The 1,153,433-nt window shown below is 44.8% G+C and overlaps 6 protein-coding genes and 3 long non-coding RNA genes across 17 annotated transcripts; 7 read left to right on the top strand and 2 right to left on the bottom strand.

Moving 5' to 3' along the window:
* Nucleotides 1-125,433: 125,433 nt before the first annotated feature.
* Nucleotides 125,434-159,991, bottom strand: LCA5 (lebercilin LCA5). 3 transcript variants are annotated; one of them, XM_077289838.1, is made up of 8 exons: nucleotides 159,870-159,991; nucleotides 151,522-151,877; nucleotides 146,666-147,201; nucleotides 145,199-145,336; nucleotides 143,367-143,463; nucleotides 143,115-143,242; nucleotides 138,112-138,295; nucleotides 125,434-127,098 (listed from the first exon to the last, which is right to left on the bottom strand). In XM_077289838.1, the coding sequence occupies exons 2-8, from the start codon at nucleotides 151,856-151,858 to the stop codon at nucleotides 126,323-126,325; spliced, it is 2,196 nt and encodes a 731-aa protein (XP_077145953.1). In that variant the 5' UTR covers nucleotides 151,859-151,877; nucleotides 159,870-159,991; the 3' UTR covers nucleotides 125,434-126,322. The 3 variants fall into 3 exon arrangements, with proteins under 3 accessions (XP_077145953.1, XP_077145952.1, XP_077145954.1); XM_077289837.1 differs by having other exon boundaries at nucleotides 159,561-159,919; XM_077289839.1 differs by lacking the exon at nucleotides 159,870-159,991 and adding an exon at nucleotides 159,731-159,843.
* A 69,849-nt stretch (nucleotides 159,992-229,840) lies between these two features.
* LOC143809924 (uncharacterized) lies at nucleotides 229,841-230,899 on the top strand. Its single transcript, XR_013222535.1, has 3 exons — nucleotides 229,841-230,083; nucleotides 230,457-230,549; nucleotides 230,784-230,899. It is a non-coding gene; the product is annotated as an uncharacterized LOC143809924 (long non-coding RNA).
* Nucleotides 230,900-283,506: 52,607 nt separating this feature from the next.
* On the top strand, nucleotides 283,507-335,507 carry SH3BGRL2 (SH3 domain binding glutamate rich protein like 2). Of its 3 annotated transcripts, XM_077289836.1 has the most exons (5): nucleotides 283,629-283,887; nucleotides 284,976-285,082; nucleotides 308,638-308,823; nucleotides 333,453-333,533; nucleotides 335,277-335,507. In XM_077289836.1, exons 2-4 carry the CDS (start codon nucleotides 285,068-285,070, stop codon nucleotides 333,513-333,515), a joined length of 264 nt encoding a protein of 87 aa, XP_077145951.1. In that variant the 5' UTR covers nucleotides 283,629-283,887; nucleotides 284,976-285,067; the 3' UTR covers nucleotides 333,516-333,533; nucleotides 335,277-335,507. The 3 variants fall into 3 exon arrangements, with proteins under 3 accessions (XP_077145949.1, XP_077145951.1, XP_077145950.1); XM_077289834.1 differs by lacking the exons at nucleotides 283,629-283,887; nucleotides 284,976-285,082 and adding an exon at nucleotides 283,507-283,609; XM_077289835.1 differs by lacking the exon at nucleotides 284,976-285,082 and having other exon boundaries at nucleotides 283,642-283,887.
* A 49,072-nt stretch (nucleotides 335,508-384,579) lies between these two features.
* LOC143803958 (uncharacterized) lies at nucleotides 384,580-387,630 on the top strand. The gene is made up of 3 exons (XM_077281708.1): nucleotides 384,580-384,651; nucleotides 386,312-386,469; nucleotides 386,556-387,630. Exons 1-3 carry the CDS (start codon nucleotides 384,580-384,582, stop codon nucleotides 387,628-387,630), a joined length of 1,305 nt encoding a protein of 434 aa, XP_077137823.1.
* A 3,503-nt stretch (nucleotides 387,631-391,133) lies between these two features.
* Nucleotides 391,134-978,420, top strand: LOC143803957 (dynein axonemal heavy chain 5-like). The gene is made up of 106 exons (XM_077281707.1): nucleotides 391,134-391,341; nucleotides 401,814-401,968; nucleotides 404,798-405,043; nucleotides 405,873-406,024; nucleotides 421,978-422,151; nucleotides 427,308-427,512; nucleotides 434,120-434,334; nucleotides 435,405-435,607; nucleotides 436,853-436,977; nucleotides 445,044-445,170; nucleotides 446,358-446,461; nucleotides 452,350-452,506; nucleotides 454,455-454,590; nucleotides 455,911-456,048; nucleotides 477,535-477,655; nucleotides 484,793-484,885; nucleotides 485,222-485,433; nucleotides 485,756-485,840; nucleotides 517,206-517,417; nucleotides 518,876-518,993; nucleotides 521,302-521,427; nucleotides 521,784-521,934; nucleotides 523,043-523,205; nucleotides 524,366-524,586; nucleotides 536,224-536,402; nucleotides 555,298-555,411; nucleotides 555,499-555,674; nucleotides 575,517-575,607; nucleotides 604,735-604,800; nucleotides 606,642-606,754; nucleotides 609,492-609,591; nucleotides 610,828-610,941; nucleotides 614,524-614,655; nucleotides 637,110-637,219; nucleotides 644,739-644,835; nucleotides 647,057-647,314; nucleotides 647,461-647,553; nucleotides 649,879-650,078; nucleotides 651,376-651,583; nucleotides 653,417-653,536; nucleotides 653,708-653,842; nucleotides 657,001-657,225; nucleotides 684,007-684,115; nucleotides 685,143-685,270; nucleotides 686,136-686,204; nucleotides 687,260-687,358; nucleotides 689,816-689,953; nucleotides 713,468-713,685; nucleotides 714,170-714,339; nucleotides 725,245-725,393; nucleotides 735,806-735,998; nucleotides 737,520-737,743; nucleotides 738,585-738,671; nucleotides 738,909-739,016; nucleotides 739,563-739,649; nucleotides 740,063-740,127; nucleotides 742,481-742,687; nucleotides 746,115-746,265; nucleotides 753,307-753,421; nucleotides 753,519-753,617; nucleotides 758,548-758,648; nucleotides 777,260-777,409; nucleotides 781,667-781,741; nucleotides 782,206-782,376; nucleotides 796,576-796,728; nucleotides 802,558-802,659; nucleotides 802,753-802,919; nucleotides 813,407-813,593; nucleotides 840,373-840,480; nucleotides 843,680-843,819; nucleotides 844,992-845,123; nucleotides 845,311-845,497; nucleotides 846,891-847,036; nucleotides 848,920-849,086; nucleotides 869,026-869,115; nucleotides 869,633-869,778; nucleotides 874,587-874,670; nucleotides 874,835-874,994; nucleotides 875,157-875,253; nucleotides 875,871-875,998; nucleotides 886,949-887,208; nucleotides 892,341-892,433; nucleotides 895,773-895,885; nucleotides 896,018-896,143; nucleotides 896,769-896,877; nucleotides 896,995-897,177; nucleotides 907,107-907,262; nucleotides 907,373-907,582; nucleotides 907,668-907,813; nucleotides 908,363-908,548; nucleotides 917,194-917,305; nucleotides 917,394-917,561; nucleotides 919,451-919,567; nucleotides 919,979-920,103; nucleotides 930,477-930,687; nucleotides 931,986-932,171; nucleotides 934,848-935,039; nucleotides 942,005-942,100; nucleotides 943,902-944,013; nucleotides 944,488-944,618; nucleotides 944,704-944,812; nucleotides 959,437-959,591; nucleotides 959,720-959,836; nucleotides 973,707-973,922; nucleotides 975,488-975,649; nucleotides 977,466-978,420. The coding sequence occupies exons 1-106, from the start codon at nucleotides 391,206-391,208 to the stop codon at nucleotides 977,787-977,789; spliced, it is 15,528 nt and encodes a 5,175-aa protein (XP_077137822.1). The 5' UTR covers nucleotides 391,134-391,205; the 3' UTR covers nucleotides 977,790-978,420.
* Nucleotides 978,421-990,488: 12,068 nt separating this feature from the next.
* On the top strand, nucleotides 990,489-994,285 carry LOC143807857 (uncharacterized). The gene is made up of 3 exons (XR_013221822.1): nucleotides 990,489-991,121; nucleotides 991,903-992,079; nucleotides 992,829-994,285. It is a non-coding gene; the product is annotated as an uncharacterized LOC143807857 (long non-coding RNA).
* A 1,982-nt stretch (nucleotides 994,286-996,267) lies between these two features.
* Nucleotides 996,268-1,018,680, top strand: LOC143807856 (uncharacterized). The gene is made up of 3 exons (XR_013221821.1): nucleotides 996,268-996,391; nucleotides 1,013,951-1,014,051; nucleotides 1,018,574-1,018,680. It is a non-coding gene; the product is annotated as an uncharacterized LOC143807856 (long non-coding RNA).
* Nucleotides 1,002,157-1,044,711, bottom strand: ELOVL4 (ELOVL fatty acid elongase 4). Its single transcript, XM_077289833.1, has 6 exons — nucleotides 1,044,573-1,044,711; nucleotides 1,030,861-1,031,048; nucleotides 1,030,583-1,030,663; nucleotides 1,018,471-1,018,642; nucleotides 1,013,917-1,014,044; nucleotides 1,002,157-1,002,973 (listed from the first exon to the last, which is right to left on the bottom strand). Exons 1-6 carry the CDS (start codon nucleotides 1,044,643-1,044,645, stop codon nucleotides 1,002,596-1,002,598), a joined length of 1,020 nt encoding a protein of 339 aa, XP_077145948.1. The 5' UTR covers nucleotides 1,044,646-1,044,711; the 3' UTR covers nucleotides 1,002,157-1,002,595.
* On the top strand, nucleotides 1,044,673-1,134,311 carry TTK (TTK protein kinase). Of its 5 annotated transcripts, none has more exons than XM_077289827.1 (23): nucleotides 1,044,673-1,044,814; nucleotides 1,072,432-1,072,589; nucleotides 1,076,801-1,077,023; nucleotides 1,078,340-1,078,446; nucleotides 1,092,818-1,092,961; nucleotides 1,093,049-1,093,163; nucleotides 1,093,266-1,093,332; nucleotides 1,093,416-1,093,501; nucleotides 1,094,298-1,094,388; nucleotides 1,095,588-1,095,711; nucleotides 1,096,254-1,096,444; nucleotides 1,102,110-1,102,243; nucleotides 1,103,983-1,104,103; nucleotides 1,105,052-1,105,144; nucleotides 1,105,497-1,105,654; nucleotides 1,105,730-1,105,881; nucleotides 1,106,612-1,106,736; nucleotides 1,107,532-1,107,612; nucleotides 1,109,242-1,109,418; nucleotides 1,119,990-1,120,080; nucleotides 1,122,627-1,122,724; nucleotides 1,125,193-1,125,322; nucleotides 1,133,827-1,134,311. In XM_077289827.1, exons 1-22 carry the CDS (start codon nucleotides 1,044,717-1,044,719, stop codon nucleotides 1,125,280-1,125,282), a joined length of 2,724 nt encoding a protein of 907 aa, XP_077145942.1. In that variant the 5' UTR covers nucleotides 1,044,673-1,044,716; the 3' UTR covers nucleotides 1,125,283-1,125,322; nucleotides 1,133,827-1,134,311. The 5 variants fall into 5 exon arrangements, with proteins under 5 accessions (XP_077145942.1, XP_077145945.1, XP_077145943.1 ...); XM_077289828.1 differs by lacking the exon at nucleotides 1,044,673-1,044,814 and adding an exon at nucleotides 1,070,029-1,070,187; XM_077289829.1 differs by lacking the exon at nucleotides 1,044,673-1,044,814 and adding an exon at nucleotides 1,070,074-1,070,187 and having other exon boundaries at nucleotides 1,072,437-1,072,589.
* Nucleotides 1,134,312-1,153,433: the final 19,122 nt, after the last annotated feature.

Genomic DNA, 1,153,433 nt, shown 5'->3' with positions numbered 1-1,153,433 from the left:
CCGTCTCTGTCTGTTCATTGCCCCATGCTACCAGAATCCTCGAATTCCTACAATAGTATTACAATATTACAGAGTCTGCCTGTGGGGAGGGGGGCTGCCTTATACTACAGAGTCTTCCTGGGGAAGGGGGGTGCTGCCTTATACTACAGAGTCTGCCTGGGGAAGGGGGGTGCTGCCTTATACTACAGAATCTGCCTGTGGGCAGTGGGTGCTGCCTTATACTACAGAGTCTGCCTGCAGAAGGGGGGTGCTGCCTTATACTACAAAGTCTGCCTGGGGAAGGGGGGGGTGCTGCCTTACACTACAGAGTCTGCCTGTGGGAATGGGGTGCTGCCTTATACTAAAGAGTCTGCCTGGGGATGGGAGGGTGCTGCCTAATACTACAGAGTCTGCCTGTGGGGAGGGGGACTGCCTCATACTACAGAGTTTGCCTGTGGGGAGGGGGGGCTACCTCGTACTACAGAGTCTGCCTGGGGAAGGGGGGTGCTGCCTCATACTACGGAGTCTGCCTGGGGAAGGGGGGGTGCTGCCTTATACTTCAGAGTCTGCCTGGGGAAGGGGGGGTGCTGCCTTATACTTCAGAGTCTGCCTGGGGAAGGGGGGGTGCTGCCTCATACTACGGAGTCTGCCTGGGGAAGGGGGGGTGCTGCCTCATACTACGGAGTCTGCCTGGGGAAGAGGGGGTGCTGCCTTATACTTCAGAGTCTGCCTGGGGAAGTGGGGGGGGTGCTGCCTTATAGTACAGAGTCTGCCTGTGGGGAGGGGGGCTGCCTTATACTACAGAGTCTACCTGGGGAGGGGTTGCTGCCTTATTAGGGCACTTGCACCCTGCATTACTAATATTATAGAGAGTTGCTTTAGAATTTAGAAGACACACAGTACCACACGGTAGGGCCAGTAATAGGGACACATACGGTAGCAGAGGCTCAGTATTGGGGTATCAGGGGCAGTAATAGGGACACATACGGCAGCAGTGGCTCAGTATTTGGGGTACCGGTAGGATGAGGAGTTTGTGCAGGTTGGGAATAGATGGTGATGGCTGGAAGTGAAATGTGTCTTTGTTGTAATCTCTGCAGGCGAGTCCTGGCTTGAGAAGTCGTCATGTCGGTCTTGGCCAGATGGAAAAGACGTGAAAAGTGACGACTCAATCAGAAAGAACGTCAGCGGTAAGACATTATCTGTAACAGTGCTGTGATCTCTTACATGTTCTGTAGGGCTGGTATCTACCACTAACCATAATATCCATGTTGGTCATTATATAGAGATTATTTTCAGTAACAGCGCGGTCATCTGCTGAGGTTTTCCTCCACTATTAGGGTGCGTCACCCAGTTGTAATCAAGGTTACCTGGTTAAGTGCCCACTCAGAAGCTTCACCCCTCCCCCCCCGAACCAAAACCCTAGCTACGCCTCTGTCTGTCACCTTGGGCTACCAAAGGAGATCCTCACTGATCAGTGGACTCCTTTCATGTCCAAGGTGGCAAAGTAACTGCAAGCTTCTCAAAATTAAACAGTTGCGTCAGTGTATCACCCTCAGACTGACGGACTAGTCGAGTGGTTCAACAAAACCCTCAAATCCATGTTTGAAGATGGTAGTTTCCAAGGATGGAAGGGATTGGTACATGTTCTTGCCCTACTTGAGGGGCATGACACAGTGGTGCTGTTACCCATGGCAACCGGTCTTGGATATGGACTGTTTTGACGCTCCGGCCGTTGTTTTCCATTTGTAAGTTTTGGACATTAAAGACACTTTGCTTGGAACTTTCCTGTGGTCCCTGCCTATCTGTCGCACTGCACCAACCCCACTGCACTACAATAGTCACAGCATGACCTCTGTGTTAACACAGACTAAGGGTACTGTCACACAGTGCCATTTTGATCGCTACGACGGCACGATCCGTGATGTCGCAGCGTCGTATGATTATCGCTCCAGCGTCGTAGACTGCGGTCACACGTTGCAATCACGGCGCTGGAGCGATGCCGAAGTCCCCGGGTAACCAGGGTAAACATCGGGTTACTAAGCGCAGGGCCGCGCTTAGTAACCCGATGTTTACCCTGGTTACCAGCGTAAACGTAATAAAACAAACAGTACATACTCACATTCCGGTGTCTGTCCCCCGGCGTCTCAGCTTCTCTGCACTGTGTAAGCACAGCGGCCGGAAAGCAGAGCGGTGACGTCAGACGTCACCACTGTGCTCGCTTTCTGGCTGGCCGGTGCTCACAGTGCAGAGAAGCTGAGACGCCGGAGGACAGACACCGGAATGTGAGTATGTACTGTTTGTTTTTTTTACGTTTACGCTGGTAACCAGGGTAAACATCGGGTTACTAAGCGCGGCCCTGCGCTTAGTTACCCGATGTTTACCCTGGTTACAAGCGAACACATCGCTGGATCGCTGTCACACACAACGATCCAGCGATGTCAGCGGGTGATCAAGCGACGAAAGAAAGTTCCAAACGATCTGCTACGACGTACGATTCTCAGCAGGGTCCCTGATCGCTGCTGCGTGTCAGACACTGCGATATCGTAACGATATCGCTAGAACGTCACGAATCGTACCGTCGTAGCGATCAAAATTGCACTGTGTGACAGTACCCTAAGGCTATGTTCACACTCTGCATTTAAAACTGCTAAAAGAATTGTCATGCTGCAGATTTCCAATTTATTCAGGAAAAAAACAGTGTGTGCATTAAATATCTAAAAATATCTGAAATATCTGAAATCTTATAGCTTTTGCTCATACTATAAAAAGCAGCTTTCAATTTGCATATAAAACATTGCAAAAATACAACTTGTGAATGTAGCCTAATAGCTCTTTCACACATCAGTGTCTCCAGTACGTGTGACAGTTTTCATACATACCGAAGAAACTTACACATGTAGACACATTCAAGTGAATCCGTCTGTCATCAGTGTGACACATACCGGCGCCTGGGAATCAGCGGTACTGTTCGCACCAGGAGCTGAAGACATTTCTCATTATTGTCCCCTCTCTGCCAGCGATCAGCATGAGCAGGGGCAATGGTGAAAGTTTTATTCAAGTGTAAAATTAATAATAAAATAAAAAATTATATTCACCTTAACGTTTAACCAGCTGACACATTTGTCCCTTGTAAACAATAAAAAAATAAAAACAACAATATCCTTCACCTGTCCGAATTTGACAGTTTCCCTTTGGTCACAGGTGTCGGCTGATGGGACTACTACTCCCATCAGCCTCTTCATGCGGCTACTAGTAACAACGAGACGAGGTGCGGTTGATGGAAGCATTCATCAGCCAAAGCTGATATTTTTTTTAAATGGAGTGAGTTCCCCTATATTTTGTTAGTCAGGCAAAACTGACAGCTGCGGGCTGCAAACTTCAGCTGTCAGCTTTAGCCAGGCTGATTATCAAGAATAGAATAAATAAATAAATAAATAATTGAAAAAAAAACTCAGCCAGGCTAATGTTTAATAATAATAAAAAAAATTAAAAATCATTATATACTCACCTTTCCCGCTCCTCGCGACGCTCCGGTGACCGCTCCATGCAAGCGGCAGGTTCCGCTGGCAAGGATGGTCTGCGAGAAGGACCTGCCATGACGTCATGGTCATGTGACCGCGACGTCATCACAGGTCCTGCGCGCTTGCGCGAGAAGGACCTGCCGTAACGTCACGGTCATGTGACCGCGACACGGTCATGTGACTGCGACGTCATCACAGGTCCTGCGCGCCTGCACGAGAAGGAGGCGACAGGACTACAAGGGGCCCGGGAAGGTGAGTATATGTTTATTTTTTATTTTTTAACCTGTGACATACGTGGCTGGGCAATATACTACGTAGCTGGGCAATATAATACGTGACTGGCCAATATACTACGTGGCTCTGTGCTGTATAATACGTCGCTCTGCAATATACTACGTGGCTCTGTGCTGTATACTACGTAACTGGGCAATATACTACGTAACTGGGCAATATACTACGTGGCTCTGTGCTGTATACTACGTCGCTGTGCAATATACTACGTGGTTGGGCAATATACTACGTGGCTGGGCAATATACTACGTAGCTGGGCAATATACTACATGACTGGCCAATATGCTACGTGGCTGGGCAATATACTACGTGGCTCTGTGCTGTATACTAGGTCACTGGGCAATATACTACGTTACTGGGCAATATACTACGTCACTGGGCAATATACTACGTGGCTGGGCAATATACTACGTGGCTGGGCAATATACTACGTGGGCTGGGCAATATACTACGTGGGCTGGGCAATATACTACGTGGGCTGGGCAATATACTACGTGGACATGCATATTCTAGAATCTAGAATACCCGATACGTTAGAATTGGGCCACCATCTAGTGTGTGTGTGTGTGTATATATATATATATATATATATATACAGTATTTTTTTTTTCATTTTAAAAATAACAAAAAGGAAAATGTGCTGATACAAAAATGTGGGCACCCTTGGAGATTTGTGTGCTCAGATAACGTTGACCAAGGTTTCAGATCTTAATTAGCCTGTTAGGGTTATAGCTTGTTCATCATTGTTCGTAAAGGCCACGTGCTGCAAATTTTCCAGCTTTCTAAAAACCCAGCATCCTCTAGCCTTGTACCAAAAACACACTAGCCATGGGTTCTTCAAAGCAGTTGCCTTGCGCTCTGAAAATGGTGCAGGCCCACAAAGCAAAGGCTATAAGAAGATAGCAATGCGTTTTTCAAATTGCCATTTCCTCAGTTCGAAATGTAATTCAGAAATGGTAATTAACAGGAACTATGGAGGTCAAGTTAAGGTCTGAAAGAACAAATTAAGTTTGTAGGATTGCTAGAGAGGCAAATCAGAAACCCCACTTGACTCCAAAAGACCGTCCAAAAGATTCAGCAGATTCTGGAGTTTTGGTACCTTATTCTACTGTTTAGAGACACTTGCACAAATAAGGCCTTCATGGAAGAGTCACCAGAAGAGAACCTCTCCTGCGTCCTCACCATAAAATTCAGCGTTAGAAGTATGCAAAAGAACATGTAAACAAGACTGATGCATTTTGGAAACAAGTCCTGTGGACCGATGAGGTTAAAATAGAACTCTTTGACGACAGTGATCAAAGGTATGTGTGGAGAAAAAAGGGCACAGAATTTCAGGAAAAGAACATCTTGCCAACCACTAAGCATGGGTGTGGATCAATCATGATTTGAGGTTATGTTGCAGCCAATTGAACAAGGAACATTTCATGGGTAGAGGGAAGAATGTATTCAATTAAATTTCAACAAATTATTGATGCAAATATCTTCTGTAAAAAAAAACTGACGTTGAAAAAAAGATGGCTTCTACAAATGGATAGTGATCCTAAACACATCAAAATCCATAATAGACTACCTCAAAAGGTGCAGGCTGAAGGTTTCACAGTCCTCTGATCTGAACATCATTGAAAATCTGTGGCTAGATCTCAAAATAGCAGTGCATGCAAGAAGACCCAGGAATCTCACAGATCTGGAAGAATGGATGAAAATCACTCATAGAAGAAGTCAAAGACTATTGGCTACAAAAAGTGTATACAAGCTTTGATACTTTCCAAAGAGGGTTCTACTAGATATTACAAATGCAGGGTGCCCAGTCTTTTGCATCATCCCATTTTCCATTTTGTAATTTGTAAAATAAAAAAAATGATTTTTTTTCTTCTTAAAATACAAAGGAATTGTGTAATCTTTAACTTTAGGCCTTTTAGAGATTATTTCATAATATACAGTTGTGGCCAAAAGTATTGACACCCCTGCAATTCTGTCAGATAATACTCAGTTTCTTCCTGAAAATGATTGCAATCACAAATTCTTTGGTATCATTATCTTCATTTAATTTGTCTTAAATGAAAAAACACAAAATAGAATGAAGCAAAAAGCAAAACATTGATCATTTCACACAAAACTCCAAAAATGGGCCAGACAAAAGTATTGGCACCCTCAGCTTAATACTTGGTTGCACAACCTTTAACCAAAATAACTGCGACTAACCGCTTCTGGTAACCATCAATGAGTTTCTTACAATGCTCTGCTGGAATTTTGGACCATTCTTCTTTGGCAAACTGCTCCAGGTCCCTGATATTTGAAGGGTGCCTTCTCCAAACTGCCATTTTTAGATCTCTCCACAGGTGTTCTATGGGATTCAGGTCTGGACTCATTGCTGGCCACCTTAGAAGTCTCCAGTGCTTTCTCTCAAACCATTTTCTAGTGCTTTTTGAAGTGTGTTTTGGGTCATTGTCCTGCTGGAAGACCCATGACCTCCGAGGGAGACCCAGCTTTCTCACACTGGGCCCTACATTATGCTGCAAAATTTGTTGGTAGTCTTCAGACTTCATAATGCCATGCACACGGTCAAGCAGTCCAGTGCCAGAGGCAGCAAAGCAACCCCAAAACATAAGGGAACCTCCGCCATGTTTGAATGCCTCTTTTTTTTTCTCCTGTAAACTCTATGTTGATGCCTTTGCCCAAAAAGCTCTACTTTTGTCTCATCTGACCAGAGAACATTCTTCCAAAACAGTTTAGGCTTCTTCAGGTAAGTTTTGGCAAACTCCAGCCTGGCTTTTTTATGTTTTGGGGTAAGAAGTGGGGTCTTCCTGGGTCTCCTACATACAGTCCCTTTTCATTCAGACGCCGACGGATAGTACGGGTTGACACTGTTGTACCCTCGGACTGCAGGGCAGCTTGAACTTGTTTGGATGTTAGTCGAGGTTCTTTATCCAACATCCGCAGAATCTTGCGTTGAAATCTCTTGTCAATTTTTCTTTTCCATCCACATCTAGGGAGGTTAGCCACGGTGCCATGGGCTTTAAACTTCTTGATGACACTGCGCACGGTAGACACAGGAACATTCAAGTCTTTGGAGATGGACTTGTAGCCTTGAGATTGCTCATGCTTCCTCACAATTTGGTTTCTCAAGTCCTCAGACAGTTCTTTGGTCTTCTTTCTTTTCTCCATGCTCAATGTGGTACACACAGGACAGAGGTTGAGTCAACCTTAATCCATGTCAACTGGCTGCAACATGGTATCCATCCACAGACAGCTGTTTCGGGGTATTTGCCCCTCATCAGTGTGGAGTAGGAAACTGGCTATTAGGAGCAGTGCCTAGTGAAAAGGCTATGAACATAAGGATGAATGACCTCGGGGAGATCAAAACATCCAACACCGCGGAGACACCATCACGTGTTTCTCAACGCAGTGATCCAGAACACTGCCCCCATCCCTTATGGGAAATATGCAAATGCATGTAGAAAAGCCACGGAGACACCATCACGTGTTTCTCAACGCAAGCAATGAATAGCCAGGTCTTTCACCGGGAAGGAACAACCACGGGAAGGGCAGCATCCAAAAAAGGAAAACCACCTATGCCAAAACATGGTATCCATCCACAGACAGCTGTTTTGGGGTATTGGCCCCTCATCAGTGTGGAGTAGGAAACTGGGTAAGGCTACGTTCACATTTGCATTGTGCGCCGCATGCGTCCTTTTTGGCCGAAAGTTGGACGCAGCAAAAATGCAACTTGCTGCGTCCTCTGCGGCCAGACGCGGGCGCCGCAGCGACGCATGCGGCGCAAAACGCAAGTGCGACGCATGTCCATGCGCCCCCATGTTAAATATAGGGGCGCATGACGCATGCGGCGCCGCTGCAGCGCCCGCCGCTAATGTGAACATAGCCTATTAGGAGTAGTGCCTAGTGAAAAGGCTATGAACATAAGGATGAATGACCTCGGGGAGATCAAAACATCCAACACCGCGGAGACACCATCACGTGTTTCTCAACGCAGTAATCCAGAACACTGCCCTCATCCCTTATGGGAAATATGCAAATGCATGTAGAAAAGCCACGGAGACACCATCACGTGTTTCTCAACACAAGCAATGAATAGCCAGGTCTTTCACCGGGAAGGAACAACCACGGGAAGGGCAGCATCCACGGTGTCCATAAGGGATGGGGGCAGTGTTCTGGATCACTGCGTTCAGAAACACGTGATGGTGTCTCCGCGGTGTTGGATGTTTTGATCTCCCCGAGGTCATTCATCCTTATGTTCATAGCCTTTTTACTAGGCACTGCTCCTAATAGCCAGTTTCCTACTCCACACTGATGAGGGGCAAATACCCCGAAACAGCTGTCTGTGGATGGATACCATGTTTTGGCATAGGTGGTTTTCCTTTATTGGATGCTGCCCTTCCCGTGGTTGTTCCTTCCCGGTGAAAGACCTGGCTATTCATTGCTTGCGTTGAGAAACACGTGATGGTGTCTCCGTGGCTTTTCTACATGAACTGGCTGCAAGTGTGATTTAGTTATTGTCAACACCTGTTAGGTGCCACAGGTAAGTTACAGGTGCTGTTAATTACACAAATTAGAGAAGCATCACATGATTTTTCGAACAGTGCCGAAACTTTTGTCCACCCCCTTTTTTATGTTTGGTGTGGAATTATATCCAATTTGACTTTAGGACAATTCTTTTTGTGTTTTTTCATTTAAGACAAATTAAATGAAGATAATAATAACAAAGAATTTGTGTTTGCAATCATTTTCAGGAAGGAACTGAGTATTATCTGACAGAATTGCAGGGGTGTCAATACTTTTGGCCACAACTGTACACACACACACACACACACACACTAGTTTGCAAAACTATTCACCTCCTTGGCTTTTTACCTATTTTGTTACATTACAATCTGTGTTTAAATATTTTTGTAATCCAACTTGTATGTGATACATCAGCACAAGGCCTCAGAGGCTGAAACACTATTAAGCAAGGCATCACTAACCAAAGAACACCATGAAGACTATGGAGATCTCCAAACAAGTCAGGGACAAAGGTGTTGAGAAGTAAAAATCAGCAGGGGCGGGAATATCGCCAGTGCAGCCTGTACAGCAGCAACTGGGCTCGAAGATGGAGGGTGACCCTTGCAGGACGGCAAATACTAAGGGCAATCTGGCCTGTTTCTAGGAGCCCGAGGCTCCTGGGGCCTTTGGCAAGATTTCCCTCATCATGCATGGCGGGAAGGGAGCGATTCCTGCTGCTCCACTGCCTACAGGGGAAAATGGCAGCAGAGCTGCAGGAATCTGTTCTTTGCTTCCTGAACAACGCTTTCTCCATGACACAGGCATGCCTTGATTACATCAGCAATAGCGCGAGCCTGTGTCAGAGAAACTTGACGATGACGACAATGCTGCGGGGGGGAATGGACAGAGAAGTGTGTGTGTATTGTTTGTTTTTTCAACCAATACACTAGGGAGAGGACACTGAGGGGTGAGGGAGAGGACACTGAGGAAAGGTGCGGGAGAACAATGATGGGGGCTGCGGAGAGGACACTGAGGTTTGGTGGGGGAGAACAATGATGTGGGTGGGTGAGAGAACACTGAGATGTGGGGAGGGAGAACAATGATGAGGGTGGGGGAGAGGACAATGAGGCGGGTGGGGAATTGGGATGGGATTAAGGGGGACTTATAATGAACTTATGAACAGGGGGAGGAGGATATTAGATATGGATGTAAAATGAATTGGGTAGTGGACAGGGTGCTAAGCCCCTGATAGTGTCCTCCCCATCTTACAATTCATTATGACACTACCAGGGACTTAACATTTATTGGGGAGTGGGAGAGGAGGGGGTAAGGTGCATAGGACACTTTGTAATGAATTGAAAGGTGGGAGTAGACGCTGTCAGGGACTTGTACTGAATTTGGAGGTGGCGGAGGATGTTCAGTACCTGATAATGTCTTCTCCCACCTCCAAGTTCATTATGATGCTATCAAGTACTTATAATGAATGGGAGGTCACAGGACAAGGACTAAGGCTACGTGCACACTTTCAGGATTTGCAGGATAAAATTCTGCTGCATATGCTAATATGTTGGCAGGAAGAAAGTTGCGTAAAATACATTTTTTGCCATACTTTTTTACATATTTTTGTTACGTATTTTTCCCCACTCGTTAGTATGGGTGAAATATTATGGAAGAATTGACATTATGTAGATTTTAATCTGCTGCAAATATGCAAGGAAAAAATAAGCAAGGTTTGCATGAGACTTCAAAGATCGCATTCTCTTCGTACAGTAAAACCTTGCATGTTTTCTGTGTGCACATAGCCTTACAGTTAATTGGGGAGAATCAAAGACACTGAATAGTTTATATTTATTTGGTGGGGAGATTATAGTTAATGAGGGGCACAGTGCTGCTTATAACTTTATATTTTGACTGGTGCATGGCTAATTGTCACGGAGTTACTGCGACAGAGCAGTACCAGAAGACCGCGGCGTCTGATGGCTCCTGCTCCACCACTGAGAAGAAGCACTTCTCCAGTATATTAAATGTATTTGTTTTCTTTCAGCAGGACAGGGGTTAATCGGCCATGTGGTAATTCCTGCATTCAGCTGTGCTCGGTTAGCCACTTCTCTCTCCTATAAAAGCTAGGCCTTCTGGCTAGTTCGTTGTCTGAGATAGCATTTGCCAGATAGACCTGAAGAGTGAAGAGCTGGTGTCTGGAGAGCCGGAGGAGTTTATTGTGCAATTGTTGCTTGGTTTGTATGCTTGGAAATTCCTCATCCTTACCTGCTTTATTTTCTTCCCCCATCCTTCACACCCTGGTGAATACCTCTGTTATTTGTGAGAGTATGTTTGTGTGAGTGGAATTTTCTTTTACCCTTGTCTTTGTTTCCCTGTCTGTCGGGTTGGTGTACTGTGGTACACGGTAGTGCCTCTCTTCCCCGGGTGGGGGAATGGGACAGACGCAGGGCTGCAGTTAGGAGACAGGGCAAGGGCGGAGGCCCCGGCATCCTCGCCATTAAGGTATCCCGGGGAACAGGGTGAGTTAGGGCTCCCCCTACAGATTGGGCCCAGAAAAGATTCCCATGCTCTCAGTTTACTCGCCAGTCCAATCGTGACATTATCTCAGACCGAAAGCCTTTTCTGATCCATGATGGTTCCTATCACAGGGCAGTTGCAGCTGCTTAGCTTAGAGGTGGCGGATTTACGCACGGTGGTTTCACAACACTGTTACATCTGGTGTGGGGATCTCACCCTCCAGGCAAACCATTGTGGAGCCCAAGGTCGCGCTGCCAGACAGGTTCTCTGGTGAGCGGGACAAGTTTGTTGTGTTCCTTGAGGGTATGTGCACACGTCAGGATTTCTTGCAGAAATTTCCTGAAGAAAACCGGAAATTTTCTGCAAGAAATCCGCATTTTTTTTTTTGCGTTTTTTTCCCGTTTTTTTCGTGGTTTTTTTAGCATTTTGCAAGCGTAATTAGCTTGCAGACTGCTAAAGTTTTTCAAGCGATCTGTAGCATCGCTTGGAAAACTGACTGATAGGTTGGTCACACTTGTCAAACATAGTGTTTGACAAGTGTGACCAACTTTTTACTATAGATGCTGCTTATGCAGCATCTACAGTAAAAGAATGTTTAAAAATAATAAAAAAAATTAAAAAAATGGTTATACTCACCCTCTGCAGACAGCCGATATCCTCAGCGGCGTCCGTTCCTATAGATGGTGTGGTTCAGGACCTTCGATGACGTCGCGGTCACGTGAGCGGTCACATGACCGGTCTCGCGACCAATCACAAGACAGTGACGTCATCGCAGGTCCTGAACCACACCATCTATAGGAACCGAAGCGGCAGCATGCAGCGGTGAGAGGTGGGAACACTCCGGGGGCCATCGAAGGTGAGTATATGACTATTTTTTTATTTTAATTCTTTTTTTTTGACCAATTATATGGTGCCCAATCCGTGGAGGAGAGTCTCCTCTCCTCCACCCTGGGTACCAACCGCATATAATCTGCTTACTTCCCGCATGGTGGGCACAGCCCCGTGCGGGAAGTAAGCAGATCAATGCACTCCTAGGTGTGCGGAATCCCCGCAATTCCGCAAATTTAATGAACTTGTTGCTTTTTTTCCCGCGATGCAATTTTTTCGCGGAAAAAAATGCAGCATGTGCACAAAATATGCGGAATACACTGAAAATAATGGGAGGTATATGTAAGCGTTTTTTCGCTTTTTTATCACGTTTTTATAGTGAAAAAACGCGAAAAAAACGCGAAAAATACTGAACGTGTGCACATGGCCTGAGGCCTGTAAACTTTATTTCCGGCTGCGTCCGGTATCCTCTGGTACAGAGGAGCAACGAGTGGGGATTGTTATCTCGCTCCTGCAGGGGGACCCAAAGCATGGGCATTTTCTCTCCCATCTGACTCAGTCACTCCAGACAATTCAGGGCTTCTTTCAGGCTTTGGGATTGGTGTATGATGACCCTGATCGTGCCTCCTTGGCTGAGTCATCTCTGCGATAGCTTCAGCAAGGAGACCGTCTGGCGGAGGAATACTGCACTGAGTTCCCGTGGTGGGTCACTGAACTAGGTGGAATGACCCAGCCCTCCGTAGTCAGTTCTGTGAGGGTCTCTCTGTGAGAGTAAGGCATGCATGGGCTCTCAATGAGACTCCTGACTCCTTTGAGGCGGCCATGTCTCTGGCAATTCGGGTTGATCGCCGTCTTCGCCAGAGACACAGGAAGACACCTCTTGGGGCAGGAGGTCCAAGGTTGTGCGTGACCAGTATTGATTCCACTGTGGAACCCATGCAAGTGGGTGTGGTGTCCCAACCTAGCAAACTTCCATTAATCCGGCGTAAGGGGGAGTCTGTTTCTGTTGTGGCAAGAAGGGTCATTTTGTGAGCACATGTCCTACCCGTCACTTGGTTAAACAACCGCTGGAAAACTAGAGGGCCCGGGTTGCGTGGAGGTTGGCAACTCGAGTGTACTCATAACCTCTGTGGGAAAGACTCTTTTTTTCCTTCCAGCTATTGTAAACGTGGGTGAAAATAAGGTGGACGTTTCCGCCTTCTTGGGCAGTGGGGCGGGGTTTCATTTGGTTGACGCTAGGTTCGTCCGGGATCAAGGCCTTGTCTCACATACCTTGTCCAGACCGATACCCATTATAGCTATTGATTCCGGCCCTCTAAAACAGGGGCACTTCACGCAGGTGGTCTGTGACTTACATCTACAGGTGGGGGCCATACACTCTGAGGTGTTAAACTGATATGTGCTTGAGGGCCTGCTCTCACCTGTGGTGCTGGGACTTCCTTGGCTCGCTTTGCACAATCCGGTAATTGATTGGCAGACACAGGAAGTGGTAAAGTGGAGTGCATACTGTCAAGGACACTGTTTGGGTACCCGGTTGGCCAGGGTGGATACCCAGTCAGTGCCCCATTACATGTCAGACTTTGAGGATGTGTTTTCTAAGCAGGGGAGCCAAGAGCTTCCCCCTCATTGTCCTTATGATTGTGCCATCAATCTGGTTCCTGGTGCCAAGCTGCCCAAGAGCAGACTCTATAACATCTCAGGTCCAGAAAGGCAGGCCATGAAGGACTATATTACGGAAAGTCTGGCTAAGGGTCATATCCGACCATCCTCTCTTCCACTTGCTGCAGGGTTCTTTTTCGTCAAGAAGAAGGATGGCGGGTTACGTCCTTGCCTGGATTTCCGGGAACTTAATGCGATCACTGTCCGTGATCCGTATCCGCTACCTCTTATCCCTGACCTTTTTAATCAAATTGTTGGGGCAAAATGGTTCTCTAAGATGGACCTCAGGGGGGCGTACAACCTCATCTTCATTAAGGAGGAGGATGAGTGGAAGACTGCGTTCAATACGCCAGAAGGACACTACGAGAATCTGGTGATGCCTTTTGGGTTGACAAACGCCCCCGCTGTCTTCCAGCACTTTATTAATGACATCTTTAGGCACCTAGTAGGCAAGTTTGTTGTTATAATAATAATAATAATAATAATTTTATTTATATAGCGCCAACATATTCCGCAGCGCTTTACAAATTATAGAGGGGACTTGTACAGAGAATAGACATTACAGCATAACAGAAATCACAGTTCAAAATAGTTACCAAGAGGAGTGAGGGCCCTGCTCGCAAGCTTACAAACTATGAGGAAAAGGGGAGACACGAGAGGTGGATGGTAACAATTGCTTTAGTTATTCGGACCAGCCATAGTGTAAGGCTCTGGTGTTCATGTAAAGCTGCATGAACCAGTTCACTGCCTAAGTATGTAGCAGTACAGACACAGAGGCTATTAACTGCATGAAGTGTATGAGAACATGATGCGAGGAACCGGATTATGTTTTTTTTTTTTTTTTTAATTTATTTATTTTTTTTATTAGGCCACACAGGGATAGTTAGGTTAATGCGTTGAGGCGGTAGGCCAGTCTGAACAAATGCGTTTTTAGGGCACGCTTAAAACTGTGGGGATTGGGGATTAATCATATTAACCTAGGTAGTGCATTCCAAAGAGTCGGCGCAGCACGTGTAAAGTCTTGGAGACGGGAGCGGGAGGTTCTGATTATTGAGGATGCTAACCTAAGGTCATTTGCGGAGCGGAGGGCACGGGTAGGTTGGTAGACTGAGACCAGAGAGGAAATGTAGGGTGGTGCTGAGCCATGGAGTGCTTTGTGGATGAAGGTAGTAGTTTTGTACTGGATTCTGGAGTGGGTGGGTAGCCAGTGTAATGACTGGCACAAGGTAGAGGCAGGCATCGGTGTAACGGTTGGTGAGGAATATGATCCTGGCTGCAGCATTCAGTACAGATTGGAGAGGGGAGAGTTTGGTAAGAGGGAGGCCAATTAGTAGAGAGTTACAATAGTCCAGACGAGAATGAATAAGTGAAACAGTAAGAGTTTTTGCAGAGTCGAAAGTAAGAAAAGGGCGAATTCTAGAAATGTTTTTGAGATGCAGATAAGAAGAGCGAGCCAGTGATCGGATGTGGGGGGTGTATGAAAGCTCAGAATCAAGTACGACCCCAAGGCAGCGGGCATGTTGCTTTGGAGTAATGGTGGAACCGCACACGGAGATGGCAATGTCAGGCAAAGATAGGCTAATAGAGGGAGAAAACAAGAGGAGTTCAGTTTTTGACAGGTTCAGTTTCAGATAGAGGGAGGAGATGATGTTAGAAACATCGGTAAGACAATCGCTGGTGTTTTCTAAAAAGGTTGGCGTGATAACAGGAAAAGTGTATAATTGGGTGTCGTCAGCATAGAGATGGTACTGGAAACCAAATCTACTGATTGTTTGTCCAATAGGGGCAGTATACAAAGAGAAGAGGAGGGGGCCTAGGACTGATCCTTGAGGAACCCCAACAGTAAGGGGAAAGTGAGAGGAGGAGGAACCAGCAAAAGATACAGTGAAGGAGCGGTCAGAGAGATAGGAGGAGAACCAGGAGAGAACGGTGTCCTTGAGGCCGATGGAGCGGAGCATAGTGAGGAGGAGCTGATGATCCACAGTGTCGAATGCTGCGGAGAGATCCAAGAGAATTAGCATGGAGTAGTGACCATTAGATTTAGCTGTTAGTAGGTCATTAGAGACTTTAGTGAGGGCAGTTTCAGTAGAGTGTAAAGAGCGGAAACCAGATAGAAGAGGGTCGAGAAGAGAGTTATCTGCCTGGATGACATTCTTGTTTATTTACCTGAACTTGAGTCACATCAGCGACATGTCAGACAAGTCCTATACATATTATGTGACAATAAATTGTATGTCAAACCCGAGAAGTGCATGTTCTCGGTTGAGGAGATCCCTTTCCTTGGATATGTATTATCTGCCACCGGTTTTCGCATGGATCCAGCAAAAGTCCGGGCGGTATTGGAGTCGGATCGTCCTGAGGATTTGAAGGCCTTACAAAGGTTTTTGGGTTTGCCAATTACTACCGTAAATTCATAAAAAAACTTTTCGGTAGTAGCCAAACCACTCACTGATATGACTAAAAAGGGTACGGACTTCTCCAAGTGGTCCAGTCCTGCCAGGAAGGCATTTGACACATTGAAAAGGTGTTTTGCTTCTGCACCAATTCTTATTCAGCCTGATGTCACTCAGCCTTTCATTGTGGAGGTGAATGCATCCGAGGTGGGAGTGAGGGCTGTATTGTCGCAGGGTGCGTCTCCTGGTAAATGGCAACCATGCGCATACTTTTCTAAAAAACTTTCGTCAGCTGAGAGAAACTATGATATTGGTAATAGGGAACTCTTAGCTATCAAATGGGCATTTGAGGACTGGCATCATTTTTTGGAGTGAGCGGTTCACCCAGTGATGGTGATCACCGACCATAAGAATCTGGTTTACTTGGAGTCGGCAAAACGTCTTACACCTCGTCAGGCGAGATGGGCATTATTCTTTACCAGGTTTAACTTCTTTGTTACTTTTCAGCCAGGGAGCAAAAAATGTTACGGCAGGTGCTTTGTCCCGTTGCTTTCCTGGGGGAGGCGATAAGTGCAAACCGATACCTATTTTACAAAAAGGGGTAGTGATGACATCTATATACTCCAATCTTGAAAGAGAGGTTGCTGACGCTCAGGGGGATGCCCCTGCTACCTGTCCACTTGGTAAACTGTTTGTACTGGTCAATCTCCATCTTTGAATCCTCAGTGAACATCATATGTGCTGGCTGGACATCTGGGGAATAAGGCCACCGCAGATCTACTTACTTGGCGTTTTTGGTGGCCAGGTGCTGATAAGGATGTTGAGTATGTGGCCTCCTGCAATGTCTGTGCGCATTCTAAGACCTCACATACTCTCCTACAATTGGAGATTCCCAGCAGACCTTGGACTCATTTGTCGATCGATTTTATTACAGATCTACCTGTAGGGAACACTGTAATCCTGGTGGTGGACAGGCTCCGTAAAATGTCTCTTTTTATTGCTTTGCCTAACGCCAAACCAAAACTCTGGAGCAAATCTTCGTCAGGGAAATAATAAGACTGCATGGATTCCTACGGATATTGTTTCGGATCGGGGGCGCAGTTTATCTCCAAATTCTGGAGGGCATTTTGCTCCCGTCTGGAGATCCATTTGTCTTTTTCTTCGGCTTTTCACCCACAGCCTATCGGGCAGACTGAACGGGTTAATTAGAATTTAGAGACATATCTTAGATGTTTTGTGTCTGAGAATCAGGAGGACTGGGTGACCTACTTACCATTGGCTGAATTTGCAGTTAATAATCGCTGTCAGGAATCAACTGGTAAGTCCCCTTTTTTCGGGGCATATGGGTTCCATCCGCAGTTTAGTTCGTTCAATGGTGATCGCCTTTCTGGTTTACCAGAGGAGGAACGGTTCTCTTCTTCTATTCTACAATATGGCAGAAGGTGATTAATAATTTGCAAAAGATGGGTTCCAAATATAAGAGTGTGGCTGATTGGAGACGTTTGGTGGGTCCGGACCTGTGTATTGGTGACTTGGTGTGGCTGTCTTCCAGGAACATTAAGCTAAAGGTTCCATCTTGGAAATTTGGTCCTTATAAGATCTTAGCTGTCGTCAATCCGGTAGCATTCCGCCTTGCTCTGCCACCTACTTTTAAAATCCATAAAGTTTTTCACCGTTCACTTCTAAAGAAGTACGTGGCATCTGCAGGACCTTCAACTCTGCCATCTTCTCCTGTCGTTGTCGATGGTAACCTGGAGTTCCAGATAGCAAAGTTCTTAGACTCTCGTCTTGTTCATAGGTCACTTCAATACATGGTACATTGGAAGGGGTACGGTCCTGAGGAGAGGATGTGGGTTCCAGCTTCCGACGTACATGCGACCAGACTGGTTCGGGCCTTTCATGTGGCCCACCCAGATAAACCAGGCCCTGAGGTTTCGGAGGTCCCTCATAGAAGGGGGGAACTGTCATGGAGTTACCGCAATAGAGCAGTACCAGAAGACCGCAGCGTCTGATGGCTCCTGCTCCACCGCTATGAAGCACTTCTCCAGTATATTAAATGTGTTTGTTTTCTTTCAGCAGGACAGGGGTTAATCGGCCATATGGTAATTCCTGCATTCAGCTGTGCTCAGTTAGCCACTCCTCTCTCCTATAAAAGCTAGGCCTTCTGGCTAGTTCGTTGTCTGAGATAGTATTTGCTAGATAGACCCGAAGAGTGAAGAGCTGGTGTCTGGAGAGCTGGAGGAGTTTATTGTGCGATTGTTGCTTGGTTTGTACGCTTGGAAATTCCTCATCCTTACCTGCTTTATTTTCTTCCCCCCATCCTTCACACCCTGGTGAATACCTCTGCTATTTGTGAGAGTATATTTGTGTGAGTGGAATTTTTCTTTTACCCTTGTCTTTGTTTCCCTGTCTGTCGGGTTGGTGTACTGTGGTACACGGTAGTGCCTCTCTTCCCCGGGTGGGGGAATGGGACAGACGCAGGGCTGCAGTTAGGAGACAGGGCAAGGGCGGAGGCCCCAGCATCCTCGCCATCTGAGGTATCCCTGGGAACAGGGTGAGTTAGGGCACCCCCTAGAGCTAGGGCCAGGAAAGGTGCCCCTGGTCCCAGTTTACTCGCCAGTCCAATCGTGACACTAATAGTATATTAATGGTGGAGTACATATCTGTAGTCAGGGGTGCAGTGCGAGGGAGACGCATGTACTGTACAGTTGAAGCCAGAAGTCTACATACACTACATAAAAAACACATATGCAGCCTTTTCTCAATATCTGACATGAAATTAGAATAAACCTTTCCCGTTTTAGGTCAATTAGGATTCCTGCCACTCTGCCAGGAAGAAGCCATTACTACAAAAGAAACATAAAAAGCCAGATTCATGTTTGCAAATGTACACAGGAACAAAGACCTTAATTTTTTGAGACATATTCTGTGATCTGATGAAACTAGAAATTTAACTTTTTGGGCATAATGACCATCATTACGTTTGGAGGAAAAAGGGAGAACCTTGGAAGCCTAAGAACACCATCCTAACTGTGAAACACGGGGGTGGCAGCATCTTGTTGTGGGGTTGTTTTGCTGCAGGAGGGAATAGTGCACTTCACAAAATAGATGGTATTATGGGAAAAGAAGACTATGTGGCAATACTGAAGCAACATCTCAAGACATCAGCCAGAAAGTTAAAACTTGGGCGGAAGTTGGTCTTCCTACTAGCACCCCGTTTTGAAAGTATCACAGCTTGTAAATACTCTGTAGCCAGCCAGGAGACTTTCAAATCTGGTATGAGGGATTTTCATCTTTTCTTCCTTGGAAAATTCTTCCAGTTCTGTGAGATTTATGGATCATCTTGCAAGGTCTAGCCTCAGATTTTTCAATGATGTTCAGATAAAGGGACTGTGAGGGTCATGATAAACCCTTCAGCTTGCGCCTTTTGAGGTAGCCTATTATGGATTTTGATGTGTGTTTAGGATCATTATCCATTTGTAGAAGCCATCCTCTTTTGAACTTTAGCTTTTTTAAAGATGGTGTTATGTTTGCATTAAGAATTTGTTGAAATTTCATTGAATACATTCTTCCCATTACACGTGAAACGTTCCCCATGCCATTGTTGTCCAATTTGTCCTGAGTGAAAAAAACTGTTTGGGCACACGTCCGGGCTCGAAAGGGAAGTAGTGACGTTCTGGAATGCAGACTTTTGTGGAATGGTCTGCTGGCATCATGCTCCGTTTGCAGAGCCCCTGATGTGCCTAAACAAACAAACAAAAAAACCACAAGTGACATCATTTTGGAAACTAGACCCCCAAGGAACTTATCTGGATGTGCCCCCTTTGGAACTAATCTGTTTCCTGTAAAGTAAATTACTAGTGCATGGTGGTGTGGTATAATTTGAAGCAATCCTTCATTCACAGGCCAGGTTTCTCGGGGCAGGTGTCGCATTGATAAGTGGTGTCCTTGCATATTCCCCTTTTGTAACACACTCGGCACCTTTTTCCGGCTTACCTTTTCTTCCAGTTGGCGGGACCACCCCCGGAAAATGCTGACCTGGTACAATACAAACACCTTCAGTTCCGGAAGTACTGGGGCCCGCTCCTTCCGGGGTGCCAAATATCATGGCCTTAACCACTACCTCCTGGAAAAGAAGGTACGACGTATCGGTGTGGCATGCATATCGTGACAGCAGGAAAGCGTTGAGCATTGCTATTTTTACAATGTGCATGGCCAGCTTTTTGTACCACACCCTGGCCTTTCTCAAAGCACTGTACGGTTGGAGGAGTTGATCGGAGAGATCAACGCCCCCATGTTTTTGCTGTACCCCGGTACACAGGTCGGTTTGCTGACCTCTGTAGAGGTACCCCATACAGTGCTGTGGGCGCTGTCATCACCGTGTATAGTGGTCAAGAGAAGGACAACCCTCTTGTCGTTGTACTTGACCACCAGCAGGTGGTCACTACATTGGGCTTTGCTCTCACCTTTTCTGAGCATCTGCCCAAGTAGCGTCTTCGGGAGGCCTCTCTGATTTTTGCGGACAGTACCGCAGGCTGCGGTACCTTGCGCAGAGAGGGATTTGTAGAGTGGGATGCTGGTGTGAAAGTTATGAGTGTAGAGGTGATAACCTTTATCCAGCAGTGGGTGCACCAAATCCCACACAATTATCCCACTCACTCCCAGAACAGGAGGACACTCATGGGGTTCAATCCTGGTGCCCTTCCCTTCATATACTCTAAAGCTGTAGGTGTACCCTGATGTACTCTCACACAGCTTATGGAGTTTGATTCTGTACCTGGCCCTCTTGCTGGGCAGGTACTCACGGAATCCGAGCCGTCCCTTAAAATGAATTAAGGAGTCATCCACGAAGATGTCCCTTTGAGACACGTACACTTCAGCAAACTTTTTGTTGAAGTGTTCGATGACCAGCTGAACTTTGAACAGATGGTCAAAGTTGGGGTCATCTCGTGCGGGACACTGTGCATTATCGGAATAATGCACGAATTTATGGATGGCCTCAAAACGCGTCCGGGCCATGACCATTCGTAACACTGGAATGTTATATAAAATATCAACACTCCAATATTGCCAAAGTTCTGGCTTCTTCAGGATCCCCATGTGGAGGACCAGGCCCCAAAACTGCATCATTTCAACTGCGTCTACAGGAGACCAGTTAGAATATGATGAACCGGGGTTTTGTTCCAAAAATTGACGAGCATACAAATTAGTCCTGGAACGCCTAGGCCGTGGGGTACTCGGTACCGGGTCCGGTATTTAAAGGGGATGTCACGGTGGCTGCGTCCCAGTCCGTGGCCCTGGGCGCCCAATCAAAGGAAAAGTCTTTTAGGTTTTTTTTTTGTGTAAATCAGGTTTATTAAATGAAATCGCATATAATGATACATTTCAAGTTAGAATAATAACAAACAGATACAACTTAAAGTAACATTTGGCATTTCTTAGTCAGGAGAGAATACAATAAAATTTTCCATATAAGCCTATGTAGTGGCTCCTTTGTCTCCTTTAGTATAAAGAAACTATTCTGATAACTTTTCAAAGAGAATCAGAGATCAGTAAGTAGGTTCTAGAGCATGAACTCAAGAACGCTCTACCCGTTAACCATGAAATAAACTATTACTATTGGCGATAGGATTCACGTTAATTAAGATTCCAATTCTCCGAGACCCGCACTATTAACTAGATTTAAATGTAATGCTGGAGTAGGGTATCCAAATTGTTTCCTTATTCATAACCATAATGTAATTTTAACCAATTTTGTAGTTAGTAGAAGAGAAATAGAAAGTGAAGTTGAACAGAAAGAGAAGAAGAAATAGGATGGGGAGGGAGAGTATGGTTTCCGTTATCTCGTCCAACTCAGCCGTTAGTTAGTATTAATGCACATTTGTTCCACCGCCTAAAAGATATATGCATGAAGGTATCAATAATATATTCCAAAAATTAGCTAAGCCAAGTATTTAGCTCTATGGTCTCTCTAAACACTATCCAAGGAGTCCATATGTTTAGTACTTTATCCAAAGTTCCCGTGTCCTGACCAACCAATTGTTCCATTCTAAAGAGATGGTTTAGTTCTGCTACAAGTTCAGATCTTGAAGGGGAATTTGATTGCTTCCAGTAACGGGGTATTAGATTGCGTGCAGCTGTCAAAAAGTGTCTAAGAAGGCCTCTCTTAAATTTGGCTATGGCGAGATCACAAATAGACAGCAGAGCCACCTGCATTGTAGGTCGAACCTTATGAAGAGATAATTTGTTGTGGAGATCAAAAACATCCTCCCAAAAACCTCTAATGGGTGGACAAGACCACCAAATACAGTGGTGTTCAAAAGTCCTGCATAGGCATAGGATAAATTGATTTTTCAAGTTTTAAAAGTTTTCTGTTGAATATCTTCGATGCTAATATGACATATTATATATGGTTTTGTTCAGAATACAATTTTACATTCTCTCCCTGTAATATTTTTAGCTTTTGAAGCAGTTTTGCCTGAAATTATTACAACAATATGGGAATTGAAAGCACAACTAAATATTGTACAGCTTCAGATCCAAAATTAGCCAATCACAGATGAGGTTCTTGTGACCAATCATAACCTGGATATGGCAGCCAATCACATTGCATTACATTGCATCACATCTGCTGCTTTGTTTGTTTGTTTTATCTGTTGGTCTATCTAGTGAATCATAATGTAGAGTTTTATGATGGGAGCCTTCAGATTTTTGTCAGCAGAGGATCGTGTGCGAGTTGTGGTGCTACATGAAGAGGGTTATACTGGCCCCCAGATCGCAAGGAAGGTCGGCTGTAATCAGAGTACAGTCGTAAGAATTTTGCAGAAACATAAGCAGCTTGGAATTACCCAGGACAGGCCCAGATTTGGTCGGCCCAGAAAGTTAACTAAAAGGGAGGATAGAGTACTGATAAAAACATCCCTTGCCAATCGAAAGCTCACCTCTCCTCAGCTTCTGCGAGAATGGCAAGAAAAGTGCAATATTGAGGTAGCAACATCAACTGTTAGGAAGAGATGTTTGGAAGCAGGATTGAGAGGGTGCAAGGCCCGAAAGAAGCCATTGATGACAGCCATACAAAGACAAAGGCAAAAACTGTGGGCATTGAAATATTTAAAATGGAGGAAGGAGGAGTGGGAAAAAGTGCTATTTAGTGATGAAAGCACTTTTTGCATTTTAGGAAATGATGGCAAGTCTTATGTGAGAAGGTTCCCACATGAAGAGTACAAGCCAGAGTGTTTGAGCTGTGTGAGTGAGGTGATTGAGGCTCTGATACAGGCCTGGAACCACATCATCACTCGTGAACATCTGCAGAAGCTTGTTCACTCAAAGCCACAGAGATGCAAGCTGGTGCTCAAGAGCAAAGGCTGGCCAATAAAGTATTAGAAGCTAAAGATGCACTCAAAAGGCCCTTTTCAGGACTCTGAAATAAAAAATAATAAATCTTAAAAAGTAAAATTTAAGTCTGTGTGAACGTGCATTGGAAGTTAATGAACTTAGAAACCTGTTCACCATTCTACACACTGTACTGGTGTAGGTATGGTTATGCTGTAAAAAAAATTATCAAAAATGCGCATACCATAACAATTTATACACTTGGGACATTCAAAAATGAGTATGGCATACAATGAAGGATTACAAAAACATATATGTTCCATATGTTCCACCAGTTTCACTGCAGAGATGCAGAAGTATGAAACATATAGTTTTCTTCATGCCTATGCAGGACTTTTGAACACCACTGTATATGTATACGATCCCTTCTCCTTCCAACATCTCCAACACGTATCTGGGGTAGTGGGGAACATAATATGAATGCTGTCTGGGCATCTGTACCAACGAGTCAACAGTCTATAACTTCTCTCTTGGTAATCTGCACATAATGAGGATCTGAATGTGTGGAGGAGACTCTTATTCCTGTCTTCTAGCGTTAATGGTTTATTCAGGTCATTTTCCCATTTCAAAAAGAAAACTGGAGGATCAAATGTAGACATCTGATGCCCCTGAAACATTTTATATAAAAGTGATACTGTGTGTGATGGAGGGTCCCCATCCAAGGAAACCGACTCGAAAGAAGTAAGTGGTCTAAATAGATCAACCTGTCTGGATATTTTGAGAACATAGCCTCTAATTTGTTCATAAAAAAGCCATACCCCATGGGGAGTTTCTGCCCCTCCAAAGAGGGATTGTAAGGGTTTTATAGAAGATTGAGTAATGTAATCATAGACTATCGGGTGGCTATCTTTGTGTTTTTGTAGAAATGTAATGTAACTTTATCTAGGCCCGCAGGGAAGTCTGGGTTGTCAAAAATCGGGGTCAAGGGGCCTGGTGTGGATGAAATATTGAGCTTTAGATTATTGCGTTTAACAAAAAGGATCAGATTTCTCGTGAGAAAGGGGAGGCTCCCTCCCTGAACTTTAGTACTTCCATCCTGCCAAATGCTTGCTTTAGGATTGTTCGTTGAGATCTTTGACTCTAAGTCCACCCATTTTTTTTATGTTTATGATGATATAGATCTAAAAGGCAGGTTCCGAGGGAGGCGTAATTGTAAAGCAGAAAATTAGGGAGGCTCAATCCTCCCCCTTGTTTAGGTCTGCTTAATAGTTGGTACGACAAGCGAGGACGCCTGCCTGATCATATATATCTTGTGATTGCTGTCTTGAGTCTGGAGAAAAAGGAGGCGGGCAGGACCATAGGGATGGTCTGAAAAAAATAAAGAAGACGTGGTAATAAATCCATTTTTATCGTATTGATCCTCCCAAGCCAGGATAAATGCAATCTATTCCATTTCTCCAAATCAAGTTCTGCTCTACGGAGGGCCATTTTATGGTTAGTTTCATATAGTTGTGACGTCTTGGCAGTTAGATCTATACCCAAATATCTGAGGGAATCAGAACGCCATTTAAACGGGAAGGAGTGTAACTGAGAAACTAGTGCGGGTGGTAAAGAAATATTTAGTATTTCAGATTTATACCAATTTATTTTAAAATTGCTCAGTTGACCAAAGCAATGCAGTTCCCATAAAATATTGGGTATAGTGGTTATAGGGGAGGTAATAAACATGAGCACATCATCAGCAAAAAGTGCCAACTTGTGTTCTTCTGAGAAGATCTTCACCCCTTTTATAAGAAATATTATTACGAATTGCATTGGCCAAATGTTCCATAGTTAGTACATACAACAAGGGTGACAAAGGGCACCCCTGCCTTGTGCCATTTCGTATGTGCAGGGAATCTGATAAGGAGCCATTAATTTTGATCTGTGCAGAGGGGGACTCATAAAGAGCCATGATACTCCTCAGCATTTTCTTTTTTAATCCAATACCCTCTAATGTTTGGTACATAAAATCCCAACCCACCCTATCGAATGCCTTTTCGGCATCGATTGAAAATATACACATGGGATCTCCTGTCCTGTTTGCTTTGTCTATCAAGGAAATAGATCTTATAGTGTTGTCCCTTGCCTCTCTTCCTGGGACGAATCCTACCTGATCTTGATTAATCAGATGAGGCAAGAGACAACTTAATCTTTTAGCAATCATTTTGGCATAAATTTTAACGTCTATATTGATAAGTGAAATAGGATGATAACTGCTACACAGCGAGGGATCCTTTTCGGGTTTCGGGATGACTGTTACATGAGCAGCTAAAGCCTGTGAGGGAAAGGACCCCCCCAGAAGCAACAAAATTACACGCGGCTAGGAATGGAGGGCCCAGCAGATCCGAAAACTGTTTGTAAAATCCCACTGAATAACCGTCAGGGCCAGGACTTTTGCCAACTTCAGATCCCCAATTACTGAGGTGACCTCCTCCAATGAAAAGTCTTCCTCAAGGTTCGCTAGGCACTCCTCCGAAACCGCGGGCAACCTGTTTGATTGTATATAAGATTTGATTTTATCATGAAACAAGTGTGCCGGAAGATCTTTAAAGTGACACTTTATATTATACAGGGAGTTATAATAATCATAAAAACTGGATAATATATCCCGTGTCCTGTGTGCTACCTTACCCTTAGCGCTTTTTATGAACGGGATAAATGTTTGTGGGCCTCGTGGATGTAGAGCTCTTGCCAAAAATTTGCCACTTTTGTTACCTAAGTGATAGGAACGGCTTTTGGTTCTCTCTCTGAAACAGCGGGATTTCTGATCTAGTATTGTAAGTAATTTTTGTCTGGCCGTGGATAAATTTGACAGGGTAAGCAGGGAGAGGTCTTGTTTATGCTGTGTCTCGAGTTTAGAGATCTGGGAGGAGAGATCAGCTATTTCTGCTATGCGGATCTTCTTGAGACGGGTGCCCTGCGAGATAAGAATGCCCCTCAGGACACTCTTCAGAGCCTCCCATTTTATTGAAGGAGATGTGGGGTCCGCAGCATGGTCCACCACAAAGCCCTCGATAGATCGTTTTACCTCTGAGGCGCATATCGGATCCCGCAGTAAGTTCTCATTTAGTCACCAAGAAAATTTAGATTTTGCTGAGGGGTCCAACTGCATCGAAAAATAGATGGGTGCATGATCGGACCACAACACCGACCCCACCTCCGACCCCACCCCCAAATCCAGCAAGGAATGGGATACAAAAAAATAGTCAATTCTACTATAAATGGAGTGTACCTGTGAGTAGAAGCTATAGTCTCTCGCATCTGGATGGAGAGCCCTCCACACATCAACCAGTCGCAGATCACTCATCTGCTTTCTCACTTTTTTAATGGCAGACGAGGAATAAGAGGACTTACCCATTGACACGTGAATTAGGGGATTCATTGGAAGGTTAAAGTCACCTCCAAGGATAATTGGCAAGTCGCTTGCAAATTTCTCCAGGAGCTTTTTGCACGAATAACCACATTTCTGCTGATCCTGGTTAGGGAAATAAACATTCGCCAAGATGAGTTCACGAGATCTCCAAGCCAACTTCAAGAAAATAAATTCCCCTCTGTATTAATCATCGAGTCAAGGACTTCTGGAAGAAAGGACTTATGAAAACCTATAGATACTCCCTTAGACTTGGAATGAGAGTTTGTACTATGATACCATTTCGGGTAGTAAAAGGATGAACAGTCAGGGGTCACACCAGTCTTAAAGTGAGTCTCCTGAAGTAACAAAATTGAGACACGTTGCTTATGGTTGGAGTACAGGATCTGCTTTCTTTTTTCTGGTATGTTTAACCCTTTAGCATTAAATGAACAAAATTTAACTCCATCCATAGTCAAAGTGCTGTTTGAGGAAATGGTTATATGAGAACGGAAACCGGATCCCTTGAATACTCATGTGTAATTCCAGGGTGGGGAATAGGTTAGGGGATTGAGAATGGAACAACAAAGAAGAAGAGGAAGAAAAGGAAGCAAACAGATTGAAAAGAAGGAAGGAAAATTCAGTGTATGGTGAATGTACACCTAAAGGAAGAAGTCTTGACGTGTTGGTGCGTCGAGAGTCCACCAGGCACATCAATTTGAGTGAGGAAAAGCCGAGGGTGAGATCCAACCTCCACCCACCGCCCCCACGACCCAGGCAAAACAATAACTAGTAGAAAACAATAATTTAGGTCTATCAAAATTAACCAACATCTAACCCCTCTTGAGTTAAATTTAAACTCTAACTACACAATGCAAACTGTTGAAGGGAAAATTAGACCTTCTATTCCTTAACAAATAGTAAATTGAAGTGTCCACTTAGTTGAGATCTGACCGCATTACTGAGCGCGGGCAAACCGAACGCATACCGGACCAGGAGTCTGGACGACTTGTCGAAACATGTGTGCGCCGGACAGCAAACTTTGAAAACAGAAGGGAGAGTATGAGAGTCCCCTTAGGTTTGGCAGGAAGCAGAACCGTTTTTCTTATGTTGTTTGGCATGTGGAGCTTTCAGCCATCTCGGTGGAATGTCTGGGAGCTGGGGGGATCTCGGCCAATCAGGGAGATCAGTCAATGGTAATTCAAAAGTTCCCAGAAAAGTGGACAGTTCACCCAAGTTACGAAAAATTGCTGATTTCCCTCCCTTGAAAGCTATCAGCTGGAATGGAAATCCCCATTTATAAAGAATGTCTTTTTCTTTAAGGAGAGATAAGAGTGGTCGCAGGGCTCTTCTTAGGGCACTGTCACACTCTGCAACTTTCCAACGATCACGACCAGCGATACGACCTGGCCATGATCGTTGGAAAGTCGTTGTGTGGTCGCTGGGGAGCTGTCACACAGACCGCTCTCCAGCGACCAACGATGCCGAAGGCCCCGGGTAACCAGGGTAAACATCGGGTTACTAAGCGCAGGGCCGCGCTTAGTAACCCGATGTTTACCCTGGTTACCATCGTAAAAGTAAAAAAAAACAAACAGTACATACTCACCTGATGTCCGTCAGGTCCCTGGCTGTCTGCTTCCTGCTCTGACTGAGTGCCGCCGTAAAGTGAAAGCAGATCACAGCGGTGACGTCACCGCTGTGCTCTGCTCTTACATTCTGGCCGGCAGTCAGTCAGAGCGGGAAGCAAACAGCCAGGGACCTGAGGGACATCAGAAGGTGAGTATGTTTTTTTTTTTTTACTTTTACGATGGTAACCAGGGTAAACATCGGGTTACTAAGCGCGGCCCTGCGCTTAGTAACCCGATGTTTACCCTGGTTACAAGCGAACGCATCGCTGGATCGGTGTCACACACACCGATCCAACGATGACAGCGGGAGATCCAGCGACGAAAGAAAGTTCCAAACGATCTGCTACGACGTACGATTCTCAGCAGGGTCCCTGATCGCTGCTGCGTGTCAGACACAGCGATATCGTATGGATATCGCTGGAACGTCACGGATCGTACCGTCGTAGCGACAAAAGTGCCACTGTGTGACAGTACCCTTAGCTGTAGAGTCCGTCTAGACAAATCTGAGAGTATTAAGATCTGAGCTCCACAAAAGGTGATGGTGCCTTTCTGTCTATTAGCTAACATAATGGTTTCTTTGACTTTATAATAATGTATTCTGCAGATGACCTCTCTAGGTCTTGAATCTGATTGCGGTTTAGGTCCAAGGGATCTGTGAATCCGGTCAATTTCTATGGAGCCTGCTTCCTTATCATTTAAGATCTCAAGGAACAGTTTTTGTACTGTAATATCTAGCTCAGATGGGCTTACGGACTCAGGAAGACCACGTATTCTAATGTTGTTACGTCTGTTACGGTTCTCTAAGTCCTACAATCCCGTTGCCATGTCCTCCAGTCTCATAGTATGGTTTGTTATAACCTCTCTGTGGGTTTGTAGTTCTTGCAAGATAAGTTCCTGAGATTTCTCAACATCTTCCACTCTAGAGGTGAATTCTGACTTTAGAACCTGAAGTTCCTTCTTGTAAGAGTTTTCAATTCTGCAAGCAAATGTCTCCAAATCATTTTTAGTGGGAAGAGTTCTGATAAATTTACTAAGATCGTGGATAGTCAAGCCGTCTAGGAATTCAGAATTATCATCCCCCTCATATATTGCTCTATCAGACGAGCTATGGGAAGCTAAAGAGTCTTGTGAAGAGGAATATTCCCCAGGATTCTTGGAAGAAGACTGGGATCTAGTATTTCTTTGTTGTTTTTTTGTGGTTAGAAAGCGATCCATGTCTTCTGAGTGAGCTTTAGGATCTAGAAACTGTCCAACACGCTTTTTGGGTTTGCCCATAAATATAAGTGGGTTTTAATAAATTATATATGGCCACGGGGGCGGCACGTGGGGCAGGGACAGCTACATCACGCAGCTTAATCCCCCTTCGGCAAACGCCTCTCCCCTAGTTAGACTTCCACCCCATGTGTAGAGATGGCCTGTAGTCCTGCAAATGCCGAGCAGATTCTGTGCTGCAATATCATCTCAGGAGGTGAGATATTGCCTATGACTCTTCCGCTCGGCAAGATGGCGGCGTTTGGCACCAAAAGAGGGACCTGAGAGAAGGAGAGCACGTCAGGAGTCTCTGCAGCCCCGCCGAAGACGGACCCAGCTTTTCTGCTTCTGACAGGTAAGACAGGCGGTTAAAGGGTGAGGAGCCGCTGGAGGGGAGCGGGGCAGCACTGCAGGTGATCGGAGCTGCAGGCCGCCTGTCTCACAGCACACCAGGATCAAGATGGCCGCTGCAACAACCACAGGTGACTTCCCTTCCGCTCCACCGTCACTCCCTCACTCACCGAGTCCTTCCTGTGGTGTGCCGTAGTCTCCGACACTCTCTCGTGCGCCGGCAGTCCTGTCGTCGCTCTGTCCTCACAATCAGGACAGTGATCCTCCCCCAGTCTCCAGTCGGTGAGCGGTAATGGCGTCCTTCTCCAAGAGCGCCCCAGCAAAAGCCGATACCGGGCCCCATCAGATGTGGCTTCCCAGTGATGGGAAGTGATGGGGTTAGTATAATCCGGGGTCTGTAGGAGATTATGGATAATTGTGGGGGTTAAATCCAAGGAAGTCTGAGGAGCTCTCCTCAGACACGTCTGCTCAGCTCCGAGTCCAGGCCACGCCCCCCTTTTAGGGGTTTTATGAATAAAGTCCGTGACTGCAGGATGTGTGTACGGAGTTGGCTCAAAGGGGGCTGAGGGAAAAAAAAGCGAGCACAAGTGTTGATCGGTGAACTGCATCACCAATCAATGCTCGGCAGCTGCTAAACGTGCACACGGAGGTGGCGCAAAGAGGGATGGAGGGGGTAAAAGAGGGGGAAGGGGGGATGAAGACAGATCAGGTAGGGATCAGGGATACCACTTACTGTTGTAGTCTTTCTTCTGTCTTCTTTCTTCTTCTGTCTTCAGCAGGGATTGTGGTGTTACAGGCTGCTGTGGCACCACAATACCCAGCACAGGAGTCAGACAGGTCACAGGCAGGTGACAGAGAGGTCACAGAGCGGTTATACCGCTGCTGTGACCTGTCATTGGTGGGATCGAATGATCACATCGATCCCACCAATCACTGCTGGCCCTGGTGACCATGGCAACTGCCTAGGATTGCTCCAATTCTAGGCAGGTCACAGCCAGGTCACCAGCTGGGCACACAGCGGTCACAACTTGACTGCCGCTGTGCCCTGTGATTGGCGCGATCGTCGATTACATCGATGGCGCCAAACAGCTCCTGCAGGCCCTGCTGGGCCGGTCCTAGGCTCTGGCCTAGGATCGGTGCAATTACAGCAAAAAACCAGGCCGGTACTGGCAGGGCTCAACGTGGTAATACCACTGCTGTGCCTTGCGATTGGTGCGATCGCGCCAATCCGGGGGGTCTTTGCCGGTGCCTGGGAGTACATCGGTACTCGATCCTAGCCTGGGACCTCATTGGCTGAAACAACGAGAAAGGCTGTGATTGGCTGTTCAGAATTGAACAGCCAATCACAGCGATCGGGAGGGATGGGGGGGCACAGACTCCAGGATGCCGAGGCCATCTTCCCTGAGGTAAGATGGTGTCAGAATTTTAATGCGATCACCGCGACTTATGTCGCATTAAATGCCATGACGTACTATCCTGTCCCTGGGAATTGAGTCCCAGGTCACCTCGACGGGATAGTACGTCAGATGGCAGAAAGGGGTTAAATGGAAGAAGTTTGAGACCACCAGAAGTCTTCCTAGACCTGGCCGCCCAGCCAAACTGATCAATCATGGGAGAAGAGTCTTGGTGAGAGAGGTAAAGAAAAACCCCAAGATCACAGTGGTTGAGTTCCAGAGATGCAGTAAGGAGATAGTTTACTTTGTACTTTATCACTGCAGCCCTCCACCAGTCGGGCCTTTATGGCAGAGTTGCCTGACAGAAGCCTCTCCTCAGTGCAATACATATGAAAGCCCGTATAGAGTTTGCTAAAAAATACAAGAAGGACTCCCAGACTATGAGAAATAAGATTCTCTGATCTGATGAGACGAAGATAGACCTTTTTGATGGTAATTCTAAGCGGTATGTGTGGAGAAAACCAAGCACTGCTTGTCACCTGCCCAATACAATCCCAACAGTGAAACATGGTGGTGGCAGCATTATGCTACTGTATGTGGTGTTTTTCAGCTGCAGGGACAGGACGACTGGTTGTCATTGAAGGAAACATGAATGCTGCCAAGCACAGAGATATCCTAGATGAAAACCTCTTCCAGAGTGATCTGGACCTCAGACTTGTCCGAAGATTACCTTCCAACAAGAAAATGACCCTAAGCACACAGCTAAAATAACAAAGGAGTGGCTTCAGAACAACTCTATGACCATTCTTGACTGGCCCAGCCAGAGCCCTGACCTAAACCCAATTGAGCATCTCTTGAGAGATCTGAAAATGGCTGTCCACCAACGTTCACCATCGAACCTGACGGAACTGGAGAGGCTCTGCAAGGAAGAATGGCAGAGGATCCCCAACTCCAGGTGTGAAAAACTTGCTGCATCTTTCCCAAGAAAACTCATGGCTGTACTAGCTCAAAAGGGTGCTTCTACTGAATACTGAGCAAAGGGTCTACTCTGAATACTTATGACCATGTGATAGTTCAGTTTTTCTTTTTTAATAAATTAGCAAAAATGTCTACAGCCAGCACGGTGGCTTAGTGGCTAGCACTGCAGCCTTGCAGCGCTGGGGTCCTGGGTTCAATTCCCACCAAGGACAACATCTGCAAGGAGTTTGTATGTTCTCCCCGTGTTTGTGTGGGTGTTCTCCGGTTTCTTCCCACATTCCAATGACATACTGATAGAGAATTTAGATTGTGAGTCCCATCGGGGACAGCAATGATAACGAGTGTAAAGCGCTGCGGAATATGTTAGCGCTATATGAAAATAAAGATTATTATTATTCATTTGTTTTTTTTCAGTCAAGATGGGGTGCAGAGTGTACATTAATGAGAAAAAAAATGAACTTTTATTTTACCAAATGGCTGCAATGAAGCAAAGAGTGAAAAATTTAAAGGGGTATGAATACTTTCCGTACCCATTGTATATATAGAATTGTAATTGCTCCTATCTTCTGCACCCCTTCTCACAGTTTTCCCCACACATGCGTTTGCTTCCGATTTCCTCTGTCCTGAATGTGTGTTTTTATTAAATAAATTTAGTATTTTTGGAATACAACTTTGGACTCCAAAACTGATTTACAGTGTAGTCTTACCACACCAGTGGGGGGATTTACCTGTGCCTATTGGGGGTATGCAATTGGGGAAGCCAATGTTTTTATTGTTTATTTGTGTCTATTAATTATGGTCAGGGTATATAGTTTTATTTATATTTTTATTTTTTTGTGGATTTCAGCGCACGGTATATGATTTTTAGGATTAATCTTATCAAAAATCTCTTTGAATCCATTGACATAGCTACTATTAGCCTCCTAATTAGAGATGAGTGAACCTGAACTTAAAAGTTTGGTGTTCGTATCTGACAGTTATGATCGGAAGTATGCTAATTTCTGGAACAGGCCAAAATTTACTGTCAAGCCTTTCAAGAACCCATGTCTTGTTATTCTAGTGTTCCAGTTCTGCACCATCCTTATGTTGATAGGCTGGAGAAATTGGCATTTTCAATAATCAGCAGCGCAAACAAGTCAAAAAATCCTTTCTAGTTTTCTTCCCGATGTAGACAGACCGTTCTTCCTTGAAGTGGATACCTCTGCTATTGGCGTAGGAGCAGTTATCTTGAAAAATTCCATTAGAGCAAGAAATCATCCCTGTGGTGTAACACTTGAGTAGTGGCGAGATGACTGGACTGAAGACCAGAAATAGCAGTATGCCAGACACACTTGGCGCAAGCCATCATGCTTAAGCACACTCTTGTGGGCTGAGAATACTCTTCTCCAGCTCCCAATAAAGGGAGGGGTGACTTATGCCCTTTCCAGGTGCCAATAGCAGGGTGGTTGCTGGTTGGGCACACTGGCCACAGGTGGGTCAAATATACCGATAAACTACACCAGTAAGGTACAGACTAACCTAGCAAACCAAACTTGGAAGGTCAGGGAGCAAATACAGGGATGTAGGAACCAAAGAAACACCCATCAAGAACTACCAACTGAACTGCAGCTGAATATTCACAGATGAGCAAGAGGATTTGATGGGTTTAAATATTCCTCTCATGGATCACCTGAAATTGCTGAGGTGACGCCCAATCTCCACACTCTGCCCAGGGAGACAAAAGAAGGGGCAAGGAGGGTGGAGAGAAAGGAAGCTCCCACCCACATAATTGAATCAGGAGAAATAGCATCCCATGTCTCCTGGCAGCAGCTGACGCTGGGGAAACCATCATCCTGTGACCCTGAATAGCGTCAGCGCTGTGAGCGATGGCATCCTGCCTCCCAAACACACCACGCCCTGAGGCCGATTCCCTGAAACAGAGAACAAGGGCAAGGCGGGCCCCACCCCTCAAAGGCAACACCCCACCTCTTCCCAGCTGCCTGACATGTGGATTCTTCTCCAAGAGCCAAATTATTCCATTAGTGATCGTGAACTTTAGCCATAAAATTGGGCTTTGAGGAATGGTGACATATTCTTGAAGGAGCTAAGCTTCTGGTGACTACTTACATTCACCATAAAAACTTGAAATATCTTAAGTCTGCTCAGAGGCTGAATTCTCGTGATTTGATTTCATCATCGCCTATCGTCCAGCTAAGAAAACTGCAGGGCTGACATCCTATCCAGGTCCTTTTATTCGTCTGATGTTGCTAATGATCCACTCTCACATGTAATTGAAAATAAATGTATCGTTGCTGCCAACACTCCTTCCTTCAAATCACCACCTAAGGGACTTTCTCTTGTTTCAAAAGCATTCTGCTGGAAGGTCTTATCCTGGGCATATTAATCCCTTGTCTCCAGTCACCTAGGAGTTAAATATACCACTGAACTTCTCTCCTGTTTTTGTTTCCCATTTCTGGACCAAATGGAAACAAAATGTCAAGGAGTCCTCAGTGTGTGCAGTTCAAACCCTCTTGTTAAGCACCTCTCGGTCCTCTTCAACCTCTTCCTATTCCACAACAGCCTTTGGCTAAGATCTCTATGGACTTTGTTACCAATCTTTCTGAAGTGCAGGGGTTCACTATGTTTTGTTTTGTGCCCCTACCACATCTTCCATCTGCTCCACAGTTGACTCAAGTGTTTTTTAAAGAATTTTTTCGGTTCCATGGTCTTGCAGCTCATATACTCTCTGACTATGGTGTACAATTTGAGTGATTCTTTAATATAAGGAAACAAACTTGCGGTTTGTAACACTAGTACTAAAAATGAACTAAGGTAGATTTATCTTTATACACAATAGATTTATATCTATATACATTATCGATTTATCTTTATACCTAAAAATAAATTTCTGTTATCTGTTTATGCACAGCCAAAAGACTGGAATTTAGCTAAATTGGGTGCTTTGGAAGGTTTTAGACCAGATTTCAGTTCTCTCTTAGGCCAGGTTCACATTGCGTTAAAGCAGCCCGTTCAACGCATAGCGTTGATGGGCTGCGTTAATGCTATAGCATACACGCCATCGCACTATGCTATACCGCTAGCGCAGATGATTCATCTGTGCTAGCGGTGACGGAGCCTCAGACGCTGCAGCCTGCGTCCGAGGCTCCGTCACTGAATGACGGCACATCGCTAGCGCATGCCAATTATGGCATGCGTTGGAGATGCGCCCGATAATGGGGGGTTAATGGTAGCGTTAATGGACTGCGTTACACCCCGTTATACCGCGGTGTAACGCTGTCCGTCTAACGGACTACATTAACGCAATGTGAACCCAGCCTTATCATTCTCAATGCCCATCTGCCAAAAGCTCTAAGCAGCAAACTCAAGCCAATCCTGACCAGCCAACAGTGAGTTGCTGAAACTCTCCAGTGAACTGATCCATGACTAGAGTCTCAGTAGAACAGTTAAGCAGCAGAGACTCTCTTGCAGTTCCAAGGCCATTTCCAGACAGACCTCTATCGTGCCAGCCATCAGCGAGTTGCTGGAACTCTCCAGGAGACTGAGGAAGTTTCAGCAAGACAGATGACCAGCAGACCAAAGCCTCTAGTCAAGCTAAGAATGCAAGTGCTTCTCACTAAATTAGAATGTCATCAAAAATTTATTTCAGTTGTTCAATACAAAAGTGAAACTCATATTTTATAGAGTCATTAGAAACAGAGTGATCTATTTCAAGCGTTTATTTCTATTAATGTTGGTGATTATGCTTTCAGCCAATGAAACCCAAAAGTCATTATCGCAGTAAATTAGAATACTTTATAACACAAGCTTGAAATAGTATTTTAAAATCCAAAATGTTGGCCTACTGAAATGTATGTTCTGTAAATGCACTCAATACTTTGTTGGGGCTCCTTTTGCATCAATGCGATGTGACATGGAGGCGATTAGCCTGTGGCACTGCTGAGGTGTCATGAAAGCCCAGGTTGCTTTGATAGCAGCCTTCAGCTTGTCTGCATTGTTGGGTCTGGTGTCTCTCATCTTCCTCTTGACAATACCCCATAGATTCTCTATAAGGTTAAGGTCAGGCGAGCTTGCGGGCCAATCAAGCGCACTGATACTATTGTTTTTAAACCAGGTATTGGTACTTTTGGCAGTGTGGACAGGTGTCAAGTCCTGCTGGAGAATGACATTTTCATCTCCAAAAAGCTTGTCGGCAGAGGGAAGCATGAAGTGCTCTAAAATTTCCTGGTAGAAAGCCATTGCGCTGGCTTTGGTCTTGATAAAACACAGTGGATTTACACCAGCAGATGGCTCCCCAAGCCATCACTGATTGTGGAAACTTCACAGTAGACCTCAAGCAACTTGGATTGTGTGGCTTTCCACTCTTCCTCCAGACTCTGGGACCTTGATTTCCAAATGAAATGCAAAATTTACTTTAATCTAAAAACACCACCTTGGACCACTGAGCAACAGTACAGTTCTTTTTCTCCTTGGTGCAGATAAAACGCTTCTGGCATTGTCTATTGGTCATGAATGGCTTGACATGAGGAATGCGACACTTGTAGCCCATGTCATAGATACGTCTGTGTGTGGTGGCTCTTGAAGCAATGACTCCAGCATCAGTCCACTCCTTGTGAATCTCTCCTAAATTTTTGAATGGCCTTTTCTTAACAATCATGTCAAGGCTGGAGTTATCACGGTTGCTTGTGCACCTTTTTTAATACACTTTTTCCTTCCACTCAACTTTCCATTAATATGCTTGGATTCAGCACTCTGTGAACAGCCAGCTTGTTTAGCAATTACCTTTTGCGGCTTACCCTCCTTGTGGAGTGTTTCAATGACTGCCTTCTGGACATCTGTCAAGTCAGCAGTCTTCCCCATGATTGTGGAGCCTACTGAAACAGACTAAGGGACCTTTTAAACGCTTAGGAAGCCTTTGCAGGTATTTTTTTGTTAATTATTCTAATTTACTGAGATAATGACTTTTGGGTTTTCATTAGCTGTAAGCCAAAATCATTAACATTAACTGAAATAGACAAGACACCTCAAATAGATCACTCTGTTTGTAATGACTCTATATGAGTTTCACTTTTTGTATTGAAGAACTGAAATAAATTCACTTTTTGATGATATTCTAATTTAGTGAGACGCACCTCACTTTGCTTGAAGTTTTGAACAACACCGACAGCAAATAAACAAAATAAACTTGTGTGAAGTCACTAATTTTGCTACTGCTACTGTATATTTAAACTATGAATTATTTTTTCTTTTTTTAGAAAACTGATTTTGCTGACATTTTAATTAGCTATAAAACTGTTTTTAAAATAGAGCAACTTCATATAACTTACCCATATTTTGCGGTTTATAAGACGCACCGGTTTATAAGACGCACTGGATTATAAGACGCACCTCAAATTTTGAGGAAAAAAATAGGAAAAAAACCCTTCTTTTAATAAAGTGGTGGTGCTTCTTACAGTCCAGGCGTTTTATTGCTTACCGGGGTGGTGGCTGCGGTGAAGCGGGTCCAAGGGTCCCTCCTGGTGTTCGGTGGTGCAGGCCGCAGTGGAGCAGGGTCCCAGGGTTGCTGCTGGAGGCAAGAGTGGCACTACAAGTGTCCGGTGGTGCGGGGGCTCCGCCAACATTTTATGAAAGCCCAGAGCCCCTGTGCTGTTTATTATGAGGTGGACTCCGGGAAAATGGCTGCCTGGGCAAAGCATGCGCAGATGGAGATATTGGTGCAGAGATCTCCATCTGCGCCTGCGCCACATCCAAGGCCATTTTCCTGGAGACATCAAGTAGAGACAGGCGCAGATGGAGATCTCGGCTTTCCTCCATCTGCGCCTGTGCTGAGTTAGAAGCCGGAAGCCAGACCCTGGCTGAAGAATGGAGGCCACCATATGCCGCCGCAGGACTACCGTTCGCCACCGTACCACCACTGCAGGACCACCATACCACCACCGCAACACCCCCAGCTCTGGGCCTGCAGCATGACCCCTCAGTAAGAACAGTGTTCGGTTTATAAGACTCACCACCATTTTCCCCATTATTTTGAGGATCATACAAGTGCGTCTTATAATCCAAAAAATACGGTAGCTTCAGCAAGCCAATGCCCTACTTACAAAGGTCATTTACTTTTAAAATGTAATATAATATCTATAGCTCAGAGCTACTGCATTAACCAGGATAAAACCACAAATGGCTAAAAAACAACTCTATAAAAATATTATGCAAGCAGACTTTCAGTATTAGTTTTATTGATGAAGCACTCTCATTAACTTTTCCCCCCTAAACCAACTACTCTGCATTTTTACCCTGTCCACACGGGTCCAGGAAGGAATGTAGAGTGAGGGAGGTTGACCCATGCAACCGCTGACGTGGCACTACATTCACCTACAACTCTGACAGGCTGAGAAGCCCCTTTCGCTAGTACCAGTGAAACAGAGCGTTGCCAGCCCGACAGGTCTGCCACCAGTTCTTCGTTAAATATAAACGGGATAATATTGGGCCAGAATCCATCCCAGGTAGCCTGGAAAGTTAAAGCCGAGAACATGGACGTGTAGATTCATGGATCGAGATAAAAGAACAGCCCAAAATTAAATTATATATTTAATCGCCTTAAGGATACATTAAACACTATATGCACAATGGTTATTCATATACAATGGTCAGAAATGCAAATACAAATAGTGGTAGTACAAAAGTATGCAGAACATAAGAGTCAGTTACCAGTCAAATGAAAGGCCTATCTTGTGAGGGAGGGGCTGCCACATGGGAGGCTTGTTGTCCCCTCTGTTCCTTCATTTCTCTCCAGCACGATATGTCTTTGCGACCGCCCCAGAGAAAAGCAATAGGCTATGCTTTACATGAACATTTAACACCTTGGGGGTTCCTCCCCTCTTGCTCCCTGGGCTGGATCTAAATCCCCTCCCCTTGCATCTAGCAGCTTGAAAACCTAAGATGAGTCACAACTAGTGATGAGCGAATATATCATAACTCCTTAACCCCTTCACCCCCGGAGCTTTTTCCGTTTTTCCGTTTTCGATTTTCGCTCCCCTCCTTCCCAGAGCCATAACTTTTTTATTTTTCCGTCAATTTGGCCATGTGAGGGCTTATTTTTTGCGGGACGAGTTGTACTTTTGAACGACATCATTGGTTTTAGCATGTCGTGTACTAGAAAACGGGAAAAAAATTCCAAGTGCAGTGAAAGTGCAATCCCACACTTGTTTTTTGCTTGCCTATTTTGCTAGGTTCACTAAATGCTAAAACTGACCTGCCATTATGATTCTCCAGGTCACTACGAGTTCATAGACACCTAACATGACTAGGTTATTTTTCACCTAAGTGGTGAAAAAAAATTCCAAACTTTGCAAAAAACAAAACAAAACAAAATTGCGCCATTTTCCGATACTCGTAGCGTCTCCAGTTTTCGTGATCTGGGGTCAGGTGAGGGCTTATTTTTTGCGTGCCGAGCTGGCGTTTTTAATGATAGCATTTTGGTGCAGATACGTTCTTTTGATCCCCCGTTATTGCATTTTAATGCAATGTCATGGCGACCAAAAAAACGTAAATCTGGCGTTTCGAATTTTTTTCTCATTACGCCATTTAGCGATCAGGTTAATGCTTTTTTTTTATTGATAGAGCGGGCGATTCTGAACGCGGCGATACCAAATATGTGTAGGTTGGGGTTTTTTTTTATTGATTTATTTTGATTGGGGCGAAAGGGGGGTGATTTAAACTTTTATATTTTTTTTATTTTTTTCACATTTTTAAAAACTTTTTTTTTTTACTTTTGCCATGCTTCTATAGCCTCCATGGGAGGCTAGAAGCAGGCACAGACCGATCGGCTCTGCTATGCAGCAGTGATCATAAGATCGCTGCTACACAGCAGATTTGCAGGTGTGCTGTGAGCGCCGACCACAGGGGGGCGCTCACAGCCACCGGCAATCAGTAACCATAGAGGTCTCAAGGACCATGTGACGGGGCTCGGCGATGCGCTCATATCCGGCCGCACGGCCGGATGCGGTAGTTAAATGCCGCTGTCTGCGTTTGACAGCGGCATTTAACTAGTTAATAGGCGCGCGCAGATCGCGATTCTGCTCGCGCCTATTGCGGGCACATGTCAGCTGTTCAAAACAGCTGACATGTCCCGGCTTTGATGTGCGCTCACCGCCGGAGCGCACATCAAAGCGGGGATCCCGACATGTGACGTACTATACCGTCGCATGTCGGGAAGGGGTTAAGGGACAGTTCTAGAGAGGCGGTTTTGATGCCCCTGCTACGAGTTGAGACCATACATGGCTTTGCTACCTGGCTCCTACAAGCTGTTCTACGTATTTCCCTGAAACCTGAAAGACATTTGCCCCTTTTCTGGGGATCTCGAAAATATACATGATGTACTGTATGGCTAGAAGGTATAGTATCCCCATAACTCCTTATGGTCATATATTTCTAGAATGTTCTAGAAGCTTTGTTTTGTCATTTTGATTCAGCATGACTCTATATTGCAAGCAAGCCTTTGTCCTGAGCTTAGCTGCTAAAGGTGTGAGATCTGTCACTCATAGCCTTTTGAGGCTTGACCACCTGCTTTAAGAAAAGAGGAAACACAGGCACACTGCCTGGAGACCAGTGCAGCATACACAGGACCAGCACAACAGGAAGGACAGCAGGGGATGGGGACATTGCTGCAGTTCTGGGCAGTGAGTATGTTGGGGTCCCTGCCAGGAGGGTGTGGGAGGCCCACGCAGAGATGCCAGCATTAGAATTACAGTATCATAGTAACATAGTTATTAAGGTTGAAGGAAGACTTTAAGTCCATCTAGTTCAACCCATAGCCTAACCTAACATGCCCTAACATGTTGATCCAGAGGAAGGCAAAAAAAAACCATGTGGCAAATAGTATGCTCCACTTTGGGGGAAAAAATTCCTTCCCGACTCCACATACGGCAATCAGACTAGTTCCCTGGATCAACGCCCTATCAAGGAATCTAGTATATATACCCTGTAACATTATACTTTTCCAGAAAGGTATCCAGTCCCCTCTTAAATTTAAGTAATGAATCACTCATTACAACATCATATGGCAGAGAGTTCCATAGTCTCACTGCTCTTACAGTAAAGAACCCGCACCTGTTATTATGCTTAAACCTTCTTTCCTCCAGACGTAGAGGATGCCCCCTTGTCCCTGTCTCAGGTCTATGATTAAAAAGATCATCAGAAAGGTCTTTGTACTGTCCCCTCATACATTTATACATTAAAATAAGATCACCCTTTAGTCTTTGTTTTTCCAAACTAAATAGCCCCAAGTGTAATAACCTATCCTGGTATTGCAGACCCCCCAGTCCTCTAATAACCTTGTTCGTTCTTCTCTGCACCCACTCTAGTTCAGCTATGTCTTTCTTATACATCGGAGACCAGAACTGTGCACAGTATTCTAAGTGTGGTCGAACTAGTGACTTGTATAGAGGTAAAATAATGTTCTCCTCATGAGCATCTATGCCTCTTTTAATGCATCCCATTATTTTATTTGCCTTTTGTAGCAGCTACCTGACACTGGCCACTAAATGTGAGTTTGTCATCCACCCATACTCCCAGGTCTTTTTCATTGACGGTTTTGCCCAGAGTTTTAGAATTAAGCACATAGTTATACATCTTATTACTTCTACCCAAGTGCATGACCTTACATTTATCCCCATTAAAGCTCATTTGCCATTTATCAGCCCAAGCTTCTAGTTTACATAAATCATCCTGTAATATAAAATTGTCCTCCTCTGTATTGATTACCCTGCAGAGTTTAGTGTCATCTGCAAATATTGAAATTCTACTCTGAATGCCCCCTACAAGGTCATTAATAAATATGTTAAAAAGAAGAGGGCCCAATACTGACCCCTGTGATACCCCACTGCTAACCGCGACCCAGCCCGAGTGTGCTCCATGAATAACCACCCTTTGTTTCCTATCCCTGAGCCAGCTCTTAACCCACTTACACATATTTTCCCCTATCCCCATTATTCTGATTTTATGTATCAACCTTTTGTGTGGCACCGTATCAAAAGCTTTTGAAAAGTCCATATACACTACGTCCACTGGGTTCCCTTGGTCCAGTCCGGAACTTACCTCTTCATAGAAGCTGATCAGATTAGTCTGACATGAACGGTCCCTAGTTAACCCGTGCTGATACTGGGTCATGAGGTTATTCCTCTTCAGATACTCCAGCATAGCATCCCTTAGAATGCCCTCCAGGATTTTACCCACAGTAGAGGTTAAGCTTACTGGCCTATAATTACCGAGTTCAGTTTTTGTCCCCTTTTTGAATATTGGCACCACATTTGCTATACGCCAGTCCTGTGGTACAGACCCTGTTATTATGGAGTCTTTAAAGATTAAAAATAATGGTCTATCAATGACTGTACTTAGTTCCTGCAGTACTCGAGGGTGTACCCCATCCGGGCCCAGAGATTTGTCAATTTTAGTGATTTTTAGACGCCGCCGTACTTCCTGCTGGGTTAAGCAGGTGACATTTAATGGGGAATTTTTATCACTAGTCATATTGAAGTGACCGAGGGCAAGTTCGCCCATGTATATCCATGATCTGGCTCAGCAAAACTTCCACACCCAGATTCCATTTTATCAAACATATCTTTACTGTTAAACATTTTCTTAACACAGCGGAACACAATTGTAGACAATACAAAAATATGCCTATTCATAGAATTAACGTGTAATAACGAACTATCCCTCACTGTCCCTATCCACACGTTACCAGTCTCTTTACTCCAGGAGGTTATCTTCCCACGTCGCAGGCCTGTCTGTCACTGCAGGGATTAAACAAAGCTCCGTCTCTCAGGTCCAGACTGTAGTCCTTGGGGTACGGCAGGTAGGGGTGGAATATTCGGCCTCTCAACAGAGGACCCGCTTACAGTTCGTGGGTTCAGGATCTGTGGAGATGTCACCGCTGAGTGAATATTCGGCCTCTCAACAGAGGACCCGTTTACAGTTCGTGGGTTCAGGATCTGGAAGTCAGCTTTCAAGGGAGAGGGATCATCCAGACAATCTGTTATATCGCATTCACAGGAGGGCACCAGCATATACAGACTTCTCTCTGCACAGAGAAATTTCCCGGGCTCTCCTTCTCTCTCTCCTTCCTGGTCACATGACACAACAGGGGGGAGCTTAGCCAATACAGTTTGTTTCTCTGTAACATTCGGCATAGGTATAACTTCTGGCCACACGGGGGCAGTGTCTGTCACAGATTCTTCTATGTCAATGATAACAGAACAGTCAGAGCCGGCCAGCTCATTACACGCCCCCCCACTTGAAGGTTGGCAGTCCCTATCAACGACTGACTCCAGGGCGGCGATGGCTGTGGAGGTTGCAGGACCCGGCTGTGAAGAGGGCCACACATATTGGTCTCTGTAGGACTGTCCCGGGGGCACTCCTGCGTTGGTCCTAGCTGTCCGCCTAACGGGTGCTAATCTCTCTCCCCGATCAGTCACTCCACTCTCCGCCTCAGTCGGTAAGTCAGTCGAGGAGGTAAGGGGTTCAGACGCGTCAGTCAGGCGAGCCGGGGTAGGTATGTCTTCTACCTCTACATCCCCGGTGTCGGTGTCTCCCACAGTATTAGTGATATCCATCTCTCTAGGTATCACAGGAGGGGAGTCAGGCTGAGAACGGCAGGGGCGCAACATGTTACGGTGCAGGGTGCGGAGGCTGCCGCTGTCTTCGCCTTGTACTTGATAGACGGGGCCATCAGGGTACGGGTGTCCAATTATTCGATAGACTTCGGTCTCCCACTTGGGCCGGAGTTTTCCTTGCGGTTTCTTTATACGAACTAGGACTAGTTGACCCACACTCAGTAGGTCTTCTTGTACTGGAAGTGGATCAGTGTGGACCTGGTCCTGGATCTGCTGTTCCACCAGCCGGTAGACAGTTTCCATCCTTTGACGGTGTGCTTGTAGCCAGGAAGGATAGGTACCACAGGTGTCTTCATCAGAGTTAGACAGGTGTAGCTCATGGATGCCTTTGCCTGGGCGGCCAAACAGGAGGGTGTAAGGCGTGTATCCGGTGACAGAATGGACTTGATTGTTATAGGCCCACAGCAGTTCTGGGAGGAATCGAGGCCAGTCGGGCTTTTTGTCTTCTGCTAAGGTTCGGATCAGTTGTAAGAGTGTCCGGTTGAAACGTTCACAGGCGCCATTCCCTTGTGGATGATACGGGGTGGTCCTGGACTTCTTGATTCCATACATCTGCTGAAGTTCTTCAATGACTCGCCCTTCGAAACACGCCCCCTGATCAGAGTGGAGCCGTTCCAGACACCCGTAGACCCGAACGAAGTGCTGACAGATGGCTTGTGCAGCTGATTCGGCAGTCTGGTCTTTGGTAGCAACAGCGACGGCGAATTTCGTGAAGTGGTCCACCATCACCAGACAGTACTGGTAGCCACTATTCGCCGTTCCGATCAACAGATAGTCCACCATCAACAACTCGAGGGGCCTGGATGTGCTAATGGTCTGGACAGGTGCACGCTGCTCAGTAGACTTGTGGAGTTCACATGTACGACAGCTTAGGCAGACGTTTTCAACCAGCTTACGGAGTCCTGAGCAAAAAATGAATTGCTGGGTCCACCGGAGGGTCTTGTCTATGCCGAAGTGGCCGTTCCTTCTGTGGGCTTCAGCCACCATCTCATGGGCTAGCTGCACCGGGACGACAATCTGCAAACATTCTTCCAGCATATGGGATAAAAGGACCCTGCGATACAAGACTCCATCCTTCACGATCAGCCGATCCCATTGGGCAAGTAGGGCAGAGGCCCTGGTTGATAGTCGGGCTCTTACTTCGGAGGGTGGTTTCTCTTGTGTCTTCACGTACTGTTTCAGTAAGACATGTTCAGGGTCTCGATCTTGAAGCTTGGCCCATTCTTGTTGGGACAGGGGGGACCCCACTACGGCTTCGATTCCACCTTCAGCATACTGGCGGCTATCTTCTATTTGTTTAGCTAGCCGGGCAAAGTCGGGCAGTTCATCTCCCTCCAACTCTTCATCCCGGTCCCCTACCGGCGGGGATGAGGTCACTCTGGAAAGGCTGTCAGCATTCTGATTCTCCTTCCCCGCTCTGTATTTAATTTTGTATTGGAATCTAGAGAGCCTTGCCATCCAGCGCTGTTCCATTGCCCCTAGTTTGGCATTTTCTAGGTGAGCAAGAGGATTGTTGTCTGTCACGACCAGCACCTCTGCCCCTGTCAGGTAGCCAGCAAACTTCTCTGTCATAGCCCAGGTCAGGGCCAGGAGTTCCAGGCGGAAAGAGCTGTAGTTGACGGGGTTCTTTTCGGTGTCACGGAGGGATCTACTGGCATAGGCTATTACGCGTTCCTTGTTATCTTGGACTTGGGAGAGGACCGCCCCGAGACCTTGAAGGCTGGCGTCGGTGTATAACTGGAACGGCAAGGTGTAGTCTGCAAATGCCAGAATAGGGGGTGATGTCAGAGCAGCTTGAAGTGCCCGGAAGGATCTTTCTTGGCCGGGCCCCCAGCTGATGCGTCGTCCTCTGGGACTGTTCGCGGTCCCTCGGAGGGTCTCATGCAGTGGTTCCGCAAGCCGGGCAAAGTCCTTGACAAATCGGCGGTAATAGCCCGCTAGCCCCAGGAAAGCCTGGACCTCTTTGATGGTAGTTGGTTGTGGCCACTCTCGGACAGCTGCTATCTTCTCTGGAGAGGGTTGGACACCTTCGGCCGAGATCCGGTGCCCCAGGTAATCGATCTCCTGCTGGAATAGACGGCACTTGCTGGGCTTCAACTTCAGGCCGTGTTTCTTCAAGCGCTGGAACACTTTGCCAAGCTTGTTAAGATGATCCTCGAAGGTGGCGGAGTATACCACGATGTCATCAAGGTATATCAGCGTGAATTCGAAGTTGAAATCTCCCAGACAGCGTTCCATCAGTCTCTGAAAGGTCCCTGGTGCGTTACTCAAGCCGAATGGCATCCGGTCAAACTCGTACAGGCCCATGGGAAAGATGAAGGCGGTCTTTTCTCTGTCCTTCTCACTCATGGGGACCTGCCAATATCCACTGGCCAAGTCTAGAGACGAAAAATATTTGGCCTTTTTCAGGGCGGTCAGAGACTCTTCGATCCGGGGGAGTGGATAGGAGTCCCGGATCGTGCAAGCGTTCAGCCGACGGTAGTCTACGCAAAATCTCAGGGATCCATCTTTCTTTTTGACTATCACCACGGGTGCAGCCCATGGGCTCTGGCTCTCCCGCACCACTCCGGCGTGTAGCATAGATTCTAAGAGGCTTTTCACCTCCTGGTATTGTTGAGGTGGTATTTGTCGGTACCTCTCGCGAATAGGGGCAGTGTCGCCCGTGGGAATCTCGTGTTGGATACTGGTGGTGTACCCGAAGTCAGTGTCATGCTTTGCAAAGGAGTCTTGGTGTTCTCGCAGTAGTTTCTCCATTTGAGACACTTCCTGTTTGGTGTACTGGGAAGGGTCCAGTTGCACTTTTTCCAGTAGTTTTCGCCCAATGTCTTCATCATTTGCTTGAGCATTCATGGCTGAGACAGTTACCGTCCGGCCATCTTCTGTAGACGGGGTGAATTGTAAGGGTCCCATGGGGTTCACTTCCGTGGGTAGAGCATATACTCTGGCAAGTTGCGTGCCAGCCTCGAGAGCTACACCTACGTCTGCGGTGTTGTTTAGCCTGACAGGGACTCTTCCGTTCCTCACGACGGCTAGGGTGCGGGCGACTAGTGGGTTTAGCTTACCCCCACTTGGAGCCCTTGGTTCGATTAACACTTCAACTCCTTCAAGTTGTCGGTTGGTGTTAAGAGGCAGGGAAATGACTGTCTCTTTTTCAGCGGGCAAAGTAATCCGAGTACAGCGGGGCACTTTAATGGCTGCTAGGGGTAGTTGTTCCTTTGCCATCTGTTGAAGTCCAACGGTCCGGATTATGCGCTGGAACGCCAGACGAGTCGGTTTATGTTTGGTAACTTTCTGCCAGTACTTGGGCCCTTTTCTTTTCAACAGCATAAGATCCAGGTCTTTCAAGATATTCATTCCAATTATTACTGGAGTCTCGGAGCCGAAGCCTTCCTTGACAATGACGATTCCTCGTTTCCCTAGGTCTTGTCCGCAGGCCTTCGTATCCATCCAGGCGACTCCGGTTACTGGAATGGGTAGGTTATTAGCCGCAATTATCTTAATGGTGGTATCTGGATCACAAGCAGTTCTTGGTTTGAGGTACTTTTCATAAAACTGTTCAGAGATCGTGGTCACTTGCGACCCAGTGTCCATCAATCCTTGTACTGCAACTCCCTCCAGAATAACTTCAAGTGTAGGACTACTCGAGGCAAGAGTACTCCGTTGCTGGCTCTGTTTTTCTACACCCCATTCTCTGTCCCCCCCTGCTGCTCGAGCCTCAGTTGCAGGGGTGTCTAGTTTAACGGCGGCCATCGTGGTGAGACCTGGCGTGGCGGCTCTGCTCGTGGATGTAGCCGATATTCTGTTCGTCGTGGTAACTGATGGTTTGTTTGTTGAGGACAACGATTCGCCCTATGACGGGGGTCACCACATGACCAACACGGTCCCGCGGGACGGCTAGGTTGCATCCGCTGGTCTCTCTGCCGTTCTAGTGTTAACTGTGACACCTGTTGCTGTAAATCTGCTACCATCTGTTTCAGCTCCTCGGTGTCACTGTTGGGCTGGTTACTGTTTAATATGGATCTGCACGCAGCGCATTGAGTCCCCACATCCATGACGGGTCCCCTAGAACGTTCTATGGCTTCCTGCTTGACTTCAGCGAAGGTGAGAGTCGGCGTCATCCGAATCAAGTCCTGTAGCGTACGGTTAAGATACTGGTCTCTCAGCCCTATAACGAATTGGACTCTCAGTACCAGGTCACGAGGAGCTATAGTAGCCAGTTGTTCCCCTCTTGCACAGACTTGTTCAAGGAGTACCTGAAGGGCATTTGCATACTGGGGAATGTCTTCCCATTCAAGCTGTGTCCGTCTAAAGAACAGGTATCGCAGTGTTCCCTGGTACGTAGTAGGTCCATAGGTCTTTTCCAGCACCCGCACCAAATCCTCTAACACACGCTGCCCCCTGACCGTCTCCAGTCTGACTGTCGTCCATGCCTCCCCCTCTAGCGTCAGTACCGCCATTTCTGCCAAGGTCTTAGGGTCAATATTATACATTTCTCCCAGTATCCGCACTTGTTCCGCCCACTCTGGTACGGGGTAGTTTCGCCCGCCAAATTTCCTGACCTGGTTTACAATGGACACCGGCGGCGGTTTCTGACTGTATACTGGGCCTGGGTGGGAATCTTGCTGGGCACAGATCCTGCCGACTACGCCAGATGAAGTGACCGAGGGCAAGTTCGCCCATGTATATCCATGATCTGGCTCAGCAAAACTTCCACACCCAGATTCCATTTTATCAAACATATCTTTACTGTTAAACATTTTCTTAACACAGCGGAACACAATTGTAGACAATACAAAAATATGCCTATTCATAGAATTAACGTGTAATAACGAACTATCCCTCACTGTCCCTATCCACACGTTACCAGTCTCTTTACTCCAGGAGGTTATCTTCCCACGTCGCAGGCCTGTCTGTCACTGCAGGGATTAAACAAAGCTCCGTCTCTCAGGTCCAGACTGTAGTCCTTGGGGTACGGCAGGTAGGGGTGGAATATTCGGCCTCTCAACAGAGGACCCGCTTACAGTTCGTGGGTTCAGGATCTGTGGAGATGTCACCGCTGAGTGAATATTCGGCCTCTCAACAGAGGACCCATTTACAGTTCGTGGGTTCAGGATCTGGAAGTCAGCTTTCAAGGGAGAGGGATCATCCAGACAATCTGTTATATAGCACTCACAGGAGGACTCCAGCATATACAGACTTCTCTCTGCACAGAGAAATTTCCCGGGCTCTCCTTCTCTCTCTCCTTCCTGGTCACATGACACAACAGGGGGGAGCTTAGCCAATACAGTTTGTTTCTCTGTAATCACATTCGGCATAGGTATAACTTCTGGCCACACGGGGGCAGTGTCTGTCACAGATTCTTCTATGTCAATGATAACAGAACAGTCAGAGCCGGCCAGCTCATTACAATATTGTCTGCCATGGAATTTTCTTGTGTAAATACTGATGAAAAAAAGTCATTTAGCATATTGGCTTTTTCCTCATCCTCATCCACCATTTCCCCCATACTATTTGTAAGGGGGCCAACACTATAATTTTTTAGTTTCTTACTATTTACGTAGTTAAAGAATATTTTGGGATTATTTTTACTCTCTCTGGCAATGAGTCTCTCTGTCTCAATCTTTGCTGCCTTCATTTGCTTTTTACAGAATTTATTTAATTTTCTATATTTATTTAATGCCTCATCACTACCTACTTCCTTTAATTCTCTAAATGCTTTCTTTTCGTCCCTTATTGCGCCCCTTACAGCTCTATTTAGCCATATTGGTTTCCTCCTATTTCTAGTATGTTTATTCCCATACGGTATATACTGTGCACAGGTCCTATCCAGGATGCTAATAAACGTCTCCCATTTTCTTTGTGTATTTTTATGTCTCAGGATATCGTCCCAGTTAATTGCACCAAGATCCTCTCTCATCCGTTGGAAATTTGCCCTCCTGAAGTTTAGTGTCCTTGTAACCCCTCTATTACACATCTTATTAAATGATACATGAAAACTTATTATTTTGTGATCACTATTCCCCAAGTGACCCCCAACCCTGTTGGTTAATATTAGGTCTAGCAGTGCCCCCCTCCTTGTTGGGTCCTGAACCAGTTGTGAAAGGTAATTGCCTCTCATAGTTGTCAAAAACCGATTACCTTTGCTGGAACTGCAGGTTTCTGTTCCCCAATCTATTTCAGGGTAGTTGAAGTCCCCCATAATAATGACTTCTCCTTGAGTCGCAGCTTCATCTATTTGCTTTACGAGGATATTCTCCATTGCTTCCATTATTTTTGGAGATTTATAACAAACCCCTATCAGTAATTTATTTTTTCCCCCTCCGCTTATCTCCACCCACAGGGACTCTACATTTTCATTAGATTCACCTATATTATCACGCAGGATGGGTTTTAAGGATGATTTTACATATAGACACACTCCTCCCCCTCGCCTATCCATTCAGTCATTTCTGAACAGACTGTAACCCTGCAAGTTAACAGCCCAGTCATGGCTCTCATCCAGAGAGCCTGTAGCCAACTGAGAAGTAGGCCCAGTTCTGCAGGAACCCAAACCCCTCCTTCCTACACCAATTCTTGAGCCACTTATTAACCTCCCTAATCTTCCGTTGCCTCTCTGGCGTGGCACGTGGTACAAGCACTATTTCGGAAAATACCACCTTGGAGGTCCTTGCTTTCAGCTTGCAGCCTAATTCCCTGAAATCATCTTTAAGGACCTTCCACCTACCTCTAACTTTGTCATTTGTGCCAATGTGCACCATGACCGCTGGGTCCTCACCAGCCCCTCCCAGTAATCTGTCGACCCGATCAGCGATGTGTCGGACTCGAGTGCCAGGTAGGCAGCACACCGTTCGACGATCCCTGTCTTTGTGACAGATTGCCCTATCTGTTCCCCTAATAATTGAGTCCCCCACTACCAGCACCTGTCTGGCCTGCCCTGCTCTCCTATTTCCCTCCTTCCTGTAGCAGTCACTCCTCCGGCTTTCAGAGGACATGCCTGGCTGCAGCAGTGCTACCCCTGTACTGGCACCCCCCTCATCCGCCAACTTAGCAAACTTATTGGGGTGTGCCAGATCAGGACTAGCCTCCCTGGCACTCTTCCCACTACCTTGCTTCCTAACTATCACCCAGCTAACTGCCTCACTGTCCTCCATCCTACCATCCCCCACCTCATCTATCCCATTGAGCGTCTGCTCAAAGAGCAGAAGACTCCTTTCCATGTTGTCAATGGATCTCAGTGTTGCTAGCTGCACATTTAGATTCAGAATCTGGGTATCGATGATGTTGCTGCTTGCAACAACTTTTCCAGGTTTATGTCAGCCTGGAGCACAGTTGACTTTTTGCAATAAAGTTTAAAAAGACCTTGGAGCAGTAAGTTGTTCCCAACACAGATGTATATTACACTGCATGTTTTCTCGTGGGAAATTCATCACTGCTCATATTACATTTATAGAACTCAAACAGTGGGAGGTATGAAGTATACATCATATAGGAGAGACTGAGATTGCATATACAGGACATAAGATACACTGAGACTGCTGGACATACATAACACAGATACGTATTTCAATTCAGGTTTACTCAAAGTGGGAAATTCATCATGTCTCACATAATGTTTACAAAACTCAAGCATTGTGAGGTCTGCAATATACATCACATATGAGACACTTATACTGCTGTATATACATCACATAGAAGACACTGAGACTGCTATATACATGACATAGGATACACTGAGACTGCTGTGAATATACATCACAGAGGAGACACAGACTGCTCTGTACATCACATAGGATACACTGGGACTGGAATACATGTACACTACCGTTCAAAAGTTTAGGGTCACTTAGAAATGTCCTTATTTTTTAAAGAAAACCACAGTTGTTTCCAATGAAGCTAACATTAAATGATTCAGAAATACACTCTATACATTGTTAATGTGGTAAATGACTATTCTAGCTGCAGACGTCTGGTTTGTAATGCAATATCTTCACAGGTGTGTAGAGGCCCATTTCCAACAACTCCAGTGCTCTTATAGTACTTTTTGTTTGCTAACTGTGTAAGAAGGCTAATGGATGGTTAGAATAAACTTGAAAACCCTTGTGCAAGTATGTTAGCACAGCTGAAAACAGTTTGGCTGATTAGAGAACCTATAAACCTCACCTTCCTTTGATCTAGTTGAGAATCTGGAGCATTACATTTGTTGGTTCCATTAAACTCTCAAAATGGACAGAAAAAAAGAACGTTCATGTGAAACTCGACAGTCTATTCTTGAATAGTACACGTAAAACGCTAGTGTCAATTTCTACAGTGAAGAGGCGACTCCGGGATGCTGGCCTTCAGGCAGAGTGGCAAAGAAAAAGCCATATCTGAGACTGATTAATAAAGGAAACTAGGGTTGACCGAAACGGATCGTTCATTTTCATAAGTCGCCGACTTTTGGCAAAGTCGGCGTCTCATGAAACCGACCCGATCCCTGTGTGGGGTCTGCCATGCGGTACGCGACTTTCGCGCCAAAGTCGCATTTCAATGACGCTAAAAGCGCCATTTCTCAGCCAATGAAGGTGGACGCAGAGTGTGGGCAGCGTGATGACATAGATCTCAGTCCCCACCATCTTAGAGAAGGGCATTGCAGTGATTGGCTTGCTTTCTGCCGCGTCACAGGGGCTATAAAGGGGCGTTCCCGCCGACCGCCATCTTACTGCTGCTGATCTGAGCGTAGGGAGAGGTGCCGCTTCGTCAGAAGCAGGGATAGTGATAGGCAGGGTACATAAAGCCACAAACCGCTTGTGCTGTAGCCATTTCCACTGTCCAACACCACCTTTTGTTTGCAGGGACAGTGGAAGCTACATTTTTTTCCCTCAGCGCTGTAGCTCATTGGGCTGCCCTAGAAGGCTCCCTGATAGCTGCGTTGCTTTGTGTGTACGCCGCTGTGCAAACCAACTGCTTTTTTCAAAGCACAAATCCTGTTGTTCCTTCCTTTCTGCACAGCTATCTTGTTTGTTTGTCCACACTTTTGTGTGCAGCAGTCCTTTTTATAGCTGCCTGCCATACTTTCCTGAGATGACTGCAGGGAGATAAAGATTGGCATGTCTGCCTCTGTGCCAGTCCTGTGTGTGGCATCTGTCTCTCATTGTGTGCCACCGAAAACCACTGTGTAATACTGGGCCTTTTTTTTTTTTTTTTTCTAAATTCTCCCTTTTAACAAAAAAAAAATTAGTGTGAGATAAAGATTGGCAAATCTGCCTCTGTGCCAGTCCTGTGTGTGGCATCTGTCTCTCATTGTGTGCCACCGAAAACCACTGTGTAATACTTGGCCATTTATTTTTTTGGGTAAATTCTCCCTGTAAAAAAAAAAATAATTAGTGGGAGATAAAGATTGGCAAGTCTGCCTCTGTGCCATTGCTGTGTGTAATGCAGAAAAAGGGTTAATGCCAATTTTATTCAAGAAAAAACAAAGTAATAGTTTGCCACATTGATAGAACAAAACCCGACGTTTCGAGCCTCCCGGGCCTTATTCATGGGGTTACTGGAGAAACAAACAAAAAATATATATAAACAATTGTTTGACATACATTAGGTAAGGATACATAACTACAAAATAAATAAATAAAAAAAAAATAAATCACCAAAAGGAAAAACAAGCAAGACTAATATATACAAAACAACTCGAAGGATGACAATGGTCATACAATAAGGAGCGGCGAAACAATTCTGTCATAAAGTGCAATGATAATGAAAATAGACTATACAAAGTTTTACCTCTAGTCCAATGATATACATGCATAAAGGTGGCAGTAGTGGAGGAGAAACAAACGATCCCTGTTTTAAAGGGCATAACCTGTCACAGTGACAAGATTACAGTGTTAATACATAAATCTCATGAGAGTACAGAATCAAGATCCTAGCAATAAAGGATGGGTACCAGACACGTGTATTGTTAATTAAATATTATGTATGGCCGAACTGTACGATACGGATTTTCTGAAATAAGTTACATACTTTTTGGGACAGCAGCCCTTACTGGCCTCATTATAAGGTATTGTACTTTACATGCAAAAGGAGGGTTCCTTTGTTCTACATTAGTGTGGGCACCCCCAATGGGACACATCTGTATAACACTCAATATCTTCTATGGTGTAATCCGTATGTTGCCTGTACACGTAGAGGCATCACATTATGTATATCATTTTTCACTATGCCCGGATTAACACCTTATTACCAGTTCGGCCATACATAATATTTAATTAACAATACACGTGTCTGGTACCCATCCTTTATTGCTAGGATCTTGACTTGACTTTGTTTTTTCTTGAATAAAATTGGCATTAACCCTTTTTCTGCATTACACCAGTATCGAGTGTGCGGTAATTTTCTCTATGATAGACTTGACCTTATGGTCAGTTTACCAGCACCTCACTGTCCTATGACCTGAGTGCACACCATTTTCCCTATACTATCCCATTGCTGTGTGTGGCATCTGTCTCTCATTGTGTGCCACCGAAAACCACTGTGTAATACTGGGCCATTTTTTTTTGGGGGGTGAATTCTCCCTGTAAAAAAAAAATTATTAGTGGGAGATAAAGATTGGCAAGTCTGCCTCTGTGCCAGTCCTGTGTGTGGCATCTGTCTCTCATTGTGTGCCACCGAAAACCACTGTGTAATACTTGGCCATTTATTTTTTGGGGGTAAATTCTCCCTGTAAAAAAAAAAATTATTAGTGGGAGATAAAGATTGGCAAGTCTGCCTCTGTGCCAGTCCTGTGTGTGGCATCTGTCTCTCATTGTGTGCCACCGAAAACCACTGTGTAATACTGGGCCTTTTTTTTTTTTTTTCTAAATTCTCCCTTTTAAAAAGAAAAAAATTAGTGTGAGATAAAGATTGGCAAATCTGCCTCTGTGCCGGTCCTGTGTGTGGCATCTGTCTCTCATTGTGTGCCACCGAAAACCACTGTGTAATACTTGGCCATTTATTTTTTTGGGTAAATTCTCCCTGTAAAAAAAAAAATAATTAGTGGGAGATAAAGATTGGCAAGTCTGCCTCTGTGCCATTGCTGTGTGTGGCATCTGTCTCTCATTGTGTGCCACCGAAAACCACTGTGTAATACTGGGCCATTTTTTTTTGGGGGGGGGTAAATTCTCCCTGTAAAAAAAAAAATAATTAGTGGGAGATAAAGATTGGCAAGTCTGCCTCTGTGCCATTGCTGTGTGTGGCATCTGTCTCTCATTGTGTGCCACCGAAAACCACTGTGTAATACTGGGCCATTTTTTTGGGGGGGTGAATTCTCCCTGTAAAAAAAAAATTATTAGTGGGAGATAAAGATTGGCAAGTCTGCCTCTGTGCCAGTCCTGTGTGTGGCATCTGTCTCTCATTGTGTGCCACCGAAAACCACTGTGTAATACTTGGCCATTTATTTTTTGGGGGTAAATTCTCCCTGTAAAAAAAAAAATATTAGTGGGAGATAAAGATTGGCAAGTCTGCCTCTGTGCCAGTCCTGTGTGTGGCATCTGTCTCTCATTGTGTGCCACCGAAAACCACTTTGTAACACTTGGCCATTTATTTTTTGGGGGTAAATACTCCCTGTTAAAAAAAAAAATATTAGTGGGAGATAAAGATTGGCAAGTCTGCCTCTGTGCCAGTCCTGTGTGTGGCATCTGTCTCTCATTGTGTGCCACCGAAAACCACTGTGTAATACTGGGCCATTTTTTTTGGGGGGGTAAATTCTCCCTGTAAAAAAAAATAATTAGTGGGAGATAAAGATTGGCAAGTCTGCCTCTGTGCCATTGCTGTGTGTGGCATCTGTCTCTCATTGTGTGCCACCAAAAACCACTGTGTAATACTGGGCCATTTTTTTTGGGGGGGGTAAATTCTCCCTGTAAAAAAAAAATAATTAGTGGGAGATAAAGATTGGCAAGTCTGCCTCTGTGCCATTGCTGTGTGTGGCATCTGTCTCTCATTGTGTGCCACCGAAAACCACTGTGTAATACTTGGCCATTTATTTTTTTGGGGTAAATTCTCCCTGTAAAAAAAAAAAAATAGTGTGAGATAAAGATTGGCAAGTCTGCCTCTGTGCCATTGCTGTGTGTGGCATCTGTCTCTCATTGTGTGCCACCAAAAACCACTGTGTAATACTTGGCCATTTATTTTTTGGGGGTAAATTCTCCCTGTAAAAAAAAATAATTAGTGGGAGATAAAGATTGGCAAGTCTGCCTCTGTGCCAGTCCTGTGTGTAGCATCTGTCTCTCATTGTGTGCCACCGAAAACCACTGTGTAATACTGGGCCATTTTTTTTGGGGGGGGGGTAAATTCTCCCTGAAAAAAAAAAAATTAGTGGGAGATAAAGATTGGCAAGTCTGCCTCTGTGCCATTGCTGTGTGTGGCATCTGTCTCTCATTGTGTGCCACCGAAAACCACTGTGTAATACTTGGCCATTTATTTTTTTGGGGTAAATTCTCCCTGTAAAAAAAAAAAAATTAGTGGGAGATAAAGATTGGCAAGTCTGCCTCTGTGCCAGTCCTGTGTGTGGCATCTGTCTCTCATTGTGTGCCACCGAAAACCACTGTGTAACACTGGGCCATTTATTTTTGGGGGGTAAATTCTCCCTGTAAAAAAAAAAATAATTAGTGGGAGATAAAGATTGGCAAGTCTGCCTCTGTGCCATTGCTGTGTGTGGCATCTGTCTCTCATTGTGTGCCACCGAAAACCACTGTGTAATACTGGGCCATTTTTTTTTTGGGGGGTGAATTCTCCCTGTAAAAAAAACAAAAAATATTAGTGGGAGATAAAGATTGGCAAGTCTGCCTCTGTGCCAGTCCTGTGTGTGGCATCTGTCTCTCATTGTGTGCCACCGAAAACCACTGTGTAATACTTGGCCATTTATTTTTTGGGGGTAAATTCTCCCTGTAAAAAAAAAAATTATTAGTGGGAGATAAAGATTGGCAAGTCTGCCTCTGTGCCAGTCCTGTGTGTGGCATCTGTCTCTCATTGTGTGCCACCGAAAACCACTGTGTAATACTGGGCCATTTTTTTTTTTGGGGGGGGGTAAATTCTCCCTGTAAAAAAAAAAAATAATTAGTGGGAGATAAAGATTGGCAAGTCTGCCTCTGTGCCATTGCTGTGTGTGGCATCTGTCTCTCATTGTGTGCCACCGAAAACCTAGTGTGTAATATTGTTTGTTGTTGTTTTTTTTTTAATTCTCCCATAAAAAAAAAAATAGTGGGAGATTAAGATTGGCATTTCTGCTTGAGTGCTGGTCCTGTGTGTGCCATCTGTCTCAAATTATTGGGACACAGAAAACCTAGTGTGTAACATTGGGCCTGATTTTCCTTTCAGTGTCAGGCACCTATAAAGGTATATATAAATCCAACAGAAGTTTGAGTTCACATTATAAGTTGTTTTACATTAACAAATACCGTTACTTTGGTTACGTTTTGCAAACAATGAGGAAGTCTAGTGGAAGAGGTCGTGGCCGTGGGCGGTCATTGTCAGCTGGTAATGATGGTAGTGGTGGTGGAGCATCAGGTGGTCGTGGTAAAAGCAGTACAGCACCTAAGTCTCGAGTTGTTGAGCCAGGTTCGTTGTCTGGCTACACAAGGCCTCGAATGCTCTCTTTTCTGGGAGTAGGAAAAACACTTTTGAAGCCGGAGCAGGAGGAACAAGTATTGGCTTTCATTGCTGACTCTGCCTCTAACTCTTTCGCCTCCTCCTCGGAAAGTGCCAAATGTCAGAGCAGTGCATCGTCAGTGGATGCTCCCGGACAGGAACAAGTCGCTTCCTTGTGTCCTTCACCCAGAACAACAGTGAAGGATGCGTCAGTCGACAGAACAGGTTACTCCATGGAGCTCTATACACATACCGTTCCTGGGTTAGACAGTGAAACAGTTAACAGGCCATGCCCATTCAAAGTTGAATCGGACATGGAGTGCACAGATGCACAGCTGTTGTGAATTTGGATTCTGGGCTCCCCCGGTGGCTACTGGTGGAATTGAACTGGTGTCTTCATCTTCTCTGTTCACCTGTTCCCATCAAGATGTGGGAGTCGCTATATAACCTTGCTGCTCTGTTAGTTGCTTGCCGGTCAACAATGTTATCAGAAGCCTCTCTGTGCTTGTTCCTGCTCCTAGACAACTACTAGATAAGTTGGACTCTTGTCCATGTTTGTTTTTGCATTTTTGTTCCAGTTCACAGCTGTAGTTTCGTTACTGTGTCTGGAAAGCTCTTGTGAACAGGAATTGCCACTCTGGTGTTATGAGTTAATGCCAGAGTTTTAAAGTAATTTCTGGATGGTGTTTTGATAGGGTTTTCAGCTGACCATGAAAGTGTCCTTTCTGTCTTCTGCTATGTAGTAAGTGGACCTCAAATTTGCTAAACCTATTTTCATACTACGTTTGTTATTTCGTCTTAATTCACCGCCAATACATGTGGGGGGCCTCTGTCTCCTTTCGGGGTATTTCTCTAGAGGTGAGCTAGGACTTATATTTTCCTCTGCTAGCATTATTTAGTCCTCTGGCTGGTGCTGGGCATCTAGAATCAACGTAGGCATGCTACCCGGCCACTGCTAGTTGTGCGTTAGGTTTAGTTCATGGTCAGCTCAGTTCCCATCTTCCAAGAGCTAGTTCCTATATAGGCTGATGCTATGTTCTCTTGCCATTGAGATCATGACAGTTTGACCGGCCCACTAAAGGGTTAAAATCCTTGGCTGAGAAAGGAGAGAAATAAGTAGTCTGCTGAAATTTTTTTTTTTTTTTTTTTTCTCTGAATGGCTCTGTGTCCACCTGTTTGTAATGGATCTTCAGAGTGTAACTGCAGGTTTGAATAATCTCGCCACGAAGGTACAAAATTTGCAAGATTTTGTTTGTCATGCACCTGTATCTGAGCCGAGAATTCCTTTGCCGGAATTTTTCTCGGGGAATAGATCTGGGTTTCAGAATTTTCGAAATAATTGCAAATTATTTTTGTCCCTGAAATCTCGCTCTGCCGGAGACCCTGCACAGCAGGTCAGGATTGTGATTTCCTTGCTCCGGGGCGACCCTCAAGACTGGGCTTTTTCATTGACACCAGGGGATCCTGCGTTGCTCAATGTGGATGCGTTTTTTCTGGCCTTGGGGTTGCTTTATGACGAACCTCATTTGGAGCTTCAGGCAGAAAAAACTTTGATGTCCCTATCTCAGGGGCAAGATGAAGCGGAAATTTACTGCCAAAGATTCCGTAAATGGTCTGTGCTTACTCAGTGGAATGAGTGCGCCCTGGCGGCGACTTTCAGAGAGGGTCTCTCTGATGCCATTAAGGATGTTATGGTGGGGTTCCCTGTGCCTGCGGGTCTGAATGAGTCCATGACAATGGCTATTCAGATCGATAGGCGTTTGCGGGAGCGCAAACCAGTGCACCATCTGGCGGTGTCCACTGAGAAGTCGCCAGAGAGTATGCAGTGTGATAGAATTCTGTCCCGAAGCGAGCGGCAGAATTTTAGACGGAAAAATGGGTTGTGTTTCTATTGTGGTGATTCTACTCATGTTATATCAGCATGCTCTAAGCGCACTAAAAAGCTTGGTAAATCTGTTTCCATTTGCACCTTACCGTCTAAGTTTATTCTATCTGTGACCCTGATTTGCTCTTTGTCATCTATTACCACGGACGCCTATGTCGACTCTGGCGCCGCTTTGAGTCTTATGGATTGGTCCTTTGCCAAACGCTGTGGGTATGATTTAGAGCCTTTGGAGACTCCTATTCCTCTGAAGGGGATTGACTCCACCCCATTGGCTAATAATAAACCACAATACTGGACACAAGCAACTATGCGTATTAATCCGGATCACCAGGAGATTATTCGCTTTCTGGTGCTGTATAATCTACATGATGATTTGGTGCTAGGATTGCCTTGGCTGCAATCTCACAACCCAGTCCTCGACTGGAGAGCTATGTCTGTGTTGAGCTGGGGATGTAAGGGGGTTCATGGGGATGTACCTGTGGTTTCCATTTCATCATCTATTCCCTCTGAAATTCCTGAGTTCCTGTCTGACTATCGTGACGTCTTTGAAGAATCCAAGCTTGGTTCGTTACCTCCGCACCGAGAGTGCGATTGTGCCATAGATTTAATCCCGGGTAGTAAATACCCAAAGGGTCGTTTATTTAATCTGTCTGTGCCTGAACATGCTGCTATGCGAGAATATATAAAGGAGTCCTTGGAAAAGGGACATATTCGTCCATCGTCATCTCCCTTAGGAGCCGTTTTTTTCTTTGTGTTAAAAAAAAGACGGCTCTTTGAGACCATGTATTGATTATCGGCTTTTGAATAAAATCACTGTTAAATATCAATACCCATTGCCGTTGCTGACTGATTTGTTTGCTCGCATAAAGGGGGCCAAGTGGTTCTCTAAGATTGACCTTCGTGGGGCGTATAATTTGGTGCGAATCAGGCAGGGGGATGAGTGGAAAACCGCATTTAATACGCCCGAGGGCCACTTTGAGTATTTAGTGATGCCTTTTGGTCTTTCAAATGCTCCGTCAGTTTTCCAGTCCTTTATGCATGATATTTTTCGCGATTATTTGGATAAATTTATGATTGTGTATCTGGATGATATTCTGATTTTTTCGGATGACTGGGACTCTCATGTCCAGCAAGTCAGGAGGGTTTTTCAGGTTTTGCGGTCTAATTCTTTGTGTGTGAAGGGTTCTAAGTGTGTTTTTGGGGTACAGAGGATTTCCTTTTTGGGATATATTTTTTCCCCCTCTTCCATTGAAATGGATCCTGTCAAGGTTCAAGCTATTTGTGATTGGACGCAGCCCTCTTCTCTTAAGAGTCTTCAGAAATTTTTGGGCTTTGCTAACTTTTATCGTCGATTTATTGCTGGTTTTTCGGATATTGCTAAGCCATTGACCGATTTGACTAAGAAGGGTGCTGATGTTGCTGATTGGTCCCCTGATGCTGTGGAGGCCTTTCGGGAGCTTAAGCGCCGTTTTTCCTCTGCCCCTGTGTTGCGTCAGCCTGATGTTGCTCTACCTTTTCAGGTTGAGGTCGACGCTTCTGAGATCGGAGCTGGGGCAGTGTTGTCGCAGAAAAGTTCTGACTGCTCCGTGATGAGGCCTTGTGCCTTCTTTTCCCGTAAATTTTCGCCCGCTGAGCGGAATTATGATGTTGGGAATCGGGAGCTTTTGGCCATGAAGTGGGCTTTTGAGGAGTGGCGCCATTGGCTTGAGGGGGCCAGACATCAGGTGGTGGTATTGACTGACCACAAAAATTTGATTTATCTTGAGACCGCCAGGCGCCTGAATCCTAGACAGGCGCGCTGGTCATTATTTTTCTCTCGGTTTAATTTTGTGGTGTCATACCTACCGGGTTCTAAGAATGTTAGGGCGGATGCCCTTTCTAGGAGTTTTGAGCCTGACTCGCCTGGTAACTCTGAGCCCACAGGTATCCTTAAGGATGGAGTGGTATTGTCAGCCGTTTCTCCAGACCTGCGGCGGGCCTTGCAGGAGTTTCAGGCGGATAGACCTGATCGTTGCCCACCTGATAAACTGTTTGTTCCTGATGATTGGACCAGTAGAGTCTCTCTGAGGTTCATTCTTCTGCGTTGGCAGGTCATCCTGGCATTTTTGGTACCAGGGATTTGGTGGCAAGGTCCTTCTGGTGGCCTTCCCTGTCACGAGATGTGCGAGGCTTTGTGCAGTCTTGTGACGTTTGTGCTCGGGCCAAGCCTTGTTGTTCTCGGGCTAGTGGATTATTGTTGCCCTTGCCTATTCCTAAGAGGCCTTGGACGCACATCTCGATGGATTTTATTTCAGATCTGCCTGTTTCTCAGAAGATGTCTGTCATCTGGGTGGTGTGTGACCGTTTCTCTAAGATGGTCCATTTGGTTCCTCTGCCCAAGTTGCCTTCTTCTTCCGAGTTGGTTCCTCTGTTTTTTCAAAATGTTGTTCGTTTGCATGGTATTCCTGAGAATATCGTTTCTGACAGAGGGACCCAATTCGTGTCTAGATTTTGGCGGGCATTCTGTGCTAGGATGGGCATAGATTTATCTTTTTCGTCCGCTTTCCATCCTCAGACGAATGGCCAGACCGAGCGGATTAATCAGACCCTGGAGACATATCTGAGGTGTTTTGTGTCTGCTGACCAGGATGATTGGGTTGCTTTTTTGCCATTGGCGGAGTTCGCTCTCAATAATCGGGCCAGCTCTGCCACTTTGGTGTCCCCGTTTTTCTGTAATTCGGGGTTTCATCCTCGATTTTCCTCTGGTCAGGTGGAATCTTCGGATTGTCCTGGAGTGGATGCTGTGGTGGAGAGATTGCATCAGATCTGGGGGCAGGTGGTGGACAATTTGAGGTTGTCCCAGGAGAAGACTCAGCTTTTTGCCAACCGCCACCGTCGTGTTGGTCCTCGGCTTTGTGTTGGGGATTTGGTGTGGTTGTCTTCTCGTTTTGTCCCTATGAGGGTCTCTTCTCCTAAGTTTAAGCCTCGGTTCATCGGCCCGTATAAGATATTGGAGATTCTTAACCCTGTTTCCTTCCGTTTGGACCTCCCTGCATCCTTTTCTATTCATAACGTTTTTCATCGGTCATTATTGCGCAGGTATGAGGTACCGGTTGTGCCTTCCGTTGAGCCTCCTGCTCCGGTGTTGGTTGAGGGTGAGTTGGAGTACGTTGTGGAGAAAATCTTAGACTCTCGTGTTTCCAGACGGAGACTCCAGTATCTGGTCAAGTGGAAGGGATACGGCCAGGAGGATAATTCTTGGGTGAATGCATCTGATGTTCATGCCTCTGATCTGGTTCGTGCCTTTCATAGGGCCCATCCTGATCGCCCTGGTGGTTCTGGTGAGGGTTCGGTGCCCCCTCCTTGAGGGGGGGGTACTGTTGTGAATTTGGATTCTGGGCTCCCCCGGTGGCTACTGGTGGAATTGAACTGGTGTCTTCATCTTCTCTGTTCACCTGTTCCCATCAAGATGTGGGAGTCGCTATATAACCTTGCTGCTCTGTTAGTTGCTTGCCGGTCAACAATGTTATCAGAAGCCTCTCTGTGCTTGTTCCTGCTCCTAGACAACTACTAGATAAGTTGGACTCTTGTCCATGTTTGTTTTTGCATTTTTGTTCCAGTTCACAGCTGTAGTTTCGTTACTGTGTCTGGAAAGCTCTTGTGAACAGGAATTGCCACTCTGGTGTTATGAGTTAATGCCAGAGTTTTAAAGTAATTTCTGGATGGTGTTTTGATAGGGTTTTCAGCTGACCATGAAAGTGTCCTTTCTGTCTTCTGCTATGTAGTAAGTGGACCTCAAATTTGCTAAACCTATTTTCATACTACGTTTGTTATTTCGTCTTAATTCACCGCCAATACATGTGGGGGGCCTCTGTCTCCTTTCGGGGTATTTCTCTAGAGGTGAGGTAGGACTTATATTTTCCTCTGCTAGCATTATTTAGTCCTCCGGCTGGTGCTGGGCATCTAGAATCAACGTAGGCATGCTACCCGGCCACTGCTAGTTGTGCGTTAGGTTTAGTTCATGGTCAGCTCAGTTCCCATCTTCCAAGAGCTAGTTCCTATATAGGCTGATGCTATGTTCTCTTGCCATTGAGATCATGACACACAGCCACAGCCAGATTACTATGCTGTTCCTTTGACTCAGACCAGAACATTGCCCTCGCAGTGTACTGAGGCAGAATCAAACCCAGCGGAGACTATGGTGCCCCGTCACGAATGCAATACCACCGGCTTACACGGTGACACAGACGAAGTTGCACACGACATAGAAGAGGAGGTCATAGATGACCCAGTTGTTGACCCCGATTGGCAGCCATTGGGGGAACAGGGTGCAGGCGGCAGTAGTTCTGAAGCGGAGGAGGAGGAGCCGCAGCAGGCATTAACATCACAACAGGTTCCATCTGCCGGGCCCGTATCTGGCCAAAAACGCATGGCAAAACCAAAACCAGTTGGAGGACAGCGTGGCCATCCGGTTAAAGAAGCTCAGTCTGCAATGCCTGAAAAGGTATCCGATAGTAGAAAGAGTGCAGTCTGGCATTTTTTTAACCCCTTAATGACAGCCAATACGTCTTTTAACTGACCTGAGATATATGAGAATAGCCTCCCCATACAGGTGACAATCTAGCAGCTGTCGGCTGTACACTATAGCTGACAACTTGCTGCATCAGCCACGATCAGTGTTTGCACCTTGCATATCTGTTTAACCCCTTAGATGCTGCTGTCAATAGTGACTACATCATTATAAATGGTTAACAGAGTGTGGGGGCTTCCTCTTTATCCCAATTGGTGCCCTCAGATCATGATCGTGTGGTCCTGATGTTTGCGATGGCTATTCATGACCAATTTGCGGCCTTAGAGTCTAACGGCTGTAGTAATCTGTTCAGAAGTTAGAGGCTTTAAGGTGGTAAAAATACACATTTTCATTCCCGTCATGCCACCTTGCATTAATTCCTGTAAAGCACCTGAAGAGTTAATAAACTACCTGACAGCAGTTTTCAATACGTCAGGGGGTGCGGTTTTTAAATTGGTATCACGTTTGGGGGTTTCCCAATATATAGGACCCCTAAAGTCACTTCAAACATGGATAAGTTCCTAAAAAAATAAATTTTGTAAATTTCCTTGAAAAAATGAAAAATTGCTGCTACATTTTAAATCCTCCTAAAATGCTAACAAACTAAAATAACATTTTATAAATGGTGCTGATGTAAAGCCGACATGTGGGAAATGTTATTTATTAATGTTTTGCTGGTGTATGACTTTCTGGATTAAAGGGATAATCATTCAAAGTTTGAAAATTGCTAATTTTTTTACATTTTTCTCAAATTCCTGATATTTTTTATAAATAAACACAAAAGATATTGACTTAAATTTACCATTATCATAAAGTATAACGTGTCACGAAAAAACAATATCAAAATCACTGGGATTTGTTGAAGCGTTCCAGAGTTATTACCACATAAAGTGACACTGGTCAGATTTCAAAAATTTGGCTCCGTCACTAAGGGGTTAAACAACATCCAAATGATCAGCGCAAAGTCATCTGTCAAAAATGTTCAACTACCTTAAGCAGAGGTCAGAATCTTAAAAGTCTAAATACAAGTTGCATGCATAGACACTTATCCACCATGCATTTGCAAGCCTGGACTAACTACCAAACGTCCCTAAAGGTTGCAGCACCCTCGGCCAATGAAGCTAGTCAGCAACGCTACATCCCTTCCCTCACTGTAAACCCACCATTTCCTGCACCACCTGCAATATCTGTGCAGCTTTCGTCGCCAGGCCAAAGCAGTCAGGGAATCACCAGGTTTGCAGTAGGAAACACTGCATGTAGGGCACCGGCAAGAATACCATCTCCAACCCTCTCTCAGTCACTCATGTCCAACGGCACCACCGCTAGTTCCACGATCTCCAGCTCTCCAGTCCAGCTCACCCTACATGAGACTCTTGTTAGGAAAAGGAAGTACTCATACTCGCATCCGCGTACACAGGGTTTGAACGCCCACATTGCTAGACTAATCTCATTAGAGATGATGCCCTACCGGTTAGTTGAAAGCGAAGCTTTTAAAGCGCTGATGGACTACGCTGTACCACGCTACGAGCTACCCAGTCGACACTTCTTTTCTAGAAAAGCCATCCCAGCCCTCCAACAGCATGTTAAAGACCGCATCGTCCATGCACTCAGGCAGTCTGTGACTACAAAGGTGCACCTGACTACAGATGCATGGACCAGTAGGCATGGCCAGGGACATTACGTGTCCATCACGGCACACTGGGTGAATGTGGTGGATGCAGGGTCCACAGGGGACAGCAATATTGGGACAGTTCTGCCCAGCCCACGGTCAAGGAAAGAGTTGGCTGTAGGCGTTCGCCCCCCCTCCTCCTCTTCCTCCTCCTCCTGCAGAAGCGAGAGCTCGTCCACAGACCGCAGTCGCACATCCACTCCATCCGCAGCTGCCACTGTTGCACACCAGGTGTGCCATTATGGGACAGCTAGTGGCAAGCGTCAGCAGGCTGTATTGGCAATGAAGTGTTTGGGCGACAACAGACACACCGCGGAAGTTCTGTCCGAGTTCTTGCAGAAAGAAACTCAGTCATGGCTGGGCACTGTACATCTTGAGGCAGGCAAGGTAGTGAGTGATAACGGAAGGAATTTCATGGCTGCCATAGCCCTTTCCCAACTGAAACACATTCCTTGCCTGGCTCACACCTAAAACCTGGTGGTGCAGTGCTTCCTGAAAAGTTATCCGGGGTTACCCGACCTGCTCCTCAAAGTGCGCAGACTTTGCTCGCGTATCCGCCGTTCGCCCGTACACTCCAGCCGTATTCAGAACTATCAGCGTTCTTTGAACCTCCCTCAGCATCGCCTAATCATCGACGTTGCAACAAGGTGGAACTCCACACTGCACATGCTTCAGAGAGTGTGCGAACAGAGGCGTGCTGTTATGTATTTGTGGGAGGATACACAGGCAGGCAGTTGGATGGCAGACATGGAGTTGTCAGGTGTGCAGTGGTCGAAGCTACAAGACCTGTGTCAAGTCCTTCAGTGTTTTGAGGAATGCACATGGCTGGTTAGTGCAGACAACGCCATAATAAGCATGAGCATCCCCCTAATGCGTCTGCTGATGCAAAGTTTGACGCACATAAAGGAGCAGGCGTCTGCAGCCGAGAAAGAGGAAAGTCTTGATGACAGTCAGCCATTGTCTGGTCAGGGCCGTGTAGAGGACGCGGTAGCAGGCGAAGAGGAGGAGGAGGACGAGGAGGATGATGGGGATGAGTACTTTTTTAATGAGGAAGCTCTCCTGGGCCAACAGAAATTAGTGGCGTTGCAAGGCCGGGTTCTGTTTTTTTAAGGGAGACAAGTGACGTAGATTTGCCTGTAACTGCCCCTCAAACCAGCACAACCGCAGATTTGACAACTGGAACTTTGGCCCACATGGCGGATTATGCCTTACGTATCCTCAAAAGGGACCCACGCATTATTAAAATGATGAGCGATGACGATTACTGGTTGGCCTGCATCCTTGACCCTCGCTATAAAGGCAAATTGCAAGATATAATGCCACATGAGAACCTAGAACAAATATTAGCAACCAAACAAGCAACTCTTGTAGACCGTTTGATTCAGGCATTCCCAGCACACAGCGCCAGTGATGGTTCTCACACGAGCTGCAGGGGGCTACAGGGCAGAGGTGTTAGAGGTGCACAAATCAGAAGTGGCGTTGGACAGAGGGGTTTTCTGACCAGGTTGTGGAGTGATTTCGCAATGACCGCAGACAGGACAGGTACTGCAGCATCTATTCAAAGTGACAGGAGACAACATTTGTCCAGTATGGTTACTAACTATTTTTCATCCCTTATCGATGTTCTCCCTCAACCGTCATTCCCATTTGATTACTGGGCATCCAAATTAGACACCTGGCCTGAATTGGCAGAATATGCATTGCAGGAGCTTGCTTGCCCAGCAGCTAGTGTGCTATCAGAAAGAGTATTCAGTGCTGCTGGTTCAATATTAACTGAAAAAAGGACTCGTCTGGCTACCCAAAATGCGGATGATCTCACCTTCATTAAAATGAACCACTCCTGGATTTCAAATTATTTTGCCCCACCTTTCCCCGCTGACACCTAGCTTTCCTATAAAAAGGTCTTGCTTGTGGACTGGTCTTACTGAGTGTTCCAATCTCTTAATTTGCAGCAGCTGTTTGTCCAGCATACGACATGTTTACACCTCCCTCAATGGGAAAATTCCCCCCACGGGGCCGTGGTCTCGCCACTTGGCGCAAGCACCCGTTACAGTGCTGTTTGTCTGAAGAGGTGGGTGTGCCCGCTTTTGGTCGACGGCACTGCCACTGGGTCCCTCATAGTACAATGAAGTGTCTCTGGCGGTGGTGGTGCGCACCCAACGTCAGACACACCGTTGTAACATGAGGGGCCCTGGGACGGTACCGCCGGCCACAAGAGAGTTCTCCCCCCCCCAGCTCAAACTGTGCTCTACCACGTGCAAAATTATCTCGCACAGCTCCACCAATGTTTAGTCTATGCGATGACATCATTCAATGCCTGGCACTGACAATACCAATTTGTTGACATCTATGATGCTAGTTAAAGTAGTCTGGGTCAGTGTCCTATATTGACACCAGTAAATACTTACTGCCAAATTACTTTGTCAGAAACTCAGCAGATGAGCCCACCCCTGTACCTAAGTATGCCACACTTTTTTGTTGTTGTTTTGCGAGACATTAACATCTATTTATTTTTTGTGAGTGAGTACTAACTGTGTCAGACACTCCTTGCAATCCTCCTCCGCTGACCACAATGCTGCCTGTGTATCCATGTAACCGATTTAAAACTGCCATGAGCCTATCTTTTGTTATTTTAGGCCTTCGTTAGCCTTTCTGCGGTCCCTCCTTGCAATACTCCTCCACTGACCACAATGCTGCCTGTGTATCCATGTAACCGATTTAAAACTGCCATGAGCCTATCTTTTGTTATTTTAGGCCTTTGTTAGCCTGTCTGCGGTCCCTCCTTGCAATACTCCTCCACTGACCACAATGCTGCCTGTGTATCCATGTAACCAATTTAAAACTGCCATGAGCCTATCTTTTGTTATTTTAGGCCTTTGTTAGCCTGTTTGCGGTCCCTCCTTGCAATACTCCTCCACTGACCACAATGCTGCCTGTGTATCCATGTAACCGATTTAAAACTGCCATGAGCCTATCTTTTGTTATTTTAGGCCTTCGTTAGCCTGTCTGCGGTCCCTCCTTGCAATACTCCTCTACTGACCACAATGCTGCCTGTGTATCCATGTAACTGATTTAAAACTGCCATGAGCCTATCTTTTGTTATTTTAGGCCTTTGTTAGCCTGTCTGCGGTCCCTCCTTGCAATACTCCTCCACTGACCACAATGCTGCCTGTGTATCCATGTAACCGATTTAAAACTGCCATGAGCCTATCTTTTGTTATTTTAGGCCTTCGTTAGCCTGTCTGCGGTCCCTCCTTGCAATACTCCTCCACTGACCACAATGCTGCCTGTGTATCCATGTAACCGATTTAAAACTGCCATGAGCCTATCTTTTGTAATTTTAGGCCTTCGTTAGCCTGTCTGCGGTTCCTCCTTGCAATACTTCTCCACTGACCACAATGCTGCCTGTGTATCCATGTAACCGATTTAAAACTGCCATGAGCCTATCTTTTGTTATTTTAGGCCTTCATTAGCCTGTCTGCGGTCCCTCCTTGCAATACTCCTCCACTGACCACAATGCTGCCTGTGTATCCATGTAACCGATTTAAAACTGCCATGAGCCTATCTTTTGTTATTTTAGGCCTTTGTTAGCCTGTCTGCGGGCCTTCGTTAGCCTGTCTGCGGTCCCTCCTTGCAATACTCCTCCACTGACCACAATGCTGCCTGTGTATCCATGTAACCGATTTAAAACTGCCATGAGCCTATCTTTTGTTATTTTAGGCCTTCATTAGCCTGTCTGCGGTCCCTCCTTGCAATACTCTTCCACTGACCACAATGCTGCCTGTGTATCCATGTAACCGATTTAAAACTGCCTTGAGCCTATTTTTTGTTATTTTAGGCCTTCGTTAGCCTGTCTGCGGTCCCTCCTTGCAATACTCCTCCACTGACCACAATGCTGCCTGTGTATCCATGTAACCGATTTAAAACTGCCATGAGCCTATCTTTTGTTATTTTAGGCCTTCGTTAGCCTGTCTGCGGTCCCTCCTTGCAATACTCCTCCACTGACCACAATGCTGCCTGTGTATCCATGTAACCGATTTAAAACTGCCATGAGCCTATCTTTTGTTATTTTAGGCCTTCGTTAGCCTGTCTGCGGTCTCTCCTTGCAATACTCCTCCACTGACCACAATGCTGCCTGTGTATCCATGTAACGATTTAAAACTGCCATGAGCCTATCTTTTGTTATTTTAGGCCTTCGTTAGCCTGTCTGCGGTCCCTCCTTGCAATACTCCTCCACTGACCACAATGCTGCCTGTGTATCCATGTAACCGATTTAAAACTGCCATGAGCCTATCTTTTGTTATTTTAGGCCTCCGTTAGCCTGTCTGCGGTCCCTCCTTGCAATACTCCTCCACTGACCACAATGCTGCCTGTGTATCCATGTAACCGATTTAAAACTGCCATGAGCCTATCTTTTGTTATTTTAGGCCTTCGTTAGCCTGTCTGCGGTCCCTCCTTGCAATACTCCTCCACTGACCACAATGCTGCCTGTGTATCCATGTAACCGATTTAAAACTGCCATGAGCCTATCTTTTGTTATTTTAGGCCTTCATTAGCCTGTCTGCGGTCCCTCCTTGCAATACTCCTCTACTGACCACAATGCTGCCTGTGTATCCATGTAACCGATTTAAAACTGCCTTGAGCCTATTTTTTGTTATTTTAGGCCTTCGTTAGCCTCTCTGCGGTCCCTCCTTGCAATACTCCTCCACTGACCACAATGCTGCCTGTGTATCCATGTAACCGATTTAAAACTGCCATGAGCCTATCTTTTGTTATTTTAGGCCTTCGTTAGCCTGTCTGCGGTCCCTCCTTCCAATACTCCTCCACTGACCACAATGCTTCCTGTGTATCCATGTAACGATTTAAAACTGCCATGAGCCTATCTTTTGTTATTTTAGGCCTTCGTTAGCCTGTCTGCGGTCCCTCCTTGCAATACTCCTCCACTGACCACAATGCTGCCTGTGTATCCATGTAACCGATTTAAAACTGCCATGAGCCTATCTTTTGTTATTTTAGGCCTTCATTAGCCTGTCTGCGGTCCCTCCTTGCAATACTCTTCCACTGACCACAATGCTGCCTGTGTATCCATGTAACCAATTTAAAACTGCCTTGAGCCTATTTTTTGTTATTTTAGGCCTTCGTTAGCCTGTCTGCGGTCCCTCCTTGCAATACTCCTCCACTGACCACAATGCTGCCTGTGTATCCATGTAACCGATTTAAAACTGCCATGAGCCTATCTTTTGTTATTTTAGGCCTTCGTTAGCCTGTCTGCGGTCCCTCCTTGCAATACTCCTCCACTGACCACAATGCTGCCTGTGTATCCATGTAACCGATTTAAAACTGCCATGAGCCTATCTTTTGTTATTTTAGGCCTTCGTTAGCCTGTCTGCGGTCCCTCCTTGCAATACTCCTCCACTGACCACAATGCTGCCTGTGTATCCATGTAACGATTTAAAACTGCCATGAGCCTATCTTTTGTTATTTTAGGCCTTCGTTAGCCTGTCTGCGGTCCCTCCTTGCAATACTCCTCCACTGACCACAATGCTGCCTGTGTATCCATGTAACCGATTTAAAACTGCCATGAGCCTATCTTTTGTTATTTTAGGCTTTCGTTAGCCTGTCTGCGGTCCCTCCTTGCAATACTCCTCCACTGACCACAATGCTGCCTGTGTATCCATGTAACCGATTTAAAACTGCCATGAGCCTATCTTTTGTTATTTTAGGCCTTCGTTAGCCTGTCTGCGGTCCCTCCTTGCAATACTCCTCCACTGACCACAATGCTGCCTGTGTATCCATGTAACCGATTTAAAACTGCCATGAGCCTATCTTTTGTTATTTTAGGCCTTCGTTAGCCTGTCTGCGGTCCCTCCTTGCAATACTCCTCCACTGACCACAATGCTGCCTGTGTATCCATGTAACCGATTTAAAACTGCCATGAGCCTATCTTTTGTAATTTTAGGCCTTCGTTAGCCTGTCTGCGGTTCCTCCTTGCAATACTTCTCCACTGACCACAATGCTGCCTGTGTATCCATGTAACCGATTTAAAACTGCCATGAGCCTATCTTTTGTTATTTTAGGCCTTCGTTAGCCTGTCTGCGGTCCCTCCTTGCAATACTCCTCCACTGACCACAATGCTGCCTGTGTATCCATGTAACGATTTAAAACTGCCATGAGCCTATCTTTTGTTATTTTAGGCCTTCGTTAGCCTGTCTGCGGTCCCTCCTTGCAATACTCCTCCACTGACCACAATGCTGCCTGTGTATCCATGTAACCGATTTAAAACTGCCATGAGCCTATCTTTTGTTATTTTAGGCCTTCGTTAGCCTGTCTGCGGTCCCTCCTTGCAATACTCCTCCACTGACCACAATGCTGCCTGTGTATCCATGTAACCGATTTAAAACTGCCTTGAGCCTATTTTTTGTTATTTTAGGCCTTCGTTAGCCTGTCTGCGGTCCCTCCTTGCAATACTCCTCCACTGACCACAATGCTGCCTGTGTATCCATGTAACCGATTTAAAACTGCCATGAGCCTATCTTTTGTTATTTTAGGCCTTCGTTAGCCTGTCTGCGGTCCCTCCTTGCAATACTCCTCCACTGACCACAATGCTGCCTGTGTATCCATGTAACCGATTTAAAACTGCCATGAGCCTATCTTTTGTTATTTTAGGCCTTCATTAGCCTGTCTGCGGTCCCTCCTTGCAATACTCTTCCACTGACCACAATGCTGCCTGTGTATCCATGTAACCGATTTAAAACTGCCTTGAGCCTATTTTTTGTTATTTTAGGCCTTCGTTAGCCTGTCTGCGGTCCCTCCTTGCAATACTCCTCCACTGACCACAATGCTGCCTGTGTATCCATGTAACCGATTTAAAACTGCCATGAGCCTATCTTTTGTTATTTTAGGCCTTCGTTAGCCTGTCTGCGGTCCCTCCTTGCAATACTCCTCCACTGACCACAATGCTGCCTGTGTATCCATGTAACCGATTTAAAACTGCCATGAGCCTATCTTTTGTTATTTTAGGCCTTCGTTAGCCTGTCTGCGGTCTCTCCTTGCAATACTCCTCCACTGACCACAATGCTGCCTGTGTATCCATGTAACGATTTAAAACTGCCATGAGCCTATCTTTTGTTATTTTAGGCCTTCGTTAGCCTGTCTGCGGTCCCTCCTTCCAATACTCCTCCACTGACCACAATGCTTCCTGTGTATCCATGTAACGATTTAAAACTGCCATGAGCCTATCTTTTGTTATTTTAGGCCTTCGTTAGCCTGTCTGCGGTCCCTCCTTCCAATACTCCTCCACTGACCACAATGCTTCCTGTGTATCCATGTAACGATTTAAAACTGCCATGAGCCTATCTTTTGTTATTTTAGGCCTTCGTTAGCCTGTCTGCGGTCCCTCCTTGCAATACTCCTCCACTGACCACAATGCTGCCTGTGTATCCATGTAACCGATTTAAAACTGCCATGAGCCTATCTTTTGTTATTTTAGGCCTTCATTAGCCTGTCTGCGGTCCCTCCTTGCAATACTCTTCCACTGACCACAATGCTGCCTGTGTATCCATGTAACCGATTTAAAACTGCCTTGAGCCTATTTTTTGTTATTTTAGGCCTTCGTTAGCCTGTCTGCGGTCCCTCCTTGCAATACTCCTCCACTGACCACAATGCTGCCTGTGTATCCATGTAACCGATTTAAAACTGCCATGAGCCTATCTTTTGTTATTTTAGGCCTTCGTTAGCCTGTCTGCGGTCCCTCCTTGCAATACTCCTCCACTGACCACAATGCTGCCTGTGTATCCATGTAACCGATTTAAAACTGCCATGAGCCTATCTTTTGTTATTTTAGGCCTTCGTTAGCCTGTCTGCGGTCCCTCCTTGCAATACTCCTCCACTGACCACAATGCTGCCTGTGTATCCATGTAACGATTTAAAACTGCCATGAGCCTATCTTTTGTTATTTTAGGCCTTCGTTAGCCTGTCTGCGGTCCCTCCTTGCAATACTCCTCCACTGACCACAATGCTGCCTGTGTATCCATGTAACCGATTTAAAACTGCCATGAGCCTATCTTTTGTTATTTTAGGCTTTCGTTAGCCTGTCTGCGGTCCCTCCTTGCAATACTCCTCCACTGACCACAATGCTGCCTGTGTATCCATGTAACCGATTTAAAACTGCCATGAGCCTATCTTTTGTTATTTTAGGCCTTCGTTAGCCTGTCTGCGGTCCCTCCTTGCAATACTCCTCCACTGACCACAATGCTGCCTGTGTATCCATGTAACCGATTTAAAACTGCCATGAGCCTATCTTTTGTTATTTTAGGCCTTCGTTAGCCTGTCTGCGGTCCCTCCTTGCAATACTCCTCCACTGACCACAATGCTGCCTGTGTATCCATGTAACCGATTTAAAACTGCCATGAGCCTATCTTTTGTAATTTTAGGCCTTCGTTAGCCTGTCTGCGGTTCCTCCTTGCAATACTTCTCCACTGACCACAATGCTGCCTGTGTATCCATGTAACCGATTTAAAACTGCCATGAGCCTATCTTTTGTTATTTTAGGCCTTCGTTAGCCTGTCTGCGGTCCCTCCTTGCAATACTCCTCCACTGACCACAATGCTGCCTGTGTATCCATGTAACGATTTAAAACTGCCATGAGCCTATCTTTTGTTATTTTAGGCCTTCGTTAGCCTGTCTGCGGTCCCTCCTTGCAATACTCCTCCACTGACCACAATGCTGCCTGTGTATCCATGTAACCGATTTAAAACTGCCATGAGCCTATCTTTTGTTATTTTAGGCCTTCGTTAGCCTGTCTGCGGTCCCTCCTTGCAATACTCCTCCACTGACCACAATGCTGCCTGTGTATCCATGTAACCGATTTAAAACTGCCTTGAGCCTATTTTTTGTTATTTTAGGCCTTCGTTAGCCTGTCTGCGGTCCCTCCTTGCAATACTCCTCCACTGACCACAATGCTGCCTGTGTATCCATGTAACCGATTTAAAACTGCCATGAGCCTATCTTTTGTTATTTTAGGCCTTCGTTAGCCTGTCTGCGGTCCCTCCTTGCAATACTCCTCCACTGACCACAATGCTGCCTGTGTATCCATGTAACCGATTTAAAACTGCCATGAGCCTATCTTTTGTTATTTTAGGCCTTCATTAGCCTGTCTGCGGTCCCTCCTTGCAATACTCTTCCACTGACCACAATGCTGCCTGTGTATCCATGTAACCGATTTAAAACTGCCTTGAGCCTATTTTTTGTTATTTTAGGCCTTCGTTAGCCTGTCTGCGGTCCCTCCTTGCAATACTCCTCCACTGACCACAATGCTGCCTGTGTATCCATGTAACCGATTTAAAACTGCCATGAGCCTATCTTTTGTTATTTTAGGCCTTCGTTAGCCTGTCTGCGGTCCCTCCTTGCAATACTCCTCCACTGACCACAATGCTGCCTGTGTATCCATGTAACCGATTTAAAACTGCCATGAGCCTATCTTTTGTTATTTTAGGCCTTCGTTAGCCTGTCTGCGGTCTCTCCTTGCAATACTCCTCCACTGACCACAATGCTGCCTGTGTATCCATGTAACGATTTAAAACTGCCATGAGCCTATCTTTTGTTATTTTAGGCCTTCGTTAGCCTGTCTGCGGTCCCTCCTTGCAATACTCCTCCACTCACCACAATGCTGCCTGTGTATCCATGTAACCGATTTAAAACTGCCATGAGCCTATCTTTTGTTATTTTAGGCCTTCGTTAGCCTGTCTGCGGTCCCTCCTTGCAATACTCCTCCACTGACCACAATGCTGCCTGTGTATCCATGTAACCGATTTAAAACTGCCATGAGCCTATCTTTTGTTATTTTAGGCCTTCGTTAGCCTGTCTGCGGTCCCTCCTTGCAATACTCCTCCACTGACCACAATGCTGCCTGTGTATCCATGTAACCGATTTAAAACTGCCATGAGCCTATCTTTTGTTATTTTAGGTCTTCATTAGCCTGTCTGCGGTCCCTCCTTGCAATACTCCTCTACTGACCACAATGCTGCCTGTGTATCCATGTAACCGATTTAAAACTGCCTTGAGCCTATTTTTTGTTATTTTAGGCCTTCGTTAGCCTCTCTGCGGTCCCTCCTTGCAATACTCCTCCACTGACCACAATGCTGCCTGTGTATCCATGTAACCGATTTAAAACTGCCATGAGCCTATCTTTTGTTATTTTAGGCCTTCGTTAGCCTGTCTGCGGTCCCTCCTTCCAATACTCCTCCACTGACCACAATGCTTCCTGTGTATCCATGTAACGATTTAAAACTGCCATGAGCCTATCTTTTGTTATTTTAGGCCTTCGTTAGCCTGTCTGCGGTCCCTCCTTGCAATACTCCTCCACTGACCACAATGCTGCCTGTGTATCCATGTAACCGATTTAAAACTGCCATGAGCCTATCTTTTGTTATTTTAGGCCTTCATTAGCCTGTCTGCGGTCCCTCCTTGCAATACTCTTCCACTGACCACAATGCTGCCTGTGTATCCATGTAACCGATTTAAAACTGCCATGAGCCTATCTTTTGTTATTTTAGGCCTTCGTTAGCCTGTCTGCGGTCCCTCCTTGCAATACTCCTCCACTGACCACAATGCTGCCTGTGTATCCATGTAACCGATTTAAAACTGCCATGAGCCTATCTTTTGTTATTTTAGGCCTTCATTAGCCTGTCTGCGGTCCCTCCTTGCAATACTCCTCCACTGACCACAATGCTGCCTGTGTATCCATGTAACCGATTTAAAACTGCCTTGAGCCTATTTTTTGTTATTTTAGGCCTTCGTTAGCCTGTCTGCGGTCCCTCCTTGCAATACTCCTCCACTGACCACAATGCTGCCTGTGTATCCATGTGTTGTGGATTCTGTTTTTGGGCTCCCTCTGGTGGTTCCAACTGGTACTGGGTGACTTTGGTGGGTTGCGGTCTCTGGTTTCCACCTGTCCATCAGAGGCTGGGTGTTTCCTATTTAACCTGGCTTTCCTGTCATTCCCTTGCCGGCTATCAATGTATCAGTGTGTCTCTGTTACCTTTGCTACCTGCTCCTAGGCCTTCAAGACAAGCTAAGTCTGGATTTCCCTGTTTCATGTTTGCTTTCATGTTTTCAGTCCAGCTTGCAGATATGTAATTCTCTGCTGCTGGTTGCTCTAGTGGGCTGAAATTACCACTCATGTACCATGAGTTGGCACATGAGTTCAAGTAATTTCAGGATGGTATTTTGAAGGGTTTTAAGCTGACCGCGCAGTTCACCTTTTGTATCCTCTGCTATCTAGCTTAAGCGGGCCTCATTTTGCTGAATCTGTTTTCATAACTACGTTTGTGCCTTCCTCTCATTTCACCATCATTATATGTGGGGGGCTGCTATTTCTGTGGGAATATTTCTCTGGAGGCAAGATAGGTCTGTGATTCTTCTGATAGGGGTAGCTAGATCTCCGGCTGGCGCGAGACGTCTAGAGTCCCCCCAGGAACGTTCCCCGGCTGCTGTTAGTTGAGTGTTGAGGTTCAGGATCGCGGTCAGCTCAGGTTCCATCACCCTAGAGCTCGTCCTGTTTTTGCCCGTGTTATGTGTTTAATTCCCTGCCATTGGGAACATGACAGTATAGCCGGCCCACAAAGTGTTAATTGTTTGGGCTGAAGCAGGAGAAAAAGAAGTGTTGAAGGGATATTTTTTTTTTTTTCCCTCAGAGTTTTGCTGCCTAGCCCTTAATTGCTGTCTAGCTGCTTCTTACCTCCTCTTAACCCTTGAATGGCTCTGACCTTAGCTGTTTAACATGGATGTCCAGAGTTTGGCTTCCAGCCTGAATAATCTTGCTGCAAAAGTTCAAAACATACAGGATTTTGTTGTTCACACTCCTATGTCTGAACCTAGAATTCCTATTCCAGAGTTTTTTTCTGGAGATAGATCTACCTTTCTGAATTTCAGGAACAATTGCAAATTGTTTCTTTCTTTGAAATCTCGCTCCTCTGGAGACCCTGTTCAGCAGGTCAAGATTGTAATATCTTTCCTGCGGGGCGACCCTCAGAATTGGGCATTTGCATTGGCACCAGGGGATCCTGCATTGCTCAGTGTGGATGCGTTTTTTCTGGCACTGGGATTGCTCTATGAGGAACCTAACCTGGAGATTCAGGCTGAAAAGGCTTTATTAGCCCTCTCTCAGGGGCATGATGAAGCGGAAGTATATTGTCAAAAATTTCGGAAATGGTCGGTGCTTACTCAGTGGAATGAGTGCGCCCTGGCTGCAAACTTCAGAGATGGTCTTTCTGAGGCCATTAAGGATATTATGGTGGGGTTCCCTGCGCCTACAGGTCTGAATGAGTCTATGGCTATGGCCATTCAGATTGATCGGCGTTTACGGGAGCGCAAACCTGTGCACCAGTTGGCGGTGTCTTCTGAACAGGCACCTGAGACTATGCAATGTGATAGAATTCAGTCCAGAAGTGAACGGCAAAATTATAGGCGGAAAAATGGATTGTGTTTTTATTGTGGTGATTCAGCTCATGTTATATCAGCATGCTCTAAACGCACAAACAAGGTTGATAAATCTTTTGCCATTAGTACTCTGCAGTCAAAGTTCATTTTGTCTGTAACTCTGATTTGTTCACTGTCATCCATTTCCGTCGATGCCTATGTGGATTCGGGCGCTGCCCTGAGTCTTATGGATTGGTCATTTGCCAAACGCTGCGGTTTTAGTCTGGAGCCTCTGGAAGTTCCTATTCCTTTGAAGGGAATTGACTCTACACCATTGGCTATGAATAAACCGCAGTACTGGACACAAGTGACCATGCGCATGACTCCCGTTCATCAGGAGGTGATTCGCTTCCTTGTACTGTATAATTTACATGATGTACTAGTGCTTGGTCTGCCATGGTTACAAACTCATAATCCAGTCCTGGATTGGAAAACAATGTCTGTGTTAAGCTGGGGATGTCAGGGGGTTCATGATGATGCACCTCTGATTTCAATCGCTTCATCTACTCCTTCTGAGGTCCCTGCGTTTTTGTCTGACTATCGGGATGTTTTTGAGGAGCCTAAGCTCAATTCGCTCCCTCCTCATAGGGATTGTGACTGTGCTATAGAATTAATTCCTGGCAGTAAGTTCCCTAAGGGTCGTTTATTTAATCTGTCAGTGCCAGAGCATACTGCTATGCGGAATTATATTAAGGAGTCCTTGGAAAAGGGACATATTCGTCCATCTTCGTCCCCTCTGGGAGCAGGTTTTTTTTTCGTGGCAAAAAAAGATGGTTCCCTGAGGCCTTGTATAGATTATCGCCTTCTGAATAAGATTACAGTCAAATATCAGTATCCATTGCCATTATTGACTGATTTGTTTGCTCGCATTAAGGGGGCTAGGTGGTTCACTAAGATAGATCTTCGCGGTGCGTATAATCTTGTGCGGATAAAGCAGGGTGATGAGTGGAAAACCGCATTTAATACGCCTGAGGGCCATTTTGAGTATTTGGTAATGCCTTTTGGACTTTCTAATGCTCCTTCAGTCTTTCAGTCCTTTATGCACAATATTTTCCGTGAATATCTGGATAAGTTTATGATTGTGTATTTGGATGATATTTTGGTGTTTTCTGATGACTGGGAGTCTCATGTTCTACAGGTCAGGAAGGTGTTTCAAGTCCTGCGGGCCAATTCTCTGTTTGTGAAGGGCTCAAAATGTCTCTTCGGAGTCCAGAAGATTTCTTTTTTGGGGTACATTTTTTCTCCTTCTACTATTGAGATGGATCCCGTCAAGGTTCAGGCGATTTGTGACTGGACACAACCTACATCTGTTAAGAGTCTTCAGAAGTTCTTGGGTTTTGCTAATTTTTATCGTCGGTTCATTACTAATTTTTCCAGTGTTGTTAAACCTTTGACTGATTTGACTAAAAAGGGTGCTGATGTTGCTAATTGGTCTCCTACGGCTGTGGAGGCCTTTCAGGAACTTAAGCGCCGGTTTTCTTCTGCTCCTGTGTTATGTCAACCAGATGTTTCACTTCCTTTTCAGGTTGAGGTTGATGCTTCCGAGATTGGAGCGGGGGCGGTTTTGTCACAGAGAAGTTCCGATGGCTCGGTGATGAAGCCATGTGCGTTCTTTTCTAGAAAATTCTCGCCCGCCGAGCGCAATTATGATGTGGGTAATCGGGAGCTTTTGGCCATGAAGTGGGCATTTGAGGAGTGGCGTCATTGGCTTGAGGGTGCTAGACATCGTGTGGTGGTCTTGACTGATCACAAAAATCTGATTTACCTTGAGTCTGCCAGGCGTCTGAATCCTAGACAGGCTCGTTGGTCGTTGTTTTTTTCTCGTTTCAATTTTGTGGTTTCATACCTGCCAGGTTCAAAGAATGTGAAGGCAGATGCTCTTTCCAGGAGTTTTGTGCCTGACTCTCCTGGAGACTCTGGGCCTACTGGTATCCTTAGGGATGGGGTAATATTGTCCGCCGTCTCCCCAGACTTGCGACGTGCATTGCAGGAGTTTCAGGCGGATAAACCTGATCGTTGTCCACCAGAAAGACTGTTTGTTCCGGATGATTGGACCAGTAGAGTCATCTCCGAGGTCCATTCTTCTGTGTTGGCTGGTCATCCTGGAATATTTGGTACTAGAGACTTGGTGGCCAGGTCTTTTTGGTGGCCTTCCTTGTCAAGGGATGTGCGCACCTTTGTGCAGTCTTGTGAAGTGTGTGCTCGGGCTAAGCCTTGCTGTTCTCGGGCCAGTGGGTTGTTGTTATCCTTGCCTATCCCGAAGAGGCCTTGGACGCACATTTCCATGGATTTTATTTCAGATCTCCCTGTCTCACAGAAAATGTCCGTTATCTGGGTTGTGTGTGACCGCTTTTCTAAGATGGTTCATTTGGTACCCTTGCCTAAGTTGCCTTCCTCCTCTGAGTTGGTCCCTTTATTTTTTCAGAACGTGGTTCGTTTGCATGGGATTCCGGAGAATATCGTTTCTGACAGGGGATCCCAGTTTGTGTCTAGATTTTGGCGGACGTTTTGTGCTAAGATGGGCATTGATTTGTCTTTCTCGTCTGCATTCCATCCTCAGACGAATGGCCAGACGGAGCGAACTAATCAGACCTTGGAAACTTATTTAAGGTGTTTTGTTTCTGCTGATCAAGATGACTGGGTTGCCTTTTTGCCACTGGCCGAATTTGCCCTTAACAATCGGGCTAGTTCTGCTACTTTGGTTTCTCCTTTCTTTTGTAATTCGGGGTTTCATCCTCGTTTTTCCTCTGGTCAGGTGGAGCCTTCGGATTGTCCTGGAGTGGACGTGGTGGTGGACAGGCTACATCAGATTTGGAATCAGGTGGTGGACAATTTGAAGTTGTTTCAGGAGAAGACTCAGCAGTTTGCTAATCGCCGTCGCCGCGTGGGTCCCCGACTTCTTGTTGGGGACTTGGTGTGGTTGTCTTCTCGTTTTGTCCCTATGAAGGTCTCTTCTCCTAAGTTCAAGCCTCGGTTCATCGGTCCTTATAAGATCTTGGAGATTCTTAAACCCTGTATCTTTTCGTTTGGATCTCCCAGCATCGTTTGCTATTCATAATGTGTTCCATCGGTCGTTATTGCGGAGGTATGAGGTGCCCGTTGTTCCTTCGGTTGAGCCTCCTGCTCCGGTGCTGGTGGAGGGAGAATTGGAGTATGTTGTTGAGAAGATCTTGGATTCTCGTGTTTCCAGACGTAAACTCCAGTATTTGGTTAAGTGGAAGGGTTATGGTCAGGAGGATAATTCCTGGGTGGTCACCTCTGATGTTCATGCGACTGATTTGGTCCGTGCCTTCCATAGAGCTCATCCTGATCGCCCTGGGGGTTCTCGTGAGGGTTCGGTGACCCCTCCTCAAGGGGGGGGTACTGTTGTGGATTCTGTTTTTGGGCTCCCTCTGGTGGTTACAACTGGTACTGGGTGACTTTGGTGGGTTGCGGTCTCTGGTTTCCACCTGTCCATCAGAGGCTGGGTGTTTCCTATTTAACCTGGCTTTCCTGTCATTCCCTTGCCGGCTATCAATGTATCAGTGTGTCTCTGTTACCTTTGCTACCTGCTCCTAGGCCTTCAAGACAAGCTAAGTCTGGATTTCCCTGTTTCATGTTTGCTTTCATGTTTTTAGTCCAGCTTGCAGATATGTAATTCTCTGCTGCTGGTTGCTCTAGTGGGCTGAAATTACCACTCATGTACCATGAGTTGGCACATGAGTTCAAGTAATTTCAGGATGGTATTTTGAAGGGTTTTAAGCTGACCGCGCAGTTCACCTTTTGTATCCTCTGCTATCTAGCTTAAGCGGGCCTCATTTTGCTGAATCTGTTTTCATAACTACGTTTGTGCCTTCCTCTCATTTCACCGTCATTATATGTGGGGGGCTGCTATTTCTGTGGGAATATTTCTCTGGAGGCAAGATAGGTCTGTGATTCTTCTGATAGGGGTAGCTAGATCTCCGGCTGGCGCGAGACGTCTAGAGTCCCCCCAGGAACGTTCCCCGGCTGCTGTTAGTTGAGTGTTGAGGTTCAGGATCGCGGTCACCTCAGGTTCCATCACCCTAGAGCTCGTCCTGTTTTTGCCCGTGTTATGTGTTTAATTCCCTGCCATTGGGAACATGACATCCATGTAACCGATTTAAAACTGCCATGAGCCTATCTTTTGTTATTTTAGGCCTTCGTTAGCCTGTTTGCGGTCCCTCCTTGCAATACTTCTCCACTGACCACAATGCTGCCTGTGTATCCATGTAACCGATTTAAAACTGCCATGAGCCTATCTTTTGTTATTTTAGGCCTTCATTAGCCTGTCTGCGGGCCTTCGTTAGCCTGTCTGCGGTCCCTCCTTGCAATACTTCTCCACTGACCACATTGCTGCCTGTGTATCCATGTAACCGATTTAAAACTGCCATGAGCCTATCTTTTGTTATTTTAGGCCTTCATTAGCCTGTCTGCGGGCCTTCGTTAGCCTGTCTGCGGTCCCTCCTTGCAATACTCCTCCACTGACCACAATGCTGCCTGTGTATCCATGTAACTGATTTAAAACTGCCATGAGCCTATCTTTTGTTATTTTAGGCCTTCGTTAGCCTGTCTGCGGGCCTTCATTAGACTGTCTGCGGTCCCTCCTTGCAATCGTCCTCCGCTGACCACACCAATGCTGCCCGTGTACCCCTTGAACCTATTTAAAAGATCATAGAGCCTATTTATATATTTTATTTAATATTAATAAAGCCATGATGGACTACGCTGTACCACGCTACAAGCTAACCAGTCGACACTTCTTTTGCGAGAAAAGCCATCCCAAACCCTCCACCAGCATGTAAAAGACCGCATTGTCCATGCACTCTGGCAATCTGTGAGTACAAAGGTGCACCTGACAACAGACGCATGGACCTGTAGGCATGGCCACGGAAGGTTACGTGTCCATTACGGCGCAATGGGTTAATGTGGTGGATGCATGGTCCACAGGGGACAGCCTACTAAGTCTGTCTGCAGTTCCTAATTCAAATTGTCCTCCACTGTCTAAATCTGAGCTTCAACCTTCTGGCTCTCCTTAAGTGCTTTTTTTAAAAAAATTGGTGATTGGGGCCTAATAACTCTGTCTGCCGCTCCCTGGTGTTGACCTCAACTGAATAAATCTGAGCTTCAACCTTCTGGCTCTCATTTTTTTTTTTCTTTTAAATTGGTGGTTGGGGCCTAATACCTCTGTTTGCCGCTCCCTGGTGTTCTCCTCAACTGAATAAATCTGAGCTTTTACCTTCTGGCTCTCATTAAGTGCTTTTTTTTAAAAAAATTGGTGTTTGTGGCCTAATACCTCTGTTTGCCGCTCACTGTTGTTTGTCCTCAACTGTATAAAGCTGAGCTTCAACCTTCTGGCTTTCGGCCTATAGTATTACATAATAAACTGCATTTGGCCTTCAACTTTGGTTAGGGCCTACTAACGGTGTCTGCCGCTCCCTGGTGTTTGTCCTCAACTGTATAAAGCTGAGCTTCAACCTTCTGGCTCTCCTTAAGTGCTTTTTTTTAAAAAATTGGTGGTTGGGGCCTAATAACTCAGTCTGCCGCTCGCTGGTGTTCTCCTCAACTGAATAAATCTGAGCTTCAACCTTCTGGCTCTCATTTTTTTTTTTTTTTAAATTGGTGGTTGAGGCCTAATACCTCTGTTTGCCGCTCCCTGGTGTTCTCCTCAACTGAATAAATCTGAGCTTCAACCTTCTGGCTCTCATTTTTTTTTTTTTATAAAATTGGTGGTTAGGGCCTACTAACGGTGTCTGCCCCTCCCTGGTGTTTGTCCTCAACTGTATAAAGCTGAGCTTCAGCCTTCTGGCTTTCGGCCTATAGTATCAGATATTAAACTGCATTTGGCCTTCAACTTTGGTTACGGCCTACTAACGGTGTCTGCCGCTCCCAGGTGTTTGTCCTCAACTGTATAAAGCTGAGCTTCAACCTTCTGGCTCTCATTAAGTGCTGTTTTTTAAAAAATTGGTGGTTAGGGCCTACTAACGGTGTCTGCCCCTCCCTGGTGTTTGTCCTCAACTGTATAAAGCTGAGCTTCAACCTTCTGGCTTTCGGCCTATAGTATCAGATATTAAACTGCATTTGGCCTTCAACTTTGGTTACGGCCTACTAACGGTGTCTGCCGCTCCCAGGTGTTTGTCCTCAACTGTATAAAGCTGAGCTTCAACCTTCTGGCTTTCGGCCTATAGTATCAGATATTAAACTGCATTTGGCCTACTAGTGTGGTTGGGCCCTTAAAACAGTGTCTGCTGCTCCTGGGTTTGCTACTCCACTGAACAAAGCAATGCCGCCTGTTTAGTCCTGTTACCAATTTTGAACTGCATTTAGCCTACTTTATTCTTTGGCCCTATATCTGTGTTTCCTCCTCATCCTGCCCATTGACCAGCCACTGCTAGATGAGTCTGCTGGTACATTGACCTAGACCACTACATTCCCCTTGCACTCTACACAGCCAGAATCTGACCCTGCTGAAAGTAAGGTTCCCCATCCCGCATGTTATACCACCTTACACAGGGACAAAGAGGAAGGTGCAGATGAAAGTGCAGGTTCCTTCATCAGGTGGGGGGGGCATACTCGTTGGCGACGTCACTGGCACAGGGCCCCTCAGAGTACGCAAAAGTGTCGCTGCCGGTGGGAGGCGCCCCCGCCGTTCAAACACACCGCTGTACTTTGAGGGGCCCTGTGCCAGTGCCAATGCCAACGAGTGGGCCCCCCCTGCTTGCTTAGGATCACAGCACTTGCAAACTTGACATACTTACCTCTCACTGCTCCACCGCCGTGACGTAGTCCACGTTTCCTGTGCCCACTAAAACCTTGAACCAGCCCTACCCCCCACAACTTTTGCCAAATGACCCCCAATTTCCAATGCCCAACTATTATTATAAAGTTAATTAAGATTGACAAGCTTCAGAAACAAGAATGGATGTTTTTGGCATTAAAATGGGCACTGTAGGTGTTTTCCTGGCCTCCACTCACTGCCGACTATGCTTCCCCATTGACTTGCATTGGGTTTCGTGTTTCGGTCGACCCCCGACTTTTAGCGATAATCGGCCGACTGCACTCGACTCGACTCTGGACAAAGTCGGGTTTCGCAAAACCCGACTCGATCTTAAAAAAATGAAAGTCACTCAACCCTAAAGGAAACGATTAATATGGACAAAAGAACACAGACATTGGACAAAGGAAGATTGGAAAAAAGTTATGGTCTGACGAATCCAAGTTTGAGGTGTTTGGCTCACACAGAACATTTGTGAGACGCAGAACAACTGAAAAGATGCTGGAAGAGTGCCTGACGCCATCTGTCAAGCATGGTGGAGGTAATGTGATGGTCTGGGGTTGCTTTGGTGCTGGTAAAGTGGGAGATTTGTACAAGGTAAAAGGGATATTGAATAAGGAAGCTATCAGTCCATGTCAAACCCTGTGGACAGCGCTTTCTTGGAGCCAATTTCATCCTACAACAGGACAATGACCCAAAGCACACCTCCAAATTATGCAAGAACTATTTAGGGAAGAAGCAGGCAGCTGGTATTCATCTGTAATGGAGTGGCCAGCGCAGTCACTAGATCTCAACCCCATTGAGCTGTTGAGGGAGCAGCTTGACCATATGGTACCCAAAAAGTGTCCATCAAGCCAAACCAACTTGTGGGAGGGGCTTCTGAAAGCATGGGGTAAAATTTCTCCAGATTACCTCAGCAAATTAACTGCTAGAATGCCAAAGGTCTGCAATGCTGTAATTGCTGTAAAGGGAGCATTCTTTGACGAAAGCAAAGTTTGAAGGAGAAAATTATTATTTCAAATAAAAATCTTTTTTTTAAACCTTATCAATGTCTGGACTAGATTTTCAATTCATTTGGCAACTTATTTGATTAATCAAAGTATGAATTTTCATTAGTTAGTGATGAGCGAATATACTCGTTACTTGAGATTTCTCGAGCATGCTCGGGGGTCCTCCGAGTATATTTTAGTGCTCGGAGATTTCGTTTTTTTGCCGCAGCTAAATGATTTACATCTGTTAGCCAGCATAAGTACATGTGGGGATTCCCTAGCAACCAGGCAACCCCCACATGTACTTATGCTGGCTAACAGATGTAAATCATTCAGCTGCGGCAAGAAAACCTAAATCTCCGAGCACTAAAAAATACTCTGAGGACCCCCAAGCATGCTCGAGAAATCTCGAGTAACGAGTATATTCGCTCATCACTAGGGTTGAGCGAAACGGGTCGTTCATTTTCAAAAGTCGCCGACTTTTGGCTAAGTCGGCGTCTCATGAAACCCGATCCGACCCCTGTGCTTGTCGGCCATGCGGTACGCGACTTTCGCGCCAAAGTCGCGTTTCAATGACGCGAAAAGCGCCATTTCTCAGCCAATGAAGGTGAACGCAGAGTGTGGGCAGCGTGATGACATAGGTCCTGGTCCCCACCATCTTAGAGAAGGGCATTGCAGTGATTGGCTTGCTGTCTGCGGCGTCACAGGGGCTATAAAGGGGCGTTCCCGCCGACCGCCATGTTACTGCTGCTGCTCTGAGCTTAGGGAGAGGTTGCTGCCGCTTCGTCAGAAGCAGGGAGAGCGTTAGGCAGGGTCCACTAACCACCAAACCGCTTGTGCTGTAGCGATTTCCACTGTCCAACACCACCTTCGGTGTGCAGGGACAGTGAAAGCAATTTTTTTTTTTTTTCCCTCAGCGCTGTAGCTCATTGGGCTGCCCTAGAAGGCTCCCTGATAGCTGTATTGCTGTGTGTACGCCACTGTGGAAACCAACTGCTTTTTTCAAAGCACATATCCTCTTGTTCCTTCCTTTCTGCACAGCTATCTTTTTTGTTTGTCCACACTTTTTATTTAATTTGTGCATCAGTCCACTCCTATTGCTGTCTGCCATACCTGGCTGAGATTACTGCAGGGAGATAGTAATTGTAGGACAGTCCCTGTTTTTTTTGTTTTTTTTTTGTGGGAGATTAAGATTGGCATTTCTGCTACAGTGCCATCCCTGTGTGTGCCATCTCTCACTGAGTGGGCCATAGAAAGCCTATTTATTTTTGTCCTTGATTTGTGTTCTAAAATCTACCTCAACACAAAAACACTACATCAATCAGTGGGAGAAAAATATTGGCCTCAGTCAGGGCTTGTGTGCCACTCCTGTGCGTGCCATCTCTCATTCAGTGGGCCATAGAAAGCCTTTTTTTTTGTTTTTTTTTAATATTATTTGGTTTCTAAAGTCTCCCTGAAAATAAAAAAAAAAAAACTTAAAAAAACAGTGGGAGAGTAATATTGCCCTTTCAGCTTGTGCGCCAGTCTTGACTCCTGGGTGTGCCACCTCTCTCTCTCTAATTGTGGGCCATAGAAAGCCTATTTATTTTTTTCCTTGATTTGGGTTTTAAAATCTACCTTAATAAAAAAACACTACATCAATCAGTGGGAGAAAAATATTGGCCTCAGTCAGGGCTTGTGTGCCACTCCTGTGCGTGTCATCTCTCATTCAGTGGGCCATAGAAAGCCTTTTTTTTATTTTATTTAATTATTTGGTTTCTAAAGTCTCCCTGAAAAAATAAAACATAAAAAAAAAACAGTGGGAGATTAATATTGCCCTTTCAGCTTGTGCGCCAGTCTTGACTCCTGGGTGTGCCACCTCTCTCTCTCTAATTGTGGGCCATAGAAAGCCTATTTATTTTTTTCCTTGATTTGGGTTTTAAAATCTACCTTAATAAAAAAACACTACATCAATCAGTGGGAGAAAAATATTGGCCTCAGTCAGGGCTTGTGTGCCACTCCTGTGCGTGTCATCTCTCATTCAGTGGGCCATAGAAAGCCTTTTTTTTATTTTATTTAATTATTTGGTTTCTAAAGTCTCCCTGAAAAAATAAAACATAAAAAAAAAACAGTGGGAGATTAATATTGCCCTTTCAGCTTGTGCGCCAGTCTTGACTCCTGGGTGTGCCACCTCTCTCTCTCTAATTGTGGGCCATAGAAAGCCTATTTATTTTTTTCCTTGATTTGGGTTTTAAAATCTACCTTAATAAAAAAACACTACATCAGTCAGTGGGAGAAAAATATTGGCCTCAGTCAGGGCTTGTGTGCCACTCCTGTGCGTGTCATCTCTCATTCAGTGGGCCATAGAAAGCCTTTTTTTTTTGTTTTTTTTAAATCTTATTTGGTTTCTAAAGTCTCCCTGAAAAAAAAAAAAAAAAAACATAAAAAAACAGTGGGAGAGTAATATTGCCCTTTCAGCTTGTGCGCCAGTCTTGACTCCTGGGTGTGCCACCTCTCTCTCTGTAATTGTGGGCCATAGAAAGCCTATTTATTTTTTTCCTTCATTTGTGTTTTAAAATCTACCTCAACACAAAAACACTACATCAATCAGTGGGAGAAAAATATTGGCCTCAGTCAGGGCTTGTGTGCCACTCCTGTGCGTGTCATCTCTCATTCAGTGGGCCTTAGAAGGCTTTTTTTTTTTGTTTTTTTTTAATATTATTTGGTTTCTAAAGTCTCCCTGAAAATAAAAAAAAAAAAACTTAAAAAAACAGTGGGAGAGTAATATTGCCCTTTCAGCTTGTGCGCCAGTCTTGACTCCTGGGTGTGCCACCTCTCTCTCTCTAATTGTGGGCCATAGAAAGCCTATTTATTTTTTTCCTTGATTTGGGTTTTAAAATCTACCTTAATAAAAAAACACTACATCAATCAGTGGGAGAAAAATATTGGCCTCAGTCAGGGCTTGTGTGCCACTCCTGTGCGTGTCATCTCTCATTCAGTGGGCCATAGAAAGCCTTTTTTTTATTTTATTTAATTATTTGGTTTCTAAAGTCTCCCTGAAAAAATAAAACATAAAAAAAAAACAGTGGGAGATTAATATTGCCCTTTCAGCTTGTGCGCCAGTCTTGACTCCTGGGTGTGCCACCTCTCTCTCTCTAATTGTGGGCCATAGAAAGCCTATTTATTTTTTTCCTTGATTTGGGTTTTAAAATCTACCTTAATAAAAAAACACTACATCAATCAGTGGGAGAAAAATATTGGCCTCAGTCAGGGCTTGTGTGCCACTCCTGTGCGTGTCATCTCTCATTCAGTGGGCCATAGAAAGCCTTTTTTTTGTTTTTTTTTAATATTATTTGGTTTCTAAAGTCTCCCTGAAAAAAAAAAAAAAAAACATAAAAAAACAGTGGGAGAGTAATATTGCCCTTTCAGCTTGTGCGCCAGTCTTGACTCCTGGGTGTGCCACCTCTCTCTCTGTAATTGTGGGCCATAGAAAGCCTAATTTTTTTTTTCCTTCATTTGGGTTTTAAAATCTACCTCAACACAAAAACACTACATCAATCAGTGGGAGAAAAATATTGGCCTCAGTCAGGGCTTGTGTGCCACTCCTGTGCGTGCCATCTCTCATTCAGTGGGCCATAGAAAGCCTTTTTTTTTTTTTTTTTTTTTTTTTAAATATTATTTGGTTTCTAAAGTCTCCCTGAAAAAAAAATAAAATAAATTAGGTGGGAGATTAATATTGACATTAGTGCTTGAGTGACAGTCCTGCTTGTGTGTCATCTCTGTGATTTGGTGCCACAGAAAACAGAGTGTGTAACATTGTGCCTGATTTTCCTTGTGGTCTCACCAACCTGTTAAGGGATATTGAAATCATACTGAAGTTATAGCTCACCGTGTAAGTTGTTTGACAGCAACAAATAAAGTTACTTTGGTTAAGATTTTAAAACAATGAGGAAGTCTGGTGCAAGAGGTCGTCGTGGGCGTTCATTGTCAGCTGGTAATGATGGTAGTGGTAGTGGAGCATCAGGTGGTCGTGGGGATAAAAATATTCCACCTAAGTCTGGAGCTGTGGAGCCAGTTTCGTCGTCAGGCTACACAAGGCCTCGAACGCTCTCTTTTCTGGGAGTAGGAAAACCGCTTTTAAAGGCGGAGCAGCAACAGCAAGTTTTGGCTTACATTGCAGACTCAGCCTCTAGCTCTTTTGCCTCCTCTTCAGAAACTGGTAAATGTAAAAGCAGCGCGTCGCTTGTGGATGTTCACGGTCAGGGACAAGTCGCTTCCTTGTCCTCCTCAGCAAAAACTACAACAAGAGAGAAGGATGCAGCAGGCGACACAACGGGTCACTCCATGGAGCTCTTTACACATACCGTCCCTGGCTTAGAAAGTGAAACATTTAACAGGCCATGCCCATTACAAGTACATTCTGACATGGAGTGCACTGATGCACAGCCACAGCCAGAGTACTATGCTGCTCCTTTGACTCAGACCACCACATTGCCCTCTCAGGGTACAGATCCACAATCAGACCCTGATGAGACTATGTTGCCCCGCCACGAACGCTATACCACCGACCGACACAGTGACACAGACGAAGTTGCACACGAGCTCGAAGAGGAGGTAATAGATGACCCAGTTATTGACCCCGATTGGCAGCCATTGGGGGAACAGGGTGCAGGCGGCAGTAGTTCAGAAGCGGAGGTGGAGGAGGGGCCGCAGCAGGCATCAACATCGCAACAGGTTCCATCAGCCGGGCCCGTATCTGGCCCAAAACGCGTGTCAAAGCCAAAACCTGTTGGAGGACAGCGTGGCCATCCGGTTAAAGCTCAGTCTGCAATCCCTGAAAAGGGATCCGATGCTAGGAAGAGTGCAGTCTGGCATTTTTTTAAACAACATCCAACTGATCAGCGCAAAGTCATCTGTCAAAAATGTTCAACTAGCTTAAGCAGAGGTCAGAATCTGAAAAGTCTAAATACTAGTTGCATGCATAGACACTTAACCACCATGCATTTTCAAGCCTGGACTAACTACCAAATGTCCCTTAAGGTTGTATCACCCTCGGCCAATGAAGCTAGTCAGCAACGCAACATCCCTTCCGTCACTGTAAGGCCACCATTTTCCGCACCACCGGCAGATTCTGTGCAGGTTTCTTTGCCAGCCAAAAGCAGTCAGGGTCAGGGAATCACCAGTTTTGTAGGAGGAAATATTGCATCTAGGGCACCGGCGGAAACAATACCGTCTCCAACCGTCTCTCAGTCTGCCATGTACACCGGCACACCCGAAAGTTCCACGATCTCCAGCTCTCCAGTCCAGCTCACCCTACATGAGACTCTGGTTAGAAAAAGGAAGTACTTATCCTCGCATCCGCGTACACAGGGTTTTAACGCCCACATAGCTAGACTAATCTCGTTAGAGATGATGCCCTACCGGTTAGTTGAAAGCGAAGCTTTCAAAGCCCTGATGGAGTACGCTGAACCACGATACGAGCTACCCAGTCGACACTTTTTTTCAAGAAAAGCCATCCCAGCCCTGCACCAGCATGTTAAACAGCGCATCGTCCATGCACTCAGGCAATCTGTGAGTACAAAGGTGCACCTGACTACAGATGCATGGACCAGTAGGCATGGCCAGGGACGTTATGTGTCCATCACGGCACACTGGGTGAATGTGGTGGATGCAGGGTCCACAGGCGACATCAATTTAGGGACAGTTGTGCCTAGCCCACGGTCTAGGAAACAGTTGGCTGTAGGCGTTCGCACCCCCTCCTCCTCGTCCTCCTGCAGAAGCTACAGCTCTTCCACAGAACGCAGTCGGCCAACCACTCCATCGGCAGATGACACTGTTGCACACCAGTTGTCCCATTATGGGCCAGCTACTGGCAAGCGTCAGCAGGCTGTATTGGCTATGAAGTGTTTGGGCGACAACAGACACACCGCGGAAGTTCTGTCCGAGTTCTTGCAACAAGAAACGCAATCGTGGCTGGGCACAGTAGATCTTGAGGCAGGCAAGGTAGTGAGTGATAACGGAAGGAATTTCATGGCTGCCATCTCCCTTTCCCAACTGAAACACATTCCTTGCCTGGCACACACCTTAAACCTGGTGGTGCAGTGCTTATTGAAAACTTATCCTGGGTTCTCCGACCTGCTCCTCAAAGTGCGTGCACTTTGCTCACATATCCGACGTTCGCCTGTACACGCCAGCCGTATGCAGACCTATCAGCGGTCTTTGAACCTTCCCCAGCATCACCTAATCATAGACGTTGCAACAAGGTGGAACTCAACACTGCACATGCTTCAGAGACTGTGCGAACAGAGGCGTGCTGTTATTTATTTGTGGGAGGATACACGGGCAGGCAGTAGGATGGCAGACATGGAGTTGTCAGGTGTGCAGTGGTCTAAGATACAAGACATGTGTCAAGTCCTTCAGTGTTTTGAGGAATGCACACGGCTGGTTAGTGCAGACAACGCCGTAATAAGCATGAGCATCCCCCTAATGCGTCTGCTGATGCAAAGTTTGACGCACATAAAGGAGCAGGCGTCTGCACCAGAGGAAGAGGAAAGCCTTGATGACAGTCAGCCATTGTCTGGTCAGGGCAGTGTACAGGACGAGGTAGCGGGCGAAGAGGAGGTGGAGGACGAGGAGGATGATGGGGATGAGTATATTTTTAATGCGGAACCTTTCCCGGGGGCACTGGAAATTGGTTGCGTGTCACGGCCGGGTTCTGGTTTTTTGAGGGACACAAGTGACGTAGATTTGCCTGCAACTGCCCCTCAACCAATCACAACCGGAGATTTGACAACTGGAACTTTGGCCCACATGGCGGATTATGCCTTACGTATCCTAAAAAGGGACGAAAATGATGAACGATGACGATTACTGGTTGGCCTGCCTCCTTGATCCACGCTATAAAGGCAAATTGCAAAATATTATGCCACATGAGAACTTGGAACTAATATTAGCAACCAAACAATCAACTCTTGTTGACCGTTTGCTTCAGGCATTCCCAGCACACAGCGCACGTGATCGTTCTCACACGAGCTCCAGGGGGCAGCAGACTAGGAGTGTTAGGGGTGCACACATCAGAAGTGGCGTTGGACAGAGGGGTTTTCTGACCAGGTTGTGGAGTGATTTTGCTATGACCGCAGACAGGACAGGTACTGCTGCATCAATTGAAAGTGACAGGAGACAACATTTGTCCAGTATGGTTACTAACTATTTTTCATCCCTTATCGATGTTCTCCCTCAACCGTCATTCCCATTTGATTACTGGGCCTCCAAATTAGACACCTGGCCAGAATTGGCAGAATATGCATTGCAGGAGCTTGCTTGCCCGGCAGCAAGTGTCCTATCAGAAAGAGTATTCAGTGCTGCAGGTTCAATATTAACCGAAAAAAGGACTCGTCTGGCTACCCAAAATGTTGACGATCTAACATTCATTAAAATGAACCACAACTGGATTTCGAAATCTTTTGCCCCACCTTGCCCGGCCGACACCTAGCTTTCCTATGAAAAGCTCTTGCCTGTGAATTACTTTTCTAATGTCTAATTTGCTGCAGCTGATTGTACAGCATACGACATGTTTACACCTCCCTAAATGGCCAAACTCCCCACACGGGGCCGTGGTATCGCGACTTGGCGCAAGCACCCGTGAGACTGCTGTTTGTCTGAAGAGGTGGGTGTGCTCGCTTTTGGTTGACGGCATTGCTACTGGGTCCCTCATAGTACAATGTAGTGTCTCTGGCGGTGGTGGTGCGCACCCAACGTCAGACACACCGTTGTAACATGAGGGGCCCTGGGGCGGTCCCGCCGGCCTCAAGAGAGTTCCCCCCTCCCCCAGCTCAAAATGTGCTGTACCACGTGCAAAATTATGTCGCACAGCTCCACCAATCTTTAGTCTATTCGCTGACATCATTCAATGTCTGGCACTGACAATACAAATTTGTAGACATCTATGATGCAACTTAAAGTAGTCTGTGTCTGTGTCCTATATTGGCACCATTAAATAGTTACCGCCAAATTACTATGTCAGAAACTCAGCAGATGAGCCCACCCCTGTACCTAAGTATGCCACCTTTTTTTTTGTTTTGGTTGTTTTGCGAGACATTAACATCTATTTATATTTTGGGAGTACTGGGACAGACACTCCTTGCAATACTCCTCCACTGACCACCAAGCTGCCTGTGTATCCATGTAACCGATGTAAAACTGCCATGAGCCTATTGTTTGTTATTTTAGGCCTTTGATAGCCTGTCTGCGGTCCCTACTTTCAATACTCCACCACTGACCACCAAGCTGCCTGCCGTGTATCCATGTAACCGCTGTAAAACTGCCATGAGCCTATTGTTTGTTATTTTAGGCCTTCGAAGCCTGTCTGCGGTCCCTCCTTCCACTAGGCCTCCACTGACCTGACCACTGCTGCCCGTGTACCCCTGGAACCAATTTTAAAGTGCCTACAGCCAGCCCATTTTATTGTGTTAGGCCTTCGAAGCCTGTCTGCGGTCCCTCCTTCCACTAGGCCTCCACTGATCTGACCACTGCTGCCCGTGTACCCCTGGAACCAATTATAAAGTGCCTACAGCCAGCCTATTTTATTATGTTAGGCCTTCGAAGCCTGTCTGCGGTCCCTCCATCCACTAGGCCTCCACTGACCTGACCACTGCTGCCCGTGTACCCCTGGAACCAATTTTAAAGTGCCTACAGCCAGCCCATTTTATTGTGTTAGGCCTTCGAAGCCTGTCTGCGGTCCCTCCTTCCACTAGGCCTCCACTGATCTGACCACTGCTGCCCGTGTACCCCTGGAACCAATTATAAAGTGCCTACAGCCAGCCTATTTTATTATGTTAGGCCTTCGAAGCCTGTCTGCGGTCCCTCCTTCCACTAGGCCTACACTGACCAGACCACTGCTGCCCGTGTACCCCTGGAACCAATTTTAAAGTGCCTACAGCCAGCCCATTTTATTGTGTTAGGCCTTCGAAGCCTGTCTGCGGTCCCTCCTTCCACTAGGCCTCCACTGATCTGACCACTGCTGCCCGTGTACCCCTGGAACCAATTATAAAGTGCCTACAGCCAGCCTATTTTATTATGTTAGGCCTTCGAAGCCTGTCTGCGGTCCCTCCTTCCACTAGGCCTCCACTGACCTGACCACTGCTGCCCGTGTACCCCTGGAACCAATTTTAAAGTGCCTACAGCCAGCCCATTTTATTATGTTAGGCCTTGGAAGCCTGTCTGCGGTCCCTCCTTCCACTAGGCCTCCACTGACCTGACCACTGCTGCCCGTGTACCCCTGGAACCAATTTTAAAGTGCCTACAGCCAGCCCATTTTATTGTGTTAGGCCTTCGAAGCCTGTCTGCGGTCCCTCCTTCCACTAGGCCTACACTGACCAGACCACTGCTGCCCGTGTACCCCTGGAACCAATTTTAAAGTGCCTACAGCCAGCACATTTTATTATGTTAGGCCTTCGAAGCCTGTCTGCGGTCCCTCCTTCCACTAGGCCTACACTGACAAAGGTACACCTGACAACAGACACATGGACCTGTAGGCATGGCCACGGAAGGTTACGTGTCCTTTGTGGCTCAATGGGTTAATGTATTGGATGCATGGTCCACACAGGGGACAGCCTGCTAAGTCTGTCTGCAGTCCCTAATTCAAGTTGTCCTCAACTGAATAAAGCTGAGCTTCTACCTTCCGGCTCTGATTAACTGCTGTTTTTAAACACATTGGTGGTTCCGGCCTACTAACGGTGTCTGCCCCTGCCTGGTGTTGTCCTCAACTGAATACAGCTGAGCTTCAACCTTCTGCCTCTCATTAACTGCTGTTTTTTTTTGTTTGTTTTTTAAATGGTGTTTAGGGCCTACTAACGGTGTCTGCCCCTCCCTGGTGTTGCCCTCAACTGAATAAAGCTGAGCTTCAACCTTCTGGCTCTCATTAAGTGTTTTTTAAAAAACAAAATAGTGTTTAGGGCCTACTAACGGTGTCTGCCCCTCCCTGGTGTTGCCCTCAACTGAATAAAGCTGGGCTTCAACCTTCTGGCTCTCATTAAGTGTTTTTTAAAAAACAAAATGGTGTTTAGGGCCTACTAACGGTTTCTGCCCCTCCCTGGTGTTGGCCTCAACTGAATAAAGCTGAGCTTCAACCTTCTGCCTCTCAGTAAGTGTTTTTTAAAAAACAAAATGGTGTTTAGGGCCTACTAACGGCTTCTGCCCCTCCCTGGTGTTGTCCTCAACTGAATAAAGCCGAGCTTCAACCTTCTGGCTCTCATTAAGTGTTTTTTAAAAAACAAAATGGTGTTTAGGGCCTACTAACGGTGTCTGCCCCTCCCTGGTGTTGCCCTCAACTGAATAAAGCTGGGCTTCAACCTTCTGGCTCTCATTAAGTGTTTTTTAAAAAACAAAATGGTGTTTAGGGCCTACTAACGGTTTCTGCCCCTCCCTGGTGTTGGCCTCAACTGAATAAAGCTGAGCTTCAACCTTCTGCCTCTCAGTAAGTGTTTTTTAAAAAACAAAATGGTGGTTAGGGCCTACTAACGCTGTCTGCCCCTCCCTGGTGTTGCCCTCAACTGAATAAAGCTGTGCTTCAACCTTCTGGCTTTCAGCCTATAGTATCAGATATTAAACTGCATTTGGCCTTCAACTTTGGTTACGGCCTACTAACGGTGTCTGCCCCTCCCTGGTGTTGCCCTCAACTGAATAAAGCTGAGCTTCAACCTTCTGGCTCTCATTAAGTGTTTTTTAAAAAACAAAATGGTGTTTAGGGCCTACTAACGGTGTCTGCCCCTCCCTGGTGTTGCCCTCAACTGAATAAAGCTGGGCTTCAACCTTCTGGCTCTCATTAAGTGTTTTTTAAAAAACAAAATGGTGTTTAGGGCCTACTAACGGTGTCTGCCCCTCCCTGGTGTTGCCCTCAACTGAATAAAGCTGGGCTTCAAACTTCTGGCTCTCATTAAGTGTTTTTTAAAAAACAAAATGGTGTTTAGCGCCTACTAACGGCTTCTGCCCCTCCCTGGTGTTGTCCTCAACTGAATAAAGCTGAGCTTCAACCTTCTGGCTCTCATTAAGTGTTTTTTAAAAAACAAAATGGTGGTTAGGGCCTACTAACGGTGTCTGCCCCTCCCTGGTGTTGCCCTCAACTGAATAAAGCTGTGCTTCAACCTTCTGGCTCTCATTAAGTGTTTTTTAAAAAACAAAATGGTGTTTAGGGCCTACTAACGGCTTCTGCCCCTCCCTGGTGTTGCCCTCAACTGAATAAAGCTGTGCTTCAACCTTCTGGCTTTCAGCCTATAGTATCAGATATTAAACTGCATTTGGCCTTCAACTTTGGTTACGGCCTACTAACGGTGTCTGCCCCTCCCTGGTGTTGCCCTCAACTGAATAAAGCTGAGCTTCAACCTTCTGGCTCTCATTAAGTGTTTTTTAAAAAACAAAATGGTGTTTAGGGCCTACTAACGGCTTCTGCCCCTCCCTGGTGTTGTCCTCAACTGAATAAAGCTGAGCTTCAACCTTCTGGCTCTCATTAAGTGTTTTTTAAAAAACAAAATGGTGGTTAGGGCCTACTAACGGCTTCTGCCCCTCCCTGGTGTTGTCCTCAACTGAATAAAACTGAGCTTCAACCTTCTGGCTCTCATTAAGTGTTTTTTAAAAAACAAAATGGTGGTTAGGGCCTACTAACGGTGTCTGCCCCTCCCTGGTGTTGCCCTCAACTGAATAAAGCTGTGCTTCAACCTTCTGGCTTTCAGCCTATAGTATCAGATATTAAACTGCATTTGGCCTTCAACTTTGGTTACGGCCTACTAACGGTGTCTGCCCCTCCCTGGTGTTGCCCTCAACTGAATAAAGCTGAGCTTCAACCTTCTGGCTCTCATTAAGTGTTTTTTAAAAAACAAAATGGTGTTTAGGGCCTACTAACGGTGTCTGCCCCTCCCTGGTGTTGCCCTCAACTGAATAAAGCTGGGCTTCAACCTTCTGGCTCTCATTAAGTGTTTTTTAAAAAACAAAATGGTGTTTAGGGCCTACTAACGGCTTCTGCCCCTCCCTGGTGTTGTCCTCAACTGAATAAAGCTGAGCTTCAACCTTCTGGCTCTCATTAAGTGTTTTTTAAAAAACAAAATGGTGGTTAGGGCCTACTAACGGTGTCTGCCCCTCCCTGGTGTTGTCCTCAACTGAATAAAGCTGAGCTTCAACCTTCTGGCTCTCATTAAGTGTTTTTTAAAAAACAAAATGGTGGTTAGGGCCTACTAACGGTGTCTGCCCCTCCCTGGTGTTGCCCTCAACTGAATAAAGCTGTGCTTCAACCTTCTGGCTTTCAGCCTATAGTATCAGATATTAAACTGCATTTGGCCTTCAACTTTGGTTACGGCCTACTAACGGTGTCTGCCCCTCCCTGGTGTTGCCCTCAACTGAATAAAGCTGAGCTTCAACCTTCTGGCTCTCATTAAGTGTTTTTTAAAAAACAAAATGGTGTTTAGGGCCTACTAACGGTGTCTGCCCCTCCCTGGTGTTGCCCTCAACTGAATAAAGCTGGGCTTCAACCTTCTGGCACTCATTAAGTGTTTTTTAAAAAACAAAATGGTGTTTAGGGCCTACTAACGGCTTCTGCCCCTCCCTGGTGTTGTCCTCAACTGAATAAAGCTGAGCTTCAACCTTCTGGCTCTCATTAAGTGTTTTTTAAAAAACAAAATGGTGGTTAGGGCCTACTAACGGTGTCTGCCCCTCCCTGGTGTTGCCCTCAACTGAATAAAGCTGTGCTTCAACCTTCTGGCTTTCAGCCTATAGTATCAGATATTAAACTGCATTTGGCCTTCAACTTTGGTTACGGCCTACTAACGGTGTCTGCCCCTCCCTGGTGTTGCCCTCAACTGAATAAAGCTGAGCTTCAACCTTCTGGCTCTCATTAAGTGTTTTTTAAAAAACAAAATGGTGTTTAGGGCCTACTAACGGTGTCTGCCCCTCCCTGGTGTTGCCCTCAACTGAATAAAGCTGGGCTTCAACCTTCTGGCTCTCATTAAGTGTTTTTTAAAAAACAAAATGGTGTTTAGGGCCTACTAACGGTGTCTGCCCCTCCCTGGTGTTGCCCTCAACTGAATAAAGCTGGGCTTCAACCTTCTGGCTCTCATTAAGTGTTTTTTAAAAAACAAAATGGTGGTTAGGGCCTACTAACGGCTTCTGCCCCTCCCTGGTGTTGTCCTCAACTGAATAAAGCTGAGCTTCAACCTTCTGGCTCTCATTAAGTGTTTTTTAAAAAACAAAATGGTGTTTAGGGCCTACTAACGGCTTCTGCTCCTCCCTGGTGTTGCCCTCAACTGAATAAAGCTGTGCTTCAACCTTCTGGCTTTCAGCCTATAGTATCAGATATTAAACTGCATTTGGCCTTCAACTTTGGTTACGGCCTACTAACGGTGTCTGCCCCTCCCTGGTGTTGCCCTCAACTGAATAAAGCTGAGCTTCAACCTTCTGGCTCTCATTAAGTGTTTTTTAAAAAACAAAATGGTGTTTAGGGCCTACTAACGGCTTCTGCCCCTCCCTGGTGTTGTCCTCAACTGAATAAAGCTGAGCTTCAACCTTCTGGCTCTCATTAAGTGTTTTTTAAAAAACAAAATGGTGGTTAGGGCCTACTAACGGCTTCTGCCCCTCCCTGGTGTTGTCCTCAACTGAATAAAGCTGAGCTTCAACCTTCTGGCTCTCATTAAGTGTTTTTTAAAAAACAAAATGGTGGTTAGGGCCTACTAACGGTGTCTGCCCCTCCCTGGTGTTGCCCTCAACTGAATAAAGCTGTGCTTCAACCTTCTGGCTCTCATTAAGTGTTTTTTAAAAAACAAAATGGTGTTTAGGGCCTACTAACGGCTTCTGCCCCTCCCTGGTGTTGTCCTCAACTGAATAAAGCTGAGCTTCAACCTTCTGGATCTCATTAAGTGTTTTTTAAAAAACAAAATGGTGGTTAGGGCCTACTAACGGTGTCTGCCCCTCCCTGGTGTTGCCCTCAACTGAATAAAGCTGTGCTTCAACCTTCTGGCTTTCAGCCTATAGTATCAGATATTAAACTGCATTTGGCCTTCAACTTTGGTTACGGCCTACTAACGGTGTCTGCCCCTCCCTGGTGTTGCCCTCAACTGAATAAAGCTGAGCTTCAACCTTCTGGCTCTCATTAAGTGTTTTTTAAAAAACAAAATGGTGTTTAGGGCCTACTAACGGTGTCTGCCCCTCCCTGGTGTTGCCCTCAACTGAATAAAGCTGGGCTTCAACCTTCTGGCTCTCATTAAGTGTTTTTTAAAAAACAAAATGGTGTTTAGGGCCTACTAACGGCTTCTGCCCCTCCCTGGTGTTGTCCTCAACTGAATAAAGCTGAGCTTCAACCTTCTGGCTCTCATTAAGTGTTTTTTAAAAAACAAAATGGTGGTTAGGGCCTACTAACGGTGTCTGCCCCTCCCTGGTGTTGCCCTCAACTGAATAAAGCTGAGCTTCAACCTTCTGGCTCTCATTAAGTGTTTTTTAAAAAACAAAATGGTGTTTAGGGCCTACTAACGGTGTCTGCCCCTCCCTGGTGTTGCCCTCAACTGAATAAAGCTGGGCTTCAACCTTCTGGCTCTCATTAAGTGTTTTTTAAAAAACAAAATGGTGTTTAGGGCCTACTAACGGCTTCTGCCCCTCCCTGGTGTTGTCCTCAACTGAATAAAGCTGAGCTTCAACCTTCTGGCTCTCATTAAGTGTTTTTTAAAAAACAAAATGGTGGTTAGGGCCTACTAACGGTGTCTGCCCCTCCCTGGTGTTGCCCTCAACTGAATAAAGCTGTGCTTCAATCTTCTGGCTCTCATTAAGTGTTTTTTAAAAAACAAAATGGTGTTTAGGGCCTACTAACGGCTTCTGCCCCTCCCTGGTGTTGCCCTCAACTGAATAAAGCTGTGCTTCAACCTTCTGGCTTTCAGCCTATAGTATCAGATATTAAACTGCATTTGGCCTTCAACTTTGGTTACGGCCTACTAACGGTGTCTGCCCCTCCCTGGTGTTGCCCTCAACTGAATAAAGCTGGGCTTCAACCTTCTGGCTCTCATTAAGTGTTTTTTAAAAAACAAAATGGTGTTTAGGGCCTACTAACGGCTTCTGCCCCTCCCTGGTGTTGCCCTCAACTGAATAAAGCTGTGCTTCAACCTTCTGGCTTTCAGCCTATAGTATCAGATATTAAACTGCATTTGGCCTTCAACTTTGGTTACGGCCTACTAACGGTGTCTGCCCCTCCCTGGTGTTGCCCTCAACTGAATAAAGCTGGGCTTCAACCTTCTGCCTCTCAGTAAGTGTTTTTTAAAAAACAAAATGGTGTTTAGGGCCTACTAACGGTGTCTGCCCCTCCCTGGTGTTGCCCTCAACTGAATAAAGCTGTGCTTCAACCTTCTGGCTTTCAGCCTATAGTATCAGATATTAAACTGCATTTGGCCTTCAACTTTGGTTACGGCCTACTAACGGTGTCTGCCCCTCCCTGGTGTTGCCCTCAACTGAATAAAGCTGAGCTTCAACCTTCTGGCTCTCATTAAGTGTTTTTTAAAAAACAAAATGGTGTTTAGGGCCTACTAACGGTGTCTGCCCCTCCCTGGTGTTGCCCTCAACTGAATAAAGCTGGGCTTCAACCTTCTGGCTCTCATTAAGTGTTTTTTAAAAAACAAAATGGTGTTTAGGGCCTACTTCCAACGGCTTCTGCCCCTCCCTGGTGTTGTCCTCAACTGAATAAAGCTGAGCTTCAACCTTCTGGCTCTCATTAAGTGTTTTTTAAAAAACAAAATGGTGGTTAGGGCCTACTAACGGTTTCTGCCCCTCCCTGGTGTTGTCCTCAACTGAACAAAGCTGAGCTTCCACATTCTGGCTTTCGGCCTATACTATCAGATATTAAACTGCATTTGGCCTACTAGTGTGGTTAGGCCCTTGAAACAGTGTCTGCTGCTCTTGGGTTTGCTACTCCACTGAACAAAGCAATGCCGCCTGTTTAGTCCTGTTACCAATTTTGATCTGCATTTAGCCTACTTTATTCTTTGGCCCTATATCTGTTTCCTCCTCATCCTGCCCATTGCCCAGCCACTGCTAGATGAGTCTGCTGGTACATTGACCTAGACCACTACATTCCCCTTGTACTCTACACAGCCAGAATCTGACCCTGCTGAAAGTAAGGTTCCCCTTCCCGCATATTATACCACCTTACACAGGGACAAAGAGGAAGGTGCAGATGAAAGTGCAGGTTCCTTCATCAGGTGGGGGGGGCATACTCGTTGGCGACGTCACTGGCACAGGGCCACTCAGAGTACGCAAAAGTGTCGCTGCTGGTGGGAGGCGCCCCCGCCATGCAAACACACCGCCGTACTTTGAGGGGCCCTGTGCCAGTGCCAATGCGAACGAGTGGGCCCCCCCTGCTTGCTCAGGATCACAGCACTTGCAACGTTGAAATACTTACCTCTCCCTGCTCCACCGCCATGACGTAGTCCACGTTTCCTGGGCCCACTAAAACCTTGAACCAGCCCTACCCCCCACAACTTTTGAAAAATGACCCCCAATTTCCAGTGCCCAACTATTATTATAAAGTTAATTAAGATTGACAAGCTTCAGAAAACAAGAATGGATGTTTTTGGCAGTAAAATGGGCACTGTAGGTGTTTTCCTGGCCTCCACTCACTGCCGGCTATGCTTCCCCATTGACTTGCATTGGGTTTCGTGTTTCGGTCAATCCCCGACTTTTAGCGATAATCGGCCGACTTCACTCGACTCGACTCTGGACTAAATCGGGTTTCACAAAACCAGACTCGATCTTAAAAAAATGAAAGTCGCTCAACCCTACTCATCACTAGTTTTCATGGAAAAGACAAAATTGTCTGGGTGATCCTAACCTTTTGAACGGTAGTGTATATACACATCACATAGGAGAAACTGAGACTGCTGTGTATTTATCACGTAGGAGACATTGTGGCTGGTGCATATACATCACATAGGAAAAACTGAGTCTTGTGCATATTGTGACAAAACACTCCGGGATTGCCTTTGCTGGGGTCAAAGGTCACGTGGTTTGTGCATTGAATCTGAGGCGTACAGCTGGTTACGAAGTATGCTGACCTCTGGTCAGGTTTATTTAAGGTGAAAGCAACATAAAGAAAACAAAGCATAAAAGAAAATCCTTGCCTGTCCGGCACTTACTAGACAAATACGTTCCTATCTAACAACTGGGGGGCTACTCCCACCCAGCAAACATAACACAGGTCATGAGCACAGCTCCTTACTCACATTTGTCCCACACAGACAAGCATTCTGTGTGCCCCAGGCTGACGCCTGATTCCTCCAGCTGGTCATCTTTTGAACCTGCACTAATTAACCCATGAGTATGCTGAAGACACAGAGCAGCCTAACACACATAGGACAGGTATCTAGGCGAGATATACCTGCCCCCAACTACCAGACCGACCTGACTCTTACATATCCCCCCCTCCTGCTCAGACCACTCCGGTCGAGCAAGGACACTCCCGAAACAGTGCACTCGGGATAGGGCATCGGCGTTTCCCATCTGCGCCCCTGGGCGATGCTCTACTGTGAAAGAGTAGGCCTGCAGGGCAAGGAACCAGCGAGTTACCCTACTATTACGGTCCTTGTGGAGGTGCATCCACTTGAGAGGGGCATGGTCTGTGACCAGCTTAAACTTCCTACCTGCCAGGTAATACTTGAGGGAGTCGAGAGCCCATTTGATGGCTAGGCACTCTTTTTCAACCACGGCATACCTCCGCTCATGTACATTTAATTTCCGGCTGAGGTAGAGGACCGGGTGTTCCACTCCGTCCTTCACCTGGGAAAGGACAGCTCCTATACCGGTATCAGAGGCATCAGTTTGCACCACAAACTCGCTGCTGAAATCGGGAGTCACTAGTACGGGCTGAGAGCACAAAGCCCGTTTCAGGCTGTGGAAGGCCTCTTCGGCCGCTGAAGTCCACTTTACCATGACGGAATCCTTCCCTTTGGTAAGATCCGTCAAGGGGGTGGCAATGGCTGCAAAGTTGGGTATGAACCGGCGATAATAGCCGGCAATCCCCAGGAACGCTTGAACTTGTTTTTTGTTCACTGGTTGCGGCCAGCGCTGAATTGCCTGTATTTTGTCGAACTGGGGTTTAACCACTCCTCTGCCAATCACGTAACCCAAGTATCGGGCTTCTTCAAGGCCGATGTGACATTTCTTGGGATTCGCCGTTAAGCCTGCGTCTCTCAGGTCATCAATCACCGCTTGTACTTTCTGGAGATGAGTCCCCCAGTCCATGCTGTAAATTACAATGTCATCGAGGTAGGCAGAAGCGTACTGCCTGTGGGGCCTCAAGACTCGATCCATCAGTCTCTGGAACGTTGCTGGGGCTCCGTGAAGTCCAAATGGCTTGTAGATATACTGGAACAGCCCTTCCGGTGTAGCAAATGCCGTCTTCTCTCTGGCCGCTTCGGCCAGAGGGATCTGCCAGTACCCCTTTGTTAGATCCAGGGTCGTTATATATCTGGCTTTACCCAGCCGATCGATCAACTCATCGACCCGGGGCATAGGGTAGGCATCAAATTTAGAAACCGCATTCAGTTTCCTAAAATCATTGCAAAACCGTATAGAGCCATCCGGCTTAGGTATCAACACGATTGGACTGGACCAGGCGCTGTGCGATTCTTCAATGACTCCTAAGTCCAACATTGCCTTCACCTCCCGGGAGACGGCTTCACGGCGTGCTTCCGGAATCCGGTATGGCTTCACATGAACTGTGACACCAGGCTCTGTGACAATCTCATGTTTCACTAGCCTAGTCTGGCCAGGTTTTTCCGAGAAAAACTGTTGGTTCTGCAACAAAAACTGCTTAACCTCAGATTTTTGTTGTTCAGAGAGAGTCACGGCAATCTGCACCTCCGGTATGGTAGGTGAACAAACCGGACGGGGCAGATCCGCTGTTAGGGCAGCGCGGTCTTTCCAGGGTTTTATCAGATTTACATGATAAATCTGTTCTGGTTTTCTCTTACCAGGCTGGTGCACTTTATAGTTCACCTCTCCAACTCGTTCCATGACCTCAAAGGGGCCCTGCCATTTTGCCAGAAATTTACTATCCACCGTAGGGATTAGGATCAACACCCTATCCCCGGGTGCAAACGTACGGACCTTGGCGCCTCTATCATAACTTTGCCTCTGGGCTCCCTGGGCCTGTAACATATGTTCCCTCACAAGGGGCATGACAGCAGCAATACGGTCCTGCATTTGCGTTACATGATCTATCACCGTTTTAAAGGGAGTGACTTGACCTTCCCAGGTTTCTTTTGCGACGTCCAACAGTCCACGGGGACGACGGGCATATAATAGCTCGAAAGGCGAGAATCCTGTGGAAGACTGGGGAACTTCCCTAATGGCAAACAGCAAATAGGGTAACAAGTAATCCCAGTTCTTCCCATCTTTGTCTATCGCCTTCCGGAGCATTTGTTTTAAGGTTTTATTGAACCGCTCCACCAGACCGTCTGTTTGAGGGTGATAGACAGACGTACGCACCTGGTCTATTTGTAAGAGCCTGCAGAGCTCCTTCATCACCCTTGACATAAAGGGAGTCCCCTGGTCGGTGAGTATCTGTTTTGGAATTCCCACCCGACTAAACACTTGTACCAACTCTTTGGCGATCGTTTTGGTAGCAGTGTTACGCAAAGGGATGGCTTCGGGGTAACGAGTGGCATAGTCCATGATGACGAGGATATGTTGATGCCCACGTGCGGACCGGGGAAGGGGCCCAACCAAATCCATCCCAATTCTCTCAAATGGGACCCCAATAATAGGGAGGGGTACCAAAGGGCTACAGAACCGAGGTTTAGGCGCAGAGATTTGGCACTCTGGACAGGACTCACAATAGTTACGCACATCATTGTGTATTCCAGGCCACACAAAACAATGCAATATCCTTTCTGTGGTTTTTTGTACCCCCAGATGCCCCCCCATTATATGTCCGTGGGCCAGGTCCAGTACCTTCCGCCGATAAGGTTTGGGTACCACTAACTGTTGCACAGTGTCTTCCCCCTTTTTCTCTACCTGGTAGAGTAAATCATTCTCAAGAACCATGTACGGGTACGCTAGCCTAGTGACAGGTTCTACGGGTACCCCATCTATCATTTTTACATTTTTCCTAGCCTGAGTCAGGGTAGGATCTTTCATTTGTTCGCTGTGGAAGTCATCCAACTGGACTCCCAAATCGGGTAGGCAGGGTGCTGGATGGCTGTCTGCCTCCGCCTCTCGCTGGGTTTCCTCAGTTTCCTCAGTTTCCCCCGCCATAACTGAGAAGGGGAAATGAAGGTTAGATTCAATAACCTCCACAGCAACATCTTCTTGTGGGGTCTCGTCTAGGAACTCAGGACCTCCAGATGGCATGGGGGAAGGTTCACAGCTACCGTGAAGGAGCAACTGATTCTCCCATAACTGCCAGAAATGGGGAAAATCCCTACCCAGGATTATATCGTGTAACAACGCGGGAATGAGTCCCACTTTGTGTTGCACAGACCCATATGGAGTGGAAATACATATGACCGCTGTAGGATACGAGCAGGTGTCACCATGCACACGTTACAGAAAACTTGTCAGACGGGCCAGACGGGAGTGCCACCAGATTGGCATTCACTAGAGTCACCACACTTCCAGAGTCTAGCAATGCCACAACATTTTTCCCATCAACAGATAATTCACACAGATGTTTCGCTGCATCATTTTGACCCGCATTCACACTCACTAGCCGTGTAACCAAAGACATGCGTTTTTTAGAGTCTGTAACATCGCATTGCATGGGTTCAGCGGTAACAGGACAGTTCGCAGAAACATGGCCCTTCTCATGGCAGCGGAAACACCTAACAGGCCCCCTATTGAGACCATAGTCCGACACTCTCGGTCTCGGAGCGCGAGCAGTCCCGGGTACCTCCCCCACAGTTTTAGGTAATTTTCCTTCACCCGCAGTCCCTGGAACAGTCTTACCGGTTCCACGAGGAGGAGGCACAGACCGGGTGGTGGAGGTATCGTCAGGAAGTCCTTCCGCCACGGAATAACGCTCCACCAATTCCACAAGTTGATCCGCTGTCGCGGGATTTCCTTGGCTCACCCACTTTTTCAGCGCCGGTGGTAATACTCTCAGGTACTTGTCCAGAACGATCCGCTGGATTATCTCTGGAGTTGTCAGTACCTCGGGTTGCAGCCATTTCTTTATCAAGTAGATCAGGTCAAACATCTGTGATCGCGGCGGTTTATCAGGCTGATAGGTCCACTGATGTACCCTCTGTGCACGGACAGCCGTCGTCACACCCAGCCGGGCCAGGACCTCAGCTTTCAGCCTCTCAAAGTCCTGAGCGACTTCCGGGTCCAAGTCATGGTAAGCTTTTTGGGCCTCACCGGAGAGAAACGGAGCAATTAGATCGGCCCATCGTTCCTTCGGCCACTTCTCTCTCAACGCTGTCCGCTCAAACGTTGTCAGGTACGCCTCGACGTCATCTTCTGCGGTCAGCTTTTGCCAGTACCGACTCACATGGATTCTCCTGGACTCTGCTTCCGGGTTAGCCTCAGGCATGCTCACCAAGCGCTGCGCCACCTGTTGGAGAAGCTGGCGGTCTGCAGTCGTCACGTCCACCAACTCCTTCAGCTGTGCGGCCATCAAGCGGTTAGCTTCCTGCTGTGCGGCAGTGGCCTGCTGCTGTATGGCAGTGGACTGCACTAGTGCTTTCACCACGTCTTCCATACTGTCGCCTGTGCCACGGAGTGCCCGCGTTCTCCACCACAATGTGACAAAACACTCCGGGATCGCCTTTGCTGGGGTCAAAGGTCACGTGGTTTGTGCATTGAATCTGAGGCGTACAGCTGGTTACGAAGTATGCTGACCTCTGGTCAGGTTTATTTAAGGTGAAAGCAACATAAAGAAAACAAAGCATAAAAGAAAATCCTTGCCTGTCCGGCACTTACTAGACAAATACGTTCCTATCTAACAACTGGGGGGCTACTCCCACCCAGCAAACATAACACAGGTCATGAGCACAGCTCCTTACTCACATTTGTCCCACACAGACAAGCATTCTGTGTGCCCCAGGCTGACGCCTGATTCCTCCAGCTGGTCATCTTTTGAACTTGCACTAATTAACCCATGAGTATGCTGAAGACACAGAGCAGCCTAACACACATAGGACAGGTATCTAGGCGAGATATACCTGCCCCCAACTACCAGACCGACCTGACTCTTACAATATACAATAAATAGGAGACAACAAGTTTTGTGCATGCATTACATAGGAAACACTGAGACTGGTGTATGTACATCAGATATGATACACTTGTGCATATTCATTACAAGGATACACTGGGGCTCGTGCACATACATCACATGAGAGACACTGGGGTTGGTGCATATACATGAAAAAAGGAGACACTGATGTGTCATAGGAGACATTGCAACTGCTGTCTTCATCAGAGGGATGGGAGCGCCCACAAATAACATACTGAAGCTGACACTGGCCAGTGTTAGGACATAATCCTTCATTGCATGCGCCACAGCATTCAGTAGTGAATGGTGCGTGATCGCATTGTAAGGAGCGTAAGGTCGCTGCAGGACAAATAATGGATAGGAGATAAGTATCACAGAGCTGCATCTCCTCTGTGATATAAACCTGGAGTAATGCTCTAGTACACGTAGTACTAAGAGGGGTTAATCGGCCATGTTAGGGAAAGCTCTAATTGTGTGTTAGTGTGAGTTAGGGCGGGTAGGCTGCTCACCATATCTCCTCCCCCGGGTGTGGTTCACATTGTAAAATGGGACCTGTTTATCTGACACATGGTTTTGTGTAAGGGAGGTGTGTGAACCACCTGGATTGTGTGAAGTTTTCCTGTTATGTGGTTTATGAGGACTGAAATAAACCAGCCAGACTTTTAAGGAGAAACGCTTCCTGTGATACCTCATCTCGTTCCCAGGTGAAACGCTTTGTTACAGGAGGAATTAAAGGGCCGGTGGCCAGCAAAACAGGGCAGCCAGCCTGAGCACTGCAGTCCCTGGAGGTCGGAGGAAAGGATATTCAGCCCAAGGGCTGAAGGTTCCGTACCTCTCCTATAGTAAAATGGAGAGAAGGAAATACAATTTAAAAAAAATGTTTTAAAAGCTGAAAGTTTTGACCTACAGTTGTGGCCAAAAGTATTGACACCCCTGCAATTCTGTCAGATAATACTCAGTTTCTTCCTGAAAATGATTGCAATCACAAATTCTTTGGTATTATTATCTTCATTTAATTTGTCTTAAATGAAAAAACACAAAAGAGAATGAAGCAAAAAGCAAAACATTGATCATTTCACACAAAACTCCAAAAATGGGCCAGACAAAAGTATTGGCACGCTCAGCCTAATACTTGGTTGCACAACCTTTAGCCAAAATAACTGCGATCGACCGCTTCCGGTAACCATCAATGAGTTTCTTACAATGCTCTGCTGGAATTTTAGACCATTCTTCTTTGGCAAACTGCTCCAGGTCCCTGATATTTGAAGGGTGCCTTCTCCAAACTGCCATTTTTAGATCTCTCCACAGGTGTTCTATAGGATTCAGGTCTGGACTCATTGCTGGCCACCTTAGAAGTCTCCAGTGCTTTCTCTCAAACCATTTTCTAGTGCTTTTTGAAGTGTGTTTTGGGTCATTGTCCTGCTGGAAGACCCATGACCTCTGAGGGAGACCCAGCTTTCTCACACTGGGCCCTACATTATGCTGCAAAATTTGTTGGTAGCCTTCAGACTTCATAATGCCATGCACACGGTCAAGCAGTCCAGTGCCAGAGGCAGCAAAGCAACCCCAAAACATCAGGGAACCTCCGCCATGTTTGACTGTAGGGACCGTGTTCTTTTCTTTGAATGCCTCTTTTTTTCTCCTGTAAACTCTATGTTGATGCCTTTGCCCAAAAAGCTCTATTTTTGTCTCATCTGACCAGAGAACATTCTTCCAAAACGTTTTAGGCTTTTCAGGTAAGTTTTGGCAAACTCCAGCCTGGCTTTTTTATGTCTTGGGGTAAGAAGTGGGGTTTTCCTGGGTCTCCTACCATACAGTCCCTTTTCATTCAGACGCCGACGGATAGTACGGGTTGACACTGTTGTACCCTCGGACTGCAGGGCAGCTTGAACTTGTTTGGATGTTAGTCGAGGTTCTTTATCCAACATCCGCACAATCTTGCGTTGAAAACTCTTGTCAATTTTTCTTTTCTGTCCACATCTAGGGAGGTTAGCCACAGTGCCATGGGCTTTAAACTTCTTGATGACACTGTGCACGGTAGACACAGGAACATTTAGGTCTTTGGAGATGGACTTGTAGCCTTGAGATTGCTCATGCTTCCTCACAATTTGGTTTCTCAAGTCCTCAGACAGTTCTTTGGTCTTCTTTCTTTTCTCCATGCTCAATGTGGTAAAGACAAGGACACAGGACAGAGGTTGAGTCAACTTTAATCCATGTCAACTGGCTGCAAGGGTGATTTAGTTATTGCCAACACCTGTTAGGTGCCACAGGTAAGTTACAGGTGCTGTTAATTACACAAATTAGAGAAGCATCACATGATTTTTCAAACAGTTCCAATACTTTTGTCCACCCCCTTTTTTATGTTTGGTGTGGAATTATATCCAGTTTGGCTTTAGGACAATTCTTTTTGTGTTTAAGATAATAATAATAAAGATTTTGTGTTTGCAATCATTTTCAGGAAAAAACTGAGTATTATCTGACAGAATTGCAGGGGTGTCAATACTTTTGGCCACAACTGTATAAAGTTAGTAGTGATTGAGAAATTGAGGAATACTAATCCATGTGAAAGCCACTATGGCGAAACTGGTTTTGTGCATATAAAATACGGGGATTACTATTTTTACCAGGTCCCACACAGTGGCCTTTTTTTAAATGGTTGTTACAAGCTAGACTCCAGGATTTTGCTGAGCAACCTGTGAAGTGAGACAAGTGCAGAAGGCAAAAGAGAGGCTTGTGACTCTGAATTCACAAAAAGCAACCTTCTGATCCCAGTCGGTTTCCATAGGTTCAAGTATTGTGGAGACAGACTTTTTCCATGTAACATCTAATTACATTGTTATAGAAACAAAAAAGGAACAGCACAGTATAATACTTATCTTCGGGTGCAAGGCCCCCAGACAATCTGTCCAATGATTATCCAAACTTCATAGAATTCCAAGAAAGAGGCAGCATTCCATTGTTTCAGTGGGAAAATGTTCCGGATTTTAATCAACCCACATGTCTGGGCGACGTTTCGGCTACAGATGAGCCTTTCTCATGCCATGAGAAAGACTTGAGAAAGGCTCCTTTGTAGCCGAAACGTCGCCCAGACATGTGGGTTGATTAAAATCCTGCACATTTTCCCACTGAAACAATGGAGTGCTGCCTCTTTCTTGAAATTCTAATTACATTGTTAGCGACAGAGAAAAACACACTCTTTGCTGGAATTAGGACTAAAGCGCTATCACTTCAAGAGCGACATGGGCGAAGTGCAGGCCATTTCCATCACTTTGGCTGTTTCTGTCTAGCCCACTTACTGGGACATGCAAAGGGCTGGAAGCAATGGTGTACCACATCAATGCGGCCTCATCAGAGCCTGGTGTCCTAAGGCTGCAGATGCCGGTGAATAGAATCAGTCGACGGCTCCCTATTCGACTAATGTGAGGGTCATCATACTGTGTATAGAGGGCAGGGTCCATAATACTGCGTGGGGGCCATAATACTGTATATAGTGAGCTATGAGGGATATCATACTATGTATATGGGTTGGTGGGGTCCGTCATACTATGTGGGGGCCATAATACTGCATATAGGGAGCTATGAGGGACATACTTTGTGGTGAACTGCTGGACATCATACTGCGTCGTGAGCTGTGGGGAACATCAATCTATGGGGGTGTAATTGGGGGCATCATACTTTGTGGTTGTAATTGTTGATCAAGGTACAAGGGCTGAATAACAGGAGCAGTATTGGTATAAATTTGTTATGAAACTAATATTAGTTATTTTATGAAAAGCTGTACATTTTATTGTTTTGATTAACTGCTACTGATAAAAAACACAAGTAACAATAATCCAAAGCAGTAGGAGCGAGTCAGACTTAAATCTGCTCAATATTAAATTATAAAAATATAAAATAAATGACGTTATTTAATGTGCAATATCTTCAATGTAATGACTTCTATAAAAGAGGCAAAGAAAAAGTGTTTTATATCTTATGGAAGAAACTTGGTTAATCTATTCAATTTAGAATATTAAAATTATTAAAAAATTGCAAGTCAGAATTAAATGTAACATTCATTCTACCAATAAACAGTGAATTAATAATAATACTTCCAATTACAATAAAGGCCAAACAAAATGAACTGTTCATGTGGCAAAAGAACGCTCAGGAATATTGACTAAAGGTTTGCTTAGCCATGCTATTTCTCAAACCTAGCGACCAGCGGCCTATAGTCACGTTCAAATACTGATGTGCCTTTCTTTCTTGTACAAACTGCTGGATAGTAGGGTGCTTTGAAAGGATTCCCTTTAACAATGACCATAGCACTTGGTGCTATAATGTAGAAGTGTGTAGTAAAAGAGAAACCGCTAAAAAGACTGAAAGACTGCTGGGTGAGCTTTTCCTTTTATTGAAAGGAGCATTTGAAATACAATAACTGTACATATTCCTTATAATAGTTATTTCGGTACGTTACTTCTAAAAGCAAATAATTAGAAACTGTAAATGCAGAAGTTACCATGTATCAAGGCTGACTTTGTTGGCTGCAGTCACCAATTATGGAACATTTTCATTGCAGTTAGGAAGTGAAACAATGGAAATTAATTTTGATTGGTTGTGATGGACACCAATGTCATGTTTTCTCTAAAACTGTATTTCAGTATTGATCTATGACTATGAGACTTTAAATTGGCATTTAAAAATATACCCCGCCAAAATCCAGGAACTCCAGTTACCATTAGGGGTAGAGGAACAAGTTTAGAGACAGTTATTGTTCAACCTCCATGCAAGGAAGTATTCCTATATCACCACAGTGTCAGTCATTTCCTTTGTGCCTTATGGGATCTTTAGCCCTGTGCATAGGAAACATGTGTACTGCATATTCTATTGTGAGCCCTGCGACAGGGAATCGTAAGTATGCAGTGAACACTACTTCCACAGTGAACCAACCTGTGTAGGCCCATCCATGGCAGTAATATAACTGAAGGACTGTGAGAATTAAGATAGTAACCCGGTATATAACCAGCAGTCAGCCATCACTTTATTTAAGCCATTAACTGGGAAGATTGCATCTTATACGTCATGGTGACCATCTCTCTTGCTACCTAAAATTTCAAGCTTTTATGAAAGACTGTGATACCATCGCTATGGACTATGTATTTTGAAGTGAATACAGTAAAGATCCCTTTTGATTACGTTAACACCCTTGTCAGCATTCATCCTTGAACCTGCGCAGACGCACTAAGAGGCTGTAAGGGCTCAGTGTGAGGGACACAGGGCTAGCACGCCACATCGCCGCCGGTGACATTCCTAATTTCTTTATTAGTGGCCGGCCCTGGCACCTATAACATCTAGTTCCCCCCTGGGCACGGCAGAGCTGTGCTGTTCTGCTTCCCAACTGATGACATTGGGCCATGCCATCACTGGGAGCAGCTGACAGGCAGAGGTGTCAGTTGTCACACCCCCACTGTATCCCAACAACAGGCAATTAATAGGTAAACTCAAATTTTAATTTCCTTAGATCTATTAACTCTTTAAGGACCAAAAGAGTATTGGCCCTAAGGGGAACCAATCACTAGGTTGTTTCCACTGTCAGGATTGGCTCAGTATTTTCTCAGGATTTGACCCAGGTAAAATCTGCACCAAGTCTGCATCAGATGTCACTGGCAGGTCTTCTGCGTTTTTAATGCGTTTTTTTGTAAACTAAATAAAGATATATTATTTAACAACAAAAAAAAGATTTGTGATGTAATTTCTGGTCCAATTTCCTCTTTAACATTTGTCCAACCCACACTCCATTACATAGACAGATAGAGATGGGATAGATAGATCTATCTGTCTATCTCATTCCATCTATCTATAGTTAGATATGAGATTTATAGAAGGAATAAGATAGATACATACTATATATATATAGATAGATATATCTATGTTCATAGATAGATCTTTCTATCTATAGATCGAGATATATATATATATATAGTGTCTATCTATAGATAGAAAAAAATCTGTGTTAGGCTGGGGTCACACTTCACGAGAAACTCGCACCTCAATACCCAGCACTGCGGCCGGCACTCGGACCGGAGCATTCAGCTGCATAGTAGAAATACATGCAGCCACACACTCTGTTCCCGAGTGCCGGCGACAGTGCCGGGTATTGAGGTGCAAGACTCGTGCAAGTTTCTCGCACGTGTGACCACGGCCTTAAACACAATATCTGTTTAATTTTTTAAAAAAAATTGCGTCGGTTCCTGCACAATTTCAAGTCCACAGTGGGAAAGCCGGTGACTGGGGGCCGGTGTTTATAGCCTGGGAAGCGGGTAATACCCATGGCTCTTCCCAGGCTATGAATATCAGCCCGCAGCTGTATACTTAGCTGTTACTGGCTATTAAAATAGGGGGACACCCCCCAAAAAAATGACGTGGGGTCCCCCTATAATTAGCCAGAAAGGCTACGCAGACAGCTGCTGGCTGATATTCATAGCCTAGAGAGGGGCCATAAATATTGCCCCCCCGGCTACAAATACTAGCCCCCAGCCGCCCCAGAAATGGCGCATCTGTAAGATGTGCCAATTCTGGCACTTAGCCTCTGTCTTCCCACTGCCCTGTAGCTGTGGCATATGGGGTAATAAGGGGTTAATGTCACATTTGATTGTAAGGTGACATTAAGCCTGCTTACTAATGGAGAGGTGTCAATAAGACACCTATCCATTACTAATCCTATAGTTGGTAAAGGGTTAATAAAACACACACACACACATGCAGAATAAAGTATTTTAATGAAATAAAACACCAAACAGTTTTGCCATCTTTATTACACTGGTAATCCAAGCGAAGCCATCGATCTTCTGAAAAAAAAAAAATAAAAATAAAAAAAATAAACCAACAGTATACTCCCTGGTCTGATGCAGTTCTTAATAACAAGTGTCCCACGACGAGTCCAGTTCTGCTAGATCTGGATGCCTGACATCCAGACATAGCAGAGCTTGTAGATGACCACCGGAGATAACTCTCTGGTGATCACCTACCCTCTATCTCTCACGGTCAGCTGACCATGAGAACTAGCCTAGGGTGACCGGAGATAACCCCCGGTCACGTGCACGGCAGTTCTTGCGGTAAGTTATGTTTTCACGAGAATTGCAGTGGACGCGGACTTCTGGCTGTGTGACGGGTAAGACCTTATTTAACCCCTTAACAACCGCCGATACGCCTTTTAACGGTGGCAGTTAATGGTACTTAAACCACAGCGCCGTTCATTAACGGCTCTGTGGTAAAAGGTGTATAGCGCCCCCCAGAGTCGGATTTTCTCTGGGGTCTTGGTTGCCGGGGATAGCCGAGACCCCAGAGAACATGATTCGGGTCGGTTTTTACCGACCCCCGGGTTGCAATCGCCGGTAATTAACAGTTTACCGGCGGATGCAAAAAAAAAAACCAACGTGATTTCCCATTTAATTTCTCTGTCCTCCGATGTGATCGCACATCAGAGGACAGAGAAATGGGGTCCCCGATCATCCCTTGGTGCTCCTCGTGGCTCCGCCATCTTCTTCCTGAAAAAAATGGCGGGCATCTTTGGGGGTCTCGGCTGTCAGGGGTAGCCGAGACCCTCCAAAGAACATGATCGGGGTTGGTTTTTACCGACCCCTGTTTTGCGATAGCCAGTAATTAACCGTTTACCGGCGACCACAATAAACAAAAAAAAAAAAGCGATGTCTGTCATTCTCGGTCCTCTGATGTGATTCCACATCAGAGGACAGAGAAATAGGGGAATCGGGGACCCTGTTATACTTACCGGTGACCCTGGGTCCTCCTGCATCCCTTCCCGGCTGCTTCCTTCCTTCTTCCTCCGCATGCGCAGTGCGCCCGCCGTGTTTTGCCGTTACGTTTGGGATTAGGGGTGTATTGGGATAAGGGTTGGGATTAGGGTTAGGTTTGAGGTTAGGGTTGAGATTATGATTAGGGGTGTGTTGGGCTTAGGGTTTTGATTAGGGTTATCGTTAGGGTTGGGATTAGGGTTAGGGGTGTTTTGGGGTTAGGGTTGTGATTAGGGTTATGCTTAGGGTTGTGATTAGGATTATGGATCGCTTGGGATTAGGGTTAGGGGTGTGTTGGGGTTAGGGTTGGAGTTAGAATTGGGGGGTTTCCACTGTTTAGATACATCAGGGGGTCTCCAAACGCGACAGCCAATTTCGCGCTCAAAAAGTCAAATGGTGCTCCCTCCCTTCTGAGCTCTGCTGTGCGCCCAAACAGTGGTTTACCCCCACATATGGGGCGTCAGCGTACTCAGGACTAATTGGAAAACTTTTGGGGTCCAGTTTCTCCTGTTACCCTTGCGAAAAAAAAAAATTGGGGGCTAAAAAATCATTTTTGGGGAAAATAAATGATTTTTTATTTCACAGCTCTGCGTCAAACTTCTGTGAAGCACTTGGGCGTTCAAAATGCTCACCACATATCTAGATAAGTTCCTTGGGGGGGTCTAGATTCCAAAATAGGGTCACTTGTGGGGGGTTTCTACTGTTTAGGTACATCAGGGGCTCTGAAAATTCAACATGACACCCACAGACCATTCCATCAAAGTCTGCATTTTAAAACGTCACTACTTCCCTTCCGAGCCCTGATGTGTGCCGAAACAGTGGTCCCCCCCACATATGGGGTATCAGCGTATTCAGGACAAATTGGACAACAAATTTTGGGGTCCAATTTCTCCTGTTACCCTTGGGAAAATAAAAAATTGGGGGCTAAAAAAATCATTTTGGGGGAATTTTTTATTTTTTATTTTCACGACTGCATTATAAACTTCTGTGAAGCACTTGGGCATTCAACAAAGTGCTCATCACACATCTAGATAAGTTCCTTGTGGGTCTACTTTCCTAAATGGGGTCACTTGTGGGGGGTTTATACTGTTTAGGTACATAAGGGGCTCTGCAAATGCAACATAACGCCCGCAGACCATTCTATCAAAGTCTGCATTTCAAAACGGCACTCCTTCCCTTCCGAGCTCTGCCATGCGACCAAACAGTGGTCCCCCCCCACATATGGGGTATCAGCGTACTCAGCATAAATTGCACAATAAATTTTGGGGTCCAATTTCTCCTGTTACCCTTGTGAAAGTAAACATTTTGGGGTGAAAAGATCATTTTTGTGGAAACTAGGAATTAGTCCTACCGGTAATGGTATTTCCAGGAGTCCATCATGACAGCACCACCAGGAGGTTGCCCTTCATATCCTTGATAGGGACAGGAACACAGAAGAGGTTAAATAGCCCCTCCTCACCTCCACCCTTCAGAGATTTTACAAAGTACCACACCAGGATGGATACAACGCAATTTTATTGAACTTTCTCTCTATACATGTTTATATCACACATCAGACAGGAGTTCAAGGGAGGGTAAATAATGGGTGCTGTTACGATGGACTCCTGGAAATACCATTACCGGTAGGACTAATTCCTAGTTTCCAGGTCGTCCCTCCTGACAGCCGCACCAGAAGAAATACCAAATAACTCCTATTTAGGGCGGGATTACAGCTTGGGGCACCTTCCTCCCAAAGACAGTCTGTTGATTTGACAGAATGTCCAGCTTGTAGTGTCTGCAAAAGGTATTTGAGCTAGACCAAGTTGCTGCCCAGCAAATTTGGTCCATGGATGCACCCGCACTCTCTGCCCATGAAGAAGAAATTGCTCTCAGTGAATGGGCTTTTAGGTGTTCTGGAGGAGATTCACCGGCTGAAACATACGCAGCACAAATGGTAGATTTAATCCATCTGGCTAGAGTAGCCTTTGAGGCTTTTTTGCCTCTATTCTTCCCAGACATCTGGATAAAGAGGTTTGAGTCAATTCTCCAGCCGTCTGTAAGTTTAAGATATTGCAATACTGTTCTTTTAACATCCAGGGAATGAAGAGAACGTTCTTTATCATTGTTATAGTTCTGCAGAACGTAGGCAAAATAATTTCCTGGTTTCTGTGAAAGTCTGTCACAACCTTTGGAAGAAATGAAGGATCCAAATTTAGAACGATGCAATCTTCTTGTATTTTTAAGTATGGCTCTGTTATGGACAGGGCCTGGATCTCGCCTATTTGCCTTGCTGACGTTATTGCGACTAGGAAGACAGTCTTGAATGTTACAGACTTTAGGTCTGCCTGATCTAGTGGCTCGTATGGAGCTTTCCATAATTCATTTAGTACCAAGCTGAGGTTCCATGGGGGTACTGAACTACGTATTGTTGGCCTGATACGTTGTGTAGCTTTGATGTACCTCACTATCCATGGGTGATCCGCTAGCGGATAATCATAAAAGGCACTTAAAGCTGAGATTTGTACTTTTAGCGTACTAGGCCTCAAGCCCATATCAAAGCCTGCTTGGAGGAAATTTAAGATCTGAGGAATATCTGGTTCTTGGGAAACAGATATTGGAGGATTGCTCTGTGCACAAAATTTCTTCCAAATTTTTAGGTATATAGCTGAGGTCACTGGCTTCCTGCTTTTTTGCATGGTTGAGATGACCGAATCCGATAGTCCTTTTGATCTTAGGATCTCTTTTTCAAGATCCATGCTGAGAGTTGTAGCATGTTTAGATTTTGATGGACCAGCGGTCCTTGCGTTAGAAGATCCCACTTTAGTGGTAGTAGAACTGGTTCTTCCACTGCCATCCACCTCAGCAGAGGAAACCAGCTCCTCTTGGGCCAATATGGCACTATTAGGATTACCACTGCCAGACTTTCTTGAATCTTCCTCAAAACTCTGGGAATTAAAGCAAGTGGAGGGAACCCATACGCAAGTTCCATGTCCCAGTGTTGAGCCAAGGCATCTATGCCAGTTGGATTCTCTCTTGGATTTAATGAAAATAATTCTTTTGTCTTTGTATTTTGCTTTGAGGCGAATAAATCTATTTGTGGAGTGCCCCATTGTTGAGTTAGCTGAACAAAGACTTCTCCGTTTAGAGACCACTCTGAAGGTTGCACTTTTTCTCTGCTGAGAAAGTCCGCTATCTGGTTTTCTGAACCTTTTAGATGTATCGCCGTGATGGACTTCACGGTGCCTTCCGCCCAAGAGAATATTGATTCCGCTAGTCCCTGGAGGTGACGGTGCCTCGGACCTCCCTGATGAAGAAGAAAGGATACCGTGGTTGAGTTGTCTGAGAAGATTCTGATGTGATGCCCTTGCATCTCGTTTTGGCACATTTTTAGTGCTTCCCAAACCGCTCTGAGTTCCCTGTAATTGGAGGAACTGTTGCGTACCGATGATGGCCATGTTCCTTGAAGGTAACATCCTTTTATGTGGGCTCCCCAGCCTCTTGAGCTTGCATCGGTGGTTATGTTTATGCATGGAGATACTCTCCAAGGTTTCCCTCTTTTGAGGCTTTTTATGTCGATCCACCATGAGAGGGACTGTTTTACCTCGCTGGGTAACCACATTTTGTTGTCTAATGAACTTTTCTTTCCATTCCATACCGAAAGAACTTCTCGTTGAAGAGTTCTGGAGTGAAACTGGCTCCATTGTACGCTGGGGATACATGAGGTCATCAGTCCTAGAACCCTCATGGCTTTCCTGATGGAAATGTATTTGCGTTTTCTTAATGTTTGAAGTTCTTTTTTGATTGACCGTTGTTTTTGGTCTGGTAGGAAGGAGTATTCCAGTTCGGAATCTAGTGGCACTCCCAGAAATATTTTCTGTGTTTCTGGTTTGAAACTCGACTTTTTTGAATTTATTATCCACCCTAGACACTTCAGGAGTGATATGGTAATTTTTAAGGATTCTTCCATCTGTTGAGATGAATCTGCTATCAGCAACAGATCGTCCAGGTACGGAGCGATGAGAACTTCCTTTTCTCTTAGATGAGCTATGACCTCTGTCATGAGCTTTGTGAATATCCTTGGGGCAGAGGCGAGACGGAATGGTAGACACTGAAACTGGAAATGAAGTATCTTCTTGCGGCTCCTTATTGCAAACCTGAGGAATCTCTGATGTGAGGGATGGATGGGCACATGATAGTATGCATGTTTGAGATCTAGCGTGCACATTACAGAGTTCTTTTTTTATTAACGGTATGATCGATCTGAGAGATTGCATCTTGAAGCGTTTGTACGCCACCCATTTGTTTAATGGTCTTAAGTTTATTATTGTACGGTATTCTCCGCTTGTTTTTTTAAAATGGAGAATAGACTGGAGTAATGACCTTGAAACCGCTGGTGATGGGGTACCGGAATTATGACTTGCAGCTCTAAGAGTTCTTGTATGTTTGTTAGCAGCCTTTGATGTACTGCTGACGACTCTGTGCATGTCAAACAGTACCTTTTGGGGGGTAGATGAGTAAACGTTATTTTGTAACCCTGTGCAACTGTCTGTAGAATCCACTGATTCTGAGTAATATTTTGCCATCCCTCTAGGAAGTATTGTAGTCTTCCTCCTATATTGTTAGCGTCATTGTTTGCTGGGTCCTGATGACTGGTATCGAAAGGAACCTCTTCCTCTGCCCCCTTTAGGGTAGCTCCATCTGCCGGACTTCCCTTTCCCTCTGTAGTCCTGCCTTGGGTGGGAGCGAGTTTTCCGAAAGAATTGCATCTTCTTTGGCTTCTCTTCTTCTCACCTATTGTGTCCCCCCATTTCCTTGTAGATTGTAAGCTTGCGAGCAGGAACCTCACTCTAATGTCACTGTTTAAATTGTCTTAACTCGTACTGAATTTATTGTTTGTACATGTCCCCGCTTAATTGTAAAGTGCTGCGGAATATGTTGGCGCTATATAAATAAAAATTATTATTATTATTATTCTCTTCGGGAAAGCCTTTTTTCTTGTCGGATGCTTTCTCGAGCAGCTCATCTAGGACTGGACCGAAAACATGACATCCTGAGAATGGAATCGAACACAGTGTTTTTTGATTATCTCCCGTCCAAGATCTCAGCCACAAGGCCCGTCTTGCCGCATTTGACAGTGCGTTATTTCTGGCAGCAAATCGCATTGACTCAGCTGAAGAATCCGCCATGAAATCAATCGCCATTTTCAGTACTGAAAGATTTCAGGATTTCTTCCCTGGGAGTCGTGTCTTTAATATGACCTTCCAGCTCGTCTACCCAGAGACTCATGGATCTTGCTACAGAGGTGGCCGCTATGTTTGTTTTCATAATGGCGGCTGATGACTCCCATGCTTTTTTAAGATCTTCTGACCTTTTATCCATTGGGTCTTTTAACCCCGACGAGTCTTCAAAAGGAATAGCTGTTTTCCTTGAGACTTTAGCTACCGGAATATCAATTTTTGGAACAGATTCCCAGACTTTAGTTTCTTCCGGATCAAAGGGAAGACGGTACTTGAAGTCCCTCGGGACTACTAGCTCTTTTCCCACATCTTCCCATTCTTCCAGTATCATCGCCGTTATATGGTTGTTGACTGGAAATACTCTATTACTGCGGGTTCTCGGGCCCCCGAACATTTCGTCCTGAACCGATAGTGGTTCAGTCGAGTCCTCTATCTTCATAGTGCTCCTAACTGCTTTTAGTAGCACATCCGTGTTTTTGGACGAGAACAGGTATCTTTTGCGTTCCTTCGGAAACACAACCGAGGAATTGCCACCTTCATCAGAGTCTGGATCGGAATATCCTGAAACCTCTCCTTCTTCAGAACTTAAGTCCATATCCCATCTGGGCCTCTTAGGGTGAGGAGACTGGGGTGCCACCAATGTTGATACTGTAGCCTGGACTTCGTCTCTAATAATGGTTTTAATGTTAGTTAATAACGAAGCTTGTTCGTCTTTTAGTAGCTTGGCGATGCACCCTTCGCATAACTTCTTGTTATAACCATCTGGGAGCTTGGTGGCGCATAACGGACATCTGATAGCTCTTAGCAGCAGACCGTTTGGGAATGTCCTTGTCCTAAAAAATGTAAAGGAAATCCCTGTAGCTACGGATCTAAAGTCCTGCTAGGTACTTCCCCACCACGACTACTACATGGTCTGTGGGCAGCTCTAAGGATTGGACGTCTGGACGACTAGCACCTTCCATCTTACTAAGTCAAGTGTGCTGTCAGTTGTCCGTCATTAAATAGTCAGTCTTACCTGACTTTAAGACATCTGATTCGTCCTCCTTCCGAGCTCAGCTGCTGGCATCTACGGTGATTGCAGGTCCCCAGCTGCACTGCGCATGCGTTATCTTGAACGCATGCCGACCAGCTTGGGACCTTGATCCTGGTGCCATCATGTTTCGGCCTCTTGTTTTCGCCGTGGTTACCCGGCGCACCCGGAAACCACCGGCGTCGCCAACCCCGGGAATCTGTCATCCCAGAGCGCCGGACCGGAAGTTCAGGGAACGGCGCCAGCTGCACATGGAGCCCGAGGGAAAGCGCCGGACACCGCAGCAGCCGCTGCCTCAGAGCCCTTTTGCGAAGGGATGAGGCAGCTAACGGGAGCACACAGCTCTACCTTGTCGTGGAGGGACCTTCTTCAGTATCCTGCGACTTGAGGAGTCCTTCCATGAGACTCCCGCGGCCAGAGCCCCCTCCAGGAGGAAAGGACCGCCCTCTCGGGAGCGCCGGCTCTACCGAAACCTGACTCCGGCATCAGGTAAATCTGACTTCTGGAGAACTCTCTCCTGCGTCTGTCCCTGATAGGGACAGGAAAAACACTGAAGGGCGGAGGTGGGGAGGGGCTATTTAACCTCTTCTGTGTTCCTGTCTCTATCAAGGATATGAAGGGCAACCTCCTGGTGGTGCTGTCAGGAGGGACGACCTGGAAAAGATGATTTTTTATTTTCATGGCTCTACATTATAAACTTCTGTGAAGCAGCTGGGGGTTCATAGTGTTAACCACACATCTAGATAAGCTCTTTGGAGGGTCTAGTTTCCAAAATGGGGTCACTTGTGGGGGGTTTCTACTGTTTAGGTACATCAGGAGCTCTGCAAATACAATATGACACTCGCAGACCATTCCATCTAAGTCTGCATTTTAAAACGTCACTACTCCCCTTCCGAGCCCCGATGTGTGCCCAAACAGTGGTGCCCCCCCCCACATATTGGGTATCAGTGTACTCAGGACAAACTGGACAACAAATTTTGGAGTCCAATTTCTCTTGTTACCCTTGAGAAAATAAATTGTGAGCTAAAAAAAAAATCATTTTTGAGGAAAAAAAAGATTTTTTATTTTCACGGCTCTGCATTCTGAAGTTCTGTGAAGCACTTGGGGGTTCAAAGTGCTCACCACACATCTAGATAAGTTCCTTAAGAGGTCTAGTTTCCAAAATAGGGTCACTTGTGGGGGGTTTCCACTGTTTAGGCACATCAGGGGCTCTCCAAACGCGACATGGTGTCCGATCTCAATTCCAGCCAATTCTGCATTGAAAAAGTCTCTTCCAAGCCCTGCCGTGCGCCCAAACAGTGGTTTACCCCCACATGTGGGGTATCCGCGTATTCAGGAGAAATTGCACAACAAATTTTGTGGTTTATTTTCTCTTTTTACACTTGTGAAAATAAAAACAATTGGTTCTGAATTAAAATGTTTGCAAAAAAAAGTTAAATATTCATTTTTTCCTTCCACATTTTTTCAGTTCCTGTGAAGCACGTAAAGGGTTAATAAACTTCTTGAATGTGGTTTTGAGCACCTTGAGGTGGTGTAGTTTTTAGAATGGTGTCAAATTTGGGTATTTTCTGTCATGTACACCATGACTTTAAATGTGAGATGGTCTCTAAAAAAATGGTTTTGTAAATTTTGTTGTAAAAATGAGAAATCGCTGGTCAACTTTTAACCCTTATAACTTCCTAACAAAAAAAAATTTTGTTGCCAAAATTGTGCTGATGTAAAGTAGACACGTGGAAAATGTTATTTATTAACTATTTTGTGTGACATATCTCTCCGATTTAAGGGCATAAAAATTCAAAGTTTGAAAATTGCTAAATTTTTAAAATTTTCGGCATATTTGTTTTTTTCATAAATAATCGCAAGTAATATCGAAGAAATGTTACCACTAACATGAAGTACAATATGTCACGAAAAAACAATCTCAGAATCAGCGGGATCCGTTAAAGCGTTCCAGAGTTATAACCTCAAAGTGACAGTGGTCAGAATGGTAAAAATTGGCTCGGTCATTAAGTACCAAATTGGCTCTGTCACTAAGGGGTTAAATTAGTAGACATGCGTAGTAAGCTGCATTTACGAAGTTACTACGCATGTGACAAATCATTAGATGCGGTTTTACCGCATCTAATGATAGTCTATGGGAAATTTACGGTGCGGTGATGGAGCGTCGCCGCATTGTAGACAAACATGCTGCGTTCTGGAAAGACGCGCCGCATGTCCGTTTACGCGGGTCTGCTGCCTGCATCTTTTAACGCATAGTGCACTATTCTGTAACATCTGGACGCTGTGTGTTTGACGCTGCAGCTGTACGCAACATCAAACACGCAGCGTTTCCTGACGGTGGAAACACACCCTAATTGCATTGAAGAGCAAAGTGCTGCAGTGATCACCGGATGATGATGGGTTGACAGAGACCCCAGAGTTCTGCCATTATTCCATACAGGAAAGAGTGGCCTTATGGACTGTCACCGATACACTGACATGCAAACTTTTTTTCAGAGCTCTAAGTATTCCAAAGAATTATGTAAATATTTGAAGATTCACAGTGTAATGTCCCCTAGTGAGACAAAAATCTATAACATTATACGGATATAGACAGCCACAAGGGTATTTTTAACACATGTATTTTGGGCTTAAAATTATTTTTTGCAATTGGGTTTCATTAAAAAAAAATGTTGCAGTTTGCCTTCTATATCCGCAATGTTGGATTGTCCATTGACTGACAGCAGAATGAGTTATCAAAGAATCAGTCAGAGAGTTGTCTATTCTGCCATTTTCCGAGCTCATCTCTGCCGATTTGTAACCACAGACCGCATCATAATGGAGCTGTACTTTGTGGTCAAATCACCTGAGAGGAGCTCAGAAAAAAGCCAAGTGTTATAAACTGACCGGTCTGAACAAACTGGCTGACTGATTCTCAGTTAGCGCATTCAGCAGCCAGCACTATACAAGGAAACAAAGAGCCCGTAAAAGCCAAACAGTGAAAAATGGTTAATGAAACCCAATGGCAAAAATGATTTTAAGCCCAAAATATACAAATTTAGATTGAAATAAAATTGTCCCTAATGGTGTATAGCCTTTATGCCCCCTAAAAAGACAATAATAAAACTAGAACTAAAAGTGTGACTACTAAATAGCATAAAAGGACACGTAAGCAGGCAACTGCCGAGAGCAAATGAGATGCAGATGGTAGATTCAGTATGAGAAGAAACTTACCACTCCACTCGGTCAGTAGTTAAAGGGGAGGCCAGAACACAGTCATAATAATCCAGAAATATAATACAATAGTGCTGGACAAAGGTCAAGGCCCCCAATACATATTCACTAGGTACAAAATTACAGAGGCTCAAACTTATTCAAACAATATTATCTTTTTACATCTGCTTGTAATATCAGAGGCTGCACAGTTTAGGCCGGCAGTGCAGCCATGCCACAAGGCCCGAACTTGCAGGCTGTCTCTCCCCGCCGGCAAACATGAAGCCAGGAGGCAGAGGAGTGGTGCATTCTGGGAGAAGGATTAGGAGACAACCCCTTTAAAGTAAATATTATGGAGCCAGAATAAGCCACATTCATCCATGGTATCATTTATTAACCTCTTCAGTTAACTATTGTACATTTTTCAGCATTCCTTTTACATTCAGTTTGAACAAAATGTCAGCATTGATCATATAATTTAAGTTTACAATATACATACGGATTATAACTTTTACAGAATTTTACGCCCCAGGTTAAACTAATTATTTATTTATAAATGTAGCACAATGAAATAGTGATAGGTTGTCCGGTTGTCAGTTCAGTGCTGGCTTTTCAGCTACAGTTCAGTGTAGCAAACCAGGATGCCTCTGCCAAATGGGGTAGGTGGTCATTACTGTGTGTGTGTGTGTGTGTGTGTGTGTGTGTGTGTGTGTGTGTGTGTGTGTGTGTGTGTATATATATGTGTGTGTGTGTGTGTGTGTGTGGTGTTTAATTAAACTAAGATGATTCACATAACCTATTAATATTGTACAGAAAACAGGGATCTGAACCATATTTAACACATTCCAGTCAAACTATGGATATGAATCTTCAGAATTAAAAATAATAATTTAAGAAAATTATTTAAGAAAAACAGCAACAAATAAAAAATACACATTTTTAAAAAAGTGAGTGTCAGGATGATTTTACTAGTGAAAACCAGTGAAACCTGTGGTATGGCATCATTTCTACTACAGGTCCAGGTACAACAATACAAATAAAGCGCAGCATGTAGTAATACACCCAGAGCAATGACATGCCCCCAAAGCGCTTCCAGGCTTGACTTCTCAGCGCTGGCACACTGGTCCACTACAGAACAGGTATCATTTTTATTGCTGTACCAGGACTACAGGAAACAGCCAAAACACTAGTGTCAGGAATTCGTCCCGAAAGATTTCCTTTAAACAACCCTTACATCTGGAAAAGGCATGTTTACATCATTTCTATAGCGCTAATTCTTCGATTTCATCTTCCACAGAGTTAACAGCATTGACCGCCGTCCGTCCTGGTGTGTTCTGCATGCGACCTCTACTGGAACTTGACATTTTCCCATTCCCAGATGAGAAATGATCACCTTTCCCTTTGATTTTGCTGTTTTGTTCCCAAGGTAAAGTGTTGCTGGAGTCCTGATGTGAGATTCTGCTGCTGTTTGAACTGGGTCCATCTTGGTGGCCAAATTTGTGAACGGAAGGCAACGTAGCATTAGAAGTGTTTCCAAAAAGCTGCTCCATTAAATTAGTTTTCTTGTCTTTTTGTATGTCCAGCTTTGAAGTGCTTATAATCGGCTCCTCCAAGACTTCCTTCCTTTGATTATTAACAGTTGATCTTCCCCTTCCAAAAGATGGAGTGTAACTACCGAATGTGAACTCCCCATTGGTATCTCCTGTGGTTGTATGACTCTGGACATCTCGTTTTGATTCTCGTCCTCCCTGGACTGGAAGGCCATTGAACAGGTTGTCCGTCGCCTCCGAGAATTTGTATGTTGTAGGCTTTGAATCCGTCATGTCGGTCTTTATTGAATTATTTGTAAGAGGTGTTGGAGCAGGTCTAGAGTTGTCAGAATAAAACGGGTCATGGTTTTCACTGTCAATTTCAAACATTTTTGCCAATAACAGCTCCTTCTTAAGCCTTTCTTCTTCATTTTTGATTCCTTCTTTTATAATTTTATCTTTATTTAAGAAATCTTTCTTCTTTCTTTCAAATTCTTCATTTTCAAATTCTGCAAGGGGGTAAAAAAGAAAGATACATTTGGATATACCACACATAGAAAGTCTGTTAGATTAGCCATTCAGAGAGATGTCTTAACAAAATGTCTAATTAGCAATAAGAATTTTTATTGGGAGAAATTGCAGTGAAAGCGAATGCAAACATGCCGTGGTTTGTCAAAAATGGGATGTATAAAACTGATCTATGTGGATGTGTTATACGTTTTCTGGTGTACTTGCAATAATTTATATATATATATATATATATATATATATATATATATATATATATATATATATATATATATATATATATATATATATATATATATAGTAAAAGGGATGGAGCTCAACTTAAAGATGCACTCCTTCCATCAAAATTTTTATCCTCTTGATATATTGCAGTCATCATATTCTGCAGCTCCGTGTGATTACAATTGCTCATTTTGCCCTTCTACCCACTTAGTTAATCTCTTTTCCATTAGGTCGATGACATCACGTGATTAAAAACTGACTAGCTGAATCCTTCTAAGCTCTATGTAGAAACAGGAGGTACATTTTTGCAAAATCATTGGCAGGAGGGGGTGGGGGGAGTTGAAGAGGTGGATGACTAATGCAGGGAAAAGAGATTTCCTGTTGCTACATAGAGCTTAGAGTGATTCAGCTAGTCATTTATTAATCATGGGATGTCATAGACCCAATGACATGGAGTAGAATTTACGGTGTAGAAAGGCAAAAAGAGCAACTGTAAGTACAGAGTGCTATATTATATGATGATTGTAACATATCAAGAGGATAACAATTTTGATGGCAGTGCTTTAATTTCCAATATGTGTCTTCTCCAAAGGTACTGAACAGGTGGCTAAATTTAAAAGGGAACCTATCAGGGAATTCATGCTGTCCAAACATTCAGGTATATTACTTTGGTATAGTTTGAAGAACCAGATGGGGGCAACAGCTGGAGCAGGGTCTAGTCCAGCTCTGCTCTGCTCTCTGGTCGGCTCGTCACAGAGTTACTACAGGTGATTGACAGGTCTCTTTCTAGCGTGTACATTAACAGGTCTCTATCGTGTAAATTGACAGGTCTCTCCCAATTTACACGTGATGGAGACACCTATCAATCACCTCTAGCAATGCTGGTAAGAGGGGGATGGGGGTGCACTGGACTAGTCTCATGTCTCCCTAATTTTTCTGGATCAACAATGTATATTCAAGGGTCCACCGTTGGATTCATAGGCACTACCGGTTTATTGACGTGCGGAATATAAGCCACTTGTTTTTGTCATTGGAAGTATATAACTAACAACTCTGCTGGCATCACGACATGGCCTCTCATCTCTCACACTATCTTACCCACTGCTCCAGGCCATGATGTGGTTTCTGCTTCATGCCAGCTGCATATTCTGTGTCTCTGCTCTCTGCATGCTTCATGGCTGTGTGCATAGGGGGCGGTGCCTGACCTCTCTGGTTCTTATAGAAATCAGGTGCATCTGTCTAATCTGTTCCTGACCAATTGCCAGGAGGCCTCCAGTATTTAGTGCAGCTCCACCCTGTGGACTGGGCCTGTGCAATGTGTTAGCTCAGTTTGTGTTTAGCTTCTGAGTTTGCCAGGCCTTGCTCTGTGTTACTCCCTCTCTGGAGGCTTTACTCTGTATTCTTGCCTTGGTCTTGTTGTCCGCCCTTCAGGAGGCAGAATATCCTAGTCTCTGTGTCTTTGTCCTTGTTTCTTGTCTTGTTCCATTTCCTTGTCTGAACTTAGTTTTATCTCGGTCTCCTTGTCTGTGGCTTCCTTCCCTGCTGTGTCTTTCCTCGTATTCTCAGTCTGCTTACACACCGCACTCTTGCAGCTCTGCCTGCTCTGTACCTTTGTGGCTTTACCTCTGCTCTGCACTCCTGCGGTTCTGCTCCTTTCTACTCTGCTTATCTTCTGCTGCTGCAGTAATCTCTTGCTGCAGCTCCTCTCCGCATTCCTTGCGGTTCTGCTCTGCTTTGCTGCTGCAAGAAACCTCTTGCTGCAGCTCCTCTCCACATTCCTTGCGGCTCTGCTCTGCTTAGCTTCTGCAGCTGCAGTAATCTCTTGCTGCAGCTCCTCTCCACATTCCTTGTGGCTCTGCTCTGCTTAGCTTCTGCAGTAATCTCTTGCTGCAGCTCCTCTCCATATTCCTTGTGGTTCTGCTCTGCTTAGCTTTTATTGCTGTGCTATCTCTTGCTGCTCTACCGCTCCTATCCGCAGCCTTGCGGTTCTCTTCCAGTCTGAACAGGTCCCAACCTGTTCCTTCATATCTCATTCCTTTCTGCTTGTTTCCTTTCCTGCATCTCCTGTGTGAACAGGTCCCTACCTGTTCCTCCATACTTCATATCCGTTCCTGCACGCACCTCCTGTGTGAACAGGTCCCTACCTGTTCCTCCATACTACATATCCGTACCTGCACCTCCATTGTAAACAGGTCCCTACCTGTTCCTTCATACACCACATCAACCAGCCCTGTGTTCCTGCCGTCCCTGCCAGTCCGGTGTTCCTGCCAGCCCTGTGTTCTCTGCCGAGCCTGCCAGCCCTGTGTTCTCTGCCGTGTCTCTGCCAGCCCTGTGTTCTCTGCCAGCCCTGTGTCTCAGCCGTGCCAGCCTACTCGTCTGAGTTTCAGCCGTGCTCTTCTGCCAGTCCTGCCTGATGCCAGCACCTGTCCTAGTGTTCCTGTTCTCCAAGTGGGATCAGCAGCCACAGCCAGACATCACCCTGGAGTAGCACCTGGCAGCTGCCTGCTGCACAAGCCTGACCTCACCATCAGAGGCTCCAGTGAAAACCCAGGCAGCTGTCATAGTCACGCCCCTTCCAGGGTAGTCTGGTTTGTGGCGCAGTGGGGCCACAAACCCCGAGCTCACGCCCACCAGTCAGGGCGTGAGCGGGACAATAACACTGCTTGCTGTATGTCATCTACTGCCTTTTCATCCTGCAACAATTTTAATGGTATGTAACACTGCTTGCTGAATCTTTGCTATAATTCATCTGTTGCAATGTATTCAATACTCACTGCTCTATATCCATGGTTGGGTCACTGTAGATATCTGGTAAAAGGGGTTATAGCATAGAGATGGAGCCAGGCCTAGTGTCTTTGATCATTTATCCACCTCCTGGTGCGTTGAGCAGCTACTAATTTATCCCAAACCAGCTCCCACAATCCCTCTCACCTGACCCTCTAGTGAGCCCTATAAATTTAGAAACGTTGTAAGGGGTGCACACGTGTGCATGCATCCCTTCAGCAAAGTATCCCTGTAGCTAAGTATCCAGAAGAAGCAGTCAGGGCAGGAGACAGGTAACCCATACTTTGTAGTCCATTTTAGCCATGAGCTTTATTGCTTTCCTCCTGTGTGCCCATACCATCCACATTCAGCGCCCCAACCCACCCATCAGTAGCATGGGGGGCGGGGGGTGGAGAGGGTGCAGTGGCCCCAGTGCTCAGAGGGGGCCCATCCAGAGCTACACTACTGTAATGCACGCCGATACAGTTACATTCAGCGGGAGAGCAGGGAGAATCGATCTCCCTGCTCTGCTGAAATTGGGCCCCTGAGCAGGCGGGGAAGGGGGGGGGGAGCCCGGTGCCAGCAGTGGGCCTCCCAGCGCGTCATCGCAAGGTCAGCTGTTTCAGCATTTAGCCGATACAGCTGACCGCATTGATGAGGGAAGAAGAGCTGCGCTACGCTCCTCCCATCATCCCCCTGCCAGCATCTGACATCACCGACGTCGACACTGACAGGGGGTAGCGATGACGCCAGTACTTGGCGCACACTGTCAGATGAGCGGGAGCTCAGAGCACCGCGGGAACAAGGAGGAAGAGCAGCGAGTATTTACTTATTTATTTTATGGGGTGCTGCCTTATACTACAGGGTCTGCCTATGGGGGTGCTACCTTATACTACAGGGTCTGCCTATGGGGGTGCTGCCTTATACTACAGAGTCTGCCTATGGAGGTGCTGCTTATACTACAGAGTCTGCCTATGGGGTGCTGCCTTATACTACAGAGTCTGCCTATGGGGTGCTGTCTTATACTACAGGGTCTGCCTATTGGGTGCTGCCTTATACTACAGGGACTGCCAATGGGGGTGCTGCGTTATACTACAGAGTCAGCCTATGGGTGCTGCCTTGCGCTATAGCGTCTGCCTATGGGGATGCATTATACAATATAGAGTAAGCCTATGCGGAGTGTATTATACTATATTTAGGACGATCTGGTGCATTATACTATATGGAGGCTATCTAGGGGGCATCATACAGTGTGGGGATTACAGTGAAGGGGCCATCATACAGTGTTGGAGCCATCAAACAGTTTGGAGGCTACTAAGGGGCCTTTATACTGTGTGTGTGGTACTATACAGTGAGGGGGCATTATACGGTGTATAAGAGAACATCATGCTGTGTATAGGGGAGCTGTACAGGGGGGAGACTCGGGACATTATTAAATGTAAAGTGGGCACTTATTGTATAGGGGACCTCAGGTTACTGTGACTGTCAAAGGGGCACACAGTGCATTATTACTTTCTAGAGGGCAAAATGTGGGCAGTTTTCTAGGGCACTTGCACCTGGTATTACTATATTATATATTATATTAGAATTTAGAAGGCACAGAGAACCACACAGCAGGTGCAGTAATAGGGTCACATAGGGCAGCAGCCGCTCAGTACTGGGGTATCAGCAGGATGAGGAGTTTGTGCAGGTTGGGAATAGATGGTGATGGCTGGAATATGAGAAGTGAAATGTGTCTTTGTTGTACTCTCTGCAGCTGAGTCGTGGCTGGAAGAAGTTGTCATGTAGGTCTGTGCCAGATGGAAAAGAGAACGACTCCATCAGAAAGAACATCAGAGGTAAGTCATTATCTGTAACTGTGCTGTGATCTCTTATATGTTCTGTAGGACTGGTATCTACCACTGACCATATGGCGTAATATCCATGTTGGTCTTTATATAGAGATTATCTTCAGTAATAGCGTGGTCATCTGCTGAGGTTCTCCTCCACTATTAGGGCGTTTCACCGAGTTGTAATCAAGGTTACCTGGTTAGGGGCCCACTCAGAAGCTTCGCCCCCCCGAACCACAACCCTAGCTACGCCTATGTCCCTCATACACATCAGAGCCTCTATACTTCCCTCTCCCATATAAAGCTCCCATGCACTTCTCAACTCCATGAAAAACCTCAGCCCATCTTGCCCAAACACATCGCACAAAAAACACTTCTCACAATTCCAAGAACTACTTGCTCTCTTTCAACTGCTACTGATCTCAGGGGATATCTCCTCCAACCCTCGTCCACCATCCCCCAAACTCAACCCCTCCCCCACCTCACATCGAAACCTTACTAACCTGATTAACATTAGTTGTACACCTTCATCTCCCTCTTTTAAATTGTGCACTCTGGAATCCACAGTCTATATGCAGTAAGCTTCCTTTCCTGCACACCTACTTTCTGAACAACTCTTTTAATCTATTGGCCCTCACTGAAACCTGGATTCAGGATTCTGCCACTGTCTCCCCTGCTGCCATTTCCCATGGTGGCTGTCAATTCTCCCATTCCCTGAAACCCACCCACCTCTGGTCCCCACAATGCACTTTCCAGGTCATCCCGCCAATTCCATCTCTCTCATTCCCTTCTTTTGAGGTCCCCATCAGGCTCTTCCATCCTCTCTCCCTCAGAGTAGCGGTCATACACCTTCCCCCAGGCACACCCATCCACTTCCTTGACCATTTCTCTGCCTGGCTGCCACACCTCAGAACTATCAACCCTTATTTTGACAGACTTCAATATCCCCATCAACAGTCCCACTTCCACATCTCCATCCCCAGCTTCTATCACTAACCACTTCTCTAGGCCTCTCACAGCTCTCAACCTCGAGAAACACAAAGACGGTAACACCCTTGACCTGGTTTTTGTCCGGCTCTGTTCAATCTCCTACCTAGATAACTTACCACTTCCCCTCTCTGACCACAACTTTCTCTCCTTCACACTCACAAATCCTCGCTCACCTCAGCACACTCTTACCTACCGCACTTGCAGAAAGTCGATAACACTCATTCACTTACGGACTCCCTACACCCACCACTGTCCCCAATCTCCTCTTTTTCATGTCCTGATTTGGCTGTACATCACTACAATGACACTCTCAGAAGCACCCTGAACCAAGTAGCGCCCCTCACCCAGAACCTCCAAACACAGAGTAAAACAGCCCTGGCTCACATTGCAAACCCGATTTCTCCAGCGATGCTCTAGGTGTGCTAAAACGTCTATGGAGGAAAAACTCAAACACCAGAAGACTTCATCCACTACAAATTTATGTTAAGGACCTATAACTCGGTCCTTCACCTCGCTAAACAGACCTACTACACCACCCTGATCTCCTCACTATCTAACAACCCTAAAATACTTTTTGACAACTTTCACTCCCTCCTCAGTCTGAATGCACAGACCCCTATCACAGACATTTGTGCTGATGACCTGGCCTCCCAGTTTATAGGGAAAATAGAGAATATCAGTCAGGAAATCCGCTCCCAGCCATCAAGTGCTGTGACTCCCATTCCTCCCTGCATCTCCCCTGGCTCACTCTCCACATTTGATCCCATCACAGAAGAAGAAGTTTCCAGGCTTCTCTCTCCTTTTCGTCCGACTACATTCACTACCGACCCCAATCCCTCACATCTCCTCCAGTCTCTCTCTGCAGTTGTCACTACTCGCCTAACTACAATCTTCAATCTCTCCCTTTCTCTGGCATTTTCCCTCCTCCTTCAAACACTCTATCATTACTCCATTATTAAACAAAAACCCTCTCTCAACCAATCCTCAAATACCTACAGATCAGTCTCCAATCTCCCCTTCATCTCTAAACTCTTGCAGCGCCTGGTCTACTCCCGCCTTACCTGTTACCTCTCCACTCACTCTCTCCTAGATCCATAACAGTCCGGCTTCCGCCCCCTACATTTGACAGAAACTGCATTCAAAGTGACCAATGACCTGACAGCAAAATTTATCGATGAACACTTTCTTCTCATTCTTCTCGACCTCTCTGCAGCTTTCAACACTGTTGACCACCCTCTCCTACTCTTTATGCTTCAGTCAATAGGCATAAAGGACACTGCCCTCTCCTGGTTCTCTTCCTATCTTTCTGACCGCTCCTTCAGTGTATCGTTCGCTGGCTCCACTTCGTCTCCTCTTCCTCTAATTGTTAGGATCCCTCTGGGCTCAGTCCTTGGCCCCCTTCTCTTCTCGCTACACGGCCCCAATTGGACAGACCATCAGCAGATTTGGCTTTCAGTACCATCTTTATGCGGATGACACAACTATACACTTCATCCCGACCTTACCCCTACTGTACTATAGAACGCCAGTGACTGGCTGTCCGCAATCTCCAACATCATGTCTGCTCTCTATCTGAAACTCATCCTTTCCAAACCTGAACTTCTTCTGCTTGCGCTGTCTACTAACCTCCCTAAATCTGACATCTTCCACTCCATGGGTGGCACCATAATAACCCTTAAGCAGCAGGCGCACTGTCTGGGAGTTATGCTTGACACCAATCTTTCCTTCTCCTCCAATATACAATCTCTTGCCCACGCTTGCCGCTTACACCTAAAGAACACCTCTAGAATCCGCCCTTGTCTCACCATGGAAACAACAAAAACCCTCACTTTGTCGCCCTAATCCACTTACGCCTGTACTACTGTAACGCTCTATTAATTGACCTCCCCCTCACTAGACTTTCCTCTCTCCAGTCCATACTTAATGCAGCAGCCAGGGTCGTCCATCTAGCTAATCGGTACTCGGACACGTCCGCTTTTCGCCAGTCATTGCACTGGCTGCCCATTCATTATAGGATCCAATTCAAACTGCTTGTTCTCACCCACAAAGCTCTCCACAGTGCGGCATCCCCCTACATCTTCTCCCTCATTTCTGTTTATTGGCCTACCCGCTCGTTATGCTCTGCAAATGACTTTTGACTAAACTCTCCACTAATCCAGAGGTGTCAAACTGCATTCCTCGAGGGCCGCCAACACGTCATGTTTTCAGGATTTCCTTAGCATTCCACAAGGTGCTGGAATCATTCTGTGCAGGTGATTAAATTATCACCTGTGCAATACAAGGAAATCCTGAAAACATGACCTGTTGGCGGCCCTCGAGGAATGCAGTTTGACACCTCTGCACTAATCCGTACCTCTCACTCCCGGATCCAAGACTTCTCCCGCATTGCGCCAATCCTCTGGAATGCTCTACCCCCAAAAATTAGGACTACAGTTAGGTCCATATATATTTGGACAGAGACAACATTTTTCTAATTTTGGTTATAGTCATTACCACAATGAATTTTAAACAAAACAATTCAGATGCAGTTGAAGTTCAGACTTTGAGCTTTCATTTGAGGGTATCCACATTAAAATTGGATGAAGGGTTTAGAAGTTTCAGCTTCTTAACATGTGCCACCCTGATTTTAAAGGGACCAAAAGTAATTGGACAGATTCAATAATTTTAAATAAAATGTTCATTTTTAATACTTGGTTGAAAACCCTTTGTTGGCAATGACTGCCTGAAGTCTTGAACTCATGGACATCACCAAACGCTGTGTTTCCTCCTTTTTGATGCTCTGCCAGGCCTTCACTGCGGTGGTTTTCAGTTGCTGTTTGTTTGTGGGCCTTTCTGTCTGAAGTTTAGTCTTTAACAAGTGAAATGCATGCTCAATTGGGTTGAGATCAGGTGACTGACTTGGCCATTCAGGAATATTCCACTTCTTTGCTTTAATAAACTCCTGGGTTTCTTTGGCTTTATGTTTTGGGTCATTGTCCATCTGTAGTATGAAACGACGACCAATCAGTTTGGCTGCATTTGGCTGGCTCTGAGCACACAGTATGGCTCTGAATACCTCAGAATTCATTCGGCTGCTTTTGTCCTGTGTCACATCATCAATAAACACTAGTGACCCAGTGCCACTGGCAGCCATGCATGCCCAAGCCATCACACTGCCTCCGCTGTGTTTTACAGATGATGTGATATGCTTTGGATCATGAGCTGTACCACGCCTTCGCCATACTTTTCTCTTTCCATCATTCTGGTAGAGGTTGATCTTGGTTTCATCTGTCCAAAAAATGTTCTTCCAGAACTGTGCTGGCTTTTTTAGATGTTTTTTAGCAAATTCCAGTCTAGCCTTTTTATTCTTGATGCTTATGAGTGGCTTGCACCGTGCAGTGAACCCTCTGTATTTACTTTCATGCAGTCTTCTCTTTATGGTAGATTTGGATATTGATACGCCTACCTCCTGGAGAGTGTTGTTCACTTGGTTGGCTGTTGTGAAGGGGTTTCTCTTCACCATGGAGATTATTCTGCGATCATCCACCACTGTTGTCTTCCGTGGGCGCCCAGGTCTTTTTGCATTGATGAGTTCACCAGTGCTTTCTTTCTTTCTCAGGATGTACCAAACTGTATATTTTGCCACTCCTAATATTGTAGCAATTTCTCGGATGGGTTTTTTCTGTTTTCGCAGCTTAAGGATGGCTTGTTTCACCTGCATGGAGAGCTCCTTTGACCGCATGTTTACTTCACAGCAAAACCTTCCAAATGCAAGCACCACACTTCAAATCAACTCCAGACCTTTTATCTGCTTAATTGAGAATGACATAACGAAGGGATTACCCACACCTGTCCATGAAATAGCCTTGGAGTCAATTGTCCAATTACTTTTGGTCCCTTTAAAAACAGGGTGGCACATGTTAAGGAGCTGAAACTCCTAAACCCTTCATCCAATTTTAATGTGGATACCCTCAAATGAAAGCTGAAAGTCTGAACTTCAACTGCATCTGAATTGTTTGTTTAAAATTCATTGTGGTAATGTCTATAACCAAAATAAGAAAAATGTTGTCTCTGTCCAAATATATATGGACCTAACTGTATCTACAACTTGCACAGTTGTAGGCGCTCATTCCAAACACATTTGTTCAGAGCGGCCTATCACGTTCCCTAATCAAAGTCATTGTGTGTGGTGTGTGTGGCCCATTCACTATCTGAGAATAACCCTCCATTAAACTCCACCGCGCCCAACAGCACCACAAATACTAGCTGGTCAGACAGCTCATGCAGCCTTTATCTAACCCCCACTCCCTCAAGATGGCTGGACCATCATTGTAAATACGCACCTGTACTTTGTGTCTCCCTCCCACCTCATTGTAGATTGTAAGCTCTCACAAGCAGGGTCGTCTTATTTTGCTTGAATTATTGTATTATCTTTAATGTTGCTACTCATGACTGTTGTGTATGGACTGTTAAACTGTAAAGCGCTGCGGAACGTGTTGGAACTATATAAAAAAAGATTATTATTATATCTTCGCTGATCTGCCAAAACGTTTCAGGGAATATCGTACCTGGCTGCAATTGTTCAGCCAAATTGCATTTAATGCTGCATGTGGTTTTGGAAGCATGAGTCACCTACCAGGTTCCCTTCGCTAATTATCATATTGTACAATATTATGAGACAGTGTTTAACTGGTTTATCATCCAGACAAATTGCCATGTATGTATTGTAGCTACAGTGAGCAAAGAGGATTACACCATGGATTCTACTTTTTCTCAAAACAAAAATTTTGCAATTTGAATTTTTATTCAACAAATTCACACTTTTATCTAACACTACATATCGTGGCTTCTACTGTCTGATCATGGCAAACATTTTGGAGGTACGCAAAATTATATTAGGCAAATATTACTGATCCTGATGGAATTTTGACGATCATCTGTAGCAGCGATTTACAGATTTAAATGGCTGTTTTAGTATCATAGGTCAGTCTAGGCTGAAACTAATTATAACTCAAGGAGTTCGCAGTCCTCATAACAATTCATAAAATTCTGACTGAGTTAGCATCCATTAATTTCAATATCATCATAGATAATCGTGCAATACCGTCGACTCAAAAATGTGGCATATTTTCACACTGTACAGAAAGTATTCAGAATTCCATACTTCAGAATGGATAAAGGTGTCACTTTATATTTCAAGAGGATTCTTACCTTCACGCATTTTTCTTGCCTTGTCCTCCAAGATTCTTTGCTCCTTATTTCTATTCATCTTCTCTTCTTGATCTTGTTTTCGTTCTGCCTGCTCTCGTTCTCGCTTAAGTCTTTCTGCGTCTTGTTTCTCTCTTTTAATCTTTTCTGCCTCCTCTTTGAGCTGCTTTGCTAAATTTTCTTCCCTCTTTGGGAAAACAAAATAGATACTTAAGTCAGAGAAGTAAAATTTAACAAAACTGTATTTGGGAACATTTCTCATGCCAAAAGTAGTATCCCAGTTAAACATTGTATCGTAACTTGAATGGTAGATCCACGTTTACTCAGACTTTCTGTAGTTTGAGTTTTTGACAATTGCTCCTCAGCAGCTGTCAACTTTTTTATGGGAATTTTTCTTTTTTTCTTTTTCAGGGCTGCAAAGTAAATAGTATTCAGAGATTAAATAGGGAGTAAATTACCTACATTTTCTCCCTGCTGTGTTCAACAAAGAGGGAACTAATTTTGAAAATATTTGCAATATTTGCAGGGGGTAAAAATGTGTCTGAAAAGTAACAGGAAGGAAGAGGAAAAAAAAAAAATACCATGCATTGTGGATCAGGAGGGGTTCACCACATCACAAAAACTATGGCTACCGCCTAGGCCTCATGGTGGCACACAAGCAGCAAAATAAAGAGAAGCCAATCTTTGGGTAGTAGATGGGTGCGTTATATTTCATGCAGCAAAACTTACTGAAGGTATAGCGAAGTGTTAAAGAATTTAATGCCATATCTACAGTCATGGCCAAATGTTTTGACACGAACACAAATTTTTGCTTTTCATGATTTTGCCACTTCAGTGTTTAGATCATTTAGGCTATGTGCCCACATTGCAGAATGTTTGCAAAATTTTCCTGATCAAAACCAAACTCCTTTCGCAGGAAATCCGCTCGCGTTTCTTTCGCGTTTCTTTTCCGGAGCATCCCAATACAATTATATAGCGGTAAAACCGCTGAAATTCTGCAAAATTAATGAACATGCTGCGTTTTTTTTCCGCGATGCGTTTTTTTTTTTGCGGATAGCAATACAGCATGGGCAGTACAATGCGGAATTCCATTAAAAAATAATGGGATGCGTTTAGTAAGCGTTTTCACGGCGAAAAAACACAGAAAAAAACGCAACGTATGCACATAGCCTTAGCCAGAGGTTTCTATAGTTCCTGAAGTACAAGCATAAACATTTAATAACCTTTTATAGACAAACATCAAGTTTATGCAAACACTCAATATTTCCCTTAATGTTTGCTTTTCAAGGCTTCTGCATTGCTTAATATTGGCTTCTGGGCTAAATCCCATTCTTACCTAATCAGCAGGGGTGTATGTAGAAATCATTGGGCCCCATAGCAGATGTCCTAATGTTAACCCCCCAAAAAAACCCACTATATAAAATTCAGTGGGGTCACAGAAGAGCATATCTCACAACTTTGCATCCCTTACAAAAGTAATTTTGCTTCTATTGAAGCAACTTAGTGTTCACACACATTAACCCCTATAAAGTATGATGCCAACAAAAGTGCCCCTCCAAACACAGTATGATACCCCAACAGAGACTTCCTCTACACGCACAGTATGATGACCCGATGACCCTACTGTACCACCCTACCCCAGCAAAATAATAAAGTAATAAACCCCCGCAGTGATCCCAACACTGGGTGGAGCTCTGCGATGACAGGGAAGGAGGTCAATAGGCCCCTGGCTGTCATAGCAACCCATTAGCGCCCATAATCACATCATGGGAGCGCGGATGGGCACATAGAATGATGCGTCCCCATGCTGAAGCGCTTTTAATGCAACTTTAATGGAATTTAAATAAGCATATACCCTACAGCAAGTAAATAGTAATAGTACATGTAAATAACATAGGGTGCTTAGTTAACGCTAGTTTGATTAAAAAAAAGAAACATAAAATCCATCCCACCACGACAAGGTGTTTCTGTGTGTGAAATGGCCACAGTGAACATGCTCTTACACTTTGCATGTATACAAACTTAAAGTCCTGCTGATTTCCATGGTTTTGCTGTAATCTCTTGTACTTTGTAAGAACAGGGGCGCGACCGTCCTTTCTGAGCAAAGCATTGCTTACATAATAATAATAATAATAATAATCTTTATTTTTATATAGCGCTAACATATTCCGCAGCGCTTTACAGTTTGCACACATTATCATCGCTGTCCCCCTTGGGGCTCACAATCTAAATTCCCTATCAGTATGTCTTTGGAATGTGGGAGGAAACCGGAGTACCCGGAGGAAACCCACGCAAACACGGAGAGAACATACAAACTCTTTGCAGATGTTGTCCTTAGTGGGGCTTGAACCCAGGACTCCAGCGCTGCAAGGCTGCTGTGCTATCCACTGCGCCACTGTGCTGCACTGTGCTGCCTTACATCTGTACAGCTTCCCGTGGGTGGGTGCCCTTATTCACATTGAGGTCGTTTGACACATGGTAAGGTTTTAATACTCGAGATAGGTTATGACCATACCAATGGGTACACCTTGACTTGGTGGGATGGCTTTTATGAGCAAAATAGCGTTAACCCAAGTACCTTATGTTATTTACATGCACTATTACCATTTACTGATTTAGGGTACCGTATTTTTCGCTTTGTAAGACGCTCTGGATTATAAGACGCACCCAAAATTTTGAGGAGAAAAATAGGAAAAAAACTTTTTATAATAAATTGGTGGGGCTTCTTATAATCCATGCATCTTATTGCTTACCAGGGGTCGTTGCTGCGGTGGATCAGGGTCCCAGGATCCATGCTGGAGGCAGGAGTGGAGCATTGCTGCAGGCTGGGATGAGGGGGTCTGCAGGGGGGCTCCTGTGCTGCTGGCTGGGATGAGGGGGTCTGCAGGGGGGCTCCTGTGCTGCAGGCTGGGATGAGGGGGTCTGCAGGGGGGCTCCTGTGCTCAAGGGGAGCTCCTGTGCTGCTGGGGGGCTCCTGTGCTGCTGGCTGGGATGAGGGGATCTGCAGGGCGGCTTCGGTGCTGCAGGGAGGCTCCGGTGCTGCAGGGGTGTCTCCGGTGCTGCGGGGGGCTCTGCCAACATTTTGTGAAAGGCCAGAGCCCCCGGTAGTTCGTCCATGCTTTCCTGTGCGGTGGACTTCGGGAAAATGGCCGCCGGGAGGCGGTGCATGCGCAGATGGAGATCTTGGGACCAAGATCTCGAGAGATGAGATCTCAGCACTGAAATCTCATCTCCCGAGATTCCGGCAGCCATTTTCCCGGAGTCCGTCACACAGGAAAGCATGGACGAACTGCCGGGGGGCTCTGGCCTTTCACAAAATGTCGCCAGAGCCCCCTGCAGCACCGGAGCCTCCAGCATCACCCTGGGCAGCAGCGGACAACCACGGCAGCAGTGGCGGAAAACCGCGGCGGCGGACACCCCCTTACCCCGTCTGTAACGGTAAGCGGTATATCCGCTTTGTAAGACACCCCCCATTTACCCCCCAAATTTGGGGGAAATAAAGTGCGTCTTACAAAGCGAAAAATACGGTATATGCTCATTTAGTTTTTTTGTAGTTTTCTTGGGTTGTGTCTTAAAATGGCCACAGTGTGAATGTGCTCTTACACTTTGCAGATCTCCCAGTTCATAGTCTTTGGCTTTGCTGTAATCTCTCGTATTTTACACAAACAGGGGAGTGACTTCCCCCTTTTCTGAGCTAAGCATTTAATTTGTACAGCTTCCCATTGATGAGTGTTTCAGTTGGAACCCTGTCCTGCTCTGCCCTTAGTCACATTGAGGTTGCTTGACACAAAATAAGGTTTTAATACTAGAGACAGGTTAGAACAGCCCCGATAGGTACACCTTGATGTGGTGGTATGGTTTTTATGATCAAAATTGTGTTAATTAGGTACCCTATGTTATTTACATGCACTATTACTATTTACTTGCTGTAGAGTGTATACTCATTTTTTTTTTTTTTTTCATTTGGTTACCTCAGTAAGATGGCCTTAGTGTGAAAGTGCTTTACACTTTTCACGTATACCAGTTAATAGTCCGACTTGTTTCCTTGGTTTCGCTGTAAAAATTTGACAGTGACACTTAGCAGGTTAACAGTTGGGGGCGGAGTTCCACTCCACCCACGGCTGTTAGAGGCAAGACCTGACTGTAACACACAGTCATTACCAGCCGGATATGGGGTGAGCTTACCAGGCTCCATACACCCACTACTGACTATATACAGCTCTGACAAAAATTAAGAGACTTGTTTAGTTTGTCTGATTTTTCTCTACATAGGTATATTTTTGAGTAAAATGTAAATTGTTCATTTATTCAATAAACTTCTGACAATATGTCTCCGAATTTCCAAGCAATAAATTTTGTATTTTTTTTTCTGAAAAGGAGAAAATGGTCAAAATTTAAAAAAACAAACAGTGCTTTCAGACCTCAAATAATGCAAAGAAAAGAAGTTCATAATCATTTAGAAACAACAATACTAATGTTTTAACTCAGGAAGAGTTCAGAAATCAATATTTTGTGGAATAACCATGATTTTTAATCACAGCTTTCATGCGTCTTGGCATGCTTTCCACCAGTCTTTCACACTGCTTCTGGCTCAAAAAATTAAGCAGTTCTTTGTTTGATGGCTTGTGACTATCCATCATCCTCTTGATTACATTCCAGAGGTTTTCAATGGGGTTCAAGTCTGGAGATTGGACTGCCCATGGGAGGGTTTTCATGTGGTGGTCTCTTAATTTTTGCCAGAGCTGTATACGGCGGATGTTGGTAAGAGGTTGAAGAAACATTGCTCAAGACATGTGTCTTGACTGTCAGGCTGAGAAGCAGCATTTCTTCAGACTGCAGTCAGTCCTAGTACGTGAGTAGGATGGGTTGCAGCCTGAAATAGGTGATGGTGGCAATCATGGGTTTCTTCTCGGAGAACCCGTTTAAAGTTCCAAGGTAGAAAAAAAAACAAAAATAAAATAAAGGTTGTATCATAAACAAGATTTAAGAAAGTTTGAATTTATTACCAGAACTTCCTGCTCACTTTCCAGTTTATCTTCACTTAGAAATGGAGGTGGGGACGGTGGAGGAGGGAAATCCAGCCATGAGGCATAGTCATTGGTCTGAACACCTACGTTAACATTATGGCTCGTTCCTATGAAGAAAACAATAGATTCTTTTTAGTTACAAATATCTTATACACAGTGTATTACACTCAGCTACACTCAGCTACTTAAAAGCAGAGTTTCCATATGCTTTTCATGAAAGAAATCTGTTACCTTTCTTCCTAGGTGTAATCTCAGTGTCCTTTTTAGGTGATGGTTTGGACAAGCGCAAAGCATAGATATTTTTTGCATCAAGTTCTCTTTCCTTGTCCTATATGGAGAAAAAAAACCTTGTTAATCATCAATTAAGCAGGTAAAAGGTCTGGAGTTAATACCAATTGTGGCATTTGCATTTGGAAGCTGTTGCTGTGCACCCACAAAATGTGGTCAAAGCAGCTGTGAATGCAAGTGAAACAAACCATCATTAAGCTGAAAATAAAAGAAGAAATACATCAGAGAGATAGCAAAAATGTTAGTAGTGGCCAAATCAACAGTTTTGTACACTCTGGAGAAAAAAAAAAAGAGCACTGGTGAGCTTGGGAACTCAAACAGGCCTGGACGTCCACAGAAGACAATGGTGGAAGACTGTAGAATCCTTTCCATTTGTGAAGAAAAACCCCTTCACCACATCCACCCAATTGAAGAACACTCTCCAGGAGGTAGGCGTTTCAGTATCTAAATCTACCATAAAGAGAAGACTTCACGAGAGCAAATACAGTGGGTTCACCACAAGGTGCAAACCATTAATCAGCCTTAAAAATAGAAAGTACAGATTAGATTTTGCCAAAAAACACCTAAAGAAGCCAGCTCAGTTCTGGAAACGCATTCTTTGGACAGATGAAACGAAGATCAACCGGTACCAGAATGATGGGAAGAAGAGAGAATGGAGAAGCCTAGGAACGGTTCATGACCCAGAGCACACCGCATCCTCTGTAATACATGGTAGAGGCAGTGGGATGGCATGGGCATGCATGGCTTCCAATCTCACTAAGTCACTATTGTTTATTAACAATGTGACTGAAGACAGAAGCAGCCAGACGAATTCTGAAAAGTACAGGGCTATACTTACCTGGAATTCTACCCACTCATACCTCACTTGCACAGCCAGCTATATTCCTTGATCATATCTACATTGCCTATATACTTGATCTTGGTTTTATATTGTGTATATATTACCCTGCTGTGAATTGCGCTCTTCTCCTTTTGTTTGTGCGTGTCCCTACAACTTTTTATACTTAGATTATTCAATTTTATAATATTTTATAATATAATCGCTTACTGTCATACTGACTTTTTATCGATTTCTTTGCGCTTGATTATATCTAATTTACAGATTAATCCTTTGGGAATCAGAATTCAAACATATTTGCATATCTTGAAATACAAATTACCAGCTACAAATTGATACAAAGATCACCAATATATTGACTCTGATATTACATTTGAAAATAGGAGAACCTGAGTCTTCATATATTAAAAAAATATATAGCATTTATTGATACAAAAAACATGAGAGAAGTACTCAATACAATAAGTAAACAAATCAATTCCTATAAATATTACATATGTATGGATAAAAAGTGTGATCCTCAAAAGGACTAAAGATTGAGCAACCGCAGGTCCAACCAACGTTAGTGTAATGGATGCGGGCCTTAACTCTTTAGCAGAACAGGGCAGATGCCTTAGTTACAGTGCACCAGATTCATGGTAGACAGACTTCAAACCTAGGGGCAGCACGGTAGCTCAGTGGTTAGCACTGTTGCTTTGTAGCGCTGGGGTCCTGGGTTCAAATCCCACCAAGGACAACATCTGCAAGAAGTTTGCATGGGTTTCCTCCGGGCACTCTGGTTTCCTGCCACATTCCAAAGACATGCTGATAGGGAATTTAGATTGTGAGCCCCAATGGGGACAATGATGATAATGTGTGCAAACTGTAAAGTGCTGCGGAATAGAAATAAAGTGATTATTATTATTTAGATTACAGACAGTAACAAAAGGACACATACCCTTAATTTCTGAGTCAATCGTTGAAGCTCCTCTTCTAACCCTTTGTTGTCCTCCTGAACATCATGGACTTTCTTTTTCTCAGCTATTAGCTGCCTCTGGAAACTGCTCTGTGTCAGTTCAATGTTCTTCTCCAGCTCCTGGAACACAGGAATCCATTAATATCAGAACTATTGCTGGCGTTTCAGAAAGAACGGGAACAGTTTAACATTTCTCAACCAGCTCTTCTATAGGTATGCAGGGATTAGCACACATCCTCAAGACTGAAGAGACACACTTAATGTCTGAATGGGACAGATAAGCGGGATTCATTTTCATAACGTATCAATTGCATAGCCGATACAAACAGAGGCAGGGAGACCCCCAATAATTATTCCGTCTGGCACTTTTTATCACTTGCTTCTGTTTGCATCAGTTATGCAACATGGTAGCAAAGGATGAAAGGCTGGTCGTTACTGTACATTACATAGGAGTACTACCTTACTATTTGTTTCCTGTATTTCAATGACAGGTCCGTCAGTGACCGGCCTCCTATTTTAAATATCTCGCCGGTGCCAGGTCACCAATAAAATGAGGCTTTCACAAATCATCAAGGTGGATTCGGACTTACACGCGCCATTCTATTGGGAATATAATGTATGCAACAGTACAATATTTAAAATAGGAGGCAGATCAGTAACCTGTCATTCAAAAACAGGAGGGCGTCAGAGGGGCCAGGGCACCAAGATAAGACCCTGCCCACAGTCCCACCCTGATGCACGACTATAAAACCTCAAACAAGGGTTACACAAGAACCACAAAACAGATTTCATCACCACAGGGATCGTTTTCCTCAGTATCACAGCGCCAATATGGCCATATATGTATTTAACAAGTTCCTGCTGACAGATTCTCTTTAAGCTACACGTGTGCAGTCACTATGTTACTGCAGAGGTGTAAATCCTCACATCGCGCGCACAGTACAATGTGAGGATTCTCCGATGCAAGGAGCGGGCGGTCATGTGACTGCAAGTACGCGATTCCAACTAGACCATACCCAGCCTCGAACCATACACTTGCATCTAGCGAGGCCGTGCGATGCTAGTCGGCACGTGACCACATGTAGTCAAATTTACGTACTTGTGGTTCACCACGCTGAGACGAATCACAAGCCTGCAGTCTCATAGAATGACTGCAGACTTGTAGTTTTAGACCGGACAACACCTTTAAGCAACGGTAAAATAGATTAATGACAATATATTTTTAAGAGTAGGGCTACATAATGGGTAGGCATCCCATCATTTGATGACTAGGCTCTACTAGTGCAAAAGTCTCCTTAGGAAAAGCTGTCTCTGTGCCCCACCTCCCCCACACACACATCAACCAGCAGTCGACTCAATGTGCCGCAGACCTCTCCCTATCTGTAAAACCCACCCAGCATGGTTCACGTGTGTCAGTTGTACATGACGATGGGTGGCTATGAACAATACCTTAACTCTTCTTTCTCGATCATCCAACCTGCTTTCAAGGAGATCCACTTTCTTCGTTAGCTCCTCACGTTCAGCTAGGTGTTTATTGTCAGAGAGCAGCTTTAACTTTTTTAATGAAACATTTGCCCTATACAGCTCCTCTTCTGTTTCCTTCAGTCTCTTTTCTATATTCCTCTCCCTTTCCTGAGATTTGCGCAATCGTTCTCTTAGTATCCGGATCTCATTATTATGCCGGGATATAAGCTGGGAGACCTCATTTTCTGTATCCTCAAACTTATTTAAGGCCTTTTCCTGTCTGAACTGCAGCCTCTTTAGGGCCTTGTTTTCTTTCTGGCACTCTTCTAGTTTCATCTGAAGCTCCGTTACTTCATTTCTTAGTTCATTTATTTTCAAAAGCCGAGCTGAAAGAACTCTCTTGGTGACCACATCTATGTCCCTTGGTAGAGACTCTTTGTTTAGGCTCTGGGAACGAAATCCCCATCGTGGTGTCTTTTTACTTGATGAAAATTTGCTATTTACTTTTTTTAAACCTGAAACTACAAAAATACCATAGTAATTTCATATACTTAATCTCTATATGAATGCACTGAGCCTAATTGGAGAGTATAGAGGCAGCAGGTGACGTACAGAGGCGCCAAAAGGATAAACACTGTATTGACAGAGCATAATTTACAGTCCAATTACCCTGTGGATGACATTTACCGTAGAAATCAACAGTTATCTGCAGAGATTAACATAGCTAGTGATATTTTAGCACAAGACTAGACAGTGGCTATAGAGAGGGCACCTGCCATTTCATCTAAATACAGAGGAAATACATGGTCTTTCTTCCCTAATACCTGTCAAATATATCCAGGAACAGCCCCAATTCTAATGCTCTGTAACTTGCCTTCCACTCTTTGAGTGGGTGATTCTTCTTCATCCAGCACTAAAGGTGTTGGAGCTTTTCATTCACTTCCCAGTATGCATTGTATCTGTCGAAACTCAAAGCCTTCCTCTCTGTTATGACTACATGCAGTCAAACAGGAGAGGAAGGAGAGAGACATTGGCTCCAATTCATCAAAACCAGTGCTTTTCTTACAGGTCTTGATTCAGGGGGCGCTGGTAAAGTCAGACGCCCATGATTCAGGAACATCTGACAAGTGGCGCGTGCCACTGTGCATAATGCCTGCATTCTTTCTCCAGTCCATTGGGGTTAGATTTTCAGCTTAGGGAGCGTCACATCTCATCATGAACTAAATGAGCTTTAGTGTCATACCCCACCGAGACCCTCTGCCCACCCATGTTGGCAGAGCTGGAAAAAACTAGCATGAAATTACCACATTTTCACACAGCTCTGGGTTGCACCAACACTTTGTGACTTTTTTGGAGCAATTTAAGGCAGAAATCTGGTAAAATTGCTTCCATGTATTAGGGCCTTGGTGATTGCCACTTTGGTATGATTTCTCTGGCAGAAAATTTTATATCAGGTAAGAAAAATTTATTGAAAAAGCAGTGACCAACTTTATCATACAGGGTGGGACATTTATATGGATACACCTAAATAAAATGAGAATGGTTGGTGATATCAACTTCCTGTTTGTGGCACATAAGTATATGGGAGGGGGAAAACTTTTCAAGATGGATGGTGACCATGGAGGCCATTTTGGATCCAACTTTATTTTTTCCAATGGGAAGAGGGTCATGTGACACATCAAACTTATAGAGAATTTCACAAGAAAAACAATGGTGTGCTTGGTTTTAATGTAATTTTAGTCTTTCATGAGTTATTTACAAGTTTATGACCACTTATAAAATGTGTTCAAAGTGCTGCCCATTGTGTTGGATTGTCAATGCAACCCTCTTCTCCAACTCTTGACACACATATACTAATGTGCCACAAACAGGAAGTTGATAGCACCAACCATTCACATTTTATTTAGGTGTATCCATATTCAGTGCTTTGCGAAAGTATTTGGCTCCCTGGAACTTTTCAACCTTTTCCCACATATCATGCTTCAAAACATAAAGATACCAAATGTAAATTTTTGGTGAAGAATCAACAACAAGTGGAACACAATTGTGCAGTTGAACCAAATTTATTGGTTATTTTACATTTTTGTGGATATTCAAAAACTGTAAAGTGGGGCGTGCAATATTATTCATCCCCTTTAACTTAATACTTTGTTGCGCCACCTTTTGCTGTGATTACAGCTGCAAGTCACTTGGGGTATGTCTCTATCAGTGTTGTACATCGAGAGACTGAAGTTCTTGCCCATTCTTCCTTGGCAAACAGCTCGAGCTCAGTGAGGTTTGATGGAGATCGTTTGTGAACAGCAGTTTTCAGCTCTTTCCACAGATTCTCGATTGGATTGAGGTCTGGACTTTGACTTGGCCATTCTTACACCTTGAAACGTTTATTTGTGAACCATTCCATTGTAGATTTTGCTTTATGTTTGGGATTATTGTCTTGTTGGAAGACAAATCTCCGTCCCAGTCTCAGGTCTTTTGCAGACTCCAACAGGTTTTCTTCAAGAATGGTCCTGCATTTGTCTTCCCATCAATTTTAACCATCTTCCCTGTCCCTGCTAAAGAAAAGCAGGCCCAAACCATGATGCTGCCACCACCAAGTTTGACAGTGAGGATGGTGTGTTCAGGGTGATGAGCTGTGTTGCCTTTACGCCAAACATATCGTTTGGCATTGTTGCCAAAAAGTTTGATTTTGGTTTCATCTGACCAGAGCACCTTCTTCCACATGTTTGGTGTGTCTCCAGGTGGCTTGTTGCAAACTTTAAATAACACATTTCATGGATCTTTGAGAAATCGCTTTCTTCTTGCCACTCTTCCATAAAGGCCAGATTTGTGCACTGTACGACTGATTGTTGTCCTATGGACAGACTGTCCCACCTCAGCTGTAGATCTCTGCAGTTCATCCAGAGTGATCATGGGCCTCTTGACTGCATCTCTGATCAGTCTTCTCCTTGTCTGAGCTGAACGTTTAGAGGGACGGCCGGGTCTTGGTAGATTTGCAGTGGTATGATACTCCTTCCATTTCAATATGATCGCTTGCACAGTACTCCTTGGGATGTTTAAAGTTTTGGAAATCATTTTGTATCCAAATCCGGCTTTAAACTTCTCCACAACAGTATCACGGACCTGCCTGTTGTGTTCCTTGGTCTTCATGATGCTCTCTGTGCTTCAAACAGAACCCTGAGACTATCACAGAGCAGGTGCATTTATACGGAGACTTGATTACACACAGGTGGATTATATTTATCATCATTAGGCATTTGGAACAACATTGGGTCATTCAGAGATCCACAATGAACTTCTGGAGTGAGTTTGCTGCACTGAAAGTAAAGGGGCCGAATAATATTGCACACCCCACTTTTCAGATTTTGAATTTCCACAAAAATGTAAAATAACCAATACATTTCGTTCAACTTCACAATTGTGTTCCACTTGTTGTTGATTCTTCACCAAAAATTTACATTTGGTATCTTTATGTTTGAAGCATGATATGTGGGAAAAGGTTGAAAAGTTCCAGGGAGCCGAATACTTTCGCAAGGCACTGTAAATGGCCCACCCTGTATTTCTCTTACATTACTATTAGAATTTAGAGAAAAACAGATACATGAAACATTTTGTTTCATCTGTTGCAGATAAAGTTGATGTTTGAATGTTTAGGCTAATGTTGCGGATTGTATGTGTTTTTGCCGCGTTTTTTCGCCGCGAAAATGCATACACAACACAGCCCACTGAATTCAATGGGATTCCACAATGCTGTTCTAATGCTGCGTATTTTTCCGCGGCGGAATCGCATCGTGGAAAAATACGCAGCATGCTCATTCTTTGTGCGGAATTGCGGCGATTCCGCACACATAGGAATACAATGATCCGCTTACTTCCCGCATGGGGCTACGGTTCTATCTTTGGAACCTGCACTATGTTAGGGACTGCAGCTCTCTGGACAATGGGTCACCACTGTGAGTGATGCCACTGTGAAGGTAAAACCACTATAAAATACACTACAATAGCCAGTGCCTCATTTATTCACAAGATCTGTGAGGGTCCCAAAAGGTGAGACTATCACCAATCACGAATTAAGGTTCATCCTAGCAAAAGGTTATTACCCTGGAGCAAAGTGCAACCTAGTGGCCTTTGCTAGTTTAGGTATGGTCAGACCAATACAGCGGCGTCCCGTACCATGTGGCCGCCCCCACCCGGCGTCTCACTTTCACAGATGTCTGCATCCTTGAGACACACATATACCAGTGAAATCAGTGATGGAATAAAGGGCAGTCAGCTCGCTCCTCCATCACTGAGCCTGTGCTTCCGAGAGCGCAGCAGACACGATAACCAGCTGTGCTCAGGTACAGAGCGCTGACCGAAGGAACAGGGTTAGGAGAGTAGTTTTATTTATTGATAGCACATTGTGGGAAACTGTGGGGACACAATACTTTGCAGGGGAGATGTGTGGCGGCAGCATAATGTGTGAGGGGATATCATTATGTTGTGAGCTGTTGATCAAGTGAAAAGGGCTGAATAACAGTAGTACAATTTATACATTTTATAAAAAGCAGTAAATTATTGGTTTTGATTAGCTGCCATGGATATGATACATGTTATAATAAGCCCTATAGCTCTAACAGAGTCAGCACACTTAGTTCTGCTAAATATTAAGTGATACAAATGAATATAAAACAATAATGAGCAAAATTAGTTCAACACTCCACAACAGTGATGGTATCTACTGTGGCCCCTTGGGAAAATTAATGGCTGACCCCTGTCCTAGAGGATGGTAAAACCCCTTTAGCTAAAAAGGAGGTCAAAGCATTTGCCGAAAAGAGAAAAAACAAAAAAACAACAACACTTACCTCTGTTATGTAATGGTGTGACAGATCTGACTTTATAGCCAGGCTTTTTGGCACGAGGTGACAAGGTCTTGGAGCTCGGTGTTGGTGATCGGTCAGACCCATATGTTGTGTTCTCATAGTCATCAGAGTAATAGGAATCACTACTTTTATCATCCTGGCTTCTATCCCGGTTGCCCTTTGTCCTCCCTCGGTCTGTTCTAGCCATGTCCTGGCCATCCTTCATGCTTTTCTTTGCAGTGTAAGTTTGTGAGCTTGTAGAACCCTGGCGGGATGAAGGACTCCTTCCTCTGCGTCCATCAGTCTCATGGTCCTGGGAGTGTGGGCTCCTGCTATTCATGTCAAGGAGTTATGCATTTCTGTCAGTAATAGATAAAAATGGACATTCATTAAAAGGTAGGTAGGTATATACCGTGCCTAAAGAACCTAGGCGAAAATTCATCAAAACTGGAGTTTTGTTCTTCAGTCTTGATCCGGAGTCCACTGGATTAAGATGCGCCAAATTCCTTAATAGGTTTACACTTCTTAATGAATTTGGCGCATCTTTCAGTGGCCAATGTGCCAGCATCAGAAAATGTACTGCAGTTGTGGAATGGAATATATTTCTACCATAATTTAGAATACCATGTAGTAAATTATAGTGAATGTGTAGGGCCTCGCTAGACTACAAAAATGATAAAACTGACACAAAAAATGGGCAACAAAGTGGGCACAGAAGGGCGTTATTAAAGGGTTAATTGACTTTGGGCCACTGATCTCATACTGCAGACACATAGGTCAGAGGGCCCCACATCAAATTCAGGTCACTCCAGCCTGGCCCAAATACAGTGGGGCAAAAAAGTATTTAGTCAGTCAGCAATAGTGCTAGTTCCACCACTTAAAAAGATGAGAGGCGTCTGTAATTTACATCATAGGTAGACCTCAACTATGGGTGACAAACTGAGAAAAAAAAATCCAGAAAATCACATTGTCTGTTTTTTTATCATTTTATTTGCATATTCTGGTGGAAAATAAGTATTTGGTCAGAAACAAACAATCAAGATTTCTGGCTCTCACAGACCTGTAACTTCTTTTTTAAGAGTCTCCTCTTTCCTCCACTCATTACCTGTAGTAATGGCACCTGTTTAAACTTGTTATCAGTATAAAAAGACACCTGTGCACACCCTCAAACAGTCTGACTCCAAACTCCACTATGGTGAAGACCAAAGAGCTGTCAAAGGACACCAGAAACAAAATTGTAGCCCTGCACCAGGCTGGGAAGACTGAATCTGCAATAGCCAACCAGCTTGGAGTGAAGAAATCAACAGTGGGAGCAATAATTAGAAAATGGAAGACATTCAAGACCACTGATAATCTCCCTCGATCTGGGGCTCCACGCAAAATCCCACCCCGTGGGGTCAGAATGATCACAAGAACGGTGAGCAAAAATCCAAGAACCACTCGGGGGGACCTAGTGAATGAACTGCAGAGAGCTGGGACCAATGTAACAAGGCCTACCAAAAGTAACACACTACGCCACCATGGACTCAGATCCTGCAGTGCCAGACGTGTCCCACTGCTTAAGCCAGTACATGTCCGGGCCCGTCTGAAGTTTGCTAGAGAGCATTTGGATGATCCAGAGGAGTTTTGGGAGAATGTCCTATGGTCTGATGAAACCAAACTGGAATGGTTTGGTAGAAACTCAACTTGTCGTGTTTGGAGGAAAAAGAATACTGAGTTGCATCCATCAAACACCATACCTACTGTAAAGCATGGTGGTGGAAACATCATGCTTTGGGGCTGTTTCTCTGCAAAGGGGCCAGGACGACTGATCCGGGTACATGAAAGAATGAATGGGGCCATGTATCGTGAGATTTTGAGTGCAAACCTCCTTCCATCAGCAAGGGCATTGAAGATGAAACGTGGCTGGGTCTTTCAACATGACAATGATCCAAAGCACACCGCCATGGCAACGAAGGAGTGGCTTCATAAGAAGCATGTCAAGGTCCTGGAGTGGCCTAGCCAGTCTCCAGATCTCAACCCTATAGAAAACCTTTGGAGGGAGTTGAAAGTCCGTGTTGCCAAGCGAAAAGCCAAAAACATCACTGCTCTAGAGGAGATCTGCATGGAGGAATGGGCCAACATACCAACAACAGTGTGTGGCAACCTTGTGAAGACTTACAGAAAACGTTTGACCTCTGTCATTGCCAACAAAGGATGTATTACAAAGTATTGAGATGAAATTTTGTTTCTGACCAAATACTTATTTTCCACCAGAATATGCAAATAAAATGATAAAAAAACAGACAATGTGATTTTCTGTATTTTTTTTTCTCAGTTTGTCTCCCATAGTTGAGGTCTACCTATGATGTAAATTACAGACGCCTCTCATCTTTTTAAGTGGTGGAACTTGCACTATTGCTGACTGACTAAATACTTTTTTGCCCCACTGTATGTTATGGGCATGAGAACTGGCATCAAAGTGGGCAAATAGCAAATTTTCACACATTGGAATAAGTAACTGGGGTTTTTAAGGGGTTAAATGAATTTGGACCACTGATCTCACACCACCATTATATACATAGTGAAGACCTGCATCAAGTTCCCGTTACTCCAGCCTGAACTACATAGGCTCTGGGCAGCAGAGCTGGAATAAAAATGGGCAAATAGCTAGTCTTTACAGATATAAATAAGTAACTGATGTTTTTTAAAGTTTTAAATGACCTTGGGCCACTGGTCTTGTAACAGCAGCACAAAACAGGAAGCTCTACATCAAAACCAGTTTTCTTTCAGGCTCTCCGGAGTGGTTACTGATCAAAGTTGGCAATCTGAAACTTTGTACTGATTTGAATAAGTTGCTTATTCCTTCTAAGGGTTAAAGAGGTTGTCCCATATTAAGCTAAAGGTCTGCTGTATCTCTATGATGGCCGACTTGTGAATCCTTAAATCGCACACACTGCTCACTGTGAGGATTCTCCAGTGCCAGCGCCACGAGCAGCGGGCGTGTGACCACAAGAATGCCATTTGCATACTTTCGGCCACATTCTGACTAGACGTGTCTGGCCTCGCTGAATTCACTTGCATTGAGCAAAGCTGCACCCATTTGGTCGGCATGTGACAGCATGTGTGCAAATCACATACCATATTTTTCAGACCAAAAGATGAACTTTTCCCCCAAACAATTTTTGGGGAAAATGGGGGGTGCGTCTTATGATCGGAATATACTTACAAGTACTATGGCGGCGGTCCCGGTCCGATGCTGCAGGGTGATGCAGCCTCCCTTCCCAGGCTGGTGTGGCTGTGATGCTCTGTTCAGCGGCGGGGCTCCGCTGGCATTTCGTGAAAGCCGGAGGCCCCCGAAGATCCAGTGGAAGAGATCTTGTTGCCCAGATCTGAATCTGAGCATGCGCCGCCCCCGGGGCCATTTTCCCGGAGGCCACCTCATTGCAGCACTGGATCTGCGCGGGCCTTCGGGCTTTCATGAAATGCCGGCGGAGTCCTGCCGTCTCACAGAGCACCGCCGTCACCCCACAGAGGAGGAGGACCACCGCCGCACCAGCCTGGGATAGGATTTTCCGGAGGCCACCGCACCAGCCTGGACCACCCCGAACAACCCCTGTGACCTCTACTCCACCTGTGCCGATCCCCCCTGGTAAGCTGAATTTGGACTGTAAGACGGACCCCCATTTGACACATTATTTATTTTTCCCTCTTTTCCTTCTGAAAAGTTGTGGTGTGTCTTATAGTCCGAAAAATACGGTACTTACGGTCACAAGCCCGCCTCTCATGGCGCTGGAGAAACCCCACAGTGCTGAAAGAAAACGGATTTTGATGTGAATCTTCCCGTTTTGTGCTGGTGATATAAAACCAGTGGCCTAATGTCATTTAACCCCTTAAAAACAACAGTTACTTATTTAAATCTGTGAAAACTAGCTATTTGCCTGCTTTTATGCCCAGGACCTGCTTGGACCAGGCTGGAGTGACCAGAATTTCATAAGGGGCTCCCTGATCTGTGTGTCTGCAGTGTGAGGTCAGAGACCCAAAGTCATTTAACCTTTTCAATAACGTCCTTCCATGCCCACTTTGGTGTCCATTTTTGCGCCAGTTTTATTTTTGTAGCTGGTTTAAGCGTATTCACATCAGGACTCCTGGCTGCATTGTATTTTATTACTGTGATTTTTTACTTTTGTTGTTAAACCTGCAAAAAACTGGGAAAAAAAAATTGCCAAATAAGAAACCAACTTCAACATCATCTGTAATCCCCATAAACTTCTTTAATTTGAAACAAGCCTGAAAAGTATATATCTAAGTGTATTTAATTATACTAAATGTTCAGAGACAGGCACAGGCTGACCTGTTACATGTACATACAGTTAGGCCCAGAAATATATGGAGAGTGACAGAATCTTTATGATTTCAGCTCTGTATGCCACTATTTTGGATTTAAAATGAAACAACAGATACAATTGGAGTGTAGATTTTCAGGTTTAATTTAAGGAGTGAAACATTTAGGAATTGCAATCATTCTACAAAGCCTCATTTCAGGGTCCCAAAAATAATTGGATAAATTAAGTTTATCATAAATAAAATGCTAAATTTTTAATACTATGTAGAGAATTCTTTGCAGGCAATGACTGACTGAAGTCTGGAAGCCATTGACGTCACCAAACGCTGGGATTACTCTTTTGTGATGCTTTGTCAGGCCTTCATGCAGAGGACTTCAGTTGTTGCTTGCTTGTGGGTCTTTCTGCCTTAAGTTTTGTCTTAAAGGGACACTGTCACCTGAATTTGGAGGGAACAATCTTTAGCCATAGGGGCGGGGTTTTCGGGTGTTTGATTCACCCTTTCCTTACCCGCTGGCTGCAATATTGGCTTGAAGTTCATTCTCTGTCCTCCGTAGTACACGCCTGCACAAGGCAATCTTGCCTTGTGCACGCGCAGTATGCTTTGCCCAACTGCGGGCAAAGCCGAAAAGCATTAGTGCGCATGCGCTGGCGCACTATGTCCCAGAAGTATTTCGCTGTGTTCTGGGACATAGTGCGCCGGCGCATGCGCACTAATGCTTTTCGGCTTTGCCCGCAGTTGGGCAAAGCATACTGCGTGTGCACAAGGCAAGATTGCCTTGTGCAGGCGTGTACTACGGAGGACAGAGAATGAACTTCAAGCCAATATTGCAGCCAGCATGCAGCCAGCGGGTAAGGAAAGGGTGAATCAAACACCCGAAAACCCCGCCCATATGACCGCAAACCTATCCCGCCAAATTCAGGTGACAGGTTCCCTTTAAGGTAGATTTAGATACTGAAGCACCCACTTCCTTGAGAATGTTCTTCACATGGGAGAGAAGGGGATTTTCTTCACCATGGAAAAAAATTCTGCAATCATCCACCACTGTTGTCCTCTGTGGACATCCATGCCTTTTTGAGTTCTCTATCTCACCAGTGCACATTTTTTTTGCAGAAAGAACCAAATTGTTGATTTGGTCACTCCTAACAATTCTGCTCCCTCTCTCTCCAATGAGCTTTTTCCAGCTTTATTATGGTCTGTTTCTCTTCAACTGAGATAGTCTTTGACAGCATGTTGTGAGTTCACAGAAACAGCTTCCAAATGCAAAAGCCAAACCTGAAATCCGCTCCAGACCTTTTACCTGCTTAATTGATGAAGAATTAATGAGGAAACAGCCCATGCAGCCCATTAAAGAGCTTTTGAGATAATTTTCCAATTACTTCTGGTCCCTTAAAAAAAGAAGTAGCTACATATTAACGGGCTGTAATTCTTAAAGGGAACCTGTCACCAGGTTTGGCCGATAAGAGTTACGGCCACTGCCTTTCCCGGCTTATCTACAGCATTCTATAATGCTGTATATAAGCCCCAATCTGACCTGCAAGTGAAGAAAAATAGGTTTTATTATACTCACCTGCAGGCGCCGGGAAAGGTCAGCGAGACCCAGCGCCTGCGCACTGCAGTACTTTGCTCTGCCATCAAAAGGGCAAATAAGTATGCTGGTGCAGGAGCATGTTGCTGGGGAGCCATGAAACAAGCAGGAGTACCCGGTCTGGGACGTGTGAAATACAGGCTTTCCACATTCATCAATCTACCAAAGGATATCTCATGAACTATACCTTCCAGATTTAACAAATCACACCTCCAGGGAAGAAAAAGCCCTGTCTAGGAGAGAATACCTGCTGAGTGCAACTGTCGTGAAAAAGGCCGAGTTGGCCGAAATGCGTTGACATTCAAAGGTTGCTCTTATTTTTTACCTTTAATAAAAGAAATCTTATTTGCATTCAAGAGGAGTGTGCAATTGACATTTATTCTACATGGTCTACGAGGGATTTAACGAATCCTCTCAATTGGCACTTCCACTAGTGAAACTCGGAGTGCACGCCAATATCTATTTTTCATGTTTTTAAAACAAGTCAGTGAGTCCGGGATTAAAAGCAAATATTGCCATCCGTGTTATGAATAGGAGAAGCATTACAATGCGTTTATTTCTCACAAGAAAAATCACTGATGGTAAAAGCAGATACACTGACCAAACACTGATGAAAATCGGTCAGTTTTCTTTGCATACCAGAAAGATCACTGACTTCTTAATGAGACATCACATTCACACTTCTGTATTGTAGTCAGTTTGTTACATCACTTTTTGGAAGCGAAACATGCAGGTGTGATCAAGGCCTCAAAGGGGTTCGCCGAGGTGTTGATACTGATGACCCCAATGTAAGGCCTCGGTCAGTATTTCACCTTATTATTTGGATTCCAAAACCAGGAGAGGAACAATCAGAGGGAAAGTATAATAGAAACACGTCCCACTTCTGTACAGTATTTGTCACCCTCTCCTGGTTTTAGCTTACAGACACCGAAAGTGTGAATGTGGCCTTATGGTAGTGCCAGACTGTGGCCAAAATGTCACCCACTGAGGTCGCTTGTCGTTCTCTCTAGCCCTAACCTAAGAATAGGTCATCAATAGTGATGAGCGAATACATTCGTTACTCAAGATTTCCTGAGCACGCTCGGGTGTCCTCCAAGTATTTTTAGTGTTCAGAGATTTAGTTTTCCTCACCTCAGCTGAATGATTTACATCTCTTAGCCAGCTTGATTACATGTGGGGATTCCCTAGCAACCAGGAATCCCCCACATGTACATATGCTGGCTAACAGATTTAAATCATTCAGCTGAGGTGAGGTAAACTAAATCTCCGAGCACTAAAAAATACTCGGAGGACCCCCCGATAGTGCTCGGGAACTCTTGAGTAACGAGTATATTCACTCATCACTAGTCATCAATATCAAATCATGAGGCGCTCCCACTGATCAGCAGCTTTAAGGGCCAAGGTATCATCACTGCTGAGCAGGCACAGCGCTGCACCTATTGTAGCCCCTGTGCCTGGTGCTAAATGGGACTTATCTAGAGAAAGTCAATACCAGGGTCAGCCACAACTAAAGGCGAGACCCCCACCAATCACCTGAGAGTGAGACCCCCACCAATCACCTGAGAGTGAGACCCCTATCAATCACCTGAGAGTGAGACCCCACCAATCACCTGAGAGCAATACCCCCACCAATCACCTGAGAGCAAGACCCCCATCAATCACCTGAGACCCCCACCAATCACCTGAGAGCAAGACCCCCACCAATCACCTGAGAGCGAGACCCCCATCAATCACCTGAGACCCCCACCAATCACCTGAGAGCGAGACCCCCATCAATCACCTGAGACCCCCACCAATCACCTGAGAGCAAGACCCCCACCAATCACCTGAGAGCGAGACCCCCATCAATCACCTGAGACCCCCACCAATCACCTGAGACCCCCACCAATCACCTGAGACCCCCACCAATCACCGATCTGATATTGATGGCTTATCCTGAGGCTAGGTCAGTGATCGCACAGGATAACTATCCGCACCGTACCTACACAGCAGACAACGCCACCTTCTTCACAGTGTATTGTAGCCCACTATTACCACCACATGTATGTAATCAGGACACCATATGTCATAATCAGAGACCCCCACATCCCCGACAAAGCAGCACGGCCGGGCGGGCCGCAGGCAGTCGTACCCCGCTGGTCGGTGAGCCGCGGTCGTCCTCAGTCCCCGGGCCTGTGAGCCGTGCAGGTCGCTGAGCGGATCCGTGTAGCTCCGGTCTGCCGGCCGCTTTCTATTTACACGCAGCTCCACGGTAACCGCTCTGTACCGCACCAACCACAGCGCCGGGTTCTATCTACTCACAGGAGCCGCGCCAGGCAACCAGGCAGTGCTGCAAGCGCCCCGCTCATTAGAGGATGTGAGTCCCCGTGTGATTGGTCCGTGACCTGCTGCTCTCCCCGGTGCTGCTCTCCCCGGTGCTGCTCTCCCCGGTGCTGCTCACCAGGCAGCGGCCGTAGTCGCCGGTGTGCAGTCACTCGTGGCACAATCACACTGCCAATGTCTTCCTGTCCCACAGGCTCCCAGAGCGGTTCTGTGGCACAAGGCACGCGGCTTCCCTCCCACCATGGCGCCCTCCTAACAGAGCGGGGCATGGGCATTGTGTGTCTGTCCTGGGCACCTTGTGGTAGTGCTGTGCGCTGGCAGCAGGGTCGCCATTGCCAACCTCACTGCTTATTAGTTCTCTAATAAGCCCGGGCACAATATTTCTCTGACACATTAGGAAACCATAAGGACTCGGTGTGACTCTCTGTGTCTGCGGCCCTGATCCTATATGAGGCCATTATTTGTATTCTCTGTAAGGCCGGGGTCACACGTGCGAGTGCAATGCGAGAAACACGCGAGTCTCTCGCCTCAACACGGAGCGTTCAGCTGCATAGAAACACATACAGCCTCGTACTCCGGTTCCGAGTGCCGGCGGCAGTGCCGGGTAGTGAGGTGCGAGTTCCTCGCATTGCACTCGCAAGTGTGACCCCGGCCCAGGGGTGGATTAAGGGTAGCCAGGGCCCTGGGCTGTTCAGACACTGTGGGCCCCCCGGTCATGTGACGGGGTCATGTGACGGGGGTCATCATATACCTGAACCAGATTATTCCAGAAAAATAGTTGCTGTGTGAAACTATAACCTGTCAAACATCCATTGATCTAGTCAATTTACCCTTCAGTTCATTATATAGTATACAGTGTATAGTGTCAGTGTATAGGTAACACTGACTCACCAGTGACGTCTCTAGGTGAAGTCCTTCATCTTTCATCCAGCACAGACCGCCATCACTTCATCCAGCCAGGACTCGTCTCTGCAGGTATAACACAGTTATCTCGAGCTCCGCTTGCAGAACACATTACTTAATTTTCCCCAACTTCTACATTACACCACATGAAGAAAAAGAGGCGACATAGTGTCACTCTACACAGTAACAGGACTGCCCCCCCATTTAAAAAACTGTCCTCAAAAAATAAAATAAATACATCACTGCAGTAATAATATCCCTTAATTAGCCCTTATGGTAATAATAATATCCCCCATCCTGGCCCCGTGTATCTCATTCCTGGCTCCAGCCATATGTTCTCCCATCCTGCCCTCATGAGTATCCATCCTGCCCCATATGATCTCCCCATCCTGCCCCATCATATCCATCCTGCCCCATGATCCTGCATGATCTGTCTCCAATCCTGCCCCATGTCTTTCATTCTGCCCCGTGTCTCCAATCATGCCCCGTATCTACATTCTGCCCATGTCTTCAGCATCACTGCCCCAAGTGTCCAGCATCTCTGCCCCCAGTGTCCAGCATCTCTGCCCCCAGTGTCCAGCATCTCTGCCCCCAGTGTCCAGCATCTCTGCCCCCAATGTGTCCAGCATTTCTGCCCCAATGTGTTCAGCATCTCTGCCCCCAATTTTGTCCAGCATCTCTGCCCCCAGTGTGTCCAGCATCTCTGCCCCCAATGTGTCCAGCATCTCTGCCCCCAATGTGTCCAGCATCCTGCCCCCACTGTGTCCAGCATATTGCCCCTTTGTGTCCAGCAATCTGCCCCAGTGTCTCCAGCATCCTGCCCCCAGTGTCTCCAGCATATTGCCCCCAGTGTGTCCAGCATTCTGCCCTAGTGTGACCAGCAATCTGCCCCAGTGTCTCCAGCATCCTGCCCCCAGTGTGTCCAGCATTCTGCCCCAGTGTAACCAGCAATCTGCCCCAGTGTGTCCAGCATCCTGCCCCCAGTGTCTCCAGCATATTGCCCCCAGTGTGTCCAGCATCCTGCCCCCAGTGTGTCCAGCATCCTGCCCCCAGTGTGTCCAGCATCTTGCCCCCTGTGTCTCCAGCATATTGCCCCCAGTGTGTCCAGCATTCTGTCCCAGTGTGACCAGCAATCTGCCCCAGTGTGTCCAGCATCCTGCCCCCAGTGTCTCCAGCATATTGCCCCCAGTGTGTCCAGCATCCTGCCCCCAGTGTGTCCAGCATCCTGCCCCCAGTGTGTCCAGCATCTTGCCCCCTGTGTCTCCAGCATATTGCCCCCAGTGTGTCCAGCATTCTGCCCCAGTGTAACCAGCAATCTGCCCCAGTGTGTCCAGCATCCTGCCCCCAGTGTCTCCAGCATATTGCCCCCAGTGTGTCCAGCATCCGTCCCCCAGTGTGTCCAGCATCCTGCCCCCAGTGTGTCCAGCATCCTGCCCCCAGTGTGTCCAGCATCTTGCCCCCTGTGTCTCCAGCATATTGCCCCCAGTGTGTCCAGCATTCTGTCCCAGTGTGACCAGCAATCTGCCCCAGTGTGTCCAGCATCCTGCCCCCAGTGTCTCCAGCATATTGCCCCCAGTGTGTCCAGCATCCTGCCCCCAGTGTGTCCAGCATCCTGCCCCCAGTGTGTCCAGCATCTTGCCCCCTGTGTCTCCAGCATATTGCCCCCAGTGTGACCAGCATTTTGTCCCAGTGTGACCAGCAATCTGCCGCAGTGTCTCCAGCATCCTGCCCCCAGCTTGTCCAGCATCTCTGCCCCCAGTGTGTCCAGCATTTCTGCCACGGGATCGCCGCTCTAAAAAAAAACAACAAAAAACATGAGTTCTTACTTACCAAGCCGTGCCCCTGCGGCGGCCGGCGGGCGAAGCTTCCTCCCTCCACTCAGGTGAAGCGTGCACTCGCCGGCAGCTGACAATGATGTCAGATGCCAGCGATGTGCGCCCTGCGGCACACATCAGCTGCCAGCCTCCGATTGGCTGGCGGCTGTTAACTATTGATGTGCGGGCCCGCACCCGCACGTCAATAGCCTTACTGCCGCAGCGCCTGTAGGGGGGGCCCGGTGAGCAGATGAGACGGGGCCCGATGCCGGCCCCCTCTGCCCACTGGGCCCATACGCCAGTCAGGGCAGTAATGTCCTGATGGCGGCGGGCAATCTGAGCGGTAGCCCAGGGCCCCCCACACCACTGGGCCCTGGGCTACCGCCCAGATTGACCCTATTATAATGCGCCTCTGCCCCGGCCTAAGTGTAAAAGGTGATAAATCCAGTCATAAATCCGCACACGTGTCTCCAGTGTCACAACATCCCGCAAGGTAAAATACACTTCTCACCAATAATGGGTGGCGGTATTTCCGTACAGACACCAGGGCGTGTGCCGTCATGGCACTTCAGATGTCACTTGAATGCTACCCCTTCACTAGAGCATGTAGCCCTACGGACGTCAGCACTACTAAGGGGTTATCCGGGGCTTCGGCTGTTTGTTGATATAGGCTAAGTCCTTACTGACAGGTAGTTACTAACCACCTGCCTGCTGCGCCCTGCGGCTAGAGACACTGGCGAGTAGCATCCCATGACTCATGCGAGAGAATCGGACATTATCTGCAAATGACCCTCGGCTCATGCTCTCGGGAGTCACTTCACTGTGATCCGAATCTCTAGTATGCGAGAATCAGATCTCGGAGAACTTTGTTTTTCCATCTTCTCCATTGTCTTTGTGAGTAGGCATATATCGGACTGCATTCGGAAGACATCCTAATCCAGTCCGATGTTTTCCATGCACCCAAAGACTTGTATGTGAAATAATGGAAAATTCAGCGTGTCCATCTTCAGTAAAAAATAAAATTCTTTATTGGTAATCCATAAAATAAATAATTTGCACATTCTTTTAACCCCATGCACATTTGTTGCAATTTTTATGGCTTACCAATAAAGAATTTCATTTTTTACTGAAGACAGACACGCTGGATTTTCCATTACCGTATGTCACAGTCTATCTACTGCAGCACTGCAGGTTTCCTTGCTGGGAGTCTTCTACCTGGTAAGCTGACTTCTTTCTTTTTGCTTGCATAGACTTTCATGGTTGCGCACCATCCAATATACACTGACAATCACAGCACGCAGCAACGTTTTTTCTCACGCCGGCCCTGCTCTGGTCCTGGTCGGCACTGCTCCATAGTATAACATTGGTGTGAGTTCCAGGGCTGTTGATAGGGTCCTAAAAGATCAGGAGCCCAAGCCCTAAAGTAAGTGTTTCCCCATACAACCTCTCCACCACTTAAAATAGGATGTATACATATACAGTTGTGTTAAAAAGTTTACATACCCCGGCAGAATTTTTGCTTTCTTGGTGTAGTGCAGCGGGGTTGGTGCAGTGTGACAGATCAGGCAGTGACCCAGGAAAGTTCATAGTCTCTTTTAACCCCTTTACCCCCAAGGGTGGTTTGCACGTTAATGACCGGGCCAATTTTTACAATTCTGACCACTGTCCCTTTATGAGGTTATAACTCTGGAACGCTTCAACAGATCCCGGTGATTCTGACAATGTTTTCTCGAAACATATTGTACTTCATGATAGTGGTAAAATTTCTTTGATATTACCTGCATTTATTTGTGAAAAAAAAACAGAAATTTGGCGAAAACTTTGAAAATTTTGCAATTTTCCAACTTTGGATTTTTATGCCCTTAAATCACAGAGATATGTCACACAAAATACTTAATAAGTAACATTTCCCACATGTCTACTTTACATCAGCACAATTTTGGAAACAACATTTTTTTTTGCTAGGGAGTTATAAGGGTTAAAATTTGACCAGCAATTTCTCATTTTTACAACACCATTTTTTTTACGGACCACATCACATTTGAAGTCATTTTGAGGGGTCTATATGATAGAAAATAACCAAGTGTGACACCATTCTAGACACTGCACCCCTCAAGGTGCTCAAAACCACATTCAAGAAGTTTATTAACCCTTCTGGTGCTTCACAGGAATTTTTGGAATGTTTAAAAAAAATGAACATTTAATTTTTTTCACAAAAAATTTACTTCAGCTCCAATTTGTTTTATTTTACAAAGGGTAACAGGAGAAAATGGACCCCAAAAGTTGTTGTACAATTTGTCCTAGCACCCCGATACCCCATATGTGGGAGTAAACCACTGTTTGAGCGCATGGCAGAGCTTGGAAGGGAAGGAGCGCCATTTGTCTTTTCAATGCAAAATTGGTTGGAATTGAGATGGGACGCCATGTTGCTTTTGGAGAGCCCCTGATGTGCCTAAACATTGAAACCCACCACAAGTGACACCATTTTGGAAAGTAGACCCCCTAAGGAACTTATCTAGATGTGTGGTGAGCACTTTGACCCATTAAGTGATTCACAGAAGTTTATAACGCAGAGCCGTAAAAATAAAAAATCATATTTTTTCACAAAAATGATCTTTTCGCCCCCGATTTGTTATTTTCCTAAGGGTAAGAGAAGAAATTGGACCCCAAAAGTTGTTGTACAATTTGTCCTGAGTACGCTGATACCCCATATGTGGGGGTAAACCACTGTTTGGGCACATGGGAGAGCTCGGAAGGGAAGGAGCACCGTTTGACTTTTCAATGCAAAATTGACTGGAATTGAGATGGGACGCCATGTTGCGTTTAGAGAGCCACTGATGTGCCTAAACATTGAAACCCCTCACAAGTGACACCATTTTGGAAAGTAGACCCCCTAAGGAACTCATCTAGATGTGTTGTGAGAGCTTTGAACCTCCAAGTGTTTCACTACAGTTTATAAGGCTACTTTCACACTAGTTGCTATGCGTCGTTTGGTTGGAAAAACGCATCCTGCAAAAGTGCTTGCAGGATGCGTTTTTTCACCATTGATTTGCATTAGCGTCGCATTGCGACGCTTTGCCACACGTCACAACCGTCGTGCGACGGTTGCGCCATGTTGTGGCGGACCATCGGCTGCAAAAAACGTTACATGTAACGTTTTTTGCTGCCGACGGACCGCCATTTCCGACCGCGCATGTGCGGCCGGAGCTCCGCCCCCACCTCCCCGCACCTCACAATGGGGCGGCGGATGCGCCGGAAAAATGCATCCGCTGCCCCCGTTGTGCGGCGCATTCACTGCTAGCGTTGGTACGTCGGCCCGACGCACTGCGACGGGCCGAGTACGACGCTAGTGTGAAAGTAGCCTAACGCAGAGCCGTGGAAATAAAAATTCTTTTTTTTCCCCACAAAAATTATGTTTTAGCCCCCAGTTTTGTATTTTTCCAAGGGTAACAGTTAAAATTGGACCCCAAAAGTTGTTGTCCAATTTGTCCTGAGTACGCTGATACCCCATATGTGGGGGGGAGCCACCGTTTGGGCGCATGGGAGAGCTCGGAAGGGAGAGAGCGCCATTTGGAATGCAGACTTATATGGAATGGTCTGCAGGCGTCACATTGCGTTTGCAGAGCCCCTAATGTACCAAAACAGTAGAACCCCCCCACAAGTGACCCCATATTGGAAACTAGACCCCCCAAGGAACTTATCTAGATGTGTTGTGAGAACTTTGAACCCCCAAGTGTTTCACTACAGTTTATAACGCAGAGCCATGAAAATAAAAAATCCTTTTTTTTCCACAAAAATTATTTTTTAGCCCCAAGTTTTGTATTTTCCCAAAGGTAACAGGAGAAATTGGACCCCAAAAGTTATTGTCCAATGTGTCCTGAGTACGCTGATACCCCATATGTTGGGGTAAACCCCTGTTTAGGCGCACGGGAGAGCTCGGAAGGGAAGGAGCACTGTTTTACTTTTTCAACACAGAATTGGCTGGAATTGAGATCGGATGCCATGTTGCGTTTGGAGAGCCACTGATGTGCCTAAACATTGAAACCCCCCACAAGTGACACCATTTTGGAAAGTAGACCCCCTAAAGAACTTATCTAGATGTGTGGTGAGCACTTTGACCCAACAAGTGCTTCACAGAAGTTTATAATGCAGAGCGATAAAAATACAAAATCATATTTTTTCACAAAAATGATCTTTTCGCCCCCAATTTTTTATTTTCCCAAGGGTAAGAGAAGAAATTAGACCACAAAAGTTGTTGTGCAATTTGTCCTGAGTACAACGATACCCCATATGTGGGGGTAAACCACTGTTTGGGCGCATAGCAGAGCTCGGAAGGGAAGGAGCACCATTTGACTTTTCAATGCAAAATTGACTGGAATTGAGATGGGACACCATGTCGCGTTTGGAGAGCCCCTGATGTGCCTAAACATTAAAACCCCCCACAAGTGACACCATTTTGGAAAGTAGATCCCCTAAGGAATTTATCTTGATGTGTTTTGAGAGCTTTGAACCCCCAAGTGTTTCACTACAGTTTATAACGCAGAGCCGTGAAAATAAAAAAATCCTTTTTTTCCCACAAAAATGATTTTTAGCCCCCCAAATTTTTATTTTCCCAGAGATAACAAGAGAACTTGGACCCCAAAAGTTGTTGTCCAATTTGTCCCGAGTACGCTGATGCCCCATATGTTGGGGTAAACCCCTGTTTAGGCGCACGGGAGAGCTCGGAAGGGAAGGAGCACTGTTTTACTTTTTCAACACAGAATTGGCTGGAATTGAGATCGGACGCCATGTCGCGTTTGGAGAGCCCCTGATGTGCCTAAACAGTGGAAACCCCCCAATTATAACTGAAACCCTAATCCAAACACACCCCTAACCCTAATCCCAACAATAACCCTAACCACACCCCTAACCCTGCCACACCCCTAACCCTAATCCCAACCCTATTCCCGACTGTAAATGTAATCCAATCCCAAACTTTAGCCCCAACCCTAACTGTAGCCTTAACCCTAGCCCCAACCCTAACCCTAACCCTAATGGGAAAATGGAAATAAATACATTTTTACAATTTTTTAATTCTTCCCTAACTAAGGGGGTGATGAAGGGGGTTTGATTTACTTTTATAGCAGGTTCTTTAGCGGATTTTTATGATTGGCAGCCGTCACACACTAAAAGACGCTTTTTATTGCAAAAAATATTTTTTGCGTTACCACATTTTGAGAGCTATAATTTTTCCATATTTTGGTCCACAGAGTCATGTGAGGTCTTGTTTTTTGCGGGACGAGTTGACGTTTTTATTGGTAACATTTTCGGGCACATGACATTTTTTGATGGCTTTTTATTCCGATTTTTGTGAGGGAGAATGACCAAAAACCAGATATTCATGAATTTCTTTTTTTTTGGGGGGGGGGGGTTGTGTTTTATATATATTATATACCGTATTTTCCGGCGTATAAGACGACTTTTTAACCCCTGAAAATCTTCTTAAAAGTCGGGGGTCGTCTTATACGCCGGGTATCGTCTTGTACGCCGGGTGTATATGGTGGGTGGGGGAGTGGTCCTGATGATGACGAGGGGGCGTCTCACAGGAAAGTGCGTGGAGTATCCCCCATTACCTCATCGTAGCGCTGCAGCGTGGGGTCTCTGTGCTGGGAGCGGCGGCTGCTGCTCCTCTTTTTGCCGCGTGGGTGCTGTGGGGCGGCGGCTCCTCTTCTGCAGTGTGGGGCCTCTGTGCTGTGGGGCGGCGGCGGCGTATTTTCATGCAGTCAGTCAGGGCTCCTCCGGCATCTCCTTAAAGCCCGGAGGCCCCGCTGGCAGCTCCATTGCTATGATGCGGTGGCCTCCGGGAAAATGGCCGCTGCTCAGATTCAGATCTCGTCTCCCGAGATCTCGGGACGAGATCTGAATCTGAGCATGCGCCGCCCCCAGCGGCCATTTTCCCGGAGGCCACCGCATCGCAGCAATAGAGCTACCTCCGGGAAAATGGCTGCTGCTCAGATTCAGATCTCGTCTCCTGAGATCTCGGGACGAGATCTGAATCTGAGCATGCGCCGCCCCTAGCGGCCATTTTCCCGGAGGCCTCCGCATCGTAGCAATGGAGCTGCCGGCGGGGCCTCCGGGCTTTAAGAAGATGCCGGAGGAGCCCCGACTGACCGCATGAAAATACGCCGCCGCCGCCGCCCCACAGCACAGAGGCCCCACACTGCAGAAGAGGAGCCGCCGCCCCACAGCACCCACGCGGCACAAAGAGGAGCCGCTGCTCCCAGCAGAGACCCCACGCTTCAGCGCTACGATGAGGTAATGGGGGATAGTCCACTCACACTTTCCTGTGAGACGCCCCCTCGTCGTCATCGGGACCACTCCCACCCAAAAGGCACATTAGTCACCGGCCCTATATGACGACATACGGCGTATAAGAAGACCCCCGACTTTTAAGAAGATTTTATATTTTAACTGGAAAAGTTGGGGGGTCGTCTTATACGCCCAGTCGTCTTATACGCCGGAAAATACGGTACCATTCCGTGTTTGGTAAAATGGATAAAGCAGTTTTATTCTTTGGGTCAGTACGATTACAGCGATACCTCATTTATATCTTTTTTTTTATGTTTTGGCGCTTTTATACGATAAAAACTATTCTATAGAAAAAATAATTATTTTTGCATCACTTTATTCTGAGGACTATAACTTTATTATTTTTTCGCTGATGATGCTGTATGGTGGCTCGTTTTTTGCAGGACAAGATGACGTTTTCAGCGGTACCATGGATATTTATATCCATGTTTTTTATCGCGTGTTATTCCACTTTTTGTTTGGCGGTATGATAATAAAGCGTTGTTTTTTGCCTCTTTTTTTTATTTTTACGGTGTTCACTGAAGGGGTTAACTAGTGGGACAGTTTTATAGGTCGGGCCGTTACGGACGCGGCAATACTAAATATGTGTACTTTTATTGTTTTTTTTTTATTTAGATAAAGAAATGTATTTATGGGAACAATATACGGTATATATTTTTTTTTAGGAATTTTTTTTAATTTTTTTTTTACACATGTGAATATTTTTTTTTTTTACACTATAACATTGCCCCAGGGGGGCATCATGTTATAGTGTAAGATCGCTGATCTGACACTCTGCTGTGCACTGTGTCAGATCAGCGATCTGACGTTCACTCCTGCAGGCTTACCAGCACTTGCTCTGAGCAGGCGCTGGTAAGCCACCTTCCTGCAGGACCCGGATGCAGCCCCGTGGCCATTTTGGATCTGGGTCCTGCAGGAAGGAGGAGGTAGGAGACCCTCGGAGCAGCGCGATCACATCGCGTTGCTCCGGGGGTCTCAGGGAAGCATGCAGGGAGCCCCCTCCCTGTGCGATGCTTCCCTATACCGCCGGAACACTGCAATCATGTTTGATCGCAGTGTGCGGGGGGTTAATGTGCACATAGTGCCGGATGTCAGCTGTGATAGTCAGCTGACACCCGGCCGTGATCGGCCGCGCTTTCCCCCGTGAGCGCAGCCGATCGCTATGATGTACTATCCCGTCTGTGGGCATACGGGCCCATCCCACCTCGACGGGATAGTACGTCCAATGTCAGAAAGGGGTTAATAGTTGTTTGCGACCGCATATGGGATAGTAGCATACTCAGGAGAAATTGTGTAACAAATTGTACAGTTCATTTACTCCTATTACCCCTTCTGAAAATTTCCAAAGCAACATTTTAGTTGGAAAATGGTAATTTTCCATTTACTCATCCCAATGGTATACAATTCTGTCTATCGCCTGAGGTTTAAAAATGCTCACTACACTCCGAGAATGAATTTCTTGAGAAATGTAGTTTCCAAAAAGGGGTCACTTATTGGTAGTTCTGCTGTTTTGTGGGAAAAATGTATAGTTTTATTTTCACGGCTCAACGTTATAAAATTCTGTTAAGCATCTGTGGATTCAATGTGCTTACCACACTTCTAAATAAATTCCATGAAGAGTGTAGTTTCCAAAATGGGGTCACCTGTGGAGGGTTTCCACTGTTTAGGCACCTCAGGGGCTCTGCAAACGCAACATGGGTCCGCTATCCATATCAGCCAATTTTGCACTCCAAAAGTCAAATGGCACCCCTTCCCTTCCGAGCCTTGCCATGCGCCTAACCAGTACTTTTCCACCACATACAGTCATGCTCGAAAATGTTGGCACCCTTGAAATTGTTCCAGAAAATGAAGCATTTCTCCCAGAAAATGATTGCAACTACACAAGTTTTGTTATACACATGTTTATTTACATTGTTGGAACAACACAGAAAAACAGAGGAAAAAAGGCAAATTGGACATAATTTCACAGAAGACCTCCAAAATGACCAGGACTAAATTGTTGGCACCTTTCTAAAATTGTGGGTAAAGAACTTTGTCACAAGCATGTGATGCTTGTTCAGGCCTACCTGTGGCGAGTAACAGGTGTGGGCAATATGAAATATCACACCTCAAAAGGAGAAAAGTTTACTTAATCTTTACACTATGTGTGCCACACTAAGCATGGAGAACAGAAAGAGGAGAGAGAACTGTCTGAGGACTTGAGAACCAAGATTGTTTAAAAATATAAACATTCTCAAGGTTACAAGTTTATCTTCAGAGATCTTGAGGTTCCTTTGTCCACGATGTGCAACATAATCAAGAAGTTTACAACCCAAGGCACTGTAGCTAATCTCCCTATACGTGGACAGGAGGGAAAAATTAATGAAAGGTTGCAACGCAGGTTAGTCCGAATGGTGTATTAGCAGCCCCAGTCAAGTTCCAAAGAAACTGAAGATTTCTTGCAGGCTCAGGGTGCATCAGTGTTAGCGGAACTATATGTCGACATTTGAATAAAATGTAACGCTATGGCATAAGAACCAGGAGGACCCCACTGTTTACACAGAGATGTAAAAAAGCTACACTGCAGTTTGCCATGAGGTACATGAGTAGACAGATGAGTGTTACGGGTTAAGCGCGGCAGAGAAGAACCAGAAGACTGCACCATCTGATTTCTCCTACTCCTGCACTGACTAGAAGCACTTCACCTTTGTATTAAATGGTGAAGGTTTCTTATAGCAGTGCAGTGGTTAATCTGCTCAGTTGTGAGCTCCTGGAAGCTTACCTGCCTCATGACTCTCAGCTGTTATCTGTTGGCCACTCCCCTCTCCTATATAAACTAGACTCTGGCAATGAAGCTATCTTCATTGCTGCATGGTTCAGGAGTTGGAGAAGTGTTGTTTGAGAAGGTGTTTGGTGTATTTATCTAAGGCTACGTTCACATTTGCGGTGTGCGCCGCAGCGTCGCCGCCGCAACGCACAGCGCAAATGTGAACACATGCACAACGCAGCTTTTTGCGCCGCATGCGTCCTTTTTTTCATTGATTTTGGACGCAGCAAAAATGCAACTTGCTGCGTCCTCCGCGACCCGACGCGGGCGCCGCAGGGACGCATGCGGCGCAAAAAGCAAGTGCACCGCATGTCCATGCGCCCCCATGTTAAATATAGGGGCGCATGATGCATGCGGCGCCGCTGCGGCGCCCGCCGCTGCGGCGGGCGCCGCTAATGTGAACGTAGCCTAAGACTGTTTCTCTTTGGCTGTGTGCAAATCCTCTCCTTCTCCTACTTTGGTTTTTCCCATCCTTCACTCCCCAGTGTATGCTTCTGTTGTTTTTGTGTGTATTTTTGTATAATTGGTATTTTCCTTTATCCCTGTTCATACTTGTTAGTTTGGTAGGTGTATAGCCATATACTACTACTCCCCTCTTACCTGGGTAAGAGAGGTAACAGACTGAGGGTGGATTCAGGAACTCAGCAAGGTACATGGCCCTGGCATCTTCATCATTAGATGCAATTTTGGGAACATGGATATATAGGGCGCCCCTTGTGTTAGAGGCAGTTAAGAAACCCTTGGCCCCAGGATACCTGACAATAGAGTACTGACATTGAGACTAAAATAGAGCTTTTTGGTAAAACACATAATTCTACTGTTAACAGAAAACAGAATGAGGACTACAAAGTAAAGAACTCAGTACCTACTGTCAAATATGGTGGAAGTTCAAAGAGGTTTTGGGATTGTTTTGCTGCCTCTGGCACCATGTGCTTTGACTATGTGCAAGGTATCTTGAAAGCTGAAGATTACCAAGGATTTTGGGTCGCAATATAGTGCCCAGTGTCAAAACGCTTGGTTTGTAACCTAAGTCATGGGTCTTCCAGCAGGAGAATGATCCCAAACATACTTCAAGACGCACCCAGAAATGGATGGAAGTAAAGTGCTGGACAGTTCTGAAGTGGTCAGCAATGAGTCCAGATCTAAATCCCATTGAAAACCTGTTGAGAAATCTTAAAGTTGCTGTTGGAATGTTGGAAGAAGGCACCATACAAATATGAGAGACCTGGAGCAGTTTGCAAAATAAGAGTGGTGCAAAATTCCACTTGAGAGATGTAAGAAGCTTGTTGATGGTTATAAGATGCAATTGATTGCAGTAATTTATTCCAAAGAGTGTGCAACCAAATATTAAGTTTAGGGTATCAACAATTTTGTTCGGACCTTTTTTTTTTTGTGAAATTATGTCCGATCTGCATTTTTTTGTTTTTTTTCTTTGTGTTGTTCCAATACACACAAAGGAAATAAACATGTATAAAAAGACTCCCGAGATCTCAATCTGCACATTTGCTGCCTCAGGTGGACATTTTCCTGAAGCCCACCGCAAGGAAATCAATGGACAGGAGGACTCTACTCAGTGCCGACGTCTTAGAAGAGCCCGCAGCACCGGGACACCCCGTCCTCTCAGCCCGAGGCCCGCAGTATCGCCCCACTCCTGCTGCTGTAGGCCTCTCGTATTAGTGACCCAGCCTGCTGTAACTCCTCCCCCATGGTAAGCTACCTTTTGATAAGACGCACCCTCATTCTCCATTGAAATTTTTTTGGGAAAAAAGTGTGCCTTATAATCCAAAAAATATGGTACTTTATTTTCGGGAACAATTTCAAGAGTGCCAACACTTTCGGCCATGACTGTATGGGGTATCGGTGTAATCAGGAGAAATCGCACAGCAAATTGTGTGGCCCATTTTCTCCTGTTACCCTTGTGAAAATGAATATTTGGGACAAAACCAACATTTTTGTTTCATTTTCACGGCATAACGTTATAAAACTCTGCTAAGCACCCGTGGGTTGAAGGTGCTCACCAAACCTCTAGATAAATTCTTTGAGGGTTGTAGTTTCCAAAGTAGCGTCACATGTGGGGGGTTTCCACTGTTTAGGCACGTCAGTGGCTGTGCAAATGCTATATGGCGTCTGCTATCTATTTCAGCCAATTTTGCACTCCAAATATCAAATGGTGCTCCTTTCCTTCCGAGTGTTGCCCTGTGCCCAAACAGTAGTTTTTCACCACATATGGTATATCACTGTGCTCAGAAGAAATGGCACAACTAATTTTAGGGTCCAATTTTTTCTGCTGCAGTTGTGAAAATAAAAAAAATTGCAAAGCAACATTTTTGTGGGAAAAAAAGTAAAATTTTAATTTTTTCCATCCAAATTGCTTTAATTCCTGTGAAACATCTGAAGGGTTAATAAACTTATTAAATTTTGTTTCAAGTACTTTGAGGAGTGCAGTTTTTAAAATGGTGTCACTTTGGGGCATTTTCTTTCCCATAAGCCCTTAAAGCCACTTCAAATGTGATGTGGTCCCTGAAAACATTGATTTTGTTAATTTTTTTGGTAAAAACGAGAAATTGCTTTTAACCTTTCTAACTTCCTAACAAAAACAATTAAATTAAAAGACTGAAAATTGCGAAATTTTCAAAATTTGCACCAAAATTCACACATTTTCACAAATAATCGCAAAAAATCATCTACTTAAATTTACCACTAAGGCCAGTCTCACATATTTCTGGTACCGGGAGAAACGGTCCCGGAGCTATCCGTGTTCATGTGTCCGTGTGTGCACGTAGGCCATCCGTGTGTCATCCGTGTGCTATCCGTGTGTCCGTGTTTATCGTCCATGTGCTGTCCGTGTATTGAAACAATTTGTTTCAATTTTAACCCTATGACTTTTAAAAAAAGCACACGGACAGCACACGGACGGCATCTGTGTGCAGTACGTGTTTACACGCACTTATTGACTTTAATGGGTCCGTGTGATCTGTGCGCTCCCACGAACACTGACATGTCTCCGTGTTTTGCATACGGACACACGGTCCGTGAAAACATGATGACATGTGCAGAGACACATTCATTTTAATGTGTCTACGTGTGTCAGTGTCTCCGGTACGTGAGGAAACTGTCACCACACAGACCGGAGCCACTGACGTGTGAAACCGGCCTAACATAAAGTACAATGTGTCACGAAAAAACAATCTCATTGTCACTAGGATCCGTTTGAAAAGTTCCAGAGTTATTATCACATACATTGACACTGGTCAGAATTGGCCTGCTCAGGAAGGTGAAAAGAGGTTGGGGGGAGGGGTTAATGCATGGATTCTGTAGCAGAATACAAATCTTTGGCCGATACTCACGCATCAATACCTGGCACTGCTGCCGGCACTCGGGACCGGAGGGTGTGGCTGCATAGAAATACATGCAGCTGAACGCTCAGGTCCCGAGTGCCAGAGGCAGTGCCAGGTAGTGATAGTTGAGACTCACACGAGTTTATCGCATTGCACTCGCAAGTGGCCTTTATCTGAGTCTGTGTGTTTGTCTGTTTGTAAGATTTTACGCTTTATATACTTTAAAGTGTTTAACTATTTCTATAGAATAAGATTGGTTGTTAGCCTATAAGTGATAGTGAAAAATCTAAAATGACTAATTACTTTTTTCTTTTCCTGTAAAATTTGAAAAATTTCAATAAAAAAATTACAATTTAAAAAAAGAATACAAATCTTTATAGATTTTTTTTCCTCCTAAGCCATTTAAATTGTTAGTCTCACATTGTTAAAGGGAACCTGTCACAAGAAAAAACACTATAAGCCTGCAGATATGGGGTTAATCGTGAGGTTAATACATATATTAACCTGCCCAGGACCCGTATTTACCTGAACACTGTGGGGAGAAAGTGAACTTTATTCCCCCAGGCAGCTTTCCAGTTTCAGTCCTGGAGGCGGCGCTGCTGCTGGTTCAGTCACCGCTCTGAGTATAGAAAGCGGTGGCTGTAACTGCACCTCTGGCACTGATTGACACTGGCTCGGCATTAGAGCCTGCTGTCAGTCAGGACCGGGAGTACGGTTACCCAAGCTGGCTCCGTCTCCGTGACGTGACCAGAATGATGCCATGGGAAGAAGGTTCATTTTCTTCCCGCAGCGTTTGGCTATGTGCGGGCGCCAGGCAGGTTAATAATGCTATTAACCTACAGATTAACCCCATATCTGAAAGTTAATAGCATTTTTTTGGTGATTGGTTCCCTTTAGGCTATGTGCCCACGTTCCGGATTTTTAGCTTTTTTTTTAGCGTTTTTGCGGTGGTTTTCCGCTGCGGAAATGCTAAAAAAAAGCTTACATTATTGTAATGCATTCCGCAATTTTTGTGCCCATGCTGCGTTTTTTTCCGCAGCGGAAAAGCATTGTGGAAAAAAACGCAGCGTGTTCATTAATTTTGAGGAAAATTGTAATTGGACAATTGTAAAAAAAAAAAAAAAAAAAAAAATCGCAAAAAATCCGTGCAAAAAATATGCGCAAAAAAACGCGATAAAAATACTAAAAAACGCAAGCGGATTTCCTGCGATGGGAGTCCAGATTTTGTCAGGAAAATTCTGCATACTTTCTGCACGTGGGCACATAGCCTTAGGGCTTGTTCACACTTTGCAGATTTTGCTGCGGATTTTTCCGCAGCGGATTTGGAAAAACCGCAGTGCAAAACCGCTGCGGTTTTCACTGCGGATTTTCCTGCGGTTTCTTCTGCGGATTCCTCTGCGGATTTTCAACAGCACTTTCCTATTGGTGCTAGTTGAAAACCGCTGCGGAATCCGCAGAAAGAAGTGACATGCTCCTTTTTTTCCGCAGCAATTCCGCACGGTTTTTAAAGGGATTTTCCGCAATGTGGGCACAGCGGTTTTTGTTTTCCATAGGGTAACATTGTACTGTACCCTGCATGGAAAACTGCTGCGGATCCGCAGCGTCAAATCCGCTGTGGATCCGCAGCAAAAAACGCAAAGTGTGAACATAGCCTTAAAGGGAATGTGACAGCTGATACATAAAACATAATTTGATAGGGACTAGGGACAGAGTCACATGGGAGATTGGTTGGTCCCTCAGGTCCCCGACAAGTCTCTCTCTGTGTGCATGAATATGAAGAGACCTATCAGTCAAGGTCGGTGGGCACCGAAAATCCACCGGGCATCCGCTTTTCTGACTACTCTCTTGTGCGGCTTGGTGCCAGGCAGCTATTAAATTATGCCGCAGTTTTCAGAGCTAAGCATACCGGGATGACGTCATGAAGCCACAGTCTGACTCATTCGGCCTGTGGATTGGGCAGCATGTATGATCCGACAGGTTCCCATGTGGGAATATCAATTTAAATGGCTTCTTCTCTTATTCACTTTCATGAAGGGTTTAAACTCTTTGTTTCATTAAACAAATAAATCATTATAAGAAATATTGCAGGATAAACCATTACCAGTACACTAAATTTATACATAGAACTATATGACAGCATCTGAGACACTTTAGACATTTCTATATGTTGTTATTACTCTGCACTTTGTTTTTTTAGTATTAACAAAGAATTTTTTCCCTTGCAAACTGTCACAACCTCTAATGCAGCACTTTTCAGTCTGCAGGGCAGGCATCACTGATGAGGTTACCCTAGCCTAGTTGTTCGTGGGGCACCTCTGGGGAGGCTGAAATCCTTCTCTCATTCAATAGGATTAGGTCTTCGGTTCTTTATTATATTATATACTAGATACATTTATAAATGTAGCCAGCAGGTGGCAGCATCACACACGGAAAGAGGTCACTGATGCTTCCTTCTGCTCACATAGCCTGCAGCCTGTTGCAATGAGATGACTGTAGTCAGAATTTGCAGTTCGCATTTGGACCACAAACGTCACAGTACCAGTACAGGGTATGTGCACACGTTGCGGATTTTGCTGCGGCTCCGCAGCGGTTTTGACGCTGCGGATTCGCAGCTGTTTTCCATGAGTTTACAGTGCCATGTAAACCTATGGAAAACAAAATCCGCAGTGCACATGCTGAGGAAAAAAACGCGCGGAAATGTTGCGTTGTTTATTCCGCAGCATGTTCATTCTTTGTGTGGATTCCGCAGCGGTTTACACCAGCTCCATAATAGGAATCCGCAGGAATAAATCCGCAGGTGGAATCCGCACAAAAACCACATAAAATCTGCGGTAAATCCGCAGGTTAAACGCAGTGCTTTTTACCTGCGGATTTCGAAAAAACAGGTGTGGAAAAATCCGCAGGGGTTCCATCTACGTGTGCACATACCCTAAGGGTTTGTAAAAACCTCATTCACATATAGCAGAAAACAAACATACGAAAATAACTGTCAGGTGTAGTAGTATGTCCATTTTTGTGGATTTCACCCTATCCAATGCTTTGTAATGGAGTGTGGCAAACAGGGTCAAGCTCCAGGTTTTCGTGGGCCCCAGGCGAAAGAGTCTCAGAGGGTCCCTTTAACACACACCACAATTTATGATGCATAGATACAGCGGAGATATATATCTTGGTACCGTGTTAGCCAGTAGATAGAAAAATATTTTGAATTGAGAGTCCTCAGTGGTTGATACCTTTTAATGGCTAACTGAAAAGATGGTAACAAATTGCAAGCTTTCGAGACTACACAGGTCTCTTCATCAGGCAAAAACTAAAAGAAATTCTGAAGAATCACATATTTATGCACAAAACATCACAGAAAAAAAAAGGAAAAACCATGGATAAGACAGGATTTATGTCTTTTTACATCAACTAAGGAACTTGCCCCTCAGACTATGAGGGGTCATCACAACAGAACGAGACCCTAATCACAGGACAATAAAACAATCCTTATCTAAGAATTGGCCCAATATTTATGGACATAACTGTTTATCACTCATGGTAATTCTGCTTCATGCCACCTGTCTTATCCATGTTTTTTCTTTTTTCTTCTTTTTTTTTTTCTGTGATGTTTTGTGCATAAATATGTGATTCTTCAGAATTTCTTTTAGTTTTTGCCTGATGAAGAGACCTGTGTAGTCTCGAAAGCTTGCAATTTGTTACCATCTTTTCAGTTAGCTATTAAAATATATCAACCACTGAGGACTCTCAATTCTAAATATTTTTTAGATCCAGCGGAGAAATATAGGTCTAGTACAAAGCAAAGATTTCACTTCTTACATTACATGAGTGATATACAGTTAGGTCCATATATATTTGGACAGAGATGACATTTTTCTAATTTTGGTTATAGACATTACCACAATGAATTTGAAGCAAAACAATTCAGATGCAGTTGAAGTTCAGACTTTCAGCTTTCATTTGAGGGTATCCACATTAAAATTGGATGAAGGGTTTAGGAGTTCCAGCTCCTTAACATGTGCCACCCTGTTTTTAAAGGGACCAAAAGTAATTGGACAATTGACTCCAAGGCTATTTCATGGACAGGTGTGGGCAATCCCTTCATTATGTCATTCTGAATTAAGCAGATAAAAGGCCTGGAGTTGATTTGAGGTGTGGTGCTTGCATTTGGAAGGTTTTGCTGTGAAGTAAACATGCCGTCAAAGGAGCTCTCCATGCAGGTGAAACAAGCCATCCTTAAGCTGCGAAAACAGAAAAAAAAAACATCCGAGAAATTGCTACTATATTAGGAGTGGCAAAATCAACAGTTTGGTGCATCCTGAGAAAGAAAGAAAGCACTGGTGAACTCATCAATGCAAAAAGACCTGGGCGTCCACGGAAGACAACAGTGGTGAATGATGGCAGAATAATCTCCATGGTGAAGAGAAACTTCTTCACAACAGCCAATCAAGTGAACAGCACTCTCCAGGAGGTAGGCATATCAATATCCAAATCTACCATAAAGAGAAGACTGCATGAAAGTAAATACAGAGGGTTCACTGCACGGTGCAAGCCAATCATAAGCATCAAGAATAAAAAGGCTAGACTGGACTTTGCTAAAAAAAACATCTAAGAAAGCCAGCACAGTTCTGGAAGAACATTCTTTGGACAGATGAAAGCAAGATCAACCTCTACCAGAATGATGGAAAGAGAAAAGTATGGCGAAGGCGTGGTACAGCTCATGATCCAAAGCATACCACATCATCTGTAAAACATGGTGGAGGCAGTGTGATGGCTTGGGCATGCATGGCTGCCAGTGGCACTGGGTCACTAGTGTTTATTGATGATGTGACACAGGACTGAAGCAGCCGAATGAATTCTGAGGTATTCAGAGCCACACTGTGTGCTCAGATCCAGCCAAATGCAGCCAAACTGATTGGTCGTCGTTTCGTCCTACAGATAGACAATGACCCAAAACATGAAGCCAAAGCAACCCAGGAGTTAATTAAATCAAAGAAGTGGAATATTCTTGAATGGCCAAGTCAGTCACCTGATCTCAACCCAATTGATCATGCATTTCACTTGTTAAAGACTAAACTTCAGACAGTAAGGCCCACAAACAAACAGCAACTGAAAACCACCGCAGTGAAGGCCTGGCAGAGCATCAAAAAGGAGGAAACACAGCGTTTGGTGATGTCCATGAGTTCAAGACTTCAGGCTGTCATTGCCAACAAAGGGTTTTCAACCAAGTACTAGAAATGAACATTTTATTTAAAATTATTTAATCTTTCCAATTACTTTTGGTCCCTTTAAAAACAGGGAGGCACATGTTAAGGAGTTGAAACTCCTAAAATCTTCATCCAATTTTAATGTGGATACCCTCAAATAAAAGCTGAAAGTCTGAACTTCAACTGCATCGGAATTGTTTTGTTTAAAATTCATTGTGGTAATGTCTATAACCAAAATTAGAAAACTGTTGTCTGTGTCCAAATATATATGGACCTAACTGTATATATCGTAAAGTCTGCATTAGCTCAGAAACCGGACAGTATAGTCCTCCATACAGTATGATGGTCACCAAATAGCGCTCCATACAGAATAATGAGCCCCATATATTGCTCCATACAGAATAATGAGCCCCATATATTGCTCCATACAGAATAATGAGCCCCATATATTGCTCCATGCAGAATAATGAGCCCCATATATTGCGCCATACAGTATTATGGGCAGCACATAGTGCTCCATACAGAATAACGAGCCCCATGTATTGCTCCATATAGTATTATGGGCAGTACATAGTCCTCCATACAGAATAATGAGCCCCATGTATTGCTCCATACAGTATTATGGGCAGCACATAGTACTCCATACAGAATAATGAGCCACATGTATTGCTCCATACAGAATAATGAGCCCCATGTGTTGCTCCATACAGTATTATGGGCACCACATAGCGCTCCATGCATAATAATGAACTTGTAAGGATTTGGACTGTACATCGCTTCTTGTCTGCTGTTGCCCTCAGTTCAGTTACTTTTGCCCTTACCTAAGATGGAGTCACTGGCCTCACGGGGGCCATCTTGTTTCCTGTCAGACTTTCCCTGTTCCTGTCTGTGGTATATATAAGGGAGCTCTGTATATTACTCATTGCTTGAGTATCTTGTTCCTGGACTTGTGATCAAGCTGGAAGAACTGCTATCTTGCTGGTTTCTTCGTTACCTTGGGATACCCCACCTGTCTCCGGATCTACGTCTCTTCATCGTAAGACTTGTTTCCCTGGATCTGCTCTGCACTCGTCTCTGCTGCTGGACTGTTCCCTGCTAGGAGGCCTGGCCTGGTCTCCAGGTCTCTGGACCTGACATACCTGGACTTCCACGGTCTGTAGACGTGCTTACTGCTTATCCAGCTCTGTCTGCTACTAACCTGCTGTGTCATAGCTTTTTACCTGCATACCATCATAAATATTATTGAACTCTTAACCTGTTGTCTCTCGGCCTCTTTTCTGACCCATGATACTGATCTCCACTGCACTTAGCACTAAGTTTATAACAGAACTCCATGTATTGCTTCATACAGAATAATGAACAACAAAGAATCGGACCCATAAGGCTATGTGCACATGTTGTGGATTTTGTTGCAGAGCCGCAGCGTTTTTTCCATGCGAATTTGCACCAAATCCTCAAAGAGTGCTCAGGCAATGTTAATCAATGAGAATCGAGAATTGGTGTGCACATGCTATGGAAAATTCCGCACTGATTCACAGCATTTTATTTTCCGCAGCATGTCAATTCTTTTTGTGGATCTGCAGCGTTTCTGCACCCATTGACTTACAATGAGTCACTCAAATCCGCAGCTAAACCGCAGGTGTAAAAAGGTCTGCGGATTAGCTGCGGATTTACGCACCAAAATGCTGTGGAAAGGAAGGAGGAAGAGCATGTGGGCAGATACTGTGTGTGGGCGGAGACTATGTGTGGGCGGAGAAAATGTGCGGGTCTGTCTGTGTCTGTCTGCGGGTGTCTGTGTGTGTGTGCAGGTGTCTGTGTGTAGCCATGTATCATCTGATGGGACTACTAATCCCATCTGGCTATGTCTGGTGTCACATAGAACAGTGAGAGCATGAGCCGATGATGGGACAGTAGTATTCCCATCATCCGGCGACTGTGTTCAATTGTAAAACAAAAAAAACACATTCATACTCACCAAACACCTAATTTACCGATGCCCTCGGTTTCCTGCAATAAAAATAAAATAATAAACCAACATAAATACCTGTACGCCGTAGTCCATTTAATAACGAATGTCCCAAGACGAGCTCACGTGTAGAACAGTCACATCGGGAGATGAAACCGCGCTACACGGCTCCAGTGATACAGTGACAGGAGGTATCCTTCCGCAGTGTATCACTGCACTGCCGTCAGAGGTCACCGGAGTTCGTGCTGTCACTTGCGGCACAGCTGCGTGAGAAAATTCTCACACAGCGGTAGTGCCGTAAGTAAGAGCACGAACTCTGGTGAACTCTCAGTGTATCACCGGAGGCCGTGTAGAGCAGTCACATCGGATGTGACTGTTCTACACGTGAAATCGTCGTGGGACACTCGGTAAATGGATTACAGTGGACAGGGAGTATTTGTATTGGTTTATTATTTTATTTTTGTTGCTGGAGATCGAGGGATTAGGCGATGCAATGTATGTATGGTTTATGCTTCTCCATTACTAAGCCGTGGGCTTGATGTCATCGGACAATACAAAGGTGACATCAACCGCACAAATAGTACCCCGCTTGCCAACGCTACAGGGGAAGTGGAAAGAGTGAGGCTAAGTGCCAGAATTGGCACATCTATAAGATGCGCCATTTCTGGGGCAGCTGAGAGCTGATGCTTTTAGCCTGGGGGGTGCCAATGTACATAGCCCCTTCCTAGGCTATTAATATGAGCCCGCAGCTGTCTGCCTAGCCTTTGCTGGTTTCATTTTATAGGGGGGCCCCATGTCAATTTTTTTCTGGGGTTCCCCTGTAAACTAGCAATTAAAGGCTAAGCAAACATATGTGAGCTGATATTAATAGCCTGGGAACCTTTATGGCTATTGGCTCCTTCCCAGAATATTAACATCAGCCCTCAGCCATCGGCTTTCCCTCTGCTGGTTATGGAAATTACGTGGGAGTCCACATAATTTTTTTAAAAATTTTTTAAAAAATAAACAGATATTGCGTTTCACTCAAATTTCATATGTGTGTGTGTGTGTCTTTTATTTAACTCTTTATGTACCATTTTATTAATGAGGGTGTCTGTCTGACACATACATGTGTGTGTATATATATATATATATATATATATATATATATATATATATATATATATTCACTTAGATGTGTTTTGTGTGTGTAAACATTATATTTGAACATGGTATGTAATGATATTATGGTATTCAATGGAGAATGTAAAAGAAGAGGTTGGACAAGGAAATTACATCACAATTCTTTTTTTTGTGTTAAATAATATATCTTTATTTAGCTTGCAAATCTGCAGACAAATCCGCAGAGAAAACTGTATGAAAATCCATATCAAATCCGCATCAAAACCATGTGGATTTTCAACTGTTTTTTCTGCCAAGAGAGGCAGAATCTGCACAGATTTTTACAAAGGCAAATCCACAACGTGCGCACATACCCTAACAATATCAGGCCGGGAGAAGAGATCCATAAAAACATAATTTTCTTAATGATCAATAAAGATAAAAAAGGTGTCAAAACCACAAGACAATCATACTCAAAATACTCTGTAGGGGGAACCCCGATACTACGCAGCAATAAGATAATAGGTAAGAAAATTCTACACTGCAGCCTTGTAAACAGGATAAGTGTCCTGAATAGAAAGTGATTAGTGCAATAAATTAAGTCAAAAGAGAAATCAAATCATAACAGTAAAACAGTATCATTTAGCGTCTAGTATAGAAAAATAAAGTGGCCATAAGAATAAGGTATAAGTGGAAAAAAGGTATTGGGAGTGAATAGAGTGGAGAGGTGACAGTGGCAACCTCTAACAATTCTGCACCTATAGATGCAATATAAGGAGGCCAAGGTAAGCCCCAGAGAAGGCATAGATGTAAAGCCAAATGAATACAGAATAAGACCACAATACCTTAAGCAAATAGGACAGCAGAGTAGCTGTAGGTGAATAGTAAAGGTGTTCCCCCTCACCTCGAAGCGTGTTTCGCCCTGAGCTTCTTCCGGGGGTGTCCATACAGAATAATGAGCCCCATATATTGCTCCATACAGTATAATGAGCCTCAAATATTGCTCCATACAGAAAAATGGACCCCATATATTGCTCCATACAGAATAATGTGCCCCATATATTGCTCCATACAGAATAATGAGCCCCATATATTGCTCCATACAGAATAATGAGCCAGATATATATTGCTCCATACAGAATAATGTGCCACATATATTGCTCCATACAGAATAATGAGCCCCATATATTGCTCCATACAGAATAATGAGCCAGATATATATTGCTCCATACAGTATAATGAGCAAATTGTAATATGTGAGTGGGCACCACTAGGATAAGTAATAGAGATAACCTAATGCATACCGGAAAGAGTAAGCCAAAACAAGATAAAAAGGGGTATGCAAAAATAGACATCACCTTTAAATATTTATTGAATATACCAAAAAGACATACATATAAACCATAAACAAATTTAAAAACACTTAGGCTATGTGCACACGGTGCGGAATGGTGTGCGAATTTTTCCGCACTGTTTTTGGTAAATCCGCAGGTAAACCGCACTGCGGATTTCCTGCGGAATTACCGCGGATTTACCCCTTTTTCTGCAGTTTTTGTGCAGATTCCACCTGCGGTTTTACACCTGCGGATTTCTACTGTGGAGCAGTTATAAACCGCTGCGGAATCCGCACAAAGAATTGACGTGTGGCGAAAAAAACAACGCTGCGTTTCCGTGCGTTTTTTTTTTTTCCCACAGCATGTGCACTGCGGACTTTGCTTTCCATACATTTATATGGTACTGTACAACACATGGAAAACTGCCAATCTGCAGCGTCAAATCCGCTGCGGATCCGTAGCAAAATCCGCAACGTGTGCACATAGCCTTAAAAAAGCCGAAGGCTGACTCAAACTGGACCGAGTGATAAGGTCCACCCCAAATGACTACACAGTAATGAATAGGGTAAAGCAATCAAAATGTGTGGTTGTTACATAAGGTTCTAGCAGATATATCACTAATGTATATTAAATAATAGATATTAAATTACAAAACATATCACAACCACATGAATGGTGTGCTCTCAGCTCAATAAAGAATCGCCAAAGGAGAGGAACCATAAGAATGAAAAGGTAATGGAATATGACAAGGTAAGCCCATACAATAAAGAAATCCTATATAATCAAGACTTATAGATGTATGCCTCCTGGCAGACTGTGATAATCTGCTAAATGGACGGCAAAACCATTACCTAAACAAAAGTCCAATCCTCACTCAATGAGGCCTCTTTCACACGTCAGTGTGTCCGGTATGTGTGGTGACTGTTTTCACACGTACCGGAGACACTGACACACGTACACCCATTCAAATGAATGGGTCTGTGCACATGTCAGTGTGTTTCCACTGACCGTGTGTCCGTTTGCTCTACACGTAGACATGTCCATTTTTTACCGTCAGCATGGGCTGCAAAAAGTCCTGCACACGTACACATAGAGAACACACATGGATGTCATCTGTGTGACACGCATCAGCGCTGGGGAAGAAGCACTACAGTAAGCGCTGTTCCCCGACGCCGGGTGCTGAAGACGACTCATCATTCTCCCCTGCTCTGACGGCGAGCAGCGTGAGCAGAGTAGAATGATGAGAGTTATATTCAAGCCAGAACAATGACAGCTGTTGAGGGCTTTTGGGACCATTACTCCCATCAACCTACACCTTGCTGCCGCTAATAACAGTGACAGCAGGAGCGGATGATTTTGGCCTGCGACATAACTAAATAAATGAATGAAAAACCCAGCCTGGGTTCCCCCACATTTTTGATAACAAGCCAAGCAAAACTCACAGCTGGGGGCTGCAACCCTCAGCTGTCAGCTTCAGAAAGCTAGTTATCAAGAATAGAGGGATTCACACACTGTTTTTTTTTAATTATTTAAATAAATAATTAAAAAATTGGCACCTGTAGCGTCTCCATTTTTTGTGATCTCGGGTTGGGTGAGGGCTTATTTTTTGTGTGCTGAGCTGACGCTTTTAATGCTACACCATTTTGGTGTAGATACAATCTTTTGATTGCCCGTTATAGCATTTTAATGCAATGTTGCGGACACCAAACGTAATTCTGGCATTTTGACATTTTTTTTCGCAATGCCGTTTATCGATCAGATTAATTCTTTTTATAGCTTGATAGGGCGATTCTGAACGCGGTGATACCAAATATGTGTGGGGTTTTTTTTTTTATTTTTTTTATTTTGAATGAGGCGAATGGGGGTGATTTTAACTTTTTTTATATTTTCAAAAACATTTTTTTTATACTTTTAGCATGCTTCAATAGTCTCCATGCGAGAGTAGAAGCTGCAGTACTTTGATAGCCTTTGCTACACACAGGCGATGATCAGATTGCCTGTGTGTAGCAGAAATGCTCACTTTCTATGAGATGAGCGCCGACCACCGGGTGGCACTCATCGCAATCTGCCTATGACATACATGGAGATCTGCTGGAGACCTCTGGTTGTCATGCCGACCCATCGATGACCCGCAATCATGTGACGGGTCACCGATGGGCGGGATTAGTGAAGCGCTTCCAGTGCGATCACATTAAATGCCGCTGTCAGAGATTGATAGAGGCATTTAACAGCCGTGGGTGGATAGTGATTCCACCGGTGGCTGTTGCGGGCACTTCAGCTGTTTAAAACAGCTGACATGTACCGGAAAAAATGTGGTCTCAGCGCCAGAACCCACATCAAAGGGAGGGACACGACATGCGCCGTACATGTACGGCGCATGTCGTGAAAGGGTTAAGCACCTGCCGTTTCAAGGTGCCCACCACACATCTAGATAAGTTCCTTGAGGGGTGCAGTTTCCAAAATAAGGTCACTTGAGTGGAGTTTCCATTGTTTAGGCACATTGAGGGCTCTGCAAACGCTAAATAGTAATACCAATTAGACACACAATACAATATATTAAATAAACCCTGTGTCCATCAGGAGATATATCCACCATAACGGTCCCGTACAACAAAATGTATATAACCTATAATTAATTGCACAAATCAGACCTCAAAATACAAGAATTACAAAATTTTATTGAGAATAATACAAAATAAAACAGCAGTGATGGAAATGGTACCAATATAGAGGCACCCCAGGCCAGAGGCAAACTTGTTACAGCAATAAAACCCACCGCCACATTATCTAATCGTCCTATGGATCAAAAGTCCCTCTCGCCACATGGCGTAGTTGTATTGTTCTTCCATAAACACATCATGACAAATGCAGCATAGTGGAAAATACCAATAAATATATAACACTCACATTACCTCTGGTCTGATGGTGCCACGAACCCCTACGCGCGTTTCGGCCGTGTTTGCCTTCTTCCGGGGGAGCTACATAGTGTCCACTATCTATTCCAGCCAATTTTGAGCTCATAAAAAAGTTTAAGGCCGGCGTCACACTAGCGAGTTTTACGGACGTATGAGAGGCGCAGAAAATACGTATTGCGTACGGTACAATGATTCTCTATGGCCCAGCTCCTATCTGCCGTATTTTACATATCTGTATTATACGGTCTTGTACGGCTGTAGAAAATCGCAGCATGCTGCGTTTGTCAGCGTATTGCGCAAAAAATACGCCAATGAAAGTCTATGGGGGCGAGAAAAATACGGATTACACACGGACCAGCAGTGTGACTTGCGAGAAATACGCCAGACATCTCCAGGTGCCAGGAAATGTGCCAAGCCCTCAATCAGGAAGCTCAGACATGCTAATTAGCTCAAAAAGCCACACAGACATCCCGGAAGTCTGGCGCTCGCCTCCACGGAGTTGCAAGCAGCATGGCAAGCATCATCAATGTTGATATGCTCCTCATCCTGGTCCAAGAAAGGCCTGAAATCTGGGACCAGCGGGATCCAAATTATTCCAACCGGGCCAGGAAAGAGGCAGCTTGGAGGGCCATCTGTGGGATCCTATTCCCAGATTATGCCCAACGGCCACGTGCGGAGCAGACACAACTTTGTAAGTACACTCATGTTGCGACATTAATTAACCTTGAAAAATGCTTTACCTACATGATTTCTGGCAGATTTTTTTTTTGCTTAGTGTGGTTTATTTTTGGGAATTTTTGTTAAAAAACAAAGATCATGAACAAGAGAAAGGGTTTACGTACAAAGATAATATAGATGTTGCGTTGGGTCCTATTTTTGTTAACGCCAGACTGGTACAGAGGGGAGTAAACCCTGTCCTTGTGTTGTTTAATTTTATTGTATAATGTATTTGTTGTTGTAAGCAATTTAAACTTTAGGGAAATCATTTAAGAAGGCATTTTATTAACATCGTTAAAATATGATCAATCAATGCCAACTGTTTTAAGCAATGTGCAGAATGAGCTTTTAAAATATTTGTTACCTTGTCATTGCAGTGGATGATGTTATGACACGATGGCGCAGCATCAGGGACCAATATCAGCGGGAAAGTGGCTCAGCAGCAACAACCAAAAAAAGAAAGTACATATACTACAATCGACTTTCATTTTTGGATCCCAGTATGGATCTAAGGCCTCTTTCACACGTCAGTGTCTCCGGTACATGTAATGACAGTTTTCTCACTTACCGGAGACACTGACACACGTAGACCCATTCAAATGAATGGGTCTATGCACATGTCTCCGTGTTTTCACGGACCGTGTGTCCATGTTGAAAACACGGAGACATGTCCGGTTTTCTCCGGCAGCACGTACAGAAATACGTCCTGCACACGTGCACACGGAGAACAGTGTGCACTCTCCTCCGTGTGCATGTACCGCCCGCAGGAGAGACAGCGCTACAGTAAGCGCTGTCCCCCCCCGCTGTGGTGCTGAAGGCGGCATTCATCTCTTCTCCCCGCAGGAGAGAAGAGATGAAAGATCAAGTTTTTTTTTCTTTTTTGTTAAAAATTAAGTTGCTGGGACCTCCCGCCTCCCATCCCCAGTGCTCCACCCGGCCCCTTGCAGAAGAAATACCCAGCTCCCGCGATGTCTCCTCTCTCCTCTCAGTGCTGGCAGCCTGTCCTGTGTGAGCGGTCATGTGGGACCGCTCATTACAGTGAGGAATATGCGCATATGTCTCACTGTAATGAGCGGTCCCACATGACCGCTCACACAGGACAAGGGGCCAGCGCTGAGAGGAGAGTGGATACATCGCGGGAGCTGGGTGAGTATTTCTTCTGCAAGGGGCCAGGCGGCGCACTGGGGATGGGAGGCGGGAGGTCCCAGCAACTTTATTTTTAACAAAAAAGAAAAAAAAACTTGATCTTTCATCTCTTCTCTCCTGCGGGGGAGAAGAGATGAATGCCGCCTTCAGCACCACAGCGGGGGGGGGGGACAGCGCTTACTGTAGCGCTGTCTCTCCTGCACGGTCCGTGTGGTCCTCAGGTGGCACACGGGCGGCACACGGATGCTGCACGTGTGCCACACTGATGTGCCACCTGAGCACACGGACACGGATAACTCCGGTACCGATTTTTCCGGTACCGGACTTATCTGGACGTGTGGGACAGGCCTAAGACAGTAAGTAAAAACCTGACAACACAAATGTTATTCTTATTATTACTATTATTATTCTATTTTATTGTTATAGCGCCATTTATTCCATGGTGCTTTACATGTAAGGAGGGGTATACAGAATCAAAAAAAGGTAAATAATCTTAACCAATACAAGTCAGAACTGGTAAAGGAGGATAGAGTACCCTGCCCGCAAAGCTTCAGAATCTACAAGGGATGGGTGAGAATACAGTAGGCAAGGGTAGAGCTGGTCATGCAGTGGTTTGGTCGATTATTGGTAAATGCAGGTTATATGCTTGTCGGAAGAGGTGGGTCTTCTGGCTCTTTTTGAAGCTTTCAATGGTAGGCGAGAGTGTGATGTGTTGTGGTAGAGGGTTCCAGAGTAGGGGTGATACACAAGATAAATCTTGTGTACAATTGTGTGATGAGAAGATAACAGGGTAGTAGAGAAGGAGATCTTGTGAGGATCATAGGTTGCGTGTAGGTAATTACCGGGAGACGAGGTCACAGATGTCTAATAAACTTATGTTAGAAAATGACTTAACTATTTTTTTTTATTTTCATACCAGAACACAGTCAAACCTCACTGAGAGGGAGACCGGATCGGACTCGGAGGTTGTCATAGATCCGGTTGCTGTTGATGAAGAGGTGGTTGATGAAGAGGTGGCAGGCCCATCTTTGGCCTCTTCTAGCTCCATCCCTCCTGGACCATCAGCTTCTGCATCACAAGAGACAGGAACAAGTTTCCAAGATGCAGCACCAACAACATCAACAGCACCTGATCCTGTAAGCCAGGAAGAAGAGCATGGACACAGCAGCAGCCCTACTGTACCACTGGTGTCCTCCCCACAGGCATCTGGGCCTTTACGCAGAGGCCGCAGAATGAAAGAGCTGCAAGCCACTAGGAGGGAAGTGGACGCTGGGGTCCTCAATTATTTGGCCAGGGCAGCCACGGATGATGGTGAGGAGGCCTTTGCTCGCAGCCTGGCCCAGTACCTTCGTCCTATTCCCCGTGAGGTGAGGCTACATGTGAGAGGGTGTATTCAAATCCTGATTGATTTAAGCACCGCCCCAAATGACCCCTATGAGGTTTTTTAATTTATTAAGAGAAGGCAGCTTTCACCACATAACCTCTTGCGCCTTCCTCGAAATCAACAGGTGCATGGTCAATCAGGATTTGAAGCACCTCCTCCATGTGTGCCTACACCTCAACCCCTCCCAACCCAAAATCAACCAAGGGCAGCACCGTACCATATGGCAGCCTACAACCAACCTTCCCAATATGGCCACTTTTCCAGACCCAGTGCTGTAGGCTGGTCCCAACCTGGCTTTGAACGACATGGCCATTTTGGGGGTGTGTATGAGTCCAGCCAATATGTTCATCAGCATGAGGGACAGTATGATCAAGGCCTGTTTTTTGATCCGCCACACACAGCATCCACACAGGCTGAAGGACAATTGTCCCAACAAAGGCCACCTGAGCAGGACCCTGAGCTGCCGCCATCACCTCCACCAACTTACAGAAATCTGTAACCAAAAGTTATTTTTGTTTATATTTGTTACGTAACCATGTTTTGGTTACCTTTGTGCTGTAATTGCAGTTTGTTCTGTTGTGTTTAAAAAAAAAACAAAAAAACATATGAAACAAATATGGTTGAAAGTTTACAACAAAAGGCTTTTGCTCTAAGTAAAAAATGTTGTCAAAAGCCAATTGACGTTTGTGGGACAATCATTCTTACATCACACACATATGCTCTGTTCATAAGCATCTGGTAATTAAGTAAATACAACAGAGTACAGTTTCTGTATGAAACCAAATTTATATGGTGCTAATATTTTTTGAAAATAAGGAAATCACAACTGAGAAACGGCATAATCTTGCCAGGGAGTAGCACCCTGAGGAGAAACAAAATAATTTGTGAAAATATCTCTCACTTTGATTCCAGAAAGGGGACGGCGCGGAGGACCACCATGTTTTGTAGGGCTACTCACATTGGGCAACATTTCTTCACCAACAACAGATGACGGACAATCATGAAGTCTTGTAAAACTGTGCAAAACAACACACGCTTTTATAACTTCATTAATAATAGCCTCACTCAGCTGAATGGCAGACTGGAGGAGACGCCATTTGGCACACAGAATCCCAAAGGCGCACTCCACCAGTCTACGCGCCCTTGAAAGCCTCAAATTAAAAACACGCTGCCGTTGATCCAGGTTTCGCCTGGGATAAGGCCTCATGACATTCCTTGTCAATTGGAAGGCCTCATTTCCCACAAGAACATATGGCACCAGTTGAGCATTGGAGCCTGGGAGTTGTGGTGGTGGGAGGTCTAACTGGTTTTCACGTAGCCGCCGACCCATAATGGATGAATTGAAGACCCTAGAGTCTCCTGTTCGCCCATAGGCCCCAATGTCTACAATTATAAACCTGTAGTTACTGTCAACTACAGCTAACAGAACTACAGAGAAAAACTGCTTATAATTAAAGAATTGGGACCCAGAGTTCGGCGGCTTACGAACCCTGATATGTTTCCCATCCAGGGCTCCAATGCAGTGTGGGAAGTTACAAGCGTCCTTGAAACCACGGGCTATTTTTAGCCAATCAGCCATTTTTGGCTCAGGCATGACCAGTTCATGTAATTTCTCCCATATTTCAATACATGTTGAGCGCACAATGCCAGAAATCGTGGAGCGACCAATGAGAAACTCCAGGTGTAGTCAAGCATAAGACAAGCCAGTTGACAGGAAGCCGAAAGGACCAAAAAAACATATTAGTTAAGTAACAATAGTGTTGAGAAAACATGATAAAGCGCAAGTATGTTGTTTACGAAAAAACACTGGAATATCAATGAAATGTATCGATATTTACCTAGTGTACATACGTAGAACATAAAAAATATATCTTTATCTTGTGGTTTGCTCCTAAGTAACACATATATTTTAAAATAGCTGATAGCAAACAACCCTGAAAAAAAAACATCATCAACATACAGTATGTGAGGATGTTGAATACATACCGTAAGGTAAGGAGAAGACGCTCCTCTGCGGATATGCTTTTTCGCATCCTGGTGTCCTGATACGTGAGTCCTGGACGTACTGTCTCCAACAAGATATCAAATGTTGGTATTGTCATTCGACAGTATATGTAAAACTTATCAGGATGTGCCCGCAGAGAGGTACAGAGCCTCTGAAAATGGCCTTTAGTGAGGCGTTGGGTCAAAAGAGGATGCACCCACATTCTTCTTCTCCTCCTTCGCAGATCTACAATCACAGGGTATGGCTGCCCAAACCGAAGCGACAAGACCCAGTTAAACAAAACCCGCTGAGTTGGGGTGAAGTGCAGTAGGTCAGACATGGTGCAAACGTTACCACAACACATCAACAGATGCACAACTACAAAAAGGCCATATGGGAGGGTGCCACCTGTTGTAGAGGCCTTAAATAGGGTTGCTGATGGTGATTTTAATTAATTTCAGCCTCCAAAACCGTTAAATGTCCATTTTGTCAGCTTGCTGTCATGTCGGACGCTGTTCAGACCAGGTCGTCCAACAGACAGCGGTAATTCCGCTTTTGACCACTATTTGCTCATTGGCGTCTGCTAGATTTTATCTAGCTGTACCGGGGTTAATTTACCTAATCCTTGGATTGGAAGCTGGGCCACGCCCACTGCCTTTAAATAGTTCTCCTGATCTTTGGGCGTCGCCGATTATATCTTCTGTCTTGTGCGTTGTTATCTCGGTCTGGTGAGGAGAGCTGGTGGTTGGAGATTCGTTGCTGGTGGTGTATTTTCCTTTGTCTTATTTACTCCTTCCTATATTTGTATTTATTTTGCCCTGCACATTTATAGTGTATTCCTGAGTGACTGCGGCGTGGTGTATATTTTCCTTTATCCTTGTCTGTGCTAACTGTGGGTATTGGGGAATAATGTCTTCACTGGGTGGTGGGCGGAGGTTTCAGCCTAGGGCTGAGCTCAGGAGACAGGGTGAGGTTCGAGGCCTGGACATGCACACCTTCAGTGTAAACTCCAGGTAGAGGGTCAGTCAGGATTTCCCTAGTCTGAGGGAAACTGCAGGGGCCCGGATTATTAGCTCTCGCTCACCTAGTCTCTCCCTGACATTATAATCGGCCCAACAACACAAAAGAAAAAAAAAAAAAGGGGTTTCTTTTTTTGTGTGTGTTTTGTCATGGATCCCATGACTTCCATAACCCGCCAGTTGGAGGCGCTGTCCCTACAGGTCACGGAGTTAAGGGGGGCAGTACAGCAACAGGGACTAGCAGTGTCTAATATGCAAGCTGGATCGACAGGAAGAGTTGCTGAGCCTAAATTTCCTTTGCCTGAAAAATTTGCTGGGGAACGCAGTAAATTTGTTTCTTTTCGTGAAGCTTGCAAACTATATTTCCTTATGTGCCCGATATCTTCAGGTAATGAGGATCAGCATGTGGGCCTGGTATTGTCATTGTTGAGTGGGGATCCCCAAGCATGGGCGTTTTCTTTGCCACCTGATTCTGCTGCATTTGACTCTGTGGAGAGTTTTTTTTCATCTTGGGAAAATCTACGATGAACCTGACAAAATGGCTCTAGCAGAATCTAAGATACGCTCTATTCGCCAGGGGGAGCGAGTTGCAGAGGATTACTGTTCTGAATTTCGTCGCTGGGCGATCGATACACAATGGAATGATGCAGCATTGCGGAGTCAGTTTATACATGGGATTTCTGGAAGGGTTAAAAAAGCCCTTCTGATGTACAAGACTCCTGCTTCTCTAGATTCCGCCATGAGTCTGGTTGTCCGCATTGATCGCCGTTCGCGTCAGGGGGAGCATGAGACACCGCCTATGGGAGAAGGTTTAGGTTCACGTGAGGTTGCTGCAGGTGAGCCCACGGAGCCTATGCAAATCGCAGGGGTGTCACATGTGAAGCGTCCAGTCCCTGAGCTCAGGAAGCAGGGAGCCTGTTTTTACTGTGGTAAAACGGGTCATTTTATTAACATCTGTCCTCTGCTGCCTAAGAAAAACGCAACGGCGGAAAACTTCTAAGCTCAGAGGGTGTGGAGGAGACCAGTCTGAGCTTATGTATATCCTCCATGGTGGTTTCTCAGTGCATGCTCCCTGCTAAGGTTTTTATCGCTGGCAGTGAGCTGCCAATTACTGTTTTTGTGGATAGTGGTTCAGCCACAAATCTCATTGATGAGGAGTTTGCGCGCACAGCATGTTTTAGGATTGAAAAATTGTCTCATCCTATCCGCGTGGTCACCATCAATGCTGCTCCTCTCTCTCAGGGGGAGATTACTGAATTTGTGGCTGAGGTGAAACTCCACATTGGAGTTCTACATTCCGAGCGGGTTACATGTAAGGTGCTCAGGAATCTTCCTGCTCAGGTGGTTTTGGGTTTTCCTTGGTTGTCTATGCACAACCCGGTAATTGACTGGAAAACTCAGGACATAATTCGGTGGAGCGAGTTCTGCCAGGAGAATTGCCTGGCCACATGTGTGGCTGCGGTGACTTCAAGCGTTCCGGAGTCACTTCAGGATTTTGTGGATGTGTTCTCTGAGAAGGGTTGTTCAGAGCTGCCGCCACATCGTACTTATGACTGTTCTATCAGGTTTAAACCAGGGGCCAAATTGCCTAAAGCAAGGATGCTTAACATCTCCGGGCCGGAGAGACAAGTGTTAAAAGATTACATTGCTGAAAGCTTGAGCAAAGGGCACATCAGGCCGTCATCCTCTCCGGTGGCAGCAGGGTTCTTCTTTGTGAAGAAGAAAGATGGCGGATTACGCCCGTGTTTGGATTTCAGGGAGTTGAACCAGATTACGGTTCGTGATCCATACCCTATGCCTCTGATTCCAGATTTGTTCAACCAGGTGGCAGGTGCAAAGTGGTTTACCAAGCTTGACCTCAGGGGGGCGTACAACCTCATAAGAGTCCGTCAAGGTGATGAGTGGAAGACGGCTTTTAATACCCCTGAGGGTCATTTTGAAAATTTGGTGATGCCGTTTGGGTTGACTAACGCACCTGCAGTGTTCCAACATTTCATCAATGATGTGTTCTCGCATGTTTTGGGGAAATTCGTTATCGTGTACCTAGATGACATTCTCATATATTCTTGCGACCGTGATACGCATTTAGATCATGTCAGGCAGGTGTTACAGCTTCTCAGAGAGAATAAGCTTTATGCTAAACTTGAAAAATGTGTATTTTCTGTTCAAGAGTTGCCTTTCTTGGGTTATATTGTGTCTGCTTCTGGTTTTAAAATGGACGCTGCTAAGGTGCAGGCGGTGCTGCATTGGGAACGTCCTGATAACCTGAAAGCACTTCAGCGGTTCCTTGGGTTTTCTAACTACTATAGGAAATTTATCAAGGATTTTTCCATCATTGCTAAACCGCTAACTGACATGACTAAAAAGGGTACCAATTTCTCCGTTTGGCCTGAGGCTGCTGTGCACGCATTTGAATTTCGTAAGAACAGTTTTGTTTTAGCCCCCATTCTTGTGCAGCCAGATGTATCTAAACCCTTTGTTGTGGAAGTCGATGCGTCTGAGGTTGGTGTGGGGGCGGTACTATCTCAAGGCTCATCTTTGAGTGGTTTACGTCCGTGCGCCTATTTCTCCAAGAAACTGTCGTCCGCCGAACGTAACTACGATATCGGCAACAGGGAGTTGTTGGCAATAAAGTGGGCCTTTGAGGAATGGCGACACTTCTTGGAGGGGTCGGTACATCAGGTAACTGTTATTACCGATCATAAGAATCTGCTGTATTTGGAGTCTGCCAAGCGTCTGTCCCCCAGGCAGGCTCGCTGGGCATTGTTTTTCACGCGGTTCAATTTTCTGGTCACTTACAGACCGGGGTCTAAAAACACTAAGGCTAGTTTCACACTAGCGTTAACTGCAATACGTCGCAAATGCGTCATTTTGCCGAAAATACGCATCCAGCAAAAGTTCTTGCTGGATACGTTTTTTCGTCATAGACTAACATTAGCGACGCATTTGCGACGCATTGCAAAACGTCGCGTCCGTTTTGCGACGCTTGGGAGTGTGGTAGCGGACCGTCGGGAGAAAAAAACGTTACATGTAATGTTTTTTGCTCCCGACGGTCCGCTTTTTCCGACCGCGCATGCGCGGCCGGAACTCCGCCCCCACCTCCCCGCACTTCCCCGCACATCACAATGGGGCAGCGGATGCGTGGGAAAAATGCATCCGCTGCCCCCGTTGTGCGGCGGAGACCACGCTAGCGTCGGGAACGGCGGCCCGACGCACAGCGACGGGTTGTTCCCGACGCTAGTGTGAAAGTAGCCTAAGGCGGATGCTCTGTTCAGGTGTTTTCCGGGGGGAGAACCTCGGGAAGATCCAGTACCCATCCTCCAAAAGGGTGTTGTGGTTTCGGCTCTCACTACCGAGGTTGAGGCTGAGATTGCCGAGGCTCAGGAGGAGGTACTGTTGTGAACTATATTTCTTGGCTCCCTCTTGTGGTCACTAGCGGTATTACACTTGGATCATCTTTCTCCAGGTTGGTACCCACCTGGTTCGTTAGGCCTTGGGTGTTCCTATTTAGACTTCCTGGAAACTCAGTCTAGTGCCTGGAATTGATCTCTCTAAAGAACCTATGAAGATAGGCCACAAGAATGTTTTGTTAACAAATGCAAATTTTTATTTCAAACCAAAAAACAAAAGTATCATATTCATATATACAGAATTATACGGTTAAAAAATGCCTCCAATCTAACAAAAGTCCGGTGCATAATCCCTAGGAAAACTGAATCACACTATGGTGCAATTCCATGCTTCAAGTATGCCACCTAGTGGCTATTTGTTTATATACAACGGCATAACAAGTTAAAGTGCACGGTGCTTGTATTGTTATATATCTATACCCGCAGCTGATTTTCTGTGATGTACTGATAGATGTACTTGGCCACTAATGTATCTCCAGTACTAGAAGGGCCAGATATAAACATCAATGTTAGTTACGGTATTCAATGCTGCCTCCTTGCCTCTAGAGTGTAAGTATGATATCAGGAAGTGCTGCAGCAGAGAAAGCCTACATGCGAAGATAACAATGCTTTTGTAGCAAGCAGAACAAAGTCTTGCATAGAATTGCACACCAATAGTACTGGGATTAATAGTATAATTACCAGAATGGGAGACGCCGGACCTGTGTACCCCAACACAGGGGTACACAGGTCCGGCGTCTCCCATTCTGGTAATTATACTATTAATCCCAGTACTATTGGTGTGCAATTCTATGCAAGACTTTGTTCTGCTTGCTACAAAAGCATTGTTATCTTCGCATGTAGGCTTTCTCTGCTGCAGCACTTCCTGATATTATACTTACACTCTAGAGGCAAGGAGGCAGCATTGAATACCGTAACTAACATTGATGTTTATATCTGGCCCTTCTAGTACTGGAGATACATTAGTGGCCAAGTACATCTATCAGTACATCACAGAAAATCAGCTGCGGGTATAGATATATAACAATACAAGCACCGTGCACTTTAACTTGTTATGCCGTTGTATATAAACAAATAGCCACTAGGTGGCATACTTGAAGCATGGAATTGCACCATAGTGTGATTCAGTTTTCCTAGGGATTATGCACCGGACTTTTGTTAGATTGGAGGCATTTTTTAACCGTATAATTCTGTATATATGAATATGATACTTTTGTTTTTTGGTTTGAAATAAAAATTTGCATTTGTTAACAAAACATTCTTGTGGCCTATCTTCATAGGTTCTTTAGAGAGGCCTTTGTGTTGTCTAGTATCAATGAATGTGTTATCCCAAATATTTATGGACTAATTATGTATACTGCCTGGAATTGATGTAGTCAGTCTATGTCTGTTTGCTCCTGACTCCTGGTCTCCTGTTCTTTGCATGATAAGCTAAGTCCTGCTTTCTTATTTTTTGTTTATTCGCTTTGCTTCTATTTTGTTCCAGCTTGTTCATAATGTGATTCCTGATTTTTGCTGGAAGTTCTAGGGGGCTGATATTCTCCCCCCACACCGTTAGTCGGTGCAGGGGTTCTTGGATATTCAGCGTGGATATTTTTGTAGGGTTTATGCTGACCGTATAAGTCTCCTTCCTATTTTCTGCTATTAATTAGTGGGCCTCTCTTTGCTAAATCTAGTTCATTCTTACGTTTGTCTTTTCTTCTTACCTCACAGTTATTATTTGTTGGGGGCTTGTATTATAACTTTGGGGTCCTTGCTCTTGAGGCAAGTGAGGTCTAATTTTCTCTGAAAGGGTTAGTTAGTTCTCCGGCTGGTGCGAGACGTCTAGAATCAACGTAGGTACGTTCCCCGGCTACTTCTAGTTGTTGTGCCAGGATTAGATATACGGTCAGCCAAGTTACCACCTCCCTATGAGCTGGTTTTTGTGTTTGCGGACTTAGCTGGAACTTCTGAAATCCTCTACCACTAGGATCATAACAGTATTCCAGGCCAAAAGTGAATATTTATTGCATTCCAGAAGCGGGATTAAAAGAAAAGAAGTTCTGAGTTTTTTTTTTCTTCTTCCCCTTTTTCCTCTGAGTGGCTTGAAGCTCTGCTGCAGACATGAATGTTCAGACTCTGATTACTAGTGTGGATCAGCTTGCTGCACGAGTGCAGGGCATTCAGGATTTTGTTATTAGTAGTCCTATGTCAGAGCCTAAGATACCTATTCCTGAGCTTTTCTCTGGTGATCAATTTAAATTTGGGAATTTTAGGAATAATTGTAAATTGTTTCTATCTTTGAGACCGCGTTCGTCTGGAGACTCAGCTCAGCAAGTTAAAATTGTTATCTCTTTCTTGCGTGGCGACCCTCAGGATTGGGCTTTTTCATTGGCGCCAGGAGATCCGGCATTGGCAAATATTGATGCGTTTTTTCTGGCGCTCGGATTGCTTTATGAGGAGCCTAATCTTGAAATTCAGGCAGAAAAAGCGTTGTTGGCTATCTCTCAGGGCCAAGATGAGGCTGAAGTGTATTGCCAAAAATTTCGGAAATGGTCCGTGCTTACTCAATGGAATGAGTGTGCTCTGGCCGCAAATTTCAGAAATGGCCTTTCTGAAGCCATTAAGAATGTGATGGTGGGTTTTCCCATTCCTACAAGTCTGAGTGATTCTATGGCTCTGGCCATTCAGATAGATCGGCGTTTGCGGGAGCGTAAATCTGCTAATCCTCTGGCAGTGTTGTCTGAACGGACACCTGACTCAATGCTATGTGATAGAATTCAGACTAGAACTGAACGACAAAATCATAGACGTCAGAATGGGTTGTGTTTTTACTGTGGTGATTCTACACGTTATCTCAGCATGCTCTAAACGCCTAACAAAGATGGTTAGTCCTGTCGCCATTGGTAATTTGCATCCTAAGTTTATTTTGTCTGTAACTCTAATTTGCTCATTGTCTTACTACCCTGTTATGGCATTTGTGGATTCAGGTGCTGCCCTGAATCTTATGGACTTGTCGTTTGCCAAGCGCTGTGGTTTTGTCCTGGAGCCTTTGAAAAATCCTATTCCTCTTAGAGGAATTGATGCTACGCCATTGGCGGAGAATAAACCGCAGTATTGGACACAAGTGACCATGTGTATGACTCCTGAACATCAGGAGGTGATTCGTTTTCTTGTTCTGCATAAAATGCATGATTTGGTCGTTTTAGGTCTGCCATGGTTACAGACCCATAATCCAGTTTTGGATTGGAAGGCAATGTCTGTGTCAAGTTGGGGTTGTCAGGGAATTCATTGCGATTCCCCGTCGGTGTCTATTGCTTCTTCTACTCCTTCTGAAGTTCCGGAGTATTTGTTGGACTATCAGGATGTATTCAGTGAGTCCAGGTCCAGTGCCCTTCCTCCTCATAGGGACTGTGACTGCGCTATAGATTTGATTCCTGGTAGTAAATTTCCTAAGGGACGATTATTTAATTTATCTGTACCTGAGCATGCCGCAATGCGTTCTTATATAAAGGAGTCTTTGGAGAAGGGACATATTCGTCCATCCTCTTCCCCTCTTGGTGCGGGATTCTTTTTTGTAGCCAAGAAAGACGGGTCTTTGAGACCTTGTATAGACTATCGGCTTCTGAATAAAATCACGGTCAAATTTCAGTATCCTTTGCCACTATTGTCGGACTTGTTTGCTCGGATTAAGGGTGCCAAGTGGTTCACCAAGATAGATCTTCGTGGTGCGTACAACCTTGTGCGCATTAAGCAGGGAGATGAATGGAAAACTGCGTTTAATACGCCCGAAGGTCATTTTGAGTACTTGGTGATGCCTTTTGGGCTTTCTAATGCTCCTTCAGTGTTTCAGTCTTTTATGCATGACATCTTCCGGAAGTATCTAGATAAATTTATGATTGTTTATCTGGATGATATTCTGTTTTTTTCTGACGATTGGGATTCTCATGTAAAGCAGGTCAGGATGGTGTTTCAGGTTTTGCGTGATAATGCTTTGTTTGTGAAGGGCTCAAAGTGTCTCTTTGGAGTGCAGAAGGTTTCCTTTCTGGGTTTCATTTTCTCCCCTTCTACAGTAGAGATGGACCCAGTCAAGGTCCGAGCTATTCATGATTGGACTCAACCCACGTCTGTTAAGAGTCTTCAGAAGTTCTTGGGTTTTGCTAATTTCTACCGTCGTTTTATTGCTAATTTCTCTAGCGTTGTTAAACCTTTGACGGATATGACCAAGAAAGGTTCTGATGTGGCTAATTGGGCTCCGGCAGCCGTGGAGGCTTTCCGGGAGCTGAAGCGCCGGTTTACTTCGGCGCCTGTTTTGTGCCAGCCTGATGTCTCACTTCCCTTTCAGGTTGAAGTGGACGCTTCTGAGATCGGTGCAGGGGCTGTTTTGTCGCAGAAAGGCTCTGGTTGCTCTGTGATGAGACCTTGTGCTTTTTTTTTCTAGGAAATTTTCGCCTGCGGAGCGGAACTATGATGTTGGTAATCGGGAGTTGTTGGCCATGAAGTGGGCATTTGAGGAGTGGCGTCATTGGCTCGAGGGAGCTAAGCATCGTGTGGTGGTCTTGACGGATCACAAAAATTTGATGTATCTCGAGTCTGCTAAGCGCCTGAATCCTAGACAGGCTCGTTGGTTGTTGTTTTTCTCCCGTTTTGACTTTGTGGTCTCGTACCTGCCTGGTTTGAAGAATGTGAAGGCTGATGCTCTTTCTAGGAGTTTTGTGCCTGACTCTCCGGGAGTCTCAGAGCCAGCTGGTATTTTTAAAGAGGGAGTAATCTTGTCGGCCATTTCTCCTGATTTGCGTCGTGTGTTGCAGAGATTTCAGGCTGGTAGACCTGACCCTTGCCCACCTGATAGACTGTTCCTGATAAATGGACCAGCAGAGTTATCTCCAAGGTTCATTCCTCAGTGTTGGCGGGGCATCCTGGGATTTTTGGTACCAGAGATTTGGTGGCTAGGTCCTTTTGGTGGCCTTCCTTGTCGCGGGATGTGCGTTCTTTTGTGCAGTCCTGTGGGATTTGTGCTCGGGCTAAGCCTTGCTGTTCTCGTGCCAGCGGGTTGCTTTTGCCCTTGCCCGTCCCGAAGAGGCCCTGGACACACATTTCCATGGATTTCATTTCAGATCTTCCGGTGTCTCAAGGTATGTCTGTCATCTGGGTGGTGTGTGATCGCTTTTCCAAGATGGTCCATTTGGTGCCCTTGCCTAAGTTGCCTTCCTCTTCTGATCTGGTTCCTGTGTTCTTTCAGAATGTGGTTCGCTTGCATGGCATTCCTGAGAATATCGTGTCTGACAGAGGATCCCAGTTTGTGTCCAGATTCTGGCGATCTTTTTGTGCTAAGATGGGCATTGATTTGTCGTTTTCATCTGCCTTTCATCCTCAGACTAATGGCCAAACGGAGCGAACCAATCAGACGCTGGAGGCTTATTTGAGATGTTTTGTTTCTGCGGATCAGGATGATTGGGTGACCTTATTGCCATTGGCTGAGTTTGCCCTCAATAATCGGGCTAGTTCCGCTACTTTGGTTTCGCCATTTTTCTGCAACTCTGGTTTTCATCCTCATTTTTCCTCGGGTCATGTTGAATCTTCTGACTGTCCTGGGGTGGATTCCGTGGTGGATAGGTTGCAGCGGATTTGGAATCATGTGGTGGACAACTTGAAGTTGTCACAGGAGAAGGCTCAGCGTTTTGCCAACCGCCGCCGCGGTGTGGGTCCCCGACTTCGTGTTGGGGATTTGGTTTGGTTATCTTCTCGGTATGTCCCTCTGAAGGTTTCCTCTCCTAAGTTTAAGCCTCGCTTTATTGGTCCTTATAAAATTTTGGAAGTCCTTAATCCGGTGTCTTTTCGTTTGGATCTTCCGGTGTCATTTGCCATTCACAATGTGTTCCATAGGTCTTTGTTACGGCGGTACGTTGTGCCTGTGGTTCCTGCTGTTGACCCTCCGGCTCCGGTCTTGGTTGAGGGCGAGTTGGAGTACGTGGTGGAGAAGATCTTGGATTCTCGTCTCTCTAGACGGAGGCTTCAGTATCTGGTCAAATGGAAGGGCTATGGTCAGGAGGATAATTCCTGGGTGGTCGCCTCTGATGTTCATGCGGCCGATTTGGTGCTTGCCTTTCACGCTGCTCATCCTGATCACCCTGGTGGTCTTGGTGAGGGTTCGGTGACCCCTCCTTAAAGGGGGGGTACTGTTGTGAACTATATTTCTTGGCTCCCTCTTGTGGTCACTAGCGGTATTACACTTGGATCATCTTTCTCCAGGTTGGTTCCCACCTGGTTCGTTAGGCCTTGGGTGTTCCTATTTAGACTTCCTGGAAACTCAGTCTAGTGCCTGGAATTGATGTAGTCAGTCTATGTCTGTTTGCTCCTGACTCCTGGTCTCCTGTTCTTTGCATGATAAGCTAAGTCCTGCTTTCTTATTTTTTGTTTATTCGCTTTGCTTCTATTTTGTTCCAGCTTGTTCATAATGTGATTCCTGATTTTTGCTGGAAGCTCTAGGGGGCTGATATTCTCCCCCCACACCGTTAGTCGGTGCAGGGGTTCTTGGATATTCAGCGTGGATATTTTTGTAGGGTTTTTGCTGACCGTATAAGTCTCCTTCCTATTTTCTGCTATTAATTAGTGGGCCTCTCTTTGCTAAATCTAGTTCATTCTTACATTTGTCTTTTCTTCTTACCTCACCGTTATTATTTGTTGGGGGCTTGTATTATAACTTTGGGGTCCTTTCTCTTGAGGCAAGTGAGGTCTTATTTTCTCTGAAAGGGTTAGTTAGTTCTCCGGCTGGTGCGAGACGTCTAGAATCAACGTAGGTACGTTCCCCGGCTACTTCTAGTTGTTGTGCCAGGATTAGATATACGGTCAGCCAAGTTACCACCTCCCTATGAGCTGGTTTTTGTGTTTGCGGACTTAGCTGGAACTTCTGAGATCCTCTACCACTAGGATCATAACAGGTACCATCTGAGCTTCCAGTCAACAAATCTTTTGTACCGCTTCATCTCCGCCTAAAGGTTTCGGCGGAGCATCATGATGCTGTCCTGGCTGGTCACCCAGGGGTTAGAGGTACCTTGGAGTTGGTGTCACGTCGGTTTTGGTGGCCCAAGATCCGACAGGACGTGGTCTCATACGTGTCAGCTTGTACCACGTGCGCTAGGGCTAAGACGCCTCGCTCCCGTCCTGTTGGCACACTACTTCCTCTTGAGGTACCTAGTAAGCCATGGACGGAAATCTCCATGGATTTCATCACTGATTTGCCCTCATCAGCTGGAAACACGGTCATCTTGGTGATTGTTGATCGGTTTTCTAAAATGTCGCACTTTGTGTCTTTGCCTGCGTTGCCTAACGCTAAGACTCTGGCCCAAGTATTTGTGCAGGAGGTGGTCAGACTTCATGGGGTTCCGTCTGACATCGTGTCTGATAGGGGGTCTCAGTTTGTGGCAAAATTTTGGAGAGCGTTTTGCTCACGGCTGGGAATCAAGTTATCTCATTCTTCGTCGTTTCATCCTCAGTCAAATGGTCAGACTGAGCGTATGAACCAAAATTTGGAACAGTACTTATGCTGCTTTGTCTCTGATAACCAGGAGGAGTGGTCTACCTTTCTTCCTTTGGCTGAGTTTACCATCAATAATCACCGCCAGGAGTCGTCTGGGGAGTCTCCGTTTTTTTGTGTTTACGGGCTACATCCTCAATTTTGTACCTTGAGTCAGAGGGGTTCTTCCGGTGTTCCGGAGGAGGACCAGTTAGGAACACAATTGTCATCAGTCTGGAGGAGAGTTAAACAGCGCCTGTTGAGTGTGGGTGCTAGGTACAAACGTGTGGCTGACAGTAGGCGTGTGCCAGGTCCGGACCTGAGTGTGGATGACTGGGTGTGGTTATCCACAAAAAACATAAGACTCAAAATACCATCCCTTAAATTGGGTCCACGGTTTATTGGTCCATTTAGGGTCTCCGTCGTCATTAACCCAGTAGCGTACCGATTGGAGCTCCCTACGGTGTATAAGATACACAACGTGTTCCACAGGTCTCTTCTAAAGAAGGTGGTGGGTTCTGTGGACGCGGCGCCTATGCCACCTCCAGCCTTGGTGGATGGTAATTTGGAGTTTGAAGTCTCCAAGGTGGTTGACTTTCGTGTAGTGCGTCGCATTTTACAGTGCTTGGTACATTGGCGTGGTTATGGGCCTGAGGAGAGGTCCTGGGTACCAGCCTCGGACGTTCATGCTGACCGGCTGGTCAGGTTGTTTCACTGCCGTCATCCGGACAAGCCGGGTCCTATTAGCCGTGAGGGCCCTGGGGTCCCTCGTAGAAGGCGGGGTACTGTCATGTCGGACGCTGTTCATACCAGGTCGTCCGACAGACAGCGGTAATTCCGCTTTTGACCACTATTTGCTCATTGGCGTCTGCTAGATTTTATCTAGCTGTTCCGGGGTTAATTTACCTAATCCTTGGATTGGATGCTGGGCCATGCCCACTGCCTTTAAATAGTTCTCCTGATCTTTGGGCGTCGCCGATTATAGCTTCTGTCTTGTGCGTTGTTATCTCGGTCTGGTGAGGAGAGCTGGTGGTTGGAGATTCGTTGCTGGTGGTGTATTTTCCTTTGTCTTATTTACTCCTTCCTATATTTGTATTTATTTTGCCCTGCACATTTATAGTGTATTCCTGAGTGACTGCGGCGTGGTGTATATTTTCCTTTATCCTTGTCTGTGCTAACTGTGGGTATTGGGGAATAACATCTTCACTGGGTGGTGGGCGGAGGTTTCAGCCTAGGGCTGAGCTCAGGAGACAGGGTGAGGTTCGAGGCCTGGACATGCACACCTTCAGTGTAAACTCCAGGTAGAGGGTCAGTCAGGATTTCCCTAGTCTGAGGGAAACTGCAGGGGCCCGGGTTATTAGCTCTCGCTCACCTAGTCTCTCCCTGACACTTGCGTGGAAAAAACGCATTACGGTTGTCATACGGATTACATAAGCAACATTACATGCGCAAAATACGCGACCACACCTTGCCAACGGATTGCATACGGATCACCATTTCTGGATTTTTGATGCGTATTACGGCCGTAAAATACAGACCTTATTTCCCAACGCTGAGTGTGACGCCGGTCTAAGGGTGCTCATTCACTTCCAAGTGCGCCCAAAGAGTATCGTCGTACTCAGGAGACATTGCACAACAAACTGTATGGTCCATTTTCTCTTGTTGTCCATTTGAAAATGCTAAATTTAGGGCCAAATCAGTATTTGGGTGGGAAAAAGTTCAATTGTCACTTTTTCCTTCCACATTGCTTTAATTCCTGTGAAGCACGTAAAGGGTTACTAAACTCCTTGAATCTGGTTTTGAGCACTTTGATGGGTGTTGTTTATAAGATGGGTTGACATTTAGGTATTTTCTGTGACATTGGCCCCTCAAAATCACTTCAAATATGATGTGGTCCCTAATAAAACGTTTCTATACATTTTGTTGGAAAAATTAGAAATTATTGACCGATTTTTAACCCTTCTCAAAGACCCCCGATCCCCTTACATTTAAAGACACGGCTGTATTGTACTGCCCAATAATCAGGAAGCCTGCAGAAACTTTTTAATCACTTTTGGATACAATGTTGCAGATGACAAGTTTGCCACTAAATAAAAAACAAACAAACAAACAAAAAAACATCAAAACAAACAAAAGTGAGCACTTTGTAGCAAATACTGTCTATGGGGCAGACACTTCGCTAACAGTGATATTATGGGGGGATTGATCGCTAATGGGGGAGCGAGCTGACACCAGACATCCAGCAGAGCTGAACATGACAAGACAGGGTGACACATTGTCTCACAAGTCACAACACACGATACTAAACTTCTGGCCAGGTTATTTCTTTGCAAAACAATGCGGACCCCCAAACAAATGACAAATTCCACTCTACTACAAGAAGCCAGCACATTATCCAGAGAACCCACCTTATTCTCCTGTATCCCAGCCTTCCCCTGTGTGATCTGTGAAGTCGCCTATGTGATCACATCACGCTGCTGACTCTGAAGCTAATGAGAAGGGAACACCAAAAGCACATGAGTGCAATAATGCTGAGCAGAGCCCAGGACAAACCAGAACATCCACAATGTGATCCCTCAATGCTCAAGTTCAGCCTCTCCGCTGCTGACTAACAAGGAAGTGCATGGAGACATCTCTGCAGGCTTCAGGCCCATCTCCAGGATTCCAACTTCAAAGAGTTATATTAAAGGGACCTTGATGTTTATTTTTCTGTAGGATGACAGGAGACAGGGGCTTAACTATAAAAAGTGTAGGGTTTGCAATCGCACCCGGGACCTGGAGACTAGAGGGCCCAAAAGGTCACTTCGCCATATGAAAAGATCATTACTATTAAAGATCTGTGGTAGTTGGGGGTCCTGTGGAAGATTTTGCATTGGGGTCCACAAGCTTCAAGTTTCACCACTGACAGGTGATGTTGTGATTTACAGGCGGGTCGTGTGTTGTGATCAAACAAATTGCAAGAAAATTAGACATTAACTGAAAATGCATCAATTCACAGGTTGTATAAGTGGACGAAGCAGCGCAGACCTAAAGGTGGTCACAGTGGCCCAACAACTAGCCCTCTGACCCCCGTAGATGCAGACTTTCTTGCATTTTCATATGTTTCCAGTGGGGGTCATGTCAGGTGTTCTGGGGGCGATTTATTTTCCATAGGATTAATGCATCAGCAGTTGGAATCCAACTTCTGCGCCGCAATATCTGCTGTCAGGGAGCATCCAAACACCACCACAAACAACTCATGAGCCGACTTTCATCTGGGCCAGTTTCATATGAGCGTTACACTTACAAATGCACATTTAGGCTATGTGCCCACGTTGCGGATTCGTGTGTGGATTTTTCTGCACCGTTTTTGAAAAATCCGCAAGTAAAACGCCCTGCGTTTTACCTGCAGATTTCCCACGTGTTTTGTGCGGATTTCACCTGCGGTTTTACACCTGCAGATTCCTATAAAGTAACAGGTGTAAAACGCTGCAGAATCCACACAAAGAATTGACATGCTGTGGAAAATACAACGCAATTCCGCACGGTATTTTCCGCAGCATGTGAACGGCGGATTTTGTTGTCCATAGGTTTACATGGTACTGTACAACTCATTGAAAACTGCTGCAAATCCACAACGTGTGCACAGACCCTTTGGCCAGACTTCAGGTCCAATGACCGGACCCGGACAACTCCACAGATCCCGCAGTTGGGTCACGATTTGCATCTATCTATATAATTGTCTAAGGGGCACTTCCGTCTCTCTGTCCCGGAAATCCTGCGTCGCTGATTGGTCGCGGCTGACAGGGCCCTGACCAATTAGCGACGTGGGATTTCCAGGAAGGGGTGTGGTATCCACCATCTCTGCCGGTGTACAGGAGAGAGGAGCGGGACAGTGTACCGACCAGGAGGGAACGTGGAGGCGTCTGGACAGTGTGTGTACTGTCCCGGGTGAGCGAGGGAGGCGGGGAGGAAGCCGTGGACCCGGAGTGGGCAAAGAGTGGAGGGTAGAGGGGGCTGCGAGAATGCCGGCCTGTGACGACGTACTGTGTGCGGGCACCCAGAGTCCTGCATGTGCGGACAGCCGGGGCGCGCGAGCCGGGGCACCGGGGAGAAGGAGCAGGGTCCCCCGGACAGTGCGTTACCCGGCCCGGGTGAGCGAGGGAGGCGGTGAGGAAGCTGGGGACCAGGAGAGGGCAAAGAGTGGAGGGCATTGGTGCGGGATTTGAGACATGCTTCGCTGATTGGTTGCTCCCGGCCGGCCGCGACCAATCAGTGATATTTGTGCGAGATTTAAACACCACTCACAGCGCAACATACATACATACATGCATATATACATACATATTCTAGAGTACCCGATGCGTTAGAATCGGGCCACCATCTAGTCTGTAATAAGGGGGCACAGACGAGTCCAAAATATGCACAAATGAAACTGGTCTCAGCTGTTGGCCAAAGAGTTGTTTAGTTAACATCGATTCTTACTGACCCCCATACAGTCAGCGCATGTTGTCAATGGAGAGAGACAATAAGCCAATGTTGGACTCCTCTGTCCTTCTCCAGCCCCATTGTCTTTTCCAGACTCCTCTATCTTTCCCTCTGTCCTCCTCCGCCCTCCAGACCCCTCTGTCCTCCTCCGCCCTCCTCTGTTCCCTTCTTCCTCCCTCCAGACCCCTCTGTTCCCTTCCTCCTCCCTCCAGACCCCTCTGTTCCCTTCCTCCTCCCTCCAGACTCCTCTGTCCTTTTCTGCAATGCACTCCTCTGTTCTCCTCCTCCCTCCAAACTCATTTGTCCCCTTCCTTGACCTCCAGACCTTTGTTCTTTCTCCCTCAATTCCGTTGTCATTTTCCTTCTCCCTCCAGACTCCTGTTCCCCCCACTCCTCTGTCCTTCTCCAGCCCCATTGTCCCTTCCAGACTCCTCTATCTTTCCCTCTGTCCTCCGCCCTCCAGACTACTCTGTCCTCCTCCGCCCTCCAGACTCCTCAGTCCTCCTCCGCCCTCCAGACCCCTCTGTCCTCCTCCGCCCTCCTCTGTTCCCTTCCTCCTCCCTCCAGACCCCTCTGCCCTCCTCTGTTCCCTCCCTCCAGACCCCTCTGTTCCCTTCCTCCTCCTTCCAGCCCCCTCTATTCCCTTCCTCCTCCCTCCAGACTCCTCTGTCATTTTCTGCAATACACTTCTCTGTTCTTCTCCTCCTCCCTCCAGACTCATTTGTCCCCTTCCTTGACCTCCAGACCTTTGTTCTCTTTCTCCCTCCATTCCGCTGTCATTTTCCTTCTCCCTCCAGACTCCTGTTCCCCCCACTCCTCTGTCCTTCTCCTCTTCAACCCTCCAGACTCGTCTGTCTTTATCCTCTCCCTCCCTCCAGACTTCTCTGTCCTTCTCCTCTTCCTCCCTCCAGACTCCTCTAGACCCCATAGAACATCTCAGTAACAAGACATCTGTGAGATCATTGAGGGTGATCGGATTGTCCCGGGGTCAGTGGGTCATGGTAGGGGGGTCTCAGAGCTCTTTATTACTTCAATACAGATTGCTATATCTCCAGATCCTCCTTCAGTTGGGTCCTACAAGACTTTGGGGGACCCGGCCTGACTGGGACTCGCACTCATAGCCCATCGAGTTCAGTGGTAAAGCTTCAGTCGGAACTCTGAACACTGCAGGGTTCCTCCGGATTTCACACGTCTCCAGTAAAATACGAACGTCACAGACTGCGGCTCCATGTCGGCCGTAATCAATGATGGCGTGGACACTTCTGTAATTTTAGGTTTATACTGAGAGGCCCCAAATTCTCTGTCATCGCTAATGACCCTGGAGAACAACTCCATGTTGTCAGATTTAGGAGATAAACACATGAAAGCCTCTTCTTTACATTTCTGGCTAATGCTTCATGTGAGCTGAGCGATAGTTATACAAGATGTTACTAAGTATCAGTAATTGTCTGTAATGATGTTCATTAGATGATCTGCACTGATTATTGCCGCCATATGCATCTGATGTAATAATGAGGGAGACCTGCAAGCTGACGCGTCATCCTCCACCGTGAAGGTCCAGAGAACATGAGTTCACCGGAAGTCAATGGAAATGGCCCACGTGACCAGAGCATCAGCTTCATCAGGCTTAGTCTATGGCGAGACCTTGGGGTCTACGGGAAGTTCAGAGATGGCGTCCACCACATGCGACCAGAGGCAAAAGGTCAGCACGGGGAAGCAAGCTCTGCTCTGTGCAGCCATGGCTGCCTATTTACCCAAGAGAGGCCAAAGCAGTCAACTTTTGGTCTCCATTAGACAAGTAAGCATAATGGTGAAAGGTATGGCATCATGGTCATTTTGGAAAAAGCATTGGAAAAAAATGTTACCCCAAACAGTATGGTGGAGGAGGAAGAGAGGGAGGACAGAAGAGCCTGGAGGAGGAGGGAGAGAGGGAGGACAAAAGAGCCTGGAGGAAGAGGGAGGGAGGAAAGAGGAGTCTAGAAGAGGAGGAAGAGAGGGAGGACTGGAAGTGGAGGAAGAGGAAGGACAGAGGAGTCTGGGAGAGGAGGAAGAGAGGGAGGACAGAAGAGCCTGGAGGAGGAGGGAGAGGGAGGGATGAAAGAAGAGTTTGGAAGAGGAGGAAGAGAAAGGACAGAGGAGTCTGGAAGAGGAGAAAGAGGAAGGACAGAAGAGTCTGGAAGAGGAGGGAGAGGGAGGGAGGACAGAAGAGCCTGGAGGAAGAGGGAGGGAGGAAAGAGGAGTCTAGAAGAGGAGGAAGAGCAAGGACAGAGGAGTCTGGAAGAGGAGGAAGAGGAAGGACAGAAGAGCCTGGAGGAGGAGGGAGGAAAGAAGAGTCTGGCAGAGGAGGAAGAGGAAGGACAGAGGAGTCTGGAAGAGGAGGGAGAGGGAGAACAGAAGAGCCTGGAGGAGGGAGAGAGAGGGAGGGCAGAAGAGTCTGGAAGAGGAGGGAGAGGAAGGACAGAAGAGCCTGGAAGAGGGGGGAGAGGGAGGAAAGAAGATTCTGGAAGAGGAGTCTGGAGGAAGAGGGAGAGAGGACAGAGGAGTCTGGAAGAGGAGGAAAAGGAAGGACAGGAGTCTGGAGGAAGAAGGAGGGAGGACAGAAGAGTCTGGAAGAGGAAGGACAGAGGAGTCTGGAGGAAGAGTAAGAGGGTGGGAGGACAGAGGAGTCTAGAAGAGGAGAAAGAGTGGGAGGACAGAAGAGTCTGGAGGATGAGGAGGGGGGTCAGAAGAGTCTGGAGGATGAGGAAGGGAGGACAGAGGAGTCTGGAGGATGAGGAAGGGAGGACAGGAGAGTCTGGAAGATGAGGGAGGACAGAAGAGTCTAGAGGAGGAGGGAGGACAGATAAATCTGGAGGAGAAGGAAGATGGAGGGAGGACAGAGAAGTCTGGATGATGTGGGAGAGGGAGGGAGGAGAGAAGAGTCTGGAAGAGGGAGGGCAGAGGAGTCTTGAGGTGGAGGACAGAGGAGTCTGGAGGAGGAGGAGGGAGGTCTAACTGGTCTATGTTATTTGTAGATAACCAGAAGACCCTAAGAAGAAAGTCCAAAGATCCTTCCAAATAGATTGGACGTTTTGGACCTGTTGTTGCATCCGGCTTTGGCGTCGGGATCCTCTGATGGGCCACTTTGACCCTGGTAGGAACTAATGGACCAGAATCTGTAGAATATTTACAATACTCAGTGGTGATTAGGAGGAAACGTCCTTCTGCGAGGAGGATCTCATACCCAGGATTCCTCAGTTGCCCCCAGGCTTGGGGCTATCAATGTCCGAGAGGTCGTGTAGATAGGCGCTGGAATGTTCCCTGGACAGTGTAACAGAAGCAAACACAGGACTTATCAGAAAAGGCTGATGACATTTTGGGGAGGCCACCGATGAACCGCGGGTAAACAACTGTGGCTAAATCCCCGAGAGCTGCGGCCGCTCAGAATACATGCTGACAACATCCATCAGATCACATCCATTATATGCCAAATGCTCAAATTCAAGAGCAAAAAAAATTATCCGGTTCATCTGAATATTATTTATAGCGGCAACTGCACGGAGCAGGAATCAGCACTACTACCTCCATCATTTGTCCTGAACTATGGCTATTCAGGTCAATCATCAGCTGTATACAACATGAATGACCCGAGGCCCCATACATAGGAGCCAAAATGGCCGATATCACCCTAAACGATCCCGAGAACGATCGTCTCAGCCAATCAGCATCTGGAAAGTAGTTTATAAAGTTTCGGACCCACAATAAGTCCACGGACGATTCTCCCAAGAAAGAATGTTCCAGAATGTTATGACTCTGCCCCAAAAAAATAATGCAGATTTGACCAAAAGGGACTATTACTTGTAGGGAGGAAAGGAGCCAAATGTCTGCCAGGCATTTCCAGTGATGCTCGGCTTTCTCCTGCCCCCAACATTATACTCGCGATGTTCTGCGTTTCCACATACGGTAATTCCGCTTCGGTTTTTAGAGTTTTGTCTTTACGGCAACTCAGTGTGTATAAAAATCACCGTTAGCACGATTCCTCCGGTCACTACGATCGCGTCAATGCCAAACTTGTGCAGGAGAATATATATATATCAAAAAAAGAAAAAAAGCAAGCAGCACAGCTTGTAGAAGAACGCATAAATCTGTGTGTCAGTATGTCAGGAATCTGGCACTCACGGGAGGTGCTGGCGTGTGAACCAACAGTGAAAACATCCGAAAGGTAAGAGCAAAACACGCAACACTCACCGGTCCTGTGATGCAAAGCTTGTCTTTATTAAAGCTCATGTAGACATAAATCTTCACGGCACGGGGGAGTGCGGTGGAGTGAGGAGTGAACAGATGAGTCACGAGTCGTGCCGTGAAGATTTATGAATATATATACAGTATATATCAGGGGTTCAAAAATTCAGAACTTTGTGAAAACATAAAAAAATAATAATGATTATTTTCTCAGCCTCATCATTTATTTTCCCATCGCTGGAGCCGTGTCTGGGCTTGTTTCTTGTATGACCCGATGTACTAACGCAGAGGTGTCAAACTGCATTCCTCGAGGGCCGCCAACAGGTCATGTTTTCAGGATTTCCTTGTATTGCACAGGTGATAATTTAATCACCTGCACAGAATGATTCCAGCACCTTGTGGAATGCTAAGGAAATCCTGAAAACATGACCTGTTGGCGGCCCTCGAGGAATGCAGTTTGACACCTCTGTACTAACGTATTATTTTTGGTGCATTACTTTTTTACCACTTTTTATCTTTACAGCATTTACCGTACGAGCTCAATAATTTCACATTCTGATGGATCGGACTTTTATGGAAAATATTCAATCTGTTTTTTTTAATCAAATTATTTTTAAATAGGGAGAACGAGCAAATCAAACTTTTATGTTCTTAAATAGTTTTAAAACCTTTTTTTTTTTCTTTTATAGTCATTGATACTGCAATCGTTCGTCCGCTCACCCCGTATCCTCCAGTCGTGGAAAATCTCCTGCCATAGGAGGACAATGATGGCCATGATGGAGAGGGGGGCGATGGCGGCCAGAATGGTCGCGTGATACAATTACTCCACTTAAATTCCACTGTGATCACAACTACTTCCAGTGGCTGCGGATAATGGCAGGTGCTGGCTGCATAACACAGCCGACACCCCGGTCTATGAAGCAGTGTCAGAATACTCTATACACGCACACCAGACACTTACCTGAAAGGGGAATATCAGGAAGGGGTTAATCATAGATACATTGAACACATTGTTGACACTAGCAATCATATAAACATTGTTATGGACATGTGACCGCTGCAAGCAATCATTGGCTGCAGCGGTGACACGCCAGCTACCAGTGCGGCCACTAATTGGCTGCAGATGTCACATGCCATCCACACACAGTCGAATAACATTATTGTGATCTGAGCTGCAGTACCGAGAACGGCCACTACAAAGTGCGCGAAGCCGAAGCAGCACAGCGCCATACACCATGTAGTGGCCGTTCTCGGTGCTGCACCTCAGATCATTCACTTCAACAGCTGTGCTGCAGAACCGAGAACGGCCACTATATGGTGCATGGAGCTATGCCGTTCTGGCTCTGTACATTGAGTTTTGGTCGGCTGTAAACCAATCATCTGCTGATTAGTGGTGTCGGACCCCCACAAATCTCGATGACCTATTTTAATGTGTCATCAAAAAAAGAAACTATTGTTTAAATCAGATTTTAAGGTCACATGAATTTTTTAAGGTCACAATCTGTATTAAAAATATAAGAAAAGAAATCTTGCAATTTTCACACTGGCCACCAGGGTTGCAAATTGCCACAACGGCCGGATCTTTTGTATTGACCTGTGTGAAAATTTCAGAATCACCATTATACTTTCTTTTTTTCAAGAATCTGGCAGGTTTGGAAAAACAGAAAAAAACAAAAAAAACATGTAACACAAAAACCTGATGTAAAGATTAGGTCATTTTCGGATGTTACCTTTAAGGGAACTCCATCAACATTTTAGTGACTGACAACCAATCAATCAGAGATGGGGGTCACCAATCAGGACCCCCACTATGAACCAGGACAGAGCTGCTTAGAAAGAGAAGCTTCCGCTCTGGATTGTTATATGGTCAACCTTGGAAAATGACACTACCGTTCTTCTACGGCAGGAATATGGCTGATGGCTCTCTCAGTAGATCGCTGAGAGCCTCAGGGGCTGGGCCAGTGGTGATTGGCCAGAGAGTGGGCGGGACCTCGCTCAGAGCTTGTGCTGGGTCCTAGAGGGCTGATCAGCGATGAGATTTCACAGTTATTGTTTCTGTAGAAGTAACATTCATCAAAGAGGATATAAAGGGCCCCTGCCCACCCACAATCGGGATGGGGGGCTGCAATGTAAGATAGGATCTTAGGGGAGGTTCCCAGGTCCTGGAAGAGAAATATGCCATTACCATATGGTGGCATTATGTGGGCTGTATTATCTTGCCAGTATATGGTGGTATTATATATATGTATATATGGGCATTATATTGTAGCATTATATAGAAATACTTTAGTGATGAGAATTCCTAATCCATGGATTTATTATAAATACTTGTCCGTGTCGCTCCACTGATTTCTTTTAACTTCGAAAGTTCTTGTTTTTTCAGCAACTTCCGCCTCAAAATTCTTTAGGTATTACGTACATAAAATCCAAGGCGGAGGTGCGCTGCTGACCGACATCCAGACAATCGCCGGGGGCTCCCACTTAGCAGGGGCTAAGAACACAGAAGAGTACGATGACCGCTCAACTGTGGTATTATCTGGGCTTTTTAAGGTCGTATTAGGCAACTGCATATTTTTGAGGAATTATATGGCAACCTTAACTTGGCAGAGGACCACCAGTGTGCAGATCCGCCCACTAGTGCGCCTGTCTGCCCACCAGTGCGCCTGTCCGCCCATCAGTGTGCCTGTCCGCCCACCAGTGCGCCGTTCCGCCCACCAGTGCGCCTGTCCGCCCACCAGTGCGCCCGTCCGCCCACCAGTGCGCCCGTCCGCCCACCAGTGCGCCTGTCCGCCCACCAGTGTGCCCGTCCACCCACCAGTACACTTGTGAGCCCATTTTGCATGGGATTAAAATCACAGATTTAGCACAACATAGACCCGGAGAACGACTGTTTAGGCAGGAATGGACTTGTGGTTCCCCGCCCGATCCTGCAGGAGCAGCTTCCTAAACTCCATTATTACAGTGGGTATATTGGTTTATTTGTTGCATATTATTTAGAGACTCTAAAGGCGGTATTAAATGGGCTGTATAATCATGGCACTATATGGTGGTAGACTGTGTACTTACTGTACCTTTGCACTATATTTTGAAGGTCATTTTCTGCACTATGAGGCAGTATAACAATAATAAGCTGCCCAAAGTTATGACAAAAATATCTAATGGTAAAAGGGGATTGGAACTCGCTTCTCTAGGACGACTTTTTCTATAAAACCGTCTCTGGAGGCTTCAGTATTATTGTATTTGAAAAGCTGATCTTGCAAAGAAAACCCATTCACAGAATGAAATTGTGCGCCACGGCTCCTGTGGGGAATAACGGCACCATAGTGCGCCAAGGCTCCAGTAGGAAATAATGGCACCATATAGTGTGCCATGGCTCCTGTGAGGAAGAATGGCACCATAGTGCGCCACGGCTCCTGTAGGAAACAATGGCACCATGGTGCGCCACGGCTCCTAAGGGGAATAATGGCACCATAGGGTGCCACGGCTCCTGTAGGAAATAATGGCACCATAGTGCGCCATGGCTCCTGTAGGAAATAATGGCACCATAGAGCGCCACGGCTCCTAAGGGGAATAATGGCACCATAGTGCGCCACGGCTCCTGTAGGAAATAATGGCACCATAGTTCGCCACGGCTCCTAAGGGGAATAATGGTACCATAGTGCACCACAGCTCCTGTTGGAAATAATGGCACGATAGAGTGCCACGGCTCCTGTGGGGAATAATGGCACCATAGTGCGCCACAGCTCCTGAAAGGAATGATGGCACCATAGTGCGCCATGGCTCAGGTGGGGAATAATAGCACCATAGTGCGCCACGGCTCCTGAGGGGAATAATGGCACCATAAAACGCCATGGCGTCTAAGGGGAATAATGGCACCATAGAGCGCCACAGCTTCTGAGGGGAATAATGGCACCATAGGTCGCCATGGCTCCTGTAGGGAATAACAGCACCATAGTGCGCCACGGCTCCTGAAAGGAATGATGGCACCATAGTGCGCCACGGCTCCTGTGGGGAATGATGGAACCATATTGCGCCACGGCTCCTGTGTGGAATAATAGCACCATAGTGCGCCACAGCTCCTGAGGGGAATAATGGCACCATAGGACGCCACAGCTTCTGAGGGGAATAATGGCACCATAGGGCGCCATGGCTCCTGTAGGGAATAACAGCACCATAGTGCGCCACGGCTCCTGAAAGGAATGATGGCACCATAGTGCGCCATGGCTCCTGTGGGGAATGATGGAACCATAGTGCGCCACGGCTCCTGTGGGGAATGATGGCACCATAGTGCGCCACGGCTCCTGTGTGGAATAATAGCACCATAGTGCGCCATGGCTCCTGAGGGGAATAATGGCACCATAGGACGCCATGGCGTCTGAGGGGAATAATGGCACCATAGTGCGCCACAGCTTCTGAGGGGAATAATGGCACCATAGGGCGCCATGGCTCCTGTAGGGAATAACAGCACCATAGTGCGCCACGGCTCCTGAAAGGAATGATGGCACCATAGTGCGCCATGGCTCCTGTGGGGAATGATGGAACCATATTGCGCCACGGCTCCTGTGGGGAATGATGGCACCATAGTGCGCCACGGCTCCTGTGGGGAATGATGGCACCATAGTGCGCCACGGTTCATTTATCAGAAGTGGAGCTCAAAATAATCCCAGATTAGTACTTAGTAGCGGTAGACGGGTGCAGCCTCCATTCAATAGGATGGGGACCAGTCCTCAGAGGAAAGCTCTAACCTGTTTGTGAGATGTTTATCTGGAGGGGCAGAAACCCATCATGCACATGGCAGATATCACCACTTAGTATACACAGTGGAGCAGCAATGGAGCTGAGGGAGGGTGGCAGGGGTCGCTGCCTCTGGCACCAAATTGTAAATGGGTGCAAAATGTCACCTCCTGTTTGTACTTGGAGCAGCGAATGACCACCCTCCGTCCAACAAACAAGATTAATAAAGCAAATCAGGGGAAGCTGTGACATCGAAGTCATTGCATAGGCAGTGTCACGGATCTCTACTCCGTGGTGTCACTAATTCGTCACGTGCCTGCTCTCAGCACGTGACTTGGGTTGTGCCTGCAAGGGTTAATCTATCTCCCCTCTCTCAGTCCAGCATTCAACCTCTGTCCTATGCTGTAGTGGGAGCATAAATCACACACCGACCCAGGCCACACACCCGCTCTTACACGCTGCCACCACTCAACGAATACACAGGCGATGAGTCCCGGAAATATTAATGCTAATAATGTCTACCACTCATAAGGCTCACACACCTTAGGCTATGGATTCTTTAGAACATTCAAGGTTCAACTTGTTAAAGTTTTATACTTTAATACAAAAAAGGTTCAGTGCTAACAGTAAGAAAAAGTTATAAAAATATGATAATAAAAAGACATACAACTTAAGCAAAACAGTATAAGATAACAGGAGAAAACTTACAGAAATCATCTAACTTGGTAGTCTGCTTTCTGCCCCCTGAGGATAGGATGAATGTAGATTGGATCACACCAGCTCGGCCGCCCCATTATGTGAACACGATTCTCTGTATACAGGTATAATTTATAGCTTTGGTCTGGAAGTCAGGTTTCTAGACCAGCCACTAAAATACTACATCCTAGATATCTCTGAATGAAATATTCCAGTTGCAATTTTTAATTCATTGAATAGTGGAATGTGTTCAGAAAAATAAAACATAATTATTAATGTAAATCAAAATTAATATCCCATGGAGGTCTGGATTTGGAATGATGCTCAAAATCAAAGTGGAAAATCAAATTGCAGGCTGATCCAACATCAGTGGAAATGCCTCATGACAAAGAAAAGATGCTCAGTAGTGTGTGGCCTCCACGTGCCTGTATGACCTTCCCTACTGTACGATGCCTGGGCATGCTCCTGATGAGGTGGGGGATGGTCTCCTGAGGGATCTCCTCCCAGACCTGGACTAAAGCATCCACCAACTCCTGGACAGTCTGTGGTGCAACGTGATGTTGGTGGATGGTGCAAAACATGATGTCCCAGATGTGTTCTATCGGATTCAGGTCTGGGGAACGGGCGGGCCAGTCCATAGCTTCAATGCCTTCATCTTGCAGGAACTGCTGACACTCTCCAGCCACATGAGGTCTGGCATTGTCCTGCATTAGGAGGAACCCAGGGCCAACCACACCAGCATATGGTCTCACAAGGGGTCTGAGGATCTCATCTCGGTACCTAATGGCAGTCAGGCTATCTCTGGCGAGCACATGAAGGGCTGTGTGGCCCTCCAAAGAAATGCCACCCCACACCATTACTGACCCACTGCCAAAACGGTCATGATGGAGGATGTTGCAAGCAGCGGATCGCTCTCCACGGCGTCTCCAGACTCTGTCACATGTGCTCAGTGTGAACCTGCTTTCATCTGTGAAGAGCACAGAGCGCCATTGGTGAATTTGCCAATCCTGGTGTTCTGTGGCAAATGCCAAGCGTCCTGCACGGTGTTAGGCTGTGATCACAACCCCCATCTGTGGATGTCAGCACTCAGACCATCCTCATGGAGTCAGTTTCTAACCGTTTGTGCAGACACATGCACATTTGTGGCCTGCTGGAGGTCATTTTGCAGGGCTCTGGCAATGCTCCTCCTGTTCCTCCTTGCACAAAGGCGGAGATAGCGGTCCTGCTGCTGGGTTGTTGCCCTCCTATGGCTCCTTCCACATCTCCTGTGTACTGGCCTATCTCCTGGTAGCGCCTATAGCCTCTGGACACTGTACTGACAGACACAGCAAACCTTCTTGCCACAGCTCGCATTGATGTGCCATCCTGGATGAGCTGCACTACATGAGCCACTTGTGTGGGTTGTAGAGTCCGTCTCATGCTACCACGAGTGTGAAAGCACAACCAACATTCAAGCACATAGTTGTGAATTATGTGAATGGTGAACCGAGATCTTGCGCCTGTGCAGTAGCCTCATTCAAATGACGTCGCAATGCGCTGGCACGGTGCTGTTTAATACTCTGTTCACAGTAGGGCAGAGCAGAGAGCGCCTACCTCTTGAAACTCATCAAGAGAATGCCAAGAGTGTGCAAAGCAGTCATCGAAGCAAAAGGTGGCTACTTTGAAGAACCTAGAATATAAGACATAATCTCAGTTGTTTCACACTTTTTTGTTAAGTATATAATTCCACATGTAGTCCGGTTCACTATGTAATTTCGCCGGAATTTTCTGGAGAGTTTCAAATATGTACATTTTTGGAAAGGCTATGGTATAAGCAATAAGAAAAACAATGTTTCCATTTGCCCCGAGTCCTAAGTGGCCGCCATCTTGGATTTTACAAAATGGCTGATTTACATCGATTTTCGTTAATATCTCAGCTTGTAAGTAACGTAAAACTTAAATTTTGACAGCTAAACATACATTTTGAGTACTAAGAAATGCAGTGGTATCCAAATAAATACTCTATATACGACTACAAATTGTATCGGTTTATATTTGAACAAATTTTCGAACTCGAAAAGCAGAGAGTTAATGTTTTTAACTTTTGAACAACCAGAGTGTCTTTACATATCGCCACCATCACTGTCATCATCAGTTTCATATTTGGTCTGAGTGTCCTCGTCATTCATACACTCGCTGTCACACTGACAAAGATCGGTACAGGATAAGTTATTTTTCGGCACGAACACCTTGAAGAAGAACAGTCATGTTTGCATTGACAACTAATCATCTCGATTATTGCTTTTGGAGCTGGAAGAACATCTGTCATGGTTGGTTTCAACTGTCCATCCAACCCTTTGTGATAGCCATTCTTCTCGGGATCCAGCTGAGAATCCTGCAAAGCAATGTTAGCTTGTCCCCACACTCTGGCTTGGATATGGACTCTGAGGACATGTTGTTTTAGAGCTCCGAGTGTAGGAGGTAACCTGTCACTTTCTGCCATATGCTTGCAAAATAGATGCCATCGCAGTTCGGGAATATTCTTAATAAAAATGCCTTTTGGAGAGTAAGCAAAACATACGAAGGTAGCAAGAGTTGACAACATAGTTTCGCTCACTTCTTTTTCAGTCGAAAGCATCTGCAGAGAACTGATTACATCTGGTGTTGCGTTCATGTAAGCTTGCAGCCAGATTGCTTTGCCAATTCGAGAGAGCCTTCCAGTTGTGTCAGCACCAGTGAATGCATGGAAGGCTGTCAAAGCCTTTGCTCTGTCTGCCCCTATGACTCGCCTTATTGGCTCTATCTCGATCATCCCAGAGACCATTGAAATCGATGTATTCTTCAGCATGAGGTCATAGTTAGCTATGACCAACACCAGTACATCGGTATCAGGGGAGAAGAAAACCATCCTTGCATCCGGTGGGTTTCGTTGTGTTGCCAAGACAGCTTGGTAGATCAACAGTGTGTCTGCTTCTTCGTGATTGTTGTCGTCGAAAACTAAGTTTTTGTTGCTCCTGGTACACCCTGAAGAACAAGTGATGACCAGTTTTTGTGATGAACTGTTGAACTCTAGAGTCTTTGCAGCAAGATAGTTGGTCAGGTCAGCCTTTGTCTTGTCATGTGAAAGGAACCTGTTCATTGGAATATGATTAATGTTTGTTTCATCTCTGACCTGGTACTGAATTGGTGCCTTTCCTTTTCTTCTTTTATCCCTGGTTCCTTTCCCATCAGGGGTATCCTCTGCAAAGTCTGTGTTATCAACTGCAAAGAACACAAAGGTACCCTTCTTCAAGAATGGTGGCACGTAAAGACCTTTTAACTCTCGGGTGTTTTCTACAACAGCATTAGCCAAAGCAGTTTCCATTCGTAGGGTACGGCCATAGGGAACACAAAACCCATGTGAACTAAGAAGATTCATTAATTTCTTATCGCGAGTGGTGTGATGAACAGTCAGAGCTAGCCCCAGGACCTGTGGGTTTTCTCGTGCGTTGGGTTGTCTGAATACTGATGATTCGGTTTTTGGCTTGTAGTTGACCTGGCGTTTTGATTTGAATTCATACATGATGTTCTGACTCATAGTGAGTGCTGCTCGGTCAACAATTTTGGTCCTTCTTTGAGTTTCAAGGCTGTTAATCGGCCCTGTTATGATCCAACGGATAGCGGAATATAATTCTGCTGGAACGTCATGTATGTGACCTCGTGAATGGTGATGAAGAGTCAGATGTTAATGAACCTGATTCGTCCATTTCAGCACGTCCTCTTTTTAATCCTCGTTTCTTGGTAATGTGGCTACCAGTAGCTAATGCATGTGCATAACGGTCCCGGGCTCGTTGTATTTGGTCGTTGTTAATTGCATTTGTGTAACAACTTCGATGGTAGACTGCCTGATGTGTAGCGATTGTGTCTTTCCTGTTGCTAATCCGTCGATGGATATCAACATAGTTGCCATCTTGTAAACTTGCCCTCTCTGCTACTATGTCCAAAACGCGCTGGTAAGACTGTATCCGAGGATTTTGCACCAACTTCTCATTGCCATTGGAAGACTGACAGAGCATACATAGCTTCCAGTTGATAGGTGCCTCACCTTCACAAGTGACTTCAGTAGCTTGTGGTTTGTCTGTCATGTTCAACTCCTGTAATAAAAGAAAAAAAAAACATGTGATTCCTGTCATTATGTATTATTATGTCAATACTAATTAATTATAAAAAAACTGCTGTAGTAAATATCTAAAACACATCTGCAACTAGTAATATTGCATTTCTTAGCCCTAAAATGTATGTTTAGCTGTCAAATTTTATTTTTATGTTATTTATAAGCTGAGATATTAACGAAAATTGGTTTTACGTCAGCCATTTTGTAAAATCCAATATGGCGGTCACGTGGGACTCGGGGCAAATGGAAACATTGTTTTTCGTATTGCTTATACTATAACCTTTCCAAAAATGTATAGTTTTCAGACTCTCCAAAAAATTCCGGCGAAGGCCTAAATCAATACATAGTGAACCGGGCTAATGTGTTAATTCATAGTTTTGATGCCTTCAGTGTGAATGTACAATTTTCATAGTCATGAAAGTACAGAAAAATCTTTAAATGAGAAGGTGTGTCCAAACTTTTGGTCTGTACTGTATATATATATATATACACACGTCAGTGACACACACACACATATATATATATATATATATATATATATAAAACATACACACATAAATATACACACACGTCAGTGACACACACACACATATATGTATTTATATTGCACAGAAAGATAGATAAAAGAAGGGCCAGTAATTCATTTGTCGGCTTCTGTAAAATCAGTGCAGGAGCCGACAGGATAGAAGACATGGTTTACATACAATAAAAAGATGCAGAATAGGTAGAAATATAGATGTCAGTGATCAATACAATTAGTAGTGTGTGTGTGGAAATTAGGGGACATGTATGTAATTAATAAAAGATTATTTTTGGGGGAAAAACTGGTGTTGGCTCCAGTGCAATTTTTAAAACCAGAGAGGGAAAGCCATCTACTGGGGGCCGACATATCTAGCCTGGGAAGGGGTTAATACCCATGGATCTTCCCAGGCTATGAATATCAGCCTGCAGCTGTATATTTAGCCTTTACTAGATATTAAAATAGGGCGACACCCCCAAAAAATGATGTGGGGTCCCCCTATAATTAATAACCAGAAAATCAGCTGCGGGCTGATATTCATAGCCTAGAAAGGGGCCATGGATATTGCCCCCCAGCTACAAACATCAGCAGTCAGCCACCCCAGAAATGGCGCATCTGTAAGATGCGCCAATTCCGGCACTTAGCCTCTCTCTTCCCACTTGCCCTGTAGTGGTGGCAAGTTGGGTAATGGGGGGTTAATGTCACCTTTGGATTGTAAGGTGACATCAAGCCTGGCTTAGTAATGGGGAGGTGTCAATAAGACACCTATCCATTACTAATCCTATAGTTGGTAAAGGGTTAAAAAAAACACAGAGCCAGAAAAAAGTATTTTAATGAAATAAATCACTAAACACAGTTTGCCATCTTTATTAAAGAGCTAATATATGTGATGCCCTCGATCTCCTGTAATAAAAAACAAAAAAAAACAAACCAACAATATATCATACCTGTCCGTCGATGTGCCCCATGCAGTAATCCATATCTGGGGGATATACAGTTTGCAAACCAGGACAATGCTAAGATGCTACTGCCCCAGCTGCAAACTGTTGGGGAATGAGGAGATGCTGCCGCGCAGCATCAGTGACTAACGGTGACGTCACTGATGCTGCCTTCCCTACCAGCCTGACCCGCGCTGAATGGTGTAGTGTAGGAAAATGTCTGTTTATTTTCCCATGCTGCTCTTCTGGCGATCGGCACAAGCAAGGGAGACCAATTTGTTCATCGGATTGGCACGATTACAGCGATAAGAGATTTTTATTTTTTTATGCTTTGCTATTTTTACACACCAAAAACACTATTTTACAAAAATGAATTTGTTTTTGCATCAACATATTCTGAGAGCTGTAACTTTTTATTATTTTACCGAATTAGCCTTATTATGTTTTTTTTTTTTTTTGCGAGATGGTTTGGCGTTTTCATTTATACTATTTTTTTTTTTTTTTTACATTTTACTTTTTGATCAGTTTTCTTTCACTTTTTTGTGAGTCACTGATGAAAAAGCTATGGCTGACTATCTTCTAGATAAACTTCAGGTAGACGCACTATGGGAGATTTTTCTCAACAATCGCCCTGACACTGCGCATCTACCATCCGATGGCGTCCTCAGCTTCACTCACCGGCTGGTGATGGGGCTAGTAAAGGACTGCCTGACCAAATACCACCGAGGTCAACTCCCCTCAGAATATCTGAGCAATTTACCTCAGAACATCAGGACATCACTACAGCATTATTTAATGTCAGCATTTGTAGGGGCCATAATACTGATTGGGTGGCTGTGGGGGACATAGTACTGTGTGCGAGGCAATGGGAGCCTGCTAATACCCCCATATTGACTTGTCAGCTGTAAATGCCCCTGTAAAGAGTGGGGTCTTCATACTGAGTGGTGTGCTGTTGGGGACCTTATTCTGTGTGGGGGTCCTCATTCTGTGTTAGGGTCCAAATTATGTGTGAGGAGCTGTGGGGGCCTTTATACTAAGTGACGACATGTGGGGGCCATTATATTGTGTGAGAGTCTTTTTGGGACATTATACTGAGTATAGGGGACTGTGGGCGCCATCATACTGAGTGGGGGCATCATACTGACACCGTATATGTGGGGTGATACTGTAGGGAGCAGGATTCACTGGGGAACCATACTCAGTGTGTTTGAGTGGGGGCGCGCTTGACGGCATCATACTTAAAAATGGCCATAAAAAGTATATTGCTGGTGAGAACACTAAGGGGCTTCGATGGATGGATGGATGGATGGATAGAAATACATGGACCACATTTCACCACTACTTTAGTCTAATATTATGTGCACTATTCATTATATCTGTATATATTCCCTCCTGACAAATATCTCACTTCCCATTATACATCATGGTGATCTGCTTTATAAACCCCTCAACGGTCATATTTCTTTTTTTCTACAGGTGGAGACTGTCAGACCCTATTACAGTGGCGTAGGAAGGGGGGTGCGGGGGGGGCGGGCCGCCCCGGGCGGCACAATGCCGGGGGCGGCTCCGACCTAGAGAGAAGGAGGAGGAAGATAAAAAAAAAAATAGAGACGCGGGCCCTTTAAATCTTCGGGCAGCGCCGACGCCGCCGCCACGACCAGGGCCGCCATACCAGCGCTGGCATTGCCCCCCCCCCTTCTAATACTCACCTCTCCTGGTTCCTGCAGCAGCTGCAGCGTCTTCAGCGCCCTCTGACTCTGCGACGTCTCAGGGCAGAGGGTGCGATGACGTCATCACTGCGCGCTCACCTCTCTGTCCTGAGCGTTGCAGAGCCGGAGAGACGCTGAGTGCACCGGACCTGCGCTGGGAACGGGAGAGGTGAGGATTTTACTTTTTTTTTTTTTTTTTCTTTATGTCTGACTCAGACAGACTGGGGGCAATATGCTGGAGACAGACTGGGGGCAGATTGCTGGAGACAGACTGGGGGCAGATTGCTGGAGACAGACTGGGGCAATATGCTGGAGACAGACTGGGGGCAATATGCTGGAGACAGACTGGGGGCAATATGCTGGAGACAGACTGGGGGCAATATGCTGGAGACAGACTGGGGGCAGATTGCTGGAGACAGACTGGGGCAATATGCTGGAGACAGACTGGGGGCAATATGCTGGAGACAGACTGGGGGCAATATGCTGGAGACAGACTGGGGGCAGATTGCTGGAGACAGACTGGGGGCAGATTGCTGGAGACAGACTGGGGGCAGATTGCTGGAGACAGACTGGGGGCAGATTGCTGGAGACAGACTGGGGGCAGATTGCTGGAGACAGACTGGGGGCAGATTGCTGGAGACAGACTGGGGGCAGATTGCTGGAGACAGACTGGGGGCAGATTGCTGGAGACAGACTGGGGGCAATATGCTGGAGACAGACTGGGGGCAGATTGCTGGAGACAGACTGGGGGCAGATTGCTGGAGACAGACTGGGGGCAGATTGCTGGAGACAGACTGGGGGCAGATTGCTGGAGACAGACTGGGGGCAGATTGCTGGAGACAGACTGGGGGCAGATTGCTGGAGACAGACTGGGGGCAGATTGCTGGAGACAGACTGGGGGCAGATTGCTGGAGACAGACTGGGGGCAGATTGCTGGAGACAGACTGGGGGCAGATTGCTGGACACACTGGGGGCAATGCTGGACACACTGGGGGCAATGCTGGACACACTGGGGGCAATGCTGGACACACTGGGGCAGATTGCTGGACACACTGGGGCAGATTGCTGGACACAGTGGGGGCAATGCTGGACACTGGGGCAGATTGCTGGACACTGGGGCAGATTGCTGGACACAGTGGGGGCAATGCTGGACACTGGGGCAGATTGCTGGACACACTGGGGGCAATGCTGGACACTGGGGGCAATGCTGGACACTGGGGCAGATTGCTGGACACACTGGGGGCAATGCTGGACACTGGGGCAGATTGCTGGACACACTGGGGGCAATGCTGGACACTGGGGGCAATGCTGGACACTGGGGCAGATTGCTGGACACACTGGGGGCAATGCTGGACACTGGGGCAGATTGCTGGACACACTGTGGGCAATGCTGGACACACTGGGGGCAATGCTGGACACTGGGGCAGATTTCTGGACACACTGGGGCAATGCTGGACACTGGGGCAGATTGCTGGACACACTGTGGGCAATGCTGGACACACTGGGGGCAATGCTGGACACTGGGGCAGATTGCTGGACACACTGGGGCAATGCTGGACACTGCGCCTGTGCAGCCGCCCTGCTTGTGAATCCCAGCCCCGAACTCTGCATAATGCATAACACACTGCGGGGCTGGGATTACCAAGGTGGGTGGCCGCACAGGCGCAGTCTGCAAGCCTGGCTGTGACGTCAGACGGCCAGAGCTCTCTGCGCCTGCACCAAACAGCGATACACAGCGCAGGCGCCGGATATCATGGGTAAACAGTGCTGAGGGGGCGGTGCCCGGCGTTGAGTGACAGCAATGGGGGGGGCGCCAAACTCGGAAACAGCCCCGGGCGGCAAAAGCTCTAGCTACGCCAGTGCCCTATTAGACACCAGGGGTCCTTTATCTGTCCCCTTGGCCCGCTTGTACTTTGCAGAAGCGGTTCTTGCTGTAGAATACTTGCACAGCTATGGTATGGTCCACAGAGACCTGAAGCCAGAGAAGTAAGTATCCCCTGTAGTATGATAAAGGAAGTTATAATTTATTATCAAATAGTCTACAAGATTAAAACCATCTTTTCTTTCACAGCCTCCTGATAACATCTGCTGGACACACTAAAGTTACTGATTTTGGCCTTTCAAAACTTGGTGTCATGATACCAAAAACCAACATCTACAAGCAATTAGCAGAGGAGATCAGCCGAGAGTTCCAGGACCATGAGGTGGGCATTACTTACAGAAACGCAGCTTGTTCTTTACTAATCTCATCACACTGTTTCTTCTCTGCATTCTTCATTTCTAGAGATCTTTGCCGCTGATATTTTATCTTCTGCCATTGTGTTTTTATGGTGAGAACTTGTCATAATAATGGAATGATCAATCTCATCTCTTTCTTCTGTTGGTTTCCAGGTCTACGGCACCCCACATTTTATAGCCACAGAGGTCATCCTGAAAAAAGGCTACGGAAGACCTGTTGACTGGTGGGCAATGGGGATCATACGACATCAATTCCTTGTGGGATCTGTACCATTTTATGGGAAAACCCTAACTGAGATTAAAAACAATATTGTTGGTGGTAAGTGGAATAATCCAATCGGAACAATCCAATCATTGCTTTGGTTGGTTACATTTGGTTACCTATTTCATTAGCTTTATCTTACAGTCCAATAAAGATGTTTCACTTTCTGTAATTTTCTATATAACAGGACACCTACGTTGGGATTGTAAACCCGTACCTCCCTTTGATGCTCGGTGCCTCATCACTGGACTGCTGAGAAAAAATCCTGAACAAAGACTTGGGACAGGTAACAATTTGCTTATTACACATAGGACATATCTCTCATGTCTATGAGAATCAGCACTTCTCTATCAGCTCATCCATTTCTAATTCTTCATGACTTTCAGTAAATTTCCTTCATGTTTGCTCGAAAACGTCATTAGTTCAGATTAAGTTAAACAGTTCAGATATGGAACAGTAACTGACAATATCCGCAACACTTTTGTTTTGTATTTTCCAGCAGGAACATCTGAAATCAAGAGTCATCCATTCCTGATTGGATTAGACTTTGACAACCTTCTAAGTCAAAAGCCGGAATATGTTCCTCAGGTTGCGTCAAATGTGGACACAAGCTTCTCTATCAGTAAGTAGAAGAAGACGTCATCTAGACTAAGCAGCTGTTTGTCTTGTCTACTATAGTTTGAAACAATCAATTCCCATTAATATTATGGATAAATGGTGACTGTGTTATATTGACAACCTGTAATAATACTTCATTACCTATGTCTTGTAGATCACTCTGATATAAACAAACATCTGGACTAAGAGGATGAGGAGGACAATGAGAGCTTTAACTACCAAAATTTTACATCTTCTTCTGAATGGCTTTCTAAAGTATGAGAACAACAAATACAAATAATGTAAAAAAATACATCTAAAAGTAAGAAAAAAAAACAAGTATTTCATATCTTCTTGTTGTCCGCATTTAGCTCTGTACCACCGCTACTAGGAGGATGAATAATAAGGATCCCAAGTCACCTGCAGAATTTACCCAAGCATCCTGCACAAATATCTTAGAAATGTGAGTAGACTATAGGGTCATTACTTGAAGCTCCAGGCTGATATATGTGCACAACTCCAAATATAGGACATAAAAACCATAATATCAATTACAGCATCCATTGCCCCATGATTAGCAGTCATTAGGCTTCAGAAATTGCTGATGGTAACATCCTATAACTGCAGCCAGTTATGCACTTTAGTGCTGCCCACACTGTAGGAGATGTAGTAATACATGCCAGTCATTCTTTGTAGTTGTTTTTCACTCTGCTCTATAAAAGGTAGATTTAAGCGGGAAACCTTCCCCACTATAACTCTCATATGTCCTAATAGGCCTTATAGTTGGTGTTAAACTACTGAGGCAACCCCTTTTATACTGCATTTACTTGTGATTTACACATTTTTCTTCCTCCAAATAGGCAGAAAGAATCTGTTCCTGCATCTATTAGAGATGATGCTATTACCAGTTTGCCATGCTCGTCCCCATCGTCAGGTATGTACATGTCTACAGCACTACAAATACAGCATTAACATATTTCCACATAAATTTTCTGTAATTGGTCTCTTATGCTGTCTATGTTTCATGGATCCCAGTTATGTTGCCCATAGACTCATACATTTTGCTAATTTCGTACAGTTTTCCCAGATTATCAGATCATTCATCTGGAGCAGATGTTATCTGTCAGTGATGGGATTGTCGCATGTTTGATGGCTGACAATGATAGCCGACTTCTGTATGATAACATTCCTTTGCTGTTTGTGCACAATAGTATCATGTAATAAGGCGTCTCTTTACTTACGTTATAGATACAAAGCAGATACTATAAGAATACATTGTTAATGACTTTTTTTTACATTCTGATCAGATATTCCAGTTCATGAGGACAGAAAATCTTCGATACCTTTGAGTCGAGCAAAACAAAACTCAGAAAATAAAGAAAAGGAGGAAAAGACACTAGGTAAGTTTGAGAATCAGTTCAATGTTGTGTGATGTCAATCAATGAGAAAAATTCATGTGGAGTCGAGAAGATATTATCTGTCAGTGATGGGATTGTCCGATGTATGATGGCTGACAGTGACCCCTGACCTCTGTATAGTAAGGTTCCTTTGCCATTCGGAAGCAGTGACCGCACAGTAGTATCATGTAATATGGAGTCCCGTCACTTACATTATATTTACTTCTCTTCTTACAGGTTCCCGCTTCCGCCGGATCTTATCATCCTGCCAGCGTCGGTTATTCAGGGCTGCTCACGCACTTGTATGTTGTTACTATTGCCCCAGCACCATCTAAAAGACTGGAAACGTCCACATCTAGTGCCCTGAAGTCCAGCAGATCCACCATCACTGCTGGACCTGTATAGAAGGATCTTCACCATCTACCTGTGGCCTTCTTCGGTTATATAGGCAGCTTCCGAGTCTTTCAGCCGCTGCACTATCTCATCATCTTCCTTCGCCGTCATCCTTTTGATATAAGAAATTGTGGAGGACAAGCACCCCCTTAAATAGGCTTTTAGGGTATCCCAAAACAGACCAAGATTTTGGGGTTCCGGGTGAGTTGAAATAAAACAATTCAGCTGGTCAACCGTCCTATCACTAGAGTCTATTAGTTTTAACCAGAAAGGATTCAACTTCCAGGACATATTTTATATGATTGGCCATATTTAAGTTTAAGGATAACTGGACTGTGGTCCGAAATCCCCCTATTGCCATGTTCAACACTATCCACCCACAGTGCCAAATTACTAGAACCAAATATATAGTCTATGCAAGATAAAGATCGCCTGGTGGACGAGTGGCAGGTATATTCTTTAGTCTCAGGGTGACGCACTCTCCATAAGTCCAGCCATCCACTACCACCCATAAACAGAGCCAATTGGGAGGGGGGCTGGGACAGGTGCTCCCCTGTTGTCGTGTCATCCAGTCTCAATCTGTCCCGGGAACCATCCATGACTAGGTTAAAATCTCCCATACAAATAACACTGGCGTCAGGATAATTTAAGGAGAAACCCAATGCCATGCGAAGGACCGAAGTGTTAGCTGGGGGGGGGGGTTATAGACACATAGTATCACATATTTAAGTGAGTTAATAAATGCATGCACAAAGACAAAGCGACCCTCAGGATCCCATCATGCTTCCCTGGCCTCCCATCTAACATCCCTGTGTATTAACAGAGAGACCCCTCTCGAGTAGCTGGTGTGAAATGCGTGGAGAGACCACTGCACCCACGGTTTTTGTGTATATCGGGCTGTATCTCTAGTCAGATGTGTCTCCACTAGTGCTACAACATGCGGGCGATACCGTTTCATTTGCGAAAATACTTTGATTTTCTTCCGGGGGGTTTTAATACCCCGTATATTCCAGGTCATACATATAATCTCAGACCCCATGCTTATACTTAAAAGAAAGGAAGATGTGGATTGTTACTCGGGCTAGGTTCAGAGACATCACACAAGGCACAAAGATATTATTGGCGGCGACCATACACATCAAACAATCAAAACTGATATAAAAAAACAATCAAAACAAAACTTGAACAGTAGAGGAGTACAATCCTATACTCCTGCGATCAGATAGAAAAGGGGATACCCTCACTGACTCCAGCGTCCGGTATTGTTGATAAGCTCAGCACCCATGTGAAGAGCTCCGTTTATGTTGCCATTAGGCAAAAAGAACAAATTAGGAGTCTTTCACATTAGACACCCTGTAGGACCGTAACCATTCGGCTACCTCCGCCGAGTCTGTAAAGAATAAGGAGGAACCGTCATGGACTATACGCAGTCGAGCTGGATAAAGCATGGAGTAGATAATATTTTTATCTCTAAGTTGTTTCTTGATTTCCATAAACCGCGCCCGCTGTTTCTGAAGCTCCATGGAGAAGTCCGGGAAAATCGATATAGTAGCATTGTTGAATTTGATAGGGCCCTTCTGCCGCGCCAAGCGAAGAATAGCATCCCTATCCCTGCAGTTGAGGAGGCGTGCCAGAAGAGGTTGAGGTGGAGTTCCAGGGGGGAGAGGCCTCGTTGGGACCCTATGGGCCCTTTCCACGGAGAATGTTGAGTAGAATCCATCCCCCAAGAGGTTTTAAGCCAGTCTTCCAGGAATTGTTCAGGCTGCTGACCCTCTGAGCGTTCTGGCAGGCCAATAATTCGAATGTTATTGCGGCGTAATCTATTCTCCAGGTCATCTGCCTTTTGTTTCCAGGCGTTTATAGAACCAGCAGCTTTTGCCAGTGTAGTCTCCATAGGGGTGATGGTATCTTCTATATGGGACACTCTTGTTTCAACCGTCGAAATACGCCCTCTCATGGCCTGCATATCATGCCGCAGACGACAAACCTCAGTGTGCACATCCTCTATCTTTTCAGTAAGGGATGATCTAGTGAGGGATATAGCCTGCATTAATTGCTCAGATGCTTGTTTAAGGCTAGGTTCCCATTGCGTTAATGGGATAGCGCTAACGGACAGCGTTGCACGGCGAAATTAACGCCGTGCACCGCGTCCGTTAGCGCTCCCATTGCCGGCAATGTTAGAGCGCATTGCTAGCGCGTGTCATTTTCGGCACGCGCTAGCGATGTGCCGGTCTTTTGTAGCACGCCTCGGACGCTGCTCCGCGGCGCGCCAGAGGTCCGTTCCCCGCTCTCGCAGATCGGGGATCTGCGAGAGCGGGGACGTTAACGCGACCCCTGAACGCGGCCCTGAAAAAGACATTGCGTTAGCGCAATCCGCTAGCGCTCGAGCTAAACGGATTGCACTAACGCAATCTGAACCTAGCCTAAGGGTCAGTTCTTCTTGCTCTCCCTCCTCATTACTATCGGAGAGGCGATTTTTACGTTGGGACTGCGCAGAATTATTTCTGAGAGCGCGTACGTTATCAGGGGGATCTTCCCTGGCGTATTTCTTTAATCTGTCAACAGCCCCTGCTCCTTTGGAGTGATGCATGGTGGACAGCAAAAGGGGTTATACAAGTCAGCGAGCACAACAGGATATAGGGCTGTATCCCAGAAAAAGGAGACCACTGGACAGGTAGCCGGCGTATTGAGGGTTATAAAAAAAGTATCAGCTGTAATATTCCCTCAGGTGCTATATATCAGAGCGGGCCCACAGCCTTCACAGGGGGAACAGCAAGGAGGGGGGTTAATCCCTCTAGAGTTATGGCACCGGCAGGAGAAGTGTCTGTCTGCCAGGGGGGGGCGCAGGGCCCAATCTTCCAGGGCACACACCACACCACCACTGTATTATCACAGGCTATCCGCTCACCTCCTGGGCAGCACCGCTAGAGTAGTGAGGGGCGCCTCTTCCCTTACTGTTAGGGCGTGCGCTGTAATAATGGCTACTGTCCCCCGTAGGCACCGTCGTCCGCCCCGGATCTCCCAGCTCCCGTATATCAGTGGTCCACAGTGCTCACCGCTGAAGTCTGCAGCTCCACCAAGTCCAGTGGAGGGGAAGCCCGGTATCAAAGGGGGCCGAAGCTGCATCCTGTCATGCCAGAGCGCGCGCACCCAAAATGGCCGCCGCTGCACAGATACCCTCCGTCCGCCCAAGCCACACAGATTCCTGCGTCCCGGGTCCTCACGGCAGCCGTTCAGGAAGGTCACCCGACTCCTGGGGTCCCAAGGCACCAATGTCAGCCGGTACCGCTGGTGTATAAGGGGTCTTAATGGCAGGATAAAGTCAGGATGGCCGGAGCTCTCACGAGGCACGTCTTTCCTCCACAGCTACATAGCCACGCCCCCCATCATTATTATTATTATTTATTTCTATAGCAGCATTGATTCCATGGTGATGTACATGAGAAGGGGTTACATACAAATTACAGATATCACTTACAGTAAGCAAACTAATAATGACAGACTGGTACAGAGGGGTGACTACCCTGCCCTTGCGGGCTTAAATTCTACAGGATGGTGGGGATGGAGACAATAGGTTGAGGGTTGTAGGAGCTCCGGTGTTGGTGAGGCGGTAGAGAGGGTGGGATGAGGAGGTAGTGTGGGAGTGGGAGCGCTGAATGTGCAGTTGGAAAGGTACGAGGAGATCCAGGATAGGGCGAGGTCTTTGATGCCAAAGGAGGAGAGGATCTGTAGTAGGAGGCAGTGTTCAACTGTGTCAAAAGCAGAGGACAGGTCTAGAAGGAGAAGTACAGAGTATTGTCCGTTAGCTTTGGCTGTAAGTAGGTCATTAGTGATTTTGGTCAGGGCTGTCTCAGTTGAGTGATGGGGCGGAAACCAGATTGTAGATTGACAAAGAGCAAGTTAGAAGAGAGGTGGGAGGAAAGTTCAGTTCAGCGTGGATGTGCTGCTCCAGGAGTTTGGAAGCGAATGGGAGCAGAGATATTGGATGATAGCTGGACATAGCTGTAGGGTCAAGGGTTGGCTTTTTAAGGATAGGCGTGATTGTGGCATGTTTGAAAGCAGAAGGGAAGGTGCCAGAAGTTAGTGATAGGTTGAAAAGGTGGGTTAGGGATGGGATAAGTGTGGTGGTGAGGTTGGGGAGGAGGTGGGATGGGATGGGGTCAAGCGCACAGGTGGTGAGGTGCGATTTGGAGAGGAGACAATTAAGCCTTCCTTCAGTGATCTTGGAGAGGGAGGTTATGGGGTTTGGGCATTGGTCTGGTATACAAAGGGGTTGTGGTGGTTGAACAATGAAGACTTGCCTTGTTTGGTCTATCTTATTTTTAGTGTGTGGCAAAGTCCTCAGCAGAAATGAGGGAGGTTGGAGGGGGCAGTGGGGGGCGGAGGAGGGATTTAAAGGTTTTGAATAACTGTTTGGGGTTGTAAGATAGGGAGGATACGAGGGTTGTGAAGTCGCCTGTTTAGCAGAGGTGAGAGCAGATTTAAAAGCGAGTGTTGCCTGTTTGAATGCAGTGAAGTCATCTTGCGAATGTGTTGGACAAGTTTTGCCTCTGTCACCAGGTGCCGCGGTATTCATACTGCTCGCCAGACTTGGCTTTTACTGATCACCTGGTATCTGACCCCAGCTTTCTTCCTGACTATGATTTTGTCTATTGATTCCTGGATTTGTTAATCCCTTAACCTTCTATCTTATTATTAATAAAAATAAATAAATAAAAGCCGTTACTGTTGCTCTGATTCCTTTTCATCTTGAATTCACAACTAATTGTAAGTCACTAATTGCTCTTCTTGTCACTAAATGCATTTGCCATTAGCCTGAATGCAGCAGTCAGGCTCATATTTCTGTCCAGCAGCTACACCGATGCTGCCACCCAGTACCAGTCATGTCACTCTCCCACAAAGCTCTCCACAGTGCTGCATTGTCCTACAACTCCTCCCATTTGTCACTCTACCATATTTACACTCCAATGAGCTAAGACTAGCTTTGATGCTAATCAAATATTCTATTAACTGCAACCTGTTAATTGATCCCTGCTGTGAACTGTCCATCTGCTCCTTCCTCCGTCTCTGTCTCTCTCACCTGGCTTCATTTCATGAACACTTGAATGGTGAAAGTTAAATGGAGCAGGTCAGCTACAACATCATTTGAAGTGACATCTTTAAAGTGTAACATCAGAAATATACTAGAAATAGTCCAGAAATCGGCCAGACGGTAAGACTAATCACTGTCTTCTAATTTTACTTACCTTGCTCTTTAACCATGCTCACATTTGCCCTCACCATTTTTGCTCCACTAATCTTCACCCTCCTTCGCTATCCCCAAACCCCTGCACCCTCGAACCAAATAACAATCTCTCCCTCTCTCTTACCCCCCCACCTAGCTTCATCTTCAGACCTGCTCCTTAACCTCAGACCTCTCCTACTAAAATATAATATAAGCCGATCACAATCCTTCCCCCACCTGCTTTCCCTCTCTCTGCTGGCAACATATCCCCCAATCCTGCCCCCCCCGCCTCATACATCCCACTAATCCTCACCCCTATCCTTCTCACACTAAGAGAAACTACTGCAATCCCTCACACTTAAAATCTGTGCCACTGACCCCCACCCCCCTGCTTCCTCTCTCTGGGGCACTTTGGAATGCCCGCTCTGTCTGCAACAAGTTCCACGATCTCTTTACTTCCCTCAACCTTTCCTTCCTGGCCCTGACTGAGACCTGGCTGACGCCCGATGACACGGCCTCTCCTGCTACCAAGAGTTACGGTGGCCTCCACTTTACCCACAATCCTCGCTCTGGCAACAGACATGGCGGAGGAGTGGGTTTCCTAATTTCCAAAAACTGCTCCTTCAACCCTATCCAACCCCCACCCTCCCTTATCCTCCCTTCTTTCGAGGTTCACTCTGTCCGTATCTACTCTCCCTCTAATCTCTAAATGGCTGTCATATACTGACCACTGGGCTCAGCCACTGCCTTCATTGACCAATTCTCCACTTTCTCTCTGCTGACGTCCCCACCATCATCATGGGTGACTTTAATATCCCTGCTGACACCCGCCAGCAAGCAGCCTCCAAATTCCTGTCCCCTACTTCATCCTTTGGACTCACTCAGTGGTCCTCCACAGCCACCCACACAGAGGGACATACACTAGACCTCATCTTCACCCACCTCTGTTCCCTATCTAATCTCACAACTTCTCCCTTACCCCTATCTGACCACCATCTAACTCACCTTCTCATCCCTGTCCTCATCACCTGCCCCCCATGTCCAGACACTAGCACATCCTTGCAGAAATCTCGCACACCTAGACATTGACAGACTCTCTTCTACCTCTGTCCTCCATATCTTCACTCCACGACATGGACAGTGCCACCGCTTTCTATAACTCCACCCTCATATCAGCCATAGACTCAGTCGCCCCTCTCATGCATGGCAAAGTGTGACGAATCCATAAGCAACCCTGGCACATCAATCTCTCCAAAAAACTTCGACAAGCATCCAGGGTCGTGGAGCGGTGTTGGAAGAAAACACACCTGCCAGACGGCTTCACTGCTTTCAAACGAACTACACTTGCCTTCAAATTAGCCCTCATCTCTGCTAAGCAGAACTATTTCACAAAACTTGTATCCTTATTATCCTACAACCCAAAACAACTGTTCAGCACATTCAACTCTCTCTTCCGCCAACCACTGCTACCTCCAACTCCCCTCATCTCTTCCGAGGACTTTAGCACCTACTTCAAAAACAAGATCGACCAAGCAAGGCAAACCTTTACTGTTCCACCACCCCAAGCACTCCATATACCAGACCTCTGCCTTACCCTAATAATCTCCCTCTCCAACATCACTGAAGGAGAGCTTACTCACCTCCCTTCCAAATCACACCTCACCACCTGTGCACTTGACCCCATCCCTTCCCACCTGCTCCCCAACCTCACTAACATGCTCATTCCAGCCCTGACCCATCTCTTCTACCTATCGCTATCTTCTGATACCTTCCCCTCTGCCTTCAAACATTCCACCATCACACCCATCCAAAACAAACCTTGACCCAACTGCTATGCCCAGCTATCACCCCATATCACTGCTCCCGTTTGCTTCAAAACTCCTTGAGCAACATGTCCATGCCCAACTTTCCTCCCACCTCTCATCTAACTCTCTCCTTGACAACCTCCAATCTGGCTTTCGCCCCCACCACTCCACCAACACTGCCCTGACCAAAATTACTAATGACTTACAGCCAAAGCTAACAGACAGTTCCCCATCCTCCTCCATTTTGACCTGTCCTCTGCCTTCGACAGAGTCAACCACTGCCTACTGCTACAGATTCTTTCTTCCCTTGGCATCAAAGACCTTGCCCTGTCCAGGTTTGCCTCATACCTTTCCGACCACACATGTAGCGTTTCCCACTCCCACACTACCTCCTCATCCCGCCCTCTCTCTTTTGGTGTCCCTCAAGGCTCTGTCCTGGGGACCCTACTTTTTCTATCTATACCCTTGGCTAGGACAACTCAAAGTCCTATGGCTTCTAGTACCAACTGTATGCAGACGACGCGCAGATCTATCTCTCCTGCCCAGATATCATCTCCCTGATGTCCAGAATCCTGGAGTGTCTATCAGCCATCCTCCTTCTTCACCTCTCGCTTCCTAAAACTCAATGTAGACAAAACCGAACTCATCATCTTTCCTCCATCTCACGTATCTCCCCTACCCGATCTACAGTATGTTATGGTAAATGGCATCACGCTCTCTCCCGCACCTGTAATCCGCTGCCTCGGAGTAACTCTCGACTCTGCCCTGTCCTTCAAACTGCATGTCCAAACTCTTGCCACCTCCTGAATCCGTCCCTTCCTCAGCCCTCAATCTACTAAAACTCTTGTGCATACCGTCATCATCTCCTGCTTTGACTACTGCAACACCCTCCTCTGTGGCCTCCCCGCTATCTCTCTTGCACCACTCCAGTCTGTCCTCAACTCTGCTGCCCACCTAATCCACCTCTCTCCTCGCTACTCCCCTGCTTCTCCCCTCTGCAAATCCCTCCACTGGCTCCCAATTCCCCACCAAATCCTGTTTAAACTGCTAACATTGATCTACACAGCCATCCACAACCTGTCCCCTCCCTATATCTCTGAACTAATCTCCCAATATCTTCCCTCACGCAATCTTCGATCCACCCAAGATATCCTTCTCTCCTCCACACTTATTCGTTCCTCACACAACCGCCTCCAAGATTCCTCCCGAATATACCCCATCTGGAATTCCACGACTAAACATGTCCGACTATACATCACCCTCGGATCCTTCAGACGGAACCTGAAAACCCATCTCTTCAGAAAAGCCTACAACCTGCAATAACCATTCTGCTGCCTCACCACCACCCGAGCTGCCACCTCAACACTGCCAGAGCTGCAGCCTCACCACCACCAGAGCTGCAGCCTCACCACCACCAGAGCTGTCACCTCACCACCACCGGAGCTGCCGCCTCACCACCACCAGAGCTGCCGCCTCACCACCACCAGAGCTGCAGCCTCACCACCACCCGAGCTGCTGCCTCACCACCACCCGAGCTGCTACCTCACCACCACCAGAGCTGCAGCTTCACCACCACCAGAGCTGCAGCCTCACCACCACCGGAGCTGCCGCCTCACCACCACCAGAGCTACCGCCTCACCACCACCAGAGCTGCAGCCTCACCACCTGAGCTGCTGCCTCACCACCACCCGAGCTGCTGCCTCACCACCACCAGAGCTGCAGCCTCACCACCACCAGAGCTGTCACCTCACCACCACAGGAGCTGCTGAACCCCCGACCTTCTGTCTCTTCCTCATTATCCTGTAGAATGTAAGCCCGCAAGGACAGGGTCCTCGCCCCTCTGTACCAGTCTGTCATTGTAAATTCGCTTACTGTAAATCTATATATATAATTGTCTAAGGGGTACTTCCGTCTTTCTGTCTGCAACTTCCGTAACGGAAATCCCGCATCGCTGATTGGTCTTGACAGCTGCCTGTGATGGCTGCCGCGACCAATCAGCGACGGGCACAGTCCGATTAGTCCCTCCCTACTCCCCTGCAGTCAGTGCCCTCCCCTCCGGTCACCGCTAACACAGGGTTAATGCCAGCGGTAACGGACCGCGTTATGCCGCGGGTAACGCACTCCATTACCGCTGCTATTAACCCTGTGTGTCCCCAACTTTTCACTATTGATGCTGCCTATGCAGCATCAATAGTAAAAAAATCTAATGTTAAAAATAATTTAAAAAAACCAAAAAACCTGCTATTCTCACCCTCCGTAGTCCGCCGAGCCACACGCGGCTGCCGCCATCTTCCGTTCCCAGAGATGCATTGCGAAATTACCCAGAAGACTTAAGGTACCTTCACACTAAACGACGCTGCAGCGATATCGACAACGATGCCGATCGCTGCAGCGTCGCTGTTTGGTCGCTGGAGAGCTGTCACACAGACAGCTCTCCAGCGACCAACGATGGTCCCCGGGTAACCAGGGTAAACATCGGGTTACTAAGCGCAGGGCCGCGCTTAGTAACCCGATGTTTACCCTGGTTACCATTGTAAATGTAAAAAAAACAAACAGTACATACTCACCTTCTGCTGTCTGTCACACGTCCCTCGCCGTCTGCTTCCCGCACTGACTGTGAGTGCCGGCCGTAAAGTGAAAGCACAGCACAGCGGTGACGTCACCGCTGTGCTGTGCCTTACGGCCGGCCGGCGCTCACAGTCAGTGTGGGAACCAGACGGCGAGGGACGTGTGACAGACAGCAGAAGGTGAGTATGTACTGTTTGGTTTTTTTACACTTACAATGGTAACCAGGGTAAACATCGGGTTACTAAGCGCGGCCCTGCGCTTAGTAACCCGATATTTACCCTGGTTACCACTGTAAAACATCGCTGGCATCGTTGCTTTGGCTGTCAAACACGACGATACACGCCGATCTGACGACCAAATAAAGTTCTGAACTTTCAGCAACGACCAGCGATATCACAGCAGGATCTCGATCGCTGCTGCGTGTCAAACACAACGATATCGCTATCCAGGACGCTGCAACGTCACAGATCGCTATCGTTATCGCTGCAAAGTCGTTTAGTGTGAAGGTACCTTTAGGGTAAGAGTGATTCCATCCTTCCCAATAGATGACATCTCCTTTGTTACACAATGGGAGGATGCGTGCACTCTTTGCTCCACCACCCTTATGCAGTTACTTATTAACTTTAATACCAGCAGTATTTCTGAATTAGATAAAACAATTGATTCTATACAGGCTGAAGTCAAAATTGGTTGTACCCCTGATAAATTGTCTCAATTTGAAAGTGATCTGGACAAGTCAATAGATTCATTGGCTAAGAAAATTCAGGATTCTCAGATATCTAAATTTAGTAGGGATACCAAAGATTATTCGACAAAAAGGGTTTACCTGTGGAAAACAAAGGTGAACCAACAATTGGATAGAGCGACATCGAATACTTCCCTATCATGATTAAGTGGACGATCGGATTTATCCTCTACATCAGTATCCACAACTGGTGGCGGTGAGAATAGACTACGAAATCATGCCTATCACCCATATAGGAGGAACAACATGACTCTTGACTCCTCTAAGAGAAATAATAAGGTGATTAACCTCAGTAAACATGTACTTTCTGATATCGATATACGATTGTTGGAGAGGGGTCTCTCTTTTTCTCCAGTGTCCAATTTTGATCTATTTTCTACTATTACAGATCTTCATCTTTTTGCTCGGTCGTTGCTGTTCAGGAGATATTATTACCATAACGAACTATATTTATTATTCCCAACAGAGGAAGAACAGAATGCACTAAGAATTCTGGAAGAACTGGCGGTGGAACATGAACATGAAGGAGGTAAGATTCCTCCATCTATTCGCCCTTGCTCCAGCAGGTTTCCCCCTTTATCATCGTGTACCAATATAGATATGTTTGTCCGGGTGGTGACGGAGGACCTCAGTAATATTCAAAAATCATCTGGTGGGGACAATTTATCTAGGGCTGAAAGAAACAGACTACTATTCCTTAAAAATCTTCTGGATGTGGTCATAAAGCCGGCAGATAAGGGTGGTAACGTCGTCCTGTGGCCTGTGGATATGTATGAGAGGGAGGCATTTAGGCAATTAGACAATAACATCTGCTATAAAAAACTTACATATAACCCCCTCTCAGCCTTTACTGTCATGATTCTCAATGGCGAGAGAACATAGCCCAGCATATATGAGAACTAGCTCTTGGAAGATGGAAACTATACTGACCATGAACTAAACCTGCCGCACAACTAGAAGTGGCCGGGTAGCATGCCTACGTTTTTTATCCCTAGATGCCCAGCGCCAGCCGGAGAACTACCTAATCCTAGCAGAGGAAAAGACAGTCCTGGCTCACCTCTAGAGAAATTTTCCCAAAAGGCAGACAGAGGCCCCCACATATATTGGCGGTGATTTTAGATGAAATGACAAACGTAGTATGAAAATAGGTTTAGCAAAATCGAGGTCCGCTTACTAGATAGCATGAAGACAGAAAGGGCACTTTCATGGTCAGCAGAAAACCCTATCAAAAACACCATCCAGAAATTACTTTAAGACTCTAGCATTAACTCATAATACCAGAGTGGCAATTTCCGCTCACAAGAGCTTTCCAGACACAGTAACGAAACAGCAGCTGTGAACAGGAACAAAACGCAAAAACACACAAGGACAAAAGTCCAACTTAGCTAGGAGTTGTCTAGTAGCAGGAACATGCACAGAAGGCTTCTGATTACATTGTTGACCGGCATGAAACTGACAGAGGAGCAAGGTTATATAGCGACTCCCACATCCTGATAGGAGCAGGTGAACAGAGGGGATGATGCACACAAGTACAATTCCACAAGTGGCCACCGGGGGAGCCCAGAATCCAATTTCACAACAGTACCCCCCCCTCAAGGAGGGGGCACCGAACCCTCACCAGAACCACCAGGGCGATCAGGATGAGCCCTATGAAAGGCACGGACAAGATCGGAGGCATGAACATCAGAGGCAGTGACCCAAGAATTATCCTCCTGACCGTATCCCTTCCATTTGACCAGATACTGGAGTTTCCGTCTGGAAACACGAGAGTCTAAGATCTTTTCCACAACGTACTCCAACTCACCCTCAACCAACACCGGAGCAGGAGGCTCAACGGAAGGCACAGCCGGTACCTCATACCTGCGCAACAATGACCGATGAAAAACATTATGAATCGAAAAGGATGCAGGGAGGTCCAAACGGAAGGACACAGGGTTAAGAATCTCCAATATCTTGTACGGGCCGATGAACCGAGGCTTAAACTTAGGAGAAGAAACCCTCATAGGGACAAAACGAGAAGACAACCACACCAAGTCCCCAACACAAAGCCGAGGACCAACACGACGACGGCGGTTGGCAAAAAGCTGAGTCTTCTCCTGGGACAACTTCAAATTGTCCACCACCTGCCCCCAAATCTGATGCAACCTCTCCACCACAGCATCCACTCCAGGACAATCCGAAGATTCCACTTGACCGGAGGAAAATCGAGGATGAAACCCCGAATTACAGAAAAACGGGGACACCAAGGTGGCAGAGCTGGCCCGATTATTGAGGGCGAACTCCGCCAAAGGCAAAAAAGCAACCCAATCATCCTGATCCGCAGACACAAAACACCTCAAATATGTCTCCAAGGTCTGATTAGTCCGCTCGGTCTGGCCATTAGTCTGAGGATGGAAAGCAGACGAAAAAGACAAATCTATGCCCATCCTAGCACAGAATGCCCGCCAAAATCTAGACACGAATTGGGTCCCTCTGTCAGAAACGATATTCTCCGGAATACCATGCAAACGAACAACATTTTGAAAAAACAGAGGAACCAACTCGGAAGAAGAAGGCAACTTAGGCAAGGGAACCAGATGGACCATCTTAGAGAAACGGTCACACACCACCCAGATGACAGACATCTTCTGAGAAACAGGCAGATCCGAAATAAAATCCATCGAGATGTGCGTCCAAGGCCTCTTCGGGATAGGCAAGGGTAACAACAATCCACTAGCCCGAGAACAACAAGGCTTGGCCCGAGCACAAACGTCACAAGACTGCACAAAGCCTCGCACATCTCGTGACAGGGAAGGCCACCAGAAGGACCTTGCCACCAAATCCCTGGTACCAAAGATTCCAGGATGACCTGCCAACGCAGAAGAATGAACCTCAGAGATGACTCTACTGGTCCAATCATCAGGAACAAACAGTCTACCAGGTGGGCAACGATCAGGTCTATCCGCCTGAAACTCCTGCAAGGCCCGCCGCAGGTCTGGAGAAACGGCAGACAATATCACTCCATCTTTAAGGATACCTGTGGGCTCAGAATTACCAGGGGAGTCAGGCTCAAAACTCCTAGAAAGGGCATCCGCCTTAACATTCTTAGAACCCGGTAGGTAAGACACCACAAAATTAAACCGAGAGAAAAACAACGACCAGCGCGCCTGTCTAGGATTCAGGCGCCTGGCAGACTCAAGGTAAATTAAATTTTTGTGGTCAGTCAATACCACCACCTGATGTCTGGCCCCCTCAAGCCAGTGACGCCACTCCTCAAAAGCCCACTTCATGGCCAAAAGCTCCCGATTCCCAATATCATAATTCCGCTCGGCGGGCGAAAATTTACGGGAAAAAAAGGCACAAGGTCTCATCACGGAGCAGTCGGAACTTCTCTGCGACAACACCGCCCCAGCTCCGATTTCAGAAGCGTCGACCTCAACCTGAAAAGGAAGAGCAACATCAGGCTGACGCAACACTGGGGCGGAAGAAAAGCGGCGCTTGAGCTCCCGAAAGGCCTCCACAGCATCAGGGGACCAATCAGCAACATCAGCACCCTTCTTAGTCAAATCAGTCAATGGTTTTACAACATCAGAAAAACCAGCAATAAATCGACGATAAAAGTTAGCAAAGCCCAAAAATTTCTGAAGACTCTTAAGAGAAGAGGGTTGCGTCCAATCACCAATAGCCTGAACCTTGACAGGATCCATCTCGATGGAAGAGGGGGAAAAAATGTATCCCAAAAAGGAAATCTTTTGAACCCCAAAAACACACTTAGAACCCTTCACACACAAGGAATTAGACCGCAAAACCTGAAAAACCCTCCTGACCTGCTGGACATGAGAGTCCCAGTCATCCGAAAAAATCATTATATCATCCAGATACACAATCATAAATTTATCCAAATAATCGCGGAAAATGTCATGCATAAAGGACTGGAAGACTGAAGGGGCATTTGAAAGACCAAAAGGCATCACCAAATACTCAAAATGGCCCTCGGGCGTATTAAATGCGGTTTTCCACTCATCCCCCTGCTTGATTCGCACCAAATTATACGCCCCACGGAGATCAATCTTAGAGAACCACTTGGCCCCCTTTATACGAGCAAACAAATCAGTAAGCAGTGGTAACGGATATTGATATTTAACCGTGATTTTATTCAAAAGTCGATAATCAATACACGGCCTCAAAGAGCCGTCTTTCTTAGACACAAAGAAAAAACCGGCTCCTAAGGGAGATGACGAAGGACGAATATGTCCCTTTTCTAAGGACTCCTTTATATATTCTCGCATAGCCGCGTGTTCAGGCACAGACAGATTAAATAAACGACCCTTAGGGTATTTACTACCCGGGATCAAGTCTATGGCACAATCGCACTCCCGGTGCGGAGGTAGTGAACCAACCTTGGGTTCTTCAAAAACGTCACGAAAGTCAGACAAGAATTCAGGAATCTCAGAGGGAATAGATGATGAAATGGAAACCAAAGGTACGTCCCCATGAGTTCCTTTACATCCCCAGCTTAACACAGACATAGCTCTCCAGTCGAGGACTGGGTTATGAGATTGCAGCCATGGCAATCCCAGCACCAACACATCATGCAGATTATACAGCACCAGAAAGCGAATAACCTCCTGGTGATCCGGATTAACACGCATAGTCACTTGTGTCCAGTATTGTGGTTTATTACTAGCCAATGGGGTGGAGTCAATCCCTTTCAGAGGTATCGGAGCCTCCAATGGCTCCAAATCATACCCACAGCGTTTGGCAAAGGACCAATCCATAAGACTCAAAGCAGCGCCAGAGTCGACATAGGCGTCCGCGGTAATAGATGACAAAGAACAAATCAGGGTCACAGATAGAATAAACTTAGACTGTAAAGTGCTAATTGAAACAGACTTGTCAGGCTTCTTAGTACGCTTAAAGCATGCTGATATAACATGAGTTGAATCACCACAATAGAAGCACAACCCATTTTTTCGTCTAAAATTCTGCCGCTCGCTTCTGGACAGAATTCTATCACATTGCATATTTTCTGGCGTTTTCTCAGTAGACACCGCCAAATGGTGCACAGGTTTGCGCTCCCGCAGACGCCTATCGATCTGAATATCCATCGTCATGGACTCATTCAGACTCGCAGGCACAGGGAACCCCACCATAACATCCTTAATGGCATCAGAGAGACCTTCTCTGAAAATCGCCGCCAGGGCGCACTCATTCCACTGAGTAAGCACAGACCATTTGCGGAATTTTTGGCAGTATATTTCAGCTTCATCTTGCCCCTGAGACAAGGACATCAAGGCCTTTTCCGCCTGAAGCTCTAAATGAGGTTCCTCATAAAGCAACCCCAAGGCCAGAAAAAACGCATCCACATTGAGCAACGCAGGATCCCCTGGTGCCAATGCAAAAGCCCAGTCCTGAGGGTCGCCCCGGAGCAAGGAAATTACAATCCTGACCTGCTGTGCAGGGTCTCCGGCAGAGCGAGACTTCAGGGACAAAAACAATTTGCAATTATTTTTAAAATTTTGAAAGTGAGATCTATTCCCCGAGAAGAATTCAGGCAAAGGAATTCTAGGCTCAGACATAGGTGCATGAACAACAAAATCTTGCAAATTTTGTACCTTTGTGGCGAGATTATTCAAACCTGTAGCTAAACTCTGAATATCCATTTTAAACAGGTGAACACAGAGCCATTCAAGAATTAGAAGGAGAGAAAGAGAGGAAGGCTGCAGCATAGGCAAACTAGCAAGTGATTCAATTAAGAGCACACTCAGAACTAGAGGAAAAAAAAAAAAAAAAAATGTAGCAGACTTCTTTTTTCTCTCCTTTCTCAGCCAGTAATTTAACCCTTTTTCTGGCCGGTCAAACTGTCATGATTCTCAATGGCGAGAGAACATAGCCCAGCATATATGAGAACTAGCTCTTGGAAGATGGAAACTATACTGACCATGAACTAAACCTGCTGCACAACTAGAAGTGGCCGGGTAGCATGCCTACGTTTTTTATCCCTAGATGCCCAGCGCCAGCCGGAGAACTACCTAATCCTAGCAGAGGAAAAGACAGTCCTGGCTCACCTCTAGAGAAATTTTCCCAAAAGGCAGACAGAGGCCCCCACATATATTGGCGGTGATTTTAGATGAAATGACAAACGTAGTATGAAAATAGGTTTAGCAAAATCGAGGTCCGCTTACTAGATAGCATGAAGACAGAAAGGGCACTTTCATGGTCAGCAGAAAACCCTATCAAAAACACCATCCAGAAATTACTTTAAGACTCTAGCATTAACTCATAATACCAGAGTGGCAATTTCCGCTCACAAGAGCTTTCCAGACACAGTAACGAAACAGCAGCTGTGAACAGGAACAAAACGCAAAAACACACAAGGACAAAAGTCCAACTTAGCTAGGAGTTGTCTAGTAGCAGGAACATGCACAGAAGGCTTCTGATTACATTGTTGACCGGCATGAAACTGACAGAGGAGCAAGGTTATATAGCGACTCCCACATCCTGATAGGAGCAGGTGAACAGAGGGGATGATGCACACAAGTACAATTCCACAAGTGGCCACCGGGGGAGCCCAGAATCCAATTTCACAACACTTTACTGCACAATTAGACACCATTGTGCAGCGGGCCTTACGGGACGACGTTATCACCAAAGATCTGGCATCAGCCCTAATGGTTAAAGAACCAACTATACCAACATTATATTTACTCCCAAAAATACATAAGGGCCTCCAATCTCCACCCGGCAGACCTATAATTTCTGGTAGGGGCAACCTGCTGGAGCATGTCAATAGGTGGATAGATTTCCACCTCCAGCCTCTTGTGACTAGTCTTCCGTCCTTTCTTAAGGACACTGGGGATTTTCTGCGCAGGGTCGATGGATTGTGCTTAGAGGGTGATTCTCTATTAGTTTCAGCGGTTGTTGAGTCTCTGTATACTAATATTAGACACATAGATGGCATTCGTGCTGTTAAATTTTTCTTGGAAACCTCGTCACTTTCCAATGGCATGAGATCACTTCTGCTGGAACTTCTAGAGTTCACCCTCACTCACAATTTTTTTGTTTTTAAGGGGTCCTTCTACCTGCAGCTCCAGGGGACTGCCATGGGAGCGGCCTTTGCGCCCTCCTATGCCGGTCTCTTCCTGGGGCTGTGGGAGAGGGACCTCTTTCTGTCAGATGAACAGGGATCAATCGACCGTGTCCTTTTATGGACACGGTATATTGATGACATCTTTTTCATCTGGCAGGGCACATCCGTCGACCTTGGGCAGTTCATATCTCTCCTGAACGGTAACGACCGCAATATCCATTTGACATTTATATTTAGTGTTGAATCTATTGATTTTTTGGACGTGACGATAAAAAGGACTCTAAGGGTATTTTAAATACGGATATTTTTCGGAAAAAGACATCCTCCAATACCCTTCTACATGCTACTTCAGGTCATCCGAGGCACATGATAAGGTCTATCCCGGTAGGCCAATTTCTTCGTCTTAGACAAATTTGTTCCACCAATGTGGATTTTGAAAAGAGAGCTGAGGAGTTACGGGTTCGATTTAGGGAGAGAGGTTATAGTGGTAGATCTATTAAAAAAGCATATTTAAGGGCCAAACATACTCCACATGAAAATCTTATATATGGGGCCCCTGTTCGCCCTACTGGAAACAATAGGGACGTATCAAGATTTATCACTACCTTTAGCTCTGAGTCCGCCCAGATACGCCAGGTGTTGGAGAGAGCATGGCCCATATTGTTAGTGGATCCTACTATGAGGAAATTCCTTCCCGCCCGCCCCCCTATGACATTTAGACGTGCCAGAAATCTTCGGGATCATTTGGTCCGTAGTCACTACGTGAACCAATGTCCCCCAACTTTTCTGGACAGATTTACACCAAGATCTGGTTGTAGTCCGTGTGGCCATTGTGTCGCCTATCCAAATGTGGAAAGATGTAGCTCCTTTTCTAATTCTAAGGGCACAAAGACATATTCCATTAGACAATTCATTACGTGTACTACACGTTATGTAATCTACTACGCCACGTGTCCCTGTGACCGTATTTATGTAGGCCTGACAACGCGTCAACTAAAGGTCAGGATCAGGGAGCATGTGTTAGGTATACAGGCGGCCTCTGGCCACACGGACGGATCTATGCTCAAAACCCTGCCTAGACACTTTAGGGATTTTCATGGATGTGATGCATCTCTCCTCAGGGTTAGGGGTATAGATTCATTAAAGATTAATATTAGGGGTCGCCAACTTTCTAAAAGGCTTGGGATGCTTGAGACGCAATGGATATGGCGTCTCCAGACTGTTCAGCCAGATGGCTTAAATGAGAATATTTCCTTTGTCCCATTTTTGTAGTCCGCTGGTTGCTCCCTTCTTTCAGTCCCTGTACACACCCCGCGCATGTACTTTATTTTATGTGGTTTTAATGGGTTTTATTTCTTTTAGTATTAGTTACTATGGCACATGAGGATGGGTGACTGCTTCTATGAATATTTTGAGGACATGAACTATATTGGCTGACATCAGGACTCTTGAGGATAACGCTACTATCAACATCTGGCCATCTTGGCCGAAGTATTTTATCTTGGATTCCTCGTTGTATGGACTATAGATATCTCTTTTTGAATCATATATACTATGTTCTGTTACTCTACTAATCTGCTACCTGATAGACGATATGAGTATTCGGTTATACTGGCCATATGTTAATATCAGTCTGGTATGTGACGTGTAATCCTTGATGGATTATGGATATGATACCCTGCCTTTATTGATTTATTAACATTTGGTGATAGTTAGTAGTGTCATGGTATATATTTGTATGACGTGGCCGATAATATAATAATTTTGTATTTTATACACCTTTTTCCATTTATTGAGGAGTGACGCTGTTCTCATGGTTTGCCTTGTTTGTATTTTCTTTTTGTACTTTTTTATTATTTTCATTAATCTCCACTCTGTGGCTGTTGTATATAATTATGGACACATTTTGATCTGCTCCAGGCATATTTATTCATATGGCATATATCTTTTTCTCTTTATTTTCATTTTTTGTATTTCTATTGTGATGTTTTTGCCAGTTACGTGGAGCGATTATATGTGCCCTGTTAACATGCTCGCATTATGTTGATATACAAGTGCTGTTCTTGAATATCTATTTTCTAATATGTTAAGTTCCTCTTTTTTATGGGTTGTAAGGCATTATATATTTTTGTCTAATTATATACCAACTGCTTTGTGATAGCAATTTGACCTTAATATGTTGCCTATGCGGCTGAGTATATATGGGTGAATTTATCCACAACAAGATGGCCGCAATGTTCTGCGCATGCCCGACTTCAGTAGTATGGCTGCGCTGTACTACTTAGTTATGCACTTCAATAAAATGGCCGCGCGGTTCCTACTGCGCATATTCAGCCAGCGCTTGTTGTTTTTTACGTCCTCGGTGCCTCATTTCCGGCAAGCTGTGTCGCGGTGTCGGTGCATCTGTAGCACATGGGGCCCGTGTGTTTTCGGGTGTCACACGACCATGTGATCCAGGTGCCGGTGATTGGGTGATGCGCAGGGGGGGACGTAATTGATTCCAGCCTCATCTAATTGTGAGTATGTATATAATGGCCCCAGGAGTACATCCACATACCCTTTGAGAAAGGCATTTTGCCGAAACGCGCGTCGGGGTGGACAGGGGTGGTGTGCCTGCACATCCTACACTTCTATCCTTTACGGGTGACCGGTATGTATACCAAATTGGTGACTGTTCTTACTGTTTACATATGTTTTTGAGGTGAATATATTTATTGAGGTGAGGTAGAGTCAATAAGGCAAAAAAAGGCAAAAAAAATAACGTTTCGGCCACACTGTGGCCTTGGTCACAAATGATGCCTTAGTGGTTTGTTCGTATAGCGTCTTATTATAATAGGATGGTATACTCAAAATTAGAGGTGGCCCAGATTTCTCCCAGATAGTGGAGGAAAAGGCCCTCACTTTTAATGGTGACTGTCCAGGACAGTATGTCTATAATTCTGAGACATCTGTTGTACGTTGGACTGGCTTAATCTTTATATATATCATATGATACCGCGGGACCCAGACGTGAATAGTGGAAGCAAAGATTTCCACACCGGATTAATTATTCAGTACGGGGTAGGCGTGCTAAGATTGGTGGCACAGTGTGCGCGCAATCCGGGGTCGAGGAGTCCATATGGCTGGTCCGATGGGAAGCGCCGACACAAGCTGTGTCCTGGCGGTGGGAGCGGCCGCTTGTGTCGGCGCTTCCCATCGGACCAGCCATACGGACTCCTCGACCCCGGATTGCGCGCACACTGTGCCACCAATCTTAGCACGCCTACCCCGTACTGAATACTTAATCCGGTGTGGAAATCTTTGCTTCCACTATTCACGTCCGGGTCCCGCGGTATCATATGATATATATAAAGATTAAGCCAGTCCAACGTACAACAGATGTCTCAGAATTATAGACATACTGTCCTGGACAGTCACCATTAAAAGTGAGGGCCTTTTCCTCCACTATCTGGGAGAAATCTGGGCCACCTCTAATTTTGAGTATACCATCCTATTATAATAAGACGCTATACGAACAAACCACTAAGGCATCATTTGTGACCAAGGCCACAGTGTGGACGAAACGTTATTTTTTTTGCCTTTTTTTGCCTTATTGACTCTACCTCACCTCAATAAATGTATTCACCTCAGCAAAATTGACTTGAACCAAGATGAGTGCAGTGATTTAATTTTCTTGTATTACGTGTGGGTCTTCGGATTCCGTTCATTTGCACCATCAACCCCATCTACAGTCGAGTGCTAGCTCTTGGTTTATTCTACTACATATGTTTTTGAGCATGGTCTCATTGACATAGATATTTGAACTAGTCTCCTGTTTGCAGATCTGACTATTATTTATTGTGCAGGGTCATTCTGTGTATTTGATATGTGATATAAGGCAACTTTCCCCTGTCCTATTTTTGTACGTGCTGTGGGTGACACGGTGATTGTTCCTTTCTGTTTTCTATTTACCTGATATTATCCTTAATAAAGTTTTTTCTATGTTTTGCATATATTCGGACTCTTGACTGTGGTTCTTTTTGTTTGGTGTATATAGTATGTGGGCAGTGTTATATAGTACGTGGGCTGTGTTATATACTGTTTGGGCTGTGTTATATACTGCGTGGCCACTGTTATATATTGCGTGGCCTGTATTAACGCATCGGGTATTCTAGAATATGTACAGTATGTATGTATATAGCAGCCACATAGTATATAGCACAGGCCACGTACTATTTGTCTGCTATATACTACATGGCTCCTATATACTACGTGGCCTGTGCTATATACTATGTGGCTGCTATATACATACATACATATTCTAGAATACCCGATGCGTTAGAATCGGGCCACCATCTAGTAATGTCTATAATTCTGTATGTAACTCCTTTCTCATGTACAGCACCATGGAATTAATGGTGCTATATAAATAAATAATAATAATAATACTAGCATCCGCAATAATCAGGTTCTCCCATGACTTTTTCTGTGCTGCATCAGCTGTCAGGAGGGCACTACTTCAGACAATCAGGTTCATTGCCACTGTCCATGGATTTAAGTGTGCACTAAATACAGATAATTTTTGGAAGGACCATTACAGGGAACCTGTCATCAGTTTTTGAGCCTATGAACAAATGCCACCACCTTTAACTGCTCCTGTGCAGCACTCCAAAAACGTGTCTGTCAGCTCCTGACTCCCCCTGTATGCCCCCCAAATACCCTACTGTGAACAGAGCATTAAACAGCACCGCGGAAGCGCATTGCGACGTCATTTGAATGAGGCTACTGCACAGGCGCGAGATCTCGGTTCGCCATTCACATAGATTACAACTATGCGCTTGCGCGGTGCTGTTTAATGCTCTGTTCACAGTAGGACAGAGCAGAGGGTGCCTGTGTGGTAATGTGAGGCTACTGCGCAGGCTTGAGCTCTAGGCTTGCTATGTGGATGACGCATCACATCAATCAAAGCAGGAGGACACGATTAGGAGCAGAGAGGAGGGACGTATGCCGCAGCAAAGACGCCCATCAGACCGGACCGCTCTTATTTACATACAGTGCGGGAGCATATCAAATGGTATTTGGGCGGCATAAAGGGGGAGTCAGGAGCTGACAGACACGTTTGTGGCGTGCAGCACAGGAGCAGTTAAAGGTGGTGGCATTTGTTCATAGGCTCAAAAACTGATGACAAGTTTCCTTTCAAGAGAAAAACACAAAACTAAAAAGTAACAAAAGAAAAAAAAAATTCCAATCTAGAAAACTTTATTTTTTTTAACATTTTTTGACCAACGATCCACTGTGTAGGGGATACGAAATCCTCGCCTTGCCCCCGGTAGCCACCCCGCTGCGCCTCGGAGGTGGAGGGAAAAGCTATTTAAGAGCCGTCTGCACAGCACACAAAGTAACGCGATAAATAACGGAAGACGACGCAATTCAATCTGTCTGCATTGCTGGACTGACGTTCTGATCCGGGGAAGGCTGCTTTAATTATACTGCGGCCGGACGATCAGACGTTCCGGATTATCGGATGCCAGATTACATCACTGGCCTCACAGGGTAAAGTGAATCCAGCTGACAAAGAGGCTGCAGATCGTTTATGAGATTCCCCATCTTGACACAAGAAATAACTCTCCTTTCGGAGGAGGCTTTGCAGATCACGTCCTGTAAAACGTCTCGTCAATTTACCAGATAATGAATACACGTCTGACGGCTGCACCAGAAGAGGCGGCTTTGTCCCTACGATGCGCCGTCTACGCACCGCGCTCCCCTATAATCATGTCTGGGCGCTACGGACAATTAAGTGTCATTTCCAGTTACACCTGAACATCGTTGTGTTTCTAGAGAACAGATGTCGCCTGTTCTGTGCCCACAGTGGTCTGAACAGTGACGGAGGCTCAGGGAGATGGAGACGGCACCATCATCACCCAACAGCCTGAGGCACATGACGTCCGACAGAAGAAAAAGCCTCTGCCCATACTGAGCACGACTTCATGATCATTAGAGTACTCATTATCAGCGCCATCAGAGGGCCCCCATCATCAGTGCCGTAAGATAAGAATGCCTCATTATCAGTGCCAGAGGGCCCCATCATCAGTGCTGTAAGATAAGAATGCCTCATTATCAGTGCCATCAGAGGGTCCCATCATCAGTGCCGTAAGATAAGAATTCCTCATTATCAGTGCCATCAGAGGGCCCCCATCATCAGTGCCGTAAGATAAGAATGCCTCATTATCAGCGCCAACAGAGGGCCCCCATCATCAGTGCCGTAAGATAAGAATGCCTCCTTATCAGTGCCATCAGAGGGCCCCCATCATCAGTGCCGTAAGATAAGAATGCCTCATTATCAGCGCCATCAGAGGACACCCATCATCAGTGCCGTAAGATAAGAATGCCTCATTATCAGCGCCATCAGAGGACCCCCATCATCAGTGCCGTAAGATAAGAATGCCTCCTTATCAGTGCCATCAGAGGGCCCCCATCATCAGTGCTGTAAGATAAGAATGCCTCATTATCAGCGCCATCAGAGAGCCCCATCATCAGTGCCGTAAGATAAGAATGCCTCATTATCAGTGCCATCAGAGGGCCCCCATCATCAGTGCCGTAAGACAAGAATGCCTCATTATCAGTGCCATCAGAGGGCCCCCATCATCAGTGCCGTAAGATAAGAATGCCTCATTATCAGCGCCATCAGAGGACCCCCATCATCAGTGCCGTAAGATAAGAATGCCTCATTATCAGCGCCATCAGAGGACCCCATCATCAGTGCCGTAAGATAAGAATGCCTCATAATCAGTGCCATCAGAGGGCCCCATCATCAGTGCCGTAAGATAAGAATGGCTCATTATCAGTGCCTTCAGAGGTCCCCATCATCAGTGCCATAAGATAAGAATGCCTCATTATCAGCGCCATCAGAGGACCCCATCATCAGTGCCGTAAGATAAGAATGCCTCATTATCAGCGCCATCAGAGGACCCCATCATCAGTGCCGTAAGATTAGAATGCCTCATTATCAGCGCCATCAGAGGGCCTCATCATCAGTGCTGTAAGATAAGAATGCCTCATTCTCAGCGCCATCAGAGGGCCCCCATCACCAGTGCCGTAAGATAAGAATGCCTCATTATCAGCGCCATCAGAGGGCCCCCATCATCAGTGCCGTAAGATAAGAATGCCTCATTATCGGCGCCATCAGAGGGCCCCCATCATCAGTGCTGTAACATAAGAATGCCTCATTATCAGCGCCATCAGAGGGCCCCCATCATCAGTGCTGTAAGATAAGAATGCCTCATTATCAGTGCCATCAGAGGACCCCCATCATCAGTGCCGTAAGATAAGAATGCCTCATTATCAGCGCTATCAGAGGGCCCCCATCATCAGTGCCATAAGATAAGAATGCCTCATTATCAGTGCCATCAGAGGACCCCCATCATCAGTGCTGTAAGATAAGAATGCCTCATTATCAGTGCCATCAGAGGACCCCCATCATCAGTGCCGAAAGATAAGAATGCCTCATTATCAGTGCCATCAGAGGACCCCCAACATCAGTGCCATAAGATAAGAATGCCTCATTATCAGCGCTATCAGAGGGCCTCATCATCAGTGCCGTAAGATAAGAATGCCTAATTATCAGCGCCATCAGAGGACCCCATCATCAGTGCCATAAGATAAGAATGCCTCATTATCAGCGCCATCAGAAAGCCCCCATCATCAGTGCTGTAAGATAAGAATACCTCATTATCAGCGCCATCAGAGGGCCCCATCATCAGTGCCGTAAGATAAGAATGCCTCATTATCAGCGCCATCAGAGGACCCCCATCATCAGTGCCGTAAGATAAGAATGCCTCATAATCAGTGCCATCAGAGGGCCCCATCATCAGTGCCGTAAGATAAGAATGGCTCATTATCAGTGCCTTCAGAGGTCCCCATCATCAGTGCCATAAGATAAGAATGCCTCATTATCAGCGCCATCAGAAAGCCCCCATCATCAGTGCTGTAAGATAAGAATACCTCATTATCAGCGCCATCAGAGGGCCCCATCATCAGTGCCGTAAGATAAGAATGCCTCATTATCAGCGCCATCAGAGGACCCCCATCATCAGTGCCGTAAGATAAGAATGCCTCATAATCAGTGCCATCAGAGGGCCCCATCATCAGTGCCGTAAGATAAGAATGGCTCATTATCAGTGCCTTCAGAGGTCCCCATCATCAGTGCCATAAGATAAGAATGCCTCATTATCAGCGCCATCAGAGGACCCCATCATCAGTGCCGTAAGATTAGAATGCCTCATTATCAGCGCCATCAGAGGGCCTCATCATCAGTGCTGTAAGATAAGAATGCCTCATTCTCAGCGCCATCAGAGGGCCCCCATCACCAGTGCCGTAAGATAAGAATGCCTCATTATCAGCGCCATCAGAGGGCCCCCATCATCAGTGCCGTAAGATAAGAATGCCTCATTATCGGCGCCATCAGAGGGCCCCCATCATCAGTGCTGTAACATAAGAATGCCTCATTATCAGCGCCATCAGAGGGCCCCCATCATCAGTGCTGTAAGATAAGAATGCCTCATTATCAGTGCCATCAGAGGACCCCCATCATCAGTGCCGTAAGATAAGAATGCCTCATTATCAGCGCTATCAGAGGGCCCCCATCATCAGTGCCATAAGATAAGAATGCCTCATTATCAGTGCCATCAGAGGACCCCCATCATCAGTGCTGTAAGATAAGAATGCCTCATTATCAGTGCCATCAGAGGACCCCCATCATCAGTGCCGTAAGATAAGAATGCCTCATTATCAGTGCCATCAGAGGACCCCCAACATCAGTGCCATAAGATAAGAATGCCTCATTATCAGCGCTATCAGAGGGCCTCATCATCAGTGCCGTAAGATAAGAATGCCTCATTATCAGCGCCATCAGAGGACCCCATCATCAGTGCCATAAGATAAGAATGCCTCATTATCAGCGCCATCAGAAAGCCCCCATCATCAGTGCTGTAAGATAAGAATACCTCATTATCAGCGCCATCAGAGGGCCCCATCATCAGTGCCATAAGATAAGAATGCCTCATTATCAGCGCCATCAGAGGGCCCCATCATCAGTGCCATAAGATAAGAATGCCTCATTATCAGCGCCATCAGAGGGCCCCATCATCAGTGCCATAAGATAAGAATGCCTCATTATCAGTGCCATCAGAGGACCCCATCATCAGTGCTGTAAGATAAGAATGCCTCATTATCAGTGCCATCATAGGGCCCCCATCATCAGTGCTGTAAGATAAGAATGCCTCATTATCAGCGCCATCAGAGGACCCCCATCATCAGTGCCACAAGATAAGAATGCCTCATTATCAGCGCCATCAGAGGACCCCATCATCAGTGCCATAAGATAAGAATGCCTCATTATCAGCGCCATCAGAGGACCCCATCATCAGTACCATAAGATAAGAATGCCTCATTATCAGCGCCATCAGAGGACACCCATCATCAGTGCCGTAAGATAAGAATGCCTCATTATCAGCGCCATCAGAGGACCCCATCATCAGTGCCATAAGATAAGAATGCCTCATTATCAGTGCCATCAGAGGCCCCCATCATCAGTGCCGTAAGATAAGAATGCCTCATTATCAGCGCCATCAGAGGGCCCCATCATCAGTGCCATAAGCTAAGAATGCCTCATTATCAGCGCCAGAGGGCCCCATCATCAGTGCCATAAGATAAGAATGCCTCATTATCAGCGCCATCAGAGGGCCCCATCATCAGTGTCATAAGATAAGAATGCCTCATTATCAGCACCATCAGAGGGCCTCATCATCAGTGTCGTAAGATAAGAAGGCCTCATTATCAGTGCCATCAGAGGCCCCCATCATCAGTGCCATAAGATAAGAATGCCTCATTATCAGCGCCATCAGAGGGCCCCCATCATCAGTGCCATAAGATAAGAATGCCTCATTATCAGCGCCACCAGAGGCCCCATCATCAGTGCCATAAGATAAGAATGCCTCATTATCAGCGCCACCAGAGGCCCCATCATCAGTGCCATAAGATAAGAATGCCTCATTATCAGCACCATCAGAGGGCCCCCATCATCAGTGCCGTAAGATAAGAATGCCTCATTATCAGTGCCATCAGAGGGCCCCCATCATCAGTGCCGTAAGATAAGAATGCCTCATTATCAGTGCCATCAGAGGGCCCCATCATCAGTGCCGTAAGATAAGAATGCCTCATTATCAGCGCCAGAGGGCCCCATCATCAGTGCTGTAAGATAAGAATGCCTCGATCTCAGCGCCATCAGAGGGCCCCATCATCAGTGCCGTAAGATAAGAATGCCTCATTATCAGTGCCATCAGAGGGCCCCCATCATCAGTGCCGCAAGATAAGAATGCCTCATTATCAGCGCCATCAGAGGGCCCCATCATCAGTGCCATAAGATAAGAATGCCTCATTATCAGTGCCATCAGAGGGCCCCCATCATCAGTGCCGTAAGATAAGAATGCCTCATTATCAGTGCCATCAGAGGGCCCCCATCATCAGTGCCGTAAGATAAGAATGCCTCATTATCAGTGCCATCAGAGGGCCCCCATCATCAGTGCCGTAAGATAAGAATGCCTCATTATCAGTGCCATCAGAGGGCCCCCATCATCAGTGCCGTAAGATAAGAATGCCTCATTATCAGTGCCATCAGAGGGCCCCCATCATCAGTGCCGTAAGATAAGAATGCCTCATTATCAGTGCCATCAGAGGGCCCCCATCATCAGTGCCGTAAGATAAGAATGCCTCATTATCAGCGCCATCAAAGGGCCCCATCATCAGTGCCGTAAGATAAGAATGCCTCATTATCAGTGCCATCAGAGGGCCCCCATCATCAGTGCCGTAAGATAAGAATGCCTCATTATCAGCGCCATCAGAGGGCCCCATCATCAGTGCCGTAAGATAAGAATGCCTCATTATCAGCGCCATCAGAGGGCCCCATCATCGGTGCTGTAAGATAAGAATGCCTCATTATCAGCGCTATCAGAGGGCCCCCATCATCAGTGCCATAAGATAAGGATGCCTCATTATCAGTGCCATCAGAGGACCCCCATCATCAGTGCTGTAAGATAAGAATGCCTCATTATCAGTGCCATCAGAGGACCCCCATCATCAGTGCCGTAAGATAAGAATGCCTCATTATCAGTGCCATCAGAGGGCCCCCATCATCAGTGCCGTAAGATAAGAATGCCTCATTATCAGTGCCATCAGAGGGCCCCCATCATCAGTGCCGTAAGATAAGAATGCCTCATTATCAGTGCCATCAGAGGGCCCCCATCATCAGTGCCGTAAGATAAGAATGCCTCATTATCAGTGCCATCAGAGGGCCCCCATCATCAGTGCCATAAGATAAGAATGCCTCATTATCAGTGCCATCAGAGGGCCCCCATCATCAGTGCCGTAAGATAAGAATGCCTCATTATCAGTGCCATCAGAGGGCCCCCATCATCAGTGCCGTAAGATAAGAATGCCTCATTATCAGCGCCATCAAAGGGCCCCATCATCAGTGCCATAAGATAAGAATGCCTCATTATCAGTGCCATTAGAGGGCCCCCATCATCAGTGCCGTAAGATAAGAATGCCTCATTATCAGCGCCATCAGAGGGCCCCATCATCAGTGCCGTAAGATAAGAATGCCTCATTATCAGCACCATCAGAGGGCCCCATCATCAGTGCCGTAAGATAAGAATGCCTCATTATCAGTGCCATCAGAGGGCCCCCATCATCAGTGCCGTAAGATAAGAATGCCTCATTATCAGCGCCATCAGAGGCCCCCATCATCAGTGCCATAAGATAAGAATGCCTTATTATCAGTGCCATCAGAGGGCCCCCATCATCAGTGCCGTAAGATAAGAATGCCTCATTATCAGCGCCATCAGAGGGCCCCATCATCAGTGCTGTAAGATAAGAATGCCTCATTATCAGTGCCATCAGAGGGCCCCCATCATCAGTGCCGTAAGATAAGAATGCCTCATTATCAGCGCCATCAAAGGGCCCCATCATCAGTGCCATAAGATAAGAATGCCTCATTATCAGTGCCATCAGAGGGCCCCCATCATCAGTGTCGTAAGATAAGAATGCCTCATTATCAGTGCCATCATAGGGCCCCCATCATTAGTGCCATAAGATAAGAATGCCTCATTATCAGTGCCATCAGAGGGCCCCCATCATCAGTGCCATAAGATAAGAATGCCTCATTATTAGTGCCATCAGAGGACCCCCATCATCAGTGCCGTAAGATAAGAATGCCTCATTATCAGCGCCATCAGAGGGCCCCATCATCAGTGCCGTAAGATAAGAATGCCTCATTATCAGCGCCATCAGAGGACCCCCATCATCAGTGCCGTAAGATAAGAATGCCTCATTATTAGTGCCATCAGAGGACCCCCATCATCAGTGCTGTAAGATAAGAATGCCTCATTATCAGCGCCATCAGAGGACCCCCATCATCAGTGCTGTAAAATAAGAATGCCTCATTATCAGCGCCATCAGAGGGCCCCATCATCAGTGCCGTAAGATTAGAATGCCTCATTATCAGTGCCTTCAGAGGTCCCCATCATCAGTGCCATAAGATAAGAATGCCTCATTATCAGTGCCATCAGAGGACCCCCATCATCAGTGCCATAAGATAAGAATGCCTCATTATCAGTGCCATCAGAGGACCCCCATCATCAGTGCCATAAGATAAGAATGCCTCATTATCAGTGCCATCAGAGGACCCCATCATCAGTGCCATCAGAGGACCCCCATCATCAGTGCCATCAGAGGACCCCCATCATCAGTGCCGTAAGATAAGAATGCCTCATTATCAGCGCCATCAGAGGGCCCCCATCATCAGTGCCATAAGATAAGAATGCCTCATTATCAGTGCCATCAGAGGGCCCCCATCATCAGTGCCATAAGATAAGAATGCCTCATTATCAGTGCCATCAGAGAACCCCATAATCAGTGCTGTAAGATAAGAATGCCTCATTATCAGTGCCATCATAGGGCCCCCATCATCAGTGCCATAATATAAGAATGCCTCATTATCAGCGCCATCAGAGGACCCCATCATCAGTGCCGTAAGATAAGAATGCCTCATTATTAGTGCCATCATAGGGCCCCCATCATCAGTGCCATAAGATAAGAATGCCTCATTATCAGTGCCATCAGAGGACCCCATCATCAGTGCCATCAGAGGACCCCCATCATCAGTGCCATCAGAGGGCCCCATCATCAGTGCCATAAGATAAGAATGCCTCATTCTCAGCGCCATCAGAGGACCCCATCATCAGTGCCGTAAGATAAGAATGCCTCATTATCAGTGCCATCAGAGGGCCCCATCATCAGTGCCGTAAGATAAGAATGCCTCATTATCAGCGCCATCAGAGGACCCCCATCATCAGTGCCGTAAGATAAGAATGCCTCATTATCAGTGCCATCAGAGGACCCCCATCATCAGTGCCGTAAGATAAGAATGCCTCATTATCAGCGCCATCAGAGGGCCCCCATCATCAGTGCCGTAAGATAAGAATGCCCCATTATCAGTGCCATCAGAGGACCCCCATCATCAGTGCCGTAAGATAAGAATGCCTCATTATCAGCGCCATCAGAGGGCCCCCATCATCAGTGCCGTAAGATAAGAATGCCTCATTATCAGCGCCATCAGAGGACCCCCATCATCAGTGCCATAAGATAAGAATGCCTCATTATCAGTGCCATCAGAGGACCCCCATCATCAGTGCCGTAAGATAAGAATGCCTCATTATCAGTGCCATCAGAGTACCCCCATCATCAGTGCCGTAAGATAAGAATGCCTCATTATCAGCGCCATCAGAGGGCCCCCATCAACAGTGCCGTAAGATAAGAATGCCTCATTATCAGTGCCATCAGAGGACCCCCATCATCAGTGCCGTAAGATAAGAATGCCTCATTATCAGCGCCATCAGAGGGCCCCCATCATCAGTGCTGTAAGATAAGAATGCCTCATTATCAGTGCCATCAGAGGACCCCATCATCAGTGCCGTAAGATAAGAATGCCTCATTATCAGCGCCATCAGAGGGCCCCCATCATCAGTGCCGTAAGATAAGAATGCCTCATTATCAGTGCCATCATAGGGCCCCCATCATCAGTGCCGTAAGATAAGAATGTCCCATTATCAGTGCCATCAGAGGGCCCCATCATCAGTGCTGTAAGATAAGAATGCCTCATTATCAGCGCCATCAGAGGGCCCCCATCATCAGTGCCATAAGATAAGAATGCCTCATTATCAGCGCCATCAGAGGCCCCCATCATCAGTGCCGTAAGATAAGAATGCCTCATTATCAGTGCCATCAGAGGGCCCCATCATCAGTGCCGTAAGATAAGAATGCCTCATTATCAGCGCCATCAGAGGACCCCCATCATCAGTGCCGTAAGATAAGTGTAGCGCCCCCACTGCCGCAGGGCCGAGGGGTACCCGGTACCGGGCCTCTGAGTCTCTGCTCTGGGGTTGTCACGGTGGCTAGACCCGGTCCGTGACCCTGCTGAGGGGCGTACAATGAAGGTGGAGGTATGGTGACGATGTTATGATGTGGCCGCAGTAAATAACGAGGACACCAGGTTGCAGTCTCTTTACCTCTTTACTGAAGGTCTCTGGGTCCTCAGTCCGGAATACGGTTCACCAGGCTGCGCAAGTCCGGCCGGTCCGATGGCACCTCCAGAGTTCTCCTTGCAGGTGGAAATCTGTGCCTTCCTGCTAGCGCTATGTGTTGTGGTCCTCCCCTGCTGTGCTTACGGGATAGTCCCCACAACTGTTGTGTCTGTTTCTCGTGTTCCCTCACAACAACTCGATTAGATGATCTTCTGCTAATCCTCCGTCCCTCCCGGTGTTATGGTTGGGACGCACCCGTATGACGGGTAGGCTCGGAGCTCTTCCGGGACCCTAGAGTCGCCCCTCTCCACAGGTTGCCCCCCAAGTCTGCATAGGTGATTTAGGTGAGACAGCCCGCCTGTGACTGACTGTCCTGCCGTTGGTTTGAAGTATTGCTTGAAGCTAGATATATGAATACTTCCTCGGCGTTCCGGCCGCCGGTTGTGCGCCTCAGGATGTTGCCTCGGTCTTACAGCACGACTCCTACTGGTATTCTCCTTCTTGCTTTGATCTCGTTTCTCACTCAGCACAATATATCTCGCTTCTGATCCTTTCTTAGGGCACCGCCGCTATGCTGAGCAGGCACGGTCCCGTGACGTTCTTTCTTGTTGCCAGGCCTCTGTCAGGGTCCCAAACCTGACAGGGACCCTACCGAATCTTCCCCACAACACCCCCTGCCACAAGGTGTTGCCTGGTTCCAACCCAGTCAGCTTTCTGAACTAACTTCCTGCCTGACCCCCAGTTTACCCACACGGTGAGGAGTGGCCTAATAAATAGCACCCTTAGCTCCCCCTGGAGGCCCGACTGTGAAATGTATTGATGTATGTGATACCTGGTCAGATGAACTCCTTCAGTGCCATCAGACGTACCATAGCCCCCCTTAGCGGCGGAGCCACAGTACTGCAACGACCAGGACTCTGGGGCGCTGCACTCCCCCCCGGTTAAATCCAGTACTCCGGGACTGGGAAGAAAACAACAATACATGTCAGCAAAAAGACATACAATTTTTGTGAGTGCAATAACAATAAGCATATTTGAACAGAGCTTCCCTTTATGGGAGGTGAGGACACTTAAACATTACAAACATGGTTAAATACTTTCAAATAACTTTTCTTACCCAACCGGGTATTCTACTAAGTGCAAAAATTTTTAAACATTAATTCAACATTGCCTTTAAGGATGTACACTCTGAATCCACTAAAGACCTTCTTATAACACATTATAAGGCTTAAGCAACTGTGCTACATTCCCCTACTTTATGTCTGCAGGACCGCCTGTCCTAACGGCTCCAGACCTACTGCCTCTCCTTTCTATTACAGGACCGCTCCTTTCAGCCCGAGCCTTCTGTCCTTCCACTACTATACACAGTATAGAACATCTTTTTCCTTCAGTTGGAGCTTACTGAGCCATTCCTATATGGCTCCTAAGAGGACTCACCACTAACCCCTACGGGTTCACTTCCTGTCCTCATCCTTCTATTAACATTATTGAACATTTCTTACAATTAACTAATTGGTTACAGTTAACTTTCACATATCAACATTATTACTTCTTCTTTCAAAGCATCATCATTCCTTAAGTGCTATCGATGAACATCCCCTTTAAGAGGGGACCAAGTCTCTATGAGGTGGTACAACTTTTCAAGCTGCAAGTCCGTATGCAGCAAGGACTCCAGTACAAGTTCCAATAACCGTATCTTCGCAAAGAGTCCGTCTTTTAGATAAAACCAGTAGAGAGCACCTTTAAGAAGGTGCAACTATGTACAAGGAGTTTGTATCATGCATTGTTCATGATTCAGCAGTTTCTTAGTAACGGAACAAAAGGTAGAAAACAAACCACAAAGCAGAAACAGTAGGGATCCCGGGTCAACAAAGGGATCCCTTTAAGAGTTAACCCTGGACGGGTTTTAGCAGCAATGTAGCAAAAACAAACAGTTTGAAGAACTATTTACAATTGCAAAGTGTTCAGATATTTACTTAAACCAATCAGGGGGCAGCACCGGCGGAGGCAACCCCTTAGGATATTGCCCGCCGCCTGGCACTGCGTAAGGTGGAGTACTGTCCCATCTGGGGGTTTGTGTACCCACTGTCTTCGATGCTGGAGCAGCAGAAGCACCACCCACCTGAGGAGGCGCCTCCTTGGCCACGATGGTGGTTGAAGAGACGATGCTGCACGTTGTGGTCTTGACCATAGTGCACGTTGGAGTGATCTCGGTGGTCCTGGCAATGACCATGGGCTGACCACAAGGGGGCACCTTTGCTACAGGGTTTAGCTTCACTGGCACCTTAACCGGGGGGGTCACAGGGTTCTGCCTCTTGCGGACATTCAGGGCAAACCACCCTTTTTCCCCAAAGTGCCTGGTGTACGAGACTTCATCCCCCGGGTAGAGATCCCGGTCTGGGTGGCCCTCTCTGAGATGCGACTCAACATCCCTTCGGTTTACAAACACCTCCGCATACAGGCCCGGCTCTTTGATGAAGCCCCAGCCTCCACGGAGCGTGAAGGTGGTGATGATGCCCTTCCTGCGCGGGGCCTGGTGAGCGGTGGGGTCCTTGCGGGCTCGGTCCTTGACCGCCAGGTCTTTCTGATGGTAGGCCTCCAGCCCGGCCTGGTACACCTTTTTATTCTCCTTCCACTGCTGTTCCAGCTGGGTCTGGTATTCCTCCCAGCTCAGGGCCTGCACCATCTCCCCTTCCTGTGTTTTCACCCCGGGGAACCCCATAAGGTTGGATCCGGGGTTCACCCAGCGGCATACCGTGCGCTCCGCACGGGTCTCACACAACAGGGTGGTTGGCGCGATCGGGGCCTTCAGGCGGTGTTCCATGCCCGTTGCCTCCTCCCATGGTAACAGGCGTTGGAGTCTATGGGTCCCAGGGAGAGGGGGTGCCGCGACGGGGCCTATTAACAAGTCCTCTGCTGGCGGGACAGGGTCGACGGACTCACCAGCCGATGCAGGTTCCTCCTCCTCCGCAGGTTCCGCTGGCGGTGTCGGCGAGAATCCCAGCAACAACTCCGGTAGTGGTACAGGATCCGATGTCAGAGGACCTTCTTCCGGCGCCACCTGGTGCGGAGCCTGGGCCTCCGCGTTTAGCTGAAGGAGCTGGTGGATCAGGTCTCCCATCTCAGCCTGCAACAGATCAGCGCTGTCCGCGGAGAATTGGCTGCAGTACTCGTCCGGGTAGTTGGGGGAGACTTCTGCTTCTACCCCACATTCGGGTTCTGAGCTGCTGGCCATGGCGTCCTCCACGTGAGTCGCTTCCTGGTTCTTTTCCCGCTCTCTCCTTCGTGGGCGGTTTCGTTTTCTCTGTCTCCGCCCCCCATTGAGGATTAGGAGGCGGATTTCTGTTGCTGACGGACACGTCCTCACGGTGCAGAAATATTTAGACTGGGCGGCCATTGTCGTTCGCGCTCTCCAGCTTGTCCACACCTACCCCATGCCCCTCTTCTTCTCCTGCGCTCTCCTCAGCGCTGCAATGGCGGCGGATTTTGGCGGCAAGTGGCACAGCACAGTCTTTGCAATAAAGTACAGTCCAAGCACAATAAATCACAGTTCCAAGGCACACATGACCCGATTCCTCAGGCTTAAGTAGATCCTGTTCGTGACACCAAGTTGTAGCGCCCCCACTGCCGCAGGGCCGAGGGGTACCCAGTACCGGGCCTCTGAGTCTCTGCTCTGGGGTTGTCATGGTGGCTAGACCCGGTCCGTGACCCTGCTGAGGGGCGTACAATGAAGGTGGAGGTATGGTGACGATGTTATGATGTGGCCGCAGTAAATAACGAGGACACCAGGTTGCAGTCTCTTTACCTCTTTACTGAAGGTCTCTGGGTCCTCAGTCCGGAATACGGTTCACCAGGCTGCGCAAGTCCGGCCGGTCCGATGGCACCTCCAGAGTTCTCCTTGCAGGTGGAAATCTGTGCCTTCCTGCTAGCGCTATGTGTTGTGGTCCTCCCCTGCTGTGCTTACGGGATAGTCCCCACAACTGTTGTGTCTGTTTCTCGTGTTCCCTCACAACAACTCGATTAGATGATCTTCTGCTAATCCTCCGTCCCTCCCGGTGTTATGGTTGGGACGCACTCGTATGACGGGTAGGCTCGGAGCTCTTCCGGGACCCTAGAGTCGCCCCTCTCCACAGGTTGCCCCGCAAGTCTGCATAGGTGATTTAGGTGAGACAGCCCGCCTGTGACTGACTGTCCTGCCGTTGGTTTGAAGTATTGCTTGGAGCTAGATATATGAATACTTCCTCGGCGTTCCGGCCGCCGGTTGTGCGCCTCAGTAGGATGTTGCCTCGGTCTTACAGCACGACTCCTACTGGTATTCTCCTTCTTGCTTTGATCTCGTTTCTCACTCAGCACAATATATCTCGCTTCTGATCCTTTCTTAGGGCACCGCCGCTATGCTGAGCAGGCACGGTCCCGTGACGTTCTTTCTTGTTGCCAGGCCTCTGTCAGGGTCCCAAACCTGACAGGGACCCTACCGAATCTTCCCCACAACACCCCCTGCCACAAGGTGTTGCCTGGTTCCAACCCAGTCAGCTTTCTGAACTAACTTCCTGCCTGACCCCCAGTTTACCCACACGGTGAGGAGTGGCCTAATAAATAGCACCCTTAGTTCCCCCTGGAGGCCCGACTGAGAAATGTATTGGTGTATGTGATACCTGGTAAGATGAACTCCTTCAGTGCCATCAGACGTACCATAGCCCCCCTTAGCGGCGGAGCCACAGTACTGCAACGACCAGGACTCTGGGGCGCTGCATAAGAATGCCTCATTATCAGTGCCATTAGAGGACCCCCATCATCAGTGCCGTAAGATAAGAATGCCTCATTATCAGCGCCATCAGAGGGACCCCATCATCAGTGTCGTAAGATAAGAATGCCTCATTATCAGTGCCATCAGAGGACCCACATCATCAGTGCCGTAAGATAAGAATGCCTCATTATCAGCGCCATCAGAGGGCCCCCATCATCAGTGCCGTAAGATAAGAATGCCTCATTATCAGCGCCATCAGAGGACCCCCATCATCAGTGCCATAAGATAAGAATGCCTCATTATCAGTGCCATCAGAGGACCCCATCATCAGTGCCGTAAGATAAGAATGCCTCATTATCAGTGCCATCAGAGGGCCCCATCATCAGTGCCATAAGATAAGAATGCCTCATTCTCAGCGCCATCAGAGGGCCCCCATCATCAGTGCCGTAAGATAAGAATGCCTCATTATCAGTGCCATCAGAGGGCCCCCATCATCAGTGCCATAAGATAAGAATGCCTCATTATCAGTGCCATCAGAGGACCCCATCATCAGTGCCATCAGAGGACCCCCATCATCAGTGCCATCAGAGGACCCCCATCATCAGTGCCGTAAGATAAGAATGCCTCATTATCAGTGCCATCAGAGGGCCCCCATCATCAGTGCCGTAAGATAAGAATGCCTCATTATCAGTGCCATCATAGGGCCCCCATCATCAGTGCCATAAGATAAGAATGCCTCATTATCAGCGCCATCAGAGGGCCCCATCATCAGTGCCGTAAGATAAGAATGCCTCATTATCAGTGCCATCAGAGGACCCCCATCATCAGTGCCATAAGATAAGAATGCCTCATTCTCAGCGCCATCAGAGGACCTCATCATCAGTGCCGTAAGATAAGAATGCCTCATTATCAGTGCCATCAGAGGGCCCCATCATCAGTGCCGTAAGATAAGAATGCCTCATTATCAGTGCCATCAGAGGGCCCCATCATCAGTGCCGTAAGATAAGAATGCCTCATTATCAGCGCCATCAGAGGGCCCCCATCATCAGTGCCGTAAGATAAGAATGCCTCATTATCAGTGCCATCAGAGGGCCCCATCATCAGTGCCGTAAGATAAGAATGCCTCATTATCAGCGCCATGAGAGGACCCCATCATCAGTGCCATAAGATAAGAATGCCTCATTATCAGCGCCATGAGAGGACCCCCATCATCAGTGCCGTAAGATAAGAATGCCTCATTATCAGCGCCATCAGAGGGCCCTATCATCAGTGCCATAAGATAAGAATGCCTCATTATCAGCGCCATGAGAGGACTCCCATCATCAGTGCTGTAAGATAAGAATGCCTCATTATCAGCGCCATCAGAGGACCCCCATCATCAGTGCCGTAAGATAAGAATGCCTCATTATCAGCGCCATCAGAGGGCCCCATCATCAGTGCCGTAAGATAAGAATGCCTCATTATCAGTGCCTTCAAAAGTCCCCATCATCAGTGCCATAAGATAAGAATGCCTCATTATCAGTGCCATCAGAGGACCCCCATCATCAGTGCCGTAAGATAAGAATGCCTCATTATCAGTGCCATCAGAGGGCCCCCATCATCAGTGCTGTAAGATAAGAATGCCTCATTATCAGCGCCATCAGAGGGCCCCCATCAACAGTGCTGTAAGATAAGAATGCCTCATTATCAGCGCCATCAGAGGGCCCCATCATCAGTGCTGTAAGATAAGAATGCCTCATTATCAGTGCCATCAGAGGACCCCCATCATCAGTGCCGTAAGATAAGAATGCCTCATTATCAGTGCCATCAGAGGCCCCATCATCAGTGCCATAAGATAAGAATGCCTCATTATCAGTGCCATCAGAGGGCCCCATCATCAGTGCCATAATATAAGAATGCCTCATTATCAGCGCCATCAGAGGGCCCCATCATCAGTGCCGTAAGATAAGAATGCCTCATTATCAGTGCCAATAGAGGGCCCCATCATCAGTGCCATAAGATAAGAATGCCTCATTATCAGCGCCATCAGAGGACCCCATCATCAGTGCCGTAAGATAAGAATGCCTCATTATCAGTGCCATCATAGGACCCCCATCATCAGTGCTGTAAGATAAGAATGCCTCATTATCAGTGCCATCAGAGGACCCCCATCATCAGTGCCGTAAGATAAGAATGCCTCATTGTCAGTGCCATCAGAGGGCCCCATCATCAGTGCTGTAAGATAAGAATGCCTCATTATCAGTGCCATCAGAGGGCCCCATCATCAGTGCCATAAGATAAGAATGCCTCATTATCAGCGCCATGAGAGGGCCCCATCATCAGTGCCGTAAGATAAGAATGCCTAATTATCAGCGCCATCAGAGGGCCCCATCATCAGTGCCATAAGATAAGAATGCCTCATTATCAGCGCCATCAGAGGGCCCCATCATCAGTGCCGTAAGATAAGAATGCCTCATTATCAGCGCCATCATAGGGCCCCCATCATCAGTGCCATAAGATAAGAATGCCTCATTATCAGCGCCATGAGAGGACCCCATCATCAGTGCCGTAAGATAAGAATGCCTAATTATCAGCGCCATCAGAGAGCCCCATCATCAGTGCCATAAGATAAGAATGCCTCATTATCAGCGCCATCAGAGGGCCCCCATCATCAGTGCTGTAAGATAAGAATGCCTCATTATCAGTGCCATCAGAGGGCCCCATCATCAGTGCCGTAAGATAAGAATGCCTCATTATCAGCGCCATCAGAGGGCCCCCATCATCATTGCCGTAAGATAAGAATGCCTCATTATCAGCGCCATCAGAGGGCCCCATCATCAGTGCCATAAGATAAGAATGCCTCATTCTCAGCGCCATCAGAGGACCCCATCATCAGTGCCGTAAGATAAGAATGCCTCATTATCAGTGCCATCAGAGGACCCCCATCATCAGTGCCATAAGATAAGAATGCCTCATTCTCAGCGCCATCAGAGGACCCCATCATCAGTGCCGTAAGATAAGAATGCCTCATTATCAGTGCCATCAGAGGGCCCCATCATCAGTGCCGTAAGATAAGAATGCCTCATTATCAGTGCCATCAGAGGGCCCCATCATCAGTGCCGTAAGATAAGAATGCCTCATTATCAGTGCCATCAGAGGGCCCCATCATCTGTGCCGTAAGATAAGAATGCCTCATTATCAGCGCCATCAGAGGACCCCATCATCAGTGCCATAAGATAAGAATGCCTCATTTTCAGCGCCATGAGAGGGCCCCATCATCAGTGCCATAAGATAAGAATGCCTCATTATCAGTGCCATCAGAGGACCCCATCATCAGTGCTGTAAGATAAGAATGCCTCATTATCAGTGCCATCAGAGGACCCCCATCATCAGTGCCATAAGATAAGAATGCCTCATTATCAGCGCCATCAGAGGACCCCCATCATCAGTGCCGTTAGATAAGAATGCCTCATTATCAGAGCCATCAGAGGACCCCATCATCAGTGCCGTAAGGTAAGAATGCCTCATTATCAGCGCCATCAGAGGACCCCATCATCAGTGCCATAAGATAACAATGCCTCATTATCAATGCCATCAGAGGGCCCCATCATCAGTGCCGTAAGATAAGATTGCCTCATTATCAGTTCCATCAGAGGGCCCCATCATCTGTGCCGTAAGATAAGAATGCCTCATTATCAGTGCCATCAGAGGGCCCCATCATCAGTGCCGTAAGATAAGAATGCCTCATTATCAGCGCCATCAGAGGGCCCCATCATCAGTGCCGTAAGATAAGAATGCCTCATTATCAGTGCCATCAGAGGGCCCCATCATCAGTGCCGTAAGATAAGAATGCCTCATTATCAGCGCCATCAGAGGACCCCCATCATCAGTGCTGTAAGATAAGTATGCCTCATTATCAGTGCCATCAGAGGGCCCCATCATCAGTGCTGTAAGATAAGAATGCCTCATTATCAGTGCCATCAGAGGGCCCCATCATCTGTGCCGTAAGATAAGAATGCCTCATTATCAGCGCCATCAGAGGACCCCATCATCAGTGCCATAAGATAAGAATGCCTCATTATCAGCGCCATGAGAGGGCCCCATCATCAGTGCCATAAGATAAGAATGCCTCATTATCAGTGCCATCAGAGGACCCCATCATCAGTGCTGTAAGATAAGAATGCCTCATTATCAGTGCCATCAGAGGACCCCCATCATCAGTGCCATAAGATAAGAATGCCTCATTATCAGCGCCATCAGAGGACCCCCATCATCAGTGCCGTAAGATAAGAATGCCTCATTATCAGCGCCATCAGAGGACCCCATCATCAGTGCCATAAGATAAGAATGCCTCATTATCAGCGCCATGAGAGGGCCCCATCATCAGTGCCATTATCAGTGCCATCAGAGGACCACATCATCAGTGCTGTAAGATAAGAATGCCTCATTATCAGTGCCATCAGAGGACCCCCATCATCAGTGCCATAAGATAAGAATGCCTCATTATCAGTGCCATCAGAGGGCCCCATCATCAGTGCCATAAGATAAGAATGCCTCATTATCAGCGCCATGAGAGGGCCCCATCATCAGTGCCGTAAGATAAGAATGCCTAATTATCAGCGCCCTCAGAGGGCCCCATCATCAGTGCCATAAGATAAGAATGCCTCATTATCAGCGCCATCAGAGGGCCCCATCATCAGTGCCGTAAGATAAGAATGCCTCATTATCAGCGCCATCAGAGGGCCCCCATCATCAGTGCCATAAGATAAGAATGCCTCATTATCAGCGCCATGAGAGGGCCCCATCATCAGAGCCATAAGATAAGAATGCCTCATTATCAGCGCCATCAGAGGGCCCCCATCATCAGTGCTGTAAGATAAGAATGCCTCATTATCAGTGCCATCAGAGGGCCCCATCATCAGTGCCATAAGATAAGAATGCCTCATTATCAGCGCCATGAGAGGGCCCCATCATCAGTGCCGTAAGATAAGAATGCCTCATTATCAGCGCCATCAGAGGGCCCCATCATCAGTGCCATAAGATAAGAATGCCTCATTATCAGCGCCATCAGAGGGCCCCATCATCAGTGCCGTAAGATAAGAATGCCTCATTATCAGCGCCATGAGAGGGCCCCATCATCAGTGCCGTAAGATAAGAATGCCTCATTATCAGTGCCATCAGAGGGCCCCATCATCAGTGTCGTAAGATAAGAATGCCTCATTATCAGCGCCATCATAGGACCCCATGATCAGTGCCATAAGATAAGAATGCCTCATTATCAGTGCCATCAGAGGGCCCCATCATCAGTGCCGTAAGATAAGAATGCCTGATTATCAGTGCCATCAGAGGGCCCCATCATCAGTGCCGTAAGATAAGAATGCCTCATTATCAGTGCCATCAGAGGGCCCCATCATCAGTGCCGTAAGATAAGAATGCCTCATTATCAGTGCCATCAGAGGGCCCCATCATCAGTGCCGTAAGATAAGAATGCCTCATTATCAGTGCCATCAGAGGGCCCCATCATCAGTGCCGTAAGATAAGAATGCCTCATTATCAGCGCCATCAGAGGACCCCCATCATCAGTGCTGTAAGATAAGTATGCCTCATTATCAGTGCCATCAGAGGGCCCCATCATCAGTGCCGTAAGATAAGAATGCCTCATTATCAGTGCCATCAGAGGGCCCCATCATCTGTGCCGTAAGATAAGAATGCCACATTATCAGCGCCATCAGAGGACCCCATCATCAGTGCCATAAGATAAGAATGCCTCATTATCAGCGCCATGAGAGGGCCCCATCATCAGTGCCATAAGATAAGAATGCCTCATTATCAGTGCCATCAGAGGACCCCATCATCAGTGCTGTAAGATAAGAATGCCTCATTATCAGTGCCATCAGAGGACCCCCATCATCAGTGCCATAAGATAAGAATGCCTCATTATCAGCGCCATCAGAGGACCCCCATCATCAGTGCCGTAAGATAAGAATGCCTCATAATCAGCGCCATCAGAGGACCCCATCATCAGTGCCATAAGATAAGAATGCCTCATTATCAGCGCCATGAGAGGGCCCCATCATCAGTGCCATTATCAGTGCCATCAGAGGACCACATCATCAGTGCTGTAAGATAAGAATGCCTCATTATCAGTGCCATCAGAGGACCCCCATCATCAGTGCCATAAGATAAGAATGCCTCATTATCAGTGCCATCAGAGGGCCCCATCATCAGTGCCATAAGATAAGAATGCCTCATTATCAGCGCCATGAGAGGGCCCCATCATCAGTGCCGTAAGATAAGAATGCCTAATTATCAGCGCCATCAGAGGGCCCCATCATCATTGCCATAAGATAAGAATGCCTCATTATCAGCGCCATCAGAGGGCCCCATCATCAGTGCCGTAAGATAAGAATGCCTCATTATCAGCGCCATCAGAGGGCCCCCATCATCAGTGCCATAAGATAAGAATGCCTCATTATCAGCGCCATGAGAGGGCCCCATCATCAGTGCCATAAGATAAGAATGCCTCATTATCAGCGCCATCAGAGGGCACCCATCATCAGTGCTGTAAGATAAGAATGCCTCATTATCAGTGCCATCAGAGGGCCCCATCATCAGTGCCATAAGATAAGAATGCCTCATTATCAGCGCCATCAGAGGGCCCCATCATCAGTGCCATAAGATAAGAATGCCTCATTATCAGCGCCATCAGAGGGCCCCATCATCAGTGCCGTAAGATAAGAATGCCTCATTATCAGCGCCATGAGAGGGCCCCATCATCAGTGCCGTAAGATAAGAATGCCTCATTATCAGTGCCATCAGAGGGCCCCATCATCAGTGCCGTAAGATAAGAATGCCTCATTATCAGCGCCATCAGAGGACCCCATCATCAGTGCCATAAGATAAGAATGCCTCATTATCAGTGCCATCAGAGGGCCCCATCATCAGTGCCGTAAGATAAGAATGCCTGATTATCAGTGCCATCAGAGGGCCCCATCATCAGTGCCGTAAGATAAGAATGCCTCATTATCAGTGCCATCAGAGGCCCCTATCATCAGTGCCGTAAGGTAAGAATGCCTCATTATCAGTGCCATCAGAGGGCCCCATCATCAGTGCCGTAAGATAAGAATGCCTCATTATCAGTGCCATCAGAGGGCCCCATCATCAGTGCCGTAAGATAAGAATGCCTCATTATCAGTGCCATCAGAGGGCCCCATCATCAGTGCCGTAAGATAAGAATGCCTCATTATCAGCGCCATCAGAGGACCCCCATCATCAGTGCTGTAAGATAAGAATGCCTCATTATCAGTGCCATCAGAGGGCCCCATCATCAGTGCCGTAAGATAAGAATGCCTCATTATCAGTGCCATCAGAGGGCCCCATCATCTGTGCCGTAAGATAAGAATGCCTCATTATCAGCGCCATCAGAGGACCCCATCAGTGCCATAAGATAAGAATGCCTCATTATCAGCGCCATCAGAGGACCCCATCATCAGTGCCATAAGATAACAATGCCTCATTATCAGTGCCATCAGAGGGCCCCATCATCAGTGCCATAAGATAAGAATGCCTCATTATCAGTGCCATCAGAGGGCCCCATCATCTGTGCCGTAAGATAAGAATGCCTCATTATCAGTGCCATCAGAGGGCCCCATCATCAGTGCCGTAAGATAAGAATGCCTCATTATCAGTGCCATCAGAGGGCCCCATCATCAGTGCCGTAAGATAAGAATGCCTCATTATCAGTGCCATCAGAGGGCCCCATCATCAGTGCCGTAAGATAAGAATGCCTCATTATCAGCGCCATCAGAGGACCCCCATCATCAGTGCTGTAAGATAAGAATGCCTCATTATCAGTGCCATCAGAGGGCCCCATCATCAGTGCCGTAAGATAAGAATGCCTCATTATCAGTGCCATCAGAGGGCCCCATCATCTGTGCCGTAAGATAAGAATGCCTCATTATCAGCGCCATCAGAGGACCCCATCATCAGTGCCATAAGATAAGAATGCCTCATTATCAGCGCCATGAGAGGGCCCCATCATCAGTGCCATAAGATAAGAATGCCTCATTATCAGTGCCATCAGAGGACCCCATCATCAGTGCTGTAAGATAAGAATGCCTCATTATCAGTGCCATCAGAGGACCCCCATCATCAGTGCCATAAGATAAGAATGCCTCATTATCAGCGCCATCAGAGGACCCCCATCATCAGTGCCGTAAGATAAGAATGCCTCATTATCAGCGCCATCAGAGCACCCCATCATCAGTGCCATAAGATAAGAATGCCTCATTATCAGCGCCATGAGAGGGCCCCATCATCAGTGCCATTATCAGTGCCATCAGAGGACCCCATCATCAGTGCTGTAAGATAAGAATGCCTCATTATCAGTGCCATCAGAGGACCCCCATCATCAGTGCCATAAGATAAGAATGCCTCATTATCAGTGCCATCAGAGGGCCCCATCATCAGTGCCATAAGATAAGAATGCCTCATTATCAGCGCCATGAGAGGGCCCCATCATCAGTGCCGTAAGATAAGAATGCCTAATTATCAGCGCCATCAGAGGGCCCCATCATCAGTGCCATAAGATAAGAATGCCTCATTATCAGCGCCATCAGAGGGCCCCATCATCAGTGCCGTAAGATAAGAATGCCTCATTATCAGCGCCATCAGAGGGCCCCCATCATCAGTGCCATAAGATAAGAATGCCTCATTATCAGCGCCATGAGAGGGCCCCATCATCAGTGCCATAAGATAAGAATGCCTCATTATCAGCGCCATCAGAGGGCCCCCATTATCAGTGCTGTAAGATAAGAATGCCTCATTATCAGTGCCATCAGAGGGCCCCCATTATCAGTGCTGTAAGATAAGAATGCCTCATTATCAGTGCCATCAGAGGGCCCCATCATCAGTGCCATAAGATAAGAATGCCTCATTATCAGCGCCATGAGAGGGCCACATCATCAGTGCCGTAAGATAAGAATGCCTCATTATCAGCGCCATCAGAGGGCCCCATCATCAGTGCCATAAGATAAGAATGCCTCATTATCAGCGCCATCAGAGGGCCCCATCATCAGTGCCGTAAGATAAGAATGCCTCATTATCAGCGCCATGAGAGGGCCCCATCATCAGTGCCGTAAGATAAGAATGCCTCATTATCAGTGCCATCAGAGGGCCCCATCATCAGTGCCGTAAGATAAGAATGCCTCATTATCAGCGCCATCAGAGGACCCCATCATCAGTGCCATAAGATAAGAATGCCTCATTATCAGTGCCATCAGAGGGCCCCATCATCAGTGCCGTAAGATAAGAATGCCTGATTATCAGTGCCATCAGAGGGCCCCATCATCAGTGCCGTAAGATAAGAATGCCTCATTATCAGCGCCATCAGAGGGCCCCATCATCAGTGCCGTAAGATAAGAATGCCTCATTATCAGTGCCATCAGAGGCCCCCATCATCAGTGCCGTAAGATAAGAATGCCTCATTATCAGCGCCATCAGAGGGCCCCATCATCAGTGCTGTAAGATAAGAATGCCTCATTATCAGTGCCATCAGAGGCCCCCATCATCAGTGCCGTAAGATAAGAATGCCTCATTATCAGTGCCATCAGAGGGCCCCATCATCAGTGCCGTAAGATAAGAATGCCTCATTATCAGTGCCATCAGAGGGCCCCATCATCAGTGCCGTAAGATAAGAATGCCTCATTATCAGTGCCATCAGAGGGCCCCATCATCAGTGCCGTAAGATAAGAATGCCTCATTATCAGCGCCATCAGAGGACCCCCATCATCAGTGCTGTAAGATAAGAATGCCTCATTATCAGTGCCATCAGAGGGCCCCATCATCAGTGCCGTAAGATAAGAATGCCTCATTATCAGTGCCATCAGAGGGCCCCATCATCTGTGCCGTAAGATAAGAATGCCTCATTATCAGCGCCATCAGAGGACCCCATCATCAGTGCCATAAGATAAGAATGCCTCATTATCAGCGCCATGAGAGGGCCCCATCATCAGTGCCATAAGATAAGAATGCCTCATTATCAGTGCCATCAGAGGACCCCATCATCAGTGCTGTAAGATAAGAATGCCTCATTATCAGTGCCATCAGAGGACCCCCATCATCAGTGCCATAAGATAAGAATGCCTCATTATCAGCGCCATCAGAGGACCCCCATCATCAGAGCCGTAAGATAAGAATGCCTCATTATCAGCGCCATCAGAGGACCCCATCATCAGTGCCATAAGATAAGAATGCCTCATTATCAGCGCCATGAGAGGGCCCCATCATCAGTGCCATAAGATAAGAATGCCTCATTATCAGTGCCATCAGAGGACCCCATCATCAGTGCTGTAAGATAAGAATGCCTCATTATCAGTGCCATCAGAGGACCCCCATCATCAGTGCCATAAGATAAGAATGCCTCATTATCAGCGCCATCAGAGGACCCCATCATCAGTGCCGTAAGATAAGAATGCCTCATTATCCGCGCCATCAGAGGACCCCCATCATCAGTGCTGTAAGATAAGAATGCCTCATTATCAGTGCCATCAGAGGACGCCCATCATCAGTGCTGTAAGATAAGAATGCCTCATTATCAGCGCCATCAGAGGACCCCATCATCAGTGCCGTAAGATAAGAATGCCTCATTATCAGCGCCATCAGAGGACCCCATCATCAGTGCCATAAGATAAGAATGCCTCATTATCAGCGCCATGAGAGGGCCCCATCATCAGTGCCATAAGATAAGAATGCCTCATTATCAGTGCCATCAGAGGACCCCCATCATCAGTGCCGTAAGATAAGAATGCCTCATTATCAGCGCCATCAGAGGACCCCATCATCAGTGCCATAAGATAAGAATGCCTCATTATCAGTGCCATCAGAGGGCCCCATCATCAGTGCTGTAAGATAAGAATGCCTCATTATCAGTGCCCTCAGAGGACCCCCATCATCAGTGCCATAAGATAAGAATGCCTCATTATCAGCGCCATGAGAGGGCCCCATCATCAGTGCCATAAGATAAGAATGCCTCATTATCAGTGCCATCAGAGGGCCCCATCATCAGTGCTGTAAGATAAGAATGCCTCATTATCAGTGCCCTCAGAGGACCCCCATCATCAGTGCCATAAGATAAGAATGCCTCATTATCAGTGCCATCAGAGGACCCCCATCATCAGTGCCATAAGATAAGAATGCCTCATTATCAGAGCCATCAGAGGACCCCCATCATCAGTGCTGTAAGATAAGAATGCCTCATTATCAGCGCCATCAGAGGACCCCATCATCAGTGCCGTAAGATAAGAATGCCTCATTATCAGCGCCATCAGAGGACCCCATCATCAGTGCCATAAGATAACAATGCCTCATTATCAGTGCCATCATAGGGCCCCATCATCAGTGCCATAAGATAAGAATGCCTCATTATCAGTGCCATCAGAGGACCCCCATCATCAGTGCCATAAGATAAGAATGCCTCATTATCAGTGCCATCAGAGGACCCCCATCATCAGTGCCATAAGATAAGAATGCCTCATTATCAGTGCCATCAGAGGACCCCCATCATCAGTGCTGTAAGATAAGAATGCCTCATTATCAGCGCCATCAGAGGACCCCATCATCAGTGCCATAAGATAAGAATGCCTCATTATCAGTGCCATCAGAGGGCCCCATCATCAGTGCCATAAGATAAGAATGCCTCATTATCAGTGCCATCATAGGGCCCCATCATCAGTGCCATAAGATAAGAATGCCTCATTATCAGTGCCATCAGAGGACCCCCATCATCAGTGCCGTAAGATAAGAATGCCTCATTATCAGCGCCATCATAGGGCCCCATCATCAGTGCCATAAGATAACAATGCCTCATTATCAGTGCCATCAGAGGACCCCATCATCAGTGCCATAAGATAACAATGCCTCATTATCAGTGCCATCATAGGGCCCCATCATCAGTGCCGTAAGATAAGAATGCCTCATTATCAGCGCCATCAGAGGACCCCCATCATCAGTGCCGTAAGATAAGAATGCCTCATTATCAGCGCCATCAGAGGGCCCCATCATCAGTGCCGTAAGATAAGAATGCCTCATTATCAGTGCCATCAGAGGGCCCCATCATCAGTGCCGTAAGATAAGAATGCCTCATTATCAGCGCCATCAGAGGGCCCCATCATCAGTGCCGTAAGATAAGAATGCCTCATTATCAGCGCCATCAGAGGGCCCCCATCATCAGTGCCGTAAGATAAGAATGCCTCATTATCAGTGCAATCAGAGGACCCCATCATCAGTGCCGTAAGATAAGAATGCCTCATTATCAGTGCCATCATAGGGCCCCATCATCAGTGCCATAAGATAACAATGCCTCATTATCAGTGCCATCAGAGGACCCCATCATCAGTGCCATAAGATAACAATGCCTCATTATCAGTGCCATCAGAGGACCCCATCATCAGTGCCGTAAGATAAGAATGCCTCATTATCAGCGCCATCAGAGGGCCCCCATCATCAGTGCCGTAAGATAAGAATGCCTCATTATCAGCGCCATCAGAGGACCCCCATCATCAGTGCTGTAAGATAAGAATGCCTCATTATCAGTGCCATCAGAGGGCCCCATCATCAGTGCCATAAGATAACAATGCCTCATTATCAGCGCCATCAGAGGACCCCATCATCAGTGCCATAAGATAAGAATGCCTCATTATCAGCGCCATCAGAGGGCCCCCATCATCAGTGCCGTAAGATAAGAATGCCTCATTATCAGTGCAATCAGAGGACCCCATCATCAGTGCCGTAAGATAAGAATGCCTCATTATCAGTGCCATCATAGGGCCCCATCATCAGTGCCATAAGATAACAATGCCTCATTATCAGTGCCATCAGAGGACCCCATCATCAGTGCCATAAGATAACAATGCCTCATTATCAGTGCCATCATAGGGCCCCATCATCAGTGCCGTAAGATAAGAATGCCTCATTATCAGTGCCATCAGAGGACCCCCATCATCAGTGCCGTAAGATAAGAATGCCTCATTATCAGCGCCATCATAGGGCCCCATCATCAGTGCCATAAGATAACAATGCCTCATTATCAGTGCCATCATAGGGCCCCATCATCAGTGCCGTAAGATAAGAATGCCTCATTATCAGCGCCATCAGAGGACCCCCATCATCAGTGCCGTAAGATAAGAATGCGTCATTATCAGCGCCATCAGAGGGCCCCATCATCAGTGCCGTAAGATAAGAATGCCTCATTATCAGCGCCATCAGAGGGCCCCCATCATCAGTGCCGTAAGATAAGAATGCCTCATTATCAGTGCCATCAGAGGACCCCATCATCAGTGCCGTAAGATAAGAATGCCTCATTATCAGCGCCATCAGAGGTCCCCATCATCAGTGCCGTAAGATAAGAATGCCTCATTATCAGTGCCATCATAGGGCCCCATCATCAGTGCCATAAGATAAGAATGCCTCATTATCAGTGCCATCAGAGGACCCCATCATCAGTGCCGTAAGATAAGAATGCCTCATTATCAGTGCCATCAGAGGGCCCCATCATCAGTGCCATAAGATAACAATGCCTCATTATCAGCGCCATCAGAGGACCCCATCATCAGTGCCGTAAGATAAGAATGCCTCATTATCAGTGCCATCAGAGGGCCCCATCATCAGTGCCATAAGATAACAATGCCTCATTATCAGCGCCATCAGAGGACCCCATCATCAGTGCCATAAGATAACAATGCCTCATTATCAGTGCCATCAGAGGGCCCCCATCATCAGTGCTGTAAGATAAGAATGCCTCATTATCAGTGCCATCAGAGGGCCCCATCATCAGTGCTGTAAGATAAGAATGCCTCATTATCAGTGCCATCAGAGGACCCCCATCATCAGTGCCGTAAGATAAGAATGCCTCATTATCAGTGCCATCAGAGGGCCCCATCATCAGTGCCGTAAGATAAGAATGCCTCATTATCAGTGCCATCAGAGGACCCCCATCATCAGTGCCGTAAGATAAGAATGCCTCATTATCAGCGCCATCATAGGGCCCCATCATCAGTGCCATAAGATAACAATGCCTCATTATCAGTGCCATCATAGGGCCCCATCATCAGTGCCGTAAGATAAGAATGCCTCATTATCAGTGCCATCAGAGGGCCCCATCATCAGTGCCGTAAGATAAGAATGCCTCATTATCAGTGCCATCAGAGGGCCCCATCATCAGTGCTGTAAGATAAGAATGCCTCATTATCAGTGCCATCAGAGGGCCCCATCATCAGTGCTGTAAGATAAGAATGCCTCATTATCAGTGCCATCAGAGGGCCCCATCATCAGTGCCATAAGATAACAATGCCTCATTATCAGTGCCATCAGAGGGCCCCATCATCAGTGCCGTAAGATAAGAATGCCTCATTATCAGTGCCATCAGAGGGCCCCATCATCAGTGCTGTAAGATAACAATCCCTCATTATCAGTGCCATCAGAGGGCCCCATCATCAGTGCCATAAGATAAGAATGCCTCATTATCAGTGCCATCAGAGGACCCCATCATCAGTGCCGTAAGATAAGAATGCCTCATTATCAGTGCCATCAGAGGGCCCCATCATCAGTGCCATAAGATAAGAATGCCTCATTATCAGTGCCATCAGAGGGCCCCATCATCAGTGCCATAAGATAACAATGCCTCATTATCAGTGCCATCAGAGGACCCCCATCATCAGTGCTGTAAGATAACAATGCCTCATTATCAGTGCCATCAGAGGGCCCCATCATCAGTGCCGTAAGATAAGAATGCCTCATTATCAGCGCCATCATAGGGCCCCATCATCAGTGCCATAAGATAACAATGCCTCATTATCAGTGCCATCAGAGGGCCCCATCATCAGTGCCGTAAGATAAGAATGCCTCATTATCAGTGCCATCAGAGGGCCCCATCATCAGTGCCATAAGATAAGAATGCCTCATTATCAGCGCCATCAGAGGGCCCGATCATCAGTGCCGTAAGATAAGAATGCCTCATTATCAGTGCCATCAGAGGGCCCCATCATCAGTGCTGTAAGATAAGAATGCTTCATTATCAGTGCCATCAGAGGACCCCATCATCAGTGCCGTAAGATAAGAATGCCTCATTATCAGTGCCATCAGAGGGCCCCATCATCAGTGCCGTAAGATAAGAAGGCCTCATTATCAGTGCCATCAGAGGACCCCCATCATCAGTGCCATAAGATAAGAATGCCTCATTATCAGTGCCATCAGAGGGCCCCATCATCAGTGCCATAAGATAAGAATGCCTCATTATCAGCGCCATCAGAGGGCCCCATCATCAGTGCTGTAAGATAAGAATGCCTCATTATCAGCGCCATCAGAGGGCCCCATCATCAGTGCTGTAAGATAAGAATGCCTCATTATCAGTGCCATCAGAGGGCCCCATCATCAGTGCCGTAAGATAAGAATGCCTCATTATCAGTGCCATCAGAGGGCCCCATCATCAGTGCCGTAAGATAAGAATGCCTCATTATCAGTGCCATCAGAGGGCCCCATCACCTCCTAACAAAATTTTTTACCACTGCCATGAAGTACATGTAATATGTCATGAAAAACCAGTCTTAGAAACATTTGGATATGTTGAAGCGTTCCAGAGTGATTATCACATGAAGGGGTTAAAAGACTGACTAAATCCACGTTAAAAACCTCCGTGTGCTCTTGCCCTACCGGTGTGCAGCCGCTGATGTAGTCTTCTAGGTCACCACTACTAATCCTGGTCACCACAATCCCAGGTAATGCAGTAGGCGTCCAGCAGGTGGCGCTACATACTCATATACCATGCGGTTTTAAATGATATTACACGAGCCGTACATATCCGTTTTTTATTACTGGCGCTCGGCTGTGCCACCATGTTCGGGGCTGTGCCTTTGCACTGTTGAGGTAATGTTCGGTAAAGCCAGCAATGTGCAGCTACGTGCGCCCATATTTCTAGCCCAGCGCCCATATTTCTAGCCCTTTGGCCGGCCCCTCCTCCCCGGCCTGGGCGGTGCAGTGGGAGGTAGCAGAGAGTGTCGGCCGGGGCGTTAGGGACACGCACCCCGGTGTCCTCCTCATCGTGTGCCAGTGACTGTAGTCTGCAGGTATCCTAGGAGGACACCCGTCAGCTGGAGAAGATGGTGACCCGAGTGTACACGGCATCCTCCTCCTGCTCCACCACGGTGAGTGCGGCTCTGGAGTTCCCCCGGCACTTAATGCTGCTTCGTTAGTTTTTCTACGAAGTCTGTGATGTTTGAGTGACCAATGAATTAATATACACCGTGGGATATGTGTGCATCGTCTATGTGGGGGATGGGTCCAGCGTGGCCCCCTCACCATACACCTGATGACATAGATGGGGGCTGACTCCAGCACAGTGCTTGGCTCTGCCACTCTCCTTTCTGCCTAGTACAGCTTTACCGACGTGTTATATACACTGGGGTCATGTATGGAAGTAAGGTCTCCATTTGTTGCCCCCTCTGTGGACCCTCCGGCCCAGGGTGGTATATTGTATGGAAGTCAAGGGGCAGCTGAATTTAGTGGGTCTGATAGTGCCACTCCTCTACCTATACAGCCTGTATATAGCAGGCTAGACCTGTCCCACAGGCTCTCTTCCTGCCGCTTGAGAATGTTTTTGACATTTTTGTTTATGGAGCCATAATTGTCAGGAAAGCACCAGTTTCTCCGTCTGTGGAAAATATCACAATTGTGCCACGTTCAGTATTTGTTCAGTATTTTACCTCAGTATTTGTAAGTAAAAAGTCAGGAGTGGGTGAAAAATACAGAAGTGGTGACATGTTTTCCTCAGACTGTATCACTCCTGGCTTTGGCTTATAAATACTGAGGTAAAAAACTGACACACATACTGAGGTAAAAAACTGACACACATACTGAGGTAAAAAACTGACACACATACTGAGGTAAAAAACTGACACACATAACTGAGGTAAAAAACTAACACAAAGGCTGCCGTCACACTAGCAGTATTTGGTCAGTATTTTAACCAGGAGTGGGTGATAAATACAGAATTGGTGCATGTTTCTATTATACTTTTCCTCTAATTTTTCCACTCCTGGTTTTGGCTTACAAATACTGATGTAAAATACTGAGCACATACTGCTAGTGTGATGGCAGCCAAATACTGAGGTAAAAAACTGGCACAAATACTGAGGTTAAAAAAACTGTGTGCATGTGACCACAGACAGCAGTGATTTTTCTCATATTCAACGGAGCGGTCTGAGTATTTTGATTTTTTTATTTTTTTTATTAGAGCTTGGTCCTTTTTACCATTAGGATTCGGTCAGTCTTACATTAATTAATAGAAGCTGAAGAAACCTCTATCATTTTATCAGTCTATGAATAATGGACAGCTCACAGGTGAGTAGTCTTTTTTTTTTTTTTTCTTCCCCCACAGTCCCATCTGCATTGGCAGAGTCGGATTAAGGGCTCATTTCCACTTGTGAGGAAAACGGACGAGTGCAATCCGATAAAAAATCGGATTGCACTCGGACCAATGTTATTCAATAGGTGTCTTTTCATTTGCGATTTTTTTCTCAGCCGAAATCGGGCTGAGAAAAAAATCGCAGCATGCTGCGTATTGCTGCAATTCTCGGACAAGACTTGCCAACGTAAGTCAATGGGTGCGAGAAAAAAATCGCACAGCACTCGCACCATGCGAGTTCTGTGCGATTTTTACACATCGGTGTCCTTTGAAAAGCCAGCAATTCAGCGCGGTGTACAGTAAAATCACACTGACAGGTTAGATTAGAATAGATATATACACATAGAAAAAAAAAATATATATAGATGGATATATCAGTGAGACATATATATAGCAGCGCTAGATAGCAGAAAAGCCGGTAATTCAATTGCCGGCTTTTGCTATCTCCTTCCCAAACCCGACAGGATATGAGACATGGTTTACATACAGTAAACCATTTCATATCCCTTATTTTATTACATATTCCTGACTACTAATGTAAGAAGTGTCTTTGTGTAAAATTTGGTGGCTCTAGCTATTAAAATAAAGGGATAAATCGCAGAAAAAATTGGCGTGGGCTCCCGTGCAATTTTCTCCGCCAGAGTGGTAAAGCCAGTGACCGAGGGCAGATATTAATAGCCTAGAGAGGGACCTTGGTTATAGGACCCCCCCCCCCGGCTAAAAACATTTGCCCCCAGCCACCCAAGAAAAGGCACATCTGTAAGATGCGCCTATTCTGGCATTTGGCCACTCTCTTCCCACTCCCGTGTAGCGGTGGGATATGGGGTAATAAAGGGTTAATGCCATCTTGCTATTGTAAGGTGACATTAAGCCTGGTTAATAATGGAGAGGTGTCAATAAGACACCTATCCATTATTAATCCAATACTAGTAAATGGTTAATAAAACACACACATTAGGAATAAAGTATTTTAATGAAATGAAGACACATGGCGTTGTAATAGTTTATTATACTCTTAATCCAATTGAAGACCCTTGTCACCTGAAACGAAGTTAAAATAAAAAAACAACAATATCCCATACCTTCCGTCATTCAGTCTTGTCCCACGCTGTAAATCCATCTGAAGGGGTTAAATAATTGTACAGCCAGGAGCTCTGCTAATGCAGCTGTGCTACTGCCTGTAAAATCTGGGGAATGAATGGAAAGCAGGGGAACGTAGTTACCTAGACTTGTGGTGCTGCGCCCCCTGCTGGTATAAACTCGAGCATGGGAATTTTTCTGAATATTTTCTCACGCTCTTCAATTGGATTGAGAGTATAATAAACTATTACAACACCATGTGTCTTCATTTCATTAAAATACTTTATTCCTAATGTGTGTGTGTGTTTTATTAACCATTTACTAGTATTGGATTAATAATGGATAGGTGTCTTATTGACACCTCTCCATTATTAACCAGGCTTAATGTCCCCTTACAATAGCAAGGTGGCATTAACCCTTTATTACCCCATATCCCACCGCTACACGGGAGTGGGAAGAGAGTGGCCAAGTGCCAGAATAGGCACATCTTACAGATGTGCCTTTTCTGGGGTGGCTGGGGGCAGATGTTTTTAGCTGGGGGGGGGGGGCAATAACCATGGACCCTCTCTAGGCTATTAATATCTGCCCTCAGTCACTGGCTTTACCACTCTGGCGGAGAAAATTGCGCAGGAGCCCACGCCAATTTTTTCCATGATTTAAACCCTTTATTTTAATAGCTAGAGCCACCAAATTTTACACAAAGACACTTCTTAGTAGTCAGGAATATGTAATAAAATAAGGGATATGAAATGGTTTACTGTATGTAAACCATGTCTCATATCCTGTCGGGTTTGTGAAAGAGATGGCAAAAGCCGGCAATTGAATTACCGGCATTTCTGCTATCTAGCGCTGCAAAAAAAAAAAAAAATATATATATATATATATATATATATATATATATATATATATATATATAATATCCTATTCTATGTGTATATATCTATTCTACTCTAATCTGTCAGTGTGATTTCACTGTACACAGCACTGATTTGCCGGATTTTCAAAGGACACCGGTGCGTAAAAATCGGACAGCAATACGGATGTTGCGATAAAAAATGGCATGACACTCGCATGATTTACCTCCGTTTTTTCGGTCCATAAATCGGACCGTTATTTTTCTCGCAAGTGGAAATGAGCCCTAATAGCGGACATGTCTCTTTGGTTTTGTGCAGACCACTTGGTCCACCAAAATACACGGTCATGTGAAAAGCCCCATAGATTATCATAGGTCCAAGTTCTATATGTGATAAACACGGATAGAACGTGTACATGAAAGACTGACCACTGAATGAGCCCTTAGGTCTAAAAAATTAGTTACCGTAGCTCTTTTTCTTCTTCTGTTTTGTCATCCACATGGTATTAGTAAAAATAAGATGCTGTATGGATCACCTTATGGGTCTCTTAATTTGTGCACCCATAGACTTCAATAGGCGTCTCATCTGAAATATGGAAGAGAACAGTGCACGTTGCTTTTTTTTTTTTTTTTTTTGGTCCAAGTAAAACAAAAAAAGAAATAGAAAAAATGGTCACCTGTACAGCCCAATTAAATAACTTGGGTCCGGGTGTTGTCTGTGCAATGTCAGTTTTTCCACAGACACCATTTTGACTGAAAATACGGTGGTGTGTACGTAACTTCGGGGCTTATCAATGTGATCATTTTCTATTTATTTTTTTCCTATACAAAATCGATTTTGTGCATTGTTCTATAGACTATGTCCATGTACAGTTTGTTGTGATCAGACCCTGTAACAGTCAAAGGCACAATTCAGACAAGTGATTTTTCCCGCATTGAAAACCTCACAACATGTGCCTACTGTCAAGAGTTAAGGTACCGTCACATTAAGCGACGCTGCAGCGATAGCGACAGCGATGCCGATCGCTGCAGCGTCGCTGTTTGATCGCTGGGGAGCTGTCACACAGACCGCTCTCCAGCGACCAACGATGCCGAGGTCCCCGGGTAACCAGGGTAAGCATCGGGTTGCTAAGCGCAGGGCCGCGCTTAGTAACCCGATGTTTACCCTGGTTACCAGCGTAAAAGTTAAAAAAACAAACAGCACATACTCACCAGCGCGTCCCCCAGCCTCTGCTTCCTGACACTGACTGAGCTCCGGCCCTAACAGCACAGCGGTGACGTCACCGCTCTGCTTTCACTTTCAGTTTAGGGCCGGCGCTCAGTCAGTGTCAGGAAGCAGAGGCTGGGGGACGCGCTGGTGAGTATGTGCTGTTTGTTTTTTTAACTTTTACGCTGGTAACCAGGGTAAACATCGGGTTACTAAGCGCGGCCCTGCGCTTAGTAACCCGATGTTTACCCTGGTTACCAGTGTAAAATATCGCTGGTATCCTTGCTTTTGCTGTCAAACACGGCGATACACGGCGACCTAGCGACCAAATAAAGTGCAGACCTTCTAGCAGCGACCAGCAATTTCACAGCGGGATCCAGATCGCTGCTGCGTGTCAAATACAGCGATATCGCTATCCAGGTCGCTGCAACGTCACGGATCGCTGGCGATATCGCCTAGTGTGACGGTACCTTTAGATAGTTATGCTAAAAAGGACACAAAGCTTGCTCCACATCGACTGCTGTCACAACCACTACTAATGTGACTGGTCCATACCTATACAGTGTTTTGAATGAGTCCTTATCCTATTTGACCCCCTCCCCCCTACGTCTGTGATTACACGCACGGGACGTTATCCGGCTTGTAGTGAATCACCTATGTCAAGCACTCCTTGTTTTCCGCAGTAGTGCTTTATGAGTATATTGTGTTTTCTGTGTACAGAACCTAGGTGCAAATATTTGCTGCAATGTTCTCACATCACTAATCACAACTGCTGGGACAGATTGGAACATGTTGACCAAAATTAGCAATTTACTACATAGAAAAGCATGTCTGCTCTGACTTGAGAAGCCAAGAAAAGTTGCCATACACTATAAGAAATGGCAGAAAGTTAATGACACTCTGTCAGACCTTACAGTAACGTCAGATCAGCAGTTTTATGGGATGTTGTGAGGGGTTGCGTATCCTTATAACGTGCTTTATTTACTAGATATATAGTTTTGACTCCTTTTTGTCACAGATTTTCCATAATAAGCCATAGGTCTCATTCAGACATCAGTTCTTCTCATATACGAGACAAACGGACCGATTTTGTTCAGTGTGTTGTCCAAGTGTCATCAGTTTTTCTCATACATGAAGAAAAAGAAAGTTTCTCCAACTATTCCTCTTTGACAGTCTGTAAAAATCAGTCTGATTTTTTTCACGGACACCTAGACTTGCATTGTTGATTTTGATCTGACCCTTGGATCAAAATCTACCATTTTGCCACTGACTTTTCAGTCAGCGAAAATTCAGATATGTGACTGGCCCCTTAGAATATCACAGATACAGGTTTTTTTTGTTGTTTTTTTTTCTTTGTAAAATATGGACGGCACTTGTATGCAAAAAACTGAGATCTGAATGAGGCTTTATAGCAAACTCCACATTGTATAAGGGCTCTCGCAGATGACCATAGTTTTGGTCCAAGTGTGATATGTCAAAAGATCGGATCACACTTGGACCAATGTTATTCAATGAGGCCATGCACATGACTGATTTTTTTTTTTTTTTCATTTGGCCAAGTAGTCAGGAAAAAAAATTGCAGCATGCACGTGTAACACCCCAGGTAACCGGTTGTTACAGTGATGTCGCCTTCCTTTCGGGGAGGGCGATATCATGCTTGGAGGCAAGGAGGATTCTCTTTACCAGGTAAGCACCTACACATAGCACATTCTGAATCCAGGCCAGAAGGGGGAGCTCAGGACCCAGATTCAGGGGAGCTTCCCTCAGATAGATATATCCTGGTCTGAAGGAGGAGTCAGGGAGTTAGTAGGTGAGAGACAGTGGAGAGTAGGAAGTCTGGAGCAGAGTGCAGACTACGGAGCAGTGCAACCAGGACTGAGCTGCAGCTCCAGGGAAGGACGTGAACCCGAGGGGTTCACAATGTGAACAGCGCCTATCTTAATACGATCTCATCCCTACAGGAAATGGGATGGCTGATTAACTGGGAAAAATCCAGATTATCTCCAACAACCCGTCAAACATTCCTGGGTCTTATCCTAGACTCTGAATGTCAGAGATGCTTCCTTCCAGAATCCAAACAGTCAATAATAAAAAAAGAAAGTACAATCGGTGATTAATAACCCTGTAATCTCCCTTAGAGAAGGTATGTCCCTTTTAGGTTCCTTTACATTATGCATTCCGGCGGTTCCATGGGCTCAATTCCACACTAGGCGGTTACAGTACACAATTTTACGGGAGGAAGGGGAATTACAAGGCCATTTAGGTAGTCGTTTATACCTCCCATTAAATGTAATAGCGTCCCTCTACTGGTGGTTAGAGCCGGATCATCTGGTCGGTGGAGTCCCTTGGGTGATTAAACCTTCAAAAATAATTTTTACTGACGCCAGTCCTACTGGCTGGGGGGCACATCTGGAGGACCAGATAGTTCAAGGCCAATGGTCTATTAGTGAGTCGAACGATTCATCTAATGAAAGGGAACTTAAAGCAGTTTATCATGCCATATGTAAATTCCTTCCGCAGTTACACGGAACTCACACAAGAATACTTTCAGACAACATGACATCTGTTGCATATATAAACCATCAAGGAGGAACGAGATCAGGAGCTCTCATGTCTATAACAGACGATATCCTATCTATGGCCGAGATACATCTTCTGTCTTTGTCAGCACTGCATGTCAGAGAAGTGGACAATTCAAAGGCAGATTTCCTCAGCCATCACACTCTCCATCAAGGAGAGTGGGTACTCAGTCGGCGTATCTTCATGATGATAGCCAAGAAGTGGGGCACTCCCGACATAGACCTTTTTGCAACAAGAAACATCAGACAAGTCAAAAAGTTTGCTTCATTGTTCCAGTCCGACAACCCCGATATCCTAGATGCTCTCCAAGTTCCATGGACATTCCGGCAAGCTTACGCCTTTCCTCCATTAATACTCCTTTCGACTGTAATCAGGAAGATAAGAGAAGACAAAGCAAACCTAATCCTAATAGCGCCATTTTGGCCCAAGAGACCATGGTTTTCCTACCTCAGAGCCATGTCTGTCTCAGATCCATGGGTCCTTCCAGAGACTCAGGACCTTCTCTCTCAGGGTCCCTTCAACCACCCTCATGTGAAGGGCCTACGGTTGACAGCCTGGTGTTTGAAAGGCAACTATTAAACCTAAGAGGTTTTTCAGAGAGATTGATTTATACCCTTATACTCAGTAGAAAGAGGTCTACAACAACCATATATGTAATATATGTGTTGCCAAGCGAAAAGCCAAAAACATCACTGCTCTAGAGGAGATCTGCATGGAGGAATGGGCCAACATACCAACAACAGTGTGTGGCAACCTTGTGAAGACTTACAGAAAACGTTTGACCTCTGTCATTGCCAACAAAGGATATATTACAAAGTATTGAGATGAAATTTTGTTTCTGACCAAATACTTATTTTCCACCATAATATGCAAATAAAATGATAAAAAAACCAGAAAATGTGATTTTCTGGATTTTTATTTCTCAGTTTGTCTCCCATAGTTGAGGTCTACCTATGATGTAAATTACAGACGCCTCTCATCTTTTTAAGTGGTGGAACTTGCACTATTGCTGAATGACTAAATACTTTTTTGCCCCACTGTATAATCGGAGGGGGGCGGGAGAAGGCAGTGGTTCATTGTCCAGAAGCCTCCTCCATTGCGGTTGGATAGTAAGGGCTTCATCGGCCAGGACTGCAGCTCTATCCACGGTGCACGGCGTGCGCTCCCAGACCCATTCCCGTACCTCTGCGGTGCTCTTGGCAAGAAATTGTTCGATAAGGAACGCCTTATCTTCCACAGTAAAGGCGTTTTCTGCTTCCAGCCATCTCTGACATGCCTGGGACATCTTGTGTGCATACATCCGAAACGATCCCCCCGTAGTGCATGGGAGGTCTCAGAACTTGGCCCTATATAAGTCTCAGGTGATAGCATGGTAATCCAGGATAGTCTGCTTTACAATGTTATAATCCCGATTCCGCTGTGAGTCAATGGTTCGGTAAGCCTCCGCCAGGCTATAGTTCAGGAGTCCCACTAACAAACGCATCCAGCCTGAGTGGGGCACCTCCATCACAGCACACTGCTGCTCAAAGTCCTTGAAGAACCCCTCCACATCTCCGGAAGCCTCATCAAATGGCTTAAACTCTGTCCGGGTGATCCGTACAGGCTCCCAGATCGTTGAGTTTACATTCCACATTGTGTTACTCCCTCTTTCAAGCTCCATTGCTTGTCTCTGCTGTGCCTGGCGGGCAGCCTCCTCTTTGTACTCCTGAGAGACGCCTGGGCCCAAAACCGCCATCTCTTCTTTGTACCACACCACCCACTGGCTTTTTGGGGTGGGGGTCCTCCTCTCCAGTGCTCGTCCTTCAGACATATGGGAGGAGGTGGCCGGGCTGGCACTCACCAGTAGGTCAATTAAGGCCTCTTTAGTCAGTCCCTGGTAGTTCAGGCCCAGGTCTCTGGCTCTCTCCTGTAAACTGGATACAATCCAATTTCTGTACTCACTCTGTGGGTGGTTCTCCCTTAGGTTACGCTCTGTTGATCCCTCTGCTTGCCACCAGTTGTCACGGGGTCCTTCTCCGGTACCACACAATCAACAGCCAGCGAAGAGTGAACAATCCCAAGACCTTTTATTTAGGCAAAAATACGAAAGGTCCATATACGATCCACCACACAAAGGATAAAATAGTCCAGAACACGAATGCAGTTCAGTAACAGGATAAAAGTCCAACAATCCAGCAGACAGAAGATAGCATAGTCCATATACTCTTCTTTCTCTCTGAGATCCTGTGAACACATCATCATTCCACACAATACTGATCTGTGTCTCACCTCCCTGATATTTACAAGTCTCCCTCCTCATTCACAGGTCAGGAGGGGGAGGTCTCAGGGGCTCATTGTTTCAACAAGCTAGGTCAACATGTCATTAGCATACAATACAGTCCTGTGGGGGCTGATATCTAATGGCAGCAACAGCCATTCATCAATTAGCAAATAACTCCTTCTACAAGAGAACACCATGAAAATAAGTAAAATAGAAATATACACAAAAATGATACCCACATAGCATATCACACCATCACAGATGCCATGTCGCGTTTGGAGAGCCCATGATGTGCCTATACAGTCGAAACTTTCAACCCGTGACATCGTTTTGGAAACTAGACCCCTTAGGGAATTTATCTAGATGTGTATTGAGCACCTTGAACCCACAGGTACTTCACAGAAGTGTATAACGTAAAGCTGTGAAAATAAAAAAACAATTTCATTTTTGCCAGATAAATCTTTTTATGGCTCCAAATTTTGCATTTTCATAAGGGTAACAGGAGAAATTGCTCCATACAATTAGTTGTGCAATTTCTCTTGAGTGTGCAGATACCCAATATGTGGAGGAAAACAACAGTTTGGTTGCACGGCAGGGTTTGAAAGGGAAGAAACGCCATATTATAGTGCAGATCTTGCTGCACTTGTTTGAGGGTGCCATGTTACATTGGCAGAGACCCTGAGGTGCCAACACAGCAGAACCCCCCCCATAAGTGACCCCATTTTACAAACTAAACCTCTCAATGAATTAATCTAGTGGTGCGGTGATTATATTAACACCACAGGTGTGTCACAGACTTTTATACCGTTGGGCAGAGAAGATAAAAAAAATTTACATTTTTACCACCTAGAATGTGTGTTAGCCCCAAGTTTCACATTTTTATACTGGGAAATGGGTAAAAATAGCACCAAAATATGTCCCACAACTTCTACTGAACGTGGCAATACCCCATATGTGACTATAGCACTACTTAGCCATACGGAGAGACTCGGAAGGGATGGAGCGCTATTTGCCTCCTGGAATGAAGATTTCCTAGAATAGTTTGCAGATTCCATGTAAAGAGCCCCTAAGTGATAGAAAAGCAGAATCCCTCCTAAAGTGACCCCATTTTGGAAATTATAAGGGTATGTGCACACGGTGAGTGGATGATGCTTACATCGAAGTCTACGCAAGATAAATTTCCCCCGTCCAATGTATTGGACGTTGTGATTCCGCATGGTTCAATGAACACATGCGGAATCACCTGTGTTCAAAAGCCGGCAGCGCTTTGGTCGCAGCAGACATGTGCTTCGTCCAAAGCGCTGCCAATTACTGACCGTGTGCACCTCACCCTTTGGGAATTTATCTACAGATGTAGTGACGATTTTGACTCCATGAGTGTTTTCCAGAAACAAGCAGCAGTGGATGTTGCTGATTAAAAATTGCAAACTGCTGTTAGTGACCAGTACATTATGCCCAGCTCATGTTTCTGGAGACACACCTGTAAATAAGGCGGGCTCTCATCACTACAGAAATACCAAACATGTGGGTACTAAATGTAGTTTAGGCTCACTGAGGCTCAGAAGGAAGGGGGGCATTTGGATTTGGGAGCAGAGAATTTACTGAATTTCTTTTGGGAGGGCGAGGAGCCAATTTAGTTTTTCCAGAGCCTTTGTGCTACCAGTAACGTGGAAACCCCATATATTTCCGTTAACAGATGACAGACCTGAGTGAGGACTTGCTTTTTTGTGGATTGAGTTGAAGCTTTTATTGGAAACATTTTATATAACTTTTGGGATCACATTTATCCGGCGCTCTACGCTGAGCACTTGCATCGGGGTTTCCATCTAAATCTCCGAATGATGTGACAGATGAAAATCTGTTTGATCCATTCATAATGAGACAGCAGACTTATTCTGGACTCCCAACATGTAGAAATCCAAAAAAGTCATTAAACCGCACCCTATACCCATATGGCTTCCATAGGCCTTTTAGTAGCGCACGTCAGTGCCAGGGGGTCAACCCAGCTGCATAGTCCAATCCATATCAAAAAAGAAGACAGCGCCACATCGATCAGTGAAAAATAACTTACAGATTTAATCTGCCATCTGCGGCGACGTTTCGGTATAACAACCTTTATCAAGCACAGTCTGACACATGTTCCAACCACCATTATATACTTCAAGCATCACCCCCCATTCCATAATCCACCAATGGGAGTGAAGCACCATGATAGAAAATCCACATAAATACATATAAAAACATTTAGACATACAAAAAATATAATACCAATACACAGACAAGAATACTATATCATCTAACAAAGGTATACTAGCCCTGATCGCTAAAAAGCTAAAGAACCAGCCCTCTACAATGCAATCAAAATTCCCCATATAGCATTATAAACAAACCGCAATCCTCCAATAGATCTACAGCATCCCATGTAACCAGGAAACAAGCCCACCCTCCGAATGATGTCATAACGACCGTGGAAGAGGTTAGGAAGAATCTCACACCATTGGTTTCAGCTACGGACTTTGGTTCAATTAACTCTAAGATCGAAGAGAACCTTTTGAAATATCGGACCGGCTTGGAAGACACTAAGAGGTCCAAGTGGTTCAGAAATCTTGAAGATTACAGCAATGGCAGAGTATATGGCTGGCAATTTAGGAACTCCTTGCCTAACAAAATGAAGTTGGGCGCTGGGCAGTCCAAGAATCACCCTAAGAGGTGGAGAAGACCCCAGAAACAATCAGCCCAACAGAACGCATTTGGCTTTACAGGTGGGGAATCGTATTCCACTGATGATGGTGGTACCACGAGTATTGGTCCTACTGGTTTTTTAGCCAGAGAGGTGGGACCTGCATCCCAAGAAGGCGCAGTGGCCACAGGGGCGGCAGGAGACACAGGAAAAGGGAGCCAAGGCTTGACAACGAGATCCAAGGGGAGAATGAAATGAGTGCTCCGACATCTTTGGTGGTAAATATATCTTCACTTTCTCTCTCAGACATCCAGATTAAGCTTTTGTCCAAGGGGTTATCATTTTGCCCTACCAGTCGGACTGACTGGTTTGCTTTGGATAATGATCTGTTCTCTTTTTTTAGACGGTTAAAACTGACATTGTTTTTTTCGGGTAAAGAGGGTTCTGTGCCCTCGATTCCACGGGAGGGCTTTTCACTCAGCAAATAAGGTCTCTACAACAAGAGTGATTTTGTTCCTCCTAAACATGACCCGGTTGTTGAGACGTTTTCCAAATTCGTTAAGGCTGATATAGCCAAATTGAGGAAAAGTGATTTAAAATTTGGTAAATCCAATTTAACATTTGCTGAGCGGAAAGAGATTAGAACACTGAGGAAGAACAAATCCATCACCATCAAGCCAGCCGACAAGGGCGGGACTTTGGTGGTGATGGACACTTCACAATATGTCCGTGAGATAAGGTCACAACTTTCTGATGGTAATGTTTATGAGAGGCTGCGTGTGAACCCCATTCAGGAATTCAAATCTGAGTTGGAGACAATTATTGATGAAGCCATGGGTATTATTGATGTTAAATTGGCAGAGTTTCTGAAGGTGGAGCATCCGGTAGTCCCTATACTGTATACGTTACCTAAGATCCATAAGGATCTGCGGAGACCTCCTGGCCCGACCGATTGTGTCGGGCAGGGGGTCTCTGGGTAATAAAGTGGCCATTTTTCTTGATCGGCTGCTGAGAGATTATGCTGTGTCTGCTCCCTCATAAGTAAGGGACACAAGTGATTTCATCAAGTCCCTGGAAGGTATACATGTGGTTGATTCCACGTGGTTGGTTTCTTTTGATGTGTCCTCCTTATATACTTCCATCGAGCATGCCAGAGGTTTGTATGCCGTCGGTGTGGCACTCGCCGGCTCCGACATGGCCCCGAGCTGTACGCGCTTCATCCTGGCGCTGCTGGAGTTCATCCTGGGGAGGAATTTTTTTCTCTTCGGTGATGACTACTTCCTGCAGCGCCGCGGGACGGCCATGGGGTCCAATGTGGCCCCCACTTATGCTAATATCTATATGGCCATCCTGGAGGATGAATACGTTTACAGTTCACGGTTTTGGTGCCATGTCAGGGGTTGGCGACGCTACATCGACGACATTTTCCTGGTATGGGATGGTGATGGGAATTAACTCGAATCCTTTCTTTCCCATCTGAACAGTGTCCATCCTGGCCTTGGTTTTACCATGGAGTGTTCTCAGGACAGGATCCAATTCCTAGATACTTGTGTTTACAAGACTGGGGGGTGTTTACACACTGATTTGTACGTTAAAGAGACGGATAGGAACAATCTTCTTTACTTCTCCAGTGAGCATCCGCGTAAGATGGTTGAGTCTTTGCCCTGGAGTCAGCTGTTGAGAGTGAGGAGGATTGTGTCTTGTGAAACCTCTGTTGATGGGAGATTGGAGGAAATGTGCCGTAAATTTTTATCAAGGGGCTACCCTAGGGCTGACCTTGAGAAATATAAGCTACAGGCTTTGGTTACCAGACGTGAGGACCTTTTGGTTCCAAAGGATAAGGTTGAGACTAACAAAAGGATCCCTTTTGTGAGCACATATAATAACATGAGTTTGAGGGTCTCGGGCATTATACGGAAACACTGGTCCCTGCTGAATAAGGGTCACTCCAGTGTTGTTGAATTTCAAACACCTCCACTATTCTCATATAGGAGGAATAAAAACCTGAAGGATGAACTAGTTTTTTCTGACATTGGCAGCTCAAAGAGAGATTTACAAACAACACTGAGTCGACCTAGTCTTGGCAATTTTCCGTGTTTGGGTTGTGCTTGCTGCAGTAACATGCTCAAGGGGGCCTTCTTTTGCCACCCCTATACCGGTAAAAGATATGACATCAGGAGACGGTATACGTGTAGGAGCAGTTTTGTTGTGTATATCCTGACCTGCCCTTGTGGTATCTTCTATGTGGGGGAGACCACAATGGAGGTCAGAGCGAGAATTAGCAAGCACAAAAGCACGATCAGGACTAAATTATTGGACTTACCTGTACCAAGACACTTTCATGATAAGGACATTCGGTCAACCAATTGAGGTATAGGGTGATTGATGATGTACCAGTGATGCGACGTGGTGGTGATCGCATTACCCTTCTGAAAAGGAAAGAATTAAAATGGATTTTTGAGCTAGATACCCTATACCCTAGGGGGATGAATTTGGAGTACCAGCAAAGTTGTTGTCTCTAGTGGTCTTTTTATATTTCTTGCAGTATTCTTCTGGTATATTGATTTTAACCATTTTTTTTATATATTTTTCACAATTATATAAGTTTCCTTTTTTATGTTGTATTTATATGCTGTATTTATATCAATATTGGTTAGACCAGCCCTTTTTTGGTTTATTGTAATGCATATGACTAATTATTCCCCCGTTGTTTAGTAACCAAGATGTGGAATATGGATTAGTGGGTTCCAGTTTGGTTATTTTATGATTCTTCTCTTTTCCAGGGGAGCAGTTGTACTTTTTGGTGTAGCCACGTATGATGTACCTTTTTAGTTCATTATGCTTGGTTTATACTGAAGGGGTTAATTAGCATATATAGAGAGATTCATGTAGCTTTGGGAGGTTGTGTTTTATATGATATGGATGCCCTGAGTCACCGTTATGATATTTGGGTTGGTTATTTCTGGGGTATCTGTGTAGATATGCTATGTCACAGTTTAGATATAATGCCTAGGTGATTCGTGCTGTACAATATGCAGGTGTCTTCCCCAATTTTCTCATGAGTCTCAGTTTTTTAATAGACTTGTATGCAGGATTACCATGTATTTTGGAGGAGCTATAGTGGATCCACAATCGCTAGCGCATGGAAGCCGTGTGGGACACATGTACTGATGTCCTGATATATCTGATCAAGCGAGCGCTGTTTGATGGTGAGTCTGCGCAGTGGCGTTATATATATGGATCCCTCTGGACGCTGTTTTTTCTATGCACGGGGAGATCAAGTTGGACCTGCGCAGTAACCTATTTTACTCCTGTGGCCATGTGACAGACAACCGAGAACCTGATTGGACGACGGTCACTATGGCAATATGCTGGGGGTTGAACTATATCCTGGATACTCTGTGTCATGCGCAGTGGAGATCTATGAACAGGACTTGCGCAGTAATCTCCTCCACCTCCGTGTTCACCTGATTCAGGATCGACTTCAGATTGGACTACGGTCGTTATGACATCATTCGGAGGGTGGGCTTGTTTCCTGGTTACATGGGATGCTGTAGATCTATTGGAGGATTGCGGTTTGTTTATAATGCTATATGGGGAATTTTGATTGCATTGTAGAGGGCTGGTTCTTTAGCTTTTTAGCGATCAGGGCTAGTATACCTTTGTTAGATGATATAGTATTATTGTCTGTGTATTGGTATTATATTTTTTGTATGTCTAAATGTTTTTATATGTATTTATGTGGATTTTCTATCATGGTGCTTCACTCCCATTGGTGGACTATGGAATGGGGGGTGGTGCTTGAAGTATATAATGGTGGTTGGAACATGTGTCAGACTGTGCTTGATAAAGGTTGTTATACCGAAACGTCGCTGCAGATGGCAGATTAAATCTGTAAGTTATTTTTCACTGATCGATGTGGCGCTGTCTTCTTTTTTGATATGGATTATTCTGGACTCCGTCTGGCTTCTGTTCAGCGGTGTCCTTTTCAGAAGTGCACAAAACTGGCCAATTGCACTGTAGAGTATCCGATCAGAATCTGACAGGCGCTCACAAGCCACTTTTCCTGCAGGGCCCAGATGGACCTTGCGGCCGGGGATCTCCATGTAGACCATGAAGACAATGCGATTGCATTGTCCTGATGGAAGCGCACAGGGAACTGATTCCCTGCGTGATGCTCCTCTATGCCGCTGTCACTACTGACAGCGACATCAGAGGGGTTGTATATCCGTGATCGTGCAAGCACCGATTGTGCGCATTTCTGCAGAATGTCAACTGTAACAGAGCTGACACCCGCACCCAATTGCCCGCGCAATTGTGCCACCGTACATATACTGCTGTTTGTGGGAACGCAGCTTACACAGAGCAATAGGTGTATGCCACATGTCGGGAAGGGGTTAATGTCCCTCCCTCTGCTCACCTTTCTAGCCTCTTCGCTACTCGCGACTATGCGTCTGTTCCTCGCCACATCTACTGATCCCCCAGCACTTGCGTTGAAATCTGCGGTTCTCTTCGCTGTGCCAGATTTTCAGATGTCAGTGTGCTCACATCGTGAAGTTTTGACGCCTGTATAGCGCCATGACACTGAGAAGTCCAGCACAGGTTTAGAGACCCAAAGATTCAATCATGATCAGAAGATGATGTGACCTACTAAGGGATCAAAGAGGTGAGTTTAACAATTTTTTTTCTACTTTTTGATGGCTCGTTATGGTTCAGAAAAATAACGGCTAGTGGCCACTATTTTGCTTATTCGGCACGGAAACAAATTGCAAAGGATCTACATTTGGCAAATGTAATTCAGCTTACTTGAATTTATTTACTTATCTCTAATCCTAACTATAAAATTAAATAAAAAGTGAACAAAAAGTTGGTGAATGGTATTTAACCAAAACCAAAAGAACTCAGGAGTGCAATTTTGTTTTTTGTTTTTTCATTCCATCGTCCATAAAATATAATAAAAAGTGAACAAAAAATTGCATATTAACCAAATTTGGACCAATGATTAGATCCTGTCAGGTGGAAAAAAAAAAAGCCCTCACACAAGGTCAGTTGACTGAAAAATGTTAAACTTGTGGCTCTCAGAATATGGTGATACAAAAACAATAATTTTTTTTTAAGCTGTGTAGTTATTGTATAGATTAATAACCATTAATTTGATGTGCTAACTTCTAGAAAACTAATACTTTATGTAGCATATGAACAGCGTAAAAAAAAAAAGCAAAAATAGTTTTTTGGTTTTTTTTCTATTTCTCCCCATACAGAGTTAAGATAGAAAAATAAGTTATGGTATATGTACCCCAACATAGTGCCATAGGCAAAATCATCTAATCCCCAAAAAACAAGCCCTCGTACAACTACGGTATGCTGACAAGAACATAAAAAAATTATGAATCCTGGAATACAACAATGAAAATAGATGTTTAGAGCCAAATTAGGCCTGTTTATTAAGTTATTGTGGTTTAGGCTATGTGTACACGTTGCAGAATTTTCTGCACAAAATCTGCATCTCCTGGCAGAAAACGCAGGTGCAGATTTGATGCGTTTTTCTTGCGGATTTGCTGCGGATTTCATGTGTTTTTTACCCCTGCGGATTTCTATAATGGAATGGTTGCAGAACCGCTGCAGATCCGCACAAATGAAGTGACATGCTCCTTCTTTCAATCCGCTGAGTTTTCTGTGCGGAATTTTCCGCACCATTAGCACAGCATTTTTTTTATTCCTATTTTTTTACATTGTACTGTAAGGCTATGTGCACACGCTGCGGATTTTGCTGCGGATCCGCAGCGTTTCCGCAGCTGCGGGTCCGCAGCAGTTTCCCATGCGTTTTCAGTACAATGTAAACCTATGGGAAACTCAATCTGCAGTGCACATGCTGCGGAAAACAACTGCGCAGAAACTCAGCGGTTTACATTCCACGGCATGTCAATTCTTTGTGCGGAATCCGCAGCGGTTTTACACCTGCTCCATAATAGAAAACCGCAGGTGTAAAACCGCAGTGGAATCCGCACAAAAACCGCGATAAAGCCGCAGGAAAAACGCAGTGTTTTTGCCCTGCGGATTTATCAAATCCGCTGCGGAAAAATCCGCAGAGGATTATTCTACGTGTGCACATACCCTAAATCACTTTGTGGATCTGCAGCATTTCTGCGCGGAAAAAACTCTGCGGATCCGCAGTAAATCTGCAACGTGTGTTACTAATGTTTTTCTGTTTTTTTTTTTTGTTTTTTTTTAAATCCTGTCCTGTTGTCAATCCTGTATGTGTTTGATTCATGACAGAGTGAAAAAGGCAATGAAGTCAGATTGTAAGTACCATAAATGCCGGATGCATTTGTTTTGTAATGTATTTTATCAGGTTTTAACCTGTATTCAACAAGTGTGTACATGAGATCTGGGAATAATAGTGCTTTCTGTGTAATGTTTTGCAAATGACAGTGTTGTAATGTATTTGTTTTGAGTAGCTGTGCCCTGTGTAGGAGTTTATGATGAATTGCTTATCATTCATGACCAAGTCTTAAGGAAGTAACCAGAGACGGCTGAGTTTACATTTGTTCAGGACCTTGCTGAATTTTGCTTAGGCTGGGTTCACAGTGCGTTCAGTGACTCCGTTAAACGGACTACGTTAAACATAACGCGGTGTAACGTAGTCCGTTAACGCCGCCATTGAATGCAATGTCGGACGAATCGCTAGCGCACTCCCACAATGGGCGTGCGCTAGGGATGTGCCGTCATTGAGTGACGGACCCGAGACGCGGGCTGCAGCGTTTCCGGGTCCGTCACTGCTAGCGCAGATGGAGCTAGCAGATGCTCTATCTGCGCTAGCGCAATGGAACGTCGGCACTTGCCTTAACAGCAGCCCGTTAGTGTATGTGCTGAACGGGCTGCTATTAACGCAATGTGAACCTAGCCTTACCATTCAGCATTTTTTTTAATAGTTTTGTATTAGTTGTGTTTTCATTACTAAGGGTACCGTCACACAGTCACACTTTGATCGCTACGACCGTACGATCCGTGACGTTCCAGCGATATCCATACGATATCGCTGTGTCTGACACGCAGCAGCGATCAGGGATCCTGCTGAGAATCGTACGTCGTAGCAGATCGTATGGAACTTTCTTTCGTCGCTGGATCTCCCGCTGACATCGCTGGATCGTTGTGTGTGACAGCGATCCAGCGATGTGTTCGCTTGTAACCAGGGTAAACATCGGGTAACTAAGCGCAGGGCCGCGCTTAGTAACCCGATGTTTACCCTGGTTACCAGCGTAAAAGTAAAAAAAAACAAACAGTACATACTCACATTCCGGTGTCTGTCCTCCGGCGTCTCAGCTTCTCTGCACTGTGAGCGCCTGCCAGCCGGAAAGCGAGCACAGCGGTGACGTCTGACGTCACCGCTGTGCTTTCCGGCTCTGCTGCGTACACAGTGGAGAGAAGCAGAACGCCGGGGACAGACATCGGAATGTGAGTATGTACTGTTTGTTTTTTTTACGTTTACGCTGGTAACCAGGGTAAACATCGGGTTACTAAGCGCGGCCCTGCGCTTAGTAACCCGATGTTTACCCTGGTTACCCGGGGACTTCGGCATCGCTCCAGCGCCGTGATTGCACCGTGTGACCGCAGTCTACGACGCTGGAGCGATAATCATACGATCGCTGCGACGTCACGGATCGTGCCGTCGTAGCGATCAAAATGGTACTGTGTGACTGTACCCTAATGTATCCCATGTCACATTGTCACTGATCACTGTCAGCTGTTGCCATTGTTTTAACCCCTTAACTCCCAAGGGTGGTTTGCATGTTAATGACTGGGCCAATTTTTACAACTCTGACCACAGTCCCTTTATGAGGTTACAACTCTGGAACTCTTGCATGGATCTTGGTGATTCTGACATTGTTTTCTCGTGACATATTGTACTTCATGTTAGTGGTAAAATTTCCTCTACATTACTTGGGTTTATTTGTGAAAAACGGAAATTTGGCGAAAATGTCGCAATTTTCCAACTTTGAATTTTCATGCCCTTAAATCACAGAGATATGTCACACAAAATACTTAATAAGTAACATTTCCCCCATGTCTACTTTACATCAGCACAATTATAGAACCAAAATTTTTTTTTGTTAGGAAGTTATAAGGGTTAAAATTGACTAGCAATTTCTCATTTTTACAAAACCATTATTTTTTTTTATTTTTATTTTTTTTAAGGACCACATCACATTTTAAGTCACTTTGAGGGGTCTTTATGATAGAAAATACCCCAAAGTGACACCATTCTAAAACCTGAACCCCCTCATTTAACGTTTTTTCACAAAAAATTTACTTCAGATCCAATTTGTTTTATTTTGCCAAGGGTAACAGGAGAAATTGGACCCCAAAAGTTGTTGTACAATTTGTCCTGAGTACGCAGATACCCCATATGTGGGGGTAAACCACTGTTTCGGTGAATGGCAGACCTTGGAAGGGAAGGAGCGCCGTTTGGAATTCAGACTTAGATGGATTGCCTGCAGGCGTTACGTTGCGTTTGCAGAGCCCCTGATGTGCCTAAATAGTAGAACCCCCCCACAAGTGACCCCATATTGGAAACTAGACACCCCAAGGAACTTATCTAGATGTGCTGTGAGAATTTTGAACAACAAAGCTTTTCACTAAAGTTTATAACGCAGAGCCATGGAAATAAAAAAAATCATTTTGTTTTCCACAAAAATGATTTTTTAGCCCCCAAGTTTTTATTTTCCCAAGGGTAACAGGAGAAATTGGACCTCAGACCGCATCGGGACCGGACCGCATCGGGACCGTCCCTGTGTGAGTATAATCTAACTTGTTTTTCTTATCTTTCAGGTTACATCGGAGGCTTATCTTCAGCATTACAGTACTTTCTGCTTCCTAAAGTGAACATGTGACTTCTCTTGGCTCCGCTGTGTTTCACTTGCAAGTCTGTCCCTACATACAGTCATTGTTATACACATGTTTATTTACTTTGTTTGTATTGGAACAACACAAAAATACAGAGAAAAATAAAAAAATTTGACATAATTTCACACACAACTCCAAAAATGGGCTGACCAAAATTGTTTGCACCTTTACAAAAATGCAGGTAAACAACTTTGTTTCAAGCGGCCTGTTATGCTTGTTCAAACTCACCTGTGGCAAGTAACAGTTGTGGGCAATATGAAAATTGCACCTGAGACCAGATTAAAGGAGAGAAGTTGACTCAATCTTTGCATTGTGTGTCTGTATGTACCACACTAAGCATGGAGAACAGAACGAGGAGAAGAGAACTGTCTGATGACTTGAGAACCAAAATTGTTGAAAGATATCCTCAATCTCAAGTCCAGAAATCTAGATGTTCCTTTGTCCACAGTACGCAACTTAGGCTTCTTTCACACTTTAGTTGGTACGGGGCTGTCGCAAACCGTCGGCCCGTCGGACGTTGTGCTAAATTTAGCACAACGTGGGCAGCGGATGCAGTTTTACAACGCATCTACTGCCCAGTGTGATGAGCGGGGAGGAGGGGGCGGAGTTCCGGCCGTGCGTGCGCGGTCGGAAATGGCGGACCCGTCGCACAAAAAAAGTTACATTGAACGTTTTTTGTGACGACGGACCGCAAAAACACGATTCATCCGTTGCACGAGGAATGCGACGTGTCCTTCCGTTGCAATCCGTCGTTAGAGTCAATGGCAAAAAAACGGATCCTGTGGGCACATTTGCAGGATCCGTTTTTTTGCCATAACAACGGATTGCGATGGAGGGAAGAAGACCGAAGTGTGAAAGTAGCTTTAATCAAGAAGTTTACAACCCATCACACTTTAGCTAATCTCCCTGGACATGGACAGCAGAGAAAAATTGATGAAAGGTTGCAACGCAGGATAGTCTGGGTGGTGTATAGGCAGCCCCAATCAAGTTCCAAAGAAATTCAAGCTACCCTGTAGGCTCTGGGTGCATCAGTGTCAGCATGAACTCTCCATTGATGTTTGAATGAAGTGAAACCCAATGGCAGGAGATCCCGGAGGAGCTCGCTGCTGACACAGGGACATAAAAAAAATCTAGATTTCAGGTTGTCAAAATGTATTTGAGTATGCAAAAATCTTTCTGAGAAAGTGTCTTGTAGACAGATGAGACCAAAATAGAGCTTTTTGGCAAAGCACATCATTCTACTGTTTACCAAAACTGGAATGAGGGCTTTGAACACCGTACCTTCAATCAAATAAGGTGGAGGTTCAAAGATGTTTTGGGGTGGTTTTGCTGCCTCTGGCAATGGGTGCTTCGACTGTATTCAAGGCATCATGAATAGTGATGAGCGAGTGTACTCGTTTTTCCCGAGCACGCTCGGGTGATCTCCGAGTATTTGTTAGTGTTCGGAGACTTAGTTTTCATCACCGCAGCTGAATGATTTACAGCTACTAGACAACTTGCTTACATATGGGGATTCCCTAGCAACCAGGCAACCCCCACATGTACTCAGCCTGGCTGATAGCTGTAAATCATTCAGCTGAGGTGACAAAAACTAAATCTCCGAGCAGTTACAAATACTCGGTGATCACCCGAGCGTGCTCAGGAAAACCCGAGCAACGAGTACACTCGCTCATCACTAATCATGAAATTTGAAAATTACCGAAGGATTTTGGGTCGCAATAGGTGATGAGTGAATGTGTTCAGATAAGGTGCTATCCGAGCATGCTCGGGGGGCAAACGGAGTGTTTTCAGCGTGCTCAAAAAATATGTTTGAGGTTCTGCTGCTGCATGTCTCGCGGCTGTTTGACAGCCACAACACTTGCAGAGATTGCCCATTTGTTAGGCCAGCAATGAGTCAGATCTAAATCCCATTGTGGAGAGTTCTTACAATTGCTATTGAGACAAGGCACCCTTCAAATAAGAGAGACCTGGAGCAGCTTGCAAAAGAAAAGTGGTCCAAAATTACATGGAAGCAATTGACTGCAGTTATTTATTCCAAAGAGTGTGCAACCAAATATTAAGTCAAAGGTGCCAACAATTTTGTCTGGCCCGTTTTGTTTTTTTTTTGTAAAATTATGTCCACTTTGCCGTTTTTTTTTTTGTGTGTGTGTTCCAATACACACAGAGCAAATCAACATCTATAACATGTGCTCGAATAGTACCGTATTTTTCGGACTATAAGACGCACCGTACCATAAGACGCACCCCAAATTTGGGGTGAAAATTGCAGAAAAAAAAGTTGTTTTTTTTTTATAAGATGGGGGTCCGTCTTATTGTCCGAATGTAAGATATCTTACCTGAGGGCAGGCGGTGGCAGAGCAGGGTCACAGGAGGCATGGTGTCAGCAGAGGTGTGGTGATGCTGAGGCGCGGTGGGTGGTACGGCATGCACCTGAGCAGGGTCCCTTCCTGCTTAGTTGGGCGACGTCATGGCCTGGTGTCCATGGGGGGGGTTGCGGCAGTGCTGTAGCGGCGGCAGATGTGCGGTCACTTCCTCAGGTGAGGTGACGCCACGGCCCGGTATCCAAGGTGAGCAGCAGAGCTGTGTTAACCACCAGTTTCTCAGTGGTGGCGGCCATCTTCCTGAGGCCGGGCATGCGCAGTTTGAGTACTCTGCTTCCCAGGGCTTCAGGAAAATGGCCGTGGGAAGCCGCGCGTGAGCAGATGGAGATCGCGGCGGCCATTTTCCTGAATCCGAGATCTCCATCTGCGAACTCCGCTTCATGAAAATGGCCACCGCGATCTCAATCTGCGCATGCGCGACCTTCCGCGGCCATTTTCCTGAAGCCCCAGGAAGCAGAAAACTCAATCTGGGCACGCGCGGCCTCAGGAAGATGACCGCCGCCACCGAGAAAGCCGTGACTCACCCAGCTCTGCTGCTCTCCTTGGATACCGTGCCGCGGCGTCACCTCACCTGTGGAAGGGACCCTGCTCACGCCATACCGCTCACCGCGCTCATCATCCCCGCAACTCTGCCACCGCCACAATGCCGGTAAGCCTGCATTCCAACTATAAGACACCCCCCCCCATTTTCCTCACAATTTTTTTTGGGGAAAAACTGTCTTATAGTCGGAAAAATACGGTATGTTCGAGTCCCCGTGGCTGCATGATTCACATGCGGAGATTTCGGCTCTCTAAGAGGCAGGCAACACATGCGGGGATTGCCTAACAGCTTCATTGAGCACACCCGAGATACTCAGATGACACCAGAACATGCTCAGATAACGCGTTATCCGAGCATGTTCACTCATCACTGGTGCCAACACTTTGGCCATGACTGTGCATATGACAGGTCACTTCCTACATAGACTTAGAGAGCGACTTCTCAGGCAAGCAAAGCTAGGCTAGGAAAAGTTGGTGGGAACTCGATCCCAATAACTGTTTCTCTTCGTTATATTGTTTACTGGCAATCTGTTCATATTATTTTTTGTGAAACACATATTTGTAATGATCTAGCTTGTTTCAGATACGTGCTGGCCATGTGTCTTGCAGCATGAATAACCCAACCGGATCCTTTCAAGGGCAATGTCTCCCTAACCTAGACCCTGATTCTCAAGAAATGAACTAGAGCATCTCTTTAGTGCTCAGGATGTATTACTTTCTCAAAAATGTTAAAGTCTGTTATAAATCACACTTTAATTTCCTTCTACTGTATGTTGTAATTTTTATTTAGAGGTACAAAGGGAACTGAAAAGTAAAAAGCTTTCCTTTATTGCCCTATTCGATCTGGGAGACATTACTCTTTTTTACATTGTTTTAATAAGTTATACAATTGTTACAGTAAATCACTCTTTAGAAACGTCTTCAATTTTTCCTAACCTATATATTATCAAGATTGAGCATAAATAGATTGGAATCTAGCTAATATATTTCTCTATTGTTCTTGCAGATAAAGAAGCAGCAGCAGGAGCTAATGCAGTACTTGGAATCCCATAATATCACTTGTGAAATAGTGGATATCACCATGTCAGAGGAACAGAAGCAGTGGATGTACAAAAATATTCCTAAGGATAAGTGGCCTGAGCATGGCAACCCCCTACCTCCACAGATATTTAATGATGAAACTTATTGTGGGGTAAGTGTTCTCTATTTTTAGTCCTATAGGTGCTGTTTAAATGAAAAAAAAAACCTTTAATAACACTGTTCTACATATTTTCAAAAGTTGTCAGGTTCAGTTATGAAATAAGCCATTTCTTAAAGATTTTGACCTCCTGAATTTAAATTCATAGTTTTCCTTTTACTGTTAGATATAATTAATAGCAACAAAATTCTTAGAAGAGAGTTCTTAGTATGGCAGTAAGGCCCTATGCCTAGTGGTAAAAGGGCCAGAGTAGTAAAGGACGTTCCCATTTATGCTAGACGTACAAAGAGAGAGATTTTGTCCAAAATCAGTGATATCAAAATGTAACAAATACATAATAAACTAAGCATAAAACATCAAAACAGTAATACTAATAGAGAGTAGTGGACACAGGTGTCACTGTCTATAGAAAAGTCATTCATGAATTGGTAAGGCTAATCGATAGCAGCAAATACCATAAAGGGCCAGTGCTTATAAAGTTAATACCTCATACATATGTTTACAGATAATCAATATTACATGTTAATCTATATTTTGATAACCCAGTCATTTAACCCCTTCACCCCGAAGCCATTTTTTCCAATTCTGACCACTGTCACTTTGAGGTTATAACTCTGGAACACTTCAACGGATCCCGATGATTCTGAGACTGTTTTCTCGTGACATATTGTACTTTGTTACTGGTAACATTTCTTCGTTTCTTGTGAAAAAAACAAAAAAAAAAAACGGAAATTTGGTGAAAAATTCGAAATTTTCAAGTTTTTAGTTTTTATGCCCTTAAATCAGAGAAATGTGTCACACAAAATAGTAGTTAATAAATAACATTTCCCACATGTCTACTTTATATCAGACCAATTTTGGAAACATAATTATTTTGTTAGGAAGTTATAAGGGTTAAAAGGTGACCAGCGACTTCTAATTTTTCCAACAAAATTTGCAAAACCATTTTTTTTAGGGACCACCTCACACTTGAAGTGACTTTGAGGGGCTTATATGACAAAAAATGGCCCAAAGTGACACCATTCTAAAAACTGTACCCCTCAAGGTACTCAAAACCACATTCAAGAAGTTTATTAACCCTTCAGGTGCCTCACAGTCAGGCACTGGAGTAGCAATGCTGGCGTTTGAAACGCTACTATTGATCAATGTGACAGGTAGGGGGAGTTGCTTGATATTAATGTGAAAACACCAAAAGCCGCATAATTTTTGTGTAACTCCATGTGCAAAAATTTTGGGGTTTTACACCAGTTTTATGGCATAAAAACTTTGATGAATTGGGGCTCCTCATTGGAACAAAATTATTTTGAACGTGGCGAAAGGGGGGTGATTTGAACATACATACACAGCCCATACTGTTTTCTTATCCAATGATTAAGAAAACTCACGGCAATATTTGCTTCTATCATAGTCTGTTTATTTACATAAAGAAACCTTGAATACAAATATTGGATATGTTTTCTGCACAATGTGTACTGGAAAGATAAGAAGCCTTGCTGAGATCTTGAAAAATTTATTTCCACTCTCATGTCCTTGATGTCTGTGTACTTTCTTTTTTTTTTTTTCTACAACATCCTATTTGCTTCAATTACAGTTACCGTATATACTCGAGTATAAGCTGAGATTTTCAGCCCAAATTTTTGGGCTGAAAGTGCCCCCTCGGCTTACACTCGAGTCATGATCGGTGGTGGGGTCGGCGGGTGAGCACTGTCATATACTCACCTGCTTCCGGGGCTCCTGTCGCCCCTCCTGCACGTCCCACGGTCTCCGGGTGCCGCAGCTCTTCCCCTGAGCGGTCACGTGGGACCGCTCATTAGAGAAATGAATAGGCTGCTCCACCTCCCATAGGGGCGGAGCCGCATAATTCATTTCTCTAATGAAGCGGTGCCGGTGACCGCTGATAGAGAAAGAGGCTGCGGCACCGAAGACAGGCAGGGGAAGGAGCGGGACGCCGGGAGCAGGTAAGTATGTCATATTCACCTGTCCTCATTCCACACGCCGGGCGTCGCGCCATCTTCCCGGCGTCTCTCTGCACTGACTGTTAAGGCAGAGGGCGCGATGACGCATATAGTGTGCGCGCCGCCCTCTGCCTGATCAGTCAGTGCAGAGAGATGCCGGGAAGATGGCGCCGAGGAGCTGCAAGCAAGAGAGGTGAGTATGTGTTTTGTTTTTTTTTATTGCAGCAGCAGCAGCACAGATTTATGTGGAGCATCTATGGGGCAATGGTGCAGAGCACTATATGGCAGAGCTATGGGGCAACGGTGCAGAGCACTATATGGCACAGCTATGGGGCAACGGTGCAGAGCACTATATGGCACAGCTATGGGGCAATTATGGTGCAGAGCACTATATGGCACAGCTATGGGGCAATTATGGTGCAGAGCACTATATGGCACAGCTATGGGGCAATTATGGTGCAGAGCACTATATGGCACAGCTATGGGGCAACGGTGCAGAGCACTATATGGCACAGCTATGGGGCAACGGTGCAGAGCACTATATGGCACAGCTATGGGGCAACGGTGCAGAGCACTATATGGCACAGCTATGGGGCAACGGTGCAGAGCACTATATGGCACAGCTATGGGGCAACGGTGCAGAGCACTATATGGCACAGCTATGGGGCAACGGTGCAGAGCCCTATATGGCACAGCTATGGGGCAACGGTGCAGAGCACTATATGGCAGAGCTATGGGGCAACGGTGCAGAGCACTATATGGCACAGCTATGGGGCAACGGTGCAGAGCATTATATATATGGCACAGCTATCTATGGGGCAACGGTGCAGAGCATTGTATATATGGCACAGCTTTATGTGGAGCATCTATGGGGCCATAATGAACGGTGCAGAGCATTATATATGGCACAGCTTTATGTGGAGCATCTATGGGGCCATAATGAATGGTATGGAGTATCTATTTCTAATTTTGAAATTCACCGGTAGCTGCTGCATTTTCCACCCTAGGCTTATACTCGAGTCAATAAGTTTTCCCAGTTTTTTGTGGCAAAATTAGGGGGGTCGGCTTATACTCGGGTCGGCTTATACTCGAGTATATACGGTAAATTACAGTTTTTAACCTCTTAACGACCAGAGGTAATTTTGGCTTTGCATTTTCATTTTTTGCTTTTTTTTTTTTTTTATTTTATTTTGGTCAATATGGCCATGTGAGGGCTTGCTTTTTGCGGGACGAGTTGTACCTTCGAACGACACCATTGGTTTTACCATGTCGTGTACTAGAAAATGGGAAAAAAATTCCGAGTGCGGTGAAATTGCAAAAAAAAGTGCAATCCCACACTTGTTTTTCTGGCTTTTTTTTTAGTATGTACACCAAATGCTAAAGCTGACCAGCCATTATGATTCTCCTGGTCATTACGAGTTCATCGACACCAAACATGTATAGGTTCTTTTTTATCTAAGTGGTAAAAAAAATTCCAAACTTTGTTTAAAAAGCAAAACAAAAAACCTGCCATATTCCGATACCCATAGCATCTTCATTTTTCGTGTTCTCGGGTCAGGTGAGGGCTTATTTTTTGTGTGCCAAGCTGACCTTTTTAATGATACAATTTTGGTGCAGAAAAGATCTTTTGATTGCCCGTTATTGCATTTTAATGCAATGTCGCAAGCAAAAAATGTAATAATGGTGTTTTGACTTTTTTCTCGCTACGCCATTAAGCGATCAGGTTAATCTTTTTTTTTTTTTTTTTTTTTTTAATTATTATTATTATTATTATTATTGACAGATCGGGAGATTCAGAACCCAGTGATACCAAATGTGTAGGTCTTTTTTTATTTTATTTTCATTCATTCATGGGCAAAAGTTTTGAGAATGACACCAAAATTATATTTTCACATGATCTGCTGCCCTCTGGTTTTTGTTAGTGTTTGTCTGATGTTTATATCACATGCAGAAATATAATTGCAATCATATTATGAGTACCAATAGGTTATATTGACAGTTAGAATGAGTTAATGCAGCAAGTCAATATTTGCAGTGTTGACCCTTCTTCTTCAAGACCTCTGCAATTCTCCCTGGCATTCGCTCAATCAACTTCTGGACCAAATCCTGACTGATAGCAGTCCATTCTTGCATAATCAATGCTTGCATTTTGCCTGAATTTGTTGGTTTTTGTTTGTCCACCCGTCTCTTGATTGACCACAAGTTCTCAATGGGATTAAGATCTGGGGAGTTTCCAGGCCATGGACCCAAAATCTCTATGTTTTGTTCCATGAGCCATTTAGTTATCACCTTTGCTTTGTGGCAAGGTGCTCCATCATGCTGGAAAAGGCATTGTTGGGCGCCAAACTGCTCTTGGACAGTTGGAAGAAGTTGCTCTTGGAGGACATTCTGGTACCATTCTTTATTCATGGCTGTGTTTTTAGGCAAGACTGTGAGTGAGCCGATTCCCTTGGCTGAGAAGCAACCCCACACATGAATGGTTTCAGGATGCTTTACAGTTGGCATGAGACAAGACTGGTGGTAGCGCTCACCTCTTCTCCAAATAAGCTGTTTTCCAGATGTCCCAAACAATCGAAAAGGGGATTCATCAGAGAAAATGACTTTGCCCCAGTCCTCAGCAGTCCACTCCCTGTACCTTTTGCAGAATATCAGTCGGTCCCTGATGTTTTTTCTGAAGAGAAGTGGCTTCTTTGCTGCCCTCCTTGAAACCAGGCCTTGCTCAAAGAGTCTCCGCCTCACAGTGCGTGCAGAAGCACTCACACCAGCCTGCTGCCATTCCTGAGCAAGCTCGCCACTGCTGGGAGTCCGATCCCGTAGCTGAAACAGTTTTAAGATACGGTCCTGGCGCTTGCTGGTCTTTCTTGGGTGCCCTGGAGCCTTTTTGACAACAATGGAAGCTCTCTCCTTGAAGTCCTTGATGATGCGATAGATTGTTGACTGATGTGCAATCTTTGTAACTGCGATACTCTTCCCTGTTAGGCCATTTTTGTGCAGTGCAATGATGGCTGCACGTGTTTCTTTAGAGATAACCATGGTTAACTGAAGAGAAACAATGATACCAAGCACCAGCCTCTTTTTAAAGTGTCCAGTGATGTCATTCTTACTTAATCATGACTGATTGATCGCCAGCCCTGTCCTCATCAACACCCACACCTGTGTTAATGGATCAATCACTAAAACGATGTTAGCTGCTCCTTTTTAAGGAAGGACTGCAATGATGTTGAAATGTGTTTTGGGGGTTATAGTTCATTTTCTGGGCAAATATTGACTTTGCAAGTACAGTAATTGCTGTTAAGCTGATCACTCTAACATTCAGGAGTATATGCAAATTGCCATTAGAAAAAATGAAGCAGTAGACTTTGGAAAAATTAATATTTGTCTCATTCTCAAAATTTTTGGCCATGACTGTACATACATACAGTTATATGAAAAAGTTTGGGCACCCCTATTAATCTTAAGCTTAATGTTTTTATAAAAATTGGTTTTTTTGCAACAGCTATTTCAGTTTCATATATCTAATAACTGTTGGACACCGTAATGTTTCTGCCTTGAAATGAGGTTTATTGTACTAACAGAAAATGTGCAATTTTCATATAACTGTATATAATTATAGTACAGACCAAAAGTTTGGACACACCTTCTCATTTTAAGATTTTTTCTGTATTTTCATGACTATGAAAATTGTACATTCACACTGAACGCATCAAAACTATGAATTAGCACATGTGGAATTATATACTTAATTTTAGTAGTTTCACACTTTTTTGTTATGTCTTATATTCTACGTTCTTCAAAGTTGCTTTGATGACTGCTTTGCACACTCTTGGCATTCTCTTGATGAGCTTCAAGAGGTAGTCACCGGGAATGGTCTTCCAACAATCTTGAAGGAGTTCCCATAGATGCATAGCACTTGTTGGCCTTTTTGCCTTCACCCTGCGGTCCAGATCACCTCAAACCATCTCGATTGGGTTCAGGTCTGGTGACTGTGGAGGCCAGGTCATCTAGCGTAGCACCCCATCACTCTCCTTCTTGGTCAAATAGCCCTTATACAGCCTGGCGGTGTGTTTGGGGTCATTGTCCCGTTGAAAAATAAATGAAGGTCCAACTAAACACAAACCGGATGGAATAGCATGACGCTGCAAGATGCTGTGGTAGCCATGCTGGTTCAGTATGCCTTCAATTTTGAATAAATCCTCAACAGTGTCACCAGCAAAGCACCCCCACACCATCACACCTCCTCGCTTCACGGTGGGAACCAGGCATGTAGAGTCCATCTGTTCACCTTTTCTGCTTCACACAAAGACACGGTGGTTGGAACCAAAGATCTCAAATTTGGACTCATCCGACCAAAGCACAGATTTCCACTGGTCTATTGCCCTTTCCTTGTGTTCTTTAGCCCAAACAAGTCTCTTCTGCTTGTTGCCTGTCCTTAGCAGTGGTTTCCTAGCAGCTATTTTACCACGAAGGCCTGCTGCACAAAGTCTCCTCTTAACAGTTGTTGTAGTCATGTGTCTGCTGCTAGAACTCTGTGGCATTGACCTGGTCTCTAATCTGAGCTACTGTTAACCTGCGATTTCTGAGGCTGGTGACTCGGATAAACTTATCCTCAGAAGCAGAGGTGACTCCTGGTCTTCCTTTCCTGGGGGCGGTCCTCATGTGAGCCAGTTTCTTTGTAGCACTTGATGGTTTTGCCACTGCACTTGGGGACACTTTCAAAGTTTTCCCAATTTTTCGGACTGACTGACCTTCATTTCTTAAAGTAATGATGGCCACTCGTTTTTCTTGCCTTAGCTGCTTTTTTCTTGCCATAATACAAATTCTAACAGTAGGACTATCAGCTGTGTATCCACCAGACTTCTGCACAACACAACTAATGGTCCCAACCCCATTTATAAGGCAAGAAATCCCACTTATTAAACCTGACAGGGCACACCTGTGAAGTGAAAACCATTCCTGGTGACTACCTCTTGAAGCTCATCAATTGAATGCCAAGAGTGTGCAAAGCAGTCATCAAAGCAAAAGGTGGCTACTTTGAAGAACCTAGAATATAAGACATAATTTCAGTTGTTTCACACTTTTTTTTAAGTATATAATTCCACATGTATTAATTCATAGTTTTGATGCCTTCAGTGTGAATGTACAATTTTCATAGTCATGAAAATACAGAAAAATCTTTAAATGAGAACGTGTGTCCAAACTTTTGGTCTGTGTACGTGTACACACACACACATACACACACACACATACACACACACACACACACACACACACACACACACACACACACACACACACACACACACACACACACACACACACCAGATCGCCTATATGTAGCTGAATTACTCACTTGCTATGCGCGCCGAACACTGGGCGGCGCTCACAGCAAGTTGGCATTGACAACCATAGAGGTCTCCTGGAGCCGTGGTCACCGGTGTGCTTATTTCCGGCGTGATTGCTGGAAATGCATGTTAAATGCCGCTGTCAGCATTTGACAGCGGCATTTAACGGGTTAATAGCCGCGTTTGACTCGCGATTCAACCCGCGGCTGTTCAGGGCACGTGTTGGCTGTTCAAAACAGCTGACATGACTCAGGAAAGATGTGGGCTCACCACCAGAGCCCACATCAAAGGGAGGGAGTCCGACATCGGCGTACAATTAAGCCCGATGTCGGAAAGGGGTTAAACTTCAAAATGTGTGACTTTGGATATTATAGCGTAATAAATAATTTCTAGGTACATACAAAATGGGGTTCATGTAAACTCTGTGTGAAGATAATTTCACCAGAATTCTAAGCAAGTTTTTAGCAACCACCCAGCCCCAACACTTATCATACCTTTTGTGAGGAAGAGCCAGCACCAATTCTAATACTTTTTACATGTAAAATGTACCTCGAAGTACAATAATACAAAACAATGTGACATAATTCAGGCAAGCGGAGTGAGGGTCTTGCTCAGAAGCATACAATCGTATGAGTGAGACACAGAGGAAAAAGTGCTTGCATTGTATGGTCCAGCTATCATAATACGGGTATTCATGTAAAGCTGCATGAACTGGTCACCAGTCAGTATCTTCTGTACATGGGGAAAATTATAAAAGAAGGAGATAGATTCTGGGGAAAAAAAATCTAAATAGCGCTAAAAAGCTAGATTATTGAGGTGTGATGAAAAGCCTGCTTAAAAAGATGTTTTTTCATGGCACACTTAAGGGGAACCTGTCAGCAGGATTGTGCACAGTAACCTACAGACAGTTAGAGGTCAGAACATGCTGAACCATGGCAATACATATATATCAACATGTACTTCTATGTCAGATACATTAGTGATAGTAGTGATATACCGTATATGTGCACACAATGGAATGGCAGACCATTTGGAATAGATACAGTAATACCACTAGCGAAAAACCCAAATATAAGTCAAGGAGGGGTCACTAAGGAATGTAGAAAAGTTTGAAATAAAACTCCTTTATTTAAGACATTGGTGAAGTGGTGGCACAATGAGCAGAAGTGCCTGCACATACAAAAAGCAAAAAACCATAAGGTATATACAATAAATACATAAAAAGTATTGCACCAAGCTAAAGACAGATAAGGATAAGCAGTGAAGACAAGTATAGTAGTGGACAAGCCTTGCCAGAGATTGGGGCCAATAGCAAAGTTTTAAAGTACATAGAGTATATCCAAAGAAGATGGTCCAGAGTCTTACAGTTAGGGCATGTGCACACGCTGCAGATTCCATTGCGGAATTTTCCGCAGCGGATTTGCTTAAATCCGCAGTGCAAAAAGTACTGCGGATTTATCGCGTTTTTTTGTGCGGTTTCCACTGCGGTTTTAGACACCTGTGGTTTTTTAATATGGAGCAGGTGCCAAACCGCTGCGGATTCCGCACAAAGAATTGACATGCTGCGGAAAATAAACCGCAGCGTTTCCGCGCGTTTTTTTCCGCAGCATGTGCATAGCGGTTTTTGTTTTCCATAGGTTAACATTGTACTGTACACCGCATGGAAAACTGCTGCGGATCCACAGCGTCAAAAATGCTGCGGATCCGCAGCAAAAACCGCAACGTGTGCACATGCCCTTAAGGTATATCTTTGGTGTGAGAGTGCAATGTGCTAAGATGCTAAGAGACAATAAAAAACTGGAAGGAAAGTAAAAGTGCAGTAGGGTCTTATCTGGGTATTAACCCCTTAACGACCGCCGATACGCCTTTTAATGGCGGCAGTTATGGGTACTTAAACCACAGCGCCGTTAATTAACGGCGCTGTGGAAAAAGTGAATAGCGCCCCCCAGAGTCGGATTTTCTCTGGGGTCTCGGTTGCCGAGGGTAGCCGAGACCCCAGAGAACATGATTCGGGGGGTTTTTACCGACCCCCGAGTTGCGATCGCCGGTAATTAACCGTTTACCGGCAGTCGCAACAAAAAAAAAAAAAAAAGCGATTTGCCATTTAATTTCTCTGTCCTCCGATGTGATCGCACATCGGAGGACAGAGAAAGTGTCCTCGATGGCCCCCCAATACTCACCTATCTCCCCCGGTGCTCCTCGTGGCTCCCGATGGGCGCCGCCATCTTTTTTCCGGGAAAAAATGGCGGGCGCATGCGCAGTGCGCCCGCAAGATCTTTGGGGTCTCGGCTGCCGGGGGTAGCCGAGACCCCAAAGAACATGATCGGGGTCGGTTTTTACCGACCCCTGTTTTGCGATCGCCAGTAATTAACTGTTTACCGGCGACCGCAAAAAAAAAAAAAAAAGCGATCTGTAATTCTCTGTCCTCTGATGTGATCGCAGATCAGAGGACAGAGAAATAGGGGATTCGGGGACCCTATCATACTCACCCGGTGTCCCCGGGTCCTCCTGCGTCTCCTCTTGCCGGCCGGCTTCTTCCTCTGCAAAGAAAATGGCGTGCGCATGCGCAGTGCGCCCGCCATCTGCTGCCATCTGCCGGCCGGCAGGAGAGACGAGTTGGGGCTAAAGTTAGGGTTAGGGCTAGGGTTAGGGTTAGGGCTAGGGTTGGGGCTAAATTTAGGGTTAGGGTTGGGGTTAGGCTACTTTCACACTAGCGTTTTTTGGCTTCCGTCGCAATGCGTCGTTGGAGAAAAAACGCATCCTGCAAAAGGGCTTGCAGGATGCGTTCTTTTTCTCCATTGACTTGCATTAGCGACACATTGCGACGGATTGCCACACGTCGCATCCGTTGTGCGACGGATGCGTCGTGCTTTGGCGGACTGTCGGCACAAAAAAAGCTACATGTAACTTTTTTTGTGAGACGTGTCCGCTATTTCCGACCGCGCATGCGCGGCCGGAACTCCGCCTCCTCGCACCTCACAATGGGGCAGCGGATGCGTTGAAAAAACAGCATCCTCTGCACCCGTTGTGCGGCGCTTACAACGCTAGCGTCGGTACGTCGGCCCGACACACTGCGATGGGCCGAGTACGACGCTAGTGTGAAAGTAGCCTTAGGCTTCTTTCACACTTGCGTCGGTACGGGGCGGTCGCAATGCGTCAGCCCGACGTACCGACGCACGTTGTGAAAATTGTGCACAACGTGGGCAGTGGATGCAGTTTTTCAACGCATCCGCTGCCCAGTCTATGTCTTGGGGAGGAGGGGGCAGAGTTACGGCCACGCATGTGTGGAAATGGCGGACGCGAAGTACAAAAAAAAGGTTACATTGAACTTTTTTTGTGACGACGGTCCGCCAAAACACAACGGATCCAGTGCACGATGGACGCGACGTGTGGCCATCCGTCGGTAATACAAGTCTATGGGCAAAAAAGGCATCCTGTGGGCACATTTGCAGGATCCGTTTTTTTGTCCAAAACTACGGATTGTGACGGATGCCACACGACGCAAGTGTGAAAGTAGCCTTAGGGTTAGGGTTGGGGCTAAAGTTAGGGCTAGGGTTAGGGTTAAATTTAGGGTTAGGATTGGGGCTAAAGTTAGGGCTAGGGTTGGGGCTAAAATTAGGGTTAGGGTTGGGGCTAAAGTTAGGGTTTGGATTGGAGAGTTGGGATTAGGGTTACGGTTGGGATTAGGGTTACGTTTGGGATTAGGGTTAGGGTTGGGATTAGGGTTAGGGGTGTATTGGGATTAGGGTTAGGTTTGAGATTAGGGTTGAGATTAGGGTTAGGGGTGTGTTGGATTTAGGGTTTTGATTAGGGTTATGGTTAGAGTTGAGATTAGGGCTGTTTTGGGGTTAGGGTTGTGATTATCGTTAGGGTTGTGATTAGGATTATGGATCGGGTTGAGATTAGGGTTAGGGGTGTGTTGGAGTTAGGGTTGGAGTTAGAATTAGGGGTTTTCCACTGTTTAGGTACATCAGGGGGTCTCCAAACACGACAGACAATTTTGCGCTAAAAAAGTCAAATGGTGCTCCCTCCCTTCTGAGCTCTGCCGTGCGCCCAAACAGTGGTTTACCCCCACATATGGGGCATCAGCGTACTCGGGATAAATTGGACAACTTTTGGGGTCCAATTTCTCCTGTTACCCTTGTGAAAATAAAAACTTGGGGGCTAAAAATCTTTTTTGTGGGAAAAAAAATATTATTTTATTTTCACTACTCTGCATTATAAACTTCTGTGAAGCACTTGAGCATTCAAAGTTCTCACCACATATCTAGATAAGTTCCTTAGGGGGTCTAGTTTCCAAAATTTGGTCACTTGTGGGGGGTTTCTACTGTTTAGGTACATCAGGGGCTCTGCAAACGCAACATAACACCCACAGACAATTCTATCAAAGTCTGAATTCCAAAATGGCGCTCCTTCTCTTCCGAGCTCTGCCGTGTGCCCAAACAGTGGTTTACCCCCACATATGGGGTACCAGCATACTCAGGACAAATTGGAGAACAAATATTGGTGTCCAATTTCTCTTGTTACCCTTGTGAAAATAAAAACTTGGGGGCTAAAAAATCTTTTGTTAAAAAAAAAAATATTTTTTATTTTCACGACTCTGCATTATAAACTTCTGTGATGCACTTGGGCATTCAAAGTTCTCACTACACATCTAGATAAATTCCATGGGGGGTCTAGTTTACAAAATGGGGTCACTTTTGGGGGGTTTCTACTGTTTAGGCACATCAGGGGCTCTCCAAACGTGACATGGCATCCGATCTCAATTCCAGTCAATTTTGCATTGAAAAGTCAAATGGCGCTCCTTTGCTTCCGAGCTCAGCCATGCGCCCAAACAGTGGTTTACCCCCACATATGGGGTGTCGGCGTACTCAGGACAAATTGTACAACAACTTCTGGGGTCCATTTTCTCCTGTTACCCTTGGTAAAATAAAAATTTGGAGGCAAAAAGATCATTTTTGTAGAAAAAATGCGATTTTTCTCCAGTCACCTTCCACGACAGCAGTATCGGAGGATGTCTCCCCGCCCTAATAGGGGACAGGAACAGGAAGAGGTTAAATACCCTCCCCTTCCTGCACCCACCAGTGTTTTTTCCTGTCCCCTATGGGGCAAGAAGAGGTTTTCCGATAGTGCTGCCGTGGCCGGCGAACGGGAGTGCTGGTTACCTGTCAGCCGGGCAGTCGCGGTCGGGAGCTCCGCTCTCCTCCTCTCCCAGACTGCTCCCATCTCCGTGGTTTCCGCGCGACTTGGGACCTCCGCCCGCTCTCCCTGCGCCACTTTCGAGTGGTAAAGCAGAGCGGTGTAGTGCTCCGGGGTCCTCCTGCAGCTCCCCGGCTTCCTCCTCTCCCACACGCTGCTGCGGGCTGGCGCGCGCGCACCGGAAGTGCCGCGCTCCGGGACTTCCGGTTTTTTCGAACGGAGAATTGGCGCGCACCGGCCGGCATTCTGCGCCTAGGAACAGCAGCGGCGACTGGGGCGGGTGTCTGGGACCCCCCCCCCCAGGGACACTTGGAGAGGAGGAGCACCAAACTCGCGCTGGAATCTCGGTAAGACTATTTATTCTTGACTGGGGAGCCCTCCTAGTGAGACATCTGTCTATGACTGTATCTCTGACGGTATGGACGGCGACAAACCCTCTCACTCTGCCACTGCAGAGCCCAGCGCGCACCCCTCTACTGTAAGTGGTGGGATGATGTCCCTTGCTGTCCATGTTTCCTTTAAAAGTTTAAGCAGCTCAGTCTACCTTCTCTCTCGTTCCAGGGAGACAAGGTCACTGGTACTAGGAAGCCCAGCCGCAAATGTGGTGCTTGTTCAGCCAAGCTCCCCTCAGCGTACACAAAGAAGCTCTGCCAACCATGCACAGACGAGGTGCTGCGTAGCGAACAGCCTTCTTTAATGGATAGCATTAGAACCCTCATCAGGGAGGAGGTTCAGTCCTCTATGGCAACCTTCTCTCGAGCCCCGACTCCGCAGCCTCCCCCTCCTAAAAAGAGGAGATTGGGCCGGGTAGCCTCAGACTCTGACTCAGGCGAGATACATACCTCGGGTTCAGAATATAGCTGGGAAAAAGAGGGTTCTACTTCCACTTCTGCTCCCAAATCCGATAGCAGAAAATACCTCTTCTCCTCTGAGGATTTGGAAGAATTAATCTCCATGGTGAGAGGCACCATGGGGGTAGAGGAGGAGACAGAGGACCACTCCGTGCAGGATGAGATGTTTGGGGGTCTGAAACCTAAGGCGGTAAAAGGATTCCCCATACATGAAAACATCGAGAACCTTATTCTCCAGGAGTGGAGCCTGCCAGAGAAGGGACTGAACACCCCATCTGAGTTTAAAAACCGCTTTCCCCTGGAGGGAGATTGCTCTTTATTTGATATGCCCAAAGTGGATGTTCAGGTGTCAAGGGTAACCAAGAAGACGGCCCTACCCTTCGAAGATGCCTCCCAACTGAAAGATCCTATGGATCGTAAAACAGAGAGCTTACTGAGGAAATCTTGGGACACCTCAACCAACTTATTGAAATCCAACGTGGCCTCAACATGTGTGGCCAGATCGTTGTTTCTTTGGCTTCGTACCTTAGAGAACCACCTCGTACAAGGTACATCCAGGGAGGACATCCTTTATTCTCTCCCCTTGCTCCAAAAAGCAACCGGATTCCTTGCGGACGCTTCCGGGGAATCAGTCCGAGTGGCCGCTAGATCCGCTGTCCTTACAAACTCAGCTAGGAGGGCCCTGTGGCTTAAGTCTTGGGGAGGAGACATTACCTCAAAGTCTAAACTTTGTGGTATTCCTTTCCAGGGCCATCATGTCTTTGGACCAGCCTTGGATGACATCCTGGACAAGGCGTCAGACAAAAAGAAGGCCCTTCCAGAACAAAGGATCCCGAGGAAGCGTTTTTTTCGTCCCCCTCGTGAACAACCAACCCAACAGAACTATAGGGGAAAAGGCAAAACGGGGCGATGGAGCTACCCCAAAGGGGGGAAAACCAGAAACATCATGGTTCCCCAGCCCCAGCAGTCCTCTGAAAAACAATGACTGCTCCCAGGTCGGGGGTCGACTCTCGGATTTTCTCTCCAGGTGGCAGGAGATCACCAGGGATCAGTGGGTCCTGCGTACCATACGGGACGGCCTAAAATTGGAATTCGAGAGTCCTCCCCCTTACCATCTAACGGTCACTTCCCCACAATCTCCAAAACTTCAGGAGGCTCTGAGGGCGGATATTCTAAACCTGCTCCGGGAAAAAGTAATTTCCCATGTACCTCATCGGGAAAGAGGAGAAGGCCATTACTCCCATCTCTTTCTGGTGAAGAAACCCTCAGGGAAACACCGTATCATTGTAAACCTGAAACCCCTAAATCAGGTGATAAGATATCGAAGATTCAAGATGGAATCTATCAGATCAGCAATCCCGTTGATTGGACGGAACTGGGTAATGGCCACGTTGGACCTGAGGGACGCATATTACCATGTGCCAATACATCCAGACCACAGGAGGTTCCTCAGGTTTGCCATTTCCCAGAACAATCGGATCAGCCATTACCAGTTCAATGTCCTTCCGTTCGGAGTATCATCTGCCCCACGGGTCTTCACCAAGATCATGCTGGAAGTGATAATCTTTATCCGACAACAGGGGGTCTGCGTCATTCCATACTTGGACGACTTCCTCCTCATAGCACCGTCAGCTTCTCGCCTCAATCAGGACGTGACAAAGGTTCTCAACATCTTAACGTCTCTCGGGTGGATTCCGAATCTGGAAAAATCAGATCTCCAACCATCTCCACAGAAGAAATTTCTAGGAATTCTTCTGGACTCAGAGAAGAGAATGTCCTTCTTACCCAGGGACCGTCGGATCGATCTTATCCACAAGATCTCCAGATTCAGAGTCCAGAAATTCCCAACTCTAAGGGACTCTGTCAATCCTGGGTTCTCTAACATCATGTATCCAGGCAGTTCCCTGGGCACAGGCCCATACAAGGACTCTACAATCTCATATCCTGTCCTATTCAAGAGGACACCAGATGGCTCTATCCAGGAAGATCCCTCTTCCCACTCATGTAAGATCCTCCCTTTCATGGTGGCGGAACCCCCGAAACCTACAGCGGGGAGTCAGCTGGGATCAGACCCCTCTCCGAGTCCTTACAACAGACGCAAGTCAGAGAGGTTGGGGTGCCGTGATCGAGAAATCCCACTTTCAGGGGTTGTGGTCCCCAGATATAAGACGCAGCTCCTCAAATCTGAGAGAATTAAGTGGAGGAGGCGCTAAAAGCCTCATCGGCCCTCATCCAGGGTCACCATGTACGGGTGATGTCCGACAATATGACCACTGTCGCCTACCTCCGACACCAAGGGGGCACGAGATACTCAAGCCTGAAGTTAACTGCTGGAAGGATTTTTTCCTGGGCAGAGAAACACCTCCTGTCCATCTCTGCAGTACATATAAAGGGACTGGACAACTCCCAGGCAGATTACCTCAGCAGGAGGGATTTTCATCCGGGGGAATGGTCCCTAAACCAGGAGGGGTTCATGTCCTTGGTCCAGAAGTGGGGAACCCCCGAGGTGGACCTGTTCGCCAGCAGACAGAATACAAAGACAGACAATTTTTTTCTCCCTAAACACCTCAAACGAGACTCGGGGACTGGACGCATTCTCCCATCCTTGGGAATTTACCCTAGCATATGCCTTCCCGCCGATTCCGCTACTATCCAGAACATTGCAGAAAATCCGGATAGATCAAGTCTCAACCATCCTGATAGCCCCATGGTGGCCAGGAAGAAGCTGGTTCAACGCGTTAATAGACATGTGCCTGGAAGGTCCAATCCTACTTCCCCAGAGACGCGACCTGCTTCAACAGGGCCCTCTATTTCATCCAGACCTACACAAGCTGAAGTTAGCAGCCTGGTTTCTGAGGCCGAGATCCTGAAAGCCAGGGGGCTTTCTCAAGACGTGATTGAAACCCTACAAAAAAGTAGGAAACCGATAACCAATGCCATCTATGGGAAAATATGGAAGAAATTTTCTTCATGGTGTTCTCCGAACAAACCAGATCCATTTAACCCGAAGATTGCTCAGATCCTTCAATTTCTTCAGAATGGCTTGGATTTGGGACTCTCACCAAGTACCCTAAAAGTCCAAGTGTCGGCACTCGGATCTTTCTTTGACCAAGATCTGGCAAATCACCGATGGATCAAACGGTTTATAGCTTTGGCAACAAGAGTCCGTCCAAGACGTCTCATCCACACCCCTCCGTGGGACCTAAATCTGGTCCTAAAGAGTCTAACCGGTGACCCGTTTGAACCCCTTTCAGCCTCCAACTTGAAAATCTTGACCCTAAAAACGGTCTTTTTGGTGGCTATCACTACCGCCAGGCGCATAGGGGAGATACAGGCTTTATCAATCCGAGAGCCATTCCTGACCGTAACTATGGACAGCATAATCCTGAGATTAGACCCTTCCTTTATGCCTAAAGTGGTCTCTGAATTCCATAGAAATCAGGAAATTATCTTACCCTCTTTCTGTCCGAATCCATCTAACCCAAAAGAGGAAGTCTTTCATACCCTGGACGTCCGCAGAGTAGTCCTATTCTACCTTCAACAAACAGAAAGTTGGAGGGTAGATCAGAATCTATTCGTCCAGTGGTCAGGACGAAATAAAGGCAAGAAGGCAGCCAAAAGTACAATAGCAAATTGGATTAAACAGGCCATTAGCCTTGCCTACTCATCCCAGAACCTGACTCCTCCAGCTTCTCTAAAAGCACACTCCACCCGTGCAGTCTCAACTTCCTGGGCAGAGAGGGGTAGCGCATCTTCTGAGCAGATTTGCAGAGCCGCCACCTGGTCGTCAGTTCATACTTTCACCAGGCACTACAGGCTCAACTTCAACAGGGACCTATCGTTTGGCAGACGAGTTCTCCAGGCTGTTGTCCCTCCCTAAAGAAATTAGCGGTTGGTATTGCTCCGATACTGCTGTCGTGGAAGGTGACTGGAGAAAATAGAATTAGAACTTACCGGTAATTCTCTTTCTAGGAACCTTCCACGACAGCACTAATTTCCCTCCCTATCTGATTTATGTATTAAATATTTCCTGCACTTAAGTTGTAACTAAACATGCTACTGTGTTCAGAAAAAAACACTGGTGGGTGCAGGAAGGGGAGGGTATTTAACCTCTTCCTGTTCCTGTCCCCTATTAGGGCGGTGAGACATCCTCCGATACTGCTGTCGTGGAAGGTTCCTAGAAAGAGAATTACCGGTAAGTTCTAATTCTATTTTTTTTTTTTTTTTTCACGGCTCTACGTTATAAACTTCTGTGAAGCACCTGGGGGTTTAAAGTGCTCACCACACATCTAGATAAGTTCCTTACGGGGTCTAGTTTCCAAAATGGTGTCATTTGTGGGGGGTTTCCACTGTTTAGGCACATCAGGGGCTCTCCAAACGTGACATGGCGTCCGATCTCAATTCCAGCCAATTCTACATTGAAAAAGTAAAACGACACTCCTTCTCTTCCAAGCTCTGCGGTGCGCCCAAACAGTGGTTTACCCCCACATATGGGGTATCGACGTACTCAGGAGAAATTGCACAACATTTTTGTGGTCTAATTTCTCCTGTTACCCTTGTGAAAATAAGAATTTGTGGGCGAAAAAATCATTTTTGTGAAAACAAATGCGATTTTTTATTTTCACGGCTCTACGTTATAAACTTCTGTGATGCACTTGGGGGTTCAAAGTGCTCACCACACATCTAGATAAGTTCCTTAAGGGGTCTAGTTTCCAAAATGGTGTCACTTGTGGGGGGTTTCCACTGTTTAGGCACATTAGGGGCTCTCCAAACGCGACATGGCGTCCGATCTCAATTCCAGCCAATTCTGCATTGAAACAGTCAAACGGCGCTCCTTCACTTCCAAGCTCTGCGGTGCGCCCAAACAGTGGTTTACCCCCACATATGGGGTATCGGCGTATTCAGGAGAAATTGCACAACAAAAGTTGTGGTTAAATTTCTGTTTTTACACTTGTGAAATTAAAAAAAATGGTTCTGAAGTAAAATGTTTGCAAAAAAAAGTTAAATGTTCATTTTTTTCTTCCACATTGTTTCAGTTCCTGTGAAGTACGTAAAGGGTTAATAAACTTCTTGAATGTGGTTTTGAGCAACTTGAGGGGTGCAGTTTTTAGAATGGTGTCACACTTGGTTATTTTCTATCATATAGACCCCTCAAAATGACTTCAAAGGTGATGTGGTCCCTAAAAAAAACATGGTGTTGTAAAAATGAGAAATTGCTGGTCAACTTTTAACCCTTATAACTCCCTAACAAAAAAAAATTTTGTTTCCAAAATTGTGCTGATGTAAAGTGGACATGTGGAAAATGTTATTTATTAACTATTTTTCGTGACATATCTCTCTGATTTAAGGGCATAAAAATACAAAGTTTGAAAATTGCAAAATTTTAAAAATTTTCGCCATATTTCCGTTTTTTTTTCATAAATAATCGCAAGTAATATCGAAGAAATGTTACCACTAACTTGAAGTACAATATGTCACGAAAAAACAATCTCAGAATCAGTGGGATCCGATAAAGCGTTCCAGAGTTATAACCTCATAAAGTGACAGTGGTCAGAATTGTAAAGATTGGCTCGGTCATTAAGTACCAAATTGGCTCTGTCACTAAGGGGTTAAGGGATACCTCTAATCAGATTTTACTCACCAGATAGAGCCCAAACACAGGCTCATAGAAATATTAGCTGCTGTAGATCCACCGGTCTCCTCGTGACCAGCCAGGTTAAAAAAAAAAAAAAAAAAAAAAATGGGATAAAAAGGTGGATTAACTCCACTCTGCTTGAAAGGTAACCTGTCCCCCCCAAAATGGAAGGTGAGCTAAGCCCACCGGCATCAGGGGCTTATCTACAGCATTCTGGAATGCTGTAGATAAGCCCCTGATGTATCCTGAAAGATGAGAAAAAGAGGTTATATTATACTCACCCAGGGGCGGTTCTGCTGCGGTCTGGTCTGATGGGTGTCACGGTCCGGTCCGGGGCCTCCCATCTTCTTGTGATCACGTCCTCATCTTGTTTTCATTTTGCGGCTCCGGCGTAGGCGTACTTTGTCTGCCCTGTTTAGGGCAGAGCAAAGTACTGCAGTGCGCAGGCTCCGGGAAAGGTCAGAGAGGCCCAGCACCTGCGCACTGCTGTACTTTGCTCTGCCCTCAACATGGCAGACAGTACGCCGGAGCCGCAGCGTGAATACAAGAAGAGGACGTCATCCTATGAAGATGGGAGGCCCCAGACCGGACCGTGACACCCATCGGACCGGACCGCAGCGGGACCGCCCCTGGGTGAGTATAATCTAACCTCTTTTTCTCATCTTTAGGGCTACATCGGGGGCTTATCTACAGCATTACAGAATGCTGTAGATAAGCCCCTGATGCTGGTGGGCTTAGCTCAACTTCCATTTTGGGGGTGACAGGTTCCCTTTAATTAAAAACTGAAAATAAAGATTAAACAACAACCACAAGATGGATTTCATCAACTAAGGTACCATTATAATCAGTACAAAGGTGCTGACCTGACAGTGTCTGTAGGTTACTGTGCACAATCTTGCTGACAGGTTCCCTTTAAAGCTGGGAATGAATTGGATTGTGCTGGGTAGTGCAATAATAGGAAGGGAAGGATCTGGAAGAATGTCTTGGAGGAGAAGTGGAAGGTTCAGATTCTGGAGGATGTTAGTCTTGGATGATTTACACAACTGAAAGCACTGGTAGGCTGGTAAGCAGAGATGAGGTAAGACATATAGGGAACGGCACAGCTGTGGAGAACTTTGAGTTTGATAAGTTACTTATATTCTGTATCAGAGGAGCACACAGATCATATTGAAGAAAACGTGTTTGAGGCATGTGCCAGGGTTCCTGTCTTCTGTGAGAATTCTGAGTGTATGGAAGGAGTCTCAACATGAGACACTTTAAAGGGGTTTTCCACCAACAAAAGTTAATTTGAATCAATAGATCTTAGAATAGTAATTTCCACAATTGGATGTTTAACCCCTTAATCAACCCAGCTTTTTTCTGTTTTCTTTTTTCGCTCCCCTTCTTCCCAGAGCCATAACTTTTTTTTATTTTTCTGTCAGTATGGCCATGTGAGGGCTTATTTTTTGCCGGACGAGTTGTACTTTTGAACGACATCATTGGTTTTAGCATGTCGTGTAGTAGAAAATGGGGAAAAAAATTCCAAGTGCGGTGAAATTGCAAAAAAAAAAAAGTGCAATCCCACACTTGTTTTTTGTTTGGCTTTTTTGCTAGGTTCACTAAATGCTACGATTAATCCCCAATCCCCACAGTTTTAAGCGTGCCCTAAAAACGCATTTGTTCAGACTGGCCTACCGCCTCAACGCATTAACCTAACTATCCCTGTGTGGCCTAATAAAAAAAAAAGAAAAAAAAATCATAATCGGGTTCCTCGCATCATGTTCTCATACACTTTATGCAGTTAATAGCACTCTGTGTCTGTACTGCTACATACTTAGGCTGTTAACTGGTTCATGCAGCTTTACATGAACACCCGAGCCTTACACTATGGCTGGTCCAAATAACTTAAGCAATTGTTACCATCCACCTCTCGTGTCTCCCCTTTTACTCATAGTTTGTAAGCTTGCGAGCAGGGCCCTCATTCCTCCTGGTATCTGTTTTGAACTGTGATTTCTGTTATGCTGTAATGTCTATTGTCTGTACAAGTCCCCTCTATAAGTTGTAAAGCGCTGCGGAATATGTTGGCGCTATATAAATAAAATTATTATTATTAAATGCTAAAACTGACCTGCCATTATGATTCTCCAGGTCTTCTTAGACACCAAACATGTTTTGGGGTTCTTTTTTTTTTAATCTAAGTGATAAAAAAAATTCAAAACTTTGCTATAAAAAAAATTAAAATTGCGCAATATTCAGTTACTCGTAGCATCTCCATTTTTCGTGATCTGGGGTCGGGTGAGGGCTTATTTTTTGCGTGCCGAGCTGACCTTTTTAATAATACCATTTTAGTGCAGGTACGTTCTTTTGATTGCCCGTTATTGCATTTTAATGCAATGTCATGGCGACCAAAAAAACGTAATTCTGGTGTTTTTTATTTTTTCTCGCTACGCTGTTTAGCGATCAGGTTAATCCTTTTTTTTTTTATTGATTGGGCGATACTGAACGCGGCGATACCAAATATGTGTATGTTTGATTTTTTTGTTTTATTTTGAATAAGGCAAAAGGGGGGTTATTTGAACTTTCTTTTTTTTTTTATATTTTTTAAAACATTATTTTTTTTTACTTTTGCCATGCTTCAATAGCCTCCATGGGAGGCTAGAACCTGGCATAGCCTGAGCGGCTTTGCTACATAGGAGCGATGCTCAGATCGCTCCTATGTAGCTGAATTACAGCATTGCTATGTGCGCTGACCACAGGGTGGCGCTCACAGCAATCTTCAGGAGACCTCTGGTTGTCATGCCGACGTATCGCTGATCCCCGATCACGTGACGAATGGCCGGAAGCACTAGGTAAATGCTACTGTCAGTTTGACAGCAGCATTTAACTAGTTAATAGCGGTGGGTGGATCGCAATTCCACCCACCGCTATTGCGGACACATGTCAGCTGTACAAAACAGCTGACATGTCCCAGCTTTGATGCGGGCTCACCGCCGGAGCCCGCATCAAAACGGGGGTTCTGTCCTTGGACTTACTATTCTGTCCGAGGACAGAAAGGAGGTAAATAAAATGTCCCTGTGCAGAGATAATCTTATAAATGTGCCCTTGTTGTGTACTGTGTCTCACCGTACAGGGACATGGTTTGATCATATCACACAGCTCTTGGGTATCTCGTCCCACAAAAAAAACAAGCCCTCACACGGCCATATTGACTGAGAAATAAAAAAGTTATGGCTCTGGGAAGAAGGGGAGCAAAAGCGAAAACAAAAAAATGGAAAATCCCAAGGTCGTGAAGGGGTTAAATGGGTTGTCCCATCTATCTTCAGGAACGCACCTCTCCCCAGCCTCTTAAAATAAATAAAACTATAAAAATCTCTGAAAGTAGCCGCAAACCAAAAATTATTTTTATTTTTTTCTTACAACTTCTGTATTTTTTTTCACCACCTAAATAATAAGAAAAAATAATCTGCACGTTTGGTGTAGCTATAATACTATTGACCAAGGGAATCCTGTTTCCAGGTAATTTTTACTATATACACTATGGTTCCAAAGTTTAGGGTCACCCAGACAATCTTGTGTTTTCCATGAAAACTATTATTATTCAAATAAGTTGCCAAATGAATTGAAAATCTAGTCCAGACATTGACAAGGTTCAAAAAAAGATTTTTATGTGAAATAATTTTCTCCTTCAGACTTTTGCTTTCGTCAAAGAATGCTCCCTTTGCAGCAATTACAGCATTGCAGACCTTTGGCATTCTAGCAGTTAATTTGCTGAGGTAATCTGGAGAAATTTCACCCCATACTTCCAGAAGCCCCTCCCACAAGTTTTTTTGGCTTGATGGGCACTTTGTGCGTACCATACGGTCAAGCTGCTCCCACAACATCTCAATGGGATTGAGATCTGGTGACTGCGCTGGCCACTTCATTACAGATAGAATACCAGCTGCCTGCTTCTTCCCTAAATACTTCTTGCATAATTTGGAGGTATGCTTTGGATCATTGTCCTGTTGTAGGATGAAATTGGCTCCAATTAAGCGCTGTCCACAGGGTATGGCATGGCGTTGCAAAGTGGAATGATAGCCTTCCTTATTCAATATCCCTTTTACCTGGTATAAATCTCCCACTTTACCAGCACCAAAGCAACCCCAGACTATCACATTACCTCCACCATGCTTGACAGATGGCGTCAGGCACTCTTCCAGCATCTTTCAGCTGTTCTGCGTCTCACAAACGTCCTGTGTGAGCCAAACACCTCAAACTTGGATTGTTCTGTCCATAACACTTTTTTCCGATCTTCCCCTGTCCAATGTCTGTGTTCCTTTGCCCATATTAATCTTTTTTTCCTTTTATTAGCCAGTCTCAGATATGGCTTTTTCTTTGCCACTCTGCCCTGAAGGCCAGCATCCCGGAGTCGCCTCTTCACTGTAGACGTTGACACTGGCGTTGTGCGTGTACTATTTAATGAAGCTGCCAGTTGAGGACCTGTGAGGAGTCGATTTCTCAAACTACAGACTCTAATATACTTGTCTTGTTGTTCAGTTGTGCAGCAGGGCCTCCCACTTCTCTTTCTATTCTGGTTAGAGCCTGTTTGTGCTCTCCTCTGAAGGGAGTAGTACACACCGATGTAGGAAATCTTCAGTTTCTTGGCAATTTCTCGCATGGAATAGCCTTCATTTCTAAGAACAAGAATATACTGTCGCGTTTCACATGAACGTTCTTTTTTTTTTTTTTTTGGGCCATTTTGAGCGTTTAATGGAACCAACAAATGTAATGCTCCAGATTCTCAACTAGCTCAAAGGAAGGTCAGGTTTATAGGTTGTCTAATCAGCCAAACTGTTTTCAGCTGTGCGAACATACTTGCACAAGGGTTTTCAAGGGTATTCTAACCATCCATTAGCCTTCTTACACAGTTAGCAAACGCAAAGTACAATAAGAACACTGGAGTGATGGTTGTTGGAAATGGGCCTCTATACACCTATGAAGATATTGCATTACAAACCAGACGTTTGCAGCTAGAACAGTCATTTACCACATTAACAATGTTTAGACTGTATTTCTGAATCATTTAATGTTAGTTTCTTTGGAAAAAAAACTGTGCTTTTCTTTCAAGAATAGTGAAATTTCTAAGTGACCCTAAACTTTTGAACGATAGTGTAATAAAATGGCTCCTGGAAGAAGGGGAGGGGAAACTCAAAACCTAACAATGAAAAACTGACTGCGGTCATAAAGGGCTATTATCAATGGTAATGGAGAGCTTTTCAACAAGAGTGACCAGAAAGTAACTGTAGGTCATTTACTAATCAGTGTGTTGGGCTTTGTTACACAATATAAATTCTGTATTGTTCACATTAAGCTTCTGTTTTCACAATGTCAGGGGAATTTCCTGATATTAACTATGTGGATGCCATGGATTTTTTTTTTTGTAATTTAATTGTCATCCATAGTGAAGGCAGGATAAACAAGGCACATACACTAAAGTTCTGCTGTTCCAGAAATTTATTATTATGCTTCCTTTTATGGGCATAACATGATCATCTGATGCTCCCTTTTCTACATTGTTATAAACTATTATGGTATCACATTCTCTGTCAGCACTGACCTCAAGTGTTTTTAGCAATTTATACAGTGTTGGCTAATTTGTTAACCTTTTCTCATTTTTTTTCAGGATTATAATGCTTTTTTTGAAGCAAAGGAAAGTAATACAGTGTCGTCGTTCCTACGGATATAGTCAAACTAAATGGCAAAGGTAGTTTTTTCTTTTATTTCTTGTGTAAACAGTGTTTTTAAGCTGTTACTGTCTACTAACTGCTTAAAGCTGATTTTGGGTTAGGCTACATTCACGCATGCATGTTAGTGTTTCCAGCCTATAGAAATGGACTGATTTTTCCCTCCAGGTGTCATTTTCGGTCTAAAATGGTTTAGACAGAATGGATAGTCAGGACATAGCAAGGGATCAGTAAACCAGGATGGGCAAAATACGGTACCAAAGGGACAAGCTGAGACGGAGTCAAAATGCCAAGCCAGGAGGTCAGAACCAGGGAGTCAAGCCGATCTACAGACAAACAAAGAGACACTGGGAAAGGGCAGGCAGGGGAAGATAACAGGCACAGGACAAGTCAGGGTTCACAGCAGGACAAATCAAGAGCTTCCAGAGTCAGGTTCACACGCAAAAGACAGAGCTATAGCTGACACCACCCTCAGGATACCTGGGAGCTAAATGGCAAACCCGAGCCCAGAATGAGGCAGAGCAAGTTAACCCTAGACATGATCCACCCAGAGAAAGAGCAGACAGGACTAAACTCCGGAATGGATCATGACACCGGCTCTCTGTAATCAGAGTAACGGCACTCTGTGCCCCGAGGGAGTACCCACCACTGTGTGATTCCTTAGATATTTTCAAGCAAAGGCACTTTATAAGCACAGAGAAATTTATTTTTGAAGTAATATTCAGATTAGTTTGTCTCTGCACCATGGGTGGTCTGCAGCACCATCACTCAGTCATTCTGGTTGCTCAACTACTCCACTGCTTGATTGATCCAGGGAAGGGTTTGGGGCCATCACATCAATGTTTCAATATACGAAATATAGTGAACTGTTTTAAAGTTATGCCATTTTTATTTTTGAAGCATCATAAATCAGTCACTCCCTATAGATAACTTATTTCTCAAATTATAGAAGCATTTATGGGAACATGTGAATCTCTGGGAATCCAAAATTTGGAGGAGTAACCACTTAACACTGGGTTTAAACACAAAACATAATGCTGATCAGCATAATATATTCAGACGTTTTTTCAGGGCATTACATGAGCAATCAAGCCTTTTGCAGTTCTAGCCTGCAAGCGGGACCAAAATAAAAAGTAAAAAAAACAAGGCAGTCTATAAGGGCACATTTTGACGGTCAGAAGAAATAGCAGCACACCTCCTATCTACTGTATATGTTCATTTAGCACATGTATTGTATTCAAGAATGGATTAAATGATTTGTTTATGTACTTTAATGATGAAGAAAGAACCTGTCTTTTGAAAATTAACTAAAGCGACAACTGTTAATTGTGAGCCCACAGATATTAAAGAAGGGGGTCCAATGCCATAGCAGAGTGACAATTTTAACAGAACCTGTTGCCTCCAAAAAGCTTTTTAACTGCAGCTATAGGGATAATCTATTGATAAATTGCTTTTAAATCATGCCTGGCTGGATTATTGGAAGAGCGGTTACAGGGAGAAAATGAAATTCTATTCTTTCTGTAGCAGCTCACTTCCATTCATTGGGGTAGTGCCGAAAGCAGTTGCAGTCACTTATCACTATACAGTGAGTGCGCTGTACTTACACACTATACACATACGCTGCAGAGCTGGCTGTTGATCATTGTGCCAGGGAGTAATAAGATATATACATATATACACTATTTTGTTTCATTGCATATATGAACAAAGTGGCTTATCTCAATGTAAGGATTTGTATTTATTCTATTTTTTTTCTTCCACAGAATGAAGAAATGTAAAAAGCATTTGATGCGTTTAACAAAAAATAAACAATTCCTGTACAGCTCGATACCATATTGTCACATATTGTACAATCTGGACCCGTCTTTTTTTTACAAGTGACTGTGGAATAAAATGAGTTAGTAAACTACACATTCCTTATAGATTCCTTTGTACAGTACATCATGATGTGCAGAAGAGTGCATGTTATTAAACCTACGGTTTCTTATCAGTTATATGCATACTGTTTCTTTTCTCTTCAAACCTGCAACTCTTTACCAAAATCTCCTTTTACTTAAGGTACCTTCACACGAAGCGACGCTGCAGCGATAGCGACAACGATGTCGATCGCTGCAGCGTCGCTGTTTGGTCGCTGGAGAGCTGTCACACAGACCGCTCTCCAGCGATCAACTATGCCGAGGTCCCCTGGTAACCAGGGTAAACATCGGGTAACTAAGCGCAGGGCCGCGCTTAGTAACCCGATGTTTACCCTGGTTACCAGCGTAAAATCTAAAAAAAACAAACAGCACATACTTACATTCACGTCCCCCTGCGTCCACTTCCTGACTGACTGAGCGCCGTACAGTGAGAGCAGAGCGGTGACGTCACCGCTGTGCTGCTTTCACTTTCACTTTGCGGCGCTGAGTCAGAGGAGGAAGCAGACTGCAGGGGACGCAATGTGAGTATGTGCTGTTTGTTTTTTTTACATTTTACGCTAGTAACCAGGGTAAACATCGGGTAACTAAGCGCGGCCCTGCGCTTAGTAACCCGATGTTTACCCTGGTTACCAGTGTAAAATATCGCTGGTATCGTTGCTTTTGCTTTCAAACACAACGATACACAGCGATCGGACGACCAAATAAAGTTCTGGACTTTATTCAGCGACCAGCGACATCACAGCAGGATCCTGATCGCTGCTGCGTGTCAAACGAAACGATATCGCTAGCGAGGACGCTGCAACGTCACGGATTGCTAGCGATATCGTTATAATGTCGTTTCGTGTGAAGGTACCTTTAAAGTGGTCATCTGGAACTTTGCTTTTTTTATTGCTATGGTGCTAAGATCTTACAGGCAGATAGTTGCTAACTCCCTGCCTATTCTGCCCAGCTCAGAGCAGTCACAGATCACTCCTGAGTACCTAAATGTGACCATATAGTAACAAGGCCCTCCCAATTTTCAGCAAAACAGGGAGTATAGCAGCCAAAGTAAATAGAAGTAATTAATTGAAACATAAACAAGATACAATTTCATTAAAAAGTGGATGTCATACAGAAAGCTGGAAATACATAGGGAGTCCCAGGGGATCAGACAAAATCAGAAAAGGCAAAAAAAGCAGGTGTATAGATAGTAAATAAATAGGTCTTGTATATTTAGTGAGGATAGACTAGAAAAAAACAGCTTGATAACAAAATTCTAGGGAACCTTCAAAATGTTATGAAATACTAATTACTGAAGAGGATCCAGAAACGCTGGTTAAAAATGTAAATAATTCCTATAGTTTATTGCACTAGATCCATATATTAATATGGCCAAATATACCAGTATATGGATCTAGTGCAATAAACTTTAGGAATTATTTACATTTTTAACCTTCCTTTCTGGATCATTAATTGTTGTTTTTTTGCAACCTTTCCCTTTAATTTTGCTGTCAAGCTTTTTTTTTGTAGACCATCTTCATTGAATATATAAGAGCTATTTACGATCTTTACACCTGCATTGTTTTACTTTTCTGATTTTGTCAGAACAGCTGGGGCTATCATTGCACCTGGGATTCCCTTTGTGTTTGCAGCCTTCTGTATGACATCTTTTTAATGAAATCTTGTCGTCTTTACATGTTTCAATAAAGATTTCTATTTTACTTTGATTGCTTTACTTGTTGTTCCGTAGATTTGTGTTTCACAGATCTCTCCAGCTGTTGATTCTGCTGCTTCATCTGACCTCACATCAGCAGAGCAGCTCTTCCTCTTCTGATCTGCTCTGTCAACAGGGCGTCACTGCCGAAGTCATGCTGATTGATAGATGGCTCCCTGCAGATTGTCAGTAGGGAGTGGGCTCTCAGTCAGTATATGATGGCAGAGAAGCCCCATCAACAGAGCAGAGCTCAAAAGAAGCTGCTCTATTGAAATGACATCACCAAAAGCCCTGGAATTGCTGGCAGAGATTGGCGCCAGACATTTACCTGCCTGTAAGTTCTTAGCCGCATTACAAAAAAATCTGCAAATTCCTGGGTAACCCTTTTTAATATAGATGAAGCCACTTAAGCATTAAAGGGAACCTGTCACCCCCAAAATCGAAGGTGAGCTAAGCACACTGGCATCAGGGGCTTATCTACAGCATTTTGGAATGCTGTAGATAAGCCCCCGATGTATCCTGAAAGATAAGAAAAACAGGTTAGATTATACTCACCCAGGGGCGGTCCCGCTGCGGTCCGGTCCGGTCCGATAGGCGTCGCGGTCCAGTCCGGGGCCTCCCATCTTCTTATGATCACGTCCTCTTGTCTTCACGCTGCGGCTCCGGCGCAGGCGTACTTTGTCTGCCCTGTTGAAGGCAGAGCAAAGTACTGCAGTGCACAGGCATCGGGAAAGGTCAGAGAGGCCAGGTGCCTGCGCACTGCAGTACTTTGCTCTGCCCTCAACAGGACAAAGTACACCTGCGCCGGAGCCGCAGCGTGAAGACAAGAAGAGGACATCATCGTAAGAAGATGGGAGACCCCGGACCACGACTCCCATCGGATCGGACACCCCCTGGGTGAGTATAATCTAACCTCTTTTTCTCATCTTTCAGGATACATCGGGGGCTTATCTACAGCATTACAGAATGCTGTAGATAAGCCACTAATGCCGGTGGGATTAGCTCACCTTCGATTTTGGGGTTGACAGGTTCCCTTTAAACGGGCATACAAAGTAGATTAGTGGTTTCAATACAGTTGCATATGCAGGGGGACCCAATAGTGACCACATTTCATTGTAAACATTAATTTGTGGTGCTGTTTGTTCCATTTTCACTTTAGGAATAACAACTTTAATATTATTGAAAAAATATACACAAATATGAATGTTACTATATATATTGTAGTATTTGAAACCTAACACCCTGAAGGTAAAACTAATTGTTACTATTAAAGGTGATGTTGAGGTTCCCTTTAAATAGTCCTCATTTTGATATTTGAATCCTTTAATAACCATCGGTACGATGAAAGGCTAAAATGCTGCGGGTCTCAGCTGTATACTATAGCTGACACTTAGATGCTGGCAGTGTAGGCACTGATCGTGGCTGTTTAATCCCTTATATGTCGCTGTCAATAGCAATAGAGGCATCTAAATAGTTAAAAAAGGGGAGGGGGCTCCCACTTTAACCCCATCGTCATTTACGAACTTGAGGCCAGATAATGGTCTTTTGCTACAGTGGCCTGTTTAAACGCCACTATAAACCAGGGTCTAACAGGCAAAATGTCAGTATGAAATTGACGGGTCTTGTGCGCTGTAATATAGAGGTATAGCAGTGTAGAGGGTCAATGATCAGACCATTGAAAGTACAAGTCCCACAAAAGGACTAAATAAAACAAAATGAAACATAAACATTTACTTATAATTGGTAGTTCCACACTTGCACTAACCTGTCACATTATTTATCCTGTATATGAATACTGCAACAAAAAACACCAAAAATTTAGCTTTTTCATCATACTGACACACACAAAAATGGAATAAAAATGATCAAAAAGTCATTGGTTAAAAAATGGGTATAACTAAAATGTCAACTTGTTTCGCAAAAAACAATTCCTTATACCTTTTATTTCTGCGCCCTGCACTCCCTCAGAAATACATACCTCATTCTCCCTTTGTGGGCACTGCATTCGGTGATCTTCTGCATAGGCATCGGCGACGACTGCTCCAGCGTGCTGACTGATATGATGCTCTCCCTACTTCCTCTCTGCATAGTCATTGCTGTGTACACATGGTTCCTAGCGATGACTGTGCAAGGAGGAAGTGGTGAGAGCATATTATCCAGGCGCACACCGGAGGTCTCAGTGACTCGCCGCCTGCACAGAAGATCCCTGAGTGCAGCGCCCACAGACTGGAGGGTGAGGTATGTATTTCTGAGGGAGTTCCGTAACTGACGCTGATGGGAGGAGGTAAGTATTACAATGAAGACAGGAGGCAGGGATTTCTTCCAGGCACCATACGCCCCAGAGCCTGGAAGAAATCATTAACATAAAGAGAGAAAATAAGCTTTCTCAGCAGCTAGACCATTTATTTGAGGCATACAGGTAGGACTAGTGTAACATTTCTATTACCTGTATCACCCATATTAATAGTTCATATACGTCCCAGGGGGTGACAGATTACCTTTAAAAATAAAACTCTCTTATCACTTATTCTGTACAGTGAACAGTGTAGAAAATAAATAAAACAGTTCCTGGATTGCAGAGTTTTGTTCATTTTGTCCAAATTAAATAACATTTTTTTTACCCCAAAATGGTAACGGTAAAAACTTAAAATCATCCTTGAAAAAGCAATCCTTCCCACAGTTCTGTGGTACAAAAAAATGAAAAGTTATAGCTCTGATAAGAATACAGTGACAAAAAAACAAAGGGTATTTTTTATGAACAAAATCTTTAGTGGTTGAAAATCACACAAGTTAAAAAATAGAAATCTGATACTGGTGTAATCATAACTAGATGAAGAAAACTGTTTTATTACTTCTACTAAACAATGCAAGGCGTTTAAAAAAACAAAACAAACAAAAACCTGTGCTCTACTCTGAGCACCTAAAGAATATGTAATAGGCACTAAACTGGCATATTTGCAATTTTCAGTGTGCAACATCCACTACATGCTGCTTTTTTTCCTGCTAAAAACAGTTACTGCATTTGCAGTTGAATTTACTGAGAGTGGAATTATCAAAATGGGGTCACTTGGGTTTTTTTTTACGGTTTTTGCACCTTAGGGGCTCTGGTAGAATACATTTTGATCGCTATTTGCCAAGTCTGAGCTCCAAAAAGTCAGACTGCATTCCCTCCTTCTAAGCCCTGCTGTGTGGCCAAACAGTAGCTTCCGATGATGTATAGGGCATCAACGAGTTCAGTAGATATTTTGTAACAAATTATGTGGTCTAGTTTTACCTATTAGCCCTTGTGAAAGTAATAAAATTGCAGCTAATATAACATTTTAGTACCAATATTTTTGTAATTTTTTTATGTTTTATTTACAAGGCTCAATATTATAAAATTCTGTAAGGCACCTGTGGTTTCAAAATACTCTGTTCAGCCCTGGATGATTTCCTTCAGCGGTGTAGTTTCCAAAGTGGGATCACTTCTTGGGGATTTTCTACTGGTTTGGTACTGCAGAAGCTCTACAAGTGCCACATTTCTATCCCAATCTATTCTAACCAAAATTTCACTCCAAAAGTCAAACAGCACTCCTTCCCTGCCAAGCCCCGAAATGTGACCAAATGATAATATTCAAACACCATTAGTCATACCACTGTGATCGGGAGAAATGGCATTACAAATTTTGTGATCATTTTTCTCTTACTACCCCTTGGGAGAATTAAAAAATTAGGTACTAAGGTAAGATTTTGAAAGATTTTTTTTTTATCAGTTTCACGGCCCAAAATTAAAAATGCTGACCTTACTCATAGATGAATTCTTGCAGGGTATAGCTATAAAAATTACTAATGGGTGGTTTCATCTTTTTTGCTGCCACCTCTGGAGCGCTGAAAATACACCATGGCATCTGTAATCTAGTCCAACCCAAATTTACGCCCCAAAAATCAAATGGCACTCCTTCTCTTCCGAGGCCTGATGTGTGCCCAAATTGACATTTTTGACCACACATGGGATATTGCTCTGTGGGAGAAATGGCTAAACAACTTGTGGGGTCCATTTTCTCTCATTAACCTGTGTGAAAATGAAAAGTTTGGAGCTTACACAGTGTGTTAGTAGAATAACTTTAATTTTTTATTTCCTTATACTTTACGTTAATTCCTGTGAACCAACTAAAGGTTAAATTTTTTTACAATTTTTTTTATAAGATAGGAGGTGCAGTTTTTAAAGTGGTATCACTTTTGATACTGAAATGGTCCATGTAAAAATAAGATTTGTAAATTTTCTTTAAAAATTTAAAATTGATGCTAAATGTTAACCCTTCTGACAAAATAAAATGATGTTTAAAGCATTATGCTGACGTAAAGTATTTATATGGAAAGTGTCGTTTATGAGCAGTTTCAGAACTTAAAGTACATTTTTCTAACGTTTTGTCAAATCAATCTAAATTTGCTATTCACAAATTATAATGCGTTATGAAAAACAAATCTCAAAATCACTGGGATGTGTTGAAGCATTTCAGAATCCTTTATTATGCTTTACTTATTTAGCACCATTATATTCCACAGCACTTTACAGAGAGAAAACCCATGCATACAAACTCCTTACAGATGTTGTCCTTGGTGAGATTTGGACACATCACAATGGTGCTAAGCTCTGGGCCACCTTGCTGTCCATATCCTATAAAGAGACACATCTCAGATTTAAATAACGGGGCTTGGTCATTAAGGTCAAAATTGGCTCCAACACTTGGCAGCCCCTTTTCGATAACTGAGTACATTGCATGCCAAGTGCCTGACAGTATGACATGTTTCCTGAACCACATGACCCTGGGGGCATCATACTGGACATTTGACTATTTAAAGGAAATCCGTAAGATCAACCCCCCCAAACCACATACGGTATATTGGCGTTCAGGTTTTTGAAATGTAAATCCATTGACACCTTTTATATCTTGTATCTGTTGAAGAATTTTATGAGTAATTAGTGTTTTAAATTAAGTGCTGTGGGTGTGAATGAGCACCTAATAAGTCTCTATCTCCTCAGGTTGTTTTACCACCCAGACACCTCAGATTGATCGCTCACTGTCTTATTTCCTTGCCTGGTACTTGAGGTTACACAGACCGTGAGCTATCAATCACGCGAAACCGGTCCAATGCTTGGCGGTAAAACAAGCTGGAGAGGCAGTGGATCCTTGAGCCCTCTGTCAGGCCCAGATCACTTCACACCTCATTTGCATATTAATGAAAACACTAATTACTTTGTAATTCAGCAACAGATAGAAAATATAAAGTTGTAAATGGATACACCTGCATTTACAAGACCTGCATCTCTCCCATACATGTGATTTGGGTGGGGGTTGATTTACTGACGGATTCCCTTTAACTTCACTATCTTAAAATGTATTATTATATGGAAAGAACTATGAAAAAAATTTTCTTGATTTCAAGTGACTATATTTCTAATATGAAAAGCAATTTCTCTTTTACAAAAAAGTAAGATTTTATTTTTATGGTATCTATTTTTATGTAATTTACTTTTTGTTTCAATCTTTTTTCTGTTTCACTTTTCATTCAGTGTCAGGTACTGTATGATCCTATTTAGATGTGGAAGGCAAATGGATGAATGTAATTTATTTTTAAAAAGTTACTTTCATTTATTAATCCATGAAAATGGTTAATAGTATTATACTATAGAAGAATGTAGAAAGAGACCTAAATGACACTATTTCTTGCATAACTGAGTACGTTTATCTGGTATTTTCACTGTTATTGTGCGGTTTAGTTTCTTAATAAAAACGATTAGTGACGTGATGCTGACCATGATTTTTTTTCACTTACATTCAACCAAATGTGGGTTTTTAAACACCTATACAGTTGTGCTCAAAGGTTTACATACCTAGGCAGAATTTTTGTTTTCTTGGCCTTTTTTCAGAGAATATGAATGATAACACCAAAACATTTTCTCAACTCATGGTTAGGGGTTAGGTGAAGCCATTTATTGTCAAACTACTGTGTTTTCTCTTTTTTAAATCATAATGACCCTGATCAAAAGTTACCATACCCCATTTCTTAATACTTTGTATTGCCCCCTCTAGCATCAATGACAGCTTGAAGTCTTTTGTGGTAGTTGTGGATGAGGTTCTATATTTTCTCAGATGGTAAAGCTGCCTACTCTTCTTGGCAAAAAGCCTCCAGTTCCTGTAAATTCTTAGGCTTTCTAGCATGAACTGCGGGCTTGAGATCTCCCCAGAGTGGCTCAATGATAGAGGTCAGGAGAATGAGATGGCCTCTCCAGAACCTTCACTTCTGCTATAGCCAATCACAAGTAGATTTGGCCTTGTGTTTTGGATCGTTGTCATGTTGGAATGTCCAAGTATGTCCCATGTGCAGCTTCCAGGCTGAGTGCAAGTTTCCCTCCAGTTTTTGCTGATAATGTGCTGCATTCATCTTTCCTTCAACTTTGACCAAGTTTCCTGTGCCTTTGTAGGTCACACATCCACAAAATATCAGCGATCCACCTCCGTGATTTACAGTAGGAATGGTGTTCCTTTCGTCATAGGCCTTGTTTTCCATCTCTTAAAATGTTACGTTTATGGTTGTGGCCAAAAAGTTCAATTTTGGTCTCCACTCCAGATTACCTTGTACCAGAAGTTTTGAGGCTTGTCTATGTGGTGTTTTGCGCATTGTAGGCGAGATACTTTGTGGCATTTGTGCAGTAATGTCTCTTCTAGAGACTCGACCATACAGCCCATTTTCCTTCAAGTGTCTCCTTATTGTGCATCTTGAAACAGCCACACGGCTAGTTTTCAGAGAGTCCTGTATTTCAGCTGTTATTTGTGAGTTTTTCTTTGCATACCGAACAATTTTCCTGGCAGTTTTGGACGGCATTTTTGTTGGTCTACCTGACTCTGGTTTTGTTTTTACAGAGCCCCTGATTTTCCATTTGTTAATCACAGCTTGGGTGCTGCTGACTGGCTTTATCAATTCCTTGGATATCTTTTTGTATCCCTTTCCTGTTTTATAGTTCAACTACCTTTTTCCATAGATCCGTTGACAATTCTTTTGCTTTCCCCATGACTCACAATCCAGAAATGTCAGTGATTGGGTGAAAGATGCAATAGTCTGTCTGGATCCCAGAAACTCACTCAGCTTTTATGCACACACTGTTGACAAGCAAACAGGTCACAGGTGAGGATGTTACCTTTAGTAGCCATTCAAACCCATTTGTGTCAACTTCTGTGCATGCTATCAGGCCAAAAACTCCAGAGTATGTGAACTTTTGATCAGGGTCATTTGCATGTTTTGGGTTGTCATTCTGATTTAAAAAGAGAAAACACAGTAGTTTGACAATAAATGGCTTCACCCAACCAGCAACCATAAGTGGAGGGAAAAACGTTTTGGTGTTATCATTCATATTCTCTGAAAAAAGGCCAAGACAGCAAAAATTTTGTTGGAGTAGATAAACTTTTGAGCACGACTGTACACAGAGCACATTTATACAACGTCACAGTGGATTTGTTTTATTTAATGTATTAAATACCTGGGGGGAAGAACAAAAGAAAGTAGGTAAATATAAGGTGACCTGCTAATGGAAGATTGAAGAATGTAAATATATCTGAAGGCAGATATAAGAGGAGACCATTACACTAGTGTGAATGAAATACTAAATTAAATCTGAAATTATTTTGTACATTTGACATTTGGTTTTATTGGACATCATCTGGCTGGAAGTCCATAAAAAGGTTTAGTCGCGCCTAGCTCACGGTCTTGCCGCTATCCACCATCTGACATGTATTTTCACAGGTAAACTTACTTATTTTCCCATAAATAGTAATCAATCTTTTTTTTTTTCTTTACAGTGTAATATCAGCCTGTTATCATATTAACCCTGCATTTAAAGGAAGTAGTAATTCCGTAGTTCTTTATTTGCAGTTTATTATATGATTAACATGGTATGTTTTTTCAAACTGTAAAAAAGAAAGGGAAATTTGCCACCTTAAGGAAGCAATTGCATAAAAATTCAGTTTTTTTTTTTTTAATGGTTCTCCCATCTATGAAACTGCACATCATCCATTGTCAAAGATATCTGCAAAGCGCTGTAAGATCCACAAAGAACTTCATGCAATGCAAAGTTCGTATCGCTTTATACAAGGCGTTTAAGTAAAGGGTTTTTTTTTCTCTTCCAGAAGCTAAAACCTCATTTAGTAATGACACCGCCTAGGAATAAAGACAATCAGCGCACGGCCTAAACATGAGGACAAAGGCTGTTGTGCTTTTCAGTGTTGAACACTGTAATGCAGAAAAGCCTAGAACTATGGAAACAAATTCACACAAGAGAAATCAATAAATAAGGAATAAATAAAATCCATCCCTGTTATGGCATTATTACAAAAGAACATGGCTTAAAAATTAAGAAATGCAGTGTTGTTGCATCAGTACACTATAGTGTATCTTTGGGATACTTGTAATCTAATATATAAAGCTGAGTGTGAATGTATGTCCGTCCAGGATTGGCATCTGCACCGTCGCAGCTACAGCCACAAAATTTTGCACAGTCACACGTCTGGACCCTGAGAGCATCATAGGCTATGTTGTGAGGCGAAATTTTAACCCCGCGCGTTCCAATTCACCAAACAATTTTGCCCCTATCTACATAATGGGGAAAAAGTGAAAGGAAAAGTGTTGGAGGCAAATTGACAGCTGCCAGATGTGAACAAAGGGGACTTAAAGAGTGAGAGCGATGGCGCCAAAGAGTATATACCGTACAGTTGCTAAGGTGGGGCCCTGACATGGGATACTCACCACACGCGGATATGAATACACACACACTACCATATGCTTGAACACATATACCACCTTCAGCACACATTTCACCACACATACACCAACCTCGCCACACAAAAGTCGCCGCTCAAAACTCGCCATGCGCAAAATTCGCCACATGCAAAACTAGGCTCATGCAAAACTCGCCACACGTGCAAAACTCACCTCATGGAAGACTCGCCACACGCAAAACTTGCACGCGGAAAAATTGCCACATGCACAATAGTTGCAACACATGCAAAAGTTGCCTCACACAAAACTTGCACATACTCAAAACGCACCACACATAAAACTCGCCACGCGCAAAACTTGCTGCACACAACTTGCTCCACTAACCTGTCACATGCAACTCGACACACAAAGTTGCTACACGCATGTCGCCACACAAAACTCGTCTCACAAAAGTCGCTACATGCATGTAGCCACATGCAACTCAACACACACAACTTGACACATGAAACTCGCCCTAAAACACACACAAGTCTGGTATCCTTCAAGAATAAAAATCTGATTAATAAGCAGACAAACTACAAGAGCAACAAATGTACCATATAGGAAATACGGCAGCTGTTAGTCACATGACCTGTCTATTATGTGTATGTGAGCGCTAATATATACTGCCAGGGGGGAGGGCTTCCTGTTGGCTGGGGCTATATCAGGCTGCCAATTTAGCTTACAAATACTGAGGTAAAAATACTGACCAAATAACGTGTGAACGTGGTCTAATACAGGAGGAGATGACATACAGATATATACTATATACAGGGGAGATGAGACAGATATATACTATATACAGGAGAGATGACACACAGGTATATACTATATACAGGAGGAGATGACACAGGTATATACTATATACAGGAGGAGATGACATACAGGTATATACTATATTCAGGAGGAGATGACACACACATATATACTATATACAGGGGAGATGACACAGGTACATACTATATAGACTGGAGATGACACACAGGTATATACTATATACAGGGAGATGACACATATATACTATATACAGGGGAGATGAGACAGGTATATACTATATACAGGAGGAAATGACATACAGGTTTATACTATATACAGGAGGAGATGACACATATATACTATATACAGGAGAAGATGACACCCTGGTATATACTATATACAGGGGAGATGACACACAGGTACATACTATATACAGGGGAGATGACACAGGTATATACTATATACAGGAGGAGATGACACTGGTATATATTATATGCAGGGGAGATGACATACAGGTACATACTATATACAGGAGATGACACAGGTATATACTATATACAGGAGGAGATGACACACTGGTATATACTATATGCAGGGGAGATGACATACAGGTACATACTATATACAGGGGAGATGACACACAGGTATATACTATACAGGAGGAGATGACACAGGTATATACTATAAACAGGAGGAGATGACATACAGGTACACACTATATACAGGAGATGACATACAGGTACATACTATATACAGGGGAGATGACACACAGGTATATACTATATACAGGGGAGATGACACAGGTATATACTATATACAGGGGAGATGACACAGGTATATACTATAAACAGGAGGAGATGACATACAGGTACATACTATATACAGGGGAGATGACACACAGGTATATACTATATACAGGAGGAGATGACACAGGTATATATTATATACAGGAGAAGATGACCAGTATATACTATATACAGGGGAGATGACACACGTATATACTATATACAGGAGGAGATGACACAGGTACATACTATATACAGGAGGAGATGAATTACAGGTACATACTACATACAGGAGGAGATGAGACACGTATATACTATAAACAGGAGCAGATGACACACAGGTATATAATATATACAGGAGCAGATGACACACAGGTATATACTATATACAGGAGATGACTTACATGTATATACTATATACAGGAGGAGATAACACGCGTATATACTATATTCAGGAAGAGATGACATACAGGTATATACTATATAAAAGGAGATGACACAGGTATATAGAGGAGGAGATGACATACAGCAGGTATATACTATATACAGGGAAGATGACATACAGGTATCTATATATATATATATATATAATTGTCTAAGGGTTTTTCTGTCTGTGTCCTGGAAATCCCGCGTCTGATTGGTCGAGGCCGCCTGGGCCTCGACCAATCAGCGACGGGCACAGCATGGCGATGATGATGTCATAATGGAAATCCCGCGTCTCTGATTGGTCGAGGCCACCAGGCCTCGACCAATCAGCGACGGGCACAGTCTGCCGCGAATTCTGGAATCATTGTCCATATACTACGGGGACATGCATATTCTAGAATACCCGATGCGTTACAATCGGGCCACAATCTAGTATACTATATACAGGAGATGACATACACGTATATGCTATATACAGGAGGAGATGACACAGGTATATACAATATACAGGAGGAGATGACATACACCAGGTATATGCTATTTACAGGGGAGATGACATACAGGTATATACTATATACAGGAGATGGCATACAGGTGTATACTATATATAAGGGAGATGACAAACATGTATATACTGGTGAAGGTGTGAGGTGAAAATGAAAATGTGTGAGTGCAAAATGAGTGAGGGAAAATAGTGGAGTGATCGGAAAATGACAGATGTGAGGTCAAAATGACAAGTGTTAGTTGGGGAATGAGGAGTGAGGGGGAAAATAAGAGGGGTGAGGGGGAAAATGAGAGGCGTGATGGGAAAACAAGAGAAGTGAGGTGCTCTAACTAACCACAGATATTTACTATGCCCAGGCAACGCTGGGCTCTTCAGCTAGTAGTAAATAAAATAATCACACACAAATATTCTAGGAGTAAACCCTGTTGTAACATAACAGTAGTACAGTGGCTACAGAAAGTATTCAGACTCCTTTAAATTTTTCACTCTTTCCTTGCAGCCATTTGGAAAAATCAAAAAAGTTATTTATTTTCACATTAATTTACACTCTGCACCCCATCTTGATTGCAAAAAATTCTACATTTCTGCTTTTTCAAACTTATTAAAAAAGAAAAACTGAAATATCACGTCATAAGTATTCAGACCCTTTGCTCAGTATTGAGTAGAAGCACCCTTTTGAGCTAGTACAGCCATGGGAATGATGCAACAAGTTTTTCATACCTGGATTTGCAGATCCTCTGCCATTCTTCCTTGAGATCCTCTCCAGTTCCGTCAGCTTGGATGGTGAATGTTGGTGAACAGCCATTTTCAGGTCTTTCCAATGATCAATTGGGTTTAGGTCAGAGCTCTGGCTGCGCCAGTCAAGAATGGTCACAGAGTTGTTCTGAAGCTACTCCTTTATTATTTTAGCTGTGTGCTTATGGTCATTGTCTTGTTTTCAGGTGAACCTTCGGCCAAGTCTGAGGTCCAGAGCATTCTGGAAGAGGTTTTCATCCAGGATATCTCTGTACGTGGCCGCATTCATGTTTCCTTCAATGACAACCAGTCGTCCTGTCCCTGTGTCATGCGGGTACTGGGTAGACTACAGCTGATTACCCGGGCCCCTGCGATATCCCCCAGACTGGGGAAAGCCCTGTCTGTCCCTCTCCCAGAATTTACACTGATGGTGTGCTTGTCTGGGCCGCCAGGCCTGACCCTGACTCCTGTTTCAGTCCAATGCTGAAACCTCAACCCACCACCCAGTGATTAGACCACACACCAACCCCTACAGAAAGTACAGACAGGGAAAACTAAAACGCACAACGCCGCAGACACACAGGAAAATACTATAATGTGCACAGGGCAAAACAAATACAAACATAGGAAAGAGAAATAGTACAAAGGATAATACACCACCAGATACGATATTTCTTCTCCTAGACCACCACTCCAAACCGAGATCACCAGGCACAAGACACAAGCTATAATTGGCAACACCCAAAGTCCAGAATGACTATTTAAAGGCCACGGGCGTGACCCAGCCTCCAACCCGATTATCAGCTAGATTAACCCCGGACAACCTGGATAAGGTCTAGCCGGCGCCACTGAGCGTATAGTGGACGAATGTGGAATTACTGCTGTCTGTCGTACGCCCTAGTGTGAAAAGCGTCCGACATGACAATACCCCGCCTTCTACGAGGGACCCCAGGGCCCTCACGACTTATAGGACACGGCTTGTCCGGATGGCGGCGGTGAAACATACTGACCAGCCCGTCCGAATGTATGTCCGAAGCTGGTACCCAAGACCTCCTCCGGCCCATAACCACGCCAGTGTACCAGGTACTGTAATGTGCGGCGCACTATACGAGAGTCAACCACCTTGGAGACTTCAAACTCCAAATTGCCATCCACCAAGACTGGAGGTGGCATCGGCGCCGCGTCCACGGAACCCACCACCTTCTTTAAAAGAGATCTGTGAAACACGTGTATCTTATATACCGTAGGAAGCTCCAATCGGTAGGCTACCGGGTTAATGATGGCGGCGACCCTAAATGGACCAATAAACCTTGGACCCAATTTCAGGGATGGTACTTTGAGTTTTATGTTTTTTGTGGAAAACCACACCCAATCACCCACCCTCAGGTCTGGACCTGGCACACGTCTACTGTCAGCCACACATTTGTACCTTGCACCCACGCTCAGCAAGCGCGGTTTCACTCTCCTCCAAACGGATGACAGTTGTGCTCCTAGCTGGTCCTCCTCCGGAACGCCAGCAGAACCACCCTGACGCAGAGTACAAAATTGAGGATGGTGCCCGTAAACACAAAAGAACGGGGACTCCCCAGACGATTCCTGGCGGTGATTATTAATGGCAAACTCAGCCAAAGGAAGGAACGTCGACCACTCCTGGTTGTCAGAAACAAAGTAGCGTAAGTACTGCTCCAAATTCTGGTTCATACGCTCGGTCTGACCATTTGACTGAGGATGAAACGCCGAAGAATACGACAACTTGATCCCCAACCGTGAGCAAAATGCTTTCCAAAACTTTGCCACAAACTGAGTACCCCTATCAGATACTATGTCAGACGGGACCCCGTGAAGTCTGACCACCGCCTGCACAAAAACCTGAGCCAGAGTCTTCGCGTTAGGCAACGAAGGCAAGGACACAAAGTGCGACATCTTTGAGAACCGATCAACAACCACCAAGATGACCGTGTTCCCAGCTGAGGAGGGTAGGTAATAAAATCCATGGAGATCTCCGTCCATGGCCTACTGGGTACCCCTAGAGGATGTAATGAGCCAGCAGGACGGGAGCGAGGCGTCTTAGCCCTAGCAGACGTGGTACATGCTGATACGTACAAGACCACGTCCTGTCAGATTTTGGGCCACCAAAACCGACGCGACACCAACTCCAAGGTACCCCTAACCCCTGGATGGCCAGCCAGAACAGCATCATGATGCTCACCCAACACCTTTAGGCGAAGATGGAGCGGTACAAATGATTTGTTAATGGGAAGCTCTGGTGGTACTTCCTCCTGAGCCTCGGCAATCTCAGCCACAACCTCTGTCGTGAGAGCCGAGACCACTACACCCTTTTGGAGGATGGGTACCGGATCTTCCCGAGGTTCTCCCCCCGGAAAACACCTGGATAAAGCATCTGCCTTAGTGTTCTTAGACCCCGGTCGGTGTGTAACAAAAAAGTTGAATCACGTGGAAAACAATGCCCAGCGAGCCTGCCTGGGGGACAGACGTTTGGCTGACTCTAAATAAAGCAGATTTTTATGGTCGGTGATAACTGTAACCTGGACCAACCCCTCCAAGAAGTGTCGCCATTCCTCAAAAGCCAACTTGATAGCCAACAACTCCCTGTTGCCGATATCGTAGTTACGTTCGGCGGGTGACAGCTTCTTGGAAAAGTAGGCGCATGGACGCAACTCGCCCAAGGATGAGCCTTGTGACAGCACCGCCCCCACTCCCACCTCAGACGCATCGACTTCCAAGGTAAATGGTTTTGACACGTCCGGTTGCACCAGAATGGGGGCCGAAGCAAAACTGTTCTTCAGAAATTCGAATGTGTGCACAGCAGCCTCAGGCCAGGCGAAGAAATTGGTACCCTTTTTCGTCATGTCAGTAAGCGGTTTAGCAATGGTAGAAAAATCTTTGATAAATTTTCTATAATAATTAGAGAATCCAAGGAACCGCTGGAGTGCTTTTAGGTTATCAGGCCGTTCCCAATGCAGCACCGCTTGCACCTTAGCGGCGTCCATTTTAAACCCTGAAGCAGACACAATATAACCCAAGAAAGGCAACTCCTGAACCGAAAATACACATTTTTCCAGTTTAGCATAGAGCTTATTTTCTCTGAGTAGCTGTAACACCTGCCAAATGAGTATCACGGTCGCATGAATAAATGAGAATGTCATCTAGGTACACAATAACGAATTTCCCCAGTACATGCGAGAATACATCATTTATGAAATGTTGAAAAATAGCAGGCATGTTTGTCAACCCAAATGGCATCACCAAATTTTCAAAATGACCCTCAGGAGTATTAAAAGCCGTCTTCCACTCATCACCTTGACGGACTCTTATGAGGTTGTACGCCCCCCTGAGGTCAAGCTTGGAAAACCACTTAGCACCAGCCACCTGGTTGAACAAATCAGGTATCAGTGGCATAGGGTATGGATCACGAACCGTAATCTGGTTTAACTCCCTGAAATCCAGACACGGGCGTAGTCCGCCATCTTCCTTCTTAACAAAGAAGAACACCGCTGCCACCGGCGATGACGAAGGCCTGATATGCCCTTTGCTCAAACTCTCAGCAATGTAGTCTTTTAAAGCTTGTCTCTCAGGACCAGAGATGTTAAACATACTAGTTTTTGGCAATTTGGCCCCTGGTTTAAGCCTAATAGACAGTCATAGGGTCGATGTGGCAATTCTGAGCAACCCTTCTCAGAGAACACATCTGCGAAATCCAGCAGTGACTCAGGAATGCTCGGAGTCACAGCGGACACACATGTGGCCAGACAATTCTCCTGGCAGAATCCGCTCCACTGAATTATGTCCTGAGTTTTCCAGTCAAGCACCGGGTTGTGCATACATAACCATGGAAAACCCAGAACCATTTGTGCAGGAAGATTACTGAGCACCCTACATGTAACTTGCTCAGAATGTAGGACCCCAATGTGGAGTTTAACCTCAGCCACAAACTCAGTAATCTCCCCCTGTGGGAGTGGAGTAGCATTGATGGTGACCACCTGGATAGGATGAGGCAGTTTTTCGACTGTGAACCCGGCCGTGAGCGCAAATTCCTCATCAATGAGATTAGTGGCCGACCCACTATCCACAAAAACAGTGATTGGCAACTCTCTGCCTGCGACCATAACTCTGGCAGGAAGCATACATTGAGAGACCACCATGGAGGATATGCATAAGCTCAGATTGGCCTCCTCCATACCCTCTGAGCTTAGTAGTTTTCCGCCATTGCGCTTTTCTTAGAAAACAGAGGACAAGCATTAACATAATGCCCTTTTTACCACAGCAAAAACAGGCTCCCTGCTTCCTGAGCAAGGGGGCTCGATGATGTGACACCCCTGTGATTTGCATAGGCTCCGTGGGCTCACCTGCAGCAACCTCACGTGCACCTATGCCCTCCCCCATAAGCGGCGTCTCTTGCACCCCCTGACGCAAACGGCGATCAATGCGGACAACAAGACTCATGGCAGACTCTAGAGAAGCAGGAGTCTCATACATCAGGAGGGCTTGTTTAACCCTTCTCGAAACCCCATGTACAAACTGACTCCGCAGCGCCGGGTCATTCCATTGTGTGTCCACCGCCCAGCGGCTAAATTCAGAACAGTAATCCTCCGCCATTCGCTCCCCCTGGCAGAGAGCGCGTATTTTAGATTCAGCTAGAGCCAATCTGTCAGGATCATCATATATGAGCCCAAGAGCAGAAAAAAAAAACTCCACTGAGTTAAATGCAGCTGAATCAGATGGTAATGAAAATGCCCATGCTTGGGGGTCTCCGTTCAGTAATGACAATACCAGGCCCACACGCTGAGCCTCATTACCTGAGGAAAACGGGCACATATGAAAATATAATTTGCAAGTTTCACGAAAAACAACAAATTTACTGCGTTCCCCAGCAGTGCCACTGCGTGAACTGCCCCCTTCAACTCAGTGACCTGTAAAGACAGCGCCTCCAACTGGCGGGTAATGGAAGTCATGGGATCCATGGCATCCAAAATTTATTTAGGCCGATTATAATGTAATGCGGGTACTGGGTAGACTACAGCTGATTACCCGGGCCCCTGCGATATCCCTCAGACTAGGGAAAACCCTGTCTGTCCCTCTCCCAGAGTTTACACTGATGGTGTACTTGTCTGGGCCGCCAGGCATGACCCTGACTCCTGTTTCAGTCCTATGCTGAAACCTCTACCCGCCACCCAGTGATTAGACCACACACCAACCCCTTCAGAAAGTACAGACAGGGAAAACTAAAATGCACCACGCCGCAGACACATAGGAAAATCTATAATGTGCACAGGGCAAAACAAATACAAATATAGGAAGGAGAAATATGACAAAGGATAATACACCACCAGATATGATATTTCTTCTCCTAGACCACCACTCCAAACCGAGATCACCAGGCACAAGACACAAGCTATAATTGGCGACGCCCAAAGTCCAGAATGACTATTTAAAGGCCACGGGCGTGACCCAGCCTCCAACCCGATTACCAGCTAGATTAACCCCGGACAACCTGGATAAAGTCTAGCCGGCGCCACTGAGCGTATAGTGGATGAATGCGGAATTAGCGCTGTCTGTCGGATGCCCTAGTGTGAATAGCGTTCGACATGACACCCTGTGGGTGAAAAACACCATGGCATGATGCTGCCACCACCATGTTTCATTGTTGGGATTGCATTGAGCAGGTGATGAGCAATTCCTGGTTTTCTCCACACATACCGCTTAGAATTATCACCAAAAAGGTTTATCTTCATCTCATCAGACCAGAGAATCTTATTTCTCATAGTCTGGGAGTCCTTCATCTGTTTCTTAGCAAACTCTATGCTGGCTTTCATATGTCTTGCACCGAGGAGAGGCTTCTGTCGGGCCACTCTGCCATAACGGCCCGACGGGTGGAGAGCTGCAGTGCAGTCCCTACTGCATCGCTGGAGCTCAGCCACAGTGATCTTGGGGTTTTTCTTTACCTCTCTCACCAAGGCTCTTTTCCCACGATTGCTCAGTTTGTCTGGGCGGCCACGTCTAGGAAGACTTCTGGTGGTCCCAAACTTCTTCCATTTAAGGATTATGGAGGCCACTGTGCTCTTAGGAACCTTGAGCACTGCAGACATTCTGTTGTAACCATGGCCAGATCTGTGCCTTGCCACAATTCTGTCTCTGAGCTCCTAGGCCAGTTCCTTTGACCTCATGATTCTCATTTGGTCTGACATTCACTGTGAGTTGTGAGGTCTTATATAGACAGATGTGTGCCTTTCCAAATCAAGTCCTATCAGTTTAATTAAACACAGCTGGCCTCCAATGAAGGAGTAGAACCATCTCAAGGAGAATCGCAAGGAAATGGACATCATGTGACTTAAACATGAGTGTCTGAGCAAAGGGTCTGAATACTTATGACCATGTGATATTTCAGTTTTTCTTTTCTTATTAAATTTGCCCAAATTTCTGTGTTTTTTTTTAGTCAAAATGGGGTGCAGAGTGTACATTAATGTGAAAAAAATGAACTTTTTTGACTCTGCCAAATGGCTGCAATAAAAGAGAGGGAAAAATTTAAAGGAGTCTGAATACTTTCCATACCCACTGTATAAGGGTGTACATTTTGCTGCTGAATGGCTGCAGAATATGAAGCCAATCTGCATAAGTTTTCATATTTATAGCATACTAGATGGAGGCCCGATGCTATTGCATCGGGAGGGCGGTAATGTCACGATGGTGTCAGGCTTTGCAGCGTTGAGAATCTCTCCCCCCCTTGTACTCACCCACCATACCACTCTCTTTCTCCATGTGCTGACTTCTGTCTGTGCTCTCTTCTTTGACCTGTCTCCTTCCTGTGCTGTGATCTCCCCTTATGTGCTGTCCTGTTTGAGCTGTCTCCCCCCTGTGCTCGGTCTCTCTCACCCCTGTGCGCTTTCTCCCTCACCCATCCAATACATTACAGCAGGAGATCGCAGAGGATACATTTTGTGAGGTTAAATATTGTTGAAAAACAGTCAGTGAAATATTTGACCTGACAAAAGAAATCCTCTGTGATCCCCTGCTGTAATGTCAGTATTATCTTTTGCTTCCTCCCCTGCCCAGGAGATGTGGTATGCTCCGTACACGGTCAGACACAGACAATTTTTAAAATGAACTTTCGTTCGTGGGAAAACCCCTTTAATGTGACCAGCTTCCTCTGCCTTTAAACAAGTCGCGCATCTGCCGCCGGGATCAGCCGATTGATTAACTGCGCCTGTGCAGAATTCGCACAGGCTCGGTAAATCATACCGCCGCCATCTTTGTGCAGACAGATAGCGGCAGTCACATTAAAACAGCACATGCTCTCCTGTACAAAGATGGTGGCGGTCAGTGAATCATTCGGCTGATCCCGGCTGCGGCGTGTTCCGCTGGTGGTACTGAGCAAGATGCTGTGCACGGCGTATACAGTGTGTGTGTGGTGCAACTGTATCCGGCTGGTGGTATCGCGCAAGAGGCTGATACCACCAGCAGTTTCCGTATTGAGACACCCATCACTTGGGTGTCCTAATATGGCGGTCGGTGAAATTCCACTGCTTGGATTTCTGGGATCCGGACCCATCTGGACAGAACAGGATGAAAAGACATTACAAGGTATATAGATATATTAAGATATGTATATAATGACAACCACATGTCATCAATAGTGTGATTTTCTACTCTGGTCAACCATATTTCAAAGAAGAGACGCTGATAACTGGGGGACCAGCAGCACTCCAAAAAGCCATATACTTCAATGTCGTTGTTCTGGTGATCTCCCATATATTTGATATTTTTGACATTCCCAGAGTGCCTGTTTTCACTCTTAAATACTTTCAAGAGTTATTAAATCTCTACTGAGATATTTAATTTGTCTAGACCACCTAGACTACTGTACCTTTGGGGAGGGAAATCATCTACCTTCCTTTGAGCTGCACACATGTGGAGATAGTGAGTGCAACAAGCTGGAGCACCATGGGATGAAGAGCATTCCCACTCGTTCACAATGACATTCCTACTGCTACCTGAATTCGGACACATTGGAGCTGGTGGAGTTTTTGCTGCACCTTCTCTGGACATTGCCTCCAACATTTATTTTCACGATCAAAGCTGCCCGTGCTTGTATATGTATGTAATTATATATGAATAGTCAGTTTAGTTTCGCTGCCATTGAAGGGAATCTGGCAATAGGTTGAATCCTCCTAAGCCATCTATATCAGCACGTAGATCATAGGAAGCTGAATAAAATGATATCTGCGATCTAATGTTTTATTCCAAAGAAATCAATGTTTTTCTTATATGTAAATGATGACTTCCAGGCTCTGGGGAGGATTCTGCCTAGTAGATAACTCCATCTCCAGAGTGTATTCAAATAGAAGGAGGAATTACTGGTGTGAGACAAGTAACTAACACAGAACAGGAGAAAAGAAATTTGTCTTCTTGCACACACATATTTTTCTGAGCTCCTGAGTGCTGCTGTATTGTAACAATATTGCAACTCTGTCTGCCTGTGAGATTGAAGTTGAGCAGAACCTGCAAATGTGTCAGTTATATGCTGCTTTCACACTAGCGTCGGTACGGGGCCGTCGCGCTGCATCGGCCCGACGTACCGACGCATACTGTGAAAAAAATGCCCGACGTGGGCAGCGAAAGCAGTCTTAAGACGCTTCCGCTGCTCCATTGCAAGGTCCGGGGAGGAGGGGGCGGAGTTCCGGCCACGCATGCGCGGTCGAAAATGGCGGACTAGACGCACAAAAGAGTTACATGTAACTTTTTTTGTGCCGGCGGTACGCCAAAACACGACGCAACCGTCGCACGACGGTTGCGACGTGTGGCACTGCGTCGCTAATAAAAGTCTATGGAGAAAAAACGCATCCTGCGAGCAACTTTGCAGGATGCGTTTTTTCTCCACAACGACGCATTGCGACATGCAGTGCACGACGCTAGTGTGAAAGTAGCTATAACCACACACAGCTCCGCAGCGAGATCAGGAGAGCATGGAGCGGCCATTACACATCACACTGGTAACTCCCCCTTCATGTAAAATTAGTTCTGGAGGCAGAGTTATCATCCAGGCAGTGTCCTCACCATAGTTTGGAAGAGGTCATTTACATAAAGTGGTAAAAGATAAATTTCTCAACAGCAAAGCATCTGAAATGAGACATACAGGTAGGACCTATTTCAGCAGTCTATAACCTGTAGATAGGTCAAATGTGGGGACATATTCACGTTAAAGGTGTTGTCTGGGACTTTTAGATTGATGGCCTATCTTTAGGATTTGGCACCTGGCACCCCTGCCGATCAGCTGTTCCCAATGCTGGCGGTGTGCAGATGTGCTGAGTTGAGTATATCCCCTTTAATGTATTAGATGCATCTGTTAACTAGTGTCCTACGCTGGCAGAAACATACTTCAGTCAGTGACTGGAGTACATTGTTGGAGTAGATTGCACTACTAAATTGGCGTAACGTGTCATGAATTTGATTGACAGGAGTAGCCTTGCCAATGTCCTGCACCAGATATGCCCATATTTGTGTAACTGGCTGGAATTGCAAGTAAACATCAAATGTCACAATATTTTTGTGTGACTTGATGAATTGCCATATAGTGTTGTTTTTTTTAAGTAATATCAAATTACGTGTTAATTGTCTGAACCGACTCCTGACTCCTGTGTTTATGTATGTTGCAGCCTTAGACCTGATTAAGGGCTATGAACCTCATTTGAGTACCATAAATTAGATAATACAGGTCCTTCTCAAAAAATTAGCATATAGTGTTAAATTTCATTATTTACCATAATGTAATGATTACAATTAAACTTTCATATACTATAGATTCATTATCCACCAACTGAAATTTGTCAGGTCTTTTATTGTTTTAATACTGATGATTTTGGCATACAACTCCTGATAACCCAAAAAACCTGTCTCAATAAATTAGCATATCAAGAAAAGGTTCTCTAAATGACCTATTACCCTAATCTTCTGAATCAACTAATTAACTCTAAACACATGCAAAAGATACCTGAGGCTTTTAAAAACTCCCTGCCTGGTTCATTACTCAAAACCCCCATCACGGGTAAGACTAGCGACCTGACAGATGTCAAGAAGGCCATCATTGACACCCTCAAGCAAGAGGGTAAGACCCAGAAAGAAATTTCTCAACAAATAGGCTGTTCCCAGAGTGCTGTATCAAGGCACCTCAATGGTAAGTCTGTTGGAAGGAAACAATGTGGCAGAAAACGCTGTACAACGAGAAGAGGTGACCGGAACCTGAGGAAGCAGTGGACTGAGTCTGGTGTGGAAACATCCAGAGCCACCGTGCACAGGCGTGTGCAGGAAATGGGCTACAGGTGCCGCATTCCCCAGGTAAAGCCACTTTTGAACCATAAACAGCGGCAGAAGCGCCTGACCTGGGCTACAGAGAAGCAGCACTGGACTGTTGCTAAGTGGTCCCAAGTACTTTTTTCTGATGAAAGCAAATTTTGCATGTCATTCGGAAATCAAGGTGCCAGAGTCTGGAGGAAGACTGGGGAGAAGGAAATGCCAAAATGCCTGAAGTCCAGTGTCAAGTACCCACAGTCAGTGATGGTGTGGGGTGCCATGTCAGCTGCTGGTGTTGGTCCACTGTGTTTCATCAAGGGCAGGGTCAATGCAGCTAGCTATCAGGAGATTTTGGAGCACTTCATGCTTCCATCGGCTGAAATGCTTTATGGAGATGAAGATTTCATTTTTCAGCACGACCTGGCACCTGCTCACAGTGCCAAAACCACTGGTAAATGGTTTACTGACCATGGTATTACTGTGCTCAATTGGCCTGCCAACTCTCCTGACCTGAACCCCATAGAGAATCTGTGGGATATTGTGAAGAGAAAGTTGAGAGACGCAAGACCCAACACTCTGGATGAGCTTAAGGCCGCTATTGAAGCATCCTGGGCCTCCATAACATCTCAGCAGTGTCACAGGCTGATTGCCTCCATGCCACGCCGCATTGAAGCAGTCATTTCTGCCAAAGGATTCCCGACCAAGTATTGAGTGCATAACTGAACATTATTATTTGATGGTTTTTTTGTTTGGTATTAAAAAACACTTTTATTTGATTGGTCGGGTGAAATATGCTAATTTATTGAGACAGGTTTTTTGGGTTATCAGGAGTTGTATGCCAAAATCATCAGTATTAAAACAATAAAAGACCTGACAAATTTCAGTTGGTGGATAATGAATCTATAGTATATGAAAGGTTAATTGTAATCATTACATTATGGTAAATAATTAAATTTAACACTATATGCTAATTTTTTGAGAAGGACCTGTACATCTGAACTGAGGCCCTGATTCAACAAAAATTTCTCAGCAAAATTCTGATGTAAAAGTTTTGAAGAGGAGCAAACTTTAAGCGCGAAACGGAGCTGCATCTAAATTTTGCATCTTCACGCCAGTTTCTCCCACCTCTGCCAAAATGGGGAGCTGGAGCAACTAGTCAAATTTATGATGAGTGGTGGCATTTGTGATGCCACATATCTTACTCTAGCTGGAGTAGGATTTGTGGTGAAGTCGATAAGGGGGTATACAGGAGTAAGCCATTGCAGGAATTGGGAGCCTCTGACTCTAGCACAGCCCCTCATCAAGATCGACGTGAAAAGTATTTTTTACAATTACGAGCCATTCCAATTCACCGACTAAGGTACCATGGTTGCATCCTGAGTGATTGCACTATGTTCATGATTTGTTGTGTCCAGCAGAGAATCAAAACAGGTGAATGAGATTCCAAGACTCCCTCTTTTCCTCTGCGAATGTAGTTGTTACTGTATATACTGTCCTATATGGCACTGTGCCTGTTTTTACCTTTTCTAGGACCTCCCTGACCCCAATACAATACTTTATTTTGTATATTCAAGAGAGACAGCTCTGTTTAAAACTGTGACATGTATCATGCCCCATGTAAAATTGGATCCTTGGTAAGTTTATTATGACGCGCCCGCTAGGGCTGTGGGGTACTTGGGCCGGGTACGACGGTTCTTAACCCCTTCACCCCCAAGGGTGGTTTGCACGTTAATGACCGGGCCAATTTTTACAATTCTGACCACTGTCCCTTTATGAGGTTATAACTCTGGAACGCTTCAACGGATCTTGGCGATTCTGACATTGTTTTCTTGTGACATATTGTACTTCATGATAGTGGTAAAATTTCTTCGATATAACTTGCGTTTATTTGTGAAAAAAACGGAAATTTGGCGAAAATTTTGAAAATTTTGCAATTTTCCAACTTTGAATTTTTATGCCCTTAAATCACAGACATATGTCACGCAAAATACTTAATAAGTAACATTTTCCACATGTCTACTTTACATCAGCACAATTTTGGAACCAAAATTTTTTTTTGTTAGGGAGTTATAAGGGTTAAAAGTTGACCAGAAATTTCTCATTTTTACAACACCATTTTTTTTTAGGGACCACATCTCATTTGAAGTCATTTTGAGGGGTCTGTATGATAGAAAATACCCAAGTGTGACACCATTCTAAAAACTGCACCCCTCAAGGTGCTCAAAACCACACTCAAGAAGTTTATTAACCCTTCAGGTGTTTCACAGGAATTTTTGGAATGTTTAAATAAAAATGAACATTTAATTTTTTTTCACACAAAATTTATTTCAGCTCCAATTTGTTTTATTTTACCAAGGGTAACAGGAGAAAATAGACTGCAAAAGTTGTTGTACAATTTGTCCTGAGTACGCTGATACCCCATATGTGGGTGTAAACCATTGTTTGGGCGCATGGCAGAGCTTGGAAGGGAAGGAGCGCCATTTGACTTTTCAATGCAAAATTGACTGGAATTGAGATGGGACGCCATGTTGCGTTTGGAGAGCCCCTGATGTGCCTAAACATTGAAACCCCCTACAAGTGACACCATTTTGGAAAGTAGACCCCCTAAGGAACTTATCTAGATGTGTGGTGAGCACTTTGACCCACCAAGTGCTTCACAGAAGTTTATAATGCAGAGCCGTAAAAATAAAAAATCATATTTTTTCACAAAAATGATCTTTTCGCCCCCAATTTTTTATTTTCCCAATGGTAAGAGAAGAAATTGGTCCCCAAAAAATGTTGTGCAATTTGTCCTGAGTACGCAGATACCCCATATGTTGGGGTAAACCACTGTTTGGGCGCATGGCAGAGCTTGGAAGGGAAGGAGCGCCATTTGACTTTTCAATGCAAAATTGACTGGAATTGAGATGGGACGCCATGTTGCGTTTGGAGAGCCCCTGATGTGCCTAAACATTGAAACCTCCTACAAGTGACACCATTTTGGAAAGTAGACCCCCTAAGGAACTTATCTAGATGTGTGGTGAGCACTTTGACCCACCAAGTGCTTCACAGAAGTTTATAATGCAGAGCCGTAAAAATAAAAAATCATATTTTTTCACAAAAATGATCTTTTCGCCCCCAATTTTTTATTTTCCCAAGGGTAAGAGAAGAAATTGGTCCCCAAAAAACGTTGTGCAATTTGTCCTGAGTACGCAGATACCCCATATGTTGGGGTAAACCACTGTTTGGGCGCATGGCAGAGCTTGGAAGGGAAGGAGCGCCATTTGACTTTTCAATGCAAAATTGACTGGAATTGAGATGGGACGCCATGTTGCGTTTGGAGAGCCCCTGATGTGCCTAAACATTGAAACCCCCCACAAATGACACCATTTTGGAAATTAGACCCCCTAAGGAACTTATCTAGATGTGTTTTGAGAGCTTTGCACCCCCAAGTGTTTCACTACAGATTATAACGCAGAGCCGTGAAAATAAAAATTCTTTTTTTTTTTCACAAAAATGATTTTTTAGCCCCCAGCTTTTGTATTTTTACAAGAGTAACAGAATAAACTGGACCCCAAAAGTTGTTGTCCAATTTGTCCTGAGTACGCTGATACCCCATATATGGAGGGTAACCACTGTTTGGGCGCATGACAGAGCTCGGAAGGGAAGGAGCGCCATTTGGAATGCAGACTTAAATGGATTGGTCTGCAGGCGTCACGTTGCATTTGCAGAGCCCCTGATGTACCCAAACAGTACAAACCCCCCACAAGTGACCCCATATTGGAAACTAGACCTCCCAAGGAACTTATCTAGATGTGTTGTGAGAACTTTGAACCCCCAAGTGTTTCACTACAGTTTGTAACGCAAAGCCGTGAAAATAAAAATTCTTTTTTTTTTTCACAAAAATGATTTTTTAGCCCCCAGCTTTGTATTTTTACAAGGGTAACAGAATAAATTGGACCCTACAAGTTGTTGTCCAATTTGTCCTGAGTACGCTGATACCCCCTATGTGGGGGGTAACCACTGTTTGGGCACATGACAGAGCTCGGAAGGGAAGGAGCGTCATTTGGAATGCAGACTTAAATGGATTGGTCTGCAGGCGTCACGTTGCATTTGCAGAGCCCCTGATGTACCCAAACAGTACAAACCCCCCACAAGTGACCCCATATTGGAAACTAGACCTCCCAAGGAACTTATCTAGATGTGTTGTGAGAACTTTGAACCCCCAAGTGTTTCACTACAGTTTACAACGCAGAGCCGTGAAAATAAAACATATTTTTTTCCCACAAAAATGATTTTTAGCCCCCCAAATTTTTATTTTCCCAAGGATAACAAGAGAACTTGGACCCCAGAAGTTGTTGTTCAATTTGTCCCGAGTACGCTGATAACCCATATGTTGGGATAAACCCCTTTTTGGACGCACGGGAGAGCTCGGAAGGGAAGGAGCACTGTTTTACTTTTTCAACGCAGAATTGGCTGGAATTGAGATCGGACGCCATGTCGCGTTTGGAGAGCCCCTGATGTGCCTGAACAGTGGAAACTCCCCAATTCTACCTGAAACCCTAACCCAAACACACCCCTAACCCTAATCCCAACGGTAACCCTAACCCTACCCCTAACCTCACCTCTAACCGTTTAATGAACATTTTCTGACAGTCATAAGTGCCACGTATTTAAGTGCCACGTATTTAAGTGCCACATATTTAAGTGCCACGTATTTAAGTGCCACGTGTTTCAGTGCCACGTGTTTCAGTGCCACGTGTTTCAGTGCCACGATATTTCAGTGCCACGTATTTCAGTGCCACGTACTATAAATACTATAACTATGTGGTTATACGTGGCACTGAAATATCGTGGCACGTAAATACGTGGCACTTAAGTACGTGGCACTTAAGTACGTGGCACGTAAATACGTGGCACGTAAATACGTGGCACGTAAATACGTGGCACGTAAATACGTGGCACTTAAGTACGTGGCACTTAAGTACGTGGCACTTAAGTACGTGGCACTTAAGTACGTGGCACTTAAGTACGTGGCACTTAAGTACGTGGCACTTAAGTACGTGGCACTTAAGTACGTGGCACTTAAGTACGTGGCACTTAAGTACGTGGCACTTAAGTACGTGGCACTTATATACGTGGCACTTATATACGTGGCACTTATATACGTGGCCACTGAAATATCGTGGCACTTATATACGTATATAAACGTATATTTTAGTGCCACGTATTTCAGGTTAGGGGTAGGGTTAGGGGTAGGGTTTTTTTTTTTTGTTTGTTTTCTTGTGTTTTTCTATAAAAACGCATGCGTCTAAAAACGCATGCGTTTTACCACGTTTACATGCGTTTTTTCACACATGCGTTTTTTTAAAAAACGCATGCAGATAAAAACGCAAGTGTGAAACCAGCCTAAAAGACGCTTTTTATAGCGAAAAAGTTTTTGCGTCTCCACATTTTGAGACCTATAATTTTTCCACATTTTGGTCCACAGAGTCATGTGAGGTCTTGTTTTTTGTGGGACGAGTTGACGTTTTTATTGGTAACATTTTCGGACACGTGACCATTTTTGATCACTTTTTATTCCGATTTTTGTGAGGCAGAATGACCAAAAACCAGCTATTCATGAATTTCTTTTGGGAGAGGCGTTTATACCGTTCCGCGTTTGGTAAAATTGATAAAGCAGTTTTATTCGTCGGGTCAGTACGATTACAGCGATATCTCATTTATATAATTTTTTTATGTTTTGGCGCTTTTATACGATAAAAACTATTTTATAGAAAAAATAATTATTTTGGTATCGCTTTATTCTCAGGACTATAACTTTTTTATTTTTTTGCTGATGATGCTGTATGGCGGCTCGTTTTTTGCGGGACAAGATGACGTTTTCAGCGGTACCATGGTTATTTATATCCGTCTTTTTGATCGCGTGTTATTCCACTTTTTGTTCGGCGGTATGGTAATAAAGCGTTGTTTTTTGCCTCGTTTTTTTTTTTTTTTTCTTACGGTGTTTACTGAAGGGGTTAACTAGTGGGGCAGTTTTATAGGTTGGGTCGTTACGGACGCGGCGATACTAAATATGTGTACTTTTATTGTTTTTTTTATTTTATTTAGATAAAGAAATGTATTTATGGGAATAATATTTTATTTTTTTTTTCATTATTTTGGAATATTTTTTTTTTTTTTTTTTACACATTTGGAAAAAAATTTTTTTAACTTTTTTACTTTGCCCCAGGGGGGGACAATACAGATCGGTGATCTGCCAGTTTGCATAGCACTCTGACAGATCACCGATCTGAGGAAAGTGCAGGCTGCTTCACAGTGCCTGCTCTGAGCAGGCTTCTGTGAAGCCACCTCCCTCCCTGCAGGACCCGGATCCGCGGCCATCTTGGATCCGGGTCTGGAGCAGGCAGGGAGGGAGGTAAGACCCTCGCAGCAACGCGATCACATCACGTTGCTGCGGGGGGCTCAGGGAAGCCCGCAGGGAGCCCCCTCCCTGCGCGATGCTTCCCTGCACCGCCGGCACATCGCGATCATGTTTGATCGCGGTGTGCCGGGGGTTAATGTGCCGGGGGCGGTCCGTGACCGCTCCTGGCACATAGTGCCGGATGTCAGCTGTGATAATCAGCTGACACCCGGCCGCGATCGGCGGCGCTCCCCCCGTGAGCGCCGCTGATCGCGTATGACGTACTATCCCGTCGGCGGTCATACGGGCCCACCCCACCTCGACGGGATAGTACGTCAGATGTCAGGAAGGGGTTAAATGGGTGGTCACGGCAGCAGTGGCCCTGAGCGTCCAATAAAAGTAAAATTAGATTAAAGGTGAACAAAGTTTATGGGGAGATTGTTCGTGAAGCCACCCGTTGTTTTCGGCAATGATAATATGGCTAACGCTGCAGTTCAGATCCATTGGGGCAGTTGGTGATGCAGCAGAGTTGGTACAGCTCTCCACGCGTAGAGCTAGGCCCCAGGGCAGATATAGAGTTAAAGTCAATGTTGGTGAATGTTGTCAAGCAGGGCAGGTGATGCAGTAATAATTCAGAGGATACAGCAGGGTGCAGTTTCCACACTTTACTCACAGTTCTTATATGCTATCCCTAGCCGGGTGCTGTGTCCTCCAGGTCTATGGTCCAGTCAGCTCTCGGGTACTTTGGGGTACACTTTGCCAGAACTTCCCTCTTATGTTCTTTCCCTGGCCATCTCACTGTGCTGGTTCCCGCATCTCCTGCCCTGAGCCTTCACACACAGTGTCCCAAGCCAGCAGCCTTGGATCCTGTCGGGCGACGTCCTCTTGGTCCCCTTGATCCTATGTGGCTCCCTTTTCAGCGAATTTGTTTGTATGTGGCTGTGGCACTTACAGATACCACAGCCTCCCCTTTGCTAGCTGAGTCCTCAGTTTCTCCACTAGTCTGGGGCTTGTCCCCTACTGTGACCTGGTCCCTCCACCCAACTACGGTCGGCATGGATTCGGGCACCACGAGTGGATTCCTCACTACCTGTGCCACTAGGATCCCTTCTTCCTCTCTCACTCTCTGGAACTTCTCTCTATCTTCCTTGTTCTCTCTCTCCCTGTCCTCCCGTGCGGGGACGAGCTCCTCACTCCTCCAGTCCCAGCTCCAACTGCCCAACTCCTTCCTCCTTTTTCCATGACAACTCCACTCACACCCTCTACCTAGTTCCCTCCAGGCCTGTAATGGTCTGGTGTTGGATGCTAGTGTGTGGGTACTGAGTAGTGTCCCCTCCTTACCCGAGAGCGGAGTACCACACCTCTGGCTGAGGTGCAGTACCTCTGTGGTGACTGGACCCTCAGGGGCATCACAATTACATTTAGAAAAGTTTCTAACATAATGAGCAAATTACTCCAAGTTTACCATGTTATATGTGGAGAGATGTGGTGCAGATCACCATTTTTTGTTTATCAATAAGTTCATACACCTTCCAACACTATTCATAATTGACCCCCATTATCTCCGTCCAATGGTGAGTGAGAACTTGAGCTAATTGTCATCTGTGCTCCATCCGGTTTTCAGACACAGGGTAAAAGACGCATGAATTTCATATCTGGATTCATGGCTCAGTCATAGGTGTTGGATCCTGTTTCCCAAGCAAAATCCCACCATCCCAAGATTGCGAAAGAAACGCACAAAACACTTTTAATTGATGTTAAATGGACCAAATTTTATTACAAATCACATTATTATTATTATTATTTCATTCAGTGCTGAAATTTAGAATCAGCCAATTACTATGAAAAAGACACTGAAAATGGCAAACCTCCGACTCACGAAGAATCATCCTTCAGCACTCAGGAGAGGAAAAACCCCTGTGGTGGAAACCTCTAGGAAGCCATGGCTGGAGAATTGCCCTTCCCTTGGGCTTAGAAGGTTAATGCCAACACATATTATTGTATCAGAATTTGTACCTTGTACTATATCATATTTACAGTGAGACATAATATACATCCACTATAGATATAATAGCAGTGACATCACATAGTCACACAGGTTACACATTACTTCAGCAGAAAGCAGACAGTAATGGAGAAGGTCCAAGCAGGTGCCCTGTGCAAGCACAGTATGGAGAAGCCTAATGCGACCTCTCCAGGCCGTACACAAAGGAGAAAGCAGCTGGTACCGGACATGAGGGAGATCTGGCTGCAACATCTGTCACCCCGTTGATCGCTAGGGTTAGTTTAATCTGGCTGGCTAGGCCATAGGGCTGATCTGGCTGGCTAGGCGGTATGGCTGATCTGGCTGGCTAGGTGGTATGGCTGATCTGGCTGGCTAGGTGGTATGGCTGATCTGGCTGGCTAGGCGGATGTCCCCTTCCTCCCATTGTGGAGTGATGAAGCTCCAGGTCTCCAGACACATCAAGTACAGCTCATACGGCTGAATGACCAGTGGTTCTGGAATCTTCTCCTGTATCATAGATGTATGTGTTTATGACAGCACAGTTGCCATAGTTACCACAGGTGTTTATTACTGGTGCTTCATTGGCTAGAAAGTCCCTCCCAGTGTTCCAAAGTATTAACCCTTGAATCCCTGCCATTGTGCTTTTCTTCAGAAGCCTGTAAAATAACCTTGTCACTAGGCAGGACCACTATCATGACATTTACAAGATGCCCCAACCAAAATCTAATTAGTGGGCGCATCTACAGATGTGATGTGTAACATTCACATTAGAGCCTACCAGCCTTATAAAGAGCATAAATGTAGTGTTTAATTATATAGGTGGTCCGTCTTGGCCAATCCAAAGTACTATGAGGTCTCATGTACCAGCTCATTCTTTTTGGAAATTGTCTACATGGTTGGAAGGAGTTGACGTGTGAGACCATTTGGTTAATACTTGGATGTTTGTAGCTCATTTACTTCATATAACTCAAGTCGTGTAGCTTCACTGGCTAAGGCTGTGTTCACAGTCTTTTTGCATGCAGCACTAAGGCTTCCCCATCAAAGAAACTGACATCTTGGTAATATGGCGGTGTTTGCTCTCCTATCATGTATATTCATTAGGTTACAATAAACATATGTGGGGGGAGGATTATATTGATGGTTCTCTTCAGGATGAAATTAAGAATGGCTCATCTGGCACTTAGTTGGGCTGTTTACTTGTAAACAGGGTTACCTGGTCCGTGGCCCACACAGAAGTTTCCCCTCCCTGAACCATACCCCCAGCTACACCTCTGTGCTGTGCGGATGCTTTTCTTCAGCAGGGACAGGGAAACTGGTCAGAGATAATGAGAAGATGGATGGAGCTTTGATACAGGGCAATCTCAGAGGAAATTCTGCTAGAGGCAGCAAAAGACTTGAAAGTGGGGCGTAGGTTCAACGTCCAGCAGGACAAGGATCCTAAACATACTGCCAGAGATACAATGCAGCTTCTAAATGTGCAAAGCTGGTAGAGACATACCCCAAAAGACTTGCAGTAGTAATTGGGTGCTCCTACAAATTATTGACTCAGGGGGTCTGAATACAAAAGTATGTCACAATCTGGTTTGTCTCTTATGCTAAGTCATGTGACAAGGCTCGTTAAAGGGTCGACATTGACTGTTAGGATTGCTACCTTCCAATAGGTAGCACTAGAATTCTAGTCCTCTTCTTCTCTGAAGAGACAATTTGTAATTTTCTGTGTTACATGATTATTTTAAAAGTATATTATTTATTTTATTCTTCTCTAATACTTGCTACTTTGTATTGGTATATCACATAAAATCCCAATAAAATACATTTAAGTTTGTGGGTGCAACATGAAAAAATGTGGAGGGGTTCACGCAGTATAAATACTTTTTGAAGGCACTGTAAGAAAGTTTCCCTTGTTTATTTGTCTGGGCATTCCTGGACAGACTATTGTTTTTTTCTCGCACCCATAGACTTGCATTGGCGAGACTCGGCCAATATACACGTACAATCGCACCATGCTGTGATTTCACTCGCATGTAGAATACGCCTGAGAAAAAAACAGTGATGTGAGCCTCCCCATAGATTAACACTGGTCCGAGTGCTATGCGATGTCCTCTTCCATAGCACTCGTCTGTATTATTGTGTGACTCCAGCCTAAGATCAGATCTCTCCTCTCAAAGGTCTCGGCAAGATTTATAAGTATTTTCATGGTAAACCTAAGATGCTTTTCATCAACAGCAGGCATCTATCACCACGTCAAAAGTGGAACGTTTTTGCTTTCATATTATTGCCGCTGTTATCCTTAGTTGTTTTTAATACCCACATTCCAGAGGAATGGGTCTTTTTATTAAATGCTAATTTCTATGGCCATTTTAATGGGACATGGCTCACAGGATTCTATAGGGGGTGCATCTTTACGTTGCTATGCATAATTATCCTGTGAGCAACAGACCTTGGTAAAGACCAAAAACAGTAATAAAATAAGAGTTCCAGATCTCTAGAGCTGTATGGTGGATTTGAAAAAATGAATACTCAGAGGAGCAGCGAGAATGAAATAGAAGACTGGCCACCAGGTAGAAATAAGGCTACATTCAGACATCCTTTTGTCATGGTCCGAGTAAATATATTAGGCTGCTGACTTTGGGTCTGGAGAGCCGCATCTGCTTTGTATTATTATTATATTATTATTATTGTGCATCACAGGACAGTGGCGTAACTACAAAGTTATGGGCCCCGGTGCGAACTTCCAAATAGGGCCCCGCCCCGCCATACAATTCAATGTAACCCCCATAGAATACAATGCAGTGCCCCTCAAAGTATAATGCAGCCCCTCCATACAGGGGCAGTGAGAAAGACACGAGCAAATGGTGACGAGGGGGCAGGGGAGAGGGCAAGGAAGACAGGCACAAGGGGACACATGGGGGCTAGGAGGCAGGGGAGAAGGTTACAAGGGGACTAGTGGGCAAGGGAGACTGACACAAGGGGACAAGGGAGACTGACACAAGGGGACTAGTGGGCAAGGGAGCCTGACACAAGGGGCACACGGGGACAAGTGAGCAAGGGAGACTGACACAAGGGGCACACGGGGACTAGTGGACAAGGGAGACTGGCACAAGGGGACACAGGGACTAGTGGGCAAGGGAGACTGGCACATGGGGACAAGGGACACAAGCATAAGGGAGACAGGCTCAAGGGGACACACGGCCCCCTGACCTGCCAGAGCCGCTTGCAGCTGCGACCGTGGTAGTTACGCCCCTGCCTCACACACACTACAGATATCACACACACACTACAGATATCACACACACACATCATACTACAGATATTACACACACACACACACACACATACTACAGTTATCACACACACACACATACTACAGATATCACACACACACACCAGATACCAGCTCATATACACAACTCACAATCTCCTCTCTGGTACAGGGGTGGCTGATGTAAACCGGCTGCAGCTCCTCAGCTTCTCCTGACTAAAGCGGCTCTGTCCCGCACCTCCCCCCTGCTCTCGCCTCCTATCCCGGGGTTATTTTGGCTTTCTCTTAAATACGATCTCATTCAGACGTACATGAGATGTATGAGGGGGGAAAAATACAGACTGAGAAGCTGTCTCACCGTGATGACTGGAGCTGCTTCCTGTCTCCCACGTGCCCCGGCTGCCCCCTTCCCCTAGATACGCCTCGGACTGTTGCCGTGCAGGAGGAATCTCCTGCACTGCAACATGGTGTTGGGTGCCAGCACAGCCCACACAGTGGTCTATACAGCACAGCCCGCACAGTGGTCTATCCAGCACAGCCCGCACAGTGGTCTATCCAGCACAGCCCGCACAGTGGTCTATCCAGCACAGCCCGCACAGTGGTCTATCCAGCACAGCCCGCACAGTGGTCTATCCAGCACAGCCCGCACAGTGGTCTATCCAGCACAGCCCGCACAGTGGTCTATCCAGCACAGCCCGCACAGTGGTCTATCCAGCACAGCCCGCATCTCTCCTCCTCCTCCCCCCCCCCCCCGAGAATGTGCCCACAGTCCAGTAAAAAAAAGAAAAAGAAAAAAAAACCACTCTCCTCACCTTTCCTCTTGCCAGCGTTGCTTCCTGCTCCGGTCTCAGCGGCCACAGTCTGCCCGGGACACAGCAGGTGCGCGATGATATGACGTCATCGCACACCCGCAGTGTCAGAGGCAGAGCGGGGAATGATGGGAGAGGGGGCATCTGTAGACGCTCTCTCCTCCATCATTGCATTCAACTGTACCGGCATCATAGACGCCGGTATAGTTGAATGCGACGGCAGGGGGGTGAGTCAGTGGCGGCGGATCGAGCGGCCCACGACTGGCACCGGCTGGCTCTTCTGGCATTTGCCAGAAGAGCCGGTGCCAGTCGTGGGCCGCTCGATCCGCCTCCCCCCACCACCACCGACTCACCCCCCTGCCATCGCATTCAAATATACCGGCGTCTATGATGCCGGTAAAGTTGAATGCAATGATGGAGGAGAGAGCGTCTACAGTGTGCTGTATATACCACTGTGCGGGCTGTGCTGTATATATCACTGTGCGGGCTGTGCTGGATAGACCACTGTGCGGGCTGTGCGGTATATACCACTGTGCGGACTGTGCGGTATATACCACTGTGCGGGCTGTAAAATAAAGAGGAGAAATCACGCTGCAGCCGATCACAGCTATGGGCCCCAGGGGCCCAAGCTCCTGCTGCACTGTGCCCCCGTACCTGTCCCTGGTGGTCGATGTAGTAGAAGTACTCCCTGGTCTGGGGGTCGGGGTTCTGGCCCTGGACATAATGAAGGCTACTGCGGGGGCCCCTGAGGGCCGAGGACAGGCGGCAGAGTCGGAGCCGCAGTGCGCGACAGGACATGGCTAGGACGGCCGCGGGTCACTATGGAAACAGGTGCTGCCGCTTCCGGGCACCGCCGGAAACATGGAAACTGAAGAAAGCATCCGCACGCGAGAGCTGGAAGTGCCGGACGCCTCACCAGTCTGTGTAGTGGGCGTGTCAGGGGTGTGGCGGCGGATACAGAGAGCCACCCCCTGCTATGGATGGGAGGAGCTGCTCTGCAGCATCACTGAGCCTGCGCACTGCTGCTTATCTATAGATAGAAGTAAGTGACGGAAGTGTGCGGGAGCAGGAGGCGGACATAGTGCGGTGACCATGGGCGTCTGACCTGCCGGCCCCGAGCCCCTGACCTACCGGGCCCGGTCGCAATGGCAACCGCTGCGACCGCGGTAGTTACGCCCCTGACAGTCAATGTTCGGACTATGACAAACAAATCTAACACAGAGCTCTCTAATATCGGAACCTGTTAGGTGATACCATAGAACAATAGCTCACTGAGGGGAAAAATACACAGGAGCAAGGGAAATGAGCAATGGCTCAAATACAGATGAATAATGAATAATTATATAGTTATAACAGACCATTAAATAAGATTAAACCGTCAAGAGACATAAAGAGTTTCTCTTTGGATATAGTTGAGCAAAACGTCGACCATACGATGGCTGCCGCAGTAGTTACCAAGCCTTTATAGCTGGCATGTTTATCAGAATATCCTAGGGTCACATCAGCGTATTTTCTTTCAGCTGAGGCCATCGGGACGATTATCACACTGTGATGAAACTCTTATCAGAGAGTGATTATACTGTGATCCGATTCTCTCAGATGAGGATAAGATGGAGAAAACAAATGTCTCCATCTCCTCCATTCTGTCAGGCCATGGAAATCGGACTGAACTCAGATGTCATCGGAGTGCAGTCCAATTTTTTTCTACAGAATCATTGCCTTGCATTGCTGAGTATGATCATAATATCGGATCAAAATGTGGCATGATGCATTTTTATTCCGGATGGGCTCTGTCTGAGGAAAAAATCTGATGTGCACGGCCCCTTAGCCTAACATTATTCTGAGTGCAATCCAATGTTTTGTTGGATCGCACTCAGACAAATAATATGGTCGTCTGCACAAGCCCTTACACAGAAATAAAACTATAAGCTCACAAGGGGCTAATAGCACTTTACATAGCAGATTCTTAGGGTACCGTCTCACAGTGGCACTTTTGTCGCTACGACGGTACGATCCGTGACGTTCCAGCGATATCCATACGATATCGCTGTGTCTGACACGCAGCAGCGATCAGGGACCTTGCTGAGAATCATACGTCGTAGCAGATCGTTTGGAACTTTCTTTCGTCGCTGGATCTCCCGCTGTCATCGTTGGATCGGCGTGTGTGACACCGATCCAACGATGTGTTCGCTTGTAACCAGGGTAAACATCGGGTTACTAAGCGCAGGGCCGCGCTTAGTAACCCGATGTTTACCCTGGTTACCGTCGTAAATGTAAAAAAAAAAAAACAGTACATACTCACATTCCGGTGTCCGTCAGGTCCCTTGCCGTCTGCTTCCCGCACTGACTGACTCCCGGCCGTAAAGTGAAAGCAGAGCACAGCGGTGACGTCACCGCTGTGATCTGCTTTCACTTTACGGCCGGGAGTCAGTCAGTGCGGGAAGCAGACGGCAAGGGACCTGACGGACACCGGAATGTGAGTATGTACTGTTTTTTTTTTTTTACATTTACGACGGTAACCAGGGTAAATATCGGGTTACTAAGCGCGGCCCTGCGCTTAGTAACCCGATGTTTACCCTGGTTACCCGGGGACCTCGGCATCGTTGGTCGCTGGAGAGCTGTCTGTGTGACAGCTCCCCAGCGATCACACAACGACTTACCAACGATCACGGCCAGGTCGTATCGCTGGTCGTGATCGTTGGTAAATCGTTTTGTGAGACGGTACCCTTAAACTAGTAGGAAAGAGAATGCAGCCCTCATTGTTCAGGAGCTGCAAACCAGGAGACTAACATTAGAAACAGTGCAGCCCTGATCAAACTGAACCGGGTGGTCCAGAAACACCGGCTAAACCTTACTTATCTGTAATAGTGAAGATTAGCTCTAGAAGTCAGTAAAGACCTACAATAGAAACAAGCTCCATTAGCCAGTTGCCCATCCACCTATCCCATCATTGGTAGGAAATAAAAATCAGAAAGGGAGTAATGGGGGGGGAAGCTTACATAGCGTTCAGGTGACAATTACATTTTCCACCTGTACTATCAGCTCGCAAAGTAGAGATATCACCCTAAAGGTACCGTCACATTAAGCGACGCTGCAGCGATATAGACAACGATGCCGATCGCTGCAGCGTCGCTGATTCGTCGTTGTGTGGTCGCTGGAGAGCTGTCACACAGACAGCTCTCCAGCGACCAACGATGCCGAAGTCCCCGGGTAACCAGGGTAAACATCGGGTTACTAAGCGCAGGGCCGCGCTTAGTAACCCGATGTTTACCCTGGTTACCAGTGTAAATGTAAAAAAAAACAAACATTACATACTTACATTCCGGTGTCTGTCGCGTCCCCCGGCGTCCGCTTCCCTGCACTGTGTAAGCGCCGGCCGTAAAGCAGAGCGGTGACGTCACCGCTGTGCTCTGCTTTACGGCCGGCCGGCGCTGACACAGTGCAGGGAAGCGGACGCCGGGGGACGCGACAAACACCGGAATGTAAGTATGTAGTGTTTGTTTTTTTTACATTTACAATGGTAACCAGGGTAAATATCCGGTTACTAAGCGCGGCCCTGCGCTTAGTAACCCGATGTTTACCCTGGTTACCAGTGAAGACATCGCTGAGTCGGCGTCACACACGCCGACTCAGCGATGTCAGCGGGTGATCCAGCGACGAAATAAGGTGCTGGCCTTCTAGCTCCGACCAACGATGTCACAGCAGGATCCAGATCGCTGCTGCGTATCAAACACAACGATATCGCTATCCAGGACGCTGCAACGTCACGGATCGCTATCGTTATCGTTGTTAAGTTGTTCAGTGTGAAGGTACCTTTAGGCCTCCTTCACACATCATTATAAAACACGTACGTGAAAAACCGATACCGGTGTCATCATTGATTTCCATTAGTGTGTCCTCCGTGTGTCCATTTCTACTATCCATGTGTCATCAGTGTGTCTGTTTTTGGCATCAGTGTTTTTCCAGTATGGAAAAAGAAAGAAATACATTACAAAGCTTCTCATATACTTTGCAATGTTAAATATGTACAGCACACGGCATTAGCGTAGCTACTGGGGGACAGAGGAGGCTTTCGCCCTGGGACCCGTACTTTAAGGGCCCACAGTTACCTACTGTTAACTGTATGGGCATGCACAGTGCACCCATACAGTTAAACTCTGTGGCAGAGCTCTGCTCTGAGAGCGTACCCCCTGCATCTGACTTCACTGACTCAGACACTGACAGTGAGCGTGGTGGTGTCATTACTTGACGCCCGCTGTCCTGAGATGTGCAGGTGCTCGGAGAAGTGGTGGAACGAGGAGGAAAGGTGAATATTGTATTTACTTTTGTTTTATGGGGAGTGTGTTATACTGTATGGAGGCTTGTGGGGAGTGCATTATACTATAGAAACCTAATGAGGTGCATTATACTATAAAGAGTCTGCCTGTGGGGGTTGCATTTTACTATATAGAGTCTGCCTATGAGAAGTGCATTACACTATATAGAGGCCTATAGGGAGTGCATTATATTATATAGAGTCTTCCAATGGGGACTGCATTATACTATATGAAGGCATATGGGGAGTTTATTGTACTATATAGAATCTGCCTATGGGGAGTGCATTATATTCTTTAGAGTCTGCCTATGGGGAGTGCATTATACTATATAGAGGCCTAATGAGAGTGCATTATACTATATATAGACATATGCGGAGTGTATTATACTATATAAAGGCCTATTGGGAGTGCATTATACTTTATAGTGGCCTATGAAGAGTGCATTATACTACAGAGGCCTATGAAGAGTACATTCTACTACAGAGGCCTATAGGGAGTGCATTTGTAGTGCCCCCACTGTCGCAGGGCCGAGGGGTACCCGGTACCGGGCCTCTGAGTCTCTGTTCTGGGGTTGTCACGGTGGCTAGACCCGGTCCGTGTCACTGCTGAGGGGCGTACAATGAAGGTGGAGGGAATGGTGATGATGTTGTGGTGGTGCGGTGTAGGTCGCCGTAAATAACGAGGACACCAGGTTGCAGTCTCTTTACCTCTTTACTGAAGGTCCCAGGATCCTCAGTCCGGAATACGGTTAACCGGGCTGCGCAAGTCCGGCCGGTCCGATGGCACCTCCAGAGTTCCCTTTGCAGGTGGAAATCTGTGCCTACCTTCTAGCGCTTGTGTGTTGTGGTCCTCCCCTGCTGTGCTTACGGGATAGTCCCCACAACTGTTGTGTCTGTTTCTGAAGTTCCCTCACAACTCGATTATGATGTTCCTCTTCGTCCCCCAGATGATATGGCTAGGACGCACCCGTATGACGGGTAGGCTCGGAGTTCTTCCGGGACCCTAGCGTCGCCCCTCTCCTGTTGTTGCCCCCTGTGTCTTCGTAGGTGATTTGTGTGAGACAACCCGCCTATAGCTGACTGTTGTGAATCTGCTTTTGGGCTCCTTCTGGTGGTGGCTAGTGGTACTGGTGACTCGGGTCTGTTTTCTTTCTCAGTTCACCTGTTTTCATCAGTAGTGGGGTGTTCCTATTTAATCCTGCTCTTCAGTCATTGCCTTGCCGGCCATCAATGTAACCAGAGCCTTTCTGTTGCATGTTCCTGCTCCTAGACTACTGATCAGCTAAGTTGGACTCTTAGTCCTAAGTTTGTTTGCATTTTTGTTCCAGTTTACAGTTAAGTCTTTCTCTGTAGCTGGAAGCTCTTGTGGGCTGAAATTACCACTCCGGTGTCATGAGTTGACACATGAGTTTTAAAGTAATTTCAGGATGGTATTTTAAAAGGGTTTTCAGCTGACCGTGTAGTTCCCTTTTGTATCTTTCTACTATCTAGTAAGCGGACCTCGCTTTGCTGAACCTACCTTCATACTGCGTATGTCTTTTCCTCTGAACTCACCGTCAATATATGTGGGGGGCTTCTGTCTCCTTTTTGGGGGAATTTCCCTAGAGGTAAGCCAGGTCTGTTTTTTCCTCTACTAGGGTAAGTTAGTTCTCCGGCTGGCGAGAGACGTCTAGGGATAAAACGTAGGCACGCCCCCCGGCCACTATTAGTTGTGTGGTAGGTTTAGCTCACGGTCAGCTCGAGATTCCATCACCCAAGAGCTCGTTCGTTTTTTATGTGTCCTGACGTTCCCCTGCCATTGGGAACCATGACAGCTGACTGTCCTGCCGTAGGTTTGAAGTATTGCTTGGAGCCTAGTACTTCCTCGGCGTTCCGGCCACCAGTAGGATGTTGCCTCGTCTTACAGCACGACTCCTACTGGTATTTCTCCTTGTTGCGTTGATCTCGTTTCTCACTCAGCACAATATACCTCGCTTCTTGTCCTTTCTTAGGGTACCGCCGCGATCAAGTGCAGACGCGGTCCCGTAACGTTCTCTCTGTTCGCTGGGCCTCTGTCTTGATCCCACCCCTGACAGGGACCCCCCTGAGTCTCTCCCCGCAACACCCTCTGCCACAGGGTGTTGCCTGCTCGATTCCCAGTCAGCTTCTCCCTAACTTTCTGCCTAACCCCCAGTTTTACCAGATTGTGAGGAGTGGCCTAATGCATAGCACCCTTAGCTCCCCCTGGAGGCCATACTGTGAAGTGTTTTGGTGACTGTGATACCTGGTCAGAAGAACTCCTTCAGTGCCATCAGACGTACCATAGCCCCCCTTAGCGGTGGAGCATCAGTACTGCAACGACCAGGACTCTGGGGCGCTGCACTCCCCCCCGGTTAAATCCAGTACTCCTGGACTGGGAAGAAAACAACAGTACATGTCAGCAAACAGACATACAATTTTTGAAATGCAATAACAATAAGCAAGTTTGAACAGAGCTTCCCTTTATGGGAGGTGAGAACACTTGAACGTTACAAACATGGTTAAATACTTTAAATAACTTTTCTTACCCAACCGGGTATTCTATTGAGTGCAATTTTTTTTTTTTTTAACAATAATTTAACATTGCCTTTAAGGATGTACACCCTGAATCCACTAAAGACCTTCTTATAAAACGCTATAAGGCTAATCAACTTTTCCTTCATTTTCCATCTTTACATCTGCAGGACCGCCTGTCTATCTGCTCCAGGCCTACTGCCTCTCGTTCTGTTGCAGGACCGCCCCTTTCCGCCCGGGCCTACTGCCTCTCTGCTACTATACACAGTATAGAACATATCATCCATCTCTCAGTTCAAGATCACCGAGCCATCTCTGTATGGCTCCTAGGAGGACTCACCGACTAACCCCGTATGGGTTCACTTCCTGTCCTCATTCTCTGACACATCATTAAACATTTCTCACAATTAACTAGCTCACTACATATAACTCTTTTTATACGTAAGCATTATTAATACTTTCTTTTAAAGCATCATCATTCTTTAAGTGCTATCGATGAACGTCCCCTTTAAGAAGGGACCAAGTCTCTATGAGGTAGTGCAACTTCTCAAGCTGCAAGTCCGTGTGCAACAAGGACTCCGGTACTGCTTCCAGGAACAGTTTCTTCGCAAAGAGTCCTTTCTTTTATAAAACCAGTAGAGGGCACCTTTAAGAAGGTGCAAACTATTTACAAGGAGTTTGTAATCATGCAGTGTTCATGATCCAGCAGTTCTTTCAACAATGATAAAACAAGAGACAAAAACAAAAAGCAGAAGAAGGGATCCCGGGTAAACAAAGGGATCCCTTTAAGAGTTACCCTGATCGGGTTATAGCAGCAAAAGGACAAACAGTTAACTATTTACATTCTGTAAAGCATTTATGCTTACTCAGGTTCTGGCTGAACAGGAGGCGGTCTCTGATCCGCGGCTGATGTGGTGTCAGTGTCAAGGGTTGGTCTCTCGGGCGCAGTCAGGTCACCCGGTGTCTGGATTCGAAGGCTAACCCTGGCTGCAAGCTCGGCAGCCGCAACAAGGCACACAGTGGCGATAGTAACAAGATCTGTCAAGTCCGGATCGGTCATGGTCGGGGCAACAGGTGACACCTCCTCAGGCCCACATCGTTGGACGTTCCGAGCGCACCATCCCTGCGCACTCCGGTGGCGGGTGTAGGTCACCTGGTCCCCCCTTTGCAATAGTGGGTCTCCATATTGGTCGCGGCAGGGAGTCTTCACGTTATAACTGGTAACGAAGACGTCAGTCGGTAGTCCCGGTTCCTGTATGGAGCCCCAACCCCGCTTTGGGTGAAAGGCCAGCACAGTTCCCCGCTTTACCACGTCTTTCCTGCCGTGCGCAGGCTTCGGGCGTTGTACTTTTGGCGCATTAGTTTGTCCTGTGTCTCTTCGGTTTTTCCAATGTAGGATCAGGCATTGTTTATATTGTTCCCAGGTGAGCACAGCAAGGATGAAGCCTTCCTCCCGAGCTCCTTCTGGCCCGGCCCAGGGGGTGTCCCACCGAAGGATCACCCCTTCTGGGCTCACATCTATGGGTTCCCCCATCGTGGTCGGTAGTGGAGGTACCAGCTTCCCCATCGTGTCGGGGGTGAGCACCACCAGCCCCGCCGAGAGGAAACGGTTATTGTTGGGGTGAGGAGCGGTCGCGGGAGCGGGATCGGTCAGGAGAGCAGGATCGGTCAGGGGAGCAGAATTGGCCGGGGGAGTAGGGGCGTCTTCCATACCTGCGCCTGATGTGATTCCACCGATGTCGATCCGCTCCGCTGACAAGGACACTGGAATCGACAGCAGCCCGGACCGCGGCTCCTCCATGGTGGCCTCTTGATGTGGTTCCGCCCTCCATGGCTCCGTGGTTGGGATAGGTAGGCTCGGCTCCTCCGCCGACGGCTCCAAGGAGTTCGAGTCCTTCAGCTGCAGTGGATTCGGGTCCATCTCCGGTGGGTGAGGACAAGCCAGGAATACTTCGCTGTCGCTCGGGCACTTGTTGCTCATCGTCGCTGTCCGGCATTCGGCGGCACCGCATACACCTGGCTCTGCCATTTCTCCTAGGTCGAGCTCCCTCTTCGCCTCGTTCCCGCCGTTGCAAACCAGGGGGTGGTTCCCCTCCGCTTCTGGGCAGGTCATCATCTCGCAGCAGAAGTTGGAGGGGGCGGTCACTGCTTTTGGCGCCGCTCTGGTAGTCTCCTCCCATGGCACGCCCTTCTTCTTCCTCTGCGCTCCCGGTGGCGCCGCAATGGCGGCGGATTTTGGCGGCAAATGGCAGTGCACAGTCTTTGCAATAAGTCACAGTCTAAGTACAATAAATCACAGTTCCAAGGCACACATGACCTGATTCTTCAGGCTTAAGTAGATCCTGTTCATGACGCCAAGTTGTAGCGCCCCCACTGTCGCAGGGCCGAGGGGTACCCGGTACCGGGCCTCTGAGTCTCTGTTCTGGGGTTGTCACGGTGGCTAGACCCGGTCCGTGACCCTGCTGAGGGGCGTACAATGAAGGTGGAGGGAATGGTGATGATGTTGTGGTGGTGCGGTGTAGGTCGCCGTAAATAACGAGGACACCAGGTTGCAGTCTCTTTACCTCTTTACTGAAGGTCCCAGGATCCTCAGTCCGGAATACGGTTAACCGGGCTGCGCAAGTCCGGCCGGTCCGATGGCACCTCCAGAGTTCCCTTTGCAGGTGGAAATCTGTGCCTACCTTCTAGCGCTTGTGTGTTGTGGTCCTCCCCTGCTGTGCCTACGGGATAGTCCCCACAACTGTTGTGTCTGTTTCTGAAGTTCCCTCACAACTCGATTATGATGTTCCTCTTCGTCCCCCAGATGATATGGCTAGGACGCACCCGTATGACGGGTAGGCTCGGAGTTCTTCCGGGACCCTAGCGTCGCCCCTCTCCTGTTGTTGCCCCCTGTGTCTTCGTAGGTGATTTGTGTGAGACAGCCTGCCTATAGCTGACTGTCCTGCCGTAGGTTTGAAGTATTGCTTGGAGCCTAGTACTTCCTCGGCGTTCCAGCCACTGGCTACGCGCCTCAGTAGGATGTTACCTCGTCTTACAGCACGACTCCTACTGGTATTCCTCCTTGTTGCGTTGATCTCGTTTCTCACTCAGCACAATATACCTCGCTTCTTGTCCTTTCTTAGGGTACCGCCGCGATCAAGTGCAGACGCGGTCCCGTAACGTTCTCTATGTTCGCTGGGCCTCTGTCAGGATCCCACCCCTGACAGGGACCCCCCTGAGTCTCTCCCCGCAACACCCCCTGCCACAGGGTGTTGCCTGCTCGATTCCCAGTCAGCTTCTTCCTAACTTTCTGCCTAACCCCCAGTTTTACCAGATTGTGAGGAGTGGCCTAATACATAGCACCCTTAGCTCCCCCTGGAGGCCAGACTGTGAAGTGTTTTGGTGACTGTGATACCTGGTCAGAAGAACTCCTTCAGTGCCATCAGACCTACCATAGCCCCCCTTAGCGGCGGAGCATCAGTACTGCAACGACCAGGACTCTGGGGCGCTGCACATTATACTATATATAGCAATATGGGGAGTGCATTATACTATATACACTGTGTTCCAAATTATTATGCAAATTGCATTTAAGTGTCTTAAAGATTTAATTGTTTTGTTTTTCAAATAAACTCGTGGATGGTATTGTGTCTCAGGGCTCAATGAATCACTGAAATCAATCTTAAACACATGTGATAATTAGTTTTCCAGGTGATTCTAATTAAAGGAAAACTACTCAAAAATGATGTTCCACATTATTATGCAGGTCACAGGTTTCAAGCAATATGGGAAATAAAAAGGATCTCTCTGCTGCTGAAAAGCGTTAAATAGTGCAATGCCTTGGACAAGGTATGAAAAAATTAGATATTTCACGAAAACTTAAGAGTGATCATCATACTCTGATGAGATTTGTGACTGAAACAGAGCACATACAGAGTTCATGCAAATAAAGGCATAATGAGGAAGTTTTTTGGCAGATAAATTCATTGGATTAAGAGGGCAGCTGCCAAAATACCATTACAAAGCAGCAAACAGTTATTTGAAGCTGCTGGTGCGTCTGGAGTCCCTCGAACCTCAAGGTGTAGGATCCTTCAAAGGCTTGCTGTGGTGCATAAACCTACTATTCGGACACTCCTAAACAGTGTTCACAAGCAGAAACGGTTGCAGTGGGCCCAGACATACATGAAGACTAATTTGCAAACAGTCTTGTTTACTGATGAGTGTCGAGCAACTCTCGACGGTCCAGATGGATGGAGTAGTGGATGGTTGGTGGATGGCCACCATGTCCCAACAAGGCTGCGACGTCAGCAAGGAGGTGGAGGAGTCATGTTTTGGGCTGGAATCATGGGGAACCAGCTGGTAGGGCCCTTTAAGGTTCATGAAGGTGTGAAAATGACCTCAGCAAAGTAAATAGAGTTTCTGACTGACAACTTTCTTCCATGGTCTAAAAGCAGAAACGTGCCTTCAGGAACAAAATCATCTTCATGCATGACAATGAATACCTCTGAGTAATTGGCTGCTATGGGCATAAAAGGAGATAAACTCATGGTGTGGCCACCATCTTCCCCTGACCTCAACCCTATAGAGAACCTTTGGAGTATCATCAAACAAAAGATCTATGAGGGTGGGAGGCAGTTCACATCAAAACAGCAGCTCTGGGAGGCTATTCTGACTTCATGCAAAGAAATACAAGCAGAAACTCTCCAAAAACTCACAAGTTCAATGGATGCAAGAATTGTGAAGGTGATATCAATGAAGGGCTCCTATGTTAACATGTAACTTGGCCTGTTAGGATGTTTTGGAGTTAAAGAGCTTTTTTGTTCAGTGAATGTGACCTCCTAATGCTGCAAATTCCACAAATGAGCATTTTCAGTTCTTTAAAACATATCAAATGTTTAGAAATACTACCGTGCCTAATAATTTGGAACAGTGCATTTTGAGTTTTTATTCAATTTGGAGATTATACTGTTATCATTGGGAGGTTTCTTCAATAAAATTCGATGTATACTCTAACGGGTGATGACTTTTATTAGACTGACTGTCATTTGCACTGACCATTTAGGAAAATCCGAGAAAAATGTCATTTGCATAATAATTTGGAACATAGTGTATAGGTGTATGGGGAGAGCATTATACTATATATATGAATGTGGGGAGTGCATTATACTACAGAGGCCTATGAAGAGTGCATTCTACTACAGAGGCCTATAGGCAGTGCATTATACTGTATATAGGCATATGGGGAGTGTATTATACTATATATAGGTGTATGGGGAGAGCATTATACTATATATAAGCATATGGGGAGTGCATCATACTTTTTATTTGTCTATGGAGAGTGCATTACACTATATAGATGCCTATGGGGAGTGCATAATACTATATGGAGGCCTATGGGGAGTGCATTATACTATATGGTGGCCTAAGGAGAGTGCATTATACTATATGGAGACCTATGGGGAGTGCATTATACTATATGGAGGCCTATGGGAAGCGCATTATACTATATGGAGACCTATGGAGAGTGCATTATACTATATAGAGTCTGCCTATGGGGAGTGCATTATACTGTATGGAGGCCTATGGGGAGTATATTATACTATATGGAGGCCTATGGAGAGTGCATTGTGCTATATTGAGGACTATCCGGTGTATTATATTACAGTATATGGAGAATATTTAGGGGGCCATCATACAGTGTGGGGATTATTAAATAGACCATTACAGTCTATGTGCCGACGGGGCCATAGACTATAATAGTGCCTGCAGAGCAAACGTGCTGTGCTGTGCATCATTTTCGAGCGTGTACACCTACTGGAGGCATCTGAGTGTCTGCCTCTAGTAGGCCAATGCGCTCAAAAATGATGCATGGCAGAGAGCATGTTCGCTTTGCTGGAACCTAAGGCCCCGTCAGTGCGAATCTATGAATCCCGTTTTGTGGTGAGTGAGATGTAAGCCCAAACAGGGCAAATGAGCGTGTGCCTGAATACAATGTGAAAACACCCGTAGGGTACATTTCCACTTGCGAGGAAAACGGACGAGTGCAATCCGATAAAAAATCGGATTGCACTCGGACCAATGTTATTCAATAGGTGTCTTTTCATTTGCGATTTTTTTCTCTGCCGAAATCGGACTGAGAAAAAAATCGCAGCCTGGTGCGATTTGCTGCGAGTCTCGGACGAGACTCGCCAATGCAAGTCAATGGGTGCGAGAAAAAAAACGGACGGAAAACGGATGGTCCGTATTCTGTCCGTATTTTACGGAACACAAGACCTGAAATGTCTCAGAAAGTAAAAAAAAAAAAAACCAGGAAGTGACACACAGGGAAGTGTGCAGAGGGATTGCATAAAAACCAGTGAGAGAGAGACTTTTGCATGAGACCCACCGCCACGGAGTTACGTTCTCAGCTTCTTTCGCCATGTCCAGACCAATCAATGTGGAGCTGATGTTGGTGCCTATCCAAGAGAGGCCTGAATTGTGGGATCCCAGAGATCCGAACTATCAAAACCGTACGTTACGGGATGCATCATGGACATATATCTGCCGCCAAATGTTTTCGAATTATTCAGAAAGTTCCCCGGGTGTTCAGCTTGGAATGAGTAAGTTTAATAATGCCTTTTCATCTCTTTGCAATTTTGGGGGCCAACACCCTTGTTTATTTGGTAAATATGTTTAAATTAGTGGGGCTGCGTTTAATCCAGGGTCGTACAGTCGCTGATGTAGGAGGCAAGAGTAGAGCATTTGCGCAGGCTGGGATGAGGGTGTGTTCTAAAGTGTGTAACACTGCTGCAGGTGTCCTGGTGCCAATGCTGGCCTTTTTTCACAAGTTGTGCTGCTGCGCTCTGGCCACTGTCCATGGTGTCGTTGTTTTGCTGTGCTAGGTCTATGTTGTTGCGGGGTGCTCTGCGACATTTTTGGTGAAAGGGCAGAGCAACCTGCAGCAACATGAACAGAGCGCATCAACGCACCGCCACCATGGACACAGCACACCACTGCCACTCCAGAAAACAGCGCGGCCTTGGCACCACGACATCCTCAGCGGCCCGCTGAGAAGGTAATTCTGCATTATAAGACGCACCCACATTTTTGTGCCAAAAATGTGACTGGTATATTTCTTTTCATTCCCCACAGCTGCATGATTAACGGCTGCTAGCCAGATATATTACATGTGGGTATTTGGTACCAACAGGGCAACCACCACATGTCCTCAGGCTGTGTTGCCTCCAAAAATCATGCAGCTGCACCACCCCAAAAAATATATCACACCAGTCCCAATTATTACTCAGACACCACCCATCCAATGAGTATCAGCCAGCTCATCATCAGTTAAAACTTAAATTGAAAAATTAAAGAACACTCGTGTTTAATACTAGCTATTTGGACCATAGGATAACCCTCACCTTTTCTTACATGTAAGATTTCGGGCTTAATTATTTCATCTTGCTGCCATAACACTTTTTTTTCGTTAAAATGGATGCTTCAAACACCAACAATTTTTCGTTAATTTTGCATTGTCTTATGCGGAATACTTTGCACAACAATGAGTTGAATGTTTCGACATTTTTATGTCTTAACATTTTCTTTTGCTTTACAATTACAGTGGCTGATGTTCAGCGAAGATGGCGCAGCTGCCGGGATCAATATAGAAGGGAGCGGCAGAGTCGGCAGAAAAGTGGTTCCGCAGCCCCCAAAAAAAGACCATATATATATATATATGAGCCGTCTAAATTTCTTGGCTCCTGTAATGGATTTAAGAACGTAAGTTTTTTGATACGATACGCAATGTAAATGTGTGACCTAATTTTATAAAAAAAAAAAATAACAAATATGTGTCTGCATTCTAGAACCGAATCTAACTTAGTGGAAACCGAGCCAGCGTCTGAGGTGGAACCTGCAAACACGGAAAATGAAGAAGCAGGAACAGCAGAGGAGGATGCTCCTGGACCATCCAGGGCGGAAAGGGCCATTCCTGGTTCACTAGGCCAACTCCCAACAGAGCAAGAGGAGCCGCCAAGAAGCAGCAGCCCAACCCTGCCCCTTGATACCTCACCCCAAGCTACTACTGTTGCACGCAATATACGAAGAAGGAGAGAGCACCAAAGTCAAGTTATACGACGACAGGTTGACAGTCGTGTGATGGACTACATACAACGCACAATCTCGGATGATGGTGAGGAAGCATTTGGACGAAGTTTGGCCCAGCACCTGCGCCAAATTCCAACACAATTACGCCTGCCCACAAAAACAGCCATATTACAGCTTCTAACTTCGGCAATTCCACCAAATAACCCCCAAGCCATATTTGAATGTATTCAAAGAAGGTACCAAACACAAATTATCAGCCAAATCTCAGACAGTTCTGTTGCTACAGCAGGAACAATATCCACAGCATCAGGACATACACAAACAACCACTGATCAACACACTCAGACAATAAACACTGGAAACATTAGTGAACATATTGACAGACATAATACTACTACCATAGATCAAACACATTACCAACAACATCATCAGCTCTATGGCCAACACACATCAAGGCCTACGCATAGCTACACAGAAATGCCTCCATCATCTGCTGCGTCACAGTTTTTGAGTGAGTGGTACCACCATGGACCACAAACTAGTTTTTCACATGCTTATGGGCATGGTCAATTTGGGCAGCAAGTACCACAACACCAAGGGCCTTTAGACCAACGCAGACCAAGAGTATCCTGGCCTTTGGAAAATGCTCCGGGTTGGACACATGGTCCACATGATGCATATAGCCAGAGTCAGGAAGCCAGAACCCAACATCATATACCCACCCAGGCACACAATGTTCCTTTGCCTACAAACACTCAACAGCACTCTGAAATCCAAACAACACAAACACCAACCTCACCAGCAACATCCCATCATTCTTTATTGGACTTGTAATGTTTTTTTTTGGTTAAATGACACAAGCATTGCAAAGTTGGGTACCTTGTTATTTACCTCAAAATGTAGGTTGAGTTATGTTTCTATGTTGTTAGAATAAACAAAATACTTTGTTGTTTACTCAAAACATGTTTTATATATTTCTTGCAAAATCAAACCATTGTGGTGATAAGTACATAAACAAAATGGTCTGTTAATTTTAAATTGCGACATTTTGAAATTAAGACAGAAGCAAATGAAATAATCATATGACAACATCTTGTTGCCAGGGTACTGCTCCCTCTGGTGATAAAAAATAATTAGCGAAAAAATTACGAACTCGGAGGCCTTACAGCTGGGTGGCCTGGGGCAATGCCTGTGCGATGGGTCCACGATTGGGTGGTAATCCCACATCGCCATCCTGAGGCCACGAGACATCATGTTGGCGGGTATAGTTATGCAGTATGACACATGCCTGGATTACAATGTTGACATTGTTGGGGCTTAACTGGAGGGCACTGAGTAAGACCCTCCATTTAGCTGCCAAAATTCCAAAAGAACATTCCACAAGCCGCCGAGCTCGAGTTAGTCTGTAATTAAAAATTTGGCCCCGTCTGTTCAGACCCCGTCGCGGAAAAGGCCTCATAACATTCCGTGTAAGTTGAAAGGCTTCATCAGCTACAACTACATAGGGCATAGGTTCACCACCAGAGGAAGGAAGACTCCTTGGGGGTGGCACACCCAATTCATTGGCCTTCAGCCACCGACCCATAATGGAAGAATTGAAGATTCTTGAATCTCCAGTTCTTCCATAGGCCCCTATATCTACAATTATAAAATTGTACTTGCTGTCTACTAATGCCAACAAGACAATGGAAAAATAACCCTTATAATTGTAGAATAGGGACCCTGAGTTCGGCGGCTTCTTGACCCGGATGTGCTTGCCATCAAGAGCCCCCAGACAATTTGGAAATTGACATGTGTCATAGATCCCATTAGCTATCCGTTCCCAATCTTGAGTTGTGGGTTCCGGCATAACTTTGTCCTTTAGGCAAATCCATATCTGCGAGCATGTGTGCTTCACTATATTGGATATCGTAGTAATGCCCAGAAGATACTCGAGATGTAGTGAAGCATACGATTGGCCCGTAGTCAAAAATCTAAAAATGGAAACACAGAGACAAAATAAGAGAAAGTTAATATTCATGTATATCAGACGATGGGTAAAGCAAAATCATTTACATGCCCCACAAACAAGACTGCCCGCTTGCTCTCTACATCTGCACTGACTGCGTAGGTTGAGGAGGGGTCTCTGGCCACTTCATGCACAAATCAGCATGTGAAGCAGATGGCACAATGATGTTTTATCAGCGCATCAGCTGTGTTCTGCGTAGAGTGAGCACACCAGAGACACCAAGACAGGAGCATAAACAATGAGGAACCTGACCGAGGGGACTTGTGCTGTGATTTACTAAAATATGTATTGGATGTTAGGTTGTGCATGGGGATGATAGGTGTTGGACATGCAGCACATGTGTACACTCTGGGCTCATACAGTCTATATAGTGATGGGCTGGACACTGGTTCAAAATATATAGCGGGATGTGAGCAGAATTCATTATGACTAATCTTAAGCGTTCAAAATGAGAGTATTCCGTTTAAACACATCCTAAGATCATGATATTAAATAATGATGTTAAATTTAGTGGGGCTTAGTGTTTTGTCTTTACACAACAGTAATGTTGTATCACGTCGCACAAGATTAAATGTATTTGGGCACACCTGATGTCCAGGAATGGCAAACAATAGATTTACATTTGTTTAGTCTCATTAACACATACCACATGTTAGTCCCAGATCACATACATTTTTACATGTGTCAAATTAGAACAAGGTTATTTTTCTGTGTTCAATATCCACATGCATATAGCGTATTTTCTGGCATATAAGACGACTGGGCGTATAAGACGACCCCCCAAGTTTGCCAGTTAAAATATCAAATCTTCTTAAAAGTCAGGGGTCTTCTTATACGCCGTATGTCGTCTTATAGGGCCGGTGACTATTGTGCCTTTTGGGGGGGAGTGGTCCTGATGACGAAGAGGGGGCATCTCACAGGAAACTGTGAGTTGAGTATCCCCCATTACCTCATTGTAGCTGCAGTGTGGGGTGCTGGGAAGCGGCGGCGGCCACCGCCCCACAGCACAGCACCCATGCGGCACAAAGAGGAGCAGCAGCTGCCGCCTCTACCCAGCACAGAGACCCCATGCTGCAGCTACAATGAGGTAATGGGGGATACTCCACTCACACTTTCCTGTGAGACAAATATACACATTGGTGTCTGCACTCGGCATACAAGACGGCACCCGGCGTATAAGACGACCCCCGACTTCTAATAAGATTTTCAGGGGTTAAAAAGTAGTCTTATACGCCAGAAAATACAGTAATTTGACAATATGCATAACTAAAATGTTACCATACCTCAAGGTTAGCAGAAGCCGTTGTTCAGCTGAAATGCAGGGCCGCCAATTGGTAGTTTTGAACGTGATGGCTGGACGAAGTTCAGCAAGCAGAGAGTCAAAGGCCTCGATTGACATCCTTGTGTAGGCATAAAATTTATCACGCTGTCTAAGCAAATGTACATACAGCCGGTCAAAATGTCCTTTTCTCGGACGCTGTCTGAGTAGCGGATGAATCCAAAATCGACGCCGCATCCTGGGAGCGCCAACATATCCCACACCATATTCCCGGGATAAAACCCAGTTAAACAGGAGCTCCTCAGTCGGGTCAAGACTCAGATTTCTTCTTGATGCCATGCTTGGTGGAAAGCCCAAAAGACACACACCACAAGTCACATCAAGCAATCACACATGTTGCTAAATGCCTTTATATAGGTGTTGCCCAAATGTTGTCTGATTGATTTGGGATTTCCGCAAAAAAAAACGGATTGCATACGGATTGCATACGGATGTAAAACGGATGTAAAACGGATGGTGCGAATAAAAACGCATTGCACTCGCATTACACTCGCATGACAATCGCATACGCTACATCCGTTTTTTCGGTCCAGATTACGGACCGATTTGTCTCTCAGCAGTGGAAATGTACCCTTAGGGTGAAATCTGCGGCTCAGCTGCACCATTTTCACTAGAATTCGCAATGAAAATGCCCATAGATAAATAGGACCGAAAATATACTTTTATTATGATAATTATATATAAAATAAAAAACAAAATAAAAAAACAGAAACAATAACGGCAAACAACCTAATAGATAAAGGATTCACTATAAATGATGCCCTGTACTGACCCTCTCACAGGGAGCAGGTGGAGTGGGCAGTAACTTCTCTCATTTTTCGTGACGCTGCCTCACTTGATTGTATGTGTACCAAGTCCATAGCAAACAGCTAGAGTGTGGAGGTACAAACACAAGTGCCATTGTTCATTTCTCCCCCCAGGAGTTAATAGAAGGGTTACAGCTTCATTGTGTGAACTGTTTACTGTTGGCCATGACAACAACCGCAGCTTGACAAGGTGCAGCTCTCTATATAGGAGACTGACTGTGAGAGAGTGTAATATTTGTATCATTAAAGTAAAGGAATGGACGAGAGACATTGGTGGATAGCAGGAAAAGTGCAGCAAGCAGTGGATAATGCCAGCGAAGAGAGCTCCGCTGCCTTAGAAGCCTTCATCCTGGAAGCTGACAATCTCCAACTTCTCAACAGGTTTCTGCAGGGTCAGTAGTACTCCTCACATCGGGAAGGGTGTATATCTGAGGGAGGACAGGCATAACTGCATCTGGAAGGAAAGGGTTACCCTCAGATATTCTTCCATACTGAGACACATTGGTATTTACAATGTTACCTGCATTAACTATTGGGGGCATGAGTAACAAAATGTCTTTTGGGCAGCCTATTACTTAACAGTCTGAAGAAACTGAAAAAAAAATCTTGGAGTGCATTTGTTATTTGATATAATTGTATAAGAAAATTGGTTTCACCATAGTTTCAACAAATTTTTCTGACACAAATGACAAAAATTTGGAAAAATAATCCTTCAGACTTGTGCATTGCTTAGTGATCACTGGTCTTACAAGGTCTTACAGCTTGAGTGAAAAATTATAATTTCCAAATGTGTTCTCTTGCCAAAAATGTCAAAAATGTTCTAGATTTTAGCAAATTGTAGAAAATTAGCAGAGGAAAATATGCAAAAATGTCTAATAAATTCTTTAAAGGGTTTTCCAGCCCAACACAAAACCACCAGATTTGGGGTGCCAGGGTCGCATGTACCATGAGGCAAGAGGAGCTTCTCACCTCAGGCCGTTTCTGCGATTTCTATAAGGTGGCAGCACTTGTCGCAGGGCCTCCATCCGAGACAGTGACAACACATAATTCTGGTCAGCATCCTCCTATCTACATGCCCCTGATCCTGCACGGGGGCTGAAATATTTCTGGGACCTTTACCTTTTGGCCTGGCTAGCATAGAGAAGCAATCACTATAGCTTCCTTCCAGCCACATTGAGAATCTGCAGGACAGGACATGGCACTCAACCCACAGAGCTTGTTTTCATGGATGGAAGTGTGTGCAGAATAGTATTTATTGCAACATTGCCAAGATACATGTGTCCACTACTGCACCAAACCACAAGGGCCTATGTTTGTAGAACGTTAGGTGACGAGGAAGAGATATGGGCAGAGACTGCCCTGGGACAATAGTGATTCCAACAGCAGGGACATCTTCCATCACTTCTGCTGCTCCGAATTTTTTCAACTCTTTGGAAAATTTGGAACTACTGACCTACTGCTCTGTGCTTTGCACTCGCACTGGAGCAGTGGAAGTCCACGTCTCGATGATTGCACAAGTAGAGTGGACCCCACTGTTAGATTGTTTTGATGGAGAACCACTGGTAGATGACACTCAGGGCGCAGGGGTAGTGACATTAGTGTGTAGACGGAACTGTTAAGTAAATAAATTGGGATTACAATTGTGAAGCACTCTATGTGATGTATTAGGAGTTCCTTGGGTGAAAAGTTCTTACTTGAATCTGATCTTGTATGAGTGAGGGGTCCCAACTTAAAGTTAACATTGTTTTGGGGGAGAATCAGTCGTAGCCTTCATGCATTGTGTGTAGCTATTGTAAGCAGACTCCTTGAGTTATTCTGTAAGGGGGATACAAGGGACACTTTTTTGTGATAGATGGAACACCTTTAGTTGATACTATATAGGCAATCAGTGGGCCTCAGCTTATGGATAATTCTGTATGGAGACTGAGTAAGGTTGGAGGGTGGCTTCTACCGTGGGATCCAATTTGCTATATATTTTTATGAGTTGTCCCATATCATTCTGTATGGGTTTTTCAAAGGGCAGTAGCTCCAGCTTCCAGCATGATGGTCAGGCTTTTTTGTCCTGAAATCCTCTTCCTACCAAAACCATGGATCATCTACTCCAGAACAGTAGAAAGGTTTTAGGCAGGCGTGAAAAAAATGCTGCACAGTAATAATGCTTTCCAAATTAGAGGTGTTATTAGTTTATTTTTGTCAATTAACAAAAAGCAAAGTGAATGAACAAAAGAGAAATCTAAATCAAAACAATATTTAGTGTGAACACTCTTTGGGGTTGTTGTTTTGCTCCAGAAGCCAATCAGATGCCTACTTGATGTCATTGCATGATGGATAAGTGTCTTCCTGTATTTTGCAGCATTGAGGACACCTTAATCCTGATAAAATCCCAAACTATATTTGCTGAAATGCAGAATCAAACTTGCAAGGAACCTTCACCAACTTCCCAGTTTCCTGCAGACCTCATTATTGTACCGCTCTTCAGCCCTTCAGCGAACAAACTGCCTTCTGTTACGTCCAAATATTTCACATTTTCACTTATGAGATCAGAGTTCCTGCTGCCATTTTTCTGCACATCAGTTCCTATGTTTACATGCACATTTGAGTCGCTTGGCCTTGTTTCTATGTCACAGACATAGCAATTCTTCCATTAAGACCACGACTGGCCAGTCTTCTCTGAACAATAGATGGGTGTAGCTGGGTCCTATTGGTTACTGCCAGTTCTGATCATTATCACCTGTTTGGTAACATTGGTCACTCTTATACCTAACTATAATAATCGTGCAGAATCCCTGACTTTGTGCTATGTAGGTAAAAGAACTGCTGCTGTTTTGAAGACAAAGAGTTGGTGATATCAAATATTGATTTGATCTCTCTTTTATTCATTCATGTTGCATTTTATTAATTGATCAAAATATATACTACTAACACTTATTTTTTTTAAATCGTTCTTACTTTGCTGCAATTTTTCCACACCTGCCTAAATTGTTTTCAAAGTACTATATGTAGCGCCCCCACTGCCGCAGGGCCGAGGGGTACCCGGTACCGGGCCTCTGAGTCTCTGTTCTGGGGTTGTCACGGTGGCTAGGCCCCGGTCCGTGACCCTGCCGAGGGGCGCACAGTAGAATGGTAGGGATCGGTGTAAATGGATGATGATGATAGTGGTGCGGTGCAGTAAATAACGAGGACACCAAGTTGCAGTCTCTTTACCTCTTTACTGAAGATCTCTGGGTCCTCAGTCCAGAATCCGGATAACCAGGCTGCGCAAGTCCGGCCGGTCCAATGGCACCTCCAGAGTTCTCTTAGCAGGTGGAAATCTGTGCCTTCCTTCTAGCGCTATATGTTGCGGTCCTTCCCTGCTGTGCTTACGGAAAGTCCCCACAACTGTTGTGTCTGTTTCTTAAGTTCCCTCACAACTCGATTAGATGATGTTCTGCTAATCCTCCGTCCCTCCCTGATGTTACGGTTGGGACGGCACCCGTTTGACGGGTAGGCTCGGAGCTCTTCCGGGACCCTAGAGTCGCCCCTCTCCACAAGTTGCCCCCCAAGACTGCATAGGTGATTTAAGTGAGACAGCCCGCCTTAGACTGACTGTCCTGCCGCTGTTTAGAGTATTGCTTGAAGCTGAATATTGTGATACTCCCTCGGCGTTCCGGCCACCGGTTGTGCGCCTCAGTAGGATGTTGCTTCGGTCTTACAGCATGACTCCTACTGGTGTTCGCCTTATTGCTTTGATCTCGTTTCTCACTCAGCACAATCTATCTCGCTTCTGATCCTTCCTTGGGCACCGCCGCTATGCTGAGCAGGCACGGTCCCGTTACGTTTGCTCAAGTTGCCAAGCCTCTGCCAGGATCCCACCCCTGACAGAGACCCTACTGTATCTTCCCCTACAACACCCTCTGCCACAAGGTGTTGCCTGGTTCCAACCCAGTCAGCTTTCTCTCTAACTTCCTGCCTGACCCCCAGTTTTACCAGTGTGTGAGGAGTGGCCTAATGAATAGAACCCTTAGCTCCCCCTGGAGGCCCAGCGGTGAAATGTATTGGTGTCTGTGATACCTGATCAGATGAACTCCTTCAGTGCCATCAGACGTACCACAGCTCCCCTTAGTGGCGGACTTTTTTGGCTCCCTCTTGTGGTCACTAGTGATATGACTCTGGGATTGTCTTTCCTCAGTTTGGCACCCACCTGGGTCGTTAGTCCAGGGGTGTTGCTATATAAACTTCCTGAATTCTCAGTCTGGTGCCTGGCATCGTTGTAATCAGTTCCTTTCTGTTTGCTCCTGTCTGCTGGTCCTGGTTCTTGCAAAATTAAGCTAAGTCCTGCTTCTTTGTTTTTTTGGTTATTTGCATTGCTCTTATTTTTTTGTCCAGCTTGTACTAAATGTGATTCCTGATTTTGCTGGAAGCTCTAGGGGGCTGGTGTTCTCCCCCCGGGCCGTTAGACGGTTCGGGGGTTCTTGAATATCCAGCGTGGAAATTTTGATAGGGTTTTTGCTGACCGTATAAGTCATCTTACTATATTCTGCTATTAGTCAGTGGGCCTCTCTTTGCTAAATACCTAGTTCATTCTTACGTTTGTCTTTTCTTCTTACCTCACCGATATTGTTTGTTGGGGGCTTGTATCCAACTTTTGGGGTCTTTTCTCTGGAGGCAAGAAAGGTCTATCTTTTCCCTTCTAGGGTTAGTTAGTTCTCCGGCTGGCGCGAGACGTCTAGAACCAACGTAGGCACGTTCCCCGGCTGCTGCTATTTGTGGTGCTAGGATTAGATATACGGTTAGCCCAGTTACCACCGCCCTATGAGCTGGTTTTTTGTGTTTGCAGACTTGGTATTTTCTTTTGAGACCCTCTGCCATTGGGGTCATAACACTATACACAGTATAGAACATATCATTACTTTCAGTTTAAGAGCACTGAGCCATCTCTACATGACTCCTATGAGGACTCAGGGTTTACCTTCTGTCCTCGTTGTCTATCAACATTATCAAACATTGCCTATAGAACATTAAACCTTCTCATTATTTTTCTTACTGACATGTATGCTGGACACTACGTCTACCCCTACGGGCCCACTGCATCCTTCTTCCAGCTTTCACTTTCTTTCAGGGAACATCATCAGCATTTCTTTACAATTAACTAGTTGGATACATATAACTTTCTCACGCAAACATTATCATCACTTTTTCTTTATCAAAACATTATTGCTATCTCTTAGGGTACCGTCACACATTGAAATTTTCATCGCTGCGACGGCACGATTCGTGACGTCGCAGCGTCGTATGATTATCGCTCCAGCGTCGTAGACTGCGGTCACACTGTGCAATCACGGCGCTGGAGCGATGCCGAAGTCCCCGGGTAACCAGGGTAAACATCGGGTAACTAAGCGCAGGGCCGCGCTTAGTAACACGATGTTTACCCTGGTTACCAGCGTAAACGTAAAAAAACAAACCGTACATACTCACCCGTCGGTGTCCTTCAGGTCCCTTGCCGTCTGCTTCCTGCTCTGAGTGCAGCCGTACACTGAGAGCAGAGCGCAGCACCGCTGTGATCTGCTCTCACTTTCCGGCCGGCACTCAGAGCAGGAAGCAGACGGCAAGGGACCTGAAGGACACCGACGGGTGAGTATGTACGGTTTGTTTTTTTACGTTTACGCTGGTAACCAGGGTAAACATCGGGTTACTAAGCGCGGCCCTGCGCTTAGTTACCCGATGTTTACCCTGGTTACAAGCGAAGACATCGCTGGATCGCTGTCACACATAACGATCCAGCGATGTCAGCGGGTGATCAAGCGACGAAAGAAAGTTCCAAACGATCTGCTACGACGTACGATTCTCAGCAGGGTGTCTGATCGCAGTAGCGTGTCAGACACAGCGATATCGTAACGATATCGCTAGAACGTCACAAATCGTAACGTCGTAGCGATGGAAATTTCAATGTGTGACGGTACCCTAAGTCTCAAAGCAATACCATTCTTTAAGTGCAACACATGAACATCCCCTTTAAGAGGGGACCAAGTCTCTATGAGGTAGCATATCTTCTCAAGCTACTAGTCCGTACTCAGCAAAGGTTCCAGTGTGGTATCTTCACAAAGAGTCCTTTTTGAAGTAAAACCAGTAGGGAGCACCTTTAATAAGGTGCAAACTATTTACAAAAAGTTTGTATCATGCACTGTTCATGATGGCGGCAGTTCTGGTAACTTGTGCAAAAACTTAGAAAAATAAACAAAACAATAGGGGTCCCGGGTCAACAAAGGGATCCCCTTAAAAAGTTAACCCTGAACGGGTTTAGCAGCAAAAAATCAGGAAACAAACAAACAGTTTAGGAACTATTTACATGTTTAAGAGTAGTATTATCTTACTCATCTTTCGGTAGCCCCCACCGGGGCTTCACCTGGCAGGTGGCCCTCTGCAAGCCAGGCAGGTCGGACTCCAAGCTCACTCCCGCGGCCAGGTGCACCCCGTGGGTTCGGGTTTCCTGCACGACCAGGTCGTGCGCTGCGATGAGTGTCTGCGTGGGCCGATGGATAATGCTGGCAGCAGCAGCGGCGGCAGCAGCGGCTTCAGCGGCGAGCTCCTCCCCCTCGGTGCAGGATACCGCCAGAACGGCAGTGCAGCGCTGCATATCCCGGGCCCACCAGCCGCTCCCCTTTAGGTGCCGGCGGTATGTGACCACGTCCCCCGGCTTCAGGAAGGACTTGGCGCCGTCTCCACACAGGCAGGGCTCCACTTCTTCCCGGGTGATGCGGACCCTCAGGGCTGTCCCGATCTCCTGCACGAAGCCCTTTCCCATCTGGGGCAGGTACACAACCACAACTCCCCACTTCGGCAGGGAGCCCTCCAGCAGTTCTCCTCGTGCCTCCCGCTCCACTTCTCGCTGGAACTCTGCGATCAGGTGGTTTCGATATTCCCCCCAGGGGAAGGGCCCGAGGTTATGCCCCCCCGGTGTATTGGTGCCAGACGGCGGGGGCACCGGGGCGTCCCTGGTCGCAGCAGTGGCCGGGTCATGTGCAGGGGTGAGGTAGCCCCCCCGGGGGTCGCGGCACTGGGTACCTTCACTTGCGGTAGCTCCTCCTGCGCCGCTCCCCTCTCCTGTGGAAGGCGTCTGAACCGGGGCCCGTTCAAGCACGGGATGCTCCATCGGCAGCTCCCAAGGATACAAGTCTTCCAACGGGGGCATATCGGAATAATCCACTGGTGATGGGGGTCGATGCGGGGCCATTCTTTTCTGCAGGCCTTCCCTGGTCTCCAGTTCCACCTCATCTGAATCATAGTTTCGTTTCTTCGGTCTCCGCCCGCCATAGAAGATCAAGAGGCGGATCTCTCCTGTCGACGGGCCCGCCCTTAGGATGCAACAATATTTAGACTGGGCGGCCATTGTCCTTCGCGCTCTTTAGTTTGTCTACGCCTACTCCACGCCCCTCTTCTCTTCCTGCGCTCTCCTCAGCGCTGTAATGGCGTAGGATTTTGGTGGCAAATAGCGCAGCACAGTCCTTGCAATAAAGTACAGTCCAAGCACAGTAAATCACAGTTCCAAGGCACACATGACCTGATTCTTCAGGCTTAAGTAGATCCTGTTCGTGACGCCAAGTTTGTAGCGCCCCCACTGGCGCAGGGCCGAGGGGTACCCGGTACCGGGCCTCTGAGTCTCTGTTCTGGGGTAGTCACGGTGGCTAGGCCCCAGTCCGTGACCCTGCCGAGGGGCGCACAGTAGAATGGTAGGGATCGGTGTAAATGGATGATGATGATAGTGGTGCGGTGCAGTAAATAACGAGGACACCAAGTTGCAGTCTCTTTACCTCTTTACTGAAGATCTCTGGGTCCTCAGTCCAGAATCCGGATAACCAGGCTGCGCAAGTCCGGCCGGTCCAATGGCACCTCCAGAGTTCTCTTAGCAGGTGGAAATCTGTGCCTTCCTTCTAGCGCTATATGTTGCGGTCCTTCCCTGCTGTGCTTACGGAAAGTCCCCACAACTGTTGTGTCTGTTTCTTAAGTTCCCTCACAACTCGATTAGATGATGTTCTGCTAATCCTCCGTCCCTCCCTGATGTTACGGTTGGGACGGCACCCGTTTGACGGGTAGGCTCGGAGCTCTTCCGGGACCCTAGAGTCGCCCCTCTCCACAAGTTGCCCCCCAAGACTGCATAGGTGATTTAAGTGAGACAGCCCGCCTTAGACTGACTGTCCTGCCGCTGTTTAGAGTATTGCTTGAAGCTGAATATTGTGATACTCCCTCGGCGTTCCGGCCACCGGTTGTGCGCCTCAGTAGGATGTTGCTTCGGTCTTACAGCACGACTCCTACTGGTGTTCGCCTTATTGCTTTGATCTCGTTTCTCACTCAGCACAATCTATCTCGCTTCTGATCCTTCCTTGGGCACCGCCGCTATGCTGAGCAGGCACGGTCCCGTTACGTTCGCTCAAGTTGCCAAGCCTCTGCCAGGATCCCACCCCTGACAGAGACCCTACTGTATCTTCCCCTACAACACCCTCTGCCACAAGGTGTTGCCTGGTTCCAACCCAGTCAGCTTTCTCTCTAACTTCCTGCCTGACCCCCAGTTTTACCAGTGTGTGAGGAGTGGCCTAATGAATAGAACCCTTAGCTCCCCCTGGAGGCCCAGCGGTGAAATGTATTGGTGTCTGTGATACCTGATCAGATGAACTCCTTCAGTGCCATCAGACGTACCACAGCTCCCCTTAGTGGCGGAGCCACAGTACTGCAACGACCAGGGCTCTGGGGCGCTGCACTATACATACTATATGATGTATCTACATATACTGCACATACACATACTGTATGTACAAACCCGATTCCAAATAAATTGGGATGCTATGTAAAATGTGAATAAAACAAAGAAGTATAGTTCAATAGCTGGTGCCCTTGCATGATGTCCCCTTCTCCCTTCATGCAGGGACGCCGATTTTCTCACTGCCCCAGCCCAATGGCATGGTTCCTCGACCTACTCCTGCTTCCTACTGTGGTACACATTACAGCTCCCAGTAGTGCGCCTAGTGCGTGCATGCTCCCCTGCTCTTAAATGAGCAGCGCACGCATATTGCTAAATACCCTCAGCCTGTTGCTGAGAGGCAGAGTCTCTCAGAAGCAAAGACTGATAGCTCTTAGAAGGTGGAGATCAAAAAAATAAAATCACCTGTCAAAATATCCTAATTCAGCAAGCGGTTAAACATCAACTTAACAAGTGTTCACAATGGAGTAGCACTTTGTACAACTTTGAAGGTCTGTCCACTTTTCCAACACATACAAATGTGGTGCAGAGATTTCTTGAATAATGTTTCTGACCCACACATCATATTTTTCATTGAATTTACAGCAGAAAACAAAAAGATATTGATAATTCGGCCCCAATCTCAGAAGTAGTCTTGAAACATATTTATGCATTATACATTTATGCATATGGAGCTACAGGTAGAAAGTAATTGACAGTCTTCTTTAAACAGTCCTATTTAAAATATGGTAGCCAATAAATTGGAACAGAATGTGTTGTAAATTGGATGGTGTCATTTTTTAAGACTCAATGACATTTCATCCACAAGGATATAATAAAGCATTTGACTTTTTTTTGACTAAAGTAAGACAATATCAAATAAGAGTCATCTTTTATTAATGGGAACCTGTAACTCGATTCATAATAATAATAATAATAATAATCTTTATTTATATAGCGCCAACGTATTCCGCAGCGCTTTACAGTTTAACAGTTTCAAACAACAGTCATAGGTAACAATGTTAACAATACAGCAATAAAGCAAAATAAGACGACCCTGCTCGTGAGAGCTTACAATCTACAATGAGGTGGGGAGATACAAAGTGCAGGTGTGTATTTACAATGATGTATTTACAATGATAGTCCAGCCATCTTCAGGGGGTGGGGGGTAGATGAGATAGTGAATGGGCTACACACACACACACACACACAAACATAAAATGACTGATTAGGGAACGTGATAGGCCGCTCTGAACAAATGAGTTTTGAGTGAGCGCCTAAAACTATGCAAGTTGTGGATGGTCCTAATATCTTGGGGTAGAGCATTCCAGAGGATTGGCGCAGCACGGGAGAAGTCTTGGAGTCGGGAGTGGGAGGTACGGATTAGTGCAGAGGTTAGTCGAAAGTCGTTTGCAGAGCGCAGCGGTCGGCTAGGCCGATAGACAGAAATGAGGGAGGAGATGTAAGGGGGTGCCGCACTGTGGTGAGCTTTGTGGGTGAGAACAAGTACTTTGAATTGTATCCTGTAATGAATGGGCAGCCAGTGTAATGACTGGCGAAGAGCGGACACGTCCGAGTAACGATTAGCCAGATGGACGACCCTGGCTGCTGCATTAAGGATAGACTGGAGAGGGGAAAGTCGCGTGAGGGGGAGGCCAAACCGCCCAAACCACAGGCAGCATGAGTCAGAGCCTGGCTGCAAGATTGCAGTCAGGTAGGTTCTTCTCCGAAACGTTCTGATGTACCAGGGTAATCATAGTTTGGAGAACCAGCTGGGGACCATAGGCAGAGACTAGACAAGTGCCACGGCTGGTTTCTCTCCAGCACCACTCTGTTGATTGTCAACCAACTCGAGCACTGTGGAGAAAAGTTAACCGGAGGCAGTGTTGGACTACTCTCCTCTCTTCATATGGTCCCCAGCCTGTTCTTCAAACTATGGTTTTTCTAAATTGTTGGAGAATTTCAGACAAATATGTACCTGTCTGCAATCATGCAGCCAGGCTCTGATTTATGCAGCCCATGGATTGAGCAGTATGAATCAAAAATCTGGAAGTGCTTCCCTTAAGGACCACTACCATTAATGCTTTCATCTTCTAATCTTGACTAAGCAATGCTATCGAGTTGACTGATAAAATGTAATTTTTTGCTACTCAGATGGAGGTCACCAAGCTATCTTTTTTTTGGTTGAAGCTAGCAACAAAATCAATCCATCTACTTGGAAATTCCAAGTCAAGTCTGATCTCCAGAGTTTGGAAAGTGTGAACTTAAAGACATCTTTCCCCACATTACTTTATTTTCTACGCTTTGAGGTGAGTACAAAGATGTTACCTTACAATGTTGTCTCTTAAAAAGTAGGATTAGATGCTAATAACATGCTTAAAGAATTGCCGCACTAAATACATTTGTCACCTACTTAAGGGTAAAACCGCTCTGCCCCTATTCATCCCATGAATGGAAGTCCAATAGTCCAACATGTAAATGGACTGGTAATGCACATGTGCAGTCACTCCTCCATTCACTGCTATGGGACTTACAGAAAAGCTACCTAGATTCGCTCCATTAATGTGAATGGAGAAATGGCTGCCTATGCTATTTTCCACTCCATTCACACAAGGGACTTTAGGAACCCTGTTCTTGGGATCAGTGGGGATTCCAGCATTCGGACCCCCAGCAATCATACACTTATCACATATCCTGTGGACAGATGATGAATTCGTTTAGTGAAACAAACTCTTCAAAAGAGATTATTCACACATTCTAAACATTTACGACTTATTCAGAGGGTCAGTTGAAAGGGGTCTCCTAGTTCTATCCTCACATACTCTCGCACCTCTCGTCTTTTATCATGTAGCTGTATGCTGCTACTCCCACTTAGGGCTTATTCACACGTCAGTATTTATTCAGTATTTTGCATCATTGTTTGCAAGTCCAAACCAGGAGTGGAACTTACAGAGAAAAACTATAATTGAATGATTGACCCCTGTTCTGTGTTTTGTAGACACTCCTGGTTTTGACATACAAATACTGATGAAATACTGATAAAAAATGCTGATGTGTGAATAAAGCCTTACCTTGCCTGGTAAATCATGGTCCAAGACATCCCTTCCAACAGATAGGTCCCAGAGCAGTTAACCTATCATATAGTTATAGCTTTAAGGGGTGGTTCGAAAGTAAAACCTATTTTAATCCTAAATGCCTATTTAATGTAATAATCTAATCAATTTTCTAGCACACTTTGATTAAAAATTCCATACCATTCACTCTCTATCTCCTTTTTTACTACTTCGACTGATGATGCTGCCTTTGAAATCCGGGGGAAGAGGTTGCTCTATGCTGCTGCAGCCTCTGCCCCTCTTTGACATGAATCATCATCAATGACTCCCGTTTTAGGGGCTAAACGAGTCCCTGCTCTACTGAGCATGCAACGGTTGTCAATTTTTACGTATGCTCCGCAGATTCTGTCAGTAGATTCTATCGCTACCTTTCCAGTACAGTCATCTCTGCTGTCTTCAATCAATTTGCAATTATAAAAGTTCTTCTTCGTCGATTTAGTTTCTCAGTAGATTCTGCCACAATGCAATTTGCACAGTGATAGTGCCCTCCCTTGCAGAAGTAATGAGCCGGCAACAGAGCGCACTGTCAGTGCGCATTGTAAGATTACCCAGCGTTGTGCAAGAAAAGCAGAGACCAGTGCTGGTTGCTGCTCTTCCTGTAATCTTACAACACAAAATGACAGAACTGATGCATTTCTAATGATACATTACCTGTAATGAGAATCTCTGAGCAGGTTTTTGTTATGTTTGTAATCTGAGAGCAGTATGATGTAGGGGCAGAGACCCTGATTCCAGTATCACTTACTGGACTGCTTGGTGCAGTGTTGATAGAATCCCTGTATTCTTTGTTGTAGATGTAGCAGTGATTAGAATGCTGTGCTGTGTATACCCACGCAAGTTGCCAATCAGTGGTGGTGGCAGGGTGAAACAGATTAGCCATATTTGCTTGCATGTGAGACCTAGTCCTCAAGTAATAATATCCTGCTGATAAAACATCGATTGCATTGAAACTACAAGAAAAAGACAGGAAGGTGCTCCTGGTGTAGATCAGACTGACTATGTAGTGCAGGTATTTTAGTACCACTCACCTGTAGTGATGGGTGAACCCGAACAGTAAAGTTCAGGGTCTGTACTGGACACCTACTATTCGGGCACATACCCCGAACACGGACATCAACTGACATCAAGCCACAGGTTAGTAATGGAGAGGCATCTATAAGACACATATCCATTAGTAACCCTATAGTCATATTGTAAATAAAAAACATCCAGAATAAAGTCATTTATTTGAAATAAAAATCCACCCCGTTTTACAAATGTATTTAAAAGTAATAATGTTATACTCTCCTTAAGCCCATTCCACTCATTCCACCTTGTCCCCTGTAAAAGAAAAAGAAAATAATAAACAATAAAAATACTCATTTTATGCCTAATCCCCGATGCCCATGTCCCCTGTAAAAAAAAGAAAAATAATAAACAACCATATTCCTCACCTGTCCAAAGTGCAGCTAAATCTCACGACGATTTGGATGATTAGTAAAGCAGTGACAGCTATCCCCGCCATCCGGCACACACAGACAGGAGAAACAGTGAGAAAGTTCACTAGAGTTCATAGCTAAACTCCAGTGAACTCTCGGCATCTCTCACTGCATGAGAATACTGTCAAAAAAATTACAATTTTGGCCAAATTTCCAATATTTTAACAAATAAACACAAAAAATATTGACCTAAATTTACCTCTTGCATAAAGTACCACATGTCACTAAAACCATCACAGAATCACTGAGACACTTTGAAGCGTTCCAGAGTTATCACCTCATAAAGAGACACTGGTCAAAATTGTAAAATGCGGCTGGGTCAGGAAGGTGAAAACAGGCTTCGGAATGAAGGAGTTAACATAAAAATCAGATTCAAACACTCATTCCCTTTAATGTACTGTGTTATAAGCAAGGTGTTCACAGAAGTTTTGTGCAGTCACAAATTGTTCAGAATTGTTTCGTTATTGGATGGTGCAGAAGGGGTTAAGCCATGTGTGGTAGATTTTGAGTAACCTTGACCTCGGCTATTTTTCTTTATTGTGTTCAGATAAATCATGATGTTGAAGCTGGTTTGATGGAAAAAGACATTCTCTGTGGTGAGATAAAGGAAAACCCAGTGGAGAGTCTTCGATGCTTATTGAATGAATTATACATCCCACTTCTGCGTGCTCAGAAAGACTGGGGATCCTGCAATCAGGAGAACGTGGCTGGTTTTCTTTCAGGCCTAGAGAAATATGTATCATCTATTGACGAAGCAGCCACCATAACTAATCTAGAAAAACATCATATCACAGTAAGTAAGAACAGCAACCGAAAACCCATCATTTTTCTACTTTTGTTTTAGGGTGATGTTCCTGATTTATTAGCTAAAGAATAATGTCCAAGACAAAGCCGACCAGCTATATTTGACCATGTAGTCTTAGACTTTTAAAACACGTGCATAGAAATCTTTTACAATATATAGTCTACAAATTGGTCTGATTTGGATTGTAATATGACATGTTTCTATCAGAATACAGTATATAGGATTGTTATAAGTTATGCCACAATATTACTATTGTTAATGGGAATCTATCACCATTCACCAGGTTTTCAATAATCCAACTGAGAACAGCATTATTTAGGGGCACAGACGATATACAACTGTCTGGGTCGGGCTGTTTGCTGCAGGTTTGATAAAATCATTGTTTTATTTGCCACAGATATACCAGTTCTCTAATTCTGAGCTCTGTATTATCCTGCTCACACCACTGATTGACAGTGTATACAATGTGCATAGGCAGAAAGCTGCCAATCAGAGGAAGGGGCCTTATACAGGACTCATGAATATGGAAGACTACATATAGCAGCAGGTTTACTACTCCTGGTGATAATCTGATAAAACCGTGATTTTATAAAAACTACAGCAAGCAGCCCATTAAGTGACACATCACTGGAATTGGGGTCTTTGTCTCTATATTTTGCTTCTCCCAGATTAGGTGGCAACAAACTGGTGACAGATTCCTTTTAAGTAAACAGTATCATTGCTTATGAGATCCCACAGACAGAAAGTTAATTAGTTTTGCTGTCATTTCATCCCAAATGGTTTCATTCCTTGTGACTGGGAACATTTTTTGTTGCAGATTTTGAAGAGACCGCAGAATATTGTCAGTCCTGACTTTCTACTACAGAGATCGTCTGTTTTAGACCCAGAAATAGTCAGTGAAAACGAAGCACTTATTTCTGAGTGGATAAAAACTATTGATCAGGTTTTGATGGAAGCCGTTGATGAAAGGTAATATTGTTTAAGAAGCAAAAATAGAGAACTGAGGAGCGTTTTTCAATTTAGACATATTTTAGTATAGTAATACCACCCTGTTTCGAAATATTTGATATGAGCAAGTTTAGGTTAAAACCTACATGGGCTCTAATAGGGCATATAGTAATAATGTACTATAATCATATCCATCATTTCCAATACATTACAAGTAGACAGTCAGGCAGACAGAGCAATAACGATCACAGTGACGTACCTGGTTCTTCCTTCCACATGAAAAGACAGCCATCTCTTGGTCTCATCCCTTAGACCCCTAGCGTTTCAAATCAGTTTTCTTGTTATTTTCTAAAACAGCCATAAAATGGAAAGGAAAGAAAGAAAGTAAGTCAGAAAAAAAAGAATAAAAAGAAAAAAATTCCAAACCATGCTGATTTTTTCCCACATCTTTTCCCCAATATTCCCTCTCCTCCCTACTTGTGGTTCACCTCCCAGACATTGCATAGTGGAAGAAAGCCCATTTTGTAGGCCATATTAACTCCACGGTCCCTTCGCCCACCCAGTCCTCTTCCTGTACACAATTATGACTTCCTAAAGATCTCTTGCTTCCATCAATCCAGAGACTTCCTTGGTGTCCATAAAAAAGTGGGAGTTATTGTCTTATATACAATATATAACTCTAGCTTTTGCTCAAAACAAATAGCCAACTTGTTTGATTCTCAGCTTTTCCTTGATTTCACTAAATGGCATTCTTGTTCATTGAGTTTTCCTTAGAATAGTCTATAAAAATATAGGGGCGTTTCAGCAAACTCTTTTCTCTGGAAAACTGGAGCTGAAAAGTTCCAAAATGTTTGTGAAAAAATGATGTGACTTTTGGCCTTTTCACGCCAGTTTGAAGCAGCTCTGCCAATATGGGCAAGGCTGGGGAGTAGCTGGGATGGAGTGTGGAATACAGCTAATGTATCAATATGGACGGTAATTTACTGGAGTAACACCTCTGCGAAGGCGCATGAAGTCAGATGCTACTAATAAGATGTGCTTAATACAAGGGTGTAATAATTATAGGGGATAACTCAGGAGACTCTTTGTGTGGAACAAGACAACTACAGGACACAGTTTTATAAGTGGTAAAGTCTATATTATCACACGGTGATTCAAACAGGTGCAGAGAGAAACTCAAGTCCACAACACTTGGAGTAAATATTAAATGCAGCTTAGCAGTCTATAGGAAACTTCAGAGGAAAATGCAATCACGCAGAAAGTCTATGAAGCACAATTATTCTTGAGGATACTTGACACGAATAAGTCCTTGCTTAGTCCAAAACACAGATGGATATGCTTATAAGGCAGTTCAAATAATATCTTAGCTCAACCAGGGAGGCCTGGGTAATAGTCTCAGGTTCTTGCAGAGCAGCAACAGCTTATGTGACCAGCAAATGCAGATGGAAGCAAACACGAGCAGCAGATGAAGGAGGATTACTGGAACTGGTGTATGCAGCAGGAACTCAGAGCAGAGTAGCAGGATAACCCCACAGGTTCACAGGAGCAGGTATATAGCCAGGGAGTAACCAGAGGTCAGGAGCTGGATGCAAGACAGAATACTCTAGCACAGACTGAAGGCTGGGGTGGAGTTTTATAGCAGGAAGACACAGTGCACATGAGACCAAAGACGCCATCTTGGAAACGGGCAGTAATGCACAAAAGGTAATAAAAAATATTCAGAGTCCTGACAAAGGAGTGTGTGTCTGTTTATGAGCTTGGTGCATCTTATTCTTGCACGCTCCTCAATAAGACTATCATATTCCAGAGTTTGATTGCCCCAAACCTTCCTTAGTATTTAATCTCTATCTTTGAGGATATGGTTTTAAAATGTTATGAAGCACCTGTGGGATTTTAGATGCTCACCACAATAGATAAATGCTTGGATGTGTGTAGTTTTCAAAATGGGGTCACTTGTGGGGGGTTCTGCTGCTTTGGCAACTCAGATGCTTTTCAAAGGCAACATGACATCCTCAGCCTACAGTGTTAAGGACAAATGAGCGCTCAAAAAGTCAAACAGCGCTTTATCCATTCTCTGAAGTACATGTGGTTTCAAGAGGCTCACCACATGCCTAGATAAATTCCTTTAGGGAGTAGTTTCCAACATGGGGTAACTTGTGGGGGATTCTGTTGTTTTGGCACTTTTGAGGGCTCTCCAAGCACGACATGATGTCCGTCTCAGAATCACTGGAATATGTTAATGTTATGTGATAGATTGCCTCACTTGGCTGCAAATAGAGTTAGACATAGAAACACCGTCTCTTTTTGTTGGCAAAAACAAACCTGGCCTTCCTGTCCTGACAGGGAAAACAAAAACATAATGCATGGCACAGTCCTTGTTGCTACGGGAATCCGCCCGCTTTAGGAACAAACAACAAAAGGGTCAACTTCCCTTAACATGACACCACAGCTCCAGAGCTTGCACCTCCAGGCCCACCCTGCACTAAATGCTCTAGAAGGTTGGGTATTTATCCTCTGGACTCCTACTCTATAGCTGTTCAATCAACCTAGCACTAAACATGGCTGACTAATCCCTCTCAGCCAGGTATGGACTGGGGCTGAAATTCAGCCCTGGCATTTGAAATCACACAGGCCCATGTTGTCCCTGTCCCCAAGCACCAGATGGGATATATTACTAATATTACCCTGGATGGAGGAAAGGAAGATTTTCTACAAGACCAATATTTCTAATGATACCCATGGCCTGCTGGGGTAAGTGACTGAGTCAGTGACTTTGTGCTCCATCACAACCCTTAACAGTATGGGAATCTTGAGAACACCGATTATGTTAACAACGTAGCAGACAAGGCAGCCCATGACCAGACAGGCCCTTCTGGCATTTGCCAGAATTGCCAGATGGCCAGTCCGGCCCTGCTCTCAGCACATGGTTTGCTGGAGCTTATGCTAGATTGCTATCACTGAAGCTAACACCCTTAGTGAAACTTACCTTCCCTCCAGTACTTTGCCAGTGACTTTGTCTCAGTTATTACTACATAAAGTGACACTGGTCGGACTTTAAAAATTTGGCATGGTTGAGAAGGTGGAAGCAAGCTACGGATTGAAGGGGTTAAAGAGAATCTGGAAATGGGGTTCATCTGAAAGCCTACATCTCTGGACAGTGCAGGCTTCTTCTTTGTAGAGAAGAAAGACAAGTATCTGAGGCCATGCATAGACTATCAGGGTCTGTATAATCTCACACTAAAAGCAGTTATTTATTGCCACTCATCTCTGAGCTGCTTGATAGGTTTAAGGATGCTACAATCTTCATCAAATTAGATCTATGTAAAGCTTATAACCTAATAGGGCACTTTTTTCCTCTGTCCGTAAAAAAAAATTGATGTGTCCATGACTGTTTTGAAGCTGGAGAGACCTGTACAGATTTTTATGATGACATTTTGATCACCTTTAAACAGTTCACACTGAAGACAGCTAATGTCTTCATATAGGATTAAAGATCTGTAGATATGTATCACTTATTCTATCTTAATGATCCCTTTTGGTCATCTAATGCATCTGTAAAAACAGTTGTCTATCCATGATTTTTAAGAAGCTGTCCAGAAAAAAAAAAAAAGTTTCCAACACTGTCAAACAGAAGACCACATTCTACGTGATGATCATTATGAATATCTTGTCATGCCTTTTGGATTACGCAATGCATCGGCTGTGTTCCAGCACTTAGTTAACAAAATCTTTGTGATGTCCTTTACCAGTATGTCTTAGTCTATCTGCAAATTGCCTCTTCAGAGAGGAAGAGGACTAGTACCCTAGTGCCGCCTATTGGAAGTAGCAATCAAAGTCAATATCGACCCTTTAACCAGCCTTGTCATATGACTTAAGATAACAGCCAAACCAAATCTCAATTTGCAGACATGATGTTTTGGGGTATTGCGCCTCATCAGTGCAAAGTATGAAATCTGATTTGGCTAGTTGAGAGGCTTAAGACTGGCATCTAAGGGGTAACGTTTTTCCTTGTGGAGTGACAAATCAAGCCTGCTATGTCATAGTGAGGAGACTTATATGCCATGCATGCTCCTTTGGGAAATTAAATATGCAAATTGCCTCTTCAGAGAGCAAGAGGACTAGAACTCTAGTGCCACCTATTGAATGTAGCAATCCTGAAAGTCAATTTCAACTCTTTAACGAACCTTGCCATTTGACATAGGATAAAAGTCTTAATCTGTCTGGTGGCATTCTGTTTTTTTCTGGAGACCTTGACTCACATCCTCATGTCCGCTACATTTTTAAGAGATTGTATCAAAACACTTTCCTTTACCAGCTGGAAAATGTCTCTTTTAGCATAATGAACTGCAGTTTCTCTGCTACTCTCTGCACAAAGAATGACTGCAGACTCATCACAAACCTGGACACTCCCTTTAATGCTCCTAACATAAATAAAAACATGAGAATTAGTCAGTATCACAAATAACATTTACACCCAGGTACCTTATAGATGACGTGGTCTCTGGAGTCGTTCTCCTTCATTTCTTCATCTTGTCCAGACCCCATGATGAGTTTTCTCATCCACAGCCGTCTCTGCAGACTTCCATCTTCTCCGTTCTTTTGCAGAAAATCTCCACGATTCCCCTAAAGATACAAGTGTCATTAAAATGCTCCTGAATAAAAAATTGCCCCTCACTATATTGTCTTTACAAAATATGACCCCCGCACTGTCCCTCTTATGGTACATGCTCTTCACACTGACCTCTCCTTTCCATACCGGCCCCCTCTTCACACTGTCCTCTCATACTGTGCCCCCCCTTTATGGCCCAGTATTTATACTGTACTCTCTCATCACACTGCCCCTCCTTGGTATACTGTCCCCTCCTGGCTGTGCCCTTACACTGTCCCTCCATGCTACGCATGCACACATCCCAACACCCTCACTCCCCGTACTCTGTCCACATACGTTTTTCACATCGCTACTCATACTGTGTCTGCATATATTCCCCCGTTTGACCCCAAACTGTCTGCACCCATCCCCCGTACTGTTTCCTCATACATGCCCCCCCATCTCCCCCTTTGCTCTTCATTTTGTGTCCTCAGATCTCCCCCACACATTAAATCCCCCCATCTCCACTCCAATTCTCCCCACACACAATAAATACCCCCATCTCCACTCACATTAAATCCCTTCCCCACAATAAATCCCCCCATCTCCACTCATATTAAATCCCCCCCACAATAAATCCCCCCTCCCTACTCACATTAAATCCCCCCCCACAATAAATCCCCCCATCTCCACTCACATTAAATCTCCCCCCCACAATAAATCCCCCCATCTCCACTCACATTAAGTCTCCCCCCCACAATAAATCCCCACTCACATTAAATCTCCCCCCACAATAAATCCCCACTCACATTAAATCTCCCCCCCACAATAAATCCCCACTCACATTAAATCTCCCCCCCACAATAAATCCCCCCATCTCCACTCATATTAAATATCCCCCATCCAATAATGTATCCCACCATCCCCACTCACATTAAATCACCCCCACCCCCACTCACATTAAATCCCCCCCACAATATATCCCCTCCATCCCTACTCACATTAAATCCCCCAACAATATATCCCCCCATCCCCACTCACATTAAATCCCCCCACAATGTATCCCCCATCCCCCATCCCCACTCACATTAAATCCCCCCACAATATATCCCCCCCATTCCCACTCACATTAAATCCCCCCACAATATATGCCCCCCATCCCCACTCACATTAAATCCCCCCACAATATATCCCCCCATTCCCACTCACATTAAATCCCCCCCACAATATATGCCCCCCATCCCCACTCACATTAAATCCCCCCACAATATATCCCCCCCATTCCCACTCACATTAAATCCCCCCACAATATATGCCCCCCATCCCCACTCACATTAAATCCCCCCACAATATATCCCCCCATTCCCACTCACATTAAATCCCCCCCACAATATATGCCCCCATCCCCACTCACATTAAATCCCCCCCACAATATATGCCCCCCATCCCCACTCACATTAAATCCCCCCCTGCACCTTTGGTGTCTTCAGCTCCACAGGAGCACTTACCACCGCTCTGCATCTCCTGCTCTGCCTCTGCTCTGCCGCGCAGGTGAGTGACGTCAGCAGCGTGATCACATGACCTGATCACGCTGCTGGCGTCGCTCTGACCCGGCAGTCAGAGCTTCAATTGTACTCGCATCTCAGATACGAGTACAATTGAACACTGGGAGCTGGCGCGCTGCAGCTTCTCTGTGCCGGCTGTCAGCTTGACAGTCGGCACAGAGAACAGCTGACTCCCAGTGCGGGGGCGGCAGAATGCAGCCGCCGGGGGAGACACTGCGGACCGCCGCTTTAGGCGGCCCGACTGCGCCCCCCTGCCGGCTGCGCCCGGGGCACATGCCTTGGCTGCCCCCCCCTAGATACGCCACTGTGTTTAGGCTCGGAAGGGAGGTTTACCATTGGGTTTTGGAGTGCGGATTTTGTTGACTTGTTGTTGAGCGAAATGGTACTTTTTCGCAGACTCTTAGGGTGTGTGCACACGTTGCGGATTTGCCTGCGGGTCCGCAGCGGCTTTGACGTTGCGGATTCGCAGCAGTTTTCCATCCGGTTTACAGTTCCATGTAAACCTATGGAAAACAAAATCCGCAGTGCACATTCTGCGGAAAATACCGCTTGGAAATGCTGCTTTGTATTTTCCGCAGCATGTCAATTCTTTGAGCGGATTCCGCAGCGTGTTACACCTGTTCCTTTATAGGAATCCTCAGGTGGCAAAACGCAGGTGAAATCTGCACAAAAAACACTGGAAATCCGCAGTAAATCCGGATTTTTCAAAATCTGCGTGGAAAAATCCACACAGAAATCCGCAAGGTGTGCACATAGCCTTAACCCCTTAACGACCGCCGATACGCCTTTTAACGGCGGCCGCTAAGGGTACTTAATCCACAGCGTCGTTAATTAACGGCGCTGTGGAAAAAGTGAATAGCGCCCCCCAGAGTCGGATTTTCTCTGGGGTCTCGGTTGCCGAGGGTAGCCGAGACCCCAGAGAACATGATTCGGGGGGTTTTTACCGACCCCCGAGTTGCGATCGCCGGTAATTAACCGTTTACCGGCGGTCGCAACAAAAAAAAAAAACGCGATTTGCCGTTTAATTTCTCTGTCCTCCGATGTGATCGCACATCGGAGGATAGAGAAATGTGGTCCCCGATGGCCCCCAATAGCCCCCCAATACTTACCTACCTCCCCCGGTGCTCCTCGTGTCTCCCCATGGGCGCCGCCATCTTTTTTCCGGGAAAAAATGGCGGGCGCACGCGCAGTGCGCCCGCCGCCCGGCACCCGGATGTTCTTTGGGGTCTCGGCTGCCGGGGGTAGCCGAGACCCCAAAGAACATGATCGGGGTCGGTTTGCACCGACCCCTGCTTTGCGATCGCCGGTAATTAACAGTTTACCGGCGACCGCAAAAAAAAAAAAAAAGCGATCAGTTATTTCTCTGTCCTCTGATGTGATCGCACATCAGAGGACAGAGAAATAGGGGGATTCGGGGACCCTATCATACTCACCCGGGGTCCCTGGGTCCTCTTCTGTCTTCTCCTGCCAGCCGGCTTTTTCATCATGGCGGGTGCATGCGCAGTGCGCCCGCCATCTGCTGCCATCTGCCGGCCGGCAGGAGAAGACAAGTTGGGGCTAAAATTAGGGTTAGGGTTAGGGTTAGGGTTAGAGTTAGGGTTAGGGTTAGGGTTAGAGTTGGGGTTAGAGTTAGGGTTAGGGTTGGGGCTAAATTTAGGGTTAGGGTTAGGGCTAGGGTTAGGGTTAGGCTACTTTCACACTAGCGTTTTTTGGCTTCCGTCGCAATGCGTCGTTGGAGAAAAAACGCATCCTGCAAAAGTGCTTGCAGGATGCGTTTTTTCTCCATTGGCTTGCATTAGCGACGCATTGCGACGGATTGCCACATGTCGCATCCATCGTGCGACGGATGCGTCGTGCTTCGGCGGACCGTCGACACAAACAAAACTACATGTAACTTTTTTGTGCGACGTGTCCGCCATTTCCGACCGCGCATGCGTGGCCGGAACTCCGCCCCCGCCTCCCCGCACCTCACAATGGGGCAGCGGATGCGTTGAAAAAACAGCGCTTACAATTGTGCGGCGCTTACAATGCTAGCGTCGGTACGTCGGCCCGACACACTGCGATGGGCCGAGTACGACGCTAGTGTGAAAGTAGCCTTAGGCTTCTTTCACACTTGCGTCGGTACGGGGCGGTCGCAATGCGTCGGCCCGATGTACCGACGCACGTTGTGAAAATTGTGCACAACGTGGGCAGCGGATGCAGTTTTTCAACGCATCCGCTGCCCAGTCTATGTCCTGGGGAGGAGGGGGCAGAGTTACGGCCACGCATCCGCGGAAATGGCGGACGCGACGTACAAAAAAAAGGTTACATTGAACTTTTTTTGTGACGACGGGGGCTAAAGTTATGGTTAGGGTTGGGGCTAAAGATAGGGTTGGGCTAAAGTTAGGGTTAGAGTTGGGATTAGGGTTAGGGTTTGGATTAGGGTTGGGATTAGGGTTGGGATTAGGGTTAGGGTTGGGGTTGGGATTAGGGTTAGGGGTGTGTTGGATTTAGGGTTTTGATTAGGGTTATGGTTAGGGTTGAGATTAGGGCTGTTTTGGGGTTAGGGTTGTGATTATCGTTAGGGTTGTGATTAGGATTATGGATCGGGTTGAGATTAGGGTTAGGGCTGTGTTGGGGTTAGGGTTGGAGTTAGAATTGGGGGGTTTCCACTGTTTAGGTACATCAGGGGGTCTCCAAACACGACAGCCAATTTTGCGCTAAAAAAGTCAAATGGTACTCCCTCCCTTCTGAGCTCTGCCGTGCGCCCAAACAGTGGTTTACCCCCACATATGGGGCATCAGCGTACTCGGGATAAATTGGACAACAACTTTTGGGGTCCAATTTCTCCTGTTACCCTTGTGAAAATAAAAACTTGGGGGCTAAAAATCTTTTTTGTTGGAAAAAAATATATTTTTTTATTTTCACTACTCTGCATTATAAATTTCTGTGAAGCACTTGAGCTTTCAAAGTTCTCACCACATATCTAGATAAGTTCCTTAGGGGGTCTAGTTTCCAAAATTTGGTCACTTGTGGGGGTTTCTACTGTTTAGGTACATTAGGGGTCTGCAAACGCAACATAACGCCCGCAGACAATTCTATCAAAGTCTGCATTCCAAAATGGCGCTCCTTCCCTTCCGAGCTCTGCCGTGCGCCCAAACAGTGGTTTACCCCCACATATGGGGTACCAGCATACTCAGGACAAATTGGACAGCAACTTTTGGGGTCCAATTTCTCTTGTTACCCTTGTGAAAATAAAAATTTGGGGGCTAAAAAAATCTTTTTTGTGGGAAAAAAAATATTTTTTATTTTCACTACTCTGCATTATAAACTTCTGTGAAGCACTTGGGCATTCAAAGTTCTCACCACATATCTAGATAAGTTCCTTGGGGGGTCTATTTTCCAAAATGGGGTCACTTGTTGGGGGTTTCTACTGTTTAGGTACATTAGGGGTCTGCAAAGGCAACATAACGCCCGCAGACAATTCTATCAAAGTCTGCATTCCAAAATGGCAGTCCTTCCCTTCCGAGCTCTGCCGTGCGCCCAAACAGTGGTTTACCCCCACATATGGGGTACCAGCATACTCAGGACAAATTGGACAACAACTTTTGGGGTCCAATTTCTCTTGTTACCCTTGTGAAAATAAAAACTTGGGGGCTAAAAAATCTTTATTGTTAAAAAATATATATTTTTTATTTTCACGACTCTGCATTATAAACTTCTGTGATGCACTTGGGTATTCAAAGTTCTCACTACACATCTAGATAAGTTCCATGGGGGGTCTAGTTTCCAAAATGGGGTCACTTTTGGGGGGTTTCTGCTGTTTAGGCACATCAGGGGCTCTCCAAACGCGACATGGCGTCCGATCTCAATTCCAGTAAATTTTGCATTGAAAAGTCAAATGGCGCTCCTTTGCTTCCGAGCTCAGCCATGCGCCCAAACAGTGGTTTACCCCCACATATGGGGTGTCGGCGTACTCAAGACAAATTGTACAACAGCTTCTGGGGTCCATTTTCTCCTGTTACCCTTGGTAAAATAAAAATTTGGAGGCAAAAAGATCATTTTTGTAGAAAAAATGCGATTTTTTTATTTTCACGGCTCTACGTTATAAACTTCTGTGAAGCACCTGGGAGTTTAAAGTGCTCACCACACATCTAGATAAGTTCCTTAAGGGGTCTAGTTTCCAAAATGGTGTCATATGTGGGGGGTCTCTACTGTTTAGGCACATCAGCGGCTCTCCAAACGTGACATGGCGTCCGATCTCAATTCCAGCCAATTCTACATTGAAAAAGTAAAACGACACTCCTTCTCTTCCAAGCTCTGCGGTGCGCCCAAACAGTGGTTTACCCCCATATATGGGGTATCGACGTACTCAGGAGAAATTGCACAACAACTTTTGTGGTCTAATTTCTCCTGTTACCCTTGTGAAAATAAAAATTTGGGGGCAAAAAGATCATTTTTGTAGAAAAAATGAGATTTTTTATTTTCACGGCTCTACGTTATAAACTTCTGTGAAGCACTTGGGGGTTCAAAGTGCTCACCACACATCTAGATAAGTTCCTTAAGGGGTCTAGTTTCCAAAATGGTATCACTTGTGGGGGGTTTCCACTGTTTAGGCACATCAGGGACTCTCCAAACGCGACATGGCATCCGATCTCAATTCCAGCCAATTCTGCATTGAAAAAGTCAAACGGTGCTCCTTCACTTCCAAGCTCTGTGGTGCGCCCAAACAGTGGTTTACCTCCACATATGGGGTATCGACGTACTCAGGAGAAATTGCACAACAACTTTTGTGGTCTAATTTCTCCTGAAACCCTTGTGAAAATAAGAATTTGTGGGCGAAAAAATCATTTTTGTGAAAACAAATGCGATTTTTTATTTTCACGGCTCTACGTTATAAACTTCTGTGAAGCACTTGGGGGTTCAAAGTGCTCACCACACATCTAGATAAGTTCCTTGGGGGGTCTAGTTTCCAAAATGGTGTCACTTGTGGGGGGTTTCCACTGTTTAGGCACATTAGGGGCTCTCCAAACGCGACATGGCGTCCGATCTCAATTCCAGCCAATTCTGCATTGAAACAGTCAAACGGTGCTCCTTCACTTCCAAGCTCTGCGGTGCGCCCAAACAGTGGTTTACCTCCACATATGGGGTATCGGCGTACTCAGGAAAAATTGCACAACAAAATTTGTGGTTAAATTTCTGTTTTTACACTTGTGAAAATTAAAAAAAATGGTTCTGAAGTAAAATGTTTGCAAAAAAAAGTAAAATGTTCATTTTTTTCTTCCACATTGTTTTAGTTCCTGTGAAGTACGTAAAGGGTTAATAAACTTCTTGAATGTGGTTTTGAGCAGCTTGAGGGGTGCAGTTTTTAGAATGGTGTCACACTTGGTTATTTTCTATCATATAGACCCCTCAAAATCACTTCAAAGGTGATGTGGTCCCTAAAAAAAACATGGTGTTGTAAAAATGAGAAATTGCTGGTCAACTTTTAACCCTTATAACTCCCTAACAAAAAAAAAAATTGTTTCCAAAATTGTGCTGATGTAAAGTAGACATGTGAGAAATGTTATTTATTAACTATTTTTTGTGACATATCTCTCTGATTTAAGGGCATAAAAATACAAAGTTATACAAAATTGCAAAATTTTAAAATTTTTTGCCATATTTCCATTTTTTTCATAAATAATCGCAAGTAATATCGAAGAAATGTTACCACTAACTTGAAGTACAACATGTCACGAAAAAACAGTCTCAGAATCAGCGGGATCCGATAAAGCGTTCCAGAGTTATAACCTCATAAAGTGACACTGGTCAGAATTGTAAAAATTGGCCCGGTCATTAAGTACCAAATTGGCTCTGTCACTAAGGGGTTAAATTGCCACTACAGTAAAAATATATATAATATCCAAACGTGGATGCAACATGTAGTGAAGGGAATCATGACCCCAACAAGATTAGATATAGGGAACTCCTAAATTATACATGATACTGTATCTATAGAACTATGGAGTATATGAACCCCAATAAAATAGACAAAGAAAATATATAAAAAAGTATGACCACTTTATTAAATGTCCCCAGAAATATTAACAACACATATAATATAAAGTAGCAAAATGGTTGATGGTGAGGGCTCAGAGATAGACAGTTAAACACCTACTGTAATTGGACCAATAGAATAACGGTGGCTCAGTGGATAGCACTGCAGCCTTGCAGCGCTGGAGTCCTGGGTTCTAACTGCAAAGAGTTTGTATATTCTCCCTGTGTTTGCGTGGGTTTCCTCCGGGTTCTCCGGTTTCCTCCAACATTCCAAAGACATACTGATAGGGAATTTAGATTGTGAGCCCCAATGGGGACAGCGATGATAATGTGTGCAAAACTGTAAAGCGCTGCAGAATATGTTAGCGCTATATAAAAATAAAGATTATTATTATTAAGTATGCAATGGTGGCTATGTAAAACTACTGATAAATTCATCAAAGTATATCTCTCTACAAGACTATACAGGGTATATGCCTCAGTTTTAACTTTGTACAAACAATCACCCACACATATCTACTATATAATTGTCTAAGGGTCACTTCCGTCTGTCTGTCTGTCTGTCTTTCTGTCTGTCTGTCACGGATATTCATTGGTCGCCGCCTCTGTCTGTCATTGAAATCCAAGTCGCTGATTGGTCGTGGCAAAATGGCCACGACCAATCAGCGACGGGCACAGTCCGGCAGCAAATGGCCGCTCTTTACTCCACGCAGTCAGTGCCCGCTCCATAATCCCCTCCAGTCAGCGCTCACACAGGGATAATGGCAGCGGTAACGGCCCGCGTTATGCCGTGGGTAACCCACTCCGTTACCGCTGCTATTAACCCTGTGTGACCAACTTTTGACTATTGATGCTGCCTATGCGCCATCAATAGTTAAAAGATCTAATATTAAAAATAATAACAAAATAAAAAATCGTTATATACTCACCGTCCGTCGGCCTCTCGGATCCAGAACCGGCCTTTCCCGCGCCTCGCGACGCTCCGGTGACCGCTCCATGCATTGCGGTCTCGCGAGATGATGACGTAGCGGTACGTCATCATGTTGCGAGACCGCAATGCACTCTTGGGACCGGAGCGCGCGAGGACCATCGGTAAACGCCACGCTTGGATCCGGGGCCAACGGAAGGTGAGTATATAACTATTTTTTATTTTAATTCTTTTTTTTTTAACAGGGATATGATGCCCACATTGCTATATACTGCGTGGGCTGTGCAATATACTACGTGGGCTGTGCAATATAATACGTGGGCTGTGCAATATAATACGTGGGCTGTTCAATATAATATGTGGGCTGTGCAATATAATACGTGGGCTGTGCAATATACTACGTGGGCTGTGCAATATACTACGTGGGCTGTGCAATATAATACGTGGGCTGTGCAATATAATACGTGGGCTGTGCAATATAATACGTGGGCTGTGCAATATAATACGTGGGCTGTGCAATGTACTACATGGGCTGTGCAATATAATACGTGGGCTGTGCAATGTACTACATGGGCTGTGCAATATACTACGTGGGCTATGCAATATACTACGTGGGCTGTGCAATATAATACGTTGGCTGTGCAATGTACTACATGGGCTGTGCAATATAATACATGGGCTGTGCAATATACTACGTGGGCTGTGCAATATACTACGTGGGCTGTGCAATGTACTACATGGGCAGTGCAATATAATACGTGGGCTGTGCAATGTACTACATGGGCTGTGCAATATACTACGTGGGCTGTGCAATATACTACGTGGGCTGTGCAATATAATACGTTGGCTGTGCAATGTACTACATGGGCTGTGCAATATAATACGTTGGCTGTGCAATATACTACGTGGGCTGTGCAATATACTACGTGGGCTGTGCAATATAATACGTTGGCTGTGCAATATACTACATGGGCTGTGCAATATACTATGTGGGCTGTGCAATGTACTACATGGGCTGTGCAATGTAATACGTGGGCTGTGCAATATAATACGTGGGCTGTGCAATATACTACGTGGGCTGTGCAATGTACTACGTGGGCTGTGCAATGTACTGCATGCGCTGTGCAATATGCTACGTGGGCTGTGTAATGTACTATGTGGGCTGTGTAATGTACTGCGTGGGCTGTGCAATGTACTGCATGAGCTGTGCAATATACTACGTGGGCTGTGCAATATACTACGTGGGCTGTGTAATATACTACGTGGGCTGTGCAATATACTGCGTGGGCTGTGGTATATACTACGTGGGCTGTGCAATATACTACGTGGGCTGTGCAATATACTGCGTGGGCTGTGCTATATATTACGTGGGCTGTGCAATGTACTACGTGGGCTGTGCAATGTACTGCGTGGGCTGTGCAATGTACTGCATGGGCTGTGCAATATACTGCATGGGCTGTGCTATATACTGCGTGGGCTGTGCTATATACTATGTGGGCGGTGCAATATACTACGTGGGCTGTGTTATACACTACGTGGCCTGTGTTATACACTATGTGGCCTGTGTTATACACTACGTGGGCTGTGTTATACACTATGTGGCCTGTGTTATACACTACGTGGCCTGTGTTATACACTACGTGGGCTGTGTTATACACTACATGGGTTGTGTTATACACTACGTGCGTGGGCTGTTATATACTACGTGAGGTGTGTTATATGCTACGTGGGCTGTTATAAACTACGTGGCTGTGTTATATGCTAGGTGGGCTGTTATACACTCCATGGGCTGTGCTATATACTACGTGGCTGTGCTATGTATTACGTGGCTGTGCTATATACTCTGTAGGCTGTGTTATATACTACGTGGCTGTGCTATATACTCCTTGGGCTGTGCTATATACTCCGCGGGCTGTGCTATACACTACGTGGCTGTGCTATATACTACGTGGCTGTGCAATATACTACGTGGCTGTGCAATGTACTACGTGGCTGTGCTATTTACTACGTGGGCTGTTATAAACTACGTGGCTGTGTTATATGCTATGTGGGCTGTTATACACTCCATGGGCTGTACTATATACTACGTGGCTGTGCTATATACTACGTGGCTGTGCTATATACTCTGTAGGCTGTGTTATATACTATGTGGCTGTGCTATATACTCCGTGGGCTGTGCTATACACTATGTGGCTGTGCTATATACTACTTGGCTGTGCAATATACTACGTGGCTGTGCTATTTACTACATGGGCTGTTATATACTACATGGTTGGCCACGAACAATCAGCGACAGGCGCAGTCCGAATCCTGTGTATTCAATGTATTATTCTAAAATCTTCATAAATAAACTACATATATATTCTAGAATACCCGATGCGTTAGAATCGGGCTACCATCTAGTATTGCATAATGGCGCTGAGATACCGAGTAATGCACCTGACAGTTAAGTAAAAAAAAACAGTAATGTAAATAAGATGAAATGCTCATCCATAAAGTTGTTAGTGCTCATGTGTAAGTCCACAGCCCCAATACACGTTTTGCGTGGGCTCCTTCGGAGGGCTCTCTTGGTCCAATTATGTGTGCAATTGTCCATCTTTGAGCCCTCACCATCAACCATTTTGCTACTTTATGTTATATGTGTTTTTAATATTTCTGGTGACATTTAATAAAATTGCGCTACTTTTTTTTATATATATTTTTTGTACATGTTCAGATATCCGTATAATATTCAGCAGACACTGAATGATAGTTTGTACAGAGAAATAATACTTTTTTTCCTTTAAATTATTAATTAACAAAATATATGTTGGACTATTCTATCTCATGCTTTTTTTTACTGTCATACTAACATTTTGTTTCTTTTTTTCTTCAGAGTACTTGATATAACCACATCACCCCTGACTGAACTTGAGCGTTGGCACCACAGACAGAAAATGTTAGGTTTAATAACTGAACAATTACGAGGAAAAGAGTGTAAATCTGTGATTGGTATTATGATCTCAACAAAATCGCGACTTCTAAAAAGATGGAAAACTGTTGATATCAGGTTAGGACATTTTGCTATAAAATTCTTAAGATGTCATATAAAAACATATTTATTTGTATGGTGACATAGCAAGTACAGATGACCAGTGAGAGATTTTATGTGTTCCTCTGTATCTGCTTGATAGAAATTGTACTTTATAGGCGAATGTGTTATCAGAAAATGTCCTATTGTGTGACTCAGATTTTTATGTTAAATTTAATTTTTTATTTTTTTTAATGTTTTCAACTATCTATATAATTTATATTAAAAAAAAAAATCAAAAAAGTAGTAATTTTCAAATGGGCCAATCCTACTTCCTGTTCTGCACGTAACAATTTTCAGCAGCCTCATTGTTATCATAGACCGGATTGCAGTAAAATATAACACCTCTTTAGGCCACCTTCACAGGTAAGTGTGGTGACAGTTTTCACACGTGCCAGAGACACTTACATAATTAGACCCTTTCAAATGAATGGGTCTGTGCATGTCAGTGTGTTTCCAAGGACCACGTGTCCATGGGCAAAGCACTCTGGCATGTCAGCTTTTTTATCAGCAGCATGGGCAGCAAAACATCCTGCACATCTGCACACTGCTGACACATGGATGACAGTGAGAATTTTCTGATATTAATAGCCTGGGAAGCGGCCAGGGATATTGGCCTTGTCCCAGGCTAACAACATCAGCCCTCAGCCCCCCAGAAATGACGCATCCATAATATGCCCCATATCTGACGCTTAACCTCACTCTTCCCACTTGCCCTGGTGAGGTGGCAAGTGGAGTAGTGGGGTTGAGGTTGATGTCAGCTGTTTTATGGCCACTGACATCAAGTCCAGGGGTTAGCAATGGAGAGGCATCTATTAGGCCTCCATAATCACATAATCATATTGTATAAAATAAACAGAACGAATAAAGTCCTTTTATTGATAGAGAGACACATACTCATTTATTTGAAATAAACATTCCCCACCCTCTGTTTCTCATCTATTACTATAAAAGTTAAAATAATAAAAAAACATATTCCTTACCTGTCCAATGACAATTCATTTGTACCATGAAGAAGTCCAGCTCTGCTACATCTGGATTACATGGCAGGGCAGTGGCATGATGCAACTGCTCAGCAATGAATCCAGTACATACTGAACTGAACTTGAGACGCAGCTTCAGTGACGAGCGGAAATGTCATATAGATCACCGCTGGTTACTGTCAGCTGTTCCCACGCTCAGTTCAGTGAGAGCTGGCTTATGAACTGCAGTAACCTTCATGACGTCACTGCTATCACCGTGAGAATTTTATAACTAACCAGTAAAGGCTAAGCAAACAGCTGTGAACTGTTATTAATAGACTGTGAACTTTTTGGGATATTGTCCCCTTTCCCAGATTAGTAACATCAGCGCCCAGCTTTGGGCTTTCCCTCTGCTGGTTCTGAAAATTACGCAGGAGCCCATGGCATTTTTAAAATTTTTGTATTTATTTTACACATGATTTACACAGCGTATACTAAATACAACTCCTATTATTGTCGCCTGGTTTCGCTGATCTCAGGGAAATGAGGCAACAATGATCCGAGCTGTCTTCAGCACCTGGGAACAGTGAGAACTGTACAGCTTTTCCCAGGTACCGGTATGTGTCACACTGATACGGCATACGGACAACACATGGATGCCACACTTGTGCCACATATATGTAACACATGGACACACAGACATGGATAGCTTCTGTACTGGTTTTTCCAGTACCGGAAATATCAGGACGTGTGAATGAGCTGTTATACAGTAGTTAAGATAAAATACATCATTTACAATAAGTGATGTTACTGCTCCTCCTGTTTCTTTCACAATAACCTTTGCTCTGAAAAAAGCATGCTTATTAACGCTTTCGTGCAAAATGACGTACATGTATGTCAGAATCTTGGTCAACGTGTGTGGTGGGTGCTCAGGAGCTGAACTCACCCCCACACAATACAGATGACAGCTATGTTAAATAGCCAGCACCTGTCTCAAACAGCAGCCATAGAAGAGCTTTGAGCCCCAACGACTGCATGAACCGATTGGTTACCTGGACAATCCCACCCTGGACAACATCTGCAAAGAGTTTGTATGTTCTCTCCGTGTTTGCGTGGGTTTCCTCCGGGTTCTCCGGTTTCCTCCCACATTCCAAAGACATACTGATAGGGAATTTAGATTGTGAGCCCCATTGGGGACAGCGATGATTATGTGTGCAAACTGTAAAGCGCTGCGGAATATGTTAGCGCTATATAAAAATAAAGATTATTATTATTATTATCATCTGAGGCTGGTTTCACACTTGCGTTTAAAAACGCAGCGTTTTTACCGCAAATGCATTTGGTGCAAAAACGCATGTAAACGCGTTTAAACGCTGCGTTTTTTAGACGCATGCGTTTTTGCATGTGGGAAAAAAAACACGGCGTTTTGACGCGTTTACAAGTGTTTTTTCCTGCGTTTGCGTTTTTGAAACGCATGATGAGAAGTGTGTGACAGCTGCCAATCATCAAAATCAACTAGAAAACCCACTATAAACAGAAATAGCTAGGGTTAGGGTTAGGGTTAGGATCCCTAGTAACCCTAGGGATCCTAACCCTAACCCTAACCCTAGGGATCCTAACCCTAACCCTAACCCTAGGGATCCTAACCCTAACCCTAACCCTAGGGATCCTAACCCTAACCCTAACCCTAACGATCCTAACCCTAACCCTAACCCTAGGGTGTATTGCGTTTACATAGACAGCAATACATTTTTTTGCCGCGAATAAACGCATGCGTTTTTTTGCGGCAAAAAAACACCGCTAGAAATTACTACAGGTTGCATTTCTGCAACTAAACGCACGCATAAAAAAATGCATGCGTTGCCAAAAACGCGTCAAAACGCATGCAAAAAAACGCATGCGTTTTTAATGTTAAGTATAGAAAAAAAAACGCATGCGTTTTTTAGCGTTAAAACGCAGTGGCAAAAAACGCAAGTGTGAAACCAGCCTGAGTGCTTCTGTAAATCTTAGCCATAGATGTTCACTATATATTGGAAACTGCAGTACTGCTGTAGTATAAGCGATCAGACGATCAAAAGTTCAAGTCTCTTAAGGAATGTAAAAGATAAAGTAAAAAATAAAAAAAAGTTTTAAAAAATATATAAAAATGTAAAAAATATAAACAGTTGTACCACTCCCCAATAAAAAATAAAGAAATGAAATAAACAATAAATAAATAAAAATAAAAATAACATATTTGATATTGACATGTCAATAATAATCTGGTCTATCACAGGATAAAATAAAAAAAACAGGATTGCGGGTTTTCAGGCACTACACCTCCCTACAAAAACAAAAAACAAACAAAAAGATAGCTGATTAAAATGTTGTATTTACATACAATGGGTATCAATAACACTATCAGTTCACCAAGCAAGAGACAATCCCTCAGGAAGCTGCATCGATAGAAAAATAAAAAACATTACGGTTATTGGAAAATGGCAATACAAAATGCAGTTACAAATTTTTAAAGATTTTTTTGTCACTACTTATTATAAAAAGACTATACAAATTCGGAATTACCATTGTCACATTGACATGCTAAACATATTTTCATGTAATTTTTACAATACAATAAACAACTAAAAAACAACTAAAAAAGGAAAAAAACTTTGGCAGAATTGTGAGTTTTTCACCACATCAACACTTTTTCAATACATTGTATGGAAACATGGATTGTGTCATTCCAAACTTTCAAAAACAAGCCATCATGCAGCTATGTAGAAGGAAAAATAAAGTTATGTTTCTTGGAAGAAGGGGAGGGAAAAATGTAAACATAAATACAAAAATTGTCTGTGGACTCAAGGGGTTAAATAAATACAATTCAGTAGGATCTGAGTCAGTCTATTACTGCTGTTGTGTCCATGTGTCCTAAAGGAAGTATAATCTGAATATTTGGCTTATTGGGAACTATGAAAATTGCACATTTTTGATTTTTAAAAATGTTTGAAAAATAGATTTAATGTAAAACCTGGTTTTAATGATAGATTGTAGAAAAAGCAACATAACCCAAATTGAAGTAAGCACAAGAAGAGAGGACTGCAGCACTCCAATTTTGACAAAGATCCGCTGAGGATGACATGTTTCTTTAATGAACAAAGACTATCCTTTTTTCTTTCTAAGTGCTGAGGTCCTCTCTTCTTAATTTAAACATTAGGTCATTTTCTGAGGAGACATTTTGTCTCACCGTGAAGGCTTGCTCACACTGGCGTATGTTCTCTCCTGGGAGAGAATCGGGCAGATTAGGCTAATTACACTTGGCTCAAACTCTGTCAGAGGTTGATCCAAGTCTGAGTGTGATCCCAGAGAATCACAGCACAGGTGTGAAGAAGATGGAGAACTGAAAGGGGTTGTCCACTACTTGGACAAGCCCCTCTTGATATAAATGTTTGGCCCCGATAAAATACAAAAAACTATGCTCACCTCCTGTGCCGGTGCCATTCCATCGCGGTCCCTGGGCTACTGTACTGTTGTTGTGACATGTGACCCCAGCACCCAATCAGTGCTGGCATCACTGTGCCCGCCTTCGGACAAATCGAACATGAAGAGGAAGTCCGAGCTGCAGCTGCTATCTCACTACCTCGTCATGTTCTATTCGACAAGAGGAGGGGACAGTGATGCCAGCACTGATTGGGCGCCGGGGTCACGTGTCACAACAGCACAGGGGCACTGGGAGAGCGACTGCCGGCACCACGGAAATGGCGCCAGCATAGGAGGTGAGTATAAGCTTTTTTATTTTATCGAGGTGTGTGGTATGACAAGAAGATGTCCAAGTAATGGATAACTTCTTTACTTTCTTCTTCTACTCCATTGTCTCTGTGAGCTTATATCATATTGCACTCGGATGACATTCAGAGTGCAGTCCGATGTTTCATACTTACCCATTGACTTGTATAGGTGCGAGTGATCCGAATTTCAGAGTCCTTCATAGTATTCTGTGATTGTTTTCTCATGCTGAATCGGCATGAGAAAATAATCACAGATCTACACTGCCCTATAATATAACATTACCCGATAAAACATCAGATAGCACTTGGCCTTGTTATACGGCACTGTGAGCGAGCCCTTAAAATCATACATTTAACATAATCAGCTGTATACACTATTATTAAAAGGCATCTTTTTCTCCTTCAGTATTACAGAGGCAATGAATGCTGCAAAGGATCGGGTTAAGTATTTAGAAGCACTTCATCGCCATTTTGATGCTTTGAATACAGACAATGATCCGGAAAATCTTATAAACTGTATTCTACCAGGTTTCTTCAATAGCATCCAACAAATGGAGATACTCTCACGACATTTCTCAAAGAATGGATATCTGGGACTACTGCTTACAAAGGTGCAAACTGATAATGTGGTCAACATATTAATCTGTTCATTTGGAACATCCTGCCAATGTGATGTGTATTACAAGGCTGAGTTCTAATGATCGCATATTGTTAATAGTGTAATCTTTTTTGTTTCAAGTGAACCTTTGCCTGAACCAAGGGCAGCATGAAACAGACGTTGGCTGCACGATTGCAGCGGGGTACTGTATGTTTTCATCTGAAATGCTGCACCATTTTCATAGTTAACATATTTATAAAAGCTCCATACACCTTGCACATGCGGCTCCGCTCCGTACACCTCGTACACACACGGCTCTGCTCCGTACACCTCATACACACACAGCTCCTCCCCGTACACCTCGTACACACACGGCTCCACTCCATACACTTCGTACACACACGGCTCCGCTCCATACACCTTATACACACACGGCTCTGCTCCGTACACCTCATACACACATGGCTCCTCTCCATACACCTCGTACACACATGGCTCCGCTCCATACACCTCATACACACACGACTGCGCTCCATACACCTTGCACATGCGGCTCTGCTCCATACACCTCGTACACACACAGCTCCGCTCCGTACACCTCATACATACACGGCTCCACTCCGTACACCTCGCACACACACGGCTCCACTCCGTACACCTCGTACACACATGGCTCCGCTCCGTACACATTGCACACGCTGCTCTGCTCCGTATACCTTGCACACACGGCTCCGCTCCGTGCACCTCATACACACACGGCTCCTCCCCATACACCTCGTACACACACGGCTCCACTCCGTACACTTCGTACACACACGGCTCCACTCCATACACCTTATACACACACGGCTCCGCTCCATACACCTTATACACACACGGCTCCGCTCCGTACACATCATACACACACAACTCCTCTCCATACATCTCGTACACACACGGCTCCACTCCATACACTTCGTACACACACGGCTCCGCTCCATACACCTTATACACACACGGCTCCGCTCCGTACACCTCATACACACACGGCTCCTCTCCATACATCTCGTACACACACGGCTCTGCTCCATACACCTCGTACACACACGGCTCCGCTCCATACACATTGCACACGCTGCTCCACTCCGTATACCTTGTACACACATGGCTCTGCTCCGCACACCTCGTACACACGTGGCTCTGCTCTGTACACCTCGTACACACGTGGCTGTGCTCTGTACACCTCTTACACACACGACTCCGCTCCATACACGTTTCACACGCTGCTCAGCTCCATACACCTCGTACACACGTGGCTTTGCTCCGTACACGTCTTACACACAGGACTCTGCTCCATACACCTTTCACACGCTGCTCCGATCAATACACCTCGTACACACACAGCTATGCTACATCCACACTGTAAACACCTCCTGACCTCACACATACGCTTACCTTCCTCCAGCGCCATGACAACCAGCAGAGTCCTGTACACGGAGGTCCTCCCGATCATGTGACCCCCCTGACTCCTCCCATCCTGTGACTTCATCACAGGTCCTGTGCGCACAGAGCAGCCAATATGCTGCTCTGTGGGTGCAGGGGCTCAGGGAGCTGACCGGGTGATATACACACCTCCCAACCAGTGCGGGACAAGTAATGTCCCGCCCGGGATCGCGGGGCTGACTGTCAAAATCGTGACAGTCCCACTGGATCCGGGATGGTTGGGAGGTATGGTGAGGGGGCTGATCCCCGCCAGGAGAAGGACTGTGTTTTTGTTTTGCTGTTTTGCCAGGAAGGCCGTGTTTATTTTTTCTAGCTTGGTTTATGCTGCCTTCAATAAACCAAGCACGTTCTAAAAGAGACATTTTTCCATTTCTACCTCTGTATCCAGCCAAGTGAGCCGCTCCACCACACTGCGCTAATGACCTTGTGGATGGGATTGAGAGTAAAGTGTCAGTCTTTGCTGACGACACCAAACTATGTAGGATATTAAAATCTGACCTTGACATTATAATATTGCAAAACGATCTGAATAAGATGACTGAATGGACAAACACTTGGCAAATGAGATTTATTGTAGATAAATGGAAAGAAAAGCACCAATCCTATTGCTGCATATACATTAAATGGGAGAATACTTTGGGACTACAGAACAGAAGGACTTGGGTATTCTGGTTACAAGTAAGCTGAGTAGTACTCACTGTCATGAAGCAGCTGCAAAAGCGAACAAGATTTTAGGATGCATGAAAAGAGATAAAATCCCACGACCCCAATGTATTATTAACCCTTTATCAATCACATCTAGAATATGGGCTCCAGTTTTGAGCTCCACATTTTAAAAAGGCTATTCAGAAGTTAGAATCAGTTCAAAGATGGGCAACTAGATTATTACAAGGGATGGAAGGCCTCTCATATGAGGAGAGGTTGGAAAAGTTGGGCTTGTTCAGCTTAGAAAAAAGACGCATCAGAGGAGATCTCATTTATATGTATAATATATGTGTGGTCAGTGCAAAGGACTAGCACATGACTTATTCCTTCCAAAGACTGTCCTGAGGACCAGGGGGCACTTATTATGGGTGATAGAAAGACGATTCTGGCAGCTAAACAGGAAAGTGTTCTTTACAGTTAGAGCAGTCAGACTATGGAATGCCCAACCACAAGAGGTAGTAATGGCAGACACTATAAGAACTTTTTAAAAAGGGCTGGATGATTTCCTTGATACACATAACATTGTGGGTTATAGTTAATTTAGTGACAAAATGAACAATTAGTGGAGAAATCCTAATTTTCATCCTATGTTTGTAATTATGTAACTATGTACCGTAGCTATTTATTGTCCTTTCAAGGCTTTGAGAATGGTGGATGTCTGTTTAACTATATGCAGTAATACTGCTGTATATTAATAGTGATCAAATGATGACAGATTCAAGTCCCATAGGAAGACTAAAAAATTAAAAAAAGTTAATAAAATATTAAAATAAGAAAAAAATATATGGAACTGCACAATGTTCGCCATAAAAGCAAACTCCCCCAGAAATGGCAGAATTGCAGGGTGTTTTTTTTTCACAATTTCACCCAAGTTATATTTTTATCATTTTTCAGTACATTATATTTTAAAGTGATTTGTGTCATTAAAAACTACAATGTGTCCTGATTATTATTATTATTATTATTTATTTATATAGCACCATTGATTCCATGATGCTGTACATGAGAAGGGGTTACATACAAATTACAGATATCACTTACAGTAGGCAAAATAACAATTACAGACTGATACAGAGGGGCGAGGACCCTGCCCTTGCAGGCTTACATTTTACAGTATGGTGGGGAAGGAAACAATAGGTTGAGGGTTGCAGGAGCTCTGGTGTTGGTGAGGCAGTAGCTTCAGTAGTGGTGAGGAGGCAGCGGGGTCAGTGCAGGCTGCAGGCTTTCCTGAAGAGATGGGTTTTCAGGTTCCGTGTGAAGGATCCGAATGTGGCTGATAGTCGTACGTGTTGGGGCAAAGAATTACAGAGGATGGGGGATATTCAGGAGAAGTCTTGGAGGCGGTTGAGTGAGGAGTGAATAAGTGTGGAGGAGAGAAGGAGGTCTTGGGAGGACCAGAGATTACATGAGGGAAGATATCCGGAGATTAGTTCAGAGATATATAATATGGAGGAGACAGGTTATGGATGGCGTTGTAGGTTAGTATTAGTAATTTGAACTGGATACGCTGAGGGAATGGGAGCCAGTGAAGAGATTTGCAGAGGGGGGAAGCGGAGGAGTAGCTAGGAGAGAGATGAATTAGTCAGGCAGCAAAGTTAAGGATGGACTGGAGAGGTGCAAGGCTGCTAGCAGGGAGGCTACAGAAAAGAATGTTGCAGTAGTCAAGGCGGGAGATGATGAGTCCATGCACAAGCATTTTAGTAGATTGATGGTTGAGGAAGGGAAGGATTCTGGAGATATTTTTTGAGCTGGAGGTGACAGGAGGTGGAAAGAGCTTGGATGTGCGGTTTGAAGGACAGGGCAGAGTCAAGGGCAGCGGACTTCCAGTATGGGGGAAAGCGTGATGTTGTTAATTGTGATAGATAGGTCTGGTAAGGAAGATCTATGGGATGGAGGAAAGATGATGAGTTCAGATTTGTCTACATTGAGTTTGAGGAAGCGAGAGGAGAAGAAGAAGGATATGGCTGACAGAAACTCCGGGATTCTGGTCAGCAGAGAGGTGACGTCTGGGCCAGAAAGGTAGATCTGAGTGTCATCAGCATAAAAGGAGGTAGTGGAATCCGTGAGACTTTGTGAGTTGTCCCAGGCCAAGTGTATTATAGTTTGAGAAGAGTAGGGGTCCTAGGACATAGCCTTGGGGGACTCCAACAGAGAGCGGGTGGGATGAGGAGGTAGTGTGTGAGTGGGAGACGCTGAATGTGCAGTTGGAAAGGTATGAAGAGATCCAGGATAGGGTGAGGTCTTTGATACCAAAGGAGGAGAGGATCTGTAGTAGGAGGCAGTGGTCAATTGTGTCAAAGGCAGAGGACAGGTCTAGAAGGAGGAGTACAGAGTATTGTCCGTTAGCTTTGGCTGTAAGTAGGTGGCTAGTAATTTTGGTCAGGGCTGTCTCAGTTGAGTGATGGGGCAGAAAACCAGATTGTAGATGGTCAAAGAGCGAGTTAGATGAGAGGTGGGAGGAAAGTTCAGCGTGGACGTGCTGCTCCAGAAGTCAATGGGAGCAGCGATATTGGGCGATAGCTGGACATAGCTGTTGGATCAACGGTTGGCTTTTTAAGGATAGGCGTGATTGTGGCTTGTTTAAAAGCAGAAGGGAAGGTGCCAGAAGTTAGTGATAGGTTGAAGAGGTGAGTTAGGGATGGGATAAGAGTGGTGGTGAGGTTGGGGAGGAGGTGGGATGGGATGGGGTCGAGCGCACAGGTGGTGAGGTGCGATTTGGAGAGGAGACAATTAAGCCAGCCTTCAGTGATGTTGAATATGGAAGTTATGGGGTTTTGGCATTGGTCTGGTATACAAAGGGACTGTGGTGGTTGAACAATGAAGACTTGCCTTGTTTGGTCGATCTTATTTTTAAATTGTGTGGCAAAGTCCTCAGCAGAGATGAGGGAGGTTGGAGGGGGCAGTGGGGGGCAGAGGAGGGAGTTAAAGGTTTTGAATAATTGTTTGGGTTGTAGGATAGGGAAGATACGAGGGCTGTGAAGTAGGCCTGTTTAGCAGAGGTGAAAGCAGATTTAAAAGCGAGTGTTGCCTGTTTGAATACAGTGAAGTCGTCTTGCGAATGTGTTTTCTTCCAATGCCGTTCTGCAGCCCTGGACACTTGCCAGAGTTTTTTAGTGGTGTTATTGTGGCAGGGTTGTCTATTGATACATCGCACTCTGCCATGAACGAGAGGGGCAACCGTGTCAATAGCTGATGCGAGAGTGGCATTGTAGAAAGCAGTGGCACTGTTTGTGTCGTGGAGTAAGGATATGGATGAGAGTGTGTGGGTGTCTAGGTGTGCAAGATTTCTGTGTGGGTGTGCATGTTGCTGGACATAGGTGACCGGTGAGGAGGACAGGGATGAGAAGGTAAGCAGATAAAAAAATGTATGACTCTAGAGGAAGGGGAGGACAAAACAAAAGCACAAAAACAGAAATCCGTTTAGTCTGGAAAGGGTTAAATACAAAATAGCACATTATTGGGGAAATTGGAACAGATACCTTTTGCCACATCCATTTGCGTTTTGCTTACATCAGGACATTTTATATATTTAGGCACAGTTCACATTATTTTTTTGTTGAGTTTGTAACGGTATACATGTGTGCCTTAGTATAGTCAATATAGTCAAGTCAACTTGTATAGTAACAGAATCATGATCCTTACTAATCCTAATCGATCCTTTTGATATAAAATGAGGTTTAGTTTCTAGTGTTTTTGAGAGCAAGAATAGCAGCATAGACAATAATATTATTTCTGTCAAAAACATACGAACAGAAACAAAACTTGATCAGAACCTTATCTATAATTTTATTAAGAAACTATGCAACATGTACTTATCTCATTGTACTTTAAAAAAAGTGGAAGCAGGCCAGAATTAAATTTATTACACTTATTTACTTTAAATTCATTTTAAAGGGAACCGGTCACCTGAATTTGGCGGGTCCTTTTTTGGGTCATATGGGCGGTGTTTTCGGGTCTTTTATTAACCCCTTTTTTTCCCGCTGGCCGCACGCTGGTCGCGAAATTGACTTGACGTTGATTCGCTGTCCTCCCTAGTTAACGCGTGCGCAAAGCAATCTTGCCTTGCACATGCGCAGTATGCTTTGCCCAACTGCGGGCAAAGCCGAAAACCATTAGTGCGCATGCGCCGGCGCACTATGTCCCGGAAGTATTTCGCTGTGTTCCGGGACATAGTGCGCTGGCGCATGTGCACTAATGGTTTTCGGCTTTGCCCGCAGTTGGGCAAAGCATGCTGCGCGTGCGCAAGTCAAGATTGTCTTGCGCACGCGTTAACTAGGGAGGCAACGTCAAGTCAATTTTGCGACCAGCGTGCGGCCAGCGGGAAAAAAAGGGGTTAATAAAAGACCCAAAAACACCGCCCATATGACCCAAAAAAGGACCCGCCAAATTCAGGTGACAGGTTCCCTTTAATGATGTGTACTTTTGTTATTTAGGTATCAAATCAGTTGGCTCTCAATTGCAAGTCTTTCCTAAAAGAAATGATTTCAACAGAAGATTCAAATGATCGACTTTGGAAAGTTATTAAAGAAGACATTATGAAAGACAAGAAGGAAAAAGTATCAATGAGTGGTGTCGGAGAAGAAAGAATCCTTAAAAAAGAAAAATTAAAAGTAAAGGTGTTAAAAATTGACAGTAGTTTTTATGACCGGTAAGAGATGAGTAAGAAAGAACATATAAGTGCTCATATTAGTCACACTACATTATTATATCACACAATGACATATATGTGGAAGCTATTATTTAGAGTTAAATTTTAAAGTCTGATATTGAACCACTTGAGAAAGTAAAAATAAGTACTTACAGTTGTAATCAAAATTATTGAAAAAACAATTAGATTCATTAGCAAAATTTACAAACTTTCTGCAGTTTTCTATAAAGCACTCAAACAAGAACAATTAAAATTGTTCAAAACAACAAATATAACAAAAGTTATTTCCAAATTTAACACAAAAATACCACTTATAGTAACTACTGCAGTCTCAGAAGTAGTCAACCCTTTCATAACAAATCACTTTAGTACTTAGTACAGCACTTCTGGCTGTTATGATCTGCTGCAAACATGAAGCATAACCAGACACCAGCTTCTGGAAGTGATTTTGAGGATTCTTTGCCCATTCCTCATGCACAATGCCTCTGATTCACTAATATTCTTGCATTTGCATGCTGCATGTGCTTTCTTCAAATCCCACAAAAGATTTTCAAAGAGGCTCAAGTTAGGCCACTCTAATTGCCACAGGGGAATCTTCTAGAATTTCTAAAACAAAGCCTTTGTGAGCTTTGAGGCATGCTTGGCATCATTGCCCTGTTGAAAGGTATAATAATGCACAATCTTCAGCTTCCTCTCAAAAAGTATGACATTTTCTTCTAGAATTTACTGATACTTGATTGAATCCATCTTTCCCTCCACATGCTGCAGGTTTCCAATGCCAGAGGAAGCAAAGCAGCCACAAAGCATCACCAAGCTACCACCATGCTTCACTGTAGGCATGGTGCTCTTTTCATTCTTTTTTCTACCGACATACATCTGATCCATAGGCCCGAAAAGTTTCAGTTTTGTTTTATCGCTCTGCAGAACGGAATCCCTAAATCCTAATTTGCAATTGAGGCAATTTTGATTGCATCTGCGCTAAGAATTTGTTTCCCTTACTCATGTAAATTGTCCAGCCCTGGTCTAGTTACATAATTATGCCTTCAATTATGTTTTTTGCTTTTATGCAGCATTCAGGCTTGCCTGGCAGTATATACTTGCTTTCAAGAAGAAGTTCAGCATTTACGTGAATGGTTATTAGGGGCACACGGACTGCAGAGATATTCATCTCTAAGCTCTGTTTCTACTGCACCTGGGAGATTGTCTTCATTGCAAACTTCTAAAACGAATAAAACCAATGCGAGAGTGACAGTATCAGTGCCATCCAGTTCCGGTAAGTAGATATTACATTTTTTCCTTATTTATTTTTTACAGTTTTACTGTAAGTCCTATTGTTCTTTCTCAAAGTCTTTTTTTGTTTGTTAATTTGCCTGGAACCTTAACAGATTTTAAAATATTTATCATGTTAAGTAGGCAATTGGTATAGATTGTGCGTTGAGCTAATCATGTGGGTATAAAACCTACAGTAGCTTCACTTTCTATGTGGCAGCTATGCTAAAATAACAGTTGTGGTCTTTGACCCCCTCTTCTATACTTTAGTATGCAGATTGTTTTTCATTTGTCGAAATTGCTTTGTGATTGCACTGATCTGAATGTCTAATTATAAGCCTTTATTTGCATAGTGTCCCAGAGTAATAAAAGATTGCAAATAAAAGGACAATAGAAATCAAGCAAACCACCGACGAGAATGTGACAAGAAGATGCTTGAGCTATTCTGTCTTAGTGGGACATGCCTAGTAAAACGTAAAGAAATTCCACTGTAATGAGGTCACTACTACTTGGTGATGTGCATAATATAGAAAAAGCTTAAAAGTCTGTGGGAAGATTTTAGTATTTACAATGTCAGAAAAATGCTTATAGAAACTGCAGAACACAAATTTCAATGTCTTCTGACAGCTCATAAAAGTAAAATCAGATGAAATGTAGACATTGGACACGGATAAACATCGCTTCTTTGTGCACTGCTAAACCCCACCTAGTGCTTGCTTAGTTACCACCATCAATCAGTTTAAAGAGTTTGTCCAAGACTTCAGCACAGATGAACTATCCTTAGGATAGGTCATTAATGTCTTATTGGTGGGGGTGCAAAATCAGGCACCCGTGCCGATCAGCTGTTCCTGGTTTTGATTTTACTAGGGTTCGGACGTGCAGTACCAGGCCGCGGCCACTATACAGTTGATGGAGCTGTGCTGTGCAGCTCCATAACTGAGCAGTTTCACCCACCGCCAACACTTGGAACGGCTAATCAGTAAAGGAGATGGGTGTCACACCACCAATCAGACATTGATGACCTATATTAAGGATAGACCATCAATGTTAAAAACTCCTTTAAGAAACTTGCCAAACATCACTCAGTAGTCCAAAATCTAAACAAAGCACCGACAACTTCTAATAATCATTTTTTCCATTTTGTTCAACCCTACAATTGCTCCTAACGTTGCAGCATTTAATGCTACCTGTGTATGCATCCCCCGCATGTATATTTTGACTTATTTCCATTGCAATATTTTTTTTTTAGACCAACAACATGACTGCCAAAGCAGTGGTGTGGCTATAACAGATGATGTCACCATCATGTATCATCTGGAAGCATTGAGTGTCAAGTTGAAGCAAACATTGGACATAGTGGACAAGCTCCAGCAGGTAGAATGGTGGCTATGGCTGCGTCTTAGACATGCTACACCAGAAATTCTAAAATCATGAATGAGCTGGTTTCTAAAAAAATGTATCATTTTTAAAATATTTGATTTCTATATATCAATATAAAGGACAAACGTTATAATATTCAGTACTTACCATGTTATACAACATGAGCAAGGAAGCCAATATATTCTAAGAATCAGAAAACTCTTTTTGGAGTCTTAACTTAAATTTCTGTCATTATTTGATTATAACCTTTATTTACAGCATATTAAAATCTGAATTGAGATCAATGCGCAACATATTGGAGACCAACCTCAAATGATTGTATGCCACTTTATTCTTATGATAAAGCTTTGGCCCGCAGCTCACAATGCCCCTCTTAGCTGCTCAACCCTGTTCCTCCAAAACCAGCTTCTCCACTATGACAGAAGATCAGCTCTCCACCCTCCTGTCTAGATCACATCTCACCACTTCCACGCTTGATCCACTCCTGTCCCACCTCATCTCTAACCTCCCCACAGTCTTCATCCCAACCCTAACACACCTCTTCAACCTTTCACTCACAACTGGTGCCTTCCCCTCATCCTTCAAGCATGCCAAGATCACACCCATCCTCAAAAAACCCTCCCTCGACCTATCCTTTGTGTCTAGCTATCGCCCGATATCTCTTCTCCCTTATGCCTTAAAATTGCTGGAACAGCATGTCCATCTTGATCTGTCCTCCTACCTGTCCTCCTGCTCCCTCTTTGACCGGTTACACTCTGGCTTCCGACCCCATCACTCAACTGAAACTGCCCTAACTAAAGTCACCAATGACCTACTAACCTCCAAGAGCAAGCGACACTACTCTGTCCTCCTTCTCCTGGACTTGTCTTCTGCCTTTGACACTGTGGACCATTTCCTCCTGCTACAGATTCTATAATCTCTTGGCATCACAGATTTGGCCCTATCCTGGGTCTCGTCATATCTAATAGACCGAACTTTCAGTGTCTCCCTCTCCCACACCACCTCCTCAACTCGCCCCTTGTCTGTTGGTGTCCCTCAAGGCTCAGTTCTGGGACCCCAATTCTTCTCCATCTACACTTTCGGCCTGGGACAGCTCATAGAATCCCACGGTATGCAGTATCATCTCTACGCTGATGACACGCAGATCTACCTATCTGGACCTGACCTCACCTCCTTGCTCACCAAAATCCCACACTGTCTGTCTGCTATCTCGGCCTTTTTTTCTGCTCACTTTCTAAAACTGAACATGGAGAAAACAGAATTAATCATCTTTACCCCATCTCATTCTACCCCTCCACCAGACCTATCCATCAATGTCAATGGCTGCTCACTTTCCCCAGTCCCGCATGCTCGTTGCCTCGGGATGATCTGCCCTCTCTTTCAAGCCACATATCCAAGCCCTTGCCTCCTCCTGCCGTCTCAAACTCAAAAATATTTCCTGAATCCGTGCATTCCTCGGCAACGAAACCACAAAAACACTAGTGCACGCCTTTATCATCTCCTGCCTTGACTACTGCAACCTCCTACTCTCTGGCCTCCCCTCTAGCACTCTGGCACCACTCCAATCCATCCTACACTCTGCTGCCCGACTAATCTACCTGTCTGCTATTCTCCAGCCTCTCCCCTTTGCCAAGCCCTTCTCTGGCTTCCTATCGTCCAGAGATTCCAGTTCAAAACCCTTACTATGACATACAAAGCCATCCACAACCAGTCTCCTCCATACATCTGTGACATGGTCTCCCGGTACTTACCTACACGCAACCTTCAATCCTCACAAGATCTCCTTCTCTACTCCCCTCTTATCTCTTCTTCCCACAACCGCATCCAAGACTTCTCCCGTGCTTCCCCCATACTCTGGAACTCTCTACCCCAACACATCAGATTCTCCCCTAACATAGAAACCTTCAAAAAGAACCTGAAGACTCACCTCTTCCGACAAGCCTACAGCCTGCAGTGATCCTCAGCCTTCTGAACCGCCACACGACCAGCTCTACCCTCTCCTAGTGTATCCTCACCCACCCCTGCAGACTGTGAGCCCTCGTGGGCAGGGTCCTCCCTCCTTGTGTACCTGTTAATGCCTTGTTTTTTGTTCATGTTTATTATATTTGTCTATATTTGCCCCCTTTTCACAAGTAAAGTGCCATGGAATAAATGGCGCTATAAAAACGTATAATAATAAAATAGTAATAATGATATAATACAATCTATTCACATCTGTGGTCAATACTGTATCCAGAGACATCAGAAAGTCTATATTTAAAGCAACTTTTAGCTCTAAACCATTTATATTGTCATGTAGCTCTTTAAAATATAAGCCAGTTGATCCCTTTATGACCCCAAAGCGCTGCTTTAGCAGGGAGCAATTGAGCTTTGAAGGTAGGTAGGAAATATAGGATAGGCATATGAGCTCTATGTGCACCATCAAGCTGCAATGCACTTCCAGAAACATCTTTTCTCGTCTCTACCGCAGCACTTAGGGGTCATAAAGACTTTGACTGGCTTACCTTTTAAAGGGCTACCCAATAATATAAAGGGTGTGTATGATGGGGTTGTGAATGTAAGGGGGTGTAAAGTTGTTGACAGGAAGCCTTTAACACTAGAAAAAAATTAATAAAGCTCACCTCTAATACTATAACAATATATGTATATTATTATTACAAACTGCCCTCAATATTGCAAAATAGCCGACACGGCACCATAGGAATGAGGGGATGCATTTTTTTCTATGACTTAAAGTAAACAGTTTTTCCTGTGTAAAAAAATAAAACACTCTTTGGATCGACGTGACTACTTCATTCTGCTTGTTACTGAGGGTTGGGCCCACATATATGGATATCCTAAGCACAGGCCTTTTGTGTAAGTTCTGGAAAATTGATTTGAGAGTTGAAAGATGGGCCCTTGGCTACCTGTATCAGTTTTGTATGTGAAACCAGTGCTGTTCATGGCGTGTAACTTTCAAAGCGTAAGCTAAAAATAGTATAATAATAGTTGTCCATTGATATGTTTCCCCAAAGCAGTAGCGTTTTCAGGAGTATGATAGTCTCAGATTACCATATTTCACTCTTAAGAGGTGAATTTAGTAGTATATTTTTTTCCTGCTACTTGATCAATGTGTCTAATACGGTGAAATGTATTGTTTAAGTCAGACAACCACTTTTCTACATTAGCCCCTTAATGACCGCCGATATGCCTTTTTACAGCGGACATTAAAAGGCCTTATTCCACAATGTTGCCTTTTTATGGTGCTGCGGAGAAGAATATATAAATAGTGCACCCCAATTGTTGAAAATGCAGTGGCTGTCAACTGTATATTATAGCTGACACACATTTGCATCAGCCACGACCAATCATGGTTTCTTAATCCCCTAGAAGCAATCTCCCTCTTTAAAACCATCAGCTCCCCATGAGCACCCTGTGATCATAACTTTTTCCTCATACTGACAGACAAAAAGTAGAATAAAAAGTGATCAGAAAACTGTATGTAAAAAAAAAAAAATATTGCTAAAAAAGTCTATGTCACGGGGTTACTGTGACAGAGAGGAGCCAGGAGACCACTGCGTTTGATTGCTTCTACTCCTGTGCTGAAAGGAGGTCCTTCATCATTTTTTTTAAATGGTTTCAATTTCTTTTGGCAGCACATGGATTAATCGGCCATGTTGAAAGCTCTGAAAGCTAGGGCTCTCACCTGAGCATAGTTAGCCACTCCTATCCCCTATATACCTTAATCTGGGTCCTGACTGACACACATAATCAGAGCTAGCTTTTGCTGCATGGGAGTGAGGATATTAGTTGGTGGTTAAATGAGAAGGCATTTGGTAGGATTATCTGTGACTGTTGCTTAGTTTAGTAAGTGTGATAATTCCTTTCCTTCTCCTACTTTGTTTTTTTTCTCATCCTCCACTCCCCGGTACATTCCTCTGTTATCTGCAAGTGAATATTTATATGCCTGGTATTTTCCTTTGCCCCTGTTCATGTTACCTTGTTCATCTGGTTGGCACCCACAAACTATTCCAGCAAAACCTAACTTTAGTTTTTTTTTTCTTATCTGGCACCTCAGATTCTCTGCTGATGGTGCCCACAATATATTCCAACAACATTTGCATTATAAAAACGAAATGTATCTGTTATTATTATTATTTATTATTATTATAGTGCCTTTTATTCCATTGCGCTTTACATGTGAAAAGGGGTATACATAACAAAAACAAGTACAATAAATTTGAATAAAAGAAGTCAGCAACTGGTACAGGAGGAAAGAGGACCATGCCCATGAGGGCTCACAGTCTACAAGGGATGGGTGAAGATAGAGTAGGTGAGGGTAGAGCTGGTTGTGCAGCAGTATAATGGAACGAGGGTTACCGCAGTTAGTAGGCTTGTCGGCAAAGGTAGGTCTTCAGGTTTCATTTAAAGTTTTCCGTGAGAATCTGATTTGTGGTGGTAGAGAGTTCTGTGTTGTTATAGAACATTTGAGGCCTAGTTGAGAAGTGATATGGGGCGATAGCTAGATACAGAGGATGGTTCAAATGTGGGCTTTTTGAGGATGGATGTGATTGAAGCATGTTTGAAGCAAGAGGGGAAGACACCAGTTGTTAGAGACAGGTTGAAGAGATGGGTTAGGGTTGGGAGGAGGCCTGTGGTGAGGTTTGGGATCAGGTGGGATGGAATCTGGTAAAGTGCACAGGTGGTGAGATGTGATCTGGAGAGTAGAGAGGAAAGTTGATCTTATGTAATGGCGGAGAAGCTGTTTTTGGAGGAGGAGGGTTGAGTAGTTATACATAGGGGCTGTGGGGACTGTATGCCAAAACTTTCTCTGATGTTATCAATCTTCTGCTTGAAAATGAGGCAAAGTCTTCAGCTGAGATGATAAGGAGAAGATACTGAGGGATGCAGGAGATAATTGAAGTGTTGAATAGCTGTTTCAGGTTTTGGGAAAGAGAAGATATGAGAGATGAGAAGCATGTTTGTTTTGCTGCAGTGAATGTGGACTTAAAAGTAGTGTGAGACTGTTTGAATATGATGAAGTACTCATTGGAGTGGGATCTTTTCCATTTCTGTTCAGCAACCCTAGAAGCCAGCCTGAGTTCTTTAGTCAGGCTGGTGTGCCAGGGTTGCCTGTTGAATGTGAGAGCTTTGGTGTGTGTGTGAGGGGGCGATCGATTCGAGAGCTGCAGCTTTTGTGCTGCTTTATAAAGCGGCAGCAGCATCTGCGTTGCATAAGGAACCTATATCTGCAAGCGGGAGAAGAGATTCAAAAAGTGAGTGTATATCAAGGTGTTAGATAGAAGCTTAGAGAAAGCTGAGTGGGAAGTGTCAATGGATATATGTCACCCATAATGATAGTGGGGATGTCAGTGGAAAGGAAATTAGTGCACCTCAAAAGAGGGGAGAGTAACAGGATAGCAGTGGAATTAGGGTGAAGGAACATTTATCCGATAGGAGAAAACCAACTCCTTCACCATGCTTGTAGCTGGGGCGGGATGTGTGAAAAAGGTTAAATCCACCTTAAGAAATTGCTGCTGGAGAGACTGTGTCAGAGGAGGTGAGCCAGGTTTCAGTAATGCCAAGGAAGGAAAGTTTGTTAGTAATGAAAAGATCATGTATGTATGAAACTTTGTTGCAGACCTGGGGAACTGGAAGAGGCTGGACAAATGGGTATGAGGTTAGAAAGGTTGAGGAAATTCGTGTTATATCGTGGATGGGAAGTAGAAGTGACTGTGGGGATGTGGTGAGGAGGACCAGTATTTGGACAGATATCACTAGCAATGAGAGGAGCAGAGAAAGTGCTAGCATGTTGGAGCAGGAGAGGGCGTGAGGTGGCTGTCTGTGTTTGGAGATATAGGATTGTATGTTGAAGAACAGTTCTCAGGAGGCAGTGAGATGTATGGGGAGGATGGAGGGAGAGTTCATTACTAGATGTCGGGATTAGGGGGATAGTAGGAAGTGAAGGATTATGGTGGTGAGCGTGTAAACAAACAAAAGGATTGTTTGCTGTGACTATGTATCCAGTTACTTTCAGTTCCCTTCTGGCTCAATTCTGGTCTAATTCATTGCAGCACTTTTAAGTGCTGCACTTAGGTGATGCATTGAGCAGACAAGTCTATGCAAACTCCTATCTCACAATAGATTTGCATATAAATGCATTCAGGTGTGAAACAGAGGGGAGATGCCTGTACTCCTCTTTATTAAATAAAACTGAGCCAGATGCAGGATATATCACAAGCAGAGTAAACAAGCATGTCCTAAAGAAAAGTGGTGAGGGGGTTGTTAAGTGGCCAGTGGTATTTCTTCTTTTCTGAGCCCTGCTGTGTCCCCAAACAGTAGTGTACAACTTCATATGGGGTATTGCCATGTCATGTATAAATTTCATAACAAATTGTGAGATCCATTTTCTATTACCGCATGAAGAATTTGGGGCTAAAACAAAATTTTACTGGAAAAAAAACATAATTTTTCATTTGCATGTCCCAATGTTATAAAGTCCTGTAAAGTACCTATGGGTTCAAAATGCTCACCACATCACTATCTTAATTCTTTGAGAGGTCTAGTTTTCAAAATTGGGTAACTTTGGGGAGGTTTCTGCTGTTGTGGCATCTGATGGTCACTGCAAATGCAACATGGTATCTGCAAAATATTCCAGACAAATTTGCGCTTCAAAAATAAACTAGTGCTCCTTCCTTTCTGAGAACACATAGCTTTCAATTGCATATGGGGTGTTAGTGCATTCAGGAAAAATTGTGTAACAATTAATTGTGGGGTCAATTTTATCTCATTAACCTGTGAGAAAATGAGAAATATTGGGGTTTTAAACAATAATTTTACTGGAAAAAAATATTTTTTTTAATTTTCACATCCTATGTCATAAAGTTCTTTGATCCAAGGGGTAACATTTCTCCTTATGGAGAGTAACATGTCAAGCCTGACATGCCAAGGTGAGGAGACTTTTAAGCTTTGCAATGCTCCTCTGTGAAATATACAAATTGTCTCTTCAGAGTGCCACATTTTGGAAGTAGAAATCCTAAAAGTCAATATTGATCCTTTAACGAGCCTTGCCACATGACTTAGGATAAAAGCCAAAACCAAAATCTGAATTTACATACACTGTGTTTCGGGGTACTGCCCCTCGTCAATGCAAAGTACGAGATCTAGTTTGGCTGGGTGAGAGACATCTGACTGAGATCCAAGGGGTAACATTTCTTCTTGTGGAGAGTGACATGTTAAGCCTGACATGCCAAGGTGACGAGACTTTTAAGCCTTGCAATGCTCCTCTGGGAAATATGCAAATTGTCTCTTCAGAGAGGAAGAGGACTAGAACTCTAGTGCCAATCTATTTCCTAAAGGTGGTGTCATGTAGGTGAAAGAAGAACAAGTTTCTCAGAAGGTCAGAAGAATAATGCTTTCTCCCATGAGATTTAATAATAGACATCACTGCTCACAGCCCTGATCTCTGCTGCTGATGTATACTATAGAGGAGGCCGAGTGTGATTACACCTTCAGCTTTTATCCTACAGCAGTCAGTGTGGAATAGATGGGAAAAAGCTGAATTGACATCACTGTGAGAAGAGAGCTGCAGAAGTGTTTGTAATTAAACTCAGTTTGGCTCTACTTCTTCCACACTGATTGTTATGGGATGAAAGCTGAATGTGTTTGTAATGACACTCAGCTCTTCTGTACCTGCTCACTCAATACTTGCTGTTCGGAAATTAAAGCTGGAGATGTTTGTAAGTAACCCTTGTAACCTTTGTAATCTGTTGTAACCCTTTCCTTACAATGTCTGCTGTGACAAAGTGCATGCCACCAGAGTAAAATCTCTGGTAACTTCCTGTTGGGTTTATCATGAATTATAACCTAAACCTTACAGTATATGCTAATATCTCTGCAATAAAGATGGGAAATTAAAAAATGAAAACTAAGTTTTATTCAGCTCTGCAGTTATTATTCCATGAATGTGGCCAGTTTAACATGTTCAAACTGTTGAAAGGTCCTCAATAAGGTCAAATATGTCTCAGTCACTAAGTAGTTAGTAATGTGCTTCAATTGTTAAACATGTTTTATCTTTCCAGTACAACATATTATCTAAGCAGACAGAAGGCCTGAGAAAACCTGCCCCCGAAGATCTTATGGAAGATGAAGATGTGGAATCTGGAAGTGTCTTTGATAGTGTTTTACTTGATGATCCAAGAGAGTCAGGTCTGAATATAGAAACATGTAGTTCAATATTTGATAGTAAAATTTAGTTGGATTATGCTTGGAACCTGCAAAAAACACCTAAAAACACCAAAAGAATGTAGATATGCTGAGCATTGTCCCAATGATGTGCCAGTGTCAGTCAGGGCCGGGGGCACGGTTACAGCCGCCCCACTAGATTCTCAGAGCTCTAAGGGTACCGTCACACAGTGAAATTTTCATCGCTACGACGGTACGATTCGTGACGTTCTAGCGATATCGTTACGATATCGCTGTGTCTGACACGCTACTGCGATCAGACATCACGCTGAGAATCGTACGTCGTAGCAGATCATTTGGAACTTTCTTTTGTCGCTTGATCACCCGCTGACATCGCTGGATCGTTGTGTGTGACACCGATCCAGCGATGTGTTCGCTTGTAACCAGGGTAAACATCGGGTAACTAAGCGCAGGGCCGTGCTTAGTAACCCGATGTTTACCCTGGTTACCAGCGTAAACGTAAAAAAAACAAACAGTACATACTCACATTCCGGTGTCTGTCCTCCGGCGTCTCAGCTTCTCTGCACTGTGAGCGCCGGCCGGCCGGAAAGCGAGCACAGCGGTGACGTCACCGCTCTGCTTTCCGGCTATGGTGCTTACACAGTGCAGAGAAGCAGAACGCCGGGGGACAGACACCGGAATGTGAGTATGTACTTTGTTTTTTTTACGGCCCTGCGCTTAGTAACCCGATGTTTACCCTGGTTAGCCGGGGACTTCGGCATCGCTCCAGCGCCGTGATTGCAAAGTGTGACCGCAGTCTACGACGCTGGAGCGATAATCATACGACGCTGCGACGTCACGGATCGTGCCGTCGTAGCGATGAAAATGGCACTGTGTGACGGTACCCTAAGTGAACCCAAACTGGAGCCACACTCGTGACTGAAGCCAGAACGCTGTGGTGGTGGGGGGATATAGTTCATTTTCTCCCTGCAGCATTCGGCTAAGTGCCGGAGCCAGGCAGCTTAATAGCGCTGTTAACCTGAAGATTAACCCCATATCTGTAGGTTAATAATATTTTTTCTGGTGACAGGCTCCCTTAAAGCGAGGTGTGTAGTATATGAATGTATCCATAACCTAACGTGTAGCATCGCCATTACAATGTTCTTTTGGTGGCTTCACGTTCTGACATTCTGCATTCCTTTCTTTATCAGTAGATGCCCAGACTGAACCTCCGTCTTACCTGCCTCAAATTCTCCGACAAATTCCAAGTACTCCAGGGAAATTGCAGACTCTTATAGAAGAGGATGAACCACAGGTAAAAAAATATCATTGTTTAATTGAAAAATTAAAAATATTTTGTCTTGTAAACTAGATCTACTAGATCTGGCGGAGACATTATTTATTTTTTTCTCATTGAGACCTAGTTCAGTTTAGATGAATCCATCACATGATGCCTCTAATCAATGACTGTGCGTATCCAATGTGTCTATGCCTTGCTGGCAAGGTCAGGGATTTATTTCACATCCCTGTTGATGTTGTGTAAGGCAGTGGCGTTATGTAACCCTCAGGCGGCTACGTTTATTTGCAGGATTTTAAAGGTAAGTCTATCATCACTTATCAGCATATCTACACATAGAGGGGTTTTTTCTTTAGGTTTTTAAACATGATGAGCTTTCTAGTGGAAACCACTTCACAAAACTTTTATTTTGTTTTTTAATTTCCTGAACTATTTCCAAAAGAGGTTTTGAAGAGTTTTTCAAGCATTTTGGAAGCGTCTTTATTTTTTCCTCAGGCAATTTTTGCTACTTTTGAATTGGACAATGTCTAGTGTGAAGTGAATTTCATTAGGAACCACTTCAAAGGAGTGGCAAGCTCTTTCTTTACTCCCATCAAAAACAAAAAACAATGAAAGGACTCCACATACGAATATAAAGCTGTTTCTCAATAAAAATGAATAGGAAAAGTGGTTCAAGTTTTTTTTCAGCATTTTTTTCCAGGTGTCTTTTGGAGCAGACACAATCAAAAAGACTCCTCAAAAAACGTAATTCGAACATACTCTAATATGTTGACCTCCTGAATTGCGTGTGAAACAACACCGTGAGCACAGCTACTAAGTGGTGCTATAGTTAGGCTCCCACGCCATATACTAAATCAACATAGAACTTAGCACTCAACTTGGGATGCTTGAACAGAAGAATTTTATTTTGCAGTATACTCAAAACTTTTCGGTTCAACATGAACCTTCTTCAGTTAGATGCAGTCATTATATGCGGAGAGAGGTACTATAAGAGAGTCAGGTAAAGGCATGTATACCGCCAGACTGTCTGACAAGTGGTGGACTCCGCGTCTGGCGGTATACATGCCTTTACCCGACTCTCTTACAGTACCTCTCTCCACATACACTCACCGGCCACTTTATTAGGTACACCATGCTAGTAACGGGTTGGACCCCCTTTTGCCTTCAGAACTGCCTCAATTCTTTGTGGCATAGATTCAACAAGGTGCTGGAAGCATTCCTCAGAGATTTTGGTCCATATTGACATGATGGCATCACACAGTTGCCGCAGATTTGTCGGCTGCACATCCCAAAGATGCTCCATACTAGGCAGGATGGATCCATGCTTTCATGTTGTTTACGCCAAATTCTGACCCTACCATCCGAATGTCGCAGCAGAAATCGAGACTCATCAGACCAAGCAACGTTTTTCCAATCTTCTACTGTCCAATTTCGATGAGCTTGTACAAATTGTAGCCTCAGTTTCCTGTTCTTAGCTGAAAGGAGTGGTACCCGGTGTGGTCTTCTGCTGCTGTAGCCCATCTGCCTCAAAGTTCGACGCACTGTGCGTTCAGAGATGCTCTTAGGCCTACCTTGGTTGTAACGGGTGGCGATTTGAGTCACTGTTGCCTTTCTATCAGCTTGAACCAGTCTGCCCATTCTCCTCTGACCTCTGGCATCAACAAGGCATTTCCGCCCACAGAACTGCCGCTCACTGGATTTTTTTTCTTTTTCGGACCATTCTCTGTAAACCCTAGAGATGGTTGTGCGTGAAAATCCCAGTAGATCAGCAGTTTCTGAAATACTCAGACCAGCCCTTCTGGCACCAACAACCATGCCACGTTCAAAGGCACTCAAATCACCTTTCTTCCCCATACTGATGCTCGGTTTGAACTGCAGGAGATTGTCTTGACCATGTCTACATGCCTAAATGCACTGAGTTGCCGCCATGTGATTGGCTGATTAGAAATTAAGTGTTAACAAGAAGTTGGACAGGTGTACCTAATAAAGTGGCCGGTGAGTGTATAAGACTGCATCTAACTGAAGAAGGTTCATGTTGAACCGAAACATTTTAAGTATACTGCAAAATAAAATTCTTCTGTTCAAGCATCCCAAGTTGAGTGCTAAGTTCTATGTTGACCTCCTGAATTGCAGCTTATAAAAATACAGGTCGCCTATACTTCTTTCCTAAAAAGTCCATGAAGTACACAGCAATTTGTTCAATCTGAGTGAATTGAGAATTTCATTGATTTTTGGGATTATGGGAGAGTAAAGGGAAGGTGCCATCCAAAATTTGTTTTCAGCAATTGAAAAAATTTAAAGAATGTTTACATTTTGTTAAAAAAATATTATCATATGTTTATAATTTAGTAAAATATGAAAAATAATTTTAAATTTTGCTATTTCCACTTTTAAACACTAGGGGGAGCAGCTACTGAAATTTGACACAAAAACCTAGTGTACAACTAGCTCACATTACTGCACTGCAGTAAATATGGGCTGAATCTGCTCATATGTGTGTGATGTCACTCCTCTCCTCCCCTTCTGGGTGTTTGCTAAGGGACAAGAGAGGATGATATTCAGGAACCCAGTGCAGAGCCATTTTGTTGGTGACTGCAAAGTTACACTGGCAAGTAGACGGTCACTGAGGATGGCAGGCAGCAACGTTTCTGTTAGTTGGTGCTGCTCGCTGTATCATAAACTGGGAAATACACATGCACGCTCACACACAGGAAAATACACACTCACGCTCACACTCACGCTCACATGCACTCTCACATACACGCTCTCGCGCTCACACACATGCTCACACGATCACACTTTCAGACTAACACTCTCACGTTCACATTCACACGCTCACACTCACACACTTACATGCTCATGTTCTCGTGCTCATGCACACGCTCACACTTTCCCACTAACATTCACACGCTCACACTCATGCTCACACATTCATACTCACGCTCACATGCTCACACACTCATGCTCATACACACACTCGCACTCACACGCTCACACTATCACACTCACGCACACACTCTCACGCACACAACTCAGACTCACACTCTCGCTCACACTCACGCTCACACACTGATGCTTACACTTTCACACTCTCACGCACACACTCAGACTCACGCCCAGACTCACGCTCAGACTCATGCTCACATGCACACGCTCACACGCACACTGTCACGCCCACACTAACACTCACTCGCACTCAGCCCAACACCCTCATTACTAAGCCGATAAGAAAACATAAACACACACACCTGCACACAAATTGTCACCAGCCTATGTAGGAGCATTAACAGAACGAATGTACATAGGCCTTAACCACACAGCAACTGTTAATTTTCAAGATTAAAAAAATGGAAAAAAAATTGTGTGAGCTCACGCATAATTTTAATAACCAGCAGAGGGAAAGCCGATGGCTGGGGGCAGATGTCTATAGTCTGGGAAGGGGGTAATACCTATGGAGCTTCCCAGGTTATTAACATCAGCTCACAGCTGTATACTTACTTAATACTTACTTATACTTAATTAATAACCAGCAAAGACTATGCAGACAGCTGCAGGCAGATATTAATTGCCTAGGAAGGGGCAATGGATATTGCCCCCCAGGCTAAAAACATCAGCTCTCAGCCGCCCCAGAAAAGGCGCATCTATAAAATGCTCCAAATCTGGAGCTTAGCCTCGCTTTTCCCACTTGCCCTGTAGCGGTGGCAAGTGGGGTACATATTTGTAGGGTTGATGTCACCTTTGTAATATCAGGTGACATCAAGCCCTGAGGTTAGTAATGGAGAGGTGTCTTTAAGTCACCTATCCATTAGTAACCCCATAGTGATATTGTATAAAAACACAGGCACCCAGAATAAAGTCCTTTATTTGAAATAATGACACAGACTCCTTTAGTAATCTTAATTAAACCATACTTACCGAACGTATAATCCACAGAAGCCAATGTCTCTTGCAACAAAAACAAAATAATGATCCACAAAATTCCTCACCTGTCTGCAGAGAAGATAATCTATAATGTCCCATGAAGATCCTGATCACTTTGAGAGCAGTCACATTAGTGATGTGACTGCTCTCAAAGACAGCCGCCGATACACTGACAGGAGGTGATCGCTCCCGCAGTGTATAACTGAGCTGCTGTGAGAGTTCACTGGAGTTCATCAGCTGATCAGTTCCGGTGATCTCCCTTATGGCACTACTGCTGCATGGGAAAGTTCTCACGCAGCATTGCTGTAAGTGAGAGCACCGGAGTTGACTAACTCCGGTGAAATCTCACAGCAGTGCAGTGAAACACTGCAGGGGCGATTGCCTCTTGTCAGTGTATCGCCGGCAACCGGGTAGAGTGGTGTTCTACACGTGAGATCGCCATGGGACACTCGGGATTACGTGGACTACGGCGGACAGGTGAGTATTTGTTAGATTATTATTTTACATTATTTCTAGGAGACGAGGGCATCGGGGATTGGGCGTTAAGGTGAGTATAATTTTTTAATTTTTATGTGAATATGCATGTAATTTAACTTTTTTTTTTGTTTAACTGTGCGCACAGGTGCCGGCAGATGATACTACTCTCCCATCAGCGGCACCTGCTGTCACTGTTATCAGACAGCAGGCATAGCCTAATGGGAGCAGTAGTCTCATTGGCCCATGCCTGCTTTTTTTACTGTGGTCACTGCTGTGTGTCACAGTCAGCTGTGGGATCACGCTGACATCTGCCAGCATGATCCTGCACCGCTGTGACCGTCAGTACTGACGGTACTGTTACCGCAGGTGACAGTCACAGCTGCAGGGTCACGCTGATATGTGACAGCATGACCCCGCAGCGCTTTGACCAGTGGTCTTACCAGCAGCTCCTGTCATCGCACGCACTGAGCATTGTGTGCAATGACACGGGAAAATAAAGCCCCCAGCATACGCTACGGGCTACAACAAAATGGCCGTGATCTCCTCCCACAGCTGTGACTTGGACAGCCCAGGAGGGCATGCCCAGGTCACAGCTATGAGGCAGGAGGAACTGCCTCAATGCAAGAGATGCGGTCGGAGTCCGACCGTTGGCTCCTATGCCCATGGCTGCCGTAAGTGAGGTGTGCAAGTGTCGTGTCCTGACACTTACGTCTACACTAATGAAAATGACAGCCCCCAGTGGCAAACATAAAAGTCAATAAATAAAAAACTATAAAAGTAGTTAATTTAATTTTGTATTAAAAATAATTGATTGTATAATTAATTATTATTAATTCAAGAATTAAAATCACGGCACCTTCCCTTTAAGATGAAAAGGAAGGAAGAGCCATGCAGCAATTATTTGTGTACCAGAAAGAAATGCACCTCAAATAAAATTCGCTAAGTTAAAAATGAAAAAGAAATACAGTACCTGCCAATCCCCACGTCCCAAGTGAGCTTGGCTGACAGTAGGGTATTCATTGCTTTGTTGAGGGTCCTTTAATTTTCATATTTTGCCTTTCTAAGGGTATATGTACACAGGCTTGGACTGGCCCACAGGTTGAATCTCGACTACTTTATATATGCAGATGTGAGCGTACAATAAGAGTAGAATTGTAGTGTGGAGATTATGTGCCTCTCGATCTGTTCTTATTTCCATCTGTTCATTTCTCCATCTATCTCTTTTCCTACAGTCTATTAATCAGTTTTACTACTTCATTTCTAGTCTGGTGCCCAACTACAAGTTTTAGGGGTTTTTTTTTACATTAGTTGCACATGTTTTTCATTATTAGATTCACTTGTATACTTTCCCGTTTCATTTTTATAGCCTAATTAAAAATGCTGTAGACTAAATGTTCTCACGAGTTTAATAACATGGTTGCAATGTAAAGCGGAGCACAAAGCGTTATTGGCAGAGAGGTCTGTATGGTATTAATTTACTGAATCTCACATGCGCTGTCTTATTCTAGATGTTTGTGGAAGACTCCTCCATACTAAGGATCCCGTCTGTGAAATGTGGGGAGAGCTCTACTAAATCCGCATTAGATTTGGGGGATGACCAACTCTCACCAAATAAGGAAGAAGATAGAGAAATTGGGCTTTCCAATGAGGAGAAACACATGTTAGGTATGGATGAGCAGGGATGAACTCTGAATCAACCGATATTCGATCTCTTTTAAAACCTGTCCACATAGATGATCATTCTGATGAGCTAAAGTTGACTTTAAAAAGTTCATAAAAAAATAGTTCACAATTTAAGTCCTACAGACTAATGCTAGATTTACACCTTTACCAGCCGGCAGTTGTTTAACCCCTTAAGGACCAAGGGTATTTCCATTTTTCACTTTTCATTTTTTTTGCTTCCTTTCTTCCCAGAGCCATAACTTTTTTATTTTTTCCATCAACATGGCCATGTGAGAGCTTGTTTTTGTGAGATGAGTTGTACTTTTGAACAAAACCATTACTTTTACCATGTTGCGTACTGGAAAACGGGAAAAAAATTCTAAGTGTGGTGAAATTGCAAAAAAAAAGTGCAACTCCACAATTGCTTTTCACTAAATGCTAAAACTCCCCTGCCATTATAATTCTCCAGGTCAAACGAGTTCACATATACCAAACATTAATAGGTTCCTTTTTATTTAAATGGAGAAAAAAAAATCCAAATTTTGTAAAAAAAAACAAAAAACAAAAACAAAAAAAAGGCACCATTTTTTGGCATCTGGGGCTGGGTGAGGGCTTATTGTTTGTGCGCCGAGCTGACGTTTTTATTGACCCCATTTTTGGATAGATACGATGATTTGATCGCCCATTACTGCATTTTATTGAAATGTTGCAGCAACCAAAAAAAGTAATTTTGATTTTTTTTTTGGATCTTCATAGATGGATATCGTTGGATAGTACTTGTAAAAACAAACGCTTTTGCAATTTGCTGCTTATAAAAATTTACAACTTACAATTTACAACTGTTCTTGAGATATTAACATTTTTCTTTTTTTCCTGCCGAGGACACCACTGTCTAGCTTATAAACACCGGCTGGCTGGGATTAGTTAGTAACATCATCCTCCAATCATGGCCATCTTCAAATCTGTGCTTACAAGTTCAAAATGAGAGATATTATAAATACATGTTCTGCTGTCCAGCAGCAGTGGTCGGTCTCCAAGGCAATGAGATGCAAAGAAAGGAAAAGTATCTCAGTTTCAGAGAAAACAGCTTAAAATGCCGGTGGAGGACCATAGGGAGAGTGCAGACTAGTCCAGGGCCACCCTACGCCAATTTCTCACTGTACTGCTCTAGTTGACTGTCAGGTTTCTCACTGTGTACATACATAGAGGAAACATGTCAGTCAACTGGAGTGATGCGTAGTGAAGCCAGCCGGGGACAGGGCTGAACTAGTCTCCACTCTCCCTATAGTCCCCAGAGCATTTCAGAGACAAAAATATCTGCAATTGTGTCATCAGATTTCGAATCATGCTGCCCGTGGTTTGGACAACATGAATCAACTGACAGGTTCCCTTTAAAGGACATTTTGGATGTTTCTCCTCAACAGATAGAAGATCTGAAAGATGTCCATGGATTTACATTTCAAAGCCCTGGGTGCCCATATATGCGATTTGGGGAGGGCTGATTATATTAACAGATACCCTTTACTGTTATTTTAATTTTCATTCCATAATCCAGATTTTCCCATTACTGATATAGATGACAATTGGTGCTGAGAAAGTTTTCTGGAGACCTGTAAGTATCATTTCTGGAGCACCTGCAGCAGAATTTTTGTGTGCCTCTAGCTCCAACCCATAGAAGTATAAGAGCACCAACTGTCTCCTATCTCAGTAATGTGAAACTCTATTTACTGAAGACAGATTTTACCTAAGAAGTGAGAGTGAAAGAACAGTCAGTGAAGAGAATAAAGCAGATTGCTCTGATAAGATATATTACAAAGTTTCTTATTTTCACACAGTATGTATTATAGATTTATAAAAAAACAAAACAAAAAAAAAAAGGTTACTCTTTAAGTGAGCAATAAAATCTATATAAAACAGCTGAAAGCCAGTAATATATTGATCTGCTTTGTAGCAAACCTGTACAACAGGGAAGATGTAGATGACGATGACTGCACTCTGTCCTCCGTTCTTCTGGAAAAGCTGGAGCAGATGATTGAACTGCTGAGGCAGTACATAGATGCAGATACATTACTGGATACAGAGAGGAGGTGAGTCATATGATAGAGGCATCTTACAATGGATTTCATACCCATTCTATGTTAGTTCATAAATTAAGTTTAAAAATGTATAATTTAAAATAGATATTATCATACGGATGTATATTTATGATTATATTTACAGGAGATACTAATTTAAAGGGGTTGGCCACTATTTTTTTTTATTGATGCAAATCAAGGATGGGCCATTAATATCTGATCAATGGGGTTATTGGGGTCACTAGCTGTTACCGGCGGCGGCTCAGTCATTCCTACAGTGGCCATGGCTGGGTACTGCAGATCCCCCCCCTATTCAAGTATATGGCGACATGTGCAGTACGTAGCCGCTGCCACTATAGTTTTGATGGAGCTGCTGTGTTCCGCAGGCATGTGAGAACTTCTGGCTGCTGGAGATGCCGGTAACAGCTGGTTGATGGGGTAGCGCCCCTACTGATCAGAAATTGAAGGCCTATCTTAAGAGTAAACCATCAGCAAAAAAAGTAGTGATCAACCTCTGTAAGTTAAAAAATTAATGATCATGCTGTATATTTGATAAAAAAAATGTGGAAACTAGTAGCGGTATAGTAAAATAGAATAAAAAATAACTTCATGGCCAAAATACATATTTATCTAATAATAATAATAATCATAATTATTATTATTATTATACATTTTTGTAGCGCCATTTATTCCATGGCGCTTTACATGTGAAAAGGGGGCAAATATAGACAAATGCAATAAGCATGAGCAAGAAACAAAGCACTAACAGGTACAGAAGGAGAGATAATAATAATAGTAATAATCTATATTTATATAGGGCCAACATATTCTACAGCGCTTTATAATTCAGAGGTTCATGTACAATAGTCATTCGTAGCATAGCTAAAGATAATACAATAACTAAAGCAAAAATAATGACGACCCTGCTCTTCAGAGCTTACAGTCTACAATGAGGTGGGGGTGACACAATTTACAGGTACTTATTTACAATGATGGTCCAGCCATCTTGAGGAAATGGGGGGTAGCTAAAGGCTGCATGAACCATTTGGGTACGGTTGGGTTTGATGGCAAGTTATGTTCAGAGAAGTAGAGAATAAGCTATATATATATAAAAAGGACTTTGATTTGGGAATGTGATAGGGCGCCCTAAACAGATGTGTTTTTAGGGAGCACCTAAAGTTGTGGGTAGTCCTAATTTCTTGGGCTCTATTATTTCTTGGGTTCTATTATGCATGCCTCTTTGCCAATACAATACATAACAGTTTTGGTCATTTGCAAACTAAATGTTAGTAATATAGATTTTATTTTCTGTTTTTTTTTCCACTTTTGTAGGGACCATGACCCATTTGAAGAAGGTTACTCAGAATTCTTAGTTATGAACCAACAAGCAGAAAAGTACATTTCTGTGTATATACAAGCTTTGTTCCTTAGACAAATTCCTTGCAAGGATGCCCTTTCTATTATTCAAAGGTAACAACAGATTTCTTGAGCAAAATTTTTTAGCATTATTATCACATACAAACAATGTATTTTTTAATATTGCATTATGTAAGTTGCATTGTCAAAAGTAAAGTAAATGAGCTTGAATATTTTGGGAGTGGAAGGCAGGTTAGTAGTGGGACCTGGCACTCCTACTCCCTGCTGTACAGGTCGTGGTTACGTTACAATTAAGCCCTGTTGAATCTGTATTTTCGGCTCAAGTATTGTCCTTGAAAAAACTGACAGTACTCGGACCAATATTATTATTGGCAGCAGATTAATCTCTGTACTGTCCAGCTGTTCAAGAGTTAATATATATTTATTCAGAAATAAAGATAACACAGCTTACAACTGATATTTCATATAGCTTAGAATAAATTTAACTGTCTCCAAGCTTCAACTAATAGCAACTTGTTGATTTACGATCACTTAAGTAGCACAGTCTGCATCCACGTAGCCTGTGAGTTTTATATATCCTGCTGCAGATAGCCTTAAATTAATGTCTTGAGTGTATTTCAAGCCTCCTACCCTGCTTGTAATTGTTGGTAGGCTTTGCACTCAGTGCATAGCCTTTATGAGTCTATGAGTACCACTACATTACAATTTGAACAGAACGTGTATGAAGCCCTCCTTTATGTCTAAGGGCTCATACTCACTTGCGAGAAATACAGACGAGTGCAATCTGACGAAAAATCAGATTGCGCTCGGACCAATGTTATTCAATGAGTTATGTGGCGCTCCTGAGGGTCCAGTCGCCACAGAGTATTGCACCTCACCCAGAGGTGTAATACTTTGCTCTCAGGTAAGGAGTGGCATGGCACAGAACCCTACACCTGCATCCAACACCAGACAATTCTGTCAGGGCACCTGGACGCACCCTAAGGGAGGAAGGTCTCATCTCAGGCTGGATAGGAAAGGGTGTTGGAGGAGTGGGTGGAGTAGGTAGAATAGGAGTGGAGCTTGTTAGGAACATCAGCTAGGGCAGATTGAGAGAGGAGTGGAGCTGAGCAGACGTGAGGGCCTGCAGTTCCTGTAAAACAGCCGGAAAGGAGTTCCCAGGAAGTGAGGGAACTGAAGGAAAGTGACATGACAGAAAGAACTGAAGGAAGTGGTTCCAGGGGCACGGGTAGTGAGCAATCCACCCTTGGAGCCCTCATCCAGACGTGGAGGAACCAGGTCGCAGTGAGGGACAGGCCCTCAAACTAGTGGAGAAACTAAGGACTCAGCTAGCTAACCGGAGGCGGTGGTATTTGTATGTGCCACAGCCACACATATTCGCTGAAAAGGCAGCCATATAGGAGCAAGGGGACTCAGAGGATGTTGCCTGACAAGGTCCGAGGCTGCTGGATTGGGACACTGTGTGTGAAGTCACAGGGCAGAAGGGTGGAAGCCAGCGTAGTGAGATGGCATGAGAAAGGAACATAAAAAAGAGGGTTTTGGAAAGTGCACCCAAATTGCTTGAGAGCTGGCTGGATCACCTACTTGGAGGACACAGCACCCCGGTTGGGGCAACTAAGAACTGTGAGTAAAGCATTGGAAACTACACCACGCTGTGTCCTCACATTTATTTACTGTGCCATCCACCCTGCACCACAGCTACCAACCATAATTATCACAATCACCACCATTTACAATCTAAGTGCCCTGGGACTAAAGCTCTGCTTGTGGAGAGCTGTACCAACTCTGCTGCATCACCATCAGCCCCAGGGGTCTCTTCAAGCAGGTGGCATCACGAACAAATAACTTTCATAAACTTTATTCCCCATTCACTTCAACCCCTTTTATTGGATGCCCAGGGCCACGGGTCACTGCTGCCATGACACATCCCCTTTAAGAACCGGAATGGTACCGAGTACCCCACGGTCTTAGCGGGAGCTTCAAGTTACATCTCATCTGCAATTTTTTTCTCGGCTGAAATTGGACTGAGAAAAAAGTTGCAGCATGCTGTGCATAGCTGCCTATCTCGGACGAGACTCGCCAATGTAAGTCAATGGGTGCGAAAAATTGGCACATGCACAAAAGTTGCAACACATGCCAAAGTTGCCTCACACAAAACTTGCACATACTCAAAACGCACCACACATAAAACTCGCCACGCGCAAAATTCACCATGTGCAAAACTTGCTGCACACAACTTGCTACACTAACCTGTCACATGCAACTCGACACACAAAAAGTTGCTACACGCATGTCGCCACACAAAACTCATCTCACAAAAGTCGCTACATGCATGTCGCCACACAAAACTCATCTCACAAAAGTCGCTACATGCATGTCGCCACACGCAACTCAACACACACAACTTGACACATGAAACTCGCCCTAAAACACACACAGGTCTGGTATTATCTTTCAAAAATAAAAACCTGATTAATAAGCAGACAAACTACAAGAGCAGCAAATGTACCATATAGGAAATATGGCAGCTGTCAGTTACATGACCTTTCTATTATGTGTATGTGTGAGCTAATATATACTGCCCGGGGGAGGGATTCCTGTTGGCTGGGGATTTATCAGGTTGCCAATGGCAACCAATCACAGCTCAGCTTCTATTTTGCTACAGTTAATTAAGCTGAGCTCTGATTGGTTAATATAGGCAGCAAAGGACATTCTTAGTATAACAAAGCTTGTGTGAGGTAATAGCATGTCAGTTAGGGTGTGTTGGTGGAAAGGCTGATGTCAGTCACATTACCTCTTTGTGAGAGGATATAGAAACTGCCAGTTACAGACTATTTTTATCACAATAATGCCTCATAAGAAAAGGAATTCCATGGCACAAATGTCAGCTGATGAGAAAAGAAAAGCTGCATTACGGGCCAATGAAAAATGGGAAGACCGAGAAACAAGGCTGACACACATGAGAACAGCAGCTGCTTCCTCAAGAGCCATATTAAACTGAGATCCTCAATTCCTTGGAGCCACAAGGACTCCTCCTCACAACCTCTTTCTAAAACCTGGCGCACCTAATCTGCTATTGAGAAATTTGGATCCACCAAAGCTGTGTAATGGAACAAGACTCTTGATTAAGAACCTGTTTCCACATGTAATTGAGGCAACCATTTTGACAGGATGTGCCACAGGAGAAGATGTTTTCATTCTAACAATTCCTCTCATTTCATCTGATTTGCCTTTTGATTTTAAACTCCTCCAGTTTCCTGTTCAACTGGCATTTGCTATGTCCATCAACAAGGCTCAGGGACAGTCCATGAAAGTAGTTGGAATTGATTTACAATCTCCATGCTTTTCTCATGGTCAACTTTATGTGGCCTGTTCAAGAGTTGGAACAGGCAAAAATCTGTTCGTCTTTGCACCTGAAGGAAAAACTAAGAATGTCGTTTATCAAAAGGCTCTCGAATAAGTAGTAGAAGATTACTTCACATTACTTGGCCCATTTAGTTAAATCTGTGTGGAATATCTCCGTTGTTTCAGATGCTGGGGTCATCTGAAGGCAATTGTCTATGCTGTGAAGATGCGAGATCTGCAGCATCTGAAACAACGGATACTGGAAGCCTGTGTTAGCATTTCTTCTGCGGTGGATGAGCCCTAATACAGGGTGTATCTGAGTCCTTCTTCCATCACATTTTTGCCAGTTCCTGCTTCCTTCATAAATGACACTGAAATTTCCAGTTTTTTAATAAAAATTTCAATTTTGGTTTACGTAATTTTTTTTTTTTAAATCCGTTTTAAATCTTGCCTTATATACAAGTCATTATACAGGAAAGAGTGTTTCTTGACATTTTTTTTCTGTAAACTCCAATTTCTCGTCGATGTCGAATGTTTTATTGTCTGTAATTAAAGTGGAGTAAAAGTGACACCATTATTTTTAGCAGCGATCTGGGAGTCAGAGATGCTTCCAGGGATCTTCCCCATGCTGTTCTCCTTACATTCAGCACTTTTACCATCCATTTCAACATTTTCACTGCCCCCCAGACCTCCTTGTAGGGTTTGCAGAAAATGCTCAGATTTCACATTGACTCCCATTATACTTGTTAATCGAAACGAGCATCCAAGCATTAGGAATTGCTCAGTTCAAGTAACGAGCATAGAGCAGTAATGAGCATTTTAGTGCTCATTCATCTCTAGTTATAATGCAAGCTTTCCTTCAGAGCTTAACCCCTTAAAGGGCCACTGTCACCCCCTCCAGCCGTTATAAACTAAAAGAGCCACCTTGTGCAGCAGTAATGCTGCAGTCTAACAAGGTGGCTCTTTTAGTTTTTGATTAAGTTATTACCTCAATAAAGCGTTTTAAAAATTGGCCACAAAGACCAGATATTGTACCGGGAGGCGGTCCGCATCGTCCTCTATCAATCTTCCAACTGCCGTCACTCTTCTCTTCAGGGGCGATGGTTGCCGCCCCCTTCGCGTTGTTGCTTCTTAAATCCGGCGCCTGCGCTGTGCGTGCCTGCCTGGGGCAGGCGCAAATAACAATGCCGGAAGGCGGGGGAGCAGGGGGAGCGCATGCCCAGGAATGCCAGCCCCGCACTGTGCATAATGAATAACACAGTGCGGGGCTGGCATTCCTGGGCATGCGCACTGCGCTGTTCAGGCGCTCCCCCATCTCGGACGCTGTCCCATCTCTGACGCTCCCCCTGCTCCCCCGCCTTCCGGCATTGTTATTTGCGCCTGCCCCAGGCAGGCACGCACAGCGCAGGTGCCGGATTTAAGAAGCAACAACGCGAAGGGGGCGGCAACCATCGCCCCTGAAGAGAAGAGTGACGGCAGTTGGAAGATTGATAGAGGACGATGCGGACCACATACCGGTACAATATCTGGTCTTTGTGGCCAATTTTTAAAACGCTTTATTGAGGTAATAACTTAATCAAAAACTAAAAGAGCCACCTTGTTAGACTGCAGCATTACTGCTGCACAAGGTGGCTCTTTTAGTTTATAACGGCTGGAGGGGGTGACAGTGGCCCTTTAATGACCGGAGGTATTTTCTTTTTGCGGTTTCGTTTTTTGCTCCCCTTTTTCCGAAAGCCATAACTTTTTTATTTTTATGTCAAAATGGCCATGTGAGTGCTTGTTTTTTGCGGAACAAGTTGGACTTTTGAAAGACACCATTGGTTTTAACTGGAAAACGGGAAAAAATATCCAAGTGCAGTGAAATTGCAAAAAAAGTGCAATTCCGCAGTTAATTTTTTTTTTGTTTACCATGTTCACTAAATGCTAAAACTGACCTGCCAGTATGATTCTCCAGGCCATTACAAGTTCATACACACCAAGCATGTCTAGGTTCTTTTTTATTTAAGTGGTGAATAAGGCGACCTGTAGCATCTCTATTTTTCATGATTTGGGGTTGGATGAGGGCTTATTTTGTGCGTGCCAAGCTGACATTTTTATTGATACCATTTTGGTGCAGATACAATCTTTTGATTGCCCATTATTGCATTTTATTGCAATGTTGTAACCAAAAAAATGTAATTCTAGCTCTTTGAATTTTTTTCTCGTTAGGCCATTTGGCAGTCGAGTTAATTTTTTTTATATTGATAGATTGGGTGATTCTGAACACGGCAATACCAAATATATGTATGTCTGATTTTTTTATTGTTTTATTTTGAATGGGGAAAAAGGGGGGTGATTTGAACTTGAAGTTTTTAAAACCTTTTTTTTTTTAAACTTTTGGCATGCTTAAATAGTTTCCATGAGAGACTAGAAGCTGCAGTACTTTGATCGGTTCTGCTACATACAGGCAATGATCAAATCGCCTGTGTGTAGCAGAAATGCTCACTTGTTATGAGCTCCGTCCACCGGGCGGCATTCTTAGCAATACTGCCATGACAACTATAGAGGTCTACTGGAGACCTCTGGTTGTCATGCCAACCCATCGGTGACCTGCAATCATGTAACAGAGTCACCGATGGAAGGAATTTCCGGCATGCTTCCGGAAAGCGCGAGTCAAATGCCGCCGTCAGAGATTGACAATGACATTTAACTAGTTAACAGCCACGAGTGGATTGCAATTCCACCCGCGGCTGTTAGAGGCACATGTCAGCTGTTCAAAGCAGCTGACATGTGCCTGGAAAGATGTTGGCGCAGCACTGGAGCCCACATCAACGGGAGGGAACGTTGGCGTACTATTACACCTTACGTCGGAAAGGGGTTAAACCCACTACTAGTTGGTTTTGCAGCACCTCATCCAGCGGTCACAGTCTCCAATACTCTTTATGAGTCTTCTTCATGACATGGTCTGTTATCTAGTGTAGAGCGTTCGCGTAATGTGCCACCGTCTCTGCTTCACCCTCTGTGCCGGACAGAATAAGCGAACATGCAAATTTCCCAAGTTAGTAGTATTGTCATGCATGTTCTCTAGGATTTTAATCACTTTGTCTACAGTATCACGGTCTAATGTTGTCTGAACATAACCGTCTGTCGGGCCTCTTCATCTATGGTCAAAGGTATCAGCTCCGCCTGTAAGGCAGATATCATGGGGTGCATGCACAGCATACTTTTCAATTGTTCTACCTAATCCCATAGCAACAAATTATTCCCCTTAAATTTTATTAGGTTGCTTAGCGTAGCCCCCAGGGGAATGCTTCCCCTGGTGGACTTGGTCACTGACTAGTCCAAAATTTCTGCGTTGGAATGTTGCATCCTGCTGACTACGCCTCGTGTAAGCAGGTTGTTTGGAACAACAGTGCAGACAATGAGGAGACATTGATAATCAACCAATATTATTTATTGGACTAACACAAAAGGAAAATCATCTATAAGTATATATACGGTAAAAGTGCTTCTCACTAAATTAGAATATCATCAAAAAGTTAATTTATTTCAGTTCTTCAATACAAAAACTGAAACTCATGTATTATATAGAGCCATTACAGAGTGATCTATTTCATGTGTATATTTCTGTTAATGTTGATGATTATGGCTTACAGCCAATGAAAACCCAAAAGTCATTATCTCAGTAAATTAGAATATTTAACAAAAAACACCTGCAAAGGCTTCCTCAGTGTTTAAAAAGGTCCCTTAGTCTGTTTCAGTAGGCTCCATAATCATGGGGAAGACTGCTGACTTGACAGATGACCAAAAGGCAGTCATTGACACACTCCACAAGGAGGATAAGCCACAAAAGGTCATTGCTAAAGAACCTGGATGTTCAGAGTTTTAATTTAGTGAGAAGCACTTGTATATACTGGTGCTTCTCATCAGCATAAATAGGACCTGCCTGACAAAGTGAAGTAAACCAAAAGCACCTTTAAAGCTAGACATCAAGCCGCTATCCAAAGAAATTCTGGAACAAATAAGAAACAAAGTAATTGAAATCTATCAGTCTCGAAAAGGTTATACAGCCGTCTCTCAAGCTTTGGGACTACAGTGAACCACAGTGAGAGCCATTATCCACAAATGGTGAAAACATGGATCAGTGGTGAACCTTCCGAGGAGTGGCAGACCGACCAAAATTACCCCAAGAGTTCAGCGGGGACTCATCCAAGAGTTGACAAAAGATCCCACAGCAACATCCAAAGAACTGCATGCCTCACTTGCCTTAGTTAAGGTTAGTGTTCATGACTCCACTATAAGAAAGAGACTCTGCAAAAATGGCCTGCATGGCAGAGTTCAAAGACGAAAACCACTGCTAAGTGATAAGAACATAAAGTCCCTTCTCAGTTTTGCCAGAAAACATCTTGATGATCCCCAAGACTTTTGGGACAATACTCTGTGGGCTGACAAAACAAAAGTTTAACTTCTTGGACGGTCTATGTCCCATTACATCTGGCGAAGAAGTAACACAGCATTTCAGAAAAGGAACATCATACCAACAGTAAAATATGGTGGTGGGCTGGGTGATCTATTGTAACCAGGTAGTACTGGTTGGTGCAGCAGCTTAGGTGCTGTGCCGTTTTATTTAAGATATCTCCAGGCTGGGTTTTATTGGAGTGGTGAGGAGGTTTAGTGGTGGGACTCATCACTCCCACTCCCGCTCTAGTACAAGTTTTGCTGAAGGCATGGCCAGCTCAGCTGAGAGAGGTCATCTCATTATAGACACAGAAAAGGCTGATGGAAAAGCTTCAGTGACACAGCCTCTGGACTAATATGATGTGTTACTGGAGAGGCAAGCCCCGCATGCATCCCTGGTAGCATGAGTCAGCGGTATGATATGTTAGTTAACAACTGCCGTTATACATATCTCCCCTACAGTACTTTGCAAGTGACTTTGTCACATTTCCCTCCTGCCCAAAGCTGACAGTTTTGGCACCTTCAGTCGCCAAACAGGGAAGTCTAGACAGGGCATTTGCATTACCGTGCAGCTTGCCAGGCCTGTATTCCGGCTTCAAAGTGGAAGTCCTATAGTCCTAGAAACCATCTAGTCACCCGGGCATTTTCCTCCTTCCTTTCCCTCATCCATCTCAGGGGTTCATGATCTGAGACTAGCCTGAACTTCTGACCTAACAGGTAGTACCTCAGGGTGTCAATTGCCCATTTGATTTTCAAGCAGTCTTTTTTTGTAATAGTTTTTCTCACAGGAGGAGAGATTCCTACTTAAATACAGGACTGAATGTTCCTCCCCGTTTACTTCTTGAGACTACACAGCTCCCAACCTGACCTCTGAGGTGTCTGTCTGGACCACAAATTCTCTACTGAAGTCAGTTGCAATCAAGGCCGGCTACTTGCGGCTACTTACATAGGGCAAGCTTCAAGTCTTGGAATGCCATCTCTGCTTTAGGACACCATTTAGCAATCGACGTCTTCGTGCCCTTAGGAAGGTTGGTCAGGGGTGCGGCGATCATGGTGAAATTCAGGATAATCCGCAGATAGAATCTCACGATTCCCAGAAATGCCAGAACCTGTTTCTTGGAGACCGGTTGCATCCAATTTTGGATTGCCTCCACCTTATTCACTTTTGGCTATATTTTTCCTCTTTCAACAATGTAGCCCAAGTCTTTTGCCTCCTCTTTCCCCATAACGCACTTCTTTGGGCTTATGGTAAATCTTACCTTCCTCAGCACATTCAGCATGGCCTGGATCTACTGTAAATGACTTCCCCAATCCTAGCTGAATATTACAATATCGTCAAGGTAAGCTATGGCATGCTTTTTGTGAGGGGCTAGGATCCATTCCATGGCCCTCTGGAAGGCAGCTAGGGCTACTGGAAACAACCATCAGGTGTAGAAAATGCCAATTTTTCCTTCACTATTTAAGAGGGATGGATTTGCCAGTAACCTTTCATTAGGTCCAGGGTGGTGATGCATCAGGTGGACCCTAGCCTCTCTATTAGTTCATCAATGCAGGGCATCAGATATGCATTGAATTTAAATACCTCATTTGGTTTCCTGTAGTCATTGCTGAAACGCCACTCTCCATCAGGCTTCTTGATGTCAGGCGGGGTGGTGAGATGCAGCTCCTTCACATGTTGTGGCAGCGTGGTGGTATTGAGATAAAAGTGTGTGAGTGTGGGACCCATACTCCCAGACAGTAAAGACTACCAGCAGGAACTTTTGCTAATGAGGTGTTTAATCAGCTCAGCACTAGACAGTCTGAGTGCAAATACTGTGAGATGTATGGGTGCATCAGGTTTCAGCACTGTGTCAGTGACCATAGATTGCAAGGATGTCCAGTGACATCAGGGGCAAAGCTAGAGAGATGGCCAATACTACTAGGAGTGCAGCCTAGGCTCCAAAGAAGCCAGTCACTGGCAGCCAGTCCCGCATTGGGACGCTCACCACCCACCCATCCCCCCAGCCAGGCAGGCCCGAATGCCCTCATGAAAGTTGTCCGATCCAGTCTCCAGGCTGGAGAAAAGGTCTCCTACTAGACCCTCATGGCAGAACTTTGCAAAGCTGCAGAATGTCAGTGTGAGTGAGAGCACCAGCGACAAATGCTTGAGCTCCAACTCTAGCTCCAGCTGCAGACCCCAGCTGACATAATATTGATGTAAGGTGGGGTGGCAAGGTACAGATCCTTCACACCATGGTGATATCAAAATGTATCCTGTAGCCCTTGTGATAATAGAGACCTCATATGGGATAATGGACTATGAAGTGGAGTAGTAAAGCCCTTATGCATAATGAAAATTGTTCATTGCAGGACTTCCCTTGAGAAAACAAAATTATTCCTGATTCCCCAGTGATACTTTTGGTATAGTAAATACAGGATAAGTTTGGTACAGCTCAATTGAAGGATAACTCCCTTATATATACAAGGGAGAATGTTGTTGTTGTTGTTAATGGGGTTTCCCAATATCCAGGAACTGACCAACGGTTTCTTCACGTTGCTATAAATAATGAGCTATTATATAGAGTGGTCCAGAAAGATTTGGAAATCATTGAGCAATTGCTTTTTCCTAAGGCTTATCGGTGCAGGGTGCTTGAAAGGGCTCATAGTCATGTTCTAGGGGGTACGCTTGGGGACTGAGAAGATCTAGGTGAGGATTCTCTGGAAGTTCTTCTGGAAGGCGATCTACAAGGAGATTGAGGATTATTGTAAGTCCTGCTCCGTATTCCAAATAACTGTGTCCATGACCCATTTTTGTAGCCCACTAGTACTTCTCCCCATGATTGAAATACCCTTTGAGAGGATTGGGATGAATTTGGTGAGGCCAATTGTAAAATCAGCTAGAGGGCACCAGTATATCCTTGTCGTAGTAGATTATGCCACGCGCTATCCTGAAGCGATTCCCCTAAGAAATACCACATCCAAAAGTATCGCCCATGAGTTATTTTTTATGTTTTCCCAGACATGGATTCCAAAAGAAATCCTTTCTGATCAAGGCACACCTTTCATGTCAAAGGTAATGAAGGAGCTGAGCCGAATTCTCAACAGATGGATTAGTTGAGAGGTTCAATAAGACGCTGAAGCAGATGTTAAAAAAGTTAGTGGAAAAAGATGAACGTGATTGGGATTATCTTTTACTATATTTAATGTTCTCCATGAGAGAAGTACCACAAACCTCTACTGATCTCTCACCTTTCGAGTTAATGTATGGGAGGCACTCAAGAGGTCTGGTGGATATAGCCAAAGAAACAGGGGTAGCTAAGTATAGAAGTGTTATTAATCATATAGCGCAGATACAGGACCAAATCAAAAAAGTGTTTAACCTATTGTCGGAGAGCACATGCAGAAGGCTCAAGAGGTTCAAAGCCGAGTGAATAACAGGGTGGCTAAAATCAGAAACTTAAACCCAGGAGATATGGTCTTGGTCTTAGTGCCGAGTCCGACAGTTGAAACCAAGTTTTGTCGAAGTGGCAGGGTACATATGAGGAAGTGCAGAAGGTTGGAGAAGTAGATTATAAGGTACATCAACCAGGAAGATGTAACCATACCAGCTGTATCATGTGTGTCTATTTAAACCTTGGAAAGACAGGGAATCGTTGGGCGCTGCTGGGATAAAGTGTAGTATGTTACCACAACTGGTTCCAGCAGTGAAATTAGGGGATGCCCTTTAATGGCCCAATGACAGGAAGTGCAATAATTCCTACAGAGGAACAAAACAAAGTTCTCTGACTTGCCTTGCCTTCTAATAAAACATGATATAGTTGCCAAACCAGGTAACTATACCATCTGAACTGGGCTTCGCCGTCCTGGCCTTTAATATTTAACAACTGAGGCACAGCTGTTACCTTACCCGGCATCCCTTTCAAATTCTTCCTTTCAAAGAACATACTCTCCATTCTTCAGTTCCTGTCTATCCAGTCCAATCAACAGATGGCGGTATTTACTTGTAGGTGCTGTGCAATGTTGACTGAATGCATCTCCTATTCGCCACCCTATTACATACAGTAGGGAAAATAAGAATTTGATCCCTTGCTGATTTTGTAAGTTTGCCCACTGACAAAGGCATGAACAGTCTATCATTATCATTTTTAGGTAGGTTAATTTTAACAGTGAGAGATAGAATATCAAAAATAAAATCCAGAAAATCACTTGTATAAATTATATAAATGTATTTGCATTTTGCAGGGAGAAATAAGTATTTGATCCCCTACCAACTTTTAAGAGTTCTGGCTCCTACAGACCAGTTAGCTGCTCCTAATCAACTCATTACCTGCATTAAAGAGAGCTGTGTTACATAGTCACCTTTATAAAAGACTCCTGTCCACAGACTCAATTAATTGGTCAGACTCTAACCTCTACAACATGGGCAAGACCTAAGAGCTTTATAAGGATGTCAGGGACAAGATCATAGACTTGCACAAAGCTGGAATGGGCTACGAAACCATAAGTAAGATGCTGGGTGAGAAGGAGACAACTGTTGGTGCAATAGTAAGGTCCCATAGAATGTAAGTCCGCAAGGACAGGGTCCTCTACCCTCTGTACCAGTCTGTCACTGTAAACTTGTTTACTGTAAACGATATTTATAACCCTGTATGTAAACCATTTCTCATGTACAGCACCATGGAATTAATGGTGCTATATAAATAAATAATAATAATAATAATAATAATAATAGTAAGAAACTGGAAGAAATACAAAATGACTGTCAATCGACATCGGTCTGGGACACCATGAAAAATCTCACCTCATTGGATATCCTTGATCATGAGGAAGGTGAGGAATCAGCCTAAAACTACACGGGGAGAACATGTTAATGATCTCAAGGCAGCTGGGACCACAGTCAACAAGAAAACCATTGGTAACACATTACACCATAAAGATTTAAAATCCTGCATTGCACGCAAGGTTCCCCTACTCAAGAAGGCACATGTGCAGGCCAGTTTGAAGTTTGCCAGTGAACACCTGGATGATTCTGTGAGTGATTGGGAGAAGGTGCTGTGGTCAGTTGTGACAAAAATTGAGGTCTTTGGGATTAACTCAACTCTCCATATTTGGAGGAAGAAAAATGTTGCCTATGACCCAAAGAACACAGTCCATGCTGTCAATCATGGAGGTGGAAACACTATGTTTTGAGGTGTTTCTCTACTAAGGGCACAGGACTACTTCACCACATCAATGAGAGAATGGATGGAGCCATGTACTTTAAAATCCTGAGTGACAACCTGCTTCTCTTTGCCAGGACAGTAAAAATGGGTCATGGCTGGGTCTTCCAGCAGACAATGACCCAAAACATACAGCCAAGGCAACAAAGGAGTTGCTTAAAAAGAAGCTCATTAAGGTCATGGAGTGGCCTAGCCAGTCTTCAAACCTTAATCCTATAGAAAACTTATGGAGGGAGTTGAAGCTCCAAGTTGCCAAGCGACAGCCTCAAAATCTTAATGATTTAGAGACGTTCTGCAAAGGGGAGTGGACAAAATTCCTCCTGATGTGCTCAAACCTCATCATCAACTGCAAAAACCGTCTGACTGCTGTGCTTGCCAACAAGGGTTTTGCCACCAAGTATTAAATCTTGTCTGCCAGAGGGATCAAATACTTATTTCTCACTGCAAAATGCAAATACATTTATATAATTTATACAATGTGATTTTCTGGAATTTATTTTTGATATTCTATTTCTCAATGTTAAAATTAACTCACCCTTAAAATTATAGACTGTTCATGTCTTTGTCAGTGGGCAAACATACAAAACCAGCAAGGGATCAAATACTTATTTCCCCCACTGTACGTATGCACAGCTCATTTATTTCTATAGGAGCTCTGAAAATTACCAAGTTCTTGTGTGATTGTTGTTCTACTGTATAATGTATATGGTGTTTTACTACAAGCTGCTTATTACTATAGAACTACTGTGAATTGTGCAAAGAGGGGTCTCAACTTTATTACATTTTCAAATCTGTTTTACTCCTCTTTTCAACTTATAGTTGCTGTGAAATCTTGGGAAAATAGAGAGAGGTACACCTGTATTGTATGAAAAATATCATCCCTTGAGTATGGCTTGTGGGATGTCATGAATAATGGTGGTGTCATTTCTACCATGGGTAGTAATAAATCACTGAGAGAAAAATCAATTCTCTATCACGTGCTGGAATGGAATACCAAAATATATAGGAAAAAGAGGCTGATACTGTGCTCCTTGCTGTGCTTTGATTTACATGATAGGCACATGACAATTTAAAATGAAAAGGTAATGAACATAGTAGTGGACATTTATTGCTGCATTGACGCCATAAACTGACTTCAAATAGTAGCAAATGATGATGCATGCCATATGTACGCTATAGTTTGTGACTTTTTATTCTAACATTCTTCACTGTTCACAGCAGTCTTTTTAAATATCTGTGGAGCAGAAGAGTGTAGCGTCACAACCTGACAAATTTACTATCATTTACTCCAGATAGTGGTGTAAATTTTACTGCATTTGTTTTGCACACACAGCAAGCAATGCGCCTGAGGCACTCACCTCTTAGTAAATCAGGCATACCAATGTGCTTTTTATTAAGACCTTCATAAAGTACAGAAAGCAAAGACCTGGCCCTAATAAATCTCCCCCAGGGTTTTAATTTCAGTACTGGGGTTTCACATCCAGGCAGAGAATGATTAATGTAGATGAGTCTGAAAATCTGCTTAATTCTCTCCATTTACTTCTTGTTCTGGGATGGATGTGAATCTAAGAGATGGGACCCACATCAATCCAGCATTTATAGAAAATCCACAGACTATGTCTAATGGTGCAATATCGCTTAAACTCAGACTTTTTTTTGTAGCGTTTTAAAACATTACGGCCGGGGTCACACTTAATAATAATAATCTTTATTTATATAGCGCCAGCATATACCGCAGCGCTTTACAGTTTAACAGTTTCAAACAAACAGTCATAAGTAACAACGTTAACAATACAATAATTAAAGCAAAATAAGACGACCCTGCTTGTGAGAGCTTACAATCTACAATGAGGTGTGAGGATACAAAGTACAGGTATGTATTTACAATGATGTATTTACAATGATGGTCCAGCCATCTTCATGGGATGGGGGATAGATGGAAGCAGTGAATGGGATTCACAAGCACACACACAAACCTAAAATGACTTTGATTAGGGAACGTGATAGGTCGATCTGAACAAATGAGTTTTGAGGGAACGCCTAGAATTATGTAAATTGTGGATGGTCCTAATTTCTTGAGGTAGAGCATTCCAGAGGATTGGCACAGCACGGGAGAAGTCTTGGAGTCAGGAGTGGGAGGTACGGATTATTGCAGAGGTTAGTCGAAAGTCGTTTGCAGAGCGCAGCGGTCAGTTAGGCCGATAGACTGAAATGAGGGAGGACATGTAAGGGGGTGCCGCACTGTGGAGAGCTTTGTGGGTGAGAATAAGTACTTTGAATTGGATCCTATAGTTGGAGCGGCCCCAGATGCAGGGCCGCGTGGTACTCAGTACCGGGCCTCTCAGTCTCGGTCCTGGGGTTGTCACGGTGGCTAGACCCGGTCCGTGACCCTGCTAAGGGCCGTCCAATGAAAGGTGTAATGAGGGTGCGTGGTGCAGGTCGCGATGAATAATGAGGACACAGGGTTGCAGTCTCTTTACCTCTTTACTGAAGGCTTCGGGATCCGCAATCCAGAGTACTGCTAACAGGGCTGACTGAGACCGGCCAGTCCGAAGGCACATCCAGAGTTTCCTTTGCAGGTGGAAATCAGTGCCTACCTTCTAGCGCCTGTGTGTTGTAGTACCTCCCTGCTGAGCACCACGGGATAGTCCTCACAACTGTTGTGTCTGTTTCTGATGTTCTTTCTCACAACTCGTATCTGTTCTGATGTTCTTTCTCTGTCCCCCAGATGATATGGCTAGGACGCACCCATATGACGGGTAGGCATGGAGTTCTTCCGGGACCCTAGCGTCGCCCCTCTCCCACAATTGCCCCCTATGTCTGCTTAGGTGATTTAGGTGAGACAGCCAACCTATAATCAACTGTCCTGCCGCTGTTTGAAGTAATGCTTGGAGCCCAATACTTCCTCGGCGTTCTGGCCACCGGCTACGTGCCTCAGTAGGATGTTGCCACGATCTTAAGGCACGACTCCTACTGGCTTTATCTCCTTTTTGCTGCGATCTCGTTTCTCACTTCTCCACAATAAACCTCGCTTCGTTTCCTTTCTTAGGATGCCACTGCAACGGGTGCAGGCGCGGCTCTGTAAGTTTCTGTTCTTTTCGCTAGGCCACTGTCAGGATCCCACCCCTGACAGAGACCCCCCTGAATCTTCCCCTGCAACACCCTCTGCTACAGGATGTTGCCTGGATCCAACCCAGTCAGCTTCTGACTAACTTCCTATCCAGCCCCCAGTTTTACCAGATTGTGAGGAGTGGCCTAATACATAGAACCCTTTGCTCCCCCTGGTGGCCAGAGTGTGAAGTGTAATGTGTGACTATGATACCTGGTCAGGTGAACTCCTTAAGTGCCATCAGACATACCATCACTCCCGTTAGTGGCGGAGCATCAGTACTGCAAGGACCAGGACTCTGGGGCGCTGCATAATGAATGGGCAGCCAGTGTAACGACTGGCGAAGAGTGGACACGTCTGAATACCAATTAGCTAGATGTACAACCCTGGCTGTTGCATTAAGGATAGACTAGAGAGGGGAAAGTTGAGTAAGGAGGAGGCCAATTAATAGAGCATTGCAGTAGTCCAGGCGGGAGTGGATCAGGGTGACAGTGAGGGTTCTTGTTGTTTCCATGGTGAGAAAAGGGCGGATTCTAGAGATGTTCTTTAGGTGTAAGCGGCAAGAGCTGGCAAGAGATTGTATATGGGATGTGAAGGAGAGATCGGACTTAAACATAACACCCAGACAGCACGCCTGCTGCCGGGGTGTTATTATGGTGCCACCCACAGAGAGGGAAATGTCAGATTTAGGGAGGCTGGTAGATGGCGGGTGCAGAAGAAGTTCAGTTTTGGAGAGGTTGAGTTTCAGCTAGAGAGTGGACATGATGTTGGAGACTGCGGACAGACAGTCACTGGCGTTCTGTAGTACAGTGGGAGTAAAGGCAGGGGATGACGTGTATAGTTGCGTGCCATCAGTGTAAAGATGGTACTGAAAGCCAAATCTGCTGATGGTCTGTCCAATTGGGGCCGTGTAGAGTGAGAAGAGAAGGGGGCCAAGGACTGAGCCCTGAGGTACCCCGACAGTGAGAGGAAGAGGAGATGAAGTGGAGCCAGCAAACAAAACACTGAAGGAGCAATCAGATAGGTAGGAAGAGAACCAGGAGAGAGCAGTGTCCTTAATGCCTAGTGACTGGAGCCTAGAGAGCAGGAGATGGTGGTCAACAATGTCAAAAGCTGCAGAAAGGTCAAGAAGAATGAGCAGAGAGTGGTCACCATTACATTTTGCTGTCAGAAGGTCATTGGTCACTATGATGAGTGCAGTTTCTGTTGAATATAGGGGGTGGAAGCAGGACTGTGAGGGGTCTAGGAGGTAGTGAGTGGAGAGGTAATGGGTAAGGCGGGAGTAGAGTAGGCACTCCAAGATTCTAGAGATAAAGGGGAGATTGGAGACTGGTCTGTAGTTATTTGTGCAGGATGGATCGAGAGAGGGTTTCTTTAATAATGGAGTAATCATAAAGTGTTTGAAGGAGGATGGGAAAATGAGGGAGAGGTTAAAGATTGTAGTTAAGTGAGTTGTGACGACTGGAGAGAGGGACTGGAGGAGATGAGAGGGAATGGGGTCAGTAGTGCATGTAGTCAAATGAGAAGAAGAAAGGAGCCTGGAGACTTCTTCCTCTGTGATGGGATCAAATGTGGAGAGTGAGCCAGGGGAAATGCAGGGAGGGATGGGAGTCACTGAACTTGGTGGTTGGGAGTGGATTTCCTGACGGATGTTATCTATTTTCTCTATAAAGTGGGAGGCCATGTCATCAGCACAAATGTCTGTGAGAGGGGCTTGTGCTTTTGGCCTGAGGAGGGAGTGAAAGGTGTCAAAAAGTTTCTTGGGGTTGTTGGATAGTAAGGAGATCATGGTGGTGTAGTAGGTCTGTTTGGTGAGGTGAAGGGCAGAGTTACAGGTTTTTAACATAAATTTGAAGTGGATGAAGTCTTCTGGTGTGCTAGTTTTCCTCCATAAGCGTTCAGCACTCCTAGAGCATCATTTGAGAAATAGAGTTTGTGATGTGAGTTAGGGCTGTTTCACTCTGTGTTTGGAGGTTCTGAGGGTAAGGGGTGCTACTTGGTCCAGGGTGCTTCTGAGACTGTCATTGTAGTGGTGTACAGCCAGATCAGGACAGGAAAAAGAGGAGATTGGGGACAATGATGAGTGTAGGGAGTCTGAAAGTGTATGAGGGGTAATGGCTGGTAGTTTTCTGAATGTATGGTAGGTAGGGGTGTACTGGGGTAGGTGAGGATTTGTGAGCATGAAGCAGAGAATGTTCTGGTCAGAGAGGGGAAGCGGGAGATTGCACAGAGCTGGACAAAGACCAGGTCAAGGGTGTTGCCGTCCTTGTGTATCTCAGAGTTTGAGAGCTGTGAGAGGCCGAGAGAAGTGGTTAGTAATAGAAGCTGGGACGCAGATGTGGAAGTGGGGCTGTTGATGGGGATGTTGAAGTCTACCAGGATAAGGGTTGGGAGTTCGGAGGACATAAAGTGTGGCAACCAGGCTGAGAAATGGTCCATGAAGTGGGTGGGTGAGCCTGGGGGCCGGTATATGACCGCTACTCTGAGGGAGAGGGGATGAAACAGCCTGATGGTGTGGACCTCAAAAGAGGTGAATGAGCGTGATGGAACTAGGGGGATGACCTGGAAAGTGCATCGTGGGGACGGAGTATGCTGACTCCACCACCAGGTCTGTTTCTGAGTCGCGGGGAATGGGAGAATTGTAAGCCACCATGACAAATGGCAAAAGGGGAGACACTGTCAGAGTCCTGGATCCATGTTTCAGTGAGGGCCAACAGGTTTAGAGCGTTGTTCAGAAAGTAGATGTGCAGGAAAGGAAGCTTATTACATACAAACCGTGGATTCCGAAGGGCACAATTGAAAGAGAGAGATGAGGGAGTGCAAGTAATATTAATAAGGTTAGTATGGTTTTGATATGAGGTAGGGTAGCGGTTGAGGTTGGGGGAGGGTGGACCGGTTTTGGGGGAGATGTCCCCCAAAATCATTAGGAGTAGGAAGATAAAAAGCAAGAGGTTTTTGAAATTGTACAAAGTTTTTTTGTGCAGTGTGTTTGGGCAAGATGGGCTGAGGTTTATCAGGAAGGAGAGAAGTGCATGGGAGCTGTACATGGGAGAGTGAAGTATAGAGGGGCTGATGTGGAGCACCCCTGTGGGACCGTGGGGTACTCGGCACCGGGTCGTTCGGTTCACGGGGGGATGTCACGGTGGCTGACCCAGTCCGTGGCCCTGGGACATCCGTGTAAAAGGGAAAGGTCTTTAAAGGGATATAGTTTGTGTTCGGGATGCCACCTGTGGTATTCGGTCAGGGTGACCGACGCTGCTTTAAGGGGTCCGCTGGGGTGATGTTATGGTAACTAGATGGTATACCTTCCCACAGGTGAAGTATGTCCCCAGGGCTTCCCGGTGATATAGATGGTGGATGGTGAGAGGCACAGAGAAGAACGAGGACACAAGGTTGCAGTCTCTTTAAATTTACTGAAGACTTCAGCATCCACAGTCCAGAGCACCAGATCACAGGGCAGGCAGAGTCCGGCCGGTTTGAAGGCAAGTCCAGAGTTCCCTTGTCCAGGTGGAAATCAGTAGCCTTCCCTTGCGCTGCAGTGTTGTAGTTGCTTACTGCCTAAGGCTTCACATAAGGTCCTCACAGATGTAATGTCTCTCTCTCTGTCCCCCATATAGGATAGGACAAACCCGTATGACTGGTTGCTTGAGGCGATTTATAGGGACTCTATCATGTCCCAGCCTCTAAGGGGTGCCACCGTGCCTCCTGAGCATAGGGCAGACAGGTAACGTAAAATTAGCTGTCCTGCCGGTCTCTGGAGCAAGGCATAAAGGTCGTTACTCCCTCGGTGTTACGGCTACCGGAATTCTGCACCTCAGAAGGAGGCAGCCTGTGTAGGGCTGGTCCCCTTCTGGTATCCTCTCCTTTTCTACGACTTCCTTCACGCTCGCTGCAATACAGTTCTGCCTTTTGTGTGTCTCTTTCTAGGAGCTGCAGCTCTGAGGGCATGCACAGCTCCGTGTCCTTCTCCTTCGTTCTCTGACAGGATCCCACCCCTGCCAGGGACCAACTAACTGAGCGGAGCTCAGCCAGCAACTAACTACCTTTCCCTACAGGTGACCAGTTTTACCTATGTGGGAAGTGATCTAATAAATAGGAGCAAGAGCTCCCCCTGGTGGCCAGGAGTGTGAAATGTGTTGCATGTTTGTGATACCTGGATGCAGCTATCCTTCTTTGCCTCCAAACATAGCATCACTCTCCCCGAGAGGAAAGCAATACCACTGCGATGACTAGGACCCTGGGGTGCCACAGATGTGTATGAGTCGTAATTGAGGGGGGATGGAGTGGTGAATGTGGATGGCAAGGGAACATAAGAGGATAGGAATAAAGCACATGGATAAAAGGGAGAGCAGAGTGTGGGATACCTGACTCCTGCACTGACTAACTGCAATAGAGTAACTGCTTTTAGCTTGATGCTTAGCTCATGCAATGCTTTGCTGAATGCGTGCGACCCCACACGTGCGTGCACCCCTAAGAATGAATATAAATTTATGGGCCCCCAGTACAGGGAGAGGAAAGCGGGATTATGGGAGCTGGTTAGTTATAAATTAGTGACAGCTGCTCAACACATCCTGGTGTGGAGAAGATGATCAAAGACGCCATCCTGATTACATCTCTATACTATAGCACCTCTCCTGAGATAACATCTACAGAGATCCGACCTGGATCTACAACAGTAAGTACCGGGAACCATGTAACTGATGAATTCTAGCAAAGGAGTTGAATGACATGGCTGCTTGTTGACATTGAATGGAGTGAAAAGACATGCAAGGTAGTTCAGTTCAGAGGTTGAATGACACTTGCGAGTGCAATGCGAGAAACTCACGCGAGTCTCTCACATCAATACCCGGCACTGCCGCCGGCACTCGGGACCGGAGAGTTCAGCTGCATAGAAATACATGCAGCCGCACGCCTCGGTCCCAAGTGCCGGCGGCAGTGCCGGGTATTGATGCGCGAGTTTCTCGCATTGCACTCGCAAATCTGACCCCGCCCTACATAATATGCTGGGCATCTTTCATCTGTGTTTTTGGGCTACTCATAGAATTCTTAATTTAGCTTGTGGCGTCTCATAGGTGGAAAATGCCAGTGGTCACATCTTTGAACCACTTTGCCTCTTTTGATGCCTTAAGTTGTTAAAAGGAAATCAAAAGACTGAACATCTGAACAGACGTTTTGACATAAAAATGCATGTGTACAATATTTTCATCATTTTTAGTGCACTTTTTCAAATGGATTTAAGAGCCGGCCAGCCCCCTGAAAAAGCCTTAATGTGAATATTCCCTAAAATATCACTAACCCTTTAAATGAACATTTAAAGGTCAAGGTCTTAAAATCAGTAGGGGATACTGAAAATAATAAGACTATAAATAATTGCACAATATGTGTATACAGCTAATATGCAAAATAATTGCTCACAACTTATGTGGTTTGTTATGTTTTTATTTATCAATAACCTATATAAGAGATCAAATTTTCCTTTTATTTCTGCAGGTTTTCTATTGTCAGCCAAAGGCAAGGGATACAGCACATTGTCAATGAGTGCTATGTGGAGGTATTCGACTGGTTTTACCTTGAACTCAAAGACGTTCAAAAAGAATATGAGACTTTTAAGGTAAAATTTTACTTTTCATTGTAGTCAAATCCCATAATAGTAGACAACTCGTATTATGTATCTTTTAATGATGGAGAATGAGGGTAAAATGCAATATTGCTCTGCAGTATAACTACCATTTATCTATCTGGATGTATTCCAGCCTTTTTTCTGGCGGGCATCTACTGTATATATCATAGTGCCATCTAGGTCATTACTTGGTCTGCTAGGATGTGAGTATACCATTTGATCACTCCCTACTTTTCCATCATTAATCGTTGTTGTACTTAACAATCGTGTTCTTGATTTTTTGAGTTATGTATTGTTTCACTGGCTGGAACATTATTTAGATTTGGATACATTGTGTTTATTGAGTTTCCTATAGTTATTTCTGATTATTAATTGTGATCATGTTATTGATTTTTTTATGTATATTAATTTGCTAGCTAAATATGTACAGTATGTTGTAACCGAGAAGAGATTTTAGTGGCTTTATTATGTGATAATTATTGGAGTTTGTACATTTAAAGGGAATTTGTCAGCAGCTTTTTGCTATGTAAACCGAGAGCAGCAGGGACGGAGACCATGATTCCCGTGATTTGTCACTTAAGCTGTGTTTTACTGTTATAATACAATCAGAGTTTTATCAGCTGGAGATTATCACTACAGGACTACATTCTTATTCAACTCCACCCTCTCCCCTGTACACCTAAAGCTGCCCATTGGAGGCGGGGATATACACACCTCAATATTCTGAGCTCTGCTAGTACCGCAACAAAAAAACTGTGATTCACAACTGCTGCACCCAGTAAGATAAGTGATACATCACTGGAATCAAGATCTCTGTTCCTATGTCATGCTGCTCTCAGATTACATGGCAGACAACTGCTGAGAGACTCCCTTTAACAATGTGGTTTTAAATGGTTTCATCTTTTTTATCATGTTTTTATTTTGGATACTAATAAAATACTATTTTTTTTATACGTTTTGGTTGTTCCAAATTTAATCATTTTTGTTATATCTCTTTGTTTTTTATAACTGTATTTGTACACCAGTCCTTGCACATTCCATATTATTGCTATGTTTGGTGCCCTCCTGTGTTCTCTTTTAGCTTAACTGGTTTTTACTTAGACAAGGTGTTCTACAGAAGAAACGCACTAAAAACACAAAAAATCCACACAATTGTAAAAATAACTTTGTGTCTAGCCAAATACCAGGAAGTATCATAAACAAATCAACCTTATTTAACCTCTTAACGACCACCGATACCCTTGAAAATAGTGGCAGCTAAGGGGCCTTATTGATCGTGGATAAGAGAATTGTGCTGCCCAGCTGTGAAAATTCCAGTGGCCGACAGCTGTACATGACAGCTGCCACCCTGCGATATCGTCCCTGGAGCCGATTGGGGCTGATTAACCCCCCTAAATATGGCTTTTAATCGTGAAAACGGTATCTGTTTAAAAGGGGATAAAAGACACCTTATTGCAGGATCCACCCCCCTCGATTATAATCGTGGGGGGCCAATCATTGCCGTGGTATCCTGAGGTCAGTCATCTGACAGTGTATGGTGGCTTGTGAGATCCAGCTATAAGCAGGGACGGTTTTAGACAAAGTGGGGCCCTAGGCAAAAATTTAAAGTGGGGGCCCCAAATGATAACATTGCACTGTGGCCCCCATATTTAGGGGGCTTATATCGGCCAACGGGTCTGCCACTATTAGCTGTACGCAGGGGCGTTGCTAGGGTCAGAAAAGATTGGGGGCCCAAGACAAACAGTTGCCCCCAACCCCCTCTTAATTTTTTTTTATCTCTTCAGATAAAACAGTGCTAACTCTCTGAGAACAGATAATGTAGTAGATGTCACCTGCAGTCCTATGTAATACCAGAGATAGCAGTGATAACTGAGTACAGATAATTTAGTATATGGTATATCACCTGCAGTCCTATGTAACACCACAGATAGACATAGCGTTTCAGCGTAAGACTATGTTCACATGCAGCATTTTTTTCAGTAGCCAAAACCTTTTCTATTAGCAGTAAAAATGTTGCGTTCAAAACCCCTGTTTTTCCGCTTGTTTTGTGGTGTTCTTCACACTTTTTTCAGCTTTTTTTTGGAGTGAGGATGTTTGTTTTGTCTACAGTATGTTTAAGGCCACGTTCAGTGTTTGGTTAGTATTTCACATCAGTATGTGTTAGGGCTGTCCCACACATCCAGATAATTCCGGTACCGGAATAAATCGGTACCGGAGTTATCCGTGTCCGTGTGCCTGGAAACTCACGGAGGCCATACGTGCGGCACACGTGTGCCGCCCGTATGGCGAGTGGGTACCACACGGAGCGTGTGGTACCCACTCTGCATGGTGCTGAAGCTGCGATTCATATCTTCCCTGCAGCAACGTTTGCTGCAGAGAAAATATGAAGAATAGTGTTTAAAATAAAGATCCATGTGTCCGCCGCCCCCCCACCCCCTGTGCGCCCCCCCGCTGGTCAGAAAATACTTACCCGCTCCCTCGCTGCTTCCTGGTCTGGCCGCGGCTTCTACTGTATGCGGTCACGTGGGGCCGATCATTTACAGTCATGAATATGTGGCTCCACCTCCCATAGGGGCGGAGCCGACTATTCATGATTGTAAATGATCGGCCCCACGTGACCGCATACAGTAGGAGGCGCGGCCAGACCAGGAAGGAGCGAGGGAGCGGGTAAGTATTTTCTGACCAGCGGGGGGGCGCACAGGGGGTGGGGGGGCGGCGGACACATAGATCTTTATTTTTAACACTATTCTTCATATTTTCTCTACAGCAAACGTTGCTGCAGGGAAGATATGAATACCGGCTTCAGCACCATGTGGGGGGGACAGCGCTTACTGTAGCGCTGTCTCCTGCACGCACACGGACCCCAGACGGAGAATGTCCGTGTGAGGTCCGTGTTTTACGCGGACCCATTGACTCTATTGGGTCCGTGTAAAACGTGCGCTCCCACGAACACTGACATGTCTCCGTGTTTGGCACACGGAGACACGGTCCGCAAAAAATCAATGACATCTGAACAGATGCATTGATTTTTATGGGTCTACGTGTGTCAGTGACTCCGGTACGTGAGGAAACTGTCACCTCACGTACCGGAGCCACTGACGTGTGAAACCGGCCTAAGCCAAAACCAGGAGGGTGAGAAATACAGAAGTGGTGACGTGTTTCTCAGGCTATGTGCACACGCTGTGGATTTTGCTGTGGATCTGCAGCAGTTTTCCATGCGTTGTACAGCACCATGTAAACGTATGGAAAACAAAATCCGCCGTACACATGCTGCGGAAAATACCGCGCGGAAACGCTGCGTTGTATTGTCTGCAGCATGTCAATTCTTTGTGCAGATTCCGCAACGTTTTACACCTGCTCCATAATAGGAATCCACAGGTGTAAAAATGCTGTTGAAAACTGCCGAAAACCGCAGTAATTCCACCGTAAATCCGTGGTAAATCTGCAGGTAAAACGGAGGGGATTTAAAAAGCGCTACAGTTCTAAAATCCAGTCAGAAAACAATCAAGCGCTTGCAGGAGATTTCGGAAATCTCCTATGTTTTGCTAGCACTTTATAAGCAGCTTTTCGCCATGTTCATATGCAGAATTTTTGCAGCTTTTTCTTCTGCAAATAATAAGTTTACAGCATTTTACAGCACAAGCGAAAACTGAGATTTTCAGAAATCTCCTGCACACCCTTTTATTTTCCCCTGACTGAATTTCACACCTGCAGCCTTTTTTAAATCTGAGCATGTCACTTCTTTCAGCATTTTTTTTCACCCGTAGAAAGCAATGAAAAAGTTTAAAAAATGCTGCAAATGTTGCAACGTTGTTTTTCGCTGCGTTTTTTGTGAATAACACTAACTTTATTAAACATGTACTGTAGACAAAATGCAAACAGCAAAAGCTCTAAGGGTATGTGTCCACAATCAGTAAACGCTGCTGGTCGGCAGCTGTGTACTTGTGCAGCGTCCAACCCGCAGCGGCCAGATGTTACAGTATAGTGGATGGGATTTCAAGAAATTCCATCTCTACTGTGCGTGCACTATCACCTGCACCTCACCTGTGGAGACGGACATGGGGCGCGTCTGTCCAGGCTGCAGCATGTCAATTTATATTGCATAGACGCAAGTCTCCGCAAGAGAAATCTCACCCGTGCAATGCATAGGACGCAGGGATTCCGCACAGATCAATGAACACACGCGGAATCACCTGTGTTCAAAACATGGCAGCACTTTGGACGCAGCACATGTCCACTGCATCCAAAGGGCTGCCATTTCCGGATCCTCTGCACATACCCTAAAAAAATGGGTGTTTTGAAAGCAGTGTTTTTACTGCCAAGAGAGCAGGTTTTGGCTGCAAAAAAAAAAATGCACCAAAAATGCTGATTCCTATGCACACCTGTACTATATGTGTATGGTTTACCCTTATTATTTCACGTGGGAATTCATTTATTTCTATATAATAAGTGCCCTGATTCAGCAGACAATATTCCTGTCTTATGTCATTCAGACAGTAGTGACAGCAGGTCGCACTGTCAGATTACAAGCACTGATTTAGTGGTCAGAGCCCAGCTGATCCCTGCTGTATGTGACTGTGAAACCTGATCCTACAGCAATCAGCACAGAGCTCTGGGACCACAGTGAGTAAATCACTGCACTGAGGGGGTCTCCAGGGGGGTTTGGGAGAGACGCCACTGCTGTACACCCTCTGGGCACTTCATACAGGGGCTGCAGAGGTAGGGGGCCCCCTTTCTAGGTGGGGGCCCCCAAGCATCTGCCTGGTCTGCCTGTGCCAAACACCGGCCCTGGCTATAAGTAGGCTCTCCCAGACACAGTCACTGACTTAGTGACAGGTCTCTGGCAAAGCAGTACATGAGCATGGCAGTGCATGAGACCAAAGATCAGAGTAAAATTTATATATGTCCCACAGTGGGACTAAGTAAATTAGTCACTGCAGCCATAGATGAATTCATTGAGATGTGCAATTTCTCTTTTGGGGTTTTTCTGGTGTTCTGGCACCTTCAAGGCTCCGCAAATGTCACCCGCAAACTATTGTAGCAAAATTTGTGCTCCAAAAGTAAAATAGCGTGCCTTCCTTCTCAGCCCTGACGTGTGGCCTAAGTTTTCATACTCATCTGTGAGGAAAATGGACTGGTATTATCTGATAAAAATTGGATTGCTCTCTGGCCAATGTTAAGCTATGAGTCACAGCGCATCTGCAATTTTTTTTTTGTCAGCTGAAATTGGACTGAGAAAAAAATTGCTGTGATTCTCCTCTTATCTCGGACAAGACATGGCAATGCAAGTCAATGGGTGTGAGAAAAAAATTGCACTGCACTCAGACGATGTGAGTGCCGTCCGATTTTTACACATCAATGTCCTTTGAAAAACCGGCAATCTATCTACCTTGTACAGTAAAATCACAGCGTGACCCGACAAAATACAATAGATAGAATAGTTATAGATACATAGAATAGATAGATATAATGATATCGGTCACATATATAATTAGTACAGTGCTTTTGTAGCTTACTGTACATGTGTTTTTTAATTACTAAATTATTTTCTGAAAAAAACAGAGTGGGATCCCCCAACATTTTATTAACCAGCAGAGGGAAAGCAGACAACTGGGGGCAGATGTTTATAGCCTGGGAAAGAGGTAATACCCATGGAACTTCCAAGGCTATTAATATAATCTCACAATTGTATATTTAGCCTTTCCTGGTTAATAAAATGGGGGACCTCCCCAAAACTGATGTCGGGTCCCCCTATATTTAATAACCAGCAAAGGCTAGGCAGACATCTGTTGGCTGATATTAATAGCCTAGGAAGAGGCCCCCTCCTAGACTAAAAATATCAGCTCTCAGCCACCCCAGAAATGGCACATTTGTAAGATGCACCAAATCTGGCACTTAGCCTCACTCTTACTACTTGCCATGGTGCAGTGGCAAGTGGGGTGATAGTTGAGGGGGTTGATGTCACCTTTTTATTGTCAGGCGACATAAAGCCCAGAGGTTACTAATAGAGAGGCGTCTATAAGATGTCCCTATTACTAACCGCATGGTGATATTGTATTAAAAAACACACACCCTGAATAAAGATCTTTAAATGAAAAAATGACAGAATCCTTTAATTAATCTAAATTAAACCATACTCCATTCATCGCCCAATCCACTGAAGCCAATGTCCCCTGTAACAGAATTAAAATAATAAACAATATTCCTCACCTGTCTACCAAGAAGATAATAATCCACTTGACCGGTCTAGCTCTGTTACATCTAGGTTGCATGATGTGACTATACATTCTGAGAACTCCCGGCCTAACATAAAGTACAATGTGTCACAAAAAAGCAATCTTAGAGTCACTGGGTTACATTGATACATTCCAGAGTATTACCGTGAAGTGACACTGGCCAGATTTAAAAGTTTTGCCCTGGTCATTAAGGTCAAAATTGGCTAGGTCGCTAAGGGTTTAAGACATGACACTCCAACATAAAATAGAAAACGCAGCATCAAAACATGAAAAAAATGCATGTAAAAAACACACTCAAAAACATTATGGAAATAACGCAAGTAACCTAATTTACCTAATTAGTGCAGAAATGCTGCAGCAAATCTGCACCATCAAATAATCACCAAAATCTCACAGTGGGAACATAGTCTTATTTAGGCACCATATGGAACCTACTGAATAATTAGTAGAATGTCAATACCAGTTTTGCACAAAATATATATAAAAAAAATGACATATCTAGTGATGAGCGAATATACTCGTTACTCGAGATTTCCCGAGAATGCTCGGGTGTCCTCCGAGTATTTTTTAGGGCTCGGAGATTTATTTTTTAGCACCGCAGCTGAATGATTTACATCTGTTAGCCAGCATAAGTACATGTGGGGGTTGCCTGGTTGCTAGGGAATCCCCACATGTACTTATGCTGGCTATCAGATGTAAATCATTCAGCTGCGACGCTAAAAACTAAGACTCCAAGCACTAAAAAATACTCGGAGGACACCTGAGTGTGCTCGGGAAATCTCGAGTAACGAGTATATTTGCTCATAACTAGACATATCCTCTTACTTCTGACATCAATGTATTCCCATTTTACAAAAAGTGCACTTTTGTTGTTTTTTTTGTTTTTTTTCAGGAAGATCCAGTTTTGCCAAAAAACATGCCACCTACAGTGGGAGCTATTGTCTGGTCAAGAAAGTTGATGTCACGGATTGAAAACATAATGAAGGTTAGAGTAAATGTGCACATAATTTTCTTTATCTGGTTACTTATCTATTAAAGTACATGAATAAGATACAATTCTACACTATTTAAAATATCATTTAATTGTAGACTGTGAGCCCTCGCGGGCAGGGTCCTCTTTCCCGCTGTACCGGTCGGTGACATGTTTTGCTCATGTTTTGTTCTTGTTATTTGCTATGTACATCCCTTTTCATATGTAAAACACCATGAAATAAATGGCGACATAATAATAAATAATAATAATTGATAAGCCTTTATTACAAATAAGATACAGGTGTTCATGTTGTATCCACTTGACTTTCTTACTTGTTCCTTTTTTTAGGCATTTAAAAATGTGCGAATTGTAGCGACTTGTCTCACATATTTAGATACTGTCAAGCTGTACAATAAAATAGCTTCTGCCCTGTTGTCATATGAAGACGTGTGGTACCAGAGGTGGAAGTCACATATAGACAAAAGTCTGAATGGACTGAATTTGACATTACTTGTCCGGGATCCTGTTACACTGCAGCTTATGGTGAACACAGATATGAGGTAAGTGTAACGGCCTATCTACTATACTTCTATCATTGTGCACTATCAAGGGAGAGTCACACAACTTGGATGAGGATCGCAACGCAATGCTCGGATTGGCCGTCGGATCTCCCGACAGGAGCACGACACATGTATTCCTATGCAGCTGTCACACTCGGGTCAAGAGAGCGAACGGCCAGTCCAAGCATTTCATTGTGATGCTCATCTGAGATAGATGGCTGTCTGACTCTTGCCTCTGTGGAAACATTATTCATTTTTTTATTGGTTTGTAAGTCATCGATATATCTTTAAGTGATCTAAACTGTTATATTATTTATACTAGAATGTTTCAACTGATTGAAGAGACAAAATGGATGTTGAGATTTGGGATCCGTGTTCCGGAAGCAGCTGTGCTGGCATTTCATCAGGTACCTAGCTAATGGGCACGAGGTGTAACCGGCATGGCATATAGATGGGAAGCTTCAGATGACTGGAAATCTGCATTAAATGCAGTACATACTGAATCTTATTCATCATTCTGCTTTGTGTAGTTACATGCAGAAAACAGCTCTGGTAACTGTCTCATGTACAGTACATTCTACAAGAATGTACCGTGTGGCGCCCCAGGGTCCTGGTCGTCACAGTGGCATTGCTTTCCTCGCAGGGAGAGTGATGTCATGCTTGGAGGCAAGGAAGGATAACTTTCACCAGGTAAACACAAGCATGCAACATGTTCACACTCCAGGCCACAAGTGGGACCTTTTGATCCTATTCTTATGTGGTTTGGAGGGAAAGTTAGTTAGTTCCTGTCAGAGAGACAGAGGGGAAGGAAGCAGAGGGGCTGTGCAGCCACAAGAAAGTGCTGCAACTCCTGGGCAGAGATAACACAGAAAGAAGAACAGATTGTTGTGAGTGTGTAGGAGAGAGAGGCACGGGCGAGTGACACCTGGGGAGGACAGCAGTGATTGGACTGTCTCCCTGGCAAAGCGCAGATACCAGCAGCTGGAAGACCAAGGCTTTTGTGGGACTCTAAGACACATATCAGAAACCGGCAGGACACCTGGATTATACATCACCTGTTCGCCCTAACACTCAGGAGACACAGTGACACATAGAGCCCGGGTCGTGATAGAGACCCTCTAAAAAGGCTCGAGTCACCTGTCATGCAGGTACTGTCCTATCCTATATGGGGGACAGAGAGAACTGTGAGGACCTTATCTGAAGCCACAGGCAGTAAGGGACTACAATACCTCCGCGCTAGAAGGAAGGCCTTAATCTCCACCTGGAAAAGGGGACTCCCAACTTGCCTCCAAGCCGGCCGGACCCTGCCTGTCCTGTGATCTGGTGCCCTGGACTGCGGTTGCCTGAAGCTATAGTAAACCAGTTAAAAGACTGCAAACCTGTGTCCTCGTTTTTTACTGCACTGCTCACCATCTTCACCTATACACCGGGAGCCCTAGGGACCTACTTCACCTGTGGGAAGTTATACCATCTAGCTGCCATACCATCACCCCAGAGGACCCCTTTATGCAGCGTCCTTCCCTAGTGACCGAATACCACAGGTGGCGTCACAAACAAACTTTATTCTCAAAACCCCTTTAAAGACATTCCCCTATAATTGGGTGCCCAGGGCCACGGACAAGGTCGCAGCCACCATGACATCCCCTTTAAGCACCGGACCCGCTACCGAGTACAAAGCTGCCCTGGCGGGGCGTACCATACAGCGATCGTTGTACTACTGTACATTGCATGATGCAGGAAAAGCATTAGATGATTTGTTGTTTTTCAAAACTGAATATTAAATTGTGTCCTCCTCATAGAATTTTTTTAGCATATTGCTCACATTTATTTATTTTACTCACTTATACAGCTCCATTAATTCCACAGACATTATCAGCACTGTGCCCACGGGTAGGGTTGAGCGAAACGGGTCGACCATTTTCAGAAGTCGCCGACTTTTGGCAAAGTCGGGTTTCATGAAACCCGACCCGACCCCTGTGTGGGGTCGGCCATGAGGTCGGCGATCTTCTGAATCTGGTATCGGGATTCCGATACCGAGTTCCGATATGTTTGCGATATCGGAAATCGGTATCAGAATCCACATTTAAGTGTAAAATAAAGAATTAAAATAAAAAATATTGATATACTCACCTCTCCGACGCAGCCTGGACATCGCCGCTGGTAACCGACATCTTCCGTTCCTAAAAATGGCGCTTGAAAGACCTTTCAAATGCTTCACGGCTTGTGATTGGTCGCGGCGGCCCACGTGACCGCTGAGCGACCAATCACAAGCCGGTGACGTAATTCTCAGGTCCTGTTCTGGTTCTCAGGTACATGAGAATTACGTCACGGCTTGTGATTGGTCGCTGAGCGGTCACGTGGGCCGCCGCGACCAATCACAAAGCCGTGACGTCATCGGAAGGTCCTTCACGCGTTCATTCTTAAGAAGGAAGGCTGCCGGAAAGAAGCCGAGGGTGAGTATATTCCTATTAGGTATATACTCACCCTCGTACGCGCCCTGCTTCTTTCCGGCAGCCTTCCTTCTTAAGAATTAATGCGTGAAGGACCTTCCGATGACGTCACGGCTTTGTGATTGGTCGCGGCGGCCCACGTGACCGCTCAGCGACCAATCACAAGCCGTGACGTAATTCTCATGTACCTGAGAACCAGAACAGGACCTGAGAATTACGTCACCGGCTTGTGATTGGTCGCTCAGCGGTCACGTGGGCCGCCGCGACCAATCACAAGCCGTGAAGCATTCGAAAGGTCTTTCAAGCGCCATTTTTAGGAACGGAAGATGCCGGTTACTACCAGGGCGCGGTCAGAGGGTGAGTATATCAATTTTTTTTATTTTCATTCTTTATTTTACACGTAAATATGGATCCCAGGGCCTGAAGGAGAGTTTCCTCTCCTTCAGACCCTGGGAACCATAGTATCCCATTGCACTGCATTGGGTTTCGCGTTTCGGCCGACCCCGACCCCGACTTTTTTATAGGATCGGCCGATTTCACTCGACCCGACTTTTGAGAAAGTCGGGTTTCGTGAAACCCGACCCGATCCTATAAAAATAAAAGTCGCTCAACCCTACCCACGGGGGCTCACAATCTAGATTCCCAATCAGTATGTCTTTGGAGTGTGGGAAGAGACCGGCGAACCCGGAGGAAACCCACACAAACATGGGGAGAACATAGAAACTCCTTGCAGATGTTGTCCTTGGTGGGATTTGACCCCAGTGCTGCAAGACTGCCGTACTAACCACCAAGCCAACATGCTGCCCATTGAATGTTCTGGCCCCAATTCATCATTGTCTTCTAGTATTAACTCGCGTCCGATTCATAAAAATACTGTAAGAGCTTCACAAATTTTGTGAGAAGTCAAAAGTGGGCTTGTTTACCTGTCACCAACCATTTATGGGACTTTTTGAAGAAAAAGTTGCATCTTTTTCAAAATGTTGCAAAAGATGGTACTTTTTACTCCACGTGCAAAAAAAATCACTCCAGGGACATATTGGAGTAGAGTTACGCCAAATTTTGCAACTTTTAAAAAGTTGCACAAGAAGAATGAGCTGAAAACATCTGGAATCACTAAACTCTGCCCATAAACACACACTTACATTTTTCTTAAAGGGAACCTGTCATTTCTAGAAATGCTATTTACCTGTAGATATAGGGTTAATCTGCAGGGGATTGGTGTTAAAGGAAACCAGTCATGGTGTTAAAAAGCAGCTGATCAGAATGATATACATTATTGTGGGAAAAGGTTCAGTAAAACTTGCATTTTATGCATTTTTTTTATCTCTGTCTGCAAATGTGTCCATAGGGAAGACTGTCACTCACTGAGTGTGACTGCCCACTGAACTCATAAACACAGAAACACCAGGGATTTCAGAGAATAAAATACAAGTAAGGCCCCCTTCTCTTGTACGTGCATCCGGTACGTTTGGCATCCGTTTTCACACATACTGGAGACACATAACCACTGTAAGATTGCACTTACTGAGTGTATTGGGGGACACTCATTTGGCAGCGGATTAACGTAGTCAGGCACGGGTTTTCACTTTAACAGTCCATGTGGTTTATTATGGAGTCATAAGCCACAGAAATATGAACGATAAGCAAACAGTCTTTACATCAATCTTCACATCATAGTATACGGCTTTGAAACGCGGTCACTAAACTCACCGAACCTCAGTTTCCAGTTATCGTGGGTGACCGCACGCCATACAGTTCATTAATGTCCATGGAGCACAACAGGCACCAAGATACGACAATACAGTTGCAGTCTCTAATCATGCTGGACTTTACTCCGTCCAATTACCATATGCTGGGTTACCTTCCAGGAGCTCCTGCTCCATACGCTGACTCCTGTCAGTACTCTCTCTCTCTGGGAAGTTGCCAAACTGGGTTCACCGTCCCAGGCAATGCCTTGCTCACCAGGCCACCTGACAGTCCAGATCCTCAGATGGGCTGTAGCTTCCCCAAACGCAGTGCCATCACGGACTCTGCACAAGCGTCCTCTCTGTGCGCTATTCAGGACGTCCATCCCCATCTGGGACCGACCAACACACAGGCCCCTAGGTCCAAGGCCTCCCCAATGTGCTCTTCAGGGATCTAGTCCTACTCCCAGGACTTCTCAACACAGAGGCTCTCCAGGACCTGGCACACAGATCACTCAGGTCCATCCATCTTTTTCCCATGTGATCCACATGGTCACATTATATACTTGTAGCCACTCCCATAGGTGGGAGGTGTGTGGCTAGTTCAACCATTACAACTACAGATATGCCTCCATGCACATCCTGAGGAGCACATGCAGCGCCACCTAGCTGTAACAGGGGTCACTGCATCACATATCCCCCCCTCTGTTCAAACTTGTGGGGTTGAACACCTGTCACACACCAGGGGTCTCAACACCTGGTACCCAAGTCACCTTTTGGGACTCCACCCTTGTTTAGGTCACCACCCCCTTTTAGGGACTCCGCCCCATTTGGGCAACTATCCCTGTTTGGGTTACCGCCCCTTTTGGGAGTCCACCCCTTTTTGGGCAACTATCCCTATTCGGATTACTGCCCCCTTTTGGGATTCCACCCGTTTTTAGGCAACTATCCCTATTTGGGTTACCGCCCCCTTTTGGGATTCCACCCCTTTTTGGGCCACTATCCCTATTCGGGTTACCGCCCCCTTTTGGGGTTCCACCCCTTTTTGGGACACCACCCTTTTTAGGGTCACCACCCCTTCCCTGGGGCACACCTCGGGGACTCCCACGGCACTCTTAGGGTATGTGCACACGCTGCGGATTTTGCTGCGGATCCGCAGCGGATTTGACGCTGCGGATCCGCAGCAGTTTTCCCAAAGTTTACAGTACCATGTAAACCTATGGGGAAAAAAAACTGCTGTGCACATGCTGCGGAAAAATCCGCGCGAAAACGCAGCGGATTATTTTCCGCAGCATGTCAATTCTTTCTGCGGATTCCGCAGCGGTTTTCAACATGCACCAATAGGAAAGTGCAGTTGAAAACCCGCAGAGGAATCCGCAGAAGAAACCGCGATAAAATCCGCAGTGAAAACCGCAGTGGTTTTGCACTGCAGATTTTCCAAATCCGCTGTGGAAAAATCCGCAGCAGAATCCGCAACTTGTGCACATACCCTTAAGCACCCGTTCGCACAGTACAGACAAAATGTTTCTATAGGTTGCACTGGCCCTTTAAGAGTCTGCACGATCTGGTCCACCAGTAATGTCTCTTTTTTTTTCTTTGCTTTGCTGCAAATGCAGCTACACTCCACAAAGCTCTGCACGGCTGCACCAGAGACTTCGTGGACCCGCCGATCCACAGCAAAACTTCGTAACCCGGGCCGAGTTACAGCCAGACACTTGTTAGCTTCGTGGACCCACCGATCCACAGCAAACTTCGTGACCCCACCAAGCCACAGCAAGCTGACTTGAGAAAAAAAAACTTCGTGACCCTGCCAAGCCACAGCAAACACCTCACACGTGCTTCCTGGATCATTGCCCACATTCTCCACCATATGTAAGATTGCACTTACTGAGCGTATTGGGAGGCACTCATTTGGCAGCGGATTAACGTAGTCAGGCACGGGTTTTCACTTTAACAGTCCATGTGGTTTATTATGGAGTCATAAGCCACAGAAATATGAACGATAAGCAAATAGTCTTTACATCAATTTTCACATCATAGTATACGGCTTTGAAACACGGTCACTAAACACGCCGAACCTCTGTGTCCAGTTAACGTGGGTGACCGCACGCCATACAGTTCATTAATGTCCATGGAGCACAACAGGCACCAACATATGACAAGACGGTTGCAGTCTCTAATCATGCTGGACTTTACTCCATCCAGTTACCATGGGTGACTGCACAGCACCCCATTCGCTGGGTTACCTTCTTGGAGCTCCTGCTCCATATGCTGACTCCTGTCAGTACTCTCTCAGGGAAGTTGCCGAACTGGGTTCACCATCCCGGGCAATGCCTTGCTCACCAGGCCACCTGACAGTCCAGATCCTCAGATGGGCTGTAGCTTCCCCAAACTCAGTGCCATCACGGACTCTGCACACGCGTTCTCTCTGTGCGCTATTCAGGATGTCCATCCCCATCTGGGACCATCCAACACACAGCCCCCAGGTCCAAGGCCTCCCCCATGTGCTCTTCAGGGATCTAGTCCTACTCCCATGACTTCCCAACACAGAGGCCCTCCAGGACCTGGCACACAGACCACTCAGGTCCATCCATCTTTTTCCCATGTGACCCACATGGTCACATTATATACTTGTAGCCACTCCCATAGGTGGGAGGTGTGTGTGGCTAGTTCAACCATTACAACTACAGATATGCCTCCATGCATATCCTGAGGAGCACATGCAGCACCACCTAGCGGTAACATGGGTCACTGCATCACACCACACATACCCATTATAACCTATGGGGCTGCTCACATGTCCGTATTTTAACATGGATCGTGTGTCCGTGTGACTCACACATAGACATGTCTGGTTTTTACCTGCCAATAAAAGTCTCTGGGTCCGTGTAAACACGTACAGCACACGGATGACATCCATGTGACATTTACCGGAATAGACTGTATTCAATGTATTCAAGAAATTACTGATTTTTATTAGTTAAAGATTTGGATAGATAGATAGATAGATAGATAGATATTATGTACATAATTTCACAACCCCACAGCAAATTATAAACTTGCACCTTTTATTGCCTTTCATGTGGACTTTATTGCATAGCTTTGTATTAACCTAATAAATAAATTAAAAAAATTACGAGGTGTTTTTTTGCAATCAGCAAAGGTAAAGTAGACAGCTGAGAGCTGATATTTTCAGGCTTGGAACATCCCTGGTTATTGGGCCCTTCCCAGCCTAAAAATACCAGCCCGCTGCCTCCCCAGAAGTAGCGCACCACATGAGATGCTCGAAGTGTGGCGGTTCATCTTGGCTCTTCCTGATGTCCCAGGGCGTTGCCAATCCAGGTAATGGGGCTTGGAGTTGATGTCAGCTGTGAAGTGTCTAAAAACACAGCTGGCATCAAGCCCTGGTGCTAGTAACGAAGGGGTGTCCATTAGACACCCCCATTACTAACCCAGAAATAAAAACATACATAAAAATTACTTTATTGAAATAAACTGCCCCGACAATTTCCCTGGTTTACCAATTTATTTAAAAAAAAAAAAAATTCCCACGCAGGTCCGACGTAGTCCAAGCGAATCCAACAAATCTTTCCGTACAAAGCCTATGGAGCCTCGTTCTGGTGTTCTGTAGGTTTTGCAAACAACAACTTCCAAGTCACGCAGCGCTGCACGTGACCTGGCGACTTTGAAGAGCAGGAACATCTGTAACTTTTTTCATGTATTTATTTATTAGGTTAATACAAAGCTGTACAATAAACTTCACAAGCTGCACATCTTAAGCGCATGTAAATCAGTAATTTCTTTAATGCATTTTATTGCGGTAGGTGTCACTCAGACAGCACACAGATGGTACACACTTACACATGGATGACACATGGATGTCACTCGGATAGCACACAGATGGTACACACTTACACATGGAAGACACACGGATGGCAGACAGATAACACAGATGGTACACACTTACACATGGATGACACACGGATGGCAGACAGATAACACAGATGGTACACACTTACACATGGATGACACACGGATGGCACTCGGATAGCACACAGATGGTACACACTTACATACAGTATAAATGACACATGGATGGCACTCAGATAGCACACAGGTCGTACACACTTACACATTGATGAAACACGGATGGCACATGGATAGCACACAGATGGTACACACTTACACATGGATGATACACGGATGTCACTCGGATAGCACACAGATGGTACACACTTACATACAGTATAAATGACACATGGATGGCACTCAGATAGCACACAGGTCGTACACACTTACACATTGATGAAACACGGATGGCACATGGATAGCACACAGATGGTACACACTTACACATGGATGATACACGGATGTCACTCGGATAGCACACAGATGGTACACACTTACATACAGTATAAATGACACATGGATGGCACTCAGATAGCACACAGGTCGTACACACTTACACATTGATGAAACACGGATGGCACATGGATAGCACACAGATGGTACACACTTACACATGGATGGCCAACAGAAAACCGCATGGATAGTAAAAATGGAATCTCTCACGTGGACATTTTTTTAAACAAACCTGTGAAGGAGGCCTAAAACTGAATTTATTTCCAACAAATCTAAATTTTATCCTGTTCAGGATGTCTATTATACCATGCTGCCAACAGATCCGACTGCATGTACAAAGGGACATGTTCTCCTTAAAATCATACCTGCCTGACTTTCTGTAAGAATAGCAGGGAGAAAAGGGAAATTAACTTACAGTACAGACCAAAAGTTTGGACACACCTTCTCATTTAAAGATTTTTCTGTATTTTCATGACTATGAAAATTGTACATTAACACAGAAGGCATCAAAACTATGAATTAACACATGAATGTGAAACAACTGAAATTATGTCTTATATTCTAGGTTCTTCAAAGAAGCCAACATTTGTTTTGATGACTGCTTTGCACACTCTTGGCATTCTCTTGATGAGCTTCAAAAGGTAGTCACCGGGAATGGTTTTCACTTCACAGGTGTGCCCTGTCAGGTTTAATAAGTGGGATTTCTTGCCTTATAAATGGGGTTGGGACCATCAGTTGTGTTGTGCAGAAGTGTGGTGGATACACAGCTGATAGTCTTACTAAATAGACTGTTAGAATTTGTATTATGGCAAGAAAAAAAGCAGCTTAGTAAAGAAAAACGAGTGGCCATCATTACTTTAAGAAATGAAGGTCAGTCAGTCCAAAAATTGGGAAAACTTTTAAAGTGTCCCCAAGTGCAGTGGCAAAAACCATCAAGTGCTACAAGGAAACTGGCTCACATGAGGACCGCCCCAGGAAAGGAAGACCAAGAGTCACCTCTGCTTCTGAGGATAAGTTTATCTGAGTCACCAGCCTCTGAAATTGCAGGTTAACAGCAGCTCAGGTTAGAGACCAGGTCAATGCCACACAGAGTTCTAGCAGCAGACACATCTCTACAACAACTGTTAAGAGGAGACTTTGTGCAGCAGGCCTTCATGGTAAAATAGCTGCTAGGAAACCACTGCTAAGGACAGGCAACAAGCAGAAGAGACTTGTTTGGGCTAAAGAACACAAGGAATGGACATTAGACCAGTGGAAATCTGTGCTTTGGTCTGTTGAGTCCATATTTGAGATCTTTGAATCCAACCACCGTGTCTTTGTGCAACGCAGAACAGTTGAACGGATGGACTCTGCATGCCTGGTTCCCACCATGAAGCATGGAGGAGGAGGTGTGATGGTGTGGGGGTGCTTTGCTGGTGACACTATTGGGGATGTACTCAAAATTGAAGGCATACTGAACCAGCATGGCTACCACAGCATCTTGCAGCGGCATGCTATTCCATCCGGTTTGCGTTTAGTTAGACCATCATTTATTTTTCAACAGGACAATGACCCCAAACACACCTCCAGGCTGTGTAAAGGCTATTTGACCAAGAAGGAGAGTGATGGGGTGCTACGCCAGATGACCTGGCCTCCACAGTCACCAGACCTGAACCCAATCGAGATGGTTTGGGGTGAGCTGGACCGCAGAGTGAAGGCAAAAGGGCCAACAAGTGCTAAGCATCTCTGGGAACTCCTTCAAGATTGTTGAAAGACCATTCCCGTTGACTACCTCTTGTAGTTCATCAAGAGAATGCCAAGAGTGTGCAAAGCAGTCATCAAAGCAAAAGGTGGCTACTTTGAAGAACCTAGAATATTAGACATATTTTCAGTTGTTTCACACTTTTTTGTTAAGTATATCATTCCCAGGGGCTGACTGGCCCAGGTGGCAAAGAGGCAAATGCCCCCCGGGCCACTCCCCCAGCAGCTGTTCAGGGCCGGCTGCCTGGTGGTGGCTACAGCCACACAGCAAATTGTGCACAGCCATGTCCGCTGTACTGTGACGCGGTCGGCAGCAGACACAGCCGCATCACAGTTAGCGCACACGTCAGCGCTGGGGCCGGGAGCTATGCTTGGCTGTCACCTTGACAGCTGCACAGCTTCTGCTCCCTTCATGTTCTCTATACTTCCAGGTTAGGTGTCGGGCATGCGCGATGGCATCCTCATGCACGCGCCGACATGTCCCGAATGCTAGAAGCAGAGAGGTGCTGCAGGGGAGCGACTGGTGAGGTAAGTATGAAAAACTTTTTTGTTTTCTTTATAAAATAAATTTAATGGTGGCTAACTGCAAGTGATTAAGTGGGGGGTGTAAGGAGACTGCACATGATGGAGTGAGGGGGTAAGTGGGGCTGCATATGATGAAGGGGAGTGGGGCTGGACATGATGGAGTTTAGTAGATAAAGGAGACTGCACATGATGAAGTGGGGAGAGTGGGGCTGTACATTGTGGAATGGGGCCGCACATGATGATGTGGGGATAAGGGGGATTGCGCATGATGAAGGGAGAGTGGGGCTGCACATGAAGTGGGGGGAAAGGGGGACTGCACATGATGAAGTGGGAGGAAGTAAGGGGGACTGCACATGATGAAATGGGGGGTAAGGGGGACTGCATGTGATGAATTGGGGGTTAAGGGGGACTGCACCTGATGAAGTGGGGAGAGTGGGGCTGTACATTGTGGAATGGAGCCGCACATGATGTGGGGGTAAGGGGGATTGCGCATGATGAAGGGAGAATGGGGCTGCACATGATGAAGTGGGAGGGAGTAAGGGGGACTGCACATGATGAAATGGGGGAGTGGGGCTGCACATGATGAAATGGGGGGTAAGGGGGACTGCACATGATAAAGTGGGGGGTAAGATCGACTGCACATGAAGTGGGTGGGTAATGGGGACTGCACATGATGAAGTGGGGGGAAGGAGACTGCAAGACTGCACATGATGAAGTGTGTCTGAGGTGGGACTGCTCATGATTAAATGGAAGGGGGATAGGGGGCTGCAAATGATGAACGGGCACTGCAGGTGAAGTGAGGGGGTGATAGGGGACTGCAATGAATGAAGTAAGGGGACTTCAAATTAAAGTGGGGGGACTGCAAATGATGAATTCAGTGTGAGGGACAGGGGACAGCAATTTAATTGAAGGTGGGGAGAGCAAATGATCAATTGAAGAGGGGGTGGGGAGAGCAAATGATGATCTAGGGGAAGAACAAATAATTAATTTTAAGGGTGGAGGAGTAAATGCTGTATTGAATGTGGGGTAGAGCAGTTGATAATGAATAGAGGGTGGGAGAGAAAGACATGACAATGAATTGGGGCGGGAGGGGCATGTAACTATAATGAATCGGGGTTAGGGTTAGAGTGGTAGGTACATAGTGGGGAGCGTTGAGGATGAAGTGACTGGTAATGAATTGGGGGAAAGAGTACAGGTGCTAATTAATTTATATATTAAATGGGGAAAGTGGCTATTTATAGTTAGTGGGTGCACAGTGGTGGATTATAATTTATATTTGGAATGATGGGATAATAAATATAATTTATTTCTATAGTGCCAACATATTCTGCAACACTTTACATTTTAGAGGGGACTTGTACAGACAATGGACATTAAGCATAACAATAAACACATAGATCAACAGATACCAAAAGGAATGAGGGCCCCTCTCGCAAGCTTACAATCTATGAGGTTGCATAATAACCAATTATATATTGATTGTGGGTGCACCTCTGTATTCAGATGTGTAGTGTAGAATAAAGGGAAAAAGTGGGGAATGTGCTCTTGAAGCCGTGCTTTAGGTAACTGTGTTATTTTGTGAAGAGACGAGTCCTGGCTGGAAGAAGTGACGGCGGTCTGTGCTGGATGAAAATGAAAAGCAAAGATGAAGGACTTCAGCTAGAGACATCACTAGTGAGTCAGTGTATTACCTATACACTGACACTATACACTGTATATTATATACAAAGCTCCTGTGTATAATGTCACTGGCAGTCGTGATCACTGTATTTCCTGTACACCGACACCTTATACAGATCTCCTGTGTATAATGTCACCAGTGATCACTGTATTATCCTTACACTGACAGTAAATACAGAGTTCCTGTATACAATGGCACTTAGTATTGTGCTTTTTTCAAATTAATGATCAGTATTGTAGTATACAAGTTGTAAAAGGTGTATACTCCCTGACAGAAGTTATGTTGCTTATCCATGTTATGTAAATAAAAGGTTATAACCTGACGTTAAATTCATCCATTGGTTGTATAAATTATTCTTTTGAAAGCTGAAACCCTCCAAAATGTGGTTTAGGTTAAGAAAATAAATTGTCATCAATGCAGAAATATTGATCAGTTAATGGACACAGAATGGTCAGATTTTAGCAAGACAAAAGTTTTATTGTCGGTCATATAATGCACCCAATCCTAGTTTACATCCTCACCTGTGCTCAGTAAATGATCGGTTAATTAGTGTGTGTGTATAAAAAGAAACCCAGCATCCCAGACCTTCACTTGAACTGCAACTTAGGCTCTGACAACATGCCAAAAATCCACCCTGCGACCAAAGCCTGGATTATCAAGAGACCAGATCCACTGGAGAGGTGGCGGGCACCTTTAATGTGTCTCAGCGTCAAGTACAAAGAATTCGAAAAAGATTTGAAGAGACTGGAGATGTGTTTGATAAGCCCAGGTCCGGCAGACCCCGCAAGACAACTGCTCAGGAGGAATGTTTTTTGGTTAGAAAATCCAAAGCAAGCCCCTCTTCCACTGCAGCAGAGCTCCAACAGGCCTGGTCACTTCAAGTCCCTGTGTCAACTAGAACAGTTTGTAGGATTCTGTCTCGAAATGGCCTCCATGGTTGAATCAGTGCCCAGAAGCCAGCACTAAACAAAAGGCAAATAAAAAACTGTGTGACATTTGCAAAGTCCCACAGCCTGCTAAACAGATGGACACTGGAAAAGTGGCAGAAGGTGGATTTCTCTGATGAATAGTGTTGAGCATTCCGATACCGCAAGTATCGGGTATCGGCCGATACTTGCGGGTATCGGAATTCCGATACCGAGATCCGATACTTTTGTGGTATCGGGTATCGGTATCGAAACAACATTAATGTGTAAAAGAAAGAATTAAAATAAAAAATATTGCTATACTCACCTCTCCGACGCAGCCTGGACCTCACCGAGGGAACCGGCAGCGTTGTTTGCTTAAAATGCGCGCTTTTCCTTCCTCCCGTGACGTCACGGCTTGTGATTGGTCGCGTGCCGCCCATGTGGCCGCGACGCGACCAATCACAGCAAGCCGTGACGTAATTTCAGGTCCTGAATGCAGAATTCTGCATTCAGGACCTGAAATTACGTCACGGCTTGCTGTGATTGGTCGCATCACGGTCACATGGGCGGCACGCGACCAATCACAAGCCGGGACGTAATTTTAAAATGCGCGCGATTCCTGCCTCCCGTGACGTCACGGCTTTTGATTGGTCGCGTCGCCCATGTGACCGCGACGCGACCAATCACAAGCCGGAACGTAATTTTAAAATCCTGAATGCCTAGAATTCAGCATTCAGGACCTGAAAATTACGTCACGGCTTGCTGTGATTGGTCGCGTCGCGGCCACATGGGCGGCACGCGACCAATCACAAGCCGTGACGTCATGGGAGGAAGGAAAAGCGCGCATTTTAAGCAAACAACGCTGCCGGTTCCCTCGGTGAGGTCCATGCTGCGTCGGAGAGGTGAGTATAGCAATATTTTTTATTTTAATTCTTTCTTTTACACATTAATATGGTTCCCAGGGCCTGAAGGAGAGTTTCCTCTCCTTCAGACCCTGGGAACCATGAGGGATACCGTCCGATACTTGAGTCCCATTGACTTGTATTGGTATCGGGTATCGGTATCGGATTAGATCCGATACTTTGCCGGTATCGGCCGATACTTTCCGATACCGATACTTTCAAGTATCGGACGGTATCGCTCAACACTACTGATGAATCTTCAGTATAATTACACCACACAGCCGCTGCAAATACTGCAGGAGACCTACTGGAGCCCGTATGGATCCAAAATACACCCAAAAAACAGTTAAATTTGGTGGGGTAAAGATCATGGTCTGGGGTTACATTCAGTATGGTTGTGTGAGAAATGTTTGCAAGGTGGAAGGCAATATCAATAGCCTAAAATATCAAGAAGTATTAGGTACCTCTTATATTCCAAATCATAAAAGGGGTCAAATTCTGCAGCAGGATGGTGCTCCATCTCATACATCCATCTCTACAACAAAGTTCCTCCAGGCAAAAAAGATCAAGGTGCACAAGGACTGGCCAGCCCAGTCACCAGACATGAACATCATTGAGCACGTTTGGGGTAGGATGAAAGAGGAAGCTTGTAAGACAAAACCAAAGAATCTAGGTGAACTCTGGGAGGCATGTAAGACTGCATTCTTTGCTATTCCTGATGACTTAATTAATAAATTGTATGAATCATTGTTGAACTGCATGGATGCAGTCCTTCAAGCTCATGGAAGTCAAATAAAATATTAAATATGACTCTAATAGCACCACAACTTCATTCACCAATGTTATGCAACGTATATTTGTATTTTAAGTTAATTGTTTGAATATCACATTACTTTCTGTGGGCGTCAAAACTTTTGTCTTGCCAAAATCTGACCATTCTGGGTCCATTAACTGATCAATATTTCTGCATTGATGACTGTTAAATATTAATTATTAATTGAGTTATTCTTATTCTGTACTGAGCTCATTGCTTCTTGCTGACATTACAAACAGCTATTTCTGTGTATGTAGCTCAGAGTATAAGTCAATGCCATATACAGGGAACACGTGGTCTGTGGGACATATAAATATTGTCTCTTAGGAGGGTGGGGGGATTTTGTCACGTGGGAGCAGCCACCTCCTGCCTTCACCATCATTCTCCATGGACATCAGACCAGACACGACACAAGGAAGGAATAGCCGGTAACCATGATGACTTCAAAGTTCACACAGACAGACGGGTTTTACCATTCAGGACTTTGGGAAAGATGAGTAACAAGACAAGCGCTGATATTTACACATGGACAATCTGTTCGTAACTATTTCATCTACTTTTATGTTTTGCTGCAATGTGGTTTTTCTGTGGACAATTCAATAAACCAGTATACTTTTTATGAGAACACCATGACATTTTTCTTTAAGAGTAAGCACCTAGTGAATAGTCCTGATTAAATAAATGTGCAAAATAAGCATATTTAACAATGACAATTTATTTTCTTACCCTAAACCACATTTTGGAGTGTTTCAGCTTTCAAAAGAATAATTTATACAACCAATGGATGAACTTAACGTCAGGTTATAAGCTTTTATTTACATAACATGGATAAGCGACATAACTTCTGTCAGGGAGTGTATGGTGGCATCATTGGTCTTTGTATAGAGTGTAGTTTCATGTAGAGGTAATGGTGATATTATAATATTATGTATTCGCTGTGTAGTGGTGATAGTACTAGGCACTGTGTAGCTGTATTGTTGTATGTATGTTTGTAAGTAAGCTCAGTTATAGCACCATATCTAAGTAAGCTTGGTTCTGGTACTGTATCAATGTAGTAATCTAGATTATGGTACTGTATGTATGTCGTAATCTCGGTTCTGCTCCAGTTTCTATGTAGCAGGCTTGGTTCCATGTAGTAGACTTATTAAGCTCGGTTCTGTTCCCATATCTCTCTAGTAAGCTCTGTTCTGCTCACATATCTCTGTAGTAAGCTCGGTTCTGCTCCCATATCTCTGTAGTAAGCTCTGTTCTGCTCCCATATCTCTGTAGTAAGCTCTGTTCTGCTCACATATCTCTGTAGTAAGCTCCGTTCTGCTCCCATATCTCTGTAGTAAGCTCTGTTCTGCTCACATATCTCTGTAGTAAGCTCGGTTCTGCTCACATATCTCTGCAGTAAGCTCGGTTCTGCTGCCATATCTCTGCTTTAAGCTCGGTTCTGCTCCCATATCTCTGTAGTAAGCTCGGTTCTGCTCCCATATCTCTGTAGTAAGCTCTGTTCTGCTCCCATATCTTTGTAGTAAGCCCGGTTCTGCTTCCATATCTCTGTAGTAAGCCCGGTTCTGCTTCCATATCTCTGTAGTAAGCTCGGTTCTGCTCACATATCTCTGTAGTAAGCTCGGTTCTTCTCCCATATCTCTGTAGTAAGCTCAGTTCTGCTCCCTTATCTCTGCAGTAAGCTCGGTTCTGCTCCCATATCTCTGTAGTAAGCTCGGTTCTGCTCCCATATCTCTGTAGTAAGCTCGGCTCTGCTCCCATATCTCTGGAGTAAGCTCGGTTCTGCTCCCATATCTCTGCAGTAAGCTCAGTTCTGCTCCCATATCTCTGTAGTAAGCTCGGTTCTGCTCCCATATCTCTGGAGTAAGCTCGGTTTTGCTCCCATATCTCTGCAGTAAGCTCGGTTCTGCTTCCACATCTTTGTAGTAAACTCGGTTCTGCTCCCACATCTCTGTAGTAAGCCCGGTTCTGCTTCAATATCTCTGGAGTAAGCTCGGTTCTGCTCCCATATCTCTGGAGTAAGCTCGGTTCTGCTCCCATATCTCTGTAGTAAGCTCAGTTCTGCTCCCATATCTCCGTAGTAAGCTCGGTTCTGCTCCCATATCTGTGCAGTAAGCTCGGTTCTGCTCCCATATCTCTGTAGTAAGCTCGGTTCTGTTCCCTTATCTCTGCAATAAGCGACTTTCTGCTCCCTTATCTCTGCAGTAAGCTCTGTTCTGCTCCCATTTCTCTGTAGTAAGCTCGGTTCTGCTGCCATATCTCTGCAGTAAGCTCGGTTCTGTTCCCATATCTCTGCAGTAAGCCCGGTTCTGTTCCCATATCTCTGTAGTAAGCCCGGTTCTGCTTGAATATCTCTGGAGTAAGCTCGGTTCTGCTCCCATATCTCTGTAGTAAGCTCAGTTCTGCTCCCATATCTCCGTAGTAAGCTCGGTTCTGCTCCCATATCTGTGCAGTAAGCTCGGTTCTGCTCCCATATCTCTGTAGTAAGCTCGGTTCTGTTCCCATATCTCTGCAATAAGCGCCTTTCTGCTCCCTTATCTCTGCAGTAAGCTCTGTTCTGCTCCCATTTCTCTGTAGTAAGCTCGGTTCTGCTGCTGTTGTGAATTTGGATTTTGGGCTCCCCCGGTGGCCACTGGTGGAATTGAACTTGTGTCATCATCTTTCCTGTTCACCTGTTCTCATCAGATCTGGGTGTCGCTATATAACCTGGCTTCTCTGTTAGTTGCTTGCCGGTCAACAATGTTATCAGAAGCCTCTCTGTGCTTGTTCCTGCTCCCAGACATCTACTAGATAAGTTGGACTTTCGTCCATGTTTGTTTTTGCTTTTTGGTTCCAGTTCACAGCTGCAGTTTCGTTACTGTGTCTGGAAAGCTCTTGTTGATCAGGAATTGCCACTCTGGTATTATGAGTTAATGCCAGAGTCCTAAAGTAATTTCTGGATGGTGTTTTGTTAGGGTTTTCTGCTGACCATGAAAGTGTTCTTTCTGTCTTCTGCTATCTAGAAAGCGGACCTCAAATTTGCTAAAACTATTTTCCTGCTGTGTTTGTTATTTCATCTAAAATCACCGCCAATATATGTGGGGGGCCTCTGTCTCCTTTTTGGGCATTTCTCTAGAGGTGAGCCAGGTCTTATATTTCCCTCTGCTAGCATTATTTAGTTCTCCGGCCGGCGCTGGGCATATAGGGATAAAAAGTAGGACATGCTACCTGGCTACTTCTAGTTGTGCGGTAGGTTTAGTTCATGGTCAGTACAGTTCCCATCTTCCAAGAGCTTGTTCCTATATAGGCTTATGCTATGTTCTCTAGCCATGGAGATCATGACAGTTTGACCGGCCTACTAAAGGGTTAATTCCTTGGCTGAGAAAGGAGTGAAATAAGAAGTCTGCTGAGAGTTTTTTTTTTTTTTTTTTTTTTTGTGCTCTTAATTGGATCATTTGCTAGTCTGTCTATGCTGCAGTCTTTCTTTTTTTTCTCTCTCCTTCTAATCTTTGAATGGCTCTGTGTTCACCTGTTTATTATGGATCTTCAGAGTGTAACTGCAGGTTTGAATAATCTCACCACGAAAGTACAAAATTTGCAAGATTTTGTTGTTCATGCTCCGGTATCTGAACCGAGAATTCCTCTGCCGGAATTTTTCTCGGGGAATAGATCTGGTTTTCAGAATTTTAGAAATAATTGCAAGTTATTTTTGTCCCTGAAATCTCGTTCTGCCGGGGACCCTGCACAGCAGGTTCGGATTGTGATTTCTCTGCTCCGTGGCGACCCTCAAGACTGGGCTTTTTCATTGGCACCAGGGGATCCTGCGTTGCGCAATGTAGATGCGTTTTTTCTGGCCTTGGGGTTGCTTTATGACGAACCTCATTTGGAACTTCAGGCAGAAAAAACTTTGATGTCCCTATCTCAGGGGCAAGATGAAGCTGAAATTTACTGCCAGAGATTCCGTAAATGGTCTGTGCTTACTCAGTGGAATGAGTGTGCCTTGGCGGCTACTTTCAGAGAGGGTCTCTCTGATGCCATTAAGGATGTTATGGTGGGGTTCCCTGTGCCTGCGGGTCTGAATGAGTCCATGACAATGGCTATTCAGATCGATAGGCGTCTGCGGGAGCGCAAACCAGTGCACCATCTGGCGGTGTCCACTGAGAAGACGCCAGAAAGTATGCAGTGTGATAGAATTCTGTCCAGAAGCGAGCGGCAGAATTTTAGACGGAAAAATGGGTTGTGTTTCTATTGTGGGGATTCTACTCATGTTATATCAGCATGCTCTAAGCGTACTAAAAAGCTTGATAAGTCTGTTTCCATTGGCACTTTACAGTCTAAGTTTATTTTGTCTGTGACCCTGATTTGCTCTTTGTCATCTATTACCACGGACGCCTATATCGACTCTGGCGCCGCTTTGAGTCTTATGGATTGGTCCTTTGCCAATCGTTGTGGGTATGATTTAGAGCCTTTGGAGACTCTTATTCCTCTGAAGGGGATTGACTCCACCCCATTGGCTAATAATAAACCACAATACTGGACACAAGTAACTATGCGTATTAATCCGGATCACCAGGAGATTATTCGTTTTCTGGTGCTGTATAATCTACATGATGATTTGGTGCTAGGATTGCCATGGCTGCAGTCTCACAACCCAGTCCTTGACTGGAGAGCTATGTCTGTGTTGAGCTGGGGATGTAAGGGGACTCATGGGGACGTACCTTTGGTTTCCATTTCATCATCTATTCCCTCTGAAATCCCTGAGTTCCTGTCTGATTATCGTGACGTCTTTGAAGAACCCAAGCTGGGTTCACTACCTCCGCACCGTGAGTGCGATTGTGCTATAGATTTAATTCCGGGTAGTAAATACCCAAAGGGTCGTTTATTTAATCTGTCTGTGCCTGAACATGCTGCTATGCGAGAATATATAAAGGAGTCCTTGGAAAAGGGACATATTCGTCCATCGTCATCTCCCTTAGGAGCCGGCTTTTTCTTTGTGTCAAAGAAAGACGGCTCTTTGAGACCATGTATTGATTATCGGCTTTTGAATAAAATCACGGTTAAATATCAATACCCATTGCCGTTGCTGACTGATTTGTTTGCTCGCATAAAGGGGGCCAAGTGGTTCTCTAAGATTGATCTCCGTGGGGCGTATAATTTGGTGCGGATCAGGCAGGGGGATGAGTGGAAAACCGCATTTAATACGCCCGAGGGCCACTTTGAGTATTTGGTGATGCCTTTTGGTCTTTCTAATGCCCCTTCAGTCTTCCAGTCCTTTATGCATGATATTTTCCGCGATTTTTTGGATAAATTTATGATAGTGTATCTGGATGATATTCTGATTTTTTCGGATGACTGGGACTCTCATGTCCAGCAAGTCAAGAGGGTTTTTCAGGTTTTGCGGTCTAATTCTCTGTGTGTCAAGGGTTCTAAGTGCGTTTTTGGGGTTCAGAGAATTTCCTTTTTGGGATATATTTTTTCTCCCTCTTCCATTGAGATGGATCCTGTCAAGGTTCAAGCTATTTGTGATTGGACGCAGCCCTCTTCTCTTAAAAGTCTTCAGAAATTTTTGGGCTTTGCCAACTTTTATCGTCGATTTATTGCTGGTTTTTCGGATGTCGTTAAGCCATTGACCGATTTGACTAGACAGGGTGCTGATGTTGCTAATTGGTCCCCTGATGCTGTGGAGGCTTTTCAGGAGCTTAAGCGCCGTTTTTCTTCTGCCCCTGTGTTGCGTCAGCCTGATGTGGCTCTTCCTTTTCAGGTTGAGGTCGACGCTTCTGAGATCGGAGCTGGGGCAGTGTTGTCGCAGAAAAGTTCTGACTGCTCCGTGATGAGGCCTTGTGCCTTCTTTTCCCGTAAATTTTCGCCCGCTGAGCGGAATTATGATGTTGGGAATCGGGAGCTTTTGGCCATGAAGTGGGCGTTTGAGGAGTGGCGCCATTGGCTTGAGGGGTCCAGACATCAGGTGGTGGTATTGACTGACCACAAAAATTTGATTTATCTTGAGACCGCCAGGCGCCTGAATCCAAGACAGGCGCGCTGGTCATTATTTTTTTCTCGGTTTAATTTTGTGGTGTCATACCTACCGGGTTCTAAGAATGTTAAGGCGGATGCCCTTTCTAGGAGTTTTGAGCCTGATTCACCCGGCAACTCTGAGCCCACAGGTATCCTTAAGGATGGAGTTATTTTGTCAGCCGTTTCTCCAGACCTGCGGCGGGCCTTGCAGGAGTTTCAGGCGGATAGACCGGATCGTTGTCCGCCTGATAGGCTGTTTGTTCCTGATGATTGGACCAGTAGAGTCATCTCTGAGGTGCATTCTTCTGCATTGGCAGGTCATCCTGGAATTTTCGGTACCAGGGATTTGGTGGCAAGATCCTTCTGGTGGCCTTCCCTGTCACGAGATGTGCGAGGCTTTGTGCAGTCTTGTGACGTTTGTGCTCGGGCCAAGCCTTGTTGTTCTCGGGCTAGTGGATTATTGTTGCCCTTGCCTATTCCTAAGAGGCCTTGGACGCACATCTCGATGGATTTTATTTCAGATCTGCCTGTTTCCCAGAAAATGTCTGTCATCTGGGTGGTGTGTGACCGTTTTTCTAAGATGGTCCATTTGGTTCCCCTGCCCAAATTGCCTTTTTCTTCCGAGTTGGTTCCCCTGTTTTTTCAAAATGTTGTTCGTTTGCATGGTATTCCTGAGAATATCGTTTCTGACAGAGGAACCCAATTTGTGTCTAGATTTTGGCGGGCATTCTGTGCTAGGATGGGCATAGATTTGTCTTTTTCGTCTGCTTTTCACCCTCAGACTAATGGCCAGACCGAGCGGACTAATCAGACCCTGGAGACATATCTGAGGTGTTTTGTGTCTGCTGACCAGGATGATTGGGTTGCTTTTTTGCCATTGGCGGAGTTCGCCCTCAATAATCGGGCCAGCTCTGCCACCTTGGTGTCCCCGTTTTTCTGTAATTCGGGGTTCCATCCTCGATTTTCCTCCGGTCAGGTGGAGTCCTCGGATTGTCCTGGAGTGGATGCGGTGGTGGAGAGATTGCATCATATTTGGGGGCAGGTGATGGACAATTTGAAGTTGTCCCAGGAGAAGACTCAGCTTTTTGCCAACCGTTACCGTCGTGTTGGTCCTCGGCTTTGTGTTGGAGATTTGGTGTGGTTGTCTTCTCGTTTTGTCCCTATGAGGGTCTCTTCTCCTAAGTTTAAGCCTCGGTTCATCGGTCCGTATAAAATATTGGAGATTCTTAACCCTGTTTCCTTCCGTTTAGACCTCCCTGCATCCTTTTCCATTCATAACGTTTTTCATCGGTCGTTATTGCGCAGGTATGAGGTACCTGTTGTGCCTTCCGTTGAGCCTCCTGCTCCGGTGTTGGTTGAGGGTGAGTTGGAGTACGTTGTGGAGAAAATCCTAGACTCCCGTGTTTCCAGACGGAGACTCCAGTATCTGGTCAAGTGGAAGGGATACGGCCAGGAGGATAATTCTTGGGTCACTGCATCTGATGTTCATGCCTCCGATCTGGTTCGTGCCTTTCATAGGGCCCATCCTGATCGCCCTGGTGGTTCTGGTGAGGGTTCGGTGCCCCCTCCTTGAGGGGGGGGTACTGTTGTGAATTTGGATTTTGGGCTCCCCCGGTGGCCACTGGTGGAATTGAACTTGTGTCATCATCTTTCCTGTTCACCTGTTCTCATCAGATCTGGGTGTCGCTATATAACCTGGCTTCTCTGTTAGTTGCTTGCCGGTCAACAATGTTATCAGAAGCCTCTCTGTGCTTGTTCCTGCTCCCAGACATCTACTAGATAAGTTGGACTTTCGTCCATGTTTGTTTTTGCTTTTTGGTTCCAGTTCACAGCTGCAGTTTCGTTACTGTGTCTGGAAAGCTCTTGTTGATCAGGAATTGCCACTCTGGTATTATGAGTTAATGCCAGAGTCCTAAAGTAATTTCTGGATGGTGTTTTGTTAGGGTTTTCTGCTGACCATGAAAGTGTTCTTTCTGTCTTCTGCTATCTAGAAAGCGGACCTCAAATTTGCTAAAACTATTTTCCTGCTGTGTTTGTTATTTCATCTAAAATCACCGCCAATATATGTGGGGGGCCTCTGTCTCCTTTTTGGGCATTTCTCTAGAGGTGAGCCAGGTCTTATATTTCCCTCTGCTAGCATTATTTAGTTCTCCGGCCGGCGCTGGGCATATAGGGATAAAAAGTAGGACATGCTACCTGGCTACTTCTAGTTGTGCGGTAGGTTTAGTTCATGGTCAGTACAGTTCCCATCTTCCAAGAGCTTGTTCCTATATAGGCTTATGCTATGTTCTCTAGCCATGGAGATCATGACATGCTGCCATATCTCTGCAGTAAGCTTGGTTCTGTTCCCATATTTCTGTAGTAAGCTTGGTTCTGCTCCCATATCTCCGGAGTAAGCTCTGTTCTGTTCCCATGTCTCTGGAGTAAGCTCGGTTCTGCTCCCATATCTCTGGAGTAAGCTTGATTCTGCTACCATATCTATGCAGCAAGCTCCGTTCTGTTCCCATATCTGTGTACCAGCATGTTTTTAAAGCCTGTTATCTCTGCTACTTTAATGCAGTGGCCAGATATAAGCAGGGAAATGGAGGGCCACCGCCTTGCGATTGCCCCCCAGGCTGAAAAGTGCCAGCCAGCCCCTGATCATTCCACATGTGTTAATTCATAGTTTTGATGCATTCAGTGTAAATGTACAATTTTCATGGTCATGCAAGTACAGAAAAATCTTTAAATGAGAAGGTGTGTCCAAACTTTTGGTCTGTACTGTATATTGTCAATCGAACTGCTCACATTCAGTGATTGGAGTGTGCAATGAACTATTCACAGTCAATGCTCATCATTTTGACTGACAGCCAGCTGTACACATACATGCTGTGCACACACTGCCGAGCAGGCTGCCAATCAAAGTGCTGGGGAGTAATTACAGCTGGGCTCACTACTTTTTGAACAGTGTCTATAAATGCCCCATGCATCGCCTTTGTGACTGAAAGTGAGCAGTTACATGGAGGATGTAACTTCATTTTCGCTCTATAATCCTACACAAAAGTACCAAATAATGCATGTAAAAATAAGTGGGTATCCTAAACAGGGAAGACCTACAAAAATTGGATAGTCACAAAAATAACTACAAATATAATTTATAGAAATATTTTAAAAAAACTACATTTAAAACATGGGGAACATTACTTAGAAGAAACTTCATGGAAAATGTTTCAGATATGGGCATCGTGTATACATAGTAGATATAGTTAGTGTTGCATTCTACAGGGTGGGTCATTTGTATGGATACACCTAAATAATATGGGATTGGTTGGTGATATCAACTTCCTGTTTGTGGCACATTAGTATATGGAAGGGGAAAAAGTTTTTGAGATGGGTTGTGACCATGGCGGCCATTTTGAAGTCAGCTATTTTGGATCCAACTTTATTTTTTTCACACTATGGGTGTCAGGTCCGAGCATTCCTACATGAACAGTTTCCTGGTAAGTGGTTTGTTCGTCGTGGGCCAGTTGAATGGCCACCAAGGTCTCCCGATCTGACCCCCTTAGACTTTTATCTTTGGGGTCATCTGAAGTTAATTGTCTATGCTGTGAAGATACGAGATGTGCAGCATCTGAAGCAGCAGATACTGGAAGCCTGTGCTAGCATTTCTTCTGCGGTGTAGCTATCAGTGTGTCAAGAGTGGGAGAAGAGGGTTGCATTGTCAATCCAACACAATGGGCAGCACTTTGAACACATTTTATAAGTGGTCATAAACTTGTAAATAACTCATGAAAGAATAAAGTTACATTAAAACCAAGCGCACCATTGTTTTTCTTGTGTAATTCTCAATAAGTTTTATGTGTCATATGACCCTCTTCCCATTGAAAAAAATAAAGTTGGATCCAAAATGCCGACTTCAAAATTTTCCCCCTCCCATATACTAATGTGCCACAAACAGAAAGTTTATATCACCAACCAATCCCATTTTATTTAGGTGTATCCATATAAATGGCCCACTGTTGTGAATTCCGCTCTTGGGCTCCCTCCGGTGGTTGTAAGTAGCACTTTTGTGAATTCTGCTCTTGGGCTCCCTCCTGTGGTTTTCAGTGGTATAGCTGCTTCTTGGATTTAGTATCAGCAGCTGCGTCCATTGATCTTCTTTCTGCTCGGCTATATTAGTCTGCTTTTTCCCTCAATCAATGCCAGTTGCCAATTGTTCCTGCCTGGAGGCACGGCTCTTGGATTTCCCTGACACTCTGACTCGTTCAGCACAGATAAGTCCTTGCTTGTCCTTTTGCAGTCCATTTGTTGTGGACTTATTGTTCAGCACATTCTATGTTTTGCTCATTTGTCCAGCTTATCAGTATGGATCTATTTAGCTAAGCTGGAAGCTCTGGGCTGCAGATTTTGCCCTCCACACCTTTAGTCAGGTGTGGAGATTTTTGCATATCTCTGCGGTGGACTTTTTCTAGTTTTTATTACTGACCGCACAGTGTTTCTTTCCTTACTGTCTATCTAGCTAGAATTGGCCTCCTTTGCTAAAATCTTGTTTCATATTACGTATGTCATTTCCTTCTCCTCTCACAGCCAATATTTGTGGGGGGCTGTCCTATCCTTTGGGGATTTTCTCTGAGGCAAGATAGCTTTCCGTTTTCTACCTTTAGGGGAAGCTAGTTCTCCGGCTGTGACGAGATGTCCAGGGAGTGACAGGAACATTCCACGGCTACTGCTAGTGTTGTGTTAAGATCAGGAACTGCGGTCTGTATAGTTACCACCTGCCCAAAACTAGTCGCATGTCGCTCCTAAATTACCAGTCCATAACAGTGCAACTGGCCAAAAATGAGTTGAATGCATCTCAAAAGAAGGAAAAGAAAAAGAGTTCTGAGCCATTTTTTTTTTCTTTAGTTTGTTTTGTCTTTTTCCTTCCTCTTAATCTCTGGGTGGATTTGGGAACGGACATGGATGTTCAGGGTTTGTTTTCTCGTGTGGATCAGCTTTCTGCAAGAGTTCAGAGTATCCAAGATTATGTTGTTCAGACTCCAGCCTTAGAGCCTAGAATTCCTACTCCAGATTTGTTTTACGGGGATAGATCTAAGTTTTTGAACTTTAAGAATAACTGCAAATTGTTTTTTGCTCTGAAACCCCGCTCCTCTGGTGACCCCACTCAGCAAGTTAAAATAGTTATTTCTCTGCTGCGTGGTGACCCTCAGGACTGGGCATTCTCCCTTGAGTCAGGGGATCCGGCATTGCTTAATGTAGATGCATTTTTTCAATCGCTCGGATTATTGTATGACGAACCTAACTCTGTAGAGCATGCTGAGAAAACACTTTTGGCCCTGTGTCAGGGTCAGGAAGCGGCAGAATTGTACTGCCAGAAATTTAGAAAATGGTCTGTGCTCACTAAATGGAATGAGGATGCTCTGGCAGCAATTTTCAGAAAGGGTCTTTCAGAAGCCCTTAAAGATGTTATGGTGGGGTTCCCCACGCCTGTTGGTTTGAGCGAATCTATGTCCCTAGCCATTCAGATTGATCGCGCCTGCGTGAGCGCAAAGTGGTGCACCATATGGCAGCGTCCTCTGAACAGAGTCCTGAGCCTATGCAATGTGATAGGATTCTGACTAAAGCGGAACAGGGGGGATACAGACGTCAGAATGGGCTGTGTTTTTACTGTGGTGATTCTGCTCATACTACTTCTGATTGCCCTAAGCGTATTAAGAGGGTCGCTAGATCTGTTACCATTAGTACTGTACAGCCTAAGTTTCTCCTGTCTGTGACCCTGATTTGCTCGTTGTCATCTTTTTCTGTCATGGCATTTGTGGATTCAGGCGCTGCTCTGAATTTAATGGACTTAGAATTTGCCAGGCGTTGTGGCTTTTCTTTGCAGCCTTTGCAGAGTCCTATTCCCTTGAGGGTTATTGATGCTACACCGTTGGCCAAGAATAAACCTCAGTATTGGACTCAGCTGACTATGTGCATGGCTCCAGCACATCAGGAAAATTGTCGTTTTCTGGTGTTGCATAATTTACATGATGTTGTTGTACTGGGTTTTCCATGGTTACAAGTACACAATCCAGTGTTGGATTGGAAATCGATGTCTGTGACTAGTTGGGGTTGTCAAGGGGTACATAGTGACGTTCCTTTAATGTCAATTTCCTCTTCCCCCTCTTCTGATGTTCCTGAATTTTTGTCAGATTTCCAGGATGTATTCGATGAGCCCAAGTCCAGTTCCCTTCCTCCTCATAGGGACTGTGATTGTGCTATCGACTTGGTTCCTGGCTGTAAGTTCCCTAAGGGCCGACTCTTCAATCTGTCTGTGCCAGAGCATGCCGCTATGCGGAGCTATGTTAAAGAGTCTTTAGAGAAGGGGCATATTCGGCCATCTTCGTCACCATTGGGAGCAGGATTCTTTTTTGTTGTCAAGAAGGATGGCTCCTTGAGACCTTGTATTGATTATCGCCTTCTTAATAAGATCACGGTCAAATTCCAATACCCTTTACCTTTGCTCTCTGATTTGTTTGCTCGGATTAAGGGGGCTAGTTGGTTTAACAAGATTGACCTTCGAGGGGCGTATAATCTTGTTCGTATTAAACAGGGTGACGAATGGAAAACTGCATTTAATACGCCCGAAGGCCACTTTGAATACCTGGTGATGCCTTTCGGGCTTTCTAATGCTCCTTCTGTATTTCAGTCCTTCATGCATGATATTTTTCGCAATTATCTTGATAAATTCTTGATTGTGTATTTGGATGATATTTTGATTTTTTCCAATGATTGGGAGTCTCACGTGAAGCAGGTCAGGATGGTATTCCAGATCCTTCGTGATAATGCTCTATTTGTGAAGGGGTCTAAGTGCCTATTTGGGGTCCAGAAGGTCTCTTTTTTGGGGTTTATTTTTTCTCCTTCTTCTATAGAAATGGATCCTGTTAAGGTCCAAGCCATTCATGACTGGGTTCAACCCACATCTGTGAAGAGCCTTCAGAAATTTTTGGGCTTTGCTAATTTTTATCGCCGTTTCATTGCCAACTTCTCTAGTGTGGTTAAGCCCCTGACCGATTTGACGAAGAAGGGCGCTGATGTGGCAAATTGGTCCTCTGAGGCTCTGGAGGCCTTTCAGGAGCTTAAGCGCCGATTTACTTCTGCCCCGGTCTTGCGTCAGCCTGATGTGTCTCTTCCTTTTCAGGTTGAGGTTGACGATTCTGAGATTGGGGCAGGGGCCGTTTTGTCACAGAGGAACTCTGATGGTTCCTTGATGAAACCATGTGCCTTCTTTTCCCGAAAGTTTTCGCCTGCGGAACGCAATTATGATGTCGGCAATCGGGAGTTGTTGGCGATGAAGTGGGCATTTGAGGAGTGGCGACATTGGCTTGAGGGAGCCAAGTATCGCATTGTGGTCTTGACCGATCATAAGAATCTGATTTACCTCGAGTCGGCCAAGCGGCTGAACCCTAGACAGGCTCGATGGTCTCTGTTTTTCTCCCGTTTCGATTTTGTGGTCTCATATCTTCCGGGATCTAAGAATGTTAATGCAGATGCTCTCTCTAGGAGTTTTTTGCCGGATTCTCCTGGAGTTCTTGAGCCCGTTGGCATTCTTAGGGAAGGGGTGATTCTTTCTGCTATCTCCCCTGATTTACGGCGGGTGCTTCAGGAATTTCAGGCTGATAAACCTGACCGCTGTCCTGTGGGGAAGCTGTTTGTTCCTGATAGATGGACAAGTAAGGTAATTTCTGAGGTCCATTGTTCTGTGTTGGCCGGTCATCCTGGGATTTTTGGTACCAGGGATTTGGTTGCTAGGTCCTTTTGGTGGCCTTCCTTGTCGCGGGATGTGCGTTCTTTTGTGCAGTCCTGTGGGACCTGTGCCCGGGCTAAGCCTTGCTGTTCCCGCGCTAGTGGGTTGCTTTTGCCTTTGCCTGTCCCTGAGAGGCCCTGGACGCATATTTCCATGGATTTTATTTCGGATCTTCCTGTGTCTCAGAGGATGTCTGTTATCTGGGTGGTTTGTGACCGGTTCTCTAAGATGGTCCATTTGGTACCTTTGCCTAAATTGCCTTCCTCCTCTGATTTGGTTCCATTGTTTTTTCAGCATGTGGTTAGTTTGCATGGCATTCCAGAGAATATTGTGTCTGACAGAGGTTCCCAGTTTGTTTCCAGGTTTTGGCGGTCCTTTTGTGCCAGGATGGGCATTAATTTGTCTTTTTCTTCGGCGTTCCATCCTCAGACAAATGGCCAAACTGAGCGAACTAATCAAACCTTGGAAACCTATTTGAGATGCTTTGTGTCTGCTGATCAGGATGATTGGGTGGCTTTCTTGCCATTGGCCGAGTTTGCCTTTAATAATCGGGCCAGTTCGGCTACTTTGGTTTCACCTTTTTTTTGTAATTTTGGTTTCCATCCTCGTTTTTCTTCAGGGCAGGTTGAGCCTTCTGATTGTCCTGGTGTTGATTCCGTGATGGACAGGTTACAACAGATTTGGACTCATGTGGTAGACAATTTGACGTTGTCTCAGGAAAAGGCTCAGCGATTTGCTAACCGCCGTCGGTGTGTTGGTCCTCGGCTTCGTGTGGGGAATTTAGTCTGGTTATCTTCTCGTCATGTTCCTATGAAGGTTTCTTCCCCTAAGTTCAAGCCTTGGTTTATTGGTCCTTATAAGATTTCTGAGATTATCAATCCAGTGTCTTTTCATTTGGCCCTTCCAGCCTCTTTTGCCATCCACAATGTTTTCCATAGATCGTTGTTGCGGAGATATGTGGTACCTGTGGTTCCCTCTGTGGATCCTCCTGCCCCGGTGTTGGTTGAGGGGGAGTTGGAATATGTGGTTGAAAAAATTTTGGATTCTCGTTTTTCAAGGCGGGGTCTTCAGTATCTTGTCAAGTGGAAGGGTTATGGCCAGGAGGATAATTCTTGGGTGGTTGCCTCCGATGTCCATGCCGCCGATTTGGTTCGTGCTTTTCACTTGGCTCGTCCTGATCGGCCTGGGGGCTCTGGTGAGGGTTCGGTGACCCCTCCTCAAGGGGGGGGGTACTGTTGTGAATTCCGCTCTTGGGCTCCCTCCGGTGGTTGTAAGTAGCACTTTTGTGAATTCTGCTCTTGGGCTCCCTCCTGTGGTTTTGAGTGGTATAGCTGCTTCTTGGATTTAGTATCAGCAGTTGCGTCCATTGATCTTCTTTCTGCTCGGCTATATTAGTCTGCTTTTTCCCTCAATCAATGCCAGTTGCCAATTGTTCCTGCCTGGAGGCACGGCTCTTGGATTTCCCTGACACTCTGACTCGTTCAGCACAGATAAGTCCTTGCTTGTCCTTTTGCAGTCCATTTGTTGTGGACTTACTGTTCAGCACATTCTATGTTTTGCTCATTTGTCCAGCTTATCAGTATGGATCTATTTAGCTAAGCTGGAAGCTCTGGGCTGCAGATTTTGCCCTCCACACGTTTAGTCAGGTGTGGAGATTTTTGCATATCTCTGCGGTGGACTTTTTCTAGTTGTTATTACTGACCGCACAGTGTTTCTTTCCTTACTGTCTATCTAGCTAGAATTGGCCTCCTTTGCTAAAATCTTGTTTCATACTACGTATGTCATTTCCTTCTCCTCTCACAGCCAATATTTGTGGGGGGCTGTCCTATCCTTTGGGGATTTTCTCTGAGGCAAGATAGCTTTCCGTTTTCTACCTTTAGGGGAAGCTAGTTCTCCGGCTGTGACGAGATGTCCAGGGAGTGACAGGAACATTCCACGGCTACTGCTAGTGTTGTGTTAAGATCAGGAACTGCGGTCTGTATAGTTACCACCTGCCCAGAGCTAGTCGCATGTCGCTCCTAAATTACCAGTCCATAACAGCCCACCCTGTATATAATAAATTGATGGCACTATACAAAGGGTCAAAGCACTGAAAAAGTAAATAGAATATAATAATATGCTATTAAATGATGTAAAATAAAGCATGAATGAATAATAAATACCAGAATTCAATGCAACTTTCAAATAATCACATACCATTAATGTCAAATATAGAAACTGACCAGATAATAAAGACCACAGGACACCGATGTATGTTTCACCTTGGCTTTCTCAAGTCTTGATTTCTTTCTTCTATGTTTTAAATGTAGTTTTTTAATATTTGTATATGACTGTCAATAAAATGATATTTGTAGATATGATTTTTGCTGTTATCCAATTTTTGTAGGTCTTTTCCTTTTCACCCTGTAGCAATGCTACCAGTAAGGCAGGCATGATTTTTTATGCCATTTACCTGCAGATTAACCTGATATCTGCAGGCGAAATGCATTTCTGGGCTTGACAGGTCCCTTCTAAACACAACATAGCGTTGCATCGAATAATAATATTCTTTATTTTTATTATAATAATAATATACCGCTAACATATTCCGCAACACTTTACAGTTTGCACACATTATCATCGCTGTCCCCGATGGGTCTCACAATCTAGAATCCCTATCAGTAGGTCTTTGGAATGTGGGAGGAAACCGGAGAACCCGGAGGAAACCCACGCAAACACGGGGAGAACATACAAACTCCTTGCAGATGTTGCCCTTGGTGGGATTTGAACCCAGGACCCCAGCGCTGCAATGCTAACCACTGAGCCACCATGCTAATCAAGTAACCTCTGTATAGGACAAACCATGTTCTCAGTTTGGCTGTCTTTGTGAACAAACCTCTAGTGATCAGACTTTATTGGATATAAAACCTTTACTGTTATCCAGGTAATTTTAGTATAGATCTTCTATTACAGGCAGAAAAATTTAAAATGTATAGAAGCAGTTTAGAAGATGTTGTGAAGGAGTATGGAAGAATTCAACAAGAGATTCCTGAGGAATTTGCAGCTTTGTTCTCTGTTCATCTTGAGCAAGTAAATCATCAGTTCCAGCCAGGCCTATCTACTTTATCATGGAGTAGTGTGAACATAGAGGGATTCCTCCACCAGACCAGTGCTGCTGTGAAGCGGTAAATACTTACCGGGTCTAGTACGTTTCTCACAAAGTAGACCCCTTAACCAGCCCAACAATGCCTGATGTAAATTGGGACTTAAAGGAGTTGTCCAGTCCAAATTGATAAGTCTGCAGTCACTGTGTGTGACTGCAGATTTATGAATCCCCCCCAGCGCATGTACTGTGTGCTGCAGAGATTCAACAGTTTCTGACCCGGGACCGGAGGGTATGTACGCGTTATATATACTCCTGGCCAGGGCCCGTTTAATGCGCATGGCCTCACTCCATACACTTGTGATGAGCGAGGCCACACCAGTCTAGTGACGCGGCTGTGCAGTAGGCGATGACTGACTAGAGGGCGCTGCCTTGTTCCATTCAAGTGTATGGAAACAAAGCTGCGCCCACTGGCAGGAAGTATGTACAAGTCATACATACCCTCCGATCTCAGGTCAGAAACTGACGAATCCCCACAGTGCACAGTGCATGTGCTTGGGGGATTTATAAGCCTGCAGTCACACAGAGTGACTACAGACATTGATTTGGACCAACAACCCCTTTAAAATTTACTTGGGTCAATGTAAAATTTTTGTTGATATACTGTATATTTTTATTATTAGATATATGTTTGTTGCTTCCCATGATGGCTAATTGATGTTGAATGTGGCAGCACTACAGTTGTGTTGAAAAGTTTACATACCCCAGCAAAATGTTTGCTTTCTTGGCCTTTTTTAAGAGAATATGAATGATAACACCAAAACGTTTTCTCCACTCATGGGTAGTGGTTGGGTGAAGCCATTTATTGTCAAACTATGGTGGTTTCTCTTTTTAAATCATAATGACAACCCAAAACATCCAAATGTGGGTTTCTTTGCAATAAGACATCGGATCGCAGATATCAAGGTATCATCTTTTAACTTCCTATGACTTACACACCCATGTAGATGGCTTAGGATTGCTCTTACTAATAGATTCCCTTTAGATTGCACTCCGGCCATATTTACTCTAGGTACAACTCTTGAACTTAAGTAAATTATTTCATTCATACCATATGCTCATCCTTTGCCGCTGCCCATGGCCCATAGTCCTACTAAAAGTAGCTTCTAACAGAGAGCAACAAAATTCCTGCACATCAGTCCGCTGCCTTTGGTGAAAACCCTGGTTTAATTTATTTACTGGAAGTACGGTAATATTTATTTTTTTATTTGCTGTTGTGAATATTTCAAGACTTAAAAAAATATATAAAAAATAATTTAAAGGTACATTTAACCTAAAAATCTGATTTATGCAATAATAGCTCCTTTTCTGACATGTTCCTTTTTAAGCACTAATTTCTTAGAATGTAACATTCTGAAATTTATTTGCGGGTGTGTAAAAAACGATTTTAATTACACAAAATCTTTACTTGTTAATCAGTTTTCAACATTCTTCCTAAAAAAAATATCACATATCATCCACATTTTCCTTTATTTCATAGGCTACAAACTATTGTCACTAAAGTAAGAGAAATCAAAGAGCTGGTGATTGAAAAGATCCTTGAAGAGATCTCCTATTTTGATATGTTTCCAATGGATGAAATTACAAGTGCACCAAAAGTACAGTATTGCGAACTTTTCCCGACCTGGTCACGTTGGTAGCAACAATACAACTTGTTATTGGGGGCTTCCCATTGAAAATATGTCTCACTTATCCATAGGAAAATGTTTTGTTCATGACACATACAAAAAAGTGTTACTTTGTATACCCTCATCAGAAAATGGGAAAAAAGTGCAATTCTACAATTGTTTTTTTTGTTTTTATTTACCATGTTCACTATATAGTAAAACTGACCTGGCAATATAATTATCCTGGTCAGTATGAGTTAACAAATATCATCGTTTTTTTTTTTTATTTAAGTGGTTAAAACATTTTTTTCACTATTTTCAGAGACCTGTAGCCTTTTTATTTTTCAGGATATTGGTTTGGATGATGACTTATTTTTGCACCCTGAGCTGACATTTTTATTGACACCATTTTGGGGTAGATACAATGTTTTTATTTTTTTCTTATTGCATTTTATTTTAATGTTGCGGCGGCCCAAAAAATGTAATTGTGTCTGTTTAAAATTTTTTTTGTTAAGTCGATTACTAATTGGATTAATTTATTTTAGATTTTTACTGATCAGACATTGCTGAATGCAGATATATCAAATATATGGTTTTTAATTGTTTTATTTTCAATGGTGCAAAAGGGGGGTGATTTAAACTTTAGTGGGGGAATTTTTCATATTTATTAAAACTTTTTTTTTTCATTTTACTGTATTTAATAGTCCCATTAAAGACTTAAAGGGGTATTCCAATCTCTATCCTGATATGTAGAAGGTGAAATAATAATAATAATAATAATAATTATTATTTATTATTATAGCACCAATTATTCCAAAGCACTTTACATAATAATATAATAATAATATTAGCAAATACCTCCAATTAGAAATGTAGTACAGTTTTTCTGGTTCGCTTTGTCTTTTTTTTCTCATGTGCAGGCATTGCAGAACCTTAGTTATCCATGGTTACGACCACTAACAACTAGCTAACTAACTGTCACTATATCAGTGGTCGTAACCATGGATACCTAAGGTCCTGCAATGCCTGCACATGGGTAAAGAGACATAGCGAATCAGAAAAACTATACTACATTTCTAATTGGAGTTATTTGCTAATAATATTATTATTACACCTACTACATATTGGGATAGGATCTTGGAGCTGGGAATGCCCCTTTAATACCTGTGATCGTACAATCACTTGTGCTATATATAACAGTGCAACAGCACTGCTATGTATAGCAGAAATCACGATCTCTTATGAATGCTGGCAAACAGGCCAGTGTTCACAAGAGGATCGTAAACACAGGCGAGGGTCATTCTCGAACCCCCAACTGTCATCACAACCCATCATGTCACGGGTGTGTGGATGGGAGTGTGGAATGAAGAGCTACCTGCCGGCGTGTGTTACATCACCCTGTCAGAGATTAAAAGTGGGATTTAACAGTTTAACAGCTACGGGAGGAACACTGCTCCATCCGTTGCTGGTTGAGGCCCGTGACGGCTAATTAAATCAGCTGTATGTTCCGGGAAAAATTTGGGCTTGGCATGTGAGCCCACATCAAAGGCAGAGACAAGACATATGATGTAAATATACATCTTATGTCATTAAGGGGTTAAAGAAAAAAAAGCTTAAAAATGTATACTGTAGCATACTCATACCTCAGTTATTCAAAACTGCAAAAAAGTATGTTTTAGAATATTAACATTTTGGTAAACCGTGTTTTGCTTGGTAGAAGTGTGACTGCAGACTTGTGAATCCTCACAGTATGGGTGCTGCGTGCTGTGAGGATTCTCCAGTGTTGTGAGTGGGTGACTTGCACACTTCTGGCTATATTCCAACTAGACGTGTCCGGCCTCTCTCAATACACTTGCACTGAGTGAGGCCACTCATGTCTAGTCCGCACCTGACCGCATGTATACAAATCGCATACTTGCAGTCATGCACCGCCTCCTGGCACCAGCACCAGAGAATCCTCACAGCGTGAAGTGTATCCTCCGGCCGAACTACCCCTTTTATGGTTATCAATACTTATGGCAGTTTATTTGGTGATGGACAAAGTACGGTAATGTTTAAAAGCTAGTTAGAACAATCCTGGAACTGACACAACTTTTTCACAACCCAATAAGTAGATCTCTTGCTTAATATACTGTATTTATTAATTCCTTACACATTGCAATTACACCTTTTACATTATATATTATGTGCTGTCGTCATTTTAAATGAGACTATTTTTATTGCTAACAAAGCAAAGTGCTACATTAGTTACATTACTTACAAGCACAAGCCACTTTTATGACCGACATTATCTTTTCAGAGTCCCGATGAGTTTTTGCACCTGATGCAGATTTCCTTGATAACAAATAAAACCAAGTTAGAAACCATGGGATGTCTCATTAAAAGTGGATATGAAGATATCTTAACGATACTGAAGAAGTTTCAGGTAATGTAAATTATACAATGTACATGTATCCTAGTTCTAGGTTAGAGCCTACATGGATTGGTATATGTACCAAACTATAACCTTTACAGGAAAAACTTCTAGTGGGTGAGATAGATAGATAGATAAAAGTATTGACTGCCCCCATAGCACCAGAGCTCCACATTACATGGAAGCATAGGCACTGACCTTTAAATTGGCATATCTTTTGTATGGTGGCCTGAACCTGATTTGTCTCCAGCCTATGGTATGCTGACACCGAGAATTCATGACTTTACCCCACTCTTCCTTGGAGTTCTTGATCCCTGCTATTCATTCTGTCTGGTGACATTTTGCTTTTCTACTAAATGGTGTTCCAGGATACCATGCAAGAAAACAGCAGATCATCCGGCCAAACTTGGAATACATCTTCAAGTTCCCAGGCCAAAAAGGCTTCACGGAAATCTCAAACATTGTCAGTGGTTTCCTCCATTAACACATTCCCTGAAGAAATTACCAGTCAAGTCCTAGGTGTGTATCACTTTTTCTCATTGCAACATTTTTTATTTTATTTTTTTATAAGACTGCGTTCACACGTTGCTGCTTTTTTATGCAAATTTTAAGCTGCATTTTACAGTAGCAGCAAAAGCTATGAGATTTCAGAAACACATTGCTTTTTTCCCTGACTGATACGAAAAACTGCTGCGCTTTTGCAAACTCCAACATATCACTTCTTTCAGAGTTTTTTCACCCATAGAAAGCAATGAGTAAGTGCAAAAATGAAGAAAAAACACAGGTATCAGATTTTTCTGCATTTTTCATGCACAAAACCTTAAGGAAGTTGCATCATGATTTTTTGGGGGGGCACTAAACTTTATCAGAATGCACAAAAGACAACAAAAACACAGAAAAAAAGAAAAAAAAAACGCAGCAAACATCCAGCAAAGCACACAGTAAAACCTGCTTTTTGTAAGCAGCTTCTTTACTGCCAAGAGAGCAGGTTTTGCCTGCAGAAAAAACTCACCAAAAACGCAACGTGTGAACATAGGCTTAATGCCCCAAAACGTATAACATTACATTTCATGATGCTATTATAATAAGCTGTGGTTCATGGAAACTAATGCTAACTACAGTGCACTCTCATTTTAGTTTGATTTTAAAGGTGTTTCCCCACAAATAAAGTTAATTTTAATCAACATTTTAATTACTAGATCTTTTGTGCTAAAATTTATTCCATACAAATAAATAAATGCCTGTTAAGCCACTTATTTATTTGTATGGAATACACTTTAACACAAAAGTGATGTTTTTGTTGGATATATTCAGAGAAGTAATAAAAGGCATCCTATGCTTCATTCACACCTTCCACATAGACAACTGTTTGCCTCTGTTTGATTCTGTTCAATTTATTTATTACTGTATTAACGCACTTATTTGTGGCTGGGATCATCCTTTATCCATAATGAATACGTTTGTTTTCTTGCGTTTTGGTACATATGAACATTTATATAAGGAAGACAATATTACGTGATTTACTGACTGTGTTATACAATTACAATGTTTTTTTCTCCAGAGTCAATTAGTAATCAACTCTATCAAGCAGTGTACACTTGTATTTTGCGCTCTTTGGCTATCCTAGCACAGCTCGCAGGATGTGAAATGGAAAGTATTACAAGAGGCCTCTTACTTCTATTAAATAAACCACCAGATGGCCTGAACACCCCAAAGAATAAGCCTCTGGTTAATGAACATATGCTTAAAGATACGCTTTTCAGATCTAGAATTCAGGCACAGAAATTAAGGTAAGGTTGAATTAAACACCATAATGGTATATGTAGTATGTATTAATTAGAGGTGAATAATATTGCAACCCAATAAATATATGCAAGGAAACATGCCAATAAATAACAAAAGACTGAATTCCAGGTTACCTCAGTTCAAAGCCACCAGGTCTCCCAGCAGCTGTGAGGCCCTGAAACCTCATATGAAACTTTTGAGGGACATTTTAAGGTTACTGAAGTTTCCTGCTGCTGGAACACCTAAAGGCTGTAAAATAAGGTTATCTTCAGTGTGTATTTTACTGTACTTGTTAATAAATTTAAAAAAATGAAAAAACGGAGTGGGGTCCCTCGTAAGCTGAGTGAAAGCCGACAGCTGGGGCCTGATATTAATATTCTGGGAAAGAGACAATATTCATAAAGATTCCCAGGCTATTAATATCAGCTCATAGTTGCATATTTAGCCTTTCCTGGTTATTAAAATGGGTGTTCCCCTGTATTTTTAATAACCAGCCAGGCAAAGCTGACAGATGGGGGCTGCAACCCTCAGCTTCAACAAGGCTGGTTATCAAAATAGAGGGGTCCCCACAATTTTTTTTTACATATTTAAACAAATAATTAAATGAAAACGGCATGGGGTCCACCCCATTTTTGACAACCAGCCAAGCTAAAGCTGACAGTTGGGGGCTGGTATTCTCAGGCTAATAAGGAACCATGAATATTTGCCCCCCAGCATAAAAATAGCAGCCAGCAGCTGCCCAGGAGTGGCACATCTATTAAATGAGCCAATTCTGGCACTTTGCTAGGCTCTTCCCACTTGCCCTGTTGTGGTGGCAAGTGGGGTTTATATTTGTGGGGTTGATGTCACCTTTGTATTGTCCAGTGACATTTAAGACGCCACTCCATTACTAATCCTACAGCTATATTGTAAATAAACACACAGCCAGAATAAAGTCCTTTAACTGAAAGAATGACACAGACTCCTTTAATGAGTCTAAATGAAACCATACTCGCATCACCCATTCCCCTGAAGCCATAGTCTCCTGTAATAAAGCAAAAATAAAAAACAACCATATCCCTCACCTGTCCATTGTTCTGTCCCACGCCGCAATCTATGTCTGGGGATAAACAGATGATATTTTCAGGCTGGGGTGAATTACTCAATAAATATTTTTATTTTACAGGTTTAAGTTGTCCCTCAAGTTTCAGATACCACAAATTCTGATAGATCCTTCTATAGATGTAGCTGAAGATGCCTTGCATCAGGTTGTTCTTTCCATAACAGATGTCAGCAGTTGTTTGAACTGGTGGTCAGGAGAGAACAAAGGGCAATCATTTCATGTACATCTAGCTACAGATGAGTTGCTGCAATATATTGCAACAAAGTTGGTGGAATCAGTAAAAGGTATTTTATCTACCCCCTCTATTTTACATGTTACATTTTATGCTTGACTTGAAATGGTTAAAGCACCACTCCAGATTTTTTTGTTTAATTTCAGCTCTGGAGTGGTGCCACTAATCTTAGTTTCCTGACCCTAGTTTTATACTTACCAGCCTCCGTCTTCTGCTGTTTCCAATGCCGCTTCAATCCCACACCTCCATCTTGTGACCGCAACTTCCGACTGGTCAGTAGTCAGAGGTAATGGTCAAAAGTAGGGATGAGCAAACTGAAACTGGAAAGTTTGGAGTTCATACCAAACTTCTAGTGTCCAGTACCCGACCCTGAACACTTACTATATGTCCGGTTTCCTGTTCGGTTTCATCATCCTAATAAAACTTGTTGGAAAGCTGCAGCACAGCCAATCAATAAGCCTTAAGGCTGTGGGCACTTCCGGCTCCATCACAGCTATGTCAAGTAATGTCATGGCTGTGACTGGCTGGAGCAACACGTGACCTGACTTGACTGTGTTAAGTAAATAAATAATCTAAAAAACAAATAAACCATGTGCGGTCCCCGTCTTTTTTAAACCAGCTGAGGGAAACACAGACAGCTGTGAGCTGGTGTTATTATTCTGGGATGGGGCCAATATTCATAAAGGTTCCCAGCCTATTTAATATCAGCTCACACCTGTCTGTGTAGCCTTTACTGGTAATTATAAGGTGGACCCCCCCAAAAATGATGTGGGGTCCCCATATATTTAATAACCAGCAAAGGCTACGCAGACTGCTGTATGCTGATGTTAATAGGCTGGGAAGGGGCCATGGATATTGGCTCCCTCCCACACTAATAACACTAGCCCTCAGTCACCCCAGAGATGGCACATCCATTAGATGTGCCATTTCTGGCTCTTAGCTTCGGCTCTTCCCATGTGCCCTGGTGAGGTTGGCAAGCAGGGTAATGGTTTTGGGGTTGATGTCAGCTGTTTTATGTTCGCTGACATGAAGCGCAGGGGTTAGTAATGGAGAGGCGTCTATATGATACCCCGTTACTAACCCCATAGTCATAAGTAAGAAAGACACCAACAGAGAAAAGTCCTTTATTTTAACAAAATACTCCTGACAAATCCCCCTTTTACTCATTTATAGATAAAATTAAAAACAAAAAATCAAAGTAATCTTCACTTGTTCATAATGATGAGGTCCCACGATGATCCTCAACTCTGCTCCATAATGTGACTGCTCAGTACGAGCAGCCAGAACACACTGACAGTAGCATGTGACTCCGGCTGTTGCAACAAGCAATGAAGTCACTAAGGTTATCACAGTTCATAGCCTATGAACTGCGGTAACCTTACTGAGGTCACCTGAGTTCACAAGATCTGGTCCTCACGAGTTCAACACGAGTGCCAGACTGATGAGCAACCACTGTGGGATAATACAATCTATAATATCTATATTTTCATTTGATTTTCTCATCTAAATTTCTTGAGAGAAAAAAAAAATTATCTTAATCAAAATGGAGTCGGCAGCTGTGCTTGTGCAGTAGTATCATTCGGAATGCGATAGATGCTACTGCACAGGCACCGGCGTCATTTTGCTAGAGAGAAAAAAAATTGGCTCCATCAAGATGGCGCCGGCGGCACCTGCGCAGTAGCATTTATCGGATCACCGGTAGATGCTACTTTGCAGGTGCCACCACCGGCACCATTTTGATGGAGCTTTTTTTTTTCTCTAGCAAAATGGCGCCTGTACATTAGCATCGCATTCCGAATGATGCTACTGAGCAGGCATGGCCGGTGCCATCTTGATTGAGGCAATTTTTTTCTCTAGCAAAATAGCGGCTGCCCCTGTGCAGTAGCATCTATCGCGTTCCGAATGATGCTACTGCACTGGCGCATCCACTGGCGCCATTTTTGATAAAGATAATTTTTTTCTCAAGAAATTTATATGACAAAATCAAATGAAAATATGGATAGTATAGATCGCATCATGCTATAGCTCAGGAACAGCCACCGGGGCCTTCATGATGAATGTAATTTTTCTTTTTCAAACAATAAGATACAGTTATATGAAAAAGTTTGGGCACCCCTATTAATCTTAAGCTTAATGTTTTATAAAAATTGGTTTTTTTGCAACAGCTATTTCAGTTTCATATATCTAATAACTGTTGGACACAGTAATGTTTCTGCCTTGAAATGAGGTTTATTGTACTAACAGAAAATGTGCAATCTGCATTCAAACTAAATTTTACAGGTGCATAAGTATGGGCACCTCACCAGAAAAGTGACATTAATATTTAGTAGATCCTCCTTTTGCAAAAATAACAGCCTCTAGTCGCTTACTGTAGCTTTTGATGAGTTCCTGGATCCTGGATGAAGGTATTTTTGACCATTCCTCTTTACAAAACAATTCCAGTTCAGTTAAGTTTGATGGTCACCGAGCATGGACAGCCCTCTTCAAATGATCCCACAGATATTCAATGATATTCAGGTCTGGGGACTGGGATGGCCATTCCAGAACAATGTAATTGTTCCTCTGCATGAATGCCTGAGTAGATTTGGAGCGGTGTTTTGGATCATTGTCTTGCTGAAAGATCCATCCCTTGCGTAACTTCAACTTTGTCACTGATTCATGAACTTTGTCAAGAATCTGCTGATACTGAGAGGAATCCATGCGTCCCTCAACTTTAACAAGATTCCCGGTGCCGGCATTGGCCACACAGCCCCAAAGCATGATGGAACCTCCACCAAATTTTACTGTGGGTAGCAAGTGTTTTTCTTGGAATGCTGTGTTTTTTTGCCGCCATGCATAACTGTTGTGAATTCTGCTCTTGGGCTCCCTCCGGTGGTTATAAGTGGTAGTGCTGCTGTCTTTGGATCGCAGCATTCATCAGGTGTGTCCACTTATTGCAATTCTGACTGGGCTATTTAGTCTTGCTTGACCCTTTAGTTAGTGCCAGTTGTCCATTGTTTCCTGGAGGATTCACTTCCCTGCCTGGTCTCTCTTGCTTGCTGTTCATTTCAACAAGATAAGTTCTGGCTTGTTTTTTGCAGTCCACATGCTGTGGGCCTGATCGTTCAAGTTATTTTCCATGTTTTGTCTTGTCCAGCTTGGTCTGTATAAGGATTTGTTCAGCCAAGCTGGTATCTCTGGAGATGCAGATATACCCTCCATATCTTTAGTTAGATGTAGAGATTTTGTATTTTCTGTGGTGGATATTTTCTAGTGTTTTAATACTGACCGCATAGTACTCTGTCCTATCCTTTCTATTTAGCTAGAAGTGGCCTCCTTTGCTAAATTCTGATTTCAGTCTGCGTATGTTATTTCCCTCTCACAGTCAATATTTGTGGGGGGGGGCTGTCTATCCTTTGGGGATTTTCTCTGAGGCAAGATAGTTTTCCCTTTTCTATCTCTAGGGGTAATTAGTCCTCCGGCTGTGTCGAGATGTCTAGGGAGTGCTAGGTACATTCCACGGCTACTTCTAGTTGCGGTGTTAAGTTCAGGGTCTGCAGTCAGTACAGGTACCACCTTCTCCAGAGTACGTCTCATGCTGCTCCTAGGCCACCAGATCATAACAGTACAACTGGCCAACAATGAGTTAATTGCATCTCAGAAGAAGGAAAGGAAAGTGTTGAGCCATTTTTTTTTCTGTAGTCTGTTGTGCCTTTTCTTTCCTCTTTACCTCTGGGTGGTTCAGGAGTTTGGCGCTGGTATGGATGTTCAGGGATTGGCTTCTCGTGTGGACCAGCTTGCTGCTAGAGTACAGGGTATTTCCGATTATATCATTCAGACTCCGGTTTTAGAGCCTAGAATTCCAACTCCTGATTTGTTTTTTGGGGACAGGTCCAAATTTTTGAGCTTTAAAAATAACTGTAAACTGTTTTTAGCTCTGAAACCCCGTTCCTCTGGTGATCCCATCCAGCAGGTTAAAATAGTCATTTCTCTGCTGCCCGGTGACCCTCAGGATTGGGCGTTCTCCCTGGAAGCTGGAAATCCTGCTTTGCTTAATGTTGACACCTTTTTTCAAGCATTAGGGTTATTGTATGATGAACCTAATTCAGTGGATCATGCTGAGAAGACCTTGTTGGCCCTGTTTCAGGGTCAAGAAGCGGCAGAATTATATTGCCAGAAATTTAGAAAATGGTCTGTGCTGACTAAATGGAATGAGGATGCCTTGGCTGCAATTTTCAGAAAGGGTCTTTCGGAATCTGTTAAAGATGTTATGGTGGGGGTTTCCCACGCCTGCTGGTCTGAGTGATTCTATGTCTCTGGCCATTCAGATTGATCGGCGCTTGCGCGAGCGCAGAGTTGTGCGCGCTGTGGCGTTGTCTTCCGAGCGGAGTCCTGAGCCTATGCAGTGTGATAGGATTGTGTCTAGAGCTGAATGACAAGGATTCAGATGTCAGAATAGGTTGTGTTTTTACTGCGGCGATTCTGCTCATGTTATTTCTGATTGCCCTAAGCGTACTAAGAGAATCGCTAGTTCTGTTACCATCAGTACTGTACAACCTAAATTTCTGTTATCTGTGACCCTGATCTGCTCATTATCGTCATTTTCTGTCATGGCAATTGTGGATTCAGGCGCCGCTTTAAACTTAATGGACTTACAATTTGCCAGACGTTGTGGGTTCCCTTTGCAGCCTTTGCAGAGTCCTATTCCTTTGAGGGGCATTGATGCTACACCGCTGGCTAAAAATAAACCTCAGTTTTGGACACAGCTGACCATGTGTATGGCGCCAGCTCATCAGGAAGATTGTCGTTTTCTGGTGTTGCATAATTTGCATGATGCTATTGTGCTGGGTTTCCCATGGTTACAGGTGCATAATCCGGTATTAGATTGGAAATCTATGTCTGTGACTAGTTGGGGTTGTCAGGGGGTTCATGGTGACGTTTCTTTGATGTCAATTACCTCCTCCCCCTCTTCTGAAATTCCTGAGTTTTTGTCAGATTTCCAGTATGTACAGTTAGGTCCATATATATTTGGACAGAGACAACCTTTTTCTAATTTTGGTTATAGACATTACCACAATGAATTGTAAACAAAACAATTCAGATGCAGTTGAAGTTCAGACTTTCAGCTTTCATTTGAGGGTATCCACATTAAAATTGGATGAAGGGTTTAGGAGCTTCCGCTCCTTAACATGTGCCACCCTGTTTTTAAAGGGACCAAAAGTAATTGGACAATTGACTCCAAGGCTATTTCATGGACAGGTGTGGGCAATCCCTTTATTATGTCATTCTGAATTAAGCAGATAAAAGGCCTGGAGTTGATTTGAGGTGTGGTGCTTGCATTTGGAAGGTTTTGCTGTGAAGTAAACATGCGGTCAAAGGAGCTCTCCATGCAGGTGAAACAAGCCATCCTTAAGCTGCGAAAACAGAAAAAAAAACATCTGAAAAATTGCTACAATATTAGGAGTGGCAAAATCTACAGTTTGGTACATCCTGAGAAAGAAAGAAAGCACTGGTGAACTCATCAATGCAAAAAGACCTGGGCGCCCACAGAAGACAACAGGGGTGGATGATCGCAGAATAATCTCCATGGTGAAGAGAAACCTCTTCACAACAGCCAACCAAGTGAACAGCACTCTCCAGGAGGTCGGCGTATCAATATCCAAATCTACCATAAAGAGAAGACTGCATGAAAGTAACTACAGAGGGTTCACTGCACGGTGCAAGCCACTCATAAGCATCAAGAATAAAAAGGCTATACTGGACTTTGCTAAAAAACATCTAAAAAAGCCAGCACAGTTCTGGAAGAACATTCTTTGGACAGATGAAACCAAGATCAACCTCTACCAGAATGATGGAAAGAGAAAAGTATGGCGAAGGCGTGGTACAGCTCATGATCCAAAGCATACCACATCATCTGTAAAACACTGCAGAGGCAATGTGATGGCTTGGGCATGCATGGCTGCCAGTGGCACTGGGTCACTAGTGTTTATTGATGATGTGACACAGGACAGAAGCAGCCGAATGAATTCTGAGGTATTCAGAGCCATACTGTGTGCTCAGATCCAGCCAAATGCAGCCAAACTGGTTGGTTGTTGTTTCATACTACAGATGGACAATGACCCAAAACATAAAGCCAAAGCAACTCAGGAGTTTATTAAAGCAAAGAAGTGGAATATTCTTGAATGGCCAAGTCAGTCACCCGATCTGAACCCAATTGAGCATGCATTTCACTTGTTATAGACTAAACTTCAGACAGAAAGGCCCATAAACAAACAGCAACTGAAAACCACTGCAGTGAAGGCCTGGCAGAGCATCAAAAAGGAGGAAACACAGCGTCTGGTGATGTCCATGAGTTCAAGACTTCAGGCAGTCATTGCCAACAAAGGATTTTCAACCAAGTACTAGAAATGAACATTTTATTTACAATTATTTAATCTGTCCAATTACTTTTGGTCCCTTTAAAAACAGGGTGGCACATATTAAGGAGCTGAAACTCCTAAACCCTTCATCCAATTTTAATGTGGATACCCTCAAATGAAAGCTGAAAGTCTGAACTTCAACTGCATCTGAATCGTTTTGTTTAAAATTTATTGTGGTAATGTCTAGAACCAAAATTAGAATAATGTTGTCTCTGTCCAAATATATATGGACCTAACTGTATTTGATGATCCCAAGTCCAGTTCCCTTCCACCGCATAGGGACTGTGATTGTGCTATCGACTTGATTCCAGTTTGTAAGTTCCCTAAGGGCCGACTTTTTAACCTGTCTGTGCCAGAACATGCCGCCATGCGGAGCTATGTTAAGGAATCTTTGGAGAAGGGGCATATTCGGCCATCTTCTTCACCATTGGGAGCAGGTTTTTTTTTTGTTGCCAAGAAGGATGGCTCCTTGAGACCCTGTATTGATTATCGCCTCTTGAATAAGATCACGGTCAAATTCCAATACCCTTTGCCTTTGCTTTCTGATTTGTTTGCTAGGATTAAGGGGGCTAGTTGGTTTACTAAGATTGACCTTCGAGGGGCATATAATCTTGTTCGTATTAAGCAGGGTGACGAATGGAAAACTGCATTTAATACGCCGAAGGCCATTTTGAATACCTTGTGATGCCATTCGGGCTCTCTAATGCCCCATCTGTGTTTCAGTCCTTCATGCATGATATATTTCAGAATTATCTTGATAAATTCATGATTGTATATTTGGATGATATTTTGATTTTTTCAGATGATTGGGAGTCTCATGTGAAACAAGTCAGGACGGTATTTCAGATCCTTCGTGATAATGCTTTGTTCATGAAGGGGTCTAAGTGCCTCTTTGGAGTACAGAAGGTTTCTTTTTTGGGCTTCATTTTTTTTCCCTCATCTATAGAAATGGATCCGGTTAAGGTTCAGGCCATTCATGATTGGATCCAGCCCACTTCTGTGAAGAGCCTTCAGAAATTTTTGGGCTTTGCTAATTTTTATCGCCGTTTCATTGCCAACTTCTCCAGTGTGGTTAAACCCCTGACCGATTTGACGAAGAAGGGCGCTGATGTGGCGAATTGGTCCTCTGCGGCTGTTTCTGCCTTTCAGGAGCTTAAACGCCGATTTACTTCTGCCCCTGTGTTGCGTCAGCCGGATGTCTCCCTTCCATTTCAGGTTGAGGTTGACGCTTCTGAGATTGGGGCAGGGGCCGTTTTGTCTCAGAGGAATTCTGATGGTTCCTTGTTGAAACCGTGTGCCTTCTTTTCTCGAAAGTTTTCGCCTGCGGAACGCAATTATGATGTCGGCAATTGTCAGTTGTTGGCTATGAAGTGGGCATTTGAGGAGTGGCGTCATTGGCTTGAGGGGGCCAAGCACCGTATTGTGGTCTTGACTGATCATAAGAATCTGATTTACCTCGAGTCTGCCAGACGGCTGAATCCTAGACAGGCCCGATGGTCCCTGTTTTTCTCCCGTTTTGATTTTGTGGTCTCGTACCTTCTGGGTTCTAAGAATGTTAAGGCGGATGCCCTCTCTAGGAGCTTTTTGCCTGATTCTCCCGGGGTCCTTGAGCCGGTCGGCATTCTGAAGGAAGGGGTGATTCTTTCTGCCATCTCCCCTGATTTACGACGGGTTCTTCAGGAGTTTCAGGCTGATAAACCTGATCGCTGTCCAGTGGGGAAACTGTTTGTTCCTGACAGATGGACTAGTAAAGTGATTTCTGAGGTTCATTGTTCTGTGTTGGCTGGCCATCCTGGGATTTTTGGTACCAGAGATTTGGTTGGTAGGTCCTTTTGGTGGCCTTTTTTTGTCACGGGATGTGCGTTCTTTTGTGCAGTCCTGTGGGACTTGTGCGCGGGCCAAGCCTTGCTGTTCCCGCGCTAGTGGGTTGCTTTTGCCCTTGCCGGTCCCTGAGAGGCCTTGGACGCATATTTCCATGGATTTTATTTCAGATCTTCCAGTTTCCCAGAGGATGTCGGTTATCTGGGTGGTTTGTGACCGGTTTTCTAAGATGGTTCATTTGGTATCTTTGCCTAAATTGCCTTCCTCTTCTGATTTGGTTCCATTGTTTTTTCAGCATGTGGTTCGTTTGCATGGCATTCCGGAGAATATTGTGTCCGACAGAGGTTCTCAGTTTGTTTCTAGGTTTTGGCGAGCCTTTCGTGCTAGGCTGGGCATTGATTTGTCTTTTTCTTCCGCGTTTCATCCTCAGACAAATGGCCAAACTGAGCGAACTAATCAGACTTTGGAAACTTATTTGAGATGCTTTGTGTCTGCTGATCAGGACGATTGGGTGGCTTTCTTGCCATTGGCCGAGTTTGCCCTTAATAATCGGGCTAGTTCTGCTACCTTGGTTTCACCCTTCTTTTGTAATTCTGGTTTTCATCCTCGTTTTTCTTCAGGGCAGGTTGAGCCTTCTGATTGTCCTGGGGTGGACTCTGTGGTTGACAGGTTGCAGCAGATTTGGGCTCATGTTGTGGACAATTTGGTGTTGTCTCAGGAGGAGGCTCAGCTTTTTGCTAACCGTCGTCGGTGTGTTGGTTCCCGGCTTCGGGTTGGGGATTTGGTTTGGTTGTCTTCCCGTCATGTTCCTATGAAGGTTTCTTCCCCTAAGTTTAAGCCTTGGTTTATTGGTCCTTATAGGATTTCTGAGATTGTCAATCCGGTGTCTTTTCGTTTGGCCCTTCCGGCCTCTTTTTCCATCCATAATGTTTTTCATAGATCTTTGTTGCGGAAATATGTGGTGCCTGTTGTTCCCTCTGTTGATCCTCCTGCCCCGGTGTTGGTTGATGGGGAGTTGGAGTATGTGGTTGAGAAGATTTTGGATTCTCGTTTTTCGAGGCGGAGGCTTCAGTATCTTGTGAAATGGAAGGGTTATGGCCAGGAGGATAATTCTTGGGTTGTTGCGTCCGATGTTCATGCTGACGATTTGGTTCGTGCCTTTCATTTGGCTCGTCCTGATCGGCCTGGGGGCTCTGGTGAGGGTTCGGTGACCCCTCCTCAAGGGGGGGTACTGTTGTGAATTCTGCTCTTGGGCTCCCTCTGGTGGTTATAAGTGGTAGTGCTGCTGTCTTTGGATCGCAGCATTCATCAGGTGTGTCCACTTATTGCAATTCTGACTGGGCTATTTAGTCTTGCTTGACCCTTTAGTTAGTGCCAGTTGTCCATTGTTTCCTGGAGGAGTCACTTCCCTGCCTGGTCTCTCTTGCTTGCTGTTCATTTCAACAAGATAAGTTCTGGCTTGTTTTTTGCAGTCCACATGCTGTGGGCCTGATCGTTCAAGTTATTTTCCATGTTTTGTCTTGTCCAGCTTGGTCTGTATAAGGATTTGTTCAGCCAAGCTGGTATCTCTGGAGATGCAGATATACTCTCCATATCTTTAGTTAGATGTAGAGATTTTGTATTTTCTGTGGTGGATATTTTCTAGTGTTTTAATACTGACCGCATAGTACTCTGTCCTATCCTTTCTATTTAGCTAGAAGTGGCCTCCTTTGCTAAATTCTGATTTCAGTCTGCGTTTGTTATTTCCCTCTCCTCTCACAGTCAATATTTGTGGGGGGGCTGTCTATCCTTTGGGGATTTTCTCTGAGGCAAGATAGTTTTCTAGTTGCGGTGTTAAGTTCAGGGTCTGCGGTCAGTACAGGTACCACCTTCTCCAGAGTACGTCTCATGCTGCTCCTAGGCCACCAGATCATAACACATAACGCCTTTTTGTATGACCAAACAACTCAATCTTGGTTTCATCAGTCCACAGGACCTTCTTCCAAAAAGAAATTGGCTTTTCCAAATGTGCTTTTGCATACCTCAGCCGACTCTGTTTGTGGCGTGCTTGCAGAAACGGCTTCTTTCGCATCACTCTCCCATACAGCTTCTCCTTGTGCAAAGTGCATTGTATATTTGACCGATGCACAGTGACACCATCTGCAGCAAGTTGATGCTGCAGCTCTCTGGAGGTGGTCTGAGGATTGTCCTTGACTGATCTCACCATTCTTCTTCTCTGCCTTTCTGATGTTTTTCTTGGCCTGCCACTTCTGGCCTTAACAAGAACTGTACCTGTGTTCTTCTATTTCCTTACTATGTTCCTCACAGTGGAAATTGACAGGTTAAATCTCTTAGACAGCTTTCTGTATCCTTCCCCTGAACAACTATGTTGAATAATCTTTGTTTTCGGATCATTTGACAGTTGTTTTGAGGAGCCCATGATGCCACTCTTCAGAGGAGATTCAAACAGGAGAACAACTTGCAAGTGGCCACTTTAAGTAGCTTTTCTCATGATTGCATACACCTGGCTATGAAGTTCAAAGCTCAATGAGGTTACAAAACCAAAAAAAAGTGCTTTAGTAAGTCAGTAAAAAGTAGGTAGGAGTATTTAAAACAATAAAATGATAAGGGTGCCCATACTTATGCACCTGTCAAATTTTGTTTGAATGCAGATTGCACATTTTCTGTTAGTACAATAAACCTCATTTCAAGGCAGAAACATTACTGTGTCCAACAGTTATTAGATATATGAAACTGAAATAGGGGTGCCCAAACTTTTTCATATAACTGTATGCAGTATGTAAAATAGGGGGCAGGTCACTGAAACATCAGTGACCTGTCATAAGCCATAAGAATGAATATCTAAGCAGAGCACCATATAAAGACCACCCCACAGGTCCGCCCGAACTGAGAATCTCATTAGCTGAAAACTGCAAATAAAGATTAAACAACCACAAGATGGATTTCATCAACCCAGGTATCATTTTAAGGCCAGGGACACACTTGCATGTGCAATGCGAGAAACTCGCGCAAGTCTATCGCATCAATACCTGGCACTGCCGCTGGCACTTGGGATCAGAGTGTGCTGCTGCAAGTAATTCTATGCAGCTGACTGCTCCTTTCCAGAGTGCCAGATATTGATGCGCGAGTTTCTCGCATTGCACATGCAAGTGTGACCCCGACCTAATCAGTATAATGGTGCCAACTTGACACTGTCAGTAGGTTACTGAGCACAATCCTGCTGACAGGTTCACTTTAAGGTGTTGTCATCAGTATATCCAAAAACATGTTAAATTAATTACAACCCTCCAATTTGCGCATCTTAAATATTGTCTCCAGATACTTTTCACAGCATATCATGAAGATAATTAATAGTTTTGCTTTTATGATGTTTAAAATAAAATAATCTGATATATACTATGTGGATGTTTAAAATAAAATAATACAACATGTATATAAGATATGTCAGTTATTTTGTTGTCTTTTCATAGATCTACGCTCTGTGGTTAAGAAACATGTATTCTCCTTAAGCTGCTACAACTTCTTGTGGGCAGACAACATGTATAGACAGAGTCAGGAGTTTTTAGCCAGTGCTCCAAACCTAGCTGCAATGCACAAAGAAGTCAAACATTTCCTCAAGATTGAAGAACAAATTAAGGAATACTCGGAAGTAAGCATCTAAGATAGTATGAAACAAAGATAACGTTATGTGATGACAATATGTCAATTTGCCACTTCTATTGTGGTGACGTGTAGTAGTCGAGCTCTGTGATGGTCACGTAGTAGTATTAGTAGTAGTAGTTGTTGTAGTGGTAGAAGAGGATCAAGGGTTCGAGTAAAAATAAATCACTTCTTGGTAATTAGTAAAGAAATTGTCCTAATAATAAAACCTTTTAGTTCCCACCAATACACCTTTTTACTAACCTAACCAAAAAAAGTCTTACATAGCAAATAGGTCAATGGCTGCACTCAACTGTACTAAAGCAAGGAAATGTGCGATACATGAAATGTGAATAGCTTAATGGCTTGTGATATCTATGAAAAAACACATGAGATGCTTAGCACAAGATTTGGCTGGGCTCACATTTTTTGGCCATATCTTGTGCTAAGCATCTCATGTGTTTTTTCATAGATTTCACAAGCCATTAAGCTATTCACATTTCATGTATCGCACATTTCCTTGCTTTAGTACAGTTGAGTGCAGCTATTGATCTATTTGCTATGTAAGACTTTTTTTGGTTATGCACCAGTTTAGACTAGATTGCTGTTCAGTCAGTTTACTTATATTTACTATGTACTATTTTTTCTGACTTGAATGCCCCGCCCTACACCATGCTGTGATTTTAATTACATCCAAACACAGTTGGTTCCGACCTTCCTATAAATGCAGGCTTTACCATGTTATTAGCCATAGGTAAGTGTTCACACTAGGCAGTCAGGTCAGGTACCCATCCGATTTGAGATTACCTTGACGTTTGGTGGATGGGCTCACATTTTTTGGTCAAATCTTGTGCTAAGCATCTCATGTGTTTTTTCATAGATTTCACAAGCCATTAAGCTATTCACATTTCATGTATCGCACATTTCCTTGCTTTAGTACAGTTGAGTGCAGCTATTGATCTATTTGCTATGTAAGACTTTTTTTGGTTATGCACCAGTTTAGACTAGATTGCTGTTCAGTCAGTTTACTTATATTTACTATGTACTATTTTTTCTGACTTGAATGCCCCGCCCTACACCATGCTGTGATTTTAATTACATCCAAACACAGTTGGTTCCGACCTTCCTATAAATGCAGGCTTTACCATGTTATTAGCCATAGGTAAGTGTTCACACTAGGCAGTCAGGTCAGGTACCCATCCGATTTGAGATTACCTTGACGTTTGGTGGATGGGCTCACATTTTTTGGTCAAATCTTGTGCTAAGCATCTCATGTGTTTTTTCATAGATTTCACAAGCCATTAAGCTATTCACATTTCATGTATCGCACATTTCCTTGCTTTAGTACAGTTGAGTGCAGCCATTGATCTATTTGCTATGTAAGACTTTTTTTGGTTATGCACCAGTTTAGACTAAATTGCTGTTCAGTCAGTAGTAACATAAGCATCCAGATGGTTAACAGAGGGAGAGGGCTCCCTCTCTAAAACTATCAACACCCTGAGATCTTGATAGTGTGGTCTTGATAGTTGCCAAGTAATGACCACGGACCACGGAACTTGAGAGCTCTGGTGGCTGTCGCGCCTGTTGCTTCTCCTCCTGACCGCCAACATACTTACCCAGCCTTGGGTGCTCCTGCTGCTGCTGCCGCGTCTTCCGGGTCTTCCTCCGGCTCCTGGCGTTCCTCCCTGCGTGCACCCGCCATGTGTGCGTGCCACCCGTCCTCCTCTCTTCCGGTCTCTTCACCGTCTTCTGACTCCCGTCGGGTGCGCATGCGCACTTCGCCTTCTGGCTTCTGTGGCGCACGCGCACCTCCACTGGCTGGTTCCTCCTTTCCTTGACCCTGGTGGTTCCTGACCCAGAAATCCTGTGGTACTCCTCCTATATCAGGTATCCTCTCCCCCTGTTCCTTGCCTGATTGTCAATTGTGTTTTTCACTTGATTCAGGTCCCTCAATGTCCTGCGTTTCTCTGTCTACCCGCTACCTTGTCCTGTACCTTGTCCTGCTTTGTTTATTGTGCTGTCTACCCCTTTCCTCCCTGTGTGCCCTCTTAGCACCATTCGTTCGTCTCCGTCAGCTCCTTGTCAGTTTTCATGTCCCCTGCATGTCCTACTGCCCTCTTCCCTTGTTGGACCATTAGCGTCCTTTTCCTGTAGTCCCCAGTCTCCGCTACTCATTTTCTTTTCTGCCTTTTCCTGTGACTCCTACCCTCTGTCCCCAGGTATCAGCTTCCGTGGCAATAGTCTCCCTTGGGCCTGCCCCTGACGCTCCCAGTATAGGGGGTGGTCTACCAGGACAGCTCAGCCTTGGGAGGTTCGTTGTCGCGGTCCTGCGGGTTCACCTTAGGAGTTTCTCTCTCTCCTTAGTCTCAGACTAGTGTTGAGCGATACCATCCGATACTTGAAAGTATCGGTATCGGAAAGTATCGGCCGATACCGTCAAAGTATCGGATCTAATCCGATACCGATACCCGATCCCAATGCAAGTCAATGGGACGAAAATATCGGAATTAAAACAAACCCTTTCTTAACTTGTAGGTTCATTCTACATGAAGGAAAACAACTAAGAATAATGTAGGATGTATTGGGGGACGTGGCGGAGACATTAAAGGCACAGAGGTTTAGCCCAATCTAATAGAATAGCAGGATTTTGTTTTGTTTTTTATGACGTTCGGCGTTAGAAAGATTTTGACTATGTTAATTTTTTTTTAATTTTGTCAGATATTGATGTTTCACTACTTCCACGCCCTTCACCTTCTTTTTTACTTCTCCCACACTTTCTTCTTCATTATCCTCATCATCAGCTTCTTTGACATCAACTTCTTCACCTTATTCATCTTCTTCTTCATCCTCTACCTATTATTTTTTTTGTTACATTGTTCATATTCTTTTTATTTTACTATTATCTTCTTCATATTCAACTTCTTCATCATATTCTTTGTATATTTGTGACAGGCATTCCCGTAGTTGTTATCTATAAAAGTTTGAAGATTACACCTTCCGTTCTGCCTGTCACAAAACAGTTACATTTGTCCGCGTTCAGTTTGGCCTGCAGCATCAGGCTTTATCCAGGGGCACCACGAGGAGGAACGGACTCACCCCCATACACTGCCTAGTCTTCTGCTTATAATTTAGATAATATATTTTGCTCTGATATTTAGTCTTATGCTTAATGTTCTTCTGCTCTTTGTTCTGCAGCCTCTTGTTCTTCTGCTTCTCGGTCTTCCAGGTCGTCGTCGTCTCCAGGGTCGTCGTCTCCGGGGTCGTCGTCATCGGGGTGGTCTTCAGGGTCATCGTCTCCAGGGTCGTCGTCATCTCAGTGGTTGTCGTCTCTGGTGTCGTCGTCATCTTAGGGGTGGTCTTCCGGGTCGTCGTCTTTAGGGTCTTGAACTTGGAAATGTAGCAGAAGGTACAAGTAGGCTGAGAAAATGCTGAGAAACAGCTGATGGAACTGGAACTCGGATGGCTACTTGAAGGTCCAAGAGCCAATGGAACTACCGAGGACCAGCTGACATTACTGGAACCCGGTTACTAAGCAGGAGGTACCCGTGCTGAAAGCACTACCAAGGACCACCTGACGTTGGTGGAACTCAGATACCCAGAGGGAGGCACCTAAGCCAAAGGCTCTGCCCGGAACCAGCTGACGGTACTGGAACCAGAATGGGGAGCAGAAGGTACAAGAGCAAAAGACACTGCCGAGAACCAGCTGACGGTACTGGAACCCGGATGGGTAGCCGAAGGTCCAAGAGCCAATGGAACTACCGAGGACCAGCTGACATTACTGGAACCCGGTTACTAAGCAGGAGGTACCCGTGCTGAAAGCACTACCAAGGACCACCTGACGTTGGTGGAACTCGGATACCCAGAGGGAGGCACCTAAGCCAAAGGCTCTGCCCGGAACCAGCTGACGGTACTGGAACCAGGATGGGGAGCAGAAGGTACAGGAGCAAAAGACACTGCCGAGAACCAGCTGACGGTACTGGAACCCGGATGGGTAGCCGAAGGTCCAAGAGCCAATGGAACTACCGAGGACCAGCTGACGTTACTGGAACCCGGTTACTAAGCAGGAGGTACCCGTGCCTGAAAGCACTACCAAGGACCACCTGACGTTGGTGGAACTCGGATACCCAGAGGGAGGCACCTAAGCCAAAGGCTCTGCCCGGAAACAGCTGACGGTGCTGGAACCAGGATGGGGACCTATTCAAGCTTGTCTTCCTAAAGCCCCAACTAGCGGTGTTGGAGCAAAGGGTCAGCAGGGGGAGTAGAGTGTAGGCCGAAGCCTGCACTGGCGGCAGCTTTGTGTCTGCGTGGCTGTTGCAGGACACGTTGCCGGCTACACAGCAGGGGAACAGCTGGCGGTGCTGAACCCCACTGACACATTGGCAAGGTGTTTTTCTCTGTGCAGCCAGCACTTCGGGGCACCAACTGGCGGTGTTAGAGCCTAATTGAACCAATTTTAAAGGTAACCTTTAACCCCCCCTCAGGTGTTACAAACTAGAAGAGCCACGCCTTATGCAGCAGTAGTGCTGCACAAGTCAAAGGTTGCTCTTTTAATTTTGTTCCTTGCACAAGCTGAAGGAAACACGTACAACATTTTGGCCCTTATACAGTCAATCTGTCTTGGAGGCGGGAGTTCCCTTCGTAATGAGACGCAGCACAGCTGGCAAAAATACCACCTTGGTGCTTGGCGCGGCCTCCTGAGCATCGCATTTTGCTGTACAGGAGTCTACGTTGTTGCGTTATCCCTTGGCCATGCGCTGCCCGTCTTCTGACATCATTTCATGTCGGCTGGTGCGGTTCGCGATGCCCATGAATCCCAGCTCCGCAGTGTCTTTACAGTGTTTCACACTGCAGGGCTGGGATTCATGGCCTGGCGCAGTACATATGTTCGCCTCTCGCTCGTGTCCTTACACCTGCTACAGACTGTGCGGCGTCAGCTGATCCCTTATCGCATGCCGCGGCCATGAAGCCGCCTAGTCTGAAGAAGGCGGAAGGAGCTGAGTGACAGCCTGGCGAAGATATGCACTGCTCATGCCCGTCAATCACACCCTCGCAGTCAAAATAAATAAGACACCGAGGGGCGTTGTGTGGGTCAGGGCGGCCGCAGAGGCGCAGCCAGCCAAACAATGATGCCAGAAGACGGGCAGCGCTACCAAGGGGGTTGCAGCGTGTCATTACAAAGGAAAGTCACACCTCCGGGACGGTTAAATGGTCACAGAGGACACATTTTTGACGTGTTCAGTTCCACATGTGCAAGGAGAATAAGTTTATGAGCCACCTTGCACATATTACCGCTGTACAAGGTGGCTGTAAAAACATACAAACGCCTGGGGGAGGGGGGACAGGTTCCCTTCAATTTCAGTTCTTGTGTCTGCGTGGCTGTTGCAGGACACGTTGCCGGCTACACAGCAGGGGAACAGCTGGCGGTGCTGAACCCCACTGACACATTGGCGAGGTGTTTTTCTCTGTGCAGCTAGCACATCTGGGCCCCAACTGGCATTGTTAGAGCCCAGGGTCAGCAGGAGGAGCAGGGGGAGCAGAGTGTAGGCCGAAGCCTGCACTGGCGGCAGCTTTGTGTCTGCGTGGCTGTTGCAGGACACGTTGCCGGCTACACAGCAGGGGAACAGCTGGCGGTGCTGAACCCCACTGACACATTGGCAAGGTGTTTTTCTCTGTGCAGCCAGCACTTCGGGGCACCAACTGGCGGTGTTAGAGCCCAGGCTCTGCAGGGGGAGCAGAGTGTAGGCCGAAGCCTAATTGAACCAATTTTAAAGGTAACCTTTAACCCCCCCTCAGGTGTTACAAACTAGAAGAGCCACGCCTTATGCAGCAGTAGTGCTGCACAAGTCAAAGGTTGCTCTTTTAATTTTGTTCCTTGCACAAGCTGAAGGAAACACGTACAACATTTTGGCCCTTATACAGTCAATCTGTCTTGGAGGCGGGAGTTCCCTTCGTAATGAGACGCAGCACAGCTGGCAAAAATACCACCTTGGTGCTTGGCGCGGCCTCCTGAGCATCGCATTTTGCTGTACAGGAGTCTGCGTTGTTGTGTTATCCCTTGGCCATGCGCTGCCCGTCTTCTGACATCATTTCATGTCGGCTGGTGCGGTTCGCGATGCCCATGAATCCCAGCCCCGCAGTGTCTTTACAGTGCGGGGCTGGGATTCATGGCCTGGCGCAGTACATATGTTCGCCTCTCGCTCGTGTCCTTACACCTGCTACAGACTGTGCGGCGTCAGCTGATCCCTTATCGCATGCCGCGGCCATGAAGCCGCATAGTCTGAAGAAGGCGGAAGGAGCTGAGTGACAGCCTGGCGAAGATATGCACTGCTCATGCCCGTCAATCACACCCTCGCAGTCAAAATAAATAAGACACCGAGGGGCGTTGTGTGGGCCAGGGCGGCCGCAGAGGCGCAGCCAGCCAAACAATGATGCCAGAAGACGGGCAGCGCTACCAAGGGGGTTGCAGCGTGTCATTACAAAGGAAAGTCACACCTCCGGGACGGTTAAATGGTCACAGAGGACACATTTTTGACGTGTTCAGTTCCACATGTGCAAGGAGAATAAGTTTATGAGCCACCTTGCACACATGCAGCATTACCGCTGTACAAGGTGGCTGTAAAACATACAAACGCCTGGGGGAGGGGGGACAGGTTCCCTTCAATTTCAGTTCTTGTGTCTGCGTGGCTGTTGCAGGACACGTTGCCGGCTACACAGCAGGGGAACAGCTGGCGGTGCTGAACCACACTGACACATTGGCGAGGTGTTTTTCTCTGTGCAGCTAGCACATCTGGGCCCCAACTGGCGTTGTTAGAGCCCAGGGTCAGCAGGAGGAGCAGGGGGAGCAGAGTGTAGGCCGAAGCCTGCACTGGCGGCAGCTTTAGGTCTGCGTGGCTGTTGCAGGACACGTTGCCGGCTACACAGCAGTGGAACAGCTGGCGGTGCTGAACCCCACTGACACATTGGCGAGGTGTTTTTCTCTGTGCAGCCAGCACTTCGGGGCACCAACTGGCGGTGTTAGAGCCCAGGCTCTGCAGGGGGAGCAGAGTGTAGGCCGAAGCCTAATTGAACCAATTTTAAAGGTAACCTTTAACCCCCCCTCAGGTGTTACAAACTAGAAGAGCCACGCCTTATGCAGCAGTAGTGCTGCACAAGTCAAAGGTTGCTCTTTTAATTTTGTTCCTTGCACAAGCTGAAGGAAACACGTACAACATTTTGGCCCTTATACAGTCAATCTGTCTTGGAGGCGGGAGTTCCCTTCGTAATGAGACGCAGCACAGCTGGCAAAAATACCACCTTGGTGCTTGGCGCGGCCTCCTGAGCATCGCATTTTGCTGTACAGGAGTCTGCGTTGTTGCGTTATCCCTTGGCCATGCGCTGCCCGTCTTCTGACATCATTTCATGTCGGCTGGTGCGGTTCGCGATGCCCATGAATCCCAGCCCCGCAGTGTCTTTACAGTGTTTCACACTGTGGGGCTGGGATTCATGGCCTGGCGCAGTACATATGTTCGCCTCTCGCTCGTGTCCTTACACCTGCTACAGACTGTGCGGCGTCAGCTGATCCCTTATCGCATGCCGCGGCCATGAAGCCGCATAGTCTGAAGAAGGCGGAAGGAGCTGAGTGACAGCCTGGCGAAGATATGCACTGCTCATGCCCGTCAATCACACCCTCGCAGTCAAAATAAATAAGACACTGAGGGGCGTTGTGTCGGGCAGGGCGGCCGCAGAGGCGCAGCCAGCCAAACAATGATGTCAGAAGAAGGGCTGTGCTACCAAGGGGGTCGTTGCGTGTCATTACAAAGGAAAGTCACACCTCAGGGACGTTTTAATGGTCTCAGGGGACACATTGTAGACGTGTTCTGTTCCACGGGTGCAAGGAGAATAAGTTTATGAGCCACCTTGCACACATGCAGCATTACTGCTGTACAAGGTGGCTGTAAAACATACAAACACCTGGGGGTGGGGTGACAGGATCCCTTCAATTTCAGTTCTTGTGTCTGCGTGGCTTTTGCAGGACACGATGCCGGCTACACAGCAGGGGAACAGCAGGCGGTGCTGAACCCCACTGACACATTGGCTGGTGTTTTTCTCTGTGCAGCTAGCACATCTGGGCCCCAACTGGCGTTGTTAGAGCCCAGGGTCAGCAGGAGGAGCAGGGGGAGCAGAGTGTAGGCCGAAGCCTGCACTGGTGGCAGCTTTGGGTCTGTTGTGTCTGCGTGGCTGTTGCAGGACACGTTGCCGGCTACACAGCAGGGGAACAGCTGGCGGTGCTGAACCCCACTGACACATTGGCGGGTGTTTTTCTCTGTGCAGCCAGCACTTCCGGACAGCAACTAGCGGTGTTGGAGCCCGGGCTCTGCAGGTGGAGCAGAGTGTAGGCCGCAGCCTGCACTGGAGCAAGTTGAAAGGGAACCTTTAACCCCCCCCCCAGGCGTTTGTAGCTGAAAGAGCCATCTTGTACAGCACTAATGCTGGAAAAGGTAAACTTAGCTCTTTTAATTATGGTCCTTGCACATGCTGAACCTAACACTTTTGAAATGTGTCCCCTCACACTGTTAAACCGTCCGGTCGGTGGAACTTTCCTTTGTCATGTGACGCAGCACAGCCGTCATTCTTACCCCCTTGGCGCCGTGCGCCTCCTCCTCAGCGTTGTTTGAATCTGTCCCGGAGTCTGCGCTGTTATGTTATCCCTTGGCCAGGCACACTTAGCGCTGCCCGTCTTCTGACATCATTTGGTGTCAGGATGGCTGCACCTGTGCGGCCGCGCTGGACGAGATCCCGCCTCGCTGTGTCATCTAATGTAATCACTCTGCGGACCTGTGATCCATGGGCATGAGCAGTGCATATCCTCGCCTCTCACTCCCCTCCCTACGGCTTCTTCAGATTGTGCAGCGTCACGGCCGTGGCATGCTATTAGGGATCAGCTGACAGCGCACAGTCTGATGAAGGCGTAGGGAGATGAGTGAGAGGCGGAGGTTAAGATATGCACTGCTAATGTCCATGGATCACAGGTCCGCAGTGGGATTAAATCAGAAGACACTATGAGGCGGGATCACGTCCAGCGCGGCCGCACAGGCGCAGCCATCCTGACACCAAATGATGTCAGAAGACGGGCAGCGCTAAGTGTGCCTGGCCAAGGGATAACATAACAGCGCAGACTCCGGGACAGATTCAAACAATGCTGAGGAGGAGGCGCACGGCGCCAAGGGGGTAAGAATGACGGCTGTGCTGCGTCACATGACAAAGGAAAGTTCCACCGACCGGACGGTTTAACCGTGTGAGGGGACACATTTCATAAGTGTTAGGTTCAGCATGTGCAAGGAGCAATACGAAAAGAGGCACTTTTTCCCTTTGCATCATTACTGCTGCACAAGGTGTCTCCTTCAGTAACAAACACCTGGGGGGGGGGGACAGGTTCCCTTAAATTTAACTTGTTGTGCCTGCGTGGCGGTCGCAGGACACGTTGCCGTATACACAGCAGGGGAGCAGCAGGCATTACTGAACCCCACTAACACATTGGCGAGGTGTTTGGCTCTGTGTGGACAGCACTTCTGGATGGCAACTAGCGGTGTTGGAGCCCAGGGACAGGAGGAGGAGGAGGTGGAGGAGATAGGAGGGATTGCCACACACACAGCTGGGGAACAGCTGACGTTACTGAACCCCAATAACAGAGGAGGGACTGTTGGGACTGTGCGGACAGCACTTCTGGACGGCAACTAGCGGTGTTGGAGCCCAGGGACAGGAGGAGGAGGAGGTGGAGGAGATAGGAGGGATTGCCACACACACAGCTGGGGAACAGCTGACGTTACTGAACCCCAATAACAGAGGAGGGACTGTTGGGACTGTGTGGACAGCACTTCTGGACGGCAACTAGCGGTGTTGGAGCCCAGGGACAGGAGGAGGAGGAGGTGGAGGAGATAGGAGGGATTGCCACACACACAGCTGGGGAACAGCTGACGTTACTGAACCCCAATAACAGAGGAGGGACTGTTGGGACTGTGCGGACAGCACTTCTGGATGGCAACTAGCGGTGTTGGAGCCCAGGGACAGGAGGAGGAGGAGGTGGAGGAGATAGGAGGGATTGCCACACACACAGCTGGGGAACAGCTGACGTTACTGAACCCCAATAACAGAGGAGGGACTGTTGGGACTGTGCGGACAGCACTTCTGGACGGCAACTAGCGGTGTTGGAGCCCAGGGACAGGAGGAGGTGGAGGAGATAGGAGGGATTGCCACACACACAGCTGGGGAACAGCTGACGTTACTGAACCCCAATAACAGAGGAGGGACTGTTGGGACTGTGCGGACAGCACTTCTGGACGGCAACTAGCGGTGTTGGAGCCCAGGGACAGGAGGAGGAGGAGGTGGAGGAGATAGGAGGGATTGCCACACACACAGCTGGGGAACAGCTGACGTTACTGAACCCCAATAACAGAGGAGCGACTGTTGGGACTGTGCGGACAGCACTTCTGGACGGCAACTAGCGGTGTTGGAGCCCAGGGACAGGAGGAGGAGGAGGTGGAAGAGATAGGAGGGATTGCCACACACGCAGCTGGGGAACAGCTGACGTTACTGAACCCCAATAACAGAGGAGCGACTGTTGGGACTGTGCGGACAGCACTTCTGGACGGCAACTAGCAGTGTTGGAGCCCAGGGACAGGAGGAGGAGGAGGTGGAGGAGATAGGAGGGATTGCCACACACACAGCTGGGGAACAGCTGATGTTACTGAACCCCAATAACAGAGGAGCGACTGTTGACTGTGCGTACAGCACTACCAGGCAACAACTATCGGTGTTGGAGCCCAGGGACAGCAGGAGAAGCAGAGGAACACAATGTAGGCCGAAGCCTGATTGGAGAAAGTCGAAAGGGAACCTTTAACCCCCCCCCCCCAAGGCGTTTGTAGCTGAAAGAGCCAGCTTGTGCAGCACAAAAGATGCAAAAGGAAAAGGTGGCTCTTTTCATTATGCTCCTTGCAAACACAGAACTAAACACTTATAAAATGTGTCCCCTGAAACCGTGAGACCGTCCCGGAGGTCGGACTTTCCTTCGTAATATGACGCAGCACAGCCGTCATTCTTACCCCCCCCGGCGCCGTGCCCCGGCTCCTCAGCGTTGTTTGATTCCGTCCCGGAGCCTGCGCTGTTATGTTATCCCTTGGCCAGGCACACTTAGCGCTGCCCATCTTCTGACATCATTTGGTGTCAGGCTGGCTGCGCCTGTGCGGCCGCGCTGGCCGAGAGCCCGCCTAGCAGTGTCGTCTAATGTAATCCCACCGCGGGCCTGGGATCCGTGGCCATGCGCAGTGCATATCCTCGCCTCTCACTCCCCTCCCTACGGCTTCTTCAGACTGTGCGGCGTCACGGCCGTGGCATGCTATTAGGGATCAGCTGACGGCGCAGTCTGAAGAAGGCGTAGGGAGATGAGTGAGAGGCGGAGGTTCAGATATGCACTGCGCATGTCCATGGATCTCAGGCCCACAGTGGGATTAAATCAGAAGACAATGCGAGGCGGGCTCTCGGCCAGCGCGGCCGCACAGGCGCAGCCAGGCCAAGGGATAACATAACAGCGCAGGCTCCCGGACGGAATCAAACAACGCTAAGGAGCCGGGGCACGGTGCCAAGGGGGTAGGAATGACAGCTGTGCTGCGTCATATTACGAAGGAAAGTCCCACCTCCGGGACGGTTTTACGGTATCAGTGGACACATTTTATAAGTGTTAAGTTCTGCGTGTGCAAGGAGCTAAACAAACATAGCTACCTTTTCCTTGTGCAGCATTACTGCTGCACAAGGTGGCTCTTTCAGTAACAAACGCCTTGGGGGGGGGGGGACAGGTTCCCTTACATTTCAGTTGTTGTGTCAGCGTGGCGGTCGCAGGATACATTGCCGGCTACACAGCTGGGGATCAGCTGACGTTACTGAAACCCGATAACACTGGGTCGTATGTTTTGACTGTGCAGACGGCACTTCTGAGCCTCAACTGGCGGTGTTGGAGCCCAGGAATTTAAGTTCAGGTGGTAGAAAGATGAACACAACAGGAGACCTGGATAACGTAGACAGTCACCTAATTATTTAATCAGGAAGAGGAGTGGCAAATTCCTGCGAGATCCAGGCCTTGTTCATTTTCAGGAAAGTAAGCCGGTCAACGTTATCGGAGGATAGTCGCATGCGACGGTCAGTTAGTACACCACCTGCAGCACTAAAGACGCGTTCCGATAATACACTAGCCGCAGGGCAAGCCAGCACCTCCAATGCATACTGGCTTAGCTCTGGCCATGTATCCAGCTTTGAGACCCAAAACTTGAAAGGTGAAGAGCCGTCTGGGAGTACAGCAAGAGGGCAAGACATGTAATCTGTCACCATCTGACGGAACCGTTGCCTCCTGCTGACTGGAGCCGTCTGTGATGGTGTAGACTTTTGTGGCGGGCACAGAAAACTGTGCCACAGTTGGGCCATACTGGTCTTGCCTTGGGCAGAGGCACTGCTTCTGCTCCCTCTTTGTGCAGAGCCTCCACCACTGCCTGGACGCACTGAGCTGCTTTGTAATGCACTAGCAGCACTTCTCTCACTTGGAATGGAGAAGATGATGGAATTCACCAGTGTGTCTTGGTACTCCCGCATTTTTCGCTCCCGGTTCAACGGTGTGATGAGGCTTTCTACGTTGTCCCGGTAGCGAGGATCGAGGAGGGTGAACACCCAATAATCAGACATGTTGAGAATGTGGGCGATGCGGCGGTCGTTTCTCAGGCACTGCAGCATGTAATCCACCATGTGCTGCAGACTGCCAACTGCCCAAGAAACGCTGTCCCCTGCTGGAGGCGTGATCTCTGCCCGCTCGTCATCACCCCACCCTCGCTGTACACACTGACTACTGGACAATTGTGTAACTCCCTCCTCTGGACGGATGTCTTCCTCCTCCATTGACTCCTCCTCATCCTCCTCACAAACTGTCCCCTGCCTACGCGTTTGTGAGGAACCACGTGGCGCTGACTGTGCAGAAGATGATGGAAATGGTGAATCCTCATCCTCCACCTCTTCCACAACATCATCCCTTAGCGCTTGCAGTGATTTTTCAAGCAGGCAGATAAGGGGGACAGTCATGCTGACTAGTGCATCATCTGCACTCGCCATCCGCGTGGAATAATCGAAGGGACGCAAAACCTGGCAGACGTCATTCATAGTGGCCCACTCTGTGGTTGTGAAGTCTGAACGGCGCTGAGTGCGACTTCTTTGCGTCTGATGCAGCTGGTACTCCATTACAGCTTGCTGCTGCTCACACAACCGCTCCAACATATGTAACGTGGAATTCCACCTGGTAGGTAGGTCACATATGATGCGATGTTCCGGCAGGCGGTGTCGGCGTTGCAGAGCCGCAATGCGCGCTTTTGCCGTGCTGGAACGCCGCAAGTGAGCACACTCTAGGCGGACCTTGTGCAGCAGTGCATCAAGATCCGGATAGTCCCTCAAAAAACTCTGCACGACCAAATTGAGCACATGTGCCAGACATGGGATGTGAGTGAGGTTGCCGAGGCCCAGAGCTGCCACCAGATTTCGGCCATTATCACACACTACCATGCCTGGCTGGAGATTCGCTGGCACAAACCACACATCGCTCTCCTGCTTGATGGCATTCCAGAGCTCCTGCGCTGTGTGGCTTCGATTCCCCAAAGAAATTAATTTCAAGACGGCCTGTTGACGTTTGGCCACGGCTGTGCTCATGTCGGTCGTAACAGGTAAACGTTCATCACGGGTCCATGTGGAGGTGGACTGTGACGGCTCCTGCAGCGATGATTCAGAGGAACTGGTGTAAGAGGAGGAGTCAATGCGTACAGAATGGATTCCTGCAATCCTTGGAGTGGGCAGGACACGTCCTGCGCCACTCACACGATCTGTACCCGGCTCAACGACATTAACCCAATGGGCAGTGAGGGAAAGGTATCGCCCCTGTCCATGTTGACTGGTCCACGCATCGGTGGTGAGGTGGACCTTGCTACTGACGGCATTCAGTAGCGCGTGTTTTATGTGTCCCTCCACATGCTTGTGCAGGGCAGGGACGGCTTGCCTGCTGAAGTAAAAGCGGCTGGGCACATTGTACTGTGGGACTGCCAATGACATCAAGTCACGGAAGCTGTCAGTCTCCACCAGCCTGAATGACAGCATTTCCAGTGACAGAAGTTTGGCAATGCCTGCAGTCAGAGCCTGTGCTCGTGGGTGGTTTGACGAGAAAGGCCGCCTTTTCTCCCATGCCTGTACTACCGATGGCTGTACACTGGGCTGGGAGTGTGTGGATGACTGGGAAAGTGGTGCTGCGGGTGGAATTACAGCGGGTCTCTGGACAACAGGGCCAGAGGTTCTTCCACGGCGATCCTGGGAGGAAGCCGAACCAGCTGCATGTGAGCTGGAGGAAGAGGCAACACGAGCTGAAGAGGTGGTAGCTGCTGCTGTTGGTTGGCCTAGCTCTTCAGTGTGTCTTTCTAACTCTGCCGCGTGCCTGGTGCGCACATGTTTCCACATGTTGGAGGTATTGAGGTTGCTGACATTTCGACCTCTTTTGACTTTGTGATGACACACCTTGCATTTGACATAGCAAATGTCATCTGCAACTGTGTCAAAAAAGGACCAGGCACTGCAAGTCTTGGGAGCGCCCTTTTTGGCTTTTGGAAGAGACATGCTCCTAACGGGTGCCAAAGCGGAGGCTGCAGGATCCGCAGTCTTCCCCCTCCCTCTCCCTCTTTGGGCCGTACGGTGAATCTCTTCCTCAGAGCTGCTCCCACCACCTTCCTGTCCCTCACGCCAAGATGGGTCAAGGACCTCATCATCTACACTACCGTCTGCCCCCAACTGCTCCTCCTGGGTAGTCTCAGCAGCAGAGCACGCACCAGAAAGTGGCACCTGAGTGTCATCAGCGGATGCGTCCTGCGATGTGGTGACCGGAGGCACTGGCCCACCCGCCTCTTCAGAGGAAGAGAGAAAAAGCGGTTGGGCATCACTGCACCCTGCCTCTTCTTCCATTTCTCCAATGCTGCTTGGCTGGCCCCCTGTTTCCAAGCCAAGAGATTCAGAGAACAGAAGTAGAGACGGCTCCTGTCCTGGGATCTCTGTCTGCCTGGGCAATTTGGCAGGTGGTGAAGAGACAGATGGCTGCTCTCCAGTGCTCTGTGTCTGAGAGGATGTGGCACTAATTGAAGTTGATGCATTAGCTGCCATCCATCTGACAACGGCTTCAATTTGTTCTTCACGCAGCAGTGGTGTACGGCGCTCTGCGACAAAGCTGCGCATGAAGGACTGTTCCCTGGTGAAAGTTGGTGCTGATGAGTCACCGGTGCCCGCAGCAGGCACAGAATCCCCACGTCCTCTCCCTGCTCCGCGCCCACGCCCACGTGCCTTACTCACTGCCTTCTTCATCTTGGTTGACTGATAAAGATAAGCAGAAAAGTTCTAACGGCTTTGTGTGCTTATTCCTGAACAACTCCTAACAGGTATAAGAAACACTAATTTTCTAAAGTGTGGACTAGACTTTAATATGAGCTAATGTGGGCTACACAAATGTAAAGTGGTGTCACTGGTGTGTTTGGTGAACTTTATTATTTATTTATTTTTTGGGGGCTGAACTGACAACAGAGAGAGCTGCAGTCACACGGAGACCGTGCAGACAGCCGTAAACGGTGCTGCAAGGCCCAAAAACCCTCCTCTACGTTATCCTATGTAGTGTTTTTCCACAAGTTAGCTGGAGACGGGTGGAAAGACACTAATAGGAATTTTTTGAAAAAATGTGCAGCAGCCTGCAATACTTAAAACAAAAGGAAAATTGATTTTACGGTATGACGCAGTGAGGAACCCTGAGCTGGAGACAACCAGGCTATGGCTGCTCACAGACTACAAGGCGAGCTGCAGTCACACGGAGACCGTGCAGACAGCCGTAAACGGCACTGCAAGGCCCAAAAACCCTCCTCTACGTTATCCTATGTAGTGTTTTTCCACAAGTTAGCTGGAGACGGGTGGAAAGACACTAATAGGAATTTTTTGAAAAAATGTGCAGCAGCCTGCACTACTTAAAACCAAAGGAAAATTGATTTTACGGTATGACGCAGTGAAGAACCCTGAGCTGGAGACAACCAGGCTATGGCTGCTCACAGACTACAGGGCGAGCTGCAGTCACACGGAGACCGTGCAGACAGCCGTAAACGGCGCTGCAAGGCCCAAAAACCCTCCTCTACGTTATCCTATGTAGTGTTTTTCCACAAGTTAGCTGGAGACGGGTGGAAAGACACTAATAGGAATTTTTTGAAAAAATGAGCAGCAGACTACACTACTTGAAAAAAAAAAAAAAAAAGAACAGTATGAGGCAATGAACCACCCTCCCTGAACTGAATACAACCAGCTATGGATGGCCTATGGCTGCACTCAGACTAGAGAGTGGGCTGCACTCACACACACACACAGAGAGACCTTGCAGGTCACTGTGAAAACAGCGCTACAAGGCAAAAGCAAGGTGATTAGTAGGTGAACACAGCGGTTGCTAAATTAGCCTTTGAAAAGCACAAAGAAGCAAATCGCTATCTCTAAACTGGCCCTCAGTCAGCAAACAGCGTCCTGTCACTAACTGAATTCACAGCAGAGTGAGCGCAAAATGGCGCCAGCGACTTTTAAACTGCATCATGACATCATTTCAGCAGCCAATCACAGCCTTGCCAGTAGTTTCATGCCCTCCATGCTGAACAGGATGTGCCCACACTTGGAATCATTCTCATTGGCTGATTTCGTACAAATTTGTGCAGTTTGAATCCTGGGAACTTCCGATTCCGGTATCCGATACGCGGCAAGTATCGGATCTCGGTATCGGAATTCCGATACCGCTAAGTATCGGCCGATACCCGATACTTGCGGTATCGGAATGCTCAACACTATCTCAGACCTTACAGTGGCCTGTAAGAATGCTAGCAGCATTTCATCGGAAATAATATACAGTATATTTTTTTTAATCTCATTTATTCCACTTTGCGTTTACTCCTGTGAAGAACATAAAGTAATAACAAACTATCTTACAATAGTTTTGAATACTTTAAGTGGTGCCATTTGAAAATTGTTTGAATTCTGACTTTTATTTAAATCTCAGACACTTGAAAACTGAATAGGCCTCTGAAAAATAAAAATCTAATATTTTAACAAAATACAGTATAAGGACATTTGATGCTGATGTAAAGTAGACATATGGGAAATTATATTTATTAATTTCTTTTTATGTAGTATCTTTATCTCATTAAAGAGTATAACATTCAAAGTTTAAAAATTGCAAAATTTCCCTCAAATTTCCAATATTTACAGAAATAAAACATATTGACCTCAATTTATCAATAACATAAAGTACAATGTGTCACAAAAAAGTCATTCTTACAATCACTGGGATATGTTGAAGCATTTCTATTACCACATAAAGTATTACGTCAAAATAAAAAAATTTGGCCTAGTCGCTAAGGTACCGTATATACTCGAGTATAAGCCAAGAATTTCAGCCCATTTTTTTAGGCTGAAATTGCCCCTCTCGGCTTATACTCGAGTCATTCCCAGGGGTTGGCAGGGGAGGGGGAGCGGCAGCTGTCTAATAATACTCACCTGCTCCTGGCGCGGTCCCTGGACATCCCTGGTTCTCCGGGCACTGATAGCTTCTTCCTGTATTGAGCGGTCACATGGTACCGCTCATTACAGTAATGAATATGGACCCGACTCCACTCCCATAGGGGTGGAGCCGCATATTCATTACTGTAATGAGCGGTACCATGTGACTGCTCAATACAGGAAGAAACTGTCAGCGCCCGGAGAACCAGGGATGTGCAGGGACGGCGCCGGGAGCAGGTGAGTATGGCGGGGGCAGTGCGCTATATTCACCTGTTCCTTGTTCCACCATCGTCAGTGCAGAGGACGGGGAAGACACAGCGATGCTCGGCAGTGGAACGGAGGACAGGTGAATGTAGCAAGTGCCGGGGGCCTGAGCAACGAGAGGTGAGTATGTGATTTTTATTTTTTTTTTAAATCGCAGCAACAGCATATGGGGCAAATATCTCTGGAGCATCTTATGTGGCCATGTGCAGTGTTATATGGGAGCAAATATCTCTATGGAGCATCTTATGGGGCCATGTGCAGCGTTATATGGGGGCAATTATCTCTATGGAGCATCTTATGGGGCCATAATCAGCATTTGTGCAGCATTATATGGGGCAAATGAGTCTATGGAGCATCTTATGGGGCCATAATCAGCATTTGTGCAGCATTATATGGGGCAAATGTCTGTATGGAGCATCTTATGGGGCCATAATCAGCATTTGTGCAGCATTGTATGGGGCAAATGTCTCTATGGAGCATCTTATGGGGTCATAATCAACATTTGTGCAGCATTATATGGGGCATATTTTAATATGGAGCATCTTATGGGGCCCATCATAAACTGTATGGAGCATTATATGAGGCATATTTTGTATGGAGCATTATATGGGGCCCATCATGAACTGTATGGAGCATTATATGGGGCTCCTGATTCAATATGGATATTCAAAAACATTTAACCTACTGATGTCTCAATTAATTTTACTTTTATTGGTATCTATTCTTATTTTTGACATTTACCGATAGCTGCTGCATTTTCCACCCTAGGCTTATACTCGAGTCATTAAGTTTTCCCAGTTTTTTGTGGCAAAATTAGGGGTCTCGGCTTATACTCGGGTCAGCTTATACTTGAGTATATAGGTAGTTAAATAAAACCAACTTTTAGTCACAAGTATGCTTTGACAAATCTAGCAAAATAAAAAAATGCACACTTGGTACTTAATACATTTAAATGTCTTTCATTCACAGTATTATAATTATTTTTCTACTATACATAATTGATACATTAATACATGCACTTTGCTTACTAGGTTTTGCAGTTGGGTTGTATTTCTCTTGATTACTCATTAATAAAAGAGACGTTAAAAGGTTTTGTTGGAAGTTGGAAGTCTCATTATGCAGCTATTTTACATCATCGTGTAAAAGTAAGTGCACTTTCTATACTAATCTACTCTGTAGGATAGATTATTTTTATTAATACTTATGACATTACAATCTTATTTTCCTTTCAGGAAGAACTTAGACATGTTGTACAATATCGAGAGGAAGCATGGCAGAAACTTACAATGCCAGTAGAAAGCCTGGAACAGTTGAACTCTATTTTAACACTATTAGAAGAACTACAAAATATGGAAAATAAGATTGATGAGTTGTATCAGCCTATAGAGAGCACATATGAACAACTAAGGTATATCTGTCAGGTCCAAATTCTGTATATATTGAAATGATAAATATACAGTGGGTATGTAAAGTATTCATACCCCTTTAAATTTTTCACTCTTTGTTTCATTGCAGCCTTTTGGTAAATGCAAAAAGTTCATTTTTTTCTCAATAATGTACACTCTGCACCCCATCTTGACTGAAAAAAAAAATTGAAGAATCAAAAACTAATAATATAGGGATATACTCAGTCTATAAACCAAAAAAGAAAAACAACCCTTAAAAATATATCTTTAATTGACCATATTAAAATTCTATATATAAATAGTAATAACCAGCACCAAAACCTAAGATCAGAGCGGGGTATTGATACAGCAATAAATACGCCAGGAAGTCCTAATAGGGAAAGGCAGTCCTAACTTTAACCCTAATTACTTCCTATTGGACTGTACCTTCCTGGCAGTGGAGGTTGGCACCCTAAATTCGGCATGGCGCCCCCACTCCGCGTCGGCTGTCCCTTCTGGCCCTATACGGACCCTACCCACTACCCACGCCCAAATCCCAACACCATACACACAACCACAAATACTTGGTCAAACTAAAAAGACTAATTAAGTAGATTTACACAAGATATAGTATTGCACTGAAAACCTATTGCACTTGTGTCCGCTTTTTATCCAGGACTGTTCCCTGAGTTCACCCTTTATTCAAATCAGGATGTATATATAGTCGGGAATTTTGAAAGCTAGGGAGCACCACAGCTGGGAAAACATAATGTTATACAAGTGGTAAGTATGTATAGGGGTGCAACTCAAGGCATGGCCAAAGGGACATAATGGAGCAACAAGAAAAGGCAGCCACGCAAATAGAACGCACAACCAGAAGGATACAAGCTAAATAGCTAAAAATACAAAAAAGTTTATTGAAAACAGAGACAAATACACTAGAATAAAAACATATTAAAATATAACAGCCACACCACTGGTCCCATGGTAAATACTCGCTTACAGACGGCCCAAAATACAAATGATGTTACACAACAAGGATAAATGATACGCCACACAACAATAATTGCAATACAAAGATACATGTGTATAGAAATCAATCTTTAGGCGGCATGTAAGGATGACCTATAATCCTATAAAATGGGGGATGAAATCCCCTAAACCCTATATGAGTATGGTATAACTCAATATTTTAAAGACCCAGATATAATAATATATATACATTTAGAAGAGAACATGAGGTCTGGGCGTCCCCAGATAACCCTACAATAAATAGAGTGCCCTAATATAGGAAAAGAGGCTAATACTACCAAAGGGCCCCAATAAGCCAAAGAAGAAACAATACCTATAAGGTATAATGTAAGCCGGGTAGAAAAATATAAAAGGGAAGGTGGCCTGGTGGAAAGATAATGCCACCCAGGCTATAAGGAAGTGCCAACACAGATGAAGATATGTGGCACAAAAGTAGAAAAAGCACAGGGGTTAGATATAAATCACCCAATTAGGTCATCCGGTCTGTGTTGTGGGCCGTCAGCTGTCAGGAGTCGAGAGTAAGGGAGAATGATCCCGGGATCCAGAGGGTGTGGGAAGGGCCCCACACGTATCGCTGCTAGACGCAGCTTCGTCAGGGGAAGTACTGGAGGATAGATAGGAAGGGCTTAAGTAGCGGTAGGTAGAATTAAAGCAATTACCAACAGGTGGGCAAGCGGTGCCCGGGTAAATACCTTCATAAGCATGGGGGACTGAGGAAGTGCGCCGGCGCCATTAAGTAGTGATAACTGAAAATGAAAATGAAAGTGAAAGTGCGCACATGCGCACAACACTTACTGCTACACATCAAAGGAGCGCAAGCGCACAACACAACGCTCATAGTAGAGCTTGTGTGATGTAAGAAGGGCCGGATGAGCCCGCAGCAACACATAAACAGGGCGCATGCGCACAGTAAGCTTGCAGCGCCGAATCATGACCCCCAGAATACGTAACATAGCGCCACAACACAGCACTGGCAGGATAAGCCCGCAGCAGCCCATAAACAGGGCGCATGCGCACAATGAACTTGCAGTGCCAAATCATGACCCCCAGAGTGCGTCACGCGGTGCCACAACACAGCGCTGGATGTATCATAATAACAGAAGTAATGGAAGAAAACCAGAAAAAGCCAGGGACATAAAAAGATAATATATATATATATATATATATATATATATCCGACTATATGCATCAGGTGCCTAAACAGTGATAAAAATACCAATGACAAACTTATATAAACAAATACATGCATAAATAAGTATTTACCACGAGACGTGGCCAAAGATATCAAAACGGGATAAGGGAATACCCGCAAGGCCCCTACTAAAATAATCTAGTATCCACAAAAAGAGGGGGGCATAAGGCATACATCAGCACGCAAAAATTAGAGAACCAGATCAAAGTGTGGCAAAAAGGTTCTGTTATAAAACCGGCAATAGAGATGTGAATTGTCAAACAAGGCTCAAAGTCCATAAGCATAGTAACATAAGGTATGAAAAATACCAAAACAGCTGAACAAAACAAGGATCCACAAGGGGTACAGTGTCCGTGAAAAGGAGAGTTAATGTTCCTGTAAGGGAGAGCAGAGTTCTTGTGAAGATCCCAAAAAGAGCTTGTAGTCCCTCTTCATCTTCTATTAGTTTCTAATTAATGGTGTATCAGTCCAGTAGGGTCATCCCAGGAAGCTTGTAAAGAGTAGTTCTTCATTGAGCCCGGTGGGGGAGAGACTCCGCAGATTGAAAATCCACCGGGACTCAATTTGGAGCAGCCGCTTCTTGAGGTTACCTCCTCTGGTGCTGGGAAAGATTTTTTGTAGACCAAAAAATGAGATATGAGCCGAGGAGCCACCATGAACCATTAAAAATGCAAAGCAACCGGGGACACCATCCTGCCTTTTCTAGTGTCGGATGCCGCCAGATGTATTGTGGACAGGTGCTTCTGTGCCCTCTTCCTGAATTCCTGGGAGGTTTGGCCTACATACACCTTGTTACATGGGCAGACAATGGCATAGATCACATTGGCCGTTCTGCAATTGATATACGAGGTTAGTCGATATGGTTTTGAATCCAAGGGATTAATGAACTGGTCTCTTGTGGCAGGAACATATTGGCAGACACTGCAACCCCCACAGGGGAATGACCCCCTCAAACGTATGCCCCGATTCAAACTAGTGGTGGGGCGTAGGAAATGGCTCCTGGTCAGAATGTCCCCAAGATTGGGAGCCCTCTTGGCTGTCAAGGCAGGACGGGGAGTGACCAGGGTGGTGATCTGTGTGTCAGTAGTAAGGATGTCCCAATGGGATGTTAGGACATTTCTTATCCGATCCCTCTGATCATTGAAGTCCGTAATAAAACGGACACTGGTGTCTTGGTGGCGATCGCTAGGGGAAATCATCAAGTCCTGGTTCATTTCCCTGGCCCTTTGGAAGGCATGGGAGATGGTTTTTTTCAGGTAACCCCGCTGCCTAAATCTAGACGTAAGGGCCCTGGATTGTGTGGAAAAAATCCTCATCTAAAGAGCAGTTGCGACGGACCCTTAAAAATTGGCCTATTGGGATGCCCCTCCTGGTATGAAGAGGATGGAAACTATCATACCTGAGCAGGCTGTTCGTCGTGGTAGATTTACGGTATAAATCCGTAACCAAGCGTCCATTGTGGATGAAGACTTTTAAATCCAGAAAGGTCACTGTCACATGCGAGAGAGAATGCGTAAGGACGATGTTTAAGTTGTTGCTGTTCAATTCATTAAGAAAATCCAGGCACTCCTGCTCTGTACCTGTCCATAGGAAAAAAACATTGTCAATAAAGCGATGCCAGTGCCGAACATGTGTTTTAAAGGACTCAGAACAGTACACGATGGTTTCCTCCCACCAGCCTAAAAAGATATTCGCGTACGCCGGTGCGCAACGCGCCCCCATCGCCACACCTGATACCTGCCGAAAAAACGTGCGTTCAAATAAAAAGTAATTGTGATGTAAAATAAAATGCAATAGATCAATCAAAAAAGAATCATGGAAACGATCTGGAGTATCCAGTCTACTGAGAAAATGCCCCACTGCATGCAATCCGTCAAGATGGTTAACCCCTTCACCCCCAAGGGTGGTTTGCACGTTAATGACCGGGCCAATTTTTACAATTCTGACCACTGTCCCTTTATGAGGTTATAACTCTGGAACGCTTCAACGGATCTTGGCGATTCTGACATTGTTTTCTCGTGACATATTGTACTTCATGATAGTGGTAAAATTTCTTCGATATAAGTTGCGTTTATTTGTGAAAAAAACGAATATTTGGCGAAAATTTTGAAAATTTCGCAATTTTCCAACTTTTAATTTTTATGCCCTTAAATCACAGACATATGTCACGCAAAATACTTAATAAGTAACATTTCCCACATGTCTACTTTACATCAGCACAATTTTGGAACCAAAATTTTTTTTTGTGACGGAGTTATAAGGGTTAAAAGTTGACCAGCAATTTCTCATTTTTACAACACCATTTTTTTTAGGGACCACATCTCATTTGAAGTCATTTTGAGGGGTCTATATGATAGAAAATACCCAAGTGTGACACCATTCTAAAAACTGCACCCCTCAAGGTACTCAAAACCACTTTCAAGAAGTTTATTAACCCTTCAGGTGTTTCACAGGAATTTTTGGAATGTTTAAATAAAAATGAACATTTAACTTTTTTTCACACAAAATTTATTTCAGATCCAATTTGTTTTATTTTACCAAGGGTAACAGGAGAAAATAGACCCCAAAATTTGTTGTGCAATTTGTCCTGAGTACGCTGATACCCCATATGTGGGTGTAAACCATTGTTTGGGCGCAGGGCAGAGCTCGGAAGGGAAGGAGCGCCATTTGACTTTTCAATGCAAAATTGACTGGAATTGAGATGGGACGCCATGTTGCATTTGGAGAGCCCCTGATGTGCCTAAACATTGAAACCCCCCACAAGTGACACTATTTTGGAAAGTAGACCCCCTAAGGAACTTATCTAGATGTGTGGTGAGCACTTTGACCCAACAAGTGCTTCACAGAAGTTTATAATGCAGAGCCGTAAAAATAAAAAATCATATTTTTTCACAAAAATGATCTTTTCGCCCCCAATTTTTTATTTTCCCAAGGGTAAGAGAAGAAATTGGACCCCAAAAATTGTTGTGCAATTTGTCCTGAGTACGCTGATACCCCATATGTGGGTGTAAACCAATGTTTGGGTGCAGGGCAGAGCTCGGAAGGGAAGGAGCGCCATTTGACTTTTCAATGCAAAATTGACTGGAATTGAGATGGGACGTCATGTTGCGTTTGGAGAGCTCCTGATGTGCCTAAACATTGAAACCCCCCACAAGTGACACCATTTTGGAAAGTAGACCCCCTAAGGAACTTATCTAGATGTGTGGTGAGCACTTTGACCCAACAAGTGCTTCACAGAAGTTTATAATGCAGAGCCGTAAAAATAAAAAATCATATTTTTTCACAAAAATGATCTTTTCGCCCCCATTTTTTTATTTCCCCAAGGGTAAGAGAAGAAATTAGAGCACAAAAGTTGTTGTGCAATTTGTCCTGAGTACGACGATACCCCATATGTGGGGGTAAACCACTGTTTGGGCGCATAGCAGAGCTCGGAAGGGAAGGAGCGCTATTTTACTTTTCAATGCAAAATTGACTGGAATTAAGATGGGATGCCATGTTGCGTTTGCAGAGCCCCTGATGTGCCTAAACATTAAAAACCCCCACAAGTGACACCATTTTGGAAAGTAGACCCCCTAAGGAACTTATCTAGATGTGTTGTGAGAGCTTTGAACCCCCAAGTGTTTCACTACAGTTTATAACGCAGAGCCGTGAAAATAAATTCTTTTTTTTTTTCACAAAAATGATTTTTTAGCCCCCAGTTTTGTATTTTCACAAGGGTAACAGGACAAATTGGACACCAAAATGTGTTGACCAATTTGTCCTGAGTATGCTGATACCCGATATGTGGGGGGGAACCACTGTTTGGGCGCATGACAGAGCTCGGAAGGGAAGGAGCGCCATTTGGAATGCAGACTTAAATGGATTGGTCTGCAGGCGTCACGTTGCATTTGCAGAGCCCCTGATGTACGCAAACAGTACAAACCCCCCACAAGTGACCCCATATCGGAAATTAGACCCCCCAAGGAACTTATCTAGATGTGTTGTGAGAACTTTGAACCCCCAAGTGTTTCACTACAGTTTACAACGCAGAGCCGTGAAAATAAAAAATCTTTTTTTCCCACAAAACTTATTTTTTGGCCCCCAGTTTTGTATTTTCCCAAGGGTAGCAGGAGAAATTGGACCCCAAAAGATGATGTCCAATTTGTCCTGAGTACGCTGATACCCCATATGTTGGGGTAAACCCCTGTTTGGGCACACGGGAGAGCTCTGAAGGGAAGGAGCACTGTTTTCCTTTTTCAACGCAGAATTGGCTGGAATTCAGATCGGATGCCATATCCCGTTTGGAAAGCCCCTGATGTGCCCGAACAGTGGAAACCCCCCAATTATAACTGAAACCCTAATCCAAACACACCCCTTACCCTAATCCCAACAGTAACCCTAACCACTCCTCTAACCCAGACACACCCAACCCTATTCCCAACCGTAAATGTAATCCAAACCCTAACCCTATCTTTAGCCCCAACCCTAACTGTAGCCCCAACCCTAGCCCTAACCCTAGCAATAACCCTAGCCCTAACTCTAGTCCTAACTCTAGCCCTAACCCTAACCCTAATGGGAAAATGGAAATAAATACATTTTTTAATTTTTTTATTTTTCCCGAACTAAGGGGGTGATGAAGGGGGGTTTGATTTACTTTTATAGCGGGTTTTTTAGCGGATTTTTATGATTGGCAGCCGTCACACACTGAAAGACGCTTTTCATTGCAAAAAATATTTTTTGCGTTACCACATTTTGAGAGCTGTAATTTTTCCATATTTGAGTCCACAGAGTCATGTGAGATCTTGTTTTTTGCGGGATGCGTTGACGTTTTTATTGGTAACATTTTCGGACACGTGACATTTTTTGATCGCTTTTTATTCCGATTTTTGTGAGGCAGAGTGATCAAAAACCAGCTATTCATGAATTTCTTTTTGGGGAGGCGTTTATACCGTTCCGCGTTTGGTAAAATTGATAAAGCAGTTTTATTCTTCGGGTCAGTACGATTACAGCGATATCTCATTTATATCATTTTTTTATGTTTTGGCGCTTTTATACGATAAAAACTATTTTATAGAAAAAATAATTATTTTGGTATCGCTTTATTCTCAGGACTATAACTTTTTTATTTTTTTGCTGATGATGCTGTATGGCGGCTTGTTTTTTGCGGGACAAGATGACGTTTTCAGCGGTACCATGGTTATTTATATCAGTCTTTTTGATCGCGTGTTATTCCACTTTTTGTTCGGCGGTATGATAATAAAGCGTTGTTTTTTGCCTCGTTTTTTTTTTTTTTTTCTTACGGTGTTTACTGAAGGGGTTAACTAGTGGGCCAGTTTTGTAGGTCGGGTCGTTACGGACGCGGCGATACTAAATATGTGTACTTTTATTGTTTTTTTTATTTTATTTAGATAAAGAAATGTATTTATGGGAATAATATATTTTTTTTTTTTTCATTATTTTGGAATATTTTTTTTTTTTTTTTTTTACACATTTGGAAATTTTTTTTTTTACTTTGCCCCAGGGGGGACAATACAGATCGGTGATCTGTCAGTTTGCATAGCACTCTGACAGATCACCGATCTGCGAGAAGTGCACGCTGCTTCACAGTGCCTGCTCTGAGCAGGCTTCTGTGAAGCCACCTCCCTCCCTGCAGGACCCGGATCCGCGGCCATCTTGGATCCGGGTCTGGAGCAGGCAGGGAGGGAGGTAAGACCCTCGCAGCAACGCGATCACATCGCGTTGCTGCGGGGGGCTCAGGGAAGCCCGCAGGGAGCCCCCTTCCCTGCGCGATGCTTCCCTGCACCGCCGGCACATCGCGATCATGTTTGATCGCGGTGTGCCGGGGGTTAATGTGCCGGGGGCGGTCCGTGACCGCTCCTGGCACATAGTGCCGGATGTCAGCTGCGATATGCAGCTGACACCCGGCAGCGATCGGCCGCGCTCCCCCCGTGAGCGCGGCCGATCGCGTATGACGTACTATTCCGTCCTTGGGAAGTAGGGCCCACCCCACATGGACGGAATAGTACGTCTAATGACAGAAAGGGGTTAATGTTTGAATAAAGCGATTCAACATCGCAAGTCACCAAAAATGTTTGGTCCAGACAAACTATATCACAGCATATGCTGATGAAATGGGCCGAATCCCTAGTGTAGGATGGTAGGGAAGTGGCCAACGGTTGCAGGAAAAAATCCACATACACGTTGTATATATAGTCACCTAGATTGTCAGGGGCATAGAGAGGGAGCAAATAGGCCTCCAAAATTCAACTTTTTGGGAAAAGAAATAAAGTGCTCTTGTGCTCATAAACTATTTACATTCTACTGCCATAATTGGCTGCATAGTTAAGTCACCACGACCAAGTAATATATTTATAGCAAGCTAGAAGGAAACATCACGTATATATAGTTTCACTAGTCTCTCATGGCCACAGCACAACATATTGTCATATTATAAATATCACTGCCATAGAGAAACAAAAGCATGCTACTGGAACCATAATAAGTTACTTATCTGAATGATATGACATGATTTGTCCGATGTCTCTGTCCCAGGGCGCAAAAGTATTCAAGTCCTTTTTCTTTTAATACTGAGGTAGTGCAATTAATATTCAAGTCAATCATTAACTCTAGAACAGCAGCAACGATGCCAGGGACCCATCATTAAACCTCAACGCTGGACTTGGGCGGTCTACAATGTATGTATCCAGACCTGGAATCCTGCCGCGCCAAACGGGTTTTTCTTCAGGTCTTCTGGAAAACAAAACAATTTTCAAAGCAATATTAGATGTAGTCTCTTTAAACGTTTCCTTGTAAAACCAGTAGGAAGCACCTTTAAGAAGGTGCAAACTATTTACAGTAGAGAGTTTTTGAGCCATTCACTGTCCATGACTCGAGTGTCTTTAAACGAAATGCAACTTGTGTAAAACATAGGATCCCTTTAAACGTGGGACCCCTTTAAGTGAAAACCCTGGTCGGGTTCAATAAACTTTTTGTAACAGCAAAGAGTTAAATTTAACTATTTACAGTAATTTTCAGATTTGTCGTATTTTACTTTGGCTGTGGTAATTTCCATGGCAACACCTGTGGATTTGGGCGATCCCCACGTAGTACATACAATGCGTCTATGCTCTGAATAGGCATCTGAGTGCCCACTGAGGTTTGTCCAATGGTTGTCTGTGTGGCCTTTGTGCACATGGTGACCGTTGCAGGGGTCACCTGGCCAGGTGGGGGCGATGATGGGTAGTATGGAGCTGCAGGTGGTAATGGTGTAAGGAGGTTGCTTTCCCTGCTCCTTGCCTGGAACCACTTAGTCAGACAGCTGGGTTGTTGGGGGGAAGACTTTCTGCCCTGGACAGAGGGGACGTGGTGACTGCTGGGAAAAGAGAGGGGAGTGGTCAGAAAAGTGCGGGAGAGAGAGCGCGCGAGAGAGGGGACAGCGTGCCAGAGAGAAAGCAGGCTGCAGCGCCGCGCTCCCCATGACAGAGTGCTCCCCGTGAGGGCACTAAGGCTGGAGTGAGAGTGGGGACTTGGAAGCCTCCATAATCTGAGAAGACTCTTCCCCTGACAGTGCAGAGACAGTGACTCAGTGCAGCCCTGGTGACCACAGTCACAAGCAAAGATCCCTGAGTGTGATAAGTAACTGCCCAGTGTGTGTGTGACAATCGTTATTACAGAGAAGCTGCCAGGCTTACGGAGACTCCTGCAGCAGTGACGGAGAGACTGTTATTTCCTGGTTCCAGTTTCACTTTGAGAAGAGCAGGCTGCAGAGACTTAACCCCGGACTTTCCAGGAGACACAGAAAAGACCAGAATCTCAAGCCCTGCTGGTGACTGTATCCACGTTGGAAAAAGGACCCTCCAGTCAGGATCTCCCTGGGCTGATAAGTTACCAGAACACTCGTTAACCCTTTTGATTCCGCTTAATTGTTTACTGTTTACTGTTTGACTCCATTAACCCCCTGTTTACTCCCTGCGAGGAGAATTTTACCCCTGTTAATAAATTCCACTCAACAGTTGGTCTGTCTGTTCCGTGGTGACATACTCAGTACCTGCATCCTATTACACTTGGCGTAGTCGGCAGGATGTCACACGGTAGCGTGGAAGGGGCAGACCAAGCAGTTGAGAGAGGTCCCAGGTCTAGCATCTCCCTGGGAGCCATGTTAGCTAACCTGCCAAAATTTTCAGGGAGTAATGTCATGTTGTGGGGTTGGACGGAGCACATCCGAGGGATGATGCGGATGCATCCTATGACACCGGCTCTGCAGGCGGAAATAGCTGTGATGGCCCTAGAGGGGGATGCACGGGACTCTGTTATGCTCAGACCCCCCCAGGCGAGAGATACCCTGGACAAAGTAATACGTATACTTGAGGAGACGCATGGGGACCCCACTGACGTAGGGGAGCTGCGCATGCGACTGTTCCGCCGGGTACAAAGAGAGGGGGAGACCGTGACGCAATATATGAACGCACTGCAGGAGCTTCATACTGCCATTATACGGAAGGACGGCATAGGTGTGGGGTCAATTGACGTTGTACTGCGAGACCAACTGGTAACAGGCTTGCGAGATGTGTTGATGAAACAGGCCCTGCGAGAGCGCATGCGTGTAAAGCTAGATATGACTTTCTCTGAGGTCGGGAGTGAGCCACGCACACGCGAGCAAGAGCAAGGGGTGGTAGTGCCAGTGGGAAAGGTATGGAGCAGGGAGGTAACAGCCCCTCAATGGGTAGAAGACTTGAAGAAGGAGGTTAAGCGAGTCCGTGAGGAGGTGGCTGAATATAAGAAGATCCGTGCTGCAGAGTACAGCCCTCCGGTGCGAGAAAGAGAGACCGCCCTCCAAAGTGAGACTAGTGCCGCTCGGCGAAGAGTGCTGCCTAGATGCTACAACTGCGGAGCACCCAGTCAGAATGAAGAGGAGGCAATGTGGACCCGAGATTCCCAGCTGAAGATAAGAAGAATCTGGGAGGAGATTGAGAGTCTGGGGAAAGCCCTTACTGCGGTTTTGGGGACCAGCGGCATACCCCGAGGTAACGTGCGGGAGCCGCCAGAAAGAGTTAGAGGAGAGGTGCGCAGCATGAAGAAGGCTTCGGTGGTGGCTCCAGAGTGTAACTCTGTATCCTGGGGTGAAGAGGAACCGCAGATGAGAGGTGTTCCCCGCCGAGGTCAACGATCCAGACTGAAGCGCCCTCCAGACAGACGCAGACGTGAGTGCTGGACGTGCAGAAAGGTGGGACACATGTCCAGAAATTGCCCTACCCGAGAAGAGCGGGGGCAGAGATCTGCTCGCCCATCTGAGGGTCCTGCTAACTGGAGGGAACGTCGCCCCTGGAGGGAATGGTATGGCAGGAAGAGAAGAGTTCCACCTAAGGCAAGACAGTACCACGATGTCGGACGCCAAGGAGAGATGGAGAAGGTGTCAAGCATCTCTGGTGAAATGACTGCGCTGTCCCAACGCGTAAAGGCGAGCCTAGTGGATCTACAGCCTGGGTCTGAAGGTTTTATTGGTGAGACTCAGCCCGGAGGAAAGAAAGTGACGTTCGCTCGAGAAGACCACCGAAGTGCTTTACTACCTTGCCCAGCACGAGTTCCCGAAGAAGGAGAGAAAGTGCCAAGTGTTCCTGCGACACTCGTTTTCAAGGTCCGAGCTGATGAGAAGGAGGAACCACTGATGTCGTCCCCTGATGTGAAGAGTGTGTTGGCTGTCAGCTCACCAGTTCCTGATCGGACAGGGGAAATGGAGCAGCTGTGTGAGACAGGGCGTGTGGCTGAGAAGCCCTGGGAAATGATGCCCGCAGAGCCCGGCGCAGATGACAAAGAGTCCGGCCTGCATGGTCTTAATTCATCTGACTCAAGCTGTGACGAGAATGCTCCTGTCAAAGAGAGGGGGAGCTATGGAGAAGAATTGCTTAAACTAAGCCCCCAAACTGAGGAGCCCGAACAAGAAGTCCCTAAAGTTTCCGATAACGACAAGGAGGATGAAGAGTCATCTACGCAGACATCTGCTAGCGGCAAAGCTAAGAAGAAGAAGAAGAAAAAGAAGAAGACAGCAGTTGTTGATGAAGCAGAGAAAGCATATCTCAACCTGACTGATGAGCAGCTCCTAAACCATTTAGTCTGGGAGTATGTACAAGAAGAAAGGCAGAAGGAGATGCGAGAATCGCAGGTATCTGACTCCCCTCCAAAGAACAAAGAGAAGCACGAAGAGTCCTCGCCCGTGGAATGGCGAGCTTTAAGAGAGGGGGAATGTAAGGAGGTTGCTTTCCCTGCTCCTTGCCTGGAACCACTTAGTCAGACAGCTGGGTTGTTGGGGGAAGACTTTCTGCCCTGGACAGAGGGGACGTGGTGACTGCTGGGAAAAGAGAGGGGAGTGGTCAGAAAAGTGCGGGAGAGAGAGCGCGCGAGAGAGGGGACAGCGTGCCAGAGAGAAAGCAGGCTGCAGCGCCGCGCTCCCCATTACAGAGTGCTCCCCGTGAGGGCACTAAGGCTGGAGTGAGAGTGGGGACTTGGAAGCCTCCATAATCTGAGAAGACTCTTCCCCTGACAGTGCAGAGACAGTGACTCAGTGCAGCCCTGGTGACCGCAGTCACAAGCAAAGATCCCTGAGTGTGATAAGTAACTGCCCAGTGTGTGTGTGACAATCGTTATTACAGAGAAGCTGCCAGGCTTACGGAGACTCCTGCAGCAGTGACGGAGAGACTGTTATTTCCTGGTTCCAGTTTCACTTTGAGAAGAGCAGGCTGCAGAGACTTAACCCCGGACTTTCCAGGTGACACAGAAAAGACCAGAATCTCAAGCTCTGCTGGTGACTGTATCCACGTTGGAAAAAGGACCCTCCAGTCAGGATCTCCCTGGGCTGATAAGTTACCAGAACACTCGTTAACCCTTTTGATTCCGCTTAATTGTTTACTGTTTACTGTTTGACTCCATTAACCCCCTGTTTACTCCCTGCGAGGAGAATTTTACCCCTGTTAATAAATTCCCCTCAACAGTTGGTCTGTCTGTTCCGTGGTGACATACTCAGTACCTGCATCCTATTACACTGGCTCCAGGCCCTGAGATGGCAGTTTTATGACCTTAGGTTCACATTTATGGACATGGAGAGCGTACCACCCTTTGTCTCCCCAATGTCGAGTGTAAGTAACACTGTCTCCAGGATAGAGGTCCCTGTCCGGGTGTCCCTCCATTAAATGTGCCTCCAGGTTATTAGAGGACTGGGGGGTCTGCAATACCAAGATAGGTTATTACACTTGGGGCTATTTAGTTTGGAAAAACGAAGACTAAGGGATGATCTTATTTTAATGTATAAATATATGAGGGGACAGTACAAAGACCTTTCTGAAGATCTTTTTAATCGTAGACCTGAAACAGGGACAAGGGCGCATCCTCTACGTCTGGAGGAAAGAAGGTTTAAGCATAATAACAGATGCGGATTCTTTACTGTAAGAGCAGTGAGACTATGGAACTCTCTGCCGTATGATGTTGTAATGAGTGATTAATTACTTAAATTTAAGAGGGGACTGGATACCTTTCTGGAAAAGTATAATGTTACAGGGTATATACACTAGATTCCTTGATAGGGCGTTGATCCAGGGAGCTAGTCTGATTGCCGTATGTGGAGTCAGGAAGGAATTTTTTTCCCCAATGTGGAGCTTACTCTTTGCCACATGTTTTTTTTTTGCCTTCCTCTGGATCAACATGTTAGGGCATGTTAGGTTAGGCTATGGGTTGAACTAGATGGACTTAAAGTCTTCCTTCAACCTTAATAACTATGTAACATCCCGCCTGGTCACGAAGACTTCTGGATACAGGTCTGGTGAAGTCCCATCCAGCTTTTATACGGAAAGTTACCACTGTGCCCTGTCTCCGTGGACCTCTGTTCTCGTAGGTCTCCTTCCTGACCCGGGCTTTGGCTCGTAGGTCCTTCTCCCTGGCAGTCTGGCATTGGAGATCTCGCTTTCTTTCCTCCTCTTTCTGCTGGAGCGCCTGCTGCCGCTGATATTCCTCCCAACTTACGACCTCAACCTGCTCTCCCTCTGCCTGGGCCTCTCCGGGGAACCCGATCAGGTCAGTGGTAGTATGCCTCCACCGAAAGGTGACCCATTCCCCCTCGATGTCAATGGTCTTTTTGGTAGGCTGCAGCGGGACATCAGAGGTGTTTAAGGTCTCCCAGGGACGTTCCCACTGTAAGCGGCTACACACCCGGCCGGGTGGTGGTGGCAGGGAGAGTCTATGGCCACTAGCAGGGTGGTGTCCTCGGCGATCGGGGCAGGGTCGGTGGTCTTACCTGCCACCGGTGTGGTGCCGGTGTCGGTCTCCTCCTCTGCAGGCTTGGGCTCCGGGGGCTGGCAACGCTGCTGTTCTTGTATGCTAGCGGCTCCACGATACCACGAGCTCCGGAGCTGACAACACAATTCTTCGACCTCCGGGTTCATGAATGACGGCGGGGCTTCCTCCGCATCCAATTGGCTAGAGGTGCTTCGGCTTTTCTCCCCCCTCTCCGGGTGACCTCCACTCTCCATCTTGCCAACCAGGTCTGTCTCTGCGCCTTCCTGTTCTGGGCGGTCACTGCTCCTCCCTCCTCCATCCCAGACTAGGAGGCGGATCTCTTTTGTTGATGGGCATATCTTGCAAACATAATACTGTAGTATCTGTGAGGGGCAGCTTTTACTTTTGTGCCGTTTTTCCATGCTACGCCCACGACAACATGTCCCACTCCTCCTGCACGCCACATGGTGCTGTAATGGTGGCGGTTTTTACGGCAATTTTGGGGGTATTTTACGATACACAGTCTCTCAGCACAAAACAGTTAGGCAGAGTCTTTTAGGTGCACATGACCCGATTTGCTGGGCCAGGCCATCCTGTTCGTGACGCCAAGATGAGTCGCCTGCCAGGGCCGTGGGGTACTCGGTACCTGGTCCGGTGTTCACAGGGGATGTCACGGTGGCTGCAATCCAGTCCATGGCCCTGGGTGCCCATGTAAAAGGGAAAAAGGGAAAGGGCTTTAAAGGGAATAAAGTTTATGTTCGTGACACCACCTGTGGTATTCGGTCAGGGTGACCGACGCTGCTTTAAGGGGTCCTCTGGGGTGATGTTATGGCAGCTAGATGGTATAACTTCCCACAGGTGAAGTATGTCCCCAGGGCTTCCCAGTGTGTAGATGGTAGAATGGTGAGAGGTGCAGTAAGGAACGAGGACACAGGTTTGCAGTCTCTTTACCTCATTTACTGAAGACTTCAGCAGCCACAGTCCAGGGCACTGGATCACAGGGCAGGAAGGGTCCGGCCGGTTTGGAGGCAAGTCCAGAGTCCCCTTAGCGAGGTGGAAAATAGAAGGCTTCCTTTGCGTTGTAGTGGTGTAGTCCCTTATTGCTAGAAGCTTCACATAAGGTCCTCACAGATGTTGTCTCTTTCTCTCTGTCCCCCTGGATAGGATAGGGCAAAACCTGTATGACTGGTGATTTGAGCCTGTTTATAGGGTCTCTTAGATGACCCGGCTCTGTGGGGTGTCACCGTGCCTCCTGGGTGTGGGTGTGGACAGGTAACCTGCTATTAGCTGTCCTGCCAGTCTCTGATGTAAGGCGTGGAGGTCCTTACAACCTCAGTGTTCTGTCTACCGGTGTTCTGCACCTCAGAAAGAGGCAGCCTGCTCGAGGCTGGTCCCCTTCTGGTATCCTCTTCTGTGCTTCCTGTCCTGCACACTCACTGCAATCAATTCTGCTTTCTAAATGTCTCTTTCCGGGAGCTGCAGCTCTGTGGCATGCACAGCTCCGTAAACCCTCTGTCCTCCTCAGACTGATGTCTGGAACTCACTAACTTTCCCTACAGACTACCAGTTATATATGGGGGAGTCACCTAGTAAATAGGATCAAAAGCTCCTCCTGGTGGCCTGGAGTGTGAATGTTTTGCATGTTTGTGGTACCTGGTTACAGTTATCCTTTCTTGCCTCCAAGCATAGCATCACTCTACCCGTGAGGAAAGCGACATTACTGTGATGACCAGGACCCTGGGGCACCACATAGTCCTATAACGGGATCTACTTGATTACTTCTGCAACGTGGCAGTAGCCATGGGAGAGGTACTCATTTCTTGTGCTACGGCACCATACATAAAGTTGGAGGTCCTGATTAGGTGCGTGGATTTGTGCTGTAGGGGTGCTACGCCCTTGCAGGTTGCATGTAACCGAAAACATTGGTTGGCTAGGACCAGATGTTTCACAGTTCAATAAGGGAGACCACCAGTCAAATATAACCTTTTACTCAATGATAACTTGGAGGGGATTATATACAATAGATAGTGGGCACACAACTTGATGAACGTTTCCTGTACAATATGGAGCATTTTCCACATACAATTTCACTTTCTTCCTCTTTACTTACTTGTTCTCTATCTTTGTTGTGGAACATCTGCTTACTTAGCTGATCCCGAGGTAGACACATGAACACTTTGTGTTAAAGTCTCTGGGTAGTTTATTACTTCATAAACCATAAAGCCCAAAATAGTAACAAACACAGCCTTTCTGGTACAAATGAAAAGAAAAAATCCATACAATGTCCTTCCCATTATGGCTCCCGCCTTCTGGGCTAAGCACTCATGGCAGCTCTCACTGTAGCTTCAGCCTGGGGGCTTCATTCATCCAAAACAACACAGACCGAAAAAAACCCTGTCTGGACATTTAACTCCCTCCAACTACACCCATGAGGTGAAGATATGGTGAGTAGGCATCCCGCCCATCTCTTAGTTACTCACTGAAACCCAAACCCTGGAAACGACAAATTTACTCTGAGCACACATCATCCTGGAGGGAAACTTATGGTTTCACATCACACAGGATAACAACCTTTTGCGAAACATATCTCCCCTCACATATGGTGCCAGTGACCCTGTCACATTGCCTTTCCTTTCTACTTCACCACAGCCCAGCCCTGTACTATAGTCCCGTTAGCAACAGTCTTTTTCTCAACTTACAGTTCTGCATCTTTTTTCCCTTCTAAGGAACCATATTGCCAATATGGCCGGTACTTATCTCCTCTGTCTCTGACGCTCTGGATCTCCTGTCAAGGGCACTCACTTTGTCTCACCTGCTCTGTTCCGACTAGGTCTATTACGTTTCTGAGTTATAAACTCTGGGCCATATTGCTAGGTGTCCTGATCCAGGACACATCTCCGATCAATCACTCTGTTATTTCGGTCACCTCTCTCTCATTCTCTCTTCTCGGATCTCGCTATCTTTTGTCTCTGTCTCCTCTATCATTAGGGACACCCACGTCATGTGGCACTGCTCACACTCTGGGCCTTTTCTGACACGAAACTGTCTCTGTCCCTTCAACTTTAACCCTCCCACTCTGGGCTAGTCCCAACCAGTAACTCTTACTTTCCCTATTGTCAAATAACCCCGTTAACGCATATAACAATTGACATTACACAATATAACAATATGTTTGTACTTCAAGAGGGAATATTGGTCAATATGTCCATTTCTTTACATGTCCACAGAAGGGCTGTTGCCTGGAGGAGCAAACCAGAGGCAATAAGAGTAGTCAGGTGGGATTAATACCAAAAAATCACATCAGAGACAGAATCAGACAGCAAGCAGGTAGTCAAAATACAGCAGGATTACAAAAGGATATACAAAATAGCACACAAGCAAAGGATCAGAGTGACCAGGTCTAGCTGAACAGAATACCTGGCTGTTAGGCTAGGGATATAAGACTGTATTTTCTCTTATCCAACGAAATTGGTCTGATTGTGCTAATTAAACTCTGATCACACTCTGATCAGAGTATAATCAGAGTGTGGTCATAGTGTGATTCGATTTTCTCAGATGTGGAGAATATGGAAAAAAAAAATTCTCCGTCTTCTCCACTATGTCAGTCAGCGAAAATCAGAAAACATTCGGATGTCATCCAAATGTGGTCCAATTTTGTTTCTATAGACCCATTGACTTGCACAGTCAAGTGTGATCCAATGTACAGATTCAAATCGTTTTTTTGCTTGGAGTCGGTCTGGGGAAAAAATTGGACGTGTGCATGACCCCATACAATCACATTGGTCCGAGTGTGATCCGAGACAGAAAATATGGTCACCCTTAAGAGATGTCTGCTGGGGTTTATGTGAGCTGAGCCTTGACAATGTCTCCCAGCAGAGAGCTAATTACATACCAGCTCACTTCAGCAAAACACCGGTGGACAGGAAAGGGACAGCTAGTCTAAGCAATCTACAAGCAGTAACTGTAGTATTAATACAGCGCCTCCTAACTACCAGGGCAGGAAATGCAGCAGTAAGTTCAGACACTGATGTAACAGCTGGTTACTGTCACCACTAGTGATTTATAAGAAAAGGCCTTCCACTGAGAATATGGTTGGCAGAGCTTTCCTAAATGTGGAGTTATATCTGATATGTATGTCATTACTAGTCTCAGCAGATTAGTACTTAAAAGATTAAGCTGCTTAACTCTGTAACTAGTGAAATAATGTTGTTGTCATATGTTGTCATTTCCTTGCATTATTATAAAAGTGCAGGTTCACTTATGTATCTCGTTTTCTTATATATTTAATTATATATGTAATGTATTTAATGTCTGTAAAGTAATTAGTCCTGTGATATAAATGTCTCCTGGTTCTTCACTTATAAAAGCAGAATTGCAATGTGACCATGTTATACTAGTGCATTTCCCCACGAGTGCATAAGGAGCCTTCTTGGCTTTCATCTGGACATCACCCAGCCTACAGATATGTATTGGCATCCCAGAATAACCATATAGTATAGTTTCTCCAGGATGCTATCAATATTGCTTATTGATTTGTGACTCATTCATGTTTGCGTAGGCTTCTTTGAAGATGATGAGCAGGCACTCGAGGTGCGATTTTCGAGTTACCATTTACCGAAGATCCTTATTCTATGGATTAATATATATTGTAAAGTACATTTGTGCAGACTCGGCTATCTTTTTTCTACTTGTTATGGGGGTTTGTAGCCCTTGAAGTCCTTTTTTTGGATTCTGTGTAGTAACCGAACACAATGAAACAATTGATAAGACAGAAGGAACGTGAGAGGTGGTCTGGCAAGACAAGTAGCATTACATAACCCACAACTGTCTGAATGTCTGTGTCAATGCTTTCATGGCTTGACCAGGTATTCGTCTTCTCTCTAATGACAAGCTATTTTACTACAGTGTCAGATAGGGAATAATTGGCTGCACTGTCCGTGAAGATTCCAAAGACATACTGATAGGGAATTTAGATTGTGAGCCCCATCGGGGACAGATGATAATGTGTGCAAAATGTAAAGCACAGCGGAATATGTTAGCGCTATATAAAAATAAACATTATTATTATAAGATGGACAGAGGTCAAGAACTTACCCATCCTATATGATCATCACTACGTCTACAATATCTTCAGATAGAACAAGCTGGAGAAGCTTTAAAAATCTAAATCTGCATAAAATATGTCAAACCAGGTATCTGAGATTTCCCCCAAGCTGATATTTTTAGGAAGCAAAGAATGATATTTTGTTACAAAAAACATTGCATGACGTTATCGGTCCATTAAAAGTTGTCCAGAGTCATTTCTGATGTGACCTATATTTTATAATTGTATTTCTTTCTGAAGTGCTGGACCTAGTAAATGAAACATATATTCTAACAAATCCCACAACTGTTATTACAGGTCTTATCAGCTGCGCATCCCAAGGGGAGAAGTCAATGATGTAACAGACTTGAGGAGTAAATGGGCTGATTTGATGGATCTTACCAATGTTGTGAGTCTTAATCTTTGTGATTTTTTTCTCAAATGTCCTATTCAGATGCTTAAAGCAGCTCCCTGAGCTTCTGTAAAAAGAAAGTGTGTGTATATTAACAGAACATGTCTGCTGTCTCCCAGGAACAGTCCCACTCTCGCACAATGCAATGTGTTTCCTGGAAGAAATCCACCACATTTATGTAGTTTAGCAAACTTTGTCACCAGCTTTTTGCTATGTTATCTGAGAGCAGCATGATGAAGGAGCAGAGACCCTAATTCCAGCTATGTATCACTGCTTACAGATCTACCAGTTCTCTGAATTCTGAGCTCTGTATAACCCCGCCAACACCTCTGATTGGCAGCTTTCTGTGTATACTGTGCATAGGCAGAAAGCTGTCGATCAGTGGAGGGGGCGGTGTTATACAGGGCTCATGAATATGGAGGACTACATAGCAGTGGTTCTTAATGATAATATCCTGCTGATAAAAGTGATTTTCTCAAATATCGAAGTCTCTATGTCTCCATTATGCTGCTCTCAGATTAGGTGACAAAATTAGATTCCCTTAAAACATCACTGCTTAAGATGGAACATCTTGTCGGGGCTCTTCACTAATCACCAACTTTGAATCACATCAGGGATATGACTTTGTGTATTTGTAAAGGAAAATGAAAAGATCGGTTTATAGAATAGAAATAATTTAATATATGTAGCAATTGGAATTGCTTACAGTATTCCTTAATTCATAATTTCCCAAACATACACAGAAATAAAATGGGTAAAGTAGCATCTTTAAAAGGGTTGTCCGGTCTTGTGGTAAAGGATTAGCTTTTAAAAGGATTGTCCGGTCCAAATCGATAAGTCTGCAGTCACTGTGTGTGACTGCAGGCTTATGGATCCCCCCAGCACACGCACTTAGCAGTGCGGGGATTCGCCAGTTTCTGAGTTGGGAGAGAGTATTTATGCGTTATATATATTCCCGGCCAGTGGGCGCGCCCTCACTTACATACACTTGTATGCAGTGAGGCCGCACCCTCTAGTTGGTCATGCCCACTGAACAGCGGCATCACTAGTTGGGCGTGGCCTCGCTCAGTACAATTGATAAAGAAAAATTTCTACCAATCCAAAATTTGATAAGCAGCAAGGTAGATATGGTACCAACCTAAGTAAAATTTAGCCTGGCAGGATGCTACTGAACAAGGAGGTTGTTTATCCCTTGTGAGAGAAACATCTCCCCTCCCCCAAACTGGCACTTATTTATTTAATCTTCCTCCCCTGATGATTTGAGAGAATGAAACGCGTTGGGATGCCACGGGGATTAAAAATTCTGATGCGCTAACATCCCAGTGGTGGGTTTCTAAGTATACGGGAACTTAGAGTACTGTCACTCAGTGGCACTTTGGTCGCTACAACGGCACGATCCGTGACGTTCCAGCGATATAGTTACGATATCGCTGTGTCTGACACGCTACTGCGATCAGGGACCCCGCTGAGAATTGTACGTCGTAGCAGATCGTTTGAAACTTTATTTCGTCGTCAAGTGTCCCGCTGTGGCGGCATGATCGCAGCGTGTAACAAAGGTGTGCACGATATTCCCAATGTCCCGTATGACTTCTACATCGCAACTACGTCATGAAATTATCGCTCCAGCGCCGTGTATTGCAAAGTGTGACCGCAGTCTACGACGCTGGAGCGATAATGGAGCGACGCTGCAACGTCACGGATCGTGCCGTCGGAGCGATCAAAGTGCCACTGTGTGACAGTACCCTTAGTTATACCCGTTTCCCCACATTTCCCTTGGGATTGATTCGAGGCATCTATGTGGAACCGTTCATGTAAACCAGGTGAAATCAACGCACATTATCTGGGTGAGACTGTTCCATATTTTAGCATTTTTCCTTTATATTTATGGCTGTCATGTATTATATGATGAGTATTCATTGTATCTAAGTTACGCTGATTTTTTGTGAATACAGAGGAATATCTGCATGAGGCCAAAGGTCAATGCTTTATTGTTGCTCAAATTGCAAGCGTTTAGGAGTGTGGTTTGACCCTGGAATGCTTCTGAGTAATTTTTGGACACACCAAGGAGAAATAGACATATGGTCTGGGTGCATTCACTTCAAGTATTAATAATTTATGTCTGTTTTGTAGTTTTTGTCTAAAAGGTTTTAAAATATTATTATTAAAAGCTAAATTTTACTTAGGTTGGTACCATATCTACCTTGCTCGCTCAGTACAAGCCTATGGAGAGAGGCCACGCCCACTAAACAGGCCCTGGCTGGGAGCATGTATAACTCATACATAGCCTCTCATCATGGCTTAGAAACCGGTGAATCCTCGCAGTGCACAGTGCTTGTGCTTGGGGAGATGGAGACACGGAGTGACTGCAGACTTATCGATTTGGACTGGACAGCCCCTTTAACCCCTTAATTCCATTGGACGTTCTATCCCGTCAAGGTGACCTGGGACTTAATTCCCAGTGACGGGATAGTACGTCCAGAGTGATCAGCTGCACTCACGGGGGGAGCGTGGCCGATCGCGGCCGGGTGTCAGCTGACTATCGCAGCTGACATCCGGCACTATGTGCCAGGAGCGGTCACGGATCGCCCCCAGCACATTAACCCCCAGAACACTGCGATCAAACATGATCGCAGTGTTCCAGCGGTACAGGGAAGCATGGCGCAGGGATGGGGCTCCCTGCATGCTTCCCTGAGACCCTCGGAGCAACGCGATGTGATCGCGTTGCTCCGAGGGTCTCCTACCTTCTTCTCCCTGCAGGCCCCAGATCCAAAATGGCCACGGGGCTGCATCTGGGTCCTGCAGGGGAGGTCGCCTACCAAGCGCCTGCTCAGAGCAGGCGCTGGTAAGCCTGCAGCGCTGTAAGTCAGATCGCTGATCTGACACAGTGCTCTGCAAAATGTCAGATCAGCGATCTGACCTTATAACATGATGCCCCCCCTGGGGAAATGTTATAAAATAAAATAAAAAATATTTAGTTGTGTAAAAAAAAAAAAAACATTTCCTAAGTATAGAAAAAAAAAAATATATTATTCCCATAAATACATTTCTTTATCTAAATAAAAAAAACAATAAAAGTACACATATTTAGTATCGCCGCGTCCGTAACGACCCTACCTATAAAACTGTGCCACTAGTTAACCCCTTCAGTGAACACCGTAAAAAAAAAAACGAGGCAAAAAACAACGCTTTATTATCATACCGCCGAACAAAAAGTGGAATAGCACGTGATCAAAAAGATGGATATAAATAACCATGAAAACGTCATCTTGTCCCGCAAAAAAACGAGCCACCATACAGCATCATCAGTGAAAAAATAAAAAAGTTATAGTCCTCAGAATAAAACGATGCAAATATAATTATTTTTTCTATAAAATAGTTTTTATAAAAGTGCCAAAACATAAAAAAATGATATAAATGAGGTATCGCTGTAATCGTACTGACCCAAAGAATAAAACTGCTTTATCCATTTTACCAAACGCGGAACGGTATAAACGCCCCCCCAAAAGAAATTCATGAATAGCTGGTTTTTGGTCATACTGCCTCACAAAAATCGAAATAAAAAGCAATCAAAAAATGTCACGTGCCCGAAAATGTTACCAATAAAAACGTCAACTCGTCCCGCAAAAAACAAGACCTCACATTGTTATGGAAATATTAGGGTTGGATAAATATATCCCTGTGTGTGCTGCGGCCGCTCCCAATTAGACTGAGTATTTTGAGCGCTCATCAAGAATGGACTGTACACAACTGTGACAGAACAACATTCCATCAATACTGATACTTTATTGTACATACATAGTTTTATATTTTCACATAGAAAGGAGTGGTTAGGGGTTGTCAGGGGTGGTTAGTTAATTACCATATTGTCTAGCTCCTCTGTCATTGGTTATCTAAACATATATGGAATATTGTGATTAATGCTCATATGACTGCAGATTAAGGAACTAAAATGTACCTCTGTATGTAGGACAAAGATGAGACACTTGATCAGCAGTTACCAAACATCTGACTCTGTTCTGCTTTTAGGGGTGGAAAACCCCATATGATCTGTCTGGGTTATATCAGTTTGTCAGCCATTTTAAACCATTTATTATAATGTATATATTAGCTGTGAGCATATAAGTATATATTTGATTATAGAGGAGTATACATGCAAGTGAGATCTACATGATATATATATTTCTATCACAAGCCCCCCTTAGATATCACTTGCCCTAATCCTAGCCTCCTGTCCCAAAGCGCTGCAACTCTTTTGTGCTGTCGGCGAACTGACACAAGCCTAACGCCTGTGCCCCACTCCATACAGACTTTTCGCAAATGGGCGGTCAGGAGATCTGTCCCTAACGGGGGTTCGTTGCAATCAGTCTCTTAGTCAATAGCATGTGTAGTGAGCGATGTGCAGTCTTTATCAGGTAGGTCATCTTTTCGGTCAGGCCGCAACATCATTCTGGCTTGGGTGTCATCTTCTGGTAGGGGAGCTTTCTTGCCAATGCGATGAGTGAATCCAAGTGGGTCTTCCCTCCAGTTTCACAGAGTTTGGTGTCATCAGCAGCACTTGAGCAGGATCATCAAATCTGGGATCGAGTGGTGTTCTCCTTACAAGCTTTTTCACCAACACCCAGTCTCCTGGCTTCTAGGAGTGCATACTGGACACTGAATCTGGATCTGGCAATGAAGAAAAAAACTCGAGAATGGATGTTAGCAAGTTTCTTGGTGATTTCAATTACATAAGCAGACAAAGTATCATATTACATAATCAGCTGCTAAGGGAAAGGATACCCCTAACCTGGGACTAGACACAAACAAAATTTCATATGGTAACAGCTTTCCTGGGCCTCTGGGAGTGTGCCTAACACTGAGTAGTGTGATTGGGAGTGTGTAGGCCTAAGTCTGACCCTACTGCTGACTAGATCTCTCATGTGAGGTTTGCTGTGAATGCAGGTCCCTGGTCACTCTCTATCACTTCTGGGACCCCATGGCTGCATATCTCATCTCTGAGAGTAGCTTCTTTGCAGTAGTCTTTGCTGACTGGTTCTTCACTGGGAAAGCTTCTGGCTGTCATCCTGAGAACATGTCAACGACCACAAGGACATATTCGAATCCTCCACTTGGCGGCATCTGGATGTGGTCTATCTGGATCTTCTGGAAGGGGGTACAGTGGTCTGGCAAGATGATGTGTGGGAACTTTCTTCATTCTTCCAGGGTTGCATTTGCCACAGGTCAGACAGCTGTTTATGAACTTGGCTGTTAGGGTGGAGATTTCTGGAGCGAACCAGTAAGCACCAATCGGATCATTCATCTGTGTCTTTAATCTGTGTGTGGGCCCATGTGCCCACTGGACCACCATAGGGTACATGCTTCGGGGTAAACTGGGTTTGTAGTCCATTTAGTATACCCTTCCTTCTTCACGTGTTGCTCACTTCTGCATCCAGCATTCCTTCTTGTCCTTTGGGGCTTGCTCTTGCAACTTTTTTTGAGCAGATCCCAGGATGTCATCTTGTCAGGTTTCCTGTCTTCAGCCGTCCTGTAGTAGCCGTCCTGTAGTAGCCGTCCGGCTCTACGACCTCTTCCACTTGTCCATATTGTCTTCCCTTGACTGTTTCTTTGGCTGCCATATCCGCCATGTTGTTGCCTCGTGCCCCTACTGTGTTCAGTTTTCCATGCGCTTTGACTTTTAGCATTGTCACCACTTTTGGAAGTTGAAGTGTGTTCAGCAGGTCCTTAATGGCTCCATTGATGCTTCACGGTTGTTCCGCTGGCTGTTATGAAGTCCCTTGCAGCCCAGATGGGTCCGAAGTCGTGTGCTATGCCATGCAAGTACCTTGAATCGGTATACATTTTCTCAGTCTTGTCTTCTGCCCTCTGGTAGGCCTTCATCAGCGCTATCAGTTCTGCTTCCTGGGCTGACAGACTGGGCGGCAGACTTCTGGACCACAGGATCTCTTGATTGCTGGTCGCTGCACCTCCCGTGTGGAATCTTCCTTCATCATCTGCAAATCTGGAGTCATCCACAGAGAGGATCAACTCTGGGTTGGTCAGTGGCTCTTCTGCCACCTTGGGTAGTCCTGCTGTTTTCTGTTGCATGATGCTGAAGCAATCATGGTCATCCGTCCGGAGCAAATTCAGATCCCTGCAGAAGGTATCATGCAGATTTTGATCAGACTTTTTATCTGAGGATCCGTATCTGTATCCCCCCTTGGGAGTGGGAGTAGAGTGGACGGGTTGAGGACTGTGCATCTGGAGATGGTGACATTGTCGGGCAGGAGTAGAGAGCACTGGAGGCGAAGATGCGTGGCGGTGAAGAGATGTTTTAGCTGGGTTTGGTTGAGGATTGCTGAGATGTCATGCAGAACCAGGATTTCCAATGGTTTTTTCCACTGATGTCAGTAGTCCTGTCCAGGAGGGCGTGTGCTGCAACTGCTGCTCTCATGCGGGAGGAAGAGGCTTCCCTTGCAACTGGATCCAGGCAAGCTGAAAAGTAGTCCGAAAGTCTCTGCTTTCCCCCCTGAAGCTGTGTCAGGACTCCAGTAGCAAGGCCTTCTTTTCTCATCAAGTAGAGACGGAATGGCTTCTCGTAGTCAGATGGGCCTAGTGCTGGCTCTGAGACTACTGTGCCTTTTAACTTCTTGAACGAACTGAAGGCTGCATCTGTCAGGAGGAACGGGGTCACGCTGACGTATTCACACAGAGGCTGCATTAGGACGGAAGCATCAGGGATCCAGGCTCTGCAATACGAAACTAGACCAAGGAAGGCCTGTAGCACCTTTGGAGTTGTCGGAGGGACCATCTTCTCCACTGCGGTCTTCCGGTCATCTGTCAGGTGTTTCGCCTGGTGAGCAATACAGTGTCTCTGGAACGTAACTTGCTTCAGACACCACTGGACTTTGTTCTTTGAGATCTTGCAGTACTGCTCCGCCAGGTAGAGTAGGAGATACAAGGAATGGGCTTTACACGTGTCAAAGTCAATTGCACAAAGGAGTAGATTGTCCATGTATTGTAGCAGGGTCACTTCTGCATGTTCTGCGACCCAGTTGGTGAGAACTGTGGACATTGCTTTGGTGAACTGTGAAGGGCTGTTCTGGGCCCACTGTGGCATCACTGTCCATGTGTGGTGTCCCTCCTGGTGCATTAAGGCAAACAGGAACTGGTCTTCCGGATGAACTGGAACACTGGAGAAAACGTTAGCCAGGTTGTTCACTGTGAACACTTTTGCTGTGGCAGGCACATTTGAGAGCAGAGTGTGCGGATTCGGCATAAATGCAGTTTCAAACACTGTGGCGTCATTCACAGCTCTCAGGTCATATACCATTCTGAACTTGGCAGGCTCTCCTTTTACAGTCTTTTTCTTGATGGGGAAAAGCGGGGTATTGCAAGGCGATGTGCGAGGAACAATGATTCCTATTTCCAGGTAGACCCTCAGTTGGTCAGAGGCAGCTTGACTCTAGGCCTGGCCTGGGCCTTACGAGGGTACGGGGTTCATGGCTTGAGTGACACCCGTACTGGGGCAACTTGAGGTTTTCTCATGTGCTGGGGTCCCTTAGACCATAGACTTTCTGGTACTACATCCAGTACCTCCTTGGGTAGGCCTCATCGATTGTTTAATGTTCTTGTAGGGCCGCCAGCATGACTCTTCTCGGGTCAGGGATGAAGAAAGTGTCACTGTCCCATCTTCCTGGAACACTGTGGTTGCCTTCAGCTTCTGCAGTAGGTTCGCTCCCAGTAGGTTGAGTGGCAGGTCCTTTACACCACAAACTGGGACAGGATAGAGTGTCCTGGCTGAGTGCACACGCTCAGTGGCTTTGTAAGCTGAGAATGTCTGACTTGACCATCAATGCCCATGCGAGACACAGAGGATTCTGATAGGCAGGTGGGATCAGTGAGTTCCACAGGTGTCATCACACTTCTGGCTGCACCACTTTGGATCTGACAACGCCATCCATTTTAAGGGTAATTTGAGGTACTGGTCCTGCAGATGAAGTTTTACATGTCAGGAGCGTAGTGTCTTGCGGACCTGGCTTGCTTGCCTCTGTCCTATGGACAGGGTACTTCACTGCTTTCTGCACTTCCTCCTTGACCTGACCTGTTTCTCTGGACCAACTCTTGAGTTGCATGGGTCCAGTCTCTTCGGGGGCGTGGGTGCTTTTGCACTGGTTCTGGTAATGGCCAAACTTGCCACAGATGTAACCCTTGACACTTCTTCTGTCTTTGTAGGGTGGTTGCTCTTCCAGGTCAGTGGTCACCATGAGAGGGGCTGTCTTCTGCACCCCTGGTTGAGACTCAATCTGTCATGATCTCTGCAGGCAGAGATCATAGCAAGCCTATAGAGGGACAAGCTCTCGGAAGATGGAACTATACTGACCATGAACTAAGCCTGCCGCGCAACTAGAAATAGCCAGGTAGCATTTCCTATTTATCGCTAGATGCCCAGCTCTGGCCTAAGACCTAAATAGCTAGCAGAGGGAAATATAAGACCTGGCTCACCTCTAGAGAAATATTCCAAAGAAGACAGTAGCCCCCCACATGTAATGACGGTGAGTTCAGATGAAACAACAAACGCAGCAGGAAAATAGTCTTAGCAAATTTGAGGTCCGCTTACTAGATAGCAGAAGACAGATAGTATACTTTCATGGTCAGCAGAAAAACACTAACAAAACACCATCCAGAGATTACCTTAAACTCTGGCATTAACTCATAACGCCAGAGTAGCAATCCCTGATCAACGAGAGCTTTCCAGACACAGTAACAAAACTTCAGCTGTGAACTGGAACAAATAGGCAAAACAAAACATGGACAAAAGTCCAACTTATCTAGAAGTTGTCTAGAAGCAGGAACAAGCACTGAGAGGCATCAGATAACATTGTTGACCGGCAAGAAACCACCAGAGAAATGAGCTTAAATAGCGACACCCACTACTGATGGAACCAGGTGAAACAGGAAAGAGGATGACAAGTCCAATTCCACAAGCGGCCACCGGGGGAGCCCAGAATCCAAATTCACAACAGTACCCCCCCCTCAAGGAGGGGGCACCGAACCCTCACCAGATCCACCAGGGCGACCAGGATGAGCCCTATGGAAGGCACGAACAAGATCAGAAGCATGAACATCAGATGCATTGACCCAAGAATTATCCTCCTGGCCGTAACCCTTCCAGTTGACCAGATACTGGAGTTTCCGTCTGGAAACACGAGAGTCCAAAATTTTCTCCACAACGTACTCCAACTCACCCTCAACCAACACCGGAGCAGGAGGCTCAACTGAAGGTACAACAGGTACCTCATACCTGCGCAATAACGACCGATGAAAAACGTTATGAATGGAAAAGGACGCAGGGAGGTCCAAACGGAAAGAAACAGGATTAAGAATCTCCAATATTCTATAAGGGCCGATGAACCGAGGTTTAAACTTAGGAGAAGAGACCCTCATAGGGACAAAACGAGAAGACAACCACACCAAATCTCCAACACAAAGCCGAGAACCAACACGACGATGACGGTTGGCAAAACGCTGAGTCTTCTCCTGGGACAACTTCAAATTGTCCATAACCTGCCCCCAGATGTGATGCAATCTCTCCACCACCGCATCCACTCCAGGACAATCCGAGGATTCCACCTGACCGGAGGAAAATCGAGGGTGAAACCCCGAATTACAGAAAAACGGGGACACCAAGGTGGAAGAACTGGCCCGATTATTGAGGGCGAACTCTGCCAATGGCAAAAAAGCAACCCAATCATCCTGGTCAGCAGAGACAAAACACCTCAGATATGTCTCAAGGGTCTGATTAGTCCGCTCGGTCTGGCCATTAGTCTGAGGGTGAAAAGCAGATGAAAAAGACAAATCTATGCCCATCCTAGCACAGAATGCCCGCCAAAATCTAGACACAAATTGGGTACCTCTGTCAGAAACAATATTCTCAGGAATACCGTGCAATCGGACAACATTCTGAAAAAACAGAGGAACCAACTCAGAAGAAGAAGGCAACTTGGGCAGAGGAACCAAATGGACCATTTTAGAGAAACGGTCACAGACCACCCAGATGACAGACATCTTCTGGGAAACAGGCAGATCTGAAATAAAATCCATCGAGATGTGTGTCCAAGGCCTCTTAGGAATAGGCAAGGGCAACAGCAGTCCGCTAGCCCGAGAACTACAAGACTTGGCCCGAGCACAAACGTCACATGACTGCACAAAGACTCGCACATCTCGTGACAGGGAAGGCCACCAGAAGGATCTTGCCACCAAATCCCTGGTACCAAAAATTCCGGGATGACCTGCCAATGCAGAAGAATGTACCTCAGAGATGACTCTGCTGGTCCAATCATCCGGAACAAACAGTCTATCAGGCGGACAACGATCCGGTCTATCCGCCTGAAACTCTTGCAAGGACCGCCGCAGATCAGGAGAAACGGCCGACAAAATTACTCCCTCCCTAAGGATACCTGTGGGTTCAGAATTACCAGGAGAGTCCGGGTCAAAACTCCTAGAAAGGGCATCTGCCTTAACATTCTTAGAACCCGGTAGGTATGACACCACAAAATTAAAGCGAGAAAAAAATAAAGACCAGCGCGCCTGTCTAGGATTCAGGCGTCTGGCAGTCTCAAGATAAATCAAATTTTTGTGGTCAGTCAATACCACCACCTGATGCCTAGCCCCCTCGAGCCAATGGCGCCACTCCTCAAAAGCCCACTTCATGGCCAAAAGCTCCCGATTCCCAACATCATAATTCCGCTCTGCGGGCGAAAATTTGCGAGAAAAGAAGGCACAAGGCCTAATGACGGAGCAGTCGGAACCTTTCTGCGACAACACTGCCCCAGCTCCGATCTCCGAAGCGTCAACCTCAACCTGAAAAGGCAGATTCACATCAGGCTGACGCAACACAGGGGCAGAGGCAAAACGGCGCTTAAGCTCCTGAAAGGCCTCTACAGCATGAGGGGACCAATTAGCAACATCAGCGCCTTGTCTGGTCAAATCAGTCAGTGGTTTAACGACATCCGAAAAACCAGCAATAAATCGGCGGTAAAAGTTGGCAAAGCCCAAAAATCTCTGAAGACCCTTAAGAGAGGAGGGCTGAGTCCAGTCACAAATAGCTTGCACCTTGACGGGATCCATCTCAATGGAAGAGGGAGAAAAAATATACCCCAAAAAGGAAATTTTCTGGACCCCAAAAACGCACTTAGACCCCTTCACACATAAAGAATTAGACCGCAGAACCTGAAAAACTCTCCTGACCTGCTGGACATGAGAGTCCCAGTCATCAGAAAAAATCAGAATATCATCCAGATATATTATCATAAATTTATCCAGAAAATCGCGGAAAATATCATGCATAAAAGACTGGAAAACTGAAGGGGCATTAGAAAGACCAAAAGGCATGACCAAATACTCAAAGTGGCCCTCGGGCGTATTAAATGCGGTCTTCCACTCATCCCCCTGCCTGATCCGCACCAAATTATACGCCCCACGAAGATCAATTTTAGAGAACCACTTAGCACCCTCTATACGAGCAAACAAATCAGTAAGCAATGGCAATGGGTATTGATACTTAACAGTGATCTTATTCAGAAGCCGATAATCAATACATGGTCTCAAAGAGCCGTCTTTTTTTGAGACAAAGAAAAACCCAGCTCCCAAGGGAGAAGAAGATGGACGAATATGTCCCTTTTCCAAAGACTCCTTTATATATTCCCGCATAGCAGCATGTTCCGGCACAGACAAATTAAACAAACGACCCTTTGGATATTTACAACCCGGTATCAAATCTATGGCACAATCGCACTCACGGTGCGGAGGTAACGACCCAAGCTTGGGTTCGTCAAAGACGTCTTGATAATCAGAGAGGAACTCAGGGACTTCAGAGGGAATGGACGACGAAATAGAAACCAAAGGTACGTCCCCATGAATACCCTTACATCCCCAGCTCAACACAGACATTGCTCTCCAGTCCAAGACTGGGTTGTGAGACTGCAACCATGGCAATCCCAGTACCAAATCGTCATGTAAATTATACAGCACCAGGAAACGAATAATCTCCTGGTGATCCGGATCGATACGCATGGTTACTTGTGTCCAGTATTGTGGTTTATTATTAGCCAATGGGGTGGAGTCAATCCCCTTCAGAGGAATAAGAGTCTCCAAAGGCTCTAAATCAAAACCACAACGATTGGCAAAGGACCAATCCATAAGACTCAGAGCGGCGCCAGAGTCAACATAGGCGTCCGTGGCAATGGATGACAAAGAACAAATCAGGGTTACAGACAAAATAAACTTAGACTGAATGGTGCCAATGGAAACAGACTTATCAAGCTTCTTTGTACGCCTAGAGCATGCTGATATAACATGAGTAGAATCCCCACAATAGAAACACAATCCATTCTTCCGTCTAAAATTCTGTCGCTCGCTCCTGGACAGAATTCTATCACACTGCATACTTTCTGGCGTCTTTTCCATAGACACCGCCAGATGGTGCACCGGTTTGCGCTCCCGCAGACGCCTATCAATCTGAATAGCCATTGTCATGGACTCATTCAGACCTGCAGGCAAAGGGAACCCCACCATAACATCCTTAACGGCATCAGAGAGACCTTCTCTGAAAGTTGCCGCCAAGGCGCACTCATTCCACTGAGTAAGCACAGACCATTTACGGAATTTTTGGCAGAAAACTTCAGCTTCGTCTTGCCCCTGAGATAGTGCCATCAAAGTTTTTTCTGCCTGAAGTTCCAAATGAGGTTCCTCATAAAGCAAGCCCAAGGCCAGAAAAAACGCATCCACATCGCGTAACGCAGGATCCCCTGCTGGCAATGAGAAGGCCCAATCTTGAGGGTCACCCCTGAGCAAGGAAATCACAATCCTAACCTGCTGAGCAGGGTCTCCAGCTAAACGAGACTTCAGGGACAAATAAAGCTTACAATTATTTCGGAAATTCTGGAAGCTAGCTCTATTCCCTGTGAAGAACTCCGGCAAAGGAATTCTCGGCTCAGATACCGGAGCATGTACCACAAAATCTTGTAAATTTTGTACTTTCGTGATGAGATTATTCAAACCCGCAGTTACACTCTGGAGATCCATTATTGTCAGGTGCACACAGAGCATACAGAGATTAGGAGGAGAGAGAGAAAAAAGACTGCAGCAAGGCAGACTGGAGGAAAAAAAAAAAAAAAAAAAAAAAAAATTCCAGCAGACTTCTTATAACTCTCCTTTCTCAACCTGGGTCTTTAACACTTTACTGGCCGGTCAAACTGTCATGATCTCTGCAGGCAGAGATCATAGCAAGCCTATAGAGGGACAAGCTCTCGGAAGATGGAACTATACTGACCATGAACTAAGCCTGCCGCGCAACTAGAAATAGCCAGGTAGCATTTCCTATTTATCGCTAGATGCCCAGCTCTGGCCTAAGACCTAAATAGCTAGCAGAGGGAAATATAAGACCTGGCTCACCTCTAGAGAAATATTCCAAAGAAGACAGTAGCCCCCCACATGTAATGACGGTGAGTTCAGATGAAACAACAAACGCAGCAGGAAAATAGTCTTAGCAAATTTGAGGTCCGCTTACTAGATAGCAGAAGACAGATAGTATACTTTCATGGTCAGCAGAAAAACACTAACAAAACACCATCCAGAGATTACCTTAAACTCTGGCATTAACTCATAACGCCAGAGTAGCAATCCCTGATCAACGAGAGCTTTCCAGACACAGTAACAAAACTTCAGCTGTGAACTGGAACAAATAGGCAAAACAAAACATGGACAAAAGTCCAACTTATCTAGAAGTTGTCTAGAAGCAGGAACAAGCACTGAGAGGCATCAGATAACATTGTTGACCGGCAAGAAACCACCAGAGAAATGAGCTTAAATAGCGACACCCACTACTGATGGAACCAGGTGAAACAGGAAAGAGGATGACAAGTCCAATTCCACAAGCGGCCACCGGGGGAGCCCAGAATCCAAATTCACAACATCAATCCTTTTGGCTACTGTGGACAATGGCATGATGGGTACTGTAGCGGCAGCGGGGTCCGGCCTGCTGATTGAAGCTGCGGTGGTAAGACGGGGCCTGCAGGTGCATTCGTGACGAGGCCTGGGGTGCCATGGGACCGGCGGCTGCATCCAACCCAAGGTCTTGGGGCGTTACAGGGGCTGTGGCTGCATCTGCCATCACTTCTTCCCCCTGCTCCAACATAGCTTCTCCCCTTTGCTAACCTTATTGAGGTCGGTGTCTCCTCTCTGGAGTCTGCAGCGGTTCTTCTGGTGTGTTGGTCGGCACTTTGCAGCGTCTTCACCTCTGGCTCCCCTTCCAGCGTTCTCAGCAGCACGGCACCCGTTTCCTTCTTCGCGCTCTTTGCGGTGCTATAATGGCGGCAGTTTTGGTGACAATCGGCAATAAACAGTCTCCTAGGCGCACATAAAACATTTTTTCTGGGTCAGTCCACTGCTATTGACCTGTTCCTAGGCCTAGCCACTATCAGTGGTTTCCTGATTGGCTGTCTCAGTCCATGCCCAAAGGCCTGTGTATCTGGTCATGAATGGTGAAGCCCAAGTCTTGGAATACTTGCATTACTCTGCAATGAAACTTCTTTACAGACTCTGTCTTATCTTGGCTCATGTCATGGATTGTCCTGCCAATCTGCCTTTGGCCCACTCTCTGAGCTGTTCAATTAGCTGTGGCCCTGACTCCCAAGCGTGTACGTCTGATTCTGCTGGAAGTTTGAATTGTTCCTTCATGATTGGCCAGAGTGCATCACCTGCTTCTATTTTCATTCATGGCCCAGAGATCATTCCAGGTGGCTGCATATGTTTGCTGCTTCTGCTACTCTCTTCGGTAAAATGGCATGGGATGCATCCCTGGGTCTGGAAGATTGTCACCTGACTTGAAGTGCAGTGCACATAGTGTAATGGTGGTGCCTCTATCTGCCCTTGCATTCTTGGTGCCTGTGGGTTTCTTTTCTAGTACTAGACAGCATGTATGATGTTCCCTCTTCATCTTCATCAGAGGAATAGTTGTGATAGCTTGTACTGGGGTCGTACACTGACTGATTTTGGACTTAGAAGTTGCTTTTTTATGTGAGGATGTCTCCCCCCTTGCTGAAGCTATGATGGATTAGGCTTATAGTTTCATGTTGGTGTGAATGTGGATGTAGGCAGCTCTGACCGGTGCTGAAGCTGTACATTATCAATACATGGTGATATCAAAGTTCATGTAAAACCTTAAGGGTTACAATATTGTTGACTGTGAAATGAGGTAACGGAGGATCTGTCAGTGAGCTCGTTCTGATATCATTCCTCCCCCCTCTGCACCCAGGGCTGAGCTGACTGCTGCCTGATATGTCTGGGGCTGCCCACTGTAGGGGGGGCTTTCACCTTCTTTCCCCGATATCACAAATGGCAATGGCTGGACTGTGCCAGGGGCAAAGAGGGAAACCTTGTGCTGTAAGCACCTTATTGTTTGAATTGGGCGTTGGCCCAGCCGGCAACAAGGAGGGAAAAAGAGGAAGAAGAAGGAGGAGGGGTTGATGAGTGAGACAAAGGAATAGTAGGAGGGGAGAGAGAATGTGGAGAGAGAGGGAGGAGAAGAGAGGAGAGAGAAGGAGGGGAGAAAGAGGGTGAGGAGAAGAGGGAGGAGAGATGGGTGTGGAGAAGGAAAAGAAGGAGGAGAAAGGTGTGGGGGAGTGGAGAAGGAGGGAGGAGAAGATGGAGGGTATGGAGGAGAGAGATAGAGAGGGGGAGAGAGAGAGAGAGAAAGGAGAGAGAATGCGGAGAGAAAAGACTGACAGAGAAAAAAAAAAGAGGATAGATGAGAACAACAAGAATAATAGAGAGGAGCAATTATGCCTTCTCCCTCTAGGGAGAGACGGGGCGCACCACATACTGTGCAAAAATAACTACCTATACCATGGATTCTGCTAAAAGCAGACTGCGCAGATTATCCCGTCTCATACCCACAAAAATCACTTCCTGGTTTGCTCACATAACTTTCTGTACCACCTAAACGATGTAAGCGCTGCTGCCACTTCATACCATGTATTAGTATTCAGCAATCTAACATCAGCTAACTTCCTTTATTTTCCCTTCTACGTCATGCCACTCCGCAGCTTGAAGTCTGCCATTCTAATGAATTTCACATACTTTATACCTTCTAAAATCTTCACATACTTAACACCTTCGTGTTCTGCCACTATCTAGGGGCTGTTTTCTCATCAGGAAGTAAAAAGACTTTCCTGTTGCTCGGCCACTCTATTCCCCATGGCAAAAGCAAAAAAAAAAAAAATGAAAATGAAAAACACACAAAAATGAAAAAAAAAAACAGTACTAAAAAAAAACTTCTAAAAATGAGTATATAAAACACGAAGAAAAACCCAAAACGATAAGAAAAACCGTCAAAAACTTAGTTCACAACCAAAAACTCAAAACTTTGATACAAGAGTAAGGAAAAAAAACTTTTTTCAAAAATAAATAAAAAATAAAAAGGTAAAGAGATTGAAGATTGAGGAAAACTTAATTAAAAATTTTAAAATGCCGCAAAAAGAAAAAGACCCTTTAAGAGAGTAAAAAAAATTAAAAATTAAAACGGCTTTTATTCTTCTCTTTTTTTTTTTTTTTTTTAGAATCTCTGCGCTCAAATGCAGTCAGAGACACACTTCCTCTTTTATTCCGTATGCCATTGCAATAATATCAAATGTCACTAAAATCACGTTTCTGAAAACACTTATGTCACATCAAAAATGATAGATACAATTTAAATTTCACTTCTTCACACAAAAAACCTACACATAGCCAGCATTGCAGCTGAAAACAGTCAGAAAAAAAACCCAGATGTGACAGTTTGATTTACAATGCATATCTCCGCTTCAGCTGAAAAAAGAGGAAGTTCATGAGAGAAGGAAAAAAAAAACCAAAACTTTCTTTTCACTATTTCATGCTTCTTAAAGCGGCAACACTTGACAGACAGAAACAGATAGACAATCCGAGAGACGCCCTTTTAAATTCTGTGACACATGCAGGTTGCGCTGGGAACAGACTACTGCCAATCGCACTGGACGCACCTGCGCCCGGGCCGCCTGAGTGAGAAGCACAACAAGCGGGAAATCTACCACCCCGGTCCGGACGTCCTGACTGGATCGCCGGCACTACGGGAATCTGCAGTAGCCCTCTTAAGTTATCACTACCCGTGCCTGGAACATGGGACTACCTGCCCCGGAACTCTGCGTGTTCCTCCTATGCACGGGAATCCTGCAATAACTTATCGAGCGATTTGACCTCCTGCCGTCTGTTTCCCAGCAACCACAAACAAAAGTCACTTTTTCCTTCTTCTCTCGGATTTTACACAAACACATACACGGTCCACAGCAGACACCTCCCAGGGTGGATTCGTGGCTACGGATTTTTTACACTACCTGGGAATTGATGACCACATCTGACCGGCAAGAGGCATAGACAAGGACTGGGCACAGGGGACTTTCAGGTAAGATGATAACATTTTCTTACCTTACTTATGGAGCTGCGCAGTCTCCTGCCCCTGTGCCAAAGCCACTGCTATAACTTCCGTATCTCCGGTTAGAAGGATCCAGTGTGTTTCATCCATGCCGTTGGGCGCCATTTGTTATGGAAATATTAGGGTTGGATAAATATATCCCTGTGTGTGCTGCGGCCGCTCCCAATTAGACTGAGTATTTTGAGCGCTCATCAAGAATGGACTGTACACAACTGTGACAGAACAACATTCCATCAATACTGATACTTTATTGTACATACATAGTTTTATATTTTCACATAGAAAGGAGTGGTTAGGGGTTGTCAGGGGTGGTTAGTTAATTACCATATTGTCTAGCTCCTCTGTCATTGGTTATCTAAACATATATGGAATATTGTGATTAATGCTCATATGACTGCAGATTAAGGAACTAAAATGTACCTCTGTATGTAGGACAAAGATGAGACACTTGATCAGCAGTTACCAAACATCTGACTCTGTTCTGCTTTTAGGGGTGGAAAACCCCATATGATCTGTCTGGGTTATATCAGTTTGTCAGCCATTTTAAACCATTTATTATAATGTATATATTAGCTGTGAGCATATAAGTATATATTTGATTATAGAGGAGTATACATGCAAGTGAGATCTACATGATATATATATTTCTATCACACTGTGGACTCTGTGGACCAAAATATTGAAAAATTATAGCTCTCAAAATGTGGTAACGCAAAAAAATATTTTTTGCAATAAAAAGAGTCTTTTAGTGTGTGACGGCTGCCAGTCATAAAAATCCGCTAAAAAACCCGCTATAAAAGTAAATCAAACCCCCCTTCATCGCCCCTTAGTTAGGGAAAAATAAAAAGATTAAAAAAATGTATTTATTTCCATTTTCCCATTAGGGTTAGGGTTAGGGTTATGTCTAGGGTTAGGGCTAGGGTTAGGATTAGGGTTGGGGCTAGGGTTAGGGTTTGGGTTACATTTATGGTTGGGATTAGGGTTAGGGGTGTGTCAGGGTTAGGGGTGTGGTTAGGGTTATGGTTGGGATTAGGGTTAGGGGTGTGTTGGAGTTGGGGTTAGGGGTGTGGTTGGGATTAGGGTTAGGGGTGTGTTTGGGTTAGGGTTTTAGTTAGAATTGGGGGTTTCCACTGTTTAGGCACATCAGGACTCTCCAAACGCGACATAGAGTCCGATTTCAATTCCAGCCAATTCTGCATTGAAAAAATAAAACAGAGTGCTCCTTTCCTTCCGAGCTATCCCGTGCGCCCAAACAGGGGTTTACCCCAACATATGGGGTATCAGCGTACTCAGGACAAATTGGACAACTTCTGGGGTCCAATTTCTCTTGTTACCCTTTGGAAAATAAAAATTTGGAGGGCTAAAAAAACATTTTTGTGGGAAAAAATGATTTTTTATTTTCGCGGCTCTGCGTTATAAGCTGTAAGGAAATACTTGGGGGTTCAAAGTTCTCACAACACATCTAGATAAGTTCCTTGTGGGGTCTAGTTTCCAATATGGGGTCACTTGTGGGGGGTTTCTACAGTTTAGGTACATCAGGGGCTCTGCAAATGCAACGTGACCCCAGCAGACCAATCCATCTAAGTCTGCATTCCAAATGGTGCTCCTTCCCTTCCGAGCTCTACCATGCGCCCAAACGGTGGTTCCCCCCACATATGGGGTATCAGCGTACTCAGGACAAATTGGACAACAACTTCTGGGGTCCAATTTCTTTTGTTACCCTTGGGAAAATAAAAATTTGGGGGGCTAAAAAAACATTTTTATAGGAAAAAAATGATTTTTTATTTTTACGGCTCTGCTTTATAAACTGTAGTGAAATACTTGGGGTTCAAAGTTCTCACAACACATCTAGATAAGTTCCTTGAGGGGTCTAGTTTCCAATATGGGGTCACTTGTGGGGGGTTTCTACAGTTTTGGTACATCAGGGGCTCTGCAAATGCAACGTGACCCTTGCAGACCAATCCATCTAAGTCTGCATTCCAAATGGCGCTCCTTCCCTTCTGAACTCTGACATGCGTCCAAACAGTGGTCCCCCCCACATATGAGGTATCAGCGTACTCAGGACAAATTGGACAACAACTTCTGGTGTCCAATTTTCTTGTTACCCTTGGTTAAATAAAAATTTGGGGGGCTAAAAAACCATTTTTGTAGGAAAAAAAATGATTTTTTATTTTCACGGCTCTGCGTTATAAACTGTAGTGAAATACTTGGGGGTTCAAAGTTCTCACAATACATCTGGATAAGTTCCTTGGGGGGGTCTAGGTTCTAATATGGGGTCACTTGTGGGGGTTTCTACTGTTTAGGTACATTAGGGGCTCTGCAAATGCAATGTGATGCCTGCAGACCATTCCATCTAAGTCTGCATTCCAAATGGCGCTCCTTCCCTTCCGAGCTCTGCCATGCGCCCAAACGGTGGTTACCCCCACATATCGGGTATCAGCATACTCAGGACAAATTGCACAAAAACTTTTGGGGTCCAATTTCTCCTGTTACCCTTGGGAAAATACAAAACTGGGGGCTAAAAAATAATTTTTGTGGAAAAAAAAATTATTTTCACGGCTCTGCGTCATAAACTGTAGTGAAACACTTGGAGGTTCAAAGCTCACACAACACATCTAGATAAGATCCTTAGGGCGACTACTTTCCAAAATAGTGTCACTTGTCTGGGGTTTCAATGTTTAGGCACATCAGGGGCTCCCCAACGCAACATGGCGTCCCATCTCAATTCCAGCCAATTTTGCATTGAAAAGTCAAATGGCGCTCCTTCCCTTCCGAGCTCTGCCATGTACCCAAACAGTGGTTCACCCCCACATATCGGGTATCAGCGTACACAGGACAAATTGCACAACAACTTTCGGGGTACAATTTCTTCTGGTAACCTTGGGAAAATAAAAAATTGGCGAAAAATTCATTTTTGTGAAAAAATATTATTTTTTATTTTTACGGCTCTACATTATAAACTTCTGTGAAGCACTTGGTGGGTCAAAGTGCTCACCACACATCTAGATAAGTTCCTTAGGGGGTCTACTTTCCAAAATGGTGTCACTTGTGGGGTGTTTCAATGTGTAGGCACATCAGGGGCTCTCCAAACTCAACATTGCGTCCCATCTCAATTCCAGCCAATTTTGCATTGAAAAGTCAAATGGCGCTCCTTCCCTTCCGAGCTCTGCCATGCACCCAAACAGTGGTTTACCCCCACATATAGGGTACCTGGGTACTCAGGACAAATTGTACTGACTTTTGGGGTCCATTTTCTCCTGTTACCCTTGGTAAAAATAAAACAAATTGGAGCTGAAGTAAATTTTTTGTGAAAAAAAATTCCAAAAATTTCTGTGAAACACCTGAATGTTAATAAACTTATTGAATGTGGTTTTGAGCACCTTGAGGGGTGCAGTTTTTAGAATGGTGTCACACTTGGGTATCTTCTATCATATAGACCCCTCAAAATGACTTCAAATGTGGCGTGGTCCCTAAAAAAATGGTGTTGCAAAAATGAGAAATTGCTGGTCAACTTTTAACCCTTATAACTCCCTAACAAAAAAAATTTTGTTTCCAAAATTGTGCTGATGTAAAGTAGACATGTGGGAAATGTTACTTATTAAGTATTTTGTGTGACATATCTCTGTGATTTAATTGCATAAAAATTCAAATTTGGAAAATTGTGAAATTTTCAAAATTTTCACCAAATTTCCATTTTTTTCACAAATAAACGCAGGTAATATCAAAGAAATTTTACCACTATCATGAAGTACAATATGTCTCGAGAAAACAATGTCAGAATCACTGGGATCCGTTGAAGCGTTCCAGAGTTATTACCTCATAAAAGGACAGTGGTCAGAATTGTAAAAACTGCATCTTAATTAATAGTTTACCCTTAAATCCACTTAGACTTTTTCCTCATGCACATAGATGGGGCTTTTAAAATGTCATCCACATTTACTGTATTGAATATTGCTGTGGATTTGCATTGTGGAGTCCATCTTTTGTCACAAATGTCTCTCACAAAGTAAAAGTGTCTTTAGACTGGTCAGTCCGTGGCCAACCATCTGCACAGAAGCCAATGAGCGGTCGTTTAGTAGCATGATTAGACAGACCGATCTCTCAGGGCACTCCGACCGCCGTATTACTCACACAAGGACCGCATCACAATCTTCGGACTGGCCGTCGGCTCTCCTGACCTGAAGCGATGGCCCGGGGACCACCACGGTGCAGGAAGACTACTGCACACAAGACGAGGTGCAAACAACAAAGGATAGATTTATTGGGAGACAGGGAATGGAAGGGACAAGGAAGATGCAAACGGGTTTACAATAGTAAAAGATAATGCACATGAGTCAACTTGTCTGTAAAATAGCACGATACTTAAGCAATTGCAAACTCAGAACCTATCTCATAATCAACTTTGCACGATGGAACATATATATATTGATGCTACTCTGCATATAGCCTCCCTGGCCTTTACTACACAGGCCACACGGCTACCGTGCTCTAACTGCTGAAGTCTGCACTAGGCCCTAACTGGTGCACCAGACAGGAACAGACTCACGGTGACGTTGGGGACACAGGTCCAGTCCCAGGGGGCCCCCGAAGTCCTTAACTGTGGTACACACGGGTTCCTGTCGGCTCTGTAATGCGTGGTCTTCTCTTTGCTCCTGGAAACCGTAGGTCCCTTTCTCGCTATCTTCGTGGCTTCACAAACCAGCGCAGAACAGCCACCCTTTGCTGTAGCCGGGAACGTCTATTTAGCAAACGCAGTTCGTCTTAAGCTGTGTAATCTTTCCTGCAGCAAAAGTCTCTTCCTTGCAGATAGCAAAGCACCCAAAGTTCTCTCAGTTCCCTCTGGAAACTTCTCTCTCTACGCTGCTTCAGCTCCACCCCTTCACTCAGCCCTGAGCAGTCCATAGCAAAACAAGAGCAGGGGAGAACAGCAGAACATACCATCACATAGACAAGGGGGTGCAGCCTCTTAAAGTGACAGCGTGTTTCTTATTATGCAGAACAGCACCACCCTCTTACATGCCTCCCTTCTTAATGATGGTCGTCCTCGGCCATCACAGCTTCAGGGTAAAAGTATAATGGAGGAGACAACAAAGGTATACAAACAGACAGAGCACACTGTTCTACATATCGGACTGGTGGAACCCCTGCATTAGACCTCTGGGATCTCCGAAGCTCTTGGCTGTCAGGCAAGGCTTGACTATCTTCCAGAGGAACACTTGTTGCAGGGGACACTGTGAGCTCTTGTCTGGTCTCATCCTCACATGGTGGTACTGGTACATCCATGGGATTACCGTTTCTGGGCGGCTGAGGACCCCCTACTGTGTCAGGGACGGTCCACCACTCCTCATCGATTTGGCCATCAGGCATGACAGATTCAGGAGGTGGAGTGGCGCCTTCAGGCGACAATGGCGTAGAACAGACCTCAGACCGGCAAGGCCGCAGCATATTTCTGTGAAGTACTCTAGGGGCGGATGCCCCATTCTCAATCTGTACCTTGTAGACAGGGCCGTTAGCATACACTCTCTCGATAACCTTGTACGGCTGTACTTCCCATCTCTCACTTAGTTTTCCCTTGGGGCGTTTCTCTCTGACCAACACTCGGTCTCCAGGTTGGAGCGGTAACTCTTGAGTCGGTTTGCGGGCCGTATGTTCTTTTTCTTGCAGTTGCTGACCCGCCAACCGCCTTATCGTTTGCAAACGTTGTCGATGCTCTTTCACCCATGAGGTGACATTTCGCTCCATCAGCTCCTCTGGCTGTTCCAGATTCAGCTCAATGATCTCTCGTCCAGCTCTTCCAAACAACAGTAGATAGGGGGTGTAACCCGTGGTGGAGTGGACCCGATTGTTGTAGGTCCAGACCAATTCCGGCAGATAGTCTGGCCAACACACCTTCTTATCCTCTTCCAATGTTCTCAGCATCTGAAGCAAGGTTCTGTTAAAGCGTTCGCAAGCTCCATTGCCTTGAGGATGATAAGGGGTGGTCCGGGACCGCTCGATGCCATACATGCGATACAATTCTTCCATCACCTTGCCTTGGAAACACGCGCCTTGGTCGGAGTGGATGCGCTTTGGGCACCCATACACCCGGATGAAGTCTTGGCAGATGGCTCGCGCCGCCGATTCCGCAGTCTGGTCTCTAGTCGGGGTTACTACTGCGAACTTAGAAAAATGATCGGTCATCACCAAACAATATTGCAGCCCCCGGGCCGAGTGTCCCACGAGGAGATAGTCGATCATCAAGACTTCCAATGGCTCCTTAGTTTGTATGGTCTGGATGGGTGCCCTCTGTTCAGTACTCTTAATGAGGTCACATACTCGACACTGCCGGCAAACCTCTTCCACCACAAGCTCCAACCGAGGACAATAGACATGCCGCTGCAACCATTGGTAGGTCTTTGTGTAGCCAAAGTGCACTCCGAATTCATGGGCTTCTTTAGCTATTTCTTGAGCCATTCTTCCTGGGATGACCACTTGCCACCTTACTTCCATATCTTTTGGCTGTTGCTTCTTACGATATAGTACTGACTCTCTCACTTCCAGTCTATCCCACTGGTGCAACACACTCCTCATTTCAGAGTCCAGATCATCTCTTTCTTGTTTGCCAGGCTTCCGCTTTTGCGTTACCCACCATTTCATCTGTCTCAGCCCTTCGTCTTCATCCTGAACGTGTCCCCATTCTTCATTGGTTCTTCCCAGGGACCGAGGTAATGCGCAGGCCTCCCTTCTTGACTGGGCCACAACCATCGGGGGCTTGAACTTATTAAAGTCTGGGGTTTCCTCCTCTTCAAGTTGTTCATCAAGATCCCCCACTGGAGTCTCCACAGGCACTCTGGACAGCCCATCCGCATTTGCGTTTTCGGTAGCAGAGCGATAGCGAATAGTAAAGTCGAACTTGGCCAAGCGAGCCATCCACCGTTGTTCTAAGGCCCCCAGTTTAGCATTCTCAAGGTGGGCCAGGGGATTATTGTCTGTTCGAACTTGGATTTTTGTACCTGTCAGGAAGCCTGCAAACTTTTCTGTCATGGCCCATACCAGAGCCAGGAGCTCTAACCGGAAGGAGCTGTAATTGTGAGGGTTTCTTTCGCTGTCTCGCAGGGACCTGCTAGCATACCCGATGACTCTCTCATGTCCATCCTGTATCTGAGAAAGTACTGCACCGAGTCCATGTAGGCTACCATCGGTGTACAACAGGATCGGTTGATTGAAGTCTGCGTAGGCCAAAATCGGGGCCGAAGTAAGGGCATCCTTTATAGCCTGGAAGGCCTCGTGTTGTCCCTGTGCCCAGGGGATGCGTTGGGTCTTCGGCACTCCAGCGGTCCCCCTCAGCAACTCGTTGAGGGGACCGGCCAACTTCGCGAAGTCTTTAACAAACCGGCGGTAGTACCCCGCTAGTCCCAGGAAGGCCTGGAGTTCTCTCACTGTTTGAGGGACTGGCCACTTCTGGATAGCAGCCACTTTTTCTGGCGAGGGTAGGACTCCATCTTGTGACACTATGTGACCTAGGTACTCGATCTCCCTCTTGAAGAGGTGGCATTTCTTTGGCTTCAACTTCAGGTTATGAGCACGCAATCTTCCGAGTACCTGTCCAAGCCGGGCAAGGTGATCTTCGAAAGAGGATGAAAACACAATGATGTCATCCAGATAGATCAGGGTAGCCTCAAAATTTAGATCTCCCAAACACTTCTCCATCAGCCGTTGAAAGGTGCCTGGGGCATTGGAGAGCCCGAAGGGCATCCGGTTAAACTCGTACAGTCCCATAGGGAGGATGAAGGCGGTTTTCTCTCTGTCTTTCTCTGCCACGGCTACTTGCCAATACCCGCTTGCTAGGTCCAGGGTGGAGAAGTACTTGGCTTTCCCCAATGCTGTCAAGGATTCCTCGATGCGGGGCAACGGATACGAGTCTCGAACAGTGCAGGCATTGAGTTTCCTGTAGTCTACACAGAACCGGATGGTCCCATCCTTTTTCTTGACGAGCACCACCGGGGCTGCCCAAGGGCTCTGACTACTCTGCACCACTCCTGAATCCAGCATCTGCCGCAGTAATGTTTTTACCTCTTGGTACATCTTGGGTGGGATCTGCCGGTATCGTTCTCGAATTGGACGAGCTTCCCCTGTCGGGATCTCATGCGTGATGGCTTCAGTACAGCCGAAATCTTCGGCGTGACGGGCGAATGCGGCCTGATTTTCCCACAGCATAGGTTCTATTGCTTGCACGTGCTCAGGGCCCATAGCCTTCACATCCACTTCCATTTGTTCAAGGATGACCCGTCCACTCCACTTCGGGGATGGTGTCTCTTCGCCTCCCGCGGCAACTGCTAGGGTCCACCCCATGCCTTCTTTCGGTGATAAAGGCATCTCCTTCTGACTCACCACTTCACCCTTATGTAGGTACACCAGGGCTAGATCTGTCCCTCGTGGCAAGGCGACCTCCCTGGGGCTCACATTCAAAGCTCTTATGGGGACATGTCCTCGCTGGACCACAGCTATCGTGCGAGCTATCATGACTTCTTGATCCCCTCCGCCGCCTACCACCGGCTGAACAACCACTTCCAACCCATCAAGGTTGCGGTGAGTCCCCACTGGAAGGTACACTAAAGTTTCTCGCTCGGGAGGTAGGATTACAGGTTCTTTCCCAGGAGCCCAGATGACCCCCACCGTCTGATAAGATGGCACACTCTTCTGCGTCCCACAGACGCGGATCAGTCGTTGAAGGGCCTCCTGAGTAGGCTTATGTGGAGTAGCCTTCTTCCAATATCCAGGTCCCCGCTTGGTAAACATAATCTGATCGAGTTCCCGTAGGATATTCATTCCCAGTACTAGAGGCACATCTTTCTTGACAGGCTCAGGGACTAGCAGGACCCCTTTTCTTCCAACTACTTGTCCACAGATTCGAATATTCATCCACACGACCCCTGTGACCGGAATCGGTTGTTGGTTGGCAGCAAACAAGCGAATCAATGTCTCTTTCTCTGGCTTGGCCAGGTTCTGGAAATGCTGCTTGAAGTACGCTTCGGACATCGTTGTCACTTGTGACCCGGTATCTACCAGGCAATCCACCAGAACTCCTTCAAATTCAGCACGTAGGATGGGGCTCCCAGCGATCAAGTGTTCATTATGATATGGAGCGGCCTCTCTTCTCGCCTCCCCCGCAGAGTGCCGCACTACTGCGGGGGTTGGTAGTTTAACGACGGCTTCCACTGGCCTTGCGTATAGTTCCGACAGTCTCTGGCAAGGTGCCCCCGTCCTCTACACTCCCAGCATTGAACACCTCCTCCTCGCCGAGGGGTACTTCGAGCCTGTTCTCGTGCCGCCGATGCCTGACGGGAGGGGGCTTGTTCCCACTGCTCCCTTGTCGATCGGGCCGAAGAATGGTTGTAGGAGTATGGTGGGTCAGTTTCTTGTAGTTCCCCCACTCTCCGCTCCATCTGGGTCAGTTTCTCTTGCACGTTAACAAGGGACCGCTGCAAATCTTGCACTACCTGGACCAGCACTTCTTGATGGTTTGGGTCCCCCCTGGAATTGGCGTCCTGGACACGCATCACTCCAGACGCGTAGCTTTTTTCTTTACTTCAGGCCATTGTTTCCCCTCTGGAATTGGCGTCCTGGACACGCATCACTCCAGACGCGTAGCTTTCTTCTTTACTTCGGGCCACTGTTTCTGCCAGGACTTGACGAAACGTAAGGGCTGGATCTGCCCGGACCCGTTCTGACAGTGCCTGCCTCAGGGATGTGCTGTGTAGTCCCAGAATGAATTGCTCCCGGAGTATCCGGTCTTTAGAGCCCATGCCGCCAAGTCCATCTGCCTCCTTTCTCTGCACCTCTTCAAACACTTCCTGCAGTACTGTTGCATACTGAGAAATTCCTTCCTCTTCCCGCTGCAGCCTAGAGAAAAATTTGGCGCGAAGATGTCCCGCGCTAGCGGTCTCACCGTAGATCTCTTCCAGGAACTTCACTAGCTCCTTCAGGGTACTGCGGGTGAGTTCTGGTTGTAGGCAGACATTTCTGCGGGCTTCCCCCTCTAGGGCAGTTAAAGCAATGTCCACTTCAAGGACTGGGCTTATGTTATAAATCTTCAGGGTGCATTGCAGCCGGGACACCCAGTCGGACAGTGGCATATTCTTGCCGTCAAATTTTGGGAGCACACTAAATATGGTGCCCATAGGGAGTGTCCTTGCAGGGGTTCCACCGATGCCCACAGCATCTCCATTAACATTAGCATTCCCGCCATTGCTGTCTGCTGCCTCCATCTTGGTGACAGTACCCTGCTCGCAGCGCCACTTGAAGCGATGGCCCGGGGACCACCATGGTGCAGGAAGACTACTGTACACAAGACGAGGTGCAAACAACAAAGGATAGATTTATTGGGAGACAGGGAATGGAAGGGACAAGGAAGATGCAAACGGGTTTACAATAGTAAAAGATAATGCACATGAGTCAACTTGTCTGTAAAATAGCACGATACTTAAGCAATTGCAAACTCAGAACCTATCTCATAATCAACTTTGCACGATGGAACATATATATATTGATGCTACTCTGCATATAGCCTCCCTGGCCTTTACTACACAGGCCACACGGCTACCGTGCTCTAACTGCTGAAGTCTGCACTAGGCCCTAACTGGTGCACCAGACAGGAACAGACTCACGGTGACGTTGGGGACACAGGTCCAGTCCCAGGGGGCCCCCGAAGTCCTTAACTGTGGTACACACGGGTTCCTGTCGGCTCTGTAAAGCGTGGTCTTCTCTTTGCTCCTGGAAACCGTAGGTCCCCTTCTCGCTATCTTCGTGGCTTCACAAACCAGCGCAGAACAGCCACCCTTTGCTGTAGCCGGGAACGTCTATTTAGCAAACGCAGTTCGTCTTAAGCTGTGTAATCTTTCCTGCAGCAAAAGTCTCTTCCTTGCAGATAGCAAAGCACCCAAAGTTCTCTCAGTTCCCTCTGGAAACTTCTCTCTCTACGCTGCTTCAGCTCCACCCCTTCACTCAGCCCTGAGCAGTCCATAGCAAAACAAGAGCAGGGGAGAACAGCAGAACATACCATCACATAGACAAGGGGGTGCAGCCTCTTAAAGTGACAGCGTGTTTCTTATTATGCAGAACAGCACCACCCTCTTACAGACCGGAGCGTGACGGCGGGATGTATTTCTATGCAGCTGTCACACTCAGGACAGGAGAGGCGACCGCCGAGGATCGCGATACGGCCGCCAATGTGCACAGAACGATCGTTAAAGCGATCTAAGTGCATAAAATGTCATTGCTCTGATTAAACAGGACACGTGCGGCCGAGAATATTGATATTTAATCATGTTTCCTGGAAGTACTCAAGTTGGTCATCTAAATGTATCCTGGTGTAAACTCAGACTAGACAGTAAAGATGCACCAGATTTATCAAGCAGCATGGACTACTACGAAATAAATCGGGCACATTTCAGGACTATCTAGCATAAGATTGCACTAAGAATTGGAAATTATTAAGAAATACGCCCGGATTGGTTTACCTTTTTTTTATTTGATCTTTAATAGATATTTACTATGAGACTGCAAATCTAAGTTATAAATTCATAAGTGAATGAATAAAATTCACCTAAAGAAGCAGGATAATGTGTAAAAAAAAAAAAAGAATTATGTTTTTTTTTTTACAGGTAAAGGACAATTTATTGAAAGAGAAACAGGATATCTTTAAGCAAGAACTCGATAAACAAGTTAAAGTAAGAATGCATGCCTTATAGCTTACATCATATTATGCTCTCTAATCTCTTCTATGCGTAGGAGCCGCAGAAATATTATTACACCAGCAGTTCTGGGAAGAATTGTATCCCTGTTTGTGTCTGCTGAATGGCTAGAAATTATGACATTCAGTAGATGCTGTACACAGTATAATATTTCCCCAAAATAATAAAAGAACATCAGAGCAACAGGAAATAAAAGAAACACTACAGATTACAGACAAGTGTTCGATTTACAGTTAGGCTACGTGCACACGTTAACAAAAATACCAAAAAAGGAGAAACTGGCGGAAGCAGAGTCACAGTATTAAAATCTAGCAAATTTTATTTGGTCTTGATCAAAACAACAATAAATATAAATATAAAATAAGTAAATAATGAGATACCGTCCTCTGGGGAATACATATACAATCTAAGACCACAGGTGCATAATCATGTTCAGCGACCTCATGTAATCTGTTAACAAGAAGCACTTGGTATAAACAATATATAGAAGTTCCTATTAATTGGTAGACCCAAGTTTTAGTTATATATCATTCAATAGTTGGGATACCAACCCATACCACAGTATATCTGGATCATTACCAGGAAAGGTATATACATAGAATAAAGTGCCAAGTGTCTATATAAATATTTGTGCCAATGGCTAGTTATAGTGCTATTATGTGTAAAGGGCTGGTGATCACACCATGCCTCATATTGAATTCACAGTATCAGCATAAGAATAGCATAAGAATAGGGTGCTATACATGACCTGCACGTGTTGTCCAAAAGGCCCCAACGCGCATTTCGTGTCTTGCTTCTTCCGGGGGAATGTATATGTATACTCTTATGCTGATACTGTGAATTCAATATGAGGCATGGTGTGATCACCAGCCCTTTATACATAATAGCACTATAACTAGCCATTGGCACAAATATTTATATAGACACTTGGCACTTTATTCTATGTATATACCTTTCCTGGTAATGATCCAGATATACTGTGGTATGGGTTGGTATCCCAACTATTGAATGATATATAACTAAAACTTGGGTCTACCAATTAATAGGAACTTCTATATATTGTTTATACCAAGTGCTTCTTGTTAACAAATTACATGAGGTCGCTGAACATGATTATGCACCTGTGGTCTTAGATTGTATATGTATTCCCCAGAGGACGGTATCTCATTATTTACTTATTTTATATTTATATTTATTGTTGTTTTGATCAAGACCAAATAAAATTTGCTAGATTTTAATACTGTGACTCTGCTTCCGCCAGTTTCTCCTTTTTTGGTATTTATATGTATTTTGGAAGTGTCACCTCAAGAGCCTGGATTGAATAGGTTTGATACGTGCACACGTTGCAGATTTTGCTGCAGGTCCGCAGCAGTTTCCCATGAGTTTACAGTACCATGTAAACCTATGGGAAACAGAAAACGCAGTGCACATGCTGCTGAAAAAACCGCACTGAAACGCAGCAGTTTACATTCCGCAGCATGTCAATTCTTTGTGCGGATTCCGCAGCGGTTTACTCCTGCTCCACAATAGGAATCCGCAGGTGTAAAACCGCAGGTGGAATCCGCACAAAATCCGCATAAAAACCGCGGTAAATCCGCAGGTAAAACGCAGTGCCTTTTACCTGCGGAATTCTAAAATCCGCTGCGGAAAAATCCGCAGAGGTTCGTTCTACATGTGCACATACCCTTAAAAGAAACCTGTCGTGTCCAAAAACTCTTTATCTGCAGAAATAGGGTAAATCTGCAGATAAATAGCATTAAAATCCTGTTAGGCTACTTTACTATTTTTTGGACCATTTATTGGACTTTTCTCCCCAGAGCTTTGTGGTGGAAGTGATCCAGTTTAGGAACCGCTTTGACACACAGGGTCCAGCGGCCCCCGGAGTGAGGCCAGAGGAAGCTGTGACTCGACTACATGATTTCAATGAGAAGTAAGTAAACTGATATTATTCGTTCTCATGTCTGAAACATATTTGAAAACTTTGTATGCTTGTAAAGAAACATTTTAAAAATCTTGCATTGAGAAACTAGGACACAAAAAATACCAATGTAAGTCACCTCAAGCTGCATAAGCGTATGTGCGCACACAGCAGCAATTTCTGCACCAAAAGCATCTCTTGGCAGTAAAAATGTTGCATAAAATATGTGCATTTTTGACTCAGTATTTTGTACATGCTTTTTGTACGCGTTTTTAATCAGTTTTTTTTCTCCATTCATTTGAATGGGTGAAAAAAACTGAAAAAACGATGAAAGAATTGACACGCTGCAGATCTGAAACTGGTTCTAATATGCAAGAAAAAAATAAGCAGCGTGTGCGTGAGATGTCACAAATCTCATTTACTTTGCTAGTACTGTGGCAACAGCACAAGGAAAAAATGTGGGAAAAAGAAGTCAAAAAAGCAACTTGTGAATATACCTTTAGACACTTTGCCTTTTGTTTTACGCTGGTTTTTTTGTCCCCATTTTGCATTGTGAAATTAATTTCTCTATCTAAAAGAATGTGCCAGAAACAATGGGTCGTGTAAGCAAAACTGAAAAAAAACATACTGAGTATGTGTGTGTTATACATGCTTACATATTTATATATGTACAGTATTTGTGTGTGTTGTGTGTGTGTGTATTATGTGTGTGTATTATGTGTGTGTGTGTATGTGTATGAGTTATGTGTATATGTATTATGTGTGTGTTATGTGTATGTGTGTGTATTATGTGTATGTGTATGTGTTATGTGTATATGTATTATGTGTTTGGTATGTGTGTGTATTATGTGTATGTGTGTGTATGTGTATGTATTATGTGTGTCTGTTGTGTTTATTATGTGTTTGTGTTATGTGTATATGTGTTATGTGTGTGTATTATGTGTGTGTTATGTGTATGTGTGTGTTATATGTATGTATTATGTGTATGTGTGTGTTATGTGTGTGTATGTGTGCATGTGTGTGTTATGTGTATGTGTGTTATGTGTGTGTGTTATGTGTGTGTGTGTGTTATGTGTGTGTATTATGTGTATGTGTGTATTATGTGTATGTGTGTATTATGTGTGTGTGTTATGTGGATGTGTGCGTGTGTGTGTTATGTGTATGTGTGTTATGTGTGTGTATTATGTGTATGTGTGTTATGTGTGTGTATTATGTGTGTGTGTGTATTATGTGTATGTGTGTATTATGTGTGTGTGTTATGTGGATATGTGCGTGTGTGTGTTATGTGTGTTATGTGTGTGTATTATGTTTATGTGTGTTATGTATGTGTATTATGTGTATGTGTGTTATGTGTGTGTATTATGTGTGTGTGTGTATTATGTGTATGTGTGTATTATGTGTGTGTGTTATGTGGATATGTGCGTGTGTGTGTTATGTGTATGTGTGTTATGTGTGTGTATTATGTTTATGTGTGTGTTATGTGTGTGTATTATGTGTATGTGTGTGTTATGTGTGTGTATTATGTGTGTGTTGTGTTGTGTATGTGTATGTATTATGTGTGTATGTATATATAATATTTAGTATAGGACTAACACTTGGAACTTGCAGTGTATATCAACTACAAACTATACAGGTACATATGGAATTGTTCACAGCTCACACTTAACTTTGTAGGAAGAAAACCTATTAGCTAACCTCCCAGGGCTGTGGAATGTATGAAATGTGGGAGCTGGAAACCTGTTTCAGAGATTACAGTAAACTGATGCCGTCATTCTAACCATGGCTGTTATAATTAATTAGAAAAAAAAACTTTCAACCTTTTAATAATAATAATGATAATGATAATAATAATTTTATTTATATAGCGCCAACATATTCCGCAGCGCTTTACAAATTATAGCGGGGACTTGTACAGACAATAGACATTACAGCATAACAAATCACAGTTCAAAATAGATACCAAGAGGAGTGAGGGCCCTGCTCGCAAGCTTACAAACTATATCTGAATTTTGTCATTTAAATGTCTTCTTCCTCTTTTGTTACTCTTTAGTAACTAGCGCTTTAAAGTATATTTGCTAAATCAATAGTATACATGAAAATAAGCAATTTTGTAATATATCGTATCTGCTTCTTTCTCCCCCTCGTTTTAAAAATTCTCTATTCACAGGTAAAATTAGTCTTTAGCGAAGATAAACTTTCCCATTTCTGAGAGAATCTTACCAGGAGCAAGTGTCTTCTATATAAATGGGGGAAGGAGGGAGGAGCTCTGCTTGTTGCTCCTCCCTCCAATCTACATAGAATCTTAGAAGCACCAACTGTCATCTCCTATCTCTATAATGTAACAATCTGTCTTCAATGAATACAGATTTTACCTGTGAATTGAGAATTTTGAAATTGAAGAATCAGTCCTGGAGGAGAAAGAAACAGATTTATCTGATAAGACATATTACAGGGTTTCTTTTTTCTAAATGTAAATTATAGTGAGAGTTAGTCTATAAAGGGTTATCCCCATCTCAGCCTTTCTTGGTTAAGATGGGAATGACTTCTTTCTGGCTCTGACTACTCGGGTTGTAGCTGTGAAATAAATAGGATTTATGCCTACAGTGTTTGAGTGTTTCAGTGGCCGGACCCTGGACGGAGTTATTTCTGTCTCAGCCATACAAGGCTGAATAACTTTTTAAGTGTTTTATGCATTTGTTTTACATTTGTGGGAATAATATTTAAGGCAAAATACTACCACTTTTTACAGGTACCAGGCCTTTGATGCTAAAAGAAAAACCCTCAACTCAGTGCAAAAACTATTCAATGTTGTTCCAAAGAAATTTTATGAACTGGACAAGACTGGAAAGGTATAGCGATAAGTGAAAATTGGATAATAATGCATGTCAAAGTATAGTCATATTATCAATTCCTGTTTATTTCTGTGTCAGTTATTGTGACTGCACCGACATGACAAGGACATGATGGGAGGACCATTGTGAGTAGAGTCATTTTAGTAAACCACTTGGCTTTGTCAAACAGCATGTCTTTGATTGAACTTACTAATGTTGAAAGCAGATACAGATAACAGAATAATTGCTAAGTGGTAGTTCACAATTAATTCGAAAAAATAATGTAACTTGCAAGCAGTGTTCCCACTAAAGGTGCATTTAGAGTGCGCGACATGCAGCATTAAACAGTGCTGCCGAGTAATTATAAGATAACAAACAAGACTGCTGCATCATATACTGTAAAATGCGAAATGATCATCATGTTAACAACATCTATCAGTGTTGCATAAAGTAAAAACATATCTGCGTGACTTTCAGGAGAATGAAAAGGAAAGGCTGTTAAACCATGTTTAGTATTTGGTCAGTATTTCACATCAGTATTTTACATTAGTATTTTTAAGCCAAAACCGGGAGTGGAACAATCAAAGTGAAAATATAATAGAAACACATCACCACTTCTACATTTTTCACTCTCTCCTGCCAAAAAAGCTGCATAAAGCTTTCCCGGGTTAGGCTCACCATCTATTGTGTACTCAGTTGTCCCAACTCTCCCCCTAACAACAGATGTTGGAGGAAAGAAGAATCAAGTATATATCAACTTTCAACACATTTGATGCTTTTGTTCTCCTTACCAAAGTGTGTATAATTATTAGGCAGTTTTTTTTCCTCGACAAAATGGGTCAAAAAGAGATTTAACTTACTCTGAAAAGATATCCTTAAGCCGCACTGTCCCTCATTACACAAATACACCTTACCTGATCTGCTTCCTCCAATAAGCATTCAAGTTTATACAGCTTGGAGTTGGAAAATCTGCATAAGAATGATGATATGGTCAAAATACCCAACTAATAATTGTGCACACAGTGTAGGATGAAGGGTTTTAAGGAAACTTAACCTCACAATTGGTTCTTGCTAAAAGTAAGTCAAAGAATTGGGAATTGTGGATTGAGGAGAAGGCTTTTGGAGTAGTTATGCAGCATATACTAAAATATTTTCCAATGTTCTTTTAAGCTTATATTTAGTGAGCTACTTTTTTGACAAATACATTTTATTTATATCATCTATGTGCTAACAAATATTAATTTGTCTCTTCAGGATTTGGAGCTATTGGGAACACTCTATATCCTGTTCCAGAAGTTCATTGAGTTTGACCAGCAATTTCGGAACACACTTTGGGCAGATGTACACCTTCAAATTAATAACGAGGAGGTAAGCTTAAATTTCATGAGCATGTTCGTCTGTGCATTGTATTATTTTCTCTCATGCAAAATTCCAAAAGAAATGATATTGTATATGCAAATTATTGATCAAACATTTGTTAAAAATATATTCCTATTTTAGAGATACAGTTGTGGCCAAAAGTATTGACACCCCTGCAATTCTGTCAGATAATACTCAGTTTCTTCCTGAAAATGATTGCAATCACAAATTCTTTGGTATTATTATCTTCATTTAATTTGTCTTAAATGAAAAAACACAAAAGAGAATGAAGCAAAAAGCAAAACATTGATCATTTCACACAAGACTCCAAAAATGGGCCAGACAAAAGTATTGGCACCCTCAGCCTAATACTTGGTTGCACAACCTTTAGCCAAAATAACTGCGACCAACCGCTTCCGGTAACCATCAATGAGTTTCTTACAATGCTCTGCTGGAATTTTAGACCATTCTTCTTTGGCAAACTGCTCCAGGTCCAAGATATTTGAAGGGTGCCTTCTCCAAACTGCCATGTTAGATCTCTCCACAGGTGTTCTATGGGATTCAGGTCTGGACTCCTTGCTGGCCACCTTAGTAGTCTCCAGTGCTTTCTCTCAAACCATTTTCTAGTGCTTTTTGAAGTGTGTTTTGGGTCATTGTCCTGCTGGAAGACCCATGACCTCTGAGGGAGACCCAGCTTTCTCACACTGGGCCCTACATTATTCTGCAAAATTTGTTGGTAGTCTTCAGACTTCATAATGCCATGCACACGGTCAAGCAGTCCAGTGCCAGAGGCAGCAAAGCAACCCCAAAACATCAGGGAACCTCCGCCATGTTTGACTGTAGGGACCGTGTTCTTTTCTTTGAATGCCTCTTTTTTTCTCCTGTAAACTCTGTGTTGATGCCTTTGCCCAAAAAGCTCTACTTTTGTCTCATCTGACCAGAGAACATTCTTCCAAAACGTTTTAGGCTTTTTCAGGTAAGTTTTGGCAAACTCCAGCCTGGCTTTTTTATGTCTCGGGGTAAGAAGTGGGGTCTTCCTGGGTCTCCTACCATACAGTCCCTTTTCATTCAGACGCCGACGGATAGTACGGGTTGACACTGTTGTACCCTCGGACTGCAGGGCAGCTTGAACTTGTTTGGATGTTAGTCGAGGTTCTTTATCCAACATCCGCACAATCTTGCGTTGAAATCTCGTGACAATTTTTCTTTTCCGTCCACATCTAGAGAGGTTAGCCACAGTGCCATGGGCTTTAAACTTCTTGATGACACTGCGCACGGCAGACACAGGAACATTCAGGTCTTTGGGGATGGACTTGTAGCCTTGAGATTGCTCATGCTTCCTCACAATTTGGTTTCTCAAGTCCTCAGACAGTTCTTTGGTCTTCTTTCTTTTCGCCATGCTCAATGTGGTACACACAAGGACACAGGACAAAGGTTGAGTCAACTTTAATCCATATCAACTGGCTGCAAGTGTGATTTAGTTATTGCCAACACCTGTTAGGTGCCACAGGTAAGTTACAGGTGCTGTTAATGACACAAATTAGAGAAGCATCACATGATTTTTCGAACAGTGCCAATACTTTTGTCCACCCCCTTTTTTTTGTTTGGTGTGGAATTATATCCAATTTGGCTTTAGGACAATTCTTTTTGCGTTTTTTCATTTAAGACAAATTAAATGAAGATAATAATAACAAATAATTTGTGTTTGCAATCATTTTCAGGAAGAAACTGAGTATTATCTGACAGAATTGCAGGGGTGTCAATACTTTTGGCCACAACTGTACTATCTCAACTTGCAAGGTTGTTAGAAAACAGTTTGGTCTCTCTTCTAGAGCTTCAAAGCAGCTCCCCCAGTAGTACAACCCTAAATCCCCCAAAGGCATGTAGAATAAACTCTATCTTATGTGGCAATGGGCTGGTGTAGCCAATATCTCCCACCTATTTCACCCAACTGAGCTCAGATGGCTGACAAGCACGGAGTGTGTAGAAAAATATCACCTACACTGCTCTCAATATTTACAATACAGACTATTAGACTCTCCAACATGGCTAATTTACGAGATGTCGTCTTTGAATCAAAACAGAAATATATGGACACTATTCTTCTCTCTCCAGTGTGCATTTCCTCGATATCGTCACTTTATTCACATGATCAAATCTACCCTACTATAGATGCAACCAGGCGTCTTTTTTTATATACTGGAGTAAGCAACTCGATGATGTTGATATTTCCACCTAAATCAAAAAAGATGATTCTTCAGTCAGGAAAAACTTTATTAACAAATCTTGGAGGGAAATGCAATTTAAGATCATGCACTAAACACTTTAAGCATACTATCTAACAGATTAATTGCATGCCTCAAACGCCATTTCCCTGAATCTGATTGTTTGTAATAAAGTTTTGCACTTCAGAGTAAAAAAGGATAATTGTAGAACCCTTAAAAACTTTAAATAAAGTGCCAGTGCCCATGTCCTACCCCTAAAACTCCTCCTCACGCCAGTGAAGGGAAAACACAGTTTTTGATGATTGGTGGGAGCCACCCTCAGTCATCCATTTATCACTTATTAAGTAGCAAGATGATAAATGTACTTTGTACAAAACCCCATAATGCCCTTACTAAGATGTTGCAATTCAGTTATAGTTTTTGTGCAGCTATAACGCATCTTCAATGTTTAAATTAGGCTTAGTGACTGCAGACTTGCAGTTTAAGACCAGACAACCCCCTTAAGGTCCTTATACACAGTAGATTAAAGTCAGCCTAACTCACCAATTTGTGTAGGATTAGTCAACCATTAAATGTGTATGAAGGCCTCCTGACTGTTTCCTGTCAAATTACGTTGTGGAAGTCAAGAATCTGGCAGTTGAAATTTCAATTAGCTATTGTTTAGTTTGGCGGGAAATTAAGCAGCTGCCAGAGGAGTCTGATATTGGCTCTGTCATAGAGAATACAGGAGTGCTCAGCCGAGTCGAGCATTCCTGTGCATGGGAGAGTGGGGAAAGATACCTGTTGGTCGAACTGTTATTTGGCCGACAACTATCAAATGTTTGTGGACAGCTTTAGACTTTATTTTTTCAGGTGTTCCCATTATTTTTTCCTAATGTGTCCTTCATTAGGAATAACGGTTTACCTAGTACCTTCCAAAACCTGTGCTTAATGTCTTGTGGCTACCCTAATTTAAAGGTTCCAACAAATACCTATATAGTTTAGCATCAGGATATAGTGTTAAACAAAGGGTCAATACTATGTTCATGTCTGAAAGCTTGTTGACATTTACACTAATAATAACTTGAGTCAAACTCCTAAAAGCAAATCTCAAGGGTAGTCATCTTGCAAATATTTGAATAATTTATAGTTCTGTCGATCATCTTCAGCTAATGGACTGTGGTTTCAAGACAAGCATCCCATTAGAAATTACTTTGATGAAAGTTTCCTTTAAGCTCAACCATCTCCATCTTGTTCAACATCCATATCTTTATAACTTAAAAAAAATCAATGAATATTGAAAAAAAATAAAAAGACTAGCACTGGCTTCTTCATTGCATATGGGTTTTCAGACTTTGTTAAAATGCAGTTTTGAAATATTTTTCAGATTAAACAATATTCTTCTGAGTGCCAGATTTGGAAGGATAAACTGAAGGACTGGGATGCATACAATGAAATGGCTCAAGACATTAAATTTTATGAAGATGTCTTCCCTATTCTACATGAATTAAAATCCAAGGTATTCTAACTCTCAACTGTGAAAGTCAAGTGTACAGTATTTTTTCTTGTTTGTGTTGATCTTTACTTTCCTAGTTTCCTCCCAATGATCTTTGCTGTGGCCATTGTGAGGTTGCAAGCATAGAAAATAACAAACACACCAATACTCACCCTCCCCAGGACCAGCTTTGCATCTCCGCTTCTTCTTCAGTCTTAATATTTTTGTTATTTTTTATGTTTCGAACCCTTTAATAAAAAAAAAAATATATATTTTTTTTTGGATAACTCATTTAAAATCAATGTCAATGTCAACTTTTATACTTTATTCTTACAGCATGTATTGACAAAGTTGCAATAAATGTATTTAAAGGGAACCTGTCACCCCCAAAATCGAGGGTGAGGTAACTCCACCGTCATCAGGGGCTTATCTACAGCATTCTTTAATGCTGTAGATAAGCCCCCGATGTATCCTGAAAGATGAGAAAAAGAGGTTAGATTATACTCACCCAGAGGCGGTCCCGCTGCTGGTCTGGTCCAATGGGCGTCGCGGTCCGGTCCGGCGCCTCCTATCTTCATCAGATGACGTCCTCTTCTGGTCTTCACACTGCGGCTCCGGCGCAGGCGTACTTTGTCTGCCCTGTTGAGAGCAGCGCAAAGTACTGCAGTGCGCAGGCGCCGGGCCTCTCTGACCTTTCCCGGAGCATGCGCACTGCAGTACTTTGCGCTGCCCTCAACAGGTCAGACAAAGTACGCCTGCGCCAGAGCCGCAGTGTGAAGACCAGAAGAGGACGTCATCTGATGAAGATAGGAGGCGCCAGACCGGACCGCGACGCCCATCGGATCGGACCGCGCGCCCAGGGAAGTATAATCTAACCTCTTTTTCTCATCTTTTAGGATACATCGGGGGCTTATCTACTTATCATCTGTAGATGAGCCCCTGATGCTGGTGGGATTGGCTCATCTTGGATTTTGGGGGTTACAGGTTCCCTTTAAAAAAAATGATGATCATATGATTACTTATGTATGGTCGGTAGCTGAAGTGCCCCTGTAAGCCATTCTCCCATGAAGTCATATGACCATGCTCCTGGCGTTTGCCCCTGTTTGTGTGATGTCTTGTACTACGTACACATGATTATCTACCCTCTCCTCTTCCCTGTGGTGTAAGAAATTATACATCTCTTGCCTAATTTTTCCACTGCTACATGCCTTTTCCACTTGGATAAATCATGTTTAACATGCTGGGCAGCAAATAGACAGTAACTACACAACTACCTTAGAGAAATGCAGATAGCTTTAAAAAGAGGCAATCCCTGGGAGATGGGACAGGAATCCTGCGTACTAACCTATGCAGCCGTATAGTACTGATCCCAGGCCATGGCAGCATTAAAACAAAGGTACCGTAAAGCGCTGGGCAATATAATAAAAATGAAGCAATGATTATTTCTGAGCTATAGTAACATTATGTGGATACTATTCAGACAGACACATATGCTATAGGTACTTCTATAAAGATGAAGGAAATTAAAGATAGTCATAGATGCCCTTAAAGGGAAGCTATTATCAAAAAATGACCCATTTTATAAATCTTTCTTTGTGCTAAATGTGTTTTTCTTTTACATTTTTGGCACTGTTTTTTTTTCACAATCTGTATTAAAATAAAAAAGGGAAACCTTTCACAATGGCCACTTGGGCTTTTTAAACTATAACTTGTTTCTGGAAATAACACATGAACATTAGTCACAATTAACAGACTCCGACCCTATTATTTCTTCTGAAGCTGTCACGGGGAGACTAGGTGGGCAAGAGCTAATAACCCGGGCCCCTGCAATTTCCCTCAGACTAGGGAAATCCTGACTGACCCTCTACCTAGAATTTACACTGATGGTGTGCATGTCTAGGCCTCGACCCTCGCCCTGTCTCCTGTTTCAACCCTAGGCTGAAACCACAGCCCACCACCCAGTGAAAAGATAATACACCAATACCCACAGTTAGCACAGACAAGGATAACGGAAAATATACACCACGCCGCAGTCACTCAGGAATACACTATAAATGCGCAGGGCAAAATAAATACAAATATAGGAAGGAGTAAATAAGACAAAGGGAAATACACCACCAGCAACGATACTCCAACTACTAGCTCACCACTCCAGACCGAGATAACCACGCACAAGACAGAAGCTATAATCGGCGACGCCCAATGTTCAGGAGAACTATTTAAAGGCAATGGGCATGGCCCAGCTTCCAATCCGAGCATCAGGTAAATTAACCCCGGACCAGCTAGATAAAATCTAGCCGACGCCAATGAGCACATAGTGGTCAAAAGCGGAATTACCGCTGTCTGTCGAATGACCTGGTCTGAACAGCGTCCGACATGACAGTACCCCGCCTTCTACGAGGGACCCCAGGGCCCTCACGGCTTATAGGACCCGGCTTGTCCGGATGGCGACGGTGAAAAAACCTGACCAGCCGATCCACATGAATGTCCGAGGCTGGTACCCAGGACCTCTCCTCAGGCCCATAACCACGCCACTGTACCAAGTACTGTAAAGTGCGGCGCACTACATGAGAGTCAACCACCTTGGAGACTTCAAATTCCAAATTACCATCCACCAAGACTGGAGGTGGCATAGGCGCCGCGTCCACAGAACCCACCACCTTCTTTAAAAGAGACCTGTGGAACACGTTGTGTGTCTTATACACCGTAGGAAGCTCCAATCGGTACGCTACTGGGTTAATGACGGCGGTGACCCTAAATGGACCAATAAACCGTGGACCCAATTTAAGGGATGGTATTTTGAGTCTTATGTTTTTTGTGGATAACCACACCCAGTCATCCACACTCAGGTCCGGACCTGGCACACGCCTACTGTCAGCCACACTTTTGTACCTAGCACCCACACTCAAAAGGCGCTGTTTAACTCTCCTCCAGACTGATGACAATTGTGCTCCTAACTGGTCTTCCTCCGGAACGCCGGAAGAGCCCCTCTGACTCAAAGTACAAAATTGAGGATGTAGCCCGTAAACACAAAAAAACGGAGACTCCCCAGACGACTCCTGGCGGTGATTATTGATGGCAAACTCAGCCAAAGGAAGAAAGGTAGACCACTCCTCCTGGTTATCAGAGACAAAGCAGCGTAAGTACTGTTCCAAATTTTGGTTCATACGCTCAGTCTGACCATTTGACTGAGGATGAAACGCCGAAGAATGAGACAACTTGATCCCCAGCCGTGAGCAAAATGCTTTCCAAAATTTTGCCACAAACTGAGTACCCCTATCAGACACGATATCAGAAGGAACCCCATGAAGTCTGACCACCTCCTGCACAAATACCTGAGCCAGAGTCTTAGCGTTAGGCAACGAAAGCAAAGACACAAAGTGCAACATTTTTGAAAACCGATCAACAATCACCAAGATAACCATGTTCCCAGCTGAGGAGGGCAAATCAGTGATGAAATCCATGGAGATTTCCGTCCATGGCTTACTAGGTACCTCAAGAGGAAGTAGTGTGCCAACAGGACGGGAGCGGGGCGTCTTAGCCCTAGCGCACATGGTACAAGCTGACACGTATGAGACCACGTCCTGTCGGATCTTGGGCCACCAAAACCGACATGACACCAACTCCAAGGTACCTCTAACCCCTGGGTGGCCTGCCAGGACAGCATCATGATGCTCCGCCAAAACCTTTAAGCGGAGATGAAGCGGTACAAAAGATTTGTTGATGGGAAGCTCAGATGGTACCTCCTCCTGAGCCTCGGCAATCTCAGCCTCAACCTCGGTAGTGAGAGCCGAAACCACAACACCCTTTTGGAGGATGGGTACTGGATCTTCCCGAGGATCTCCCCCCCGGAAAACACCTTGACAGAGCATCCGCCTTAGTGTTTTTAGACCCCGGTCTGTAAGTGACAACAAAATTGAACCGCATGAAAAACAATGCCCAGCGAGCCTGCCTGGGGGACAGACGTTTGGCTGACTCCAAATACAGCAGATTCTTATGATCAGTAATAACAGTAACCTGATGTACCGACCCCTCCAAGAAGTGTCGCCATTCCTCAAAGGCCAACTTGATTGCCAACAACTCCCTGTTGCCGATATCGTAGTTACGTTCGGCGGACGACAGTTTCTTGGAGAAATAGGCGCATGGACGCAAATCACTCAAAGATGAGCCTTGTGATAGTACCACCCCCACACCAACCTCAGACGCATCGACTTCCACAACAAAAGGTTTTGATACGTCTGGCTGCACAAGAATGGGGGCTGAAACAAAACTGTTCTTAAGAAATTCAAATGCGCGCACAGCAGCCTCAGGCCAAACGGAGAAATTGGTACCCTTTTTAGTCATGTCAGCGGTTTAGCAATGATGGAAAAATCCTTGATAAATTTCCTATAGTAGTTAGAAAACCCAAGGAACCGCTGAAGTGCTTTCAGGTTATCAGGCCGTTCCCAATGCAGCACCGCTTGCACCTTAGCGGCGTCCATTTTAAAACCAGAAACAGACACAATATAACCCAAGAAAGGCAACTCTTGAACAGAAAATACACATTTCTCAAGTTTAGCATACAGCTTATTCTCTCTGAGAAGCTGTAACACTTGCCTGACATGATCTAAATGAGTATCACGGTCGCAAGAATATATGAGAATGTCATCTAGGTACACGATAACGAATTCCCGCAAAACATGCGAAAACACATTATTAATGAAATGTTGGAACACTGCAGGTGCGTTAGTCAACTGTTATGACCCCAATGGCAGAGGGTCTCAGGAATAATTGCTAAGTCTGCAAACACAGAAAACCAGCTCATAGGGCAGTGGTAACTGGGCTGACCATATATCTAATCCTAGCACCACAAATACCAGCAGCCGGGGAACGTGCCTACGTTGATTCTAGACGTCTCGCGCCAGCTGGAGAACTAACTAACCCTAGAAGGGAAAAGAAAGACCTTTCTTGCCTCCAGAGAATAGACCCCAAAAGTTGGATACAAGCCCCCAACAAATAATAACGGTGAGGTAAGAGGAAAAGACAAACATAGGAATGAGCTAGGTATTTAGCAAAGAGAGGCCCACTAGCTAATAGCAGAATATACAGGTCCTTCTCAAAAAATTAGCATATAGTGTTAAATTTCATTATTTACCATAATGTAATGATTACAATTAAACTTTCATATATTATAGATTCATTATCCACCAACTGAAATTTGTCAGGTCTTTTATTGTTTTAATACTGATGATTTTGGCCTACAACTCCTGATAACCCAAAAAACCTGTCTCAATAAATTAGCATATCAAGAAAAGGTTCTCTAAACGACCTATTACCCTAATCTTCTGAATCAACTAATTAACTCTAAACACATGCAAAAGATACCTGAGGCTTTTAAAAACTCCCTGCCTGGTTCATTACTCAAAACCCCCATCATGGGTAAGACTAGCGACCTGACAGATGTCAAGAAGGCCATCATTGACACCCTCAAGCAAGAGGGTAAGACCCAGAAAGAAATTTCTCAACAAATAGGCTGTTCCCAGAGTGCTGTATCAAGGCACCTCAATGGTAAGTCTGTTGGAAGGAAACAATGTGGCAGAAAACGCTGTACAACGAGAAGAGGTGACCGGACCCTGAGGAAGATTGTGGAGAAGGACCGATTCCAGACCTTGGGGAACCTGAGGAAGCAGTGGACTGAGTCTGGTGTGGAAACATCCAGAGCCACCGTGCACAGGCGTGTGCAGGAAATGGGCTACAGGTGCCGCATTCCCCAGGTAAAGCCACTTTTGAACCAGAAACAGCGGCAGAAGCGCCTGACCTGGGCTACAGAGAAGCAGCACTGGACTGTTGCTAAGTGGTCCCAAGTACTTTTTTCTGATGAAAGCAAATTTTGCATGTCATTCGGAAATCAAGGTGCCAGAGTCTGGAGGAAGACTGGGGAGAAGGAAATGCCAAAATGCCTGAAGTCCAGTGTCAAGTACCCACAGTCAGTGATGGTGTGGGGTGCCATGTCAGCTGCTGGTGTTGGTCCACTGTGTTTCATCAAGGGCAGGGTCAATGCAGCTAGCTATCAGGAGATTTTGGAGCACTTCATGCTTCCATCGGCTGAAATGCTTTATGGAGATGAAGATTTCATTTTTCAGCACGACCTGGCACCTGCTCACAGTGCCAAAACCACTGGTAAATGGTTTACTGACCATGGTATTACTGTGCTCAATTGGCCTGCCAACTCTCCTGACCTGAACCCCATAGAGAATCTGTGGGATATTGTGAAGAGAAAGTTGAGAGACGCAAGACCCAACACTCTGGATGAGCTTAAGGCCGCTATTGAAGCATCCTGGGCCTCTATAACATCTCAGCAGTGTCACAGGCTGATTGCCTCCATGCCACGCCGCATTGAAGCAGTCATTTCTGCCAAAGGATTCCCGACCAAGTATTGAGTGCATAACTGAGCATTATTATTTGATGGTTTTTTTGTTTGTTATTAAAAAACACTTTTATTTGATTGGACGGTTGAAATATGCTAATTTATTGAGACAGGTTTTTTGGGTTATCAGGAGTTGTAGGCCAAAATCATCAGTATTAAAACAATAAAAGACCTGACAAATTTCAGTTGGTGGATAATGAATCTATAATATATGAAAGTTTAATTGTAATCATTACATTATGGTAAATAATGAAATTTAACACTATATGCTAATTTTTTGAGAAGGACCTGTAGAAAGATAACTTATATGGTCAGAAAAAACCCTATCAAAAATATCCACACTGGAAATTCAAGAACCCCCGAACCGTCTAACGGCCCGGGGGGAGAACACCAGCCCCCTAGAGCTTCCAGCAAGGTCAGGAATCACATTTAGTACAAGCTGGACAAAAATGAGAGCAAGCAAATAACCCAAAAAACAAAGAAGCAGGACTTAGCTTAATTTTGCACGAACCAGGACCAGCAGATAGGAGCAAACAGAATGTGTCTGATTACAACGATGCCAGGCACTGGACTAAGGATCCAGGAGGTTTATATAGCAACACCCCTGAACTAACGACCCAGCTGGGTGCAAACTGAGGGAAGAAAATCCCAGAGTCATATCACTAGTAACCACAAGAGGGAGCCAAAAAGTCTAATTCACAACAGTACCCCCCCCTTAAGGAGGGGTCACCGAACCCTCACCAAGACCACCAGGGCGATCAGGATGAGCAGCGTGAAAGGCACGAACTAAATCGGCCGCATGCACATCAGAGGCAACCACCCAGGAATTATCCTCCTGACCATAGCCCTTCCACTTGACCAAATACTGAAGCCTCCGTCTGGAGAGACGAGAATCCAAGATCTTCTCAACCACGTACTCCAACTCGCCCTCAACCAACACCGGAGCAGGAGGCTCAGCAGAAGGAACCACAGGCACAACGTAGCGTCGCAATAAATACCTATGGAACACGTTGTGAATGGCAAACGAAACCGGAAGATCCAAGCGAAAGGACACTGGATTAAGGATTTCCAATATCTTGTAAGGACCGATGAAGCGAGGCTTAAATTTAGGAGAGGAGACCTTCATAGGAACAAATCGAGAAGACAGCCACACCAAATCCCCAACACGAAGTCGGGGACCCACACCGTGGCGGCGGTTGGCAAAACGCTGAGCCTTCTCCTGTGACAATTTTAAGTTGTCCACCACATGATTCCAGATCTGCTGCAACCTATCCACCACAGAATCTACCCCAGGACAGTCAGAAGGCTCCACATGTCCCGAGGAAAAACGAGGATGGAAACCAGAGTTGCAGAAAAATGGCGAAACCAAAGTAGCAGAACTAGCCCGATTATTAAGGGCAAACTCAGCCAACGGCAAGAAGGTCACCCAATCATCCTGATCTGCCGAAACAAAACACCTCAAATAAGCCTCCAGAGTCTGATTAGTTCGCTCCGTTTGTCCATTAGTCTGAGGATGAAAGGCAGACGAGAACGACAAATCAATGCCCATCCTAGCACAAAAGGATCGCCAGAACCTGGAAACAAACTGGGATCCTCTGTCAGACACAATATTCTCAGGAATGCCGTGTAAACGAACCACATTCTGAAGGAACACAGGAACCAGATCGGAAGAGGAAGGCAGCTTAGGCAAAGGCACCAAATGGACCATTTTCGAGAAGCGATCACATACCACCCAGATGACAGACATACCCTGAGACACCGGGAGATCAGAAATGAAATCCATGGAAATGTGTGTCCAAGGCCTCTTCGGGACAGGCAAGGGCAAGAGCAACCCGCTGGCACGAGAACAGCAAGGCTTAGCTCGAGCACAAGTCCCACAGGACTGCACAAATGACTGCACATCCCGTGACAAGGAAGGCCACCAAAAGGACCTAGCCACCAGATCTCTGGTGCCAAAAATTCCCGGATGACCTGCCAACACCGAGGAATGAACCTCGGAAATGACTCTGCTGGTCCACTTATCAGGAACAAACAGTCTGTCAGGTGGACAAGAGTCAGGTCTACCAGCCTGAAATCTCTGCAACACACGTCGCAAATCCGGAGAAATGGCTTACAAAATATCTCCCTCTTTAAGAATACCAACAGGTTCTGCGACTCCAGGAGAGTCAGGCACAAAGCTCCTTGAAAGAGCATCAGCCTTCACATTCTTTGAACCTGGTAAATACGAGACCACAAAGTCAAAACGGGAGAAAAACAATGACCAGCGGGCCTGTCTAGGATTCAGGCGTTTAGCAGACTCGAGATACATCAAATTTTTGTGATCAGTCAAGACCACCACACGATGCTTAGCACCCTCGAGCCAATGACGCCACTCCTCAAATGCCCACTTCATGGCCAGTAACTCCCGATTGCCAACATCATAATTCCGCTCAGCAGGCGAAAACTTCCTAGAGAAGAAAGCACATGGTCTCATTACCGAGCAACCAGGGCCTCTCTGTGACAAAACGGCCCCTGCCCCAATCTCAGAAGCATCCACTTCGACCTGAAAGGGAAGTGAGACATCAGGCTGGCACAAAACAGGCGCCGAAGTAAACCGGCGCTTCAACTCTTGGAACGCCTCCACGGCTGCAGGAGCCCAGTTAGCAACATCAGAACCTTTCTTGGTCATATCCGTCAAAGGTTTAACAACGCTAGAAAAATTAGCGATAAAACGACGGTAGAAGTTAGCAAAACCCAAGAACTTCTGAAGACTCTTAACTGACGTGGGTTGAGTCCACTCATGAATAGCTCGGACCTTGACTGGGTCCATCTCCACAGCAGAAGGGGAAAAAATAAACCCCAAAAAGGGAACCTTCTGTACTCCAAAGAGACACTTTGAGCCTTTAACAAACAAAGCATTCTCACGCAAAACCTGAAACACCATCCTGACCTGCTCCACATGTGAGTCCCAATCTTCAGAGAAAACCAGAATATCATCCAGATAAACAATCATAAATTTATCCAGATACTTCCAGAAAATATCATGCATAAAGGACTGAAACACTGAGGGAGCATTAGAGAGCCCAAAAGGCATCACCAAGTACTCAAAATGACCTTCGGGCGTATTAAATGCAGTCTTCCATTTATCTCCTTGCTTAATGCGCACAAGGTTGTACGCACCACGAAGATCTATCTTGGTGAACCACTTGGCACCTTTAATCCGGGCAAACAAGTCCGACAACAGAGGCAAAGGATACTGAAATTTAACAGTGATTTTATTCAGAAGCCGATAGTCAATACAAGGTCTCAAAGATCCGTCCTTCTTGGCCACAAAAAAGAATCCCGCACCAAGAGGGGAAGAGGAAGGACGGATATGCCCCTTCTCCAGAGACTCCTTGATATACGAACGCATTGCGGCATGCTCAGGTACAGACAGATTAAATAATCTTCCCTTGGGAAATTTACTACCTGGAATCAAATCTATGGCGCAGTCACAGTCCCTATGAGGAGGCAGAGCACTGGATCTGGACTCGCTGAATACATCCTGATAATCAGACAAATACTCAGGAACTTCCGAAGGAGTAGAGGAAGCAATAGACACCGGCGGGGAATCAGCATGAATTCCCTGACAGCCCCAACTTGACACAGACATTGCCTTCCAATCCAAGACTGGATTGTGGGTCTGTAACCATGGCAGACCCAAAACGACCAAATCATGCATTTTATGCAGAACAAGAAAACGAATCACCTCCCGATGTTCAGGAGTCATGCACATGGTCACCTGCGTCCAAAACTGCGGTTTATTTTCCGCCAATGGCGTAGCATCAATACCTCTAAGAGGAATAGGATTTACCAACGGTTCAAGAACAAACCACAGCGCTTGGCAAATGACAGATCCATAAGACTCAGGGCAGCACCTGAATCCACAAACGCCATAACAGGGTAAGAAGACAAAGAGCAAATCAAAGTCACAGACAAAATAAATTTAGGTTGCAAATTACCAATGGCGACAGGACTAACAACCCTTGTTAGACGTCTAGAGCATGCTGATATAACATGTGTAGAATCACCACAGTAAAAACACAACCCATTCTGACGTCTATGATTTTTCCGCTCATTTCTAGTCTGAATTCTATCACATTGCATTAAATCAGGTGTTTGTTCAGACAACACCTCCAGAGGATTAGCGGTTTTGCGCTCCCGCAAACGCCGGTCAATTTGAATAGCCAGCGCCATAGAATCATTCAGATTTGTAGGAATGGGGAAACCCACCATCACATTCTTAATGGCCTCAGAAAGGCCATTTCTGAAATTTGCGGCCAGAGCACACTCATTCCACTGAGTAAGCACGGACCATTTCCGAAATTTTTGGCAATACACTTCAGCTTCATCCTGGCCCTGAGAAATAGCCAGCAAGGCTTTTTCTGCCTGAATTTCAAGATTGGGTTCCTCGTAAAGCAATCCGAGCACCAGAAAAAACGCATCAATATTTGCCAATGCCGGATCTCCTGGCGCTAGGGAGAAAGCCCAATCCTGAGGGTCGCCCCGTAAAAAAGAAATAACAATTTTAACTTGCTGAGCTGAATCTCCAGATGAACGGGGTCTCAGAGAAAGAAACAATTTACAATTATTCATGAAATTCCTAAACCTAAATCGGTCTCCAGAAAATAATTCCGGAATAGGTATTTTAGGTTCAGACATAGGACTACTGGTAACAAAATCTTGTATGCCCTGCACACGAGCTGCCAGCTGGTTAACACTTGTAATCAAGGTCTGGACATTCATGTCTGCAGCAAGCACAAGCCACTCAAAGGTAAAGGGGAGGAAGAGAGGAAAGAAAAAAAAAAAACTCAGAATTTCCTTTCTTATTATCCCACTTCTGCAATGCATTAAACATTCAATGTTGGCCTGGCATACTATTATGACCCCAATGGCAGAGGGTCTCAGGAATAATTGCTAAGTCTGCAAACACAGAAAACCAGCTCATAGGGCAGTGGTAACTGGGCTGACCATATATCTAATCCTAGCACCACAAATACCAGCAGCCGGGGAACGTGCCTACGTTGATTCTAGATGTCTCGCGCCAGCCGGAGAACTAACTAACCCTAGAAGGGAAAAGAAAGACCTTTCTTGCCTCCAGAGAATAGACCCCAAAAGTTGGATACAAGCCCCCAACAAATAATAACGGTGAGGTAAGAGGAAAAGACAAACATAAGAATGAGCTAGGTATTTAGCAAAGAGAGGCCCACTAGCTAATAGCAGAATATAGAAAGATAACTTATATGGTCAGAAAAAACCCTATCAAAAATATCCACACTGGAAATTCAAGAACCCCCGAACCGTCTAACGGCCCGGGGGGAGAACACCAGCCCCCTAGAGCTTCCAGCAAGGTCAGGAATCACATTTAGTACAAGCTGGACAAAAATGAGAGCAAGCAAATAACCCAAAAAACAAAGAAGCAGGACTTAGCTTAATTTTGCACGAACCAGGACCAGCAGATAGGAGCAAACAGAATGTGTCTGATTACAATGATGCCAGGCACTGGACTAAGGATCCAGGAGGTTTATATAGCAACACCCCTGAACTAACGACCCAGCTGGGTGCAAACTGAGGGAAGAAAATCCCAGAGTCATATCACTAGTAACCACAAGAGGGAGCCAAAAAGTCTAATTCACAACAGTCAACCCAAATGGCATCACCAAATTTTCAAAATGACCCTCAGGGGTATTAAAAGCTGTCTTCCACTCATCACCTTGACGGACTCTTATGAGGTTGTACACCCCCCTGAGGTCAAGCTTGGTAAACCACTTAGAACCTGCCACCTGGTTGAACAAATCTGGTATTAGTGGCATAGGGTATGGATCACGAACTGTAATCTGGTTCAATTCCCTGAAATCCAAACACGGGCGTAATCCGCCATCTTTCTTCTTCACGAAGAAGAACCCTGCTGCCACAGGTGAGGATGAAGGCCTGATGTGCCCTTTGCTCAAACTTTCAGCAATGTAATCCTTTAATGCTTTTCTCTCCGGACCGGAGATGTTAAACATCCTTGCTTTAGGCAATTTGGCCCCTGGTTTAAACCTGATAGTACAGTCATAGGGGCGATGTGGCGGCAACTCTGAACAACCCTTCTCAGAGAACACATCCACAAAATCCAGAAGTGACTCCGGAACGCTTGAAGTCACAGCAGACACACATGTGGCCAGGCAATTCTCCTGGCAGAACTTGCTCCACTGAATTATGTCCTGAGTAGTGTTGAGCGATACCGTCCGATACTTGAAAGTATCGGTATCGGAAAGTATCGGCCGATACCGGCAAAATATCGGATCCAATCCGATACCGATACCCGATACCAATACAAGTCAATGGGACTCAGGTATCGGACGGTATTCCTGATGGTTCCCAGGGTCTGAAGGAGAGGAAACTCTCCTTCAGGCCCTGGGAACCATATAAATGTGTAAAATAAAGAATTAAAATAAAAAATATCGCTATACTCACCTGTCCGACGCAGCCGGGACCTCGGCGATTGTAAGCGGCAGCGTTGTTTCTTTAAAATTCGCGCTTTTACTTGCTTACGTGAATTCCCGGCTTCTGATTGGTCAGGGCGGCCATGTTGCCGGGACTCGGACCAATCACAGCAAGCCGTGACGAAATTACGTCACGGCTTGCTGTGATTGGTCCGCGTCCCGGCAATATGGCGCCGTGACCAATCACAAGCCGTGACGTCACGGGAGGCTGGACACGCGCGCTTTTCAAAATAAGCGCGTGTCCAGCCTCCCGTGACGTCACGGCTTGTGATTGGTTAATGGCGGCCATGTTCCTGGGACGCGGACCAATCACAGCAAGCCGTGACGTAATTTCGTCACGGCTTGCTGTGATTGGTCCGCATCCCGGCAATATGGCGCCGTGACCAATCACAAGCCGTGACGTCACGGGAGGCTGGACACGCGCGCTTTTCAAAATAAGCGCGTGTCCAGCCTCCCGTGACGTCACGGCTTGTGATTGGTTAATGGCGGCCATGTTGCCGGGACGCGGACCAATCACAGCAAGCCGTGACGTAATTTCGTCACGGCTTGCTGTGATTGGTCCGCGTCCCGGCAACATGGCCGCCCTGACCAATCAGAAGCCGGGAATTCACGTAAGCAAGTAAAAGCGCGAATTTTAAACAAACAACGCTGCCGGTTCCTTCGCTGAGGTCCCGGCTGCGTCGGACAGGTGAGTATAGCGATTTTTTTTATTTTAATTCTTTCTTTTACACCTTTTTACATTAATGTTGTTTCGATACCGATATCCGATATTACAAAAATATCGGATCTCGGTATCGGAAATTCCGATACAGCAAGTATCGGCCGATACCCGATACTTGCAGCATCGGAATGCTCAACACTAGTCCTGAGTTTTCCAGTCAATTACCGGGTTGTGCATAGACAACCATGGAAAACCCAAAACCACCTGAGCAGGAAGATTCCTGAGCACCTTACATGTAACCTGCTCGGAATGTAGAACCCAATGTGGAGTTTCACCTCAGCCACAAATTCAGTAATCTCCCCCTGTGAGAGAGGAGCAGCATTGATGGTGACCACGCGGATAGGATGAGGCAGTTTTTCAATCCTAAAACCTGCTGTGCACGCAAACTCCTCATCAATGAGATTTGTGGCTGAACCACTATCCACAAAAACAGTAATTGGCAGCCCACTGCCAGCGATTATAACCTTAGCAGGGAGCATGCATTGAGAAACCACCTGTTATGATCCTGGTGGTAGGATCTCAAACTGACCTGACAAATATACCCTGAGTATATAGGACAAGTTCTGGGGATGTGGGAGCTATACTGACCGCAATCCTGATCCTATCCAAACACACTAAAGGCAGCTGTGGAACGTTACCTGAAAACCTAGACGTCTCGTCACAGCCTGAGAAACTGACTACCCCTAGAGAGAAAGCGAAGACCTCACTTGCCTCAGAGAAATGTACCCCAACGTTTTAGATAGCCCCCACAAATAATAACGGTGAGTCAAGGGGAAAACACAAACGTAGAGATGAAACAGATTTAGCAAATGAGGCCCGCTAATACTAGATAGGCAGAAAATAGATAGGTGTCTGTGCGGTCAGTACAAAAACTATCAAAAGTAAACCACGCAGAGAATACAAGAACCCCCACACCGACTCACGATGTGAGGGGCGCACTCTGCACCCCAGAACTAACCAGCAAGCAAAAAATCACATAAAAGCAAGCTGGGCAGAACTCATAATATAATGAGAAACGTTTTCAAGGAAATAATGAGAAACTGAACAAGCAAACTTAGCTTCTCATAGCAGGAGACTGGTCACAAGGAATATTCAGGAGAGCACAGGATCAGGACTGAATACACCGACAGCAGGTGACAAGTAAAGGTCCAGGTGAGTTAAATAGGCCCAGCCTAGCAGGAGATGAAACAGCTGAGCCCAGCCAAGACCAGCCATATCGCTAAAGGCCACCAGAGGGAGCCCAAGACCAAACTCACACAGTACCACTCATGACCACAGGAGGGAGCCCGAGAACGGAATTCACAACAGTACCCCCCCTTGAGGAGGGGTCACCGAACCCTCAACAGAGCTCCCAGACCGATCAGGACGAGGCAAATGAAAGGCACGAACCAAATCGGCCGCATGAACATCGGAGGCGACAACCCAGGAATTATCCTCCTGACCATAACCCTTCAATTTCACTAAGTACTGAAGCCTCCGTCTCGAAATACGAGAATCCAAGATCTTCTCCACCACATATTCCAACTCCCCCTCGACCAAGACCGGAGCAGGAGGATCAACAGAAGGGACCACAGGCACCACATATCTCCGCAACAATGACCTATGGAACACATTATGAATGGCAAACGATGTTGGGAGGTCCAAACGAAAAGACACAGGGTTGAGGATTTCCAAAATCTTATAAGGACCGATGAAACGAGGCTTGAACTTAGGAGAGGAAACCTTCATCGGGACATAACGAGAAGACAACCATACCAAATCCCCCACACGAAGTCGGGGACCCACACAGCGACGGCGGTTAGCAAAGCGCTGAGCCTTCTCTTGGGACAAAGTCAAATTGTCCACCACATGGTTCCAAATCTGCTGCAACCTATCCACCACAGAATCCACCCCAGGACAGTCAGAAGACTCAACCTGACCCGAGGAGAAATGAGGATGAAAACCAGAATTGCAAAAGAAAGGTGAAACCAAAGTAGCAGAACTAGCCCGATTATTGAGGGCGAACTCAGCCAATGGCAAAAAGGTCACCCAATCATCCTGGTCAGCAGAAACAAAACATCTCAAATAAGTTTCCAAGGTCTGATTAGTTCGTTCGGTTTGACCATTCGTCTGAGGATGGAAGGCTGACGAAAAAGACAATTCAATGCCCATCTTAGCACAAAAGGATCGCCAAAATCTGGACACAAACTGGGATCCTCTGTCGGACACAATGTTCTCCGGAATACCATGTAAACGAACCACATTCTGAAAAAACAATGGCACCAAATCGGAGGAGGAAGGCAACTTAGGCAAGGGCACCAAATGGACCATTTTGGAAAAACGATCACAAACCACCCAGATGACAGACATCTTCTGAGAGACAGGAAGATCCGAAATAAAATCCATGGAAATATGCGTCCAAGGCCTCTTCGGGACAGGCAAAGGCAAAAGCAATCCACTGGCACGAGAACACGAAGGCTTGGCCCGAGCACAAATCGCACAGGACTGCACAAAGGAACGCACATCCCGCGACAAGGAAGGCCACCAAAAGGATCTCGCCACCAAATCCCTGGTACCAAAAATCCCAGGATGACCCGCCAACACCGAAGAATGAACCTCGGAAATAACTCTACTGGTCCATCTGTCTGGGACAAACAGTCTCTCCGGTGGACAAAGGTCAGGTCTATTGGCCTGAAACTCCTGCAACACCCGTCGAAGATCAGGAGAGATAGCAGACAAAATCACCCCCTCTTTGAGAACACCAGTCGGTTCAGAAACTTCCGGGGAGTCAGGTACAAAACTCCTAGAAAGGGCATCAGCCTTCACGTTTTTCGAACCCGGAAGATATGAAACCACGAAATTGAAACGAGAGAAAAACAGCGACCATCGAGCCTGTCTCGGATTCAACCGTTTGGCAGACTCGAGATAAGTCAAATTCTTGTGATCCGTCAAGACCACCACACGATGCTTGGCTCCCTCAAGCCAATGTCATCACTCCTCAAATGCCCACTTCATTGCCAACAACTCTCGATTACCAACATCATAATTCCGCTCGGCAGGCGAAAACCTTCTTGAAAAGAAAGCACATGGTCTCATCACAGAGCCATCAGAGCTTCTCTGCGACAAAACAGCCCCTGCTCCAATCTCTGAAGCATCAACCTCGACCTGAAAGGGAAGAGAGACATCGGGCTGGCGCAAGACAGGAGCCGAAGAAAACCGATGTTTCAACTCCTGAAAGGCCTCCACGGCCGCAGGAGACCAATTCGTCACATCAGAACCCTTCTTGGTCAAATCCGTCAAAGGCTTCACCACACTAGAAAAATTAGTGATGAAGCGACGGTAAAAATTAGCAAAACCCAAGAACTTCTGAAGACTCTTCACAGATGTAGGTTGAGTCCAGTCATGAATAGCCTGGACCTTGACTGGATCCATCTTGATAGTAGAAGGAGAAAAAATAAAGCCCAAAAAGGAAACCTTCTGGACTCCGAAGAGACATTTAGAGCCCTTCACAAACAAGGCATTGGCACGCAGGACCTGAAATACCATCCTGACCTGCTTCACATGAGACTCCCAATCATCAGAAAAGACCAAAATATCATCCAGGTACACAATCATAAATCTATCCAGGTACTCTCGGAAGATATCGTGCATGAAGGACTGAAACACAGAGGGGGCATTAGAAAGCCCAAAAGGCATCACCAAGTACTCAAAATGGCCTTCGGGCGTATTAAATGCTGTTTTCCATTCATCGCCCTGCTTTATGCGCACAAGATTATACGCTCCACGAAGATCTATCTTGGTGAACCAACTGGCCCCCCTAATCCGGGCAAACAGATCGGACAACAGTGGCAAGGGATACTGAAATTTGACCGTGATGTTATTTAGAAGGTGATAATCTATACAGGGTCTCAGAGAACCATCCTTCTTGGCCACAAAAAAGAACCCCGCACCCAAAGGGGACGAGGACGGGCGAATATGTCCCTTCTCCAAGGACTCCTTTATATAACTCCGCATAGCGGTATGTTCTGGTACAGACAAATTAAAAAGTCGTCCCTTAGGGAACTTACTACCAGGAATCAGATTTATGGCACAATCACAATCCCTATGAGGAGGTAGGGCACTGGATTTGGGCTCATCAAATACATCCTGGTAGTCCGACAAAAATTCAGGGACTTCAGAAGGAGTAGAAGAAGCAATTGACACCAAAGGAGCATCGCCATGAATCCCCTGGCACCCCCAACTTGACACAGACATTGACTCATTCAGACCCGCCGGCGTGGGGAACCCCACCATAACATCTTTAAGGGCTTCAGAAAGACCCTTTCTGAAAATCGCCGCCAGGGCGCACTCATTCCACTGAGTGAGCACTGACCACTTCCTAAACTTCTGACAATAAACCTCTGCTTCATCCCGACCCTGAGAGAGAGCCAGCAAAACCTTCTCTGCTTGGTCTACCAGATTTGGTTCCTCATAAAGCACTCCAAGCGCCAGAAAAAACGCATCAACATTTAGCAGTGCCGGATCTCCTGGCGCCAAAGAGAATGCCCAATCTTGAGGGTCACCCCGCAACAAAGAAATAACAATTTTGACTTACTGAACAGAGTCGCCAGATGAGCGAGGTCTCAGAGAAAGAAATAACTTACAATTATTCTTAAAGTTCAAAAACCTAGATCTATCTCCGGAGAACAGCTCAGGAATAGGTATTTTAGGCTCTGACATAGGACTGCGGACTACATAATCCTGAATGCCCTGTACCGTTGCAGTGAGATGATCCACACTAGAAGACAGACTCTGAATGTCCATATTAGTAGCTGCATACAGAACCACCCAGAGATTAAGGGGAGGAGAGAGGCAAAACACAGTGCAGATGAAAAAAAAAAAATGACCTTAAGATTTCTCTTCTCCCTCTTTAGCTGCATTAACACTTTTTGGCCTGCTGTACTGTTATGATCCTGGTGGTAGGATCTCAAACTGACCTGACAAATATACCCTGAGTATATAGGACAAGTTCTGGGGATGTGGGAGCTATACTGACCGCAATCCTGATCCTATCCAAACACACTAAAGGCAGCTGTGGAACGTTACCTGAAAACCTAGACGTCTCGTCACAGCCTGAGAAACTGACTACCCCTAGAGAGAAAGCGAAGACCTCACTTGCCTCAGAGAAATGTACCCCAAAGTTTTAGATAGCCCCCCACAAATAATAACGGTGAGTCAAGGGGAAAACACAAACGTAGAGATGAAACAGATTTAGCAAATGAGGCCCGCTAATACTAGATAGGCAGAAAATAGATAGTTTTTGTACTGACCGCACAGACACCTATCAAAAGTAAACCACGCAGAGAATACAAGAACCCCCACACCGACTCACGATGTGAGGGGCGCACTCTGCACCCCAGAACTAACCAGCAAGCAAAAAATCACATAAAAGCAAGCTGGGCAGAACTCATAATATAATGAGAAACGTTTTCAAGGAAATAATGAGAAACTGAACAAGCAAACTTAGCTTCTCATAGCAGGAGACTGGTCACAAGGAATATTCAGGAAAGCACAGGATCAGGACTGAATACACCGACAGCAGGTGACAAGTAAAGGTCCAGGTGAGTAAAATAGGCCCAGCCTAGCAGGAGATGAAACAGCTGAGCCCAGCCAAGACCAGCCATATCACTAAAGGCCACCAGAGGGAGCCCAAGACCAAACTCACACAGTACCATTCATGACCACAGGAGGGAGCCCGAGAACGGAATTCACAACACCACCATGGAGGATATACATAAGCTCAGATTGGTCTCCTCCACACCCTCTGAGCTGAGAAGTTTTCCGCCGTTGCGTTTTTCTTAGACAGCAGAGGACAGATGTTAATAAAATGACCCGTTTTACCACAGTAAAAACAGGCTCCCTGCTTCCTGAGCTCAGGGGCTCGACGCTTCACATGTGACACCCCTGCGATTTGCATAGGCTCCGTGGGCTCACCTGCAGCAACCTCACGTGAACCTAAACCCTCTCCCATAGGCGGTGTCTCATGCTCCCCCTGACGCAATCGGCGATCAATGCGGACAACCAGACTCATAGCGGGATCTAGAGAAGTAGGAGTGTCGTACATCAGAAGGGCTTTTTTAACCCTTCCAGAAACCCCATGAATAAGCTGACTCCGCAGCGCTGGATCATTCCACTGTGTATCGATCGCCCAGCGATGAAATTCAGAACAGTAATCCTCTGCAACTCGCTCCCCCTGGCGAATAGTGCGTATCTTAGATTCTGCTAGAGCCATTCTGTCTGGCTCATCGTAAATGTTTCCAAGAAAGGAAAAAAAACTCTCCACAGAGTCAAATGCAGCAGAATCAGATGGCAAAGAAAACGCCCATGCTTGGGGATCCCCGCTTAACAATGACAACACCAGGCCCACACGCTGAGCCTCATTACCTGAGGAGATCGGGCGCATACGGAAATATAGTTTGCAAGCTTCACGAAAAGAAACAAATTTACTGCGTTCCCCAGCAAATTTTTCAGGCAAAGGAAACTTAGGCTCAGCAACTCTACCTGTCGCTCCAGCTTGCACATTAGATACTGCTAGTCCCTGTTGCTGCACTGCCCCCTCAACTCAGTGACCTGTAGGGACAGCGCCTCCAACTGGCAGGTTATGGAAGTCATGGGATCTATGACAAAACAAAAAAAGGAACCCCCTTTTTTTTTTTGTTTTAAAGGCCGATTATAATGTCACGGGGAGACTAGGTGGGCAAGAGCTAATAACCCGGGCCCCTGCAATTTCCCTCAGACTAGGGAAATCCTGACTGACCCTCTGCCTAGAGTTTACACTGATGGTGTGCATGTCTAGGCCTCGACCCTCACCCTGTCTCCTGTTTCAACCCTAGGCTGAAACCATCGCCCACCACCCAGTGAAAAGATAATACACCAATATCCACAGTTAGCACAGACAAGGATAACGGAAAATATACACCACGCCGCAGTCACTCAGGAATACACTATAAATGCGCAGGGCAAAATAAATACAAATATAGGAAGGAGTAAATAAGACAAAGGGAAATACACCACCAGCAACGATACTCCAACTACTAGCTCACCACTCCAGACCGAGATAACCACGCACTAGACAGAAGCTATAATCGGCGACGCCCAATGTTCAGGAGAACTATTTAAAGGCAATGGGCATGGCCCAGCTTCCAATCCGAGCATCAGGTAAATTAACCCCGGACCAGCTAGATAAAATCTAGCTGACGCCAATGAGCACATAGTGGTCAAAAGCGGAATTACCGCTGTCTGTCGAACGACCTGGTCTGAACAGCGTCCGACATGACAGAAGCATCGTAATGAGTCTGTGATTGTGTCTTCGTCTGTGACATCCCCTGTTGTGAATGGCGGATTCCCTGTTATGACCTGGGTATAGAGGTGTTACTTGTCATTGTAATCCTGCTTTTGATGATAAGGAGTCTTGCTGGAAACTTTCTGAAAGGACAGAAAGCATGGATCAATAAATAGCTCTAGTGACTAATGTGAAAATTGCAAAATGACTAATTTTAGGTTTTTTTAAACAGTTCATGACCTTGCCATCCCCCTCCTCCTCCTGACCAAGCAGGGTTTTATTGTACATGCACTTTTAACAGCTCTAAAAAATATTCTCCTTTGGATAGTCAAATAAGTTTTAAGATTACTTTTTTTTACCACAAAGACTAGAATGCAGCAGTGAAGAGGTAGGGATTTCAATTAGAAAGTAATGCTGAGCTTATTTTGTGTAAGATGTATATTTTAAAGCATTAGCAGTCTTGGTCCCAGTTTTGATAACTGACAATCCCTTCAGGACTTATAACGTATATTTACGTAATATATCCAATCCCTGACTTTCATACGGGCTCCAGTGCTGAGCCTGCATCTTTTACCGCACATGACAGCTTATTTAATGAACTGTCATGCCTTTAACACCCTCGGCTGTTAACCAGTCAATCTCTGACAGCAGGATTTAGCACTCGCCAGCCAGAGGTGTGCCACGAATTCCATCCATCTGCATCCCTGTCACGTGATTCAGAAATGTGCAGTCTATAAAAATATAAGGTAAATTAATCAGATTAGTAACTGGCGTAACAAGAAAAAAATTCAGAACTCCAGAATTACAGTTTTTTGACCACCTCAATATTGCAATAAGAGGCGATCAAGACATTGTATCTACCTCAAAATTATATCAATAAAAACATCAGCTTAGGGCACAAAAAAAGCTTGAACCCAGCCACAGATCCTGAAGAATGAAAACGCTACGGGTCTCGGAAATTATCGACAAACTCAAAACTTCTTTTCATACAAATTTCTGATTTTTTTTCACCTCTTAAATAAAAAATAAACGTTACATGTTTGGATTCTGCGTATTCGTACTGACCTAGGGAATCATATGTCAGGTTAGGTTACCACATAGTGAACATGGTAAATACATTTTAAAAAAAAATATGTAATTGCATGTTTTTTGCAATTTCACCGTACTTGGATTTTTTTCCATTTTTTTAGTACACTATATGGTAAAATCAGTGGTGTCATTCAAATGTAGAACTCATTCCACAAAGAAAAACAAGTCCTCATATGGCTAAATTGATGGAAAAATAAAAAAAAGTTATGGCTCTTTGAAGAAAGGGTGGAATAAATGAAAATGAAAAAACGGAAAATGGCCATGGTGTGAAGGAGTTAAACAAAATGCAAAAGATTTAAAGTGAACACTAAGGAGGCCATGACTTTTAATTAACTTTTTCCTGTCAAGTTTTAGAATACTCACATGAATGACGGGAATGGTAAATTCAACACATTATATGCATACTTAATGTTATTTTTATTTGGCTGTACTTGACATGAAAATGTATCTTTTTAGGAAATTCGGAATCGTCACTGGCTTCAAGTCATGTCTGTAACAGGAAGCTCATTCCCACTTGAAGCTAATGTCTTTAAAGTATTCCACCTTCTGGATATTGGGCTATTAAAGTATGTGGAACAGTGATTAATTATTTAGATAAACCAGATATGTTCTTCTTTATATATCTATAGTATATATCTCTACTTTTAAGAATCATAAACTGAAATTAGGCCTCTTGTATAACTTCAATTCTTATTTAGAGCTCTGCTGATTAATTTCAAGTCAGATTTCATAAAATTCAGAGATCCTGGCGGATTTGAACAATTTGTGTTTCGATTTAGCAAATAAAATGCCTCACACCACTGTACACTATGCATAGAATTTCCCATAATTCCTTGCAGCTGTCACATCACTTGTAGTGATGAGGGAGTGTGCTCGTTGCTTGGGTTTTCCTGAGCACGCTCGGGTGACCTACCAGTATTTATGACTGCTCGGAGATTTAGTTTTCATCGCGGCAGCTGAATGATTTACAGCTATTAGCCAGCCTGAGTACATGTGGGGGTTGCCTGGATGCTAGGGAATCCTCACATGTAATCAAGCTGGCTAATAGCTGTAAATCATTCAGCTGCCACGATGAAAACTAAATCTCCGAGCAGTCATAAATACTCGGAGGTCACCCGAGCGTGCTCGGGAAAACCCGAGCAACGAGTATATTCGCTCATCACCAATTACATGGTATAGAGCATCCAATCTGGAGAGTCAGAGACACTATAAAAGCTGAGCCATGCAAAGTAGCAGCCACTTTAGAGATTTACAGCCTAAGGCTGGCATCACACATGCGAGAAATGCGGCCGAGTCTCGCATGTTAATACCCGGCATAGCCACCATCACTCCGGAGCGGAGCGAGCGGCCGCATAGCAATACATGGAGCCGCACGCTCCGCTCCTGAGTGACTGCGGCAATGCCGGGTATTAACATGCGAGACTCGGCCGTATTTCTCGCATGTGTGATCCCGGCCTAAACAGAGAACTTCAGAGTGCATAGCTCAGTATTAGCGATATGGAGGGAAGAAAAATATCTCAAACATTGGACCACTACTACTGGGTGTGGTGTACATCTGCAGGGCTGAAGATAGAAAATGGAGTATTACACACACTTTAAATAACACAAAGATTCAATTGATAGGGGGTGAGAGAGAAAAGAAAAGCGCCAGCAGCTGCAGACTCTAGATGGAATGATTGTGATCTGTGATCTTCTCAAGTAGGGCACTTTGTGTTGCTATCTGTGCATTAACCTTTTTTAATCAAGCACCGTGACCCAAGCAGGCAGTTCAGGTACATCTACTGAATAAAAACATGTAATATCTACCAGAGCAGGTGTATTTGCTGGATTGTGACACATACAAGCAATAAGCACCAACTTTTTGCACTTGTGCAAACCTTTTTTTGGGAAGTGGGTTGGTCATTTTTTTTAAATACACCAAAGAATAATCCCAACATTCCATACATTTAATTGTGACTGTCTACCCTAAAAAGTGTGTGTAAAAAAAGTGTGTGTTACAAACATTTTTTTTGGTACACTTGCTTAAATAGTCCAATTTTACACCCTGTTGCTAATCCCAAACAGGGATACATTTTGGACCACTGCTTTTCAAAATCTGTGTGTAAACACCAGCAAAGAAGACATCTTCGCCAAGAGCAATAACTTTTGGAACATTTTAGTCAGATATGTGAACGTCATTTAGACCTTAACCCCCTCACAATATATGACGCATATTTACTTTATATGTCATGTCCGTGCCTTTGATGCGGGCTCACACGCTGAGCTCTTTGATCTTGGCCAGAGCTGCGGGGGCTGCGTACTTCCTCCGCTAAGCCCTGCCCACTGCCCCACCTCTTCCATTCAGCTCCACCTATGTCTGCATGCGTCCTGCGTACCTATCTTTAATATTGGGTACGCAGGCCATGCGGATGTATGTGGATGTGTCCACATGTGTTGTTTTGATGCTGCGCCGACCGCAACAAATGCAACATGTTGCGTTCGACGCATGTGAACGCATCCGGATACATCCGCATGGCCTGCGTACCCGATGTTAAAGATAGGTACGCAGGACACATGCAGACATAGGCGGAGCTGAATGGAAGAGATGCGGCAGTGGGCGGGGCTTAACAGAGGAAGTACACAGCCCTCCGCAGCTCTGCCCTACTCAATTGTGAAACTAGCCTTAAAGATAAAAATATATATTTTAAGGCGTGAGAAAGCCAAGAGCGAAACGTGCTTCAGAGTCCTGGAGCCCTCCTAATCTATGTGTTGTTCTCTTTTCCATGTCTTTTGCTTGATATATGCAGTGTATTCATTCTGTTTACTTATTTATAAATTTAAAAAATTATTTATTTTATATATTATACATTTTTCTACTATATCTTATATGCATAGATTATTTTTCTAGCAAATACCCTATTATTTCAGTGATTCCCTTTCTGAAACATTTGTCGTGAACTTTCTTTTGTATATTGCCCCTCACAGTTTTAATATATATATGTATATATATATATATATATATATATATATATATATATATATCTTTATGTGCTAAAGAAAATTATTTTTTATGACATATTTATTTCTTTTTATGGCTATTCACCTCCTACCTCTGTGTAGAAGACAATATATCTAGTGTGAATATCCACGTAGACTAATGACATTATTTACAGTATATCCTGGTGTATATCCATGTGAATTAAAATGGTGCTTGGTAAGTCCATGGGAACAGGAAAGTTAGGTCTCCTTTAGGCTTGTACATTTCTACTTATATGAAGAACATAGCCATCTAAAGTAAAATATACTCAGTTTGTGTAAGATTTTTCAGTAGCTTTGGCTTGACAGGCTTTTACTTGAGGATGATTAACTCAAGCATATGATTTTGTTCTTTTGACATATGCTTTCTAATTTGAATTGGCAGCATTAACTTATATCTCCAGCTGTTCAGTTCACATCTATGAGGACATGATGTCACCAGTGTCCTCAGTTATTGAAATATTCCACCTTAATAGATATAGTATGTAAGTGGAATATTTTTTGTCAAAAGTGCAGGTAAAGAATTGTTGACAATCGGCAGACAGCAACAGAAAATGTCAGGAGTGTAGACCAAGAATGATATATCAATGGTATTATATTCCGAGTCTGGCATTGGGAGGATAATCTCTCTGGCAATATGAGGGTTCTATGTGTCTGATAATGTACAGGCGTCTATGGCAGGTACTAAGGGGGTTTCTGCGGCTGACACACGAGGGGGCATTGACTGCAGTCACTGAAGTACCCTTAGTGGGTATCTGAGGTGGGGCACACGTTGGGAAGGGAACATATTTGTCTTAATTACACTGGATTACTAGAAATGGCAATTCAAAAATTGAATAATTCATGTAGTACTAAAAATGTATATTACTAAAAATATTAACAAAAAAACCCTCAAACTGCTCAATGAGGTATTAAAATGTAAAATTAGCCACACGAGTTAGAAAACTGCTGTTAAGAGAAAGGAGCTTGACTATATTTTATCAATCCTTTGGTTTAAAGGGAGTTGTGTGGCATCGGCTTACCATTTCTCCTGTAGCTATACATACTGAATGTACACATGCATGCTAATGCAGGGGTCAATGTGAGAATGCGGGTTTATTTGAGATTTGGAGCTACTTGCCAAACTAAGAATGTTTTTATACTGGACCATATCTTAAAGGGAACCTGTTATTTGATTGGTGTTGTAGGAACCACTGGAGGCATGAATCAGAGTCTGGTTCCATCATTTCAGCCAGCTTTGGTTTATTCAGCAATAATCAGAGAAAACATACATTTATTTGCCAACCGAGGACCGTTCAGCTTACATGACTAGTGTAGGAGGTTGCTCTTCTTTGAGCCACTCTCCATGACTGACCAGTCTCTCACTATGTATATAGAGACCTGACACTAAAGAGGAGCTGGTGGGGAGAAGCCACCGATGACTGGCATCTTGGTCATTTTGGTTCTTGTCCAGCTTTTAAATGCATTTTCCCTGAAACCACTGCTGTATTTCAGGGTAAAAAAATACATGGCTGAAGTGATGTCTAGCTCTGATGGCATGTAGCTGGCATGGTCAACCTGAATCAAGAAGTGCTGCATAAAAATGACTTGAGAGGTTTAAAATGATGGCATACCAAATGTATTGATTAAAACATTAAGTTCTGGAAAGAAATTTATTAAAAAAGAAAAACAGAAATATCACACGGTCATAAGTATTCAGACCTTTTGCTCAGTATTGAGTAGAAGCACCTTTTGAGCTAGTACAGCCATGAGTCTTCTTGGGAATGATGCAACAAGGTTTTCACACCTGGATTTGGGGATCTTTGCCATTCTTCCTTGCAGATCCTCTCCAGTTCCGTCAGGTTGGATGGTGAACATTGGTGGACAGCCATTTTCAGGTTTCCCCAGAGATGCTCAATTGGGTTTAGGTAAGGGCTCCGGCTGGGGCAGTCAAGAATGCTCACAGAGTTGTTCTGAAGCCACTCCTTTGTGATTTTAGGTGTGTGCTTAGGGTCATTGTCTTGTTGGAAGGTGAACATTCGGCCAAGTCTGAGGTCCAGAGCACTCTGGAAGAGGTTTTCATCCAGGATATCTCTGTACTTGGCCGCATTCATGTTTTCTTCAATGGCAACCAGTTGTCTTGTCCCTGCAGCTGAAAAACACCCCCATAGCATGATGCTGCCACAACCATGTTTCACTGTTGGGATTGTATTGGGCAGGTGATGAGCGATGCCTGGTTTTCTCCACCCATACCACTTAGAATTATCACCAAAAAGGTCTATCTTCGTCTCATCAGACCAGAAAATTTTGCTTCTCATAGTCTGGGAGTCCTTCATGTGTTTTTTTTTTAGCAAACTCTATGCGGGCTTTTATATGTCTTGCACTAAGGAGAGGCTTCCGTTTGGCCATTCTGCCATAAAGGCCCGACTGGTGGAGGGCTGCAGTGATAGTTGACTTTCTGGAACCTTCTCCCATCTCCCTACTGCATCTCTGGAGCTCAGCTACAGTTATCATGGGGTTCTTCTTTACCTCTCTCACCAAGGCTCTTCTCCCATGATTGCTCAGTTTGGCTGGACGGCCAGGTCTAGGAAGACTTCTGGTGGTCCCAAACTTCTTCCATTTAAAGGGAACCTGTCACCACGTTTTTGGAAGATGGGATAAAAATAGCGTTAAATAGGGGCAGAGGTGGGCATTACATTAGTGTGTTTGTTATGCGTTTATTACCCACCTAAGTTGCCGAAATACCTTTGCAAAGTCTCCGTTTTCGCCTGTCAATCAGGCTGGTCTGGTCAAAAGGGCGTTGTCTTCCCCCAGATTTTGCGTAGTTTTCCGTTGGTGGCGTAGTGGTGTGCGCATGCCCAAGGTCCCGAATCCTCTGCCAGGGGATTTAAAAGAGCGCGCTGTTCATTTTCATTGGTGATCGGTGGGCGCGGCCATCTTCCTTTGGCCGCGCGTGCGCAGAAGCGGCGCTCTGCTGGCCGCGGCTTCAGGAAAATGGCCGCCGCGATATCCATCTGCGCACGCGCGGCATCCCGCGGCCATTTTCCTGAAGCCGCGGCCAGCAGAGCGCCGCTTCTGCGCACGCGCGGCCAAAGGAAGATGGCCGCGCCCACCGATCACCAATGAAAACGAACAGCGCGCTCTTTTAAATCCCCTGGCAGAGGATTCAGGACTTTGGGCATGCGCACACCACTACGCCACCAACAGAAAACTAAGCAAAATCTGGGGGAAGACAAGACGCCCTTTTGACCAGACCAGCCTGATTGACAGGCGAAAACGGAGACTTTGCAAAGGTATTTCGGCAACTTAGGTGGGTAATAAACGCATAACAAACACACTAATGTAATGCCCACCTCTGCCCCTATTTAACGCTATTTTTATCCCATCTTCCAAAAACGTGGTGACAGGTTCCCTTTAAGGATTATGGAGGTCACTGTGCTCTTAGGAACCTTGAGTACTGCAGAAATTCTTTTGGAACCCTGGCCAGATCTGTGCCTTGCCACAATTCTGTCTCTGAGCTCCTTGGCCAGTTCCTTTGACCTCATGATTCTCATTTGGTCTGACATGCACTATGAACTGTGAGGTCTTATATACACAGGTATGTGCCTTTCCAAATCAAGTCCTATCAGTTTAAATAAACACAGCTGGACTCCAATGAAGGAGTATAACGATCTCAAGGAAGATCACAAGGAAATGGACAGCATGTGACTTAAATATGAGTGTCTGAGCAAAGGTTTTGAATACTTATGACCATGTGATATTTCAGTTTTTCTTTTTTAACAAATTTGCAAAAGTTCTACATTTCTGTTTTTTCAGTCAAGATGCGGTGCAAAGTGTACATTAATGAGAAAAAATTTAACTTTTTTGAATTTACCAAATGGCTGCAATGAAACAAAGATTGAAAAATGTAAAGGGGTCTGAATACTTTCTGTACCCACTGTATATATATTACATAGATAGATGAAAAGCCCGCAATTCAGCAAGCAGCAACTTAGTGTGAAATGACAGCAGGAGCCAACAGGATAGAAGAGATCGTTTACATACAGTAAATTGAATAGGTAGATATACAGATGTCTATGACAAATAGAATTAGTACAGTGTGTGTGCAGCTTACTGTACATGTATTTAATTGATAAGAGATATTTTTTCTGAAAAAAATAGCGTGGACTCCCACATAATTTTTGTAACCAGCAGAGGGAAAGCCAATGGCTGGGGGCTGATGTTTATAGCCTGGGAAGGGGGTAATACCCATGGAGCTTCCCAGGCTATTAATATCAGCTCACAACTGTATACTTAGCCTTTACTGGCTATTAAAATGGGGGACCCTAAAAAAGAATGACATAGGGTCACCCAATAATTAATAACCAGCAAAGGCTATGCAGATAGCTGTGGGCTGATATTAGTAGCGCAGGAAGGGGCCATGAACACTGGCCCTCCACCCCCAGGCTAAAACATCTTTTTTTTCTCTTTTCAGGGGTGGGAGAGGTTGTGGTTGAGGGGATTTATGAAATGCTATGTTTTGAAATGTATGCTTAAAAATTATCTAATATGAAATATCTATATGTTTATGGAGTGTAAGTCTAAACGGGTAACCCTTGGCATAGTACACTTGTCTAATAGGAGCTCATATAATGTAGAAAAGCAAAAAACGCTATGCAAATCAATATACACAAAACCAAAACTATTTATAGTCACCTTTTAGTCATGTAACTCATGTTTGCTTTTCACAAAAAAGATCTACCTTGGGTGATTTTAGGGGTAAAATCGTTGATATAGTTATTTTTTAAAATCAACATTGTTATGGTTATGGGGGTTTAAATACCCTTTCCTGTTTCCTGTAAAATGTTTTCATTATTGATACTTTATGCTCATTATACAGAAATAATTTGCAAGTTCTCACAAAGCTAAAGAAGTGATGTCTAAATAATATTTTACTAATATGCCGTATACGATCCAATAAAAGTGACTTTAAATCTTAAAAGAATTGTATGTGCTTTCATCAGTGAAAGAATATTGTTAATCTTTTTGCATTGTTATTTCTTTTTGCAGTGCATCGTTTATTTATTCACTTATTCAATATTTCCTAAATAGGTTTCAGAAGCAGCTAATTTCAATAGCAAAAGTAGCAAAGAAAGAAATGGATCTGGAAATGAAAATGAGGAAGGTGGAAGAAGAATGGAGTGAGCAGGTACATGAACATTTACATTGAACATGATTTCACCTGCACAACTGACTATTGAATATTTGTAACTCAGCTTGTCCTATTTTGTTCGAAGCTCTTATCCCCATATTAGAGGAAAAATTACCTCTCGACTAGATCCCTGGATCAACATCCCATCATAAAATTCAGTACCCATATTCTGTAATGTTATATTTATCAAGAAATTTATCCAAGCCCTCCTTGAATTTTGTTTTGTGAATCGATCATTCCAACATGTAACAGAGTTCCATCGTCTCACTGTACCTACAGTAAGAATTGCATACATTGCTGATGAGTAAACCTTCTTTCCTCTAGTCGTAGAGAATGCCTCCTTTTCATCATTGCAGGCCTAGATGTAAAAAGATCATTAGAAAGATATCTGTACTGTCCATTCATATACTTGTACACTGTATTTATTTGCCCCTAAGCTTTTGTTTGAATAACCCCTAGTTTTACATTTATCTATCTATAAAATTTATATTGATTTGTACAAACCCCCTTTTTTTCATTGGATCTTGGGTTAAACATTTTTATACTCATGATTACACTCATCAGACCCTCTACGTGGGCTTCCATAAAACAGTAGATCTGTATTTCTTTTGGTGTTGGATTTATGAGAATTAAGATTCTCTGGTCTGATGAGACAAAGATAGGCCTTTTTGGTGCTCATTCTAAGTGGTATGTGTGGAGAAAGCCAAGCAATGCTCATCACCTGCCCAATACAATCCCAACAGTGAAACATGGTGGTGGCATCATCATGCTATGGGGTGTTTTTCAGCTGCAGGGATAGGACAACTGGTTGTCATTGAAGGAAACATGAATGTGGTAGACATAGCTGAAGGTTCACCTTCCAACAAGACAATGACCCTAAGCACACAGCTAAAATAACAAAGGAGTGGCTTCAGAACAACTCTGTGACCATTCTTGACTGGCCCAGCCAGAGCCCTGACCTAAACGCAATTGAGCATCTCTGGAGAGACCTGAAAATGGTTGTCAACCAACGTTCACCATCCAACCTGACGGAATTAGAGAGGATCTGCAAGGAAGAATGGTAAATCCAGGTGTGAAAACCTTGTTGCATCATTCCCAAGAAGACTCATGGCTGTATTAGCTCTAAAGGGTACTGAATATCGGCAGCATGGTAGCTCAGTGGTTAGCATTGTAGCGCTGGGGTCCTGGGTTCAAATCCCACGAAGGACAACATCTGCAAGGAGTTTGTATGTTCTCCCCTTGTTTCCTCCGGGTACTCCGGTTTCCTCCCACACTCCAAAAAGACATACTGATAGGGAATTTAGATTGTGAGCCCCATTCGGGACAGCGATGATAATGTGTGCAATCTGTAAAGCACTGGGGAATATGTTAGCGCTATATAAAAAAAAAATAAAGTTTAATACTTATGAGCATGTGATATTTCAGTTTTTCTTTTTAAATAAATTTGCAAAAATTACATTTCTGTTTTTTTTTATCAAGATGGGGTGCAGAGTGTACATTAATGAGAAAAAAAAATGAACTTTTTTGAATTTACCAAATGGCTGCAATGAAACAAAGAGTGAAAAATTTAAAGGGGTCTGAATACTTTCTGTACCCACTGCTTATATATTCACCAATGCCCCACAGTTTCCATTTAAATTCTGACTCGGTCTCTGCTGGTTTCTACTTCCAGGACACACACGGCAGAAAGTACTAGTTGTGCCCAATGATTGGCTAACCAGGTACTTCCTGGTATTTCCATTTAATGTGGGGCATTTTTGAGTCAGGGGGTCATTATTGCTTTTTTAATTTTTTTGTTAAACCAGTCTGAGCTCTTTAAAGTGTCTATAGTTTACTTTAGATTTCAATTTAGAGTGTGACGCTAACATTAGTGATAATTCTAAATAGTACCCCCATACTTCAATATTTTTACTATGCCGCCCTCTATGCCTCCAAATAGTAAAAGTGGTACATGTGTGCCTCCATATAGTAATTCCTCCTTTGCACCCCACTCTGGCACCATATAGTAATAGTACGGCCATTATGTCTCCATATTGTATTAGTGCCTTCATATAGTAATATTTCCCCCTTTATGATTGCACATATTACTAGTGCCTCCACTGTGCCTCCAAATTGTAAAGGTCCCCATAATTTCATTTGTCCAGAGAATTCTTAGACATAATATGTTTTAATGTCATCACAGTAATTGGATGTAATTTAGAATCTCTTCCATGTGTAGGTTCTAAGCTTCAAACCTTACAAAACCAAAGTGCTGTTGGCAAAGGATCAGACACTAATTTTACTAGAAGCGTTAGAAGATGCCCACATGCTCCTTGCACAGATGCTGTCCTCAAAGGAAATTGATCCCCTAAGAGAGGAAGCGACAACCTGGGCAGAGAAACTAAAGCGTGTGGGTGATGTCTTGGAGCTGTGGATCGATGTACAAGAGCTGTGGCAGCATCTCGAGGAAGTGTACAATAATCCCACTAATATCCAAGTAATGTATACCTGTTTCATTATAAATTGTAATTGCTGTACAATACATATTGTTTGCAATATTACAACTGTAACTTCTCTTTTTGTTTTTCAAAATAATAATTAGTGACCTTTCAATGCTTCCTTTCTTTTATTCTCAATAAACAGGAACTACCACGGGATGCAAGAAGATTTGCAAAAGTAAACAGACGATGGACTTTGATGATGGTTTCAGCTTACAAGACAAAAAATGTCCTCCAGGTGAAGGAAATTCTAATGATTTTGAAGCAAATACCATAATTTTTATTTTATACTCAATTAATGAGAACTGTACTTTCATCAAACTTTGCATAAATCAATAGTACAAGCGAAGCTATGTATCTTTCCAATATATAATTTTTCTTCTTCACTTCCTTTCGCTCCTGCATTCTGAACTCACTATCCACTCTGAAAAAAAAAGCCAGCTTAGCTTTATCTTGCTCAAGATCCGACCGACTGCCAGCACAGTGAGGTCTCAGGTTATATAGCATATTGAACTATGTAGAGGGAAAATGGAAGAAGAAATGAAGAGTAGAGTGAGAAAACAGGCAGCAAGAAATGCAAAAAGATTATTCTGAGCATTCAAACCAGTCTTTTTCCTCACTCTAGAGCTGGATTCATATCTACACTGCTGAGTACTGCAGTAAAATGTATTCAATTCTGTTGCTGCTTTTGCCAGTTTGCTAAAAAAAAAAGAAGGAAGAGCAAGAATGCATCTCTTTGTGAGCTGTGCTTTGTATTGGGCTGCTCAGAGTTAATTGCAAATTAAGTGATAAAGTCTAGAGGGGTGGAAAATGGTGAAAATGCAGTCTACAATAGATATAGGGATGAGAGATAATGTTATTTCTCATGTATATATGCTGGACAGCTTATCTTGAATAGTTACCTGAGGTATAGTTCCCCTTTAATTTTTTTTTATGAATAAGGTAATAAAATGTGGTTATTTAAACCTAATTGATGCATAGTTAACAGATGACTATAATGAGTCCTTGTGTCTGTAAACAATAAGGGGATCCATAATAACTCAGTGCGGTTTGTTGCCTGTAATAGAGAGCTAAGTTATATTTTTATATGAAGTATATATTTTAAATCACTGTAAAACATTGGATTAAATGTTTACTAAAAAATTGAAAATGAGTTTTTATGGCATAGGTTTAGACACTATCTTTGTTGGGCCAATTCTGAATTATTAGTTTCAATAGTTTCCAGATTCCATCATAACTCTAAGAACCCAGTAGACTTGTCCCTTTCTCATTGGTGTAAGCATCAGCCTTAAAAATATGATTCTAGAAAATAAAGCAAGAAAAAGTACACGACCCATTGTTTAATAAAGGTGTGGATGATCTTTGTTTGCACAGTCCTAGTGGGGACGTTATTCATTCTTTTGTGTAACTCCTGTCCTTTCCCCTACTGAAAAGCAAATAAAGATTCCGCAACACAGATAAATATGAGGAAGTTAGTATTCAAAGCATGTGCATGAGAACATTTGTGAGAATGTAATTTTTTGTAGACACTTGTATTCCCAGAGAAAACAATTCTGATGGACACTTTCTTAACACTATTCATTCCTGCTAGTAGTGTGTGACTGATTTGACAACTGGGTGTTACCAATATTGGGTGCGTCCCTTCACAGTCTGATATTGTCCAATCAACGCTGCTAGTAGGAGGCCTGGTAGGGACGCACTGCTTTGACTCCGTTGTCTATATACATATTTTTAAAAGGAATAACACAATCCGCAGAGCTTTAACACAGAATATGGCCCCGATTCATCAACAGTTTTCTCCACAATTCCGGCTTGAAACTGTTTAAAATGTCGCTATATCATTGCACAGCTCTTAATTGCACAATTTTTAAAAAAAAATATTTTCTTTTGTTAGCTTCTCCAACTTTGATGAAAAATGGGCGTGATAGAGGACGTCTGACAAATGCATAATAATTTCCAGCACAAAAGTACTGTAAATTACAACAGAAATGTACTTCAGTCCATGGAGTACACGGCAGATGTAGGACACTCCAAATTCATTAAGAGGTGCATGCCTCTTAACCTCTTATAATGTAAATACGAGGTGATTTGTACTGCTGGTATGTGCCTGCAACAGCAGTAACTGGTGCTAGCTTTGACCATTGCTGTTTAACCATTTAGATGTTGCACCATTTTAATGTATTTGGCCGTGGGAGTGCTAATGTACAAGTCTACATTACCATTCCCCATTTGACCTGATGACATGTTGAAAGCCTCCATTACTATGTTGGTCCACCTATAAAGTCCAGCCATAGGCTAGGGAGAATATCAATTTGACTCTATGCTGCAATAATTTGAAAGGAAAATGCAAAATTGAAAAATTGCACGGTCTTGAAGGGGTTAATGAATTTGGCGCATCTTACACCAGTAAACCCTTCATGAAGATTGCTATACTATACACCAGTCTTGATAAATGGGCACTTGATGTGCAAGAGAATGAAATTTGAAGCTTTTCATTTAGTGTGAAGACTAAATGCATAGATATCAATTGAACTAAACATATCTTCTACACTCTTTTACGTAGTGCTGCTGTACAGGAGATGTTCCCAAGGAAGTTCTTCTAAGACACTTCTACCAGGAGCTGGAGATCTGTTTTCACGCCTTAAATTCTTACCTTGGCAAAATGAGACAGAGTTTCCCTCGCTTCTACTTCTTGTCAAATTTAGCTCTGGTATCTGTGCTTAGCCGGCCTTATGATACCAAATATCTTCACCATCATTTAAGGTACTGTATGTGTTCTTAGACATATTCTACAGTGACTCGCAGACATTATTATTATTATTTATTATTATTGCGCCATTTATTCCATGGCGCTTTACATGTGAGTCATCAATCTAAATTCCCTATCAGTATGTATTTGGAACGTGGGAGGAAACCGGAGAACCCGGAGGAAACTCACGCAAACATGGGGAGAACATCCTTAGTGGGATTTCAGTCACCATGCTTTGTATGTGTATAAATAATGTAATACAGAAATCATCTTACTTATTGACTTGTACAATGGAAAGTAGGGTATTGATAGACAGTACCATTCACATGGATTTAAAATTTTTTCATGTAATTACAATATTACATTGAGTATTTTTTTATGTCTAATAACATCATCATTGGGCTCACATGGATTTAATTGTTGTTCCTTTAATGTTCTTTAAATTATGTCTGTCAATCTTGGACTTTTAAAAGGCCCCATCTATCTTACGATTTATATACTGCATACTGTATGTGACATGCAGAAATAGTGATAACTGCTGTTGTTTCAAAAGCATCCAGCAACTAGAGGGGTTATCACAGTCACAGGAGACAGGGAGTGGTTAGCAGAGCCTCAGGGGATTGTGGGAAACTTGTTTACTGCTCTAGCAGCAGCCAAAGGAATGAGTGGTGTGTTTCTGTGATCTGTGTCCAGAAGTTCAGGCAAGTGAACCATAGGGATTCAGGATTCCATTACAGAGTGGAGTTGTGCTAACCCCCTTACTGCTAGTTGAGGAAGTCTAACAAGAGCAGGAAGCTAAGTACTGGAAGAAGTTGTATTACAGGGATAATCTCCCTCAGCAAACCCTCCTTTCTTCCTCCATTACACTGTGCTAGAAGGAATGCTGTGTACTGCTGTGCTTTTGTAAAGAGTCTTGGTGTGTGCTGAAGTGTGCTTTCAAAATAGACCTTTAGCCAATGTGCCTCTAAGAAGCAGCTGTCCTGTTTATAAAGCCTGTGCTTAAGAGACTTGAATTGTACTGGATGTGCTGTGACATTAAACTACACTGTTCATGTTCATGAGGACTTTATCAATCGTATCTGTGTGAGCAAGTGGATCTATCTTGTGCCTGAGGAAGCTGCAGTGCATGGTCGCCCTGAGTAACGGTTCCCCCCAGAGTTCTAAAGAATTCCTCTCTGAACCTAGGGGCATACACGTAACATATACCATGCAGTTCAAACATTAGGTGATATTGTTACAGAAATCATTTAACGTGTCTAACTGTATTTTATCTTCATGCTTGTTTTGCAATTAAAATGTATTGCCTTTTAGGAACTTGTTTGGTGGGGTTTCCTCTATTGAAGTAGAGAAAGTTGAAGAGGTGGAAAGTGAGATCTCTGAAGAGGAAGTTGAAACAACAGGTCCAGTTCTTGACTTTTTAAGTGTTCGGTCGGGAAATGAAGGCTGGTTTTCAACAGGTCAAAGGAGCACAACACATGTCACAGACACTGAAAGTATATTTCAAAGATCATTAAAATCAGTAAGTTAACGTTTGTTTATTTATTTACTGTAACTTGTATTAAAATGTTGTAGGGTTTTCAGCTCTCGGGTAGGTGCTTGGATACACACAGGCACAGAGTTTTTGTATCAAAACAGAATAAAGTTTATTGTCCTAAACTTTACAGATCCAAAATGAAACAGCCTTTCTTCAGCACAAATGAATAACCAGACAGTCATTTCTTCAATAAATATCAAAACAGTCCTCTCTCTGAGTAAGGCAAAGTAAACTAAATGGTTTCACCAACTTGGTATTACAGGAACCTCTCAGGCTGCAGTACAGGCTATTCACCAGCTCTGCCTTTCTCCAGCCTCAGCACACTACTACTACCTGAGCTAGACCAGGTGCATTTCATTAGGCCAGTAAGACCTGGACAGGAGTATGGGAGCAACCTTTTCCACCCAGGCTCTTTTTGCCATTCCTAAATCCCGGACTCAAGTAAAAATAAAAAACATCTCAGTATCACATACCTGCCATCCAGAACCTTATTTCCTGCCTTCTTACATAATCTATGCACTCACTGCAATAATATATGTTCTGTTTAAATGGTTTTTCCACAAAAGACAATGGAGCAAATTTATCAAGTAAAAAGCTCCAGACTTTTGAAGGAATTTGCATGTGGAATGTTGTGTTTTAGACACTTTTTTATAACTTGATCGACATGGATAGGATGTCCTCATTTTAATGGGACATGGATTATCAGAAATGAGTCATTAACTTGCAACTGTTATGCACAGTGTAGGAAAGACTAAGTGCAACACAAAGGGATGAGGGTAAGGGAACCCAACACTAGGGAAGGGGGAGTGGAGAACCCTAGGCAGATCTAACGTCACCCTGTCTGCCCTAAGCATCCCTATATTGGTTCAAAACCTGTCGCCGAACAGGACACCTAAACCCTGCTTAACCCTAGCAATACACCCTGCTTAGGGAAGGATGAGCACTGGTCAATCCCCACTATAACTAAAGGCAGAAGGGATACACAAACAAGGGAAACACTTAGATTGACTCAGAGAAACACAAACGTCCTCCAAACACCAAAGAGGAAGATAGACGACTATTATAGCTTCAAGCCAAAATATCCCTGGCAACGTCCAGCAGCAAGCTGAGAGTTATAAACACCCAGGTCTAGGTGTGTCCATTAGAACCGGGGGAAGGTTGCCACTGGGCCCTAGAGTCAGAAAGACCAGGAGGAAGTCTGCAAAGCAAACTGCTGAGACCTTCTGCAGTCAGATGGAGAGCGACGGTCTGCAGCCTTTGACACACCCATGACAGCAACACACCAACCAAAAACAGCGCCAGAGTTTTGGCGCTCATTTCTGGCACACAGTAAGTCAACTAATAGGTGATGTAAACATTGACTAGGCAGTCTGACAATTTTCACTGTCTTTAATTAAATAATGTTGATAAGTCTGTCCCATTATGCTATAAATTAGATTACTAGGTTTGCCTGGCCACCATTTTCAGAGAAGAAGTAGGCTTTGAGGCATGAAAAAAGAAAATGCTTAGTCTATATTGTCTCCTCTACCAGTTGTCTACTGCATAATAATACTTCAGATCTCCTGGTCAGTCTAGGTCTGTGGACATGAAGGATGCACATGGTCAGCAGTAAAACTTACTGTTGCAATGAGAGTCTTATATGGGTCTGTGCAATACAACCGTAATATGTCAGCATGCCTGATCCATCGGTACTTCATCATTAAAACAGCACTAATGATACTTGATGCTATTTTTATAATTAAAGTGTTATTATTTTCTAAGAACAATGAAATCAACGCACTTATACATTGACAGCCACCTTTACCTAATACATTGCAGGCTGGGATATCAGGAAACCAGGAAAGGAATCGAGCCAATGAATATAAGGAACCTTGCTTGAAAATCAATGCAGTGGCTGTGAGAGGACATGCAGAGGAATGTTTGCAGTTGGATGAACAGGTCACTATTGCCTAGCACCTATTCTCTTACCTCGCACTCATGTCTTGAAACTTGTCTTACTACTCAGTGAGCTGTTTTGGGTGTGAACGTTTGAAATTACTTTGTCTCCAATTGCTCAGCTTTTTAGATAGCGTACATTTACATATGTTCCTTTCTGTTTTCATTTTACAGGTTGCTCTTACTTCTAGCTTAGGTACCTGGCTGAGTAAATTAAACAGCAGCCTACGTAATTCATTGAATAGCAAAATCTGTGGTATTGTTGAAGACATTAATCAAGGGATGGCTATAGAGGAGTGGACCCAGAAGGTATCACAAAGAAATGATTCATGCGGTGTAGGATCTGCTTCTAATTATGCATGTAATTAGTGAACTGCTACATTTCCGTTGACTATTATTATTTAATAATAATGGTCAATAAAAATGTAAAAAGGGAAGTAGGGGATATTAGTTTCTCATCAATTTTTGGCAAGTGTACCATTATTGTGTTTAGGTGACCATACACCTTAGATATCTGTTGGCTAAACACTTATTCATGTGTTCTCTATAGGGACAGCGGAGTAAGTTACTACCAGACTCATCTGGAATTGGCTTATTTACCTGAAGAACAAAATAATGAAGTGATTAAATTGACTACACTTTTCCACCCAATGTCATCTGTTGGGGAACAATTGAGAGATCCAAATACATAGATAATTGGCCGATTCTATAAAAAAAAAAATCAGGGTTATTTTGTTAAATTTATGTTTAAAATTTTTGACAATGCCTTCTTTTTTTCCATATTTGTTCCATTCCTGTATCAAAAATAAAAAAAAACAATCTTGACATTTTCACACTGACTTTTAGAGCTTTTATGAAGTCTAACTTCCTGTTGTTTCAAGAAACAACACATGTACATTAAAATGGCTAGACCCTGATCCTATATTTTGTAGTGAAGTGTGTATTGACCATGTGCAAAGGTCATTGTGAAAGGAGAGGGAGCAGGGAGAGCTGCGATATCACTTATTGTGATTGGTGGATCCTGTGTTATCAGCTGTGTGTTAAGATGCTCCTTGACATTTTAATTCTGTCTCTACTGATAAGGAAACTCCTGTAAACTTTTCCCGAAAGGACAGGCAGTCTGAGTCTAAAAAAGTCCCTGTGGACCATGTGAATATTGCAAGAATATTATTTTTGTCTCTTTTTAATATATTCATTAAAAAAACATTACCACATTGAAAAAATACATGTAACCCAATAACCTGATAAAAAATGTTATTTTCTGATACTAGTTTTCCTTTGAAATAATCTGTTTGAAATCATTGCAGTGACAAGTGAGTATCTAGCAATGTTTTTCTTAAATTGCCACGTTAGAATTTTAAAGCAATTTACAAAGTAGATTGTAATGAAAATAGCTTTTAAATTTTGTAAAAATCACTAAACTTTGGATTTGTCATTTATCCCCTTTATCCCCTTATCCGTTTTTGCGTTTTCGATTTTTGCCCCCTTCTTCCCAGAGCCATAACATTTTTATCTTTTCATCAATATGGATGTGTGAGGGCTTGTTTTCTGCAATGTGAGCTGTACATTTGAACAACACCATTGGTATTACCTTATAGTGTACTGGAAAAGGTGAAAAAAAATTTGAAGTGCTGTGAAATTGCAAAAAATTTGGCATTCCACAATTGTTTTTTTTTCTGTATAGGTTCTTTTTATCTAAGTGGTGAAAAAATTATAGTTTATACAAAAAAAGTTGCCATTTTCCGAGACCCGTAGCGTCTTCATTTTTCATGATCTGGGGCTGGGTGAGGGCTTCTTTTTGCGCTCCAAGATTAAATTTTTATTGATACTATTTTGGTGCAGATACGATCTTTTGATCTCTAGTTATTACATTTTAATGCAATGTTGTGGTGACCAAAAAAAACGAATTCTTCTTCTTTTTTACTCGTTACAACATTTACCAATCAGATTAATTTTTTTTTTATATTAAAAGATCGGGCGACTATAAACTCAATGATACCAAGTATGTGTATTTTTTATTTCTTTTATTGTTTTATTTTGAATGGGATAAAAGTGGTGATCTAGTCTTTTATTTATTTTTTTAAATATTTTTTAAAACTTTGTTTTAACTTTTCACTGCATTTAATAGTCTTCATGGGAGACTAGAAGCTGCGATCATCTGATCGCTTATGCTACATCAGCCCTGCTGTGTGTAGGTAAAATGCCAACCCATCAATGACCCGTGGTTATGTGACACTGCGCGATGGGCAGGATAAGCGAAGCGCTTCCAACATGTTAAATGCCGCTGTTGGAACTTGAGAGCGGCATTTAACATATTAACAGCAGCAGGTGGATTGCGATTCCACCCGTGGATGTTAGGCTATGTGCCCACGGTGCGTTTTTTAAGCGTTTTTTCCGCTGCGGAGACGCTTAAAAAAAGCGTACAAAACGCATCACATTATTTTTAATGGAATTCCACATTGTTGTGCCCATGCTGCATTTTTTCCGCAGCGGAAACACATCGCGGAAAAAAACGCAGCATGCTCATTAATTTTGCGGAATTGGCGCTATATAATTGTATTGGGATGCATGGGAAAAAAACGCATGAAAAACGTGAGAAAAACGCGACAAATACGTGATAAAACATGAAAAAAATGCTAGAAAAACGCAAGCGGATTTCCTGGCAAGGGAGTCCGGTTTTGATGAGGAAAATTCTGCTTACATTCTGCAATGTGGGCACATAGCCTTAGGGGTACATGTTAGCTGATAAAACCTGAGATGTGCAGGAAAAGTTGCTGACTCATCTCCGGAGCCTGCATCAAAGAGAGGGAGGCAACCTTGGACGTGCCTAAAAAGGGGGGAGGGTTAAAAAAGGTCTTAGGTTGGAGTGCCGCAAAGAGGTCAAAGCACAGCTAGCACACGGCAGAGTTATGGATGCCATGCAGCTGCTTCACTTGAATTTCATTGCAAACTGCATGCCTTTTGTTAATTGCCATACGGATGTACAAAAAAAAATTGCGGCCATTAACAAGAAGCAAGCAATTTGCAATTAATTTCTAGTGATACAGAGGAAAGTCACTGTGACTTCTATAATGTGGCGCTGCATGGAAGCTGCACCTCATATGTGTGATAGCCACTTGCCAACCAGCCAAAATGTGATTTTACGCGATCTTCTGATTACTCCAATTACTTTTATCTGATGTTAGGATTATTTTCTACTAGTTGTATGTAGTATAATGGATTATGAGCTGAATTTCATATGTTTCCTTATCACGATTTCAGCTGTTAAGTATTTATTATGGGTTCATGCTCTTTCACCCCCTCTAAGAGTACATCATCTAAAGCTGTAGCTACAGTATGGTACTGACCGTATATTTACTGCTTAGCAGCAGAGGACATAATTGGTGAATTTGTCAATGAACATCGCTACATGTGCTGTGAGCTTTTACATTTCGTTATTTTAAAAAAATCCTTTTTCTGTTTTAAAGTTCCCAACCCAAGCTGCAATCCTTGGCCTGCTCTACCTATGGACTAGAGATTTTGAATGCTCTATTTCTGAAACAAATCGGGATCACAAGGCTCAGTCTCGTATTCTGAAGAAGTATACAGCGATTGTTGTCAAGCTATCTACTATTACTGCTAAGGGGTACTGGAAAAATATGGAAGATGTAATCTCCCAGTCACAGAGGCTAAAACTGGAAAATATAATCTTGGTATGATTTTTATCTGATCCTATGAAACAGATGTCCATATATCTCGTCACAAATTCATAAAACTTTCTTATCTGAATATAAGCTTTAAAATGGTCTGACAATTGCTTAGTATCAAAGCTGAGGGTGCATTTAAACTAACTGACCATTTATTGGGAAAGGGGTGCTCATTTCTGATCATCGGCAAGTATAAGTAGGCTGATAGTTTTCTAATGAAAAAGCAAACCTCTCATTCGTTGGGTGAAGTGATTTTTAAGCTTGCATAAAAGTAGTAATTTTCAGCAGCATATCATCCTATGTAAATATGCCATGTGCTGCAGAAGAAAATGGTATACTATGTGCACAAAATGAATGTATTTCCAATCATTTTATGTGCATGAGATGTGTGGTTGGTTGGCATAAAAAGGTTATTAAACAACCATTAATTGTCTTCTATGTAGCAATCCGTATATTCTGCCACCGATGTACATAGGTGAGATGTGTCTGAGGAATGTGAGCACAGTGCTCTGTACAGATAATGGCAGATAGTGTTACTCGCTATCCTCGCCTCTATAGCCTGACCAGCTGCATATGGATGATCCAGCAAGGAAGATGCTGTAGCTGAACTTTTAGGAAGTTTACTCACAGTACTTTGACAAATGTTGAGGTTGAGATGTCAGTGAAGATGAGGTAGAAGATGAAGTTTGGAGTATAGAGGTAACAGGAGTATTGTCTCTCTATCACTGGTTCATGCTCCTGCCAAGATTGGGCAGAACGGAAAGAAAGGATGTGAGGAAATAGTCAGGAGGAGTTGCAGAGCAAGAGAGAGTCATGATGGGACATTACATCAGCAATACATGAGAATATAGAATAACAATGGCCATTAAATGGCAGAAAATGACAATAAACTCTGTAACAAGCATAATAATACAATTAAGACATTATATTTATGTCCGACATGCATATTTACACATATTTATTTGTAAGCCCTGAGGAAGATGACAGGACAGCACATGGTAGTTGTTTAATGGCTGCTATTGGGCAGTATAAATGCAACCCAAGGGTAGGTGCACAAAATTGTGTTCTCTCCATCTAATAAAAATGGTCCTATTATTCTGATCAGACTCTGATCAGAGTTTGAGCAGAGTGGCATAAGTTTTTTTCGGAGGTGGAAAAAAAAAGTTTTGCCCCATCTCCATTATGTCAGTCTGTTAATATCGGTCATGTCATCTGAGTACCATCAGATGTGTTTCACAGACCTATAGACTTGGATTCCTGATTTTGATCTGACACTTGGCTCAAAATCAGACGTGCACAGATATCATGGGTGAGAGTGCTATCCGTGATAGCCCTCATCTGATATAATCGGTTGTATAGACGAGCCCTAAGGCTAAGCACTTTATCATTTTAATTACTTTGTATATCCAATGTACACTATCATATACTGTGACTATATGTAATCCTATAAGTATTCTGAGTGTGTCATTATAATTTGTTCATTATAGAACAGTAGCAGATGAGAAAATAGAAATCTAGATTCAATATAGCTTCTATTTGTATTTATTTATGTTTTCATTTTAATTCATTCTGATTCTGGTGATCTCCCTTGCTCTATGACGGTGGTCATTCATTAGAAGGTGATACACTGGACTCCTAAACTCAGAGGAAACAAAATGAATGAATTCCCACATCTGCTGAAACTTTCTCCACATAATCTACTCGGCTACTCCTCCCTGTAACCTGTTAATGGACAGATCGGACAACATATGATAGAATGCCTTCAAAACAGCAAAGATTTGATCAAAATATCAAAGAACATTAGGCAGCTAATTGTCTAATACTAGCAGAAAGGGTCTTTACAACTTTACAGCCAGTTTCTTGATACAAGGGCCTGGCCAGCAATTGTTCTCCCTGTTGTGGATCCAGATCTTTGCACTGACTGTCCATCCTGGAAAACCTAGTGACTGTCCTGATTCCACCACTCACAGTATCCTAGGGACGCTGTGAATCACAGCTCTGCCACCCTATTGCATCGAGGGCTGGCTGACCTGTCAGGATTGTGAGTGACATCTCTACCGCTCAATCTAAGGAAGAGTTCTGTGTATTGTGATTGACAGATCAGTCATTCTATCTGGCTGGGTCTGTGGGATTTCCTGCAGACGTTATCTATTCTGTGTGATTACAGGGCTATTTAGCTTACAGGGCTATTGTAGCTTTGCTCAAGTGTTCTGTGTGTTTGCTCTTGTACTCTGAGTTATATTTTGATCTTGGTTGCCGACCTTGGATTTACCTTTCTAACCATCTGTTTGACTTATCCCTTTGTCTTGATCCCCTACCTTTCTGATACTCTGACCTCAGCCTGTTACCTGACTACACTTTTGTCTTTTCCCTTTTTGTCTATTATGAGCCCTCTTAGTACTGACCCTGGACCTCTTGACTATCCTGCCTCACAGTAAGTCTGTGGGTAGTGACTAGTCTGACAGTGAACTTTGTGTTCAACCTGCTTTTGGTTTTGGAGATTCCATATTTAATCATAAATCTGGGGAATGGCAAATAATGTTAATGAAATTACCCTTTCTGATAAAAGCTAATCTATTTTCATAAACTAGAAATATGGAATGTTCCTTTTTTTTTTGGAAGTGCATCTGAACAGCAAGGTGGATTGCTGTTGAGGGGAGATAGAGAGAAAAAAAAAAAAAAAATCTATAAATCTTCAGCACAGCGAGTGTGAGCGAGCTGAGTGTGACCTGAGCGTAAGTGAGAACGGCGGTAAGTGTGTGACTTGTGATTCAGTGACTTTGGAATCAGGGAGTTTCCAAGGGAGGAATTGCTTCTGTTTTTTTTTTTTTTTTTTAAATTAATACTTTGTATTTATTTTTAATTAAAGTTTCTGTGTGGTGCAATCCCCATTAGGAAATGTGCTCCACTATTGTTAATGCCATCCAGTGCACATCTTGCCACATGTATGCAGTCCTTGACCAGCTGGTCGAGGGTGCATACTGCTGTGCGAGATGTGAGCACATTGTGCATTTGGAAGCCCAGATTTTGGATCTAAATGTGCAGCTGGCAACACTGAGATCCATAGACAATATGGAGAGGAGTCTTCTGCTCACAGAGCAGACGCTCAATGGGATAGATGAGGAGGGGGATGGTAGGATGGAGCTGCAGGACAGTGTGGCAGTTAGCTGGGTGACAGATAGAAGGCGGGGTAGAGGGAAGAGTGCCAGGGAGGCTAGTCCTGATCTGGCACACCCCAATAAGTTTGCTAAGTTGGCAGATGAGGGGGGTGCCAGTACAGGGGTAGCACTGCTGCAGCCAGGCATGTCCTCTGAAAGCCGGAGGAGTGACTGCTCCAGTAAGGAGGGAAAAAGGAGAGCAGGGCAGGCCAGACAGGTGCTGGTAGTGGGGGACTCAATTATTAGGAGAACAGATAGGGCAATCTGTCACAAAGACAGGGATCGTCGGACGGTGTGCTGCCTACCTGGCGCTCGAGTCCGACACATCGCTGATCGGGTGGACAGATTACTGGGAGGGGCTGGTGAGGACCCAGCAGTCATGGTGCACATTGGCACAAATGACAAAGTTAGAGGTAGGTGGAAGGTCCTTAAAGATGATTTCAGGGAATTAGGCTGCAAGCTGAAAGCAAGGACCTCCAACGTGGTATTTTCCGAAATACTGCCTGTACCACGTGCCACGCCAGAGAGGCAACGGGAGATTAGGGAGGTTAATAAGTGGCTCAAGAATTGGTGTAGGAAGGAGGGGTTTGGGTTCCTGCAGAACTGGGCCGACTTCTCAGTGGGCTACAGGCTCTACGCTAGGGACGGGCTGCACCTCAATGGGGAAGGGGCAGCTGTGCTGGGGGAGAAAATGGTTAGAAGGTTGGAGGAGTGTTTAAACTAGGGATTGGGGGGGAGGGTATTCATTTTATAGGAGGGGAAGATAGTGCAGATAGAGAGCTGGGCACAAATAAGGAAGTTGGGGGTGGCGGTGGCATGGGGGGTGGGGTTAGAACAGTTAATAATTTAAGAAAGAATAGAGGTACAGAGAGTAACATCAAGTGCATGTATACTAATGCCAGAAGCCTCGCCAACAAAATGGACGAATTAGAACTAATGTTGTTGGAGCATAATTATGACATGGTGGGGATATCTGAGACGTGGCTGGATGAGAGCCATGACTGGGCTGTTAACTTGCAGGGCTATAGCCTGTTCAGAAATGACCGTACAGATAAGCGAGGGGGAGGGGTGTGTCTATATGTAAAATCTTCCTTAAAACCCATCCTGCGTGATATAGGTGAATTTAATGAAAATGTCGAGTCCCTGTGGGTGGAGATAAGGGGAGGGGGAAAAAATAATAAATTACTGATAGGGGTTTGTTATAAATCTCCAAAAATAATGGAAGCAATGGAGAATATCCTCGTAAAGCAAATAGATGAAGCTGCGACTCAAGGAGAAGTCATTATTATGGGGGACTTCAACTACCCTGAAATAGATTGGGGAACAGAAACCTGCAGTTCCAGCAAAGGTAATCGGTTTTTGACAACTATGAGAGACACTTACCTTTCACAGCTGGTTCAGGACCCAACAAGGAGGGGGGCACTGCTAGACCTAATATTAACCAACAGGCCAGACCGCATATCAAATATAAGGGTTGGGGGTCACTTGGGGAATAGTGATCATAAAATAATAAGTTTTCATGTAACCTTTAATAAGATGGGTAGTAGGGGGGTGACAAGGACACTAAACTTCAGGAGGGCAAATTTCCAACGGATGAGAGAGGATCTTGGTGCAATTAACTGGGACGATATCCTGAGACACAAAAATACACAAAGAAAATGGGAGACGTTTATTAGCATCCTGGATAGGACCTGTGCACAGTATATACCGTATGGGAATAAACATACTAGAAATAGGAGGAAACCAATATGGCTAAATAGAGCTGTAAGGGGCGCAATAAGGAACAAAAAGAAAGCATTTAGAGAATTAAAGGAAGTAGGTAGTGATGAGGCATTAAATAAATACAGAAAATTAAATAAATTCTGTAAAAAGCAAATCAAGGCAGCAAAGATTGAGACAGAGAGACTCATTGCTAGGGAGAGCAAAAATAATCCCAAAATATTCTTTAACTATATAAATAGTAAGAAACTAAAAAATGACAGTGTTGGCCCCCTTAAAAATAGTCTGGGTGAAATGGTGGATGAGGATGAGGAAAAAGCCAATCTGCTAAATGACTTTTTTTCATCAGTATTTACAAAAGAAAATCCCATGGCTGCCAATATGACTAGTGATAAAAATTCCCCATTAAATGTCAACTGCTTAACCCAGCAGGAAGTACAGCGGCGTCTAAAAATCACTAAAATTGACAAATCTCCGGGCCCGGATGGGATACACCCCCGAGTACTGCAGGAACTAAGTACAGTCATTGATAGACCATTATTTTTAATCTTTAAAGAGTCCATAATAACAGGGTCTGTACCACAGGAGTGGCGTATAGCAAATGTGGTGCCAATATTCAAAAAAGGGGCAAAAACTGAACTCGGTAATTATAGGCCAGTAAGCTTAACCTCTACTGTGGGTAAAATCCTGGAGGGCATTCTAAGGGATGCTATACTGGAGTATCTGAAGAGGAATAACCTCATGACCCAGTATCAGCACGGGTTTACTAGGGACCGCTCATGTCAGACTAATTTGATCAGCTTCTATGAAAAGGTAAGTTCCGGACTGGACCAAGGGAACCCAGTGGACGTAGTGTATATGGACTTTTCCAAAGCTTTTGATACGGTGCCACACAAAAGGTTGATACATAAAATGAGAGTAATGGGGATAGGGGAAAATATGTGTAAGTGGGTTGAGAGCTGGCTCAGGGATAGGAAACAAAGGGTGGTTATTAATGGAGCACACTCGGACTGGGTCGCGGTTAGCAGTGGGGTACCACAGGGGTCAGTATTGGGCCCTCTTCTTTTTAACATATTTATTAATGACCTTGTAGGGGGCATTCAGAGTAGAATTTCAATATTTGCAGATGACACTAAACTCTGTAGGGTAATCAATACAGGGGAGGACAATTTTATATTACAGGATGATTTATGTAAACTAGAAGCTTGGGCTGATAAATGGCAAATGAGTTTTAATGGGGATAAATGTAAGGTCATGCACTTGGGTAGAAGTAATAAGATGTATAACTATGTGCTTAATTCTAAAACTCTGGGCAAAACCATCAATGAAAAAGACCTGGGTGTATGGGTGGATGACAGACTCATATTCAGTGGCCAGTGTCAGGCAGCTGCTACAAAGGCAAATAAAATAATGGGATGTATTAAAAGAGGCATAGATGCTCATGAGGAGAACATAATTTTACCTCTATACAAGTCACTAGTTCGACCACACTTAGAATACTGTGCACAGTTCTGGTCTCCGGTGTATAAGAAAGACATAGCTGAACTAGAGCGGGTGCAGAGAAGAGCGACCAAGGTTATTAGAGGACTGGGGGGTCTGCAATACCAAGATAGGTTATTACACTTGGGGCTATTTAGTTTGGAAAAACGAAGACTAAGGGGTGATCTTATTTTAATGTATAAATATATGAGGGGACAGTACAAAGACCTTTCTGATGATCTTTTTAATCATAGACCTGAGACAGGGACAAGGGGGCATCCTCTACGTCTGGAGGAAAGAAGGTTTAAGCATAATAACAGACGCGGATTCTTTACTGTAAGAGCAGTGAGACTATGGAACTCTCTGCCGTATGATGTTGTAATGAGTGATTCATTACTTAAATTTAAGAGGGGACTGGATACCTTTCTGGAAAAGTATAATATTACAGGGTATATACACTAGATTCCTTGATAAGGCGTTGATCCAGGGAACTAGTCTGATTGCCGTATGTGGAGTCGGGAAGGAATTTTTTTCCCCATGTAGTCCATGAGCCAAGAACCAAATTTGACGATATCGGTACCAAGCGGAGTGACTAATTCTCTTTGGTATTTTTAGGTAGATGCATGTCTGTAGTTTATTTTTTGATATGATAGCCCTTACATATACGTAGCTTATTAACCCCTTCAGCCCTAGGCCTATTTGTACCCAAGTGCCTAAGCCAATCTGACCTGTGCCACTTCATGGGCTAATAACTTTGGAACGCTTTCACCTATCCAAGCCATTCTGAGATTGTTTTCTCGTGACATATTGTACTTCACGTCAGTGCTAAATGGGAGTCAATATATTTTACCTTTCTATATAAAAAAATGCTAAATATTCGGAAATTTTGGAAAAATCGGCAATTTTTTAACTTTGAAATTCTCTGCTTTTTACAAAAATACTGATACCCCCCATAATAGTTATTAATTTACACTCCCCACATGTTTACTTCATATTGGCATCATTTTGAAAATGAAACCTTATTGTTTTACGACGTAATAGGGCTTATAGTTTTATGCGCAATTTTTCACATTTACAGCAAAACCCACTTTTCAAAGGACCAAGTCACTTCTGAAGTCACTTTAAGGGGCTTACATAACAGAAACCACCCATAAATTACCCCATTTTGCAAACTACACCCCTCAAGCTGTTCAAAACTCATTTTTAAAAACTGTTAACCCTTTAGGTGTTCCACAGGAATTTTAGCATGAGCCAAGAACCAAATATGACGATATCGGTACCACCCGGAGTGACTAGATGTAGTATTTGTAACAAAATTTAATCCAAGTTATGTAAATACACACTGAACATGTCATGTGCATATATATATATATATATATATATATATATATATATATATATATATATATATATGTTACTCCATAATATCTTCAACATCGGACTCTGAATCTGACTGTTGTTCTACTGGCTCGTCTTCAGTACCCTTGTTCTGGCATGTCTGTAATCTGCACATGTCTGTGCACTTCAGGCCATTGCTGAGGCAAGTACACTGAGGAAGTTCACATGACCGCACACACTTGCAGGACAGTAGCTGTATAATAGCTTCTGGTGCTGGTGCCCCTTGCATCCACTTGACAACAAGCTTTCCGTCGTTATCTATCATCCAACCGCAGTCTGTTGGGTTTGCAACCCATGGCTGGCTCTGCAGACTTCTCCTCCAGATCGCAGCCTGGTAGTTTGCACGCAGTGCATGCATGAAAAGGCAGTCCTGGCAAGGAGGGAGTTGACTTGACTCTACCACTCCACGTCTGGCACAGAACAGCTGATAACGGAGCCTGTTTACCTCAGTTGTTTGGGTAGTTGGCAGGTACATGTGGCAGGTGATTTCCTGTAACTTCTCAAAAAGTTCGGTAGACACTTCCCATGAACGACCAACTTCCTGAAAGGCATCCTGGTATGTCTTGTTCATCTTCAACTGCTTGAGTGTCGTCATCTTCCCACGGCCAGCGAATGCACTGACGGTGTCACAGCCTGTAAATGCATGCATACCAATCAACGAATCACATACGCTGCCTCCCAATGTTCGGCTCAGAGTGGTGATATCCAGGAATCTTGTCCGGTTCTGTGTACCGCATTTCTGGAACAGGTGGGATGGGATTTTGTGGCACATGCCCAGACACAGGACCATGACATCAGTATCCTCCGAAGTGATGATGACCGACTTGTAACCAGATTCTGCTGCATGAAGAGCATGGAGAAGGAGGCGTGTGTCTGCTTCTTCTTGATTTGACTTAAGGTCAGCAGCCTCTTCCCACTGTTCTTTGGTGATCTTAAAGCAGAGCTGCTCACATGTGACATACAGCTCCTTCTCCTCAAGCTTCTCCCTGTGGTGTTTCGCCTTCCATTCTTCTACCAGAAACTTTATGAGACTTGCCTTGTTGGAGGAACTACTTAGAAGCTTTTTCCACTGCTGGATGTTGTGCCCATGTTGAATGTTCTTGAAATGGATCCCTGTGCCTTCATATCTGTTGACTCTTTCTGTATCTTTGATGGATGTCTCCTTGTAGACGTCAAAGACAATATCAATGCGCTTGCTCTTAGCACCCTCATGGATAGCGCGACTCATTGCTGTGCCTGCTAGCTGGCCAAATGTTGCATTGTTTCCCTTCAGTTTCTGAACCAGGCTCATCCCATCAATGATGGTTGCAGAGGGCTCGGGGATCACTTCTGCAGGACGAGCATTCCTCTCCAACTCCCTTGCGAGGGCAGCCTTGTTGGTCTTGCGGATAGACCCATCACCATTGGCAAGTGCCCATGGCAATGGACCCAGGGGATGAGTCAAGACATCACTCATTTGTAGCTTTCTGTTCTCAGCTACAAGTATCATCTGGCCAAATAGGTTTCTGTCAGCCTTCAAAATTACCTCCTTGCCAAGACCTTGTCTGCGTGTCTTCATTTGGATGTTAGAGAACGTTTTAAGTTTGTTCTTCGTCATCTTGTCATGAAACAATGTAGTTGGCTTATCGGTACCCAAACGCTCATCCTTGAATGTTTGATATGCATCCTCTCCTATACTGTATGCCCCTTGAAGGTCTTTGGCTACATCTGGTGGTGCTACAGTCGCTGTTGACAAACTGATAAGTTCACCATTATGCTCTTTGTTGAAGGGGTTCACCCAACCTGTCTCCAGCAGTTGAACGAAAGATTGGACATCGGCTTCATCTCTTCTAATCCTAGACACCTGTAGGTCTGAATGGCTGAAGTCAGTATATTGTTGGCCTACCAGGGCCCTCAGCTGCCTCAAGTACATACTGCGGTACTCTGATGTCAGGTAGAACCTGGAAACAGCTCCAACTTTGAGGCTGAAGCCTTTTGTGCCCCCTGGTGTCTGGGTGTCTTTGTTGATTGTCTCTTCAATGGTCTGGTCCACAGGAATTCGTCCAAAAGGATTCTTGCTACCGATCTGGACCGAAAAGCCACCTTGCATGAAGTATTCATGGACCTCTGGGTGTTCTATGGGCAGCCGAGACATTGTGGCATAGTAATAGGTTAGGTATCGGGCATAGTTGACCTTGTCATAGGCAAAACACCATGGTATCATCTGTCGGATTGCTCCTAGGTGAAGCATCCAGTTGCCTTCTCTTGAAGCTCGAACCAGGGCCAGCATGGTCTCGACCATGTCCAAGTATGACATCCAGAATGCTGAGAGTTGTTCATTTCTGAGGGTCTCAAGATAAACTTGAAAGAGCTTCAGGGTAAGTGTGCAAGATTCATTATCCAAGAGCTTTTCGAAGGATCCCTGCGACACACTGATGCGAAAGTTTGTGATGTTCTTCAGTGTTTCATCCAGATGGTGAAGGTCCCTTGCATGGTTTTCTTCTAGCCATGGAAGGAAGTTTTTCCATGCAAGCCTCATAAGTGCTTCATAGACCAGCTTGTGTAGTCTCACTGCTCTGTTGTACCTCCGGCCGTCCATCACTCCAGACACTGATCCTTCAGCGATTACACCGGATTCAACACACAGATCTCTAAGGCCTGCATCCTGAAATCTGTTCCCTATGATAGAGAGGAGATTACAGATTGTGTGGAAGACACCCATTCTAATTATAATGTTCTTGAACTTCTCCTGTTTCCAGATAACCTCGGCAGCTTTGGCATAGAGTGCTTGATCAAACACACACACAATTCTGTTAAGCTTCAGGGTCTGCATGATGGCATGTGTTTGCTCCAAGACTTCATTCACAGTGGACATGGCTGTTGCAGGAGCATTGATAGTGGGCAGGTAGCTTACAGTGTCCTGGGCCACTACAATGTCGCTGCGGATTTTTATGTTGAACCCAGTCCAACTGCTGGTGGTCTGATCCTCATGGTCTGACATTCTAGCCAGAAGCCAGATATGGTTTTTGGTTTTTGAATCCTGGACCTCCTTGGTAGTGTTAACATTCGAAGTCTCAATCCTGGGTGGCTCTCCCCGCTGCCCAACATTGTATATCGGTAGCATTAATTCTGTCAGAGTTATGCTTCTTTTCTTCGACTTGGTTACATCTGGCAGGACTTTCTTTGTCACAGAGCATGCAACATTGGACTGAACAGCAATGCCATTGACTCTATGAGATGTACCTGCTCCACTTAGTGTCTCCTCAAGTCTGTCAATGTTATCCCAGGCCAGGGTTGTGAACACACCTGGGTAGATACTTGCTGGCATTGGGATGTCATCCTTTGAACATTCCAACTTCTGGATACAAAGGGCTGTATCGATCTCCTCAGCCATTGAATATGACACACAGTGGCCAAGACGATTCAGAGTTCGAATCAGTTCTGTATTGCCGGTCAAAGACTTAACTGCAAAGGATAGCAGTACGTGCTTTGGTGGCTTTGTCTTTCCATTGGTAACAGCAAAAACCAAGTCACTGCCGAAGGATGTGGCAAGACGTTGAGCTCTTTCACAGGTAGTTTGGCACTCACAATCTCCTGTAAGCAGGGTTTGCAGGAATTGAGTGACTAATGCAGGAACGACATTCTGATCTGTATTGGGAGGCCATGGCTGACTCACATCTTGCTTCTTGATCTCATTCCTTAGCTGCATTGCTGCTTTGGTTACGATATCTCCAGAGTTAGCAGCTCTTGCTTCTTGCAGATCTTTTGTCATGCTGTGTACTTGCCGGACAAGGTCGTCCATTGATAGGCTACATGGATAGACTAGAAGCTTACCTTTCTCATCTGAGAGAAAGCGGAGTGATTCCCCAATCTCTGTTTCAAGTTTTCGTCGAACATGTTTCTTTGTCGATGGTTTCAGTTGGATGATACCACGGGATATCATTAATCTCTCAAGCCTAGATGTGAGGTTTATCATAGGCAGTACTTCTGGGTTTGGGAACAATTTAGTCCTTATATACAAGAAGAGTTCTTCAAGGGCCTCTTTCTCTGCCTCTTCGTAGCGTACTTCCTCGCTTTCGACCTGATTTTCAGCTGCACTAGACCTACAGGCCACTTGGGAATCATCTTTTGTGAATAGTTTGTAGCACGACTTGTGGTAGTGCCCCTCTGCAGCAACAAGGTCTCTGCTAAGTAAACCAAGTATTCTCTGTGTGCCTTTCCTTATCGCTGCTCTGCGGATCGTCTCATCTGCTCGTAGCTCAACACACTGGACAATTGGCTCCCTTGTTTGTTTTCCTTTTAGGTACTTGCTTGACTTCTCACAGAAGATACATACTTTGGCATACACCCTGCTATCACTGGGGGCACCCCTCGGTAGCTTCCTCATGGAGATTTTGCTTGCTGTTTCGACATTGACACCCTTGCCAAGGATAGAATCCAGTGACTTCTTCATTGTAAAGATACTACGACATTTACGGTGATATTGTATGTGTGGTATTTCTCCTTCTTCAAGGCCCTTAGCTGCTACCAGGACTGATTCATGCTGCCTGATCTCTGCAGCCCTAAGCAATGTTTTCCAGGAGTCCAAATCCTTAAGGGACGCCAGATCATCGCTGTCATCATTAGAGCAGTGTATGATACAGTCGATCCGTGATTTCTTCCTTGCTGGTACTTCCATCATGCCGTTAGATAGTCAGTAAACACCTGCAAACACAAAGAAAAACATTAAAATTTTATTTACCGTATTTCCTGGCGTATAAGACGACTTTTTAGCCATGAAAAACATGGCTCCAAGAGGGCGGTTGTCTTATACGCCGAATACAGCCGCCGGGGGGAAAGGCCGCCGCGCAGGGAAGGAGGAGGCAGGGGCCCACCTTCATGAGGCGCTCGTTCTTAGAGCTGGGAGCGCTGGTGCTAGGTGACTGTTCCCCCTCTCTCCACAAGTTCCTTACCAGCAGCAGCACACAGTACAGGACTACAGGACCTGTGGTGATGTCACGGCCATGTGATCAGTCACAAGCCTGGGAGGTGTCAGCCTCTACAGAGGGAGATAGGAGCTCTGCAGAGAAGACCGGAGAGTCCTGTTCAGCACAGAACGTGTATGTGTCAGTGTGTGTGCGTGTGTTGGGGCACCTCAGGGTGTCTTCAAATGTGACATAGCCCCCTAGATTTCTTCCAGTAAAATTTGCACTCCAAAAGTCATTTGGCGCTCCTTCCCTTCCGAGGCCTGCCGTTCCCCAATACTGCAGTGTACGACAACATATCGGGTGTTGTTGTGTTCGGGAGAGATTGGTGAACAAATAGTGGGGTGCATTTTTTGCTGGTACACCTCTTAAAAATAAAAAAATGAGCCTAAAATGACACCTTCATGTAAAAAATGCACTTTTTCCATTTTCTCAACCAAGTGTTTCCAACTACTGTGAAACACTGGTTGGGTCAAAGTGGTCACTATACCCCCTAAAAGATTCCTTGGGGGTGTAGTTTCCAAAATAGGGTCACTTTTTGGGGTTTCCACTGTGGGGGTACCTCAGGCAGCCTTCAAATGTGACATGGCCCCCTAGATTTCTTCCAGTGAATCCGCCACCCAAAAACCACATAGCGCTCCTTCCGTGTTGAGCTGTGCTGTGTGCCCATACTTTAGTTTACGAGTACATGTGGGGTGTTTCTATAAACTGCAGAATTAGGGTAACCAAGTTTGGGTTTGCCGTTAACCCTTGCTAGGTTGCAGGTAAAATTGGATTACAATGTAATATCTGGAAAAAAAATGAAATTTTGAAATTTCGCCTTCATTCTGCTAAAATTCCTGTGGAACACCTAAAGGGTTAACAGTTTTTAAAAATGAGTTTTGAACAGCTTGAGGGGTGTAGTTTGCAAAATGGGGTAATTTATGGGTGGTTTCTGTTATGTAAGCCCCTTAAAGTGACTTCAGAAGTGACTTGGTCCTTTGAAAAGTGGGTTTTGCTGTAAATGTGAAAAATTGCGCATAAAACTATAAGCCCTATTACGTCGTAAAACAATAAGGTTTCATTTTCAAAATGATGCCAATATGAAGTAAACATGTGGGGAGTGTAAATTAATAACTATTATGGGGGGTATCAGTATTTTTGTAAAAAGCAGAGAATTTCAAAGTTAAAAAATTGCCGATTTTTCCAAAATTTCCGAATATTTAGCATTTTTTTATATAGAAAGGTAAAATATATTGACTCCCATTTAGCACTGACGTGAAGTACAATATGTCACGAGAAAACAATCTCAGAATGGCTTGGATAGGTGAAAGCGTTCCAAAGTTATTAGCCCATGAAGTGGCACAGGTCAGATTGGCTTAGGCACTTGGGTACAAATAGGCCTAGGGCTGAAGGGGTTAATAAGCTACGTATATGTAAGGGCTATCATATCAAAAAATAAACTACAGACATGCATCTACCTAAAAATACCAAAGAAAATTAGTCACTCCGGGTGGTACCGATATCTGGCCCGGCTCATGGACTAATGGTGGAGTTACTCCTTGCCACATGGGTTTTTTTTGCCTTCCTCTGGATCAACATGTTAGGGCATGTTAGGTTAGGCTATGGGTTGAACTAGATGGACTTAAAGTCTTCCTTCAACCTCAATAACTATGTAACTATGTAACAGCACGATACATTAGTCCAGTAGAAAACTGAAGGGAATAAAATCATTCAATATGAAGTTCAATTAAAAAAAAACTTTACCAAATAAATGGTTACTGCATACAAACAGCCTAGTGTGATGTGATACTGATTTGGCTTTTATCCCAAGTCGTATTGCAAGACTCGTTAAAGGGTTGATTGTGACTTGTAGGATCGCTACTTCCAACAGGTGGCGCTATAGAGTTCAAGTCCACTATTTCTCTGAAGAGGCAATTTGCATATTAAAATCCAACAGTAATTGTTTGGGGGCTGTCATGCTGCCCTTGTTTTATAGGTGCTGCCAAATTTACTGTGTATGGCCAGAGGAAAACACTAATAGTAAGATTGTAAGGAGACTGTTAAATCTCAGATGTGTATGGGTTTTCCTATATACTTAATTTCCCTGAAAGGGGATGTATGGTCTTACAATTTTGCAGTCGCTCTATATGACTGCAGATGTAATGAGAATACTGCGACAAAGAGAGGCCAGAAGATCTTGTCATCTGTTTACCCGAACTCCTGCACTAACTAGAACTGCTGACCATCATACTAGACAGTGCAAGTTTTCTTTGCTCTGGAATTGCCAGGATTAATCAGTTCAGTTGATTTCCTAGAGCTCTTCATCATGTATTGTCTGAGCTGTTCTGTGTTGGACACACCCCTTGGGTATATATGCTTGTCACTGGCATTTGGGAATTGCTAGTGATAGTTAATTCTTCCTGGTTTGGAGCTGGAGAAGTTGTTTGATGTTTGGAGTTGGCATTTGGAGAGTTGTTCTTGTGATTTCTGTCTGGTGTTGTTTGCGTATTCATCCTCATCCTCTCCTATTTGGTTTCACTTACCTTACCCTTCACTGTGTTCCATTCTGTTGTTTGGTGAGTTTATTTTGTATGATTGCAGTTTTCATTCATCTCTGTTGTCTTCCCTTGTCTGTCTAGTTAATATAATCCTATACACTTCGGCCTCACACTATCCTGGGTGGGGGATAGAACAGATGAGGGTAAGTCTGGAACATAGCAAGGCATGTGACCCCAGCATCTCCATCTTCCGGGGCGCTCCCTAACATGAGTGATAGGGAAGGAGCCCTTTTCCCCGAGAGTACCATGACAGCAAACTAGTGAATCTTTAAAACGCATGCACTGCATGCTGTGAGGGTTTTCCCTGTTGTCGTGAATGGTTGTCATGTATACGGTATGCATGCTCCCTGCCATTTTCCGTTCAGTAACAGATTTCAGACCGCTCAATGGACTTTACTAAGTAGAACTGGGCCTGGGAATTCTGAGAACACGGCAGCATGTCTGAGAATGAACAGACCGTAAGGAAAAACTAGGGGGACACTGAGTGGGCACAAAAGTAAGAGATGTTTCAACCAAAAAATACACACAAATTTGCAGAATTCATCTTAGATGTGGTTTCAGTGTGAACTTAATGATACGTATGTTACTGATAAAAACTGTCATGATCTCTGCAGGCAGAGATCATAGCAAGCCTATAGAGGGACAAGCTCTCGGAAGATGGAACTATACTGACCATGAACTAAGCCTGCCGCGCAACTAGAAATAGCCAGGTAGCATTTCCTATTTATCGCTAGATGCCCAGCTCTGGCCTAAGACCTAAATAGCTAGCAGAGGGAAATATAAGACCTGGCTCACCTCTAGAGAAATATTCCAAAGAAGACAGTAGCCCCCCACATATAATGACGGTGAGTTCAGATGAAACAACAAACGCAGCAGGAAAATAGTCTTAGCAAATTTGAGGTCCGCTTACTAGATAGCAGAAGACAGATAGTATACTTTCATGGTCAGCAGAAAAACACTAACAAAACACCATCCAGAGATTACCTTAAACTCTGGCATTAACTCATAACGCCAGAGTAGCAATCCCTGATCAACGAGAGCTTTCCAGACACAGTAACAAAACTTCAGCTGTGAACTGGAACAAATAGGCAAAACAAAACATGGACAAAAGTCCAACTTATCTAGTAGTAGTCTTGAAGCAGGAACAAGCACTGAGAGGCATCAGATAACATTGTTGACCGGCAAGAAACCACCAGAGAAATGAGCTTAAATAGCGACACCCACTACTGATGGAATCAGGTGAAACAGGAAAGAGGATGACAAGTCCAATTCCACAAGCGGCCACCGGGGGAGCCCAGAATCCAAATTCACAACAGTACCCCCCCCTCAAGGAGGGGGCACCGAACCCTCACCAGATCCACCAGGGCGACCAGGATGAGCCCTATGGAAGGCACAAACAAGATCAGAAGCATGAACATCAGATGCATTGACCCAAGAATTATCCTCCTGGCCGTAACCCTTCCAGTTGACCAGATACTGGAGTTTCCGTCTGGAAACACGAGAGTCCAAAATTTTCTCCACAACGTACTCCAACTCACCCTCAACCAACACCGGAGCAGGAGGCTCAACTGAAGGTACAACAGGTACCTCATACCTGCGCAATAACGACCGATGAAAAACGTTATGAATGGAAAAGGACGCAGGGAGGTCCAAACGGAAAGAAACAGGATTAAGAATCTCCAATATTCTATAAGGGCCGATGAACCGAGGTTTAAACTTAGGAGAAGAGACCCTCATAGGGACAAAACGAGAAGACAACCACACTAAATCTCCAACACAAAGCCGAGAACCAACACGACGATGACGGTTGGCAAAACGCTGAGTCTTCTCCTGGGACAACTTCAAATTGTCCATAACCTGCCCCCAAATGTGATGCAATCTCTCTACCACCGCATCCACTCCAGGACAATCCGAGGATTCCACCTGACCGGAGGAAAATCGAGGGTGAAACCCCGAATTACAGAAAAACGGGGACACCAAGGTGGAAGAACTGGCCTGATTATTGAGGGCGAACTCTGCCAATGGCAAAAAAGCAACCCAATCATCCTGGTCAGCAGAGACAAAACACCTCAGATATGTCTCAAGGGTCTGATTAGTCCGCTCGGTCTGGCCATTAGTCTGAGGGTGAAAAGCAGACGAAAAAGACAAATCTATGCCCATCCTAGCACAGAATGCCCGCCAAAATCTAGACACAAATTGGGTACCTCTGTCAGAAACAATATTCTCAGGAATACCGTGCAATCGGACAACATTCTGAAAAAACAGAGGAACCAACTCAGAAGAAGAAGGCAACTTGGGCAGAGGAACCAAATGGACCATTTTAGAGAAACGGTCACAGACCACCCAGATGACAGACATCTTCTGGGAAACAGGCAGATCTGAAATAAAATCCATCGAGATGTGTGTCCAAGGCCTCTTAGGAATAGGCAAGGGCAACAGCAGTCCGCTAGCCCGAGAACTACAAGACTTGGCCCGAGCACAAACGTCACATGACTGCACAAAGACTCGCACATCTAGTGACAGAGAAGGCCACCAGAAGGATCTTGCCACCAAATCCCTGGTACCAAAAATTCCGGGATGACCTGCCAATGCAGAAGAATGTACCTCAGAGATGACTCTGCTGGTCCAATCATCCGGAACAAACAGTCTATCAGGCGGACAACGATCCGGTCTATCCGCCTGAAACTCTTGCAAGGACCGCCGCAGATCAGGAGAAACGGCCGACAAAATTACTCCCTCCCTAAGGATACCTGTGGGTTCAGAATTACCAGGAGAGTCCGGGTCAAAACTCCTAGAAAGGGCATCTGCCTTAACATTCTTAGAACCCGGTAGGTATGACACCACAAAATTAAAGCGAGAAAAAAATAAAGACCAGCGCGCCTGTCTAGGATTCAGGCGTCTGGCAGTCTCAAGATAAATCAAATTTTTGTGGTCAGTCAATACCACCACCTGATGTCTAGCCCCCTCGAGCCAATGGCGCCACTCCTCAAACGCCCACTTCATGGCCAAAAGCTCCCGATTCCCAACATCATAATTCCGCTCTGCGGGCGAAAATTTGCGAGAAAAGAAGGCACAAGGCCTAATGACGGAGCAGTCGGAACCTTTCTGCGACAACACTGCCCCAGCTCCGATCTCCGAAGCGTCAACCTCAACCTGAAAAGGCAGATTCACATCAGGCTGACGCAACACAGGGGCAGAGGCAAAACGGCGCTTAAGCTCCTGAAAGGCCTCTACAGCATGAGGGGACCAATTAGCAACATCAGCGCCTTGTCTGGTCAAATCAGTCAGTGGTTTAACGACATCCGAAAAACCAGCAATAAATCGGCGGTAAAAGTTGGCAAAGCCCAAAAATCTCTGAAGACCCTTAAGAGAGGAGGGCTGAGTCCAGTCACAAATAGCTTGCACCTTGACGGGATCCATCTCAATGGAAGAGGGAGAAAAAATATACCCCAAAAAGGAAATTTTCTGGACCCCAAAAACGCACTTAGACCCCTTCACACATAAAGAATTAGACCGCAGAACCTGAAAAACTCTCCTGACCTGCTGGACATGAGAGTCCCAGTCATCAGAAAAAATCAGAATATCATCCAGATATATTATCATAAATTTATCCAGAAAATCGCGGAAAATATCATGCATAAAAGACTGGAAAACTGAAGGGGCATTAGAAAGACCAAAAGGCATGACCAAATACTCAAAGTGGCCCTCGGGCGTATTAAATGCGGTCTTCCACTCATCCCCCTGCCTGATCCGCACCAAATTATACGCCCCACGAAGATCAATTTTAGAGAACCACTTAGCACCCTCTATACGAGCAAACAAATCAGTAAGCAATGGCAATGGGTATTGATACTTAACAGTGATCTTATTCAGAAGCCGATAATCAATACATGGTCTCAAAGAGCCGTCTTTTTTTGAGACAAAGAAAAACCCAGCTCCCAAGGGAGAAGAAGATGGACGAATATGTCCCTTTTCCAAAGACTCCTTTATATATTCCCGCATAGCAGCATGTTCCGGCACAGACAAATTAAACAAACGACCCTTTGGATATTTACAACCCGGTATCAAATCTATGGCACAATCGCACTCACGGTGCGGAGGTAACGACCCAAGCTTGGGTTCGTCAAAGACGTCTTGATAATCAGAGAGGAACTCAGGGACTTCAGAGGGAATGGACGACGAAATAGAAACCAAAGGTACGTCCCCATGAATACCCTTACATCCCCAGCTCAACACAGACATTGCTCTCCAGTCCAAGACTGGGTTGTGAGACTGCAACCATGGCAATCCCAGTACCAAATCGTCATGTAAATTATACAGCACCAGGAAACGAATAATCTCCTGGTGATCCGGATTGATACGCATGGTTACTTGTGTCCAGTATTGTGGTTTATTATTAGCCAATGGGGTGGAGTCAATCCCCTTCAGAGGAATAAGAGTCTCCAAAGGCTCTAAATCAAAACCACAACGATTGGCAAAGGACCAATCCATAAGACTCAGAGCGGCGCCAGAGTCAACATAGGCGTCCGTGGCAATGGATGACAAAGAGCAAATCAGGGTTACAGACAAAATAAACTTAGACTGAATGGTGCTAATGGAAACAGACTTATCAAGCTTCTTTGTACGTCTAGAGCATGCTGATATAACATGAGTAGAATCCCCACAATAGAAACACAATCCATTCTTCCGTCTAAAATTCTGTCGCTCGCTCCTGGACAGAATTCTATCACACTGCATACTTTCTGGCGTCTTTTCCATAGACACCGTCAGATGGTGCACCGGTTTGCGCTCCCGCAGACGCCTATCAATCTGAATAGCCATTGTCATGGACTCATTCAGACCTGCAGGCAAAGGGAACCCCACCATAACATCCTTAACGGCATCAGAGAGACCTTCTCTGAAAGTTGCCGCCAAGGCGCACTCATTCCACTGAGTAAGCACAGACCATTTACGGAATTTTTGGCAGAAAACTTCAGCTTCGTCTTGCCCCTGAGATAGTGCCATCAAAGTTTTTTCTGCCTGAAGTTCCAAATGAGGTTCCTCATAAAGCAAGCCCAAGGCCAGAAAAAACGCATCCACATCGCGTAACGCAGGATCCCCTGCTGGCAATGAGAAGGCCCAATCTTGAGGGTCACCCCTGAGCAAGGAAATCACAATCCTAACCTGCTGAGCAGGGTCTCCAGCTGAACGAGACTTCAGGGACAAATAAAGCTTACAATTATTTCGGAAATTCTGGAAGCTAGCTCTATTCCCTGTGAAGAACTCCGGCAAAGGAATTCTCGGCTCAGATACCGGAGCATGTACCACAAAATCTTGTAAATTTTGTACTTTCGTGATGAGATTATTCAAACCCGCAGTTACACTCTGGAGATCCATTATTGTCAGGTGCACACAGAGCATACAGAGATTAGGAGGAGAGAGAGAGAAAAGACTGCAGCAAGGCAGACTGGAGGGAAAAAAAAAAAAAAAAAAAAAAATTTCAGCAGACTTCTTATAGCTCTCCTTTCTCAACCTGGGTCTTTAACACTTTACTGGGCCGGTCAAACTGTCATGATCTCTGCAGGCAGAGATCATAGCAAGCCTATAGAGGGACAAGCTCTCGGAAGATGGAACTATACTGACCATGAACTAAGCCTGCCGCGCAACTAGAAATAGCCAGGTAGCATTTCCTATTTATCGCTAGATGCCCAGCTCTGGCCTAAGACCTAAATAGCTAGCAGAGGGAAATATAAGACCTGGCTCACCTCTAGAGAAATATTCCAAAGAAGACAGTAGCCCCCCACATATAATGACGGTGAGTTCAGATGAAACAACAAACGCAGCAGGAAAATAGTCTTAGCAAATTTGAGGTCCGCTTACTAGATAGCAGAAGACAGATAGTATACTTTCATGGTCAGCAGAAAAACACTAACAAAACACCATCCAGAGATTACCTTAAACTCTGGCATTAACTCATAACGCCAGAGTAGCAATCCCTGATCAACGAGAGCTTTCCAGACACAGTAACAAAACTTCAGCTGTGAACTGGAACAAATAGGCAAAACAAAACATGGACAAAAGTCCAACTTATCTAGTAGTAGTCTTGAAGCAGGAACAAGCACTGAGAGGCATCAGATAACATTGTTGACCGGCAAGAAACCACCAGAGAAATGAGCTTAAATAGCGACACCCACTACTGATGGAATCAGGTGAAACAGGAAAGAGGATGACAAGTCCAATTCCACAAGCGGCCACCGGGGGAGCCCAGAATCCAAATTCACAACAAAAATCTGTTTTAAGCCTCATTCAGACGTTAGTGTTTCACATACATATTCCATACATATTCTAGCCATTTTTTTCATGGATATAACACTTACCTATGCACAGTGATATAACACGTACCTATGCACCTATGCACATGCTTTATATCACGTACCTATGCACAGTGATTTTGGTGCCAGTGATGTCTGAACGGTTTTATATTCAGTTTATGGTGCTGATTAAGAATATAACTCTGGTTTTGCCATATTGGCTCTAGTTTCTGAGATATTTAATAGCTAATTAATTACAGTAGAATTCTGGCTTCAAAAGGTGGTTTTTATAGCATTGTAAGCCTACAAATTGGAATACAAAATAATTTTATAGGATATTTTATTTTCTACGACACTGTTAAATAGTAAAAAAACAGACCAAAAGACCAAAGGCTATTGCATTTGTTATCACACACAAGTTTCATCGAGGGAATGTATTATTTTCACCACCCTCCTCCGCCCCCTCCGACTTCCATAATCTCTGCCGAGGACTTTGCCACACATTTCAAAAATAAGATGGACCAAATAAGGCAAGTCTTTATTGTTCGACTACCACAACCCTTTGCATACCAGACCAATGCCCCTACCCCATAACCTCCCTCTTCAACATCAGTGATGGAGAAGTTACTCATTTCCTCTCCAAACCACACCTCACAACTTGTGCACTTGACCCCATCCCATCCCACCTCTCCAATCTCACCATTACACTTATCCCATCCCTAACCCATCTCTTCAACCTAACACTAACTTCTGGTACCTTCCCCTCTGCTTTCAAACATGCCACAATCACACCTATCCTCAAAAAGCCATACCTTGACCCAAGCGTTATGTCCTGCTTTCGCTCCATATCATTGCTCCAACTTACTTCCAAACTCCTTGAACAGCACGTCCACGCTGAACTTTCATCTTACTTTGCATCTAACTCACTCCTTAACAACCATACAATCTGGCTTACGTCCCCACCATCCACTGAATACCAAAAGTACTAACGACTTACAGCCAAAGATAACAGACAATACTCCTCCTTCTAGACTTGTCCTCTGCTTTTGACACAGTTGAACATTTGCTCCTGCTACAGATCCTCTCTTCCTTTGGCATCAGAGACCTTGCCCTATCCTGGATCTCCTCATACCTTATCAACCACACATTTAGTGTTTCCTACTCCCACACTACCTCCTCATTTCGCTCTCCTTTTGTTGGTGTCCCTCAATGCTGTCCTAGGACCCCTACTCTTCTCCATCTATACCCTTGGCCTGGGACAACCCATAAAGTCCTATGGTTTCCAATTTCATCTATTTCCTCATGACACTCAGATCTACCTCTCTGACCCAGATGTCACCTCTCTGCTGTCCAGAATCCCAGAGAGTCTATCAGCCATATCCTCCTTCTTCTCCTCTCGTTTCCTCAAGCTCAAGGTGGACAAATCTGAACTAATTATCTTTCCTCCATATCTTTCCTACCTGATTTATCTATCACATTAAATGACATAACACTTTCCCATGTACTTGAAATCTGCTGCCTCGGAGTAACCCTTGATTCTGCCTTGTCCTTCAAATCGCACATCCAAGCTCTTGCCACCTCCTGTCTCCTCCAGCTCAAAAATATTTCCAGAATCTTTCTTTTCCTCAACCCTCAATCTTCTAAAATGCTTGTACATGCCCTAATCATCTCCCGCTTCGAGTACTGCAGCATCCTCCTCTGTGGCCTACCTTCTAACAGTCTTGCACTTCTCCAATCTGTCCTTAACTCTGCTGCCCAACTAATTAATCTCTCACCTCACTACACTCCTGCTTTCCCCCCTTTGCAAATCCCTTCATTGGCTCCCAATTTCCCAGTGTATCCAATTCAAACTACTAACACTGACCTTCAAAGCCATCCATAACCTTTCTCCTCCGTATATCTCCAAACTAATCTCCCGATATCTTCCCGCACGTAATCTCCAGTCCTCCCAAGACCTCCTTCTCTCCTCCAAACGTATTAGTTCTTCACTCAATTGCCTCCAAGACTTCTCCCGAATGTCCCCCATCCTTTGGAATTCTGCTCCCCAACACCTCCGATTATCCAACACATCCGAATCCTTCAGACGGAACCTGAAAACCCATCTCTTCAAGAAAGCTTACAACCTGCAATGACCATGCTGCCACCTCAAAACCATAGGACCCACTGCAACCCCCGACCTACTCCTTCCCCATAATCCTGTAGAATGTAAACCCAAGGGCAAGATCCTCTTTCCTCTGTACCAGTCTACCATTGTTAGTTTGTCTTCTGTAAGTGATATATGTATTTCGATGTAACCCCCTTCTCATGTACAGCACTATGGAATCAATGGTGTTATATAAATAATAATAATAATAATAATAATAATAATGATGATAAAAAATTGATAAATTATCTAAAAAAATGAATAATTCAGCAAAAGTAATGGGATTTTTAAATACAGCACCTTCAACATACCCTAAGTCCATTCAAAAAACCTTGGCACCTGAAAAAATGTAAACATTTTTTTTGTACACATGTGTTATAATCTATGGTGCTATTTGCATATCAGTGTTTATACATGGACCATGTGTCCGTGCAAAACACATGGAAACATGTCCATTTTTCTCTGGTATCTTGGATGAAAATAGCGAAAATAAGTCTCTGAAAAACACATACAGCACACTGATGGAATTTGTGTGCTGTTCGTATTTAACATTGCAAATGATAGAGAATAGTGATGAGTGAACGCGCTTGGTTAAGTCATTATCAGAGCATGCTCATGTGCTAACCAAGTGTCTCTGGAAAAATATGCTCTAAAAATATGTTTGATTCCCTCAGCTGCAACACATGCAGGGTTTGCCTAACAGCTGCAAGACATGCAGCCGCAGGGACTTGAACATATTTTTCGAGCACATCGAAGACGTGCCTATTACTATTAGAAAAGCTTTGAAATTAATTTATTTATCCATTCAAGAAAACACTGATGACACACTGATTGCAAAAACGGGCACAAGGACCGTACACTGATGACAGGCTGACAGTAAAATAGGACACACGGACAATATACAGATGACACATCGAGGGTAAAAATGGACACATGGACCATACACTGACGACACGCTGATGGTAAAATCAGACACATGGACTATATAGTGATGGCACACAGATCCAAAACACTGATGACACTAGTAACATTTTTTGTCATATGTGTTTACACACACATGAATAAGGTCTAAGTATGGTTCCTTTATGGCACCTTTAGAGAGTGAAGAACACAAAATTTTGGAGCAGTGAAATTCAGGTATTCCCATCTTCGGACTCTTCCTTAGTAAAAACTAAGGATTGAGGGAGGTGAGAGGTAAGCAAGGGGAAGGAGCTTCATTATTTCTGTGAAAGTCCTGTTCTGAGAATGTGGGCAGACGTCAAATCAGTGCAGTATAGCTAATGCTAAATGGAATTATTTTGTAGTGCAAATTATAACTGCCAAGTACTGCCATCTGGTATTGGAGTATGCTGAAGGTGTCAGTGCTTTGATTGACAGCTCAGTGTCCAGTCTGGTGCAGGGGTATGCTGAGCTGTTTTGATTGACAGGTTGGCCGTCCAGGTATTCATTGTCCCAGGTGGTTGCTCTGCTACTTATCTGGGCTGTTAGTCTCAGACCTCTGCCTGATGTAGCTGCAGCTAAGTATGTTTGGTTATCTCTATGCCTAGTGTTTTGCTGTAAGATCTTTCGCTGCCTGACCTTGGACCTCATTCTGACCATCCGTCTGTTTAACCTCTGTATTCTGATCCTCTATCCTCCTGATAGTTTGACCTCGGACCGTGACCTGACTATGCTTTTGTCTCTTCCCTCTATTTATGACATACCCTCCTAGCTTTTGACCTTGAACTCCCAGACACCTCCCAGATCTCGACTCACGGTTTGTCAGTGAGAAGTGACTCAGCGTCGCAGGAAGTTTCTAAAAATAAGACAAAGAATTAAAAGACTGCTAAATAGTCAACCTCCACTATATACTGCATCAAAAATACATCTATATCTGTCCAGGGTATGTGTGTATTTATTTAGAAATCAGTATTCCTAAATATTACAAGTACTTTATATATCAGCCAAATGTGCAACTGTTGTTTTATACAACAGATGTTTATTCTACCAACATCATTTGCCTTTCCTGTGTGATGTGAAATGATACCTAACAGAAACTAATGATGAAGATGAGCCATCTGTGTACGTATTTCATAAGCTGTCAGACATCCTGAATACATGGGGGGATGTGAAGAAGAATATTACCGAGTGAACTGCCATTGACTTTGGAGCTTAAAGGCACTCTGTCAGCACAGAATGACTGTTTAAACTAAGTGCCACCACTCGGTGCTTCACGGCGGAGCCAATCATTTAAATACACCTTCCCAATTACATATTTTTCCCTTTATCCCCACCCCCATCTACTTTCATTGACAGCTCATAGAGCCAGAGAAGGGAGGAGATACAAAGAAAATGAGCAGGTGGAAAAGGTGTCTTTAAATGATTAGGCCCGCCATAGCGCCAGTACTTGGTTTGAACAGTCATTCTGTGGTGACAGATTCGCTTTAAAGAGAACTTGACAGGTCATTCATTCTACCTGAACCAAGGGCGGCATGAATCATAGACTGGTGTGTTGTTTCAGCCATGTACGTTCTACACTGAAACTCTATAGAATCTCAGAGGAAACAACCTATGAAAGCCAGCCAGGGGCGATCTATCTAGGGTGACTAGTCCTGGAGACAAGCACCAGCAGCTTCTTCACACCCCAGTCTCCATGATTGACAGGTCTCTCCCTACACACAGTCTAGCTGAGCACAGCAGTGAGAGGCTGCTAGGGACCTAGTTGCACGGCCCCTGGCCGGGTGTTAAAGGAATGTTTTCTCTGAGATATGACAGTGTTTCATTGGAAAACATACACGTATACAATAACACAGTCGGTCTTCGATTCATGCTGCCACTGGTTCAGGCAACATGAAATCAGCAGTCAGCCTCCAGTTCATTGTTTGGTCAAATCAGTTTTTAGATAAATTTTGTTACTTTTTTCTTTTTTGAATTTTCTGTTTAAAGGTCTTTTAAACAGTATTAAAAAATCTGCAAAAAAATATTAACCAGAAATTAGCACAAATACCAAAGTTCAATTGCAAAAAAACCTGCATTTTTTTCTGTACAGTAATATAAACTATGTATTTCCTGTTGAGTTTTGCATTTGCACAACTATTTTCAGCTTTCACAAGTAACAAACATTGCATTTGTTTACAGCAAGTACTTTATCTTCGTGATGTCATGGGAAATATTTGGTCTCGGAAAGTACGTGAGAATGCTGATTTTGAGTGGAAACGAAGTATAAAGTTTTACCAAAAGGAAAAAGGTAAAAAAGTAAAGACATAGCCGCACATTGAGTTCCTTGTGCTTATGTGGAGAGGAGAGTATGAGATGTTTACAGGAAAGCAATGTTACCAATAACCCAACACCGGGACCATTAATATTATTTGAATTTATTTATATAGAATATCCTCTTACAGGATGCTGTTTCATGTAGTCTAATGTTCATGTAAAAAACTGTTCATATAAAGTCAAAACATTGAACTTTTTATAAGAAAAAATGTACAATCCGTGTACAGTAAAGCTATCCATTGATAACAAACTACCGTATTCTACTCCCATTTTTCAAAAAAAAACAATTTTGCAATTTTCACCCACACCTTCCAAAAGTTAGAACAATAGTCACTACTGAGGTATCTGAAGAGATAAACTACATGAGTATAATACAGCCGACCCTCGCCATTTATGGAACGGTCTCGGCTCCTGAGCCCGCTCCCTATATGTACATCCAAAATGTCATGTATATGTACAACACACGGTGAGAAGCGGGGGCATACTGACTATAGTAGCAAACTGCATTGCCACTACGGGGCTCGTAAGCCATGGAAACCCGAAATCATTCTGTTATTAGTGATCATTATACAGGTCATGTGTTCCTGCTCTGCTGAGCCCCAATAAATAAACATAAATTAATGCATTTAAAAAAAGGAAAAGTTTTATAACACATCTCTATAACCATTCATGTTACAAATATACTTCCTTCGTGGCATAAACGCACTCAGCATTTGTATTATGGGATCAGCAAGTAATATGGTTCACATCACACAGAATACATGATAGTTACCACAAACATACAAAAATTACATTCCAGCGCCAATTTGTGTCTGTTTCACTGTGGGAAATACTAATAAATCTGATGCACGGTCATTGCTCCCTGTATTATTTCATGCTCACAGATTTGGCATTGTAAGTACATATTTTGCTTGGATTAACAATGCCCAAAATAGACATGAAAGGGTTAAAGTAAATTTAGGACGTAATATTTGAAGCATTCTTTTTTGCTTTCCTCCCAGATGGATCGTGCAGACATGAGCTTAATATATTGGACTCTCAGTATACTTATGGATGTGAATTCTATGGTGCAAAAATTCCTTTTATTATGAATCCTGTAACTGAGAAATGTTTTTTTAAAATATCTCAGGTAAATATTGCTGTCTTTAGAGCGTTGTCTTAGCTATAAGTGACATGGGGGCAAGTCATCAGTGGGGGGGTTGGCAGAAAAATGGCATAATACACTTTGAAAAGTCAGCGTGGAATTGCGCAAAAATGTTGCATCTTTCAATGTTTTCTTGACAGTTTAAAGTAGCCCTACCAAAATGGGTAGACCCGTTAAGGAGCCGAGGCAGGGTGGGGTATAGCTACCCCCTTTCCCTTCATATTCATTGAAAATGGTGAAAATGGTGAAATACATGATGCCAGAAGTGTTACTCCAGTCAATGATTGGAGTAAAATTTCTGGCTAAGCATACAAAAGCTGATTTGGCACATCTCGTTATTGCACACCCCTCATTAAGATTTACATACAAAATGCCAGCATTAATGAACAGGGCCCAATGTGTTTATACAGTCTATTGCTTCGATGACCAAAATATTTTCTGTTGGGTTCAAACAATGCTAATCTTTCCTGCTATATCACCTTCATCTAAAATAAATTCATATTAAACATCGTTAAGATACAAACCACTTATTGAGTTTTCTTTTTCTAGATGTCATTACAATGATGCCACTAATGTATTTTTATTTCTGTGTTTTGCTCTTCCGTCATTTCAATTGGTATGTAAATTAATGCAATGGAAATCTGCCCCAAGTTGACTCATGTAGTGACCGCCTTGCTACAAGGACATTGATCAATGATTCCTATTGTCAGCTTCTAGTTCTGTTCCATATACCGACATGTCAGACAATTTATTATGTATTTTGTAGGGAATAATACATCAGATATTTTGTTTAGTATTTTACATAGTTTTTTTAGATTATTATTTTTTTAATTATTATTTCCTTTGATAGATATTGCAGCAGAATAATGGTGTTATCCTACAAGGAGAGCATGGTGCTGGCAAAACAGAAACAGTAAAGGTATACCATATATTTCTAATTTAAAAGCAGCTTTAATTTACAATTACTATACATCCTACTCGCAATCTCTGACTTTAAAAACCAACTAGTCCAGCTCTTCCCAGCAATGTTAGAGGTGATTGACAGGTCTCTTGATTTGGCAGAGATCTGTGATCAACTGCAATAGCGCTGGGAAGAGACGGCCAAGGGCGGAGCCGGACTAGTATGGTCTCTATTATCCCCAGCCAGATCATTAAAGTGTCCGGGATCCAAGTCATGCTGCCTTCGGTTTGGGCAACATGAAACAGCTGGCAGGTTCCCTTTAAAGTGACATGCCTATAGTTGCATTGTATTTATGCCCTATAAAAGTCCAGTAGCACTGAACCCATCAATAAGGCCCTCCACAAATGGATTGCAAATATACTCGGTGGCCGATTAATCAAACGTGGATTCGTGCAAAAAAATCTGTGACTTTTGGTGTTTTCACGCCACTTAGAATCAACTCCAATGCCAAGGGCAGAGCTGGGCGAAGCCAGGGTGGGTTTGGCGTGGTCACACCCACTCGTCCGATTCATGAAAAGTGGTAGCATTTTGTCCAGTCCCTGTCTGGAGTAGCATTTCTGGTGTGGCGCATGTGGTCACGCACCACTCAGAAGAGGCACCAACTTCAATAAGCGGCATTTGTCTCCTCCATTGTGACTGGCACAGCTTGAGCGGGCACTGCACCAGTCTTGTTGACCATACACTTGCATTGACTCACATGTTGCTACTTCTCCTATTCGCTCTTCATACCAATAATTATATATGGCATAATTTACCCACCGCTGTAACTATGAGACTATCAGAAATCATTAGGGAGATCTGTCACCATGAACAGCATTAGGCCACAAGTTGTGGCCCCATAAAGTGCCAGTCACAGTGTGCTCCGTGTGGTGAGCCAGCGTCATTTATGCTCTACCGGTCTCACAGGCCCCCTGACATATAGCCACATGGACTATCCATCACAAGCCACAACCTCGCAGGTGTCATAAATATACAATTATACATACTTATGTGTTTTTTTCTACATGTCCTAGGGGCTGTCATATCTACTAGGAAATTTCCTTTACGTCTTCACATGTTCTTCAGTGACAAACGTATCGGCTCTCAGCAGAGTTATACACGGAACAGGTCTGGTGAGTAACTCACATTATAAGCTGCCCATGCAAACAAATACACCAGGGGTGGGGAATCACGCTGACAGATTGTGGCAAAATAGTCAGTCATCTTTTGTGAATTTTTCTTGAGATTAAGGGTACCAATAAATATGCATACAAAACTGAAATGCAAACCAAAGGTCAAGATCCCAATAGTGTCAGCATGAGGACCTCCTCACCAGGCCTGCCACAGGACCTCATCATAGGGCTTACCACAGCGCTCTTATGAGAATGGCTAAAAAGTAACATAGCCTTAGGACCCCCTATAACAATGGCTATGGGTTAAAAGTATTGTCCACTACATGATATTTACATGAACGGTTGTTTTGATAGGTCATCAATATTATAGGTCACCAATATTATAGGTCATAAATATTATAGGTCACCAATATTATAGGTCATAAATATTATAGGTCATCAATATTATAGGTCACATAGTCATCATGACTCATCAATATTATAGGTCACCATATATTATAGGTCACCAATATTATAGGTCACCAGTATTATAGGTCATCAATATTATAGGTCACCAATATTACAGGTCATCAATATTATAGGTCACCATATATTATAGGTCACCAATATTATAGGTCATCACTATTATAGGTCACCAATATTATAGGTCACCAATATTATAGGTCATCACTATTATAGGTCACCAATATTATAGGTCACCATATATTATAAGTCATCAATATTATAGGTCATCAATATTATAGGTCACCATATATTATAGGTCACCAATATTATAGGTCATCACTATTATAGGTCACCAATATTATAGGTCACCAATATTATAGGTCCTCACTATTATAGGTCACCAATATTATAGGTCACCATATATTATAAGTCATCAATATTATAGGTCATCAATATTATAGGTCACCATATATTATAAGTCATCAATAGTATAGGTCATCAATATTATAGGTCACCAATATTATAGGTCATCAATATTATAGGTCATCAATATTATAGGTCACCATATCTTATAGGTCACCATATCTTATAGGTCACCAATATTATAGGTCACCAATATTATAGGTCATCAATATTATAGGTTACCAATATTATAGGTTACCAATATTATAGGATACCAATATTATAGGTTACCTATATTATAGGTCACCAATATTATATGTCACCAATATTATAGGTCACCAATATTATAGGTCACCAATATTATAGGTCATCAATATTATAGGTCACCATATCTTATAGGTCACCAATATTATAGGTCACCAATATTATAGGTCATCAATATTATAGGTCACCAATATTATATGTCACCAATATTATAGGTCACCAATATTATAGGTTACCTATATTATAGGTCACCAATATTATATGTCACCAATATTATAGGTCACCAATATTATAGGTTACCAATATTATAGGTCACCAATATTATAGGTCACCAATATTATGTGTCATCAATATTAAATCGTGGCAGTTGGATACCCAACACTTCCATCGATCAGCTGTTTTCAGCTCCAGCAATGGCCGGCTGTAAAGAGCGTACGGAGCAGAACACCCCACCTCGGAAAAGCTGTTAGTGGCTTCTGCTTTGTACTGCACGTCAGTTCCTATTGAAGAGCATAGAAGCAGGACTGCAGGACCCACAACAGTGACCACTGAACAGCGTTGGTGTTCTGCTCCCCATATGCTGTTTGCATCCGGCCATCGCACGAGCTGATAACAGATGATTGGTTGGGGTGTTGGGTGTTAGACTCCTACCAATTGATGAAAGCTGTGGACAACCCCTTTAATGGAACAGGTTGGCTGTTTCCAGGGCAATATTGCTCATGTATAACACAATCTTCATCCGCCTAATCCTTATTGGAGGGATGGAGTAATACGGTTTGTTTTTGCATATACTGATCTCAACAGTATTTTTCCAAGAAGTCAAAGAAACCCTTTAAAGTGAATCTGTCACTAAGTTTTTGCTACCTAATCTTAGAGAATCATAATTTAGACACAGAGACCCTGATTCCAGCAATGTGTCACTTACTGGGCTGCGAAGTGTAGTTTTGAGAAAATCACTGTTTTATCAGCAGGAGATTATCACTAGAGTAAACCTGCTGCCAGATAGTCAAGCATATAAATGGGCTCTGTATGGCCCTAATCTCACCACTGATTGGCAGTGTATGCAGAAAGCTGCCAATCAGTGATGGGGGCGTGGTTGGACTACCTGGCAGCTGGTTTACTAGTCCTCTAGTGATAATCTCCTGCTGATAAAATTGTGATTTTATCAAAACTATACAAATCAGTGCAGTAAGTGACACATTGCTGGAATCAGGATCTCTGTCTCTACATTATCCTACTCTCAGATTAGTTGGAAAAAAATGTGGTGACTGAGTCCCTTTAAGAGTTCCTCTTGTAACATGCAAGAAATCAACTCTAATGAAAATCCTGTCTGCATTTATTTTGTAGGATGGATGCTGGAGCTGCTTTGACGATTTCCATCTCCTCCCTGAGGGTGCAGTGTCTGTCTTTATGCACAGTTCACTGTCTCTTTATGAATCATTACAAGCAAAACTGCCCCAAATCACTTTCCAGGATGGATCTCAGGTCAGGAACTATTTGCATTGAATCCTTTTATCTTATGACTGTTTCTTTGGAGATAATCTCCGTGCCTAATCTTTCCGAGGCCTAACACAATCCTGTGCTGTTTTACATATGCCTGACATATAAGTATGATGGGCTTTCTTTTCCCTACAATCTAGGATCTATAAATGTTGGCTTTTCTAGCTTTGTTTCCGCTGGATGTTAGTAAACTTTAGTTTATTAAACAGTTTCCTAGCACGAGTTGCAATGACGCGGCCTGTTCTTATGTGTGCACATGTCGTGTCTATGGAAAGCAGAGGGAAATAATGCGGCAATATTTGTCTTCCTCAAAACGAAACAATTATGTAATCTCATCCTGTCACTGGGATTGTGGCGGTCAGTTTAGTATTGAAATCTGCTAGCACCATCTAGTGGTCAGTTTTATACTTGTTCGCTTCAATTAATTTCTCTTAAAAATCTTGATTATTCTTTCTTCTAAAAAAAATGGATAAGCATAAGTTATGTATTGAGGAATATACTTGAGGGGATCTTTCATTAATTGATTATTTGTGTATGTGTATAGGATTCTTTCTAAGGTCGTGAGGTCATAAAATCATGCATAATTTTAAGCTATATTTTATTTTCATGAGGTCACAATAATGTCTTTGTGAGTTTTTATAGGCTAAGAGCTTCTGTGACATTGTGATAATATTGTGTTTGTTTTCACAGCCTGCCCTCCCCTGTAGTTACGTCACAATGGTCTCTGTGTCTTTATAGGCTGTAGCATATTGTGATGATGTCATAATAGTTGTCTATGTAATGTCTGCACTATATACTGAAGATATTACAATACTGGGGCAGATTTACTAATCACGGCTAATTGTACACGGAGCAAAGTTAGGCTAGACAGTTGGAAAATGTGACAAGTGAATCATAATGTATCAGGCTAGATGATGAATTTAGAGAATCTTTAGAAAAATATTAAAATTCAAGAGACCTCAGTGGTTGATACATTTTAATGGCTAACTGAAAAGATGGCAGCCATTTTAATATTTTTCAATCTACTGGCTAACTCAATACAAAGATATATTTTTTGAGTATTTTTAGACATGTTTGTCTAAATCTTTTCTATCCCAATGCTTTTTTTTTTACACTAAGGGTGGCACAGTTTTACACAGACATCCCCCTTCCACACAGGCAAAGGGAGGCATGGGGCGTGGCACAACACTCGCTCACAACACTGGCAGGCTGAGAGGCCCCATTTACTAACACCAGAGAAACAGAGCTTTGCCAGCCTGGCAGGTCTGCCACCAGTTCCTCATTAGATATAAGCCTGGTCCATTAACAGGATTATATGAGGCCAGAAACCAGCCCTGGTAGCATGTGACGTTAAACCGAGAAAACAGAGGCATGGATTGGTGGATCAAGATAAAAGAGCAGCCTAAGGTTAAATTAGATATTTAATCGCCTTAAGGGCAAACTAGACAATACAGTATAATATATACACAATGGATTTACATATGCAATGGTCAGATATGCAAATGCAGGTGGTAGTACAAAAAGTATAAGCATATGAAACATATGACGGTTACCACCTTGATGTTAGGCCTTCAAGCTGGACCACATGTAAGTTTTCGAGAGCCAGCTGTTTCTGATTTCTTCCAACACGATGCACACCGTGACCCCCCAAGAAGTTAAAAAAGGTCCACATGGCCTCATACAAGCACTTAACTGCTTTTTCTGTCACTGTCACTCCCATGATGGTCCTAGTCCCCTTCCCCTGGGCTCTTGGTAGCTGAGACTCCCAAACCTATTATGGATCATAACTTCTCTACGGAAGGTTATAGGATGGCAGTTTTGGCACCATAGGATTCGGCCGTGCCCTCGTAATGCTTAGAGACCAAACACGGCTCGCTACATGGCTGCTACTAGCCGTTCTACATATCTTCCCACCCTGGGGTGCTAGAACAGATTGAGACACTTGTAAGCATTCAGCTCATTCCCGAGATCTCGAATGTAACTGTTATATGGCTAGGACGTACAGTAACTCTATAATCTTCTTATGAAATTACAGCTCCCATTTGACTGAGGAATTGGATTGAAGCAGTTAACATCTTGGACTCTCAGCAGGGGTTCATCCTGCCAGGAAGGTCTTGCTACCAGTGTAATAGTATGCAGGTACTGAGTATGTCACCACGGAACAGACAGACCAACAGTTGAGGGGTTTAATAACAGGAATCAGGTTCTCCTCGCAGGGAGGAAGCAATGGAAAATAACTAGCAATAAAACAGTGCAAAAATATGGGAGTCAAACAATGTAACAGGAGTAAGCAAGATTTCTTGAGAAAAGAACACTTATCAGTCTGATGAGGACTTGCTTGAAGGGTCGTCTTCTCCAACGTAGGCGCCGAGAAACAGCGGCACTTGTCGTCCCTCTGTTGTCCGTGGGCTGAGTAGTCTCTAGGAGCCTGCTGCCTGGGGTTTCGGGAGTTAATGTGGTATGCCCAGGCTCTGAGTCTTTAGCTTTTACAGCACAGCCATGAATCAGGGGCTCTGCACTGTTAAGTCTCTGTACCAGGAATCAGGGGCTCTGCACTAAGGCTCTGTACCAGGAATCACAGTCTTTGTACTGATACCGCGGGGACCAGGGGGTCAAAGTCTCTGCATGGGCCAATGTCTCTACACGGGTCTCAAAGCGCCCCTCTCCAGTCACAGCAGAGTCCGCTTTCAAGTACTCACAAGATGCAGTCTTTCTGGGCCGTCTCCCTGTATTTGTCCTCAGACCGGGAGCCCTCTCTCTCCAGGAGCGCAGCTGCACCCTGCTCTGACCACTGCTCACACTGCTCTGTCTCTTGCACCCGTGCCTTTCCCGCTCTCTGCCCGCTTCCTTCCTGTCCCAGTCTCTAAGTCTGCCCCCGGGGGAACCTGCAGCACAGCTCAATGGTTCCAGGCACAGAGCCGAGAAGGTAACCGCCCCCAGACTCTTCTGGTGTTTCACCTCCTTACATTCCCCCCCTCTTTCTGCTCGCCATTCTACAGGTGAGATTTTCAGGAGTTCCTGTTGGCAATCTTCCAGTCCTTGCACAATCTGCTGCCAGATGAACTCGTCCTGATAGTAGCGAACAGGGGGTACACCAGCCGTTGAACGTTCAGAGCGTCTCAAATCAGCAGGGGCGGTGGTGTCAACTGCTGTGGGAGGAGTCGAGGCTTCCTCTGATACGTTGGTAGTTTCAGGCACCAGCCCTGTTCCTGGGTTCCCTGGGAGAGATTGGGAGTCTTCCTCGTCTTCCACATCTACGTTGACCACTGGCGCAGCCGGTGGGGGCGCTGGAGCCAATTGGACTGATTCAGGATCTCGAGACAAACATGGACACAACATATTCCTGTGCAGTGTCCGGGTGGGAGTCCCCTCTTCCGTTTCGGGCTGGACCTCATAAACGGGACCCCCGTTGCCGAGCCACCGCTTCACACGGTACGGCATTTTCTCCCACCGGTACTCTAGTTTGTTGTGTGGGCGCTTTTCCCTCACTAAGACTCGGTCTTCAGGCCGCAGGGCTGTCCCCTTTTGAGGAGCTACCTGGGAATGCTCCAATTCTTGCAGCCAGTTCTGCACTAGACGTTGAATTGTCCGCAGCCGACGACAATGTTCTTGAACCCAGGAGTACACCCCCGTATGTGGGTAGTCCTCCTCGGGTTCCAGCGCCAGCTCTGCCAGTCCCTTCCTGGGTCGGCCAAAGAACAAAGAATAAGGGGTGAATCCGGTGGTGCTGTGTTTCCGATTGTTATATGCCCACACCAATTCAGGGATGGACTCAGTCCACTTCACCTTCTGGTCCTCTTCCAGGGTCCTCAGCATTTGAATCAGGGTGCGGTTAAATCTTTCACGAGCCCCATTCCCCTGTGGATGATAAGGGGTGGTCCATGACTTATCGATTTTTTACAGCTGGTGCAGCTCCTCCATCACTCTTCCGAGGAAGCAGGCCCCTTGATCAGAATGGATGCGCTTGGGACACCCGTACACCTGTATGAAGTGTTTGCAGATTGCGTGAGCAGCAGACTCGGCAGTCTGGTGCCGCGTGGGCGTCACTACGGCAAATTTAGTAAAGTGGTCTATCATCACTAAACAATGCACATAGCCTTGGTGTTCTGGTCCAATTGTCAAGTAATCTATTGCCAGTAGGTCCATGGGACCAGAAGACCTCACCGTCTCTGTGGGAGCTCGTTGTTCTGGTGGTTTGACCAGCTCACAACTTCTGCATTGCTGACATACTTTCTCCACAATGTTCCTTAAGTGGGGATGATAAAATAGGCGCTATAACCACTGGAAAGTTTTTTCTGGCCCAAAGTGTGCTCCTTTCTCATGTTCTTCCTTAGCCACCTGGTCTATCAAGGATGAGGGAATCACCGTCTGCCATACAAGACTGAGTTCTGTTTGCAGGAATACCTTCCGGTACAGGATACCATCCCACAACTGGAGCCTCTCCCACTGGCGTAGCATCTTCAGTACTTCAGGTGACATGGACCTCCTCTCGTGCCGATTGGGCATTTGTTCAGACACGACCCACCTTCTCAACTGAGGTAGCTCCGGATCCTTCTGCTGCACTCGGACCCACTCATCGCGGGGCTGCTCCAGCAAATTCACACAGGCCTCTTCCTGTTCAATTTCCCGCACCGCTGCCAGCGTCCTGGCAGTCTCTCCAAAACCTGGAACCTCCACATCTTCCAGTTCTTCATCCTGGCTGGGTGCTGGTTTGCGATAGTTTACTCGGGAGAGGGCATCCGCAGGAACATTCTCAGCTCCTCTTTTATACGAAATTCTGTATTGGAACTTGGCCATTCGGGCTACCCAACGTTGTTCTAGGGCACCTAACTTGGCATTCTCGAGATGGGCCAACGGATTGTTATCGGTGCGTACATGAACTTTTGAGCCAGCCAGATATTCCGCGAACTTCTCAGTCATTGCCCACACCAGCGCCAACAACTCCAGCTTAAATGAACAGTAGTTTACTGGATTCCTTTCCGAGTCATGCAAAGACCGACTTGCGTATGCGATGACGCGCTCTTTCCCATCCTGCATCTGCGATAGTACCGCCCCGAGGCCCTGCAGTCTCCCATCAGTGTGCAAGATGAATGGTTGTGTGAAGTCAGCATAGGCCATCAAGGGGGCCTCCGTCAAAGCCTTCTTCAAAGCCAAGAATGCCTCCCCCTGATGCTTCCCCCACTGTATGTTCCTGTTTTTGGCGCAAGAGGGCACTCCCCTCAACAACTCCTGGAGTGGATTAGCAAGGCGGGTAAAGTCTTTTACGAAACGTCTGAAGTATCCTGTGTGTCCCAGGAACGCACGCACATCTTTCACAGTTTTTGGAGTTGGCCACTCTTGTACCGCAGCGATCTTCTCCTGGGAAGGCCTCACCCCCTCAGCGGAGACAACATGTCCCAAGTATTCAATCTCGGTACAGAAGAGGTGACATTTCTGGGGTTTTACTTTCAAGCAATACTTCTGTAGCCGACGCAGAACTTGCTCTAGTTTCTGCAGATGCTCCTCAAAGGTGGGGGCAAAGACGATGATATCATCCAAGTAGATCAAAGTGGCTTCAAAGTTCAGGTCTCCCAGACATCTCTCCATGAGTCGCTGAAATGTTCCTCGGGCGTCTGCTAGGCCGAAGGGCATCCGGACGAACTCATACAGTCCCATCGGAAGGATGAAAGCTGTCTTGGCTCGGTCTTGCTCAGACATGGGCACCTGCCAGTAGCCGTTGGCCAAGTCTAACGTGGAGAAATATCTGGCATTCCCTAGTGCCGTCAGGGACTCCTCTATCCTGGGCAGTGGGTACGAGTCCCACACTGTGCAAGCGTTGAGCCGGCGATAGTCCACACAGAACCGCAAGGACCCGTCTTTCTTTCTCACCAAGACTATAGGGGCAGCCCACGGGCTCTGACTCTCGCGTATAACTCCCTTCTTCAGCATGTGTGACAGCATTCCCTTCACCTCCTGGTACATTTGTGGGGGTATTTGGCGGTACCGTTCCCGGATTGGTGCCGCATCCCTGGTGGGTATCTCGTGGGTGATGGCCGTGGTACGTCCAAAGTCATCTTCATCTTTGGCGAACGCATCCTGAAATTTCCCCAATACGGCTTCCACCTGAGGTACCTGCTGTGGAGTAAGTTCTGAGAGTTCCGCCCTCATGCGTTCCAGTATCTGGCGCCCTTCTTGCAGTAATCTGGGGTCCAGAGCTGCCTCCGCTTTGACGGTCACCAGCCACAGATCTTCTGGCCTTGCTGTCAGCTGTACCGCCTCAGTGGGGACCAACTCGTCTGGGAGGCCCAGGACTTGAGCGACTTCGCTTCTAGGGGGCAAAGTTGTATCTGTCTCCCCCAAATTTATGCAGCGCATAAGGATAGTTCCATCCTGCACGGTAGCCAGGGACCGTGCAACCAATATTCCTGATGGCAGCTGGTCGGCCCTGCTGGGCTCAGTTTGGACTTCAACCCCTTCCAGCGGGATGCCAGCTCGTATAGGCAGGGGAAGAACCGTCTGCCCAGGGGGCAACACTCGATTGACTGAGGCAGGGGCGATGACTTTGCCGAGTTCCTTTCCGTCGCTGTATGCTTCCCGGACATGGGCGGTCGGTATCAGTTGTTGAAAGATCCTTCTCTGGGGGGTTTGGTCGCTCCATTGTTGCAGGAACTGTTCCGGGGACTCGTTGAAAACCAGGTTTCCGAGGTCTTTTAACACATTCATGCCCAGGGTCATGGTATGGTCTTTAGCTACCTCTCCATCCACCAGTACCACTCCTCTTCTCCCGAGGTCTTTTCCGCAGACCTCTATGTTCAACCATACCACCCCTGCGACCGGGATGGGCAAGTGATTGGCCGCCATAAGTTTGATCACAGGGCCCCATTCGGGCTGTAGAGCCTCTGTGAAGTGACGGCGGAAATATCTCTCAGGCATGGTGGTCACTTGTGAGCCGGTGTCTATCAAGCACCGCACTGCTCTTCCATTGATTTCTGCCCAGACCAGAGGGCACGTGGAAACAAGGCTTTGGGGACTTTTACTACTCCTCCTCTGTTCTTCACGCTCTGAGCAGTGCCCCTCAAGCTGAGAGCCACCTAGTTTAAAGGAGGGTGCGGGGATGGTCGGCTCCGCTGGGGACACCATCGAGCAATGTGGCCGGATTCTCCACAAGTGTAGCATGTAAGAGGGCTTCTCCTCCTGGTAGTTTCACCCTCCCTTCGGGGGGCAGCTTCTCTGTCTCGTACCAGAGGGCTGGGCCCTTCTGCCAGAGTTCTTCTGGAGGTCGCCTGTTGTAAACTCTGTTTTCGGGCTCCCTCTTGTGGTCACAGGTGGTATTGTGTGAGTTTTGTTTTTGGGCTCCCCCTGGTGGCTTTGTTTGTTATCCTGCGGATCTGTGGCTGAATCAGCTGCCTCGTTATGCACTAGGGAGTTTCCTATTTAGCTCTGCTTCACCTCCACTTGTTGCCGGCTGTCGATGTATTCAGTGCTATTCTGGTCTCCCCTGATTATCTTCGTTTTCAGTCTCTTCTGGAGAAGCTAAGTTTCTGTTTGATTATTTTTTGCTCATCAGTCTGCAATATGATTTCAGTGTATGATGAGTTTAGTCCAGCTAGCTAATATGTGAGTTCTTGCTGCTGGTAAGCTCTGGGGTACGGAGTTGCTTCCCCCGCACCGTTAGTTGGTGCGGGGGCTCGAGCAATCTCTGCGTGGATATTTTGCTTAGGGTTTTCTATTGACCGCACAGCTCCCTTCCTATTTTCTGCTATCTAGTGTTAGCGGGCCTCATTTGCTAAATCTATTTCATCTCTGCGTTTGTGCTTTCTCCTTAACTCACCGTTAATATTTGTGGGGGGCTTTTCTATATCTTTGGGGTCATTTCTCTGAGGCAAGTAAGGACTTTACTTTCCCTCTAGGAATAGGTAGTTTCTCAGGCCGTGAAGAGACGTCTAGGATTTTCAGGTAACGTTCCACGGCTGCCTATAGTTGTTTGCGGATAGGTTCTGGTTTGCGGTCAATCCAGATACCACTTTCCCAGAGCTGGTCGTCGGTTTAGTTACTTAGCTAGTCACTTGCGATCCTTGCCACTAGGATCATAACAGTACAGCCGGCCCATAAAGTGTTAATTGCATGGTAGAAGCAGGAGAAGAGAAGCCTTGAGGACTTTTTTTTTTTTGCTGCCGTGTGTCTAGCTGCTGTGTGTCCAGTTTCTCTCCTCCTCTTAATCTTGGTGTGGCTCTGAGTTCAGCTGCTGACATGGATATCCAGAGTTTGGCCTCCAGTGTAGATCATCTTGCTGCAAGGGTACAAAGTATTCAGGATTTTGTTGTTCACAGTCCTATGTCAGAGCCTAGAATACCTATTCCGGAGTTGTTTTCTGGAGATAGATCTAGGTTCCTGAATTTTAAGAACAATTGTAAATTGTTTCTTTCTTTGAAACCTCGTTCCTCTGGTGATTCCGTTCAGCAAGTTAAGATTATTATTTCTTTCTTGCGCGGCGACCCTCAAGATTGGGCCTTCGCATTGGCGCCAGGGGATCCTGCATTGCTCAGTGTGGATGCGTTTTTTCTGGCCCTTGGATTGCTCTATGAGGAACCTAATCTTGAGAACCAGGCTGAAAAAGCTTTGTTGGCCCTCTCTCAGGGGCAAGATGAAGCAGAGGTGTATTGCCAGAAATTTCGGAAATGGTCGGTGCTTACTCAATGGAATGAGTGTGCCCTGGCTGCAAATTTCAGAAAGGGTCTTTCTGAAGCCATTAAGAATGTCATGGTGGGGTTCCCTACGCCTGCAGGTCTGAATGAGTCAATGACTCTGGCCATTCAGACTGATCGGCGTTTGCGGGAGCGCAAACCTGCGCACCATTTGGCGGTGTCTTCTGAACAGACACCTGAGTCTATGCAATGTGATAGAATTCTGACCAGAAGTGAACGGCAAAATTATAGACGGCAAAATGGGTTGTGCTTTTATTGTGGTGACTCAGCTCATGTTATCTCAGCATGCTCTAAGCGCACAAAAAAGATTGATAAATCTGTCACCATCGGTACTTTACAGCCTAAGTTCATTTTGTCTGTTACCCTGATTTGTTCCCTGTCATCTTACCCGGTTATGGCTTTTGTAGATTCAGGTGCTGCCCTGAGCCTGATGGATTTGTCATTTGCCCGGCGCTGTGGTTTTGTTTTGGAGCCTTTAAAATTCCCTATTCCACTAAGGGGTATTGATGCTACACCATTGGCTATGAATAAACCTCAGTACTGGACGCAAGTGACCATGTGCATGACTCCTGTTCATCAGGAGGTGATCCGCTTTCTTGTTCTGCATAATTTGCATGATGTTGTCGTGTTGGGTCTGCCATGGTTGCAGACTCATAATCCAGTCCTGGATTGGAAAGCAATGTCTGTGTCAAGTTGGGGTTGCCAGGGAATTCATGGTGACGCTCCTGTGGTGTCAATTGCTTCATCCACTCCTTCTGAAGTCCCTGTGTTTTTGTCGGACTACCAGGATGTATTTGATGAGCCCAAGCTCAGTTCTCTACCTCCTCATAGGGATTGTGATTGTGCTATAAATTTGATTCCTGGTAGTAAGTTTCCTAAGGGACGACTTTTCAATTTGTCAGTGCCGGAGCATGCTGCTATGCGGAGTTATATAAAGGAGTCTTTGGAGAAAGGACTTATTCGCCCCTCCTCCTCCCCTCTGGGTGCGGGATTCTTTTTTGTGGCTAAGAAGGATGGTTCCCTGAGACCGTGTATTGATTATCGCCTTCTAAATAAAATCACGGTCAAATTTCAGTATCCTTTGCCATTGTTATCTGATCTGTTTGCTCGCATTAGGGGGTCTAGTTGGTTCACCAAGATAGATCTTCGTGGTGCGTATAACCTTGTGCGTATTAAGCAGGGTGATGAATGGAAAACTGCATTTAATACGCCCGAAGGCCATTTCGAGTACTTGGTGATGCCTTTTGGACTTTCTAACGCTCCTTCTGTCTTTCAGTCCTTCATGCACGACATCTTCCGCGAGTATCTGGATAAATTTATGATTGTGTATCTGGATGATATTCTGTTTTTTTCTGATGATTGGGAGTCCCATGTTAAGCAGGTCAGGATGGTGTTTCAGGTCCTGCGTGCCAATGCTTTATTTGTGAAGGGCTCAAAATGTCTTTTTGGAGTCCAGAAGGTTTCTTTTTTGGGTTTCATTTTTTCCCCTTCTACTATTGAGATGGACCCAGTCAAGGTTCAGGCTATTCATGACTGGACTCAGCCTACATCTGTTAAGAGTCTTCAGAAGTTCTTGGGTTTTGCTAATTGTTACCGTCGCTTCATCGCTAATTTTTCTGGTGTTGTTAAGCCTTTGACGGATTTGACCAAGAAGGGTTCTGATGTTACTAATTGGTCTCCTGCGGCTGTGGAGGCCTTTCGGGAGCTGAAGCGCCGGTTTTCCTCGGCTCCGGTCTTATGTCAGCCAGATGTCTCACTTCCTTTCCAGGTCAAGGTTGATGCTTCTGAGATTGGAGCGGGGGCTGTTTTGTCGCAGAGAAGCTCTGATGGCTCTGTGATGAAGCCATGTGCTTTCTTTTCAAGAAAGTTTTCGCCTGCTGAGCGAAATTATGATGTCGGTAATCGGGAGTTGTTGGCTATGAAGTGGGCATTTGAGGAGTGGCGACATTGGCTCGAGGGAGCTAAGCATCGTGTGGTGGTCTTGACTGATCACAAAAATCTGATTTATCTCGAGTCGGCCAAGCGGCTGAATCCTAGACAGGCTCGTTGGTCGTTGTTTTTCTCTCGTTTTGATTTCGTGGTCTCGTACCTGCCTGGTTCGAAGAATGTGAAGGCTGATGCTCTTTCTAGGAGTTTTGTGCCTGACTCTCCTGGAGATTCTGAGCCGGCTGGTATCCTCAGAGAAGGGGTGATTCTGTCTGCCATCTCCCCAGATTTGCGACGAGTGCTGCAGGAGTTTCAGGCGGATAGACCTGACCGTTGTCCACCGGAGAGACTGTTTGTCCCAGATAGATGGACCAACAGAGTTATTTCCGAGGTTCGTTCTTCGTTGTTGGCAGGCCATCTTGGAATATTTGGTACCAGAGATTTGGTGGCCAGGTCCTTTTGGTGGCCTTCCTTGTCGCGGGATGTGCGTTCCTTTGTGCAGTCTTGTGGAATTTGTGCTCGGGCTAAGCCTTGCTGTTCTCGTGCCAGTGGTTTGCTGTTACCTTTGCCTGTCCCGAAGAGGCCTTGGACGCACATTTCCATGGATTTTATTTCGGATCTCCCTGTCTCTCAGAGAATGTCTGTCATCTGGGTGGTGTGTGATCGTTTTTCTAAGATGGTCCATTTGGTGCCCTTGCCTAAGTTGCCTTCCTCCTCCGAGTTGGTTCCGCTGTTTTTTCAAAATGTGGTTCGTTTGCACGGGATCCCTGAGAATATTGTTTCCGACAGAGGATCCCAGTTTGTGTCTAGATTTTGGCGGACCTTTTGTGCTAAGATGGGCATTGATTTGTCTTTTCGTCGGCCTTCCATCCTCAGACGAATGGCCAGACCGAGCGAACTAATCAGACCTTGGAAACCTATTTAAGATGTTTTGTTTCTGCTGATCAGGACGACTGGGTGGCTGTTTTGCCATTGGCCGAATTTGCCCTTTATAATCGGGCTAGTTCTGCTACTTTGGTTTCGCCTTTTTTTTGTAATTCGGGGTTTCATCCTCGTTTTTCCTCGGGTCAGGTGGAGCCTTCTGACTGTCCTGGAGTGGATCTTGTGGTGGATAGGTTGCATCAGATTTGGGATCATGTGGTGGACAGTTTGAAACTGTCACAAGAGAAGGCTCAGCGCTTTGCCAACCGCCGTCGCTGTGTGGGTCCCCGACTTCGCGTTGGGGACTTGGTATGGTTGTCTTCTCGCTTTGTTCCTATGAAGGTCTCCTCTCCCAAGTTCAAGCCTCGGTTTATCGGTCCTTATAAGATTTTGGAAGTCCTTAACCCTGTGTCATTTCGTTTGGACCTCCCTGCATCGTTTGTTATTCATAATGTGTTCCATCGGTCGTTGTTGCGGAGGTATGTGGTGCCTGTGGTTCCTTCGGTTGAGCCTCCTGCCCCTGTGCTGGTTGAGGGAGAATTGGAATACGTGGTGGAGAAGATCTTGGATTCTCGTATTTCTAGACGGAGGCTTCAGTATTTGGTTAAGTGGAAGGGCTATAGTCAGGAGGATAATTCCTGGGTTGTCGCCTCTGATGTTCATGCGGCTGATTTGGTTCGTGCCTTCCATGTGGCTCACCCTGATCGCCCTGGGGTTTTTTGATGAGGGTTCGGTGACCCCTCCTCAAGGGGGGGTACTGTTGTGAACTCTGTTTTCCGGCTCCCTCTTGTGGTCACAGGTGGTATTGTGTGAGTTTTGTTTTTGGGCTCCCCCTGGTGGCTTTGTTTGTTATCCTGCGGATCTGTGGCTGAATCAGCTGCCTCGTTATGCACTAGGGAGTTTCCTATTTAGCTCTGCTTCACCTCCACTTGTTGCCGGCTGTCGATGTATTCAGTGCTATTCTGGTCTCCCCTGATTATCTTCGTTTTCAGTCTCTTCTGGAGAAGCTAAGTTTCTGTTTGATTATTTTTTGCTCATCAGTCTGCAATATGATTTCAGTGTATGATGAGTTTAGTCCAGCTAGCTAATATGTGAGTTCTTGCTGCTGGTAAGCTCTGGGGTACGGAGTTGCTTCCCCCGCACCATTAGTTGGTGCGGGGGCTCGAGCAATCTCTGCGTGGATATTTTGCTTAGGGTTTTCTATTGACCGCACAGCTCCCTTCCTATTTTCTGCTATCTAGTGTTAGCGGGCCTCATTTGCTAAATCTATTTCATCTCTGCGTTTGTGCTTTCTCCTTAACTCACCGTTAATATTTGTGGGGGGCTTTTCTATATCTTTGGGGTCATTTCTCTGAGGCAAGTAAGGACTTTACTTTCCCTCTAGGAATAGGTAGTTTCTCAGGCCGTGAAGAGACGTCTAGGATTTTCAGGTAACGTTCCACGGCTGCCTATAGTTGTTTGCGGATAGGTTCAGGTTTGCGGTCAATCCAGATACCACTTTCCCAGAGTCGGTTTAGTTACTTAGCTAGTCACTTGCGATCCTTGCCACTAGGATCATAACAGTCGCCATTTCTTCATGGACCTGTCTAATCTCCATTCTCAGGTCCTCCACCCACTGGGGGATATTGCCTGCGGTGGTGGTTACCTCCCCGCTCTGCACCCTTCCCACCAGCCCCGTCACTTCCTGTTCTTGTTCTCGCACACGCGCCTCACTGCCAACCTCAGAGAAAGTCATGTCTGGCTTTACTCGCATGCGCTCTCGCAGTGCCTGTTTCATCATTGCGTCACGCAGTCCCGTCACCAGCTGATCTCTGAGCACCGCATCAACTGACCCAACCCCTACACCGTCCTTTCGTCTGATAGCAGTGTGAAGCTCTTGTAGGGCATTCATGAATTGGGTCACAGTCTCCCCCTCCCATTGTACCCGTTGAAACAGTTGCATGCGAAGTTCCCCTACATCAGTGGGGTCCCCATGCGTCTCCTCAAGTATGCGCAGCACTTTGTCCAGGGTATCTCTCTCCCGGGGGGACCAATGCATGACAGAATCCCGCGCCTCCCCCTCCAGGGCCATCAATGCAATTTCTGCCTCCAGGGCTGGTGTCATGGGATGCATCCCCATCATTCCCCGGATACGCTCCTTCCAACTCCACAGCATTACATTGTTCCCAGTGAACCTTGGCAAATTATTCAACATGGCTCCCAGGGAAATGCTAGACCTGGGAACTTCCCCAGCTGCTTGGTCTTGTCCTGTCCGCGCTACCGTGTGACATCCTGCCGACTACGCCAAATGTAATAGTATGCAGGTACTGAGTATGTCACCACGGAACAGACAGACCAACAGTTGAGGGGTTTAATAACACGAATCAGGTTCTCCTCGCAGGGAGGAAGCAATGGAAAATAACTAGCAATAACCAGTGCAAAAATATGGGAGTCAAACAATGTAACAGGAGTAAGCAAGATTTCTTGAGAAAAGAACACTTATCAGTCTGATGAGGACTTGCTTGAAGGGTCGTCTTCTCCAACGTAGGCGCCGAGAAACAGCGGCACTTGTCGTCCCTCTGTTGTCCGTGGGCTGAGTAGTCTCTAGGAGCCTGCTGCCTGGGGTTTTGGGAGTTAATGTGGTATGCACAGGCTCTGAGTCTTTAGCTTTTACAGCACAGCCAGGAATCAGGGGCTCTGCACTGTTAAGTCTCTGTACCAGGAATCAGGGGCTCTGCACTGTTAAGTCTCTGTACCAGGAATCACAGTCTCTGTACTGATACCGCGGGGACCAGGGGGTCGAAGTCTCTGCACGAGCCAATGTCTCTACACGGATCTCAAAGCGCCCCTCTCCAGTCACAGCAGAGTCTGCTTTCAAGTACTCACAAGATGCAGTCTTTCTGGGCCGTCTCCCTGTATTTCTCCTTAGACCGGGAGCTCTCTCCCGGAGCGCAGCTGCACCCTGCTCTGACCGCTGCTCACGCTGCTCTGTCCCTTGTGCCTTTCCCGCTCTCTGCCCGCTTCCTTCCTGTCCCAGTCTCTAAGTCTGCCCCCGGGGGAACCTGCAGCACAGCTCAATGGTTCCAGGCACAGAGCCGAGAAGGTAACCGCCCCCAGACTCTTCTGGTGTTTCACCTCCTTACACCAGCTAGACTGCTTGAAGTGTGAGCTTTTTCGTTTGGAGCTGTTTATGCTTGACCACCTGCTAAGTCAAATGTCCCGTCTCAGCTTCACAGGGATATGATATGGTTGATTGTCATGAAATTATATTGCCCATATTCTTCAAAAATGGTTTAAGAGCTAACAGGCAGGTAGTTGCTAACTACTAGACCGCTGCTACAGGCTTCAGCTGATATCATGTGTCGACAGAACAACTGCTTCTCTTTTGCTCTGCTCTGTTGACAGGACTGCCAAATTCATGCTTATTTACAGCCATCTCTGTTGTGAATTCTGCTCTTGGGCTCCCTCCGGTGGTTGTTGGTGGTAGTGCAGTTGTCGTGGGGTTGTAATCCAGGGCAGGTGTTTCTGCTGATTGCAGCTCTATTAGGTATTTAGGTGTGCAGGATCCATGAGTCCTTGCCAGTTGTCCATTGTTCTTGGAGGGATTGCATCTCTCTCTGGTTCCTCATGCCCTGCTGCCAATTCAGCTAAGATAAGTGTCTGGTTTTTTGTCTCTGTGCACACATGCAGTGTGCTTTGCAATTCAGTGCAATTCATTGTGTTTTTGTCCAGCTTAGACTTTGTTTGGATTTTTCAGTCATGCTGGATTCTCAGGAGATGCAGATATACTTTCTATGTCTTTAGTTAGATGTAGAATATTTGTATTATCTGCTGTGGATATTTTTAGGATTTTAATACTGACCGCTTAGAATTCTGTCCTATCCTTTTCTATTTAGCTAGAAGTGCCTCTTTTGCTAAATCCTGTTTTTCTGCCTGCGTGTGTCTTTCCTCTTATACTCACAGTCAATATTTGTGGGGGCTGCCTATCCTTTGGGGTTCTGCTCTGAGGCAAGATAGAGTTCCCATTTCCATCTATAGGGTTATTTAGTCCTCCGGCTGTGTCGAGGTGTCTAGGACGTGTTAGGTACATCCCACGGCTACTTCTAGTTGCGGTGTTAGTTTAGGGTTTGCGGTCAGTACAGGTACCACCTACTCCTGAGAAAGTCTCTCATGCGGCTCCAAGGTCACCGGATCATAACAGTACAACTGGCCAACAATGAGTTAAATGCATCTCAGAAGAAGGGAAGAAAGAGCCTTTTTTTTCTGTAGCCTGCTTTGTCTTTTCTTCCCTCTTTTCCTCTGGGTGACTGAGGAGTCTTGTGCTAGCATGGATGTTCAGGGATTAGTTTCTCGTGTAGACCAGCTTGCTGCTAGGGTACAGGGTATTTCTGATTATATTGTTCAGACTCTGCTTTTAGAGCCTAGGATTCCTACTCCTGATTTGTTTTTTGGGGACAGGTCCAAATTTTTGAGTTTTAAAAACAATTGTAAACTGTTTTTTGCTCTGAAGCCTCGTTCCTCTGGTGATCCCATTCAGCAGGTTAAAATTGTCATCTCCCTGCTGCGTGGCGACCCTCAGGATTGGGCATTTTCCCTGGAATCTGGGAATCCAGCCTTGCTTAATGTAGATGCCTTTTTTCAGGCTCTAGGATTATTATATGATGAACCAAATCCTGTGGATCAAGCGGAGAAGACCTTGTTGGCCCTGTCTCAGGGTCAAGAAGCGGCAGAATTGTATTGTCAGAAATTTAGAAAATGGTCTGTGCTGACTTAATGGAATGAGGATGCTTTGGCGGCAATTTTCAGAAAGGGTCTTTCTGAATCTGTTAAAGATATTATGGTGGGGTTTCCCACGCCTGTTGGTCTGAGTGATTCTATGTCTCTGGCCATTCAGATTGATCGGCGCTTGCACTAGCGCAGAACTGTGCGCGCTGTGGCGTTGTCCTCAGAGCAGATGCCTGAGCCTATGCAGTGTGATAGGATTCTGTCTAGAACGGAACAACAAGGATTCAGACGTCAGAATAGGTTGTGTTTTTATTGTGGCGATGCTTCTCATGTCATTTCAGTCTGCCCAAAGCGTACAAAGAGAATCGCTAGTTCAGTTACCATCGGAACTGTACAACCTAAATTTCTGTTATCTGTGACCCTGATCTGCTCATTGTCGTCATTTTCTGTCATGGCGTTTGTGGATTCAGGCGCCGCTTTGAACTTAATGGACTTTGAATTTGCCAGGCGTTGTGGTTTCCCCTTGCAGTCTTTGCAGAACCCTATTTCTTTAAGGGGCATTGATGCTACACCTTTGGCTAAAAATAAGCCCCAGTTTTGGACACAGGTGACCATGTGCATGGCGCCAGCCCATCAGGAAGATTGTCGTTTTCTGGTGTTGCATAATTTGCATGATGCTATTGTGCTGGGTTTTCCATGGTTGCAGATACATAATCCTGTGTTGGATTGGAAGTCTATGTCTGTGACTAGTTGGGGTTGTCAGGGGGTTCATAATGAAGTTTCTGTGATGTCAATCTCCTCTTCCTCCTCTTCTGAAGTTCCAGAGTTTTTGTCTGATTTTCAGAATGTATTCGATGAGCCCAAGTCCAGTTCCCTTCCACAGCATAGGGACTGTGATTGTGCTATTGACTTGATTCCAGGCTGTAAGTTTCCTAAGGGTCGACTTTTTAACCTGTCTGTGCCGGAACATACCGCCATGCGGAGTTATGTTAAGGAGTCTTTGGAGAAAGGGCAGATTCGGCCATCTTCTTCACAGTTGGGAGCGGGATTTTTTTTTGTTGCTAAGAAGGATGGCTCCTTGAGACCCTGTATTGATTATCGCCTCTTGAATAAGATCACGGTCAAGTTTCAATACCCTTTACCTTTGCTTTCCGATTTGTTTGCCAGGATTAAGGGGGCTAGTTGGTTTACTAAAATTGACCTGCGGGGGGCATATAATCTTGTTCGTATTAAGCAGGGTGACGAATGGAAAACTGCGTTTAATACGCCCGAAGGCCATTTTGAATACCTTGTGATGCCATTCGGGCTCTCTAATACCCCATCTGTGTTTCAGTCCTTCATGCATGATATCTTCCGGAACTATCTTGATAAATTCATGATTGTATATTTGGATGACATCTTAATTTTTTCCGATGATTGGGAGTCTCATGTGAAACAGGTCAGGATGGTATTTCAGATCCTTCGTGATAATGCTTTGTTTGTGAAGGGGTCTAAGTGTCTCTTTGGAGTGCAGAAGGTTTCTTTTTTGGGCTTCATTTTTTCTCCCTCATCTATAGAGATGGATCCGGTTAAGGTTCAGGCCATTCATGATTGGATTCAGCCCACATCCGTGAAGAGCCTTCAGAAATTTTTGGGCTTTGCTAATTTTTATCGCCGTTTCATTGCTAACTTCTCCAGTGTGGTTAAACCCCTGACCGATTTGACGAAGAAAGGCGCTGATGTAACGAATTGGTCCCCTGTGGCTGTCTCTGCCTTTCAGGAGCTTAAACGCCGATTTACTTCTGCCCCGGTGTTGCGTCAGCCAGATGTTTCTCTTCCGTTTCAGGTTGAGGTTGACGCTTCTGAGATTGGCGCAGGGTCCGTTTTGTCTCAGAGGAATTCTGATGGTTCCTTGATGAAACCGTGTGCCTTCTTTTCCCGTAAGTTTTCGCCTGCTGAACGCAATTATGATGTCGGCAATCGGGAGTTGTTGGCTATGAAGTGGGCGTTTGAGGAATGGCGACATTGGCTTGAGGGAGCCAAGCACCGTATTGTGGTCTTGACCGATCATAAAAATCTGATTTACCTCGAATCTGCCAAACGGCTGAATCCTAGACAGGCTCGATGGTCCCTGTTTTTCTCCCGTTTTGATTTCGTGGTCTCGTATCTTCCGGGTTCTAAGAATGTTAAGGCTGATGCCCTCTCTAGGAGTTTTTTGCCTGATTCTCCTGAGGTATTTGAGCCGGTCGGCATTCTGAAGGAAGGGGTGGTCCTTTCTGCCATTTCCCCTGATTTGCGATGGGTTCTGCAGGAATTTCAGGCTGACAAACCTGACCGCTGTCCAGTGGGGAAACTGTTTGTTCCTGATAGATGGACTAGTACATAGTTACATAGTTACATAGTTATTAAGGTTGAAGGAAGACTGTAAGTCCATCTAGTTCAACCCATAGCCTAACCTAACATGCCCTAACATGTTGATCCAGGGGAAGGCAAAAAAACCCCATGTGGTAAGAGTAAGCTCCACCATGGGGAAAAAAATTCCTTCCCGACTCCACATACGGCAATCAGACTAGTTCCCTGGATCAACGCCTTATCAAGGAATCTAGTGTATATACCCTGTAACATTATACTTTTCCAGAAAGGTATCCAGTCCCCTCTTAAATTTAATTAATGAATCACTCATTACAACATCATACGGCAGAGAGTTCCATAGTCTCACTGCTCTTACAGTAAAGAATCCGCGTCTGTTATTATGCTTAAACCTTCTTTCCTCCAGACGTAGAGGATGCCCCCTTGTCCCTGTCTCAGGTCTATGATTAAAAAGATCATCAGAAAGGTCTTTGTACTGTCCCCTCATATATTTATACATTAACATAAGATCACCCCTTAGTCTTCGTTTTTCCAAACTAAATAGCCCCAAGTGTAATAACCTATCTTGGTATTGCAGACCCCTCAGTCCTCTAATAACCTTGGTCGCTCTTCTCTGCACCCGCTCTAGTTCAGCTATGTCTTTCTTATACACTGGAGACCAGAACTGTGCACAGTATTCTAAGTGTGGTCGAACTAGTGACTTGTATAGAGGTAAAATTATGTTCTCCTCATGAGCATCTATGCCTCTTTTAATACATCCCATTATTTTATTTGCCTTTGTAGCAGCTGCCTGACACTGGCCACTGAATATGAGTTTGTCATCCACCCATACACCCAGGTCTTTTTCATTGACGGTTTTGCCCAGAGTTTTAGAATTAAGCACATAGTTATACATCTTATTACTTCTACCCAAGTGCATGACCTTACATTTATCCCCATTAAAGCTCATTTGCCATTTATCAGCCCAAGCTTCTAGTTTACATAAATCATCCTGTAATATAAAATTGTCCTCCCCTGTATTGATTACCCTGCAGAGTTTAGTGTCATCTGCAAATATTGAAATTCTACTCTGAATGCCCCCTACAAGGTCATTAATAAATATGTTAAAAAGAAGAGGGCCCAATACTGACCCCTGTGGTACCCCACTGCTAACCGTGACCCAGTCCGAGTGTGCTCCATTAATAACCACCCTTTGTTTCCTATCCCTGAGCCAGCTCTCAACCCACTTACACATATTTTCCCCTATCCCCATTACTCTCATTTTATGTAACAACCTTTTGTGTGGCACCGTATCAAAAGCTTTGGAAAAGTCCATATATAGTAGAGTGATTTCTGAGGTTCATTGTTCTGTGTTGGCTGGCCATCCTGGTATTTTTGGTACCAGAGATTTGGTTGGTAGGTCCTTTTGGTGGCCTTCTTTGTCGCGTGATGTGCGTTCTTTTGTGCAGTCCTGTGGGACTTGTGTGCGGGCCAAGCCTTGTTGTTCCCGTGCTAGTGGGTTGCTTTTGCCTTTGCCAGTCCCTGAGAGGCCCTGGACGCATATTTCTATGGATTTTATTTCAGATCTCCCAGTTTCCCAGAGGATGTCGGTTATCTGGGTGGTTTGTGACCGGTTTTCTAAGATGGTTCATTTGGTGCCTTTGCCTAAATTGCCTTCCTCTTCTGAGTTGGTTCCGTTGTTTTTTCAGCATGTGGTTCGTTTGCATGGTATTCCGGAGAATATTGTGTCCGACAGAGGTTCCCAGTTTGTTTCTAGGTTTTGGCGGGCCTTTTGTGCTAGGCTGGGCATTGATTTGTCTTTTTCTTCCGCATTTCATCCTCAGACAAATGGCCAGACCGAGCGAACTAATCAGACTTTGGAAACTTATTTGAGATGCTTTGTGTCTGCTGATCAGGATGATTGGGTGGCTTTCTTGCCATTGGCCGAGTTTGCCCTTAATAATCGGGCTAGTTCGGCTACCTTGGTTTCGCCCTTCTTTTGTAATTTTGGTTTTCATCCTCGTTTTTCTTCGGGGCAAGTTGAACCTTCTGATTGTCCTGGTGTGGATTCTGTGGTTGACAGGTTGCAGCAGATTTGGGCTCATGTGGTGGACAATTTAGTGTTGTCTCAGGAGGAGGCTCCGCGTTTTGCTAACCGTCGTCGGTGTGTTGGTTCCCGGCTTCGGGTTGGGGATTTGGTCTGGTTGTCTTCCCGTCATGTTCCTATGAAGGTTTCTTCCCCAAAGTTTAAGCCTCGGTTTATTGGTCCTTATAGGATTTCTGAGATTATCAATCCGGTGTCTTTTCGTTTGGCCCTTCCGGACTCTTTTGCCATCCATAATGTTTTCCATAGATCTTTATTGCGGAAATATGTGGTGCCCGTTGTTCCCTCTGTTGATCCTCCTGCTCCTGTGTTGGTTGATGGGGAGTTGGAGTATGTGGTTGAGAAGATTTTGGATTCTCGCTTTTCGAGGCGGAGGCTTCAGTACCTTGTCAAATGGAAGGGTTATGGCCAGGAGGATAATTCTTGGGTTTTTGCCTCTGATGTCCATGCTGCTGATTTGGTCCGTGCCTTTCATCTGGCTCGTCCTGATCGGCCTGGGGGCTCTGGTGAGGGTTCGGTGACCCCTCTTCAAGGGGGGGTACTGTTGTGAATTCTGCTCTTGGGCTCCCTCCGGTGGTTGTTGGTGGTAGTGCAGTTGTCTTGGGGTTGTAATCCAGGGCAGGTGTTTCTGCTGATTGCAGCTCTATTAGGTATTTAGGTGTGCAGGATCCATGAGTCCTTGCCAGTTGTCCATTGTTCTTGGAGGGATTGCATCTCTCTCTGGTCCCTCATGCCCTGCTGCCAATTCAGCTAAGATAAGTGTCTGGTTTTTTGTCTCTGTGCACACATGCAGTGTGCTTTGCAATTCAGTGCAATTCATTGTGTTTTTGTCCAGCTTAGACTTTGTTTGGATTTTTCAGTCATGCTGGATTCTCAGGAGATGCAGATATACTTTCTATGTCTTTAGTTAGATGTAGAATATTTGTATTATCTGCTGTGGATATTTTTAGGATTTTAATACTGACCGCTTAGAATTCTGTCCTATCCTTTTCTATTTAGCTAGAAGTGCCTCTTTTGCTAAATCCTGTTTTTCTGCCTGCGTGTGTCTTTCCTCTTATACTCACAGTCAATATTTGTGGGGGGCTGCCTATCCTTTGGGGTTCTGCTCTGAGGCAAGATAGAGTTCCCATTTCCATCTATAGGGGTATTTAGTCCTCCGGCTGTGTCGAGGTGTCTAGGACGTGTTAGGTACATCCCACGGCTACTTCTAGTTGCGGTGTTAGTTTAGGGTTTGCGGTCAGTACAGGTACCACCTACTCCTGAGAAAGTCTCTCTTGCGGCTCCAAGGTCACCGGATCATAACACATCTCCCTGCAGCCAACTGTCAGTCAGTATTATGCCGGCAGTCACTCCCCGCTTACAGAGCAGCCCAGAAGAGGATGAGCTGCTCTGTTGACATGAAGTAGCAGAATCTACTTCTAGCGCTCTGAGCCAATGCTGGGTAGAACAGTAAGGTTGTTACCAACTATCTGCTTGCAAGTTCTTAGTCCCAGAGTAAAAAAAATAAAATAGTCCTGGAAATCCCCTTTAAGGATTTGGCAGATAACTGGCAAAATTGTTACTATAGCTTATAATACAGGATAGAACAAGATAAATAATACCAGGCATTTATATATCATGCCTACCTCCTAAACAGATAATGCCTATATACAGAGTGATTAAAAGTGGATGATGCAAAATTACAGGCTTGGTATTAATAACCTAGAGAACAAAACACAAGTATGTTAACATGAAAATGCATTCACATGAAAAGACACGCTATCTATCCAAGTTGTATCTATACACTACAGATGTTCAAAGTGATTTCCATTGGTGATACCCTATCTATGCGATAGTCCAAGTCTGTCCGTCAAGACAAGTGCCAGCATTTCCTTGGCTATGGATTCCACTATTTCTGGTGGTGGGGCAGATGCACTGAGTATATGATGTAGCCTCACTGGAAAAAGTCACAGGGTGTTAGATCTGGTGATCAAGGAGGCTAGCACAACATTGGTGAATAAATTGGTTAAAACATCACTGAAATGGGAGATTCTACTTCCTTGGATATGCAAAAGCCATCCAACCACTTCATGATGACCCTTATTGGGAAAATATTAGCTCTAATATTAAAAACCTTACCGTTGTCAAGTGACATGCATGTGGATAAGGGCTGAGACGGACTGGGCCCAGCTAGTAGACACACAACCATGGGGGACCACATCAATATAATGCCCAGCCCAAAGGAAAGGCAGGCAACATCTTTATATGTACAATATGCAACCAGACAGAAAAAACCCAAAAGGTATGAACTGGGATATAAACTGGTGTGCATGTATGCGCATGTTCACATTGGCCACTGAACAGAAAAAAACAGACAGAGACACAATGATTAAATGCCATACAGTAAATAAACAGCATGGTGCATGAGAATAATATACGGTACTTAGTTAATATGTTTTTAAATCAACATAATGCAAAAGCCATCCCACCACTTATTGTCTACAACAGACCTGCTGACAGAATCCTCAGCAAGAAGAAAGGATCGGCACTTCGAAATCGGACATTCTCGATTCTTAGGTCCATCTACATCATCTGTTTGGGTAGAGTCTGGAGACTCCATATAAATTAGACTGTCGGTCAAAACTACTAATGTTGACGGGTTCGGCCGACGTTAGTTTTTAGAAGGGCTTTTAAAGCTGAATGTTCAATTTAAAATGGGGTCTTATCACTTTAATGTTTGTTACTAATATAGATGAAGGTCCAGCATGACTAGTGATGTGCCATGTTTTTCCAAGCTACATATCAAATGAAAATAAATTAAATAAATTACATGTTCCTTGTGTGTTTTAACAGATTGAAGTGCAACCCACTTGCAGCATATTTGTCACCGTCTCAAAATCTGGTTTCCGGAAACTTCCAAAGGACATGCTGGCGATCTATAGAGCAGTTTCTTTTGTTTTTCCTGATCACACAATATTTCTCAAGGCCAAACTTACCAGCCTTGGCTTCAAAGGACCAAAGGCCCTCGCCACAAGACTTCAGCTCACCTCAGATCTGCTCAAGGAACAACTGTTAGTCTTCTGAGCTCTACATATATCCTGCAATATTTTTAAATCATGGTTTACATTGGGCATTGTAGTGCACCTTTAATCACAGTAGCCATATGCTGGCTTTGGGTGAATGGGAAAATATTAATTTGCAAAAGTGTGCAATATTGGAAACTACTGTAAGTCAGAATCGTCAGCGAGTTTGGTGATGATGTTTCATTTTGACCACACAGGAAAGCCCACCATTTTAAAAATTCCCAGTGTGAATCAAATAACTTAATCAGGAGTTTTCTAAATTATACAGTTTTACAGTGAATAAAGAATCAAAATCTAGCTAGTAGTTCCATGAAGAATAGTGAAAAAAATGCTCCCAAGCCCTGCTCCTATGGAGTATAAAGCTTTTAAAGTTACTGGGAGCATGTCATACATTGTGCGACTTTTAAATAATCACAAGTACCGTATATTTTACAACAATTCTCCTTTAGTGATTTCCTTTTTTTTTCAACAGACCAGAGGAATATCACTGTCATTTCAGTTTACGATCTATGCTAGAAGTCATATACCGGGCCATTCAACGTCGAGAGATGGAAAAGATGATTAGTATGGAGATTGAGGGAGGAAGCGTCTCCCGATCAAGTAGTGTTATGTCATATCAACAGTTTACAACATTTGCAGCAAGTATGATATTTCCTGATGAATTTTATTTAAAGTTGCATAATATATTAAAAAATGATAAAAAGATTCTAAGTGGCCTTTTAGTAACTTATGTATACCATACTAAAGTGTTATTATATCCCCCATATTATACAGGAGCAGGGGAGCAGAAAATCACAATAGGGTCACATGTGGTTATATCCTAAGGAAGAAGTGTGTGTACTTCGAAACGCGTCAATTAAAAACCGCATTAATTACAGTTCCTGTTCTGAACTTCATTTCTACTCATCAACTGCACGAAAAATCCACAGATTTTCTCCTATACTCATTATATCCCCCATACTGTTGGATAAAAGTAGTTTTATAAAACAATTAAAGGGACAGTCTCAGCTAAGCAAATGATGACCTGTCCACAAGATAGGTGATAACTTGCTGATCTCTGGAGGTCCCACCACTGTGACCCCTACCAATCCCGAGAACAGGGTTCTGAATAAAGCAATCACAGTGTATGTTCACCACCACTCTATTTATATCTGTAGAAATGTTAGAAGTAGCCATGCGTTGCACTTGGTGATCATCAGAAGACATCTAGACATGTACCATTACTTCACTGGTCGAATAGGGCACTTCAGAACCCTTTTATTGAGTTTGTGTTGAGTGAGTCATAGTAATGGTTCCTCCAGAGATCAGCAAGTTGTCAGCCATCCCATGGATAATTTGCTAAATAGTGATGACCCCTTCAATTGTTTAACAAACCCTTGGGAGACATTTTTGTCTTGCAGATATAATGATTGTTGAGACTTCTAAGATGCATCTGAAAGATGATCGTGATTAAAGGTACCTTCACACTAAGCGACGCTGCAGCGATATCGACAACGATGCCGATCGCTGCAGCGTCGCTGTGTGGTCGCTGGAGAGCTGTCACACAGACAGCTCTCCAGCGACCAACGATGCCGAAGTCCCCGGGTAACCAGGGTAAACATCGGGTTGCTAAGCGCAGGGCCGCGCTTAGTAACCCGATGTTTACCCTGGTTACCAGTGTAAATGTAAAAAATCAAACACTACATACTTACATTCGCGTCCCCCGGCGTCCGCTTCCCTGCACTGTGTAAGCGCCGGCAGTAGCAGGGCACAGCAGTGATGTCACCGCTGTGCTTTGCTTTCCGGCCGGCACTGACACATTCAGTGCAGGAAGCTCTGAGCAGCAGCGCGGACGCCGGGGGACCTGACAGACATCAGAAGGTGACTATGTAGTGGTTTTTTTTTTACTTTTACAATGGTAACCAGGGTAAATATCGGGTTACTAAGCGCGGCCCTGTGCTTAGTAACCCAATATTTACCCTGGTTACCATTGTAAAACATAGCTCAAAAGATCTTCATTCTTGGCTGTGCATTGTTCTGTGTAAACAGGTCTCGCACTGGCATGAACAATGGCAGCCTATGTGCACTCCATTGCACATCGCTCATTGCTCATTATTTACTTTGGTTTACCTATGTAAACAGGCATGTAAATGACCATCAATCAGTAATGGTTTACTGCTGGTCACTACATTGTGCCATGCAACTGGACCCTTAGCAGTCAGCACCTTGTCCCCTATCCTATGGATAAGGCTTCTTTCACACTTCTGTCGGTAGTCGCCCATCACGAAGTGTTGGCGCGACGTACCAATGGAAGTGTTTGCTTTCACATTTCCGTCTGCGTTGCCGGGCAGGAAAGAGTCAGAGAGAGACATTTCCTGCCGGGCATGCGCAGACGGGAAAAGTGGATGCGACGTACAGAAAAACGTTTGAACGTTTTTCCGAGACGACGGGCCACCAAAACCCGACGCATCCAGGTCATGACGGACGCAACGTGTGGCCATACGTCGCGATCCGTCGGTAATACAAGTCTATGGGAAAAAAAAGCATCCTGCGGGCAAATTTGCAGGATGCGTTTTTTTCCCAAAACGACACATTGTGACGGAGATAAATAAACGGAAATGTGAAAGTAGCCTAAGTAATAACTTACAAAACTCCTTTATGTGCACTGATATCAGAAGAAGGTGCATTTATACAAGCAATATGTTTAACATAGCGATGAAACAGGCATGGAAGATTATGATAATCAACAGCGAATACTCAGTAATTAAAGTTTTAATACTTTATCTGATAACACAGTTTTAGATTCTTGGTGGTAATACCAATTCATCATCTCTGGTGGTCAAAAGGTAAAAAAAAAGACTAAAACCAGAAGAAGAGTAGCAGTAGCACATTTGTCTCTTCTCCTTCGCTTCATTGGGGGACACAGGACAGCGGGTGTAGGCTTCTGCCACCAGGAGGCTGACACTAAGTAAACATAAAAAAAGTTTAGCTCCTCCTCCGTCGTATACACCCCAACACTGGCTACCAGAGAATCCAGTTCATGCTTAGTGTCTGAAGGAGGCACACCTCTGGGTCCCGGATCCTATGGACCCTTATTTCACTTCATGAGGATTGAGAGGCGGCGACGGACCCTTTTGAGGGTCCGATCTCCCCAAACCAGCAACAGGCAGGCACGTGCGAGTATCCTCCACGTATCCTTTCCCGTGATGTGGGATTGCGCGCCGGACTTGGCCCTGACCACCCTTAGGTATTTTAGACCATAGGCTGTACAGGTGCCCTTAGATGTCCGTGTGACCCCCCTGTGTTTTTCTACACCTATGTTTCGGCTGCGGTGATAGAGGGGTGGTGGACGGTCCCTCTCCTTATCCCAAAGCGGAAAATGGAGCTTGGGTTCCTGCACCGTCATGGATTTTTCTCTCCCCCTGCTAGTTTAAAAAAAAAAAAAAACCTCCACACTGGTCCTCTTCTTGCAGAGGGTTCAGCTTGTAAAAGGGGGGAAAGCTAAAAAGCGGGGCTCCTGATGCAGCAAAGGCCCTTAGCGGATTAACTTTTAGGCAGGTTTGAGCGTTCTTGTGCTGGTCTGGCGCCGCAGTCCCCCAGAGCTCCGGTCGGCGCTTCCGTTCGCCGGCGCTTGTCAGCACTGCAGTGGTCCGGTGCGGCCAGCGCCGCGGTCTCTCCAGAGGCACCTAGCTCTCCGGGTACACTTCCGGGTCAAGCAGGTCCGGCTTCCGAGACCATGCTGTGAGGCCCCGCCCCCTCAGGCGCGTCTTCTTCCGGTCCACCTCCTCCTCTCCTCGCTGGGGAAAAATCGAGGTCACGGCTTCGGCCTGGTCCAGGCCACATCGGCGCTGCAATCTAGGTGGTTCCGCCCCCTGAGGGCAGTTAAGGATAAAGGTGGCACATTTACTCTTCTTTGGGTGTTCGGTTCTACACTGTATGCGGGGGACACAGGACTGGGGTAAGTGCTTCTCCCTCCAGCCTGACAGCAGAAGCATTACTTTTTTCCCAGTCTAAGGCCCTGGGTAGAGCATTTACGGAACACTATGTCTAGAAGGGTCAAACCTTACACGGTCCTATATACCGTCTGTGTAGCCTGTCCTGCCTTCCCGCATGCCCAGAGCAATCGTCTCTGTGAGGCCTGTGACTCTGAACGCGCTCAGGAGCCCCCCCTGCTTGTTCCCCAGCAATCTCCCCAGCAGTTACTCCTGCCCCTCTGGCAGAGACTGGGGTGGTTCCACCGGAATGGGTCATGTCATTATCACAATCCATGGCATCCCTAACCAAAGCAATCGAGTCCCTTCAGGCTCCGGCTGAGGTCCGAGACAGCAGTTCATCTGTCTTAGAGAGAGTTTCAGATTCTCAGGGGCCTCCGGCCTGCAGGGGCCGTGCTCACACTAGGCAGACGCGGGGGAAGCGAAGTCTCACAGCGTCTCCCGGGCCATCAGGTGCATCATCATCCTAGAGTTCCGTCTCTCATTCTCCTTCCCCAGCGGAAAGCAGGGAATTCGGTTCAGACTATGATTCAGAGGGGTCCCTTAATTTAGAGACTCCTGGATTTCAGGAGTCAGTAGATAGCCTGATTGAGGCTGTCAAATCAGACCCTGGGAATAGAAGACGAACCCGTTTTACCCTCGGATCACAAGGTTTCTTTTAAGCGGGCCAGACTATCTCATAGGGTGTTTTCCTCTCACCCCGAGTTTGAGAACCTGGTTCAGCGAAACCGGGAACACCCAGATAAATGCTTTTCAGGGCAAAAGGCCTTGAGAGCAAGATACCCTTTTTCTCCTGAGCTACGTAGTAAGTGGGTGGAATCTCCTTCGGTAGATCCGCCGGTGTCCCGCTTAGCCTCTAATACGCTGTTATCCCTCCCCAATGGCTCTTCTATTAAGGATCCCACAGATCGTCTTATAGAAAGTTTGTCTTGTTCTGTCTTTGAGTCTTCAAGTTCAGCCCTTTTTCCCTCTTTTGCGGCAACTTGGGTTGCTAAAGCCATGATGTCTTGGTCAGAATCTCTGACAAAGGCTCTACAAGAGAGAGACTTGCCAGCGGAGTTGACAGAAATGTCAAGTCAGATAACCCTTGCTGGAAGCTATCTGATTAATGCATCCTTAGATGCAGCAGACTGTGCTGCTTCTGCAGCGGCAAATGTAATTGCCATTAGAAGGGCTCTCTGGTTAAGAACTTGGCGGGCAGACTCTACCTCTAAGAAATCTCTCACAACCCTCCCGTATCAGGGGGGTCGCTTATTCGGAGAGAAGCTGGATCAGCTTATTTCTGATACCACAGGGGGGAAAAGCAGTTTTCTCCCACAGCAGAGGGTTAGACAGCCATTTCGGCGTCAATTTCAGGCCCGTTTCAAGCCCTTTCGCAATACCAGATGGACCTCAGCGTCAGGTTCCGCTGCGCAGGTTCGACCCAATCTGGACAGAGACAATCGGATCTCCTATAGAGCCAACCCGGGGGGGAAGAATACGTTCCCAGCCACCTAGATCCATGGGGTCCAGGGCTCAAAGGTTCTCAGCCAAGTGACTGGAGGCATCCTCGGATTGCCACCGACAGAGTAGGCGGGCGCCTACTTTTGTTTCACCAGGTGTGGCTCCAGTCAATTCACGACAAGTGGGTGGGAGAGCTCGTGTCCTCAGGGTACAAAATAGAGCTGGTTTGCCAACTCCCACAACGGTTCCTCCTATCCCATCTTCCCGGGTCCGAGTCCCGGCGTCAAGCCCTGTTCAATTCTATAGATTCCCTTCGTCTCCGCGGGGTCATCACTTCTGTTCCAAGGGAAGAGAGATTTCAGGGTTCTATTCCAACCTATTTATAGTACCCAAAAAGGATGGATCAGTGAGGCCCATTCTAGATCTCAAACACTTAAACAGGTTTGTCAAAATTCGTCACTTTCGAATGGAATCTCTTCTTCAATGGAAAAGGGGGAGTTCTTGGCCTCGGTAGACATCCAGGATGCCTACCTGCATATTCCCATTTTTCCTGCTCATCAAAGGTTTCTCCGGTTTGCCATAAACAACTTACACTTCCAGTTCACGGCTTTACCCTTCGGTCTGGCCTCCGACCCCAGGGTGTTCACAAAGGTCATGTCTATTGTGGTGTCCATTCTGCACTCCCGAGGCATAGTAGTGTTGCCATATTTAGATGACCTTCTCATCAAAGGGCCGACCTTTCAGGCCTGCGAGGAGAATGTCAGCATTTCTCTAGACACTCTCTCTCATCTAGGTTGGCTAGTGAATTTAAAAAAGTCATCCCTGGTACCATCCCAAAGAATCTCATTTCTGGGAAATAATTTTCGACACTTCTCAAGCACTCTCGATCCTGCCTCAGGACAAGGTCCTAGCCCTTCGGCGAGAGGTGAGGATCCTTCGGCAACCGTGCTTTCATGCAATCCGGTCCTGCATGAGGGTCTTAGGAAGGATGGTGGCAACAATAGAAGCAGTACCATTTGCTCAGCTTCATCTTCGGCCTCTCCAGCATGCACTTTTAGCAGCATGGGACAAGAATCCATCCTCCCTCAACCTCAGGTTCCGGTTGTCTCTCCAGGTCAGGCAGGCTCTTTCATGGTGGATAAACAGCCCATCTCTTCTAAAAGGGAAACCCTTCCCTCCAACCAATTGACTTGTGGTTACAACGGATGTCAGTCTCCTAGGTTGGGGAGCAGTGTTCTTTTATCACACTGCTCAGGGGAGCTGGTCCTCCCCGGAGTCAGCTCTTCCTATCAATCTCTTGGAGATTTGGGCAGTTCGATTGGCTTTACAGTATTTCCATCATCTTCTGGCGGGTTGCCCTGTCCGCATTCAATTGGACAATGCCACAGCCATGGCATACATAAATCATCAGGGGGCACCCGCAGCAAGGCGACCATGCAGGAAGTAAAGCAAATTTTGTGCTGGGCCAAGAGAAATCACTCTGTGATTTCGGCAGTCCACATTCCGGGCGAGGAGAACTGGGCGGCGGACTTCCTCAGTCGGCAGGGCCTGGCTTCCGGGGAATGGTCTCTCCATCCCAAGGTGTTTCAGCAAATATGCCATCAATGGGGGACTCCAGACGTGGATCTAATGGCGTCCGGGAGGAATGCCAAGGTACCCAGATTTGTCGCCCGGTATCGAGATCCACAGGCAATCGCCGTGGATGCACTAGTTCTGACCTGGAGCCAGTTTCATCTCCCATATCTGTTCCCCCCGTGGCACTGCTCCCCGACCGTCCAGATCTTCTATCTCAAGGGCCGATTTACCACCAGAACTCAGGGGTCCTGCATTTGATGGCCTGGCCGTTGAATCTTGGGTGTTAACTCAGGCCGGGTTCTCCCAAGAGGTGGCTGATACCATGATCAGTGCCCGAAAAACCATTTCGGCTCGGATTTATTATCACACTTGGAAGGTTTTTCTTTCATGGTGCAGAGAGCGAGGGTTGCCTCCTCTGCGTTTTTCCGTTCCAAATATTTTTGCCTTTCTCCAGGCAGGCCTGAATTCAGGGCTGGCTCCAAGTACTCGTCCTTTTTCAGCGTAGGATTGCTACTACCCTACAGGTAAAGACCTTTTTTCAGGGAGTCGCTCATAAGGTCCCTCCTTATAAAACTCCTTTGGAAGCGTGGGACCTTAATTTGGTATTAAAGGCTTTACAGGATGTTCCTTTCGAACCTCTTCAGGATGTTTCCTTAACTTTCCTTTCCTGGAAGGTCGTATTCTTAGTTGCCATAACTTCCATAAGGCGGGTATCAGCAGGCAGCCCTTTCCTGTCGTGCCCCTTTTTTACGGTTCCATCAGGATAAGGTGGTGCTCAGACCAGCGCCCTCCTTTTTGCCGAAGGTTGTTTCCTCGTTCCACATTAACGAGGATATAGTTCTTCCCTCTTTTTGTCCGGCACCGACGCACCGTGTGGAAAAAGCTCTCCATACATTGGACCTAGTGAGAGCTCTGAGGAGGTACATTTCTTGAACAGCTCCTTTTTCGACAGACGGATGCTCTGTTTGTCCTCCCAGAGTGTCGCAGGAAGGGATTCGCGGCCTCGAAATCTACCTTGGCCAGGTGGATACGTTCAGCTATTCAGGAGGCCTACCGCGCCAAGGGCATGGGGGTTCCGGCGGGAATCAAAGCTCATTCCACTAGAGCAGTGGGGGCTTCCTGGGCGATTCGGCACCAGGCCTCAGCAGAACAAGTTTGCAGAGCTGCGACTTGGTCTAGTCTGCATACCTTTGCCAAACATTACAATGTCCATTCCCAGATCTCCGCAGATGCAAGTCTGGGTAGGAGGATTTTTCAGGCAGCAGTAACGCACTTATGACGACAGCTGCTTGGATAATTATAACCGGTGAGTTAATTCCCCACCCAGGGACTGCTTTAGGACATCCCACTGTCCTGTGTCCCCCAATGAGGCGAAGGAGAAATAGGGATTTTTGTGTTACTCACCGTAAAATCCTTTTCTCCAAGACGCTCATTGGGGGACACAGCTCCCTCCCTGGTAGCCTGATGGCTGCTTTTGATTCTGAATGTTATCAGGCAGTAGGTCTTTTCTAGACATAAGTTTTCTGTATTTATGCTGTTATACTGTTCCTCGTTTTTTGTTCTTCTACTGCTTTTGCACCAAACTGGATTCTCTGGTAGCCAGTGTCGGGGTGTATACGACGGAGGAGGAGCTAAACTTTTTTTTATGTTTACTTAGTGTCAGCCTTCTGGCGGCAGAAGCATACACCCGCTGTCCTGTGTCCCCCAATGAGCGTCTCGGAGAAAAGGATTTTATGGTGAGTAACACAAAAATCCCTATTTTCTTTGTGCTAGTTTGTGCATATAATAGCTATATGATAGCTACACGGTCTCTTTATCATTGAAGTGTTACATATAAAGGAGGCAGTCGACTTTATACAATTTAGTTAGATAAAAAGTGCACAAACGTTTGTGGCTTGAAGCCCATGGTGTTAGATTGTACGGCTTGAAAGGCCTGCAATAAAATTGCAAAATAGCATAAATCACATACGTAGAACAAGTTTCATTGTCATAAGTCTTTAATGTTTTTTTCAGTCTATTCTGAAGCCAAATAATGGCTATATTCGTGCAACGTTGCCATATGAAAACATCACAAGTTGTCTTAGTCAAAGTGGTGTATTACATCTGTAATTAAATCATTAAAATGCAATCAGGCTGCAACACAATTGGACTCTGTGCCTCTGCCTCAATGCCTTGTGCCATTGTAAATGAGTGTACAATGAAAGCTGAGAGTCCCCAGCAGTGTGCATGTAGCGCCCCCACTGCCGCAGGGCCGAGGGGTACCCGGTACCGGGCCTCTGAGTCTCTGCTCTGGGGTTGTCACGGTGGCTAGACCCGGTCCGTGACCCTGCTGAGGGGCGCCCAATGAAAGGTGTGGGTGGTGATGCTGTAGTGGTGCGGGCCGCAGTAAATAACAAGGACACCAGGTTGCAGTCTCTTTACCTCTTTACTGAAGGCTTCAGGATCCTCAGTCCAGAATACGGTTAACCAGGCTGCGCAAGTCCGGCCGGTCCGATGGCACCTCCAGAGTTCCCTTTGCAGGTGGAAATCTGTGTCTACCTTCTAGCGCTTGTGTGTTGTGGTCCTCCCCTGCTGTGCTTACGGGATAGTCCCCACAACTGTTGTGTCTGTTTCTGAAGTTCCCTCACAACTCGATTATGATGTTCTTCTTCGTCCCCCAGATGATATGGCTAGGACGCACCCGTATGACGGGTAGGCTCGGAGCTCTTCCTGGACCCTAGTGTCGCCCCTCTCCTGTTGTTGCCCCCTATGTCTTCTTAGGTGATTTGGGTGAGACAGCCCGCCTATAACTGACTGCCCTGCCGTAGGTTTGAAGTTAGGCCTGGAGCTCTATACTTCCTCGGTGTTCCGGCCACCGGCTGCGCGCCTCAGTAGGATGTTGCCTCGTCTCACAGCACGATTCCTACTGGTGTTTCTCCTTGTTGCGTCGATCTCGTTTCTCACTCAGCACAATAAACCTCGCTTCTTGTCCTTTCTTAGGGCACCGCCGCTATCTCGTGCAGGCGCGGTCCCGTAATGTTCTCTCTGTTCGCTAGGCCTCTGTCAGGATCCCACCCCTGACAGGGACCCCCCTGAATCTTCCCCTGCAACACCCTCTGCCACAGGATGTTGCCTGGCTCCAACCCAGTCAGCTTCTCTCTAACTTCCTGTCTAACCCCCAGTTTTACCAGACTGTGAGGAGTGGCCTAATACATAGCGCCCTTAGCTCCCCTGGAGGCCAGACTGTGAAGTGCATTGGTGTCTGTGATACCTGGTCAGGTGAACTCCTTCAGTGCCATCAGACGTACCATAGCCCTCCTTAGCGGCGGAGCATCAGTACTGCAACGACCAGGACTCTGGGGCGCTGCATGCACCATTTGTGATTAGAGACTGCCATCTACTGCCAAGGCAGGAAGGAATTTGACGCCAATGCGTGAGACCAGCAGGACATGCTGAGAGGGACGCGGTGGCCGAGTCACTAGTATGGGCCAGGGAGCGTCACGTGGGATTCTCACTCCGATGAACAGTACCCAGTCGACAATGGTTAAGACCCACGAGCCAGACTGCACCTGTCAAGACCTGGAGCCTAGCCCTATGCCGGTCCAGATCCCAGAGCCAGACTACGCATGTCAAAATCTGAGGCCTAGCCCTGCACCAGTAAAAATGCGTGACCCAGATTATACCTGTCAAGACCTGAGGCCCAGTGCTCATCTGTCCTGGCCCGCCAGACGACCATCGTAGGTCAAGTACTGAAGACAGAATGCAGACTCCAATCTGGAAGTGGACGTTCGCTGAAGTGATCGAGAGGCGCAAGTGAGCCAGGGCGCTACTTCCAACAATGATGTACAGTACAGGGGTGAGTTAGGGGTGGTACAACAAATGGGTTCAGGACCGTCCAGAGTGCGAGAGGCATTGGGTGCATTGATTGACCTCTTGAAAAGGACTTGCAGCCTAGCCGGAAGAACCGGAGACCCCCGCTAGTGCCTATTGTGCAAAGGTGATTGTTATAGTGGTACCCTAGGACTTTAAACACTGCTCTTATAAGAAATAGGATATATGTAACGTAATGAAATCTCTTTGCAAGAGTTATAGTGCATTGATAACAACTGTGATATTATTGTATATTGAATACTGTGCTCTGGAATTACCCTGCTATCTCTGAACTACTTGTTCAAATCACCCCTCTCCTATATTCACACCCGGAAAATAAAAAGTTAATTTGGTTGCCTTGTCTTGTCTGAGTGTTGCATCCCAGTAACACTCTTACATCATGATATGGGAGACAAGTGGAAAAAAGTAACAATACAGAATGCCTATAGTGTCTGGCAAAAAATGTCCACACATTCTGTATATGCCCTGGCCTACCTCTCTGCTGATCCTCTATTCATTGACAGGACAGACCAGGCTTGCTTCAAATCTGTGCAACTATAAATCCTCAAGAAGTATTGTACAGTGATAATGTGATATTTGATTTATAGGGTGTTATTGTGAGTTTCAAGTTTGTTTAAACCACAAATGCATCAATGTGTATTAACCATAATATTCATGAAATGTTTGATCTTGGTTTTGTCTAAATCAGGTCCAGTGCCTAGTATAAAAACTGGTAACAGTGCCGACAGAAATAAGAAAGCCATCTCAACTAATCCTGTTCTTGCTGCCGCAAAAGAAAGTCATGCACTGATAGCCGATTCCCTTCAAGATGTCATTGGCCCGAGAATGACTGGTGATGTAAGTAGCAGAATGTCAGAATGATATTGGACCCTCTGAAACACTGCAATGTTTTAGAGTATGGATACTTTTAAAAGCTGTTATATGATTATGTTAAATGATTATGCATCTAGGATGACTAGGTCAAGAATCTGGTTCCTTGAGGCTTCTTCCGACCCAATGGGATAGACTTGTCATTCTAGAACAGGGGAGGTGGGGTTCAAGGAGAAGGATTGCACTAGTGATCCTAATTGTATCATCTGTAGCTGGCTTTTAAAAGTATATTTTCTGTGAAACTATCCAATTTTCAGAGTAAAGCATGCATGGCTGCAATACCTAGGTCGGTTACTGATTCATGCTGGTTTGGGCAGCATTAGTCAGGGGTCAGGTTCCCTTTAAGATTGTTACATCTTATGTTTGAATCCACTTGTGAAGAAAGTACAGTATCTGTATTAGAAAAATGACATCTACAAGTAGTATCATATTTGCTCTCATTGAGATCTTCAATTTTCTTTTCCTTAAAGTAAATTCTAAAAAGGAATTCCAATATAATTAGCTGGATAATTTCGTAATAGATTTTTATACTGGTTGATGCTTAACCCCTTAGGGACAGAGCCAATTTGGTACTTAAAGGGAACCTGTCACCACGTTTTTGGAAGATGGGATAAAAATAGCGTTAAATAGGGGCAGAGGTGGGCGTTACATTAGTGTGTTTGTTATGCGTTTATTACCCACCTAAGTTGCCGAAATACCTTTGCAAAGTCTCCGTTTTCGCCTGTCAATCAGGCTAGTCTGGTCAGATGGGCGTTGTCTTCCCCCAGATCTTGTTTAGTTTTCCGTTGGTGGCGTAGTGGTGTGCGCATGCCCAAGGTCCCGAATCCTCTGCCAGGGGATTTCAAAGAGCGCGGTGTCCGTTATTGCATTGGTGATCGGTGGGCGCGGCCATCTTCCTTTGGCCGCGCGTGCGCAGAAGCGGCGCTCTGCTTGCCGCGGCGCTCTGCTGGCCGCGGCTTCAGGAAAATGGCCGCCGCGATATCCATCTGCGCACGCGCGGCATCCCGCGGCCATTTTCCTGATGCCGCGGCCAGCAGAGCGCCGCTTCTGCGCACGCGCGGCCAAAGGAAGATGGCCGCGCCCACCGATCACCAATGCAATAACGGACACCGCGCTCTTTGAAATCCCCTGGCAGAGGATTCGGGACCTTGGGCATGCGCACACCACTACGCCACCAACGGAAAACTACGCAAAATCTGGGGGAAGACAACGCCCATCTGACCAGACTAGCCTGATTGACAGGCGAAAACGGAGACTTTGCAAAGGTATTTCGGCAACTTAGGTGGGTAATAAACGCATAACAAACACACTAATGTAACGCCCACCTCTGCCCCTATTTAACGCTATTTTTATCCCATCTTCCAAAAACATGGTGACAGGTTCCCTTTAATGACCAAGCCAATTTTTACAATTCTGACCACCGTCACTTTATGAAGTTATAGCCCTGGAATGCTTCAACCTATCCCACTGATACTTAATTTTTTTTTTTTGTGACATATTGTACTTCATGTTAGTGGTAAAATTTCCTTGATATAACTTGTGTTTATGTATGAAAAAAACAGAAATTTGGCAAAAAGTTTGAAAATTTAGCATTTTTCAAAATTTTAATTTTTGTGCCCTTTAATCAGAGAGTGGTGTCACAAAAAATAACTAATGAATAGCATTTCCCACATATCTACTTTACATCAGCACAATTTTGGAAACATAATTTTTTTTTGTTAGGACGTTATAAGGGTTAAAAGTTGACCAGCGATTTCTCATTTTTCCAACAAAATTTACAAAACCATTTTTTTAGGGACTATCTCACATTTCAAGTGACTTTAGGGGGTCAATATAACAGAAAATATCCAAAACTGACACCATTTTAAAAACTTCACCCTTCAAGGTGCGCAAAACCAATTTACTGTGGAACCAAATTTTTTTTATTTTCACATGGGTATCAGGAGAAAATGGACCACAAAATTTGTTGTGCAATTTCTCCTGAGTACTCCGATACCCTGTACATGGGGGAAAGCCACTGTTTGGGTGCATGGCAGAGCTCAGAATGGAGGGAGCACCATTTGACTTTTTGAACGCAAAGTTCACTGGAATCAGTGGTGGCTGACATGTCGCGTTTGGAGACAACCTGATGTACCTAAACAGTAGAACCCCCCCAATTCTAACTCCAATCCTAACCCCAACACACCCCTAACCCTAATCCCAACCCTAACCATAACCCTAACCTCAACCCTAACACACCCCTAGCCCTAATCCCAACTGTTAACAGTAGTCCCAACCATAGCCTCAACCCTAACCACAACCATAACCCCAACAGAAACCCAACCCTAACCCTAGCCCAACCCTAGCCCAACCCTAACCCTATCCCAACCCTAACCCTAGCCCAATCCTAATCCTAGCTCTAACCCTAGCCCCAACACTAACCCTAACCTTGGCCCTAGCCCAACCCTAACCCTAACGGAATAATGGAAATAAATAAAAAAATATTTTATTATTTTTCCTTAACTAGGGGGGTGATAAAGGGGGGTTTGATTTACTATTTTTTAAATCTTGATCACTGTGATAGGGTCTATCACAGCTATCAAAATGAACCAATAGGAAAAATTTCCTGTTGTTGCCGGGTGCTGGCCGGCACATCTCGGCGGATGCACTGCGCATGCGCCTGTGATTTTCTTCCCGGAAGAAGGTGCCAAGAGCCAGGGGAAAGGATCGCGGGATGCAGGAGGGTCTAGGAACACTGGAGGTACTGGGGGGGGCTCGGAGGACCTCATTTCTCTCTCCTTTGATGTACTAGATCATATCAGAGGAGAGAGAAATTAAATGGGAAATCGGACTTTTTTTGCGGTCGACGGTATTCCAGGAATAACGGTGATCGTAACACTGGGGTCAGTAAAAACCGACCCAAATCATGTTCTCTGGGGTCTCAGCTATCCCCGGTAGCCGAGATCCTGGAGAATTTCCGATGCTGGGGGGGTCGCTACACCCTTATTTTTCAGCGCCGTTAAAAAGCGGCGCTGAACAATAAGTACCCTTAACTGCTGCCGTTAAACGATGTATCGGCGGTCATTAAAAGGTTAAATGTTTTGTAACAGAGCTTCAGGTCCATGACTACTTTTACACAGCTATATAGATAAAAGGGTGACCCATCAATGTAACTGTAATACTATTGTAGGAACTCTAGGATTCTGGTAGCGTGAGGCAATGAACAGACAGAGACGGGTTTCTTTAGTGCAAATAGTGTATTTGTAACACAGGATTAACACACAAAACAATATACTGATAACCCGCAATGAAACAAGTCCCTTAACCATATACAGCAAATCAGAAGAGTTCATAGGACAAAGTCCTTGGCAAGGTGAGTGTGACGGGTGACGTGCAGATCCAAAACACAGTTGGTGCAGAAAGAGTCAAATCCGGGTATGTAGTAAACACAGGGAAGTCCAGAAACAAGTCCTCAGGTTAATCCCAGGTGTGGCATGAACACGGGTAAGTCCAGAAACAAGTTCTCAAGTTGATCTCAGTTTGTGGCATAAACACGGGTAAGTCCAGAACAAGTTCTCAAGTTGCTCTCAGTTGTGGCATAAACACGGGTAAGTCCAGAACAAGTTCACATTAAAGTATTATACTGGTGTAATTTCCAGTAGCTCCCACCGGGGGGAGTAAATAAGGATTAAGTAGCAAACACAGACTAAGTCCAGCAGCAAAGTTCCAAAACAGAGTTCTTACCCGGAGGAGTGAACCAAGGGTTAAGTTCCAATGCCAACAGACTGAGAGTGTAACTTACATAGGCAGAGAATGTCCAGAGCCACGAGTTGAAGTACAGCAAACAAGCAGCTGAGCTGAAGGAGAAACAGAAGCAGAATCCTCCAGCAAAGAGGCTGACACCTGACCCGGGTTTTAAACAAATGAACAGGAAGTAGGGCAGACAAAAACAGCAAACTCCATCTTAACAAAGGGCAAAATCATTCACAAGGTAACTTGGAAAACCTGGAATACTGACATTACTCCCCCCCTAGAAACGGCCTCAGGACGATCCTGGGCCAGGCTTGTCTGGGTATCTACGATGAAATTGAGCAACCTTCAGGGGAGCATTGATGTTACTTACTGGTTCCCAAGAATCGTTTTCAGGAGAGTAACCCTGCCATCTAACCAGATACTGAAGTCGGTTTCTATGAAGTCTTGAATCGATAATGTCCTGTACAACAAATTGTTCTTCGCCATCAACCAACTCTGGTGGAGGAGGAGGTATGATACGTCCCTGAAATGTGTTGAGAGAGACTGGTTTTAATAAAGAAACATGAAATATTGGGTGTACCTTTAGAGTTCAAGGCAGCTTCAGCCGACAAGCAACAGAGCTCACAATCCCGGTGATCTTGAATGGACCGATGAACTTCTGCCCTAGCTTCTGCGAAGGAACACCCAATCTTAGATTCTTGGTAGACAACCAAACCGAGTCTCCTACCTTATACATGGGTGCCGGTTTCCGGAATCTATCGGCCAACTTCTTGTAACGCTCCTGTGCTGCGGTCAGGGAGTCTTTCAAAACTTCAAGATTACGTTGCAACACCACCACTCTGTCTTGAACTGCTGGTACCGAAGTAGCAACCGGAGACCTAGGCAAAATATTTGGATGATATCGCAGATTGGCGAAAAAAGGCGTTACCTTCGTGGAACTGCTCTGTGAGTTGTTATACGAGAATTCCGCTAACGGGAGTAGCTTCAGCCAATCATCCTGCAAATGACTGACGTAACAGCGTAGATATTGCTCCAAGGTTTGATTGGTTCGTTCGGTTTGCCCATTGGTCTGAGGATGGTATGCAGAAGACAAGCAAACATTAATGTGGAGTACAGAACAAAATCCTTTCCAAAACCTAGAGGTAAATTGTATTCCCCGGTCAGAGATGATCTCATCTGGTACCCCATGCAGCCGGAAAACATTCTGGATAACCAGATCCACTGTCTCTGTAGCTAAGGGAAGACCAGTGCAAGGAATAAAATGAGCAGCCTTCGTTAAACGGTCCACTACCACCAGAATAGTATTTTTACCGCCAGAGGTGGGTAACTCCACAATAAAGTCCATCAAAATAGACCCCCAAGGACGAGATGGTACGGGTAGTGGCTTAAGAAGGCCAGTAGGTGAAACACGAGGAACTTTGTACCGGGCACAAACCTCACAAGAGCGGGCATAGTCATTTACATCCTTCAAACAGGTAGGCCACCAGAAAAAACGACTTAAAAATTCCTGCGTCTTCTGTACCCCCCGATGACCAGCCAATACGGAGTCATGGACCAATTTGAGAATTCGAAGTCTCACAGCCTCAGGGACATAAATACAGCGATCTCTAAGCCATACACCATTCTGAAAGACAAGATTCACATTGTCAGGTGGGGCAGCAAGAAATACGTCACCATCATAGGCCAGCTTGATCTCCTCCCACAGGTCCCGGTCCTGGAGCACTCCTATGAAATTGGCATCCGACAAGATGGTCTTAGACGGGTCCCAGGCACGGAGTCCATCGTGTGGATTCGGGATAGTGCATCGGCTTTCCCATTACGTGAACCTGGGCGGTACGAGATGACAAAATCAAACTGGTTCAGGAACAAACTCCACCTAGCCTGTCGAGGAGAGAGACATCTGGCAGACTTGAGGAATTCCAAATTACGGTGATCTGTGAGCACTACTACCTGTTGAGTTGCTCCCTGCAAATGGTGTCTCCATTCCTTAAAGGCGGAAATGATTGCCAAAAGTTCCTTATCTGCAATATCATAGTTCAGTTCAGCAGATGATAACCTGCGAGAAAAGAAGGCACACGGGTGCAGCAAACCTTTATCTCCGGTTCGTTGTGAGAGGATTGCTCCCAGTGCACAGTCAGAAGCATCCACCTCCGCGACAAACGGCAGTGCAGGATCCGGGTGCGTCAATATCGGAGCAGTGGTAAAACAAACCTTTAGGCGATCAAAGGCTTACTGGGCTTGCGAAGACCATACAAACTTCTTCCCCTTCTTAGTGAGGAGAGTGATGGGACGGACAATTTCCAAAAAAAATTCCGGATAAAACGTCTATAAAAGTTAGCAAAACCAATGAATCTTTGTACCTCTTTAACGTTTCCTGGTACCGGCCAATCTATGATCGCCTGGATCTTGCTGGACTCCATATTCAATCCCTGGGGAGAAATAGCATAGCCTAAAAATTGAATTTTGGAGCAATGAAATTCACACTTTTCGAGTTTGATATACAAATGGTTATCTCTCAAACGTCTGAGCATGGTCTTGACATGTTCCTGGTGTTCCTGTAGGGAATCAGAGAAAATCAAGATGTCATCCAGGTAAATTACTACATACTGATCCAGTAAATCCCTGAAAATATCGTTGGCTAAGTGTTGGAAAGCAGCAGGAGCGTTACAGAGTCCGAATGGCATCACTAAATATTAAAAATGTCCATAACGACATCTGAAAGCTGTCTTCCATTCATCTCCGGGACGTATACGGAGTAAATTATATGCCCCGCGAAGATCTAATTTGGTGAATATTTTAGCTTGGCGAACTCTCTCCAACAATTCAGGAATTAACGGCAACGGGTACCTGTTACGGATGGTTACCTTGTTTAGCTCCCGATAGTCAATACACGGTCTTAGAGTGCCATCTGTTTCCTTTACATAGAATATGGGAGCGCCCGCTGGTGAAGAAGATGGTCGGATAAACCCCTTGGCTAAATTCTCATCTATATACTCCCGTAATGTCTTTAATTCTGGAGCTGCCAACGGGTAAACATGGCCGAAAGGAATCGCTGCCCCAGGAAGCAGCTCTATGGGGCAGTCATATGGTCTGTGTGGAGGGAGTTGGTCTGCCTTCCTCTTGTCACAAATGTCCGAAAATTCCTGGTAAACCAGAGGGAGAGTAGATACCTGTTTCGTTTCCTCCAAATTCTGGGTAGCTGGAGCCGTTACCGTTGGACTGATGGTAGGGCTACACTTCGGAAGGAAGGATATCTCCTTGGTTTCCCAATTGATGTTTGGATTCTGTGACCGTAACCAGGGAATTCCTAAAATTTCAGGAAAATGAGGAGAAGATATTAACATAAATGATAGGGTTTCCAGATGGTCTGGTTCTATCTTACACTTCAGAAGCACCGTCTCCCGGTCTACTGGCCCAGAAACTAATGGAGAACCATCCACCATTTCCATGGTGACTGGTGAGGCTCTTAGCTGTGTCTTAATACCATGTTCCCTGGCAAAAGAAGAATCAATGAAATTTCCACCTGCTCCAGAGTCTATCATAGCAGAACTTGGTATCCACTGTCCCTCCCACAGAATCTGAATAGGAAGAGAACAATGTGAGTATTTCTCCCCTTGATCTTTAGGGGAAGTCGACATCACTGTTAGGGGAACCACAGCATCTAGATGTAAACTGGTCTCCGAAACTTCTGACTCAGTGTCCGTATTGTCATAATCCCCTACTGCCGCCAACACCTTGTTAGGTCGCCTGGGACATTTAGGATAATTAATAAGGAAATGATCCGACTGACCACAGTAAAAGCATAAGCGTTCACGAAAGCGATATTCACGGCGTTCATTACTCTCACGTTTTTGTAGTGAGTCCACTTGCTTAGGCACCTCCTCAGCTTCCCGCGGGTTCTTGCTGGTAGTTTCCCTAGATGGAAGAGTAAAATTAGTGATGCGATTTAAAGCTGCCCATTTCTCTTGTCTGCGTTCAGTTAGGCAGATATCAATACGCACACAGTGTTGTAAAAATAACTCATACTCCTGTGGAGACTCTGAGCGAGCTAGCTCATCCTTGATTGTACTGGACAACCCTTTTCTAAAAATTGGCAATAATGCATTGTTATCCCAGTTGGTATCCACTACTAACCTCTTAAATTCAGTAATATACTCTATGACTGAATGTTTCCCCTGGCGTAAGGAAAGCAAGGATTTTTCAGCGGAGGCACGGCGATTGGGATCATCAAACATTTGCGCCATAGCTGCCAGAAAATCATCCAAATTATTTAGACGGACATCGCGACTTTCAACCATAGGATTTGCCCAAGCAAGTGCCCGTGATGTCAACAACATAATAATACATAGTACCTTAGATCTATCAGACTGATAGTAAGAAGCATGTACATCAAAAAAATAATATACATTGATTAACAAACCCGCGAAATTGACTTCGGTCACCATTAAACCGGAAAGGAGGCAATTTAGGCATACTGGTGGGTGGTGTATGCTGAACAGGTGGTGTAACCTAAGCGTCTACCAAGGTACGTAAATCTTGGAGAGTCTGACCAAACACCTGCGCATTGTGGTTAGCCCGGGAGTCAATGTCTCTAATCTTATTTTGTACAGCCGCCACCTCCTGCTGCAAGGAGTTAATCATAGCAAACATCTTGTCTACCCGTGTCTCTGTCATTGCCCCAGCAGAATCCTTTTTAGGCTGGAGTATCCTGTAATACTATTGTAGGAACTCTAGGATTCTGGTAGCGTGGGACAATGAACAGACAGAGACGGGTTTCTTTAGTGCAAATAGTGTATTTGTAACACAGCAATAACACACAAAACAATATACTGATAACCCGCAATGAAACAAGTCCCTTAACCATATACAGCAAATCAGAAGAGTTCCTAGGACAAAGTCCTTGGCAAGGTGAGTGTGACGGGTGACGTGCAGATCCACAACACAGTTGGTGCAGAAAGAGTCAAATCCGGGTATGTAGTAAACACAGGGAAGTCCAGAAACAAGTCCTCAGGTTAATCCCAGGTGTGGCATGAACACGGGTAAGTCCAGAAACAAGTTCTCAAGTTGATCTCAGTTTGTGGCATAAACACGGGTAAGTCCAGAACAAGTTCTCAAGTTGCTCTCAGTTGTGGCATAAACACGGGTAAGTCCAGAACAAGTTCACATTAAAGTATTATACTGGTGTAATTTCCAGTAGCTCCCACCGGGGGGAGTAAATAAGGATTAAGTAGCAAACACAGACTAAGTCCAGCAGCAAAGTTCCAAAACAGAGTTCTTACCCGGAGGAGTGAACCAAGGGTTAAGTTCCAAAGCCAACAGACTGAGAGTGTAACTTACATAGGCAGAGAATGTCCAGAGCCACAGGTAGAAGTACAGCAAACAAGCAGCTGAGCTGAAGGAGAAACAGAAACAGAATACTCCAGCAAAGAGGCTGACACCTGACCCGGGTTTTAAACAAATGAACAGGAAGTAGGGCAGACAAAAACAGCAAACTCCATCTTAACAAAGGGCAAAATCATTCACAAGGTAACTTGGAAAACCTGGAATACTGACAGTAACCCCTTTTCCATATGTAGACCCAGCAGTAGACCAAAGTTCTTCCGATATCATAAAACACCAGTAGAAATCATGCAGTATCTAGATGGAGTATAAAAATACTTAAAGGAGTATTCTCAAGTTGCCTCTTAAGAAGCTCAGAGCATTTTAGTTTCCTTAGTTGCCTTCCTTTCTGGTTTATAGCATGGGGGGCTCTCCTCTTTTAATGACCGTTCTGGTGAATAGACTTGAAATATTTGTAGAACTATAAAGTTCAGCACAAGTTCTGCTATAAGGCATTCAGCTGTCAGTAGTTTGTTCTGGAGTCTATACTGCTATCCCTGAATATACAGATAGAGATAGCAAGTTATCTGAGCAAGCACATATCTCAGTGAGAGCAGAGATTAAGAGACCTGCTGTGAAAGCTAACTGCTGTATAGAAATCAATCTGGGGAGAGCTGATTGGAATGCTATGAGTTGAATCCTGGAATGTAAGTGCTGCACACTCTCGGCCAGGGTCTAGTGGCCGAGCATAATGAAAACAAGCTCTACACTATAAAAGACTAAAGCTGTTATTGCATAAGAATAACAGCAGATAGAAATAGCAAGTCAGTAGCTTATTTCCATGCTAACTAATTAAAGCAATTTAAGATCTTGAGAAAGACTGAAAAAACATTTATCATACTTTTCCTCTTCTGCAAGTTCTTAAAGATTTGCCTTGAATTAAGATGAAGGAGCAATTTTCTTTTCAGAAACACACTTGTCATTGCCCAGTATCTAGTGTTTGAACCCTACTGACGTGAATAAAGATGTGCTACGATGCCAGACACAGCCCATAAATAAGTGTAGGACTATTTCTAAAGGTGGAGAAGGTTTGGGGGGAATCAAGCTCAATTTTGCAATCAAGGACAATCACTTTAAATGGAACTTCTTTTAGCATAAAATAGTCATATTGCGGCCTAAGGTTTTATTATAGAAACAATAGATCATAATTTGTTTCATTCTTGGACTTTATGACTGCATAAGTACATTACAGGTTAAAGTTTATTTTATACATTTAATCTTTACTTTTTTTTAACAAAATAGATAAAATACTGTTCATATACTTACAGAATTATTTGGTGTTTAAACAAATTGTTGGAGACGTGTTTACGGGAATTTACGACCCATCAGATACCAGACAGATTCTTCAAAAGGAAATCGAAAGAGCCATTTTCTTGAAATCAGAAGAAAGTAAATTGTTTCCCCATTCTCCGTGGCTCAATAAAGTCAAACAACTATTTAATTTATCTCTTGTAAATTCTGGTAGGTTTGCCAAATATATCTGCAGGATTTTTTTATCTTGATTTGTGTACTTAATGGACCTTAATGGAACATCATTATTATTGTGTGACAGCAAAAACATGATCTAATTACATGATTATAAAAACAATATGGCTTTGAAATTGTATAATTAAATGTATAAGTATCTTATTTCTAGGACTGTAGTTAGGTTCTTCAGTTCTTCATTTTCAGTTGAAGCTTTGATATATTTGCCTCAATGGGGCTATCTGACCTACAAGATGTATTCTACATGACATGAAAGTGACACCTAAGCTGTCACAGCCGTTTGGCCATCAAATCAGTATGCATATCCCAGGTTTATGGAATGGGGCCATGTGAGTCTCCTCCTTAAAATCAGAGCCTGGCAACTGACTAAGATCCAGTTCTATGCCAGTTCTGTTCTGTGTTCAATATATGTAATACGTCAACTTAGAGTAGTGAGTGTAACGCATATTTTTAGAAGGATGTGTAAGAAAATGTGTATTCTACATGAATATTTTAGGCTATTTTTCCTGAAATTAGAAAAACAAAAATACATATTTACCAATCTAAATGTTCTAGAATTCTCATGAAAATTGTTTAAGAAACTGTCTTACATGACTTGCACCATGTTTATTTATTTCACTCACATAGCACCACTAATTCCACTGCGCTTTACATACATTGTCATCACTGTCCCCATTGAGGCTCAAAATCTTAATTCAATACCAATATGTGGGAGGAAACCGGAGAACCCAGAGGAAACCCACACAAACACGGGGAGAACATACAAATTCCTAACACATGTTGTCCTTGGTGGGATTTGAACCTAGGACCCCAGCACTGCAAAGCAGCAGAGCTAACCACTGAGCCACCGTGCTGTCCCATATTATGTGTTTTAGACACTTACTGCACCTGTCTGACAAGGGGGCTTAGCCATTCAGAAAAAGGAGTGGCTTAGCATGTAACAGTAAAAAATGCAGCATAATTTGGCTACAGTTTTTGGCAAAAATTAGCCATCTAATATGTAGTGTAAACGTAGACTTGATGGTCCTAAAATGTTCAACATTTATTAAACAGCATAAAACATATTCATAAATCCGACGCATTTTAAGACTGTCTAGTGTAAAGTTGCACTATCTGAGAATTAGACAGTATTCATAAAAAAAATACTCAGTCATTAGGATTATAAAACATATTAGTCATGTAGTGATGGTTCCATCTTAGGTTTTGCATTGCTTTTAGTTGGAATATTATCACACAAGATATATGAGCAGAAGTTACAGCACATGGCAGCATTTATTCATTGTTACTTGGAAAAGAGAAATCTATCTTTTTAGTTGGCTTGTCTGAACTGTGATGTAACAAACTCTAAACATATAAGATTATATTTCGTCATGCAGATTTGAAGATCTTCCCAGTATGATACAGTTTACTATTTCTTTGTGTGCTTAATGCATTACAACTCCTCGGATATACTGTATGCCATACCATTTTGTACATATCTATTTTATATCATTACAGGTGTAATAGTTGCAGGACCACCCGCTTCTGGAAAAAGTTCATGCATTAGTGTATTAATTCAGGCACTTAATCATATACAAGTCTCTAGTGGAGAAACATCCCATAAAATTGTGAAGGTTCATCCTCTGAGTGTGGACAACAGGACTCTGATGTTTGGTGGTCAAAACACATCACATATGTGGCAGGATGGAGTTATTAGCTATTTATGGAAGAAGGCAATTCGGGTAAGTTTTTTTTGCAATTTAGGAGACAGCAAAAATTGATGCTGGGGTGTATGGCGAAATAAATATGTGGTGTCATATGACTGTGCCATGTGCCTAAGGATTTGATTAGATGTTAAATATTAAAATGATACTAGTCGTCTTTCATATGTTTACGTTTCCTCATTCCCTTAAATTAAAGGGAACCTGTCACCCCCAAAATTGAAAGTAAGCTAAGCCCACCAGCATTAGGGGCTTATCTACAGCATTCTGGAATGCTATAGATAAGCCCCCGATGTATCCTGAAAGATGAGAAAAAGAGGTTAGAGTATACTCACCCGCTGTGGTCCGGGTCCGATAGGCGTCGCGGTCCGGTCCGGGGCCTCCCATCTTCTTACGATGACGTCCTCTTCTTGTCTTAACGCTACGGCTCCGGCGCAGGCGTACTTTGTCTGCCCTGTTGAGGGCAGAGCAAACTACTGCAGTGCGCAGGCGCTGGGCCTCTCTGACATTTCCCGGCGCCTGCGCACTGCAGTACTTTGCTCTGCCCTCAACAGGGCAGATAAGTATGCCTGCGCCGGAGCCGCAGCGTGAAGACAAGAAGAGGACGTCATCGTAAGAAGATGGGAGGCCCCGGACCGGACCGCGATGCCTATCGGACTCGGACCACAGCGGGACCGCCCCTGGGTGAGTATAATCTAATCTCTTTTTCTCATCTTTCAGGTTACATTGGGGGTTTATCTACCGCATTACAGAATGCTGTAGATAAGCCCCTGATGCTGGTGGGCTTAGCTCACCTTCGATTTTGGGGTGACAGGTTCCCTTTAACTGAAACATCTATATGTCTAAATGTTTCCATTTCTAGAATCACTGTAATTCTTGGCTTTGGTTTGATGGCCCTCTGAACAGTAGCTGGGCTGACAACTTCAACAGTGTACTTGGACCAGAGAATGTGAGTACAATATTACCAGACATAAAACATAAAGGTATCCTTCACAGTTCTATGTGATTATATCAGATTTGGAATTGTTCAATTAGTCTTTTTTTCCTTCCTTTCTTCTCAAATGTGTTGTCTTATGCCAGTTTTGTTTGTCCCATGTGTTCAGCTGGGCATCTATGCAGGTACAATGCAAAAATATTGCTGTCACTGCTCTTGTAGGATATGATTATTGGTTTATATTATTTTTAGGTTTTACAGCTTCATAATGGTGACTACTTGGAACTTCCAGAAAATCTGAAATTGATTTTTGAAACAACTGATTTGCAAACCGCTTCACCTACAACCTTGACAAAAGCCGTGAGTGGAACCATTGTTATTTAATAAAAGCTTTTCATGAACTTATAGCGCAATCATCATTTTAATTTTTATTTAATAAATCAATAGTACACATAAAAATAAGCAACTTTGTAATATATCTTATCTGAAAAATGTACTTCTTTCTCTGCCACAATTTATCAATTATTGTTGAAATGTTCAATTCTGAGGTAAAATCTGTAGTCAGTGAAGACAGACTTTCCCATTACCGTGATGAAAGATGGCAGCTGCTACTAATGAGATTCTATCTAGATATGAGAGGGAGTAGCTCTGTCTCTGGTAACTGTCATCTCCTATCTCAGTAATGGGAAAGTCTGTCTTCACAGAATACAGATTTTGCCGCAGAATTGAAAATTTTGATAATCATGATCAACTCTGGCAGAAAAAGAAGCGAATTTCTCTGACAAGATATTTTACAAAATTGCTTATTTTCATACTGTATGTACTATTCATTTATGAAATAAAAATTAAAATTGTGGTTATCCTTTCAAGAAAATTGCTTATATTTTATTACTTATTATATTTTAGGGGGTGTTATATATTGAAGGTGAAGCACTTGGGTGGAGACCCCTGTCTAAAATTTGGCTAGATGGAAGAAACCAACAAGAAAATGCTGTAAGTTTAATGAGAATTACAACACATTGGTTTTTATGTTTAAGCTTAAATTTTAAAAATGGCCATCTTCTAAGATATACAGACTTCAAGATTATCACGTGCATAGGAACGCAGAGTCATGATAATCTTGCAGTGTGTGTGGACCTTGTTAGTCTACCATCGGTTTCTGAGAAGGTAACTGAAAAAGTGACATTCAATGTATCTTCACATCCTGTTGTCACTTTTGAAATCTATTCTTCATAACAAAAAAAATCCAGGAAAAATGCTTGCATTCCTGATAGTAAAACAGTATTAACAAAGCTTTTTTCTTTTTACTTTCATACACAGATATATGCTTGTATATCACTTCTCCATGAATGCATTATTATTTTATGTGCACTTGTATTTTTAATACTTAAATATTCTCTCTTTAGGTTCTTTCAAAAGCTTTCTACCGGACTTTGGACCCCATCTTCAATCTTGTTCTTCATGATACCAAGTAAAGTAACTTAGTTTTGAAACATTTTACACATATGCTATAATCTGGATCAAAGTGTAATCCTCAAAAACCCCATGTGGACAGTATGATTCCACAAATGGTTAGCTAAATAGAGAGGAGGAGAAAAAGAGACCTATAGACCCAAGCTAGAACATTGAGAGAAGAGGTCAGCAGTATACATACTTTTGTTTCATCTATCAAAGGCCAAAGACTCAAAAAGGCTACCTCGGAAAGACTTGGCACAAGCAACTGTGTCTGGCAGATTCTAGAGGAATACTGACCTTCACTCTTTAACCACTGTCCCAGGATATGGTCTTACAACGGGGTACATTAGATTGATTCCATGGAAGGGCTGCTTTCCAGAGGAGCAAACCAGAGGCAGGAAGGGATAACAAGCAGGGTACAAGCTGAGAAATCACATCAAGGACAAAGTTAGGAGGCAATTGGGTGGTCAAAAATCAAGCCAGAGTCAGAACACCGAAATACAAAACAGCACACAAGAGCCAAGTAACAGACAGCCAAGTCTAGCAGAAATAACAACTGGCAGCTAGGGACTGTCTGTTGGAGTTTCTATAAAAGGGAACCCATGGCTCCCAGCAGAGAGCAAATTACCTACATGCTCACTGCAGCAAAACACAAGTGTATTGCAAAGAGAACACTATTCTCAGCTATATAAAAGCTAAACCCCCACACCCTGCCAGTGCTCAGCAGTAACAGCAGTGTTAGTGTGGCTCTGCCTAGAAAATAGGGCAGTAGTTGCAGCAGTACGTTCAGACACTGATGTGACATCACAGGGAACACTCACTGAGCTCTGAACCTGCAGCTAAATAAACATGTCAGAGAAAGCAGGTTTGGAAAATTAAAGATCAAAGAGAAACATCAGCGACAAACAATGATATGCAACTTAAACCTCTCTGGATACATGGAACGCCAGGGCCGTGGGGCACTCTGTACCGGGTCCAGTACTTAAGCGGACGTGTCACGGCGGCGACCAGGTCCGTGGCCCTTGGCACCTATGTAAAAGGAACATTGTTTAAAGTTTATGTTCGTGACGCCACCTGTGATATTCGTTCAGTAGGGACCGACGCTGCTTAAAAGGGTCCTCTGGGGAGATGGTATGGCAGCTAGATGGTATAACTTCCCACAGGTGAAGTATGTCCCCAGGGCTCCCGGTGAGTAAGTGAAGATGGTGAGAAGTGCCGTGAAGACCGACACAGGTTTGCAGTCTCTTTACCTGGTTTACTGAAGCTTCAGGCAACCGCAGTCCAGGGCACCAGATCTCAGGACAGGCAGGGTCCAGCTGGCTTGGAAGCAAATCCAGAGTCTCCTTCACCAGGTGGAGATGAAAGCCTTCCTCAAAACGCGGTGGTATTGTAGTCCCTTACTGCCTATGGCTTCTGATAAGGTCCTCACAGTTCCTCTCTGTCCCCCATAAAGGTTAGGACACAACCCGTATGACAGGTGAAGCAGGCCTTTTTTATAGAGTCTCTATCACGACCCGGGCTTTATATGTATCACTGTGTCTCCTGGGTGTAAAGGCGGACAGGTAACTTGAAGTTTAGCTGTCCTGCCGGTTTCAGCTATGTCACTTAGAGTTCAGCACGGCCATGGTCTTCCGGCTACCGGAATCTGCGCCAGCCAGGGAGGTAGCTAATTCACTGCTCTGCTCTGCTGGTATCACTCTCCTGTGCCTTTTCTCTCCTGCACACTTTCCACAAGCTGTTCTTTTCCTTTCTGTTCTCTTTCTCCAAGGGCTGTAGTACCTCAGACTACAGGGCCCCTTCAGACCTTCTGACACTCTATGTCTGTCTGCACTCTCCTCTGTCTGTCTCAGACTGCTGTCTGGCACTAACTGAACTCTCCCCTCCAGACCAGAATGTATTTATAGGGGAGTTCACCCTAAACCAGGTTTAGAGCTCCCCCTTCTGGCCTGGAGCATGAACATGTTGTGTGTATTTGATTACCTGGTGAAAGATATCCTTCATCACTTCCAAGCGTGACATCACTCTCCCCAAGGGGAAAGCAATGCCACTGTGACGACCAGGACCCTGGGGCGTCACATACACAGAAATATATCTACATTTTATCCATGAAAAAGTTCTATATATACTTATAAAAAATGCATACTTATATTGTTATAATTTAACCATTAAATATGTTGATATATAATGTTTTGCTGTAAAATGCCTTAGATTAGTGTTTCATGTCACTAAAAAAATGGAAATTTTTATTGAATTTAGATTCATTTTTAGCCTGCGTGGCTCAATACATTTTACATTCCTCCTAACCCTATAAAATAGACCCTATAAAAAAGAGCAATATATTTACAAATGTATTTATATTTATTCATAAGGGCAATTGTTCCAGTAACAGAAGTCGGCTTGTTTCATTCTTTTACCAACTTATTGACCGTCCTGCTTAATGATAAGGCCCAGAGTATTGGCGGACAGCTGCATATTGAGAGACTTTTTATCTTCTGCCTTATCTGGTCGGTAGGATCACTTATTGAATATTCAGACAGGAAGAAGTTCAGTGATCTTCTAAAGGTCTACACATCAGTGTAAGTGTAATTTATGCCTCAGATATCATTTATACCTGTCATAATATTATATTATCAATATCTAATATTCCATCCAATATTGAAAATAAAATGTCAAGCAAACCACAAACATATCTTTCCATTTATTATTATGCATTTTTCAGTGCAGAATTGACACTTCTTCATGTATCATTTCCAGCTTGTAGTCAGTGGTGGATAGCACTTATCTTTGGGGAAATCTCCCGCACAGGCTTTACAAAGTCTGTTTGTTGCCTTTTAGCAAGATACTGACAATATTTTAGCAATCACTGCAAGGCCTAATTCAGATGTCCATGTTTCAAGTCATTGTTCTGTGTTTTTCACAGCTAGAACTCATACTAATTATATTCAACTACATGGTGGCCCGATTCTAACGCATCGGGTATTCTAGAATATGTACTGTATATATGTATATAGCAGCCACATAGTATATAGCACAGGCCACGTTTTATATAGGAGCCACGTAGTATATAGCAGCCACGCAGTATATAACACAGTCACGTAATATATAACACAGCCCACGTAATGTATAGCACAGGCCACGCAGTATATAACACAGGCCACGCAGTATATAACACAGCCCACGCAGTATATAACACAGCCCACGCAGTATATATCACAGCCCACGCAGTATATAACACAGCCCATGCAGTATATAACACAGCCCACGTAATATATAGCACAGCCCACGCAGTATATAACACAGCCCACACAGTGTATAACACAGCCCACGCAGTATATAACACAGCCCATGCAGTACATAATAGCCCACGCAGTATATAACACAACCCATGCAATATAAAACACAGCCCACGTAATGTATAGCACAGCCCACACAGTATATAACACAGCCATGCAGTATATAACACAGGCCACACAGTATATAAAACAGCCCACGCAGTATATAACACAGGCCACGCAGTATATAACACAGGCCACGCAGTATATAACAGTGGCCACGCAGTATATAACAGTGGCCACGCAGTATATAACACAGCCCACACAGTATATAGCACAGCCCACGCAGTATATAACACTGCCCACATAGTTTATAACACTGCCAACATAGTATATAGCAGCCACGCAGTATATAACACAGCCCATGTAATATATAGCACAGCCCACGCAGTATATACACAGCCCACGCAGTATATAACACAGGCCACGCAGTATATAACAGGGGCTACGCAGTATATAACACAGCCCACACATTATATATCACAGCCCATGCAGTATATAACACTGCCCACGTAGTATATAACACTGCCCACATAGTATATAGCAGCCACGCAGTATATAACACAGCCCACGTAATATATAGCACAGCCCACACAGTATATAACACAGCCCATGCAGTATATAACACAGGCCACACAGTGTTATGAACTGGTGGTTTAGGAGCGTCATGGGAAGTGCTCTGGAGGAGGTGGTATCTGTACTGACCGCAGTTCCTGAGCTTAACACAACACTAGAAGTAGCCGTGGGATGTTCCTGTCACTCCCTAGACACCTCGTCACAGCCAGAGGACTAACTACTCCTAAAGATAGAAACAGGAAAGCTATCTTGCCTCAGAGAAAATCCCCAAAGGATAGAACAGCCCTCCACAAATATTGACTGTGAGTGGAGAGGGAAATGACATACGCAGAATGAAACCAAGATGTAGCAAAGGAGGCCAGTCTAGCTAGATAGATAGAACAGAACAGAATACTGTGCGGTCAGTATTAAAAACTAGAAAAATCCACCAGAGAGTTTACAAAAATCTCCACACCTGACTAAAGGTGTGGAGGGTAAATCTGCTTCCCAGAGCTTCCAGCTTAACTGAATAAATCCATACTGACAAGCTGGACTAGAAAAAACATAGAAAGTGCAGAACGATTAAGTCCACAACAAGTGGACTGCAAAAGAACAAAGCAAGGACTTATCTTTGCTGAACGGGTCAGAATATCAGGGAAATCCAAGCAGAGATGTGAATCCAAGTAGGAACCATTGACAACTGGCACTGGCTGAAGGATAAAACCAGGCTAAATAGCCGAGCCAGAAAGACAATCAGTGGAAGCAGCTGCTGACTACTAGATCCAAGGAGCAGCCGTACCACTTAAAACCACCGGAGGGAGCCCAAGAGCAGAACTCACAAAAGTGCCACTTACAACCACCGGAGGGAGCCCAAGAGCGGAATTCACAACAACACAGTATATAGCACAGGCCATGCAGTATATAACATAGCCGACGTAGTATATAGCAGCCACGCAGTATATAACACTGGCCACGTAATATATAGCACAGCCCATGCAGTATATAACACAGCCCGCGCAGTATATAACACTGCCCACGTAGTATATAGCAGCCACGCAGTATATAACACAGTCCACGTAGTATATAGCAGTGTGGGCACCATATCCCTGTTAAAAAAATAATTACAATAAAAAATAGTTATTTACTCACCCTCCGGCGTCCAGCGAAGCTGTCCCGATGCGCGCGCTGCTGCCGCCAGCTTCCGTTCCCAGAGATGCATTGCGAAATTACCCAGATGACTTAGTGGTCTCGCGAACGGAACGGAAGCTGGCGGCAGCCGCGCGCGCATCGGCAGACGACGAAAGGTGAAAATAGCAGGTTTTTTGTTTTTTCATAATTTTTAACATTAGATTTTTTTACTATTGATGCATAGGCATCATCAATAGTAAAAAGTTGGTCACACAGGGTTAATAGCAACGTTAACGGAGTGCGTTACACTGCGGCATAACGCTGTCCGTTAACGCTGCCATTAACCCTGTGTGAGCGCTGACTGGACGGGAGTATGGAGCGGGCGCCGGGCACTGACTGGACGGAAGTAGGGAGGGACTAATTCTCGGCCAGACTGTGGCCGTCGCTGATTGGTCGTGGCAGCCAGGACAGGCAACTGGCGAGACCAATCAGCGATGCGAGATTTCCGTGACAGACAGACAAACAGACGGAAGTGCCCCTTAGACAATTATATATAGAGAGGTGTCTGTTCACATGTCCAAGGTCTTTTTTCAGGTCAAATGTCTGCAAAATAAAACAAAAAAAAAGTCTGATTTTGACATGAGTGATGGATAAAAATCACACTTTCAAATATGAGGCTGTGAATAATTTGGACGTCACTAGAACGCAACTTGAATGCCATCAGTGTGCTGTTCAAATCTTTCATTGTGTGTTTGTTTGCTATGAGAAAAAGGCATCAGTTTTTTGCATTTGAGAAAAACTACTGAAACACTGATGGTAAAAACTGACAAACTGACCAAAATCTGATCCCAAACACTGATCAAAATTGGTCCCCTTTATCCATGTACAAGTGAAAACATACATTCGAATGAGGCCCAACGGAAGATTGTAGTCAGTCATGAAGGTCACTCAATTGAGGAGTTGCTGACCTGTTTGTCTTTTTGTGTAGTTTGCCAGATGATGACCAGGAGATTTCGGTATTTGATTATTTTCTTGATGAGTCAGGAGAATGGGATACATGGCAGTCACGCTTACCAGATATCACATATGTTGGGAACACAGACATCATGGGAGAAACATTCATTGAAACCCAAGACACGGTGAGTTGTGGCAAAACAAGTAGGAAAGTAAAATCCTATTTGAGGGACAAAGAGAACATATTTCTATATTTGTGAAAATGTGCAAACAATGTCAAGTTTGATGCTTGACCTAAAGGGAAGGCTCCGCATTTGTAGATCATTAATAAATCAATGTAATGTGGCATAACGTGCTGTTATAACCAAGTTTTGATTGCATTTGAAACATTTTTTGTGTGTTATAGGCGTTTAAAGAAGGCACTGGGGGCTGACATCTTGCTTTCACAATAGCAGCACGACACTTTCAATGTCATAATACGGCACCCCATAGTCATAGGAGATAACAGATGGACGCCGACCCTATCTATTATAATGGAGATGTCACTGCTGTGAAATGGGCACACCTCTCCACAATTCACAGTAGTGGGAGTGTTCTGCTGCCATTTTCATGGAGCCCTCGGCATACTACATATGTATCTGAAGCGCCCCCACTGCCGCAGGGCCGAGGGGTACCCGGTACCGGGCCTCTGAGTCTCTGCTCTGGGGTTGTCACGGTGGCTAGACCCGGTCCGTGACCCTGCCGAGGGGCGTCCAGTGAAAGGTGGTTGTGGATGGTGGTGGTGAGGCTGTGGTGGTGCGGTGCAGTAAATAACGAGGACACCAGGTTGCAGTCTCTTTACCTCTTTACTGAAGATCTCTGGGTCCTCAGTCCGGAATCCGGATAACCAGGCTGCGCAAGTCCGGCCGGCCCAATGGCCCCTCCGGAGTTCTCCTAGCAGGTGGAAATCTGTGCCTTCCTTCTAGCGCTAGGTGTTGTGGTCCTTCCCTGCTGTGCTTACAGAAAGTCCCCACAACTGTTGTGTCTGTTTCTTAAGTTCCCTCACAACTCGATTAGATGATGTTCTGCTAATCCTCCGTCCCTCCCTGGTGTTCTGGTTGGGACGGAACCCGTTTGACGGGTAGGCTCGGAGCTCTTCCGGGACCATAGAGTCGCCCCTCTCCACAAGTTGCCCCCCAAGACTGCATAGGTGATTTAAGTTAGACAGCCCGCCTTAGACTGACTGTCCTGCCGCTGTTTGGAGTATTGTTTGAAGCTGAATGTTATGATACTCCCTCGGCGTTCCGGCCACCGGTAGTGCGCCTCAGTAGGATGTTGCCTCGGTCTTACAGCACGACTCCTACTGGTATTTCTCCTTTTGCGTGATCTCGTTTCTCACTCAGCATAATCTATCTCGCTTCTAATCCTTCCTTGGGCACCGCCGCTACCCGGAGCAGGCACGGTCCCGTTACGTTCGTTCAAGTTGCCAAGCCTCTGTCAGGATCCCACCCCTGACAGAGACCCTACTGTATCTTCCCCCACAACACCCTCTGCCACAAGGTGTTGCCTGGTTCCAACCCAGTCAGCTTTCTCCTCTAACTTCCTGCCTGACCCCCAGTTTACCCACTATGGTGGGGAGTGGCCTAGTGAATAGAACCCTTAGCTCCCCCCGGAGGCCCGACTGTGAAATGTATTGGTGTCTGTGATACCTGATCAGATGAACTCCTTCAGTGCCATCAGACGCACCATAGCTCCCCATAGTGGCGGAGCCACAGTATTGCAACGACCAGGACTCTGGGGCGCTGCATATCTCTCTCCCATCATTCTCCATGTGTCTCTCAGCCAGACTAAATATGTCTCTCTCACCCTCTCCAGAATGCGGCCATTTACTGCAGACCTGCAGCTCCTTATCTTATTTTACTGAGGGATGAATTACAGCACCTGCCAACAGCTCTGCTCCATACACACCAGATGTCTTCACTCTTCCTCCGGTCCATGATGCTACTGAGTCCACTATCTTTTGCTCCTCTGTAAACAAGCTGTGCTTCCGATGCAGCAACTGCTGGTGATAGCAGATCACAGGGCAGTCACACACAAAATGGCGCTGCCCTGTGATGCTACTCTTCATTCTGCCCCAGGGATATTAGACCACCCAAAAGGGGAGGGAAATGGTTATGTTAGCCATTACTGCCCCAATTTTCCAGCTAACAGTAAACCTGGTAAGTCTCACTATAGCTGCTTGAGGTCTAAAACGGAAAATGCTCCCCCTAGTGGTAATTATATATATTTGTAAAAAAAATATATAATATTTTTCATATAGAAAAGTTTGCAAACAGTGCAAACATCTATATATATAATTGTCTAAGGGTTTTTCTGTCTGTCTGTCTGTCCCGTTTATTCATTTGCTGATTGGTCGAGGCTGCCTGGGCCTCGACCAATCAGCGACGGACACAGTATCGATGTAGAAATCCTGCGTCTCTGATTGGTCGAGGCCTGGCGGCCTCGACCAATCAGCGACGGGCACAGCATGGCGACGATGATGTCATAATGGAAATCCTGCATCTCTGATTGGTCGAGGCCGCCAGGTTACCTCGACCAATCAGCGACGGGCACAGTCGGAATCATCATTGTCCATATACTACGGGGACATGCATATTCTAGAATACCCGATGCGTTAGAATCGGGCCACAATCTAGTTGCATTAATATATTTTAAGTACTATTTCAAGCTTAATTTCACAAAAAAAATAAAAAACTACAAGAAAACTGGTGGCACATTCCCTTTAACCCCTTTCTGCCATTGGACGTACTATTCCGTCCATGTGGGGTGGGCCCTAATTCCCAAGGACGGAATAGTACGTCCAGCGCGATCGGCCGCGCTCACGGGGGGAGCGCGGCCTTATCGCGGCCGGGTGTCAGCTGCCTATCGCAGCTGACATCCGGCACTATGTGCCAGGAGCGGTAACGGACCGCCCCCGGCACATTAACCCCCGGCACACCGCGATCAAACATGATCGCGGTGTGCCGGCGGTACAGGGAAGCATCGCGCAGGGAGGGGGCTCCCTGCGGGCTTACCTGGATGTGATCGCGTTTCTGCGAGGGTCTATTACCTCTCACCTCTTACCTCCTCCTGCAGCAGGCCCGGATCCAAAATGCCCGCAGCATCCGGGTCCTGCAGGGAGGGAGGTGGCTTACCAAGTGCCTGCTCAGAGCAGGCGCTTGGTAAGCCTGCAGCGCTGGAACTCAGATCGGTGATCTGACAGAGTGCTGTGCAAACTGTCAGATCAGCGATCTGTGATGTCCCCCCCTGGGACAAAGTAAAAAAGTAAAAATAAAAATTTCCACATGTGTAAAAAAAATAGAAAAAAAAAATTCCTAAATAAAGAAAAAAAAAAAATTATTCCCATAAAAACATTTCTTTATCTAAATAAAAAAAAATCAAACAATTAAAGTACACATATTTAGTATCACCGCATCCGTAACGACCCCACCTATAAAACTATATCACTAGTTAACCCCTTCAGTGAACACCGTAAAAAAAAAAAAAAAAAAAAAACGAGGCAAAAAACAACGCTTTATTCTCATACCGCCAAACAAAAAGAGGAATAACACGCGATCAAAAAGATGGATATAAATAACCATGGTACCGCTGAAAACATCATCTTGTTCCGCAAAAAATGAGCTGCCATACAGCATCATCAGCGAAAAAATAAAAAAGTTATAGTCCTCAGAATAAAGCGATGCAAAAATAATTATTTTTTCTATAAAATAGTTTTTATCGTATAAAAGCGCCAAAACATAAAAAAATGATATAAATGAGGTATCGCTGTAATCGTACTGACCCGAAGAATAAAACGGCTTTATCAATTTTACCAAACGCGGAACGGTATAAATGCCTCCCTGAAAAGAAATTCATGAATAGCTGGTTTTTGGTCATTCTGTCTCACAAAAATCAGAATAAAAAGCGATCAAAAAATCTCCCGTGCCCGAACATGTTACCAATAAAAACGTCAACTCGTCCCGCAAAAAACAAGACCTCACATGACTCTGTGGACTCAAATATGGAAAAATTATAGCTCTCAAAATGTGGTAACGCAAAAAATATTTTTCGCAATAAAAAGCGTCTTTCAGTGTGTGACGGCTGCCAATCATAAAAATCCGCTAAAAAACCCGCTATAAAAGTAAATCCAACCCCCCTTTCATCACCCCCTTAGTTAGGGAAAAAATAAAAAATTTAAAAAATGTATTTATTTCCATTTTCCCATTAGGGTTAGGGCTAGGGTGAGGGCTAGGGTTAGGGTTAGGGCTAGGGTTATGGTTAGGGCTAGGGTTAGGGTTAGGGCTAGGGTTAGGGCTAGGGTTAGGGTTAGGGCTAGGATTAGGGCTAGGGTTAGTGTTGGGGCTAGGGTTAAGGCTACAGTTAGGGTTGGGGCTAAAGTTAGGATTAGGGTTGGGGCTAAAGTTAGGGTAAGGGTTTGGATTACATTTACGGTTGGCAATAGGGTTGGGATTAGGGTTAGGGGTGTGTCTGGGTTAGAGGTGTGGTTAGGGTTACCGTTGGGATTAGGGTTAGGGGTGTGTTTGGATTAGGGTTTCAGTTATAATTGGGGGATTTCCACTGTTTAGGCACATCAGGGGCTCTCGAAACGTGACATGGCGTCCGATCTCAATTCCAGCCAATTCTGCGTTGAAAAGGTAAAACAGTGCTCCTTCCCTTCCGAGCTCTCCCGTGCGCCCAAACAGGGGTTTACCCCAACATATGGGGTATCAGCGTACTCAGGAAACATTGCAGAACAACTTTTGGGGTCCAATTTCTCCTGTTACCCTTGGGAAAATACAAAACTGCGGGCTAGAAAAATAATTAGTTTTTTTTGAAAATTGTTTTTTTATTTTCACGGCTCTGCGTTATAAACTGTAGTGAAACACTTGGGGGTTCAAAGTTCTCACAACACAACTAGATAAGTTCCTTGGGGGGTCTAGTTTCCAATATTGGGTCACTTGTGGGGGGTTTCTGCTGTTTAGGTACATTAGGGGCTCTGCAAATGCAATGTGACGCCTGCAGACCAATCCATCTAAGTCTGCATTCCAAATGATGCTCCTTCCCTTCCGAGCTCTGCCATGCGCTCAAACGGTGGTTCCCCCCCACATATCAGGTATCAGCGTACTCAGGACAAATTGGACAACAATATTTAGGGTCCAATTTCTCCTGTTACCCTTGGAAAAATACAAAACTGCTGGCTAAAAAATAATTTTTGTGGAAAAAAAAATATTTTTTATTTTCACGGCTCTGCGTTATAAACTGTAGTGAAACACTTGGGGGTTCTAAGCTCTCACAACACATCTAGATGAGTTCCTTAGGGGGTCTACTTTCCAAAATGGTGTCACTTGTGGGGGGTTTCTACTGTTTAGGTACATTAGGGGCTCTGCAAACGCAATGTGACGCCTGCAGACCATTCCATCTAAGTCTGCATTCCAAATGGCACTCCATCCCTTCCGAGCCCTCCCATGCGCCCAAACAGTGGTTCCCCCCACATATGGGGTATCAGCATATTCAGGACAAATTGGGCAACAACTTTTGGGGTCCAATTTCTCCTGTTACACTCGGGAAAATACAAAACTGGGGGCTAAAAAATAATTTCTGTGAAGCACTTGGTGGGTCAAAGTGCTCACCACACCTCTAGATAAGTTCCTTATGGGGTCTACTTTCCAAAATGGTGTCACTTGTGGGGGGTTTCTATGTTTAGGCACATCAGTGGCTCTCCAAACGCAACATGGTGTCCCATCTCAATTCCTGTCAATTTTGCATTGAAAAGTCAAACGGTGCTCCTTCCCTTCCGAGCTCTCCCATGCGCCCAAACAGTGGTTTACCCCCACATATGGGGTATCAGCGTACTCAGGACAAATTGTGCAACAACTTTTGGGGTCCAATTTCTTCTCTTACCCTTGGGAAAATAAAAAAATGGGGGTGAAAACATAATTTTTGTGAACAAATATGATTTTTTATTTTTACGGTTCTGCATTATAAACTTCTGTGAAGCACTTGGTGGGTCAAAGTGCTCAACACACCTCTAGATAATTTCCTTAGGGGGTCTACTTTCCAAAATGGTGTCACTTGTGGGGAGTTTCAATGTTTAGGCACATCATGGGCTCTCCAAACCAACATGGCGTCCCTTCTCAATTCCAGTCAATTTTGCATTGAAAAGTCAAATGACGCTCCTTCGCTTCCAAGCTCTGTCATGCGCCCAAACAGTGGTTTACCCCCACATATGGGGTATCGGCATACTCAGGACAAATTGTATAACATCTTTTGGGGTCCATTTTCTCCTGTTACCCTTGGTAAAATAAAACATATTGGAGCTGAAGTAAATTTTTTGTGAAAAAAAGTTAAATGTTCATTTTTATTTAAACATTCAAAAAATTCCTGTGAAACACCTAAAGGGTTAATAAACTTCTTGAATGTGGTTTTGAGCACCTTGAGGGGTTCAGTTTTTAGAATGGTGTCACACTTGGGTATTTTCTATCATATAGACCCCTCAAAATGACTTCAAATGAGATGTGGTCCCTAAAAAAATATGGTGTTGTAAAAATGAGAAATTGCTGGTCAACTTTTAACCCTTATAACTCCCTAACAAAAAACAATTTTGGTTTCAAAATTGTGCTGATGTAAAGTAGACATGTGGAAATGTTACTTATTAAGTATTTTGTGTGACATATCTCTGTGATTTAATTGCATAAAAATTCAAAGTTGGAAAATTGCGAAATTTTAAAATTTTTTGCCAAATTTCCATTTTTTTCACAAATAAACGCAGGTAATATCAAAGAAATTTTACCACTATCATGAAGTACAATATGTCACGAGAAAACAGTGTCAGAATCACCAGGATCCGCTGAAGCGTTCCAGAGTTATAACCTCATAAAGGGACAGTGGTCAGAATTGTAAAAATTGGCCTCGTCATTAACGTGCAAACCACCCTTGGGGGTGAAGGGGTTAAAGGACAGATTGATTTTTTTACCAAAGCAATTGTGGGATTTATGGAAATTTTTATTGGCATCATTTTCGCTACAATGGGCAATGTGGAGTAGATACACAAAGCAGAAGGCACCAGGATGATATCACAAGACAAGGAGAACAAGGCATGAACCATTTTATTTAGGTGTTTTCAGTTAACAAAAAAATCACCAGCATTTGGAAAAAGGCATGAACAACTTCATTTTAAATTTTAGATCTATTTTATTTGTGTTTTATAGGTTATAGTGCGCACTTTCTTAGAGTTTGCCAGCATGGGATTCCAACATGTCTTATTAGCTGGACCTCCAGGGTGTGGGAAGACCGCATTAATGAATGACTTCATTTCTACACAAGGTATATGGTGGATTTATATAAAAAATATATATATATATATTTTAGAATGATCAATTAATTTTATAAACCTAAATTTATTTGTATTGTTTTTCTTCAGACCGGACACGCACATTGCTCAAAAGAATGGTGTTTTCAGGATCTTCAAAGGCCAAAGAACTCCAAGAATTACTGGAACAAAATATCGTTCACAGACAAGGTAATTACATTACCATTTCTTAGGCTTTTTACTTTAAGTCAAGAGTTATAATAATTTATTTAAAAAAAACAAACATATTTACATATGCAGCGGCGAGCATAGTTCTGGTGCAACCTGTGCAGCTGCATAGGGGCCTAAAAGGTAAGGGGGGCTCACGACCACCTTCAAAGCAACAAGCAGCTTCTGTTACAGGGTCTCTCTTCTATCTGTGTCCATATATATACGGTATATATATATATATATATATATATATATATATATATATATATAAAGTTAAGAAACTTTGCTTCTTCTTCTAAGTTAAATAACTTTTTATAATCTATTTTCATTTAACTATCCATTCACAATCTTGCTTGTTTGAATTCAAATCAAATTTTACGAAATTTGAAGATACCCACAGGTTTCAACAATTTGTCATTTGACTTGTGAAATTTGCCAAATAAAGACCCACCACCTTTTATATATATAAAAAAACAAAAAGGAAAATACAGAACGGCACCGACTCAGAATTAAGAGGTTCTTCTGAGACCAGGACTTAGGTGTCACTCAGTATCCAATTATTGACCAGCCGTACATTGTGATTCCAGGTGCTCTCCCGAAAATAACATATAAGTCCAATCCATATACAACAACAAAGAAGGAAGGCGCTCACCGGTCCAAGATTCGTCACTTTATTCCATCTTCAAATAAAATTCATGGCCGGGGGAGTGAACATAGGAGCTGGTGTGAGCAGGGATAGATGACGGCCGTTTCGCGCTGTGCTTGCGCTTCCACGGGTCAGTTCACTCCCCCGGCCATGAATTTTATTTGAAGATGGAATAAAGTGACGAATCTTGGACCGGTGAGTGCCTTCCTTCTTTGTCCTTTTATATACATATTACAGCAGTTATATCACAGACAGCTGACATGACTGCAGCCAACTAAGAGAGACTATCATAGCCCCTATAAATCCTAGGCAGGGAATGCAGCAGACATTTTAAAGTGGTTTTAGGATAGTGAGAGTTTATCAGAGCTCACATCTAAGCAATAGAGATAGGAATAGAAAGCCCTAAAATATTGGGCAAATAGTCAACACACTAAATTATTGGACACATATTGTAGACAGTAATGTGCTGTAAAACGGCAGCACTAGAAAAGATAAGAGTAATAGTCTGGGGATAATACAGATATTAAATTGATAAAGGGAGAGAGAAAAAGGAAAAGTGCCAGACTCAGTGTTATTGATGTAGCCAGCATCTATACCAGGGCCGGGACAAGGTATTTTGGTGCCTTAAGAAGATAAGGCAAATTGTGTCCCCCCTTCCACTTTCAACAACCAAAGCATACAAACCAAACTGCATGCAAAAATGTATGCAATAAATTCAAAGGGTGCAGTGATCATATAGACACCATGGGTGTGTCACAGAATTTTATACCATTGGGCAATGAAGAGATAATATTGACATTTTTACCACAAAAATTTAGTTTTATCCTCAGATTTTACATTTTCACATAGGGAAATGAATATAAATGACACCAAAGTTTGACCCACAATTTCTGCTGAATGTGGAAATATCCCATATGTGGCTCTACAGTTCTGATTAACCACACGGCGACACTCGGGAGGGATGAAGCACTATTTGATTCTTGTAGAACAAATTATCATAGAATTGTTTTTACACTCCATATACAGAGCCCCTTAGTGCTAAAAGAGCAGAATCCCCCTCAAGTGACATCATTTTGGAAATTATTTATCTACAGTGATAGTGACAATTTGACTTCAAGGGAGTTTTTTTTTTAGAAACATTGGGATTGGTGAGGGTCCCAGTGATAAGACCCTGACAGATCTGAAAGTTATTCCTTATCCTACGGATAAGGGAAAACTTCCAAACTTGCGAATACCCCTCTAAGGCCATGTGCACACGTTAAGTATTTTTCGCGTTTTTTTCGCGTTTTTTCGCTATAAAAACGTGATAAAAACGCGAAAAAAACGCTAACATATGCCTCCTATTATTTTAAGTGTATTCCGCATTTTTTGTGCAAATGTAGCCTTTTTTTCCGCAAAAAAATCGCATCGCGGAAAAAAAAGCAACATGTTCATTAAAATGCGGAATTGCAGGGGATTCCGCACACCTAGGGGTCCATTGATCTGCTTACTTCCCGCACGGGGCTGTGCACACCATGCGGGAAGTAAGCAGATTATGTGCGGTTGGTACCCAGGGTGGAGGAGAGGAGACTCTCCTCCACGCACTGGACACCATATAAGTGGTCAAAAAATAAGAATTAAAATAAAAAACAGTCCTATACTCACCCTCGATGTCTTCCCGCCTCCACTGCACGCTGTCGCTTCGGTTCCTGTAGCTGATGTGCGGTGAAGGACCTGCCGATGACGTCACTGTCCTGTGATTGGTCGTGAGCGGTCATGTGACCGCTCACGTGACCGTGACGTCACGGAAGGTCCTGTGCGCACAGACCAGCTATAGGAAGAGGAACGGACGCCGCTGAGGAGATGTCTGGGTGAGTATAAGCATTTTTTTATTTTTTTTATTATTTTTAAACATTCTATCTTTTACTATAGATGCTGCATAAGCTGCATCTATAGTAAATAGTTGGTCACACTTGTCAAACGCTATGTTTGACAAGTGTGACCAACCTGTCAGTCAGTTTTCCAAGCGATGCTACAGATTGCTTGGAAAACTTTAGCATTCTGCAAGCCAATTACGCTTGCAGAATGCTAAAAAAAGCGAAAAAAACGGAAAAAAAAAAATGCGGATTTCTTGCAGAAAATTTCCGGTTTTCTTCAGGAAATTTCTGCAAGAAATCCGCAACGTGTGCACATACCCTTAAGAATAGGTGGGACAGAGATAGATGGAAACACTGCAATATATATGGGATAATCAAAGTAGGATTTTTATCGGGCTATATCCTTTACAAGGTGCTGTGATTAGTTTGTACAGCTGTCACGCTCGGACATGGGTAAGTCCAGTGGACAACACAGCATATAAACACAACGGGTTGGAAAAAGAAGACAAAGGCCCTAACAGTCGGAAATGGGGGATCGGACACCTCCTGACACCAACCTGTGCCTGTCCCTAAGCTTCCCTAATGCCCTATGTGAGTCTTTCACCCCGTCACCTGCACATCCCTAGTCCTTGACTGTCACCTCTACAAACCCTGGCTGGTGCACTGGCCGGCAAATGCGAAACACACGTGCTCTCCCCTGGGATTCTAAACTGGAACTTTATAATGGGTAAGCGCTTTACTTTGACATGTTCTTGCATTTTGTCTATAGCAAAGCTACTATGCTGCTAGGTATAGGTAATTAGGTAATAATGAGTAAATGAGCATTAGGCTGGAGTCACACTACCGTACAACACGGCTGAGTGCTATGCGATAAAACATCGCCATAGCACTCGGCCCAGTGTTACGGGACAGTTCACATCTGTGATTATTTTCTCATGGCGAAAAGGCATGCGAGAACAACCGCAGTATGCTGTGATTGGCAGTGAGACTCAGCTCACGCACACCCATATAAGTCTGTGGCTGCGACTGACACAAAGCATATCACTCAGAGTGCGGTGCGATATACGCTGATGCCGGCAGTGGAGGAGATGGAGAGATTACTTTCTCTGCCTCCTCCACAGCTGTGATCCGATCTTCTCTGTGCGAGATTATCAGAATACAGTAGCATGACCCTCGGCTCCTGCTTGCAGCATTGCTGGAGCCCAAGGGTCATTAGCATATCGCATCCGATGCTCTCACATCGGACGCCATGCACTGGAATGACTCTAGCCTTACTATTAGTCTCATTCAATTACTATGTTTGCCATGCTGTTGCTATATTGTACTCTATATTACATTACTACTAGCTGTTCATGACTATTGCCTGCTAGTCCTTGGGATTTTGTATCTTCTGTTGTACATTTTATCACTTTTTCACTAATAAAATTGATCATTTTTATGATATATAATTTAAAGTCAGTACTCCATTTTCTGTATAACAAATAGGTTGCCAGAGATGAGAGCTGAAAGCTGTCAGCAAATCACATTTAGCTCTGCTGTACTCCAGCACATCATCACACTTCAGTGAAGAGAGCACACGGTCAATGCTATTGTGCGGGCATGTTCTTCTTTCCCTAGTGTGTTGCTGCCTGCTTATGATTAGTCAGCATAATAAATAGGAAGAATTACACACCCCTAGTAATGCCTTTCTGGTAATGCTCACTTGGACTGAAACAAAATGTAACTGTTAAGTCACAAATATTTTAATTGCTAATAACTCCACAACAAAAAGACAAAATAAAAAAAAAAGTTTTATTGTGCTCTGCATTGCCTTTTACATTCTATGTCTAGTTCATCCTGAAAATTTTGATGAAAGGTCCTCTTTAATGGTCTGTCATTATTCTGAAGTGTATACTGTTATCCGTATATTTCCACATAGAGATAACAGGACATGGCCTTTGAACAAGAAAACTGCTCAGGAAAGTGAGAGCTGTGATTAAGACAGCTACTGTAGAATCTGGCAATAGAGGGTGGGAGCCAGGGATTGTCCTCATGCAAAACTGATAACAGCAGCTTTGTCAGGAACTAAGAGGGAGGGGGAATGGAACTGAGCAGCTCAATGCTCTATGAAATCAATGACCTGGAGAGATGTGGCTTGCAACTCAGGAGTTAATTCTTCGTCCTGGAATGTAACTACTACACTCTATCAGGATTTAATGGCTAGGCTCATTGGAAACAATCTGTACACCTTGTAAGATAAAAGCTCTTACACCAGGAGAATAAAAACAGAAGAAGCAAGTCCATTGCAAACTTGCTTATTTTCATGCTGTCTAGTCAGCTATACCAATTTAGTAGCTTGAGAATACCCCTTTAAGGAAAATCTGTTTCTGTCTATGGAATGTAAATCTATGTTATTTTGAAATCTTTTGAAGCATACTATACATTTCAGGTTTCATATATGGTGCAAAGGATGGAAAAACTTTGCAGTTATTTATTGATGATCTGCATCTCCCTACACCTGATGAGAATGGCATACAGCACTGTAACGAGGTAAATTGATGTGTGTTAAAGGTACAGTAAACAAAGTAAAGAACTGTTAATATAAATTATTATTATGCAGAAATATGTTTCTGAAAGTAGTGATAATTAGTGTTGAGCGATACTTTCCGATATCGGAAAGTATCGGTATCGGAAAGTATCGGCCGATACCGTCACAGTATCGGAATCCAATCCGATACCGATACCCGATCCCAATGCAAGTCAATGGGACGAAAATATCGGAATTAAAATAAACCCTTTATACACTTGTAGGTTCATTCTACATGAAGGAAAACAACTAAGAATATTGTAGGATGTATTGGGGGACGTGGCGGAGATATTAAAGGGACAGAGGTTTAGCCCAATGTAATAGAATAGCAGGATTTTTTATTTTTTTTTATGAAGTTCGGCGTTAGAAAGAATTTGACTATGTTTTTTTTTTTTTTTTTATGTCAGATATTGATGTTTCACTACTTCCACGCCCTTCACCTTCTTTTTTACTTCTCCCACGCTTTCTTCTTAATTATCCTCATCATCAGCTTCTTTGACATCAACTTCTTCACCTTATTCATCTTCTTCTTCATCTTCTACCTATTATTTTTTGGGTTACATTGTTCATATTCTTTTTATTTTACTATTATCTTCATCATATTCAACTTCTTCATCATATTCTTATTTGTGACAGGCATTCCCGTAGTTGTTATCTATAAAAGTTTGAAGATTACACCTTCCGTTCTGCCTGTCACAAAACAGTTACATTTGTCCGCGTTCAGTTTGGCCTGCAGCATCAGGCTTTATCCAGGGGCACCACGAGGAGGAACGGACTCACCCCCATACACTGCTTAGTCTTCTTCTGCTTATAATTTACATAATATTTTTTGCTCTGATATTTTGTGTTATGCTTAATGTCCTTCTGCTCTTTGTTCTGCAGCCTCTTGTTCTTCTGCTTCTCGGTCTTCCAGGTCGTCGTCGTCTCCAGGGTCGTCGTCTCCGGGGTCGTCGTCATCGGGGTGGTCTTCAGGGTCGTCGTCTCCGGGGTCGTCGTCATCGGGGTGGTCTTCGGGGTCATCGTCTCCAGGGTCGTCGTCATCACGGTGGTTGTCGTCTCTGGTGTCGTCGTCATCTTAGGGGTGGTCTTCTGGGTCATTGTGTTTAGTCTCTTGAACTTGGAAATGTAGCAGAAGGTACAAGAAGGCTGAGAAAATGCCGAGAACCAGCTGATGGAACTGGAACTCGGATGGCTACCCGAAGGTCCAAGAGCCAATGGAACTACCGAGGACCAGCTGACGTTACTGGAACCCGGTTACTAAGCAGGAGGTACCTGTGCTGAAAGCACTACCAAGGACCACCTGACGTTGGTGGAACTCGGATACCCAGAGGGAGGCACCTAAGCCAAAGGCTCTGCCCGGAACCAGCTGACGGTACTGGAACCAGGATGGGGAGCAGAAGGTACAAGAGCAAAAGACACTGCCGAGAACCAGCTGACGGTGCTGGAACCCGGATGGGTAGCCGAAGGTCCAAGAGCCAATGGAACTACCGAGGACCAGCTGACGTTACTGGAACCCGGTTACTAAGCAGGAGGTACCCGTGCCTGAAAGCACTACCAAGGACCACCTGACGTTGGTGGAACTCGGATACCAAAGGGAGGCACCTAAGCCAAAGGCTCTGCCCGGAACCAGCTGACGGTACTGGAACCAGGATGGGGAGCAGAAGGTACAAGAGCAAGTGTCTGCGTGGCTTTTGCAGGACACGATGCCGGCTGCACAGCAGGGGAACAGCTGGCGGTGCTGGACCCCACTGACACATTGGCGAGGTGTTTTTCTCTGTGCAGCTAGCACATCTGGGCCCCAACTGGCGGTTTGTTAGAGCCCAGGGTCAGCAGGAGGAGGAGCAGGAGGAGGAGGAGCAGGGGGAGGGGAGTGTAGGCCGAAGCCTGCACTGGCGGCAGCTTTGGGTCTGTTGTGTCTGCGTGGCTTTTGCAGGACACGTTGCCGGCTACACAGCAGGGGAACAGCTGGCGGTGCTGGACCCCACTGACACATTGGCGAGGTGTTTGGCTCTGTGCAGCCAGCACTTCCGGACAGCAACGATCGGTGTTGGAGCCCGGGCTCTGCAGGGGGAGCAGAGTGTAGGCCGAAGCCTACTTGAACCGATTTCAAAGGTCACCTTTAACCCCCCCTCAGGGGTTACAAAGTAGAAGAGCCACAGCTTATGCAGCAGTAGTGCTGCACAAGTCAAAGGTTGCTCTTTTAATTTTTCTCCTTGCACACGCTGAATGAAACACGTATAACATTTAGCCCTTTATACAGTCAAACTGTGTTGGAGGCGCGAGTTCCCTTTGTAATGAGACGCAGCACAGATGTCAAGAATCCCACCTTGGTGCTGGGTGCAGCCTCCCGAGCGTTGTTATTTGCTGTACAGGAGTCTGCGCTGTCGTGTTATCCCCTGGCCTAGCGCCGTTAGCGCTGCCCATCTTCTGGCATCATGTAATGTCGGCCGGTGCGGTTCGCGATGCCCATGAATCCCAGCCCCGCAGTGTCTTAACATTGTTAAAACACTGCGGGGCTGGGATTCAGGGCCTGGCGCAGCACATATGTTGGCCTCTCACACTCGGGTCCTTACACCCGCTTCAGACTGTGCGGCGTCATCTGATCCCTTATCGCATGCCACGGCCATGAAGCCGCACAGTCCGAAGAAGGCGGAAGGAGAGGAGGGACAGGCGAACTGATGCACTGATCCTGCCCATGAATCACACCCTCGCAGTCCCAATAAATAAGACACCGAGGGGCGTTGTGTGGGTCAGGGCGGCCGCAGAGGCGCAGGCAGCCAAACAATGATGCCAGAAGACGGGCAGCGCTACCAAGGGGGTTGCAGCGTGTCATTACAAAGGAAAGTCACACCACCGGGACGGTTAAATGGTCACACAGAGGACACATTTCAGACGTGTTTTCAGTTCCACATGTGCGAGGAGAATACGTTTCTGAGCCACCTTGCACACATGCAGCATTACCGCTGTACAAGGTGGCTGGATAACGTAAAAACGCCTGGGGGAGGGGGGACAGGTTCCCTTCAATTTCAGTTCTTGTGTCTGCGTGGCTTTTGCAGGACACGTTGCCGGCTGCACAGCAGGGGAACAGCTGGCGGTGCTGGACCCCACTGACACATTGGCTGGTGTTTTTCTCTGTGCAGCTAGCACATCTGGGCCCCAACTGGCGGTGTGTTAGAGCCCAGGGACAGCAGGAGGAGGAGCAGGAGGAGGAGGAGCAGGGGGAGGGGAGTGTAGGCCGAAGCCTGCACTGGCGGCAGCTTTGGGTCTGTTGTGTCTGCGTGGCTTTTGCAGGACACGTTGCCGGCTACACAGCAGGGGAACAGCTGGCGGTGCTGGACCCCACTGACACATTGGCGAGGTGTTTGGCTCTGTGCAGCCAGCACTTCCGGACAGCAACTAGCGTTGTTGGAGCCCGGGCTCTGCAGGTGGAGCAGAGTGTAGGCCGAAGCCTAATTGAACCGATTTCAAAAGTCACCTTTAACCCCCCCTCAGGGGTTACAAAGTAGAAGAGCCACAGCTTATGCAGCAGTAGTGCTGCACAAGTCAAAGGTTGCTCTTTTAATTTTTCTCCTTGCACACGCTGAATGAAACACGTATAACATTTAGCCCTTTATACAGTCAAACTGTGTTGGAGGCGCGAGTTCCCTTTGTAATGAGACGCAGCACAGATGTCAAGAATCCCACCTTGGTGCTGGGTGCAGCCTCCCGAGCGTTGTTATTTGCTGTACAGGAGTCTGCGCTGTCGTGTTATCCCCTGGCCTAGCGCCGTTAGCGCTGCCCATCTTCTGGCATCATGTAATGTCGGCCGGTGCGGTTCGCGATGCCCATGAATCCCAGCCCCGCAGTGTCTTAACATTGTTAAAACACTGCGGGGCTGGGATTCAGGGCCTGGCGCAGCACATATGTTGGCCTCTCACACTCGGGTCCTTACACCCGCTTCAGACTGTGCGGCGTCATCTGATCCCTTATCGCATGCCACGGCCATGAAGCCGCACAGTCCGAAGAAGGCGGAAGGAGAGGAGGGACAGGCGAACTGATGCACTGATCCTGCCCATGAATCACACCCTCGCAGTCCCAATAAATAAGACACCGAGGGGCGTTGTGTGGGTCAGGGCGGCCGCAGAGGCGCAGGCAGCCAAACAATGATGCCAGAAGACGGGCAGCGCTACCAAGGGGGTTGCAGCGTGTCATTACAAAGGAAAGTCACACCACCGGGACGGTTAAATGGTCACACAGAGGACACATTTCAGACGTGTTTTCAGTTCCACATGTGCGAGGAGAATACGTTTCTGAGCCACCTTGCACACATGCAGCATTACCGCTGTACAAGGTGGCTGGATAACGTAAAAACGCCTGGGGGAGGGGGGACAGGTTCCCTTCAATTTCAGTTCTTGTGTCTGCGTGGCTTTTGCAGGACACGTTGCCGGCTGCACAGCAGGGGAACAGCTGGCGGTGCTGGACCCCACTGACACATTGGCTGGTGTTTTTCTCTGTGCAGCTAGCACATCTGGGCCCCAACTGGCGGTGTGTTAGAGCCCAGGGACAGCAGGAGGAGGAGCAGGAGGAGGAGGAGCAGGGGGAGGGGAGTGTAGGCCGAAGCCTGCACTGGCGGCAGCTTTGGGTCTGTTGTGTCTGCGTGGCTTTTGCAGGACACGTTGCCGGCTACACAGCAGGGGAACAGCTGGCGGTGCTGGACCCCACTGACACATTGGCGAGGTGTTTGGCTCTGTGCAGCCAGCACTTCCGGACAGCAACTAGCGTTGTTGGAGCCCGGGCTCTGCAGGTGGAGCAGAGTGTAGGCCGAAGCCTAATTGAACCGATTTCAAAAGTCACCTTTAACCCCCCCTCAGGGGTTACAAAGTAGAAGAGCCACAGCTTATGCAGCAGTAGTGCTGCACAAGTCAAAGGTTGCTCTTTTAATTTTTCTCCTTGCACACGCTGAATGAAACACGTATAACATTTAGCCCTTTATACAGTCAAACTGTGTTGGAGGCGCGAGTTCCCTTTGTAATGAGACGCAGCACAGATGTCAAGAATCCCACCTTGGTGCTGGGTGCAGCCTCCCGAGCGTTGTTATTTGCTGTACAGGAGTCTGCGCTGTCGTGTTATCCCCTGGCCTAGCGCCGTTAGCGCTGCCCATCTTCTGGCATCATGTAATGTCGGCCGGTGCGGTTCGCGATGCCCATGAATCCCAGCCCCGCAGTGTCTTAACATTGTTAAAACACTGCGGGGCTGGGATTCAGGGCCTGGCGCAGCACATATGTTGGCCTCTCACACTCGGGTCCTTACACCCGCTTCAGACTGTGCGGCGTCATCTGATCCCTTATCGCATGCCACGGCCATGAAGCCGCACAGTCCGAAGAAGGCGGAAGGAGAGGAGGGACAGGCGAACTGATGCACTGATCCTGCCCATGAATCACACCCTCGCAGTCCCAATAAATAAGACACCGAGGGGCGTTGTGTGGGTCAGGGCGGCCGCAGAGGCGCAGGCAGCCAAACAATGATGCCAGAAGACGGGCAGCGCTACCAAGGGGGTTGCAGCGTGTCATTACAAAGGAAAGTCACACCACCGGGACGGTTAAATGGTCACACAGAGGACACATTTCAGACGTGTTTTCAGTTCCACATGTGCGAGGAGAATACGTTTCTGAGCCACCTTGCACACATGCAGCATTACCGCTGTACAAGGTGGCTGGATAACGTAAAAACGCCTGGGGGAGGGGGGACAGGTTCCCTTCAATTTCAGTTCTTGTGTCTGCGTGGCGGTCGCAGGACACGTTGCCGGCTACACAGCAGGGGAACAGCTGGCGGTGCTGAACCCCACTGACACATTGGCTGGTGTTTTTCTCTGTGCAGCTAGCACATCTGGGCAAAAACTGGCGGTGTTAGAGCCCAGGGTCAGCAGGAGGAGCAGGGGGAGCGGAGTGTAGGCCGAAGCCTGCACTCGAGCAAGTTGAAAGGAAACCTTTAACCCCCCCCCCCCCCCCCCCAGGCGTTTGTAGCTGAAAGAGCCATTGTGTACAGCACTAATGCTGGAAAAGGTAAACTTAGCTCTTTTAATTATGGTCCTTGTACATGCGGAACCTAACATTTATGAAATGTGTCTCCTCACAGCGTTAAACCGTCCGGTAGGTGGAACTTTCCTTTGTCGTGTGACGCAGCACAGCCATCATTTTTACCCCCTTGGCGCCGTGCGCCGCCTCCTCAGCGTTGTTTGAATCTGTCCCGGAGCCTGCGCTGTTAGGTTAGCCCTTGGCCATGCACACATGTTGCGCTGCCCGTCTTCTGACCTCATTTGGTGTCAGGCTGGCTGCGCCTGTGCGGGTGCGCTGGCCGAGATCCCGCCTCGCAGTGTCGTCTAATGTAATCCCACCGCGGGCCTGTGATCCGTGCCCGTGCGCAGTGCATATCCTCTCCTCTCACTCCCCTCCCTACGGCTTTTTCAGACTGTGCGGTGTCACGGCCGTGGCATGCTATTAGGGACCAGCTGACATCGCACAGTCTGAAGAAGCCGTAGGGAGGGGAGTGAGAGGAGAGGATATGCACTGCGCACGGGCACGGATCACAGGCCCGCGGTGGGATTACATTAGACGACACTGCGAGGCGGGATCTCGGCCAGCGCACCCGCACAGGCGCAGCCAGCCTGACACCAAATGAGGTCAGAAGACGGGCAGCGCAACATGTGTGCATGGCCAAGGGCTAACCTAACAGCGCAGGCTCCGGGACAGATTCAAACAACGCTGAGGAGGGGGCGCACGGCGCCAAGGGGGTAAAAATGATGGCTGTGCTGCGTCACACGACAAAGGAAAGTTCCACCTACCGGACGGTTTAACGCTGTGTGGGGACACATTTCATAAGTGTTAGGTTCAGCATGTGCAAGGAGCATCACGAAAAGAGGCACTTTTTCCCTTTGCATCATTACTGCTGCACAAGGTGGCTCCTTCAGTAACAAACGCCTGGGGGGGGGGGGGGGTCAGGTTCCCTTACATTTAACTTGTTGTGTCTGCGTGGCGGTCGCAGTACACGTTGCCGTATACACAGCAGGGGAACAGCTGGCGGTGCTGAACCCCACTAACACATTGGCGAGGTGTTTGGCTCTGTGCGTACAGCACTTCTGGACGGCAACTAGCGGTGTTGGAGCCCAGGGACAGGTGGAGGAGGAGGAGGTTGGAGGAGGTTGGAGGAGGTAGGAGGGATTGCCACACACACAGCAGGGGAACAGCTGACGTTACTGAACCCCAATAACAGAGGAGGGACTGTTGACTGTGCGTACAGCACTTCTGGACGGCAACTGGCGGTGTTGGAGCCCAGGGACAGGTGGAGGAGGAGGAGGTTGGAGGAGGTTGGAGGAGGTAGGAGGGATTGCCACACACACAGCAGGGGAACAGCTGACGTTACTGAACCCCAATAACAGAGGAGGGACTGTTGACTGTGCGTACAGCACTTCTGGACGGCAACTGGCGGTGTTGGAGCCCAGGGACAGGTGGAGGAGGAGGAGGTTGGAGGAGGTTGGAGGAGGTAGGAGGGATTGCCACACACACAGCAGGGGAACAGCTGACGTTACTGAACCCCAATAACAGAGGAGGGACTGTTGACTGTGCGTACAGCACTTCTGGACGGCAACTGGCGGTGTTGGAGCCCAGGGACAGGTGGAGGAGGAGGAGGTTGGAGGAGGTAGGAGGGATTGCCACACACACAGCAGGGGAACAGCTGACGTTACTGAACCCCAATAACAGAGGAGGGACTGTTGACTGTGCGTACAGCACTTCTGGACGGCAACTGGCGGTGTTGGAGCCCAGGGACAGGTGGAGGAGGAGGAGGTTGGAGGAGGTTGGAGGAGGTAGGAGGGATTGCCACACACACAGCAGGGGAACAGCTGACGTTACTGAACCCCAATAACAGAGGAGGGACTGTTGACTGTGCGTACAGCACTTCTGGACGGCAACTGGCGGTGTTGGAGCCCAGGGACAGGTGGAGGAGGAGGAGGTTGGAGGAGGTTGGAGGAGGTAGGAGGGATTGCCACACACACAGCAGGGGAACAGCTGACGTTACTGAACCCCAATAACAGAGGAGGGACTGTTGACTGTGCGTACAGCACTTCTGGACGGCAACTGGCGGTGTTGGAGCCCAGGGACAGGTGGAGGAGGAGGAGGTTGGAGGAGGTTGGAGGAGGTAGGAGGGATTGCCACACACACAGCAGGGGAACAGCTGACGTTACTGAACCCCAATAACAGAGGAGGGACTGTTGACTGTGCGTACAGCACTTCTGGACGGCAACTGGCGGTGTTGGAGCCCAGGGACAGGTGGAGGAGGAGGAGGTTGGAGGAGGTTGGAGGAGGTAGGAGGGATTGCCACACACACAGCAGGGGAACAGCTGACGTTACTGAACCCCAATAACAGAGGAGGGACTGTTGACTGTGCGTACAGCACTTCTGGACGGCAACTGGCGGTGTTGGAGCCCAGGGACAGGTGGAGGAGGAGGAGGTTGGAGGAGGTTGGAGGAGGTAGGAGGGATTGCCACACACACAGCAGGGGAACAGCTGACGTTACTGAACCCCAATAACAGAGGAGGGACTGTTGACTGTGCGTACAGCACTTCTGGACGGCAACTGGCGGTGTTGGAGCCCAGGGACAGGTGGAGGAGGAGGAGGTTGGAGGAGGTTGGAGGAGGTAGGAGGGATTGCCACACACACAGCAGGGGAACAGCTGACGTTACTGAACCCCAATAACAGAGGAGGGACTGTTGACTGTGCGTACAGCACTTCTGGACGGCAACTGGCGGTGTTGGAGCCCAGGGACAGGTGGAGGAGGAGGAGGTTGGAGGAGGTTGGAGGAGGTAGGAGGGATTGCCACACACACAGCAGGGGAACAGCTGACGTTACTGAACCCCAATAACAGAGGAGGGACTGTTGACTGTGCGTACAGCACTTCTGGACGGCAACTGGCGGTGTTGGAGCCCAGGGACAGGTGGAGGAGGAGGAGGTTGGAGGAGGTTGGAGGAGGTAGGAGGGATTGCCACACACACAGCAGGGGAACAGCTGACGTTACTGAACCCCAATAACAGAGGAGGGACTGTTGACTGTGCGTACAGCACTTCTGGACGGCAACTGGCGGTGTTGGAGCCCAGGGACAGGTGGAGGAGGAGGAGGTTGGAGGAGGTAGGAGGGATTGCCACACACACAGCAGGGGAACAGCTGACGTTACTGAACCCCAATAACAGAGGAGGGACTGTTGACTGTGCGTACAGCACTTCTGGACGGCAACTGGCGGTGTTGGAGCCCAGGGACAGGTGGAGGAGGAGGAGGTTGGAGGAGGTTGGAGGAGGTAGGAGGGATTGCCACACACACAGCAGGGGAACAGCTGACGTTACTGAACCCCAATAACAGAGGAGGGACTGTTGACTGTGCGTACAGCACTTCTGGACGGCAACTGGCGGTGTTGGAGCCCAGGGACAGGTGGAGGAGGAGGAGGTTGGAGGAGGTTGGAGGAGGTAGGAGGGATTGCCACACACACAGCAGGGGAACAGCTGACGTTACTGAACCCCAATAACAGAGGAGGGACTGTTGGGACTGTGCGTACAGCACTACCAGGCAACAACTAGCGGTGTTGGAGCCCAGGGACAGGTGGAGGAGGAGGTGGAGGAGATAGGAGGGATTGCCACACACACAGCAGGGGAACAGCTGACGTTACTGAACCCCAATAACAGAGGAGGGACTGTTGACTGTGCGTACAGCACTTCTGGACGGCAACTGGCGGTGTTGGAGCCCAGGGACAGGTGGAGGAGGAGGAGGTTGGAGGAGGTAGGAGGGATTGCCACACACACAGCAGGGGAACAGCTGACGTTACTGAACCCCAATAACAGAGGAGCGACTGTTGACTGTGCATACAGCACTTCTGGACGGCAACTAGCGGTGTTGGAGCCCAGGGGCAGGTGGAAAAGCAGAGGAACACAATGTAGGCCGAAGCCTGAGAAAGTCGAAAGGGAACCTTTAACCCCCCCCCCAAGGCGTTTGTAGCTGAAAGAGCCAGCTTGTGCAGCACAAAAGATGCAAAAGGAAAAGGTGGCTCTTTTCATCATGCTCCTTGCAAACACAGAACTAAACACTTATAAAATGTGTCCCCTGAAGCCGTGAAACCGTCCCGGAGGTGGGACTTTCCTTCGTAATATGACGCAGCACAGCCATCATTACTACCCCCCCGCCGCCGTGCCCCGGCTCCTCAGCGTTGTTTGATTCTGTCCCGGAGCCTGCGCTGTTATGTTATCCCGTGGCCAGGCACACTTAGCGCTGCCCATCTTCTGACATCATTTGGTGTCAGGCTGGCTGCGCCTGTGCGGCCGCGCTGGCCGAGAGCCCGCCTCGCAGTGTCTTCTGATGTAATCCCACTGGGGGCCTGGGATCCATGGCCATGCGCAGTGCATATCCTCGCCTCTCACTCCCCTCCCTACGGCTTCTTTTCCAGACTGTGCGGTGTCACGGCCGTGGCATGCTATTAGGGACCAGCTGACACCGAACAGTCTGAAGAAGCCATAGGGAGATGAGTGAGAGGTGGAGGTTCAGATATGCACTGCGCATGTCCATAGATCCCAGGCCCCCAGTGGGATTAAATCAGAAGACACTGCGAGGCGGGCTCTCGGCCAGCGTGGCCGCACAGGCGCAGCCAGCCTGACACCAAATGATGCCAGAAGACGGGCAGCGCTAAGTGTGCCTGGCCACGGGATAACATAACAGCGCAGGCTCCGGGACGGAATCAAACAACGCTGAGGAGCCGGGGCGCGGCGCCGGGGGGGTAGGAATGACGGCTGTGCTGCGTCATATTACGAAGGAAAGTCCCACCTCCGGGACGGTTTTACGGTATCAGTGGACACATTTTATAAGTGTTAAGTTTTGCGTGTGCAAGGAGCAAAACCAAAATAGCTACCTTTTTCCTTGTGCAGCATTACTGCTGCACAAGGTGGCTCTTTCAGTAACAAACGCCTTGGGGGGGGGGGGACAGATTCCCTTACATTTCAGTTGTTGTGTCAGCGTGGCGGTCGCATGACACATTGCCGGCTACACAGCTGGGGATCAGCTGACGTTACTGAAACCCAATAACACTGGGTCGTATGTTTTGACTGTGCAGACGGCACGTCTGAGCCTCAACTGGCGGTGTTGGAGCCCAGGAATTTAAGTTCAGGTGGTAGAAAGATGAACACAACAGGAGACCTGGATAACGTATACAGTGACCTAATTATTTAATCAGGAGGAGGAGTGGCAAATTCCTGCGAGATCCAGGCCTTGTTCATTTTCAGGAAAGTAAGCCGGTCAACGTTATCGGAGGATAGTCGCATGCGACGGTCAGTTAGTACACCACCTGCAGCACTAAAGACACGTTCCGATAATACACTGGCCGCAGGGCAAGACAGCACCTCCAATGCATACTGGCTTAGCTCTGGCCATGTATCCAGCTTTGAGACCCAAAACTTGAAAGGGGAAGAGCCGTCTGGGAGTACAGCAAGAGGGCAAGACATGTAGTCTGTCACCATCTGACGGAACCGTTGCCTCCTGCTGACTGGAGCCGTCTGTGATGGTGTAGACTTTTGTGGGGGGCACACAAAACTGTGCCACAGTTGGGCCATACTGGTCTTGCCTTGGGCAGAGGCACTGCTTCTGCTCCCTCTTTGTGCAGAGCCTCCACCACTGCCTGGACGCACTGAGCTGCTTTGGAATGCAGTAGCAGCACTTCTCTCAGTTGGAATGGAGAAGATGATGGAACTGACCAGTGTGTCTTGGTACTCCCGCATTTTTCGCTCCCGGTTCAACGGTGTGATGAGGCTTTCTACGTTGTCCCGGTAGCGAGGATCGAGGAGGGTGAACACCCAATAATCAGACATGTTGAGAATGTGGTCGATGCGGCGGTCGTTTCTCAGGCACTGCAGCATGTAATCCACCATGTGCTGCAGACTGCCAACTGCCCAAGAAACGCTGTCCCCAGCTGGAGGCGTGATCTCTGCCCGCTCGTCATCACCCCACCCTCGCTGTACACACTGAGTACTGGACAATTCGGGAACTCCCTCCTCTGGACGGATGTCTTCCTCCTCCATTGACTCCTCCTCATCCTCCTCACAAACTGTCCCCTGCCTACGCGTTTGTGAGGAACCACGTGGCGCTGACTGTCCAGAAGATGATGGAAGTGGTGAATCCTCATCCTCCACCTCTTCCACAACATCATCCCTTAGCGCTTGCAGTGATTTTTCAAGCAGGCAGATAAGGGGGACAGTCATGCTGACTAGTGCATCATCTGCACTCGCCATCCGCGTGGAATAATCAAAGGGACGCAAAACCTGGCAGACATCCTTCATAGTGGCCCACTCTGTGGTTGTGAAGTCTGTACGGCGCTGACTGCGACTTTTTTGCGCCTGATACAGCTGGTACTCCATTACAGCTTGCTGCTGCTCACACAACCGCTCCAACATATGTAACGTGGAATTCCACCTGGTAGGTAGGTCACATATGATGCGATGTTCCGGCAGGCGGTGTCGGCGCTGCAGAGCCGCAATGCGCGCTTTTGCCGTGCTGGAACGCCGCAAGTGAGCACACTCTAGGCGGACCTTGTGCAGCAGTGCATCAAGATCCGGATAGTCCCTCAAAAAACTCTGCACGACCAAATTGAGCACATGTGCCAGACATGGGATGTGAGTGAGGTTGCCGAGGCCCAGGGCTGCCACCAGATTTCGGCCATTATCACACACTACCATGCCTGGCTGGAGATTCGCTGGCTCAAACCACACATCGCTCTCCTGCTTGATGGCATTCCAGAGCTCCTGCGCTGTGTGGCTACGATTCCCCCAAAAAATTAATTTCAAGACGGCCTGTTGACGTTTGGCCACGGCTGTGCTCATGTCGGTCGTAACAGGTACACGTTCATCACGGGTCCATGTGGAGGTGGACTGTGACGGCTCCTGCAGCGATGATTCTGAGGAACTGGTGTAAGAGGAGGAGTCAATGCGTACAGAATGGATTCCTGCAATCCTTGGAGTGGGCAGGACACGTCCTGCGCCACTCGCACGGTCTGTACCCGGCTCAACTACATTAACCCAATGGGCAGTGAGGGAAAGGTATCGCCCCTGTCCATGTTGACTGGTCCACGCATCGGTGGTGAGGTGGACCTTGCTACTGACGGCGTTCAGTAGCGCGTGTTTTATGTGTCCCTCAACATGCTTGTGCAGGGCAGGGACGGCTTGCCTGCTGAAGTAAAAGCGGCTGGGCACACTGTACTGTGGGACTGCCAATGACATCAAGTCACGGAAGCTGTCAGTCTCCACCAGCCTGAATGACAGCATTTCCAGTGACAGAAGTTTGGCAATGCCTGCAGTCAGAGCCTGTGCTCGTGGGTGGTTTGACGAGAAAGGCCGCCTTTTCTCCCATGCCTGTACTACCGATGGCTGTAGACTGGGCTGGGAGTGTGTGGTTGACTGGGAAAGTGGTGCTGCGGGTGGAATGACAGCGGGTCTCTGGACAACAGGGCCAGAGGTTCTTCCACGGCGATCCTGGGAGGAAGCCGAACCAGCTGCGTGTGAGCTAGAGGAAGAGGCAACACGAGCTGAAGAGGTGGTAGCTGCCGCTGTTGGTTGGCCTAGCTCTTCAGTGTGTTTGTCTAACTCCGCCGGGTGCCTGTTGCGCACATGTTTCCACATGTTGGAGGTATTGAGGTTGGCGACTTTTTGACCTCTTTTGATTTTTTGATGACACACCTTGCATCTGACATAGCAAATGTCATCTGCAACTGTGTCAAAAAAGGACCAGGCACTGCAAGTCTTGGGAGCCCCCCTTTTGACTTTTGGAAGAGACATGCTCCTTACGGGTGCCAAAGCGGAGGCTGCAGGATCCGCAGTCTTCCCCCTCCCTCTCCCTCTTTGGGCCGTACGGGGAATCTCTTCCTCAGAGCTGCTCCCACCACCTTCCTGTCCCTGACGCCAAGATGGGTCAAGGACCTCATCATCTACACTACCCTCTGCCCCCAACTGCTCCTCCTGGGTAGTCTCAGCAGCAGAGCACGCACCAGTAAGTGGCACCTGAGTGTCATCATCAGCTGATGCGGCCTGCGAGGTGGTGACCGGAGCCACTGGCCCACCCGCCTCTTCAGAGGAAGACAGAAAAAGCGGTTGGGCATCACTGCACCCTGCCTCTTCTTCCATTTCTCCAATGCTGCTTGGCTGGCCCCCTGTTTCCAAGCCAAGAGATGATTCAGAGAACAGAAGTAGAGACTGCTCCTGTCCTGGGATCTCTGTCTGCCTGGGCAATTTTGCAGGTGGTGAAGAGACAGATGGCTGCTCTCCAGTGCTCTGTGTCTGAGAGGATGTGGCACTAATGGAAGTTGATGCATTAGCTGCCATCCATCCCACAACGGCTTCAATTTGGTCTTGACGCAGCAGCGGTGTACGGCGCTCGGCGACAAAGCTGCGCATGAACGACTGTTCCCTTGTGAAAGTGGGTGCTGATGACTCACCGGTGCCCGCAGCAGGCACAGAATCCCCACGTCCCCTCCCTGCTCTGCGCCCACGCCCACGCCCACGTGCCTTACTCACTGCCTTCTTCATCTTGGTTGACTGATAAAGATAAGCAGAAAAGTACTAACGGCTTTGTGTGCTTATTCCTGAGCAACTCCTCCTAACAGGTATAAGACACACTAATTTTCTAAAGTGTGGACTAGACTTGAATATGAGCTAATGTGGCCTACACAAATGTAAAGTGGTGTAACTGGTGTGTTTGGTGAACTTTATTATTTATTTATTTTTTTGGGGCTGAACTGACAACGGATAGAGCTGCAGTCACACGGAGACCGTGCAGACAGACGTAAACGGCGCTGCAAGGCCCAAAAACCCTCCTCTACTTTATCCTATGTAGTGTTTTTCCACAAATTAGCTGGAGACGGGTGGAAAGACACTAATAGGATTTTTTTAAATTAATTAGCAGCAGACTACACTACTTGAAAACAAAATGAAAATTGATTTGGCGGTATGACGCAGTGAACAACCCTGAGCTGGAGACAACCAAGCTACGGCTGCTCACAGGCTACAGGGCGAGCTGCAGTCACACGGAGACCGTGCAGACAGCCGTAAACGGCGCTGCAAGGCCCAAAAACCCTCCTCTACTTTATCCTATGTAGTGTTTTTCCACAAATTAGCTGGAGACGGGTGGAAAGACACTAATAGGATTTTTTTAAATTAATTAGCAGCAGACTACACTACTTGAAAACAAAATGAAAATTGATTTGGCGGTATGACGCAGTGAACAACCCTGAGCTGGAGACAACCAAGCTACGGCTGCTCACAGACTACAGGGCGAGCTGCAGTCACACGGAGACCGTGCAGACAGCCGTAAACGGCGCTGCAAGGCCCAAAAACCCTCCTCTACTTTATCCTATGTAGTGTTTTTCCACAAATTAGCTGGAGACGGGTGGAAAGACACTAATAGGATTTTTTTAAATTAATTAGCAGCAGACTACACTACTTGAAAACAAAATGAAAATTGATTTGGCGGTATGACGCAGTGAACAACCCTGAGCTGGAGACAACCAAGCTACGGCTGCTCACAGACTACAGGGCGAGCTGCAGTCACACGGAGACCGTGCAGACAGCCGTAAACGGCGCTGCAAGGCCCAAAAACCCTCCTCTACTTTATCCTATGTAGTGTTTTTCCACAAATTAGCTGGAGACGGGTGGAAAGACACTAATAGGAATTTTTGGAAAAAATGTGCAGCAGCCTGCACTACTTCAAAAAAAAAAAAAAAAAGGACAGTATGAGGCAATGAACCACCCTCCCTGAACTGAATACAACCAGCTATGGATGGCCTATGTGGCTGCACTCAGACTAGAGAGTGGGCTGCACTCACACACACACACAGAGAGACCTTGCAGATCGCTGTGAAAACAGCGCTACAAGGCAAAAGGAAGGTGATTAGTAGGTGAACACAGCGGTTGCTAAATTAGCCTTTGGAAAGCACAAAGAAGCAAATCGCTATCTCTAAACTGTCCCTCAGTCAGCAAACAGCGTCCTGTCACTAACTGAATTCACAGCAGAGTGATCGCAAAATGGCGCCAGCGACTTTTAAACTGCATCATGACATCATTTAAGCAGCCAATCACAGCCTTGCCAGTAGTTTCATGCCCTCCATGCTAAACAGGATGTGCCCACACTTGGAATCTTTCTCATTGGCTGAATTTCTGAATTTTGAATCATGGAACTTCCGATTCCGGTATCCGATACGCGCCAAGTATCGGAATCCCGGTATCGGAATTCCGATACCGCAAGTATCGGCCGATACCCGATACTTGCGGTATCGGAATGCTCAACACTAGTGATAATAGATGTAAATAATTCTCTGCATTTTCTGGCAGGTGATACATGCTGTCCAAACCGTGGGCAGCATGTATCAGCCACTGGCTGTACAATGGGACAAACACATGCTTCTAGTAGCTGCCGGGGACCGAGCTGCACTGCACACTAGTTATACGGGAGGTCCTCGGTGAATTCTCTCCTCCCGCTGACAGTGATTTACAAATCTCCATGCATGGCTCCAAAGAATGTAGCACCCTATACAAATTTATACTGTCCTCTAAGGGTGTGCTACCTACCATATTCATTATTTATGATCTGCAAAAGGGATTAAAAGGACATGCGTGGCCCGGCTGAGTGCATGGATCAATGAAGCTCTTTAAAAATCCATTTGCAGTCCGAAAAAAGACAACAGACGAATGTCTCACACATATGTGTAAATGTAATCAAAGAGAATGAAATAAAAACTGGAGAGACAATAAGTAGTGATGAGCGAATAGCATTGTTGTTCAGGTCTCCCCGAGCATGCTCAGGTGGTCTAAAAGTATTTGTTAGTGCTTGGAGATTTCGTTTTCGTCGCCTCAGCTGCATGATTTACGGCTGCTGGACAGCCTGAATACATGTAACAAACAGGCAATCCCCACATGTACTCAGGCTGGCTAGCAGCCATAAATCATGCAGCTGCGTTGACAAAAACGAAATCTCTGAGCACTAACAAATACTCAGAGACCACCCGAGCCTGCTCCCGAAAACCAGAGTAACGAGTATACTCGCTCATCACTAATAATAAGCACCATACGGTCTTATCCGAGTGCAAGAAGGGGAGCTAAAAAGCGATTTATGCCCACCTTAGGGCGGATTTGTACCCACTTATTTCCAGCTTCACGAGTAAACGTAGCCAAAGACAGAGGTAGAAGAAAAATTACAGAAAAAAGGCAACCGTATTTACCAACACCAGGTCACAATACTAATGCACTACAGGATGCAGCTGGCCATCATGATAATACAGAGGCAGTACAGGTACAAAACATTTCTGAACTGGCCACTCGCACACCTACCATTCATGGGGAGGGTGGCTGCCTAGTATTAGAATTGCAGATGGATGAGGCTTGTATAGGGCTCTGGTCACACAAATGAAGTGCACAGAGTCTCCAACGCAGCCTATTAGTGATGCCCATACTATTAGATAATGTGAGCTGCCCAGCATTATATAAGTGCACCCCACAAGGGCAGACACCCCAATTTCCACAGCCAATAGTGAAAGGACCTGGCTGCATCTTGCATAGAAGTGAAAAACACGTGCAACAGAAAAGATGTAACAGGTGCGTAACATGCAAGCAACCACCCCCTCCATGAATTGGCAGTGGCATAACTTGAAGCTCATGGGCCCCAATGCTCCCACGGGTCCCTAATTATTGCAAGTCTTATAGTATTGGTCTTTTCATATAGGTAAAAAGGACTTTTTGGGCCCCTTAGGTTCCAGAGCCGGGGTGCGACTGCAGACCCCATACCTGTTGTAGTTACACTCCTGTGCATGAGTGATTGTTTCATCAGCATTTTACATGTGTGTTACCCTTTATCCAGGGGGTCTGCTGCATCCTTTAGGTGCATTCGTTTCCGTGACCTGTTATTGGTACATGCAGCTGCCTTTTTCCTGTGATGTTTTTTTTATTTGATTTTCTTTTCGGTGTATTGCTTTGAATTTTTTGTAGGGATTAGCAAGACAATGAGGACTCTTGACGCAATTTGCAAGCCTGAGTATTTTGGCCAAAATATCAAAAATACTAATGCATTTTATACATCTAGTTATTGTACATTTTTTCAACTTTACGCAGGATACAGCTAGTACTTTACTGTTGGCTAAGGAAATTGAGGTATCTGTCCTTGTGGGGTGCGCTCATAAAGTGCTGGGCAAGTCTGCCTGATCTAAAAGTATCGGTGTCACTCATAGGTTGTAAACCAGACGCTGTGCACTACACGTATGTGTGACTGTCACCCTATATAAGCCTCATCCGTGTTCATTTATAAGTCTAGGCAATCACCCCCTCCATGAAAAATGCCACTATTACCAAACTTTGGCTGATTTGCTATGCAATGGCCATGCTAGAATGCAATATGGTAAGGGGCGGCCTACCTTCGATTTGCAACATGTTATCTGTGAAAAAGAATCTGAAGTATTTCCCAGCGTTATTCAGTATTATTATGTGTGTGGGTCAAAGTGGCTAAATCCAAAATATTATCCTCATATATCCATCTAGCTGTTGAGAATGCTTCTGGATGACAAAACTCTGGTGAGATTCAACAAACCTTTCGAGTGGCAGACTTTAGAAGGGCTCCTCGTAAAAGCTGTTATGGGTCAACCCAAATATGCCAACAGTGCCCACAGAGTTTCAGCTCAACGACTATTGGTGAGTTTTTAATAAAAACAGACACATTCCAATGTCAGGGTACATAAACGGCACAATTATAAGGAGTGTAAATCCTACAGTATTAATTGCTATCTGGAGCCTAGGTTACCATCAGTGGTATATCAAGCGTGGTCACCGGGCATGCAACCACAACCGGACTCATAAAAAGCGGACATGCCCGTCCCTCCTCACAGTTGATATCCCTGCTGATTAGTAACTCTTGGATTGTATCAAGAAAGGACATGGGTTGGGTCACAAAATGCTTTAATCCTATATGTGCATCTTTTGTATAATGTTCTAATTGCACTGTACATGATGACACGTCAAAAATTAACATTGTGATACCACCTAATGAGCACCGTATTTACCTGTTTGGTGTAAAAATGCAGTGGTCATGTGACATTCTATATGTCATGAGACAGGTCGGGAATACAGGGCTCAGAGCAAAGGTGCCATGTTGGTCCGGGAGGAAAGTATTTGAATTATTTATGGGTTGTACAGTGGTGGACATCTCCTTTAAATATATTTTTTGTTAAATTAAATGTTTGTCTTGTTTTTTATTTTCATATCACGATATACATGTGAATGAAAAAAAATTGGAAATCTTGCAATTTTCACACTCACCACTAGGGCTAACATTAGACAGATACTTAGGGCTCATTCATACGTCTAATTTTTCCACGTAGGAGAAAAACAGATCTATTATTATGATCAGAGTTTGATCACAGTGTGGTCCAAGTGAGAAAAAAATATATCTCCATTGTCCATTCTGATAGTCCGTGGAAAAAATTATTTGTTTTCACAGAGCCATTGACTTGCATTGCCAATTTTGACCAATAGGTCTGCGAAAAATATTGGCCATGTGAATGACCCATAGACTATCACAGGTAAAAGTGCTATGTAAAAAAAAAATAGCACTCGTACATGAAAATTGGATGTCTGAATGAGCCTTTAGTGTTTTTTTTTTTTTTTTCAAAAGATACAGGAGCATCTCACAAAATTAGAATATCATCAAAAAGTTAATTTATTTCAGTTCTTCAATAAGAAAAGTGAAACATATATATATGTATATTGTATAGAGTCATTACAAACAGAGTGATCTATTTCAGGTATTTATTTCTGTTAATGTTGATGATTATGGCTTACAGCCAATGAAAACCCAAAAGTCATTATCTCAGTAAATTAGAATACTTTATAACACCAGCTTGAAAAAATGATTTAAAAAATCTGAAATGTTGGCCTACTGAAATGTGTATTCAGTAAATGCACTCAAAACTTGGTCAGGGCTCCTTTTGCTTCAATTACTGCATCAATGGGGCGTGGCATGGAGGCGATCAGCCTGTGGCACTGCTGAGGTGTTATTGAAGCCCAGGTTGCTTTAATAGCAGCTTTCAGCTCGTCTGCATCGTTGAGTCTGGTGTCTCTCATCTTCCTCTTGACAATACCCCATAGATTCTCTATGGGATTAAGGTCAGGCAAGTTTTCTGGCCAATCAAGCACAGTGATACTGTTGTTTTTAAACCAGGTATTGGTACTTTTGGCAGTGTGGACAGGTGCCAAGTCCTGCTGGAGAATGAAATTTCCACCTCCAAAAAGCTTGTTGGCAGAGGGAAGTATGTAGAGCTCCAAAATTTCCTTGTAGATGGCTGTGCTGACTTTGGTCTTCATAAAACACAGTGGACCTACACCAGCAGAAGGCATGGCTCCTCAAACCATCACTGATTGTAGAAACCTCACACTAGACCTTGGAATTCAAGGTCCCAGAGTCTGGAAGAAGAGTGGAGAGACAAACAATCCAAGCTGCTTGAGGTCTCATGTGAAGATAATGACTTTTGGGTTTTCTATGGCTGTAAGCCATAATCATCAACATTAACAGAAATAAATACTTGAAATAATGACTCTATAATATGAGTTTAACTTTTTGTATTGATGAACTGAAATAAATTAAACTTTTTGATGATATTCTAATTTTGTGAGAAGCACCTGTATATGGACTTAAACAGCAATAGTCTGAGATGCTTTTGAGTTTTATTGAAATATTTAATGAGCATGGTCCATTCAGGAGAAAGGGATAGAAGATGAGCTGTACCAGCACCTAATTGTAAATGTTCGATCCTGTAGTATCTAACAAACATAGAGGTGTTATATGCCATTGAAATCCTGTCTGTGATGATAATGAAACTGTTGAAAAGTCTTCTGCAAGCATCAGAAAGTGTGAGTTTAATACAAGGCCTATTAGATAAAGTAAAAATTGTAAGATTTCTGATTTTTTTTTTTTACAATATAATTATATAAATAAGAAGATATTATAAAAATGCATTTAGCATAAACACCTTATTTAAAGGGAACCTGTCACCAGGTTTGGCCGATACGAGTTACAGCCACTACCTTTCAGGGCTTATATACAGCATTCTATAATGCTGTATATGAGCCCCCAACCCAACCTGTAAAAAGAAAAATAACTTGTTTTATATTCACCTGCGGGTGGTCCGGTCCGAGGGATGTTACTCTTCTTGGTCCAGCGCCTCCCCTCTTCTTGCGATGCCGCCCTCCTGCTTGGTTCTTGTGGATGACGCATCCCTGCATCATCCACACGAACCAGGGACTCATCATTCACATGAACCAAGAAGGAGGACAGCATCGCAAGAAGATGGGAGGCGCCGGACCAAGAAGAGTAACATCCCTCAGACCGGACCGCCCCGCAGGTGAGTATAATACAAGTTATTTTTCTTGTCTTGCAGGTCGGGTTGGGAGCAGACATACAGCATTATAGAATGCTGTGTATCAGCCCCGAAAGGCGGTGGCCGTAACTCGTATCGGCCAAACCTGGTGACAGGTTCCCTTCAAACCATAACGATTTTCTAATTACACGTTCCCTTTAAATACAACACTTAAAATAACAAGTTATTTGAAACCTCTAACAGTACAGTAGAATTAACCCCTTCACGACCTTGGGATTTTCCGTTTTCGTTCTTTACTGACCTTCTTCCCAGAGCCATAACTTTATATATTTTTCCATCAATATGGCCATGTGAAGGCTTGTTTTTTTGAGGGACAAGTTGTACTTTTGAACGACGCCATTGATTTTACCATATCGTGTACTGGAAAACGTGAAGAAAATTCCAAGTGGGGTGAAAGTGCAATTCCACAATTTTTATTTTTTATTTTTTGCAATGTTCACCAAATGATAAAACTTACTTGCCTTTATGATTCTCTATGTTAGTACAAGTAAGCAGATTTCAAACATGTATACGTTTTGGTTTTTTAAGTGGAGAAAAAAAATCCAAAGTTTGTGTAAAAAAAAAAAAAAAAAAAGCGCCTTTTTCTAAGACCCTTAGCGTCTCCATTTTTCTAGTTCTGGGGCTGTGTGAGGGCTTACTTTTGTGCGCCAAGCTAATATTTTTATTCATACCATTTTGGGGTAGATAAGAATGTTTTGAATGCTTGTTATTGTATTTTACTGTAATATTGCGGCGACCAAAAAATTGTAATCTAGGAGTTTTGATTTTTTTTCTCATTACGCCGTTTACTGCTCTGATTAATTTACTTCACATTTTTATAGATCAGGAGATACTGAACTCAGCGATACCAAATATGTGTAATTTTTTTTTTCATTGTTGTATTTTGAATGGGGCAAAAGGGGAGTGATTTGAACTTTTATATTTTTTAAATTTTTTAAATATTTTTTAAAACATTTTTTTCTATTTCTTGCTTCAATAGTCCCCTAAGGAGATATTTCAAGCTGAGATCATCTGATCGATTGCTACTGTATGTGTAGGAGAAATCATCATCTCCTATGAAGGCCGGCGTTCATAGGAGATCTGCAGTAACAAGCAAGGGGTTCTGCTGCACACCCCCGGCTATCATGCCAACCAATCGGTGCCCCGCGATCATGTGGCAGGGGCACCGATTGGCAGTGTTTGTGACGCGCATAAAGTTTGCTCAAGTTAACATGTCAGTATCTGATAGTGGCATTTAACAGCCGAAAGTGGATCAGGATTCCACCTGCAACTATTAGGGACACATGTCAGCTGATCAAATCAGCTGTTATATGTCAGGAAAGATGCAGGCTCAGCACCGGAGCCCGCATCAAAAGGAGGGATATAACCAATGACTTACCTATATGTCATAGGTCGTGTAGGGGTTAAAGAACATTTCATTCAGTTCAATTAACCTCTGAATTGTTCAGTAAAAACATAAGTTAACCATTGCTCATGGGTTTGCATTAACATAAACCTTACAATGTTATTTTCTTAGCGCCATTTTTCCATATTCCACCTACCGGATTTGGAAGGTGCCCAGCTGCAGAAAGTGATTTTCTCTGTGCTGGAGGTAAGTGTTAATATTCTGCTTTCATTAGTTAAATAGTTCTCGAGTGTTCACAAAAATTTTTATTTATCACCCATGGTTGTTTTAATGTCAGTCAGTTTCTTCTTTTAAGTGCTTTCAATTTTAAGGTTTCTTCTTTTATGGTTTTCACGAATAACACTCGTACCTATGATATTCTAAAGGGCTGCGCACATGTCCAATTTTTGTCCACAGACTGAGTGCTCCGCACAAAAAATCGGAGAGGTATTTGATTTTGTTCTGACTTTTGAATAAAAATCAGCAATGCAAGTCTATGGGGCCGTGAAAAAAATCGGATGTACCAAAAATAATAGTGATCACATGAATGTGATGACCGAAAATGATCATTTAGTTCAATTAAAATTCTGTTTTAATTATTATAATGTTGACAACACACACCTTGAATCATATACACCTGTATTCACTACTGGTTATTTTTATATATGTAGGCAAATATGGGTGACAAAGATGGCCTCTCTCTACAAGAAGATCTTCATTTATCCTTGGCGAAAGCCTCATGCCATCTTTTGGAATCTGTGAAAAAAGTCTTAGTTATTTCCTCAACACCAGGCAGACAGCACTATCTATTTTCGTTGAGAGAAATAACCAAAGTATTTCAGGTAATATTAAGAATTTATGGACATATTTGTAATGTAAAAGACCTATAAAGTGCTCTTCCTACTTATACCATCCTCCATATGGGGTTTATGTGTTTTCCACCTCACTTCAAGCTCATCAGTAATGAACATTGTATTACCCATCAGACACAATCAGACACAGTCAGACACAATCTCAGTATAAAAGGCGCTAGAATAATTATTTGGATTGATTATAATCTAAACTGCAATCCCACTTTCTAAGCAGTTTATAATAGAAAGATAATTAAAGGTTTACAGAAAATAAGTATAGAGACTAGTGATGAGGCAGTATACTCGTTGTGCGGGTTTTCCCTAGCACGCTCGGGTGGTCTCCGAGTATTTGTTAGTGCTCAGAGATTTCATTTTTGTAGAAGCAGCTAAATGATTTACGGCGGCTAGTCAGCCTGAGTACATGTGGGGGTTGCCTGGTTGCTAGGGAATCCCCACATGTACTCAAGCTGTCAAGCATCCATAAATCATGCAGCTGCGTCTACAAAAACTAAATCTCCAAGCACTAACAAATACTCGGAGACCACTCAAGCGTGCTCGGGATAACCCGAGCAACGAGTATACTCGCTCATCACTAATAGGGACCATACCACGTTTGCCAGCATTCCCTATTCATTCATTATCACCAGGGTCTGGCTAGTACTTTTCAGTCTAGGGGACAATCACAGGGCAATGGCCCTCGAATTGCGATGGCTCACCTTTGGCCTGCTTATCTCTGGTCCCTGCATTTAAGCAGCAGAGATAACAGGCTTTAAAAAAAGGCTGGTACATAGATATGGGAACAGAACGGGGCTTGCTGCATAGATATGGGAAGCAGAAGCAAGCTTACTGCCTACATAAATACTGCAAAAGAAACAAGCGGACTACATAGACATAAGAAAGTAACTAAGACTACTACATATACACTATGTAAGGAGGCTAATGGACGTATAATCGATGGGAGGTATATGTTGCAGAGATGGGTGCTCCCTGCGATGCAACCCGGAGTATTTTGCTTTAGTGTGAGTGAACACTAAGATGTCATTTAGTGTTTCAGGTAGCTATGAGAGATGGGTGGGTCTGGCTACCCATATACCTCCCCTGTGGGTGTGATTATGTAATGGAGGCTGTTGTTTGGCACAGGGGCTGTGGCTGGAGGTGTGGAGACCTCCATGGTCTGTGTGCAGAGAGGGAGAAGTCTTCCAGTGTATGTGGCTCCAGACCAAGCCTTAGTGCTGGACATTACCCGAGCCTGAGAGCTGGACATTACCCCAACCTGTGTGCCCAGAGGCCTGAGGGAGCAGGATCGTGCCAGGACCTGTGTGAGGTCAGGGTCATGTGACCTGGCCATGTGAGTTAGTGGCTGTTGGTGACTTGGGAGAGCAGGAACTCCCACATAGCTCTCGGAGGAGCTAGAGGACTGTGCTATGGACATTGATGCTTTGTTCCTGCCTGCCCTAAAGGCTGTTTTTCCTTTCTGTTGGTGCTTCCGGGGTTATGAAGCAAATAAATAAATATGGACTTTGAAAGGAACGTGCCACCTGTCTTCCTCCTGATGCACTTGAGTGAGTACGATCCTTACAATTGATGTTAAACTGCGGGCATCTGTCCAGGAGGACTACAGCAGGTGTTTGCTGTGGATCGCCGGGTCCATGAACTCCAAGCAGCTGGCAGTGACTCGGAGGGGCCACAAAGATTACAAGCTTCTGGCGGTAACTTAGCGAGGTTACGAAGATTTGCAGTGGCTCAGAGGAGCATGTCAGGACCAAGAGTAACCATAAAGACATCCAGAGGTCCGCAGAGCTGTCTGGAGGTTAGAGATGATCTGCCAAGAGGAGTGGACCAAAATTCCTCCTGACAAGTGCGCAAACCTCATCATCAACTACAAAAAACATCTGACTGCTGTGCTTGCCAACAAGGGTTTTGCCGCCAAGTAGGGTTGAGCGAAACGGGTCGATCATTTTCAAAAGTCGCCGACTTTTGGCTAAGTCGGCGTCTCATGAAACCCGATCCGACCCCTGTGCTTGTCGGCCATGCGGTACGCGACTTTCGCGCCAAAGTCGCGTTTCAATGACGCGAAAAGCGCCATTTCTCAGCCAATGAAGGTGAACGCAGAGTGTGGGCAGCGTGATGACATAGATCCTGGTCCCCACCATCTTAGAGAAGGGCATTGCAGTGATTGGCTTGCTGTCTGCGGCGTCACAGGGGCTATAAAGGGGCGTTCCCGCCGACCGCCATCTTACTGCTGCTGATCTGAGCTTAGGGACAGGTTGCTGCCGCTTCATCAGAAGCAGGGAGAGCGTTAGGCAGGGTCCACTAACCACCAAACCGCTTGTGCTGCAGCGATTTCCACTGTCCAACACCACCTTCGGTGTGCAGGAACAGTGGAAGCTATTTTTTTTTTTTTTTCCCCTCAGCGCTGTAGCTCATTGGGCTGCCCTAGAAGGCTCCGTGATAGCTGTATTGCTGTGTGTACGCCACTGTGGAAACCAACTGCTTTTTTCAAAGCACATATCCTCTTGTTCCTTCCTTTCTGCACAGCTATCTTTTTTGTTTGTCCACACTTTTTATTTAATTTGTGCATCAGTCCACTCCTATTGCTGCCTGCCATACCTGGCTTACATTACTGCAGGGAGATAGTAATTGTAGGACAGTTTTTTTTTTTTTTTTGTTTTTTTTTTGTGGGAGATTAAGATTGGCATTTCTGCTACAGTGCCATCCCTGTGTGTGCCATCTCTCACTGAGTGGGCCATAGAAAGCCTATTTATTTTTTCCGTGATTTGTGTTCTAAAATCTACCTCAACACAGAAACACTACATCAATCAGTGGGAGAAAAATATTGGCCTCAGTCAGGGCTTGTGTGCCACTGCTGTGTGTGCGCTATCTCTCATTCAGTGGGCTATAGCAAGCCTATATTTTTTTTTTTTTTTTTTTTTTAATATTATTTGGTTTCAAAAGTCTCCCTGAAAAAAAAAAAAAACCTAAAAAAACAGTGGGAGAGTAATATTGCCCTTTCAGCTTGTGTGCCAGTCTTGACTCCTGGGTGTGCCACCTCTCTCCCTCTCATTCAGTGGGCCATAGAAAGCCTATTTATTTTTTTTTTTAAATATTATTGGGTTTCTAAAGTCTCCCTGAAAAAAACAAAAAATACATAAAAAAACAGTGGGAGAGTAATATTGCCCTTTCAGCTTGTGTGCCAGTCTTGACTCCTGGGTGTGCCACCTCTCTCCCTTTCATTCAGTGGGCCATAGAAAGCCTATTTATTTTTTCCGTGATTTGTGTTCTAAATTCTACCTCAACACAAAAACACTACATCAATCAGTGGGAGAAAAATATTGGCCTCAGTCAGGGCTTGTGTGCCACTGCTGTGTGTGCTATCTCTCATTCAGTGGGCTATAGCAAGCCTATTTTTTTTTTTTTTTTTTTTTTTTTAATATTATTTGGTTTCTAAAGTCTCCCTGAAAAAAAAAAAAAACCTAAAAAAACAGTGGGAGAGTAATATTGCCCTTTCAGCTTGTGTGCCAGTCTTGACTCCTGGGTGTGCCACCTCTCTCCCTCTCATTCAGTGGGCCATAGAAAGCCTATTTATTTTTTTTTTTAAATATTATTGGGTTTCTAAAGTCTCCCTGAAAAAACAAAAAATACATAAAAAAACAGTGGGAGAGTAATATTGCCCTTTCAGCTTGTGTGCCAGTCTTGACTCCTGGGTGTGCCACCTCTCTCCCTTTCATTCAGTGGGCCATAGAAAGCCTATTTTTTTTTTTTTTAATATTATTTGGTTTCTAATTCTCCCTGAAAAAAAAAAAAAAAACCTAAAAAAACAGTGGGAGAGTAATATTGCCCTTTCAGCTTGTGTGCCAGTCTTGACTCCTGGGTGTGCCACCTCTCTCCCTCTCATTCAGTGGGCCATAGAAAGCCTATTTATTTATTTTTTTAAATATTATTGGGTTTCTAAAGTCTCCCTGAAAAAACAAAAAATACATAAAAAAACAGTGGGAGAGTAATATTGCCCTTTCAGCTTGTGTGCCAGTCTTGACTCCTGGGTGTGCCACCTCTCTCCCTTTCATTCAGTGGGCCATAGAAAGCCTATTTTTTTTTTTTTTAATATTATTTGGTTTCTAATTCTCCCTGAAAAAAAAAAAAAAACCTAAAAAAACAGTGGGAGAGTAATATTGCCCTTTCAGCTTGTGTGCCAGTCTTGACTCCTGGGTGTGCCACCTCTCTCCCTCTCATTCAGTGGGCCATAGAAAGCCTTTTTTTTTTTTGGTTTTTTTAATATTATTTGGTTTCTAAAGTCTCCCTGAAAAAAACAAAAAAAACATAAAAAACAGTGGGAGAGTAATATTGCCCTTTCAGCTTGTGCGCCAGTCTTGACTCCTGGTTGTGCCACCTCTCTCTCTCTAATTGTGGGCCATAGAAAGCCTTTTTTTTTTTTTTTTTTAATATTATTTGGTTTCTAAAGTCTCCCTGAGAAAAAAAAATAAATAAATTAGGTGGGAGATTAATATTGACATTAGTGCTTGAGTGACAGTCCTGCGTGTGTGTCATCTCTGTGATTTTGTGCCACAGAAAACAGAGTGTGTAACATTGTGCCTGATTTTCCTTGTGGTCTCACCAACCTGTTAAGGGATATTGAAATCATACTGAAGTTATAGCTCACCGTGTAAGTTGTTTGATAGCAACAAATAAAGTTACTTTGGTTAAGATTTTAAAACAATGAGGAAGTCTGGTGCAAGAGGTCGTCGTGGGCGTTCATTGTCAGCTGGTAATGATGGTAGTGGTAGTGGAGCATCAGGTGGTCGTGGGGATAAAAATATTCCACCTAAGTCTGGAGCTGTGGAGCCAGTTTCGTCGTCAGGCTACACAAGGCCTCGAACGCTCTCTTTTCTGGGAGTAGGAAAACCGCTTTTAAAGGCGGAGCAGCAACAGCAAGTTTTGGCTTACATTGCAGACTCAGCCTCTAGCTCTTTTGCCTCCTCTTCCGAAACTGGTAAATGTAAAAGCAGCGCGTCGCTTGTGGATGTTCACGGTCAGGGACAAGTCGCTTCCTTGTCCTCCTCAGCAAAAACTACAACAAGAGAGAAGGATGCAGCAGGCGACACAACGGGTCACTCCATGGAGCTCTTTACACATACCGTCCCTGGCTTAGAAAGTGAAACATTTAACAGGCCATGCCCATTACAAGTATATTCTGACATGGAGTGCACTGATGCACAGCCACAGCCAGAGTACTATGCTGCTCCTTTGACTCAGACCACCACATTGCCCTCTCAGGGTACAGATCCACAATCAGACCCTGATGAGACTATGTTGCCCCGCCACGAACGCTATACCACCGACCGACACAGTGACACAGACGAAGTTGCACACGAGCTCGAAGAGGAGGTAATAGATGACCCAGTTATTGACCCCGATTGGCAGCCATTGGGGGAACAGGGTGCAGGCGGCAGTAGTTCAGAAGCGGAGGTGGAGGAGGGGCCGCAGCAGGCATCAACATCGCAACAGGTTCCATCTGCCGGGCCCGTATCTGGACCAAAACGCGTGTCAAAGCCAAAACCTGTTGGAGCACAGCGTTGCCATCCGGTTAAAGCTCAGTCTGCAATCCCTGAAAAGGGATCAGAGTCTAGGAAGAGTGCAGTCTGGCATTTTTTTAAACAACATCCAACTGATCAGCGCAAAGTCATCTGTCAAAAATGTTCAACTAGCTTAAGCAGAGGTCAGAATCTGAAAAGTCTAAATACTAGTTGCATGCATAGACACTTAACCACCATGCATTCTCAAGCCTGGACTAACTACCAAACGTCCCTCAAGGTTGTAGCACCCTCGGCCAATGAAGCTAGTCAGCAACGCAACATCCCTTCCGTCACTGTAAGGCCACCATTTTCCGCACCACCGGCAGTATCTGTGCAGGTTTCTTTGCCAGCCAAAAGCAGTCAGGGTCAGGGAATCACCAGTTTTGTAGGAGGAAATATTGCATGTAGGGCACCGGCGGAAACAATACCGTCTCCAACCGTCTCTCAGTCTGCCATGTCCACCGGCACACCCGAAAGTTCCACGATCTACAGCTCTCCAGTCCAGCTCACCCTACATGAGACTCTGGTTAGAAAAAGGAAGTACTTATCCTCGCATCCGCGTACACAGGGTTTTAACGCCCACATAGCTAGACTAATCTCGTTAGAGATGATGCCCTACCGGTTAGTTGAAAGCGAAGCTTTCAAAGCCCTGATGGAGTACGCTGAACCACGATACGAGCTACCCAGTCGACACTTTTTTTCCAGAAAAGCCATCCCAGCCCTGCACCAGCATGTTAAACAGCGCATCGTCCATGCACTCAGGCAATCTGTGAGTACAAAGGTGCACCTGACTACAGATGCATGGACCAGTAGGCATGGCCAGGGACGTTATGTGTCCATCACGGCACACTGGGTGAATGTGGTGGATGCAGGGTCCACAGGCGACATCAATTTAGGGACAGTTGTGCCTAGCCCACGGTCTAGGAAACAGTTGGCTGTAGGCGTTCGCACCCCCTCCTCCTCCTCCTCGTCCTCCTGCAGAAGCTACAGCTCTTCCACAGAACGCAGTCGGCCAACCACTCCATCGGCAGATGACACTGTTGCACACCAGTTGTCCCATTATGGGCCAGCTACTGCCAAGCGTCAGCAGGCTGTATTGGCTATGAAGTGTTTGGGCGACAACAGACACACCGCGGAAGTTCTGTCCGAGTTCTTGCAACAAGAAACGCAGTCGTGGCTGGGCACAGTAGATCTTGAGGCAGGCAAGGTAGTGAGTGATAACGGAAGGAATTTCATGGCTGCCATCTCCCTTTCCCAACTGAAACACATTCCTTGCCTGGCTCACACCTTAAACCTGGTGGTGCAGTGCTTATTGAAAACTTATCCTGGGTTCTCCGACCTGCTCCTCAAAGTGCGTGCACTTTGCTCACATATCCGACGTTCGCCTGTACACGCCAGCCGTATGCAAACCTATCAGCGGTCTTTGAACCTTCCCCAGCATCGCCTAATCATAGACGTTGCAACAAGGTGGAACTCAACACTGCACATGCTTCAGAGACTGTGCGAACAGAGGCGTGCTGTTATTTATTTGTGGGAGGATACACGGGCAGGCAGTAGGATGGCAGACATGGAGTTGTCAGGTGTGCAGTGGTCGAAGATACAAGACATGTGTCAAGTCCTTCAGTGTTTTGAGGAATGCACACGGCTGGTTAGTGCAGACAACGCCGTAATAAGCATGAGCATCCCCCTAATGCGTCTGCTGATGCAAAGTTTGACGCACATAAAGGAGCAGGCGTCTGCACCAGAGGAAGAGGGAAGCCTTGATGACAGTCAGCCATTGTCTGGTCAGGGCAGTGTACAGGACGAGGTAGCGGGCGAAGAGGAGGTGGAGGACGAGGAGGATGATGGGGATGAGTATATTTTTAATGCGGAAACTTTCACGGGGGCACAGGAAATTGGTTGCGTGTCACGGCCGGGTTCTGGTTTTTTGAGGGACACAAGTGACGTAGATTTGCCTGCAACTGCCCCTCAACCAATCACAACCGGAGATTTGACAACTGGAACTTTGGCCCACATGGCGGATTATGCCTTACGTATCCTAAAAAGGGACACACGCATTACGAAAATGATGAACGATGACGATTACTGGTTGGCCTGCCTCCTTGATCCACGCTATAAAGGCAAATTGCAAAATATTATGCCACATGAGAACTTGGAACTAATATTAGCAACCAAACAATCAACTCTTGTTGACCGTTTGCTTCAGGCATTCCCAGCACACAGCGCACGTGATCGTTCTCACACGAGCTCCAGGGGGCAGCAGACTAGGAGTGTTAGGGGTGCACACATCAGAAGTGGCGTTGGACAGAGGGGTTTTCTGACCAGGTTGTGGAGTGATTTTGCTATGACCGCAGACAGGACAGGTACTGCTGCATCAATTGAAAGTGACAGGAGACAACATTTGTCCAGTATGGTTACTAACTATTTTTCATCCCTTATCGATGTTCTCCCTCAACCGTCATTCCCATTTGATTACTGGGCCTCCAAATTAGACACCTGGCCAGAATTGGCAGAATATGCATTGCAGGAGCTTGCTTGCCCGGCAGCAAGTGTCCTATCAGAAAGAGTATTCAGTGCTGCAGGGTCAATATTAACCGAAAAAAGGACTCGTCTGGCTACCCAAAATGTTGACGATCTAACATTCATTAAAATGAACCACAACTGGATTTCAAAATCTTTTGCCCCACCTTGCCCGGCCGACACCTAGCTTTCCTATGAAAAGCTCTTGCCTGTGAATTACTTTTCTAATGTCTAATTTGCTGCTGCAGATTGTACAGCATACGACATGTTTACACCTCCCTAAATGGCCAAACTCCCCACACGGGGCCGTGGTATCGCGACTTGGCGCAAGCACCCGTGAGACTGCTGTTTGTCTGAAGAGGTGGGTGTGCTCGCTTTTGGTTGACGGCATTGCTACTGGGTCCCTCATAGTACAATGTAGTGTCTCTGGCGGTGGTGGTGCGCACCCAACGTCAGACACACCGTTGTAACATGAGTGGCCCTGGGGCGGTCCCGCCGGCCTCAAGAGAGTTCCCCCCTACCCCAGCTCAAACTGGGCTCTACTACGTGCAAAATTATGTCGCACAGCTCCACCAATCTTTAGTCTATTCGCTGACATCATTCAATGTCTGGCACTGACAATACAAATTTGTAGACATCTATGATGCAACTTAAAGTAGTCTGTGTCTGTGTCCTATATTGGCACCATTAAATAGTTACTGCCAAATTACTATGTCAGAAACACAGCAGATGAGCCCACCCCTGTACCTAAGTATGCCATCTTTTTTTTTGTTTTGGTTGTTTTGCGAGACATTAACATCTATTTATATTTTGGGAGTACTGGGACAGACACTCCTTGCACTACTCCTCCACTCAGCACCAAGCTGCCTGCCCGTGTATCCATGTAACCGCTGTAAAACTGCCATGAGCCTATTGTTTGTTATTTTAGGCCTTTGATAGCCTGTCTGCGGTCCCTACTCCTCCACTGACCACCAAGCTGCCTGCCCGTGTATCCATGTAACCGCTGTAAAACTGCCATGAGCCTATTGTTTGTTATTTTAGGCCTTTGAAGCCTTTCTGCGCTCCCTCCTTCCACTAGTCCTCCACTGACCAGACCACTGCTGCCCGTGTACCCCTGGAACCAATTTTAAAGTGCCTACAGCCAGCCCATTTTATTGTGTTAGGCCTTCGAAGCCTGTCTGCGGTCCATACTTCCACTAGGCCTCCACTGACCAGACCACTGCTGCCCGTGTACCCCTGGAACCAATTTTAAAGTGCCTACAGCCAGCCCATTTTATTGTGTTAGGCCTTCGAAGCCTGTCTGCGGTCCATACTTTAAATACTCCTCCACTCACCACCAAGCTGCCTGCCCGTGTATCCATGTAACCGCTGTAAAACTGCCATGAGCCTATTGTTTGTTATGTTAGGCCTTTGATAGCCTGTCTGCGGTCCCTACTTTAAATACTCCTCCACTCACCACCACCAAGCTGCCTGCCCGTGTATCCATGTAACCGCTGTAAAACTGCCATGAGCCTATTGTTTGTTATGTTAGGCCTTTGATAGCCTGTCTGCGGTCCTTACTTTAAATACTCCTCCACTCACCACCTAGCTGCCTGTGTATCCATGTAACCGATGTAAAACTGCCATGACTGCCTACTGTTTGTTATTTTAGGCCTTTGATAGCCTGTCTGCGGCCCCTACTTGCAATACTCCTCCACTGACCACAATGCTGCCTGGAGTGCCTGCCTGTGTATCCATGTAACCGATGTAAAACTGCCATGACTGCCTACTGTTTGTTATTTTAGGCCTTTGATAGCCTGTCTGCGGCCCCTACTTGCAATACTCCTCCACTGAGCACAATGCTGCCTGGAGTGCCTGCCTGTGTATCCATGTAACCGATGTAAAACTGCCATGACTGCCTACTGTTTGTTATTTTAGGCCTTTGATAGCCTGTCTGCAGCCCCTACTTGCAATACTCCTCCACTGACCACACCAATGCTGCCCGTGTACCCCTGGAACCTATTTAAAAGTTCATAGAGCCTAGTTATATATTTTATTTACTATTAATAAGGCCATGATGGACTACGCTGTACCACGCTACAAGCTAACCAGTCGACACTTCTTTTGCGAGAAAAGCCATCCCAACCCTCCACCAGCATGTAGAAGACCGCATTGTCCATGCACTCTGGCAATCTGTGAGTACAAAGGTGCACCTGACAACAGACGCATGGACCTGTAGGCATGGCCACGGAAGATTACGTGTCCATTACGGCGCAATGGGTTAATGTGGTGGATGCATGGTCCACAGGGGACAGCCTACTAAGTCTGTCTGCAGTCCCTAATTCAAATTGTCCTCCACTGTCTAAATCGGAACTTCCACCTTCTGGCTTTCGGCCTATAGTATCAGAAATTAAACTGCATTTGGCCTTCAACTTTGGTTAGGGCCTACTAACGGCTTCTGCCCCTCCCTGGTGTTGTCCTCAACTAAATAAAGCTGAGCTTCAACCTTCCGGCTCTCATTATGTGGTTTTAAAAAAAAAAATGGTGGTTAGGGCCTACTAACGGCTTCTGCCCCTCCCTGGTGTTGTCCTCAACTAAATAAAGCTGAGCTTCAACCTTCCGGCTCTCATTAAGTGGTTTTTAAAAAAAAATGGTGGTTAGGGCCTACTAACGGCTTCTGCCCCTCCCTGGTGTTGTCCTCAACTAAATAAAGCTGAGCTTCAACCTTCCGGCTCTCATTAAGTGGTTTTAAAAAAAAAAAAAATGGTGGTTAGGGCCTACTAACGGCTTCTGCCCCTCCCTGGTGTTGTCCTCAACTAAATAAAGCTGAGCTTCAACCTTCCGGCTCTCATTAAGTGGTTTTAAAAAAAAAAAAAATGGTGGTTAGGGCCTACTAACGGCTTCTGCCCCTCCCTGGTGTTGTCCTCAACTAAATAAAGCTGAGCTTCAACCTTCCGGCTCTCATTATGTGGTTTAAAAAAAAAAAATGGTGGTTAGGGCCTACTAACGGCTTCTGCCCCTCCCTGGTGTTGTCCTCAACTAAATAAAGCTGAGCTTCAACCTTCCGGCTCTCATTAAGTGGTTTTAAAAAAAAAATGGTGGTTAGGGCCTACTAACGGCTTCTGCCCCTCCCTGGTGTTGTCCTCAACTAAATAAAGCTGAGCTTCAACCTTCCGGCTCTCATTAAGTGGTTTTAAAAAAAAAAAAATGGTGGTTAGGGCCTACTAACGGCTTCTGCCCCTCCCTGGTGTTGTCCTCAACTAAATAAAGCTGAGCTTCAACCTTCCGGCTCTCATTAAGTGGTTTTAAAAAAAAAATGGTGGTTAGGGCCTACTAACGGCTTCTGCCCCTCCCTGGTGTTGTCCTCAACTAAATAAAGCTGAGCTTCAACCTTCCGGCTCTCATTATGTGGTTTAAAAAAAAAAAATGGTGGTTAGGGCCTACTAACGGCTTCTGCCCCTCCCTGGTGTTGTCCTCAACTAAATAAAGCTGAGCTTCAACCTTCCGGCTCTCATTAAGTGGTTTTAAAAAAAAAAAAAATGGTGGTTAGGGCCTACTAACGGCTTCTGCCCCTCCCTGGTGTTGCCCTCAACTAAATAAAGCTGAGCTTCAACCTTCTGCTCCAAATTACCATTTTAAAAAATGCAATAGGCTTTTCCGGCCTACTAAAGGTGTCTGCCCCTCCCTGGTGTTGTCCTCAACTGAACAAAGCTGAGCTTCCACATTCTGGCTTTCGCCCTATACTATCAGATATTAAACTGCATTTGGCCTACTAGTGTGGTTAGGCCCTTGAAACAGTGTCTGCTGCTCTTGGGTTTGCTACTCCACTGAACAAAGCAATGCCGCCTGTTTAGTCCTGTTACCAATTTTGAACTGCATGTAGCCTACTTTATTCTTTGGCCCTATATCTGTTTCCTCCTCATCCTGCCCATTGCCCAGCCACTGCTAAATGAGTCTGCTGGTACATTGACCTAGACCACTACATTCCCCTTGTACTCTACACAGCCAGAATCTGTCCCTGCTGAAAGTAAGGTTCCCCTTCCCGCATGTTATACCACCTTACACAGGGACAAAGAGGAAGGTGCAGATGAAAGTGCAGGTTCCTTCATCAGGTGGGGGGGCATACTCGTTGGCGACGTCACTGGCACAGGGCCCCTCAGAGTACGCAAAAGTGTCGCTGCTGGTGGGAGGCGCCCCCGCCATGCAAACACACCGCCGTACTTTGAGGGGCCCTGTGCCAGTGGCAATGCGAACGAGTGGGCCCCCCCTGCTTGCTCAGGATCACAGCACTTGCAACTTTTAAATACTTACCTTTCCCTGCAACACCGCCGTGACGTAGTCCGCATTTCCTGGGCCCACGAAAAACTTGAGCCAGCCCTACTCCCCCCACAACTTTCCCCCAATTCCCTATGCCCAACTATTATTATACAGTTAATTAAGATTGGCAAGCTTCAGAAACAAGAATGGATGTTTTTGGCATTAAAATGGGCACTGTAGGTGTTTTCCTGGCCTCCACTCACTGCCGACTATGCTTCCCCATTGACTTGCATTGGGTTTCGTGTTTCGGTCGATCCCCGATTTTTAGCGATAATCGGCCGACTGCACTCGACTCGACTCTGGACAAAATCGGGTTTCCCAAAACCCTACTCGATCTTAAAAAAATGAAAGTCGCTCAACCCTACCGCCAAGTATTAAGTCTTGTTTGCCAGAGGGATCAAATACTTATTTCTCACTGCAAAATGCAAATCAATTTATATAATTTATACAATGTGATTTTCTGAAAATTATTTTTGATATTCTGTCTCTCAATGTTAAAATTAACCTACCCTTAAAATTATAGACTGTTCATGTCTTTTCCAGAAAGTGTAGTGAAATAAATTTTTGGGGAGTTCCTAAAGAACGATAGAAAACCACCATGATTTGAACTACTCAGATACAAAAGCATAAAATTAAAATAGATAAATCTTTATTATGCAAATTATTAAAACATTAAAATAAAAAATAGGCAAAGAGAAAAACCCCGCAAAGACAAAAAGTGGTATACAATCCATTTGCAAATAAATAAATTCATTAAATGTACATAGTTTTGACAATATTTGCATAAAACATTACATCAACATTCTATTTGTAGATGATTAAGTTTAATAATGTCTTTGTCAGTTGGCAAACTTACAAAATCAGCATGAGATCAAATTCTTATTTAAAATGGGTAGAGCCTGCCCTCTGCCCACTCATTTCCCAGGGATGTGCTTTAGGAAAATGGATGCCAGAGACGGAGCATGCGCAGATTTAGCAATGGGCAGAGTGGGGACTCCGCTTCTACTTGACCACTGACATCTTGTTGAAGCCCAGGGCCCGCAGCCTCGTTCCACCAGGACAACCCCTCCTCCCAGCCCAGTGCCAACAGCATCACCCCACTCCTGCCGCTGCCGGTTTCCTGCAGCTGCGATCCTGCCTCCTGTGACCCCGCTCAACAACCGCCATCTCCTGGTAAACTACCCTAAATTCGGACTATAAGACAGATCCCCAGCTGTAATCACTTCCCGACACTTTGATTAAGAACTTGCTCTGCACATACACACTGCAGAGCAAGCTGTCAATCAAAGAGCCAAGGAGTGATTACATCCGCCCCTCACAGTATAATGAGGGGTGACGTAATAGCACTGTGCACGCCCCTATGAAGCGATTAGCGCCTGAGAAGATATAAGTTTGTTTCCTCCTGGTAGCCATGTTTTTAGAAAGTAGACCAGGTAGCATTTTAATGCTATGGTTCACCCCATATCTGCAGGTAACCGCATTTTGTCGTTGCCAGGTTCCCTTTAAATTAAAAAAATAGAATAACCTACAACCAGAAAATAAAAAAACAGACTATAAAAATGTGTATGTGTTGTACATAGTTTTGAAGATATGAAAACCCCCACAATTTTCTTTTGCTGTATAAAGTCTATATAAGATGATTACACTTGCCATACACTTGCCATGAGAGGATTTGATGTAGCATCATCGTATCATGGTGAAAATTATGTTTAAGCAGAATTTGACATATTCAATGAAATATTTGAAACGATAATATAAAAAATGTTGATAGAAGGTAAACAAAAAACTATATATTTCTTTGCAGTTCCTTCGGAAGCTTTCTAATGAAGACCGTGAAGACCATTGTACTGTTGTAGCATACTGGGAGCATGAAATGAATCGTGTCATAAGGGACAGGCTGTGCCGGCAAGAAGACATTAGTTGGTTCAACTCAGAATTAACAACAACAATAAAAGAGGTGCAAGCATACTTGGATTATTTAAAGAAAAATAGGATCTAAAAAACCCCAACAAAATTTAGATACACAATTAAATGGTCTTAATAGTGCTGCCTGACTGACACTGACAGGCATTAGTCTGTCTGTAAAGGTTTGTCCCAGCTATTCTCTCATACAGCTGAAGTCATAAACCTACATACACCGTAGCCACATTTATTAGAACTTGGTTTTCCACAATTCATAATCAATTAGGTGTACTACTACTATAACATAAAGGGTTAATTTTCTCCTTGTGGAGAATGCCCAGTCGACATTAGTAGACTTATAAGCCATGCTCCTCTGGAAATTTATATATCAATATACCCTCTTCAGAGAGGAAGAGGGCAGGAATTCTAACATAGTAGAAGTATACATGTGTTCCGGTGTCTTTACCCCTCATTAGTGCAAAGCAGAAGATCTGATTTAGCTGTTTAAGAGGCTTCTGATTGGGAGATAAACTTTACCTTTTAGAAGTCGTGTCAGAAGCCTCTCTCCCAGCCATATAAGCTGTCCTGCTTGGCACTGATGAGAGGCAAACACACTGAAACACATCTACAAAAAGAATTTCTGGTTTTGCTACTTATCCTTGGTAATGTGAAAAAGCCCTCTAAATAGCCAATATTGACTTTTAGGATTGCTAGTTCCAATAGATGGCATTAGAGTTCATGTGTTCTTCCGCTCTGAAGAGTTTATCTGCATTCTATAATTTAAGTACTGCATGTGAAATGTCAGAATAATATTATGATTTACAATTATTTATTTAAGGTTTTAATCTTCATCACATTCCAATCGAGTTGCTAGAAGTTTGGCTCATTCTGTTTGAGTCAGTTCTGTAGTGCCCCCTACGCGCACATGCTTTTTAACACATTTTTTCCCCAGTTTCAATCTAAATAAACATGATTGGTATCACCACATCCAAAAAAGTCTGGTCTATCAAAAAAATAAAATAAACTAAAACATAAGTTAAATGCTAGAACTAAAAAAACCTAAATGCCAGATTTCTGTTTTTCAGTCACAGTTCCACCACCCAAAAAGAGTACATAAAAAGTGATGATCAGTGTTTCATATCCAGCACTCCCGGGCTGGGAAAAGAAAACAACAATTCATTAGCAAAAAGACATACAAAATTTTGAATGCTATAAAACCAATTAGTTTAACAGTGCTTCCCTTTATGGGAGGCAAGGACACTTGAACGTTGCAAACAAGAACATATTTACATTGTGCGTACGACTTTAAATTAAGTAAATAACAATTATTAATTAACTAACTATGAACGACCATCACCCATACGGGTATATTATCTATTAAGTGCAAGTACAAAACAGTATTCTTCTTTTCTTTAAGTGCGAATACCCTCTAAGGGCATACTATAAAACTTCAAAGTGCAAACCAATATGCTATTCTCACTTCTTTTACATATGCAGGACTATCTGTCTACCCCCACGGGCTCACTGCATTTCTCTTCAGCTTATTCCTATAAAACCTAACATTTACTTCAACTTCAATTTTATTCAAAGTACATCATTAAACATTTCTATTCCTAGCTACATACTATCACTATGTGAAACATTATTACTATCTAGCTATTTAAGGCAACATTATCACTCTTGGAGAAAGTGCAACAACTAACATTCCCTTTAAGAGGAAATCTCCAGTCTCTTCTGAGGTAGTGCAAATTAATCAGGATGCAAGTCAATCATCAACTTGTAAAACAGCAAGAACTTTCACGCTGTCATCAGGAACAGTCTCTTCGCAAAGCTCTTTCTTGTAAAACCAGTAGAGAGCACCTTTAAGAAGGTGCAAACTATTTACAGGAACAGTTTGTGATCATGCACGGTCCATGATTCCACAGTTCTTTGATATAAAACAACTTGTGCAAAACAGGTTCAAACTTGGAATCCTCTTGGAACTGAGGACCCCTTTAAGGCATAACCCAGGACGGGTTTTAGCAGCAAAGCAAACAGGAAAAGTTTTTAAACTATATACAATCCTTCTTCAGGGTTTCGAGGTTTATTGATCAAACTGCATCCAGGGCCTTATACCATATCTGGTAATCTTTGGCCTTGGACGACTCGTGTATATGTCCTCGTCTACGTTGACCCCATGGGTCCGTTGTTCATGCATTGTCAGATCATGGGCTGCAATTGCAGTCTGAGTGGCTTGCGTGTGCATATCAGTTACTGCCACATCCTTGACAGCCGCAGGGGCGGCAAGACCATTCCGCTCGATGTTATGCAACACCATTAGCGGGGTAGCCTGCCCTACCTCCCGGGTATGCCAACCGGCGGCTGTCCAGTAGCGGGTGTAGGTGACTATGTCCCCCCTACCTGGCTCGTAATCGGTACAGTCTGTGCCCGTGGAGGATGGTACTTTCGTTTCGGTGTCGGGGGCCCCTATTGGTGGCTCTATCTCCTGGATGTAGCCCTTCTTATTCTGGTGAGGAGAGACCACCACCACCCCCATCGCACCGGAAGTGCGGGTGTCGAGTCAGAGCCTGGGTGCTGTACGGCTACCGGGATCGGTTTGGTCACCGGGGTGTTGGCATTCTCCGTACCTGTATTGGATTCGGTTTCCCCGATGCCGTCCCGCTCCGTGGTCCCGAATACTGGGGTTGGTGGCGGCACAGCCGGTATTTCTGCCTGGGTGTCCTCCTGGCGTAGGATCGGCCTCGCTTTCCTCGGTGCCGTAAAGCCGTTGTGCCATGACAGTCGACACAGCTGCTCCACCCATAACTACATGAAGTCGATTTCCTCTAACGGCGGCATGCCTGGGCACCCCTCCTCCGATGGCTCGGGACTGCTGTGGGTCGATTCGTCCCCTTTCAGGTATCCGCTGGCCGCCATTTCTGCTCCGGGATCGTCGGTAGCACACGCATGCTGCTCCTCCATTTTCTGGGGGTGGAGCTCCTTCTCCACCCGGTTCCCGCTGTTGCAAATCAGGGGGCCGACCTCCTTGGCTCCTGGGCATGTCGTCATCCCGTAGCAGTAGTCGGAGGAGGTGGTCGTCACTCTTGGTGCCGCTTTGGTAGTCTCCTCCCATGGCACACCCTTCTTCTTCTCCTGCGCTCCTCGTGGCGCTATAATGGCGGCAATTTTGGCGGGAATCTTTGCGGTAATGGCGATACACAGTTCAGCAATGAAACACAGTTCAAATACAACTCTGGCACAGTTCTTAGGCACACATGACCCGATTCTTCAGGCTTAAGTACATCCTGTTCGTGACGCCAAGATGGATTGCCCCACGCCAGGGCAATGGGGTACTCGGTACCGGTTTTCTTTGGTTCGGGGGGGATGTCACGGTGGCCCGACCCGGCCCGTGGCCCTTTGAGGGGCATCCAGTAATGACAGGACAAGAGTTTATAGGAAGGACGATCGTGACGCCACCTGTGGTATTCGGTCAGGGTGACCGATGCTGCTTAGGGGTCCGCTGGGGTGATGTTATGGCAGCTAGATGGTATACCTTCCCACAGGTGAAGTGTATCCCCAGGGCTTCCCAGAGGTGAAGATGGTGAATGATGTGAGGCGCAGTGAATAACGAGGACACAAGGTTGCAGTCTCTTTACCTTTTACTGAAGGCTTCAGTGTCCACAGTCCAGGGCACCGGATCACAGGGTAGGCAGAGTCTGGCCGGTCTGAAGGCAAATCCAGAGTCTCCTTGTCCAGGTGGAATTCAATAGCCTTCCTATGTGCCCAGTAACACAGTAGGTTCCCACTTGCTTAAGTTCTAATGAAGTCCTCACTGTTGTAACTCTTCTCACTGTTCCCCGTAGTCGGATAAAACAAAACCCGTATGACTGATGGCCTGAGGCTTGTTTATTGGGACCCTAGAGACGCCCTGACCCCCACAAGTTGCCACCGTGTCTTCCTAGGTATTAAGGTCGGGCAGCCAACTTGGAATTGACTGACCTGCCAGTCTCTGAAGCAAGGCGTAGAGCACTTTACTCCCTCGGTATTCTGGCCACCGGATCGCGCACCAGAAGGATGCTGTTTCTCTTCGGTCACTATCCTCTCTGGTATCCACTTGTTGCTATGCCTTCGTTTCTCACTCACTGCAACACACTTCCTTTCAATGTCTTTCTGGGATGCTGCCGCACGTGGGGCAGGCGCAGCTCCGTGGACCCTCGTCGTCCTCAGACCGCAGTCTGGATCTGGCTGGAACCCACTCCAGCCAGCTTCTGCCAAACTCCGTCGAGTTCTAACTGTCTGGGTGAAGCCCAGTCAGCTTCTGTCTAACTTCCTAACCAACCCACCAGTTTTACCTAACTGTGAGGAGTGGCCTAGTAGATAGAACCTTTGCTCCCCCTGGTGGACTGGAGTGTGAAGTGTGTTATGTGTGGTTGTGATACCTGGACAGAAGATCTCCTTTATTGCCTCCAGACGTAATATCACTCCCCCTGGTGGAAGAATGACATTACTGCAACGGCCAGGACTCTGGGGTGCTGCACATATGTACTCCAAAATGTGGGAAATAAAAATGTCAGCTACTAAACATAAAAAACTTCACAAGCTAGGTAGTGGTGCAATCGAACTGACCAGGAGAATCCTGTTGCTAAGTCAATTTTGCTGCACAGTCATCATCATAAAAAAAAAAAAAACTTAAAAAACAATGCTGGAATTGCATTTTTTTCCAATTTCCATTCGGATTTTGTTTCTCATTTTTCAGTACATGATATAGTAAAATGAATGGTTTCATGCAAAACTATAAACTTTTCCCACATAAAGCAAACCCTCATACAGCTGTGTCGATAGAAAAATGAAACCACAAAAACAAATTGTGAGGTCTCACAGGGATTAAAATACTGTGTGACCTTTAAATGCTGTACAATTAACTCAAATTATGTTAAAGGGATTCTGTCCGCAGGTTTTTGCTATGTCATATGAGAGCAGCATGAGATATTAACAGAGATCCGGATTCTAGGGATGTGTCACTTACTAGGCTGCATGTTTCTGTTTCAATAAATTCAGTGTTTAATCAGCAGGAGCCTGTTACTATCTGACTAGCTGCCATGTGCTTACTGGTCCAATCACACACCCACCACTGATGTGAATATACATTGTACAGAGAAAGCTGACTCTCAGTGGTGTGGGCAGGACTCAACATTCCAAGCACTGCTAAATCTGAAGCAGAGTAAACCCAGTAAGCTAAGTGTTACATTGTTGGAATCAGGGTCACAGCTCCTTTTTATGCTCCTCTCAGATTTCATAGGAAAAACCTGTGAGTCACTGTGACAGATTCCCTTTAATTAGCCTATTGGGAGCTTCTAAAGCTTCTAATTTTCTGAGATTGTCCAAGCTATTGAAAGGCACAGGCAGCCGTGTATGTAAACCTCTGACACAATCGAATTTTGATATAGTGAATTAGAAATGAAATTAACTGTTTGTTAACATTTGTTGGAAAAATTGCTTGTCATGTACAAAATAAACAGCTTTCTAAAACTAGAGTTTGTTGACCTTGAATCTATGGAGGGGATAAATTTGACCTTTAGTTATTTCAACCTAAGTGTATGTAAACTTGTGACTTCCACTGTATATATTATTGTGTCCCACGCTGCCTGATTTGTGAGTTCTATAATTGGATATACTATATATACTATGCATGTATTATAGGCTTTACCAATGTTTATTTGGTTCTTGAAAATGTCGAATTAGGCAGTCTATTTTTCTAGAGACATTTGGGACCACTTTTTCATATTAATATGAATAAATTCAGAATATTTATATTCACTTTGGTTTGATTATAAATGAGTATTTTAAATAACTTATTTTGTATTATTTAATAAAAAGGGAATATAATTTCTCTGTCTACTACTAGTCTTTTCCAGACATAACATCTGCACTTCAAAACCTATATACAACAATTCCCTTGGAGATGAAATTTTCTCATCAAGCCAGCACAGATAGCAGAGATGTTAAGGTAAGTTTCCATGCGTCATGTTGTCCTATACTCCATAATTGATATTATTTTTTCCTTATCAATCCTACATGTATACTCGTTGCCGTTGCCTAGGTCTTGTTGCAGTCTCTTGAAAAACTTGATGAGGTACAAAGCTTCTTGGCGACCATTGTCCAGCATTATAATGAGGAACTTGGGCATCAAAAGCTGCATATAGAATTATCAGAGAATGTTGTAATTCAAGTGATCCGCATACACAGAGTCTTGAGTGGTGAGAATGGGTGAGTAATGCTATAATGATTTGTGTAGGTCTATTCTCTGTACAGAGTTAAAGGAGTTGTCCCCTTTCAACAATCTTTTCACCATAGGCTTAGTCGTATGTAAAAAAGTGGCTTAGACACATTACTAGATCCTGAAAGGATAAGGAAAGACCAGTTTGTTTTGGCATATAATTGAGCTCAACTTTGTTGAAGTGGGACAACCCTTTTAATGATAATTTGTGAGCTTTCATACAGTACGTAAGTTAATTTAATAGCCCGTCACTATGGCTGTTAAATTTTTCTAATTTTCAATTTCAGGAGTGCTGCCTTCATTTTTGTATGTTTAGTTAATAATAAGATATTTTTATCAAGGTCTAAGGTGTCTGTACTGCAGATTTATTGCACCATACATGTGATAAATTGAAATGGACACTGCTATTGTGAGCAGGTTGCAAGATGCAGTAATGGGCAGGAGGCAGAGCAAGGGTTAATGGGTGATTTACTATAACAAGGAATACTCCATGCAGGGAAAGGGTAATGTATCACAGGAGAGTAACATATTATTCAAAATGCGGTACAACAGGAATAGGGAATTTTAGAGAGGTGTTCAGTAACGATAAACTTATTAGTCCGACGACGTCCAGAATGTGGAAACCCAGATTCAAACGTGGCGCCAAGGCAGTGGCGTATGAGAGGTCCGGTGTGGTACTGAAGCAGATGAGGATCTGGTTCCCCGCGGCTACGAGTCCTCGGTGTCCTAAAGGGAGTCCTGGGTACAGAGGCTGCTGTGTAGGAACGTGGGAAGTCTCTGGATCTGCTGGAGTTTAATGTTACTCGGCAGCTGTATACGGGTGTATCAGAGTACAGTTCTGTTATGATCCGGTGACCCTGGAGCCGCATGTGACTATCTCTGGAGTAGGTGGTACCTGTACTGACCGCAATCCTAATACTGACACCGCAACTAGAAGTAGCCGTGGGATGTACCTAACATGGCCTAGACACCTCGACACAGCCGGAGGACTAAATACCCCTAAAGATGGAAATGGGAAATACTATCTTGCCTCAGAGCAGAGCCCCAGAGGATAGGCAGTCCCCCACAGATATTGACTGTGAGTTTAAGAGGAAATACGTACACAGGCAGAAAAGACAGTGTTTACCAAAAGAGGCACTTCTAGCTAAAATAGAAAAGGATAGGACAGAGTTCTAAGCGGTCAGTATTAAAACTCTAGAAAAATCCACAGCAGAATATACTATCTACTACATCTAACTAAAGACATTGGATTTATATCTGCATCTCCAAAGAATCCAGCATGACAGAAAAATCCAAACAAAGTCTAAGCTGGACAAAAACACAATAGATAGCACTGCACATAAAAGCACACTGCATGCGTGCTATAGAGAACAAGAAACGGACACTTATCTTAGCTGAAATGACAGCAGGGCAAGTGGAGCCAGACAGAGATGCAATCCCTCCAAGATACAATAGACAACTGGCAGGGATTGATGGATCCTACACCTCTAAATACCTAATAGAGCTGCAATAAGCAGAAACACCTGCCCAAGCTTACAATCCAGAGACCACTGCACAACCACCGGAGGGAGCCCAACAGCAGAATTCACAACAGTACCCCCCCTTGAAGAGGGGTCACCGAACCCTCACCAGAGCCCCCAGGCCGATCAGGAGGAGCCAGATGAAAGGCCCGAACCAAATCCGCAGCATGGACATCAGAGGCAAAAACCCAAGAGTTATCCTCCTGGCCGTAACCCTTCCATTTGACAAGGTACTGAAGCTTCCGTCTCGAAAAACGAGAATCCAAAATCTTCTCAACCACATACTCCAACTCCCCATCAACCAACACAGGAGCCGGAGGATCAACAGAGGGAAGAACGGGCGTCACATATTTCCGCAATAAAGATCTATGGAAAACATTATGGATGGCAAAAGATGCCGGAAGGGCCAAACGAAAAGAAACCGGATTGATAATCTCAGAAATCCTATAAGGACCAATAAACCGAGGCTTAAACTTAGGGGAAGAAACCTTCATAGGAACATGACGGGAAGACAACCAGACCAAGTCCCCAACCCGAAGCCGGGAACCAACACACCGACGACGATTAGCAAAACGTTGCGCCTCCTCCTGAGACAACACCAAATTGTCCACCACATGAGCCCAAATTTGCTGCAACCTGTCAACCACAGAATCCACACCAGGACAATCAGAAGGCTCAACCTGCCCTGAAGAAAAACGAGGATGAAAACCAAAATGACAAAAGAAGGGCGAAACCAAGATAGCCGAACTAGCCCGATTATTAAGGGCAAACTCGGCCAATGGCAAGAAAGCCACCCAATCATCCTGATCAGCAGACACGAAGCATCTCAAATAAGTTTCCAAAGTCTGATTAGTTCGCTCGGTTTGGCCATTTGTCTGAGGATGAAATGCGGAAGAAAAAGACAAATCAATGCCCAGCCTAGCACAAAAGGCTCGCCAAAACCTAGAAGCAAACTGGGAACCTCTGTCGGACACAATATTCTCCGGAATACCATACAAACGAACCACATGCTGAAAAAACAATGGAACCAAATCAGAAGAGGAAGGCAACTTAGGCAAAGGCACCAAATGAACCATCTTAGAAAACCGGTCACAAACCACCCAGATAACCGACATCCTCTGGGAAACCGGAAGGTCAGAAATAAAATCCATAGAAATATGCGTCCAAGGCCTCTCAGGGACCGGCAAAGGCAAAAGCAACCCACTATCGTGGGAACAACAAGGCTTAGCCCGCGCACAAGTCCCACAGGACTGCACAAAAAACGCACATCCCGCGACAAAGAAGGCCACCAAAAAGACCTACCAACCAAATCTCTGGTACCAAAAATACCAGGATGACCAGCCAACACAGAACAATGAACCTCCGAAATCACTCTACTAGTCCATTTATCAGGAATGAACAGTTTCCTCACAGGACAGCGGTCAGGTTTGTCAGCCTGAAATTCCTGAAGAACCCATCCCAAATCAGGGGAGATGGCAGAAAGGACCACCCCTTCTTTCAGAATGCCGACCGGTTCAAGGACCTCAGGAGAATCCGGCAAAAAGCTCCTAGAGAGGGCATCAGCCTTAATATTCTTAGAACCCGGAAGATACGAGACCACGAAATCAAAACGGGAGAAAAACAAAGACCATCGAGCCTGTCTAGGATTCAGCCGCTTGGCAGACTCGAGGTAAATCAGATTTTTATGATCGGTCAAGACCACAATACGGTGCTTGGCTCCCTCAAGCCAATGTCGCCATTCCTCGAACGCCCACTTCATAGCCAACAATTCCCGATTGCCGACATCATAATTACGTTCAGCAGGCGAAAACTTTCGGGAAAAGAAGGCACGTGGCCTCATCAAGGAACCATCAGAATTCCTCTGAGACAAAACGGCCCCTGCCCCAATCTCAGAAGCGTCAACCTCAACCTGGAATGGAAGAGAAACATCTGGCTGACGCAACACCGGGGCAGAAGTAAATCGGCATTTAAGCTCCTGAAAGGCAGAGACAGCCGCAGAGGACCAATTTGTCACATCAGCGCCCTTTTTCGTCAAAATCGGTCAGGGGTTTAACCACACTGGAGAAGTTAGCAATGAAACGGCGATAAAAATTAGCAAAGCCCAAACATTTCTGAAGGCTCTTCACGGATGTGGGCTGAATCCAATCATGAATGGCCTGAACCTTAACCGGATCCATCTCTATAGATGAGGGAGAAAAAATAAAGCCCAAAAAAGAAACCTTCTGCACTCCAAAGAGACACTTAGACCCCTTCACAAATAAAGCATTATCATGAAGGATCTGAAATACCATCCTGACCTGTTTCACATGAGACTCCCAATCATCGGAAAAAATCAAAATGTCATCCAAATATAAAATCATGAATTTATCAAGATAATTCCGGAAGATATCATGCATGAAGGACTGAAAAACAGATGGAGCATTAGAGAGCCCAAAAGGCATCACAAGGTATTCAAAATGGCCCTCGGGCGTATTAAACGCAGTTTTCCATTCGTCACCCTGCTTAATACGCACAAGATTATATGCCCCTCGAAGGTCAATCTTAGTAAACCAACTAGCCCCCTTAATCCTAGCAAACAAATCGGAAAGCAAAGGCAAAGGGTATTGAAATTTGACCGTAATCTTATTCAAGAGGCGATAATCAATACAGGGTCTCAAGGAGCCATCCTTCTTGGCAACAAAAAAAAATCCCGCTCCCAATGGTGAAGAAGATGGCCGAATATGCCCCTTCTCCAAAGACTCCTTAATATAACTCCGCATGGCGGTATGTTCAGGCACAGACAGGTTGAAAAGTCGGCCCTTAGGAAACTTACAGCCTGGAATCAAGTCAATAGCACAATCACAGTCCCTATGTGGTGGAAGGGAACTGGACTTGGGCTCATCGAACACATCCTGAAAATCAGACAAGAACTCTGGAATTTCAGAAGAGGGGGAAGAGGAGATTGACATCAAAGGAACGTCACCATGAACTCCCTGACAACCCCAACTAGTCACAGACATAGATTTCCAATCCAAAACCGGATTATGTACCTGCAACCATGGAAAACCCAGCACAATAGCATCATGCAAATTATGCAACACCAGAAAGCGACAATCCTCCCGATGGGCTGGTGCCATGCACATGGTCACCTGTGTCCAAAACTGGGGCTTATTGTTAGCCAAAGGTGTAGCATCAATGCCCCTTAAAGGAATAGGGTTCTCCAAAGACTGCAAGGGGAAACCACAACGTCTAGCAAATTCAAGGTCCATTAAGTTCAAAGCGGCGCCAGAATCTACAAACGCCATGACAGAAAATGACGACAATGAGCAGATCAATGTCACAGATAACAGAAATTTAGGTTGTACGGTACCAATGGTAACTGAACTAGCGATCCTCTTAGTACGCTTAGGGCAGAACGAAATGACATGAGAAGCATCACCATAATAAAAACACAACCTATTCTGACGTCTGAATCCTTGTTGTTCCGTTCTAGACAGAATCCTATCACATTGCATTGGCTCAGGCATTCGCTCCGAGGACAACGCCACAGCGCGCACAGTTCTGCGCTCTCGCAAACGCCGATCAATCTGAATGGCCAGAGACATAGAATCATTCAGACCGGAAGGCGTGGGAAACCCCACCATAACATCTTTAACGGATTCAGAAAAACCCTTTCTGAAAATTGCCGCCAAAGCATCCTCATTCCACTTAGTCAGCACAGACCATTTTCTAAATTTCTGACAATACAATTCTGCCGCTTCTTGACCCTGAAACAGGGTCAACAAGGTCTTCTCAGCATGATCCACAGAATTTGGTTCATCATACAATAACCCTAGAGCCTGAAAAAAGGCTTCTACATTAAGCAAGGCAGGATTCCCAGATTCAAGGGAAAATGCCCAATCCTGAGGATCGCCATGCAGCAGGGAGATGACAATTTTAACCTGCTGAATGGGATCACCAGAAGAACGAGGTTTCAGAGCAAAAAACAGTTTACAGTTATTTTTAAAACTCAAAAATTTAGACCTGTCCCCAAAAAATAAATCAGGAGTAGGAATCCTAGGCTCTAAAACCGGAGTCTGAACAATATAATCGGAAATACCCTGTACCCTAGCAGCCAGCTGGTCTACACGAGAAGCTAATCCCTGAACATCCATGCTAGCACACAGCTCTTCAGTCACCCAGAGGAAAAGAGGGAAGGAAAGACAAAACAGACTACAGAAAAAATGGCTCAGCACTTTTCTTCCCTTCTTCTGAGATGCATTTAACTCATTGTTGGCCAGTTGTACTGTTATGATCCGGTGACCCTGGAGCCGCATGTGACTATCTCTGGAGTAGGTGGTACCTGTACTGACCGCAATCCTAATACTGACACCGCAACTAGAAGTAGCCGTGGGATGTACCTAACATGGCCTAGACACCTCGACACAGCCGGAGGACTAAATACCCCTAAAGATGGAAATGGGAAATACTATCTTGCCTCAGAGCAGAGCCCCAAAGGATAGGCAGCCCCCCACAAATATTGACTGTGAGTTTAAGAGGAAATACATACACAGGCAGAAAAGACAGTGTTTACCAAAAGAGGCACTTCTAGCTAAAATAGAAAAGGATAGGACAGAGTTCTAAGTGGTCAGTATTAAAACTCTAGAAAAATCCACAGCAGAATATACTATCTACTACATCTAACTAAAGACATTGGATGTATATCTGCATCTCCAAAGAATCCAGCATGACAGAAAAATCCAAAGTCTAAGCTGGACAAAAACACAATAGATAGCACTGCACATAAAAGCACACTGCAGGCGTGCTACAGAGAACAAGAAACAGACACTTATCTTAGCTGACATGACAGCAGTGCAAATGGAGCCAGACAGAGATGCAATCCCTCCAAGATACAATGGACAACTGGCAGGGATTGATGGATCCTACACCTCTAAATACCTAATAGAGCTGCAATAAGCAGAAACACCTGCCCAAGCTTACAATCCAGAGACCACTGCACTACCACTAACAACCACTGGAGGGAGCCCAAGAGCAGAATTCACAACACAGTTCACAGCGGGTCACCCGGGTTCTCTGTCTCAGCATGTGCGCATCTAGTCTCTGACTGGGGATTTTGTCACTCCCGTTCACGGGTGTCAGAGGGCATTTAACAAGTCTCTGTCGACAGTCTCTGCATGAAGATATTGGGCCCCTGTGGTGTGGGCCTGCTCCGTCTGGACACTCAGAGGATGGAGCACTAAAACTGTCTGCGCACCGCGCGTTCCCGCCAAGTCTGCCTGGTTTCCCGTGCGCTGCGGCTTTTTTAGCTTGGCCGCACCCCCTGCCACTGAATGCAAAGGTCCGTCCGGGGTTTTAAGCTTTCCCCCGTACAACATCGATGACAGCCCCGGCAGTTACGGATCCATCACGGAAAAGGTATACCCGGTTCGGTCCTTTTTGTCCTGCTCCTTACACTATCAATGCCTTTGTTACTCAGGAACTGCCCAAACACTCTGGCCACATAAGGCTGGCAATGTCCTATACGAAGATGAACACAGAGCTCACTGCACCAATGTAAGGTCTGATATTGGCTCTGAGTACATTATCTCACTAACTAACTGCAGTCAGGGTACCTCTGGATATCACTTGAGCCAGTGCCAAATCAGTCACGTTCTATACGGCATCTCCAGACTCACACATCTGTCACACAGGCTCAGTGGAAACCTTCTCATCGATGAAGAGAATAGGGAGCCAAAGATGGACCTGTCAACTCTGGTGTTCTCTGGTGAATGCCAATCAAGCTGTGTGGTGCTGGGATGTGAGCACACATCCCACTTTTGGACATTGCGCCCTCTGGCCATCCTCATTGAGTCAGTTTCTGACAGTTTGGTCACACACACTCACACCAATAGCCCACTGGACATTGTTTTGTAGAGCACTGGCAGCATTCCTCCGGTTTCTGTTCATACAAAGTAGCAGATAACCTGCTGCTGCCTTCATGCCCCGCTACTCCCTTCATGCCCTGTCTTTCCTTGGGTTCTGGTATCTGATCTATGGTCTTGAGACTGTGCTGGGAGACACAGCAAACAGTCTTACAACAGTATGTATAGATCTGCTGTCCCAGAGATGCTGGACTACCTGTGAACCTGCATAGTCAATATACAGTACTACCTCATGCTACTGTAGAGAGACGAGACAAGACATACTGAGTAACTGTAAGCGAACAGAGCCATTTTAATAGTCATTCATGAAGGGAACAGCTGACCGCACCACCAAGACGCTCACTTACTGAACACTCCGGCCATCAGCTGAAGCTGGCCACTAGATCTCGGGTGCTTTGCTGAAGAAGCATACAAGTACATCTCATGAGCAGAAAGAAAGTGGCAGCACTCACTGATCTTCAAAACAGGTAACTCTTTATTACAATAAAATCTTCATGGCTCGGGGGTGTACATACAACAGAGTGTATAGGTCCAAACGACGGCCGTTTCGCGCCGCTCTGGCGCTTCTACGGGTCAGTCCATATCAAAGCGAAGTAGTACCGAAGACCAGAGCAATGCCGGTCAAGACACGGAACTTAGACCATGTCAGTCAAGAGTCAAGGACCAGCCCCCACTTAACCAGATCAAGGAGACCTGTCAGCAGTCAAGCACTGAAGATAATATGCAACCAGGGACTCTCACCTAGGCTGGTGATCAAGGACATGAGTGAGCAGGGCCATTGTTTTCAGCACAGACTCACGGTCCCGGGTGTGGGCAGGGGGAGGCTGCAGATGAGATGGGGCCTGGTTGATGCTAAAGCCCAGAGAGCCACAATGGTGACCCAGATACTATTCCCGCCAAATACAGCATTTGCCCCAGGTTGGACTGTAGACCCCAAACTGATCTCGAGGACATATCTCTTGTAATGCATTAACCAATGTTTCTCTATGCATGTAATTGTCTGTAAATGAGTGACGCGCCAGGGTCCTGGTCATCACAGTGACATTGCTTTCCTCACGGGGAGAGTGATGTTACACTTGGAAGTGTTGAAGGATATCTCTTTATCAGGTAATCACAATGCGCACAACATGTTCACACTCCAGGCCACAAGGGGGAGCTTTGATCCTATTCCTAGGTGACTCCCCTATATATATTGTGGTTTGGAGGGAAAGAGGAGTTAGTTCCTGTCAGAGAGACAGAGGAGAGGGCAGACCGGCATAGAGTGTCAGAAGGTCTGAAGGGGCCCTGTAGTGCGAGGTACTACAACCCCTGGAGAAAGAGAGATACAGAAGGAAAGGACATCGTTCAGTGAGCATGAAGGATAGCGAAGCACAGGAGAGTGATATCAGGGGAGACCAGCTGCGAACGAGCTGCCTCCCTTTGAAGCGCAGATCACCGGTAGCTGGAACACCGAGGTTGTAAGGGACTCTATGACTTACAGCAGAGACCGGCAGGACAGCTGAACTGCAAGTTACCTGTCCACCACACACACCTGAAGACACAGTAACACATAGAGCCCGGGGTGTGATAGAGTCCCTGTAAAAAGGCTTGAGTTACCTGTCATACAAGTATTGTCTTATCCTATATGGGGGACAGAGAGAAGAACTGTGAGGACCTTATCTGAAGCCATAGGCAGTAAGGGACTACAACACCACCGCGCTAGAGGAAGGCTTTTAACTCCACCTGGATAAGGGGAACTTTGGATTCGCTTCCAAGCTGGCCGGACTCTGCCTGCCCTGTGATCTAGTGCCCTGGACTGTGGCTGCCTGAAGTCTTCAGTAAACTAGGTAAAGAGACTGCAAACCTGTGTCCTCGTTCTTTACTGCACCATTCACCATCCTCTATCTACACACCGGGAGCCCTGGGGACATACTTCACCTGTGGGAAGTTATACCATCTAGCTGTCAGAGGACCCCTTAAAGCAGCGTCGGTCCCCACTGACCGAATACCACAGGTGGCGTCAAGAACATAAACTTTATTCAATTTCCCTTTTACATGGGCGCCCAGGGCCACGGATCAGGTTGCCACCGTGACATCCCCCTGTGAACACAAGACCCAGTACCGGGTACCCCACGGCCCTGGCGGGCGACTCAAATGATACTGTGAATATTGTTCTTGTACAATTTATCTGTGATAATGATCTTTCCTGCACCCTATTAAGTGAATAAAATAGTAGATTGTTGATCTCACCTGTTGTCTCCGCTGTTGCATTCAGATCACCTGCATTATATTATCAGTAGTGACATGAACACTTGCAAAATGCAAAACTAGAGAAGAATCACTCAGGAAGGGTATGAAGAGACCAGTCGCCTCCCCTGTCCCCTGTTCGTCTCTTATTAAATCTGCACTAAAGCAGGAGAAATTAATCCACAATCGCTAATGCTTCCTAACTAGACAGATTGATATCCTTAAAGTTTAAGGTGACCATTTTACTGCACATTTTATGCCCATTGTTTCCTAGACAGCTGCCAGATATGAAAACAGTAATCGTACAGCAGAAGTTACTGCCTTAGGCACCTGCCTACATGTGCCTTAGTGTGAACATGGCCCTGCTATCATAAATTCAATAGAAAGAAGCGATCTCTGTAAAGACACTAAACAAGTAAGGATTGCTGAAAAATTTGAAGGCAGAAAAAATGCAGGAGAGAGAATACACCTGTGCATTACAAAGGACTATACACCATGTTTCAATATAATAATAGTACAAATACCGGACGTAGTTTTCCCAAACTGTTCATTTTTATGTGGATTATAGCTAGTTACAAATGACAACTATAAATGCTTTGAATGAAGACTGTACTTACATTAAATATCATCATATCTACCTATTTTCTTATTACTATACTTGGCTTTATATTGATTTAACTTGGTATATTTTGCTACACACACATTTGAGCTAACTGCTGGGTGTTGTTTTGATTCCCAGCACTTTTATAGGACTACTCTGTATATATATTCTTCACGTAGAAATAAATGTTTTTGATCATTCATCTTGAATTAATATTATTGTCATTGCAGCGGCAATGCTTTATTAGTAGGATGCGTGGGATCCCACCTGCCCACCCTAGTAAAGCTGGCTCTCTACGTTGCTGACATACCTCTTCATGCATTGGACATATCTGGAAAAAACAGTCTAATGAGCAGTTTGAAATCAGCGATTGAGATCTCAGCTGTGGAAGGGAAGCCAACAGCCATTCTCTGCAACGTAAGTTTACAATATCCGAATGATAGTCCGCCCTGATTACTAATTCATTCATTAATAGGGTTATCCTGGACTTACCCAATAATATTGTTTGCTTACCACTATCAGATCGATGGGTGTTTAAAGGCCCCCCATAAACATGTGAAAATTGATTGATGAACCTTTGGGTGATAGATGCATTGAATCTGTAGCGCCCCCACTGCCGCAGGGCCGAGGGGTACCCGGTACCGGGCCTCTGAGTCTCTGCTCTGGGGTTGTCACGGTGGCTAGACCCGGTCCGTGACCCTGCTGAGGGGCGCACAATGATAGGTGGTGGTATGGTGCTGATGTTATGGTGCGGTGTAGTGCCGGTCGCGGTCAATAACGAGGACACCAGGTTGCAGTCTCTTTACCTCTTTACTGAAGGCTTCTGAGTCCTCAGTCTGGAATACGGTTAACCGGGCTGCGCAAGTCTGGCCGGTCCTATGGCACCTCCAGAGTTCCCTTTGCAGGTGGAAATCTGTGCCTACCTTCCTGCGCTTGTGTGTTGTGGTCCTCCCCTGCTGTGCTTACGGGATAGTCCCCACAACTGTTGTGTCTGTTTCTCGCATTCCCTCACAACTCGATTCTGATGTTCTCCCTCTACGTCCCCCTAATCTTACGGTTAGGACGCACCCGTATGACGGGGAGGCTCGGAGCTCTTCCGGGACTCCAGCGTCGCCCCACTCCTGTTGTTACCCCCCTGTGTCTTCCTGGGTCTGGGTGAGACAGCCCGCCTGTAACTGACTGTCCTGCCGTAGGTTTGAAGTTTGGCTTGGAGCTCTATACTTCCTCGGCATTCCGGCCACCGGTTATGCGCCTCAATAGGATGTTGCCTCGTCTCACAGCACGACTCCTACTGGTATTCTCCTTGTTGCGTTGATCTCGTTTCTCACTCAGCACAATAAACCTCGCTTCTTGTCCTTCCTTGAGGTACCGCCGCTATATCGTGCAGGCGCGGTCCCGTAACGTTCTCTCTGGTTGCTAGGCCTCTGTCAGGATCCCACCCCTGACAGGGACCCCTCTGAATCTTCCCCTACAACACCCTCTGCCACAAGGTGTTGCCTGGTTCCAACCCAGTCAGCTTTCTCTTCTAACTTCCTGCCTAACCCCCAGTTTTACCAGATTGTGAGGAGTGGCCTAATAAATAGAACCCTTAGCTCCCCCTGGAGGCCAGACTGTGAAATGTATTGGTGTCTGTGATACCTGGTCAGATGAACTCCTTCAGTGCCATCAGACATACCATAGCCCCCCTTAGCGGCGGAGCAACAGTACTGCAACGACCAGGACTCTGGGGCGCTGCAAATCCGTCACTGAATTTGGGGCTTGTTTACACTGGCATATAAAATGGCCAATGTGATATTTTATTGGATAGCACTCGGCCCAATGTTATACTATTGGGCAGTGGTGACCAGAGCTTTTTTTTTCTCATGCCAGTTTAGCATGAGAAGACAATCACAGCATTCTTTTACTGGCTCCAATATTTGGATCACGCCCACCCGTACAAGTCTATGGATGCGTACAAAACATTAGACTGCACTCGGATGTCATCGAGTGCAGTCTGATATATGCTCACGGAGACAATGGAGAAGATGGGGAAATTAAGTTCTCCATCTTCTCCACACCTGTGCTGCCATTCTCTCATGCGAGACAATTAGATCACACTCAGATGACACTTGGCTCAGACTCTAACAGCGTACAAGCAGAGTGTCATTAACATAATCTACCTGATTCTCTCTGGGAGAATATACCCCGGTGTGAGCGAGCCCTTAAAGCCAAAGTAGCAGACATCATTGAGCTCGTTAGTTAAATTAATAACAACCAAACGCCATACATTTTTGGAGCTTGAGGTTTTAACCCCTTGTTGTTGTAAATTTACAGTTTGGTTTAAAGCTCCTGATTATGAAATCTAGCAGGATCACGTCCGTTCCCTCACCGCCAGAAACAGCTGGGGCCCTAGGAGAAGACAGAAGTGATTCATATCCACTTCTCTCTTCTATTTTTCTGGCTACATAGCGCTCAATGTACAGGACCTGGCAATCACATGATTACTGGGTGTCTGCTGTCATACAGTGGGTACGGAAAGTATTCAGACCCCTTCAAATTTTTCATTCTTTGTTTGATTGCAGCCATTTGATGAATTCAAAAAAGTTATTTTCTTCACATTAATCGTCACTCTGCACTCCATCTTGCCTGGAAAAAAAACAGAAATGTAAAAGTTTTTTCAAATTTAAAAAAAAACTGAAATATCACGTGGTCATAAGTATTCAGACCCTTTGCATACTTAAGTCACATGCTGTCTATTTCCTTGTAATCCTCCTTGAGATGGTTCTACTCCTTCATTGGAGTCCAGCTGTGTTTAATTAAACTGATAGGACTTGATTTGGAAAGGCACACACCTGTCTATATAAGACCTCACAGCTCACAGTGCATGTCAGACCAAATGAGAATCATGAGGTCAAAGGAACTGGCCAAGGAGCTCAGAGACAGAATTGTGGCAAGGCACAGATCTGGCCAAGGTTACAAAAGAATTTCTGCAGTACTCAAGGTTCCTAAGAGCACAGTGGCCTCCATACTCCTTAAATGGAAGACGTTTGGAACCACCAGAAGTCTTCCTAGACCTGGCCGTCCAGCCAAACTGAGCAATCGTGAGAGAAGAGCCTTGGAGAGAGAGGTAAAGAAGAACCCCAAGATCACTGTGGCTGGGCTCCAGAGATGCAGTAGGGAGATGGGAGAAAGTTCCAAAAAGTCAACTATCACTGCAGCCCTCCACCAGTCGGGCCTTTATGGCAGACTGGCACGACGGAAGCCTCTCCTCAGTGTAAGACATATGAAAGCCCGCATAGAGTTTGCTAAAAAACACATGAAGGACTCCCAATCTATGAGAAATAAAATTTTCTGGTCTGATGAGAAGAAGATAGACCTTTTTGGTGATAATTCTAAGTGGTATGTGTGGAGAAAACCAGGCACCGCTCATCACCTGCCCAATACAATCCCAACAGTGAAACATGGTTGTGGCAGCATCATGTTATGGGGGTGTTTTTCAGCTGAAGGGACAGGATGACTGGTTGTCATTGAATGAAACATGAACGCGGCCAAGTACAGAGATATCCTGGATGAAAACCTCTTCCAGAGTGCTCTGGACCTCAGACTTGGCTGAAGGTTCACCTTCCAACAAGACAATGACCCTAAGCACACATCTAAAATACCAAAGGAGTGGCTTCAGAACAACTCTGTGACCATTCTTGACTGGCCCAGCCAGAGCCCTGACCTAAACCCAATTGAGCATCTCTGGAGCCACCTGAAAATGGCTGTCCACCAACGTTCACCATCCAACCTGACGGAACTGGAGAGGATCTGCAAGGAAGAATGGCAGAGGATCCCCAAATCCAGGTTTAAAAAACTTGTTGCATCATTCCCAAGAAGACTCATGGCTGTACTAGCTCAAAAGAGTGCTTCTACTCAATACTGAGCAAAGGGTCTGAATACTTATGACCATGTGATATTTCAGTTTTTCAGTTTTAATAAATTTGCCAAAATTACTACATTTCTGTTTTTTTTTCAGTTAAGATAGGGTGCAGAGTGTACATTAATGAGAAAAAATGAACTTTTTTGAATTTACCAAATGGCTGCAGTGAAACAAAGAGTGAAAAATTTAAAGGGGTCTACTTTCCGTACTCACTGTAGCAAACTGGATCCTTGCAGACAGAGATCCGCTCTGTCAGTGAATTATGTCACTATATTACGCTATTTTCCCTTGTAGCTAGGACTGCTAAGGATGTACCAGTTACAGTGGAACAAAAGTGATTAATAATATAAAAAATAGGGTTTGTTATATAATAATAATAATTTTATTTTATATAGCGCCAACATACAACATATTCCGCAGCGCTTTACAAATTATAGAGGGGACTTGTACAGACAATAGACATTACAGCATAACAGAAATCACAGTTCAAAGTAGATACCAAGAGGAGTGAGGGCCCTGCTCGCAAGCTTACAAACTATGAGGAAAAGGGGAGACACGAGAGGTGAATGGTAACAATTGCTTTAATTATTCGGAGCAGCCATAGTGTAAGGCTCGGGTGTTCATGTAAAGCTGCATGAACCAGTTCACTGCCTAAGTATGTAGCAGTACAGACACAGAGGCTATTAACTGCATGAAGAGTATGAGAACATGATGTGAGGAACCTGATTATGGTTTGTTTTTTTTTGCAAGGGCCACACAGGGATAGTTAGGTTAATGCGTTGAGGCAGTAGGCCAATCTGAACAAATGAGTTTTTGGGGCATGCTTAAAACTGTGGGGATTGGGGATTAATCGTATTAACCTAGGTAGTGCATTCCAAAGAGTCGGCGCAGCACGTGTAAAGTCTTGGAGACGGGAGTGGGAGGTTCTGATTATTGAGGATGCTAACCTGAGGTCATTAGCGGAGCGGAGGGCACGGGTAGGGTGGTAGACTGAGACCAGAGAGGAGATGTAGGGTGGTGCTGAGCCATGGAGTGCTTTGTGGATGAGGGTAGTAGTTTTGTACTGGATTCTGGAGTGGATGGGTAGCCAGTGTAATGACTGGCACAAGGTAGAGGCATCAGTGTAACGGTTGGTGAGGAATATGATCCTGGCTGCAGCATTCAGTACAGATTGGATAGGGGAGAGTTTGGTAAGAGGGAGGCCGATTAGTAAAGAGTTACAATAGTCCAGACGAGAATGAATAAGTGAAACAGTAAAGGTACTGTCACACAGTGCAATTTTGATCGCTACGACGGCACGATTCGTGACGTCGCAGCGTCGTATGATTATCGCTCCAGCGTCGTAGACTGCGGTCACACTGTGCAATCACGGCGCTGGAGCGATGCCGAAGTCCCCGGGTAACCAGGGTAAACATCGGGTTACTAAGCGCAGGGCCGCGCTTAGTAACCCGATGTTTACCCTGGTTACCAGCGTAAACGTAAAAAAAACAAACAGTACATACTTACATTCCGGTGTCTGTCCCCCGGCGTTCTGCTTCTCTGCACTGTGTAAGCACCATAGCCGGAAAGCAGAGCGGTGACGTCAGACGTCACCGCTGTGCTCGCTTTCCGGCTGGCAGGCGCTCACAGTGCAGAGAAGCTGAGACGCCGGAGGACAGACACCGGAATGTATGTACTGTTTGTTTTTTTTACGTTTACGCTGGTAACCAGGGTAAACATTGGGTTACTAAGCGCGGCCCTGCGCTTAGTTACCCGATGTTTACCCTGGTTACAAGCGAACACATCGCTGGATCGCTGTCACACACAACGATCCAGCGATGTCAGCGGGTGATCAAGCGACGAAAGAAAGTTCCATACGATCTGCTACGACGTACGATTCTCAGCAGGGTCCCTGATCGCTGCTGCGTGTCAGACACTGCGATATCGTATGGATATCGCTAGAACGTCACGAATCGTACCGTCGTAGCGATGAAAATGGCACTGTGTGACAGTACCCTAAGAGTTTTTGCAGAGTCGAAAGTAAGATAAGGACGAATTCTAGAAATGTTTTTGAGATGCAGATAAGAAGAGCGAGCCAGTGATCGGATGTGGGGGGCAGGGCCGGACTGGCCATAGGGCACTTCTGGCAAATGCCAGAAGGGCCAGTGCCAGTGGTGGGCCGCTCAATCCGCCGCCCCCGCCGTCGCATTCAACTATACCGGCGTATAGACGCCGGTACAGTTGAATGCAATGATGGAGGAGAGAGCGTCTACAGACGCTCCTCTCCCATCATTCCCCGCTCTGCCTCTGACACTGCGGGTGCGCGATGATGTCATATCATCGCGCACCTGCTGTGTCCCGGGCAGACTGCAGCTGCTGAGACAGGAGCAGGAACCAGGAAGCAACGCTGGGCACGAGGAGAGGTGAGGAGAGTTTTTTTTTTTTTCTGGACTGTGGGGCCATTCTCGGAGGAGGGGAGGGGAGGAAGAGAAGAGATGTGGGCTGTATATAGCTCTCTGTGGGCTGTGCTCTGTGCTGTATACTGCTGTGGGCTGTATATAGTTCTCTGTGGGCTGTGCTCTGTGCTGTATACTGCTGTGGGCTGTATATAGCTCTCTGTTGTGAATTTGGATTCTGGGCTCCCCCGGTGGCTACTGGTGGAATTGAACTGGTGTCTTCATCTTCTCTGTTCACCTGTTCCCATCAAGATGTGGGAGTCGCTATATAACCTTGCTGCTCTGTTAGTTGCTTGCCGGTCAACAATGTTATCAGAAGCCTCTCTGTGCTTGTTCCTGCTCCTAGACAACTACTAGATAAGTTGGACTCTTGTCCATGTTTGTTTTTGCATTTTTGTTCCAGTTCACAGCTGTAGTTTCGTTACTGTGTCTGGAAAGCTCTTGTGAACAGGAATTGCCACTCTGGTGTTATGAGTTAATGCCAGAGTTTTAAAGTAATTTCTGGATGGTGTTTTGATAGGGTTTTTAGCTGACCATGAAAGTGTCCTTTCTGTCTTCTGCTATGTAGTAAGTGGACCTCAAATTTGCTAAACCTATTTTCATACTACGTTTGTTATTTCATCTTGATTCACCGCCAATACATGTGGGGGGCCTCTGTCTCCTTTCGGGATATTTCTCTAGAGGTGAGCTAGGACTAATATTTTCCTCTGCTAGCTTTATTTAGTCCTCCGGCTGGTGCTGGGCATCTAGAATCAACGTAGGCATGCTACCCGGCCACTGCTAGTTGTGCGTTAGGTTTAGTTCATGGTCAGCTCAGTTTCCATCTTCCAAGAGCTAGTTCCTATATATGCTGATGCTATGATCTCTTGCCATTGAGATCATGACAGTTTGACCGGCCCACTAAAGGGTTAAAATCCTTGGCTGAGAAAGGAGAGAAATAAGTAGTCTGCTGAAATTTTTTTTTTTTTTTTTTTTTTCTCTCCTTTGAATGGCTCTGTGTTCACCTGTTTGCAATGGATCTTCAGAGTGTAACTGCAGGTTTGAATAATCTCGCCACGAAGGTACAAAATTTGCAAGATTTTGTTTGTCATGCACCTGTATCTGAGCCGAGAATTCCTTTGCCGGAATTTTTCTCGGGGAATAGATCTGGGTTTCAGAATTTTCGAAATAATTGCAAATTATTTTTGTCCCTGAAATCTCGCTCTGCCGGAGATCCTGCACAGCAGGTCAGGATTGTGATTTCCTTGCTCCGGGGCGACCCTCAAGACTGGGCTTTTTCATTGACACCAGGGGATCCTGCGTTGCTCAATGTGGATGCGTTTTTTCTGGCCTTGGGGTTGCTTTATGACGAACCTCATTTGGAGCTTCAGGCAGAAAAAACTTTGATGTCCCTATCTCAGGGGCAAGATGAAGCGGAAATTTACTGCCAAAGATTCCGTAAATGGTCTGTGCTTACTCAGTGGAATGAGTGCGCCCTGGCGGCGACTTTCAGAGAGGGTCTCTCTGATGCCATTAAGGATGTTATGGTGGGGTTCCCTGTGCCTGCGGGTCTGAATGAGTCCATGACAATGGCTATTCAGATCGATAGGCGTTTGCGGGAGCGCAAACCAGTGCACCATCTGGCGGTGTCCACTGAGAAATCGCCAGAGAGTATGCAGTGTGATAGAATTCTGTCCCGAAGCGAGCGGCAGAATTTTAGACGGAAAAATGGGTTGTGTTTCTATTGTGGTGATTCTACTCATGTTATATCAGCATGCTCTAAGCGCACTAAAAAGCTTGGTAAATCTGTTTCCATTTGCACCTTACCGTCTAAGTTTATTCTATCTGTGACCCTGATTTGCTCTTTGTCATCTATTACCACGGACGCCTATGTCGACTCTGGCGCCGCTTTGAGTCTTATGGATTGGTCCTTTGCCAAACGCTGTGGGTATGATTTAGAGCCTTTGGAGACTCCTATTCCTCTGAAGGGGATTGACTCCACCCCATTGGCTAATAATAAACCACAATACTGGACACAAGTAACTATGCGTATTAATCCGGATCACCAGGAGATTATTCGCTTTCTGGTGCTGTATAATCTACATGATGATTTGGTGCTAGGATTGCCTTGGCTGCAATCTCACAACCCAGTCCTCGACTGGAAAGCTATGTCTGTGTTGAGCTGGGGATGTAAGGGGGCTCATGGGGATGTACCTGTGGTTTCCATTTCATCATCTATTCCCTCTGAAATTCCTGAGTTCCTGTCTGACTATCGTGACGTCTTTGAAGAATCCAAGCTTGATTCGTTACCTCCGCACCGAGAGTGCGATTGTGCCATAGATTTAATCCCGGGTAGTAAATACCCAAAGGGTCGTTTATTTAATCTGTCTGTGCCTGAACATGCTGCTATGCGTGAATATATAAAGGAGTCCTTGGAAAAGGGACATATTCGTCCATCGTCATCTCCCTTAGGAGCCGGTTTTTTCTTCGTGTCAAAAAAAGACGGCTCTTTGAGACCATGTATTGATTATCGGCTTTTGAATAAAATCACTGTTAAATATCAATACCCATTGCCGTTGCTGACTGATTTGTTTGCTCGCATAAAGGGGGCCAAGTGGTTCTCTAAGATTGACCTTCGTGGGGCGTATAATTTGGTGCGAATCAGGCAGGGGGATGAGTGGAAAACCGCATTTAATACGCCCGAGGGCCACTTTGAGTATTTAGTGATGCCTTTTGGTCTTTCAAATGCTCCGTCAGTTTTCCAGTCCTTTATGCATGATATTTTTCGCGATTATTTGGATAAATTTATGATTGTGTATCTGGATGATATTCTGATTTTTTCGGATGACTGGGACTCTCATGTCCAGCAAGTCAGGAGGGTTTTTCAGGTTTTGCGGTCTAATTCTTTGTGTGTGAAGGGTTCTAAGTGTGTTTTTGGGGTACAGAGGATTTCCTTTTTGGGATATATTTTTTCCCCCTCTTCCATTGAAATGGATCCTGTCAAGGTTCAAGCTATTTGTGATTGGACGCAGCCCTCTTCTCTTAAGAGTCTTCAGAAATTTTTGGGCTTTGCTAACTTTTATCGTCGATTTATTGCTGGTTTTTCGGATATTGCTAAGCCATTGACCGATTTGACTAAGAAGGGTGCTGAATGCTGATGTTGCTGATTGGTCCCCTGATGCTGTGGAGGCCTTTCGGGAGCTTAAGCGCCGTTTTTCCTCTGCCCCTGTGTTGCGTCAGCCTGATGTTGCTCTACCTTTTCAGGTTGAGGTCGACGCTTCTGAGATCGGAGCTGGGGCAGTGTTGTCGCAGAAAAGTTCTGACTGCTCCGTGATGAGGCCTTGTGCCTTCTTTTCCCGTAAATTTTCGCCCGCTGAGCGGAATTATGATGTTGGGAATCGGGAGCTTTTGGCCATGAAGTGGGCTTTTGAGGAGTGGCGCCATTGGCTTGAGGGGGCCAGACATCAGGTGGTGGTATTGACTGACCACAAAAATTTGGTTTATCTTGAGACTGCCAGGCGCCTGAATCCTAGACAGGCGCGCTGGTCATTATTTTTCTCTCGGTTTAATTTTGTGGTGTCATACCTACCGGGTTCTAAGAATGTTAAGGCGGATGCCCTTTCTAGGAGTTTTGAGCCTGACTCGCCTGGTAACTCTGAGCCCACAGGTATCCTTAAGGATGGAGTGGTATTGTCAGCCGTTTCTCCAGACCTGCGGCGGGCCTTGCAGGAGTTTCAGGCGGATAGACCTGATCGTTGCCCACCTGATAAACTGTTTGTTCCTGATGATTGGACCAGTAGAGTCATCTCTGAGGTTCATTCTTCTGCGTTGGCAGGTCATCCTGGCATTTTTGGTACCAGGGATTTGGTGGCAAGGTCCTTCTGGTGGCCTTCCCTGTCACGAGATGTGCGAGGCTTTGTGCAGTCTTGTGACGTTTGTGCTCGGGCCAAGCCTTGTTGTTCTCGGGCTAGTGGATTGTTGTTGCCCTTGCCTATTCCTAAGAGGCCTTGGACGCACATCTCGATGGATTTTATTTCAGATCTGCCTGTTTCTCAGAAGATGTCTGTCATCTGGGTGGTGTGTGACCGTTTCTCTAAGATGGTCCATTTGGTTCCTCTGCCCAAGTTGCCTTCTTCTTACGAGTTGGTTCCTCTGTTTTTTCAAAATGTTGTTCGTTTGCATGGTATTCCTGAGAATATCGTTTCTGACAGAGGGACCCAATTCGTGTCTAGATTTTGGCGGGCATTCTGTGCTAGGATGGGCATAGATTTATCTTTTTCGTCCGCTTTCCATCCTCAGACGAATGGCCAGACTGAGCGGATTAATCAGACCCTGGAGACATATCTGAGGTGTTTTGTGTCTGCTGACCAGGATGATTGGGTTGCTTTTTTGCCATTGGCGGAGTTCGCTCTCAATAATCGGGCCAGCTCTGCCACTTTGGTGTCCCCGTTTTTCTGTAATTCGGGGTTTCATCCTCGATTTTCCTCTGGTCATGTGGAATCTTCGGATTGTCCTGGAGTGGATGCTGTGGTGGAGAGATTGCATCAGATCTGGGGGCAGGTGGTGGACAATTTGAGGTTGTCCCAGGAGAAGACTCAGCTTTTTGCTAACCGCCGTCGTCGTGTTGGTCCTCGTCTTCATGTTGGGGACTTGGTGTGGTTGTCTTCTCGTTTTGTCCCTATGAGGGTCTCTTCTCCTAAGTTTAAGCCTCGGTTCATCGGCCCGTATAAGATATTGGAGATTCTTAACCCTGTTTCCTTCCGTTTGGACCTCCCTGCATCCTTTTCTATTCATAACGTTTTTCATCGGTCATTATTGCGCAGGTATGAGGTACCGGTTGTGCCTTCCGTTGAGCCTCCTGCTCCGGTGTTGGTTGAGGGTGAGTTGGAGTACGTTGTGGAGAAAATCTTAGACTCTCGTGTTTCCAGACGGAGACTCCAGTATCTGGTCAAGTGGAAGGGATACGGCCAGGAGGATAATTCTTTGGTGAATGCATCTGATGTTCATGCCTCTGATCTGGTTCGTGCCTTTCATAGGGCCCATCCTGATCGCCCTGGTGGTTCGGGTGAGGGTTCGGTGCCCCCTCCTTGAGGGGGGGGTACTGTTGTGAATTTGGATTCTGGGCTCCCCCGGTGGCTACTGGTGGAATTGAACTGGTGTCTTCATCTTCTCTGTTCACCTGTTCCCATCAAGATGTGGGAGTCGCTATATAACCTTGCTGCTCTGTTAGTTGCTTGCCGGTCAACAATGTTATCAGAAGCCTCTCTGTGCTTGTTCCTGCTCCTAGACAACTACTAGATAAGTTGGACTCTTGTCCATGTTTGTTTTTGCATTTTTGTTCCAGTTCACAGCTGTAGTTTCGTTACTGTGTCTGGAAAGCTCTTGTGAACAGGAATTGCCACTCTGGTGTTATGAGTTAATGCCAGAGTTTTAAAGTAATTTCTGGATGGTGTTTTGATAGGGTTTTTAGCTGACCATGAAAGTGTCCTTTCTGTCTTCTGCTATGTAGTAAGTGGACCTCAAATTTGCTAAACCTATTTTCATACTACGTTTGTTATTTCATCTTGATTCACCGCCAATACATGTGGGGGGCCTCTGTCTCCTTTCGGGGTATTTCTCTAGAGGTGAGCTAGGACTAATATTTTCCTCTGCTAGCTTTATTTAGTCCTCCGGCTGGTGCTGGGCATCTAGAATCAACGTAGGCATGCTACCCGGCCACTGCTAGTTGTGCGTTAGGTTTAGTTCATGGTCAGCTCAGTTTCCATCTTCCAAGAGCTAGTTCCTATATATGCTGATGCTATGATCTCTTGCCATTGAGATCATGACAGCTCTCTGTGGGCTGTGCTCTGTGCTGTATACTGCTGTGGGCTGTATATAGTTCTCTGTGGGCTGTGCTCTGTGCTGTATACTGCTGTGGGCTGTATATAGTTCTCTGTGGGCTGTGCTCTGTGCTGTATACTGCTGTGGGCTGTATATAGTACTCTGTGGGCTGTGCTCTGTGCTGTATACTGCTGTGGGCTGTATATAGTTCTCTGTGGGCTGTGCTCTGTGCTGTATACTGCTGTGGGCTGTATATAGCTCTCTGTGGGCTGTGCTCTGTGCTGTATACTGCTGTGGGCTGTATATAGTTCTCTGTGGGCTGTGCTCTGTGCTGTATACTACTGTGGGCTGTATATAGTTCTCTGTGGGCTGTGCTCTGTGCTGTATACTACTGTGGGCTGTATATAGTTCTCTGTGGGCTGTGCTCTGTGCTGTATACTGCTGTGGGCTGTATATAGCTCTCTGTGGGCTGTGCTCTGTGCTGTATACTACTGTGTGCTCTGTGCTATATATAGTTCTCTGTGGGCTGTGCTCTGTGCTGTATACTGCTGTGGGCTGTATATAGTTCTCTGTGGGCTGTGCTCTGTGCTGTATACTGCTGTGGGCTGTATATAGTTCTCTGTGGGCTGTGCTCTGTGCTGTATACTGCTGTGGGCTGTATATAGTTCTCTGTGGGCTGTGCTGTATATAGTACTCTGTGGGCTGTGCTGTATATAGTACTCTGTGGGCTGTGCTGTATATAGTACTCTGTGGGCTGTGCTGTGTATAGTACTCTGTGGGCTGTGCTGTATATAGTACTCTGTGGGCTGTGCTGTATATAGTACTCTGTGGGCTGTGCTGTATATAGTACTCTGGGCTGTGCTGTATATAGTACTCTGGGCTGTGCTGTATATAGTACTCTGGGCTGTGCTGTATATAGTTCTCTGTGGGCTGTGCTGTATATAGTTCTCTGTGGGCTGTGCTGTATATAGTTCTCTGTGGGCTGTGCTGTATATATTACTTTGTGGGCTGTGCTGTATATATTACTTTGTGGGCTGTGCTGTATATATTACTCTGTGGGCTGTGCTGTATACTACTGTGTGGACTGTGCTGTATACTTCTACGTGGGCTGTGCTGTATACTACTGTGTGGTCTGTGCTGTATACTACTGTGTGGTCTGTGCTGAATACTGCTGTGTGGGCTGTGTTATCTACTACGCGAGCTGTGCTATAGTATGCAGGCTGTGCTGTATACTATGCGGTTTGTGCTATATAATATGCGGGCTTTGCTATATACTATGGGGAGTATATTATATTCTATGGGGGAGGCCATGTTATGTACTATGTGGCTGTGTTATATACTATTGTGGGGGTATATTATATTCTATGGGGGAGGCTGCGTTATATACTATGGGGGGCTGCATTATATTCTATGGGGGGCTACATTATATATTATGGGGAGGTGGGCTGTATTATATTCTATGGGGGTTACATACTCTGGGGTGGCTGCATTATACTCTGTGGGGTGGCTGCATTATACTCTGGGGTGGCTGCATTATACTCTGGGGTGGCTGCATTATACTATATGTGGGCTGCATTATACTGTATCGAGGACTATGGGGAATACGTTATACTATATGAAGAACTATGGGGTGCATTATACTATGGGAAGTGAATTGTACTACATGGATGACTGTGGCGGTGCATTATACTATATGGAGCACTATGAGGATTGTATTATGCTATATGGAGGACTATGAGGATTGTATTATGCTATATGGAGGACTATGAGGAGTGTATTATACTATGTGGAGGACTGAGCAGTGTATTTTAATATATGAAGGACTATAGGGAGTGTATTATACTATATGGAGGACTATGGAGCACATTATAATATATGGAGGACTATGGGGTGTATTTTACTAAACAAGTAAAATGCTGCATATTCGGATTGTTTTTGCTGGAACAAAAAGCCTTGTTGTCAGCAGCACATTGCCAGTGTAAACTGTAGATGTGCTGCTGAAAACATGATACTGTATGGTGATCTATTAGTGATCGTTCTGTCTCATCATTATTCCTCAGCTGGTGGAAAGAGGCCGGGAAACAAGCGTTGAACAACTTCAGTATTGTCGATCAAACTCGTTTAGCGGCCTGAACTCAGCGCACGTAAATACAACAGAAAGGCTTCTGTGTGATGTGCAATATGTTAGCATTTGGGGACCCATTTTAAACTTTGCCTAGGGCCCCACTTTGCCTAAAACCGGCCCTGCCTACAAGTGTACAAAGATATTATACAGTCACCATGTGACAAGTGGGCCTGTGTAACTTCAAATGCCAGGGCTGAATTTTAGTCCCAGTCCGGCCCTGGTGGGGGGTGAATGAAAGCTCCGAATTAAGTATGACCCCAAGGCAGCGGGCATGTTGCTTTGGAGTAATGGTGGAACCGCACACGGAAATGACAATGTCAGGCAAAGGTAGGTTAATAGAGGGAGAAAACATGAGGAGTTCAGTTTTTGACAGGTTCAGTTTCAGATAGAGGGAGGACATGATGTTAGAAACAGCAGTAAGACAATCACTGGTGTTTTCTAAAAAGGTCAGCGTGATAACAGGAGAAGAAGTGTATAATTGGGTGTCGTCAGCATAGAGATGGTACTGGAAACCAAATCTACTGATTGTTTGTCCAATAGGGGCAGTATACAAAGAGAAGAGGAGGGGGCCTAAGACTGATCCTTGAGGAACCCCAACAGTAAGGGGAAGGTGAGAGGAGGAGGATCCAGCAAAAGATACAGTGAAGGAGCGGTCAGAGAGATAGGAGGAGAACCAGGAGAGAACGGTGTCCTTGAGGCCGATGGAGCAAAGCATAGTGAGGAGGAGCTGATGATCCACAGTGTCGAATGCTGCGGAGCGATCTAAGAGAATTAGCATGGAGTAGTGACCATTAGATTTAGCTGTTAGTAGGTCATTAGAGACTTTAGTGAGGGCAGTTTCAGTAGAGTGTAAAGAGTGGAAACCAGATTGAAGAGGGTCGAGAAGAGAGTTATCTGAGAGATAGCTGGTAAGACGGGAGTGGACCAGGCGTTCGAGGAGTTTGGAGATGAAGGGAAGGTTAGAGACAGGTCTATAATTAGCGGCACAGTTTTGATCGAGGGATGGTTTTTTAAGTAATGGATGTATCATAATACATGCTTAAATGAGGATGGAAAAATGACGGAAGTGAGAGAAAGGTTGAATATTTTTGTTAGGTGAGAGGTGACAGCCGGGGAAAGGGACTGGAGGAGATGTGACGGAATGGGGTCACTGGTGCAAGTGGTTGGGCGAGAAGATGCAAGGAGCCTGATTACTTCTTCTGTAACTGGTTCAAAGTCAGAGTGAACTAGATGCAGTGGGGGAGGGAGGACAGTGCATGGTGTGAAGAGATTGGGAGATGATTTCCTGTCGAATGTGGTCAATTTTTTCTTTGAAGTAATTGGCCAGATCGTCAGCGTGGAGATCCGTGGTTGGGGCCTGCACTCTTGGGTTGAGTAGGGACTGGAAAGTGTCAAAGAGACGTTTAGGGTTATTGGACAGCGAGGTGATGAGGGTGTTGAAATAAGTTTGTTTGGAGAGGTGAAGGGCAGAGTTGTATGTTTTTAGCATGAACTTATAATGGATGAAATCTTCGGGTAGATTACATTTTCTCCACAGACGTTCGGCACACCTGGAGCACCGCTGCAGGAAACGTGTTTGCAGCGTGTCCCACGGTTGTGGCCGTCTGTGCCGAGTTGTTCTATTTATATGAGGTGCAGCTTCATCCAGGGCACTTTGCAGGGTTTCATTGTAATGCTTCAGAGCAGAATCAGGACATGAGATGGAGAAGATTGGGGCCAATGAGGACTGCAAGTTCTTCATAAGTTTATGGGTGTTAATGGCCTGTATGTTTCTATAAGTGTGGAAAGTGGGGGTGACCTGAATGGGATGGCAGTTCTTGATAGAGAATGAAAGAAGGTTGTGGTCAGAGAGCGGGAGAGGGGAGTTTGTGAAATCATCCACTGAGCAAAGCCGGGAGAAGACCAAGTCGAGGGAGTTTCCATCTTCATGAGTTGGGGAGTTAGTATGCTGCGAGAGGCCGAAAGAGGAGGTTAGGGTTAAAAGGTGAGAAGCAGATGAGGAGAGGGGAGAAGCAATGGGGATGTTGAAATCACCCATGATGAGGGTGGGGGTGTCACAGGAGAGAAAGTGTGGAAGCCAGGTGGCAAAGTGATCCAGGAACTGATGAGAGGGGCCGGGAGGACGATACACCACTGCCACTCGCATGGAGAAGGGGATGTAGAGTCTGACAGCATGGACCTCAAACGAAGGGAAGACAAGTGAGAGTACTTGGGGGATAACTATATAAAATGGATATCAATATATATGGAAAATAAAAACCTACACATTGTCCACAAGACCATAGTAACATGGATAATTAATTCAAGTGGTTATTTGGTGTAAAATATGAACAGTTATATATATATATATATATATATATATATATATATATATATATATATATACACTGCACAGTCATTTATATGTATGGTATTTGAAAACAGTACTAAAAAATAATACAATTTGTTCTGCATAAAACAGAAACTCGTACAACCATGTCAGTGCAAAAAATTTTTTGGGAAAAATTAATACAATTGGTCGGACCTTATGGCCCTGTCTGGCACGGTCAAAAATGGGATAGTTAGTTAAGGCCCCGTCTCACATAGCGAGATCGCTAGCGAGATCGCTGCTGAGTCACAAGTTTTGTGACGCAACAGCGACCTCCATAGCGATCTCGCTATGTGTGACACGTACCAGCGATCAGGCCCCTGCTGCGAGATCGCTGGTCGTGTCGGAATGGCCTGGACCTTTTTTTGGTCGTTGAGGCCCCGCTGACATTGCTGAATCGGTGTGTGTGACACCGATCCAGCGATGTCTTCACTGGTAACCAGGGTAAACATCGGGTTACTAAGCGCAGGGCCGCGCTTAGTAACCCGATGTTTACCCTGGTTACCAAAAAAAACAAACACTACATACTCGCCTTTCGGTGTCCAGGTCCCTTGCCGTCTGCTTCCTGCTCTCACTGACTCCCGGCCGTACAGTGAGAAGTGAGAGCACAGCAGTGACGTCACCGCTGCGCTCTGCTCTCACTGTACGGCCGGATCTCAGTCAGAGCAGGAAGCAGACGGCAAGGGACCTGGACACCGAAAGGCGAGTATGTACTGTTTGTTTTTTTTGGTAACCAGGGTAAACATCGGGTTACTAAGCGCGGCCCTGCGCTTAGTAACCCGATGTTTACCCTGGTTACCCGGGTGCTGCAGGGGGACTTCGGCATCGTTGAAGACAGTTTCAACGATGCCGAACTCGTTCCCCTGATCGTTGGTCGCTGGGGAGAGCGGTCTGTGTGACAGCTCCCCAGCGACCACACAGCGACTTACCAACGATCACGGCCAGGTCATATCGCTGGTCGTGATCGTTGGTAAATCGCTAAGTGAGACGGGGCCTTAAGATGAAAAGGCCTGCAGAACAAATGGCTGAACTATGAAGGAAAAGTCTGAGAGCACTGCATTTATTTGTCACTTTGATTTTCAACTTGGTTTCAAATTTTAATTGACAATGTTGACATTAATGATCACTCATGTTCAAAGTTATTCATGTATTTATGAGCCACGGCTTAAGAGAAAAGCTTTGTGTATTACATCAACTCAGTTTAAAAAATTGTGTGCTGATGCTAAGGAGTTAATTACAATTACCCTTAATTATGATCTTTATTGCGGCCACCATGGCTCCTGGAGCTGAACAATGGACTGATTTATTGGTAGAGATAAGTGCACTCTGTTGCCATAGTATTTATCAATGTCTGCTATGTGCAATCATGCTATGATTACAGTGCAGATAAAAGGCCAAGCCGGTGTCTGCTATTAGCTTATTAGTCATAAGCATGGACCACATTAATCTCTGTCCAAACAAAAAGTCATTGTTTTGCTTTTTAATGTTAATGTTTGCTGCAGCTAAATTATCAATTACTCAGCGATGTGGAGAACCTCTCAAAATCTAATCCCTTTATTTTTCACTAAGCAGAATATCAAAATATTCACTAAATAGTTCACAATATTCAAAATGCTAGAGTTTTCAATGTATTATTCAATTTTCTATTTCAAGTTAATCATTATCATAGTAATAATTTGCTATAAGGTAACTATATTTGTATTTTTATTATTTATTATTGTTAAAGCATCATTTATTCCATGATGCCTTACATGTTAAAAGGGTTTACTTTATATACATATAATACATGCAGTATATAAGACACAGTAAACAAACTAACATTGACAGACTGGTGCGGAGGGAAAGAGGACCCTGCCTATGCAGGTTTACAAGCTATATGGTTTAGGGGAATAAAACGGTAGGTCAGGGGGTTGGTACAGCACATGGCAGCTGAGTTATTGCAGTTTGTCCATTTTTCTGAAGATACAGATGTGTTTAAGGGTACCGTCTCACAAAACGATTTACCAACGATCACGACCAGCGATACGACCTGGCCGTGATCGTTGGTAAGTCGTTGTGTGATCGCTGGGGAGCTGTCACAGAGACCGCTCTCCAGCGACCAACGATGCCGAGGTCCCTGGGTAACCAGGGTAAACATCGGGTTACTAAGCGCAGGGCCGCGCTTAGTAACCCGATGTTTACCCTGGTTACCGTCATAAATATAAAAAAAAAAAAACAGTACATACTCGCATTCCGGTGTCCGTCAGGTCCCTTGCTGTCTGCTTCCCGCACTGACTGACTCCCGGCCGTAAAGTGAAAGCAGATCACAGCGGTGACACACAATTAGTGTGTGTATAAAAAGTAACCCAGCACCCCAGACCTTCACTTCAACTGCAACTTGAGCTCTGACAACATGCCAAAAAATCCACCCTGCGACCAAAGCCTGGATTATCAAGATGCTGAAGACCAGATCCACTGCAGAGGTAGCTGGCACCTTTAATGTGTCTCAGCGTCAAGTACAAAGAATTTAAAAAAAAAAAGGCCTGTTGGAGCTCTGCTGCAGTGGAAGAGGGGCTTGCTTTGGATTTTCTAACAAACAAAAGTTCCTCCTGAGCAGTTGTCTTGCAGGGTCTGCCGGACCTGGGCTTGTCAAACACATCTCCAGTCTCTTCAAATCTTTTTTTAATTCCTGCGCACTCCAGTACTTTGCTGTGCCCTCAACAGGGCAGACAAAGTACGCCTGCATCGGAGCCGCGGCAGGAAGACAAGAAGAGGACGTCATCGTATTAAGCTAGGAGGCACTGGACCCTGACCGCGATGCCCATCGGACCGGACCACAGCGGGACCGCCCTTGGGTGATTATAATATAACTTATCTTTCAGGTTACATCGGGGGCTTATCATTCTGTAATGCTGTAGATAAGCCCCTGATGCCGGTGGCCTTAGCTCATATACGATTTTTGGGGTGACAGATTCCCTTTAAAATAAGCATTTTTGAGTCCACCTACCTGGTGATTCACCATATGTCAGGAGCGGACACTGACAGCTCGGGGCCCCTGTGCAAGAAATGTGTCTGGGCCCCCCTCCTTTTATGGCAACAAAGTTATATGTATGTATATATATATATATATATATATATATATATATATATATATATATATATATATATATATATATATATACACATACATACATAGCAAAAGTTTGGACACACCTTCTCATTTAATGATTTTTCTGTATTTTCATGACTATGAAAATTGTACATTCACACTGAAGACATCAAAACTATGAATTAACACATGTGGAATTATATACTTAATTTCAGTTGTTTCACACTTTTTTGTTATGTCTTATATTCTAGGTTATTCAAAGTAGCCACCTTTTGCTTTGATGACTGCTTTGCACACTCTTGGCATTCTCTTGATGAGCTTCAAGAGGTAGTCACCGGGAATGGCTTTCACTTCACAGGTGTGCCCTGTTAGGTTTAATAAGTGAGATTTCTTGCCTTATAAATGGGGTTGGGACCATCAGTTGTGTTGTGCAGAAGTCTGGTGGATACACAGCTGATAGTCCTACTGAATAGACTGTTAGAATTTGTATTATGGCAAGAAAAAAGCAGCTAAGTAAAGAAAAATGAGTGCCCATCATTACTTTAAGAAATGAAGGTCAGTCAGTCCAAAAAATTGGGAAAACTTTGAAAGTGTCCCCAAGTGCAGTGGCAAAAACCATCAAACGCTACAAAGAAACTGGCTCACATGAGGACTGCCCCAGGAAAGGAAGACCAAGAGTCACCTCTGCTTCTGAGGATAAGTTTATCCGAGTCACCAGCCTCAGAAATCTCTGGTTAACAGCAGCTCAGATTAGAGACCAGGTCAATGCCCCACAGAGTTCTAGCAGCAGACACATCTCTACAACAACTAAAAGGAGACTTTGTGCAGCAGGCTTCATGGTAAAATAGCTGCTAAGAAAACACTGCTAAGGACAGGCAACAAGCAGAAGAAACTTGTTTAGGCTAAAGAACACAAGGAATGGACATTAGACCAATGGAAATCTGTGCTTTGGTCTGATGAGTCCAAATTTGAGATCTTTGGTTCCAACCACCGTGTCTTTGTGCGAAGCAGAAAAGGTGAACGGATGGACTCTACATGCCTGGTTCCCACCGTGAAGCATGGAGGAGGAGGTGTGATGCTGTGGGGGTGCTTTGCTGGTGACACTGCTGGGGATTTATTCAAAATTAAAGGCACACTGAACCAGCATGGCTACCACAGCATCCTGCAGCAACATGCTATTCCATCTGGTTTGCGTTTAGTTGGACCATCATTTATTTTTCAACAGGACAATGACCCCAAACACACCTCCAGGCTGTGTAAGGGCTATTTGACCAAGAAGGAGAGTGATGGGGTGCTACGCCAGATGACCTGGCCTCCACAGTCACCAGACCTGAACCCAATCGAGATGGTTTGGGATGAGCTGGACCGCAGAGTGAAGGCAAAAGGGCCAACAAGTGCTAAGCATCTCTGGGAATTCCTTCAAGATTGTTGAAAGACCATTTCTGGTGACTACCTCTTGAAGCTTATCAAGAGAATGCTAAGAGTGTGCAAAGCAGTCATTAAAGCAAAAGGTGGCTACTTTGAAGAACCTAGAATATAAGACATATTTTCAGTTGTTTCACACTTTTTTGTTAAGTACAGAATTCCACACGTGTTAATTGATAGTTTTGATGCCTTCAGTGTGAATTTACAATTTTCATAGTCGTGAAAATACAGAAAAATCTTTAAATGAGAAGGTGTGTCCAAGCTTTTGCTCTGTATATATATATATATATATATATATATATATATATATATATATATATATATATATATATAGCCACACACATACATGCCCTCTCTTGATATATTGTTATATTGTTATGTAAAGTACCGTCCCTTACATATTGGATTATGTAGAGCCCTGTTTTTTTTTGCATATCGCCCTGTTTTGTTAGCTGTATAATGCAATGACTGCTGAAGGAGCATGGGAAAGCTTTTTTCTAATTGAGGAGCTGATGGACTGGTCGTCTGCTCACCGGCTCATCCATCAGCGGTCATTTTATATCTAAAAAGAGAGGGGACTATGTAATAAAACAGGGCGCTGTGAATAACAAAATTAACAAGTATACACTATATAAGAGACAATACTGTACATAACAGCAGAGGAAGCTATATAATAAGGGATGGCACCATATATAACTAGACAGGATGGTCCGTAATTAGGGACGATGTTATACATAATAAAAAAGGAAACTATGTAACTAAGGATGGTGTTATACAGAATTAGTGAGTACACTATATAATAAGGGACTGTGTTATACATAATAAGTACGTACACTCTATACTAAGGGACTGTGTCAGACATAATAAGCGATAACATCTTCCTCCACCTCCCCCTGTAACTAAGTCCATTAAAAGTCCCCGTTCCTCCCATCCCAATCACTCACACCCCTCACTGTCCTCCTCCCCCCACATCCCATTATTGTCCTCTCCCCACCTCCTCATTGCTCTCTTCACCACCTCCATCATTGCCTTCTCCACCACCACTATCATTGCTTTCTCTCCTACCACCCCATATCATTGCCCATTCCACCACCTCCATCATTTCCTCCTCCCCCACCACAACCATCATTGCCCTTTCCACTACCACCATCATTGTCCTTTCCACCACCACCATCATTGTATTCTCCCCCACCACCCCATCATTGTTCTTTCCACCACCTCCATCATTGCTTTCTCCCCTACCACCCCATCATTGCCCTCTCCATCACCCCTCATTGCCCTTTCCACCAACTCCATCACAGCCTTCTCCTCCACTCCCCATCATTGCCTCCTTCCCCACCACTCCCATGATTGTCTTTTTCACTACCACCTTCATTGCCTCCTCCCCACCTCCATCATTGCCTCCTCCCCTACCGCCCCATCATTGACCATTCTGCCACCTCCATCATTTCCTCCTCCCCATCATTGCCCTCTCCTTCACCCCCATTATTGCTTTTTCCACCACCTCCATTACAGCCTTCTCCTTCACCACCCCCATCATTGCCTCCTTCACCACCCCATCATTGCCTCCTTCCCCACCACTCCCATCATTGTCTTTTTCACTACCACCATCATTTCTTCCTCCCCCACCTCCATCATTGCCTTCTCTCCCAACACCCCCATCATTGCCCATTCCACCACCCTCATCATTTCCTCCTCCCCTACCATCCCCATCATTGCCCTTTCCACCACATCCATCATTTCCTCCTCCCCACTATCCCCATCATTGCCCTTTTCACCACAACCATCCTTGGCCATTCCACCACCTCCATCATTTCCTCCCCACTCCACCACCATCATTGTCCTTTCCACCACCACCACCACCATCCTTGCTCATTCCACCACCTCCATCATTTCCTTCCCCCTCCACTCCATTATTGCCCATTCCACCACATCCATTATTTCCTCCACCCCCACCATCCCATCCTTGCCCATTCCACTTCCTTCATTTCCTCCTCCCCCACCTTCCCCATCATTGCACTCTCCATCACCCCATCATTGCCTTCTCCCCATCAGCCCCATCATTGCCCTCTCCATCACCCCATCATTTCATTCTCCCCATCACCCCCATCATCACCCTCTCCTCCCCTACACACACACAGACACACACAACACCATTCACCTCTCTGCACATTCCCCAGCAGCGCTACACATTCACGCACACACCTACACACACAGCACCTCTCACCTCTCCGCGTGCTCTCCCACAGCTGAAGCATCACCGTCTGCAGCTTCCTCTCTCTGGCACAGACAGCTGCTGAATGATGACATCATCTAGCGGCGCTTCTGTCTGTGTGAGAGGAAGCGCGGGCAGAAAGCAGGACAGATCACTGCAGCTCTGCTGCTATTTTCTCTTGTAGGCAGCTGAGCTGCAGGGATCTCTCCCTGCCCACTGCACATGAGGGCAATCTGTCCTGGGGCCAGGTTGCCCTCATTATTAGCCACCCTGCAGGGGCCCCCTCCACCTCCAGGCCCCGGTGCAGCCGCACAGGCTGCACATGCGGTATGTCCGCCCATACTGATGAAGTATCTCATGAATCCAAGTGTATTCAATCTCCACTCCAGGAGCTTCTTGACTCATTAGGTAGAATCCAGCATATTAGAAGTGGTGGCAGGACAGCAGCTAAAGCCCCCTATACACATTAGACTGTGGGCTGAACTCATTGATATTGACAGGTTTCGGCCAACCATCTAATATGTATGGGGACCATAAAAAACTAATAGTTGAGAGAGTTAAGGATCTGGTATATCCAGTACAGACTACTGGTCATTTTTTCTTTTTGAGATCAGCAGTCTACATTTCTGGTGGAGGCCCTCTCAAAGAGAGTACAGGAGTGATCGGCTGAAAAGCACGTATGGGAGTGCCAAGAGAGGTGGCTGACAGCCAAATGATTGGTCAAAGCATCATGTAGACAACAGCCATCTCCTGTGTTTGGCAGGCCTGAAAGTTTGCTGTCTGAACCTCGCTCAAAAACCTGCCCAGTGCTTCTCTCACAACAGCTCTCTCTTTACCCCTGATCTTGTACTCACTCAGAGCTTACTGGTTACTTCGAGCCAGCTCTGCTCTGGACATGGAGGTGAGGGGATGTTTGCCTCTACCGTTCTGCTCCACCCAAACAACCTGACTGACAACTACAGATTGTACTGAGCAGCGTGAGATCACAGCTGACGCAGCAGAGAGGAGGGACACTGAAGAGCTGTCCATCAGACTAGATGGGGGGGAAAGTGGGATCCTGATGGGTTATACAGCCGTTCTGAAATGAATGTTCCACGTAAAATGCATAATCAGATAAGAGAGCAGTTTAATAACATTTACAGTTTGTATTGTGAAATCTGGTGATGCCTGTCTTTGGTGCCTATGTAAATGAAACAGTCATAGCATTCTAAACATTAAAAAATATCTATTTTAGGATCTTGTCACTGATGGAACTATATATTATGTCTAAACAATTTTTCAATTAAGTTATTTGCTAGTCATGTTTGCTGTTCACAAGCCGTACTGCTCTAGGTAAATCTTATTGTTTTAGCGAAGGTAAACCCATTAGCAAAACGTACATTTCCAAACATATATCTTTGACACTCTGTATGCTGAAACCCACATTATAAATCAAACAGCAGAGGGCGCCAGTGATCTATGTTTCGAGATAAAAATATAACTATAACTTGGAGGCACTAGTGTTATTCACATATATAGTCAGCCAACTAAAGCATAAGCCATCTATGTCAGGACCATTGCAATGAAACTGGCCATACCTCATCTAGGTTTTAAAAGATATATTTTACACATGTATTTTTATTAACTTTTAAATAACAATTGTTTATCTCTACAGACATTTTTTTATTATAATGGTGAGAATATTTCTGAAACAATTTTTCTCCTAAAATTAGTTACTCTGCTAGAGAGCTACCAGATCACTGCACAGACAACTTATAAAGGGAGTTTGCTGTATACTGTTTTATTAGCACGTTTGATGTACAGTAATAATATATGTTGTAGGGTTAACATTAACACCTATATTCAGGAATTCTGTTTGTCGGTACCATTATTTAGAATGGAAAAAAGCATGTATGGAGAACTTTTTTTCCATTCTAAGAAGTGACATAGACAAAGTCCATAATAATCAGTGGCGCACTAATGCAACTGATTCGTTTCAGACAAATTCTGATTGTTCCCAAAACAGACATTCCTGAATGTAGATGTGAACCCAGCTTAATATGCTTAGTGTCCTTTACTGGTGACCACAGAAAGACAGAAGGTTTATCCTTTGAAGAGGACCTTTCTCCAGTTTTTCATGTTGAGCTGGACATAGGATGTAAACATGGCAGCAGAGTGGATTAAAACATTATTTCATTTTTTTTTATTTCTCCTCTCCATTGCGGAGATATTGGGAATCAAAGTACTTGGCATTTAATGGGTTAAAGTTTTTTTAAAACTCCAAGTGGGTGTTATCAGGGAGGTGTCACTAGGGATGTGTTTTTCTTCTCCTGTATGATGCTGACCACTGATAACCAGACAGCAACACTTAAAGAAGTTGCCCACTACTTGAACAACTTCTTCTCAAATCACTCACTTTGCCCCCCAAGAATAATAAAGGTTATACTCACCTCCCATGGTGGTGCTATTTCCACAGTGTCTGATCCCCGTTTCCCGAGACTCCCGTACTGTTGTTATGACACGTGACGCCAGTGCCCAATCAGCACTGGCGTCACTGTCCCCACCTCCTGTTGAATTGAGCAGGAAGAGGAAGTCCGAGATCATCTGCAGCCTGGACTTCATCTTCATGTTCAATTTCTCCAAAGGTGGAGTGCTGATTGGGCACTGGCATTACGTGTCGTAACACCCACAAGGAGCCTCGGGACCGCAAGTGTCAACACTACAGGAACGGCAGCCAAACATTGTGATCAAGAAGGGATTGTCCTAGTAGTGGACAAGAGCTTTAAAGAAAAGAAGACTACACCCCCACCACAGCTTAGAGTAGATTTCTGCCTCCCGCATGAGTCAGTGTGGTGGCAATGCAACACAGCTGAGCAACAAACCTTTTATCAGCTCTCCTGATTACAGACTGTATCATTATCACACTTCTATCTGTTGTACTTGGGCAACTTGTACTTGCTCTGCAGTGAGAGCAGGGTTGTCATTGCAGAGTAGCCTGAATATTTGAGGCTAAGCCTGTATGAGGTGTATTGAGACTTCGTTCCTATCTCACTGCAGAGTGATTACAAGTTGAGCACAACTGACATAAGTGTGATTACTGACATATTGAGCATAGCTGATAGTGCTAGTTGATGAAGAGAGCTAATAGAAGGGTTTGTAATGTGACACAGCTAAACTCAGCTGCACAGGCTCTCCCCCCACACTGACTCATGCAGGAGATTAAACCAGAAGATCAGTGCTGTATCATTATATCTCACACACTGACATACTGAGAAATCTGTTTCTAAACTATGCTGGGGGTGTGTTCTTCTTTCCTTTGAGTGTTGCTGCAAGCTTATGATTGGTCAGTATCATACAGGGACAAGATGTACATGCCTCCAATAAAAAATGCCTGATAGCACCCACTTGGACTAAAACAAAATAAGTCATTAGGTGTCAAAATAATATCTTTGCAACACATAGATGAAATTAAAAAAAAAATGTATTCCCCTCTGGAGTCACTATTACTCTGGATGTCAAGTTCAGCATGACAAATTTGGTGAATGGTCCTCTTTAACATGATGTCTATGCATCGGCTTTGGAGCAATCAGAATCAAATCTGGGACAAAGCATAAAGATATATTAAGAAATTAATATAGAAATCTTGACCTTCGTAAGCCACATAAAAAATGGAATTGGTATGATGACATTTGGATAGTGATACATAGTACTGTATGTTACCAAAGAATTATTTTGCAATAATTGGTTGAACTAAAAGACGTATGGACTGATCCTTAACTGATCTGTGAACTGTATATATGTGTCATAATGAATATATGACTACTCTTGTCTTATATTAATTTGTGCATCCAATAATAACAGGCAGAGGAGCTGGCCACCGAGGGCTGTCTTAATGCCATTAACAGTCTGCTGATCTGTGGGGAATATTTGCCACTGTTCACAACTGAAGAGATGAATGATCTCCTGCAGGTAAGCACCTGATAGGTCACTGGGTCATGGTTTTAATATATGTGGTCAGGATCTGATTTTAATTTTTAATGTAACATATCTATTTTTGTTCTATGTGGAAACACTTTTGATTGTCTTGCAGCTGATGCCAGTGTGAAGATGAAGACGCATTTCAATCATCCATGATTTTTAGAGATGGCTTTTGACTATGCAATTTCCCTAGAGGAAAGCTGCGGAAGAAATTAAGCATTACATAGTGCCTGTGAAAATCAACCATAAAAATATTTATGGGTCAGGCCTGAGTGCAATATTTTGCATCTGATCATAATCATTTAAATCGAATTAAAAATCCAATTAAAATAAAACAAGTATGCTAAAAAAATATAAATACTGAAAAAATAGTCATATAGTGATTGTTACTTTTTATAGTGACAAGGAGTATAGCCTACAATAAATACATCCCATAGAAACAACCAGACATCAAAGAAAAGATACACAGTAGTAACCAAGAAACCTAAAGATATAGGTGGCCCCTAGCTACCCTAAGCTGATGGTCCTTAACCCTTTTCTGACCTCGGACGGGATAGTACGAGGTCAGAAGCCCCTCTTTGATGCGGGCTCCGGCAGTGAGCCCGTATCAAAGCGGTGACATGTCAGCTATTTTGAACAGCTGACATGTGCCCGTAATAGGCGCAGGCAGAATCGCGATCTGCCCGCGCCTATTAACTAGTTAAATGCCGCTGTCAAACGCAGACAGCGGCATTTAACTACCGCATCCAGCCGGGCGGCCGGAAATGACGGCATCGCCGACCCCCGTCACATGATCGGATGTCGGCGATGCTTCAGTATTGTAACCATACAGGTCCTTGAGACCTCTATGGTTACTGATCCACGGTAGCTGTGAGCGCCACCCTGTGGTCGGCGCTCACAGCACACCTGATTTTCTGCTACATAGCAGCGAACAGCAGATCGCTGCTATGTAGCAGAGCCGATCGTGCTGTGCCTGCTTCTAGCCTCCCATGGAGGCTATTGAAGCATGGCAAAAGTTAAAAGTAAAAACAAAAAGTTAAAGAAAATTTGAAAAAAATAAAAAAAATATAAAAGTTTAAATCACCCCCTTTGCCCCAAATAAATCAATAAAAAAAAAAATCAAATCTACACATATTTGGTATCGCCGCGTTCAGAATCACCCGATCTATCAATAAAAAAAAAGAATTAACCTGATCGCTAAACAGCGTAGCGAGAAAAAAAATTCAAAATGCCAGAATTACGTTTTTTAGGTCGCCGCGACATTGCATTAAAATGCAATAACGGGCGATCAATAGAACGTATCTGCACCAAAATGCTATCATTAAAAATGTCATCTCGGCTCATAAAAAATAAGCCCTCAACTGACCCCAGATCATGAAAAATGGAGACACTACGAGTATCGGAAAATGGCGCAATTTATTTTTTTTTTTAGCAAAGTTTGGAATTTTTTTTCACCACTTAGGTAAAAGATAACCTAGTCATGTTAGGTGTCTATGAACTCGTACTGACCTGGAGAATCATAATGTCAGGTCAGTTTTAGCATTTAGTGAACCTAGCAAAAAAGCCAAACAAAAAACAAGTGTGGGACTGCACTTTTTTTGCAATTTCACCGCACTTGGAATTTTTTTCCCATTTTCTAGTACACGACATGCTAAAACCAATGATGTCGTTCAAAAGTACAACTCGTCCCGCAAAAAATAAGCCCTCACATGGCCAAATTGACGGAAAAATAAAAAAGTTATGGCTCTGGGAAGGAGGGGAGTGAAAAATGAACACGGAAAAACGAAAAATCCCAAGGTCATGAAGGGGTTAACAAATGCTCAAGAAATCGGCATGCTTATATTGTATGCTCACGTTTAGCTGCAAATTTAATCTTATATATTCACAGATAATTGCTCAACAATTACTAAGTGCCATCTAACTAGAGGGCACTGCACCACTAAATATCATAACATCTCACTATCAGAGTGACCAAACATTAAAAGATCTCCACAGTGGTACTTGAATAAAATCAATATTTATTAAACCAAATTTAAAATGTAATTAACATATTACAAGAAGGGTACATAATCCAAAAAAGAGGGACTAAACTTCCATAGGATTTTTCTAAAACAGAGGCTAAATATGTGATAAATAATTAAATAACTTCCAATGAATGACCCACATTGCTTGCAGGTTTGTGTCCGAGCTCAACCTATCAGTACACAGAGCCTAAGCTAGAGTCTCTCTAATCACTACTATTAGGGTAAGAGAAGTCTCGTCCCTTTAGATATTCTAGAGTATGACAAACTATTTTTGTGAAAATCATATGGTAAGTGAATAAATAATCTCACAAATTGCCATGTGAAAACCTTGGCGTCCCTCTGCCCCGACGCGCGTTTCGCAATGCTTCTTCTTATGTATTGAAAAAGGTGAAAGCCATAGTGAAAATCTGCTAATTTTCAGCAACATAATGATAGATCATTATCAATAGGTCCTGTTCATTTTTTGAAGATTATGATTGATTCTGAACTTACAGCCATTGTTCTGTAAACTAATTTTGTACTGAACCCAATGAAATATGCCTTAAAATTATTTCCTAATGCCATCACCTAATTGATCAGGATCCACTGCTGGGTCTCACACAGTCTTCAGAATTCAGGGTCCTTCAGCAATTGTGGAGAGCGCATTGGTTGTTTCAATGTTTTTCTTGTACATTGGCACCGTGATGCTACCTATGTATCTGCACCATGGCCCAAGGGTTAAGGAGCCCACTTCCAAAGTAGCACATAAAGGACTGCAATATCATGAACTCTATGGTTGTATAGGGCTCGGATACTGTTTTTTACAGATCCATTCTTCTCACTCAATGCCCTTGTTTGCCACCATTCATTTCCTCTTCATTGTCTATGTTCGGTGAGGTTCCAAAAGTTGGACGCAGAAAAAATCTTTTGGAATATCCAACTGATATGCCATAACAATACATGGTGTCAACACTGTCTTATGTAGATTATGACGGGACACCAAACAACTTTGGTTGAGGAAATGTATTTTGTTTGTTTTTTCTCAAATGAATTAAAAAAACAGATTGCAAAATGAATGGATCATGTTGTCTATTTATCATCATATTTTGAATGCATATTGACCGCCACTAAAAATTCTAAATCCCCCCCAAATTACATATTTTATTAGAACCATTTATATTTTTTAGGTTTTAGGACCAGCACTACGCAGGAAACATCCACATCTTGGTTATGACCCAACCAAATACTTTATCTCGCAAGTGAAATCCTATCTGCGAATAATAGTTTGTATTTCTCCATGCCATGAACTTCTGCAGACAGCCTCAGGGTAAGCCTAATATTTGGGTTTATATGGGTTGTATATAGTATGAATATCTTTGGCATGAAAAAAATATATTTTTAGTTCATAAAATTGCACTAAGTTTCAGTCTACAATTTTCATTCCTTTATTTTCAGACCTCCTAATTTGCAGTTTGCTGACTTATCCCAGTTTGAGATTAATCTTATTTTAGAGTGTTTCTTTCAGTAATAAAGGTTAGATGCAGTGCACTTCAATATTCATTAGCTCATACATCAGACAGCTTCTTTCCTGCACTTATCTTTGATTTCATGTGTTTTCATCCATTTCCATTTCCTGCTTTCTCTGCCCTCCAAGAGACTGTAGATACTTTTTCCCTGTTATACTATTGATATATGTGTACAAACCCTTCCCTACTTTTATTTTTAACAATGAGAAAAGAGGGGGGGTGATCGGAGAGAACCAGCAGCATAAGGAGCAGGATCTCTGATGGATTTGTAAAATTTTTGCAAACCAGTAAGGTAGATAAACGACATACAGGCACTCTGTGACAACAAAGCTGTAAAAAATAATTTTCATGAAGGCTATTTAGAAATGTGTTTAACTTTGCATTTAGGAAGCAAAATAACATTATAGGAGTTATCTGGGTATATGATATTGATGACCAACCCATGAGATGGATCATTAACATCAGATTGGTGGTGGTCCAACACCGGGCAAATCAGCTGTACACATTGTCGTTGGACGCATGTGAACATGGAAACTAGCTGCACTGTCCCACTCCATTCAGGTAGTGGCCACTGCCAAGTACTGCAGAGCAGCTCCTATTCTTTTGAACAAGAACTGATGCGCAGTACTTGGCAACTGGCGGAGCTGCAACCAGCTGATTGGTGGCAGTGTAGGGTGCTGGGCCCCCACAAATCTGATATTGATGGCTTATCTTAAGGATAAGTAAGCAATCTCATGCTTTGGAGAACACCTTTAACATTATCTGCAGCATAGGGTTAGAGGAGTGTAGTGTACCTTAGCAATTATGTATTTCATGATGTATGAATTTAAAAGAAATGATTAAATTAATTAAGGCGCCAGAATGTACGGGGATATACACCAAGGTCTGAATAGGAAATAACAGCTGGACAGGTTGGTACTATACATATTCTACGGGTTTAATGAGTTTCCATTTATACATATATTCTTTATAGAAAATATCCTGGATTCTTAACTGGGTGCCAGCTAATCTGGATTGACAGTTGGTCACAAGATGTTATTAACAGGGAAGCCAAACACTACATAATGCAGCACAGGATTATGGAAACCCACACAGAAGAAACCCGGTACGGCTGCTGCTCACGTGTTATTGTCCATAGATCAGTATTCATGGAACATGTCCTGTATTATTCATATACCTTTGTATGGAACAGATTCTGTTTCAATGAAAATACATTTTTAATGATCGGAAATAAGGCTTAAAAAAGAAAAACATGTTTACTTCACTAATTCTTATTTTCCATTGTGTTTTAGTGAGAATGTAGCGACAGCTATTACCTTGATTCATAGTTTTATGCTCCATGAAAATGAGCAGGTTCCATGGACGGGAAACAGTCATAGCAGCATATTATCTAAGAACGCAAATGATTCCAGCCAGAGTAACCGTGCACTCGGAGATGGCGGTCCTGCCCGGGTTCCTTACTGTAAAGATATTACTCAGGTATAGTTCATAAAACAGATATTCCGCTTCTCAAAACGAGGACATGCTGGCAATAAACTCAATGTCCCAGATCTGGAAGTTAAAAATTGGTCCTACATTTCTTCTGCTGGACTTGGTATTACTGCGCTCATTGCAATGGACGACCATGCAGTACTGTATGTATGGGTGCTGGGTCCTGCAAAGCTAGAGCGCCTAGTAGGGGAGAGAGTCTAAGAAAGGCCATCACTCTGTATTCGCTTTGTGGTATCGTTATATAATCTCAATAATAATAATAATGATATATAATCATATAATATATATATATATATATTATCATAATATCAATTCATTACAGTCTTGCGCCATTCAGTAAGAAGAAGTCAATGATAAAGGGGTTGTTCAGGATTATCCTGTGCTTTAAGTAAGGCTATCACTGCCTGAAAGAAGGTAACTTGTAATTAGTTTCCTGTGAGGATCTGCCAACAAAATCTTCATCCGGGCCTTGTCAAAGTTTAATTTACTTAGTGTAACTTAACTAAAGCCCTGACTTTGCTATACTCTGGTATGTGTACCACTTATCTCGCCTTAATAGACAGTTTAGAAACAAGTTAAGGAAGGACGCAGTGGGGTAACTTGATGCTTGTGGGCTCCAATGTAAAATCTTCAACTGGTACCTAACTATCATAGGTTTTTGGTTGCAAAAGGACCTTTTGGACCTCATGGTCTGCAAGACCCGAGCGCAATTGCAACCCAGTACCTACTATAGTTCCCCCCTGGAAGGATACCTCTATCAACTCCCCATAACAATTGCTTAATGGGGATAGGTCATCAATATCAGAGCTGAGCTGCAGTTTTTGACGGTGGCCACTAAACCACATCCAGAGCCGTGCTGTTCCTCTCGCTACACTTATTACTTTTAGCTGCTGCCAGAGCTGATAACAAATAATTGGAAGGGATGCCAGGTGTCAGACACCGATACATCTGATATTGATTTTACCTACTCCAAGGATAGGCAATCAGTAGTGATGAGCGAAAATGCTTGGATAAGGCGCTATCCATGCTCGTGTGCTAATCGAGTCCCCGCGGCTGCATGTCTCGTGGCTGTTCGACAGCTGCAACACATGCAGACATTGCCTAACAAACAGACAGTCCCTGCATGTGTTGAGGCTGTCTAACAGCCGTGAGGCATACAGCAGCGGGGACTGGATCATAACTTTTGATCATACCGAAGATACTCAGTTAGCACACGAGCATGGATAATGCCTTATCCGAGCATGTTTGCTCATCACTAGTTTGCAATATGAATGTAGTGGGCAACTATTTGCACTATCAAGATTGAACAAGGGTATAAATAGGGTTTGTAGTACATTAGGAATGTTACACATGTATTAACATTATACATTTTACCATTTAGGAAAAACTCATGCTTCTACTATCAAAGGATACAGTAATAGACAACGTTTTTGTTGGTCCCAGTACATTACAACTGTTTTTGGATAACTTTAAATCCATTTTCCTGAGGAAAATGGAAGAACAACTTAACACAAATAATCGGCTGAAGTAAGTATTGATTTTGTGCTTGCTTGGTAATAGAGACCATGTCACTCCTGGTTTTAGCCTAATTTTTATTATATGCAAATCACTTACCAAATCCTAACTTTGTATATCCCTCTAAAAGAGTGCTGCACAATGTGTGGCTCGGGGTCCGCTTGTAGCCCACCATGGCATTTTGTTTTTCTCCCAACCTTGTGTACATTGTATTTTCCATGTCAGATTGAAGAAGAATAGGACCTGCATCTCTTAGAGATTTATGGCATTACTTTTGATATACCAATCTCTCAAAAGGTGATACCCCTTTAAATTTTGTTGTGGCCCTTGGACATCGTTGAATATGATAATGTGTCCAAAAAATGTTGTTCACCCCTTCTCTAAACCAAGCAGAAATGCTAGTAGGGGGAAAAGAAAAGAGTTGTCAGCCAGGGTAATTTTATCTATAAATATAGAACAAAAACTGTAATACATTCCTATCAACACTATACACATAAAGATAGATAGATAGATAGACAGACAGACAGACAAAAAAACCTGACCAGCACCTCCTAAGTGTGAACATGTGCAAGCTGCGAGTTTGCATTATATAGAAAAAGAAAGGTACAGCAGCACTATGCAGAAGTTTAGGCCATGTGAAAACACAGAAAAACATTAACCCCTTCATGACATGCGCCGTACTAGTACTGCATAATGTGCATAATGTGGTGGTGCCCCATCTTGGGTGTCAGGTCCAGGCATTCCTACATGAACAGTTTCCTGGAAAGTAGATTGGTCATCGTGGGCCAGTTGAATGACCACCAAGTCTCCCGATCTGACCCCCTTAGACTTTTATCTTTGGGGTCATCTGAAGGCAATTGTCTATGATGTGAAGATACGAGATGTGCAGCATCTGAAACAACGGATACTGGAAGCCTGTGCATTTCTTCTGTGTTGTAGCTATCAGTGTGTCAAGAGTGGGAGAAGAGGGTTGCATTGTCAATACAACACAATGGGCAGCACTTTGAACACATTTTATAAGTGGTCATAAACTTGTAAATACCCCATGAAATAATAAAGTTACGTTAAAACCAAGCACACCATTGTTTTTCTTATGAAATTCTCAATAAGTTTGATGTGTCACATGACCCTCTTCCCATTGAAAAAATTAAAGTTGGATCCAAAACGTCCGACTTCAAAATGCCCACCATGGTCACCACCCATCTTGAAAAGTTTCCCCCTCCCATATACTAATGTGCCGCAAACAGGAAGTTGATATCACCAACCATTCTAATTTTTTTTAGGTTTATCCATATAAATGGCCCACCCTGTACAAAAAAACCTGACCAGCACCTCCTAATTGTGAACATGTGCAAGCTGTGAGTCTGCATTATATAAAGAAAGAAAGGTACAGCAGCACTATGCATAAGTTTAATCCATGTGAAAACACTGAAAAACATTACAAACATTGAATCTAGATTTTACTACTCAAAAAAATGTACTTACAAAGATGAATGAAAATGAAGGTTCTTAGAGCATAAATTGGCCAATTCATGTATGCCCAGTAGAGACATGAGTGTTCATTTAACTGTAGGTTGATAGCCGGAGAGTGGCATATACAGTAGAACAGGGACCCATCAGAGGGAGGTCACCTTGCCGTGGTTAATGGGCATACGTGAATTGGCAAATTTATGCGCTAAGAGCCTTCATTTTCATTCATCTTTGTAAGTACATTTTTTTGAGTAGTAAAATCTAGATTCAATGTTTTTAATGTTTTCCAGTGTTTTCGCATGGCCTAAACTTATGCATAGTGCTGATGTCTTTTTCTAGATAGCTAGATAGATTTAAAATAAAAATAGATTTTTTAAATAATTCTGTGGGAGTTGATTCTACATGAAACATTTGGATTTCAACAGGCATGCACTTGAAACACTTGATAATACAAGGATGGATGCAAGGAAAACACAAGAAAGCATTGGTGGTCTTGAAGAAAAGTACAAAGAATCACAAATCGTCGTTTCAAATATTTTAGATAAACTTATTACGAAGACTTCTATGTTGGAGCAGCTTAAAGCTATTTTAGGTAAGATTTAAATATTAAAACTATTAGTACTTTTGAGAATTATATCCATAACGTTAAGGCTTTTATAATCTCAGTATCAGGATCGAAACATACATTTTTATTTCTTTCTGCACAGTTTATCAAAAAATCACAGACAGACATTTTTTTTTTTTGAGATTTATGAGTGATCCATGTATGCAGCCCATAATAATGATGATTATATGATGATAATTACAGTCAAAATAATCTGTAAGTTTCAAAAACCTCAAAGACACCTTACATTTATTTTTACGGACAAGGAAAGAAGTGCCTTTTTACTGGCTATCCTGGACTTTCTGGACAACTGGCAACCCTGCTCAGTATTATTTTAAAAAAAAATCATATTTTTATAAACATTTGTGTACTATACACAGAGGTGCTACAGCACTGCAATGTATAGCGAAAATCATTGTCTCCTATGAACACCAGCTACAGGCTGGGCTTTCACAGGAGCTCCATAATGATATGCACGTCATGGCACCCCACAATCACATCATGGATGTACTAATGGGTGCATAAAATGAATCAGACCCTTGTAGAAATTGACAGAGGCATTTAACAAATTAACAGCCATGGGCGGAACTTAACATCATCTGCCGGAACGATGTGGGTTCAGCTTGCGAGCCCACACCAAAGTCAGGGACCTGACATATGACGTAACTGTAGGTCATGTGTTGGGAAGGGGTTTTAAAATCTTTATAAGGAATGAGCTGGACAGATATGCAGGAAAACATTCCTCTGGACAGGGACACAGTGTGTCAGATTTAAAAGTCTTAAACAAAAGTAAATAGGTGGAGGGCACCACAAAACATGTCACAAAAAGGAAGGTTCACTGTGGGCTTGTAACAGAACATGAAAAAACAACAAAAGAAAAGATCATGCCCACATGCAAGGAACACCTCCAAACATATGTAAATATCAAAATGTATACTTTTTATTGACAATTAACCTCAAGAACTGCATATACATGCATGCAAAGAACGATACCACAAAACATTTAAAAACATTTAAAATTGCAATGATGCAAAAACAACATGCCTATACTGGAGTATTAGTCAAATCCTGTGATAGGAAAAAATGACACCCCACAGAAAGTATGCTTCCCTCAATAAAGTGATCACAAAGATCTAACCACACAGTCAAAAATGCAGGGGTTAATGACCACTCAATAGTGTGGTGTTGATGTTGCAATACCATAACCACCAACATAAAGTGCATAATTCGTGTGCAAAAAACTGCAACAATGTACAAATCATGGTCATGTAGCACAGAAAAAGGCCCTAATAAACATGTGCCAAAAATGGAATATAGAGTAGGTTCAGAAAAATTATAACTCAAAAATGTGCACGTGTGGCCTGCGAGGGGAAGGGAGAGGGAGAGCTGAAAGATGCAAAAGCCCAAAAAACCTCAATCCCATGACAAAACCCCATCATACCAATAATCCAGAACCATGACCATGAATGAGACTCTGTGTGAAGTGGGGAAGCAACATGTGGGTAGGCTCCCACGCGTATCGCCGCCCAGATAGCGGCTTCCTCAGGGAAAGAATATCATGTAATGTGAACATCCAGTGCGGTGACATATATATACATCTCTAAAGGCATAAAGCATATTCACCTGTGTACAGAGATCAGGAAAAAGTGCGCGCATATACTGCCACCACCATCTTGTCTGTGTCATAATTCGAGCTGGAGCAATAAAGTTGTTCAAAATTGTAAAGGCGCATGCGCGCGTACATGGAGGAAACTGTCTCGCTAGTCGGGACCCAGGATGCCGGACAGTTACTGCGCAGGCGCCAGAATAGGCAGTCTGCGCACGCGCGTCACATATCCGAAAGCTCCCCATATCTAGGGAGATGCTTAACGCGAAGAAAAGTAATTACTGCGCAAAGTAGTTTTGAGCGCACGCGCACCGCACATTTCAGTCCCCCATGTTATGGTAAGCACGCTTTGCATAGCAAAGAAAATTACATATGGTCGATCATTTTTGTGGAGAGCTGAGCGCATAGTCACTGAGTAAGAGCACAGCCCCATTATGTCAAATTTGAAAAATAGCAAAACAAAAAATACAAAAAATACATTTGCACAGAAGAATAGATGTGACATATCGCCACAGAATTGATTGCAAAGACGGATAAATGCAGTGCCAATATCTACACTATGTGTGCCACACGCAATGCCTTGCACTACACAGTCTGTGTGAAGAAGTTCTGACTTCACACAAACAACATGCATGTCTGTGATATGAATGCCATATGCCCCACAACAACAGCAAATATATAGCCGTGGTTATGAGGTTTAATAAGAATTGTAAAGACACATGTGTGCGCACATAGAGAAGGCTAGAGCCCAGGATGTCGGACAGTTTGTTGCACAGACGCCGGAATAGGCGGTCTGTGCACACGTACCACATTTCCAAAAAACCACCATATATACACACCTAAAAAAAATGCTTGGTGCAGAAACAAATAATTACTGCACAAAATTGGAGGGTGTTTTTAGGCGCACGCGCACCGCACATCCCAATCCCCCATGTTATAATAGACACGCTTTCCATGGCAGAACATATAGTAAATTATATCTGTAAGGAGCTAAGTGCATAGTCAATGAGGAAGAGCACAGCCCTGATATGTTAAAATTCTTGTGTGCCTATAACCCATTACATTATTCCCATGGCCAAATCATAGTTATATATCTGTTAAGGGGGATACGGCACTTACAACGCAGACATACGTGTTGTTCATGTGTGGAATTGCGAGTTTCTCACACAGATTGTGTAGCGCAGGGTAATTGTGTGGCACACACAGTGCAGATATTGGCACTACATTCCCCCTTTTCTGTGATCAACTTTGTGGTGGTATTTTAACATATCAGGGCTGTGCTCTTCCTCATTGACTATGCACTTAGCTCCTTACAGATATAATTTACTATATGTTCTGCCATGGAAAGCGTGTCTATTATAACATGGGGGACTGGGATGTGTAGTGCAAGGCATTGCGTGTGGCACACATAGTGTAGATATTGGCACTGCATTTATCCGTCTTTGCAATCAATTCTGTGGCGATATGTCACATCTATTCTTCTGTGCAAATGTATTTTTTGTATTTTTTGTTTTGCTATTTTTCAAATTTGACATAATGGGGCTGTGCTCTTACTCAGTGACTATGCGCTCAGCTCTCCACAAAAATAATCAACCATATGTAATTTTCTTTGCTATGCAAAGCGTGCTTACCATAACATGGGGGACTGAAATGTGCGGTGCGCGTGCGCTCAAAACTACTTTGCGCAGTAATTACTTTTCTTCGCGTTAAGCATCTCCCTAGATATGGGGAGCTTTCGGATATGTGACGCGCGTGCGCAAACTGCCTATTCTGGCGCCTGCGCAGTAACTGTCCGGCATCCTGGGTCCCGACTAGCGAGACAGTTTCCTCCATGTACGCGCGCATGCGCCTTTACAATTTTGAACAACTTTATTGCTCCAGCTCGAATTATGACACAGACAAGATGGTGGTGGCAGTATATGCGCGCACTTTTTCCTGATCTCTGTACACAGGTGAATATGCTTTATGCCTTTAGAGATGTATATATATGTCACCGCACTGGATGTTCACATTACATGATATTCTTTCCCTGAGGAAGCCGCTATCTGGGCGGCGATACGCGTGGGAGCCTACCCACATGTTGCTTCCCCACTTCACACAGAGTCTCATTCATGGTCATGGTTCTGGATTATTGGTATGATGGGGTTTTGTCATGGGATTGAGTTTTTTTGGGCTTTTGCATCTTTCAGCTCTCCCTCTCCCTTCCCCTCGCAGGCCACACGTGCACATTTTTGAGTTATAATTTTTCTGAACCTACTCTATATTCCATTTTTGGCACATGTTTATTAGGGCCTTTTTCTGTGCTACATGACCATGATTTGTACATTGTTGCAGTTTTTTGCACACGAATTATGCACTTTATGTTGGTGGTTATGGTATTGCAACATCAACAACACACTATTGAGTGGTCATTAACCCCTGCATTTTTGACTGTGTGGTTAGATCTTTGTGATCACTTTATTGAGGGAAGCATACTTTCTGTGGGGTGTCATTTTTTCCTATCACAGGATTTGACTAATACTCCAGTATAGGCATGTTGTTTTTGCATCATTGCAATTTTAAATGTTTTTAAATGTTTTGTGGTATCGTTCTTTGCATGCATGTATATGCAGTTCTTGAGGTTAATTGTCAATAAAAAGTATACATTTTGATATTTACATATGTTTGGAGGTGTTCCTTGCATGTGGGCATGATCTTTTCTTTTGTTGTTTTTTCAGATTTAAAAGTCTTAACACCGAAAGGTTATTTTAAGGATAGCAGAGAGACACAAATCGGTGAATTCAAGCTGATGAGAATGTTCAGGTCTTTGACTCTAGGACTCAACTTAAAAATCTGGATTTATGGCTCACTATATGGACACTGTTCATACCTGCACCAGACAGACTCCAGATCATTAAACCATCACTCCCACAACCCAGAGGCGTAGCTAGCCTACCCTAACCAGGTAACCTTCATTACAATTCGGTGACGCGCCCTAGTAGTGGAGGAGAACCTCAGCAGATGACCATGCTATTAGTGAAGATAATCTCTATATAAGACCAACATGGATATTACCGCCATATGGCCAGTGGTAGATACCAGCCCTACAGAACATGTAAAAGATCACAGCAGAGTTAAAGGTAATGACTTACCGCTGATGTTCTCTGATGGAATCGTTCACTTTTCCCGTCTTTTCCATCTGGCACAGACCGACATGACAACTTCTTCCAGCCACGACTCGTCTGCAGAGAATACAACAAAGACACATTTCACTTCTCATATTCCAGCCCCATCACCATCTATTCCCAACCTGCACAAACTCCTCATCCTGCTGATACCCCAAATACTGAGCCGCTGCTGCCGTATGTGTCCCTAATACTGCCCCTGATACCCCAATACTGAGCCGCTGCTGCCGTATGTGTCCCTATTACTGCCCCTGATACCCCAATACTGAGCCGCTGCTGCCCTATGTGTCCCTATTACTGCACCTGCTGTGTGGTTCTCTGTGCCCTCTAAATTCTAAAGCAACCCTCTAGAATATAGTAATGCCGGGTGCAAGTCCCCTAGAAAACAGTGCCCACATTTTGCTCCCTAGAAAGTAATATTGCCATGTGTGCCCCTTTGATAGTCACAGTAACCGGAGATCCCCTATAACAAGTGCCCACTTTACATTTAAAGGGAACCTGTCACCCCCCCCCCCAGGCATTTTTAACTAAAAGAGCCACCTTGTACAGCAGTAATGCTGCATTCTGACAAGGTGGCTCTTTTAGTTATTGGTGCTGTAACTGCCGAAATAATCAGTTTTGTTATTTGTCCAAAATACCTTTTCTTCAGTCAAGGAGGCAGGCCTTTCCCCCCTGCTGCAGACGCCACACAGCCGTCAGTCATGTCTTCTTGGTGCCGGGCGCCACCTCCTCACCGCTGTTTTGAAATGATGCGGCGCCTGCGCTCTTTTCTCCTGCTTTGGGCAGGTGCAGTGAGCGCTGCCCATCTGTCCTCATATGCAGTCTAGCTGACTGCGCCTGTGCGGCCGCCCTGCCTGTGAATCCCAGCCCCGTAGTATGAATAAATCATAAGACACTGCGGGGCTGGGATTCACAGGCAGGGCATCAGTCAGCTAGACTGCATATGAGGAGAGAGGATGGGCAGCACTCACTGCGCCTGCCCAAGGCAGGAGAAAAGAGCGCAGGCGCCGGCTAATTTCAAAACAGCGGTGAGGAGGCGGCACCCGGCGCCAAGAAGACATGACTGACGGCTGTGTGGTGTCTGCAGCAGGGGGGAAAGGCCTGCCTCCTTGACTGAAGAAAAGGTATTTTGGACAAATAACAAAACTGATTATTTCGGCAGTTACAGTACCCAGAACTAAAAGAGCCACCTTGTCAGAATGCAGCATTACTGCTGCACAAGGTGGCTCTTTTAGTTAAAAGCGCCTGGGGGGGTGACAGGTTCCCTTTAATAATGTCCGGAGTCTGTCCCACTGTACAGCTCCCCTCTACAGTATAATGCCCCATCACTGTATAGTACCATCCACACAGTATACTGACTCCTTAGTAGCCCCCAAACTGTTTGATGGCTCCAACACTGTATGATGGCCCCTTCACTGTAATCTCCACGCTGTATGATGGCCCACTAGATGGCCTCCATATAGTATAATGCACCAGATCATCCTAAATATAGTATAATGCACTCCCTATAGGTCTCCATATAGTATAATGCACTCCCCATAAGCCTCCATATAGTATAATGCACTCCCCATAGGACTCCATATAGTATAATGCACTCCCAATCGGACTCCATATAATATAATGCACTCCCCATAAGCCTACTCTATATCACAAAGCAGTACCCATAGGCAGACTCTATAGCACAAGATAGCACCCCCATAGGCAGACCCTGTAGTATAAGACAGCACCCCATAGGCAGACCCTGTAGTATAAGGCAGCAGCCCATAGGCAGACCCTGTAGTATAAGGCAGCACCCCATAGGCAGACCCTGTAGTATATGGCAGCACCCCATAGGCAGACTCTAGTAAAAGGCAGCACCCCATAGGCAGACCCTGTAGTATAAGGCAGCACCCCATAGGCAGACTCTAGTAAAAGGCAGCACCCCATAGGCAGAACCTGTAGTATAAGGCAGCACCCCATAGGCAGACCCTGTAGTATAAGGCAGCACCCCATAGGCAGACCCTGTAGTATAAGGCAGCACCCCATATGCAGACTCTAGTAAAAGGCAGCACCCCATAGGCAGACCCTGAAGTATAAGACAGCACCCCATAGACAGACCCTGTAGTAAAAGGCAGTACCTCCACAGTCAGGCAGGTGGTCAGTGAACAGGGATCAGTTATAGTCAGGTTGTTTGTCCTTCATGTTTATGCACTATAAGATTGCACTTTAGGTCACGGCATCACTCCCCCTCACACTGTTTAGTCAATATCCTATCAAGATATTATTGTTTTTCTTCTATCTCCTGCCGCGTGAGATTGTTAATTTGGCTGTATCACTTCATCTAGGAAAAGAGTGTAGGAGTGATAGGGTCAGCCATCGAGGAGCGGGGGCGCCTCTCTCGTATATATATCTAGGGTGCCAACCTCCGCTGGTTAGGCAGGGGATATCAGTGTCTACAGTGTGAGGGACGGTTATAGTGTGCACGGTTGTACGTTTTTTGTTGTGTGGTACAGGTTTTTAAACGTAAATAAATAAAAAATAGTTTTTATTCAGCATTATCCTTTTGGATATAAGGTTCTTGCGAGTTCTTTAATATTATAACCTTAGTGGCTTATCTAATTAGTTTAGTTCGAGTTTACTCTTTTTGGCCAGTATGGCAAGTTTCTTGTCGGGTCCTTTAAATACCGATACTTGGTTGGAGGATGCAAATCAAGCTTTCTGCACTAGTGGTCAGTCTAATGCTAGTGGTGTAAATCAGTCCCTAAAATCACAGTTTGGTGACCTATATGGTGACTATAAGGCACACATTAAATCTTGGTGGGAAATTAAGGCCTTAGAGAACTATATCAAGAATAGGGTGATTCCCAGAGGTCTTAGAATAAATCTGAATCCCTCACCTAGGGCTGCTTCCCCCGAGCTACTAGCCAAGTGGTTGAAAGAATCTATAGACTCTTCCATAAGATTTATGCAACTGCTCCTCGAAGAGGAGAATAAGCTGTTTGAAGCATCATCAAAACAACTTAATAAATCTATAGAACAAACTTTAAAACTAAAGGCGGACCCGGATTTTAATAGACGGGAGGGCCTATTGCAAACATCGGTGGAAAAATATCAATCATATTTAAAGGAGAGGAAGCAGTCACAGTTTCAGAGGGATCTCAGGACCTTTGGTGAAAATCAAGCCTATTCTTTTCATCAGAATAGTGTCTCTGATATCTCATCGTCAGATATCGAAACATCTGATACAGAACGATCTCAGTCATCATCATTTTTTCCCCCGAGAGAAGGGAAACGTTATAGGTCAGGATGGCGAGGCAGAGGAAAGCAGTACTCAAGGGGCTTCTTCAGAGGGGGTCAGGGTCAACGGGGAACAGGAGGGTTTACCAGTGGAACAAACCCTTCATATCCACAACAATCTTCCCTCCCCTCCTCATCCTCTGCTTCCTCCTCTTCTTTTTTAGAGAGGGATATCAGAACCGGGTATCATCTGAGACCCAAGGCGTTCTGAGTCATGGTCAAATCATCAATCTGGCAGATGTCCCTCTCACACGGGAAGACTATGGTGTTCTGGGAAAGGGCTTAAACTTTGTCCCCACAAATAAGTTTGATAGCTTTACTTGGACCAAGGATATTCATCTGTTCTGTAGAAAATTACGTTGGAACAAATTTTTTGCCCGAAATGACAAAATGGAGTGTGAGAGGTTGGGCGTAAATGAGGAGGATATGGAGGGCTTTAGAGCATTGGTAGGCCTCTTAGAGGAGAACGAGTCGCAAAATGGAGGGGCCCCGTATACCAAGCTAAAAAACAAAAGCACCAAAATGCCTCCTCAAGGAGACATTACAAGTGTGGATATTTTTCTTAGCCTTGTGGAAAGAGACTTGAGGAAGATTCCATCAGGGCCCATGGACTCGAACCTCACTATGGCAGAACAGGAATCCCTGGACCAACTCATTAAAAAGAAGGGTCTGGTTATCAAGCCCTCCGACAAGGGGGGAAATTTGGTGATTATGACTGAAGCTAAATATATCGAAATGTGTTGCACCATATTGAAAGATCGGGACACCTATGAAATCTTGACAAATGATCCCTCGATTAATTATAAAAACGAGTTGAAAGGTTTTCTCGAGACAGCACTGGCAAATAATCTTGTCTGTAAAAGTGAATATAATTTTCTGTTACCATCACACCCTATGGTTGCCACCTTTTATACCTTACCGAAGGTGCATAAGGGCTTAGACCCTATAAAAGGACGTCCGATAGTCTCTGGCTCGGACTCGCTGATACAGAATTGTGGCATTTATATTGACGAAATACTCCGCCCCTTTGTTCTAGCCCTCCCTTCGTACATCAGGGACACCTCGGACCTTCTCCTCAAACTGGAGGGCATCCATGTCGTGGAGGGTTCCTTCTTGGCCTCTATTGATGTAGAGAGCCTGTATAGCAATATACCACATAGTTTGGGCTTAGGTGCTGTAGAACATTTTCTCAAATCAAGAGCGGTACAATGTAGAGAACATAGTCTATTCGTGTTGGGTCTTTTAGAAATTACTCTTACAAAAAATTTTTTTACTTTTGACAGGAAGTACTTCCACCAGCTCAGGGGCACTGCGATGGGTAGCCCATGTGCCCCATCGTACGCAAATTTGTTCCTGGGCTGGTGGGAGGAAACCATTGTGTTCACGGATGATATCAAGTGGTGGCACAAACATGTCAATATTTGGTATAGATTCATTGACGATGTTTTCGTCATATGGCAAGGTACACGACAGGAGTTTGTAGACTTCATAAGAGAGCTCAATATGAATGAAATAGGGATGAAGTTTACCTATGAGCTGAATGAAACTACATTATCCTTCCTGGATGTACAAATTAACAAACTGGCCAATGGATCACTAAGATCACAGATTTTTCGCAAACCCACTAGCACGAATAGCTTATTAAGATGGGAAAGCCACCACCCAAAGGCTCTAAAAAATGGCATCCCAAAGGGCCAATTTTTGAGGCTAAGGAGGAACTGCTCTGACATGGATGCCTTCCGGAAACAAGCGGTGGACATGAAAAACAGGTTCACCGAAAGGGGGTACCCCAGGGTTGTTATTGAGAAGGCCTATAATCACGCCCTGGCACAAGAAAGAAATTCTTTACTACAAACACAAACGCGGAACAATGGTATTGACTTAACCCCAACCAGGACCAGAATTATTGGGACATATGATTGTCAAAACAGCAGGATAATTAAGATTCTTTCCAGACACTGGGATGTACTGACAGCTGACCCAGATCTAGCTCAAATTGTGGGCCCTCGGCCGCAGATAACATATAGGAGGGGCCGCTCACTTAGGGACAAATTAGTGCATAGTCACTTTAAAAGGTCATCCCCGAATGGTACCTGGTTGGATCGTAGGACTTGTGGGTTCTTTAAATGCGGAGACTGTGTGAATTGTAAATATATGCGGCCATGTAGATCAATCACCAGTGTATCCAATGGTAGAGAATTCTTTCTGCGTGAATTCTCCAATTGTAAGACCAGTGGCGTGGTATATGTAGCCACCTGTGGATGCCCCAAAAACTATGTGGGGAAAACAATAAGAGAGATGAGGAGGAGAGTAGGTGAGCACATTGGTGATATTAAACATAAACGCGACACTCCGGTCGCTAGACATATGAATGAGGTGCATGGTGGCAGAGTGAGTGACATCTCATTCAGTATTATAGAAACATTCACCCCTAATTTTCGGGGCGGTAATTTTGACAGGCTGTTACTACAGAAAGAGTGTGCCTGGATTTACCGCTTTAATAGCGTCACTCCAAGGGGTCTAAATGAATATACCTCTTATGCATGCTTCCTGTGAAGGCAGTATGGATTATTCTCCCTTGGTGTTGACAATATACACTGGTGCTGTCTTGAATACTATGACCTTTTATGAAATATTATGACTTTTTATGAAGAGATAACCGAGTGCATTAAATTGTGTTTTGTGTTCCTCCATGGTAACCAAAATAATAATTGTGGAGGATCCCGATTTATATGTAAAAAATCAGGTTTTGCTATAACATGGCCTTCTAACCCAGCTAATTTGGGATTCACAAATTATTGTGTGTTATCATCTAAATCAATTTTATTCATCATCATTGTGTATATATCTCTAATAACCCGATCCCTCTTATGGTTAATATAACCCTCCATAAATGGATATAATACTCCCTCCTTGTATTTGGTCATGCATATATCACAGTACATTATGCAAATGTCTTATAACACTCCCTCCTTGTACATGGTCGTGTATACTTCACAGTACATTATGCAAATATGTGCTCGTTTTGGCCGGTTTTTACCAGGAGTAGAGGCAGCAGGAATGAGGATATAGCAGTGCTGTTGTCTGCACATAAGCGCAATATATAAGTCCAAAGGTGGAAACAGTAGAGATTGTACCACGATCTGGACTCCAAGAAAATGGCCGCAAAGTCACTTCCGGTTTTGCGCTGTGAAGCAGACTACACTTCCTGACTTGCGCTTTGATTTCCATGCATAACTCAGCGTGCCACGTGTGAAATGGACGCCGGCTTCAGCGCTGATAGAGCAGAAGGTGGTGTGATGCTACCGCTGGCAGCGCTAGATAGGTGAGCTAATACATCTAATGCGGTTGGTGGTGGAAATGACCACTTGAAAATGGAGGGGGGGTTTTCTTTTTCTTTATCTGTGGGGAGTAAAATCTGCCTCCAGCTGCTAAGAGACTCACTCATGATTGGTGTGGGCTTTACAACGATAATCTATATATAGGAGGGATATGGGCGCTTACCATGCAGCATCATTCATCTGAGCCTCCTGATGATCCAGTTGGTGAAACGCGTTGAGGCATGAGGCATGGGTCCTCAAGAACATCGATCATGATGAGTATCCCTGACTTTAACTGATACTGGCAGATATCATGTTCTGACTGTGCGGTTTATCCATACCGCTATTCTGTTGGTCTCTGTGTTTACATTAAGAAATTTGGGATTATTACATCATATGCTAGCAGTGTGCAACTGCTGCATTAATCTGCATCTGAATTGGAATTGGAGTTGGCCCTTATGTATTAGCTCCATCATGGGTAGTATTTATACTGGGCTATATATCAATCAGATGGTGGTATTAGCTATATTGTTTCATAGAGTAACCTTACCTTTGTGAATGGTTGCCATTTGGCTGGTCCCTATGTGTGTTTATACATTGTGAAATATGTTATTGCCAACCTGCATGCTAGCCCCCACCCATTAAAATCATCATCAGCACAAGCGCCGGGCTATATATCTACTAGCCGGGGCATATTGGTAAAAAGGGACACTGATAGGGTGAGCCTTCGCAGAGTGGGGGCGCCAATTCCGCTGTATAGTAGGGTGCCAACCTCCACAGTCAGGCAGGTGGTCAGTGAACAGGGATCAGTTATAGTCAGGTTGTTTGTCCTTCATGTTTATGCACTATAAGATTGCACTTTAGGTCACGGCATCACTCCCCCTCACACTGTTTAGTCAATATCCTATCAAGATATTATTGTTTTTCTTCTATCTCCTGCCGCGTGAGATTGTTAATTTGGCTGTATCACTTCATCTAGGAAAAGAGTGTAGGAGTGATAGGGTCAGCCATCGAGGAGCGGGGGCGCCTCTCTCGTATATATATCTAGGGTGCCAACCTCCGCTGGTTAGGCAGGGGATATCAGTGTCTACAGTGTGAGGGACGGTTATAGTGTGCACGGTTGTACGTTTTTTGTTGTGTGGTACAGGTTTTTAAACGTAAATAAATAAAAAATAGTTTTTATTCAGCATTATCCTTTTGGATATAAGGTTCTTGCGAGTTCTTTAATATTATAACCTTAGTGGCTTATCTAATTAGTTTAGTTCGAGTTTACTCTTTTTGGCCAGTATGGCAAGTTTCTTGTCGGGTCCTTTAAATACCGATACTTGGTTGGAGGATGCAAATCAAGCTTTCTGCACTAGTGGTCAGTCTAATGCTAGTGGTGTAAATCAGTCCCTAAAATCACAGTTTGGTGACCTATATGGTGACTATAAGGCACACATTAAATCTTGGTGGGAAATTAAGGCCTTAGAGAACTATATCAAGAATAGGGTGATTCCCAGAGGTCTTAGAATAAATCTGAATCCCTCACCTAGGGCTGCTTCCCCCGAGCTACTAGCCAAGTGGTTGAAAGAATCTATAGACTCTTCCATAAGATTTATGCAACTGCTCCTCGAAGAGGAGAATAAGCTGTTTGAAGCATCATCAAAACAACTTAATAAATCTATAGAACAAACTTTAAAACTAAAGGCGGACCCGGATTTTAATAGACGGGAGGGCCTATTGCAAACATCGGTGGAAAAATATCAATCATATTTAAAGGAGAGGAAGCAGTCACAGTTTCAGAGGGATCTCAGGACCTTTGGTGAAAATCAAGCCTATTCTTTTCATCAGAATAGTGTCTCTGATATCTCATCGTCAGATATCGAAACATCTGATACAGAACGATCTCAGTCATCATCATTTTTTCCCCCGAGAGAAGGGAAACGTTATAGGTCAGGATGGCGAGGCAGAGGAAAGCAGTACTCAAGGGGCTTCTTCAGAGGGGGTCAGGGTCAACGGGGAACAGGAGGGTTTACCAGTGGAACAAACCCTTCATATCCACAACAATCTTCCCTCCCCTCCTCATCCTCTGCTTCCTCCTCTTCTTTTTTAGAGAGGGATATCAGAACCGGGTATCATCTGAGACCCAAGGCGTTCTGAGTCATGGTCAAATCATCAATCTGGCAGATGTCCCTCTCACACGGGAAGACTATGGTGTTCTGGGAAAGGGCTTAAACTTTGTCCCCACAAATAAGTTTGATAGCTTTACTTGGACCAAGGATATTCATCTGTTCTGTAGAAAATTACGTTGGAACAAATTTTTTGCCCGAAATGACAAAATGGAGTGTGAGAGGTTGGGCGTAAATGAGGAGGATATGGAGGGCTTTAGAGCATTGGTAGGCCTCTTAGAGGAGAACGAGTCGCAAAATGGAGGGGCCCCGTATACCAAGCTAAAAAACAAAAGCACCAAAATGCCTCCTCAAGGAGACATTACAAGTGTGGATATTTTTCTTAGCCTTGTGGAAAGAGACTTGAGGAAGATTCCATCAGGGCCCATGGACTCGAACCTCACTATGGCAGAACAGGAATCCCTGGACCAACTCATTAAAAAGAAGGGTCTGGTTATCAAGCCCTCCGACAAGGGGGGAAATTTGGTGATTATGACTGAAGCTAAATATATCGAAATGTGTTGCACCATATTGAAAGATCGGGACACCTATGAAATCTTGACAAATGATCCCTCGATTAATTATAAAAACGAGTTGAAAGGTTTTCTCGAGACAGCACTGGCAAATAATCTTGTCTGTAAAAGTGAATATAATTTTCTGTTACCATCACACCCTATGGTTGCCACCTTTTATACCTTACCGAAGGTGCATAAGGGCTTAGACCCTATAAAAGGACGTCCGATAGTCTCTGGCTCGGACTCGCTGATACAGAATTGTGGCATTTATATTGACGAAATACTCCGCCCCTTTGTTCTAGCCCTCCCTTCGTACATCAGGGACACCTCGGACCTTCTCCTCAAACTGGAGGGCATCCATGTCGTGGAGGGTTCCTTCTTGGCCTCTATTGATGTAGAGAGCCTGTATAGCAATATACCACATAGTTTGGGCTTAGGTGCTGTAGAACATTTTCTCAAATCAAGAGCGGTACAATGTAGAGAACATAGTCTATTCGTGTTGGGTCTTTTAGAAATTACTCTTACAAAAAATTTTTTTACTTTTGACAGGAAGTACTTCCACCAGCTCAGGGGCACTGCGATGGGTAGCCCATGTGCCCCATCGTACGCAAATTTGTTCCTGGGCTGGTGGGAGGAAACCATTGTGTTCACGGATGATATCAAGTGGTGGCACAAACATGTCAATATTTGGTATAGATTCATTGACGATGTTTTCGTCATATGGCAAGGTACACGACAGGAGTTTGTAGACTTCATAAGAGAGCTCAATATGAATGAAATAGGGATGAAGTTTACCTATGAGCTGAATGAAACTACATTATCCTTCCTGGATGTACAAATTAACAAACTGGCCAATGGATCACTAAGATCACAGATTTTTCGCAAACCCACTAGCACGAATAGCTTATTAAGATGGGAAAGCCACCACCCAAAGGCTCTAAAAAATGGCATCCCAAAGGGCCAATTTTTGAGGCTAAGGAGGAACTGCTCTGACATGGATGCCTTCCGGAAACAAGCGGTGGACATGAAAAACAGGTTCACCGAAAGGGGGTACCCCAGGGTTGTTATTGAGAAGGCCTATAATCACGCCCTGGCACAAGAAAGAAATTCTTTACTACAAACACAAACGCGGAACAATGGTATTGACTTAACCCCAACCAGGACCAGAATTATTGGGACATATGATTGTCAAAACAGCAGGATAATTAAGATTCTTTCCAGACACTGGGATGTACTGACAGCTGACCCAGATCTAGCTCAAATTGTGGGCCCTCGGCCGCAGATAACATATAGGAGGGGCCGCTCACTTAGGGACAAATTAGTGCATAGTCACTTTAAAAGGTCATCCCCGAATGGTACCTGGTTGGATCGTAGGACTTGTGGGTTCTTTAAATGCGGAGACTGTGTGAATTGTAAATATATGCGGCCATGTAGATCAATCACCAGTGTATCCAATGGTAGAGAATTCTTTCTGCGTGAATTCTCCAATTGTAAGACCAGTGGCGTGGTATATGTAGCCACCTGTGGATGCCCCAAAAACTATGTGGGGAAAACAATAAGAGAGATGAGGAGGAGAGTAGGTGAGCACATTGGTGATATTAAACATAAACGCGACACTCCGGTCGCTAGACATATGAATGAGGTGCATGGTGGCAGAGTGAGTGACATCTCATTCAGTATTATAGAAACATTCACCCCTAATTTTCGGGGCGGTAATTTTGACAGGCTGTTACTACAGAAAGAGTGTGCCTGGATTTACCGCTTTAATAGCGTCACTCCAAGGGGTCTAAATGAATATACCTCTTATGCATGCTTCCTGTGAAGGCAGTATGGATTATTCTCCCTTGGTGTTGACAATATACACTGGTGCTGTCTTGAATACTATGACCTTTTATGAAATATTATGACTTTTTATGAAGAGATAACCGAGTGCATTAAATTGTGTTTTGTGTTCCTCCATGGTAACCAAAATAATAATTGTGGAGGATCCCGATTTATATGTAAAAAATCAGGTTTTGCTATAACATGGCCTTCTAACCCAGCTAATTTGGGATTCACAAATTATTGTGTGTTATCATCTAAATCAATTTTATTCATCATCATTGTGTATATATCTCTAATAACCCGATCCCTCTTATGGTTAATATAACCCTCCATAAATGGATATAATACTCCCTCCTTGTATTTGGTCATGCATATATCACAGTACATTATGCAAATGTCTTATAACACTCCCTCCTTGTACATGGTCGTGTATACTTCACAGTACATTATGCAAATATGTGCTCGTTTTGGCCGGTTTTTACCAGGAGTAGAGGCAGCAGGAATGAGGATATAGCAGTGCTGTTGTCTGCACATAAGCGCAATATATAAGTCCAAAGGTGGAAACAGTAGAGATTGTACCACGATCTGGACTCCAAGAAAATGGCCGCAAAGTCACTTCCGGTTTTGCGCTGTGAAGCAGACTACACTTCCTGACTTGCGCTTTGATTTCCATGCATAACTCAGCGTGCCACGTGTGAAATGGACGCCGGCTTCAGCGCTGATAGAGCAGAAGGTGGTGTGATGCTACCGCTGGCAGCGCTAGATAGGTGAGCTAATACATCTAATGCGGTTGGTGGTGGAAATGACCACTTGAAAATGGAGGGGGGGTTTTCTTTTTCTTTATCTGTGGGGAGTAAAATCTGCCTCCAGCTGCTAAGAGACTCACTCATGATTGGTGTGGGCTTTACAACGATAATCTATATATAGGAGGGATATGGGCGCTTACCATGCAGCATCATTCATCTGAGCCTCCTGATGATCCAGTTGGTGAAACGCGTTGAGGCATGAGGCATGGGTCCTCAAGAACATCGATCATGATGAGTATCCCTGACTTTAACTGATACTGGCAGATATCATGTTCTGACTGTGCGGTTTATCCATACCGCTATTCTGTTGGTCTCTGTGTTTACATTAAGAAATTTGGGATTATTACATCATATGCTAGCAGTGTGCAACTGCTGCATTAATCTGCATCTGAATTGGAATTGGAGTTGGCCCTTATGTATTAGCTCCATCATGGGTAGTATTTATACTGGGCTATATATCAATCAGATGGTGGTATTAGCTATATTGTTTCATAGAGTAACCTTACCTTTGTGAATGGTTGCCATTTGGCTGGTCCCTATGTGTGTTTATACATTGTGAAATATGTTATTGCCAACCTGCATGCTAGCCCCCACCCATTAAAATCATCATCAGCACAAGCGCCGGGCTATATATCTACTAGCCGGGGCATATTGGTAAAAAGGGACACTGATAGGGTGAGCCTTCGCAGAGTGGGGGCGCCAATTCCGCTGTATAGTAGGGTGCCAACCTCCACAGTCAGGCAGGTGGTCAGTGAACAGGGATCAGTTATAGTCAGGTTGTTTGTCCTTCATGTTTATGCACTATAAGATTGCACTTTAGGTCACGGCATCACTCCCCCTCACACTGTTTAGTCAATATCCTATCAAGATATTATTGTTTTTCTTCTATCTCCTGCCGCGTGAGATTGTTAATTTGGCTGTATCACTTCATCTAGGAAAAGAGTGTAGGAGTGATAGGGTCAGCCATCGAGGAGCGGGGGCGCCTCTCTCGTATATATATCTAGGGTGCCAACCTCCGCTGGTTAGGCAGGGGATATCAGTGTCTACAGTGTGAGGGACGGTTATAGTGTGCACGGTTGTACGTTTTTTGTTGTGTGGTACAGGTTTTTAAACGTAAATAAATAAAAAATAGTTTTTATTCAGCATTATCCTTTTGGATATAAGGTTCTTGCGAGTTCTTTAATATTATAACCTTAGTGGCTTATCTAATTAGTTTAGTAAAAGGCAGTACTCCATAGGCAGATTATGAAGTATAAGGCAGCACCCATATAGGCAGATCCTGAAGTATAAGGCAGTCCCCCTATATTCAGATCCTGAAGTATAAGGCAGCCCCCCATAGGCAGATCCTGAAGTATAAAGCAGCCCCTCTATAGGCAGGTCCTGAAGTATAAGGCAGCCCCACTATATTCAGATCCTGAAGTATAAGGCAGCCGCCCTATAGGCAGATCCTGAAGTATAAGGCAGCCCCCCATAGGCAGATCCTGAAGTATAAGGCAGCTCCCCTATAGGCAGATCCTGAAGTATAAAGCAGCCCCCCTATAGGCAGGTCCTGAAGTATAAGGCAGCCCCACTATATTCAGATCCTGAAGTATAAGGCAGCCGCCCTATAGGCAGATCCTGAAGTATAAGGCAGCCCCCCATAGGCAGATCCTGAAGTATAAGGCAGCTCCCCTATAGGCAGATCCTGAAGTATAAGGCAGCCCCCCATAGGCAGATCCTGAAGTATAAGGCAGCTCCCCTATAGGCAGATCCTGAAGTATAAAGCAGCCCCCCTATAGGCAGGTCCTGAAGTATAAGGCAGCCCCACTATATTCAGATCCTGAAGTATAAGGCAGCCGCCCTATAGGCAGATCCTGAAGTATAAGGCAGCCCCCCATAGGCAGATCCTGAAGTATAAGGCAGCTCCCCTATAGGCAGATCCTGAAGTATAAGGCAGCCCCCCTATAGGCAGATCCTGAAGTATAAGGCAGCCCCCCTATAGGCAGATCCTGAAGTATAAGGCAGCCCCCCTATAGGCAGATCCTGAAGTTTAAGGCTGCACCCTTATAGGCAGATCCTGAAGTATAAGGCAGCCCCCCTATAGGCAGATCCTGAAGTATAAGGCAGCACCCATAAAAAAAAATCAATAAATAAATACTCACCTCTCTTCCTCCTTGTTCCAGCGGTGCTCCGACCTCCCGCTCATCTCCTTCCCTCATCAGTGCGGTGACGAGTTGGGGGCCCACTACTGGCACTGGGCTCCCCTGGCCTGCTCAGGGGCCCCATAGCGGGGGACAGAGCAGGGAGATCGATTCTCCCTGCTCTGCCGCAGAAGGTAACTGTATCGGCCCTCTGCGCCCCCTCTGACCACCGGGTCCGGGGCGATGGCCCCCTCTTGCCCCCGGTAGCTACGCTACTGCCACCACCTATCCATTTGTAAAAAATATATTAATCGGCTTATCTTTAGTAGGCATCACCGCATCTTCTCTACGCACAAATGTTCTTCAGGAGAGGCTACCTGCATATCAAATGTCCTGTTGGAAAATCTCCTAAATGTTGTCTCAGTAATTCTTTTTTAAACCAGCCTGAAGAAAGAGCCTTTGTGCTCTGAGAGCCTGCAAATATAAATTTTCTGGTTAACCAATAAAGGTATTTACAACGGAAATACAATTTGTGTATGGCTCTTAGAAGAAGGGTAGGGAAAAAACAAAAGTGCAAAAACAAAAATTTCCTACAGAGGCAAAGAGGTTAAAAAAAGGCTTAAATTAGTGTAATTGTTTTCACGATCTTTAACTTGCACAGTGAAACCCATATTTAAAGCTACAGTACACTAAAAGTTAAATCAAAGAGTCGGACATCTACTAAGCTGTCCAAAATCTGAAATCTCCCACAGTCCTTGTCCTTATTGTGAGACCAGCGTCAGACTATTTTTGTTATCATATAATAAAATGAATTACATTTTTTTTCTCAGCAGTCAATATTTAGTGAAGAACATATGTTTTGGAGGTAGTGTGAACAGAACCATACAATGCACATATTACTAAATATTAGTCAATTCAAACATATACAGGACAAGGATTTTCCTGTTTCATTTTTTTTTTTTTTTTTTTTTTTTCAAAATCCCTATTTAGACCCAAATCCAAGCATAGTTAATTGTCTGGTTGTCAGTGTGGTGAAGGTCACTTGGTTTCTAGGTGTTGTGAAGGTATACATACAGTATGTGGATAACAATTACTACACATTGGAGTGAGCGTCCATTCAGCTAATCCATTTTTTATTTCTTTCAGGTATTGGAGATGAGACCCTACAAATTTTTCTTTCACAAAGTGAAAATGAATTTGAGCATTTTGATGAAAATGATGATTTACTAAAAGATGGTATTACTTCTTTACAGCTATTTGTCTTATTCTCTTTCACTAAATTCTCATTTCATTCACAACCTGTTAAGGCCAAGAAATAAACTATAGTGCTTCACAAAAATGTTAACCTGCGAACAATGTGCTAAGGTTTGCGGAGTTCACTGCCTACATGTATACTATAGCTATTTCATGCAGGATAAAAAGTAAATGTCAATAAAAATGTCACCAGAGGAATAATTGGGATACTATTCAGATTTACTATTTTTCTATTTACTATTTTTCGCTTTCTACCTTTCTTATAAATTGAATGGACTTTGATTTTAAAAGGAAGTGAAATTGAACTTCTTTTGTATAGATTAAAAAAGTGTTCTCTTAATGTAGAGAGTAAATGACAAAATGTGATACATCTATTTATACAGATAGTCCTGGGTTTATAACTTCTAAGAAATGTGAATATAATTTTATTAAATACTTGTGTTTTGATGCTTTGCTGGTGTAACAACTAGAACCTTCTACATGTCCTTTTGTATTTTAGATGGTTGTGATGACTATGATGAAGCATTTTATCGCATGAAAGAGGCAAATAAACATTCGTATCTAAATGATATCCAGCAAAAGACAGAGAAAGCTGCTGATGAGCTAGAGGAGCTCAAGAAAAACCAAAGGTCTATAAAGAATGAGGTAAACCTCCATTGAGCTGCGAAGAAAAATTGTAGCTGATTTATTTGATCGTTGGATTAAACATTTTAGCTCATGCTGTATTCTTAATAGAAAAGGTTTGCATATGTTTAGGTAAATCTAATTTATTCTAGAAATCATCACTAATAGGAGAATTCATCACTTTCATGAATCTCTTTACCACTTCATTGGACATTAAAAAAAATGATAAATATGAACTATTCATTTCTTTTCCTTCTTCAAAATGTTAACTAGCAAATGAAGAAATATAGCTGGCCATGCACATTAGAAAAAGGTCATGCTGATTTTGGTGGCATTGACTGATGAGTTTATGTGTGGGATTTTTCCTAAATGACAGATGTCAGAGGAGAGAGGGATTAAATAATTTGGATTTCAACATGCCCAATTATTTGTTCTCATGAGAGATTGCCTACTACTGGAGGTGTATGGCAGTCGCTTTTTACCCTGTCAATTTTATTACTCTCTGCGGGAAAAAAAACACACACAAGCATGTGAGAGGAGGAAGTAACAGCGGTCAACTAAATGGGCCTATGAATAAATCTGAACCCCCTATAAGAGCTGAAATGGTTGATATTTATTGCCCTACTAGATGGTGGCCCGATTCTAATGCATCGGGTATTCTAGAATATGTATGTATGTATGTATGTATGTATGTATGTAGCAGCCACATAGTATATAGCACAGGCCACGTACCAAACAGTATATAACACAGCCCACGCAGTATATAACATTGCCCACATAGTATTGCCCACGTAGTATATAGCAGCCACGTAGTATATAACACTGCCCACATAGTATATAGCACAGCCCACGCAGTATATAACACTGCCCACGCAGTATATAACACTGCCCACGTAGTATATAACACAGGCCACATAGTATATAACACAGCCCACGCAGTATATAACACAGCCCACGCAGTATATAACACAGCCCACGCAGTATATAACACAGCCCACGCAGTATATAACACAGCCCACGCAGTATATAACACAGTCCACGCAGTATATAACACAGCCCACTTAGTATATAACACAGCCCACGCAGTATATAACACTGCCCACGCAGTATAGAACACAGGCCACGCAGTATAGAACACTGCCCACGCAGTATATAACAGCCCACGTAATATATAGCACAGCCCACGCAGTATATACCACAGGCCATGCAGTATATAACACTGCCATGTAATATATAGCACAGCCCACGCAGTATATAACACAGCCCACATAGTATATAACACAGCCCACGCAGTATCTAACACTGACCACGTAGTATATAGCAGACATGCAGTATATAACACAGAAAGACAGACAGACGGAAGTACCCCTTAGACAATTATATAGTAGATACTTTTAAATATACCTAATTTTTTGGACAATAGGACATAAAACCTTACTATAAGAGTACGTGCCCACGATCCGGAATAGTAGCGTTTTGGACCCAGCGCACTTGTACTGCGTCGTACAGTACAAGCACAGTGGATGCGGGTTTACCAGCCGCAGCATGTCAATTTCCATTGCAGAGATGCCAGTCTTCGCATCAGAAATTTCCACAATAGATATGTATTGGATGCGGTAAATCCACATCGTTCAGTGAACACATGCGGATTTACCTGCATGATTAGAACGCAGTCCTTTGGACTCAGCAGCGTTTTGGAAGCAGCGTATTTTCGCTACTTCCTGATCGTGGGAACATAGCCTAAGACGTAGTCCAGGTTTAGACAGCATAATGTAAGCAATACATATTTCCTACTGAGTAAAACTTCACTGGCGATGTAAACAAGTGAAGGATCCAATACCACTAATTTTAATGCACTAAGGTAAGATAGGGAGGTATTACATCTATTGTTTCTCTGCAGCATGTGTATTATACATACAGTTAGGTCTAGAAATATTTGAACAATGTCATGCTGGAGAGTCACCACCTGGCTATAGAGCAGGAGTTTAAAACCACTGTGTCCTGCACAGTTTTGCTTCCCTGGCCTATCCCCTGCCAGCAGTATATATATATATATATATATATATATATATATATATATATACATATACATGTTAGGCAGCTCCTGCCTCCACACATTGCCTAAGCTTTGGTTCTGCTGCAGTTCATCTCCAGTTCTCAGTCCAGATGTATTATTGTTTAGTGTCTCCTGTTACCGACTGGGCTTGTTTACGCGTTCAGTCTTATTTCTCCGATCCTGAGCATGGCTTCATATTTCGAACATGTACTACCCACCTTGACCTCAGCCTGCCTGATCACGTGTTTGCTCTCTATACTTCATACCTGTGCAGTTCAGCTGCTGTATGTCCGGGAAATGCCCTGGAGTGGCACCTGGTGACTACGGCCCAAGCCTATCCTCACCATCCGAGGCTCTAGTGAAGACCAGGTAGTCATTTAGTTACGCCTCTCCAGGATAAACCAGGCCAGTGGTGCAGTGGTTACATTCCCACCATTATCACAGTAAACTCAGGCAACAAGTCGAGACCTAGAGATACTAAGTCTAATGTATGAATCCTGTATGAGGAAGTTAATTTGCAACGTGAGCATCAAGACCAGCTGATGCAGGCAGTTAATGTGGTAGCAACTCAGTTTCAGAATTGGTCCATCTCAGTTTCCTCCCTGTCCTGTACCTCTGTCATGACAGGTCAATCATCCTCAGGAGTGACCTCCTCTCCAAGGGAACGTCCTAAGGCTCAACAAACCAAGATTGTGTTATGGTCTGTCTGCTGTCTGGGCAAGCCTTGGCTTGGGCAAATCCTTTTTGGGAGCATGGGGTTCCAGAGACTTGCAACTTAGGGAGATCCCTTGAGAAGTTCCGAGCGGTGTTCGAGATACCAGGCCATACCTCCTCAGTATCCTCATCACTTTTGACTCTAAAACAAGGCACGAAAACAGTGATTTAGTATGCTTCATGTTTCCATACCCTGGCTGCGGAGCTGTATTTGAATGAAGAGGCCCCAGTGGCGACTATCTGGCAGGATCTTTCCGGTCATGTTAAGGATGAATTGGTAGGTGGAAATCTTCTATCCTGCCTGGATGCTCTTGTACGCCTGGCTACTAGAATTGACCTCAGTTTCCATGAGTGAGCTCTGGAACAAGCTCAAGTATCCTCTCGTGTCAGAAGATCAACCAGGCTGGCTCCAACCTTCCAGTACTCATTGCTGCCGCAAGTCACACCTCTGTCACATCTCCACCAGAACTTACTCTGGCAACTTCTGCTTCTGTTGTCAGGTGCTGCTGTACTCACTATGCAGGTGGTGCTGGTGATATAAATGTCAGAACCAGAAGCTCTGGAAGGCAGGCTCTCTCCAGCCACTAAGGTTAGTGTGGCTTGGACCTATAGTGTCGTCCAGTCTGCCTGTATGGGTGTGCGCTTCCAGTTTTGTCAGTCCACAGAGTATTTTCCCCAAATTCTTGGGGATCATCAAAGTGTTTTCTGGCAAAACTAAGATGAGCCTTTATGTTCATATTGCTCAGCAATGGTTTTTGGCGTGGAACTCTGCCATGCAGGACATTTTTGCGCAGTCTCTTTCTTATGGCGGAGTCATGAACATTCACCTTAACTGAGGCAAGTGAGGCGTGCAGTTCTTTGGATGTTGTTGTGGGGTCTTTTGTGACCTCTTGGATGAGTTGTCACTGCGCTCTTGGGGTAATTTTTGTCGGCCTTCCACTCCTGGAAAAGTTGAGCACTGTTCCATGTTTTTTCCATTTGTAGATAATAGCTCTCACTGTGGTTTGCTGGAGTCCCAAAGCTTGAGAAATAGCTTTATAACCTTTTCCAGACTGATAGATCTCAATTACTTTGTTTCTCATTTGTGCCAGAATTTCTTAAGATCGCGGCACAATATCTACCTTTTGAGGATTTTTTGGTCTACTTCACTTTGTCAAGCAGGTGATTCTTTGATTGAGAACAAGTGTGGCAGTAATCATGCCTGCGTGTGGCTAAGGAATTTGAATTCCGCTTCCCAAAGATGTGATAAACCACAGTAAATTTATGTTTTATGGCGGTGGGGGGGGGCAATAACTTTTTCACACAGGGCCCTGTAGGTTTGGATTTATTTTTCCCTTAATAATAAAGACCTTAATTTAAAAACTGTATTTTGTGTTTACTTGTGTTAACTTTGTCTAATATTTAAATTTGTTTGGTGATCTGAAACTTTTAAGTGTGACAAATACGCAAAAGAATAGGAATCAGGAAGGGGGCAAACACTTTTTCACACAACTATATACCAGGAAGGAGTCCACGATGGAGAACATTGCATAATGGGAGAGGTGGCAACTCATATGTCCTTTATCAGATTTAGAAAGCTAAAAGGACCCATACATCTGACCAACATGGTGTACGTTGGGGAGCAGGTCCAAATTTTTCACTAGTTATGCCACTGTCTACTACATATACACATAGCTCTGCCAGGCATAACATATAATTAAAAAAAAAATGCATCTTAATGAAATGTGTGAGGCATATCTCAGGATAATGTCCCAACATATGCCCAGAATATACACAAAAACAAGGTATAAACTTAGCATAAAGCCTACATATTCACACCTAATGAATATTCGTTAGGTAAAATTAAACAACGCATGATAGTTTTAGCAAACCAATAATTCAATGAAATGATCTTTTACCAGATGATTATTCCTTCAACATTTGTTTAACCATCAGCCAATTTTTATCCAATGTGTATTTCCACCTGAAGGCTGCAGATGTGATGGAATATTTATACACATATATTGTACACATTTTTAATTTACTGTCTTGTTTCTATCTCCTTGTTTACCTGACATAGGTGATGCACTGGTGTAGTAAAGTAGACAAATCATGCATTGAAAGACTTGTCCGATGTCAAAATCCCCCATACTTGGTTGCTCAGGTAAGAATGTACAAATAAGCAAGAAAGACAATATTTTAAGACATATTTTAATTTACTGTTGAATGTGTTATTGGTGCCACAACTGGTACATAGATAAAAAAAAGATCTAGGTTGTATTTCACATACAGTGATACATGTGTCTTTTGGCTTCTTCTCTGGTCTAGATTTTGGAAATGGCATTGGTCATGATCAGTTGTCTCCCCAAAGCTGAAAACATGAATGAACTCCCAAAAATGTCTTCTTCTGTAAATGAGAAATCAGATAGTAGAGCGAATACCAGACTTCAGCCCTCTCCTGTAGGCAAGCCGACTCCATTAAAGAGAGGTGAGAAACGCTGCCCATTTTTTAAAGATAGTGTGATAGTTATTCTGATATATCTACAATTCTCAATACTGTCAGATAAGCTGTTTAGTGCAGCAATTTATGTAAGAAGGCAGTGATATATATGTATATTAAAAGCCATTTTTTTCTGTGCAAAAATATTAGGTATGAGAGAATCTACTGATAAGGTTGACAGAGCAAGATGGAAGAACATACAATATCAAATTGGCGAGACTAGCAAATTTGTTGAAATGATACATCAGTAAGTGTTCATGAAAAATATTATCAATCTGCATGAAAAACCAGTGCATGCAATATTATTGCTATAATCACATATATCAATCATGTATAGCCTTGCCCATTTCCAACAAGGGGCAAACACAAAGCAAAGAGCTCCTGTGTGAGGCATGTGTCTATGCCCACCCACTTGTACACATACACATTTATATTCACTTTAGGTAAACATATACTGTATACATACACATAACAAATGAGCACATTCTAATACAATGTGCATGAATTTAGATATTACACACTCCCATACATAGTACACACATGCACAAAAACGCACACCTTCCTTCAATTTCCTGCTTCAGTGGAGTAGACTCTACAGGGAAAGATGACAGTAAACATGGTAAGATGGCAGAGCACACATAGCAGCATCCTCAATAAGAAACAACAGACGACTTTACTGTGATTGCTATGAGCCAGCATGCGATATACAGTATATGGTGAAACCAGCATGAGTACAATATCGCAGGACTGATTAGTTTCCTCGCTGCGCCCTACAGGCAATGGCGAAACGACCACCGGTCATAAAATTAGGCCTTCTGACATTGCTATTGCATCTTGTTTATTATGATCTTTTTCTAAAACTAGGATTGCTAGGCTTGAAGATGGGCTTCCAGACCAAACAGTAAAAGATGTTGAAGCCTACCTTGGCAAAGCTAAAGAAGGGAGCCATGGTGTGACTGGTGAAGGCTCCTTGTTGGAAAATGCTGCTCCAAGTAAGTATAGTTGATGTAGAAATATGTTACTGTAGTCTTGCTTTTGGAAAAGTGATAGTTTCAAGATATTGGAGAAATTGATCCATGGGAAGGGGCATGTACTATTACCACATAACAAATTTACTATATGATGTCCAGAAAACTGGTATATGTTTTAGCTGAGTTCTACGCCGGTTCACAGCTGACCTAGATTTCATGTTCTGGAGCACGGTCACCCCAGATTTATACAGTAGAGAGGCATGCATGTGTTAATAAATTTGGTCCCCCTTACTTCAGTGGGCTAAAGGTTCAAGACTGGTATATGAAGCACCAGTATAGATAAATTCTCCCCATTATGTTCTTTTGCACAGATTGAAAACTATAATGTTGAGATATTAAAAATCATGAATAAAACTTGAAAATAATGTGTTTAAAAAAACAAAAAAAACCAAACTTAAAACATGTTTTCATGTAGATCATACTAAGAAAATATACATATTCGCTACAGGTCATACAGCTGTTACTAATATGTCATCAAATACGTTATAGGCTCTTACTGTTGAACAGCTTTAGGATTGTATTTTGTCAGTAGACAAATACAAAAAGTACAAGTTTGCATAAACATATTTATCTTGTTATGTTGTCCATTATCCATTTTTAATCATTACCCATTACTTAACGTTGAAAACACATTGAAAATTAAGTAAACATACACAGTGAGGGAAATAAGTATTTGATCCCTTGCTGATTTTGTAAGTTTGCCCACTGACAAAGACATGAACAGTCTATAATTTTAATGGTAGGTTAATTTTAACATTAAGATAGAATATCAAAAACAAAATCCAGAAAATCTCATTGCATAAATTATATAAATTTATATGCATTTTGCACTGAGAAATAAGTATTTGATCCCCTGCCAACCATTAAGAGTTTTGGCTCCTACAGACTAATGAACTCGTTGCCTGCATTAAAGACAGCTGTCTTACATAGTCACCTTTATAAAAGGCTCCTGTCCACAGACTAAATTATCATTATTTTATGTTTTGCCGCTTTTACACAATAAAAACAATTTTATAAAAAAAAAAAAGAATTGTTTTTGCATTGCTTTATTCCGAGAGCTATAGCTTTTTTATTTTTCTGCTGTTGGAGTTGTATGGCAGCTTGTTTTTTTGTGGGACAAGATGATGTTTTCATGAATACAATTTTTATTTACATTTACTTTTTTGATCACATTTTATTCCATTTTTTTCGGTGGTATGATGAAAAAGCATCTTTTTGCCACATATTTAACTAATTTTGTTTTTATGGTGTTCAATGAAGATGTTAATTAGTGTGACAGTTTTATAGATCGGGTCGTTCCGGATGCGGGAATATCACATATGTATCACGAGGCAGAAAAAGGAAAACAGGAGATGAGGAATCTGGGCCCCTGAACTGCCCCTCAGGCTAGGGGAAGCCCTGTCTTTCCTTAACTTGGGGGTACCCTTGAAGGTAGGGAGGCCCAAGTCACCGACCTGTCCCTATCTCCTGTTAAACCCTGAACTAAACCCAACCTCCACCCCAGGAGGTGAACAGTGTAAACAGCACCACAAAGCAAATAAACAGGAATAAACAATATGAGAGTGAGGGGAACACGATACCAAAAGGTGAATGCACAAACTACAAAGTAACAAAACTCAGAACTTAGCTTGTGCACGCCGCTGCAGACTCCACAACACAGATAGTACAGCAACTGAGCTCCAAACACCGGACTTGGCTGACACCAGGGAGCTGATGCACCAGGTGACCTTATAAAGGATGGTGGGAGTGGTCACAAACATCAGCTGACCCAGCGGCAATGCAATAACACCAGCGGCCACCGGGGGGGGGGGGGGAACTGCATTAACCCCCAATGACCAGAAATGAAAAAAGGTTTAAATCAGAGGGAAACCAGATTTGCCACAGATCCAAACATGGATCGTGACAGCACCCCCCTTTCAATGAGTGGCCTGTGGACACTCAACATCAGACCTCACCAGACCTACCTACGGTGAGGAAGCCTCAATCCACCAGAGTTCACCTCGGCAGGCACCTGACTCTCAGGTTTATGGCAAACGCGGCCTGATGAAAATGCCAGCAATGTAGGCTCCGAAGGAGCCACAAATCTCCAGAGCGCCGACCTGGGGAATGAGTTGTGTATATGCATAACTGGGGGTAACTCCAACTGAAAAGTCCCCGGGCTGAGAATGGCCGACACCCAATATGGCCCAATCACCCTGGAACTCCAGGTCCCAGTTGCACACTTCCACCTGATGTTTTTGGTGGACACCCATACGTACTCATTCACACACAGGTCCGGACCTGAATGTTTATTTCCATGCAAATGTTTGCCACAGGACGGAGAATTCTTTGAGGAATTGATAACAGAGGTGTCCCCCTGTGTCACTACACTCACACCCCCACAATGCTCCGAAGGAACCACCACCCTCAGCTGACCCCTCCTCCTAAGAGGTCTCTGACCCACCGGGTTAACCTGTAGTGAGGGTAAAGTCTTGCCCCTAATCCCTGGCAGCACCTCTGCTGCCCCCACTGAAGGAGAAGGGGTACGTTTTAGAAGAACGGCAGAGATCGTAGCTCCCGGGCAGCAGTCTTTACTCGACTGACCCTAGCTGACTACTTCCCTGGACCGCCTGTCTATGACCGGGTTATGTCTTCTCAACCAAGGGAGTCCTAAAACCATGGGAGTTGGTATGCCCTCCAAGACATAGCATGATAAAGACTCTTCATGACAAGCCCCTATACGCAGATGTATATTGTCTACGACTTGTGTAATGCTCCCCTGGCTGAGCAGAGCAGAGTCAATGGCCTGGACACTTAAGGGTCTCACTAGCGTCCTACTCATCAGGCCATGGGTCTGGACAAAATGAGCATCCACCAAATTGACTCCTGCTCCACTGTCCACAAGCACCGGAATATTCTCAGTTACCCCACCAATAACCACCTCAGCAGGTAAGGTACACTGAGATGAAAAAATGGAGGAAATATACACGCCCTGGTCGCCTCCCTCCACACGACCAGGGGGACGCGGCTCTTTAGATGGTGCAGGTACTTTGGCACGCGCTGGGCAGACATTGATAAAATGACCGGTCTGCCCACAGTAGAAACATGCCCCCACTCCACGGCGAACCACAGGCAACCCAGTTTTGGAACCAACTCCTCCCACCTGCATGGGTTCGTCCGCCTGCCCAAGTGTGTCCTCCTCCCTAGCAAGGACTATAAGGGGCATATTTGGTGTATGCCTCTCCCTCAAGCGTCTATCCACCCGGATGGCAAGGGACATAGCAGCCTCCAACGACCTGGGGGCTGCGTACTGCATCAAAGTATCTTGCAACCTAGGGGACAGACCCTGCACAAAATGGCTCCTTAGGGCAGGGTCATTCCACTGTGTGTCTGTGGCCTACCTCCTGAACTCTGAACAGTACTCCTCAGCCGGCCAACCCCCCTGCTTGATCTTACAGAGTCAGGACTCCGCCAGAGAGACGCCATCTGGATCACCATACACCAGAGCCAGAGCCGTAAAAAACTCGTCCACCGACTGCAGGGATGGTGAACCAGTCGGCAGGGAGAAGACCCAGGATTGGGGATCACCCTTAAGAAGGGAAACGATGATTCCCACCCGTTGTTCCTCACTCCCTGATGAACGAGGGCGGAGCCTGAAGTACAACTTGCAGGCTTCCTTAAAAACCAAAAATGTATCTCTCCCTCCAGAGAACCTGTCTGGGAGAGATATCTTGGGTTCTGGTTGAGCCTGTACCTGAGCCGAGGCCCAAAACCCCAATAATTGCTGCAGCTGCTGCACCACCTCACCACGCAGCACCTTACACTCCTCAGCGAGAGTCTGCAGCAATTGGGCAAAGGCCTGCATTTGGGCCATGGCTCACCAGAAAAAAAAAGAAATGGTTGGTTATAATGTCACGAGGCAGAAATAGGAAAACAGGAAATGAGGAATCTGGGCCCCTGAACTGCCCCTCAGGCTAGGGGAAGTGTCATGGTTCTCAATGGCAAGAGAACGTAATTAAGCATACAAAAGGACTAGCTCTTAGAAGATGGGAACTCGAGCTGACCATGAGCTAAACCTACCGCACAACTAACAGTGGCCGGGTAGCGTGCCTACGTTTTATCCCTAGACGCCCAGTGCCAGCCGGAGAACTGACTGACCCTAGCAGAGGAAAATACAGACCTGGCTTACCTCTAGAGAAATTTTCCCCAAAAGGCAGACAGTAGCCCCCACATATATTGGCGGTGATTTTAGAGGAAAATGAAATACGAAGTATGAAGATAGGTTTAGCAAATTGAGGTCCGCTTACTAGATAGTAGGAAGACAGAAAAGGGAACTTCACGGTCAGCTGAAAACCCTTTCAAAATACCATCCTGAAATTACTTTAAGACTCTAACATCAACTCATGACACCAGAGTGGCAATTTCAGCTCACAAGAGCTTCCAGCCTCAGAAATATTCAATCACAGAGAACTGGAACAAAAATGCAAAACAAACTTAGGACAACAAGTCCAACTTAGCTGATAGTAGTCTAGGAGCAGGAACATGCAACAGAAAGGCTTCTGGTAACATTGTTGGCCGGCATAGAAATGACTGAGGAGCAAGGCTAAATAGAAAACTCCCACATACTGATGGAAAACAGGTGAACAGAGGAGATGAAGCACACAAGTGCAGTACCACCAGAAACCACCGGGGGAGCCCAGAAACCAAATTCACAACAGTACCCCCCCCCCTCAAGGAGGGGGCACTGAACCCTCACCAGAACCACCAGGGCGATCAGGATGAGCCCTATGAAAGGCACGGACCAAATCGGAGGCATGAACATCAGAGGCTGTCACCCAAGAGTTATCCTCCTGACCGTAGCCCTTCCACTTGACCAGATACTGAAGTCTCCGTCTGGAAACACGGGAGTCCAAGATCTTCTCGACAACGTACTCCAACTCACCCTCAACCAACACCGGAGCAGGAGGCTCAACGGAAGGCACAAACGGTACCTCATACCTGCGCAACAATGACCGATGGAAGACATTATGAATAGAAAAAGATGCAGGGAGGTCCAAACGAAAGGACACAGGGTTAAGAATCCAATATCTTGTACGGGCCGATGAACCGAGGCTTAAACTTAGGAGAAGAAACCTTCATAGGGACAAAACGAGAAGATAACCACACCAAGTCCCCAACACAAAGACGAGGACCAACACGACGACGGCGGTTGGCAAAATGCTGAGTCTTCTCCTGGGACAACCCCAAATTGTCCACCACATGCCCCCAAATCTGATGCAACCTCTCCACCACAGCATCCACTCCAGGACAATCCGAAGACTCCACCTGACCGGAAGAGAAACGAGGATGAAACCCCGAATTACAGAAGAAAGGAGAAACCAAGGTGGCAGAACTAGCCCGATTATTGAGGGCAAACTCCGCCAAGGGCAAAAAGGCAACCCAATCATCCTGATCCGCAGACACAAAACACCTCAAATAAGTCTCCAAGGTCTGATTAGTTCGCTCGGTCTGGCCATTAGTCTGAGGATGGAAAGCAGACGAAAAAGACAAATCAATGCCCATCCTAGCACAGAACGCTCGCCAAAATCTAGACACGAATTGGGTTCCCCTGTCAGAAACGATATTCTCCGGAATACCATGCAAGTGCACCACATTTTGAAAAAACAGAGGAACCAGCTCGGATGAGGAAGGCAATTTGGGCAAGGGAACCAAATGGACCATCTTAGAGAAACGGTCACACACCACCCAGATGACAGACATCTTCTGAGAAACAGGGAGATCAGAAATAAAATCCATTGAGATGTGAGTCCAAGGCCTCTTCGGAATAGGCAAAGATAACAACAATCCACTAGCCCGAGAACAACAAGGCTTGGCCCGAGCACAAACATCACAAGACTGCACAAAACCTCGCACATCTCGCGACAGGGAAGGCCACCAGAAGGACCTAGCCACCAAATCCCTGGTACCAAAGATTCCAGGATGACCTGCTAACGCAGAAGAATGGACCTCCGAGATGACTCTACTGGTCCAATCATCAGGAACAAACATTCTACCAGGCGGGCAACGATCAGGTCTATTCGCCTGAAACTCCTGCAAGACCCGTCGCAAGTCTGGGGAAACAGCAGATAATATCACTCCATCCTTAAGGATACCTGTAGGTTCAGAATTACCAGGGGAATCAGTCTCAAAACTCCTAGAAAGGGCATCCGCCTTCACATTTTTAGAACCTGGTAGGTAAGAAACCACAAAATTAAACCGAGAGAAAAATAACGACCAGCGCGCCTGTCTAGGATTCAGGCGCCTGGCAGACTCAAGATAAATCAAATTCTTGTGGTCGGTCAATACCACCACCTGATGTCTAGCCCCCTCAAGCCAATGACACCACTCCTCAAAAGCCCACTTCATAGCCAAGAGCTCCCGATTACCAATATCATAATTTCGCTCAGCGGGCGAAAATTTACGAGAAAAGAACGCACAAGGTCTCATCACGGAGCAGTCGGAACTTTTCTGCGACAAAACCGCCCCAGCTCCGATTTCTGAAGCGTCAACCTCAACCTGAAAAGGAAGAGTAACATCAGGCTGACGCAATACAGGGGCGGAAGAAAAGCGGCGCTTAAGCTCCCGAAAGGCCTCCACAGCAGCAGGGGACCAATCAGCAACATCAGCACCCTTCTTAGTCAAATCAGTCAACGGTTTAGCAACATCAGAAAAACCAGCTATAAATCGACGATAAAAATTAGCAAAGCCCAAAAACTTCTGAAGGCTCTTAAGAGAAGAGGGTTGCGTCCAATCACGAATAGCCTGAACCTTGACAGGGTCCATCTCAATGGAAGAGGGGGAAAAAATGTACCCCAAAAACGAAATCTTTTGAACCCCAAAAACGCACTTAGAACCCTTTACACACAAGGAATTAGAGCGCAAAACCTGAAAAACCCTCCTGACCTGTTGGACATGAGAGTCCCAGTCATCCGAAAAAATCAAAATATCATCAAGATACACAATCAAAAATTTATCCAAATGATCACGGAAAATGTCATGCATAAAGGACTGAAAGACTGAAGGGGCATTAGAAAGACCAAAAGGCATTACTAAATACTCAAAATGGCCCTCAGGCGTATTAAATGCGGTTTTCCACTCATCCCCCTGCTTAATTCGCACCAAATTATACGCCCCACGAAGATCAATCTTAGAGAACCACTTGGCCCCCTTTATTCGAGCAAACAAATCAGTAAGCAGTGGCAAAGGATACTGATATTTAACCGTGATTTTATTCAAAAGCCGATAATCAATACACGGCCTCAAAGAGCCATCTTTTTTAGATACAAAGAAAAAACCGGCTCCTAAGGGAGATGACGAAGGACGAATATGTCCCTTTTCCAAGGACTCTTTAATATATTCCCGCATAGCTGCATGTTCAGGCACAGATAGATTAAATAAACGACCCTTTGGAAACTTACTGCCCGGAATCAGATCTATAGTACAATCGCAATCTCTGTGCGGAGGTAGTGAACCAAGTTTAGGCTCCTCAAAAACGTCACGATAATCAGATAAAAATTCCGGAATCTCAGAGGGAATAGATGACGAAATGGAAACCAAAGGTACGTCCCCATGAGTCCCCTGACATCCCCAGCTTAACACAGACATTGCTTTCCAGTCGAGGACTGGGTTATGAGATTGCAGCCATGGCAATCCAAGCACCAACACATCATGTAGATTATACAACACAAGGAAGCGAATAATCTCCTGGTGATCCGGATTAATACGCATAGTTACTTGTGTCCAGTATTGTGGTTTGTTACTAGCCAATGGCGTGAAGTCAATACCCTTCAGAGGTATAGGAACTTCCAGAGGCTCTAAATCAAACCCACAGCGTTTGGCAAAGGACCAATCCATAAGACTCAAAGCGGCGCCAGAGTCGACATAGGCGTCCGCGGTAATAGACGATAAAGAGCAAATCAGGGTCACAGATAGAATAAACTTAGACTGTAAAGTGCCAATTGAAACAGACTTATCAACTTTCTTAGTACGTTTAGAGCATGCTGATATAACATGAGTTGAATCACCACAATAGAAGCACAACCCATTTTTTCGCCTAAAATTCTGTCGTTCGCTTCTGGACAGAATTCTATCACATTGCATAATCTCTGGCGCCTTCTCAGTAGACACCGCCAAATGGTGCACAGGTTTGCGCTCCCGCAAACGCCGATCAATCTGAATAGCCATTGTCATGGACTCATTCAGACCTGTAGGCACAGGGAACCCCACCATAACATCTTTAATGGCATCAGAGAGACCCTCTCTGAATTTCGCCGCCAGGGCGCACTCATTCCACTGAGTAAGCACAGACCACTTACGAAAATTTTGGCAGTATATTTCAGCCTCATCTTGCCCTTGAGACAGGGCCATTAAGGCTTTTTCAGCCTGAATCTCTAAATGAGGTTCCTCATAAAGCAACCCCAAAGCCAGGAAAAACGCATCCACATTGAGCAACGCAGGATCCCCTGGTGCCAAAGCAAATGCCCAATCCTGAGGGTCGCCCCGGAGCAAGGAAATTACAATCCTGACCTGCTGTGCAGGATCTCCAGCGGAGCGAGATCTCAGAGACAAAAATAATTTACAATTATGTTTGAAATTCTGGAAGCGAGATCTATCCCCAGAGAAAAATTCAGGTAAAGGAATTCTAGGTTCAGATGTAGGAGCATGAATAACGAAATCCTGTAAGCTTTGAACCTTCATAGCGAGATTATTCAAACCTGTAGCTAAACTCTGTGGATCCATATTAATCAGGTGAAATCAGAACCATTCAAGGATTAGAAGGAGAGAGAGACGAAGGCTGCAGTAAGCAGAGATGCTAGTGAATCAACTAATGAGCAAACTCAGGAAAAAAAAAAAAAATTCTCTGCAGACTTCTTTTCTCTCCTTTCTTCTGCCAATTATTTTAACCCTTGGCCGGCCAAACTGTCATGGTTCTCAATGGCAAGAGAACGTAATTAAGCATACAAAAGGACTAGCTCTTAGAAGATGGGAACTCGAGCTGACCATGAGCTAAACCTACCGCACAACTAACAGTGGCCGGGTAGCGTGCCTACGTTTTATCCCTAGACGCCCAGCGCCAGCCGGAGAACTGACTGACCCTAGCAGAGGAAAATACAGACCTGGCTTACCTCTAGAGAAATTATCCCCAAAAGGCAGACAGTAGCCCCCACATATATTGGCGGTGATTTTAGAGGAAAATGAAATACGAAGTATGAAGATAGGTTTAGCAAATTGAGGTCCGCTTACTAGATAGTAGGAAGACAGAAAAGGGAACTTCACGGTCAGCTGAAAACCCTTTCAAAATACCATCCTGAAATTACTTTAAGACTCTAACATCAACTCATGACACCAGAGTGGCAATTTCAGCTCACAAGAGCTTCCAGCCTCAGAAATATTCAATCACAGAGAACTGGAACAAAAATGCAAAACAAACTTAGGACAACAAGTCCAACTTAGCTGATAGTAGTCTAGGAGCAGGAACATGCAACAGAAAGGCTTCTGGTAACATTGTTGGCCGGCATAGAAATGACTGAGGAGCAAGGCTAAATAGAAAACTCCCACATACTGATGGAAAACAGGTGAACAGAGGAGATGAAGCACACAAGTGCAGTACCACCAGAAACCACCGGGGGAGCCCAGAAACCAAATTCACAACACGGAAGCCCTGTCTTTCCTTAACTTGGGGGTACCCTTGAAGGTAGGGAGGCCCAAGTCACCGACCTGTCCCTGTCTCCTGTTAAACCCTAAACTAAACCCCCAACCCCCACCCCAGGAGGTGAACAGTGTAAACAGCACCACAAAGCAAATAAACAGGAATAAACAATATGAGAGTGAGGGGAACACGATACCAAAAGGTGAATGCACAAACTACAAAGTAACAAAACTCAGAACTTAGCTTGTGCACGCCGCTGCAGACTCCACAACACAGATAGTACAGCAACTGAGCTTCAAACACCAGACTTGGCTGACACCAGGGAGCTGCTACTGCGAGGTTGGTTATACAGTTCCTTTCAGGAGACCAACAGTCAGCTGATGCACGAGGTGACCTTATAAAGGATGGTGGGAGTGGTCACAAACATCAGCTGACCCAGCAGCAATGCAATAACACCAGCGGCCACCAGGGGGGGAGAAAACTGCATTAACCCCCAATGACCAGAAAGGAAAAAAGGTTTAAATCAGAGGGAAACCAGATCTGCCACAGATCCAAACATGGATCGTGACAATATGTGTCCTTTATTTGTTAACTTTTGGTTTTACATAAATATATACAGTATACTTATTGATATGTTTTTTTTCGTTCTTCATTTTGTGATTTTTAAAAAAAAAAAATGTAAAAATGTTTTAAAACTTTTTGTTTATCTTTTATTTTACCTTTTCCCAGCATGGAACATCAATTTTACCTGTCCTGATAGCTGATCTAATACTTTGCAATACTTTTGCATTGTAGGGTATCAGTTCAGTGTATCGCACACAGGCAGGAGGTGTGTCAGCACCTGCTCCCAGCAGAAGCTTACAGGCCACCGTATATTGGTTACCCCGCTGCCATATTTCGGCCTGTGGTCACGATTGAGACCATTGCCAGTTGTGTTGTGCAGATCGGAGCAGAGAGGGAGCTCCCTCCCTGTGCTAAGCAGATCAATGCCACTGTCACTATTGAATGTGACATCAGAGGGGGTTAAACAAATTTAATCAATGGGTACACAGATAAGTTCCTATATGTTTTTCTGTAAAAATAATATTACAAATTAATAACTTTTTACTGAGTCAAGTTGTTATCGTTGTTTTTGACAGCATAAGTCGAGTATATTGTAGTACCATAATGGGGACTATTAGCTCATTATTTAGGATTACTCATATTCAACACTGTTGCCTCTCACTGCACTTTATCATTTTCAGATGCAACTCCGCAATCCATCACTCCTGCCAAAAAATATTCACACATTGATTCTAAGAAAAATAAAGATGCAAAAGGAGGAGGAATCACTATTGCTACAGCCCGGTACAGCTCCGAGGATGCGGCATCTTTGGTGGCCTTTGTTGTTGCCATTATCGAGTACACAAGACTATGTATACCCGTAAAGGAATGTCAGAAAAAGTTATCCAACATAGAAAAGGAGAAAGAAGATCTGATATTAAAGGAGGCACAGTCTAGAATGGTGAGTATATGATAACTCGCAAGGTTAGTGAAGAAAACTCTATGCACTTACACTGAGTGATAGCCATAGATGGAAAGGAAGATTATTTTTGTATCCTGTAGCATTACCATACACTGTAAAAACTGGGACTAGCCCAAATATTGAAGACCAGCCCCGTACCTTTATTTTTCTTCAACCAAATATTGCAGTAAGAACTCTTTATTTTGGTCAGTAGTGTGTTTCTGGGTATTTGCAAAATCCAGATTCATCTGTTACTTACTGACACAATTTATTATTCCAAAGAACATGGATCCACTTCTCCACTGTCCATTTAGGGGTGTCTTCAGCTGCTCATCTTGTAGCAATACTACCATTTTTTTCTGCTTGGAGATTGGTAGCCTAATGTGCATGATTTCATGCCCATGTTTGCAGCTGATGTGACTGAAACAGTTGAAAGCAATAATAACGGGGGATGTCTAGATACTTTTGGTCATATAATAATACAGAACGAGATATAAATAGCTAAGATTTTACTAGCGCTCCCACAGACCCCTGTGTCTTCACACTGTTTATTAACCTCTTCACCACCTTAAGGTTTACCATTCTTGCGCTTTCATTTTTTGCTCCCCTTCTTCCCAGAGCCATAGCTTTTTTATTTTTCTGTCAATATGGCAGTCTGGGGGCTTGTTTTTGTAGGACGACATGTACTTTTGAACAACACCATTGATTTTACCATATAGTGTATGTTAAAACATTCCAAGTGCGGTGAAATTGCAAAAGAAAGTGTAATTACACAACTGTTTTTTTTCTTTTTCCATGTTCACTAAATTCTAAAACTGACCTGCCATTATGATTCTCCAGGTCCGAGTTTGTGGATGCCAAACATGTCTAGGTTATGTTTTATTTAAAAGGTGGAAAAAAAATCCAAAGTTTGTAAAAAAAAAAAAAAAAAAAAAAGCACCATTTTCCAAAACTCGTAGCGTCTATGTTTTTCGTGATCTGGGGCTGGGTGTGGGATTATTTTTTGTGCGCCGAGCTGACGTTTTTACTGATACTATTTTGAGCCACATGCGATGTTTTAATCGCCCGTTATTGCATTTTATTGCAATCTTGCAGCAACCAAAAATACATACCGTATATACTCGAGTATAAGCCGAGATTTTCAGCCCATTTTTTGGGGCTGAAAGTCCCCCTCTCGGCTTATACTCGAGTCATACCCAGGGGTCGGCAGGGGAGGGGGAGCGGGGGCTGTGTAATTATACTCACCTGCTCCTGGTGCGGTCCCTGCACATCCCTGCTTCCAGCGCTGCATCTTCTTCCTGTACTGAGCGGTCACATGGTACCGCACATTACAGTAATGAATATGCGGCTCCACCTCCCATAGGGGTGGAGCCGCATATTCATTACTGTAATGTGCGGTACCATGTGACCGCTCAGTACAGGAAGAAGATGCAGCGCTGGAAGCAGGGACGTGCAGGGACCGCGCCGGGAGCAGGTAAGTATACGGGGAGGGGGAGCGCTGCGCGATAGTCACCTCTCCTCCGTTCCGGTGTGGCTCCGTCTTCGGCGTCCTCTGGCTGTGATGCTCAGGTCAGTAAATATTAAAAGTGCGGGGGCCTGAGCGACGGAGAGGTGAGTATGTGATTTTTTTCTATTTTTTTTTACCGCAGCCACAGCATATGGGGCAAGTGCCTGTATGGAGCATCTATGGGGCCATAACCTTTGTGCAGCACTATAAGGGGCAAGTGGCTGTATGGATCATCTATGGGGCCATAACCTTTGTGCAGCACTATAAGGGGCAGTGACTGTATAGATCATCTATGGGCCCATAATGTTTGCGCAGCACTATAAGGGGCAAGTGCCTGTATGGAGCATCTATGGGGCCATAATGTTTGTGCAGCACTATAAGGGGCAAGTGCCTGTATGGAGCATCTATGGGGCCATAATGTTTGTGCAGCACTATAAGGGGCAAGTGCCTGTATGGAGCATCTATGGGGCCATAATGTTTGTGCAGCACTATAAGGGGCAAGTGTCTGTATGGAGCATCTATGGGGCCATTATTAACCTTTATGCAGGATTATATGGGGCATATTTTAATATGGAACATCTAATGGGGCCCATCAAACTTTATGGAGCATTATATGGGGCTCCTGATTCAATATGGATATTCAAAAACACAACCTACTGATGTCTCAATTAATTTTACTTTTATTGGTACCTATTTTTACTCTTGAAATTTACCGGTAGCTGCTGCATTTTCCATCCTAGGCTTATACTCGAGTCATTAAGTTTTCCCAGTTTTTTGTGGCAAAATTAGGGGGGTCGGCTTATACTCGGGTCAGCTTATACTCGAGTATATACGGTAATTCTGGCATTTTGATTTTTCTTTCTTGTTACACCGCTTACTGATTGGATTCATTATTTTTATATTTTGATTGATCTGGCGTTCTGAGCGCAGCAATACCAAATGTGTTTTTTTTCTCATTATTTTATTTTTAATGGGGCAAGATGGGTGTGCTTTGAACTTTTTTATTTTTTTATTTTTATTTTTTTACTTTTTACCTGCTTCACTAGTCTCTTTAGGAGACTTGAAGTTGCAATCTTCTGATCTCTTGTGCTACACATAGCAAGACTTCAGATCTGCAATGACAAGCATGAGGGTCTCCTGCAGGCCCCCTGATTGTCATGCTAGCCCATCGTCCTCCAACGATCACGTGACAGGGGCACCGATGGGCGTGGTTTGTAATGCGCAGAGATTGACAGTGGCATTTAACATTTTAACAGCCAAGGTTGGATTGTGATTACGTCCGCAGCTGTTAGGGGCACATGACAGCTGATCAAATCAGCTGTCATGTGCCTGACAATATGCAGGCTCAGCATCGGAGCCCGCCCGCATGAAAGGGAGGAAGGCAACCTATAATGTATAGGTACGTCATAGGTTGTAAAGGGGCTAATAGGATATTCCCAAAAAATCAAGTTATCCACATGCACAGACTAGGGAATTACTTGCTGATGAGTCAGAGACAGACCTCTGTGACCCCAGCAATGCCAAGAACAGGGCTCTGGAACACAGAGATCAAAGCTTTATAGCCTCATTCTGAACAGAGTGAAGGTGTACATGCATGGCGTCTGCTTCATTAATTGTCTTTGGGACTGCTAAGCACAGCGCTCGGCTATTCCTGTCAGCCCTATAGACGTTGAATTGAGCAGAAGCCCACAGGCACACCTCCGCTCTGCTCAGGATGGAACTGCAGATCCATATTTTCAGGGTTTTGAAGCTTCGTTCTGAGAATCGTTAAGAGTCCCAGTGGGCTGTCCCCCAGCTATAAAGTTGTCCTCTATACAATGGATAAGGGATAACATGATATTTTGGGAATATCCCTTTAAATGGTTATTATATGTTGGACGTTATGACTAAAGTAAATTCATGTAGTAAAAATGAAGATTTTGGTAACATAAAATCTCTCTTTCGTAACCTTCATTGGGGGACACAGAAACCAAGGGTTATATGTTCAAGGCTGACTGCAACAGCCATTGCCAGCACCCTTGCATAGTTATCCTGCTCTCTGCATGCAGGGACTCCGATACACTCACCGCCCCAACCACAGCAGCGTCCTCGTGCTCCTCCTCCTCCCTCTGTACAAGCCTCACTGTCCTCCTGTGGTGCACCTAGTGCGCTCATGCTTCCTGCTCTTAAAGGGGCAGCGCGCACACCTGCAAGGATGCCAATAGCTGGGAGGAACCTTGTATATAAGGCACCCTCCTCAATAGGGCAACCCCTATAGTTAGTTTGTTATGGGTGTTGGTGTGTGCAACTGTATGTTGCCAGGTCTCCTGTCCTTAGTCTGTTATAGTTATTCACTTATCCTATGTTGTCCCATTAGTCTAGTATAGTGTGTACGTGATCCTATGGCCGCTTCGGCGGTATACGAGCCCGAAGCTGCAGCAGCGTTATTTGAACTGTTTCCCGTTAAACTGCATGTCTGAACGCGAACCTATTTCTGAGATTCACATTATTCGGACTGTCGGTCAGTCTCCAAATCCTGCTTGCCAGTGACTATGGTAACGTCTCCCCGTCTAGCTAACCTGACCCATTGATATTGGCAACTGCAGTGTCAGGGATTACTTGGGAGTGGTACCTGGTGGCTACCTGCAGCTCAAGCATGACTCCACTTTCAGGAGCTCCAGTGAACACCACGTAGCCACTTAGCTATATCCCTTTTAGGCAAGGCCGACGCTCCACTAACCACGTGCGCTACTTGTGACCGTGACACTGACATCAAGAATACATCTTAGGGAAAAAAAGCAGACTCCTCCGAACAGCCTATACTTGGCCAGCCACCACCCAGCTATTAAGTTAAGTCAAAAGCAATAGGAGGAACAAAATCAAGACCTCCACAAACAAGGGAGGTTGCAGTGTCCCCCAATAAAGGCTGTAAGAAATATTTTTTTTTTTCTAGGGCACTTCATTGAGGGACACAGGAACCATTTTACATCTAAAAGTAGTCCTTGAGGTGGGAAATCTAATATCAGTATTGCAGAAGGAAGAATAGCAAACCCTTAAGTTGCTACCCAAGCAACTGCCACTTGTAGTACCCTTCTGCTAAGACTTGCATTCATAGATGCAAAGATTAGAGCTGTGCAAGGATGGGACCTGAAGACTAATTAGCTGCCCTACGGAATAGAAGATCAATTCCAAGGCAAATACTGGCCTGAAAGTCATATCTGTGTCTGCCTCCAACGTGACACTAAGCTAATGGGTGTTGGATGGCTAGTTGTCAGCTGTTGGGGAGTTGTCAGCTTTTTTTCCAAGGTGTATTCTTAGTGTCAACCTCCAGGTGGCTGCCTATAACCCACGGTTCCTGTGTCCCACTGAGGTGTCTGAGAAACTACACACAAATTAATTGTTTACTGAAATATTAAGTTAGTAAAACTTCATTGAAAACATTCTTTTAACAATTTTATTGGGCCTAAAACCCATTGCAAGTATTAATTCTAAGATTCTGTAATTAAATGTTTATTTTATTTAGATGCAATAGTAGAGAGCAAGACTTTAATCAAACCACTCTTTATTCAATTTATTGAGCATTAAACCCAAATGCAATGCACATATTAATGTTATATCAAGATAATTAAATACATGCTTTATTTAGACAACAGGAAGCTTTGAAGAAGAGCCAAGTGTGTTATATCACCAGACGCTGAGCGCTCTCACAGCAGATGATCTCCCGCTTCTCCAAAAAGAGGTAACAGTTCATACTTAGTTCAGGTCCATAAATTGTTACAAACACATCTTCACATGCAACTTTGATGTAAGTTTATTATTTTATATCAATTATTTGGACTCCTTTCATACAAGTTATAAAGTTATTTGCATCACAGGGAAAAAAATATATTCTAAAGTCAAGTTAAATGATCTAAAAATAAATAGAGAAAGCATTTCATATATTTCTTTATGGTTTTGATGATTTTATATACAGGTAATTACATATTTTTTTCAGCTATTTTTAACAATACCTTCTCCTCTTAAGCTAGAAAGTATTATTTACTGTAATATTGCTCCAAATAGTTTAAGCAATCAAATGATCACAGGTGCAATTGAGTTCCATAGGTGGACTAAAATATTTAATATATCATTAAACAAAAAATGTTAATTAAAAAAAAAAACATAAAGGTTTAAAATCACTGCTTTTTTTGCCCCTTCAAAATAGAGATTTTAAAAAATATATATTTAGTAAGGTCATGTCCAAAAACGGCAAATCTCTCAAAATCCAAAACTTTTAACCGGTGGTTAAAATAATTTTATATCTCCAAAAATTCCATTTTTCAGTTGCTACACTTACCCCCAAAAGATGCAATGAAAAGAGGTCAAAATGTCAAATGTACCCCAAAATGACATCTAAAAAGCTGTCAGCCCAGGACACAAAATAAAAGCCATCACACAGATCCAACTAGGGAAAATTTAATAAGTTCTGTGTCTCAGAAAATGGCAACACAAATAGATACATATACGTATCTACATTATTCTACTGACATGAGAATCATATTTTCAGGTTGTTTCTACCACACAATAAACACATAAAAACAAAACCCCAACAACGAGCATTAGATCCATCCAAAAAACTTTTCTAAAATTAGATTACTTACACGCTTTCTTTAGCAGGTAAAACTCAAGCAGCTTCACTTTACCCACTGTACTACTCAAGCAACCATGCCTCTTTCTATGCTAAGCCACAACGTATGAGGTCACGACTGAGCATGAAATTTCCCACCAATGACCTCATCTGCAAGGAGTTTGTATGTTCTCCTAGTCTTTGCGTGGGTTTTCTCCCACATTACAAAGACATAATGATAGGGAATTTAGATTGTGAGCCCCATTGGGGACAGGGATGATGACTGTAAAACACTGCGGAATTAATGGCGCTATATAAGTGAGAAGAATAAAACAACAATGCTATACAACTAGAATAGACCTTCTCCTCCTCTAGGACCCTGCGCAGTATATTTGCCGCTGAGTTACTTGCATTTTCTATTTACCGTATATACTTGTGTATAAGCTGAGATTTTCAGCACATTTTTCTTGGCTTATACACGAGTCAATTGTCCAGAATGCTGGCGGGGGGAGATGAGATCATACTCACCCTCTGTTGCTACATCTCCGTCCCTGCATCTCCGTTCTCACATACCAGGACAGGGGGAGCCACACATAGCAGGACAGGACAGGGGGAGCCACGCATAGCAGGACGGAGATGAGGGGGACAATGCATACCCGTCTTATACTCAAGTCAATAAGCTTACCCAGTTTTCCGTGGCAAAAGGTGCCTCGGCTTATACTCGGGTCGTCTTATACTCGAGTACCTACGGTATATAGAATAGTTGGATGGCCTTAAAAAAACACTCACAGCTATTTTACCTTAATCCTCTTTATTGTTTGTAATAAAATGTAAATATTAAAATACTTACAGATTTCTGTATTTCCTGGTTTCCAGCATCACTCCTGTCCTCTTCTGAAGTATGTGATCGCAAATCAGTCTAGCAAGCTCATTTGGCCATTTACAGGTGCTTCTCACAAAATTAGAATATCATCAAAAAGTTGATTTATTTCAGTTCTTCAGTACAAAAAGTGAAACTGATATTATATAGAGTAATTACAAACAGAGTGATCTATTTCAAGTGTTTATTTCTGTTAATGTTGATGATTATGGCTTACACAGCCAATGAAAACCCAAAAGTCATTAACTCAGTAAATTAGAATACTTTATAACACCAGCATGAACAATTATTTTAAAATCCGAAATGTTGGCCTACTGGAATGTATGTTCAGTAAATGCACTCAATACTTGGTCGGGGCTCCTTTTGCATCAATGCGGCGTGGCATGGAGGCGATCAGCCTGTGGCACTGCTGAGGTGTTATGGAAGCCCAGGTTGCCTTGATAGCAGCCTTCAGCTCATCTGCATTGTTGGGTCTGGTGTCTCATCTTCTTCTTCACATCTGAGAGGGGTATTTACAGTATACTCACTCCAAACTAGGATTCCCTGTCAGCTATACTTTCATCTTGACTGTGTGCCTGACCCCTTGAGTGTGTGATCGGTTTTCAATTTTTTTCCTTGCTCTCCGTGCGTTACTCTGCTCATTTGTTCTTTTGAATTTCTGACCTCTGGCTTCTCTTCTGACAATCCCCTGTCTCTCCCCTTTGGTACCTCGTGATCTCCTGGTTCTGATCTTAGCTTGTTTGACTACTCTCCTGTGTGTATTGTCTCCTCTGCACTCTGGTGTCTGGCTCCGCCCCTGACCACTTCCCACTCTGTCCCATGGTTCAGGTCCTTTTTGTTACCTGGTTAGTAACCCGGCACTTTGCTCAGCTCCCTTGCTGCTGTGTGCGGCTCTCCCCACAGCAGTAATACCCGGGAGTTGTGACAGTGTCAATGACTGCCTTGTGGTATTCTGTCAAGTCAGCAGTCTTCCCCATGATTGTGGAGCCTACTGAAACAGACTAAGGGACCTTTTTAAATGCTTAGGAAGCCTTTGAAGGTATTTTTGGTTAATTATTAACTTACTGAGAAAATGACTTCTGGGTTTTCTTTGGCTGTAAGCCATAATCGTCAACATTGACAGAAATAAACACTTGAAATAGAATCACTCTGTTTGTTATGACTCTATATAATACATGAGTTTCAATTTTTGCATTGAAGAACTGAAATAAATTTACTTTTTGATGATATTCTAATTTTGTGAGATGCACCTGTATGTGCAGAACAGAAATTGCTTTTTCAATGAATGTCTATGTAGCTTTGTTCCGAGTCTCATAGACTTGCCCTGGGAAAGCAGTTACCGCTCTACCCAGAAGACATTGGTTAAGCCAACGGTCACGTAGGCCACAAGAGTATCAAAGCGCTGCTGGAAACTGGAGAAGATAGCAATCAGTAAGCACTTTAGTACACTTACACTACATCACTATATATTTAGATTAGGGGGAAAATTGGCTTGGAGAGCTACTTTAAAAATGCTTTGTAAGTTTTTTTTATTAAGCTTATAGATAGGTTTCCAGAAACAACATTAAGTAGAAAATTTGTTTCAATAATAGATAACACAGCTCCATGAAGAGTATGATGCTGCTATCAATCTTAAGCACCAAGTGGAGGAAAAATTGGAGTCCCACAAAGAGAAGCTACAGGCGGCTGCAAACATGCTGAACAGGTTGGTCAATGGTCCATTGTTCAAATAATATACTATATAACTAAGTAGACTTTACACCACCCCACAGTCCTGTGCACTCGGTGGACATCTGCTTAGTCTATTTATCTGATTTTATTGATTAATGTTTTCAAGATTGAAAACGCAAGAACAAGAATGGAAAGAGAAACTGAACCGAAGTAATGTTAGCGATCTACTCACAAACTGTGTACTGGCGGCAGCCTTTATCACATATTGCCCTGCCCTAAGTATGGATAGAAGGTGAGAATAGCTGAAAAATTTGAATGTTATTTAAAGAGTAACCGTCATATTAATTTTTATTGCATAAACCAATACTACACATGAAAATATGCAACTTTGTGATATATCTTATTAGAAAAATCTTCCTGTGGACTGATTATTCATTCTCAATTCACAGGTAAAATCTCTCTTCAGGAAGACAGAATTTCCCATTACTGAGATTGAAGATGGCAGTTGGTGCTCAGAAAGTTCTTTGGAAAACTGTAACTATCATTTTGGAAGAACTTGCAGCAGAATGTTCCTGACTCTTGCTCCTCTCTCTTCCTCCTCACCAGTCAATACAATTTTAAAAGCACCAACTGCCATCTCCTATCTCAGTAACGGGACAGTCTGTCTTCACTGAGTACAGATTTTACCATGAATTGGGAGGAAAATATCAGTCCAGGAGGAGAAAGAGACAGATTTCTCTGATAAGATATATTACAAAATTTCTTATTTTCATGTGTAGTATTGATTTATGAAAATTAAAAATTAAAACAGTTACTCTTTAACAATCTATTTTTCCTGTTATGGTATAATAGAAATGATAGTCAGATTAAAAATGACAAATTAAACATTATTTCTAAAATGTTGTATTTTATGTTAGGGGGAAAGTGACTAATTTGCTTTTCAAAGTATGTGAGAGCTGTGGTCTTCCTCTTCCGCATAGAACACTGCTGAGAAACCTTCCTCTCATTCAGCTCATGCAGACTCCGGTAACGTAATTATTATTGATGCTGTGCAATATATTACTTATACCAATATTCAGGAAAAATGTTGCCAATAATATTTTATTTTCAAGAAAAGGAGTAACAGTTTCCTTTTTTTCCTAGATTGAAATCAAGACTTTGGAGGAAAGGGGGCTTCCAACAAACCCCCTTGCTTTGAATAATTCATGTATATTTTCCAGTACAATGGGCAGTAATTCCTGGGTCTTAGTGTGTGATCCCACAGGACAGGCTATAGACTGGATCAAAGGTCACTTACCAGAAGATACAGTGGAAGTAATGTACAATGTAAGCAAAAGAATAGATTTGTTTTTACGCCTGTAGTACTGGCTATGTATTTTGTAGAAAGCTTACTTTTTGTAAAGTTTATTTACAATGCCTCACTACATACTTGCTACTAATTTACTTTCCACTGGCACAACAGTATTGAGTTTTAGTGTTAAATACACAGTAAGGTCCTTTTTAAAGCAGGGGTCTTAAACGCAGCTGGGTATATGGACCGCACATAGGAAAAAATGTAAATTTGATGCACCGCACTCTTTGCAGAATGAGATAACATTTTTAGTGATACCACATTTTTTTCTATGTTTTTGATAATTTTTTTTAACATTTTTGGTGTGTTTTTAATTTAATGTTTTTAAATGCCATTCATCGTATGGGTTATGGTAGAGTTTAAAAGCTTGGGTTGTTGCTGATGTAGTGATAACAAACGTGCACTATTTTGTTTACCTTTGTCTGCACATAAAACAGATTTTTTTTTTGCAGTGAAATATCTTTAGATTACTTTTTCATTTTTTTATTTTGAATATTTGTGTTACATTTTGACATTTTTTTTCCTTTACTTGTCTCCCAATTGCCCCATATGGTAGTATTGTCTTACAATTAGCACAATATAGTAATTCTGGCCAACATCTTGTAGTAATATTCCCATCCTGATCTTCATCTTGTATTACTGCCCCTTTCCCAATCCCCATCTTGTAGTAATGTCCCCAACTTGTAGTAATACTCCCATCCTTGTCTCTATCTTGTAGTAATGTCCTCATCCTGTAGTATTGTCCCCATCCTAGTCCCTATATTGTAGTAATCAGGGCTGTGGAGTCAGTAAGCCAAACTTCCGATTCCGACTCCTCAATTTCCATGACACCAACTCTGACTCCACCAAAATGGGCTCCGACTTCACAACTCCGACTCTGACTACACAGCCCTGACAGGGCTGTGGAGTCGGTAAGCCAAACCTCCGACTCCTCAATTTCCATGACATCGACTCCAACTCCACCAAAATGGGCTCCGACTCCGACTCCACAGCCCTGGTAGTAATGTCCCCATCCTGGTCTCTATCTTGTAATAATGCACTCTATGCTGGTCCCCATCCTGGTCCTTAACTTGTATTAATGTCCCCCATTGTGCTGCTCCTCACATACACATTAAAAAGAAATCTTTCTCACCTGACCTCGGTCTCTCTATGAATAGCATCATCTTCTCTTCCACAGCCGGGGTGACGCGTGGCACTAACGTCATACACTGCTCGAGTCAGGCTTACCGACATCAACTCTGTTTGGCCAGAGGCTGGTATCGGTATTGCGGTGCAGAAGGCTGGTCTATGCACCATGCTATATTTCAATTGAACGTGCTTATAAGGATGCACATTCAACTGAAAAGAAGCACTGTCATCAGTAACCCCCTTGACCGGGATGCAATCTTCTCAGGAGCTCAAGTGCCGCATGATGTAGCCTCAGGGGCCGCATGTAAGATTGAGATCCTTGCTTTAAAGTGTAACCACGATTTTAATTTTTATTTAATTAATCAATGGTACACATAAAATAAGCAACTTTATAATATACAGCGGGTGAAATAAGCATTGAACATGCCATCAATTATTTAAGTAAATATATTTCTAAAGGTTCTACTGACATGAAATTCTCACCAGATGTTGGTACTAACCCATCCAATACCAACAGGCAAAAGAAAATCAAAGGCTGGACTAAGTGACTTTGATGGTGAGGATAGGTTTTGGCTATTAGGGTAGTCACCAGGTGCCACTCCATGGCAGAGCCTGGACCTGCAGCAGCTGACCAATAGGTCAATGAAGGGATACAAGGCACCGAGGACATAGGCAGAGATGAGGTCAGATAGTCCGAGGTCAGGGCAGCCAGCACAGGGTCAGAGCACAAAGCTGAAGTCAGGAGCAGAGAGATCAGACAGGATGATTAAACAACCCCGGTCAGGAGAGACTAAACATGAAAACACTTAGACTGGAAACTAGAAGTGGACTGCAAACTAGAACTTAGACGCAGGCAAGAAGTGGATGGAGGAGGAAGATGCAGCAGTGCTGGGTATGCTGGAAGAGACAACTCAGCTATACAGCCTGACACGAGGAGAAGCAGAGAGTTGACCGCAGTGAGTAAGAAGGCGCTGAGATGATGTGCGAACTACCAGAATGACACTAGGAGAGTGTAATCTGGTCAGATGAGACCAAAATTAAACTCTTTGGATGCCATAATACATGCAATGTTTGGAAGCCAAAGGGCAGTGCATATCACCCCAAAAACACTGTACCAATAGCAAAGTTTGGAGGTGGGAGCATCATGGTTTGGGGCTGTTTTTCAGCATATGGCACTGGCAAACTTCATATAATTGAACGAAGACTGAGTGGACAAATGTACCAAGACATTCTGGATAAAAATCTGCTGCCATCTACCAGGATATTTCCGCAAGACAATGATCCCAAACACACAGCCAGGGAAACTCTCAATTGGTTTCAGAGAAAGAAAATAAAGCTGCTAGAATGGACCAGCCAATCACCTGACCTGAATCCAATAGAAAATTTATGGAAGGAACTAAAGCTAAAAGTTCATAGAAGGAGCTCATGGAACCTTCAGAATTTGAAGAGTGTTTTGTGTGGAAGAATGGGCCAAAATCTCACCTAAGCAATGCATGTGACTAATTTCTACATACAGGAGGTGTCTTGAAACTGTAATCACCAACAAAGGCATTTGTATGAAATATTAAATACATTTCACTAAGAGTGTTCAATACTTTTTCTCTGTGTCATTTCTAATTATTAAACATAACTCGAGATGAGTGAGCACTAAAATGTTCGGATGCTTGTTACTCGAACTGAGCAATTTCTAATGCTCGGATTCTCATTTTGAGTAACGAGTATAATGGGAGACAATGGGAAATCCATGCATTTCTCAGGCAGACTCTACAAGGAGGTTTGGTGGGGTAGTGAAAATGTTAAAATGGATAGAAAAAATGTTGAATGGAAGGAGAACAGCATTAGGAAGACCCCTGGAAGCATCTCTGACTCCCAGATCACTGCTGAGAACAATGAGGTCACACTGTTACTCCACTTTAAGGACTGATAATAAAGCAAAAATTAGAAGTTTACAGCAAAAAAAATCCAAAGAAACATTTTCCTGGTTAATGAAATATATATGGCAACATTTAAAAAGAATTTTAAAAAAATGTATAATTTAAGTAAACCAAAATTATTTTTTTTTATTAAAAAAATTTAAATTTCAGTGTAATTTATGAAGAAAGAAAGAAGTGCCATACATTAGGGACTCAGAGGGACTCCGATACACCCTGTATTAGACAAAAAGGAGGGTCTCATACACATTCTGTTCAAATTGTAATGTAGTGGTACTCCTAGATTTATAAAGGCTATACACTAAGTTCAAATCCTGCCAACAATTGCAAGCAGAGTCATCCATACACCCTTGAAGGCACCTGGAGTGCCACATAAAAAAAAATTAAAGAAAATGTAGTTGTGGTACTTCTACACTAAAGGCTTTCCACAAAATACAAAGCCAGGAAAAAATTATGAGTAGGGTCATCCAGTTATCCATAGATACCTGAAATGCAACAACTGGGGTCCTCATTCAAATATTTTTAAACTGTAGTTGTTGTACTCCTACGTTCATAAAGGTTTTTCTACAAAGTGCAAAGCCAGGAATAAATTATAAGGAAGGTCATCAATACACACTTGAAGGCACCAACTGGAGGGCCTCATTCAAATATTGAATATTAAAAACACTTTATGTGCTGCTGTCATCTGGTGGTATGGAAAAGTAGGGGCTAATTAAGGTTTTCTTCATTTTTATGAGAGTGACCATATCAGCATTCTCTGTTAACAGGCAAAAGTGCCTGTCTGTTATGACCCCCTCAGTGGCACTATAAACCCGCTCAGACAAGACGCTAGTGGCAGGGCAGCACAACAGCTCCAAGGCATAGCGGGACAGCTCATGCCAGGTGTTCAGTTTTGAGACCCAATGGTTGAAAGTCACAGAGGATTTAGGGAGTATGCTGTTTAGTCGGCCACGTATTGCTTGACCACCTTCAAAAACATTTCTCTCCTGGAAGCTGGGATGGTGTCATGAAATTGGCCCAGGTCTTTGACTGTGTGCCCCTGCCTCTGCTGTGTGTGTCTCTCTCGCCTCTCCTTCTTTGCTTGGCAAGGAAAATTGCCCCCAGATGTTAGCGTTATCTGATGGGAATTTTTTTAACATTTTCCACAATGGCCTACTGGTATAGCACCATATTAGAAGAGTAATCCACCTCAGGAAGAAGAATGCAAAGTTCTCCTTGTTGCAAGGGTCTAGCAGGATGAAAAAACAGTACAATTTTTTGGGGCCAAGATGAATGTAAAGTGAGGGTCATGGGAAAGGCAGCAGTGCATAAAGTGGGCCATATGTGCCAAGAACCCTACAGCGAACACCATGATGGCGACTTTCCACCTCCTCCTCCCTCTCTTCCCCCTCATTCTCATCCTGTTCCCATCCACATAGAGATGGGATGAAAGATGTGTGGGTATTAGCCTCTGTTGCACTAGTTAACAGCTCCTGTTCCTCCTCCTCCTCAGCCTCCACCTCCTCATTGATACCCAATCCGCACTGAGCAGATGAAATGAGGCTGAGCTAGGTAGTATCTCCCTGTCTCATGTTTTCCTCCATCTCCACCTGTTCCGCATGCATAGCTTCAGGTTTAATTGTGAGCAGTGACTGTTTAGGTAGGCACAGAAGCGAGACGTTGCTCTGACTATGGTGTCATCACCACTCGCCATCTTTCTGAAGTTCTCAAAGTCTTGGAGAACTGCACAAATGTCAGACATCCATGTCCACTTTTCCGTTGTTATGTGTGGAGACTGACCAGAATACCAACAGGTATATCGGAGCTGGTACTCAGCAACTGGCCTCTGCTGCTCACAAAGCCTTGCCAACATGTGCTGTGTGGAGTTCCAGCGCATGGGTATGTCACACACTAATCAGTGAGCTGGCACTTGCATGTGCTGTTGCAGCAATTGCAGAGCGGAGGCAGCTGGAGCCAACTTGTGGAAATGGCCGCTGACGTGGTGTACCTTGACTAGAGGCTCTGCCAAATCTTGGTATGTTTTTACAAAATGCTGAACTACCAAGTTGAGCACATACGCCAAGCATGGTACTAGTGTGAGCTTGCCAAGCTTCATATCGACCACCAGATTACTGCCATTATCACACACAACCATGTCTGGTTGGAAGTTCAGCGGCAAAATCCATAGATCTATTTGGTCTGTTATTCCTTCAAGTAACTCTGCCACGGTGTGTGGTTTGTCACCTAGAAAAATTAGCTTCAGCAAGGCCTGTTGCCGCTTTGCTGAGGCAGTGCTGCAGAGCTTCCAGATGATGTGGACGAAGTGTTCTGAGATTACACATTGGAGATGGAGGATGAGTGGGAGCAGGAATGGGTGCAGGAATTGATGTCTAACGTGGGGGAAACTCCAGCTCCAGCCTCCACAATGTTCACTCAGTGTACATAGAAATGTAGTGTCCCTGGCCACAAGCGCTTGTCCGCATGTCGGTTGACAATCCCAGTAACTGCATTGGTAAAGGCACGGGTGATGTTCTGGGACACGTGCTGGTACAATAAACATAAGGGTGAATGACCTCAAGAAGATCAAAACATCCAACACCGCGGAGACACCATCATGTGTTTCTCTGGATCACTGCGTTGAGAAACACGTGATGGTGTCTCCGCGGTGTTGGATGTTTTGATCTCCCCGAGGTCATTCACCCTTATGTTTATAGTCTTTTCACCAGGCACTGCTCCTAATAGCCAGTTTCCTACTCCACACTGATGAGGGGCAAATACCCCGAAACAGCTGTCTGTGGATGGATACCATGTTTTGGCATAGGTGGTTTTCCTTTATTGGATGCTGCCATTCCCGTGGTTGTTCCTTCCTGGTGAAAGACCTGGCTATTCATTGCTTGCGTTGAGAAACACGTGATGGTGTCTCTGCAGCTTTTCTAGATGCACGTGCTGGTACAAGGTGTGAACACCACAGCGGAAGAAAAAGTGGCTGCTGGGGACTGAGTACCGAGGGATGTCTGTCGACATGAGTCCGCTGAAATCCTCTGTGTCAACAAGACTAAACAGCAACATTTCCATGGCAAGCAGCCAGGAAATGTGCCCATTTAGCCTTTGGGCCTGTGGTTGGGTGGCTGGAAACTTTCTCTTTCGTTCCAAGCCCTGGGGTATTATTATTATTATTATTTATTTATATAGCACCATTGATTCCATGGTGCTGTACATGAGAAGGGGTTACATACAAGTTACAGATATCACTTACAGTAGACAAACTAACAATTACAGACTGATACAGAGGGGCGAGGACCCTGCCCTTGCGGGCTTACATTCTGCAGGATTATGGGGAAGGAGACAGTAGGTTGGGGGTTGCAGGAGCTCCGGTGTTGGTGAGGCGGTAGCTTCGGTAGTGATGAGGAGGCAGCGGGGTCAGTGCAGGCTGTAGGCTTTCCTGAAGAGATGAGTTTTCAGGCTCCGTCTGAAGGATCCGAATGTGGTGGATAACCGGACGTGTTGGGGCAGAGAATTCCAGAGGATGGGGGATATTCGGGAGAAGTCTTGGAGGCATTTGGATGAGGAGCGAATAAGTGTGGAGGAGAGAAGGAGGTCTTGGGAGGACCGGAGATTACGTGAGGGAAGATATATGGAGATTAGTTCAGAGATATATGGAGTAGAGACAGCTGTACGCTGTGCTGGAACAAGGATTTGGAAGTGCCTGATGATGGTGCGTCAGAATGTGCAAGGACAGGTGCAGGGCGGGAGGCATCTGTGCCAGTGTCATGGACAGGGGATTGGGAAGCACCTAGCACAGGGGAAGAGGCAGTGGTGGCTCCCACTTGTACCAATCGTGGACCCAGGCATTTGGCCCACTGAGTCGGGTACTTAGATGACATGTGCCTGATCATGCTGGTGGTGGTTAGGTTCATAGAGGTCAGGCCTTTGCTGATCTTGGTATGGCACAGGTTGCAAATGACCATTTTTTCTCTCAGAACTCTCTTTAAATGTCAATGCTGGTTCTTACCCATACTCATGACTGTGAGTGTCACACGCGCGCCCCTACGCGCGTTTCGCGTCGGCTTCCTCGGGGGGGGGGCCAAGATCTTACTCTTTTTGCCACTGTTATGGTTAAAAACTTGGATGGTCACTGACCTTAGAATGAGTAACCGTATTATATATTTTTCCCTATGAGGTAATTGTGAGCCTGAAATTTCTTAACTAATTTGTGTATAATTAGTTGCATTGGCACTTTATGTATGTACCTGATTGATGATTATGGTTCTGTGTTCCTCCCTTTTTCCCCGTATTCATGCCTGTGGAGTGACACCGTATTTCTGGTGCATCTTTGACTGAATTTGAACAGCTCTGTTATTGATAGAAATGTTTTGTGAAATATGTCCTGTACTGTTTTTTTATGATCTACTTCGTCATTAAAAAATATACCTTTTTAATTATTGCATAATCTTTGGTGGTTGATATGCTCCACGTTTCTATGTTCTAATGTTTCTTGAAACTAAGTCTATTTTTAATATAAAAAAAACGGTCACCTGCAGCAGTCAAAGCATTTTTTGGAGTTTATTACCACTGTAATGTAACACAAAGCACACAAAAGTGTATGGTTGACAAATTCAATCCAGAAAAATGTTACTACAATGCACGTATTATTACTCTACAGGTGAGTAACTGAATTCAGAAAAGTGTTTTAACACTTTTTGGGAGTGTTATATAACACTGAAATGTACCACAAAGCACGTAATACTCTATAAATGATAACATAGTCATTTTTTTCACCCCCAAATAATGTGGTCAACTGCCGCAGCTATATATTTAGCAATGGACTGCAAAGCCATAGTCCCTGCCTAGAGACTATATTCAGCCACTCTCCCTGCTCCTGCAACTCTCTCTTCCTCCCTAGGCTAAATGCACAATGTATCTGATACAAACAGCAAAGTAAAAAATTACCGTATTTTTCGGACTATAAGACACACCGGACCATAACACGCACTTCAAATTTGGGGTGAAAATTGCATAAAAAAAGATTTTTTTTATAAGATGGGGGTCTGTCTTATTGTCCAAATTTAAGGTATCTTACCTGAGGGCTGGCAGTGGCAGAGCAGGGTCACAGGAGGCATGATGTCGGCAGAGGTGCGGTGATGGTGAGGCGCGGTAGGCAGTACAGCATGCACCTGAGCAGGGTCCCTTCCTGCTTAGGTGGGCGACGACGACGCCTGGTGTCCATGGGGAGGGTTGCGGCAGTGCTGTGGCGGCAGCAGAGGTGCGGTCACCTCCTCAGGTGAGGTATCCAAGGCGAGCAGCAGAGCCTGGTTAATCACCGGTTTCTCGGTGGCGGCGGCCATCTTCCTGAGGCTGCGTGTGTGCAGATTAAGTGCTCTGCTTCCTGGGGCTTCAGGAAAATGGCCACGGGAGGCCGCGCGTGTGCAGATGGAGATCGCAGCGGCCATTTTCCTGAAGCCAAGATCTCAATCTGCAAACTTGGCTTCAGGAAAATGACCGCCGCAATCTCAATCTGCACACGCGCGGCCTCCCCGCGGCCATTTTCCTGAAGCCCCGGGAAGCAGAGGACTCAATCTGCGCATGTGCGGCCTCAGGAAGATGGCCGCCGCCGAGAAAGCCGTGATTCACCAGGCTCTGCTGCTCGCCTTGGATACTAGGCCGCGGCGTCACGCCATACCGCCTCATCATCCCCGCACCTCTGCCGCCGCCACACCACTGCCGGTAAGCCTGCATTTGAACTATAAGATGCACCCCCCATTTTCCTCACAATTTTTATGGGGAAAAGGTGCGTCTTATAGTCTGAAAAATACGGTAGCCCTTAGAAGGACTGTTAGTATGATCATTTACCTTTAGGATTAGTATCAACAGTACAGGCCTCTGATTTGTTGTACTGTGCACACACAGGTCTAGACAAACACTCGTTCCAATAATAACTGTCACAGAGCTGTGCAATGGCATCAGTGTGCCTGATGATATCACATGGCCAGCCAATCACAGTAATGCCACTACCAAGATGGCTACAGCATTACTGTGACTCGCAGGCAATCCATGCATGCTTATTGGCTGTGTAATAGGCACCAAACATGCAGGGCGGGGATTCAAGTTTGAAATCAAGCACCAGCTAAAGCTCGCAAAGCACATATGATCACCAAGATACTCGAGTGATATCCGAGTATCACCGAGCACATTCACTCATCCTTACACATAACGTAATTTATGGACACATATGATTTGATTTCTTTGCATGTGTGGCTTGGATGAGTTGTTAATGACATCTGGTAAGAATTTCATGACAATAGCACCTTTACAAATATATTTACTTAGAAAATTGGGGAAGTATGCTTATTTCACTCTCCGTGTCTTATGAATGAAATCTGTTTTTTCTCCCCCTGGACTGAGCTGTCACTTTCAGTTCATGGGTAAAATGTGTCGTCAATGAAGACAAACTTTCCCAGTAATGAGATAGGAGATGACATTTTGTACTTTAAAAATTTCATGTAGAGGGAAGAAGGACGTAGAGAGAGACATTCCAATGCAAGTTCTTCACAGAACCTTGTGAGCACTAACTCTCATTTCCTATCACAGTAATGTAAAAATCAGTATTCACTGAAAACAGATTTTAGTATGAATTAAGAATTTTGAGAATTAATGATCAGTCCAGGAGGAAAAAGAAGCAGAATTCTCTCATATTACAATTATGCTTATTTTAACTTATTTTCTTGTGTAGAGTTGAATTATAAAAAAAAATGTGAAAAACTCCACAACGGATACTCTTTATTCTTTTATTTTTACAGTTTTGCATTGAACAGTGCATGTGTTTTCAGCTGAATTTTACTTACCCAATGTAATTTAATCATTTGCAGGCCCTACTTTCTGAGATGGATACATGTCTGACAGTTGGACATTCACTTTTGTTGACATATTGTGAAATGCAAGATTTATCTTGTGATGTGCGCTTTAAGCAGATTCTCCGTTCCAAAAGAGAATTTTTTCAGCATCAGGTGCCATTTAAAATGATGGTATGTGCAATCATAATTAAATGCCAAGTAACGTTATATAATAATAATACAGTGAAAAAAAATATTATAATGACCAATGTAACTAGATTGGTCCCCTTTCTCCTTTACAGGTGGGAGTACATGAAGTTGAATGCCACCCTTCTTTCCGTATGTACCTTCATACAACCAAGATGCCAGAAGAAGTGCCTCCAGAAGTAGCCTCTTTCTGCACCACTCTGTACTTCTACCAAGACAGAGAAGGACTAGTGGAGCAGCTGTTAGACAGATTTGTTTCTTTAGAAAAGCCTAGACTAAAAGAAGAACATGTACAACTGAAACAGGTCATCTTTTCTGTTATCTTTTATTGTTTGTTTCGAAAATAAGATTATGAAATAAACACTAACTAATCTTCTAATCTTTTATCAGGAGGGCTTGACCAATATGATAATACGGTCAGCTTTGGAGGAAAAAGTAATAGTAACTCTTCAAAGTCATGAGTCACTCTTGCACAACTTATCTGTAACTAAGAAATTGGGAGATTTGACACTGCAGCATGAAGAAGCCTCAGAAATGTATGTTCAGTAACCATAAATATGCTATTTAGGTATCTATTTGTTGGTATCCTAGAGGTTTAGACTTCAAAGATTCTACTCTAGTAGAAAGTTGGGCATTCTATACCATCAGTTCTTAGTATGGGTGGACATGGTTAAGATCTCCGATAGAATCTTTTCGAAGGAACTTAAAAAGTTGGACATTAACACGTAAAAGTCAAAAGGCAAAACCAGAACATGATTTATTTTCCTAGCAATTTCTCATCGTACAGCCTACAACATGGGGCCTTTTGATGTTAAGATCTCAAGTGCTATTTCTACTTGTCTGCTCTATGGACTTGCCTACTCTATACATATACGTAGATTTATTTATGTATGTGTTTATATGTACAACTAAATGAGTCGCTTTGCCCCAAGGTTTATCTTTTTTATACAGACAAACTGAGTTTGTGACTGCACACTGCCTACTGAGAAGGGTGATTTGCTAGAAGAAGCCAAGAAGTATCTTGCACTTTGGTCTTGACTTGGAGTAGTGGCACTGAATTTATCTTAACCAATTTTTCTCAAAAGGTACATGAAGACAGTTGCCGCAGAAGACAGCATGTTACTTGCCAGGGGAGTTTTCCGTGAGATCGCTGTGCGTGGTGCTGTGATGTTTGACACTTCTAGAATGCTTCAGCAACTTAACAGAATGTATAACACCAGTTATAAACAGCTGCTTCAACTCTTTGATGCATCTGTGGCGCATTCAGAAAGGTGAGCTTCTAGAATATGAAAAATTGTGCAATTGTGTACAGTGTGATAGGCACACTCAAGGCAAACACAACCTTACTTGATAATTAAACACATAGGAGGCCCAAGATTTAATGGCTAGGTGAAATTCTAAAAAATAATGTAAGTATCTATTAAAGTCTAGTTACCCCATGTGCATAATTTTTCTTAATAGGGTCTGCAGATTGTATGTCACCAGATATGCCTCTCCATTAGCAGCCATGTTTAGGATCTTAAAGGGAACCTGTCACCACGTTTTTGGAAGATGGGATAAAAATAGCGTTAAATAGGGGCAGAGGTGGGCGTTACATTAGTGTGTGTGTTATGCGTTTATTACCCACCTAAGTTGCCGAAATAACTTTGCAAAGTCTCCGTTTTCGCCTGTCAATCAGGCTGGTCAGGTCACATGGGCGTGGTGTCTTCACCCAGATTTGGCGTAGTTTTCCGTTGGTGGCGTAGTGGTGTGCGCATGCCCAAAGTCCGGAATCCTCTTCCAGGGGATTTAAAATAGCGCGGTGTTCGTTATTGCATTGGTGATCGGTGGGCGCGGCCATCTTCCTTTGGCCGCGCGTGCGCAGAAGCGGCGCTCTGCTGGCCGCGGCTTCAGGAAAATGGCCGCGGGATGCCGCGCGTGCGCAGATGGATATCGCGGCGGCCATTTTCCTGAAGCCGCGGCCAGCAGAGCGCCGCTTCTGCGCACGCGCGGCCAAAGTAAGATGGCCGCGCCCACCGATCACCAATGCAATAACGAACACCGCGCTATTTTAAATCCCCTGGAAGAGGATTCCGGACTTTGGGCATGCGCACACCACTACGCCACCAACGGAAAACTACGCCAAATCTGGGGGAAGACAACGCCCATGCGACCTGACCAGCCTGATTGACAGGCGAAAACGGAGACTTTGCAAAGTTATTTCGGCAACTTAGGTGGGTAATAAACGCATAACACACACACTAATGTAACGCCCACCTCTGCCCCTATTTAACGCTATTTTTATCCCATCTTCCAAAAACGTGGTGACAGGTTCCCTTTAATGTTGTGCTGTCTATGGAAAATACTGTTCTGAACAAAGGAGTCTTTGAATATCCAGCCTCGCTTGTTTGAAATCCCAGCAGAGACTTGTCTCATTCAAAGACCAGAGCCAGGCAGAGGGGTCAGGGATTCACAGACAGGGAGGAGAAGACCCAGTGTACAGTCCGGCCCCTGTGCACCGAAATCTAATTAGCAGAAAACTTCAACAGGTGATTAAAGAAGAACAATAAAGTGGATTTCTTCACCAAAGGTATCAATGTTTTAACTTTACTCCTTTATTCAGAACAGTATTTTCCATAGACAGCACAACATTAAGATCCTAAACATGGCTTCTGATGGAGAGGCATATCTGGTGACATACGATCCGCAGCCCATATTTTAAAACAATTATGCACATGGGTAACTAGACTTTAATAGAGACTTTCATTATTTTTTTAGAATTTCACAAAGCAGATTTCTTTACCAAAGGTATCAATTTATTCTATATTTCATTACCATCCGAGCTATGCCTTTACTTAACATTTAAAAAATTGTGCTAACAGGTTCTCTTTAACTTATAAAGCCGATCCTGCAGATTTGGGAAATATTAATAAATTGGTCAGTGACTTTAAGTCTTGGTCTGTGCAGGACATTTGATGCTCTATAAGACAAACTCCTCTTTAGCCATTCTAAAGATATATTAAAAAATTAATATATACATAATATTGGACATAAAAAGAGTGGAAACATAGGTGAAGAGTCACTTGTTTAACCTCAAAGACAAGCAAAATATAGTCATAAATACAATTCTATTTCTACAAGGTTCACTTAACCCCTTCCCGACCTTTGACGCCACGTAGGCGTCATGAAAGTCAGTGCCAATCCGACCTGTGACGCCTATGTAGCGTCATGGAGGGATCGCGTCCCTGCAGATCGGGTGAAAGGGTTAACTCCAATTTCACCTGATCTGCAGGGACAGGGGGAGTGGTGCTTCAGCCTAGGGGGCCCCGAGGCTACGATCGCTCTGATTGGCTGTTGAAAGTGAAACAGCCAATCAGAGCAATCTGTAATATTTCACCTATGAAAATTGGTGAAATATTACAATCCAGCCATGGCCGATGCTGCAATAGCATCTGCCATGGCTGGAGACCCCGTTTTGCCCCCCCACCACCACCGATCTCCTACTCTCCATCCTATCATGTCCCCTGCTCCCCTCCATCCTCCTGTCCACTCCCCCCGTCCTCCTGTCTGCTGCCCCCGTGCTCCAATCCCCCCGTGCTCCGATCCCACCCCCCCATACTTGCCGAGCTCCGATGTCCCTCCCGGTGTCTGTCCGTCTTCTTCATGGGCTTCTTCCAAAATGGCGGGCGCATACGCAGTGCGCCCGCCGAATCTGCCGGCCGGCAGATTCTTTCCAGGTACATTTTGATCGCTGTGATAGAACCACAGCGATCAAAATAAAAAAAATAGTAAATAAACCTCCATAGGTAGGGAGCATAAAAAAATAAAGAAAATATATTTATTTTTATTTTTCCACTAGGGTTAGGGTTAGGGCTAGGGTTGCACTTAGGGTTAGGGTTGCACTTAGGGTTAGGGTTGCACTTAGGGTTAGGGTTGCACTTAGGATTGCACTTAGGGTTGCACTTAGGGTTGCACTTAGGGTTGCACTTAGGGTTAGGGTTGCACTTAGGGTTGCACTTAGGGTTAGGGTTGCACTTAGGGTTGCACTTAGGGTTAGGGTTGCACTTAGGGTTGCACTTAGGGTTAGGGTTGTACTTAGGGTTAGGGTTGCACTTAGGGTTAGGGTTGCACTTAGAGTTAGAATTAGGGTTAGGGTTGCAATTAGGGTTAGGGTTGCAATTAGGGTTAGGGTTGCACTTAGGGTTAGAATTAGGGTTAGGGTTACAATTAGGGTTAGGGTTACAATTAGGGTTAGGGTTAGAATTAGGCTATGTGCACATGGTGCGGATTTGGCTGGGGATCCACAGCGGATTGGTCGCTGCGGATTCGTAGCAGTTTTCCATCACGTTTACAGTACCACGTAAACCTATGGAAAACCAAAACCGCAGTGCCCATGGTGCGGAAAATACCGTGCAGAAACGCTGCATTGTATTTTCCACAGCATGTCAATTCTTTGTGCGTATTCCGCAGCGTTTTACACCTGCTCCATAATAGGAATCCGCAGGTGAAATCCGCACAAAAAACACTGGAAATCTGCGGTAAATCCGCAGGTTAAGCGCAGTGCATTTTACCTGCGGATTTTTCAAAACCGGTGCAGAAAAATCCGAACACAAGTCCGCAACGTGGGCACATAGCCTTAGGGTTACGGTTGGAATTAGAGTTAGGGTTGGAATTAGGGTTAAGATTAGGGTTAGGGGTGTGTTGGGGTTAGGGTTAGGCTTGTGGTTAGGGTTATGGTTAGGGTTGGGATTAGGGTTAAGGGTGTGTTGTGGTTAGGGTTGGGACTAGGGCTAAGGGTGTGTTGGGGTTAGGGTTGGAATTAGGGTTAAGATTAGGGTTAGGCTTGTGGTTAGGGTTATGGTTAGGGTTGGGATTAGGGTTAAGGGTGTGTTGTGTTTAGGGTTGGGATAAGGGTTAGGGTTGTGTTGGGGTTCGGGTTGTGATTAGGGTCATGGTTAGAGTTTGGATTAGGGTTAGGGGTGTGTTGGGGTTAGTGTTGGAGTTAGAATTGAGGGGTTTCCACTGTTTAGGCACATCAGGGGGTCTCCAAACGCGACATGGTGCCACCATTGATTCCAGCCAATCTTGCGTTGAAAAAGTCAAATGGTGCTCTCTCCCTTCCGAGCCCTGACGTGTGCCTAAACAGTGGTTTACCCCCACATATGGGGTACCAGCATACTCAGGACAAACTGGACAACAACTTTTGGGGTCCAATTTCTCCTGTAACCCTTGGGAAAATAAAAAATTGCTGGCTAAAAATTATTTTTGAGGAAAGAAAAATTATTTTTTATTTTCATGGCTCTGCGTTATAAACTTCTGTGAAGCACTTGGGGGGTCAAAGCGCTCACCACACAATTAGATAAGTTCCTTTGGGGATCTAATTTCCAAAATGGGGCCACTTGTGGGGGATTTCTACTGTTTAGGCACATGAGAGGCTCTGCAAACGCAATGTGACGCCCGCAGAGCATTCCATCAAAGTCTGCATTTCAAAACATCACTACTTCCCTTCCGAGCCCCGACATGTGCCCAAGCAGTGGTTTACCCTCACATATGGGGTATCAGCATACTCAGGAGAAACTGGACAACAACTTTTGGGGTCAAATTTCTCCTGTTACCCTTGGGAAAATACAAAATTCTGGGCTAAAAAATTATTTTTGAGGAAAGAAAAATGTTTTTTTTATTTTCACGGCTCTGCGTTATAAACTTCTGTGAAGCTCTTGCGGGTTCAAAGTGCTCAAAACACAACTAGATAAGTTCCTTTGGAGGTCTAGTTTCCAAAATGGGGTCACTTGTGGGGGGTTTCTACTATTTAGGCACATCAGGGGCTCTGCAAACGCAATGTGATGCCCGCAGAGCATTCCATCAAAGTCTGCATTTCAAAACGTCACTATTTCCCTTCCGAGCCCCGACGTGTGCCCAAACAGTGGTTTACCCTCACATATGGGGTATCAGCGTACTCAGGACAAACTGGACAACAACTTTTGGGGGCCAATTTCTCCTGTAACCCTTGTGAAAATAAAAAATTGCGGGCGAAATATCATTTTTGAGAAAAGAAAAAATATTTTTTATTTTCACGGCTCTGAGTTATAAACTTCTGTGAAGCACTTGGGGGTTCAAACTGCTCATCACACATCTAGATTAGTTCCTTGGGAGGTCTAATTTCCAAAATGGGGTCACTTGTGGGGGAGCTTTAATGTTTAGGCACAAAGGGGTTCTCCAAACGCGACATGGTGTCCGCTAACGATTGGAGCTAACATTCCATTCAAAAAGCCAAATGGCGTGCCTTCTCTTCCGAGCCCTGCCGTGCGCCCAAACAGTGGTTTACCCCCACATATGAGGTATCAGTGTACTCAGGAGAAATTGCCCAACAAATTTTCGGATCCATTTTGTCCTGTTGCCCATGTGAAAATGAAAAAATTGAGGCTGAAAGAAATTTTTTGTGAAAAAAAAAAAGTACTTTTTCATTTTTACGGATCAATTTGTGAAGCACCTGAGGGTTTAAAGTGCTCACTATGCATCTAGATAAGTTCCTTGGGGAGTCTAGTTTCCAAAATGGGGTCACTTGTGGGGGAGCTTCAATGTTTAGGCACACAGGGGCTCTCTAAACGCGACATGGTGTCCGCTAAAGATTGGAGCCAATTTTTTATTCAAAATGTCAAATGGCGCTCCTTCCCTTCCGAGCCCTGTCGTGTGCCCATACTGTGGTTCCCCCCCACATATGGGGTATCAGCAGTGTCGGACTGGAGTACCTGGGGCCCACCAGAGAAAAGTCATTCTTGGGGCCCACCATGCAGTTATATAGAAATAGTATAATATATACTACACAAGGGACACATCCTCTATATATTACACCACATGGGACACATCCTCTATATCATACCTCCCAACTTTTGAAGATGGGAAAGAGGGGCAAAGTTTGCGGCGCGAGAAGCGCGCCGCGGTAAATTTTAGGCCACACCTCTGACCACACCCATTCATAATTAGTCACACCCATATCCACGTCCCAACCACACCCATTTAGCACTGCTAATCATACTGTTTCATATACAATAATTATAAACAAAAAAATATGGCCACACAGTGCCCCATACTGTATAATGAACACACATGATGCTGCATACTGTATAATGGCCGCACATGACGCTCCATACTGTATAATGACTGCACATGATGCTCCATACTGTATAATGACTGCACATGATGCTCCATACTGTATAATGACTGCACATGATGCTCCATACTGTATAATGACTGCACATGATGCTCCATACTGTATAATGGCCACACATGACGCTCCATACTGTATAATGACTGCACATGATGCTACATACTGTATAATGGCCACACATGACGCTCCATACTGTATAATGACTGCACATGATGCTACATACTGTATAATGGCCGCACATGACGCTACATACTGTATAATGGCCGCACATGATGTTACATACTGTATAATGGCCGCACATGATGCTCCATACTATATAATGGCCCCACATGTTGCTCCATACTGTATAATGGCCACACAGTTCTCCATACTATATAATGATCCCACATGATGCTTAATACTGCATAATGACCCCCCCTCCTGTATTATGCATGGCTCATATTCCCTCCCCTCCTGAACCTGAATGCATGGCTCATATTTCCCCCCCCTCCCCCCTGAATGCATGGCTCATATTTCTCCCCCCCCCTGAATGCATGGCTCATAATCCCCCCTCCCCCTGAATGCATGGCTCATATTTCTCCTCCCCCTGAATGTTTGGCTCATACTTCTCCCCCCCCCTGAATGCATGGCTCATACTTCTCCCCCCCCCCTGGATGCATGGCTCATATTTCTCCCCCCCCGAATGCATGGCTCATATTCCCCCCCCCCCCCGAATGCATGGCTCATATTTCTCCCCCCCCCCGAATGCATGGCTCATATTTCTCCCCCCCCCGAATGCATGGCTCATATTTCTCCCCCCCCCCTGAATGCATGGCTCATATTTCTCCCCCCCCCCCCTGAATGCATGGCTCATATTTCTCCCCCCCCCCGAATGCATGGCTTATCGGGTCCCCTGCCCGCTCACTCCGCTCCTGCTCCGGCTCCGGCTTATGTCCTCCTCCTTCATCCCCCGTCCCCTGCCCCCGTCCCTCATACTCACCTGTCGGCTGTCCCAGACACACCGCGCGGCCGCGCCGACATCCGCTCTGTCCTCACCGGCGCTGCACCTTCTTCCTGCGAGAGCGGTCAGGTGATATCGCTAATTAAAGCTCATGAATATGTGCATATTCATGAGCTTAATGAGCGGTACCACATGACCGCTCATTCAGGAAGAGCTGCAGACGCCGAGACAGGCATCGCTGGAGAAAGGTGAGTATCGTCTTCAAGGAAGGAGGGTGGGTTGGAAGCGGTGAGAGGCGGCTGGCCGGGGGGGGCCTGGAGCAGTGGGGGCCCCTGGAGCAGTGGGGGCCCCAGTCAGTGCCTGGGCCCACCGGAGAATCCTCCGGTTCTCCGGTGGGCCAGTCCGAGCCTGGGTATCAGCGTACTCAGGACAAATTGGACAACTACTTTCGGTGTCCAGTTTATCCTTTTACCCTTGGGAAAATAAAAAAAATTGTTGCTAAAAGATCATTTTTGTGACTAAAAATTTAAATGTTCATTTTTTCCTTCCATGTTGCTTCTGCTGCTGTGAAACACCTGAAGGGTTAATAAACTTCTTGAATGTAGTTTTGAGCACCTTGAGGGGTGCAGTTTTTAGAATGGTGGCACCTTTTTCAGCCATATAGACCCCTCAAACCGACTTCAAATGTGAGGTGGTCCCTAAAAAAAATGGTTTTGTAAATTTTGTTGTAAAAATGAGAAATCACTGGTCAAATTTTAACCCTTATAACTTCCTAGCAAAAAAAAATTTTGTTTCCAAAATTGTGCTGATGTAAAGTAGATATGTGGGAAATGTTATTTATTAACTATTTTGTGTCACATAACTCTCTGGTTTAACAGAATAAAAATTCAAAATTTGAAAATTGCAAAATTTTCAAAATGTTTGCCAAATTTCCATTTTTTTCACAAATAAATGCAAAAATTATCAACCTAAATTTACCACCATCATAAAGCCCAATATGTCACGAAAAAACAATCTCAGAATCGCTAGGATCCGTTGAAGCGTTCCTGAGTTATTACCTCATAAAGGGACACTGGCCAGAATTGCAAAAAATGGCAAGGTCATTAAGGTCAAAATAGGCTGGGTCATGAAGGGGTTAAAGACGTTGTCCACTAATAGGACAACTTCTTTACATACTCCTCGCTTGACCCCCATAAATAATAAAGCTTATACTCACCTCTTGTACTGGTGCCATTCCTGCGGTGTCGGCACTCGTTCTCCCAGGGCTCCTGTGCTGTTGTTGTGACTCGTTCTGCTGGCGCCCAATCAGCAGTGGCCTCACTGTCTCATCCTCCTGTCGAATCGAGCAGGAAGAAGAAGTCAGGGCTGCAACTGCACTTTGGACTTTCTCTTCCTGTTTGATTTGTCCTAAGATGGGGATAGTGATGCCGGTGCTGATTGGGCACCACCATCACGTGTCACAACAACATCATGGGAGCCCTGGGAGAATGAGTGCTGACACCGGGGGAACGGTGTTGGCATAGGAGATGCGTATAAATAAGCTTTATTATTTTTAAGGTGGTCAAACATATTGATCAAGAAGGGGTTGTCCTAGTAGGGGACAACCCCTCCAATGACTCTTCATTTCAATCCAAATTTACCTGACACCAAAATGATCTGATCTTTTGTATTGAGTCTGATCTGTCAGACGCTCATGTCTTATTGAGCTGCATGAAATAGATGAAACGCTGTACAGGCGAATGATTTCTAAAAAAAACCCCATAGAATATATACTATATAATTATCATGTCTCAAATGCATTACTCATTTTGTTCTGCCTTTAATTTTAGGTATTCGCTCAAAGGAATAGTGGCCTGTGTGACCAGTAACATATTCTCATACATATCACGGTCCTTGCTGGACAAGGATAGACTGGTTTATGCCTTACTTCTAGCATTTGAGGTGAAGGTCACTTAGCAGTAAAGTGTGTTATTATTTTATTTTCAAGTGGTAAATAATCTTGTTAACAAACTGTGAATTCTTATACAAGGTGCAAGACTCACTAGGACAAATAAGCCCCGGTGAGAGAGAATTCATCATTTCTCCAGTACTCTGTGTCACAGTGCTACATGGGAGAAACAGTAAAATGTCGGAGTCGCGGCCGCAAGACAAAAATCCATTTGACTGGATGAGTGAAGAGCAGTTTAAAAATGTGCAGGTAAAAATAACATTCTGTTACTTTTAGCAGAAATCAGATAATTAAACTTGCGTGGACGTATTAAAGAAATTGTTCATATTTATTAATTCTACCTTAGAATTGCATTTCTTTTCCAGGAATGTGAGAAAGGAAAAAACTGGCACTCCCCATTCCTTAAAATATTCCTTTATTCAAGAATTTTATAACATGGCAGCAGGTTGAGAATGCATCTCAATAATGACGACGGATGCTTTGTGCTCCTCTGCGCTGAAACAGGACAATTAAGGTCCCATTGAAGTGCAGAGGAACTTCCCAGTTTTTTGCGTTTTTTTCTCACATTCCACAATTTTTTTTTGTTTTTACTGGCACCCGAGGTCCCTGCTCCTTGGAAGAATGTCCTCAGCTTTTCTATGATAAGGCAAGTGTTGATGCCGGTTTTTCTATCACTGAATACCTCATTTGATTTCCATGCAAGGACACCATAGAGAAATCAGTATATTTACAAGTACACGGGCTGTATTCAGGCGGCCCCTGGGTAAAAGGTGGAGCTTGTTTTCTCAGTATTTTGCACCTGCACTGTCTTCATTTTTTACCGTCGGGGCCTGATGCATCCTGCAATATATTGGTTTAGTAACCACTTATTGGTAAGTATGGCCGCCTTTTTTTTTCTCTGATGGTTTTTGGATTTTTGTCCTTTTCAGCGAATCACTTACTTAAAGGAGCTATTCCATTAAAAGTTTTTTGTTTTTTTTACTAAATCTGTGTATGTAGTGTAATTTGTGTTCACTTACTCACCTGCTGCTCTCCCCAGTGTCAAACGCCATCCTTCTCTTCTTCTCATTGACGTCACTGCTCTTCAGACTATCCAGGTAAGGGTGCTTTCACACTGCGTTCTGTGTCCCCATCGGGGTGTACATCCAAATTACCCCACAAAACAGGGTCTGGACGTATGCGCCGGTGGGGCCACAGACTATAATGGTGTCAGCAGAGTGAATGTGTGCTATGATGTGCACCATTTTCGGGAGTGTACACCTACAAGAGGCAGACGCTCAGACGTAATAGACTGGGTCTGGGTGTCCGCTTCCTGTAGGCTTACACTCCTGATAAAATTGTATGTCAGAGTGCATGTTCACTCTGTCGTGACCATCATAGTCTATGGCCCTGCTGGCGCACACGTCTGGACCCTAGTTTGTGGGGGATTACGGACGTAAGCTCTGACGCGAACAAAGAATGAAAGGTGAAAGCACCCTAACACGTCACTCTCCATAACTTCAAAGTAGCTTTTGCAATGTAAGTCTATGGAATATCAGAAGGAGGCCCCAAAGGCTTACATTCTAAAAAAGACTCCCGGCTCACTCATAGAGCAAAGAGAGAGCCTCGGAATCCGGATATCAGTGCCATCACAGGTAAGAGGAGTGGAACGGTGCTGGATACCGGAGAAGACAATGGTAAGCGAGTATATTAACGCACTCACACTGTTGTACATACAGATATAAACAGATTTAGTTAAAAAGAAAAAAAAAAATAAGGAGTACTACTTTAAGTGCTTTGGACTTAACTGGATGGCAAGCGATATTTGATATACACATGGTATAGTTGTGCTTAGTTTAGTACCATCACACAAAAATTTGGGTAATAATTATTTGTATGGTAACACATAGCAATCATCCTCCATTAATATAAATGGAGAGTGAACAGTGAACAGGCAGTCTTTGTCTATGAAACATGCCAAGATTCTCCTATAAAGACTGTGGGAAAAGCAAGACGCAAGACCTACTTAGTCACTAATAAACAAAATAAGCATGTGATCATCATGTTGATGTTATACAGTATTTGTTATAAAGCCAGCCAGATACGTTAATGAGAGAAAGTTTTGTTTTCTTTTGTAATCTGTATTATATTTAATAAAGGTTCTTGCCACGTGCTTTGACTGGTTTGGAGACCTCTTTGATCGAATGTGCAAAGATGTTAAAGACCTAACATGGAAAACATTTTGTGAAAGCGAACAGCCAGAAAATCCTTCAAAGGTAAATCATTTGTCATAATGTCACAAATTTTAGTTCTCCAGAAAATAGTTTTTCATGTAAACACTGGATAGATATTATTGAATGAAATTAGCCAGACATTTAAAAGCTATTGCTTGGTAAAATATTTTATAAAAATAATATTTTGTTCCAGGGAAATACTTACACATTTCAGATTTGTAGTAAAAACATTTTTGGGGTTAGTACCTACCAAAAGTGGTCCAAGGAAGGACAACCATGGAGCCCATGTCTTGTGTCATTGTTCTCTCTGTAAATTGACTTGTATTGGTTTACAAACTAATATTTGTAGTCTTTAGTTTACACTGACATCACAGAATTACAGTTATAGATTAAAGTAATGTATCTAAGTCATGCATATATTCATATTACTAATGTTTTGTATGCTATTTTCAGGTCAAATGGCCTGAAGGAATTGAGGCACTAAGTCCACTTCAAAAATTCATGGTTTTGCGAGCTGTACGCCAAGACAGAATACTACCATCTGCCTCTAACTATATTAGTGCTGCTCTAGGGAAAACGTATGTAATGTGTGAGATTCCAATGGATATTGATATATAAAATGCATCAGTATAATGATCTGTTTGTACAGTGGGTACGGAAAGTATTCAGACCCCTTTACATTTTTCAGTCTTTGTTTCATTGCAGCCATTTGGTAAATTCAAAAAAGTTCATTTTTTTCTCATTAATGTACACTCTGCACCCCATCTTGACAGAAAAAACAGAAATGCAGTAATTTTTGCAAATTTATTAAAAAAGAAAAACTGAAATATCACATGGTTATACAGTACAGACCAAACGTTTGGACACACCTTCTCATTTAAAGATTTTTCTGTATTTTCATGACTATGAAAATTTTACATTCACACTGAAGGCATCAAAACTATGAATTAACACATGTGGAATGATATACTTAACAAAAAAGTGTGAAACAAATGAAATTATGTCTTATATTCTAGGTTCTTCAAAGTAGCCACCTTTTGCTTTGATGACTGCTTTGCACACTCTTGCCATTCTCTTGATGAGCTTCAAGAGGTAGTCACTGGGAATGGTCTTCGAACAATCTTGAAGGAGTTCCCAGAGATGCTTAGCACTTGTTGGCCCTTTTGCCTTAACTCTGCAGTCCAGCTCACCCCAAACTATCTCGATTGGGTTCAGGTCTGGTGACTGTGGAGACCAGGTCATCTGTTGTAGCACCCCATCACTCTCCTTCTTGGTCAAATAGCCCTTACACAGCCTGGAGGTGTGTTTGGGGTCATTGCCCTGTTGAAAAATAAATGATGGTCCAACAAACCGCAAACCGGATGGAATAGCATGCTGCTGCAAGATGCTGTGGTAGCCATGCTGGTTTAGTATGCCTTCAATTTTGAATAAATCCCCAACAGTGTCACCAGCAAAGCACCCCCACATCATCACACCTCCTCCTCCATGCTTCACGGTGGGAACCAGGCATGTACAGTCCATCCGTTCACCTTTTCTGCGTCGCATAAAGAAACGGTGGTTGGAACCAAAGATCTCAAATTTGGACTCATCAGACCAAAGCACAGATTTCCACTGGTCTAATGTCCATTCCTTGTGTTCTTTAGCCCAAACAAGTCTCTTCTGCTTGTTGCCTGTCCTTTGCAGTGGTTTCCTAGCAGCTGTTTTACCATGAAGGCCTGCTGCACAAAGTCTCCTCTTAACAGTTGTTGTAGAGATGTGTCTGCTGCTAGGACTCAGTGTGGCATTGATCTGGTCTCTAATCTGAGCTGCTATTAACCTGCGATTTCTGAGGCTGGTGACTTGGATAAACTTATCCTCAGAAGCAGAGGTGACTCTTGGTCTTACTTTCCTGGGGCGGTCCTCACGTGAGCCAGTTTCTTTGTAGCGCTTGATGGCTTTTGCCTCTGCACTTGGGGACACTTTCAAAGTTTTCCCAATTTTTCGGACTGACTGACCTTCATTTCTTAAAGTAATGATGGTCACTCGTTTTTCTTTACTTAGCTGCTTTTTTCTTGCCATAATACAAATTCTAACAGTCTATTCAGTAGGACTATCAGCTGTGTATCCACCAGACTTCTGCACAACACAACTGATGGTCCCAACCCCATTTATAAGGCAAGAAATCCCACTTATTAAACCTGACAGGGCACATCTTTGAAGTGAAAACCATTCCCGGTGACTATCTCTTGAAGCTCATCAAGAGAATGCCAAAAGTGTGCAAAGCAGTCATCAAAGCAAAAGGTGGCTACTTTGAAGAACCTAGGATATAAGACACAATTTCAGTTGTTTTACACTTTTTTGTTAAGTATATAATTCCACATGTGTTAATTCATAGTTTTGATGCCTTCAGTGTGAATGTACAATTTTCATAGTCATGAAAATACAGAAAAATCTTAAAATGAGAAGGTGTGTCCAAACTTTGGGTCTGTACTCTAAGTATTCAGACCTTTTGCTCAGTATTGAGTAGAAGCACCCTTTTCAGCTAGTACAGCCATGAGTATTCCTGGGAATGATGCAACAAGTTTTTCACACCTGGATTTGGGGATCTTCTGCCATTCTTCCTTGCAGATCCTCTCCAGTTCCGTCAGGTTAGATGGTGAATATTGGTGGACAGCCATTTTCAGGTCTCTCCAGAGATGCTCAATGGGGTTTAGGTCAGGGCTTTGTCTGGGCCAGTCAAGAATGGTCACAGAGTTGTTCTGAAGCCACTCCTTTGTTATTTTTTATGTGTGCTTAGCATCATTATCTTGTTGCAAAGTGAACCTTCGGCCAAGTCTGAGGTCCAGAGCACTCTGGAGGAGGTTTTCATCTGGGAAATCTCTGTACTTGGCCGCATTCATGTTTCCTTCAATGGCAACCAGTTGTCCTGTCCTTGCAGCTGAAAAACACCCCCATAGCATGATGCTGCCACCACGTTTCACTGTTGGGATTGTATTGGGCAGCTGATGAGCAGTGCCTGGCTTTCTCCATACATACCGCTTAGAATTATGACCAAAAAGGTCTATCTTCGTCTCATCAAACCAGAGAATTTTATTTCTCATAGTCTGGGAGTCCTTTGTGTGTTTTTTAGTAAACTCTATGCTGGCTTTCATATGTCTTTCACTGAGGAGAGGCTTCCGTTGGACCACTCTGCCATAAAGGCCCGACTGGTGGAGGGCTGCAGTGATAGTTGACTTTGTGGAACTTTCTCCCATCTCCCTACTGCATCTATGGAGCTCAGCCACAGTGATCTTGGGGTTCTTCTTCACCTCTCCTACCAAGGCTCTTCTCCCATGATTGCTCAGTTTGGCTGGACGGCCAGGTCTAGGAAGACGTCTGGTGGTCCCAAACTTCTTCCATTTAAGGATTATGGAGGCCACTGTGCTCTTAGGAACCTTGAGTGCTGCAGATATTCTGTTGTAACCTTGGCCAGATCTGTGCCTTACCACAATTCTGTCTCTGAGCTCCTTGGCCAGTTCCTTTGACCTCATGATTCTCATTTGGTCTGACATGCACTGTGAGCTATGAAGTCTTATATAGACAGGTGTGTGCCTTTCCAAATCAAGCCCTATCAGTTTAATTAAACACAGCTGGACTCCAATGAAGGAGTAGAACCATCTCAAGGAGGATCGCAAGGACATGGACAGCATGTGACTTAACCCCTTCACCCCCAAGGGTGGTTTGCACGTTAATGACCAGGCCAATTTTTACAATTCTGACCACTGTCCCTTTATGAGGTTATAACTCTGGAACGCTTCAATGGATCTTGGCGATTCTGACATTGTTTTCTCGTGACATATTGTACTTCATGATAGTGATAAAATTTATTCGATATAATTTGCATTTATTTGTGAAAAAACGAATATTTGGCGAAAATTTTGAAAATTTCGCAATTTTCCAACTTTGAATTTTTATGCCCTTAAATCACAGACATATGTCACGCAAAATACTTAATAAGTAACATTTCCCACATGTCTACTTTACATCAGCACAATTTTGGAACCAAAATTTGTTTTTGTGACGGAGTTATAAGGGTTAAAAGTTGACCAGCAATTTCTCATTTTTACAACACCATTTTTTTTTAGGGACCTCATCTCATTTGAAGTCATTTTGAGGGGTCTATATGATAGAAAATACCCAAGTGTGACATCATTCTAAAAACTGAACCCCTCAAGGTACTCAAAACCACTTTCAAGAAGTTTATTAACCCTTCAGGTTTTTCACAGAAATTTTTGGAATGTTTAAATAAAAATGAACATTTAACTTTTTTTCACAAAAAAATTATTTCAGCTCCAATTTGTTTTATTTTACCAAGGGTAACAGGAGAAAATAGACCCCAAAATTTGTTGTACAATTTGTCCTGAGTACGCTGATACCCCATATGTGGGTGTAAACCATTGTTTGGGCGCAGGGCAGAGCTCGGAAGGGAAGGAGCGCCATTTGACTTTTCAATGCAAAATTGACTGGAATTGAGATGGGACGCCATGTTGCGTTTGGAGAGCCCCTGATGTGCCTAAACATTGAAACCCCCCACAAGTGACACCATTTTGGAAAGTAGACCCCTTAAGGAACTTATCTAGATGTGTGGTGAGCACTTTGACCCAACAAGTGCTTCACAGAAGTTTATAATGCAGAGCCGTAAAAATAAAAAATCATATTTTTTCACAAAAATGATCTTTTCGCCCCCATTTTTTTATTTCCCCAAGGGTAAGAGAAGAAATTAGACCACAAAAGTTGTTGTGCAATTTGTCCTGAGTACGACGATACCCCATATGTGGGGGTAAACCACTGTTTGGGCGCATAGCAGAGCTCGGAAGGGAAGGAGCGCTATTTTACTTTTCAATGCAAAATTGACTGGAATTAAGATGGGATGCCATGCTGCGTTTGGAGAGCCCCTGATGTGCCTAATCATTAAAAACCCCCACAAGTGACACCATTTTGGAAAGTAGACCCCCTAAGGAACTTATCTAGATGTGTTTTGAGAGCTTTGAACCCCCAAGTGTTTCACTACAGTTTATAACGCAGAGCCGTGAAAATAAAAATTCTTTTTTTGTTCACAAAAATGATTTTTTAGCCCCCAGTTTTGTATTTTCACAAGGGTATCAGGATAAATTGGACCTCAAACTTTGTTGTCCAATTTGTCCTGAGTACGCTGATACCCCATATGTGGGGGGGAACCACTGTTTGGGCGCATGACAGAGCTCGGAAGGGAAGGAGCGCCATTTGGAATGCAGACTTAAATGGATTGGTCTGCAGGCATCACGTTGCATTTGCAGAGCCCTTGATGTACCCAAACAGTACAAAGCCCCCACAAGTGACCCCATATTGGAAACTAGACCCCCCAAGGAACTTATCTAGATGTGTTGTGAGAACTTTGAACCCCCAAGTGTTTCACTACAGTTTATAACGCAGAGCCGTGAAAATAAAAATTCTTTTTTTTTTTCACAAAAATGATTTTTAGCCCCCAGTTTTGTATTTTCACAAGGGTATCAGGATAAATTGGACCCCAAAAGTTGTTGTCCAATTTGTCCTGAGTACGCTGATACCCCATATGTGGGGGGGAACCACTGTTTGGGCGCATGACAGAGCTCGGAAGGGAAGGAGCGCCATTTGGAATGCAGACTTAAATGGATTGGTCTGCAGGCATCACGTTGCATTTGCAGAGCCCTTGATGTACCCAAACAGTACAAAGCCCCCACAAGTGACCCCATATTGGAAACTAGACCCCCCAAGGAACTTATCTAGATGTGTTGTGAGAACTTTGAACCCCCAAGTGTTTCACTACAGTTTATAACGCAGAGCCGTGAAAATAAAAATTCTTTTTTTTTTTCACAAAAATGATTTTTAGCCCCCAGTTTTGTATTTTCACAAGGGTATCAGGATAAATTGGACCCCAAAAGTTGTTGTCCAATTTGTCCTGAGTACGCTGATACCCCATATGTGGGGGGGAACCACTGTTTGGGCGCATGACAGAGCTCGGAAGGGAAGGAGCGCCATTTGGAATGCAGACTTAAATGGATTGGTCTGCAGGCGTCACGTTGCATTTGCAGAGCCCCTGATGTACCCAAACAGTACAAACCCCCCACAAGTGACCCCATATTGGAAACTAGACCCCCCAAGGAACTTATCTAGATGTGTTGTGAGAACTTTGAACCCCCAAGTGTTTCACTACAGTTTATAACGCAGAGCCGTGAAAATAAAAATTCTTTTTTTTTTCACAGAAATGATTTTTTAGCCCCCAGTTTTGTATTTTCACAAGGGTATCAGGATAAATTGGACCCCAAAAGTTGTTGTCCAATTTGTCCTGAGTACGCTGATACCCCATATGTGGGGGGGAACCACTGTTTGGGCGCATGACAGAGGTCGGAAGGGAAGGAGCGCCATTTGGAATGCAGACTTAAATGGATTGGTCTGCAGGCGTCACGTTGCATTTGCAGAGCCCCTGATGTACCCAAACAGTACAACCCCCCCACAAGTGACCCCATATTGGAAACTATACCCCCAAGGAGCTTATCTAGATGTGTTGTGAGAACTTTGAACCCCCAAGTGTTTCACTACAGTTTATAACGCAGAGCCGTGAAAATAAAAATTCTTTTTTTGTTCACAAAAATGATTTTTTAGCCCCCAGTTTTGTATTTTCACAAGGGTATCAGGATAAATTGGACCCCAAAAGTTGTTGTCCAATTTGTCCTCAGTACGCTGATACCCCATATGTGGGGGGGAACCACTGTTTGGGCGCATGACAGAGCTCGGAAGGGAAGGAGCGCCATTTGGAATGCAGACTTAAATGGATTGGTCTGCAGGTGTCACGTTGCATTTGCAGAGCCCCTGATGTACCCAAACAGTACAAACCCCCCACAAGTGACCCCATATTGGAATCTAGACCCCCCAAGGAACTTATCTAGATGTGTTGTGAGAACTTTGAACCCCCAAGTGTCTCACTACAGTTTACAACGCAGAGCCGTGAAAATAAAAAAATCCTTTTTTTCCCACAAAACTTATATTTTGGCCCCCAGTTTTGTATTTTCCCAAGAGTAGCAGGAGAAATTGGACCCCAACAGATGATGTCCAATTTGTCCTGAGTACGCTGATACCCCATATGTTGGGGTAAACCCCTGTTTGGGCACACGGGAGAGCTCTGAAGGGAAGGAGCACTGTTTTCCTTTTTCAACGCAGAATTGGCTGGAATTCAGATCGGATGCCATGTCCCGTTTGGAGAGCCCCTGATGTGCCTAAACAGTGGAAACCCCCCAATTATAACTGAAACCCTAATCCAAACACACCCCTTACCCTAATCCCAACAGTAACCCTAACCACTCCTCTAACCCAGACACACCAACCCTATTCCCAACCATAAATGTAATCCAAACCCTAACCCTATCTTTAGCCCCAACCCTAACTGTAGCCCCAACCCTAGCCCCAACCCTAGCCCTAACCCTAGCAATAACCCTAGCCCTATCACTAGCCCTAACACTAGCCGTAACACTAGCCCTAACCTTAGCCCTAACCCTAGCCCCAACCCTAGCCCTAACCCTAGCCCTAACCCTAGCCCTAACCCTAGCCCCAACCCTAGCCCTAACCCTAGCCCTAACCCTAGCCCTAACCCTAGTCCTAGCCCTAGCCCTAACCCTTGCCCTAACCCTAACCCTAGCCCTAACTCTAGTCCTAACTCTAGCCCTAACCCTAACCCTAATGGGAAAATGGAAATAAATAAATTTTTTAATTTTTTTATTTTTCCCTAACTAAGGGGGTGATGAAGGGGGGTTTGATTTACTTTTATAGCGGGTTTTTTAGTGGATTTTTATGATTGGCCGCCGTCACACACTGAAAGACGCTTTTCATTGCAAAAAATATTTTTTGCGTTACCACATTTTGAGAGCTGTAATTTTTCCATATTTGAGTCCACAGAGTCATGTGAGATCTTGTTTTTTGCGGGACGAGTTGACGTTTTTATTGGTTACATTTTCGGACATGTGACATTTTTTGATCGCTTTTTATTCCGATTTTTGTGAGGTAGAGTGATCAAAAACCAGCTATTCATGAATTTCTTTTGGGGGAGGCGTTTATACCATTCCGCGTTTGGTAAAATTGATAAAGCAGTTTTATTCTTCGGGTCAGTACGATTACAACGATATCTCATTTATATCATTTTTTTTATGTTTTGGCGCTTTTATACGATAAAAACTATTTTATAGAAAAAATAATTATTTTGGTATCGCTTTATTCTCAGGACTATAACTTTTTTATTTTTTTGCTGATGATGCTGTTTGGTGGCTCGTTTTTTGCGGGACAAGATGACGTTTTCAGCGGTACCATGGTTATTTATATCAGTCTTTTTGATCGCATGTTATTCCACTTTTTGTTCGGCGGTATGATAATAAAGCGTTGTTTTTTGCCTCGTTTTTTTTTTTTTTTCTTACGGTGTTTACTGAAGGGGTTAACTAGTGGGGCAGTTTTATAGGTTGGGTCGTTACGGACGCGGCGATATGAAATATGTGTACTTTTATTGTTTTTTTTATTTTATTTAGCTAAAGAAATGTATTTATGGGAATAATATATATATATTTTTTTCTTTATTTAGGATATTTTTTTTTTACACACATGTGGGGAATTTTTTTTTTACTTTTTTACTTTGTCCCAGGGGGGGACATCACAGATCATTGATCTGACAGAGTGCACAGCACTCTGTCAGATCGACGATCTGCTGTGCAGGGCTGCAGGCTTACCAAGTGTCTGCTCTGAGCAGACACTCGGTAAGCCACCTCCCTCCCTGCAGGACCCGGATGCCGCGGCCATCTTGGATCCGGGACCTGCGGCGAGGAGGGAGGTAGGAGACCCTCGGAGCAACGCGATCACATCGCGTTGCTCCGGGGGTCTCAGGGAAGCCCGCAGGGAGCCCCCTCCCTGTGCGATGCTTCCCTATACCGCCGGTACACCGCGATCATGTTTGATCGCGGTGTGCCGGGGGTTAATGTGCCGGGGGCGGCCGATCGGCTATGACGTACTATCCCGTCGAGGGTCAGATAGGCCCAGGTCACCTCGACGGGATAGTACGTCTAAGGTCACAGAGGGGTTAAATATGAGTGTCTGAGCAAAGGGTTTGAATACTTATGACCATGTGATATTTCACTTTTTATTTTTTAATAAATATGCAAAAATGTCTACAATTCTGTTTTTTTCAGTCAAGATGGGGTGCAGAGTGTACATAAATGTGAAAAAAATAAAAAAATGAACTTTTTTTGAATTTACCAATTGGCTGCAATAAAACAAAGAGTGAACAATTTAAAATCAATTCCATACAAGTGAAATGGATTTCTGTAAACCCTATTTAGCTGATTAGCAGTGTCGCAGAAATATCTGAAATAAATCTGATAAAAGTGAAGGGAATCTATCACCAGGATAGACCCTTCAACCTCTTCCAGCTCCATGACATACCATTACATCATGGAGCAGTTGTGGATGTATGGATCGGGCTCAGGAGCTGAGTCTGCTCTAGACAGGACAGGTGCCAATTGTGTTATACAGCTAGCACTTGCATTTAACTCTGATGTAATTTTGTTATTTAACAATATAGTGTGAAGTTTATTTTGGTCTTTGAGGGTTTATGGAAAACCAACCAACAAATCCTGTGGGTGGCTTATGTAAATTTTTTGACAGCAGCATTTAAGTGGCGCAATCCTGGTTGGGTGTCTTGTCAGGCACTAATTGTCCATCCAGTAGAAGAAACCTTTGGCACAGAATAAGAAAGTCTTGAAAGCGTATTTTTATTGAACTGACTAGTGTATAACAGAAAAAATTCCCAATATTTCGGCCTTTCTCAAAGATATCTGACTGTTTACTAGGTGACCTGCCCAGGTCCCACAAACTAATGCATAATGACTAATTGTCCATCACACTGTGCCAATGAGTTGACAGGGCAGCCCTGAGGCTGGTGGAGGTCCCCATCCCTGCTATTTTGGAGCTATGGTGAAGCCAAGCTACATGATGTGATTCATATGTCAGTGATTTTCATTATATTCTACAATACTAATACATTTCAATAATAGTACAAGAGGTTACAGGTTCATGTCCCCTATGAAAAGGGTGGCCACCTAGACTTTTTATTTTTTCTGGACAGCTTTCCAAAAAATCTCGAACAGACAATTTTCTTTATGGACACATTGTAAAACTATAATATATCATTATTATTATTATCAGTGATCTATATCTACAGCCCATAATTCTGACATCAGCTGCATTCACTATAAAATTATGATAATTACAGTGAAATAATCTGTACAAGTTTCTTCAGTTTCAAAATAATCACAGCCTTTAAAAAAAGTGCCTTATTTTTGCTGACTGTCCTAGAATTTTTTGATAGTTGGCAACCCGTCCAAAGGAGACTAAAAAGTATAGTGAACAGTTAAAAAAAAGTTTAAAAAAAATGTCAAAAAATAAAAAAATAAACATTTTAATCACCCCTCACTTTCCCATCAAACAATAAAGAAAATAAATAAAAAGATAATTATATTCAGAACTGCCTTATCAGTAAAAGTATAAAATCTTTCACATCTCAAAGTTTACCTAAGGCCTCATTCATATGTCCATGTTTCCAGTACATATGGCATTTGTTTTTTTAACGGATACCATTAGGATCCAGCAAGGTCTTTTTGCAGCCCACTAATTAACTAATTAGGCCTGATGCTAAGCAGTATTTGTAATGGCCTGTTAAGAAACTGGTACTTCACAAAAAATTCTGCTCTGTTGGGGGGTTGCCTGACCTCTAGAAAACAGGTAGGATTTTCTCGTTTTGGCAAAGTGTCACTTTAAACTATGTACATGCTACCTTATTGTGCGGTCATTATAATGGTTATTGCTATAAAAGCACCCTCAATTTTTTGTGACATGAAACCATCAGAGATAATGTGTTTTAACTAATATGTAATAATAACAGGTATACATCAGATGTAGCCATTGATCTTCAGGCAACCCTGTCATGGATTTCACCACAGGAGCCAGGGTTACTACTTTATGGTACAGATAGTAAGTTGCCACGTACCATACTTGAAGCCTTTGCAGAAGCAAATAACCAAAAAATTACTGTATTCCCCATTGGATTCTCTGAAGCCAAAACTAAGGATGTCTTGATGCAAGCAATGACTGAGGTATTTATTGATCATTTATCTGAGTGATTTTAGAAGTTAAAGGGGTTTTCCCACCAACAAAGTTCATTTTAATTAATAGATCTTGGAATAATAACAAGTTCCACAATTAGATGTGTTAATAAAATATTCCTGTGCTGAGATAATCTGAGCACACAGCAGGAGCACGTACATGTGTAATGCCCGTTTCTGGCCATGCAGTTCATGGTCTTCACATACCACAGCTACTGACCAGTGGGAGAAGCATAACTTACTATTTATAAGTCAGTATACAGCAGGGACTCACAGCTGCTGCTTTCTGAAGTAACAAATTCCCTAGCCTGCTTTATCACAGGGGCAAGAGTTTCTGCCATGTCTCTTGCCCTTTGAGCTCATCATAAATTATGTCAGTGATGTAAGATCTCCTGGTGTCCCTGAGCTTATCTGTCATTGACTTGATTTGTGATGAGCTCAGAGGGCAAGAGACATGGCAGAAACACTAACTCCTGTGATGAAACAGGCAGGGAAATATGTCATCTTAGAAGGTAGCAGATGCAAGCCAATTCTGTGTTGTCACTGTGTGTCCTCAATTATCATAAGTAATTTATGATTCTTTCCCTGGCCCGGAGCTGTGGTATGTGCAAACCATGAACTGGAGCAGCTCTTCATGGTTGGACACAACGAATAAAAAAATACTCAGTAGCGGCACATTTATAAGTTTATCTCGGCACAAAACATTTTTTGTAACACATCCAATTGTGAAACTTATTATTAGTCTATGATCTATTCATTAAAATGTACTTTGTCCGTAGGAAACTATTTCAAGGATATTTCTTGCTTTTTTTGGTTTCCTATCGGTATATAATGATTTATGGTTGAATAGGGTGTGGTTTTCCTATACTGTCCTAGCAGAACAGTGTATAAAGAATTTTAATAAGTCACACATTGCTGACTTTTTAAAACATGTGTTTGTGTGTATCTCTAAAATAAGTCGTGCAGGGGGCTTCATAGATATTGTGTTGGAACCGAACAAGATGTCAAACTAAGCATAAATACAAAAATAGATTTGCCCCAAAGTTCTTATTTTAAATGATCCAGAAAGATGATGTTTAGTCTTGCCATAAACTCCTTTTTTTAAACTTAAGAGACATTATCAATAAATACAAATTATTTAATTGTACACACTATGACATCAAACATGAATTTTAAGTTCAACTAAAATATTTCTTTATTGTAAGCTTCATGGACCTTCCAGTGCAGAGTGAAGTGAGTTATATTTCTCACTGTTTTAAGTAATCTAAAATGTATTTTTTAATATATAGGGTAGTTGGATGCTAATGGAGAACATCCATAATTCTCCCAAACTAATGATGTCACTTGGAGAAATTCTAAAGTCTAAGAAGAACCCTGACAGAAACTTCAGACTTTGGCTTTCTGTTCAAGCAATAGAAGATCTACCAACATCACTGCTTCATTCCACTGTAAAAACTGCTGTGGACATTCCAATGGTAAATAATTAAATCAATACTGCAGTACAAATACTAAGATTTAACCTTAAAGGGGTATTCCCATCTCCAACTTCCTATCTCAATATGTAGTAGGTGCAATAGTAATAATATTGACATACACTCACCGGCCACTTTATTAGGTACACCATGCTAGTAACGGGTTGGACCCCCTTTTGCCTTCAGAACTGCCTCAATTCTTCGTGGCATAGATTCAACAAGGTGCTGGAAGCATTCCTCAGAGATTTTGGTCCATATTGACATGATGGCATCACACAGTTGCCGCAGATTTGTCGGCTGCACATCCCAAAGATGCTCCATACAAGGCAGGATGGATCCATGCTTTCATGTTGTTTACGCCAAATTCTGACCCTACCATCCGAATGTCGCAGCAGAAATCGAGACTCATCAGACCAAGCAACGTTTTTCCAATCTTCTACTGTCCAATTTCGATGAGCTTGTACAAATTGTAGCCTCAGTTTCCTGTTCTTAGCTGAAATGAGTGGTACCCGGTGTGGTCTTCTGCTGCTGTAGCCCATCTGCCTCAAAGTTCGACGCACTGTGCGTTCAGAGATGCTCTTAGGCCTACCTTGGTTGTAACGGGTGGCGATTTGAGTCACTGTTGCCTTTCTATCAGCTCGAACCAGTCTGCCCATTCTCCTCTGACCTCTGGCATCAACAAGGCATTTCCGCCCACAGAACTGCCGCTCACTGGATTTTTTTTCTTTTTCGGACCATTCTCTGTAAACCCTAGAGATGGTTGTGCGTGAAAATCCCAGTAGATCAGCAGTTTCTGAAATACTCAGACCAGCCCTTCTGGCACCAACAACCATGCCACGTTCAAAGGCACTCAAATCACCTTTCTTCCCCATACTGATGCTCGGTTTGAACTGCAGGAGATTGTCTTGACCATGTCTACATGCCTAAATGCACTGAGTTGCCGCCATGTGATTGGCTGATTAGAAATTAAGTGTTAACAAGAAGTTGGACAGGTGTACCTAATAAAGTGGCCAGTGAGTGTATATCTCCAATTATACAGATCTGGCAAAAATTAAGAGACCACTGCAAAATGTTCAGTTTGTCTGATTTTTCTCTTTATAAGTATATTTTTCAGTAAAATGTAAATTGTTCATTTATTCTATAAACTACTGATAACATGTCTCCGAATTTCCAAGCAATACATTTTGTATTTTCTTTTATGAAAAGGAGAAATGGTCAAAATTAAAAAAAAACCCAGTGCTTTCAGACCTCAAATAATGCAAAGAAAACAAGTTCATAATCATTTAGAAACAACAATACTAATGTTTTAACTCAGAAAGAGTTCAGAAATCAATATTTTGTGGAATAACCATGATTTTTAGTCACAGCTTTCATGCGTCTTGGCATGCTTTCCACCAATCTTCCACGCAGCGTAAGCATACGTTTAAATGCGTTTTGGCATGCAGATGATATGCTGTGCACAAATACGCTAATGTGAACCTAGCCTTAGATATCCATGGTTAAGAACACTCATACAGTGACATAGCAAATCAGAAGAGCTATACTACTTTTCTATTTGGAGGTATTTGCCAATATTATTATTATTGTTGCACCTACTACATATTGGGATAGGATCTCGGAGATGTGAATACCCCTTTAAAGATGTGGTCTCTGTAAACCCTCCTAATTATGCATGTAATGTAGCACAGGTAAATTAAAATCCTTTCTGACCGCTATGTTCCCCAGTTGCCAGCGCTGCTCTGCTTCTCTACTGGCCCACATGATCTAAAAACTTGAAAAAATGGAAAAGTAGCAGCGCCCTACAATGTGGGAGCTGGGAAAGCTGAAGACCTGTTAGGCTACGTTCACATTTGCGTTGTGCGCCGCAGCGTCGGCGACGCAACGCACAACGCAAATGTGAACGCATGCACAACGCAGCGTTTTTTGACACATGCGTCCACTTTTGCATGGTTTTGGGCGCAGAAAAAACTGCAACTTGCTGCGTTCTCTGTGCCCTGACGCATGCACCACAGCGACGCATGCGTCACAAAACGCAAATGCAACGCATGTCCATGCGCCCCCATGTTAAATATAGGGGTACATAACGCATGCGGCGACGCTGCAGCGCCCGACGCTGCGACGCCCAACGCAAATGTGAACATAGCCTTATATTTCTCTGTTGTGCTAGCAGCTTGGGGTTATTAATATACTTGTACTACATCATATACATATTTAAAAGGGTTTAGGGAGAGAAAATGGTTTATATGTTATAATTGACAAAAATGTGAATGTTTTAAATTATACATTTTAATAGTCCATTTAAAGTGCACTTTTTTATATTCTATTTAAATTGCACATTTTATATACCGTGCATTCTATTTTTATATGTATACACGAATACTGAAGGTGTTTATTGCTAAATTAAAATACTGTCCTCAGACGTGAATGTAACTTTTTATTTGCCACCATATCCCGATTCTGTCTTACACACTGGTCTGTTAAAGTCTTCTGAGTGAGAGATTTGAAGATACGGGATTTAACACAAGTCTTTTGTAGGGTATGCTCTCCAATATGCAGAAGGGCCTATATTTGTACAGGATTCCTAGAACAATAGCATAAAATGCCGTTCTTTTTAGCAATTTGTAATAGAAACTGTTTGCATTTTGTTTCCTATGATATTTATTTATTCTTATGTTACAGAATATAAGGCGTGGGATCATTAGTTCTTGGAAGTTAGTTAACCATGAAGTGCTAGCTACAAGTTCCCGCCCAGAGTGGCCTCCTCTTCTACACAATCTCTGTTTCTTGCATGGTGCCATTCGCTTTAGAACATTGTATGGTGGAGGCTGGAATTGTCCAGACGCAATGACATTTGGCTGTGCAGAATTAATGGTATGTAAAAATGCAACTGTAAATTGATGATATTATGAAACAAAAAAATAGTAGCAATATCTGAGTTATGCATAAGTTCTTGAATCAATAATGGAGCTTTGATATTATGTTTATTTAAAAATAAGATGTTTGATCTCATCTCATTTATTAATGTGAAGGATCCTCACCTCGCCACCCCGCATGACGTTGATATTACGTCAGCGGGATCACATAAGGTCTCCAAACTTGTACCAATGTGAAGTTCTGCACCCCCTGAGGGCACGTAAGGTCAGCTTGGCACAGTTTTACACAGACACTCGCTGTCCACATGAGCTCAGGAAGGCCCAGGGAGTGAGAGGAGGTGGCCCACAAAGTCACTGACATGGCAGCACACTCTACCACAACCATGACAGGCTGAGAGGCCCCTTTCACTAGCCCCAGTGAAACAGAACCTTATCAGCCCGGTAGAACTGCCACCAGTTCCTTGTTCTATACAAGCCTGGTCTGTTAATGGGATTATATTGGGCCAGAAACCAGCCCCGGTAACATGGGAAGTTAAACTGAGAAATGGACGTGTGGATTCTTGGATTGACATAAAAGAACAGCCCAGGGTTAAATTATATATTTAATCGCCTTAAGGGCACACTAGACAATACACTATAAACAAAATGGTTATGCATATAATGATCAGATATGCAAATAGAGGGTATAGTACAAAATATATAAGCAGATGGATCATGTCACCTACCAGTGTGACATCCGACCAGGTGTGCACTGGGCCTCAGGAGGCATCGGCTTCCAGCTGGGTCCTAGGTCCTTCATAGCTAGTTACTCAATGTGACCTCCCGGTTTGAAATGGATCGCATACATCAGACAGAGAGAGACAGACCACATGGCCTTAGGCTAGATTTTATCCCCTTTGGTTCACTCCTCTACTGCCCTCTGGGCTGAATCTAAATCCCCTCCCCCAGAGTTTTGTAGCTAAATCTCCCAAAACCTAGGAAGGATTATAACTCCTTTCTGTATGATTCTAGGGTGGTGCTGGTTCATGCGATCCGGCACGGCCCCTGCTACACGTTAAGACCAAACACAGCTTTACTACCTGGCTTCTAGTAGCTGTTCTATGTGTCACCATACCTCTGGTAGTTAGAACAGATTGAGACCATGGAAAGCATTCGGTTCAGTCTGGGGATCTCAGAAATACTATACATCCTAGCCATACATTGTGTGTATCTCCATAACGCCTTATTGAATCATAGTTGACTTAACAAAGCAATTTTGAAGGCATGGTATCCACATGGCAGCAAGCCTTTTGTTCTGCTCTGAGTTGGTTCAGGTGTGAGATCTGTCACTCACAGCCCTTTGACTCTCCAGCCCCTCTGCTGCTGCTAGTTGTTCTGGTGCAACTGCACACTGAAGGGGGGTTTATAATCCCATGCAAATAAGATACAAATGATTGAAATGGAATAATACCTCCAATATTCTTCACAGATAAATTTACACTTTGTGGTACACATCCATGCAATTTGTTCTAATGTTCTGGGACACTAGTGACTGGGAATTAGACTGGTGAGAGTTTGTGACTTTTTGTTACTTGTAGCTACAGTTCCTTGAAAAACTATTCATACCCTGTAAACTTTTCCACATTTTTTCACATTACACCAACAAAATTAAATATATTTTATTGGGATGAATTTTATATGTGATATAGCAACACAAAGTAGCAAGTATTAGTTACATGTAAAGGAAATGATACATGATTTTCTAACTTTTTTAAAATCTTAATCTGGAAATTGTGACGTGCATTTGTATTAAGCCCCCTGTAGTCTGACAGCCCTATATAAAGTCCTGAATGACTAATTACCTCCAGAAGTCACATAATTAGTAAATTGCATTCTACCTGTGTGTAATTTATTCTCAGTAAAACTACAGCTGTTCTGTGAAAGCCTCAGAGGTTTGTTTGAGAACATTAGGGATAAAAAAGCATCATGAAACCCAAGGACTACACAAGATAGGCCAAGGATAAAGTAGTGGCGAAGAGTAAAGTAGGGTTAGGTTATAAAAAAGAGAAAAAAATCTTAACATCTCTTGGAACACTGTTCAATCCATCATCCAAAAATGGGAGCAGTATGGAACACCTGCAAATCTACCAAGACATAGTTATCAACCTAAACTGACATCCCAAGTAAGGAGAGCACTAATTAGAGAAGTAGCCAAGATGATCATGGTCACTCTTGAGGAGCTGCAGAGATCCTCAGCTCAAGTTGGAGAATCTGTCCACAGGACAACTATTAGTCGTAAGCTCCACATATCTGGCCTTCATGGAAAAGTAGCAAGAAGAAAGCCATTTTTGAAAAGCAAGTCATAAGAAGTCCTGTTTTCAGTTTGCAAAAAGCCATGTAGGGGACACAGTTAGCACGTGAAAGAAGGTGCACTGGTCAAAAGGTTTAAATGATTGGAGTCATTTAAAACCACAATTCGTCGCACAAAAAACAAGCCCTCATACATCTATGTGGATGGAAGAAAAAACCCTGCTAAAATGAAAATTGGCTGATGAGGGAAAGATTTAAAGAATGTGCCTACTATCTACAATATATCTCGCTTCCCTGACGACATACAGTACAGAGCAAAAGTTTGGACACACCTTCTCATTTAAAGATTTTTCTGTATTTTCATGACTATGAAAATTTTACATTCACACTGAAGGCATCAAAACTATGAATTAACACATGTGGAATTATATACTTAACAAAAAAGTGTGAAACAACTGAAATTATGTCTTATATTCTAGGTTCTTCAAAGTAGCCACCTTTTGCTTTGATGACTGCTTTGCACACTCTTGGCATTCTCTTGATGAGCTTCAAGAGGTAGTCACCGGAAAAGGTCTTCCAACAATCTTGAAGGAGTTCTCAGAGATGCTTAGCACTTGTTGGCCCTTTTGCCTTCACTCTGCAGTCCAGCTCACCCCAAACCATCTCGATTGGGTTCAGATCTGGTGACTCTGGAGGCCAGGCCATCTGGTGTAGCACCCCATCACTCTCCTTCTTGGTCAAATAGCCCTTACACAGCCTGGAGGTGTGTTTGGGGTCATTGTCCTGTTGAAAAATAAATGATGATCCAACTAAATGCAAACCGGATGGAATAGCATGCCGCTGCAAGATGCTGTGGTAGCCATGCTGGTTCAGTATGCCTTCAATTTTGAATAAATCCCCAACAGTGTCACCAGCAAAGCACCCCCACACCAACACACCTCCTCCATGCTTCATGGTGGGAACTAGGCATGTAGAGTCCATCCGTTCACCTTTTCTGCGTCGCACAAGACACGGTGGTTGGAACGAAAGATCTCAAATTTGGACTCATCAGACCAAAGCACAGATTTCCACTGGTCTAATGTCCATTCCTTGTGTTCTTTAGCCCAATCAAGTCTCTTCTGCTTGTTGCCTGTCCTTCGCAGTGGTTTCCTAGCAGCTATTTTACCATGAAGGCCTGCTGCACAAAGTCTCCTCTTAACAGTTGCTGTAGAGATGTGTCTGCTGCTAGAAATCTGTGTGGCATTGACCTGGTCTCTAATCTGAGCTGCTGTTAACCTGCAATTTCTGAGGCTGGTGACTCAGATAAACTTATCCTCAGAAGCTTCCTTTCCTGGGGCGGTCCTCACGTGAGCCAGTTTCTTTGTAGCGCTTGATGGTTTTTGCCACTGCACTTGGGGACGCTTTCAAAGTTTTCCCAATTTTTCGGACTGACTGACCTTCATTTCTTAAAGTAATGATGGCCACTCGTTTTTCTTGACTTAGCTGCTTTTTTCTTGCCATAATACAAATTCTAACAGTCTATTCAGTAGGACTATCAGCTGTGTATCCACCAGACTTCTGCACAACACAACTGATGGTCCCAACCCCATTTATAAGGCAAGAAATCCCACTTATTAAACCTAACAGGGCACACCTGTGAAGTGAAAACCAGTTCCGGTGACTTTCTCTTGAAGCTCATCAAGAGAATGCCAAGAGTGTGCAAAGCAGTCATCAAATCAAAAGGTGGCTACTTTGAAGAACCTAGCTTATAAGACATATTTTCAGTTGTTTCACACTTTTTTGTTAAGTTTATAATTCCACATGTGTTAATTCATAGTTTTGATGCCTTCAGTTTGAATTTACAATTTTCATAGTCATGAAAATGCAGAAAAATCTTTAAATGAGATGGTGTGTCCAAACTTTTGCTCTGTACTGTAGGTGTTGTTCTTCTTGTGTTTGGTGGTGTCACTAACACTGTACTACAATAGAAGGACAGAAAGGCAGAGGGGGAGAGCAGTAGTGTTGAGCATTCCGATACCGCAAGTATCGGGTATCGGCCGATACTTGCGGGTATCGGAATTCCGATACCGAGATCCGATACTTTTGTGGTATCGGGTATCGGTATCGAAACAACATTAATGTGTAAAATAAAGAATTAAAATAAAAAATATTGCTATACTCACCTCTCCGACGCAGCCTGGACCTCACCGAGGGAACCGGCAGCGTTCTTTGCTTAAAATGCGCGCGTTTACTTACTTCTGTGACGTCACGGCTTGACGTGACGTAATTTCAGGTCCTGAATGCAGAATTAGGCATACAGGACCTGAAATTACGTCACGGCTTGCTGTGATTGGTCGCGTCGCGGTCACATGGGTGGCACGCAACCAATCACAAGCCGCGACGTAATTTTAAAATGCGTGCGTTTCCTGCCTCCCGTGACATCACGGCTTGTGATTGGTCGCGTCGCCCATGTGACCGCGACGCGACCAATCACAAGCCGGAACGTAATTTTAAAATCCTGAATGCCTAGAATTAGGCATTCAGGACCTGAAAATTACGTCACGGCTTGCTGTGATTGGTCGCGTCGCGGCCACATGGGCGGCACGTGACCAATCACAAGCCGTGACGTCACGGAAGGAAGTAAACGCGCGCATTTTAAGCAAAGAATGCTGCCGGTTCCCTCGGTGAGGTCCAGGCTGCGTCGGAGGTGAGTATAGCAATATTTTTTATTTTAATTCTTTATTTTACACATTAATATGGATCCCAGGGCCTGAAGGAGAGTTTCCTCTCCTTCAGACCCTGGGAACCATCAGGGATACCGTCCGATACTTGAGTCCCATTGACTTGTATTGGTATCGGGTATCGGTATCGGATTAGATCCGATACTTTGCCGGTATCGGCCGATACTTTCCGATACCGATACTTTCAAGTATTGGACGGTATCGCTCAACACTAGAGAGCAGGCTTTCTGAGATTAGATAATTTTTGTGTCTTCATTTCTCTTGGAAACAGGATCATACTCAGCTATGAAACAATGTTGTACAATTGACTGCAGTAGTCAAAAGGAGATGTGTGAAGAATATGGGGGATATAATTTCATGCCAATCGATTATATCATATCCGTGTGAAGCAGAGACAGGGCACCTGGCTTAGCAGGTTGTCTAGCTTTAACAGCACCAAGTGAAAAACGCTCCCACTCCCTGCAGCTTCGCTTGTACAAAGGTCTTCCTAGCAGGATGAACCCCTGCCAGATGTGTGGGCCACCCTCTCTCAATCCCCGTGCCTCCTTGTGACTGTGTGGACAGGGAGTGTCTGTGTAAAACTATGCCACGCTTACATTATGTATCCCCAGGGGGTGCATAAAGTGGGGAGACTGTATCGTGTTACCCCCCTGACGTATTAGTGACGTCAGGGGGCTACGAGGTGCGGTTCTTTACATTGGGTTTTTCACCTGCTGCTGACATATTAGCTGCAGTTGCAAGGGAAATACAGCCTCCTGATAGTCACTGTAGAACCGATCTGGGTGTAAAGTAACAGTAACAATCAGTACAGTAACAGTAGCAATCACCTGATCGCTGGGACTGGCAGCATTGCCTGTTTCTACACCAGAGGTGTCAAACTGCATTCCTCGAGGGCCGTCAACAGGTCATGTTTTCAGGATTTCCTTAGCATTCCACAAGGTGCTGGAATCATTCTGTGCAGGTGATTAAATTATCACCTGTGCAATACAAGGAAATCCTGAAAACATGACCTGTTGGCGGCCCTCGAGGAATGCAGTTTGACACCTCTGTTCTACACAATATACACGATGCTCGTTGGGTGCCATATATTCAGTGATCAAGAAAACAACAGTTGACATGCCACTCCTGATACTATATGAATTCTTATAAAGCTACGAACTCTACACGGATGTTTAGAAATGTCTGCCGTGTTGTATGCAGATTAGTTTTACAGTAGCATTTTAAGGAATCTACAGGATTTGGCACCCAAAATTATTTATTTGCTCATGTAGCTCACAGACTAGTCCAGCAATACCTCTATATGGCTAGTTTGTGCCCTGTTACTGAGAAATCTGCATTTGAATTGATATGCAAATGAGGTTGAAGAGCTATTGTAGGTCTGAAACCTCTGTCACTTCAGCTCTATTTCACGCATAGTGCCACTTCCTCCTGCTTGACTCATGACTCCAATGCCTAACATAATACAGCATAAAGGTGATCAGTCAAGCAGAAGGGGGCAACACTGGGCAGACAAAAGGGACCAGTGGGCACTCATTAAAGGTGAAAGAAAGGCGATTCCGGCAGCTAAACAGGAAAGGGTTCTTTACAGTTAGAGCAGTAATACTGTGGAATGCTCGACCACAAGAGGTAGTAATGACAGACACTATAAGAGCTTTTAAAAAAGGGCTGGACGATTTCCTCAATACAGATAACATTGTGGGTTATAGTTAGTTTAGTGACAAAATGTATAATTGGTAGAGAAAGGTTGAACTTGATTGACCTAGGTCTTTTTCAACCTAAGTAACTATGTGATATGTAAATGTACTTGTCTTTGAAAGAACTGCATAAACAGTTTAAGGATGAAATCCTGCTGACAGATTCCTTTTAAACACACTTGGTTTCTTTTATAGACAAATATGTTTGAATTATTTGTAGCAATTCATTCTTTCCATTGCATTTTATGTATTATCTTTAGGAAAGCATTGAGATTCTAAAGCATGAATTTAAGGAGGACCCTGAGAATGCAGGAAAGATTCCATCTTGGACTGCTCTGAGATACCTACTGTCAGAAGTATGTGTTTTTTCCCAACTTGTCTTCTATGGGTGCCATACCTTTAGTGGTATTCCCACTTTCCAGGTGCACTGTATCCTATATTCTTCTATTGCAATCCGCATATCTATATATATATATATATATATAGGTCGTCTAAACTGAAACCGAAATGTCATATATGTTCACTGTTGATTGAAAATTGTTAAATATGCTTATTTCGCACATTTATTTAATCAGGACTTTACCAGGTGCATTATTACTCTTAAAGAAAAATGTCATAATATTCTCATAAAATATGTAGTGGTTTATTGAATTGTGCACAGAAAAACCAAATTGCAGCAAAACATAAAAATAGATTAAATAGTTACAAACAGATTGTCCACGTGTAAATATCAGCGCTTGTTACTCATCTTTCCCAAAGTTCTGAATGGTAAAAGCCATCTGTCTGTGTGAAATTTAAAGTCATCATGGCTACCAGCTGTTCCTTCCTTGTGTGACTTGTCTGATGTCCATGGAGAATGATATTAAAGGCAGGAGGTGACAGGCCCCACGTGACAAAAGCCCCCCACCCTCCTAAGAGACGTTATTTATATGTCCCACAGACCACGTGTTGCCTTTATATGGTGTTGACTTATACTCACAGAAATAGCTTTTTGTAATGTCAGCAAGAAGCAATGTGCTCAGTACAGAATAAGAATAATTCAACTAATAATTAATATTTAGCAAAAATAAATCATCTTTTTTTCCACATCAATTAAGTGCCAAGTTCTTCATATATTATGCTTCAGACAGAGGAAGGACATGATGTTACAGACAGCGGACAATCTCTGGTATATTGTATTAAGGCGGGGGTGATGCCAGGAGAAGATGTGTGTAATTGGGTCATCAGCATTCAGGTGATACTGGAAACCAAATCTGGTCATGGTTTGTCCAATAAAGGCAGTATATATGGAGAAGAGGAGGGGATCTAGTTCTGAGCCTTGATGAACCCAGATATTAAGGAGAAGTGGGGAATATGAGCCAACAAAAGATACAGTGAAGGAACGGTCAGAGAGGTAGAGAACCAAGAGAGAGCAGTTTCTTTCAGGTCTATAGAGCGGAGCATAGTGAGGAGGAGCTGGTGATCCACAATGTCAAATGCTGCAGAGAAATCCAGGAGAAGCAGGGAGTAGTAACCATTAGATTTTGCTGTTAATAAATCATTAGAGACTTTCGTGAGGGCAGTTTCAGTAGCATGAAAAGAGAAGAAACCAGATTGTAAAGGGTCAAGTAGAGAGCGTTATCTGAAAGATAGTGGGTTATCGGAACAAGCATTCCAGGATGTTCCAGATGAAGGGAAGATTTGAGACAGATGTCTGTAGTTAGCAGAACAGTTTAGGTCTATTTATTTTTTTTATATGACAGGATAGGAGAGGGGCTATAATGGCACATTTAAATAAAGAGGAAAAGATGCCAGAAGAAATAGAGATGTTTAATATTTTAGTTGGTGGGCAGTGACAGCCGGGGAGAGTGACTGAAGAAGATGTGAGGGAATAGGGTCATACATCACAAATATAAACCAGATGTCTATTGATCACAAATTCGAATTGTCATAAAAGATCATATCATATATGGTAATCTTAATCCATCCTTATTTTAATTACTTAATCTCTGGTCCTTATGAACCAATGTTTCTGCATAAAACAATACTGTTGTAATAGAAAGGAATTCGCAGTTACAGCTACAGACGTTAATATTGCTCTGCTCTTGGTCACATTGCACAGAAAAGTGGCATTGGTAACTGCTTAATTGTCAATTGTTGTGGTCTTCTTTTTTGCAGATAATCTATGGTTCCAATGTTTCAGATGACTTTGACATGACCGTCTTGACTTCCATGATTGATTACTGGATCAGTGTTAATACTACGAAGAAAGACAGTGAACTCACTAAATGTATGCTATCATCTAATACAAATATGTCTATTAAAGAACACACGGGCCAAATTGAAGCTTTGTAATATGCATTATGCAGGTCCTGAGGAATGGAGCATGAGGCACCCTCCCATTCCCAGGCGCGGCACTAGATATAACACAGCATGTCAGTTTTCCTTTAATGATTTTTATTACAGTTTGTGTTTGTATTAGCAGTGGTATCTTGTGTTAAACATTGCACAATATAGGGTTTTAGCTGTTATTAAAAATGTGGCGAGAAAATAGGATTAAATGAAACTAAAAACAAACAGGAAATATAAGATATGAATATTGTCTTACAATATTTTAATAGTTGAAATTGATTCTGTAAAAATAATATAATATTTATGCTAATATTTGATTTAGTGTTAGCATATTATTTACATGACTTCAGGGACAAGTATAGTTTGGTGAAATGTGTAATTATATTTATTTTGCTGTTATATCATTTTGCAGTAAAATTCAGAATTCCATCATCTTTCTTTAATCTGGATTTAAATCCTTCTTCGCTGGCACAAGTGATGGATCTCATCCCCCAGTATTCATTAGACGCTCCAGAAGCTTTCCACATGCACCCCTCTCCGATGGTAATATAAGCACGCACTGTATAGTATCACCTTACATAACAAACATCTCTGTATTAACGCCGGTGGTTTACAACTTCTTATCCAGGTTCAGTTTGGAGAACAAGGTTATATTATTTCTCAACTCAGCCAAATGTATGGATACAAAGGAGGGTTCTCCAGACATGGTGAAAAATCTTTACAAACATCTCAGAAAGGTACATGGCTACTAGAGTATTTAACATAGAATCCAACATTAGACTGTGGGTACCATTAGTTCCAATTCTTGAAACAATTATCCTGTATGTATTTTATTTGTTTAACTTTTTTAACTTATTTCTATGTGTAGAATCCAAAAAGGCAGGAGAATGAAACCTCAATATTAAAACCTATCTTTTGTTAGGACAATTTAAAAAATATAACCAAAGAACTGTCAATAATCAACAATACAAAAACAAAAAATAAATGTTCAAAAAGACAGAGTTAAAGAAAAGAATGCTCAGCAGCGGTCGATCCCCTATATTTAGGCAGAGGACTGGATACTAGATTAGCAGGGATTGGTGCTGCCCTCCTGATCACCATCTTTATCCCCTGATGACCCAAGGGGGAAACGCATCAGGAGTGAGACAATGTGAAGGTTGAGATAAGTCACATCCTCTTGTATGAGGACAGTTTATATTGATAACCTAACCTTTTTTATGTCAGTGTACATGTAATAATACATGTTGTTGTGGTTACCACTAGTGATGAGCGAATATACTCGTTACTCGAGATTTCCCAAGCATGCTCGGGTGTCCTCCGAGTATTTTTTAGTGCTCGGAGATTTAGTTTTTTTTGCCGCAGCTGAATGATTTACATCTATTAGCCAGCATAAGTACATGTGGGGGTTGCCTGGTTGCTAGGGAATCCCCACATGTACTTATGCTGGCTAACAGATGTAAATCATTCAGCTGCGGCAAAAAAAACTAAATCTCCGAGCACTAAAAAATACTCAGAGGTCACCCGAGCATGCTTGGGAAATCTTGAGTAACGAGTATATTCGCTCATCACTAGTTACCACGTTTCTGCGTTTTTTTCAGTGGGCTATACTGTGTACAGTGGATTTAGACATTTTGTTTTACAGATGAATTTGTAAGGTGTTAAAGAGGCTGTTACCAGTGAGGGTTTGGTGCTAACCTCCATGGCTAGGTAGCGTTTAAGAATATTTATTAGGGGTATATTAGGGCCAGTTTCCACGGAGATCCCCCCCATACTTTTGGATCTTTACATCCTAGTTCTTGTACCCTCCAGAGAGCTCTTATATTATCAATTACCTCAAAACTGGATATGAAATTATAGGGGATCACTGCTGAACCTTATCTTCTTTAACTCGCTCTGTCACACGTTGGGTTCCATTGTAAAAGAGCATATATTTTACAGTGGTTGTTGTAAAGTATAGGACAAGGGTGGGCAATTAATTTTCCCAAGGGGCCACATGAGAGACCATGACTGTTGTGGAGGGCTGAACTAATAGCTTTAAATTAATTCTACTCAACATTAATTTATTAATATTAATTGTATCACTTAATATTGAGCATAATTATGCTGACACCCCCTATATATATCACACAGAGAAAATAGGAGTCATTAGGTATAAAAATAGTAAATTTATTTGTACTTCAAAAAAATCAACATACTAAATCCATTACATCAAAAAACAAGTATCTGCAGGAAAATTGAAACAGAAAAGAAGGAACCCTGCTGATTACCCCTGCCCACTCTGTGCAAAAATCGCATTAGATAAGGTGCAAGTGCAGTAATATATTGCACATAGAAGGTAAGCAAAATATATATCTTTGAACCCCACACAGCCCCTTATATACAGCATGAGCCCCATACAGCCTCCCTATATACAGCATGAGCCCCACACAGCCTCCCCATGTACAGCATGAGCCCCACACGGACTCCCCATATACAGCATGAGCCCCACAACCTCCCCATGTACTGCATGAGCCCCACACAGCCTCCCCATGTACAGCATGAGCCACACAGCCTCCCCATATACAGCATGAGCCCCACACAGCCTCCCTATATACAGCATGAGCCCCACACAGCCTCATCATGTACAGCATGAGCCCCACACAGCCTCCCCATGTACAGCATGAGCCCCACACAGCCTCCCCATGTACAGCATGAGCCCCACACAGCCTCCCTATATACGGCATGAGCCCCACACAGCCTCCCTATATATGGCATGAGCCCCACACAACCTCATCATGTACAGCATGAGCCCCACACAGCCTCCCTATATATGGCATGAGCCCCACACAGCCTCCTTATGTACAGCATGAGTCCCACAACCTCCCCATGTACTGCATGAGCCCCACACAGCCTCCCTATGTACAGCATGAGCCCCACAACCTCCCCATGTACAGCATGAGCCCCACACAGCCTCCCTATATACGGCATGAGCCCCACACAGCCTCCCTATATATGGCATGAGCCCCACACAACCTCATCATGTACAGCATGAGCCCCACACAGCCTCCCTATATATGGCATGAGCCCCACACAGCCTCCTTATGTACAGCATGAGCCCCACAACCTCCCCATGTACTGCATGAGCCCCACACAGCCTCCCTATGTACAGCATGAGCCCCACAACCTCCCCATGTACTGCATGAGCCCCACACAGCCTCCCCATGTACAGCATGAGCCACACAGCCTCCCCATATACAGCATGAGCCCCACACAGCCTCCCCATGTACAGCATGAGCCCCACACAGCCTCATCATGTACAGCATGAGCCCCACACAGCCTCCCCATGTACAGCATGAGCCCCACACAGCCTCCCCATGTACAGCATGAGCCCCACACAGCCTCCCTATATACGGCATGAGCCCCACACAGCCTCCCTATATATGGCATGAGCCCCACACAACCTCATCATGTACAGCATGAGCCCCACACAGCCTCCCTATATATGGCATGAGCCCCACACAGCCTCCTTATGTACAGCATGAGCCCCACAACCTCCCCATGTACTGCATGAGCCCCACACAGCCTCCCTATGTACAGCATGAGCCCCACAACCTCCCCATGTACTGCATGAGCCCCACACAGCCTCCCTATGTACAGCATGAGCCCCACAACCTCCCCATGTACTGCATGAGCCCCACACAGCCTCCCCATGTACAGCATGAGCCCCACAACCTCCCCATGTACTGCATGAGCCCCACACAGCCTCCCCATGTACAGCATGAGCCCAACAACCTCCCCATATACTGCATGAGGCCCCCACAACCTTCTCATATACTGATTGAGCCCCACACAGCCTCCCCATATAGTGCATGACAGTATACAGCCTTTCCATAGCCTCACCATGTGCAGCATGTCACCCCCATAGCCTCCCCGTGTGCAGCATGACACCCCCATAGCCTCCCCGTGTGCAGCATGACACCCCCATAGCCTCCCCGTGTGCAGCATGACACCCCCATAGCCTCCCCGTGTGCAGCATGACACCCCCATAGCCTCCCCGTGTGCAGCATGACACCCCCATAGCCTCCCCGTGTGCAGCATGACATCCCCATAGCCTCCCCATGTGCAGCATGTCACCCCCATAGCCTACCCATGTGCTGCATGTGCTGCTCAATAGAATCCCCATGTTAACCCCATAGAATCCCCATGTTCACCCCCATAGAATCCCCATGCTCACCCCATAGAATCCCCATGTTCACCACCATAGAATCCCCATGTTCACCCCCATAGAATCTCCATGTTCATACACATGAAAAAAGCAAACACCACACTCACCTCGGTCCCTTCCCAGGCGCCCTGCTTCTGTTGCTGTCTCCGATGCGCTGACTCTCCGGCGATACACAGCTGATGCGATGACATGACTCATTGCGTCAGCTGTTTCACACGCTGAATGGTGGAGGAAGTGGCCGGAGGTCCCTCCTCCACCAATACTGACTACAGGAGACAGCGAGCGAGTGGGCACGGTGCGGCCCGCGGACTTCAGATTTTCAGCCCCACGGCTGTCTCGGTCTCATCGCCTCAGTTGGGGTGGTATGTATCTGTTTTGCAACTGCAGCTGACTGTCCTATACCAGACCTGGGCAAAGTGCCCAAGTCTGGTATAGGACACTTAGCTGCAGTTGCAAAACAGATACATAAAACCCCAACTGAGGCGATGAGACTCACTAAGGCTATGTGCACACGTTGCAGATTTTCCTGTGGAATTTTCTGCCCAGATTCTGCATCTCTAGGCAGAAAACGTAGGTAAAAATCTGTGCAGATTTAATACGTTTTTTCCATGCGGATTTGTATGTGTTTTTGAAAGCTAAATAAAGATCTATTATTGAACAAAAAAAAAAAATTGTGATGTCATTTCTTGTCCAACCTCTTCATTTACATACTCCATTGTAGAATAATGTTTACACACACAGAATGATAGATAGATAGATCTATAAAAAAGAAGAAAGAAAAATTGGAGGCAGCACACCGTTTGTAGTGAAAAAAAGCTATGTGATCAGCCCAGAAGGCAACATTTCGGTCCCAACAGGAACCTTTCTCAAGCAGTGAACATGTGAAAGTGCCAGGTATATAGAGAGTATACATAACTATAATCATTTGCATTAATCATCATTGTGAGAGCATGTATTTACATTATAATTAACATGCATAAAGTGCAGGCAGTGATACATGATGAATTATTCATCACATAAAGTGCAGTGCATAGATATAAATAAAAAAGGCATTGAAAAATATGCATTTAGACAACAATTGGTAATGATAAAACAGGTGTATAGCCTTGTTAACCCCTTCACACCCCCGGAGCTTTTTCCGTTTTTTCGTTTTTCGCTCCCCACCTTCCCAGAGCCATAACTTTTTTATTTTTCCATCAATTTGGCCATGTGAGGGCTTATTTTTTGCGGGACGAGTTGTACTTTTGAACGACATCATTGGTTTTACCATGTCGTGTACTAGAAAATGGGAAAAAAATTGCAAGTGCGGTGAAATTGCAAAAAAGTGCAATCCCACACTTGTTTTTTGCTTGGCTTTTTTGCTAGGTTCACTAAATGCTAAAACTGACCTGCCATTATGATTCTCCAGGTCATTACGAGTTCATAGACACCTAACATGACTAGGTTATTTTTTACCTAAGTGGTGAAAAAAAATTCCAAACTTTGCTAAAAAAAAAAAAAAATTGCGCCATTTTCCGATACCCGTAGCGTCTCCATTTTTCATGATCTGGGGTCGGTTGCGGGCTTATTTTTTGCGTGCCGAGACGGCGTTTTTAATAATACCATTTCGGTGTAGATATGTTCTTTTAATCGCCCGTTATTGCATTTTAATGCAATGTCGCGGCGACCAAGAAAACGTAATTCTGGTGTTTCGATTTTTTTTCTCGTTACGCCGTTTAGCGATCAGGTTAATGCTTTTTTTTATTGATAGATCGGGCGATTCTGAACGCGGCTATACCAAATATGTGTAGATTTGATTTTTTTTTATTGATTTATTTTGATTGGGGCGAAAGGGGGGTGATTTAAACTTTTATGTTTTTTTTATTTTTTTCACATTTTTTTAAACTTTTTTTTTTTTACTTTTGCCATGCTTCAGTAGCCTCCATGGGAGGCTAGAAGCTGGCACAACGCGATCGGCTCTGCTATGTAGCAGCGATCATAAGATCGCTGCTACACAGCAGAATTGCAGGTGTGCTGTGAGCGCCGACCACAGGGGGGGCGCTCACAGCAGGCCGGCATCAGTAACCATAGAGGTCCTTGAGACGCGGAGCCCTGCATCAAAGCAGGGGAGCTGACATCGGACGGAATAGTACGTCCGATGTCGGTAAGGGGTTAATCACATCCATGACTTGTCCCACTCTCTTGGGTAAAGGCAAAAAGATCCAAGTAAACAGCGTGTTACAAAGGAATGAAACCTCAGCGCTACTAAGTCACAGCGCTTTTTAAAGAAAAAAAATATATACGGTATATATATATATATATATATATATATATATATATATATACATATAAGCAAAAAAATAAATGTACAACGGTGTTATAGCATGATTATAATTCAGTTTTCATCTTGTGTTAATATAAAACACCATAGTCGTAAATCTATTATTTTCAAGCATGTTACAAAGGAACGAAACCTCAGCGCTTCAATATATTCATATAATGACTGATAAGCTACATCTTTATAAATGTAAACAGAAAAACTAAATGTACAGCACATAGAGTTTTAATATAGTAGCACTTTGATATAGTGACACAAATATTGTTCAATAAGTATAATGCTCATAAAATCAAATCGCACCATACATATAAGACTCATTTTCAAGCATGTTTCAAAGAGGATTCCCATTAAAATTAGATATTAGAAGGGCTGGGAAAAATCCATAATGGTGAGAACACCCCCCAATAGCTGGGGCTGGGAACACACCACACAAAGAATGGGGGAGACACAAACCTCGCTAAAGAAATGTGTCTCAACCCCAAATTCTTAAATGGATAATACACTCCTCTAAAGCCACAACTTACTGTATTTTTCGGACTACAAGACGCACTTTTTCCCCCCCCAAAAAGGGGGGAAAATGGGGGGTGCGTCTAATAGTTGCAATGCAGGCTTACCGTGGCGGCAGAGGTGCGGTGGCAGAGGTATGGCGGCAGAGGTGCGGTGGCAGAGGTGCGGCGGCAGACGTGCGGGGATGAGGAGGCGCAGTGAGCGGGGTCCCTTTCCCCGGTGAGGTGATGCAGCAGCCCGGTAAGCAGCAGAGCCGGGTGAATCCTGAATTTCCTTGGCTTCAGGAAAATGGCCGCCGCGATCTCCATCTGCGCACGCGCGGCCTCCCGCGGCCATTTTCCTGAAGCCCCGGGAAGCAGAGCGCTTCATCTGCGCACGCGCGGCCTTGGGAAAATGGCCGCCACCACCGCTAACAACAGGATTCACCCGGCTCTGCTGCTTACCGGGCTGCTGCATCACCTCACCGGGGAAAGGGACCCCTCTGATGCCATACCACTCACTGCGCCTCCTCATCCCAGCACCTCCTCATCCCAGCACCTTATCATCACCTCCTCATCCCAGCACCTCTGCCGATAACCACTGCTGCAACCCTCCCATGGACACCAGGCTGTAGCGTCGCCCACCTAAGCAGGAAGGGACCCTGCTCAGGTGCACGCCGTACCGCATCACCCCACCTCTGCCGACACCATGCCTCCTGTGACCCTGCTCTGCCACCGCCAGCCCTCAGGTAAGATACTGTAAATTCAGATAATAAGACGGACCCCCATCTTATAAAAAATCTTTTTTTCTGCAATTTTCACCCCAAATTTGGGGTGCGCCTTATGGTCTTATAGTCCGAAAAATACGGTAAATCTTCTCAATAGAGGGAATTATCCCCAAATCACAGAAAGGTCCCTTGTGCCAAGAGTAACTATATCTACATATTATTGTTCAATCTCAATGTCCAACAAAACAAAAAACAAAAAAAATAAAATAAAAAACACCTTGCCAATCTATCTGAATGGGAGAAGCCATGGATCATAATATTTGGTTATATTCACATTTTTCAAAAAAGGAAAACATTTTTTAACAACAATTGGCACTAACCCAAGCAAAAAGAGAAAGATTCCAGCTGAAGCATGCAAGAGACACCGCAAAGAGTAACTCATAAAAGAACGGATTATAATTCACATTTAATCTGCCATAATAATTCCATAGTTTTAAGCATTGCAACCCAATCACTACCCCACCTCAAAGGGAGGGCGGGGGTTAATCAATTATACGAAATTTAAGATATTTTCCAGTGTGGGCCTGTTCCGCAAAATAATGTATCTGAGGTGATTCACATGGGTTTAAAAGTCCCATGCGATCTCACCCACATAACGCAATTCACATATTTTTTGTTTATTTGTATATATATTTTCTTTAAAAAGCGCTGTGACTTAGTAGCGCTGAGGTTTCGTTCCTTTGTAACACGCTGTTTACTTGGATCTTTGTGCCTTTACCCAAGGCCTGTCCCACACGTCCAGATAATTCCGGTACCGGAAAAAATCGGTACCGGAGTTATCCGTGTCCGTGAGCTCACGTAGGCCATACGTGCGGCACACGTGTGCCGCCCGTGTGCCGAGTGGGTACCACACGGAGCGTGTGGTACCCACGCGTGTGGTACACTGCATCGTGCTGAAGCCGCGATTCATATCTTCTGTGCAGCAGCGTTTGCTGCATAGAAGATATGAATAATAGTGTTTAAAAGAAAGATTAAAAAAGAAAGATTTAAATTTAAAGATTTAAAGATTTAAATTTAAATTTTAAATTTAAAGATTTAAAAGAAAGATCTATGTGTCCGCCGCCCCCCTACCCCCTGTGCGCCCCCCCGCTGTTCTGAAAATACTCACCCGCTTCCCTCGTTAGCTGTCGATGCTTCCTGGTCTGACCGCGCCTTCTACTGTATGCGGTCACGTGGGGCCGCTCATTTACAGTCATGAATAGGCGTCTCCACCCCATGGGAGGTGGAGCCACCTATTCATGACTCTAATCGGCGGCCCCACGTGACCGCATACAGTAGAAGGGGCGGCCAGCACAGAACACTGCGAGGGAGGCGGGTGAGTATTTTCAGAACAGCGGGGGGGCGCACAGGGGGTGGGAGGGCGGCGGACACATAGATCTTTCTTTTAAACACTATTATTCATATCTTCTATGCAGCAAACACTGCTGCAGAGAAGATATGAATGGCGGCTTCAGCACCATGTGGGGGGGACAGCGCTTACTGTAGCGCTGTCTCCTGCACGCCACACGGACTGCACACGGAGAAGGTCCGTGTGTGGTCCGTGTTTTACACGGACCCATTGACTTTAATGGGTTCGTGTAATACGAGCGCTCCCACGAACACTGATATGTCTCCGTGTTTGGCACACGGAGACACGGTCCGCAAAAAATCAATGACATCTGCACAGATGCATTGATTTTAATGGGTCTACGTGTGTCAGTCTCCGGTACGTGAGGAAACTGTCACCTCACGTACCGGAGACACTGACGTGAGACACTGATGTGTGAAACCGGCCCAAGAGAGTGGGACAACTCATGGATGTGATTAACAAGGCTATACACCTGTTTTATCATTACCAATTGATGTCTAAATGCATATTTTTCAATGCCTTTTTTATTTATATCTATGCACTGCACTTTATGTGATGAATAATTCTTGTATCACTGCCTGCACTTTATGCATGTTAATTATAATGTAACACAAGACCTCTCTAAGAAATTCATATAGATAGGCCACAAGAATGTATAGTTAAAAAATACAAACTTTATTTCAAACAAAAGAGAAAAAAGGTATCTCAATCATAAATATAAACACATAAATGTAATGTTAATGATGCCTCCAATCTAACATAGGTCCTGGTGAAAAAAATCCACAGTATCTAAATCTCATACAGTATAAACATATCATTCGATATGCCACCTAGTAGCTATTAATATAGATGCATCAATATGATAACGGCAGCTATACAGACAGGTTAAAGTGCATGGTGCCTATGTTTTATTTTATGGCTTATTTTTTGTTTTATTTTATAACGATACCACACATGATTGGAAAAACATCTATGGTGTACCCATACATATAATTAGCCACTGATATGCCTCAGATACTCCAAAGCCAAATACCGATATCAAACTTATTGGACTGATCTGCTCAGCCTCCCTGTAGTCAAGTGCAAATGTGCTGACAGGAGGTATTATAGAGGAACCTGTGTCAGAGATCTAACAATAGTGTTGTAGCATAGCAGACCAAAGTCCTCTGCATGTGGTATAGAGGCTCCCTATAAAATGCAAATGTGCTGACAGGAGGTATTATAGAGGAATCTGTATCAGAGATCTAACAATAGTGTTTTAGCATAGCAAACAAAAGTCCTCTGCATGCGGTATAAAGGCTCCCTATAATAAAGTGCAAATGTGCTGACAGGAGGTATTATAGAGGAACCTGTGTCAGAGATCTAACAATAGTGTTGTAGCATAGCAGACCAAAGTCCTCTGCATGTGGTATGGGGCTCCCTATAAAATGCAAATGTGCTGACAGGATGTATTATAGAGGAACCTGTGTCAGAGATCTAACAATAGTGTTTTAGCATAGCAGACAAAAGTCCTCTGCATGCGGTATAAAGGCTGCGCACTGAAAGAACTGAAACCTGTGGCATAGTTACCAGGATAGAAGACACCGGACCTGAGAACCCCTACGCGCGTTTCGATGTATATTCTTCTTCCGGGGGCATTATTATAATGTAAATACATGCTCTCACAATGATGATTAATGCAAATGATTATAGTTATGTATACTTTTTATGTGGCACTTTCACATGTTCACTGCTTGAGGCCGGTTTCACACGTCAGTGGCTCCGGTACGTGAGGTGACAGTTTCCTCACGTACCGGAGACACTGACACACGTAGACACATTAAAATCAATGTGTCTCTGCACGTCAGCGTGTTTTCGCGGACCGTGTGTTCGTTTGGAAAACATGGAGACATGTCAGTGTTCGTGGGAGCGCACGGATTACACGGACCCATTTAAGTCAATGGGTCCGTGTAAAACACGTACAGCACACGGATGTTTTCCGTGTGCAGTCCGTGTGCCGTGCTGGAGACAGCGCTTACAGTAAGTGTTGTCCCCCCAGCATGGTGCTGAAGCCGCCATTCATCCATTCTCTCCAGCGCTCGCTGGGGAGAAGGGATGAAACATCTTTTTTTTTGTGTTTAAAGTAAACTTTAGGGCATCCTCCCCGCTCCCACCCCCTGTGCGCCCGGCCGCCGGCATTAAAATACTCACCCGGCTCCCTCGACGCTGCTCTCCGCCCCGCAGCTTCTCCTGTATGAGCGGTCACGTGGTGCCACCCATTACAGTGATGAATCTGCGGCTCCACCCCTATGGGAGGTGGAGCCGCATATTCATCAACTGTAATGAGCGGCACCACGTGACCGCTCATACAGGAGAAGCTGCGGGGCGGAGAGCAGCGTCGAGGGAGCCGGGTGAGTATTTTAATGCCGGCGGCCGGGCGCACAGGGGGTGGGAGCGGGGAGGATGCCCTAAAGTTTACTTTAAACACAAAAAAAAAAGCTAGAAAGAACGGATGAATGGCGGCATCAGCACAATGCTGGGGGGACAGCGCTTACTGTAGCGCTGTCTCTCCTGCACGGTCCGTGTGGTACTCAGGCAGCACACGGCTGCCGCACGTGTGCCGCACGGATGGCCTACGTGAGCTCACGGACACGGATAACTCCGGTACCGATTTTTCCAGTACCGGAATTATCTGGACGTGTGAGACTGGCCTGAGAAAGGTTCCTGTTGGGACCGAAACGTTGCTTTCTGGGCTGATTAAATAGCTCTTTTTCACTACAAACTGTGTGCGGCCTCCAATTTTTCTTTTTTTATAATTGAGGTTTGGTATTTGCCTGGCTAAATGATAGATCGATAGATAATAGATAGATATATCTATAAATAGATAATACCAAGCCCAATGTTTAGGAATAAACATAATAAAATGGTACATAAAGAGTTAAATAAAGACACACACACACAAAATCTGCGTTAGGTAGGGGTCACACTTGCGAGAAATTCGCACCTCAATACCTGTCACTGCCACAGGCACTCGGGACCGAAGCGTTCAGCTACATAGAAATACATGCAGCCGCACACTCCGGTCCCGAGTGTCGGCGGCAGTGGCGGGTATTGATGCGAGGGGGAGTTTCTCAAAAGTGTGACCCCGGTCTTAAATGCAATATCTGTTTAATTTATTAAAAAACAAAATTTTAAAAATGGCATGGGCTCCTTTGCAATTTTCTGCACCAGAGAAGGAAAGCCAGCGAATAGGGACTGATGTTTATAGCCTTGGAAGGAGTTAATACCCATGGATCTTCCCAGGCTATGAATATCAGCCTGCAGCTGTATATTTAGCCTTTACTGGCTATTAAAATAGGGGGACCCCCCCATAAAACAACGTGGGGTCCCCCTGATTATTAGCCAGAAAAGGCTATGCAGACAGCTGCAGGCTGATATTCATAGCCTATGAAGGGACCATGGATATTGTCCCATCCCCAGCTACAAACACCAGCTCACAGCCGCCCCAGAAATGGTGCATCTGTAAGATGCGCCAATTCCGCCACTTAGCCTCTCTCTTCCCACTGCCCTGTAGCAGTGGCATATGGGGTAATAGGGGTTTAATGTCACCTTTGAATTGTAAGGTGACATCAAGCCGGCTTAGTAATGGAGAGGAGTCAATAAGACACCTATCCATTACTAATCCTATCTACTATATAATTGTCTAAGAGTCACTTCCGTCTGTCTGTCACGGATATTCATTGGTCGCGGCCTCTGTCTGTCATGGAAATCCAAGTCACTGATTGGTAGTGGCCGTTTTGCCACGACCAATCAGCGACGGGCACAGTCCGGCAGCAAAATGGCCGCTCCTTCCTCCCCGCAGTCAGTGCCTGCTCCATAATCCCCTCCAGTCAGCGCTCACACAGGGTTAATGGCAGCAGTAACGGACCGCGTTATGCCGCGGTGTAATGCACTCTGTTACCGCTGCTCTTAACCCTGTGTGACCAACTTTTTACTATTGATGCTGCCTATGCGGCATCAATGGTTAAAAGATCTAATGTTAAAAATAATAAAAAATCGTTATATACTCACCGTTTGTCGGCCCCTGGATCAGGAACAGGCCTTCCCCGCTCCTCGCGACGCTCTGGTGACCGCTCCATGCATTGCGGTCTCGCGAGATGATGACGTAGCGGTTTCGTGAGACCGTTATGTCATCATCTCGCGAGACCGCAATGCACTCTTGGGACCGGAGCGTGCGAGGAGCGTCGGTAACCGCTTCGCTTGGATCCGGGGGCCAACGGAAGGTGAGTAAATAACTATTTTTTATTTTAATTCTTTTTTTTTTTTTTAACAGGGCTATGATGCCCACATTGTTATATACTGCGTGGCCTGTGCAATGTACTACGTGGGCTGTGCAATGTACTGCGTGGGCTGTGCAATGTACTGCGTGGTCTGTGATATATATTACATGGCCTGTTATACACTACGTGGCCTGTGTTATACACTACGTGGGCTGTGTTACATACTGCGTGCTTGGGCTGTTATATACTACGTGGTTGTGCTATATACTACATGGCTGTGCTATATACTCAGTGGGCTGTACTATATACTACATGGCTGTGCTATATACTACGTGGCCTGTTATATACTACATGGCCGGCCGCGAACAATCAGCGACAGGCTCAGTCGCGGCCGGCCGAATCCTGTGTATTCAATGTATTATTCTAAAATCTTCATAGATAAACTATACATATTCTAGAATACCCAATGCGTTAGAATCGGGCTACCATCTAGTAGTTGATAATAGGTTAAATAAACACACACACATGCAGAATAAAGTATTTTAATGAAATAAAAAACCACACAGTTTTGCAGTTTTTGTTACTGGTAATCCATGCGACGCCCTTGATCTCCTGGAAGGAAAGGAAAAATAATAAACCAACACAAATACTCACTGGTCCGATGTAGTCCATTTAATAACGAGTGTCCCATGATGATCTCCACTATAGAGCTGTCACATCAGGAGATGTGACAGCTCTATAGGCCTCCAGTGACACACTGACAGGAGACAATGGCTCCTGCAGTGTTATCACTGAGGGTTCAATGGCCTCACTTTACGGCACTGCTGCGTGAGAATTTTCCCATGCAGCAGTGCCGCAAGTGACAGTATGAACTATACTGTACTCACAGCGGCGGAGGGATACTGTGTGGAGGGATACAGTGCAGAAGCATACCTTCTGTCATTGCATCCCGGGGCCCCTAGAGAGTGGTCGCATCTGCCGATGTGACAGCTCTCCACGGAAGATCGTCTTGGGACACTCGTTATTAAATGGAATACATCGGATCAGGGAGTATACTGTTGGTTTATTTTTTTATTTTTTTTTACAGGTGATCGAGGGCTTTGGGGATTAGTTGTATGGTATGTACTGTATGTTGCATATACTGTATGTACTACTGTATGTGTATATGTATGTACTGTGTATGTGGTTTTTTATACACTTGAACACAGTAGCCGGATGATGGGACTACTACTGTCCCATCATCCGGCTACCTGTCACTGTAGCAGGCATAGCTGGATGGGACTAGTTGTCCCATCGGACGATGCCTGCCTACAGACACGCACGCACACAGCCCCGCACACACACACATAAGCTCCGCACACACACAGATACACACAAACACCTGCACAGTCTCCGCCCACACACTCTTCCCCCTCCCGATCTGCAGTGTTTCTCGCAGGCACATCCACAGATCTTTTTTAAACCTGCAGTTTTGCTACGGATTGGCCTGCCACAATGGAAGTCAAAGGGTGCAGAAACACTGCAGATCTGCAAAAAGAATTAACATGCTGCAGGAGAAAAAAAAGCTGCGATCCCGCACGTGTTTCCCGCAGCATATGCACACCAAATGTCAATTTCACATTGACTAACATTGCTTGTGCACTACACTGCGGATTTGATGCAATTCCGCGTGTCCACAAACACTGCGGATCCGCATCAAAGTCCGCAACGTGTGCACTAGTCAACATGTGCACGTGGCCTAAAAGTCACAAAAGTTTGTGCCACACAAAAATTTTTACTTTTCAAAGGGTTTTTTTAAACTCAGAATTCTGGCATAATTGCTTTGATGAATTGAGGACTGTCTTGAATTTTTCCGACTCACGTGAACATACTCTAAAATATATAATACTAGTGTTGTAAGATAACACATTCATAGTTGCAATAAAACCTTTAAGATCCATTTTATGTGTTTTACCCTAAGGTGTGAAACTGGCTTCATTTCAAAGTCCTCGTTCCTCATCATTGACTCTCCCAGAGGTTTTGCCCAGGTCTGCTGAGATATCAATACCCAGGCTGTCAGAGCTTCATGACATCTGTGCTTCCATGTTGTCCAAGCTACCACGAGGATGGAGTCGGGTAAATATGTAATCTTCCAAGTTGCATAAACTATTATAATCTACATGTGTGACACTAGTATATACAGATATACAACATTGGCAATACATAACTTTCTGTGTTCCTAATTATTTTTATTCTGCTACAAGGATTTTATCAATGACCGTTTAAAAAAACTTGGGGGAGACACACCGTTCAATCTCTTTTTGAAGAAAGAACTTGGTCATCTTATGTCGCTGGTATCTGAAATTAGAAACAATTTGCAGGTAAATATCAATGTACAGTACAGACCAAAAGTTTGGACACACCTTCTCATTTAAAGATTTTTCTGTATTTTCAGGACTCTGAAAATTGTACATTCACACTGAACGCATCAAAACTATGAATTAACACATGTAGACATATACTTAACAAAAAAGTGTGAAACAACTGAAAATATGTCATATTCTAGGTTCTTCAAAGTAGCCACCTTTTGCTTTGATGACTGCTTTGCACACTCTTGGCATTCCCTTGATGAGCTTCAAGAGGTAGTCACCGGGAATGGTCTTCACTTCACAGGTGTGCCCTGTCAGGTTTAATAAGTGGGATTTCATCCTTATAAATGGGGTTGGGACCATCAGTTGTGTTGTGCAGAAGTCTGGTGGATATACAGCTGATAGTCCTACGGAATAGACTGTTAGAATTTGTATTATGGCAAGAAAAAAGCAGCTAAGTAAAGAAAAATGAGTGGCCATCATTACTTTAAGAAATGAAGGTCAGTCAGTCTGAAAAATTGGGAAAACTTTTACAGTGTCCCCAAGTGCAGTGGCAAAAACCATCAAGCGCTACAAAGAAACTGGCTCACATGAGGACTGCCCCAGGAAAGGAAGACCAAGAGTCACCTCTGCTTCTGAGGATAAGTTTATTCGAGTCACCAGCCTCAGAAATTGCAGGTTAACAGCAGCTCAGATTAGAGACCAGGTCAATGCCACACAGAGTTCTAGCAGCAGACACATCTCTACAACAACTGTTAGGGTACATTTCCACTGCCGAGAGAAAAATCGGTCCGTAATCTGGACCGAAAAAACGGATGTAGCGTATGCGATTGTCATGCGAGTGCAATGCGAGTGCAATGCGATTTTTAATCGCACCATCCGTTTTACATCCGTATTACTGTCCGATTTGTACGCACCGGTGTCCTTTGAAAAGCCGGCAAATCAGTGCTGTGTACAGTAAAATCACACTGACAGGTTAGAATAGAGTAGATATATACACATAGAATAGGTATATATACATATATATATATGTCAGTGAGACACCTATATATGTATATTTATATTTAATGCAGCGCAAGATAGCATTAAAGCCGCTAATTCAATTACCGGCTTTTTCTTTCTCCTGCACAAACCCGACAGGATATGAGACATGGTTTACATACAGTAAACCATCTCATATCCCCCTTTTTTTTGCATATTCCACACTACTAATGTTAGTAGTGTGTATGTGCAAAATTTCGGCGCTGTAGCTATTAAATTTAAGGGTTAAATCGCGGAAAAAATTGGCGTGGGCTCCCGCGCAATTTTCTCCGCCAGAGTAGTAAAGCCAGTGACTGAGGGCAGATATTAATAGCCAGGAGAGGGTCCACGGTTATTGGCCCCCCCGTGGCTAAAAACATCTGCCCCCAGCCACCCCAGAAAAGGCACATCTGGAAGATTCGCCTATTCTGGCACTTGGCCACTCTCTTCCCACTCCCGTGTAGCAGTGGGATATGGGGTAATGAAGGGTTAATGCCACCTTGCTATTGTAAGGTGACATTAAGCCAGATTAATAATGGAGAGGCGTCAATTATGACACCTATCCATTATTAATCCAATAGTATGAAAGGGTTAAAAAAAACCACACAATTAAAAAGTATTTTAATGAAATAAGCACACAGGTTGTTTTAACCCCTTAATCCCGTATGACGTACTATCCCGTCAAGGTGACCTGGGACTTAATTCCCGGTGACGGGATAGTACGTCATACGCGATCGGCCGCGCTCACGGGGGGAGCGCGGCCGATCGCGGCCGGGTGTCAGCTGCATATCGCAGCTGACATCCGGCACTATGTGCCAGGAGCGGTCACGGACCGCCCCCGGCACATTAACCCCCGGCACACCGCGATCAAACATGATCGCGATGTGCCGGCGGTGCAGGGAAGCATCGCGCAGGGAGGGGGCTCCCTGCGGGCTTCCCTGAGCCCCCCGCAGCAACGCGATGTGATCGCGTTGCTGCGAGGGTCTTACCTCCCTCCCTGCCTGCTCCAGACCCGGATCCAAGATGGCCGCGGATCCGGGTCCTGCAGGGAGGGAGGTGGCTTCACAGACGCCTGCTCAGAGCAGGCACTGTGAAGCAGCCTGCACCTCTCGCAGATCGGTGATCTGTCAGAGTGCTATGCAAACTGACAGATCACCGATCTGTATTGTCCCCCCCTGGGGCAAAGTAAAAAAGTTAAAAAAAAAATTTCCAAATGTGTAAAAAAAAATAAAAAAAAATATTCCAAAATAATGAAAAAAAAAAATAAATATTATTCCCATAAATACATTTCTTTATCTAAATATATAAAAAAAACCAATAAAAGTACACATATTTAGTATCGCCGCGTCCGTAACGACCCGACCTATAAAACTGGCCCACTAGTTAACCCCTTCAGTAAACACCGTAAGAAAAAAAAAAAAAAAACGAGGCAAAAAACAACGGTTTATTATCATACCGCCGAACAAAAAGTGGAATAACACGCGATCAAAAAGACTGATATAAATGACCATGGTACCGCTGAAAGCGTCATCTTGTCCCGCAAATAACGAGCCGCCATACAGCATGATCAGCAAAAAAATAAAAAAGTTATAGTCCTGAGAATTAAGCGATGCAAAAATAATTATTTTTTCAATAAAATAGTTTTTATCGTATAAAAGCGCCAAAACATAAAAAAATGAGATAAATGCGGTATCGCTGTAAGCGTACTGACCCGAAGAATAAAACTGCTTTATCAATTTTACCAAACGCGGAACGGTATAAACGCCTCCCCCAAAAGAAATTCATGAATAGCTGGTTTTTGGTCATTCTGCCTCACAAAAATCGGAATAAAAAGCGATCAAAAAATGTGACGTGCCCAAAAATGTTACCAATAAAAACGTCAACTCGTCCCGCAAAAAACAAGATCTCACATGACTCTGTGGACTCAAATATGGAAAAATTATAGCTCTCAAAATATGGTAACGCAAAAAATATTTTTTGCAATAAAAAGCGTCTTTCAGTGTGTGACGGCTGCCAATCATAAAAATCCGCTAAAAAACTCGCTATAAAAGTAAATCAAACCCCCCTTCATCACCCCCTTAGTTAGGGAAAAATAAAAAAAAAGTATTTATTTCCATTTTCCCATTAGGGCTAGGGTTGGGGCTAGGGTTAAGGCTACAGTTAGGGTTGGGGCTAAAGTTAGGGTTAGGGTTTGGATTACATTTACGGTTGGGAATAGGGTTGGGATTAGGGTTAGGGGTGTGTCAGGGTTAGAGGTGTGGTTAGGGTTACTGTTGGGATTAGGGTTAGGGGTGTGTTTGGATTAGGGTTTCAGTTATAATTGGGGGGTTTCCACTGTTTCGGCACATCAGGGGCTCTCCAAACGCAACATGGCGTCCGATCTCAATTCCAGCCAATTCTGCGTTGAAAAAGTAAAACAGTGCTCCTTCCCTTCCGAGCTCTCCCGTGTGCCCAAACAGGGGTTTACCCCAACATATGGGGTATCAGCGTACTCAGGACAAATAGGACAACAACCTTTGGGGTCCAATTTCTCCTGTTACCCCTGGGAAAATACAAAACTGGGGGCTAAAAAATAATTTTTGTGGGAAAAACAAAGATTTTTTATTTTCACGGCTCTGCCTTATAAACTGTAGTGAAACACTTGGGGGTTCAAAGTTCTTACAACACATCTAGACAAGTTCCTTGGGGGGTCTAGTTTCCAAAATGGGGTCACTTGTGTGGGGCTTCTACTGTTTAGGTACATTAGGGGCTCTGCAAACGCAATGTGACGCCTGCAGACCATTCCATCTAAGTCTGCATTCCAAATGGCGCTCCTTCCCTTCCGAGCCCTCCCATGCATCCAAACGGTGGTTCCCCCCACATATGTGGTATCAGCGCACTCAGGACAAATTGGACAACAACTTTTGGGGTCCAATTTCTCCTGTTACCCTCGGGAAAATACAAAACCGGGGGCTGAAAAATATTTTATGTGGGAAAAATTTTTAGTTTTATTTTTACGGCTCTGCATTATAAACTTCTGTGAAGCCCTTGGTGGGTCAAAGCGCTCACCAAACATCTAGATAAGTTCCTTAGGCGGTCTACTTTCCAACATGGTGTCACTTGTGGGGGGTTTCTACTGTTTAGATACATTAGGGGCTCTGCAAACGCAATGTGACGCCTGCAGACCATTCCATCTAAGTCTGCATTCCAAATGGCGCTCCTTCACTTCCGAGCCCTTCCATGCGTCCAAACGGTGGTTCCCCCCCACATATGGGGTATCAGCGCACTCAGGACAAATTGGACAACAACAATTGGGGTCCAATTTCTCCTGTTACCCTCGGGAAAATACAAAACTGGGTGCTAAAAAATAATTTTTGTGGGAAAAAATTTTTGTTTTATTTTTATGGCTCTGCATTATAAACTTCTGTGAAGCCCTTGGTGGGTCAAAGTGCTCACCACACATCTAGATAAGTTCCTTAGGGGGTCTACTTTCCAACATGGTGTCACTTGTGGGGGGTTTCTACTGTTTAGGTACATTAGGGGCTCTGCAAACGCAATGTGACGCCTGCAGACCATTCCATCTAAGTCTGCATTCCAAATGGCGCTCCTTCCTTTCCGAGCCCTCCCATGCGCCCAAACAGTGGTTCTCCCCACATATGGTGTATCATCGCACTCAGGACAACTTGGACAACAAATTTTGGGGTCCAATTTCTCCTGCTACCCTCGGGAAAATACAAAACTGGGGGCTAAAAAAATAATTTTTGTGGGAAAAAATTTTTGTTTTATTTTTACGGCTCTGCATTATTAACTTCTGTGAAGCCCTTGGTGGGTCAAAGCGCTCAAAACACATCTAGATAAGTTCCTTAGGGGGTCTACTTTCCAAAATGGTGTCACTTGTGGGGGGTTTCAATGTTTAGGCACATCAGTGGCTCTCCAAACGCAACATGGCGTCCCATCTCAATTCCTGTCAATTTTGCATTGAAAAGTCAAACGGTGCTACTTCCTTTCCGAGCTCTCCCATGCGCCCAAACAGTGGTTTACCCCCACATATGGGGTATCAGCGTACTCAGGACAAATTGTACAACAACTTTTGGAGTCCAATTTCTCCTGCTACCCTTGGAAAAATACAAAACTGGAGGCCAAAAAATAAGTTTTGTGGGAAAAAAAAGATTTTTTATTTTCACGGCTCTGCGTTGTAAACTGTAGTGAAACACTTGGGGGTTCAAAGTTCTCACAACACATCTAGATAAGTTCCTTGGGGGGTCTAGTTTCCGATATGGGGTCACTTGTGGGGGGTTTGTACTATTTGGGTACATCAGGGGCTCTGCAAATGCAACGTGACGCCTGCAGACCAATCCATTTAAGTCTGCATTCCAAATGGCGCTCCTTCCCTTCCGAGCTCTGTCATGCGCCCAAACAGTGGTTCCCCCCCACATATGGGGTATCAGCGTACTCAGGACAAATTGGACAACAACTTTTGGGGTCCAATTTATCCTGATACCCTTGTAAAAATACAAAACTGGGGGCTAAAAAATCATTTTTGTGAAAAAAAAAAAGAATTTTTATTTTCACGGCTCTGCGTTATAAACTGTAGTGAAACACTTGGGGGTTCAAAGTTCTCACAACACATCTAGATAAGTTCCTTGGGGGGTCTAGTTTCCAATATGGGGTCACTTGTGGGGGGTTTGTACTGTTTGGGTACATCAGGGGCTCTGCAAATGCAACGTGACGCCTGCAGACCAATCCATTTAAGTCTGCATTCCAAATGGCGCTCCTTCCCTTCTGAGCTCTGTCATGCGCCCAAACAGTGGTTCCCCCCCACATATGGGGTATCAGCATACTCAGGACAAATTGGACAACAACTTTTGAGGTCCAATTTATCCTGATACCCTTGTGAAAATACAAAACTGGGGGCTAAAAATCATTTTTGTGAAAAAAAAAAGAATTTTTATTTTTACGGCTCTGCATTATAAACTTCTGTGAAGCACTTGTTGGGTCAAAGTGCTCACCACACATCTAGATAAGTTCCTTAGGGGGTCTACTTTCCAAAATGGTGTCACTTGTGGGGGGTTTCAATGTTTAGGCACATCAGGGGCTCTGCAAACGCAACATGGCATCCCATCTTAATTCCAGTCAATTTTGCATTGAAAAGTAAAATAGCGCTCCTTCCCTTCCGAGCTCTTCTATGCGCCCAAACAGTGGTTTACCCCCACATATGGGGTATCGTCGTACTCAGGACAAATTGCACAACAACTTTTGTGGTCTAATTTCTTCTCTTACCCTTGGGGAAATAAAAACATAGGGGCGAAAAGATCATTTTTGTGAAAAAATATGATTTTTTTATTTTTACGGCTCTGCATTATAAACTTCTGTGAAGCACTTGTTGGGTCAAAGTGCTCACCACACATCTAGATAAGTTCCTTAGGGGGTCTACTTTCCAAAATGGTGTCACTTGTGGGGGTTTTCAATGTTTAAGCACATCAGGGGCTCTCCAAATGCAATATGGCGTCCCATCTCAATTCCAGTCAATTTTGCATTGAAAAGTCAAATGGCGCTCCTTCCCTTCCGAGCTCTGCCCTGCGCCCAAACAATGGTTTACACCCACATATGGGGTATCAGCGTACTCAGGACAAATTGCACAACAATTTTTGAGGTCCAATTTCTTCTCTTACTCTTGGGAAAATAAAAAATTGGGGGCGAAAAGATCATTTTTGTGAAAAAATATGATTTTTTATTTTTACCGCTCTGCATTATAAACTTCTGTGAAGCACTTGTTGGGTCAAAGTGCTCACCACACATCTAGATAAGTTCCTTAGGGGGTCTACTTTCCAAAATGGTGTCACTTGTGGGGGGTTTCAATGTTTAGGCACATCAGGGGCTCTCCAAATGCAACTTGGCGTCCCATCTCAATTCCAGTCAATTTTGCATTGAAAAGTCAAATGGCGCTCCTTTCCTTCCGAGCTCTGCCATGCGCCCAAACAGTGGATTACCCCCACATATGGGGTATCAGCGTACTCAGGACAAATTGTACAACAAATTGGGGGGTCTATTTTCTCCTGTTACCCTTGGTAAAATAAAACAAATTGGATCTGAAATAAATTTTGTGTGAAAAAAAGTTAAATGTTCATTTTTATTTAAACATTCCAAAAATTCCTGTGAAACACCTGAAGGGTTAATAAACTTCTTGAAATTGGTTTTGAGTACCTTGAGGGGTGCAGTTTTTAGAATGGTATCACACTTGGGTATTTTCTATCATATAGACCCGTCAAAATGACTTCAAATGAGATGTGGTCCCTAAAAAAAAAATGGTGTTGTAAAAATGAGAAATTGCTGGTCAACTTTTAACCCTTATAACTCCGTCACAAAAAAAAATTTTGGTTCCAAAATTGTGCTGATGTAAAGTAGACATGTGGGAAATGTTACTTATTAAGTATTTTGCATGACATATGTCTGTGATTTAAGGGCATAAAAATTAAAAGTTGGAAAATTGCGAAATTTTCAAAATTTTTGCCAAATATTCATTTTTTTCACAAATAAACTCAAGTTATATCGAAGAAATTTTACCACTATCATGAAGTACAATATGTCACGAGAAAACAATGTCAGAATCGCCAAGATCCGTTGAAGCGTTCCAGAGTTATAACCTCATAAAGGGACAGTGGTCAGAATTGTAAAAATTGGCCCGGTCATTAACGTGCAAACCACCCTCGGGGCTTAAGGGGTTAATATTTTATTGCTCTCTCAATCCATGTGATGACCCTCGCTTGGAAAAATAACAAACACACAATATGCATACCCTCTCTGATGAACTGTCACGTCCCACGATGTAAATCCATCTGAAGGGGTTAAAATATTTTATAAGCAGGAGCCCTGCTATAATGCAGCTGTGCTCGTGCTTGTAAGCCCCGGGGAATGTAGGAAATGTAGGTCAATGACCTATAGTTACCTTCAGTCGCGGTGATGCGCCCTCTGGTGGATGTCCTCATATGACCTGGAGCGTGGGAAAAAGTTCCCAGGCTGCAGTTCATGAGAACATCCAGCAGGGGCGCATCACCGCGACTGAATGTAAGTATAGATAACTCTGCTTTCCTTTCAGCACCCGGGGATTACAGACACGAGCGAGTGGTTTAGCGCAGCTCCTGCCTGTAATATTAGTTAACCCCTTCACATGGATTACCTCGTGGGACGTGTCAGTTTATCGGAGGGTATGTATATTGTGTGTTTATTATTTTGCCAAGCGAGGGTGTTGCTGATGGATTGAGAGAGCAATAAATTATTAAAACAACCTGTTTGTTTCTTTCATTAAAATACTTTTTAATCATGTGGTTTTTTTTAACCCTTTCATACAATTGGATTAATAATGGATAGGTGTCATAATTGACGCCTCTCCATTATTAACCTGGCTTAATGTCACCTTACAATAGCAAGGTGACATTAACCCTTCATTACCCCATATCCCACCGCTACACGGGAGTGGGAAGAGAGTGGCCAAGTGCCAGAATAGGCGCATCTTCCAGATGTGCCTTTTCTGGGGTGGCTGGGGGCAGATGTTTTTAGCCACGGGGGGGCCAATAACCATGGACTCTCTCCTGGCTATTAATATCTGCCGTCAGTCACTGGCTTTACCGCTCTGGCGGAGAAAATTGCGCGGGAGCCCACGCCAATTTTTTCCGCCATTTAACCCTTAAATTTAATAGCTACAGCGCCGAAATTTTGCACATACACACTACTAACATTAGTAGTGTGGAATATGCAAAAAAAAGGGGGATATGAGATGGTTTACTGTATGTAAACCATGTCTCATATCATGTCGGGTATGGGAAGGAGAAAGAAAAAGCCGGTAATTGAATTAGCAGCTTTAATGCTATCTAGCGCTGCATTAAATATAAATATACATATATAGGTGTCTCACTGACATATATATATGTATATATACCTATTCTATGTGTATATATCTACTCTATTCTAACCTGTCAGTGTGATTTTACTGTACACCGCGCTGAATTACCGGCTTTTCAAAGGACACCGGTGCGTAAAAATCGGACAGTACTCGCATGGTGCGAGTGCTGTGCGATTTTTTTCTCGCACTCATTGACTTGCATTGGCGAGTCTCGTCCGAGAATCGCAGCAATACGCAGCTTGCTGCGATTTTTTTCTCAGTCCGATTTCGGCTGAGAAAAAAATCGCAAATGAAAAGACACCTATTGAATAACATTGGTCCGAGTGCAATCCGATTTTTTATCGGATTGCACTCGTCCGTTTTCCTCGCCAGTGGAAATGAGCCCTTAAGAGGAGACTTTGTGCAGCAGGCCTTCATGGTAAAACAGCTGCTAGGAGACCACTGCTGAGGAAAGGCAACAAGCAGAAGAGACTTGTTTGGGCTAAAGAACACAAGGAATGTCCAATTAGACCAGTGGAAATCTGTGCTTTGGTCTGATGAGTCCAAATTTGAGATCTTTGGTTCCAACCACCGTGTCTTTATGCGACGCAGAAAAGGTGAACGGATGGACTCTACATGCCTGGTTCCCGCCGTGAAGCATGGAAGAGAAGGCATGATGGTGCTTTGCTGGTGACACTGTTGGGGATTTATTCAAAATTGAAGGCATACTGAACCAGCATGGCTACCACAGGATGTTGCAGTGGCATGCTATTCCATCCGGCTTGCGTTTAGTTGGACCATCATTTATTTTTCAACAGGACAGTGACCCCAAACACACCTCCAGGCTTTGTAAGGTCTATTTGACCAAGAAGGAGAGTGATGGGGTGCTACACCAGATGACCTGGCCTCCACAGTCACCAGACCTGAACCCAATCGAGATGGACTGCAGAGTGAAGGCAAAAGGGCCAACAAGTTCTAAGCATCTATGGGAACTCCTTCAAGATTGTTGGAAGACCATTCCTGGTGACTACCTCTTGAAGCTCATCAAGAGAATGCAAAGAGTGTGCAAAGCAGTCTTTCAAAGCAAAAGGTGGCTACTTTGAAGAACCTAGAATATAAGACATATTTTCAGTTGTTTCACACTTTTTTGTAAGTATATAATTCCACATGTGTTAATTCATAGTTTTGATGCCTTCAGTGTGAATGTCCAATTTTCATAGTCCTGAAAATACAGAAAAATCTTTAAAATGAGAAGGTGTGTGTAAACTTTTGGTCTGTACTGTAGATTATCAAGTGTTTATGATTTGTCTTTTTTTTGTTATTTAATGCTTTGGAAACGGATATATGGTTATAAAGATCACTTGTTTAACCCTGAGACTTATTTGTAAATGTGAAGTCTTAAGCTTTTTTTTTTGGTACACATTTTTGCTTAGTTTTCACTAAGGCCTCATTCACATGTCCGTGTTGCACATACGTGTTGTATCCATTTTTTTTTCATGGATACAGCATGTACCCAGGGTAATTTATGTTGCTACTCACATGTCCTTTTTTTCCCAGTAGCACTGATGACAAATACATACAGCGCCTCGATGGCATCCATGTGCTGTTCGTGTTTAACATTGCAAAGTATAGCAGAAGATTTGTCATTTACTTGATCCTTCCGTGAAAAAAAAAAAAAGGTGACACACCAATGATAAAAACGAACACACTGATGCAAAACACAGATGACACAGTGCCTTCTTTTTTACATACATGTTTAAACATGGAAGTGTGAATGAAAACTACAACTGAAACAGACCGTGGGCTAGAAAAATATATAGATCACTTGTTTTCAAATAATTAAAACAATGACTTGGGGGGGCCCCCCATTTTTGATAAACAGCAAAGGTAAAGCAGACAGCTGTTAGCTGATATTCTCAGGCTGGGAAGGTCACTGGCTATTGGGTCTTTCCCAGCCTGCAGTCGCCCCAGAAGTGGTGCATTACATTAGATGCTCCAATTCTGGTGCTTTACTTTCGCTCTTCCCGATTCCCCTGGTGTGTTGGCAATCGGGCAAATTGGACTTGACTTGGGGGGTGATTTCAGCTGTTAACTGTGATAAAACACAGCCGACATCAAGCCCTGGTGGACCCCCATTACTAACTTTGTAACAAAAAAAACACACACAAAATAACACTATTTCTTCTTCCCAGAGCCATAACTTTTTTTATTTTTCTGGTCAATATGGCCATGTGAGGGCTTGTATTTTGCAGGACAAGTTGTACTTTTGAATGACACCATTGGTTTTAACATATTGTGTACTTGAAAACGGGAAAAAAAATCCAAGTGTGGTGAAATTGCAAAAAAAGTGCAATCACACAGTTTTTGGTTTTTCATTACAAGTTCATAAATAAAAAACAACCTAGACATATTTGGTTTCTAAGTGGTGAAAAAAAAATCAAAACTTTTGGGGAAAAAAATGATGCCATTTTCCGAGACCTGTAGAGTCTACATTTTTCGTGATCTTGGACTAGGTGAGGGCTTATATTTTTAGCACTGAGCTGACACTTTTATTGATATTATTTTGTGTAGATACGATATTTTGATCGCCCGTTATTGCACTTTATTGTATGTAGCAGAAATGCTCACTTGCTATGAGCGCCGACCACCGGCTCATAGCAATCTGGCTAGGACAACCATAGAGGTCTGTTGGAGACCTCTGGTTGTCAAGTCAACCCATAGGTTACCCGCAATCACGTCATCGATGGACGGGATTTTCCAGCACGCTTCCGGAAAGCGCGAGTTAAATGCAAATGTCAATCTCTGACAGCGGAATTTAACTAGTTAACAGCCACGGGTGGATGGCCCACATCAAAGGGAGGGATTCCGACGTAAGTGTACAATTACCCCAAACATCAGAAAGGGGTTGAAAAACACTTTCCCCCACTTTCCCTGGTTCACCAATTTATTTAAAAAAAAAATAAATAAATCCCACGCAAGTCTGACATAGTCTTGGGAATCCGACATCTACAAATGGAAACCTGAAAAACAAAAGAGAAATAAAAACAAGACACTGTGCCTCGTTCAACAATTTATTATAAGAAAAAAGTTCCAAAACAGGTCCGACAGACCAGTGTCTTGTATTTATTTCTCACTTTTTAGGTGTTTCAGGTTTCCATTTGTGGACTACCTCGGATTCCCTGGACCATGTCAGATCGGTGTGGGCTTTTTTTTTATAAATTGGTGATTTACGGAACGTGTGGTGGAATGTTTATTTATATGAAGTATTTATTTATTATGTGTAGTTTTTTTTTTTTATAGGCTGGGTCAGACTAGCGTATGGCATCGGATGCGAGAGCATCGGATGCAATATGCTAATGACCCTCGGCTCCTGCTCTGCTGCGAGCGGGTGCCAAGTGTCAGAGGATCAGAGAACAGCTGCGGAGGAGGCGGAGAAATGAATTTCTCTATCTCCTCCATTGCCGGCGTGGGTGTATATCGCACCGCACTCGGATGATATCTAAGTGATGTGCGTTGTCTCACTTGAACCCATAGGCTTATATGGGTGCGAGTGAGCCGAGACTCGGCCGAGTGTTGGTGACAATCAGGTACGGACTGGGGATGAAATTCAGCCCTGGCATTTGAAATCACACAGGCCCATGTTGTCCCCGTCCGCAATAACCAGATGGGATATATTACTAATATTACCCTGGATGGAGGAAAGGAAGATTTACTACAAGACCAATATTTCTAATTATACCCACGGCATGCTGAGGTAAGTGACGGAGTGACCGGCTTTGTGCTCCGTCACAACTGTTAACTGTATGGGTGTCTTGAGAACATTGATTCTGTTAACAAAGTAGCACACAAGGCAGCCCACAACCAGACTGGCCCTTCTGGCATTTGCCAGAATTGCCAAATGGCCAGTCCGGCCCTGGTGACAATGCAGCATGCTGCGATTTCACACGCACGTTGAAAATGGCCGAGAAAAAAAACGCTGATATGAGCTGCCCCATAAATGAATACTGGTCCGAATGCTATGCGATGTTTTATCGCATAGCACTCATCCGTATTCCTCGCACGTGTGACCTCGACCTTACTGGGTTAGTAATGGGTGTCTGATAGACACTTCTCCATTACTAACCCCATGTTTTTTCACAATTCACAGCTGACATCAACCCCAAGCCCCATTAGCCCGGTACTCAATGCATCAGGGCAATTGGGAAGAGCAAAGGCGAAGCGCCAGAATTGGAGTATCTAATGTGTTGCACCACTTCTGGGGCGGTTGTGTGCTGGTATTTTTAGGCTGAGAAGAGCCAAATACCCACGGACCTTCCCAGCCTGATAATATCCGCTCACAGCTGTCATGCTTTACCTTTGCTGATTATCAAAAATGGGGGGATCCCACGTTATTTTTTTCATTTATTTATTAGGTTAACATGTACAGTAAGCTACACACGCAAGGTACTAATTCTATATCTCATGGATATCTATTTACCGCATATTTATCTAAATCTTTAACACCTAAACATCTGTAATTTCAATTCTGCTTTCTATTCCGATGCGTGTCACACTGACAGTGCACATGGACAGCACACAGATAAAGCACACACACAAGGACAAGTATGTCACACGGACACGCAACACTGGTATTGTTTCTTTCCCAGTTCCAGTAAAATCAGGACGTGTGAGATTGAGATTTTATTTTTCCACGTGGACCAGAAATCTGTGGATAATCATCCATGCGCACTAGCATATAGCCCAACATTGCAAATTAATTGGTCCAAAACTATTATCTTTGTGTGCAATTTTAAAAATCTGGGGGGAAAGATTTCAAGTTATTTAAATATGTTGAATTAAGAAATTAAATTGGGTGAACTTAATTTGCTTTCCCTTTTTACATAACACACCATACACCAGGAAGACTACATCTATGTACCCTACTTAAATACAGAAAGTGAAGGAAAACAAAAAGAAACTTGTAGATTCAGCCACTAAATTATTTTTTTTCTCTTATTCATTAAGATGATAAAAAATTCTCTGGAATCATCTGAAATTTTAGGAGATCAACTTTCAGATTCGGACATTGTTACCATTGTCCATGAATTGTATCACAAGAAGCCTCCATCACACTGGTGTAATATGGCATGGAACTTTTCTTGCCCATCTGATTGGACTGTCGCTTACTTTATACAAGATTTACAACAGAGAATATCACACTTTGAGAAGCTGCTTCAACTTGTAAGTAAACTCAAACTGAGTACCTCCTCCTCCAACGCTGTTCCGCTGATTTTGGAAGTTTTTCTTTCTTCTGTTCCCCTCTGTTCCAAAGTTATACCCCCTTAAATAAAGATGCAAATTTTCCCTTCAACTCACTAGGCTTATGAAAGAGAACTTGTCTGGACGAGTATAAGGGCTTGTTCACAAAAAACAGTTTTCTGTATTTTTTTACCTGTGGAAAAAATGCAGTGTTTTATGGTAGCAGCAAAACAAATGCGATTTCTAAAATTCCATTCACAGTGAGTTGAGCTGCTCATGGTATGTGCACACTGCTAGTATACTCTTTCACTATACTTTCCAGGCAGCACATTGCAGATTTATGCATGGTGTGGACGAGATTTTATGGCATCATCAAATCTATTGATGCTGCAGATTTCAGCCTTGGTGCAGAAAATCAGCAGCAGAATGATTAGGGTCCATACGTCTTAAATGTTTGCAATTATATTAATCTCTGATTGGGATCCATTGCAGATTTTTAGTACTTAAAAAGGTAAATGCAAAATAACCTGGTAAATTTCAAACACTATGGATGAGACCTAAGGGCTCCGTCACACTAATCTATGAAAATAGAGGTCAAAAACAGATGCACAGTACGGATTGCATATTACTTAGAACTCTGCTGTGCGTTTTTGCTTTTATTCCTCTTACAAATATAAATACTTTGTGTTAATATTCCCATCGTCAAAGGTTTGTGCCCTTAGGCTGGGTTCACATTACATTAGTGCAGTCCGTTCAACACATACGGTAACGGGCCGCTGTAAACGGAAGTGCCGGTATGGCAGCACGCTAGCGCAGATAGAGCATCTGCTACCTCTATCTGCGCTAGCAGTGACGGACCCGGAAACGCTGCAGTCCACGTCTCAGGGTTCGTCACTCAATAACGGCACATCCCTAGCGCACGACCATTGTGGGCGTGCGCTAGTGATGCGTCCGACATTGGAGTCAATGGCGACGTTAAACACCGCGCTATGCCGCTGTGTAACGTAGTCCGTCTAACGGACGCCACTAATGTAATGTGAACCTAGCCTTACTCTTTTTGGATATGCAAATTGTCTCTTCAGAGAGCAAGAGTTAGAACTCTAGCGCCACCTATTGGAAGCAGCGATCCTAAAAGTCAATAGGTGGCGCTAGATTCTAGTTCTCTTCCTCTCTGAAGAGATCATTTGCATATATAAATTCATCAAAGGAGCATGCAAGGCTTATAAGTCTCCTCATTCTGACATGCCAGGCTTGGTACCCTTAGTACTCTTTTTGGACAATGTCACCCCTCTGTAGAAGCACCTTCCAACCCAGCTGTTAACTCACTCAAATTTCACAGAGGAATAACAGAGGAACAGTGCAGATAGATATTTACTAGAACAGATCAAGCAGAGGGCATTTTAAAAAAAAATATATATTAGCATCATTTTTCAATACACAATGAAATACGGACCCACAAAACGTATCAAGGTCAGAGGGTTAAGTGGATTCTTCTTTTATCTATCAGGTTCACATTGCTTGTAATTTCTTTGCTGTTTTAAAAACAGGGCCGTGAAAAAATGCCAATATATTGGCTTGGAGCATTTCGTAATCCGAAGGGCCTATTATCTGTGCTGAAACAAGAGGCAATTCGCAGATACACAGAGAGAACTGAGAATGTGGACTCCATAGTGTTAACAACAGAAATGACTCAAAGGGACAAAGACCATGTAAGTGTTTTTTCATTGCTGCTTAAAGGGAACCTGTCACCTGAATTTGGCGGGACAGGTTTGCGGTCATAGGGGCGGGGTTTTCAGGTGTTTGATTCACCCTTTCCTTACCCGCTGGCTGCATGCTGGCCGCAATATTGGATTGAAGTTCATTCTCTGTCCTCCGGAGTACACGCCAGAGAAAGGCAAGATTGCCTTGCGCAGGCGTGTACTCCGGAGGACAGAGAATGAACTTCAATCCAATGTTGCGGCCAGCATGCAGCCAGCGGGTAAGGAAAGGGTGAATCAAACACCCGAAAACACCGCCCATATGACCCAAAACTGGTCCCACCAAATTCAGGTGACAGGTTCCCTTTAACCTTCCTTCCATAACTTTTTTCATTTTCCACTGACATAGCTGTGTGAGGGCTTCTTTTAGGAGGGTTGTAGTTGTATTTGGGAATAACATTAATTCTGCCATTGAGTGCACTGAAAAAAACAGGATACTTATTTTAAGTGTGGTAAAATGGGAGAAAAAACAATTCCGCCGTTATATTGTGGGGGTTTTGGTATGAGGGCTTGTGTTCTGTGTCCTGAGCCGTGGTATTTATTAAAGCACTACTCCAGCAGTCTAATTTTTATTGCACCACTGGAGTGGTGCATGCATGCCCCTGTCCCATACTCACCTGCTGCCGGCTTCATCCTTTTCCAGCGTCACTTCCTGGAGAAACGTCAGCTCCAGTGTTTCACGGATCGAGCTGGAGGTCACTTTTCAATACATCTCTACGAGAGCTTCGTTCTGGCTCTCATAGACTTGCATTGAGCTCTTGTGACGTACATTTCTGACTTCCAGCCAGTGAACAGTTATGGGAACAAGATGGCACCGCAGGACCATTTCTGCTGATCTATATTCGAATAATAATCTATTAATAATCTGTTAGATAAATTGTACTCACAATTAATTTACACAGGCAAAAATGATAATATGAGCATGTTAAGTAGTTTTCGTCTATATGCTGTAATTATGGTGCGGACAGTGACATATTGCTTCCCTATCTTGCTTACATTTCTAGAGCGGTTGTTGACCTTTTAGGCCATACGATAAGGTTAACAGTAGTGGTCCATTTAATATGTCATATTATGCGTGTACGAACGTCATTAACATACCATAACAGTGGGGACGGTGATAGGGTTGGAGGGACTATGGATAATCAATGAATTATAGAAAAGTATTCATGTACTTTTCCTCGTGCACGTTTTTTACATATGTTCACTTGCTTTCTGATATTTATTATTCACAAGTCTTATCTTGAATTTTACCACCAATCCTTAAATAATACATTCATCTATTGCTACATCCTATTGTATTGGTATGTGCACGTCTACTCCAGGCTCCATGTGTTGTGTATTGGTTACACATCCACCTTTACTTTGTTTTCATTACATTTAGGTTTTATGTACGTTTATCCGGTCTCTCCTCCTCCCTTCTTCCTATTCAGTATGGTGTCCCCCATTCCAGCTCTAAAGCGGCATAGGACATTTATTTTACTGACAACTGATGACAAATTTCCCTTACTTAAGATGACTACCGACAAAAGCACGTGAGCAATCGTGTGTGCTGCTCCCCGGGTTTGTGTCGCTTACACAGGCACCCTTCTGGGTACCACACTTTAGATGGGGGACAGGCTGGCATGCGCCCAAAAGTTACCAATGTCACTGTTCTTGTTCAATCAGGTGCAGGCGGCCATATGTGCATCTGTCATCACGAGTACCTTGTTTTCTATTTATACCATATCATTGCCATTTCTCAATCCCTCCGCAACATGTTTCTTTCTAGATTCGAGATCCACCCCAAGAAGGAATCTTTGTACATGGAGTTCATCTTTGGGGAGTGAATTGGAACAAGACGGATGGAGAGATTGTGGATTCCCCTCCAAAGCATAGTCTGAATGTCCTTCCCGTTATTCATCTGCAGTGTTCGCCTACATCAGAAAAGTCTGGGATTCCCAATACTCACAAATCAGATACATTCCAGTGTCCAGTGTACTGTTCATCAACATCTATAAGAGAGACAGTTTTTAACCTGGACATTCACAAAGAAAATGTTTCTAGCGCGAGGTGGGCTCTGAGGGGTATGAAAGCAACAATACATCCATTTTGATTTATTTTCCATTCTACTGAATATCTACATCAATAATATATTCATTGCTACAGAGCACATTTAATAATGATATAGAATTGGATTGATACATGTAACACAGATCTGGAAACAAAAAAATTAAAAATTGCTTTTTAATGAACATTTTGTGCATTCTATATGTGAAAAACTATGGGGAGACATACTTGAATGGGCATGCCTGAAAGTCAGTATGGGGCACACTTGGCCCTCCGTGTTATGAGTGATAGATCTATGCCATTATTTACACCAATTTCTGACATTTTACATGGTAAATGTCAGACCAAACGTGTCCCAGCTCCACCCCATAGCATCCATAAGAAGTATATTTTATCGTTTTTACAGTATAAAAGTTACCAAATTGTTTATGACTCCCTACTTATCTTATTGTCATCTTACGGGCAGCACGGTGGTGCAGTGGATAGCACAGCAGCCTTGCAGCGCTGGCGTCCTGGGTTCAAACCCCACCAAGGACAACATCTGCAAAGAGTTTGTATGTTCTCTCCGTGTTTGCGTGGGTTTCCTCCCACATTCCAAAGACACACTGATAGGGAATGTAGATTGTGAACCCCAGAGGGGACAGCGATGATAATGTGTGCAAACTGTAAAGCGCTGCGGAATATGTTAGCGCTATATAAAAATAAAGATTATTTATTATTATTGTCACATAATGCTATGTAACGTACAAGTTATTAAAAAAGCACTCCTCCCATCAAAGTTTTGATCCTCGTACTATATTGCAGTCACCATATTATATAGCACTGTGTACTTACAATTGCTCATTTTGCCTTTCTACCCAGCTAATTCTTCTCTTTTCTCTGCTCTATATAGAAGCAGGAAGTCTCTTGTCCCTGCATTTATCATTCCCCTCTTCACATCCTGATGGAGCTACTCTGCTCCTCCCCATGCCAGGGACTTTTACAGTGATTCGCAAGTCATGCAACCCACATTACTCCAGTCTAGTACATCAGTCAAGTCGCTGGATGGGAGACTGACAAATCTTGCTTGATCCCCGACAGAGCTTTTCATTAGCTATGGCTGGAAAGGCTCACGATTGTGACATGACGCACAGTGCTGCAGCCTGGCTAATCAAAAGTTGGGCATTACAGAAGGTTAGAGATTCGTGATAGTCCCGTTCAGCAGTTACAGAGCACTAACCTGGCTTATGATTTGGAGCCCCACGGATCAATCCGCGCATCCCTAATGTGAATATCAGGTGAAATATGCTACCCTTAACAGGTAGAAGTGAAAAATATTTAAACTAAGCTCTGTGAGATCCATTTACAGTCATGTGATTCAGTGATCAAAGTTGTGATATGACTGCTAGGAGAGAATGAGAGTCCTGCTTACCCAGTCCATTTGAGCCACAGATATGTCTGAAATCGCTGTGTATCTGTTTTATTTTTATTTTGCACAATAATCATCTTTTCATTTGTGCCTTTTTTAATGTTAGCCAATTTTTGTGTTTGCCACTGTAGGTAGAATTTAGAGTTTCCTGCAGTCGCAAAAAAGTTGAGAAAAAAAAGACCATTTTTTACTGTATGCAAAATGTTATGAATAGTGTGCCTTGTTTTGAAAAATTTGCACAAAAAAATTGCAACGAATGCAAGACCAAAAAAAAGAATTGTGACTTCAGTCAGAATATTGGATGTCAAATTTTGCTTAAATTTCTGAAAAAGTTACAGCCATTTACTACATGTGAACACATGAAAAGCTATTTTTTTTATCATGATGTGTCCATAAGTAATTGTGCTTTGGGCTGTCTTTCTACTCTCACTCTAGTCCAAAGAGGATTTGCTACACCACTTTTTGATGGAAAAAAAAAAATAAAATCTCTTTTCAAATTATGTAAACCTATAGATGACAGAGCCCGGCTTCTGGGTAGAGGCAGATGCCAGCAATGGCACCTGTATCTATTTATAGAAAGGGCCCCGATGCACACTGCTTCCTAATCACTATTAGGAAGATGACGGTTTATTCAGATAGCAGGCCTGTTGACTGGAGGGTCACAACCTGGCTTCTCCAAACATCTCCATGGAGCCATCTGCCCGGCAGGTCCCATTCCTGGCTTTCTGCAAACTTATCCATGGTTCAGCAATGGTCAGTGGAGCAGCTCTGTATTCTTCCAACTGAGGCTCAGGTCCCCTAAGCTGACATCCTGTAGAATGACCAATCTGTGTCCATTGTGATGGAACCATGATGTCCTGTCTCTGGTCCTTTGGATGTCTTGGTTTAACCTCTCTCTCTTCATTCACACAGAGGCATAGCCAGGCTGAGTACATGTGGGGGTTGCCAAGGAATCAAGCTGTCTAGTAGCTGTAAATCATTCAGCTGCTGCGATGAAAACAATCTCCAAACACTAACAAATACTCGGAGACCACCCGAGCAACGAGTACACTCGCTTATCACTACTTCCTAAGCTGGTCATTATCTTTTCTCTGTGTGTAGCCTGTGTTTGAGTAGCGTTACGCCCTCAGTGAAAGGAGAGCGGGTGTTCGGTGGGAGGATTTCTGGTCCACACGGTTTCTGACAGCAGACCAGGGTGCCTGCCACCCCCCGTGTCTCCACAATGAACAAAAGAGGAATAACTTTAAATTTCACATAAAGTTGTCAACATTTCAAGGCATCCGATATCCCATTAGAAAGGTCTATAGTGGAAGATATTAATTAGTAACAAATGGGCAGAAGAAAATTTACAGTTTATTTCTTTGCTAAGGAAATCTAGAGGAAAATCTGCTCTATTTACTAGTCAGACTAGTGTGGTATTTTAGAAATTAACTTAAACACACAAGTGAGAAGAAAATAAAGAGAAAAACTAAATAATAAACCTAGGCACCTTATGCACTTAAAGGGAATCTGTCACCTCAAATTGGCAGGCTATGTAAATGCCCCGTGTCCGGTCCGAACACAGCAAAATACTTCCGGGACATAGCGTGCCGGCGCATGCGCAGTAACGCTTTTCGGCTTTGTCCTCCGTTGGGCAAAGCATACTGCGCATGGCAAGATTGCATTGGGCACGCGCGAACTATGGAGGACACCTACTCAAATTCACGAAAATATTGCAGACGGCGGGGGAAGGATGGGGTGGAGAAAAAACAAAACACCACCCATCGGACCGGATACAGGGCATTTACATAGCCCGCCAATTTGAGGTGACAGATTCCCTTTAAGCTGAAAAATTTAGGAGCCAAATTCTTCTTTAGCCACCAAATGTGAGACATTCATTAGCTAAATGTTATAGACACAAGTAGCTATTACTACTATTAGAGTATTTTCATGATTGCCACAGGATGCACTTGTTTTGCATTTTCTCCCACAATTAACTTGAAAGGAAAAATAGATAGTTACACACAAGACCATAACTAGCTCAATGAGGAAATTGATATAGAAGTCCGTCATTGAGACAAAAAAAATTTCAGAGGGATACTTATAACCAGAAAACAGTTTGAGAGTGTACAAATGGAGGAACCCATAAGATTGGTCATGACCCCAATACACAGGGGGATCTACTTCCCGATCTAGATCGGCATCTATTAAATCTTGTGCCTCATATGATGATCAATCGAATCATCAAAATGGTTAAGAGCCCGATAATGATGAGGCCCGTCACAATAAAATTAAGACCAGACAGACTACCAGAAAAAGGAGCAACCAATAGACAACCTAGAGCGATTCCCCAGGGAGGGCTACAGGTAATCCACCCGTCCACTCATGTGTTTACTAAAACACAACTGGAGGTATTGGGGCGGGGGCTGACCTTCACCCCTACTACAGTAACTCTTGTAATTATTTTTCAGCCTTCAAAGAGTTGCACATCTTCTCATGCAAGCTCACCTTGTTTGAGTCTTTTCTTTCTGCCGTATATAGTATTCTCAGACACGAGGTGCAGCAGTGATACATGTATGAGCCTATAACAAGTAAGGTATGCATAAAAGAATAATAAACATGGCTTACCAGACAGTCTACGTGTTTATTTTTGGTGTCAGTGCTGGAAGATAGCGAGTCATAAAAGTGGGACAATATTTTTCTGACTTGTCATCCATGTGCGATCCATATGCAAAGTTGTTTTATTTTTTTTTACATTAAAAGGGTTGCTTTGAATTTATATTGATCTTATATTAAGTCCCTACCCTTCCCACTGCAATCTGACTGCTTTTTTTCTCTCATATATTTCCGTTTTGATGACGCTTTGAGAATCCCCATTTCATGCTGGGATACTCAAACGAGACATCACTACTACAACCTCTGTCCCCACCCTAAAACTTAGATTCATCAGTGACATCCAATTCAGGGGCTTGGCGAGACCCTGCTGTACTGAGCGGGCGCTGGTTGTCAATTCTACGCATGCGCAGTACAAGCTCCCTTCTTACTGTGCAATATACTTCTCAGTGTACAGAGGCAGTGTGCTCCCTTGTCGGCTCCAATCAGAAGTTACGGGCCGGCGACAGAGCGGTGCGCATTTTAAGAACGCTGTGAACAGATATTAGCCCCGCCCCCAAAAGTGACAACACTGTTCTCTCCTTACAATGCGATGAACTACAAGAGTTAGGGTCCATCCTGATTGGGTACACCCTGTTGAATTTTACTCATTTTGATCAAAATAGTGTCAATCAGGTACTAGAGATGGGCAGATCACTCATGTCACCGATCAACACATCCATATAAACACCACAACAGAAGCAGTGGAAAAACGTCCGCAACACTATTACAAATGTCAGAACTGTTTATTAATATATAAAGGCACAAGACACGGATGAGTCTGAAACAAGGGGTGAACCATATCACTGCAACAGCGGTGGGAGACCGCAACCAATGCCCTATTGTCACAGCAATAAATATTTAATACATGTAGTCGGATAACAGTAACCATAAAGTTATAAAGACATCACACTGACATAGCATACCAAGTGGTGTGTGACAGGGATCCGTGCAGTCTCCCGCCCTCCCCGACGCGCGTTTCGGAAGTAAAACACTTCCTTCCTCAGGGGGCGTGATGTAAAGAACACCGGGGCTATTTTATGTATGCAAACCGGTATGCTGTGCGTATGAGTGAATGGACTTAACGTCCCGCCTACCAGCCGGCGTTGACGTCACCGCTGATGCAGGAACACATGGGGTCCCATGTGACCAAAACATCAGACAATGGGCAGCGCCGGGGGAGGATATGAGCGTCACAGACAAACGCAAGTACTGCAGTAACCATCTTCAGCATGGGCAAACAGCCAGAATCATAAAACAATGTTAATATAATGTATAGTATCACCGCTAGCCCATGATGAATAATGTAACACAGCGCTACATATTATAATACAAGCAAGATATAATGTACAACAAATAAGGTCATCATAGTACAGTAATCACAAATAGGATAAAACATGCTTGTATATGTACAAAATACATTAATGACATAACAGTTGCCCAAAGACAACAGAAAATTTATTCAAAATCAAAACAATACCTGTTATATGCATATATGTGAAATAGAAATCCACCATAACAGCCCATGTAGTTTATACACAATCAACAAAACCAACATAAACAAACAAAACACAAATATCAGAGATAAAGAAAACTTCATCTTGATAACGAAGGTGTACTTCACAATCACTAACACGACATCCACAGAAATACGACACATCACTAAAAAAATCGAAAATACAAAGGATTAATAAAAGTATAAAAACAGTGCCGAGTATGAAACACCACTATCGCGCATCAGCACGAGGACCCCAAAAAGGGAGCAAAAGAGAGACACTCATTCAGGCCGGCGGGATGAACAGTGTTCTGAGCCCAGATCCATCTTGTCTCGAGTTTAGCCAAACGTTTGGACAATCCGCCACCCCGAATGTTAATCCTAAGGGCATCAATACCACGCACCCTCAAGAGAGCACCATCACAATTGTGAAAGTCTCTGAAATGTCGTGGTATCGTTTTAAGGGTGGAAGTGTCCGCATGACCGACTGCCGCCTGAATACCCAAAACGTGCTCACGAATCCGCACCTTTAGTTGGCGTGTTGTTAACCCAACATAAATAAGGTTACATGGGCACGTAGCATAATAAATCACGTACCTGGTAGTACACGTGATACGTTCCATCAGAGTTAGCAAAACTAGTACACCGTTCAACATTGGGACAGGCGACACATCTACCACACGGAACACAACCACCCCTAATATTGAAGTTGTCCAAAAATGTGGGTATCGCCGTTCGGCATAATGACCACAGACAAGACGATCTCTCAAATTTTTAGCCCGCCTGAAAGACATGGCGGGTCTAGGGGGGATCAATTTATTTAACACAGGATCCACCTTTAGAATCGGCCATGCCTTTTGTAAGATGGAGCAAACCCTATTAGATCGAGAGCTAAAGGTAGTAACAAATCTCGTCATCTCCTTTCCCTTAGATTTCCGTCTTGACTCAGTGTTATATACAGGTCCTTCTCAAAAAATTAGCATATAGTGTTAAATTTCATTATTTACCATAATGTAATGATTACAATTAAACTTTCATATATTATAGATTCATTATCCACCAACTGAAATTTGTCAGGTCTTTTATTGTTTTAATACTGATGATTTTGGCATACAACTCCTGATAACCCAAAAAACCTGTCTCAATAAATTAGCATATTTCACCCGTCCAATCAAATAAAAGTGTTTTTTAATAACAAACAAAAAAACCATCAAATAATAATGTTCAGTTATGCACTCAATACTTGGTCGGGAATCCTTTGGCAGAAATGACTGCTTCAATGCGGCGTGGCATGGAGGCAATCAGCCTGTGACACTGCTGAGATATTATGGAGGCCCAGGATGCTTCAATAGCGGCCTTAAGCTCATCCAGAGTGTTGGGTCTTGCGTCTCTCAACTTTCTCTTCACAATATCCCACAGATTCTCTATGGGGTTCAGGTCAGGAGAGTTGGCAGGCCAATTGAGCACAGTAATACCATGGTCAGTAAACCATTTACCAGTGGTTTTGGCACTGTGAGCAGGTGCCAGGTCGTGCTGAAAAATGAAATCTTCATCTCCATAAAGCATTTCAGCCGATGGAAGCATGAAGTGCTCCAAAATCTCCTGATAGCTAGCTGCATTGACCCTACCCTTGATGAAACACAGTGGACCAACACCAGCAGCTGACATGGCACCCCACACCATCACTGACTGTGGGTACTTGACACTGGACTTCAGGCATTTTGGCATTTCCTTCTCCCCAGTCTTCCTCCAGACTCTGGCACCTTGATTTCCGAATGACATGCAAAATTTGCTTTCATCAGAAAAAAGTACTTGGGACCACTTAGCAACAGTCCAGTGCTGCTTCTCTGTAGCCCAGGTCAGGCGCTTCTGCCGCTGTTTATGGTTCAAAAGTGGCTTTACCTGGGGAATGCGGCACCTGTAGCCCATTTCCTGCACACGCCTGTGCACGGTGGCTCTGGATGTTTCCACACCAGACTCAGTCCACAATCTTCCTCAGGGTCCGGTCACCTCTTCTCGTTGTACAGCGTTTTCTGCCACATTGTTTCCTTCCAACAGACTTACCATTGAGGTGCCTTGATACAGCACTCTGGGAACAGCCTATTTGTTGAGAAATTTCTTTCTGGGTCTTACCCTCTTGCTTGAGGGTGTCAATGATGGCCTTCTTGACATCTGTCAGGTCGCTAGTCTTACCCATGATGGGGGTTTTGAGTAATGAACCAGGCAGGGAGTTTTTAAAAGCCTCAGGTATCTTTTGCATGTGTTTAGAGTTAATTAGTTGATTCAGAAGATTAGGGTAATAGGTCGTTTAGAGAACCTTTTCTTGATATGCTAATTTATTGAGACAGGTTTTTTGGGTTTTCAGGAGTTGTATGCCAAAATCATCAGTATTAAAACAATAAAAGACCTGACAAATTTCAGTTGGTGGATAATGAATCTATAATATATGACAGTTTAATTGTAATCATTACATTATGGTAAATAATGAAATTTAACACTATATGCTAATTTTTTGAGAAGAACCTGTAGAAGATTATGACGGGAAGCATGTTTGGCTCGATGGTATGCCGCCTTAATCGTCCTGTGACTATAACCTCTTGTTAGGAAGCGCTGCCTAAGCTCCTCAGCCCTGGATTCAAAGTCACCATCAGACGAACATATTCTGCGGAGACGCAAAAATTGTCCCACTGGCACAGAGCGAATCATGTGCCTAGGATGACCAGAAGAAGCAAGAAGCAAAGCATTAGTAGCCGTCTCCTTTTTAAATATATCCGTTTGTAAAAAACCAGATACATCACGCCTGATGGTGACATCTAAAAAGTCCAAGCACCCACTATCAAAGGAAAAGCGGTTGAGACTCTGGTGGAATCGGCTATTCCTAGAAAAATATAAAACCAATGGAATGATCCCTAGCGGATTGAGGGTTAGGGTTATACCGTCATTTCCCATAGATGATGTAACATTTATCGCAAATTGGGAGAAGGCTTGTAATATGTGTTCATCCACCTTGATGCAACTTCTGATTGAGTTAAACACCTCTAAGATTGATGACCTGATTGATGCTGCACAGGTAGAGGTCCGTAGTGGTTGTCCCTCTGAGAAAATCCAACAATTTGAAACTAGTTTAGAGAAGTCTACTGATGATTTGGTCAAGAAAATTCAAAACACACAAATGACTAAATATAACGGACCTCAAAGACTATCAGTCCAACAAGGTTTATCTTTGGAGGAAAAGGAATAGTCAAAACTTGCAGAGGAGTGGCTCAAACATTTCTATTTCATCATCAAGTGGACACTCGGAGCTGTCATCTGCATCAGGGACAACAGCTGGGACCACGGAGGCCACAAGACTCCTTGATCATGCTTATCACCCCTACAAGAGAAAGTCCTTCTCTGGGTCTTATAGAGATAACAAGGTGCTTAATTTAACTCAGCATTCCTTGACTCAAACTGATCTACATCTTCTTGGGAAGGGTCTGTCGTTTGCTCCCACCTCTGGATTCGATTAATTCACTACAATAAAGGATTTGCACATTTTTGCAAGGTCATTGTTATTCAAAAGGTACTTTAATACTAACAGCTTGAATTCACATTTCCTACAGAAGAGGAACAAGAGGCACTAAGAATCCTTGAGGAGCTGGCTAGTGAACACATAGGTGAAGGAGGCAAGGTCCCACCCTCCATTCGTCCACTGTCTGAGAAGTTCCCTCCATTATCTTCCTGTCCCAGTATCGACTTGTTTGTCCGGGTGGTGATGGAAGATTTATATAAGATACCGCAATTTCTTGTTAATGATAATCTTACACGGGAGGAGAGACGGAGGTTGGGATATTTACAGGGGCTACCCAATACGGTAATTAAACCTGTCGATAAAGGTGGTAATGTCGTCCTGTGGCCCACAAATATGTAAGAGAGGGAGGCGTTTCGGCAGCTTAACAATAAAACTTGCTATAGAAGGCTTACGTATAATCCCTTCTCGGCATTTTGTACTCCGTTAGATACCATCTTGAAAAGGGCCTTCCAGGACGGCATTATCACTAAGGAACTATCATTGGCGTTGGTGGTCCCTGAGCCAACTGTTTCTACGTTGTATCTCCTCCCTAAGATACATAAAAACATCTCCTCACCACCCGGCAGACCAATCGTTTCTGGTAGAGGGAACTTCCTTGATCATGTCAAGAAGTGGATTGACTATCACCTACAGCCCCTCGTGTCGAGCCTCCCTTCCTTTCTTCGGGATACTGGTGATCTGTTGCGCAGGGTCGACGGGATGTGTCTTGAGGGTGATACTCTTCTGGTTTCAGCAGATGTTGAATCCCTCTACACCAATATTAGACATCATGATGACATTTCTGCCGTGCGTTTTTTTCTTGGTACTTCATCTTTGCCTTTGGGATTGAGGGATCTTCTGCTGGAGCTATTGGAGTTCACCCTCACTCAACTTTTTTGTGTTTAAGGGGTCCTTCTACCTTCAGCTCCAGGGGACCGCCATGGGAGCGGCCTTTGCGCCGCCTATGCCGGTCTCTTCCTGGGGCTGTGGGAGAGGGACCTATTCCTGTCTAATGAACAGGGGTTAATGGACCGTGTCCCTTTTTGGGCACGGTACATGACGACATCTTCATTTGGCAAGGCACTCCCGTCGACCTTGAGCAACTGATGCAGACCTTGAAGGGCAATGACCTTAATGTACATTTGACCTTTTCCTTTGAGAGTGGGTCCTTGGACTTTTTAGATGTCACCATCAGGCGTGATGTATCTGGTTTTTCACAAATGGATATATTTAGTAAGGAGACGGCTACTAATGCTTTGCTTCTTCTGGTCATCCTAGGCACATGATTCGCTCTGTGCCAGTGGGACAATTTTTGCGTCTCCGCAGAATATGTTCATCTGATGGTGACTGAGTCCAGGGCTGAGGAGCTTAGGCAGCGCTTCCTAACAAGAGGTTATAGTCACAGGACGATTAAGGCGGCATACCATCGAGCCAAACATGCTTCCCGTCATAATCTTCTATATAACACTGAGTCGAGACGGAAATCTAAGGGAAAGGAGATGACGAGATTTGTTACTACCTTTAGCTCTCGATCTAATAGGGTTTGCTCCATCTTACAAAAGGCATGGCCGATTCTAAAGGTGGATCCTGTGTTAAATAAATTGATCCCCCCTAGACCCGCCATGTCTTTCAGGCGGGTAATAAATTTGAGAGATCATCTTGTCTGTGGTCATTATGCCGAACGGGCGATACCCACATTTTTGGACAACTTCAATATTAGGGGTGGTTGTGTTCCGTGTGGTAGATGTGTCGCCTGTCCCAATGTTGAACGGTGTACTAGTTTTGCTAACTCTGATGGAACGTATCACGTGTACTACCAGGTACGTGATTTATTATGCTACGTGCCCATGTAACCTTATTTATGTTGGGTTAACAACACGCCAACTAAAGGTGCGGATTCGTGAGCACGTTTTGGGTATTCAGGCGGCAGTCGGTCATGCGGACACTTCCACCCTTAAAACGATACCACGACATTTCAGAGACTTTCACAATTGTGATGGTGCTCTCTTGAGGGTGCGTGGTATTGATGCCCTTAGGATTAACATTCGGGGTGGCGGATTGTCCAAACGTTTGGCTAAACTCGAGACAAGATGGATCTGGGCTCAGAACACTGTTCATCCCGCCGGCCTGAATGAGTGTCTCTCTTTTGCTCCCTTTTTGGGGTCCTCGTGCTGATGCGCGATAGTGGTGTTTCATACTCGGCACTGTTTTTATACTTTTATTAATCCTTTGTATTTTCGATTTTTGTAGTGATGTGTCTTATTTCTGTGGATGTCGTGTTAGTGATTGTGAAGTACACCTTCGTTATCAAGATGAAGTTTTCTTTATCTCTGATATTTGTGTTTTGTTTGTTTATGTTGGTTTTGTTGATTGTGTATAAACTACATGGGCTGTTATGGTGGATTTCTATTTCACATATATGCATATAACCGGTATTGTTTTGATTTTGAATAAATTTTCTGTTGTCTTTGGGCAACTGTTATGTCATTAATGTATTTTGTACATATACAAGCATGTTTTATCCTATTTGTGATTACTGTACTATGATGACCTTATTTGTTGTACATTATATCTTGCTTGTATTATAATATGTAGCGCTGTGTTACATTATTCATCATGGGCTAGCGGTGATACTATACATTATATTAACATTGTTTTATGATTCTGGCTGTTTGCCCATGCTGAAGATGGTTACTGCAGTACTTGCGTTTGTCTGTGACGCTCATATCCTCCCCCCGGCGCTGCCCATTGTCTGATGTTTTGGTTACATGGGGCCCCATGTGTTCCTGCATCAGCGGTGACGTCAGCGCCGGCTGGTAGGCGGGACGTTAAGTCCATTCACTCATACGCACAGCATACTTCCGGTTTGCATACATAAAATAGCCCCGGTGTTCTTTACATCACGCCCCGAGGAAGGAAGTGTTTTACTTCCGAAACGCGCGTCGGGGAGGGCGGGAGACTGCACGGATCCCTGTCACACACCACTTGGTATGCTATGTCAGTGTGATGTCTTTAGAACTTTATGGTTACTGTTATCCGACTACATGTATTAAATATTTATTGCTGTGACAATAGGGCATTGGTTGCGGTCTCCCACCGCTGTTGCTGTGATATGATTCACCCCTTGTTTCAGTCTCATCTGTGTCTTGTGCCTTTATATATTAATAAACAGTTTTGACATTTGTAATAGTGTTGCGGACATTTTTCCACTGCTTCTGTTGTGGTGTTTCTTGCGATTTCAGTGGGTCGTGATGGTCCTATTTAATGAGCTATGGATTACCTCTATATTTCATTATATATAGATATATATCTTTTGTGATTTGCATCCATGATGAGGTGTTTTCCTAGCTATATGTGTTTATCTATTTGTTATCATCCATATGTAGCAGAGTTGGGGATTGTCGTGGAATGCGAGATGTATTTATCGCGGACCCCCCATTGGATACTTTGATTTTTTTTTTTTTTTTTAAAAAAAAGGTAATAAATGGGTAAAAGACAGTTGGGGAGGACTTTTATCTGCCTTTATGTTCTTTGCTTTAAACTTACGGGGTTAGTAATGGAGGCGCCGCATAGACGCCTCCATTACTAACCCTGAGCTTGATGTCAGATGACATTACAAAGCTGACATCAATCAATAAAATACACACCAAACCGCCTCAGTCCAAATAGAGGTACCATGACAATCCAAGTCTTCTTCAGACTGGAGCAGCAGCTACTGCCAGGACTAGCGCTGTGCTCTGCAAGGGATCCATTTATTAATATGGCATAGCGACAAGGGTAGTATTACATTGACTTTTTTTTTCCAAGAAAAACTTTAAATGATGTGAAAGTTAAAGAGGTAATATAATATACAACATAAGTATCAAAACACTGCAATAGATTTTTTTTTAAAGAGGAAAATATTACACAGCATTATACATTTTATTGAAATAACATTTTAGTTTACATTAGTAACATTGACATGATAGACTTGTGTGGCTCAAGCCCTGTTTAGTCCAAGACCAGGTCTACACTTAAAGGGCATCTGTCAGCAGGATCAACCCTCCTAAGCCGTCTATATGGGCATGCAGGTCATAGAAGCTGAATAAAATGATACCTTGATATCTGCGGTCGAATGTCTTATTCCAGAGATATCCACATTTTTCTTACATGTAAATGACCTGTTCAGGACAATGGGCCAGACACTAGTCTGCATGAGAATGTGCCTCCAGCGCTTATTGTAAACAGAAGATGGTGATAGCGTGAGACATGTAATGACTGACAGACTTCTCTCCTTATCCCCCTGCAGAGAATTGTGCGAGTATAACGGATATCGGCAGGTTAACCTCAGCGCATCAGCTTCCATCTTAAGGTACCGTCACACTAAACGACATCGCTAGCGATCCGTGACGTTGCAGCGTCCTCGCTAGCGATATCGTTTAGTTTGACACGCAGCAGCGATCAGGATCCTGCTGTGATGTCGCTGGTCGCTGAATAAAGTCCAGAACTTTATTTGGTCGTCCGATCGCCGTGTATCGTTGTGTTTGACACCAAAAGCAACGATACCAGCGATGTTTTACACTGGTAACCAGGGTAAACATCGGGTTACCAAGCGCAGGGCCGCGCTTAGTAACCCGATGTTTACCCTGGTTACCAGCGTAAAAGTAAAAAAAACAAACAGTACATACTCACCCAGCGTCATACCTCCCCCAGCGTCCGCTTCCTGACACTGACTGAGCGCCGGCCCTAAAGTGAAAGTGAAAGCACAGCGGTGACGTCACCGCTGTGCTGTTAGGGCCTGAGCTCAGTCAGTGTCAGGAAGCAGACCCTGGGGGACGCGCAGGTGAGTATGTACTGTTTGTTTTTTTTACTTTTACGCTGGTAACCAGGGTAAACATCGGGTTACTAAGCGCGGCCCTGCGCTTAGCAACCCGATGTTTACCCTGGTTACCCGGGGACCTCGGCATCGTTGGTCGCTGGAGAGCGGTCTGTATGACAGCTCCCCAGCGATCAAACAGCGACGCTGCAGCGATCGGCATCGTTGTCGCTATCGCTGCAGCGTCGCTTAATGTGACGGTACCTTTACAAGCAGCCAGTGTTGCAATACAGCAGAGCTGTGAGATGCTGAAAAAGTGCTTGTAAAGAAACAATGTTCACTTCTATTGTTCTGGGTTCCAAGTTTCATATGGAAGGGGGCGTTATCAGTGTAAGATCAGGACTATGGGCAGGACACTGATCTGCATGACAATCTGCCTTCAGGACTAAACATAAAGGCCCCGTCTCACATAGCGAGATCGCTAGCGAGATCACTGCTGAGTCACAAGTTTTGTGACGCAACAGCGACCTCAGTAGCGATCTCGCTATGTTTGACACGTACCAGCGACCAGGCCCCTGCTGCGAGATCGCTGGTCGTGTCGGAATGGCCTGGACCTTTTTTTGGTCATTGAGGTCCCGCTGACATCGCTGAATCGGTGTGTGTGACACGGATTCAGCGATGTCTTCACTGGTAACCAGGGTAAACATCGGGTTACTAAGCGCAGGGCCGCGCTTAGTAACCCGATGTTTACCCTGGTTACCATCGTAAATGTAAAAAAAACCAAACAGTACATACTCACATTCCGGTGTCCGTCAGGTCCCTTGCCGTCCGCTTCCCGCACTGACTGACTGCCGGCCGGAAAGTGAAACTACACCACAGCGGTGACGTCACCGCTCTGCTGTTAGGGCCGGCGCTCGGTCAGTGCAGGAAGCGGACGGCGGGGGATGCGAAGGTGAGTATGTAGTGTTTGTTACTTTACATTTTACACTGGTAACCAGGGTAAACATCAGGTTACTAAGCGCAGCCCTGCGCTTAGCAACCCAATGTTTACCCTGGTTACCCGGGGACCTCAGCATTGTTGGTCGCTGGAGAGCTGTCTGTGTGACAGCTCCCCAGCGACCACACAGCGACTAAACAGCGACACTGCAGCGATCGGCATCGTTGTCTGTATCGCTGCAGCGTCGCTATGTGTGACGGGGCCTTAAGAAAACCATGGATAGCTCTGGAGTCAGACATCAGATTACATATATAAAGGTGTCATTGTAGTCTGCTTCCTAGGACCTACTGTACATGCCCATATAGATGGCTTAGGACGGTTGGGCCTAGTGACCGGTTCCCTTTAGTATTGCTGTGATGTCTTCAAATGCAGTCACACAGCAATATTGCATATGACTTCTAGAAAAAACAATATTTGGACAAATTTCCCCTGGGTCACATCTAGTATGCTTGCACATACTGGGGATCTGTCATATATTAATACTAGCATAGAAACACAGCCTATTATAAGTGTAGAGTCCTCTATGATAGACTGTATATAAGCCCATGCTTATTCCTTTAACCCCCATGCATGCCATATGGGCTGAAACTTTATCACCACATTCAAAAATGATATATTTATGGACAAACTTTCAGATAAAAAGTACATAGCGTTAGATACAGACAATCAAAATCCCCTGATTTCGAAAAATAAATAACACGTTTAAACGTACGAACCATTTCCCTTTCCTAGTCTCTCACACGAGGACACATTAATACAAGAGCCCAAAATAAATAACATATGCAGAAATCTTACCATATTCAGATTTCATGACCTGTGTTTATAAATTATGACACAAAGAAAAAGGAAATTAAATATGTACGGTATTTCACCTTATGATATGGCTCAATCCCCTTCCTTCTTGCCATTACATGTCTTCCAGTTTACATACATCTGTGTCCATAGTCAGGAATACATACAGTCTTACGTATCACACGCTACACATTTTTATTAAATCTCTTATCTAACAGTAATAATACTCAAAAGCACCAAATAAATGGTCATATTGTATGGAAGCATACACTAATTTTCTATCTGCTATTCTAAAAATTTCCAATTTGGAAAACACAAACGAAAAACAAACAGTAAAGACGTTAGGACAAGTGATCATTTTCACAAAGCATAACTACAGAACACAGCAGACAATACATCTGTAGAGCAGCTGCCTGGCTAGATATCCTTCTGTTAGCGCACTGTACTATTTAAGAGGACGCGTGCTCACTTGAGTATTCATTAAGTTCACCTTTTTATTTCATCATTATGTTTTGTTTTTTTTATTTGACCTATGATTGCAGAGACATTCTGCGCTTTTTTTTTTAATGGTGCTCTAAAAACCAAAACATTGTCATCTCTACCAATGCAGCGGTTCCCACAACATTCCCTATGGGCATATATTTAGACTCTTCCATGACACAGTAGAAGTAATCAAATCACACAGCAGCCTGTCACAGAGTGGTCTAGGGACAACAAACTTGTACACACAGGATCACAGAGTGGAGCAAGATTGGGCAGGCAACCGGGGCACATACAGATGCGGCAGATCTGGGCTGGCGACCGGGGCACATACAGATGCGGCAGATCTGGGCTGGCGACCGGAGCACATACAGATGCGGCAGATCTGGGCTGGTGACCGGGGCACATACAGATGCGGCAGATCTGGGCTGGCGACCAGAGCACATACAGATGCGGCAGATCTGGGCTGGCGACCGGGGCACATATAGATGCGGCAGATCTGGGCTGGCGACCGGAGCACATACAGATGCGGCAGATCTGGGCTGGCGACCGGGGCACATACAGATGCGGCAGATCTGGGCTGGCGACCGGGGCACATACAGATGCGGCAGATCTGGGCTGGCGACCGGGGCACATACAGATGCGGCAGATCTGGGCTGGCGACCGGGGCACATACAGATGCGGCAGATCTGGGCTGGCGACCGGGGCACATACAGATGCGGCAGATCTGGGCTGGCGACCGGGGCACATACAGATGCGGCAGATCTGGGCTGGCGACCGGGGCACATACAGATGCGGCAGATCTGGGCTGGTGACCGGGGCACATACAGATGCGGCAGATCTGGGCTGGCGACCAGAGCACATACAGATGCGGCAGATCTGGGCTGGCGACCGGGGCACATATAGATGCGGCAGATCTGGGCTGGCGACCGGAGCACATACAGATGCGGCAGATCTGGGCTGGCGACCGGGGCACATACAGATGCGGCAGATCTGGGCTGGCGACCGGAGAACAGAGATGCAGCAGATCTGAGCTGGTAACCAGCACACATATTTGTTCTCACCAGAGAAAGTTGTGTGGACCACCATTTTGGTAGAAGAGCAAAATTTTCTTCATTATTTAATTTATAAACTATATACCTATAATCTATAACTGTAGGTCAAATTTCAAAAGTTAAAAAAAAAAACAAACATGTAATGATCAGGACAAAATGGGCAAATTTAATGAACACAAAAACCACACAGTTTTGATGTCTTCTTTAAAAAGGGATTTGTCAGCAGGTTTTGCAATGTAATCTGAGGACACCATGAGGTAGGGGCTGAGACTGTTATTTCATCGGTGTGTCACTTACTAGGCTGTGTACGGTTTCAAAAATTGTTTTATCAGCAGGAGATCATCAGTGCCCAGACTACAGCTTTGATTAGCTTACTGTCTATATAATATGTATGCAGAAAGCTGTGGTGTAGGTAGGGGCAGCTTTTGAGCTCTGCTACATGCTATATCTAAAAACTGATAGTTTGCTGGGTGCAGCAGTTGTGATACATTGTGGAATCAAGATCTTTCCCTACATTATGCTGCTCACGGATGAGTTCACAAAAGCCTGCTGACAGATTGCCTTTAAAGGGTTATTGTTAGATAGTGCTTGTAGACCAGCAATTTTGCAATTCTCTGCGTATTAAAATTTTCAGCTGACCTTGAGATATCAACAATTTCCTTTTGTTTACAGCTGATTGTATTGGAAACTGACCATTGCTGCTGGACAGCTGAACATGCTCAGTGTAACAAGCTTTTCTTCTGAGCTTGTAAGCAGAGCTTTGAAGCTGATCAGGATGGCTGGAGTTTGCCGTTGGCCAGCTTCAGTACAGTGCTTACAAGCTAGATAACAGGTGGCTGGTCTCCTAGGTAACAAGCTGTAAACAAAAGAAAAAAAAGTTATCGGGGATAGGAAACAAAGGGTGGTTATTAATGGAGCACACTCGGACTGGGTCGCGGTTAGCAGTGGGGTACCACAGGGGTCAGTACTGGGCCCTCTTCTTTTTAACATATTTATTAATGACCTTGTAGGGGGCATACAGAGTACAATTTCAATATTTGCAGATGACACTAAACTCTGCAAGGTAATCAATACAGAGGAGGACACTTATATTAAAGGATGATTTATATAAACTAGAAGCTTGGGCTGATAAATGGCAAATGAGCTTTCATGGGGATAAATGTTAGGTCATGCACTTGGGTAGAAGTAATAAGATGTAAAGTATATAAAAGCTATCACCTGCGCTGTAAAAGTGAAAGTGAAACTAAACACATGACAAATTGCTGCTTGCACTAAAGGAAAAAGAACAGAGGTATGCAAATACACAAGTCCGAGAACAATACAGCAGTAGTCGGTCCAGCAAAGACGTGCAGCTGGGAGGTAGTGTGAGGGCTTTCACCCGCTGCAACTGAACACTCCTTGGAAGCAAGTGTAGCCACGCTGAATCATCACTACAGATCTACTCAGTAAGTGCGTGTGTGCTAAGTATCTCTCTGTTTGAGACATAGTGAAGGTCCCCATTGTGACTGGCACTGCTGTATTGTTCTCGGACTTGTGTATTTGCATACCTCTGTTCTTTTTCCTTTAGTGCAAGCAGCAATTTGTCATGTGTTTAGTTTCACTTTCACTTTTACAGCGCAGGTGATAGCTTTTATATACTTTACACCTTTGTGTTTTATTACCAGCAGGGCTTTACACAGACCCTGTTCCTTCACCAGCAGCTCAGGTTTTTAGATTGTTCCCCCTTTTCTTTTTTTTAATTAGTGTAGCGCCAGTGTGCATTTACTTTAAACTACTATTCAAGAAGTAATAAGATGTATAACTATGTGCTTAATTCTAAAACTCTGGGCAAAACCGTCAATGAAAAAGACCTGGGAGTATGGGTGGATGACAAACTCACATTTAGTGGCCAGTGTCAGGCAGCTGCTACAAAGGCAAATAAAATAATGGGATGCATTCAAAGAGGCATAGATGCTCATGAGGAGAACATAATTTTACCTCTATACAAGTCACTAGTTCGACCACACTTAGAATACTGTGCACAGTTCTGGTTTCCGGTGTATAAGAAAGACATAGCTGAACTGGAGCGGGTGCAGAGAAGAGCGACCAAGGTTATTAGAGGACTGGGGGGTCTGCAATACCAAGATAGGTTATTACACTTGGGGCTATTTAGTTTGGAAAAACAAAGACTAAGGGGTGATCTTATGTTAATGTATAAATATATGAGGGGACAGTACAAAGACCTTACTGATGATCTTCTTAATCATAGACCTGAGACAGGGACAAGGGGGCATCCTCTACGTCTGGAGGAAAGAAGGTTAAAGCATAATAACAGACGCGGATTCTTTACTGTAAGAGCAGTGAGACTATGGAACTCTCTGCCGTATGATGTTGTAATGAGTGATTCATTACTTAAATTTAAGAGGGGACTGGATACCTTTCTTGAAAAGTATAATGTTACAGGGTATATATACTAGATTCCTTGATAGGGCGTTGATCCAGGGAACTAGTCTGATTGCCGTATGTGGAGTCGGGAAGGAATTTTTTCCCCCAATGTGGAGCTTACTCTTTGCCACGTTTTTTTTTTGCCTTCCTCTGGTTCAACATGTTAGGGCATGTTAGGTTAGGCTATGGGTTGAACTAGATGGACTTACAGTCTTCCTTCAACCTTAATAACTATGTTACTATGTTACTATCTAAAGAACAGCTGCTTGTTTTACTAAGCAGTAAAATGCAAAAGTATGGGTTTTTGCAAGCAATATCCGACAATATCCATCTATGGAGGTATTCTGTTCTTGGGCGTCTATGGCAAACATGCATTATGCCCCCTTCTGCACCACAACGCACGCGGAGAGAAATGAGCATTGGTCTCGAATCTGACACCTCATTAGTCAGAACCAAACCACACGCATAATACAGTGTTATCTGGGAGGCATGGTCCTTATACCGCATAAGACAGTAGCTCTATATGAAATGTAGGCAGTCGTATCAAAGCGATGTGTACAGACTGTGCCAGATAATGTGCTCAAACCAACGTAAATCACGAAGATTTCACAATACATAAAAGCAACAAAAAAAAGTGACGTAACCAATCTGTGAACGAAGATGTAGAAAGACCTTCTTCACATCAGTAATGGCAGAATTGCAAAGCTTATGGTGCGCCAACATACAGGCAAAAATGAAAATTATTTTGCACTAGTCTGTGTACGCTTATAGAAAAAGGTGTAATAGTTTTGTATTAAATAGAAATACAAAAGCTAGACTAAAAAAGTGGTGTAAAACAGCCATCAGCCTGAGGCAAAATTACTGAAGAATGGGCGCTGTAGGAGATTGCTAATGATGCCGCATATCAAAACTAGGTATAGTATCGCTGATATTGGGCAAAAGGCCGATTCCAAAAACGGGATATTAAATTGCACAACTCATGTTCAACTCACAAAATTCACATCTTCCAGTGAAAGAAAAAAGTCAAGCAGCAAAAAGAAGAAAAAAAATAATCACAGTGGCCTTTAGGGGCCAAAAACTGACCTCCTCTCCAGCATTTTCTATTTACTAGGTCACATTCTGAGTGTTTCTTTGAAGACCCATGTTTATGTATTCGGTCATCTACCTGGGCAGCTTACTAGTAGTACAAGTTATCAAGCAGGGCTGTTGCAGTACTAGATTGGCTTACAAATTACAAGCAAGTGTATCTGTCCAGTGAATAAGGAGCCGCCATGCGTCTAGGCCAAACTCACTCTGGCCCAGAAGATTCCTAGACTATTTGGGATTCAAAATCGTAACAAAAATGAAAAGAAGTGTCACCATTTTATGACCAATAATTATAGTAGCATTTCTAATGGAAGATGACCAGCCCAGTTAAGGAGTACCAGGGAAACGATTTGCTTACAATTACTGCCCCGGCATAGCACCAGTTCTTGTGTATTGTGTAGTCTAAGGCAAAAAACAAAATGCTATAAGCTAATATATATTGGATGAAAATGGTCCGAAACCACAGATGACAGTGGGACCAGCTGACCAACTGATGTGTACAGAGGTCTCCCAACTCTCCCTCGACAGACTAAGGCTCTGTTCACATGTCCAGTAATCAGTTGCAACGGATCCAGTAGCAATCAGCTAAAAAAATATATCTACATTGCTCAAAAAAATAAAGGGAACACTTAAACAACAGAACATAACTCCAAGTAAATCAAACTTCTGTGAAATCAAACTGTCCACTTAGGAATCAACACTGTTTGACAATCAATTTCACATGCTGTTGTGCAATTGAATGGAATAGACAACAGATGGAAATTATTGGCAATTATCACGACACACTCAATAAAGGAGTGGTTCTACAGGTGGGGACCACAGACCACATCTCAGTACTAATGCTTTCTGGCTGATGTTTTGATCACTTTTGAATGTTGATTGTGCTTTCACACTCGTGGTAGCACGAGACGGACTCTACAACCCACCCAAGTGGCTCAGGTAGTGGAGCTCATCCAGGATGGCACATCAATGCGAGCTGTGGCAAGGTGGTTTGCTGTGTCTGACAGCGTAGTATCCAGAGGCGCTACCAGGAGACAGGCCACTACACCAGGAAAGGTGGAGGGGGCCGTACGAAGGCAACAACCCAGCAGCAGGACCACTATCTCAGCCTTTGTGCAAGGAGGAACAGGAGGAGCACAGCCAGAGCCCTGCAAAATGACCTCCAGCAGGCCACAAATGTGCATGTGTCTGCACAAATGGTTAGAAACTGACTCCATGAGGATGGTCCGAGTGACAGACGTCCACAGATGGGGGTTGTGCTCACAGCCCAACACTGTGCAGGACGCTTGGCATTTGCTACAGAACACCAGGATTGGCAAATTCACCACTGGCGCCCTGTGCTCTTCACAGATTAAAGCAGGTTCACACTGAGCACATGTGACAGACGTGACACAGTCTGGAGATGCCCTGGAGAGCGATCTGCTGCCTGCAACATCCTTCAGCATGACCGGTTTGACAGAGGGTCAGTAATGGTGTGGGGTGGCATTTCTTTGGAGGGCCGCACTGCTCTCCATGTGCTCGCCAGAGGTAGCCTGACTGTCATTAGGTACCGAGATAAGATCCTCAGACCCCTTGTGACACCATATGTTGGTGTGGTTGGCCCTGGGTTCCTCCTAATGCAGGACAATGCCAGACCTCATAGGCTGGAGTGTGTCAGCAGGTCCTACAAGATGAAGGCATTTAAGCTATGGACTGGCCTGCCCGTTCCCCAGACCTGAATCCGATTGAACACATCTGGGACATCATGTCTCGCACCATCCACCAACATCACGTTGCACCACAGACTGTCCAGGAGTTGGCAGATGCTTTAGTCCAGGTCTGGGAGGAGATCCCTCACGAGACCATCCGCCGCCTCATCAGGAGCATGCCCAGGCATTGTAGGGAGGGCATACAGGCACGTGGAGGCCACACACTACTGAGCATCATTTCCTTGTCTTGAGGCATTTCCACTGAAGTTGGATCAGCCTGTAACTTCATTTTCCACTTTGATTTTGAGCATCATTCCAACTCCAGACCTCTGTGGGATATTAGTTGTGATTTAAGTTGATCATTTTTAGGTTTTATTGTTCTCAACACATTCCACTATGTAATGAATAAAGATTTACAACTGGAATATTTCATTCAGTGATATTTAGGATGTGGGATTTTAGTGTTCCCTTTATTTTTTTGAGCAGTCTATATTTCAACTGGATCTGTTATTTGGTTTTTTTTTTAACATTGAAGTCTATGGAAAGCTGATCAGATAAATATAGTCACCAGTTTTCTTTTCATTTGAAACTTATCCAGTAAGCAAAAAACAGATCCATTTCAAATGAAAGAAAAACAGATGGCTGATTAACGCATCGGTTTTCCATAGATTTCAATGTTAAAAAAACAGATTCAGTTGAAATCAGTTTTTTTAGCTGGACAAAAAAAAGTTGCCTCTGCACAACTTTTTTGCTAATGGATTGCTGCTGGATCTGTCCTAACTCATGATCACTGGACAGGAGCCCAAGACAGGAAAAAGAAGAATCACACAGTCCAAAGAAGAATCACACCTGACACTTGATTGAAATGTGAGATAAGCCACTGCCAGAGGTGTCTGGCAACAGCTTTATCCTCTTTATCCATTTGAAAACACAAGACTGCTCAGTTGAGCGCTCATATGTATAGGGGGGAGTTAAGAAAGCTGTTCAATAACCACCGTACCTCATGTCTATGACCTTAGGCTACTTTCACACTTACGTCTTATGGCCTACGTCGCAATGCGTGGTTTTGGAGAAAAAACGCATCCTGCAAAGTTGCCCCGCAGGATGCGTTTTTTCTCCATAGACTTGCATTAGCGACGCATTGCGACGTATGGCCACACGTCGCATCCGTTGTGCAACGGATGCGTCGTGTTTTGGCGGCCGCGACGCACAAAAAAAGTTCAATGTAACGTTTTTCTGTGCAACGGGTCCGCCATTTTTGACCGCGCATGCGCGGCCGAAACTCTGCCCCCTCCGCCCTGGAACTCACAATGGGCAGCGGATGCGTTGTAAAACTGCATCCGCTGCCCACGTTGTGCTGCATTTACCACAACGTCCGTCGGGCCGACGGTTTGCGACGGCACCGTACGGACGGAATTGTGAAAGTAGCCTTAAAGGGATTCCACTTTCAGGAAACGCTCTAAAGCAAACAGAGCAGCCCCAACCTTCCCCAGGTCCGGCATTAGCTCCCCTCCGCTGCTGAAGTAACAGTGCGTTGGCTGCAGCGGTAACATTACGCTGGCAGCGCACAAGACTGCTGTAGCCACTTGCTCGCTGAGCTGAAGGAGATAGCGTGAGTTCCTGAGCTCAGTGATTGGCTACAGAGGTAATGCGCACTCTAGACGCGATGTCAACTCTGCCTCGGAAACAGAGACCCAGGGTGGGGAGTGCAAGTGGAAAACCCCTTTAACATACTTTTTAGTCACCCAAGCAGTAATTGGGGAGAGCGGAATGGGAGTGTGAAGTTGCTTTTTAAAGTCAAGATATTATATGCCACCACCCCCTATATATTTCAGAAAACGTTAGGGAGAAATTGCCTATTTATTTCCCTATGAGTCTGGGTACTGGCTGAGCATGCACTTACCAAACCAGTGTAATTCAGATAGAGGATTTAGAAAAAGGGGATTTGAGCCATTGTGTGGCTCTTTCTGATATCTCCTCCAGATAAATTGCAGGCTCGGGCGGTTTTTTTTGTATTCTAGGAGCAATTAAACATAATAATATTCTCACAGCTAAACACGGAGAATGCGCCATAATATTTTGACATGCTTAACGCAAGAATAGAATGATCCCTTTAGTTCATTTCTCTTGCAGCGGTTTCTGCCTCCTCCTTAATCATCTGAATTACTGGTTATAGGATCCTCCTTGCTGCTACAACATATTATTCAGTAAGAACTCCCTCGCTGTGCACAAGCCAACAGAGGCGGGAATCCCTCCCTGCAGAGAAACCGGAAAAATAGAGCCGTGCTCGCTTGTTCACGGCAGGCTGGAAAGAATAAATTAGGGACATATCAAGCACCGCCAAATAAAAAGAAAATAATACATGAACCTAAACAGCTTTATAGAGCTGGATCAACTGTATACTAATGGGGACGGCTCCCTCAGATCACCAAAGGATAAGGCGTGGGGTAATCACTCTCGCTTTGCTTTACCCTTCCTCCTTTTCCTTCCATGCTCTACTCCCGCTTTGTGGTTCTCATGCTTGAGCACAGCACCATTAGTAACCGCTCCTCCATTCACCACTGACTTTGCATTCGCCATAGACTTTCCATTTATCACGGATTTTCCGTTCACCATAGACTTTCCATTTACTGCAGACTTTCCATGTTGGACATGCTTTCCGCTTCGTGCTGATCCTTTCGGTGTTTTGTATGTCCGGTAGTAGAAATTTGCAAATAGAAAAATGAAGGTGATGGCATATACAATCAGCGCCCAATGCATCCATTTGGGGAAGGGACAATCAATATAGAGAGACAAGGCAGTGTGACCAATAGTGACGTGGAACTGGACCTAGAAACCAAAACCAAAGAACCATTAGATGGGTGACCAATAGTAATTGCATAGCAGTCATACTTCTGAATTGCTCTGTGTGGTCATATTTCTGCAATATGCTGTCTAATAACTATGTGATAAATCAAAATATTTTCTTCTACCTTAATCCCTTCATCCCCCAAGCCTGTTTTCACCTTCACAACCAATCCAAATTTTACAATTCTGACCACTGTTAATTTATGAGGATATAACTCTGGAACACTTCAACGGATCCCACTGATTCTGAGACTGTTTTTTTTCTCTTGACATATTGTATTTCATGATAGTGGTAACATTTCTTCAATATGACTTATTTTTATTTGTGGAAAAAATTAAATTGACAAATTTAGAAACATGTTGCAAAAAAGAAAAAAAAAATGAACATGTAACTTTTTTCACAAAAATGTAAAGCCAACTTTATCTTCACAATGGTAACAGGAGAAAATGGACCCCAAAACTTGTTGTGCAATTTCTCCTGAGCATGGAGATACCCCATATGTAGGGGAAAGCAGGGATTTTTGCGTACTCACCGTAAAATCCTTTTCTCCGAGCCAATCATTGGGGGACACAGGACCATGGGAGTTATGCTGCTGCCGCTAGGAGGACACTAAGTAATACAGAAAGAATAGCTCCTCCCCTGCAGTATACACCCTCCTGCTGGCTCCAAGTGAATCAGTTTGGTAACAAAGCAGTAGGAGCTTAACATTTAACCAGGATGAACTATGTCAAAATCAAGCCAACACAGAAAACCAAAGCTGTTAGGCTAACAGGGTGGGTGCTCTGTCCCCCAATGATTGGCTCGGAGAAAAGGATTTTACCGTGAGTACACAAATATCCCTGTTTCTCCTACGCCTCATTGGGGGACACAGAACCATGGGACGTCCTAAAGCAGTCCCTGGGTGGGGAACAATCAACTGTAATTGCTCCTTGTACCCACAGGTTACAGATGCGGCACAGCCGCCTGCAAAATTAGTCTGCCAACGGTCGCATCTGCCAAGGCCTGAGAATGAATATGGTAATGTTTTGTAAACATACGCAGACTGGAAGAGGTCGCAGCTCAGCAATCTTGTGCTGCCGAAGCTTGGTGCCAGATGGCCCAAGACGCACCCACTGACCGAGTGGAATGAGCCTTAATCCCTGCTGGGACAGGATGACCTCTGACTCGGTAGGACTCCTGAATAGCTGAATTTATCCATTTGGCTATCGTCGCCTTGGAAACGGGAAACCCCTTCCGGGAGCACAAGCAGGGCATCTGACCTGCGGAAGGATGCCGTCCGCGAGACGTACCTCTTGAGAGCTCTCACTAAATCCAGTGTGTGGAGGGCCTTCTTGAAGCGATGTACTGGTGCCGGACAGAGTGACGGTAAAACAATCTCCTGATTGGGATGGAAGGATGAGACAACTTTTGGCAAAAAGGACGGGGATGTTCTCAAAACCACCTTATCCTGATGAAAATTCAGGAACGGAACATGACAGGACAAAGCCGCCAGCTCTGAGACTCGTCTAATGGACGTGACTGCAACCAGATAGGCAACCTTCCATGAAAGAAAGGACAGGGAAACCTCCTGCAGAGGTTCGAAAGGAGCTTCTTGCAAGACTCCGAGGACCAGATTAAGGTCCCAATGGTTCCAACGGCATCTTATAGAGCGGCACCTTATGGGAGACTCCCTGAATGAACGTCTTCACTTGTAATCTGTTGGCAATCCTGCATTGGAAAAGAACAGATAGGGCTGAAATCTGACCTTTGAGAGAACTAAGGGCGAGACCTAAGTTCAAACTGGTTTGTAAAGATACGAGGATGGAATGGAAAATTCAAGAGAACGTCCCTGGTCGTTGCACCAGGAAAAGAAGGTCTTCCAAGAGCGATGATAAATACGCATAAATGTAGGCTTTCTAGCGCTGCTCATGCTAGAGATGACTTCCGGGGAGAAACCTGCCTGGGTTAGAGCCCAGGGACTCAACGGCCATGCCGTCAAACACAGGGCCTCTGAGTTCTGGTGGTAAATGGGGCCCTGTGATAGCAGGTCTGCGCGATTCGGTAATTGCCAGGGAACATCGGCGACTAGTTGAACTAGTTCCGCGTACCACGCCCGGCGCGGCCAATCTGGTGCAATCAGGATTACTGGTACTCGCTCTGCTCTGATCTTCTTGATGACTCTTGGCAGTAAGGGGAGCGGGGGGAAATATGTACAGAAGCCGAAAATGATGCCACGGGAGTACGAGCGCATCTGCCCCGATGGCTGTTGGATCGTGGGACCGAGCTATGAAGTCGGGAACTTGGGAATTTAGCCGTGAGGCCATCAGATCCACGTCCGGAGTTCCCCAACGACAGCAGATCTGGTGGAAGATCTCTGGATGGAGAGACCACTCCCCGGAGTCGAGGCTTTGACGACTGAGGAAATCTGCCTCCCAATTATCCACTCCCGGGATGTGAATCGCAGAAATCATTGAGCGGTTTTCCTTGGCCCAATAGAGAATGTATCCTACCTCGCTTATGGCTCACATGCTGCGGGTTCCCCCCTGTCGGTTGATGTATGCCACTGCAGTGGCATTGTCGGACTGAATCCTGATGGGACGACCCGCCAGGAAGGGGTGGAACTGGAGAAGAGCTAACCTGATTGCCCGAATTTCTAAGATGTTAATCGGAAGGCGCGATTCCTGAAGTGACCAGCGGCCCTGAGCAGTGTGATGTAGGAACACCGTTCCCTAGCCTAGAAGACTGGCATCTGTTGTCACAACTAGCCAATGTACTGGAAGAAAAGACTTCCCTTGATTCAGGGAGGACTTCAATGTCCACCACCTAAGAGACTGACTCGCTGGGGAAGAAAGAACCGAAGGTCGAGGGGGGACGGGTTCCTGTCCCAAACAGCCAGGAGGGCATGCTGTAAGGGACGGAGGTGTAATTGGGCAAATGGAACCGCCTCCATAGCTGCTACCATCCTGCCGAGGACTCTCATACTGAAGCGAAGAGAGTGAGTGCGAGGTTGAGAGAGCTTCTGAGCTTCCCGCTGTAAGGCTGAGATCTTTTTCGTGGGAAGAAGCACCAACCCCTGTGACGAATCCAGTATCATTCCTAGAAAGGAAATTCGCTGAGCCGGTACTGGGGAAGATTTTTTGAAGTTTATCTTCCAACCCAGGCGAGAAAGAGAATCCATTGTGATGTTCACGGCCTCCTTGCAGGTGCGGAAATAGGGGCCTTTGATAAGGATATCGTCTAGATACGGTAGCACCACCACTCCTCGGGTGTGAAGGATGGCTACGGCGGCCGCCATGACCTTGGTGAATACCCTGGGAGCGGTGGCGAGGCCGAAGGGCAAAGCAACAAATTGGAAGTGTTGTTCCTAAACTGCGAAGCGAAGGAACCTCTGGTGAGAGGGGAAAATTGGAATGTGAAGGTACGCGTCCTGGATGTCTATAGATGCCAGGAACTCTCCTTTTTCCATGGAGGCGATGACAGAACGAAGCAATTCCATTGGGAACCGTCGTATCCTGACGAACTTGTTCAGCAGTTTTAAGTCCAGTATGGGCCGTACTGTACCGTCCTTCTTTGGAACAATGAACAGGCTTGAATAAAAACCTTGAAACCTTTCGCTCTGAGGGACTGGGATAATAACCAATAATCTTCTTTTAGAGAGCTTATGGCTTGGAAGAACTCTGATGCCTCTGCCCTAGGAGAAGACAGAAAAATTCTATCTTGTATCTGGAGGACACTAGGTCGCGGACCCATTCGTCGTGAATGACCGAGAGGAACGCGTCGCTGAAGGAAAGCAGGTGGCCGCCTACTTTGAGGGTGTCCCCCGGATACCACCGGGAGTCATTGAGTGGGAGATCTGCCCGGTCTGGACCCCTTGGATCCTGACTGCCTAGGCCTGCCTCTCCATGAAGGGGAAGGTTTGTAAGAAGTCTGGGGACCTCTATCCCTATGCTGTGCCCGGTTGGGTCCGGAAGATGTGGAAGTAGAGGACCAATTTGAGTTGTAACAAAAAAAAACAAACAAAAAAAAAAAAAAAATCGAGACCGAGCCTGCTGTTGCTGGTTCCGAAAGGGTCTCTGTTGTGGGAGAAATTTACTCATCCCTCCAGTGGCGTCGGAAATTAATTGATCGAGTTTTTCGCCAAAAAGGCGACCGCTCTGATATGGTAAAAAAGTAAATTACTTTTTGGAAGCAGAATCCGCACGCCAGTCCCTGAGCCATAAGGACCTCCGAATGGTAATGGCGTTTGCTGCTGCTTGAGAAGCGCAGTCAGCGGCATCCAGAGACGCGGTGACTAGAAAATCCCCAGCTCTGGCTATCTGAGTAGCAAGGTCTGCTACCTCGGGGGGAAGATTGGTATTCAGAGCAGCTGAAGACAAGACCTCAGCCCAATGGGTCATAGCCTTAGCCACCCACGTAGTAGCAAAAGATGGAAAGAGTGCCGCTGCTGAGGCTTCAAAGGCTGAACGAGCCATATTGTCGATCTGACGATCGGTGGGGTTTTTAATCGAGGCGCCCTCTGAGGATAAAATAGATTTAGTAGCTAGGCGCGATACTGGAGGATCTACCAGAGGAGACTGTGACCAATCTTTTCTTAGATCAGGAGCAAAGGGATATTTTGACTCCATGGGCTTTTGCCCTGTGAAGCGTTTATCTGGACGCATCCTATGAGATTCAACGATTTCCTTAAATTCGGGATGATTGGCGAACACTCTGTGAGCCCGCTTGGTCCTCTGGCCAAAGGCCTTTTAAAGGACACAGCATAATCCGTTTTAGATAAAGGTTCCTCATCTAGCTTCAGGACCTTGTTTACTGACTCAATGAGAGAGCCGAGAGTCTCCTGATCGTGTTGAAATTCCTGATCTAGGGATGTGTCAGAATCGTCCTCTGAGACAGGTTCTCTACTAGCCAAGGGAAGGGGAGCAAGAAATGGAACTCTCAGAACCTGATACCCGGTGATGGTCTGGGGACAAGGCATGAGTCCTTTTCCTGGAAGAGGGAGAGCTCCTTGGTAAAGGTACGACCCCTTGTGTACAAGGGGTTCTGATCATCGGAAGCGTTGTCCGTAAGAGTGCCCTTGTTAGAGGAAGGGTCTCGGAACGAGTCTAACGCTTTGGCCAGGGATGCCATAGACCGGGTAAGGGAGGTAGCCCACTCAGGGGGACTAGGCTCACTAGGTTCGGTATCAGTAACAGGTGGTTCCTGAGCAGTCACCGGTTCACAAGCTGAGCATAACTCAGTATTGTGACCCCGGGGTAGAGATATCTTACAAGAGGTACAAGCAGCAAAAAACAGTGTGGGTTTTCCCAGACTTTTTGTTAGGCTTTGATTGAGACAGTGTAGCCTTGAGGAGAGCACTTACTAGCAGGGGAAGGGTTAAGCTATGTTTCTGCAGCTTTCCCAGTTCCTGTGTCTTGAGTCCCTGGGGGAGGTCCGCAATGTCCACAGAAATCGCTCCCTGAAGCTGTGATTCAAAACGCTGGAGCAGCGCTGCAGCATCAGCCTGTGTGGTGTCAAAAGACAGCTGCCGAGATCAGGAAGAGAAGGTGTTTCTCGAAGAACGAGAAGTGCCAGAGAGTGGGTGGCGGTAACTGCCGGTGGGCGGAGTCAACGTTCCGGCCTGGAAGAGGGAAAAGCCGGGGGCTAAATTTTAAGCTTGCGGTTGCGGCCTGTAGCGCTGCTACCGCTATTTCTGCGACATGACGCATGGACCCGGGCTTTAAGGTATCTGCAGACCTCCCTTATCCCAGGGACCAGGACCCCCCAGCACCTCGGCCCCGCAGGTGTACTCACAGTAGATGCGGTGGGCCGGTGCTCAATCCACCGTCGCCATAGTCAGGGAGGGGGTGTAGAGCTTCTTCCTCCTTACATCATCCGCTTTAACAGTGGTGATGCAGTGGGGGGCTGCATGGACACCATAAACATCATGTCTGGCTATGCACCTGGCTCCAGGAGAGGTAAATGGAGGGCTACTCCATGTAGGTGCCTTCTATGGAGGGGGGAGATCGGAACGCGAAGGAACCGTCGCCCGTAAAGTGAGCTCAGGGCTGGCATCCAACAGTGCAGGAAAGGTTACGGGGAGGGATGCTCCGCGTTCTTGCCTGTTGATGGTTCGGGGGAGATCGGAACCTGGAAAGAGTCCGTCGCCCCCATTCGCTCCGTTAAGGGAAAAATAGAATAAAAATAAAAACGGTGGGGTCTGAAAGCAGACCCAAGTGCCTCCTACAGACACTAAGCAAGAACTGGTTCACTTGGAGCCAGCAGGAGGGTGTATACTGCAGGGGAGGAGCTATTCTTTCTGTATTACTTAGTGTCCTCCTAGTGGCAGCAGCATAACACCCATGGTCCTGTGTCCCCCAATGAGGCGTAGGAGAAACTACTGCTTAGATGCATGGCAGGGTTCAGAAACGAAGGAGCGCCCATTTGACTTTTCAAATGTAAAATTGGCTGGAATATAATTAGCAGACACCATATTGCCTCTACAGAACCTCTGATGGTGCCACTTGTGAGGGGTTTCCACTGTTTAGGAACATTTTGGAAACTAGACGCTTCAGGGAACTTATCTAGATGTGTAGTGAGTACCTTGAACCCATATGTGTTTCACAGATGTTTATAACGTTGAGCCGAGAAAATAAAAATCACATTTTTTCCCTCAAAAAAATGTTCTTTTAGCCCTCAAGTTTGCATTTTCACAAGGGTAACAGGAGGAAATTGACCCCAAAATTTGTTGTGCAATTTCTCCTGAGTATGCCGATACCCTATATGTGGGGGAAAACTACCGTTTTGGCACACAGCAGGGCTCAGAAAGGAAGGAGTGACATTTTGTAACACAGATTTTGATGGAATGGTCTGAGGGTGTCATGCCGCGTTTTGAGAACCCCTGATGTGCGTAAACAGTGGAAATCCCCCACAAGTAACCCCATCTTGAAAACTAGACCCCTTAATGAATTTATCTAGATGAGTGGTGAGCACCTTGAACCCACGTGTGCTTCACAAAATTTTACAAAGTTGAACTGTGAAAATGAAAATATATAAATACACCGTATTTTTCCCACAAAAATTTTGTTTTAGCTCCAATTTCTTTCCTTTTTTGACAAGGACTGCAGGAGAAAATGGACACCAAAATTTGCTCACAGGACCAGCTAGTGACAACAATGATAAGCTACTGGTGCTAAAACAATCAATCAATGTAGATTTAGGCATTGTTGAAATCTGTGTTTTAACCCCTACTTCATGCAGTCCTCAGATTACAAAGCAAAAGCCTGCTGACAGGATAACCCATTGAAAGGGAATCTGCAAACAACATTTATGACCTAATCACAGCACAGGTGATAAATGTATGATCACTTGTGATCACGCATTTAAGGTACCTTCACACTGAACGATATCGCTAGCGATCTGTGACGTTGCAGCGTCCTGGCTAGCGATATTGTTGAGTTTGACATGCAGCAGCGATCAGGATCCTGCTGTGCCATCGTTGGTCGGAGCAGAAAGTCCAGAACTTTATTTCGTCGCTGGACTCCCGCAGACATCGCTGAATCGGTGTGTGTGTGACGCCGATTCAGCGATGTCTTCACTGGTAACCAGGGTAAACATCGGGTTACTAAGCGCAGGGCCGCACTTAGTAACCCGATGTTTACCCTGGTTACCAGTGTAAATGTAAAAAAACCCAAACACTACATACTTACATTCCGGTGTCTGTCCCCCGGCGCTGTGCTTTCCTGCACTGTCAGCGCCGGCCAGCCGTAAAGCAGATTACAGCGGTGACGTCACCGCTGTGCTTTCCGGCCGGCGCTCACAGTCAGTGCAGGAAAGCACTGGGGGACAGACACCGGAATGTAAGTATGTAGTGTTTTTTTTTTTTTACATTAGCACTGGTAACCAGGGTAAACATCGGGTTACTAAGCGCGGCCCTGCGCTTAGTAACCTGATGTTTACCCTGGTTACCCGGGGACCGGCATCGTTGGTCGCTGGAGAGATGTCTGTGTGACAGCTCTCCAGCGACCACACAACGACGAAACAGCGACGCTGCAGCGATCGGCATCGTTGTCTAGATCGCTGCAGCGTCGCTAAATGTGACGGTACCTTTAGTCTTCACAGGGTACATATGGGACCTTCCTTCTCGGGATTGGTGGGGCTCCTAGCGATCATACATTTACATTATGAAAATTGACAACCAATTCTATTAGTTCTCATACAGTCATGGCCGAAAGTGTTGGCTCCCTTTAAATTGTTCCAGAAAATGAAGTTCGGTAATTATTGCAATCATATATGTTTTGTTATACACGTTTATTTCCTTTGAGTGTACTGCAACTACACACAAGAGAAAAATATGCAAATTAAACAAAGTTACACAAAATCCCAATAAGGTCCTGACAAAATTGTTGGCACCTTTCCAAAATTGCGGGTAAACAACTTTGTTTCAAGCTTGTGATGGTAGTTCAAACTCACTCGTATCAAATAACAGGTGTCGACAATAAGAAAACCACACCAGGATAAAGATAAAAACGGGATAAGTTGACTCAATCTTTGCCTTGTGTAAAGGTACCTTCACACTAAGCGACTTTGCAGCGAGAACGACGACGATCCGTGACGTTGCAGCGTCCTGGATAGCGATCTCGTTGTGTTTGACACGCAGCAGCGATCTGGATCCCGCTGTGATATCGCTGGTCGGAGCTAGAAGCCCAGAACTTTATTTCGTCGCTTGATCACCCGCTGTCATCGCTGGATCGGCGTGTGTGACGCCGATCCAGCGATGTGTTCACTTGTAACCAGGGTAAACATCGGGTTACTAAGTGCAGGGCCGCGATTAGTAACCCGATATTTACCCTGGTTACCATTGTAAAAGTAAAAAAAAAAAAAAAACACTACATACTCACCTTCTGATGTCTGTCACGTCCCCCGGCGTCCACATGGTTACGAGCTGCTGCCGAGAACTTCCTGCACTGACTGTGTCAGCGCCGGCCATAAAGCAGAGCACAGCGGTGACGTCACCGCTGTGCTCTACTTTACTGCCGGCGCTCAGTCAGTGCAGGAAGCTCTGAGCAGCAGCGCGTAACCCTGTGGACGCCGGGGGATGTGACAGACATCAGAAGGTGAGTACTGTATGTAGTGCTTTTTTTTTTTACTTTTACAATGGTAACCAGGGTAAATATCGGGTTACTAAGCGCAGCCCTGCGCTTAGTAACCCGATATTTACCCTGGTTACCCTGGTGCTGCAGGGGGACTTCGGCATCGTTGAAGACAGTTTCAACGATGCCGAAGTCGTTCCCCTGATCGTTGGTCGCTGGAGAGAGCTGTCTGTGTGACAGCTCCCCAGCGACCTAAACAGCGACGCTGCAGCGATCGGCTCGTTGTCTATGTCGCTGAGTGTGACGGTACCTTTAGCGTGAATAATCAGCCTACATTTGAATGAAAAGAAACGCTATGGCATGAGGCCCAGGAGGACCCCACTGCTGACACAGACATAAAAAATTCTAGACTGCAGTATGCGAAAATGTATGCGAGTATGCCAAAATCCATCTGGGAAAGCGTCTTGTGGACAGGTGAGATCAAGATAGAGCTTTTTGTTAAAGCACATAATTCTATTGTTTACCCAAAATGGAATAAGGCCTACAAAAAAAAGAACACAGTAGCCACAGTGAAATATGATGTAGGTTCAAAGATGGTTTGGGGTTGTTTGCTGCCTCTGGCAGCGGGTGCCTTGATTGTGTTTCAGGCATCTAGAAATCTGAAGTTCGCATAGTGCCCAGAGTCAGAAAGCTGGGTTTGCATCCTAGCTCAAGGTGTCTTCCAGCAGAACAATGACCCCCAATCATACTTCAAGAAGCACCTAGAAATGGATGGAAACAAAGTGATGGAGAGTTCTGAAGTGGGCATCAATGAGTCTGGATCTAAATCCCATTGAACACCTATGAAGAGATCTTAAAATTACTGTTCGGAGAAAGCACCCTTCAAATATGAGAGACCTGGAGCAGTTTGCAATAGAAGAGTGGTCCAAAATACCAGTTGAGAGGTGTAAGAAGCTAGTTGATCTTCATAGGAAGCAATTGATTGCAGTTATCTATTCCAAAGGGTGTGCAACCAACTTAAGTGGAGGGTGCCAACAATTTTATCAGGCCCATTTTGGGAGGGGGGGGGGGGGGGGGTTGTGTGAAATGATGTCCAATTTGCCTTTTGTCTGTATTTTTGTGCTGTTCCAATACATGCGAAGGAAATAAAACTGTGTAACAAAACATGTGTAACTGTAATAACTTTCTAGGAAAAATACTTCATTTTCTAGAACAATTTCATGGGTGCCAATACTTTCGACCATGATTGTACATATTAAAACCCACAACTCCCATATTCATCTGAACAGTGGTAACCTTTCTTGCACTTATGAGTTCAAGGTGATGTCCATCTTTTTGTGATGGTCCCCTTATTAGGGACAGTATAATATAAGTAGTTTTGCAAGACCTAGTCCATTGGTCAAATCAGTAATCTGTTTTTGCTGGCCGGGCGTCCTGATAAGCACCTTTTACCTGACGGAGTCCATGGCTCTTTATTAGCTGGCCTGTAACCACGTCACATCTGCATCAAGCCGCAATGATGACGTTGCGCCAGGCTGGATAATCAGGTAATAAGTGGTTCTCAGGGCTCCTGTCTGGGTGGCTGAGTACCAAGTCCAGTGAATGGAGTTGGACCAACTCTAACGTAGCACTGTAGCACTGCTGGAGCAGACTTGGAGAAATGGTATGGCCACCATGGCAATTTATGCAGGTATAAAAACCTCCTTTTATACATAAGGCAGTTACCAATAATAAAAAATCCTGAGAGGTTAAAGTTAGAAACCTCTAGTAGAAATCAGTAGTCCAAGCTTAGAGGTAGAAAACCTACAGACAAGTTTCCAATACTAACGGAATATCCTTTTACAGATTTTTTTTTAAATGAATAATTTATATTTTACCAGTTGTAAAATTGTCAAGTATCGTTTCCACCAGAGATACTTCTGAAGATGCGGACCACAGGCAGCTAAGCCATAATACAAGTACATCACAACATGGATCAAGGCGTTCATATGTGCACCAAAGAAGGCTGGAAGGTAATAAGACACAAAAATGTATCAGAGACCACAAAGTCATGTAAAAGTACAATCACGTCACCTCATTAAGACACAGCACATAATAGTTACATGACAAACTCTGAACACAAGATTTACGGCTATTTAGCTACTCCTGAAGTAATGGACTGGTGCATTTATCTTATAGTGAACTTGTCACCAGGTTTGGCCGACATAAGATACGGCCATCACCTTTCAGGACTGACATACAGCATTCTATAAGCCCTTAAAGGTCTCTTCTCGGCCAAACCTGTGACAAGTTCACTTTAAACACAGTGTCAAGTATATGCTCACCATGCTCGGGTATATCTTATTACCGCCAAATACACTTATAAAAAAGAGATTAGGACAAATGGACCAAAGATAATGTTCAATCTGTATACACAACTGTCATGGCAAAGCGCATAAGATGGTCACAATGTTTAAGGGAATCTGTCAGGTGAGTCACTGATCAAATCTTGGTTGCACGATTATGCCAGGTATGTTTTGCTCTGAACGCCTTCCAGAGAAGTTACAGTTAGAAGATCCAGCAGGGGAACACAAGCAGAGAAGTAACTAGGCCGGCACTCACCTCCTGCCAGCTTCACCCCCTCACATCTACAGGTGATTGGCTGATCTATGTGTACACATGGAGACCCCCACATCACCAGTAGCGGAACGTGAAGCCGGGTCTTCTAACTAGGTTTTCTCTGAAATGCTGGAGTGTTGTGGAGAGAAATACACCTGAGCCTGGCTCGGATTCATGCTGCCCGCGGTTTGTGTAGCATGAGCTGCCTGACATGTTCCTTTTAAACCGGCAGGTGTAACTCTACAGCTGGATGCCAAACACAGATGTATCGGCCAATGCTTCTTAGACGGAGCGGGCGTCACTCGTAAGAATCTCCTATTTTGTTGGCGCACACTGGGGAGACAGTTACTACAGAAGGGATTATAAGCAGCACAGGCCTTTCTCTGGCTGCAGGAAACTATAGTTTAGCAACATGATTGACTCTTTTTCTTCCTACATTAATGTTTTTCCCTGGAGTCAGACGACAAAGGAAAGATTCATACATCGAGTGACATTTTTAATTTTGCATGGTGTATAATTAGTGGTGAGGATTTGGCTTCTTAGACTATGTTCACATGCTTTTGCTGCTGTTTTATGCAAATTTTAAGCTGTGTTTTACAGTAGCAGCAAAGTCTATGAGCTTTCAGAAAACTCACGCACACACATTGGGGTTTTCCCTGACTGATATTGAAACCTGCTGCGTTTTTGCAAACAGCATGGCACTTCATTCAGCATTTTTTCTCCCATAAAAAGCAATAAGTACAAAACTGCAGAAAAAAACACAGGTATCAGGTTTTTCTGTGCTTTTGTTTTTTGGTGCAAAAATCTCAAGTAGTTATTTTTTTTATGCACTAATCTTTATCAGCATGCCCAAATGTACCTGATAAGAACGAAGCAAGGAAAAACACAGGAAATATGCAGCAAAAAATAGGAACATCACCAGTGTGTGTATGCACGCTTCCCTGACCAGCAGACAAATGGCCTCCCAGATAATAAGCAAAAAAATATATATACACACACTGCTCAAAAAATACAGGGCACACTTAAACCGCAGAATATAACTCAAAGTAAATCAAACTTCTGTGAAATCAAACTGTCCACTTAGGAAGAAACACTGTTTGACAATCAATTTCACATGCGGTTTTGCAAATGGAATAGACAACAGATGGAAATTATTGGCAATCATCAAGACACACAAAGGAGTGGTTCTGCATGTGGGGACCACAGACCACATCTTAGTACCAAGGATTTCTGGCTAATGTTTTGGTTACTTGAATGTTGGTTGTGCTTTCACACTCGTGGTAGCATGAGACGGACTCTACAACCCACACAAGTGGCTCAGGTAGTGCAGCTCATCCAGGATGGCACACCAATGCGAGCTGTGGCAAGAAGGTTTGCTGTGTCTGTCAGCATACTGTCCAGAGGCTGGAGGCACTACCAGGAGACAGGCCAGTGCACCAGGAGAGGTGGAGGGGCCGTAGGAGGACAACAACCCAGCAGCAGGACCACTACCTCAGCCTTTGAGCAAGGAGGAACAGGAGGAGCACTGCCAGAGCCCTGCAAAATAACCTCCAGCAGGTCACAAATATGCATGTTTCTGCGCAAAACGGTTAGAACCCGACTCCATGAGGATGGTCTGAGTTCCCGACATCCACAGATGGGGGTTGTGCTCACAGCCCAACACCATGCAGGACGCTTGGCATTTGCCACAGAACACCAGGATTGGCAAATTCGCCAATGGCGCCCTGTGCTCTTCACAGATGAAAGCAGGTTCACACTGAGCACATGTGACAGACATGACAGAGTCTGGAGACACAGTGGAGAGCGATCTGCTGCCTGCAACATCCTTCAGCATGACGGTGTCATTATTCCGGGTTTTCTAAGTCACCTTGTGAATGATTTTGCCCTTTGTTAAGATGGAGTTTGCTGTTTTTGTCTGCCCTACTTCCTGTTCATTTGTTTAAAACCCGGGTCAGGTGTCAGCCTCTTTTTGCTGGAGTATTCTGATTCTGTTCTCCTTCAGCTCAGCTGCTGGTTCTGAGTGTGTCTCTACCTCTGGGTCCAGACATTTCCTGCATATGTAAGCTACACTCTCTATGTTATCACTAGTCTGTTGACTTGGAACTTAACACTCGGTTCACTGCTTCTGGTAAGAACTGTGTTTTTGGAACTTTGTTTCGGGACTGTGTGTTGCTATTTAATCCTTCATTTACTCCCCCCGGTGGGAGCTTTTGGAAACAACACCAGTATAATACTTTAAGGTGAACCTGTTTCTGAACTTACCTGTGTTTATGCCACATCTGGGATCAACTTGTGAACTAGTTTCTGGACTTACCCGTGTTCAATCACACCTGGGATGAACTTGTGGACTTGTTCTGGACTTCCCTGTGTTTACTTCATACCTGGATTTGACTCTTTCTGTGCCGACAGTGTTTGGATCTGCACCACGTCACCTCTATCACACTCACCTTGCTGAGTTCTCTGCCTTAAGAACTCCGCCGATTTGCTGTATATATTTCAAGGACTCGTTTCATTTCAGGACACTGTGGGTTATCAGTATATTGTTTTGGGTGTCATTGCTGTTGTACAAATACACTATTTGCACTAAAGAAACCCGTCTCTGTCTGTTCATTGCCCCATGCTATCAGAATCCTTGAGTTCCTACAATAGTATTACAGACGGGTTTGGCAGTGGGTCAGTAATGGTGTGGGGTGGCATTTCTTTGGAGGGCCACACAGTCCTCCATGTGCTCACCAGAGGTAGCCTGACTGTCTTTAGGTACCGAGATGAGATCCTCAGACACCTTGTGAGACCATATGCTGGTGCGGTTGGCCCTGGGTTCCTCCTAATCCAGGACAATGTCAGACCTCATGTGGCTGGAATGTGTCAGCAGTTCCTGCAAGATGAAGGCACTGAAGCTATGGACTGGTAGACCCATTCCGCAGACCTGAATCCGATTGAACACATCTGGGACACCATGTCTTGCACCATCCACCAACGTCTCGTTGCACCACAGACTGTCCAGGAGTTGGCGGATGCTTTAGTCCAGGTCTGGGAGGAGATCCCTCACGAGACCATCCGCCGCATCATCAGGAGCATGCCCAGGCGTTGTATGGAGGTCACACAGGCACGTGGAGGCCACACACACTACTGAGCATCATTTCTTGTGTTGCTGAATTTCCACTGAAGTTGGATCAGCCTGTAACTTAATTTTCCACTGATTTTGAGCATCATTCCAACTCCAGACCTCGGTGGAATATTAGTGGTGATTTATGTTGATCGTTTTTAGGTTTTATTGTTCTCAACACATTCCACTATGTAATGAATAAAGATTACAACTGGAATATCTCAGTGATATCTAGGATGTGGAATTTTAGTATTCCCTTTATTTTTTTTTTGAGCAGGGTATATTGCCCCTTACATGGGTGAAACCTCAATCACATTCAGATAATTAAGTATAATATTTCACGTAAACACCCCAAATAATAAATATGCCAAATATAAGGGAATCGGTGCAGACTGATTTTCAGGACCCAGCCTAGCAGCTAGGTCGGTTATTTCTGGACGGGAGAAACACCTCCTATCTTCAGGCATCCGCAGCTCGTCTTTTGATTAGCTGACCTTGTGTGACATCACATGTGTGTCAAGCTGCAATGATGATGTCGCACCAAGTTGCTTAATCAGAAGAAGAGCTGCGGATGCCAGAATGTGATTCTCAGGACTCCCTTTCAGTGGTCACAAATTACTGACCGGGTTGGTGAACTGGGTCGTGCGAATCAATAGTCACCACCTCGGATAATAAACATACCCAACTAAAACAAGGAAAAATGTAAGAGAATAAAATGGATACTTACATTGTCCCCCAGCGACCCATTTGATTCCAATCCACCACAAGGTAAACATTGTACAGTGATGATATACATGCAGAAAACTGATCTGATTAAACTTTTTTCTCAGAATGAAAAACACTGTATCAAAGTATTCGACTCCTTTAGAGACATAATACCACCACAGGGCAGAGGCTACCTGAAAGAAAACAAGAGGACCAAAATAAATGTTAGAGGTAGGAGAAAGAGTATATAGTATTATATGTATTTTGTAAAGTTAAAAGGTGTTGTCCACTACTTGGACAACCCCTAATTAATGTCTGTTTGCCCCCAGTAAAACAACAACACTATGTGCGCAGTCGTAATAAAAAAAGCAGACAGCAACGCACAGATTGGCTGGCGGTCCTCATCACCTGTGATTGATCGCTGTATAGATATATATGAAGCTCTTGCAGTCAGGTTGGAAGAGTCATCAGCCAGTCTGTGTATTGCGGTCCCATTTATACGGCTATCTGGCTGCACCATTATACTTACCGCCAGTGCTGGCAGAGTTCCAGCAGTACTGGCACTGGCTCTCCCGGGGATCGCGTGGCATTATGTTTTTCGCTACATTCCTGCAAGTATGTGCAGGAACACACAGTTTCTAAGAAATACTGGCGAGAGGTCCGCTTTAATGGAGCAAAATTTGCTATTGTGTGTAGTATTAAATAGCGCAGCAGGCTACATTACCCTAGGAATTAAAAACCAAGTTGGCAGGAGTCCAAGGGTGACCTTTGGATGTCTGCTGCAAATCCATCCATGTGGATTAACACCAGGATTAGCCCCATTGTCATTCACGGGCTATTTTATGCAGAATCTGTAGGAAACAAATAGCACTTTGCTTGTTTCCATGGACAGTTTATCGCCACAGAGGCAAAAATAATCCACAGTGAAAATTCCTGATCCATATTAAAGTGGATGTATGGGATGCAGATTTCGTGGTTAGGTTCAAAATCGGTGCCAAAACCTGCATGAGATCCAACCTGTCTGCACAGATCCCTTGTTTGTCACACAGATAACATGTTGTCACATATTTGCACAACTGCGGACTCCAAGTATGTCACAAGATACTTTTATTTTCGCTATAACAATCTAGATTGAATCTAGCCTGAACAGAGTCTGAGCTATTTACTATCAATTTCAGGCGGTTGTATAACAGCAACTAGAATATTTGAGAATTATAAAATAAAAAATAAGCCACTTACTAGACATAGGACATCTTTATATTTCCTCCACTCCCTAGCACTGGATAGCAGAACTAATCAGAGAAGTATGACAATGGAAATGGAGAAAGGTTTATTCCCGGCTCTGTTCACATGTCCAGTAATCTATTTCTTTATCTCACTTATATAGCGCCATTAATTCCACAGCGCTTCCATCAGATCAAATCAGTTAGAATGAATCCAGCAGTGAAGATACAACTTTTTGTCCGGCTAAATTTGATTTCAACTGGATATGCATTTTTTTTTTTTTTTTTTTTTTTTTAACAGTCTATGGAAAACAGATCCGTTAAATAACTATCAGTTTTGTTCCATTTGAAACTGATCCACTAAGCAAAAAAAGATAATTTTAATGATGAAAGAACGTACTTGGATAATGTGTTATCCGGCCATGCTCGGGTGTTCTCTGATTACCTTGGGCGTGCTCGGATAGTATATTAGAGTCCCAGCGACTGCGTGTTTTGCGGCAGTAAATAGCCGCAACCTATGCAGGCATTGCCTGTTAGGGAATCCCCATGTGTTGCCGAAAAACATGCAGACACAGGGCTTCGAACATATACGAACACGCCCAAAATAAGAAAGCACCCAAGCATGCTCAGATAACACATTATCCGAGCATGTTTGCTCATCACTAATCATTTTCAAATGAAGGAAAAACGGATGGTTAATTAAGTGATGCGTTTTCTATAGACTTCAGTATTAAAAAAAAAAAAAAAAAATGGATCAAGCTGAAAGCGGATTTTTTTTAGTGGGACAAAAAAAAAAAACCCTGTTTTTTTTTTTTTATAGCTGCAAAACTTTTTTGTCAACAGATTGCTGCTGGATGTGTTCTAACAGACGATTACTAGACGTGTGAAAGTAGCCTTAAAGAGGAACTTTCCTCACATTTTTCAGGTTGAGTGGGACATAATGGAACAGTGGCTGCAGAGTAGCATAAAATGTGCTTTATTTTTTTTGCCCCTCTGTTGCGGAGATATTAGCAAAGTGTTTATTAGATAATTAGTTTTAGCTAAGTACAAGTGAGCGTTATCAGGGAGTTTTTCACTGGAGGCATGTAATTCTTCCGCCTGTATGATGCTGACCAATCATAAATAAGCACACAGCAGAACACTCCCCCACAATATCTTACAGCCACATTACTCACCGTGAGGCATAAAATAACAGTCTGATCTCAAGGTGGAGCTATTACAATATGCAGTAAGCACAGTAGACCAGACTCAGTTGAGCTTTCATCTCTTGTGGAGGGGTAGATAGTGCAGCTGAGTTTAGCGGTGTCACATTAAAAACCCCTTCATCATAGTTACATAGTTATTAAGGTTGAAGGAAGACTGTAAGTCCATCTAGTTCAACCCATAGCCTAACCTAACATGCCCTAACATGTTGATCCAGAGGAAGGCAAAAAAAACCCATGTGGCAAAGAATAACTCCACCATGGGGAAAAAAATTCCTTCCCGACTCCACATACGGCAATCAGACTAGTTCCCTGGATCAACGCCTTATCAAGGAATCTAGTGTATATACCCTGTAACATTATACTTTTCCAGAAAGGTATCCAGTCCCCTCTTAAATTTAATTAATGAATCACTCATTACAACATCATACGGCAGAGAGTTCCATAGTCTCACTGCTCTTACAGTAAAGAATCCGCGTCTGTTATTATGCTTAAACCTTCTTTCCTCCAGACGTAGAGGATGCCCCCTTGTCCCTGTCACCGGTCTATGATTAAAAAGATCATCAGAAAGGTCTTTGTACTGTCCCCTCATATATTTATACATTAAAATAAGATCAACCCTTAGTCTTCGTTTTTCCAAACTAAATAGCCCCAAGTGTAATAACCTATCTTGGTATTGCAGACCCCCCAGTCCTCTAATAACCTTGGTCGCTCTTCTCTGCACCCGCTCCAGTTAAGCTATGTCTTTCTTATACACCGGAGACCAGAACTGTGCACAGTATTCTAAGTGTGGTCGCACTAGTGACTTGTATAGAGGTAAAATTATGTTCTCCTCATGAGCATCTATGCCTCTTTTAATACATCCCATTATTTTATTTGCCTTTGTAGCAGCTGCCTGACACTGGCCACTGAATATGAGTTTGTCATCCACCCATATACCCAGGTCTTTTTCATTGACGGTTTTGCCCAGAGTTTTAGAATTAAGCACATAGTTATACATCTTATTACTTCTACCCAAGTGCATGACCTTACATTTATCCCCATTAAAGCTCATTTGCCATTTATCAGCCCAAGCTTCTAGTTTACATAAATCATCCTGTAATATAAAATTGTCCTCCCCTGTATTGATTACCCTGCAGAGTTTAGTGTCATCTGCAAATATTGAAATTCTACTCTGAATGCCCCCTACAAGGTCATTAATAAATATGTTAAAAAGAAGAGGGCCCAATACTGACCCCTGTGGTACCCCACTGCTAACCGCAACCCAGTCCGAGTGTGCTCCATTAATAACCACCCTTTGTTTCCTATCCCTGAGCCAGCTCTCAACCCACTTACACATATTTTCCCCTATCCCCATTACTCTCATTTTATGTAACAACCTTTTGTGTGGCACCGTATCAAAAGCTTTGGAAAAGTCCATATACACTACGTCCACTGGGTTCCCTTGGTCCAGTCCGGAACTTACCTCTTCATAGAAGCTGATCAAATTAGTCTGACATGAACGGTCCCTAGTAAACCCGTGCTGATACTGGGTCATAAGGTTATTCCTCTTCAGATACTCCAGTATAGTATCCCTTAGAATGCCCTCCAGGATTTTACCCACAGTAGAGGTTAAGCTTACTGGCCTATAATTACCGAGTTCAGTTTTTGCCCCTTTTTTGAATATTGGCACCACATTTGCTATACGCCAGTCCTGTGGTACAGACCCTGTTATTATGGAGTCTTTAAAGATTAAAAATAATGGTCTATCAATGACTGTACTTAGTTCCTGCAGTACTCGGGGGTGTATCCCATCCGGGCCCGGAGATTTGTCAATTTTAGTTATTTTTAGACGCCGCTGTACTTCCTGCTGGGTTAAGCAGGTGACATTTAATGGGGAATTTTTATCACTAGTCATTTTGTCTGCCATGGGATTTTCTTTTGTAAATACTGATGAAAAAAAGTCATTTAGCATATTGGCTTTTTCCTCATCCTCATCCACCATTTCCCCCAGATTATTTTTAAGGGGGCCAACACTGTCATTTTTTAGTTTCTTACTATTTATATAGTTAAAGAATATTTTGGGATTATTTTTACTCTCTCTGGCAATGAGTCTCTCTGTCTCAATCTTTGCTGCCTTGATTTGCTTTTTACAGAATTTATTTAATTTTCTGTATTTATTTAATGCCTCCTCACTACCTACTTCCTTTAATTCTCTAAATGCTTTCTTTTTGTCCCTTATTGCGCCCCTTACAGCTCTATTTAGCCATGTTGGTTTCCTCCTATTTCTAGTATGTTTATTCCCATACGGTATATACTGTGCACAGGTCCTATCCAGGATGCTAATAAACGTCTCCCATTTTCTTTGTGTATTTTTGTGTCTCAGGATATCGTCCCAGTTAATTGCACCAAGATCCTCTCTCATCCGTTGGAAATTTGCCCTCCTGAAGTTTAGTGTCCTTGTCACCCCCCTACTACCCATCTTATTAAAGGTTACATGAAGACTTATTATTTTGTGATCACTATTCCCCAAGTGACCCCCAACCCTTATATTTGATATGCGGTCTGGCCTGTTGGTTAATATTAGGTCTAGCAGTGCCCCCCTCCTTGTTGGGTCCTGAACCAGTTGTGAAAGGTAATTGTCTCTCATAGTTGTCAAAAACCGATTACCTTTGCTGGAACTGCAGGTTTCTGTTCCCCAATCTATTTCAGGGTAGTTGAAGTCCCCCATAATAATGACTTCTCCTTGAGTCGCAGCTTCATCTATTTGCTTTACGAGGATATTCTCCATTGCTTCCATTATTTTTGGAGATTTATAACAAATCCCTATCAGTAATTTATTATTTTTTCCCCCTCCCTTTATCTCCACCCACAGGGACTCTACATTTTCATTAAATTCACCTATATTATCACGCAGGATGGGTTTTAAGGAAGATTTTACATATAGACACACCCCTCCCCCTCGCTTATCTGTACGGTCATTTCTGAACAGGCTATAGCCCTGCAAGTTAACAGCCCAGTCATGGCTCTCATCCAGCCACGTCTCAGATATCCCCACCATGTCATAATTATGCTCCAACAACATTAGTTCTAATTCATCCATTTTGTTGGCGAGGCTTCTGGCATTAGTATACATGCACTTGATGTTCCTCTCTGTACCTCTATTCTTTCTTAAATTACTAACTGTTCTAACCCCACCCCCCATGCCACCGCCACCCCCAACTTCCTTATTTGTGCCCAGGTCTCTATCTGCACTATCTTCCCCTCCTATAAAATGAATACCCTCCCCCCCAATCCCTAGTTTAAACACTCCTCCAACCTTCTAACCATTTTCTCCCCCAGCACAGCTGCCCCTTCCCCATTGAGGTGCAGCCCGTCCCTAGCGTAGAGCCTGTAGCCAACTGAGAAGTCGGCCCAGTTCTGCAGGAACCCAAACCCCTCCTTCCTACACCAATTCTTGAGCCACTTATTAACCTCCCTAATCTCCCGTTGCCTCTCTGGCGCCATTCATCACGCACTGTGACACCTGATCTATTGCCGCTCCCCCCAAACGACACGTCCAGCAAAAACGGAAATATGGCGAAAATTTTTAAAATTTTGCAATTTTCAAAATTTGTATTTTTATGTCCTTAAATCACAGAGATATGTCACGAAAAATAGTTAATAAATAACATTTCCCACATGTCTACTTTACATCAGCACAATTTTGGAAACAACATTTTTTTTTGTTAGGGAGTTATAAGGGTTAAAAGTTGACCAGCAATTTCTCATTTTTACAACACCATATTTTTTTTTTTAGGGACCACATCACATTTGAAGTCATTTTGAGGGGTCTATATGATAGAAAATAACCAAGTGTGACACCATTCTAAAAACTGCACCCCTCAAGGTTAGTAAGTCGATACCCCATAAACGTCGGCAAACCACTGTTTGGGCGCACCGCAGAGCTTGGAAGAGAAGGAGTGCCGTTTTACTTTTTCAATGTAGAATTGGCTGGAATTGAGATAGGACGCCATGTCGCGTTTGGAGAGCCCCTGATGTACCTAAACAGTAGAAACCCCCCACAAGTGACCCTATTTTGGAAACTAGACCCCCAAAGGAACTTCTCTAGATGTGTGGTGAGAACTTTGAATGCCCAAGAGCTTCACAGAAGTTTATAATGCAGTCGTGAAAATAAAAAATATTTTTTTTCCCACAAAAAAGATTTTTTTAGCCCCCAAGTTTTTATTTTCACAAAGGTAACAGGAGAAATTGGACCCCAAATGTTGTTGTCCAATTTATCCAGAGTATGCTGATGCCCCATATGTGGGGGTAAACCACTGTTTGGGCGCACGGCAGAGCTCAGAAGGGAGCGAGCACCATTTGACTTTTTGAGCGCAAAATTGGCTGTCGTGTCTGGAGACCCCCTGATGTACCTAAACAGTGGAAACCCCCCAATTCTAACTCCAACCCTAACCCCAACACACCCCTAACCCTAATCCCAACCCGATCCATAATCCTAATCACAACCCTAACGATAATGACAACCCTAACCCCAAAACAACCCTAATCTCAACCCTAACCATAACCCTAATCAAAACCCTAAATCCAACACACCCCTAATCCCAACCCTAACCTCAAACCTAACCCTAATCCCAATACACCCCTTAACCCTAATCCCAAACGTAACCCTAATCCCAACTCTAACCCTAATACCAACCCTAATCCCAACTCTAGCCCTAACTTTAGCCTCAACCCTAGCCCTAACTTTAGCCCCAACCCTAGCCCTAACTTTAGCCCCAACCCTAACCCTAACTTTAGCCCCAACCCTAGCCCTAATTTTAGCCCCAACCCTAACTTTAGCCCCAACCCTAGCCCTAACTTTAGCCCCAACCCTAACCCTAACTTTAGCCCCAACCCTAGCCCTAATTTTAGCCCCAACCCTAATTTTAGCCCCAACCCTAGCCCTAACTTTAGCCCTGACCCTAACCCTAAATTTAGCCCCAACCCTAACCCTAACTTTAACCCTAACCCTAGCCCTAACTTTAGCCCCAACCATAACCCTAGCCCTAAGGCTACTTTCACACTTGCGTCGTGTGGCATCCGTCGTTTTTGACAAAAAACGGATCCTGCAAATGTGCCCGCAGGATGCCTTTTTTGCCCATAGACTTGTATTGCCGACGGATGGCCACACGTCGCGTCCGTTGTGCACTGGATCCGTTGTGTTTTGGCAGACCGTCGTCACAAAAAAAAGTTCAATGTAACCTTTTTTTTGTATGTCGCGTCCGCCATTTCCGCTCATGCGTGGCCGTAACTCTGCCCCCTCCTCCCCAGGACATAGACTGGGCAGCGGATGTGTTGAAAAACTGCATCCGCTGCCCACGTTGTGCACAATTTTCACAACGTGCGTCGGTACGCCGGGCTGACGCATGGCGACGGCCCCGTACCGACGCAAGTGTGAAAGAAGCCTAACCCTAGCCCTAGATTTAGCCCCAACCCTAGCCCTAATTTTAGCCCCAACCCTAACCCTAATTTTAGCCCCAACCCTAACCCTAATTTTAGCCCCAACCCTAACCCTAATTTTAGCCCCAACCCTAACCCTAATTTTAGCCCCAACCCTTCTCTCCTGCCGGCCGGCAGATGGCAGCAGAGAGCGGGCACACTGCGCATGCGCCCGCCATTTTCTTTCTGTAGGAAGAAGCCGGCGGGCAGGAGGGGACGCAGGAGGACCCAGGGACACCGGTAAGTATAGCAGGGTCCCCGAATCCCCCTATTTCTCTGTCCTCTGATGTGCAATCACATCAGAGGACAGAGAATGACCGATCGCTTTTTTTTTTTGTTTGCGACCGCCGGTAAACAGTTAATTACTGGCGATCGCAAAACAGGGGTCGGTAAGAACCGACCCCTATCATGTTCTTTGGGGTCTCGGCTACCCCCGGCAGCCGAGACCCCAAAGATCCTCCGGGTGCCGGCCGGCGGGCGCACTGCCCGCCATTTTTTTGCCGGAAGAAGATAGCGGTGCCCATCGGGAGCCACGAGGAGCACCGGGGGAGACAGGTGAGTATCGGGGGGCTATTGGGGACCCCATTTCTCTGTCCTCTGATGTGCGATCACATCGGAGGACAGAGAAATTAAAAGAGAGATCGCGGTTTTTTATTTTGCAATCGCCGGTAAACGGTTAATTACCGGCGATCACAACTCGGGGGTCGGTAAAAAACCCCGAATCATGTTCTCTGGGGTCTCGGCTACCCCCGGCAACCGAGACCCCAGAGAAAATCCAACTCTGGGGGGCGCTATTCACTTTTTCCACAGCGCCGTTAATTAACGGCGCTGTGGTTTAAGTACCCTTAACTGCCGCCGTTAAAAGGCGTATCGGCGGTCGTTAAGGTGTTAAATGCCCTACAGTAAACAACATGGCTAATGAGAATAATATACAGTACTAAGGGTATGTTTTCACGGTCAGTAAACGCTGCGGATTGGATGTTATGTACATCCGCAGCGGCCAGATGTTATAGCATAGAGGATGGGATTTTATGAAATCCCATCTCCACTATGAGTGCAGGGATGCCTCCGGCTTCCCTGCGTATACGCACATGCGGCGCGTCTTTCCAGACAGCAGCATGTCTATTTATCTTGCAGAGATGCTCAGTCTCCGCAAGATAAATATCACAGTCCAAAGTGTAGGATGCGGTGATTCTGCACGGTTCAATGAACACATGCAGAATCACCACACGTACAAGAGCTGACAGTGCTTTGGACAGAGAGGACATGTGCTGCGTTCAAAGCACTGTCGGTCTGTGCCCGTGGAAACATACCCTTAGACATATTTTTGGTACTATTTACTGTTGATGCATCAGATGCAAATCAGAATACAAAAATATTTAAACATAGGTGATAATGTAACAAAACAGGTAATGGGGGTGAATACTTTTGCAAGCCACTGTATACAAGGATGAGCCACATATATACCAGGAAGTGGCCCAGGATGGGGCACATTAATACAGATTTGGGAGGACATTACCCCCCCTAGCAGTGTCAGCAGTAGATCCCCCCCCCCCAGTGCGTCATGACCACATATTTTGCTTCAAATTATTTTTTCCTCCTCTAAAACCTAGGTGCGCCTTATGGCTCCATGCGTCGTAACCCCTTAGTGACTTGGCCAAAGTTTTCCAATCTGACAAGTGTCACTTTATGTGGTAAAACAATCGGAACACTTCAACAAATCCCAGTGATTTTGAGACTGTTTTTTCGTGGCCCATTAAAATTTATGATAACGGTAAATTTAGGTCGATGTTTTGTGTTTTTCAAAGGCTCAATGATTTTCCCTTTAATCCAGATAGTCATACCACAGAAAAACATTAATATAACATTTCCCTCACGCCTGCTTTACATCAGCACCATTTGTAAAATGTATCATATTTTGTTAGCAGCGATATTTCATTTTTTCAAGGAAATTAATTATTTTTATGGGGACCTATCAAGTTTGAAGTGACTTTGGAGGTCCTATATATCGGAACCCCCCCAAAAGTGATACTAGTTTATTAAACCTTCAGGTGATTTTCAGAAAGTGCCATGACAGAAATGAAAAAGTGCATTGTTACCACCTAAGGGTGTCAAGGTGAAAATATATATCTTTATACCCTTTTTGTACTGCTATACTCTTATACTGTTAAACAATAAGTTTTTCCTATGCTTGCAGATATAACTGTATTTAAAATGGCTGCCAGTATTCACCTTTACCCTAGTTTTCGTCTCTGAGGGAAGAAGTATCATTTCTTCTGAAATTGAAACTTCAGGAATGTGAAGAAAGGAGGATTCGACAATTGGAGACATCAGAACAAATCAGAAAGGACTGAATACTAGACATATACTGCTTAAACCCCGCCTATTGCATTCCTTTTTGTAGAAAAATATAGTACTGTGTATTTGGAAATAAACGCAGTTGTTGTGATCGTTGCTGACACTTGTGGACGCACGGGCATCAACTGAGATTGAACCAGCTATTTGTCTGACTCATTCTTACCCGGTACCAGATGCTCTGCACACACTTTAATTTGGAATGACTGGTGAATGAGTGTTATTGTTGTGACGACCCCGACAAGGGTACTGTCACACTCTGCAACTTTCCAACGATCACGACCAGCGATACGACCTGGCCATAATCGTTGGAAAGTCGTTGTGTGGTCGCTGGAGAGCTGTCACACAGACCGCTCTCCAGCGACCAACGATGCCGAGGTCCCGGGTAACCAGGGTAAACATCGGGTTACTAAGCGCAGGACCGCGCTTAGTAACCCGATGTTTACCCTGGTTACCAGCGTAAAAGTAAAAAAAAAAAAAAAAAAAAAAAACGTACATACTCACATTCCGGTGTCCTTCAGGTCCCTTGCCGTCTGCTTCCCGCTCTGAGTGAGTGCCGCCGTAAAGTGAAAGCAGATCACAGCGGTGACGTCACCGCTGTGATCTGCTCTTACTTTCCGGCCGGCAGTCAGTCAGAGCGAGAAGCAGACGGCAAGGGACCTGAAGGACACCGGAATGCGAGTATGTACGTTTTTTTTTTTTTTTACTTTTACGCTGGTAACCACGGTAAACATCGGGTTACTAAGCGTGGCCCTGCGCTTAGTAACCCGATGTTTACCCTGGTTACAAGCGAACGCATCGCTGGATCCCTGTCACACACAACGATCCAGCGATGACAGCGGGAGATCTAGCGGCGAAACAAAGTTTCAAACGATCTGCTACGACGTACGATTCTCAGCGGGGTCCATGATCGCAGTAGCGTGTCAGACACTGCGATATCGTATGGATATCGCTGGAACGTCACGGATCGTACCGTCGTAGCGACCAAAGTGCCACTGTGTGACAGTACCCTAACTGTTGCTGATGTGTAAACAGGTTACAACAGCCGGCAGACCTTAAGGCGGCTATTTGGCTGTGAATTGCCATAGCAAACATCAGGACCACAAAATCAAGATCACAGGGTGCAGCTGGGGAGAAAGGAAGCCCCCACACTGTTAATCATATGATGTAGTCACTATTGACAACAGCATCTAAAGAGGTTAAACAGACTGTGCCAATACTGATCGTGGCTGATGCAGCAAGTTATCAGCAATAGTGGACATCCGACAGATGCTGGATTGTTACCTGTACGGGGATGCTAGTCTTCTATCTCAGCTCAGTAAAAAGATGTATTGGTGGTCATTAAGTGGTTAATAGTCCGAAAAATATGGTGTATATGATAAATAAAAGCTATGTTTAATCATATACCTAGTCCCACTTTCCCTACAATATATAGGCATATAGACATGCACAGCTCTGTTACATTCACAAATATTATACATTACCACATAGTGCAGTTCATGACGGGACCTGAACGGAGGCTGCATGAGCGGCAGGACCTTCCTCGCAACGAACTCAAAAACCTTTCAGGTCAAGTGATCAGTCACATGGCCTGAAAGTTCCTTGAATTACTTGTGCACAAGGTCCTGCAGATGCTCAGCCCGTGCAGTCTCCATTCATTCACGATAGCTTCCTCTCCTGCCCTGCACCGATCACAAAGATCAATATCAGATAGGAGGAAAGAGAGAGCTGCCTCTGATCAGGATGAGTGTCAGCATTCTCCTGACCATTAGCTGCCTCTGGACTACAAGACGAGCACACTTTTTAACAAGAGTTTTCTTTGTTAAAAATTGCATCTTATAGTCTGAAAAATATGGTATCACTTAGTACACTTGCACATGGATCAAATACTTACTCTGACTTCATTAACATCATCTGAATAATCTACAGTCTGACAAATGTAACTGTATCCTGCTGCTTTCGCTCCTAGGAATAGCTGAAAAGGAAACAAGAAAAATAAGTAATGTGGAACTACACACCATTCTACTGGAGAGTGCAAAGAAGAGAGTGTGAAAAAGAAAGTACAAGAGAGCGTGAAAGAAGCAGAAACAAAGAAAGATCTACTTCTGCTAATAGGACACAAGCCGTAATATTCTGAAAGATGGCACATGTATGACAACAAGAAATACCAACCTCCTTAAATATAAAAAAGTTTAAGATAACCATGCCAAAATTGTAGCCAATCAGCGGATATCGCAACTGGAAAGGTTCTCGATTCTTCATGAACTTGGGACCCAGCCACACAATAAGTAGGTAAAGTGTGCTGATGGCCAAGGTGGGTAACGGAGACTGCATCAGAGTCCATTTTTCAACCCTTTTATCTGGGGGGAAAGAATAAACAAAACCTTGTGATACAGTCAATTCAATTTTGAACAAAATACATCCTTATATATGTAGTACGGTATATGCAGCTTTGTCCCCTGCAAATGAATGTAACATATCTTTAATACCAAGCACAACTGATAAAGGGAATCAGGTTTTGTTCAGTAATATGAGAGCAGCATGAAGTAAGGGAAGAGACCCCGATTACAGCGATGCGTCACTTACTGGGCTGTGTTTTGCCGTTTCAGTGTTTTATCCACAGATTATCACTACAGGACAAGTGGTCTAGTGCCTCCTAGTCCAACCACACCCCCTGCACTGATGAGCAGCTTTGTCAATATACAGTGCACACATAAATCTGCCAATCAGTGGGCATAGTTATACATAGCTCAGCATTCTGAGCACTGATGAAGGCAGCAAACTAAGTGATACATTGTTGGAATCAGGAGCTCTTTTCCTACATTATGCTGCTCTCAGATGAGGTAGCAAAAACCTGGTGACTGATTCCCTTTAAAGGGGTTGTCAGTCTTAATTGGTAAGTCTCTGTGACTGCAGATTTATAAATCCTCCCAGAGCACGCTACATGGATTTGACCTGAGGGCGTGTATGAGTTATACATACTCCTGGCCAGAGTCCATCTAGTGGGCGTGGTCTCACTCCATACAAGTGTATGGAGAGTCAAGCCGCGCTCACTGGCCGGGAGTATGTACAACTCATGCATGCCCTCTGGTCGGGTTCGAAACAAGCAAGTCTCTGTGTGCACTGAGGGGGGATTAATAAGTCTGCCGTCCCACAGAGTGATTGCAAACTTATCAATTTGGATCAGACAACCCCTTTAAGCATCAGAGGCACCCAGGATGCCTGGAAGAGCCCTAGTCCAGATGCCAATTAAAAAAAAAAAAACAACAACACTACCGAGCTGAAGACCAGTGGGAAAGGCAGTGCCTGGTGGCTTCTCCCCGCTTGCTGCCCTGGACGGGTCCTGTCTTTTCAAACTGAGCATGCGCGGAAGAATTTCCCATCAGGGAAATTCTCTCTCTTTCTCTTTTTACTATTGATGCTGCCTATGCAGAATCAATAGTAACAAGATATAATGTTAAAAATAATAAATAAAAAAACAAAGCGCAGTACTCTCACCTACCGGCGTCCTGCGCAGCGATGCTCCCGGCAGCTTGCGTTACTTCCTAGTAATACATTGCAAAATCTCGTGAGAAGTCGCAATGTAATACTAGGAACGCTAGCTGCCGGGAGCATCGCTGCACAGGACGCCGGTAGGTGAGAATACTGCGATTTTTTATTATTTTTAACCTGGTTTGTGTTGAGTATGCGTTTTCGCAGCAGAAAACCGCTGCGAAGACGCATACACAACAGGTGCACATAGTCTTGGGCCCAGTGCACCCGTTTTTTACAATCTGCACAGGATCCCTCTTTTCAACATTTTGACGGATCCTGTGCAGATTGTAAAAACGGAGGTGTGAAAGAGGCCTAAGGCTGTGCGTGGAGAGATAAGCGTCAGTCACGTAGTATGCCCACTACTAGACTCCTACACAAACACCAAAGATTTCAATCAATAAAATATGAGTTAAAGGGAATCTGTCACTCCCGGGAAATATAGGATTTGATATTATGAGCATACAGGTAATAGAAATTTTACACTAGACCTACCTGTATGCCTCATATTAACGGTCTTGTTGCTGAGAAATGTTATTTTCTTTCCTTATGCTAATGATTTCTTCCAGGCTCCAGGGCGTGCGGTGCTTGGAAGAAATCCCTGCCTGCTTCTTCTCTTCATTACAATACTACCCCCCTCCCATACACGTCAGTTATGACCCCAGACTCCCGCGCCAGCGCCCTGCACTTCCCTCACAATACACACCACTTCATCCCTGGGCTGCGCCCAGTCTAGTGAGCGCGGTCATCTATTGGGCACGTCCTTGCTCCATACACTTATATTAAGTGAGGCAGCCCCCACTAGACGACTTCTGCCCGGGAATATGCGTATCGCATACCTGACCACCATTTCTGGGGCAGACACCGGCACAGTACGTAAGCTGGGAAGGTTCATAAGTCTGCAGTCCCACAGGGTCCCTGCTAACTTTTCATTTTAGACCCTTTTAAGCAGTGCGATATGACAAGACTATCACATGATCTCATTTAGTTGGATATAAACCTTTGCGTTAGATTTCACAAGTTTTGTAAAGTCTAAGTAGTAAAGCTTAGAACTGCCACATGGGCAGAAGCTATTTCTAAGTAAGTAATTTTCTTCTTTATTATGTCACCTTTTCTTTTGGTAGCGATGTCATACTTCCACTTTTATCTAATAGAAGCCTCTGTCAGCAAGGTGGACAAGCCTTGTATACCAACTGATAATGTGGTGTATGTACTTATCTCCAATCGACGGATGCCCTGAGTTGGTCAACACTGGCAAATACACAAGACCCCCCTTGCATCTGCCATAAAGCTCTACCTAAAGGGGGTTTCCACTAAATAATAAACAAATGACAAGAGAAGAGGAACCCACACATATCTACATTGAATGCTAGTTACGGGAGCTGGTCATTTGCCACCAGAATGTCAACCTTCCACAGGTTTCATTATAAAGTGACTATCAGGGTACTTCATCCATACATAACACATGTACCAAGAAGATCACATATTCCGCCATCTTCGGTGCAGCATAGCAACCTAAGCACAAGGAAATCAATAATGGTACAAAGCCAGAACTAATTTCCCACAGGAAATCTATACAATGGCATTATGAACAGCCTGAATGAAATTCTTAAGATGCTAACACACTGATCTAAAGCATCTTCAGCAGTTCTTCGTTATTACAAGGCCGTGAAAAGAGAATGTAAGGGTATGTTCACACATTGCGTTTTGCAGCAGATTTTTTTTTGTGCAACAAAAATTAGAGTGGTGGCAAGAAAAATGCAGTGTACAATACGCAGATTTTTGTCCAAATTTCTACATGTGTTTATCACCCATTCATTTTAATGGCTGAAAATAGCTGTAAAAACGCTGAAAGAATTGACATACTGTATCTTGTCAAACACACAGAAGGGCTCAAAGTACAAGCAGAAAAAAACAGCAGCGTGTGCATGAAATTTCAGAAATCTCATTGGATATGCTGCATAAAATATACAGTAAAAAACGAAAAACCGTCTCCTATAGTCAGAGCAAAAGGCAAAATAAATGGTATTATAGTTTACAAGCATAAGAATATCAAAATGATGTAAATATTAAAAGGGGTTGTCCAGGTTTTCCACACATTCGCTTGTCTACGTGCACTCACGTGACCTCCTGGTCTAGCCGCAGGCACCAAGTACACTCACAGTGCGGATTGAGGATTCACAAGTCTGCAGTCATATAGCAGACTGCAGACTTGTGAACAAGCCCTTTAAAGTTCCCGTGAAGAGTATTTGGTGAGGTTTTGATGTTGCAGATTCTCTGCACCTACTAGCTAAATTGGGTTACTTTTGTTTTTTCATTGCACTTTATTTTTTTACTTTTATCTTCTGGGAAATACCATTTTAAAATGTATCGAATGGGAAGTGCGGGTGCCGGGAGAAAATGGAATGATGTTCTCCCGACAGATGTATGCTTCCAGTCATTTGGTTGGTACCAGAGAAATGAATAGTCAGCGCTGTAATCACGCCCCACTAATTGATTGACAGCCGGTTCTGCGTACACGTACTCCAGAGATGGTAATCAGTCGAGGGATGGGGGCATAATTACAGTGCGCTCACTGTGTAGCGGCTGTAGGGAGAACATAAAGTTTCCCTGCAGCTGCATCAAAATATCCAATTATAATTACCGTATATATTTTTTTCTTGCCGAAAGGTTTCCTTTAAAAAAAAAAAAAATTCTTTCTGATGGTGCATGAAAATAGTGCAGTTATCATCCATGCTGTAGTAACAAACGTATGACTCACAGAAAGTTGTAAACATTTGTGACGATGACTAAAATTAACATTTTTCTTTCAGTTAAAGAAAACCCGCTAATCTGCGGGCAGCATGTATCAGCAGAGACTGTGGGATCCAGATCAGGTACAGCAGTGAATTGCAAAAGTATGCACCCCCTTTGCCTTTTACCTGTTTTGTTCCATTACAACCTGGGATCAATATTTTTTGTAATCTGATTTGTGTGTGATGCATCAGCACTAAATAGTCTAAGATGGTGAAGAGAGAAAAATACAGGCATAAATTAAATGTATGGGATGAAATAACTAAAAAATGGCATGTGCATATGTATTCACCCCTTTTGCTATGAAGCCCCTAAAAGTTTCTGGTGAAAGCAAATCAAGGGCACCGCTATCATGGGGCAAGTTGAGCCCTTTGCTTCAGGCGGCAGTCGTCACTGAAAGACAGGGGGCGGCAGAGCGGCGGTCAGAACACCTGGTGCCGACTCTCCATAATCACTGACACTTGCAGTCAGTCACTAGCGGGCCCCTGCTCACAACCCACCAGCCGGTCATCCCTGCACCTTGGCTGCTCTGTGCAAACAGGACCTGTGATGAGGTCACAGGAGGGGAGGAGTCAGAGGTCACATGATCGGGACCTCCATGGATTGCAGGACTCTGCTGTGCTGGTTGCCATGATAAGTGTGTGTGCTAGGTGTATGGAGCGAAGCCATGTGTGTATGAGGTGTATGGCGCAGAGCCGGGTGTGTATGAGGTGTATGGAGCAGAGCCGGGTATGTATGAGGTGTATGGAGCAGAGCCGGGTATGTATGAGGTGTATGGAGCAGAGCTGCATGTGTATGAGGTGTACGGAGCGGAGCTGCATGTGTATGAGGTGTACGGAGCGGAGCCGGGTGTGTATGAGGTGTACGGAGCGGAGCCGGGTGTGTATGAGGTGTACGGAGCGGAGCCGGGTGTGTATGAGGTGTACGGAGCAGAGCCGGATGTGTATGAGGTGTATGGAGCAGACCTGCATGTGTATGAGGTGTACGGAGCGGAGCCAGGTGTGTATTCAGTGTATGCAGCTGAGCTGTATGTGTATGAGGTGTACGGAGCAGAGCCAGGTGTGTATTCAGTGTATGCAGCTGAGCTGCATGTGTATGAGGTGTACGGAGCGGAGCCAGGTGTGTATTCAGTGTATGCAGCTGAGCTGTATGTGTATGAGGTGTACGGAGCAGAGCCAGGTGTGTATTCAGTGTATGCAGCTGAGCTGCATGTGTATGAGGTGTACGGAGCGGAGCCAGGTGTGTATTCAGTGTATGCAGCTGAGCTGCATGTGTATGAGGTGTATGGAGCGGAGCCAGGTGTGTATTCAGTGTACGGAGCAGAGCTGCATGTGTAAAGAGGAGTGGGTCAGAGACCCAAAAACGACCGAAAATTCACAAATGCCAATATATATATATAAAATAGTCTTTATTAGAAAACATTTATTAAAATGAAAACAGGTAGGGGCATGGTGCCGCATGGCGCACAAAACACACCGCACAGTCATGTATAGTTACCAAGGGCGCACGGAACCGAGAAACCAAACATCCATAATCAAACTACAATTCAGCAGAGAACCATATATTCCCCGTAATGGGTAAGTTAACATGTAATGTATAGTATAACATGCTACGGTGCCCCCTGAGGAAGGTGTGTTACCGAAACGCGCTTCGGGGTGGGTGCACGGACCCTGGAAGTCTTGCATCCTATTTAGAGGTAATGAGCACTCCTTATATATTATGGTATTTACATTGAGATAGTGCATCCATTTTGTAGCATGTTATACTATACATTACATGTTAACTTACCCATTACGGGGAATATATGGTTCTCTGCTGAATTGTAGTTTGATTATGGATGTTTGGTTTCTCGGTTCCGTGCGCCCTTGGTAACTATACATGACTGTGCGGTGTGTTTTGTGCGCCATGCGGCGCCATGCCCCTACCTGTTTTCATTTTAATAAATGTTTTCTAATAAAGACTATTTTTATATATTGGTATTTGTGAATTTTGGGTCGTTTTTGGGTCTCTGACCCACTCCTCTTTGTTAATATAATTAGCTACTAGTTCGTTCATTTAGTCCTCACGTTTATTAGCATAGCCATATTTTTCTTTATTGTATTAGGTTTTTTCTGGGGATATCTGTATTATGTTGACTTTTGTCGTGTTCCTGTTTAAATGTGTATGAGGTGTACGGAGCGGAGCCGGGTGTGTATGAGGTGTATGGAGCGGAGCCGGGTGTGTATGAGGTGTATGGAGCAGAGCTGGGTGTGTGCGAGGTGTATGGAGCAGAGCCGCGTGAGTAAGGAGTGGAGCCGTGAGTGCAAGGTGTAGGGGAGCGCAGCCGTGTGTGTAGGAGTAACTATGTGTGGCCATTATACAGTATGGAGCATCATGTGGGACCATTATACAGTATGGCGCATCATGTGTGTCCATTATACTGTATGGCACATCATGTGTGCCCATTATACTGTATGGAGCATCATGTGTTACCATTATACAGTATGGAGCATCAGGTGTGCCCATTATACTGTATGGAGCATCATGTGTGGCCATTATACTGTATGGCACATCATGTGTGCCCATTATACTGTATGGAGCATCATGTGTTACCATTATACAGTATGGAGCATCAGGTGTGCCCATTATACTGTATGGAGCATCATGTGTGGCCATTATACTGTATGGCACATCATGTGTGCCCATTATGCAGTATGGCGCATCATGTGTGCCCATTATACTGTATGGCGCATCATGTGTGCCCATTATACTGTATGGAGCATCATGTGTGACCATTATACAGTATGGAGCATCATGTGTGGCCATTATACAGTATGGAGCATCATGTGTGGCCATTATACAGTATGGAGCATCATGTGTGCCCATTATACTGTATGGAGCATCATGTGTGCCCATTATACTGTATGGAGCATCATGTGTGCCCATTATACTGTATGGCACATCATGTGTGCCCATTATGCAGTATGGAGCATCATGTGTGACCATTATACAGTATGGAGCACTGTGTGGCCATTATACAGTATGGAGCACTGTGTGGCCATTATACAGTATGGAGCATCATGTGTGGCCATTATACAGTATGGAGCATCATGTGTGGCAATTATACAGTATGGAGCATCATGTGTGGCAATTATACAGTATGGAGCATCATGTGTGGCAATTATACAGTATGGGGCATCATGTGTGGCCATTATACAGTATGGAGCGTCATGTGTGGCCACTATACAGTATGTAGCGTCATGTGTGGCCATTATACAGTATGGAGCACTGTGTGGCCATTATATTGTATGGAGCATCATGTGGGGCTCATACTGTATGGAGCAATATATGGGGCTCATTATACTGTATAGAGCAATATATGGGGCATGTTATTCTGTATGGGGCGCTGTGCGGTGCCCACAATACTGTATGGAGCAATACATGGGGCTCATTATACTGTATGGAGCAATATATGAGGCTCATTATTCTGTATGGAGCACTGTGGTGCCCAGAATACTGTATGGAGGACTATACTGTCTGATTTATGACCTATTGTAGAATGTACAATAGGTATCACTCATGTAATGTATGGGGGGACTGTATATGAGATGGCAGCCCTATAGGGGGGCTGTACTGTATATGTGTTTGGGGGGGCGCCGTTTTGAAGTTCGCCTCAGGCAGCAGTGTGGCTAGGTTCACCCCTGAAGCAAATACATTCATAAGTCACATGCTTAGTGAAAGGAAGTCCACCTGTGTGCAGTCTAAGTGTCACATGCTCTGTCAGTGTACAAACACCTTTTCTGAAAGGCCACAAAGGCTGCAACACCAATAAGCATGAGGCACTGCTGACCAAACACCATGAAGACCAAGGAGACCTCCAAACAAGTCTGGAACAAAGTTGAGAAGTAAAAGTCAGGGTTGGGTTCTAAAAAACATATCCCAATCTCTGATGATCCCCAGAGCACCATCAAATCCATCATCATCAAATGGAAGAACATTGTACCACAACAAACCTGCCAAGAGAAGGCCGCCCATCAATACTGTAAGCTTGGGCATTACTCAGAAAGGCAGCACAAAGACCAAAGGTAACCCTTGAGGAGCTGCAGAGTTCCCATGCAGAGACTGGGAGTATCTGTACACACGACTACAATAAGCCATATGCTCCATAGAGGTGGCCTTTATCGAAAAGTTGGCAGAAAAAAAGCATTCACTTACAATTTGTGTGTGTAAGGCTTGTTTTGAGTTTGCCAAAACACATGTCGGAGACTCCCCAAATGTGCGGAGGAAGGTGCTGTGGTCAAATGAGACCAAAATTGAACTTTTTGGCCACCAAGGTAAAAATTATGTTTGGTGACAATCCAACACATTTCATCACCCTAAGAACACCAACCCCACAGTGAAACATGGGGGTGGCAGTATCATGCTGTGGGGATGTTTGTACCAGCAGTGACAGGGAAAAAGGTCCAAGTCAAGGGGGGGGAAGATGGATGGTACGAAATACAGGGATATTATTTACCAAAACCTGTTTCATTCTGTCAGTGATTTGAGACTGGGACAAAGGTTCACCTTCCAACAAGATAATCACCCAAAGCATACTGCTAAAGAAACACTCGAGTAGTTTAAAGGGAACCTGTCACCCCGTTTTTTCAGTATGAGATAAAAATACCATTAAATAGGGCCTGAGTTGTGCTGGACAATAGTGTATTTTGCGTACCCCGATTCCCCACCTATGCTGCCGAAATACGTTACCAAAGTCGCCGTTTTCGCCTGTCAATCAAGGTGGTCAGGTCAAATGGGCGTGGTGAAATCGCTTCTTCTCCCCCAGATCTTGCTCATCTTTCCGTTGGTGGCGTAGTGGTTTGCGCATGCCCAACAGAGGAATGCACTGCGCAGCTGAAGAAAAAGAGCGCGATCTGCGCTATTCTCCGATTTTTCGCTGGCGGCGGCCATCTTCCTGAGGCCGAGCGTGTGCAGATGGAGCGCTCTGCTGCCCGGGGCTTCAGGAAAATGGCCGCGGGATGCCGCGCGTGCGCAGATGGGGATCGCGGCGGCCATTTTCCTGAAGCCGAGATGCGAACTCTGCTTCAGGAAAATGGCTGCCGCGATCCCCATCGGCGCACGCGCGGCATCCCGAGGTCATTTTCCTGAAGCCCTGGGCAGCAGAGCGCTCCATCTGCGTACGCGCGGCCTCAGGAAGTTGGCCGCCGCCAGCGAAAAAGCGGAGAATAGCGCAGATCGCGCTCTTTTTCTTCAGCTGCGCAGTGCATTCCCCTGTTGGGCATGCGCAAACCACTACGCCACCAACGGAAAGATGAGCAAGATCTGGGGGAGAAGAAGCGATTTCACCACGCCCATTTGACCTGACCACCTTGATTGACAGGCGAAAACGGCGACTTTGGTAACGTATTTCGGCAGCATAGTTGGAGAATCAGGGTACACAAAATACACTATTATCCAGCACAGCTCAGGCCCCATTTAATGGTATTTTTTATCTCATACTGAAAAAACGGGGTGACAGGTTCCCTTTAAGGGGACAACGTGTAAATGTATCGGAGTCAAAGCCCAGACCTTAATCTAATTGATAATCTGTGGTCAGACTTGAAGATTGCTGTTCACCAGAGGAAACCATCTAACTTTAAGGAGCTGGAACAGTTTTGCCTTGAGGAATGGGCAAAAATCCCAGTGGCAAGATGTGTAAAACTAGTGTTATCAAAAGCCAATTGCAGCAGTAACTACCGCAAAAGGAGGCTCTAGAGAGTACTAACTTTAGGGGGTGAATAGTTATGTACACTCAAGTTTTCAGATATTTTTGTCCTATTTGTTGCTTGACAATAAAAAGAAAACCAAATGTTCACAGTTCTAAGCATGTTCTTTACATGAACTGGTGTAAACCCTCAAAAAATAGTGAAATTCCAGGTTGTGAGGTAGTAAAACACGAAAAAATGCCAAGGGGGGGGGGGGGTAAAGCCTTTTGCAAGCCACTGTACGTTTGTCTCAAATGCTGTGGAGGTTCGGAAAAAAAAAAGGTATACTTTATTAGCCATCGGTGCCCAAGCTGCCCTGGAGTCGCAGGTTTCTCCCTATAAGTAAAAAAGCGGGGAGAGAAGTGTCACCCAATGGGCGTGAACAGAGAGAAGCCACCTAGTTTCCAGTGCGGTTTGGTCCCCGGCGACTTCTCCCCACCCGCTGCCCTGGATTGACAGATTGGGCAGAAATTTGTCTATACAGGACAGCGGGAGGGGAGAATCCACCGGAGAACCCCCCCGGTCTTACTAGTCTCCAGTGCAGCTCGGACTGCTGCGGAAGCTTTTTAAAGTATATTTTTCTTTGAAACTGCGCAGTGTATCAGAGTGAAGCATACCTGGCTGAGATCGTACAGCTAGTGCCCGGTACAAGCTGCCCATGGATAGGGCATCATGGATTCGATCTCAGGTTCATTTTACCGGGACATTCTCACCATACTGAATTGGCATACTGAGAGAGCATGGAAATGAGCAAGTTTGCAAATGGCTTGCTTTTTCTACCTGCTGTCATTCTCTTCCAATGAGAGCTTTTATCTTTCATAGTGAGTAGCTCATTTCCAAGGATACCGACCCCCACAACCTGGCAGAGAATGCCATAGTTTCATTCCACGAGAGAAATTAAAGGGGTGGTCCAGCAACTAAAATGTATTTTATAAATATCTATCCTTACACCATAACCACTTTTGCAATTTATTTTATTACACAATACCCTACACTTTTCCCTATCATGCTAATCTCTAAATGTGTTTTTTGTTTGTCTCAAAAGTGACATCACAGGAGGCAGGGACTGCACTCACTCCCCATAGTATTGATCACCCCTCCCCCCATATCCCTCTAAGGTTAATCAACCTGAGATTATAGGTCTCCAGTAGAAGCAGCCCGGAATTATTTCTAGGATTGCCACAAAGTAGAGATATGATAACGTAACACACTCCGCCATGCCGTTCCAGTGCCTGTGCTCTGGTGGTCGTTAGGTCACATTCACACTGCGTTTAGCAATGCTTGTATCATATGTTTTCATCTAAACTGGAGAAATATGGGGTGTGCATTATACTCTATGGGGAGCGCACTATACCGAATGGAGGGCCGTGGGGAGTGCACTATAGTGAATGGAGGGGGGCCGTGGGGAGTGCACTATACTGAATGGAGGGGGGCCGTGGGGAGTGCACTATACTCAATGGAGGGGGGCCGTGGGGAATGCACTATACTCAATGGAGGGGGGCCGTGGGGAGTGCACTATACTCAATGGAGGGGGGCCGTGGGGAGTGCACTATACTCAATGGAGGGGGGCCGTGGGGAGTGCACTATACTCAATGGATGGGGGCCGTGGGGAGTGCACTATACTCAATGGAGGGGGTCCGTGGGGAGTGCACTATACTCAATGGAGGGGGTCCGTGGGGAGTGCACTATACTCAATGGAAGACCGTGGGGAGTGCACTATACGGAATGGAGGACTATGAGGTGTGCATTATACTGAATGGAGGACTACGAGGAGTGCAATATAATATATGGAGGACTAATGTTTCTGTGCGATCATTATATGTTAGCAGTTTGGGCCCCACTTTGTCTAAAAGTGTGTGTGTGTACCTGTCACTCCAGGGTAGCGGGTGGGGACCTGCCTATCTGACTAGTACCCCGTGTGACTCGGTCCCGTGCAGCTTATAAAGTATATTTTTCTCTGAAATGCCACAGCAGAGCTCATATGGCCAGTATCTACTTCATGCTGCCCATAGATCAGCTGTCAAATCCTTTTAAAGGGATCCTTCCTGTTCCAAAAAAAAAAAACAGACAGTTGCAAACTCTTTTTAAGAAAAAAATAACAATAAGCTTTACTCATCCTCCCTGGGTCCAAAGATGAGTCTCCATCACTCCTTCTGGTGTCGATTATTATCTGGAGCTCTTGACAGCACTGCAGCCAATCAGTGAGCTCAAGCTGAACAAATGGCATGCGCTACTGAGCTCACCGATTGGCTGCAGCGCTGCGGATAACTGACGCCAGGAGCAGCGGTGGAGACTCAGTGCCGGACCTGGGGAGGGCAACTATATGACATGATGAAGTGCTAAGAGCTGCTCATGTCTGATCCCTCGCTGGCCTCAGCACCAGCTTACACCCTGATAATGGAGCCATCATCCTCTCAGGCCTAGTGCACACGGGGTCTCGCGTCTTACCAAGTGGGGGCCCAGAGTCAGCAGTCTCCATGGGGGGAGGGGAGACAGAGGCTGAGTGTGCACTAACCCCACGGTTCCCCCCCCTGCCATGCCAGCACCACTGCCCTCTGTAGGACCACTGACACTGCCACGGGGTAATGTGGGAGTCACACACACTCTGCACTGGATGGAGAAGCCGGACGTCTGCTGCTGGTAGTATGAACAAGCCCGTACAGAGGGCCAGCAGCGGGTGAGGGAGGGCCAGCAGCGGGTGAGGGAGGGCCAGCAGCGGGTGAGGGAGGGCCAGCAGCGGGTGAGGGAGGGCCAGCAGCGGGTGAGGGAGGGCCAGCAGCGGGTGAGGGAGGGCCAGCAGCGGGTGAGGGAGGGCCAGCAGCGGGTGAGGGAGGGCCAGCAGCGGGTGAGGGACGGCCAGCAGCGGGTGAGGGACGGCCAGCAGCGGGTGAGGGAGGGCCAGCAGCGGGTGAGGGACGGCCAGCAGCGGGTGAGGGACGGCCAGCAGCGGGTGAGGGAGGGCCAGCAGCGGGTGAGGGACGGCCAGCAGCGGGTGAGGGACGGCCAGCAGCGGGTGAGGGACGGCCAGCAGCGGGTGAGGGAGGGCCAGCAGCGGGTGAGGGAGGGCCAGCAGCGGGTGAGGGAGGGCCAGCAGCGGGTGAGGGAGGGCCAGCAGCGGGTGAGGGAGGGCCAGCAGCGGGTGAGGGAGGGCCAGCAGCGGGTGAGGGACGGCCAGCAGCGGGTGAGGGAGGGCCAGCAGCGGGTGAGGGAGGGCCAGCAGCGGGTGAGGGAGGGCCAGCAGCGGGTGAGGGAGGGCCAGCAGCGGGTGAGGGAGGGCCAGCAGCGGGTGAGGGAGGGCCAGCAGCGGGTGAGGGACGGCCAGCAGCGGGTGAGGGACGGCCAGCAGCGGGTGAGGGAGGGCCAGCAGCGGGTGAGGGACGGCCAGCAGCGGGTGAGGGAGGGCCAGCAGCGGGTGAGGGAGGGCCAGCAGCGGGTGAGGGAGGGCCAGCAGCGGGTGAGGGAGGGCAAGCAGCGGGTGAGGGAGGGCCAGCAGCGGGTGAGGGAGGGCCAGCAGCGGGTGAGGGAGGGCCAGCAGCGGGTGAGGGACGGCCAGCAGCGGGTGAGGGACGGCCAGCAGCGGGTGAGGGAGGGCCAGCAGCGGGTGAGGGACGGCCAGCAGCGGGTGAGGGACGGCCAGCAGCGGGTGAGGGAGGGCCAGCAGCGGGTGAGGGAGGGCCAGCAGCGGGTGAGGGAGGGCAAGCAGCGGGTGAGGGAGGGCCAGCAGCGGGTGAGGGAGGGCCAGCAGCGGGTGAGGGAGGGCCAGCAGCGGGTGAGGGACGGCCAGCAGCGGGTGAGGGACGGCGTGTCCCCGGCCCCTTCCTCCGCGCTCCGTCCTACCTGCGATGCTCAGGCTCCAGCTGTACAGCCGCAGCGTGTCATTGAGGAGCTCGGACACCGCCGTCAGCGCCATGCTGCCTCCTCCTCAGCCGGTAGAATCCTGCAGACGAGCTCGGCGGTCAGTGAGAGGCGGCTGCGCGGGGCATGGCGTGTGCGGGCTGCCGGGCAATGATGGCGGCCGAGAACAACTGCGCCACCTCTCCACACGTGACGCGGTTACCCTGGTTACAGCTGCATCCCAGGTACTGGCCGCCAGTCACCACAGGGACCACTGATGGTGGTGGGGCGTGGCTTCTATGCTAATGAGCTGGGAGGCTTTGGCGCAGTGCTGCACAATAGCGGCGGGATCTCCGGGCTTGGACCGCAGCTCGGAATGCGGTCTGCTGGGACTAAACGACGTCATGTCGTGACTAGCAATAGCTCTACGATAGTGTGTGGTGATGTGATAACGGAGGCTATTAGAGGGTCCCACGTGATCTCCCCGGGGTACAGAAGGGCTGACTGACACTGACCTCACGGGCGCTGTGCACTGAGTGCTACGTTAACCCCTTCAGGACCAGGGAGTTTTCCGTTTTTGCGCTTTCGGTTTTTCCATAGACGCAGAAGTGAGGGCCCGTTCTTTGCCACCAGAACAGGCTGCTATGAGAGCTAGTGAGTTCTCCTCCAATGGAAGTCTTCAGACAGAGGCTGGACAGGCACCTTCCTGAGATGGGTTAGTAAATCCTGCATTGAGCAGGGGTTGTACACGATGATCCTGGAGGTTCCTTCCAAATCCCCAACATTCGATGATCATAGCAGCTTCTGTCTGTTGAATCTACAAGTCTTAGCCTCTGTGTCTGTTTCAGTTATCTGGGCAGGTGAGACTGCTGTGGTCAGTCCGGCTCCAGGTATAGCACCGTAGGAAGTCCGATGCAGGCAGCGTGCTGGAAGATCCGGGAGACCCCCTGAGGATCGGCTAGCGCGGGCTTTGGGTGTCGGCTGGCCCCCTTTCCAGCTAGTGGTAGCTGACTTCCATACCTGAGGTGTATGGTTGGCCTCATGAGTATCGCCTATCTGTGCGGTCTTGGCGGCCTCCTTTGGCTCCTGGTCCAACACGAAATGTCGCACCTCCACAGGATCCTTTACCCTCAGGGCCTTCAATTTCTCGAAGTTGGTAACCGATAGTCTCTGGAGCCACTGTTTGAAGTTCTAAGATCATCCACCACATCACCATAGCGGTAGTGAGGTCCACGTTGGAGGGTCTAGAACTTTTTCAGTACATTTCAGGAGGCAGCTGATATTTCCTTATGAGGGCCTTTTTGATGGCCTCAGAGCCTTCATCTTGTTCTCGAGAGAGAGTGGCGAATACCTCCATAGTTTTACCTTCTAGCCCTGGTGTTAAAGGGGTTGTCCACTACTTTCAGTTAACCCCCCAATGTATCCCCCCCCCCCCCGGGGCCCCTAGTAAATTGTGTAAATACCTTCTGTTGCTGTTTTCGCCTGTGAGCGGCACTATGCTGGCGGCTGAGTCCGGGTCACGTGACCCCCAGGCTGCAGCCGCTGCTTAATTCCGCCGATGTCATGTCAGTTTCCAGACTCTGGAAATTGACGTGATGTCAGCAACAGGCGTGACCCAGCCTCACAGTCAGCAGTCACTCAAGAGTGACTGGGCTGTGAGCGGTGCTGTGGGGCTGTGCTGGGGGCGGGCAGGGCTGTGCTGGTGTCTGTGCTGGGATCTGCTGGCCAGCGCGCTCATGTGCCGAGATGTGCGGCCAGTGCAGTGGTGGTGGCCGGTGCAACGGCGGGGGTCTGCGCGGTGAATGCTGGAGTGTGCGGGAGGGGGGTTGGGTTCTGCGGGGCTGTGCGGTGGTGGTGGCGGCGTCTCTGTGTGCAGGCATCGTCCGATGGGACTACAAGTCCCATCGGGCTCTGCCTGCTACAGTGGCAGTGAGTGACACATTAGCCAATGATGGGACAGTAGTAGTCCCATCATCCGGCTAATGTGTTGAATGTAAAAAAAAACACATACACATATACAGTACATACATACATACATACAACACACACCATGTGACATGTGACATCATGCAACATGTGACAACATGCGACATGTGACGACATGCAACATACAACATGCGACGACATGCGACATCATGCGACATGCGGCGACATGCAACATGCAATGACGTGACGACATGCACCATGCGACGACATGCAACATGTGACATGCACCATGCGACATGCACCATGCGACAACATGCGACGACATGCACAATGCGATAACATGCGACGACATGCACCATGCGACATGCAACATATGACATGCAACATGCGATGGCATGCGACATGCAGCATGCGACATGTGATGACATGCAACATGCGATGACATGCGACGACATGCAACATGTGACATGCAGCGGCATGCAACATGTGACATGCACCATGCGACATCCACAATGCGATGACATGCGACATGTGACGACATGCACTATGCGACAACATGCACCATGCGACATGCACCATGCGACAACATGCAACATATGACATGCAACATGCGATGACATGCAGCATGCATGCAACATGCGATAACATGGAACATGCAATGACATGCGACATGTGACATGCAGCAATATGCGGCGACATATGACATGCGACGACATGCCACATACAGTACATACATACAGTACATACATACAGGTCCTTCTCAAAAAATTAGCATATAGTGTTAAATTTCATTATTTACCATAATGTAATGATTACAATTAAACTTTCATATATTATAGATTCATTATCCACCAACTGAAATTTGTCAGGTCTTTTATTGTTTTAATACTGATGATTTTGGCCTACAACTCCTGATAACCCAAAAAACCTGTCTCAATAAATTAGCATATCAAGAAAAGGTTCTCTAAACGACCTATTACCCTAATCTTCTGAATCAACTAATTAACTCTAAACACATGCAAAAGATACCTGAGGCTTTTAAAAACTCCCTGCCTGGTTCATTACTCAAAACCCCCATCATGGGTAAGACTAGCGACCTGACAGATGTCAAGAAGGCCATCATTGACACCCTCAAGCAAGAGGGTAAGACCCAGAAAGAAATTTCTCAACAAATAGGCTGTTCCCAGAGTGCTGTATCAAGGCACCTCAATGGTAAGTCTGTTGGAAGGAAACAATGTGGCAGAAAACGCTGTACAACGAGAAGAGGTGACCGGACCCTGAGGAAGATTGTGGAGAAGGACCAATTCCAGACCTTGGGGAACCTGAGGAAGCAGTGGACTGAGTCTGGTGTGGAAACATCCAGAGCCACCGTGCACAGGCGTGTGCAGGAAATGGGCTACAGGTGCCGCATTCCCCAGGTAAAGCCACTTTTGAACCATAAACAGCGGCAGAAGCGCCTGACCTGGGCTACAGAGAAGCAGCACTGCACTGTTGCTAAGTGGTCCCAAGTACTTTTTTCTGATGAAAGCAAATTTTGCATGTCATTCGGAAATCAAGGTGCCAGAGTCTGGAGGAAGACTGGGGAGAAGGAAATGCCAAAATGCCTTAAGTCCAGTGTCAAGTACCCAGTCAGTGATGGTGTGGGGTGCCATGTCAGCTGCTGGTGTTGGTCCACTGTGTTTCATCAAGGGCAGGGTCAATGCAGCTAGCTATCAGGAGATTTTGGAGCACTTCATGCTTCCTGGCACCTGCTCACAGTGCCAAAACCACTGGTAAATGGTTTACTGACCATGGTATTACTGTGCTCAATTGGCCTGCCAACTCTCCTGACCTGAACCCCATAGAGAATCTGTGGGATATTGTGAAGAGAAAGTTGAGAGACGCAAGACCCAACACTCTGGATGAGCTTAAGGCCGCTATTGAAGCATCCTGGGCCTCCATAACATCTCAGCAGTGTCACAGGCTGATTGCCTCCATGCCACGCCGCATTGAAGCAGTCATTTCTGCCAAAGGATTCCCGACCAAGTATTGAGTGCATAACTGAACATTATTATTTGATGGTTTTTTTGTTTGTTATTAAAAAACACTTTTATTTGATTGGACGGTTGAAATATGCTAATTTATTGAGACAGGTTTTTTGGGTTATCAGGAGTTGTAGGCCAAAATCATCAGTATTAAAACAATAAAAGACCTGACAAATTTCAGTTGGTGGATAATGAATCTATAATATATGAAAGTTTAATTGTAATCATTACATTATGGTAAATAATGAAATTTAACACTATATGCTAATTTTTTGAGAAGGACCTGTACAACATACATATACACTCACCGGCCACTTTATTAGGTACACCATGCTAGTAACGGGTTGGACCCCCTTTTGCCTTCAGAACTGCCTCAATTCTTCGTGGCATAGATTCAACAAGGTGCTGGAAGCATTCCTCAGAGATTTTGGTCCATATTGACATGATGGCATCACACAGTTGCCGCAGATTTGTCGGCTGCACATCCCAAAGATGCTCCATACAAGGCAGGATGGATCCATGCTTTCATGTTGTTTACGCCAAATTCTGACCCTACCATCCGAATGTCGCAGCAGAAATCGAGACTCATCAGACCAAGCAACGTTTTTCCAATCTTCTACTGTCCAATTTCGATGAGCTTGTACAAATTGTAGCCTCAGTTTCCTGTTCTTAGCTGAAAGGAGTGGTACCCGGTGTGGTCTTCTGCTGCTGTAGCCCATCTGCCTCAAAGTTCGACGCACTGTGCGTTCAGAGATGCTCTTAGGCCTACCTTGGTTGTAACGGGTGGCGATTTGAGTCACTGTTGCCTTTCTATCAGCTCGAACCAGTCTGCCCATTCTCCTCTGACCTCTGGCATTAACAAGGCATTTCCGCCCACAGAACTGCCGCTCACTGGATTTTTTTTATTTTTCGGACCATTCTCTGTAAACCCTAGAGATGGTTGTGCGTGAAAATCCCAGTAGATCAGCAGTTTCTGAAATACTCAGACCAGCCCTTCTGGCACCAACAACCATGCCACGTTCAAAGGCACTCAAATCACCTTTCTTCCCCATACTGATGCTCGGTTTGAACTGCAGGAGATTGTCTTGACCATGTCTACATGCCTAAATGCACTGAGTTGCCGCCATGTGATTGGCTGATTAGAAATTAAGTGTTAACAAGAAGTTGGACAGGTGTACCTAATAAAGTGGCCAGTGAGTGTAGACATACAGTACATATAACACCATTCCACTGAAACTGCCCTAACTAAGGTCACCAATGACCTCTTAACCGCCAAGAGCAAGCGACACTACTCTGTTCTCCTCCTCCTCGACTGTCGGCTGCCTTTGACACAGTGGACCATTCCCTATTATTACAGACCCTCTCATCCCTTGGCATCACAGACTTGGCCCTATCCTGGATCTCATCATACCTAACAGACCGGACATTCAGCGTCTCCCACTCACACACCACCTCCTCACCTCGCCCCCTATCTGTCGGAGTCCCACAAGGTTCAGTCCTTGGGCCCCTGCTCTTCTCCATTTACACCTTTGGCCTGGGACAGCTCATAGAATCTCATGGCTTTCAGTATCACCTCTATGCTGATGACACACAGATCTACATCTCTGGACCAGATATCACCTCCCTACTAACCAGAATCCCTCAATGTCTGTCCACTATTTCATCCTTCTTCTCCGCTAGATTTCTGAAACTTAATATGGACAAAACAGAATTCATCATCTTTCCCCCATCTCACGTGACCCCCCCAACGAACCTATCCATTACAGTAAATGGCTGCCCACTCTCCCCAGTCCCACAAGCTCGCTGCCTCGGGGTTATCCTTGATGTTGATCTCTCCTTCAAACCACATATCCAAGCCCTTTCCACTTCCTGCCGACTTCAACTCAAAAATATTGCACGAATCCGTTCATTCCTCAACCAAGAATCTGCAAAAACCCTAGTCCATGCCCTCATCATCTCTCGCCTTGACTACTGCAACCTCCTGCTCCGTGGCCTCCCCTCAAACACTCTCGCACCCCTCCAATCTATTCTAAACTCTGCTGCCCGACTAATCCACCTGTCCCCCCGCTATTCTCCGGCCTCTCCCCTCTGTCAATCCCTTCACTGGCTCCCCATTGCCCAGAGACTCCAGTACAAAACCCTAACCATGACGTACAAAGCCATCCACAACCTGTCTCCTCCTTACATCTGTGACCTCATCTCCCGGTACTTTCCTACACGCAACCTCCGATCCTCACAAGATCTCCTTCTCTACTCCCCTCTTATCTCCTCTTCCCACAATCGTATACAAGATTTCTCTCGCGTATCACCCCTACTCTGGAACCCTCTACCACAACACATCAGACTCTCGCCCACCATCGAAACCTTCAAAAAGAATCTGAAGACCCACCTCTTCCGACAAGCCTACAACCTGCAGTAACCACCGATCGACCAAACCGCTGCATGACCAGCTCTACCCTCACCTACTGTATTCTCACCCATCCCTTGTAGATTGTGAGCCTTCGCGGGCAGGGTCCTCTCTCCTACTGTACCAGTTATGACTTGTATTGTTCAAGATTATTGTACTTGTTTTTATTATGTATACCCCTCCTCACTTGTAAAGCGCCATGGAATAAATGGCGCTATAACAATAAATAATAATAATAATAATAACATAGAGTACATACTCACCATCACTTGTCACCTTGATCCCTGAAGCCAGTGTCATCTGTAAAAAATATTAAAATAATAAACACTATACGATCTCCCGTGGAGAGCAGGAGCATCAGCTGATGCGACTACTCTCCAGGGGCTCCAGGAATACAATGATGGAAGGTATCCATCCACAATGTATTCCTCACAATGTATTCCTACGCCCCTGTGAGAAAATAGTCCCTAGTCTCACTTATGGCATTGATGTGTGAGAAATGTTCCCAGGCAGCAATTGCCATAAAGTGAGACTTTGTCCTAAGGTAACCTCTCAGTGATGCACTGCAGGAGCCATTGTCTCCTGTCAGTGTGTCACTGAGGCTCCTATAGAGCAGTGACATCACCAGATGTCACTGTTCTATAGGGGAGATCGTCGTGGGACACTCGTTATTAATTGGACTACGGCGGACAGGTAGTATACGGTTCATTATTTTACGTTTTTTGCAGGCGCTGAAGTATGGTAAGTGTCATGATCTCCATGGCCAGAGAACTAGCATAAGCCTCTATAGGAACAAGCTCTTGGAAGATGTAACTGTACTGACCATGAACTAAACCTACCGCATCATCTAGAAGTAGCCAGGTAGCATGTCCTACTTTTTATCCCTATATGCCCAGCGCCGGCCGGAGAACTAAATAATGCTAGCAGAGGGAAATATAAGACCTGACTCACCTCTAGAGAAATGCCCAAAAGGAGACAGAAGCCCCCCACATATATTGGCGGTGATATGAGATGAAACAACAAACGCAGCAGGAAAATAGTTTTAGCAAATTTGAGGTCCGCTTTCTAGATAGCAGAAGACAGAAAGCATACTTTCATGGTCAGTAGAAAACCCTAACAAAACACATCCAGAAATTACTTTAGGACTCTGGCATTAACTCATAATACCAGAGTGGCAATTCCTGATCAACAAGAGCTTTCCAGACACAGTAACGAAACTGCAGCTGTGAACTGGAACCAAAATACAAAAACAAAACATGGACGAATGTCCAACTTATCTAGTAGATGTCTGGGAGCAGGAACAAGCACAGAGAGGCTTCTGATAACATTGTTGACCGGCAAGCATCTAACAGAGAAGCCAGGTTATATAGCGACACCCAGATCTAATCAGAACAGGTGAACAGGGAAGATGATGTCACAAGTTCAATTCCACCAGTAGCCACCGGGGGAGCCCAGAATCCAAATTCACAACAGTACCCCCCCCTCAAGGAGGGGGCACCGAACCCTCACCAGAACCACCAGGGCGATCAGGATGGGCCCTATGAAAGGCACGAACCAGATCAGAGGCATGAACATCAGATGCAGTGACCCAAGAATTATCCTCCTGGCCGTATCCCTTCCACTTGACCAGATACTGGAGTCTCCGTCTGGAAACACGGGAGTCTAGGATTTTTTCCACAACGTACTCCAACTCACCCTCAACCAACACCGGAGCAGGAGGCTCAACGGAAGGCACAACCGGTGCCTCATACCTGCGCAATAACGACCGATGAAAAACGTTATGAATAGAAAAGGATGCAGGGAGGTCCAAACGGAAGGAAACAGGGTTAAGAATCTCCAATATTTTATACGGACCGATGAACCGAGGCTTAAACTTAGGAGATGAGACCCTCATAGGGACAAAACGAGAAGACAACCACACCAAATCTCCAACACAAAGCCGAGGACCAACACGACGGTGACGGTTGGCAAAAAGCTGAGTCTTCTCCTGGGACAACTTTAAATTGTCCATCACCTGCCCCCAGATATGATGCAATCTCTCCACCACCGCATCCACTCCAGGACAATCCGAGGATTCCATCTGACCGGAGGAAAATCGAGGATGGAACCCCGAATTACAGAAAAACGGGGAAACCAAGGTGGCAGAGCTGGCCCGATTATTGAGGGCGAACTCCGCCAATGGCAAAAAAGCAACCCAATCATCCTGGTCAGCAGACACAAAACACCTCAGATATGTCTCCAGGGTCTGATTAGTCCGCTCGGTCTGGCCATTAGTCTGAGGGTGAAAAGCAGACGAAAAAGACAAATCTATGCCCATCCTAGCACAAAATGCCCGCCAAAATCTAGACACAAATTGGGTTCCTCTGTCAGAAACGATATTCTCAGGAATACCATGCAAACGAACAACATTTTGAAAAAACAGGGGCACCAACTCGGAAGAAGAAGGCAATTTGGGCAGGGGAACCAAATGAACCATCTTAGAAAAACGGTCACACACCACCCAGATGACAGACATCTTCTGAGAAACAGGCAGATCTGAAATAAAATCCATCGAGATGTGTGTCCAAGGCCTCTTAGGAATAGGCAAGGGCAACAATAATCCACTAGCCCGAGAACAACAAGGCTTGGCCCGAGCACAAACGTCACAAGACTGCACAAAGCCTCGCACATCTCGTGACAGGGAAGGCCACCAGAAGGATCTTGCCACCAAATCCCTGGTACCAAAAATTCCAGGATGACCTGCCAACGCAGAAGAATGCACCTCAGAGATGACTTTACTGGTCCAATCATCAGGAACAAACAGCCTATCAGGCGGACAACGATCCGGTCTATCCGCCTGAAACTCCTGCAAGGCCCGCCGCAGGTCTGGAGAAACAGCTGACAAGATAACTCCCTCCTTAAGAATACCTGTGGGGTCAGAGTTGCCAGGTGAATCAGGCTCAAAACTCCTAGAAAGGGCATCCGCCTTAACATTCTTAGAACCTGGTAGGTACGATACCACAAAATTAAACCGAGAAAAAAATAATGACCAGCGCGCCTGTCTAGGATTCAGGCGCCTGGCGGTCTCAAGATAAATCAAATTTTTGTGGTCAGTCAATACCACCACCTGATGTCTGGCCCCCTCGAGCCAATGGCGCCACTCCTCAAACGCCCACTTCATGGCCAAAAGCTCTCGATTCCCAACATCATAATTCCGCTCAGCGGGCGAAAATTTACGGGAAAAGAAGGCACAAGGCCTCATCACGGCGCAGTCAGAACTTTTCTGCGACAACACTGCCCCAGCTCCGATCTCAGAAGCGTCGACCTCAACCTGAAAAGGAAGAGTCACATCAGGCTGACGCAACACAGGGGCAGAAGAAAAACGGCGCTTAAGCTCCTGAAAGGCCTCCACAGCATCAGGGGACCAATTAGCAACATCAGCACCCTGTCTAGTCAAATCGGTCAATGGCTTAACGACATCCGAAAAACCAGAAATAAATCGACGATAAAAGTTGGCAAAGCCCAAAAATTTCTGAAGACTTTTAAGAGAAGAGGGCTGCGTCCAATCACAAATAGCTTGAACCTTGACAGGATCCATCTCAATGGAAGAGGGAGAAAAAATATATCCCAAAAAGGAAATTCTCTGAACCCCAAAAACGCACTTAGAACCCTTGACACACAGAGAATTAGACCGCAAAACCTGAAAAACCCTCTTAACTTGCCGGACATGAGAGTCCCAGTCATCCGAAAAAATCAGAATATCATCCAGATACACTATCATAAATTTATCCAAAAAATCGCGGAAAATATCATGCATAAAGGACTGGAAGACTGAAGGGGCATTAGAAAGACCAAAAGGCATCACCAAATACTCAAAGTGGCCCTCGGGCGTATTAAATGCGGTTTTCCACTCATCCCCCTGCCTGATCCGCACCAAATTATACGCCCCACGGAGATCAATCTTAGAGAACCACTTGGCCCCCTTTATGCGAGCAAACAAATCAGTCAGCAACGGCAATGGGTATTGATATTTAACCGTGATTTTATTCAAAAGCCGATAATCAATACATGGTCTCAAAGAGCCGTCTTTTTTTGACACAAAGAAAAAACCGGCTCCTAAGGGAGATGACGATGGACGAATATGTCCCTTTTCCAAGGACTCCTTTATATATTCTCGCATAGCAGTATGTTCAGGCACAGACAGATTAAATAAACGACCCTTTGGGTATTTACTACCCGGAATTAAATCTATAGCACAATCGCACTCACGGTGCGGAGGTAGTGAACCCAGCTTGGGTTCTTCAAAGACGTCACGATAATCAGACAGGAACTCAGGGATTTCAGAGGGAATAGATGATGAAATGGACACCAAAGGTACGTCCCCATGAGTCCCCTTACATCCCCAGCTCAACACAGACATAGCTCTCCAGTCAAGGACTGGGTTGTGAGACTGCAGCCATGGCAATCCCAGCACCAAATCCTCATGTAGATTATACAGCACTAGAAAACGAATAGTCTCCTGGTGATCCGGATTAATACACATAGTCACTTGTGTCCAGTATTGTGGTTTATTATTAGCCAATGGGGTGGAGTCAATCCCCTTCAGAGGAATAAGAGTTTCCAAAGGCTCTAAATCATACCCACAACGATTGGCAAAGGACCAATCCATAAGACTCAAAGCGGCGCCAGAGTCGATATAGGCGTCAGTAGTAATAGATGACAAAGAGCAAATCAGGGTCACAGACAAAATAAATTTAGACTGTAAAGTGCCAATGGAAACGGATTTATCAAGCTTTTTAGTACGCTTAGAGCACGCTGATATAACATGAGTAGAATCCCCACAATAGAAACACAACCCATTTTTCCGTCTAAAATTCTGCCGCTCGCTTCTGGACAGAATTCTATCACACTGCATGCTTTCTGGCGTCTTCTCAGTGGATACCGCCAGATGGTGCACAGGTTTGCGCTCCCGCAGACGCCTATCGATCTGAATGGCCATTGTCATGGACTCATTCAGACCTGCAGGCACAGGGAACCCCACCATAACATCCTTAATGGCATCAGAGAGACCCTCTCTGAAAGTAGCCGCCAAGGCACACTCATTCCACTGAGTAAGCACAGACCATTTACGGAATCTTTGGCAGTAAATTTCAGCTTCATCTTGCCCCTGCGATAGGGACATCAAAGTTTTTTCTGCCTGAAGTTCCAAATGAGGTTCCTCATACAGCAAGCCCAAGGCCAAAAAAAACGCATCCACATTGCGCAACGCAGGATCCCCTGGTGCCAATGCAAAAGCCCAGTCTTGAGGGTCGCCGCGGAGCAAGGAAATCACAATCCCAACCTGCTGTGCAGAGTCTCCAGCAGAACGAGATTTCAGGGACAAAAATAGCTTACAATTATTTCTAAAATTCTGAAAGCTAGATCTATTCCCTGAGAAGAATTCCGGCAAAGGAATTCTCGGCTCAGATACCGGAGCATGAATAATAAAATCTTGCAAATTTTGTACTTTCGTGGTGAGATTATTCAAACCTGCAGTTACACTCTGAAGATCCATTATTAACAGGTGAACACAAAGCCATTCAAAGATTATAAGGAGAGAGAAAAAAAAGAAAGACTGCAGAATAGACAGACTGGCAAGTGATCCAATTAAGAGCACAGAGGAGAAAAAAAAAAAAAAACTCTCAGCAGACTTCTTATTTCTCTCCTTTCTCAGCCAAGGATTTTAACCCTTTAGTGGGCCGGTCAAACTGTCATGATCTCCATGGCCAGAGAACTAGCATAAGCCTCTATAGGAACAAGCTCTTGGAAGATGTAACTGTACTGACCATGAACTAAACCTACCGCATCATCTAGAAGTAGCCAGGTAGCATGTCCTACTTTTTATCCCTATATGCCCAGCGCCGGCCGGAGAACTAAATAATGCTAGCAGAGGGAAATATAAGACCTGACTCACCTCTAGAGAAATGCCCAAAAGGAGACAGAAGCCCCCCACATATATTGGCGGTGATATGAGATGAAACAACAAACGCAGCAGGAAAATAGTTTTAGCAAATTTGAGGTCCGCTTTCTAGATAGCAGAAGACAGAAAGCATACTTTCATGGTCAGTAGAAAACCCTAACAAAACACATCCAGAAATTACTTTAGGACTCTGGCATTAACTCATAATACCAGAGTGGCAATTCCTGATCAACAAGAGCTTTCCAGACACAGTAACGAAACTGCAGCTGTGAACTGGAACCAAAATACAAAAACAAAACATGGACGAATGTCCAACTTATCTAGTAGATGTCTGGGAGCAGGAACAAGCACAGAGAGGCTTCTGATAACATTGTTGACCGGCAAGCATCTAACAGAGAAGCCAGGTTATATAGCGACACCCAGATCTAATCAGAACAGGTGAACAGGGAAGATGATGTCACAAGTTCAATTCCACCAGTAGCCACCGGGGGAGCCCAGAATCCAAATTCACAACAGGTAAGTATGGTGAAATGAAGAATATTAAAATACTTTTTTCCTAATGTGTGTGTGTTTTATTAACCCTTTCTTACTATTGGATTAATAATGGATAGGCGTCTTATTGACGCCTCTCAGTTATTAACCCGGCTTAATGTCACCTTACGATAGCAAGGTGACATTAACCCCTTATTACCCCATTTCCCACCGCTACACGGAAGTGGGAAGAGAGGGGCTAAGTGCCGGAATTCGTGCATCTTACAGATGCGCCATTTCTGGGGCGGCTGCGGACTGGTATTTGTAGCCGGGGGGGGGACCAATATCCGTGGCCCCTCTCTAGGCTATGAATATCAGCCCGCAGCTGTCTGCGTAGCCTTTCTGGCTATAAAAATTTTTGGAGGGGTCCCCCTATTTTAATAGCCAGTAAAGGCTACGCAGACAGCTGCAAGCTGATATTCATAGCAGGCTACAAATATTGGACCCCGGCCGTCGGCTTTCCCCCTCTGGTGCAGAAAATTGCACGGGAGCCCACGCCGTTTTTTTTATTAAATTAAACGCTCATTAAGGCCTTTTTCACACTTTGCGTCGGTACGGGTCCGTCGCTATGCGTTGGACCTACGTACCGACACACGTTGTGAAATTTGTGCACGACGTGGGCAGCGGATGCAGTTTTTCAACGCATCCACTGCCCATTCTGAAGTGCGGGGAGGAGGGTGCGGAGTTTTGGCCACGCATGCGCGGTAGAAAATGGCGGACGCGACGGACAAAAAGTTCACTTGAACGTTTTTTCATGCCAATGGTCCGCCAAAACATGACGCATCCGTTGCACGACGGACGCAACGTGTGGCCATCCGTAGCAATCCATCGCTAAGACAAGTCTATGGGTAAAAAAACGCTTCCTGCGAGCACATTTGCAGGATCCGTTTTTTTCCCAAAAAGACAGATTGCTAAAAACGCAAGTGTGAAAGTAGCCTTAGAAACATCGGCCTTTCTATTATATATCTATGGATATATCTATCTATAGATATATTTATAGATAGATATACAATGCCTACAAGTAGTATTCAACCCCCTGCAGATTTAGCAGGTTTAATAAGATGCAAATAAGTTAGAGCCTTCAAACTTCAAACAAGAGCAGGATTTATTAACAGATGCATAAATCTTACAAACCAAAAAGTTTTGTTGCTCAGTTAAATTTTTATAAATTTTAAACATAAAAGTGTGGGTCAATTATTATTCAACCCCTAGGTTTAATATTTTGTGGAATAACCTTTGTTTGCAATTATAGCTAATAATCGTCTTTTATAAGACCTGATCAGGCCGGCACAGGTCTCTGGAGTTATCTTGGCCCACTCCTCCATGCAGATCTTCTCCAAGTTATCTAGGTTCTTTGGGTGTCTCATGTGGACTTTAATCTTGAGCTCCTTCCACAAGTTTTCAATTGGGTTAAGGTCAGGAGACTGACTAGGCCACTGCAACACCTTGATTTTTTGCCTCTTGAACCAGGCCTTGGTTTTCTTGGCTGTGTGCTTTGGGTCGTTGTCTTGTTGGAAGATGAAATGACGACCCATCTTAAGATCCTTGATGGAGGAGCGGAGGTTCTTGGCCAAAATCTCCAGGTAGGCCGTGCTATCCATCTTCCCATGGATGTGGACCAGATGGCCAGGCCCCTTGGCTGAGAAACAGCCCCACAGCATGATGCTGCCATCACCATGCTTGACTGTAGGGATGGTATTCTTGGGGTCGTATGCAGTGCCATCCAGTCTCCAAACGTCACGTGTGTGGTTGGCACCAAAGATCTCGATCTTGGTCTCATCAGACCAGAGAACCTTGAACCAGTCAGTCTCAGAGTCCTCCAAGTGATCTTGAGCAAACTGTAGACGAGCCTTGACATGACGCTTTGAAAGTAAAGGTACCTTACGGGCTCGTCTGGAACGGAGACCATTGCGGTGGAGTACGTTACTTATGGTATTGACTGAAACCAATGTCCCCACTGCCATGAGATCTTCCCGGAGCTCCTTCCTTGTTGTCCTTGGGTTAGCCTTGACTCTTCGGACAAGCCTGGCCTCGGCACGGGAGGAAACTTTCAAAGGCTGTCCAGGCCGTGGAAGGCTAACAGTAGTTCCATAAGCCTTCCACTTCCGGATGATGCTCCCAACAGTGGAGACAGGTAGGCCCAACTCCTTGGAAAGGGTTTTGTACCCCTTGCCAGCCTTGTGACCCTCCACGATCTTGTCTCTGATGGCCTTGGAATGCTCCTTTGTCTTTCCCATGTTGACCATGTATGAGTGCTGTTCACAAGTTTGGGGAGGGTCTTAAATAGTCAGAAAAGGCTGGAAAAAGAGATAATTAATGCAAACATGTGAAGCTCATTGTTCTTTGTGCCTGAACTACTTCTTAATACTTTAGGGGAACCAAACAGAATTCTGGTGGGTTGAGGGGTTGATGTTGTGAAATTGGATTTTGGGCTCCCCCGGTGGCCACTGGTGGAATTGAACTGGTGTGCATCATCCCCTCTGTTCACCTGTTTCCATCAGGATGTGGGAGTCGCTATTTAACCTTGCTCCTCTGTCACTTCCATGCCGGTCAACATTGTAATCAGAAGCCTTTCTGTGCATGTTCCTGCTGCTAGACAACTCCCAGCTAAGTTGGACTTTAGTCCTCGTTTGTTTTTGCATTTTGTTCCAGTTCACAGCTGTAGTTTCGTTTCTGTGTCTGGAAAGCTCTTGTGATCTGAAATTGTCACTCTGATGTTATGAGTTAATACTAGAGTCTTAAAGTAATTTCAGGATGGCGTTTTAATAGGGTTTTCAGCTGACCATGAAAGTGCCCTTTCTGTCTTCCTGCTATCTAGTAAGCGGATCTCAATTTTGCTAAACCTATTTTCATACTACGTTTGTCATTTCATCTAATATCACCGCCAATATATGTGGGGGCCTCTGTCTGCCTATCGGGGAAATTTCTCTAGAGGTGAGCCAGGACTATATTTTCCTCTGCCAGGATTAGTTAGTCCTCCGGCCGGCGCTGGGCGTCTAGGGATAAAAAACGTAGGCAACGCTACCCGGCTACTGTTAGTTGTGCGGCAGGTTTAGTTCATGGTCAGTTTAGTTTCCATCCTTCCAAGAGCTAGTACTTATGTTTGCTGGGCTATGTTCTCTTGCCATTGAGAACCATAACAGTTTGACCGGCCCCAAAGGGTTAAATTAATTGACAGAGAAAGGAGAGAAAAGAGAAGTCTGCTGAAGATTTTTTTTTTTTTTTTTTTCCCTTCCCTTCAGTTCTGAGTGTGCTTGTAATTGAATCTCTTGCAAGTCTGCCTATATTGCAGCCTTTCTCTCTCTCTCTCTCTCTCCTTCTAATCCTGAATGGCTCTGTGTTCACCTGTTTAAAATGGATATTCAGAGTTTAGCTGCAGGTTTGAATAATCTCACCACGAAAGTTCAAAATTTACAAGATTTTGTTGTTCATGTTCCTATATCTGAACCTAGAATTCCTTTGCCTGAATTTTTCTCGGGGAATAGATCTTGCTTTCAAAATTTCAAAAATAATTGCAAGTTGTTTTTGTCCCTGAAATCTCGCTCTGCTGGAGATCCTGCTCAGCAGGTCAGGATTGTGATTTCCTTGCTCCGGGGCGACCCTCAGGATTGGGCTTTTGCATTGGCTCCAGGGGATCCTGCGTTGCTCAATGTGGATGCGTTTTTTCTGGCCTTGGGGTTGCTTTATGAGGAACCTCAGTTAGAGCTTCAGGCGGAAAAGGCCTTGATGTCCCTATCTCAGGGGCAAGACGAAGCTGAAATATACTGCCAGAAATTCCGTAAATGGGCTGTGCTTACTCAGTGGAATGAGTGCGCCCTGGCGGCGAATTTCAGAGAGGGTCTCTCTGATGCCATTAAGGATGTTATGGTGGGGTTCCCTGTGCCTGCGGGTCTGAATGAGTCCATGACAATGGCTATCCAGATCGATAGGCGTCTGCGGGAGCGCAAACCTGTGCACCATTTGGCGGTGTCTACTGAGAAGACGCCAGAGAATATGCAATGTGATAGAATTCTGTCCAGAAGTGAACGGCAGAATTTAAGACGAAAAAATGGGTTGTGCTTCTATTGCGGTGATTCAACTCATGTTATATCAGCATGCTCTAAGCGTACTAAGAAGCTTGATAAGTCTGTTTCAATTGGCACTTTACAGTCTAAGTTTATTCTATCTGTGACCCTGATTTGTTCTTTATCATCTATTACCGCGGATGCCTATGTCGACTCTGGCGCCGCTTTGAGTCTTATGGATTGGTCCTTTGCCAAACGCTGTGGGTATGATTTGGAGCCTCTTGAAACTCCTATACCCCTGAAGGGGATTGACTCCACCCCATTGGCTAGTAATAAACCACAATACTGGACACAAGTAACTATGCGGATTAATCCGGATCATCAGGAGATTATTCGCTTTCTTGTGCTGTATAACCTACATGATGTGTTGGTGCTTGGATTGCCATGGCTGCAATCTCATAACCCAGTCCTTGACTGGAAAGCTATGTCTGTGTTAAGCTGGGGATGTAAGGGGACGCATGGGGACGTACCTGTGGTTTCCATTTCATCATCTATTCCCTCTGAGATTCCTGAATTCTTGACTGAATATCGTGACGTTTTTGAAGAACCTAAGCTTGGTTCATTACCTCCGCACCGGGAGTGCGATTGTGCCATAGATTTGATTCCGGGTAGTAAATACCCTAAGGGTCGTTTATTTAATCTGTCTGTGCCTGAACATGCTGCTATGCGAGAATATATAAAGGAGTCCTTGGAAAAGGGACATATTCGTCCTTCGTCATCTCCCTTAGGAGCCGGTTTTTTCTTTGTGGCTAAGAAAGATGGCTCTTTGAGGCCGTGTATTGATTATCGGCTTTTGAATAAAATCACGGTTAAATATCAATATCCGTTGCCACTGCTGACTGATTTGTTTGCTCGCATAAAGGGGGCCAAGTGGTTCTCTAAGATAGATCTCCGTGGGGCGTATAATTTGGTGCGAATTAAGCAGGGGGATGAGTGGAAGACCGCATTTAATACGCCCGAGGGCCACTTTGAGTATTTGGTGATGCCTTTTGGTCTTTCAAATGCCCCTTCAGTCTTTCAGTCCTTTATGCATGACATTTTCCGTGATTATTTGGATAAATTTATGATTGTGTATCTGGATGATATTTTGATTTTTTCGGATGACTGGGACTCTCATGTCCAGCAGGTCAGGAGGGTTTTTCAGGTTTTGCGGTCTAATTCCTTGTGTGTGAAGGGTTCTAAGTGCGTTTTTGGGGTTCAAAAGATTTCCTTTTTGGGATATATTTTTTCCCCCTCTTCCATCGAGATGGATCCTGTCAAGGTTCAGGCTATTTGTGATTGGACGCAACCTTCTTCTCTTAAGAGTCTTCAGAAATTTTTGGGCTTTGCTAACTTTTATCGTCGATTTATTGCTGGTTTTTCTGATGTTGTTAAACCATTGACTGATTTGACTAAGAAGGGTGCTGATGTTGCTGATTGGTCCCCTGCTGCTGTGGAGGCCTTTCGGGAGCTTAAGCGCCGCTTTTCTTCCGCCCCTGTGTTGCGTCAGCCTGATGTTGCTCTTCCTTTTCAGGTTGAGGTCGACGCTTCTGAAATCGGAGCTGGGGCGGTTTTGTCGCAGAGAAGTTCCGATTGTTCCGTGATGAGACCTTGTGCCTTTTTCTCGCGTAAATTTTCGCCCGCCGAGCGGAATTATGATGTTGGGAATCGGGAGCTTTTGGCCATGAAGTGGGCTTTTGAGGAGTGGCGTCATTGGCTTGAGGGGGCTAGACATCAGGTGGTGGTATTGACTGACCACAAAAATCTAATTTATCTTGAGTCCGCCAGACGCCTGAATCCTAGACAGGCGCGCTGGTCGTTGTTTTTCTCTCGGTTTAATTTTGTGGTGTCCTACCTGCCGGGTTCTAAGAATGTTAAGGCGGATGCCCTTTCTAGGAGTTTTGAGCCTGACTCCCCTGGTAACTCTGAACCTACAGGTATCCTTAAGGATGGAGTGATATTGTCTGCCGTTTCTCCAGACCTGCGGCGGGCCTTGCAGGAGTTTCAGGCGGATAGACCTGATCGTTGCCCACCTGGTAGACTGTTTGTTCCTGATGATTGGACCAGTAAAGTCATTTCTGAGGTTCATTCTTCTGCGTTGACAGGTCATCCTGGAATCTTTGGTACCAGGGATTTGGTGGCAAGGTCCTTCTGGTGGCCTTCCCTGTCTCGAGATGTGCGAGGCTTTGTGCAGTCTTGTGACGTTTGTGCTCGGGCCAAGCCTTGTTGTTCTCGGGCTAGTGGATTGTTGTTGCCCTTGCCTATCCCGAAGAGGCCCTGGACGCACATCTCGATGGATTTTATTTCGGATCTTCCTGTTTCTCAGAAGATGTCTGTCATCTGGGTGGTGTGTGACCGTTTCTCTAAGATGGTCCATTTGGTTCCCCTGCCTAAGTTGCCTTCTTCTTCCGAGTTGGTTCCTCTGTTTTTTCAAAATGTGGTCCGTTTGCATGGCATTCCGGAGAATATCGTTTCTGACAGAGGAACCCAATTCGTGTCTAGATTTTGGCGAGCATTCTGTGCTAGGATGGGCATAGATTTGTCTTTCTCGTCTGCTTTCCATCCTCAGACTAATGGCCAGACCGAGCGGACGAATCAGACCTTGGAGACATATTTGAGGTGTTTTGTGTCTGCAGATCAGGATGATTGGGTTGCTTTTTTGCCTTTAGCGGAGTTTGCCCTCAATAATCGGGCCAGCTCTGCCACCTTGGTGTCTCCTTTTTTCTGTAATTCGGGGTTTCATCCTCGATTTTCTTCTGGTCAGGTGGAATCTTCGGATTGTCCTGGAGTGGATGCTGTGGTGGAGAGGTTGCATCAGATTTGGGGGCAGGTAGTGGACAATTTGAAGTTGTCCCAGGAGAAGACTCAGCTTTTTGCCAACCGCCGGCGTCGGGTTGGTCCTCGGCTTTGTGTTGGGGACTTGGTGTGGTTGTCTTCTCGTTTTGTCCCTATGAGGGTTTCTTCTCCTAAGTTTAAGCCTCGGTTCATCGGCCCGTACAAGATATTGGAGATTCTTAACCCTGTGTCCTTCCGTTTGGACCTCCCTGCATCTTTTTCTATTCATAATGTTTTTCATCGGTCATTGTTGCGCAGGTATGAGGTACCGGTTGTGCCTTCCGTTGAGCCTCCTGCTCCGGTGTTGGTTGAGGGCGAGTTGGAGTACGTTGTGGAAAAAATCTTGGACTCCCGGGTTTCCAGACGGAAACTCCAGTATCTGGTCAAATGGAAGGGATACGGTCAGGAGGATAATTCTTGGGTGACTGCCTCTGATGTTCATGCCTCCGATCTGGTCCGTGCCTTTCATAGGGCTCATCCTGATCGCCCTGGTGGTTCTGGTGAGGGTTCGGTGCCCCCTCCTTGAGGGGGGGGTACTGTTGTGAAATTGGATTTTGGGCTCCCCCGGTGGCCACTGGTGGAATTGAACTGGTGTGCATCATCCCCTCTGTTCACCTGTTTCCATCAGGATGTGGGAGTCGCTATTTAACCATGCTCCTCTGTCACTTCCATGCCGGTCAACATTGTAATCAGAAGCCTTTCTGTGCATGTTCCTGCTGCTAGACAACTCCCAGCTAAGTTGGACTTTAGTCCTCGTTTGTTTTTGCATTTTGTTCCAGTTCACAGCTGTAGTTTCGTTTCTGTGTCTGGAAAGCTCTTGTGATCTGAAATTGCCACTCTGATGTTATGAGTTAATACTAGAGTCTTAAAGTAATTTCAGGATGGCGTTTTAATAGGGTTTTCAGCTGACCATGAAAGTGCCCTTTCTGTCTTCCTGCTATCTAGTAAGCGGACCTCAATTTTGCTAAACCTATTTTCATACTACGTTTGTCATTTCATCTAAAATCACCGCCAATATATGTGGGGGCCTCTGTCTGCCTATCGGGGAAATTTCTCTAGAGGTGAGCCAGGACTATATTTTCCTCTGCCAGGATTAGTTAGTCCTCCGGCCGGCGCTGGGCGTCTAGGGATAAAAAACGTAGGCAACGCTACCCGGCTACTGTTAGTTGTGCGGCAGGTTTAGTTCATGGTCAGTTTAGTTTCCATCCTTCCAAGAGCTAGTACTTATGTTTGCTGGGCTATGTTCTCTTGCCATTGAGAACCATAACAGGTTGAATAATAAATGACCCTCTGAAAAAACTTTTCACAATTTAAAAAAAAAATAAACAAAGAAATAACATTCTTTTTTGCTGCAGTGCATTTCACACTTCCAGGCTGATCAACAGTCCAAATGTCACAATGCCAAGTTAATTCCAAATGTGTAAACCTGCTAAATCTGCAGGGGGTTGAATACTACTTGTAGGCACTGTATCTATAGATACATAGATGTATCTGTCCATATATCTGGCTGCTTTCACACATCAGGTTTTTGCCGTCAGGCACAATCCGGGGAGTTTTTAAAAAAACGGATCCTTTTTTTCCGCCGGATCCGTTTTTTCTCATAGAGTTGTATTAGCGCCGGATTGCGCCTGATGTCCACACGTTTCATCCGTTTTTTGCCGGATCCGTCAAAAAAGCTGTTTCTGCCGGACAGAAAACACATACAGAGGAACGGTTTTTCTGTCTGGCGAAAAAACAGACAGCGATGGATCCGGCGAAAAACGTATGAAACGGAGATGTGAAATGATGAATCTGGCCTCCGAATCCATTTTTTCATGCATGTTTCCATTCAAATCATGCATATTTTCCTTTTATTTATTTCCAAAAACTGCATCAAAACTGCGCAAAAAACGTACCAAAAACAGCATCAAAACTGCACCAAAAACTGCATCAAAACCTGGTGCAGTTTTGGTGTGGTTTTGATGCAGTTTTTGGGGCGGTTTTGATGCAGTTTTTGGTGTGGTTTTGATGCAGTTCTTGGTATGGTTTTGATGCAGTGTTTGGTGCAGTTTTTGGTGCGGTTTTTGATGCAGTTTTTGGTGCAGTTTTGATGCAGTTTTTGGTTCCTTTTTTTGATGCGTTTTTTATGCAGTTTCTGGTGCGGTTTTTGTGCATTTTTCATGCAGTTTTTGGTGTGGTTTTGATGCAGTTTTTTGTGCAGTTTTGATGCGCTTTTGGTGTAGTTTTTGGTGCGTTTTTTGCGCGGTTTTGATGCATTTTTTAATTCGCTTTTGGTGCGGTTTTTGTTTTGCACTGTTTTTATGCGTTTTGGTGCGTTTTTGAAAGCTAAATAAAGATGTATTATTGAACAAAAAAAAAAGATTTGTGATGTCATTATTGTCCAATCTCCTCTTTTACATTTGTCCAACCCACACTCCATTACACACACAGATAAATAGATGATATATGAAATGGATAGACAGATCTACATATAGATAGATCTATAGATGCATACATCTATCTATTCCTATATCTATCTATAGATATACGTGGATAGATATATCTGTGTCCACTGTCCGGATTACATCCGAATGAGCTGCAGATTGGATGCTGCGTACTTGTAGTCCCATCGGATGATGCCTGCACACACACCTCAAAAGACCCCCGCACAGCCCCGCACACACCTGAAAAGCCCCGCACACACCCGACAGTCCCGCACACCCCCGAACAGCCAGGCACCCACCCGAAAAGCCCTGCACACACCCAAACAGTCCCGCAACATCCGAACAGCCCGCAGACCCCGCACACACCTGAACAGTCCCGCACAGCGCCGCACACATCCGAACAGCCCGCAGACCCCGCCCGCACACACATACACGCACACCGTCACCGCCCACATTCCGCCCACACACTTCCCTCCTCCCGAACTGCAGCGTTTCTCGGACCCACATCCGCATCTAAACTGCAGATCTTTTTTACATCTGCGGTTTTGCTGTGGATGTGCCCGACTCAATAAAAGTCTAAGGGTGCAGAAACGCTGCAGTTCCGCACAAAAGAAGTGACATGCTGCGAGAAAAAAAAGCTGCGTTTCGGTGCGGCTTTTTCCGCAGCATGTGCACAACAAGTCTGCGGCTCCCATAGACTTACATTGGTTGTGCACTACACTGCGGATTTGATGCAATTCAGTGCGGCAAAAAACCCTGCGGATCTGCAATCAGATCCACAACGTGTGCACACAGCCTTAGCATTTAGTGAACCTAGCAAAAAAGCCAAGCAAAAAACTAGTGTGGGATTGCACTTTTTTTTCATTGCACTTTGAATTTTTTTCACATTTTCTGCTACACGACAAGGTAAAACCAATGATGTCGTTCAAAAGTAGAACTTGTCCCGCCAAAGATAAGCCCTCACATGGCCATATTGGCGGAAAAATTATGGCTCTGGAAAGAAGGGGAGCGATAAACGAAAACAAAAAAGCTCCAGGGGTGAAGGGGTTTAGAAACATGGATATGGACATATCTATGGAAATATCTATCTATCTATCTATCTATCTATCTATCTATCTATCTATCTATCTATCTATCTATCTGTCTATCTATCTATCTATCCATCTGTCTATCTCATATCTATCTGTGTGTAATGGAGTGTGCGTTGGACAAATGTAAAAGAGGAGGTTGGACAGAAATGACATCACAAATCTTTTTGAAGCTAGAGGAGGGAGAGGAGGGAGGGGTTGGGTGTGTTTTGGAGTGGGTGTGGTAGGTTCGTGCTTAGTAGCAGTGCAATGCATCATGGAACTTGTAGTATTAAAGCACAATAAGTCAGGAGAAAGGAAGTTGTCGATTAACCCCATGAGAGCTGAATCCAGCACTAAAGATGTGCTGCTACAGCATGATAAAAGGTAATATTGCTAAAATAAACACAGTGGATGTTTTTAGTGGCACATAATAGCAAGATTTATGGGGGAAAAAAAGGGTTATAGTAGTGGACAACTTCTTTAACCCCTTCCTGACGTCGGACGGGATAGTACGTCCGACATCAGGTCCCCTGCTTTGATGCAGGGCTCCGCGATGAGCCCGCATCAAAGCCGGGACATGTCAGCTGTTATGAACAGCTGACATGTGCCCGCAATAGGCGCGGGCAGAACAGAATCGCGATCTGCCCGCACCTATTAACTAGTTACATGCCGCTGTCAAACGCAGACAGCGGTATTTAACTATGACGTCATCGCCGACCCCCGTCACATGCTTCTGAATGGTAACCATAGAGGTCCTTGAGACCTCTATGGTTACTGATCCTCGGTAGCTGTGAGCGCCACCCTGTGGTCGGCACTCACAGCACACCTGTATTTCTGCTACATAACAGCGATCTGATGATCGCTGTTATGTAGCAGAGCCGATCGGGTTGTGCCTGCTTCTAGCCTCCCATGGAGGCTATTGAAGCATGGCAAAAGTGAAAAAAAAAGTTTTTAAAAATGAAAAAAATAAAAAAAACATAAAAGTTTAAATCACCCCCCTTTCGCCCCAATCAAAATAAATCAATAAAAAAAAAATCAAACCTACACATATTTGGTATCGCCGCGTTCAGAATCGCCCGATCTATCAATAAAAAAAAGCATTAACCTGATCGCTAAATGGCGTAATGAGAAAAAAAATCGAAACGCCAGAAATACATTTTTTTGGTCGCCGCGACATTGCATTAAAATGCAATAACGGGCGATCAAAAGAATGTATCTACACCAAAATGGTATCATTAAAAATGCCAGCTCGGCACGCAAAAAATAAGCCCTCACCTGACCCCAGATCACGAAAAATGGAGACGCTACGAGTATCGGAAAATGGCGCAATTTTTTTTTTTTTTTGCAAAGTTTGGAATTTTTTTTCACCACTTAGGTAAAACATAACCTAGACATGTTAGGTGTCTATGAACTCGTACTGACCTGGAGAATCATAATGGCAGGTCAGTTTTAGCTTTTAGTGAACCTAGCAAAATAGCCAAGCAAAAAACAAGTGTGGGATTGCACTTTTTTTGCAATATCACCGCACTTGGAATTTTTTTCCCATTTTCTAGTACACGACATGGTAAAACCAATGATGTCGTTCAAAAGTACAACTCGTCCCGCAAAAAATAAGCCCTCACATGGCCAAATTGACGGAAAAATAAAAAAGTTATGGCTCTGGGAAGGAGGGGAGCGAAAAACGAACACGGAAAAACGAAAACTGCCACGGTCATGAAGGGGTTAATATTCAATAAAGGCTATTCCCGGCTCTTCTTCCCATCATCTCACGGGGTCCCATTTAGCGGGGAGAAGTTTCCCCTCACCGTGAGGTTGAGCTATAGTTTTGGTTCTTTACCCCCTAATCTATGTGTCTGCAGTGTGAGATCAGTGGTCACTTTAACGCCCACTTTTGTGCCATTTTTATAACCTTTGTAGCTGCTTTTAAGCGCATTCACATCAGGGTTCCTCGCAGCATTGTATTTTTTTTCATATTGTGCGTTTTTAATTTTGTTAAGTCTGTAAAAAACAGAAAAAAATGAATTGGCAAGAAACCAACGTCAGCACGGTACGTCATGCAGTCATCACATATGTGCCACCTGCCCGGTCCCTGCGCCCCACACATAGCCCAGACAGCACAGCTTCCCCGTCCGGCTCTCCCGGTGCAGTCTCTGGGCAGTAGAGAGCTCTGTCCCCCGCACACTGTTCCACTACAGCTGGAAGTCACATCCCGCCCCAAACAAACATGGCCGCCAAAGACAAGGAAGGGCAATCGTCACTTCCGGGTCCGTTTGCGCTGGCCAATCATATTGATGCATCGAGGAGGTGGCAATTTTCAAACTAACGCCGTGAGCCGATGCTCGAGCGCTGATCTCCGGGGCGCGGACCGTCCTCCGTTACCGGCCTGACGAGCTGCCGGGCCGCAGTGGCGCTGGCTGACAGGTACTATGTGGGACGTGGGCGCACATTAGGAATGTCTGGTTGTCGCCGCCGTGGACCGGACGCTGCTCGGCCTCTGTGTCCCCGGCCCATCTCTGCGCCCGGTGCATCGCTGCGCCAGCTGTCAGGGCCTCGGCCCCTCTCTCCCTGTGCGCCCTGTTCTGGGTGATGTCTCCCTGCGCAGTGACAGCGCCGTGTGGCCCCTCACCGAGGGCAGGGATGTGGGGTCCCCGGCGCCCAGTGTGTGGTAGGACAGCAGCCCTCTCCGAATCGCTGATTGGCTGCAGCGCTGTTGACATGTCACCGTCTGCTGGATCTGGGGAGGCCAACTGCACTGTTTCTCCATAAAGGGTTAAGGAGCCATGGCTGCTAGGACCACTCCTCATCCCTCATATTTGCCCCCCAGTAAATAAGCAGCTTGTACTCCCCTCCAGCCCTGGTGGCGTTCCTGCGGTGCCCAATCCGTGCTGGCGTCACTGTCCCTGCCTTCAGACGTATCGGTAACCGAGTGACTTCCTAGAACACAGACGTTATCGTTTATGGCGACGATCACGTCTATTTTTTTATGGACAATGTGTCTGTGCAAAGCTCAAGGAGATCTGTCCTTTCTTTTTCCCCCCAGTATCACGGATGAAAAGAGCCAGTACCCCGACTTGTGAATGAGGCCTTACAATGTGCACTCTTGCTACCTCATACCTTCTCATTAGCTTCAGCGAGTGAGCGCACTGTCACTGTACTTTAAAAAGAATATAGCACTGTGACAAGATCCTACTGAGCTTACACCAGAGTTAATAATCTGCACATGCTCAGTAGAGTAGGGTCTAGCGCAGCTCCTGAAACTGACCTCACTGATGACTTTGTTTGAGTGGGGAAAACTCTGACAATGACAGCAGCCCTGGCCCCCAGATGATTTATATGACTATCCCAGCATGCACTAGGGATTCTCAAATAAAATGTCATGAAAATGGAGTTAAAAAATAAAAACTAAAGTAGTTCTAGAGGGAACGGTAGGGAATTTTTAGTTAGAGTACTTTAGAAGCTCGATTTGTTTTATTACATTAAATCAGCATTTAGGATTGAAATCAACGTAGTTTTGGATCAATACTTTAAAGGGAACCTGTCACCCTGTTTTGTGAAGATGAGCTTAAAATAGCGTTAAATAGGGGCAGAGCTGGGCGTTACATTAGTGTCTTTGTGTGCCTTTATTACCCACCTATGCTGCTGAAATACCTTTGTAAAGTCGCTGTTTTCTGCTGTCACTCACGCTGGTCTGGTCCTATGGGCGTGGTGACAGCGCTGTTTCTCCCCCAGAATCCTGCTCATCATTCCGTTGGTGGCGTAGTGGTGTGCGCATGTCCAACAGAGAATATCCACTGCCCAGGAGATGAAAAAGAGCGCGATCTGCGCTATTCAGCCGTTTACCGGTGGGCGCGGCCATCTTTCCTGTGGCCGCGCGTGCGCAGATGGAGCGCTCTGCTGCCCGGGGCTTCAGGAAAATGGCCGCGCCCACCAGTAAACGGCGAATAGCGCAGATCGCGCTGTTTTTCATCTCCTGGGCAGTGGATTCGCCTTTTGGACATGCGCACACCACTACGCCACCAACGGAATGATGAGCAGGATTCTGGGGGAGAAACAGCGCTGTCACCACGCCCATAGGACCAGACCAGCGTGAGTGACAGCAGAAAACGGCGACTTTACAAAGGTATTTCGGCAGCATAGGTGGGTAATAAAGGCACACAGACACTAATGTAACGCCCAGCTCTGCCCCTATTTAACGCTATTTTTAGCTCATCTTCAAAAAACGGGGTGACGGGTTCCCTTTAAGCATTATGGCCGTTTTTCGTCATAAGAAACTACATTTTAATACGTTCTGTCTCGTGTTCTTCTACAAATCCATGTGCCAAGCTGAACTGTGAGGAGAAAATGGAGGCTTCCTGAAAAGTGCTAGCTCTTGAACCAAATGTAGCAGTTTTGGGTGATTATTTGTGAGTGGGAGATGTACTTTGTGAGCTGTAGTGATTTTCGATGAGACTAGGTAGTCTTGTAGTGGTTTCACCCACACGTCATTGTCCAGAGCGCGTGGTTGTGTCTCCAGACCTATGGCTGATCACGGGGTTAGCTTCTCTTATAGGAGGACACGTGCACTGGTGCTGTCTTCATGAGATAAGTGCCTCATTATTTCCCTTATTAGAATGCAGACATCCTTTACCATTCTGAGGTGTGTTAACTCTGACATTGTCATCTTAGTCTAGATTTGTACAAAATGGAGGATGAAGATATAAGTGAACGGAAGTTAAAGATTGCCTCCATTTTGGATAGAGTTAAGAGCTTCAAGACCAAGTATGGTAATGAAGATAATTTGACGGATGAACTAACTTTCACCAAATCTTCTGCTGACACGACAGGTAAGTGACATCATACGGTATTGACCACCTGTTGTGAAAGCTGCACCCTATGCTGCTTTCCTTGTGTGTTTGCGTGCAGTTTTATGTTCTAGTTTGGGAAACACTTAACCCCTTCAGGACACATGACGTATGTTAAAGGCTAAGTTCACATTAGCATATCTGTGTGCAGCGTATCATCTGCATGGGCAAACACATGCTTACGCTGCGTTTTTTATCCACATCAGCTTACGCATGACGCAAGAAAACGCTGCGTGTGCATGTGTTTGTATGCGTTTTTGGCTGTGTTTGCGTTGTTTATGCGCATGCGTTCGATATTTCCAGGAGTGCGTGTCTCAAAAGTTACAGTCCTTGCGTACCAATGCTTTCCCATAGACAGTAATGTGTTTTGACGCACTCATCCGCATGCACATATTTGCCGCGACAGAATGCAACATGTTGCGTTCAGCTGGCACGGCAAAAAAACGCATGCGGACGCATCCGCATACAAACTGGTGTCAATGCATGTCCCTGCATACACAATGTTAAATATAGGTACGCAAGATGCATGCGGATCTGTACGCAGGCATACGCTGCGCACAGATACGCTAATGTGAACCCGGCCTAAGTCCTATATCGTGTCTTTAATGTGAGTTCTGACGCCGAGCCTGCACCTTCCCCGTCTTTAACAGCTGCGGGTGGGTTGGGGGTTGGTGCTCTGCCAGCAGCTGTTAACCTGTTAAATCCCGCTGGCAACCACTAACAGAGGGATTGAGCATATGCCATCCGGAAGCATGTCAATCAGCGCTCCTGTCACTTGATCCCAGGGCGCCATTGGGTTGTCATGACAGTTTGCACAAGACCCCTGTGCCTGTCATTACGATACTCCTATGAATGCCAGCTCGTGCCTGGCATTTATAGGAAAGCGTGATTTCTGTTTGCTGGAGCACTGCCATGTTTAACACAATGATCACATCTTCAATTCTCCTAAAGGGACTATTAAATATACTAAAAAGTGAAAAAAAAAATTGGAAAGGAATAAACCCTCCCCCCCAACAGAAGTTAAAATCGCCCCTCTTTTGCCCCATTGAAAATAAAACAATAGAAGACTGCACGTATTTGGTATTACTGCTTACAGAAATGTCCAATCTGTCAAAATATAAAATAAATTAATATGATCACTAACCAGTGTAGCAAGAAAAAAATGAAAATGCCAGAATTACGCTTTTTGAGCCACCGCAACATAGCAATTATACGCAATAATTGGCGATCAAAACATCGTAGCTACCTAAAATGGTATCAGTAAATATGTCAGCTCAGGGCTCAAAAAAAGCCCTCACACGGTCCCATATTCCGAAAAATGGAAATGCTACGGGTCTTGGGAAAAAGAACTACAAATGCAAACAAATTTTTTTTTTTTTTTCATGCAAATTTCTGAATCTTTTTTCACCACTTAAATAAAAAAAATTCTGTGTAGGTTTATCTGCAAATTCATACTGATCTGGAGAATCATATTGCCAGGTCAGTTTTACCCGATATGGTAAAATCAATGGTGCCATTCAAAAGAGCAACTAATCCTGCAAAAAATAAGCCTTCACATGGCCATATTGATGGAAAAGTAAAGAAGTTATGGCGCTGGGAAGAAGGGGAGGAAAAACCGAAAATGACCCAGTGGTGAAGGGGTTAAAGGGGTATTCCCATATTTAAAGGGAACTTATCACCAGGTTTGTCCCATATGATAAGACCACCACCTTTCAGCTCTCATATACAGCATTCTATAATGCTGTATATCTGCCCCCAATCCGGCCTGCAACACAAGAAAAAGACCTTTTGATAATACAGATGAAGAAGACCGCGATCTTCGAAACGCGTAGGAACTGGTCCACACAGCGTTTCTTACTTTGGATGGTCACGTGACTCCTACGTCACGCAAGGTCCTGTTCGGCGTCTGCAGCACCTCAGGCTCCAAGCGTGTACCGGCTTCTGTTGCGCACCACTAGTGAGGACATTCAGGGGGTGTATGTCACCGGCCGGGACTACACTCCTGAAGACACATTCCTTCTACCTCGGACGTCATCTGGACATCATCTGCGACTGCACCTTCGCTCTTGAGACTGATAGCATCGCTTGATGAGGTATTTGCTAGCACTATGCACTTTTCCACAGTGAACTGCTAACGAACTTGCTGTACTCGAACTAACTGGTTTATAGTCTGAGGAAGATTAGTGGATTGTTTTATATATGTAGTTATTTATGTCTTTGTGCTTATTTTTTGAGGGTGGTTTTTTTATTTGTTGCATGGTATTTATATTAAAAAAGCAGCAGGTTTCATAGAACATAGGAAGTTGTGTTATTATAAGGTGGAGATTATTTGCATAGCGCAAAACAACCTAAGGTTTTATATATTTTTACTGTTGACAATATTTGTGGTTTTTGTCCTGTTTTGCAGCTGCGTTTTTTTTTCCCCTAGGATTGCCGCTTTTGCGCCGACCATTATATATTTGAAAAACTTTGATAATACTCGCCTATAGGGCAGTCCGGTCTGATGGGTACCGCGGTTTGGCGCCTCCTCTCTTCTTACAGTGCCATCCTCCTTCATGTGAATGACGTGTCCTACGTCATCCACTGTGTGCTTGTACTTCTCTGTCCTTTCAAGGGCAGAGTAAAGTGCTACAGGGTGCAGAAGGTGATGGTCAAAGAGTGTGAATGCTGCATATCAGGTCTGAGGTGGTGGTCTTATCTCATATCTGTTACACCTGGTGACCGGTTCCCTATAAAGTATACCTCCACTTTACACATTTTCTTTAATTTGTTTCTGCATATTACCTTATTTTTCGGACTATAAGACGCACGGTACCATAAGACAATAGGAGAATAGCAGAAAAAAGATTTTTATAAGATGGCGGTCCGTCTTATTGTCTGAATTTAAGGTATCACAGGAGGTGGGGTCACAGGAGGCATGGTTCCTTCCTCAGGAAACCGGTGGCGGCAGAAGTGGGGCAATGCTGCAGTCCTGGGGTATCCCAGCGGTGCGATGTTGTGGGTCCGGTGTCGGCGGTGAGGCAGAGTCCCTTCCTCAGGATACCGGCGGCAGAAATGTGGCGCCGCTGCGGCCCGGTGACCAAGGTGAGCCGAGCCGAGTGCATCACCGGTTTCTTCGCAGCCATTTTCCTGAGGCCGTGCATGCGCAGATTGAGATCTCTGCTACCCCTGGCTTCAGGAAAATGGCCACCGAGATCTTCAGCGCCCATTTTCCTGAAGCCGAGGGCCACCGAGGTCTCAAGCCCACAGCCTCAGGAAGATGGAGCCTGAGAGGTCAGCTGAGATCTCAATCCGACTCCGGCGGCCCACTGCTTCAGGAAGATGGCCTCTGCCTACGTCTGTTCCCTGAGGAAGGGACGCTGCTGCACCACTGCCGCAACCCCCCTGCGTTTGGACTAGAAGATGGACACCCCCTCCCCATTTTCCTGCCAAATTTTTTTGTGAAAAAGTGAGTCTTATAGTCCGAAAAATGTCTTTAAACATCTTGCAGATCGTTGAGGGGCCAGTCGCTGACACTCATGATCACTCAAAACACTGTCTCAATGTGCTTAAATCATAAGACAGAAGTGTGAGCCCGTGCACAGAGCAGAAAGTCCCAGCCCGTACGCTGCTCTGTGCATATGTGGGAGAGGAGTCCAGAGACTAGAGGGCCTGTCACCAAGTACAAACTGTCCCGCTGTCGCTCCAATGAGCAGTCCGCTTTTTTTCATTTATATAATCCGGCATTCGGTTACATAGAGATGAGCCTTTTTATTTATAACCCCAATTCCCAGAATGTTTCTGACATCCATATTTTATTCACAGCAGAATACAGATCAGAAGATGAACATCAGACATTTTTCCATTTCATTTGACAAAATTAACTCATTGTGTAGCATCCCCTCTTTATACAGCAGTCTGTAAAAACCTGTGAGACCAAATGTTGTTGTTTTTTTTCCTTGCCATTTGTTTTTACGCCACTTTTGTCTTTAAAATTGAATCGGGGCCAAAGTAATCACAAGTTAAATTTTGTCCATTTTGACAACAGTCAGAGGCCGTTGGTGCAGTGACTTTAGGCATAGCAGACATTTTGGGTACAGTGGCTTGATTTGGAATTTTCTATGTTACTTAGATTAGTTTAGGTCGTGATTTGTGTATATTTTTTTGTTGTCACTATATACTGATGAAAGAACAATCGCTGTCCTTTCTCACAGAGCACTCCGGGTTCTTCAATCATCTGTTAACCCCAAAGACTCCAGAAGAATGGCTGTCTTTCCTTTTAAAACTGGAGAGTACAGGCCTGCCGCAGAGTGATAGGATGCTGCTGAATAAACTAATCGATAGTTACACGAAAGCCGTTGAAATGCTTTCTCCAGAAAAGCACAGCCATAATGAGAGCTATGCAAAGATCTCTGTTCGATTTGCAGAGTTAAAATCGTAAGTATGAGGACTTATCCTTGACCGCAGTTGTCATACGTGGCTTTCTATAAAGTGTTGCACTAGATTAATGTGCAAGAGTTTAGGGTTTTTTTTGGCTTCCTAAACAAATTGTACAAGCTCTTGTGTCTGATCAGACATGTAGAGAGAAGAGAAGAAACTGCCTCCTGGCTGGTACAGCTGCCAAGTCTGCCATCCAGCACCCAGTGAGAATCATGCATGGGTCCCATTAATCAGAATAGGTCCTGTGCACAATATTCATGGGGCCTCAATTCAGTCTCTTTGCCTTTTTGCCCGAGGTGCAGTTCAGTCTCACCAGGGTGTCTGTTGGAATTTTTGCCCATTCATCCAAAAGAGCGTTTGCGAGGTCAGACACTGATCTTGGATTTGAGTTTCTGGTTGACATGGCCGTTGAGGTCAGAGCTCTATGCCTCCAGTTATGTTCTTCCAAATCAAACTCCCCCAGCCATGGCTTTGTGGACCTTGCTTTGTACAATGGGGCACCGTCATGCTAGAAGAGAAAATGGCCTTCACTAGACTGTTTCCATAAAATTAGAAGTATATCATTGTCCAAAATGTCTTGGTATGCTGAAGCATCAAGATCTCTCTTCGCTGCCTCTAAGGAGCCTTTGCCAACCCCATAGCATTATCCCTCCTTCGCCAAACTTTGCAGTTGGCTTAATGGATACAGGCGGGTAATGTCCTGGTATCTCCTGGCATCCGCCCAACTAGCATGTGGAGATATCTGGACTCTTGGTTGTTCTGTCACTGTTTTTGTAGTAAAGAGAACAGGTCCTCAAAGCTTGGGCTAAAAACATTGATCTAGATGCTATTGGGCTTAAATAGCAGATGTTTGTTAACATTTTTACTTTTAATAAGATGGAAAAATTAAGGTTATTAAACCACAGTGCACAGCTCTAAATAATCGTTAGGGTTATACTGGGAAGTCTTCTCATTGTTACTATGTACACTCTTATTGACCTCTCGCTTGGCACATCTCGGCCAGTCTGTGCTTCGCATGTTGACTGTGATGTTAAGCTGGTATATGTGCAAAGTGATGTCCTCCTAGGCACAATTAATGTGGCGACACCAAGGTGACCCTGGTGCTCTGATTTTATAGTGTGCTGCCAGTGGTTTTTATATTTCGGCCAGTGCTGAAATGAGTAGACTGTTTTAACCTGAATAATATTTGGTTACCGTTTTATTTAACTTATTTTATTTTATTTTTTTATTGTTTTCATACGTTTAATTTTGATGACGGGTTCCCTTTTCCTTGCGATGATCTTTATGCTTCTTACTTCATTTTGTATTTTTAGTATACTAGACCAAGATGAAGCGCGTGATCAGTTCCAGCTTGCAAGACTAAACTGCAAAAAGTTTGCTTTTGTGCATGTAGCATTTGCCCAGTTTGAATGGTCTAAAGGTAATGGCCTAAATGTATTACTTCTATCTTATCCTACTCTTCTGCTGTGTGTGCACTCGGTTCATTTTATGATGGTTAGCTCTGTTCTCACCTGCCTTATGTTTATTATGATGGACCTCATTAGGCTTAACCAACCACACGTAGTACACAGGAATGTGGAGTCAGTAAGCCAAACCTCCGACTCCTCAGTTTCCCTGATTTCCAACTCATGTACATAAAGTGCAGCACAGATTCATCTTCACTAAAAGCCGAGCTCCTTAGATCAGGAATAGAACTGATATTTATAGGACATTTCATAACTTTCCCAAATTGTTATGAAGAGATTTCCATCACATCCTGCATTGTATTACTGTACCCAATTTATTATATATTGTCAGTCAGTCCGTTTTATACCGAATCCTCCAAAATGGACACCAACCCCCCGCTCTGGTAGTGTATCTGGTTCTGGCATGCTACTTGTCATTTAGATAGGAACAAAAGTACTGCTTCCAAATTTGCCTAAATGTTTTTTTTAAATATATATATATATATATATAATAATTTTTTTCAGGGTTTGCAGGCTTTAGCTTAATGTTGGCAGAGGATGACTGGCTTGGGCTCTGGAGCTGAGCCCTCTAGATCAGGGGTGGGCAATTAATTTTCTTTTTTTTTTTGAGAGAGACCGTGACCATTATGGAGGGCTGATCCAGTAGGCCGAAATTATTTCTGCTCAATATTAATATCGATTTATTATTATATTATTGATTTTATTAATATTGTATAACTTAATATTGATCAGAATTAAGAATGCTGACATCCCCCTATATATAATTTGAACCCACACACAGCCCCTTCTGTATATCGTATGAGCCCCCAACAGCCCCTTATATGCGGCATGAGCCCCACACAGCCTCCCCCATATGCAGCATGAGCCCCACACGGCCTCCCCATATACAGCATGAACCCCACACTGCCTCCCCATATACAGCATGAGCCCCACACAGCCTCCCCTACAGCATGAGCCCCACACAGCCTCCCCTACAGCATGAGCCCCACACAGCCTCCCCTACAGCATGAGCCCCACACGGCCTCCCCATATACAGCATGAGCCCCACACGGCCTCCCCATATACAGCATGAGCCCCACACGGCCTCCCCATATACAGCATGAGCCCCACACGGCCTCCCCATATACAGCATGAGCCCCACACGGCCTCCCCATATACAGCATGAACCCCACACTGCCTCCCCATATACAGCATGAACCCCACACAGCCTCCCCTACAGCATGAGCCCCACACAGCCTCCCCATATACTGCATGAGCCCCACACGGCCTCCCCATATACAGCATGAGCCCCACACGGCCTCCCCATATACAGCATGAGCCCCACACGGCCTCCCCATATACAGCATGAGCCCCACACGGCCTCCCCATATACAGCATGAGCCCCACACGGCCTCCCCATATACAGCGTGAGCCCCACACGGCCTCCCTATATACAGCTTGAGCCCCACACAGCCTCCCTATATACAATGCATGTCGCCTCAATAGCCTCCCCATGTGCAGCATGTTACCCCCCCATGTGCAGCATGTTACCCCCCCATGTGCAGCATGTTACCCCCCCATGTGTGCCGGAGGCCCCTCCAACAGAGGAGTCAGCGGCGAGCGCAGCCCAGAGCCGCACATGGAGACATCGAGCAGGCAGGCACAGTACGGCCCGTGGACCTCTGATTTCCCGCCCACGGCTGTCTCGGTCCGCGGGCCGGACTGAGATAGCCAGAGGGCCGGATGTGGTCCACGGGCCGCACTTTGCCCAGGCCTGCTCTAGATGATTGCTGTGTCATTCTAATAGCCGTAAGAGGAGCAGATCTCCACAACTGTTAACCAGCTAAATGCCGCTGTCAATCAATCACAGTGCCATCTACAGCACTCATCTGGGGGGTGGGGTGTTGATCTGTTCCCACCAGTCATCCGCACCCCCGTGATGCGATCGCGGGGCACCAATGGGTTGCCATTACTGCCAGGGGTCTGCTGAAGACCTCTTTGCCTGTCATGACTTTAGTCCTGTGAAAAACGGCTTCTGGCTGGCGTTAATAGGACATGGTGATTTTTGCTCTGTGTGGCAATACTGGGATGTTGCTGTATATACTACAAGCTATCTCAGAGGTTCAAGTCGACCGAGGGGACAAATGCAGGAAAAAAGTGTTTTGGACAAAAAAAAAAAACAGCTACTGTTCCCCCCATTTAAAATAGAGCTGAATAAATTGAATACTCATGGTATCGCTGTGTCCGTAAAAGTCCAATCTATCAAAATCTAACATTAATTAACCCGATGTAAAGAGAAAAAAAATCAAAATGCTAGAATTCATATTTTTGGGTTGCCACAACTCCTTTAAAATTGTCGTATCCACCCCAAAATAGAAGAAAGAAAAATATCATGTTGCCCGACAAATACAATCCCCTCGCTAAGCTCCATCAACTGCAAAATGAAAATGACACAAGCACTTTTTTTTTTTTTTTAAATGAATTTCAGAATTTTGTTTTCACCACTTAAAAACAAAAGCTATGCAAGTTTATCACCGTAACTGTAAGGACACGGTGAATCTTATTTCCAGGTAATTTTTCCCCTCACCCACAAGCGGAGGACTTAACTCCAGGTATTTTCTTAAAGGAGTGGAAGAACCTGATGTTTCGCCTGTCCCAAAGAGGAGGGTTAATTGCAAGTGGCATTGCTACATCAATGAAACGGAGAGAGGAGCTACTATTACAAAATAACATTTGGCAGCTGTTTATGTAGACCCAATGCATCGGATTCTTCTAGATGATCAACAGCTAACTAAAGGAAAAGAAGCTCTGTTTGAAATAGCAGTAAGGATGAAAGGGTTGCAGAACAGTCAGGAGGAACAAGAAGAATTTGGTCATCCTGCCACATCTTCACCCTCATCAACTGATGAAGAATTTAATTTCGAAAAATATTTGGATCACAAGGACCGTGCAAAGCGTTCCCGCATAGAAGAAGAGTCATCCCCATCAAAGAACACAGCCAGTACATTTCAGCAGAATTTTTCATGTGCACGGAAAGGAATTGAGAAATTTGACCGTTCATCAAAAATAACAGTGCAACAAGCGATTCCTCTGTATCCTGACATTGTCGGAGATGTTGCCCGAGTGGATACTGCTTTGCCACCTATCCAAGTTAGTGTAGAGAGGTTGTTCTCTGCTCTCAAAATAATTAGATCAGATTTGAGGGCATCCATGAAGGAGGATCTGACAGAGGCAATACTTTTTCTGAGGACAAATTTATAGATTTCTTCTTATTAACTGCATAACAGTGTTTATAGCATATTTACTTACAAGAGTTTAGAAAAGTTTATAAAAGTTATTTGCTATATTCTAATTGTATTCTAATAAATATAGTTTTTGCTCTAAGTGGTCTGATTACTTATATGATGGTGAGAAACTGAATAAGCACGATGTTAATATTTTACAACAGTAAATTTATTGTTACGAATTGGCCATTTATGAAGGAGTTGGAGCCGGAACCTGATAAAATCCAGGAGTTGGAGTCGCACCTGTGGCTTACCGACTCCACAGCCCTGGTGTAAATGGTGGCAATAAACAAAATTATGCCATTTCACTTCACTTGGCATTTTGTTTTCTATTTTCCAGTACATTATATAGTAATATGACCGATGTGCTGTTTTTGTTCTCTACATTGTTCACACCTGACTGCTGTTAGTGCTGCAGATGGTGGATCGGTGGGATTGCCATGGGTCGAACCAGGGCCGGCTCCAGGTTTTCATGGGCCCTTGGGCGACAGAACCTCAGTGGGCCCCCTTGTGGAGCAAATCATGTGGCGACAGTAAAACAGCAGGGACCACAGAGACCCAAATATTTTATTTAGAAAAAAACTATGTAAACTTTATAAAAACACTAGTGCAAAATAGAGAAAGTGCAATATATCAGGGAAACTTTTGATAAATTTGCTTCTCTGTAAGTTGTAAACTTCTAAACAAATTTAAACAATTTATGCCTTTTGCTAGATCTTTAACAGTAGTTACTTTTCTTAGGTGCTCCTTTAAACCTTTCTTCCCCATCTATTCCCTACCTACAAAAACTCCCCACTCTGTGTGCACCTGCAGTGTGGACCACTGACCCCAATATTTAATCAATTGTGTCATTGCTAGGATTACTCCCACCCCCCAAAATCCCACAGAAAGTAGTAATGCCCCTACTGTGCAACGACATGTATGGGCCTTTGAAGGATATAAATATATAAATACAATTGTAAATGCATTAATTTAAAAAAAACCACAATACTAAGTGCTATTTACATGAACTCTGTATTTACTGTCAGTGTACATGTAACACAGTGATCACTGGTGACATTATACACAGGAGCTCTGTATATAGTGTCAGTGTACAGGTAATACAGGGATCACCAGTGACATTATACACAGGAGCTCTGTAAAAAGTGCCAGTGTACAGGTAATACAGTGATCACCACTGCCAGTGACATTATATACAGGAGCTCTGTATATAGTATACAGTGTATAGTGTCAGTGCACAGGTAATACACTGACTCACCAGTGACGTCTCTAGCTGAAGTCCTTCATCTTTGCTTTTCTCATTCATGCAGCACAGACCGCCATCGCTTCTTCCAGCCAGGACTCGCCTCTGCATAAAAAAAACACAGTTATCTAGAGCACATTCCCCACTTTTTCCCTTTCTTCTACACTACACATCTGAATACAGAGGTCCACCCACAATCAATATATAATTGGTTATTATGCAACCTCATAGATTGCAAGCTTACGAGTCCCCCATCATGTGCAGTCCCCCTTACCTCCCACTTCATGTGCAGTCCTCCTTACCCCCACTTCATCATGTTCAGCCCAACTCCCCCACTTCATCATGTGCAGCCCAACTCCCCCACTTCATCATGTGCAGCCCAACTCCTCCTTCATCATGTGCAGTCCTCCTTAACCCCCAAATTCCATCATGTGCAGCCTCCTTTAACCCCCCAAATTCCGTCATGTGCAGCCTCCTTTAATCCCCCCAAATTCCACCATGTGCATCCTCCTTTAACCCCCAAAATTCCATCATGTGCAGCCTCCTTTAACCCCCCAAATTCCGTCATGTGCAGCCTCCTTTAACCCCCCAAATTCCACCATGTGCATCCTCCTTTAACCCCCCAAATTCCATCATGTGCAGCCTCCTTTAACCCCCAAATTCCATCATGTGCAGCCTCCTTTAACCCCCAAATTCCATCATGTGCAGCCTCCTTTAACCCCCCCAAATTCCATCATGTGCAGCCTCCTTTAACCCCCAAAACTCCATCATGTGCAGCCTCCTTTCACCCCTCCCCACTTCTTCATTTGCAGTTACCCACCATTTAATTTAAAAAAAAAAAAAAAAAAAAAGGTTTTTTTATACTTACATCACCACTCGCTCCCTTGCAGCGCCTCTCCGCTAGCGTCCTGGCCGGGACATGTCGGCACGTGCGCGATGACGTCATCGCGCACGCCCGACACCTGACCCGGAAGCATAGAGAGATATCATGGAGCCTGGAGGGAGCAGGAGCTGTGCAGCCGTCAAGCTGACAGCCGCGCACAAAGCTCCCGGACCCGGCGCGGACGTGTGCGCCGACTGTGACTGCTGCCGGCCGCTTCACAGTGCAGCGCACACGGCCGCGCACAATTTGATGCAGCTTTGCACACAATTTGCAGCTTTACAGCCACCACCAGGCGGCCGGCCCTGATCAGCTGCAGGGGGAGCGGCCCGGGGGGCATTTGCATCTTTGCAACCCGGCCCAGTCCGCCCCTGCTAGGGGGGCCCCCAGAAGTCAGGGGGCCCCGGCATCTGCCCGACCCTGCCGTCCGCTGACGCCGGCCCTGGGTCGAACCCCCACTGATTTGATATTAGAGACCTATCCTAACTCCTCAATAGCTAAGGTTAACCTATCCAGAAGAGCATGAATGCGACCAACCATTAATGTGGAAAGTTACATACTGTAATGAAAAATAGTAATAAACCAGTACAGTAATCCAAGCAAAGTAAAGAACAAAAAAAAGCAGAAAAAAGGTGTAGAGCAAGTCGAAGACCCAATAGTATTTATATGCTCATGTTGATATCGATGGGGATAAAAATCCATGGATATAAATATATGGATATGTTGTTGTGAGTGTACTTGATGGCGCCAGAGATAAGAAAAAATAATAAGTAGCATGATGTCCGCTAATATTTAGATATAAGCTAGAGCAATCAAACTGCTGATACTTAGAGGGTATCCAATCCCGAAAATCATAATGTTTTTTAAGCTAATCTGTGCTGTAGTTTACTATGTAACAACCCTATAAATTTTGATTTTGTTTCTAACTTTTGTTCCTCCTGAATTTCACTTCGTGCCCCGCCCCCACTTGGTTTACCTGCGGCTCTACCAAACTTGACAGCTCCCTGTGCTTTATTATCTAACCTCACAGCCAGAGCTGGCACTGGCCCGGCTCAGTGGCGAGCACTGCCCACTGCACACTCCATCTTTCCTTTGAGTAATTTTTAAAATGTAAAAAAAGTGTGTATATGTGAATGTATATATGTATGTATGTATATTTATTTATTTGTGCCGAAGACACCCCCTCGGCTTATACACGAGTTATTGTGACAGAAGACGGAGGGGGAGCAGCGGGTCACAGGAGGCAGAAGTGGTGGTAACTGTGCCCGTTGCTAAAGAGAAATGAATACTCACGGCACTGGCAATGAATACTGATTTCTCTTATTGTGCACACAGTTACAGCCGCCGGCTTCCAGCAACTGCCGAGCTATCATGGGTGCCCGCTCATTAAGGTAATGAATATTCACCTCTCTCCACTCCCACAGGTGTGGACAGAGGTAAATATTCATTCTCTTAATGAGCGGGGACACGTGATTGCCCGGACACAGCAGCTGCTGGCACCCGACTAAGATGCGAGTGTGCGCAGGGAAAGTAGGTAGGATGTTCTTTTTTTTTTTTTTTTTTTAATTTGCTTTTCTCATGGCGGCCATGCATGCAGGATGGGGATGAGGAGCCATGCAGCCAGGGATTGGGATGAGGAGCCATGCAGCCAAGGATGGGGATGAGGAGCCATGCAGCCAAGGATGGGGATGAGGAGCCATGATGATGAGATGAAATCTAAATTATCTGGCTATAAAGTTTCACTATTTCAATACATTAAGATTGGGCGTTGTGCCTCCTTTCTTTTTCCCAGCTTGCAGATCTCTATCCGAACGCCCTTTGAACGTTGCTTTTTGCATTACTCCTAAGTATCAGCATTTTGATTGTTCTAGTTTTATACCTTTTAATATTAGCTGATATCCTGCACTTAGCAACTTATTTTTTCCCTATCCCTGGCGCCATCATGTACACACAACAACGTATCCATATACCTACGTCCATGGATTTTTATCCCCATTCATGTTAACATGAGCATATAAATACTATTGGGTCTTCTACTTGTTGTTTACATCGATTCTTGTATTGTTTTTTTGTGCGTTTTATTACTAGTACTAGCTGTACTACCCGGCTTCGCCCGGGTTAATGACTGCTGTTAGCAAAATAGAATGTGTTAACAAAAATTTATTCTGCACACAAAAACCACAAAACAAATAGATAGAAATGTAATTATTAAAAGGCAAAAACTAAGCAAATAGAAGCATTTCACAACATATATTAGCTTTGTTATACTGAGAATGTCTTTGTTGCCTATATTAACCAATCAGAGCTCAGGTTAATTAACTGTAGCAAAATAGAAGCTGAGCTGTGATTGGTTGCTATTGGCAGCCTGATAAATCCCCAGCCAACAGGAAGCCCTCCCCCCTGGCAGTATATATTAGCTCACACATACACATAATAGACAGGTCATGTGACTGACAGCTGCCGTATTTCCTATATGGTACATTTGTTGCTCTTGTAGTTTGCTTATTAATCAGATTTTTATTTTTGAAGGACAATACCAGACTTGTGTGTGTTTTAGGGCGAGTTTTATGTGTCAAGTTGTGTGTGTTGAGTTGCGTGTGGCGACATGCATGTAGCGACTTTTGTGAGATGAGTTTTGTGTGGCGACATGCGTGTAGCAACATTTTGTGTGTTGAGTTGCATGTGACAGGTTAGTGTAGCAAGTTGTGTGCAGCAAGATTTGTGCATGGCGAGTTTTGCGCGTGGCGAGTTTTATGTGTGGTGCATTTTGAGTATGTGCAAGTTTTGTGTGAGGCAACTTTTGCATGTGGTGCAACTTTTGTACATGTGGCAATTTTTCTGTGTGTGCAAGTTTTGCATGAGGTGAGTTTTCCATGAGGTGAGTTTTGCACGTGTGGCGAGTTTTGCGTGAGCCTAGTTTTGCATATGGCGAGTTTTGCATGTAGCGAGTTTTGAGTGGTGACTTTTGTGTTTCGACTTTTATGTGGCGAGGTTGGTGTGTGTGTGTGGTGAAATGTGTGCTGAGGGTGGTATATGTGTTCAAGCACGTGGTAGTGTGTGGCGCATTTTGTGTTTGTGTTCATATCCCCGTGTGTGGTGAGTATCCCATGTCGGGGCCCCACCTTAGCAACTGTACGGTATATACTCTTTGTCGCCATCGCTCTCATTCTTTAAGTCCTCATTGTTCACATCTGGCAGCTGTCAATTTTCCTCCAACACTTTTCCCTTCACTTTTTCCCCATTATGTAGATAGGAGCAAAATTGTTTGGTGAATTGGAACGCGCGGGGTTAAAATTTCACCTCACAACATAGCCTATGACGCTCTCGGGGTCCAGACGTGTGACTGTGCAAAATTTTGTGGCTGTAGCTGCGACGGTACAGATGCCAATCCCGGACATACACACATACATACATACACACATTCAGCTTTATATATTAGATATACCTGTATGTAATCTCCTGTATATAGTATATACCTGTGTGTCATCTCACCTATATATAGTATATATCTGTGTGTCATCTCCTGTATATAGTATATACCTGTATGTCATCTCCTCCTATACATAGCATATACCTGTGTCATCTCCTCCTGTATATACTATATACCTGTAGGTAATCTGCTCCTGTATATAGTATATACCTGTGTGTCATCTCCTCCTGTATATAGTATATACCTGTATGTCATCTCCTCCTGTATGTAGTATGTACCTGTATGTCATCTCCTCCTCTATATAGTATATACCTGTGTGTCATCTCTCCTGTATATAGTATATATCTGTGTGTCATCTCCTCCTGTATATAGTATATACCTGTGTGTCATCTCCCCTGTAAATAGTATATACCTGTGTGTCATCTCCTGTATATAGTATATAGCTGTATGCCATCTCCTCCTGTATTAGCCCTCGTTCACACGTTATTTGGTCAGTATTTTTACCTCAGTATTTGTAAGCTAAAATGGCAGCCTGATAAATCCCCAGCCAACAGTAAGCCCACCCCCTGGCAGTATATATTAGCTCACACATACACATAATAGACTGGTCATGTGACTGACAGCTGCCGGATTCCTATATGGTACATTTGTTGCTCTTGTAGTTTGTCTGCTTATTAATCAGATTTTTATTTTTGAAGGATACCAGACTTGTGTGTGTTTTAGGGCGAGTTTCGTGTGTCAAGTTGTGTGTGTTGAGTTGCGTGTGGCGACATGCATGTAGGGACTTTTGTGAGATGAGTTTTGTGTGGCGACATGCGTGTAGCAACTTTTTGTGTGTCGAGTTGCATGTGACAGGTTAGTGTAGCAAGTTGTGTGCAGCAAGTTTTGCGCATGGCGAGTTTTGCGCGTGGCGAGTTTTATGTGTGGTGCCTTTTGAGTATGTGCAAGTTTTGTGTGAGGCAACTTTTGCATGTGTTGCAACTTTTGTGCATGTGGCAATTTTTCTGCGTGTGGCAATTTTTCTGCGTGTGCAAGTTTTGCGTGTGGCGAGTTTTGCACGTGTGGCGAGTTTTGCATGTGGAGAGTTTTGCGCGTGGCGAGTTTTGAGCGGCGACTTTTGTGTTTCTACTTTTATGTGGCGAGGTTGGTGTATGTGTGGTGAAATGTGCACTGAGGGTGGTATATGTGTTCGAGCACGTGGTAGTGTGTGGCGCATTTTGTGTGTGTGTTCATATCCCCGTGGTGGTGTGATTATCCCATGTTGGGGCCCCACCTTAGCAACTGTACAGTATATACTCTTTGGTGCCATCGCTGTCATTCTTTAAGTCCCCCTTGTTCACATCTGGCAGCTGTTAATTTGCCTCCAACACTTTTCCTTTCATTTTTTCCCCATTATGTAGATAGGGGCAAAATTGTTTGGTGACTTGGAAAGCGCGGGGTTAAAATTTCACCTCACAATATAGCTTTGACGCTCTCAGGGTCCAGACGTGTGACTGTGCAAAATTTTGTGCCTGTAGCTGCGACGCCTCCAACACTTTTCCTTTCACTTTTTCCCCATTATGTAGATAGGGGCAAAATTGTTTGGTGAATTGGAAAGCGCGGGGTTAAAATTTCACCTCACAACATAGCCTATGACGCTCTCGGGGTCCAGACGTGTGACTGTGCAAAATTTTGTGGCTGTAGCTGCTACGGTTCAGATGCCAATCCCGGACATACATACATACATACATACATACACACACACACACATTCAGCTTTATATATTAGATTACAATTTTTTCCAGCCCAGTAAAGTATGTACCTTTCTACATTGCTGGTTTGTCGCATTCATGCTCTTCTGGATAGGTTAATCTTTGTAATATATGCATGGGACCCATTAAAGGGACCCCTTTGACTTATTGGTGCAACCTCTAAGTAAAAGAGAAACCTTTTAAGTATATGTCGCATAGGAGCACCCGTTACTAATCGGTGATCAGCTAAGAAACCAAGTGATATTAATTCCTGTTTGATATGAAATAATGTCCAATATTTTAATAATATTTGGCATACTTGTTTAAAAATCCCTCCATACATAGTTTACAGGTTTGTGTAGATGTAGGATTGTGTTCGGTCACCATTAACTCCTACTATAAACAGTTTTGTTTTTGACTGAGATAGTTATTTTATTTAAAAATAAATAAATGTATGCCGACCTTCATTATGGTCATCAGGAGTTTTAGTGATGCCTTGGTAAGACTACTTGAAGTCACAGCAGAGTTCTTTGGTTGTGATCTAAAAATAGGAGACGGCAAAAATACAAGATACACTGCTAGAATGGACTGTGCGCTACAGAAATCCTAGTATCATTCCTTCCTTCCTGTCGGAAGTATTGGCCGGTGCACATCAATCACAGTTCTGACATTTAATCTGCTTTTCAGCTGCTGTAGACAGTTACAGCCGGCCAAGTGTCAGTGATCCCTGTATAGATGCTGTGACCGCTAATACTACCGGCCAAGTGTCAGTAATCCCTGTATAGATGCTGTGACCGCTAATACTACCGGCCAAGTGTCAGTGATCCCTGTATAGATGCTGTGACCGCTAACACGACCGGCCAAGTGTCAGTGATCCCTGTATAGATGCTGTGACCGCTAATACTACCGGCCAAGTGTCAGTGATCCCTGTATAGATGCTGTGACCGCTAATACTACCGGCCAAGTGTCAGTGATCCCTGTATAGATGCTGTGACCGCTAATACTACCGGCCAAGTGTCAGTGATCCCTGTATAGATGCTGTGACCGCTAATACTACCGGCCAAGTGTCAGTGATCCCTGTATAGATGCTGTGACCGCTAATACTACCGGCCAAGTGTCAGTGATCCCTGTATAGATGCTGTGACCGCTAATACTACCGGCCAAGTGTCAGTGATCCCTGTATAGATGCTGTGACCGCTAATACTACCGGCCAAGTGTCAGTGATCCCTGTATAGATGCTGTGACCGCTAATACTACCGGCCAAGTGTCAGTGATCCCTGTATAGATGCTGTGACCGCTAATACTACCGGCCAAGTGTCAGTGATCCCTGTATAGATGCTGTGACAGCCAGTATTGCCGGCCAAGTGTCAGCGATCCCTGTATAGATGCTGTGACAGCCAGTATTGCCGGCCAAGTGTCAGCGATCCCTGTATAGATGCTGTGACAGCCAGTATTGCCGGCCAAGTGTCAGCGATCCCTGTATAGATGCTGTGACAGCCAGTATTGCCGGCCAAGTGTCAGCGATCCCTGTATAGATGCTGTGACAGCCAGTATTGCCGGCCAAGTGTCAGCAATCCCTGTATAGATGCTGTGACAGCCAGTATTGCCGGCCAAGTGTCAGTGATCCCTGTATAGATGCTGTGACCGCTAATACTACCGGCCAAGTGTCAGTGATCCCTGTATAGATGCTGTGACCGCTAATACTACCGGCCAAGTGTCAGTGATCCCTGTATAGATGCTGTGACCGCTAACACTACCGGCCAAGTGTCAGTGATCCCTGTATAGATGCTGTGACCGCTAACACTACCGGCCAAGTGTCAGTGATCCCTGTATAGATGCTGTGACCGCTAACACTACCGGCCAAGTGTCAGTGATCCCTGTATAGATGCTGTGACCGCTAACACTACCGGCCAAGTGTCAGTGATCCCTGTATAGATGCTGTGACCGCTAACACTACCGGCCAAGTGTCAGTGATCCCTGTATAGATGCTGTGACCGCTAACACTACCGGCCAAGTGTCAGTGATCCCTGTATAGATGCTGTGACCGCTAACACTACCGGCCAAGTGTCAGTGATCCCTGTATAGATGCTGTGACCGCTAACACTACCGGCCAAGTGTCAGTGATCCCTGTATAGATGCTGTGACAGCCATAATTGCCGGCCAAGTGTCAGCGATCCCTGTATAGATGCTGTGACAGCCATAATTGCCGGCCAAGTGTCAGCGATCCCTGTATAGATGCTGTGACAGCCAGTATTGCCGGCCAAGTGTCAGCGATCCCTGTATAGATGCTGTGACAGCCAGTATTGCCGGCCAAGTGTCAGTGATCCCTGTATAGATGCTGTGACAGCCAGTATTGCCGGCCAAGTGTCAGCGATCCCTGTATAGATGCTGTGACAGCCAGTATTGCCGGCCAAGTGTCAGCGATCCCTGTATAGATTCTGTGACAGCCAGTATTGCCGGCCAAGTGTCAGCGATCCCTGTATAGATGCTGTGACAGCCAGTATTGCCGGCCAAGTGTCAGAGATCCCTGTATAGATGCTGTGACGGCCAAGTGTCAGCGATCCCTGTATAGATTCTGTGACAACCAGTATTGCCGGCCAAGTGTCAGCGATCCCTGTATAGATGCTGTGACAGCCAGTATTGCCGGCCAAGTGTCAGCGATCCCTGTATAGATTCTGTGACGGCCAGTATTGCCGGCCAAGTGTCAGCGATCCCTGTATAGATGCTGTGACAGCCAGTATTGCCGGCCAAGTGTCAGCGATCCCTGTATAGATGCTGTGACAGCCAGTATTGCCGGCCAAGTGTCAGAGATCCCTGTATAGATGCTGTGACGGCCAAGTGTCAGCGATCCCTGTATAGATTCTGTGACAACCAGTATTGCCGGCCAAGTGTCAGCGATCCCTGTATAGATGCTGTGACAGCCAGTATTGCCGGCCAAGTGTCAGCGATCCCTGTATAGATTCTGTGACGGCCAGTATTGCCGGCCAAGTGTCAGCGATCCCTGTATAGATGCTGTGACAGCCAGTATTGCCGGCCAAGTGTCAGAGATCCCTGTATAGATGCTGTGACGGCCAAGTGTCAGCGATCCCTGTATAGATTCTGTGACAACCAGTATTGCCGGCCAAGTGTCAGCAATCCCTGTATAGATGCTGTGACAGCTACTATGACTGGTTGAGTGAGAATGATCCCATATATATGCTGTTACGGCTAGTATGGCTGGTTGAGTGTGAATGGTCCTGTATATATGCTGTGACGGCTAGCACAGAGATTACGGTTATGGCCCATTGACCAGTCTTGCTGTTCCATTGTAACTATTCACCTTTCATATTCTGTTTTTATGGTTTTCATATAAATTGTATCTAGCTTTAAGACTTCTGCGTGTCACTAGAAAGAACTTGTCTAAGCCCCCTCATCACCAGCTGGCCCCAATGATTCCTAATGGTGCTGGATACAGCCCTCCGCTAAGCTCTTCTATTCCTTCTTTCATGTGATCACAGGGGCTATAGAACTCCATTGATAACTTCTGCATAACCCGCATCCATTGTCACAGCGCTGTACTCCCCACTCTCCCCATGACCATGAATGGAGCAGGTGTGTGTAAGCTCAGCCACCTCTCCAGAGCCCTGCTTCTACTAGTGGATCTCCCCAGTGACCAGTAATTTAGCACCCAACCTGTGGATAAGTGGTTACAGTGGACCAGCCCCTCTGAGATGCAGATGACAAGTAGCAGATGTTTTTTAGGAACACATATAGACCTAAAATTATGATCATTTTGCCAGGAAACTTTAAAAAGAGTAAGCAAATTCTCCAGAAAGGAAGGGATTGCGGAGCTGCGCCGGCAGAAATGATGGACTTGGCTATGAGGAACTTGCAGCTGAAGAAACCTCAGCTGATTTCTGAAGAAGATAAAGAGAACTTGTCCTGTAAGTGACTTCAGTAGGAATGTGGTGTTATGTCATCAGCAGATGCAGGCTGACTACTTATTTAGGTTCATTGACGTTTTTTTCCAGTGTCTTTGAGCCACACACATGGTGAAAATGCACAGAGTTCGGCATCGGGAAGGACTCAAAGGATGCACAGCGACAGCTCAGAGGAGCTTTCCAACAACCTGATCTTTTCATTTGGGTATCAAATTATATATTTTTTGTTTAATTTAAGGATTTGTTTTAATTTTGAGTGTAATATGAGTGTCTTTGTACCAGAACTTAGCATGTGCCTGTTTTCTAGACAAAAGTTGAGCTCACCAGAAGATTGTGATGAAGTTCGGAGGAGGCCTCCAGTGAACGTGCCTAAGGTAATGTTACATTGTAGCTTGCCCTGTACAGCGCTGCTCCCAGTCTACTATATACTAAACCTCCTGTGTTTTATGCCTGCCAGTTTGGGAGAGTCCCTGTACAGTCCACAACCCCTCCAGAAGCAGATGCCAGCAATAGTGACACCTTGACTTGCTCAAGTGTTAAAAGGTACTATATATTCAAGTCTAATCAGGGCACAGGCTTCTTTACAGTAATTCTGGGATTCATAAATGGCTAAAACATTTGACATTTATCTGATATATGTAGCAATTATTCATCGAGAATTTCAGGATTTCCACTTGCTGTTTAATAGAATTATATAAATAATATGAGATTTGTCCATATTCATGTGACGGACACACGGGTGCAGGCCGGGTTTTGGAACAAGCCATGTACCTGTGTTTCCATCACATCTCTAGGGCACAGTTGTATCTACTGGAAGTAAACCGATAACACTGCTAGGACAAGCCCATCTCAATCTGTAGGTTTGCCCATATTACAACATTAACCTTTCTAATGAGCAGATTATTACACTGTCCGTCACCGTGTGTGCCCATTAAATTGATATTTTATTTGGCATCTATAAAGGTTTTATAAAAATATATTTTGGATGTGTTTCTATTATGTCAGCGTGAGTTTACGTTAAATGTTTTAAATTATGATGTAAAATATTAAGAGTAGTGTGATATTTCAGATGTGCATAAGGCTCCGTTCACACTGACCCTGATTCCAGAAGCCATGATCTCAGACTGATCTTGTCTTGTATTGAATCGGTCTCATTTCCATTGTGCTGGATAGAATACAGCACCAGTGTGATCATTTGAATAATCAAAACGCACTGATTGGTTGCTAATAAGTCTTGCAAGTAGACGTGAATCCATAGTTCTATGACTATTTTTAGTTTTTCAGTTAAGTTGTAATTATAACTTACATTTACATTTTTTTATGTCTTTTTCATTTCAAGGCCACCACTTAATGCAATGCGTGTGCCAGTTCTGCCTTCGTTGTCAAAGCCAAAGTATAATGGCAGTGAAGATCATGCTTTTGGGAATAAGGTTGGATAAAGGTTTTTTTTATTTTTTTAAATATAGACTTATTAACTTTAGAGAACTTGTCATAAATATTTTATACCCCAAATTAATGTCATGTATGTAAAGCGCTTTATTCCTCAGGGAGAGGGTCAGGAGTGCTATAAGTACAGAGCCCTTCCCCGCTGTACTTACAACTCATTAGCATACAATTTTGACTATGCATTTCTCTAAAAAAGTAAAACTGATTCATACAAGAAAAGCTGAGGATTTACTCAGCATTCGCCCTTTCCCAACATGTCGATTTTTCATTTTTGCACTTTCATTTTTTACTCCTCCTCTTCTAATTGCTGTAACGGTTTTTTTTGTTTGTTTGTTTTGTTTGTTTTTTTTTCCGTTAACCATAATCATTAGGGCTTGTTTTTTTTTTCGGGACGAGTTGTACTTTTGAATCACACCATCCATTTTATCATGTAATGCACTTGAAATTGGGAAAGAAATTACCAGGGTTTATGCAGTTGGAGTCGGTGTCCATTTTGGTGGAGTCAGTATAAAATGGACCTACTCCTAAAATATATAATGAATTGAGTACAGTAGTTCAGAGCAGGATGTGCGATAAATGTTTTCATAAGAATTTGGGAAAGTTCTGAAATGTCCTATAAATGTCGGTTCTGTTCCTGATCTAAGGATCTCTGCTTTTAGTGGAGATGAATCTGTGCTGCACTTTGTGTACATGCTCAGTAGTGACCAGGGCTGTGGGGTTGCCAGTCAGAGAAAATGAGGGTTAAAGACGTTGCTGGTTAACTAAAAAGAACTTTAAATATTTCCATAGACAGGAGTAGAGCAACTTGCCCACAAAAGTCTTCCTCCCCCCTTAAGTTGATTTACTCTTCTGTTTAGAAGTAATGTCACGTACAGCTCGTGCCATCTAGATCCTTGGTTATATGGTTGCCCGTCTCTTGCTCAGGCCTGCCGTTTAAGCTGAGAGATCCAACATGTCTAATCTTGGTTTCCCCCCAATGGCAGATGTAACGAGCAATTTTCCATTTTCTCTGATTTTGGATGAGGATCTGGGTGCGATACTCTGTTCTCAGCTAACTGGCCCTAATCTGAAGTAACATGGGGAAAGCTTTACATCACAGATTGCATATTAGCTGAAATAATTTGAGAATCTTCCATTTTCTCTCCATACAACGGTGCTGAGTCATCCAATGTCTTGTTCTTAGTCGTCCTCCAGTCTTAGCCCCACTAGTCCACCGCTGTCGACAGAAAACAGTCTGGAAATGAAGACGCCTTCTTCAGTGATCATCAGGCGAGTGGATGCCGGCACCCATGGCCGAAGAGATGATGGCAAGTTGTTTTCTTTCTGGTCTTCTTTCCTATAGAATAATATTGTTGGAGGTTTAGTCTGATTTTGTGTCCTGTATTTGATCAGTGTTGTGTAGAAACTAGCCGGTATCGGCACTGCTTTCTCATCCCAGTCCTATAGCTGAGCCGTGGTGGCCAGAGATCTAACATAGTGGTTGTTCAGTCCGGAAACCTCACAAACAACATTCAGGGCACAAATGTCATTAGTTGGGGTCCAGGTGCTGAGCCCTCCCTTTTGCTGGAATGTGGAACATGCCACGTAATGTGCCCTTTGGGCCAGGGCTGTGGAGTTGGAGTCATGGAAATTGAGGAGTCAGAGGTTTGGCTTACCGACTCCATAGCCCTGCTTTGGGCCCCATTGAAGGAGATGTGAATATGGAGGCATGAGGCTCAATCTCGGTGACCACTTACATGCCGAGCGTTTCCTTATGCTGGGAAGAGAAGTGTACAAGAGGCCATATTTCATAAAATATACGGCTAACTTTATATATTACTCTTGTCTTTTTTCCCCTTTATATTTTTAGATATAAATATGGACGATACAGACTCTACTACAGCTCCGTATCATCCTCCAGAAATGAACCAACAGTCTGAACCTTCTCCAATTCCTACTCTTGTCAACCACAAGCAGACTGAGCCACCAAAACCCCCAAATGTGGAGGCAGAATGGAAATGGAAAGTCCCTGAGGTGCCCAGTGACCTTTTCCAAGGAGAGGTGTTTGCTCTTTTAACTTTTTTTTTTTTTTTTCAACCTCATTAGGATGCTTTCATGCAAACAGATTAGTGCAGTTTGTGGGTTTTCCTTCCATAGCAGGTTTTTATGTACACTAAAGTGCAGAGAATAATTGTAGAGATTTACACCAAGCCTTCTAGTAGACTGATGGGCATAAGTGACGGTGTAGGCCTGGTAGGGGCAGATTTCTACCATTTGCTCTTTTATTTATTTCTATTCATTCATAAATTTGACGCTTTAAATGGGTTGTACTGTGATGACCCCTTCTCAATTGCAATATTTTGCCATGTGAAATAAAAAATAGTCTATAATCTCCTCCATTGTGGGCTCTGTTCCAGCTATGTCGGTGCCTGACCTCATGGGGCTCGTGTGACGTTGTTGGGCCCTCGTGTGACGTGAGCACTGCAGCCAAGCAGTAGCTGCTTCATTTTCGCTTCCTGCAAACAAAACGGACACCCAGAAGAAGTAGTTAGAGCTGCTACGCTGTTGACTTCTTCCGAATGTCCGTTAGTGCCGAAGGAAGTGAGTGAAGCTCATGTAGCATAACAATGTCACACAAGCCCCATGATAACAGACCTTGCTGAACCGGCACTGAATGTTGGTAATGGGCTGACTCTAATTTTACACTGGCAAATCGAGCAATTGAGAAGGGGCTGTCATGGGTTGTAGACAACCTCTGTAATATTGGAGGATGCCAGTGCTATCCAGTGTGTCTTAATATGTTTCAGACTATTGGAGTGTAAGGCTACTTTCACACTAGCGTTTTTTGCAATATGTCGCAATGCGTCGTTTTGGTGAAAAAACGCATCCTGCAAAGTTGTCTGCAGGATGCGTTTTTTCCCCATTGACTAACATTAGCGTCGCATTGACACACGTCGCAACCGTCGTGCGACGGATGCGTCGTGCTTTGGCGGACCGTCGGCACAAAAAAACGCTACATGTAACGTTTTTTGTGCGACGTGTCCGCTTTTTCCGACCGCGCATGCGTGGCCGGAACTCCGCCGCCACCTCCCCGCACCTCACAATGGGGCGGCGGATGCGCTGGAAAAATGCATCCGCTGCACCCGTTGTGCGGCGTATACAACGCTAGCGTCGGTAACCTCGGCCCGACGCACTGCGACGGGCCGAGCCCGACGCTAGTGTGAAAGTAGCCTAAAGGGGTTGTCGCATCACGTCAAGTAGACTACATTCAGGGCTGACTCTGGTGACTGGTGCTGTTGATGCCTGTCCAGCCGTGGCACCAGTGGGGAAGGAGGATCTCTGTTCATTAGATGAGGGGAAACCACATCTATTGGATGTTATATTCTATTCAGTCTGTGATGAAACAGCTTCTTCAATAGATCTTTATCATGTCTATTGTCTTTAAAGGGTTAACACTAGTGATGAGCGAGCGTGCTCGGTTGTGTACTAATAGAGTATAATAGAATACTATGTTCGAGCTGCCGTGGCTGCAGGTCTCGATGCTGTTCGACAACCGCAATCCATGCTGGGATTTCTTGTTTGTTAGGCAATATCTGCATGTGTTGCGGCTGTCGAACAGCTGTGAGATATGCAGCCATAGCGACTTGCGCATAGTATTTGAGCACGCTGAAGATGCCGTATTAGCACACGAGCGTGCTCGGATGGCACATTACCTGAACACACTCGCTCATCACTAGCTAATACTGTGGTTGCATAGCCTTTGTAAATTACTGTCCTACATAACATGGTTTTGAAGCACCGTATTTTTCGGACTGTAAGACGCATTTTTTTTGGACTATAAGACGCACTTTTTTCCTCCCAAAATGTGGAAGAAAATGGGGGGGTGAGTCCTATAGTCCAGATACATTGGTTCTGGCTGTGGTGGGGAGATGGGGGAGCGGTATCTGAGGAGCAGGAGCTGGCGGCTCCTGCTAACTCCTGTGCCCACTGCTAGAGAGAAATGAATATGCACTGCATCCCACGCCTATGGGCATGGAGGGCAATGAATATTCATTTCTTCCTGGTATGATTGATTGGCCTCATCCCAGTCCTGGTATCCATGGCCCCATCAGAAAAGTTTAAAAAAAAAGCAAACCTTTACTCTTGCCTTCCTCCGCTCCCTCGCAGTCGCAGCGTCCTGCTCCGGTGCCAGCAGCTGCTTAATGCTTGTAAGCAGCGCGTGGCAGGGACGTCATGCGCTGCTCACAAGCAGAGCACAGCTGCCGGAATACTCACCGGGTATTCATCAGAGATCGCGTTGAGTATCCATTCCTCTTCAGTAGCGCGCACTGTCTGCCGCCTGCTTCCTGCTACTGCCGGCGGTCACGTGTGCCGATACTTAAGAGAAATAAATATTGTTAACTCCCAATGGCCCAGGCACCTCTCCAGCTCCTTAATTTCTATACAGCAATTAGTAACTCGCCAACTTCTCCCTCACCCTCTGCTTCTGTTGTGAATCCTGTAGAATCACAATCCCCTGGCACTGACCATCATGGCTCTCACTGTCCTGAGCAGGGTGCTTGTTCAAAAGCCCTGATATCCATATAAATAAATACAGAGAGAACACTATACTCCAGAACAAACAACTGATAAATAAGTGCTGCGGTAGGAGTTGTGTTCAGTTTTACAGTTGTAATAATAGAGCTATACTACTTACCAGAACTGTTATTCAAGGAGAGTGCCCACCCTGTCAGACACCAGGGCGTTTGGGGACTACAGAATTAACTGCTCCATAGACAATTTTATCACTTTAAGTTCATTGAGGTTTGTGGGAAATCGTTTGTGCACAACTCTTAAAGGGAAGCTGTCATCAGGTGTTTATACCTCAAAATAATGTCATCTATTTAAAGTCTCTGAACTGTTGAAAAACAGATTGCCGATCGCGCCAGACACTGACAATCTTTATTATCAGGATCTTACTGCCCATGCATCACCTCAGGGAATTGCTTTGCTTGCGGTAGATCTCGGTCAAATGAGTCACTGGAACAAGAGTGAACTGTCAGTCACTGACAGGTGGTGGGCTGGGGATAGGGAAGAGAGATGGAAGAACTGTAAGTGCAGTGCCCACCCTGCTGCACTTGCTGCTCATTTGCGTAAAAATTTGACCATGGCTTTCTCTAAAATGGAAATGCTGAATTCTAAAAGAAGGGTATTAATTTTATCAACATTAGATCCACTTTACATAAATTATATTATTTTAAGGTATAAACATTGAACCAGTCCCTTTAATGTCCCATCACATTTCAATTGATTTGATGTCTGCACTTTGACTGGGCTATTACAACACTTTGATTCTTTTCCTTTTCAACCATTTTGGATGTAGAAACACCTAAATATATCCTCCACATAAGGCCATGAGGTAAATAACAATAAACCACCAAAAAGAACACCTTCACATTAGGCCAATATAATCCTCATAATCTTTATTAAACATTATAAAAACAGGTGTCAGCACAAAGGTATATAAGCACAGGCAAAAGAAGGTGGGTAACCAGGTAGTAACCCCAAACTAGAAAGTGGTATACAAATAACAAGTAGATGTGAAGACGCTGTGTGACCATATACAACCAAGCACAGCAATAATAAGTAATATAGTAAAAATACAAGTGTATATAGAAAAACAATAATACAATATAATTACCAATGGAGTACTTCTGGGGACCCACCACACCTGACGCGCGTTTTGCACTGAAATGCTTCGTCCAGTTCGCTTCAGTGCGAAACGCACGTCGGGTGTGGTGGGTCCCCAGAAGTACTCCATTGGTAATTATATTGTATTATTGTTTTTCTATATACACTTGTATTTTTACTATATTACTTATTATTGCTGTGCTTGGTTGTACATGGTCACACAGCGTCTTCACACCTAATTGTTATTTGTATACCACTTTCTAGTTTGGGGTTACTACCTGGTTACCCACCTTCTTTTGCCTGTGGTTATATACCTTTGTGCTGACACCTGTTTTTATAATGTTTAATAAAGATTATGAGGATTGTATTGGCCTAATATGAAGGTGTTCTTTTTGGTGGTTCATTTTATGGTTTGTTCATGTGCAACTTTGCACATTTTATCCGTGCTACCATGTTCTTGTTCAGTCTTATTCTAATTGTACTGTCATAGACTTAAACATTTAACAAGCTACGACCTTTAGAGTCTGAGCTGAAATCTCTTGGGATTTTACAATTTTTCTGAGCATTGGACGATCTGACTTTGGGGTTAATTTGCTGGGATGTCCACTCTTGAGAAGATTGTCAAATGTCTTGAATGCTGTCTTCTGAATAATTGTTCTCACTGTAGAATGATGGACTGAACTGTTTGGAAAATGACCTTTTACAGATTTATGGCCTATTTTGGTGAATAAATAATGACAGGTTGTAATTTGTCATTTGTTTTTCATCTGAGGTTGTTTCCCTTAATTTTAGACCGTCTAATGACTTTTTTTGTTCTTTTGTGAGACATAAAGCTATATAATTGAAAGAGGGTCTACTTAGTTTTTCTGATAATTTTTTTTTATGTTTTACACTGTGTACTTTTGGATATTCTGTGTCTTGTGTGCTATACCTTACCATACACGGCTGCATTAAAATATTTTAAAGGGAATCTGTCAGTAGGGTCGATCCTCATAAGCCGTCTATATCGGATGCTGGTGATAGGAATAAAATATCTGTGATCTGATGTCTCACTTCAGAGAATAAGGGGGCATGACCAATGTGAAAAATATGACTGACATGATCTACTTGTCCTACGCTGGTAACGCCCCCTTTAATTTAAAAGAAGCTCTGGAGGCGGATTCTCGGGGAGATCTCTGTCCGGCCCATAGATCATAACAGCTTATTTACATCTACAAGAAAAACATGGATTTCTCTGGAATAAGACATTGTATCAGAGATATCAAGGTATCGCTTTATGCAGCTTCCGATGACCCACTTGCCCGTATAGACGGCTTAGCGTTGATCCTACTGACAGATGCCCTTTAAAGGGAACCTGTCACCCCCAAAATGGCTGGTGAGGTAAGCTCACCGGCATCAGGGGCTTATCTACAGCATTCTGTAATGCTGTAGATAAGCCGCCGATGTTACCTAAAAGAGGAGAAAAAGACGTTAGATTATACTCACCCAGGGGCGGTCCCGGTGCGGTCCGGTCGGATGGGTGTCTCCGGTCCGCTCCGGCGCCTCCCATCTTCGTTCCATGACGTCCTCTTCGGGTCTTTACGCCGCGGCTCCGGCGCAGGCGTACTTTGTCTGCCCTGTTGAGGGCAGAGCAAAGTACTGCAGTGCGCAGGCGCCGGGCCTCTCTTACCTTTCCGGCGGCTGCGCACTGCAGTACTTTGCTCTGCCCTCAACAGGGCAGACAAAGTACGCCTGCGCCGGAGCCGCAGCGAAAACACCCGAAGAGGACGTCATGGAATGAAGATGGGAGGCGCCGGAGCGGACCGGAGACACCCATCCGACCTGACCGCACTGGGACCGCCCCTGGGTGAGTATAATCTAACGTCTTTTTCTCCTCTTTCAGGTAACATCGGCGGCTTATCTACAGCATTACAGAATGGTGTAGATAAGCCCCTGATGCCTGTGAGCTTACCTCACCAGCCATTTTGGGGGTGACAGGTTCCCTTTAAGGCATAAACATTTTTGTGGTTCTAATGCATCAGTAATGTATCTGATTTAAATAACCTGTCACCTTTAGGGAAAAAGAATGAGTATTGAGCCAAGTGCTTATCCTTTGTCCAAACGAGCATCTCCACCTGGGCCATTTTTAAAGCACGATCCTGCATTAGTATGTGGCACTCCTGCCAAACCACAGGAAGATTACATGAACTGGTAATAGTGTACTTATTTATTATTATTATTCCATTGATTCCATTCTGCTGCACATGAGGAGAGGCAATATACAGGATACAAATATCTTACAAGGAACTAACAGGCACAGAGGGGAGAGGGTCCTGCCCTTGCGGAGATGAAGTATAATGGGGAAGGAGACCATAGATTAGGGGGTTGTGGCAGCTCCGGTGGTGGTGGGGTGGCAGCGGGGTCAGTGCAGGCTGTGGTGAGGTGGCAGCGGAGTCAGTGCAGGCTGTAGTGAGGTGGCAGCGGGGTCAGTGCAGGCTGTGGTGAGGTGGCAGCGGGGTCAGTGGAGGCCGTGGTGAGGTGGCAGCGAGGTCCGTGCAGGCTGTGGTGAGGTGGCAGCGAGGTCCGTGCAGGCTGTGGTGAGGTGGCAGCGGGGTCAGTTCAGGCTGTGGTGAGGTGGCAGCGGGGTCAGTGCAGGCTGTGGTGAGGTGGCAACGGGGTCAGTGCAGGCTGTGGTGAGGTGGCAGCGGGGTCAGTGCAGGCTGTGGTGAGGTGGCAGCGGGTTCAGTGCAGGCTGTGGTTGGGTGGCAGCGGGGTCAGTGCAGGCTGTGGTGAGGTGGCAGCGGGGTCAGTGGAGGCTGTGGTGAGGTGGTAGAGGGGTCAGTGCAGGCTGTGGTTGGGTGGCAGTGGGGTCAGTGGGGGCTGTGGTGAGGTGGCGGCGGGGTCAGTGCAGGCTGTGGTGAGGTGGCAGCGGGGTCAGTGCAGGCTGTGGTTGGGTGGCGGCGGGGTCAGTGCAGGCTGTGGTGAGGTGGCGGCGGGGTCAGTGCAGGCTGTGGTGAGGTGGCGGCGGGGTCAGTGCAGGCTGCGGTTGGGTGGCAGCGCGGGGTCAGTGCAGGCTGTGGTGAGGTGGCAGCGAGGTCAGTTCAGGCTGTGGTGAGGTGGCAGCGGGGTCAGTGCAGGCTGTGGTGAGGTGGCAGCGGGGTCAGTGGAGGCTGTAACCTTTCTTGAAGAGTTTGGTTTTCAACTTCTGTCTGGAAGTTCTGAATGTGGTGGATAATTGGACGTTTAGGGAGCCAGAATTCCAAAGGACGGGGGACACTCATCACTCAGGAGATATCTTGGAGGCGATTGTGTGAGAAACGTACAAGTGTAGGGGAGATACTGCAGTTTTGGGAGGACCGGAGATTACGTGTGGGAAAGTATGGGGAAATTAGTTTGGAGATTATACCGAGTCAGATTATTGGCAGCTTTGCAGGTCCATGAGTAGTTTGAACTCAATATGAGCCAAAGAAGTGATTTGTGGAGCCGGAGAGGCGTGGACTCTGGAAAATGGTGGCACAAGCATATTTTTTTAATTACAAATTTCCAATATTTTTTAACCACTCCACTAAAAAAACACATGGATTTTTTCCCCCTGCTTTCCGGTGCATTATATGATAAAATGAATGATGTTTTTTTGCGCTAAGTTGTACTTTTGCATTACAAGTCCTCATACGGCTATATTGAAGGAAAAATAAAAAAAATTATGGCTCTTGGAAGAAAGGGATGATAAAATGGAAAATTGCAAGGTCATGAAGGGGTTAAAATGCACCACACATGTAGTGGTTCATGCTAGTCAATAAAGCTGACACATTTTAAAACTTCCTGCTCCATTATTTTTCTTTAACAATTAGACAGCATTGATAAGTTTGCCTCCATGTATGGTTAATATCATATATCCCTAATTTCAGCATGAATGAACTCTACAAGTGTGTTTATTATACCTGTTTTAGTTTTCGTACTCCTGTGGTGAAAGGTTCTCTAGGACCGCTATCGCTGATGTCCACTCCATGTGACAACCGCCCCAGCTATCTTCCACATACCCCAGCTAGTTCCCATTTGCAACCTTTTCCGGTAATATAACAGATTTCTACTATACAGTATATTGAATGTTTGTGTCTCTCTCTTTCTGTGAAACTCTTCTACTCCTGCCTGTCTCTCTGGGTCTGTCTGCCTTTTTCTCCTTATCGCTCGTGTATGTGTGTCACTCTATTTTTGCGGGCAGGCTTGTCTTTCTGTCTCGTTTGCCTCTTTCTGTCTCTCTCTGTCACGACACAGCTGACGGGTGACCCGGGACCAGGGTCTCCTTCCCTGTCTGTCACACTAGGGGGAGCCCTAGCTCGCCCTATTCCCCTGGAAACTTCTGAAAGTGAAGATGCTGGGACCTCCACCCTTGCCACATCTCTTGAGTCAGCCTTCTGTCTGTTCTCTTCCCCCACCCAGTGAAGAGGGGTGCTACTGTGCACCGTAGTGCACCAACCCGACAGACAAGGCAAGGAATGCACCAGGACGTGGCGGTAGGGGGGAAATAAACCAACATAGAGAAGGATAGGGAATTACCACACATACAATCCAAACAGTCACAGTTAATTCCTCCAACACTCCAGAAGCCATGCAGTAAATTCTAGCTCTGACAAGGATTTGCAACAGAGCCCAGATTATAAAGGGGAAAGGAGTGGCTAGCTGAGCTCAGCTGCGAGCACATAGATTTCCAACATGGTCGATTAACCCCTGTTCTGCCAGAAGGAATAAACACCATAAAATGAAGAAGTGCTTCTTCTCAGCGCCAGAGTAGGAACAAGCAGACACTGCGGTGGTCTGGCTCCACACTTTCACGGTAACCCTGTCACTCTTTCTGTCTCTTTCTCGCTGTGTTTCTCTCTCTTGCTCCATGTGTGTGTCTCTTTGCGGGCAAGCTTTTTTCCGCTCTTTCTCACTGTTTCTCTTTCTCGATCGCTGCATCTGTCTGTTATTTCACATCTTCCGGTACTTTCCTGGACCATTGGCTTGTTTTTTTTGTAGATTGCTGCCCCTATCCCAGCCAGTGAGTGCATTGTTGTGAAAGGTCGGGTGTACGCAGTATTGAAACAAATCGGCACTGGTGGATCTAGTAAGGTAAAACTGTTGTTCAACAACTCAATAAGCGAGCATGCTTCTCCTCACATGGATGCTCCCGCGGACCTGTTCTTGGTATTTTTGTGCCAAGTGACTATAAACATCAATGCCACAGTTGCTTAGATTGAATCTCCTTTATAGCGGCTGCTCCCTACCACAGGTGTTTAGTATATAGTACTCCTCCAGCACCGCTTTACCCCTGAGTCCCTGACATTGGGAAGGGCATGGCTTATCGTAGCTGGATGTGTGTAAATATGAAGTGACTACAGGAGAAATCCTACATGAACCTTTATCGTTTTATCGTGCAATTTCTTTATAGTTGTGTAGGTAATTTTCATGTCTTGTGTCACAGGTCTTTCAAGTCATGGATGACAAGAAACACTTGTATGCAATAAAGTATGTGAACCTAGAGGAAGCCGATAAACAAACTATCGAAAGCTACCAGAATGAGATTTCACATTTAAACAAACTTCAGCAACACAGTGATAAAATAATCCGTCTGTATGACTAGTAAGTATTCTTCTACTATTAATAAGGACAAGGTCTAATCAGAAGCTGTAAGCACTTATAGCTGTCGTTCCTCAGTGAAATAACCAAGGAACACATCTACATGGTGATGGAGTGTGGAAACATCGACCTTAATACTTGGCTCAGGAAGAAGAAGACGATTAATCCATGGGAAAGAAAGAGTTACTGGAAGAACATGTTAGAAGCTGTCCATACAATCCACCAGCATGGTAGGTAGTTTACTGCAGCTTTTCAGTTTCATCTTCCAAAAGATAGCAGATAACTTTCTTTATCGCTAGGCGTCTGACCGCCGTGGACACCACAGATTGCGAGAACTAATGGAGTAGAGGTCGATCATGGTGGACTCTCCATGATCATCCTAATAGAAGCGCCAAACATCAGCCAAGTGCTGCTCTTGGCAATCTCTGGCGCTCCCATTAAGAATGAATGGAGCGGTAGTGCACTTGATTGACCTCTGCTCCGTTTTGCATAGATAAATCTGTCTATTTATCTGTGTATGTAGCGAGGGGATCAGGTCCGTACTCTTGCTGTGCCGTGGTCAGTGCCTCAGAATAGGGGGCAACAACCAGGTAACAGATTCTCTTTAAGGCCCTAAGGACTTTTCCCCCTTTATTAACAAGAACAAACATTTGCCTTGTACGTTTTTCGGATTGGAAATCCTTTTACGGGAACAGTTATGCACCAAGTGGGGTGCAATGACTTCATCTAGGTTCTCATTCCACAGCGCCCACTTGGGTGTGGGGAAATAATGATGTACACAGAGAAAGAGAAAAAAAAAACACGGGGAAACAAATTCTTGCATATGTAGCTCTTAATTAGACTCAAATACATTACCCCGGCACTGCAAGTAGCTATGCTAACCACTGAGCCACCCTGCTACAAGTCTTCCCTTGTATTTTTATTCTGTGATAGACACATACATAACTCTATATCTTCTAGGTATTGTTCACAGTGATCTGAAGCCAGCAAACTTCTTGATTGTTGATGGGATGCTTAAGCTGATAGACTTCGGCATTGCAAACCAAATACACCCAGATGTGACCAGCATTGTGAAAGACTCTCAGGTATGTATACTGAAGATTGCATTTTGGTTTATTGTTTGGAGATGTACATTTCCATGGCTAAATGTTGATATTGTTAGCAGCAATAAATCTCCTCTTTCATTGCCAGTCCACTATAGGATCACTATATCCAAGCGTGGCTTTCCTCTAGACACCAGGTCCACCCATAATTGTTCATGAGTTCACCTCTCTCCGTGTAAAGCGAGTGTTATCTACAGCAATCAATTTGGGGTCTTAGCAGCTGTACCCTCACAATTTAATTATATTTATTACTTGGTATGGCAAAAAACGTTTGATTGCGATAGGTTACTTGGGCATTTTTTAGATATAGATTTAAATAAGCCTACTGTTTTCCTTAATTAAGAACACTTAATGCTTTGGTGTAATACTGTACGGTACATATTTCAGGTTACAATCAGTGGGAAGTTTGTTATTAAATAGACTAATACGGACGCTAGAATGTGCTTAACCACTCCTCCACATTGGACCGTGCGGGAACATCAAATGTTGGGTTCCTGTCTTTCATGCAGGCTCTGGGGGGCTGATCCTGCATCGAAGATGGCAGATGATGGCTGTTTTACAGCCATCATCTGTCTCTAGCATTTAGCAGGGAGGAACAAAACGGAAGAGCAAAAATCCAGAAAATCTCTTGGGTGGGAAAGTGTTTAAAAAAAACAAAATATCAGTAGTATGTTGAGTCATATTTTTCGAAAAAAAATTTAGAAAGTTATTTTACCATAATTGGATGCTCATTGATTTATTTTTTTTTTTTCTTTTTATTTTTTTACCTTCATTTAGGTGGGCACAATAAATTACATGCCGCCTGAGGCCATCAAAGATACCACATCATTTGGAGATAATGGAAGGCCTAGATCAAAGGTAAAATCTGCCTGTGCTTTGTCTATCATTGGAACTGTGTATGCTTAGATCCTAGTTGATTATGTAATTATTTATTATGCTCATAGGGTAGATCTAGGATAGAGTATCTTTAGGGTATGTGCACACGTCAGGATTTCTTGCAGAAATTTCCTGAAGAAAACCGGAAATTTTCTGCAAGAAATCCGCAATTTTTTTTGCGTTTTTTTCACGTTTTTTTTTTTTTTTTTTAGCATTTTGCAAGCGTAATTAGCTTGCAGAATGCTAAAGTTTTCCAAGAGATCTGTAGCATCGCTTGGAAAACTGATTGACAGGTTGGTCACACTTGTCAAACATACTGTTTGACAAGTGTGACCAACTTTTTACTATAGATGCTGCCTATGCAGCATCAATAGTAAAAGATAAAATGTTTAAAAATAATAAAGAAAATAAAAAAAATGGTTATACTCACCTGCAGACAGCCGATCTCCTTAGCGGCGTCCGTTCCTATAGATGGTACGCGTGTGCAGGACCTTCGATGACGTCGCGGCTTGTGATTGGTCGTGTGAGCGGTCACATGAGCGGTCACGCGACCAATCACAAGACCGCAACGTCATCGCAGGTCCTTCACACACACCATCTATAGGAACGGAAGCGGCAGCATGCACCGGAGAGGTGGGAACACTCCGGGGGCCATCAGAGGGTGAGTATATGACTATTTTTTATTTTAATTCTTTTTTTTTTTACCAATTATATGGTGCCCAGTCCGTTGAGGAGAGTCTCCTCTCCTCGACCCTGGGTACCAACCGCACATGATCTGCTTACTTCCCGCATGGTGTGCACAGCCCCGTGCGGGAAGTAAGCAGATCAATGCATTCCTAGGTGTGCGGAATCCCCGCAATTCCGCAAAATTAATGAACATGTTGCTTTTTTTTCCGCGATGCGATTTTTTCGCGGAAAGAAAAATGCAACATTTGCACAAAAAAATGCGGAATACTCTGTAAATAATAGGAGGCATATGTTAGCGTTTTTTTCGCGTTTTTATCACATTTTTATAGCGAAAAAACGCGAAAAAAACACGAAAAATCCTGAACGTGTGCACATGGCCTCAGTGTTAAATTCAGGCGTATGTCTTCAAACACTTGTATACTTAGTGATTCTGCCAAGTTATCACCTGTCCATAGAAAAAAGGATACATTTCCTATCTCCAGGAGTCCAACTGCTGGGACCCCAACTGTTCCTGAGATTGGGCCTCTGAAGAGCCCTGTCTGAAGGGTGCGGAGACAGAGCATGCACACCACTGCTCCATTCATCCTCAATGGGACTGCAGATATAGCTGCGCTGTGAGCTTGGCTGGTCTACGGCACTCCCATTAACAATGGATGGAACAGAGGTGCACATAATCCATTCAGATGGGGGTCTTCAGTTGTGAAATCTTAGACTTATAGGATGTGATCAAGAATGGCTCGGCAACAACAGTGGATCTGTGCTTCTGGTTGCCTTCCTATAGATGGCACTGGCCTAGTACTTATGAAAGCAGAACTAGTGTGTATTATTTACCCAGGCTTTATTATCTACAATAAGTATAGTCCTTGTAAAATATTTCTGAATATATTCCCTATGACGTAAATACTTCTTTTCTGTTCTTTCTAGATAAGTCCCAAAGGAGATGTGTGGTCTCTGGGATGTATTCTTTACTGCATGACCTATGGGAAGACCCCATTCCAGCATATTACTAATCAGATCACAAAGCTACATGCAATCTTGGACCCCAGTTATGTTATAGACATACCGGATATACCGGAGAGCGACCTTCAGGACGTACTCAGAGTAAGGTTTCTCTCATGTCTTGAAAATTAGGGCAGCCAGTACCTCAGACAACTTGAATGTGTGCAGGACCTTTTTATAGGAGCCTATCAGTGGCGCTGAACAGCCACCGATCAGCTACATGTTTACCGGTCGGCAGTTGTTTAATGTCCTCTTTACAATGACAGATATGGCTTCAGAGGTACACTGAATGATCTGTAATCGATGATTCAATGCACATTGGCATGATCGTTTTGTGACGATCACTTCACCTGATTGTCAGACTGTTTAGGCTGCAAGGTTACCATGAAAGGAGCGTTCCTAGAAGCTCTTCTCAATGGTCTTCCAATGTAAGTGGACCTGCTGCAGCAACAAATATCATGAAGCTTTCTAGATACTTAGAGGCTGTCCACTGATCAGTCAGCCCCTTCTCATTTACTATATTCCTCCTAATTGATTGACAGTCTGTACTCTCCTCCTGCGCTGTTCCAGCAATGTTGGTGCAGAGTCTCCCAAGCTTGTGTGATGTTATGATATGTGAGACCGGCAGCCAACCAGCAGCCGCTATTGGGCCGCGTCATCCTCGCTTCCTTCAGACGAAACGGACATCCAGAAAAAATGAGAACTGCTGCTCTCGGACTTCCTATAGATGTCAGCTTTGTCTGAAAGAAGTGACGTGACATAAGAACGTCATTCGAGCCCCAGTGCCGACCACTCAGGTGTCAACAGGCTGTATTATTCCAGAAGGGGGACTATTGCAGTTAAGGGGTTGTCTGTGTAGTGGGTAACCCTTTGAAGGACAAATCTTGTACGTTATGTTTTACTCACACTGACATTGAAAATAAAGTTTAAAAAATCAGTAGTTTATACAGTATGTAGTTTATATGCACTTTGGTGCTGTTCATGTGTAATATCTCCAATCTAAGTTTAAATCCACACGTGGCAGAAATTTTCCACTGGAAACTCAGCAAAATCCACACATACTGCAGGTTAGCAGTGGATTTTATTCCTTCTACATTGACGGTGGATATGCTGCAGGTTTGCTCAGGAAACCTATGCAGCCCATTACAGTACAAGACTAGTGTGAGATTATACAGCTGTTTTTGACCTGCTGACACTTTCTCCTATTGTACGGGATTCTCCGTGAACTCATTCTGCAGTCAGTCATAGACAGTGTAACACAGATAATGCAGATGGCAAACTGAAAAATTTGAATCCAAAAAAAATAATTTTTCTAACGGATGACCATGTTGCAAAAATGAGTACACCCCAAAGAAAATTTTAGGAGCAAAACTATCATTTAGACTGCATAATTCTAATTAACAGTAGGTCAACCCACGGGTAAGTGTAATTATTCATTAAACAGATGTCCAGCAGATAGTTGACTATAAAAGTGCACTACTTTTATCAAAGAAAATCCCTTCCCATTTCATGCTGTCAGCAATGGCACCACATGGAAGAGAAATGTCTCAAACCTGAGAGAGAAAATCATTTAATTACACAAGAAAGATGAAGGTTACAAAAATCTCAGCAGAGCTTTACATTTCAGTCAGAATACTGTAGCAAAAGTGACGAGTGTGTGAGAGCTACATTTCATTGATGAATTCACAGATGTACTGCTCTATATTAAAATAGAAGATACTACCATGACTCTGTGCCCTTGATAGACGTGCACTTTTTCGCCATGAGTGATCAAAAACACACATCTAAGGACACTGAAGACTATCACGGAGACAGTGATTCAGTGGCCAAGTATGTCTCCTGGTCTGAACCCAACCAAACATATGGGGAATTCTGAGGCGACAAGTTAAGCATCATTCTCCATCTAGCATCAAGGCTCTAAAAGAGGTCTTTCTTGAAAAATGGAAAAAGATGTTGCAGTATGTCACCAACTTTAGAGGTCACACAAAATACCAGATTTCATTTTTGTGCCACCTAATTTGCATATAGTCACATGCACAAATTGAGTATTTGGTCAGTATTTTACCTCAGTATGTTTAGCCAAAAGGAGTGGGTGATAAATACAGAATTGGTGCATGTTTCTATTATATTTTTCCTCTAATTGTTCCTCTCCTGGTTTTGGCTTACAAATACTGAGGTAAAATACTGACCAAATACTGCTAGTGTGACGGCAGCCAAATACTGAGGTAAAAAACTGGCACAAATACTGAGGTAAAAAACTGACACAAATACTGAGGTAAAATACTGACCAAATACTGCTAGTGTGATCGTGGCCTAAAGCAGAATATCTCGTAATGAAATAAGTATTTGATCCCTTGCTGATTTTGTAAGTTTGCCCACTGACCGACAAGAACAGTCTATAATTTTAACATTGAGAGAGAATATTAAAAATACAATCCAGAAAATCACATTATATAATTTATACAAACGTATTTGCATTCTGCAGTGAGAAATAAGTATTTGATCCCTCTAAAAAAAAAAAACCTTAATACTTGGTGGCAAAACCCTTGTTGGCAAGCACAGCAGTCAGACGTTTTTTGTAGTTGATGATGAGGTTTGCGCACGTCAGGAGGTATTTTGTCCACTCCTCTTTGCAGATCATCTCTAAATCATTAAGATTTTGAGGCTGTCATTTGGCAACTCGGAGCTTCAACTCCATCCATAAGTTTTCTATGGGATTAAGGTCTGGAGACTGGCTACGCCACTCCATGACCTTAATGTGCTTCTTTTTGAGCCACTCCTTTGTTGCCTTGGCTGTATGTTTTGGGTCATTGTCTTGCTGGAAGACCCAGCCACAACCCATTTTTAATGTCCTCGGAAGGAGGTTGTCGCTCAGGATTTTATGGTACATGGCTTCATCCATTCTGCCACTGATGCGGTGAAGTAGTCCTGTGCTCCAAACACAGTGAATAGAGGTATTGCCAAAGACCTCCATTTTTGTCTCATCTGACCACAGCACCTTCTCCCAATCTCTCACAGAATCATCCAGGTGTTCATTGGAAAACTTCAGATGGGCCTGCACATGTGCCTTCTTGATTTTAAACCTTTACGGCGTAATGTGTTACCAATACAGGTAACGAGTTGATTAGGAGCGTCTAACTGGTCTGTAGGAGCCAGAACCTTTTTTTTTTTTAAACTTTTTATTGAAAGATTTCACAAAGTGATATAACAGGCATGTGACATTGTAGCATAAAATCAGAATAATTCATTAAACATCATCCACAATAACAATGATAAAATCATACTTTCAATGACAAAACAAACAAACAAAATAAGTAAAATAGAACATTAAACATAATGTATTCTCAGCAGCATTACACCATCAACCAAGAAGTTCTTAATCAAGGTTCTGAGTATGTAACAGTTCAGCTTATGATAATCAAATATTCCTGAGTCCACATAGAGCATCACGTTCACGCACTGAAAAAGAGAAACCTCAGGGATTATATCTCGTGGTTGAGGAAATCACAGCACCAGGGACTAGGTGTGTCAGGGGTGAATCGCGCCACCTTCCCCAAATTCTATGAAATTTCTGGGGACATCCTCTGTTCCTGTATAATATGTTCTCATATGGAACTAGATGGGTATTTCCTGAAGGAACTACAGATAGTGCTTTGGAATGGTGCCCGGGCTGCCCCTGCAAGACTTTCACACTTGGGTGCCCCTAAGGCGCTGGTTTGGTAGTTGTAGCCCCTCAGGGTTGAGGCCACTCTGGGTCCGATTTGGTGGGCGGGTCACTCTGGGTCTGATTTGGTGGGCGGGTCACTCTGGGTCCAATTTGGTGGGCGGGGTCACTCTGGGTCCGATTTGGTGGGCGGGGTCACTCTGGGTCCGATTTGGCGGGCGGCGCCACTCTGGGTCCGATTTGGCGGGCGGCGCCACTCTGGGTCCGATTTGGCGGGCGGCGCCACTCTGGGTCCGATTTGGCGGGCGGCGCCACTCTGGGTCCGATTTGGCGGGCGGCGCCACTCTGGGTCCGATTTGGCGGGCGGCGCCACTCTGGGTCCGATTTGGCGGGCGGCGCCACTCTGGGTCCGATTTGGAGGGCGGCGCCACTCTGGGTCCGATTTGGCGGGCGGCGCCACTCTGGGTCCGATTTGGCGGGCGGCGCCACTCTGGGTCCGATTTGGCGGGGCGGCGCCATTCTGGGTCCGATTTGGCGGGCGGCGCCACTCTGGGTCCGATTCGGTGAGCGGGGCAATAATTATAATGAGACTACAGATTCTCCCCCCCCCCTCCACCTCAGCGCTATCGCTTTCCTAGCCATAAACAGAACCTCCCTGAGAAATATTCTATCACTAGATGGCAGCCCGATTCTAAAGAATCCATATATACTTTATTTATTCAAATGTAAGAATAATACAATTAATAAATAATAGTAAGAAAGAACAAAAAATTGATCTATAATATACTTTAATATACGTTACTTTAATCTTTAATATACTTAAGAACAGGGCCCCAGACATCACACAGGGGGTCTGAAACACCGCACAGTGGTCCAAAATATCGCTGTGCTCTGCCTGGGGCCCCATATGCTGCCTGGGGCCCCTGTGCTCTGCCTGGGGCCCCTGTGCTCTGCCTGGGGCCCCTGTGCTCTGCCTGGGGCCCCTGTGCTCTGCCTGGGGCCCCTGTGCTCTGCCTGGGACCACTGTGCTCTGCCTGGGGCCCCATATGCTGCCTGGGGCCCCTGTGCTCCGCCTGGGGCCACTGTGCTCTGCCTGGGGCCCCATATGCTGCCTGGGGCCCCTGTGCTCTGCCTGGGTGTAGGACACTGGTGACGTCACTTATCTCCGGACATTAGCTCCGGACATTAGCTCCGGACATTAGCTCCGGACAAAGCCACGGAAGTTGGCACAAATTGCAGGAAGTAGTATTCTAGGCAATTATATATTAGACTAGATGGCAGCCCGATTCTAAAGAATCGGGAGTCTAGAATCCATATATACTTTATTTATTCAAATGTAAGAATAATTTGGTGGGCGGGGCCCCTCGGCCTCCGATTTGGTTGGCGGGGCCCCACGGCCTCCGATTTGGTGGGCGGGGTCCCTCGGCCTCCGATTTGGTGGGCGGGGTCCCTCTGCCTTCGATTTGGTGGGCGGGGCAACTCGGCCTCCGATTTGGTTGGTGGGGCCCCTCGGCCTCCGATTTGGTGGGCGGGGCCCCTCGGCCTCCGATTTGGTGGGCGGGGCCCCTCGGCCTCCGATTTGGTGGGCGGGGACCCTCGGCCTCCGATTTGGTGGGTGGGGACCCTCGGCCTCCGATTTGGTGGGCGGGGACCCTCGGCCTCCGATGTGGTGGTCGGGGCCCCTCGGCCTCCGCTTTGGTGGGCGGGGCCGGGCCCCTCGGCCTCCGCTTTGGTGGGCGGGGCCGGGCCCCTCGGCCTCCGCTTTGGTGGGCGGGGCCGCTCGGCCTTCGATTTGGTGGGCGGGGCTCCTCGGCCTCCGAATTGGTTGGCGAAGCCCCTCGGCCTCCGATTTGGTTGGCGGGGCCCCTCGGCCTCCGATGTGGTGGGCGGGGCCCCTCGGCCTCCGATTTGGAGGGCGGGGACCCCCGGCCTCCGATTTGGTGGGCGGGGCCCCTCGGCCTCCGATTTGGTGGGCGGGGCCCCTCGGCCTCCGATTTGGTGGGCGGGGCCCCTCGGCCTCCGATTTGGTGGGCGGGGCCCCTCGGCCTCTGATTTGGTGGGCGGGGCCCCTCGGCCTCCGATTTGGTGGGCGGGGACCCTCGGCCTCCGATTTGGTGGGCGGGGACCCTCGGCCTCCGATTTGGTGGGCGGGGACCCTCGGCCTCCGATGTGGTGGGCGGGGACCCTCGGCCTCCGATGTGGTGGGCGGGGACCCTCGGCCTCCGATGTGGTGGGCGGGGACCCTCGGCCTCCGATGTGGTGGGCGGGGACCCTCGGCCTCCGATGTGGTGGGCGGGGACCCTCGGCCTCCGATTTGGTTGGCGGGGCCCCTCTGCCCCCGATTTGGTGTGTGCTCTGCCTGGGGCCACTGTGCTCTGCCTGGGGCCCCATATGCTGCCTGGGGCCCCTGTGCCCTGCCTGGGGCCCCATATGCTGCCTGGGGCCCCTGTGCTCTGCCTGGGGCCCCTGTGCTCTGCCAGGGGCCCCATGTTCTGCCTGGGGCCCCTGTGCTCTGCCTGGGGCCCCATGTTCTGCCTGGGGCCACTGTGCTCTGCCTGGGGCCCCATAAGCTGCCTGGGGCCCCTGTGCTCTGCCTGGGACCACTGTGCTCTGCCTGGGGCCCCATATGCTGCCTGGGGCCCCTGTGCTCTGCCTGGGGCCACTGTGCTCTGCCTGGGGCCCCATATGCTGCCTGGGGCCCCATATGCTGCCTGGGGCCCCTGTGCTCTGCCTGGGGCCACTGTGCTCTGCCTGGGGCCCCATATGCTGCCTGGGGCCCCTGTGCTCTGCCTGGGTGTAGGACACTGGTGACGTCACTTAGCTCCGGACATTAGCTCCGGACATTAGCTCCGGACAAAGCCACGGAAGTTGGCACAAATTGCAGGAAGTAGTATTCTAGGCAATTATATATTAGATAATGAGTCCACATTTCTTCGTCCACAACACCCAACACACACAGCTCTGGACTACATTCAGTTGGTATTCTAATTATCCTATCTAGTGTAAAAATGACATTCTTCCAATATCTTCTTATAATTCTACAATCCCAAATGAGATGCCAAAAATCTGCTCCCTCCTCCCCACATCAAATGGCATTCATCATTTACTCTTCTACCAAGTTTATGCAATCTACTTGGGGTTAAATAGGATAGGAAAATATATAATTGAATTATTGATTTGCCGCTGGAGACACCATCGTATGCGCTTCCAGTGCTTCATTCCACTGGTCATCAGTGATAGAGGGGATTAGGTGCCTCTGTTTATCCTCCACAGCCAGTTGGGTAGAAGCAATTTTGGAATTTAACAAAAAGGTATTAATTTTAAGGCCCGACAATTCTCCAAAGCAATTAATAAGGCCAATCGCTCTAGGAAGGGACTGTCCAATCTTATCCAGGTCATCAGCATATAATCCTACCTTATCCACCCTAGAGTTTGTTGATGCCCTCCACCAAATGATCTTGTCTAATTTTAAGTGCAGTTGGTTCAATCGCCAGTGCAAAGAGCATTGGGGATAGTGGGCAGCCCTGTCTAGTCCCCCTGCTCAGATTGAAATATTCCGATAGCATGCCATTTACCAGTATATTAGCTCTCTGCATGCGATAAAGCAATTCAATCCATTTGCAAAATTTAACAGAGAAACCAAATTTCAGAAGGACCCGTTGCAAAAATGTCCACTCTAATGAATCAAAGGCCTTTGCAGTATCTAAAGAGGCTATCGCCCAAGGTCTGCTATATTTATGGCCTATCTGCGTCGGAACCTGCACTCTTCTTTATATTACAGGAGGTAAATCTTCCTGGTATAAAACCAGTTTGGTCCTCATGTATAATGCCCAGTATTACTGCCTTCAGTCTATTAGCAATAAGTTTCGTAAGAATTTTATAATCCGTATTGAGCAAGGATATGGGGCGATAAGAACCACACTCCTCAGCAGGCTGGTCAGGCTTTGGAATCACCACGATAGTGGCATCATAAAAGGATTGGGGGAGCGAGTGTCCTGCAAGTGCTTCAGAAAGGGTTTGCAACAGAACTGGCCCTAACTGGTCTAAATATCTTTTATATATCTCCGTGGGCATACCGTCAGGTCCAGGAGTTTTTCCATTAGAAAGGGACATGGTTGCTTCCCGGATTTCCACCAAAGTGATATCCCGATCCAAGAATATCTGGACCTCAAAAGAAAGTTTAGGAAATTCGATCTGGTCTAAATACTCATCAATTTCTTCTACGGTATGGTTCAATTGAGAATTATACAACTCTCTATAGTGCTCTTCAAATCTGTTTGCAATTTGGTTAGACTTGAGTAATGGGGTTCCCTCCCTCGTACTAATGGACAGAATGGATGGGGACATCTGGTTTTGTTGGACTATATATGCCAGAAATGTACTTGATTGGTTCCCTAGTTCAAAATAAGTTTGTTTGGTAAAGAAGAATTTCCTCTGGGCTTTTTCCTGTAAACATAACAGATATTCCCTCCCATTCCCAAGCCATTTATTCAAAGAATTTTCAGAGGGGTTGTTAATATATTCAGCTTCCAGTGATTTACAGTGCTCAGCAAGCCTTTGTTCCCCAATACTCTATTTTAATATACGAAATTGTGGATTTAACACATCCCCTCAAATATGCCTTAAGCGTATCCCACAACACTAACCCATAAGGGAAATCATCATGATCTGTTATAAAGACATCCAGCTGGTCTATTATTCTATCTTGCTCCCCAATAAGGGATAGCCAGAATGGATGTATACGGAATCTCTTATGTCTACCAGGACCTCCCAGATGAAGGCTCAACATCAATGGAGAGTGATCTGATACTGCCCTAGGAAGGGCTCAATTTCACGTAGATCCGATAAACAGCGAGCGGCCGACGTGTAGCAGGAAAATTCTTTCTTTAAAAGGATGCTGTTGTCTCCATAAATCAATCCAGCCTATCTCCGCTATAAAAGCACCCAACACAGTAGTGTCTTGGCTTCCGGGCCCAGGATTTGCAGCACTCATTCTATCCAAATAAAGATTAAGAATAATATTGAAAGCTCCCAAGCATAATATCTTAGCATCAGAATATTGTGATACAAAAATCATCGCCTGGTGGAGTACTTCCATGTTGGCCGGAGGGGGGTTATAGATATTGAGCAGTATGTAAGGTATCACATCTATAAATGCATATAAGGAGCCAGAACTCTTAATGGTTGGTAGGTGATCAAATACTTATTTCTTACTGCAAAGTGCAAATAAATTTATATAATTTATACAATGTGGTTTTTTGGATTTTATTTTTGATATTCTATCTCCCATTGTTAAGATTAAACTAACCTTAACATTATAGACAGCAAACTTACAAAATCAGCACGGGACCAAATAATTCTATATATACACTGCTAAAAAAATTAAAGGGAACACTAAAATACCACATCCTAGATATCACTGAATGAAATATTTGAGTTGCAAATCTTTATTCGTTACATAGTGGAATGTATTGAGAACAATGAAACATAAAAATGATCAATGTAAATCAAAATGAATGTCCCATGGAGGTCTGGATTTGGAATGATACTCAAAATCACAGTGGAAAATCAAATTACAGGCTGATCCAACTTCAGTGGAAATGCCTCAAGACAAGGAAATTATGTTGACTTGTGTGTGTGTGTGTTGCCTCCATGTGCCTGTATGACCTCCCTATAATGCCTGGGCATGCTCCTGATGAGGCGGCAGATGGTCTCCTGAGGTATCTCCTCCCAGACCTGGACTAAAGCATCTGCCAACTCCTGGACAGTCCGTGGTGCAACGTGACGTTGGTGGATGGTGTGAGACATGATGTCCCAGATGTGTTCAATCAGATTCAGGTCTGGGGAACAGGCTGGCCAGTCCATAGCTTCAATGCCTTCATCTTGCAGGAACTGCTGACACACTCCAGCTACATGAGGTCTGACATTGTCCTGCATTAGGAGGAACCCAGGACCAACAATACCAGCATATGGTCTCACAAGGGGTCTGAGGATCTCATCTTGGTACCTAATGGTAGTCAGGCTACCTCTGGCGACCACATGGAGGGCTGTGCGGACCTCCAAAGAAATGCTACCCCACACCATTACTGACCCACTGCCAAACCGGTCATGCTGAAGGCTGTTGCAGGGAGGAAATCACACTCCACGGCGTCTCCAGACTCTGTCATGTCTGTCACATGTGCTCAGTGTGAAACTGCTTTCATCTGTGAAGAGCACAGGGCGCCAGCGGCGAATTTGCCAATCCTGGTGTTCTGTTGCAAATGCCAAGTGTCCTGCATGGTGTTGGGCTGTGAGCACAACTCCCATCTGTGGACGTCGGGCACTCAGTCCATCCTCATGGAGTCAGTTTCTAACCGTTTGTGCAGACACATGCACATTTGTGGCCTGTTGGAGGTCCTTTTGCAGTGCTCTTCCTGTTCACCTTGCACAAAGGCTGAGGTAGCCATCCTGCTGCTGGGTTGTTGCCCTCCTATGGACCCCTCCACGTCTCCTGGTGTACTGGCCTGTCTCCTGGTAGCACCTCCAGCCTCTGGACACTACGCTGACAGACACAGCAAACCTTGCCACAGCTCGCATTGATGTGCCATCCTGGATGAGCTGCACTACCTGAGCCACTTGTGTGGGTTGTAGAGTCCATCTCGTGCTACCATGAGTGTGAAAGCACAATCAACATTCAAAAGTGACCAAAACATCAGCCAGAAAGCATTGGTACTCAGAATCACTCCTTTATTGAGTGTGTTGATAATTGCCAATAATTTCCATCTGTTGTCTATTCCATTTGCACAACAGCATGTGAAATTGATTGTCAAACAGTGTTGCTTCCTAAGTGGCAGTTTTATTTCTCAGAAGTTTGATTGACTTGGAGTTATATTCTGTTGTCTGTGTTCCATTTAATTTTTTTTGAGCAGTGTATATAATGTAATCTATTTATATGTGTGTGTAATTAAGTATCATGTTGCAATATTGATAAAATTCTTGTGACCAAATTAATTTTTTTTTTTATTTAAAGAAATGTTTAGTGAGAAATCCCAAGGCCCGAATATCCATTGCAGAGCTGCTAGGCCATCCGTACGTTCAGATCCAGCCTCACGCACGGACAGGTATGTGTAAGACTTGTCAGGCCTGTTACTAGCTGACCTGCAGTAAACGATCGCACACCGGTTCTCTCCTCTACCCCTCTGCCATGTTATCTGACCACATTTTTTCTTGCCACTGGAATGAAAGTGCCCTGGGTAGAGAATACATAATGGTAGGGTGTGGGCTAATCTGTAACCAGTGCTATTTAATGGTTAACACTTTGCAGATAATCAATTACGCATTATTGGTGAAACGCAAAGCACAATTCTGCTTTGAAACGACATTTCTGTTATCTGCATATAAGCTATTAGTACCTTCAGGAGTCAGGTGATGGCTGTTATAACAGACAGTGCTTTATCTGCGCCCAGCCAGACGTGTTACTGAGCAGCTCAGCTTTAGTTGTGTAACCGTCACCTGCGCACTAGTGATAAGCGAGGGGAAGGCGTTATCTGACCATGCTCGTGTGCTAACCGAGTGTTTTTGGCGTACTTGAAAAATACACTCGAGTCCCTGCAGCTGCATGTCTCACGGTTGTTCGACAGTCACAAATGCAGGGATTTCCAACAACCAGGCAGTCCCCGCATGTGTTACAGCTGTTGAACAGCCACAAGACATGCAGCCGCGGGGACTCGAACATATTTTTCGAGCATGTCGAAGACCATCTTTTAGCACACGAGCATGGTCTGATAACTCCTTACCCGAGCACGTTCGCTCATCACTTCTGAGCACCCATAATGCATTGTTTTCCAGAATGCAGCAGCAATCTGGGAATAGCACACTATGGCTTTCCACCAGTGATTCTAATTCCAGCAGTCCTAAGGAAATTCAGGGAAGTGCGAATTCTCAAATGTTGCTCTATTCATTCCCTATGGGGAAACTGAGCTTGTGCTCTGCTTTTTTCAGCAGCCACAAAGCGAATGAATGTAGAGGATATCAGACATCTGACCGGCTCATCATGTTGTAATGGTGATAAAAGTTCCCCACTCTGTAAATTTCTGCGGGTCCCTGCAGTCACACACCCACCGATCAGCGAGATATTTCCTATCTCATGGATAAGTGATAGCTTGTTTTAATAAGGTTATATAATATAAGCCTTAGATTTTAACTATTGTGGTTAAGTGCACATCTGAATTAAATGGGTTGTCTTGTAAAAGATTGACAGGGTCTGATTCTTTCTGATTTCTAGAAGTAGTAGGGGTGCTAGGAAATGGTAAGTCCGTGTAGGGGACATGTTGTATGTCTACTTCATGCTTTCCCAGTCTCTGAGGGGTTGTAAATAGAGATGAGCGAATAACTTTGGATAACGCCTTACCGAATAGCTGCATCGGTTACCTGGAGCGCTCCTGATAATCAGCTGTTTGGCTCCGCAGCTGCATGTGTATAACAGTCAAAGCACCTGCATGGAGATCCCAACAAACAGGCTCTCCATGCATATGTTGTGACTGTCACATGCAGCTGCGGAGCCGAACAGCTGACTATCGGGAGCGCTCCAGGTATCCGGGTTCCCAATGCAGCTATTTGATAAGGCGTTCTCCAAAGCTATTCCCTCATCCCTAGTTGTAAACCTCGGCATTCGCCCCACCTATCTTTCAGATCATCCGTCTAATCCCTTCTTACTTTGTCCTGTCTCCAGCACCAAACATTGCTCAAATCTGCTTTTTACTCAACTTTCACATTTATATAAATGTGCTCCAATGATTGCAGTGCATCCTGAACTCTACTGCTTGATTAATCCTGGTCTTCCTTCATTGGTCTGCCATCACAACACCGGTGATTTCACTGCCCTTCACCCAGTGTATACATGTCAGAATGCTAACAACACACGGGTCATTCAACCACTTGTGTCCTTCATACGTCTGTGTCCTAATCTCCCGCTATCTTCACATATGTAATCTCGTCTTTCTAGGAACTATTGCTCTGCTCCTCTCTTGTCCACCGTTACATCTCCATTGTCACTTTGTGTTGTGATTCTGCCATCCCAGCACATCGGAGTATCTCCCACTCTTCAGAGGTTCAAAGCCAACCAGGAACCCTACCTACTACCTACAAGCTGCGATAATGCTATCTTCACTACAAAAAGTCATCAGCTGTTTCTTTTCTCACATCCTGTCTTTTTCCTTTTCCTTTTAAGACTGTGCCTGGGCTCTTATAGTCCATGATATGTGTGCTGTTTATTAATAGGAGTTAGTCAGGACTATTTTGTTTCCTTATTGGCCTAAAAATGTACAGGCCGGCAGTCGCTAACTTCCTTCCTGTTCTGCTGATCGTCAGCCTGCTCTGTACTGCCTAACCGCTGTCAATCAGCATGACCTCCGCAGTCATGGCACGTGGGCCAGGCGTCCTAGAAGAGGAAGAACTGCTCCATTGCCGTAAGGTGAAATGAAGTAACAGACTCGGCGGCAGTAGTAGTCTGTGATTCCTCAAAGTCTGCAAAACGCAAGCAGTTGGCAATTACCTGCCTGTTAAGTTCTTGTCTCTATGAGGAAAAAAGTGTCCTGGATAACCACTTTAAATCTATACAGATCCCTTGAAGTTAATGGCAGTGTAAATAATAGCATATTAATTACAGAAGACCAAGTGCAGAAGGGTACCACAGAGGAAATGAAGCGTATTCTTGGCCAACTCATTGGACTGAATTCACCAAATTCGATTTGTAGAGCTGCCAAGGTGAGTACACCCAGTTCAACAGTGTAAGCTAGTTATACTTTATCTTTGTAATGAAGTTTTTTTTTTTTTTTTTTACCCTCTGTAAGATCCCAAGGTCTCCTACTATCAGTCACACAGGATTTCCCCATGCATTCCTGACTATCTTATTAGTACATGGTATTCATAGAGCTGGTGTCAACACTGTATTGTAAAGTTTTATGACAGGCGATTCATTCTGTGTTCACTTTCTTTCAGACTTGGTGCCTTCATTGCTGTATGCACCTATGTATTTAGTGATTATCAGCCTGCCTATTTTCTCATTTCAGTTGAGGTCATGTCCACGAGAACGTATGTTAATTGCGGGGGACCTGTCAGCATTTCTCATAAATTTAATTCAGTAATGCTTGTCCTTTTGAATCCATTAAAAAATTAAAGTTGTAAAATAAATTTGCGCATAATTGCTAAATCAAAAGATATATTTTCTTTAACAGGGAACTGTATTGTTTACTTAAATCAATAGTACATGAGAATGCAATAGACTTTTATAGTATGTCTAATAAGAGAATTTTGCTTTTTCGTCCACCTATGAGCCACTTCTTCCCCTTCTCCCTGCCTCATGAACTCTCCATCTACGATGAGAAAATGGCTAAACTTAGTTCGGTGTTCTGCCAGATCACTGTGGTGTCAGGTTACATATCTACTATACTCTATGGCAGTGTTTCTCAACTCCAGTCCTCAAGAGCTACCAACAGGTCATGTTTTCAGGGTTTCCTTAGTATTTCACAGGTGATGGAATTATTGTCTGTGAAGGTGATGCAATTATCACCAGGGCAATACTAAGGAAATCTTGAAAACATGGCCTGTTGGTGGCTCTTGAGGATCGGAGTTGGGGAACACTGCTCTATGGAGAGGGGAGGAGGAATGAGTAAGAAAAAAGGCTAATGGAGAATCAGATAGATCATGCTGAGCTTTCTAGCAAGTCTTTTACCTCACCCCAGTGCACGGTTCACTTCTTTCTACACAGTGTTCTAAATTATTACGCAATCTTTTTCAGATTTTCCTAAGGGTACTGTCACACAGTGCAATTTTGATCGCTACGACGGTACGATTCGTGACGTTCTAGCGATATCCATATGATATCGCAGTGTCTGACACGCAGCAGCGATCAGGGACCCTGCTGAGAATCGTACGTCGTAGCAGATCGTATGGAACTTTCTTTCGTCGCTTGATCACCCGCTGACATCGCTGGATCGTTGTGTGTGACAGCGATCCAGCGATGTGTTCGCTTGTAACCAGGGTAAACATCGGGTAACTAAGCGCAGAGCCGCGCTTAGTAACCCGATGTTTACCCTGGTTACCAGCGTAAACGTAAAAAAACCAAACAGTACATACTCACATTCCGGTGTCTGTCCTCCGGCGTCTCAGCTTCTCTGCACTGTGAGCGCCTGCCAGCCGTAAAGCGAGCACAGCGGTGACGTCACCGCTGTGCTTTCCGGCTATGGCGCTTACACAGTGGAGAGAAGCAGAACGCCGGGGGACCGACACCGGAATGTAAGTATGTACTGTTTGTTTTTTTTTACGTTTACGCTGGTAACCAGGGTAAACATCGGGTTACTAAGCGCGGCCCTGCGCTTAGTAACCCGATGTTTACCCTGGTTACCCGGGGACTTCGGCATCGCTCCAGCGCCGTGATTGCACAGTGTGACCGCAGTCTACGACGCTGGAGCGATAATCATACGACGCTGCGACGTCACGGATCGTGCCGTCGTAGCGATCAAAATTGCACTGTGAGACAGTACCCTAAATAGTCGATGCAAATGACTCAGTATAATGTTCAATTCTTCAGCCGTTGGGGTATAAATCAAATTTTATTGGATAAACCTCCCAATGATAACAGAATTTTTTTTCAATACTATTAAAACTCAAAATGCACAGTTCTAAATCCTTATGCACAACAGAGTTTCCAAGCATTTTATAGTTTGTAAAGAACTGAAAATGGTCATTGGTTGGATTTTGAGCATTAGTTCACATTTACTGAAATGAAAAGCTTTTTCAATCAAATACATCCTAACAGGCCAAGTTACATGTTAGCATAGGAACCCTTCTTTGATATCGCCTTCACAATTCTTGCATCCATTGAACTTGTGAGTTTTTGGAGAGTTTCTGCTTTCATTTATTTTGCAGGATGTCAGAATAGTGTCCCAGAGCTTGTGTTTTGATGTGAACTGCCTCCCACCCTCATAGATCTTTAGTTAGAGATCAGGTTTTTGCTGGGAAAAAAAAGCCTTAAAAGTGTAATGTGTGAGCATAGCCTTAGACTGGTGTTGGCATACTGCACTTTCTTACATCCACATTTTACAATGTATGGTTACAAAACTCAGGCTGGTGGTGGTGTTTTTTTTTGTTGTTTGTTTTTTTCTTCCTCAACTGAAGTTTTTCCATTGCTTTGATGGAAGTGATTAACAATAATTTATGTCCCTTTCTTTCAGAGTTTATATGATCAGTGCAGCAGTGGTCAAAGCCTAGATTTATCTACAATTAAGAAACCGTCAAATCAAAACTCCCAGACAATGAAGTGATAGCCAGCCTCAAAAAGCAAGACTAAAGATCGAAGCATTGGTAATTTTGGACATTTCAGTCCCAGAATGTAATAATTTCATGACAGTACTCGGTGATTTATGCTCCTGTCTAGAGATGAGCAAATATTTCAGTATTGGTTTGGATTACGATCACCGTATTTGCAATATCCAACGAACGCCATTGGAGTCAGTGTGTGTACCGATGAGCGCATATGTTCTGAAACGATCATCAAACATAAAATCGTCACGAATATGGCAAATTCGGGTTTGGCGATTTTTTCCGAACATATTTGCTCATCTCTACTCCTGTCAGCTCATCTGCTGTTAGCATTGCAATACTCAAAATAAATGTGCATTGTGTATATATTTTATATTCTGTCCAGAACTCTTAGAAATCTAAGGTTTAGTTTATTCTGTTTCTCATTTTGTATGAACGGAATAAGAATTTACAAAAAGTATAAAGTTGGGATACATTAACCACCATTGCGTAATTGGCAGGATGGGATCATGTATGTATGTACCGTATGTGTTCATTAAATACCGACTTGTAAATATCTTTTATTTAAGATTTTTCACAATGGAAGCTGGTAAAACGTCCTCTGAGAGATCATCACAAATTCACGTATGCAAATTAAATGCTGTTAAAAAAACAAAACAAAACAAAAAAATAACGGAGTTCAAACATTTTTACCATGAACATAAGTTTATTTTATTCACTTGGATATGATTAAAAAAAAATGTCCCTGCGCTGAGATAATCCTATAAATGTGCCCTTCTGTGTACTGTGTAATGGCCGTGTCTGACTGTACAGGAACATGGTCTGATAGGCAGGAAAGGAAGCAAAAGAGCGTATACAGACAATCACAGCGGATTCTGTGAGGTAAAACATTTTTTAAAAACAGGCAGAGAAATGTTTTACCTCACGAAACTAATCATCTGAGATCCTGTGCTGTCCTGTCTGTTTACATTTTTGCTTTTTCCCATGCCCAGGAGCTGTGGTATGATCAGACCATGTCCCTGTACAGTCATACATAGCCATTACACAGTACAGGCACACTTGTAAGAATATCACAGCACAGGAACATTATTTTTAACCACTTCCTATTGTGGACCTCATTTTCATTCCAAGACCTAGTGAATAAAATGAACATTTGTTCATGGGCAAAACCCCTTTAAGTCATACACTTATATAATATAGTGCCACCCATTCAAAGTATATAGCATGGTGCGGTTCCACTGGTCGCAGATGTCTGCAGAGTGTGTCACTGCAGAGCAGCCAATAGGAATAGACTCCTTCCCAGTTTGGGCTTTCCTTTGGCTGTTGTGCAGTACATGGAGGGCTCCTATATAGAGAACTGGTTTTGGGGAGAGGAGCGGACAATGCATGACTAACAGCATGAAACTAATTATGGGGAAATGCACCGTGCTAAACATTTTGAACAAAGCAGCAACATAAGAAAATGGAACACTTAAAGATAATCTGTCACCCTTTTGAGCTATTTGAGTTAATAATATGGGCATACTGTACATGTTTGCCTCCTTGATGATGATTTGTTTAGTAAAAAATCATCTATAGCTTTGATCTTCCAGGCTTTGGGTTGTACGCTGCCCGGAAGATAAGAGCCTCCGGTCTTCGTTATACAAGATCTCTCCTCCCCTTTTCTTTTGAAGTCTTGTGCGCAGCCGGAAAACCTGCGCCTGCGTGTTCGGTCTACAGTCTCTCCTGTGCTCTGTTTCGCCCCTTTCCGTTTGCGCTGTCTTCAATTTTGATGTGCGCAGGCGCCTGAGTCACTGTAACTTCCGGTCCCAGTGATCTCTGGCACACAGTGAAGGTGAATCCCCCACTGTGCAGAAGAGTTCAGGCGCAGGATTTCTGATTCGCACATGATGTCGAAGGGGAGTAGAAATGTTGTATAATGAATACCAGGGGCAGTCTTATCTTCCGGGTAGCCTGCGCCCCAAAGCCTTGAAGATCGAAGCTGTAAAAGATTATTTCTTTCTCGCTTCATTGGGAGACACAGGTAACCATGGATGTATACTGCTGTCGCTAGGAGGCTGACACTATGCAAATAAGGAAACGTTAACTCCTCGGCAGTATACACCCTCCGACAGGCACAATGCAACTCAGTTTTTGCTTAGTGTCTGTAGGAGGCAGACCTGGATCTAACCAGCAGATCTGCATTCTTTCCTTTTACAGGGGTTTTTGTGTTTTATTAATCATTTCCCTTTCTCTTTCAGATTCACTTCTTTGGGTAACAGGGTGCAGCTTCTCACCCCGTTTTTCCCACATTTAAGCGACCGAGAGAGCAGTGTTGTACTCCCCGCATTGCCCACTCTCGGACCCGCTGGCAGGACTTTGTCCCCTGTCACCCTTATGGGTGTTTCAGGGTGACTTCTTGGTGGCCAGTCCTCGCCATTTCCCCTCCTCACCCCTCTCCTCGGAGAGGGCTGAGAGGAAGACGGTGGCCAACTATGGTGACCTCCCCCTTCTCGTAAGGTGTTGATGCCGTCTTTTGCACCGTCCGGAGATGGTACGGGAAGGAGGATCCTACTCCCAGGACCCTCTTCTTCTCCGAGGGACAACGCGAACCTCAGACACCAAGGAGGCGGATTCAAGCAAGATAGCAAGTAGGACAGGAGCCCACTTCCCCCCCCCCCCACCCCACCAAATGGCAGCACTCACCGGCCTCTAGAATTTCAGATTTAGCGCGATTCCCGGCATCTTGCAGCCTTTCTCCTTCCCTCGTTAGGCCACACCTCCTTGCCGGTCTAGGGCTATCAGCACCGCACTTTCATTTTCTCCAGCGCCGGGCACACCCCTCTGCTCTGCACTGCCTCGGCTCTCCATTCTGACACGCCTCCTCAGGCGCGTCAGCCTATCAGGACGCCGGTTTCTTTTTCTTGTGTACGCCCACACTTCTGCGCGCCCGAACACAGTTTTGCCCGTTCACCAATCGCTCCAGTGTCGCATGGCCAGAGAGAACTGCGTCCATCTTGGCGGGCTCCTGCAGCGTCTTCAGGATTCGGAGGGGGACACAGTACCTGCTCTGCCTCTTCAATCGCTGGGTGTCTGGTAGGCTCTGCATACCCTGCCTCCTTCCTCGGCTTAACTCCCTTCAGCAGCATCGCCTTCTTGGCGTTCTGCTGCAGTCCTTACTTAAACAGTATCGCCGGCATAGTGTTCTGCTAGAGCCCTCTTCAGCAGTATCGCCTTTATAGCGTCCTGCTGCAGTTTTCATTCAGGCTCTACCTATGCCCAACCCCACACATGCCTCCGGCTACTAACCCACGGTGACCCATTACGCTTGTGCCCGCTGTAAGAGAAAGTGGGCTTCAGGCCAGCCATCGCCTTTCTGTCTGTCCTGCAGTCCTTCCACCATGTCCGTCCCTGAGGAAGCTCCTATTGCTCGGGATGATTGCACTCCCCCGGAGTGGGCTGTTGCTATGTCTCTGTCAGTCTCAGACCTGACAAGTTTCCCAGTCCCTGGTACAGGTCCTGGAATGCTTGCCGCTTCTATCTTCTGCCACCAGTGCCACGAACGCCTCCCAGGGCGATTCGCTTGCACCTTACCATAACCCGCACAGGGTCAGATTGGAGAAAGGATCCAGAAAGAGGACTCTGTCTAGCTCTTCATCCAGCTCTCCGGAACCCGCGACACCATCTAGAATACCCCTCTCCACCCGTTCCCCCTCCTCTGAGGCGGACTTCAGGTCGGATGTATTTTCGCACTCTCAGTCTGATTCAGATACAGATCAGACCTCTGGCATGCAGGACATGGTAGATAGCCTTGTTTCGGCTATTATTCAAACCCTTGAACTTTAAGGAGGAGGATTCCACCTCCCAGGAGGACTCCGTTGCATTCAGACGGGTGAAACGGCCCTCTAGAGTTTTTCCCAATCAGAAAGAGTTTGAGAATACTACCTCTAGACACTGGGCACAACCCGGAAAATGTTTTCCAGGAAGAAAGCGTCTGGATATCTTTTACCCCTTTAATCCAGACCTAGTCAGCAAATGATCTGATTCCCCTAAGGTAGACCCGCCTGTCTCTCTTCTATCCTCGCAGACAGTTCTGTCTATCCCTGATGCAGCGTCTCTTAAGGACGCTACGGACAGGCAAATTGAGGCTTTAACCAAATCAGCCTTTGAGGCGTCCGGCGCCTCTCTGCCCGAATTTCGCCTCCTCTTGGGTGGCAAAAGCCATGTCTGCCTGGGCCAAGATACTTCGCAGGGGCATCGTTGCTTTGGCTTCTTCGGAGGAACTAGCTGATTTAGCGGACCAGATTGCACACGCGGGGAAATATCTGTTAAATGCCTCCTTGGATGCGGCTGCTTGTTCCGCAAGAGTAACATCATTGCCATTCGCTGTGTCCTTTGGCTGAAGACGTGGAACGCTGACCCCTCTTCTAAAAAGTCTCACTGGCCTTCCACTCCAGGGCTCCAGGCTCTTCAGCACTAAGCTAGACCAGATAATCTCCGACGCTACAGGTGGAAAGAGCACCTCACTCCCTCAATCCAGGCCTAATCGCCCCTTTATTCATAGGGGACCCCAGTCCTTTCATCCCTTCCGGCCCTTCTCCTTCTCTGGCTGTTCCTCCCAGCAGGAGCGTCCTTCCGCTCAGGGGGAATGGAGAAAACCACCTTTACGAAAGTAATGGCAGCGGTCATGGCCATCCTTCGTTCAAAGGGGATCCTCATAATCCCCTTTCTCAACGACCTTCTGGTCAAGGGTCCATGTCACCGGGACTGCGACCAGAGTCTCCAGATCACTCTGGACACGCTGATCCGCCTCTGCTGGATAATAAACAGGGACAAGTCGACCTTGATTCCAACTCAACACCTCGAGTTCCTGGGCATGGAATTCAACACCATTCAAGCTCGGGTCTTCCTCCCAAAAGAAGTTCTTCTCTCACCGCCAGGGCATCAAAGCCTTAAAGCGCCCGGTTCCTCTGCCTCTACGGCTCTGTTTGAAAGTTCTAGGGAAGATGGTTGCTTCCATGGATGTGCTCAATATCACTCTCGCCCTCTCCAGCTGGCGGCCTGGGACAAGAACCCACTTTCCCTAGATCGCCCAATTCGCCTTCCTCTCAATGTAAGACAGTCTCACACTTGGTGGACGCTTTCCGCCTCCATCCTGTGCGGGAGGTCATTTCTCCCCCTCCGCTGGCAGATCATCACCATCGACGCCAGTCTTCAGGGGTGGGGTGCGGTCTTTCTCCATCACACAGCGCACGGTCGCTGGAAGGTTCAGGAGACCCTTCTCCCCATCAATCTCTTGGAGATCAGGGCGATCTTCCTCGCCCTCCGCTGGCAGCCCCTCCTCTCAGGAAATCCAGTCCGCGTTCAGTCGGACAACGCCACGGCCGTGGCTTACATAAACCATCAGGGAGGGACTCGCAGCAAGCAGATCATGAGGGAGGTGTCAAACATTCTGCGCTGGGCAGAGAACCACGTTCCCGCCATCTCAGCTGTCCACATTCCAGGAGTGGACAATTGGGAAGCCGACTTCCTCAGCCGTCAGGGCCTCGCGTCAGGCGAGTGGTCTCTCTATCCCGTCTTCAACCAGATATGTCAGAGATGGGGAGTTCCGGACGTCGACCTAATGGCCTCCCGAACGAACCGCAAGGTTCCCCAGTATGTAGCCAGGTCTCGTGACCCGATAGCCGTCGGTTTCGACGCCCTGGTGATCCCGTGGCCCAGTTCCACATGCCCTATCTTTTCCCCCCTCTTCCCTTGATCCCAAGGGTCGTAAAAAAGATAAAGGCAGAGAGGGTCCCCGTTCTCTTAATAGCTCCAGATTGGCCTCGCAGGGCCTGGTATGCCTAGCTAGTAAACGTGCTGTCGGACGTCCCCTGGAGACTCCCAGACCGTCCGGATCTTTTATCACAGGGGCCCCTCTTCCACCCAAATTCTCGGTCTCTGAATTTAATGGTATGGCCATTGAGGCCGCGGTCCTAAGGGACGCAAGTTTTTCTCACAGCGTCATACAGACCATGATAAAAGCTAGGAAACCGGCTGCTTCTCGCATCTATCATAGATGTTGGAAGGCCTTTTTCCAATGGTGCGACGACAACAGCTTGTTCCCTATGGTTTTTCCCTTCCTGCAGTCCTTGGCTTCCTTCAAGCAGGTCTCGATTCGGGCCTTTCTTTGAGTACTTTAAAGGGCCAGGTCTCCGCCCTGTCCATCCTTTTCCAAAGGGACCTAGCTTCCCTTCCCCAAGTCAGGACCTTCCTCCAAGGTGTTGCCCACATAGCACCTCCTTATCATTCCCGGTTGTGCCATGGGATCTCAACCTCGTTCTCTGTGTCCTCCAACGCGCGCCTTTTGAACCAATCCAGGACATTTCCTTTTCTCTCCTATCTTGTAAGGTGGTCTTCCTGATCGCCATCCCCTCTATTAAGAGGGTATCCGAGTTAGCGGCATTATCCTGCGTTCTCCTTTCCTAATTCTGCACCAGGACAAAGTAGTCCTGCGGCCTGTTCCTTCCTTTCTACCAAAAGTAGTTTCGGCTTTTCACATAGAGGACATCGTCCTTCCTTCCTTGTGCCCTTCCACGGTCCATCCCTTGGAGAAATCTCTCCACAAGCTGGATTTGGTCAGGGCTATCAGAGTCTATCTTACCAGAACTGCTTCTTTTTGCCAGTCCGATCCTCTGTTTGTCATCTCTGGAGGTCGTCGGAAAGGGCTCCCTGCTTTTAAATCCACTATTGCTCGTTGGATTCGTTCGACGGTTCTGGAGGCATACCGCGTTCAGGATAAACGGCCTCCTCCTGGGGTGAGGGCTCACTCTACCCGGGCTGTGGGAGCTTCTTGGGCCATTCGTCACCTGGCTTCGGCTTTGCAGGTTTGCAAAGCTGCAACCTGGTCGTCCCTTCACATCTTCGTAAGGTTCTACAAAGTGCATACTCAGGCTTCTGCGGATGCAGGCCTGAGTAGGAAGATACTGCAGGCGGTGGTTTCCCACCGGCCGACCTAAGTCTTCTTTTCTCAGACTATTTTTTTTTCTCACCCTTGGGACTGCTTTTGGACTTCCCATGGTTACCTGTGTCCCCCAATGAAGCGAGAAAGAAAGGGGGATTTTTGGTTCTTACCGTAAAATCTTTCTTGGAGCCTTCATTGGGGGACACAGCACCCTCCCTTTACTTTGTACCGTGTTGGCCAACGTGCCGTTGTTTTGGGTTGGTACATAGGTTGAGTTCCTTATACTTACTCCTACGACTGCTTTAGCACCAAACTAAATTATTATTTATTATTATAGCGCCATTTATTCCATGGCGCTTTACATGTGAGGAGGGATATACATAATAAAAACAGGTACAATAATCTTGAACAATACAAGTCACAACTGGTACAGGAGGAGAGAGGACCCTACCCGCGAGGGCTCACAATCTACATGGGATGGGTGAGGATACAGTAGGTAAGGATAGAGCTGGTCGTGCAGTGGTTTGGTCGATCAGTGATTACTGCAGGTTGCAGGCTTGACGGAAGAGGTAGGACTTCAGTTTCTTTTTGAAGGTTTCGATGGTAGGTGAGAGTCTGATATGTTGTGGTAGAGCGTTCCAGAGTAGGGGTAATGCGTGAGAGAAATCTTGTATGCGATTGTGGGAAGAGGAGATAAGAGGGGAGTAGAGAAGGAGATCTTGTGAGGATCGGAGGTTGCGTGCAGTAAAGTACCGGGAGACGAGGTCACAGATGTATGGAGGAGACAGGTTGTGGATGGCTTTGTATGTCATGGTTAGGCTTTTGTACTGGAGTCTCTGGGTAATGGGGAGCCAGTGAAGGGATTGACAGAGGGGAGAGGCCGGGGAATAGTGGGGGGACAGGTGGATTAATCGGGCAGCAGAGTTTAGAATAGATTGGAGGGGTGCGAGAGTGTTCGAGGGGAGGCCACAGAGCAGGAGATTACAGTAGTCAAGGCGGGAGATGATGAGGGCATGGACTAGGGTTTTTGCAGATTTTTGGGTTTAGGAATGTACGGATCCGTGAAATATTTTTGAGTTGAAGGTGGCAGGAAGTGGAAAGGGCTTGGATATGCGGTTTGAAGGAGAGATCAGTGTCAAGGATTACCCCGAGACAGCGAGCTTGTGGGACTGGGGAGAGTTGCATTGTACCTGTCGGAGGGTGTATACTGCCGAGGAGGAGTTAACGTTTCCTTATTTGCATAGTGTCAGCCTCCTAGCGACAGCAGCATACACCCATGGTTACCTGTGTCCCCCAATGAAGGCTCCAAGAAAGAGATTTTACGGTAAGAACCCAAAATCCCTCTTTTTTTTTTTTTTACTAAACAATGCGCCATCAAGGAGGCATACAGGAATGACTAATTTTTTTTAAACATCATGTACATTTCAGATGATTGTTTTATTCAGTGGATGTAGAGTCAGGCCCTTTTATAGAGAGGGCAGATGACTGTACGATCTGACTACAGGCAGGTTTGTTTGTAGTCTGTATCCATAGAAACACACAGATCTGCAGAAATGCTGTTAAAAAATGATAGAACATTGTAAATTGAGACTTTTTGCTAATTATGTTCATTTTTTTGTTTTAGATGCAACGAACAAATAAAACCTTTCAGGACATGATCTTTATTGTATCTTTTCTTGGAGAATCTACACCATTATTCCTCAGCTCTTACTGCTTTTGAATTGAAATAAAACTAGTATTGTAGTAATAGTGAACTAATATGGTAGAATAAAGGTGCAGAGCGTTTTCTCTTCCTTGTAGGAATGGCCTCTAAGGAGAGTATGCTGAAGTGGTCAATACTAGAGAAACACTAAGCCCGTTCCGCAGTTCAGACGAGCCGTGACCTCTGCTGACCAGTTCTGTCCACAGCTCTATGTGCTCGTCCTCCTAGCGGATGGATGCAGGAGCTGCCGGCTATATACCATTTACTAGTCTTGGAGGTAAATCGGGCCAATCAAGCACATGTTTGGGTTTTTTAACATGAGGACATGAGATCCATGCTGAAAAAAGTCAATGCGGACCATATTAACCCTATATGAGGAACATATAGTAAGCATTTCGTCTGTACAGGGGCAAGCCTTAGTGTGTTCATTCGCGCTGTGAATATATTTATTTCAGCTACTTTCAAGCTGTCATTCATTAGAATCCGAGAATTCCCAGCATTTCTTCATCCATCACTATGTAAATGTTGTACCGTTACTGTTTTGTTTGGTTTTTTCCTCGCTGTATAAATCTATGCATCATCAATCCAACAACTTGTATTTGGAAGTCGATACAAATGTATACACTGTTATGCACTTGTATATTTTTTCCTTATCTTTGTGTATGTCTACACCTTACTCCTTTTATTGCAAGATGTACATATTCTGTTTTTAATGTTCTAACATTTTCTTCTACATTTGTGCTAAGGAAATCCATTTGATGTCCACACTGAAACCATTAAGGCTGGGTTCACATTGCGTTAATGGGTTAACGCTAACGGACACGTCCGTTAGCGTGCCCATTGACAGCAATGTCAATTTCTCCTGCAGCGCATCACTAGCGCGTGCCTTTTTCGGCTCACGCTAGTGATGTGCCGTTCTTCTGTGACGCGCCTCGGACGCTGCTTGCAGCGTCCGCGGCGCGCCCGAGGTCCGTTCCCCGCTCTCGCAGATCGGGGATCTGCGAGAGCGGGGACGTTAACGCGACCCCTAACGCGGCCCCTAAAAAAACATTGCGTTAGCGCAATCCGCTAGCGCTAGCGCTAAACGGATTGCCCTAAACGCAATGTGAACCTAGCCTAAAACGAATAATATTGTACTGGAGTCGTGTAGTTTGTAATTTTTGGTGATATGAAATATGTAGACATTGCGCATGAGACGGATCTAGGCAGGTTTAACGCTATCACTTCTTGCAAGGCAATGAGTATCTCAGTATATGGATCTGCACTAGTAGTTTACATTCCTTCCTTAGAAGCCTTACTAGACATGCCAGTGCTGTGCTTTGTGCTATATTATAGGACCCTCTAAGTTAGTGGCATAGCCCATACTGAAGACTAGTCATTAGGCTTTTAGACCCACTGTGCTTGCTTTGCAAGACTTTGCAGCACAGGATTACCACATCTAATGTATAATTAATACATTTGTAAGGGTAAGGTGACAGTGTAGTTTTGACGCAGTCCGGTTTTGATTGCTTCCATAAAAAAGCAAGTTTTGTGTTTTCTGATTTTGTTTAGCAATGTGTTCCACGCTGATTTAAATTGGTCTATTACATTTGGGCCATGTAGACAAAAAAAAACGCAAGTGCAGATTTATCAAAAGTAGTGCTAAGAAAATGCGAAGTAGTTCTCCAATACAACCGATGAGATCAATTCTTCTGGGAAATGAGGATTCTGATGGGTTATTTTGGGAAACTACTATCTCATCAGCAGTGTCTAAAACCATGTTTGTCTAAGCATAATTGAATGCAGTTTTGGACTATGACAGAACTGCACTGTGTGAACTTAGGACGGTCACTGAAGGTAGTGGTTAACAGGAGAAGAGTTGGTGCATATCAGTGAGTGTTTGCAGTTGTTAGCCTCAACACATGTGGGGACTCCTTAATAAACAAGCAATGCCCGCATGTGTTGTCTGACCGCCACAAATCATGCAGCCGCAGGGTTTGGAACATAATAAATGAGCACTCCCAGATGCTTGGATAACACCCGAGTGTGCTCGGACAAGACGTTAACCAAGGACATGCGCTGCGCTCATCACTAGTACAAATCTGTTTGCAGGATCCGGTTTATCAGACACATCAGTAGTCATGTCCGCTCCATGAGAGTGCTGAGAAACGCTTAATACCGCCTGTTATTGTTGCACACCAGGCCAACTAATAAAAAAAAATAAAAATAGGCCACAGATGCTATCAGGAAGCGATACTCGGGCCTCCTGTTCAGCGGCCATAAATTACGGTGAATCGATTCAGACCCACTTTTAACTGAAGTTTTTGCTTTGTTCACAATAAGGTACAAATACAATGGGTGCAGAAAAAAATTAACAGGAAACTGTCAAGAGGATCATTCCTCCTTATCTGTCTATATGGACACTAGGAAGCGGAATGAAATGACACATTGATATCTACAATCTGATGTCTGATTCCAAAGAAATCGTGTTTTTCCCATCCACACTACAGCACCATACCATAGAGAGGATCCACCCCAAAGTGGACCCACAGGAAAGTTGCAGAATTAAAAGGAAGAGCCTCTTCCTGCTTCACTGGTTTCCTGTCTTTGGAGGGAGTCCAACAGTCTCTGGGGATGCCAGGGATTCCAGATTCGCTTCTCCCCATTAGTGGGGGAATGGATCAGTTAACCACCTGACAGCAGTCCGTAGGACTCCCCTATAAATTTCCCTCATACCTATTTCAGCACAAGAGGCGGTTGCGGGAGTTCCCGTCAGATTGTCTGGGGTTGTGGGAGTGTCGACTCCATCAAGCAGAGCTTCTTAGAAGGCGAATACATCCCGTTCCTTCAGTCCTGAAGGGCAGGTATGTCACGCTCACATGAGCTCGTGGAAGCGGACGGTGTCTGACGTAACTTCCGGGGCATGGCCAAGGGAGAGCTGCTGCCCCAGAGGTGGGAATTTTGAAATGGCACTTTTTTTTTTTTCCCCCTACCATGCACCACTAGTGACCCTGTGGACAGAAGGGAGCCAAGCCTGAGATCCTGTGGAAGAAGAAGCAGCCTCCCTGTGTACAGCAGCTACTTACTACTGGGATGGGGGAGATAAATAGCCATTTTTTACTTGTAGACTAATGATGTGTCCCGTGTGTGTGTGTGTGTGTGTGTGTGTGTGTGTGTGTGTGTGTATGTATGTGTATGTGTATATATATATATATATATATATATATATATATATTTATTTATAGGACAGACCTGGAAAATCGCTGGAGTAATGAAAAAATAAGGAATGTGCACTTTGTAGAGCCAAACTGTTGCCATTCAGTAACAAAAAGATGTGCCAACCCTGCATAGAGAAGACAGTGGCAGAGGAATCCATGTCCCTTATGAATAACTTGAAGGCTATTGTAAAAACAGGGGTCATGATTTTGCTTAAGGGACTTAATAGGACTCTGTATGTTCCTGCCGAGAAGTTGGATACGAGCTCAGACAAGGACTTAGAAGATGGGGAATAGAAGGGTTTTATTCGGATGTCTTAATCATCCTCCTCAGACGATAATGATGGCCACTCTTGTTCCCAGCAGAGGACACAAACAGATTAGTCAAGGAGGTTAGGGCCACAATGAAAATTGAGGACATTAAAGAGCCAAGAACCGTACAGGACGTCATGTTTGGGGGGTTGGAAGTGAGGAAACAGAAATTTTTCCTAGTTCAAAAGAACATATCCTCCCTGATAAGGAATGGAAGAAGCCTGCTAAAGGAGGTTTCATTCCAAAAGGCGTTAAAAGAAAGTACTCCGTTGAAGCAGATATTTGAGAGTGGAGAAAAGGTCCTTAAAAATTTATGCGCACTATTTCTCATGTATCCCGAAAATCTGCCTTGAATTTAGATGACCTGGGGATCCTAAAGGACCACTTAAAAAGGCAGAAAGTTTCCTAATAAACGACTTGGGAGCCAGGGGCTGCAGCATTTAAGGCAAATATCACTGCAACATATGCACTGCTAGATCTCTGATTTATATGGTTAGATCAGCTGCACTCAGAGAACAAATGCCCGCGGGATCAGATTTTAGCCAGTTTTCCGACCCTTCAGAAGGTGGTTGGACGCCTCTGCAGACACAATAAGACTCACTGCCTGCTCCTGAGCTTTATTCAACTCTGCTCTGCCGATCTGCCCAGTTCTTTAACCCTTTAATGACCGACAATACGTCTTTTTACTGACCTGAGATATAAGAGAACAGCATCCCCATACAGGTGACAATCCAGCAGCTGTCGGCTGTACACTATAGCTGACAACTTGCTGCATTATCTACGATAAGTGTTGGCCCCGACCATGGCTGTTTAACCCCTTAGATGCTGCTGTCAATAGTGACTACATCTTATAAATGGTTGAGTGTGAGGGCTTCCTATTTATCACCATCTGCACCTTGAGATCATGATTGTGTGGTCCTGATGTTTGCCATGGCCAAATAGCGGCCTTAGGCTATGTGCACACGTAGGAAGGGTCCTCTGCAGGTTCTCCCGCAGCGGATTTGATAAATGCAGGGCAAAACCGCTGTGGTTATCCCTGCAGATTTATCGCGGTTTGTCTTGCGGTTTCCGCTGCGGGTTTACTCCTACTATTGATGCTGCATATGCAGCATCAATAGTAATGTTACAAATAATAAAAAATGGTTATATACTCACCCTCTGACGTCCCGATCTCCTCGGCCCTGCACGTGGCGGTCCGGTTCCAAAGATGCTGTGTGAGAAGGACCTTTGTGACGTCACGGTCATGTGACCGCGACGTCATCGCAGGTCCTGCTCGCATAGCAACCCTGCGACCGGACAGCCGCATGCAGCGCTGAGGTGAGTATATCATTATTTTTTATTTTAATTCTTTTTTTTTTTTTTTACACAAATATGGTTCCCAGGGCCTGGAGGAGAGTCTCCTCTCCTCCACCCCGGGTACCATCCGCACATGATCCGCTTACTTCCCGCATGGTGGGCACAGCCCCATGCGGGAAGTAAGCAGATCAATGCATTCCTATGTGTGCAGAATCGCCGCGATTCTGCACAAAAGAAGTGACATGCTGCGGAATGTAAACAGCTGCTTTTCTGCGCGGTTTTTCCCGCAGCATGTGCACAGTGGATTGCGGTTTCCATAGGTTTACATGTAATTGTAAACGCAATGGAAACTGCTGCGGACCCGCAGCTGCAGAAACGCTGCGGATCCGCGGTAAAACCCGCAACGTGTGCACATAGCAGAGTCTGCCGTATACAGTGGCCTGTTCAGAAGTTAGTGACATTTAGGTGATAAAACTACACGTTTTCATTCCTGTCATGACACTTAACATTCATTCCTGAATAGCACCTGAAGAGTTAATAAACTACATGACAGAAGTTTTGAATATGTCAAGGGGTGCTGTTTTTAAAATGATTTTCCAATATATAGGACCCCTAAAGTCACTTCAAACCTGGATAGGTCCCTAAAAAATTTTTTTGTAAATTTCTTTGGAAAAATTGCTTCTACATTTTTAAGCCTCCTAAAATGTTAACAAAATAAAATAAAATTTTACAAATGGTGCTGATGTAAAGCAGACATGTGGGAAATGTTATTTATTAATGTTTGTGTGGTATGACTATCTGGATTAAAGGGATAATCATTACAAGTTTGAAAATTGCTATTTTTTCTTAGTTTTCTCAAATTTCTGATTTTTTTTTTTTTTTTTTTAATAACATATCAACCTACATTTACCACTATCATAAAGTATGCGTCACAAAAAAAAAAATCTCAATCACTGGGGATCGCTTGAAGTGTTCCAGAGTTATTACTTTAAAAAGTGACACTGGTCAGAATTTACGTATTTGGCCCATTCACTAAGGGGTTAACCAATCGTAAAGTAAATTATGTGGTATTCCATGCAAAGGAGAATTCCTTTTCGGACCAGTCCTAGATGAGCTACTGCAGAAGGCGGCAGATGCCAAGAAAGGATTCCCCGCTAATTCATTTCTGAGGAGGTCCTTTTGTATCTCTGGAAGAAGACCGTTTGCATCTACAAAGGCCAAGGACCCATGATGGAAGGGCCCAATGAAAGGGAGAGGACTTAGCTATGACTTCTTTACCTCTGATGCCCCAAATAGACCTGGAAGAGAATGTCGCCAGGCCGCAGGTAGGTGGAAGGTTGAAAAGGTTTCTTTCTGCCTGGTTAGATATTTAAAATAACAGATGGATCTTAGAGACCATAGAGCAGAGGTCAGAAAGATTACTGGTTACAAAAGTCCTCGAAAGCAAAACAAGCCTTACAACAGGAGGTCCTGTCCTTGGTACAGAAAGGGGCCTTCTTACTAAGGTTCTGGAGCCTGAAAAGGTCCCTTTTTTATGGTAGAAACCAGATTGCTCCTTTTAGAACTATTGTGTATCTGAAAAATTTGAATCTCTGTTTAAAAATCAGGCATTTCAAAATGGACACTAGGAAGAAGAGTGGCAGTAAACATCCAGGGAAACTGGCATTTTCAGTTTCAAGCCCTTCCCTTCTGGTTGTCTATGGCCCCAAGGGTGTTCACAAAAATAATAGCGGAGAGATGTTGGACCATATCTGAAAAAAAGATGTATTGTTCGTCCCATATTTAGATGACTTCCTGGTAGTGGAGAAAACCAGATTAAACTGCAGTCAGGTGGTAAATCATGTGACCAATGTCCTAACTTCCCTGTGGTGGCTGTTAAATATATACAAAGAAATCAAAAGTGATTCCGGAGCAGAGAAGAGCGTTTCTGGGGATTATGCTAGGTTCATGAATGCAGAGGTCTCTTCTTCTAGAGGAGAAAATAGACCAGATAACAGTGATGGTTTCCAGTGTGATCGGCAACCTATTAGTATTGTTGAGTAGGGCCATATCCATCCATGTGTCCTTGTCATCGGGGATTCCTGCGGTTGCATGGGCACGGGCATGGGCACATTTCAGAACACTCCTATAGGAGGTTGTGGAGGCAGAAAAGAGATGCAAGGAACGCCTAGACAGGAGGATATGGGTGTCGAGGACAACTTGGGAGTCCCTAGTTTGGTGGCTCTATCCGGAGAATCTGTTACAGGGAGCTCCCTGAAAGATTTTCAATCTGTCTATCACCACGCATGCAAGTCTCTTTGGATGTACAGATCATAAGAAACAGCTCTGCTATTGTACCTGTCCCTATTGGAGGCATTTCTCCAAGCCTGTTGTGTATATTATGTGTACTATTAAATGTATCAATAAATGACAGTTTTATCTAAGCTAGAATCTTTTATCCTGCAGCATTATTCAAAGCTGCTAGGGATTGTGTATGTATATAGATTCCCTTTAAGATCAGATCGTGTCCACAATATTGCTAAAAACCACTGCAGAGATTAACTGTTGCTGCTTTGTGAATGTTTCCCACTTGAGTTTGCATGGAAACAGAAAAACTGCATAGATAAATGTAATTGGCGCACAATTTTGCACATGAGACTGCTGTTTATCCTACAAAGTACTCGTGGCTATACCCTTGACAGTTGCAAAGCTTGGAGATTTACTGAGATTTTATTGCTGAAGACCTGTACAAAGGTGATAAATGCCAGATCAGTGGGGGTCCAATGTGTCTCCAACCAATACGTTATTAAAACGAATGGCGGCTTACAAGTAATTAGCTTTCGGGGCGCAAGTTCAGATTAGTCCATGGACATTTTAAGTGTGATGTATTAAACTTTGCTAATATTTTCCAACATTTTTACAACTTTAGTCTTTTATATGAATTAGAACATTAATGTATAAACTGACAATTCATGAGTTTATTGCAGCAATCAGATTAGTATTTGTCCATTGATGATTATTGCAGCTTTACCTGAGGTTATTCAATGTCAGTAACCTTCATATGAGTAAATGACACCGGGTAACCTTTTAGCTTTGAGATTACACTGAGTCAGAATGATTTTCATTCATCAGACTATAATAAAAAAAAAAAAAGAGAAAAAAATTCAACTTTCTTAGAATGTTTCTACAAGGAGATATTGAACACACAACTTCTTGGAAACTGATAGTTAACTCAAAATTGACAACTAATATGACTGCACTTGTCTACTTTTGTTAGGTATTCTAATTTACTGCTGTGGTCTTTCTACCAGTTTCTAAAATTAAAACAAAACCCAAGACCTGCGACTCAGACCATGTTTTCTGACACCAGGCAGCCTATTTCTCTCCAGGTTGTCTTGATAGTCTTGAGATTTCATTGCACCCTGAATAAGTTTAAGATGCCCTGTGCCAGATGCAGCAAATCAAGCCCAAAATATAACCAAACCTCCATTTTTCATGTTAGGTACAATGTTTTTCTTTGTATATATCACTTTTGCATCTGTGAACAAAAGTACTGATGTGACTTGTCAGAAAGCTCCAGTTTTGTCTTATCGGTTCAAAGTACCTTCTAAAAGCTTAATAGATTCTCGATATGCATTTTGGCAAATAACGGTCTCGCGTTTTGTGATTTGTTATCAACCGTGGTTTCCTCTTCTGTTGTCTTCCATGAATTCCACTTTGGCCAAGACCATGACGGATGTTGCAATCTGACACTGGTGTACCTTGACCTTGGAGTTCACCTCTAATCTCACTGGAAGTGGTTGATTACCATTCGTTTTATCATTCTCTTCAAATTTTCATAAATGTTCTTCCAGCTGCATCCAAGGTTGGCTACAGTCCCATGCCCTTAAACTTCTGAATAGTATGTGCAACTGTAGTAACTGGAACATCAAGCTGGTTGGAAATGATCTTATAGCCATTACCTTTAACATTTTTGTCTATAATTGTTACTTTTTAATCTCCAAAGATATGTGTCTTTAGCTTTTTTGGTCCATGTTCAATGTGCTACACACCATGATACCAAACAGCACAGTGACTACTTTTCACTCTTTAAATCGGCAGACTGATTACAACTTTGTAGATACCTGCAATGCTAATTACAGAACACGACTTAGTTTTCACATGTCCATATCATTAAATTATTAGACATTTCTAGGATTATTATCACATATGTCCAGGCCATTTTCACTGGTTTGTGGTTTTTATACATTTTTCGTGGAACAACAATTTAAAATCAATGTCTGATTTTCATTAGTTGATATTCAGTAAATTGAAATGTAACATTACACTCCATACACAGATTCCTTAACTAGACAATCTTAAATGCTCAAATGGGAGGAATATATGGGTAAAACACTAGTGGAGAAATGTTTGGACCACATCAGCTAAGACTGCATCTTGTATTTCATACAAAGAAAATCAATACAAAATTCTTCATCTCTGTTTTACATAAAATGGACCCATCTATTCCTTTCGGTTATACAAATAAGGGGTAATAATAAGAAAATTAAACTCCGCTTGGACACGTACCTAAAATGTAAATTTTTTATTCAGAAATGCAAAAAAAAAACAGACATAGACAAATTAAAACCAATAAAAAAAAATTAACAAAACCAATGTGCATGTTTTACTTTCTGTATCTGGTGTTACTTTTATTCAGTAATGCAAAACACTAAATTTTTGGGATGTGCCTGTGCTAGCAGTTTCCTTTTCTCCTTATTGCTACGATTCTTTACTATACAGTGAGTATTCCCTGCTATTATGGCGGTGCCCACTTTGTCCAAACTAATCATACTACTACATTTTAAATTTGTGGACCACCGAATGTGAGTGATCAGTAGTTAGTTGATACGTCCTAGCTAGATACAACCCAGTAAGGATGTTACTAGTATTAGTGAAGAGGTCTGAGATACAGGTGCTTAATACTACAAGTGAAAATTGCTCCGTGTCCTTTGTTACTGCCCTCGATTGCTGGTGACGTGTGGGTTTTTGGACAGTATGGAAACAGTGCTGTGAGTGCTACCTCGCCCCTGTCAACATTGCATCTTGTCAATGCTAGAGGTCAGACACATGTGGATGGTGCAGCCTTCGCAAAAGGAGGATGACACTTGTGGTTTAGCTAGCTAGCAAGTGGGGGTGAGTATTACTTTAAATGCAAGATTATATACCCTAGCGCCAGCCTGTTCTGCAGTTGGTACTAGAGATGATTGATTTCATTCAAATAGAATTTGAGTCAAATTTTTATGAAAATTCATTTATAAACAATTTGCGATTTGATTTGCTCGAATCACAAAAAAAAAATGCTGTCCACCTTTTTACACGTGCAGAAGACTGCATCAATCAGAAGGCTGATATGATGTCAGGTATGACTGCGATCATTTTCATAATGTCTCGCAGCTATCACATGGAATAGTGCAGCCAATCTGGAGGGACTGTCATATCCTGTATAAAACATAGGTAAGGAATATCAGCCATTTTACAGTGAATGTAGACTGGAGGAAGAAAAGCCCTAAAACATTGAACAAATACTCCACACAATAATGTGTTGTATACCTGAATCACTGAAGAAGATGAGCGTAGTTGTCTGGGAATAATACAGATATTAAATTGATGGGGAAAAATAAGTGTGATTGATCAGTGACAGCAAATCTTGACTCTGTCAAAAGATGTGCTTGCTTGTCACAATCAACTGACTCCGGTTTTTGCATTTCTTGTAAAATTGCTTTTTAAAAGAAGGGAGGATATTTTTTTTTTAACCAAAAGAAAAGAAAATTCCTTAAAATCCAGATATTTCACTGATTGTTTACCTCACAAAGTGTATTGGTTTGGACAGCATCAATCAAGTTACAGATTCCTTCCGCAAGAAAAGTATGCTGCCTCCCAGGTGCGAAGATCAAGGATGTGACCAATCGGATACCAAAGCTCATCAGTTCCAAGGACGTCCACCCATTTCTTCTGATACATGTTGGCACCAATGACACGGCAAGGAAGGACCTACTGACAATCTGTAAGGACTTTCAAGCATTAGGGAAGAAAGTAAAGGAACTGGATGCACAGGTAGTTTTTTCTTCTATCATTTCAGTAGACGGGCATGGCACCAGGTGATGGAACAGGATCCTTGATGCGAACAACTGGTTAAGACGATGGTGCAGACATCAAGGATTTGGATTCCTGGACCATGGTGTGAATTACCTGTACGACGGACTCCTCACCAGAGATGGACTACACCTCAACAAACTTGGGAAACACACATTCGCCAGAAGACTCGCTACACTCATCAGGAGGGCGTTAAACTATAAGAAGAGGGGACAGGAAGAAAAACGTTAGACAGACCCAAGACAGCATACTCGGAAAGGAAGTAAGAAAATTTCTAAAACAATCCACAGGGAGGAGATTGGAACAAAACAAAATCCTCTAAACTGCATGCTCGCAAATGCCAGAATCCTGACAAACAAGATGGAATAAGTAGAAGCAGAAATATCTACAGGTAACTGACATGGTGGGAATAACCGAGACATGGTTAGATGAAAGCTATGACTGGGCAGTTAACTTACAGGGTTACAGTCTGCTTAGAAAGGATCATAAAAATTGGAGAGGAGGAGGGGTTTGTCTTTATGTAAAGTCTTGTCTAAAGTCCACTTTAAGGGAGGATATTAAGGAAATGAGGATGTCAAGTCCATATGGGTCGAAATACATGGAGGGAAAAATAGTAACAAAATTCTCATTGGGTTCTGTTACAAACCCCCAAATATAACAGAAATCATGGAAAGTATAGTACTAAGGCAGATAGATGAAGCTGCAACCCATAATGAGGTCCTTGTTATGGGGGACTTTACCCAGATATTAAAGGGAACCTGTCACCTGAATTTGACGGGACCGGTTTTGGGTCATATGGGCGGGGTTTTCGGGTGTTTGATTCACCCTTTCCTTACCCGCTGGCTGCATGCTGGCCGCAATATTAGATTGAAGTTCATTCTCTTTCCTCCGGAGTACACGCCTGCGCAAGGCAATATTGCCTTGCGCAGGCGTGTACTCCGGAGGACAGAGAATGAACTTCAATCCAATATTGCGGCCAGCATGCAGCCAGCGGGTAAGGAAAGGGTGAATCAAACACCCGAAAACCCCGCCCATATGACCCAAAACTGGTCCCGCCAAATTCAGGTGACCGGTTCCCTTTAACTGGGAAACGGAGACCTGTGAAACCCATAAAGGCAACAGGTTTCTGCTAATAACCAAGAAAAATTGTCTTTCACAATTGGTGCAGAATCCAGGGAGGAGCAGCACTTTTAGACCTAATACTATGTAATAGACCTGACCAAATAACAAATCTGCAGGTTGTCGGGCATCTAGGAAATAGCGACCACAATATTGTACTGCTGTGAGCAGTTGCATCTCTATAAAAGTCACACTTTGCATTGTGCTGCCTGTACCTGTTGGAGAGGATCTTCTAGCAACAGGGTCAGATGGGAATGGAGACACACGAAGGGAGGTAAGCGCTATGTGGCTGGTTATGGGACCATCACATAGTATAAAGAGGTTGGGTTATCATACTGTATACAAGGTGGCTGTGGGAAGTCATACTCTACACATGGTGGTTGTGGGGGTATCATACTGTACATAAGTCGCTATGGGTCTATCATACTTTTTATTAGGGGGGCTATGGAGCCAACATACCATAATACTATATATAGGGGGTTTGAGGCCACCATACTATGTATATAGGGAGCTATGAAATCAAAGTGCATATTGGTTAACTGTACGACCACTTCATGTAACAACTACGCAGAGCAAACTTTAGTAGCACGACCTCTTTCACAGCTAAAATCGCGGTGTAGCTCAAGCCTAAGTTTAACAATGTAGCCTGCACACGAACAGTATTATTCTAAATAGCCTCAAACCATGTTTTAGCTTGAGACCCTAGATTTAAAAAATGTCAATAAATCCCCTTGTAGTTAACAATACTCATCATGTTAGGTCCTATTTGTAAAACTGTTCTCCATACATGTCCCCAGTCTTCCTCTGTTCCTACCTTCGTACCCTTTTTACTTTTAGTTTTGTACCTGGTTTCAATATTATAACTAAAATAGCTAAAAAGTTTTTACTTCTATTTTCTGTTCCTTATTTGTATCTGAAAATCTTTATTATACCTTTTGTTTCTATAATGGTAAAATACCAAACCTTTGGTAATTTTGAGTCATACTTTCTATATTATAAAACGTTTGGATACAATTATGCATTCTGTCCTATCTAAAAATTGTAAAGTAAAAAGATAACTAAAAAAAATTTGAACTCTGCAGATATCAACTACACGTTGCTGTCTAGACTCCAGGCTTGTTTAGGATTGTAAACACAAAACTTATTAATATGGATTTTATAACAATAAAACATTTTTTCTCTTGCTAAGGTTACACTTTAAGGATGAGTATATTTACCTTCAGCTATTACTAGTGTTTTGGGGAATCTTTTCCCCTTTAAACATAAAGGTTTATTCAGGATCAAAAAACCTCAGAAGCCCGTTGGTTATCTGATAGTACAGAAATAAAAAAAAAAATTATATTGTCAATAACAACTACTATCTGAGGTTACTCTAGGTTGAAAAAAATAAGATTACTTGCCAAGTGTCTGAGTGATATTATGATGGTTGCGCTGTAAAAATCTAAGACTGAGTTAATGTTATGCCATGAATCATATATGCATCCATCTGATGTTATCACTAGATTTCTCTTTTCCAACACATACAACAAAAACACTAATATAAAGAGGGGTAATGAATAGCCAGTAGTGATGAGCGAATATACTCGTTACTCGAGATTTCTCGAACATGCTCGGGGGTCCTCTGAGAATTTTTTAGTCCTCTGATATTTTGTTTTCCCTGCCACAGCTGAATGATTTACATCTGCTAGAGAATCCCCACATGTACTTATGCTGGCTAACAGATGTAAATCATTCAGCTGTGGCAGGAAAAAACTAAATCTCCGAGCACTAAAAAATACTCAGAGAACCCCCGAGCATGCTTGAGAAATCTCGAGTAACGAGTACATTCGCTCATCACTAATAGCCAGCTCATCGTATTCTAGGCACCTTGGGGGGAATGGAGAGCCGCCCTGGTCCTGGGCGTTTCTTGGAACAGAAATAGAATGGAAAGTTCTTAGAGACCATTACTAAGGCTAGTCGAAATGCATCAGTCCTGTAACCCCTGGGATTTCTATTGGTGTACCCAACATGTCTTTTTAACAAATACAGAGTAAGCGTGAAGTTTTTTTTATTACCTCTGGCCTGGAGAACTTTCCTGTTCATTTCTGTTTTTTTAAAAAAAACTAAAATATTCAATCCAACCTTAATTTAGGTTTTCGGTAGTGATGAGCGAATTCATTCGGCACTATTTGTTACTCACACAAATAGAACGGTATTAGGGCTATTCGTTACTCAGCAAGTAATTGGGTATTCCCCTCGGTATGTTTGAGTGACCCGTCTAGCATGTTTGGCGCTTTATTTGCAGCCAATTGAACATGCTGGGCTGGCTTGCCAATCACAGTAATGCTGGCGCCATCTTTGATGTGGCATTACTGTGATTGGCTGGCCTTCCAGCGTCATAGGGACTATTGAAAAGTCTGACGGTGCCATCTTCTGCTCATTGCAGCTGGAAACAGCATAGGGAGAGCGTAGTTTCAGCGTAGAGACAGTGATAGAAGCTTATGGTAAGCATCATTTATTCCAAAAAGCTCTTTTAAGAGCTGAAGATTGTCAAGATTAGTTGTTTGTTAGGTGGGGATTTAGTAGGGAGAGATTAATAGGAAGGAGGGAGAGTTGGTGAAAGGCTATTCTCTGATTTGCTATTTTACACTTAAATATCTAATATTTGTCTAGCAGATGTGCGACTGGTGCAATCTGGCAATAATCTGGCAGTAATCTTCATTATTTCGCATTTGAAGTGTGTCAGCAAGCCGACTGAAAAAAAAATCATAATTTTCTATTCTTTTAAAAAATAGCGTATCTTTATCTAGCAGTTGTTCAACTGCCGCAATCTGGGTACAGATAATTTTATGTGACAGTTTAGCAGGGGCAATAATCTTCATTACTCAGCATTTGGAGTGTGTCAGCAAGACAATTGAAAAAAATCATAATTTTCTTTTCTTTTAAAAAATAGCGTATCTTTATCTAGCAGTTGTGCGACTGGCCACAATCCTGGTAGAGATAATCTTATGTGACAATTTAGCAGGGGCACAAATCTTCATTACTCCACATTTGGAGTGTGTCAGCAAGGGAATCGATCGGAATTGCAAGTTTCACCATTGCACAATGTGCCAAGTTTTCACAACGTACAAAACATTAGCCACGTGGGGTGTACATACATGACCACTAAGTACTTGTTGCAGAAGCAGGAGGAGGAGGTGATTTCATGAAAAAAATGCATTTGGGAATTTGTCTTAGGCTACTTTCACACTAGCGTCGGGAACAACCCGTCGCTGCGCGTCGGGCCGACGTTCCCGACGCTAGTGTGGTCTCCGCCGCACAACGGGGGCAGCGGATGCATATTTCCCACGCATCCGCTGCCCCATTGTGATGTGCGGGGAAGTGCGGGGAGGTGGGGGCGGAGTTCCGACTGCGCATGCGCGGTCGGAAAAAGCGGACCGTCGGGAGCAAAAAACGTTACATGTAACGTTTTTTTCTCCCGACGGACCGCTACCATACGCCCAAACGCCGCCAAACGCATTCACCGTTTGGAAATGCGTCGCAAATGCGTCGCTAATGTTACTCTATGACGAAACAACGTATCCAGCAAAAACTTTTGCTGGATGCGGCGTTTCGCAAAAACGACGCATTTGCGACGTATTGCAGTTAACGCTAGTGTGAAACTAGCCTTAAAGGGAACCTGTCACCCCCAAAATCGAAAATGAGCTAAGCCCACAAGCATCAGGGGCCTATCTACAACATTCTGGAATGCTGTAGATAAGCCCCCGATGTATCCTAATAGATGAGAAAAAGAGGTTAGATTATACTCACCCAGGGGCGATCCCGGTACGATAGGCCTTGCGGTCAGGTCCGGGGCCTCCCATCGTCTTACGATGACGTCCTCTTCTTGTCTTCATGCTGCGGCTCTGGCGCAGGCGTACTTTGTCTACCCTGTTGAGGGCAGAGCAAAGTACTGCAGTGCTCAGGCGCCGGGAAAGGTCAGAGATGCCCGGCGCAGGGCAGACAAAGTATGCCTGCGCCGGAGCCGCAGCGTGAAGACAAGAAGAGGACGTCATCTGATGAAGATAGGAGGCGCCGGACCGCGACACCGACCGGGACCGCCCCTGGGTGAGTATAATCTAACCTCTTTTTCTCATCTTTTAGGATACATCGGGGGCTTATCTACAGCATTCCAGAATGCTGTAGATAAGCCCCTGATGCTGGTGGGCTTAGCTCACCTTCGATTTTGGGGGTGACAGGTTCCCTTTAAGATCCATCCTTTACCATTCAAACAAAACATTTTGTCTGCTTTTACATTACGTTGCTGTCATCTGTAGGGTTTACAAAGTCACCGGAAATCCAGCCCTTGTTCAATTTTAGAAAAGTCAGCCTGTCTGCATGCTCGGTTGACAGTCGTGTGCGCCTATCCGTTATGATTGCACCAGCCAAACTAATGACCCACTCAGACAACACACTTGCAGCAGGACATGGCAGCACCTCCAAGGTGTAGAAGGAGAGGTCGGGCCAAATGTGGAGCTTGGACAACCAATAGTTAAAGGGCACTGAAGTCATAGTCCCACAGATAGCTCTTGCTGATGTGACGGTCTCATGAAAATGTGTCAGTTGGTGAACATTCCCCCCCCCGAGTTGCACCTTGTGTGCGTGGCCCTCCTCTGTAATCCTTGTGGGTGAAAAGAGCCGATACCTCTGCCAGCAGCGTTATCTGAGAGCAATCTTTTAAGTAAGTCTTCCACAACGGCCCTCTGGCATACATGCACTGAAAATGGCACATATGCCTCCGACATGAGATAAGCAAATTTCTCCTTGTACCGTGGGTCAAGAAAGGTGTACAGCCAGTATTTCATGTTGGACAAAATGTGTTTCACACAAAGGTCTTGGGAAAGGCATGTGGACATGAACTCCATCCATGTGTGGCAGACGACAAAGAGTCAAACGTTCAGTGTCCTCATCAGGAAGAACACTAACCATCCTCTCCTCACGAAGCATAGCCTCTTCCTCCTCCTTCTCGCTTGGATTGGGAGGCCCCTCTGTTGTGCAGGCCAAAAGCTTCTGTTCTGCCTCCTCCTCCTGTTCCTTGTCATCACCCAATGTGGCTTGAGAATATTGTGTGAGGCTAGGCTGTGTGGTATCAGCCACTGTAAAATCTCACCATCTTGGTGCAGTACTCAAAGTTTTGAAGGACAACAGAAATGTCATCGATTCACACCCACTTGGCAGTTGTTATGTGCCAGGGCTGAGTGTTAAGGTACCTTCACACTAAGCGACTTTGCAGCGAGAACGACGACGATCCGTGACGTTGCAGCGTCCGGGATAGCGATCTCGTTGTGTTTGACACGCAGCAGCGATCTGGATCCCGCTGTGATATCGCTGGTTGGAGCTAGAAGTCCAGAACTTTATTTCGTCGCTGATCACCCGCTGTCATCGCTGTATCGGCGTGTGTGACGCCGATCCAGCGATGTGTTCACTTGTAATCAGGGTAAATATCGGGTTACTAAGCGCAAGGCCGCGCTTAGTAACCCGATATTTACCCTGGTTACCATTGTAAAAGTAAAAAAAAAAAACAGTACATACTCACATTCTGATGTCTGTCACGTCCCCCGGCGTCCACAGGGTTACGCGCTGCTGCTCAGAGCTTCCTGCACTGTGACACCGGGGGATGTGACAGACATCAGAATGTGAGTATGTACTGTTTTTTTTTTTTACTTTTACAATGGTAACCAGGGTAAATATCGGGTTACTAAGCGCGGCCCTGCACTTAGTAACCCGATGTTTACCCTGGTTACCCGAGTGCTGCAGGGGGACTTCGGCATCGTTGAAGACAGTTTCAACGATGCCGAAGTCTTTCCCCTGATCGTTGGTCACTGGAGAGAGCTGTCTGTGTGACAGCTTCCCAGCGACCACACAACGACTTACCAACGATCACGGCCAGGTCGTATCACTGGTTGTGATCGTTGGTAAGTCGTTTAGTGTAACGGTACCTTTACTCTAACGGGCAGTAAGAAGCTGGAATTCAGACACTGCTCTCTGCTGCTCACTAAGCCTCGCCAACATATGGACTGCCTACCACCTCAACACATTTATCTAACTATCCTTGTGTTGCCCATTCAAAATTTTCTTCATAACCAGGATCCTTGTATCTTGTTCTCACACGCTTTATGCATTTAATAGCCCTTTGTGTCTGTACTTTTCCACAAACTGGTTGGTAACATGCAGCATTACATGAACACCAGATTTCTTACACTATGGCTGGTCAGAACGATGGAAGCAATTGTTACCATCCACCTTTCGTGTCTTCCTCATAGATTGTAAGCTTGCAAGCAGGACCCTCTTTGCTTCTAGTATCTGTTGTTTATGTGGTTATTGTTATTCTATAATGTCTTTTATTGTCTGTACAAGTCTCCGCTAAAGTGTAAAGTGCAGCAGAATTTGTTGGCGCTAGAGAAATAAAATTATTTATTATTATTATTATTATTATTAAAGGTCTAATTACAGCGTGTGGGCAGGTCACAAATCAGTTGGTGATGAGGCAAATTAAACTGCTGTTGAATCAAAGCAAGTCCACCGACAGCCTGAGATGAATTTCAGAAATGTGCGCTGACACGCCGTACCTTGGCAAGTAGGTCCGACAAGTCAGGGTATGTTTTTAAAAAATTATGTACAACCAAGTTCAGCATGTGGGCCATGCATGGAACATGTATACCAGCTTGCCAAGCTTTAAAGCAGCCACCAAGTTAGACCCATTATCGCATACAACCAGACCTGGTTGGAGGCTCTGCAGGGAGAGTCACTGATAGGTCTGTCTTTTTGTCACCTTCAACAGCTCGGCTGCGTTGTGAGCTTTATCACCTAAACAGATGAGCTTCAGCAGAGCGTGCTGCCACTTTGCCAAGGCAGTGCTGCAGACCTCCCAGCTGGGGAGTGATGGAGAGGCTACTTTCGGTGAGGAGGAGAGATAGGAACTGAAACCCTGATGGAAATTGGGACCGCTATTCTTGGTGTGGGTAAGATGTATGATGTCCCAGCCTCTGACTCTGTCCCAGACTCCACAGGTTCAGCGAGTGTGCCACAAAGGAATTGTAGTGTCCCTGTCCACAAACACTTGTCCACGTGCCTGTGGTAAAGTAGACCTTCCCTGTGTCTGCGTTGGCCAGAGCACTCACTTTCGCTTTTGTGAGGGACCACTCGGGGTACCCCTTCTTCGTAGTCTTTCACAAGTTTTTATTGATTCCTGATTAAATGTTTTTTTTTCATCTCGGCAATTTTGATAAGTTCTCCATAGAGGGTATTGCGTTTTATATGTGACGGGTGACATGATTGCAGGGCCGGACTGGCCATCGGGCAGTTCTGGCAAATGCCAGAAGGGCCGGTGCCAGTAGTGGGCCGCTGCACGCCGACTCAACCTTCCCCCCCCCCCCAGTGCCGCCGCTGCTGCATTCAACTATACCGGCGTCTATTGACGCCGGTACAGTTGAATGCAATGATGGAGGAGAGAGCGTCACCTGACACTCCCTCTCC

This window comes from Ranitomeya variabilis, chromosome 2 (assembly GCF_051348905.1).
Source record: "Ranitomeya variabilis isolate aRanVar5 chromosome 2, aRanVar5.hap1, whole genome shotgun sequence".
Taxonomy (NCBI): domain Eukaryota; kingdom Metazoa; phylum Chordata; class Amphibia; order Anura; family Dendrobatidae; genus Ranitomeya; species Ranitomeya variabilis.
Note: the sequence above shows the minus strand (reverse complement) of the source record. Positions and strands in the feature narration are given on the sequence as shown.

What these genes read in the sequence shown, in the direction of transcription:
- LCA5 (XM_077289838.1), bottom strand. Translation starts at nt 151,858, where the DNA reads ATGAATAGCAGGAGCCCACACTCCCAGGACCATGAGACTGATGGACGC. An exon ending in ATCGAGAAAGAAGAGTTAAG is followed by an intron (nt 145,337 to 146,665) that starts GTATTGTTCATA and finishes CCTGTGTTCCAG; the next exon opens with GAGCTGGAGAAGAACATTGA. An exon ending in AAAGTGAGCAGGAAGTTCTG is followed by an intron (nt 138,296 to 143,114) that starts GTAATAAATTCA and finishes GTTTTCCCAAAG; the next exon opens with AGGGAAGAAAATTTAGCAAA.
- SH3BGRL2 (XM_077289834.1), top strand. Translation starts at nt 283,520, where the DNA reads ATGATATTACACGAGCCGTACATATCCGTTTTTTATTACTGGCGCTCG. An exon ending in TGTGCCTTTGCACTGTTGAG is followed by an intron (nt 283,610 to 308,637) that starts GTAATGTTCGGT and finishes TTGTTCTTGCAG; the next exon opens with ATAAAGAAGCAGCAGCAGGA. An exon ending in ATGATGAAACTTATTGTGGG is followed by an intron (nt 308,824 to 333,452) that starts GTAAGTGTTCTC and finishes ATTTTTTTTCAG; the next exon opens with GATTATAATGCTTTTTTTGA.
- LOC143803958 (XM_077281708.1), top strand. Translation starts at nt 384,580, where the DNA reads ATGGCAGAGAGCATGTTCGCTTTGCTGGAACCTAAGGCCCCGTCAGTG. An exon ending in TCTATGAATCCCGTTTTGTG is followed by an intron (nt 384,652 to 386,311) that starts GTGAGTGAGATG and finishes TTACAATTACAG; the next exon opens with TGGCTGATGTTCAGCGAAGA. An exon ending in CCTGTAATGGATTTAAGAAC is followed by an intron (nt 386,470 to 386,555) that starts GTAAGTTTTTTG and finishes TCTGCATTCTAG; the next exon opens with AACCGAATCTAACTTAGTGG.
- LOC143803957 (XM_077281707.1), top strand. Translation starts at nt 391,206, where the DNA reads ATGGACGAGAGACATTGGTGGATAGCAGGAAAAGTGCAGCAAGCAGTG. An exon ending in TGATTTTCTCTGTGCTGGAG is followed by an intron (nt 781,742 to 782,205) that starts GTAAGTGTTAAT and finishes TTATATATGTAG; the next exon opens with GCAAATATGGGTGACAAAGA. An exon ending in GTCTTGAGTGGTGAGAATGG is followed by an intron (nt 802,920 to 813,406) that starts GTGAGTAATGCT and finishes TTGTCATTGCAG; the next exon opens with CGGCAATGCTTTATTAGTAG.
- ELOVL4 (XM_077289833.1), bottom strand. Translation starts at nt 1,044,645, where the DNA reads ATGGCGCTGACGGCGGTGTCCGAGCTCCTCAATGACACGCTGCGGCTG. An exon ending in ACTTTTTTATATTTAAGGAG is followed by an intron (nt 1,030,664 to 1,030,860) that starts GTTGGTATTTCT and finishes TTTCCTTTTCAG; the next exon opens with CTATTCCTAGGAGCGAAAGC. An exon ending in ATGGGTCGCTGGGGGACAAT is followed by an intron (nt 1,014,045 to 1,018,470) that starts GTAAGTATCCAT and finishes ATTACCTTCCAG; the next exon opens with CCTTCTTTGGTGCACATATG.
- TTK (XM_077289827.1), top strand. Translation starts at nt 1,044,717, where the DNA reads ATGGCGTGTGCGGGCTGCCGGGCAATGATGGCGGCCGAGAACAACTGC. An exon ending in CCATGGCCGAAGAGATGATG is followed by an intron (nt 1,095,712 to 1,096,253) that starts GCAAGTTGTTTT and finishes TTATATTTTTAG; the next exon opens with ATATAAATATGGACGATACA. An exon ending in ATGGAAGGCCTAGATCAAAG is followed by an intron (nt 1,107,613 to 1,109,241) that starts GTAAAATCTGCC and finishes TGTTCTTTCTAG; the next exon opens with ATAAGTCCCAAAGGAGATGT.